At 51.1% G+C, this 1,140,549-nt stretch overlaps 8 protein-coding genes across 19 annotated transcripts; 4 read left to right on the forward strand and 4 right to left on the reverse strand.

Moving 5' to 3' along the window:
- Positions 1-13,964: 13,964 nt before the first annotated feature.
- Positions 13,965-472,296, forward strand: CACNA1B (calcium voltage-gated channel subunit alpha1 B). Its single transcript, XM_089772976.1, has 49 exons — positions 13,965-14,629; positions 16,766-16,871; positions 24,035-24,174; positions 167,065-167,156; positions 169,886-170,038; positions 179,497-179,684; positions 230,554-230,657; positions 257,777-257,892; positions 268,851-268,907; positions 269,633-269,704; positions 272,223-272,312; positions 277,040-277,249; positions 287,844-287,956; positions 293,495-293,607; positions 301,812-301,943; positions 303,066-303,138; positions 306,703-306,820; positions 315,743-315,810; positions 322,484-322,590; positions 332,629-332,691; positions 345,531-346,352; positions 350,767-350,984; positions 353,760-353,886; positions 358,453-358,582; positions 360,553-360,612; positions 362,300-362,406; positions 376,542-376,638; positions 378,052-378,212; positions 380,155-380,292; positions 382,058-382,259; positions 384,510-384,674; positions 386,585-386,695; positions 386,834-386,917; positions 393,056-393,061; positions 400,387-400,503; positions 403,866-403,931; positions 404,513-404,604; positions 407,934-408,084; positions 417,633-417,760; positions 427,307-427,403; positions 442,471-442,579; positions 446,257-446,364; positions 447,803-447,915; positions 450,198-450,325; positions 451,121-451,259; positions 454,383-454,493; positions 461,692-461,899; positions 462,260-462,459; positions 467,992-472,296. Exons 1-49 carry the CDS (start codon positions 14,370-14,372, stop codon positions 468,529-468,531), a joined length of 7,110 nt encoding a protein of 2,369 aa, XP_089629102.1. The 5' UTR covers positions 13,965-14,369; the 3' UTR covers positions 468,532-472,296.
- Positions 472,297-478,700: 6,404 nt separating this feature from the next.
- LOC102452610 (uncharacterized) lies at positions 478,701-706,454 on the forward strand. Its single transcript, XM_089772994.1, has 68 exons — positions 478,701-478,966; positions 535,872-536,019; positions 536,852-537,010; positions 542,348-542,543; positions 544,537-544,692; positions 545,789-545,875; positions 579,830-580,672; positions 598,748-598,792; positions 600,949-601,068; positions 612,086-612,124; positions 612,749-612,802; positions 615,299-615,352; positions 622,378-622,485; positions 625,061-625,114; positions 626,631-626,684; positions 627,739-627,783; positions 628,530-628,583; positions 631,276-631,320; positions 633,535-633,588; positions 633,700-633,744; positions 634,726-634,779; positions 638,429-638,473; positions 640,293-640,346; positions 643,202-643,246; positions 644,575-644,628; positions 647,270-647,377; positions 651,650-651,703; positions 653,841-653,894; positions 654,968-655,012; positions 656,743-656,796; positions 658,686-658,730; positions 660,820-660,873; positions 663,460-663,513; positions 667,478-667,531; positions 668,584-668,637; positions 669,611-669,664; positions 669,859-669,903; positions 671,660-671,704; positions 672,141-672,248; positions 673,885-673,938; positions 674,697-674,750; positions 675,821-675,874; positions 676,901-677,008; positions 679,628-679,681; positions 680,313-680,420; positions 681,220-681,273; positions 681,435-681,488; positions 682,195-682,248; positions 683,093-683,146; positions 686,754-686,861; positions 687,505-687,558; positions 688,431-688,484; positions 689,202-689,255; positions 689,767-689,820; positions 690,135-690,188; positions 691,684-691,737; positions 693,291-693,344; positions 694,718-694,771; positions 694,864-694,917; positions 695,659-695,712; positions 697,350-697,367; positions 699,265-699,318; positions 699,684-699,746; positions 700,347-700,512; positions 701,918-702,024; positions 702,575-702,655; positions 703,301-703,489; positions 704,166-706,454. The coding sequence occupies exons 1-68, from the start codon at positions 478,864-478,866 to the stop codon at positions 704,313-704,315; spliced, it is 5,667 nt and encodes a 1,888-aa protein (XP_089629120.1). The 5' UTR covers positions 478,701-478,863; the 3' UTR covers positions 704,316-706,454.
- Positions 706,455-706,573: 119 nt separating this feature from the next.
- Positions 706,574-733,074, reverse strand: LOC102452869 (ER degradation-enhancing alpha-mannosidase-like protein 3). Of its 4 annotated transcripts, none has more exons than XM_075905931.2 (20): positions 732,845-733,074; positions 730,356-730,401; positions 728,010-728,110; positions 726,590-726,629; positions 722,581-722,693; positions 722,017-722,170; positions 720,292-720,426; positions 719,153-719,258; positions 718,571-718,668; positions 717,700-717,825; positions 716,528-716,611; positions 714,490-714,573; positions 713,972-714,096; positions 712,945-713,110; positions 711,761-711,915; positions 711,254-711,374; positions 710,149-710,334; positions 709,187-709,352; positions 708,591-708,779; positions 706,574-707,810 (listed from the first exon to the last, which is right to left on the reverse strand). In XM_075905931.2, the coding sequence occupies exons 1-20, from the start codon at positions 732,940-732,942 to the stop codon at positions 707,779-707,781; spliced, it is 2,325 nt and encodes a 774-aa protein (XP_075762046.2). In that variant the 5' UTR covers positions 732,943-733,074; the 3' UTR covers positions 706,574-707,778. The 4 variants fall into 4 exon arrangements, with proteins under 4 accessions (XP_075762046.2, XP_075762045.2, XP_075762047.1 ...); XM_075905930.2 differs by having other exon boundaries at positions 710,149-710,337; positions 732,845-733,073; XM_075905932.2 differs by having other exon boundaries at positions 706,574-707,815; positions 710,149-710,337; positions 732,845-733,072.
- A 2,751-nt stretch (positions 733,075-735,825) lies between these two features.
- Positions 735,826-753,915, forward strand: SLC31A2 (solute carrier family 31 member 2). Of its 2 annotated transcripts, XM_089772995.1 has the most exons (5): positions 735,826-735,978; positions 747,336-747,546; positions 748,340-748,406; positions 751,073-751,262; positions 752,825-753,915. In XM_089772995.1, exons 2-5 carry the CDS (start codon positions 747,490-747,492, stop codon positions 752,991-752,993), a joined length of 483 nt encoding a protein of 160 aa, XP_089629121.1. In that variant the 5' UTR covers positions 735,826-735,978; positions 747,336-747,489; the 3' UTR covers positions 752,994-753,915. The 2 variants fall into 2 exon arrangements, with proteins under 2 accessions (XP_089629121.1, XP_075761929.1); XM_075905814.2 differs by lacking the exon at positions 747,336-747,546.
- A 1,348-nt stretch (positions 753,916-755,263) lies between these two features.
- NIBAN2 (niban apoptosis regulator 2) lies at positions 755,264-840,643 on the reverse strand. Its single transcript, XM_075905812.2, has 14 exons — positions 840,105-840,643; positions 799,304-799,434; positions 784,304-784,432; positions 783,621-783,726; positions 782,655-782,822; positions 771,966-772,081; positions 769,229-769,333; positions 766,681-766,843; positions 764,935-765,122; positions 763,294-763,449; positions 761,970-762,086; positions 761,252-761,359; positions 760,241-760,352; positions 755,264-759,279 (listed from the first exon to the last, which is right to left on the reverse strand). The coding sequence occupies exons 1-14, from the start codon at positions 840,157-840,159 to the stop codon at positions 758,336-758,338; spliced, it is 2,598 nt and encodes an 865-aa protein (XP_075761927.2). The 5' UTR covers positions 840,160-840,643; the 3' UTR covers positions 755,264-758,335.
- An 18,875-nt stretch (positions 840,644-859,518) lies between these two features.
- On the forward strand, positions 859,519-926,883 carry STXBP1 (syntaxin binding protein 1). Of its 4 annotated transcripts, none has more exons than XM_075905260.2 (20): positions 859,519-860,099; positions 886,175-886,224; positions 887,138-887,219; positions 890,517-890,593; positions 891,473-891,551; positions 892,577-892,680; positions 893,699-893,847; positions 894,491-894,575; positions 896,215-896,345; positions 898,137-898,244; positions 900,548-900,608; positions 901,205-901,273; positions 902,213-902,293; positions 903,107-903,245; positions 904,891-905,000; positions 905,837-905,938; positions 911,294-911,379; positions 914,400-914,554; positions 916,463-916,588; positions 924,250-926,883. In XM_075905260.2, exons 1-19 carry the CDS (start codon positions 860,063-860,065, stop codon positions 916,570-916,572), a joined length of 1,815 nt encoding a protein of 604 aa, XP_075761375.1. In that variant the 5' UTR covers positions 859,519-860,062; the 3' UTR covers positions 916,573-916,588; positions 924,250-926,883. The 4 variants fall into 4 exon arrangements, with proteins under 4 accessions (XP_075761375.1, XP_075761376.1, XP_075761378.1 ...); XM_075905261.2 differs by having other exon boundaries at positions 901,208-901,273; XM_075905263.2 differs by lacking the exon at positions 916,463-916,588 and having other exon boundaries at positions 859,889-860,099; positions 901,208-901,273.
- A 3,351-nt stretch (positions 926,884-930,234) lies between these two features.
- On the reverse strand, positions 930,235-1,004,684 carry AKNA (AT-hook transcription factor). 4 transcript variants are annotated; one of them, XM_075905906.2, is made up of 22 exons: positions 1,004,549-1,004,684; positions 977,307-977,606; positions 974,733-975,976; positions 973,597-973,671; positions 961,688-962,033; positions 960,930-961,090; positions 960,613-960,672; positions 959,289-959,416; positions 956,974-957,190; positions 956,291-956,445; positions 955,166-955,339; positions 951,877-952,144; positions 951,104-951,210; positions 950,398-950,651; positions 949,080-949,230; positions 944,000-944,158; positions 943,126-943,238; positions 942,482-942,601; positions 942,133-942,231; positions 939,728-939,853; positions 937,954-938,131; positions 930,235-935,604 (listed from the first exon to the last, which is right to left on the reverse strand). In XM_075905906.2, the coding sequence occupies exons 3-22, from the start codon at positions 975,885-975,887 to the stop codon at positions 935,313-935,315; spliced, it is 4,338 nt and encodes a 1,445-aa protein (XP_075762021.2). In that variant the 5' UTR covers positions 975,888-975,976; positions 977,307-977,606; positions 1,004,549-1,004,684; the 3' UTR covers positions 930,235-935,312. The 4 variants fall into 4 exon arrangements, with proteins under 4 accessions (XP_075762021.2, XP_075762018.2, XP_075762019.2 ...); XM_075905903.2 differs by having other exon boundaries at positions 977,105-977,606; XM_075905904.2 differs by lacking the exon at positions 1,004,549-1,004,684 and adding an exon at positions 988,054-995,180 and having other exon boundaries at positions 977,105-977,606.
- A 5,603-nt stretch (positions 1,004,685-1,010,287) lies between these two features.
- On the reverse strand, positions 1,010,288-1,124,644 carry WHRN (whirlin). Of its 2 annotated transcripts, XM_075905665.2 has the most exons (13): positions 1,122,966-1,124,644; positions 1,092,218-1,092,433; positions 1,068,689-1,068,814; positions 1,050,701-1,050,903; positions 1,050,225-1,050,261; positions 1,042,522-1,042,734; positions 1,041,923-1,042,129; positions 1,039,090-1,039,122; positions 1,026,383-1,026,454; positions 1,025,331-1,025,919; positions 1,019,118-1,019,296; positions 1,017,047-1,017,169; positions 1,010,288-1,011,361 (listed from the first exon to the last, which is right to left on the reverse strand). In XM_075905665.2, the coding sequence occupies exons 1-13, from the start codon at positions 1,123,659-1,123,661 to the stop codon at positions 1,011,179-1,011,181; spliced, it is 2,877 nt and encodes a 958-aa protein (XP_075761780.2). In that variant the 5' UTR covers positions 1,123,662-1,124,644; the 3' UTR covers positions 1,010,288-1,011,178. The 2 variants fall into 2 exon arrangements, with proteins under 2 accessions (XP_075761780.2, XP_075761781.2); XM_075905666.2 differs by lacking the exon at positions 1,039,090-1,039,122 and having other exon boundaries at positions 1,122,966-1,124,642.
- Positions 1,124,645-1,140,549: the final 15,905 nt, after the last annotated feature.

Here is a 1,140,549-nt window from a genome sequence, read left to right on the forward strand (position 1 = left end):
ACTTCATGCCACTCAGTGCTGTAAACCCTTGGCATAAATACAACCAGGCTGATGGAAGAATTTACCTGTCTGTCCATCTAGCAACAGCCCTTTGGAGAAGCAGATTATGTATGGCACCAGAAAACCCTTCCCAGCACAGGAGGAAGCATCTAGGCTATTGCCTGTATCTGTGCTGCTGCGGTGCCTGGTCCTGCAGACATGACCTGAAGTTAGGGCTCTTTGTTGCTGCACCCGGTGTCCCCTCTAATTCCAGGCGTTTTTCTCGATCTTGGTGCAGCTCTGATGCAGCTGGTCAAAAGGAGGCAGCAAATTTTCACTAACACTTTGTTCTAACAAAGTCCTAAGGAGACCCAAGACCCTCGGGCTCTCTCTGGCTGAGTGGCGTGGGGGCGGCCCAGAGCAAGACAAACGTGCCCAGGACCTTAGAAGAATCCTAGAATCTGAGGGCTGGAAGAGACCTCAGGAGTCATCACGTCCAGCCCCCAATGTCTTCTCTTAGCGTCAGATGGAGCAGGAATGACGCTTCCCCCTTTCTCCTTGCGATTGACTCGGCCCAAGGCTTTTCCTAGCTCTTTTTCTCTGCTAGCATTTACTGTCGCGATGGGCAGTTTTCTTAGGCGCACTTCACACTTCCAACTTACGTTGGTAAAACTCCGTTGCGTGTGAGTGTGCAGCTGTACCAGCCTTATCCCAGAGGTAGCCCGTGCTATGTCCAAGTGAGAGTTTCTCCCTTTTCTGGAGCTACTACCCATCACGGATGAGGATGAATTACACCCGCTGGAGCAGCTCTCTTGTCTTCGGGAACAGCTCTCTTGTCTACATAGTAGCTTCTTCACTAAGGCTATGTCTAGACTGCAAGCCTCTTTCGAAAAAGAGCATCTAGACTACAACCAGTACTTTCGAAAAAACAAGCTGCTGTTTCGAAAGAGAGCACCCAGGTAGTCTGGATGCTCTCTTTTGAAAAAGCACAGTTTGCATGACATAGCACTTTCGAAAAAAACGGCATTATTCCTCGTAAAACGAGGTTTTCTGTGGTCGAAAAAACAGCCACGTTCTTTCGATTTACTTTCGAAAGAACGCGGCAGCAGTCTAGATGAAGGGAAAGTTTTTTTGAAAAAAGACCACTTTTTTCGAAAAAAGCCCTATAGTCTACACACACCCTCAGTGCTACAGCAGCACCGGTACTGCTGGGCTGCTGTAGCACTGAAAGCAGAGCCAAGCTCTCATATTAGTGCAGTGTTGTCTAGTGGTGATCCCTGGAAAAACGTCTCTCAGCCCAGGAATAAGCTGAGCATCTGGAGACCTAGGGTGCGTCTAGACTGGCAAGAAACTTGCCAGCTGTCCACACTGGCCGCTTGAATTTGCGCAAGAGCACTGACTTTGTAATGTACAAAATCAGTGCTTCTTGCACAAATACTTTCCCGCTCCCGCTCAGGGATAAGCCCTCTTGCGCAAGAGGGCCAGTGTAGACAGGCACCTTAATTTTTTGCGCAAGAAAGCCCGATGGCTAAAATGGCCATCAGAGCTTTCTTGCGCAAAAGCGCGTCTAGATTGGCACGGATGCTTTTGCGCAAAAGCACTTTTTGTGCAAAAGCATCCTTGCCAATCTAGATGCCCTTTTGCAGAAATACTTTTAACGGAAAAACTTTTCCGTTAAAAGTAGTTCCACAAAATCATGCCAGTCTAGATGCAGCCCTACAGTTTTAGCTTTAATAAACAAAGGCCCAAGTGCTCTCCGTGGCTGAGGAGTTGAGGTGCTATGGGAGCCTCTGTCTGCCACAAAGAACAACTTCCAGGATTATCTGCACCTACGTTTTACCTCGGTTCTTGAGATGAACTTAGTCAAAGTGACATTCCAAACACGGGAGCTATTCTCCCAGAAAACTGACGGTGACTTTCTGACGGCCTAATGGCTGTTTCCCACAGAAATCCCTCAGGTATCGATAGAAGGCTGTAGACCCATGTGTTGGATTAACCCTTAAAGCCAGGCCTGCACTTCGAGCTGTAGGCTCTGTGGGGTGAAGAGCACCACGAGAGATGAAGTCTCAGGTCTGGACTCTCACCCGGCGGAAGTCATCCTCTGCCTGCACAAGTTGACAGCTTGTCCCAGAGGGGCGCCGGCTGCATGTCCTGTCAGATCCGCTGGAGTTTTGAGGATGGGAGAGGTGAAAAGGAGCGTCAGTACTGTCTCTGCTGAAATAGAGGGCACTAGAGTACAATAAAAATACCAAACAGCTTCTGTGAGCTGTTGTCAGATGCTCCAGCTTGGCAGAACAACAACTCATCAGTCAGTTTCTGTAAGACACCAGGACAGAGGGATCTGGGAATTGTGTGTGTGCGGGGGGATGGGATGTCAAGGAGGCTGCAGGGGTTGTAATGAGACCCAGAGTCTTTTGCCTTCCACTCTTACGTGATGGAGAGTTACTGTCATCTGATGGGACACTTCCCTTAGCACCCGTCCTACAATTGACAGGTACCTTCCCCCACCTCCTTTCTTTTTCTGCTATGAATTCTGCCTTCCTGTCATTTCTACTCCAGCTCATCTGAGGAAGTGGGGTTTGCCCGCCAAAGCTCATGATACTGGATCGATTTGTATTAGTCTCAAAGGACGACTCGTCATCCGATGGGCCGTCTGTGTCCGTGTGGAATCAACGGGCCGTTCCAGACTCATCGCAAGGGGCACCTTCTGGGCAGTCTGAGAACAAGAGGGTTGAATGGGCAGGGAGACCAGAGCTCCTCTGGGGCCAACGGGAGGGCCGCTTGCAAGGCTGCTGTTTGTGTCGTGTTTGCGGTGTGGCTCCCGGGAGCTCTCCAGTCTCCAGAGCTGCCAGTCGAGTGTTCGAGTTCACACCAGAGACCCACACGAGCTGCAAAGCTGCACTGCTTGCTCTGTCAGGCTTGTGATAAGCTGGGGAGGTGTTTCTCTGAAGTGTCTCGAGAGTCCCAGCAGCAAGGACGGCTCTGCCCCATGTTGCTGCCGAGGAGCGGCTCTGACCATACCGAAGGGGAGAGCCTTGGCTGGCACCATCTTCTGGCAGTCACCAAATTAAATTAGTAGGCAGCAGTTTTAAAACAAACAAAAGGAAGTTTTTCTTCACACAGGGCACAGTCAACCTGTGGAACTCCTTGCCGAAGGATGTTGTGAAGGCCAGGACTTGAACAGGGTTCAATAAAGAACTAGATAAATTCATGGAGGACAGGTCCATCAGTGGCTATTAGCCAGGATGGGTAGAAGTGGTGTCCCTAGACTCTGTCAGAGGCTGGAATTGGTTGTCAGGGGAGGGATCACTTGATGATTCCCTGTTGTGTTGACCCCCTTTGGGGCATCTGGCATTAGCCAGTCAGAAGACAGGATCCGGACATTAGGCTGACACAGTATGGACGTTCTTATGTTCTTATCTTCGCAGGCGCTCTGCTTTTCACGCCCACGCTGGTCCATCATACTGGGAATTTACATGGCATTTATGACGGGGCCAAATAATTGCAACCACCGTAGGTATTGCTAAGGCGCCTCTCACTCATATCTGTGTGCCAGTGGCGTAGTGAGGAGCTGAACTTTGGGTGGGCCCTGACTGTCAGGGTGACGGGCAGGGACAGACTGTTCTACCTGCTGGCTGGCAGTGCAGCCTGGTTAGGGCGGAAGTGTCGATCCCCTTGGCTGCATCCTGACTGCAGCAGCGGGACCAGAGGGAGCCCTAGCCGTGCTGCGGGGTAGGGACTACTGCCCTTCAGCTGGGGCCTCGCCTCTCCTGCAGGCTGTACGGCCTCCGTGCAGAGTCACCTCTGCGGACATGAGTCAGGGCTTGCCTGTGTGTGTAACTTGGCCCAGACTGCCTTGAGCTTCTCAGGGAACTGTGTTCTCTGCTGGGGGCCAGATCCAGGCAAGCCAGCGGTCATATCTGGCCCCTGGGTTTGACGTTCCCCATCCTGTCTTAAAGGATAATTCTTACATTCCCAGGACCTGACTTGCACTAAATATGGCACACGCTGCCAATGTCCTCGGCAGTGTGTCCCGCAGTCACTCTGTGTTAGTGATTTGCAGGGAGGAGTTTGGGTCGGGGTTGTGTACACAGGTTTGAAAATGGTGATGAGATGAGCGTTCCAGGAAAATGAGCATTCACTTCTGATCCAATCAGCAAGCGCAGACATGCTAGCTGATTGGCCCATGGAGGGCCCTGTTCTGAAACGCCTCCTCGCTCTGTGTGGCACCTTGCTGTGGATTTCAGCGGTGAAAGGTAGCACTCCACGTAAGGGTGGCCAGGGGAATGTTTTACAGGAAGTCCCTGGGTTACGTACAAGATAGGGACTGTAGGTTTGTTCTTAAGTTGAATTTGTATGTAAGTCGGAACTGGTACATATTGTAGGGGAAACTCTAGCCAAACATTTCTCCAGAGCTCAGTTTTATTCTCCCACACCTCACTTCCCTCAGTCCTTTATTCTCAAGCTGAGGTGTCTCAAGCTCCGCGTCTCCCTGGTCTGCTGGGGGGGAGGGGGCGCTAGCTCCGTGTCTCCCTGGTCTGCTGGGGGGGAGGGGGCGCTAGCTTCGCGTCTCCCTGGTCTGCTGGGGGGGAGGGGGCGCTAGCTCCGCGTCTCCCTGGTCTGCTGGGGGGGGAGGGGGCGCTAGCTTTGCGTCTCCCTGGTCTGCTGGGGGGGAGGGGCGCTAGCTCCGCGTCTCCCTGGTCTGCTGGGGGGGAGGGGGCGCTAGCTCCGCGTCTCCCTGGTCTGCTGGGGGGGAGGGGCGCTAGCTCCGCGTCTCCCTGGTCTGCTGGGGGGAAGCAGCTAGTGCGGGGTTGCCTCACCCCGTTTGTAAGTAGGGATCCGATGTAAGTTGGATCCATGTAACCCGGGGACTGCCTGTACTCTAAAGCACTGTAGCTGCTGCTTGACTGGCTAATACGCCTCCCATGGGGCTGTTTTGAGTCACTCTTGAGCCAGGACTTTTTCCTTGTATGCAAAAGCAATCTTTAGGTTGGGCAAATGGCTTTTTCCCCCCCCTCTACTCCTGTCCCATTGTGCAGGCGAGTGTCCAATTAGCGAGCTGGCTTCCAGTCATGCTGAGCCATTGTGCCACTACATTGATGGGAACTCACAAACTCAGGTCACCAGCTTTTTTTGGTCTTAGAATGTGAGTTTAAAAGGCACAGGCCAATTTCTCAAATGAGGAAGGTTCTCTCAAGGCTACCATTGGGCTGGAGGGCTCTGTGGTGTGGCTTCCCGGCTTTCCTTTAGGTGCCTCATTCCAAGCATTGGCATTGGCAAAATTGAAAGCATTACTGTTGTACTTTGTCAGGGGGATCATCTCCAGAGCCTTGGGCAACCTCGTCTTTGCTCCCTCGCTACATCTACACTGCAGGCTTCTTTCGTGTGTGTATGTGCAAAAGTTCTTGCACAAGAGTGTGTCCACACTGCCATGTGCTTTTGCACAAGAGATGTGCTTTTGTGCAAGAGCCTCCATGGCAGTGTGGACGCTCTCTTGTGCAAGAAAGCTCTGATGGCCATTTTAGCTATAGGGGTTTCTTGCCCGCCCACACTGCCTTCTTGCACAAGAGCTCTTGTGCAAAAAGGCTTATTCCTCGTGGGGAGAGGAATAACTCTTCTGCAAGAAGCCCTCTTTTCCGACGCTTTACTGTAAATTTACTTGCGCAAGAACGCGTGGGCAGTGTAGACGCCCTGCAAGCTCTACAGCTGTTCTAGCACAAAAAGCCTGAAGTGTAGACGTAGCCTAATGGATTGTCTTCCCCGTCACTGAGAAGATTAAAGGTTCCAGGAGGATCAATGGTCTGTCCCAATGGGGGAGGGTTTTAAAAGGTCTCAGGCAGGCCTAAAATGGAGTCAGCTGACCCTAACTGAGCCAAGATTGCCCTGTCTCAGCTGACCCTAATCTGCCTGAGACAGCCCCTTATCAGCTGCTCTTGCTTGGCCTGCAGTAACCCACTGCTAGTTAACAGGGGAATTAACATTTTACCCTTCTATGGCTGCCTTTTCCCACTCTAGTGTAACCCTCTGGTTTGACTTTATCACAGTACTTAAGTCTTCTTTTCAAAAGTTACTTAGGCACTTTCTCATTATGAGATTAGGCTCCTAAATCACTTAGGTCTTGCAATGCTGAGCAGAGCAACATCTGAACACCTGTAAAATTTGGACCCTGAACGCCATAGAAAATCAGGTCTTTAAGACCTAACTTGCTACATAACGTCTTCTTTCAGGGAGAGAGTTTGTTTCAAACTGTGTTGTGGATTTCTATGAGGCTGACAAAATAGCTTCTAAAAATTACACTGAGATCCACTAAACTCCAGCTCTCCTGGGGTGGAAAAGGGAGTGTATTTTCCTAGCCTATTACTGTCCTCTGCTGCCATGGATGAAGGTAAAGAACGAGGTGCTAGTGAAATAAATGTACAACATCTAAAATAAAAATATCAGGACACATTCAGTGCAGCATCTTATTCAGCTCCCATCACCATGGTATTTGAGAACCTAATTAGGTGCAAAGCAGGTGCAGCCTTACCTGAATGGACTTCTCTGGCATCCACAAAGGAAAACTGTAATTAGTGTTGCTGGGGCTAAGTTATCAGCATAGTGACCTTTTAAATGGAAGACTGGACACCAGACTGCCAGCTGCTTGACTCTCCTTGCCACTCAGTGAATAACTGGGCAGATGCCATTGTTTACTGTGATCTTTGATGTGATCTCCATCTAGTGCAAGATTTTTGTGAACCGTTTATTGGCCTTCACATCCATAGGCTTTACTGAGCTGTGCACTTCCGCCTAATTATTTAGCTAATTGGGTGAACGCATTAAGCCGTATGCAGCAGTCTCAGACACACAATTTGAATCCACTTCTTTTGCAACAAAAAAATGGCTGTAGTTGGGTTTCATGTAAAAATAGATGGGGGGTGAGGAAGCCAGAAGAGACATGAAATGGCTTGCAGCTGATCTTAGTGCACAAGGAAGTGATTTAGTATTAGACGGCGGGCTAAGAGAGGCAACATGGTCCCACCGATAAGGTGCTCTGCTGGGACTCAGGAAAGCTGGGTTCTATTCATGATGTGGTTCTGCTTGGTGGCCTCTTCATATGACCACCTAGAGACTGGAGAAGCAGACACGTCTAGACTAGAAACCAGCGATGGGCACTTGAGGCTAGCGAGCGGGCCGCATTGAGTGACCCTCCTTATTCTCCATGGGCTGCAAGATTGTCGTAACCAAGCCGGTCTCCCGAGCCAGGGTAGTTTTGCTCCCTGCACTTGCATGCTCAAAATTTGCGGGGTGTGCTGATTGAATGGTAGCAGTGCTTTGATTGGATGCAGAGAGCACACACGCCTCTTAGCGCTGGCCTACACTGGGACCTTAGTCTGAAATAACCCCCCAAGTTCGAATTTATAAGTGGTGCATCCACAGTACCAAGCCTGTTATTTCAAAATAACGTGGAATTTGAACTCTGTACTCCTGCTTTTCATGAGGAATAACGCTAATTTTGAAACGTTAGTGTGGATGCTCCGGTGCCGCTAATTCAAACTTATTTGTCTCTGGGGAGCTGCAAGCGGCCTCCTGGAGTGCTTCTAAGTCTGAGGTAGCATGGCCACATGAACAGAGCCTGCCTCAGACTAATTTCGATGCTTCCCTGTAGTGAGGACGCGCTAGTTCGAATTTGTTAAATTGGGCATTCTTAAGTTGAATTTAGTCATTCTGAAATAGTTTCCTAGTGTAGACACGGCCTTACTGTCAATGTTGTGAGCAATAGTACCTCACTTTATATGTCCTGGCCTTACATGCATGTCATTCTAGTGATATTGATAAGAAAAAAATGACATGGACGGCAACTAGTGGAATCTGGCAGCCCTGCATGTGAGCAACAGTAAACGAAATGTCTCATGGGCCATGCACAGAACCCCGATTGGCAGCCTGCAGGGCATGGGCCGCATGCAGCCTACCACTGCTACCAACACTTCAGGGGGAGGGACTGTCTATGACCATGTGTATTCTGGGCCCAATCTCAGCTGAGGAGTCTAGGTGCTACTGTAATATAAATCATATATTATTATTATATTGAGACATTGCTGTGAGTCCAGGAGAAGGAATAGTAGGAACAGGGCCAGCAAATGGTTTTCTTTACATTCTGTTAGATATTTTATTTTATACTTTTCTCTCTGATATAATTTAAAGAGCATCTTTCCCATCCCCACTCTCTCCAGTCACCCGTTGCTCAGTGGGGTTAGGTGTGCTGTGACCAAACAAGGAATAATTTTAACTTCCGCAGTAGGTTTTGCCCGAAGTTCCCAGCTAACTGCGTCACAGAAGGGTCGCACTCTCTCGCTAGCATGATAGGCTGGGTGCCCCGCAGTCAGGCAAGCCGATATCTTTGGCCAAAATCAGACCCTCATCCTTACCAAAAGTGCCACTGGGTCCTGACTGTCAAATGTGAGGTGTGGGCTTTGACTTGCTTTTCAGAAATCCTGAGGCTTAGGATGGCTGAGCCATATCTGAGATTGCAACTCAACTCCATTGCTATTGATAGACTGGAATAAAATGTTGCTCCCTCCTTGGTGGTTCTTAAATGAAGGGCCAGCTGATACGCTCATCTGAATCCAAGAAGAGTGCATGCCATCCATCCCCTTCCCTCTGAGCTGTCATGTAAGACATGGAGGCTATGTCTACACTGGCATGATTTTCCGAAAATGCTTTTAACAGAAAAGTTTTCCGTTAAAAGCATTTTCGGAAAAGCGCCTCTAGATTGGCAGGATGCTTTTCTGCAAAAGCACTTTTTGTGGAAAAGCGTCCGTGGCCAATCTAGACGCGGTTTTCCGCAAAAAAGCCCCGATCGCCATTTTCACGATCGGGGCTTTTTTGCGGAAAACAGTCCTGTGCTGTCTACACTGGCCCTTTTGCGCAAAAGTCTTTCGGAAAAAGACTTTTGCCCGAATGGGAGCAGCACAGTATTTCCGGAAAAGCACTGACAATCTTACATGAGATCGTCAGTGCTTTTCCAGAAATTCAAGCGGCCAGTGTAGACAGCTGGCAAGTTTTTCCGCAAAAGCAGATGATTTTGCGGAAAAACTTGCCAGTCTAGACACAGCCGGGCAGTCTTTGTGGGAGTCTTTGGAATTGAATGGCTCCTCCTTCTCCCTTCAGTTTACGTTTAATCTCTTCCCTATCACCTTTCTCCCACTGCTTCTACAAAGACCTACCTGCTAGAATACCACCTTGGTGACCAGCCATTTGAGAATGCGGGGGTGGTGTCTCTTCTCTCCCGCCCCTTTATGTGCAGACAGAAGAATGGGATCAGGGATCTGGAGCTTATCAAGAAGCAGGTGGCCTATAGTGCTGCCACGTGGTTGAACCAAAAAGCTGTAGAGTTGGTACCTAATCTCATTATGCTCTGTTGTCATGGTGAAGTGTCCAGTGGTGTCCCATAAGAATCCATCCCCCTAAATAGGGACCAGCAGCTCCCTTATAGCCAAATGGCTGTAACTTTGCATTGTTCTCTTCAGCTTCCCGTTGGAATTGAGGCTTGGCCGTTCTGGATCAGCCCATGGTCCTGACTCAGGCACTAGCCAAGGTTTAGTACGTCAGCGGAAGAGTCAGCACTTGCTCAATTCTGCAGTGTTGCTCCAGGTGGGGGGAGGGCTGAAAGAAGAATTGCTCTCCGATGGCAGAGGTAATATAGATGGGGGCCATAAAAACACAAAATTCAATCCCCATCTTCACATTTCACAGTTACCAATGTTAGCCATAAAACGATCCAGTCCATTTTTAGAACCACCTATTTAATGCGTTGTCCTCTTGCAGTGGTAGATTCCATCGTGGTTTGAATATTTCCTTATTGGTTTGAAATTTGCTTTCCATTAATTTCCTTGAGTGACCCTTTGATCAGGTTAAATGTAGTCATATTATTTATATCTTTTTAATGTTCATAATCTTATGTGCCCAAGCTAAATCTCCATGTTTCCTTTTTTGAGGTGAAATAACCCTAGCTTTTGCACCTGTCTCTCATATTTAAGTCCCTCTATGTCTCCAAACAGTTTTGCTGGCCTTTTTGAGCTTCAGAATCTCAGTTTGAGCTTTCCCGGGATATAACCAAACCGACCATGCATCTGCAGATCTGGGAGCACCCTTGGACTGGGAAATATGAGGTTTGATTCCCAGATTTGCTATGGACCTGCTGAGTAATGTGGGGCGAGGTGTGTCTGTCTCTGTGCCTCAGTTTCCCCATCTCTTAAATGGAGATACTACTGATCTATTTTGCAAAGTACTGTGAAATCTGCATCTGAAGAGCACCTCATAAGATCCAGATATTAATGTAATGTCATTACAACATGTTTGCATTATTTTCTAGTCCATTATGAATGCACCCAAGCACCCTGTTTAATGCATTATTAACTAGAGTCCCGCAGCTGACTTCCTCATTGAGAGAAGTGGCATGGCCTAATGGATCTACACAGAACTGGGAGATGAGAGCTCAGGAGCTGTAATTCTGGCTCTGCCTGATTTGCACTTTCCTGGTGGATAACAACCTACACAGGTGGTATAGTGATAGAAATGTAGCCGTGTTAGTCTGGTGTAGCTGAAACAAAAAACAGGACTATGTAGCACTTAAAAGACTAACAAGATGGTTTATTAGATGATGAGCTTTCATGGGCCAGACCCACTTCCTCAGATCAAATAGTGGAAGAAAATTAGCACAACCATATATACCAAAGGATACAATCAAAAAAATGAACACATATGGTTGTGCCAATTTTCTTCCACTATTTGATCTGAGGAAGTGGGTCTGGCCCATGAAAGCTCATCACCTAATAAACTATCTTGTTAGTCTTTTAAGTGCTACATACACAGGTGGTAAGCATTCTCAGCTCCTTGAGAAGGTGTTAGGAGTTGGCAGTGACGAGCACCCTTAGAAATCCCCACAGACCCAAAGCTGGTTGAAATGTTTCTGTACAGATTTTTTCATTCAAAACGGGGGTGTGTGTTAGAGGACATGCAATTATTCATGAAAATGTCTGTGACATGAACAAGTGGCTTTTCATTGAAAAAATGCAAAAAAAAAAAAAAAAAAAAAGATTCAGGCTTTTAGCAACCAAAACCAGAAAAGGTGAACTTCCCAAATTTGTAGTGCCTATAAGATTACAATCCAGTTTGGAGTGTTTTGATTTTTAAAAATCCAACTGATTTTTTTAATGGAAAATATTTAATAAACATACTTTCTGTTAATTTTTTCTTACAGGGAGAAAAATAATTTCCCAATTAGCTCAACCCATAACCATTCTGAGCCCTTTCCCCCCATCTGTACAGTGGAGTAAGTAATTCCCTGCGATGCATGGGGCTGGATGGATCCATAAGGTGATGTCTTGCATTTTGAAGATGTAAATCCATTTAAATACTATTATGTCTCTATATATTTTAGCGATTTGTGTGTCTGTCTGCAAGCCCATTTGTTCACAAACTCCTCCTAAATGTTAAGAGCTAGGATCGCTGCACTTTCCTCTTCTCCTAACTTAAAGCAAGGTCAGGGGTTGGTTGTGCCAGGAAAACTGGAAGTGCTGGCAAAGGAACTGTTTTCAATAACATGGAAAGGTAAAGGCTGTTCAGAGGGATGTGATACTGAGAGTGACCACTGGAGGCAGCAGCCCTCAAGGGAGCATCCAGCAGAGTTTGGACTCCACCATCTTACCTGTCAGCACACTGGGTAAGTGCCCCCCAAGCCTCAAATCCTTCTCCCCCCTCCCAGTGCCGGAGGGAGAGGGAGAGAAAAGGCAGTTGGTGGCTGGGGGGAGGGGCTAGGGGGAAAGAAAAGGCCCATACTGGCTGGGATGCATCTCCTCAAGCTCCCTCTCACCTGTCAACCCTCACTCTCACACCCCCTAACCTCCTGTACTGTCCCCATCCTAAAGGCCCTGCCCTGACTCCTGCACCCCCCACACTGCCAGCCCCCTGCCCTGAAGAACCCGGGCAACGCCAGCTAAGTCTTCTAGTTTATTTATAGTTTTCAGCTGTTTGGGATGACACCCAAGATTTCCCTCCCCCCCCCCCAGAGGATCTTGCAAATATCAAGCCCATCAGGACATATGACCTGAGGCTATTTTTGTCAGACACATTATCCAAAGGTTTGCACTTATCCAAAGGTTCCACTAAGATTTCAAAGAGACTGAGGCCAGATATTTTGAAGGGATGGCTTAAAGACACCCTTGGGGCTACTGGAAGACTGAGCAGATTGGCCATAGGACCCTATTTTCTTAAGGCTTCCACATCCTCAATGAGAGTAAAACTTTCCAAAGAGCCCGGCACCCAACATGCACCCAATACACTGGATGCTTTGGAAAATCTGGCCTGGATTGTGAGCGTTGGGAAACCATTTCTGTATTTCCTCCCCTGGCAGGCTGCCGATTCATTAATTCCCTGCAGGAGGTCTCTACACTCTATCAGTTCCATTATCAGCAATTTGCCTCTGGACCTTAGAAACCAGGATGATGTGGCTGGGTCAGCGTAGTCCCATGTTTACCTTGTCACCCAGGCCGGACGTGATGCCATTCCTCCTTTATTATTTGTTTCCGTGTTCCCTTGAGTTAAATGTCAACAGGCTTTCACCCTGGCTGGAAAACCATCCATTGCCAGTCATGGTTACTCAAGCTCCCTCTTCCTGGGTACACAAAACAGTCCCTGGAACTCCAAAAAGGCCGGTTTCTTCTTTAAAGCCAACTCTTAGCAGACAGCAGCTGCCCTTCTTTCTGAATAAACTTCTGTCTTCTGAGCCCTCTTAGAGACTTGCCTCGCTGGTGGGCTGGTTTTGAACGGAGACAGCTTGGATGACTAAGGCAAAATATATGAGCTGCGAGGAAGGAGACGCATCCAGGACTTCCTTCTGTGGCAGAAGTGAAAATGGCTTGACTGACGGCTCTGGCGGGTGCATTTTTAGAGCTGCTGTGGTTCTGTCAGGCTTAGTGTAGAGGTAAAAGAAGGGAGCCCCTCCCCCCCACCCCAGCTCGCTGGTGCAGCGGTAGTCGAGGGGGAAAACAGCAGGAGGGGAATACGAGAGGGTGTCCGAATGAAGAGGCTAGAAGAGTTGGGTTGGGTTGGAGTAGCCAGTGCTCTCCAGGAGTCAGTCAAACTGTTGGGAAGGAGAGCGCGTTCACCTGTGGGAGGGGGGGGGTTACACACAAACAAACCCCCACACACAGAACCCCCCCCCCCACACACACCCTACCAGGGTCCTCTCGTGCCCCCGGGTGTCAAGCAGCGCTCTACCGAGTGCGGGTTTCGTCGGGAAAGCGGAGAGGCCCCGGGCCTGCAGCTGCTCTCAGATCTCCCCCGTTGACCCCTCGCTAGCCCCCCTCACCCCTGCATGGCTCGCTCCCCCGCGCGGCCGTGCTCAGACCGGCCCAGCGGGCGGGGTCCGGGGCCCTTCTCCCAGGGGACTGGTCCAGCCCTTGCGGGGAAGGGCTCCGAGTTCTCCGAAAGTTCGCGGGGCGAGCCCGGTGCAGCCCCCCCGGCCAGGCTCCGGCCGCTGCGTGTGGCGGAGCCCGGCGGGTGAGGCAGGCGGCTCCCCCCCGTCCGTGGCACGGATCGGGGCCAGCCTCGCAGCACCTGGACAGCGCCCAAGGGGCAGGGGCGCGCCGGCGCCTGGGGGCCCTTTCCCCCGGGCCTGTCTGCTCCCCCGCCCCGTCCCAGGGTCGCTCCGTGCCCCCCCCGTGCACTGGCAGAGGCACCTCTGGCCTCGTGGGGGGACTTTGGGGCAGCGGATCCGAGCCCGCTCTGCACCCCGGGGCGGGCACGCACCTGCCCCCGCGCACCCCCAGGCGCGCAGGAGCCTGGGCCAGGCAGCCGGGGGGAGAAATCTCGGTTCTGCCTCTCCTGGGCTTGCACGGGTCTGGGTGGAGCCGCCGCCGCTGATTGGCTGTGGGGAGTCACGGGGCCGGGCGCTTATAGGGGGCGGAGGTGCCCCAACCCGGTTACTCGGAGCGTTTCCACTCGAGCGCCGGGTGACTCAGGCCGGCTCCGCGCGCCGCGCTCCGGCCGCCGCCGCCCGGGAGGGGAGCCCCGCGCGCGGGCCGAGGGAGGCGGAGAGACGGGGCAGGAGCTGGGATTCCTGCCCCGCAGCCCCGGGAGCCGCCGCCCTCCGCCGGGGGAGCTGTCTGGGCGCGGAGAGGCATGAGGCTGGGCTGGAGGGAAGGCACCTGGCTGGGAAGTTGAGCGCAGCCCGCCACTGCCTTCCGCCGGCTGGACCGGCCGCCTCCTTCCCCTCCCTCCCACCCCAGCTGCAGCCGGAGCAGCAGCGCCCCCCCCCCCCCAGCAGCGCCAGTCCGGGGCGCTGGGATGCGTCTTCCCCCTGCCTCGCCTGCCAGTGTGGATTGTAGCGCCCGGCTCTGCGCCTTGCGAGGATGGCTCGGTTCGGAGACGATCTACCCACCCGCTATGGAGGCGGAGGTCCGGCCGGGGCTGGGAGAGGCAGCAGCCGGCAAGGTGGCCCCCCGCCCGGCCAAAGGATGTACAAGCAGTCGATGGCTCAGCGAGCCAGGACCATGGCTCTCTACAACCCCATCCCCGTCAAGCAGAACTGCTTCACCGTCAACCGGTCCCTCTTCATCTTCAGCGAGGATAACGTTATCCGGAAATACGCCAAGAGAATAACCGAATGGCCATATCCTTTTGGGGGCTGGAGGGGGCGGGCGTGGATGTGCCGGGCGCCACCAGGCCTGGGGGCGTCTGGGGGGTAATAAAAGCTCGGGGTGTGTGGGTGTGTCTGGGGAGAAAGCAGATGGGTGAATGCTGGTGTCTGGCTGGGTGTTGAACAGGGGTGTGTTCAGGGATCCGTTGGATTTCTGTGGGCTTCAGCTCGGGCTCGGTGTCCGGGGGTAATAGAGGTGGGGGTCGCGGGCGAGAGAACTTGGTTATAATAGAAGGGAGGTGGGGCTCGACTCATGTGGGAGTGACATGCGTGTCTTTCTCTGTGTGGTGGGCTTTCCCACAGACACGTTTCACGCCATTTAGACCGAGTGCCAAGGGATCGGGAAGACGAGCGAGGGGGAATTTGTGGTAAAATGGTCCTATTTTAGCGCCTCTCTCCGTGCAGGAGGGCGGTAAAATGGTGACACCTTGGCATTGAAGCTAGCGCTAGGGACACCCGTAACCAAGGTCTCCCGACTGCCATCTCGCCCATGCACAATCTGTTGCCGCCTGTTTTTCAGCACCCCACCTTGCCCAGGCGGTCAGTGAGCGGTGCCATCAGCTCTCCCCCTCCGAGGCCCCGCGTATCCCCGGGAGCAGGCGAGCCTGGGGTAGGGTTTTGCTTTGGAGAGGCTCCCTGGCTCAGGGAGGCAGGGCACAAGGGGATGGTCCATCGCTGTGGCGAAAGGGGCCGGTGCTTTCCATCCCCGAAGCCGCTCCCGGGCCCAGTGATCTGCAGGGATCCGCCTGGGGAGGGAGGCTCGGCTTGTGCCGCGATGCAAGCGGCGGGGAGCGGGATCCTTGGCAAAGGCAGCCAGGCGCTTCCTCCGGGGTGCGTCTCCGGTTGCCTGGGTGCGTGTGCGCGGCGCAGGAGGAGCCCCCGCAGGAGTGCGTGGCACGGGGGAATCGCCTGTTGTTTTCACCCGACACCGCACACCTATTGCGCCTGGGTCAGTAGCAGCCGGGCCTCCTAGCGACCCCGCAGCTAACCGCGAGCCCGGGACCCCGCGGGCTTGGAGCGCCCCGGGTTGGGAGTAGCTGTTCCCCGCCGCGATCGCTCGGTGAATGTTGGGACGGGCCGCAATCCCGCCTGACCCAACAGGCAGCGGCAGCCTCCCTGTCTCTGCAGGTCTAGGGGCGATCTCGGCGCCTCCCCCCCGCCCCGCTTTCCCGCCAAGGAAATGAAATGGATCAACTAGAGAACCCCCCGAGTCAGCAGGAAAAGCAGAACCACAAAATGTCCGCAAAATCCACTTTCCGCGGGGCAGTTGCAGCTCAGGCCAGGGAGGAGTCGGCTGGTGTTTGCCAAGGATGCTCTGGGGGAGTTAAGTGCTCCAGGGCAGGACTAGCTAGACTAGATCTGGCGGTGCCCTGGCCCGGGGGAGCTGTCCGCGGTGCTGAAAATGTCACCGGCCACCCTACAATGCTGGAGTCAGACAAAGATTTGCTCATGGGCAGGACACACACACGCTATTCCAGTGGCTTTACTGTCCCTTCTGTGTACACACACACACACACACACACACACACACACACACACTATTCCAGAGGCTTTACTGTCCCTTCTGTACACACATACAGTTCCAGTGGCTTTACTGTCCCTGCTATATATAGCCCTATAAGGCACGGGAGAGCTTTCTCTACCCTTTGATCTGGCACAACAATCCATCAGTAATTCATCCATAGACCTTGAAATCGAAGTTCCCGATACGCTTAGATGTAAATGCCAGAGAATCACTGAAGCATAATTTGGGGCAGGAGATCCAACTTTACTGTCTTTTTGGGGGAGCACTTCAAATTGTCACCCGCTTTTTAAAAGTCAAAACTTCCTGTTTGTTTTTGGAAAAATAAGAGAAGCTCTGAATTTCTAGAGGGATTCTGTGGGACTAAATTTTAATCACTGGCTCCCAAAGAAGGGAACTTATTTCTTAAAAACCTCCCAAAGACATCCCTACAAGGAACTGAAGTAGGAGTTAGAGCCTGGCTAAGGGTTTCCAGGAGAGACCACTTGAATGGTCAATATCCGAAACGTAATAAGAATGCATGGGATTCTTCTTCTTGCTGAAAGTCTCCTTCTCTCAGCTCATTTTTCTTTAACTGATGGCTCTACTCCATTTGAATACATGATTTTAGCGACAATCATAGCCAACTGCATTGTTCTGGCTTTGGAGCAGCATCTACCAGAGGATGACAAGACGCCCATGTCAGAGAGATTGGTGAGTTGCATTTATTTATTTATTTAGGTTTTTACTATTCTGTATTATAGGAGCATTTCCCCACCCAGTGCTGGATGTCCTTAGCAGTCTTTTAGAGATAGATGTATAAATAAACAGACCCAGCAGTTACTCTCAGGCCAGAACAAAAAATCCAGCCACAACATGAATATAACAAAAATAGAGGAAGCTGTCTATACCCCTCCCTGTGAGTTGTACATCACCGCTAGCCAGCCCTGCTCATCTTCTTAAAGTCAAGGAGAAAAGTTTGACCTTCTAAAGACCAACTTACTCCGGCTGTTATTGACCAAGGTGGAAAGGGAATTCCAAAGGCATCTTCATTCCTATATGTAGAATGGAATGACCCACTTCTTGGGTCATTCCCCACCCCCCAGTATTCTGGATAGAATAGAGAGTTTTCTTTCCTCTTTAGATATCATTGCGGGAGACCTGTCAATATTAAAGTCTTTGGAGTTAGAAAATGTTAGTCTTGCCAAAAAGAAACAACTTACAAAGAAAAGTAATTTGCCAGCAGGCTTTATGGTAATGAGTCAGTTTATAGTATTTCAAATAAGAATAGCTTCACAATAATCCTTTTACTTCTTATCGCCCGATTAAAAACAGGCAATGCTTGGTTTCCTTTTTTTCTTACTCTGCAAATTGGAGCAACTTCCAGGCTAGACTAAATGAATGTTGGTGTCTGGGCAGGGAGCTGGGGGGGGAGGGAGAATAAATCTGGATCCATCTGTGTTTTCATGTATAAATGAAATGATGCAAACTAATATTAGCCTTAAGGCAAAAAGCTAGGGAATTAAGGAAATTCTGAGCCATGGTTCTTATAGTTTCCTAGACTTTGTAGTTCATGATCTCTAGAACAGCTCATTACAGTGTTGGTGAGATGAGAAGCTCTTTAATACAAGGAATAAAAACCAAGGTGATAGCACTGGAAATCATCCAGGGTCATTTATTTGATGCACCTTTTCTTACACAACTTGACCTGCTAGTGTCTATTATTTATTTGTATGTTCAGAGTGCTTAGGAGCTGAAGTCATTTTGAAGATGCTGCAAAAGCCTATGGACTTCCTAAAAGTATATGGATTCACTTTCTCCACTACTTAATTATATATTCATTTAAAAAGAGAGAAGGAATACAATCAGAACTCATGTATACATGCCCAAACTTTTTATCATACTATGATAGTGTATTGTTATCAGGCTTGGGACTTATTAATTGGGTCAGGCTGGTTTTGCGATGAAGGCATTGTCTGGGATCCTCGTGACATCAGTGAAAAGTTTGACTCTAAAGATGTAGGACTGGATAAAGGCTGGATTTTTCCTCCCCTTGCTGTTCTGAAAAATATGAATCAGCAAAGGGACAAAATGATTTCCTAGGCTACTCTCACAAGAAACTCTTCAGTGTTGGATTATTCCAAACAAGGAGCAAATCTTACTTATATCCCTACATTTCTCTAGATTCAAGGGCTTGCGGGGGAAGGGCTTGGGAGAGGTGGGAGGAAGAGAACAGGGTTCCATGCCTTGTTTGATGCTGAGAGGACTATTTGATCTTTCTCCCCATCACTTTAATATCTTTCCTCAAATTTCCTCACTGCAGGAGTTGTCCTTCTAGGATTGCTGTCTGTTGCTCCCAGTATTACTCCTCAGTGAGCCAGTGGTTCACCAGGCTGTGTGGCATAAAACTCCCCCACTTCCTATGAGCTAAGTGCATAGTTGCTACAGCACTGACTGATGGAGTAAGAGTTGATCCATAGTTTTTTGGTCCACTGATAATGGACAGCAATGTCTCAGTGGGCAAGCCTACACTGTGAGACGAGATCTGCAGCATGACAGTGGCTGGCCCAGGTCAGCTAACTCCGGCTCATGGGGCTTGGACTATGGGGCTATAAAATTGCATTATAGACGTTCAGGCTTGGGCTGGAGGCCTTGCAAGAATGGTTGAACCTGAACGCCTAGACTGCAAATTTACAGCGCTGCAGCCTGAGCTTTGCCAGAGCAAGTCAGCTGCTTCAGGCTCCAAGACACTGTTTAGTTCTGTGTGGACAGACCCTCAGCCAGTCTTTGTGGGTATGTCTACACTGTATTCAGAGCCTACCTCTGTGGACCTGGGTTTGTGGATTCAGTGTTCTCAAGCCCATGCCTGAGCATCCACATTGCATTGTAAACCTGGGTGCACATTTGCTAGACTTCAGTCTGATAGCCACGCCATTGTGTTCACATTGTGTCCGCACTGAAACACGACAAGGCTTGAACCCACCTGCCTCGCAGGGTTTTAGGACTCAGGATCGGAGTGCTTAATGACCCAAGTGAGACTGATTTGCATGAGCATAAAATGGGGTCTGGGTTCAAAATTGAGTTGGATTCCCAGGTTTAGAGCATGTGTACGTAGGGAGAAAATACCAACTGCATGGTCCCAGAGGCTGGACTCTAGTCTGAACCTGGCTATCTCTAGACAAGCATCAGAAGGGTAGCCATGTTAGTCTGCCTCTGCAAAAACAACGAGGAGTCCTGTGCCGCCACCTAGATGAAGATTTATTTGAGTATAAGCTTTTGTGAGGAAAAAACATTTTGTCAGATGCAACTGACAAAGTGTTTTTTACCCATGAAAGCTTATGCCCAAATAAATCTTAGTCTACAAAGTGCCACAGGACTCCTCCTCAACTCTAGCCAGCAATTTTTCAGCCCTGGAGTCCGTGTTCTGTGAGCCCAAGTCAGCTGATGTGGGCCAGCCACAGGTTTGTATCCCTATGTAGGTGTATTTCCCTCCCCCGAAGGTGCAGCATAAATATGCCACTAGACCATTTTAATTATAGCATTTGATAGCCATAGCTAAGGTTGCCAATGAATTTCCATTCTAAAGGCCTTACTGTAGAATCATGCTAATAATATTTTGAAGTTATATCATCTCTTGTGTCCTCAAAGTGTGTTGCCAGAAGAATAAAGTCCTGCTAATGAGCAATAGATTTTTGTTTTTTGTTTTCCAAGTTTTTGGCAGTGGATCACAATGAGGGCTGGGCAGGAAATGGTATTCCTATTCCATTACAATTTTCAATCATGTTTCCCCATTTCAATTTGGGAAGCTACAAACCTCTTTTTTTTGTTCAGAGTTATTGAAAGAAAACATTTCTATTAAGCTGAAACGTTTCATTTTTATTTCCACCTTCCTCCCCTTTTTTTACTTTTCTTCTTTAGTGAAAATGCCCTCAAATTTTGAAATAGAGTCCTTTTGACTGAAAAAATGGAAGCTTGCCAGCTTGAGAATCTTTCTCCCCAAACTGTTTCACGCTGGGTGTTTCATCGAACCTGATGCTGTTTTGTGAACAGTTTCAGTTTGGAAGCGATGACATTTTTTGGAGAAAAAACCTGTTGAAAATTTCCCAGCCAGCGCTAGGCGTGATGTTTCTGAATGTGCTTCCTGTTTCTCCTGCAAAGCATCAGCTATTCCATGTGAAAATGCTAAGAAACTAGTGTTAGATGCACAATAAGACACATAGGGGAAGAATTACCCTCTCACTTTTGATGCCTAGGGTCAAACCCTAACCCCAGTTTTACCATTGACTTTAATGGGACTAAGAATTGGCCCTTTTGGTGTGATGACTTCCTCTCTCTCACATTATTAAACCATTACCACTAGTTCTGTGGAATGGGAACTGTTAGCTGAAATGATAATCAGATTCTGGGGAGCTACAACTGAGCATTATCACCGATGTTCCCTCTAATTTTTCCATCGACGTGCAGAATAAATGTTATGTGCACCAACGCACATGCAGATGTGCACCACCAGTAGAAACACATGCTGTTGGCTGCTGGCAGCTGTGAGTGCTTTGCTAATGAGCTGGGTGGCACCTGAATCTCTCCTAGCATAGCTTACAGGGAACAGTGGCAAAGGGCAGTATTGCAGAAAGGATCAGATGACTGGCCGGGTAACCAGGCCAGGAACCTTCTGGTACAAAGAGGGCTAAGGAGTCTTGGACCATACATGTGTTGTTTCTAGAGTGTGTCAGGAAGGTCATGAGGAGGCAGAACAGCAAAAAAGGTCACAACATTTCTTTTAGTTTTGTTCAAATGTTGTTGGTGTAAAACCTTTCTGTTCAGCTGTAGTTGGTTCCCTGCTTTCCTTGGGCTGCGTGCTTCCCTCTGCAGTGGCAGTCCAGCCAAATCGTTCTCTTGCTGGGCTAGCACTGGCTGCCCTATCCCCTTCACCAGCATTCCTGCGCCTCTTCAGCTGGGTTTCACTTGGCAGATGGGAGGAGCTAATGGCATATGGGAGGAGCTAATGCGGCCCTGGTCAGCTTTCCTATGTATTGCAACAGCTGTCTTTCTTGGCTAGAATTGCCTAGACATAAAGGATCTTTTCTGCGGTGGAGGCTGCAGGCAGTTTGCGGCTTTGTCACATCAGCAGCACAGAAGGTTGGTGGCAGTTATGTGCTGCCCTGGTATGATTCCTTATGGTCTCCCTTTTCTCTTCAGCCGCCCTGCTTTGGTCTTTACTTTGCTAGAAGAGGGTGTGTGGCATAGGTACCTCCGTGTAAACACCCTCCTGATTGTAAGACACGGGAGGGTCTGCCTGGCGATGCTCTGGAATATGCCGCACGCCTGGGTTTTGGGGGTGTTTTTGATGGGAGCTGGGCAAAGCTGGCTGCTGTGTTCCTCAGCATGACAGATGTTTTAACGTTGCTAATGGATTTCATTCTTTATGCCAACCACAGGCACTCAGTGCATTCACGTGCAAGCGGCTCACATTAACCTCTATTTGTGCAGAGCCTCTATTTACCAGCGCACCCAACCCTATGAGAGTTGTCATCCAGAGCCCAAGGAATGACATGAGGAAATGGACGGGGAGCGGGAATAACTTTCCAGAATCAGCGCTTGTCTCTGATCGGAAACGTATTCCTGAATCTGCATCTGTCTGTCAATGACTGTATCCCCGGGAAGCAGCCTGTGGGTTATGGCCAACTTCTCCACCGGAGTTCTGCCCTGGTACGGAATGGTGGCAAAGGTCCATCCACCAAGGTTATAGATCCCTCCCCCCCCTTGAGGGAAAGGCTGAATGGGGCTACCTCATGGGTCCCCAAACTTTTTACATCACACACCCCATTTATCCCTCCCCACCCCCTTTCTGGGAGCCACAGTGGGAGCCAGGGCTGTGACTCCCAGGTGGGTGAGGAACACAGACAGGGATACAGGAGCTGAGGCTGGGGCAGGAGTTGGAGGTGGGCCTGGGGCCAGTAGTGGGGCTATGGCCAGGAGCCAAGGCTTGGGGTGGGGGCAGGAGCTACAGCCAGGCCACAGCTGGGGGCAGGGTTGAGGCCAGAAGAAGAGGCATCGCCGGGGGGGCCATAACAGTGGGTGTGGCTGCAGAGCCGCAGATGGACCAGGGCTAGCAGTCAGGGCAGGAGCAGAGCCATGGACAGGCTGTGCAGAGCTAGAACTGGGCTGTGGCTGGGGGCAGGGCTGGAGTAGAGCAGAGTTGAGTAGCATTCTCTCTCTGCCCTCCATCGGCACATTCCTGGGCCCCACCACACTCCACTACACATTCCTATGTGCCCTGATAACCTGTGAGAGTCAAAACTGCTATTGCTCCTGCCTCAAAACACTGGGCCAAATGTTATCCCCACTGGAATTGTACAGATTTAAGTGGCAAGACAGGAGGGACAAAGCGACGCAGGAGCCTAAAGTCCACTCTGAGTCAAAGGGTCATAGGCTCCCAAATATTTGTCCCTTTTGAAAATGGGACACAAGCTGCTAAGTCTAGATGCGAACGTTGGAAACAATAAAAAAAACTTTACAGCAGCCAATTTCAGAGCCCAGGTGTGCAGATATGGGTTGGGGGCTCATGCCTTGGGGCTATGCGTAGCCACGTTTATGTTCCCCCTTGGACTGGAGCTTTTCTGAGACCAACCTCCTTGCCAGATTTCACATCCTGAGGTTCAGCCCCAACAGGAAGGTCTACACTGGGTTTAGCGCCATACTGTGATCCCGAGTCTGGCAGGTTCTAAGACTTGCTTCCATGGGGGAGTTTACAGTGTAGAAATACCCTTAGATGCGTTTGAAAATTGTACCTGCTGTCTTTGCCTTTGTTATCTCCAGCTCATACATTAATACTAGTCACAGCAGTTCCTCTTCGGTGCTGAAGATAATTTTCTGATACTTAGATCATTTCAAGTAAAAGGGAACTAATATTATAGTGCCACAAATATCTATGATGCTGAACAAAACATAGTCCCGACTCCCAGTGAGATGACAGTATACAATTTTGATCGTGTGATGAACTCCACATGAGGAAAGATCACTGCAGGACCAGGGAGGGGGGGGGGGTTGAAGACCCAATCCCATTGTCCTTAATTGGGCAAAACTCCAAGGGAAGTGAATGGGAGTTTTGCCTGAGTTGTGATCGATTACCAAATCACACAGAAATAAATGCGGGGTAACGATTCAGACAAGGGAAATTGTGGAGACACCTTGGAGGAGAAAGTTGTTGAAAGGAGAGCTGATGGAATAAATGATTTTGGAGGAGGACAGAGGGAGATGCATTACTGTACTAGAAGTGGGAAGGCATTTAAAAATAGAGCTAAGCATTTCACAAAGAATAATTTTGGTTGAATGCTGCCTTAAATGTATTAACATGAATTGTCCACCATCAGGTCATAACATTCGCAAATGATGCCAAGATTCATCTTATTGCCCCAGAAAATAATTCTCAGTTTGCCTATCATTTGCAAATAATATGTTCTCAATATTGGCAGTCCATACTGGTCTGATTGCCTATGTGCGACGTGTTTTTTGTTTCAGTTCTCTGAGTGTACAGTGTTTGTAAATCACCAACATGGGAAAAACGTCAGTTTACAATTAAACCTCCCATTTGAAATGTTGCTTTTGTTGGCTATTTGATCTTAAAATTCCCTTTTCATGGCTACTTGTGCATCTGAAGCATAATGCTCAGATATTCATGGCAAAAGAAAATGAGACTCCTAAACATGTTGAGTCACAATTTATTTTTGAACGTAAAAAAATATTCTTGGAACAGTTTTTTTTTTTTATTACTGCGTCTTTTGATCTGGTATATGTGTTCCCACTTCAACAAGAATCTTCAGTATTGACTACATTAGTCTCCCTTCTTGACCCCTCTATTTTTTCTCCCTTCCTTTCAGGATGATACCGAGCCATACTTTATTGGAATATTTTGTTTTGAAGCGGGTATAAAAATCATCGCCCTGGGGTTTGTTTTTCACAAAGGCTCTTATCTCCGAAATGGCTGGAACGTGATGGATTTTGTCGTTGTCCTCACAGGGTAGGTGACTGTTACCATTGCTTCTGGTTTGTTAAAGGATTAAGGTGGCTTTATTTCATATTGTCTTTTAACTATGGATTGGGGGTGGGGGTGGGGGAAGGGGAAGGAAGCAATCCAAATATGTACTGCAGTAATGGTGTGCGTTGCTGAATTTATTGTCTTTAATAGCTGTTGTGCTGAATGAGCTGGTTTTGAAGTGTAATGTTGGAAGTGAACTAAAAAGAGGGCTTGAAGACTGATCAGAATACACAGTCATAGGTTTCCCAGATGTCCTGAGAGTTCCATTTTCCAAGCTTCTAATTTCCAGGAAGCATTTCAACTCTAGTTACAATAATCCCTCATCTGAGACTGTGGGATGATACCAAAAGGAAAAACTTTAAAGGAAATCGGTGACAGTTAGTCTTTGTTAGAACAGCTGCAACTCCATCAGAGTCAATGGAGTTTCACCAGGGATGACGCTGACCCATTCCAAAAAGAGTGACTTGAACACTCAGCCTCTGTTATTCCTTTTAGTCAGTTAAAAATTCTGCTTGTTCTCCCTGAAACATGTAAAGCCCACGACTAGTTGAAAGATATCTGTTGGGTTTGTTCTGTTGTACCAATGCTGAACATTCTAACAGTTTATCTTTATGCCCCTTGCCAAATTGAGAGCGAGTAGAAAAGTAACTCTGTTCAAAGAGTTCTTGTGGCTCCATAGCGATCTATTCATTCAAAGTCCAAAATAGATGTCAACATTTTTCAAAATCTGTTTGAGGTCCTGATCATACAGTCTTTATACATATACGCAACTGACTTCACTAGGAGTTTTGCCTGTTAGTGTTAATATCTACTTGTTTTGTATATCCCTCTGAGTATAGAGTATGGGAAATATACATTCTTTGTCCGTATCCTGGCATGTGATTTGGAATGGAGTGCTTTCAGAAAAGTGCATACATATACACATAAACATATTCAGGAGATGCAGTCTGGTTGTAATTCTATTTGTTGTTCAGTGTACCATGTGATACTACTGTCAAGATGTTGAAGGGAATGTTTAATGCATTAATGTTTTGATTCTCTTGGTGCTAGTGTAAATCAAGAGCATCTTCACTGAAGCCAAAAGGAGAATCAGGTTCATATTCTAGGAATTTGTTAGAGGGGACCAGGATGAAATCTGAAATTAATGCAATTGCTACAGTCATTGATGACAAGATGTTTAACATCCTATTTCTCATTGGATCCTTACAAGGAAGAAACAGACCTTGAATCTGGAAAGCCCTTATGCACATGTTTGAATTCATCCTTATTCCACAAGGCACTTAAGCATTTGCTTAAGTCTGACTTCAAAAGTACTTATACGTGTGCTTAAAGTTGAGAGTTTAAGGGCTTACTTGAGCACAGGTGCTTTTCTGAATAGGGGCCACATTTTGGTTTATATGAACATGGTTTTAATTTTTTTTAATAGCTCCAAATGCAAAATTGACATAGATCCTGTGAAATGCTTCCTGACTGTATCTGAGTAGCTCAGGATTTAGCGCGAGTTTATGAAATACGCCCAGTGCGTGCCATGCGTATGGCATATTTGGGGTTGGGAAGGAATTTTCCTCCAGGGTAGATTGGCTGAGGCCCTGGAGGTTTTTCGCCTTTCTCTGTAGCATGGGGCACGGATCACTTGCTGGAGGATTCTCTGCTTCTTGGGGTCTTTAAGCCATCATTTGAGGACTTCAATATCTGAGATATAGGTGAGAGGATTATTCTAGCAGTGGGTGGGTGAGATTCTGTGGCCTGCATTGTGCATGGGGTCAGACTAGATGATCATAATGGTCCCTTCTGACTCTAATGTCTATGAATCTATCATAAATGAATGTGCAATGCTGTAGACATGACTCGGGCATTTTATTCCTATAATTTCTATGGCAAGTGCTTGCAGAACTGTTTGAGCTCTGAATATAATTGTGGATTATCGGTTTGATTAGACCGCTGTAATAAGGAATCCTGTTGTCATCTGCAAACATGCATAATCCTTTGAAGTACAATCCTGTAAATGTCAAGGCTTGTGGTTTCCAGTGGTGACACTAGCTGGGTTGTATTGAAGTTGTCTTGAACATGGACTTCCCAGCAGGCAAGCAATGCAGGGAGGACTTAGTGTAAACTGAGTGACATTAAGTACAACAGCCACCTCCAGTGAAGACATTCACATCACCTGTAAATATTTTATGGCCTCAATTCTTTGGCATAGTACATAATCACGTGCCTAACAGCAAGCTTTGGAATCACTGGGGTGGCTCATGTGCTTAAGGTTAGCCTTTAATAGGTAGCAGGTTTAAAACAAACAAAAGGAAGTACTACTTCATGCAGCTCACAATCAACCTGTGGAACTTCTTGCCAGGGGATGTTGTGAAGGGCAAGACTTTAACAGGGTTAAAAAAAGAGCTAGATAAATTCATGGCAGATATTTCCATTAATGGCTATTAGCCAGGAGGGGCAGGAAGGCTGTCCCTAGCCTCTGTTTGTCAGAAGCTGGGAATGGGCAACAGGGGAGGGATCACTTGATGATTACCTGTTCCATTCATTCCCTCTGGGGCTCCCGGCATTGGCCACTGTTGGGAGACAGGATACTAGGCTAGATGGACCTTTGGTCTGACCCAGTATGGCTGTTCTTATACAGTGCCCATACTTTTTGGAATTGGGGCTTAAGATTGCAAGACCAGCGATGAAAAGAAGGATCCTATGGGACAGAAGTGGTGTTGAAAGATCTCCAACATCACACAGGGTATTAAATTAATTTTCCTATCAAGACTCTTGTGCGCTGGTATAAATTTCCTAGATGAATCGGTTTTCTTAGCTTATCGTTGTGCCACACATGCTAGATTAAAAGGCAAGGACTTGATAGTTGTTTGGGCACCACTCGCCAACTCTGATATCTTTATTATCCACCCAATAACCCATATACAGAGGAAGCTTTAAGCAAGACCATTTTGTTAGAGAGATCATTATGACATCCCCACAAGCGGACTTTAAAGAAAGGTCACCGAGGAAGAACGTTTACCGATAACAAACCAGACTCTTTCTTCAGGGAAGCGTTTGCTCTTTGGTGACATGAATTCAGCTTGGATTTTTCTTTTCTATGAAAGGTGATAGCAGAGCAGTTTATTTAAAAATGCTCATGCGGCAGGGTGTGTGTGTGCGTGTGTATGACGCACCAACAATAATAAACATGATATACAGTAGTAAATCTGCAGCTGATGCAGCATTTTAGATATTTATAGAATGTGTGTTAGAGCATTACTCTTGCTACACTACTATTGCAAACTATCATGCCAAGTTATTTTGTTTTTACTGTACATCCTGGTACTTTGTGAGATGAATTAATTTAGTTCATATGGAAAGTGCCCCACAGTCAACCCAGACAACCCTTAAGTCACTCCAAACACCTCTCATTGTGAAGATAAAAAGGTAGGATCCATTCAGTGCCCCAGCCCAGAAGAGAGCTCACCTTCAAATGCATTTTAAATACATCTGGATCTATGGATTCCTCAGGTTTTGTGAAAACATATTATGTGATGCAGAAAATTCCTTCCACATTCATGCAGAACCTCTGCTAATCCTGTCGTCTTTGGAAAGCTAAATGATGAGCACTGGAAAACCTGATCTCATTTTCAGCTTTCAGATTAAAGCCAGAAAAGCAAAAAGCAGCTTTGCTCTCATTAGCTGTTTCCATAGGGAGCGGGTTAGTTGGTGCTGGGCTTTTATCAAACCTCCCCTTTTGTGTGAATTTTAATATGAGCTGATCACCTGTCTCGACAGACTCTGCAAACAACAAGAACCTTTCTCTGCCTCTTCTCCCCACCCCAGAGCCCAAATCCTGAAACATTGTTGACGTTGTTGTTGGCTGCCGGCAATGATAGACATTTTGTCTGTCAAAATTAGACATTAGAACTTGTTAATTAGAAAATAAATCACAGTTCTGGTATCTGCAGCCAAGATCAATACCCTATTGAACTAAACTGGAGGCTAATAGATTGTGGCCTAAAATGGCTTGTTTTATCATTCCAGAAAACACTCACGCAGTGTCTTACCACCAAAGTGCTGTGGTGTCTCTTTCTCATTTACTTTCAGGAAAGCCTGCCGACATGCTGTTAATAAAAGCAAGGGAAACAAATAGATTTCTGCTCTCCAGAAGATTTTCTTTACCCTGGATTTTTTTTGGGGGGGTTTAAGCTGCAATTGCAGACAAGAACACTGCATTGTTGGGATGTCTCCTGCTGTATTAGGAGCCACAAATATTTATTAGCTGCTGCTGTTTGACTTGTATAGTTTTATTGGTGGGTTTTCACTTCAGTGACATTTCTTTCCAGTAATAACTGTTAACAAAATACCAACAACCAGGTTAGGTAGGCATCTGTCAGGGATGATCTAGATCAGTGGTCCCCAACCTTTTGGGGCTGCTGTGTGCCTGGGGGGGGGGACCGTGCATCTGGGGGCGGGGTTGAGTGTCCAGGGGCGGGGCTGCATATGTGCTGTGCATCCGGGGGCGGGGCCGTGTGTGCACCGTGCGTCCGGGGGTGGGGCCCGGGGTGCAAGAATGGCTTGGGCTGACCCATATCACTCGGCGGGCACACATAACTGCCCTGGCAGGCACCATGGTGCCCGCGGCACCGCGTTGGTGACCACTGATCTAGATGGTGCTTGGTCCTGCCATGAGGGCAGGGGACTGGACTCGATGACCTCTCAGGGTCCCTTCCAGTTCTACTGTTCTAAGATTAAAATGATGAGGGGGCTGAGCACGTGACCTGTGAGGAGAGGCTGAGGGTCTGGGCTTGTTTAGTCTGCAGAAGAGAAGAGTGAGGGGGGATTTGAGAGCAGCCTTCAACATCCTGAAGGGAGGTTCCAAAAACGATGGAGAGAGGCTGTTCACAGTAGTGACGGATGCAGAACAAGGAGCAATGGGCTCAAGTTACAGTGCGGGAGGTCTAGGTTGGATATTAGGAAAAACTATTTCACTAGGAGGGTGGGGAAGCACTGGGATGGGTTCACTAGGGAGGGGGTGGAATCTCCATCCTTAGAGGTTTTTAAATCTCAGTTTGACAGAGCCCTGGCTGGGTTGATTTAGTTGGGATTGGTCCTGCCTTGGGCAGGGGGCTGGACTTGACGACTTCCTGAGATCTCTTCCAGCCCTGGGATTCTATAAAACAGACACTCCCAGAAGATGAGCTTGTTAACCCTACGCACCTCTAGATTCACCCGTACACCTACAATGTTTCCTGTCATTGCAATTCCAAGTGTTTTGGGGACTGGAGTTCTACCATCCACAAACCTGATGCAGCAGTATCATTCTTAGAGCTTTGGTGTAATGTTCCTTTGGATCAGGGCCTGATCCAAAGACATCTGAAGTCAGTGGAAAGATTCCAGTCGACTTCGGTAGGCTCTGAAACATCCTTAATCAGGTAGACATGGAAAAAGCCTTCCACTCTGCAGAAGGAACATGCTGGGTGAGCCTATTGCAGTTCCTTGCAATTAGGACTAGCTGTTGTCTGCCATACGGTCATACTTGTGCTCTAGCATGGGAGCTTCCACCCACTTTAAGCTGCAAGCACTAAAGGGAAATGTATTTGGTGTAAAGATGTCAGCAGAGCAATGTTGCGTGATAGAACATAGCCAGAGGAGGGAAACTTGATTGTGTCTACTTGAGCCTTCCACGCAGCATACGGTAACAGAACTCTCGCACTGTGTGGGAAGACAGACTGACAAACGTCATGTGGTGTGTTCTAGCCCAGCTGTGTCAGTCTCTGCTTCCAAGGAAGCATTGCTCTCGTGACACTGGTAAACCCAACGGTAGCTGGGAAGGCAATCCTTTCTGTGCATAGCAATCCCAATTGTCCTTTAGGACAGGGTTACTCAACTTTGGAAGCCCCAGAGGCCACAATGATACTCTCAGCACATGTCGAGGGCTGCAACTTAAGTGTGGTTGCATATATATGCAAATATGCAAATGACGGGCATGAATACAAAGATTAAGGCAAGACTACACAACACGCAGGCCCCATTTAAGTCAGTTCTGCTGATCTTAACAAAATGCAATATTTACCTGGTTTCTACCCATATGACATCATTTTTAATGAGCAATGACAGTCCAGGAATTTCACTACTAAAACACATCTCAACAGAAGACCATTATACTGACTTGCCATTGTGGAGCATTTCTCAGTGGAGGCCATGTTCAGAGGATCCCACCTGTGTTGAGTCCCACGTAAACCCAAACTGCACTGCGGGCCGTGCACAAACACGCTGCATACGGCCCATGGGCTGTGTGTTGAGTATCCCTGCTTTGGGACAACTAGCTAGGGCCGCGTGATTATGTCCCCAATTTGATATATGACTCTTGTAGCTGGGTGCGAAAAGCAACGGTACCTCTGTGGCATCAAGTCCGCAAACACTGTATTTTCTTGTCTCAGTGCAGAGCCAGCAGTCAGTATCCAATAGGCAGGAGGAGGCTAAATACAGAGCTTTCTAGTTTGATATAGGTTCCAAACCCAATTTTCTTACAGATTTCTGAGTCTGACCATTAAGAGGAAAGTGCACTAATTATTGAAAGGAAAATGCACAGTCATGTCTTGAGGGGTTCTGCTCTTCCAGCCTGCGAGGGAAATATTGCTGTGGGTGCGTGACAGTTTGTTTGACACGGGAGTGAAGAGAACTTGCAAAGCAGTTTGGTAAAGGATGAAAAATGAATTCCTTGATGTATAAGTTGGCATGTGCAAAACTGTTCACTAGCTTTAGCTGCTCAATGCCTGTTGATAGGTTAAGCACTAAGGCCTGGACTACACTACAGCAGAATGTCACATTAAGATATGCAATTCCAGCTACGTTAATTACATCACTGGAGTCGCTGTATTTTAAATTGCATTTCCGTGCCATCCAAGGAGCAGGAATACTGGCACTGATGGGGACACCCTCTAAGTTTGATTTAGTGGGTCTTTACTAGACACAGCAAGGAAGATCAACTGTGACAAAGTTGATCTTCTGCGTAGCCCTCAGACAATGAGGAGCACGCAATCAGTGACCACTTGTAAAAAGTTTGGTTTAAGTAACTTACCTAAGTGTCACACAGGAATTCTGTGGCAGAAGCAGGGATAGAATTCAGTTCTCCAAGGAACATTCCCCCACCTTAAACATTTGATCATCTTTTCTCTTCCTGCAATTCTGTCTCATTCACTAAACATCTTCCACCTTCTGCAGCAAAGAAGGGTAGGGTCCTACAGACAAGTCTTGCTCACTACACAGCCCTGATTCTATCCCACAGCAAGTCTGAACTGTGGAAAGAACAGTATGGGTGTGTCTACACAGCCACATTATTTTGGAATACTGGCCATTATTCCGAAATAACAATGCATGCGTCTACACAGCAATTCCTTTATTTTGAAATAAATTCGAAAGAATGGACAGCTTATTCCTACTTCTGTAAACCTCATTCCACGAGGAATAATGCCTCTTCTGAAACTGCGATTTCAAAATAGCTGTTGTGTGGATGCTCAGCTGCTGCTATTTTGAAATAGCTCTTCCCCAGGGCCATTCAAAGTAATTACTCCCTAGTGCCTCCTGGGGCTCTAAACTGAGGTAGCACGTCCACATTAGGGGAGCCTGCCTCAGACTAATTTTGAGGCTTTCCTGTAGTGTAGATATGCTATTTAGCAATAAGCTATTTCGGCGTATTTCTTAGAGAATAGCTGATTCCAAAATAGGTGTGCAGTGTAGATGCACCCAAAGTGATCATGTAACGAAAGACTAGCGGAATGCATCCATACAGGATGGGGCAAATTAAAATCTGACACTTCTCAAGTTTTGATTGCTTGACTTTTCAGCCTTAATATTTTTATTTTTGATATGTAATATACATAGCAGTGGAAAATGAGAATTCACATAGTAGGCATTTAAATCTTCAATAACTTTTACCCACATTTTCCAAGAGCACTACTGTTGTTTGGGGTATATTTTTGTGGATTATTCCCCTGGCATTGAGCTCACGATGTCACATCTATAATGGGGCATCAAGCTGGCTCTCATAGTTGTGCCCACAGTTTTTCATGCCCGTGTTCTTTATGCATGCCAGCAGCTTGGACTTGCATATCTGAATGCAGCTGCCCAGACAATAAGCATGTGTGTGCACACAAGGGAGTAGATTGAAAGAAATTGTTGGTGCAACGTCAAAGGCTGCTTTTGAAAGGGTGCTCCCTGAGTCTGTTTCGTGAACCTCACACCAGAAGTGCTGTAGGGCAAAGGGACCAGAAGAGGGGGAAAAGCAGATTTGTCTGTGCTTTTTATATATTGAGCTCTTTCCATATCTTCAGCAGAAGGCAAAACTGTGCACAAGCCTCAGTGGAAATGGATATTTTCACAGGAACAGGCTTAATTCCTGGCAATTTATTGGGGAGGAAACAAGGCAGCCTCTTTGTATAACTGTCTTGTTATGGATGGAGAGGGGCTCTGACTGATTGCTATTAACGTTGTGCATGAGTCACACGAAGAGCAAAGCCTGTATAGAATTTAGTACATCTGATCCCTCGTTTCAATTTCCTTTATGCTATCATGATGGATGGTGATGACTTGCTGGGGCAGCAGAGCTAGTGGTACCTTGCAAAGTGAAATCCGATAAGAAATGAGACTGGGGGAAGAGGGTCTGTGTGATTTCCAGTGAATGCAGAGTTAACTCCCCGCTCAGATCTCTCTCTGGTGCCTGGAAGGGACTAATGAAGCAGGGCTAGAGATGGAAGGCCCCAGTGATACATAAATCAATCAGAGAGAACCCAGGAACAACCAGCTGCTTGGTAATTGGCACGAAGGCTCTGCTTTCAGGAGCTAACTCTTTGGACTATGCTCGTCACCGAGTCTGTTGATGTGATTCCAGGAAGACTTGAGAAGCGGTGTGGTTCAGAGTGACTGGGGGATTTGTTCCAATCCCAGTTGGGCCAGTAACATCATATGTGCATCGGTTTCCCCTCCCACCTTTGTCTTGTGTATTATTACCGGCAGTTCCTAGGAGCAGCAAGCGTGCCCAGTGCCGTGATGCAAGCCACACTCACACACTTTCCTTTAGTCTCCAGACGAGATGCCCTGTGGGCTTAATATTTTTATTGCGGTAGTGCCTACAGGCCCACCAGGTCATGGCCCGGCGATGCTGGGTGCACGTACAAGTTACGTCTACACTTGGAGCTGGGGGTGTGACTCGCAGTTCACACAGATACAGTTTTACTGGGGGAGCCTACTCAAAACCAGGGGTGGCGGGTATGCTAGGTGGGGAGAAGGCATTGCCTTTCCAAGCTGCCAGCCTGGCCTCACCCATACTCCACCCCCAGAATGCCTGCTGCAGGTGCATTGGGGGCAGAGTGTTGCTGCCCACGGCACCTGCCCTCCTTGTGCCCTGGGGATGTGTGCCTCCTCACCTCTTGTGGTGCTCCAGGCGGGGGCCTTGACTCCCATGGGAGGTGGAGCTTGGGTAGAAGGGGCGGGGCTGTGGGCGGGGCTGGGGTCTTGCCTCCCCCAGTCCAACCTTCACCCACTGCCCAGGCTCAAAACGGTAGTGCAGCGACACCAGCGTGGGCAGCAGTGAGTGGTAGCATGGTCTATGCCTGCAGGGCACATCAACCCAGACCCGGTGGGTCAGTAGGTAGGCCGGCTAGCCTGTGCTGCTGCTGCCCATGACTCTCTGGCTACACTTCTCCCTTTAGTGCACTGGCTCAATGAAAGCCAGCCCTGGTATGTCTACACTAGCTGGGATTCACCCCTCCCCAGCTCCAAGTGTAGACATAGCATAGACTAGCATGACGCCATTGACGCCAGCTGAGGATCTGGCTGGCTGGAGAAAGGGAACTCCAGCTAGCCTCTTGCCTGATACATGGGCGGCACCAATCCTGCAGTCCAATCGCCACGGCTCCACTGCCGTCCGTGGGGTGCCCGGCGGGTGCAGGGTACCGTTCAGGGCTTTCGTCTGAGCTACCCCTTGTGATGATACTGGATGTTTTTAAGCCGTTTGTTTGTCAGCTCTTCCAAACCCTGCTCCTCCTCCTTCCCCTTGTGGCAGGAGGGGAAAGCCTCCGAGGGAATGAGATAATGAGCTGAAAGCACTTTTGTTGTGTTAGCAGCAAATACAAGAGGCTCTGACTACGTGGGCTGTGACTAGGTAAATAATGGGCTTTATGCAACCAGCAGCAAGAGCGAGGAGGCCTGTGACAAATGACTTTTCGCCAAAGCGAGTGAGGAAACATGACAGCCGCGTTTTTCAGATTTCCATCTCCTGTTGATTTCCATGTCTTGTGCCTGTTCACAACTTCTCTGACGCTTTTTCTGTTGGCAAAAAAGAAACAATCCCCCGTGATTATCGCTGTGACGTGCCGGGGAGCTTCCTCCTCCTTCGCCCACAGATCTGGCACTTGGGCTGCCTGCAAAAGCCAGCGGGGGAGGTGACAGAAATCCATGAGCAAGTGAAAGGGAGGCTTGTGTCCCCACAGCATTAGGGTGGCTATCGGAGCCCTGGTGATGCAGGCTGAGATCATTAATCTAGGCCGCGGGGTTACACATTTCATGGCATTAAAAGGGAGGCTGGGAACGGAGCATCATCTGTTCTGAGTCAATTAGCCAAAGAATGTCAAGGCAATGGGCACTCAGTGTTGTGGGGGGGTTGGCTGTGGTTTGTCTCCACACCGGGATGGGTCCACACACTCTGGCTAATGCAGGTGTCTGTCCTTAGGCAGGCAGGGGAGCTCTTGCCTGCCCTGGTGGAAGAATCTGGTCCGATGACTGTTGCTAACCTCTCAGGGTGGAATGTGCTCCCTGTGTAACTCAATGTTGCATCCAGTGGGGCTGGGGAGGGGGGACGTAGGGTTTAGGCCTCATCTTCACCCACATGGAGGAACTGATCGCGGAATGAAAAGTTATTGCTAATTTAGAACTTGCCTACACTACCAAATTAGGTGGATTTAAAGTGAGGTCAACCTACCGCCACAGCAAGAATTCAATTAGCTGTTGATGTCCACGTGACCCTACTTCCACTGGTGGTGTGTGTCCTCACCAGGAGGGCTTGTGCCGACCAAAGTGGGACAGTGTGGGGCACTGTGAGCAGGTGTGTGAGCCATTGGCAGTTGGGAAGGGCTCACGGCTCAGTCTGCCAGCTGGTAGGGCATGGTGGGTGGGAGGGTGGTTTGACAGCCAGGACCTCTGTTGCCCCTCCCAGTGAGGGACTGAGGTTGTGGGGAGGAGACCCTGGGTGAATCAGAGAGAAAAATAATCCTTACAACAATACTGGTCCATTACTAGATGGAAATGGTACAGTGATCAGAAATAAATCGCAGAAAAGGCAGACGTGCTCAAAATATTTCCCTTCCCTATTTGAGAAAAAAAAGCAGATGATGTCAGATCATACAAGAACATACTTTCCATTCCACCAGTATCTCAGCAGAATATAAAACAGCAGCTACTACAGCTAGACACTTTTAAATAAACAGGTCTGGACAACTTGTATCCAAGAGTTTTAAAAGAACTGACCAAGGAGCTCAGGCCATTTATGTTGATTTTCAATAAGTCTTGGAAAACCAGGCAAGATCCAGAAGTCTGGAACTAAGCTAATGTGCCAGTATTTTAAAAGGGTAAATGGGATAACCCAGGTAATTACAGTCCAGTCAGTCTGACATCGAGCCTGGGCTAGATAATGGAGAGTCTGCTATGGGATTCGATTAATAAAGTGGTAAAGGAGTACAGGTAGTCCCCGGGTTACATGGATCCGACTTACATTGGATCCCTACTTACAAACGGGGTGAGGCAACCCCGCACTAGCTGCTTCCCCCCAGCAGACCAGGGAGACGCGGAGCGGCTTTTCTCAGCAGACACCTCAGCTTGAGAATAAAGGACTGAGGAAAGTGAGGTGTGGGAGAATAAAACTGAGCTCTGGAGAAATATTTGGCTACAGTTTCCCCTACAATATGTACCAGTTCCGACTTACATACAAATTCAACTTAAGAACAAACCTACAGTCCCTATCTTGTACGTAACCCGGGGACTGCCTGTACAATAATACCAATCAAGATGCATTCATTGAAAATAGATCCTGTCAAACTAACTGGATACTTTCTGTTGATGAGCTCACAGATTTGGTTGATAAAGGAAATAATGTGGATATTAGACTTTGGCTTGGTACATGACATTTTGGTTATAAAATTAAAAGTGAAAAGCTGCCTAATTGATAGGTCTCAACATGTAATTGCAAAGGGGGAATCTTCTTTGAATAGGTATGTTTCTAGGCAGTGGGTCTTGACCATATGCTATTCAGCATTTTTATTAGTGACCTGGAAGGAAACATAAAATGATTGCTGAAGTTTTTAGATGGCCCACAAATGGTGGGAGTGGTAAATAACAAAGAGGACTGGTCACTAATACACAGCAAACCTGAATTGCTTATTAAACCAGACACGAGCCACAAAATGTGTTTTAATAGGACTAAATGTAAATCTATACCTCTAGGAGTAAAGAACGCAGGCCGCGCTAGCAGAACGAGGGACTCTCTCCTGTAGAAAAAAGGTGTGGGGATCATGGTGGATAATCAGCTGAACGTGAGTTTTCAGCGTGACCACAAAGGCTCACGCAACCCTTTGCTGCATAAAGCGGGACATGTGGAATGAAAGCAGGGAGGTTACTTTACCTCTATCCTGGGCCATGGCATCACAGCTGCTGTCATCCTGCGCCCAGTCCCAGGCTCCGTAATTCTAGAAGAGTGTTGGTAAATGAAGAGGGTTCAGAGAAGAACCACGAGGATGATTCAAGGGTGAGAAAACAAACTTCAGTGATAGGCTCAAGGAGCCAAGTCTCTGTAGCCGAATAAAGGCAGGAGTAAGGGGTGATTGTGATTTGATCCCTGTCCATACGCGCCTACATGGGGAACCAATATTTGATCATTCACTCCGCCAACGAGCAGAAAAATCCATACCGGGTCCCAGTGGCTCAAAGGTGACGGGAAATAAAGCATTCGTGTTTCACATCTCAGGCCACGAACCATTTGCTTCTCAATCCCGACTGGATCTTGTTCTAGCAGATCTGCTGCAAGGATTGTTTGCGGGCAGTTCCCAGGAGGTTAGACTAGCAAATCACAATGGTCCTTCAGGCCTTGGGAATGTCTGAATCTGCCGGGTAAGCAGGGCTAGTGATTCCGAGAGCACAGACTCGGAGAAGTGCTGCTCTGCCGCATGATCTTGCCTGGTCGTCAGCGTGCTAGCACTGGGGCGGGCGATACTTTTTGAAGGGGGAGGGCCATTCTAAGGGTTTGGTAAATGGGGAAAGGCTGCACTTTCCTATGAAATTAGTGGAGGGAGTGTGGGGTGGAGGTTGAGTGCAAAGAAGGGGCTGAGAGGAGGAGATGGGGGCGCAGGAGGGGAGTCTGGCATAGGGGAGGGATGTGGAGGTAGGGGAGGACCTGGAAGGGATTGTGACCTGGGGCAGGGAGTTGGGGTGCAGGAGGGGATGGAGTGCCCGGTGCAGGCTCTGGCTGGGAGTAGCTTACTTTAGGTGCCTCCCAGCCAGCAGGACCCTTGGGCAAGTTCCCTGCCTCCTGTTCCCCCTGCACATGGCTCAGGAGGTCGGCATGCACAGCTCTGCATGGTGCATGCCATGGGAAAAGGAGGAACTCCACAAGTACAGCCCAGACAGCTCCCATTGGCCAGTCTGAGCTGCATGGAGGCAGGGGCAGCACGCAGACACCTCCCCCCACGGGGCTTGTGGCATGGGGACACACAGTGGCTCCAGTGCTGTGGCAGGCAGGGAGCCTGCCTGATGGTCCCACAGGGCTGCAGGACATTGGCAGCCCAGAGGATTGTGGCAGGCTGGATCTGAATGTTTGGTGGGCCAGATTTGCCTCGCTCTAGAGTAAAAACTGCTACAAGGGAGGAGAGTGTTGTGCAGTGATTGATGCTGAAGAGTAGGGCTGAGGACTTCTGTGTTCTCTTCAGAGGTAGAGATGCTCTTTGGCCATAACCAAGTCACTTAGGCCTAAGTTTTCAAAAGCAAGCTCTGATTTTGGGTGCCAGCTTTTGACATTTGAGGGCCTGGTCAGCAGAGGTGCTAAGAACGCACCTACAATTCCAGCTGAAGAGGGAGCTGTGGGTTGGTTAAGCCAGGCAACCAGAATTAGAAGCCACGTTTGAGAACATGGGGTGTGAACATTTAGAACCAGGGCCGGTCCTAATGGGGTTTTGGGGCTTTAGAACCTTGAGTTCCTTGTGGATTTCTGAAGGGAGGCGTTGGCTTGGAGGAACACCTGGGAGTTGTGGTGGATCATGATGTCCACCTGAGTCAGCAAAGCAATGCTCTTGGGGGCAAAAGTGCAATTAACAGAGGCATTGCATGCAAGTCATGAGAGGTGGCAGTACTGCCCTACTCAACTTCTGGTTAGGTCTCTGCTGCAGTACTGTATCCAGCTTTGGTCACCGCTGTCTGGAAAGGATGTAGAGAAACTGGGGAGGGAAAAAGGCAAGTGACAAAGATGATCAGTGGGATGGAATGCAAGCCACATGAGCCAAGGCGGATGGAGTGGCCATGTTTTGTTTGGAAGAGAGGAGATTAAGGGGGGATACGAGAGCGGTCTTCAAACACTTGAAGAGTTGCCATAAAAAAGATGAAGAAACCTTGCTCTCTTGCCACAGGGAGGACAAGAGATAATGGCGTCCGACTGCAGTAGAACAGATCTAGATTAAACCTCAGGGGAAAACTTCCTAAATGTAAGAACAGCTCGACAATGGCTCAGACACCTATGGAAGTCATGGAAGAACTTTTGTGAAGAGCTTCAAAAAGATCTGGCCAAACTAAGTGATTGGGCAACAAAATGGCAAATGAAATGTAATGTTGATAAATGTAAAGTAATGCACATTGGGCAAAATAATCCCAACATATATATATACAATATGATGGAGACTAATTTGGCTACAACTACTCAAGAGAGATCTTGGAGTCATTGTGGATAGTTCTCGGAAAACATCCACACATGGTGCAGCGGGTGTCAAAAAAGCAAATAGAATGTTAGGAGTCATTAAAAAAGGGATAGAGAATAAGACAGAGAATATCTTATTGCCTCTATATAAAACCATGGGATGCCCATCTTGAATACTGCAGATAGATGTGGTCACCTCATCTCAAAAAAGATCTATTGGCATTGGAAAAGGTTCAGAAAAGGGCAACACAAATGACGAGGGGTTTGGAACGGGTCCCACATGAAGAGAGATTAAAAAGACTTGCACTTTTCAGCTTAGAAAAGAGGAGACTAAGGGGGGATAGGAGAGAGGTCTATAAAATCAGGACTGGGGTGGAAAAAGTGAATAAGGAAAAGTTATTTACTTATTTCCACAATATAAGAACTAGGGGTCAGCAAATGAAATTAATAGGCAGCAGGTTTAAAACAAAGGGAAGTTTTTCTTCACTCAGTGCACAGTCAACCTGTGGAACTCCTTGCCAGAGGACACGGTGAAGGTTAGAACTTAAACTGGGTTCAGAAAAGAGCTAGATAGATTCATGGAGGTTAGGTCCATCAATGGCTATTAGCCAGGATGGGTAGGAATGGTGTCTCTAGCCTCTGTTTCTCTGGAGATGGATGACAGGGGAGGGATCACGTGAGGATTACCTGTTGTGTTCCCTCCCTCTGGGGCATATGGCACTGGCCACTGTTGGCAGACAGGACACTGGGCTATATGGACCTTTGATCTGACCCAGCATGGCCGTTCTTATGAAGCTCCTTCACTGGAATATTTCAAAAAGAGGCTGGAGGGCCATTTGTCTTGGATGGTTTAGGCACAACACATCTGCTCCATGGCAGCGATTCGATGAGATGACCGTAAAGGAGCGGCACTTGGAGTGCCCCCCTCGGCCAAGGGCGTGTGCCTGCCCTCTCTCATTTAAAGCCTTTTCGATATCTCAGCCCTCAGGCCAAGTCTCACACCCTGTGTGCGATCAAACGCAAACCCCTTCCAAGGTCCACATCTAAGAGGGTCCCGTCTCCTTGCCCTCTGTGTAGGTCTAGGAGTCCATTCCCTCAGTCCCAGATAGCGAGCGGTGCTCCCAGGGCATTCTTCCTGGAGACAGCTTCCTTGCTCTTACCTCAGGCTTTATCTCAAGCTTATCATAGTCCATCAATTTCACTGTCACCACATGGAGCTGTCCATGGTGCTGCTGCTTCCTCAGCCAGCCTGTCACCAGATCTTCACAGCTTGAGGTCTCTAGAGGCTCTGACCCCGGAGCTCCTTTTATAAGGGCCTTTTCTGTCTCCTGATCGGCTGTTTTTCCTGCAGCCACTCTAGCCTGCTTGAAGGACTTCTCTGGTGTGTCTGTGATGTGCCAGAGAGGATCAGGATATGGGGAAAATGACTTCCACTTCATTCATTCCAAACTATCAGTAGCTCTACAACTTGAGAGTATGGAGGGGGGTTGATCTGGGCTGGGCCAAGGAGCCCAGGGCTTCTGCCAGACAGGCAAGTGCTACTGCGTAATTGGACCATCAGATAAATATCTCAAGAGCTGGGAAATATTCCCGGAACTCTTGGATGATTCAGCTGGTAATCTGCAATGCCCTAGTAACCATGTGTAGTGCAATCTGTGGGACAGCCTGCCGGATTGGGACTGAGGAGACATTGGTTCTGTTCCTGACTCTGGCCTGTCACGTCCCCTCTTTGTGTCTCCATTTCCCCATTGTAAAATGGGAATAATGACTCGGGCCTTCTTTGTAAAGCCTTTTGAGAGCTCCAGATAGCGTCATAGGAGTGTGGTGGTGGTAACCCCGGCCCTCCTATATTTGCCTGCATACACAGGAAGGTGTGATTTTTTTTTTTTTAACTCCTTGATGTTTGAGATTTCCCGTTGAAAGGCCACCATCTCAAGACAAGTGTCTTTAAGACCGTGGGCAGTAGAATGAAGGGCCGGCGCTTGGTTCCCTTAAACCTGTGGTTCTCAAAGTCTGGTCTGCAGACCACTAGTGGTCTATCACCCTCTTGCAGGTGGTCTGCAGGCTCAGGGCTATCCCCCACTGCAGCAGAGAGCCCATGCAGGGCGCTCCAGCCCCTCCTGTCCCTCCTTGTGAGGTTGATTTCCCACTGGGGATGGGAGATCCCTGAACCTCCCAGGCTGGGTCCAGCTCACAAGGGTAGGAAGTGGCCCCATGCACTGCTGCTCCCTTTTCCCCCCATTGGGGAAAAGGCACCACAGGAAACTGCTCACCTGGGGACTTTTCCCTGCTGCTCCCATTGGCTAGAATCCTGCCCAGATGCCCCTACCCCCATCCCACTCCTGCACCCAATCTCCCGGCCAGACCCCCCACCACTTCCTGCCCTTTACCTCCCACCCAGACCCTGTACCCCATGCCCACTCCTGCACCCAACTTCCCATACAAACCCTGCACTCCTACCCTGTCCCGCGCCCATTGTATCATTGTGGGTGGCTGGCTGATGGTTTGCGGAAAGGTTTGCATTAAGCAGAGTGGGCGGCGGGCCAAAAAGTTTGAGAACCATTGTCTTAAAGTCATTCTGCGCTGGGCCCAATGTGAAGTTTTGGAAACTCAGTTGCTTACAATGTGAAAACAAAGGGTCGACAGGAGTCAGCCTGGTTGAGTTCTGTTCTCTGCAGGTGACATGTCAAACGTATAAAAGCTGGGATTTGAAAAGTCCTTTGTGGTTCCTGCAAATGAGCTGAATGCTTTAATCCCAGACTTAAAAAAAAAAAAAAGTCCTTCCCCCCCCTGGTGTTTCAGCACTATCTAAATCAGTAGCAGGCAATGAACAGAGGGGATTTTCTTCATTCTCTCGCATACAGCCAGGCAAAGCACCGCCTGATGCCTTTCCATAACTGAATGGAAGGACCTGATTTGCTTTTAGCAGCTGGCTACTGTTGGCGGCAGAGAGGAGGTTCTGATTTAAAAAAACAACAACAACATTGCTGATCAAAGTAGACTGGGAAAGGGTCAGAACAGGCTAGTATTGCTGGGCCAATACCCAAATTCCAGAACTAAGCGCTCTTGGGCTTAGAAGGTAGGCAATGAAAATGATGAGAGGGCTAGAGAAACTTCCATGTAAAGAGAGATTGAAAAGTATGGGCCCCATTAACTTGGGACATGGTGGAAGTATAGAAAATAATGATTCGTACAGACGGTAAATTATGTGTTCCAACCTCTCCTCTCATAATGGAAGAAGAGGAAACATGCAAAGAAATGTGCTAACTTTCAGTGTAAATTTATGTGATGCAAAATTAACCGGCGGGACTTATTGCCACAAGAAATAATTGGGGTCCACATGGACCTAGAAAATGACTGAGCACTTGGATGAACTAAGAAAATATCGAGTTACGTTAGAGAGGAAACGTGTTTTTTTTAGAAGGGATATAAACCCTTCTGCATCAGGGCTGTAAAAGACAAGGGTTAGGAGAAAAAAATACGGTAGTTACTCCATGACTGTTCTCTTTGGGGTGTCTGTGTTCTCCCTGTGATCCATGTTACTTGGAACACGGGTCAGGTCTGGAACAGCAATTCCTAATAAGCTTTTGTTTATGCATATGGAAGGTTAAATGTTGCCATCAGGTACACAAGAAAGGCCACTGGCAATAGTGTGAAGTGCAGGCTTCAGCGCACTGGTTATGGGGCTGAAAGATACACTGCAACTCAAGGAAACGATGGGCTTCCTGCAGAAATCATGGGGTGGATTCTCTGGTGGGAAGATCAGGCAAGGTGACTGTCATGGTCCCACCAGGCTTAAAACACTATGTGTCTGCGCAGTGATTGGAGAGCAGATTTTGACTTTGAAATGGGCTCTCATTAAAACAAATTGGAATGATGCCCACAGGACTGTCTCTCCACTAATAGAGAGATGGCTTCTGCGCAGAAGAGCTGTCCTGTTGTTGGTCCCTGCAGACACCCCCAACTTCTTGCTACACCCAAGTCGCCCTCCACGATGGGACGGCAGGGTTGCGACTGACAGGAGGCAGAACGTAGCGGCAGGTTCTCCTTGCTGGGCGGTGTAATGCTGAAGTGCAAAGGTAGCTGTCGTTACATTAACAGGAGTGTTGTGAGCAAGACAAGACAAGAGACGTCATGTGCAGTTCGGTATTTTTGTTTCAACCATCTGGCAACCCTATGTGATCGGTGATGTCCAAAGGCAACATAAAGTGGCCTTAAGACATTTTCCGGAAAAGGACCAACCCTTCCTCGTCCTTCTCTAGACTACGAACTTCTCTGCTTAGAATGGAAACAACACAGCCCATGCACATTCTCTAGACGCTGCTTCTGGCACCCAGCTGGCAAAGGTCCAGAGAAGGAACAATTTCACAGTCCTAAGACTCAGCTAGATCAGTACATAGAGATGATCAGCAGCACCTAAAGCCTTTGCATTTCCAGATGCAGTGGAAATAAAGCCTGTGTCCTCACAGAGAATATAGTAGAGGCCAAACCCGAGATTTAGCAAAGCATTTGTTTAAAGCCCATTGATTTTCAAAGGGAATTAAGCATGTGCTCCAGGTTAAGCATGTGGCTTAGCGCTTCATTGAATCAAGACCCAAAATGCCAGATCTGAAACAAGTTAGCAGGTGACATTTTTATCTTGTTTACTAAATTACGTTGAGTATTCCTAATCTGATACAGGCAGTCCCCGGGTTACGTACAAGATAGGGACTGTAGGTTTGTTCTTAAGTTGAATTTGTATGTAAGTCGGAACTGGTGTCTAGATTCAGCCGCTGTTGAAACTGACCAGCAGCGGCTGAATCAGACACGCCTGGGGCAGAGCAGCGGGGGTGCTGCTGGGTTGGTCCCGCAGCACTGCTCCTCGGCGCTACTGGACCAACCCGGCAGCACCCCAGCTGCTCTGCCCCAGGTGTTCCCAAGTCAGCCGCTGCTGAAACTGACCAGCGGCTGACTACAGGAAGCCCGAGGCAGAGCTGCTCTGCCCCGGGTTTCCTGGAATCAGCCGCTGATCAGTTTCAACAGCGGCTGAATCTGGACGCCTGGGACAGAGCAGCTGGGGAGCTGCCAGGTAGGTCCAGTAGTGCCGCACCTCGGCGCTGTGGGACCAACCCGGCAGCCCCCCAGCTGCTCTACCCCAGGTGTCAGCGAGAAAAGCCTGGTCTGCTGGTGGGGGGGGGGGTGATGGTGCACTAGCTGCGCCCCCCCTCCCCCAGCAGACCAGGGAGACGCGGAGTGGCTTTTCTCACCGCAGAGGACGCGGGCGGCGGGACTGCGGCATGTCTCGGCAGTCCTGCCGCCCGCATCCTCCGTGGCGAGAAAAGCCTGGTCTGCCGGGGGAGGGGGGCACACCAGCTGCGCTCCCCCCCCCCCCAGCAGACCAGGGAGATGTGGAGCGGCTTTTCTCGCCATGGAGGACGTGGGCGGCGGGACCGCCGAGACGTGCCACGGTCCCGCCGCCTGCGTCCTCCGTGGCAAGAAAAGCCTGGTCTGTGTCTCCCTGGTCTGCTGGGGGGAGGGGGAGCTAGCTCCGCGTCTCCCTGGTCTGACATAACCCGGGGACTTCCTGTATTGAAAAAGATTTAATAGAAACAAACACTTATTTTTTGACTGTTTTCCTTTTCTTCCATCACACTTAATTTAACCACTTCCTGGACAGAGAGAAATTTTGGTCCTGAGATGAGGAATTTTCCCTGGGACGCTTCGCTAAAAGTTGGGTTGGGTGAATCCTGTGCTCTTAGTACTGTCTAAAATCCCTTTTGTAGAGTAGCGAATGTCTTTTCCATTGGGCACATCCAAGGTAAGAGGATTTGGGAATACTAACTTTTGCTACCAATTGTAGAAAAGATAAAACCATTCCTTGATCCGTTAAGTCCATTACAAAAAAGAATAGCATTTCTCCCCCCTTTGGCCCCAGTTAAAAAGCTAATGCTAATTATGCCTGATATAAAATTAGGGTAACCTTGGATTAGCACAAGAGGCGAACATCGATGAAAGAAGCTGAATATGAGCCAATTTGCCTGCTTTAACTGGCATACATTAAAAAACACTATAGAGGCCGGTGATGCTGAGTATTCACAATGAAAGATGCAGGATGGTGCGATTTCATCCGTACGTCTAAATGGTCGCATGGCGTGTGCTTGAATAGGCAGACAAGCACTAGCCCTGCTTAAGCTAATGTATTAAAGTAGCCATGGGGTGTGTGAGTGGCTGCTTGGCCCAGTTTGCCTCAGTACAAACCTGTCTGGACGCTCTGGTACGTACTCAAGAGGTTAGCCCATGCTAACCCTGGCTACAATACTCTTTTCAGCACACAAGCAGAGCTAGCAATGCATGTCTGTCTACCTGCGCTTGGAAGAACACTCCCAGCTGCAGTGTAGGTACACCCAGAGTTCATGTGGCCTAGTGCATAGAGCACTGGACTGGGATTTCAGAGACCTGGGTGCTGTACATAGCTCTGGCCTGGCTCATGGTAGATAGGGCATGTCACAGCTCTGTGCCTCAGTTTCCCCATGTGTAAAATGAAGATAACAATATTGACTTCAAGGGTGTTGAGCTGTACTTATCAGATCCAGGTATGGTCATTTTAAAGAGCCCTTAAAATGTCACAGATTTTTTTTTTAAATCTTTTTTTTTAAAGATGTGGAAGCATTTGGGGAGTAATATGTGGGCACACATTTGATTGCTTTATCTAGATTGCCCTCATCCTCCCCCATCGCCCTGGACCACAGGAGCATCATGCTCCTGTTTGTTACAATTGATCTAACCTTCCGGCTGCTTGGAGGCCCTTGTTCTGGGGAGGAAGGCTGGGTGAGGCTAAATTCAATTTCTTATATCCCTGTTAAAATGTTAACATGCTCCGGGAGAATTCCATTAAAAATCAATTACATTAATAGGGCTCAGTTGGAGACTTTCTAAACTGTGGTTATGGTCAGGAAAGTGACTTTGCAATATAGGTCCCTTGATACTGCAGATATTGGCTCCTTATAGAGATCTTCCCGGTCAGAGCTGTGCATTTTACTGACAAGACCAAGTTTTGGCTCCTGTCAGCTCTGCAGAAGGCAATGTAGCAGTGCAAGGGCAAGCTGTAAATCGCATGCTTCAGGGCATAAACCCATCGCTTTGGGGGTCTTCTATCACTATTCTTCTCCCTGTTACTAATTATTTGTATTGCACCACGACTGTGTGCTCAGCCCTGCGCAGAGATAAAAAAGACAACATCCCTGTTAAGCTACCTGGACCCTGAGCAAGTGCGCCTCATTGAGGTCCCCTCTTGGCATTTCTGAAGTGTGTTTCACAGCGGCAGAGCCGGTCTGTTCCTCAGAGCCATGTGGTGCTAGTTGTTATTGGAATCAGGCTACTGAATTCCATAGCCCGGTATGGTCTGATCTGACCTGGCATATGCTGTGTATGCAAAATAAGGGCAGGATTATGCCGTGTTATCCTGCCCTGGTGTTTTAAAATGCATGAAACAAGCTGATCCAGACCTTAGGTGCACCCTGAAACCAGAGTGCTCTGAATTAAATCATATGGAATTAATACTGATTTTCCCTTTTCTTGTTAAGGTGGGATTAGAAGCTCCATATCGGTCAGTAGGCTACTCAGTGCTGTGTTGAGCACATTTCTCTTAAGATCCATAACATTGTGATATTATTAACGGGGCAAGGCTGTAAGATTTAGCGAGTCTCATGTTAGTGCTTAGCTGCCGCTTATTGCAAAGGGGAGATGCAAGGCGCCGTGGACGCACTTGGCGGCTTGTATGATTGATGGACCAATTGGGCTCTGACTGCAGGTGAACACAAGAGGGGTTTATTCTTCCCTTCCCTTCTGTTGAATTAATAAATGTACCCTCCCCGCACGGGCTGCTTTCTGTCATCCAGCGCCAGGCCACTGCCTCGGATTTCTACCACCGCGTGTGTGTGTGATGCTAGTGGAAACAGCTCCTGCTACATTGCCACAGGTTATGCTTAAGATAAGAGAGAGAAAGAATTCACTACTAATTACTCACCACCCTGCCTGCTCATATGTGAATCCCTCTTAAGTGGTTATGTCCCTCTCTTGTATATACGCACTAGGGATGTTAAATATTGGTAAATTGAATAGTCGAGTAACCTCATGAATTCTTTGCAGTTACTCGACTTATTCTACAGTCCCTGGAAATGAGCTAGCAGCCAGTGCACTCCGGCCCCACTCCTGAGGAGCCCCCTGCCTCTCTGCATTGCTGCCTCTGATACAGAGGCAGCAGCATGGGGTGTCAGGTGGGAGCAGGACCACAAGGGAAGCCAGTTGAAAACCCAACTCCTCTCGCGGGCCAGCTGCCTGTCACCCTGTGCTGCTGCGTCTGATACAGGGGTGACATCAGCCCCTGTTGGGAGTGCGGGGGGGGGGTGTGGGGTCTGAGCTCCTGGATCCAATGTGAGCCTGAACTGAGCTGGGCTGCCTGCCTGCCTGCCTCCTAATAACACTTTAAATGCAGAGCCGCAGCGTGGGTGGATCCCTGACCCATCGCATGCCAGGACTGAGACAGGCTGCTGGGCCAGCCTGCTAAAAAATGTACTGGTGGAGGGGAGGGGGGAGATGCCTGTCGTCTATAGCATTATCCTATAAGCTTTTGCTGATCAGTTAATCGACTACACGATTACGTCCCTAATACGTATCCTCTCATGCTCTATCTCCAGCTCGCCTCTGCACCCTAACTGGTAAACTTTGCTAAGCAGCTGTTCTGCAGAAAAAGACCTGGGGATAACAGTGGATGAGAAGCTGGAGATGTGTTAACAGGGTGCCCATGGAACCAAAAAGGCTAATGGCATATTGGGCTGCATTAGTAGGCACATTGCCAGCAGATCGAGGGAAGTGATTATTCCGCTTTATTGGGCACTGGTGAGGCCGCATCTGGAGTATTGTGTCCAGTTCTGGGCACCCCCCCACCCCCATGACAGAAAAGATGTGGATGCATTAGAGAGAGTCCAGCAGAGGGCAACAAAAATGATCAGGAGGCTGGAGCATATGATTGACGAGGAGAGGCTGAGAGATTTGGGCTTATTTAGTCTACAGAAGAGTAGAGTGAGGGGGGATTTGATAGCAGCCTTCAGCTTCAAAACTACCTGGAGGGAAATTCCAAAGAGGAAGGAGAGAGACTGTTTTCAGTGGTGACAGATGGCAGAATGAGGGGCAATGGTCTCAAGTTGCAGTGGGGGAGGTCTAGGTTGGATATTAGGAAAAACGATTTCCCTAGGAGTGGGGTTAAGCACTGGGATGGTTCCCTAGGGAGGGGGTGGAATCTCCATCCCTAGAGGTTTTTAAGTCCTGGCTGGACAAAGCCCCGGCTGGGATGATTTAGTTGGGATTGGTCCTGCCTTGGGCAAGCGGTTGGACTCGATGAGATCTCCTCCAACCCAAGGATGCTATGATTGTATACCTGCTGATAACTCCCTCCAACATGCTGGAAAGCCCTTTAAACTCTGATGGGTAATAGGCACCCGTGGAAAAGGCCTGTGGTTTTAGGTTCTGTTCCCTGCGCTACTCTCCCCTCCCTGTACCGCTGGGGGCAAATCAAGCAGCACTTAGTTGTTCTAGAACAGGCCACAAAAATCTCAACCACATCACCATGACTGGTGCCCATGGCAAAACTCCAGCTGGCTTCAGTGGTGCAGCACTGGGACCGGCATATAGTACAGCAGCACTTGGACCAGCAGTGGAGAAGAATTAGCGATATTTCACTATCCAACCTCACTTCTCCTGCCCTCTTCCCCTTGAACAGCAATGTCAAATGCATGTCTTCAAAACCCCGTTACGGCTTTGTATGCCTTCTGCCACCTTCAATTACATAAAAATAGCCCAGACTATATCAAAATGGGTATATTTTGCATAGACGATTGGAATTTGTTTTGTTGGCCATCAGGGACACAACGGGATGACCTAACTCAGGTTCGGTAGAACTGTATTTTGGGCCTTAGTGTAAGGTCCATGCGAACAGGTCAAGGAAGCCATATAACTGCCAAAACCCCATGACTCCCCCTTACAATGTGCACATCGCTCCTTCATACAAGATGGAGGCAGGAAAACCTGCTACTTCTGGTGGCTGAGTCACTTTACCCGTGCTGTAGGGATTACACACAGGGCACCTAGTAAAGCTCATTAGATCTGGAAAGCTGCTATTCCCTGCAGGTAACAGAGCCAGAGAGAAAATACTTCAGCTGTCCATCTTTGTAATGACTTTTTCTTACAATTTATAGATCTTTGCTCTCATAAAGCATATCAAGTGTATTCCCTGTTTTGTCTGAACATTGCTGGCATAAATTGGGAGCCATCATTTTGAAATGATATCGCTGTACATGACATAAATAATGGAGGAACTCGAACCCTTGTGACTTCAAATAATTGTCCATTACTGCAGAGTAATTATTACCGCATAAACGAGTCCTTGGTACTGTTGACTAAGCCTTTCCATCCTCCCACATCAAAGTCTTTTGGAGACGCAGCTTAGAGTTGTTCTGAACCAAAACTACTTACACGTTTATGGGCCTGATGATCGTGCAGCATAATGGTTGGCTTTGTAGAATGGTTTGTGGCGGAAGTACTGCCAGAATTCTGATTTGAACAGATCTTTCCTGGAGCTCTGTGAAAGTTACAAATGTGCCATTACCATATAGGTCTTCGATGCAGCATGCCAGTGTGTGTTTGGTATTGACCCATGCAGGATAAATAAGGAATCGCTGCAGACGTATGTGTCTAGCTGCAAATCTGTTATTACCCTGCTTTTTTGCCTTACTTCCTGGCAAGCCTGATGATGGAATTTTTGAGGCAGAAAGTAGGTAAGCTGAAATTCTGGAAGTATGATTGTAGTTAGGTGCCCTTATACTGAATGCAGCATTTTTCCAGGATATTGGGTGTGATTCTGGTATTCAGAAAGACCAAATAATTGGTATAGCTCCATGGAAATCAATGGAGAAGAATCTGGCCCAAAATCTTAGCGTGATCAGTTAAAGGTGTCCTGGTGCCTGTTAAAATTAGGAAGTTTCAAACTGCCATTGTCCCATGAAGGTATTTCTCCCATTTTGGTTCTGCTTTGTCCCTGGTCCAGCTGAATTGTGCAATTGCTCTTTCTTCGGTGAAACAACTATGCACGAGAGCTGAAGGGAACATTTGCAACACAGAGTTGTCCTCTGGAGCCGAAGATAACTTGTATAACCCGTATTCTCCATTGTTGGCTAAAACTCAGCTTCTTCCACCTTTTTGAAGTCCTCTTGTTTTTCATTGCAGCCTCTGCTGTCTTTTCTAAACACCTACATTCTTTCAGCCTCTCTTTAACGCTGTGCTCGGTGTGTTAAATTCTGTGAACCCCATCACCACAATTGGCATCAGCCTCCCTTTTGTTATCAGTCAAAGCAAAAGGCTTGAATGAGCCATGGAAACTAAACTCCAGTCTCTCCTCTGGAACCTCTAAGGGAGCGATAGAACGGGTGGGCACTATGGGGGAGAACTGAACTGACCTGTTGATAAACAAAGTGGCCCGCTGTGGCCCCAAATCCACCATAGCGACTATCAGCAGCACGAGTGTACAAAATGGAATGAGCTGGTCCATTTGAGGTGTTGAAGAATGGCTCAGTCCAATGGACTAAGGCACGGGTGAAAATGAACATGTCATCACCCGGCTTGGCATTTTGAGAGGAGGTCTCTGGAGGCTGCGGATCTGCTATAGCTTTACTAAGGGAAGTTTTTGAAATGTGTTCAGTCTTTTACTGACCTTCCCTCTCCTCCGGATTGCAGACAAGATGGCCCTGACACTGAATAAATGAGCATGCTGCCATTTAGCCATTTTATCTTTGTAAGGACCATTTAGCACAGTTCTATTTTTTCCTCTTCTGTGAGGGAGCTTTTCAAAGCGAGGGTCAAGAACATGCAAGCAGTTGGTTCCATTCTTTTAGCTGTCCTTCCTAGCAAGACAGCTTAAAATATCTCCAACAGCATTGTGTAGAACTCCCATGAGCACACGGTTCGCACCCAGACCAGGAGAACACAGGGCGAATTATGACCCACGTACGTTATGGAATGTAACTTGCCTAGTGGAGTATGAAAAAGGAACGTGGGAGTTTGAATGCCAGCTGTAACGTAACAAAAAACAGGACTGTGTAGCACTTTAAAGATTAACAAGATGGTTTATTGGGTGATGAGCTTTCTTGGGCCAGACCCACTTCCTCAGATCAAATAGTGGAAGAAAATTGTCACAACCATATATACCAAAGGATACAATTAAAAAAAAGTAGGCATCTTCTATGAGATTGAACAGCATGTTTACCTGCTGTGCCTCACTGTTTCATCGGTCAGGAGGAAGCTAATACTGCATAGGCAGTGGGTCAGGGTTAATTAATGTTGGAAAATGAAAAGTGCCTTCAGTGTTTGGTTGTAAGCTCTTTGAGGCAGGAACTGTCTTTTTCTCTGATTTGTACAGCGCCTGGCACAGTGGAGTTTCACTTCATGACTGGGACAGCAAGGCACCACAATACCAACTACAGCTCTGACCTATGTGAGGCTTTTCACGAGGCAGGAGAAAGGAGGCAAGGCATACTTTTCCTAGTGTGAACTCCAGGCTGGTGCCCTGACAGACGTGCCGAGCATTTATTGAGCAGAGGCTGACCAATGAGTCTTCATTGCGGTTCGAAAGGACGATGATGCTTATGCAGCCAGAAGCTGGGAATTGGCAAAAGGGGCTGGATCAATTGATGATTACCAGTTCTCTTTGTTCTGTTCTGAAGCACCTGGCATTGGCCATGGTCAGAAGACAGGGTCCTGGGCGATGGGAACCCACTCACTTTTCATCAGAGGAGTTTGGCATAACCTGCAAGTGCTCGTTAATTAAGTCTCACAGGTGAAGTGCTATAGAGATTGAACCTCTCTAGACTGGCACCCTCAAGACCTGACTGGTTCCAGATGAGAGAATTTTCCGGGCTACGGGAGGTCAATATTGTCTTGCAGCATTACCAACACTTCCACTGCTTCTGGGGCTCTTAGGAGATATTGAGGAGTAAATTAGAGCTAAAGAACAGCAGAGAACATGGAGCTAGGACTGGTGGCTGTAAACAAACTTTATGGGACCATGGGAAACGTGACCACCCCATGAACAGTGGATACCTGGCTAACTAAAGCCATTCTGGACGAAGGATGTTTCTGGACCATAGAGTTCTGCTCTAGAGAGATCCCACCTATAGTTAAGTATAGTTCTCTCCATTTTCCAGACGGGAGTTAGATAATGGTGGCATAAAGTCCCATAGCCCTTTAGTGGCAAAACTGTCTGGAGCAAACCCCTGGGATTTTGACTGCTGATTTTAGACAACGTTGTCTGTTTCCAAAAACTGAGATGCGGTGGGGAGCCTGAAATTCCCATTTAGCTTAAATCTCTGGAGTCTTTTTCATGAAGACACAAAACCCCAGGCCCGGTTCACTGGGGTCATTCCAACGTTTACACTTTTCAGTAATGTGGGGGTGTCAATCCATGTGTCCTGCCTCAGATCCCCCCTAAGCTGCCTTCCTAAGTTTGCCTGTCGGTGCAAACTGCATGTAGTATCTTCTCCACTTCCTGTCCTAAACTATCATTATGCCTTTGTAACAGGGTGTGTGGAGTCCCTGTCACTCAAATCCCCCTGGATACATTAATTGGGACCTGACTGAAAGACAGGCAATTGGCAGAGGGTGACAATTAGTGGAGTAAAGATACTGTGCAGGGGCTAATTGGGTGGAAGAAACCCCAGCAGCTGGCTCTACGTAGGCAGCCAGGAAGGAAGTGCAAAGGGAGAGAGATGGATGGCAGTAGGAGGCAGATCTGGCTGTTGCTAATACCGTATCTTTCCCAAGAAGCAAGGGTGGGGAGCTGGCTACTGACTGTAAACTGTATGTAACTAAACTCCAGGCTGGGGCCCGCAGCAGGGATATGATCAAACATGGTGGTGGGGAAGATCATCTGGAGTTGTGGGGTCAGTCACTGAGGCTGGAAAAGTAGGTCTGGGGAGCCTTCTATGGCAGCTGCTTCCTTCTGCCAGAGGGGTCGCTGCTTCCGTATGGGAAGTGAAGTGGCTCCTGTTTTTTGGGACCATTTGGGATGCGAGGTGCAGAGTAAATGCAAGATGGTTATTCAAGTGTGGAGTGCCTGACTCACAGAGCTCAGTCTTGCACAAAACCAGTTTGAATCTGAAACATGTTTAGAAACATGTCCCATTGGAGGATGGGTGGGAGGGAGCAGGAGATGGGGACAGGGAGGGGGAAATCCCTGGTTTTTCAGCAAGAAAAGTCCCCAGAATGTGGCTGGCTGCCCCTAGTTACCTGGGCTTTACCGCTTCTGACGAAACGTAGCTTACAATCATTGCACACTTGAGCCCTGACCCTGTGTTACAGAAACAGAAGCAGCTCTGATAGTTCCCTACGGCCTCTGAACATCTCCCAGCTTGGTGGGCGGGGGAGAAATGGCATTAAAAAGGAGCTGACCATGCAAGAGGCTCTTGTGTGTTGAAGTAGGAGATCTTACCCTCATCTCCGTAGGACGTGGCTGCATCTGCCGTAATTGGCCGATGTGTTTGTTCCTCTGAGTGGATTCCATTGCCCCGACCCTTTCTTTGAAATACGTATTTCCTATGCTAAAAGGGGCCCGACTCTGAGCTCACACTTTGTCTGTCAATGAAACCCAAGAGAACGGTGCCAGGGCGGGAGATCAGAACAGGACCTTGGTGCTTTAGCTCTGGAGTTTGTTCAAGCCCATTCTAAGAACGACTCTGTGTGTTGCTGAAATCGATGAGAGGTGCTAATCAGCCCTTATGCCTGGTGATGTCTGCGGCCTGTGTGCTACCGTGTGCATGGGTCTGCGTAAAAGGGGAGGAGCCTTTGTTTCCCTGTGCCTAAATAGTTCCACTCAGCTAGATGCATCCAGGGTGACGAATGAGGTTCTTAGAGGGCCAGATTTGCTTCTATTATACTTATATAATAGCTGGAAAACTTCTTCACAGCCCTTTCCTAGCGGGTGAGCACTGCATCTCCCAGAGAGTTCCTGTGTCCCAGGATTCGGAGCCCTGCCTTCATCCAGACCGGTGTGGGAATCTGGCCGCAGAAGCACATTTCTAATGGTCTAGCAGGCCTTGCCTGGCCCGGCAAACCATGCCCAGAGGAGACAGCATCCTCTGTCCAGAGGAGACGATTCGACAACCCTTGACGGGGGACTTGACAAGATGAAAGGGAAATATAGGATTGAGCGTTGACACAAGGGACGCTGCATGATAACTGCAAATTATAGAGCTCTTTTGGAAGGACTCCATCAAAAAAAGGAGGGGCTGAGACGGAGGGGCCTATTAGAAGCATCACAGATGTGTCTGAGGTAGCTGGGATCAGCTGCTGTATTTCCATTCATCTCTTCTGCCAGGGAGAAATGGGCTTTGGATCTTTCTGCCAAGCTGGGGGAATGCGACAGGAGACCGTCAGCTGCTCATGTTGCCAGAAGCACTGGGCATATGAGGTTAGTGGGCTCAGAGGACATGGCTGAAAAAGAAAAGTGGAGCTTCCAAGCCTTTGCCTGTCTATAGATGCTTCTGCCATCCCTCCCCTCCCCGTAAGCACGGATGGATCGGAGCAGGGTGGGCAAGGGTCTACAGAGCTATATTTAAGCTAGGGACATCTTGTGAATGCAGGGGATGAATGGAGAAGTAAGTTACTTTTGTGCCCCCACCTCAGGAAGCGTCAGTAGGAAAAGAGCTGTTGTCAATCGACGGGTTGCATCGTGGGGACCAGGGCAATGATGCTGGCATGTAACCAGTTGTCGTCATTTCCTGGGCCAGCCCGGCCTGTCTGGAGTCAAGGTCGCACCAGATCCTTTGGAGGCGGCACTTAGACCATGACCAACACAGGTCAACGGAAAAAGATTTGGGAGTCATGGGGGACAGTCACCTCAATGTGAGCTCCCAAAATGGTGGTGTGGCCACCAGGATTAATGCCACCCTTGGATGCATAACCATGGGACTCCTGACCAGGACTGGAGAAGTGATTTTACCTCTCTATTGCACACTGTGGAGACCGTCCCTGGAACACTGTCCTATTCTGGGGTTCAGAGAAGAGCCATGAGAATGATTCAAGATCAGCAAACAACCCCCACAGTAATAGCTCTATTCTTCCTCCTTACAAAACACCTTCCACAGGGCGTCATCCCATGCTGCTGTGGTTGTATATTTGGGAGAGATTGGGGAGGGGGGAAGATTGTCAAAGGGACCCACAACCCGGGTGAAAAGGCACCCTGCAGACTGAGCGGCGAAAGACCATTTGCCAAGGCAATGGGACTAAGGCAGGTCCCTGCCTGCCCTGGCTTCTTGCAGCCTCAGGAAGTGGCTGGCATCTCTGGTTCCTAAGTGCATAGGCAGCCAAGGAAGTCGTGGGGGTGGCACCTGCCAGAACTTGGGGTCAAGACTTTACAAAGTGCCTGGTGAATTTGATGTGCCCAACGTGAGACATCTCCGACAGGGACCTGATTCTCAATGCTCCTTCCAGCACTGTCAGCAGCACTTTCTAGTGACGAGCTCTTAAAACCAAGAGTCACTTCCAAGCTCTTGGGTTTGATTTCTGACCATGACACCTTAGGTTTGCCACAGAGAGATTTACAGAGGAAGATGCAAGATCAGGTCAGCCATTCCCCTTTATTCGGCTCTGGTGAGGCCACATCTGGAGTATTGCATCCAGTTCTGGGCCCCCCAGTATGGAAAGAATGTGGACGCATTGGAGAGGGTCAAGCACATGACCTATGTGGAGAGACTGAGGGATTTGGGTTTGTTTAGTCTGAAGGAGAGAAAAGTGAGGGGGGATTTGATAGAAACCTTCAACTTCCTGAAGGGGGGTTCCAAAGAGGATGGAGAGAGGCCGTTCTCAGGTGTCAGAACAAGGAACAATGGTCTCAAGTTACCGTGGGGGAGGTCTTGGTTGGAAATTAGGAAAAACTATTTCACTAGGAGTGGGGTGAAGCACTGGAATGGGTTACTTAGGGAGGTGGTAGAATCTTCATCCCTAGAGGTTTTTAGGTCTTGGCTTGACAAAGCCCTGGCTGGGTTGATTGAGTTGGGATTGGTCCTGCCTAGGTGGCTGGACTTGATGACCTCCTGAGGTCTCTGATTCTATGATTAGATTTTCCACATCTCTCACTTCTCTCCCACAGCAAGCTCTTCTGGGGAGAAGCAGTAGATTTTAAGTCTCTTTCGCTGATACACTAGTAGTTCTCTCAGGTAAATTCTTCCTGCTGCTGCAGTCACTGGGCATGTTAGGTCAGGCAGCAAACACATGCAAAGGGCAGCAGGGCCTCGTGAGACTTCAGAAACTTACCAGCCATTTCACTTTCTGACTAATCATGTTTTTCCCCCCAGAGTTTTAAAAGCTGCACTCCCCAATAGACAAAGGGCTCTGTACACGCCAACTTTGATTTTTCAAAGCTGAGTCACTTTTCAGCACTTGAGGTGGAAAACAAACATGTCTGTCAATTTAGAACAGAGAATTGGGCTAAATGACTTTTTCATCTAGCGCTCATTTAAATGCATTTAGCTTCAATTTAATAAACTAATCAATAAATTATCACTTTCACTCAGAGACCAAGCATGGCAAATTATAGCTCCAAATAAAAATATATTAAGCATGTTAAACGCTTGTTTGTTTGTATTGGGGCTCTACTGCAGTCATGGAGCAGGAATAGGGTTGCCAGGTGTCCAATTTTCAACCTGAACGCTTGGTTGAAAAGGGACCCGGGCTGATTGGGCCACTAAAAGTCTGTTTGGCAGTGTAACGGGGCTCCCTGACTGTCCTGGCTCCACACAGATCCCAGAAGTGGCCGGCATGTTTGGCTCCTAGGCCCAGAGAGGCCAAAGAAATATCAATGAAACATTTTGACTTGGACTTTAAATGTAACTAGGTTTAATTTTTGTCAAGATTAAAACAAAACTTTGACCTTGGTCTGTAGTGGATTTTTCCCCCTCAGTTTTTCATTTTGGGGTGGAAAACCAAAATAATTTCCATTGTGATTTCACCCAAACGTAAAAAAAATCTGATTTTTTTTTTTCCCCCTGTTTGGCCGGTGAGGGTTGGGGTGAGGGTGGAAATCAATTCTACTGTCTCCTTTGCAGACAACAACAAAAAAGGTGCTGTGCTTTAGAAGGAATCATTTTAATCTCATACACCTTGCTGGGCTCTTCATGAACAATAAATACTGAACAGAAAGATCTGGGTGTCACTGTGGCCGGCTTGATGAAACCCTCTGGTCGATGAGCAGCAGAAATCCTAAAAAAGCCAACTCCTAGACTTTATAGTCAGAGGGAACCATTATGATCTTTAGTCCAGTGGTTCACAACCAGCGGTATGGGTACCCCTGGTGGAACACAAAGACCTTCCAGGGGTTACACAGACGAGGGCTTGTTTATATCGCTCTATATGTCATACCCAGAAACGGCAGTACAATCTTTATATTCCAATTGATCTATTTTATAATTACATAGGAAAAGTGAGAAAGTTGGCAGTTTTTCAATAATCACCTGCTTCTGTCTGAGTTTGTAAAGGAAGCCGTTTTTAAGTGAGATGAAAACTGGGGGGCATGCAAGACCAATCAGACTCCTGAAGCGGGCACAGTCTTCTAGAAAGATTGAGAGCCATGGATCCAGTCTGACCTATGGCACATTTTCGACTCCAGAACCTCACCCACTCACTCCTGAGATATACCCCTAGCCATCCCACTTTAGGGTTTGAATGGGATAGAACCTGAGCTTGGAGGCATGTCAATGGGATGACCTCGTCTGCAGCACCGTGTTCTGGTCTGATCATGGCATCTCTCTCGTTACATGAAATTGAAAGGCAGCCATTTGAGAGCAGTTCCAGGGTCAGGCTTTATTTTGTGTGTGCAGAGCACAGTTAACCTGGGGCGCTCATTGTCCTAAGGCAGGGCTACTCACCATGCGGCCCGAGGGCTGCATGTGGCCCACAGCCCCTCGGTTTGTAGACCATGGGGCGGCTTGAGTTTGCATGGGGCTCAACGTGCAGCCCGTGGGTGGGACCCCTTGAACGTGGCCTCCACTAGGAGCACTCCACAACGGCGAGGCGTCTCCCAGGCGGGGTGAGCACTGAAAGACACAAGCGGACGGGCTGGCTAGAACAGGCGGGTACAGGGTGTCAGTGTATCTAGCCCCCAGGGAGGAGGTACCAGGAGTGCCAGGGCATTGTGGGAAGTGCTTTGTATTCATGCCTGTCAGTGTGAAAGAAGCTATTTGCATATATTTGCATATATATTTGCATGTATATGAAACCACACTTAAGTTGTGGCCCCTGGGGCTTCCAGAGTTGAGTAGCCCTGCCCTGAGGTGTCACTGGGCCGGAGTGTAGCAGTATTAAAACACCGTACCAGACATTGATGAGAAATGACAAAAGTGTCCCTGTGCTAGATGGAATGATTGACCGTGTAAGAGGAGGGGTAGAAACGCTCCCGTGGAAGGGCAAAGGGTGAAGTGCTGAGGAGGAGGAAGAAATATTCCTTGCAGGTGGCTAATTCCATCATGGTCGCCCCAGGGGTTCTTGCACTTTCTTGGCTGCAAGGGTAAGGTGGTGGCGGTGGTTGGCGGCTCTGTGCTCCCGGAAGGGGCGGGGCATCAAGCGGAAGGGGTGGGGGTTTGGACAGCCAAGCCTTCAAGAGGCCTGGAGCGCGGCGCCTTCCCCAAGTCTCAGAGCTGCACGGCACGCATGGCGCTCCAGCAGTGATTTAAAGGGCCCACGGCTGCAGCAGTAGCAACCAGGACCCCTGGGCTCCTCTGAATCACCGGGCCCCAGGGAACTGCCCCCATTTCTCTCCCCCTGTGTCAGTGGCACTGGTACTGGCCACTGTCAGAAGCCCTGATTCCTTATTCAGAAAAACATCCCCTTAAATTCGGTCAACATCAGCTTTCCTGACGAGGGATGGATTTATGCAGGCCCTTTCCTGGGGCGGGGCCACACACCGGCTGCTAGAGGAGATGGAGCTATAGTCTGCCCCACGCTAGCTCCCTTAGGCTATGTCTACACTTGCGGCTTCTTGCACAAGTAATATGCAAATGAGGCTAAGCGTGGAATATCGCCAAGCCTCATTTGCATACCTAATGAGCCACCATTTTTTTCAGCAGAGGCTCTTGCGCAAGAAAAACCCTCTTGCGCAATGCCGTTACACCTATTACTTTTCAGGAAGAACGGCATTGCGCAAGAGGGTTTTTCTTGCGCAAGAAGGGGCAGTGTAGACGCTCCTTCTTGCGCAAGAGCCTTTTCTGAAAAAAATGGTGGTTCATTAGGTATGCAAATGAGGCTCGGCAATATTCCACGCTTAGCCTCATTTGCATATTACGTGTGCAAGAAATCGCGAGTGTAGACATAGCCTTACTGATTTATACAGGGCATTACAGAGCCAATGAAAAGCAGTGGCATGCTCCCCCAAGGAGCATGGACTGTGCTCCCGCCTGCCCCACAGGTCTCTGAGACCCCTTTGGAGACACTGAAGCATCTTGCTTGCAGAGATGCACCATTTTGAGAGATTACTCAGTCAGCATTGCTGCATGTCCCCACTCCACCCATGCAAATGTTTTGTCCAGCAGCCAGTGGGAGAAATTTGGAGGGTGCTTGGCTCAGGTGTCCATTGGGAGCGTGAGTTCCTGGTGTGCAGAAGGCCCAAGGAAGGGAAAGAAAACACTTCTAGAGCTGAAGCATTTGGTTTTTTTCCCCCCTTGCCTCCTCAGGCCTGTTTAAGGGAATCCAGCTCAGCCGTTCAGCTAGTTGTCTCCTGGGGCGGCTCCCGGGGCCAGCGTTCGAAATGCATGAGTCTTGCAAGAGCGGAGCATGAGTCTTAACAGAGGGGTGAGCCACAGTGCAACATGAAAGCAGCATCCCTGCATCACAGAAGGGCTGGGGAGGGAGCTCGGTTGCAGTTACAAATAAATCCCAGCTAAAAAGCAGCCCCTCTTTTGCAGTGCTGGCTTGGTTCCCCCCACACGTCCCCGTGCTTTCTCCCCTGCCCCGCCCTACCCCACCCTCCTCCCAAAGGTGCAGCCTCTCGGCTTGCTGTCATGTTGAAATTAGCCGTGGAGAGAGACAGAGCGTGTGCCTCCTTGCCCAGTTTCTATGGTGATATTCCACTCAGCTGTTTTCAGCTGGTCTCAGTTTATTTCCCTGCAGATAAGGCAGCCTGTGCTATTATCCGTTCAGCCTGGGCTCTATGGCTTGGCATCTCGCCGTGGGCTGGTAGCACGGAAATTAAACGGCGCTAGGTGGAATGTATTTCACGCTGGCTTTGGCAATAGCCCGCATTAGCTCATAAAATAATATTTTGATTGTTTACTGCTGCTGTTTGACACTCCAAGCCAGGAGGCTGGAAAATGCACTGAAAACATGCAACCTTCTCTTTCTTCCCTCCATTGTGGCTGACAGCCCAGGGCCTGTTAGCAATGACCTGAGCTAAGACCCCAGGGTAAAATTCGCTCAAGGGCTGAGTGTGTTTGCAAAGGCCTAATGATGCTATTGACGGCCTGTGTTGCCCTGATCTGGCAGGGCAGAAAGCAGGCGGCTACTGGCCATACAGATGGACTCAGCACCACCTACCCATGCAGGAGAGTACTGGGGATTATTGGGTCTGCACATACATGGATCCTCCCAAGGTCTGCATGTAGATTTTAGGGAGCGGCTCTCATCTCCCTTCCTGGGTTTCCCCATATGAAGCTTGATTATGCAGGAGGTGGGAATGAATTTCACCCACTGAGAGGAGGAGATGGTACAGTCTTCCCACTCTGCCACTTTACCCTGGTACCATCCCCTTATACTTTGGAGTGGAATGGGCTGGGGTGGGTGCCGGGGAGGGGTGGGGAAGGAGTTTTTTTTTAAACAGAGGGTGCCAATTAAAGGCAGCTGCCCAATCTGAAACATTGGCACCAGAGTCATTTTCTAGTGGCACAAAAAAGAATCCGAAGTTCATGGTAAAAAATGCAGAATAATGCCTCATAGCAGCTGCCCCGGGAGGATTTCAAAGTGCTGCACAAATATTGACTTAGTCTCCAGCTGATCCCCGGCTCCACTGTTGCAAAGCCCCTTTGAAGCGCCAGAGTAGCACTTCAAAGAGGCTTTGCAACGCGGAGCCGGGGATCAGCTGGAGTCCCCAGCTGATACCCAGGCTCCTAATGCACTGCCCCTTTAAAATGCCAAAACGGCACTTCAAAGGGGCAGCACAAGCAGAGGGCCCAGCTGATCCCAGGCTCCTAATGCACTGCCCATTGGAAATGCCACGGTGGCGCTTCCAAGGGGGCAGTGTTGCATGGAGTCCGGGGTCAGCTGGGGACTCCAGCTGATCCCAGGCTCCATGCAGTGCTGCCCTGTTGAAACACCGCCACGGCATTTCAAAGGGGAGGTGCACGCAATTAATTGCAATTAATTTTTTTAATGACATGACAGCCCAATTTTTAGGACTTGCACGCTGTTCGCAAGGTGCGGAGAGTCCTCCATGCTCCCTGATTGAAGAGGTAGGTGAGGGGGCTCGTAGATTTGCTCAGCACTTGGCAGGATAGGTCCTGCAGTCTGGAAGCTTACCCACAAGCAAGGAAAAGTATCTAAATTGCCATTTGCAATTACATGTGCAATCTCCCCCTGACGCTTACTGACAGACTTTGATGGTTATTTACTGGCAGCCATTTCCTGATGCTTAGCAACCCCAGTCACAATGTTACCTTTACTCCCACAAAAGGGCAAATGAATTTGGAGGTTCTGAAAAGTTCTGATTGTTACTGATTTAATCACTCCCTGGTCCCGAAGACATTTGATGTGGTTCACCAAAGACAAGTGCAGAGTCCTGCACCTAGCACAGAAGAATCCCAAGTCCCCAGGCTGGGGACTCACTGGCTAAGCAGAAGGTACCTGTGCAGAAGGACATGGGGATTACAGGAGACGAGAAAGTGGATATGAGTCAGCGGCGCGCCCTTATTGCCAAGAAGGCTAATGGCATATTGGGCTGCATTAGTAGGAGCCTTGCCAGCAGATCGAGGGAAGTGATTGTTCCCCTCTATTTGGCACGGGGTTGAGTATTGCATCCAGCTTTGGGCCCCCTGCTACAGAAAGGATGTGGAGAAACTGGAGAGAGTCCAGCGGAAGGCAACCAAAATGATGAGGGGGCTGGAGCACGTGACTTTTGAGGAGAGGCTGAGGGATCTGGGCTTGAAGAGGAGAGTGAGGGGGGATTTGACAGCAGCCTTCACCTTCCTGAAGGGAGGTTCCGAAGAGGCTGGAGAGAGGCTGTTCTCAGTGGTGGCGGATGGAAGAGCGAGGAGCAATGGGCTCAAGTTGCAGTGGGGGAGGTCTAGGTTGGAGATTAGGAAAAACTATTTCCCTAGGAGGGTGGGGAAGCACTGGGCTGGGTTCCCTAGGGAGGGGGTGGAATCTCCATCCCTCGAGGTTTTTAAGTCCTGGCTGGACAAAGCCCTGGCTGGGATGATTGAGTTGGGGTTGGTCCTGCCTTGGGTAGGCGGTTGGACTTGATGACTCCTGAGGTCTCTTCCAATCCTGATCTTCTATGATTCCATCTGAGGTCAGCGATGGAAACGGTAGGAAGACCTGTTCTGGCTGGACGTGCTCACGGGCAGGCCTGTTCTCGGTCAGCCGGCCTTTGCAGGGTTTGGATGCAGGGGCACGCTAGGCCAGCACGCTGCCATTCTGAGAGCACCCGGGGCTGTCTTGTGAGTGGACCTCTGTTGTGCCGTTGCTGAAGGACAAATCTGTATCCCATTTTGAACTCCATTTTGCATTGTGTCAAACACATGCCTGGACATGCCCAAAGGCATCCCATTGTGATACTTTCCAGAAAAGGGACTTGACCCCTCAGGCAAGGAGAAGCTCTCAAGATGAGGCGATGGAGTTGAATGTGGCTTAGCTCCTGCTACAAGGAAACAATTGTTTTTCCGCATGGGTGGGACAAGAGTGGCTTTGGGAGGAGGCAGTGCAGCAGCTGGCAAGGAGACAGACTCTACCTACAGCAGGGTGCTGCTCTGAGCTGTGTGTGTATGAGAGAGAGTGACTGTCTCCACATGAAGGAAGGACTTGCCAGAGAAAGGGGGCAGAAGGGACTTTGCTTAGCCTGAAGCACTCTCAAACCTTGGACTCTCAGGAGCGGTGAGAGGGGACGAGGGGGGAGGGGGACGCTGTACCTCAGGACTTGTTTTAAATGATCTGTAGCTCTCCCGTGCTTGAAGGGCCAATTGTCTGTGGTTAAGAAATTACTTTGCTAAGCCTGCGTTCCCTGCTGTCTTGTCCCTGAGGGATTCCACTAGAAGTCCAAAGAGCCCACCACCCTAGGAGCACTTGGGGGCATGGACAAGTGACTGGCTGGGGTTTGGACATCATCGATGCTGGTTTTGGGGTCTGTAATGGCTGGGGAGTGGCCCGTGTGCTGAAGAAGGGCCTCAGAGGAGAGGTGTCAGTGGAGAGCCGGGCCTAGAAAGAGTGACTAGAGTCTTGGGACGCTGGGTAGGGTAGGCCGAGGCCCAGAGGTGGCACTGAGATTTCTTCTCACGGGTTTGGCTGGCTGGATCTTGCTCATATGCTCAGGGTCTATCGGATCAGCATCCATGGGGTCAGGAAGGAATTCCCCTCCCCCCCGGGGGTGTGGGCAGTTTCATGGAGGTTTTTGCCTTCCTCTCCAGAGCAGGGTGTGGATTTTCTGGGTGTAAGTCACGTTGCAGGGGCGCAGGTCTGGATTCACGGTGGTGTCTCTGCCTATGGGCCAGTCTCCTGTGGGCTGCCATGCATTGGCTGGGCAGGAGTTCAGAGTGCGGGAGACGACGGTCTAGGAAAGACAAAATGATCTGATGGTCCGCTTGAGCTCAGACAATAGTCCCACCCTTCCGTCCTTACGCCTGTTTTCTTACATGGGGGGGGGGGTTCCGCTTGTTACCCCCCCAAGACAGGACCCTGGTACTGGTCCATGGCTATTGTTATTCGGGCAGGCTTGTGTAAGGAGGTGTCTTGCCCGAAAAGTGGCAAAACTCAGGCTCATTGCAGACCCCCCCAGTTCAGCGCGTCTCCTGCTACCTTGCCTGTGAAACGATTCCGTAGCATCCCCACTGACCGCAGCTGGGGTGACTCTGTCTGAGGCAAGGAGCACAACCTTGTAGCCAAGGCACCGGACTAGGACCTCAGCTCTCCAAGCTCAACTCCCGAGAGTGTCCCGGGCTCACTCGGTGATGTTGGGCATCTCACTTTACTTGCCTGTGCCTCAGTTTCCCTGTCTGCGACATGGAGTCGGTAATGCTTTCCTGCACTCCAGGAGGGGTGTGTGGCTGAAATCACTAACATCTGTACTGTGCTCAGGTTCCACCGGGAGGAGCACCATGGAAATGTCTCAGAGTCTGTGTAAATAAAACCAGGGCTTAATTCAGCATTGGGCAGTGAGTGGGGAAACAGCCACGTTGGGTCTCAACCCTTTATCACGTTGCGGCTCCTTGGATCCTGCTGTGAGTGTGGAACTGAAGTGAACCCCAGAAGTTCTGTCTGAGGTACTCAGGTGGCCGAGTACTCGATTACCTCCCCACGGTCAGGGTATTTATCCTCACAGCAGGCAGGCGAGGTTGGGCAGCGCAGCTATTCCAGTGTTCAGCTGGGGAATGGAGTCACAGAGATTAAGGCTCACATTGCAAAGGGTATGTAGGAATCAATGGGAGTTAGGTCCCTAAATATTTCCGAGGAATTGGGCCCAAGGGATTGCCCAGAGTCACAGAGGAAGCTTTGGGCAGAGCAGACAATTGAACCCTGGTTTTCTTGGTCCTGGACTAAGGCCCACTGGACCAGTCTTCTGCTCAAAGCATACACCAGCCAAGTTCTCATCACTGGTTTCCGCACAGACAATACAGGGTTTGTCAGCCCTCCAGGACTGTCCTGGAGTCCCCAGGAATTAAGTCTTTAATGAAAGATGGGGGGCTGGACTCGGTGATCTCCTGAGGTCTCGTCCAGCCCTGGGATTCAATGATTCCGAGGATTCTGTAAAGACATCACGTGATGAATCTTCCAGGAACACGTCCAACCAAAAGTGCCACCCCAGAGGTACACACTGGGATGGCTTTGTTCAGACCTTGTAGGAACCCAGGTGAACCTTTTGGCAAACCAGCTTGCGGTGAATCTGAACCAGAGCAAAGCATTGCCCGGACTGGAGCTGTGTTAAGGAAGTTTGTGGCTGTTCTAGTGATGACCATTGAGTTCCTACTGACTGACCTGCACTGGATCTAATTTTACTTCCTTGAGTTTATTTTTGTCCATCACAGACTAACAGCTTGACTGTCTGACGGAAATCAGCTTTTTTCTTCCCCCCCTTCCAGTGAAGGATTATTAATAGATGAGGCATTAACAACGAAAAGACCATTTGAGAAATAAGAAAGGACATTTGCTCTGCAGGGAAAAACAGCAACAGCAAACCTCCATATAAAACACATAACTTTTTAAAAGGACTTTGACAAGGACTCTCTCTCTCTCTTTCTCTTTCTCTTTAATAGGCATTTTTATTCCCCATTGTTCCATTCAGCCAAGCTCTTGGCTCCATCTAGTTTAAAATCAATGACTCCCCCTTCCCCTCCACCCCCGCTCACCCCTGATATCATGGTAGAATGATTTTAAGGTAAGTCAAGTGTTGACTTGAAAAAGTCTTGCCTTGAATTCCATTTCCTTCTATCACTCCTGTGCAAGGTGGCTGTCTCTTTCGGCTCCGAGTAAACACCGCCTCCAAGCATAATTAAAACTCATGCTTCAGGGAGTAAGATTGCCTGCAGGGATCAGGAAGGAATTGTTGTTCTACTATTTGTAGGGCTGGCTAGGTTCATTGTATAGAGGAGGGGCTGGAGCTGGTAGTTTCCTCTGGATCCTAGTTATGGGGCACAGATGCAGACAGGCTTGCCAGACTAATGGTCTAATGCGCCGTGACGTGCTGTATGCTACAGACCCAACTTTAGGAGCATAGGAACGGCCAAAAGTCCCCCTCTCCCAGTTTCCCGTCTTCCGAGCGTGGCCAATACCGGGGGCTTCAGAGGGAATGGACCGAACAGGGAATCAAGTGATCCAGCCCCCATTCCCAGCTTCTGGTGACTAGGAATGACTCGTCCCTTGGCTCTTGGTGGTGTCACTCTGTTGCAAGTACTCCATGGCAAGGGCCGGTTCTCGTGGAGAAGCGTTGGGTGTCTATGGGCGTTCGCTGGCAGCCCTGTGCATTGCTCTGGGACGGACCTGCTTCTGGGGTTGCATGGACCAAACACACCTCAAACAGCAGGGTGGGTGCCAACGGACGACCCCACTTTCCAAACCTTCCCTGTGCCTGGTGTTTCCTCCAGAATGGAGTGAGAGGGCCACACAACTCCACATCCACAACACCTTGCGTGACCACCCTCCCCCTTGCCCAGGGTGCCCCAGCAAGCCAACAGCCCAGGACCCAGGCCCTCCTGTCTCCCAGTCCTAGGAAAAACTTGTAGGACTTGAAGTACAGGGCATCAGCCCCCCCAAAGGCCGGTGTGATGCAGGTACCGTGTGTCAGCAGCTCGCTGGATCAGAGACCCCGTTATCCTTACTCCACAGTTCCCCATAAGTACCAAATACCCGGATGATTTCAAACTCCCCTGAAAAGAGGCTTCTTCTGCATGAGACGTGAATGGGGATCAATGACTCGGCACTAATTTGTTGCCATAGCAAAAAAAAGGCACGGCGGAGGGTGCCCTGCTGACTACTGCCCTCTTTTCCTTCTGTGGTCTCACAGCACTCAGCCCAATCCTGCCAAATGCTGAGCATCCTCAGCACCTCACCGGACCAGTTCCTTAGTAAGCCCCGTCTGTGATCTGAGACATTCTCTAGCCCCATTCCTGTCACATTTGAGTACCCCGGTAATGTCTTTCCTCTCTGCTCCTCTGTGAGGTAGGTAGTTCGTTTAGGCCCATTATACAGCTGGGGAGCTGAGGCACAGAGCTGATTTGTCCAAAGAAAGCTGTAGCAGAGTAGGAAAGAACCCAGCCTACCCCTGTACTGAGTTACGCTGCTCCCACGGCTCCTTTACGGGTCACATCCTCAACTAGCGTCTTCTGGAGCTAGTGACTGACGCCAGCTGAGAATCTGTCCCCTTCTGTCTTTCTCATGATTCTTGAGAGCAGGTTCATATCCAGCCTGGCAGGCAGTCTCTGAATGGGGAAGCAAGTCCCTGGAGAAGTGTGTTCTCTAAATGCAGTGCCTGTTCCCTTTTGCCCGTGGTTGCAGGAGGGGAACCTACTGTGTTATTTAAACATCTAGTGGCATGGGAGGGAAAAGGGGGTTGATAAGAAAAATGAAACAGTCCTCTGGGATTTGCAGGTGATGGTTTATTTGGAATTCTGGGGCAGCCCTCTGACGACACTTACCAGGTAGATTGCAGTCCCTAGTGGATCTCGATTGGCTGTATTCATACTCGTTCCTGCAAGACAGGAGAGTCAGGAATAAGCTGCCGCTTCTGGGCCAGCTTGTCGAGAGAGTAGGCTTGGTAACTGAAGCGGTTGATGGCTTGAGATCTGCGCATGGGAAGGTGAGGTTAGCCTTGTGGTTAAGACGCTGCCCGGGACTCGGGAGAGCTTGGCTTCTTCACCAAAAGAGAAAACATTCAGAATTTGGGTGGAAAATGGTTTAGCTGAAAACACAATTCTACATTGCAGAACGTTTTTGACAAGACTGTGTATCAGTCCCTTGCAGAGGTTTACTGCTGTGAGAGAAAGTACAGAGACCCTCATGGTTTGTGGAATACTATTTGGGAGTTTGTGGGTCTCTCCTGTTCCCCCAATGCACCCCATTCCCCAGCCTCAGGCAGAGCTGCCCCCAAAGGGCAGCAGTGGTCAGAGGCCCCACCCCCCACTCACCGTGGTGGCTGGGAGCCACGGGGAGCTCACTGTGGCAGCAGGGAGATGCCACCCCCAGTATTTGTGGATATTGACATTCATGGTGGAGCCAGGAAAGCATCTACCAGGAATGGCGAGAGTCGACTGTATCCGCCCTAGCGCTGCTGCTACACTTCAAAGGCGAAAGCGCCGCGTGGAGCCCATGGTCAGCTGGGGACTCCGCCACTGGCCCCGGACTCCAGGAGCCGCTGCTGCTTTGAAACGCTGCAGAGAGCCCGGCGTCAGGCTCCTCGCGGCATTTCAAAGCGGCAGCGCCGCGTGAAGCCCGGTCAGCAGGGGAATCCCTAGCTGGTCCCGGGCTTCACGTGCCACTCCCACTTTGAAATGCTGCATGCACCCTGGGGACACCCCAGCTGGACGCAGCATTTCAAAGAGGCAGTGCTGCGTGGAACCCAGGGTCTGACTCTGGGCTCCACATGGCACTGCCACTTTTGAAGTACCTCCTTCCCCCCCCCCCACCTCGTTCTGATAGAGGGGAGGGGAGAGGGGGAAAGCGACTAGTTGACACGCCTGTTGACTATCTGTTAAGCATTTGCTTATCGGATAGTCAGGTGGACTAGTCCTTCATATCCCTAGTTAGGGTTGCATCTGGAGTTATTGGGCCTAACAGTAGTTTTACACCTAAGTAACCCCAGTGACTTCCGTGACTCCTATTAGGAGTAATTCCTGATTGACTCCCCCTAAGGAAATCAGAGAAGAATCACACCATGTACGCTTCTGAGTATGGGGTTTTTGTTTGGTTTGTTTTAGCATATTAATCAGCTTGGCAAATTCAATTCTTATTTTTTAATAATTTTGGTGGCTTGTTCTTTAAACATTTTACATTTTTTTTTATCCATTTAAATTTGTGGGGCATTACAGGTTTTAACCATTTTTTAAAAGTTCACAGCTTTGGGAAATTCCAGGGGTCCGGCAATCCTTAGTTAATGGCAGCAGACGTTGAGTGAAAGCTTTGTGATCGTTGAAACACAAACTGTCAACATCATATGTCAAAATATACAACGTAAATAGCCGTAAGTCAGATTCTTAAGAGAAACACTGCTGGAGCACTTACTTTGTCTGTGTGGGCCTTTTGATTATTATTGATGGGAACGTTTTTGGCTGCTTTATGTGTGTATGCAGACATTGATTTGTATCAACGTTTACGGATAAAATCTAATGTTTTCAAGCCTAAAAGTTACATTTGGAAAAAAACCTTCATAAATCAGGCTGATGGTGGATTAACTGTAACGCTGCTTGGCCTTGGATTCTTCTGGTATTGCTCTCAAGACATCCCTAGCCTAAGCACCACGGCCGCTTGCGCCCTAGAGATCAAGCCAAGAGTTGCAAGTTATCGTTTATTTCAGAAGAAGGTGTTTGGATTGTCATTAGCGGAGTATAGGAGCAAGGAGAAGGAGATGGGGAAATGAAGAGTTAAAAGTAATCAGAGAAAGAGGGCTTTTGCTAACTCTTTGTCCCTTAACCAAAATGGGAGGTGGCAGAAAAAAACAAAAGACATTTTCAGGAATTTTTCAAAAGCCTTTTTACTGGTTTATTTTAATTTTGAAATGTAATAGGAAACATTTGGCAATTTTGCCCCAGAGGGAGTGACGGAACAGGGAATCATCACATGATCCGTCCCCTGTCACCCATTCCCAGCTTCTGGCAAAGAGAGGCGAGAGACACCATCCCTGCCCATCCTGCCTAATAGCCTCTATGCATCTAGCTAGCTCGTTTTTGAACCCTGTTGAAGTCCTGCCCTTCCCAACATCATGTACAACAATTCCTTGGGGTTGTTCTGCAATTATTTTATAACAGAACTTCTCCCTCTAGTTCAAAAAATAGCTGGGATTTAAATGTATATTCCCTGTGGGGTAGCCAGGCCAAAAAGAAGGCAGCATTATCCCTGGTTAGAACATCCAACAGAGAGCCAGCTTCCTGGGGTCTAGTATCTGCTCTCCCACTGGTTGGGTTGGTGACCTCGGGCAGGTTGCTTCCCTGCTCTGGGCCTTGGTGTCCCATCTGTAAAATGGGCTAAAGATTTTTTTTCCCTGCAATTAAATCTCAACCTTAATAACTTTACTCACAATGACCTCCCCCAAAGCACTTATAGTACTGGGCAAGCTATTCCAATGCACCAAAAAAGAAAACAGCCTCATCAATAAGTGCGGTTGGATTCATTTTTTAAAAAAAACAACCTTTGATCAATGTTTATATTAATTTTTTCGATTTTTTTATTGATTTATATTTTCACAGTTACATAAAATTATGGCCTGGAGGTTCCAACAAGTATATAATGACCCTAAATGTTAAGGTTCAGATAACCATTAAAACACAATTTGTCTCTCATGTGTCAAAATACACAAAGTAAATCAAACTCTAAAGATGATCAATTAAAGCAGTTTTCTTATTTTGCTTGGCTGTACATTTTGATAATCCTCAATAGAAATACTCGCTTGTGTGTGTGGTGAAATGAATATCGACCGACAAATCTACCTTTCCTAGCCTACTCATACATATAGAAACGAAACCAAGTCCTAAAAAGAAGCATCATAAAAATGGGCAAGTGTTGCAGTTTGCGTATTTATGTTTTAAAGAAAGGGGGCACTTTTCCTTGCATATTAAATAGCAGCACTGCTCTGTTTCATCCCATTGATTGCAAAGAGAGGGATAGCTTTGAGGGTACTGTACAGGACTACAAGTGAAGAGTTCAGCCCAGATCTTTTAATGCTGTGCTCTAGCTACAAAGCCATCCTTCGCATTGTGTGAAGTGGGTGCAAAGAAATGACCCTGGCACCAAAGATGCAAGAAAGAAATAGCAACAAATTGGGGGGGTGCTCTCTGTGTGTGTGTGTGTGTGTGTACGTAGTCTTGCCATTTGACGAATCTTGGTACTTGGTAGTAGGTATGATATCAAGTCATAGGTCGTATGTTTCCGCTAGAGGAATTTTCCATCAAAGGTTTTCCAATGTAGGAAAATAGCCTTTTGCTAATTTCATTTCCAATGGGAAAAATCAAAATGACTGCTCCCAAGCTGCCTGCCTGGAAGGCTCTTGTGGATTTCGCTTTCTCCCTGCAGGCAGGAAGCTGAAATTGGCAAGCGTCTTCCAGGTGGGCTGCCCAAGACGGAGTGCCCCCACACTCCGCTTCCCTGCTGACTCACTGCTTCTCCGACACAGGCACACAGTGAAATCAAGGAGAGTCTTTGAGGTGGGCAGTCAACGAGCTGAAAAATTCGATGTCGGTTTCCCTGAAATAGAATTTTCTGGAATCTCTGAGGGAAAAACATAGTCGTTCTTGACTTTTTTGTCCTGAGTCGGGGTGATCCCTCCTTTTCCTCCATCCTCCCCAAAGTATAATTTTTCACAGGAAAGTATTTCTATTTTCTAGACAGTTCTAATTTTCGACCTCCCCCTCATGTTGATATCTATGGTCTCAGTCCTCAGCAGATCGCGACGGGGCCGGACCCCTTTGCTGGCTGTAGGTTGATAGTATGAAATGCTGCAGAGTAGCACAGTGATAACCAATATGGCAGACGCTGATTTTTGTTTTGTTTTTTTCAGAAAGGGAAAAAAATACACCCTGCCGTTTCCCACAAAGGGAAAAAATAAACTTATGCCCCTTCCCAGCCCCCTCTGTACTAATTCTGCCTGTTTTAATTTGGCATAGTTACCGGGATAATGAGATTAGCAACTGATCATTTATGCTAATTTTCTGAGCACTGAAACATCTTTCATTAAAACTGCCATTCCAGAGAAATGTTAACTGGTGCGTTCATTTGCATCTCCTGCTGTGGCCATGGGTGCAGCCTGTATCGGTGTTCCAGTGTCTGTAATGGGGATCCTCTGACTTCTGTTACCCATTCCCCCCTCCCCATCTTGAATGGAAGCAAGGGATTGAGTGCTGGCTGGAGCCAGGCCTGGAATAGGTAGAGGCAGCTTTGCGCATGATTATCACTGAGGGTTGCCAGGTATCCGGTTTGGAACCAGACAGTCCAGTATTTGAGCTTTCTCTTCAGGAAACAAATTGAGAAAATAGAAATGTCCAGTATTTTCTAAATCAGATGTAATGTAGATTGTGATGTAATGTCAAGTGTGTCCGGTATTTTTGTTGCAACCATCTGGCAACCCACGTGCCTTGACGTTCCACTACTGTCTTCTCCTGAATAGAAATTAACCGTACAGACCAGGCTCCCGCGTAACAGTCAGGTACTGTGCAGCCTTCCCCACTGTTACGGTCATGGGCATTAAAAAAAAGGTGCAGCCCTTGTCCCATGAAGGGTCAGCTTTGATTTTCAGCGGTGCTGATCACCACCATGGTGACGTCCAAGGCAGGAGGGTGTACTCAGCAGGGGGCGTTTGCCCAACAGACCGGCTCTTGGAGTTGTTTTGGGAAGTTCGATGGCCTGTGTCCTACAGAACATCGGACTCAGAGATCACCATGGCACCTTCTTGGCCTTGGGCTCTCTGGGTACGTCTACACTGCGCTCTAAAATTGAAATCCGATTTCATATCGAAATAGGCTATTTTGAAGTTTGGCGCGTTTCCACGGTGCCAAATTTCGAAATCAAGCGCTATTTCAAGACATCCCTTATTCCTTGTGGAACAAGGTTTACAGGGATCCCGAACTAGCACGTCTGCTATACCTCCAGTATCCCGAAATAGCCTTGCAGTCTAGACGTACCCTATGAATCTAGCACCCCCAAAAGCTAGCAAACGCCTTCAAATGCTAGTCTGTGCTTCTACGCCTGCAGCTGAGAGGGCATGGAGCCGTGCCAGGCAAGTGCTGCTGCCACATGTGCTCCTAAGGTGGCCACTGAGTGTGCCTCCAGGATACCGGATATTCTGGTCCTTCCAGGAGCAGCCTGGCACCGCCCTGCCTAAGGGACTCTGCCTCCCCTAGGGTGACCTCATGTGCATGGTGCATGGGGCCGGTGGTATGGCATGCCCTTCAAAATGGCCCCCTCCATCACTTGTGGCATGGTGCTGGACAAAACCACATCTCCCCTGGGTTCATGCCCATACCGGACAGGGGGCAAGCCTTGGAAAGAACAGGAGTCCAGCTTCCCACCAGCCGAATGGGCTGCCTGTGCATGTCTCTCCTCCATGATCTGATGGGCCAAGCACTGGGCCTGCAATCAAGGCTGACCCTGTCGCGGGATGTATCGGGGGAAGACTCCGCCCCGGTGCTGTAAAGTGCCAATAGCTCTGCTTTCCCCAGCCAAACCTCCTCCCGCTTTGCTCCCTACTGCTCAGTGCACCCCCAGTGCATTTTCAGCCCCCCTGCTGGACTATCTCAGGACCCACACTGCTTTGCCAATGCACCTTAGGCCCGACGTTCCGCATGGCCCGCTCCTCTAGTCCTACGCAGGCCCAACGGCGGGATAGGCCCGGTACAGACAGGGAACCAGACCGATCCCCGAGCTTATTCCGCTTGCGACTGAAGGCAGATTTGCATCCAGATCTGCTGAGCTGAAAGGCTGGTGCAATTACTTGCCACCCCCTGCTCTCTCCAGGAGCTCCGGTTTGATGTACACTGGTGATGACAACGGTAGCATTACCTCCCAGCGCTTTGATGTTCGCAGACTGAAGCATGTTGGAGGCCGCATAAAAATTGCATGTCATTATGCGTGTCCTGGGTCTGTGGGAGAAAGCAGGCATCAATATTGATGGCTGACGGCATTTATGTTTTATACGAGTGTATGTGGGTGACTTTCTGTATTCAGCCGAGCCTTTTGATCGTTGTGTGTGTGCTGGAACGTGAGGGGTGTGGTTTTGGTGCTGTTTTCTCTTTCGGAGCTTGGAACAGGGGACCGAATAGCAAGGTGATCTCTCCAGCAAAGGGGGCCTGATCCTTAAATTGCAAGAGCTCAGGCTGTTGGCATCAAGGTAGTGGCTTCAGGGTGCCTTTTGCGCCCCGGGCCTTTTTCCTGGAGGGACTTTTGCACCATCCCTGACACCCAATGAATAATTCAGAATGAAAGACGTAAGAGGCAGGAGGATGTTGGCTCACAACAGAGGAGTGGGAGGGAAGGCCCCGTGACAACCAGCCCATTAAAGAGAGAGAGAGAGAGAGATTAGGCAGGCGTGTCTGAGGATGAAAGATGTGCTCAGTTGATGGGCCCTGAGACATGTACAGCAAGGACATGGAGGCCAACGTTACCCATGGGAGGGCTGATGCTGATGCCAAGGAGGCGGGGGGATGGCTGTGAGGAAGGCAGTGAGGAGGGGGGGGGGGGGGGGTGTTTGGGGTGGGTAGCTAGGGAGCAGTGCAGGGAGTGGGTAGGTGAGTTAAGGTGATGGGGTGGGTATGGGGGAAGAGGGGATGGGATGGGTGTGGGAGGAGAGGGGGTGTGTAGGCGAGGGTGAGGGGATGAGGTGGGTGGTGAAGGAGGGGTGGGTAGGCGAGGGTGAGGGGATGGGGTGGGTGGTGAAGGAGGGGGTGGGTAGGCGAGGGTGAGGGGATGGGGAGGGTGTGGGGGGAGACGGGGTGGGTAGGCGAGGGTGAGGGGATGAGGTGGGTGGTGAAGGAGGGGGTGGGTAGGCGAGGGTGAGGGGATGGGGAGGGTGTGGGGGGAGACGGGGTGGGTAGGCGAGGGTGAGGGGATGAGGTGGGTGGTGAAGGAGGAGGTGGGTAGGCGAGGGTGAGGGGATGGGGTGGGTGGTGAAGGAGGGGGTGGGTAGGCGAGGGTGAGGGGATGGGGAGGGTGTGGGGGGAGACGGGGTGGGTAGGCGAGGGTGAGGGGATGAGGTGGGTGGTGAAGGAGGGGTGGGTAGGTGAGGGTGAGGGGATGGGGTGGGTGGTGAAGGAGGGGGTGGGTAGGCGAGGGTGAGGGGATGGGGTGGGTGGTGAAGGACGGGGTGGGCATGCGAGGGTGAGGTGATGGGGTGGGTGTAGGGGGAGAGGGGGTGGGTAGGCTCAGAAGATGCATATGGTGGGGGAAGGTGGCAGGTAGGTGCCGGGGGATGTATGGGGCACCACAGCCCCCCTTGTGTTCCCTAAGCCAGACAGCCACCCTTGTATTCCCTGCCATCAGCACAGGGCGTTAGGCCTGCTACTGAATGACCAGGCCAGCTCCTCTGTCTCCAGCTGCACATCGGCCTGGTTTTTGGCTCTAGAACCCGCCTTTTCTTCCCTTCCCTTCTCTTCTCCCACCCACCTCTCGGCAGAGCGGCCCAGACCCTTTCCCTAAGGTTCAGCGCAGAGCCAGCGTGTCGCCCCGGCTGGCTCTAGCTCAGACTGGGCCTGGACTCAGCAAATCCCTGCTGGAGTTCAGCCCCGAGCATCCTGCGCTGCCATGTGGCTCTTCCCCGCCACAGCCACAGGCCCCTCGGCTGACTCCATCGCTTGCTGCAGGCCTAACGATGGCCACGCCTGCCACGGCTTCCCCTTTCCCAACCCGTTTCATTTCTGTCCTGCCTAGGCCGCCGTGGTGTCCCACCAGGTCTAAAGCAGCAGCCACTGTAGCGGCTACGGCTACAGCGAACTAGCCACTTTATTCTGAAAACGTAAAGAATGTTGTGAGCCAACTAGCCGCCCTCAACCGGCCAAATAGCCACGTGTGGCTAGTGTGTGGGACACCATGCAACAGCGCATCAGCGTCCCCCCATCTCTCCTGTCTCCTGCGAGCGTGTACGCCGCTCACATCTGAGCCCCTTCTCCCAATGCATTAAGCAGCATGGCCCACTCCTGGCTCATACCCCTGTGCCCCCTGGCACAGGGACTCAGGAAGGTGGCGAGGGCAGCCCCAGCTGCTGGGTTGGGTGAGAAGATGCCACAGAAGCCTAGTGACTTGATGTTTGCTCGTGATTTGAGAACGGAGACAATTTAAACATTTTCTAGTTCCCCAAAGCCAGCTTCGGGGTCACCGTCATTTTCTAACCTTGTAATAATGTTTTCAGGATAAAACAGTTTGGTAAAAAAGTGTTAGAAAATGAGTCTGCTTCCAATCCATGGGACTGGCGGGACGATTGACTTGGGTCCCAAAAACAAGAGTTTGTTTTCCGGCCTGCTCAGACTGGAGACATCAGATGCTTTTCCAGCCATGGGACCTGTCTCCCTTTTCCCCAGGAGTCTCGGGGGAACGTGATCCTAATGATGCAGTTAGCCATAGCTTTGCTCCTTCCCCGTGCTGTGTAACAGGAGGGGGTGAGCACCCCCCCCCCATGTAAGTGGCAGTGGTGGAGGCTCAGTCAGTGCTACTCAGAATTGGGCCGTTTGTTTGCATGGTTGTGTAAATGCTGATTGTAAACTGGTGCCTCTCTCCCCTTTCCAAGGGCTTATGTCTGGGCTAGTACTAGTGCAGAACACATTGTTACCACCTTCTGTGGACAATTAAAACTGGTATCTGCTGCAAAGCCCTCCACCCAACTTCTACCTACGTGCGTGGATTAAGCAATCTCTCTGCAGGTTTCTTACTGTGCTGTACTAAATCCAATTAAGTGTTCACACAGTAGTTCTGTTGTCCCGGCGAGTAATCAGGGTAGGAGTTTTCTGTCTCTTAACTCTCACTGTGTGAACCCCCTAGACTAACCCTTGGCAGATTGGAAATCCGTTAATCTGATGTGATAGAGAGATCCTACCTTTATAGAAGATGATAGAGGAACCAATAAAATGGAGCTAACTAAGGCTCCTGGCAGGGAAGATGACCGTAGACAGGGATAGGACAGGATCAGGAGCAGATATATGCTCACAGAATATTATCTAATATAATTAGATATTCCCTAGAGGAAGCTTTCCTCTATTCCTCCATTCTTCCTTTTTCCTTCCCATGAAGGCATTACTACTAGACTTCCAGGTCTTCTCAGTGACAGTGAGGTTATGTCTAGACTACGCCGAAGTTCCGAAAGAGGATATGTATATTCTGCGGGAATTTGCATATCTTCTTCTGATCTCGCTTTCGAAAGTGAAAGCAGTCAGAATGTGTTTTTTTCCTGCACCCCGTCCCCTTTTTTGAAAAGCTGCGTAAACCTCATTTTTTGAGGAAGAGCGGCTTTTCGAAAAAGGGCGGGGTGGTTGGCCAAAAAAAGGTGTACTGACTACTTTCACTTTCAAAAGCTCCGCTTTCTAAAGCGAGATCGGAAGAAAATATGCAAATTCTGCAGAATTTGCATAGACTCTTTCCGAACTTCAGCGTAGTCTAGACAAGCCCAGTGAGTTATCCTATTCGCACATCCCATACATTTGCAAACACAGCATTTAGTTATTTTCTACAAGCAAGGAAATAATTTTTGGTAAACTTAATGTGAAGCTATCATTGTTCCAAGAACTGGGCAAGTAATTTCTAGGGCATAATTTACTAAGTAAATCTTGATCTTTATCCTTTTTCCCCCCCAAATGTTTCAGTCTTCAAAGACACACCACTGTCTGCAAAAATTCATTTGCTATCCTAAATCATCAGCATTTCTTTTGAAAACCATTTAAACACATTTCAGCCTATGTCTGGCTTGATATCTGCCCATGAGCATTTATGCCAGCAGATTTGAGTGAATAATTGGTATTTTCCCGTTTGGGGAATGAACAAAAAAAATTAAGTGGAAAAAATGGTTTGATTGGAACCAGGACATCTTCCCACCTCCCCCCGCAGTTTCTCGTGAAATGAAAAATGCCCTTGTGTAATTTTTTGATTGAGCAAAACATTTGGGTTGACCCAAAATAATTGTTTTTGTTTCGGGTTGGTTTTGGGTAGTGTTCAGCCATTAAAAAAATGTGGCCGAAAGTATTGATGCCATTTTGAAACCAAAAGTCTAAACCTCTTATTTTGAAATGGCTAAAATGAACCATTATTGGATAATTTTTCTGAAAAAAAATTCCATTTTTCCTCCAGACACAATTATTTCTATATAGGAGTTTTGGTGTTTTTCAAAATGCATTTTTCAGCTCATTTACTATTGACCAAAAATGTTTCTCTCGGGTCTACATGACAGTGTTATTTTTTCATTATTCTTGTTAATGATTAGTTACTTTAGTCATGTGGTACTGTTTCTAGCCCTTGATTGGGCCTCCTATGATGTGTAAACCAGAACAGCATGTTCACATCAATGGAACTAAGATGAGTGAGCCTAGGGAATATTAAAGCATTTATAAAGCTTGTCCTTCCCCTCTCATGCCCAATGAGAAGCATTATGTTATATATGGCTAGGCATGTGATTCCTGGATTTTTAAAGTATCCGGGCTCTGTCCTCAGAGAAGCAGCCAGATTTACTGGCTATTTAGCAGTTTCCTTTTGTTTCATCGATCCCATGTAATTGCATTTGCCCAGGGTGCAGACACTTGTCTTTCCTGATTAGCTGCCACATTGTCGGGGTTCTGGGCAGTGGTTCGGCTGTGGCTTTGTATTCTCCATCCCATAAACAGCATGCTTTGCTTACAATGGACTGCCCGGTCTGCTCTAGGTAAGTCCAGCTTTCTGTTTAAAGCTTGACTCTTAGCGCTGGTTATGTAACGGAACGACTGACTTAGCCTGTCCAGCCGCCATGTGATGTCATGCTATCACCAATATTCATGGATGTTTTTATTAACACCTTGGCTTGGGTTGTCTGAACCCAGGACCTCCGGTTCTAGAATGGAGTTTCTACAGCTTGGGCTGAAGACCCTAGGCTGTTAGTATGGAGGTAGTGAATAGATTCATAAACCTCTATACATCATCCACCCACTAGAGGGGAACAAACACCTGCATTGGATTAACGTCAGCTAGTGGTTCTCAATCAGACCAGAGGTTTCAATCAGACCCAGAGGTCTTCCTGTGGAATATATCAGCTCATCTAGATATTTGCCTAGTTTTACAACAGGCTACATTGAAAGCTGTAGTGAAGTCAGTACAAACTAAAATTTCATCCATCAGTTGTTTATATGGCTTTGAAATAGAAGTAGAATATTTTTGTTCCAATTGATTTAGTTTATCATTAGATGGTAAAACAGAGAAAGTCAACAACTTTCCAGTACTTATGTGTCATGACACTTGGGTCTTTTCTGTCTCATTTTGCCAGCAAGTTATTTTTAAGTGAGATGCAATGTGGCTTATGCAAGACAAATTGGACTCTGGGGACAGTAGTCTGGGAAGTTTGAGAGTTGCTGATGTAGGTTATGTACAGATGATCCCATTGACAAATGGTTCAGCCATCAATTGTCTCTGCTGTCAATGGATAGCCAGGCAGTTTGCAGAACTGGTGTGTTGAATACTTTCACTATCGCATACAGTACACAGCAGTGCGACTTCATGGAGCTGAAAGAACACATGAGCTGAATTCACTGGTCTTCATTTCCTACCACTGCCTTTCTTGTCCAAATCCTGGCAAAAATAGGGAACAAAATGGTTGTAAAATACTGGATCAAGCTGACCCATTTTATTTTCAAGACAGATACTTCTCTGTTGTGAGTGTCACTGTTATTTAGCAGTAAACTCACCTTCCTCCAAGTGGTTTGGTCTGGTCTGTCCTTTAAAAATGTCAGTAGCAAACTCTTCCAGAGACAGGGACCAGGGGAACGTCAATGGGCAGTGAGCTTCTAAGTTGCTTACATGCCAGGTGAGTGCCCTGACCACAGGGCTAAGCTTGGAAACGGGGTGATGCCAACTCCTTTTCCACTCGTTATGTGAATCCTTCTGCTTAATTTTTTTTCAAAATGCTTGAAAATCCAAAGGAATTTTTTCAAATTGAAATGAAACATTTACTTTTGACTCTCCATTCCTGTTTGATTCACTCAAAAATTCCGAAAACGTTGGATTTGGTTTTCTCTGAAACACAACTTTCTTTTTTCAACTTGCCAGAGAACTGACAATTACACCGTCTGCTCAGTTCCCCCTCTGTCAAGCCAACCCTTAGTTACTTTTTAGTACGTGCTTAACTTTAAATCTGTCACTATTCAGCAAATACTTAAGCCAAGACCTTAAACAAATAGTAACAATAAAAGTGAAAGCTGTTCATGCAGATTGCTTTCCAAAACCCCAAATCAGTGAATCCAGACTTATTGCCGCCTCTTTAGCCACTAAACAATTTCTAGCTCTCTTTCCTTTGTTCCCTGGGAGAGTTCCAGGATGCTTGAAAGCATCTGCAACAGAGTTCCATGCTCAGATAGTTCCCACCATTCAACGTACCCTGTAGAGATTTTTTAAAGCAAAGAAGTAGCTTGGCTCCAGGCTTAGGGCATGTCTATGCTACAGAGTTATTTGAAATAACTCCCATGATTTCGAAATAACAAGCTGAGCGTCCACACAGCAAGCCTGTTATTTTGAAATAATAACCCTTCATTCGACGAGGAATAACGCCTATTTTGAAATTGCTATTTCAAAACAGGGCTAGTGTGGATGTTCAGCTGCTATTATTTCAAAATAACTACTCTCCTTGCTTCCCGGGGCTCTAAGTCATTCACATTACGGGAGCCTGCCTCGGACTAATTTTGAGGCTTCCCTGGAATGTGGACGTGCTATTTCGAAATAGTTATTTTGGGAGTTGTTATTTCAAAATAACTTATTTCAACATAACCTAGTAGTGTAGATATAGTCTAACTGATGGTGGGGGAGGAGAGGCCTTTGTCGACCGCTCTGTTATGCCTCGTGAAATGAGGTTTACTGGAGTGGTCGACAAAGGCTTCCGTTGTCGACCGCGGAGAGTCCAGACTACCCCGCTGTGCTGCCAAACAGCTAATTGACACAGCACAGCAGCCATTTTGATGTAAATGAAATGGTGATTATTTAAATCGCAACTTCATTTTCCTGTGTCTAGTAAACTCATCTACATGGCTCCATCGACAGAGCCACGTAATCTAGACATACACTGAGACCACTTACAGGGTGGTGTGTGGGTTACATCTGCACCGCCATTTGTGCATGGGAGATTCAGCTAGCTTGAAAGGAAGAGAGAGGCAGGTAAAAAGAGAGGGAGGATCATGTTGAATTCCAGACGTGAGGTACAAGGCCTTGTTTCCTGATCTAAAACTCCAGGGTGAATTGACTTTGAATTCACAGTCCTACCTGATAAGGTTGATTGTTAGCACTTGTGATTCATTGGCCCTCTACAGCCATTTGGTTTACCCTCCTTTCTGGACCAGTCTGCGAGGCAGTAAAGAGAAAGTGGAGGGAAAGCCACAGTGACCACCGTTTGGCTGTAAAACGACCATCATAGTCACCATCTTGGGTCTCTGACCTAGTGAGGACACCATTCAGAGCAAAAGGTAGTTATGCCCAACACCCGTCCCCACAGGGTTTTCTTCATAGTGTTTTTCTTTAAGAACTCAGGGCTGTAGGCTGTGGATCATGCGTTGGATACGCGTGGACACATGATCACTCTTTTTGGTGTGCTGCTGGACACCGAGCTAAGCCTCGGAAGTGCTTTGTACCCCCAGAAGATGTGAAGCACGGCCCTATTTTTGAATGCCTCAGATATTTTTAGATCACGAGCGACAAATATAGTTAATGCATTCTGCACTGACGTCAAATCCAGAGCCGGTGGGTAGCTGGGACGGCTTACGTTTTATTTAATCATCTTGGTAAGCAATTTTTCTCCTCCCTTCCTTTTTCACTAGAAAGAAAGGATCTAGAATGTCTGTGTTAGCCAGGCCAGAGCAGCTGTGCCTAGGGGGAAGCTGATTTTATATATTTTTTTAACTTTGGTCTTGTCTGCATCAAGGACCGGATTCTCTCCTACCGTGCACCTGGTACCGTCATCTACGCCCGGCAAAGTGGGAGTGAAATGCTGCTGTTCGGATTTGGTAGCATTTGTGGGGGGCTGCCCTAGTCAGTGTGGGTGTGTCTACACAGCAAAGTTCTTTTGGAATAACGGCTGTTATTCCGAAATAACTATGTGAGCGTCTACACAGCAATTAGAAAATAATTTCGAAATAACGGACGGCTTGTTCCGACTTCTGTAAACCTCATTCTACGAGGAATAATGCCTATTCCAAAATAGCTATTTTGAAATAAGGCGTGTGTAGACATTCCACTTCTGCTGTTTCAAAATAGCCCCTCACCAGGGCCATTTTAAGTTATTCCTTCTGGGGCTCTAAACTGAGATAGCATGTCTACATTAGGGAAGCCTGCCTTGGACTAGTTTTGAGGCTTCCCTGCAGTGTAGACGTGCTCTTTCGAAATAAGCTATTTCGGAATAACTATTTTGGAATAGCGTATTCTGAAATAACTGTGCAGTGTAGATGTAGCCCGTGTGATACGTGAGTAGCTGGAAGAACTGCTCTTTTGGTTCGGCAGTGGATCAGAAAACTAAAATAAAAATCAGTTCTGGTTGCATCGAATCTCAAGCAAGTTGGAACCTTTAGGTGGGTTGAAAAAAGACCCCGGATCACCACTATAATCACTTTGCCGTAACCGCTGGATAGAGGTTTTGGGGGGAGGCGGTGGCATCGCCCATCACCACCTCGTCTTTCTCCGCCAGTTTTGTGACTTGCTGCAACTATTCATGTCAAACTCGCCAAGGGGTCTTGCACTGACAAAAACTGCATGTTATGGTGAATAAATGATTTGTCTGAAACATTTCACCCCCCCGGAGTTGTCGCCCTTCCCCCTGCTCCTGTGTGCCTCCTTCACAGAGAATTGAGTCTGTTACAGTCCCCATTCCAACATGTGGGAAGTCATGCATTACATTCCGAATGTCCCTGGTGTGGCAGCCAAGATGGCACCTGTCACGTTTGCCAGCGTGTCTACACAAAGATTTGCACCAGCATGGTGACGTTGGTGCAGCAATACAGCCAGGGATATCAAAAGCAGGTAGAGACAAGATTTTTGGTTGGCCGGCACCCTAGATTTGAAACCATGGAGTAGTAGGGCTGAAAAGCAAGGCATGCTAAAGACAGAGGAGGGGCCATAGATTTGAAGTTCAGGCGGCAGAAGCTATTTTGAAAATTGATTTTAGTGAGAGACCAACATCGTTGAAACTTTAGGGGGAGGAGGCTGCGAACTGGGGCAGCACAAAAAGCGGGGCCCTGGTGGCTGGCGTTTTCACAGCCGGCATATGCGGCTCTGCTCGCTCAGTGAGAAGCTGGTGGCGGAGTCCCACGCGGGGGCGTTGGGTTGGTGGAGGAAAGATGCAGCAGGGAAGTGCTTCAGGCATGGCCTGTTGGAGGGACCCACAAGCAGAGATGTGTAGGTGTGAGAAATGATTCATCTCGGCCTCCCTGCAAATGGCTTACGTGTGGCCAGGGTGGGAAGGCTGCATGGATTTATTTTGCCTTGTTTCCTCCCTCTCCTCTCCTCTCCTCTCCTCTCCTCTCCTCTGCTGTCCCTGATGCTGGGAGCGAACACGCTACTCTCCCTCCCTTGAGACCTCTCTCTAATAGTCCCCTTCTTTCAGCAAGCCCTATCACCTTCACTAATCCCATGACCTGGCTGCAACAAGGTGGGGAGAGGTCCCTGTGTGGGACGCATTGCCCAGTTCCCTGCCTGTCAGATGGCCTCTCTGTTGCCGGGCTGGACAAGAAAGGAGGAAGCCCTTGCAAAAAAAGCTAGCATCTCCTCCAGCTTCTGTCCTGCCAGGCCTTTCCCTCCCGGCCTCATGCCCCACCCCGCTCTCCAACATTCCCCATACCACTGCCAGAGTCGGCTTCCTCTTCTGCTGCGTTACCCCCTTTCCTGAGTCTCTCTGCTGGTTCGTCTCTTGCTGTTTCATCTTCGTGCGAGCGCCTCCTACAAGGCTCAACAGGAGCATACCCCTTGCCTCTGTCTCTGCCCAGCCTTCACTTCCTCTACTTGTCTGTTCCTCCCACCGCCCACCTCTGGCCCTTATCCATTTTCTGTGCTATACCTTCTGCCGTAGGGAGATTGAGCATAACCTTTGGCCTCCTTCAGACATCCCCCCTCCATTCCCTTCCTGGATGGACGGACGGACGGCATTCCAAACACTTTGCCTCTCTGACAATGGAAGCTTCGGGGGGAGAGAATGAACCTAAAATAGTTTAGAATTGTCGTTATTTGCTACTCGGTTCTCTGGTTTGGCCTGCACTATGCAGGAAGATCGGTAAATGGCATGTTAATCCACAGGAGTTTGAGACTATTTCGTACAGAAGACGACAGGTTTTGTAAAATGCCCTAAAAGCACTAAGTGACCGCGGCTCAGAAGCGCCTTTCATTTTCAGGACCCAGGTTCTTTGGAAAGTATCACCCTTCATCCCCACGGTACCCTAAAGGTGTCTTCCCTAGGAGCCAAGTTTTTTCATAGGTAATATTGGCTGTGCAAGGCCCTGCTCTGCGCCTCATTTAAAAATCTCAAGCATTAATTAATTAATTAATCCTCGCACTCCTCTGACGCGGCTCAAATATCACCGTCCTAGGTCGACACATGGAGAAATGGAGGCAAACAACGTTTATTTGCATAAATGGCTTGGTGGCAGAGCAGGGGATAGACACCCAAAGACCTGGCTCCCAGCCCTTTGGTCTGGCTTCTAGATGCCTCATTCTCACGGGATTTCTTACAGCTTCTGCTACTTTTATTCTGATTTGCATGATGCTTGTTAGAGGTTGTCTCGGACTCTGTCTCCTTTGATTAAAGTGACTATCCAAACAGTCAAAACACTAGCCAATCAGATGTCTCAATTTAAAACAACCACTTAACATTCCTTGGCAGAAAATTAAAAAAAAGTTGAAGACATATCTTTTTTTTTTTCCATACCCAAGAATATTTGCTGAAGTAGCATTTATTGAAAGGGCTGCGCGTGACTGGAATAAGGATTTCCACTAATACAATCAGAGCGAGGTATGTAAAATTCAGCTGGCTTAATGCAGCGAGGTCCTGGGCAACCTCCTTCACAACATCCCTTTTCAGAGCCGAAAGATAAAAGTCTTTTTCAGTGGCAGTGGGGGATGTCTAGGGTGGATATTAGGAAGAGCTATTTCCCTAGGAGAGTGGGGAAGCGCTGGGCTGGGTTCCCTAGGGAGGGGTGGAATCTCCATCCCTGGAGGTTTTTAAGTCCTGGCTTGACAAGTATTGGCTGGGATGATTGAGTTGGGGTTGGTCCTGCTTTGGGCAGGGGGTTGGACTCAATGTCTCCTGCGGTCTCTGCTGGCCCTAGAAATCTAGGATTCTGTGAACAGGTAGCATTGAAGAGAGCAGCCGTTCTGCTTGGAGTACATATCAATGGGTGTGTCTAAACCACATGGGTCCATCGATGGAGCCATGTAGATTAGGCTGATCGGCAAAGGGAAATGAATTTAAATGGCTGCTGCGCAGAGCCGACAAACAGCTGATCAGCTGTTTGTCGGCTCAGCACGCTAGTCTGGACACTCCCGCACTGACCTGAAAGCCCTTTATCGACCTCCCCGTTATGCCTCGTAGGATGAGGGTTACCGGGGAGGTCGATAAAGGGCTTTCATGTCAGCAGGAGACTGTCCAGACTGCCCCGATCTGCCGACAAACAGCTGATCATCAGAGCGCTGCAGCCATGTAAATTTAAATGAAGCCGCGATTATTTAAATCGCGGCTTCGTTTCCCTTTGCCAAACAAACAAATCTACGTGGCTCCGTCGACAGAGCCATGTAGTTTAGACGTACCCGATGTGTGTGCACGCTGGTGCGCTGTCGAGTGGAGATTTAAATTAGCAGCGTCCGTGGGTCCATGCCATGCTAGACAATCCTGGAGTCCAGAGCGAGGACGTGGCGGGAGGAGTGGAATTGCCGTTGCTCCACTTCCTTCTTGACTGTGCAGTTTGAGGTGGAGCAACTGCAGTGTCCAATGCTTCCTAGATTCTCTTGCTTTGTTTTATTTTAGTGTTTCATTCAATTTTGGCATAAGTTTGTGCTTTAGGGGAGCCCCTGTGCAGTCTCTTGGGATCAATTTGGGTGCCAGGGTGGGGCTCAAGCCCTCCCTCTCTGGCTCTTAGGCAGGGAATTTATCCACTGTGCCACTGAAGGAGCCCCCCAACCTCCCCACATTCTGGGCCCCCAAAATCTGTCCTAAGTTCCTAGAGTGCATTTGTTCCTAGAGTGCATAGAACCATTTGTTTGGCAGCTAAGTTTTGAGGTTTGTGGAAGGCTCCAGTTTTCCGTTAAAAGCATTTTCGGAACAGAGCGTCTAGATTGGCACGGATGCTTTTCTGCAAAAGCACTTTTTGTGGAAAAGCTTCCGTGCCAATCTAGACGCTCTTTTCTGCAAAAAAGCCCCGATCGCCATTTTCATGATCGGGGCTTTTGTGTGGACAACAAATCTCAGCTGTCTACACTGGCCCTTTTGCACAAAAGCTTTGTGTAAAAGGGACTTTTGCCTGAACGGGAGCAGAATAGTATTTCCGCAAGAAGCACTGATTTCTTACAGTAGGAAGTCAGTGCTTTTGTGGAAATTCAAGCGGCCAGTGTAGACAGCTGGCAAGTTTTTCCAGAAAAGCGGCTGATTTTCTGGAAAAACTGGCCAGTCTAGATACAGCCAAGTTGCTGTACACAAGTAAACTGTCCTGTTAGCGGCCCCTGCCAGGCTCTCAGTACTATGAACTCCTGGGTTGCAATCCCAGTTCTGGCACTTACAACCTCTGGTTCCTTGGGTGAGTCACTTGACCTCTTCCTCGGACACTTTGAGAGATGGGGTTAATGATACTCACCTCACCGGGCTGTTGTGCAGCTGAATGGGTTGGCTGTGAAGTGCTTTGGAGCTGAGACACCACCCATCTAAAATGTGAACACTACGCGGTTACACAAAAAGCCAGCACTGGATGTAACTAGCACCAGCTGACAGTGGCCATCAAAGGACCATCTGCCAATTTGGGGATTGCCAGAGTCTCTTTCCTTCTAAGCTGCTTTTTCTGGGATCTGTGGGGAGGGTGGCACAGAGGTAAGTTGAGTAGTCCCTATGTCCACTGGAGACCAGTGTTCCCTCTAATTTTTTTCCATCCATGTGCGGAATAAATGTTGTGTGCCAAGGCATGTGCAGATGTGCACCACCAGTAGAAACACATGCTGCTGGCTGTGGGTGCTCTGCTAATCAGCTGGGTGGCTGACCAAGCCCCCAGCGTTCAGAGAACACTGCTGGAGACCACATACTCCCAACATGCACTTTGGAAGACTCTTTGGAGGGGACGTTAAAGTCTCGGCTCCTGGGTATTGCAAAGAGGACAGAACGGGGCTGTTCCCCTCCCTCCGATTCCACTTAGTAAAATGGGTTCAGCTGCTCCAGTTTTGGGAAGAATTCCGGGAGGGGGTGGGAGTGAAGTTCAATTTCTGTGGGGCGGGAGAGGTCAGTTTCCGGCTGACTGTTACGCTGTCTCTTTGGGACCTGGTGCACGCTAGGGCTGTGCGCACTGCCCAGCGCTCCCCCATCTCGAAGGGGTTACAAATGGGCTCAGCTGCACAGGGGGAGGAGGTTCTGTTTCCTGGAGGCTCCTTCCATACGCGTCCGTGCTCCAGGGTAAAGCAGAAACTTCCTGCACTTACACACGTCCATGAGTTACTAAACAAGGGCCTCGCTGATTATTTAGGGAGCGACTCTGTAAAACGGACTCCGAAGCCCCCAGCAGCCAGGTCTGCCTGCTCCCTGGGCTGCTGCCCTGCCTCCTGCCGCCATCTCTGTACAGTGCCTCCCGGACTTCTCCCCAGGAGGTTCTTTCTGCGCCAGGGCGAAAAGAAACAGTTTGCTCCCTGGGGAGGTCTCTTGGTGCGCCGATGGGATTTTTTTTTCTTCATGAACAAATATGTTTCCTCTCTGGATTTAAAAAAAAAAAATACGTCCCGGTCTGAACGCTTCTCTCCAGTAGTGCAGGTTCACTCAAGGGACCCACCTCCGTGTACTGCAGTTGCCCAGGGAGTAAATCCAGAGAGGAGCTGCTCTGTGTTTACATATGATGCAACCATGATCAGATTTATGGGTATTTCACCCCATGTGGTTCAACCAACAAGGTAGGGGTGTTCTAGTATAAATCAACGAGAAGACTTACCCGGCATTGCCTGGGTCTGGCCCAAGGGTGGAGGTAATGGGCCATGCAGGTCACCTGCCAGCACTTCCTGGGCTCAGGCCCTGGCTGGGCAGAGGGAAGGGGGGCCATGCAGGCTGGCCAGGTGTGCCCATGCTGGGCTGCTCATGGAGGTAGGGGGTCATCAGTGGCTGCTGTTGGGGAGGGGTGGGGCTGGGTGGTGCTCCCATCAGGGGAGTGATGGGGCCAGTGGAGCTTCTCCCCCACACTGATCTAGCACTGGAGCCAAGGGTCAGTGGGGAGGGATTTGGAGTGTGGGGGGGGCACTTACCTGGGCTGGTGTCAGGCAAGAAGGCCCCAGCTGACCCCTCCCTTGGTGGTATGGCCACACCCAGTGGTCACTGTGTGGCATAGCTCTTCCCTATGCTCGCTGCCCCCAGTGGTGACTGTGAGTATCACATCCTTCCTCTCTCTCTGCCCTCTCCCATTTCCATATTATGGAAAACAGTCGAATTCCAGGCACATCCCATTTTCCTGCCACAACCAAACCCTGAATTTACTTCAAGTTAGGATAAGAGGAAGCTGCCTCCCAAATTTGATGCTTCTCGCTCGTGCTGTTTCGGAGGCGTTCTTGAACAAATGGACTCTCAGACAGATGCATACTTCTGTAAAATATATAGAGAGAGTTCGAGTACATTTATTCTGTAAATCATCCATCCATTCCAGACACGACAGAGATAAATTTTCTCCTGCTCCCATTCTTTCAGCAGTTCTGCATGCCACAGAAAAGCGATGGTCCATTTCCCACGATTTGTAGCAGGAAGCGGCACCAAACTTCCCCTCGCTGTACTTCGACTGCAAGCTCTCAGAGGCAGGGCAATCTTGTCTTCACATTTGTGTCCAACAGGGGTTGTCAATTATTATTATTATTTTTCCCGAAGGCTCAAATGTCTTGGTCAAGGTATGGTCAAGATCCAGATGCCAGAGAAAATAATAAAAATAAATGAACAATAATGATAAGAAGAAAATAAAAAGTGTCTGGCTTTGACCAGTGACCTGCCTATTGCCTGCCCCGGTGTATAGTGTCTACTACAAGGGGAGTTCTGCTGGTAGGGCTGTAGGTACCACTGCATTACCAATCCCTAAGAAGAAAGAAAGAGACCCAGACAGACCCCTGCAATATGGAGATCTGTGAGGTTCCCTGGGCGTAACAGAGTAGGACAGAACCAATTGTTTTAATTTAGACTCCTCCAAAAGGACAAAGCTTTTGCCGCACTGTGGCGGCTAATCAAGTTCCGTGAGCAGCTCTGTAAGTATGCCATGAAGCTCACACCTCCAGTTCCCCTGCAGACACCCCCTGCTACAGTATTTATAGAGTGCCTGGTAGTGGGCGGTGTGATCTGTTCTTTTTTTTTTTAAACTTTCATTCATGAGGGATGCTGCTGCGCATCCCACTCATGAGTAATGCAGCCGCCCGAGCTGCTGCAAGCACAGCTCAGGCTGAGGCTCCCCGTGCGCCCCCACCGCTGTTCTTGGAAAGGATCTGAGCAGCGAGAGCGCCAGCTCTGCTCTGCGGGGGCAGGGCAAGTACAGGTTCCCCCCTACCAGCTGGCCCGCTCTGGGCTTGGGCTGTTGTAATGTGTTGCTGGGCTGGCCCATTTTAGTCGGACCTCTTTCAGCTCGCCTCCTCAGTCGAGCTTTCTTCCCCTCCTCCATAGGCCCGGCCCCTCGGATGCACCCTGCCTCCTCGGCAGCCTAAGTTCAAGGCTTCCTAAAGTGACTGGGGATTTTGGATGCCCAACTTGGAAGGGGGCTTGAAAGGGGGCTGCCTTTCAGCAAATGCCACCTGCCTGCCCTCTAGAAACCAGGCCCCTCCGCTGTGTCCCCAAGTCCCACGTGGCTGTAGAAAGTCTGAATGTAACTTCCCACGTCTTGTTTCACTGATAGCCTCCCTATCTGCCAAGTCTTAGCACCCCCTCCCGCCCAATAAGTCCTGATTCTATCCCTGGGCCCCTTTGGATAGGAAATGGCCACTTCCCTACCTATGCAGGGGCCTCTTCTCCCGTCCAGGGTCTCCTGAAGAAGTGCAAAGGTTGCTTCAGCCCGATATCGGGGAAGACCCGCCGATCTGGCTTTCCCGTGCGTTCCCCCCCATACTGCATGTGTCTGAGATGGGAGCTGAGATGTGTGTGGTTTTGTGCCTGCCAGAGGAAAGTGCTGTGCCCTTCAGGGGTTCTCCCCATGCTGGGTAGTTTGTGTTTCTTAGGCACCCCAAAAGCAGCTCAAGGAGACACAAAGACACAACCCAGAGGGAGCGGAACATCAGGAAGGCTCAGCATTTCAGCCTGGGGGAGAAAAAAGACCAAGGACTCATCAGAGAAAGGGGCCAGACTGATCCCCCCGCTGTCTGAATGCTTCTCTCTAGTAGTGGAGGCTTCTAGGCCAGCTAATCTCAAGGGACCCATCTCTGGTCAGTCCTTGTCCTCTCTCTCTCCAGTGAGGGCCAGCCATGGAGTCTCTTGTGGAAGCAGTGCTCAGAGGCATGGACATCTGCCCATTGGACTTCAGCCAACAGCTTATTTTACTTGCACCACGAAGCAGACATCAGATGGTAATTTTTTGAATTCTGTTGCCCAAGGCTGGATTCAACTGAGCAATTTAATGGTTAGGTGAAAGGCTCTGGAGCCTGCTATTAATCCCCAGTTATCCGGTGCCCTGACAGAGAAAATGCTGAGCTATCTAGATATTGTTCATCTGTAGAATACAGGGCTTTTGTGGGGCATTGCTCGTAAGCACTGGAAACCTATGGAGAAAGCGTCTAGCTGCGGTAAGACCTGTTCAGCACCGAGGCATCATTTTTTGCCATGCTCTTTCTTAGGGAATGCGAATATCAATCCCATGAAATCCACTTACCTGCCAAATCAGACTCAGCCTTCTTGGAGTGTAAAGTTACACCCTGCCAATTTACACAGCTGCTGAGTGCACCAGGGCCTCCTTCAAGAGAAATGCAGAAGGGCAGATGGAATCTGTGAAATGGACATGACCCTCTGTACCACCTGGTTGAAATAAGAGAACTGCTGGTCCTGTTAAACTGATAAATCTAAATAAGCAAATCCGATTGCAAGTCTCTTCCTCGGCCTATGGAATTGCTTGCACAATGGATGAGAACAGCCCTGGTGCCTAATATAAAAGAAAACCTGGTATAAAGAAAAGCAAAGTCAATAAAAACGGCATATTTCAGCGACAGCTCTGCCTATGCGTCTCCAACTCAGTTGCCGCTCTGCCATCAAGAAGAAAACTGAGACCAAAGCAAGATGCCCTCAGAACTTCTGACTTCAGGAAGCGTCACCTGCTTCCTAGGCAGACTGTGCTGGAGGCAGATGGAGCTCTGCCCTGGCGCATGTGTGTATCTGCAGTGATCCAGAGCACCCCAGTGTGTTTGGCGGTAACATCCTCCCAAGCATTGTCTGTCACTTGCCTGCTCACCAAACGGCCCTTCACTCCCACAGTTAGACTATGTCTATACTCGCGGCTTCTTGCGCAAGTACGGCCGTTCTTGTGCAAGAATCTGCAGAGCGTCCACACTGCCCGCCCGCTCTTGCACAAGGAAATTTACAGTACGGCGTGGCAAGAGAGGGCTCTTTGCCCAAGAGCTACGCTCTTTTTTATCGGGTGTAAGCCCTCTTGTGCAAGAGCTCTTGCACAAGAGGGCAGTGTGGACGCTCGGCAAGGATTTCTTGTGCAAGAAAGCCCTATGGCTAAAATGGCCACCAGAGCTTTCTTGCACAAGAGGGCGTCCACACTGCCATGGGCACTCTTGTGCAAAAGCACAGCTCGCACATGGCAGTGTGGATGTTTTCTTGCGCAAGAACCCTTGCACAAGAACCCTTGCACAAGATTTCTTGCACAAGAACCCTTGCACAAGATGTTCTTGCGCAAGAAGCCGCGAGTGTAGACATAGCCTTAGAGCGGGAACTGCTGGGCAGCTCCTCAAGGGTGAGAAATGGATGGAGAAATAGTGGAGAAATAGTCACATCCCAAATTAGCCTCTCCAAAGGCAGCGGTTGGCACCAGCATCACCCTCTGGAAGCAAACTCTGGAGAGATGCCAAAGAGGAACTGGGCTGTGAACCTTTCTGTTCTGAGGCTTAACCAAGACCTTGAGTCGCTAGAGCTGCCCACCTGGCCCCAGGTGCACTCTCAAAATATATATGGGCCAGAGATTTGCAAGGCATTGTGGGCTAGTGGTTAGAGCACTGAAGTGGGTCTCCGGAGACTTGTATTCTGTTCCTGACCCTTGGGGTGAGTCATTTTCTGTTTTGATGCCTCAGTTACCCCATCTGTAAAATGGGGATGATGACACCAAACTCCTTTGTAATGTGCGTCGGGATTTACTGACGAGAAGAGCTGCGGGGGGAAATTGTTAAAGCGGAATGAGCCAGATGTTGACTGTTGTGGTGCTCTACTGGAACGGGGTAGTGGTTCTGGTGAGGTACAAACGCCACACGCTTTCTCTTCTTCTTCATTAAATACCAGTGCTCAGGCATAGTCTCAGTGTGTCATCTCTGAGAGCTTGTCTATGCTTAAAACGTGGCAGCGGCACAATTGCACCTCTGCAGGGCTTCTGTCCTGGGTTCTCCTGTCAGTGTCTATATTCCCCAAGAGGCCGTCGCAAGATTGATGGGAGAATTCTCCTGTCCTAGCCCTGTCCACAGTGGGGGTTAGGTCAGTGTAACTGCGTTGCTCAAGAGGAGGATTTTTCATGCCCCGTTGGATGTAGTTATACTGACCTGACTTAATTTCCTAGGACAGACCAGGCCTGGCTGCCTGAACGCATCTTGCATCTGTGTCCCTCCCCCTGCTGCAAGCCAGCCAGCAATCACCCCATCACACACTATCCGGTGGGCTCCGTTCATTGTTCCCTGCATATTGCAGAGTCCTTGATGCCAGGAGAAAGGAGGTGGGAAATGCGATCAAATCAGGACAGTGTCACTCCCTGGCGTGGAGGTGGAATCTCCATCCCTAGAGGTTTTTAAGCCCCACCTTGACAAAGCCCTGGCTGGGCTGATTGAGTTGCGATTGGTTCTTCTTTGGGCAGGGGACTGGACTTGATGACTCCTGAGGTCTCTTGCAGCCCTAGGATTCTGTGATTCTATGAATGATGCCATGGTGAGCTGGGCCTGCCATTGGCTGATATGAGGCAAACCTCAGGTTCAATTTGCCCACACGGCAAGTCAACAGCAGACCTAGAAGCCTCTTGAGCCCCAGTCCTGAATTCTCACTGGCTTGGCATCTTTACTCACCCCGACTGCACATGGGAAAAAGTGAGGGAGAAGCCCTTATTTGTATGGAGATATCCCATCTCATAGAGCTGGAAGGGACCTTAAGAGGTCATCAAGTCCAGCCCCCTGCCTGGACCTTGACAGATTTGCCCTAGATTCCTAAATGGTCCCCTCAAGGATTGAGCTCACAACCCTGGGTTTAGCAGGCTAATGCTCAAACCACTGAGCTATCCCTCCCGCTTTCTGGGCTCTATTCCAGGAAGAGGGACTCCAGGAGCCTTGGAGAAGATGTCTGCTCCCCCAGGTTGTCCCTGACCCATGGCCAGCTTGGAAGGGAAGAGTCCAGGTCTGAGCCTTCCCCTTCCAGTTGCTCAGAGATGGCGAGAGGATGGCAGCGAACTCTGCCAGAGCTGACCAGCTCGTGGAGAACTGGGACCAAATCTCTGTATGATCCAAGCACAAGCATCAGGGCAGGGTATCAGCTTGTCCCCCTCCACCCTACGCAGTGTTGCCAGCTCTGATGATTTTTCCATGCGTTTCAGGGATACTTGGTGTCTTTTCTTAAAGCCGCAGCTCCTGGAGTCCTGTCACTAGAGGAGACTTTGGGTTTTTTAAGCCTTAGTCTTCATGGCTGCAGGGTAGAGCTTCATGCTAGGGCTTCTCCAGGCTCAAAACCAGCGGAAGACAAAAGACCTTCTAAAGATCTCTTGCTTTGTGGGCGTCCGTCTCCTGAAACTTGAAGCCCTGGGATGGTGATGGAGTTGCTGCAAGTCCGGATCCAAACCATTAACGTTCACCTTTAATATAATTTCTTAAATTAAAGAAGCTGTATCAGGTGTGTTTCTGCCTGCAAGTGCCCGGAGACGCTCCCCTATTAATAACGCTCCAGCAAATCCCCTGTCATTAAAACATTATTAGAAAGCAGCCCATAAACAGAACAGGCGTCATTAACACCACCTAATGTATGGTAGCCTTGCAATATTTCTTTTTCCAGACCCTTTTCTAATTTCTAGTAATTGAGCTCAATGAGCCTGCTTGGAACGCATTTCTCTGTACAGTTTTCTTTACATCTATTTTTGATTTCTGGCCTGTCTCCAGCTTGTTACTCGATGGTACATTTTATTTTAGCTTTTTAATTTGCTGCTAGAGTTGTCAACAACATGGGGCCCCCCCGCTGTTTTGTTTTGGGTCCCCCCCCCACCTGCTTAAATAGAGCAGATCTATTTCCTTGGAAAATTAACCACTCGGCTGCTGCTCATTTAGGACAGTTAGGTGGAGATCACTCACTGGCTGTACTGCTAGCGTGCCAGCTACATCGGAGCAGAACACACCTGCTGAGCTATTGAGTGTCTGAGGAAATGTTCCGGAGGAGATCAAGCTCTTGCTGGGAAGATGAATGGGCTCAGCACATCCTCACATTCCTGTTATTCTAGTGACATGGTAATAACATTGCCAGCTGCAAAGGGGCTGCTGTGCCTTTCCTGGAAAGGGAAAGGTAATTTGCTTAAAGGAGGGATGAGACCATGCAAACAAACCTCTCCCATGCACATTGTTTTGTTAAGAAACCGAGGGGCCTGATTCTCAGCTGGTGTGAATCAGCATCATTCTTCATTTGGACTTCAGGGAAGCGACGCCAGTTTACACCCATTGAGGATCTGGCCCTGTCGCCATGGTTTGGTTGTTGCGTTAGCTGTTGCAAAATACAGCACCTTGGTTCATTGTTCCCCAGTAACAAAAGTGACCCGATGCGAATTGTGATAGGGCAGCAATAGACACACACAGATGCAGCAGCACCTTCATCGGTAACTTCCTTCTCCCTCTTCGCTCTCCACAGGGCAGGGCTGTGCCATTTTACAGGTGCTGTGACCCAGAGAGCTTTTCTTGTGCTATGGTGATAGAGATGCAGCTGTGTTAGTCTGGTGCAGCTGAAACAAAAGACAGAACTATGTAGAACTTTAAAGACTAACAAGATGGTTTATTAGGTGATGAACTTTTGTGGGCCAGACCCACTTCCTCAGATCAATTCTTGTGCTGGCCTTTTAAATTTTGGAAAGCCCATCCCTGCACTTCTAAAGAAGCCATTTTGTAAGTTTCCTGGTGCATTTTTTTTCTCATTCAGCTGTTAAGTTTTGTGGCCGCCTTTATAGCCGAGGAGACAGCCTGTTCTCCCAGGAACCACGCTCCTACCCCTAGTTATAATGTGCTTGTGAGTATGTTCCATTGTCTCTCTTTGGGATATAATATATCACCCTGCACATGCAATTGGTTCTGAGCTGCTGAAAGCTGATTTATAACTCACTAGTAGAGGCCTGTTGGCAGGGGTGTGTGTGTGTGTGTGTGTGTGTGTGGTTCTGAGCTGCTGAAAGCTGATTTATAACTCACTAGTAGAGGCCTGTTGGCAGGTGTGTGTGTGTATGTGTGTGTGTTACGGGGGTGGGCTCAGAAGGTCTAGATAAGAAAGGGGGTGAGGCTGCACTAAACATCTTGTGTGCACACACCACCCTTACTTCTGCCACTTGTGGAAGAAAACAAAGTCCTCACTCTGCGTTTAGTAAGCAACAAATCAGAGAGTTTATTTTCGAGCAATTGCAAGGGAAGCTGTGACCGGACGGGGGGACAACTCCCCCCCTTGCTTAGGCAGATCTTCGAATACAAACAGTAAAAGCAGCAGTATATATACTTTCCCGTTACATACAGCAATGGCTAACAATTATCTCTTAGTTCCTCCCAGATGCTACCTTATCTCAAGGTTCTCACTGCAGTCAGCATTCCATCCTTCTCTCCGTATGGAGGCGAGAGGCAAAGGCAGCACTTCTTACAGTTCTCGCACTGTCAGGCCACAGACTTAGCCTGACTCTTGCTCTGCTACTGACAAACCTAAGATGGCTGCACACAAATCCCCTTATCTCCTTTTCCTGCTTCCACACACACTATGCTGCTGCTGGCAGCAGCGCTGCCTTCAGAGCTGGGCACCTAGAACATTACTTCTGTGTATCGTTCAACCTTTGCACTGGGAAGGGTGGCTGGGTGGGCATTTAGGACTTTGCAAGCCCCCGTCCCCGTGATTCCCCTGTCCATGGGCTCTTTGCACTAGCAGTCATGTTAAGAACATTAGAACGGCTATACTGGGTCAGACTAAAGGTCTATCTAGCCCAGTAGCCTGTCTGCCAACAGTGAACAGACAGGCAGGCAGAGAAAGCTTGAGTTTCTCTAACAAAAGGTGCTTTGATCCTGCAACATACTAATGAAGACAGCTGGGCTCCCTGCAGGTGCAGGGGTCTGCTTAATGTTGCCAATAGCAGGATCAGGGCCATACTGTCTGGACTCTGACCCTGCCTGGTTTATGAGGACTGGTATGCTTCTCCCATATCTGTTTAACAATGGATAGGAGTGCAAAAGGGTGTGAGTGCAGGCTGTACAGCATATGAGCCAAGCTACAGTATTTACATTTTTCACACGCAGCCCAGAAAATGATCGTCACAGTTTAAGATACATTTTAATAGTTGTCTGATGGTAAATTTCCTTGTCAGCTGCTATGGAATTTGGCTTCAAGGCAGAGCCAGGAAAAGCATATTGTCACTGGGGGATTCCTGGTTCTGTAAGAGCCACAAATGTGACCCGGCAGGGCAGCAATCCAAAAGATGAACATAAAGTTTGAATGATACCAGTTGCCTCATTCCAAGGTGCACATGAAACACCAAATGTTCCAATTCAAACTGAGGTGAGAGTTTCTCTTTTTGGAAGGATTTGACCTCTCCCAGATTGGGTAGCGTGTTTTTTTTTTTTTCATGAACATATGGAAGGCAGAATTAATCTTTTTGATCACTTATTCGTATGGCCATTATTCCTCCTGGATATAGTTTTGCATTTGACTCTTCGCCCCCTCCCCTTTTTGGCTTCCAATTCCCTGGTGCCCCTTTCCCTCATCAGTGAGATTGGGGTACATCATAGTTTTAACGTTTGTCTTGGTCAAATGTTGGAAGAAAATGATCATGGAGCAACTGTGTGTTTCTAGCATTTCCTCTTGGCTACGTCTACACTGGCATGATTTTCCGGAAATGCTTTTAACAGAAAAGTTTTCCGTTAAAAGCATTTTCGGAAAAGAGCGTCTAGATTGGCAGGACGCTTTTCCGCAAAAGCACTTTTTGCGGAAAAGCGTCCGTGGCCAATCTAGATGCGCTTTTCCGCAAAAAAGCCCCGATCACCATTTTCGCCATCGGGGCTTTTTTTGCGGAAAAGAAATCTCTGCTGTCTACACTGGCCCTTTAGCACAAAAGTCTTTCAGAAAAAGGCTTTTGCCCGAACGGGAGCAGCATAGAATTTCCGCAAAAGCACTGACAATCTTACATGAGATCGTCAGTGTTTTTGTGGAAATTCAAGCGGCCAGTGTAGACAGCTGGCAAGTTTTTCCACAAAAGCAGATGATTTTGCGGAAAACTTGCCAGTCTAGACACAGCCCTTGTGTTTTCTTTCCTGTACACTCATTTCAGAGCCATACTCATTCATCCACACGGATACACACTCACTCGTCCACACGACTGCACTCACATGTACTTGGGTGCGTGCATTCACAGACATACAAATACGGCTCCTCATACTAACTCATTCCCACGCTTGGCCTAGGCTTTGCCTCCATTTCAACAGGAGTAACTAGGAGGGTCTGGCTTGTCTGCAGCACTGTTGGAGTCATGTTAAGAACATAAGAATGGCCACACTGGGTCAGACCAAAGGTCCATCTAGCCCAGTGTCCTGTCTGCCGACAGTGGCCAATGCCAGATGCTCCAGAGGGAGTGAACAGAACCGGGAACCATCAAGTGATCCCTCCCCTGTCACCCATTCCCAGGTTCTGACGAACAAAGGCGAGGGACACCCTCCCTACCCATCCTGCCTAACAGCCATTGATGGACCTGTCCCGCCATGAGTCTATTTAGTTCTTCTGGGAACTCTGTTAAAGTCCTGCCCTTCACAACATGTTTGTCCCAGGACATGAGGGAGACGAGGCAGGTGAAGTGATGCCTTTTACTGGACCCATTTTTATGGGTGAGAGAGACACACTGTTGAGCTCCCCCACCTTGTCTCGCTACGAAACTGTCATTTGCCCACTAGTTTAAGGCTCTTTTGTATAAACACACGATGTCCTGAGTTACTGTCGAAGGGGAAAGAAGGTGGCAATAGGAGGGTGCTGCTTTCTCCGAAGAGGTAGTTATGTTGGATCAGTACCTGGCTTTATGCTGCTTTATTAGCCTGGTGTTTTTAGCACCTGCCATAGGAGCCTTTATTCAAAGCATCTGGGCACAAAGTAAACATACCAGGGCTGGAGCGTCAGTCAGAAGGGAGGGTTCCATATTAGCACCCTTCTCTTCAGCACAGATCTTCCCAGGGTCCACACCGGGAGAAAGTGAATTGACCTGTGCTGTGCCCAGACTGACGAGCTCCCTGTGGCAAATGTAGTTTGTTACAGGAGCTTGTTCTGGATGGGCGGAGGACTGTGGGAAAACTGCCTGGAGCTGAGAGCTTTCCGCACCGTTGTATCTGCACATTTGGAAAACTCCATGGAGCTGGGGAGTGGATGTGCTGCCTGTGAAAGTTAGGGGCCAGCAGTGCTGAGTGGAACAGTACAAACTGCTGCCCGGGCAGAGGGGGCAGAGTCCCTTGGTTTGGCCTTAACCAGGCAGTGCAGCCCATGTCTGATACATGCTGCCTCTTCAGCTGGGATGGGAAGGATGCATGTGTTGGGCTAGGGGAATGGACGTGGGGATGCCTCTGAGAGTCAGGGCTGGTGGCTGTAAACAAACTTTATGATAAGTGGACATCAGGCTAACTGAAATCATGCCTGACCATGGAGGTTGCCGGACCAGAGAGTGCCGAATTAGAGAGTGTCAACCTGTAATATATATATTTAACTCCTTTCATCTGAGTATATCAAAGTGACTTAAGCTAGTATTCTATTTTACAGATAGTAAAATTGAGGCAAAGTGAGATTAAATGACTTGGTTGAGGTCACACATAATCGGTGTCAGAACTAAAAGTAGAATCCAGGAATGTTGGGTGTGGCTCTTGGCCCTTTGTAACATTCAGGTTATACTTTCTGCTTTCCTTCACTGGTTTTCTTTTCCTATCCTGACTGTTGTGTCAATATTTCTATGTTATTTGGAAAGTGGAACAGTAAATAATTGATTGCTGTCACTTGGTATCACTTGACATTGCACTACAAGGATTGATGCATTGCTCACTGTGTCAGTGTGATGGAATGTTGCATAAACTGAGTCAAAGAATTGCTAAGTGTTAAAAATTTAGCCTGCAGCTCCTACCCTGATACACAAACCAGCACATACCCTGATATACACACACAAATCTAATTAGGACTCCTTGGAATCAGAGCTAGGCAAAGATTTTCTGCAAAATTATTTAACCAAACCAAACCAACCAAACAAAAACACCCCCCCCCCAAAACCCCCAAAAGCAGATTCCCCAACTTTGAAACATTTATTACATTTATATAGTTTCCCCAATGTGTTTGCGTTGAAAACAAATTCCCCCAAAGCTGAAGCATTTTGTGGTGACATTTGTAGGTTTGAGATGCCTTTTTGTTTAGAAATTTCCTTCAGTTTTATTCAAGAAACATCCGAGAACATTAACAATTTGCTTTGTTTTTATTTTGCGGTTTGTCAAAAATTTTGGTTTTGGTTCAGCCCCACCTAATGGTTTTTCAGCATAGCCAGCAAAGTGAACAATCCATTGCTTGCAAAACTCTGCTTGGAACAGAAGAAACCCAGACCCAACATGAGTATAGCTCACTCCTCTCCAGATGCTGTTGGAAACAGGTGATGCTCCTGCAGCCCTCTAGGAGCATAGAAAGGGTTCAGAATAGAGCAACTAAAATGATTAGGGGTTTGGAACGGGTCCCATATGAAGAGAGGTTAAAACGACCGGGACTTTTCAGTTTAGAAAAGAGGAGACTGAGGGGGGATATGATAGAGGTCTATAAAATCATGAGTGGTGTGGAGAGGGCCGATAAAGAAAAGTTATTTATTAGTTCCCAGAATAGAAGAACTAGAGGACACCAAATGAAGTTAATGGGTAGCAGGTTTAAAACTAATAAAATAAAGTTGTTCTTCACACAGTGTGTAGTCAACCTGTGGAACTCCTTGCCAGAGGAGGCTGTGAAGGCTAGGACTATAACAGAGTTTAAAGAGAAGCTAGATAATTTCATGGAGGTTAGGTCCATAAAAGGCTATTAGCCAGGGGATAGAAATGTGTCCCTGGCCTCTGTTTGTCAGAGGCTGGAGAAGGATGGCAGGAGACAAATCGCTTGATCATTTTCTTCAGTCCACCCTCTCTGGGGCACCTGGTGCTAGCCACTTTCGGCACACAGGCTACTGGGCTAGATGGACCTTTGGTCTGACCCAGTACGGCCATTCTTATGTTCTAGAACTGACATGATTGTTTCTGTGGGCATGGGCATAGGCACAGACAGCCAGGCCCTCCAGGTCCACACTCAATGCTTGTGTTTTGTCTCCTTTTATCTCCTGCTCAGCCCAGCCCACCAGAGCAAAAGCAGCAGCTTTTCCTTGGGCACCCCCTCATTAAGTTTGCACGTCAGAACTCCCCGTTGTGCTCCACCAGGCCACAGCCACCCACATTTGCTGTGTGCGCCTCTCCGGCGGGTTCAAGGACTGCTGAGAAACCTGAAGCGGGGTCCTGACTTGATCCTCCTGTGGGCTCAGGACATTGGAAGGCTTCAAGGCTGCCGTTTCTGGGACAGAGGCTTGGTCTGCTTGTAGCGACACAGCTGAGTCGCTACAGAAGTGATGCTGAAAGTCACGCTGGGCAGCGAGGGTTTGTCTGGTCTTTCACTTCCACCTTCAAGGAGTGGCAGTCGCTTGGTCGGCAGGAGAGAGCTCTGCTCTGTTCACACTGCTGCCTGTCAGCAAAATTTTTCTTTCAGGGTGGGGGGTAGGAGAGTGTCATTTTAGTGCCTCTGAAAGACACAGCTTTCCTCTTTCAGTAAGCCATGTAGATGCAGCCTAAATGGGCCATGAGCTCCCCTGGGGGAGATGTCAGACTGGCAGGGACAAGCTTCAAACCCAGAGTGGACTGAGGACTTCAGTCCTCAGTGTCTGGAGCAAGCGGTGACTAAAAGCAAGGACGTCCCTGAGGTCCACTGCTTGGCTGGCCTCCCCTGCCCTCCGGAGGAAAGAAGGGAAAGCCTGTTGCTTAGCAACGGGGCCGACAGCCACCACAGGACCCGGGGCAAGGTGGGGGGCAGCTCTGCACCCCCAGAAGGAGTGGGGTGAAAGGGGCAGGAGCCAGGGACATTCAGTCCTCAGCACCACTTGGACTGCGGTGTGAACTCACCCACATCTCAGCGGCACGGCGGTGCGACACTCCGGCGGTGACTCAAAGAGGGGGGCCAGGGCCCCTCAGAATCTCTGGTGCACTGGGGCAACTGCCCCCTTCCCCCCCTCCCCGCCCGTGTTGGCAGGCCTGTTGCTGAGCCAGTTGTGATGGACACCGTTCGTTTGCATTAGCCAGTGAGGATAGTAGGGGCACAGCTTACCTGAAGCCTTCTGGGGTAAGAGCAGTACCACACCTGGGGGGGCCATCTGATTGTGTATATTGGCAACCCCAGGATGGGGGGGAGGGGGCTCTCCCTGCTGATAATGACTGGTTTGGTGTGGTGGAAAATCTGGACAAAGCAGAGCCCTGGATGTGTGCTGGGGCCGGCCTCAGCGGTGCCTTGAAGTGAAACTTAGTGACAGAGACACTCCTCAGGTTCCCCTCCACCTGTGTAACAGGCAGCTCCCCTCTCTACCTTCTTTCGGTCTCTCTGGAAGCAACCCAACCCTGGACACATCTTCTGTTGCCTCATGGGATGAGCACAAGCATTTAAGGCAGGAGGAGAGAGGTCATGCTTTAAACTTGGAGTTGGGCCCCACATTTTCCGGAGGATGCCCTGGGCATGCAACATAGAGTTTGCATGCACACAAACAATTGTGCATGTAGCAGATGCAGAGTTAGAGGCCACTTTGGAAAATTTGGGTGTGGGTGATTATGTAGGGTGCCCAAGCCTGGACGGTGACTGCTGGGTACGTCTTACCCCCTCCCTCTGTCCCTTGGCTTCTCCTGGTGTTGCCTGGTTGTCCAGCTGTTTGTTTCCTTCTTTGTTTGAAGCCAAATCAGGCAAAGTGGTGGCAAGGAGGGGGTAAGCTTTCAGTCTTGTTCCAGACATATCTGACGAGGCAGAATCCTATCTGATATCTCCGGTGGGTCAAGCTAACTGAGCACATGAGGAATATAGGCAGGAGCTGTTTCTTCTGCCCAGCTAGCCAGAGGGACAAGAAACCCAACCAGCAAACTTAGAGACCCTCAAGGCACATCTACATTATGAAGTCAGCTCAGCCTCAATGAGTCTTGTTGACCTGGGGCAATTGACTTGGGCTACAGGACTCATACTACAGTGCCGGGTAGCTGTCTGGGCTCAGGCTGGCGGCCAGGCTCTGAAACCCAGGGAAGTCTTGGAGCTCTGACTCCAGCCTGAACCTCAATGGCTACCGTGTTATTTTTAGCCCCATTGCATGAGCCCAGTGTGGTTGATTCGGGCTCTGAGAGTCACTGCAGTGGTGTTGTCTTTGCATTGAAGACATACCAGGAGTTCCCAGCTGGCTGGAGACACCATGGCCAGCTCCTTTGCCATGCCTCCTATAGCCCAGAGCGTGATGGGAATGTTAGGGTATGTCTACACTACCCTCCTATTTCGAAATAGGAGGGTAATGTAGGCATACCGCAATTGCAAATGAAGCCCGGGATTTGAATTTCCCGGGCTTCATTTGCATAAGCCGGGCGCCGACATTTTTAAATCCTGGCTGGTTCGAACCCCGTGCCGCGCGGCTACACGCGGCACGAACTAGGTAGTTCGAACTAGGCTTCCTAGTTCGAACTACCGTTACTCCTCGTGGAATGAGCCAGTGTTCCCTGTTAGCTGTGTGCTTGTGCGCTGGCTGCGGAGAGATTCCAACGCCACCCAGCTGGTTAGCAAAGCGCCTGCAGCTAGGTTTGTGTTTCTCCTGGTGGTGCCTATTCCTATGTGCTTTGGTGCACATAACAAAATGTATTCTGCACATAGATGGAAAAGAGTAGAGGGAACATTGCTTGCATCCACCAGCTAGTGCAAACAGCTAAGAATCTGGCCCTTAATTCTTTCTGGGGATGTTGCAAATGTTTGAAGTCAAGCACGTCAGCTGAGGGGTGCTTTTAGGTTTCCAAAAGACCATTATTATCCGACATGTTGCAGCACATAGGCCAAAGAACCACGCTTAGTAATTTCCAGCATCATAGGAGGTAAAAACACCTAGATAATCCATAATTTGGTCCAAGGGACCCTCTTATCACTTCCCTCTGCTCAATTTTCTCTGCAGGGTTCAGGTCAGGGGGGATTCAGGCAGCATCCACGATAATTCTGGGCTGGTTGGAGATTGAATTCTGGGCTACTTGCATAAAGATGGTGCATAAAGCCACTTGCATAAAGATGGTTTGTAGGGTCTGATCCATTCACAGACAAGTGGTCATTTGGCTGTCACAGCCGCTGGCAGCTTGTGCTGGCCTGAATGGACTTAGTTTGTGCTAAATGAAACTCCTGCAGTAGGCTTTGGCTTGTCCATATGATGGCTCTAAAAAAGACAGAGGATGTTTGAATAATGCTGGCATGGTTGCGAAGTTATATATACATTTCGCCATCTGTGTTGCTGGCTACATCTGTCTGAAGCTCCAACGATATAGTATCTTGCGATGGCTGTTACACTTAACTGCAAACCTCAGCCTCTCTGCATCATTTCTGGGCCATTACGCAACAGCTGGAAACTGAACCAAAGCTCAGCCAGGGCTCAAGCCTCAGGAAGAGCAGCTTCTCTGGTGAAGGGTGCTCAGCTTGTTGGCTGGGCCCTTGGTTTTATGGGTCTTCTAAAAGACGCACCTCCAGCAGCATGTCTAGCTCATATCCTTCTCCCTCCGGACCTAGCTCCTATCCAAATACTAACCGCTCTGACATCGGCTTCCCTTGTGAGATTAGAAAAGGCCCAGCCTAAGGCAGATCCTCTTCTGACCAGCCGGCTGACCTTGGCCAAGTCACTTCCTTGCTGTGGGCCTCCATTTCCACACGTTGGCTGAGGAGATTTCAAGGTCTTTTGGGGGCAGAAGCAGGGGGACATGTTTCCCTATGTTGAATACAGGGAGTCAAGTGAGGTCAGTGGCAATCACTGAGAATGGTGCAGTACAAATGTTCAAAGTAACATCAAGGTAACTGAGCCTCTGGGAAACATAAACGCTGCACAGCTGGATTCTTTATTTACCTTCTTCTCTTTAGGGCTCACATGTAGAGAGGGACACAGCCACACTCCAGTACAGCTCTCTCAGACTGCGGGGTGGCTGACCAACCTGACCCTCCAGGTTTCTACAGGCATGTTAGCAAGAAGAAGGTGATCAGAGAGGGTGTGGGGCCCCTCCTCGATGAAGGAGGTAACCTAGTGACAGATGATGTGGAAAAGCTGAAGTACTCAATGCTTTCTTTGCCTCTGTCTTCACGGACAAGGTCGGCTCCCGGACTAATGCGCTAAGTGACGCAAGATGGGATGAAGCTGGACAGCCCGTGGTGGGTAAAGAACAGATTAGGAACTATTTAGAAAAGCTAAACATACACAAATCCATGGGCCTGGACTGAATGCATCCAAGGGTACTGAGGGAGTTGGCAAATGTCATTGAGGAGCCTTTGGCTATTATCTTTGAAAAGTCATGGAGATCGGGAGAGATCCTGGATGATTGGAAAAAGGCAAATGTAGTGCCCATCTTCAAAAAAGGGAAGAAGGACGATCCAGGGAACTATAGGCTGGTCAATCTTGCCTCGGTTCTTGGAAAAATCATGGAAGGGATCCTTAAGGAATCCACTTTAAGGCACTTGGAAGAGAGGAAAGTGATCAGGAATAGTCAGCAAGTCATGCCTGACCAATCTGATTAGCTTCTATGATGAGGTAACTGGCTCTGTGGACATGGGAAGTCAGTGGATGTGATATACCTTGATTTTAGCAAGGCTTTTGATACGGTCTTCCACAATATTCTTGCCAGAAAATTCCCATACATACAAGATGGGAAGCGACTGTCTAGGAAGGAGCATGGCGGAAAGGGATCTAGGGGTCATAGTGGACCACAAGTTGAATATCAGTCAACAGTGTGATGCTGTTGCAAAAAAAGCAAATATGATTCTAGGTTGTATCAACAGGTGTGTTGTAAGCAAAACTCGTGAAGTCATTCTGCCGCTCTACTCTGCACTAGTTAGGCCTCAGCTGGAGTACTGTGTCCAGTTCTGGGTGCCACATTTCAAGAAAGATGTGGAGAAATTGGAAAGGGTACAGAGAAGAGCGACAAGAATGATTAAAGGTTTAGAAAACATGACCTATGAAGCCAGGCTTCATGAACTGGGCTTGTTTAGTTTGGAAAAAAGAAGATTAAGGGGGGACATGATAGCAGTTTTCAAATATCTAAAAGGTGTCACAAGGAGGAAGGAGAAAATTTGTTCCTCTTGGTTTCTGAGGACAGGACAAGGAGTAATGGGCTTAAAGTGCAGCAGGGGAGGTTTAGATTGGACATTAGGAAAAAATTCCTAACTGTCAGGGTCGTCAAATATTGGAATAAATTGCCAAGGGAGGTGGTGAAATCTCCCTTTCTGGAGATATTTAAGAACAGGTTAGATAGACATCTGTCAGGGATGGTGTAGACGGAGCTTGGTCCTGCCTTGAGGGCAGGGGGCTGGACTCGATGACCTCTTGAGGTCCCTTCCTGTCCTATTATTCTATGATTCTATAAGGGAATATGGATTGGATAAATGGATGGTAAGATGGATAGAAAGCTGGCTAGAATGCCAGGCCCAGCAGGTAGTGATCAATGGCTCGGTGTCAGGATGGCGGTCGGTTTCTAGCGGAGTGCCCCAAGGTTCGGTTCTAGGACCGGTTTTATTCAATATCTTTATTAATGACCTGGATGAGGAGATGGATTGCACCCTCAGCATGTTTGCGGATGACACTAAGCTAGGGGGAGAGGTAGATACGCTTGAGGGATAGGGTCCACAGTGACTTAGACAAATTGGAGGATTGGGCCACAAGAAATCTGATGAGGTTCAACCAGGACAAGTGCAAAGTCCTGCACTTGGAACAGAAGAATCCCAAGCATTGTTACAGGCCGGGGACCAACCAGCTATGTAGTAGTTCTGCAGAAATACAAGACAATTTGCCCGTTTTTAATAAAAAGTTGAGACACCTGCTGGAGGGCTTAACTTCGGGACTGTCCCTTTTAAAAAGGGGGCATTTGGTCACCCTCGGCAAAGGCCATCTCTTTGTAGGTGAGTGTAGAGTGCCTAGCGCAATAGGGCCCACCCTTGGCTGGGACCTCTAGACTCTACTGTCCCACCATATGGAGCTATCCCTGGCTATTGCTGAGTTACTGGGTAAAGGTCCATTGTGGAGTGGGCCTGCCTAGAGATGGAATATTTCAGACCCTCGACCATAAGCGCTGCCAGGAACCTGGCTAGTCCTGAGTATCCAAAGTACTTCCTAGTTTGGCAGTCTCCACAGGGGTAAGAGCAAACGAAGCTAACACATTAAAGCCTCAAGCAATCGCCAGCAGTGCAGGCCTGCGAGGTTAGACGGCCGTCTGGGGGAGGCTCGGGCTTTAGTCAGTTACTCTGAGAAGCCACTCCCCTCGTTCATGCTTAGCAAGCCCGAGTCACGCCTACGTGTCAGTGTGTGTGATGCAACCCTTCAGCCATTCAGCCACAGAGCTCGGCTCTTTCGCTCAAGAGATCTGGATTTATGCATGTAGTTTTGGAAGCCCTGGTTCCATCCCAGGTGTTGGCCAAGACCGCGACTATTTTGCAAGTGCAGACGTGGCCCCGTCTTCTCCGGCTCAGCAACAGCTCACAGAACTGATGGGCTACGTCTAGACTGGCATGATTTTCCGGAAATACTTTTAACAGAAAAGTTTTCCGTTAAAAGCATTTTCGGAACAGAGCATCTAGATTGGCATGGACGCTTTTCTGCAAAAGCACTTTTTGTGGAAAAGCGTCCATGGCCAATCTAGACGCGTTTTTCCGCAAAAAAGCCCCGATCGCCATTTTTGTGATTGGGGCTTTTTTGCGGAAAACAAATCTCAGCTGTCTACACTGGCCCTTTTGCGCAAAAGTTTTGCGCAAAAGGGACTTTGCCCGAATGGGAGCAGAATAGTATTTCCGCAAAAAGCACTGATTTCTTACAGCAGGAAGTCAGTGCTTTTGCAGAAATTCAAGTGGCCAGTATAGACAGCTGGCAAGTTTTTCCGGAAAAGTGGCTGATTTTCTGGAAAAACTGGCCAGTCTAGAAACAGCCATGGAGAAAAATTTCCCACCCTCTTCAGGTCTAGAACCGAATTCCATCCTTCTCTCCCCACGACAGGATCCTGCTGGAGCAGGGTGGAAGCACATGGCCGGGTGGGTGCAGTGGGGAAGTTTGCGCTGCGGCTCTTTGCGCGATCCCTGTCCTATGTATAAACAGGGGGACGTTGGTCTCCAGGGCTGAGAATCCAGAGTCTTTCGCCAGCGCAAAAGGCGCTTCACCAGGTTTTGTTTTCAAATGTTCCCCTTCCCCTGACAGCTGGCAATGAGTAATCAGCACAGGGAAGCAGACGGGTCTCCTAAGACCTGGTATTAGTAACTCATTTTGCCCTTTCCTGCAAGGCCGTGATTAAATCTGCAATAATGTCACTGTGTATCATGTCTGCTGCTAAGAGCCAAGAGAGGAGGCATGCAAACCTCTCTTGAGGAGCCTCGGATTGCTCTGGGAAGATAAGGGAGAATGAAGACAGAGGATTAGCTAACTCGCTGGGTTACTGTGGTGGACACACATTTTCAGTCTGTGTCACGGGGAAGGAGGAGTTCAGTGATCGAAGCAGCTGTTTTGGTGCCAAACGCCTACAAATTCTAGTTGAGACCAGATTGCGGACTGCCGCAACCACCTCCCAGTTGGGGTTAGCTGGGGATTACTGCACCACTCCTGGTATTTCACGGCTGCGTTCCCACCACGCAGAGAGCACGCACTATATGGAGCCCGGCGAGACCGGAGATCTGGCTTCGTTGCTATGTTGCCATCCCTGTTCCAGGGGCCAGATTTCAAAGACGGCAGCAGTTGCACAGGGGAGAAGATTTATTCTCCTCTCACACCTGCAGCCCGTCAGCTCCTGCGTCCTGCCTCGTGGTTGCGATGCAGGTTGTTTTGCCGAGAGGCAGATCCCCACACGCTGGAATGCGCCCCGGGAGCTGCAGCATGCCGTATTGCGTGGGCGTGAGAGGAGCAGTCAGACATCAGCTTACCTTGGGGGAGGATGTTTCAGGAGCAGAAGAACAATGAAGACAGGAACGGATTCCAGGGAGTAGGCTGAGTGGATTCACATGGTTTAAATATCCATAAGGAGATAGCAAGCAGATTCTCCTCTGTGACTGAGCTCCATGCCGCTCAGGGGAGTGGTGTTGGGAGGGAGGCAGGTAGGGGAGCTAATTATGGTTCCTTGAGTCTGTGTTGTCCAGCTCTGGCATCTGTTAGAGCAGCCTAGGGGGTGCTCTAATTTACACCGGTAGAGCTGTGCCATGCCATGCCCTGTCTACACCTCTTCTCTGGCCCACCATTCTTCTGTCACGGTGTGACTAGCACAGGTGTGGCTCTGCCATCTGTATGCCAATGGGGAATAGGCCTCCGCCACTAGAAGAACTTTCACGGCCAGGAGCCATAGTAGCCCCAAGGGGCAAACCAGGTTCTTCCCCGGCCTGTGTGTATGACACACGGGCTGCTTAAGAGGATCCCACTGAAACGTCATGGGGCTAAAATGCTCGCGTCTCTGTGATAAATGGAATGTTGGGGGCAGTTTGACTTAAAATTAGACTCCTCCTCCCACAGGATTACCTTGAGCCTTCTCCTGTGCCTGCTGTTGAAGGGGATCCCCTGAAATGTGTGGCTCCCTATTTCTGCTCTCTTCTCCCCCCTCTTGGTGGATGCTGGAAGTCCACCTCTGCCTCTGCTGTACTCCCCTGGTAGACACGCTTCCTAAGGCCTAGCACTCCTGGCAAGCACCAGTTCTGGCAGCTTCCTGGCCATTGCTGCATGCTCCACGCAGGGAACACCCAGAAGTGTGACATTCGAATGGGGGAACTGGAAGCCCATGCTGCCCCCATGGAGGCTGGGAGGAGAGCTGTGGAATATTGCCTGGAGGAAGACACCTGGGTGGAGTGGGGCGGGGGGTAGGAGGTAGTGAGGGTAGAATGAGGCTCTGCTTCCAAGAAGATGTTTGAAGATGCTGTGTCTACTAAGGGAGATCAATACAGGGAGGTGGATGATGCGTAGTGTCTCCCAGGAGGATTCTGGGATGGGGAAAGGGCTGCCAAGTGTCCCATGAAGCATGCTGTTGAGGAGGGGGGTGGGAAGGGCCTGCCTGACAGAGGGAGGTGACAGAAAGGGGATGGGATTAGAGGATCCTTGCCCAGGGTGGCTAATTTGGATGAATTTATGGGTGTTAATCCAAAGTGAACTCTGGCTGGTTGCCAGGTGTGAGCCCCTGGAAATCAGCACTGTGCCGAGAGAAAGAGCCAAGTTCCACTCCGCTCTCTAATGCTGTTAACTGTAGCGACCTCTCTCTGCATGAATAGCTTGATATTCTGAGCATCAAAATGTGCCAAGCTAGGCAGGGAGAGTGATCTGAACTGGGCATTGGTGTCTGTCCTCTCCTGAACCCATCCTCTCCCAGCTCTTCGTGTGTTCCCTCAGCATCTCTCTGGCTTGGCACATCGGTCCCTGGAACTTTACTTGGGCTGGACCAGGGATCCAGGAGAAATACGTGACCCTGGTCACTGATAGAAGCAAAACTGAGCTAAGCCTTGTTTAAAAAAAAGTGTCCCCACAGAGGAAGAGCAGAGCCTGTATGCTCAGTGGGAGTGGTGAGCCAAATACCCAACTCAGAACGCTGGGGGGGGGGGGGGGGGAGGGGCCTGGCCACACTCAACTGGGTGGCTTGGCAATATCTCTGGTCTGGAGCATCTCAAGTTCTGGGTTAACTATATTTTCCTGTCCACCCGCTAGACTGCCAGATGGCCAAAGTTATATAAGGGTCTGGCCAGCATCAGATATTTCTTGAGAGAATACTGTTTTTGTGACATTTCCAGAGTAGGGATATTAAATTTCAATTAATTAGCTAATTGAGTAGTTGATGGACTTTCCATTGACTACTCGATTAGTCGATGCGGGGGAGGGGGACATTTGTACCCCTGCTGCACCTCTGCCTTTTAAATATAGTAAGAGCCATCCAACTCTTATTATGTTTAAAAGGCAGAGCCGTAGCAGTTAGGACTCGGTGTGAGCAGGGACTGCTTCAGTCCCCGCTCGCATCAGGTCCTGCGCCACGCCTCTGCCTCCCCTGCACCTCTTCCCCCTCACAGCGAAGATGGGGCTTTGAAACCAGTTCCCCCCACCACTGGCTCCTGCTTCCTCCCACTTGCTGCCTGTGACTATTGAACTACTCTTTTACATCCCTACTGCAGAGTGTTCCAGCCACTTTTCATATGCATCCAAATGTTGTGATTCTTATTCCAGCTGATCCCAAGCTCAGGCCTTCTTTAGTTTTCCCATAACTATACTGTTCTTAATGACTATGAAGATAAGGCTTAAATGGTTGGTTGCTTCCTGGACGTGTGTGTGGAATGATTGAGGTAATTTCCCATATATACTTTTATGCTTTGCACTCTTCCTGGAGGTTATAGGATATTGCATATGCTCTGATGAGGTAACTGGCTCGGTGGACATGGGGAAGTCAGTGGATGTGATATACCTTGACTTTAGCAAGGCTTTTGATACGGTCTCCCACAATATTCTTGCCAGCAAGTTAAGGGATTATGGATTGGATAAATGGACGGTAAGATGGATAGAAAGATGGCTAGAAGGCCGGACCCAGCGGGTAGTGATCAACGGCTCGATGTCAGGATGGCGGTCGGTTTCTAGCGGAGTGCCCCAAGGTTCGGTTCTAGGACTGGTTTTGTTCAATATCTTTATTAATGATCTGGATGAGGGGATGGATTGCACCCTCAGCAAGTTTGTGGATGACACTAAGCTGGGGGGAGAGGTAGATACGCTTAAGGGCAGAGATAGGGTATAGAATGACTTAGACAAATTGGAGGAATGGGCCACAAGAAATATGATGAGGTTCAACAAGGACAAGTGTAGAGTCCTGCACTTGGGACGGAAGAATCCCAAGCATAGTTACAAGCTGGGGACCAACCGGTTAAGTAGTAGTTCTGCAGAAAAGGACCTGGGGGTTACAGTGGATGAGAAGCTAGATATGAGTCAACAGTGTGCCCTTGTAGCCAAGAAGACTAATGGCATATTAGGTTGCATTAAGAGGAGCATTGCCAGCAGATCCAGAGATGTCATCATTCCCCTTTATTCGGCTTTGGTGAGGCTGCATCTGGAGTATTGTGTCCAGTTCTGGGCCCCCCACTACAAAAAGGATGTGGACGCATTGGATAGGGTCCAGCGGAGGGCAACCAAAATGATTAGGGGGCTGGAGCATATGACTTATGAGGAGAGGCTGAAGGACTTGGGTCTGTTTAGTCTGCAGAAGCGAAGAGTGAGGGGGGATTTGATAGCAGCCTTCAACTTCCTGAAGGGAGGTTCCAAGGAGGATGGAGAGAGGCTGTTCTCAGTAGTGACAGATGGCAGAACAAGGAGCAATGGTCTCAAGTTGTGGTGGGAGAGGTCCAGGTTGGATATTAGGAAAAACTATTTCCCTAGGAGGGTGGGGAAGCACTGGAATGGGTTATCTAGGGAGGGGGTGGAGTCTCCATCCCTAGAGATTTTTAAGTCTCGGCTTGACAAAGCCCTGGCCGGGTTGATTTAGTTGGAATTGGTCCTGCCTAGAGCAGGGGGCTGGACTTGATGACCTTCTGAGGTCTCTTCCAGCTCTATGATTCTATGATTCTATGACTTGGATCGATCTCTCTCTCTCTTATTTTCTTTTCTCATTTGCTTCCCTTTTTTCTGAAATATCATTTAACCCCCCCCCCCCCCCAAAACAACAACAAAACCCAGCTTAACTTCTTAGAAGCTTTCTGTGTGACAAGGTGGGGAAAGTAATATCTGTTATTGGACCAACTTCTGTTTTGTCTCTCTAATATCCTGGGACCAAATGGCTCCAACAGCCCTGCAAACAACAATGGAAGATAATGAGTTTTGCAGTCTGATATGGAAACTCCACAATATGAAGAAAAAGGAAGCAGAACTTCGCAATCTCTGCTTCCTGAGCGAATGCAAGATAACTGCCGTTGGTCCAACAAAAGATATTACTTCACACACCTTCTCTCTCTAATATCCTGGGACCAACGTGACTACAGGACCACTGCACAGAACATATTTTCTGTGTGAAAATCTAAACAGAAGCAGTGAACTAAGCACTTCTGAACTACATTCTAGCTAAAGGACACAACTGAATGACACCAAAATGATGAGGGGGCTGGAGCACATGACCTATGAGGAGCGGCCGAGGGATTTGGGCTTATTTAGTCTGCAGAAGAGAAGAGTGTGTGGTGGGGGGGGGGGGGGGGATTTGATAGCAGCAACTTCCTGAAGGGAGGTTCCAAAAAGGATGGAGAGAGGCTGATCTCAGTAGTGACGGATGGCAGAACTAGGAGCAAAGGTCTCAAGTTACAGTGGGGGAGGTCTGGGTTAGATATTAGGAAAAACTATTTCACTAGGAGGGTGGTGAAGTACTGGAATGGGTTACCTAGGGAGGTGGTAGAATCTTCATCCCTAGAGGTGTTTAAGTCTCGGCTTGAGTCGATTTAATTGGGATTGTTCCTGCTTTGGGTAGGGGGCTGGATTCGACCTCCTGAGGTCTCTTCCAGCTCTAGGATTCTATGAATCTATGACTTGACTTTCCGTGCTCCCAAGGTACCAAGTGAAACAGGCTGACGTGAAAAAGGAGCAGCCCTTTTCAAAAGCACCATAAAATCCAGAACCAAGGATCCCTGTAGCACCTCAAAGACTAACAGATTTATTTGGTTTCAGAAAGATAGCTGTGTTCGTCTGTTTCAGCAAAAGCAACAAGGAGTCTGGTGGCACTTTAAAGACTAACACATTTATTAGAGCACATGCTTTTGTGAGCTACAACTCACTTCCTCAGCTGCTGAAGAGAAAAAGAAAGACAGAAAGAGAAAGAAAAAAGGATACAGAGATGGGAGTGTGACATCAGAGCTAATTAAATTAGAGTGGACGTGGCTCATTTCTGACCGTGGTGAGAAGGGAAGAGTACCTGAATGGGAAATTACCTATTGTGATGTGAGAACCATTCTATGTGTTTATTTAGACCTTGGTTCTGGGTGTCAAATTTGCAAATGAATGCCAGCTCAGCAGTTTCTGTCTGCAGTCTGCAGATTTATTTGGACGTAAGCTTTCATGGCTAAAGACCACTTAGCTGCAACTGTGGTTTTCACCCACAAAAGCTTTTGCTCAAATAAATCTGTTAGTCTTAAAGGTGCTACAGGACTAGTTGTTTTTGCAGATACAGACTAACATGGCTACCCCTCTGAGGGTATGTCTACACTACAGGGTTTTGTCAGAAACACGGCTGTTTTTCCAACAAAACGTGAGTAATGTCCACACTGCAATCGCGTTCTTTTGAAAGTAAATCAAAAGAACAGAGGGGGTTTTCCGGCGTTGCTAAACCTCTTTCTACAAACAAGCCTTTTCCCAAAAGAGCTCTTTCAGAAAAAGGTGTGTGTGGACAGAGAAGAGGGAGTTCTTTCGCAAGAAGAGGAAAGAGGAAAAAGGACAGGTGCTCTGGTGGCCATTCAGTGTGGACGCTATCTGTTGAAAAAGCAGATCACTTTTTTGATGTGCTTTTGCTGTATAGGCGCTCTCTTTCGGAAGAAGTTTTTCAGAAGAGCTCTTCTGGAAAAGCTTCTTCCGAAAGAAGCCTTCAATCTAGACATAGCCTGAGACTTAACATCCAGAGTCCTAGCTACACTACAGACCCTATAGCAACACAGCTAAATAGTTTCATTGCCATATGTAGACACATCCAACAGTGACAGAATGGTGTTTTTCTGTTGATGTAGGTAATCCACCTCTTCAAGCGGCGAGCGCTGGGTTGATGGAAGAAATCTTCTTAGCTGTGTCTATGCCAGAAATTAGGCCAGCTTAATTACAGCAGTAAGGTGTGAGCTTTTTCATCCCCGATCACTGTAGCTCTATGTCAACCTAACTTTTCTGTAGCCCAGGCCGAGGAAGAGTGCCCCCTTGATTTTGAAAGGGTTGGTAGACTTGATCCTCCTGATCTGTCATTGGCTGTAGACAATCGTCTATCAGGGCTGAGCTAGATGGTGCTTGGTCCTGCAGTGAGGGCAGGGGACTGGACTTGATGTCCTCTCAAGGTCCCTTCCAGTTCTAGTAGAACTGGAATCTGGGTGGGATTCAAATCACATACTGCAGTTTCAAGTGGGTGGGTGAGGTTTATGCACTCGGCTGGATGACAGGGTGCAGAATTCCTCCTTCCTCTGTGCAGGGGACGCAGCCCCTTTAAAGCTTGAGGTGAAACCCTCCTAAGCCAGCACAAACACTTTCCAGGTTGACTTGAGGGCAGGGCATATGGTCCAGGGCAGAATTCCAGAAGGGCAGGGTGGGCAGCAGCTGTGTGCTCCAGGACAAGGCTTGCATTTGAGCCCATTCCCCAGATGCTAAGGGAGTGAGGGGAAAGTGCTTGCATTCTGTGCATGCCTCTCACACCTGGCTGGTGAAGGGAGGTCACCGGCCAGGAGCGAGAGGCAAGCATGGAATGCAAGCACTTTCCCATCACTCCCTTAGCATCCGGGGAATGGGATGAAAAGCAAGCCGCATCCCGGAGCGCACAGCTGCTGCCCCCCTACCCTGCCGAAATTCCACCCTCACATATGGTCCCTCGTCCCCCAGATGTGCTAGAATTGCAAGCTACTGCTTTAAGAGAGGGGCTTTGTAGCACAGCGTGCAAGCGGTGGCTGGTGAGTTATCTCACTGCTTTGGGGCGCAGGCTGCTTTGTCGCTCTCTGCTTTGGGTTTCTAGCGTTGTCATTAACAGTTTTCAGAATTAAAGCAGCATTGCATTGCAACCTGCCCGGAAGAGCACTGTATGTGGTTAGCTAAGTTCTCTGTATGCCATGAAACATAAAAGCACTGAGCAGGAAGGAAGAAGGGATGTCAGGGAAGTAGCCTTAGCTTTGGGACCCCATAAACACCCAGTTTCTGATTGGCTTTAAGGCCATTATTGGAAGTCGATGTGTGGGAGTGGGTGGGGTGGACTTTTCCTTTATGCTCTGTAATGAGAAACAAGCTGGTTCCTAGATGGTCTCTTGTGAGATCCAGAACTTCTCAGTGGCTGGAAAATGCAGCCAAGTTGTAGGTTGGGACAAGGCAAGCTGGGAAATCGGGGAAGATAAATTCTGCCACTTTCCCGGCAGGAGAGAGACCTAAGTGGAAGCAGGTTGTTTCTTGGTTTGATCCTTTTTGCTTTCTAATGGGCCTTTGAGACAGCCACTGTTGATGAGTGTCTGAAATCATTTCTCCGGGAACATGGAAACACATCATTGTCGTCTTGGTTAGAGTGAACTGTTTTTAAAAAAAAAAAAAAGCACCAGGCAGGGAAAATTGATATTTTTTTTCTATTTTGTTTGTATGATCCCTGAAATGTCTTGCTGTTTGTTTGCTTCCTATGCCACACCCATCTTCATCCTTCAGCTATTTTCTTCAATGACCAGGCCTGGTTGCCCTTTAGGAATTGTTTTTAGCTTCTTTCGTAGCATTCTGTGTTCTCCGGTGAAGAGCCCTTCGGGACAGAAGTGTGTGTATGAATGTATTTAGTGCCTCTTTCTGGCTTATTGTCTTGAACACCTTTGAATCTCACTTAAATGCAGCTCTTGTCCTATGATTTCAGATTGATTCGGCTTTCTTCCCTGTCAGGAGTTTCCCTCCTCCAGCTCAAATCTCATCAATAAATCTTCTGGTTTGTGGCCTCTCTAATGTAATCAGATGTAAAACAGTTTTGAAAATACCTCTCTGTGTAAAGAGGCAGATGGTCACTTTACAATGATTTTCTCTCTTAATCCTAGAATTCAGCATTTTAGAAGAGCCTGTTATTTCTCTGCTGAAGCCAGTGCTCTGTTTTCCTGGGACTCTTCTGTAATTAGTGCCTCAAAAGAGACTGTTTCTGTGTTTGGTTTTTTGGTTGCTGTGGGGTAGTTGCAGATTAGAGAATGGAGATGTGAATTATTCATAGTCTCAGACAGTCATGGGTGTACAATTGAATAGGCTGCGTATGCCAGTCCAAAGTTACTGTGTTTGGGTATTACCGTGTCCTGTTAGCCTGGTAACAAAAGCCTACAAATTCCTTTCCTTCATGACCCCCTGCATGTTTGAAAACCGCAGCACATGTCTCTTGAGGCATGAACCCGAACCAAATCAACGGCGTAATTTGCATATGCAAATATAATATTTGCATGTAACCTCATTAGGCCACTCTGAGTGCATCTTTTTCTTCCTGGGAAGGAGTGGATTAAGCAGTTATTTGGGACTGCTCCAGGGCATATTCTAGATTGCAAACTCTCTGGGAAAGGGGCTGCCATTTTGTTCTATGTTTGTACAGCACCTAGCACTGTGTGGTCCTAGTCCATGACTGGGTCTCATAGGCTCCCCAGAACTAAAAAGCTAGAGCATTCGCCTGGTTTCCTCCCCACCCTGTGAAAATATTGCTGGAGTGAACGTAAATGCTGGTGTTTCCAGTGCACAATAATATTACAGTATTTCAGCAGGTCTAATGGGAAAGGCTGGTGGTACATGTCTGACAGCGGGCTGGAAGAAGAGTGCTGCAGGCGAGACAATTCTCTGTAGAGTAATTCAGGGGCACGCCCATTTTTTAGCAGAGTATCTCACCCCTTTATATCCGAATTTCCTTCCTTTCCATCCTGAAGCAGTTTTCATTCCTTTTCTGTTTCCTCCTGAGTCCCCTGCATGTCCCTGATGAAGAGCTGAGACATCCCCAACCCTTGTTTGCTGCTTACCCTGAGCCCCTGAGTTGCTGCTGCCCAGCTTGCAGATGAGCGAGAGTGCATGGCTGCTGGTGCTCCCTCAGCTTGCCATGGCGTCTCTTCTCAGCGGTAGCTGTGGCTGTGAATACTTCATAAAGCAGGAACAAGCAAACCCAATGCACGTTCAGGAACAGCTGAGGGAGCTTAGGAGAAGAAGCACAAATCCAAAATGGTTCAGCCATTTCTATTGGTGAGTTACCAGACTAAAGAATCTAGTTCAATTCTTCTGAGTAATGAGATTTCACTCCTCCTTCAGCTTGATGGCACGGCCTCTCGTGCCCTCACTCCCCTGATAGAGCAGGGCAGAAAGGATCCAGGAATTGAACCTACTTGGCCTTTGGCCTATAGTGCGCATGGCACAGGCATAGGCTACCTGATGTATCAGCACCTTATGCTGCATTAGAATCATAGGATAAGTCTAGACGGCATCCCTCTGTCGGCAGAGGGATGCAGATTAGGCAGGTCGACATTGCAAATGAGGCAGGGATTTAAATATCCCATGCCTAATTTGCATAAAAATGTCTGCCGCGTTTTGCCAAGTCAGCACTTTGTCGGCAAAAAGCGGCCGTCTAGAAGGGGATCTGTCGAGAAAGAAAGACAGCCCTTCCCCAAAGGCTCCTACAGCTGAAATTGCCGCCTGCTTTGGCACCAGTCACCTGTTTTATTGTTCATAACGAAAGTGCGACAGTACCAAAACCAAGGCAAGACTTCAGGCTAGCGTGTGCAATGTTTGTTGGTGACAAGGGCAATGCAGTATTGGAGGCATTGCTCTGTGCTGCCAGGGAAGCTGATACAATCTCCCATGTTCAAGGAGACGGCATTGTCCTTCTCCTGGCATCTGTCTCTGGGGAGCGTATTTCTCCCCCTTAGTTAATCACAGCTGGCCAGGTTATGGCTCTTTTTCCTTTGGGATAAAGGTGGGGGACAACCCGCCATGGCCCGAGATGAGTGTGTGTCAGAGGACTGCGCAGTGTGTTTGTGTGGGCAGGGAGGCCCCAAGGCAAACCCACCACTGGGCATAAGCTTTGTTGTGTTGATGCCTTGGGTGCTGTCTCACTCCCCTGAGTCTTGTTAAGCCTCGTCTGGGTGCTGAGCTGCATTAGCTTGAAATTCCTGCCTCTCACCACTGAGCCCTGGGTGAGCGTCACTGGTTAAATGCTGCTGTTTAAAGTGTCGATTGAGGCCCTGCCGTGGTGGGCCAGCAGGATGCGTTGTGTCCCGCTGGTGAGTGGTACCTGTCCTGCCTGCCTCGTGAGCTATCCAGACGGGGAGTCAGGTGCGGCCCCCAAGTACAGAGTCTGGCTCTGTAGCTCAAGCCCATGAAGAGGTGAAAGTAATGTTAATTGTCTTACAGGTAGAGTTGTGTTGCACCCCGCACCCTGTGGTGGGTGGCCCAGGGCAGGGTGTTGGGGAGAGGAGGGAGCTGTGATACGACAGTACCTGTAAGGAATGTAAGTGTCGGGTGGCGTTTGGGGGCTCGGGCAAAGGCTTGTGCTGTGTGTGGGTGGGCTCAGGGCACAGGGCTTTGCGTGGGGTGCAGGAGTTTGAGGGTGGGGGAGCTCAGGGCAGGGGTACATGTGGATACAGAGAGTGCAGGAGGCAAGGGTGCTATTTCAGGAGGGTAGGGGGCTCAATCCCACCCCCAAATTCGTATCAGGGGGCTTCTTGCCTTTCATCACTCTCAGGGAGTGAGAGGGAAGCTCTCAGTCTGCCTTACTCACTCCTCTGCCCCCTTCCCTCGCTTCCCCAGCCAGGAGGGAGCGGAAGACACACATGCCATGTGCTTTTCTCTCGCTCCCTGAGGGGACGGAGAACAACAAGGTTCTCTGAGGGTGAGGGGCTTCAGTTCCCCCTGCCTCCCAAAATGGTGCCCGGAGTGGGGGTGGAAGCTCAGGGCTTGGATGAGCGGGGGAGTGCACCCCCTGCCAGCCCCTGGTTTTAAACTTGCCTGCCTGCTGCTTAGCAGGGAACCCTGGGAGCCCAGTAGGGAGCATGCCACACTTCCCTCTGCAGCGGAGTGCCCCGGGTGACCGGCTGGCTTTCTTGCTGGAGCAGCGCATCGGGTACACCAGCTTACTTTCGCCTCTGAGCCCAGGTGATGTCTACAGTTAGCTCTGTACAGCCTCAGCTCAGTCCCTGGTGCTGCCCCACTGGTAGCCGTCATGTTTTGTTTAATGGTGTGAGCCCTGGGAATGCATGCTAAGATACAGGCCGACACACCTGAAGTCGTTAGCTGGTCAGTGGGGAGTGTAAGGACAGGCACAAATCGGAACCCTGGCTCCAAAAAGCCCTGAGCATTAGGAAAGTGCAGGGTCTGAACTCATGTGGCCTGCCCTCTGTCCCCCCCGCCCCCCCCCCCGGAACATGATGCGGAACAAGACACTAAAGTGACTAAGCTCATCTGAAGTCCAACAGAGCTGCAGTGTCTGTATGGAGCTAGGGCTTGTAGGTTTGTATATGGCTGGTAATTGTGGTTGTTCGCAGCCCAGCTGTGCCCTGCAATGTGCTCGTGTTCTTAGCATTGTGTCAGAAGCAAAGATGCAACCTCACTGCTCTGCTGTTGCCTGGTATGGCATTTTAATTGTGTAGCGATGTGCTGCCGGCACCTGGATCCCAGAAAAAAATTTGTCTTTTTTTTTAAAGTTGGAAATAAGATAATTGCATTCGGGACATAAGGTGGGAAGAAACAAATAAGTGAATCAAATCACATGAGGAGAAAAAAAGAGAAAAGTAAAGGAGAGGCGAGACTATGTTTGCAAAATAATCTCTTGGGCCTGCGTCTCCTTCCCAGCTTGTAAAAGGGGGAAATGAGCCTTCTTCTGCCGCACAGGAGACGCCCTAAGGATCTGTTCATTGATGTTTGTAAATCTCTGAGATCTGGAGGAGAAAGGAGCTAGGGAGGTGCCATGTTTTGTTGGGAGTGGGGGCTTCAGTGGGGGGACTAGCTGACTTCCTGAGGTCCCTGCCTGCCAAGACTGCTAGGCCTCTTTCTTCAAGCACATGGAGAGAACAGTCCTCTCTCCCACCAGAGTCCTTCCTTCCTGTTTTTTCCAAGGGCTCATGGGAATTGTAGTCTGGATTGTTGCACACAGGGTCTTTTCAGAATAAAACAGAGGCCCCTTTAGTAAAGGGACTACATATGGTTCTATGAAAACAGATGCATCCAATAGGAAGGGACTTGATCTGATCCAGGGCCTCTTCCTGAGGATTGAAAGCATCTACCAATTTCCTCTCTTCCTCATACCCAGGAATTTTCATTGACCCCACACCTCAGTGTTCCTCTGTATGTGACGAACTCAGACAGATCCAGGGCCTTATATCCCTGTGAAGTTCACACTAAAGTCTTAGAGATAGTCAGTGAACAGACAATAGGCAGTATTTTCACAAATATTTCCTCCATTCCCTTTAGCAGAATATCCATGATCACCTTGTCTTCATTGTTTTGCAATTTTCTGGTGCTGTTGGCTAATTTCAAATCTGGAATGTAAACTGGCTTGCTTAGTTGTGATTGGCCATCTTGGTCACATGGTACCATGTAGCATTATCATATTGGGCTAGTTTTTACTTTTTGTAAACAGTTCCGTGGCACAAAGGCATATGTGCAGTTTGAGTTGGCTTTCAGGGAAAACCCATGCTAGCAAATCACAGTCCTGTGGATGTTCAAGTTCAGGATCTTCAGGGGGTAGCCGAGTTAGTCTGTTACAGAAAAAAAAAAACAAATGGTCTGAAAGCACTTTATAGACTAACAAAACATGTAGACTGGTCATCTGAAGAAGTGGGCTGTGCCCACGAAAGCTCATGATACCAAGTTCAGGATGTGAGCAGAGCCAAAAAGAATTCATTTAAGAATTGGGATGACTGTTCCAGTGATTTACCCAATCAGGATCCTTTCCTGACATGACATAGCGATATCAGTACTAGAGCTGACTGAGACCCGGAATTTCCATCCAACGGGAAATCCTGCAATTCTCATATTTGCTTTAAACATCAAAATTTTCCAGCAAAACCAATTTAAAACAATCAAAATCCTTTTGTTTTGGTCAGTCAAAATGTTTTGTTTTGCTTTTGACTTTTCTTTTGCATTATTGTTAACATCTAAAATAAGGTGAAATGAACATTCTGATTTGCAGAGAGAAAAGTCCAAATGAATAGTTCTGATCTTATCAAAATGAATCATTTTGGTCATTTTTTTAAATGAACTCGTGTTGCTCGATACATTCCTGTGGCCTGTTTCCATTTGATCAAATCAGCGTTTTCTGACAGAAAACTGTTCCACCGGAAAGTTTCCACCCAGCTGAATCCTGACCTTTCCTTTCTTGCCCTCAGGCCATCTCTGGAACTGAGTTAATTAGGTTTAATTTTATATATAACATATACAAATTCTCTCCCTGGTGACATAGTTTAACTAAATGACACTTGATTCAACTTTATAAAAATCCGTTCCCGCCTCCGCTGTCTGCTAAGCTCAGCAGCCGTGGCTGGTCTTTGATAAGGCAGCTGCAGAGGAGCAGCAATGTCGAGGATTCTGTTCTAGGCCCAGTTGGCTCTTTTAATGAATCCCTAAGGGTAGCCTATGCAAAGCCCTCACGAGCTGTATGGAGCGGGTGTTCACACCGAGAAGGCCTGAGTTGATGATTCGCAGCTTTGTGGGTTGCACACCCACTGGAGAAATGGGAGCCTGCTTTGGTCAGCAGTGCCAGATGATTTAAGAAAGAGGAGGTGATGGGAAGGCTGGCTGCCCGGGGGCTGGTAAGCAGAAACTGTAGAAGTGGAATGGCCACGTTATTATTACATAGTAGAAAATTCAGATGGGATTTGAGCCTGTCTCTCTCCAGATCAAAGGAGCTGGAGGGGGAAGAAAAAAGTGAACTAGTGTCACCTCCCCTTTTCTGGACCTGCACTCCAGAGTAATTCTTCATCTGCTAGTGCCCCTTGCGGCAAAGAAAGCTCCTTTGTCCAGTTACAGCTCTTTCGGCCTCCTCTGTATTGCTGTTCTAAGCCCTGTGCTGGGTGATATATACATTTGCTTCAAGGAAGCAGCCTTAATATGCTTCCTTTTGTTGTGCCAATATCTCTCTTGCCTGTGGAAGCATATCCTGCTCCTGAAGATGATGAGCCTTTTGCTAGGCCGAGTGATTCTCATCTGCAGCTTCTCTTCTGTTTTGTTTCCCTTGGTTTTTGCTGTGCCATGGATTCCAGCTGCACTGTTCAGATGTTCAGTGTCTGACAGCTTGGCTCAGACCCGCCCTGGGGGCTCACCAGCATTCTGTGGACAGCCGGTCTGCTGGTGGAATTGGGACAACAGAATTAGAAGGATGGTTGTGTGCGTAAGCCATTGGATGAGGACTCTGAAGGTCTGGCTTCAGTTCTTGGCTTTGGGCACATCACTTCATCTCTCTGTCCCATGTTCCCATGCTTCTAAAATGGGGATCATAATATTTCTCAGCCCCTAAAGGGGGGTGGGAGCTGGAAGGATACTTTCCTTAATCATTGGACACACTGATGTTATGTAAATACACAGCTAGGAGAAGCTCATAGTCCATACCACATATGAAGAACTGACCTTACATGTGCAGATACCAATGGTACATGCAAGCCATTTGGATGTGCATTGGCCGGGTATGTTGGCCACTGCGTGATTTGTATGTGTGCCACAGGTGTCTGTGTCCATAAGAAAGACATGCAGATATCTGCGCACAGTTACAGGGGCCTAGGTTTGAACATCTGTTGCTTAATGTTTCATCAGGTGGTACCAGTAGAACGATCAGTCTCCCATGTAGCTAATATTGTGCCTAGACTTCATAGAGTTGACTTTTTTAATTTAAATTTTTATTAGGGTAATTGCAGTACAATTACCCAGGGTCCTGTGCTGGTCCAACCTGTATCAATTAATCTGTTTTCCCCAGGAGTAGGAGAACGGTGCTCTTTGGCACCTTAGGTATATCATTTAGTGATATATTCTCAGCTCTCTGATGTGCTGCTGTGATTAAGAGAGGGAGAAAAAAACTCACTTTATGGATGGCTTTAACTGAAATCCACTTACCTAACGAATGGCACAAATCTCCAAAGACCACAGCGTTCACTGGCTTTGGTGCAGATGTTTTTTTTAAAAACACGTGGATTTGTTTATTAACCCTCTCTGGGCTGCAGAAGAGGTAGAAGTGCAGTGGGCTGTCATGTTGGATGGCTGCTGGGCATGGTTTTCATTGTGGGCCTGACAAACTCGGTTTGCCTCATTCTGAATCCAGCTAAATGTTACACACATGAGGGTCACATCCCACTGAGAAGATCCTGAATATTGGAGGAGAGAGGCAGGAAACTTAGTAAAACTATCCAGGGGCTGATAGACCAGGGAGGAGAAGAGGGAAACATTTCAAACTGGATTTATTGTTCCATTTTGAAATGTGCCAGCCTGTGTTGGTTTTGTTTTGGTGGTGGTGGGGGGAGGGGGGATAGGGAGGGAAGGGAGGACAGAGCAGGGTTCTCTCTCTCACTCAGAGAGCCCTACTTGGGTTTGGGCTGGCACTCTGTTCAAAACCAATGGCTTTCAATGACAGGAAGGAAGAGTTGTGACTGAAATTAGCTGCACAACCCCCAGAAAATATCTGGAGAGCTTCTAAAAAGCCTTTTCTGCCCATTCTGGGTGGATTCAGACCATTTCCTAAAGGGGAGGAATTGCATTGGGAAGGGAGGGGCCAGGTCATGGCTCCTGGGGGGTAAAGAGCACCATTGTTCTCCTCTCCTGCCCTCCAGCTCTGGAGAAGGGGCAGAACACAGCAGCCAAGAGTGGCTATGGACACTGCACTGCATCCATTGTGGATCCATGCAGGAGAGGAAGCCTGGCTATTGGAGGGTGGGGGAGAGAGGAGGAGATGGGAACTCAGAGCCTATCCCAGTGCTTTGAACCTGAGGGCCCAGAGGGTTAGCCTTTCCTTCTTGCTGGTTGCTAGGTATAGATATCACACACACGCAGACATGCACACGCTATATGCACACGCAGACATGCACACACACGGCCCACACGCGCCTTGGACTGAGCACATGATTCCAGTCCAGCAGGCCAGCTGCACTCCATGGCCCACTGTCCTGAGGCCCGCACACTCAGAAAGTAGGACGTGAAGGCGGCAGGGAGAGAGCGGCCCAACGCCTTTGGGTTTGATTCTGTGGGCAGGAAGGAGACAGGCTCGACTCTGTAATCAGCACACCAGGGCCGCTTCCTGATCGGGGCTGTTCTCGTCTCTGGGGGCGAGCCCAGGCCAGACAGGTGCACAGAGCACTTGGCATCAGGGATGGGGAATCTTCTGGCTGAGGGGAAGGAACAGGCCTAACAGGGAAAGCCATGGAGTGACCTACGAGCAGCTGGCCTATTGGACTGTAGTCATGTCCTCAGTCCAAGGGGCATGCGTGTTGCGTGTGTGTGCCGTGTGTGCATGTATAGCGTGTGTGTGTGTGTGTGTGTGTGTGTGTGTGTGTGATATCTATCCTTAACAACCAGTAGGCTCCTTGAAGTCAGTAGCAAAGCTCTAAATGTTGCAGGATCTGGATCTATGTAGGCCATAGAGTTCTCAGGCTAACTGGTGTTTCATGGGCCCTATGCAATATGATCCATTGGCTTCAAAGGGCTTTGGATTAGGGCCTGTATAGGCCACGGTGCTCCTGGGTCATATAAAGCGGGTGCCTTTCAGCATCAGCTGCAGCCCCCGTGGCTTCAGTTGGGTAACGGGCTGACTCTCTCCCTTTTAAGTCACCAGCAGCCTTATTATTATGACTCCTTGATGTGATGGGAACCATTTCTTCTGTGTGCGAAGGCTATTGTAAGATCTGGAATGTGGGGTGCAGTCATTTCTGGCCTCCTCCCTGCTTCTCTCTGAGTAAACTCATTTAGTTTAGCCTTAAAAATACCCCAAGACACAGCTCTGGGCCATCTGCCACCAGGCTGTTTCTAGCATGGCCCCTTAGGAAAGTGTTTTTCCCGGCTGGGAGAACAATTATGCATATTGCTCCTGAAGGAGCCCTGGGGCTCTCTCTGAAAAGGCGCTGGGCCTTGCTCTGTGGCAGTCCACGAAGTGGGGCAGGCCTGCTGCACCAGTCAGCCTTTTTTTAACCCTTCGGAGCCTCTCCTTTCAATTCTGCAACAGCTCTAGGGCTTGTCTTCGCCCACTAAGATCCAGGTGGCAGAATCCAGGTGCTCCCCAGAATCCAGCTGCTGGTTGAATACACTGAAGTAAGAGAAGTGTGTGCTATAGTCTAATGCTGGTTTGTGACTGTAGATTTTATTCTTGGCTCTACTACCGACCTGCTTTGTGACCAGGACAAAGTTATTTCCCTTCCCCGGCCTTTGGGTCCCATCCTGCTCGTTAGAGATGGAAATGCCCTATCAGATCACCCAGTCACCCCTTAACCATGCTGCTTCGGGGCACTGGTCCATTTCATAGACTCGTAGAATCCTAGAAGGGGAAGAGACCTCAAGAGCTCATCAAGTCCAGTCCCCTGCCCTCATGCTAGGACCAAGCACCATCTAGACCATCCCTGATAGATGCCTATCTAACCTGCTCTTAAATATCTCCCGTGATGGAGATTCCACAACCTCTCAAGGCAATTTATTCCAGTGTTTTGCCACCCTGACAGTTTGGAAGATTTTTCTAATTCCAATCTAAACCTCCCTTGTTGCAAATTTAAGCGCATTGCTTCTTGCCCTAACATTAAAGATCTGGGACTATTGCCTGTTGTAGTGGGATCGGTGTCTGGAAAGGCCGTGGCCCTCTTGCAGGGGGTAGGGGTGGCCATGGATGAATGGACTGAAGCAATGCCCAGCTGGCGGCAGGGCCGGACCAAACCATTCCGGCACCCCAGGCAGACAGTTTAATTGTGCCCCGGGTTGGGGGAGGGCGCATGCGTGGCTCTGCCTCCACGCCATCACGTGGGGGAGGGGGCACGGAGCTGGCAGCAGCAGGACGCACGTGCCCGGCCGGGCCCAGCCCAGCTACCGCCGCTGACGCGCAGCCCGGGGCCGCTGGGGGGAGGCCGAGACTGGCCAATGCAGGGCCCCGCGGCCGCAGGGGAAGGGCGCTGCTGATTGGTGCTGTGGGGGTTAACGCAGCCCCCACCCTGGGTGGCCGCTGCAGGGTGGCCGCTGCAGGGTGGCCGCTGGGAGCTGCTGCAGCCTGCGATCAGGGAGCTGGGCGTGTAGCCTGATGGCAGCTATCAGAGGTGCTGTGCGCCCCACATAGGTTCGCACTCTGGGCAGCTGCCCGGCTAGCCCATGCCTTAATCCGGCCCTGGCTGGCGGCCCTGTTGCATTGAGTTGTAAATGGCTGAAAGAGTTTGCAGGATGGGAGTGATGCAAAAGAAGATTTGATGCTGCATCAGGCCTGGGATGTATTATTATTATTTAGTGTAGTAAAGCCTAGGAATCCCTGTCATGGACCAGGCGTCCATTGTGCTAGGAGCTGTACAAACACGACAGACAGCCCTTCCAAGATTTTACAGTCTGGAGAGAGGCCTGCCCTTGTGGGAGCACACAGAGCAGAGACGCTGCACCCTTAGCTAGTACAGGTATAAACAGCTCAGTAGAAAGCAAGGCCTGGCTTCAGTGAGTGGAATAGAACCCCCAGACTATACACCCTCCCTGGGCTCCCCCCACACACAAGCCCTGCCACTCATGTCTACGCTGCTGTTTTTAGTGGTATAGTGCTGTCCTGCGGCCTTCCGACACACCCAGGGTGTGTCTAGACTACAGGGATTTTTAAAAAAAAGTGGCCTTTTTTAAAAAAATTCTTTACCTGCGTCTATACTGCAGCTGCTTTCTTTTGAAAGTAAATGGAAAGAACGTGGCAGTTTTTTCGACAGTGGAAAACCTTGTTTTACGAGGAACGACACCTTTTTTCAAAAGTGCTCTTTTGAAAAAAGGCGCCATGTAATGCAAACTGTGCTTTTTCGAAAGAGAGCATCCAGGCTGCCTGGGTGCCCTCTTTTGAAAAAGCGGCTTGCTTTTTCGAAACTACTGGTTGTAGTCTAGACTTTCTTTTTCGAAAGAGGCTTGCAGTCTAGACGTAGCTCCAGTGACCAGCAGGGATGCAGCCTCCTTTCACTGTGGCATGTGATGTGCGTATGCTACACGTGGCCTTAAGCCGAGATGAGGCATTCGTATGAGATGAGACTGCGAGTGGAGACAGACAGCTGGAGAGTATGGGGAAACCACGAGATAATATTGGTCAGCAGGATGGGCAGTGATTTCTGCAGCCTAGACAGCCAGGTGGGCAGGAGCCATTGGGAGGGTGCCTGTGACTGGAACTCTTGGTTTTACCGGTCAAGGAGGGCGGATATACCTGTTGCCGTTTTGCTTTTTGCCTGTCTAGCCGTTGTGATCGATTTGCTCATCCGAGTAGCTCCGGGAACGGCACTGAGATAGGAGCGGCTGGCAATAGTCGCTCGTTAAAGCGGCCCGCTAATTAGAGCTGAGTCTAAGCAGAAGGCAGTGGTGGCTGAATACCCGAGTGAGCATGCACGGAAACAAAGGGGGCTGACCTAGAGAGGGCTGATGGAACTTCAGAATTCCACTCCGCTGGGAGCCAGCATGAGGAACAGTCATTTGTCAGGAAAGTAAACTGGCCTTTGGCTTTTTCCGTTCTCTAGCCCGGGGTGGGTAGTAATTTTCACAGGGGGGCCACTTAATGAATTTTGGTATGTGATCATGGGCGGGCTGCCCCCCCTGGAAGGGGCGAGGACTGGGGCAGAAGGGGCAGGGCTTGAGCAGAAAGGGCGGGGATGGACACTAGCATTTCCCCCAGAGTTGTCTGGGGCTGGAGGCTTTGAAGTAAACACGCAGCAAAGGGCGGTCCTGGCCCCAGTGCCTGGTAACCACCCGGTGTTGCTGTGGCCATTTAAAGGGCTCTTGGCTCTGGCCCCTGCCATTTAAATAGGATCCTGCTGCCTGAGCCACTGCCTGGAAATTCGTAGTCCCGGGCAGCAGGATATAGATGGAAAGCAGCCAGATGCAGTCCAGTGGCCAGATCTGGCTCCTGGGCCGCATCTTGCCCAGCCTTGCTCTGTCCTCATCGTGAAGGGTGACTGGTGGATTGTGTACCTGGGCGTGACCTCTTCTGTTGACCGTTTTCCAAGGCTGGCTTCACGTGCCGTCACATCGGTAGGGCTGGCTGGGAATTTCTTTTCCCCCTCTGAACCAAAACTTTTTGTGGGAATGTGTCGGTTCTGACAAAGCTTCGATCGGGAGAGGCATCTCGGCTCCAGGCTGGAATAGACAGAGAGCCCAGGAAAGCCCAGTGCTCTGAATTACACAAAGTAGGGGCTGCAAGGGCGGGCTCCAACCAGCCGGCTTTAGAATGAGCCTCTCTTGGTTTTCATGAAAAATGTTGAGGTGAGCTGTGGGGTTGGGCAGGGTGGTGGGTAGGAGGCAAGGTGCGCTGTGAGGTTGGGTGGGGGATGGGTAGGAGGCAAGGTGCACTGTGGGGCTGGCCAGGGGTTGAGGTGCGCTGTGGGGTTGGGGGGTGGCACGTTGTGGGGTTGGGCGGGGGTGGGTAAGGAGCGGCGCACTGTGGGGTTAGGTAGGGGATGGTTAGGGGACAAGATGCGCTGTGGGGTTGGTGCGGGGGTGGGCAGGGGCCAGCGCACTGTGGGCTTGGGCAGGAGAATGGGTAGGGGACAAGATGTGCTGCAAGGTTGGGTGGGGGTGCACACCGTGGGGTTGGGCAGGGCAATGGTTAGGGGGCAAGGCGCACTGCGAGGTTGGTGGGGGCGCACCGTGGGGTTGGGTGGGGGATGGGTAGGAGGAAAGGTGCGCTGTGAGGTTGGTGGGGTGAGTAGAGGGGGTGTGCTGTGCGGTTGGGTGGGGGATGGGTAGGGGACAAAGTGCTCTGTGGGGTTGGGTGGGGGATGGGTAGAAGGCAAGGTGCACTATGCTTTTGGGTGGGGGATGGGTAGTGGGAATTGCATTGTGGGTTTCTCACAGGCAGGGACAGAGCATGGTGTCTATGGGAACGTGCTGGTTAACGTCACCCATCCATCTCCACCCAGCCTGCCCAAGGCCTCTGCCGGTCTCCTGTGCCTGATGAACTGGCGCTGAGGGTCAGTTTTCCCCTTTGCTCCGTAGGGGGTGGCCTTTGCCTTTCCCCTAACAATGACGTGCTCTCCCTGTGCCCAGCGCTGGCCGTTGCCGAGAAGTGTGTGGGGAGGTGGGGTGGGCAGGGGGAGAAAGGGGCTTTGTTTCCTTGTTGCAGGTTGCTGCCTGCAGAATACAAGGCAGCTCCCGCTGCATAGTGCCTGGCAATGAAATATGAACGGGTGGCAGCAATTGCTCATTAAAGCGGCCCATTTGTAATTAGAGCTGAGTCCAGGCAGAGGACTGTAAGAATGAGTGTTCACAGGAAGCCAGTGGGGATGACCTAGACAAGGCTAATGTAATTCAGAAAGGCCCCTGTTGTTTGTGCGCTGGGGTGCTAGGAGAGCTAGAGACCAGGGGCCAGCGACATCACTACCTCAGGAGGCAGATGGCTTTCCGACAGGCTGAGGAGATGGCCCAGCCCGGTGTGAAGAACCCCCTGGGTTCTCCTCAGCCGCTGAATGAAACAGCCCACTGCTGTGAGTGCCTCCGTGTAACATGGCGGCTTCGTGGTATGTGCCGTTGCTGTGGGAGCTACAAAGCCGTTGAGCTGGGTTTGTGTGACACAGGGTCACGCCGGCGAAATTAGGATAGTCCAGAGCTCCTCTAGGCAGCCCTCGAGGCCGGACCTGCCCTTGTGGAGCAGTTCAGGCCATCCGAGGGGGATGTTTCTCACGGCCTGGGGGCATAGAATCCTAGAATCCCAGGGTGGGCAGAGACCTCAGGAGTCATCAAGTCCGGCCCCCTGCCCAAAGCAGGACCAACCCCAATTCAGTCATCCCAGGCAGGACTTTTTCAAGCTGGGACTTAAAAACCTCTAGGGCTGGAGTTTCCACCACCTCCCTAGGCAACCCATCCCAGTGCTCCCCCACCCTCCCAGTGCAATGGGTTGCGCAGTATGTAAGCCAAGGCATGCAGGAACGTGGCTGTGGGTGAGCATTAGGGGGGCAAGAATTCAGAGCCGTTGCCTCATACTCTCTTCCTGATTCTGGAATAGCTTTTGTTTATGCCTTTGCCGCAAGCTCGCTTCCCTTCAGGATTGGTCCTGTCTGCCTGGTTCTAGCTCAGCACCCCGGGAAACCCTGCTGGCTCGCTGCAGCGGGACAGGTGGACTGCCGACAGCTGGCAGGAGAGACGGGGCAGATTGCTCCTGCTGGAGTCATGGCTTGGGGTGGGAGCCATGCGTTGGCACGCCCCCGTGCAGTGACTCGGCTCGCGGCAGTAGCCTCCACTTGGAACATCCTTTGCTGTTGACTCAGACGCTGAATGTCATTCGGATTTGCGTGACTGCTGAGAGGCAGTCAGAGGCGGACGCCTGACTTTGCCCCCAGCCCTGGTGTGCCTGTGCGTTTGTTTCACGCTTGGTTCTTGGCTGGCCTGTGTCTGAAGCGGATCAGCGGAGGCGGGAAAGAGGGCTGGCTGGGCTTATTTTCAGGGGTTGCTGTGGACGCACGTTGACATTTCTATGGAGAGCCGAACCGAGTGTGTGACTTCCCAAAGGGAGAGGTTGTTGGGGTTGGTCCTGCTTTGGCCGTGGGACTGAGGTCTCCTCCAGCCCTGGGATTCTACGATTCTATGACCTCCAGGAAGACTACAGTTGTGCAGCACTCAGGTGACAGAAGCCAGTCATTTGGCAAAACCAAACCTGCCCCTTACGGGCTGAGGAGAGGACACAAACTCTCTGCTGTCCGGTAGCACGCAAGGCATGGTGGCATCACCTGACAGGTGGTAATGCCAGGGGCAAGCATGAGCCATGAGTGGAGAGCAGGCCTCGTCTGCGGAACTGTTCAATGAAACCCTCTGCGTGTTAGTCAAGTGTTTTCCTACTTGGCTATTCATTTCTTATTGTTAATAACTGCCACGCCCCAGCCCCCGATGCAGCCAGCACACCCAGTCTCCTTGTCAGCCAGCTTAGCAAACAGGCATTTGGATGGGCATCCTTATCCCGGCATTAAGGCATAAGGCCTGTGAGCGCTGAAGAAATTGCAAAGATTAGGCCTTAATGCGACTCCTCCAGCCCGTCAGGATTAAGGCGCCCCAAGGCGGGGTGATGTGGGGAAGGCCGGGATGACTGGATCGTGCGGACAGTGGTGTGTGCACGGAGAGGATGTGTAACGTGTGCCGCTGGTGGGTGGGGTGCAGGTGTGGGAGTGAGGAGTGTACGCAGGCTGTGGGTATGTTGGGGGGTATGTGAGAGAGTGGAGCAGTGAAGGTTGTGGTGTTGGGGGGATGTGAGAGGAGTGCTGTGAGAGGTGGCTGTAGGGGTTGTGGGTTTGAGGGCTGGGTGCACGTTGTGGCAGCAGGGCAGGGGAATGCAAAGGGCTGGTGCAGATTGTGAGGGGATGAGTGTGAGGGGCAGATGCCGGCAGGTTGTGGTGGCATGGGGGGGTGGGTGCAAGAGATGGGTGCTAGTGCTGTGGCAATGCAGGGGCAGATATGAGGGGCAGGTGGTTGTACAACTGGTGGGTGCAGGGGTTTGGTGACATGGGTGTGAGGCATGGGGGGTGCAGGTGTTGTCATGACATAGGTGTGAGGGATGAGTGCAGGTTGTAGTGGCCTGTGGGTGGGTGCAAGAGGCAGGTGCAAAGGTTGTGGCAGCGCGAGGGGCAGATGCAGGTTATAGGGGGTGAGCGTGAGGGGCGGGTGCAAGTTACAGGGGGCGGATGCAGGTTATAGGGGGTGAGCGTGAGGGGCGGGTGCAGGTTATAGGGGTGAGTGTGAGGGGCGGGTGCAGGTTATAGAGGGCAGGTGCAGGATATAGGGGTGAGTGTGAGGGGCGGGTGCAGGTTATAGGGGCAGGTGCAGGTTATAGGGGTGAGCACGACGGGCGGGTGCAGGTTATAGGGGTGAGCGCGACGGGCGGGTGCAGGTTATGGGGGCGGGTGCAGGTTATAGGGGTGAGCGCGAGGGGCGGGTGCAGGTTACAGGGGGCAGGTGCAGGTTATAGGGGTGAGTGTGAGGGGCGGGTGCAGGTTATAGGGGTGAGTGTGAGGGGCGGGTGCAGGTTATAGGGGGCAGGTGCAGGATATAGGGGTGAGTGTGAGGGGCAGGTGCACGTTATAGGGGTGAGTGTGAGGGGCGGGTGCAGGTTACAGGGGGCGGATGCAGGTTATAGGGGGTGAGTGTGAGGGGCGGGTGCAGGTTATAGGGGGTGAGTGTGAGGGGCGGGTGCAGGTTATAGGGGGCAGGTGCAGGTTATAGGGGTGAGCGCGACGGGCGGGTGCAGGTTATAGGGGGCAGGTGCAGGTTATAGGGGTGAGTGCGAGGGGCGGGTGCAGGTTACAGGGGGCAGGTGCAGGTTATAGGGGTGAGCACGACGGGCGGGTGCAGGTTATAGGGGCAGGTGCAGGTTATAGGGGTGAGCGCGAGGGGCGGGTGCAGGTTATAGGGGGCAGGTGCAGGTTATAGGGGTGAGCGCGAGGGGCGGGTGCAGGTTACAGGGGGCAGGTGCAGGTTATAGGAGGTGAGCATGAGGGGCGGGTGCAGGTTATAGGGGGCAGGTGCAGGTTATAGGGGTGAGCGCGAGGGGCGGGTGCAGGTTATAGGGTGAGCACGAGGGGCGGGTGCAGGTTATAGGGGTGAGTGCGAGGGGCGGGTGCAGGTTACAGGGGGCAGGTGCAGGTTATAGGGGTGAGCACGACGGGCAGGTGCAGGTTATAGGGGTGAGCGCGAGGGGCGGGTGCAGGTTACAGGGGGCAGGTGCAGGTTATAGGAGGTGAGCATGAGGGGCGGGTGCAGGTTGTAGGGGGTGAGCGCGAGGGGCAGGTACAGAGGCTGTGGTGACACAGGAGTGGGCGGTGCCAGGGTGTATGGGGAATGTGATCTGCAGACACAAGAGCGTTGAGCAGCCAAACCTCTGGGTGCCAAGCGAGAGGCACCCGCTGAGTGGCTTGCGGCCTGCAGTGTTCAGCTCACGTTCAGGGCTCTCAATACTCAAATAACGTTCAGCCCTGAATAAGGAAAAGGCCCAGCCATACCAGCCTCTGCCTTGTGCCCCATAAGGGCCGCTGCAGTCAGTCCCCAAGGATGCCTGCTCCTTCAATACCTGAGAGACATCCCCTGCGATGGATCGTTTGGTTCGTGTGCTGCTTGCCGGGTTGGGCCCATTTTCCTTCCATCCTCCAGGCCTCTTGCTCTTGCCCCCAAACCTGCAGAGAGACGTTCCCTCACCACAGGGAACTGATGAGGCCTCACGTGCCCATTTCTTCTGCAGACGAGTCAACCTCTGAACCCGGCCCTCTAGAAAGAAAACTTGTGCCTCAGCTAGTCTGTCTCCAAGACTGCGGCCCCGCACAGCGCAACCTTGAAGAAGTGCCCAGAGCTAGCTGATCTTCCGACGTGATTTCTTTTTGGCAGCGAGAGGGGATCAGGAAGAGCTGTAATTACAAAGCTCCTCCAACCAGATATTTCATGCTCCTAATTGCTGACACCGGCTGGATCAGGAGGTTTTTTCTCCTCCTGCTTTCAAAATGCAGGGGAAAGGGAGCTCATGTTTCACAGCAAAGTAACATGAGGGATGTGGGCCAGCTCCCCCATCACTTTAACCTTCTTCTCTGGTGGATGGGCTACCATTAGAGGGGAGCTGGGAGGGATTTATTGACTGCCATGTAGCAGCTGGAGCCCTGAAGATGCTGTTTGACTTAATCTTCCCCATGCTGGGGTGGAGTGGAGGAGCCTGCAGATTATCGGGGCTGGCAAATGCTGGCAGCCCAGCCGGCTGAGCAGCGGAGGAACAATTTGCTGACCTTGCACCCCGCTGAGTGGCTGCATGTTCCCATGGAGGATGATCAGTCATCGAGCTGGGGCGGATGGTAAAACTGCTGCCTCAGGTGCAATCCAGCGGCACTAGCTAGAGGGAAAGAATCCAACTGCAGGCAAAGCGACAGGGTCTCAGGGAGAGGTGGCCCAGCAGCCATGTGGGCACCAGAGCTGCCAGGCCTCATTTGCATTGCAAATATTAATACCCCTTCTGCTGGGCAGCTACAGCCACACTGATGGGTCGTGAGGCTTCCGCAGGGCAGAAGGAAGGGGGCGGGTCTGGTCTCGGACTCAGCCCTACTACAGGGCTGCTAAACAGGGGAGGGGGACATGCCAAAAAACAAAGTGTTTTTATTCCTTCTTTTTAAAAGTTCAGGAAGTGCTGAACTGGCAGCTAGCCCTGTCCTTTGCCGCTCCCAGACAGATGTCCCATTCTGCAGCATGGGAGCCACGTTCTAGGGAGGCCATTTACAAGGGATTGGCAGGCCCTTGACCCATTCATCCTATTTTTCCCATGCTCCTCTGAAGCTCCTGGATTCACCCAGAGCCAGAAGCAGGTTGGCTGATCTACCACCAGGGCAGCCTTCTGGGGTATTCCAGACCTGACCCGAGTGGGGAGTGCTGCGAATGTCCCCCAAGGGCCCAATCCCACCAAGCTTCCAGCCTCTTTGTGCAGATCCAGGATGTTCAGATGCTTTGGTGAAGCATGTGTGGTGAAATCCCGACCCCATTGAAGTCTGTGAGAAGTTAGTTTTTAGGTTCAAGGGGGCCAGGATTTCACCCTGACCTTTTAGGGTGCTTTTCCAAATCACTAGGGCTTCGCTGATCAATAGCTAAATATAGTTGTTCTCTTATGACCTGAGCTGGAGAATCCACCCTCCCTGTTCTAGGCAGTAAGTGGTCTTACTGGAATAATTGTGAAGGATGGCCTTACTCAGAGCAAGGATAAATGTGCAGAATCCGTGAGACGCAGATGTTTTGTGAACTCATGTTGATTTCATGTTGATTTTACTTAAAAAGCAGGAAACCCAAATGTTCAGAAGAAAAGTCCAAGCATTCCATTGAGGCTTTTGAAACAAAACATTTTGATTTGGTGTTTGGTTTGAAATTGGTTTTGATTCACAATGTCCTTTTAACTTTTTTTTTTTTTAAATTCCAGAAACATTTAAAAATGGAAAAATCAAAACATAATATTTCATTTGGCCTGACATTTTTTAACTACATTGAAAATGTTGAAAATGTTCATTTTTGGCCCAAACTATAAACATACTTTTCCAACTTTGTGGGATGGCCAGCCAAACTGAAAACTCCAATATTCAGCTAGCTGTGGGCCTAACCCTTCTTTCTGAGGAATGCAAATGAGAATAGAGGAAATATTACCCAGAAGATCATGTGGTCAGTTATTCATAGACAGTAATTATTCAACATGTTCCAAAAATGAACATAATTAGTACAATTATCTGTCTCAGATGGTAATTTAGTCCATTCAGTAATAGTTCAAGGCAGAAAAAGGAACTCATCAAACAATGGGTCTGACATATGTAAGTCAACATCTTCTTATCCTGATATGTACAGCATGTGCTGGTTCAAAAATAATTAGTGTGATCAATTCCAGATTAATTGTTGTCTAGAAGAAAAAGAGATTTAATTCTATTCATTTTTTTGTGTAAATGCCAGGCACAAAGGCCTTCAGATACAAAGTTTTGGGAGGAAAACAGCAGAGAGAGGAGAGAGCGAGAGCTTGGTCTAGTGGTTAGAACTTTGGTTCTATTCCTGTCTTTATAACTTTCCTAAGTCAAGTCCAAAGCAGATGCATGTAGTTAGAGAGGGATCTCTCAAAACTGGCTAACTGGTCAACAGAATGACAGATGGAAATTCAATATTGATAAGTTCAAAGTAATGTACACTGGAAAAAATAACCCCAGCTACACACGTAGAATGATGAAGTCTACATTAGCTATTACCACCCATGAAAGGAATCTTGGAGTCTCCATGGATAGTTGTCTGAAATCTTCTGATTAATGCACAATAGTGGTTAAAAAGGCTACAATAGTATGTTAGCAACTACAGGTTGAAACTCTAAAATCAGGCACTCTCTGGTCCGGCAACATCTGTGGGCTGGCAGGACCCTGGGTATTGCTGGACCAGAGACCCTGGCTGGGAGTAGCGGTAGCCGGGGTCAGAAATGCAGCTGGTGGCAGTGGGGTTAGTGGCAGGGGGTGCAGCCCTGGCCAAGGCTAAGAGCAGAGCCCAGTGGCCCGGGGGCTGGCACCCAGGAGCAGGGCTAATGGCTGGGAAGGGAGGCTTGACCTCCCCTGATCCAGAAAACTCCCTGGTTTGGGACCACTCAGGTCCTGAGGGTTCCAGACCAGGGAGGTCCAACCTGTGGTAGAGAAGTAAAAAGTAATAGAAAATAAGACAGGCAATATAAGGTCATTATATAAATCTGTGGCACACCCACGCCTTGAATGCTGTGTCCAGTTCTGGTTCCTCATCTGAAAAATGATACAATGGAATTTTAAAAACGTCAGAGAATGGCAACAAAGATGATCAAGGGTACGGAAGAGCTGTAGGGCTGTTCAGCTAGAAAAGAAGCCTAAGGGGGAATATGACCAAGATCTATAAAATCAAGAATGGTGTGAACCAGGGGTCACCTGATGCAATTAATAGACAGCTGGTCTAACAAGAGAAATATCAGAAGGGTAGCCGTGTTAGTCTGAATCTGCAAAAACAACGAGAAATCCTGTGGCGCTATCAGTTTAGGATTAAACAAAGACTGTGAATAGCTAGCCAACTACAAAAGCAGTTTCTCCTCTCTTGGTGTTCACACCTCCACATGAGCTGCTAGAAGTGGGCCTCATCCTCCCTGACTGAATTGACCTCGTTATCTCTAACCTTACTCTTGATTGGAACTCTTTTCTTATGCCTGTATATTTATACCTGCCTCTGGAATTTCCACTATGTGCATCTGATGAAGTGTGTCTTTGCCCATGAAAGCTTGTGCTCCAATAAATCTGCTAATCTATAAGGTGCCACAGGACTTTTCATTGTTTTAATAAGAGAAAGGACATTTTCACACAATGCACAAATAACCTGTGGAACTCATTGCAAGGGGATGTTGTAAAGGCCAAAAGTATAACTGGGTTAAAAAAAAAAGCTGGATAAATTCATGGAGGAGAGATACATAATTGTCTATAGCTGAGATGGTTAGATATGCTGACCCATGCTCAGGGAGACTCTAAGGCTGTGTCCAGACTCAGGGTTTTTTTCCGAAAAAGTAGCCTTTTTCCGAAAAAACTTCACCCGTGTCTAGACTGCAGCCGCGTTCTTTCGAAATTAAATCGAAAGAACGCGGCTTTTCTTTTGACGGTGGTAAACTTCATTTTACGAGGAAGAACGCCTTTTTTCGAAAGTGCTCTTTCGAAAAAAGGCGTTCTTGAATGCAAACGGGTTTTTCAAAAGAGAGCATCCAGACTGCCTTTCGAAAAAGCGGCTTGCTTTTTCGAAAGTTCCGCTTGCAGTCTAGATGCTCTTTTTCGAAAGAGGCTTTTTCAAAAGTATCTTTCGAAAAAGCCTCTTTCGAAAGAGGCTTGCAGTCTAGACATAGCCCAAATCTCTGACTACCAGAAGCCAGGCTTGGGAGCAGGAAGTGGATCACTCCTTAATGGCCTTGTGTTGTACACTCCCCTTTAAGCTCTAGTACAAGTCCCTGTATGGCATCTCTTATGTTCTTCTGAGGTTGGGCAAGATACTTCATCTCTCTGTTTCCTCTCCCACCCCTTGTCTTTTTGATATTGTTGTCATCTTTTGTGGGGCATTTTTTATTGTGAGTCTCATAATGTCTTGTGCTTTCATTCCAGCCTCAGGTGCTGAACTCTACAAAAGGTGACATGACAATCTCATTTTTCACTTGAAATGAAAAACAGGTATCCAGCCCTCAGGGTTGCAGCAGAAAGCTTGAAAGCATGCAGTGAACGTGCCCTAACGGGGCAGAAATCAGAAGGCCAGGGAAAGGAACGCAACCTTTATTCTTTCCTTAAGCTTTGAAACCAGGAGGATTTTTTTTATCTTGTGCTTTTGAGTCCTGGCTTGTGATTTTTGAATGGTTGGAGTAGGCGTGCTGTTATAAACTAATTGGGGAGGGAACTCTTTTGCCATGAATTTGTACAGCATCTAGCACAATGGGGCCTCTAGGTGTTATCATCATAGAAATAATTAATAACAGTCATTAGCAAGGAAATGGCTGTGATTTGCTCCCAGTTCAGGGGCTCTTGTGGGCTCCTTCTGCCTTTTTCGCCCCTCCTCAGCCGCCTCCTGTGTTTCTTTAAAGCTCAGCCATCAATTAGCTTTTAGATTTCCCAGTGATTTCGCTGTGGTGGGCCCCATTGCTGCAAACATTAGCAGGAAACTTTAGTTACAGAGAGAAGAGTGCAAAGTCTTGTGGAAGAGGAGATAATTACCTTTCTCATATAATTACACTGGGGTTGGTGATCCTTTTATTTCAATGCATGTACTTCTGGCGGTAATACAATAACAGGCAAGGATTAAAATTTACTAGGCTGTTATCAGTCGCCTGTAGCAATCAGAGCCCATTTCCCTCTCAGCGGAGAGAAATTTGTCAGAGGAGATCGGTGCTAAACGCTAGGGAAGAAGGAAAGGTTTGGCCAGGAAAGGAAAAACACTCCCCAGATAAATCAGTTCTGTGGCTTGTTTAGGTGGCTCGGATAACAAGGCAGGATTAATGGTATTCCAAGGGCTGCTGGCACTGCTCCAGAGTTGGCTCTCCAGGCATAGAGCCGAACCCCTCTTGTTTGAAAGCACTTCCGGGCAGACCGACGGGTGCCTCCACACTACAAGTGCTGCAGCAGCACAGCAGCAATTTGGCCGCTGTAATACGCGTGTAGACGATGCGGCGATGGAAGGGGTGTTGTCATCACGGTAGCAAATCCTTCCCCTCTAGAGGCAGTAGTTCAGCAGATGGAAGAATCGTTCCAACAGCTTAGTTGCATCTGCTGGTGGGGCTAGGTTGGCCTAACTCCGTTGCACAGGCCATGAAGTTTTTTCGCAGCCAGCGTAGAACAACGTAGCCAGATTGAGCTAGTTCTGAGGTGTGGACCAGGCCTAAGATCCTTGCTGTTGTCTCAGGCTCTTCCCACATAGAACCCAAGGGCTCCAATGTTTGGGCAGTCATAGAATCATAGAACTGGAAGAGACCTCAGAAGGTCATCAAGTCCAGCCCCCTGCTCTAGGCAGGACCAATTCCAACTAAATCAACCCAGCCAGGCTTTGTCAAGCCGAGACTTAAACACCTCTAGGGATGGAGACTCCACTACTTCCCTAGGTAACCCATTCCAGTGCTTCACCACCCTCCTAGTGAAATAGTTTTTCCTAATATCCAACCTGGACCTCTCCCACTGTATCTTGAGCCCATTGCTCCTTGTTCTGCATCCGTCACTACTGAGAACAGCCTCTCCCCATCCTCTTTGGAACCTCCCTTCAGGAAGTTGAAGGCTGCTCTCAAATCCCCCCTCACTCTTCGCTTCTGCAGTCCTTCAAGATTAGAAGATCTAGCTATAGCTATTGCCAGTGTCTGTATAATAACAAACGCCCCTCAATGAATTGCTGCAATTCTACACCCCCTTGGTGCATGGAGTTTAATCAAAAGGTCTTATCAAAGGGGCCAGGCAGGCAGGCAAAACAGGCCTCCATAAGAGCATCTCTTCAAACAAGAGAAGGGAGATTTCTCAGTGACGGCTGGGCTGCTTGGCAAGGCTGAGAATCCGGCGAGGAAAAGCCACTGATCTGTCAAATGTGCTCTCAGCAGAAAGGGAGAGGGGAAGTGGGCAGCTTAGCTGGTGGCTGACCCAGGGGAATACTTGTAAGCTGACCAAGAGCCTGACTGAGAATTAGGAGCTGCAGCAAGCCGCCCACAGCTCGGTTCCCAGAGGCAGGGTGTACCGCTAGGCCGTCGTAGCCAGCTGGCGGTGGGAGGGGAACACAACATGCGTTGCCCCTTTTCGACCCAAGTGGCTTATCAAAGATTTGTTGCGTTTTGGCAAACTACACCTGTCCGAGGGATCCCAAAGGAGAATGCTTGCAGGCACCAAGTCTGCTGGGCCAGCTCCATGTCAGGGGAGTGCATTCTGGAGACCCAGTCAGGCCATGGTTTGGTCCTTGAGGACTCCGCCTCAAAGGGAAAATGAGGCATGGGCTGGCCACTTGAGCGAGGTGCACCGGAAAAGAGATCTGGGGAGGGGCAGCCTATCCAAGGACCATGACAGCTGTCTTCCTCCCACCATTCCTAGCACCGCTGTCCTACTAGCAAATCAATCAATCACACCGTACGTCCCTGTGCCGGGGCTCCTCCGGGGCGGAGGGACACAGGTCGGGGTGTGCTGGTTCTGTGCCTGCCAACACCTTCTCCTGTATTGGGGGCATTTCTCTAGGGGCAAATCAGGCTTATTTACAGCCCTTTTATGCTGGTGAGGCAACTGCCAATTGGGCCCAAAGGAGGGGAATTTGAGCAGGGCACACAGAGCGCGGGGCGTTAGCGGGAGAGAGGGAAAAGGCAGGCACAGTTTGCAGGGCATGACAGGTGCTGGGGCCCACAGGAAGCTTAAGATGGATTCTCTTACAAGAATTCTCTGCTTTGGCACCTCCTGGCCCAGGCTGATCTCACGCTGCTTCTCTGTGGGTGCCTCTCCACTGGCTTCAGAGCGAACACGCCTGCTTGACTCCGGTGTCAGACACATCCGAATTGGGTAGCGAAGCTGGAGCACAGAGGGATCCCTACTGGAGAGCGGGCGGACATGTGCCTGGACAGGGCTGTCTCGATAAGCTGCTGCGAGCAGCCCCCACTTGCCACTGTGAATCAGCAACACATGCTTTCAGCTGCCTCCCCCACCATCTCATAGTGTTGCTGTCAGAGGACATGGTTGCTCTGGTTATGGCTGAGTCTAAATCCCCTGAGCTAGTTAGTCCCCGGTGCCTCTGACTTCTTGAGCTGCTCTAACCTCTTCTTTAACATTTTCAGGGGTGCTCACATCCCTCCATTTATTTCCAAGCGTCGCTAAGCTCTGTCTTCCGGAATCTCAGCACCTTCTCCTCCACCCCTGCTCTCCGTCTGGCTCCCCCTCCTCTCCTGGCTCTGGTGGGAGTCTCCAGGAGATAAGGAAATGCTGGGTCTGAACATGGGCTGGGCTCCGCTTCCTAAGAAAGGCAAGTGTCTTCCCAGCTGCTGGCTGAAGGGTGACTGATACCCAGCGTGCCAATCAGAGGTGCCGTGAGAGGCTGGCCAAATAAGGGATGTCCCCACTCCTCACCTCAGGACGGGAAAGGGAGGTGGCATTTGGGGCAGCTGTGTGTGCTGGCGTTCGGGGTCCCGGGCTGTCGGCCCAGCAGCGAGGGGGCTTCAGTTTTCCCCTGCCTCCCCTCAGCGATATGAAGTCACCGAATTTTCCTGCGCCTCAGCTGTCCCTTTTGTAAAATGCATTTGAAGTTCTGTTGACTGAGCATTCTGGGAGCCTCATCTGAAGCCCATGGAGCTGGGTCGTCAGCAGGCGGGATTGAACCTGGGACTTTGGAGGTCAAAGCCCATGTGCTTCTACCACATGAGCTAAAAGCCAGCGGGCGCTTAGGCTGTAGAGCAGACCTCGTTCTCCTTGTCTCGGTGCCTCCGCATTACACTCAAAGGGAAGGTAACGTCTACAAAAGGCACGATGGTATTATTGCACCTCCCAGGGGCTGCTACTCTTTCTCTGTCGGGTCCCTTGTTGTCGTGGCCAAGCCGCCTTATGTGAGGCGCAGTGACAGGACTTGGAACATCCTGCTTCCACTAGCAGGCTCTAAGAGGGTTTCCTTCCTGAGGCCTGGCTGATCCCTGGAAGGGGAGGTGCCTGAGCACTGCTGCCCCACAGACTCTGAAAGGAAAGCAGCTGGTGCCCTGTTGCGCCTTTACCTGGGGGTTAAGCTCTGCTTCGATTTGCGGTTCTCTCTGCTTCTAACTCGCTGGTGGCAGGGGCTGGAAAAGGAAGAGCTGCTCTGCACAGCCAATTGAATGATAAAACATTGAAAAGGTCAGAGTGGTACAGTTTACTGTTCTCTGTCACAGAACATAAGCGGCATTAAAATTCTGCTGTCTCATCCTTGTAACAAGGGAGAAAGTTGTAAGAAGAGAAGAAAATGGCAAAAAGAAAGAAAACAGTCATCTCCCCTGAAACAAGTTTGGAGCAACTCAGGGCAGAGGTGCAAATTTAACCCTTCCTAGTTAGAGACATAGCTTTGGGGGGCTTGCATTGGTGGATTCACATTCCAACTTTCCACTTCTGTAGACCCAGGTTCAAATTCTGCCTTTAAGCCAGGACACAAGAAATGTGAATTTGATGGTTTTACCTTTCTCCTCGTTCTCTTTTGCCTACAATATTTTGACCCAGCTTGTGCTCCATTGACTAGAGTCCTGGTGTAACCCACATGCAGTGGCACCTAGATCACCTAGAGCAAGAAATAAAACAAGGGAGCTCTACAGCCTAAGCCAAGAGGTTATAGCACAAAAGAGCTTTATAGCGCAAGCTGTAGAGGCTCCTCCAGTAAGTTCCAGAAGTCCCAGGTTCAAATTTGCCCTGTGGTTGTTACACTGGACTTGTATGCTAGAGTTCTTGCAGGAAAGATGTGGTATGATGGCTTTGTTGGGAATTGCTCCAGAACAGCAAGGTCAACGGTGGTGTATAGAAGTAGGAGATCGCCCAGACTGGCATAGCAAGGACCAAGATGGATGTGCATTAGAATGGTCTCTTCTCTATAAGAAAGAGCCACCACCCAGCTGAGCTCTGGGTTATGCCCCACCCCCCCACTCCAGCTCTGACTGCTGCTCAGAGCATGCAGTACTGCACTCCATTGGTGATTTAAAGGACCCAGGGCTCTAGCTGTACCACTGGTGCAATTGCAGTGGGGGTGGCCAGGCCTCCCGGGCCTCTCTGAATCACCAGGCCCAGGGGTAACTGCCCCCTTTGCCCGCCCTCCATCTGCGGCAGGCCTGCTCTTGCTGAACGTCCTACCTCCGCATCGCAGCCTTGATCCTGCCTTACAGAAACCCCCCTGAACCTATGCAGCCGTGCCTTTGCTACTCAATACACCGGCCAAGCATTTCACATGGCTTTTCACTGCTCTTCCACGCCCCCGTGCCCCTGTCATGCTTCACGACTAGTTGCCAGGCTGCCTGGAAGTCTGACAGCAAAGCAAAAGGGAGCTGGCAAAAAGACCCGCTTGCCTCTCTACAAGTTACAAATGACTGAAGGAGTTTTCCTTCCCTGCCAAGCATGTGGGCTGCTGAGATTTCTGTGACAAGTGGCGCACTTATAGAAATATCAAAGTTTGATCAGTCATCTGAGCCATCAGCAGCTAAAGAGGCAACTGGGTTTCCCAGACTGCCACACTCTTCAAAGCCAAGCAGCCTCGTGAAATCGAGCTGTGAATCGTGTCCATATGAGAGCATCTCTGGCAGGCAGGTTTCCCAGCTGGCGGATGGGCAGGCGCTTCCACAGACTGATCTGAAGCTGCATTGAAGATAAAAAGACCATGAAGAAAAATATACCATCGAGTGCTTAAGTCCTCAAAATGTATCCTGCCTTAAAACTGTTGTAATCTGACACAGGGAAAAGCCTTCCTTTAGGTTTTTAAGGGGAACTGGTCCAAAAGCCAGTTTTTCCCCAGGAAAAACTGATTCTAAATTCAAAGGTTTGTTTTGAATAGACTTAAAATTCCATTTTGGTTTAAAAATAAAACAGCAAACTCTCAAACACATTTTAAGTCAAAGGCTACATCTAGACTACTCTTGGCTTCCGAAAAGATATGCAGATTAAGTGTGAATTTGCATATCTTCTTCCGATCCCTTTTTCGGAGAGATTTTTTTTGAAAAAAAAAAAGAGCAGTCTAGATGGGGGTTTTCGCGCAAAAACCCCCTTTTTCAAAAGAACTCTGTAAATCTCATTTTTTGAGGAAAAAGGTTCTTTTGGAAAAGGGAGGGTTGCGCAAAAAACCCCATCTAGACTGCTTTTGTTTTTCCGAAAAAACCTCTTCCGTAAAAGGGATCAGAAGAAGAGATGCAAATTCACGCCTAATTTGCATATCTTCTTTCCGAAGCCAAGGGTAGTCTAGACGTAGCCAAAATGAAAAGAACATTTTAGTTTCAATATTTCTCACAGGACAGCTGACTGTGTCATTTTCCTGCCCTACTATCCCCTCAGATCAGTTTGAATAAAACTATTTTTCATCCAGAAAACTTCCTCTGTGAAAGACTTTAACCAGTTTTGGTTCTTAGTGCTGACACATCTGTTAATTTGTTTTAAATACATATCACCAAGAAAGTACCAACTTTTCTCCCGCCAAGAGTTACTGTTCACAGAGGAGATACACAAAAGCAAAGTTTTGTCCTTTTTGTTTTTGTTTATATTACAGTCAGGCCCAGTGACCCTGCCCCCTTGTGCTTGGCGCTGTACATCCATACACTAAAAGATAACCCCACCTCTCAAGAGATTATAATTTGCATATGGCCAGACAGTCAAAGGTTGGGAGGGGAAATAAAGGCACAGAGACTAGCTCAAGATGACAATGCAAGTCAGCGGTGGCGGTGGGAATAAAAACCACCTCCTGAGTCTCAGACTGCACATTACACCCTGCTGCCTCTACCATAGATTGCTCTGCTGCAGATGAGTTTTGTTCTCAGTGCTGTGGCAGGTTGCCTGCTAACAGGGATCACGGGAAGAGCGTGGACATGGCTGCCTGTGGGGGTCACACCTTTTCATGGTGTTACAGTTTGCATGCTGTATTTAGGCTGGGGGGCTGTGGTATAAGTTCCCTTGTTGGAGGTTCCAGCAGGAGCTGCTGTTTGTCCCTGTCTCCAGAGATGCTCATGCAGAAGACACAGGCAAAACTTACTGAAAGGAAAACAAATCTGTGAATATTGCTTGGGCATCTATTGCCTCACCACCGAGGCACCAGTCTCTTGCTGTTGCTGATGCGGATTAGGCACATACAAGGGATGCCAAATAAGAATAGATCCCTCAAGGTCGACCTCATTGGAGGCCTCTGGAAGGATGTGGGTGGTTGCTGTGCTAGAGCAGAGTCCGCCTAGCCAGAGAATCTCCCTCCTAAAGTGATATGTTCTAGATGCTCCAAATTAAGCTGTAGGCCCTTCCTCTCCTAGGCAAGCACCTGCGCCCATCAACACTGCACCTAGTCCTGTACATGGGGCTGGGGTGAGGACTCCTCCTTAGATCTGGCTGGTGAAAAGTACACGCACCCCACACGAGGACTAACTGACATCACATTTTTCTAATCCTACCCAGTGTTCCTAAAGTTGCTCTTTATTACAGGCTTCAACCACAGGATATGGGATTGGCACCAGAATTGCCATGTGGAATTCTGTATTTGCCAGGATGGGTAGGAATGGTGTCCCTAGTCTCTGTCAGAGGCTGGGAATGGATGATAGGAGAGGGGATGATTCCCTGTTCTGTTCACTCCCTCTGGGGCACCTGTCATTGGCCACTGTTGGAAGACAGAACACAGGTTCTTTCTAGTCTTAGAATCTATGTGCCAAGTCCTTTAAAAAATGTCTCAGTAAGATGTTTGCCTTCATTAATATCCTGCAGCAGTGAGTACCACAGATTTATAGTCAGGTTGCGTTTAAAAACTAGAAGCCATGCAGCGCTAATCTCGTGTTTCTTCACTTGGGTCATAGAGCTGTCTCGCTGATATTAGCATGTGAGAGACTTTGGTTCATGTTGGGAACGTACAGGTTTCCAGTGACATACTTTAGACCACAACAATTCTGCAACTCAGGCTGTGTCTAGACTACAGCTCTTTGTCGTCAAAATTGCTAATGTAGCAGGGATTTAAATATCCCATGCTTCATTAGCATAAACATGGCCCCCGCTTTTTTTTCAAAACTGAGCTTTTTTTGAAAAAAATCGGCAGTCTAGATGCGAATCTGTCAAAAATAAACCCATTTTCAACAGATCCTGTAAACCTCATTTTTTGAGGAATAAGCTCTGTTTCAAAAAAAAGTGGCGGCCATGTTGATGCTAATGAAGCGCAGGATATTTAAATCCCTGCTTCATTAGCAATTTCTACGTGCCTAATCTACATTTCTCAGTCAACAGAGAGCTGTAGTCTAGACATAGCCTTGCACTGCTGTGAGGAGAAAGTCAGGCTGAGAACAGTGCTCTCCATATTTGTTTGATCTTTTCCCTTACGGAGGGAAAAGCAAGGGGATGAGGGGCCCAGGACCTACATTAAGCGAGAATTTTAGGTGGCAGATTATGACCCTGTTTCCTTAGCAGCTCGTGTAATTATTTAATTAAAGGCACTTTTGGAAGTCCCCCTCACTCTTGTTCAGTAGAGTTCAGGGTCCTTTTTACAGCCCGATCCTGCTTTAGGGCTCCCTTTGGGACCATGTACATGTTGGGTGGGGTGCACTGTGGAGACGCTGGAGCAGCTGCTGTTTACTGATTAGGGCATAGATCTGGGAGGCGGACTGATTGCTTTTCGTATTTGCTCCTGTGGCAGAAGAAGCTAGTCTCTCATGCATCTGCATCAGGGTGCCGGAACTCTCCCCTCGATGCGCTCTGAACTGCAAGGCCCCGCGTCACAGCCCCCACCTTTGTGGACAAAGAATGACTGGAGAGGGGCAGCATTGAGTTCCACAGCTCCCTAACAGGCTGAAGTGTGGTAGGGGCTCTCTGACACTGCAGCACCGTTCCCGGGTGTAAATTGAGCTCCGAAAACCTGGTGGGGAGGGAATAAGAGAAGGGAGAATGCGTGGGTGGGTAAAACAAGATCCTTGGCTGCTCCTGCCCAGATGGAGCCTTCATCCTTACTTGGAAGGGGGCTAGTCATCTGAGCCCTCTGGCCAGGAGAGGGGTAGGCAGGCTGCAAGACCAGGGGTGCATGTGGGACTGCAGGTCCTTGCGGAGCCGTAATAATAGCAGCAGCCGCTGACATGGACACAGACACATCTGGAGCTGCCTCCTCCCTGCAGTTTCCAGGGTTACCAGAGGAAAGAATCTTTGATAACTACAAACGAGGGGAAAGTAAATGACTAAGCGATTGCCAGAAATGCTTACTCTGGAGATTCAACTCCTGCTTCTCCTTCCCTCTTGGAGTCAGAGCTTCCTTGGCTGGCCTCCACTGGATGCAAATCCTCAGTGAACTCAGGCCCATCGAGTGCTTACAGACTCCTTTCTGCCTCACATCTGCTACCCCATCAAAGGCTCATTCACATGCACATCGATATGCCCTCATGTGCCAGCAATGCCCCTCTGCCAGGTATGCTGGCAAACTGGACTGTCTCTTCACAAAGGAGTAAATGGACACAAATCAGACCGTAAGAATGGCAACAGCCAAAAGCCAGCGGGGGAACAATTTAACCTCCCTGGGCACACAGCTTCGGACTTGCAAGTTGCCATTCTCAAACAGAAACACTTCAAAAACAGACTGCAGTGAGAAATGGCTGAGACTAAATTCATATGCAAATTTGACATCCTGAACCAAGGTATAAATGAACACATGGAGTGGTTGTCCCATTGCAATAGATAACTTCCCATGCAGGTACTCTCATCTTCTCACCACTGTTGGAGGGTACATCTAGACTGCAAAGTTTTTCCGAGATACCTCCGGTATCTTGGAAAACCTCTGCCACATCCAAGGAACGCATCTGCTCTTCTGAATTTTTTTTTTTTTGGAAGAGTAGATGTGTTTTTTCAGCATCCCTGTAAACCTCATTTTACAAGAAGAAGGGATGTTCCGAAAAAGGGTTTTTTCCTGACATTTGGCCCAGTGTAGATGAGCCAAATGTCAGAAAAGCCTCTTCCGAAAAAAGAAGAGGAAAAAGCTACGCAAATTGCAAACTTTCCCATATCTTTTCCCAGAAGAACTGTGTAGTCTAGACCCAGCCAGAGATGAGCCTTTCTTTCTTTCTTTCTTTCTTTCTTTCTTTCTTTCTTTCTTTCTTTCTTTCTTTCTTTCTTTCTTTTGCTGGGAAGAAAGAGCAGGCTGGATAAAATGGAGAAGAGGAGAAAGATTGTGGCTAGTGAAATGTGGTGGGGAAAGGGAGAGAACATGACTAGCAAAATATTTAGGATAAGGAGAAGGAATGTGGCTGGCAAAATGCATAGGCGTAGGGGGAATGGCTACAGAAGTGGTGTGAAGGGATGTCAGTAGCAAAATCCATGGTGGTAGTAGCAATAGTGGTCAGGGAACTGGCTGCTTCTAGTCCCCAGCAGAAGTGGAGCTCAGACTCCAGGATGTTTGTTCATCACGTGCCCCAGTGTCTATCTGGGAGGGGATTTTAGCATTGCTGTCTGCAAGCAGAGAGCAGAGCTCACCTGTTGCGCTTCAGGGACGACAGGGGTGACAAACAGTGTGGGAAGTAATCCCAGTTCCCGGGCTGCTGGGATCTAGCCTGGCTGTATTGTGCACCCCTGCAACTGGTCCCTCTCCCGCTAGTGAGGAACGTCCATGGCCCTCGCACCTCAGCCTCTCTGTCATGAGTGACTCCATGGCTATGAGCAGCTGAGTGATTTAGCTTGCATCCTTACTGCAAAATGGGTGGGTGTCAGCCTGAGTTGAAGAGGCTAAGGGACTTCCTGAGATTACAGCAGAGTCTGCTGCATAGCTGGCATAGCCCTCTCTCCCCCCGATCTGTGTTCTCTGTAAGATGAGCACTTGAACGGCCACCCAGGCTTGTGGTGCCTCCCAACCGATTAGCAGAGCGCCCACAGCCAGCAGCATGTGTTTCTACAGGCGGTGCACAGCTGCATATGTCTTGGTGCACATAACAAAATGTATCCCCCACATGGCTGGAAAAATGTAGAGGGAACACTGCCCCAGATCTCCTGATTGCCAGTCCTGCACTCTGTACATCACACTACATTGGTGTATGGAGGGTTGTGCATTGGAGTCCTTCCCAGCGAGGGCCGTGCCGCCATCTCCAGCCCGAATAAGAGCCATGGAGCTGACGTGTGTGTTCATCGGAGTAGCGCATCTAGGTGGCGGAGGAGGAGCCGGGGTGAGAGTGTTCCAAGGTGATGGATGAGGGAGGAGAAAAGAGGAGCAAGGGGACAGGAGGCTCTGTTGCAGGTGCTGATGCTACCTTCTTCCCAAGGCTCTTCAGTTCCCGGGCAGGCTGGGCTGGAAAGCGCACTCTTAGAGTCTGGCCAGTGCTATGGGAAAGGGAGAGGAAGGAACATCTGACATTCAGAGGAGTACTGCTGTTTCCTGTCTGGCTACTGAAACCCACTGGACTCCTGCGTGCTGTAAGGGTCTCCTTTGTTTTCACCCAAAGGCCTGATGGACACTAACATTTCTGAGGATCACAAGACCGGGACAGTCCCACTATTGGGAGGGCTAGAATGGATGGGGCAGCCACTTCACGTCATCATTTGTCCTGCGTTTGTACAGCGCCCAGCACAATGGGGCTGTCACCAGTATGAACTGTACTTCCTAGAAGGCACATGCACAGTCACTGGCGCGGCTAAATGACCTTTTGGAAAAACCAACCCAAACAAGTCACGGCTCCTTGTTCTGGTATCAGAGCGATTCTTTCTTCTCCATGGCAGCAGCTCTGCTTGTGCTGGGTTTAAAGCATGGTACGGATGGCTATACAATTATTGCCAACTTCCATTCATTATATCAGATAAGGCCCTGAATTTATTGAGTAGAAGCAGATGGCGGGAACACACAATATTGTAGATATCTTGGCAAACTGTGTCTTCTTTAGAACAACATTACACGGCTGCTGTAATGACTCTGGCAAAAGAACAATATCCACTCTCTTCTGCGCTCACATGCCAACTCGTATGGGAGCTACACAGAGGTGAGTGTTAATAGCCTTGAGATGAGTCCCGGTGTTGCCAGCTCTCACTATGCTCACAAATCTGGTGTGCTTCATGGAGGCCTGGCACCTGAGATCATGTGATTAGAGGAGACTTTCTGCACTTGTTTAAATGATTCCTAGCTGGCCTGGTTGTAGAGAAAAGCTGCCGGGATCGGTGTGTACCCTATGGGCTCAGAAATAAGAAAGCCAATAAACAGACCCCAAATGTTGTTGTCGTTTGGCGTAAAATCTCATGATTTTCTGGGCCCAACTCATGATGTTCAAAGGCTTGGCATCAGCAGTGCCAAATTTCAGTGCAGGAGGCTTCTTCCACAGACGGCGAAGAGCAGGAAATTGATTATTGAGCATTGGGTCCTTTAGTCTGACAGATTTGACCACCAGATGCAGTGGGAACATATGGGCCTGTCTGCGTGCTCTGGGCTTTTACTGGTTACAGCCTCCCCCTGAGATCTGGTTACTAATGGGCCCCGCTGAGATCAGCAGGCTGAGAATTGAGCATACAGGAGGGCACTCGTCAGTTACTGCTGGAAACAGGAGCAAAGTTAGGAGCCATGTGTCCCCACTTCGCCTCCTCCCTCTGTGCTCCCCCACTCTGAACTCCTTCAGCCCTCAGCATGAGGGAAGATGGGGCATGTCAGGAGAGTAGGCTGAGGGAGGGGAGTGGTTCCTAATGGTTGGATGTGGATAGTCAGTTCTTGCTGAAGATAAGATTCCGGGAGAACATCTAAAGATCAACCACCTTGCTAAGCTCCAACAAGAGGAACCTCAGCTCCTTCCTCCTCCAGGAGGTGTCCTGTTTTGTCATCTTTACCCCTCCTCTCCCAAGAGTCCCTCACAAAGACCTGCTGTTGGCAGGTTTGCCATACAGAAGAACCTTTGGGTGCAGCTTGCTTGTAGTCTCGTTAGGTTCATGCATGGCACACGCATGAGCGACGATCCCCAGCTGGATTCTTCGGGGAGTTTGGCTTCTAAAAACACTTTGAGTGAAAGGTCAGGCAGGCCTCATGCTTAAGAGAAGCTAAGCATGTCAGACTCAACGGGTAGTGATCAACAGCCGGATGTCTGGCTGGAGGTCGGTTTTTAAACTGTGTCCCACAGATCGATTCTAAGTACGGTTTTGTTCAACATCTGTATTAATGACCTGGATGAGGGGATGGATTGCACCCTCAGCAAGTTTGCACGTGACACTCAGCTAGGGGGAGAAGTAGATATGCAGAAGGGCAGGGATAGGGTCCAGAGTGACCTACACAAATTGGAGGATTGGGCCAAAAGAAATCTGACGAGGTTCAACAATGACAAGTGCAGAGTCCTACGCTTGGGACGGAAGAATCCCAAGAATTGTTACAGGCTGGGTACTGACTGGATAAGCAGCAAATCAGCAGAAAAAGACCTGGCGGTTGCAGTGAATGAGAAGCTGAATGTGAGTCAACAGGGTGCCCTTGTAGCCAAGAAGGCTAACGGCATATTGGGCTGTATTAGGAGGAGCATTGCCAGCAGGTCTAGAGAAGTGATTATTCCCCTTTTTCAGCATTGGTGAGAACACATCTGGAGTATTGCATCCAATTCTGGGCTCCCTGTTACAGAAAGGATGTGGACTCATTGGAGAGGGTCCAGTGGAGGTCAATGAAAATGAGGAAGGGGCTGGAGCACATGACCTACGAGGAGAGGCTGAGGGATCTGGGCTTATTTAGTCTGCAGAAGAGTAGAGCAAGGTGGGATTTGATGCAGTCTTTAACTACCAGAAGGGGGGCTCCAAAGGGGAAGGAGGCGACAGATGGCAGGACCAGGAGCAATAGTCTCAAGCTGCAGTGGGGCAGATCTAGGTTCGATATTAGGAAAAACTATTTCCCTAGGAGGGTGGGGAAGCACTGGGATGGGTTCCCTAGGGAGGGGTGGAATCTCCATCCCTAGAGGTTTTTAAGTCCTGGCTTGACAAAGTCCTGGCTGGGATGATTGAGTTGGGGTTGGTCCTGCCTTGGGCAGGGGGTTGGACTCGATGACTCCTGAGGTCTCTCTCAGCTCTAGGATTCTGTGATCCCGTAGGCTTTGAGCAACATGACGAGCACCCCATAATACCTATGGGTATGTCTACACTAGCCACCTTAGTTCGGACTAGGGTGGCTAATGTAGTCATTCAAACTTGCAAATGAAGCCCGGGATTGAAATATCCCAGGCTTCATTTGCATGTTCCCGGGCGCCACCATTTTTAAATGCCCAGTAGTTCGAACTACCTGCCCACGGCTACATGTGGCATGGGCTAGGTAGTTTGAACTAAAGCTTCTAATTCAAAGTACCATTACTCCTTCTGCAATGAGGAGTAACGGCAGTTCGAATTAGGAGCTTTAGTTCGAACTACCTAGCCCGTGCCATGTGTAGCTGTGGGCAGGTAGTTCGAACTACTGGGCATTTAAAAATGGCGGCGCCCGGGAACATGCAAATGAAGCCTGGGATATTTCTATCCCGGGCTTCATTTGCAAGTTCGAATGACTACATTAGCCATCTTAGTCAGAACTAGGGTAGCTAGTGTGGACATAACCTATGAGAGATTGGACTGGGCCCTTTAAGAGGTAGCAGGCGTGGTCTGGCTTTGCCTCATTAATGGCTTTATGATGATGCAGGATAGAAGGCAGCTGGTCTCAAAAAGAGTCGGCGAGGCAGAGTGTAGAAGGCTGCAGGAGAATTTGAGAAGCCAGGGGGACGACTGCAGCCAGGTAGGGCTGAGAGGGGCCTGCTAAAGGCAGGAAATGGAGTTGGACTGCGGAGATTTCACTGGGGGACTTTCCCTTCTCCTGGGGGGAGGAGGGTTGGAAGTGGGTGAAGTCCACTCAGGAAGAAGCAAGATGAAGACCGGTGGGCACAGGAACAGTCACCCCTGGCCTGTACGAAGGAGTGGGGAGCTTGGCCGGAGCTGCCCTTTTACAGTGCTGCTGTCCCCCATCGCACACAGCTTCCTCTGTGCTTGGCGGAAGTTGCAGGAGGGCATGCGGCAATCACCCCTCCCAGTCGGACTCACAGCAGCATGATGGGGGGGGGGACAAATACTCTTCCCCCTCCTCCGTTCTGTTCAGGGAGTACAGGGGGTGGTGCTCTGTATCCTCAGGCAGAGGAGAGCAGCACGTGATGGGCAGCTGAGAAGTGAGGGAAAAGGGTCCCAAGTTCCTAAGGGAACAGTGGTGAGCCAAATTAACAGCCCACCCTTCTGAAAGAAAATCCTAGAACTGGAAGGGACCTGCAGGGATCATCGAGTCCAATCCTCTGCCCTCACAGCAGGACCAAGCACCATCCAGATCATCCCTGATAGATGCCTGTCTAACCTGCTCTTAAATATCTCCCTATTCCAGTGTTTAACCACCTTGACAGTTAGGAAGCTTTTCCTAATGTCCAACCTAAACCTCCCTTGCTGCAATTTAAGCCCATTGCAGCATAATAACGCAACAACTTTCGTTTCTCCTTCCCCTATCTGCCCCCTGCAGTCCCAAAGTGCTTCACAAACGTATAGGCAAGCCAGAGAGTAGGGAATGAACATGACAGCTGTTCCCACCACCACGCCCTGCTGTGCTGGTGGTTAGGGCAGGAAGGGAAGAACGCGGCAGCCAATTGGAACCAGAGGGGAAATGCAGGGAGGCAGAAATGCATGGTGGGTGTGTGTGTGTGTGTGTGTGTGTGTGTGTGTGTGTGTGTGTGTGTGTGTGTGTGTGTGATTTAACATGTGTGTGTACACGCATGCACACTCCTTGGGAAGAGCCAGTCCCACTTTGGCCCTGCAGTACCCAGGCAAGCACTGGAGATCTTCCACTGGCCTGGCTGTGCTTTATGTTCTGCACCTAGAGGAATTCAGAACACTTGAGTAGCGGGACACGGGTGATGTGGGAACCGACTGCTGAAGCTCTGAGGTGTGCACGGAAAGCCTGCTGCAGCGCACTGCCTCTCTGAGTCAGTGTCCTCCAGCAATGTTCTTTCAGGGGCAAGTCGCACACTCAGTGCCAATGGCTTCCCATTGCATTGCTCTGCGTGGCCTGGTGCCAGGCGGGAGGAGCTGCGATTCTCTGGCTTGTGAACCACTCAGTTCACCTTCCCTGAGCGGAATGCGTTCGACGCTCTTGCATTGAGCAGGCAGTGGTGGCTCCGGCTGTTGCAATGGGGTGTGGCTGGCAGAGCGGCTTGTGACCAAGAGCCCGATTTGGCTGTGCATTAGAGCCGCAGCATAGAGCTCCCTGCTGATTTTCTCTTGGAACATCAATGGGAGGTGTGAAGGGTGCGCCCGAGCCCCTGCCTGGTACACAGCACAGCTCCCAGCGTGCTTCAGCCGAGAAGGCAGGCGCAGAGACGAGGCAGGGAAGAAGCACACGCTTAGGGCAGCAAGGCCTTGTGGTGTGTTCGGTACTTGCTGTATGTCTGCGGGGCTGGGGCACCATGCCAGGGAGCCCTTATGCCAGGCTGGCCTGAGAAGGAGATGTTTCTGATGGAAGTACAGTCGCAAGTGAAGCTGCCGGCTAAACGGTCTGTAGTAAACGGGGCCCCTTGGTCTGCTGATGAGCAGATCAGGGTGCCTTGAGTGAATTCAACCGATTTCCGTCTGCCTTGTCTTCCGTTGACTAGTTGGGAATATCTGAAACTCTGGTCACGGCTCTTGACTTTGATTGCTCGGCTCAGTCACATGGTGGTGTCATGTTCCCTGACGGGCTGAGCAGGCAAGCACTTTGGGGCAGGCAGGGCAATATTTCATTTCTGCAAATCTCCATGCATAGGATTGTGCCATGAAAACACAGTGCTTGAGGAAAGTGAATGCAAAAGAAGAGTGTGGGTGGGTGGCGGGGGGAATCCAATGGCTGGTCCTGGCCATTATTTTGCGTTATCTTTTCAGCTCTATTTGGAAGGAAACATCAAGGACATGTAAGTATCGTATTACAGCATGCAGAGAGAGGCATTCCTTCCTTCCGTCTTCACAGTGGCAATAGAGTAGTATTAGGGGTATTATTATTAATGCAGTGGTTCTCAAACTGTTTGGCCTGTGGCCCACCCCGCTCAATGCAAATCTTTCCGCAGACCACCAGCCAACTACCCATGACGACAAAATGGATGCAGGAGCGGGCTGAGGGTGTGGGAGTGTGTTGGTGGTGTAAGGGTTTGTCTGAGAGGGAGGGTGCAGGAGTGGGCTGGAGATGGGGGGGTCTGGGCAAGAGGGTGCAGGAGCGGGGGTTGCATGTGTGGGTCTCGGTGGGAGGGCGTGCATGAGGGATGTTCGAGCTTGAAGTTGCTTGTTATGCTTCTTCCTTTGAGATCGGAACAGCCCTTCTGTGGGGCAGCTGGAGAGGCTTATTTTAGGGATGTGCCAAACACCAGCCTGGGATTTTCAGGGGGTATCCTCGAGGAAACTGGTACTCAGGTCCAGTGAGCTCAGTTACAAATCCTAGAGCTCGGGCCGTAGGGATTGACGTATTCCATGGGTGACTTTCCACCTTGGCTTCTGTGCCTCAGGAACAAGTCTCTGCTTTTTATTTGCGGTTGAGGCCAAGTATCTTTGTACTGATGCCTGGTGCCTAATATATATGACCAGCGCTTGAGAAACCCACCCAGGATGTGTAGGAACTCAGAGCGAGTGGGGTGGCTGTGGTCAGAGAGCAGAACAGCTCCTTTCCTTGAATGCCTCAGTTTCCCCTTGCCACTTTGCCTCTCTGGACCTCTCTCTGCCCATCCTTTGTCCATTTAATTTGTGATCTTAGAGCAGGGACTGGCTCGCTGACCTTGATTGGGGCGTGGAGGTACTAGCATAATGCAAATAATCAATACCAATAAACAGTGCTAACTGTTGTCTATCTTTACATTGCAACTGGGGTGGCTTTGGGGGAATGTGTTTTGGGGGCCTGAGTTATTTTTAGAGTGGGCTGGCAGGCTTAGTAAGCGATGGGTCCTGTTTCTCACCTTGTATATAACATGGTGTCCAATGCTGGGGGAGGGAGGGGAAGGTGTTGTCTTGTTGGCAATGCCCACAGCTAGCATGGCCATGGAGAGGGCTTCTTGGGCAGCGAGAGGAAGGAATGGCTAGAGAAGCCCAGTGTGATCATGTGGTTGAGTGACTGGATTCCTTTGTGCCAGCCGTCCAGTGAAGAGCAGGCAAGTGTGGTGCTTGCGTGTATGCTGGAGGGTTATTAAGGTGGATGGTTAGGGAAGTCTCTAATATGGAGTCTTCTAGCCCCCTGGATAAATCTGGCAGCGCTAAAAATGATACAGCAGTGATTAACATTCCTACTCTTTTTGCCTGCCCAAATTTGGTGCCAGCTGCTTGCCTTCGGCAGCCAAGAAAATGCTCATGCCCGTGGAATCAAATTGACTAGAAGGCATCTTTTCAGATAGGGCAGTCCACACATCTCCTGGCAATCTGTGATAGAGCTGCGAGAACAAGGCTGCGCAGAAGAGCGTGAGCTGACAGCGATGCCGCAGTGGTTGCTTGAGTCTGGAGGCAAGCCAGGCTTGCTGATCGGAGCAAAACTACTGCCAGCATCCTGCCGTCCTCTTCAAGAACTCCGGCACTAGGATTTCACCTCCACGGACCTGCCTTCGGGTCTGCTCTCACCTCACAAACACGGGGAAAAAATAGTTTGAGCTCATGCAATGTACCGTTAGTGCCTATTAACAGGGCTCAACAAACAATACAATCTACTCGCCCGTGGCGAGTAGATTTCAGCCGCGCGCCCCACTCATTCGTGGCGCGCGCATGCGCATTGTGGCTCTTGCGCATGCGCAGTATGGGGCTGGCGAGCGGTTTTCGCCGCCGTTCATCAAGCCCTGCCTATTAACCACCAGAATTTAGTGTCACTAGTGGTGTATGACTAATAGAATCATAGAATACTAGGATTGGAAGGGACCTCGAGAGGTCATCGAGTCCCGTCCCCTGCCCTCATGGCAGGACCAAATACTGTCTAGGCCATCCCTGATAGACATTTATCTAACCTACTCTTAAATATCTCCACAGATGGGGATTCCACAACCTCCCTGGGCAATTTATTCCAGTTTTTGACCACCCTGCAGTTAGCAACTTTTTCCTAATGTCCAACCTAAACCTCCCTTGCTGCAGTTTAAGCCCATTGCTTCTTGTTCTGTCCTCAGAGGCCAAGATGAACAAGTTTTCTCCCTCCTCCTTATGACACCCTTTTAGAACCTGAAAACTGCTATCATGTCCCCCCTCAATCTTCTCTTTTCTAAACTAAACAAACCCAATTCCTTCAGCCTTCCCTCATAGGTCATGTTCTCTCGACCTTTAATCATTTTCGTTGCTCTTCTCTGGACCCTCTCCAATTTCTCCACATCTTTCTTGAAATGCGGTGCCTAGAACTGGACACAATACTCCAATTGAGGCCTAACCAGCGCAGAATAGAGTGGAAGAATGATTTCTCGTGTCTTGCTCACAACACACCTGTTAATGCATCCCAGAATCATGTTTGCATTTTTTGCAACAGCATCACACTGCTGACTCTTATTCAACTTGTGGTCCACTATAACCCCTAGATCCCTTTCTGCCATACTCCTTCCTACACAGTCGCTTCCCATTGTGTATGTGTGAAACTGATTGTTCCTTCCTAAGTGGAGCACTTTGCATTTGTCTTTATTAAATTTCATCCTGTTTACCTCAGACCATTTCTCCAATTTGTCCAGGTCATTTTGAATTATGACCCTATCCTCCAGATTAGTTGCAACACCTCCCAGCTTCGTATCATCTGCAAACTTAATAAGCGTACTTTCTATACCAATATCTAAATCATTGATTTAAACTCGGCAGCCTCTTCTCAAGTAAGGGGATACGGGGAGTTAAATTTATTTGTATCTACCTGGGCTGCGATTGGAGTGATGAAATCTTTCTCTTGGGAACATCTCTGGATCCCTGAAGTGATCAGGAAGACAAGAATTGCTGCATCCCCCAGGAGGAAAGTCTCATTGCATGTAGGCTCAGCTGCATTTTGGAAGGCTTCCTTCTTCCTCCGAGGCATCAGGAATATGCCACGACCAGCAACACGCTAAATGGTTGGATGGGCTAGTATGGCACGTCTGGTGTCTCTAAGTCTGGTGGAGCAGGAATCGTTCTCTCTAGAGGGGCAGTAGCAAGACTCTGGATTTGCCGTTGTGCCATTGGCATAAAGCAGAAGTAACTCCACTGAAGAAATGGGAGTATGCTCATGTAATAGTATGATGTGAGATGGGAGTCAGACTGGGTGTGTGGGAAGCTTGCATAGCCCCTGGCTGCATATTATGCCTAGGTCAATTGAGTAGGGTGAATTCTTCATTTTCCCAGGTGCCCTGAAAAGCATGTTTGCCGGGGTTTTCTGGAGTAGGTGAGTATTGCTCTGTCACAGGCAAAGGGACTGGCTAGTGCAGAGGTGCACATGTGCCCTTTCCTCTTGGTATTTCCCATTGAGTGCGGTTCGTTATGTTGAAACCCGTGCTAAACGTTCATACTTGGTGCTTGTTCCTGCCGTGAGGGCAGGGGACTGGACTCGATGACCTCTTGAGTTCTAGGATTCTATGGTTCTATACCAAAAACCGGAAAGCAAGTGACAATCACTTGGTCTCATGCAAAATAGGACTGAGTCCCTTGAAACGTTCAGCCGCAGCACATGAAAGGAGCTGTTCAGGAGCCTGCTTCCACAGAGCTGAGGTTGGAGAGAACGTTGAGCGATTTATGGCGTGGGGTAGACTCTGGAGCTGGTTTGTGTTTTTGATTAAAGCTTTTCATTCCAGCCTCTGGGGCTAGACTGTTGGTTACTCTCAAATTCAGTTAGCTGCTGCTATTCACGAACCCTGAAAGCCTCATCAATTTGTACCACAAAGGTGCTGTTCACTGGTCCTGTTTCAGATGTTTCAGTTGTCTATTCAGGGAGCAGAAACAGCGTCCTATGATGAGAGCTGGTTGGAAAATTGTAAATATACCCCCTGGAAAGTTTAGGAAAAAATCATTTTCCCTACAATGTTGATTTCATTTTCCCTTCTGATGATTAAAAAAATAGATTTTCGTGAAAAATTTCTGAACCCGTTTAGAAAAACAGATTCTGGTTTTTGGCAGGATAGGAGTGGGGGAATTTCCTAGAAAACTTGAAAAATGTTGAAAGAAACATTTTCATGTTAATGGGTTGTTTTTTCATTTGAAAAGCTGGTTTGGAACAAAAAGATTTCAACCAGTGCTACGTGTGATCGGTATGAATAACTAACGGCTGATCAGGCGCCATTGGGCTCAGCTATGTACCAACATATAATGACGGTGCCTCCTTCAGAGCTTACAGTGTAAATGTAGAAGACGAGACGTAACTGGTTTGTTTACGCTATATACACCACTCCTGGAACAGCGGAGAGCCCAAATGGCACGAAACAAACAAGCAGGCTCGGGTAGGGGACAGTGGGCTAACGATGCACATAGCCTGTTAGGAGTGGTGATCACAACTTACCATCCAACTAGCTGCTGTCAGGTTTGGGTTTCCTGTCTGTAGTGGGCCAGAGGTGGGTTCCAAGTAGGGGCAGAATGGTGATTTCACAGATATGGTTTTTCCGAGCAGGAGGAGCTGCAGGGGAGAAAGTGTGAAGGTGCTGGGGGTAGAAGCACCGAATTAGACAACTGAGGCTGCTGGTGAAGAATGAATAGATATAGTGAACTGTACATGAGCCAATCAGAGTCTGGACATTTCAGACAGTTCTCATGAAGAAGTAAAACAGTCAGGCCTGGCTTGCAAATGAGTCAGACCAAGGCAGCCCGCATGTGCCAAAGGCGTACTGTACAACCAGCTATAGCAGAGGTCTTGTGGAGCTCGGTGATTGCTTTGGTTTCAATCTCACAGCAGGAGAAGGATGTCTCTAGGGCTTAGATGACCGGGATGGTTCTAAATCTGGGTTCAAAACTTGATTCCTCTACTCTTGTGTTACGAGATCTTGGGCAAGTCACTTTACTCAGTTTTCCTCATACACAATATGGGGATAATAATGCAGAGATCTGAGACCAAGAAGAAAGCGCCACATGGAGATTATTGGTATTTATTAGGAGATGTTCCATCACACGGAGCTGTTACACATCATCTTAAAAGTGGCATGTAGACTTTGAAAACGGCTGTATTGTGGGTTAGGTTTGTGAGAGAATTCCTTTTGAGGGAAGCGGTTGCAAGCCTGACGGGAGTTGGTGCTCTGCCTTTAACATCTCGAGTCAATTCCTGAGGTTGAGGTGCTCCTGGGGAATGGGGTCATTCCTACATGCCATTTGGGCTCACCTCTGTTCCAGGAGTGGTGCATATCGCGTAAACAAACCAGTTATGTTAAAATATACCCAGGCTCTGTGCCGCTGATTTCGCCTCTAATGGGAAACTGAGCTGCAAGGCCCTGACACCTGACAGCGCTCAGAAGAGAGGTGATGCTGGTGTTAGTTATTTATCCATCTCAACTGCAGTTTGATGTGACCCCCGCGCCCCCCCTCCACTTCTTGAGTGAGGCTGCTCAATTTCTCGCAAGTCTCATTACAGTTCTCATGTGGAGATCTCTCCTTGGTACCTGCCGTTGCGACTCATTATCAATGGCACCAGGGGATTAGGCTGAAAAAACATGCCAAAGTCATCTGCCATCTGATGGTCCTCTAACCCCGAGCCTCAGTGATTATTCTCTGCTGAAGCAGGAACCACTGTGTCATTTAAGCAGAGGTATGAACTGACAGCTGCTTATCTCAGATCATTTATTCCTGGTGCTTAACTGAGAAAGTCTTCCCAGGCTCTGTTCCCCCTTTCCCCTCTTCCGTCCACCGACAGGGAGGCAGCAGAAAGCCTTTGTCATCCATTCCTCACAAGGCTGGGTGGAAAAGATGACCTAAATCTGCTCAAAGGCTGTAAAGCCAGGATGAAGGCAAGGCAGCCGCAGCAGCTCTGAGGAAGAGGGTTAGCTTTTCCCCGGCTTCCTCGCCTCAGGCTTTACAGATCCAGAGGCTCAGTTCGAATGAATTTTCTGGCGTTTTCTTGTGACTGTCTTTTGATCAGCGCTTCCATAAGAAGATCCATGCTCATGTCGCTGTGAAATCCCTGGCATTGGGTAACAAAGGGTCTTTTGAAATACACTGGTTTTGGAAGAAAGGCAGATCTCATGCTCCGGGCATAAGTCAACTGCTGATTATGGGGCTGGGAGGGAGAAGCCTTTCGTGGGGGAAGGTCGTCCCCTCACTGCCTACTGCAGCGTTCCCTTGCATTTCCCTCTGAAGCAGCTGATACTGGTTGGCCACTGGTGGAGGCAGGATATGGGCTGGTGTAATCATGGGTGCTGGGTGAAGGGAAGGCAAACCACAAGCCCCCAGCTCTGCCCCTTTTGCCCAGGCCCTTCCCCCCTGCACAGCACCACCGGGAGGGCAGGCAGTGTGCAGCCTCAGCATCTCTGGCCCCAGAGCACAGGGAGTGGGTGGGTGATCGAGGGGTAGCAACACTCCAGCCTACGGTAGGCGTTCTGGGCACAAAGTGTGGCGGGGCCAGCTGGCGGTTTGGAAAGGCAATGCCTTCGCCTGCCTCGTGTACCCGCCGCCCATGGCTATAACTGCAGAGTCCAAGGGTTTTCCTTGACTCAAGCAGTTCTTGATGTGCTCAAGCCATTCCAAAAATGGTCTAACAATCTGCAGGAGCCACCACGAGGGGGAACATGCAGCACAGCGCACAGCTGGGGGGGAAGTCTGTTGCCAAGTGTGCCTTCCAATAAAAGGAGGTTTCTCGAAGGCAGAGTCCACCTCATGTCAGCGACTTTGTGATCTTGTCAGTCTCTGCTGTCAGTCTTTAATCATCACACTTGAGTACAAGTCCCCTCCTGACCCAAGTGCTCAGCTGTTAGTCTCTTGTGCCTTCATAATCCCACTGGTTTCCCAGCCCGCCAGCAGGGAAGTCAAGACCTACTATTTCCAAAGTAAAAACAAGCAGAAACCACCCACCCCCAGCCCACATTTGACATTTTGGGAACTCATCAAGAAAAAGGGAAGGGTACAGACCCAAAGTCTTCCCTTGTTGCTAAGTCGCCTCTTAAAACTTCGCTCCCTCTATTTTTATTCTCATTGTCAGTTTCCTCCGCCAGCTCTGGCTCTCTGCGGCTCCTCGCTCTTTGTTCTCACTTGCTCGGCGTGCAGACAGGAAGGCTTCCGCCGGATTTTCAAGTCAGGCTTGTCATCTGGGCTTGTTTGATCTCTCCTCTTCTCCCCAATTTTTAATAATCATTTCCGCCTTGCTGCTGTGCAAGCCGCGACGGGTTCTGAGGATTTACAGCTCGAGCGCAGGGAACGGGGGAAGGGAGAAAGGCAGACAGCCCCTTATGCGAATGTTATGAAGCGAGTAGAAGCCTTGTGTTAATTACATCCCTTCCCTTCGCTGGGGACTAGTATTTGTCTCCATGTCAAGCTGCAGCACTGCTAAGTGGCGGGGCTGGCCATGCAGGAGTGGTGTGTGATCATGCAATTAGGCAGGAGAAGTGGCGTTACTGCAGCCTGTTCTGGGACAGGAACTGCATTGTCACACATTGGCATAGGGCAAATGAAATCCTTGACTAAAGGGGGGCAGGAAGTGGGGGGAGCTGTAAATCAGGCAGTTTTTCTTAAGAGGTTTGAAGTTAAGAACATGTCACGGGGATGAAGAGCCGCTTCCGAGCAGCTGGCACTAACTGGCACCATTGATTCTCTCCTGCATTTGGGATATGACCTAGGGTAGGAGGGGATTGTGATCTGGGGCAGGAGATTGGGGTGCCAGATCTGGGAGAGTGTAAGAGGGGGACATGGGGTTTGGGTATGTTGAGTGTGTGGGGGGGGGGGAGAGCAGAGAGTTGGGGCAGGAAAGGGCTGGGGTGCCAGAAGCAGGCTGTGGCCAAGAGACTTACTTGTCAGCTGCCAAATTAGCCTGCTTGCCTGCAGAGCTTAAAATGTTTCCCAGTCAGCCAGCCTGCTTGCTGGGCCATGTGCTTCATGAATAACTGAGCCCAGGAGAGGGGGCGTGATTCTTCTTAGCTGCCTGTTATTCTAACAAGCAGCTCCCATTGGCTGGTTTCTGCCAGAAACCAGCCAATGGGAATATGCTGGGGGTGGGGCAGCTTCTAACCCCCCCCCCCCCATTATTAAAACAGAAACGGAACCCTGCATCCGCGTTTCTCCACAGCACAGGGGGCTGTGGGGCAAGCTGGGGAGCCTGTCTAGGGCTCCCCACTGCCTCCGCAGGCTGGATCTGATGGCTTGGCGGGCTGGATCTGGCCTGCAGGCTGTATTTTGCCCAGGTCTGGTCTAGATCATCTCTGACAGGTGTCTGTCTACCCTGCTCTTAAGTATCTCCAGTGATGGAGATTCCGCAACCCCCCAAGGCAATTGATTCCAGTGTGTAAACACCCTGATAGCTAGGAAGTTTTTCCTAATGTCCAACTTAAACCTCCCTTGCTGCAATTTAAGCCCATTGCTTCTTGTCCGACCATCAGAGGCCAAGCAGAACAATTTTTCTCCCTCCTCCTTGTATCGCCCTTTTAGATACTTGAAAACTGCTATCATGTCTCCCCTTGTACAGTCTTCCTTTTCTAAACTAAACAAGCCCATTTTTTTCAGTCTTCCCTCATAGCTCGTGTTCTCTAAAACTTTAATAATTTTTGTTGCTCTTCTCTGGATCTTCTCCAATTTCTCCACATCTTTCTTGAAATGCGGTGCCCAGAACTGGACCCAATACTCCAATTGAGGCCTAATCAGCACAGACTAGAGCGGAAGAATGACTTCTCGTGTCTTGCTCACAACACTCCTGTTAATTCATCCAAGAATCATATTTGCTTTTTTTGCAACAGTGTCACTCTGTTGACTCTCGTTTAATTTATCGTCCACTAGGACCCCTAAATCCCTTTCTGCAGTACTCCTTCCTAGACAGTCGCTTCCCATACTGCATGAAACTGATTGTTCTTTCCTAAGTGGAGTACTTTGCATTTGTCCTTGTTAAACTTCATCCTGTTTACCTCAGACTATTTCTCCAGTTTGTCGAGACCATTTTGAATTATGACCCTGTCCTCCCAAGCAGTTGCAACCCCTCCCAGCTTGGTATCATCTGGAAACTTAACAATCATACTCTCTATGCCATCATCTAAATCATCGATGAAGATATTGAACAGAACCAGTCCCCAAACATACCTCTGTGGAACCCCACTAGTTATGCCCTTCCAGTATGATTGTGAACCGTTAATAACTACTCTCTGAGAACAGTTGTCCAGCCAGTTATGCACCCACCTGATAGTAGACCCATCTAGGTTGCATTTCCCTAGTTTATTGATAAAAAGATGATGAGAGACTGTAACAAATGCCTTACCAAAGTCTAGGTATACTATGTCCACCACTTCTCCCTTATCCACAAGTCTTATTATACTATCATAGAAAGCTATCAGATTAGTTTGACATGACTTGTTCTTTACAAATCCATGCTGGCTGTTCCCTATCACCTTATTATCTTCCAGATGTTTGCAGTGAATTCCTTAATTACTTGCTCCATTATCTTCCCTAGCACAGAAGTTAAACTGACTGGTCTGTAGTTTCCTGGGTTGTTCTTATTTCTCTTTTTATAGATGGCACTATATTTGCCCATATGTTACCCACCCATCTTTTGAACCACTATGCAAAATATTAGCTGTGGCATTCCTGCTCCTGTATGTGGTACTGCTATCCCTCAGATCTGCATGATGTTAGGCCCGACTGCTTTACTGATGTCTGTACACAAGGATATTGTTCCATCAAGGGATACCATGACAGGTGTGAAGGCTGCATATGCAGGAGGCAAGAATGGCTAAAAATGGCTCAGCCTGGCTCTTGTGGACTCTGTTATTAGGGCTAGCTCATCTGCACCTTCCTTTTGTTCCCTCTGTTAAAATAGCCTCAGAAGAAACCTATAAAAATTAATGGGTGTTGCCTACAATGATTTTAAAGGGACTGATCAATAGGGAGTTGGTGAGCTGTTTGCTTTAGTTGCCATGGGGAATTCCTTCCTCAGCTCTTAACATTTGTGCTGTGGTAACACCAAAGGAAGAGCTGCAGAAGTAATTACTCAAGGCATTGAGTGTTTAAAGGTGCGTCTACACTGAACCATTATTCCGGAATAACACCTGTTATTTTAGGAAAACGATACTAGCATCCACACGTCAATTCCATTATTTCGAAAGAAAATCAAAATAACAGAGGGCTTTTTCCAGCGTTGGTAAACCTCACTCCATGAGGAATAAGGCCTCTTCCGAAAAAGCTCTTTTGGAAGAGGGGGTGTGTAGATGCTCCACTGCTGCTATGTTGAAATAGCTCCTCACGAAGGCCTTTAGGGGAGCCTGCCTCGAACTAATTTTGAGGCTTCCCTGTAGTGTGGACGGTCTATTTCGAAATAAGCTATTCTGGAAGATATCTTCTGGAATAGCTTTTTCTGAAATAAGCTTGCAGTGTAGACGTACCGTTGTCTGGCAAACCTTGCTAGGGAAGAATGCATTCCTCATGCCTTCTGGAGCCTATGCTCTCTTTTCTTTCCTTGCTGCTGGAGTGAAACCTGTTGTACTATGGCTAGCCTGAAAATGCCTTTTGGTTTTCTCTCTATGATGCATTTTAGTGTCTATGAATTGCCAGCCTGCCAAAATGGCAGCCATTTTGTTCTGAGAGCTATTGCAGACTATTGCAATGTACATGCTCACACTATGAGCTTTCTTTTTTCTTATTGTTTTCCTTTCTCTAAAGTAGGGTATTTTGCTCCCAAACTTATATTTACACATGCACAGAGTAAAACACAAAACAGAAACTCTTTTCATTCAAAGAAACCATCAGCCATCGGCATGATGGAGTCTCTAATAAAGTGTCTCATATTCTAGCCTTGTTAGGGGATAATTTTTGTTGTGTTGGGGATATGTTTGCCATGATCTCACTGGGAAATGGAAAAAGGAGTCATCTTTCTTTACTCAGAGGCTGGCTGACTGCCCCATTTTCCCCATAAGAGCTTGGGTAGGAAAAAAAAAGAAAAACAAACTTAAAACATTTTTTTTTGCCCCACACTGAATTTTGAAATTCAAATGAAATATCAACATTTGAAAATGTCCAACCATCTCTAGAGTTGGTTCCATCTGGAGTTAGTTAGACACCATCACCTGAAGATCTAATTGACTTGCATATTTCAGGACATTTGGGGCCAGTTTTCAAAAGAGACGTATTAAATACACATTTCATATTAAGTGCATGATAGGAGCCGAGCTCTCGAAAATATTACAAGTGTGAGTACTGAGCAAATTTCAAAATATCCTCAATGTTCTGAATTGGATTTTGGCTGGGGAAGATTATGAGAAAAAAATTAGAAAAACTTTTTGCAATTCTTCTAGCCTCCTGATGTTTTTGACCAATTATAGAGGTTGTTGAAATATATCAAACATGGACATTTTGAAAATTCAAGATTGTGTGCTTTGGGAACCCCTCCACTCACCCACCCATATGCTCAGGGTCTTGCGGTATGTCAACAGTCTCCTAAAGAACAAGCCAGGTGACTTCAAAAGGTTAGGTTAATAATTTTGAATGCATACAAGTGAAGGGGATAAAAATTGCTCAGGATTAAATGGAAAATATCAAGTTCAGACTAAACAAAAATTAAACAACATTTTTTAAAAAAGAGCAAAGCTTGTATTATATAAATACACTCGAATTTGCATGTCTGTATACACAGGACACTCCTCTCTGCAAGATGGAATCAGAACTGTTCAATTGTGTGTCATAGACTCTATATTGGGGAGAGCTAACGGAGATTCTCCTTTAGCTTGAATACTAGGGATGTGTGACGCAGGAGCAAGCAGATATGCATTGTATGTTTTCACTGGCAACTGAATGCAGTGTTATGACCACCATAAAATCCTAGGTGGCCTGAATTTGTTATCATGCTTCATTTATTTGCATTTTGGAAAACTCACATTTAATTCAATTTTTCTCTCTTTCTTGCCTTTCCCCATTCCTACCCCTTTTTTTTGTCTTAAATCAGGATTCTAGCCACTGCCGGGACTGATTTTGACCTACGCACCCTGCGAGCTGTTCGGGTATTGAGACCTTTGAAGCTGGTGTCAGGAATTCCAAGTGAGTGTCACAAGAACCATGGCCATATGATTATCCCTGTCAGGGCCCCCTGGCCGTTGGGGAACCGTGCCCTCAGGACACTATAGTTTTCCCTGTGCTTCCCGTCCCGCGAGGATGCCCTTGCTTCCCACACCTGGGACCTGATTTTCCATTGCTCTGTGTAAAGGGTCAGCATTTACACCTATGCAGAGGGAGAGCAAAGTGCTACCTCACACATCTGATGCTTGAGACTTCTTCACCTCTGGGACTTGATGAGTGCTCCAAGCAGTGCCCGGTTTCTGGCGCCCCAGTGTTCAATTTCCCAAGGGAGATTGTTAGCTAGAGCCATGGCAGGTGACATCAAATGTGGGTCTGGCCTCCCATGTGACTCAGGCCTGTGTAAGTAGCACCAGTTAAGGCTTGGCCGGGGAAAAGGGACAGTGGCTATAATCAAGTTTCACATAAGGCAACCTGATATTTTATATCTTCGTTTGAAAGGGCCAGATGCTCTGGAGAGGGGCACTGAACAATACATTGCAGCAGACCCCTGGGGATACCTGCTCATTGTTCCAAGCCTAGTGCCCTCTGGGTGTGTGAGCAACAGATCACTACAAATGGTATATTTCCTTGCTGAGTCTGGAACGGAAGCATTTTCCATGCAGCATGAAGCAGGGACAGGAAATTATTTCCCTTTTAAATGTCAGGCACTTCCATGAAGCTCAGCTGTTTGTTCGGTTTAATGCCTTACCATCCTTCTAAGCAGCAGCCTGGTGTTTCAGCTGTGCAACAGAGAAGGTTTCTTGCAGCCAAAGCACCAGGGGCTGTGCACATCTGATGAGGAATTAGCTGCCCTGCCTCTGGGGCTGGAAACTTGAGACAGCAGTGTCCCTTTGGAAGCACAGATTACACAGGCATTTCCCACCCGAAAGGAAGGGGCCCGTGGCTTGGCTTGTAACAAACTGGCCTTCATTTATAAAGAGGCATTTGTAATTAATAGTCACGGGGTGATCTCTTAGGCGCCAAACTACAGTGCTTTTTGACTGTATGAGGCCATATAAATAAGCACAGAGTGGACAAAGATGGATGAAAATTTTAAAAAATCATATTTTTTATTTAAATTGGGTTTTTGTATTTAAATCAGATTTTTTGTATTTTTTAAAATCATCTATAAAATACTCAATTTCTCATTTAAAAATAATAGTTACGATTAAATCTGATCACAAACATGCTGTAACTACACCTACAATCTCATCAAAATGCTCTAGCCTGGCCAGCCTAACAACCAGCTCTTGCTCCTTGCAACTTCTGGGCTTTCAGTTTCTATTAGTCTGCTGAGAAACATGTGCATGGAAAAGGCCCAAGATTGGAAGATCGCAGGCCTCTGTTTAGCCACAAGATGAGTCCACTGGGTGCAGCGACACCAGCGCCTCTTTGGCTATGTCTATGCTGCTGGGGGGTTTTGGCAGAAGATACGCAAATCGCACTCTCATTTGCATATCTTCTGCTGATCCTTTTTGCAGAAGAGGTTTTGCTGCTAAAAAGCCCCGTGTAGATGGGGCCATTTGTAGGGGAAAAACCCCTTTTTCGCAAGATCCCTTATTCCTCAAAAAATGAGGTTTACAGGATCTTGCAAAAAAAAGGGGGGGGACAAGAAATGGCCCCATCTACACGGAACTTTTTAGTGGCAAAACCTCTTCCCGCAAAAAGGATCGGCAGAAGATATGCAAATGAGAGCACGATTTGCATATCTTCTGCTGGAAAAAACCCTGCAGTGTAGACATAGCCTTTGTGTCTAAGTGGGTCTCACTGACAGCAGGGCCAAATGTTTCCAGGGAATTGTTTAGTTGCTGAAAAATTCACTTGGGGTCGGCTGAAACCAGTCGTAAATTTTCAGTGGAGTTTGCTGACTCGCTTCCACCACACTGAAAAACTGGTCATGTGGATAACATTTCATTTCGACCCCCAAAATTCTGTTTTGATTTTTCAGGCTTTTGTAAGAAGACCCAAGGAAAGGCATCACAAAAATAATGGAGGGGGGCAGGAAGAGGAGGTGGGGGTGATGCTAGCTGCCTTTTAAAGCTGTAGCTGCCAGGCTATGGCATTCACATTGGATGTAGGAGATACAGGTTCAGTTCCCCTCTCTGCCTGAGGTAGAGCAGGAGTTTAAACTTGTGCCTTTTGCAGCTATTCTGGTATGGGGCTTTCTCAATTATTCCAGCAGCTGGAGCGGGGCCCTGAAATTGAGTCTCCTACCAGGTAGGTCATGTCCTAACCACTAGGCTGTGGAGCAGACTGTTTTTTTCCCTGGCCAGTGATGACCCATTGTCATCATGAGTGGCTATGAATTGCCAGGATGCTCTCTCTTCATGACTAATTAAGCTAATTAAACCGACGCCTTGGCCTCTATGGGAAACAGCGTGCCAAATTCACACCAATTGTGGCTATGGGGTTGCTTGTTTTTTAATTGGACCCATATCCTGGGAGCTGGCTTGAGATCACCAACACATTTCACAGGAGCTACTGAACAGCTTTTAGGATCTGATGTTAGTTGGACAATTTGGATGGGATCTGGGTTGAGCATTAATCCTTGCTGAGCAGAGAGCACTTTGAATCAATGACCTCAAAGAAAGAGGCATAGTCCGACATTGACAATCCAGAGCATTGTATTAAAAATCCAAACTCCCCTCCACTCCAAAACCCCTTTCTTTTCCTCTTGCCTCTGACTACCATCATCTTCTTGCTTCCTACAGGTTTGCAGGTTGTCCTCAAGTCCATCATGAAGGCTATGGTGCCCTTGCTCCAGATTGGGCTGCTTCTCTTCTTTGCGATTGTGATGTTCGCCATCATTGGGCTGGAGTTCTACATGGGGAAGTTTCATAAAACCTGCTTCTCAAATGAAACAGGTGAGACTCAGCTGCTGCTCCCCCCAGTAAATCAGCAAAACTCGCACGATCCCTAAGAGCCTAGTGACCTATCAGAAAGGTTGGATTCCACAGGGTTTTTGACAATGAGACTTAAACACAGGTGATGGTTAAACACTGGACTAAATTGCCTGGGGAGGATGCGGAATCTCTATCACTGGAGATATTTAAGAGCAGGTTGGACAGACAACTGCGGGGGATGGTCTAGACGGTGCTTGGTCCTGATGTGAGGGCAGGGGACTAGATTTGATGATCAAGGTCCCTTCCAGTTCTAGTGCTTTATGATTCTGTGATTAAAGCCAAAGTCCAGGAGCTTGTCCAGTGATGATCCCATGACCAACAGGTGTCCTGGCAGAGTTCCAGCTGGCTTCTGTCTCCCTAATGCCCTCTGCAGTTGGGCTTGGATGTAGTGAGCCCAATTTTCTGATGGTATAAGTCTGTGCAGCTTCATTGGCCTGGCCCTCTTCACTTCCTGCCCTAAATTGCCGTGCACTGATCCTGTTTCTGTTTTTTCCAGGCTAGTTTGTGTGCAACATTTCACAATCATAAATGCAATTTCCAGTTTTTGCCTCATTCAGGTTTCTTTCATTCCTCCTTTCCATTCAAGTTACTTTTCTATTCTTATTTTCCTCTCAGTGTTTTCCACTAGCTAATTAAACCACAGCCTTCTACAGCACGCCCCTCTGTGCCTCCTGCTCGGTTTCCCTTTTCCCTTCCATTCCTTCTCTCCCTCCTGCCCACCTGCTGTCAATGCTGCAGAACCCGTGGGCGCTCATGTGCGCTGTGGCAACCAGATAGGGTCTCCTCTCCTTTACAGCATGTAGCTCCACTGGCTTAGATGGCTTTACTTACCACTCATTCACTCACTTACACAGCAGAGCCAGCTCAGGCCATCAGTTTGTGTATCGCTTTTGTGTTGTCACTGGCTGCCAGGTCGCACGGCACTAACTGGATGCAGAGACTTTTGGTATCAAGGAGGCTGGGGTTGTGAGGAGTGGCTGTTTGTGGTGCCCCTAGAATGGAGCTGTTGTAAGAGACAGGACCACTACCTGAAGAATGGGTGGGGACAGATGGGGAATGGCAAAGAAGTCAGAGAGAGGCATGAAAATGCTGGGAGAGAACAGAGGACATGGAGGTAAAAGACTTCACAGAGAGGGAAGTGGGAGCTGGATGGAGCTTTGAGCAGGGCAGGTCAACCGTGTGACCATGAAGGTGAGCAGGAAGGACAGTGCAGCATTGGTGTGGAAGAGGAATGTGGAGCCAGTGAGGTTTGACTGGCCATTGATGTGATGGGTAAAGTCCCTGTGGAACGAGGAGGGACAGGGACAGATGGACAAATCGGTCAGAGAGGTCCAGTCAGAGGAACGGTTCGGCTGAGGAAGAGACAAGGGAGGGGGTGGAGTGTGGGCAGACTGAAGCTGAGAAGACTCTGAGAAGACTCAGGGAGGAGACTGTGGCAAATGAGAGGCAAGAGGAATCTATGGCGTGCCCACGGCCTTCCTTGTGGGGCAAGGAGGAAAATGAGGGGTGTGAAAAGCAGGTGGCAGGGCAGCAGTTGCTTGGGATTTGGGAAGCGTGTGGTGCAGGCTGCTGGAGTGTGGCAGGGAATGTTTAAGCACCAGTATCTTGTAAGGGTGATGTGGCTGGGCCCTTTGGGTGTTGTATTCTAGTGAGTACAGTCTGCACCGTTACCCCATGTCCCGGCGGAGGGCTCCCATCAAGCGCGGTGAATTGTGTCTACTGTGACAGACCCAGACCCATTGGCTGCTGCATGCTAATGGAGGGAAGACATGCTGGGGCCTGGGTAAACAGTTTTCTCTTCCCTGGGTAGCATAATCAAGCAGGCACCTGGGGCCAATTAGAGCTTGCTGGACGCTACAGGCTAATCAGACACCTGCAGCCCGTTAAGGCCTATAGAGCTGCTTTCAAAGGTTTACCCCAGGGAAGGCGGGAAGAAGGAAAAGAGTGAAGGGCTGGAAGGAGGAAGTGCAGTGAGATGTGTGTGAGCTGAGGACTGACGAGCAGGTCCTGGGAGGGATCGTTAGGGGAAGAGGCCCAGGGAAAAGCTGCCAGATTGGGAGTGGCAGTAACTCTGCCTGTTGCTGCTACTTTAGGGTCCCTGGGCTGGAATCTGGAGTAGTGGGCCGGCCCAGGTTCTCCCCAACCTCCTCACGCCGCCACAGTCTGCCCCGGAGAAGGGAGACCAGGACTCCAGAGGGGCTTTTATCCCCAAACTATGAACTAGCCTGGGATGAGTACGGCTCAGGCTGTGGCTCCTGCCACAGTCAAAAGAGAGAGGCCGTGTGGAGGGTCCCAGCGAGCCTCTGAGGCTAACACTGTCCGCCTGGAGTGCAGGACCATCCCCGGGCACAGCCAGAGCTCTGCAACGCTACACGCTGACACCTCTGGTCTGCTGCACTGACACCATAATCCCCCAGGGCAACCCTGCCCTCGCGCAGCGCGATCCTGCACCCGGGTGGGACACAGCGGACGCCGTGCCAGCGGGTTAATAAAAGACCTGATAAAGGAGAGGGCTACAATTTGGCGGTTGCCATAAGGGATGTGGCAACCGGGAAATTGGCCTCTGCAGTGAAAATGACATGTCTTTGCTCACAGCTGTGTTACAAACCCCAGAAAATAGAGGAGTAAGGCCGGCATACCCAGAGACCTTTCACTGAGGACTGGCTGCAACCTCAGAATAGCTGCTTGAGATGCAATTTAACTTTAAAAAGGGGAGCAAGCGGTCTTCCCTTCTGCCTCCCATTAGCTTTTAATCTGGCCATTGACTTGGTGCCCAGTTGTGTAAGGGGGTGTGGTGTGGAATCACACAAGGAAAGAGCTCCTACCCCCGAGAGCCTGCCATCTACCAAAAAAAAAAAAATTAAAAATCGGACCTCTTCAGTGATTACCATTAACCATCAGTTGCATTTATTTGTTTAGGTTTATGCAAACTGAGTGTCCTGTCCAATGCTGTGAGGGGCCTTTAGCAATTCTGTAAAAACTCTGCTACAGTATGGAGCCCCATGCATTTAAACAGGTTTAAAAAGCTGCCTGGCCATTGAATGACATGGGGCCTTCAGCTCTACTCTGGGTGCAGAAATAATTTCCATTCAACACACACACACAGCCACTGAGCAGCAGCATGGGAGACTGTGTTCCCTAATGGACAGAGCACTGGACTGGGCTTGGGGCATGGCTTCTATTCCCTGCTCTGTCAGAGTCTGACGACGTGACCCCAGGCAAGTCACTTCTCTCTGTAGTGGGATCCCCATCTGTAAAATGGGAGCCATGAACCTGACCTTCCAGGGAAAGGTGCTTTGAGATCTGATGAGAAGTGCCAGATAACAGGCAGGATTGTTCCTATTTTATTGCTTTATAGCGGGGGAAAGAGAGGTGCCGAGAAGGGAAGGGCTTGTCCGAGCTCATCCTGCAGCTCACAGGATAGAAATGGGGAGGAGGCTTCCGGGACCTGTTTCTCCATTCCCCAAAGTCCTTTATGCCAGTGTAAAAGGAGGGAGACGAGTTCCGGCACCAGCCTAGGAATGACTGGTATGCAGGTGGCAGCACGAGGTGCAGGGCAGCGGACAATCTGGCCCCAGGTCTCCATGGTGATGGAGGGATGCAGTGTGGAGAGAGGAAGGAAGCGAAGTGCGTAGGTGAGATGGAGAAGATGGCAGGGACATGAGAGCAGAGAGGCAGGCGAGTGAGGCTGTTAGGCCCTGCTGGGTGAGGAGGATGATCTTGAATGAGAGGTGATAGGGAGACAGCACTTGTCTTGGACCCTCCAGAGCTAAAATCATGAGCTGCTCAAGAGCCAACGAAGTGGGCGCTGGACCAGCTCGTGTCCGAGGTGGAATGGCAGAGAGGGAGACCAGTAACACGTCCTCACTGGTGGGTCAGTGACTGGATGACTGCCCTGGCATGAGTGTGAGGAGGAGAGAGCCCTGAGTGAAGAAGATGGCTGTAATGGTGATGGTTTGCCATAGACTGAGGATGGGAGAGAGATGAGAACCAGGGAATCCAGGGAACAGAAGGTTCAAGTGCTCAGGTGTTGACCTAAGTGTCACATAATACTCTTTTGTGCGCCCTTGACACTTGCTAAATGGGTGGAGACCCCCTTTGAAAATTCTTAGCCTTTTCCTCACTGTAATCGGGAGTTGGGCAGGTGGGGCGAAGGAGGGCAAGTGTTAGGTAGTTGCTGGATTTTCCCCACTTTTAATGTTTGTAGCTTCTTTCAAAAAGCCCCAGTGCCCGTCGTGACCCCTGGGCATCCATCTTGGGGCACGATATCACAATCACGACAGGACTGACATAATTCTGGGCCAAGAAGAAGGCCGAGTGCTGTTTCTGGCATGTGCGGTGACACGCTCAGCTTAGCACCGCTCTTGGAAGAGTGTTCCAGTCTGAAAGCGGGCGCCCAGCCAGAAGCTTGTGGGTACCATCTTCCACGGCATCTGGCTTCTCGACAAGCGGGAAGTAGGCCCTGCTCCTCAAAGCCTGCACCGTGCCCACATAGGAAGGAGTCTGTGTTCCAGGGCGCCACGCTGCTCTCTGCTCCATGGTTAATATGTCCCTCTACAAATGAATGGCAGAAATGGATTCAGCCCACTTCCCTCTTCTCCCCTCTCCGCTCCCTCCCTCCAATCGGAAACAGAGCAAGGGCATTACTGAAAAGGCAGCGGGCGAGCTTTCCTGGATGTGGAATCCCTGGTGTGCAGGGAAAGTCAAGCATCCTGCTAATCTAATCAACCCAGCCTTTTAAACCTCAATGCCTAATCTCAGAAGAGGTCCATTAACAACGCCGGTCCATTTGCATCGACCTCGGGGTGGAAAGATGAGCCTCCCCAAGGAATTGCGTTCCTGCAACAGGAGGAGGCCCAGAGACCTGGGGAGCTAGGGGGATTCAGGTTTTGTTCTCAGTCCCCAAATGAAACAGTCCCACGGGATACTTATGTAAACCAAGAATGAAAGAGCAGTAATTCAGAAAGACGTTCCAGGCGAGCGTGTGGGATATGAATGCAAATGTCGTGGGTCGCATCCACCCAGCGTTAGTAACCCTACAGCACTGGGTGGCTTAAATTCAAAGGCATAGTTATGACTGTGGGGTTTTCCTCAAACATCGAGGAAAGTTTATAGCACCACTTTTTATCTATGGCATAGCAGGTGCTTCTGAGCTTGTGAAAAAGACACTTGGTTTTGGTAAATACCAGGCAAAAATCTACAAAAACCCCACATGTTGTTATGAGATTTTCTGTGAATATATGAGAGATTTTCCGTTCTGTAAACTTCCGTGTGCTTCTGTTTTGCTGACACCAAGAATTTTTTTATCCACAGCCATTGGCACACATTCTCATTGACTATTCCTGCTTACCAAATTGCAGAAGTCATTACCATGGAATCATCTTGAGACGGGAAGGAATCACCCGTTGATGAATTTTCCTTTGGACACCTATTTAGCCCTTTGAAATAGGTTCTAGAGATTATGGGCCAGTTCTGCTCTGTTACACCAGTGTAAAAATCCAGAGTAATCCCACTGAAATCAATTGTATTATCCTGGATTTACACTTGTATAACTGATATCAGGTATCTCCCTTTGAGTGTGTATTGACTAGAGGGATTTTTAAAACTTGCTAATTGATGGTTAATTTGAGTTGGTAAAATGTTCATGTATGACTAGTCTAGATGCGACCCAACTGATTGTTGTGACACAAACTTTTGTGATGTAGTTGTATCCTGGAACAAACTGTTATGGCATGTGCAGACTTGCATTTAAAAACATAGTAGATTTAAAAAGCTGAGGTAGTTGGTATTCTAGGGACTCTAGACTAGAGCTGAGTGAAAATATTTCTTGTAATCCATTTTTTCACCAAAAAATGCGGATTGCATTTGACTGAAACAATCTGAGAATTTAAATGGATTTTGCCAAATTGTTTCAGTCAGGAAAAGAAAAGAAATTTCCTCACAAAGGTCAAAACTGGACATTTCAGCTTTTCTGAAACAATCATATTTAATTGCTAATAGAGCCTTATTGTAGACTATGCATGGATAGCACCTGGCACAGGCTATGTCTAAATCAGAGTTTTTCGGGATACCGATACCAGAAAAACTCTGCCACGTCCAGGGAATGCGTCTGCTTTTTCAGAACAGTTTCCAAAAAAGCGGGCACGTTCTTTTGGAAGCCCTGTATTCCTTGTTTTATGAAGAATAAGGGATCTTCTGAAAGAGGAGGTTTTTCCAACATTTGACCCTGTGTACCTGAGCAAATGTCAGAAAAGCCTCTTCTGAAAAACAAAAGCGGAAAAAGGTACGCAAATTGCAGTTTGCAGATTGCAGTGTAGACATAGCCACAAGGGGGCCCTAATTTCAGTTGCAGTCGATAGCCACTACTGGGATACAAATGATGATAATTTGGCTGCATCACTTTGCATCCTTTTAAAAATCTAATAAGTGAAGTAGCTAATACCAAGTCCCTCTCCTGATCTCTCTCCTGGCAATGGAGTTTAGAAGACCCTATTTGCTTGTCATGTCTCCTGCTCATAAGGTAATCAATACATGTAGTAATGGATGTTTGTAGCCTTCACCTTGCAACAAAAGGCCAAATGTCAGAAAGCAGGCCTGGCCCCTGGAGAATTGTCTTCAAAGACTATTTTCTTCTTGTTGCCTCGCTTCAGTAAACCCTTCAGCATTCATTACAAGAGCCATAGTGACCCACATGGGATCCTGACTGCAAAACCGAGTCTTAAGATGGGAAAAGGCTGCTTGCACACACGTATTGTGAGATACCCAAGAGCCAGGCCACCGCCGGATTTGTTTTTCCTCTGAAGGGCTCTTTCCATAGAATAATACTAATCGTTGATATTTATTATTCCCTCCTTTGGTGAATTTACTTTAGTCAGGCCCGATTCTCATTGCCCCTGCCTCACCGTGCCTTTTCCGCTGCCTCCCCCGGAGCAGTGTAACTGGGCCTTAGTGTGATAACTGCTTCGGAAAGCTGCAGCGAACATGGAAACCAAGAGGGCTCTGGATATCAAGTGACTTCAGTTGTTGGTGGGTGAGGAGGGGCGCTGTGTGTCTATTTGGCAAGTGACCACTGTTGGCTCAGTCATGACAACAAACAGAGCCGGATTAAGCGGGGGGCTGGCTGGGCAGCTGCCCGGGGCACCAACCTATGGGGGGCACCTGATGGCAGTTGGAAGGTGCGCAGCATGCTGGGGGGCGGGGCCGCGCATGCACCGTGTGTCTGGGGGCGGGGCCGCACATGCGCTGTGCGCCCGGGGGCGGAGCCGCACATATGTCACGCGCCCGCTGCCTGGGGCGCAGGAATGGCTCGAGCCGGCACCGACAACAAATAGGCGTTTCTGACCTTGCTCGGAGCCAGAGTGATGGGGGAGCAATCTTCCTGGCTTAGCCGCAGCATTGAGGGGATGTTTCTGGTCTTGCCTCGGAGGGCCTAGCTCACCTTTGCCACACCTCCTCTGAAGTGTTCGCAAGTGGTAGATATCTTTCCCTTTGCCTTCAGTGGGGCTGGAGGATGCTCTCCATAGAGCAGAGGATGTTTCATACTCAGGGCAGCTTTGCAAGTGAATTCAACACTGACGATATTGCAGTGATTGTATAGGACAAGCAGAGCCGCTATTACTAGTTGTTCGTATTGTGGGCATGCCTGGAGGCCAGGCCCCACTGCGCTAGGTGCTGTACAAACATGTAGCACAGTGACCATTCCTGTCTGCAAAGGCTTACAATCTGTAACATGTTTGGCATTTGGACATGGAAATCTGTTTCAAGGGGAGAAGTAGCATTGGCAAGGACGCGTCAGCCTCGTCCTCTGCATTCCCCAAAATGGACCAGGGAGGAATTGTTATGCCCTTGCTCCAGAGACAAGTTAGAGCTGGTCAGAGGCATCTTGAGCCTTCACCACTGGCCTTAGGCCTGCCTCGTACCTATGGGTAGTGTAACTCACAGGAACTGAGACCACTGCAATGGAGAGTGAAATCTTGTGCACAGCCTTAGCTAAGGGCCACTTGGCTTTAGCCCCAAAGGGGCCAGGTTCTAGCCTGCCTGCCAGCAACCCGGGTCTCTTGGCTTTACAAGTGGGGGCTTGGTTTCACTCTCATTTAGTGGTCCCAGTGCCACTAGGGTACTGTCTGGGTACACTTCAAGCTGGAGATCTATTTCCAACTTGAGTAGACAAATTCACACTAGAGGCACGTCTAGACTGCCCGTGGCTTTTGAAAGAAGATATGCACATTTGGTGCTAATTTGCATATCTTCTTCCAATCCCATTTTCGGAAGAGTTTTTTCAGGAAAAAAAAAAGCAGTCTAGGTGCGGTTCTTTTGAAACAACCCACCCTTTTTCAAAAGAACCCTGTACACCTCATTTTTTTAGGAAGAAGGGTTCTTTCGAAAAAGGGTTTTTTGCCCGAAAGAACCGCGTCTAGACTGCTTTTTTGTCTGAAAAAACTCTTCCAAAAACGGAAGATATGCGCTGAATTTGCATAGCTTCTTTCGAAAGCCACGGGCAGTCTAGACGTGCCCCTAGTGTGGGTTTGTCTACTCAAGTTGGAAATAGATCTCCAGCTTGAAGCATACCCAGACTGTACCCCAGCGGCACTGGACCACTGAAAGAATGAAAACAAGCCCCCATTTGTAAAGCCAAGAGACGCGGGATGCTGTGCCTGGCACATAGTCTCTTTGGGTATGTCTAGATTAAACGAGGTTTACAGGATCGGTCGGCAAAGGCTTCCCCAGACGACAGATCCGTATCTAGACTGCCGTGCTGTGCCGGGTCAGCTGATCTTCGGCACAGCACGGCGGCTATGTTTATTTTAATGAAGCAGGGATTATTTAAATCTCCGCTTCTTTGACTGTGCCGGGTAAACTAGTTTACATGGCTCCGCCGACGGAGCCATGTAGTCTAGACATATCCTTTGCGTCTGCCTCTCCTCACTGTGATACAGCAGGAGGAATGCTAATACTCAGTACTCTTCCGTACATCATAGCATGTCACTGCATCACAGTATTCACTCTGCTTTAAATCCCTGGCATCTCTTGGCCTAGTGCTAGATTTCCTGCTTGCACTGGTTCCAGGGCATAGATGGGATGCTGCAGTTTTTTGGAACGAACCTCTGGCTGTTAATGCTAATGTTAATGATATTGCTCAGTCAGGGCCCGGAACATCGCCCTCACACTGCTGCGAGTGCTAAGTTTGGACCCAGCATCTGATTTACATTGATTAAAGCCCCTATCACGCCCCTGGCAATGTCAGGGGGCTTTTGTGGCTGGACCCACTTTAAGGTTCCAAAGTAGCAAAAAGGCACCGTAGTGTAAATGAGAATCAGACCCTGCGTGTCCGGGAGGCAGCCCATTTGGGGCTCAGTGAAACCAGCATGTTTGGGAGCCTTTGATCAATAACCGTGTCCCCTCTTTGCTTGTCTCCATAGGTGAGGAGATCGGAGATTTTCCTTGCGGAGAGGATCCACCTGCCAGGCAATGTGAGAATGGAACCACATGCAGGAAATACTGGCCGGGCCCCAACTATGGAATCACCAACTTTGACAATATCCTGTTTGCGGTGCTAACTGTCTTCCAGTGCATCACCATGGAGGGCTGGACGGACATCCTGTACAACGTGAGTAGAACAGGCCATGCCCATGACAAGCTCTCCGGGCGATGTGTGATTTGCAATTTTCTATTCCACAGCGGGGACCGGCTTCGCATTCTGTGTGTGCAGAGCAAAGTGTGGAGGAACGTGCCAGTGGTTCAATCTTACAGGGACAGGAGAGAATTCTGGTTTGAACTGCAAAACAATGCAGCTGGTTGATGTTTTCTCACCAGTAACCCTCAGCCCAGGCTTTTTTGGGGGGCATTGTCCCAGTTTTCCAAAGGTGCGGGAGAACTGTGCTTTGTAGAATAGTGATAGAAATGTAGCCGTGTTAGTCTTGGGTAGTTGAAGCAAAATGCAGGACAATGTAGCACTTTAAAGACTAACAAGATGGTTTATTAGATGATGAGCTTTCGTGGGCCAGACCCACTTCCTCAGATCAAGGAAGTGGGTCTGGCCCACGAAAGCTCATCATCTAATAAACCATCTTGTTAGTCTTTAAAGTGCTACATTGTCCTGCATTGTGCTTTGTAGGACGTTTCTTGATGCCTTATAATCCTGGATGGGTCCCACAAATCATCATCGCACTCCAAAGAGATGGTATTTTGAGGCAGCAGGCCTCATGTGTGCATACCAAGGTAGTGACTTGCGATCCCATACGACAGTGCCATGCCAAAATGTCATCAGGTTATGTTGAAATGCACCGATGCAATTTCACACCAATGGATTTGTCCCATAGTGGGAACCCCAAGTGTGAAGTCCATCCTCGCTATTTCTTATAGAATGTATTTAATCAGGTGCAATCAGTGATTCCTTAACAGTTTTCACTTATATCTAAGGGCTTTCCCTACAGTCGAGGTTCACACGGAGTGCTGGGAATGTGTAAAGGATCATAGCTAGATGCTGGTCCCAAATGTCATGCTGAGTTGGGTTATTCTTGGGTTAACTTTACACACAGTAATCAGCCACTTCCTTATCTGCTATATCTCCATGAGCTCTGGCAGAGCTGCACCCAGGATGAGGTTGGTCTTTTGGTTCTGACTTTTCATTGGCTTGCACTTTATTTAGTCATTTACACCGGTGTGAGGTGGGTGTACACTACAGTAGTGGTTTTCACACTTTTTTTCTCATGACCCAGTTGAAGAAAATTGTTGATACCCACCACCCAATGTACAGTGGGCTCTGAAGGTCTGAGGCTGAGGATGAGAGCTTCAGCGTTGGTGGGCGGGGAGCGCAGGGCGGGGTGCGGGATGCGGGGCAGGAGGGTCTTACCTCGAGTGGCTCCCAGGCAGTGATGCAGCAGAGGGGGCCAAGGCAGCTTCCTGCCTCTCTGGGCACCACAGACAATGCTGTGCCCAGAGGCAGCCAGCAACAGGTTCCAGCCAATGGGAGTGCAGCCTAGTGCTCAGGGCAGGGGCAGTGTGGGGAGCCTTGTGCATGCCCCCCACACACCTAGGAGACGGACCGTCTGCTTCTGGGACACCACACAGTCTGTGGTGTCAAGACAGGCAGGTAGCTGCCATAGCCCCCCACTGACCACCATGACCCAGCACCGGGTTGCGACCCGTCGTTTGAAAACCACCGCCCTCGAGTTCAGATCTGGGAATACTTTCCAGCTGTTTTTCAGTCCTGTTGTGCAGTGAAAACAACAGCCCTAGAGGCAAGGGAGCAGCGAATGCTCACTGTCGAACGCTCTCCCTAAGCTAGGGGCAGACGTTTTGGCTAGAAATCGGGGGGTTGTGTGATAATAGCCAATGCAGTAGCACGCCTCAGGGCGGGGAGGCATTCATAGGAGCCTTGAGTAGTACTGTCAAGCGGGAGGCCAAAAGCTCTTTGGGTATGTCTACACTAGCCCTCTAGTTTGAACTAGAGTGGCTAATGTAAGCATTCGAACTTGCAAATGAAGCCCGGGATTTAAATATCCCGGGCTTCATTTGCATGTTCCCGGGCGGGCGCCATTTTTAAATCCCCTTAGTTTGAACTGACTGCCCGCGGCTATACGCAGCAGTCAGAAGTTAATCCGAACTAAGGACTTAGTTCGGATTAACTGTTACTCCTCCTGCAAGGAGGTGTAACAGTTAATCCAAACTAAGGATTTAGTTCGGATTAACTTCTGACTGCCGCATGTAGCCGCGGGCAGTCAGTTCGAAGTAAGGGGATTTAAAAATGGCGCCCACCCGGGAACATGCAAATGAAGCCCGGGATATTTAAATCCCGGGCTTCATCTGCAAGTTTGAATGCTTACATTAGCCACTCTAGTTCGAACTAGGGGGCTAGTGTAGACATACCCTTTGCCTTATAACCACTCCTGAAGTCTGCAGCCCCCTTCATTACCAGGGGCTGGGTGCTTTCGTGCTTACCGTGGAAAGGAGTTTACGCATAAGGGAAAGAGTCAGCCCTTGCACTTGTGGGCATTATTGGCATGGGCACTGCCAATGACCTACGAGAACTCTAGTGATGCCCATCATGGGCGATGGGACCCCTTCCCTTCCGTCCTTCCCTCTGGATAGTTCTATGAGCACATGGCTAGCAGCAAACAGCAAGGCAAAACCTGCTTCATTTGAAGCCAACACCTCTCACTTGTTCCCTTCTCTCTTCATTGCACAATTCTTCCATTTCCCAACAAGCACCGGCCTGGTTAGACTGGCCGCAGAAGCCAGCAGCCGAGAGATGGTGGAAAGGCCTCACTTCTCAGCTGTGCTTCTCCCCTCCACTCTGCCTATTTCATTACCCAGCCAGTCCCCGTAGACTCATTCACTGACCCTTCGCAATCAGCAGCCATGCAAAAACCCCATTAGATTCCTGGTTTTTCCTGATGGATCAATAAATGGCATATTAGATCATCTTCTTCCAGCCTGCCTGTTGTCTAGCCTGCATGGAGCAGAGCTGGCTGTGTGTGTGGGGGAGAATTGATTCGAGGGCTTTGAAGTTATTACAGTACCATTTTTCAACATCCATTAACCTAATTGGAAATCAATCCATTGATCTGGGGCAGCGAGGGTTGGCTGCATAAGTATGATTTGGATGCTGTAGAGCTTGCCTGTGGAGCAAAAAGCCTCAGCTGCTTATCCCTGGCAAAGCCTTGACTGTCGGGTTGATTTCCCTGCTCCTCCAAGTGGAAGGCCCTGTGGATCACCTGTGTGCAGGAGCGTGCTAGAGGGGAGATTTATAAGCCTTCGGCTAATTAAGGTATGATTCCCTGTAGACTAGAGAAGGCTCCTACAGGCTAATTGAAGCCTGTAGTTAATTGGGGCTCTGTCAAGAACCTAATAACCTCCCCCACCACACACACACACTCAGGCAGACTCTGTGGTGTGAGAAAGGAGCGAGGACTGGAGTTTGGAGGTGTGGCTGAGATTTGATAGACCAGAGAACTGGAAGAAGGCAGTCCTTGCCTCAGTGGAGCAGGGAAGCTCCCCCAGCATCCAGGACTGAGGGTAACCCTACTCAGAGGGGGAAGAGGGCAAGAAGGCCACAGCGGTTGAGAGGGCTGTGCTTCAGACCCAGATCCCTTCCCTGCTCCCCTCTCTCTCCCTTCAGGGCACGAGCAGAGCACACATTGTGGTAAGAAGAGGGTCTGAAACTTAGCCCTTGTATCACAGGCCTGGTATGAGGCCTAAGGGGTGGACAGAAGTAATGGTCAAAACTTGCTAATATAAAGCAAAGCCCGGTTGTGAGCCCGAGGCAGGCCCTGCTCCCAGCATCTGGCAAGAACAGGTCCAATCCTGCAGAAACACAAATACCTAAGAGGTAATAGGCACAAGCTATGCAAACACTCCCCATAGGCAGCAGGAACATGCTGACCCGGCCGCAGGGGAAGAGGATGACAGGAATGTTTTGACCCAGCCAACTTGAATAAGTGAATGCGTGGTACCCAGACACATCAGGAGTGATGCGTAACTTCTTTCTGTCTGTGTAGAAGGATGTATCCCGGAAGGTCTGTCTTTGGCCACCACGGGGCAGTGTGCCGTGTCCCAGCAGTGACCGAGCTGCGTACATTGCAACGGGCAAGCGTGTGTTAGTGTTCCCGTAAAAACCTGACCAAGTGCCTTCATCCCGTATCTGGTTTTTGTAGCCAGGGGGAGGTTCACTTGCAGTCTGGCTCTCCAGCTATCTGTGCAGTATCAGGGGGCACGCTGAAGAAACACACACACGCAGCCAAACCTCTATTATCGTCTAACAGAACACCACCCAGGTAACAACTGCCCCCACACAACACCAAGAGTGGGGCAGAGGGCAGGACCCTGACCTGCGTCAACAAGGGGAAGTGCAGGATCCACCTCAGGAACACCGGGTATTTGCCGCACCTAGGACAATGTTTCTTAGGCTGTGAGGCTGCCATTCCTGGGGGAGCAGGAACGCAACCATGGGCCATTTGACAGTGGAGGGTTGTTTTCTTTTCCAGCCATTCGATCCATGAGCTTCCTGTTACCAAGGGATCGCACACCCCAAGGTTCTTAAGTGTGTGTGTAACTTTAAGCATCTGCTTATCACCATGGTATCCAATACCCCTTTGACTTCAACAGGAATGCTCACGCGTCATAGTGTGTGTGTGACAAAGTACCATTGAGAATCTTGGCCAAAGCGTCACGAAGTCGTCAGGATTCAATGATAGCAGAGTTAAGTAGAGAGTAGCCAGATCTATCTATTGCCCTATTACCTGTCCCTCTGCCAGCTGCATCACCTCTATCCTTCTCGTGTTCCACTCCTGTAATTTACTAGTTACCTGTGTAGCAGCAGATTAAAGGGTGGTAGTGGATAAGGCAAAACAGAAGGGAAGATCTGTCCCATGCAGTCTGGTTTGTTGATTTGTAATCGCTTAGTTTTTGTCTCAGTTTCCCCAGTGCTACACCACGTGTCATTTAGACACACGTAACGGCAACATATCAGATGTGCAGTGATGCAGCTACCAGACTGCACTACAGAGAGCACCCAGCCCATCAAACCCAGCTGCTCCAGCCGACCCAGCTGTGTACCAGCTACTCTGTAGACTTTGCTGCCTGCGCTGGCTGAGACTAGAGTGTGGAAGGGAGCCAGAAAGACACTGCAATGTCTATCCGTAGCTCTGCAAGTACATTACGAAGGGCAGGGGCAAGGGCCGTGATCCTCACGAGACAGAGGAGGGGAAATGAAGTACAGAGCAGGAAAATGAGTTGTCCAAGATGAGTTAATAGCAGAGCCACGTTCATGCTGACTCATCGCCCTGGGCTCAGTCCATTAGCTGACAGCTAGCTCTGGGGCAGAGCCCAGACTCAGGCATCGTCTCTGGGCTGTCGGCCCCTTATTGTGAGTCTAACATGGAAAATAGGAGTGGCCCGGACATTCCCTCTGGTTCGTTAATGAGGAGCACGTTCAGGGCGCAGGTCCATCATCTCTGCGGCACTTAGAGAAGCAGAGTAAGATGGTTCTTCCCTTGCAGAACCTAATCTCCCCCCCCCCCTTTTCCCTTCCCGTGGATCTAGTCAAGGGCTCAGTTGTTTGTGAAGGTGTTTGCTTTGCTCTTGGCGCACTCTGCCAGGGAGGTGAAGGTTTCAGGACTGGGGCAGGCGAGGGTGGATTAGGACTTTAAAAGGGTGGAGCATGTCCTGGTAGGAGACCCACCCTTTGGTCTGTTCTGTCCCCACATGAACTTGCCGGTCCCCAGATGCAGATCTGTCATCTTGGCCACATTGTGGGTCTGCTTTTATACGCAAGGAGCTGTGCAACCCTGAGGTGAGCTTCCAGGGAGGTAGAAAGGAAGACAGAGCTGAGACATCTGCCGCCAGCCGCCTAGGAGCTAGTGAAATGGCCATCTCCCTGACCCCAGCATTGCTGTCCAGATTCCCCAGCCTTTGAGTGGACACTCTCCCGCTCCGGCGAGAATTTGCTTTAACTTCGGCTGGGCAGGTTGTTTGCGTTCCCCCTCACTTTCTGCTGTTAAAACGGGCAGTCATGGGGCAGGGTCTGTCCTAGGCACTGACGGTGTATTATGCTGCTGGGTAGTGTGGGGCCCGTTATGGGGAAATTGAGGTTGCTTGGAAGGTTATTAGCTTCCTCCTGAAAAATGAGGTGATTGATTGTTTGATGGCTTTGGATCAATAGCACTCAGTTGTTGTTCATATTTCTCTGCTACAGCTATTGCTATTGCTGTGCTCTGCCGTGGGGCAGTGGAAAAAAGGTTGTTTTTCCCCCCATGCAAATCATTGTTAGGGTCACTCAGACGAGCCTCTCTCTCATCCTAGCTACTTAGCCAGTCCCTCATTAACTTCACCGGGGAATTGGAGCGGTTTACCCCCAACACAGCTTTGGGATGGTTGAAATAACTGACAAGCATTGGTTCTGTGGGACCCAATCCCTAGAGAGCAAGTTTAGGCTTGCCACTAAACCCAGCATTCTGGCCTGTTTGGGTCCTGGGTGGTGATTCAGGTCCCGTCTCCACTTGCAGGAAGATCGATGGCTGCGGTGGTCAATCTTCTGGCGTTTGATTTAGCGGGTCTAGTAAAGATCTGCTAAATCAAACACGGCGAGCACCCCCATTGGCGCTGGTACTCATACTCCTCTCGAAGGGTAAGGGAAGTTGATTGGAGCATTTCTCCCTTCGACCTCCCACTGTGAGGACGGCACCAAAGCTCAGTTTAAGGCACATTGATTCCAACTACATTTTTAGTGTAGCTGGAGTTGCGTACTTTAAGCCAACCTTGCTCAGTAGTGCAGACCTGGAGACAACCATTGGAAAGATGAGCCTGAGGTCCAGCTCTGAGATTTGGACTTGAAATTCCCTGATGCTTGTGGGGTTTTGGATCTGATGTTCTGATTTGTCCTGTTCTGCAGACAGACAACCTGCAGGGACCTGATCCAGGCAAAGGAGGGTGCATTGAGTCTGGTTTGCCAGTTGGGCTCAGCTCTTTCACAAAGGGCCTTTGTAGAAGCAACAATCTTCTAAGAACTACTTGTTTCTAAAAGATTGTGCTGACCACACATCTGATATGGACATGATCTTCCCAAAGATTATTAGTGAGTTACACAGAAAGCAGAGGGAAAGGTTTTGTGATAAATAAGACTGACTTGGAACCCCTTAAATCCTTTGGCATTTCCCGCTCCATGAGATGGAGGAGTTACAAAGGCCGGGAGATGGATCTCAGGTTTTCATGGTCTGTAAAATTTCTTTTTCCTTTTGCCTCACTCACCTGCCATTGATGCTTTTATGGGAGTGTCCCTTTAATTGGAGTCAATGGAAGCTTTCTAGCAAGACTTTGTATGGAAAGTGATTTATGCTTGAGGCAAAGAGATTAAAGCATCAATCAGGTAAAATGCTTTAAGAATAAGCTGGGAGAAGATCATTTCTGAAACAGTAGCACAATAACAGCAGAGTAATCGCTCCAAACAAGCTGGGTGCAGGACCAGCTGTGTCCTGCACCCAGCCAGAAAGCTGGTGTGTTTTTAAAGAGCGACACATGATTTAGAAAAAGTCCCTTTGTCTTGTGTGCCGATAAAGGGAGCCATCTTTTCTCCCACAGAGAGCGGAGAGAAAATTCTCTCCTCCTGAGAAAAGCCCAGGGCCCCAGCATTATCGGAGAACACAACTAAAGCACAGACTCAGCCCAGCTAGGCTGCTATGTTTGAAATGTGTTGCAAGACTAATGTGCTGTAACCATTTCCTCCACCATGGCAGAACATGAGTTCCCAACATAGGCTCACGATCCAGCTTCCATTGCCACAGCCCGCTGCCTTTTCTTTATGGTTCATTGAGATGAAGGACCTGAAACTTTTCTCCATTGTCACATGGGGTCACATTACGTAGAAGGTTGAGAAAAATTGTGGGAAGATAATAGAGTACAGATGGGACCCCAGAGACTCCTCAGTAATACACGGCCAGATGTGGAAAGCGTTACTCATTCAGAGGGGCACCTTATTGTGTGAGTAGCTTGCTGAAATACAAAATAGCATCGTTCCTTGGAATCAGGAAGCCATAACCTCTCTGTGTGCAGCACAGACACGACCGTATCTCCCAGTGGACTGCTGCCTGCCATTCTGGGCACCTCAGTACTAGAGATGCACCATTAAATAGGAGGGAACTTGGCGAACAACAATGAAGAGGCTGGAGGGACTGAAGATTAAAAGAACTTAATGTGTACAGCGTGGCTAAATGACTGCTAAAGAGGATTAAGATAACCGCCTAGAAGTGTTTATAATAATTTACATGGCTCCTTTCTTCCTAAAGTGCTTTACAAATGATATACGGTACACACCATTCAGCGCCACTGGAATACGGCCTCCTTTGGCTTGGGGAGTGGAAACCCACCAGCCAACAGTGAGGGATGAGGAATTTTGGACAAGGACATCAGGGTAAAACTGGGATCTCTATGTGCAAGGACTTGTACAAAAGCAAACCTCGGGAGGGGGTGGAATCTCCATCTCTAGAGGTTTTTAAGTCCCGGCTTGACAAAGCCCTGGCTGGGATGAGTGAGTTGGGGTTGGTCCTGTTTTTGGACAGTGGGTTGGACTCGATGACTCCGGGGGTCATAAGAACATAAGAACGGCCAAAGGTCCACCTAGCCCAGTATCCTGTCTGCCGACAGTGGCCAGCGTCAAGTGCCCCAGAGGGGGTGGACCAAAGACAATGATCAAGCAATTTGTCTCATGCCATCCATCTCCAGCCTCTGACAAATAGAGGCCAGGGACACCATTTCTATCCCCCTGGCTAATAGCCTTTTATGGACCTAACCTCCATGAAATTATCTAGCTTCTCTTTAAACTCTGTTTAAGGGTCTCTTCCAGCCCTAGGATTCTAGGATTCTATCATTCTATGAAATTGAAAAAAGTGGTCCCAGCCCAAAAAGTGTACAGCGTAAGAAACGGTACAGTGGGGATACAGCAGGGCAGATGGGGAGATCCTGAGGAGACAGTGACAAGGAGTCCTGTAGCACCTGGGAGTACGTCTAGACTACAGGCTTTTGTCGACAGATACTGCCGACAAAGAGCATCTAGACTACATCCAGTTCTGTCAACAAAGCAAGCCTCTTTGTCAACACGACAGTGTCGACGCAAAGGACAGTGTAGATTCAATAACACCGGTGACAGAACTCTGTCGACAAAAGGCGTTATTCCTCGCAGAATGAGGTTTACCACTGTTGCAAAACTGCTGAGTTTTGTGGACGTTATGTCAACAGAATTCAGTGGCAGTGTAGACGCAGGTATAGTTTTGTCGACAAAAGTCCACTTCTGTCGACAAAACCCTGTAGTCTAGACACACCCTTACAGACTAAGATGCATTGGAGCATAAGCTTTCGTGGGCAAAGACCCACTTCGTCAGATGTATGTAGTGGAAATATCCAGAGGCAGGTATACATATGCAGGCCAGAATCAGGCTAGAGATAACGAGGTTAATTCAATCAGGGAGGATGAGGCCCACTTCTAGTAGCTGATCTGGAGGTGTGAATACCAAGAGAGGAGAAGCTGCTTTTGTAGTTAGCTAGCCATTTACAGTCTTTGTTTAATCCTGACGAGGCCATCCTTTTCAAGGTCTCTTCTATGGAAATTGAGTTGTATGGGATTTACATTTGATCCTGTGGATTGAGGTTTTCATTTCTATTGAAGCCTCTTATGGAAAAGCAGTGTAGTTTGCTGCGGAATAACTGACTTTGGGCAAACATTTTTCACTCTGTCTTGATCTCTGTAAAATTGGGATCGTAATGGGCTACCGGCCCTGTAAGGCCAAAGGGAGTAGTCTAATAAGCCAGGTACTCTATTCTTTGTATCTCGGGAAGGAAGTGAAGCAGTCATTGAGAGAGAGAAAGTTGGTCCTGGGTTATTGTTTATCTGGTGGAGAAAATGTAAGGGGAAAAACTAAGGACCTGGGATCAAAAGCCTTGTAGGTGTCAAGGTAAAGTTCCCTTCTCTCTCAGCTGGTCCAGGCAAGTGCTTGGGGTTATTAGACCCATCTGAGGAGGGTTATGGTGGTTTCCAGATGACTGACTGCGAGAATCTCAAACGGATACTCCCAGCCCAGTTAGGAGGATGAAGTGAGCCAGAGAGGCTTTAATATTTCTTGTGACTGCAACATCTGATTCTCCTGTTTAATACCAGTGGCCGATGGATATTTCATATCTGTAAGCTATTAGGACTAAACGGATATCATAAAATCCTAGGCTAATGCCCTAACAACTGGACCATCCTTAATCATAGAATCATAAAATCCTAGGGCTGAAGAGACCTCAAGAGTCATCGAGTCCAGGCCCCTGCCCAAAGCAGAACCAATCCCAACTAAATCAACCCAGTCAGGGCTTTGTCAAGCCGAGACTTAAACACCTCTAAGGATGGAGATTCCACCACTTCCCTAGGTAACCCATCCCAGTGCTTCACCACCCTCCTAGTGAAAGAGTTTTTCCTATTATCCAACCTAGACCTCCCCCACTGTAATGTGAGACCATTGCTCGTTGTTCTGCCACCTGCCACCACTGAATCAGCATCTCTCCATCCTCTTTGGAACCTCCCTTCAGGAAGTTTGAAGGCTGCTATCAAATCCCCCCTCACTCTTCTCTTCTGCAGACTAAATAAGCCCAAATCCCTCGGCATCTCCTCATAAGTCATGTGCTCCAGCCCCTAATCATTTTGGTTGCCTTCTGCTGGACCCTCTCTGTGCTATGATAATATGTGCTTTGCAGTTGAAAAAAATCAGAATTGAATCGTAATTTGATCCTAATCTGAACCCAACCTTTAGTGGGCTTGAGAACGGCTTTTGATTAACTTGGTCCTATTTTCATTTCCGCTTGCATCTCGGAATTTCCTGGTTCCTGTCAGAAACAGAAGTGGAAGGATCAAAACACAATGAGAACATTTGTTTTCACTCTATAGCCAGCTCAAAGAAAGCGGAAGTTCCCGGAATTTGGGAACAGAATTTGTGCTCATGAGACTTTCGTCAGGGTTATGTTTCAATAGCTCATATGAGCATTGGATACCTCTTTCTGCTGAACCTAAAAGACAGTTTATTTGAGGTTTGCCCATCAGTAATGTGAACAGAGAGTTCCAGAGTCTGGGGGTGTTACTGGAATGTCTCAGGAAGCGTTTGAACTAAGGATGTTAAGGACTAGTCAACTATCAGATAAGCAAATGCTTATCGGATACTCAGTCGACAAGTTGACTAGTCAATTTCCTACCCTCTGTCAGGTAGGGCTGGAAGAGGCAAGTCCGAGGCCAGTCTAGATGGTACTTCAGCTCTCCCTTTGGGGTTTAAATTGCTTTTGCTGGCATTTTGCACAGGGATGGTTTTTACTCTGAGGTTATCTACCTATTCCTGTACCTACCTATTCCTTCAGAATAAGCCAGCCAACCCCACGGAATTCCAAGGGAGTGGCTTTGAAATTCATTTTCTCCTAACGCACCCTCCATACCGCCATCTAATGTCAATTAGACGTGATTTTAACTGCCGGCACAAATTCATAAATGTTAGACACCAGCGTTGGCCTGAATAAATGAGGGTTCATTTGCACTTGATATTTATGTGTGCCTGAAGCTAGCTGTCTGCAGCATTCCTGGCTGACGGGATTTATGGTGGGTTTGCTATCGCTCACTCGTGTGTGTGTGTGTGTGTGTGCGTGTGCGTGCCAGCTCTCGTTGTGCTCAATGAACATGCTGAGGAATAAAAACTGTTTAGCCAGCAAAACATGGGCAGCCAAAGGGGGAAAAAATTCACTTGTCAAAAATGTGGCTTTTAATGAAGCCACAAAGGAGGAGGAAAAAAGACAAGTAAAAGTTTTATTTTTTCACCATGGCACCATGCCAAGTTTTTTTTTTTAAAAGCTGCATTTTCTGTCCTGCCCACTGGGTAGAATTTTGCGCCATTTGAAAGTGGGGTGCCATGAACACAGATGGCAGAGGACACCAGCACCTGCAAAATGGATGGTGCAGCCAAAAGTTTGCAAATCCCTTCCACTGACTCTAGCTGTATGTCTTTGTTGTAGAATCACAGAACTCTAGAGCTGGAAGGGACCTTGAGGGGTCATCGGGTCCAGTCCCCTGCCCTCACAGCAGGACCGAGCAGATCATCCCTGACAGCTGTCTGTCTAACCTGCTCCTATAAAATCTCCTATGATGGAGATTCCACAACCTCCCTAGGCAATTTATTCCAGAGCTTCCTCACCCTGACAGTTAAGAAGTTTTTCCTAAGTTTTTCTAACCTAAACCTCCCTTGCTTCGGTCAAAGCCCATTGCCTCTTGTCCATCCCTCAGAGGTCAAGGAGAATAATTTTTCTCCCTCCTCCTTTTTCATCAGACGGCAGTGTATCCTTTATTGGGATGCTGTGGATTCCTTCTTGGGTGGTTGCTGTGGTGGGAGTAACTACAAGAGGATGCCTGCCCACCTACACGGGGTGTGTCTATATTGAAATCAGAAGTGTCACTGCAGCTCAGGCGGACATACCCACTCGGTTTGGTTTGACCTAGCCAGCACTACTAGCAGGAGCAGTGAAGATGCGCGGGCATAGGACTTGTACTGCCTACACTGCCACCTCTTCATTGATATTGTTAGTCATGCTAGCTAGACGACAGCTCTCGTGGGAGTGCCTGCTTGCACTGCAGTCTCCAGGCAAACCTCACTGAAGGCTGGTGACCTCATGGTGAAGCCAGTTACAGGAAACATGGAGTAGGAGGAGGGCAGGTAAAATGTCAAGCGAGGAGGAGCTAAGAACCGGGCCATCGCTGACCATGCTAAGGCAAGGATTCTGAGCAGCTTCCAGTTCCAAAGCACCCCCAACCTGGGCCTGGACTCTAAAAGCAAAGTAAGTAAACGAGTAATCAGTCGTATTGGCCTTTCATCTGTTGTCTGGGGGACGGGGTCTTCAGGGCCTTGATTGTTCATCCTCAGTCATCGTCACTGAGGTAGCTCTGATTAGCTCAATGTTCTGAATGCTGAGAGAGGTGACAAGGAACAGAGCAGCAGAAAACCCGGGAGCTGCATTAAGGAGCCAGTGTGGCTTATTTAGTTTACACAGAGGCTTGGGGGGAAGGGGACAGCATACCAGAGCGCACTGTCTGTAATAGGGGAGCCCATCTGCTGCACAAATGGGCCACATTAATACTCAGTAACAGAGAGGTAGCCGTGTTAGTCTGATCTTGGTAAAACAAAAAAAGCAGTCGTGTAGCACTTTAAAGACTAACAAGATACTCCTCACCTAATAAACATGACTGCTTTTTTTATTAATACTCAGGGTAACTGACAGCCATGCTGTGCCCCTGGACAAGGTGTGTGGGAAGACTGGCTCCATGCTCCCAGAAGAGCAGCCCGTGTGAAATTTGGCTCAGAGCAGAGGGTCGGCACAAGGCGTAGGCGCCGTTAACATCCCATTTGAATCATCTTTTGAGGATCTGAATGGAACTTTTAGTGAAACACAGAGCTGGCTTTTTGCACAAGTGTGAGTTTCACCTGGTGCGCCACAGAAGTTTTGTGTCAGTCGGGAATCTTGTTATATCTGAAAATTTTGGCTTTGTATTTATTAATTTAGCTGTTTGCTACTCTTTATTAAAAAGCACCTATCCAGCACTCTGGGCACCCTTCGCAGAGTTTTAAAAATACACATATTAATATACAAACTCACCAGTTACTCCAATATCAAATCAAATAACCCAGTGAATAGAGCTAGGCAAATAATGATTTTTCAGTTCACTGGCAATAACAAAACAATGAAGGAAAAAATAAAATAATTTCAGATAGGTCTGAAATTGAAGCTTTTTAAAATGTTCAGCTAATTTGAAAAGTTGAAAAAATTATCATTTTAATTTTAAATTAATATTTAGTCCTGAAGCAAAATGTTGTAAATTAAAATGTTTTTTAACTGAAAAATCAAAACATTGCATTTAGAAAATATCAAAATCAAAACGTTTAAAGTTTTTCAGGTTTTATTTGGCTGAGACAATTTGGTAAAATCAGTATGAATTCTCGAAACACCTCAGTGTCACGAAATCTGGGCGTGGGAGTGTTGCTCAAAAAAAGTTTTGATTACAATATTTTGCCCATTTCTACCAACAGCATTGATGTAACAAAAATTAATTAGACTCTCCATACAATCCTGTTCCACATAACTGCTACACTGCCCGGTCCATCTCCCATTATTATAGACCAAGTGGAGGAGTGACCAGCAGCTCAGAAGCAAAATAAAATTATTTAATCTTTTGAGTGCGCGTCAGTCTGCTTTAGTTTGCAACAACAAAAATCATTAATCAAGTAAAACAAGGCAGAAGCGCCTTTTTCTCAGGGTGGATTTACTTGCCAACATGTCTTCATAGAAAATGTGAAAAACCTTTTAAATTATGATCAATGCTTTGGTATGGAAATCCTTGTACATCCACTTCATCCAAAGGAGAGGTTCTGCATGCAGCAGGCTCTTTTGTTGTTTTTGTTCAGGACATGTGATAAGAATAGAAAATGATTAACAAAATATAAGGAAGGGAATAAAACAATGGGCTTTGCTTTGTGTGGGTGTGAGGCTGCCCAGCTGTTGGCCACGGCTGAAGTCTTTTTTTCAGTTTGTGTACAGGCAATCTCCCCAGCCCACTGCTGAACTTCTCTGAGAGCTTTGAGTAAGGTCATCAGCATTTGGTCCTTTATTTACCACAGTTTTATCTCTCTGCTCAGTGCTAGACACTTTAGACCAGTGATGGGCAACCCACAACCCATGAGCTGCATACGGCCCATCGGGGTCTATGTGCGGCCCATGAGACATTTTGTTTACTGTTGCTCACGAGCAGTGTGGTCAGGTTCTGCTGGCTTCCATCTGTGTCGTTTTTTCCTACTGATATTCCTAAAGTTACGTGTACATAAAGCCAGGGTGCGGGAAGCGAGGTGGGTGCCGATCACACACAACAGTATCTGTGAGAGCCGTGTGCTCCTTCTGCATCCAATCCCAGCGCTGCTACGGGTCAGTCCGCGCAGCCTGCGAATTCTAAGCACGCAAGCCCAGTTGACAAAACTACCCTAAGCCCATCTTGGTCACTAGCCTAGCATCACCGCTCTAGACTTGTGGATTGATTTAAATCAAAGTGATTGAAATAACGGATTTTAATCTTCATTTGAAATCCACAAGCAGAAAACCTGGATTTTTAAATATTTGATTTGAATGGTTTTGCATTTGTGCCTTTTATTTAGTTGCTTTAAAATAGGGCTGATTGGCACTGGCTAGTCATTACAGCACATTTATTTGAAACTAAATATAGCCTTTACGCTAAATGTGGTACTTCTATTGGCAAACAAGAAGGATACACTACATCTGCACATATTTATTTAAGCCCGTGATTCTAACTCTTTCCAGACGACTGTACCCCTTTCAGGAGTATGATTTGTCTTGAATGTCACCTCACTTAAAATGACTTGCATACAAAATCAGGCATAAAAATGCACATCACAGCACACTGTTACTGAAAAACTGCTTCTATTCTCATTTTTGCCATATAATTATAAAATAAATGAATTGAATATAAATATTATACTTGCATTTCAATGTATTAGTGTGTAGAGCAGTATAAATAAGTCATTGTATGACATTTTAGTTTGCACTGATTCCGCTAGTGTTTTTTATGTAGCCTGTTGTAAAACTGGGCAAATATCAGAATTAATTGATGTACCCCCAGAAGACCTCTGTGTACTCCTGGGGTACATGTACCTCTGGTTGAGAACCACCAATTTAAGCAATCTTCTTTTGAGTGTGTCACAAGTCAGTATCTAGATTATTCAGTCTAACTGCTGCATCACCAAGGGTGTGGCAGTCCCCCCTCCAGTCTTCTAATTGTGCACTCCTAATTGTATCACTTGCCTCTCAGTTGTGCTATGAGGATTAGGCTAAATTAGCGGTCTCCAACCTTTTTAAGCATGAGGTAACTTTTTGAATTTAAATGCAATCCAGGATCCACCTCAAACCTAAACACCCTTGCCCCACCTCCTTCCTGCCCCTTCACCGAGGCCTCCCCCCCTCGCTCCCTCACCCTCACTCGCTTTTATCAGACTGGGGCCAGAGGTCTGGGCTGCCTGTGCGGGAGGGGGATGTGGACTCTGATCTTGGGCTAAAGGATTTGGCAGGTGGGAAGGGTTCTGAGCTGAGCCTGGGGCAGGGAATTGAGGTGCAGGAGGGGATTCAGGGTGCTGGCTCTAGGAGGGAGTTTGGGCGCAGGGGGACTCAGGACTAAGGCAGGGGTTTGGGGTGTAGGACGGGTTCAGGACTGGGGCCGGGGTTTGGAATGCTGGCTCCAGCTGGGCACCACTTACTACAGGTGGCTTCTGGGTGGTGGTGCAGGGGACTAAGGCAGGGTTACCACTACTCTGGCCCTGCACCACTCCCAAAAGCAGCCAGCAAACTCTTTCCATCCCTGCCCCCCCCCACTCTGTGGAGATGGGGTGCAGGGTGGGGGGAGGGGCACCATGACATAAGCAACACCTCCTCTTCTTCCTGTGCCCTGCATAGCAAGCAGGAGGCTCCCAGGGCTGGAGGGGGGCAGCTCCAAGGCAGAGGGCAGGAGCAACACAGCAGTGTTTAGAAGGGCAGATGAAGTTCCGGCACTTGACAGCCTCCTGGCCAAAACTGCAGGATCACCTGTCGAAGGCTCCAAGATCGACCAGTAGATCCTGATCGACTGGTTGGTGACCACTGGGCTAAGTGAAATTCAGCATGCTGGCTGGCAGCCACTCCGGCTGTTCCTATCAGCGGCCTGCGAAGCCTGGGACAGGATCCGTCTCTCATTTTGCAAACTGGCAGGGGTAAGTTAGGGCCAAGGAAGTTTGTCAGCGGGCCTCTCTCTCTACCCCAAAGGTACTGTCACTTAGCAGCTCTTGGCTCTGATATGCCTTTGTTCCTTGGAGACTGGCCCTGAACCAGTGGCACTAGACATGAATGGCCCTCACAAAAGACAGGTTTGAAAGCAGCCGTGGCAAGTTCACTGATGAGATTTAAGCAGTTACATTGCTTAAGTAGCTTTTATTCCGATTTTTTTTACAATTGTTATTGTGATAGAAAATGGTGAATAATGCCCTTTGTTACCCAATGATTAATTTTTTTACTTGTGGTTTGTGTCGAGCTTTATTGGGATGGGATTTTGAATCTAATTAAAAATGCACAAAATCCCAGCAATTTTACAAGCTGTTCTTTAATTAGTTAACTAAAACTGCTTTGTGCAGGAGACATAGGAAAAAAATCAGTGAACGACTAAAAATTATGAAAACATATTTTGCATTTCAAACTGTTTTAATAGACAAAGAAAGGTATTTTCTGCAGTTCTTAAACTGAATGGATTGGTTTTGGTCACTGTGTCCTTCTAGTTTTTAGAACTAGTAGTTTTCACTCTCACATTTAGTTTTTATTCATAGATTGGTGGAGGAAAACAAATTTTTCTGTTTTTCAGTGTCTTATCCATTTTAAACTTTGAATGAATCATTGAATGGGACAAGCTAAATTAATTGAAATGAAGAAGCGATACACTCTGCACCTATGGAGAGACAACTGTGGTCAAAATGGGGTTTAGCATATTAACCTACCCTGGTTCTAGGTGCTTAACCAGTGATTTCTCCAGTTCTATGTTTTGACATTCTTTAAAACGTTGGCAGTAAACACATAAGCCTTTTTATTTACTTGAAATTATTTTAATGGCTTAGAGTAAGTTTAAACCTTAAGGTAGGTTATGATTTGAAATACATTTATTTTTAAAAATAAATCTGTATTTAATTACAAATAATTTATATTAAAAAAATCTGATTAAAAACCCCCAATATTTTTCAACCCTGGAAATACCTGAGACACACAGCTGTTGGTAAGGAAAGCTAATCAAGTGTATATAATACATATATAGATGATTGTTCAATCCACTCCCGGGCTTCTAATTTGTCTGAGGTCATACTCCACTTCCTGTTATTTGGATGATTGCTGTTAAACATTCAGAAGCCCTTTGAAATCCCTCCCTTGCTGCCTAGCATCACAAAGTTCACCTGCTTATCGAATCTTCTCTGTCAGTTTAAATGGGAGAAATCCCCTCTGAAGTCAAAGGGTGAAATCCTGCCATATTGAAGTCAACGGTAAAATACTATTTTGCTTCAATCTGCCTAGGATTTAACTCACAACTTTAAAAGTTAACTGAAGTTTTTATCATCTCATCCAAAAGTGCAGATTCATTTTTACTTTAGGGCAAAAGTTCAGGCTGGGGCTTATTTTACCTTTTGTCACATACCCCAGGTCAAAGGCCCAAAAGATTCAAAGCATCCTCTAATTTTGGATGGCCAACGTGAGACTTAGATGATCTTATATTTAGAGATGCTGGGGCTCCCACCTCTGGCTGAAATAAAACATTGCTTTCCATTCCAAAGTTCATGGTTCCTCATCTTGAACTAATTGAATAAATTGAAAGACATAATAATAATAGATTTGGATTTTGCCTAAGGCTGAAACTGTCTTGAGAATGGTATATTTAGCTCCTCCAATCTGTCTGATACATATCACTGATCATACACCAGTATATACTTGGCTGGAAGCACAAACTGTCAAAGGCCTAATGCCGAGATGAAAATTAATCTTGTGCAAGCCACCACTCCAAAAAAAATTACGATATAACAAATTATAGTGCCTCAGCCAAGCACTTGAGCACATGCTCTAGGTTAAGCAAATGTCGGAGTGTTTTGCTGAATCTTCAGGGTTTTATTTAGTTTACTCCTTACCACGCGTTCAGCAGAAGCTTGTAACAAATGACGGGGTGAGCCTCCTCGCAGGTTTTATGAGAGGCACTTAAGAGACACAGAAAAGGAGTGACATTTATCATGCCCACCCAAAGAGACCTTTTAGCCGATCAATTGATCTTGGAAAAGAACCTAAAAATCTCTCCAAACAGCAACTTAATCATCGGTGTTTGCCAAGAAATAAAAGCTGGAGCTGAAGAAATTCACTTGCAGCTTGACAACACAATCCCATTTAGGGTACGAGCAGCTCTTTCATATGTTCAACAATTGGTTTCCTGCATAAGGAAATAAAGCCAGCTGCAAGCTTTCAACAATACGCCATCCTGCTGATGCCTCGGCTGTTCCGTCTGTGGTTATAGTGGAAGAAAATAACAGGACACTTATTAACAATAAAAAGCAAGACAATGCACATTGGAATGGTCTGCCAGAAACTTTTATTCATCCTCAGGAGTTCCTAATGCAAACAAATAAATAGGGCTTGATTCTCCATTAGGGATGTGAAGGACTAGTCAACTATCTGATAAGCAAATGCTTATCGGATAGTCAACAGGATAGTTGGCTAGTTGCTCCCCACCTCAGCTGCCTCAGATAGAGGCAGCGGGGGAGAGAGGGTAGAATAGGGGGTACTTATAAGTGGCAGTGCCACTTGAAGCCTGGGGCTAGACCCCAGGCTCCACATGGAGCTGCTGCTTTGAAACGTCACGTGCAGCCCAGGGCCAGCTGGGGTATCCCCAGGCTCCACGCAGAATTTCAAAGCAGCAGCGCCACATGAAGCCCAGGACCAGCTGTGGACTCCCCTGCTGACCTCGGGTTCCGGGCAGCGCTGCTGCTTTGAAACGCCTCGGGGAGCCCAGCGTCAGGCTCCTCGCGGAGTTTCAAAGTGGCAGCACCACACAAAGCTTGGGGTCAGCGGGGGTGTCCCCAGCTAATCCCGGGCTCCACACGGTGCTTTTGCCTTTGAAATGTAGCAACAGCCCTGTCGGCTATTCGATTAGTCAATTAGTCAATACTTGACATCCTTTCTCTCCACACAAAGCCAGGTGGCTGTGTTCTGGCCGGAAGCACCCAGAGCAGAATTCCCCTTTGCGCAGGCAAGCCCATGTTGCAAAAAACAAGTCATCCTGTGGCACCTTAGATGGTGGCATCTTAGATGAGCTGCCTCGTGCTGTGTGTTACCTGCCTCTCTGGTGTCAGGGGAGCGTCAGGCTGAGGTCAGAAAAAGGAAAGGCACAGGGGAGCAGAATTCCACTAGACCCTCCGCCCCCCCTCCCCGAGAAACATTGTGAGCCTCCTGGCAGCTCTAAGTGGAATCCAAGTTCCAAGTGGCCAAGTGGAATCCAAGTTCTGCAACCAGCTCCCTGGAACCTCCTCTCTGGGCCCAAGCAGATCTCAGGACTGGTGGAGATTTCAGCCCTTAATAGATTTTTTGGGACAATCTAACGTTCAGCAGAGGAAATTCAAAGTGCTATAAGAGGTCTTAGAAGTGGCAAATCTCTGGGGTTGGGTGGTTTTAGCAGCAAGTTCTCTAAATCTTTTGAGAGTTTCTAATGCCTTACATATGTCAAATGCTCTGTCACTCCATTGCACAGGGAAAATTGCCCAGCTCCTGTTTGGAAGTCAGCATTGCTACTCCTGAAAAAAGAGACTGTCGAATCATTCTGACCAATATTACTAATGAATCTAGATAATATCATACTGGCAAAGAGCCTCCGGGCTTGTCCACAAGCAGATTTTATACCAATTTCACCGCAGTGGTCTAGCAACTGATATAGTTAAAGTGACAGTCTCCTTATGTAGAGGCAGTGAAACCACTGTGAAGGTGTTTATATTGATATAGCTTATTCCCATAGATTCACGTAGATACTGTAAACACTGGTATTACTGTATCGACATAAGGGGCTTGTACTGATTTAAATATATCTGTTTCTAGACTGGTTTAGTTAACTGGCACAAAACTGGTGTGTAGACTTGCCTTACCAATTTGGACAACCCTGCAGAGTCACACTAGGTACGTCTACACAGCAGCGCTATTTCGGAATAACTGACATTATTTCAAAATAACAAAGCTCATCTACACAGCAACCACTATTTCAAAGTACTGTAATGTTGAGATGGAGGGCTTCTTACTCCAACTCCTGCGGTGTAAACATGCCCACTGAGTCCAAGGGATACCACAAACTGCCATAATATGCTGTGAAAACTAATCCTCATTTCTGCTATTAAGCAAACATAAAATCAGCCCCTTTCTAGTATTCGAAGCAGAGAAGGTTGCTTAGTAACTTTTAACATTGCTAGAGAAGCAGAATTTTAAGCACTGATTTATAGACAACATCAGACTGTTCTGCAGTTCTCTGTGCGCCTTCTTTCATTTGAAGGGTGCCCCGTTAGTGCATTTCTCTTTACCAGATGATAGACCAGGCACTGTTTTTCATTTTGTTCATTTTTTGTCACCTCTCCTATTTGCTGTCTCCACTGAACCACTTCCAGTAGCTCTCAGATGCTCCAGAGTTTCAGGACACGGCAATTCATGATAAAGAACATAAAAATGCTCTCTTCACAGATGGCTTATCTCAGTGTATCTTAGCCTGCTGCCAGAATTTTCATTGCTTTCTTGGCTTAGCATTTGCAGCCCCCTCCTTCCCAATTTCCAATCAGATTTGAAATGTTGACGGCAATTTTCATTTCAGTTTGGAAATTTTAGACCAGTTCTACAGCATGTTGAAAAACTGGATTCATTTTTCTTAACTTTTTTCCCCCATTTATCTAATTTTTAAACATTTTGTTGAAATTTTTAAATTTGGGAAATGTTGAGTAGCTGTGCTCAAGGGCAGACTGGCCCGGCGGGATACCGGGATTTTTCCTGGTGGGCCGTTGTTCGGTGGGCTGTTGTGTCCGCACGCTGTTGCCCCTCACTCCGAGCAGCTCCGCATCCACGCAGAGCCAAACCCGCTGCCTGCGCCGTGTGCCGGACATGACGATGGGGTGGGGCTTGAGGGGCATGCAGGGGTGACGTCATGTGGAGGGCTGTTCTCAACCCATTTCCCGGGCCTATTTTGGTTGCCAGTACGCTCCTGGCTGTGCTAGCAGGTTTCCCCCTCGGGCAGGAGAAAAGGTTAGCTTTAAAAGAAGGGAATTAGTCTCAAAGGATCCAGGTCTTGCTGAGAATCCCTTCCCTCCCACAGAAGACATTTCCAGTGTCCGCACCAAGGATGTCACTGGTATACGTGTAGTTTTCGGCCTGCATCTCAGAAAGGTTGTATGTGCATAAAAGGAGGAGGGGGCTGACTTGTGGAACATCACTGAAGAGCCATTTAAGGCAGCCGGTTTTCTCCCCAGCTTTTCGCCCCATGCTGGGTGAGACCAATGGTCCATTGCAGGATGAAACATCACATGCTGAGCATTTCTGGGATGCACCATTGGCTACAAGGAATAACTCTCAGCGCCTTGGCAGTGCGCCCAATGAGCCACTGTGGGGTTGTGGGCTGCTCTCAGATCAATAAGAGCTGCACCAATTTGCTTCAGGACTCAAGTGCACTTTGTCTGTCTTGAGCCAAAGTATCCAGTCCTGGGTGCAGCATTGCCTCCTGCGGCCGGCCTGACTGTTAGGCAGCTGAGGCACCACAATCGCAGTGGTCAGCCTCTGAGTCTCTCCATCGCCTCGTAGGTAACACACGTCTGAGAAATTGCTCAGTCGCTCTGTGGGACTGTCAGCGGTTGCCCTGGTTTGGGAACCTCCGCTCTGCCCCAGACTCTAGGGACGCTGCAGGGTTCCGAAATGGAAGCAGCCAGCTCCTAGTGATGGGTCCGAAGGGAGAGGCAAGGTCAGGAGGGATGAGATCCAGGCCAGGGCTCTCGTGAGGCTGCAGCTGATGCGTAGCCAGGTTGAACGCTCCTCCGCCGAAGAACACACGCTCGCCTGCTGCTGAACACTGCCTGGAAGTCTCTCTCTGCAGCACGGGCAGGAAAATGCGGCACTTTGTGCTGCATAAGCGATAAGCCTCCTGTTCGCTTTGGAACAAAGTAGTGGAGTAGCCAAAAGAGCACAGGGGGTGGGCAATGATGGGGGCTGGGCAGGGGGCAGAAGGGACTGGGCTGCCTTCCCTCCAACGGGCCTGGGCAGCGGGGAAATGGACACAGGAGGTGACCCCACTCTTCTCCCCTGCCTCCCAGATCCCTGCTCGGAATCCTGCACCTCCCACCCACTGCCCTGATTCCTGTACCCCCCCCCCCCGCCCTGACTCCAGCCCCTCACCCCAAACCTCTGTCCTGACTTCTGCACACTCACTCCCTGCCCTGAGCCCACCCACGCACCAAACCCTGCACCCCAAGCCCTCCCTCCCTGTCCTTGCTCCAGCCCCCTCCATTCCAAGCCTCCCACCCCCCTGCCTGCAACCCTACACCACACCCTCTGCCCTGAATCCCCCACCCCTGCCTTGACACCAGTCCCACCCACTCCCAAACCATGCCTTGACTCCTGCAACTCATCCTCTACCCTGAGCCCCACACACCCAACCCCTTGCCCTGTGCCCTCCACCCACTGCCCTGACACCCCATTCCTAAGCCCTCCACACACCTCCCAACCCTTTGGCCTGACTCCTCCACCCCACCCTTTGCCGTGAGCCCCCCAACCTTTGCCCTGCCTCCTGCACTCCCCCCCACCTTGATCCCCATCGTTTAAAGCATACACATTTTCTTTTTAATTTCCAACAAATAAACAATGACTGCCGTTAAGGACCCGAGCAACGCCGGGTACATCTGCTAGCTTCGTAGCGTGGTTTTGGGCATCGATCCACCATCACATACGTTCCAAGTTGGCAACTATCTGGCGCTTTGCTCAACATTCTGGGAATCGCCCCATAGGCTGGACTCTCTGTCACTGCCTTAGCAATAAGAGCCCGTCTGCTCTGGCATGTGCGCGGGGGTGGGGTGGGAGGAATGCTTATCCTAAGTTATACCAACAGCGCTCTCATTACCGGCTGAACCAGCCTGAGCCCACTCAAGCCACCGGCCTGCATCAGCATGACTGGAAGAAGATACTAAAAACTAGGGCATGTGTATGTACGTCACCCCTCTTCATCCAGTACTAGCGGCCCATTTTGACACCAGTGTTGCTCCTCTGCTGAGTGGCAGAACGTGCCTGGGGCTTTGTAGGTCAGCTCCCCGGTGTAGGAGAAGTCGGTGACGTTGAGTCTGGGTATATTCTAAGCGGAGCTTGCTTTACTTATGCTCTATAGACCCATCCAGGCCACATAGCTTGCAGGGCAACCCCTCCTTTCAAGAAGCTGGAGTATTGCATCCAGTTCCGGGGTCCCCGTTACAGAAAGGATGTGGACGCATTGGAGAAAGTCCAGCGGCGGGTGACCAAATCGGTGAGAGGGCTGGAGCACAGGACTTCTGAGGAGAAGCTGAGGGATTTAGGAGAAGAGGGAGGGGGGAGCTGAGAGCAGCCACTAACTCCCTGAGGCGGGTTCCAAAGAGGATGGAGAGAAGCTGTTCTCAGTGGTGCAACGAGATGGAACAAGGAGCAACGGTCTCCAGTTGCAGTTGGGGAGGTCTAGGCTGGATATTAGGACAAACTATGTCACCAGGAGGGAGGTAAAGCACTGGGCTGGGTTCCCTAGGGAGGGGTGGAATCTCCATCCCTAGAGGTGTTTAAGTCCTGACTTGACAAAGCCCTGGCTGGGATGATTGAGTTGGGTTGGTCCTGCTTTGGGCAGGGGGTTGGACTCGATGATTCTTGAGGTCTCTGCCAGCCTTGGGAGTCTATGAATCTCTGCCCTCCACGTCCTGCCTCAAGATTCCCAAGGTGCAATTCTGCCTCCAGCGCCGACGGCAGTCAGAGCCCAGGCGACTGTGCGGTTCGCTGTGGCGCCTCCCAGGGGATGGGTGTGGCGGAGCAGGTTGTCTCTGCTCTAGCTGCGTGGGGGTCAGCCCTGTGAGCGAGTCACCCTGGAGTCTGACCCCTTCTGGGGTAAACCCACGGTCCTTTGACCTCCCATTAGGCCTTCGGTCCAACTCCGGTCCCGCTAGTCTTACCCTCCTGCCACGGATTCTCAGCCACCCTTGCCCCCTCGCAGGAATGGCTGGTGATGCCTATGAGAACTAGACAAATGCAGGGGTGATAGAGTCTTACTGTTGGTGGGGGGCTGAAGAGGCTCCCCCACCTCTGTGGCCCTGCCCCTGCCCCTCCTCTTCCCCACCCCCAAAGCCCTGCCTCCCAGCCTAGCTGGAAGCTAGATGCAGGCCAGGGAGACCAGGTCCCTCCTCCTGTCTGGGGGCCCCTAGAGCAGCCCCTGGCCAATGTCCATGCCCCTCCCCCCACATCCTCCCACCTAGGGCAGATAGAAGGTCTGTGATTCCCCACAACTGGGGGCAGGCCTGAAGAGCAACCCAGGCAGCTTTGGAGAGGCTGCAGACCTGCCACCAGCCCTGGGGAGAGCCTGGGGGCAGGGGGGAATGGGCTGTTCTCAGGCCCTTCTTCCCTGGGTAGGTGGAAGGGCTGCAGCTGTCTAGATTCCCCAGGCTGGGCTTGGGGAGCAGGGCCTAGGGCAGGGGGCCAAGTCCGAGGGTGAAAAGTAGACAGGCAAGACCTGTCCACTTCCAAAAAGGGGAAGGGCCACGGCCCCTTGGCTCCATCTGCTCTGGTGCCGCTATGCAAATGTCTGGGAGATTTGCAAAATGAGACCTCGGTTGATCTCCTGTTGGAACTCTGGAGCTATCTCAGCATGTCCCCGTCAACCAGTCCCATTCCCAACCTGTTACTAGGGTCAGGCACTGAGAGTTACAGTGACTATTGAGTGAAGCTAGGGTGGGGTTACAACTGGGAGATTTTAATCGCTGGTTTGCATATTGTTAATTGGGAGAAAACTACAAAATGAAGCATTCATGCACACGGAGAGCTTTACTGTGCAGCGTGGATTCCCTTTCCTGTCTGCTATCTGTCACGACAGCCAGCACACTCAAATTCCCAATGGCATTCCTCTTTTGGGGGAGTGGTTTAGAGAGAGTATGGTCTAGTGGTTAAAGCTTTGGAGTTCCTGAGTTCTACACACAGCTGTACCTTTGAATTGCTGTGTGCCTTCGGATACGTTTCTTCTCTAAATGCCTGCTCCGCACAGCCTTTGCGTCACAACTGAGGAGATGTGGCTGGCCCCGCCAGTCCGGTAGCTGGCATGTTAATGCTACCAGCTGAAGACTGTGCACACGAAGGGTCTGACCCAGAACGTGCGCTGCCAGCAGGCACTGTGATTTGCTTGGACCTCGTTTAGACGACTAATTAAAGTCTAAAGCTTGGAGGGAGGGGAATGATCAGCTAAAGTGAGAGTCGCTTGGCCAGACTGTAATTCTTGACAGTGAATTCAGCGTTTAGCAGTGCCAGGCAGGCGGGCAGCTGAGCACTCTCATGAATGAGGCAGCTTAGTGAGTGCACTTGAGCACCGGACTGAATGAATTTTTTATCACTTGATACAGTTAGCATATGTACTGATTGATTGATTAGTGCCATAAGCCTTCAGATCAGTGCATAAAGCATTCCAGCTCTCTCTCTACAGATCTGAGCTTCGGGGAACAGGGCTGGGCCAAGAGGAGGTGAGACTAACAAAATAAAATCGTAGGTTCTTTTCACACGCCAGCTGAATTAACATCAAGGTGATTTGCAAGCACTCAGAGCGCATCTACACAGCAGGGCTTAACTCGAAACAAGCTACGCAATTTGAGCTACGTCAATTGCGTAGCTTATTTTGAAATTGGGAGCGTCTACACGGCACTTATTTTGAAATAGAGCACTCTTCCTCCGGCTTCCCTTACTCCTTGTCCAATGAGGGTTACAGGAGTTGGAGTAAGTAGTCCTCCAGCTTGACAGTATGGTGCCATTGTTTTAAATAACTGCCTGCTGTGTAGACACAGGCTAGGTTATTTCGAAATAATGTTGCTGTATAGACGTACCCATACACTGTTAGCAGGGTCCAAGCATAATTTCAGTGCTTCCCCCTCCCAAGATTCTATCCTGAGTCTTCTGAAAGTAAGCACAGATTTTATTTCTTAAACTGCCCCCCCCCCCCCAGTCGCCCTGCCGGCTCCTGGAGTCATGTGACTGCGAGAATTTGTTTTTATCTTCTTTCTGGTTTCTTATGGAACTTTCTAGTCCCCATCATGATTGCAGAAAGAAGCTTGAAAATGTGGACACGAAAGTCTCCAAAATCAAAAGGCAAAGTCTATAAATCTCATGATTTTTAAAACTGTGGATTGATTGGCACTACAGCTGGTCAAGTCACTGATTTTTTGATTCCATAGCAGTTCTGAAAAACTGCAAAAAGAATGGTTTGACATGAACCAAATCTAGAAATTGCATATGTGTGTGTGTACATATATGTACATATATTTGATGAACGAGACTCAAAAATTGAATGATTCAATCTGCAGTAGATTTTTTTTGCAACAGGGAAGACAGAGGAGGGCGCTATTCTGTCTTGTAGTTCATTGGCCAGAGCATTCCCTGGGGTTACGGGAATGTCACGTCTGCCTGTTGTGAAGAAGGAATTTAAATGTGAGTCTGTTGCCTCTGTGAATGATAAATAAATAGTCACCTGGCCAGGGAAAGAGAATGGCCCTAGTTCTAACTGACAGAACTATAGTTTTTTCAAGCAGCGTGGTAGGGTTATATTTGTACTGAGAGAAGCTACCAGGACTGTACTATGCATTATTTTTGGGTTTTTGTACTGAAACAAGTTCTCCTGGAGTGTTTTGGTGTTTTTTTCCATCTTCTCTGGGGAGTGTCCTTGTTTTAGTGAAGATGATTTTAAGCATGTAAGTGTATATCCAGCACTTTCTCCTCATAGCAAGCTCTGTGCTCTATGAGTGCCTGGCTATAGATATCAAATTTCTTGGCATGTTTGGGTAGTTACTGGATCTGTATAGGCAAGTATAGTGATCCATGGCTTTCTTGTATGTAGTCATTTGTAGAGCTCCATTATTGAAGCTAATTGTGCTGTCAAGAAAATTGATTCTGGTGTGGGAATATTCTAAAGAGAGTTTGATAGATGGGAGGTAATTGTTGAAGTTGTGGAAATCTATAAGGGTACGTCTACACAGCACCCTAAACTCGAAACAAGATACGCAATTTGCGCTAGGCAAATTGCATATCTTATTTTGACTCTATTTTGAAATAGCTTATTTTGAAATTTCGTACATCTACACAGCACCAAATTTTGAAATAACATGCTATTTTGAGACATCCCCTATCCTTTGTGCAATGAGGTATACTGGGATGGTGAAATAGCGTGCCCGTTATATCCAAAAATATTTTGAAATAATGGGCGGCTTTTGTAGACGAGGGGGAAATATTTCAGGACACCTCCAGTATCCTGAAATAGCCATGCACTATAGACATACCCTAAGGGAATTTAGATTTTTCTCTTCAGGAGAAAAAGATAATCAATATATCTCAGGTATATTGTTGGTTTCATAGACAAAGTGTTTTTAAATGTAATGTTGTTAAAGTTGAGGATGAAATAGGTGAGTTTGGAGATGGGTTGTATGTTATTGAGTGGGTATCAGAGGCAAACTGCAATGCTGTCATTATGAGGGATGCTGATCTATAGGGACGTGACATCTCTGGTGGCAATGCCAGTTTTCTGAGGGAGGTTGTTAATGTTGTGGAGTTTCTGGAGGAAGGCCGTTGTGTCTTGGAAGGAGATGATCTTTTGTGTGGTGAGTGGTTTGAAGATGATCTCTATTGTGAGTCCTGATATTCCCTTAGTAAGAGTGCCCTTTCCAGGTAAGATGGGTCTGCCTTGACCCCTTGTTGAGAACCAAGGAGACGGTTTCTGGGGAGAGCTTATGGGGGACAAGTTGTAGATTTTTTCCTTTGAGTTGTTTGGAAGAGGATTTGATGATATCTTTCCATTCCTGGCTGAAAGCCACCTTTTAGTTCTTTATAGTAGGTGACACCAAAGAGTTTTCTGTTGGACTCCATCATGGGGTGGGCATGCCCAGCCCCCTCTGAGGCAGGACGTTGAGCCTATCAGGCCCTGCAAGACGTGCTCCACCCTGTGCGTGTTACAGTCCCAAGTACTCACAGACCTCTCACTACCCCCTTTCTCCCATACGGAGTCTGGCCTAGGGGCCAAAGTCGGTAGCCATCCCTATCTGCGGGGCAGTAGGGTCCAGTGGCCCAAGTCAGTAGCAACCCCCTGCAATAGGGCCTGGCAGCTGAAGTCACTAGTAGTCTCCCTATCCACGGGGTAGTAAAGCTGGGTGGCTAAAGTTCAGTAGCAACAATGGGAGCACCATGTCACAGGGTGTGGGGTAGGGAGACCCGGGCCCTCTCTCCACTGGGTCCCAGCCCAGAGCCCTGTCAGTGGTGGGTGTGTTCCCCCACTAGCTCAGCAGGGAATCCGCCTGCAACATGCTGAGCTCTCGGGGCTCCAGCTCCCCACCCTGGGCTACTTCCTACCCAGTTCACAATCGTTGGCATCTTCCTCACTTGCCTCCTCCAGACTGGGAGCTTCCCCGGCCGGTCTCTGCTGTCTGGCCTCCACTGCGACATCCGTCCGCTGCTGCTCCTCCTCCTGGGCTCTGGTTGCACCTCCTTCCTCTGCTGTGGACAGTCCTGGCTGGGTTGCGCCACTGACCTGGAGACTGGTCCTCCAGTTGGAGCATGCCCAGCAAGGCTGTGGGGGTGGGGCTCTCTCAGCCAGATAGCCCTGGCTGGCTGCTTCCGACCCAGTTGGTACATTCCATCACAGTATCACTGAAGTCGTCAGAGCGATTAAGGACTACAATAGCGCCCCCTTTGTCAGCTGGTTTGATGGGTTGGATTTCAGGGACTGTATTAGCTCTTCTATTGGTGGTACAGAGATTGTTTTTTGATGATTTCACAGTCATCCCCCCCCCCCCCGAAGCAATTGGTATAATAATTAAGTGTGTGGTTTTGTCCATTGGGGGGGCATCCAGTCAGTTAATTTTTTTTCTTATGACTATTGGTGGGGCTATAGGAGTTGTCGATGGTATCATCTTCGTTGTGAAAGAATTCCCTGAGGCAGAATCGGTGGAAGAATTCTTCTAGTTCTCCATGTGCTAATAAGGTATCAAGCTCTGGCTGGGGCAGAATTTCAGTCCCTTGGAGTACAGATATTCACTTCTGCCTAGAGGTAGTCTTGATAGTTTGATGATGTTGGAGTGTTGTGCAGTGTCCACGTGGTGGGTCCTCGTGGCTTGGTTTAGTTCAGGAGGTGGTGGTCTGTTGCTTGTGAAGTTACTGCAGTTGGTTCCACATTTCTGGTTTTATGCTGAATGGCTGCCATCAGGGTGGTTTTTAGTTTGTTGTTTTGGGTTTCCTGCATGATTTCCATGTAGGCTTCCTGACTTTTTTTTCCTTCCAGTGTGCAGGAACATGTGATAATTTCTTGTTTCAGATGGTTTCTTCTGGAGAATCTAGGGTGCAGGAAATGGTTTTTTGAAAGTTACAGGCTAGCATGGCTAGCCCTCTGAGATTTCCTCTGCAGAGCTATATGCAGTTGGAGATGTATGTGGTGGTCTGAGGGTTATAAATGGTAAGTCCTCTGAGGGGTGTTTTAATTGCATTTGCTTAGGAAGTAGTGTCACTGGTTAGTCTGGCTTCCTTTTTCATGTTGTGACATCTCCATTTTAAGCACCAAAATTATGTTTACTCTCTTAGAAGCATATTATACATTTATTTTATTTGTAACAATATCTTTGCATGGTATTACTTAGAGCTCTATCTTTACCAATGAATTGCTCTTTGTTTTACCCTAAATCCATGTGCACGCTGCAGTATTAAAGGAAAAAGTGCATCCTCCATTGCACTAGCAGGCTCCTTGGAGACAATGGACCTGGAAATTTCTGTGTGTGTCCAATGACAGGGGCTGAGTATTGTAGGGGAAAACTCTTCAAGGAGGTTCAAGCACTGGGATACACCAAGCTTTACCCGTAAGGCAAAGTAAAAGCTGGTGGAGTCTTGATTAGACTGATGGGAGTGACAAGGTGTTGTCGCTGAGTTCAGCACCAACAAATCTCTTTTGCTAAGGCAGAGGGGTAGCAAGGTCACCCATGGTCCCGAGAAAGTGTCACTCCTTTCTGCATCTCCCTACTGCCCAGGGCAACTCAACAAAGCTACTATGGACGCACTTGGGCTCTGAGTCCATGAGAAAAAGAGAACTCAGTTTACCTCAGTGGAGACCCTCCATTAACCCAGCCACCTCACGGCTGCTGGACCATTTTCCCCTGCATTGGAGCCTGGTTCCATTTCAGACTCTGTCCAGAAAGCAGCAGATAGCCCCTTTGCATCTGTGTGCTCACGTCTCACGCTGCCAGCTTGGTCACCTGAGACTCTTAGCTCTTCTCAGCATGGCCTTTGGGGACAGAACCCCTGCGCTCTCTCTGCCTGGCATTCAAATGCTAGCTTTGTTCTCCTGTGTATCAGCATCTGCACATCTGCTTCGGTTAGGCCTGGTGAGGGCTCTCTCCTTTCCCTCCTCCCCTCCGCTCTTCCATTTTTAGCTCCTTTCTTTTCAGCCGTTCTGCGATTTGTTAAAAATGAGCATCAAGTGCATCTCTGCTCACGTTCCTTGGAGACTTGGGCATAAGCACAGAAGATCATGATGAAACAACATGAAACATTCTCCACTCACATCCCTATCTCCCTGCCCACCGCCAGCAGGGTCAGTTTGTGATTCTTTGCACCTCTGTTTGGAATGGGTAACCAATACCAACCTACCGGGAGAGGCCTGGCCTGTATTTTCAGCCCCTTGCTTTAAGAGGAAAATCAGGATTTCCCACATCAGCATTTCCCAAATATCTGAAAGCCAAGTCCTGCTTCAAGAAAACCAAAACCCTAATTTGTTGTCAGATGTTGTGCTTAAAAAACGGCACGGGATCTTTTTCAGGGGGATAAGGCAAAACGCCACTCTTACTGGTAATCTATATCTATATATCTCAACACTGTATCATATTATACTCATGCACTCACATGCACACACAAACACACTCCATCTTGTTGTTGTTACCAACTAGTTACTCCCCTTGACTTCATTGGCCTGGTGAGTTGGGTGGGAGAGGAGAGGAGCCGAGCTTCTGCCAATGCAGATGGATGCTCCCGTGTTGACAAGATAAGACCCGGGGTCTCCTGCAAGACACCCCACATTTATAGTAGCTTCCCTCTCATGCAAATCTATTAGTCAACTCATGCAAATCTATGCACTCTAGCTTTTCAGTTAGTCATTTGTGGCGCCATCTTCTGGGTGTTGTCCTCAATGCTGCCACATTCATCTTCAAAGAGGGGTTCTGAATTTGCTTCCAGAGAAGTGCTTGCTTCTGACACCCAAGACCCTCAATATGTCGAATCTTTTCTCCGTGAGGTCACTTGAAAGGTCTTAGTGTTCCTGGGATCTGTCTCCTATGCCCTTCTCCAACTGTTGCAGCTGTTTGGAGGTGCTTGCCTTCCATACCTTATTCATTCACACCTCATTCATTCAACAGGGCAATCAAGTCAAAGGGGAGAGATCTATTCTACTCCTAGTAAAAAGACATTTTCTTCACCTTAATTATTCTTAGGGACTACAACATTATACTAAGACTTAATACAAGGTTAAATGAAATGATACAAAGTTATATGAAAATGCTTAATACAGAGACTTAGCTACACAGACACCTACCAGTCTTCATGGTATTGTAGAATCTATACTTCCTAATCAAAATGATTGAGTCACATGATGGTAAAGTTCCACAGATAAATGTTTGAGAAGTGTGTTAATACAGGAGTAGAAGGTGTTACAGGTGTCTTCTGCTGATGTGCTTGAGATGATCATGGGTGGTTCTAAACATATCCCATGCTTTGGAAAACATTGGTCTTGGTGGAACAGGCATGTGGTCTGTTACAACGTGGAAGCCAGCTTCTACCTATATTGGACACTGACAAGGGAGGCAGAAAAATCCCCATCATGCATCTGGACAGTTGTGCAATAACAATGCTTCGGGTTTCTCTCAAAACAGGTCCTGGGGATGGCTATGTGAAATGCAGATTGTCTTGTAGCTAGCATGGCGGAGATTAGGAACATCTTTTTGCCAAGCAACGTTTATGAAAACATGCCTAGAAGTAGTGGATTCTCGGTGGTCCAGAGTGGAGCAAATTAAAAAAATCAATTATCGGTTTGAGCTTGCTTGTATGTTAATCATTTCCTATCAAATGTCATGTTGATTCTATGCTGGATTCATTTTTGATCAGATTAGCAAACATTTGTGTGCTTTGCTCTTTTAAACATAAAACAACAGAGAAGCTGGACTTCTTTGGTACTTGTTTTTAAATATTGCTGATTTTGGAGAGTTGGTGAGAATTAAAGGAATTGTGGAGCTGGTTTGATTCTCCATCCACTGGCCAGCTAGGAAGCTGGAGCTATGAAAGGATAGGAGGAGGAAGGGAGATTTATACTGTCTAGGCCCTTATATCATTAAAGCAATAACTCTAACAGCCTAGTTTTCATTTGTGCCAGCAGAGGCTGTAACAGATCAATCAAAGAGATCTTGGAGAGAGGGTCATCTGACTGGTCCTCTTTTGCTTTCAGCCTGTGAGCAGAGGTGTCTCTAGGGGCCTGCAGTCCTTCAAGCTGTAGCAATACTAAAGGTAATTTTGAGATCAGAAGCCCTGTGGATGTTTGCATGGTGGGAAATTATCCTCTATTTCTAACCTAGAGGTGATACGAATATCAAAACAGGCATGCATGCTTGAAAGGAAGGAGAGAGAGAGAGAGAGAGAGAGAGAGAGAGAGAGAGGAAAAACAAACTGTTCTCAGTGGTGGCAGATGACAGAATAAGGAGCAATGGTCTCAAGTTGCAGTGGGGGAGGTCTAGGTTAGATATCAGGATAAACTATTTCCCTAGGAGGGGGGTGAAGCACTGGGATGGGTTCCCTAAGGAGGGGGTGGAATCTCCGTAGAAGTTTTTAAGTCCTGGCTGGGATGATTGAGTTGGGGTTGGTCCTGCTTTGGGCAGGAGGCTGGAATCAATGGGTACGTCTAGACTACATGCCTCTGGCGACAGAGGCATGTAGATTAGGCTACTGGACATAGTAAAATGAAGCGGCGATTTAAATAATCGCCACTTCATTTAAATTTACATGGCTGCCGCGCTGAGCCGACAAACAGCTGATCAGCTGTTTGTCGGCTCAGCGCGATAGAATGGACGCTCCCCTGCCGACATCAAAGGTATTTGTCGACCACCCAGGTAAACCTCATCCCAGGAGGTCCAATAGCCTAATCTACATGCCTCTGTCGCCAGAGGCATGTAGTCTAGACATACCCAATGACTCCTGAGGTCTCTTCCAGCCCTAGGATTTTATGATTCTATGATTAAGGATGGTCCAGTTGTTAGGGCATTAGCCTAGGATTTAAGAAACACGGGCTTATTTCTCTACTTTCCCACACACTTTGGGGGTGACCTTGAGTCATTTAGTCTCATTGTGCCTCAGTTTCCTTTCAGTAAAATAATGTACTGACAGAATAGTGCCGGGAAAATAAATACATCTAAGACTATGAGGCACTCGGATTCTATGGTGCCTGTGGTTATCTAAGTTCTGAGGATAAATAGATGCAATGTTCTGTAAGAAAAGTGATGCCAAATGATTTGGGGTGGGGAGAGGAGAGGAAAGGAAAAATGATTTGGGGTGGGGAGAGGAGAGGGCAACTCCACTGACCCGATCAATCTTCCTGGTTTTAGATCACTTTCTGGCCTTGCCACTGCGCTGCAGCTCAAAAAGATTTGGTTACTTGAGGCCTTCATATTGTCAATAACATTTACAGTCACAACCTAGCAGCCCATCTCTGTACAACAAAAAGGGATGAATAAGCCTCTCCACAGTACTGATTTTTGTTCGGCGCTTCCCATTGGGAATGCTTGTTCCTGTTGTGTAGACTAGACCGTAAAACACAAAAAAAGTTTGCCTCAAACTCAAGTGTAGCCAGGCTGGCCAGCATGGGTGGAGTGGTCGTGGAGGAGCAATTTCCCTGGGGCCCAGCAATTTAAAAGGGCCGGGGGCATCAGTCACCGCTATTACATCACTGGAGGCTGGAGTTCTGGGTCTTTTAAATCGCCCCCAGTCCTACCCTTCCGCCCCACTCCTTCCAGTAGTGCAGAGACAGCCCTCCCTTGTCCAGGGGCCTGGAAAGTCTGTTGGCTTCCCTGAGTGTAGCATGTAAAACTCCAGTTTCACTTAAAAATATACATCTAGAGATGAGCCCAAGCTAGGGTTGCCAGGTGTCCGGTATTCAACTGGATAGTCTGGTTTTGGAGCACTCTGTCTGGTAAAAACATTCAGAAAATACCGTAGATGTGCAATGTTCTGTATTTTCTGGTTTTCCGGCGGGGCGCCGGATGGAAACCTGGCGGGGGTGGGGGAAGTGGCTGGGAGGTGGGACGTGATCGGCGCTGGGAGCCTCTGGTTGCATCTGACGTAGGAGTGACGCCTTGGGGAGGAGGAGAAGCCCTGTCCGTGCTCCAGAGCGCTGTTCAAGCGTGTAGTGGAGCTGTAGCCCAACTCACTTGTACTTCGCCGGGCCCGTGTGCAGGGCACCCAGCAATCTGCATGTGCTCGGGTCAGTCCCGCTCCCCGCCGGCCGATTCTCTCCCTCCCCACTCCAGCCCCCCGGCCAGCCCCGTTCCCCCTGACCCCCTCCCAGCCAACCCTGCTTCCTGCTGTCCGTTTCTCCCTCTCCCAATCTCCCCCTGCCCCCCCCCCCCATCTCCCCCAGACAGCCCTGCTGCCCCTGACTCCCCAACCAGCCCTGCTTCCCGCCGGCCGCCCCCCCCCCCCCGATCTTCCCTGGCCAGCCCCACTGCCCCTGACCCCCCCCCCCCCAGCCCTGCTTCCCATCCCTCCTCCCAGCCAGCCCTGCTCCCGTCCCAGCCAGTCCTCCCCCCCTCCCCCCCCCCCCACATGTAGTGTGTCCAGTATTTTTTCTGAAGCTACCTGGTAACCTTAGCCCAAGCTACAACCTTCAGGCCAAGACCTAAACTTCCTTAAAGTTCCAAGGTATTCAGATCTGCCTCTTTCAAAGATAAAGGGGCCAGTTCTGAAATGGATCTGAATCAAGATCCAGAGTTGAGACGGCCTCAGATGTGAAGTTTTGGTTCAGGCTCATCGTTAGCAAGATTTTCCAGCATTTTTAAAAACTCCAGCTATTGCTTTTAATTCCAGGAGTTCTGGGATTGCAAAAGAAAAGGGCTTGGAGGAATACAATGTGTGGAAGAGTATGATTTTGATAAGTTTACTGCCCATTACTTTCAAAGACTGATCAGTTTTCATGGGATCTTTCACAATGTTGCCTCTGTCAGATCCATCTACCACTTCTCCTTTTGAGGCCACGCAAACCTCAGTATTGGTGTGAATCTTCTAATATTTAGGCCACTCCCCTGCCAGTTTCATTTGGCTGGAAAGATCTGCTGGTATTGCTTCTACCAAACTGTCCAGCCGAAGTCGAGCTAAGTACCAGATCTGCTCTGTCATCTGAAAAACAATAAGCAGAGTTATTTGGCTCACACTATGTCTACACTACAAGCTCTGTGGTGGCATGGCTGCAGCACTGCACCTACACTGTGCTAGTGCAAATATGTCCTACATTGTTGGGAAAAGGGGGTTTCTATCCATAGAGGCAGCTTCTCTAAGCAGCGACAGCTGGGTCAGTGGAAGAATTCCTTCAGCAATATGGCTGTGCCTACACCAAGGCACATCGATTGTCTTAACAGTGGTGCTCAGAGATGTGATTTTATAAGGCTGATGTAAGTATTAAGTGTAGACCAGTCTGTATCTATGCCCAAGTTAAAGTGGACTGATGAAGATGGTTTGGAAGTAGCTATTATGTGGGTTTATGCTTCTCGGGCACTGGACTGGAACTAAGGAGACCTAGATTTTGTTTCCAGCTGTGCTTCTGATTTGCTAGGTGAACTTTGCAAGTTTCTGTGCCTCTGTTTCCACATCTTTAAAATGGGGGTGATCATACCGACCTCCTTCATAGAGTGCTGTGAGTTCTACTGGTGAAAAGTGTGACAGAAGTGCTGTTATTGTTATGACTGTGTCATTGAAAGTCAAAGTTGCATCCATTTGCTATCACCGGCTAATTCATGTGTCTATGGAAACAGGAGCTAGTGAGGTGAAATCCCTGACTGTGACCCATCTGACTGGGCAGAATTCCACTAAGCCGCACTTTTTATAGCCTTTTGTAGACCAATGGTTGTTCAGTAGGGTTCTCTGCCTCTTACAGCATCCGCAGACATGAGCACTTCATATTGTTAAACTTCCTATTTTTAATCTGGTCATAACGGTTTATTGTCCACTGGTTAGCTGAAAGAAAGCACCAGAGGAATGCAATTGCATTTGCGTTTCTATAAAGCACAGAGCAGGAGGAAAATCTCAAATAGAAATCATAACAAGTATAGCCTACCTGTGCATTGCTAATGGATGCATATTTACAAAAACTCTAAAGCCATGTCTACACTAGGAAACTATTTCAAAATTACTAAATTCAACTTAATAAGTCCCGATTTAACAAATTAGCATGTCCTCACTACAGAGAAGCATCAAAATTAGTCCAAGGCAGGCTGCGATAATGTGGTAGACTTAGACTTAGACCTTAGACTTAGAGCCCCAGAAAGCACTGGGGTGTAATTAATTTGAATTACTGTGGAGAGTAGTTATTTCAAAAGAGCGGCACCGGAGTGTCCACATTCCCACTATTTCAAAATAACTATTTCAGAATGAAACAACAAATGGTCTGGTAGCACTTTATAGACTAACAAAACATGTAGATGGCATCATGAGCTTTCGTGGGCACAGCCCACTTCTTCAGATGACCGGAGTTAAAGCTCATGATACCATCTACATGTTTTGTTAGTCTATAAAGTGTTACCAGACCATTTGTTGTTTTTCTCTGTACAGACTAACTAGGCTGCCCCCACAAGCTTATTTCAGAATGAGCATTATTCCTGAGGAAAAGCAGGAGTACAGATTTTGAATTAAGCGGCCTGTTATTTCGAAATAGTGTGTTTGGTGGTGTGCATGCTCTGTTTACAAATATAAGCTAAGGGGGATTATTTCAAAATAAAGTCCTAGTGTAAACCTGTATTAAGTAAAAGAAATTCCAAAGCCCAGGTTTTTTCCCCCAAAAAATGTAGATGAAAAATGGCCCTTTTTCCAAAATTGGAAATTCTTGCAACTTCATTATTTTTGTTTACATTTTCTGTTATGATGAAATTGGAAAACAGAAACTTTTTTGTTTTATTGCTTTACCTCCTCCCCTTCACTATTTTTAGTGCCAAAATATGTGCAAAAATGAAAAAAAGTACAAGGAAAGGGAAAGAACAAGGGGAAGAAAAGATAATGTAGAAAAAAAGGAACTACAAATTTCAAAACCAAAAGTTAATATATTTTGGGGGAAAAAAAAACCCTTGAGTAAGCCAAAACCCAGGAAGAGTTAACAGGATTTCAGAAATTTGCAGCTAATCAAAATTTTGTCACAAGCCCAACGAACTATCTAGAGGGCCCATTAAAAGGAAGAACAGTTTGGGTCAGTTCGTGAACAAAGATGGTAGAGGGAACAAAAGCTCTAATGAAAGACTTGGTACACGTGCTTCTTGCCGAGCCAAAGGGGACAAAATACTCAAAAAAGAACATTTGCAAAAAAGTCCCCCTTAATAACCACTTTGCAGGCAACATACTTGCCTTGCCCAGCTGCTTGCTAGCGCTACAGCTGAAGACCATTCTGAACCTTCGGCTAGTGCAGAATGCGCCCCCTTTGCTTAATGCACAGGGGATGGGTGACACTGTGGGGTCTGGCCTCACTTCTACGTGATCTCTAGGTACAACTCGCAGTGTTCATGTTCGCACGTAGAACTCTAGCGCATAGGAGGACGAATGTCCCGGTGGAGAACCCTACACTTCCCTGCCTCGTAGAGCTGCTGCGAAGATGAACGTATGATGCAGAGATGCTGATAGTGTGCTAATGGGGGGCACATTTCAATACTAGGGATGTTAGATATTGTGTAATTCCATAGTTGTGTAACTGCATAAAATATTGTTGAGGAAGCAGTGCAGGGTGGGAGGGCAGCAAAGGAGGGGGGCAGGCGGGTCCGTGGGAGCTGTGGGAGGCAGCAAGGGGGGGGCAGGTGGGTCTGCGGGAGCCGATACGCATGGGGAGCTGGCTTGAAAGCCAGCACCCTGCAAGTATTGCCTCCTGCTTGCTCCCCTTAACTTCTGCATTGCTGCCTCTTTCAATGTGTGGCGGAGTAGGTGGATCCAGTGCTCGTGGGGAGCCTGCTTAAAGCCGGCTCCTCATGGGCACCAGCTCCCGCTCCCCTCCTTGCTGCCTCTGATGCAGAGGCAGCAAGGAGAGGGGGAGTGTGTGTAGTTGATACGATTAACCGCTAAGCTTAGGCTTATAGGTTAAACGTTTACTTGACTATACACTAATATCCTTATTAAATACCGTAGAGAGATAAATAACTTGTTCTAGTTGGCTCAGTGACTGCCTCTCTGTGTGAAATTGCCAATGGTGCTTGACTTTATAGCCCCCGGACTGAAATGGGAGTGGCTAGAAAATGGCTATTTTCAGTGTGGAGTAGTCTGGAATTCACTTCTCATTAGTCCCCTGGAATCCATGGTTGTCCTGTTGCAAAGTCTTTTCATTTTCTAGGGTGGAGGGCTCAGTGGCTGGGAGCAGATGCTGGAAGACATTTGTTTGGGTGGGTAGAGGAGGGCTCCATCTGGAAATTGGTCCAAATTGCACTCTGTTGCTTGCTTTGATTATGGCAGTGTGTATGTGCACCCAAAGCTATGAGTAGGAAGTAACAGAGATAAATAAAGCACAAATGGCTTTTGCTAATTAGCAGAAGTGGCATGGAGAATTGTGAAAATCAGATGAAAGGTAAATGGAATTCAGCGCAGTGAGACAGCTGAGAGATTTCCCCAATGTGAAAGTGCTTCTTTAAGGAAAGATTATACTTTAATTGCCCCAAATAAGTCAGATTCTGCCAGTAGTTAAATTAACTAAGATAGAGTGAACTTTGGGGACGTCATGCAGTTTTGTACACGACAAACCAAAGGGCTAATGATATGTTTATTTCCACCTCGGATACCTCTGTCAAATTGAATCTCTTCTCTGCTGAACTCCAGAACCCCAGAACACTGAGAAACATTTATTTGTTAACATCTGCATGGGCTGCTTTCATACCCATAGAGGCTCCTGTGTCACCATAGTGACAGTGCTCCTTTCCTAGAAGAGGGAGGGGCATTCAAGTCAAGTCTTCAACCCTAGGCAAGAGGGGAAACTTATCTGGACAACTCCACAGTGCAAAGCCAAATACATCAATTCTTCTCTTTTGTTGGTGTTAACCAAGAGTTACCCTGATAAAATAAATGGATTGTGCTACAGACAGAGCCACTATCTGCAGAGACCTTCCGTTCTGGATCAATGGACACAACGAACCCAGATGTCTCCCAAATGTCCAGGAAAGCAGTAAAAGGACGTTCCATTTATTTAATCCAGGCTCATACTTAGGGTGTGTCTACACGGCAATCAGAGGTGTGACTGTAGCATGTGCATACATTCCTGAGCTGACTGGATTCCAGCTAGCCTGAGTACCAGTAGCCGGGTGGTAGTGTGGGGTACCTGCCTTAGTATAAACCCTTCAGTGGTATGTAGTCTGACAGCTAGCCTGTGCTGCCATGGGTTCCTGAGCTAGCATGGGTCTGGCTGCATGGGCTGGAATCACAAGTCCGATTGCACTGTAGAAATGCCCATGAAGAGCCAAGATTGGGGCATCTCCAGCAGCCTCCAACACTTGAGTAATTACAGACCAGTCCTCTCTGATCGATTTCCATAAAAGAGTCATCAGGTCCTTGCCACCCATCTGTTTCTGCGCCCTTTTGTCTCTTCTGGCCGCAAGCGAAACCAGGAACAGACAACCACCACCCACTCTTATAGTATTGCTGGCTCAACCAGACACACCTTGGGGGACTGCCAAATTTTGCAAATCCTAGATGTTCAAATAAGCAGCTCAGCATTTTGGATGCTTATCACAGCTAAGACCACAAGGCTAATGTTTTACATTCATTCCTAAGCCCCTGCTCTGTGCAAAGTGCCGTGACCATTTTAATGTCCAGTCGAAGGTGCCGGGACTTGGAAAAACAAAGTCTCATCTCTCTGCAATAGTAGAAGAGCCAATGTGGCCAGTGGGAAAAAACACTGGAACTTCAATGAGGTGGGTTCTAACCCTAGCTCTCCCGCTGATTTTCTGTGGGTCTCTGTGTCTTTCTTTTCTCATTCTTTGCTCTTTTAGATTTAAGCTGCTTGACGTAGGGGCTGGTTTTGCTAGGTGTTTGTACAGCACTTAGCACCGGGGCGCAGCGAGGTTCTACCAAAATAGCAATATGTGATATTAAACAGATCTGTCTCAGAGTTATGAAGGGCTTTTTAGACCAATTAGGATTTGAGCTGGTTATTCCAGAGGGGTTTCGAATGTAATGTCTTGATTGCTAAGCTATCCCATCATTGAACAAGCAGTGGGGGAGGGAGGAAGAGATCATAAATCATACAGTGTTGTAGAAAAAAACAACAAACAGTCTGGTAGCACTTTATAGACTAACAAAACATGCAGATGGTATCATGAGCTTTCGTGGGCACAGCCCGCTTCTTCAGGTGACTGGAGTTAGGTTGTATTGTAGGTTGAACTTAATATCGGAGTGAGAAAAGACCATTGGAACTCCACCAAGGAATTGTGTGCATGAAAACTTGTCCAGGCTGAACTTAGTATCATTTGAAACCTAGTTGAAGTTTCAAACACTTTAGGAACACAAAAGCAGCACAGTGTGACCCCGCTATGCGTCCAAGATATGTTCAAAAAATATGGACATATAGCAAAATGATGTAGAGCGGGGAAATTTTCCCCCATGGCTGACTTTTGTTTGTGCAAATTGTTTTTTGTTTTTGTTTTTTGTGCAACATAACAGCAGGGAATGGGAAGACTTATAATGCAACAGTTCTTACAAGTGTCAATGACGTTAGCATGGAACTGACGTATACCAGGGTGCCATATAGCTGGAACACCCTATAAAACAAAACCTGAAGATGCTGAGTGGCACATGGCAGACTCTTTGAATTCCCCTTCCTGGGACCATCATACTGTGGTGAACCTTAAACAATAAACAGACTTGTTGAACAAACCATGATTCATCTTTCATTTCACCTCCTGCCTTCCTGGAAGAAGCCATCGCTCCTTCTCCTCCAGTGTCAAGAAGCTCTGAAAACAAAGACTAAGGCTGTGTCTACACTGGTGCGATCTTGTGCAAAAGTGGCCACTCTTGCGCAAAAACTTGCTGCCTGTCTACACTGGCCACGTGTTCTCGTGCAAGTACACTGACGTTCTACTGTATGAAATCAGGACTTCTTGCACAACTGTTCACAAATGATGCTCCCACTCAGGAATAAGCCCTTTTGCACAACTGTTCTTGCGCAAGAGGCCAGTGTAGACAGGCAACATGAATTTCTTGCACAAGAAAGCTCTATGGTTAAAATGGCCATCAGAGCTTTCTTGCGCAAGAGAGCATCTACACTGGCACGGATGCTCTTGCGCAAAAGCACATGCCAGTGTAGACGCTCTCTTGCGCAAATACTTTAATGCAAGAACTCTTGCGCTAAAGAGTTTTTGCACAAGATCATGCCAGTGTAGACGTAGCCATTATGTGCTTACTGACTCTCTTCCTTCAGCTTAAACTGGGTTTGTTTCTGTTTACATTTAAATGGATTAGCAATGGGTTAAAACTAAAATGGAATGACCTGCTTACACTGAAATCAGAGTGTCCACACAGGGGTTTGCAGTGGTTAAATTGACCAGGTGTAAATTTGCACGCATGCAATTCTGATGATTGTTTGTGACCCCAGAGACAGGTGGCCAAGGACTGCTGAAGGGGACAGGAAGGCAGGAGGTGAAATGAAAGATGAATTGTGGTTTCTTCGATGATTCTGTTTATTGTTTAAAGTTCACCACAGTTCCAGGAAGGGGAATTCAAAGGATCTGCCATATGCTACTCAGCATTTTCTTGGAGTGGGGAGACCTGTTTGGTTCTACTGCTTACGTATTCCCAAAATGGGTGTAATGGCTCTCAGCGCAATGTTGATTGGGTTATTTGATCATTGGCATTCTGCTTGTCCCATTCGTTCCTTGACACAGGTGAAGCTGAGCTGTGGAGCATAGGGCGGTGGGGGTGGTGTTTGCCTAAGTTGCAAGAAGCTGTCAACTCCAAGTTTTAGACTGTGGTTAGCCCCTTAGGGTGTGTCTACACTGCAGTTAGACACCCGTCGCTGGCCCATGTCAGCTGATTTGGGCTTGCGGGGCTCAGGATAAGCGGCTGTGGAACTGCTGCAGATGTTTGGGCTCGGGCGGCAGGTGTCTAATTGCAGTCTAGCCACACCTTCAGAGCTGAGAAGCCCCTTGAGGCATGTGCTAGTTTTCATCTCTCTGTCTTCTGCTTGGTGGAGTGCAGGCAATGTGCCTGTGAGTATCTGGGAGTAATTTTGCTCACTGGAAAATGTAGATCCTTAGAAACCCGCAGGGGTGGAGAATGGGGTGATGAGATTCCAGGCGTATTTTCTCCAGTGGAGTTTTTCACCCTTGGAATGATAGCACAGGTAGTGGCTGGCCTTTCCTAGGGAGGGAATGCGCCATTGATGACAGTATCTCTCTGTGTTATCAGTTGAGCTCTTTGGACTAACCAGATGTTTGGACACTTTTCTGCATTCCTTTTCCTGTCCCAAATGGTGTGTGGCAAGTCTGGGCTAAGCCCCCTGGGTCCTGCGCTTCCTGGCGGGGTCTTTGCGTACGCCTAGGAGACTCGCGGTGTCACGACCACTGCCGAGAAGGAAGGGTATCCCGCTCCAAGAGCCTTTTCCATCATTGGCCGGTCCAGGGTTTTGGAGGTCAGTCCCTCCGATAGTCCAAGGGTCCCCCTTTTCCTTACTGGCAGCCCACCAGCCAGGAGGAGGGTTGGGGGGAACCCAGTTCCACCCACTTGCTCCGGATTCCGGCCGAGGGACCTATGGGGTAGCCTCAAGTGGGGCTGTGAGGCTTGATCCTTGCCCCACTGAATAGCGGCCCCTCCCTGGGCCACTTCCCCAACCACTCCCTGGTGTCTTGTAACAGACCTGGTTCGCTTGCTGCCTTCTGGGTTTGTCTTCTGCTCAGTCTGTCTCCTCCAGTCTGTCCCTTTTCTTCCTCCCTGCCTGGCCCGCGGGAAGGGTTTTTATAGTGTGCCCATAAGCCGTAACTGGTGGCAGGTTTTCTAATCAGCCTTCCCTCCAGGCTGACTGCAGATGGGCTTCAGGTGTCCTAATGGCTGGGCTGCTCAGGGAACGTAAACCCACACACCCAACTCCCCGTGTCTCTGCCTGCCACCAGGCTTCTGCACCCACAGCCCACTGGGGACATCAGTTGGAGAATCCTTCACGGTGCTGTGAGCATGGGCGTGTACGTGGCGCAGTTCACTCCTGTTCCCAAAACTTGTCCCTTCTGTGGCGTGAGGGAGACCCTGGCGCACGTCTACCTTGAGTGTGCCAGGTTACAGCTCCTCTTTCGGCTCCTCCAGAACCTCTTGTTGAGGTTCTGGTTGCACTTTTCCCCTCACCTGCTAATCTACGCACACCCCATCCGTGGCCCCACAAAGTCACGGGACCTCCTGGTGAACCTCCTCCTGGCTATGGCCAAATTGGCAATTTACAAAACCAGGGAGCAGAGGCTGGCTGAGGGAGGGGCCTGAGACTGTGGGGCCTATTTCCGTTCCTGTGTCCGCTCACGTATCTGGGTAGAGTTCCACTGGGTGGCATCCGCTGGCTCTCTCTCGACTTTTGAAGGGCGGTGGGCGCAGTCCAAGGTTCTCTGCTCAGTATCCCCACCCGGTTCCCTCATTTTAGCCCTTTGACCCTCACCCCTGTCCATCCCTGTTTTCTCTTTATTTGTCCCACGTAATTATTTGTTTTTTGGGGCTCTGTGGATACTTCCCATAGGCTGGGGAGAGGTCCTTTAGGACACCAATAGGACCCGGTTTCTTCAGTCCCCTGCTCTCGGGCTGCCACAGGTGGCTTAGTGTTGTGTGTCCCAAAGTGTGCACAGAGACACTCCTGAAAAACAGAGATGCAACAGAAAGCCAGACAATTTGTATTCTGGTTAAAGTAAGGGAATTAAGGAGTCAGGGCTCTTAGAGTACGTCTACGCTGCACACTTATTTCGGAATAAGCTATTCTGGAAGAAATACTCCAAAATAGCTTATTTCAAAATAGCGCATCTACACTACAGGGAAGCCTCGAAACTCGTCCAAGGCAGGCTCCCCTAATGTGGACGCGCTACCTCAATTTAGAGCCATAGGAGGCACTGGGGGGAGTAACTTTAAAATGGCCCTGGGGAGGAGCTATTTTCAAATAGCAGCAATGGAGCATCCACACTACAGCTATTTTGAAATAGCAATTTCGGAATAGGCATTATTCCTCATGGAATGAGGTTTACAGAAGTCGGAATAAGCTGTCCGTCATTTCAAATGTATTTAAAAATAACACAATTGCTGTGTAGACACTCACATTGTTCTTTTGGAATAACGGCTGTTACTCTGAAAGAACGCTGCTGTGTAGACCTACCCTCAGATTCTGCTCCTTTCTCTGGCACCAATGCGTATTGCAATCTGATGCAAGCTTCCCAATCGCTCTGTGTCTCAGACTTCTCATCTGTTAAACAGGTTAATTTAATCATCTCTTAATACTTGTCTACCTAAGAGGGCATGTGTGATACTTCCCTATTGTCTTAGGCACCTGGGAATTACTAGGTCAGAGGCTCGCTGTTAATGCAAATTGTATTACACTAGTTCATATAGAAACTGCAGCAGCCTCCCCTTGTTTGCTCCGTGGTATGGTTCTGCAGGGAACATCACACTTTTCCTGCCAGCCCCCACCCCCTTCATTAGAGAAAGTGGAGCTGAAAATGGCGGCAAAGTCTTCAGGAGTTTTTACATGCTCCTTTTTCATACCGATGCTGGCATGTGTCCCCTTTGATCAGCACCGTTTGAAGTCATGGAATGTGGAATTTAGCAGCTATACCCACGATTCATTAAGCTCCCCTGGTGATTCCCTCAGCCAGGGGGAGTGTGGAACTGAAAGTAGGTAGGGTCCCTGGAGGTGGAATTTTCCACTGCTGTGACGTACACGGGGTGGGGGAGAGAAGGCCGAGCTGGCAGGTCTCCATTGATCTGTGCTGGCTGGAACAGAAATCCCATCTCGCGTTTGATGGATTTGGGTCGAGCCGAGCGCGGCCGTCGCTCCTTCTCCTCTAGTGTCGAGTAGCTCTGAAAACAGAGACAGCCTCCTCCCCCCGGTGTAACAGGGCAAAAGGGCTCTGTCCCTTGGCATTTTCAGTGCGGCCAAACCACCTGCAAAGTTGCACCCTCTCCAAGACAAGGGCCAGAGAAGGGAAAGAGGCAGGCTCGCATGCAAGGGTTTCTAGTCAGTGCAGCCGATTGCAGGCAGGAGTGAATTGCTGTCATGCAGATTGTTTGAAAGCATAATCTTAAAATACTTCACGATGAGACGGAGCGTTACTAGTGCAATGAGGCAAGGTAGCCTAAGGCTTTAGCATGGATTAGATTAACAAGAATGTATGAGGATTGGGCTAGACAGCATCGGGGAGGTGTGATTCCCAGCTCAATTAGATACACGCATGCTAGCTCTGCTCAAGGTGCTGCTTACGAGCATTGTGGCCACAGTGGCATGGGTGATGGCTTGGGCTGGCCACCAACGTTCCCTCCATTTTTTTCCCATCCATGTGTGGAATAATTTTATGTGGACTGAAGCATGTGTGAATGTGCACCACCAATAGAAACACAGGCTGCCAGCTGCTGCTAGCAGTGGGCACTCTCCAGATCAGATGGGTGGCCTTTGAATCTCTCCCGGGTGGCCACCCAAGCGCACAGCGTAGTGGGAACCCTGCTGGCCACCCAAGTGTAATCTGGCCCTAACTCCTCCTAGTTTATTCACCGAAAGTATTTGCCAGATTTGACCTGCGTTTGCAAAGAGTTTCAGTTGCCCCCGAACAGCATTTTTCCTCCTGCAAATTCAAGTGAAAAGTGGCTGTGGGATAAATGCCCGGAAGATTGTGAGGTGCCGTGGTGGGGGCATCTGCCCTGCACTGGCTAAAGAAGGGTTAAATGCAGCCCTGGGTGAGGGCTGGGCTGTGGCAGATACAGCCAATCGGGGCCCAGCTGTAGCTGTATTAATAAGGGCTCCGGCTGGGGCAGAGACTCACTTGCTCTTGCTCCAGTTGTGGCTGGGAAACTAGAGGCTTCTGACACAGAGCAGGGCTGGGGGAAGGCAGGCAGGGCTGGGGAGCTCTGGCCAGGCAAGCTCCCAAGCTGAGGCCTTGCTCTCAAGGCCTGAGGGGACTAGGGGTGCAGGGAGGCAGCCAGGGCAGCAGAAGGCAGCAGGTCCAGACCCCTCGCCAATGAGGAGTGGCCATGCCAGACTGCAGTTTGCCCCTGAGGCTGGGGCTAGATGATGACTGGCCATGGGGTACTGAGGCAAAGTGGGCGTAGGGGGCTGGGGGTTCCCTGAAGGGGAGACCCCAGAGTGTGGGGCACTGTGGTAGGGTCCTAACACAAGATGATGGACAATAACAGGTAACAGTAGGTGAGACACTGGCCGAAAGGGGGCGCTCCAGGCTGAAATAAGCTAATTCCCAAGTGACCAGCAGGAGGCGCCATGGTGGTGAGTCACGCCCTGTTATAGCTGCTCAGATACTGTGGAGATGGGGGCCATGTAGAAACCCTTAGCTGGATACACGTGTTGGGCTTATAAATTGCTACCTCACTATTGCTACTAGTGCGAGTGCAGCAGTCCTGAAGATGCTGGGAACTGCCTACAAGCACCTTCTGCATCTTGATACAGTGTGGTCCCGTCATTACAAGTATTTTATTTCCATCCCTTCCCTATCCAGCTAGTGCTGTGACTGGGACTGAGTGGCGCAAGCCATCAGCCAGGCATTAACTGGAAGCATAAAAATTGATTTGATCTCGGCTTCCCCCAGTTAATGAACAGGGCTGGAGTTGGGAGGTGGGAGTCAAGCCCAGCCTCTCCACTAATGCCCTCTGTGGTTCAGCATACCCGGACAGCTGCAAGGCTCTGCCGAGACGTGGGAGTTCCTTCTTCCTGGCAGCTCACAGACTGATTCATGAAAGCGTCTCTTTGGGGCGGAGGTGGTGCTATAAGTTGTGTCCAGACATGAATTCTTAGTGCTGTGGAGAACAGACCCCCCTCTTGTGTGGACTCTAGAACCTCCTGTGACACTCCATCCCTTGGGGAGTGCCTTGGAACCTCGTTTTCTATCCTTGTGGTCTTACATATAAGGGATAGGTTATGATCTTCTGAAAGTCATTTCTTTTGTCTCCTCAATGCGTAGGAAGGTATGAGAAAGTGTTGTATGGTTGTCACTAAAACATGCTGTGTGTTTGGGAGGTGTCCTCACACTAGCTCTACAGAAACAATGACAGAGGAGGTAACCGACACCTAGGTGGTGCTGTTGAACCGACATCACCAGCTGGCTGTGTTAGAGGAGTGACCAGAGTTATTTCTGCTGAAAAGGACCTGAGGATTACTGTGGATGAGAAGCCTGGATATGAGTCAACAGGGTGCCATTGTAACCAAGAAGGCTAATGGCATATTAGGCTGCATTAGTAGGAATATTGCCAGATCTAGAGAAGTGTGATTATTCCTCTTTATTCGGCACTGGCGAGGCCACATCTGGAGTATTGCCTCCAATTCTGGGCCCCCATTACAGAAAAAATGTGGATGCATTAGAGAAAGTTCAGTGGAGGGCAACAAAAATGATTGGAGGGTGGAGCACATGACTTAAGGGGAGAGGGATCCGTCCGTCCATCCATCCAAAGGTTTGTAGCTAGAACAGCATGAAATGCTGCCAGAGATCATTTGTAAGCCCCCAGACAGTTGCCATAGGTATTTATGGATACATTAGTTATTCAGAGAAATGTTCTTCATGAATCTTCTCCTTAGTCTCCGTCATTTGAGGAATGGTTTGTGTCAACATATATGTCGCCAAGAGCGAATCACAAGCTGTTTGCCACCATTAATACTTCAGGTGTTTCTTGTCTGCAATTCATACTGTGTCATCGCTCACTTAAGTCACATGGTATTTGTTTTTGCTCCCCGATTGGATGACTCTCAAACCCCACAAGGAGCTGTCAAGATGGCTTCAAGAATGCACATGGTGCAAATATTTGTCAGTGCATCTATGACATTTCCTTTTCCTGTGAATGCTGTTTTGAGCAAAATTTCACTTGCACAATGTTGACGAATAGTGAATAGAAGGCATGGCACATTGTGAATGAAAGGCTATGTCAAAATGAGTTGTTAGATTTTGTACAAGCCAGTGCTCACAAGTACAGCCGTATTTGCCAAGTTCTGTTTACAATCTATCAGACATTTCAGGCCTGCATCGGGGTGGGAGAACTGTGTCATTCCTTCATCATTGCAAAAGGACAGGTATAAATTTTCCCTGTTTTCCCCCTACAACTTTTGCATTAGCTGATTCACAAGTTGCTGCATTCTGCATCCACAAGAAAAGAATCTGAGCTCTCCAAGGTACTTAGGTTGGGTATTAGCCACACCGCATTTCACTTTTAAGCAATTACTTGAAGAGCTCCCTTGTGGTTAAAGAATGAAGAAATTTTGTCAGAAACTATAACCTGTGCTTCTTCCCTGCTCCTTCCTCCAGTACGCACACTTGCTTACTCAGAAAGTTTTAGACGCTGGTTTGATGATGGTCTCTAAAAGTGTGCAATAAGCAAATTATGGCATTGACATGACTCTAAAGAATGCTCAGGGAGGCAGCTGTGTTAGTCTGTAACTTTAAAAACAATGAGCAGTCCTCGTTAGAGACTAACAAATATGTTGTATCATTGCACTTTCATGGGTAAAATCCACTTCATCAGAAAGCTCGTGAGATAATATATTTGTTAGGGTACTTCTACACTGCCCACTTATTTCGAAATAAGCTATTCTGGAATAGTTATTCCGAAACAGTTTATTTCAAAATAACACATTTATGCTGCAGGGAAGTCTCAACATTAGTCTGAGGCAGACTTCCCTAATGTGGATGCGGTACCTGGATTTAGAGCCCCAGGATACACTGGGGAGAAATAACTTTAGAATGGCCCTGGGGAGAAGCTATTTTGACATAACAGCAGTGGAGCATCCACACATGCCTTATTTTGAAATAGCTATTTCCGAATAGGCATTATTCCTCGTAGAATGAGGTTTACAGATTTCAGAATAAGCCATCCGTTATTTCAAAATTATTTCAAAATAACAGAATGGCTGTGTAGACACTCACTTTGTTATTTCAAAATAACACTAGTGATCTCGAAATAATGGTGCAATGTAGATGCACTTTTAGTCTCTATGGTGCCACAAGATTGTTCTAAAGAGTTCCCCTTATTTGTTTTGCAGGACGTTTTCTCCTTTTTGTCTTTGGAGTGTGCGTGTGTGTGTGTGAGCGTGTGTGTAAAAGAGAGAGATTCAGGGCATGCTGCGATCTGCTGCATTAATTGCATCACATATAAGAAGACCGCATCTCCCTCGTGTGCTTTATGTCATGATTAAGATATAAATACAACACAGATATAACACATGGTAACTCAGATTCTTACTTGGGCAGGGAATGTAGGGGCTATTTTTGTAATAAGGTGGATGGCTGGGTTGGCTATTTGAAAGTGTGTGTTGGGAAGGACTGACAACAGGCCCATGCTGAGGTCAGAGAGGCCCAGGGCAGGAGGCAAATGGGGCCTTTGCTCCAGGGCACTGTCACCAGCACTGGAGAGGCCTAGTCTTGGGGTGCTTATGAGCCAGCTATTCTTGCTGGAGTTAGTGGCAGTTTTATGAGGTGGATACCTCATGCACATTACCATGAGACCCACATTTGTCATTAATTCTCTTCCGTGGATTTCAGTCATTAGTCCAGCCTGCGTAATGGTACCAATTAATAGTGGTGCAGTTGGTAGGGAGTCTGAAAGGGGGATCCATTGTCCAGTGCCTTGCACTGGGAGATGTTTGCTTTTCTGGGGACTGATTAAAAATTGCTTTTCTGTCTCCCCTTCTCTATCTTCAGACTAATGATGCGGCAGGAAATACCTGGAACTGGCTTTACTTCATCCCGCTTATCATCATTGGCTCTTTCTTCATGCTCAACCTGGTGCTGGGTGTCTTATCAGGGTAAGTAAGGCATCATTGACTTGTCTGTCTCCACCTGGCTGCGCCTGCCAACAGCTGCAACATATCGGTTTGGGTGTTATGGGCAGGAACTGGGACAGGCAGGTGACACCCTATACTCAGCATCTTGCTAACCCCTTTTATCTTCCCTGCAATATTATGTCCTTATGAGGCCACCATGCTGCTGTAATCTGAGAACACCAGTAGGGCGGGTGAAAAGTTGGTAGCCAAGACAGCCCAAGTGTGACTCCAGTTGCCAGGGCAAGGGAATTTCATGAAAAACACTGACTTTAGGCCTTGTCTAGCGAATACTTACTGACGTGCTTAACTGTAAGCACATGAGTAGCCCCACTGAAGGCAGTGAGACTACTCAGATGCTTAAAACTAAGCACGTGTGTATGTATTTGTAATGCATTTGGGTATACCTCCTTCTAGTGACTGGCTCCTGTGAGGGTAACAGCCTGCTACTTACTCCTGGGTGATGGCATTACCTTGGCAGCTCATGCAATGATAGAGGCGGATGCCTTGGGTTACTACCACTATGCTGTCTGTGGCCACATCTACACCACAGACAGCTTGGGACAGTGAGTAGGGTATGCGAGGCTGATGCTGCAGTGAACACCATAGAATCATAGAATCATAGAATAATAGGACTGGAAGGGACCTCGAGAGGTCATCGAGTCCAGCCCCCCGCCCTCAAGGCAGGATCAAGCTCCGTCTACACCATCCCTGACAGATGTCTATCTAACCTGTTCTTAAATATCTCCAGAGAGGGAGATTCCACCACCTCCCTTGGCAATTTATTCCAATATTTGACCACCCTGACAGTTAGGAATTTTTTCCTAATGTCCAATCTAAACCTCCCCTGCTGCACTTTAAGCCCATTACTCCTTGTCCTGTCCTCAGAAACCAAGAGGAACAAATTTTCGCCTTCCTCCTTGTGACACCCTTTTAGATATTTGAAAACCGCTATCATGTCCCCCCTTAATCTTCTTTTTTCCAAACTAAACAAGCCCAGTTCATGAAGCCTGGCTTCATAGGTCATGTTCTCTAGACCTTTAATCATTCTTGTTGCTCTTCTCTGTACCCTTTCCAATTTCTCCACATCTTTCTTGAAATGTGGCGCCCAGAACTGGACCAGGTTATGTCCATGCTGAGGTGTGTAGCTACAGGTGTCAGGGGAGGTTTTGGCAGAGGAGAGGCGACGGGGAAAGGCCCCAGAGGGTCACCTCATCGGTTAGATGGAGGAGACGCTGCTTCAGTTGCAGTGGGGGAGGTCTAGGTTGGATATTAGGAAAAACTATTTCCCTAGGAGGGTGGGGAAGCACTGGGATGGGTTCCCTAGAGAGGGGGTGGAATCTCCATCCCTAGAGGTTTTTAAGTCTCGTCTTGACAAAACCCTGGCTGGGTTGATTGAGTTGGGATTGGTCCTGCTTTGATCAGGGGGCTGGACTTGATGACTCCTGAGGCCTCTTCCAGCTCTATGATTCTATGTGTAGAGAGCTGCGTAGGCCAGCCATATAGCGTGGGGTCCAGATGCCTTTACTTACTTATGTTGTGCCCCCTTGCAATTTATACCCATGTGTGTGGGGGGGGGGAGGGGAATGTGTGTGTGGTGGTGTCGTGAATGTTCCCTGTATGCTGCCATAAGATCTTTGCAGTATAGACGTACCCAGATCGTATGAAACCACCAGCACTGCCAATTCTTATGATTCCATTTCCCATCTTGAGATATTTGGTGTTTTTCTTAAATACCCGTGTGAGGGGGTTTCTCAGGCCTTTCCTGCCCCCCAGCTGGAGCTATTGGCTCCCTGACTCCTCCCCCCCCCTCAAGGAAAATCCACTCAAAGCAGGCTAGCAACAAGACAGTCCTCCAGAGGTCTAGAAGGGCCTGAAAGAAATGCCGACCAATCCAGCCAGCCGATCAGCTAAGAAAGCTTGCCGGCTTCTCCTCGGGAAAGAAGGGGAGACTGAAACAGAGGAGGTGTTGCTCACTGCTAGTCCAGGGCCCCACAGCTGGGCGAGGCCTTTGCCTTTGAGTGGGGCAACTAAGTGCTTGCCTGTGACGTTTGGGTTTTTGCACAAAAGTGCAAACAGTTGAGTCCTGACTCTATTTTGTTATCCGGCTGTCAAGAGCGTGACACTGATTTGCTCCAAATCAGTGGCCAGACCTTATGGATTAAGGTAGGATTTGTCCCTAGAGGAGGAGTTATGGAGAGGCCCCACCCACCATGCCTCAGCTCCTGGAGTCCTGTGATTACAGGAGAGCGTGAGCTTCCATTTCAAAACTGAAAATGAATTTCTAGCCCTTATAGTTAAGGGCTGTGTCTACACTGGCACCTTTTCCCGGAAATGCTTAAAACGGAACAGTTTTCCGTTATAAGTATTTCCGGAAAAAGAGCGTCTACATTGGCAGGATGCTTTTCCAGAAAAGCCCTTTTTCCGGAAAAGCGTCTACATTGGCCACGGATGCTTTTCCGGAAAAAAGCCCCGATTGTCATTTTCGCGATCGGGGCTTTTTTGCGGAAAAGACTACTGTGCTGTCTACACTGGCCCTTTTCCGGAACAGTTTTCCGGAAAAAGGACTTTTGCCCGAGCGGGAGCAGCATAGTTTTTCCGGAAAAGCATCTGATTTCTTACAGTAAATCGTCACTGCTTTTCAAGGGGCCAGTGTAGACAGCTCGCAGCTTATTCCGGAAAAACAGCTGCTTTTCCGGAATAAGTGGCCCAGTGTAGACACAGCCAAGGAGGCCAGCTTGAAAATGTAGAGTGAAAAAGCTCAAAACCCATCAGGCAAATAAAATTAACTCAACTTTATGTTCTAAGACTCACTAAGTTTAAGACAGCTACTAAAGTCAGATCCTAACCTGAACATCCCCAGCCTCTGTGGGTATTTGGATCTGGGTTTATCATCCAGACCCACCTCAATAGCATACAAGTCCTTGCCGTGTGTGTAACTGGGTGCCAGAGCCCGTTCAATAAATCAGTAGTGGGCGTGTGCACGTGCCCCTAGATTTACCTCTTGCAGCACGGTTCTCTGCCCCTGGCATCACAACCCTTTGTTTGCTGATCGCCATTCGGGTAGCAAGACAGGAGTGTGCAGCTGTGGTGAGGAAAGGGTTAATGCTGCTCAGATGTAAAAGTCCTTGAACATTGCAGCCTCTGCTCTTTCTCTGTCCTAGGTAGCCAGGGAAAGAACAGACCCTTACCTAGTGGGTTTTTTAAGAGTCTCGACAGCCACAGATCCTCCTGTGTTCAAAGAAGGTGTATGGGGAAAGTAGGGAGCGGCTTTGTGAGAGGGTTAGGAAAGCTGCCCTCGGGCATGGAGGATGCAGCTGGCCTGTGTTATGGGCAGAGCCCGATTCAGCAGCAGGTGACTGTGGCGTTGAGCTTGTGGGGCACCAAGCTTGGGGTACTGTTTTTGTTGTTAGTGACAAAAGGGAAAACAGAATGTTGAAGTCAGATGTTTCAGGTGTTCCATATGTGGATACGTTTTTCATTATCTCCTAGAATGTTCTGGATCTTTGTAGGATCTCACAGGGCCATCCAGAAGTGCTTAGAGATGGCATGAGTAAATACAGATTTCCCGATCTTAGCATGGATTTCCCGATCTTATCCTCTTACATGGCAGGGATACATCATGAATGCAAATTGCACATCAAAGTTGTGAAATGGGCTACAAATATAGTTAAAACATGCACTTGGGAGATCTGGTTCTGCCACATGCTTCTTGGGCAAGTCAGGTCAGCCACTCTGTGCCTCAGTTTCCCCATCTGTATTACAAGGGTCATAATAACAGACCTCACAGGGGAAAACTCAAGATTTTTACAGAGTTTCATGAGGAACATCCCCAGAGAAGAGTCTAAGAAAGATCCAAACATATTTAATTAATTGTAATCTAATTAGCATGATTTTACACGCCCATATCTATATCCCTTCCTTTCTTTCTCTTCAAGCATGTGAAGAAGTGAGTTGTCTCTCACAAACTTATGGCTTAATACATTTGTTAGTCTTCATGGTGCCACTGACTCCTTGTTGTTTTTGCTGAAACAGAGTAATACGGCTCCCCCTCCCAACCACATGGGCCGACATTAGCCACATTGCTCACTGCACTGCTGGAAGGTGCTAAACATTGCGGTGATGAGAGGAACATAAGAGCCTGGGTGGAAGAAAATGGCAAGTTACTGTGTTTAATTTTAGACCTGCTGGTGATGTAGCCGTGCATTCCTGCCAGCAGTGATCAGTGCCATTACCGCCCTGGGCGAGTGCTCCAGAGCAGCACAAAGACATGTATGCCTGTTGAAGTTACAGGAAAAATCCTTTACTTTACGGGAAGAGTTTTTGCCAGCAGAGTGTTTGATCATTAAGAGACAAAGGGGGAAATTGTGACCCTAGTCAAAACTATGACAAAACTCCCATTGACTTCAATAGGATAGGATTTCATCTAAGGACTTCATATTAATCTACAGTACAGCTGCACCCAGCAGACAGCAACCCCCTCTGCCATGGACAGCCCCAGCTATATGCCCTCTTCCTGTTGCTGTAAAACAGAGGCATACGTGGCTTTGGGGCTGGGGCCCTAATAGGACCATCATCAAAAGTATTTATCTGGCCCCCATTATCATTATTCCCTACTCTCCTGGCAGGTAGGGCAGTGCTGCTGTCCCTGTTGTATGCCTGAGAATCTGTAGTGTGGAAAGGCCAGCTGGCTTGCTCAAGGTCCCACAAAAGGCTGAAGTAGTGTAAGGGCTTGAATGCTGGTCTCACAAGTCCTAGGTCAGGACCCTAATCAATGTCCCATTCTTCTCTCATGAGTGGTATGTGTGTGATGAGGTACTTCCAACACCTGGACCTTGCAAACGACATCAACATGTGCATGGCCCTTTTTTAAAAATGTGATTTCTAGTTGTGTGAATGGCTTCAACTTGCCACTGCTGATGACACGGAAAGACACAGAATAGATCTTGAACTAAATGGCTCTTGGGTACTTAATGATCTGGATGATGGGATGGATTGCAAGCTTGCAGATGATTCTAAGTTGGGGAGAGAGGCTGGAGGGGCGCGACCTAGATAATATGGAGGATTGGGCTGAAAGAATCTGATGAAGTCCAACACGGATAAGTGCAGAGTCCTGCACTTAGGGTGGAAGAACCTTTCACTGTTACAGGCTGGGGACCGACTGGCTAAGCAGCAGTTCTTCAGAAAAGGACCTGGGGATTCCAGTGAACAAGAAGCTGGGTATGAGCCAATAGTATGCCCTTGTTGCCAAGAAGGCTTATGACATATTGGGCTGCATTAGTAGGAACTTTGCCAGTAGATCTGACGGAGGTGATTATTGTGTTCCATTGGGCACTGGTGAGGCCACATCTGGAGTATTGCGTCCAATTCCGGGCCCCCCCACTACAGAAAGGATTAGGACAAATTGGAGAGAGTCCAGAGGAGGGCAACACAAATGATTAGGGGGCTGGAGCACGTGACTCATGAGGAGAGGCTGAGGGAACTTGTCTTATTAGTCTTCGGAAGAGAAGAATAAGAGGAGATTTGATAGCAGGTTCAACTACCTGAAGAGAGGTTCCAAAGAGGAGGGAGTCAGGCTATTTTCAGTTGTAGCAGATGGCAGAACAAGGAGCAATGGTCTTAAGTTGCAGTGTGTGGAGGGGTCTAGGTTCAATCTTAGGAAAAACTACTTCATGAGGAGGATGGTGAAGCACTGGGATGGGTTCCCTAGAGAGATGATGGAATCTCCATCTTGAGAGGCTTTTTAAGTCTCCGTTTGACAAAGCCCTGGCTGGGATGATTGAGTTAGGGTTGGTCCTGCTTTGAGCAGGGGACTGGATGAGATACCTCCTGAGGTCTCTTCCAAACCTCATCCTCTATGATTTATCATTGTAATTAGGTTTTAATGGATTCCTTTCTGATGCTTGCATTAGGCCCCTTTCCCAGAGTAGCAATGGACATGCTATAGATTTCTGACCTGTTTAAAGAGACACCATCATCTTAAAAGCTGTCATCAATAATAATAAATAACTTCAAACACAAATGAAATTACCTAAATTCCCAATAGCAGTGGTGATTATGAAAAGAGCAGTAAGAAAAAAAAAATAAATAAAAAACTTTAAAAAAGACAATCTTTCTAAAAGCTCACTAAAAGACTACAGACTTATTTACAACTTTTTTTTGCATTAGGTATTTACATTTATAATGAAAAATAGTTGCTGTGTGGAAGGCAAGGATAAAGTAATTGAGGTGATTGATCAATTCTTCTGTTGGTGAAAAGGAGGAAGGCTTCGAAGACGCTGTAATTCTTCTAAGGCGGCTTTATGACAAACATCGTCACCCATTAATTTGTTTGGATCGATTTTGTTGATCTCTACGCCTTCTAAAGAATGTACTCGACTAAGTGCAACAAATGGTTGAGCTGGTGCAAAGTATTGAGAGACAAGGTTCACAACTGCTCTATCCACTGAGGTCCTTTGTAGTTTGTGGACAGACATAGCAGAAACGTGGATGATTGCAAACATTCGCCACTCCGCCAAGCCGTATCCAAAATTCACTTGAAATTGACATCTGATTGGCTCAATGATGTGCTTGCCGACATCGCCTTCAAATTCAATTTCAACTTTAGGAATATCGGTTTTGTGAATTTGATTGCGGCAGAAGTAGGGTCATATTTTATTGGTGATGGTGCCAATTTTGCCGTTGACTAAGCCTTTTGCTTGGTCAACATTGTACTGAAGCATAACTTTAGTGCCCAGATGTCCAATTATTTTTGTAATGCCTGCCATTCAATTGATCTTTGTTGGGATAGCTTGATAAAGGTTAGGCACTCATCTTCTCTGCTCAGTGAGGGCATCTTGCACTGTGATTGTGAACATTTGGAGGTTTGCATTGTCTAAACTGGACAAAACTTGATTATTGTGGTTGTCTACCATTTTACAAGTTGGTATGATTCTCAAAGCTTTTGCAGGTGAAAAGCCCCCTTGTTGTTTGCTTTCCTCACATTTACGCAGTAAAATATTTAGTTCTCCTGTGAGTTTTTCCTCCCAAAGATTTTCCTCCCAAAGATTATTTAAAATTTTGATAAATGTTGCATCCACTCGCTGTCGCATGTTTTCAGTCAATTCACAAAAGCTAAAGAGGTACCAGAAATGCACAGCAGGTCTCATTGAAGCAGGTTGCTTGTAAATGGGTCTGCCTGATGCTGGTGAAAGTTGAAGGATATAGCTATTTCATAGAACTGGAGGGGACCTTGTGAGGTCATTGAGTCCAGTCCCCTGCCCTCACAGCAGGACCAAGTACCATCCCTGATAGATTCACCCCAGATCCCTAAATGGCCCCCCTCAAGGATTGAGCTCACAACCCTGCGTTGAGCAGGCCAATACTCAAATTACTGAGCTATCCCTCCCCCTGATCACTGAAGAGCAAGATGTTCAAGCCTCCAGCTGCTCCCAGTGTGGCTGGACTTGAACCCACCAGCCTGTCCTCCCCAGGCAAATCCCTTAAGAGACTCCAGAACCCACCCCACCTTCCTGCCTTCAGAGGGGCCCCTTATTCTGCCTTCCTAATGCAGGAGCCAGCTCCATCCTCTGGGTATGGGGGGGGGGGGAGGGAGAAGAGAAGGGAATCAAGCCCACCACCCTGTGTTCCCCAGGCAAATACCCTATCCCCTAAGCCACTCCAGAACTTTGCAGAAGTCCTTCCAATACCCTTGCAATACAATACAATGCACACCCATCTGTTTGTATACATATATGCATGTGTGTGTGAAAGATGAAAATCCCATGGCAGACAAGAACAGTGGCCGTTTAATAGAAAGGTTGTCTAAGAAATCAAATTACTTTTCACCATTTATCTAGGAATTTCTCTTGTTAGCCATTTATACTGCACTCATCACTATACAGTGTCTGAATACAGGGCAAAGCTAAGTTATTTGAACAGCTACCGCTGCTCCTGTCTGCTTTAGAGAGATTTGCACCACCAGTAAGACTAATTGAGAAGCCCTGTAACCATGGAAAGATGGGGTTATACCCAAGCTACTGAAGGAATTGATAAACCCTGTTTTACATCAGTGAAGTGTGTTTAGATTAGGGTGATTCACTGCTTCAGAAAGTCAGGAATGTAACACTGGTGCACTGTTCTCTAATCTTCACCACGACTGTCCTTTCTCTGTGCTGAGAATTTTGTTTCTTTTTCTCTCTCGGTGGGCAGTGCCAATGAACTAGTCTGTCTTGCTTTCATATTCTTATGTACTAACACAATTTGTCAACTTGGGGGTTGCAAACTCTGCAGGTGTGTGCTATTTGTTTTAAAGGGAATTCCAAATAATCCCTTCTACCTTCATTATTAGCCGTGGAAATGAAAGTAAAATAAATAGCCAACAACCATTAAAAAAATTGAGAAAATTTTTTGGCTCTTAAGTGTTAGAAAAACTGAGCTATAAAAATAAACCCTAAATGTCAGACCACACTTGACGTGACAGTGTCCCTTGAGTATACGGCTAAAGATGTAATTAAAAGCATGTTGGCTGTATAATTCAGATTAAATTAGGCTCTGCCTGCTGTAATGACATGCTCACCCACCCCCATGCATGCTGATCAAAGGGCTGCCAGTGCTCTTGTAATCAGTTAATATTTAAGTACCCTCTTGGAATAGTCTCCTCAGTTTCCTGCTTTTTTTCATCTGATGCTCATCGCTGGAGTGGGTAGCTGGTTTCTCTTCCCCAATGTAAGTATCATTCATGGGTCAGAGAGTCAAAGGGGCTCGGTTCCCTTTGAGACATCAAAATAAGTGGCTAGAAAGATGCTCATGCCACTGTGTCTACAATGCTATTTTTAGTAACCTAGCTTCATCAAAGCTAGCTTGGATGTGCTTACACATGGCCTCTACATTGACAAACCCTTGTCATATCTAGTTACTATCACATTAACCATCAGTCTATAAGGACAAATCAGTGCGTGTTTTCGAATGGTAATCCAGCTGTCCCAGGCTTAAACTGCTCAAGACAAGGTTATTTTAGCCCCATGGCATGGGGTTTTCATGTCTACACTAGTGGCTTATCACTGGTGCAGCTGAATTTGAGCAGTTGCCAAAAGGAAGGTCCTCCTTTTGCTAGCGTAGACAAGGCACATGTCTCTGCAGCAGGAACAAAGCTGTGTCTATCCTGACAGCCGGGTGCAGTTTGGATTTTCTGAACGTGCTTACCACTATCCTTTTGAGCCATTTATCAGGCAGGAGTAACCTAGTAGACCTCAGTGCCAGTTGCTCCTCTCAAATTGAATACATGCCCCTTCCTTCTCTGCACTACAATGATTCATCCATATTTTTCCCCTTACAGGGTGTCTTCTGTGTTCCTTTTGAATGCCAGGGGTCTCCACTCCTGTCCCTTCACCCCATTCCTTCCCCATAGCATGATCCCACACCACAGGCACTATCCTTCTAGCTGAGCACGAGAAGGTAAGATGCCCTTCAGAGATGACTGATGCCAATAATTCACCTGACTGGCGTCTGGTTTACTGGGCTAACCCTCCCATTCATAAACAACAGTGGCCCGTGTACTTGATCAAGTTGGACAGATACAGTGTGTGTTTGGCTATCCATCCATCAACCCAGTCATGTGTGCACTTGAAAACACATCAAATGGGCTTACAGTGTCAACATGCACTCTTCAGATACCGAGACAGTGGTAAAATCCCTTTAAGGAGGAAAATCTTTACAGCAAAGAAACCAAATTAAGAATGCGAGCAAAGTTTCCCATGCAACATTCAGTGAGCCCACCCAATGTAGGAGTTTCTCAGGCTTTGTTCATATTAGTGAACTGGACAAGTTGAACTGATCCAACGTAACCACAAAAAGGTCTGTGTGTCCATACTAGCTTGGCTGAATCCATTTGTGTTGTCCCACAACCACAGCAATGTAGTCCTGAACTGTTTCATTTGCAGTGACCTCTGGGTCCCTGGGTTAGCGCCCAGAAGCAGGAGAGCCCACCAGACCGCTAATGCACTATGGAGTCATCGCAGAAGCACTAGCGGACCCGTTTTAATTTATTTGCACCCCCTTTGGCACAGACCTGGTCACGTGTTAACTGTTCAACACAGCCTGCTGCAAGGTGGTTTGGACGTGAATGAGGAGGTAACAGTGGCCAATCATGAGCCAACATACGTTTTTGCCCACTGTAAATATTAGTCTAGGCCTGTGTCATTGGTTGGGATTACACCATGGCAGGAGCCAGGGGAGAGGTGTTATCACACAAGGGTGGTTGTGAGCTTCTTTCAGAGCCTTAGCCTGGGACTGAATTAGGCATTTGCTAACAGTTTCTCCGTTTCCACCATCTGTGGTGTCAGCGGTGGGAGCACAAGGGGCTGGTAGCTACCAGCATTCCTCCCACAGGAGCAGCGAGTAGAGCTGCTCACAGGGACAGCGCTTAAAGTGTGCCCGGTTGAAGTGGGGGCCCAGCCCCCTGAGGCAAGCCCCCTCTGCTCGGCTGCTCTTCCTTATGAGGTGGGCCAGTGGGGCAAGCAGCCAATCAGCACTGAAGCAGAAGCTCTGTGAGCAATGACTGACAGCTGCTCTGACCCTCCCACTTCTCCTCTTCCTCCCAGCAACACTGGGCCTAGGGAGGGAAAGAGGGAGCTCTTGCAGCCCACCACCAAGACATGGAAGAGCCCCAGCAGGGGAAGAGAGGAGGCCGTGGGGGTGGCAGAACAGAAGCAGGAGCTGGAGGGTGCAGAATTGATGGGGGGCTGGGTGATTTGGGGGCAGAGGGGTAGATTGAATTGCTGAGGAGATGGTGGGATGATGAGAGAGCCCCCCCCCATCTTTTCAGACCATGTTCAGCATTGCTGGGAGGGGCGTTATGTAGTTGCAAGTGGCTCCCTCCAGATGTGCACCCAAAAGGTTTTAATCTGAATCTCCTGAGTGTAAAGGATGGTGCTGGACTTGTCCTGGACATGAGCTTTTCCATGGCATTGATGGTGGCCTGTGGGGTATTGCAGCCCAACCAAGAAGCAGAAATAACCTTTTTGGGGCCTCTGCTCCCAGCTGTAACCAGAAAGTGTGGAGACCTACCAAGATGGTAGCTAGCACCCTTTCTCCCCCTGGCCTAGACAAACCTGTGCAGCATCTAGCCTGGCTGCGTGCAGGTATCAGCAACAGCCACAGCCTTGCTTATACCTACCACTCGGAGCACGGCCGGTGGAGCTGGAAGAGTGGGAAGGGGTCCTAGTATTGGCAAGGTGTTGATCTGAATGACTTTGACTTCAGATGAAGTAAAACACCCCGTCCTCGTGATGGTGAGAGCCCAGCGTGTTGTTTGCCACAGCCAGATCGGCAGCACAGGCAGGGCCTGTCAGAGCCCGTGAACAGAAAGCATGCCTGTTACTGCTCCGTCTCTCTCGATAGTGAGAATGATTCTGGCTTCAAGGGGCCAGGCTTAATGCTTTTCCGCTGTGACAGGGTGAGGCCAGAGAGCGCTGGAAGAGCACTCGAAGGGAGGTATGTGAGCCCTAGATTAAGCAGGTCTCTGTTCCCTGGTAAATTGGCAGGGGCTGGCCTAGAACCGGCAGGAACTTTCCAGAAGTAGTCTGGACAGTCAGGCCAGTTGGAACGCCTGGAGCCTTCCAGAGCCAAGGGAGTCAAGCTCATCAGACCACCTGGGGCCAATCAAGAGCCAGTGGAGACTGGGTTAAAAGGGCTCCTCTTCTTAGTTCTGAGCCAGGTGAGGAGGAGGGAAGGAGCCAAAGCTCTGAGAGCGAGAGGAGTCCGGGTGAGAGCTGGGAACTGCCAGCCAGGCAGAGGGCCGTGGACGGGCAGGACAGAGGGAAGGTCCTGGGAGGGATCGTTTGGGGGAAATGGCCCAGGAAAGTAGTTGCCAGACTGGGTGTAGAACAGACCCCCTCTGTTAGGGTCGCTGGACTGGAACCCGGAGTAGTGGATGGGCCCAGGTTGCCGCCAACCCTCCCCACGCCACCACAGAGTCTGCCCCTGGGTAGGGAGACCAGGACTACAGAGGGGTTTCACCCCACACTATGGACTGGCCTGTGAAGAACATGGCCCAGCAAGCCAGGAGCCCTGCCTCTCGCAAGAGAAGAGGCCGTGCGGAGGGTCACAGCGAGCCTCTGAGGCTGAGCCCGGCCTGCCAGAAGCACAGGACCCCTGGGCACAGCCAGAGCTCTGCCGCATGGTGCATTTGAAAAGCTTGTCTCTGGCTTGGCCTCCAGGCTGCTGATTGTCCCGGGAGAGCTGCTGCAGCACTCATGGTTCACAGTAACAACACGTCTTAAACCTCTCCTGCCAAAGCTCATTTTGAGCAGGTTGCGCCCTATCACGATGTCGTCTGAACTGAACTTTCAATACGTCCTCCTCCCGTTGGCTGCTATTTTCTCTGCACTGAGGCAGTGTGTGTCCTAGATTATCGCTGCTTCCCATCTCTTACAGCCTCCCTGGGGGAGTCTTATCTTTGTTCTTTACCCTTGCATGTTGGGTAACGGCGGCTTCAGTGCTGATGAGTGCAGCCTATTGGCTGGGCGCGCCCAGCTCCGCTAAGACCTCTGGCTTCGTGGCTGCTTTTGCAAAGATTCTCCCATTCAGAAGCTTCGGCTAGATTGAGATCATAAGACTTCAGCTTTTGAGACCTGCAGAGAGACTGGAGGAGAGGGAAAGGCTAATTAATTGATCATAATGGGAGAAAATTTCCTCCGTCCTTCTCTTTTCTCATCATGAGGGACAATCCCTCATTTTCCACCCAGCTTTACTTTCCACGTTTTCCTGCTGCGATCTCGCTTGGGCTGATATCAATTATTTGCCTCAAATGCTGCATTGTGGAAAGGGAGGTCACTGCTCTATATGTATCTTGCATTCATCTCAGATTCACGCTCTCTTGCTTTGGGGGATCTTTATTGCAGGGCTTAGCCCACCTTTCGGCTCCACATTAGAAGGCAGCCAGCATACGTGGTGGGTGTTGACTCTCCATTCTTCCCCATGGCCACCTCGCTTTGTAATAAACCCATTGCTGGAAACAGCGGAGAGACTACTTAGAAAAAACCCCTCTGCAACCTGCAGAGGTGAGAGCAGAATTTCTGGTCGACTAAGAGCTCAATGACCCGGCTTTAGTGTGTGGTCCACTAAAGAGCCTCAGGAGCTGTGTGACATTCACGCAAGGTGTTGCACCTTTGCCCCTGCTGGAAGGGAGGTGGAGGTTAGAGCCGTGAAGGCACGAACCTGTTTAAAATCGAAACTGACACAAGCTGGGTGTAATGACAAAGAGGCTTGCATGGGCAGTGGGTAAAGGCTGGGATGGAGGAAGCAATCCCCCTAGCTCTGCCCCCAACTTTGCCCCTTCTGCCCAGACCCCATCCCCAACACCATGGGGAAGGAGGAGGGCGCACGGCCCCACCCTCCCTGGCCCCGGAGCACTGGGCAGGGAGGGGGGCACGCGACCCCAGACTCCCTGGCCCCGGAGCACTGGGGAGCTTGAAAGGGCATTTGAGGACTCATCTCTGGGCCTTTCTAATTACCGGTCTCTGGGACTAGATGGTGCTTTCTCTGTTCGACTCGCTCCGTGCTCAGGAGACAGGAACGGTGGCCAAGCCGGGATTGATGTGAGCCTCGCTCGCTCTCCCCGTGATGCTTTCCTCCTTTCTCAGCTAGCCCAGGAGAGCTCATTTTTCCTCCGTGCCAGCAATGAGCGGGAAGCAGCAGCAGCAGGACTGATTGAGCCTCGACCTTGGCCCTTCCCAAGATAAATGCCGGCTATTAGCAAGGGCTGGCAGTTCCGCCAGCGGGGCTTCTCCTGCCCTGCAGGTAGCCCTGTGTCTGAGACCAGACAGGAAGCAGCCCGGGGGTGGGGAATCTCTCTCCCAAGCGCAGCACGGCCAGCTGGAAGGCCAGATGGGCTGGGCCAGCACTGGCATGCTGGGGAGTTGTGTGAAGCTAGAGAGAGCTCTGAGGGCAGCTCTGCAGCAACATGCTCTGTCATCTGCCTCAGCCTCCAGTCCCAGTCCTGCTTCGTGCTTCCTCGAAGCGCATCCGTGAATGTCGGCGGGTTAGGCGTCTGCCTCAGGTGCGGGTGCCATTCCACAAGCGCCTGGATGCTCCGGAAAAATCGGCACCCCCTCTCCCTGGGCACCTGCTTCCCGTGCAGCTTTCGAGCCCCTCGGTTTCCTGGTGCTAGCTGTCTTTCATCAGCACCCGCACTGCAGTGACTGTGCCACACCTGGGCCGGGCACACAGCCATGCTGGGATGGTTCTGCCATGGGGCAGGGTAGGGGAGATGAGGAGAGACGGAGCAGGGAGGCGGCAGCCCTTGGGCACTGCAAAGCTGAGCTCTGGGTGGGCCTGAAGCCCCACCCCCTTCTCCAAGCCCTACCCCCTCCCTCCCAACCTCATTCACATTTATAGGGCTGGGGTGGGTAGCTGGGCCACTTTTATAGGGCTGCTTCCAGCTAGCAGGACTAAGGCAGGATTCCTGCCTGTTCTGACCCCGCACTCTCAGAAGTAGCCAGCATGTCCCTATGGCCCCTGTGCAGAGAGGCCAGGAGGCTTTGTGCTCCCCGTGTCCTCAGGTACCACCCCTGCAGTTCCCATTGGGCACAGGTTTTTGGCCAATGCACTGCAAACTCCTGTCTAACTTGTAGCCCCTTGTCCCTCCTAGATCTCCCTTTGCTCGGTGCTGCCAGGTCTCTTTCTCCCACTGGATATGGGCTTCAGATTATTCTCCCCTCCCCCCGATTTACTGGCTTTCACTTTTAAAGACAAATTTAATTTTATTTTCTACCCATGTTTGTAACCTCTCAGCAGCTGCTCTGCTTCGTGCACTGAAGAGAAATATGTTCTTTCCTCTCCTCGCCCATCCCTCTCCACCCCATGGCTCCTATCTGCTGGTATGAATAATTCAGCTGCTGCCGAGCCTGCCTTTGTTCTTTGCACATGAGAAACACCAAAGGTTGGCAGCGTTCAGGTGGCTGGACTGCGTGAAGGTCGGCATGGCGGGGGACTCTGTTCTCCTGCAGCCATCTCCCTGAGCTACCATTTCAGGTTCTTAGAGGTCTGCTGCATCGTAAGGCATCTAAAACTCAAAGGGTTGCTGGCCCTGTTTCAATCGACACTTCCCCACTGAAAGTACGTTCATGTGGCGCTAAACAAGGCAGGAATGAAAGGAAAAACAGCCTGTGGTTAACCCTGCTCAGGTCCTGAGCTTTGCTGCTGTCTCTCAAATAAACTCCCCTTCCTCTTCCTTCACTGTCTTTTTCTATCTCCTCTTCATAGCTGCCATTCCCCTTTTAACTCCTGGGCCCATTCCTAAGCATCTTTAGAAGTCAATGGGATTGACAGATGCTCAGCATTGCATGCCATTTGCATTTGCAAGTTTATCAGCATTTAAGAATGCTTTGCACTCTGAAGTCTTTCTTTCTTTCTTTCTTTCTTTCTTTCTTTCTTTCTTTCTTTCTTTCTTTCTTTCTTTCTTTCTTTCTTTCTTTCTTTCTTTCTTTCTTTCTTTCTTTCTTTCTTTCTTTCTCTCTCTCTCTGCACTCCCATTGCTTTTTGTCACTCCTACAGCAGGTTAGACGTGATTAACTGGATGTTTGGAATCACCGAGGGTTGGTGTCCATATGTCTTTTAGTTGTATAAACAGAATCACAAAGTGGCTGCTTTTTGCTGCAGCCAGGAGGGATTGCGCGTTACAATGGATTTACTGTGCTCCAGGAAGACATAGCAGAGATATGAACCTGCAGAATAAATTCTTCCCCTGGAGCATGGATCCGCTTTTCATAACACTAGAACACTAATGCGGTTACTGCAGGAAGCATAAGAGCATTAACGAGATCGGATTCCTAGTGAGACGAGTTGCGGGGGCTTTAAAGGACTTTGTAACCGAGATTTTCAGGAAGGAGAATGTGAGCTTACTGCAGAAAGGTTGGGCTGATATAGTGGGGGCAGCAGCCCCACTCTGGCCTGCAGGGAGTCTGTGCAGAGCCACAGCCAATCAGGGAGAGGCTCATAGGGAGCCAATCAAAGGGCAGCTTGCTGGGGCAGCTCTGTTATAAGGAGCAGCTCAGCAAAGTAGTGGCAGGTGCAGGACTGGTTCCCTGGGAAAAGCATATTAGGTGGGGTCGTGCTGGGCAGGATCAGGGGAGCAGAGCGAGAGAGAGATCGATCTGCTTGATATCCGTCAGGCTGTAGGCCTTGATACAAGGACCAAGAAGGTGCCAGGGTCACAGGGAAAAGGACCAGGGAATATTGAGAGCAGTAAAGGAGAGTAGAAGAGGGCAGGACAAGGCTGCTGCCAGAGGGTCCCTAGGTTGAGAGCCAGAGTAATGGGCGGGCCTAGGTCCCCCCTTTTGCCCTTGCACTGCACCTAACCACACTGAAGTGTGGCCTTTACAGGCTTCAGCTTGCCCCTGAGGCAAGGGGCTAGACGTTGGAGCTGGGGTTGGCCGTGCAGGCATGTGCTAGGACTGCTGAGACCCTGGTAGGGGACGTGAGCGGAGCGGTGGGCACTGCTGGAGGGCAGTGCCCCGAAGAGGATGCCCCATTCCTAGATGCAACATGGGAGAGACAGTGGAGCAGTGTTCATGTGAAAGACGCTGCCCAGAAGAGGGCGCCCTGCTGAGGAGCAGAGCCTAATTCTGGGAGTGGCCAGCAGGGGGAGCCGGGATGATGGGTTGACCCTGCTACAGCTGCTGGGTGAGCAGGGCCACAGGTGGAGCATGATGGTCGTATCATCACCAGCTGGTACCCACCTGAGGAGAAGCAGCATCTTGCCACCCAGGAGGCTGGGCTCAGAATGGAGCAGCCTCAAGAACAAGAAATGTGGGTAGGTGGGGGCTGATAACAATGGAGGGATGTACCAACTGGAGTCGGGCACTGGACACCATGAGGATACTGAGCTAGATGGACCATTGGTCTGACTCAGGATGGCCATTTTGGGGTTCTTGGTAGCTCAGACAGCTGTGATACTGCTGCCTTTCAACATGTGGCACTTCCTACCCTGCATTGGCATTCTCCGTCAGAATCAAGATGGCCACACAATGAAAGGGAGGCCAAGCAACTCCCCTTCTCCCATCCCACAGGATAGCTGCAAAAGCCAGAGAAATCTGAGGAATGTGATCCCTCCCACCACCCCTTTCATATAACCCAGTGTGCCTGCTTATGTGTGGATGCCCTTTTGATGATGGAGATACTTCCTGTCAGGCCATGGGGAAAGGGTTAGTGTGTCACCCTGTTCCCTGAGTGGAGAAGCAGCCTGGCCTCCAAGATTAGGGCTGTCAATGATTCACTGCCCCAGAACAAACAAGCATCCTGTTCTGACCTATCAGGGCACAATCCAGGCTAGTTGCTCTGCGGTGCAACTTCAGGTGCCTTACAATGTTTTGTTGTAGTAGCTCCTAGCTGGGATGCTCACAAACGATCTGCCAGCATGCAGCTGTACCCTGTGTGTTTGTGTGTAGCTCCTGTCTGCCAGCTTCACCTGTGCACTCACCAGCCTGGGTTATATTTCAGAGTGACCCCAGCAAGTGCTCAGTCCCCGATCTTCCCACAGAAATACGTGTTGTCTGCACTCCAGCCCTCTCCTGGAAACAATATATTTGTCTCTATTTTTTAGACAAATACATTCAGTCTGTACTTCGTTAAAAGGAATCATATAATACATTATTTTAAATGGGGATCCAGACACTTCAACTTTAACACACTGCATTAGATAAAACTGTAAAACAAGATTATGAACTGCACAGAGAGAAATTTTAAGTGAGTATAAGTAATGAAGCATAAGTCAGAAATGGTTACAAGAAAAATAAAGATAAAAATACACACTGGTGCCTAACTTAACAAGCTATATTAGATTCAAGCACCATTTCTCACCATATGCTTCCAGCAAGTTCCAATCAAACTTTTGAGGTCCTTTCCCCAAAGTCCGATTATTTTTTGGTCATCCTAGTCACAGAAAATATAATGGGCAGGGAGAAAGGAAGGGGCATCTGCCTCTTGCTTTTATAAACCATCCCTCCCCCCCCCGGAGAATCATTTCCAGCTGAGAGCAAGGTGACTGGCAGACTAGTGAAAAAAAGAAACATCTTGATGTTCCTTTGCTAAAAATATATATTTTGTCCCTGCCCCCTCCTTTGCCAAAAATGGCCACTTACCACATAATGGTTCATCAGCCTTGTTAAAACCTGATTTAGGCCATATCTATACTTACCCAGAAGTTCAAATGAATTGCATAGCTGGAGTCAACATACCTTGATTCAATCTTTGGTGCTATCCGCACAGCAGGAGGTTGACGGGAGAAATGCTCCCTATGGCTTCCCTTATGCCTCATGAGGATAGAAGTACCAGCACCAACAGGGGCGCCCTGAGCATTCGATTTAGTGGGTCCTTACTCAATGGAACACCAAAAGATCAATTGCAGGAGTATTGATCCATGGGTAAGTATAGCTATGGCCTTATTCTTTGTCTCTGAGGATAGCCACTTCCCAGACTTAGTGTGCATCTACACTGCATCTTTAGCTCGAAATAAGATACACAAATTGCGTATCTTATTTAGATTCTTTTTCAAAATAGGCCATTTTGAAATTTGGCATGTCTACACAGCATCAAATTTCGAAATAACACACTATTTCTAGACATCCCTTAACCCTCATGGAACAAGGTTTACAGGGCTGCCAAAATAGCATGTTCGCTATATTTTGCAATAGCGGACATGTTCAAAAGACATGCAGTAGCCATTTTGGGAAACTTCTGGTATCCCAAAATAGCATTGCAGTGTAGACATACCAGTACCTGGAAAACCTATTTCAGTCATGACTTCCACTTATGTTCATAACTTTACATATAATGTTACTATGTGCATTTTGCCATGATATTACTGGTCAGCAAGGTTTGAAATGATAATTCACAAGGGCTACCTTGTACAAGTATTGTTATAATGGCCTGTAAGATGCGAACATGGAATTCCTGTCAGGAGAAATTGCTTTGTCTACTGATTTTGAAACATCTGCCTAACTGTTGTGTTACCAGGGCCTTTGCATTAATCTGCACTAACACTGAACATTGTGGTAAAGATCTAGTAGCATCATTGAATCCATCCATCTTGCTTAAGTGTCCAGATAGTCCTAACCAATAGTCCCATAGGGTTTTGTTTACGCATTTTTGGTGTCTTGAGTAGAATCCAAGATGGAAACAGCTCTCCCCTTGGGTTCTTCCAGAATCCAGGTTTGGAATGCAGGACATTGCTCTAAGGCAATGGTAACATGAAAGGTAACATGAAAATGGTGCTTCTCCATTCCCAGTATCAGGTACTAATTCATTGGTTGCTACCATCACATTTTAATGCCCATTACTCCTTGCAAATCTACAGTTTTTCTCTCCTTTCCTTATATCATAGGGATTGTCCATCTCCTTCTCCTGCCCAGATCTGCTCTCCCCCTGATTTGTGCAACCTTGTGTCTGGTCCTGCAGTGGGCTCTTTTTTTCTTTTAAGATTCCACATTGCACATTGGTTGCTTGCTTGAGGTGTGTCTGTGTGTGTTTCTGAGTGTTGAGCCATCTCTGAGCTAGAAAAAGTGACCCAGCTGGGATGAAGTAAGAATTCCCCTATACCAATCATTTTGGAAGTAGACCAGACTCCTATTCCTTCCATTCCTCACTGTTTCTCCTTCCCGTGCCGGTTCCCGGTCATAGCTGGAAGCAGAAGTGTGAGATCGTGAAAGTGCTCCTCCTTGGGAGATTTTTTTTTTAGGCAAGTTTTCATTTCCTGAAAGTTTTGGAGGAGATTTTGAGAAGTCGCCAGCCTTTAGGAGAACTGCCTTTACCAAACCTCTGGACCTTTCGAGGTCCCCTCATTGCTGGTCACACCAAGGATGGACTAAAACTAAGTTGGTTCTTGATTCACCAGAATTTTGGGATGCTTCCCCACATCGTGAAATGGCTCCTTTTCTCTTCTCCCCAACAGACTTCCCCATCCACACAGCCCCCCCACCCCTCTGTTAACTCTTGCCTCCCTCCCACTCCTCAGTCCTTCCTATTCCTGCCAAGTGAGGCAAACTGGCATGTGGCTGTCTGGCACCATTCAGGCAAGCTGGCACCACCACCTGCTGCACTGACAGATTCGCTGCTGGACTCGGTCTTCCTCTGTCTTGGGGGCAGTCTGGATCCCAGGGAACCAAAGAGGTTGCTTTTCCCACCTCTTATTTTCAGCATCAACTGCCCCTTTCTCTATGCTGTTGAATGACTCGGCTGTTTAACATACTGCTTGCTGTTCACTAGCAAGTCTGTTCTTGGGCATTGCCCTATATTCAGCAACAATAGCTTCCAAATTTAGCCTCTGCAGAGCTCATCCATCTCTCTCGGCCTACTTTATTTTTCCACCTAGAGAATTCTCTTCAGCTAGTGACCAACCCAGACACTGCAACATCTGCCTGGTCTGCCAGCTCTAGAAGGAAGAGTGGCCTTCTTACCAGCTGCGTTCATGCGGCAGGGCACCAGTCGGATGGGGGAAGGGGGCATGTTTTTCCACGCAGTGCTGCGTACTGCAGCGTCAGTGTAGCTCTTGATCAGTGGAAGGTCAGTTCCCAGCTGAGGTGAGGAAGCTTTAGACGTCTGAACTAGGCTCTGTGTCACAAACCTAAGGGGCCTTGTAGCACTTGAAAGACTAACAAGATGGTTTATTAGGTGATGAGCTTTCGTGGGCCAGACCCACTTCCTCAGATCAAATAGTGGAAGAAAATTAAATTAAAATTAAAGTGCTACATGGTCCTGGTTTTTTGTTTCAGCTAGACCAGACTAACACGGCTACATTTCTATCACTAAGGGGCCTTGGCCTGCCTCCAGCTCATCTCGTTTGGGCACTGGATGGTGGTGAAGCTACTTTGCTAGGTCTATGCTTCAGTTTCTTTCTGTCTGTCTGCCTGTCTCTGCTTATAGCTGGGCATAGCTTTAAATTCACTAGCCTATGGCTGCTGTCCTGTTTTAGGAACTGTGTTCTTATAATAGATGTACAGCACAAGTATATGCTTCTGTATAAGAAGCTAATTGCATAAAATAATAATAATTTTTAATAAACAGTCCATGGCACCCTTCATCTTAGAGGGGGATACATTAACGACCTCGCACTACTGACAGGGAAACAAGGCTCGGGATGGTTGAAGGGCATGGCGGAGGTCACATAAGAAGTCGGTCATAGCTGAGGCCGTTCGGAGGCCCAGGCATGATGGACAAATTATCTGACGCTTGCATTTCAGCTGTTTGCTCTCAAGTGGAAGGGCTAACCCTGAGACCAATGGGAAGAAGTCAGGTGTTTGGCTGCTGTGACACAGTTTGTCACTGCCTGAGGAAACTATCGAAGCCACACCGCTTGAAATATTTACAGTCAGCATGGATAAACCATGTGGAAGGCCTCTCTTGGGCAATAACCCTCTGTTGACCCCTGGTGATGATAGATGAGCTTACTCCTCTCTTCTTTTCTTTAGATGGGATTTAATACGACCCCCCCAAAATGGCCATCATGACATTTTTTACAGCTTGATTTACTTTCTTCTTCTACCCACTCAGGGGTTAACCTTTCTTTGTGTCTCTTCCTACTAGCTGGCGCCTGCAACTAGAACTGCCTGCTATTCTAGCTAAAGGTTGAGAGGTTTTCATACTAAGGGGTGACCCCTGCTCATGAGTGTGGTGTCGCTGTGACCTGTTACAGGTATATTCCATAGATGGGCCTTATAACGCTTGAGTGTCTTGAATCAGTTGAATACGATATTCTCCATGGTGAGGCCTCCTGCCTGCCAGACTCACTGTGGCGTGGTCTCTGGGTATGGGGAAAATCTCTTCGGTGCTGTGCTCTTACAGCAGCCATGAGTCCTTGGTGCAGGAGAGAGTGAGGGGAAGAATGGACTGATCAGGGAGCGTGTTGGGGGAGAGTGGGAAGGAGGCAATCTGATTTCTGGGAGCACCTAGATGGATAGAGAAGTTGATGGGAATCTGAGGCAGCCTGGCTTAAATTACTGCAAGACTCTAGGCTCCTAATATGCCTGCTTCCCCCTCCATCTGCACCTGGGTAGCCTGGTACTGTGTCGAATCATCAGACGCAGGTGGAGTTTATGCCCAGCGGGATGGTGATGTGCTTTCCCCTTTGTACTGGCTTAGTCACAAGAGTAAATCCATGAGACAGCCTCTGATGTTTTGTTCCATCTCCTTGAACCAGGCTGGGTCAGTCTGGGGGGCCAGCACATTGTGCCGGTTGGCAGAAGGGTAGGAGAAAGAGCGGCCGAGAGCCTTGGAAAAGAGATGCCAAGACTGAACAAGCCAGGGGCCTTTTCACCCCGGGAGATGGTAGTCTCCCACTCCCGCTCGCAGTACACTGTTGGAGAAGCTGCTGCCTGTCCTGCCCCTGCCCTGTGGATAGAGAAGGGATTTTCGCCTCCAGGGCTGTCGGTCTGGCACCTTTCACCAGCAGCATTAAATTCACAAGGAAAAGGGGCAGGGAAAAAAATCTCCTCTTCTAAAATTAGAGCCTGGTGTGTGAAAAGCTTGAGAGCCTGGCCTGCTGTTTGCATCTCACCTCGCACCTCCCTGGTGGCAGCACTCTCTTGTGCTTCATCTAGCTCCTGCTTTCACGCTGCAGAGCATCCGCCCACTGGCATGGGGAAGGCCACAGCCAGTGGAACCAGCTCTACTGTGTGAATGGGGCACAATGCTGGGACTCGCCCTACAAGGGGTCATCCTAGTGCTTGAGAGCGGTGTACCTGGGTGCCCGGATAGCTCCTTCCTGCTTTAACTCTGGGATACTGGGCGGGGGGAAGGGAGAGGGGTTGGTTGTCAATGGTGTGAAAATAACAATTCTGCTAAATAAATCAGAAGATTTATTTAATGCCAGCCACCCCCATCTCTGGATCCTTCTGTGCTCTCAGCAAAAGCTGGAGGAAAATGTTTCTGACGACACATTTTTTTGGTGGATGGAAAAAGGATTCAACAGAAATGTTTGCACATTTTTGGGGGGTGGGGTTGTTGAAACCCCCCAAAGTGGAAACCATTGGCTTGTTTTATGCCCCACTAAATAATAATAACAAAAAATTAAGAAAAAATATTGAAGAAAACAGGAAGGGAAGAAAATGTTTTTGGTGAAAATTTTACCAGCTCTCCTGTGAGCTGAAGTATAGGAGTAGTCCTCTCTCCACCAGGAAATCTCTTCCCCAAACCACCGTGTCTCCAATGCAGGAGGGTTGGGGAACAGCTTCAGAATCATTCCCGCGGGACATTGAGCAGTGCGTTGAGGTGCTCTTCATAGAATCCTAGAATCCTAGGGCTGGAAGAGACCTCAGGAGTCATCGAGTCCAGCCCGAAGCAGGACCAACCCAACTCAATCATCCCAGCCAGGGCTTTGTCAAGCCGAGACTTAAAAACCTCGAGGGATGGAGATTCCGCCCCCTCCCTAGGGAACCCATCCCAGTGCTTCCCCACCCTCCTAGGGAAATAGTTTTTCCTAATATCCAACCTAGACCTCCCCCACTGTAACTGTAACCTCTTCCCTCCACACTCAGCCGGCATTGGTGAGCAAGAGCCCTGGACTGGAATTGGATCTTGATCGGGCATGTGACAATGCGATAGCTCGTAACCTTCGGGTTAAGCCTATTCCATCGGTGGCTGTCCCTGGCAGAGGTCCCTGTGACAATGCGATAGCTCGTAACCTTCGGGTTAAGCCTATTCCATCGGTGGCTCTCCCTGGCAGAGGTCCCTGTGACAATGCGATAGCTCGTAACCTTCGGGTTAAGCCTATTCCATCGCTGGCTGTCCCTGGCAGAGGTCCCTGTGACAATGCGATAGCTCATAACCTTCGGGTTCAGCCTATTCCATTGGTGGCTGTCCCTGGCAGAGGTCCCTGTGACAATGCGATAGCTCGTAACCTTCGGGTTAAGCCTATTCCATTGGTGGCTGTCCCTGGCAGAGGTCCCTGTGACAATGCGATAGCTTGTAACCTTCGGGTTAAGCCTATTCCATTGGTGGCTGTCCCTGGCAGAGGTCCCTGTAACACCATGTCTCCAGGACCCGTGTCTGGGATAGCTGGTTACAAGCAATGTCTTCTACTGGGCAGGGTTGGCTGGAGCCTCTCTCAGCCTCTGACCTTGTGTCTCCCCAGCAGGACGTCAGTCAGCCTGGTGAGGAGCTACAGCCTTGCGCCCGAGCACACTTTCTACCTCATTCCACTGTAGGATCCAAACCCGCTCATCAATAGGCAAAGAGCATATTCAACCCCAGTTAGGATTTACTTTTCCCTGGGCCCAGGCTGTGACTGGGGGAGGGGGAAAATGTGCATGTGCCTTGGACCTCCCCCACATCTTAGGCGCATTGCTCAAGAGTCAAGAACATTGATAGTCCTGAACTCAGGAGAACTCAGAGACTGCTGAGTCCAGGACCCCTTCGCACCCCTCGCCCAGAAAGGGATCAGGGGAGACTTTGGCCCTGTTGATGTGCCTCTCACTGCTCTAAATGTTGGCCAGAGCACAGGGTAAGTACTGTCCTTCGTGACACTCTCCCTGGGGCTCACATCGCCTCCTCCTCAGGCCTGTGCTTGTCTGGCCCAAGGCAGGCCTGCACAATTCGCAGTGAGACAACCCCAGATAGCAGCAAGCATAGCCCAGCTGGGCCTGCCCTGTCCCTGTCCCTGTCCCTGTCCCTGTGCTGCCAGATCTCATTCCTCCTCTCCCCGAAAGAAATCAAAACTGACTGGAAGTCCCCGGCCTGGACCGATGGGCACTGAACCAGGTCCCTGCTGACACATGCAGGTTTATGGATTGCAAGCTAGACACCCACCGATAGAGACCTGGAGTGACACTGCCTCCCCCGCACCCACCCAAAAGGTCACTGTGACAATGCGATAGCACTGTGTCGGATGTGGGAGGGAAGAGGCCTGAGACTGAAGGGCAGGCGAGCGACGTAGCTGATGGCAGGTATCAGCTGCAAGCTTTCACTGCAGTCCCTTCTAAACAGCTCAGACCATCCTTCCAGAGTAAGCTGAAGCACCAGCCTTGACAGATGAAATGAAGATGATGCTCCCTCAGGCACCTCTAACCTCCTGCCCCCACCCTTGCTGGCTTTTAACCATGGAGCATGTTTGAACAGGCTTGGATGCTTTGGATGGGAATCTAGAAAAGAACAACAAAAATTAAGCGTAGGGCTGCAGGGACTGGCCAAGCTCAGCTCCGGCTCAGTGGTGACCAACTGGGGGGATACGAGGACCATCTGTAAGGACTTGGAAGGTGTGAACTCCAAAGATCCTGTCCAGATCTTCCTTACGCCACTTTTTCCCAAATGTCAAATCTCCTGGCTTCAGCGTAGTCACTCCTGAGTTCCTCGCAGGTGAGATCAGAATCTGCCACAAAGTGAGTGAGGGACTGGGCAGGGTAATTCAAAGCTGTGCTACTGGAAGTCAGTGAATTGAAGCTGAGCTAAAGGAACTTCAGGAAAAGCTTCTCACAGTGGTGCGTGTTCGGCTGCAGAATAGCCTCACGAGGGAAGTGGTGGATACCCCATCTCTAGGGTCATTTAAACACAGACTAGAATATAATGGACAGACTAAAAACATAAGAACGGCCGTGCTGGGTCAGACCAAAGGTCCATCTAGCCCAGTATCCTGTCTGCCAACAGTGGCCAGCACCAGGTGCCCCAGAGAGGGTGGACTGAAGACAATGATCAAGCGATTTGTCTCCTGCCATCCCTCTTCAGCCTCTGACAAACAGAGACCAAGGACACCATTTTATCCCCTGGCTAATAGCCTTTTATGGACCTAACCTCCATGAAATTATCTAGCTTCTCTTTAAACTCTGTTATAGTCCTAGCCTTCACAGCCTCCTCTGGCAAGGAGTTCCACAGGTTGACTACACGCTGTGTGAAGAAGAACTTTCTTTTATTAGTTTTAAACCTGCTACCCATTAATTTTATTTGGTGTCCTCTAGTTCTTCTTCTAACCCAGCTACCTCTCTGAGATGTTAGAATATCATGGACAAGAGATCCCTGCATTGGCTGGGGGAAGATGATGACTCTGTATTCTGGGTACTTCCTAGCAGACTTCTCCTTAGAGACTCATTTTGATTATGGGTTTCCATTTAAATTTTGCAGCTAATGGGACTTGCTAGTATCTCAGCCTAGGGCTGAGTGAGATGTTTAGCTATAACTGCCAAGTGCCCGCCACCGCTCTTGAGTCAAATGAGACACTTCTGTGAGCCTCAGCGCAGGCCTGTGGAAGTCGAGATCGGCGAAAGCTCCCCATTCTGAATTCTTACAGGCTGGCTGTGTCCCACTCATGTTCAGTGTTCTTTACCACAGTAAGGTTGCCCTCGTCCAGGGGCAGGGACCCTAATGCCCGGGGGCTGGATCCGGCTATGATTTTTCTGTGGCTCAGTGGCCTGACCCAAGAAAGTTCCCCACCCCTGCCCTAGTCCAACTGGAGCTCTGCTGGGGGATAGTATTTTGATCTCTTTTTAAGTTGTGGCTCTGGGAAGACCAGAGGTTTTTGTTAACATGCACCTCAGTATGGGCTGAACCTCTCTAGTCCGGCATCCTCGGGACCTGACCGGTGCTGCACCAGAGAATCTGCCGAACCATGGGAGGGCAATATTGTCTAGCAGCATCACTAACACTTCCACTGCTTCCTGGGATGTTAGGAAAAGTGTAGAGTAAATTAGAGCTAAATAACAGCACAGAACCCTGAGAGCCAGGACTGGTGGCTGTAAACAAAATTATGGAAACTTGGCCACACTCATAAGTGAAAATCCATCTAACTAAAATCATGCCGGGCCACAGATGTTGCCAAACCAGAGAGTGTTGTTAGTAGTAGCAGTGTTATCCTTGTTTTACTTATTTGTATGGTGGTAACATCTCAGAGCTCCAGTCCTGAAGGGGACCCCATTGTGCAAGGCAAATACAGAACAAAACGCTTACAAACTAAGTCTAAGAGTTGAGATGAAAGGTGGAAACAGACAGACTGGGGAGCATAAACAAAGGTACGCCTACAACCTACCCACTGTTAAGTATTTGTAAGTATACTGGCAAAGGTGCCCTTTAAAAGCAAATTTGAAGGCGAAAGGAGGTACTGTTAATCTGTCTTGACCTTGTTTGATGTGCTTTTTCTCTCTCTGCAGCGAGTTCGCCAAAGAGCGCGAGAGGGTAGAGAACCGCCGGGCCTTCCTGAAGCTGCGTAGGCAGCAGCAGATTGAACGAGAACTAAATGGGTACTTGGAGTGGATCTTCAAGGCAGGTAAGTAGAGAGCCTTATGACGATAAGCAACCTTGTGTTGAAATGTTAAGCCTCTACCATTTTCAAATAGCATTTTAAACCTGACCCACTTTGCCGGGCGCACTGTCCTCCCAGCTCACTAAGTTGCACCCACAAAATATGCTGCTGCAAGCAAATAACCGTGTGCTCAAAAGAGACTGTTGCACGTACAAAATGAGCAAGTGCTTGCATTGTTTCATTCTGTGCCTATGCCTGCCTCTTTGTTCCTACTTGTAACTGATGCACAGCTTAGATGCCGAAAAAACCAGCCTCATGTCTCTTCAGTGGCTTCATTTGTTTTCCTTTATTTCACGGATGGCTTTTACCCCTCTGCAAACCCAGCCATGGATAGCTCCGCCCCTGTGTGAATTCCTCTGGGGTTTGAAGAAGAGATCACAGTAGTCAAGCAGAAGGTGATAGTGGCCTGGCCAAAACTGTTGACAGTCTGGTCAGAGAGGAAAGGCAAAGCATTGAAATATTGAGGAGGAGGAAGATGGAGCAGCAGTTTGTATGATGACCGGAACCTGTCATTCCACACAGTACTCTGGAGAGTGACAGTCAAAAGCCAATTGTATTGACCAAGCTTTATTGGATGTAACAGCTCAACAGGAACTACCTGCAATTAGTTAGATCAAATATTCGAAAGGGTAACACACAGACACCTGTTGGGGAACATTTTAACTTGCCCAGGCACTCATTAATGGACCTCAAAGTTACCATATTATTACAAGCCAATTCGCAAACCATCTTGAAAGGGAAGCTGCAGAACTTAATTTTATTTACAAGTTTGATACTTGCAATAGCGGTTTAAACGAAGACCTTAACTGGATTAACTGCCACATTCCACATCCTAATGACATAAAAAGCCAAGCACTGGGTACTTAAGAGTACTTAGAATCCACTCTATCAGCTTCATTTAGCATGGGCACTCTAATTGACAATTTCTTTCCTTCTCTTTCCCTCCCCATTCCCTCTCTTTCTCTATTTATTGTACATCTGACCCCCTAACTCCATTCATCTGAAGAAGTGGGTTGTATCCACAAAAGCTCATGGTACTATCTACATTTTTTTGTTAGTCTCTAAGGTGCTGCAGGACCATTCATTGTTTTTTAAGTTTTTTCTGTTACAGATTAACATGGCTAACCCTCTGAAACTACCTGCAATGAATTAACCACCATTTATCTCCCTTTAATTCTGTGGTTCCCTAGCACTCAAGAAAGGCCCCATTCATATTGCTTTCCGTTCATAAATTGTCCCTACATTTGTTTACAACTTTGTGCTACTTGGAATTAATTAAAGGTGTATTGAATAGCTAGAGCAGAGGGTGCCTCAATTCTAATCCCATCTCTTGCTGCCTTGCTTTAGGGGCCCTTGCGACTTCCTGATCTCTCTGAGTCTCAGGGTATGTCGACACTGCAGAGGGAGGTGTAATTTCTGGCTCAGATGTAGGTATGCGTGATAGCTTTGATGGATCCAGCATGCTGAATATAGCACTGAGTGTAGCTAAGCCTACCTAAGTTCTTACATAGGTACTCTAGGTGGTTAGCTCAACCCACCACCCACTCTGGCTATATTTAGTGTGGTAGCTCAGTCAGAGGTATGTCTACCCCAACTAGAAACTATATCGCAGCTCCAGTGCAGACGTACCTCAGTCACCCCATCCGCTAAGTGAAGATAGCAACACCGTTCCTGCAAAGGCATGTCTTGCCTTTATTTGGATTGGATAAGGAGCTTTGATGCACAGTTCCTTTCTGCAGAACACAAATGCCAGAGGTATCACTGGAAGTGGTTGTTGGAAAATGGAGGTGTGTACGTTGCAGAACATGCAGCAAAGTCCCTTCCCTTCCATTTGCCCATCACGGTGGCACCTCTCTGTGGGAATGTCTGGCTGCTGTGTCACGTTGCCTCTCCACGTCTACATGAGGGTGCAGTACACACGCTACATGAAATGCCTATTGCTTCCATTTTGTCCAGGGACATATGACATTTAGAATGGGAAAGCTTAAAGGCAGCTGCTGAATCGGGGAATGATGATGAAACAGTCCTACAGAGGCAATGTTGGAAATACAATAGTAATGTAATATAGGCTCCTAGTGCAACCTGAAGGAAGCTTTGTGCAGCAGAAAATAAAATAGTTAGCTAGGTTGGGAAATCATTAAATGCAAAAAATTGCATTGGGGGCTATGCTAAGGTGGAGAAATCAAGTGCTTAAAAGTCAGGGGTTGAAATCTTGCCCCCAGTGAAGCCAGTGGGTGTTTTGCCAGAACTGGCTGCTTCAGAAGAAAATGAGACCCGCTTTGCGGACAGTCCTGGACCAGCCAGCCCACGTGGCTGTTTAAGGGATGCTGAAGTCAGAATACCAGCGGTGAGCTGGTAAATCTCCAAAGCAACGTACCTTTGACGGATGCAGAAATGGCCTTAACTGCAGCTGCTTTAATGGAGAAGCTCGTAACTTTGGCAGAGGCGTATCCAGTTGAGGCATCTGAAACAAAGGTGTGCTGAATGGTGACATCCTGCTTGCATGAGTTATACTTAATACAGGAAGCCTTAATTGCGGGAGTACTTAAGAAATGCTTTCTTAACAAAAGGATGGGAAAAGAAATCGAAAGCATTGGATTTAAATATGCATGACTTTAAAAAATACACCCATTTTCTTACCGCTTGCATTGATTTCCCCCCCGAAATAGTGTTATAAAACAAGCTAGGTATTTCCGAGCCCTGCAAATGCTAATATTTCAGCTGGAATTTAATTAGAAGAGTGGTTTTGGTATTTTTAGCACTTCCAAGCTTAAAAACAGCCAGTTTTACTTAAACTTCACAGAAGAACTTACCTTGGGGCTGAGACAAAGCATTGAACATTTTAGCTCAACGGAATTTGATTGAGGGAGTTGTGAGTGACAGGAATAGAGGAGCCACTCCAGAAACTGCATCTCTGCTCTGGGTGAAGGTTTCTGAGAGTGTTTAGGAGAGAAGAGTTATGTTGCAGGAAGATTAGGCCTGAGAGGAGTCCTGCATTTGGCCCTAAGTGGGGTATGAACAACCTCATCTCTTGGGAGCAAGAGGCCATCAGTCTGAATTCAGCTCCTGTCTGTCTATGCCTGGGATATGGGCATAGGGGTCATGACGAATGGTTAGAGCAGGTGATGGTAGTCAGGGAAATGGAGTCAGCGCCAGGGATAATCAGAGCTGGAGTCAGAAGATAACAGGAATTGAAGCTGAGGTTCAAGACTGGGGTTCTTGGTGTGAGACCGGACAGGAGTAAGATCTATCAGAGCTGTGGGTGCATGCGTTGAGCTGTGGGTGCATAGGAGCTGGTTTGCTGACTCTTTCAAACTATCAGACGGCATAACCAATTGGGTAGCCTACTATAGGCTAGCTGCAAGTTGCTAGGAGATTAACTTTGCTACTGGCCCCCATTCTTGAATTTGTCAAAGGTCTGCTTCCAGGCTTTGTGAGTCTGCTGAACTGGCTGATAGTTTCCCGACTCCAGTAGCTAGGAGCAGTCCTGTGGAAGGCTTTGAATATCAGGGCAGAGAGCTTAAACTGGAATCTGTATTCACTTGGGGTACGTCTAAACTACATGGCTCCGTCGACGGAGCCATGTAGATTTGTTTGTTCGGCAAAGGGAAATGAAGCCGCAATTTAAATAATCGCGGCTTCATTTAAATTTACATGGCTGCCGCACTGAGCCGACAAACAGCTGATCAGCTGTTTGTTGGCTCAGCGCGCTAGTCTGGACACTCCCCTGCCGACATGAAAGCCCTTTATCGACCTCCCTGGTAAACCTCATCCTATGAGGCATAACGGAGAGGTCGATAAAGGGCTTTCAGGTCGGCGCGGGAGCGTCCAGACTAGCGCGCTGAGCGGACAAACAGCTGATCAGCTGTTTGTCGGCTCAGCGTGGCAGCCACGTAAATTTAAATGAAGCTGCGATTATTTAAATCACGGCTTCATTTCCCTTTGCCTACAACCCTCATCTACATGGCTCCATTGATGGAGCCATGTAGTTTAGACACAGCCTTGGAGAGCCAGTTCAGAGAGCAAAGCACTGGGGTGATGTGTTTATGGTACCTCATGTTATGAAGCAGAAGGGCTGCAGCATTTTCTACCAGTTGGAGCTTTTCCAGGGTGTGGGGCTCCGTTTGGAGAGACAGCGAGGTGCATTAATCAAGGCTGGAGGTTACAAATGTGTGGATCACTGTGTGTCAGGGTGAGGTGCAGATTCCTGTTCAGCTGTGGATGAGGCTGCCTGCTTTTTACTGCAGTGGCCCTTTGGACATCCAGTAGCACCTAAGACCCCCAAAAGGACCCCAAAGCTGTGGACCATCTCAACTCTCTGAGTACAGATGCCGTCAGTGGAGAGGGCTTGTTATAGAGGAATTGGCTTTGCCCTAGTAAGCCGATAGCCTGCATTCACAGGTGATCCAAGTTAGCCATGGAGGGAGATGGAGAGAGGAGGAGATGGGCACAGCAGTAAGACCATGGAGGGGTTACTCATTCCAACCTGTGCCCGTCTTGATGGCTCCCTCGCAGTTTTGTGGGGGCGGAGCTATAATTTTCTCGTGTGAACTCATTGTGCATAACTTCTCAGGGGGTAGCTGTGTTAGTCTGTAACTTTGAAAACAATGAGCAGTGCTGTGGCACCTGAGAGTACGTCTACACAGCAGGGCTAAATCCGAAATAAGCTACGCAACTTGAGCCACGTTAATTGCGCAGTTTGAGTTGAAATAGCTTATTTCAGATTTTGACACTGTCTATGCAGCAGCAAGTCCAAGAAAGAGCACTCTTCCTCCAACTTCCCTTACTCCTCGTAAACGAGGGTTACAGGAGGTGGAGTAAGAAGTCCTCTGGCTGGATATTATTCTGACGTTATGTTGAAATAATTGCTTGTGTGTACACGCGGACTGTGTTATTTCAGAATAACATTAGGTATTCTGAAATAATGCTGCTGTGTAGACGTACCCTTAGAGACTAACAATTGTATTAGGTCATGAGGTTTCATGAGTAAAATCCACTTCATCAGATGAGTTGGAGCGCATGCGGAATCCAGCATTTAGAAGGGTTAGAAGGGGTGTAGATAAAGAGAGACAATGGCTTCTAGGCATACACATTTCAAGTGTGTGCTCCATATATCAGAGGGCATTACAGAAGAAGGGCCTGGAGGTGGACATGAGAGAAGTCAGCCAACATATAGGGTGTGATTAGTCTCTCAGGGTATGTCTACACTACAAAGTTAGTTCGAACTAACAAACGTTAGTTCGAACTAACTTTGATAGGCGCTACACTAGCGCTCTGTTAGTTCGAATTTAATTTGAACTAACTGAGCGCTTAGTTCGAACTAGGAAAACCTCATTTTACGAGGATTAAGCCTAGTTCGAACTAGCTAGTTCGAATTAAGGGGTGTGTAGCCCCTTAATTCGAACTAGTGGGAGGCTAGCCCTCCCCAGGTTTCCCTGGTGGCCACTCTGGCCAACACCAGGGAAACTCTTCTGCCCCCTTCCTGGCCCCGGAGCCCTTAAAGGGGCACGGGCTGGCTACGGTGCCCGTGTCAGGTGCAAGCCTGCCAGCACCCAGCCAGCAGACCCTGCACCTGGCACGGATCGAGCCACCCACCTGATGCCCTCCCCCTCTTCCCGGGACCAGGCTGGTGGCTCCCGGGAGCTTGCCCGGGACCGCAAGAGGCGGGCACCCACCTGGTCTAGTGCGGACATCGTGGACCTCGTCCACGACCTCCGCACTAGGCACAGGAAAGTGGCAGTCTAGGGCAGGATAGCTGCCAGCCTGGCCACCCAGGAGCAGGTGTGCAAGAGAATCAAGGGGGTCCAGTGAGACCCCCGACCCTGAGCCCTGAGCTTACAATGGCCGTCCTGGGTCAGACCAAAGGTCCATCTAGCCCAGTAGCCTGTCTGCCGACAGCGGCCAACCCTAGGGACACTGGAGGGGATGGACCGAAGACAGTGACCAAGCCATTTGTCTCGTGCCAAAACGTAGCAAAACGCTAATTCGAACTAGTTTTTTAGTCTGGATCCGTTAGTCGAATTAGCTTAGTTCGAATTAACTAATTCAAACTAAGTTAGTTCGAATTAACGTTGTAGTGTAGACATACCCTCACATTGGTGTAAATCGGGTGTGACTCTAGTCAGGTGAGCAGAGAGACCCTGGTGTAAATCTGGGATGGAAAGAGAATTTCCATAGATTTTTAAGGCTAAATGGGAACATTCTGATCAACTAATCTGACCTCCTGGGTCACGCAGGCCACAAAACTCCACCCTGTAACTGCTGCCTCCAGCCCATGGGTCCTGGCTTGGGATATGTGTTAGAAAGAGACCCCTTTAATCTGATGTAAAGACGGCACACACTAAAGAATGAAGCCCATGGGATTTTAAAAATAAACTCTGCAAAAGGGTAATTTCCTCCCACCGTTGAAATGTAGCCATCCGCAGGTGCACCATGTCTGTTACCGCCTTAGGCCCACAAACACAATTCTCCTACCAATCGCCACTTCCTTAGCAAATGCAACGCCAAGTCTCCAGTGTCTAGCTGGAAACTTGTTGGTCGGGGAACCTTGAGCCTCATTCACTCTGCGGGGGAAAGGTATTTTTTTCCTTTGGCTCGAAGAGAAGGTGGCTGGGAGTTTATTTGAAATGGTGCCCTTTAGAGGACTAAAAGAGAAGAGCATTAAGGAGACACTGATTTAATCCATGAAAATGATCTTGCTGTTGCTGTTTCTTCATTAAATTCCTCAGAGCTGTCGCAACGACGAGGCTGTCATGCCACATTTCTGAGGGAGCCGAGAGCTAGAACTTCTCTCTGGAAAGAGAGAAGCATTTGTAAGTCCCCAAATAGCCTTTTGAAGACATTTCTCTTATCTTACAAGGACATGCATCATTTGAAAATGTTTTCGCTTTGGAGCCTGAAAGTCGTGCAATTCAGAGCAAATCAAGCGGCTTCTTGCATTTTAATTCCTTTCAAGTCCATCTCCGAGCCATAGCCCTTCACTGACAGTTCCTGTGTGTTTCTTTGCCCCTGGAATAAGCAATCTTTGGGGCGTTTCATTTAACCTTTCTCTTCCTGCTCATCGCAGTGTGAGTGACATGCTCCAGTACGGTGAGGTTTTAGGAGCATCAGGACGCAGCTCTTGTGGAAGATGAGGAGACAGCAGTCCCCTCACACAGTTGAGACTAGACGCCTAGACTAATTAAAGCGATGTGAAGCCATGTCAGAGATTCGGGGGGAAGGTGCTTATTCAAGGGGACAAGTGATGGACCCAAAAGAAAATTTAGTGGGGTTCTCCTTATAGGGGATTTCTGTCTTTCATATTCACTAGGTCTGAGCCTAATCATTTAATTTGATTCTTCTGCCTGGTTGTATCTTTAATTCCAGTAATCCAGCCTTTTCCTTGGCATGCAATGTCCTTTCTCTGCATGCCATGTGGTGTCTGGCTTACTAGCTTGCAAGCTCTTTGGGAAAGGGCTGTCTTTATTTTGTGCCAGGTACAACCTCAAGCATAATGTCAGCTCTCAATTAGTAGCAATAAATCCAATCGTGAAGGCATCTATCACTGTGACAGCTAAGTGCAGAGAGTTCCCTACACCCAGGCTCTTAGTGGGCAGTGATTGCTAATATCACCCTTGCTCCTTGTCACCTTGTTGGGTTTAGAATTATCCTCACATCCTCTGTCACTCAGAGGTTTGCAAGGGCTTCTAATAATTTTCTTTTGAATGTTGCATTTCACGAGAATCTCTAAAAGCAGCCCAATTTCAAATTGCTCCTCTTACAGTTTCATGTCAGGGCAGCATATCATAAAACATGCTAGTTACAGAGTGCCAGGCGGCCTGCCTTAACTCCCTCATTCCGCAAGTTTAAAAACGTGGGTACAGTTGCTGACATTCCTCGGCTGGGTTGTGGCAGGGGCAGTTCTTTAACTCCACCCAGGATATTAAGCAGGGAGGGAACTTTTGGTAGCTGGAACAGAGGGGGACCTGGATAGAAATTCCAAGGAGAAACAAATCTGGGGCTGCATGCTTTGAGTGAAGTTCACTTTGTGACGTTCTGTTTTGTTACTAGTAAAACGAAACCTCTGGGATACGTTTGTGTTTGGGAAGCATCTCGGAGTCTCTGTGCTATGGGGAGGACAGAGTAATGATCCTTCTGATTTACAGTGCTATTCCGAGCGAGAGAGACAGAGACAGAGACAGAGATTGGGATTCAGGTGAACCACATCTGTTGTAGGTTGTCACATCACATAACTCCCAGAGGGGAGTGAACAGAGCTGCTGCTGTTGTTGAGGGAGACGTGCCCCTCCCCCAGCCAGGCAGCTCCAGGCACGAATCCTGAGCCCCTGGCTGGGGCTCATTAAGCAGTTGCATGGCCGTGATGCCACTCTCCTTAGAGGGAATCTTGTGTGAGAGCGAGGATTGGGGCGTGAGGGGGGCTCAGGATGGAAGAATCCCATCTGGCATGGGCCTTTTTCTCTCTCCCCCCCCCCCAACCTCCTTCCCCTGGCTACCAGAGGCCTTCCCGCCCCCCCAACCAAGCCCGTCCCTGGCTGCCAGAGGCCTTTTTAAATCTCCCTTAGCTTTTTTCTCTCCGGCCCTAACTTTTACCATTTAGGAGGAGTTCTTGAACAAACAGACTTGCACCCAGACATAGACAGACAGACACACTATATATGGGTATGTCTACACTGCCACCCTAGTTCGGACTAGGGTGGCTAATACAGGCATTTGAACTTGCAAATGAAGCCCGGGATTTAAATATCCCGGGCTTCATTTGCACGTTCCCGGGTGCCGCCATTTTTAAATGCCCTGTAGTTCAAACTATCTGCCCGCAGCTACACGCCGCACGGACTAGGTAGTTTGAATTAAAGCTCCTAATTCGAACTACCATTAAACCTCCTTGCAGGAGGAATAACAGTAGTTTGAATTAAGAGCTTTAATTTGAACAACCTAGTCTGTGCCGTGTGTAGCCGCGAGCAGGTAGTTCGAACTACGGGGCATTTAAAAAAGGCGGTGCTTGGGAACATGCAAATGAAGCCCAGGATATTTAAATCCCGGGCTTCATTTGCAAGTTCAAATGCCTATATTAGCCACCTAGTTCGAACTAGGGTGGCAGTGTAGACATACCCTTTAATATCTCTATACTATTACTTGGCTCATTCAGAATTAAACTGGACAAAGTGACATGGGTTCCATTACGTTCTGGGGGAAACTATTCCACAACCTATGACACCTCACATTCACAGACAACTTCTTTACTTAATTTGTTCCAGTAGCCCCATTTAATACCCCTTTAAATGATTCCTCTTGCTTCTATTTCAGACATGTCACAATCCCCTTGAGTTGTCACTTAGTTGTATTTAGCTCCTGTCATCTTTCTCCTTCCCTCCATGTTCCGAAACACATTCACAGCTCTTCTCTGAACTGTCCGTAGCTTGGGAGTATCTTTTGGATATTGAGGTGTCCAGTCCTGTTCCAGGTGGAGTCACACCTGAGCTTTCTAGAGAGGCACTTTCTGCTTTCTTGTTCTGTCAGGAGATGCCTCTACATATGTGCCCAAAATATTGGCCTCATTGGATGCCTTGTAAAACTGCAGACTGATCGATCATTTGCTGTTTGCGATCACCTGTCAGTCTTTGTCTACACTAATGCATCCTAGAATTCTCTCGTGCTGTCTGAATGCATCTCTGAATCTTTTGCATTCAGATGCATTAACCTGCATTTTCCCAAGCTGAATCTCGTTTTGCTCTTTTCTGCCCATTCTTCTAATCTTTCTGTCCCTTTGCATTATTTCTCCTTTCAGTGTTGTGCCTTTTCATTAGTGTATCAGCATTCACCACCTCTTCCATATAATTAATAAAGATGCTTTAAGACTGTTAACATCCATCTCTCCAGGTAGCTCCCTGAAACTCTTTGCTGCTTAGTCTGTTTCTTTAGCTAAATCTAAGATGATTTACTCAGTCCAAGTACACAGTTATGCTGAAGAATGTGAAACAAATTACAATTTAGAATTTCAGTCTTGTGAGGCTCACCAGTCCCGTCTTTAAAAACCCTCCAGTGATTTAGTATTGTACAGCAATAAGCCAAAACGCTGTAGAACCATGTTACAGAACTTGGTCTTGTGGAATGCCGCTGTAGAATAGTACAGTTTCATGTAGATGGTATTTGCCCTATTCTCTAGGAAGTAAAAGCACCACGGGTTCCATTCTTTGTTAGTCAATACTAAGTTCATACATTACTGGAAAGCATAATCAACTCTGTCAATTTTGGAAAACAAAAAAAGCGTATACCAGGTTTTTTCATGGGTAGAGTATAGTTTTAACTGTCGACACAGTGGGTGAAATCCTGATCCATTGAAGGCCATTGGAATTTTGCCATTGACTTCCATGGTGCCACGATTTTTGCTCAGAGAAGTTGCAAATCAGTGTATAATTGCCTAAAGTTCTGGCATTGATGAGTGAGTGTGTCTCAGAGACCTGGTGCCTCTTTCACTGTGGTTTGAATTTGACTGAGAGCGATGGTACTACAATAGCATGTGTTTACACCTGTGCAGGTCTTGGGTCTGGATTGGCCTGGATGGCAGCAAGTACCTCCAGATACTGCAAGCAACTGGGTGGGGACGGGCAGAGAGGTGTAGGCAAAGCTAATACTGTTTTCTTACATGTCTGAGGGGGAGGCTTGGTGAGCGGGGAGAAGCAAGTGGCAACCTTTCTCAGATTTTAATAACTTGCTTTCCTCCCTGGCGCAAGAGGGATGCATGGGAGGAATTATGACTCTCTGACTTGCCCTTTACTCAGTGCAAAGCCTAAAGACTTGCTCTAGTCGGGCAGTTTGGTGAGCTGAGGCTGTGGTAAATGTCCACGCCCATTTCCTCCCGGCCAGTGATCTTTATGATGAAAATACAACTGTTCCAGGGCTGAGCGCTCTGTTTCCCTTTTGCAGAGGAGGTGATGCTGGCAGAAGAAGACAAGAATGCGGAAGAGAAGTCCCCTCTGGACGGTAGGTTGTTTTGCATTGTACTTTCCCTCTTGTAATCCATGAGAGGTTTACACGCCATATGCTGATGTGGTTTTTACTGTGACCTAGTGGGTATAAACACCATATCTTTGCATGATACCAGCCTGATACCATGATTTAGCAAAGCCAGCTAAAATTCCCTCTTCAAAGTTTCAGGTGGACAATCAGCTGCTCTCAACGTCACTCTAGGATGGGGAGCAACCCTTGGGATCTTCCAGATGCCCTGTCTAATTGCGTGGGGGTCTGGCGTACACAGGGGCCCCCATCAGCCTCTGGGAAGCATGGAGGGATGTGTCTACTTGTAGCCTTGAGGGAAAAGTGCCAGCGTGGATGCCAGCAAAAATAAATAAAGGCAGGGTTCTCAATCAAGGTTTTCAAAAGGATTTGACACCGAGACTAAGACCCCTGTGACCTTTGAGCAGTAAGACATAGCAGGGTGTGGTGATCCTATCTAATCTCATGACTCCTAGGGGCCTAATGTTAGCAGGAGAACTCGAGGGAGTAAGATTTCCGACACAGGTGCCGTGAGACTATGGAGTGTTTCCCCCGCTCTTAAGATGTTACAGACAGTGACCGTTCAGTTAAAGACTCTTCCCTCTCCCTTTTCTGACCATCTTTCGTCCTCCTGTGTCTCCTCCTTCCCCCTTCCCTCCCCGCCCTCCCCTTCTCTTTTTTTTCTTTTTGTTTCTCCTCCCATTCACTGTCAGGGAGGGCCGCCTCCGAGGGGCCAGTTCAGCAAGGCACAGCATCGACGGAGCCTGGCAGCGGCAGCTACAACAGTGAGTGGATTGCAAATCAACAGGGGCTTAGGTGGCACAGTGGGTGGATGCTTATTGCTTGTGGCCTCAGATCTGGAGTCCTTAGGTCATTAGGAACAAGGTGTTTGCTGGGCTATATCTCAGTCCTACATGGCCACTGGTCCACCATGCAAAAGGATCCCCAAATCTGGTCTGCTATGGAGTTGTTAGAGATCTGTGCTCAGGAGAGGCCCAGGAGTGGAAAAGCAGGGGGTATGGCAGGTCAGGGTTGAGGGGCATTGCCAGAGCTTTGGGGTGGGAGAGCTTGGCTGTAGCTGGGGTTGTTGGTCCCTGTCCTAGAAGAACAGCTGTACAAGATGGGAGTTGTATGAATAAAATAGACAGGGGCTCAGGCTACAGAATTCAGACCCAGATATTGGGATCTAGGATTTATGTTCAGCCTGTTATAAAGTCGATATATGCCAAATTTGATTCCAGATCCCACTTTCGATTAGGGATGTTCAAAATTGTGCAATATTGTAATTGAGTATCCACTAAAAATCTTACATCCCCTGTCGGCCCAGCTCCCGAGGAGGTGGTGGCTTCACCGCCTTGACACAGCAAAACCGCCTCCCCGGGAGTCAGCTGAGATTAACCGAGACCATTAACTGATAGGCATCAGTTTATCGGATAAACGGTTAATCGATCAAAGTCTAACATCCCTCGTTTTGATTAGAGCCCTTCGCGCTCCGAAGTTCAGATACTTGGGAAGGTGGGACGGGAAGTTGCTGTGAGCCCTTTTCGAAAGGGAGCTCTGTGACACTTCCTAAGAAGGATTTTGTTGCCGACATGGTGGTGCACCCGTTATTCAAGCATAGCAGTGCAGCTGGTGTAGGATGAGGGTCCCCTGTGGGCGTTACCCTAAACTCCATTTATCCTCAAGACAGACAGTTCTCAGATAGCAGATTCCCTATATCCCCAGCGGACAGTTTGTATCACCACACCATGGAGTGTCTTACTGCTGGTATTCAATCATGCTTAATCATTCTATTGTTTTGAAACTGTTACCAACACGGTATCAAAACTATTTTCTGATAGTTCACAAGGTTCCAAGGCAGGTGGTCTAATGCTCAGAGCAGGGTTTGCAAGACAGCAATTCCATTGTGTCCACAGCTTTGCCACTGACATGTTCCATGGCCTTGGCATACCAGTTCATCGTCCTGTGCCTCAGTTTCCCCATCTGTCAACCAGGAAAGTGATATTTACCTGCCTCCCAAAAGGGGTCACTGCGTCAGGCTGATTTGTTATGAATTTTGAAGTCCCCAGCTGGAAGGCATTGTAGAGTGGGTGCCATTAAAAAGACATTAATCATGTGATAGTATTTGCTTATCCAGGGTATTTCCTGTGTCGGGCAACACACAGTGGCAAACTATCTCAACTGGAATCCAGTGAATGGTGTACGCTGTAGAAAAGCAGAGCATCCATCCCATAGCGCATCATGGCCCAATTAGCCAAACCAAATCTCTCCTCTGCATATGACTTTGTTTAATAGAAATGTCACTCCAGTAGCGATACTGAAACGAACAGTGGTGGAAATGCGCTATCTAGGGGTACGTCTAGACTACATGCCTCTGTCGCCAGAGGCATGTAGATTAGGCTACCCGACACAGTAAAATGAATCGGCGATTTAAATAATCACCGCTTCATTTAAATTTACATGGCTGCCGCGCTGAGCCGACAAACAGCTGATCAGCTGTTTGTCGGCTCAGCGCGATAGTCTGGATGCTCCCCTGCTGACATCAAAGGTATTTGTCGACCACCCAGGTAAACCTCATCCCAGGAGGGATGTTAAAATGCGGGCATTTAACAAATTGAGTAGTCGATAGAATTTTTATCGACAACTCCATCAGGTGATAGGCAGCTGGCTCGCACCTGGTGCGAGACCAAACCCTGCCTATGGCCGGGTCGCTGTGTACAGGGGATGCTTTGCGGCCTACCCCCCCGCCTCTGATAGTGGCAGCAGCAGGGGTGGACAAGGCTGCACCACAAAGATGGTGCTGGGGTGAACCAGTTTTTAAACCAGCTCCCCCCAGCACTGGCTTGTGCTTCCTTTCCCACTTCCTACCTCTGATACAGAGGCAGCAAGGATGGGGTATGAGTAGTCGACTCGACTACCCAATAAGCATAGACTTCTATGTAGCCGGCTAGTCGACTACTCCTTTACACCCCTAGCCCTGCCTTCAAGCTCTAAGAAGCTACCAGACATTTTTCTTCCCCATTGCCTTTCCACTTGGCTGCACTGCGGTGTGGGTGGACAGAAGTCCTGCCTGGCAAGCCTTCAAGATTTAGAAGGTTAAATAAATAATGACCCTGGCTTCAAAGTGAGCAGAGGCCTCAGCACAAAGCTGTAGGTTGATCGATTTGCTACGGCTTATCCGTGTACGGCAGCTTTTAGCCTGCACTGGGAAGGAAATACAGGCCCCGGAGTGGGAGACGGGGAGAGAAGGTCAGCTACCGACTCTTTATAATGCTTTTCTCTTTAAACTAAATTTGCATGCAGTGTTGAAAAGAGCGACAATAAAGAAGAGCAAAAACGACCTGATTCATGCTGAAGAGGCGGAGGATCATTTCACTGACATTTGCTCCGTGGGTGAGTGTTGGCCCTGCGTTTTCTGGTGATGTGAAGAACTCGGGCACAGGGCTTTCATGTCACACTCCTCTGAGTTATTCTTTTGTTGCAACGGACTGTGCTTCCTTGCTAGAACCTCTGGACGTTTCAGCAGCCAAGTGGGCACAGGTGTGGCGGAGGGGCCCGGAGGTCTCCTCCACCCTTTGACACTCCTGCTTGAGAGCCAGATGCAGAACTTTCCCTTCCAGGGCTTGTGGAGGTACCATTCCTGCATCAGGCACCATGACTCTGGGAGCCCCTCCTTGGGCACTGCCCCTCCAGGCATAAACCCCTCGCCGTGTGAAGGCCAGGAAACTGAGAAAGATCCAAGCCCATAAATGAACAGCGTTGACTACTGGACACATGGCAGACTTCATTAGAGAATGGCTGGTACTCTGGTCACAGAGAAACCCTGGACCAAAGTTCTCTGCTAGCTCTATAACATTTACCCCAGAAAGGGCTCTTGTTGCAGATCTCCAGTGTTATGGCCAGTGAACACGAAGGACTGTGCACAGATAGGGTGTGTCTAGACTACAGGGTTTTTTCGAAAAAAGTGGCCTTTTTTTTAAAAAACTTCCCCTGCGTCTAGACTGCTGTCACGTTCTTTTAAAAGTAAACTGAAAGAACGCGGCCGTTTTTTCAACTGCGGAAAACCTTGTTTTATGAGGAATAATGCCTTTTTTCGAAAGTGCTCTTTCAAAAAAAGGCGCTATGTAATGCAAACTGTGCTTTTTTGAAAGAGAGCATCCAGACTGCTTGGGTGCTCTCTTTCAAAAAAGCAGCTTGCTTTTTCGAAAGTACTGGTTGTAGTCTAGACGCTCTTTTTCTAAACTATATTTCAAAAAAGCCTCTTTCGAAAGAGGCTTGCAGTCTAGATGTAGCCATAGTCATCCCATGCTCACCTGCATAAATCAGGTGCCATGAAATGCCAGGCTCTGATCTCTTCCACGACCACAGCATCTTTCAGCCCGTTGAGCAAGAATATCATAGGGCCCAGAAACTCGCTTGCTTTCTAGCAAAGAGTTACCTTCCCAGGATTAATTCCCTGCTTAGACCTCACATGGGTGGGCAGGATGGAGTGATAAGAGGGTTGCAAACTCAGTCAGCTCTCTGCTGCCCCGGCAGTGGGGCAGCCTTTGAAATGGTGAATTTCTACCTCCAGTGATGGCCCTGCTGGACTATAGGCCAGGCCGGGGACATGTCCTGCTTATTGTCTGGTTAGAATCAATCATTCTCCCCTCTAATTGTCCGAATGAAACCCTTAGGAAGAGACTTTGCTGACTATGTCTTGGTTTTGTTTTGCCACTAATGCAGCAGATGCTCTCAGCCATGCTACCTACCACTAACCCTAAGGAGCAGCAGACCAGGGGCTTTTAATGATGCCCATTAAAAACGGAAGCCTCAGTGGTACTTGTGTAAGTGCATTTCCACATGCTGGTACAAATGTGAATGCCCTATGCGCACTCACCTTCACTCTTTGGAAATTTGGCACTTTGCGTCCGAGGGCTTGTCCACATGGCAAGTTGCTGCATGGCAAGTCTGTGTGGGACTCTAGAGCACACCAGCTTGCCACACCGTAATGTCCCACGTGGGTGCTGTTGCCCGGAAGTGCGGTGTGGAGAACAGCCCATCGAAAGTGCACTGCGCTGTAGCATGGTCCATGTGAGACACTGCCGCATAAGCTGCTGTGCTGGAGAGTCCCACCACGGCTTGCTGTGCAGTTTCTTGTTATATGGACAGGCCCTAAAAGATTCCCATTTTTTTTTAATGAGCAGCTGTTCATTCCAGGTGAGTGCTGTACAGCATGTTCGGGTGACTTGCAACCCTCATCACGCCCTAGGAATCAACTGCTTTATGGCTACTCTGGGTAGAACTAGTAGGACAGTTCTGTTGCCCGGAGAAAGCACAACATCGTTGTGTGTGTGTGTGTGTGGGGGGGGGTGCTGTATCAGTGACAGGAGGGCCACCCTGCTACCGCTTTCTCTTACTCCCACGAGAGCATAGAGGAGCTTTTAGTCCATTTGTCAATCCCCTTGGGCTCCAGGAACTTGTGCCGCATCCAGCACTTCAGCACATCTGAGGGAAGCAGGTGCCGTTGCATTCCTGGATAGTCTGATGCTGCACTGAACACCGTCTGCTGGGTGTATGGTCAGGAAAATATCTGCAGTGCCCCCTTTTATGTAGGGCTGGTTCACCCAGTGGGGGAAGAGTGTGTTTGGCAAAGCAGGGCGCCCTGTGGATAAGAAGAAACAAATACAGCAGAGAAAACGTAAAAAGCTGCAGGCTCTGGCAGAGATATTTGAACCTCCTGAAACACAAGGAACTCTGCGTATCATCAGTTATCAAACCATCCTGCAGTTTCTGTACAAAGTGAGGCTTTAATGAGTTTTTTTTTCTGATGTTTTCTGTCTGGTCTAGTAACATTTCTCTCTGATGTGACTTAAAGGCCCTGGAAGAACTAACAATCTAATTACAAAGTGTGATGTGAATATGCTGACCAGTGCAGTCCTTGCACTGATGAGCCTCTTGCCAGCTGTTACCTGAACAAGTTGCTTTGTAATTCAATTAAAAGTGCCTCCAAGAACCTTAGGAAACTGGAACAACAGAGATTGTTCATCGTGTTCTCTCTCAAATCATTTTTCAATCCTTACTTTTGTTTTCTCCCTTCTCTTTGCCTTCTTTCCGCACGAATACAACCCCAGTTGGAGATTCTGGATAGGAATACTAGATTCCTAGTACTAGATGCAATAGAAACATGAGCATTGGAACACTCAGCCATTTCAGCACTCTGACTGCCCGATGTCTGGTCTGGTTTTCCAAGGAAAGGGCAAAATTCAGCTCTGAGGCACATCTGTATCTCTTAGGCCTGGTCTACACTAAAGAGAAAGTCGACTTAATATACCCAACTTCAGTTACGTTAGTTACATAGCTGGAGCTGAAGGATCTTGAATTGTATTCTAGTGCCATCTACACAGAGGAGGTCAATGGGCGCACATGTTCCTGTCGACTTCCCTTACTCCTCATGAGAAGCAGAACTACTGGCGCTGACGGGAACGTCCTCTCAGTTCAAATTAGTGGGTTTTCACTAGACCCGCTAATTCAATCCCCAGAAGATCGACTGCAGCAGCATCAATCTTCTCCATAGTGTAGACCACCCCCAACCGGGCCACATGCAACTCTGATTTACACCTATGTAAACCCAAACTAGATTAGTTCACATTGGTGAAGTTACTCTAGTTTAAGACCGGTTGAACTGAGAGCAGAATTTGGTACATTTGGTTCTCTCACAGCGGCGTAGATATCAAGAGGAATAGGGATGTAAGCAGAGTGGAGTATCGGCACAGAGCAGATCTCCTGGCCAGCTTTGACAGCAGCAGTTTGTGGTGGGTTCCAGAGGGTTCTGTATTTACAGCACAACATCAGAACTCCAACACAGCGTTCGTCTTGGCCCGTGCTTACCTCTGTTGTCTTGAAGGGCAACAGAAACATTGAGAAATATTTCTTTCTTCTCTACTGAAGAAATAAATATAAACTTAACAGAGCTAGTTACACACCCTGCTTTTCTTCAGTGCCCCTCCCTAGAGTGTGGACACGCCATCTAGAACTCTTTTCTTCTTCCAAGTGTCTGCTTTTAACCCTCTGACTCTCAGTCAGGATTTGAGACAAGATGTGAAACGCAGCTGTAAAGGGCAGAGCAAAGGTGAGTCAGCACACCTGCTACAGAGCATTGCATAGGAGTCCAGATCCTGCTCTGTGCTGTGCAGGCACACGAGGTGAGGGCAGGGCGTAGGGAGCCTCTCCCTTCAGCACAAGCATTGGTGCAGGGTCTCTGCCAGGCAGGGTACCAGGAGGAGACACTGGTTTCCCCATTGGCTAACGCTGCCCAGCTTCAAGGCTTTCAGTCTGCCAGCGTAAGGGGTAGGTCTGGGGCTCTTCCCCATCCAGATCATGGGTTGCTGTGGGCAGCAAGCACTGGCTGAGGTTGCATTCTCCTTTCTGAAGGAGAAATAGTGGGCGCTCAGCATTGCCTCCCTGCACCCTGGCCAGCACAGGGATGGGGAGCGGGGACACAATCGTGTTCGCTCTCAGACCCAGCGTTCCTGACCACCAGAGCGGGATTGCACAGGGAGACTCAGCCATGCTGTGAATCACCCTGAAGAGCCACAGGGTGCTTGCAGCCAGTGCCCAGCTGGTGGGGATTGGGGTGTGGGGGTTGGGGGTTAGATGTATGTTGCAAAGAACCAAAACCAACAAAGAGTCCTGTGGCAACTTAAACACTACCAGACTGATTTGGGCATAAACTTCTGTGGTTAAAAACCTCTTTGTCAGATGCCTTGGAGACTCCTGTGCATCTGACAAAGTGGGTTTTGACCGCAACAGCTAACGTCCAATTCAATCTTGTCAGTCTTTAAGGTGCCCCAGGCCTCCTCGTTGTGTTTGCAGATACCCACTGAGACACGCCGGAGCCTCCCGCAGCTCATTGTAAATATGTCCAAGTTTGTGCTTAGCTGCATTTTTAGAGAGGAAGGAGGTTCTGCAGTCTGGGTCCTCAAAGATAATTGGGCACCTAACTCTCAGTCCTTTCAATGAGGCATCTCAATACTTTGGAGGACCTGAGCCCATTGTAGTTGTGATTTCATGTTTCTTGCTCCCCTGTTATCTTCCTGAGTTTAGTGTGAGGATGATTCCTTGTGTCCTTCGATGCCCAGGGTCTCCATTTGCCCGTGCCAGCCTGAAGAGCGGAAAGAATGAGAGCTCCTCATATTTCCGGAGGAAAGAGAAGATGTTCCGGTTCTTCATCCGGCGCATGGTGAAAGCACAAAGCTTCTACTGGATTGTCCTGTGTGTGGTTACCCTGAACACTTTGTGCGTCGCCATGGTGCATTATGACCAGCCAGAGGGGCTCACCAACGCGCTGTGTAAGTTCAGGGGTCAGTCACGGTCCAGCTGGTCCTCCCACTCTGGAGTGCTCTGGTCACTAGCCCCACATTCCCACTAATACCTGCAGCCTCAAGGCCTTTTGGGAACTTCTTATGCCCCCTCTGGAACATCACAAACACATTACTAAGCGGCTCCAAGAACACCAGAGAAAGGGGGCAATGTGCTATTGGTGCATCGTGATGTGTAATGGTCAGCCAAAAACTTAGTGAACATCATGGTAGGACTGGGGGTAGGGAGGGGGAGCTTGTGGGTTAGGAAAAAACATTTACTTGGGTCCCTCCCAGCAGTTTTGTAAGTTTTTCGAGCCATCTTCACCTGGGGCTGTCCAGAGAACCCCACGAGTCAACCCCACCAGGAGATCACACAATCATAAAAGATTAGGTTGAAAGAAACCTCAGGAGGCCATCCAGTCGAACCCCATGCTCAAAATAGGATGTATAGCTTGTTCTCAGCTCGTCCCTGTGTTCAATACACTAGGCCATTTCTGATAGTAAAACATAATAATGGAAATAATGGAGACTCTGAAGCCCACTTGATATCAAATTGTGCAATGGACAGTTCCACTTCATAGAAACACTATTCCCTACCCCAAAACATTTTACACTAATTCAGTGCAATTGTGTCAGTTAATAGCAACTCCTTGCTGAACATGCACTTGTACAGAAAGTGGCTTTCCAGGAGAGTGCTTGCCTTAATAGGCCAAGGGTGAAGAGAAATGTAATAGTGCCCTTCAGCAAATTGAACTGTGAAAATATGTCCTGTACACATATAAGCAATAATCAGGGCTCGCCAAGCGGACTGCATTGTGCATGCGCTGACCGCACTGCGCGGCCGCACCGGGCTAAAATCTACTCACCATGGGCGAGTAGATTGCCTGATTTGTCAAGCCCTGGCAATAACGCACAGCAGCTGGGTGATTGTATCACACCCTTGCACATGTAGGATGTGTGTCAGTATCGGCATCCAGTACTGTGTAAAGGCCTTTGCAGTGTTGTTGCTTTTTAAAAGAATGTAATGTTGTTTTATTTTGTAAGGAATAGCCAATGAATCCTGCTTTCTGCACATAGACCTTGTAATGCGGTAAAACCCTTCCTCTGCTGATCACATTCCTGCTTTCACAATGCTCCCCCCAATTATATATATATATATATTTACAAAAGTAGGAGCAGCTTCACTCATCTAAATGTTGCAAAATTTGAGCCCAAACCTCCTGAAGAATTGCACTTTGGTTAAAAGGAAAATGTAAGTGTAGTGTGACACTGATTTGGGGGCACCCATCAATTTCTCTCTGAGGGTAAGTCTACACAGCAATGCTATTTTGGAATAACTAGTGGTATTCCAAAATAACATAGTCTGTGTCTACACTACAAGCAGTTATTTCGACATAATGTCAAAATAATGTCGAGCTGGAGGACTTCTTATTCCAGCTCCTGTAACCCTCGTTTCACGAGGAGTAAGGGAAGTCAGAGGAAGAGTGCTTTTCTTCAGACTTCCTGCTGGGTATGCAGCGCCAAAAGCCAAAATAAGCTATTTCGACTTAAGCTACGCAATTGATGTAGCTCAAGTTGCGTCGCTTATTTCGGCTTTAGTCCTGCTGTGTAGACGTGCCCTTAAAGGTTGGGGAGGGTTCAGTTTACTATGGGGTGGAATAACTGAGCTGTGTTACGCGTATGTGTCTGACAAAGGATTCAAAGTCAGTTGGCTAGAGGTTGAATAGGTCATATGCTTTAAAACCAAGCAGGGTCAAAGCAACTGCTGAGCAGAAGGTAAGTTATAGTGCCCTGATTCTGGCTTAATAATAGTTTAAAAATATGGTCGGTGAAGATACATTGGTGTAAAATGTTTGTGAGGGAGATCACAGTCAGACCCTCAGACTGTGTCTAGACTGGCCAGTTTTTCCAGAAAATCAGCTGCTTTTCCGGAAAAACTTGCCAGCTGTCTACACTGGCCACTTGAATTTCCGCAAAAGCACTGACTTCCTACTATAAGAAATCAGTGCTTCTTGCGGAAATACTATTCTGCTCCCGTTCAGGCAAAAGTCCCTTTTGCGCAAAGCTTTTGCGGACTGGTCAAATTGCATGATGCCCTCTCCAAGATTTTTTCCCTGTCACTTTGGACCCCTTGTCCACAATCCTGCTCCCACTGAAGTCCCCCCAAAACTCCCATTGGGGTCAGGCCCCACCTCTTAGGGTGAAATTTGCAGAACGGCTCAGCACCCGCTGCTGGGGCCAGGTTTTCAGAAGAGCTCAGCCTGCATGTGCAGCTGAAGTGTGTGCTGCTGGCTCGGCTCTCCTCCTCCAGCATGCTGCGTGCTCAGTGTGTGCATACAACCTAACGCTGGGCACGACAGGTTCCTTCGTGTGGTGCAGGGTTCACACGGACAGTTAGTGTGCACAGTGCTAAAGTGCTGTAGATCTGCCTCCCGGCTGGCTGGTCACATAGAGAAACCCAAAGTGTTGGGTGCTGATATGTCCAAGTGGGGACTGCTGAATGCTGGGCACTTTTGAAAATTTGGCCCCGGTTGTGCAGGCTGCATCTGAAGAAACGGGGCCTGTAGTATGCGGAAGTTTCTTGCACTAGGATGGAGATCAGAGAAGCAGGAGGAGAATTCTTGGTACAGTTTGGTACCAAGCAGGAGGTGGACTCTTGTTACAGCTTCACGCCTCTGGGGCTCAGTCCGGCAAGGTAATATCTACTCTGCTCCAGACAAGCAGATCATTTAATTTGCTTGATTTTAATTCCCATCAGGTGAAATCCTGGGCCCGTTAAAATCAATGACAAAACTACTTTTGCCTTCAGCTGTGGAGTATAATGGGGCTGATTAAAGTTAAGCTTGTGCTTAAGTGCTTTGCTGGACTGGGCCAGAATGCTCAGCACCTTCAGTGGTCTAGAACCTGTGCTGATATATGACGTTCAGCAGTGGACTATCCATTTGGAGCTCCTGGACAAATTTTTCCAAGCCAGAAAAAAAAATTGAAAAATGAATGCAAATGAAATAAGATGTGTAAAATAGACTAACTTAGGAACTCAGTCTTGCTATCTTAAAATAATAATAAAAAGGTTAACGTTTGAAGTCTTTCCTTCTGCTCAGCCTGAAAGAGTGAGGCTACGGGTTACTGTGTCTTCAAAGAGCTCCCGCTAATATTGACTAGAATATTTAATAATACCAGGTAACTGAAAGCTGTAATGAGGGATGGGTGAAAGGGAGATAAAACATCCTTTCAATTCTTTTCCTCTGCCAGGAGTTAAAGGGGAAATAGAGACAGAACACACAGGAAAATCAGTCCTGCCTATTCTTTTTCTTAATTAAACAGTGGAAATAATAGGCTAGGGCAGGAAAACAATTAGAAAGCTCAGGTTTAAGATTTCTTCTCAGATTGGGACTAAATGGTTCGAAAAGCGATATAAGTCTTTCGCTCTAAACAGAGCATTTTAGATTTCTGAGCTGACTTTCTGGAACTGACATACATAGTAACATTTCTAGGGAAAGCATACAAAGGAATGTGAGCTAAAATCGATTTAGTTTTCGTAGTCAAGCTTGCATGTCCATGGTAACTGGAATTAAAGATGCATTTCCTGGGGAGGTGAGAATCGAGGATGAGTGAGAGAAGTGAAGGGTCAAATATATTCAGTGGGGACAATATGAGGCACACTCCAAAGCCACCGACACACTCTGTGAGGTGAGAGCAAAAACTGCTGAGAAAAGGAGTCCACCAGAAATGAGCCCCCGTTATAAGACAGAGGCCAAGTGATGAATGATTTCCAGTCATTTTGGGTATGTCTACACTACCCCACTAGTTCGAACTAGCGGGGGTAATGTAGTCATCCGCAGTTGCAAATGAAGCCCGGGATTTGAATTTCCCGGGCTTCATTTGCATGAAGCCAGCCGGCGCCATTTTTAAATGCCGGCTAGTTCGAACCCCGTGCCGCGCGGCTACACGCGGCACGGAGTAGCTAGTTCGGATTAGGCTTCTAATCTGAACTAGCTGTACTCCTCGTAGAAAGCCTAATCCGAACTAGCTACTCCGTGCCGCGTGTAGCCGCGTTAGAGGGGTCGCCGTGTTAGTCTGAATCTGCAAAAGCGACGAGGAGTCCTGTGGCACCTTATAGACTAACTGAAGTGTAGGAGCATGAGCTTTCGTGGGCAAAGACCCACTTCATCAGATGGAAATACTGCAAAAATAGTTCTTGTCACACAGTGTGGTGGCACTTCCACTACTGGCCTCAGCCAGGCATGAGGTACAAAAGCAAATGAAACTTACGATCAAGGAGCTAACCACACTTATTCGAACTTCAGAAAATGTTGGGTCTGAAGTCAGCTGGAATTTCATCTCAAGGTTCAGGGTCATCTAATCACGATGCCTCTTCCTTAACTGAAAGAGCATCCTTTTCAACCTAGGAACGAGGAGCACTGGTGACAACCTGTGGCCCGTGGGCCGAATTCAACCCATTGGGGTGGTGGCCCATGAGACATTTTGTTTACTGATGCCCATGCTCAGGGTTGCCAGATTCTGTTGGTTTCCATCCGCATCATTTCCCCCCCTTCCGGTATCACTAAAGAGACACACACGTAAAACCAAGACACGGGAAGTGAAGTGCATGCTGACAGTGCACAATGTTGACAGTGAGAACCGTGTGCTCCCTCTGCATCCAATTCCAGCACTGCTGCAGTTCTGTCAGCACCCCCTGCAAATTCTAGGGATGCAATTAGCAAAACTACCCTGTTCCAGGAGACCATCTTGGTTATAGCGGCAAGGAGTCCTGTGGCACCTTATAGACTAACCAAAGTGTTGGAGCATAAGCTTTCGTGGGCAAAGACCCACTTCGTCAGATGCATGTAGTGGACATTTCCAGAGGCAGGTATAAATATGCAGGCCAGAATCAGGCTAGAGATGACGAGGTGGATCCAATCAGGAAGGATGAGGCCCACTTCTAGTAGATGATCTGGAGGTTCCAAGAGAGGAGAAGCTGCTTTTGTAGTTAGCGAGCCATTCACAGACTTTGTTTAATCCTGAGCTGATTGTGTCAAACTTGAAGATGAACTGTAGCTCAGCAGTTTCTCTTTGAAGTCTGGTCCTGAAGTTTTTTTGCTGCAGGATGGCTACCTTTAGATCTGCAATTGTGTGTCCAGGGAGACTGAAGTGTTCCCCTACAGGTTTTTGTATGTTGCCATTCCTAATATCTGATTTGTGTCCATTTATTCTTTTACATAGGGACTGTCCAGTTTGGCTGATGTATATAGCAGAGGGGCATTGTTGGCACATGATGGCATATATTACATTAGTACATGTGCAGGAGAATGAGCCAGTGACGGTATGGCTGATCTGGTTAGGTCCTGTGATGGTGTTGCTGGTGTATATATATGGGCAGAGTTGGCACCGAGGTTTGTTACATGGATTGGTTCCTGGTTTCCACTACATGCATCTGATGAAGTGGGTCTTTGCCCATGAAAGCTTATGCTCCGACACTTCAGTTAGTCTATAAGGTGCCACAGGACTCCTCGCCGCTTTTGCAGATTCAGACTAACATGGCTACCCCTCTGATACTAGTTTCCATATGAGTAGAGATTAAAAAGTCTGGGACTATAAAGCTTGGAAAAGAGATGAGTAAGGGGGAATATGGTAGAGAGCTACAAAATCATGACTGGTGTGGAGAAAATGAATAAGGAAGTGTTATTTAACCCTTACAGAACACAAGAACCAGGGGTCTTCTGATGAAATTAATAGGCCTCAGGTTAAAAAGAAACATAAGGAAGTGCTTTCTCACAGCATCCATCAGTCTGTGGAACTCATTGCTAGGGCATGTTGTGAAGGCCACGAGTGGAAACGGTTTCAAAAAAAGAAGAGGTCAGTTGGATAGGTCCATCAATGCGCTTAGCCAAGATGGCCAAGGATGCAACCCCCATGCTGCGGGTGTCCCTCCACCAGATCCTGAGTTTGGGCGGCTATTAATGGAGCAGTTGATGATTGCCCTGTTCTATTAATTTCTTTTGAAGAATCTGGCATTGGCCACTGCAGGAAGACAAAATATTGGGCTAGATGGACCACTGGCCCGACCCAGCATGGCCATTCTTAAGTTATGAGGAGATCTGGAGTAGGCATGGATGTTTCTGGAATATTTTCCAGTTTTTCTCTTCTGAAGGAAAAGCTCAGTGGTGTCACACAATGCTGTACGTATTGTGGGTCTACTATGCAGGTTCTCGTCTTCTAAGCTCATAACTTTGTTTGATGAAATAAGATGCAGTTCCAAGTGAACAGATTTCCTTCATGCAACCACCCACCGTCAGTGTTTGCTTTAATTGCTACTAGCACTGGCGTTTTCAAGAGGAAGAGTTTTCTGATCACTGACAACTCTTTAATCTAGCACACAAAAGGCATAATGAAAGCTAGATGTGAGACAAAGTCAGAGTAAAAACAAGACACATGTTTTCCGTGAGGGTAATTAACTAATGGAACGACTTAACTAGGCATGCGGTGGATTTTCCATCACTTGCAGACTTTAATTCAAGACTGGATGTCTTTGTAAAAGATGCTAAAGCTCAACCAGAAATTACAGGCTTGATGCAAAAGTTCTTTGAGGTCCTCTGGCCTGTGTTATGCAGGAGATCAGTAAAGATTATCTGAGTTGATTCATCCTGGCCTTAAAAACTCTATGACTTCTCTCAGTAAGCTTGGCTGGGCAGTGGGCAGGAAAGTTCCATGTTGCTGCTGTCCGTCTTGTTCTTTGGCTCCCACCAGTGGAGGTTGCCATTCTCCAGGGCTCTTAACCAGGCACCTCACAGCTTCCTTTGATGTGCTTTAAAACTGAAGTTTAAAGAAAAGGCATAACAAAAATATTTTTGTTCTTCTTATTATTTATTTTTTGGGAGATAGGAAACTCTATCAAGGTATTTGGGCCATCATGGTCTAAGAACTCATCTCCTCTGTTTTTCCTTTGTGGCCTACAGTGTGCTTAACCCAATGCATTATGCAATTAGTTTCTTGATGATATCTTATTTGCCTTTGAAGTAGAAGCCCAGCTCCCTCTGGATATAAATATGCAGCATTTGCAATTGAAAGAAAAAAGGGTTTCTGAAACATGCATGTTTATTTATGTCTGCTGATTATTTCAAGCCCTCTTTCTTCAACAGGAGAGGGAAGGTTTGGACCTGGGGCAATTTTTTCCGGTTAGAGGTTTCCACATGGGGAAAAACAAATAAACTCAGTGGTAGCATCCCCAACTCCTGCACCTAATGACATCAGACTTCCAGACAGTGCGGAAATGGAATTAATTTGTTGGTGATTGACAAAAAGAGCCACTAACTACCTAATTCAGACATCTGGGTCAAAATTATACCAGTGTGGCCTTTGCCAGCCACATACATTTTAAATTAAATTAGACTATTTGTATCAAACTATTTTCCCCTTAAATTGAATTACAGAATGTTTCTGTTTAAAGGAGATTAAATTAAATGTAGGGCCTGAATACCAGGCGGTCCAAACAATGAAACTGCATTTTCAATTATATGGGCAGGACCATGTCAAAAGAAATTCTGTTTTGGATCCATCAGCCCGAGAAGCTGATTCATTCTGAGTCACTGTCTTGTACTCAAGGAGTTAAGTGCTTTCGTTTTGCTCTGCATCCTTGTTTCCACCCTTCCTTTACTGCCTGCATCTGGTTCCAGGGCTCATGCAGCTAGTCACCACTGAGACACTGCTGTTGCTGCCAGCTTTGACCTCTGGACCCAGGTGCTGCTGAGTCGGGTTCTGGATGCAAGGATCACTAGCTCTGAAAGACATTAGTTGTCTACTCTCAGATCTGGAGTAGACATTCAATCTTCTTGGCTGTTTCGCTGATTTTTACATCTGTTACTCCCATTCTTGCCAGGTACCTGAAAAAAACCTTGACCGATTTAATCTGTGTTGAATTTGGCTGTATATGACTATTTAGGGTGCAAGATAGTTATGAGCCTGGGGTAGCATGGTCTAGTGATTAGGGCACTGGACTGAGATTCAACTAGACCTTCGTGCTATTCCAGGCTCTGTCATAGGCCTGTGAGGCAACTTGAGGCATGTCACTGCCCCACTCTGTACTTCTAAAATGGAGATAGTGATACACTCCTCCTTCATAAAGTGCTTTGAGAGCTACTGAGGAAAATTGCTCTATAATAGCTAGATATTATTATTATTATTTATTATACCACCTATATAAAAAGATTATCACAGTGAGCCAGGACTTTTCTCCAGCATGACTTTCTGGATCCACTAAGGAAACACAGCTGTTTTCAAACTTTAGCCACAAAAAAGTTGGTGCTCTTGGCAGCAAGAAACCAAGAGCTTTGTCTAGAGTTAGGTAGAACTGGTGGCAGCTGCAAATTCCCCAGCCTACCTCAGACGTGACCTGACCTGCTGCTCCCCTCACTGCTTTATGTCTTGTCCCCTCATCGGGGGATGTATGCCTCTTTCATAGCATGTGGGGGAACCCCTGTCTATGAAGAAATAGAAGGAATTTCGCTAAACTCATTCCACTTGTGTCCTGAGGGCCACATCCTTTGGTCTGGCTGAGCTCCTGAAAGGGAACTGGAATTCTGTCCAAGGGGTTAAGGAGAGTTGGAATCGCAAAGCTTAAAGAGCAGCCACAGACAGAATCATGACTCTGTAAATATGACATGTGAGTTCTATCTTCTAAGTCAGTTACTGTAATTCACTTACCACTGTAGCATCTGAACACCTTCCAGCCATGCATTAGGTCTGTGATTTGTTCTTCTTTTATCCTTTCCTCAGGAGGAGAACTGTGTGTGTAGTGGATTGTTTTGTTTTGGTAGGGTTTTGCTTTTGATGCTACTTAAAAAAAAATCCATAGTTCTTTTTCCTCAGTGATGTCCAGATCTAACGTGCTCAATTTACAAAGCAAAAGGTACTTTTTTTCTGTAACTGTGATTCTTGCAAATTCAATACGGAACTTGAAAAATCCAGCTGGATTTTTTCTGTCCCTTATGTTATCAGAGGTGATAAAAACTTTCCAACCAAAAACTTGCCCGGCTGTTTGGTTTGTAATGCATGAGGCATAACAGGATCCAGTTTGCTGGCTCCAAGCTATGTAGGTTCTGCAAGGCTAACAAAAACAGTGTGATGAGTCGGTAGTAAAGTCAGCATTTTGGATCTAGCATGCAGTGAACACATATCCATGAAGGAATAGATCATTACACATAAAGTAAAGTTCTGTTGAATAAGAAAGTGTCATTTTTGCACATGGTAAAATTTGCAAAAATATCTAAATCCCATTTTCAAAAGTGCCTTTGCTGCTTAGGTACGTAAATTCCATTAAATTTCAAAGAGACTTGGACTTCTACTTAAGTAGGTTTGCAACCTAAATCACTTTGATAACTAAGTGCCTTTGAAGGTCAATAGAACTTAGGCACATAAGTGACGTGGGCACTTTCGAAAATAGAACTTAGATGCTTGTAAAAATGTTAGTCATATTACGCTTAAGATTGCAATCAGATCTCAAATGAGGTGGCCGTTTTTTCAGTTATAGTGCATCTAAAGTAACTGTTGCTCTTAAGAGACTTAGGTAAGGCCTACACTTAAAACACAGCAGCACTTTCAATTGAAAGTTTGACCATCGCCCTAGCACTGGGAGCAAGCTTTCCCAGCGGTCCCTGTAAACCACCTAAATGAGGGGAGTAACAAGTAGCAGTGAGAGCTGGCCTCCCAGTGCTCGCAGCCCATTTACACGGGTGCTTTACAGAGCTGTAACTTGCTGTGCCTGGAGGCCGGAGGTAATTTTTCATGCCCCTGAGTGAGAGAGTTCCAGTGGCAATGTAGACATGGCTCCTTGTTTTGTGCCTGCAATATTCTGTGCTCACACATGGAAACTGGGTAACTGCACATCATACTGTACAGATTCAATCATTCAAAGAATTTACTAAGGGGCACGGTGGATTCCATCACTGACCATTTTTAAATTCAAATTGGCTGTCTTTCTAAAAGATCTGCTCGAGGGATTATGGTGGGGAAGCTTTACAGGAGTGCTGGACCAGTTTGTATAATGTGGATGCTGAGAACCATTGAACTAATGCATAAGCCCGTTAAAATGAAAACCATTTCACACCAGGGCTTGCTGCAGCTCCCCTCATTCCAGTCTCTGTGACGTTTCATGGCTGGTGCTAAACAGGTGGCCAGACTAGAGGTCCTTCTGGCTTGGGACTTCCATATGAAAGAGCAGTTGACAGATCTGTGTAGTTGTACATGTGCAAAATATTCCGGGTGGAGCTAAGGGAGGCTTTTATAAACAGCCCCACAATCCTCTTTCTCAAAGTGCTTTTCACAGAGGTTGTCAGGATTTTTCAGAGCTCACATTCCTAACCTCCCCCAGCCACACTGAAACTACCTTTGCGCTTCTTGCAGGATGTGCCTCCAAGCCATATAGGCAGAAATCACGACCCTTACATGAAGGGGCACTAGGTCAGTTACCTTCCCCCTGCAGAAGGGTTTTCAATCAGCAGGAGGCCCTCCATGCTGCGGAGGGTATTGCATTATCTCAGCCTCGCAGGTTCTCATTAACTGATTCAGTCTCTTTGCTGGCTTCTAGATTTTGCAGAGTTTGTTTTCCTGGGTCTGTTCCTTACTGAGATGTCCTTGAAGATGTACGGACTAGGGCCCCGAAATTACTTCCACTCCTCATTCAACTGCTTTGACTTTGGGGTAAGTTGACATCATCTACATAAACTAATGCAGCGTGGAAGGCCCTCCTATACTGAGTGGTGTTATTTGTTTATCAGGGAGTGCAAATGACATCCCACAGGCATATTTTACAGCCATTAATTACTTCTCTTCCACCTCCCTTAGAAATCTAGTGAACACACAGTGAGAAACCATGAGAAGACATGCCAGTCTGAACACACTTTCTCTAGGAATTGTGATAGAAATGTAGCCGTGTTAGCCTGGTGTAGCTGAAACAAAAAACAGGACTATGTAGCACTTTAAAGACTAACAAGATGGTTTATTAGGTGATGAGCTTTCGTGGGCCAGACCCGCTTCCTCCACTATTTGATCTGAGGAAGTGGGTCTGGCCCACGAAAGCTCATCACCTAATAAACCATCTTGTTAGTCTTTAAAGTGCTACCTAGTCCTGTTTTTTGTTTCCTCTAGGAATTGTCTCCTTCTAAGCAACCCAGTCGCCAAGCAGAACTGGGTGTCTGTGGGAATTGTTTCCTGCTAGAAGCTCACAGGGATGCAGTTCTCATCAGCAGCCTCGCTAAGTGCGCTAATACCAGGAGATGCTGTTTTCAAGGCAGATGTGTGTTTGGTTTCTTATATCCTGGTTCCCTTCTGTGACAGGATGTACCAACCCCACACTGGCCTGGGAGGGGTAAACCAGACCTGCTTGACGGAGCAGGTCCTGCCCCCACAGCCTTGCTGGGCATGCTCCAACTGTAGGCCTAGTATAAAAGCCAGGGGAGCAGCTTAGTCAGGGCTGACCATGGGAGGGGAAGGAGATCCTGCCCAAACACCGAAGCAGCCACTGTGGCAAGCGGACGCTAGGGAGAGAAACTAAGCGGGAGAATGCAGGTGGGGAAGGGACAGGGTAGGAGCTCCCAGCAGACTCAGCGTATTTCGGGCGGATTCCCTGCTGACCCAGTGGTGGGATATGCCCAAAATGGAGAGGGCCCTGGGATGGGGCCTGGTAGAAAGGGAGGGCCTGGGTCTCTCTACCCCCACCCCCATTGGCCCCCATAGGGGGTGTGCCTATTGTAATACTGACTTGGCTGCTAGGCCTTACTGCCCTGGGGACTGGGGTTCTCGTAGACAAGGCCGCTGAGCCGTGCTGCTAGAGGCTGTAGGCAGGGGGCCTGATTACGGGGTGAGGCCATGCAGACGGGGCTCAAGCGGAGCAGGGCTTCCCACCCCGTGACACCTTTGCTTGGATTCTCGACCATCCTGTGGCGATGGCCCCTCGTGATGCATGGGCAGTGAGTTTCAAATCTGAGCAGCTAGAGTGAGGCACCGTAGTGCATAACGAGGCACATACAATCAAAGTGGCGTGTTTTGGGGGGAGGTGCTGAGCCCATGCCATTGATATCCATGGTGGTGCTCAGCCGCTCTGGAAATACAGGACACTTCTGTAGATGTCTGTGGCTAGGGGTGACTAACACAATGTGGGGCTAAGTTCTGCCTTCACATAGGCTGACACAACTTTTATTGTCTTCCCTGGAAGTGTGTACCTGGATCCTAAGAGAGCATCTGGGCTGCTGTGTTTCCTGTCTCTGGTGCTCAAGATGCAGCCACCACCATAAAGATTAGAGAGGGAGAGAACAGTTGAGGCATCTCATGTGTCTTCCAGCCAGTCTGAAGGGAACTTAAGTCTGTCAGCTTGGACCCAGAACTGACTGACTGCGAGTGCTTCCCTTCCCCCTTCCGGGACTGAACGTGCTGTTTCCGCAGCACTTCATGACTCTGGGAAATGAATATCTGACTCACTGGCTACGTCTAGACTGGCATGATTTTCCGCAAATGCTTTTAACGGAAAAGTTTTCCGTTAAAAGCATTTGCGGAAAAGAGTGTCTAGATTGGCCCGGACGCTTTTCCACAGAAGCACGTTTTGCGGAAAAGCGTCCGTGCCAATCTAGACGCACTTTTGCGCAAAAAATCCCCGATCGCCATTTTCGCAATCGGGGCTTTTTTGCGCAAAACAAATCTGAGCTGTCTACACTGGCCCTTTTGCACAAAAGCTTTTGCGCTAAAGGACTTTTGCCCGAACGGGAGCAGCATAGTATTGCCTCAAGAAGCACTGATTTCTTACATGAGATCGTCAGTGTTCTTGCGGAAAATCAAGGGGCCAGTGTAGGCAGCTGGCAAGTTTTTCCGCAAAAGCAGCTGCTTTTGCGGAAAAACTTGCCAGTCTAGACACAGCCACTTTGTTTTACTGTTGGCAGGTGCCCACATCACAAATTCCACTCTGACAGCTGATGCTAATTGGCCCCTTGGTTGGCTGTCTCAGGAGGAGGCCAAGGACCAATCAGGCCTAGAGCCCGGACTAACCCCGTATCTCTAGAGGGGAACTGTGTAGAGCACAGCAAGGCCAGGAAAAGTGTGCTGGGTGACGGGCTGCCAGCAGGGCACCCAGCCCAGGAAGATTGAAGACCCTGCCCTCTTTCAGGACACAGTTTATTAATTGAAATAAAAAACCTTGCAAAGTAGCACAAAATAAAGATACTCCCCAGACCAAAACAGCCTCCTCTTTGCTCCAAGGCCAGTCACAGGAGCCAGCCTCCCTCCTGCAGCCCCCTCTCCCCATCCCAAATGAGCTTTCTCAGCCCTTCCTAAGACCACCTGACCTCTTTCCGCTGGGAATGACTGGCCCCAGAATCTCTGCTGCTTTAAGGGCTAGGCTACCCTGGTAGGCGTGGGAAGCATCTGGTGTACTTTCCACTGCAAGACTGGCTCTCCTTTACCTTTCGCTGGCAGTGCAAAAAGAAACCATCACCAGCCCTCTAATGGAACATACCAAATATGCCCAAACCTGGTAATGGTGATTTTCATGATAAACAATTTAAGGCGTGTTGTGCAGACACTGACCCCCAGTTCTGTTGCAGCAAACTGTCATACAAGTAATTGTGAGTAGGGCACTGTATCTGCAGCTGCTTCCCTCTCCCCCCTCCCCCCATCACGTAGATGGCTAAGTCACGTAGATGGCTACACTCTTGATTTTGGAATATCATCAGGGACTTTAGTTAACACTCCCCCCCTTAAACTAAAAGCAACAGGCTGTAGTAGGCATAATGCTGTGCCTGCAAAAACAAAGGTTCTGCTAAGGCTAGATTGAAAATTGGTTTGGGATTTTCAGAGACTTCTAAGGGAGTTGTCTAGGCCTGGCCCTAAACGAGCTGGTGCCCCAGGTGAGGCGCATGTTCAATGTGTCCTCTCTGTTTGTTAAGCTCTAATCTTGAATCCCTCATGTTATTGCATTTGTGGTCCATTTCACCATTTTGATACAAGATTTGCACGTGTGATTTATCCCTGGCATACAAAACGATAAAACTAGCTCACTCGTATCTGTACATCTGTATTTTTTCATGCCATATATAAGCAAGTCTGGAAGCTTCCACAAGATTCTAGAACGGTCCAGAACATTGTAGGAAGTTAGTGAAATATGAACCCACATAAAGAACATCTGAAACATTTCATTTCAAGCATTCTGTTTTCCCTTTCAATAAAAAGAGCACCCCAAGTCCCATGCTCTCCAAGCCCACCACCCCAGGCCATCGCCTGAGTCACCTGACCCTGAACCCGGTCCTGAATTTGGCACCCAGCTCCTATTGAAAATATGGGAGGTAAGCGTCTAACAATTTGAGACTCCTTTGAAAAGTCCAGCCTCTCTGAACTGTCTCTAGAAAATTAGCCAGTTTGGTAACACCCTAATTAGGCTTTTGATTTATGTAAATTTATCGCTGCCTCATTTTTTGACAAGTTCTAGTGAAAGATGCTGGATTGATGTTTTCTATCCACCACATTGATACTTCATGGGCTACACAATATGGCAAGTGTCACCCTCATGGTCTGCTAATTTCTCTTCATTTATTTCCTAAAAGTCTTTGTTAATCAGAATGCTCCCCCAAAGGAAAAAATATACCTTGTCTTGTGGGATAAATGATCTAAGAATTTTATGTTAACCACAGAACAAATCCACTGGGCCCATCAGCTTTCTGTCGTGCCATGCTGAAGGAAGCAGTGGTACAGTAATACGTTTCACGGATTGGGATTCCCAGGAGGGAGGGAGAAGGTTTTGATCACTTTTCTAATTCTTCCTTATTTAGAGACTCCATTGGGAAGCCACCACTGGCTAGCTTTCTTCCACACACCCACCTTCCCACTCCTTAATTTAATTTAGATTTTTTTTATCCCCTTTGGGAACAGCACACAGTTCTGTAGTCAGTTTAGCTTGACAAACCATTGAGATGCTAAGAAGAAAGAAACAACAAAACAGAGACACATTGGCCCTGGGAGGAATAGTCCAGTGGAGCCTTGTGTGAAGTCACTCCCAAGAGGTCATTTTAATATGGCAAGAAAATTAATGATCAATTTAAAACTCAGAGAGCATGGGGGAAGGTTTTACTGATGCATGATGGGTTCCTAAAAAGGATACACAGTGAAGGAGAGGAGAGCTGTGTTCTGCTGAAAAGGAGCTGGACTTCTGTACACAAATGCCATTTTCAGGGTGTCAACAATCTCATGTCATCACTCAAGTGCTAGCACAGGTCTATCTGTTCACCTTGATTTTCTGTGAAAATTGCATTCCACGGTAGAAATCAGCCCCTGGTGCATTTCAAGGCAATTGCTGTGCTACTCCATGGCTAAAGTTTCTCAACCTTTGATTTTGCCTGAAATGAGATATAATGGCTCAGAGATGCTCGTCTTACCTTATTACTTAAGCAGTAACTCAGCTTTTCTATAATCCCCCTTTACTATAATGCAATTTTCACTACTATAATTTCTCCCTCTTTACATTTCATACAGTCCCTTTGTATCTCAGGGTTTGTACTATTGCGTAGCTGCCAAAATTTTAACAAAAATCTGTCCAGAGACAATTCTTTAAATATCTCCAACCCAGGGGCTGTTGAACAGTAGAATGTGAACTCGATTGAATTCTATGGATTTTTATTTAACTGCAAGGAGCTTAATTAACCATCATTCGAAAGGTTCTGAACAGAGAGATGCTTGCAGTAGATTTTACATAATTATTATTAGCTCCTATACAGTGCCCGCTCCTGAGCCCAGCTGTGGCCAACTCCTAGGAGTAAGGGGGCGTAAGGAGACATCTCATATCCTTGTGCAGGCTACTCATATGCATGACGTGCGGGCAGGGCCAGCTTTTTTCTGGCTGCTAATGCCCCCTCTTGTGCAGGTGGGCACTGGTGGGCAGTGGCTGGGGCATTGGCTGTGATCCCACAATGCACCAGGCAACATACAGGCCTGGTGCAGAGAGTGCTTCCGCCACCAGAGCAAGCAGCAGACTGGTATCTGAGTTGTTTTCCTTCCTCAGGCTGGATCACACAGGCACGATATGAGAGCCATTCTGTCTGAGAGCTCAGGCTTTCTTGCTGTTTTCTTGATTGTGCAAATTACACTGGCAGCCCCCGTTCCAGCGCAGGATCAGTCTCGCCTTTGGTCCCGAGCCCCTGTGGGAGGACCCACAGCCGGTTGTGGAATCATTTTCCCTTTTAAAAGAGGCTGTTCTTGCAGGTGATCGTGGGGAGCATTTTTGAAGTGATTTGGGCAGCGGTGAAGCCTGGTACCTCGTTTGGCATCAGTGTACTGAGGGCTCTTCGGCTGCTGAGGATTTTCAAAGTAACCAAGTAAGTCCAAGTTCATTTTCGCTCCCCTTGGCTGTTGAGCTCAAAATGAAAGCTGTCATCACTCTCCTACAATTAGTGTCAATGCTGGCCTGCCTCGCACACTCCTGGGATACAGCCACGTATAAGGTTACCAGATGGTTTAACCAAAAATACCGACACCTCCCCTCCCCCCCTGCCACCGCCAAAGAAAAACCACTGGGGAAAAAATTCTGTGGAGAAAAAAAGGAGGAGACCAAAGTTGTTGACGAAAAAAAAAGGATCCCAAGAGTTATTAAGCCAAAAAAAAAAAAAAAGAACTCAAACCAAAAACAACAGCATGGCCCCTTTAAGAAATGCTTTTGAGACTTTTTGGCCCTAACAGGCTGCCGGCAGCCGTCCACCAACTTGTCTCCCTCCTCCAGGCCAGATAGCTCCCCTGCGGAACCCGGTAAGCACCCGAGATTTTTGCCTCCTGGACGGGAAAAAATCAGAAAGTACTGGATATTTTAGGTGTCCGGTATTTTCTGAAGTTTTTTTTACTGGAGAGAAGGTGAAAATACCGAACTGTGCGGGTCAATACTGGACACCTGGCAACCCTAGCCATGTAGCTGTTGGGCCCTGGCGGTAACTTCTGCTTCTGTCCGTCCCCCTCACGCTACCACGCAAGGCCTGCGATTAACTGAGGTGTGTGCTACCAGCACTCACGTCCGCAAACCGGGCCCTCGGGACTACAGTTGAACGAGCCAGGAAGACTGTACGTCACTTCTCCCGACAAAAGACAAGACTGAGATACGCCAGCACAACAGCATGAGGACACTTGTGCTACTGCTGCCTGTAGGATACCTTATCTCAGAGTGTACTGAGGTCTTCTGTTTCCCTGGCTGAATCTGGCACTTTGATGAGCCTGTAGCGTTTGGTAGGCGATGCTTTTTGCTCGTTCTTCTGAGGTGTCAGGGGAATTAACAAACAGCTATTGTGCAATTTATATTCCACTTAGTGCCACTGCTGCAGGTGTGAAAGTTGTAATGTTGAGCTAACTGAAACTGTTTTGAAATGACAAGTGGTCCTGTGGCACCTTAGAGACTAACAAAAATGTCTGTCGTATCAGGAGCTTTCGTGGGCAAAGCCCACTTATTCAGAAGAGGTGGAGAGGGATATCAAAAACCCAGTAGTACCTGTAAATTGTAGGACTGGGGCTAATGAGGCTAATTAAGTGAGCTGCAAGTGTCCCATACTTAGCCTTTGATGTAAAAATGAAGTGTTAAATACAGGTTATAATGTGACATCCAGTTTATAAGCCCAGGGAAACAGTGTCAAATTTGCAGATGAATGTCAGTTCTGCACGCTCTCTCTCTAATTGGCTGACCATGTTTTGGGCAGCCGTGCCAGTTTTGTTCCTCCCCCCCCCCCAAGTTTTCCCCTCTTCTTCCCTCTTTTTAATTAACTCTTTGTATTAGCAAGAGGCGTGTAACTGTGTGACACCAGGTGAGTGTTGGGGTCACTCAGCCTTGGTCAGTTAGCATCACCCCCACTACATCTCTGCAGGGATTGGGGATGCTTCGCTGACACGCCGTCCTGTGCTGTGCAAGGAGTCTGGTTGGAGACAGATGCCAATCAGGGACTGCAGCCTGCCTAGAACCCTAGGGGGAGGGGTTGTGTTCCAGCCTCAAGGTGGGGGTGAGGTTCAAACCCAGAAACTCCGGTTGGTGTTGAGACAGTTTGCAGCTAGACTGCAAAGAGGAAAGCTCACAGCTGAGCCTAGCTGAGTTGCATATTTGGTTCTGTTGGACTTTAAGTGAAGGACTTGGAGGCCGCCGAAGAGGTTGGACTCTGTTAAGTGGCTTGGCTGCAGGGCCAGTCAGATTTATAGCCAAAATGGGGCCGCGAGGGCACTGGGCAACCCGAAGGCTGAGCTGCTGCAATACCGCTTCCAGCCACAAGGGGGGAGGGGGAGCTGGTGCAGCCTCTCTGTGCAAGGAGCAACACAGAAAGGATTTAGACGGGGAGCCCCTTTTTCGAAACTTAATAGGGTGTCAGGGCTCCGATTGGCCACCAAGAGTATGAAATGGCCATTGGACGTGCTTAGCTACGTCTCTCGTCATCAGCTGCGCAATGTGGGTGTCCTTTAGCCAGGTCTGCGCTGCAATAATTAGTATGTTCTTAGGTCAACTCGTGCACATGAGCAACGTTTGGTTTAAAGTAGCTGCAAAGACCCAGTGACTCAGCTTTTAATGTGGATTAGCAGGCCCCATGGTATGTCTACACTGCAGCTGGGAGTGAACCTTCCTTTAAGCTGACAGGCTAGTGGGGGCAGGGCTGCTCGAGAACACTAAACATAGTTGTGGGAACCTTGCAGCAATGTCAGAGGCTCAGACTAGCCACTTGAGTTCAAGCCCACTCTACCTGGGCCAAGCGTGCCTGGATGGCTTGCCTGAGCCTCCCTTCGTGCTGCAACATCCACCAGCTATTCTTACCATGTGAGCATAAGCTCCCTCCCTACCACAGGTCTGTCTACTGGACAAAGCTTGCTCCCAGCTACAGTGGAGATAAGTCCCTACAGAGTTGAAGTCGAGCTGCTAATGCAAGTTAAAAGCTGAGTTGCCATCTCTTTGCCGCTAATTTAACCTGTTAGCTAACCCAAGTTAGGAACATGCTTTTCTTTGCTGTGTAAACCCCTCTCCCCCCCCCGAAGAGTTAGCTGGCTTTTTACCTGCTGATCGTTCAGCATCTCCAACTTTCCCCTGTAGGGAGGGGTGAAAGGAACTTACATTTTGTACAGCTACTGTCCTATCACAACCCAGGTCCCTGCCAGCTCCTTCAACAGCTCCCTGCTGGCTTTTGCTGCAGCTCAGCCAGCTCTTGCCGGAGCTGTGCACTAGAGCGCACCTCTGCCTGTAGGTGTCTGAGGAAATCCGAAACAATTTCTGAAAAGGGCAGAGAGCAGGAAAAACTGTAGGTTCTCAGTAGCAAAGAAAAGTCCTGAAGGGGCAGCAGGCTCCAGAAAAGTGCTCAGTCACATCCGAGCAGGAACTAGTTGAGAAAGTTAGCCAAGCAGGAGCTCCATATGTTCCATGGCTGCTGTCTGGCCCTCTTTATCACCTCACCCTGTGCTAATTCTTTCCTTTTTGCCTGGCTTTCCCCGAAGCTCCCTGCCCTTGGATTTTTGCCTCTAATCTGTTCAGCGGAAGGCAGCCGCACCACTCTGCTCTGAATAATTGGGAGCATTATGCCTTTTCTTTCAGAGGCCTTTTCTTCCTTCAGTACAAGCCAGGAAGATTGTGAAAAGCAGAGCGACATGATGGTTAGAAAGTTAAATTGCAGCAAGCTGGAAAGGTCGCAGCAGGATGGCATATCACTGCAGAGAGTGGGAATGCAGCCTGAGAGGCACTGAAATTCAGAGATAGGACACAAGGAGAAAATAGCTCAACATAATTTCCTGCTTGTCAAGCTGTAATGGGAACTGGCAACTGTAGAAATTTAACTCCTTGTTACAGCCCAGGAGCCGGTCATCAGTCATGGATGGGTGCTGAAAAGGCCCAGCTACTCGGGATAATACATCCACCTGACATGTGGATGTGCTGCCCAGTTATGTTAACTGAGAAATACCAGCTTGAGAGTTGATGCAAGTTTTGCCTCAGGCAGGCAGCAGCGCGAGGCAGGGAAAATTCCCTTGGAGAACTGTCTGTCCTGGGCTGTGGTCATAAAATCTATCCATTAGAGCAATTTAGCCTCTTTTTAGGGTCTTAGTCTAACTCAGGTACATCTGCTTGATTCATCTCAGGGAAACATCCATCTCAGACACCCAAGCCCTCCCCCCCCCAAATCCTATGCCAGTCTGTCATAGAGAGGCACCTTTTTGGGGCTACCACTGGACTGGATGTTGCAGGCCCTCCAGTGCATGAAGTAACATTTATACCTCATCTCTTACATGCTCACGCTTGTGCAGAGCTTGCAAGTACAGCTGGGTGGAATTTTCCATCTGAAATTTTTTTCAATGAGAAGTGCAGATTCAGCAACACAATAATGTTGTGAATTTGTGAGACACACAGTGGGTGAGGTGACCTCTTTGGGTACGTCTAGACTGTGGCGCTATTTTGGGATATCGGAAGTATCCTGAAATAGCAACACTGTGTCTTTAAACACTCCCGCTATTTCCTGAAATAGCGGGCGTGCTATTCCGGCATCTCTGTAACCCTCATGAGAGTTATGGGATTTGTCAGAATAGTGCCTTATTTTGAAATTTGGTGCTATCGGTACAGCACCAAATTTCAAAATAAGTTATTTCGACCTAGAATTGCGTAGCTTATTCCAGTAGAAGGGTACTATCTAGACGCACCCTTTTATTGAACCAATTTCTGTTAGTCAGAGAGACCTCAGCTCTGGTTACTCAAAAGTTTGTGTCTCTCACCAACAGAAGTCAATCCTTTAAAAGATATTAGTTTACCACCTTATCTCTCTAATATTCTGGGACTGACGAGGCTACCACAATATTGTGAATTCATTTCAGTTTCACTGAATTGTTTCATGGGGGGGAAAACAAGCCCCAGACCAGACAAATTCCCCAAGAAGTTAAAAAGTTTTGTTGTGATAGTTTTGAAACAAAATATTTTGATAAGCCTTGGCGCACTGGGGAAATGGCAGAAGCTTTCTAGGAAAGAATGAGTGCTGTGCTGGTCTTTAGAAAGAGTAAATGGGATATCCCAGGAAATTACAGGCCTGTCAATCTGACTTTGATCTCAGGAAAGATAATGGAGCAGCTGATAAGGGACTTGATTAATAAAGAACTAAAGGAGGGTAATGTAATTACTGTAAATCAACACAGGGTTTATGGAAAATAGATCCTGTCAAAGTGACTTAATATCTCTTTTTTTTGTATACGTTTGGTTAATAATGGTAGGAGTGTTAACATATAAATGCATTTCAATCTGGCTAAATGTAAATGTAGACACCTGGGAACAAAGACTATGGGCTGTACTTACAAATGGGGAGTCTATCCTGGGAAGAATGTCAGAAGGGCCAGACTGGGTCAGGCCAAAGGTCCACCTAGCCCAGAATCCTGTCTTGTGACAGTGGCCAATTCCGGTGCCCCAGAGGGAATGAACAGAACAGGGAATCATCAAGTGATCCCTCTTCTGTCACCCATTTCCAGCCCCTGACAAACAGAGTCTAGGGACACCATTCCTACCTATCCTGGCTAATAGCCATTGATGGACCTAACCTCCAGGAATTTATCCAGTTCTTTTTTGAAGCAGTGACTCTTGAAAAGGTTTGGGGCTCCTTTTGGCTTATGAGTTCTCAAGGACGTCAATGGCCAAAAGAGTTAATGCAACCCTTGGATGCATAAACAGGGGAATCCTGAATAGTAGAGGGGTGGTTTTAGTTCTGTATTTGGCACTGGTGCCACTGCTGCTGGAATGGTATGTCCACTTCTGGGGCCCATGGTCCAAGAAGAATATTGTTAAAGTAGACGGGGGGCAAAGGAGAGCCATGGGGATGATTAAAGGTTTAGAAAACAAGCCTTGTAGTGCTAGATTCAAAGAGGTCAATGTACTTAGCTTAACAAAGAAAAGGCTCAGAAGTGATTTGATTACAGTCGATAAATACCTACCTGGGGATCAGACTTAGAGGCCAAAAGGGACCATCGTGATCATCTAGTCTTGACTTCCTGCACTTCACCCACCCACCTATTTAACAAACTTAAATCTAGCAGAGAATGTTATAACATGACCCATGGCTGGAAGATGAAGCTTGATAAATCCAGACTGAAATAAGGCTTTTTTTTAACCAGTGAGAGTAATTAATCATGGGAACAATTTCAGAGCATATTCTCCATCGCTGACCATTTTAAAATCAAGCCTGGATGTTTTTCTAGATGAGCTTTAGGAATTCGTTTGTGGACACTCCCTGGCCTGTGTTACACAGGAGATCAGACGAGATGATCCCAAGCAGCTGGAAGTTGACTTTAAGGGTGTGTCTAAACTACATGGCTCCGTCGATGGAGCCATGTAGATTAGACTGATCGGCAGAGGGAAATGAAGCCACGATTTAAATAATTGTGGCTTCATTTAAATTTAAATGGCTGCCACACTCTGCCGACCAGCTGATGATCAGCTGTTTGTCGGAAGATCGGGGCAGTCTGGACGCGCTGCAGTCGACAAGGAAGCCTTTGTCGACCGGCGCAGGTATGCCTCGTGAAACCAAGTTTGCCTGCGCCGGTCGACAAAGGCTTCTTTGTCGACCACGGTGCGTCCAGACTGCCCCGATCTTCCGACAAACAGCTGATCATCAGCTGGTTGGCAGAGCGCGGCAGCCATTTAAATTTAAATGAAGCCGCGATTATTTAAATCGCGGCTTCATTTCCCTCTGCCGATCAGTCTAATCTACATGGCTCCGTCGACGGAGCCATGTACTTTAGACACACCCTAAGTGCTGAGCCCCTTGCAAGGTGGGAGGAGACTTCACACCACCCCTCCACCCCCAAACCCTGATTGGCCTTGGGGTGTGGGAGTGGCAGAGCCTCTGCAGGCGGGATCAACTCGCTTGGTGGGCTGGATCTGGCCCACGGAGGCCCTTTTGCCCACCCCTGGTTAACCCGGGCTTGCTAAAGAGACCCTCAGCTTGACTAGCTCTATCTGCCTTTTCTGATTCATTAGTTTCCGTAATACAAACGTTCCCTGCTTGTTTTCAGCAGGGAAATATGACAGTGACGTGAGAGTGCCGTTCCTCCACGCCCTGCCCGGACCTCTGTGATTCAGCCTGCCTCTCCCAGCAAAGGATGCGGGGGGTGGGGGAGAGCAGATTGAACATCAGTGCCTGGCCAGGGGGCAGCTGCCATGTGCAGGTCAAACTAAGTTCCCCTTCCTTGAGTTCTTGGGCACAATATGCAAAATGTAGGGGTTGGATGCAGCGAGGTTAATTTTCAACCCTGGCTGTCCCAATAGGATGGGCAAATTCCCCTAAACTACGCACATTGGATGCCTATTTCAAACACCCACATACCAAGTGAAATGCCCGAAGGTGAGATTTTGAGGTCTTGTGTGTAGAAATAAGGCATTAAACTGTTGAAAGCTCATTTTAAAATAACTTCCCAAGCAACATGGTGGGGGTGTAAGAAGGGGGCGGGGGAATCAAGCTCCTATGGAAATGAACCATTCGGTCCTGGCTGAAGTCTTAGCAACATGAGTAGTTCACAGCCCCCTCCGATTCCTTCTCACCTCAGCATTACCAATAAATCCCCGTTTTTGGCATCCCCAGCAGTGGGTATGCATAGTAATGGAAAGGAAATGCAGGGGAGTTTAAGCTGTAGGCAACACATCTATACTGCAGATCAGCAGTTTTCAAACTTTTTTTCTCATGACCCAGTTGAAGAAAATTGTTGATGCTGCAACCCGACATAATTTGACTGGAGCGCAGGCTCCGGGGTGGGGCCGACGTGGAGAGCTTTGGGGTGCAGGAGGGGGCTCCAGCTTTGGGGGGGGGCAGGGCTGGGGCAAGAGGGTATTATCTCGATCGGCTCCCAGTCAGTGGTGCAGTGGGGGAGGGCTAAGGCAGCTTCCTGCCTCTCCTGCACCACAGACCATGCTGTGCCCAGGGGCAGCCAACAGCAGGTTCTAGCCAATGGGACTGAAGAGCTAGTGCTTGGGGCAGGGGTAGTGTGGGGAGCCCTGTGCACTCTCTTCCCTTCCCACCCACCACCCCCGGCACGGAGCCAGGCCTACTGCATAGTCTGCGGTACCAGGACAGGCAGGGAGCTGCCTTAGCACCTGCACTGGTCACCTGATCCCCCTGCAGCAACGAGCCCCAGGCCCCGACATTCCACGATGCGGTACCGGGCTGTGACCCATAGTTTGAAAACCAGATAAGCTGAGCAGAGAGAAGCTGCATAGTTTGGAACGTGTACAGTTAGTTTGGACAAAGCCCTGCAGAATTCATGGAAAGTTGCTATTCTCCACAGCAGCTGTTTGCTCATGATGGCTAGAGATTTCTGATTCTACATGTGGTTTTGCTCTATGATAGACTCAAATGGGCCACGTGTTCTACGGGCAGTACATCAGCGGAGAGTCAGACCCAGATGAATTTAAGGAGACTGTACAACTTGAGCTGTGTCCCATAGAGCACTCATCATTACTCCCCTTTTAAAGGACTAGCTCATTTTCATCTCTCCCGGAAATAGCCCCTCCTCACCCAATGACACTAACTGTTGGTTGCTTTGATTTACAACCTAGATACTGGAACTCCCTAAGGAATCTCGTGGTATCCTTGCTGAACTCCATGAAATCCATCATCAGTTTGCTCTTCCTGCTTTTCTTGTTCATTGTGGTGTTCGCTCTACTGGGAATGCAGCTCTTTGGAGGACAGTAAGTCTAGTGGTCGTTGAGATGTTTTCCTCACATCAAAGCCGTCTCGTGGAAGGCAAAAGACTGAGGGGACTGGATGGCTCAGAGGATTTGCAAATCTGCTTGAAATTCTTTCGTGCGGAAAAATTTCTTCCTGGAACGTAGTTTAATCAAACCTGAATTTTGTTATGAGACAATACCAATTCCAATGACTAATTTCGGTTTTCCAAAGCAACATGCCACAACAAGCATTTTTTGTTTCAGATTGGCATTTTGAAAGAAAAGAGCATTTGTTTCATCTAAAGGGACTGTTGTCATTTTGTTCTTTTAACATTTTAGGTTAAAATGGCCATTCCTAATTCAATTTAATTTATTTTCAGTTTGGATATTTCTGGTTTACAACTTTTGGAATTATTCCACAAAAGTTTTTGGTATTATGATTTTTCAATTCCATTTAGGAATGGAAATTAATTTTGAAATGTTGATATTTCCAGTGAGATGTAAATACTGTTTTCTTAACAGTTCTGCTAAACACACCTCTCTTAGGCTAAGTCTACATGGTACTTTTGTTGGTAAAGACACATCCCTGGCCAACAAAAGTTTTACCGATGAAAACCATTGGTGCGGACAGGAGACACTCTCCCTCTAACTCCAGGGCATAAGGGCAGCCGTGGGGCTCTGTGCACTGCCCCTGCCCCAGGCACCAGCTCCCCTTGGCTGGGCACCACAGCTCCCCTCTCCTATCTGACTCCACCCCAGAGCCTGCATCCCCAGTCCGGAGCCTGTACATCCTTCCACACCCCAACTCCTTGCCTCAGTCCAAAGCCCAGAGTCTCTTCTGCACCCCAAGCCCCACATCTCCATCCCCTTGCTGGGAGTGGTTTTATTTTGTCAGTGAGACAACAGAGCAGCTCCACGGCGTGCCTTGCAACGGCCAGGCTAGCAGCACAGGTCTGGTGCTCGAAGCTGCACCATGTAGACCTAATCATCCTTAAGATACCACCTCCCATCCTGAAACTGACCAGATTATCCCTCTCTGTAGCAAATATTGTCTTCTGACTCTGGCGATAGAGAATTACGAGAGCGTAGGGGTTTTTTTTCCCGCTGCGTCATTTTAATTTTTAAATTTTATTTCCTGTGTAGATTTAATTTTCAAGATGAAACGCCGACCACCAACTTCGATACGTTCCCTGCTGCCATCCTCACTGTGTTCCAGGTAAAGCTGCCTCCTTGCTTAGGTGTGCACTTAGAAAGGAACTGTTCAGATACCTTTCTGTTCCTAATGGAGGGGACATCCTTCAAGCTACCTGGAAAGGAGAAAGAAATTTGTTTGCTCGTAGCCTCACAGTGTGCGGTTGGTGGGATTATCATGCACATGAAATGATTCATTGCAATAAAGGCCAAGGGACTCTGAAATTCAGGCAAACTGAATTCTTTTACTGGGAAAATGGACGGCTGCTTTGCACAGACAAAGCGTCATCTCCGGACGATGGGAGACCCTCCAGCATTCTTCATGAGCTCACCTCCGCTGTACCTTACGCTGCAATGGGACTACTCATGTGTTGTTCTCTGCCCAGCATCTGTAATGGCATCATGTAGCAAACGAGGTGCAATGACCCATTTCCTCCTGAGGGTGCCGAGAATTAATGAGAGTTGCGGGAGAAGGCCCAAGGCAATGAGAAAACAATAGAGCAGTTTGCACTATCAAGATTGAAGGATAAGATTGGCTAAGAATGAAAACCAATGGGAGTTAGTTAGGGTTAGACTCTTAGAACCCTCGGGCTGAAAGAGACCTCAGGAGGTCATCAAATCCAGCCCCTGTCCAAATCAAGACCAATCCCAACTCAATCAACCCAGCCAGGGCTTTGTCAAGCCGAGACTTTGGTCCTGCTTTGGGCAGGAGGTTGGACTCGATGACTCCTGAGGTCTCTTCCAGCCCTAGGATTCTGTGAGAGCCAGGGAAGAGTTATCGGCTCTGGGCCACGTGGCAAGTCAGTATGGGGGAGCTGCAGCTCAGGCTTTCAGGGCCTCGTTCTTCAGCTGCTCCGTGCCTGGCATGTTTACAGAGTTATGGAAATGGGAGGGACACACCCAGTTCTGTCTGAGACAGCAAGCGAGCGCTCCTTTGCCTCTGGAGAGCCGTGAATGGGGGGAGGGGCACACGCTCTGCATGGATGCTGGCAAGGGCTCAGGCTGAGATGTTGGGGTTTCCATCTAGATCCAAACTTCTCCAAAGTGCAGTGAGGCCTGAATCCAGAAGTGGCAGACACTTCCTAAAAGGGTGGGGGGCACAGCGCCCAAACTGTAGCCCTGCCCCCATGTTGCCCCTTTTCCTTACGCTCCTGCCTTGGCGCAGCCTTTCCTGAGGTCCTGCCCTGAGCCACTTCTTCCCCCATGATTCTGCTCCCCGATTGCTCCTCTCCCCCCGTCCTCCATTGCTCACCCTTAAAGCTGGTACCCCCCCATTCTGACACCCCTGCCAAGATCGGCTGTTCCAGTTCATGGTCCTCCCAAGGCAAGGACAGTCCTGTGCTTAAAGCAGAGGATTAGGCTTTTAGAGACCTGGGTGCTAGTCACAGTTCTGTTATTGTTTCACTGTGTCCTTGGGTAAGCTGTGTCACTATGGGCCTCAGTTTCCCCGTATGGGAAGGGAGGATTATAGGACTCCCCTTCACTGAGATGTTCCGAGTTTCACTGTGTTAATATTTGCAAAGTGCTCTGAGCTTCTTCTGAGGGAAAAGGTATTGTCAGAGACGGTGCTCAGCTCCAGATAGCAATGTCCCCAGACTCTGGGGCCGATTTGACTGAAGCCAATTAGTAATTTGGGGGAAATTGTCGTAGTTCCTTGTTTCCTATCATGTGACAAATTCACCCTGCAATAGTGCTCCTGTGGGTTGACAGTGAGTTTTCTGCAGATCATTAATGAAATTTATGAGTAAGTAAGTGAATTAAAAATGGCTAAAATGGTAACACAAGATAAACTCAGTGCTACCTTGTTGGTTGCATCAAAGTGATTTGATGTCATGTTTCCCCCCCACCACCAAACGCACAAGTCTTCAGAACACTGTAATAAGGGCTCCCAAGCCCACCATTAGAGCTTACATCTGCCTCAGTTTCCCTACTCTCTACCAAGCCAGGTGGCCAACTCACTGGTCAATGGATGTAGCTGATGATACTCCCACAAGTGCCAGTTTTACAGTCCCTTTTCCCAGCAAAGCATTTATTACCCAGATACAAATGTACATCAACATCAATTGAAACAGGTAAACCCTCCACCCCCCCCGTCCCCTCCTAAGGTTTCAGAGAGTTTCTGCTGCTATCCACACAGCAGGTGTGCCCAGCTAGGTCTTTCACCTACCTTCATGGAAAGCCCTCCCCTCCAGATTCTCTCTCTGATGTCAAATATGCTATAGGAGCCATTCAACTCCCTTTGGCTCTCCCTCTGAACTCAGGCTGCCTTTTGTATCCCAGCGGGATTGTTTTGAGTCACAGTCTCCTACCATGTGACCCAAGGCTTTGTAGCAAATTGCTGCATCTCTGTACTCAGGCAGTCGGGTCGCACGCATTCAGCAGCTCAGCAAGAAGGGTTTACAACCACCATAAACACAGACTGCTTACAAACCAGAGAGGCCTCTGTTCGCCATCCATGCAGCACTACGTGAGGGTTGCCAATTAAATAATTCTGTGCCACCAGCTGGTAAGAGGTACACCACTGATGCGTGCCTGAGGGGATGTGAAAAATTTAAAAACCACCAATAGACTTAATAGCACCTTAAAGACTAACAAAGCATGTAGATGGTATCATGAGCTTTTGTGGGAACAACCCACTTCTTCAGAATACGGGAGTATTAGAAGTCTGGATACAAGAATAAAGAAGGAAGAAAAGAGAAAGAAAAACGAGGGGAAAAAGAGAGAGAGAGAGAGAGAGAGAGAGAGAGAGCGAGTAGATGTTTCAAGAAGTTACAAGAAGCTGCTAAGATCAATTAGCACCTCCGTTGTTTGGTTGGTTGGTTAAGTCATTAGGATGTGGAAGGTAGAGTGGGAGCCAGCCAATGTCCCTGTTCATACCATTAGCATTAGAATTAAAAATGAAGTTAAGTTCCAGTCCTTCCCTGTGTCTTTGGCTTGGCCTGAGACAATAGTGTAACATGGAGCTCCATTAATGAGCGTCCAGGCAGCTTAAAGGGTTCTCCAACAGGTTTTTGGGTGTTGCCTTTTCAGTTATCTGATTTATGTCCATTGTTCCTTCCCGTAGAGACTGTCCAGTTTGGCCAATATACATGGCAGCGGGGCGTTGTTGGCATTTGATGGCGTAGATCACATTAATGGATGTGCAGTTAAATGGGCCTCTGACATGGTGGCTGATGTGGATGGTCCGGTGATGAAATCACTGGTGTAGATGTGTGGGCAGAGTTGGCACTGAGGGAATGTGGAATGTTGGAGACAGGAGAGCAGTGAACTTTGGCTGCTCTCGCCAGGTTCTTTTCTGAGTTGTATTGCATGGGTGTCTGATGCAGGGTTTAAACTCTCAGTCAAGTCCCAAGTCAGAAAGCCTCTCCATTCAGGACTGCACTTTAAGTACGTGCTTCACTGCTTTCGTTTTGGAAGCCCACCCACGATTGATAACAGGCTCTCTAATTGGAGCAGAATTTGGTCCATTTCTGGGGCTTTCTTATCACTAGATTTCTCTTTGAGGGCCTGTATCCAAGGCCGTGTATATAAATGATGCTTAAACACTTCTGCTCATCTCTCTTTCTTGCTCTCATATTTCCCTCTCCAGATACTGACTGGTGAAGACTGGAATGCAGTGATGTATCATGGGATTGTATCACAAGGTGGTGTCCACTCAGGAATGTTTTCTTCCATTTACTTCATCATCCTGACATTGTTTGGTAACTGTATCCTTGCTCTTGGGTCTGAGTTGTCCATGGTCTCTCAGTGGCAAATGAGCAGTCAGGATTCACGGGCCTCCTGAAGTGCTGGCGTGCAATGTTGTGCAGGGGGTGAGGCCCAAATCTGGGCATCCTGGTACTTTGCGTCTGTTCTGACTCTGCCACTGGCTTACTGTGTGGCCTCATGAATGTCACTTAGGACTTGGCTCTGCACAGACCCGTGCCAAACACTAAATTGGATTTAATTTGTACCTTTTGGTATTTCACTGCAAGTCTGTGTGCAGACACTTACTGAACATTGAGAAAGTCCTATACTGATTGACTGTAAGCCGCGGGAAAAATAATTTAAGATCTAACCAAGTAGGACCTTTTAAAGTAAGCGTGCCCACACACGCACTTACACTGAAATGAAATTCAGTTTCGGCTTTGTCTACAGGACAGCCTATGCGTGCAAGACGTACGTTACTCTGGAGCTATATCTAAAAACCTCAATTTGCGTATCTTTTTCCACTTGTTTTTTCGGAAGAGGCTTTTCTGAAATTTGGCCCATCTACAGGGGCCCAGACTCAGAAAAACCTTCTCTTTCAGAAGATCCCTTATTCCTCATAAACTGATCCGAAAAAGTGGACGTATTCCCTGGACGCGGCAGAGTTTTTCCAGGATACCTCTGGAATAGTCCACCTCCCTGAGTGGTATGAGTTACACCTCATGTGCACAGTGCTAAGTGAGACAAATTGCTTATGCCTCAGGTGGAGGTGGAATTTTATACTCTCCCATCTGCTTGGAGCATCTTTGCCAGGCAGCTGCAGTGTTGTGTGTATCAATCAGCATGGCCTTGGCGAATATTTGGGTATAACCTACCCTGGGATCTCACTGATTCTCCAGTAAAATAGGAATAATAATACTCACCTCTGTGAAAAGCTTTAGGGTCATTGGATGAGAAGTTCTATAGCAGGGTGCCTGAAAGGGCTAATCAGAGTTTCTCTCAACCACCTCCCATGGGATCAGCAAAGCTGTCTGGGAATTTGTATTAAGGAGGGCAGAGAGAATAGCTGTTCTGAAACAGTCCATGAAGAATCGTTAGAATCCTTCTTCTTGAGGTGTTTTAGCAGGTTTTATTTTTCCCCCCCCCTTTGGGGTTCTGTATTTTACTTTTATATATATGTGCGTGTGTATAGGTATATATCGTGTTTTAAAAATGTTATAAGCCGCGTCGAATATTTTAAATAGAGAGGCAGGGTAAATATATTTTAAATAACAAATAAATAAATGAATTAGGTCCTTCGTTCTAGGGGCAAGGTGAGAGAGCATGTTGGAAGCAGCACACCAGCCTTTCATTGTGCATGTTCCTCTGTATTCAGCAGGAATATGACAAGAAATGGCCGATTAACTGGCATCCATGTTGTAGGTGTCACGTAAGTGGCCATCTTTGGAATTACCTGGCTCTAATGCAGACTGTTAGTGAGCACTACACGGAGAGTGGCTTGGTCTTTGCACTGGGGGGTCCATCTCATGCCAGGCAGAGACAGACCCCTCTGGAAATAGAAATATTCCAAAATTGGGACTGTAGTTTCGGAGAAGGAAGATCTCTGGATCCTTAGGGCACAGCATTTGAAAATGTAATCACGTTGACAGAGAGATTGGCAGAAATAGACTGGCTTTTAACCTAAAGAGACTGAGACCTACTGCTTTAAAAAGATACAGATTCCATTCTTGTCCCTTTCTCCCCTTCTCCCCACCCTCGCCAATTCTCTGCTTCTATACAGGGATGCAACTCCACAGAATTTGTTAGTTACATCAGCATAAAGCTTGTGGACTGGAGTGGCGAATCAGGACTGTGGTATAGTTTCCATAGACTGTTGTTCAGTTTGAGATCCACCAAACGACAGATTCTCTTCCCTGCACCAGCCCCTTTTAAGCTAAGGGGAGAAGGGAGAGGGATTCCCCCAGCAGAGGAGCTGTGCAAGGTATTGCCGAAAGCAGAGAAAGCAGACGAGGGGGTGGACAGAGCGCTGTGTGCTCTGCATAACCCATAGAAAGCTGTGCAAGGCCGCTGTCCCTGGGACTAGCCTCACATGCATCTGGAGCCACTTCATTACCTTGAGCAGCCTGGAATTAGGGAGACACCAACGCCATAGAGACTTTCTCCACACTGTCCCAACCTGCTTGGGGAGAGACCTTCCCTTTATGAAATGCTGTGTGGGACATGTGGCAAGGGAGAAGGAGAAAGGGTTTCCCACTGGTAAATACCCTGTTTCCTATACTGTACATTTCTCTGCTAAATGCCTTCCGGGGCCAACATCATGTTCTTTATATACTCCAGCCACCCATCCATCCCACTTCCCTGTATGTTTCCACCTATACTCCTTTTAATGTGTCTGAAACTCCTCTTCCATGCCTGCTGTGCTCTGCCAAGAAGGGACACTTTAAAATCTTCATGATTGATTTAATTGAATCCAGGAAATATCTTTGGAGGTAGTGAGGAGACTAGATGATAAAGGGTTGTATTAAAATAATAGTCATTATATCGAACTGTGAAACATGATTAGCAGCTCAACTAGCTTTATGGGGTGAGCATCCCCAACCAGGAGAATTTTGCATATAAAAGGGACCTCATGCTGTGGAACTAACCACTTTAAAGTACCATTTTAACTGGCAGACGGTTCCATATGAAGATTACACTCAGGGAGAAAGTTTTAAAGGCATTTTAATAGCCTGAGTCTTGTATGAGACACACACGGTAGGTAAGGAGGTATCTTTTATTGAACCAACTTCTGTTGGCAAAAGAGACAAGCATTTGAGTTACTCTTTCAGGCCACGTTCCTTATCTAGTATTGGTGTTCGTTCATTTTCATTATTGCCCATTTCAGTGCTCAGTAAATGCCTCCGGTATTCTGACTTAGCTCATCCAGGAGAGTCACCAAAAGTTTGCTTCTCATGTCAGTGTTCTGCAGTCTGAACTATGTGCCATACACCCTGTAGTGCAGACAGAGGAATCCTGAGAGTGCTAGATCCATACTCAAATATGCTATGTTGCGAGCGATTCTTTAATTCTCTGTGACTCCTGCAGGGGAAAGTGAGTTTGCTGCAGTGGAGTTTTTGCACAAATAAATTACACAAGAGGAGAAAGCCAGCTGAAAAGTATTTGTGACATGAATGACACCGTAACAAAGCTAATTCATCCCAACAAAGTTCCTGGACCAGGTTTGGATGTGAGAAGCCATACACTGTTGTCAGTCTGGAAGGAAGCCATTGACTTTGATGGAGGCACTCCCAATTGACACCAATGGAAGTGACATCACAATAGAGCTTATTTTGTCTCTGTAGAATATGTCATCCTAAGTGTCTCAGACCTGTATAGTTTGATAGAGTACTTTTGGGATTACTCGCCTCCCTAGCCATGTGACTGTATCTCCAATTAACATTCATGAGAATCTGCACAGATTGGGAAGAACAGATGTGAGGAATGTTGTTTGGTTTTTGTTGTTCTGTTTTTAAAAATCTCTTTTTCCCCTTGATCACCAGGGAACAGCAGTGGTAAGCCCGTTGACACACCTACCAATATTTCAAAAAGGGTTTCAGTGAGGTTGCTGCCACCTCTGTTTTTCATTGTAAGACATTTTTAATGCTCCTGGCATGCAGGGGGCATTCGTTTCATGTATCAAAGAAAATTGAACCATAACTTTCAAATGGTTTATATTATCTCAGGTACAACATAATCAGAAATGTCTGAAAATGAGTTATAATTTTAGTTTGCCAAAAACCAACCAACCTTGCCTAATATTTTTTGAGATGTTAAACAGTTGGAGGTGTAAGTGAATATAACCTGAGGTAATAGGATGTTGGTAGGATACGGTACATCTATTATCCTGTGAGGAACAATCCTGCACTGCCCAGATCATGGATTAGATAGGACAGATAATATTTCTTCTATTTCTAATCCATCAATTAAACGGACTTTGTAAATTACTTTTTAAATTATAATTTTGCTCCCCCCTCCCCCGGGTCATTTGCAAGACCCTCTTAGAAGCTTGGAAGGGACACTTCTTTCTCAATCTAGATTTTTTTTTCATTAAGAAAATACTAGTTTACCACCAATTTTTCCCATGGGCATTATCACCAGCCCTGAAATTTTCATCACTGATATCAGCTCAGCTCTGGGAATAGGTTTTCTTAGCTACAGTGCACTCTGTTTGGGAGGCTGTGCAGTAGCAAAGCAAAAAGACATTTCTGTTCCTGGGTAAAGACAGGCTTTATTTTCAGTTTCTCAGAACAACCGTTTGATGGATCACTGCTTAGGAGAAGGAGGCTGGAAAGAAATGGACCAGGTGTCCTGTTATCAGTTGGGGGTGGGCTTCCAAAACAATGTTTTGCTGCTACCCCACCTCCTTCAGTCATAAATTCCTGCTGGTCTGTGAGCACATCACTATGCGCAGAACTGGCCAAAGAATTTGGTGGGGGGGGGGGAGATGATTTTGCAGGAATCTGTTTTGTTTTACATCAAAATGTGATGAGTGAATGTATCAACTGCCGCTTACTTCAATAGAGGAGCACAATTGTGGATATATTTTCAAGGCTCTTTGCAAGCAAAAGGCTAGAAACTGACTTTAAAAAGTTCAGCCAAAAAGATCACCAAACCCTGAGATTTGTGTTTATATCGTATGTCACAAAATCCAGGGGCTGGCTCTGTTTTAATAGTCTTAATTAGGGTGGCACTCTTGGGATGGAGAAAAGAATTGGGCCTGGTACAAAGTGAAGCCTTGTGTGTATTCAGTGTGGCTCTGTAAACAAGTGCGACTTTGAATATAATCAAGCCCCAGAGAGGTGTCCTAAGTGAAACGTCAAGGCCAAATCTATTCCTCCAAAGCAGCCTGTGATTCCCCTCTTTTGAGCGCTATGGTGTGAGGACAATGCAGAGCAAAGGGTTCTCATTTCACCTAATCAGTGGATTGTGTTAACCTGTCCAGGCCAATACAGCCTGAGCTAAATGCTGATGCTGTGCATGGTGGTTGGTACAAACCAGGGCTCCTGCCAAGGTATTAAGGTGACTCGCATGGTCCCAAAGTTCCCATTTTATCAGACTGCACCAGTTGGAAGGTGGATCAAAATAGCACATGCCATTAAAAGATACATTGGCCGTGGTTAACAACACTATCGCAGGGGACAGAATGGAAGGCAGCTTTGAGACTGCCACTTCGCTCCATTGGGTGCCCGCATCGGGTGCTTGTTGGGGGCATTTCGAAAGCATCCGAAGCACTGGCGAGGAAGTCCCGCTAGCCCGAGTCCCTTAAAATGGCAGCAGCGACTGCTGACGGCAGTAATGCAGCTCACAGCTGCCACTCCATTTTGTTAAATTAGAACCTCATGTTCCAATCAGCACTTAAAGGGGAATTGGGAAATTAGTCTCTTTTACATCTAACGTTAATGGAATTCAGACATCTGTCAAAAGCGCAGTCATTAAGGAGACAGCACTGTGGGTAGGGAATGGCTGTTTCGGAGGTGGTGGGTTTTTTTTTCCCCTGACTTGACTCAGCTAGAAGAATATTTTCTCACCCATTTCCCCTCTCTGCCTTGCCTGCAAATGGGAAGGAGCCATTTCCAGCTTTTCGCAGAGCCAGGGAGATCATCTCTACAGGGTATATGCCGCTGTCTGACATGACAGCCTGATAGAACGACTCACGTTGGCACCGTGCTGGTGTGCTAAAAATAGGGGTGTCAACGCTGCTGCTTAGGCTTTCAAAACCTTTTAGGCTGGGTGGGCGTGAGAGCCCAGACTGCAGCATTCACACAGCTAACGTTAGCATGCGACAGGTGGCACCTCTGAAAACCAGCACTCTTTGGTCCGGCAATATCCGTGGTTCTGCCGGACCAGGGATGCTCCTAGACCAGAGAACCCAGGAGCCTAAGGGCAGGAGGGCTAGCTGGGGCTGGGGCAACAGGCGGTAGGTTTGGGGGCTGGTGACAGGGAACCTTCCCCAGTCCAGCAAATTCTCTCCTTTGGGACCAGTCAGGTCCTGACCATGTCAGACCAGGGAGGTCTAAGCTGCCTGCTACAAATCTGTAAGCCTGGACAGGGATGCTCACTCCCAGCTGCAGGACAGGCATGTCCATGGAGGCTGACAGACCTTGTGTGGCTTTCTCTCGCTCCGTAGCTCACCGATTGACTAAATACAGCCCCTGTGGCCTAGTGCCGTGATGCAGGGTGATGTTGTATCTGTAAGAAGATTCTTGAGGGACAGGTGGGCTAAGGGTTGGGGCACCTGACCTATGGCCCCTCATTTTCCTAACTAAGGTGCCTCAGTATATTAGGTAGTGGGATAGAGGGATACTGGCCCTCCCTCTCCAATGGGTCCAGTGCAGGGCCCTCTGTGCATCAGGCCCTGCTCTGAGTAAGACTTTTGGGATGGTCCCCAAGATACCATTGCTGGAGCTCAGGGAGCTCTCGGCACGTCCCCAATGTGTCCCTAAGCCAGGGAACTTTTTTTCTGTCTGGGACACTGACTCACAGAAAAAATCAGTCGGGGGGCCACACAGTGTCGTGAAGAGAGAGAGGCTCAGAGCTTCCCCTAGGCTCCAGGATGGGACCAGAAATGAGGGGTTCAGGGTGCATGACAGGGTCTGGGCAGGCACGGAAGAAGGTGAGCTCCATCTGGGGATGTGGGCTCGTGGGTAGGGCTAGGGCCAAGGAGTTTGGAGTGGTGGGGGAAGGGTGGGAGAAGGTTCAGGTTCAGGCTCCAGGAGGGAGTTTGGGTGCAGAGAGGGGCTCAGAGTTGGGGTAGGAGCATGGAGCAATATTTCCTATACGCTGAGTGCTTGGGTGGACACCCAGGAGAGACCCAAGTGCCACCCAGCTGATTAGCAGAGCACCTACAGCTTGTATTTCTATTGGTAGTGCACATCCACACTTGCCTTGGTGCACATAACAAAATTTATTCCACATATGGATGGAAAAAAATAGAGGGAACACTGGTGAGGGGTCTGGCAGGGGATTCTGACCTGGGGCAGGTGGTTGGGGTGCAGGAGGGGGCTTGGGGCTCACATTCCTTAAGTGGCTCTGGTGGGGCAGAGCACTGGGGCTAAGGCAGACTCCCCGCCTACCCACTGTGTCCCCATGCTACTCCCAGAAGTGGTCACCATGTCCAGACACTAGACAGAGGGGCCAGGTGGCTCTGTGGAGTGTGCACTGCCCGCACCTGCTGGTACCATTCTCACAGCTCCCATTGGCCATGCTTTCTGGCCACTGGGAGCTCTGGAGCCAGCTCCGGGGTAGGGGCACTATGCAGAGCTTTCCTGATCGCCCCTTCTTCTAGGAGCTGCAGGAACATGCTGATGAGCTGGTGCTCCTGACTCCAGGGCTCCCGCACCGAGACTTGCCATGGATCAGATGAAATGAAGCAGCAAGCTGGATGTGGGCCACGGGCCACAGATTCTCTACCTTTGCCCTAAGCAGAAGGATGGTACAGAGCCAGCAGCTCCAGCTTTATCCCACCACAGGTCCTCTGGACACAGAGGAGTCCCAGTTGCCCTATTAGGACAACTGCCTGAGCAATGCAAAGCACCCACTTAGTCCAAGGTTTCCATTCATCCTGTCTTAGTTGCAGCTGCCGTGGAAGGGTATGCTAGCGATGCTACACACCCTTCCTCCTTCCCATCCACCTCTTTATCTCCCCTTTTCTGCCTCATTGCTTTCTCCCATAAATCATTTGTTCCCTACAGCAGGGCCATATGCAGCTTTCCCAACTCACAGACCGCACCAGCAGAACCAGCCTCGTAGTTTAATTACTTTCTGTCTGCTTAAAATTCCTTCAGGCATTTCAATGGGTTCTGGTATATTTTCAATTCCTCTCCTGAACCCTTGAGCAACAGCTCTTATGTCAAGCAATGACAGTGTTGTGCTCTGGTGGAGGAAGCAACCTCTCTCCATACACTCAGGGATATGCACACACCGATCCACTTGCGTGCACACCCACGGAGAGTTGTAAAGGACTTTGGAATTCTGAGAGGAAGAGCACCACATATATGCAAGATCCTCTTCATTATCATGTCAGGGTCTCAGCCGGTGGATCCATCACTACTTCAGACAGCCATCAAGAGCTGAACTCCCTGTCATATAGCTGGCATTTTCACAACCCTGTGGTATTCTTTCTGAGACACAATTTCGGGTCTGTGGGCTTATTTTGCTTTTCATTTTGTTTTGTTTGCTATATGTGCCCCATCTTTTGTGCCTGTATGATCTGATTTTTAATTTATCTTTTGCTTTATTGCAAACTAATATCTAAAATGGTCACAATAACAATAGGAAGGGGCATGGAGTAGCTCAAGTCATAAGCAAAACTGAAAGTGTTCCTCCTAATAATAAATAGAAGAAGAAGAATTGAGAGAACTCATTGTATGTGCCAATGATTGCTGTATTGACTTTGTGATGTCATATTTTCCTCTAGCTAGTATACAATTTTGCAGTGAGAAAAATTTTACTTAGTAACCTATTATCTTTTTAGCAGCAACCACTGAACAGTAGAGATGGGATAATTGTCTCCAACCAAACCGTTTTTCAGCTCATGGTTGATATTTAAGCAAGGGGGAGTGAGGAAGACCAAAAACAGAGGGGTGTGTGTTTGTGTCAGTGTGATGGACAAGAGAAATTGGATAGGAAGGAACGGATGCAACAGTGATGTCTCCAGCATGGTGGAATAGGCTCTCAGTGACAAGGCTGGGTAATTCGTAACTGGATTGACAAAGCACTGGAGAATATTCAGTAGGGTGCAGCCCTATGTGGAAAAGGGGAACTACATTTTTCCATTTTCCACGTCTGTAATACTATGATGGTTGCAGGCAGTGGGGCAAGAGGAAATCCAGGTTATGGAATATAGATGGAAGGCTATTTAACCCATCACTGAGTAAAGATTTTTCCTTAGCTGCTGCTTAAAGACACACTCCTGAACGTCTTCTTGGCTATTGCTGTCGACAATCTTGCGAATGCACAAGAGCTGACCAAGGTATGTATGGAACGCCTGGTGCTTCGAACCGTACCTGTGCCGGAGGGACTGTGGCATGCGATCTCCAATCTGCAAATGTGACACATGAATTCTTATCGTGTTCTCCCCGGAAACCCTTGAATTTGGCATATGCCATGGAATTGTCCTGCTCCAGCCAACCTGTGGTAGCCCTGAGATTTCTGTACAAGTGCTATGCACCTGTTGCAACCTTCTTTCCCCACTTCCATTGTTTAGGGAGTTGATTGTGAAACACGCATTTCTTTCTGCTTAGTAATGACGACCTGTGCATGTTCATCTTCGTACCCCTGAGCCTTTCTTATTCTTTAGATGGTGATGACGATGAAGTAGAGAGCAAGCACTTTTCCTTCCTATCACACAAAAGGGCCTCTGGCTAGTTCCAGGAGCAATGGGGAACCAGTTGAAGGTTTTTATTGGACTTAATAGCATATTCTGAATTTCTCACCTGGGGAAATTCAGTGATTCGTGTCCTATTGCCTAGTTTGGTGTTTCATGCTCATACATCTCAGCTTGCTGAATCTCAACACAAATCAGAGCATTATAACCCTCCAGGCAGGTCTGTGGAAAGCTAGTTGCAAAAGACTTTTATGGAGTTTCAGTCAAGATATTAACACCTGCATGCCCCTTGGCAGAGGCAAGAGAAGTTTGACATACAAGCTGGCAGAATGGCAGGGCCTGGCAAGAACTTAAAATGAAGCTGACGTAGCTGAAGTAAGGTGAGGGCCTGAAACAAAACCCATGTAGCACAGACCTGGTTGGAGGCCTGAGGACCTCTGTAAAACAGTAATTGGTGCTGGTCATAAGTTGCAAGACCATTCCTAAAGGATGGTACCACCAGCTCGTTAAAAGGACGTTGGTCCCCACACTCCCCTCAGATACCGACCCAGGTTCAGGAAAGGGTCTAAAATGACAGCATGATGGATAGAAATGTTCCAATTGAACCATTGGGTGCAGGGGGATGGGCAATATCTAAGTAATGTCAGAGGGTGGCAACCTGACATGTCAGGAGTGATGTGTAACTTGTTTGCACCTGTATATAAAGTGGTGTCTTGGAGGGGCTGTCTTTGTCAATGATGGAGTCCCATATCACTCCTATCACTGACTGAGCTGGTCCATTGTCAGAGGGTACAGACGTGTGGTGGACCAGTAAAGTCTGCTGACAACTATTATTGTACTTCATTTGACAATAAACCAAGCCAGGGCACCTTCAACCCTGATCTAATTTTGTGGGTTTTGGGAGTTCATTGTGTTGACTACTTGTGCGAGTCAACACCCCACACATGAATGAGCACACATGCAGGCAGCCAAATGTTTATCATCATTGATGGAGCAGACATCCCGCCAGTAAACCCTGACTATTAGAGTAGCTTTACTCTAAAACTCCATTTTACAATGGAACATCCTGAATGGGGAAGAAAACATATACCCCAAGATCCAACATGCTACAGCTTACCATAGTGTTACTGGGCTGCTGGAGATCATTACTGCAGAGTACTCCATGGCTCTATGGACACATTTCTAGCTCTTTTTTACTGGCGGGTAAAATGAGCACAAAGCCATCGCTACCATTGTGTGCCCTGCTAATCAACAGAAAGAAATGTGTTTGTCCATGTGACGTAGTGGGGGTACTTGCTGGGCTGTGGTGACCTCTGCTGTCTGGAGCAAGACCCGGCAGGGAAAACCTCATTATGCAAAGGTGAGGCCAAACCTGTTGAACCAGACACCCCCCATGGAGAGGAACAAAGGAAGGTGGAATGCTGTCCTGGCTGGGGGGCAGGGCTGGAAGAGGGTTAGTTAGTTGCTGTCTGGGAGCATGGAGGAGACAGCCTAGGGAAAGGGGCTGGAGTTTAGGGGCCCAGTCTCCCCCATCTCAAGGGGGCCTGAGGCATTCTAGCCCAGCTCTGTGACCAGATTACATCTGTGCTGTGCTGTATCCTGGAGAGGCAATAAACTTCCTCTATTTCACCGGCTGGTGCAGTCTGTTTGTGCCGTTTCGGACTGCAGGAGACGGGGGACCCCCAACACGCTGTCACAGTCCAGCCCCTAGCAGAGCAGATCTTGGGTCTCCTAGATGCTAATATAATAGTAATATCCCTTTGAGCCATTCCATTTCACAGACCTCTACTGGTTATTTCTTCTGTGGTAAAAAGTTCACTAATCCTTGTGCGTGTTGCACCCACTAGTGAGAGAGCTTTTCTTGGTAGAGCTGTGATCATGCTTGCCAGTCAGTGGCATGCCGTGACGTTTTCAGTCAGGAATGCCGATGTTCATTGGCTCGCTAGATGGCGTCCTCCATGCAGTGTGATCCTGCATATACAGAACATTACAGGTCATGCTGTGCAGAGGATGCCATTTTGGCATCCTCAATGCAAGTTCAGGACCAGACAGAATGATCCCGCAGGCATAGCCGGTCTGAGGCATTCAGTGCATGCCTGTAATCATCAACAGTGCACCACTGTTGCCAGTGGTTCGGAGATACCATACATCCCTAATACTTCTTGACATGGGAAGCCAGAGTCAAAGAAGAACCCCTCTCCCATCCCAATTCCTGCCACCCAAATCCCAACACAGCTAACTACATCCTGATTCAGAACTGGTTTAGGATTGAACTCTTTTTGTATAGTTGTCCCTCTCGGATAGGCAGCTGCATTGCTGCCTTTGGTCTGCAGAGCTGAATAGAGCTTTGTTTCCTGGAAGGGGATGTCTGATGTATTGCACAAGATAGGGATAATGGGTCACAGGTGTATAATAAATGTTCCTCTGTCTGTGAGATCATGTTTGCTGATCTCTTCTCTGTTCTGATTAATTTGAGTCCTGAGTTTAGGGGATGGGTCTGAGTTTTACTGAGGAAGATTTTCCCATTCAGAAACTCAGCTCTTTCTGTGCATTATAAAATCCAGAAGTTCTTAACTAGAAATGTATGATCCTCTCAATAGGTGTACTTAACTTCCCCCCATCCCATGAGGATTTATGGGAGTCACTTCCATGCATGGATAAAAGAATAGACCCCTTAAAGTTCTTGTCCAATGAAGTTCATCTCTTCCTTTCTAGTCTTTTTAACTTTGCCTTTTGAATAGTTTAGAAGTGGACTCTAGTGTTTAGAAAACTGCTTTTGTCAGAGTTTATGGAGTGCAATTATATATTGACAGAATCAAAAGCACTGCCAAATCACAGAGCTTCTTTCGAAATGCTTTCACTTCACAGATCCAAAAATCTACTAAGGTTTTCAAATCAGGAAGAAAAAGATAAAAAGTAATTCAATTATCCGGCCCACGTAGAGAATGAGAGATTTATTGCTAAGTAAACACGAGCGTGCAAAATTCAGAATGGCCTGAAGATATAATTAAATTACTCAGGAGTCAGTTGACCTCCAGGGACTTCATTTGACAATTACATTTTAAAACTCATCAAGATCAGTGTTGCATGCAGTGTCCAAATACTGTAAGTAACCTTAAAATGACTCTTTGGGGGAAGACAAACAAATAAACCTCCCTTTGATGCATCAGTTCAGCCAGCACTTACCTGTATTAGATCTGAAATAGGAGATGGTTTATCAGATGACTTAAACTTATTCTGTAGTATTTACCAGCGGGTTGTCACTGATGGCAGAGTCATGGTTGCTGCATTTCAATTCAGCTTAGTAAGTGGAAACCTGATTAGAAAATGGATGAGTGCTATAAAGCAACTCCCTAAAAATACAAATTTTTCAAGTTTTCCCTCTTCTTGCTTTAAATAAGATAGTGTGCTGCCCATGCAAAGCTTGCCAGTAGCATTGTGGAGGGTGATAAACAATCACATTTACATCCTCCTCACAACTAAAGGAACATGTGCCTCTGAACATAATAACATTACTACTGATGATCATCCTGAGCACTTATATCATTATTTTCATCCACTGGTGAGATATGTGTTCCAGTGAAAGGGTCACAGGCTAGATCTCAATTTCAGGGAAGAAATTATTAGTGGTTAGAGAACTGGACTGACAGACAGGAAGCAAATCACTTATAACCTTCCTATCTGCCTTCTCTTTTGTAAAATAAGGGTATCTATAGGGATGTATGGCTCCAGGTGTCCGCAACTGCTGCTTCTGCTGATAGTATTAGAGGTAGTAATATCAGATATGTATTGCAGTAGCAACTGTGAGCCCCTGTCATGCAACAGGATCCCTATGATGCATATGTACAAACAGAACAAAAAGATGGTCTCTGAAAAGAGAACTTACAGTTCTAGTGTAAGACAGAAGTTTGTTTAATATGTGTGTACTATTTTGAAAAGCCTGGATAGAAGGTGCTGCAGAACTATTATCGTCTTTATTTTATGAAACACTTTGTCTGCCAAACACTCTAAGTTATGTACTGTTAAATTTGTAAATACAATAGCAATTTTCTGCTGGTTATTTGGCACTATAGGGTCTGTCTACACTGCACCTGTACCTCAAAATAAGCTGCGCAATTTGAGCTATGCAAATTGCATAGTTTATTTCAAACGAATTCTGAAATAGCTTATTTCGTAATTTGGCACTGTCTACACGGTGCCAAATTTTGAAATAACCTGCTGTTCCAAAACGTCCCTTACTCCTCGTGGAACAAGGTGTACAGGGATGTCAGAATAGTGAACCAATTATATTTCAAAATAATGGGTGAGTTGTTAAGACAAGGGATAGCAATTTTGGGTACCTCTGGTATCCTGAAATAGGTCCGCAGTGTAGACGTAGCCATAGAGTCTATCAGAATTTTGTGCTGCATTTGAAAGTGGCTAGAAGCAGGAAATTTAATCTTTCTGTCATGTTCCATGAATGGTTATTTTAAAAGGCCAATGACAACAATTTAACCCTCTGTGATTGTATTAAAGCAGGCTAGCACTTGGGAGAAAAGACAGAGAAACCCCAGCCCATAAAAGCAAAACGTTCAAAGTTTAGTCGGTGTACAGTACTTCCAGTTTGTATACCCCCAAATGGTTCATATTTGGCAGAACAAAAAAATATACATTTCACTTACAGTAAAAAGTCTCAAGCCATTGATAAATTTACTGGAAATTGGCAGTTGAGACACATCGACTTTGTGTAATTGTTTAATGGAGCATTTTTGTCGTGGTCTGGCTTGGATTCCTTCTTTAACTGCAGTGAGGAGTTGCTCATTATAGATTTACTAATATCTGGAGAGAGAAAAAGAAGCAAGCTTCAAAGCCTAATGGCAGAGGGAGTTTTTCCACCTCTATAATTCACTGTAATTTTTTCTTTCAAAAAGAGGAAAGCAAAGGAAACCAATTTCAAAATGAGTTTAATGTGATCAAATAATATTAAATTATGACCAGTTGGTTGTTTTGGCCTATACTATTCCAGGGTGGAAAAATTCAGATGTATGCTATGCACTAGTTAATATGTCACAGCACTAAGCCTCAGCAGCAAGAGATGGTGAAATAGCATCCTGCACTGAGCTACTGTGTGGTCTAGAACTGCCCTCATCTTTGAAGAGTGATTATGCTTGGGGCTGTGAGGTTAAAAGTGGCATTGTAGGGTTCTGTGTTTGATTTTCCATCATTCCTGACACACGTGACTAGATTGAAACAAAGGATGGTTGTTGTCAAGCTCTCGGACCCTGCAGCCTGGCCCCCACCGCCTCAGTCTTGGGTCGTGGCCTGGTGGGGGCTTCCCGCTCCTCATGCCCATGACTGCGTTCTGTCTCCTGCTGCCTGCTGTCCATGGAGTTGGCACACTGAGTGACTCTACCTCACGCTTGTCAGCACACAAAGTGTAGCAAAGCCATGGTGGCCAGGAGGAGTGGGACAGGCAGCCCCTCTTTCGCAGACCCCCTGGCAGGAGGAGGTGATCAGAGACCACCGGACCCGAGTGCAGAAGGGTCAGGCCATTTAAACCACTCATGGATTTTTGGTCCCATGCAGTTCAGGTCAGGTTACAAGCCTCTAATCTGGAGCTGTCTTTACACAAGTATCTTTCCAGCCAGAACCTTAATTTAACATGACATCCAATATCAGGTCCCTCTAGGGTAAATCTGTGGAGTGACACCAATGTAAAAATTTCATATGTAGAAGGTCAGATCCAGGCCCTCTAGTACCCTTTTTGTTTTAAGAAAAACATACTTTCAGTTTAATCAAAAGAATGTGATCTTATTTGACACACAAAAGGTCACAGTCTTATGTATTCTCTTTCCACTTTGTGTCACATGTTGCCCAGTTATGATGCGCCAAAGTATAAGGAAACTGGAGAGTCCAGCCCACAAGCTGTGCACCTCTGTGGCCCAAATAGAAGGAACCTCAGCAGAAGGAACCAACAGAGAACCTTGCATTGTAGGATTTGTAGTCATGAGAGAGTTTGCCGCTGTATTAAAGGTGAAGGCAGCTGCCATCAGCTCTATTTTATGCAGCCTTCAGATTCCTTGTAACTTACTAATATGGCCTTCCAGGGAAAAGCCCGTGGGCCCTGCTTAGGAAAATGTGGCATCACAAAACATGCAATTGTGTCTTTTAACCAAACCTGGATGCTCTGTTTCAGAATGTTTTCACTGTTGTTAGATTAAAAGTGGCAGTGACCGTTGTGTATCACTTGTGGCCATTTGAGCTCAGTTGATTTTCATCCTAGGTTTTTAAATAAACGATGAATGATGTAACCCTGAATATGTCTTGATTTTGAAAACAGGATGAAGAGGAGATGGAAGAGGCTACCAATCAGAAGCTTGCGCTCCAAAAGGCCAAGGAGGTAGCAGAAGTCAGTCCCATGTCTGCAGCTAATATTTCCATAGCAGCGTAAGGGTTCTTTTATTATTTGGGAACTTTTATCACTTTGTTTCTATTCTTCAGACTTAGTGTCTATCTGTTCCATTGTAGCAACTTGTAGGGTCCAGGAACCCTGTGTACGATATGGGGTTACATGGGGTGTAGGTTGATTTGAACACTTCAGTGTCGATCACTTTGTTGTGTGTTTTATTTGCTGTTTTGCATGTAGTTTGTTTTTCTTTGAAATGTCATTGTCTCCACATCACTGTAAAAGAAATGCGTTTTAGAGGTTTTTTTAAGTTATCCTAGGAAAGACTTCACCAGGTGAAATGTTGACCTGTCACTTCAGACTTTTAGTTCTGAAAGACATGTGGGTGACACAAACTATATTTCCAGCACAATAATCTGTGCTTTGATAATTGAATTGTAAAGTAATTGAATTGTAAATCCTAAATTTTAGTCACAAAACTGGCTTTGCATGCTCTTTGCTCTCAAAAAAGCCATTTGAGTGTGCAAAATGGGACATTGCACATGTAAACAGGCACTCCTGTACACCCACTTCACATTCAGAAGTAGGCTTTTCTGCATAGAAGTGGCCATGCACATATTGTGTGATCTCCATTTGGAAGAACTCTTAGAAAATGATACTCTTGGGGTCGGCATTTCAAGTATATGACTAACTTCACATGCAGAGCCTGCACATGCTGGTGGAAATAGGTAATTTTCAGACCTGTGCTAAGGTCTTTAAGTTCAGAGGGGTTTTGCTTGTTTGCACATAATACACATTTTGTTTGTGCTTCTTGGGGAGCCTGGGTTTGAAAATGAAGATGTTTTGAAATGTACTGATTGACACAACAATTATCCTAGAAGTTTGTAGAACTCCTTGGGGATGTTCAAATGTCTTTGTGTCAAAAAGACTCTGCTATTTACTGAAATCTGCAAATATTTCTCGGCAGCCTCCTGTCCTTACAAAGGGGGCAGCTGGAAATAACGCCAAGAAGTAGGGAAGCCTAAACTTATTTAGAATAATTTCCTGTCCAGATATGTCCAGGTGCATTCCAAACTATCTGTTGGCCAGAAAGAGACCCATTTAACTAAAAAAAAATGTCTAATACAGGCAGTCCCCTACTTACGCGGATCCGACTTACGTCGGATCTGCAGTTACGAATGGGGCTTTTCTCGCCCCGGAGGACACGGACTGCGGGACCTTGCGGTCCCGCCGCCCGTGTCCTCCGGGGCAAGAAAAGCTGCTCCGCGTCTCCCTGGTCTGCAAACCAGGAAGACGCGGAGCAAAGCCGAGGAGGGGCTCGGGCAGCCCCTCCGCGGCTTTGCAAAGCCTCGGGGGAAGCCGGCAGCGGGACAGCCCAGAAGCGCCTGGGCTGCGCCGCTGCCCGAGCCCCTCCGCGGCTTTGCTCCTCGTCTTCCTGGAGACCCCCCAGCAGACTAGGGAGACACGGAGCAAAGCTGGGGAGGATGCAGGCGGGACTTTTCTCGCCTGGGGTAGAGCAGCTGGGGCTGCTGGGTTGGTCCTGCAGCGCCGCTCCTCGGCGCTACTGGACCCACCAGGCAGCACCCCAGCTGCTCTTCCCCAGGTGTCCCCAAGTCAGCCGCTGCTTAAACTGACCAGCGGCTGACTACAGGAAGCCCGAGGCAGAGTTGCTGTGCCCCGGGCTTCCTGGAATCAGCCGCTGATCAGTTTCAGCAGCGGCTGACTTGGGGACACCTGGGGCAGAGCAGCTGGGGTGCTGCCTGGTTGGTCCCCGCAGCGCCACCCCTGCGGGGACCTACCCGGCAGCGCCCCAGCTGCTCTGTCCTAGGCGTCCAGATTCAGCTGCTGTTGAAACTGATCAGTGGCTGATTCCAGGCAGCCCAGGGCAGAGCAACTCTGCCTCGGGCTTCCTGTAGTCAGCCGCTGGTCAGTTTCAGCAGCGGCTGAATCTGGAAGCCAGTTCCGACTTACATACAAATTCAATTTAAGAACAAACCTACAGTCCCTATTTTGTACGTAACCCGGGGACTGCCTGTATATTTTCTCCAATTTAAATCCATCTCATGAGGCCTTCATTGGTGTGCATTTAATCTAGAATTATTTTATTTCAGCAACAGTGGAGGAAATGAAACTTTTTCACTAAACGTGAAAAAAGAAAAAAATATTCTCAATCTGAAGGTTATTTATTTTACTCCTATTTAGCTTTTTTCCCCAATTCATATATGTACAATACATATATAGTTATAAATTATAGGTAATTCTCTTATAATGATTTTCCAGCCTCAAAAAGAATTCACATGGGAAAAAATTACTCTTGTTCTTTGTGTATTTCTGTGCACTGTAATTTTAAAATGCTTATGTTGTTTCATTCTATCATTATAAACGGATTGTATATGTGGAGATTACTTATCACCCCAAAATACCATTGAATGTAATGGGAGCCAGGATTTCAACCCAGTATCTTAGTTACTGACAATCATTTTAGTCCCTGATTTTTCATCAGACTTTAATCTGGTTTTTGATGTCGCAGGATCAGCTTTGTGACTACAGTTACATATGCATGCAAAATTGCAAGCTGTTATTTGTTGTGTCTACAATTAATCTGCTCAGATATCTATGTGCCTGATGTGTAGGTATGCTCAGGTGGCGAGGCTTCTAAAATGAATACAATCACAGGTGCAATTGTTTCCACATTTAGCAGCAGTAGTAAAGTGGTGCTTGCAATACTAGAGGTCATATTTGAATATGTAGGACTTCCTTTCTCAACAGTGTTTCTAGACAAGATGTATCTGCTGTATAGAAACATGAGATACTTACAAGCAATATTCCTTTTAATCTTTTCCATTAATGTAAGGGTTTCTTCCGTCTATGTGCAGGATAAACTTTATGTGCACCAAGGCATGTGTGAATGTGCACCACCAGTAAAAACAAAGCCTAGCTGTGTGCACTTTGCTTATCAGCTGGGCAGCACTTGAATCTCTCCTGAGCGGTTGTACAAGTGCACTGCTTATAGGGAGCACTGCTTCCGAGGCTACTGTGATTTAATAAATGCATATATGAGTGAGAGAGTGACTTTAGGTTGAGAGAGACACTGAAAAATAAATAGATGGATGATGGAATAAACACTTGAAGGACAGATTGGGGTTAGAAGGTAAGTAGATGTGTGGATAGATTGTTGGTTGGTGAGAGCCAGGTGGCTTAATAGAGGAAAGGATCAGAGTGATGTATACATCTATTCACACTGAATTTTTAAATTAAATTTGGTGTTTATCATTTGAATGAGTCTTTTTTTTTTAAAGGAGGGGCTTTTTAATTTTTTTACTTATTTTTAAATTTACTTTTCAAAGAGCATATTTAACATGAAAATGTATTTCAAAAGCCCCCCTGCCTGTGTCAACTGAAATAACTTTCTCTGCCTTTCAGTGTTCTGTGGAGTACAGAGCGCACTGTGGCTGAAGAGTTTTCTTAATAATATTGACCCATGTTAGCAGAATGGGTCTCTGGGAACACTGTAGTACGAGTCCTTCTCTTGTTTGTTATTAATTCGGTGAGCCTGTCCTTTCGGTTCCTAGAACCTCCAGAGGTGGCAAAACCATCCTGGGGCTCAGTCTGGTTAAAAAGCCATTTCTATTTTCCCTCCCTTGTGTTTTTAAACAAGAAGGATGTGTCTAGACTACAGGATTTTGTCAACAAAAGTGGACTTTTGTCGACAAAACTATACCTGCGTCTACACTACCGCCAAGTTCTGTTGACATAACGTTGACAGAACTTGGCAGTTTTGTCGATGGCGGTAAACCTCATTCTATGAGGAATAACACCTTTTGTCGACAGAGTTCTGTCGACAGCATTATTGCATCTACACTGTCCCTTGCGTCTACACTGTCATGTCGACAAAGCGGCTTGCTTTGTCGACAGAACTGGCTGTAGTCTAGACGCTCTTTGTCGACAGAGGCTTGGTCGACAGTATGTGTCGACCAAGCCTCTGTCGACAAAAGTCTGTAGTCTAGACATACCCTAAGATACTGTGCTTGCTGCTTTATGTTGCTTCTTGTCAGCTTTCTAACATTTCTGCTGTTAAGTGGGAGCAAATCCTCTGTCTCTTCCTCTAACTCTCTTCCCTCCTATTTGCTCATCTAATCAAAGTCTGCATTTTGCAAACTCCTTACTATGTACACCACGGGTGATGGTAGGGTACCCAAGTTTTCCATCTTTATGCATTCCTGCAATGTGTGTATACTGAGCGCTTATTTGTATGTGTCGTATGTGTGTGTCGCTAGGCCTGTGATTGTCTATACTTCTGTGGAAAATCACCTCACTTAAAACCAGCTGAGCTCCAGGAAGAATTCTGCTTACTGTGTCAGTTGCACAGTTTGCTTTCTACGCTATAAAAGATAGTTACTTCTTTAGTAGGTCAGCCTAATCCCAGTGTATTGAGTCACATGGCAGAATTTTGCAGACGCATAGGATGCAGTGCGAACAAGGATTATTTTATGGTTGCTGGATAGTGAAGTCCTACTTCTGATACTTGATCTTTGCAGCCACATGAGGATGTCAGTCTCATAACTGACTCAGAAGGGGCTATATTCTAATACTGCATCTTTAACTGGGAGAGGCAAAGAAGCACATTACAGTGGGTTATGGCTCCTGCTTCGTACCTCTTCAAGAATTGCAGTGGTTCAACTTCTGTTCCATAAAAGAGGCAAATGGCTTGGTTTCTTTTTTTACCTGGTGAACTCTATCCTGAATATGGAATATTTTTCTGTTGCACTGTTGTTTTAAAACAAGAGATTTATTTAATGTATATTTTACATTTTAGTTTTAGCTCATTATTTTCATTCTGGTTTTGTGATTTTTTTTCCGTTTAGCATTTCCCTTGCTTTATTGTTTCTTGAGGTGAGTTTGGGTTTTTTCAGTTTACCCAGAGTTTTCCTTTGAAGCCCCCTGTTTTGTATAGCATTGAAATGGCTCGGTCTCATTAACTGAGCTACTATAATATCGGATGGGACTATGCAACTAGCCATTGGTGCAGCTTCCTTGGTGATGAAAATGGAGAAGAGGGGGAAGCCATTTTAGGGAAATTCCTTATTAATTGATGGGTCTTTAGGCCATGTCTACACAAGGAAACTATTTCAAAGTTAGTAAATTTGACTTAATAACTCCCGATTTAACAAATTCAGAATAGTATATATCCATACTATGAGGAAGCCTCAAAATTAGTCCGAGGCAGGCTTTGTTAATGTGGACTTCCTACCTTGGACTTAGAGCCGCAGGAAGCACAGGGGAGTGATTAGTTCAAATTACTCTGGGGAGTAGTTCTGTTCTTTCGAAATAGCGGCACCAGAGTGTCTACACTACCGCTGTTTCAAAATAACTATTTCAGAATTAGCATTATTCTTGATGAACAGCAGTACAGATTTTAAATTCTGCAGCCCATTATTTTGAAACTTGCCAATTAGCCCATCATAAGACGGGATTTTCAGGTCTCTCCTTCACCTTGGTCTTCTCTCCTGAGCCTCCGGTCTCTCGCGCCGTCTCTCTCTCTCTCTCCTCCTCCTGCCTCCCCCCCTCTCTCTCAGCTCTCCTCCGCCTCCTGCCTCTCTCGGTTTCTGCTTCTCTCTCTGTCTCTTTCTTTCTCTTCTCCCCCTCCTGCCTCTCACTCTCCCTTTCTCTTCTCCTCCTCCTCCTGCCTCTCTCCCCTCCGTCTCTCCCACCCCCGTTCCCCTTCCTCTTCCCCTCCCACCGTGGCACTCGGCTGAGTGCTGCCTGCTCAGCTGGGTCGCCGCAAGGGAGGGGGGAGGGGCAATGACAAACACGGCCAGGGGATGGGGCTGTGTATGTCACTGTTCCTTCCCCTCTTCCCATGGTGCTCAGCTGAGTGCTGTGTGCTTAGCCGGGCTGCCGCGGAGGAGCCCAAACGCTGCCCCGTGGCAGCCCGGCTGAGGGGCGCAGCACTCAGCGCCACGGCGGGAGCGGAAGGGGAGGTGGGGCGGTGACGTACACGGCCACGCCCCCGGCCGTGTACGTCAGCGCCCCGCCCCCCTTCCCCTCCCACCATGGTGCTCCACTGAGTGCTGCGCCGCAGGGGAGCTGGACCGCGGCAGGGGAGCAAGCGGCAGCAAGCGGCCGTTTGGGGTCCGTGCTGCATGCCTGTGGAGCGTGGACCCCAAACAGCCGCTTGCCGCCACTTGCTCCCCCACCGCATCCCAGCTGAGCGGTGCAGCACTTCAGCACCACGGCAGGAGGGGAAGGGGGGCGGGGCGCTGACGTACACGGCCAGCGGGCGTGGCTGTGTACCTCAGCGTTACAGACTCATAGACATTGGGCTACTATATTTTTTGAAATAACAGGCTTGGTAGTGTGGACGCTCCGCTTATAAATTCGACCCGAAGGGGTGTTATTTCGAAAAAGTCCCAGTATAGACCAGGGATAACATAGAACAAGTTATTGGGAGCCAAGAATCAGCACTTTGTTCCCTGCTTTGCCACTAACTCATGATGGGAGTTGGAGCAAGTCATATAACTTCTGAGTCTCAGTGGCGAAGTTCTGGTGATGACTCATTAACTCTGTGGAGCATGAGGCTCCACCCGTTGCTGTGTTAAGTACTTTGGCTACGTCTAGACTAGTAGCCTCTTTCAAAAGAGAGTGTCTAGACTGCAACCACTTCTTTCGAAATTGCGAGCCGCTTTTTCGAAAGACAGTACCCAGGCAGTCTGAATGCTCTCTTTTGAAAAAGCCCTGTTTGTATTCAAGAATGCCTGTTATCGAAAGAGCACTTTTGAAAAAAGGCGTTCTTCCTCATAAAATGAGGTTTACTGTGGTCGAAAAAACTGCAGCGTTCTTTCGATTTAATTTCGAAAGAACCCGGCGGCAGTCTAGACGCAGGGGAAGTTTTATACCCTGTAGTCTAGACACACCCTCTGAGTCCTTATGTGAGAGGCACTAGAGAAACGCATAGTCCCAGGATTGTTTATATTATGTCATAAAGCCCCTATTTCACAATGTCGTTCTTGGGAGTTGTCTGATAATTCACAAATCTTCAGTCCGAAATGCTACACCTTTGAGTTCCCCCTCCACTTCTTTCCCAGCCAGAGATGCACCAATGGCATGTACAAAAGGGGCTGCATTAAATAAAACCACACACCAGAGCTCTTCGTAGTTCAGTGGACCAGTCTGACAGACAAATGATGACTCATGAAAGCCCCACACATGCGCATCCACTTCACCAGTAGTGGTCAGGAGCTATTGATGCAGAATTTGGGCTTGAAATAAATAACCTTTGTATTTGTTTATTCCTGGGTCTGTTTCAAACTCTTAAAATAGCAACTGCAGCAGTGAGCGCCACATCTAAATTCATTATAACCTGCAAAATAGTTGTGCCTAAGTTGTCACACGGAGTGATTTTTTTTCCCCACGGAGGTAATGGTTTTGAGTTGTAGCTGGCTTCCAAGCAGCTACAGTATTGTAATACCGTATGAATAGGTCTGCAGCTGTATATTGTGACGGGAGTGAGAGCCCCGAGACATGATAGCTCTAACCCTGTATGGAGCGGTAAAGAGACAGTTTGTACAGGAATATATGGGCCAAACTCTGCACTAAGAGCTGTCTCTCGGACCATAACTGACCACTTTAAATGATTCCGTGTGTTTTCCAATAGAATGTTTGTCAACCTTTAGTTATCTGGTAGGTGGCTGGTTCCTTACGTAGTTGCTTTAGGCATTTTACATTTACTTGTGTACTCACTCAGCTGCGACCTCCTGCTCACAGGTAAACCCCGCTAATTGCATTGATAGCCCTGGCCCAGGTGAGCTGCCAACTCATCATAAATTGGTAAAAAATTAAAAGATGTGCTGTTAAAATACCAAGGGTAGTGCATGGAAGAGCAGGTTCGGTAGCACACTTCCATCTTTCACAAACACTTCTTAGTGGTCCTCTGTCCCTTTTGTACAGGTTTGGGGGTGCAGGTGTGGGTGGGTTCTGTTTTATCTGGGCATTGTCCATCTCAAAGATTCCTATTTTCCCCTGTCTCTGGAACTCTGTGGTCTGTTCTAGTCATTGTTGGGCATTGCTGTTGGTACCCAATAGAACCCTGCAAGACATATGCCTGAATAATTAGTAAATAAGAAGTACTGTGTACAATGGTGTAGACTAGAAGAGGCATTCTCTTTATTTTGCTGGCTTGTTGTTTCTTCCCTTTTCTTCCTCCCTGGGGGTGTGGGTGTGCAGGATACTGTGACTCTTCCTATTTGCTCTTTGGCCCTTTTCGTGGTGTCATTGTGAATTAGCCAACAGCTGCCCAAAGTCTTTCTCTTTCTTTCCCTCTCTCATGGTAAGTAGCAGCAGGCAGAGCTCAAATACCTCCTCGGCTTTGCTTTGAAAAAGGAGGCTGTCTTTGCCCTGTGAGTTTGCATTGTGTGATTTCAGTATGAAAGCATCGTGGAACAGGGATTCCAGCAATGAAATCAGAGAAACGGAACTCTAAGGGCCCTTTTACAGAATTTGCGTAGTCGTGTTTGGCCAATACAGGGATGTTTGGCAGCACCAGTGTGGGGCCTTCATCCTGCACTGGACCAATTGAAGCAATGAGGAGTGGGATAAGTATTTTGCCAAGGAATTTCGACATATGTTTTAAGCAACAAAATTCTTTAAGTTGCCCTCTGCCTCCACAGACACTTGGCCCGTGCTAGTTCTCCTTTTCCTGAATCTTCGATGAGTTAAGCCAGTACTGGTACCTTGTCTGCTATGCGTTTTCCACCTCGTTTGCTCAGGCCATTCTCCTCACACCTTAGACCATGTTACAATCATAGGGTCCTTGCTGGAGGGTTCAGTTAACACCCACTGTCTGCAGTGTCCAGCCAAATAAAGAAATCAAGGAGTGCTTTCTGTGGTGACCCCAAAACAATAATTCCCTTTCAAAACCTTACAGTGTGCTAATGCCAAAGGATCAACAGCTCTCCTGTTTGTGTCACCGCAGTATAAATATACTAATAATGAAGTTAGGGCAAAATAACCATAAGATTTCTCCCCAAGACCATTTATGCTCTGTCACATGAACTAGCCAAGCCTCTATAAGGTTGTTTATATATTTACGCTTCCCCTTAGTCTACATTGAATTTTGTAATATACATTATTACATAATATCCTATGAGTTTGTAATGTACATATTTAAAATTCCTCCAGTTCGTCCTGCCTTTTCCCTCCAAACCTGGCTCCTTCCCAGGAACAATATCTTATCAGCTGGGCCTTCTGGCTTTATGGCATATTATTCACTAAATAAAACCCACAAAACCCCAGTGGAACTATATCGGTGTTAAAACAGAAAAAGGGTAAATTCAGAAAGAGGGTGGGTTTTATTTTCCACCTCCAGAGAGGGTTCCATTGACAATGCAGTGTTGAAAAAATGAATATATAGAATTATTTTTTAAATTAGAACTAAGTGTCCCTTTAAGTGTTCGAATAGGAATGTCAAATTTATCTGCTACTGCATTTCAGTCCTCCCACCTCCGCCCATTGATAGGCAGTCACATGTATGTGAAACAGACACATCCCGCGTTGCCTATGCAAATGGTATATCCTTAGGGCTAGGCCGCTATACCCTATCCCCTGGATGTTACGATAACCCGAGTTGGAATCGGTGGCCTTGTGTCGTTCTGTTAGTTGGAAATGAGTCATTGCAGCACATAGTGGAAATGCAAACTCCACCTATTTCTACAAAGACCTCTGCTTTGGGACCTTGAAGGTAGCTTGTGCAGAGGACTCTTGACTATGTGAGTACAGCACGTTGCAGCCTAAAGTCTTACTATCATCTTGTGTCTTTTGGTTCACCTTTTTATATTTCCTTCTGGCTCAGATTTGATTTTCCAGTTGTTTGCCTTTTAACTAGAAGACGATGTCTCTGTGGCTTCCGCACTTTCTGAAGCTTGCCCGGGCTCCTTCCAAGATGCACGCTGCAGCCTGCATTCGATAGGACACAGCCTGTTTGAGTCTCCTCCCGATGTCTTTTATAGTTTCTCTCCTCTTCTTTTTTTTCTCACTTTTTTTTTTGTTTTTTGTTTTTTTGTTTTTGTTTTTTGCATGTGCAGTTTTGTAAAGCAAACTCGAGGTACTGTATCTCGCAGCTCGTCAGTCTCCAGCGTAAATTCACCGTGAGTTGCTCTCTGTTACAATATTCAGTAAATGGATTTATGATATATATCTATATATTTATAAACCCCCCTGCCTCCCACCCTCCTGATGCCTTCCCCCTTCCTTTGGTTTTTTCCCCCCAAAAAAGTCATTCACATCATTGTGGAAAACCTCCAGGCCAACATGTGGTAAAAGGGCTGGGAAGGTGTACGGCAGTGCCATATAATGATTGTGATTTGAGCGTGAGCAACTCTGTAGTGTTGTGTACATTGGGTGTGAGCTCCTCTGCTTCTTTTCTTTGTTTTTTTCTTTTTCCCCTTTATTCTTTCCATGCTTCTCTTTGTCCTTTCCTTACCTAGTAGTTAACTAGTTCTTTCCCTCTTGCTCTTCCCTTGTTCTGTGGCCTGCCGTGTTCTCACTTATATTTTTCCTCTGTGTTCTGTATACATTGGGCTAATGGTTTTGATATTCCACCAGTGTTTGCGCTTTTGGTTCCAAAGGAGAATGGGGCCCCGGCATGAGCATGGTCTGTAAAATGAAAGCTAGAGAGAGTTTCAAAGGAATCCAGCTTCTGGAAACTGTGCATAAGTAACCCTTGGAAATTTGCTATAACAAGAGCAGACTTGCTCCTTCAGCCCTTCCTGGGGCTTTGATTTGTGCTCCCATGTAGTCGAGAGGTTTGCAAACACGGTGGTAGATTCTTCAACCATTCCACCCACTCCCCATTACCAATCCCACCATCTCCAGGGCTCACCGTGAACCACGAGTATGCCTCCAAGGTGCACGTTGCAGGTTTGTAGAAAATCCCTTCCATCCCTTCCACGTCACGCAGCCAAAGTTTGTCATCACCTCATTGAGTGTCTTTGGTGTTTCTCATACGTGTGCCGCTTTGTGTTACTTTTCTGCTGTGTAAGCTCTTGGGGAGACAAGCAAGCGGAGTTCAGACGCAAAGAGCCAGATATTCTGGTGCATCACAGTAGGACTTAGTGCACCCAAGCAGTTGGGCTTTCCCCCTCCTTTCTGCCCCCTCCTCTCACTCCGTCATTCCAAGGGGCATCTCAGGTCCAGTTTGGCCCCAAGACAACGTGGAGATGCTTGGATTGGTTTCTCCAATCTCTCTTCACTTTGTGACATGCTGGAAAATTCCCCCTCTGTAGGGGGACTCTCCTGTTGGTGCAAAGTTGGTGAAAAGGACTCTGCTGCCTCCTGCTTCAGCTGTGGTGTGCGTGGTTTCTAGGGTCCTGGAACCCTCTCGCAGTATGAGGGAAGGCAGGTGGAAGGGAGAAGGTTTGTGAGGAGAGGGGATGTGACTAATAAAGTCTGTGCCTGGTTCTCTGCTGCTGATACTCCAGCAACGTAAGTTAAAACTGCGCAAGAGCAGTGTAAGGCACCTTTTCAAATGGGAGCCAGGCCTGTTAGCTTTGAATGTGACTCATACTGCCCATCTTGTGGAGACAGGGCGGGCTGCTCTTTTAAAAGCAGAAGGACAAGTACACAAATCATGGGAGTGGCCTTTACCCTAAAGCCACTTTTGTCATGCAGCCTTAAAGCAGGTGCAAATATATTTTATATCCATGGTAAGGCCTCTTCAGTCTACGAGAGCCCCAGCTGTGAATCAGGCCCTTTGTGTGTTCAGCAGACCTAGGATTTTGAAAGTTTTGCTAAGCCTGAATTTCTTTTTCTGTGCATATCTACAGCGCTTTCCTCCAACAAAATACTTGCTTGGCTAAACAATTCACTGGATCCCATAGGTAGCTATCACTAGCTATATGTTACATGCAGGATTTCCAGGATCCGGTTTATACCAATAAAATCCTCTCTAATTAAACTTAAAGGACCTGATTCTTAGTTACACTAAGGCCTACACTCAGTTTTTGCACCACTATACCGTATTTTCCAGCGTATAAGACGACTTTTTATACTAAAAAACATCCCCCAAAAATCGGGGCTCGTCTTATACGCCGGGTATAAACATACTGTAGCTTCAGCTACATACAGAACGTCCCTGTGCTGATACTGTATGTACCGCGCTGAGCCAATCACGGCAAGCGGTGTCACCTATTAATGCATACAAAGCCTGCTCGGATTGGCTGAGTCAGAGAGGCGGGCTATTACAACCTTTGCCAATCCGAGCAGGCTTTGTATGCATTAATAGAATACACCGCTTGCCAGGATTGGCTCAGCGCGGTACATACAGTATCAGCACAGGGCCGTTCTGTATGTAGCCGAAGCTACAGTACTGTATTAGGGCACATCCAGCAGGCTGGTGTTATTAAATGGTGTTGCCTCGGAAGGAGGGGTAGTCTTATACGGCGAGTATAGGCCAAAACCTATGTTTTAACTGGAAAATTAGGGGGTCGTCTTATACGCCCAGTCGCCTTATACACCGGAAAATACGGTAACTATTTCGGATAGAAGTGTTGCTTTTTCTACTGAAACAGTATCCTCCCACCCCCTGTAGTGGGGAATGCAGTTATACCAGTATAAAAGTGCCTCATAGCTTATTCTCCTTCCCTCTGGAAATAATTATGCTGTTATAATTACCTTTATAGCAATATAATTGCTTGTTCCATGTGGGGATTCAACCATTTTATCTATACTGGTCCATAGGGGAATAATTTTTAGACAAGGTCTAAAGCCGTGCTCTAGTCGTATGAAGTACAAATAAAACTTATGACCTCTGTAATACTGCTTTGCATTTTGAGACCTGTAGAAAGTGGCCATAATGTAATTAAGCATTAAGCCTTGAGAATCTATGGTTACTGAGTGGAAACCAAAAAATTTCCACTGGAATTTAGATATTTTTTCAGTAGTCAGTGTCTAATTTTGTCTTTAGGAATTTGTTCAGTTGAAATTGTAAGTGGCAAGAAAATCAGGACAAAAATATGGGCAGTAGCTTCTTAACAACAAAACATTTAGGCGAGTCACCTTTGAGGTAATTTTCAGACTTTCCTGTTGTAATGACTGTATGGTACAAACACAGCAACCAGAAAAAATCATATTTGGTTCACTTGGGAAAGAAAAATAATGAAACACATGTACAAACAATTATTTTTACTTTTAAACATTTAGTCAAGATTTGCAGAATATACATGCTGAAAACTGGCAACTAGCTGCATTGTAAAGTGTTAACATCCAGCCAAGTGCACAGCTATACTTCTAGTACAAGTCAAAGTGCCTTCGATCACCCAGGATCACATGGTAATCTAAACATGTGACATGGGAGGACTGGAGGAAAGGAATCTAAAGGCTATAACAGACACAATATGTAGCTGTCGTGGAACGTAGGCGTACAGATAGTGCAGAATGGCTTGCTAGTTCGAACTATCTAGCCCATGCCGCGTGTAGCCACGCGGCACGGGGTTCGAACAAGCCGGCATTTAAAAATGGCGCCGGCCGGCTTATGCAAATGAAGCCCGGGAAATTCAAATCCCGGGCTTCATTTGCAAGTGCGGTATGCCTACATTACCACCCTAGTTCGAACTAGGGTGGTAGTGTAGACATACCCTGAGGGAGGGTATGATAGATGTATATAAAAATCATGAGTGGTGTGTAGAGGGTGAATAAAGAAAAGTTATTTACTTGTTCCCATAATATAAGAACTAGAGGACACCAAATGAAATTGATGGGTAGCAGGTTTAAAACTAATACAAGAACGTTCTTCTTCACACAGCGCACAGTCAACCTGTGGAACTTCTTGCCAGAGGAGGCTGTGAAGGCTAGGACTATAACAGAGTTTTAAAAAGAGCTAGATAAATTCATGGAGGTTAAGTCCATAAAAGGCTATTATCCGGGGGTAAGGAATGGTGCCCCTGGCCTCTGTTTGTCAAAGGCTGGAGAAGGATGGCAGGAAACAAACTGCTTGATCATTGTCTTCAGTACACCCCCTCTGGGGCACCTAGCACTGGCCACTGTCGGCAGACAGGCTACTGAGCTAGATGGACCTTTGGTCTGACCCAGTATGGCCATTCTTCTTATGTTCTTATGTGGGAAAATATCTCCTGGTCCTCATTTGCCATCCAAAAAACCAAATCACTGTTTACCCTTATCACTTGTGTCTGCCTGAATTCGCCATCTGTATCTTCTGGTTTATCTCCCTTCTCACAGCAAAAATGGCTGTAGCATCTTTGCATGAAATTGTTTTGTTCTTATCAGAACCTATCAGTTCCTGCAGGGACTGAAGCCAGAACCCAGCCGGGGCTGCGCAGTTGTGCGTAATAATCGCAGAAACATCTTATTGAAAGTCTAACATGAGTGATGTAGAGAAAACAGCTCACAGGAAAGGAAATGTTTTATGACTGGATTTAGGCAGACTTCTGTGCACTGAAGGGTTCATTATGTTTAAGCTAGAAGTGTTGTTTGTTGGATCAGGACTGAAAAGTGCACTTTTAACCTTGCTTTTTTGCTCCTGGAATTTATTACTAAGAAAGCAGTTACTTTATCACAGTATGTAACAGTGGTACCAAACTCTAAACCACATAGTACGAGTGTGATGACATGGTATCAAATAAATATTTTCTGGAGTTTTCGTGCGTTTAGAAGTTGCTAAAAGTACTAGGCTTCAATGAATACAAATTAACTAATACATGATTGTATAATTTTACAATGAGTAATTAAAAGACTCGGTGTATTAAAGCAATAGTCTGTGGCATGCATGCTGGTGCATTTTATTGAATCCAGATCTTGCCATTGTTACTCAGGTGAAATTGCCCCTGATTTCAACAGAAGTGCTGCTCGAGAAAGAGCTTCAGGCTTTGGCACTGAGAACGGCATTGACTTGTCAGCTGTTTGACAATGTAAATCAGGAGATGACACCATTCCTTTTGGTGTTAGAGGCTCCAGCAAATTGCACTTGAGTGTGCTTTATGGCTTCTTATGAAATTAAATTTCTGGAGAGACTGGATGGCTCAGGGAATTGATAACAAAATACTAGAGCTTTCCTTTCTAGTGTACTGATCCATAAACACCCCCACCCCCGCCATCATGGCCCTCAACATGTAAGGGTTGCTCCATAGCCTGCAGGAAGTGAGTTGATGCTTGTTTCTTCTTCCCGGTGGCGAGGTGTTAGTAAGAGGTGGACTGGATGGTGGCTGTAATCCTGTCCCCCATTGGGGTCACTGGATGCAATACTTGGAAGTGTGCTAAGTGTTCAGAGACCATAGGGCAAGTGTTTTAGCCATTTCAGCTGATGAGACCTAAAGGTTCCTACATCTGACAGTTCCTCTAACTGCCCTAGAGCCTTCCACCACCTGCTATCTTACCACCCTCCAGGCAGCAGAGAGAAGAACGGGAAACATCCTACTTAACACATTCACAATAGGGGCTTCCGTTGACCTCTGGCGGCCTAGAGGGTTCTTTACAATACCTAGTTTTAATGAAACCCTCCATCAAAACTTGGCACAAAATCTGATGTTTGTTGGCAGTTTCAGTAGTGAGACCAACAACTGAATGTGCCGTGGAAAGCAAATGCTGCAGGCCCAGACTAAGTCATGCTGGCAGGGCAGCATAACAGCAAATAGCACTGATGCTTCCTGGCTGTACCTGCTGTTTGGACAGAGGACTCCAGCCCCTAGATCTAGCAGTCAAATGAGTGTCTTTTACCAACCCTCTTTTCATATTGAATTGCTTTCTTCCAAGGAGCTAGAAAATGATACAGCATTTTTATATGAAAATATTAAAAACCTGACTCCTGTATCTATTGGTCTTTATTGATCTAGAAAGTTGACGTTAGTGTCAGTTTTAAAGCCATTTCTCAATTCAGTTATATGCTTCCAAATTGAGTTTAATAAAGAATTCGCATTGATCAAAAATCAGAATGTTAAAAAACTGGTTTTGTCCTGAATTCAGACACAATGTTGAAATATCAGAATTTTTCACGTAACGGAAATGGTAATTTTCAAAGGGCTATAGCTCATACATGTTAGAAGGCGTGGCTGGACAACACCTCCTGTATGGTCCCACGGTCAGAAGACTCTCTTGATGTACCTCAACTGGTCAACCTACGGGACACTGTTGTGTGTCAGAGGATGTGGTTGAGCCAGAGCGCAGAGCCTATAGACACTCAAACTACAATTGCCAAGAGGCCGTGCAGGAGTTGAGGTGCGCAGAAATTTGGTGTTAAAGTCACCAGGAAAAAAATCATCGCATCATAGGACTGAAAGGGACCTCAACAGGTCATCTAGTCCAGTCTCCTGCCCTCATGGCAGGGCTAAGTATTATCTAGACCATCCCTGACAGGTGCTTAACTTGCTCTTAAAAATCTCCAGTGATGGAGATTCCACAACCTCCCTAAGCAATTTATTCCAATGATTTTTTCCTAATGTCCAGCCTAAACCTCCCTTGTTGCTCATTGCTTCTTGTCCTATCATCAGAGGTTAAAAAAAAACCCTTTTTCTCTTTTCCTTGTGGCAACTTTTTATGTACGTGAAAAGTGTCGTGTCTCCTCTCAAGTCTTCTCTTTTTCAGACCGAACAAACCCAGTTTTTGTAATCTTGCCTCACAACTCATGTTTTCTAGACCTTTCATCATTTTTGTTGCTCTTCTCTGGACTTTTTCTGGTGTGTCCACATAATCCATGAAATGTGGCATCCAGAACTGACACAATACTCCAGGCTTACTCTGTGTGGAATAGAGTGGAATAATGACTTCTCATGGCTTGCTTACAACACTCCTGTTAATTCATCCCAGAACGATGTTTGCTTTTTTTGCACCGGTTGATTTATATTTAGCTCATGGTCCACTGTGACATCCAGATCCGTTTCTGCAGTACTCCTTCTTAGGCAGTAATTTCTCATTCTGTATGTGTACAACTGATTGTTCCTCCCTAAAGCTGTGTCTATACTACACCTCTCTGTCAACAGAGAGATATAGATTAGGCAAGTTGAAATTGCTAATGAAGCAGGGATTTAAATATCCTGTGCTACATTAGCATAAACATGGCTGACATTTTTTTCTAAATGGAGCTTTTTTGGAAAAAAACGGCAGTCTAGACACGGATCTGTTGAAAAATAAACCCTTTTTTGAAAGATCCCGTATTCCTCAAAAAATGAGGTTTACCGGATCTTTCGAAAAAGGGTTTATTTTTCAACAGATCCGCGTCTCAACTGCCATTTTTGTTTTTTGTTGGTTTTTTTCGAAAAAGCTCCATTTCAGAAAAAAGCAGCGGCCATGTTTATGCTAATGAAGCGCAGGATATTTAAATCCCTGCTTTATTAGCAATTTCTACATGCCTAATCTACTTCTCTCTGGCGACAGAGAGGTGTAGTCTAGATGTACCCTAAGTGGAGTACTTTGCATTTGTCCCTATTGAATTTCATCATATTTACCTCAGACCATTTCTCCAGTTTGTTCATATAATTTTGGATTATAATGCTAGCCTCTAAAGCACTCACAACCCCTCTTGGCCTGGTATCATCCACAAAATATATGTGTTCTCCTTATGCCATTATCTAATCATTGATTAAGATCATGAACAGAACCGGACCCAGAACTGATCCTTATAGAAACTCACTTGTTATGCTCTTCCAGCATGACTCTGAAACCATTGATAACTACTGTCTAGGAATAGTTATCCAACCAGCTATTCACCCGCCTGATGGTAACTCCATCTAGGCTGTATTTCCCTAGTTTGGCTATCAAGAAGGTCATGCAAGACTGTACCAAAAGCCTTATTAAAGTCAAGGTATACCTTGTCTATAGCTTCTGCCCTGTCCACAAAGCTTATTATGTTGTCAAAGAAAGCTTTCAGGTTGATTTAACATAATTTGTTCTTGATAAATCCATGCTTCCTGTTACTTATCAAAGTATTATCTTCTAGATATCTAAAATGTTTCATTTGGTTTAACAAACTAAAATATTTCAGTACAGATCAGTTCAAACCAAACTGAAATATTTGTTCCCTATAGAAATAAAAAACATTTAGGCAAAATCCAATTTTGATTTTGCAGGAATTGCATTTACTATAAAAAATATTTCAACAAAAATTCTCCACAGCTCTTATCAGAAAATACTTTTCTAGCATACAAAAATCTACAACATGTAGGGCCAAATTCCAGAATTATTATACAGCTTTATTCAGTCTATACTCAGGTAAAATTCTTAAAGACATCAGTGATGGAATATGTATTATATATTGTTTTTATTCAGGCGGTTAATTTAAAACAGTTATTCTGGAAGGTAATGGTCCATTACATAAAAGTGTCATTCTAAATAGATGTGATAAAAATGCTTCAGCCGGTAAGAAAATTGCTTGTTCTTAACTGTGATTTTTAAAAATACCAGAAAGGAATACTTTATAATTTCCTGAACAATCTAGAGTGTGATTGGTTGATACTTCTTTTGTATTATTTTTAATGAGGAACTAGAGGATTCACTAGTTAGGAAACTGATATATTAACATCAGTTTTATTTGACACAATGTCTGTTTTGTACAGAGAGATGTAACGTATCTGATTACAGCCACTGCTTTATTATCCAGTGGTCAGTCTCTGAATACAAGTAGCACTGGTGGCATTATGCAATAAAATCCCTAATCGTAGCTGCCAAACTGTTTTATCATGTCAGGTGCTGGGGAACTCAACCTGTATGTGAAGTGCTCAGAATAAAGAGAAGTGGACATTGGGGCTTGAGGAAGGCAGGTAGATTCCTGAGTGCTTTTTTTCTTCTTCTTATGCAGTTTGCAAAAGGAATAATATGGAGCGCTATTGATTAAAAGCACCAAGTCAAGAACAGATGTGATCACAGCGTTCATGGTTGTAAAGGACCATTTTGCCTAGTTCATACTTGACATCGAAATATCTGCTGCTAATGCTGCATTTAGTATCTTAAGGAGATTTTGTAATAGCACCGTTTCTTGAGTCATTTAAAATGGAACTAGACAAAGCTCCAGAGAATGTGTTGTAGGGAATAATTGTATATCAGCTAGATTTTTTTCCCATCACTTCTGCCTTTTTTTGTGTGTGCAACGCACATGAACGGGATCTCTATATGGTCCTTTAATGATACTGTGTTTTGTCTTAAGGTGACTTCGCTAATGTGCCATAAATAAATCTGGTCAAAAGCCTTCCTCTCAGAAGAAATGCAGCAGCAGCAACAGCAGAGAAGCAGCACTCAGACTGTCTCTATTTCAGTTACTGTGAGAACATGTGGAAAGCAAGAATCAGATACATTTAATTGGACAGGCAGAGTACATAATTCCCCCAGCTGCTTGCACGTTCACTCTGAAAAGCCCTATATACAGTCTTTGGAGGGACAAGACTATTTTGTCTCCTCATTCCCATTTCCCAGTCAAGACCCTAACATGTAGTGTCACTTTTCCTGGCCTTTTTTACTAGTTTGGGTGTAATGATTAGCTGAGGGTATGCTTAAAACTTTGCAGGTAGTGCCTTTGCTTATTTTCTGTTTGTTTTTTCCATTTCATTCCATAAAATAAATATCATCACTTCCAAACCTCACTGCTAACTGATTCTCCTGCTCTTTGGCTTGTTAGTGACAAACGCTAGTGGCTGGCAATGCATTTTGGTGTGGGTGTCACCCTTTGCTAACTGTGTCAGTGTAAATGATGTGACCTCAGTATTTATAGATGCTGAAAAGTTTGGCGAGTCTATAATTTTGCTGTCCTGGCTAAGGAAGCAAATTTTGCAAAATAGACTTCATTAATATGCAAATTACTATGCTCCTACAGGTTCCCAATGGTGTGTGTTCTTAGCAGCAGCTTTAGCTCTCAGTTGTCCATGGTCCAAACACAATGGAACACCTTGCAGCTCCCAGATAATTATATTTTAAATGACTGTTTTGTGTTCTTAATCCGTGCGAAAAACAACTAAAAACCAAATCCCTCTGCCATTTCCAGAGCAAATGCTTCCTGTGCTAGTAGGTCATTGGCCTGAAACTTACCCAAGGAGAAGAGCTCAAAACCTATTGCAAACACCAGCCTAAAAGGGCACTCACTTTGTAGGAGCCATCAAGAAAGCTTCTGAAATCTGAGGGCCATGTGCATGGTCTCAAAGTTTCCTAAGCCACACAGGTAGGAAGCCAGGCCCCTCAATAGCACAGCTATTCATCCATTCAAATCCAACTGAGGTTGGGAGGCGTCGTAAGTCTCTGGTTGATTATGATGATCAGTCTGTCTAGGTTTTTACAGGGCAACCTCTCTATGCTACGAGTGCTTTAGGACTTTGGGTGGAATATGTTTGGTGGCCTCAATCCAAGTGCCACGGGACAGGTTGCATCACAAAATCCCAACCACAGTTGCACTGGTTGCCCGCGTTAGTGGCCAAGGGCTCCATGGGTCACAGAGACAGAGCCCGCTCTGGAGAGGGTCCCTCCAAGTCAGGACTGTGGGGGGGGGACAATGCTGCTGCCCAAGCTACTGCTGTTCTGTGGCTGGACAGAGCACACTGATCAGCATCGGGGCTGCCACCCAGCACTGATGTAACACGCTATTACTATTGTCATTTTAGTGCTGACACCGTGCTCTGTGCTGTACGAGATGCCAAAGAAAAAATGGTCCTTTCCCCCTGGGCTTTAAAATCGAATGAATGGTATTAGCTCAACAGCATCATGCTGAGTGCACATAGTCAATTGAAACCCGGGGCATAGGAACATGCACAGATTCATGCTCGAGCTTTCTTCCTGAGGACAGACCCGTTCCCTAGCACAGCCCTGTTGGTGGGCTCCGGCACACCTCTCGGCTCTCTAGACCCGGCAGTCCCCGCTGCCCATTGGCTGCAGCCCCCAAGCTGGTGGAGCCCTAGCAAGAGAGGTGCTAGTGCTGTCCCTTTCCTGGGAAGCTCTGACTGGCAGGGCCGTAAGGTTACTTGACTTGATTTTAAAATTGCCAGCCCCTCAGGTGAGACCTGCCCGAGGATGCACTTATTTATGTCGAGGCTACACTTCTACAGCTGTGAATGGAAAGCGCAGTACAGGCGTGTGAGCCATCCTGAGTATCCCACGCTTGCTTCTCAAATTCCCATGTCAGTCAGCGCATGCAAGGAGGCAGGGTTCTGCCCGTTGGGTATCTCTGGGCAGTCCCTCGGGGTAGGCAACAGGGAATTGCAGGAGGGTTTTCCATGCGTACCCTTTCTAGTTCCTTTTGAGAGCGTGCAGTACATGAAACTGCTAAGCTGCTAGGCCATTGGCTTCAAATGTGCTCCCCCTATAGCAGGGGTGGGGAACCTCTTTTAGGTCGGGGGCTGCTGACCCACAGAAAAATGAGTCAACGTGAGAAGCAAAAAACCCCAAACCAACCAACCCCCGACTGAGAAGAACACTCCCCACCTTCCCCTCCCACACCAGAGTCTAGGGGGGTTCAGGCTAGTAGATTTTGTGTGCTCCCGCCCTATGGTGGAGCGGGGGGGGAGGGGCTGGAACACCAGCATTGGCTCCCCAATGTTGGGGAGAAGCCCTGAGCCTCGGGGGCCGAATCCAGGCAAGTCGAGGGCCGCATCCGGCTCCTGGGCCTGAGGTTCCCCACCCCTGCCCTAAAGAAACCTCCTTCCAAGAAAAGAGACTCCTTCATATTTGAACTGAGCAATTCTGCTTTGGGATCAAATCGGATTCATTTGCCTGACCGTCTCAGACCATCCGAGTGAATATTTCACACGTTTTTGCCTCTTAGCGAAACTGGCTGGTGCCACTTTCAGTGAAATGTGGCAGATGTCTGAGATGCAAACCTTTTCCGCCAGTCTCCCATGGCATGACATAACTCCATCTGAAAGCTGTTCCCCGAAGGGCCGGAGAATAGTGACAGACAGACAGTGCCTGTCTGACCTGAATGAATGTAAAGAACGCAGTTCTGCTTCCCCCTCTCTACATCCTCTCCCCATCCCGCAGTCCCGCTGAGACAACAGCAGACGCTGCAGATGAGGGTCTGAGAGGAAGAGGGCGTTTCCTTTCTTGGCACGGGGATTTTTGTGAAGGGAGCCTGGGCCAGTTCTGTTCTCATGGAAGTCCATGTAAAAATAGAGTCACTCCCTTTCTCTGAGCTGACTCGCGTTTTACACTGGTGCAAATGAGAGTAGAGCTGGACCCCAAATGTTTAGAGTGGTTTTGAATAAAAGCGGCCAACAGCAGTACATCATCGGCTGCCTCCTTGGTTAAGTTACTGGCCTGCCCTCCGTGGCTAGGCTGTGGTTACCACTATGAGGAGGTTATATAGAAGGCCACCTCCCATTCCGGATCTTCTTTTGACAGGGGTAGAGACTAGTTAAGTGTGTGTCTCACATGTACCTTGGCCAGACTAGTTCCCATGGCAGCTGAGATCTTTGCCGCTTTGGGCATGTGCCGTGGGTTTGGATAGATCAGAGGCCAGCTCTCCCCCACAATGGCACAGGTCAGATTGTCTGGGGGATCCAGAGGAATACGTTCTTCATTGAAATGGGAAGCAGGGCTTTCTGGGTGAGGACTCCTTTACTGTGGTTTCCATTTTCTATCTCTTCCCCAGCACCCACAATCTGCTGAGCGCCACGTTGCATGGTCAGGCTCGGTTGTTCCCCTGGGCCTGGTGATCAGGGATAGGTGGCTGGCTAGGGACGGCCAACGTGTCCATTGTACCCGCCCCTAGAATGTGGGAGGGCCCTGTTTTAGGAACCAAAGTAAACCCATCCCACAAGCCCTTTCTGAGAGTGTCAGCTGTGTGTGGGGATGGCGCTGGCACCCTGGTGACCCCGCTGGCTTTATCTGCTCGTGTGTTTTCCGCCCGTCATGCTCTTTTCATCCCTCTGTTTTCCTTGCCTCAACCCTACACTTCCCTGCCTCCACTAGACAGTTACATTTTTCTTTTTAACTTTTCTTTGAGGGAAAAGGATCCAGACCTGATGCTAACTGTCTCCTTATTGGTGTGTTCTCCTCTGTTCTGCAGCAAACAGCAGAACTCCTCCAAATCCAAGTCCGTCTGGGAGCAGAGGACTAGCCAGATCAGGATGCACAATTTCCGGGCCAGCTGCGAGGCGCTGTACAATGAGCTCAATCCCGAGGAGCGTGTGCTCTACGCTACCACCCTCCACATCCGGCCAGACATGAAGACCCACTTGGATCGGCCGCTGGTGGTGGAGCCAAGGACTGACGGCAGGAACAATGTGAGTAAGCTAAGCCCGGGGGACATTCAGGAGACTGAGCAGGCCAAGGTGACCGCTGCCGACAGTGCAGAGGTGCCCCGAAAGCACCACCGGCATCGGGATAGAGACAAGGTGGGAGAACAGGAGAAGAGCGACATGGCGAAGGATGAGAACGGGGAGTCCGGCACAAACAGTAAGGAGGAACGGCACCGGCAGCACAGGAGTCGCAGCAAAGAGGCAGAGGGAGGCAGTAAGGAAGGAAAAAGTGAGCGCAACAGAAGCCAGGAAGGGGGTAAGAGGCACCATCGCCGGGGCTCAGTGGAGGAAGGGGCCGAGAAGGAGTACCGGCGGCACCGGCCTCACCGGCATGCGGCGGAGCGGCAAGCCAAGGAAGGCAACGGGACAATCAATGGGGCCCGGAGTGAGCGGCGTTCGCGTCACCGAGGAGGGTCAAGGTCAGGGAACCGGGAAAGTGATCCCGGCATGAAAGGAGAGAATGGGGAAGAGCCCCACAGACGGCACAAGATGCGGCAGAAAGCTCTGTCAACCTATGATTCAGTGGAAAAGGAGAATGGGGAGAAAGAAGGAGAGACGGGGGAGAAAGACCTTAGGAACCATCAGCCCAAGTAAGTCGGCACTACACAAACCAAGCTTGTCGGTACGTCAGCTGGGGGGGATTCACTGCAGTTGTCGCCTCGTGAGTGTGGCGGGCTGGGGTCACCCTGATGGGGCAAGAGGATTCAGCCTCCCTCTAGGGCAACTTTTAAAATATGGTCAGTGCTGCCTTGAAAGGGTGTCAGAGCACGCCCACTTAGCATCCAGGTCCACCCAAATCCTTGGCATGGGTGTGCTGCTGCCCCAGCAGCCCGGACCATCACAAAGACACCTGAAATTAGGGAGCTCTACACCCGCCCATCAGGAAGAAATTGGTAATCCCTAGGGCTGCCAAAGTCATGTTGTGTCACACACACTCCCAGGACAGCCTGGGACTAGCAGGGGGCCAAGAGGATGATAGGTTTTAAGGCCAGAAGAGTCTAGTCATGTAGACCAGAGATTCTCAACCGTTTTTCCCCCTGAGCCCTTAACCCCACCCTTAATAGGCTGTCAAAACTCCATGGCCCACTTATGCCACTACAATGGTTTTTCTGCATAGCAAAGCCAAGGCCAGCGGGGGGCAAGCAGGCGCAATTGCCTGGTGCAACACACCACAAACCTAAGTTGAGTTCAACTTCAGCACCAGGTCCCAGGCTGCAGCACCATGTGGTGGGCCCTGAGCTTTCTGCTCTGGGTCCCCGCATGTCTGATGTTGGTTCTGCTTGGCAGATCTGCTCAGACCAGTTTGTGGCTCCCAGGGGCCCTGGACTCCTGGTTGGAAACCGCTGCTCTAGACCTCTTGCCTAACCCTGGCCACAGCATTTTGCTCTGTGAGACCCACACATCTTCTGCTTAGGCTGGAATGTATGTGAAAAAGGCAACTCCCTAGCCTGCCACCCTGGACGCTCTGCATCTGGGAACTGCACTTCCCAGAGGCTTAGGACATGATCATACGCCTCACATTTGAGAACCTCTGATCTAGTCTGAACTCCTACATGCCACAGCCATCCAGAGCCCACACACTTAATTCCAACAACCAGAATGTGACCAAAGCATTGCAGCTCTGGCAAGACACAACTCTTGTGTGCCAGAAGAGGAGGGATCTTTTCTTTTCTCCAGTGAGGTGAGTCGAGTAACACAGACCTGCCACCAGGGGAGTTCTGAGGTTGAGCTAGTCAGTGCTTGGAGAGCACCTTGACCTCTTGGCATTATGGGATTGTGAATTATTGCCCTTAAATAGTGCTAGGAAGCAGTGGGGGGAAATCTAGTTTTAATAAATATGAACATGGAACATGTTCCTTGCAGGGTGAAACGTTGTTCCGCTTACCCATGGAATGCTGCAGGGCTTCCGGGCAGTCAGGCAGCACACAGGAGGGGGTACACAGTCAATGTGCCATATTCAGGACTATGTTCTGCCTGTGGCGGTGTCTCCTGGAGTTCCCCAGTATGCAACAGGGACTGTGGATAATAAATGGAGTGATGTGTCCATTCTCAACTTTCTTAGGGGCACAGTGTGTCCCCAGGGGAGCAGAGAGGGACTGACATTGCGTCTGGCCTTTGTGAAAGCCCTTTGGAAGGTTCTTTGTGTCTCCCCTCCCGTTGCACAGATGAGAACAGCAGAATCTGGCCCCTGGGTCTCACTTACATGGCTACAAATCCAGAGTAATCCCCCTGCAGTCCTTCCTGTGAAAACTCCTGATTTATACCAGTGTAGGGAGGATCAAAATTTGGCTTTGCGCATCTGCTGTATCCAGATTGCTTTCATGTCCTGAGTTATAAACACCATTGTCAGATCCTTGGCAATTTTGAGTGTGTTGCAGTTTGTAGATGAATTGGAAGCTGAATATGTCTCAGGGTAAGCACAATAGCATTTATTATCCCGATTTTGTCCCATCCTGATTCCTCAGTACATGTTCGCAAGCTCCTTACAATGGGGATTCCACTAATGAGCACTTAGGGGCTTTTAAAAATGTATGTAATTGATCAGGTGGCCACTCATGCCCCTCTCAAGCTATTGCAGCGAATCACAGAAACCTGCTCCGGCCCATTAGAGCACTCGGAGCCCACAGTTGGTGAGTTCCCGCAGTCGAAATGTGCAGAGATTGATTTCTGCAGAGATGCAGTAGCTACAGTTTCCCTGTTAACAAACTCTTCAGGCTTTTCTTTCTTCCTTTTTTTGATACATTTGGGAGATATCCAGGAACTATCCTGAGCCAAAATGTGTCTCTTGTTGTGCTACTTAACCATGTAAAGGGACACTTATGGGGGAAAGGTTGGGAACGCCATAGACTGACTAAAGCTAGAAGTCACCTCTTGCCTTGAGTGTATTTGATGATGACTGTAGCATGGGGCAAATACAGATTTTGTGTGCCCAGCATCCTCTGGATTCTCAATTTCTGTGACAGGTAAAAGATTTTTGAACAATACCTAACATCTGTTTTAATGCACCTGGGAGTGTTCCCTGTAAGCTGTGCTCTTGGGCGGCCGGCCACCCACGAGAGATTCAAATGCCACCCAGCTGACTAGCACAGCACCCTCAGCCAGCAGTATGTGTTTGTACTGGTGGTGCCCATCTGCATATGTGTTGGTGCACAGAACCAAATTTATTCGGCACGTAGACGAAATGTCGCCCCATTTACACTACCTAACTAAACAAGCCACGTGACTCCGTGGGATGCACTTCACGTATGGGCTAACAGGTTGTAGGTTCATGTCCCACACTAGCAGTTGGGCTCCTACTTGCTGGTGCTATTGCAGTGCCTTACGGAGGGAGGGCTGCTGTGTTAGAAACAAGCCTGCCAATGGGCAGGTTAAAGGGGGCAATTGCACCAGGGCCTGGCAATACAAAAGAGCCCGGTGTTCCTGGTCACTGCAGCGGCAGTCAGAGCCCCCAGCCCCTATGAATCACCACTGGAGCACCGTGCGGCACACTCCAGGCAACACTGAGGGCTGCCTAGCCCCGCCCTCTTCCACCCGAGGCCCCTCCCCTTCCAGCAAGGCGTTTGGCCCCACTGGCTAGAAGTGACACATGAAGCCCTAAACCTTTTTTGGTCGTGATTCAGTCAGCAGTTAAATGCTGGAAAATGTAAGGGCCCTGGCCAATTTTCTCTCCTTGACAGTAGCTTCTACAGCCCAGTCTTGTGCCCACTGAAGTCAATTACAAACCACACATAGACCACAGTGGGGAAAGGGCGAGTCCATTATGTCCAAGTCTGGGGGTGCGCACGGAAGGGCAACCACGTTCAGTGCGTTGCTGTTATCTGCGAGTACACTGCACGAGAGTACGCAAACCATTCTATTAGGTTCCCTTTCATTCTGATTGGAATTAATAGAAAACTTAATAACCAGGAATCATTCTGAATATTTAATAAAGAAATATTATTAGCCGTTATCACTCTGCTAATCTAAATGGAAACCAATTAAGCTGGGAATCATTGGAGTGAATAGAGTTCCCCCTATGAAGTCCTGGTAACAGAGTGGAGTTGACACAATGATCTCGGCAGAGTGCGCCTTCTATTCAAAGGGATCCCAGAGCATTTTACATGGGTTCTAGATTGGCCAGATCCACTTTGCTCCTTGCTGAATGCAGCCACTTCTAATGTGGAACTCAGCGGCTTGTTAATGCACGTGCATCGTTCCACACCAGCTTCAGACTGGAAATGAAGAGCACCAGTTTCAAATGAAACTGCAGGGAGATGAAATGTAACGTCCTAATTCAGAATCTGGCCAGTACAGAAAGGCCAATGGGCTTGCTCTGGCAAAAGTGCCAAGTGATCCTCACTGCACATAGCTGGGATTTCAGTTGGATGTCTCATTAAAACAAATGGCATGGCCAGCCCCCCAAAGCCTCCGGACAGCATATGTGCAGCATCTAGCACATCTGACTAGCAGGCGCCAGGATAATACACATAATAACGACAACTATGTTGTGCTTGGATAATGGTTCAGTCGGTCTCGGGGGAAACAGAGTCACTGAAGCCACGTTTGCACGTGGAGGGAGGTGTGTGATCTCCGGCTCATATACATGTACTTGCAGCAGCTCTCATTGAGCTGTTGCTAGTATAAATATGTGTAGTGGTAGCAGAGGCAGAACTGAGCTGTACCAAGCTCATACCAACTCAGTTCAGGTGGCTTTGTATTCAACATGGCTCAGCTGTGCCTTCTCGGCCACTCCCCACGTTACTACAGCCATACTACTATTTATACTCATGTTGGCCCAAGTATTCGAGCATGAGCAGAGAACTCATACCCTGAGCTTGCAGTGTAAACATGGCCTCACTGAATCACCGATGCATGAGTTTTCCCCACAGGTCTTCCATGTAGAGATTGACACAGCTTAGCTTAGATGATCTGGGCGACAGAGTGTATGAAGGCCTGCTGCCGGGCATGGGTGTTTTCCCTGCTTTGGTCTTGAAGGGGTTTATGCTGTCTCCTGTTCTGTCTCAGGGAGACTCAGTTTGAGATCGAGGCTGGGGGTAGCGTGAGTGTCGTCCCAGCCCATACCCTGCCCAGCACCTACCTGCAGAAAGTGCCTGAACAGCCAGAAGATGCTGACAACCAGAAGAATGTGACTCGGATGACTCAGCCACCACTGGACAAAACCACCACTGTGAACATCCCCGTCACCATCACTGCACCTCCTGGGGAGACCACTGTCATACCAAGTGAGTGCCTTGGACAACTTCTCACTCTCAGTGGAATATATGGACCAGGGCCCAGATATTCACAAATAACTCTGCATATTGGGTGCAGAGCTTTTTTGAACACAAGAACATAAGAATGGCCATATTAGGTCAGACCAAAGGTCCATCCAGCCCAGCATCTTGTTTTCTAACACTGGTCGATGCTAGGCACCCCCAGAGGGAATGAACAGAGCAGGGAATCATCACGTGTCACCCAATCCCAGCCTCTGACAGAGGCTAGGGACACCATTCCTACCCATCCTATCCACCATGAATTTATCTAGTTCTTTTTTGAACCCTGTTAAAAGTCCTGGCCTTCATAGCATCCTCTGGCAAGGAGTTCCACAGGTTGACAGTGCGTTGTGTGAAGAAGTACTTCCTTTTGTTTGTTTTAAACCTGCTGCCTTTTCATTTCATTTGGTGACTTCTACTTCTTGTGTTATGAGAACAAGTTATTAACTTTTCCTTTCTTCACACCAGACATGATTTTATAGACCTCCATCATATCCCCCCTTAGTGTCCTCTTTTCTAAACTGAGAAGTCTTTTTAATCTTTCTTTATATGGCAGCCATTCCAAACCCCCTAATCATTTTTGTTGCCCTTTTCTGAACTTTTTCCACAGATGAGGTGACCACATCTGTACACAGTATTCAAGATGTGGGCGTACCATGGATTTATATATAGACAATATGATATTCTTGATCTTATTCTCTATCCCTTTTTTAATGATAGCTCACGTTCTGTTTGTGTTTTTGGCTGCTGCTGCACATTGAGTGGATGTTTTCAGAGAACTATCCACAACTCCTCCCAAGATCTCTCTCCTGAGTGGTGAAAATCCCACCCCCCTAGCGTGAATTGTCACACTGGGTAGACAGTCCCTGACACTGACTTGAATCTGTTGGTCTTGGGCAAGTCACCTGGGGTCCTGATTCTTCAGAAGAGACGAGCACCCAGCAGAAGTCAGCGGGTGTTCAGCACTTGTGAAAATCAAGTCCTTTAAGCCCTTCTGCCTCAGTGTCCCCAAAGGAAAACAGGGGAGAAGACCTGCCTCAGAATGGCTGTGAGCCTTTAATTCATGAATGTTTGTGAAGCACGTTGGAAATATCTGAGTACTACAGTGTAGGGTTAGTGCTGGGCTGGGCAATCTGGGGCTGGCGGCTTTGAATTAAAAGCAAAGAGCTGGTGGCTCCTGGCCCCCTTCAGCCAATAAATCCTGCCAAGACTATTGAAACCAAATCTCCTGTGACCCCAAAGTAACCGTCACCGACCGTGGGGCAGCTGTCAGCAGTGCGAGCCAAAGGCTTTTCATCTATCCAGCATGAGCGCTGGGGAAGGGACAGCGGGCGGCGTTTGATTAAAACGTGTCACTCAACGTGTGCTCTAACTAACGAGGGCTGGTGTGCCATGTCTATCCCTTACGACTCGGGTGAATGAGAAATTGGTGGTTCATTCTTTGCCCTTTTGGAGGTTATATCCTGCATACGTTCATTACAAGGCCCCCTTCTGAAGCCGTTTAGAAGGTGGCTTCCGTTCTTTCTCCAAACGTAGCTTTTCCTTTGCATTGTCAGCTTTGTATCTTCAGGCCCCAAGTCTCTCCCCTGCTGTGTCGGTGTAAAGGGTTGAGAAACAATCTCCTAGAAAATACCTGTGTGGCCCTACCCTTCCCCCTGCTTGTGGGCCCTGGTTTGGGGTGAGGCATCCACGGGAGAAGGGGATATCCTGGGGGCCTGACTGGAGAGCAGTTTTGAGCGGGTGACTTAGAGCAGCCCCTGGAGCTGGTCTGGGGGTGGGATCTGGAATACAGGAAATGTAATTAGGCTTAAACGGGTATCTGTTTGTATTCTTCCTCTTCACACTCTGAAATGTTTGGCAATTCTACAACAGTCTGATATTGACATCTCTTTCAGTGACCGTTTCACCTAATACTTTTTTCCCTAATGGTGTTGACATCTAGCTGATTGGAGAAAGGCTGAGCAAATTCTTTTCTGTGTTGTGGGAAAGGATTTAGGGGGATTGCTGGGGAAAAATGAAATATCTGGGAAGGAGGGGAGATGAAAAGTATAGGTTTGGTGGGTACATCATAAACCCTCAGCAAAAGCGACACAAGAGAATGTCTTTATGGGCTCGCTCATGAACTGTATGACCAGCATATGCAGCAGCTTTTTGGCTAAGAAATGAACATACAGCATAAGCAGAGTCTCTTGTTTGTGTTCTGGGCATCAGACTTCACTAACAGGCCTATCATAGAGCAGGCCAGGTGTCCCAGCTTGCTTATTTGAGCCTTCCAGATCCATCTCCATTGCTGATTTATATGCCATGAATCAAAAGATTCAGGAGCATGCTGTCCGTTCTCATTATCTTTATTTTTTCATAGCGCCCTCGCTGATTCCCTGTCCTCACCTATGGGATTACGGAGATATCTGGTTGCTTGGGATCCAATTTCAATCCCCATCTTGATGTTAAAAAAAACAACTTGAGATTTACCTGCATTTGGGCATTCCCAGACATGTCTAAAATATTGCTCATCAGTGAAGCAACAAAGGGATAATTTGTTTGTATTGTGTATTATACGATAATAAGTAGACATGCTCACTGACAGCTAGTCCATTCATTATACTTAATTAACAGTTTGAAAGCTGCTTTTTTTTATCCAAGCTGCCTTGTGTGTATTTCCAGCAGTCGAAGCCCATTTGTAAATGGAATGTGTTTACATTCTTTGATCTGTTTGATGCCTGCTTCCTTCCATTCACACTGTAGTGAACAACGTTGAATTTGAAAGCAAAACGGAAGAGAAGAAGGATATGGAGGTTGACGACTTGACAAAAAATGGGCCTAAGCCAATCCTGCCTTACAGCTCCATGTTTATCTTAAGCCCTACGAACCCGTAAGTCTTCCAGTGGTGCCTTTTCTGTCGTGTGTGTGTGTGAGTGTGAGAGAGAGAGAGAATAGGCATAGAAGAATAATGTACTTTGATCTCTGTTTAATCAAATCCACTAGAAAAAGTAAGTACATAGCTTACTGCTTGTGAATTAGAGGCACAATTTGAGCTGGGCTTTCCTGGATAATAATTTACTGTTGGGAAAGAGGAAAAAAAAATCCTTGATGTATGAGCTTGATGGTCAAGATAGGGAACGTTTGTTCAGTGATTGGTCAGTGGTGATAAGCTCGCTGTTGCAGATTGCTCCTCTGAATTTCCAGTCTCCCCAAGAGCACATGCCTTTGTCAGGGATCTGTTTTGGAGGATGGAATGTCAATAGAAGAAGAGGAGGATGAGGAGCAAAAAGCAGGGGAAACGTGTTCTGGGGACCAGCCAGTGCAGCCTGGTTCCACACAAACCTTCGCCCGGAGGATGTGGTACTCGTGCCAGACCTGTAGCCCCACATCACCATAGAAGCTGAATTTCTGGGAAATTAGGAGCATTTTTCACAGACCAAGGCAGAATAGAACATATAGGGTCTGTTCAGACTCTAGCACTTGTTCTGCTTGTGGTGTCTGTGTCTCATGGGTAGCTTTGCACTTTGACTCTGCCAGTAGAGAACCATGTCATTGTGAAGTGTGACAGGACTAGACAGATACATCATCATGAGCTGCAAGCATTCTAGCAGAAAGGGCTGTGAGTCATTTCAAGCAGTGCATTGGGGCTGGAGCAGATGTTGGGAATTTTTGCTTCCCCCGAGGATTGCTTGCCCTCTTTGTGATCATTTCTCTCTGGATTAAACCCTGGTTCTATCTGGTGTTGGGTGTGTATAGTTGGAATACGCTGGAAATAAATCTGGAGGATATAGTTCAAAACAAACTATAGCTACAAAGGCTATAGAAATTAATTGAGGGCTGAGTCTACTTCCCATTAACAACATAGGCGTCTCTGCTTTGGTTTTCATCTGCCTTTACTGTGGTTTGTCCCTTCAGCTGCCATTAAGGCCTTTTGAAGGTTTGGGGGGACTGATTGAAAAATCTGTGGAGATTTCTGTGTCTCAGAATGCTGTGACTACACTGTACTAGTTCTAATAGTAGCTTTAAATACAACAAACCATCCTTTGATGGATGTGATAATCACAGCTAATGTGCGGGAAGAGTTTGATCTCGTGCACACACAGCGTGATACAAAAGAGTGATGAACTTTCTGGGAACAAATACTTGTTTGAATTATGAGTCTTGGATCTTGGCTGGCTCAATTTTAAACATTATTCTGCCTCAGATATACAGCTGCCTCTTTGCTATGGATTGACTGCCTAGAAGCGAGTCTCAGGCTGTGAAGCATCTGATAAAGTTACTAAGCTTCAGCAGAAGAAAGAATACAAACCCCTGGGCTGTGAATGGGCTGAGTCTAGCCTCATACAGATCGGTTAAAGTAGCACAGGTGTCCTCAGCCTTTTCCATGTAACCCCCAAAACACACCCACACTTTCTTCTTTTACTGCATCTTGCAGAAAGCTTTCAGACTCGTATTCCGATATCCCGTGGGGGTCTATTAATTCTCCCTCCTCTCACCCCCTCAGAAAAGAAACCAACCAAAGGCTTAATGCATAGTTCATGGGACCATATATGGACAAAGTAGATCTTAACATACATGGCCATATGATGCCCATGTGAAAGTAAGCAAGATGAGTAGAGGCCACAAGCTGCCACCCAAGAAAGGGCAAGATGCAATCCCATTGTGGAGCATGTACACTGATCCCTACAAATGTATCCTATATAGCACATCCCTGCTGAAAAGCCAGAATCTAGCTCACAGTTGGATGATTTCATCTGGTTACTGAGCCCTTTTAGAAATCTACTTTCAATGTACGCGCTAAAGCCACGTTTACATTAAATGTGTCACACTAAAACAGAGCTACTCGACTTTGGAAGCCCCGGGGGCCACAATGATACTCGCAGCACATGCCGAGGGCTGCAACTTAAGTGTGATTGCAGATATGTGCAAATATATATGTAAATAGCTTCTTTCACACTGACTGACATGAATAAAAAAATTAAGGCAAGATTACACAACATGCAGGCCCCATTTCACTCAGTTCTGCTGATATTAATAAAATGCAATATTTACCCCATTTCCACCCAGGACAGCTATTTTAATGAGCAACGACAGTCCAGGAATTTAACTACTAAAACACTGATCAACCCAAACCATACCGTAAACCCAAACTGCACCACAGGCCACAAACAAATGGGCCACAGGCCACCTGTTGAGTAGCCCTGCACTAAAATCATGTCAAAAGAAAAAAGAGAAAGAAAACAGGTTGTGGTGTTTTGTTTTGGGTTTTTTTGGTCCAATATAGCTGAAAGTTGTGTGTAGGTTCATATCTCTGATTCAGTTTCTATTTTTGAATAGTGGGATATTTTTCACAGTACAGGTGGAATCTCTCTAGTCCAACACTCTCTGATCCAGCAACATATGTGGTGCAGCATGATTTTAGTTAGCTGGAGGTCCACTTATCAGGGGCTATGTCTAGACTGCAGGCTTCTTTCGAAAGAGGCTCTTTCGAAAGCATCTTTCGAAAGAGCCTCTTTCGAAAGATCGCGTCTAGACTGCAGGCGGATCTTTCGAAAGAGCAATCCGCTTTTTCGAAAGAGAGCACCCAGCGAGTCTGGATGCTCTCTTTCGAGGAAGCCCTATTTACATTGAAGAACGCCTTCTTTCGAAAGAGGAACTTTCGAAAGAAGGCGTTCTTCCTCGTGAAACGAGGTTTACTGCCATCGAAAGAGAAGCCACGTTCTTTCGAAATTATTTCGAAAGAACGCGGCTTGAGTCTGGACGCAGGGGAAGTTCTTTCGAAAAAAGGCTACTTTTTTCGAAAGAACCCCTGAGTCTGGACACAGCCAGGGTGTGGCCAACTTTCCCGCAGTCTCATAAAGTCCTGGCTTTCAGTGCTCTGTGCTGTTCTGTAGCTCTAATTTACTCTTAACCCTAACCCTAAGAGCAGTGTCCGTTTTGGTGATGCTGCAAGACAATATTGACCTCCTGTGGTTCAGCAAATTCTCTGGTTCGGCACCAGTCAGGTCCCGAGGGTGCTGGACTAGAGGTTCAATCTGTATCTCTTTCTTGATGACTGTCTTTCTAAGCTCTCAAGAGTTGTGTTGCCCAGAGCACAGAGCATTTCTGAAATATACAATTCAGATAGATGGTTTTAAAAGTACCAATGTTTTAACAATGCTCATACACACTGAAAATGATTTATAACATGCCAATCATAGTTTAGAAACACGTCTGTATTGCAATACTTGTTATGAATGACCAAAATAGCTATTTGATATTTCTTTGTTGCAGCCAAGTTCAATATGTAAATTAAACTTACAAATTTTGTGGATAATTTCACTTCTTTACAGTCCTAGAACACCAGGAGAGTTTTCCCTTTTTGTAAGATATATAACAAGAGTGTGAGGTTGTAATTTTAGTATTTTTCAGAACAAGGTCACTTCAGCTTTTTTGTGCCCCTTTTACATTCACTACCCATTAATGTAGCAACAGCAATTACTAAAATAAATACTTCCAAAAAGGGTATTTTAAAATCCACTATTCAGTGACAGATTTTGAATTATGATTTATTTACATTCTCATAATTTAGGACTGTTGGTTAGTTATACACATCATTCAGACTGGGAATGGAAACATCATTTTTATTGTTAACTAACCAACATGATACAAATTTGTAATTTTGCATTCTTTAAATTGAACATTTGCAACTATGTGCCAGTCAGGAGTTATTTGCTGAAAGTATTTTGAATAATGTAGAAATGCCAGAATATAAATAAATTAATGGTTATGTCTAGCTATCAAATATTGTAGTAAAGGGAAGGGTACAGATGCCTGGAGAGAGAGAGAGAGAGTACAAATTATTACATTGCAGTTATGAATCATTCAAGTCTTTGGGAGTTTTGCTGCTAAACTGAACACAGTCAAGTCAAGTCTTATACATACAAGGAATGTTAGTGTCTAGCAATCTGGGGTGTGCATTTAAAGTACAATAGCTTGTCATGAAGTAATGTCCCATAAGGACTGATATACAGCTCATTAAATGTGCAATCTCATGTACTAGTGTTGGAAATGAGAGTACATCAGAACATGCCACAGAACTTTTAGTGCACAGTATCTACCTGGATGGTTGCTGAATGGCAAGGTAGTGGCTACACATGAACATCCCATCCAGATTAGTCCTTTATAAAGTTTGCAGAATTGTGCTCCAGTTACTTAAATTCTTGCTGGTTCTGTGATATTTATCACCACTGTCACCTGTACACAGATGGATTAGTGAAACGAAGTGACTTGCCCGGTGTCCCACAGCAAGTTGGTGTCCCGAAGAATAAAGCCCAGTCGTCTTGACTCTCATTTCCCCACTATATCCATGATAAAATTCCCAAATGTAAAATATTCTTGGTAAGCAACGTGCTCCCCCAAGCCACCGACACCACCACACCGCTACTGCATTATTGTATTGATTTTGTTCTTTCAGAATCCGACGCCTGTTCCATTACATTGTGAACATGCGCTACTTTGAGATGGTCATCCTCATAGTCATCGCCCTGAGCAGCATTGCCCTGGCTGCTGAAGACCCTGTCCAAGCCGAGTCTCCACGGAACGATGTGAGTAGTTGCCAAGGGAACCAGGCTATGATGGGTTTGCTTCTCTGACTCAGAGAGCGGTGGTTCCGTTTGGGACATGAATGATCTGACTTGTACAATCTAGTGGGGGACACTGGGGTTGGGAGTGCAAACCTGGGGCTTTCTGGAAATAAAATCTGCACGAGTGAGAGCCCAAGTGCAAAAGAGAGGGAAGGTAACAGCCTCCAAATCTGGCTAGACTTGATGCCGGCTAGATGCCCAGTGTAGTGAGACTCACAATAGCATGATGATAGCTCATGGATTCCATGGATCCAACACTGAGAAAACAGAGCCTTCCAAAGTAGTGGCTAGTCATTTATACCAACAATCCACTCCATCAGTTTCCCCACCGGAGTCCTGAGGTTCTCTGGCAATTTCCTCAACTTAAACTCCATTCGCCTTTGGGGTATCTTAGCTGTTGGCTGATGCCAGCTGTATGGGACTGCCTTGGAAACCTAGAAAGCCGTTTCCTATACCTTCCCCAGCCAGAGAGGTCCCTGCTGAGCAGTGGGAGGTATTTCCCCCACTCCTGATGGGGGAGTACACTTCTAGATTTTCATCACCTATAGTACAGAAAGCAAGAGACTGAAGCTGGATTTCAGAATGGCTTCTCCTGGATGGTCGGACCCAACAGTAATCACTAGAGCCAGCACAGGATGGATAGTTTGTTTTTAACCAGGTACAGAAAAATACATTTAGGGTCAAACTCTGAGCTTGCACATCCAAGCGATAATGCACCCACAGATGGGTCTGCACCTTACATCCAAACACAAGCCTCCCCCCCCCAAGAGGCAGTCACAGATTAGGTGGCTGGTGCCTGTTGTTTTGGAACATATCTTCCCCATATGATCCATCTTGGATCAGGATACTCTGATGCTATGCCAGCTAGTTACTAGAATGGGGATAATTACCAAACCTCTGCTCTCATACTTTTGAGAATGAAAGTGATATGAACGCATGGGCCCAGATTCGAATACACTTGCTCTTCAGTAACACTCTACTCCACAAGTAGCCGTACTGTCGTGGGGATCAGAGGAGTCTGGCCCTAAATTAGCAACAGATACAACCGGGTCCAGCTGCCTGATGTGTTGCACAACCTGTGTTCACAAAATGGGTGCAGTCAATTACAAGGGTAAAAGCGGGCATACAAACCTGGAGATGGGGACTGACCATGTCACACTTACTATCCAAAGCAGTTTACCAAGAAGATTATGAAGCTCATAGGTGTGAACTGGCAGGTGTTTTACTTACTGAAGCCTGAATTCAGGATTCTGCCTTTTCAAATTCTGGATTCTGCCTAAAACAAATCAAGGAGTTGCATTCCTCAGAGCATGGGAATTGCTATATTGGATCAGACAAGGGGACCACTTAATCTCATAGCCTGTTTCTGACCTGGCCAATTCCAGAGATTTCAGGAGAGGGCTCAGGAAACCTTGAAGGAGGCAGCTATGAAATGAACTAGCCATGGGGAAAGTTTCTTCCTAATATTCATTAGAAGTTGGTTTATTTCCTGGACAGAGGGATTTATATCTCTTCCTTACACTCCAGAGATATTAGTGATGCTATCATCCGTCATTGCAGAGGGAAGCACATTTGTACAAAGGCATTGGGAGGAAAGAAAATTAGGAAAAGTTTTTCACATACTTTAATTTAAAATATATTCACTTTGCTATTTTAAGGCTGCTACGTACATGCACAAAAAGATGAATGCTCACAACATGCACACGAGCATTCTAACAGTGATTTCTGTTAAAAAAGTTTCAGCTCCATGGAGGGGATTCAAATTTGGGGTCTAAACAACCTGGCAGCACACCATGAAACAGGTGCTATGCAATGGCATTTTGGTAAATATGCCACTGCTGGAATTATCCTTCCTTACTCTTCTTGTGTGGATCATTTCAGTGATTCTGTGCTTAATCTCCTTTAAATTCAGATTTCTTTTTCTGACTTAGGCGCTGAAGTATCTGGATTACATATTTACAGGGGTCTTTACCTTCGAGATGGTGATAAAGGTAAGAATATCACCGGGGTATTTCTTCAGCTGATTGCCTGTGGTGTATTTTTAGGAGTCCAGAGCAAGAGACTGGAACGGGGCAGACAGACTACTTATTCTTGTAGAAAAATATTGATAACGAGACATTCCACCTGTTATGAGCAGGGCTTGGAAACATCTGTACATCAGACCCGCTACGTTCTGGAGTCACTGTCTTGTTCTCCAGAATCTCACCTTTCATTTTATAAAAAAGTCTCTTGCTGTTATGGTCATGAAGAAAATCTCAAAAATGTGAAGGGAGGGTGATGCAAATATGTCATCGTGAGTCTGCAGATACTTGGAACCTTCATTCTGAAAAGTCCCATTTATCTCAGTCAGGTGCAATATCTGAGGCTCAGTGATGATCATTCAAAAGTCAACATTTCCTATTTTATCCCACACGTAAGAGCTGAGAGGGAAGGGGATCACAGCTTGTCAGTGTATTATGAGAGAGCTCTCGTTTGGGAGCTCTTGCCACGGATGGGGTTCTGAGCACAAGGAATTTATTAGTTTGTTGTGCTCCCTCTCTTGCCTATTACAATCAAGTAGTTTGGCTCCCAAGTAATTTCCAGTAGTTTCCTCTGTGGACGTTATTTGATTTAATTTTGTGTAGTTGACAGAGTACAGAAGACCAACGCACTGCAGTATGTATGTGTTAAGTAATGAGGAAGTAAATAATACAGGCAGATGTATATTTAAGAAAAGACCAAATTACAGGAAAGGGACAAAAATTCCCTTTTCTCAGGATTATCTCTCGTCTATACTTTATGGTACCAAACTACCACACGATATGGTATTGGGGGAGGGGTGTTCTGACAGGAAAAAGGCCCTGGAACTGGAAAATGAAGGGGTTTTACCATGGGTGGCAGATGAACTGACTGTTGGGGGAGGCTAACTGCTGGTCCACCCGCCCCTGCACTCCTAACTCCAGTGCCCCCAACCCCAGTTCCAGAGCACAGAGCAGTCACCAGCCAATCCCAGGCTCCCTAAATCCCAGGCAGCAGGCCATCTGGCCACGCTGGGAACTCTCCGGACCAGGCAGAGTCCAGGGGAGGCCACGCCAGGCTGTTGGGAGAGGCACAATCTCCTCTGGGATCGACAGCCTTGGAGTGCCTGGCAAAACTAGGCATAGGTAAGGTTACAGAGCAACTGCCTGCACGGCTCCTGACTGCTCAGCATCATCTGCTCCTGAAATACTCGCTTCTCTTGGCAAACTACACACGCAAACCTCTTTCCCCTACAGAAAGCCTGTCAGGGATAAAAAACAGGACTATGTAGCACTTTAAAGATTAACAAGATGGTTTATTAGGTGATGAGCTTTCGTGGGCCAGACCCACTTCCTGGTTGTGACAATTTTCTTCCACTATTTGATCTGAGGAAGTGGGTCTGGCCCATGAAAACTCATCACCTAATAAACCATCTTGTTAGTCTTTAAAATGCTGCATAGTCCTGTTTTTTGTTTCAGTTATACCAGACTAACAGGGCTACATTTCTGTCAGGGACAAAGCATTGCTACTATGTAACTTAGAAGGAGGGATTTTGAAGGGACCAAAATCATTTGACCAAGGCCATAGGTTCACCTTGTTGTACAAATCCCTGCTGCATATCTGCATGGAAGATGTTTCCTGTGGTTTTACATGTCTCATGTTAATTTGTTTCCCCTTCAGATGATTGACTTGGGGCTGCTGCTTCATCCTGGCTCCTATTTCCGTGACCTGTGGAACATCCTGGATTTTATTGTGGTCAGTGGGGCCTTGGTGGCATTTGCCTTCTCGTAAGTAGCACTTCCAAAGTCTGAATCTGAATTTCCTGGGAGGGCGAGAAGAGGGCAGACAGGACACTGAAGCAGAGCCCCTTAAAGCTCAGTGGTTGTGGGTCTGTGTCACAACAAGTTCATGAGTAGGGCTCTACCTAGTTCCCGTCCCATTCTGGTCAATTTCATGGTTATAGGCTTTTAAAAAATTGTAAATTTTGTTATTTCAGCTATTTATAACTGAAATGTCATATTGTAATTTGAAAGGTCCTGACCCATAAAGGAGCTGTGGGGGATTGCATGGTGATTGTAGAGAGTGTTGTGGTACTGCTGCCCTTACTTCTGCACTGCTTCTTGCAGTGGTGCTGCCTTCAGAACAGCTGGGCTTCATCTACACTGGCATGATTTTGCGCAAATACTTTTAACGCAAAAGTTTTTGCGTTAAAGTATTTGCACAAGAGAGTGTCTACACTGGCGTGTGCTTTTGCGCAAGAGATGTGCTTTTGCGCAAAAGCATCCGTGGCAGTGTAGACGCTCTCTTGAGCAAGAAAGCTCCAATCGCCATTTTAGCCATCTGGCTTTCTTGCACAAGAAATTAACGTTGCCTGTCTACACTGGCCTCTTACGCAACAATATTTGCGCAAGAGAGCTTATCCCTGAGCGGGAGTGTCAGAGTATTTGCACAAGAAGCACTGATTTCCTACATTAGAACATCAGTGTTCTTGCGCAAATACTCGCGGCCAGTGTAGACAGGTGGCAAGATCTTGCCAATGTAGACACAGCCCTGGAGAGCAGCAGATACTGGCCAGAAGCCCAGCGCTGAAGGCAAAGCTGCTGCCAGCAGCAGTGCAAAAGTAAGGGTGGCATAGTATTGTATTGCCACCAATGTTCCTGCCAGTCGTTTACAACCATGTGTGGAATTTTTACATCCATGTGTGGAATACATTTTATGTACACCAAGACCTATGTGAATGTGCACCACCAGCAGACACAAAAAACCTAGCTGTGGGTGCTCTGCTAATCAGCTGGGCAGCATTTGAATCTCTCCTGAGCAGATGCCCAAGTGCACAGCTTACAGGGACACTGATTGCTGCCCTTAGTTCTGCATTGCTGCTTGCACAGCTGGGTCCTCAGGCAGCAGCTGCCACTCCCTGGCCACCCAGCTCTCCAGGCAGCAGTGCAGAAGTAATGGTGGCAGGGTATTGTATTGCCACCCTCACCTCTGCAGAGCTGATGCCCTTTTGGATCAGGATACTCAATTTGAGAAATGCTGGTCTCCCCTGTCAAATCTGTATAAGTGTAGGTTAAAAGCACTCAAAAGGCCTGATTTTGGGAGGGGGAGGGGACAACAAGATTTAACAGTCTGTGATGTGTTTTTCATGCCCATGTATTCAGTAGGAAAAAGAATTTCCCATCATGTCAACCTAGATTCACTGTTCTAGAGTTCATCAAAACTTCAACTCGGTGCATTTTGATTCCAGCTTCCACTCCCTCGAGCCTGGCTCCCCGTTTGTGTCATATTGGCAGCCTTTCCTGAGTTCTAAGGGCTCATTACAAACATTTCTGGCAGCTCTGAGTATTTTTAAGCTGCCCTGATTGACGAAAATAATAATCGCAAGAGATTGAGCTGTTTAAGAAAAGATGCATTTTTCATCAAGTAATATATATCTTTCCCCCCAAATCTGGAAAAACATTGTTTTGGGAATCACTGCAGCTTCTGCTTTGTGCATCTTCTGTATTTGTCTCCCCGCACTCTCTCTCCTGAACAATAATTTCCAAGTTTCTACAGCGTTCCTCTTGCCTTGCTGCTTATTCATTACCTCAAGTCACTCTCCTCTGTTTTCTGACATCAGTATGATTTCCCGAACAACCTACTGGGATTTCACAGAGCTTTTTGGTATCAAGTGAGGAACGAGCAGCAGACACAGCTGAATTGTTAAGAAACCAAGATCCTCTTTCCATTCAAATGTCCTTATTAGTAAAGAACACAGGAAGAGAAATACCCACACTTCAGCACACAGGCTGATCGCAGGGAGAGTGGGGGAGGACATCTTCCCCCGTGTAGTACTGCCTAGTTGACCTGTTGCATTCAGAGGGTTTTCCGTACACCTCTAAAATTCCAGATATTGACCTGGAGGTGAATTTAAAATAGGAGTAAAATACACCAGGGACCTTGTAGTGCACAGCAGCAGCCACGTCCATCTGGACACGTAATGCATGGCTAATGCAGGGTAGATTTACACCATTGACGTCTGGTGATGTGCGCACAGACAAGTTCTAACAGGATTTTACTTGCCAATCCAAAGAATGCATTTACTCCAGGCAACTGGGCAAGTGGAAATATGCAAGTCTGTCCTAATATGTTACAGAAGGAGAACCATTTCTAAACAGAAGGCCAGATTTATTGGTACTCTTTGGTTGATTTGCATCACTCTGACAATGCAAAGCCACCGTCAGCTCGCCCTAAAGTTAAGAGGGGTTTATGGTTGCTTTGCGCCACTGGAGCTACATAAAGTTTCCAGAGCATCCCAGAGAATCTGGCCCAGGGCTCTTTTTAATTCTGTAGTTTTAGAATTCCTTCTCTGTTGTGTCCACGAAGTCAGACTTTTAGAGCTGTTCAAAAAACAAAATCCATATCCAAGTTGATGCGACCTCAGCCATTGAGACTGGAAACACCGGCACAGAGTTTGCATTGTGGGATTTATTTTTAAATTGGTTAAGATATGACAGCCAGCTTTTCTCTCTTCCCCCAGGGAGGGAGTATTGGAAACTTGTCTTAAATCACAGAATTAGACCATTTCAGCCTCTAGAGCAGAGGTGGGCAATAATTTTTGCAAGGAGGCCACTATATGAATTTTGGTACATGATCATGGGCCAACTCTGGGCCCCTCAGAAGGGGCAGAGCCTTGGGCAGACGGGGCGGGTCTGGAGGCTACAAAGAGAGAGGAAGAAAGATGGAGAATATGTGTGAAAGAGATACTGTTTCCATGTGGCAGAGACTGAGGAGAGTGTGTGTGGTAGTGTGTGTGTGACAGTGACTGTGTGTGGCACAGAGATAGTATAGCACAGACTGGGTGTGTGTGACAGTGACACTGTGTGTGTATGCTGGGTGCTGCTGGGTAAGTTTCTGAGAGAAGCCATGCTCTGGCTCTTTGGCTGGGTCTAAACTGCGGCATTTTTGCAGAAAAAGCTATGCAAAATGCGCATTTTGTGTAGCTTTTTCCGCCTTTTTTTTTTGGAAGGGGGTTTTCCGCCATTTGGCCCTGTCTAGACAGGGCCAAATGGCAGAAAAGCCTCCTCTTTCAGCGGAGCCCTTATGCCTCATGAAACAAGGTATACAAGGCTCCCCGAAAGAGCGCGTTTGCTCTTCCACCTCTGGTATCCCACAAAAACCCCATAGTCTAGACATAGCCTCTAATACAGGGGAAGCTGTCCTGGTCTGTTGTCTCCCCCCTCCCCTGCCCTGCAGAGATGAGGTTTTGGAAGAAGTGTGTGTGTGTGTGTGTGTGTGAGAGAGAGATAGAGAGAGCGCATGAGCACTGAAATCTTAGAAACAGAGCCCTGACACTGAAGACAGGTCCTCCTCTGAATCACTTACCATCCATTCTTCCAATTGGAGCAGCTCTGCTCTCTGTCTCCCTCTCACCAACCCCTATTCTGCAGAGATGGGGATACAGTGGCAGGTGACACCCAGATTTCAGCACTCCCCTCCCCACTGCACCCCACCTCCACCTGCACAGCTATCAGGAGAATCCTGGGAGCAGCTCAGCTGCAAGACAGAGCAAGGGAGGGGAAGCCAAACACACACTGATGGCTGTAAGCCTAGTCAGCTGGGCAGGCTGAAGAGAAATACTTGGCAGGCCGGATTTTGCCCACCCCTGCTCTAGATTTATTTTAATGTTACTGTGATGACAAGGACTTTCCTAGAAGTGGTTAGATTTCAGAATATGATCAAACTATTATATTTGCCGGCATTAAATGGATAAAACTAGAACCATCCCAAACCTTCTCCCTGAGCTGAACTGAATCAAACTTTTTTTTTGTGGTTTAGAAGAGTCTGAAGATTTTTCAACTTTTGCTGCTGCTGTTCATGTGGTAGCCAGACTTCTGTATTCCAGCTGGGACTGTAAATGCTAACGTCCCACAAGAGAAACAATACTTTCAGAATGTATGGGCTAACTGGATTCAGATAGTTCAGATGAAATGCGGATAAACATCCAAACTCTTGGTTATTTTTCCAAACCAAAGGCCCACTTGGTTTGGAGTTTTGTTTATCAGTAGAAAAGAATTTGATTTGGTAAATGAGATGGGTGATTCTGTTGCTCCCGTGTTGGGTGTTTTTGCTACCAAATGCTAAAGCACAAATAAAGGTAGAGCTTGCAACAATCTTGTAAGCATTCTTTATTGCAATCTTTACCGATTCCAGTCTGCAGTAAGCCAGTTGAATGACTCTCTCTCAGCTAACCCCATTTATTTCACCAAATTAGCGTTCTTGATCTGTTGTTCGATAGTGGTGATCTGTATTAACGTTTTGCCATATGGGCATGTCAGTGGAATACTCAATCAACCAGATCATTCACAAACATTGTCTCCTGGAATATTGCAATAGCATCAGTTGGTTAACATAAATGATGAGTCACTTCTGTGAGATTTCATAGGCTTCACCAGTCCACCATCTCCTGCTTATAATTCTTCAGATTGTAACTCCATTGATTCTTCAAGGTGGGCCCCAAAGAGATGCTTGCACCCGAAGAATAATAACAAAAAAGGATATATCTTTCTTTCAAGATGAAGCATCTCCCTGTGCTGGAGATAAAAATGACATGCACGTTGGGCTGTATATTGTTGTTTCTAAAGAAATGGAAGTAGAGGGGCTTAAAACAGCCTTGCAAATTAGTCCTGAAAATTGGCCAGCCCTAGGCATGACTTCTGCTTCTCAATCAAATGATGCTTTTAAGTGGGAGGAGGACTAGAAATACACTCCTTGTGCATCAATCAAAAAAGTATAGAATTTTGCATGGCTTGTTTAAAGTGAAGGAATTTACCCTAATTTGCTGAACAATGAATATTATTTCCTCCCCAAGTGACAATAAGCTGGAAGTATAGTAATACTGTCTGTTTGACAGTGGAAGGATTACTCTGGCGCTGGCAAATGTATGCATGAATATTTTATGAGCATTGAGTTCGGCATGGCGGGAGGGAGCACGCGTCTTTTTGTGAACTGGGTATATTGTAAATACCTCTGTTTCTGTCTGTCATTGACTTTGTGCTCTTTCTTTGTCTTCCTGTTGCTGGAATCTCTCTCTAGGAGTTTCATGGGGTAATGCGTTATTGCTCTCTTGCTGCATTGTTATGCCTGTGAAATGTGTGTATGCTCGACCGAGTTTACACACTCACCTGTGGAAATTATCCATGTTACACCCATTGTATTGACTCCTTTGTCCTTTCACTCTCCATTATTCAATGACATCCCCTTCCTCTTAACAGCTCACATTTGTCCCAGATCACTTGAACCAGAAGAAGAAACCCAGGTTGCAGTTACTATGTTTAACAAAACTCACACATTAGAATAAGCAAATTTATATGTATCCAGCTACAGTGTGAAAGATTTGGGGGAGTGACTTCACATGTGATATACAGTGTACATAAAAATAATAAACTAGGTATAAGAATGAGGATTTAGTCTCATGGAGGAGGTTGTGTATGTAAACTCCATCAGTGGTAATGGAAGTTACATGCATAACTTTCTGTGTCCATAAGAATCAAGCCCATTATCAACTCTGAATCGATGCAATTGATAATCGAGTGAAACTAAGTGACATGGGGTTTTGAGGGCGCTGCAAAGGAAAGATGTTGCAAGAATGATCTTTAACCTTTTTGTCTGGAGATCTCAGGTATGTCTGTAGGAAACAGAAGCTTCCTTTTCAGGACCACAAACAGCTCCTTCATCCAGAAGACAGACTGTGCCATCTTCTTGTCTCGTTTTCAAGAGTAAGAGAGGAGGGCAGGAATTCTAATCAGTCTCCCTGCAGAAGGAAACGAGGAGATAGAATGAAAGGGACAGGTGTTTTGTGATACAATCCAAGATGCAGGGTGCTCTTTTCTTTCTTCCCTTTTTGATGCTGGAAGTGGGTAAAATCATACTCAGGCAGAACTGAATCCTCATTCCCCCTTAAACGGAGCAGTTCACGTTCTGCCTTGGGGATTTCAGGCGATCACAGGAGATGGTGGCTCTACCCCTCCATGAATATTTGATGAGAATCCTTTAGGAGACCTGTGTACATGAAATCAGAGTTCCTGCAGGAGCAAGAGAAACAAGAAGCCTCCATTGGAAAGAGCTATCGATTTTTTAACAGATCGTTTATTTATTAAAGAAAAATAACTTACAAGATCTCTTTCAGTATTTTTAATAGTTTCAGTGTATGAACAGCTCTCTACTACAGGGCAACCAGAGCTGGCCCGATACAATCAAATTGAGGCAGCATAAACACACAGGCCAGTTCCTTCCCCCCTACACACACACTTTATATCTATCTATCTATCTATCTATCTATCTATCTATCTATCTATCTATCTATCTTTGGGATTTCTATGTTCTGTCCATTTTCTGTCATCCTCTGCTGATCTGCAAAGTTCATACTGCTGCAAAGATCAACTCCGTCTCCTCTTTCTCCCACACTCACTTTGTGTTTGGGCAGGGAACATTAGACAGTAGTTGGACTTTTGTGGTGAAATCCATCCTGGTGTCGATCCATTAAGTGACCTTTTCCATTTGTGTTTTCTAAGGCAATTTACAAATCAAATCTGGAAAAAGCCCTCCATTGAAAAATAAAAAATCTTGTCCTTTTACAGATAGTTAGGTAGTGGAGCTGCCGAAAGCGGGAATGTTTCATCAGGATATCACTTGCATTGATCTATCACCTACAGACCTGGATCCTTTAAAATTCCATCTCTCTTGTAGGGAGAGTCTTATTTTTTTATCAGGAAATCAGCACCTACATAGTTTTCAATGTAATTCATGCACTTAATACACTTAGGAGCTTTTGAAACCCCCATCCTCATTGTTAGTCACGAGAATCTGCGTAACACCGAGTTTTAAATCTTGAAAACCTTTATTAGGAGTTTAGCATGCCTCCTGTTCTCATCACAGAACAGTTTTGAAGTATATTCCTTGTATTAAGAAGACTGGTGATGATGCTGGAGGGAGTAATCACCATACTCGTTGATTAAGCCCCATGTCTTTTAACTTTCTACCTCTCACCAGGAATGCAGTCACTTAATATGTGGTTATAAATTGGTGGTAGATGCAGCCTACTGGATTTCCAGTTTACAGCAAGATCTCTCTCACCTGAAGATTATGGACTCACTGTTCTACAGACATAACGCCCCCCCCCCCTTAGATCAACCATCCACTAGCTTTCTCCTGTTCAAAGCACAGTTTCAAATTTTAAATTTTGCTTCTTATTCACTGTAATAAGGAATTCTGCCCGTTCCATTAGGACTCTGGAATGTGGCTGTGTAACTGCACGGTCTAAGTAATCAATGGATTTCTAGTTTGCCAGAGTTCATGTTTCTTGATGTTTAGATACAGGGTGCTCCACAATAGTTCCTCTCTGCCTGCATTTCATTATTTCCCAGCTACAGCAAGACCTGTAGAAATAGATCCATCTGTTTGCTGTGCTTTGTAGTGTGGGTGGGCTGCCAAAAGCCAGTTCTTGTTTCTGTATACCGAGAGCGCTCAATCTTTGTTTATAGAGATGAGCATTGTGTAGATCACACCCACAGGTGCCTAATATCTCTCCTCTTCTCAGGAGACATTTGAATCTCATTTTGTTTGCTGTTCACGCATCCTGTTTCAGAAAACAAAACTGGGCTGTGGAACGACTTGTTTTTGATTCTTTCTTCTATCTAAATGCTCTGTCTTCCAAATAGAAAAGAAGGCTGAGCAGTTAAATGCCTGTGTGTATTTTTTGTGTGCTTGCACACCTGAAAAAGGAAACTCGGCAGAAAGACGTGAAAAGTTTCCTCTAGGTTATGCTGGCAGTTATGTACTGACTGTAATGTGATTTTTGCTTGCGGACATCTGGCGATGTAAACATATGTAAAGCAATCCAAAAGTACTGCTCAAAACCTTTGGGTCTGAGTCTCATTTACACTAAAGTCACTGCTCTAACAATGTAAAGGGGCTTAAAGGGAGAGTAAATTACAGTGATGCTCATTTTAAGATCGTCTTATGCTACCAGAGCAGTATAAAGTGGTCTTAGTGTAAATGGGAATTGTGTCCTTTATTTTGGATAGTTGATCATTCTTAAAAAGTGGCGAGGAGTCCTGTGGCACCTTATAGACTAACTGAAGTGTAGGAGCATAAGCTTTCATGGGCAAAGACCCACTTCGTCAGATGCATGATCATTCTTACTGTGTCATTAGCCCATATTCAAAACACATTTACGCGCTTTCAGTGTGGATGATCTTACATTAAGCATTGAAGGCAAAAGTGATCAGCTAATAATATTGAATTTTATTCCAGTTCCCCCAAGACAGCTTTGCAGTGGGATGTGTAGAACTGATCTGCCCATTTACCATCTTCCTACAGCCTCCACAAAACCAAGGTTTGGAAAGAAGAGCTTTCCTAGCTTTTCTGGAGGCCAGCCCTCTGTACTGAAGATGAAACAGACTGCAGCTTGCTTCTGTTCCTTCAAATTCGTTCTGAACCTCCGACACCTGGCAACTTGCCAGTGCAGACCTCAGTGGAGCAGAATTTGGCTACACCTTGCTAATGTTGCTCTGCCCCGCAGAGGCTCTACAACCTTCACAAATGAGGACACTGTTGTCTCTGTAACCACAGAAACGATTCCCTCGTGGCTGCAATTGAGTTGTCTGTCGATTCCCTGCCTCCTCTCAGGTTACACTTCAGGGTCCTCAGGCATCCTTCTGCAGGAAGAAAAATTAAACCCCCTCCTGCTCCCGTTGAACCTAAAGGGTTTGTGCCACTGATTTCAACAGCAACCAGATCAGGGCTTAGCACTGTAGGCGGAGCGGGGGGAACAGACAAGCACTGCATTTTTTTTTTTTTGCATTTGCCACCAATTTTCCTATTAGCCGTGCCATTTATCACAACACAGGCTACTGCCTCCATCGTCATAGACAATGACAGGAGCTGATGAACTGCATGCACAATGCTAAAACTTTGTGATTGCCCGTGGAAAAAACTGCTTACAAATCAGACATAATATAAGAACTGTCAACTTTTCCTGCTGCCTTTGAGAAGCCCATGGGAACTTTCTCGAGAATCCCTTAAGCCAAACGGTTAGCTTGTCGTCTCGGCTTTCCACTCTCCTTCACATGGCTTCTCTGACCAGCACACAAAGGGATTCCTTTCCCCTGGCGTTTGGGTACCAGCCTGCCTAGAGGGAATAGTCAGTGTGGTGCAGGCCAGCCGATTTTTTCAGCAATGTGGCGCTCAGAAAAACCCTGCTAGCAAGGACCATGCTTAAGCTCAGCTGGAGCTCAATCTTTTACCAGCTGAATAGCAGAGACAAAGCCTAAAAGTCATAAAATGTGTAATCGGGAGAGACAGGTTGGGTGAGGTCAGGCCCACCAATGGGGGGAGGACAACTGCCCTGGGGCCCAGTGATTCAGAAGGGCCATGGGCTCTTGGTAGCAGTGGCAGCCAGAGCCTTGGACCCTTTAAATCGCTGCTGGAGCACCACACTGTGCTCTCCAGGCAGCTCTGAGGGCTGGCGGGAATGGGGGGGCAGAGTGGCACACTCAGGGCAGCTCTATGGGCTGAAGGGGTGGGGGGTGCGCTCCTGGCCGTGCTGAGGCTGGCTGCTCTATCCCCGCCCCTTCCACCCAAAGTCCCGCCCCTTCCAGAAGCATGGAGCCAGGCACCCTGCCCCCACCCAGCTTGCCCAGGGACCCGGCACATTTGTTGCTTCCCCTGAGTGAGATGATCTCGTTTTTTGATTGCACCAACTTCTGTGTGTGGAAGAGACACGCTTCCAAGCTTCACCGAGGTCATCTTCAGGTCACAACTCCATCGGACACCGTCCCCGTCCTCAAAGAGCAGTGATTAGCAGACTGAATCAATCACTTCTCCGGGGTAATGCACCTCCATAGAAAAGCTTTGGGCTTCTGCTGTCCATTTTCAAATGAAGAAAAAAAATGTGCGCGGCGATTGACAGGGAAGCCTGGCGGCGTTTGAGAAGAGACTGGTCTGTAGATGGGCTCTCCAAGACCTCTCCTCCTGTCTGTGCAGAGGGGCTCCCAGAAGCAAATACGTTGGCGTTAAAGCCATAAATCCCCTTATGAGTCAATCATAGACCAGCTTCCTCAGTGCCATAAACCAGTGGTTTTCAAAGTATGGGTCACAAGCCAGTTCTGGGTCACGGACTGTCAGGCACTGGGTGCCCTTGCTGATTGGAATTCTAATGATTGCTGCTGTACAACAGCTCTAACGAGCTGTGCAGCCAGGGACCTGGAGAGGAAAGAGCTAGGCGGTGGGAGGGGTCTGGGGAGGGGAGCAAACTGAGGTTTCAAGGCCACTGCAACTTCTCCTCCAGCCCCAGAGCTCACCGCTGCTGGTGGAGAGAGAGGGCGTCTCCTCCCAGAGCTCAGTGCTGCCTGCCGGCAGGGAGAAAAAAGCTCTTCTCCCGGAGCTAGCTGCTGCTGGCAGAGAGATGGCTGGGATAAGTCTCCTGGCCTCAGACCTGGAGCAGCCTGTCTGCACCCCAAACTCCCCATCCCTGGCCCCACCCCTGAGCCTGCGTCCACAGCCAGAACCCTCATCTTCCCCTCCCCCACATTACAAGCCTCTACTGTAGTCCTGAGCCCCCCCTCCTGCACTTGGAGCCCCTCGCCCCCGGCCCCCATTTGTTTAAAAGTAACAGCCCTGTCTAGTGTTACTTACGTACAATGGGTTAAGCTGGAATGCATTGCAATACTCTTGAACCTCTTTAATCCGGCAACCCTGGAATGCCAAGTTAAGGAAGTTTGCGTTCCATGGAGGGTGCGGGGATGGAGTCTGGGATGGAGACAGGGTGTGAGGCGGGTGGAGGTGGGGCATGTACCTGGAGGCGGGGAAAAGCTTCCAGACCTGCCCTGCAGTTCCCCCAGCTAGGGAGGGAGGAAGAGCAGGAGGGTGGTAAGAAAACTGCTGCCTTAGTCCACAAGAGAGCGGAAGGATCGATACCGGCATTCTCACTTTGTAGTGAGAACAATCTCCCGTAAGTAGACAATCCCTTCCCGTCATACCTTGGATTTCCGACCCGAATGAGTCTAGTCTCCTCGCACCAGTTTTATGGTAATATAATTCCATTGACTTCAGTGGTGCTACTTTTCTGCTTTATAGCAATGTGAATTAGAGCCGGCTCAAACTCAGGATATGTCTGATGAAAGTGATTCTAAAATATCAGTGGAAAAACTCTCAGATGAGCTGTCCTCTTCCTTCTATGACCCTAACCACTCCCCCTCCCTCTCTATAGTCATGGAGCTCAACACCATAGACTCCCTGTAAAGATGAAACCTCCCTGGTTTCATTCTGAATATTCCATCTGTCTCGGGCTGTAAATGAAGAGAAGTGTTGGCTGTGGCATTCCCCAGGGTACAGTCCGGACTGTTGAACATCTGTGTTCCCTCAATTCTTCAACCTGGGGTGCTTTTTACACTGCTTCACTGTGAGAGCAGCTATTCCTCAGTTGCCCACACACAGCCTTCAGCAGGTAAATTACTCCCAGCAATAGTGAATGGGCTGTGTAGCCAGTCAGCCATGAATAATATTACAGAGTGACACCAGTAAATTCCCAGCCCCAAACTTTCATATCTTGTACTGCCTGGCACCCTCCTAGACAATACAAGCTCAGTGAAAGTCCGTCATTTCATTAATAAAAAATGATATGCACAAATTTCCCAAACACTTTCAATGCAAACACACTGGTTTAGAGAAAACAAGATTAGTTTAACTACTACAAAGTAATGAGGTATAGAAATCAGAATTGGTGACAAAGAAATAAAATGAAAACAAATCCCTAATTTAACAAGCTAAGTGAATTCAAAGTAAAAGTCTCTCTTACCACGTGCTATAGAAATCTTACTAGCTAAACCTTACAGTCAGAATCTCCCCACAGCTCAATGATCTTTCTTTATCTTTTCAAGTGCTGTTAATGCTGTGCATGAAGATGAACGCAGAGAGATAATCTGGGGAATTTGCTCCCCTATCTTGTGGCATTTCTCTTATTTGAGAGTCATCTCCAGCTGGGGTTCAGGTGACAGCACATCTATCAAATGGGAACGTCCAGTTGTTTCTTTGCCAACATGCAAATTTCTCACTCTCATCCTTTATTCTGCCAAAGAATGGCTGCTTAACCAGATGCTCGTCTATTTGATTTGCTGACACCTGGCCAAGGCATTAATTTGCCTTTTGTCGCTGAGCAACTGGTTTGTGCCTACTTCTCTAAACTTGGAATATGTTTTAGACCGTGAAATTTCATAACTTTGTATACAATGTTGCCACACATATTTTACCAAGACAATAATGTTCAGCAGATTATCCGTTTTCAAATAATACAACATAAAGCACAGTTTGTACCACATTTATCATAGTCTTGTAGCAAAAATGAACATGGGGATACAGACTGTCACACTAAATAGAAAGATTGCAAATGAGACATGGGCATATTCACCTCTGGTACAAATCCACTCTGTATAGTAGTAACCAGAAATTGTTACTCTCTGATCAGCTGGCGGTGTGACATGACTTGTTGATTTCTCTTTACTAGTGGATTCAATTCACCAAACCCACCATCGCCACTGTGAGGTGGGGTCAGTGGCTTGAGTGAGCCAAAGAGTTGAAGCTGTCGTCGTCCCCCTCCATGTGGTTCCTCCAGAGTGCCATCACCTTACTGGTGAGGCAGTGTGGAGGAACTTGAATTCAACACTGCCCGTGCTGTACAGTTCTGCATCTCTTGGCTTCATTGTGTTTGTTCTTGATACATTTTCCCAGTGGGGAAGGGATACTGAATGTGTGGGAGGGGGAGCAGAGCAGGGCCGGGCCAGAGAGCCGGCTCAAAGCATTGTTCATTCATATCATTTGTTGCTGTAATACAAGTTTATGTCTAGATCCTCCTTTGAACCCATACCTGTAGTCAAGTTCAGCTCCATCAACAGTCTTCCATCTCATTCTCATGCCACACTAAATGAAGCTGAACTGCACTGTTGTACTATCTGATTGCCAAAAGGCCTAGTTGCATCTCTTCAGAAAAAGCCCTACTTTTTTATTTTAGGGGCGTGGGGGAAAAGGAGCTCTGTTTCCACCATCACCCCCCATTTCCCATAATGGTAGCTAAATGAACAGTATTATTTGCATAAATTATTAACCTTTTGCATATGGTTTTTGTAAAAGAGAAGTGACCTCCAACCTCTGCATGCATGACATGGAAAGTTACTCTGTTATTGTTTCAGGCATGTAATATGCCTGCATATTACATGGCTCAGCATGGTCTTGGTAGCATGTCCTCTAAAAGAGACCTGAGAGCAATAGTATGGCTGTACACACTGCAGAAATGGAGAGCTTATTCTGCCCTGATACGGTGTTCTGTCCATCTACCCACCAAAGGCTCCATTTCCTTCTATTTGCCGCCTGTTTTATGAAGGGAAACATTATCGCCAGGCTGTTAAGAGAGTGGCACTGACAATTTGGATGGGAGGTGTGTCAACAAATGATCTGGCTTTGTGGGAAGAGGCGGTGATGCAGGTCCACCCAGGCCAGAAATCTTTTGGGTGGAGCAAATGTGACTTAGCTATGCTAATGTGCTCTGGCTTCTCTCCTTCCTGCTGTGACCAGAGGTACTCGCCTGCCCTCCTACTGGTGAGAGGAAGGGGAGGTTTCTGAGTATGAGGGCAGAGTCTGACTCGCTGGGGAGCGATGCTGGGTTGGAGAACACAAGCTATTAAACTTTCTCAGGGCCGAGTTTTGCCCTCAGCTTCCCTTCTGTACTTTATGCTTCTCGAGTGAACACTCATCTGTAACTCCCCATGTGAGCATTCAAGGGGAAGAATTTGGCTTCTGATCTGAAAAATCTGAGTATTTGCAGGCTTTTATAATGAGTCCTCCTAGAAGCAAACTCCTTCCTTTTGTTCTTATTTCATTCCCCTTTCAGAGGAAGCAAAGGCAAAGACATCAACACAATCAAGTCCCTGCGAGTCCTGCGAGTCCTAAGACCCTTGAAGACTATCAAGCGTCTGCCCAAGTTAAAGGTTGGCAAATAACAGGAAAAAGTTCTTCTTTGTTGGGGACTTGCAGGCGGTTCTGTGGGCAAAATTTCTTGTATAAACCCAAAGTGGGTAACATATGACCTATGATTTCATTGTAATTGATGTTAATTTTTCAGTTTTACTGAGCTAAAAAGACCCCCCATGTAATAGCTTGGCACATTTTTATCACATTCCAAAATTTGCCTTCACAAAAGCAAAACCCAACCAAATGTTGTATGTGCTCACACAGAATTAACCAAACCCACTCAGAATTCTTTCCGTGGAATTATCACCACGACCTGCTCTGGAACATTCTATAAGCCAACAACTATTTGCAGAAATGATTTGGCAACAAATACCATAAAACAAATACATGCAAAAACTGTTTGCAGACAGTTCACAAGCTACATTTGCCAACAAAATTATTGAATAGATAACACTGGTTGAATTATTTGCCACAAATTATTTATTCAAAGCGTTTTGGTATTTTGTCATGAAATATTATTTCTTATTATCCAAACAGTTCAAATAATATTTAACAAGTAATTTATTTGACAAGTCTTTTTCTATCCGTCATTGAATATATCACTTGCATATCAATTTTTTTCAGTTATTCATCCAGTTATAACAATATTTGCTTGGGGCTAATATTTACATATATAAATGGTTATTACCGTATTTTCCGGCGTATAAGGCGACTGGGCGTATAAGACGACCCCCTAATTTTCTAGTTAAAAGAGGCGCGGGACCCTGCCGCTGCTGCGGCTTTGCTCCCGGTGTCCCTGGTTTGCTGGAGACGGTCCCCAGCAGACCAGAGGCACCGGGAGCAAAGCCGGGGAGGCGGAGGGGCGCTGGGGCGCTGCCGGTTGGCCTCTTAAGGGGGGGTAGTCTTATACGGCGAATATAAGACGAAAACCTATCTTTTAACTAGAAAATTAGGGGGTCGTCTTCTACGCCCAGTCGCCTTATACGCCGGAAAGGGACCAGGGAGACGCGGAGCAGACCAGGGAGACGCGGAGCAGCCTTTCTCGCCCCGGAGTACACGGGCGGCGGGACCGCGAGGTCCCGCAGTCTGTGTCCTCCGGGGCGAGAAAAGCCCCGTTCGAACCTGCAAGTCGGGGACTGCCTGTATACCCGGTGTATAAGACGACCCCCGATTTTTGGGAGATGTTTTTTAGCATAAAAAGTCGTCTTATACGCTGGAAAATACGGTATATTTTCTATTTTTATGGGCAGTATCACAGAATTTAAGTCATATGGTTTAAACTCTTGCAACAAGGAAAAAGAATGGAGCTGCAGTAAGTAGGTGTTAGCAGAACTCAGAATTTGAAACATCTAGTGTGCAAGTTAACAAAACTTTTTCTTGACAGCTCTCTGTCCTCCTCTCTTCCCCTATTTTTCACCCCACCACCACAGGCTGTCTTTGACTGCGTTGTGAATTCTCTGAAGAATGTCCTCAATATTCTGATTGTTTACATGCTCTTCATGTTCATCTTTGCTGTCATTGCGGTGCAACTCTTCAAAGGCAAATTCTTCTACTGCACGGATGAGTCCAAGGAGCTAGAGAAGGACTGCAGGTATTTGAAGGATGGCAGGGGATGTTGGAAGCCAGTACTGAATTGCTTGCAAGATCCCTTCCAGAGTTCCCTTCATGGTGATAACTCATCTAACTGTGTGTGACTTAAAGTTGCATCATTCTGGGCTCAAGTGATCCTAGTGCAGCTCCATTGAATAAGAGTGCTACTTTAACAGAGTTATACCTAATTTTACCCTTTGTTTTTCAATAGGTGAAATGTCTAAGGCATGGCTACCCTAGAAAATTATTTCAAAATAACTAAATTCAAAATAATAACTCCCAAAATAACAAAATCAAAATAGCATGTCCCCACTACAGGGGAGCCTCAAAATTAGTCCAAGGCAGGCTCTCTTAATGTGGACCCACTACCTCGACTTAGAGCCCCAGGAAGCATTGGGGAGTAATTACTTCGAATTATTCTGAGGAGTCGTTATTTCGAAATAGCAGCGGCAGAACGTCCACACTAATACTATTTTAAAATAACTATTTCAAAATAAGCGTTATTCCCTGAGGAATACAGGAGTTCAGATTTCAAAATAACCACCCTGTTCAAAATAACAGGCTTGGTAGTGCAGACGCTCCGCTTATTATATAAAAATAACTCCCTAGCATAGACCAGGTCTCAGATCCTGTAAACTCAAATACTTAATTAAGTCTGTGTAGTTGCAGTGACTTGATTCAAACTAATCATGTGCTTAAAGTAAAGCACACACTTAAGTGTTTAAAGGATCAAGGCCTGTGTAGCTAATTTACTACCTGCCTTTCAGATTTTTAAAATGGATTTTTTTCCCTTGAAGCTCTTTTATTTGAAAATTGCAATTGATGAGTAAGAGGTTAAAAAGAAGTTAACGGAGCAGTATCAAGTATTTGAAAAATAGCATGCCATTGTTGGCAAAATCATGATAGAAGCCCCATGTTTCCAGTCTGTTTTGTCCTTTCCCCTTTAACAGTGTTTTATGTTGTTTATATGCAACACACACTAGCATGGCTCATATTTGCTTGCTGCTATCATTACTGAAGACATTCCCAGATGATGACAATCATCAATGTCAGCAATAGGTCTTGGAACAGTGATATGTAGGTTACCCTCTCTATATTTTCTCTGCTGGCTGCTGAATCTATAGCAGCAGATTAAATATATTATGAGGCCAGATGTAAGCAGTATTTCTGGGGTTTGTGTCTCCTTTTTTTCATTGGCTGTGTGGTGAATTTGTGTTCAAGCAGATATTTAGAACCAAAAGGACATGCTGCACTAGATTGTAACAGTTTGTGATGGATCAGATTATTCCAAGCTTAAAATAATTGACAATGTCTTCTTAACGGTAAGTATTTTCTTAGGGCGTGTCCACACTACACTTAAATGGATGTAAGTTATGTTGCTCAGGGGTGTGAAAAATCTACACGGAGCCCCAGAGATGTAACTTACATCAGTTTAAAGCAGAATATGCCCCTTCCCTCCCGCTATGCTGGCAGGAGATGCTCTCCTGTCAACATCGCTTCTGCCTCTCATTGAGGTGGAGTAATTATGTTGACAGGCGAGCGCTCTCCCATTGGCATAGCGCATCTTCACCAGAGGGGCTAACGCGAGGCCACTGCATCAATGTAGTGGCAAAGACAAGCTTTTATTTATTTTCCCCTGTGATTGGCAGACCTAGGGACAGGGTCCTACCCTCCCGTGCCCAGCACTGTGGAGTCACATCTCTGCTGTGTCTTGTGCAGAGATTAACATTGTCTGGCCCTTTTAATTTTGATTGAAGTTATATACAGTTTGGGGGCAGGAGCCTTTTTTTTGTTCTGTGTTTGTACAATGCCTGACAGAATGAGTCCAAGACTGGGATCCTACACGTTCCTGCACACTACAGATAATTACAGGAATCCCCATTCATCAGTTGCTGCCGAGCCTTGTCACCTCTCCTGTTTCAAACTTCTGCTTTTATTTTTAGGGGCCAGTATTTGGATTATGAAAAGAGTGAGGTGGAGGCACAGCCCAGGCAGTGGCAAAAATATGAGTTTCACTATGACAACGTGCTTTGGGCTCTGTTAACACTGTTCACTGTGTCCACAGGAGAAGGGTGGCCGACGTAAGTACATGGAGTTCGTCGGGTTCATTTGTCTCACTGAGATGTAACGCTCGCTCTTCCTAGCTGTCAGGAAGAGAGAAACAATCAATGACTTGTGCAAAGTAGAAGGGAAATTCATTATCAGACAGGCTTGTGGTTTTCCTCACGGAAATGTTAAATGAATCAGAGGTATTAGGCAAGACTGGAGTGTATTTTTCTGCACATTCCTATGAGCTTGCAAAGTGGTGTTTCCTGGGCACTTTTTGATACAGAATTGTCTGCTCTCTCCTGGCCTTCAGCTCTGCGCTGCTTTCTTTGGTGTGAAATAGATTAGGAGGTTCACAAAAGTTGCTGAGCTTCAGAATGGGGGAGAAGGAACATTGTGACCCATGCAGGAAGCATTCCTGACTGCTTAGCACAGAGCTGCCTTCACTATTAATCTTAGAACTTTATTTTGCTTGGCTTTTAATGGGAAATATACGTTAAAAATGCAAGCTAGAAGTCTTTTCATGTGGCAGACAACCCATGCCCTGCTTTCTAATCTACTATATATTTTGAGGGAATTTGTAAGTGAACAAGTCTGTCTGTCCCTCCATCTGTTTGGTCAAGAACTCCTCCTCAGTGGTAAGAGCTAGGACCACCACATTTGATATGCAGTTTCCTCTTATCATAACTGAAAGCAAGGTAAGAGTTTGGTTGTGCCAGGACAGTGGGATGTGCCTAGAATGTGATTGTTTTTCATAACGCAGAAAGGGTAGGAGCTGCTATCAGGGAAATTATATTTTGTCATGGCCACGGGGGGGCAGCAAGGGGACAGACATGGAACTGGGACTGCTATAATGTCATTGGGGAGCCAGGAGCAGGTAAGTTTCCTGCCTGCCACCTGGAGAAGTGAAGTCCCTGCTGCTGTAAACCCCGGGGAACTGCCCTCCACCCCACGCCATGGCTGCCAGCCCTGGGGAGCCACCCTCCACCCAGCATGGATCCTGCCAGACCCAGCCGCAGGGAGCCCTCACCCAGGCAGCGAGTTCCCCATTGCAGTCAGCCGTGGGGAGACACTGCCTGGGCAGCACAGTCCCCGCCACAGCCAGCTTCAGGGAGACAGCTCCTCCACCCCCACCCCCTCAGCCCTCTGCCCTGAGCCTGTCCTTACCCCGAACCTCACTCCAGCCCTCTCCCACACCAGCCCCCTACGCTGAGCCCTCCTCACCCCTAAACCCTCACGCCTGTGCCCCCACACATTCCCAGACCCCTTTCCTGAGCCCCTCCTTGCCGCTCAACATTGACTCCTGTATTCCTCACAGCCCCCTGCCATGAGCCCCCACCATCCCCAAGCCCTTGCACCCCCTCCCACCCTCAGTCCCTTGTCCTGAAGCACACAAACACTTGGTAAATCTTCTTGTAAAATAATGACCAACATAGTCTCAGGAGAGTCTGCACAAGAGGCTATTCACAGTTTAGTCACGTGGCCCTTTCACTGCCATTGTTTCATCCATATGAACACAGAGAAAGAGATTGAGACCCCAAAGTATCCTCTCCCTTTGCAATCACTGAAAATTAATCCTGGCAGATACGCTGACATAATACAGCCAAATGATCCCCTGTTCCAAAATGAAGGAAGAAGAAAGGATGCCCATTAATACACCCTTCCCATTTGCAAAGATGGCAATGAATTGAATCCCATGCATGTAAAGATCCTGAGGCCATGTAAACCTAGAGGCATCCTTAGTACTTTGTCCTGCACTTAATTTCATTGCTTTCCTTCTCTTTCTGCATTTGATTACAGTGTGTTGAAACATTCGGTGGATGCTACACATGAAGACCAGGGTCCCAGCCCTGGCTATCGAATGGAAATGTCCATCTTTTACGTGGTGTACTTTGTTGTCTTCCCCTTCTTCTTTGTGAATATCTTTGTGGCGTTAATTATCATCACCTTCCAGGAGCAAGGAGATAAAGTGATGTCAGAATGCAGCCTAGAAAAAAATGAGGTACCCAGGTGTTACGAATTCAGCAATCCCTTGTGCACTGAATCATGAGCTTTCGTGGGCAAAGTGAAACCAAGAGATATGTATAACAGCAGAAGTAGTACCTGTGGGTATGTCTACACTAGCCCCCTAGTTCAAACTAGGGAGGCTAGTGTAGGCATTCAAAGTTGCAAATGAAGTCCGGGATTTAAAGATCCCGCACTTGATTTGTATCTTTCCGCCCAGTCGCCATTTTTAAATCCCCTTAGTACGAACGAACTGCCTGCACTACACGTGGCAGTGAAACGTTAATTCGAACTAAGTCCTTAGTTCGATTTAACTGTTACTCCTCATGGAATGAGGTGTAACAGTTAATTCAAACTAACGACTTAGTTCGAATTAACGTTTGACTGCCGCGTGTAGCCACAGGCAGTCAGTTCAGACTAGTGGCATTTTAAACTGGCGCCCGGACGGGAACATGCAAATAAAGCATGGGATATTTAAATCCCAGGCTTCATTTGCAAGTTCTAATGCCTACACTAGCCTCCCTAGTTCGAACTAGGGGGCTAGTGTAGACATACCCTGTCAGTCTTCTCTAGCTCCAGTGATAGAGGCCAAGAATTGTTAGTTGTTGATACCTGGACATTATTTGCCTGGGATAGCACTAGCTTTAATCTGCTGTTAGTCTCTGTTTGACAGAAATGAATGAATCGGTCAGGAATAGTCAACAGGCAGATTTTAGGCCAAATCAGAACCACCAGACACTTTTGAACTGACCCTGAAATCTTTTTATTTACTTGTATCATCATTATTATTATTATTTTCTCCAGAATCTGGACCTTGACTTTACCTTGACCAAAAATTTGGACCTTGACAAAAAATAATTGACAAACCCTGACCCAATTGTAACTGTTCATAAATTAAATAAACCAAAAAATTCTTGTGTGTGGCACAGTAGTTACCTGCTTTCAATATGCCTGTATACAACAAACAGTCTTTCACTTTAATGGCCAAACCATTCAGCTGAAAACTTTTCAAAAAAGGGAAAGAAAGTGAAATGGGTAAGCCAAATTACACCAATAAACACAAGATTGACATTGGTTTCTTTTTTCTTCTGGGTGAAAACTCTGATGTTAAAGGAGTTTTATAAGATACCAAAGTGCATACTCACAATTTCCAAGGGATCTGCCTGTTTCCTCCTTAATGAAGATTCCCATGACGAGAGCTTGTTTGGCATTTGTTGATTAAACCAAAACTTCCTGCAGGAATATGTTCATTCTGACAAATATTTTTGTTTTGAAAAAACTTTGGAAAAGCATTTGAAAATATTGATTTCTCATCTGGGCTTTTTCAGAATGAAATATTTCATTTGTTCAGCTCAAATCTATATGAAATTTTAGTAAAGTATCAGTTAAAATAAATAAGATCAAAATCCAAATGTTTCAAAATTATTGAAATAATAGATTTCAACTATGAATTGTTGCAGGGGTTACAGTTAGAGAGTATTTTAAAGAGTTTGACCTGCCATCCTGATTTGGGATGGAATGTTCTCATGGGAGAGGGAAAATAATTTCCCACCCAGTTCTAACATGTAGGAAAAAAGCAAACCCTGTGGAAAAACCGAGCCATTCACATTCCACTGTGCAATCCAACAGTGCCTTCTGGAGCTGACTGAAAACATTACCTGGTTAGTTTATTATTAATAATTATAATAATGTATTATTCCCATTACATAATGCATATGAATTATTAGATGAATATTTTCCTTATTTGCATATATGTTATTGATGTTATTATTAATTCATTAATTTTGCTATTAATTTCACTTTTGGGGGAATGAGGGTGGGGGAGAAATATCATTTTTGCAAAGCACCCAGTTCCAGTTCCTAGAATTAAGTACCAGGATTGTACTGGCAGGTTGTCCTCAGTGGAGGACCCCTGGCTTTAGAATGATGTAATGGCTTAAAATCCATGGATCTATGGAACTTGCTTCCCCAGGTTGTCTGCCCAAGGAAGTGATTTTGCAGGCTGGTATATAAATTAACATAGTTTAATTTTTCAGAGAGTGTTTCGCAGCTGCTGGTGGTCCACGTGCCACGTGCTATATTTTGCTGTATTTTAGAGTTTTTCCGTGCCTAGGCACTATGTGATATACATACTCAGTCCAGTCTCCCCAAAATACCCCTCCCAAATATAACCTGCTTGATACGTGCTTGTTGACTATTGGATGACCCCAGCTTATTTTGATTTTTTTTCCCCATTCGTGTGACGTAGAGGGCCTGCATAGACTTCGCCATAAGTGCCAAACCACTGACCCGGTACATGCCTCAAAACAAGCAGTCGTTTCAGTACAAGATGTGGAAGTTCGTGGTGTCCCCTCCCTTTGAATATTTTATCATGGCCATGATTGCGCTCAACACTATTGTGCTGATGATGAAGGTTAGTGAGTTGCTGTCAGTCCTTCCCAACTTCATGTGGACTAGGAAATGTGGCATTTGCTATGTAGGTTGAACCTCTCTCACCTGGCACCATCGGGACCTGACCAGTGCTGAACCAGGGAATTTGGCAAACCATGGGAGGTCATTATTGTCTAGCAGCGTCGCCAACACTTCCACTGTTTGCCGGGCTCTTAGAAGACATTTAGGGGTAAATTAGAGCTAAATAACAGCACAGAACCTTGACAGCCAGGACCGGTGGCTGTAAACAAACTTTATGGGACAGCGGGAAACTTGGCCACACTCATGATCTCATGATAAGTGGACATCTGACCAACTAAAATCATGCCAGACTATAGCTGTTATCGGACCAGAGAGTGCCAGACTAGAGAGGTTCAACCTGTAGAAGCAACGTGCTTGAGATACTATGGTAAGATGAAAGTGACAAGAGCTAGCTTACTTCTGCTGCTGCTTAGTCACTGGTTTGGCCACAATGCTGTTAGCTGGGCGGTCCTTGCTGATTGCCTCGATGTGAACCATTGTAAGACTGAGCTCCCCAACTAGGATACAGAAGGCAGAAAGCACAGACTGCATCTGCTTGCACAACCTTATGCCTGGTTGCAGAGGAATTGGGACTCGGGTCTCTAATCAAGTCGTGTTCCCCACTGAATCCGTCACTCCTAATAAAGGGTCAGATTTACCTCTTGTTTACACTGGTTGAATCCAGGGCATCTCAAGTTAATAGTTACTTAGATTTGCACCAGATGGATCTTTGGGTCTGGCTGAACTCCACAAAGCACCGAAAAGGGGGAGGCAGATGTGTCTATATCGTGTGGACTGACCCCCCAACCCTGATCTCTGGCATAAGCTGGAGCTGCCTCAGATGAGCCCAGGAGCTGTTTCATTACTGGATATCACTGGGGTGCAGCAGCATCCAGGGCATACCCTGAATGCTGCTGCCATGCCTGCGGATGGGGGGAGGGGCAGGCTAAGAAGGCAGCTGGCCCAGGGCTCCAAGCCACCATTACTGTAGCAGCCAAAGCCCTGAGCCCTTTAAATCTCCTCTGGAGTGCCAGGCGGCGCACTCCAGGTGGCGCTGAAGGGCTGGCGGAGAGGCTAGCCTCAGCCACACCCCTTCTGCCTGAGGCCACACCCCTTCTGGAAGATCAGAGCCCAAAGGCCTGCAATTTTGTCCGCATCTCTGGTACTGCACCTTAGAGATCTCCAGCAATGAACTCTTAACCATTCCCCCAATGTACCTGCGGCTTGGGAGGAGGCCCTACACCAGAGGAAGATTTTCCAAAGCTAGAGGAAAATCCAAATTGTGCCTTTGGAATGGCACTAATGGTCCAAATCATAGACCAGCATCTGACTTTTACTGAAGGCAGAATCTGGCCCTATGGCCATGTCCACACTAAGAAATTATTTCAAAATTAGTAAATTCGACTTAATAACTGCCAATTTAACAAACTTGAACTAGCATGTCCACACTATTGGGAAGCCTCAAAATTAGTCCGAGGCAGGCTCCGTGAATGTGGACACACTGAGCCCCAGGAAGCACTGAGGACTAATTAATCTGAATTACTCTGGGGAGTAGTTATCTTAAACTAGCAGCACCGGAGCATCCACACTACTGCTATTTTGAATTAACTATTTTGGAATTAGCGTTACTACTGATGGAAAGCAGAAGTATAGATTTCAAATTAAGTAGCCCGTTATTTCGAAATAACAGGCTTGGTAGTATGGACATTCCGCTTATAAATTCAACTAAAGGGGGTTTATTTTGAAGTAAAGTCCTACTGTAGACCAGAGCTTAATCTATGAAGATTCCAACAATCTAGCAACTCAATTGTGGACATTGTTTCATCAGCTAAAAGCCTTCCCATAACAGTCTGTCTTCCCTCTCCATTGTAGTTCTACGATGCTCCAGAGACATATGAAGAAATGTTGAAATGCCTGAATATTGTGTTTACATCCATGTTTTCAATGGAATGTGTTTTGAAGATCATTGCCTTTGGAGTACTGGTATGTTGCTTTCTCAGTCACCCTCTGCTGCTTCCCCTTTGTACCAAACATTCATACTGCGAGACGAGGCAGTGATAAAAAACTTCCCCACATTTAATTTAGAGATTTTTTTCCCTATACTGTGTTTGTATTTCACAGAATTATTTCCGAGATGCCTGGAATGTCTTTGATTTCGTAACAGTATTGGGAAGTATTACTGATATTTTAGTAACAGAGATTGCGGTAAGTACAGTTTGCCAAATTCACTTTCTTAATCCACAAATCTGTGGCCTGTCGAGGCATTGCCTCTCCTTCCCATCAGCCTGTTTCCGGGAGTGCTCCCTGTGGCTCCTTATGAGACGGTGGGCTCTGGGGATCCATTCACAGGAGCTCTGTTCTTTCCCCAGGCTGAACAAACTGCCTGGCTAAAGACTCCCCTTCCAAGTGTTATGATGAGAACAACTGTGTTAATAGCTATTGTAGGAAATGCCATCTCTTTCTCGTTTAATGAAAGGATCCCCATTCTTGAGCCTTTTTTACATCTTCTTGGAAAAGTCCTATAGAATTTCATAGAGAAAAAACCCAAACCAAGTTATTACAATTGTTCCTCTTTAGTAGTATCCAGCACTGTGCTAGGAGCCTTGCAGAGGAAATAAAAACCACTGTTCTCTGTCCCTTCAAGCTTTCAATCTGCATTTTATGTTAGACACAAAGTGATGGTGACAAACCAGGAAGGAGCAGATGGTGCGAATGAGAACAGCAGCATCGTCTGCAGCCATTGTTTAGCCCTGTTGGGGGTCATTGTAAAAGATTTCAGTAGAAATTAGTATTAGAAGAGTTTAATAGAGAATGGGGGCTTGTCTTCACTATGCTATGGCTCGACACTGCAGCAATCGATCCACCGGCGGTCGATTTATCACTTCTGCTTAGACGCGATGAATCAATCTCCATGTTCTCTCCTGTCGACTCTGGTCCTCCACCAGGATGCAAAGAGTGCCAGAGTCAACAGGAGAGCAACCTGTGCTGACCTTACTGCACAGAAGATACCATGGTAAGTATGTCGACTTCAGCGATTAGCATAGCTGAGGTTGCATAGGTTAGATCAGTGTGGGAAAGGGGAGAGGTTAGTGTAGACAAGTCCTGAGGTCATTTCTGTAGAACTTACACCTGAGCTGTAAAACATAACAGAATTGCATCACTGCTGAGGAATTTTGTAGGATCCTTTAAAAATTCCAGACTTTCTATTAAATTCTATAGGAGATTTTCACAAGAACAAAGTGACCGTGTACCAAGTACCTGGTTGTAAACCATTTATGACCTGTTATTATCATAGCTACTTGTCTGCATCACATTGTGATGTTGTTTTAGTTATGAGTATTGAAAACATACTATCCTTTTCCCTTGGACATCTCTTAGGGCTTATCTGTAGCAAGTTGTAACATGGCAAGCCAGGGTGTGGCCCTAGAGCACACTTGCTTGTGTACCATTCCTTCGGGACACTCACCAGGTGGCCTGGTGACTCCTTGTAGTATATCAAACCGCACTCTGAGGCTTTCAGTGCTCTGGGGCAGTCTCCACTCAGGATGTTACTTCGTGTGAAAGTGAGGCACTGTATCTTCACACCCTGGCTTGCCACGTGGAACCAGCCCTGGAGACTTTACTCTAAGAAGTCCTGTCCCTTGGACGCATTTATAGAATTAAGCCGTTTGTGCTTTGGTCACAGCTCAGTATTGAATGGTCCAAGGCTGCAGTATCCCAGGGACAGTGTATCCCTTGTGCTGAACCTTGGGGGCAGCTGTGCAGTCACACAGCCAGCTGGTGTGGGGGCTGGGATTTGTTTGGGGAAGAGTCATTAGTGTTGGTCTTCTTACCTTTCCCTCCCATGATTCTGGGGTATTTTGCACTCCAGCCATTGCGAGGACAGTGTGCTCTGTGTGGTCAGGAGAGAGCAGAGAGAATGACTTTGCCTGGCTCTGCAGAAAAGGTTCGGAGGGGTGGCGAGGGACGAAGCTCCATGCTCCCGTCTTTTTTCTCCTGCCTTGCCACGGAGAGGCCAGCATAGACTGACCAGCAGCAGGCAATGGGATGGAGCCTCCTAGAGTCAAGACTCACGACACACGTGAGCACACATGCATGCGGCCTTCCACGCACATAGTACGTTTCACGCTCAGATTGTAACAGATTTTCCTAGCGTGCGTCTATGTGAACGTTTAGTGCACGGCAAGCTGAGTTGTGGATCTGCTCCACACTAGCCTGCCACAGACTGTCTGCTGGGACCCTGCTGACGATTCATTCGTGCGCTTTGATCTAGTTCTCTTTGCAGTGGGAGGAGAGAAATACACAATAACAAACTGCTCCTGCACGTCAGCAGGGCCCATGCTGACTGTCAAGGGCTGGCGAGTGCAAGCAGATGTCCATGTAGACAGGCCCTTAGTAATTCTGAAAATACTATGTGCTAGGACTGACCAGTGATTTCATGTGCGTGTTTCCATTGCTCTTTTATTGGACTGCAATTTCTTCAAGCTCACTCATCAAGTATGGAGGGCAAAATACTCTGATGGTTTCAAGGTTGGTGTGACAGGAGAAGATGATCATGTTCAAAAGAGCCAAACTTCCAGGCACCGGTAACACTTTTCAGGGGTGCTCCCAAGTTGCATGTTAGGGGCTCCTGGTATAAGAGTTACAAAGGCTACATCTAGACTGCAGTGTTAAATTGGAAAAAGATACGCAATTTGCGGTATGCTAATGCACATCTTTTTCCGATTTACTTTCGAAAGAGGCTTTTCTGAACTTTGGCGCATCTACACGGTGACAAATTTCAGGGAAAAAAGTGCTCTTTCGACACATCCCTTATGCCTCATAGAATGAGGTTTACAGTGGTGGCAAAAGAGCACATCCGCTTTTTCGAAAAAATTTCGGAAAAGCAGATGCATTCCTTGGACGCGGCGTTGCTTTTCCAGCATGCCTCTGGTATCCCGGAAAAGCAATGCAGTCTAGACATAGCCTAAGTGTAAACACCTAGCTCTCCTCAAAGAGGGGTGGCTGAGTATTTCCAGTTATTGTGATTCTGCAACCTTCTTGGCTGTGAGTTTTGTTACAAAACTGTTCTTACAAACAAACTTTCCCCCAACATTTAACCTAAATGTGCCCTTTTCAGCACCAGCCCATTACTCCTTGTTCTGTATCCATTGACTAATGAACCTATTTTAATCCCTGTGGTCTTTTATTCATGCCTTTATAAGTAGTTGTATACACTTTCCTTGTCTCCCTTTTACTCTTTTCTCTCAACTGAATATAACCATTTGTCTCAGCCTTTCCTCACTGGGCTTCTCTCGTCTTTGTTGCTGCCCTCTGGACTCTGTCTAGTTAGTCTCCATCTATAGTAACACATTCCTTGTTATGGAACAGCTGTTGTGGCCTCTGGTGAAGAACCCTTTAAGCAAAGCACCTCTTTTTGTAACCTTCAAACAGGATCAGGGGGCAACTACTTCTCTGGCACCGCACAAAGCTGGCTGAAGAGATGTTAGAAAGGCGCTTAGCTCACATAAGGGGGACATTGACACACAGGTCTCGTGAAATCGTTGCTCAGTTACACTTTTTTAAGTGGTATTCCATAAATTACATCCAGAACAAGACTTGAAGAGCAATAAATAATAGTCGTTTTCAGTGTGTCCCTGACACGGAACGGCACTTTTACAGTCATCCTGCTGCATGTAAACAGGGGCTCGGCTGCACTGGTACTTTTCTTCCTCCTCTACGCCCAAAGAAGACCAAAATATCTAGGGTGGAATCCAAAAGGGAGAATTCAGCCCCTTTCTATGGTGCTTAGGCACAGGGGCAAGGCTGTCACACACACCAATATGGCCATTCTGGTCTTTCCTGGTACAGACATGGACAGCTGTAACTGAGAGCGGACCTGCCTGCATTACACTGAGGGCTGTTTTGGGCCCCAGCCCAAAATCTGAAGGGCATGTGGAGTCTGCCTTTCGATCTCTCCCCCATGGCTGCACAAGCTGCACTCAGTCTCCTGGAAAGGCATTACCGCAGATGGCTTTTCCTTTTCACTTACGAGCAAGCCGTGAAGTCAACGAGAGTTGGGGAAAGATCCTTGCTGATCTCAGCCTATGCAGCTTTTCCTCTTTAAACTTTAATGGGTCTGCAGCTCCTAAATCACTGAGGTGCTTTTGAAAATACCCAGTGAAAAATGTTGCGAGGAATAAGGTGTGTTGGGGAATTTAGCCCTGTATTAGTGAGAACACTGCCAGGCAGATGTCAATCACCCCAGCGAGAGCTGAAACAAATCATAAGAGGGGAGTGGACCACGTGATGCCTCATTAGAAAGTTGAAGAGCTTTCTTCAGGGGGTATCTCTTCGACTGGGTTTAATCTTTGCTCATGTGCAAACCTTTTCCTGCCCCTCAGCCTCTTGCAGGTAAGGGGACTTGAACTCACTTGACTTGAACCCACCATCCTGTGCTCTCCAGGTAAATACCCTATGCCACTCCAGAGCTGAGCCGAGACTCCCCCACCTCCCTACCTTTGGTGGATTCTGTATCCTATGTTGGCTGTCTGGTTGCAAGTGGCTAAGGGACTGAGACTGATTGCGGCTCAGGGTAGCTAATGCTTAACCTCACTTAGCCTCTATTCATGCATAGTCTGGAACATAGCCACCTTGCACCTCCTTCTAGGGTCAAGCTGTGCTGTTATACAAACTGCAGTAGCCAGAGAAAGGAAGGGGACTTTGTTCTCAGGTAATTTTCCAAAGATCCATGCCCAAAGTGTGTGATTTGCTTATGGGGGGGAAAGGCCCCTTTTGTTGGCAGCCTGGCCTTCCTGAGGGGAAGGTGCTCAGCGGGATGTAGATGGCAGTAGGGATATTTGTATGGCAACACTCACATGGGTGTGTTGCCCTAATGAGCTATCAGCATGAAGTTATGTGTGGTTTTTTTTACCTGGGCACCAAAAAGCCCATATGCCATCCTGGTGCGTTCTCGACTCAGCACAATTTCTGTTTAGGGGTTCCTACAATGGAAATGAATTTCTTCCTACTCTCCGTTGGGGGAGGACTCCTCTGTGGCACCAACCCTGCGATCGCTGAAAACTGTGGCTAGCGATGGGAAAGAGAGAGATCTGGCTTGCAGAGAGCTGCAAGGAATCCTGTTTCCTGCTTGGCCAACCTCCCTCAATTTCCCCACTGTAAACATTCTCCAAGCCAACTCAACCAACTATGGGCATGTCTGCACTAGGAAACTATTCTGAAATAACTAAAATAGATTTAATAACTCCTGAAATAACAAAATTGAAATAGTGTGTCCTCACTATGCGGAAGCCTCGAAATTAGTCGGAGGCAGACTCCGTTAACGTGGACCCGCCACCTCAACTTAGAGCCCAAGGAAACACTGGGAAGTAATTAGTTCGAATTACTCTGGGGAGTAGTTATTTTGGAATAGCGGCACTGGAGTGTCCACGCTACCTCTATTTCAAAATAACTTTTCAAAATTAGCATTATTCCCCAAGGAAAGCAAGAGTACAGATTTTGAAATAAGTGGCCCATTATTTCAAAATAATGAGCTTGGTAGTGTGGATGCTCTGCTTATTAATTCGACCTAAGTGGTTGGGGGGCTCGAAATAAAGCCCCAGTGTAGACCTCGTGTTAACCTACCTAGCCTTGCTGCATCAGCAGTTTCGTAGCACTAAAGAGTAAAGATAAAAGGAAAAGAAATGTGTTGATAAATTGCTTTCTTTGGTTTCTTAGTCGTGTTATATGTGATTTACTTTGTGAATGCAGTAGATTTTTTTTTTATTTCCTTAGGCAAAAAATATACATATGTCAGTTTTTCCCTGGTTTAATAACCTAAATAAATGAGATGGAGTTAAAAAGACAGGTCAGTCCTTCTGAGTTTAGGAGGCCCGTAGGAGGTACAATGAGTATATATGAAACTGACATCTATTTCTCTGCCTGGAAATACAAAAAAATAAAATAAAAAGTGTTTGTGAACTGTCTCCTAATTTGCATTACAAGATGAAATGCAAATAACTGCTGCACTGTCTGTGTTACCTTTAGGGTTTCAAAATCGGTTTTGATTTGAAACATTTTTTTAATTTATATAATTACCATAAAAGCAGGGGAAACCTCCAAACCCAACAATTTTTTTCCAGTGAAATTTTCAGAGCTTTTGTTTCTTGCTCGTCCTGATTACTCATTTTCTCTTTTGTTTTCTGTTTTTGTTCTTTATTTTCCTTACCTACCTGCTGAATCACGCCATCCAATCAACATACAATGCGAAAACCATGTCTCCGTCTGTATGTTGTGCGCCTGCTGCTCAAAAAATAATTTGTAAATAATCTTGCAAATATTCATCCATGAAAACATCACATATAGGACACGGTTGGTTTCATTGAATTTAAACACTTATTTAATTCTCTGCTTTTATTTTCTGTTGGTTTAATATTATTTTTTAAATTTCATTTTAATGAGATTACCGATTGCACTAGTGGGAAGTCTCACTGTACGTTTGCAGCATGCCTCATCATTGGCTCCTCTTGTGCATCTTCTTCCCATTGGCTAATTGGTGATATGAGGCAAATAAAGTCACCAATAGCTTGTTTTCTGCTGTTTGTTGTTTCACTTGATAACAATAAAGGGGAAACTGACATTTGCTTTATTTTCATGAAGGGCTGACTTAGAGGTGGAGGGATAGCTCTTTTCACATGACCTCTAGAGTAGGGAAGTTTCTTTGGCTTGAGCAATCTTTATTTTGTAGGTGATAGAATCAACTTTAAGCATCTAAGCAACCACTATTTTATACTGAGATTGGTTGGGTTTTATGACAAAAGAAGTGGTCCATTTAAAAGGACAATGCCAGGTGTTTTAAACCCATAGTTTAACTCTGATTGAAAAACAAAGATTTTTAGTGAAGCATAAAGAGATTAGTGAAAACATTAACTCTGGCTTTGAATGTCCACGGGAAAGCCAATATAGTACTATTTTGCCCCCCTATGAGATCTAAAAGGAAACAGTGACTAGCAACAAAAAGGTTGAAAGAAGGTAGGTATCCAAATCCCATTAAAATTCAATCAACGTTAGATGCCTAACTCCCATTGGCTCATAGGAAATCCGAACATAGACTGTTTTCTTTGCCCAGGATGAGTAAATACAAAAAGCAACAAGCCGTATAGATTGTGACAAATATGTTAAAACTATTTCATTTTTAATAACCCCAAGTGGCATTAATAACACAAAGACATGGGTTTATTAAAAATACATTTATTTTATCTGGCAGCATCCCTTTAAGCTACGTTAGTTTTCCATCTGGAATTTCTGTCGCACAGTTGCTGTTTTATCCAGAGATTATAAAAGCTTTCGCCTCCATGACAGACTGCAGACACACACATTCCATAACATTTCATGCAGGATCATGGGGGAAGTTGTCTTTTGGGAAACAACAGAGAAGCAAAAGCAATGTAAAGTGCAAGTTATGCCTTTCTAGAATTTTCAGGGTGAAATCTGAAAGGAAAGTTCTTTATAGTACCGGAATGATGACAGCAGAGATGGCCATAACTATGCTATCCAGTTTGTGTGTGCAAATGCAGTTCACACATGTACAACAAAGCGAGTACGTCTGATAAAACTTAATCACCCACATTGGAAAATGTGGGCCTTGGTACTGGTGGGCTACGTCTACATTGGCCCCTTTTCCGGAAGGGGCATGGTAATTTTTGAAATCGCAATAGGGAAATGCGCGGGGGATTTAAATATCCCCCGCGGCATTTAAATAAAAATGTCCGCCGCTTTTTTCCGGCTTTTAGAAAAGCCGGAAAAGAGCATCTACACTGGCCCCGATCCTCCGGAAAAAGCGCCCTTTTCCGGAGGATCTTATTCCTACTTTGAAGTAGGAAGTAGGAATAAGATCCTCCGGAAAAGGGCGCTTTTTCCAGAGGATCGGGGCCAGTGTAGACGCTCTTTTCCGGCTTTTCTAAAAGCCGGAAAAAAGCGGCGGACATTTTTATTTAAATGCCGCGGGGGATATTTAAATCCCCCGCGCATTTCCCTATTGCGATTTCAAAAATTACCATGCCCCTTCCGGAAAAGGGGCCAATGTAGACGAGCCCGTGCAGATTAATGGTTTAGATCCTGATCCTCCAGGGGCTGAATTTCACATGCTTGAGAAATCCCCTTGACTTCAGTTTCCCGGGCTAGGGTCAAAGGAAACAACATGACAGAGTCTCGGCAGCGCACACAGATAGGGTGAAATCCTGGCCCTGTTGATTTCAGGGAGAGTTCTTCAATGAAGACAAGACTTCGCCCAGGGTATGATCATTCCCCCTTAATATGAATAGAGTCACATGCATCTGGGGAGACCATTCTGGTCACATTCATCTGGGGGAGACGGTGTGTGTCTGCACACTTCAGATTCTTTGACCACGTGAGCAGCTTCTTGCTTGTTGTTTCTTAGCGGCATAGTTGAAATGTTAGTTCCCAACTGTCATCCCTCCAGTGCAATGAAGTCTCCCCAAGATAGCCCTGAGACAGCACTGAAGATTCAAAGGCTGACCTCTGTCCTCAAGGCCAAATAGCTGCCTCATCCGGCACATGACTTTGGAAGAACCTGTCATTTGAAGGAAGACAGTTAGCATGTCTGCAATGAAGAGGCAGCAGCATGGGCTGTGCAAGCCCGTCTGGAATTCTGGCAATGTACTCCCGCTGCTGGTCCATGCCACTGCTATATTTATCTGTGCTAGGTAGGCTGAAGCCACGTCCCTAACTGCAGAGTAGACATGGAACCATAGAACTGGAAGGGATCTTGACAGGTTGTCAAGGCCAATCCCGTGCCCTAATGGCAGGACCAAGCATCATAGAATCATAGAGCTGGAAGAGACCTCACAAAGTCATCAAGTCCAGCACCCTGGAAGGACCAATCCCAACTAAATCAACCCCGCCAGGGCTTTGTCAAGCCGAGACTTAAAAACCTCTAGGGATGGAGATTCTACCACCTCCCTAGGTAACCCATTCTAGCACTTCACCACCCTCCTAGGGAAATAGTTTTTCCTAATATCCAACTTAGACCTCCCCCACTGTAACTTAAGACCATTGTTCCTTGTTCTGCTATCTCTCACTTCTGTGAACAGCCTCTCTCCATCCTCTTTGGAACCTCCCTTTAGTTCATCTAGTTCATCCCTGACAGATAAATGTCTAACCTGCTATTAAATCTCTCCTATGATGGAGATTCCACATCCTCCCTAGGCAATTTATTCCAGTGTTTAACCTCCTTGACAGGAAGTTTTTCCTAATGTCCAACCTAAACCTCCCTTGCTGCAATTTAAGCCCATGGCTTCTTGTCCTGTCATCAGAGGCCAAGGAGAATAATTTTTCTCCCTCCTCCAGGTAACTCCCTTTTAGGTACTTGAAAGCTGCTATCATGTCCACTCTCAGTCTTCTCTTTTCCAAACTAAACAAGCCCAGTTCTTTCAATCTTCCCTCATAGGTCGTGTTTTCTAGATCTTTCATCATTTTTGTTGCTCTTCTCTGGACTTTTTCCAATTTGTCCACATTTTCCCTGAAATGTGGCTCTCAGACTAGGCACAATACTCCAACGGAAGCCTAATCAGAAGAGTGGAAAAATCACTTCTCATATCTTGCTCACAACACTCCTGCTAATACATTCCAAAATGGTGTTTGCTTTTTTTTTCAACAGTGTCACACTGTTGACTCACATTTAGTTTGTTGTCCACTATGACCCCTAGATCTCTTTTTGAAGTATTCCTTCCTAGACAATCATTTCCCATTTTGTAAGTATGAAATTGATTGCTCCTTCCTAAGTGGAGCACTTTGCATTTGGCCTTATTGAATTTCATCCTATTTACCTCAGACTGTTTCTACAGTTTGTTCAGATCATTTTGAATGACAGTCCTATCCTCCAAAGCCCTGGCAACCCTTCCCAGCTTGGTATCATCTGCAAACTCTATATGTGCACTCTCAATGCCATTATACAAATCATTAATGAAAATATCGAACAGAACTGGACCCAGAACTGATCCCTGCAGAAACCCACTCGTCATGCATTTCCAGCATTACTGTGAGTCATTGACTCTTTGGGAATGGTCATCCAACTAGTTATGCATCCAACTTATATTAGCTCCTCCTAGGTTGTTTTTCCCTAGTTTGTTAATGAGACGGTCATGCAAGACTGTATCAAATGCATTACTAAAGACTAGATATACCACATCTACCACTTCCCCCTTATCCGCAAGGTTTTGCTATCAAAGAAAGCTATTAGGTTCTCTTGACACGATTTGTTCTTTACAAATCCACACCCACTGTTACTTGTCACATATTCTAAAGCTACAGGCCATTTGTTTTCTGTTATATGTCTGCGAGAAATTCATGTTTGATGGTGTTGGCATAAGTTAGTTGAAAGAAAGAAAAGCAGGCGTATGAAGCACACCAGTGTAACTTTCGCAGATCTCATCATTCTGTGAGATGTAACTCACATCAATATGATAATCCATGAAGACAAATTCAGCTGTGGTAAAAGCAGTCACAAATCTCATTTCAGATAAAAGATTCTGAAATTAACTTAGCCAGTCATTTTGCTGACAATACACACAGCAGAATAAAATACAGATTGCTTTTGTGGATCTTTACTCCCTCTTCTGACATGGCCACCAGTTTAGCAGTCTGCAAATGAAGCTGAGATGAGGCTGTAGATGCAAAAGGAGCAGATTTGGTGAATAGCAGAATGACATATTTGTGGTCATTTTTCTACTTTTAAATACAGTAAATAACATATTATGGGAATGGGTAAAAGCTAAGACATTAAAATAATGTCATTCACCCTCGCCCGTGTTCAGCACCTGTGCAACAGAAAAAAGAGATAGCAAGAATGAAATAAATCATCCGCCAGAATGACATTCCTCTCTCACATATGGTTATTTGAAAGGAAAATCAATGCAAAAATAATGGAGCACAAGAAATACTGCAATGTGGAGTTTCTCCTTTAACTGCATGCAATTCTAATAACTTCTGAGGTCTTGAGGGACAGTTTTTCTGCACAGTGTATGGGAGGTGTGTGTGTGTGGGGGGGGTGTTAAACACATGAGATATATCCCTTCAATTCTCACAATTGCATGTGTAATGTTACCAAACAGGGAATAGCATGGAGAACTGTCCCTCAAAAGCTTTTGTAACTTGATAAAATAGGATTTTCCTGGGTTGCTAGTGTTCCCCCCTCTGGGCTATTCATTTGATTACACAGAGTGAAACACTGGCAGGAGTGTTTGAAAAACAGATGTTGAGCTTGGATCTGTAATAAAAAAAAAGAACATTGTTAGGCTCCTAACTCCCATGGAATTTCAATGAGAGTTGGGTGCCTAATTCTGTTTGAAGCTGGTCCTCAACCAGGTTCATGTTGTAGAGATCTTCTTCCTTTTTTACTTGCACGTCTCCCTCGCTAGCACTTCTTATTATCACACAGCTGTCCTGTGTTTTCCTGTAGAGGTGAAAAATGGAGTTCACAGCGACCATGCTGACCATGACTTAGATCAGACACATGTTAAGCATCGTATCAGCTGACTGTGATTATGAGGGAATTTTAACAGGAGTCTGGACAAGGCAAACTATTGTGGTTTTGCTACCAAGCACACGCTGTAAGAATTCTTCAGGGGAAAATGCTGGGGAAATGCACTTCTAATGTTTTATAAATTCAGGGCTGATCCTGTTTACACTTGCTGTATGTATACAGAACTGCTTATATGAGGAAGATTGTGTGTGTGCGGGGCCTGGCCCATATACCACACCATATCTATCTATTGTATCAATGGGAATTAAGGACCTGATTTCCCAAAGCCACGAACCTTGTGTCATCACTTGGGGCCTGATCCAACACCTGAGAAGGTGAAGTCTTACTATTGACTTCGTTGGGCTTTGAATCATAGACTCCTAGGGCTAGAAGAGACCTCAGGAGGTCATGGAGTGCAACCGCCTGCCCAAAGCAGGACCAGTCCCAGGCTCATACACCTGCACAAAGTCAGTAGGAAGTTGGCCCTGATTTATCCCCACTACTCAAATGGACCTTGACCACTCAAGTTCCTAGATCGGGGATTAGGTTGAAAACTAGATTACATCAGTGAAGTTCTGATACATTTACACTGCCGTAACCACAATGAAAATCTGACTCCCGGCCATAGATGGCCTTTAATGCTGAGCTGAGCTCTGATATGTATTGTATCAAGGGACAATAACCTTCCGAAAAGTATTGTTCTAAGAAATCATCTTCGCAAAACAGGCGCTGATGATCCAAACATTAAACAGCCCAGGAGAATCCTTGCTTGTGTCTTGCCTGCCGTGGACTGCCTTCCGTGGTAGACTAGAAATCGCTTCCGTGTTGTCTGCTCTTTCATGGAACATACCTGTGCTTTTCTCTTTTCTCTTTATTTTAGGACTGGGTCTGACATACAATATATGCCTAACTCTGAGCTGCTTGCATTTTAAACCCAACCCAAGTGCATGTCTGAAACTGATTTCTTGAACCATTTGATGGTATTCGTGGAATGCAGCGGTCTTGGCCCAGTTTGCTCAGCTAGCATTTAAATAAATTAATAGATAAAACAGGCACCCCCAAACTCAGCATGAGCTATGCACACAGATTAACAAGAGCTGTCAATCCCTTTAATCTGAGCAGGTATCTTGTGGTAAAAGATGATGGGAGATGGGACTAGAGGAAGACTGTACTGATTCATCTTTACCTACAAGGCCTCCTTATGATTGGGTCACCCTCTCCATTGCTTAATACTAGGTGGAATTTTGTTTAGTTAGCCTAGTCAAATTAATTCCTGTGGTTAAATTTTAGCATTCACTGGAATTGGGATTAATGTAGGCAGGGGGGATTTTTTTTAATCTACTTAGATTCCCCCCTGCCCTCCTCTTTCAACCTTTGCATGTTTTCGTTTGGAAAGACCTCCTCCCCTTCTAGGTTAGCTCGTTAAATGACCTATTTTCTGTCCATAAAAGGGAAGGGAGAAGAATCAACTAAAATGATCAAATAAAAATCAAACCCCCTGGCATTTCTTTGATTTACCTTAAAAGTGATATTTGTGAATCATTAATAAGTCAGCAGGTGCCTAAGGGCAACCCCTGCTGTGGATCACTCTAAGATAATGATCAGATTCCAGCGTTGCAGGTCAGTCAGCAAGGTTCTTGTCCTATCACCTGTTGTGTAAATACTTCTAAAAGGAGGGTGCCTTAAAGTAGATTGGCTGATCTCTTCCTTTGTCGTGGAAGAGGCTAAAGCTACCCACTCTTATAGACCCTCTGGGCTTACATTGGATTCACTATAATAAAAATAAAATGAGCCAATCCAAGACTTCAAAACAATCCCGCTCACTAGCAAATAATAATCACCATCACTTTCCTTTCACGGGGAAAACCAGCTTTGCACAAAGAAAACAAGAATTGAAAGAAAAGTGCATAAGGGAAAATTTTTTTCCTTTTTATTATTTACCCAATAGCCGAGGGAGGGGCTTTTGTGGAGAGGGGTTTTCTCAGACTTACTGCATGTGGAGTGATCTGCACTGACGAATGTTTCTTTTGGAAGGTTTTCTGGTGGCCGATTTGCTGCTTAGATCGTGAAGCCGGTAATTTTAATTTCTTTTTTGCGGGCTGTGGTTTCTAGTCGCGTTAATTTCTGAAGGACACAAAACCTTTACTTTCCACAGGATAACTTCATCAACCTCAGCTTCCTGAGGCTCTTCAGGGCTGCCAGACTCATCAAACTTCTTCGCCAGGGCTACACCATCCGCATTCTGCTCTGGACATTTGTACAATCTTTTAAGGTGAGTAGCCCTCACGGTTGAAAGCAGAAGGGGATCAGCTAATGCCTTGCACTTCGGTAGCATCTTCCAGGTGAGGACATCAAATACTAAAGAATTAAGCTTTTCAGCATCCCTAGAAGACAGTTCTCTGATAACCTGTCTGTCAGGCATGTAATTAACTTGATGAAGGTTCTCCTTGGTCTGATTTTCAGAAGCATTCAGTGCCCCTAACATTCATTGACATCAGTGGAACCTGCTGGTACTCCACACTTTGGAAAATCAGCTCCAAAAGAGAACAAATTGCAGACACAGAAATAGGGCACCGGAGGGCAACGTTCCATGCTCCTCCTCTGTCTGCTGCAAAACCTCTTCTAGAATTTATATGGGGTGAAAACAGCAGAGTTCACAGAAGTCGAGGTGGGCTTTCCACAACCTATGGAATGTAGAGAATGAATGGTGTTTGGTTTGATTTTAATTCTGTAGAAGGGATCTAATTAAATTCTGTAGACTAAGAAGGGTATCATTTTCTCCTAATTCAGTCGGGGTGTTATAGTGCGATCACCAGACTATCTGCAAAAATAATATTTAGCATATACTATTATTTGCTGTTTTTACTATGGTAAAGGACCCAACCTCATGATGCTCAAACACATAAGCAAAAGTTGGTCTCTTCCCCAAGAATCTCAAAGTGCTTTATGACTGAAGAAAGGGGTCATGATCCGCTTTTCTACAGTTGAGAAAGTGAGGAACAGGGAGCTCATACCAGACCTTATCCATTAGCTCACGTACATCGGCATCCCCCCCCCCCCCGACTTCGATTCCTCCACTGAGTTACAGTAAGCTGTTCTGTGTGCCTATGTATCATATGTCAGGCTTTCTACTGTGTATAGAGTTCCCTCTAGCTTGAGGTCTTGCAGCTGCTGTTAGACTGTTGGATGGAAGCGCGTGCAGCAGAGGCTTCCCTGAGAACAATGGGGCAATTTTATTTTGTCTAGGGCCTTCAATAAAAGCTGCTCCCTGCAGCTGCCTTTCAGAGTTAATCCACAGATACTTGCAAAGGGAAAGAAAACTCAAGAGAGAGCAGGTGTGTAATGGGGTCAGGATGTGATGTGGAGTCAGTGAAGCAAGAGGTTCCAGATAGAAGAAATTTCCTCCAAGAACAAGAGAGGCGAAGGGGCGTGCTCCAGGGAGTTGCTAGATGGCTGGGGGGAGTGGGGAAGGAGTGTGGAGAGGAACGGAGAGTGAGAGAGGGGCTGTGGGAGGTGCTGGAGCTGGAGGAGGATGGAGAAGGTGGAGGATGGAGAAGTTACGTAACATTGTGCACGTGAGAAGGAAGGCAGTAGAATGCTGTGCGGGCAGCGGGGCCCACAGCTCCTGTGCGCCCTGGGGCAGGCTCCATGCTCCCTGGAAAGGGTGGGGACTCGGGCAGAAGTGGGGGCTGGGATAGCCAGCCCTCAGACAATGGCACTGCCCCTGCCACTCCCAGCCCTCAGAGCCATGCGGAGCGGCATTCTGGCCTTCGACTCCAGTAGCCGCCGCCGCCACTACTTTGAATCACCAGACCCAGGGGCCTTTGCTCCCTTTGTCCTTCCCCCTCCCGTCGACCGGCCTGGGTGCAGGCTGCAGCCTGGAGAGCTGGGACTTGAGGAGTTCAGCACCAGGAGTTTGAAGTCCTTTGAGAGATCGTGGGGGCAGGCAGCTGGGTGGTTTCTAGTGCACCTTCAACATTTCCGCTCTCACTTAGCGGTCAGGCCGTGGAATTAAAGGCCTCTTGCTCTGGCTGCTGTGCTTTCAAGCAAATACCCCAGGATGTGTGTTTGATAACACTTTCTCGAGGTGAGGTGGGGATGGGTAGTACGTAAAGGCCACAGCAGCCAGTTTGAAACGCACCAGGAACACCTCCCACCCTTGGACAGAGAAGGTGCCTCCGAAATAAACCGGTGCCCTAGGAAGGATAGAAGGGACGGGCTTGTAGTTAAAACACAAGAGTGGGGCTCGGAAAACACTGGGTCTGGATCAACCTCTGCCAGGCAGCATGCTCTTGAGCATGCCACCTGGGCCTGGTCTTGAGAGAGAGAGAGAGAGAGACAGATGCATGAACCAAATCCTTTGGCTGGATGTCTGAGAGCCAGCTGGTGGCAAGATCATTGGTGACATCAGTAGTGATGCAGGCCAAGGTCAGATGGAGTGCATTTTCTCCATACAAGGTCACTGCTCTTGCCTCCCAGCCCCAAGCATAGCAATATTATTATCCCTGTTTTCTACAGGGGAGGAAATATAGACATAAGGGAGTGAAGAATCTGCTCCTGAGCACCTACAGCTCTTGCTTATCACAATCCCCGCCCCATGCCCGTTACGCTGTGCTAGCACTATATTGAGGAGATGCAGCTCCACCCCTTCTCCTCCCCTGCCATCGGCGCCAAGGGCAGGGGTGAGCAGGCACGTCACACTTGCAAGTCTTGGTGGCTGCACAGGTTGGGGTCATAGGGACTCCCAGCCTGGGCAGAGCAACTGACTCTTAGTCAAGCCCAGTGAGGGGAGGGATAGCTCAGTGGTTTGAGCATTAGCCTGCTAAGTAGAGGGTTGTGAGTTCAATCCTTGTGGAGGCCATTTAGGGATTTGGGGCAAAAATTAATCAGGGATAGTACTTGGTCTTGCTGTGAAGGCAGGGAACTGGACTCAATGACCTTTCAAGGTCCCTTCCAGTTCTAGGAGATAGGCAATCTCCCTTATAAAAAAACCTTTAGCCCAGTCAGCACAGAGCTGCAGCCCATGTAACATCCTCATGGCCATGCAGGTCATTCTGGATGTGGCCCATGATGGTAAGTAGGTTGAGGCGCACTGCTCAAACCTTTAATGATTTATCACTCAAGACTCGGAAACTTCTCTTTTCCTCCACAATGCCCAGTTAAACCCAGCGCTTGCTTCTTTGCAGATGTATTTTTCTAAGAATGTGTTTTTACTAAACTTCAGAAATAACTTTTATAATTGTATAACATTGCCTGAGAACCGCCACGGTATGTCATGACTAGGCTAAAGTACGCACCCTGCAGTCTGCTAGTGCCTCCCTTCTGGTGAGGCTCCGTCTACTCACACGGGTTGGTATGGACCATAACAGTGCAGAAAACTAACTTTATTTAAAGCAAAATAAATAGTCTTGCCTTACTACAACCTAATGGCGTGTAGTAAGGCAAGACCAGCTTTCAGCCGAGTCTCTTGTGCAGGTCTCCTTTGTGCCACAGCAGCTCAGGTTTCTCTTGCTAATGCTCTCATCCAAACCACAGGCAGTTTGGAGAAGCTCCGTGCTAACCAATAATTAATAAAGACTGTTTGCTAATCTGTGGCCCTGCTTTGTTAATGCTGTCCCTATTGGTTTTTTCCAGGCCTTGCCTTATGTGTGTCTCCTCATTGCGATGCTCTTCTTCATCTACGCCATTATCGGCATGCAGGTAACATGTTGGCTTCGACAGCTAAGACTCTACGATTTGCCATGTTGACGCAGAGCACGAGACACGCTATTGCTACTGCCTGCCTCCAGCAGGGGGCCTCTTTCAGAGTAAGGTGAAGAGCTCCCCCAACTCCAGAGTAGAAGGTCAGAGGAGGCACAGTCCCCATTGCTCCCACCCCGAGGGACTGTGCCAAACAGCGCTCAGATGCTGATATTCCTTAGGGATCCAGCTTAGCCTGGAGTGAATGGAAGTAGCTCTGATTGAATTCACTAGCATATGCTAAGGCCAAACTGGCTCCTTCAATTTTGGGGACAGTCAGCTTCATGTGCATCCAGAACATCTTCTCTTCGGTTTAGCGTCTTTCCTTGCTCCACACCTTATGCCTCTCCAGCCCTATAAGTTACACCCATTTAGCACAACTTGATACAAGTTACATTCCCACCCACTCTAACATCTGCTTTATACCCAGTCATGACCACTGTGCCTATCTCATACACTGCTGCTGACAGGGGCCCAGAGATTACCAGGGTTGCTTACTCCAGGCTGCATTTGGTCCTGATAGCTTTTGTTTCCTTTTCTAGGTATTTGGAAACATTGCACTAGACGATGATACCTCGATTAATCGACACAACAACTTCAGAACTTTCTTGCAAGCCCTGATGCTATTGTTCAGGTAAATCCAATCAAATCAGCCGACTTATAGGCTTGCCATGTGAGTAATAAATAACTTTTTATCTTCATGTGCCGGTTTAAGGGCTGAGCTTATTTAAGTTATATAAGACCTCCAAGCACAGCAGTTGTAATGAAGCACATGTTCCTCCATTTTGTGTTACGCATGGTTAGAGCAGGACACATCAGACAGAAATGTATCATCCAGACATTGCACGCAAATTGCTGTTTCGTTCCAGGTGAGTTCATGCCTCTCAGATTTTTCTGTTTTGAGAAATTCAACTTCATGGTTATTTTTGCATCATGAGCAACTTGAAATTTCATATTTCAAAGGGTACTTGTGGGTCAGAATTAATCCATTTCCACTTGGGCTCATTCATGTTGAAAAAGGAGTCCATTTTTAAGTAAATTGTAGCAAACATTTCAGCCATCTGATTCCATTTTTGTGGGTGTAACAAAAGGGAAAAACAAACAACCCTCAATACCAGGGTAGTGTCACCGTTCATTGTGTACATTTCACAAACATCTATGTGTGAACGTAAGAATGACCATGCTGGGTGGAACCAAAGGTCCATCTAGCCCAGTATCTTGTCTGCCAACAGTGGTCAATACCAGATGCCCCAGAGGGAGGGAACACAACAGGTGATCCTCACGTGATCCCTCCCCTGTCACCCATTTCCAGACAAACAGAGGCTAAGGACACTATTCCTACTCATCCTGGCTAATAGCCTTTGATGGACCTAACCTCCATGAATCTATCTAGCTCTTTTTTGAACCTGTTAAATTCCTAATCTTCAAAACCTCCTCTGGCTAGGAGTTCCACAGGTTGACTGTGCGCCAAGTGAAGAAAAACTTCCTTTTGTTTGTTTTAAACCTGCTGCCTATTAATTTCATTTGGTGACCCCTTATATTCTTATTCTTATATTGTGGGAATAAGTAAATAACTTTTTCTTATTTACTTTTTCCACCCCAGTCATGATTTTATAGACCTCTCTCCTATCCCCCCTTAGTCTCCTCTTTTCTAAGCTGAAAAGTCCAAGTCTTTTTAATTTCGCTTCAGATGGGACCTGTTCCAAAACCCTAATCATTTTTGTTGCCCTTTTCTGAATCTTTTCCAATGCCAATATATCTTTTTTGAGATGAGGCGATCACATTTGTACGCAATATGCAAGACGTGGGTGTACCATGGTTTTATATAGGGGCAATACAATATTCTCTTATTCTCTATCCCTTTTTTAATGATTCCTAGTATTCTATTTGCGTTTTTGACTGCCGCTGCACACTGTATGAACATGTTCAGAGAACTATCAACAATGACTCCAAGATCTCTCTCTTGAATGGTTGTAACTAAATTAGTCCCTGTCATATTGTATGATGTGCTCTGTGTTATGCACAAGAAATGGTTTATTTTTGCATAAGGCTACTGCTTCCCCCAAGCAGCTAGTGCCCATGTCAGGGGCTCAGGCTGTGGTCAGTCAGGGAAACTTTATTCTGATGATGTAATGTTTGTAATTGGATAGCCTGCTAAAGGATCTTGATTAATGGAGTGTGTGGAGAGCCAGGCAGACATGAAATTAGCTCACTCGGGTTTACTCATGCAGTTTAAAATAATCTTGTTGAAATTAATCTCTTAATTGAAAAAAAATCTGATGTTATTGCAGTCTTACTTCTGGATCCTTTGGGCCAGATCCTGGCCCCTGGCATAGGGCCCTTTTTGTCACAGCTGCAGAAGCTAGAGACTATAAAGTGAGTTTAACCAGCCAACTGTGGATACTCTCAGAATTAGGGACATTCCTGAGATGGTGAGAGCTGACCTTGCTAGCACAGTGCTCTGCCATTGTTGGAGAAGGTTGGACCAGGATCTGGGACCTGACTCTGGTGCCGCCCAGTGAATTGCACTTTGAACAACTTAAAATAGTCTTGTGGCTGCTTTAAATTCCACAAGGAATTGAACCAGTCCCAAGATCAAGGTCCAGGCATATGAGTCAGGTCCTGTGTGGGAAGATTTTCACTATTCTGTATATATCCCCGGGATAAATACAGTACTTCATAGTACCCAAGGCTTCCAGACGAGCACCATTCATCAGCATTGAGGTTCACTGGAGTTTGTAAAGTTTAAGGGGGGAACAAACAAATGAAATAACAAATATATTAAGACTTTAGAGCAGCAACACTTTGCACCCACTTTGCACAGGTGTAAATAGCTACATAGGATACCGGGCAATGGAGACTCAAGTTATGGGCTTGGTCCATCAAGTATTGAGTGAGGTTCTCTGGTCTGTGATACATGGGAGCTCAGGCTAGATGATCATAATGGTCCCTTCCAGCTTCATAATCTATGACCCCATGAAGTTACTCCAATACACGATGTTACCTCGCCCACCTAGTCTCTAATGTCCTGGGACTGATTTGGCAGCAGTTGCACGACATACAAGTTAAGGTCCAGTCATTTGATGGAAGACGCCTAAGAAAAGAGACAAGAATTGGCTGCTGCTATTGGCTACTGCTATGCTTTTGGTTAGTCCCTCCATGATTAGTGAATATATTTAGTTAGTTATTAAATCACATATTGTGACAGTGCAGAGTCACTTGGGGACAATTCAAGGTTATATTTGCATCTGCTTCTTACCACAGGAACAGCTGCCATAGGTAACATAAGGAAAGAGAGAGGCAAAGGCGTTCAGAAAACCCAGTAGACTCTCATAAGAAAGCGTATCTGTGTCAGAGTGGTAGACTGCAGTATTCTGATGCATCCATTTAAAATGATAGATTGAGACAGGAGAGTCTGTTTTTGTTTCAGTTCCTCTCCATTGGGTTTGTAGCTGCTATTAAGGCTGAGCTGCTGGGTTTGGGGAATGGGAGAGTTAAACTTGTTTGATTACATTGGTCCTCTGTGCTTGCCTGACTTCAGTTAATCTGTTTCTGGAAATTGAAAATAGATTAAGTGTATCCTGTCTGAGCTTGTCAGGTTGATTTTGTTTCCCTGTGACATGGGTGGGGGAGGGAAGATCTTTTTTCATGTCTTTCTTTCATACAAAGTTGAGAAATGAATCGGATACAGTAAACGCCAGTGCAAACTGCCTCCCAGAATGTGTACAGACACACACAGGCCGGCCATGGGAAGAGGAGGTTGTGTGTTACCAAAAATGATAAAGGGAATTCAAAATAGAATTTTTGAAACATTGTTACTGGGTGTTCTTTGGCTAATTTGACCTCCCGTAACGCGTCGAGAAGTGCTTGCGAGGGCTCTGGTTAGCTCTCACGGTGTACTCTTTTGCAGTCAAAAGAATTCACCCTTTTTCCTTTGTTGGAATCTTTTCCCCCCATCTGCAGGAGTGCCACCGGGGAAGCTTGGCATGAGATCATGCTCTCCTGCCTCAGTAACAGAGCCTGCGACAAACTCTCCGGCCTCACCAAAAACGAATGTGGCAGTGACTTTGCCTATTTTTACTTCGTCTCTTTCATCTTCCTTTGTTCCTTTCTGGTAAGTCAGTCCCAGTCTCTGCTTCCCTTCCACCTTATCAAACAGCAGGCATCACGTTAGCCCTTGCCAACTCCTCCAGCTCCCTTCACGCTTAGGCCATGTCTACACTTACCACTGTGAGGATCAATCTCCTGGAGGTCGATTTAGCAGATCTAGTAAAGACCCACTAAATCAACTGCTGATTGCGCGTCCATCAACTCTGGTACTCCACTGAAATGAGACGAGTAAGGGGAATTGATGGGAAATTTTCTTCCATTGACCCCCATGCAATGGGGACACCGTGGTAACTGGATCTAAGGTATGTCAACTCCAGCTACGCTAGTCACTAGTGTAGCTCTAGTGTAGACCTGGCCTTAGCATGAAGTGGGTGTTTCTTTCCACCTCCTTCTTTCCTGCTGCTCCCTAATTACGATTTAGACAACAGTCCAAGACATTTCCATTAAAAAACATTTATTATCATGGTGATTAAAAACCTTTTAATATCCAAGAGATAATTTAGTAATTAGTTTAATGCAAAGGTTTTTATCTTTCTCCCTGGAAGCGGGGGCGAGGGGAGGGTTCTAATTTATGGAATTAAACATTAATCTGCTTTGTCTCCATTTTTACACGGGCTTTTGAAGAATGGGATTGAGAACAGGGAGAGGCAGGCTTGTAGGGACACACTTGGCTCTATGGTGCTTTCAGAAAGCAGCAGGAAAGCGCCAAGTCTGTGTGATATTTTATATGTCGGGTGGTACATTGTCACTGAGAGTGGTTTGGAACTTCTCAGGCACAACGGTGAAAGATGTACACCAAGGTGCGGTCGCTGACTCAGGCCACTGTTCCTCGGGCAGGACTGACACTAGCCATGTTTTACAAATCCCTTCTGAACGCATGAAAGGTGATCTGTTCCCTGAGGTGGAGTCCACCTTTGGATTTTATGCTGATGTAACTCCACCGGCTTACAAGAATGGAGAAGCAGGCACACAGGGAACAAACTCAGAGGCTGAAGAGTTGAAATCACAGCTCAGAAGCTTACCAGAAGGCAAATAGGGTTTATCCGTTCTCCCCTCACTGCTTTCCACTGCATAGACAAGAGATTACCTTACAGTATAAGAGCTTATTGTGAATCAGAACGTCACAAATTCAGCCAATCCCTATTGGCCACAAAAGGTTCAGTCTTGGAAAAACAGCTTCATATGGCATTTATATATTACAGGGAGACCTACCACCTCATAGGTCTCCAGGAGATCCTTTAGCCAGCTGGAGCCCTTTCCTTTCCATCTGGCATCTCACTCTTTCCTGCACCGATTAAAATTTGGAGCACCCTGGAAGCTGATAAAAAGTTACTGCACCATTTACTGATTCCTTTCGAACTCCACCTCTTCAAAGCTTTTCTTGTGTAATCCTTCACTGAACATCAGAAACTTTCTGTTTTAAAGCCCATTAACATTTCTCAAGTTCTTCCTGCCCCCGGGAGAAAACCTCACCGAACTGCACCAGATTTCACACTCATGTAATAGTGAAATTGGAGGCTGCAGTACATCTGTGAAATACACAACCCTGCGTGATCTTATACCTTACACCAGTGCCCCTGAACACTCTGTGGGACCACGCCCTTTGTTCATTGGCAGGCCTTGGGGAAGCCCCAGGTGATGAGTTAGGGGAGGCGGGACTCCAAAAACAGATGATGCATAGTCAGCCAGCTGCAATGTTTCAGGACAGAATCATTCCTCATTTTTTAGAAAGCATTTGGCACAACCTTGCAATAAAATGTGGTTCCCCACATCTGATTAAACCATTATACAGCAGCGGCCTTGTCAGCAGGGTGCGTATTTATGGTGTCTTGGGTTTGGTTACATCACGGAATTGGGGGGAATGATGTAATGTATTGGTTTTTAACATTGCTTCCATGTCTTTAAGGATGCCTGGTTGGCATCATTTTCCTTGTTTAGTTTGCACCCTGTGATATAAAGTGCAACTAAAAATTAGAGCAACTGCAAAAGCTCCTCTGGAGCAGTCAGATAAGCCTCTCTAGACCCAGCCTTGCCTTGAGGACTACACAGAACAGCACCACTCTCATGGGAGAACAACCTCTCAAGAACAACTTGCTGTATCATCACTCTGGCAGTGCAACCTCCTGTGGCCAGCCATCTCTCCTGGGCAGTGCAGAAAGGGGAGAGGAGAAAGGTCCTGCCCCTGTTCCTACTCTGAGGTTGGGGGAGATGTAACTGATTGGAAGAGAATCACTTTCTTAGGTCCGAAAGGGAGTGATCAGATACTTACCACCTGGAGCCTGACTGAAAGTCAAAAGACAGATGGATTCTTGCGCCTTCTTGGGATCAAGCCTCAAACTTAGATAAACTGTCACGGTTGTGAGAACTTTGGGACTGCAATTGTTATGAATGGAACATCCTGCTGGGTAGCTAATGGGTACAGAGAACACAGCCAGGTGTATATACTAGCCAGATGTACTAGCTTCTGTTCCACAAAATGAACCAAGTAACTTCAGCAGAAATGATCCTGGTGGTTTCAGGTGCCCTAGTTTAGTCCGTGGACTCACTAAATCAAACACCAGAAGATTGATCTCCAGCGTGGGAAGTGGAGATGTGGCCTGGCAGTTGTCTCTGAGGGTGAGGAGAGAATAGGAAGTGTCATTGTGCCTAATGTACAGAGGGGATTCCTGAGAAAATATAGTCCATCAGTAATATTTTTAAAAGTGTCCAAGTGATTTAGGAGCCAAAGTCAAACTTAGAGCCTGGCAAGGATACAAAATGTGTATCCACATCCGATCCGCAATCTGCAAAATTGGTCCATGGATATCAACATCTACAGCTGCAGAGCTATAGTCCCCGTCTTTTAAATCTCTCCTCACACGGAAACTGTTCAATACCCCTCCTCCTTTTCGTTACCCTTCCCAGCACCTTTTCCAATTCCAGCATATCTTTTTGAGATGGGGCAACCAGAATGGCGTGCACTATTCAAGGGGTGGGCAAAGCATGCATTTATATAGTGACACAAGAATGTTTTCTGTTTATTATCCCTTTCCTAATGGTTCCTAACATTCTCTTCACATTTTGACAGCCATCACACGCTGAGCAGAGAACACATTGACACCAAGATCTCTTTAAGCTGTAACAGATAATTTAGAGGCCATAATTTGTATATATAGTTGGGAATGTTTTGGAATGTGTATTACTTTGCGCTTCACACTGAATTTCATCTGCCATTTTGTTGCCCATTCACTCAGTTTGATGAGATCCCTTTGTTATGGTTCACACTCAGCTTTGAATTTAATCATCTTGAGTAATTTTTGGTCATCTGCAAATTTTACCACCTCACTGTTTGCCTCCTTTTCCAGATTATTTGTGAATATGTTGAACAGCACAGATCCTAGGACAGAGCTTGAAGACCCTGCTATTTGCCTTTCTCCACTGTGAAAACTGACCTTTTATTTCTACCTTTTGTTTCCTATCTTTTAATTACTTACAAATCCATAAGAGGACCTTCCCTCTTATCCTTTGTCTGCCAATGTTGCTTAAGAATCTTTACTGAGGGTCTGAGGGACCTTATCAAAAGCTTTCTAGAAGTCCAGGTACACTGTATCACTGGATCCTTCTTGTCCACATACATGTTGACATCCTGAAAGAATTCCAGTAGATTGTCGCATCGGTCTGAGAATGCGGGTACTTGGATTCTTCTCCAAGTGTTAGTTCACGTACATTCCAAACAGGTGTGTGTGCACGTAGGTGCACAGTAGCAATAAGGTTTTTCCCTACCAGCTGCCGATAGATAAACTTAAAAAACAACAAATGGTCTGGTAGCACTTTAAAGACTAACAAAACATGTAGATAGTATCATGAGCTTTCGTGGGTACAAACCACTTCTTCAGATGACCAGAAGTAGGCTGTGCCCACGAAAGCTCATGATACTATCTACATGTTTTGTTAGTCTTTAAAGTGCTACCAGACTATTTGTTGTTTTTAAAGTTTATCCTATAGGGTATGTCTACACTACCACCCTAGTTCGAACTAGGGTGGTAATGTAGGCAACCGGAGTTGCAAATGAAGCCCAGGATTTGAATTTCCCGGGCTTCATTTGCATTAAGCCGGGCACCGCCATTTTTAAATGTCCACTAGTGCGGACTCCGTGCCGCGTGTAGCCGCGCGGCACAGAGTCCGCACTAGCGGACATTTAAAAATGGCGGCGCCCGGCGAGATGCAAATGAAGCCCGGGAAATTCAAATCCCGGGCTTCATTTGCAACTCCGATTGCCTACATTACCACCCTAGTTCGGACTAGGGTGGTAGTGTAGACATACCCATACAGACTAACTCAGCTACCCCCCTCCAGAAGCTACCCCTAGAGTCTGTCTGGGCATCCCCAGGAGTCTCTCCTTCATGGTGCCCAATATAGAGCCCTTTCAGTCCATCCCCTCCTCTGTTCCTTCTTACCACCCAAGACAGTAAGTTGCTCAGCAGTTACATAGTTCTTGATGTAGTTTTTGTATTTTATAGTTGTTAAATAATGAGTTGGTTAGTTATAAGTTTCAGTCGTGGGCTTTCCCCCATTTTCTCCCTACTGCCCATGGAACATGCTGTGGTCTCCAGGTTTTAACCGTGCAAGTACTACGTGAGCTGCATGCCAATCAGTGATCCCCACACATCCTGCTTGAGGTGTCTGGAAGAAGATCACCAAACAGCTCTCTAAGATCTGTCAGGAATTCCGACCAAGGACACTGAAGGAATGAGAACAGCGGCAGAAGAGCCTCTTCCTAGACAGAACCCAAACCAAAGGCTCTTCTGGACCCTGTGGGCCTTCCACCAAGCCCAGGGGAGGAGCCAGGCTCTCACTCAGCCTCAGGGGTGTTAGTCACATCCATCCCACCAACACATCCCTTCTCGTCATGTCAGTGGAGACCCCAGTTACTTTCCCACTCTTCCCAAGACTCCGACCCAAGACTCCAACACCCAAAGTGCAAGTCGCTCGACCTCACGGCGTGGAAGCTCCATGGCTGAATGCAACATAGCTCTCATGCTCCGACCGGATCAGACAATTCCTCCTGGGCAGTAGGAAACCTGCCATGAGAGCCACCTACCTAGCCAAGTAGTCAGTGCAACACACCTTGTCTCCGACACTCACCCCACTGCCACTTATTTTGGACTACCTTGTCCATTGAAAGCAACAAGGATTAGCAGGCTCGTCAATATGGGTTCATCTCACCGGTCTATCGGCATTCCTCCTGGTGCACAGGGCCTCTTTCTGTTTGTGAACCCCAGGTCAGATGATTCTTAAAAGGTCTTGACTGACTCCCTCAGCTCCACCAACCTGTCTCAACCTGGGATCTCAAACTCGTCCTCTCTAACAGGATCACCATTTGAACCATTGGCAACATGCTTCTGCTGTATCTCTCGTACAAGGTGGCATTCCTGGTCGCAATAATTTTGGCCAGAAAGCTATCTGAGCTCAGGGCCCGATCATCGGAGACCCCCTATACAGTTTTCTATAAAGATAAAGTACAGCTCCAACTTCCCACCCCCGCTTTCCTCCCAAAGGTGGTGTCACATTTCCATATTAACCAGGATATTTTCCTCCTGCCATTCTACCACAAGCTACACTCTTTCATCCCAGCACACCAAGTCTTGAATAGGGTCCTGAAATCGGGACTGTTACAACCTTAAGAACATAAGAACAGCCATACTAGGTCAGACCAAAGGTTCATATAGCCCAGTATCCTGTCTGCCAACAGTGGCCAATGACAGATGCCCCAGAGGGAATAAATGGGACAGGCAATCAAGTGATCCCTCTTCCTGTCATCTCTTTCTAGTCTCTGAAAAACAGGCTAAGGAGACCATTCCTACCCATCCTGGCTAATAAATATTGATGGACCTAACCTCCATGGATTTGTGTAGTTCTTTTTTGAACCCTGTTAAAGTCCTGGCCTTCACAACATCCTCTGGCAAGGAGTTCCACAGATTGACTATGTTACATGAAGAAAAACTTTCTTTGGTTTAAAGCAAACTATTAATTTCACTTGATGAGCCCTAGTTCTTATGTTATGGGAGGAATATCTGCACCTCTCCCCCTTCACTGCACACTCCACCAGAACACAGGCCTTGTCTGCAGCATTTGTGGCTCACATCTCTACTCAAGAAATCTGTAGAGCATTGGCCTGGTCCTCCAGCCGCACCTTGGCCGCGCACTATGCGATCACCCATCAGGCTCAGGATGACGCAGCATTCAGCTGAGCAGTGCAAGACTCTGACCCTGTGCCCGAACTTTGGTGAGTGAGTCACCTTGTGACCTTGTGCACATGAACAAGCACTCGAAGAAGGAAAACCAGTTACTCACCTTCCCATAACTGTTGTTGTTCAAGACGTGTTGTTCATGTCTGTGCCAACACCCAGTCTCCCACCTCTCTGTCAGAGTAACCAGCAAGAAGCAACAGAAGACGGGGTGGGTCATCAGAGCTTTGTATTGGGTACCATGCATACGTGATTCCAGGGTGAGCCGAGGGTAGCTGCTAGAGAAAAATCTGGCTACGGTGCATGCGCACGCACACACACCTGACTGGAACGGATCTGAACAACACCTCTCAAAGAACAACAATTATGAGAAGGTGAGTAACTGTTTTTTCCGTTCTCCGCTTTATTAGGTAACTAAGTCAATTTGCTTTTCTGTGCCTCAGTTCCCTGGCCTATAAAATGGGGTTATGTAAATTGTTAGGAAATTCTACAGGGGGATTAATTAGCATTCATAAGGCATATTTCTGTGGCACTTGGGATTCGGGGTGTCTCAATTATCAGGTCATGAGTAACAGCAACAGCACATCCTACACACGATCCCCCGATCAAAGATCCACCCCCTCTTCCACATGAGGCCGGAAGGATGCAGGGTTCTTTTAAGCAGCACAAACTCCAATCCCAGATGCAATTGCCTGGTTTCATTGTAATGACTTGCAGATGCTGCTGATCTGGAGACAGCTAAATATTGTGTCATTTCATCGATTCCAAGCAGAGAGCTTGCAACCGGCTCCGCTGCGCTATTTCCTTGTGCACGATGTCATGCCACGAAGCAGCACCCACATCTGCGTATCTCAACGTGAGGTTTCCCATTGACTTTAATAAGAGATAGGTTGGACCCTTTTTTCTCAGGCCCATTTGCCTACCTGTGTATTAGGATCTTGCCATTTCCAGCCGAGGCCTTTTGCATGCTGTGCCTCTCGTCCTCTTCGCTTGGAGGATTCTCATTCCTGAGATCCTAAGACAGGACATCCAGGTTCGAGACCCACTCGTCTGAACTGCTTTGTCTTGATTTGCTCTGATCCGAGGAGCAGTGGGAAATGCTCTCAGGAGAGTAGCTGCATACATCTGAATGATGGGCTGGTTGACTGGTGAACCTGGGCCTCTTTCCGCCGGCATTAGGAATAAGGAAACAGCGTTTCTCCAGAGAGAGCGTGAGTCACACTGCCTCCGTCATGAATCACGCTGGATTGTAGCACGCTGCCTAAGTGCCTCAGTAACGGAGAGAGACGTTTCCTGTTACACTAATAAATATGTTCTGACATTTCACACGGGCAAAAGGGGCTGGATTAGCAGCCCAGGATAACCAACTCCACTGCAGCAAGAAGAATGGGCAGCAGTGTCTGTCCCAGTGTTTGCGAGCACGCTTCCATTCTGCTGCACGGGGTCTGTCTTTAGGCAATGAGAAGGAACTTCACTCTCCTTGGTCCATTCAGTCCTTGTCTTTCTGAGGAGGGTATCATAAAGAGAGCATAAGGTAGCATGCTCACCACCTGTCGCCCTTCACACTCTTCTAGCAGCCTCCTTCTAGCTCAGCTGCTTCATTGTTAATTAGCGAAAGGGGCAAAACCTGTCTGCTGCTAAGTGTAGCCCGCAAGGTTGTCAAGAGACAAGTAGGCCCTAGTTCTCCTGAAGAGCCATTGACCCCATGACAGATTGGACTTCCCGGAAATGGACATAGGTCAGCAGCTCTTTTTATATGGGCTGCTGATCATCCTAAAACAACTTTATTGCCACCAGCAAAGAATAGACCAAATGGCGCTCCTGACCCTGGCTCTGAGGCCAGGAAGAAAAAGCTAAGCCAGCATATCATAATGGGATTTCTTGACACTCAAAACAAACTGTTAAACCAGGAGTTCTCAAAGTTTCACCACTCGTAGGGTTACCATATTTGAACTCCTGAGAGGGAGTGTATCAGTATCTACCAACTCATGGGCTGAGTCTAGACTGGCATGATTTTCCGGAAATGCTTTTAACGGAAAAGTTTTCCGTTAAAAGCATTTTTGGAACAGAGCGTCTAGATTGGCACGGACGCTTTTCCACAAAAGCACTTTTTGTGGAAAAGCGTCCGTGCCAATCTAGACGCGCTTTTGCGCAAAAAAAGCCCTGATCGCCATTTTCGCGATCAGGGCTTTTTTGCGGAAAACAAATCTGAGCTCTCTACACTGGGACTTTTGCCTGAATGGGAGCAGAATAGTATTTCCTCAAGAAGCACTGATTTCTTACAGTAGGAAGTCAGTGCTTTTGTGGAAATTCAAGCGGCCAGTGTAGACAGCTGGCAACTTTTTCCGGAAAAGTGGCTGATTTTCCGGAAAAACTGGCCAATCTAGACATAGCCATGTTGTATTAATGTGTATATATACTACATATTGTATTCATATATTATATAGTATATATAACATATTACTACAACGTGAGTTGGTAGATACTGATATAGATACACTCCTTCTCAGGAATGGCCTCTTTTTTGAAAGTTCAAATATGGTAACCCTATGGACTTCTCAGGAACCTCAAAACAATCCGTTGTGTGAGTTCCAGTCCCACAATCCTTTGCAGTCATATCCTCCATCTCTCTGGCATCCTGTCAAGAGCCCGGGGCTATCTTGGGGCAAGAGGTCTGATGTGAAGGTTGATGGGGTAGGTTTGTGGATTCTGGAGAGGAAGGTGGATGCTTCTGGGCATGGACAGACATTCTGTGTGGCATGATGCTGGTAGTGGGGGAACGAGGACGGGGGCAGGAGCTGCTGTCTGGGGATACAGATGCAGAGAGGGATGCTTTAGAGTGGGGCTGTGCCGAATTGTGCAGTGGAGGACACTGTGCTGCTGGATATTGGTGGAAAGAGTGCAGATCTGGGAGAGGTGCTTCCTCTTCTTCCTTGCCACACCATCTGCCTGCAGCGTGCTCCGCTCCTGCAGTGACTGAGCCTCTGGAGTCAGGGGTGGGAGGTCTCCTGTTACCATGCTATTGCCAACGTGTGAGGAGCTATGGCTACAGGCCCCCAAAAGGAGGTTTTCTTCAGTTCTTCCTGGCCTGAAGGGTGCATAGTGGCTGCATGCCATGCTATCTGTGGATCAAAAATTGTGGGACCTCAAAACAACCCTAGGGATGAGGAGAAACCACACTTCCTGCTAGGCAAATACATGTGTTCTCTACTTGCAGCTTCATTCTTCCACCACCTTCAGTTACATACCTTAAATCGAATCCACGAGGTAAAAGGCAAGTGTGTTTCTTTCCTCCCCCACCCCAATATCCTTTTCCCTCATGCAGATGTTGAACCTGTTTGTAGCTGTAATCATGGACAACTTTGAGTACCTGACACGAGACTCTTCCATCCTAGGACCCCATCACCTTGATGAGTTCATTCGGGTCTGGGCTGAATACGACCCAGCTGCCTGGTATGTATATAGACAATACGGACATAGCACATATACTGGTTTTGATGTGGCTACAAGTCTACAGGAAAAACAAAATCCAGAGCTGGGGAGGTGAACATTGCAACCCAGATTCACTGTGCACTTGAGATTAACAACCCTGATGTAATTACAGGGGAATTTCCTTTTAGCTGACATGGGAACCACAAAAGAGAGAAAACTCAAACCCTTAACACTGCCAGAAAAAGAATGGGTCTGATGCAAACAGAGCGCCTGACCCTCGCTCCGTGGTTATGCAGAAAAAGCATTTGTTAATTCTGGAAACACAACTAAACACTTTTGGTTTTCATTTCCCAGTGTGAAGTGGGGGGGAGGGAGGAGTGGATTCTCTCACCATGTTAGCATGTTAGTTAGCACTTGAAATTAAGTGGTCCAGAAACACAAAGGTTATGTTTTTTGATGGACAAGAATTGCCTGAATAATTTAAAGCAATAAAATGCAGCATGAATTTGTTTTGAGACCATAGAAAACCAAGGAAGCTTTCTTTTCACATTTTCAAGGTGCCATTCCCCTCCCTAAAAAGTGTGGCCCTGATTTGCCACTACTTTGCATGTTGCGCCATCACTTTCAGCTGTGCAATATGAGTGTAAAATGCTACCAAATCATAATTCTCCTCACTCCTGGTAGCTTTTTGCATCCACTCTGTACAGGTGTACAGGACTACACAGGCTGCAAGGCAGTGCGGGAAGGACTGAATATTTGTTATCAGAGCATTGGCTTGATTAAACCTACAACTGGAATAGAAAATTGCCATCTAAAATTAGGGTTTGATCCTGAAACATCCATTGAATGGCATCACGTTACAGAGGAGATCTTTGATCCTTTTAAGAATATGCTGGGATTTGGACAGGAGGTTGAAAGCTGAGACATGTAAAGCAATAAAGAGGAAACAAAAACAATAAGCTTAATATCTCTGAGCCTTTCAATTCCTGGTGAATCTCCAATAAAACACCCTTGGGTTTGTTAAGGGAATGGGTGTTTTTCTCCAGCCAGAAAGTGAGGGTTGGAATGAAAGCTGCCTAGGATTTTTCTTTTTTAAATCCAAATACAACAATGGAGGAACCTAGGTACAGGTTGCGATCCGTCATGACAGAAAACACTGCACTAAGAGGAGAAGGAGAGTGTGTTGCCACAGACCAAGAGCCAGGATAGAAGAAATTTTAGGGTATAGTTGATGTGGGGGTCGACTCACACAAGGTTGCCTTGTTACCAGGCTTGGAGCAAAGTTTGCATGAAAATATATTGTGACAAATGTAGGGGAGAAGGTCGTTCTGTTAAGTGCCACCTTTCTGACAATGCCGGCTTTAAATGGGCTAAGAGCTATCCGTGGGCTTGTCTACACTATCTGCCAGATAGGCGGGATCCATCAGAAGTCGATTTATCGTCTTTATTATAGAGGTGATAAATTGACCATTGAGTGACCTCTCATTGACTCTGGTACTCCACCAAATGAGAAGCGCAGGCGTGGATTTACTGCACTGAAGACAGCATGATAAGTAGATCTAAGTCCATCAACTTCAGCTATGTTGTAAACATAGCTGAAGTTGCATCATTTAGATCAATGGCCCCTGGTAGACTAAGCCTACAAATCTGAAAGTTTTATGAGCTCAGGGTGTAGTCAGAACCATTTCCTTGATGTTTTACAGCTTTTGGAAATGTTATATAAGGGACAATTTTTTACAAGCTTTCACCCCCTTCTTATCCTCAGTCCTCCCCACAGAGCCACCATGCAATGTGTTTCCTACAAAATACTGCTTTCTTGTGGGAAGGCTTCAGACCTGCGCATCTACAACACATCGACAAAACTAAGGCTGCCTTCAGCCCCTTTGTGCTTTTCACCCAGATTTTGTTCCGCTGCACGCAGAGCTGAAGATATAGGAAAAATGTTTATAGACAAAAACTTCAACCCCTTAATAAAAATGTGCTTAAGATGGTTTAAATCAAACTTAACGGCAACGTCTAGACTGGCATGATTTTCTGCAAATGCTTTTAACTGAAAAGTTTTCTGTTAAAAGCATTTGCGGAAAAGAGCGTCTAGATTGGCACGGACACTTTTCCGCAAAGCACTTTTTGCGGAAAAGCGTCCGTGCCAATCTAGACACACTTTTGCGCAAAAAAGCCCCGATCGCCATTTTCGCGATCGGGGCTTTTTTGCGGAAAACAAATCTGAGCTGTCTACACTGGCCCTTTTGCGCAAATCATTTGCGCAAATGTAGACAGCTGGCAAATTTTTTTTGCCAGCAAGTTTTTTTTGCCAGCTTTTGCGGAAAAACTTGCCAGTCTAGACACAGCCAACCAGTTTGATTTAACGTAATAACTTTAGAACAGTAGGTAAATCTGTTTAAACATAATTTATACCATCAAGTGCATCCACAGGCATTTGTACCAGTATAGCTAGATTTTGGTTAGTGCAGGTTTCTAATACCATTCCTTAGTGAATATTTAATCAGTAATTGGTGGTTATGTTTATTTGCAAATCCCTCCTCTTTCTTAGCACTGATGGGAAACTCAGGGAGGCTGAAAATTTGGGAATGTCCATTCTCCCTTTAACAAATAACCTCAATTCCCAATATCATCAATTATGTAAATTACCTGTATACAAGGAAGAAGAAAAAACACAAATGTGCTTCTCCACAGATTCAGATGCTCGGACCAGTGGAGTCAAAATGAGGGTGTTTTCTGTCTGATTTCCTCCCTCTTTGGATTCCAAAGAGAAAGGCTAAAGTGTTGGTTTAAAATGACACTTATTTTTAAAAAAATCACTAGTGCACACTAGGTCCCACGGGAAGATCAGGGAGTATGATTCTCTAATTTATTCCAGTTTTCCACTGGTATGACTCCATTCACTTCACTGGAGTTACTCCCGATGTGCAACTGTGTAAATCAAACAGGAATCAAGCTTTGAGCCTGCAAAAACCTGTCCGTGCTTAATTTTACACATGCAGGTATTTCCACTGAAGTCACACACATCAACAAAGCACTCTTAGGTGTGTGCAGGTTTGAGGTCTAAAATATCACTGATTTACACTTTCTGAGATAAGACCCTTTCCTCATAATATGGGTATTTGCATGTCATGAATAATAATAATAATAATAATAATAATAATACTTTGCATGGAAAAGGATCATATGGCAGTATGATCTAGATTCAGGCAAACTGGATCATTATTCCTGCTTCTGTCACTGATTTACTTTGTGACCTTTGTCATGCCACTTAGCGTCGTTATGCTTCACTTTGCCCATCAATAAAATGGACATAATGTCATATCCATCTTTGAAAGCTATTTGAGACTCTGATATGGAAGGTGATGTGTGAGTGCAAAAAGCAAATATTATTTGTGTATAGCAATATTTAGTAATATTTTATATCTTTAAAATATTATCTTCAGTGTCACCACCTTTCTCTTGGTTATTATGTCTTTAAACTTTCCTGTGGGGAAATGTTGAGAAAAAGGTCAAAAACAGAAAAATATTGCTATAGTTTTGAAAAAGTCTTTGCTAAATAAAATGTAAATGTGGTAATGCTGATCGGTTAAAGGAGGGTAGATACACCATACATCAGAGAAAGAGAGAGAGAGAGAAAGAGAGAGAGAGAGAGCTATGAAATCTACCAGTCTGCTTTTGGGGGAAATCTATCACACACAAATTGAAACTGATAAATGGCAATCTCACTTTTAACTATCAGCCATTTTTAGTCCCTTTAAAAAATAATAGCATTGAACTTCAAGATGGTCTGCAAAATAAAATAAAATTGAATTCATGCCCTTTTTTGTTTCTTTAAGACGTATAAAGAAGGCCTGAAAGTTGCTGTATTTTTCTTTTTAAGAGTCTTTTCTATATGTTTTCTTTGGAAATATTAGGAATGTTTTTTCAGAGGCCTCCTTAGAGAACCAGAAGTGTGCACTGTAAATGTTTTTATCTCTTAATGGCAGGAGCAGGGTTGTGGAATCCCTAATAAGGAGAGGTTCTCTCACATGTCTGAGATAAATAGGTGTTAACAAAAGCAAACAAAAAACAAAGAGATTTAAATAGCCTAAATAAGAATCAAATCCACTGTGAATTAATCATAATTCACTGCAGTGGTGTTTCTCACATCATAAACATGCTAGCTCTCCAGTCATCCACAGAGTTTCTCAGGGAAGATATATTTCAGACCTTGTCTACACACCATTTTTGCAGTGGTTTAACAATACTGATTTAGAAATTTCACTAAATTCACTGAAAGGAAATGCCACTATTATATCAACATGCCACAGTTTAACTATTTTCATAGTAGTGGGTTACACCAATTGAACTTTATAGTGTTCTAAATTGATGCAATTATACCTCTGCAAAAGCTTTGGATAAAGCAGCTCTGAATTTCTAATGAAAAAACAAACAAACAATGTGAAAATATTGGGGGAAAACAATCTTTATGGCCTTTCTTATGTATCATAAAGAAGCTAAAAAACGAGAGGGAGGAGTTTATAGTCCCAGTTTGCTTTCCTTTGCAGGTTGCCTTGAGTTTCAGTGCTGCTATTTTTTTTAGATGATTTGACTAATTTTAATTAGAGATAAAATTAATCCATGACATCTCTTAATCCAACTGCTAGATTAACTGAAAACATTTTCAAATAATAGAATTAACCATAAAAACAACTATGGTGATAGGCTTATTTCAGTTGTTACTAATGGGATCTGAATTTTTCAGTCTTAATCAGTCTGATAATGCTCTACTGGCCTGACTTAATTTTTTATGTTCTTATATTTCAAACACATTAAAGAACTAGAGCATTAGTAACTGTCATAATTAAGTGCAGTGATTAAAATATCTTTTCTATTGCACTGTTATTCAGGTAGTAATTAAAACAATCAGGCTACTTTATGCTATGGCTTTTGTAGAGCAAGTGGAAGTTCTCCCTCTCTCGATCTGAATGAAGGTGTCTACCTCCTGGAGAATCCAATCCTTGTCGAACTAACCTTGCTTCTCGAATGTTTTCCTTCCCCACCTCTCCCATTTGCTATGTTCTGCAGGGGAGTGTTCTTGGGGAAGAAGGCCTCCCTCCTTGTCTATGCTGTTATAACTTGTGATGTTTTCTTTCCAGTTGCCGGATTCATTATAAGGATATGTACAATTTGTTACGTGTTATTGCTCCGCCCCTTGGCTTAGGAAAGAAGTGCCCTCATAGGGTGGCTTACAAGGTTTGGAATTTCAGGGGTCTGCCCAGCCTTTCCTTCTTTGGTTTTCTTTCTTTTTTCTTTTTACCCCTTTTTTATCCAAATGGCAAATGCACACAAGACTGAAACGAACCTGGAACGTGACTAACCCGTTGCTTGAAAAGGAATGATTGATTGCCCCCTTATCCCATGATGCATCAGTCATCTACTCCTACACCCCAACTGGCTGGAGAAAGGCAGCCTTATGAGACAGTGAACTCAAAAGCTTCCATCCCTCGTGGTCTAGATGGGAAGGGGTGAGGAAGGGGCAATACTCCAAATATATATGAGAGAGAGACACACCACATAATAATATTCCTGTGGAATGCTGACGAGAAAATCTAGTGGCATGGGGCCATTTTATTTTTAATTTTTAGCTGATGTTGTGCCTTCAGTTTAGTGACTAACCTTTGATCCTGTCTCTTTCCTCAGTTGAAAGGACATTAATTCAAGGGCCCAATTAATGATGCAGCAGGGTGGGAATGCTTACGTAGGATTAGGAAAGGATGCAAGGCTGAACATGCTTTCTCTGTCAAGCAGTAGCCCCAGGATGCTTTTAGGAAGAACACGGATCTCTTTGAGGTTCTCAGATGACAGTGTAGTGGACTTGCAAAGTATTATAATGTCTGGATGATATGATGATGTAAGGGGAGGAAGGTTTTAGGTTTCTTAAGGACTTTTGAGGATAAGAAGAGCCTATACAGGAAGGATAAGCTCCACCTAAACTAATAGAGACCCAGACAGTTAGCATGGAATATTAAAAAAGTTTTAAACTAAGAGCTGAAGGAAAGCTGACACATGCAGAGGAGCATACGGTTCCAGTGGAGATCACGTTTAGGGATGAATTTATTGAAGGAGGAACTCAATAGCATAAAAAAGATGATAGGGAAGAAGTTGGTAAAGTACAGGTAGAACCTAGTGAAGCATAAAATAATTCAGTTTAAATATAATACATGAAGGGAAGCAACTAAATATTGACAGAATGTACTACGGCATAAGTACAGATGCTAAAAGTCTGCGTGCAAAGGTGGGTAAATGCGAGTGCCTGGCATTAAATGGGGATATTGTTAGAAAAGGTGCTGCCCGTGCTTGATGGAGTGAGGGCAATCAGCGGACAGTATATATAAGGACAGAGTGGGGGGCACCGGTGGGGGAGTGACTCTGGCTCTGAAAGAAAGCAGCAAGTCAAATAAAGTAAAAATCTTAAATGACTCAAACTGTACCAAGGAATCTCTGGCTAGAAATGCCGTGCTTAGCAGTGACAGTAGAACAGTAAGAACACAACATTGGCCATCTGACCAGGAAGACAATGGTGACTGTGAGCTGAGCAGGGAGATTAGAGAAGCTATAAAGACCAAAAACACAATAATAATGGGGGCATTTCAACTAGCCTCTTATTGACCGAGTACGGGTCACCTTAGGAAGGCATGCAGGCATGTTTTGAGACAGGTGGAGCAGCTTCTCCTGGAACCCAACAGAAGAGACGCAGTTCTTGATTCTGGTCCAAGAGGTGAATACAGCTGAACTGCTCAATAGCAGCACCCATACTGCAATCGAATGTAACGTCTTGATTGGGAGGAAATAGCTGTAAAGTGCATGGAGAGTTTTAAAAAATACCAGAGGGGTAGCCGTGTTAGTCTGAATCTGCAAAAGCAGCGAGGAGTCCTGTGGCACCTTATAAACTAACTGAAGTGTCGGAGCATAAGCTTTCGTGGGCAAAGACCCACTTCATCAGATGCATGTTTTTTTTTAAAATACCATAACAGAGCCCCAAACTAAATATGTAACCACCCCACCCCAAATAGTAATAGGACCTAAGAAGAACCATCATGGCTAAAGAACAGAATCAAAAAGGCAAAAAAGAGAAAGAATCTGAAAAACAAATAGCTAAAAGCACAAAATATAATAGCCAATATATTTTTAAGTGCATCAGAAGCAGGAAGCTTGGCAAACAGTGCGGCCACTGGATGATCAAAGTGCTAAAGAAGCAATCAATGAGATAAGCTCGTTACTGAGAAACGAAATGAATTCTTTGCATTGGTCATCACTGCTGTGAATCTGGGGGAGATCCCCACATTCGAGCTCTTCTTTGCAGGTGACAAATCTGGAGGAACAGTCGCAGACTGAGAGTCAGTAGAGGAGATCTTGGAACATACTAATAAACAGTAATGTGTAACTAGGATCAGACGGCATTCAACCAAGAGTTCTGGGGGAACTCAAATATGAAATTGCAGAACTACTAACTGTTGTATGTATCATTTAAATCAGTCTCTCTATCAGGTGGCTGTAGGATAGCTAGTGTCGTGCCAATTTTTTAAAAAAGCTCCAGAGGTGATCCTGGCAAGTAAAGGCTAGCACGCCTAACTTCAGTACCAGGCAAAATGATTGAAACAATAGTAAAGAACAAAATTATCATGTCTTTAGCAAAGGGAAATCCTGTTTCAACAATCTACTAGAATTCTTTGTGGGGCCAAGCAAGCATGTGGACAAAGAAGATGCGGCTGGTACAGTGTACTTGATCTTTCAGAAAGCAAGCCCCTTGTCCAACGAGGTCCCTCAACAAAGGCCCTTAACCAAATAAGATAAGAGAGAAGATCTTCTCCTGGATCAGTAACTGGTTAAAAGGGCTGGGGGGAGGACAAGTTTACACTTAAAATGCTGCATTGGTGCAGCTGTTCTGCTGTTGTGTTTTAATGAAGACAGTCTACTCCAACAGGAGAGAGCTCTTTCATTCACATAATTCATCTTTCTCCCAGAGAGGTGGTAGCTACATTGCAGGGAGAAGCTCTCCTGCCAACAGAACCACTGTCTACATGGGTGGGATTGGTCAGTATAGATATGTTGCTCTGGGGTGTGGGTTTTTCAGATCCCTGAGGGCATGTCTAGACTGCCGAGCTTTTCCAGGCAATGTGCGTATCTTTTTCCGATAGATCTTTGTAGTCTAGACACAGCCTGAGTGGTGGTGTTCCCTGTTTTTCAGATCCCTGAGTGTTGATGGGTCTGTAGTGTAGACTACACCAAAGGGCAGGAATAAATGGCCATTTTCCACAGTGGACAGAAGTACAGAACAGCATCCTCCAAGGGTCCATATTGGGACCTGTGCTGTACAACACACTCATAAATGATCTGGAGAAGGGGTGAACAGCGAGGTGGCAAAATTTGCACGTGATGCAAAATGACTCAAGATAGTTAAGTCCAAAGCTGAGTGCAAAGAGGTGTGAAGGGATCTCACTAAACTGTGTTATATGACACACGACCAGCTGGTCACTTAAAACCAGACACTACAATCAATAGCAGAGCCAGTAGGGGCAGCAAGCCAGAGAGGGATGGCTTTTAGGCTCTGCCGACCCTTCTTCCCAATGCATGATTTAATTTGACTCCGGCTGTAACAAAACTCATCAACAATGGAAGCAGAGTTGTGAGGCTTCTGTTGAGCCCCTGTACTTCCTAGATCTGCCAACTGCTCCCAAACTCCCAGGCTGGCCAGCATACCCTTGAATGAAGCCAGATGGTTACACAATGGAATGGCCCCTGAGGATAAAATAATGCATCCTCTCCACGGTCCCCGCTCGCAGATGAAGGTAGGCGGGATTATGTGTGGCTGCCCTTGTCAGATCTAATTCTGAGTTGTTAGAGAAGTATGGCTTGATTGGTCAGGGTGCTGCAGAAATTCATTTTTTTTCTTGGAGTCAGGGCAATCTTAGTCCACATGGGGAAAAAAGGATCTTCTTTCTCTTTTAGTCTTCAATCTAAACTGGAAGCAAAACTTTTTATCCACAAAAGAATTTTCTATGTCTCATCTCTGTCCCATAACTCTGCCTACCAGCTCTCCCTGGCATGGTGAATACAACCCTTTTTTGATTTGAAAAACAAGCAACCCCCCGAAAAAGCAACCCCTGCCTCAAAAATCCCTCTCCCCCTTCTCCCCCATCCCTTTCCACGTCCATTGACTTAGACATCAATCATTCCGTACTGCTGCCGCAGGGATTAGAGTGTCAGCGTTTAACCTGGGATTTCTCTGCAATAAGGAGGAGACACCCAAGTGTTCAACCAAAGGGATGGAAGCGGAGAAATCCTTCCGTTTACCCTCCTCTCTATTTTGTTTATTTTTTCTCTTTCCTGAGAAATCTGATTAACCGGATATCTGTTTTTCTTGTCTGCTTTCTCCCCTGCTCTGTCCCTGCATTTCCCTCGCCCTGGTTTTGTTTCACCTTTTCGTGTTGTTCCCCTTTTTTATTTTGGCTCCGGTTTGATTGATGTGTCCTCCTGCTTTTGCCCCTTGCTCTCTTTCTCCCCCCTGCCTTCAATTCCAAGTGGGCGCATCAGTTACACTGACATGTATGAGATGCTGAGACACATGTCCCCACCTCTAGGCCTGGGAAAGAAATGCCCTGCTCGAGTTGCCTATAAGGTAGATCACCCTTAAAAACTCCCCAAAACTGCCAGTGAAAGCTTCTGTTGCCATGCTTCTATGGAAATGGGGGCCATTTTCTGTGAGATTATTGGTGTGATCCTGGGTTCTTTCTGGCGCTTTATCTTCTTTCTACGCAGACTGGATTTGAAACATGCCGCATTTTTTATACTATTTTTTTTAGTCATTACAATTGTGACACCTTCATTTGTCTTTGTAGCTATGTCTCCATCTACCTATATAAGTGTCGCTGCCTGTATCTTTGTGCGTCTTTTCCAGTCCATTTGGGGGTGGAGAATGGAGTTTATAAGCAATTTATGCCACCGATAAAATGCCACTTATTTTTGTATATCCCTGTCTACCCCGACCAGCCTTTTAGTTATGTATAGGGTTTTTTCTTTTAATTAGGTCAAAATAATTAGGGTAGGCAGAGCCATGGGAGGTAGCAAGTTATTAAATACAGCTGAGGCCATAAATGCTCCCTAATACACTCATGGAAATAATTGCACACAAATCAAATCATTTAGATCCAAAGAAAAAAGTGAAATCACATATAATTTGTCCTACCGTTTTAATTAAACCTCAAAACATGCTGCATTCAGAACTATGTTAGTTGCTACATTTCAGACCCTGCTGGGGAGAGTGTGGTAGAAATGCAGAGAGACATTAGATTTAATTCACAAAGGCTGAGGGAGGGTTCCAGCCGATTCATTCCAATTGGCTTTAGCGAGAGTTGGCTGCTACCACCAAACTGTGTATGAAATGTGCATGAGGGGGAGGGGAGGGATTCACTGGGAATATTTCTTCAGCTTGGATATTCAGGCCTTCCAAGGGATGTTCTCAAGCATGCAGGACTGGCCTAACTTTGCTCCCATTAAAGACAATGGGGGTATGTCTACACTACCCCGCTAGTTCGAACTAGGAGGGTAATGTAGGCATACCGCACTTGCAAATGAAGCCCGGGATTTGAATTTCCCGGGCTTCATTTGCATAAGCGGGGAGCCGCCATTTTTAAAACCCCGCTGGTTCGAACCCCGTGCAGCGCGGCTACACGGGGCTCAAACTAGGTAGTTCGGACTAGGATTCCTATTCCGAACTACCGGTACACCTAGTCCGAACTACCTAGTTCGAGCCCCGTGTAGCCGCGCGGCACGGGGTTCGAATCAGCGGGGTTTTAAAAATGGCGGCTCCCCGCTTATGCAAATGAAGCCCGGGAAATTCAAATCCCGGGCTTCATTTGCAAGTGCGGTATGCCTACATTACCCTCCTAATTCGAACTAGCGGGGTAGTGTAGACATACCCTGGGAGTTTTACTGTTGACTTCAGTGGAAACAGAATTAGGCCAGCACTGAGCATGTTTGACGATCCCACCCATCCATCCGGAGCTGTGCCTGGTGTGAAAGGCTGGAATGAACCCAAGCCACATCATACCTCCGAGCAGCCCCTGAGTTCTCATTTAAACTATGGGACACTGAGTTTCAGAAGAGTTTCCATATGACAATCATGGGCAAATACTGGTCCACGGGCTGGATCCAGTTCCCCAGGGTTAGCCCCTGGCAGGTTGGCGCTGCTATAGTTACCTGCGCCTCTGCAGGCATGGGCAATTGCAGCTCCCATTGGCCGCAGATCGCCATTCCCAGCCAATGGGAGCTGTGGGAAGCAGTGACCCAGTCAGTGCCACTTCCCACAGCTCCCATTGGCTGGGAACAGTGATCCGCGGCCAACAGGAGCGATGATCGCCCATCCCTGCAGAGGCGCAGGTAACTATAGCAGTGACGGCCTGCCAGGGCTAACCCTAGTGAATTGCTGCCATTTTGTTACCCACCCCTGCCTTATGAGATGGGCCTATGCCAAAACCCCAGAGCCGGTCTCTGCCCATTCCCTCTTCCTGGAAGATTGTAATTTCACTATGGCCTTTTTTTCATAAGGCACATAACTCTGGACTAGAGTTTCAAATACATTCTTTCCACATAGCCCTTCCCTATGATAGTGCATTTCCCTTCTATGGGGCAAAGTGAAAAGAAGGTAAAAACAGCTGGCTTGGAAGGGTCTTTTGGATTCACTACTATACGAATGACCAGTATTGTATGAATGACATTTTCTATGTGCATCTTGAAATGCTCCTAAAAGCATAAGAATAGCCCTATCTGTTCTTCCAAAGGTGGCCAAACCAGGTACCCCAGAGGGAGTGAACAGAACGGGTAATTGTCAAGTGATCTGTTCCCCCCTCTTCCCTCCCATTGTCCCCATCCTGACATAAAATGTGAGTACTCCGAAGGGTCGTCTCTATTGTGAGTACACAGCAATACTCAATCTATAGTAAAAGCCTTATAAAAAGTTCCTAGAAACATTATCAATTTTTAAACTTTATTTTAGCCATTTAAAATACACCCACCCACACCCACACCCACACCCACACCCACAACATTTGTAAAAGTGGCCACTGGTTTTCAGGGTCTCTACTTTAGAGCTCCAAAGACGCAGTGGTCCTGATTTTCAAAGGTGCTGGGTTTTTGGTTGTGTTTGGTTGTGGGCTTTTTGACCACTTTCTGTGTGTATATAGAGCATATGTATGTATGCACATAGTCCAGAAGGCCAATATTTTCAATTGTATTACCTTTTGCTACCTCTCTGCATTAAAAGTAGCCAATAAAGGTGTTTAAAATGTACATTTTAACAGAGTTATTGTCAACTTTTAATTCTGCCTTCTGAAGAGGCTACATATTTGTTGTTCAGTCTATACAGGCAGTCCCCAGGTTACGTACAAGATAGGGACTGTAGGTTTGTTCTTAAGTTGAATTTGTATGTAAGTCGGAATTGGTACATATTGTAGGGGAAACTCTAGCCAAACATTTCTCCAGAGCTCAGTTTTATTCTCCCACACCTTACTTCCCTCAGTCCTTTATTCTCAAGATGAGGTGTCTGCTGAGAAAAGCCGCTCCGCGTCTCCCTGGTCTGCTGGCGGGGCGCTAGCTTCGCATCTCCCTCGTCTGCTGGGGGGAAGCAGCTAGTGCGGGGTTGCCTCACCCCGTTTGTAAGTAGGGATCCGATGTAAGTCGGATCCATGTAACCCGGGGACTGCCTGTACATGCAGACTTTTTTCCAAGCTGAGACCTTACATATTTACCTGCTTTCATTCTTCACTAGAAAGTTCTTTTCAAATCAGTCATATAAGCAGTTTAACATATGCCTGTATTTATATACCTCTCTCCTAGCATTTAGGTACCTTTACGTATTTTTTTAAATACGCTGACTTGATTTTTCCCACCATAAATCTCCAAAGAGATGGCAGGGCGTGTAACTGAGCCCCGTAAATAGGGACAGGTCCAAGCTGTGAAGTTCAGACTTAGATTTAGTCAAACTTTCTCTGAGTTGAACGTGGTTGGTACATTGTTCCACTTTGGCTCACTACAGACTAAGTCAAAAGTCTGAAGTTTTCACCTGGACTTTGCTCTGAGGCACAGGAGGGTTGGATCAACCCTTGCAGTTTAGACTGATCTGCATTCAGAGTGGAAGCAGTGCTGCTAGGGCATTTCACTAATTAAGTTTTTAGAAACCCGTGCCTTCTCTAATAATGACACTGGCTTTCATTGCTTCTCTCCTTCATTTTTATTAACTAACGTGACTAGCAAGAGCATGTGCAAGGAGACATATTTGTGCGTAAAATCTGCACTCATGTTAACATGGCATGTGAATGGCTGCATTCAGTTGCCCAAGACCTCAGTGGTTTCCTAGTGGTGATTAAATCTGTTGCCATTTGCCGCAAACGGTTTGCAACTGATGGGAAACTCAGAGTGACACTCCACCCTCTTTGAGGCCCAGTGCAGCCATCCATGCTTGGTTACGTGCACATGTTTCAGATTGCAAACAAACCAGCTTTCTAAGAAAATAGAAAATAAGAAAATAATTAAAAGTACAGCCACTAATTTTGCAACCGTAGCTCAGAGAGAGCTAGTGAAAGAAGTCAGTGTTTGGTCTCTGCATTCTACTGTTCTCTCGCTGTCAGTAAAAGTCACTTGTTTTCTGTTCTGTTGGGCAAAAAGGGTTTTGCCCTTTTGTCCCTTTTTGTATTATGTGTATTTTCCTGACTCTCTCTTTGGTTGCAAAGATTTGATCAGCCTGTATGGTTTTGTCCCTCTCTCTGTCAGCTTTCTCGATATTTCAGCACAGTGCTGTTTTTTTGTTTCCCTCCGGCCTTTTTGGGCTATCGTTTCTTTTTATTTATTTGTTTATTTTGTTTCTCCTTTATTAACAGTTCTCCTTGGTTAGGAAGACCAATCCCTGCAGAGTTGTTATGCATGTGGCTTGCTGCTTGCCTTGAATTTCATGCATGGAATCTTTTAATGCCTTCTTCTGACACTCCTCAGCTGACAGGACAGCTCTATCCCAAGAGACACTGGGCTTCCAAAAGGAAAAGGCCACTTTCCTTCACATTACTGGAGCTGGGTAGGGAAAAGTGGCACTTTGGCTCCCCTCCAGGTGATTAAAGTTCTAGCAGTAGCATAGTTTCAAATCAGAAACTTAGGTCCTTTTAGCAAAGTTTACCAAGACTTTATCTTAGTCTGGTACGGGCCTTGTGAGTATGTCAGCACCCATAGGAAGTGCTGGTCCAAATTTTTTGGCAAAAGATGCAGAGTTGGCAATGCCAAAACTTTTTGAGAGTCAGTGTCAGTTTTATCAAACTGTTCTTGTCCAAAACAAAACCACAAAATAATCTAAACATTTTATTATGACACGTTGTGGGGGCCAGGGGAGCTTTTCTTTCTTTTGGTTCAAAACAATGTTTTGTTTGGTTAATAAAAATACAAAACCTTTACAAATGGTTAAAACTGAAACAAAACATTTGGTTTCAAGTTGAATGAATTGTTTCAGCTTTGGCAAAACAGTAACATTTGGTTTCACATTGAATGAAATGTTTAGTTTCACTAGAAATTATTTTTACTTTTAGATTTGCTTAAAATTTTAAAAAATCATTTATGGTCCAACTCTATTTTTGTATTAATTTGTCAGGTTTTTTTAAATTACCAGCTAACAAGAAAGAAAACAACCAGCATTTGTCCAGATCTAGTTATAGGTCTCCCCTGTGTTTATAATGCACACCACAAGCATGGAGCCTTCTAAGCAATGGAGTTTTTAATAGGTTTGTAGAGAAAGAATCTTGAATAATTCTACCCATGAGTATATGGACACACATGCACACTCAGGGAAATTGCACAGGAAAATGGTCAGTGCATTATCTGAATGCATTCATGGGTTTTGTGGCAGCAATGCCACAAATTCTCTCTCGAAAATCTGTCCTTGATTTTCAGGGCCATACATTGAGCATTCCAACAGTGTGTTTTGGGTCTGATGACAGAACTGCAGTCCAAATGTTTGCAGTCATTGTGCTCAGCTATTGAGAATGGCTTTTTCAGCAATGGGCTGATTTTATATATCAGAGTTTCCAATGTATATGCAGTGAAATTGGGGGAAGGAAACCCAGCACACTCTGTGCCCTTAGAAATGTGTTGCTATTGAGCTGATACCAAAGTGAACTGGAGTCTGGAGGCAGAATTTCAGTTACATATGAATCTGGGTATGACTTTAGAGCATAAAATCATTAGGCTTGGAAGGAATTGATTTTTATTGATAAATAAATGCCAGCAAACATTGATTTGGCTGTACACAGACAAACCAATGAAAAAATATTTCCATCAGTAATAATGGTAATTACAGATGGGCCAAGTAAGAAAAATGTTACTTGAGAATGTATTAGAGTTTGATTTAAGGCTATTTACTTGATATAGTTTGCCATAAGATATAGGCAAATTGTGATTTACCAGTTAGGAAGCTTTCATTTTTTGACTCATCCATTTTACCCCTCAAAATTATTTTAAAAAGTAAAATCGAAATCCGCTGTTTGGCATATACCAGGGACATCCAAATGTTGCCCTGCTGAGCCTCACATGGATTTGCCAAAAATACCCAGGTCATGCCCTAGCCTTGCTATCTCACACCATGGGCACAGCCCATGGTGACTACAAATTCCAGCAGGCAATGCTTCATCTTGTTCTGCGTAGCCCTGTTTGGCCCACTGAGGCTGTGATAGCCATAGGCTATTTTTCAGAACTCTCTGGGCCATATCAAGCCACCCACACTGTTTTGGGGGACTCTTGGCAAATATAGTCCTTGCCATTCTAACTCCATCATTGTCACTTGAGTGTGGTAACTTTATCCCAAAGTAGTTTTTGTTTCTTTCTTCCCCAAGCTTTGTATCAAGAATGGGGCCAGCAAAATTTGAACATCTGGATTAGGCTGCGAAAGATTCTAAACAAATTACAGACTTTAAACTGGTCACCGTGCTAACTGGCTGGCCATTCTACCTTCCAATCATTTTCACACACAGAGAATGGGAAGTGACTGTTTAGGAAGGAGTACTGCAGAAAGGGATCTAGGAGTCATTAGTGGACCACAAGCTAAATATGAATCAATAGTGTGACACTGTTGCAAAAAAAGCAAACATGATTCTGGGCTGCATTAACAGGTGTGTTGTGAGCAAGACAGGAGAAGTCATTCTTCTGCTCTATTCTGCGGCCTCAATTGGAGTATTGTGTCCAGTTCTGGGCACCTCATTTCAAGAAAGATGTGAAGAAGTTGGAGAAGATCCAGAGAAGAGCAACAAGAATGATTAAAGGTCTAGAGAACATGAGGTATGAAGGAAGACTGAAAGAATTGGGCTTGTTTAGTTTAGAAAGGAGAAGACTGAGAGGGGACGTGATAGTTTTCAAGTATCTAAAATGGTGTCACAAGGAGGAGGGAGAAAAATTGTTCTCCTTGGCTTCTGAGGATAGGACAAGAAGCAATGGGCTTAAACTGCATCAAGGGAGGTTTAGGTTGGACATTAGGAAAAACTTCTAACTGTCAAGGTGGTAAAACACTTGAATAAATTGCCTAGGGAGGTTGTGGAATCTCCATCTCTGGAGATATTTAAGAGCAGGTTAGATAGACATCTATCAGGGATGATCTAGATGGTTCTTGGTCCTGCTATGCGGGCAGGGGACTGGACCTGATGACCTCTCGAGGTCCCTTCCAGATCTAGTGTTCTGTGATTAAGTAACTAGCTAGTCAAAAGACAAGACATTAAATAAGTCAGAGCATAATAGTTACAACTGGAACAGAATGAATTATTCGTAGCACATAATTTATTCTACAAATTCAGACTCTGTTACTACCAGCAGATTGTCCGTAAGCAGTTCTCAGTCCTTTTGAATGTATTCACTGTTAGGAATTAGCTCTGCAGTGATTTTTGTCCCTTAAATTGCCCACAGGGTACTTTCAAAGTGAGTTTTCAATATCCAAAGTTTCAGTGGTGCTAGCTAGTTTTAATGGCATATACAGAGCACATGGTAATTTTTCCATTGACATAGAAATGATCCTATCAGTGAGTCAGATTTCTCATGCACAGATTCACGTTTACAATTTATATCTGTACCGAGGGGCACAGGAGGCCAGTGTTCTGCCTAAATCTCACTTTAATCCTGGGATGTAAGTGGGGCTAAATAATCAGGGCCATCCTGAGGGGGGTGCAGGGCCTAGGGCAGCCCCCCTGCCACAAGACCCTGCTCCGGCCCTGCCCCATCTCCACTTCTTCCCCACGCAGTGCTGCCTGGGGGTATACAGGGGACTGGTGTGGTGGCAACACAGGATACCCTCCCTCCCACACTCACCACAGCGGTGGCAGCTGGAGTGTCCGGCAGGCTTTTCCACTCTCCCCCACCCTGCTGCGCTGCCCTCCCAGCCAGCTGCACCCCACTTCACCGTGGTGGTGGGAAGGGGAGTGTCCTGGCGTGGGGTACTCTGCTTCCTGCTGCAACTAAGAAGCCGTGCACAGTGGCATGGAGCGGGGGAAGGGCAACTGCTGCAATGCCAGGCCCCCCAGTAATCTGCCAGGGCCCTCCTGTTCATACGATGGTTGAGGTGGCTGCCATGGGCCCCCCAAAAGCGCAGGGCCTGGGGCAATTGCCCCCAAGTCATCCTATGGATGGGACAATCTTTGTGTATAGCAGGGTTGCCAAACCACAGAAATTTAATTTACGGGCAAAATGGAAAACATTTACGGACGGACACATTTTTTTACGGACATAATTTTTATACTATATTAAGATGACATAAATGGCCAAAAGTGAAGAGTAATCCACAGCAAAATGGCTGAAGCAGCACAGAAGAAATTGAATTGCTATAGAATAATTGCTGTTTTTTGAAAAGTTATTGCACTTTTACAAAATTTACGGACACCTAAATTTTTTAATGGAATTTACAGACATGTCCAATTTCAGCTAATTTTTTACGGACTGTTCACAAATTTACTGACGGTTGGCAACCCTGGTGTATAGCAGCCCTCTACTCAGATGATTTGCCTCTAACATTATGCTTAAAATTCCCTGTCTCCATGGGCACTCCTGTAAGTAAAGTTTTTAGGAGAATCTTTGTTGAACATGAACATGAAACTGGCACAAATAGAGGCTTTGTCTACACAGGACAAATGAGTCATTGAGTTTTGACTGTTCATCGGGGCGCTTAAACCCCCCCCCCCTCCGAAGGACAAATCCTTTGTCACGACAAATACTAGTATAAACAGTGCTCTCCTGTTGATGCCGCTCAAAAGGGGCGGAAGATTTTTGTTAGTTTTTACTGATAGGGCTGTGTCAACACAGCCGTGTCGTTAAAAGCTGTGTAGTGCAGACAGTCTAAGGCCTAGTCTACCCCACACCCTCTCCTCACCCCCGTCAATCTAAGATACACAACTTCAGCTACGTGAATAGTGTAGCTTAAGTCGATGTACTGGGACCTACTTACTGTGGTGTCTTCCATGCAGTAAGGTTGCTGGCTGATGCTCTTCCATCATTTCTGCCTACTAGGGCCCTCCCTAGGGTAGTGTGGGAACTGGGGCAACCACCCCAGTGTCCCAGGAGTGGGACCCCGGGCAGCCACCCACCTCACATGCCACTGCCTCCACCCCACCCACCTCCATCCCACTCTACCCCTTCTCTCAAGCCCCACTCCAAGCAGACATGATAAATCCACTGCCAGTGGATTGATCGCTGCAGCATCAGTCCACCGTGTAGTGGAGACAAGCCCTTAGCAATGTAACCCATGTGCTGGTCTGTAATTGGCTGTTATCTTGTTAGCTGGTTGCTCCCCCCTGTGTGATGCAGAGCGTTAATTAGGATACTCTAGAGAGAACATCTGAGCCCCAGCCCCTGAGGCCTTTCACTGCAGAAACATTAACAAGATCTTCTGATATATTAGATCGGTTCTTTGTGTTAGCCGCTATTCCGCTCCTGTTGAGAAGGGAGAATGACTCCGAAGCTGCCTAATTCAGATCTGTGGATTGAGGAAGTTTCTGTGGCATAGGTGAGGTAACCAGGAACTAGACCTCCATCCCCCGCCTAAATCTCCTCTCAAAACTCCATAGGAGGAAATGTAAGAGCAAGGGAAGTGTAGGAAGCGGAATGGCAGAAGGCGCTGAGAAATGTTTCTGCCAGGCACAGAGATCGAGTGGAGGCTTTTCTCCTTGTCCTAGATAGTTTTCTTCCCCCATCTAACTAGTACAGCTAACCACACTGCATTTGTGGCAGGCAGTCCCACCTTGATCCTGGAGTGGAGTGAATTCCTTCTCAGCAGCTCGGAGCATTGTGACCCCTTCCCATGTGCAGGGCCATCCTTTGGATTTACGAGGCCCTAAGCAGTACTGTTAAACCGCTGCCCCCATGCCCAGCTGCAGCCTGGAAGGGGGGAAGAGGTGACAATGATTTTTTTAGAGACGTGATTTCATGATCTTCAGGAAAATTGAATATTTTTAAAGCAAATTTTAAACAAAAGTCCTGTATACAACACGGTAAATTCAGAAATGGACAGTATATACCTGTTAAATGTTTCATTGCCACCAGAATGAATCTTTCACAAGTTCAGTGTTCTGCTAATAGGCCTGCTTAGAAGGTTATTTCACTTCCAAATTAACTAGCTCCTCTCTGGTTGAAGACTCACCAGATTGCAGCAGCAGTCTGAGGGGACATTAAGTCCCAGTGGTACCTGAAATTTTCAGGAGCCCTACACAGGGACTTGCTCTGAGTATGGGTAAGGACAGAGAAGAACAATTATTAAAGGTCTAGAAAAAATGACCTATGAGGAAAGATTGAAAGAACTGGGTATGTTTAGTCTGGGGAAGAGAAGAACAAGGGGGAGACATAACAGTTTTCAAGTACATAAAAGGTTGTTACAAGGAGACAGGAGAAAAAATATTCTCCTTAACCTGTGGAGATAGGACAAGAAACAATGGACTTAAATTGAAGCCAGGGAAGTTTAGAGTTGGATCTTAGGTAAAACTTCCCAACTGCAACACTGGATATAAATTGTCTTGCACAGTTGTGAACTCTTGATCACTGGAGATTTTTAAGAACAGGTTATACAAACACCTGATGGCCTAGGTAATACTTTGTCCTGAGTGCAGGGGACTAGACTAGGTGACTTCTCCAGGTCCTATGATTTTATGATTTCCCTGTGTGGCAAGATTTAGCAGCACTGCAGGAAGATGAGGCTATTAAATGGGAGAAAGAAGAAGGTGACTATTTGGTGCTTATGAAGGATAGGACGGTGAGGTGATGTAACTGGAGCAAAACGTTACTTTAAAGAGATATTTGCTGTTTATGCTGCAAGATAGGACAACGGGAATCAGTTGGTGCACGTGGCTTGTGTGGACTAAACGCTTCTAGAAGCCTGAGCAGACCCACGCTGAGCTGAATGCTTGTGGAGTTAGTGACAGGACTGAACGTCTCTCCTAACAAACGTGACCCCTGAGAGCTTATTCAGCATCACAGGGGGGCTGCCATAGAGAGGATCTGGTTTTAACTCTCCCTTTTCTCCAGTAATGCATTCAGAAAGGGGCGGCTGCTCTAAGTAGATGACTTAATCCCACTGCAATAAACAAACCCAAATCTTGCTGTTGAGAGGTAGTGGGCACATTTTGTACATGTATATTACAAGTTACTATCCTGTCTTCTGCTCTTCGAGAAGGAGTATTCAAGTTGGGGAAGGGGAGTCAGGACTCTTGAGTTCTTTTCCCGGCTCTGCTACTGGCTCTCTTTGTGACCTTGGGGAAGTCACATCACTTCTCTGCTTAATGGGAACAAGTGAAGTGAGGCTGATGGCCAGAGTGTGCCTGGGTGAGCAAGGGAGTGCAAAGAGACTAACTGGAGACCCATTGGAGGGCATACACACTGATCCCCGCTAGCTTCACTGCCGACTGTGGGAGGAGCTGGATGATTGGCTTTGACCTTGCCCATCCTCTCTACCGACTAGGGGCGAAGGGCCGTGGCCCCGGAGCATGTTGCAGTGGTTCTGGTGCTAACTCTGCTGCTTGTGCTCCTGTGGGAGGGAGTCTGGTTGAGTCTGCTGGGACTCGCCACACTCACCTCTGCCATGAACAACCAGATTTTCATTCCAAATTAATATCTGTAAAGTGCTCTGAGAGCTGTGATGAAAACTGCTGGCACGTATTGATAGCACGTCCAGTCAGAAATCACCCTCACTGGCTTGCTCTAACAGTGACGGCATTAGAGCATCCTATTGCTTGGCACTTTATGGCTGAAAGGCTGTTAGGTCTCAGCTACGCAAGGCCGCCAGTCACATCACTCCAGTTACTGAGAAGTACAGTTACAATGGGATGCAGAGTGAGGGACAGAATGAATATGGAGGGCCAGATGTCTAGGTGGGCCTGTCACCACTCCCAGTCAACACCTGTTTCCATGTAAATGTGCATTCCCATTTACTCAGCCGTGTTGCTCCCACATCTGTTGGTGTGTGGAGATGCAGGGGACTACGTATGCCATCAGACTTGTGAGGGAGGGCCTCCATGCAGCGACGACATGTCAGTTCTCAGCGTGAGGTGTCTCCTGCCCTCTGTGCATAAGCACAGCTGCTCCTGGGAGTTAACTCAGTGACGTCTATGGGGAGACCAGGGTTTGCAGTCCCAGTTCTCTGGAGGATGGAGCTCTCCTAGGAGGACTTATTTCTCACCTGCTTGGTCTTCATTTCCACGCGTCTTCTTTCTCTCGCCATCTCTTAACTCTCTCTCTCTCTCACTGAAGTAGGATTCAGTGGGGCTCTTTCTGTAAGTGAACCATTGGATTGCATTGAACACACTGGTTTTGCTCTAACCGTTGGCGTGCTGAAGGAGGATTTTCCAACGGACCAATTTCCCAATTTTACACAATGGACCAGACAAAACGTTTGTAGCTTTGCCAGCATTTGTTCTTGCCTTTGAATTACATGGGGAGGAAATTCTCAGCTTTGATTTTGTTCTCCCTCCTGTCAATAGCCCGAGGAGAACCCCTTGTCCTTGTTTGAAATGGGGTGCTGTTAGGTTGTGCTGGTTTCTCTTAGCTCAGTTATTACTAGAGTAAACCTGTAGGGGGCAGCCTTTCGCCCCAGTAGACAATAGGATCAGAGGCTACCGTGTAAAATGACTGGGATGGTCTCAGCTCTTTCCAGCATTTGTTCACCATAAGAAATGGTTGTGCCAGAAGCGTGTCCCGCTTTACATCCGCAGGGCTCAGAATAATATTTAAAGTCCTAACGCTCCTGTTCGTGCCCTTCTGTAGGGTTCTTGAGCTATGGAGTGTTTATCTGTAACTGCTCTTCCCCCACACCTGGCACTGTGCATGGGAGCCTTCGGCATGTGGCCACGAAGTAGCTGGCAGGGTTAGAAGTAGAGGGCTGATGAAGCTAATGAGATGAGCTATTAGTTCAGGATCGGATTCAAGCACACGCAGATGTTCATGGCCCAGTTTCCTTAAGCAACCAGCGGTGTTCAAACAGGAAGTGGTGGAATCTCCATCCCTAGAGGTTTTTAAGTCCTAGCTTGACAAAGCCCTGGCTGGGATGATTGAGTTGGGGTTGGTCTTGCTTTGGGCAGGGGGCTGGACTCGATGACTCCTGAGGGCTCTTCATAGAATTCTAGGACTGGCCAGATTTCTGCCCTCGCGCAAGCTTTACTCTACTACACTTCCATTGACTTCCCAGGAGCTACTCCCAGGCTGCAGCGAACAGCGGTTGCATGGGTGCTTCCTCGCATGAGCAGACAGACTAAAATACTCTCATAGTAGTATGGCCACGGCGGCACAGACAGCAGCTTGGGCCAGCCCTCCTTACCAGTCTCACCTGACACCCTCAGTACATAGGTGGGTCACCACGCTGCAATTTGCAATATGTCCACACGGACAGAGAGTGTGCATGGCTGTCCATCCAAGCCGGGGTGCACACTGCCAGCTGTGGTGGAGGCATACCCTACTTTGCATTGCTAGAAGTGAACAGGGGCTTTTTCTCCTGATGGTGGGAAAGGAGGACAGACCAGGAATGTAACGGCCAAGTCCTTTTCCATGCAGAGCAGTTTAAGGATCAGAGCAGAAGACTGGAAGTCCAAACCATTACAGAATCCTCTTCCCAAGCCTGGCCCTCCTCTGCTCGGTGGCTGCAGGCCACTCCCTTCACTTTGCTATGCCTCATTTTCCTCCATCCATAAAAAAGAGCCTCACAATAAGAGACGTGTCATGAGAATTGGTTCATATTTGTATGTTGCTTTGGAAACTCTGAGAGGACTTTGGGTAACACTTTCAAAAGCCCTCGAGTGACTTAAGAGCCTAACACTACGACTACACTCGTACTTTTGTTTGTATACGTTATTTCCCTCAAGGGTGTGAAAAAACACCCCCCAAGCAACATAAGTTACATTGACAGAAGCACTGGTATGGACAGCGCCATGTTGGCAGGAGGTGCACTCCCACTGACATAACTACCGCTACTCGTTGGTGTTGGTTTAATCTTATCGATAGGAGAGCTCTCTGTCCTCACCAACCCGCGGCTCTCCCCCAAAAGCGCGGCTCACAAAGCCACTCCTGTGCCACCCCAAATGACCCCCGGCTTCCTGCCAATTATTCAAAATGGCACCCATTGACGGGAGCTGATATGGCCAAAAAGCCTAAGCTTGTTTCTTAAAGGGGCAGCCTCTTTTCTTTTTTTCTTTTTTTTTTTTGCTTGCCAATTCTGATGCGGCTTTTCACATTTTTCCCCACCGCTGTTTTGGCTCTCTTTATTAAATGGATTGCCTACCCCTGGCATAGAGCATCCACACAGGAGACCTTAGAGCTGTGCAGCTGCAGTGGTACATCCTGTACCAATAAGGTCTCTAGACAAGAGCTACAAGGATGCAAGGGCAGGGCCAGAGGCCTAGCTGGGGTAAGCGGGCACAGCTACTCCCACATCAGTGGCGCTGCACTTGCTTACCCCAGAAAGGAATTGCCCTTGCAGTGTCCATCTCCTCACCCTTCAGACCTACTTGCTACAGCCAAGTCCTGCTGGTGGTTTTTGTCTCTGTGGTCTAGCCTCACTGTGAGAAGCACCCACGTGGAATAGGTTACTCCTAGGGGGAGGCATGCGGCTGGAGTCAGCCACAGAGTGTTCTCGTTAATGTGTCGTGTCATGGGGAGCAGAGGCAAGCTATGCCTCTTGTCTGGCCCCTGGAGACCCTAGCTGAGTGGCTTTCCTTGGGCACATACAGCCAGGGTGAGGTTGGTTTGGCTGAAGCCTCAGTAGCACGTCGAAGATGGCCGAGGGAAGGCCTCATCTGCTGCTGGACTTCCTTTGCCCCAACTGGAACACCTGGAGCTCACGTGCTGGGAGATCAGGATAGGCTGGTAGGTCCTGACACGGGATATTGCCAAGGGAAGTTAAATCAGTCCAGCTTGAGACAAAATCTACTCCTCTGCGGGCAGCATGAATGCTGGCAAACCCCAATCTCAGAATATGGCAGTGAGCCCTCTAGCCGTGCAGCATCCCAGAAACGGAGCCACCATCCGTCAGGCCGAGGTGCATCTCCTCCCCACCAGCACGCGAACGGTTAACCTTTCCAAACGGCACCGACTTGTGATTTTGCTATTGTAAGAATCCGGGGGCTGGACGATAACCCGAGAGGGGGGAGGTGGGGGAGGGACAGCGCCAGCAGGCACTGACAGCAACTCTGCTTTGTTCCTAGCGCCTGGTGCGGATGAACATGCCGATCTCGGACCAGGACTTAACGGTCCACTTCACTTCCACGCTGATGGCCTTGATCCGGACCGCTCTAGAAATCAAACTGGCAACAGGTGAGGGGGTGGGGAGAGGAGAGGGATCCAAGCCGCACAAAGATGAGCGTGAGCTTGGCACGGAGCTGGCAGCAAGGTTATTCTGCAGAGGGGGCCGGCTTTCCTAAGCCAAAGGAAGGGGGTACGCTGAAGGAGAAGGGCCATAGAGGATCCTCTAGCCAATTCCCACCCGTCCAAAAAAGAGAGGAGAACTGACAGATTTCAGACCAGGAGTCCACAGCTCTGGTCTGACGCAGGGGAACGTCTGCACTACAGATGGGAGGTGTAACGTCAGCCCAAGTTGATGTCCACGGGCTAGCTCATGGGTGGGCCGAACGGGTTGATCCAGCCCGTGGAGCCCTGCCGCTCCCCCGCCCCCAGGCAGGACCACGCAGCGCTCTGAAGCTCCAGGCACTCCTTGCAGGGTGGGAGGAGACGTCACGCACTGCCCTGCCCCCAAGCCCTGATTTCAAAGTGCTACGTGCTCCTCGCAGGGCGGAAGGAGGCACCTGGGGGCGGGGGAGCTGTGCAAAGCTTCCTTCGCCCTGCCCCGGCCCTGTGCGCCTGATTGGCCTGGGGGTAGGGGAGTATGCGAAGCCTCTTCCCATCCTGCCAGGGGCATGGGTGTCTAATGGGAAGGGGGGCAAAGGGGCTTCCCCTCCCCCAGACCAGTCATGGTCTGGGGGTGGGGTAGCCCAGAAGCATCCTGGCCCCACCCCTTCCAGTTTAGGCCCCACCCCTTCTGGGGTGGCCCAGGGCCACTTCAAAAATTTTAGAAGTGGTCCCCGGCCAAAAATTATTGCCCACCCCTGGGCTAGCTCTGCTCTGGTTAGCGCCTAGAAGATACAGCAATAGGGTTGCAGTGGCACTGCTGGCACCTTGGACCACCTGCCCGAGAATTGACGTAGGGGGGTGGGTGGGAATATCCAGCACCAAGTGCGAGCCACCGCCTTGCAACTGCAGCTACCCTACTCATTTCGCTTTGCCCGTGCAAGGTGGGCATTGCGCCTCCCGGCTGCAGTGCACACGTACCCTGCGTGTGCCCTCGACACGACACTTCTCCGCCCCGCACTGCCTCGTACAACGGAGAACGTCACCTGGTCACCGGGACGGGCGGCTTTGAAGTGACATGCCCCATGCGGGCACCAACCCCGGCTCTTCAGGTTTTATTATCTTAGCCATGCCAGGAGGAAGAAAGCCTCTTCCTGCTGATAGTGGGAGCTGTAAGTCTGCAAGCTCTGACCTATATTATGCTCTGAGATGAAATTTAATTATGTAAATGCTTAATCAGGCAGCTACTTGGCTTCCCAAGTAACCAATCCCACATCGTAACATCTATCCAGTTCTGCCTTGGCTTATTAGACTGTTTAATGGGCCCTCAAAGCCGGGGCTTCCACTGGAGCCAAAGTGGAAAGGGCTGGAGATTTTTTTTTGTTTCAAACCCGAAGGGCGGGCAGAACGTGTCCCTGGGGTTGAGATGCAGGACTGGGAGTCAGGCCACGCGGGTTCTGCTCTTGGTTGAGTGAGTGAAAATAAGGATCTAGGCTGACATGGGTCACCTAGCCCCTACTGAAATCATTGGGAGCGAAGAGCCTGAGTACCTGGGAGGCTGTGCATCTTAGCCTCTCCCTGATACTGACCTAGCTCATAGGAGGGCTGGAACACGTTAGCTCTTTGGCTGGAAATTGCTTAGGGGCAGTGATCCCCGGACTTTTTACCTTGTGCCCCCCCCCCAACCTCTGTCCAAGCACCCGCCCCCCCTGTGGAGACGGGGGTGGGGCTGGGAGCAAAGCTTTGCCCAGGGGCCACCCTATCAGCGAGATCCTGGGCACAGATCCTCAGGGGTGTGAGTAGCAGCTGGAGCCCCAGGCTGGGAGCAGGTGCATCCCACAGTTTGGGGTCCTCTGCTCTAGAGGGCAAAATATTATGGCCCAAAGGATCTAGGCAGACTGACAGCACAGAGGACCGGCCATGTGATTTTAAAGCATGTGGCTAGGACGGACTCATTCATGTCTTGGGGACCAGTCCCCTCCTTCACATGAATACGCCTGCGTGTGAAGGGGACAGTTGAACCCGGAGAGTCTGTATCATTTTCTTACATTTCACTGGCGATCGTTCAGGCCAGGTCACGTCAGTGAGCATGACTGTCTGCGTCTACGAGAACTTTGGCCACCAGCAAAGAGGAACAAGCAAATACGCCACTTTCCACAGAGCACAGCTAGTCAGGGGAATGGATCTGAGGGTCTGGATTTGGCTTTACCCATTATTACCGAGCTGGTTTGGATTTTTAGTTTTCTTCTGTCAATTGTCAATGACACTAGTTGGTAGGACAAAGCGTCCTGTAAGTGGGGTGCAGGTCACAGGCTCCAAGCCCCAGTGGAACGGCAAGCGCTAGAGGAGCGATCATTATCTCCTCCCTTTGCTTTTCTCCCCCACAGAGAGAAACCGCTCCACCTCATTCTGTGTAATTTAGCCAGTCGGGAGCCAGCCTGTCATCTCAGGCTATGTCTGCACTACAAGGCTATTTCGAAATAACAACTCCAGAAATAACTCTGTCGAACTAGCACATTTACACTACAGGGAAGCTTTGAAATTAGTCCGAGGCAGGCTCTGTTCATGTGGACGCACTACCTCGACTTAGAGCCCCGGGGAGCCCTGGCGAGTAATTACTTTGAATGACTCTGGGGAGTAGTTATGTCGAAATAACAGCCGGGGAGCATCCACACTTGACCCTATTTTGAAATAGCTATTTCAAAATAGGTGTTATTCCTGGTAGAATGAGGAGCTATTATTTCACTATAGCACACCCGTTATTTTGAAATAATTTCAAAATAACAGGCTTGCTGGGTGGACACTCACCTTGTTATTTCAAAATAACTCAGTAGTGCAGACATGCCCTCAGAAATACTTTAATCATTCTTAGCCTGCGTGTTGAGAACCCTCTTTGGCCTTTTTAATAGTCTAGCTGTCTTTGGCTCTTTAACATCTTGCTTGGATTTATAGCATCTATTTGATGATGATGATGATGATGATAATGATGATATTATATATGGTCTTATAATTTTTTGTGAGGGCCGCCCCCCTACTACCATAGGTGGCGGGGAGGGGAGTGCATGGGGGGAGTGTTTATGTAATACCTCGAGCCCATGGTTATTTTCTCAGTCAGTTTTGTTGTTTCCCTTAGAAGCAGCTAATGAGGTGACAAGTCTAAAAGGATATAGGGGAACAGTGGCAGAGCATCCTTCTGGTGGGGACACCAGATTAAACTGGTCCCTGAAATATTGGTCAGACTGCATCTGTTGCAAAGCTCACACACCAGGGTATAGCACTGTTCCCTATACGCTGAGTGCTTTGACAGCCACCCACTTGATTAGCAGAGTGCCCACAGCTGACAGCAGGTGTTTCTACTGGTGGTGCACACCTGCACATGCCTCAGTGCACATAACAAAATTTATTCCACATGTGGATGGGAAAAAACTACAGCGAACATTGGTGTGCAGTGAGGAGGGTTAGCACTGTTGTTAGTATCGGTGGAAAAGCTGATCCTGACTTAGCATATTGGAAAGAAGACAAGGGGAGTGGGATCGGAATAGTCAGGGTCTGTTCACATATTAGCGCTCTCTGGTTCTCTTGCGGTACATGTGCAATGGATAGTCCTTTGTTCTCAGCTTCATGTGCCTTTTTTGCCCCCTCGCCAGCGGGCGTGCAGCAGCACCAGTGTGATTCTGAGCTGAGGAAAGAGATCTCTCTGGTCTGGCCCAACCTGTCCCAGAAGACATTGGACTTGTTGGTGCCTCCCCATAAACGTAAGTGCCGCGTAAGAAACCTCTTGCCCCTAGAAGCAATGCAGGGACATGAACCTGAAAACCCATTCCAGGCAGTCACTAAAGTCCAGGTCTTTCCCCTTCTGGGGATGTTCCCCAGAGCCCAGCCAAGGTGCACACAGCAGTCTAGATGCTACAGGGCAGGAGCCCATTTCATCTTCGGCCTGGACCATCCAAGCATTGCCTCCAGAATGCCCACAGCCCCATGTCCCCCTGCCTGACTAGTACAAACCCCTCACTCACTCCCAGGCATCATGTCCTAGTGCCTCTTGCCTGAGACAGCAGATTCTTTGCATCATGGAGCAAGATAATACACACTGGCCAGAAGAGAGCACTGCCTTGTCCAGCCTCTTCGAGAGACATTTCTGTGTTGTGCACAGTCCTGCTTCCTGTCGTTTTAACTGCTGCCAGTCTGGCTCCAGCTGGTTGGGGGAACAGTTTCTGCCTTCTAGACTCTGTCTGCATCCAAACAAAGTCAAGAGAAGGATGTTAAAGAGCCCATATAATAGGAGGGGGGGGGGTACAAAAGGCGTAATCTCCCCTAAGTATGGCCTGCAGGAGCGCACTGAGAAAATGGAAAGTTTGAAATTCTCTTGATTGACAAAAACAAGGGCTCTGAGTCCCCTGACTTTCTGATTATGAAAAACAGCCCCCTCCAATCAGGGCAGCATTAACTGTGAAAGGTAATGGAGCCATGACGATGGACTGACAACGCAATGGCTGCTTCTCTCCTTCTCCCTCCCCCTGCACACATCCCCCTCCCCCCCAGCAGATGTTGGCATATCCCGGAACTTTGCAGCCCCTTGCTATAAGACAAGTGCTAAGTGGCATGGCAGGGACAGGTCAGTGGCATGACTGTAAAACAAAAATGAGCCAAAAAGCCATCTGGAAAAATGAAATACCATCTATTCGTCCCCTGTTGTTAATAGAAAGAAAAATCAGGCTTTTCTGATCATAAAAATGCTGGCTTCAGATCTGGTATTAATTTAAATGTTCTGTTCTGTCCCCCATTCTTACAGCGCCACATGGGTTTGCTTGCCTAGGGCATCCTTTCTATAATATATCCCTAAATATTTTCCATAGAGGGCGAGGCTAGAGGGCTGGGTGGCTTTAAAACACTGGGCGCCGTGACTCTCAGAGAGATGGTCAGGGAAGGAAGGAAGGGAAAAGATGTGAACTTGAAGAAGTTTGTTTTAACTATTTATTTTCCTCTCTCTCTCTCTCACCCCCCCCCCCCCACTTCTATTGTGACATCCTACCACTTTTCACTTGCTTTTCTTGCCCATCGGACATTTCCCCCATTGAAATAATTTCTTCTCTTTCCCTCCATTGCTGACACTCATTCCTTCTCTCCCCCTGCTTGTTTCCACTCTTCCTGTGACTCCCCCTTCTGCATTTCACCTCCTGTCTCCTCATCCAGAGGATGAAATGACTGTGGGGAAGGTCTATGCAGCACTCATGATATTTGACTTCTACAAGCAGAATAAAAACAGCAGGGACCAAGCGCACCAGCCACCTGGAGGTCTTTGCCAGGTACCCAGCAGCAAGACGCTGTTTTCTTTTCTCGCTCCCATGTAGATTCGGAGGGGCTGCATGCTCCTTCATGCTAGCAACCCTCAGCAAGTCTAGAGGTTCCATTCTATCCAGCACCCGAATGTTGAGATGCTATTGAATTGTCCAAGCATCTTGGAAGTAGACAATCTCATGGCAGCACACTTTCTCATTTTGTTTCTAACGTTCCTAATTTCAGCAGGGCTGGAAATACTGAGGTGTTTTTAGAAATTGTAGCCAAAGTGACTTAGGAGCCTACGCCTCATTACAAGTCAATGAGATTTAGGCTCCTTCTGTAATTGAGTAATATTTTCAAAAGCACTCACATGCTCATAGGCACTTGGGAACCTAGGACCCATTGAAAGTCAGTGAGATACAGGCTCTTGAGTGTTGTCACTTTTGAAAAATGGAACTTCGGCTCTGTTGAAAATGTTACTCCTTGAAAATAGCTCCCTGCAGGGTGTTTGGGCATTTCCACTTCCCACCCTGGGCAGAACTGAGCGGGCTGGGGAGCATGTAGCCAGGTAACTTCTGAAAGTGTGAGACTGCAAGATGGGTTCTTGTCCTAGATGGCTACACAGAGCATTGTGCTTGAGTGGGATGATGTTTTAGGCAATACAGGCAGGGGTAACTGAAATGCTAGACAAATAGTAAAAAGCACAATAAATAGAGCAAAGCAGCCTCCCAGATTATGCAGAGTTATGGTGATTGACGTGCACACAGCATCGCGGAGACTGAAAGATCTTCAGTGCACAATACGGCATCACAGTCTGCAATATGATGTAGCACCCGACCCTTTAAGCTGTGGCACCTTTTGAGGTTGACTCGAGACCATATTATTTTATTCCGATTGATCTGGAAATGGATCATAGAATCATAGAATAATAGGACTGGAAGGGACCTCAAGAGGTCATCGAGTCCAGCCCCCCGCCCTCAAGGCAGGACCAAGCTCCGTCTACACCATCCCTGACAGATGTCTATCTAACCTGTTCTTAAATATCTCCAGAGAGGGAGATTCCACCACCTCCCTTGGCAATTTATTCCAATGTTTGACCACCCTGACAGTTAGGAATTTTTTCCTAATGTCCAATCTAAACCTCCCCTGCTGCACTTTAAACCCATTACTCCTTGTCCTGTCCTCAGAAACCAAGAGGAACAAATTTTCTCCTTCCTCCTTGTGACACCCTTTTAGATATTTGAAAACCGCTATCATGTCCCCCCTTAATCTTTTTTCCAAACTAAACAAGCCCAGTTCATGAAGCCTGGCTTCATAGGTCATGTTCTCTAGACCTTTAATCATTCTTGTCGCTCTTCTCTGTACCCTTTCCAATTTCTCCACATCTTTCTTGAAATGTGGCGCCCAGAACTGGACACAGTACTCCAGCTGAGGCCTAACTAGTGCAGAGTAGAGCGGCAGAATGACTTCACGAGTTTTGCTTACGACACACCTGTTGATACAACCTAGAATCTTATTTGCTTTTTTTGCAACAGCATCACACTGTTGACTCATATTCAACTTGTGGTCCACTATGACCCCTAGATCCCTTTCTGCCATGCTCCTTCCTAGACAGTCGCTTCCCATCTTGTATGTATGGAACTGATTGTTCCTTCCTAAAGGATGTGCCACTAAAACCATTCCTCCCAAACAGCCTGGCTCATGGACTGTAAAAGGTTTGGCCGCTGTATAATGGCAATGACCCAGAGAGAGGGAAAGAACCATTTTTAAAAATGAATCTAGTACTGGTGCAAAATGCAAAATGCCAGACTGATGTCCCTGAAGGCTGCTATTCTGCTTGCCCCGAGTGTGAACAGCAAGGAGTTGGCAGCCAGTATTCCCTGGAAGCTGGGCAGCCATCCAGGAGAGATTCAGGTGCAACCCATCTGATAAGCAGAGAGCCCACAGTGCCAACAGCTGGCAGTGTGTGTTTCTACTAGTCGTGCACATCTGCACATGCTTCAGTGCACATACCAAAATTTATTCTGCACATGACTGGAAAAGATCAGAGGGAATACCAGTGGCAGTGAATGTTCCGTTAAACTTTCCCTGAAACTGGCCTCATCTCGGATACATAGGGACCAAAATTATGAGCTAAAGGAGAGTCCAAACTTACGGATTTACTCTCACGTAATGCTAGTGGCTGTGATTCCGGAGGAGTGCTTTGATCATGGGGACACCGGTAAGCACTGGATTAGGAAAGTCCACACGACTTGTTCTCTGAGCATCTGTAGCTTTCTCATTGGTGCCCTCTCTTTACGCATTGCAGACTGGACCAGTGTCATTGTTCCACCCCTTGAAAGCAACCCTCGAGCAAACCCAGCCTCTGGTGTTCAACAACGCTAAAGCCTTCCTCCGCCAGAAAAGTTCCGCCTCGCTCAACAACGGGGGCACACTGTGAGTCTTCCCGGGGCGTTCCACCACTACCTTCAAAGCGGTGGCTCCCAGAGGGATTTCTCTGTAGTTCCCTGGTTTCTCAGTACAGGTTGGACCTCCCTGGTCTGGCACACTCAGGATGAATGAGGAAACCATCTGTCAATCCAAGCTCAAGAGCCCTGCAGTTTACTCCAGGGGCAGGCTATAATTTTCGCAGCGGCCCACAGAATTAATTTTCGGATGTGGTCACGGGCTAGCTCTTCCCTGGAAGGGGTGGGGCCTATGGCAGAAGGGGAGGGGCCTATGGCAGAAGGGGCGGGGCCTGGGACTAGCCTCCCCACAGAGTTGTCAGGGGCTGGAGGCTTTGAATTCAAAACACAGCAAAGGGCTTGTGGCTCCCCCCCCTGCCGTTACCGCATTGCCTAGCAGCCAGCCGGGGTTGTTGTGGCTATTGAAAAGGCTCATGGCTCCGGCCTCTGGCAGGCTAGCACCGCGGCCATGAGCCTTTTAAATAGGAGCCTGCTGCCAGAGCCACCACCTGGAAATTCGGTGGCACGGGCAGTAGGATATAACTAGAAAGTGGCCAGATACCGTCCACAAGCTGGATCAAAATGTTAGGCAGGCCGGATCCTGCCCCCGGGCCGCATCTTGCCCAGCCCTGGCTTACTAGCTTCACCAGCCACTTCCCCCGCTCCAGTGTTTCCTTTCCCCAATACAATCTTGACTTGAGAGGTGCCCCCCCCCCAGACTGCTCCAGCGCTCTTTAAATCAAACGCCTAGCACAGCTGTTCACCTTTTCTCTCCCCCTTGTACCAGGCCAGCCCCGGAGAGCGGGATCAAGGAGTCTGTTTCCTGGGGGACTCAGCACACTCAGGATGTGTTTTATGAAACTAGGACACCAGCTTTTGAGCGAGGCCACTCGGAAGAAATTCCCATTGAGCGGACAAGCAAACAGGTGAAGATAGAGCGGAATATCATAAGTCTCCCTTTGTGTCGAGCTCGTTATCCCTTACTGCAGCGGTCCCCAACCTATAGAGGCTCCCGGGTGCGTGGGGGTGGGGCCACTCACGCGCCAGGCGCCCGGGGGCAGGGCCACGTGTCCTGGGGCACGCCAGGGGCGGGGATGCCCTTGCACCCGGCGCCGGCATGTGCCCCAAGGCCGGAGCCGCCCGAGTGCCTTGTGCCGTGGGCCCGGGGCCGGCGCCGCCGCCCAAGCCGCGCGCCTGGGGCCGGCACCAGCGCCGCACGCCCGCATGTGCCCCTGGGGCCGGCGCCTCCAGTGCGCCACACGCCGGGGGCGAGCCGGCCCAGGTTGTCGGCGGGCGCACACAAATGCCCCAGCGGGCGCCCTGGCACCCGTGGGCACCGCGTTGGGGACCACTGCCTTACTGACTGCCTAAGGCCTTGTCTACACTTACTGAGAGATCAGTAAAGACTCGCTGAATCGGCCTCCATTGACTCGGGTACTCCACCGGAGTGAGAACAGTAAGGGAGTGAGCAGGAGAGATTCTCCCGCAGTGGAAACGCCGCAGTAAGTCACACTATGCAAGGTCCACAGCAGCTGTGCTAGTCACCTAGCTGGAGCTGCGTACCTTAGCTCGACGTTGCCCCCAGTGTAGACCTGGCCTAAGAGCCCCCATTCATGTTTTGGGCCAGGTATCGCCCCTTCACAACGTAAGCTACAAAAGGTTTGCTTGGATGTAACTGAGAACTGAATTGGACCCGTTAATGTCTCTGAAACACTTTCTTTGGCAGTTTCAGGCTTATCCCAAATGGGAGCCTGGGGGAGTAAGATCACCTTGTGCCCATGTGGCTGGATTGGTAGGTAGGAGACTTAGTGCGTCTCCACTGCAGGGTTTAACTCGAAATAAGCTATGCAAATTGAGTCGTGCCAATTGCGTATTTGATTTTGAAATAGCTTATTTCGAAACAGGGAGCATCTACACAGCGCTTATTTCAAAATCGAGCGCTCTTCCTCCAACTTCCCTTACTCCTTGTACAATGAGGGGTACAGGAGTCAGACTAAGAAGTCCTCCAGCTTGACAGTATTTTGACACTGTTTTGAAATAACTGCCTGCTGTGTCGATGTGGACTAAGTTATTTTGAAATTGTGTTGCAGTGTAGACATACCCTGAGATCCAGTTCTCAGCCAAAAGCTTTGCTATGTAACCTTGAACAAGTCTCTGCCTGGCTTCCCCATCTGTACCTTTCCACCCAGAGCCAGGAGGCTAAAATCCATTTATGACTGTGAAACACTCAGTTACTGCCCTGAGGAGAACTAAGCAAGTCTGTAGATAGATCGGTGTTACTGGAGAACAGGGAATGTGGTTAAAGAAGGCCTTCACATTCATATGGCTTTCAGAAGCAATGTTGGCATTGCTGTGGTGGCTTTAGCTTAGTGTATCAAATCACGTCTTGCTTCATGGGCCTCCCATTTCCAGTGCTGCTCATCTGATTCCCCCTTCGGGGCATCAGCTGACAGCGAATCTGGAGAAAATTTCCAGACCTGGATCTCATTGGCTGTCAGAGGTGCATGGAGTTGGTGCTTAAGTGGGAGGCCGAGGAAGAAAAGAGAATTTGGGATTAGTCTGGAGTCATTTGGAAGGAGGGCAGGACTGTGGATGTTCCTTCTAGTGAATAATGAGTAGCCCTGTGGCACCTTAGGGTGCGTCTACACTGCACCGTTATTCCAGAAAAACAATATTAGCATCCACACAGCAACTGCGTTATTTCAAAAGAAAATCGAAATAACAGAGGGATTTTTCCGATGTTGGTAAACCTCATTCCATGAGGATTACGGCCTCTTCCAAAAAAGCTTTTTCGGAAGAGGGTGTGTGTGGATACTCCACTGCTGCTATATCAAAATAGCTCCTCCCTAGGGCCATTCTAAAGTTATTCCTCCCCAGTGCCTCCTGGGACTCTGAATCGAAATAGCATGTCCACATTAGGGGAGCCTTCCTCAGACTAATGTTGAGGCTTCCCTGTAGTGTGGACGCTCTATTTCGAAATAAGCTATTCTGGAAGATATCTTCCAGAATAGCTTTTTCTGAAATAAGCTTGCAGTGTAGACTTATGGTGCCTACAGGTGCCACGAGACTACTCCTAACATGGCTACCCCTGAGAGTTTTAGTGAATGTCATTTTCACAGCAAGGCAAAGTTTCAGAACTGGCAAAACTGGAGCAAGGGAAATTAGTCAAGAAGAGAAAATCAGAAAGCAAAACACATCGAGGGCCTAGTGGAATGGGCTTATAGAGACTCTTAATTGTAGGTGACTTGTTCAAATCCAGCCCAAGTTAATAGTCACTGTGAGGGTATGTCTACACTACCACTCTAGTTCGAACTAGGGTGGTAATGTAGGCAACCGGAGTTGCAAATGAAGCCCGGGATTTGAATTTCCTGGGCTTCATTTGCATCTCGCCGGGCGCCACCATTTTTAAATGTCCGCTAGTGCGGACTCTGTGCCGCGCAGCTACACACGGCACGGACTAGGTAGTTCGGACTAGGCTTCCTATTCCGAACTACTGTTACTCCTCGTTTCACTTAAAAATGGCGGTGCCCGGCGAGATGCAAATGAAGCCCGGGAAATTCAAATCCCGGGCTTCATTTGCAACTCCGGTTGCCTACATTACCACCCTAGTTCGAACTAGGGTGGTAGTGTAGACATACCCAGAGTGTTTACTTCATGAAGGCTCTTCACTGACCTATGTGAATGAGGTTTGGGGTCTTTAGTGCATTCTGAACGTATCGACAGGCTGTATTATAAAAAGCACCACCATTTTTGGCACTAATTGGCTCCCTTATTGACTGAATGAGAGGCAGAGACTGACCTGTGCTGAGAAATGGTCCAAGTTGAGGTGCTCTGACAGTACGCTCCAGCACTCCCCTGGATGAGTTAGTTCTGTAGAAAAACAGAGACCTTTGGTCACCAGGACTGTCAGGCTGGTATTTCTGACAAACAGGGAATCTTCACAGATGAAGCAAAAGCCCTGAAGTTCAACTTAGTCCTGGAGCAAGCCTGGCAGAGCCGTTATTTACTTTTATGTTCCTGCTTCTGAAAATATTTCTCAATCCAACCAGGTTGTGGAAATGAGAGAAATCAGCCCCACCTTGGCCAATGGAGACCACCAACCTGGCTTGGAGAGCCAGGGGCGGGCGGCTTCCATGCCGCGTCTGGCCGCCGAAACTCAGGTGAGGGAGGGAGGCTTTACTGGCAATGGAAAACTTACAGTAAGTCAAGCATTCGACACCTTTTCTCTTCTTGTCCATGTCATGTCGTTTTTTCAAAGTGACCGGTGGGTTGTTTGTTTCTTTAAGAGATAACAATAAAGCTGGAGGCTCCACAATGTGACCAGCCTTTGTGCTTTTGATCATTGGGATGCTGTGTGGACAACGCTGTGCTCCATCCCTATATACAGCCAGCAAAAAGAAATCCAGCTCCCTGGGCAAAACACTTCATTTAATCTGATTTCTGTCTAGCTGAAAATATATGTTCCCAATGACAGGGAGTCACGCTGTAGTTGGCAGAGGTGGATAACCATGCATAGATATGCATAGATTGCTGCCCTGCGTGCATATCGATAGCGCTGGGAATAAAATCAGCAGCAGGTTTCTCTTTGATAAGTCTGTGTGTATATGAATTGTGCTGTGCACTCTCCCACCCCGAAGGGTTGCATGTCCTTTGCCTCTCTCCTCTGCCACTCACCCAGGAGGCTTAGCGCTGTTTGGTGGGTGGCTAATAAGATGCTTGGGACTTTACTTCCTTTGCTTATCTGATAATGCCTTGCAAGGAAGCCCTGTCACAAAAGGTGGCCTTCAGAGCAACTCTGTGACTCTCCCAGGGCACTTCACTTCTCAAATCACTTCTGGGTATTTCACATGTGCATTGCTAACGTGTCCTCCCGTCATCAGCATAGTGCCTGGTGTGTGTTAGGCCATCTCCATCTCGCCACACATCATCGTCTCTCCTTAGCTCAAATCGCCTGAATGGGATTGGGCTGTTTCACGAGGGAGACAGAACGCAGGAGGCTTGCTGAATCCGAGAACTGAAAGGTTCCCCTGTATCCAGCCACACCTCCAATAGCTGTGTCATTCCATTCCGGCTGTGTTCCTGCCAGTTTGGATTATGACAAACTGCTGTCATCTCGGCTGTCTGGCTCTCTGTGATACCCTGAGAAAGGAACACCTCTCCCCAAGGACTGTAGAAAATCCTTGGATAAGTCTCCATCTCCCAGAATTCTTTGAGTTCTCATGAACTCTATTTATTATGCTTAAAACCAACCTTTTCTCCCTCAAGCTCCAAAAGCTGAGCTGCCCTGATTAGAGGGTCTCATGCCAGGTTCTACCAAACCTAATGGAAACGGTCAGCATATGAACCCTAAAGACAATCTATTCTCGGGTATTTAGGGTACGTCTACACTGCTGAGCAATTTCAGGATACCGGAACTATCCCGAAATAGCTATTCCACGTCTATTGAAGCAGACTGTTGTTTCGAAATAGATTTCAAAATAATGGACGGCTTATTCCAATGTCCCAGTAACCCTCATTCCACGTGGGTTAACGGGCACTTTGGAAGAGCGAGTTATTTTCAAATTCGGCGCTGTATAGACAGTGCCAAATTACAAAATAAGCTATTTCGAAATACGCTCAAAACAAGCTACACAATTTGCATAGCGCGTAACTTATTTCAAGCTAAGGGACAGACACTCCGTTAGTGTTGGGCATCGAGCCTTTTCTTCAGCGCAATATAAACAGTAACTTTATATTTACATGCGCTTTTCAGCCCATTGAATCCCAAAGCATATTAAGGACTGCGCATGTAACCAGTGGTTGCCAATAAAATCTTTGCTGAGGCTTGCAAAGGCGAAACTAGAGATTTTAACGGGGACCAATGCCCATGCAGAGGAATTCCTCACCCGCCACTGAAGAGCAGCTGTGTCTTAGTAGCCATTTCATCCCAGCCTCTCTTCCTGGCAAATTTCAGAGGTTATCACAGAAATCACGGGGGGGGGGGGGTTGATACCCACAGGACTCTTGAATAAAGGCTAGCCTTCCAGCATCGCTGCATTCCCACCACTGCAATACACTGATTGTCAGTAGCACTAGGGCAGTCCTTGGAAAATTGCATACCCGGTACTGACCAATCACAGCCTTTCTTAATTAATGAGAACTGACAAAATCACAGTCCTAGGTTGAAAAGCCCCAGGCCCATAACTAGCTTCCCCTCCCCCCCCCCGCAGAATCTGCCAGACTACTTCTGTGCTCTCCCTGGTACTCATCATTTTCCCTCAGGAGACTCTAACTTCTTTGGTCGTTTTTTTAATACCAAACAAATCAATGTTTCCATTTTCCCGAGAGAGCTGCAGAGGAAGCCTGTGAATACCTGGGGGTCTGGGAGGGAGCCAGGGAGTGAATTTCTTACTAAGGAGAAGCACGTTGCCCAGAGCAGTGCCGAGCTGCCTTGCATTAATGCTGTGTAACTTATTTATGAATCAGGCCTCTGGTATCTGAACAGCTCTAACCTCATTAAATGATGTAATGTTTTAGTGGTTGTAGCTTCAGCAGAATAACTGATGTCCTTTCTGTGTGTGTTTCCCCTTCTGTGCCCTCCCCCTGACCCTTTGTGTGCAACTTCCGGCTCCTCCCCAAACTTTAATTTCTTTTTGATTTGTATTAATAATAATGTTTTCGTTTTTTCATTCATCCCCTTTTCGGTTGGCCTGTCATGTCTGTCCTTTTGCGTTTCTCTTCTTTTATCGGTTCATGCTCTCAACCTGGCTTCCTTCCTCCCCTTTTGCTTTCCTCCTGTCACCCGCCTTCCCTTCTCCTCATCTCGTCTGCCGCACATCTGCCACGATGCCTGACAATGGCTCTTCTGTGGGGGCTGCTTCAAATATTCTCTCCCATCTTGTCCGAATTGTTTGCAGAGGAGCAAAACACGGTCACCGGGGAGTTACCTGGCAGTATGTAGCTCGCACAAAGTTGTCTCCTATTCAGTTGTTAAGCAATGATTTCCCCTCGCTAACCCCTCCCCCCTTGTTTGGGTTACGTTCTGGTGCAGTAAAGATGCAGCTGTCGTCGGTCTCCCATTCAGTTTGTTGCCGTTATTTTGCCCCATAGTTGCATGCTGCACGTTGTGATACAGTGAATGTGTTTGAATTGCTCTGTCGGGTAAAAAATGTCGTAAGTGAAAAGAGGCTTGCTGATGAATGAAAAGGTGACGGCCCTCTCAAAGGCTGTGGTATATTGTCTGCCCGTATGTCTTGACGTGAGCTGGAAGTGTCATTTCCTGCCTACCAAAGGCTCATGAAGCTAGCTGTGGCTGAGCTAGCATACGAACCACAGAGACATCTGGCCACAGGAGTGCAGGCCTAGGGTCCCCGGTGGGACTGTAACCTGTCCTGCCACCCTGCACTGCTCTGCTCAGCATGCTAGCTCAGTCAAACCTATCGCACGTTCTGGAAATGACGCCTCACACTCCGCTATCAACATATGGGTGTGTAAGTCCAGCCAATGAGACTGAGCCACCAGGAGAGACTATAACTGTCTGGGTGGTATAGGAAGAGAGACTGTTATAATCCCATTAGTTTCAGGGCTGGATTGCACCTAGAACAATTGCAGACTCAGGCCCTGGGAAGGTTTGTCTCGTGCATACTTAGCTTCTTTTTCAAGTCTTTGCCCCTCCCCGTCGCGTTTCCTGTGCAGCAGCTCCTGGGGGCAGAGGGAGGCTATCAGGTTACTTCATCTTAGGTCTTGAGCTGTGATCTGCCATGGTGTTACCTTGCCTGCTGCCCCTCAGAAAAGAAATCTTCTGGCCCTGAATTAGTATGGGGGCCTGCCATTGGCCCCCGTACCGTGGACAGGAGGCAGCATGGGAGAAGATAGCAGTGGAAACGGAAATGAATAAGGCGTGAATTATATTCTGGTCAGAGATTTGCTCTGTTGCAAGGGTGCATCTACACAGCAGCATTATTTCGGAGTAACGGCCGCTATTCCGAAATAACAATGCTCACGTCTACACAGCCGTTCCGTTACTTTGAAATAAATTCGAACTAATGGGCGGCTTATTCCGACTTCCGTAAACTTCATTCCACGAAGAATAACGCCTCTTCCGAAATAGCGGTAATGTGGACTCTCCACTGCTATTTCAAAATAGCCCCTCCTCAGTACCTATTCCCCTGGGGCTCTAAATTGAAGTAGCACTTCCATGTTAGGGAAGCCTGCCTTGGATTAAGGCTATGTCTAGACTGCCACTCTTTTCTATGCCATGTCCAAGGAACGAGTCCGTTTAAAAAAAAAAAAATTCAGAAAAGCGGGCACACTATTTCGCCATCCCTGTAAACCTCGTTTTATGAAGGGATGTGTCAAAAGAGGAGGTTTTACTGAAGTTTGGTGCCGCATACACACACCAAATTTCAGAAAAGCGTCTTTCGAAATAGAAGCTGAAAATATATGCCAATTGCTGTTAGCAATTTGTGCATCTTTTCCTGACTTTTCTTTGTAGTGTAGCCATCACCTGATTTCGAGGTTTCCCTGGAGTGTAGACGTGCTATTTCAAAATACTATTTTGGAGTATTTTTTCCGGAATAGCGTATTCTGAAATAAGCGTGCAGGGTAGACGTTCCCTTGGTGACTTAAGACAGGTTTGTCTGCTGAGGGCCTGGTAAAAACCACAGCTCTAGTGGGGACAGAGTTCCAGGAGAGGGAGCCAGCACCGTGTTGTCCTCTCTCCAGCACTTTGTCTATACGGGCTGCATAGCCTACCAGTCACCTGTTCGGAGAGCCCGTTGCCTCCTTCCTCTTCCCCCTTACTACTCACTGCTACAAACCTACACCACTGACCAGAGCCACCTGGGCAGCAAGAGCGTAAGCCTTCCAACCAATTCCAGCCCTATACAGGGTGCAGAATACCCCTCCTCAAAGGTTACAGCCAAACCTGGCCTGCTCCCTTAACATTTTGCAACATCACAGCATCATTGAGAGTCCTCTTGGGCAGATCTTAACGCCTGCTGCCCAGTCTGTGCCCTCCTAGTGCTTATATCTCTGTGAGAACCCTGCTCCCAGCAGCACCATGCCCCCTTGTATGTGAGATAAGAGACCCCAACGTGGACACTACCCTCTAGGAAATGAATGGTGTCTTTAGATTGCAAGGAATTCGTAGAACTGCTCCCCTACTAGCCTAACAATGTGCAGATCCCCAGGGGCAGCAGGTACGCAGACTCCAGTGTCAGCCAACGACGGGGCACCACCATTTAAAAACAGAACATCCCCCGCAATGGAAGCTAGAAAGGTTAAAGAGAACAAAGTTAATGCTTTGGTAGAGCGCAGGAGAAGGGAGCATTCTGTCGTGCATGTAACCAAAGGGACAGAGAAATCCCACGTCCGTCTCCATGAGAGTTGAGGCTGCTGTGGGCAGAGGTCTTTTCTCTACCAAGGGCCTTTTGTGTAATCAACAGACACAGCAGGCCCTCTAGAGGATGAGTGCCATGCTGCCACGTCCATAAAGCAGGGCCATGGAACAGCTGGAGATGAGGAAAAGAAGAGAAATCCAGGCTCTTATCACTTTGTGTCCAGACTCAGGGTTTTTTTCGGGAAAAGTAGCCTTTTTCCGAAAAAACTTCACCTGCGTCTAGACTGCAGCCGCGTTCTTTCGAAATTAAATCAAAAGAACGCGGCTTTTCTTTCGACGGCGGTAAACCTCATTGCACGAGGAAGAACGCCTTCTTTCGAAAGTGCTTCTTTCGAAAGAAGGCGTTCTTGAATGTAAATAGGGCTTCTTCGAAAGAGAGCATCCAGACTCACTGGGTGCTTTCTTTCGAAAAAGCGGCTTGCTCTTTCGAAAGTTCCGCGTGCAGTCTAGGCGCTCTCTTTCGAAAGAGGCTCTTTCGAAAGTATCTTTCAAAAGAGTCTCTTTCGAAAGAGGCTTGCAGTCTAGACATAGCCTTATGGAGCTTTGTGTGTGGTCTTTGGACAGGAGGCAGGTCTCACGTTGAACTCGTAGCCATAGAGATAATGCAAGCAAAGACCCTGGCAATTAGAGAAAAACCCAAACTCCTAGCACACAGCTACCCCTCTCAGTGACCCCGGCCCCTGTCCCATGGCATTACTCAGCACATGTCCTACCACCCCAGAAGTCTGCTTTGTGCGGCTGTCCCAGCTTATGGAGCTGTCCTCATCTCACCAGTCTCCCCTTCGGCTGTGTTGCACCTCTGAATCTACATCATGCCAGAGCTGCCTTTTTTCCTGCCACCTCTTAGAAACAGGCAGAAATGTTCTGGAGCTGCTGTTCTTAGAAAGGCAGGGCCAGGGATATAGTGGCATGGCCGTGTGGGTGGGGTGGAGAGTGCAACAAAGTCTGCAGGGGCCATGTCTACACTTACCCCAAGATCGACGCTCCGGAGATCATTCTTCCAGGGTGTGATTTAGCAGGTCTGGTACGGACCCACTAAATCAACCACTGATGGTGCCCCCATGGATCCTGTTATTCCACAGGGTTGTGAGGAATAAGGGAAGTTGATGGGATTGATTCTCCTGTCAACCTCCCACAGTGGGGATACCGGAGAAATTCGATTTAAGGTACGTTGACATCAGCTACACTATTCACATAGCTGGAGTTGCCTATCTTAGGCCAACTTTCTCACATAGTGTAGGTCTGGCCTAAACTACTGGACTGTGAGAAACTGGGACTGGACAACAGAGGAAGGATCACTCAATTATTGCCCTGGTCTGCTCATTCCTTCTGAAGAATCTGGCACCTGTCGAAAAACAGGACATGGTGCTAGATGGACCATTGGTCTACCTAGTATAGACATTCTTGTGTTCTTAAGGAGGCCTGCTCCCATGTTTGAACTCATAAAAAACAAGAGACTTAGCCCAGACCGGAAGTAGCATCTTCTTTTAGTCCCAGTCCTTGGTGGTAGCCACTGGACAGCACGACCTCCTTATTTCTTTGGCATTGCACTGGGAATGCTGTAGTTTCTGGAATTGCACTGGGTGAGACAAACAGTGAATTATCTTTGTGAAAGACTTAGATGTCATGCCTGCCCTGAGATCCTATTTAGTCATTCTTGTTCACCCCTCCCCCCCGAATCTGTGTATGGTGGCTGATGTTAACTGATGTGCATTCCTCTATGGATACAATAATTGTGTTGTCACAGAATTCACAATATAGCCCAATTCAGGTATCGCCGATTACATTTGTTCCACAAATTTAGCACTAACTATTTGATTATGCGACTGCTTCTGACCTTCCCCGTTCTGTTTGATTAACCTTTTCTCTCCTTCCCCCCACCCCTGCAAAATTCTCCCTCGCTAGAAGACACTCAATTAATTGCACTGTGGTCTCTGTCCTCTCCCACCCACTCCCCATTTCCTCCTTGTGCTTTGCAGCCCATTCCAGACACCAGCCCCATGAAGCGCTCCATCTCCACGCTGACCCCACAGCGCCCGCATCCCATGCACCTGTACGAATATTCCCTGGAGCGCATGCCCCCGGACCACACTCATCACCACCATCACCATCGCTGCCATCGACGGAAAGACAAGAAGCAGAAGTCGCTGGACAAGCCGCCCAACCAGCTGGCTGACGGAGATGCTGGTAAAAAGCCTTTTCCACGTTGTCTTCTCCCATTTGCACCACGGAACTGTGAAGATGGCTCCTCCCAAACTGCCAGTCTTCATGCCTCAGGGGTGGGGATGGGGACTTAAGAGAGAACATGGTGCCCCTGCTCATTTAGATCCCATGGGGCCTTTCCTCAAGGCAGGCCCTTCATGGAGGCTTCCCCGCCCTATGGGTAATGGAGCCCAATAAGAAGCTGACCCTATGGGTGTGTGAGGGTCTCATTTGAGAAGATTCACATGGGGCTCCTGGAGTTCTTGAACTCGTTCAGCCCAAAGTTGAATGTTTCTACAGTAGTTGAAGCCCCAACTAAATACTTTACTTTGGTGGCACGTCCAGGCGAGGCTTCTTCCAAGGATAAGAAGCAAGAACGAGGCAGGTCGCAAGAAAGAAAGCTGCACTCCTCCTCGTCCTCTGAAAAACAGCGCTTCTACTCCTGCGACCGCTACGGGAGCCGGGACCGTTCTCAACCCAAGTCAGCTGATCACAGCAGGCCCACCTCGCCCAATGGGGGCCTGGAGCCAGGTCCCCACAGACAGGTGAGGAGATTCAAGGGGGCAGGAGGCCTGAAAAGAGCAATAGGTGCACCCAGATTAAAAAGAAAAAACAAACAAACAAACAATGAGGGTTAGGACTGTCTGGGCAACAGGAGATGGAGCTTGTTTCAGATCCAGGCCGGTGACTCAGGGTTGTTGCCATTTGATGGCTCTTTGGAGGCTTTGTACAAGATGAGTTATGCCCTTCAAGATGAGTTTAAGATCTCAACTCAGCTGAGACTCTGCCTACGCTGGTCACTGTGCTGTGTAGCTGCATGTCACAGTGAAAGCCTCCGGCAGAAGGATACAACCCTGTTGCCGAGGAGGGAGGTGTTGCTCGGGTGTGTACAGAACTGTGTATTTGGGGGTTCAGGCCTTTAGGAGACTGTACTCATCTCAGCTGTTCCTCAGCTGTCTTCACTGCTGCATATCCCCATGCTAGCTGGGCATGTCATGTCTGAACACTACACACGGCCATCACTGTAGATGTACCATAAAACCACAGTTAGGAGGGACTGCAAGGGTCATCTAGTCTAACCCCCTGCCAAGATGCAGCATTTGTTGTGTCTGACCCATCTGAGACAGACGACTAGCCAGCCTCCTTTTGAAAACCTCCAGTGAAGGCGCTTCCACAACCTCCCTGGCGGTCTGTGCCGTGAATCTACTGTTCTTCCAGGTCGAAGGTTTTTCCTGAGATTCAATCTAACTCTGCTTTGCTGGAGTTTGATTCACCTCTTGTCTTGCCCTCTGTGGCAAGAGAGAACAACTTTTCTCCACCTTTTTTCATGGCAGCCTTTCTAGTATTTGAATACCACTGTCATGTCCCCCCTTCATCTCCTCTTTCCAAACTAAACAGACCCACTTTCGTCAGCCTTTGCTCAGGGAGCTGTATTCCATCCCTTTGACCACCTTTATCACGTGCCTCTGGAACCTTTCCAGTTTCTCCACGTCCTTGCTATATATTGGTGACCAATGATGAACACAGTACTCCAGCTGAGGCCTAATCAGTGCCCAGTTGAGCGGTACTGTCCCCTCCTACGACTTGCATGCTGCACCTCTGTTAATGCAACCTAACATTGCATTTCTTTTGCAGCAGAATTGCATTGCTGACTCATCCTGAGTTTGGGATCCGCCCCAATTCCCCGATCCTTCTCAGCAGTGCTGTCACCAAGCCAGTTATTTCCCATTCTCCCTTTGTGGTTTTTCTTCCCTGGTTACCTCCACACTGCGGCGCTATTTTGGGACACTTCTGGTCTTTGAAACAAGCCCATTATTTCAAAATATAATGGGTTGGCTATTCCGACGTGCCTGTAAACCTCGTTCCACGAGGGTTAAGGGATATTCTGGAATAGCTCTTTATTTCAAAACTAGCTGGACTTACCCAGTGTTGCCCGGGAAACTGGAGGAACAGAATTTAGAAAAATAGAAGCTGGTCCTGACAGCCTCCAGCCACACCACGACTGCCAGTGCCTGACATCTGGCCAGTATGGCAGCCCCCCCCCCCCCCCCCCCATGCTTTTCTACTGCTGCATCAAGCAAAATCTCTGACTCAAAAAAAGCTGCATTGCCATGTTGAGAATCAGAGCTATTTGACTTGGCAAACTTAGATACAAAAGTCACAATAGAAACTAGGTCTCTGTTTTCTTCCCATGTCATGAGTCTTGGAGCCCTTAAAAGCACAGGGGGAGGGAGCGCCCCCAAATCACCATGGCGTGTTTCCCCACCAGTGCGGGAAGCCTACGGAGGCCCCTCTTCAATAGTGCAATGTTTTGCTTCTTATCAGATGGTATTTTTGCTAATTATCCTTGTAGAAGCTAATGGGTTTTTGGTAGGGAAGTAGGGGAGAGGCATGCTGGGTCTGCAAATTCTCATCCAAGAGCTGAGTACAGGGATGCCTCAATCCATGGGGCTGGCCCTACTGCATCTGAGAGATTTCAGGGTGACATCTCAAACTCTTCTCCCATCTTTTTTGATGAAACTATGAGTCAACTACCTGAGCCTGCTGGCACCTCTATAGCCCCTCCTCCAGCACCACCCCCTTGACCAGCTGCCCCTTCCATGGACTGCATCTCTCCCCCCCCCCCCCCACCACCGCCCGGATCATCCAGCATCAAACCCAGGACCAATGCCCAGATTGGAAGGATCCCCCTCCGCCCACCTTGGATTAATTTCTCACCCACCCAGCATCATCCAGCGCTGCCCTTTGGGCCAATGCCCCTCAAAGGAGACCCCCCCCCCCCGCCACGGTCTTCATTTCTCACTCACTCCCTTCCAGGATTGTCCAGCCCCACTTCCTTCATCACCCTACAATCCTGCCTTCCCCCGTCTCGCCCCCAACGGTCCAGCCCCTTACAACCTGCCCTTCCCCCACTTGCCCCAACCCCCTGCCCCCCCCCCACTCCTTCCCCCGCCCCCCCCACTCCAGCCCCACCCCCCTACAATCCTGCCCTTGCCTCCAGCGGTCCAGCCCCACCACCCCCACACAGAATTCTGCCCTCCCCCCACTCGCTCCCAACGGTCCAGCCCCCCCGGACCAGCCCACGCCCCAACAATCCAGGCCCCCCAATCCCGTCCTCCCCCACGCGCCCCCCCCCCATCCTGTCCTCCCCCCATTCGCTCCCAACGGTACAGCTGCCCCCCAGGCCACCCTGCCCCCCAATGATGGAGCCCCCCCCCAATCCTGCCCTACCCCCCACTTGCTCCCAATGGTCCAGCCCCCCCCATTTCCCCCCGCCTTGCTTTCACATCCAAGATGCGCCTCCTTCTGGACATTTTTTCAAAGTGGCAGCTGAGCAGTAACACCAGCCCCACCTCCTCCGCCTACAGCAAGCCCAGACAGCAACCCACCCACCCATTGGTTGGCCGCCAAGCCCCAAGCCAATCACAGTATTGAAGAGGGGCCTCCATATGCTTCTAGCTTCTCCCCGCACTGCCAAGCGCCGTGCAGCCCCGGGGAGAGGTGTCGGCCTCTCCTCTCTTCCCTCCCACAGAACCTTAAACCCTTCTCCTGGAGGAAAGGTTACCCCATGCAAAGTTTGGTTGCAGTAGGTCTTACAGGGTCCAAGTTATTAGAGTGCAAACATACAAACATTCTCCTTTCTGTATTAGATTGGTGCTGTGTAGACAGCGTCACATTACAAAATAATCTCTTTCAAAACACACTCGAAATAAGCCATGCAATTTGCATAGCTCAAATTGTGCAGCTTATTTTGAGCGAAGGGGGCAGTGTAGATGCACCCCCTGCATGCAGCACCTGACATTTCTTTTTGTTGCCTGTTGTTGTCTGTAGCCCAGCTCTCCAATTTATCTAGATCCTTCTGAATTTTAGCTCTGTCCTGCAAAGTGCTAGCACCCCCTCTGCCAGCTGTGTGTCGTCTGCACGTTTGATCAGGGAGCCGTCTGGTCCTATGTCTAACTCATGAAAATGTTAGACAGCCCTCAGCCCACAGCAAATCCCCATGGAACCCCATTTGAGACTCCCCTCTAATCAGACCTCGTTCCATTCATAGTTACTCTTTGTTTGCCGTTGTTTGACCAAGTATGTAGCCAATTAACGGTACATTCACTGAGTCCACGTTTCTCCAGCTTATTCACCAGAATGTCGTACAGGACTGTGTCAAAAACATGCTGAAGTCCCAGTATATTATATGCCCTGTATTCCCCCATCCACCAGACCAGTTACCCTGTCAAAGAAGGAAATCAAGCTGATTTGGCAGAATTTGTTCTGCTCGTTGGCTGCTCGTGATTTACTCCTTCATCCTTCAGGTATTCACAAACTGAAGGTTTTCTACGTTGCTCTAGTAGCTTCCCAGGTATCAAAGTCAGACTGACTGGTCTACAGCTCCCTTGCTCCTCCTTGTTCTTCTCTGAATAGATGGGCACTACGTTAGCCCTTTTCCAGACTTCCAAGACTCTCCAGTCATCCAAGAGTTTGTAAATATTATTGCTAGTGGCTCCGAGATTTCTCCAGCTAATTCCTTCAACACCCTGGGGTGAACAGCATCTGGCCCTGCTGATTTGAATTCACTCAGATTGGTCAGAAGCTCTGTCATGTTCTTTACGTGTCCTGGTCTGCATCTCCTCCTCTTTATTGTCTGTGGTAACGTTGCTACAGATAAGACTAAAACCGCTATCTCCCGCCGCCACCACTCAATCCACCTGCAAACATGTAATGGGAAAAAAAAAGGTACATGGCAGAATAAGAACTGGAATGACCTGATCCTTTATATCGGGGTGGGGAACCTTTTTTGGGTGGGGGGCTGCTGACCCACAGAAAGAGCAGTCTGGGGCTGCACACATGTGAGAAGCAAAAACCCCCAAACAAGAAAAAAACACAACCCTCCCAGATGTGGCCCCAACTGAGAAGGGAAATGACTCCCCACATTCTCACACACCAGAGCCTCAGAGGGCGCAGGCTAGTCAATTTTGTGTGCTCCAGACCCCTGGTGGGACAGCAGGGATGGGGACTGGAGCACCAGCATGGACTCTCCAAGGCTGGGGAGAGGAGAGCCCTGAGTTTGGGGGCCAGATCCAGGCAAGCCAAGGGGCTGCATCCAGGCCCTGAGCCTTAGGTTCGCCACCTCTGGTGTAGGTATATAGAAGAGCTTAACTTCCAAAGTCAATGGGCGCTGATAGGTCGTTTCCAGCAAACAAGACATAAATATTTGGTAAAATACTTCCAAAAATTCATATTCTTCCATGTGACACTGCAAACAAACACCAATGCAAGGGGGCCTGATCCTCCTCTTGCTTCCACCAATTTTACACCAGTGTGACTTCTACAAGACTCACTGTTGATAAGAGCACAGTTTCGCCAGCAGTGTGAAACTGACCAGTTTGAGACCCAAAGAGCCAATGCACACTGCACCACATAAGTACTGAAAAGTAAATAGATTTGAAAGCGTTCTCAATGATCTCGGGCGTTTTAGAGTCGAGCTGGTCAAAAGAATTTCCTCTTTGTTTGTGATGAAAAACTAAACAGACATTTTCTTCACACAGCCAAAAATCCAAAATATTTTCAGTTTTCAGCTACAGAAAATTTTAAAATTGACAATGTCCAGTTGTCAAAAACTGGAAAAGGATGGCAACATCCTTCCAAAAATGTGAACATTTTTAGTTTTTTTCCCCAACATTTGTTTTGTGGAAAATAATACACATTTCCCTACTGGCTCCATTGACTAGCTCAGGTAAGGACCTTGGAAGTATGTATGGTATGTATCCCTTTTCTCTGGACAATGTCCTTTTTTGTTGGAGCCGTCTGCCGGTTTGCGTCCTACTAATGCGCTGATTGTTTCTGTTCTGATTGATCATTCTCAGCGCTTTTGCAGCTCTTTACACCGCTGTTTAAATTGCTTCTCTATAACCTCCTTCCCTTGACTGTGCTTGTCTAAACACTCTCTCTTTCGTTTTTCTCTCCTCTTGTGACGTGTTTCTCCCTCCTGTCGCTTGTCCTTCTGTTTTTTACCCGCGTGCCTTTGTGTCTGTCTGGTGTTTCCTTTTTTATTTTTGATTTGCTGTGTTCCAATTTTCATGTAGGGTAGTGGTTCAGTTAATGGGAGCCCCTTGCTGTCGACATCTGGTGCTAGCACCCCGTGCCGCGGGCGGAGGCAGCTCCCGCAGACTCCGTTGACCCCCCGCCCCAGCATCACTTACAAGACCGCCAACTCCTCACCCGTACACTTCACCAGTTTCCAAACCAGCCTGCCCACGTTCTCCCCGGGACGCCTGAGCCGAGGTTTGTCTGAGCATAACGCGTTACTGCAAAGGGACTCTCAGAGCCACGCACATTCCATGGTGGCCCGCATTGGTTCCGACCCCTACCTTGGACACCGTGACGACAGCGACAGCCCGTACCGCGTCGTGCCGGAGGACACGCTCACCTTCGAGGAGGCTGTTGCCACCAATTCAGGAAGGTCCTCGAGGACTTCTTATGTCTCGTCCTTGACTTCCCAGTCTCACCAAATCCGCAGGGTTCCCAATGGCTACCACTACACATTGGGCCTCAGCACGGGCCCTGGGACATGCGCCCGCGCACGCAGCTATTACCACGAAGCCGACGAGGATGACTGGTGCTAGCATAACGGCAGAGCCCTTGCAGGTGTATGCATTTGGAATCGATGAGTTTTATCATCTGGGAGGCTGTGTGCTCAGACACACATGGTGACTGGGGTCGGGGGGGGGGGGAGAAAGAACCAGCCGCTGGTGAGAACTGCTCCCCACCCAAGCCCAACGCCATCTGAGACGCTTGTTCAGCCCGTCTTTTCTTTCTTCTTTTTTTTCCTTTTGCACTAGACAAAGTAAATAAACAAGGACGATCATTATTGTGAAGGGAATGGTCTCTCTCTCTCTCTCTCGCTCTCTCTTTCTCTCTCTCTCTCACCTGCCTACTGGCTTGTCTAATGTAATGACATACACCAGATGCCAAATCTGCAATGTATGCACAGCGCTGTGGGAAGGTCGGAACTTGGACGGCCGAAAAAGAACCGTCGATCCATAATTTTTGTTGGGTGGTTGGTTGGTTTTGTTTTAATTTTCTGCTCAGAGTGAGTATGGGGGATAGAAATTAAACACTCTTGTATAAAATGGAGCCTGTATTTTATCCCGCTCAAACAATAAGAGGAAGAGATCTGCCTAATGCACTGGGAGAGGAGAGCCCCAAATCAGAACAGAGGAGAATCCTTTGACTCAATGTTCAACAACAGCAATCGTTTTCATTGGAGCCAGTAACAAACCTTCACTCTGATAAAGCCCCGTGTTGTCCGTGATTCTCTGCTTCAACACGCTGCTCTGTGGATTTCTTTTATTTCTCCACATCGAGTCCTTCACACTGACACCCGATAAAGCTACTTTGTAAGGACTGTTTCCTTGCTGCTGGGACTTTTATTTCTGTCCCCTCATCTCCTGTCAATTGCAACATGCCCTCACGATTTTGTCTTGTTTACAGTATAAGCTTGATTTAGCAAAAAAATCAAAAAACAAACAAAAAAAGAAGTGGGCGGTGGAAAGGAGAAATGTAATTGGTTTTCTATCAAGCTATTAGATAGAACTTTAACTTTTCATTGTGTGCATTTTTGTAAATTGTACAGTAAAAAAAAGAAAAAAAGAAAAAAAAACTTTATGTAGAGAATTAGTCCAATTGTCATTCCAGGTCCCACTGTTTCTATTGAATGCTCCAGTTGTTCACTACTAAGTGCCTAACCTTTGAAATCTCTCACAGCGATGATGCACCCTCTTGCTTCAACGCATCAGAACTTGAGAAAATGGGAGGGGGAGAGAAAGAGCCTGGAAAATAGGGTTGTCTCAGATCTCTGCTGTGCATACAATGCCACACGTATGTTTTCTGAACAGTGTTTTCAAGTAGCCGGATTGGAAACTTACAAAGGGAGCGTAAAGTAAATTTGATTGGGAAATGAGTGGCGAATGATCATGGCAAACAGAATCAGCCTTTTCTCGTTGAATAGAAATTTAGGCTCCTACAGGAGAAATGCAGGTAAAAGTACAGCATTAGCGGCAATGCTTTTATAGAAAAAATCAGAGACTTTCACATTGCATGTCTAGTCTTAACTTGGTTGTGAAAGCTCTGGCAACGTTTCATGGTGCGTAGTTCGTCTCGAGGGCGGGTTGGAGAGAGCCTTGTTTTTATTGCCTGTTGAAAAAAAATCTGACTCTCAGGGATGAGATTTCTGTATTTTTATGTTGGATCATTTCCTTCTTGTGCGTGAATGCAGATTTCTGCGTTTGGAGCCTGGGGAGAAGACAGTGACAAGAAGGGGGGATAAGTGCTAAAGAAAAAGATGAACAGACCTGCCAGTGATGGGCTGGAAGAACTGCTGGGTGGCCACCGTTGGAGAGGCTGTGGCCAAGGGTTTGGCATGGCATGTTGGGAGAAGGGTTAAAGAATGGTGAGGGAGGCAAACAGAAAACCCAGCAATGCCAAACAAAAGAGGCATTGGAAAGAATGCTGGCAGGGAATAGGTCTGAGACAGTGACCAAGCCATAGGACACTAAGACTGTAGAATGAGCTGGCGCTTGCAAAGTGTTGGGCCCGGCTTTGGTTTGTAGCTGGGTTACCAGGGGGAGGGTATCACACATTTCAGAAAATGGCTCAGAAGAAGGCATCTACCACTATCGGCAAAGTCTCAGGAGGGGAGCAGGACAGGTATTGGGTGATCGTCCACATCTCCTTGAACCTTTATGTTGGGGGGGGGAGGGAGAAAAGAACTTTGTTTTGTTTTAGAAGCTCCGGCCAATCTCATCCCTGGATTCTGCTAAAAGATAACTCATCTCTATTCTATGTCTATTTATCTGTGCACTTTGAGGAAAGGAAGTGCTTTAGCTGAGAGGTACATTATGGATAATGGATGTAATTTTTAACTGTAGGGCTATGCAACAAGATGACACTTAAGGAAACAAATCAAAACAAACAAAAAGACCTTCATCCATTCTGTAGCTTTACCTGCTGGATTTTCCTGATTCAGGCTTCAGCATGATTGTGACCAAATGTTTTATACATTTTCCTTATATGAAGGCACAAACACTTTCTTTGAAATTTTAAAGAAAACATTACTATTTTACTCCAAGAAGTCAAGGGGGAAAATCAGTATGGCTGATAGTGCATGCAACCTTCGTATCCACACTAGAAAGTGAAAGGAAATGTTCCTCTGTATTACAATTTTTTGTCTTTTCCTCCGCCCCTGCCTTTCCACTTCCTGCCTCCTTTTAGCTACTAAAAGCCACAATCTCATATAAATAAGATGGCTGGAATCTCACAGAAATAGATGGCATTGGATCTTTTAACTAGTATAGACCACGAAGAAGAACGTTGTTGTCTACCACCGACTCTTCTCTTGCGGGGGTTTCTTCAAACGACAAGGACAGGAGAGCCTGACCACCGTTGTTCATAACCCCTTTTGCATATTTTTTTACAGCCTTGGCGCTGTCTCTTAGCCACACACATCTCTCCCAGAATTCTCATAGTGAGTTGCCAAACTTGAATTGCACCAACCAGTTTTCTGCATCCAGAACCAGTCTCGTAGTGGCTGTACTTTGAATAAGTAATGTTTGCATGTAAAATATATACATATATATATAAAGTATGTGCATGGAAAATGTTTATCTTCGTACTTTTTTGATACAATGTATTCATCAGTTGTTAATTTTTAATTATATTTGATATAAATTGGGGGTTTGTTGCAAAACTTTATATTTAAAAAACAGTGTTAAAATGATAACAGTTCCAACCATGCAACACAACTGGAACTTTACCAAAAAAAAAAAAAAAAAAAGGTTCTGTGATTGCCTAGTTTGCTGCCTGAGTAATATTTATCAGCCAAACTTTGAATTCTGCAGTTGTTTCTACAATTACATTTTGTATGAAGCAAAGTCCTTGAATTAAAATAAAAACTTAGCAAAAAACGTACAGATCCTAAGGTGGTGTGTGCAGCGTGCATGATGAATGGAAGATGAGTATCCCACAAGCATTGCCCATTCTAGCTAGGAAAAAGTAATCGAGAAATTTGCCTTTTCATTCTGAAGATACAGGCTACCGCTGATGGATTTCATTTGGAACAAGATTGCATGAGCCAAAGGCTGGGAGTTGAAGCTAGACAAATTCAAACTGCAAACAAGTTACAAATGTAGAACAGTGAGAGTAATTAGCCATTGGAAGAGTACACCCAGTGTGATGGTGGATTTTCCATCACTGACTAGTTTTAAATCAAGCCTGGATGTTTTCCTAAGAGCTCTGCTCTTGGGATTATGTTGGAGCAGGTCTCTGGCCTGTGTTATGCAGAAGGTCAGACTGGATGATCACAATGGTGCCATCTGGGTTTGGAATCTGTGAATTGCCTGGTTTTGATGCCATTAAATTAATTAAGCCTCTCTTTGGTTGTGCTCCTATGCAGATGCTCATTTTCCAAAGGATCTGTTTGTGACTTTGCCTTTTCGATATGAGTCCAGTAATAAGGTTACAATTCTTGAAGTCCAGTATGCAGAAAAATTGCGCTAGCCAGGTGGAATGTTGTAAGCGGTCGATCCTATCTTTCGCTGTTCCATGCAGACTGACAGGTGCACATTTTGACACAGGCATGTTGCTCTCACGGAAGTGGAGCAATTAAGCATTAACCCTTAACTGTCATGCTGAATCCTCTGTTTCCCAAAGCCAGCCGCAGCCTCTGGTAATGCTATTTCAAATATACATTCCCCATGGAATCGACAGAGCATCAAGACGCAGGATGTCTGTTTGGCAGTGTAAGAGGTATACGTCACCTGCCTAATATACAGGGGTAACATGCTACACTTGTAAAAGAGTTAATAGGAGCAGCTTGCATTTCCCAGAGCTCATAGTGAAGCAGCAGAAAAATCCAAGGAATGTTTGTAAATACAAATGTACAGCAGCAGCTCACTTCTTTGGACAACAGGACAACTTCCTCCCCTGCCCCCGGAGAAATGGATGAAATGTGCAAAGCTCCCAGATCGGGATCAGATGTCATGCTCTTTCTGACAAGTCAAAGAGCACTAAGTCTCCTGATCTTCTTCCCAGCACTGCAGAACCATTACACCTGAAAAGAATTACAAAGAGGAGAATTTCTTGTACTTTCCAGAGACCCAGATTTAGGCTTTTTAGGGATCACTCCATCTCTTCTCCCTCCCTGCCTATCTGTTGTTTATATCGGGTCTGACCTAGACCTCGAAGGTCAGGTTAAGGTCTGCAGCTCCAGCTATGTAAAATACGTAGCTGGAGTCAGCTTACCTTAAACCAAGCTTGGCTCCATCTTCACAGAGGGAGGCCAAGGGGAGCAAACGCTCCTGTCAGCTCCCCTTACTCCTTGTGCCTGCAAGGAGTACTGGGGCCGACTGAAGCCACCTTTGGCATTTGATTTAGCAGGCCTTAACTAGTCCCACAACATCAAATGCCAGAAGTTTGAACTCTGGTGTGGCAAGTGAATATATGCCATTATGGGCACTGCTAGACCCTGGAGTACCCAAATGAGACCAGCACATTGTACTAGATGATGTACATGTATAGTAATACATAGTGCCTGCTCCCCAAATCCTAGGATCTCCATTGATAAAGCTGAAGGAGAATGGGAGGAGAAGGTATTTGACCAAGGTTCTGGAGCAAGTCATTGGAAGGAACAACCACATCTCGACTGCTGGCCTGAACCACTTGTCCTCTCCCGAGCGGTCACAAATGTACAGGCTTTGGCAACAGTGTTATTTGTTCTTCCGCACGCACCAAGCATGGTCAGAGAGGGCTTCCTTCTGCCCAGAGTGTCTGGACAGGAAGAAAGGGAAGCCACCTCCTGGCTCATTCTAATAGCTAGAAGTCAGTCTGTGTTCCCGGCTCTTCCTGCTTTAAAGGAAATGTGCGGTAGGATTTAACACACACACAGAACATTTCAACAGGCTTTCTGACTCATCGGATAGCATAGATCAGATCCTTCCCGGAGAGAGCTCTCGAGTGGAAGCTATAGAAAGCTGTATGCCCTATGGCTTAAGAGACGTTCCCCCAGAACAGTATTGGCTTCGTTCCTGGTGTAATGTTCCGGGAGTTCAGAGCATGCACACCTGGCTGTGCCATGTACAACTTTCTGTGTGCAGCGACAACTCAGTGAGCTGGTGACAGGGATTGATTCCAATCTCTGGCTCTAAAAAGTGCACTGCACTGCTGCCTGGATGAAGGGACAAGGTCCAGGGGTCAGTAGCCCTACAAGCCACAGTCTGGCCTCTAGATGGAGCCATGGCCTTCCCTAGGGTTCATGTGGGAGATGTCCTGAGTACCAAAGGTCCACTGTAGTTCAGATTCCTGTACCAACCACCACTTTCTTACCACGCCCTTGGACACGTCACCAACAGAGATTGAATTTGACAGTTGCAATATGTCTAAGCACCTCCCACCCTTGGTTTTTTTTTAATCCTTGCAGGACTTCTTACATCACAAGGGATCAAAGGGGGAGGGAAGGAGCAGGGTATAGTCCACTCCTTTGCTGGTAGTAATTCATGCATCTGTTGTGCAGGGAACGATGGCTTGTGACCCTGGGTGAATTCATAACGCGGGTTGCGTTGTAACCCATTTCCTTAATGGGCGATCTAGACTCAACAAAGAGTTCCAAGGAGAAACCCAGGTGATTTGGAATTTCTTGTTCACAGGAGAATGAAAAGTCACCATAATTCAGCTGGTTCCCAACGTTATGCCCATTTCCATAAGGTGTCCACAGATTTCTATAGGCATCCAAGTCCAGGACTCTATGACTTACGCATTCCAATGAGCTGCTGGAATTCATTCGTGTTGAGCATTCCAAAAACTGATAGGTTATCTTTGATCCACTGCCTAAGTAACTCCTTCTTATATAGCACTTGGGTGGATTTGTGGGGCCCTGGGCCAGGATAAGTGGGGACCCCCCCCAGCGCCCTAACCTTGCTCCCCAGTAAGAGCAGAGTGGGATGCCCATTTTTCTGGGACTCTCATTTGGAAGAGGCCCCTGTGCATGGTCTAGTGGCTAATCCAGCACTGTACATTTCAAAATGTACAGCAAGATTCTTATCTTGTTACTGATGGGGAAACTGAGGCACAGAGAACTGACACAACTTACGAAAGCTCACGCAACAGGTGAGTGGCAGAACCAAGACTAGAACCCAGGTCTTCTGAGCCCTGCTAGGTCACATGGCCTCCCTAACTCCTGGCTCTTAACCTTCATAGGCTTAGAACTGGTGAAACTGCACCTAGAATCTGCAGGCAATACCCGGTATCTCACTACAGGAAACATTTTGATTAATTGGAGGAAATCTGGAGAAGAGGAATGAGAAAATGATTAAAGGCCTGGAGGGATTGATTTATGGGGTAGGATTTAAGTAGCTTGGGGAAAAGGATGGTAGAGGGAGCCCTGGAAGGGAATCCAAATATTTGTAGGGCATGAAATGCAAAGGAGGTAGAGATGGTGCCTAGGATTGTGCAAAGAGGCCGAACTAGGGGACAGATTTCTAACAGGGAAGGCTGACTGCAGCAATTTTCCACATCAAGTGGGGGAAGCGTCTTCAGTCCTGTTACTGCAGTTGGGGTGGTCTATAGTCCACAATCATTCCTCCCCCAGCTCAAATGTCTATGATTGTCCTGAGCCAGAAAATATTCCTCCCCCAATTCTTTTGCCTGCATCTGTTTATAATTAGCGATGGGTTTCTAGTAGTGCCCTCTGCACTCAGTAAAGTCCATGGCCCCGGACCAGTCACTGCTGCACAAACGCCCAGGACTAGGAACTGACCCTGGACTAGCCATTGTGTGTGGGGAGGGAGTTGCCATTTTGGATAACTGTTTGAAAGGGCAATACAGCTGGGGAGTAAAGGCTTTCGTTTCACCAGGCGAAGTACAGCAATAGGAATGGAAAAGGCCTGCCTTGCAGGTTCTCACACAAAGCCTCCCACTCACCAGGTGATGGGAAATTTGCATGTGAACAGTAGGGTTCAGCTAGTTGCCCTAAAGGCTGGCCAGATGTCTCCCATCAGAGACCTGGTACACGAGAGACATGGGGGAGGGAGAATGCTACAGGAGCTTTCCAGAGGGGCCTCTGGGACAGATGTCAACCATGAACATCAATAGGATTCCGTGACATCTGACAAAGGAAATGTCCACAATCCGCATCCAGAACTCTACACATTCTATAAAGCAGACAGGCCCCTCTGTGTCTCTGGAAGTTCATTCCCTCAGCTGAGGGGGTAGCAGGATGCTACCTTAGAAAGGGTAAACAGGGACCTAAGAGAAATGTAAGGCTAGACAGAACCTCGGGGTCCATCTAGTCCCTCCTGCTCAGGCAGAACAGGGTTTGTCTTGCCTGCTGTTGAAAATTGTTGATGACAGCAAGTTGTTAAGCATCCTGGCACTGTGTCTACATTGGCGCGATCTTGCGCAAAAGCAATTGCTTTTGCTCAAAAACTTGCTTCCTGTCTACACTGGCCGCGAGTTCTTGCACAAGTACACTGACGTTCTAATGGATGAAATCAGTGCTTCTTGCGCAAGAACTATGATGCTCCCGCTCAGGAATAAGCCCTCTTGTACAACTGTTCTTGCGCAAGAGGCCAGTGTAGACAGGCAACATCAATTTCTTGCGCAAGAAAGCCCTATGGTTAAAATGGCCATCAGAGCTTTCTTGCACAAGAGAGCGTCTACACTGGCGTGGATGCTCTTGCGCAAAAGCACATCTCTTGCGCAAAGGCACATGCCAGTGTAGACGCTCTCTTCTGGAAGAGTTCTTGCACAAAATCATGCCAGTGTAGACATAGCCCTGAGGTATTAGGAAACCCTGTTGAACTACAATGAGTAACAACCATTGTTCCTGCAGCCCCATAACAAACAGGTGGAGATGCTTGGGTTAAGGGTTTAATGTTCCTGAACAAGGGTTCAATCAAGACCTACTCAACCCTGATTCTCCATGGCTGGGGCATTGCAAACACCTGAGCAAAATGGGCCTCACTTGCTACCAGTCTACCTTGAGAGCATTTGACACTCATTTTGCACAGGTGTAACTTCCCAGTGGAAAATCAGGCTGCTTATCTACACAGGCCTCTTCCTCTAAAATTTCCTACTCTTCTGGCCCAGATCCAGCCTGTGCCACTAGCAGTGGGAATGCAGGCCTAGATTGGGGCTCGATCTAAGATAGTGGGGTGCTTTGGATCAGGCACTAGCCACACAACAAGTCTGGGAAATCCAGGTGGTTAAAAGCACCACAAGGGTTCAGTCCATGCTAATGTGCTCCTGGTTGTGCCTGCGGTCTTTGTGCAGCTGTAGAGTCAAAAAGAAATGAGAAGAGTAGCCTGTGATTCAGAGGACTAGTCTGTCGATCTGCCAAGCAGGACTTTCTCCTGCCAGGGTCTTTGTGGGTTTTTTCTTTTAAAATCTTCTGTCTTCAGGAAACTGTCTCTAAACGTGTTCTGGCTCCGTTTATGCTCAGAAGATGAGTTTAGTGATCACTCATGCACATGGGGGGAGGAGGGTGACCTAGGCTTCACCTGTTAAAATGACAATTTGATCTGTTCCCACTAAGATTTTAACACATTTTAATTAACAGGTAAAAAATGCCTATTTGCCTAGTGCAGAAGTGCCCTGTGACAGCAAAAGACTCCAGGAAGCTGTCACCACATGGCTCAGATGGTGCAACAGCTGTGGCCCTGAGACAGCTGGAAGTAACCAGGCGAAGGTTGGTGTTGGATACAAGGCTGGCTGTTAATAGTGAAGTGGGCTCTGATGCTCCTTTGTGGCGGTAGGGGAAAAGGCAAAGCAGTAACAGGCAAGAGCCCAGGGGGCCTAATAGGAACTGCCTTGACAAGGGGAAGCAAGAGGCAAAATGCCATAGGACTCTGGCCCTTTTCCCTGGGGATTTAGCAGCTGAATCCTGGGGACTCCAAAACAGGACCTCAGGGGAACCAGACCCGCTCAGCAGGCTGGAGCCAGGAGCCTGTGGCATCTCAGAGAGCTGGATAAACACACTGTGATGGGTGTGTAGCTTTTAGGCACTCTCCTCCCCAGCTTGGCATGCTCCTGGCATGAGCGGATGATGCATGTGGCTGGGTGTTCCTTTAGCCCATGGAGTACTAAACTCTGGGAAAGGGAGGTTGAGTCCCGTTAACCAGTCTGGACTCTGTCTCTTTTTAACATGCTAGAGACAAGGTGGGGGAAGCAGTAATTTGCATTGGGCCAACTTCTGCTGGTGGAAGGGACAAGCTTGGAGCCGCACAGAGCTCTTTGAATGGGGAAAGACCTTGACGGGAGATTTGAGGAAAGACCTTGACAGGAGATTAGGGTTGCATTGGGATTGGGGGGAAGGAGGGAGAAATGACCCAGGCAGTTCCAGAAATGGGGGGAGGTGGAGTCTGCAGCACCCCATAGCTTGAAGCAGTTTCCATTACATAGGGGGTTCCCCTTTGGTTCAGTGACACTCAGCACCCCCACTGTACAAGTGGGTCCAGCACTCTTGGAGGGAGCCCCCCTTAACCTAAGCAATACCCGGGCAGTAGTGCCAAGCCCTGAGGCCAGTATCTAATAACCCTGCAGTGCCAGAAAGGGGAGGGGATGCCCATTACCCCAGGTGGGCAGGGGATCCCCATTAACCTGTGCGAAGCCAAACCACGGGAGGGGGGAGTATCCATTAAACGTGCAGGGGGCGGGGTTCCCCTTAACCCGTGCAGTGCCCAGCGGCGCCCCCTTCCCTGCTGCGAGCCCAGGCCGGGGGGAGGGAGGGGAAGCGTCCCCCCAGGCAGCCCGGGCGGCGGTGGGCGGGGCCGGGGGCTGCGCCTGTCCCGGTGGATGCGGGCTGGAAGCAGGCGCAGCTGGCCGGGCAGGCAGGGAGCCTGGCGCGGCGGGGCTGAGCGCTACCCCCCGGCGCTCCGGGAGCTGCGCGGCTGGCTCCGGGCAGCGCCATGGGCGGCGGGGCGCTGAAGATGCTGCTGCTGCTGCGCTACCTGGCGCTGGGCGCCGCGCCGGAGCAGGAGCCCTCCGAGCTGGGCTCCGCACTGCCCCCAGGTAGGGGGTGTCCGGGGGGCGCCTGAGGCTCCCGCCTGCAGAGAGCCGGGCTGCGGGTTGGGCTTTCCTGGCGCCCGGCTCTGGGGCTGGCGCTGCCTGGGGCAGGCGGGGGAGGGAGCCTGGCCGGGTCCCGGGGGACGCTGCCCGCTCCGCTGTGTTCAGGCAGGGTGAGCCCGGGCCCCGCCTTGCCGCCGGGCTGTGTGGACGCGGCTCAAGCCGCAGAGCGCGCCAGGGCTGGTGGGGGTGGGGCAGGGTGGAGATGGTGCGGGGGCTGGAACCCCCAGTCGCCAGGGTGCGCCCCGCAGCTCTCCAAGGCAGCGAGGAAACGGGCGCCGGGCTGGTAGCTCCTGGGGCTCTGGAACCCGGCCTGGGCTAACCGGTGCAAAGCTCCAGCCTGCTCCGCTTGGCAGGGATTTGCCCCCCAGGCTGCACCCAGCTGAGGGCATCGGCCGCTTTTCCCTACCTGCAGCGACAAGCTGCTGGCTCCCTAGCTCCTCCCTGTCCAGCCTAACCCGCTGGCTCCCAGCCTTGTCCAGCGTCCGGGCCCCTTTTCAATCTATTACAACTTTACAGCCCCCCCCCCAAAATAGCGGTGCCTGCAGCCTGCACGTCCCGCCTCCCGAGCCAAGCCCCTCAGCCCGCTGGGGAAGCAACGGGCGGGCCGAAGGACGCGCTGGCTGCAAGAGGCTCCCTGAGAGTTTTAGTTGCTGATTCCTCTGCGTCGGGTCTGGCGACAGCCCCTGGTGCTCTTGGAGGTGGAGCCACGGACAAGAGGCATCCTCTGGGATGCACTGTTGAGTCAGGGTTTACACTCCTTGGGAACACCCGGTAGGAGGTAACTGGCAACAGCATTACAGTTTTTTCTGATAATTGCCCTGTTCTGTCTAGGCACTGGGGCGGTGTTCCCAGCCCTTTGGGCTGACTCTGTTTCAGAATCCTAATGCCACACCCCTGTACAAACTGCAGAGCCAAAGTGCTCCCCAGGATGCAAAGTGATGTGCAGGTGCTGTGTATGGTTCGGATGGTTCTGTAGTCAAGCGCCCCTTGTCCCTGAATCTATCCATCTGACCCAAGAGACTTGTGCAGCTTCCTCTGATGGAGAATACTTGGAAAGCGTCTCTCCCTGCAAAAAACCTGAATCTTAACTGGACTCTATAAAGCCAAACGTGATGACTAGTTTCAGAGGGGTAGCCGAGTTAGTCTGTAACAGGCAAAACTTAAAAAACAACAAATAGTCTAGTGGCACTTCCAAGACTAAATAATTAAGACGCTGGTAAGAACCATCAGTTTGCACTAGGAAAGGAAGAGTATTATGACTAGTGTCCTGCTACATGGCGGCTCTTTTATTCCTTCTTCAGAGCTTCAAGGCTGGGTTTAATCATGCCATCTGGCAGGCGGGATGGCTTGGGACTTGGTGACGTGGGGCACGGATTAGTATTCCACAGGTGTGACCGAATGTGACGGTCCTAGCTTTTACTGTTTAGGAAGAGTTCTTGAAGAAACACAGGCGCACACAAACTCTCTCAAATATGTAGTAGATTTTTAGACGGGCACTCAATCTTAGTTCAGACTTGAGGTAATAAAGAATTCGCCACATCCCTAATTCCAGGGGCCAGATTTAGGAAATATTAAAATATAGCGCTTGATTTTTGCATCTTAATTTGTAATGTCCCTTTTGGAGGTGAAATTGATATAAATATTCCACTGAGCTGTGAAAAGATTTCCAGAATAAATGAGTGCCTTTCCCTGGTAATAATGAGAAGAGGGCTTTCTACACAAGAAGGTTCAAGATCTAATCAGAACAGGATGTGTGTTTCTGATCATATAAATACATATGTTTGAGGCAGATGGGCAATACATGCAACACTTATGGAAAAATAAGCGGTTTTGAATTACTCCAGTGGGGCCCGTGTGCTACCATGCATAAACCAGGTTATCTTTCATTCTAGAAATATTTACAGAAGCTCTCCCATGCTCTCAAGGCAGTGCATGTGGCCAGCAATAAACCTGAACTCCCATCACTAATGGGCCCAAGCTCAAACACCAGCTATTTTTATGTGATGCAGACCCAGCTGTGGCCAAAAATAACAAGCTGATTGAGCCAACGAGTTGGCCGGGTCCTGGAGGGGTGGGGGGCGTGGTTCTAGTATGAGAGAGGCATTTGCTAGGATGTACAGTGATGTGGGTCTGGCATTTTCCATGCCCTGTCCCCCATGGGCAAGCTCTGAAATGATCTGATCATTAATACTCTGGGAAGACGGGGCAGATTTTAGGTGCACAAATGTCTAACGTGACCGAGCCACGGTGCTAAGCACATGGACCATGTGATGTAATATTCCATCTCAAGCCAAAACAGGTGGCACTGGTTTCTTTTTATGGATATTCTCTGGGTGCCGTTTTTTAAAAAAGCCCCCCCTTTCATAAGCCTTTTATTTATAGCAGGGCCGCCGGGTTGATGTCACTCCTAATGCACGTGGTCCTTTGCCTTGTGTGAAAGATGCTGGGTTTGATTCCAGTATCAGCGGGAATTAAAACTTCCCCTCTGCCCAGCCCTGCTATACCATCTGCTGCATGTGGCGTGGTTTTTTCCCCTGCTGCCTTGGGTTGATTTAAGCCAGGCTCAGGGAAGGAAAGCGCAGAACGCCCTTTGTAGAGCAGAGGGCGGAAGGCAAAGTAAATCCGCTGACCATTATTGGTCCCATTGTGAGTGATGCTGGACATACATCCCAAAAGGCACCATCCCTGTGCTGAAGGGCTCGTGATCCAATATAAGCCAGACTCCGAAATTCCAACAGAGGGGAGGGCTAAGGCAAAGAGGCAGGAGGAACAGAAATCAAGCACTTCCTGTTACGGGACTGGGAAATGCAGTTAATAGTCTGTGCTCTCTGTAAGATGGGGGCTTGGGCAGCCACCCAAGAGAGTGAGATGCCGCCCAGCTGATTAGCAGAGCACCCACAGCCAGCAGCCTGTGGTTCCCCTGGTGGTGCACATGCCTCAGTGCACATAACAAAATTTATTCCACACGTCTGGAAAAATGTACAGGGAATACTGATGGTGCTACAAACGTGGTTTTCTCAGCATCAGTCATTGCATTTGGATTATACTTAATCGCTGCAAAGGAGGGATTGGTCTACCCATCGCTTCTCTAACACTTGCCCACCTATTCAGCTTCACAGCTGGTTTTATTTTTGCCCCTCTATCAGACTTCTGTTAGTTGGCCTGTTTCCTTTTCTCCTCTCCCCCCCCCCCTGCTTTACTATTTCCCTTTCCTCCGAGCTGTGTTCGGGTGTGAGATGAACCCCACTCCCTCCTCGCCGTCCCTCTTCTGCCAGGCTTCTGGAGAGACTCTTTACCCCAAAGCTACCCCGGGGGGAACCAGTCACTGGCCTTAACAGCCCCTCTTGCTGCCTGCACAGTGTGCGTCCTTGGACCGGGAGTGAGCTGAGGCTGGACTGGGCCTTTCGTGCCCAGAAGGGGAAGAGCAGAGTGTGCAAGGTGGGAAATGGGGGGAGCAAGGCGGGAAATGGGGGGAACAGGGTGGATGCTGGTGTCTGCTAATGTGCTGTCTACCTGCTCCCCTGGCCCACGACATAGCTGGAGTGGCAAACTCAGCCCCTGCTTTCTGTCAGGAGATAGATCCTGGGGTAGAGGAAAGGAAAACCACCATCATAAACTAGCCTCCAATCAGCCATCCCCTGTGAAACACAAGTGGCTGCGTCTAGACTGGCATGATTTTCCGCAAATGCTTTTAATGGAAAAGTTTTCCGTTAAAAGCATTTGCAGAAAAGAGGGTCTAGATTGGCACGGACGATTTTCCGCAAAAGCGCTTTTTGCAGAAAAGCGTCTGTGCCAATATAGATGCGGTTTTGTGCAAGAAAGCCCCGTTCGCCATTTTTGCCATCGGGGCTTTTTTGCACAAAACAATACCGCGTTGTCTACACTGGCCCTCTTGCACAAAAGCATTTGCACAAAAGGGCTTTTGCCCGAACAGGAGCAGCATAGTATTTGCGCAAGAACATTGACAATCTTACATGAGATCGTCAGTGTTCTTGCGGAAGTTCAAGAGGCCAGTGTAGACAGCTGACAAGTTTTTCCACAAAAGCAGCTGCTTTTGCGGAAAAACTTGCCAGTCTAGACGCAGCCAAGGGCTACATCTACACTGGTGTGATCTTGTGCCATAGATATGCAAATGAGGCTAAGCGTGGAATATTGCTGAGCTTCATTTGCATATCTAATGAGTCGCCATTTTTGCAGAAGAAGCTCTTGCGCCAGAAGGAGCTGTCTACACTGCCTCTTCTTGCGCAAGAAAAACCCTCTTGCGCAATGCCGTTATTCCTGAAATTAATCAGCGTAGCGGCATTGCGCAAGAGGGTTTTTCTTGAGCAAGAAGGGGCAGTGTAGACAGCTTCTTCTGGAGCAAGAGCCTCTTCTGCAAAAATGGCGGCTCATTAGATATGCAAATGAGGCTCAGTGATATTCCATGCTTAGCCTCATTTGCATATCTCTGGCGCAAGATCGCGCCAGTGTAGACATAGCCAAGGGGTTTGCTTCTTGGGACTTCCTGGGCAGGAGGAGAAGGAAAACCCATTTCTTAAGGGAAGGGTTTAGAATTTAGAGCTTAGGGCAGACTCCAGCATCCAGCTGGCTTGACCTTGCTCAGAGGCAGGGAAATACAGAGGAAAATCCATCATCTTGCACCAAATTCAGTCCCCTGATCCTGTGTTGGGCTGGAGGATTGTCAGGATTGTGTCCGCCTGCAATGGCCACAATCCAGCAAAGCCTGCAGCTTGTTGGAGTATTCCTGAGACATTCACGACCCATCCCATCCACACGCACATGCAAGAGATTTTTGCCACGCTGGGCTACAGCTCCCCATGGCTGTGAAATGGGGAGTGGTTGGAATTGGATTTGTGGTCCAGGTGCTTTCAGGTACATGTTGGTTCAACAGCTAGCACCTGGGGGCCTTGGTGTCTAGTCAACACACGTGTTGCATTACAAATTATTATGGAAAGGGGCCTCTTCAAAGAGAGCCTGATTGGGGGTGCGCCACTAAGCTCCATTAAGGCTTTTCTTACTACGTCTTCCAGAGCCTCTGGGCTGCTGTCGAAGCAGCCGCCCTCTTGCTTGTCTATGACGTATGGTGCAGCTGTGCTGCTAACCACTGAACCGGCCTGCGCGGTTGATGCTAATAAAGATAGCAAGAGCGAGTGCCAACATTTGCAGGCCTGCTCGCCTGACGTTAGGTGCCTTAACAAATAGACATTCTGCAGGAGCTGTGGACTAGGGTTGCCAGATGGTCTCCCAAAAATACTGGACACGTGGTATTTTTTTGGTCGAGCAAAAAAAAAAATTAATAAGCCCTCTCTCCTGTTCTGGGGTGCCCAGAGCGGTGATCCCAGGCTGGAAGGCGGGGCCATGATGGGCGCTGGGAGCCTCTGATTGCACAGAAGCCTGGCGGGGGGAGTGGCTGGCAATCCCAGCCACTCCCCTCGCCCCCGCCAGACTCCCAGCGCTGATCGTGGCCCCGCCTTCCAGCCACTCCCCCCGCCCACGCCAGGCTTCCGTCTGGTGCGCAGCCGGAAAAATCAGAGAATACCGGACATTGCACATGTCCGGTATGCTCTGATTTTTTACCGGACAAAGAGTGCAAATACCAGACTGTCCAGTAGAATACCGGACACCTGGAAACCCTACTGTGGACAGGCAGTACCACATGGCTCAGCACCTCAGAAAATCGGGTTTATGTCTCCGTCTGAATACGAACTTCAGGGCTACGTCTAGACTGGCATGATTTTCCACAAATGCTTTTAACGGAAAAGTTTTCCATTAAAAGCATTTGCGGAAAAGAGCGTCTGGATTGGCACAGACACTTTTCTGCAAAAGCACTTTTTGCGGAAAAACGTCCGTGCCAATCTAGATGCTCTTTTCCGCAAATGCTTTTAACGGAAAACTTTTCAGTTAAAAGCATTTGTGGAAAATCATGCCAGTCTAGAGGTAGCCTATGTGTTCCAGAGGATGAGATATCAAGCCCTGCACGGATGTACTTTCATGCACTTTTTTTAAGGCCTGGCTCTCGCCAAGTGTGGCACAGAGCCAGGTGACGAATGAGTTTTGGTTCTCTGGCAATTTGGAAAAGTTGGGAAAAAAATCATCCTGAATTGAAAAAACCCCAGTTCTTCAGAACTTTCACTGAACTGGAAACGTGGCACGATAATTCATTTGAGGTGAAGGAAACATCTAGAATTTCCCCCATTTTAAAACATTTGCTTGGTTTTAATGAAATAAAATGTTTGTTTCAAGCTGAAAAATCAAATTTTTAAAAATGCTGAAATGCAACATTTAGATAGGTGGTGGGAAAGTTGTTTAGGGCTTCTCTCCACCCAGATAATTTGGTGCCACCAGCATGAATTCTCAAAGCTTTTAGGTGTTGCCAGATCTGCAGGGTTAGCCAAAAAATAAGCAGTGTCACCATTCGCTATTGCTAAGCATCATCTGTTCCCTTTGGCTTGCACAAGCATTGAAGGCTGTCGGCTCTGAGTGAAGAGTCATTCCAGACTTTCTTGTGTGAAAGGTATTGGTTTCCATGTCCCATCTCGTTTGATTAATTCCAGGGTATGCAGAGAAAGCACTTGGATTTTTCATCACTGAGAAATTCTGGCGCTCAGGAATCATTTGGGGAGGGTGCAAATCAAACATGGGCTCTGTGCTGAAAAGCTAATGTAAACTAAGCAGAGTGAAATATTACCTGAAAGCACCGCTGGAGCCTGGGTCTGGTGATGACCATTCAACCCGAGGCTAATAGTCACCTCTTTGCAAGACATCTTTTTAATAGACCTGGGTGGCAAGCACTAATTCTCCCTGCACCACCCCACGCTCTCAGCCCTGCTTTATGTTGCACCGAGGCAAATTACAGCCCCATGTGAACACTCGGCTTGTCCAGCAGCAGCGGTGAGAGTAATAGTACCTACAGCAGCCAGGGAAGCTGGTACCGTGGTCGGCTTATAATTAGAGCTAGATTCCCTGACACATCTGTCTGTGCTGCCTGCTGCTTTTCTGTGAGCAGGGCAGGTGCTGAAATTTGCAGTGAGCCTCCTGTCACAGCCTATAAAACGGGAGCAAAACTCAGATGATCTGCTGGCTGGAGTCAAGGCACAAGAGCAGAGGAGAATCCCTAATCTTGTTGTCTCTGTGTCCTCCACAGTCCAAATCTAACTAGCCTCAACCCTGGGGATGCAGCAGCCAGCTGAGCAGATGGCGTTTCTCTCCCAAAGTCCTAGTTTCTGAGGCTTGCTAAGAAAGTAAATCAATCAACTTCCCCCGAAGGCCTTGAGAGAAATAACATGATTCAAATCCACTTCTGTTTAGGGCCTGTCAACCCTGACCGTGTCTCTAGCCCACAATGCTGGTAATTAGTGCAGCACTAATGAGGAGAGTTGAACTTTGCCTGGTTGTGAAGGGCCCACTGGCAGCGCAATGTTTTGAAAGGTTAACGGTCGCGCTAGGTCAGTAAGGACTGAGGGTGTCCTGCCTTGGAGGTGTAAGTATCTGCAAGGGAAAGGTGATGGAAGGAAGCACATCACAGCCCTTCTTTGCAGCTCTTCAGTCTGTTACATGCAGTGGATCACAGTGGTGCTCTAGAGTTGCAGCAGTGAGGGCGTAGTTACGTTGGCAAGGCATTTTCCACGTGGCTCTCCATGTGTTGTCCAGGGAGTCAAACTTATCCTTTAATATCATCAATTCACAGACACTTACCTTCCTTCCTCCCCCTCCCCCCCCCCTGCATCCCCCTTCTGTTCTGCAATGTGATTTGTCCTTTTCATATTTGTTCATTTTTTTAATTGTATCCTTTGGTATATATGGTTGTGACTACTTTCTTCCACTATTTGATCTGAGGAAGTGGGTCTGGCCCACGAAAGCTCATCATCTAATAAACCATCTTGTTAGTCTTTAAAGTGCTACATTGTCCTGCATTTTGCTTCAACTACCCCAGACTAACACGGCTACATTTCTATCACTATTCTGGATGGTCACAGTGATCCTGTCTGGCCTTGGAGGCTGCGAAGGCTGATTTCTTTTCCTTTCCTTTTCTCCTCATCTTTTCTACACCCACACGATCCTCTATCCCTCCTTCAGCACGTCTGCACAAATGCACCGTGCCCCCAGAGTTCCTACTGGTGTGCCCTTGCTAGAGGAGAGTGTTTCAGGGAGATTGGGCACGATCTGTCAGAGAAGCGAGACTTTACAATTCTGGCGTTTCGAGTCGCTGTGACGAACAATCTGCGATAAAACTTTGGGTTAGGAACCCCCCATTTGTCATTAAAAATGTTTGGAAGTGTCGCTATTTCTACACGTTTTACTAAGTTGCTGGCTCATTTCCAAGTGGCTCGCTATAGGCAATTATTTTTCTGAGGGTTTATGCCTCTGGGGGGGGGGGGGGGGAGGAGTCAAACAGCAGGGGTAGAATTGTGGCCTCCAGGGCTGGCCTTATGGTGAGGTGAACTGAGGTGGCCGCCTCAGGTGCCAGACAGAGGGCGGGCGCCACTAGAACCCAGAGTGTAGAAAATTGTGTCTGCTGCTGATGCATACGGGGCGTCATTTGAGCTCTCTGCCTCAGGTGCCAAAATGTGGGCCGGCCCTGGGGGGCCTCGATATTTTAATGTGAGAGTCTCTTGAGAGAAATGATTTATGAGGTTGTAGCAACTGCTGCATGTTGCCCAGCCACCACTAGATGGGGACAGTGCGCTATTACCGTCTGAGTGGGTGTGGCTTACAGCTGCAGAGATACGGTTTGGGTCAGGTCTGGTACAACTCACTGGGAAGCAAGGCTCAGTGCTGTGGAGCAGACTAGCCCCAGGCACGGAGAGCTCCAGACTAGCCCCTCGTGGAGGAAGGGAGCAGCGGCAGACGCTGTCTGGAGAGTGCAGTGAGCCTGCCAGTGGTTCTGCTTGGCTCTCCGGAGCGAAGGTGAATAGGACGTTAAGGACTTCCTGGCACGTAGTGTTCCGCTGTGCACTAGCCAGCCTTATTAAACTGCTCCTGGTCCTGACATCTGTGGGGAACTGAAGGTGCTGAGCACCTTGCAGGGTCTGGCCCTCTCTGTTTACTATACGCTATACAGCTCCTTTTTTCCCGCTATCAACACTACTTCTGTTACATAGCTATTGAGTATCTGCATCTCCTCAAAGCCCCACAGAAACGACACAATAAGATACTTATTGCATATGCACAGTTCCTGGTCAGGGAATTCATAATGAACTTAAATGGGGAAAAGGCAAGGCTTAGGGTCAGAGTTACGGTTGTTTTTAGAGTCCTGTTTCCTTTCCATAAGGAGGCCTGGCTTGTCACCAGGGAAGGTACTGAGCTATTAAATACATGAGCCCGTAGCTCAGTATGAGGCATTGTTAACCCTTATCATCCCTGTGTGTGGTAATTCTGATGCTGGTTTATTTCAGATTATTTTAAACCTGTTCGTAAGCACTTTAAGATAAATCCCCAAATAAGTCATTTTTAAATGGAAATGAGTGTGTCCCTGCGGATTTGCAGTGGGCTAAAGACATACTTTCAGGCTTGTTAACCCCAAACATGTAAAAATCACAAGTCACCCCCACCCCCTGCAATCACAGACCTCAGAACTTTTATTTATGCTAAAATTCGACAGGTTGGGAATGGGCCTTAATGGAGATGATAATTATCTTACACATTACAAAGATAGTGTGGTGTTTTAGATGCTGTTTCTAATTATTAGAACTGGGAGCACGGGCTGTTGGGAAGCTGGAAGCATAGGAAACAGGAAGGAGGGGGAGGAGATGGGCCAGGCCTAAGTGAGAGCTACAGAGAGGAGCAGCAGCAGCTTTGGAAAGAGGTTTCACCTTTGGTAAATAAAGGCCTGTTGAAGTTTGTTACTACCTTGATTGCACGATACAACAGATCGCTTTGCCAATTATCACCCCTAGTATCGTTAGCTCATAGATACTAGCCCTCCCCCTCACCCCCCTTTCTGTTCTAAATCTGATTTGTCAGTTTTATAATGTGTTCACTTTTTTTCATTGTATCCCTTTGGTATATATGGTTGTGCCAATTCTCTTCCAGAATTTAATCTGAGGAAGTGGGTCTGGCCCAGGAAAGCTCATCACCTAAGAAACCATCTTTGCTAGTCTATAAAGTGCTGCATAGTCCCGTCTTTTGTCCCCACCTTTTGATATTCATAGTGACCCCAGATTAGCCACTTAATTGACTCTTACAGTAAGCAATTTCCTCCTTCCTTGTCACCCCCCTCAACTCCCACCTTCTATTCTATGTAGCTGATTTGTCAGTTTGTATTTTTTTGGTGCAGCCCATGTTTCCTTGCTATTGTAATTTGCAGTAGCTAGATGAAAGCAAGCTCAGGTTTGTCTAAGCATACTGCAGTCACACCTCTGAGTGTGCAGTGTACACGTGCCCTTAGGAAACTTATTTTCCTTTCTGTTATCAAGCTTGGAATTGTATAGATGCTGTTTGACCTCTCCATACCAGATTAAAAACACAATCACATTCACACATCTCTTGATGTTGTCTAGGGACCTTCACATGCTTATCTCAGATCATGCATTGAAGGTACCATAACAAAAAATCTTTTGAGGCTGTTTCAACATTAGTGAAAATCGACTCACCTTCCAAATATTGACTGGCTTGTCATTATTTCTATCGCAGTATCACCTATGGATGCAAAATAGAGATTAAGAGTCCATTTGCCTTGGCAGCTCAATACCAAAAAGACTGCTTCTATAACTGAGACCTCTTGCTCCATAAAGAAACAATTGAAGGGGTTAGATTTTTGTGCATCTTGAAGTTGGATAGCCGGGGGGGGGGGGGGGGGGGGAGAATCTGGCACATGTGAAGTGAATGGCTTGGTTATTTGTAAGATGGGACTAGTTACTAACCAAACCTGGTAGAAAATGGAGTGGCAGGGGAGGAGTTAATGTTAGAGCTGGTTAAAAATTTTCTATCAAGGTGACTTTTGGACAGAAAATGCAGTTTCTGCAAATATCTATTGCTGCTGATTTTGTTTTGTTTTCTGTTGGGAGGACAAATAGATTATTTCATTTTGGATTGGCTTACAGGGAGATGCAGTGTAAGGCTGAACGGCCGGGAAACAAAACGGGTTCTCTCAATTCAGCAAACCAAAGCGAAATGTTTCACCTTGGGAATGTCAAAATGCGCATCGCTGTCTCCAATCCTCAACTTTCAGGAATTTCACATTTTGTGAAAAACCTTCTGTGTTGCTCTTTTGTCCCATAAGGGGATGAAAACAAATATGGACATTTCCCACAGGATGGAATTCTAATTTTTTTTCACTCTGCGCTAATATTAAAATTATGGTCAGACTATACATGAGTCAATATCCTCTCTCACGTGACAACTGAAACCATCACCAAGTGGGAGCCTTTAACATCCTAAGGTTGCTACCCTGCTTTCATTCATTTAGAAAGCATCACGCACTTGTCCCTCCCTGGCTCTTTTCAGTTTAAATGCTCAACGTTTTTTTCCATCCATTTCGTAAATAGGGCAACAGCCACTTGCTTTGTCCCTTAGGAAGGGAGAGAAGTTTCTTGCATTTTATTGATGGAATTACCCCCCACTATTTCATGCATAGAACTTTAAAAATGCAGAGGAGATAAAATCCAAGGAGTTCTTGTCTCCTTGGGCTCCTTCATTTGTATCATCTATTGTATATTTGAGAGAGTTTGTGTATCTGTGAGTCTGTAAGTGCGCTTGTTCAATAACTTCTAAACGGTAAGAGTGAGGACCACCAAATTTGATACGTAGCTTCCTCTTCTCCTAACTTAAAGCAAGGCCAAGGGTTGGTTGCGCCAGGGCAATGGGATGAGACTAGAATTCGACTGTTTTTTATAAAATGGAAAGGGAGGAGTGGGACAATTACACTGCAGAATGACCACAGGGGCCAGCAAGGGCCAGAGATGGGGACCTGGACAACTATAACCCCATTGGGCCGGCAGGGGTAAAGAAAGGAACAGCTATCCTCTACTCCTGTATAATTCAGAGAGATTGTCTGTGTGTGTGTGTGTGTCTGTCCCCCAGCTAAGGGACATGCAAGCCTGCCTCCGGCTGTGCCTGCTGTGGTGGGCATGGAGAGGCAGTTCTCACTTGGCCCCAAGCTGTTGCGGTGACAGAGGGCTGGCGTCATGCTCTTTCCCCAGGACAGCCTGCATACTGAACCCCTCCCCCGCCCCCTGGAGCAATGATTTAAATGAAGAAAACCAAAAGTTATTTGAATTCAGGACCCAAAGAACACTGGGTAAATCTTCTAGGATAGTTATCAGATAATGAATATAAATATTGTTCTTAAATTTCAGAGTTCAGTATATGGCAGTATGCAGAGTAGGGTTACCAGGTAGACCCCCCCCCCCCCCCAAAATACTGGACACACTTGAGCATGGGCGGGAGGGGGGCAGGGACTGGCCAGGAGGTGGGCGGGAAGCGGGGGGGCGGAGGCTGCGGGGCTGGCTGGGAGGAAGGGGGGCGGGAAGCAGAGCTTGCGGGGGGAGGGTGCAGCCAGTTCTCCAGCTGTAAAATGGGGATAAAAACAACAAAATCGAGATGGGGGCCATGTATGTTTGTATCATTGGAGATGGGGGCCAGGAAAATGCTTGAGGGGAGGAAATGGAATAAGGAGCATGGAACTTACCGAAAGCAGCTTTGTGGGGGACATTAGAGGACCCCCAAGGTCGGTAGGAGTGGGACTTCTCCATGTTAAAGGCATGTGTGCTCAAAAACCTGGCTGGATCGGGGCCACACAAAATGGCTGCGCTGCTGAGTATTGAAGTATGGTTTGTGGCCCCTCGGGGAGTGAGAAGGTGTCTATGAGGAGCAAATGCCGTGTATTTGTGGGTACTAGGAGAGAAAGGTGACGTCGCTGGCCTGTAAGGATGGAGAAGACAATTCAGCCCTTTGCCATCCTCGGGATCTGCTGCAGTCACGGGAGTCCCCGATCCCACCCGGCTTCCCCAAAGTCCCGTAGACGCTTCTGCCCTCTAGCCAGGGGCTGGTTAAAATGAAAACACTCCTCGGGTCCCCTTCCTGGGTGAGTGAACCAGGGAAAATTTTGCAGCCTTTGGATACAAGGGGAAAACTTTGGGGTGACTAGAAGCACAGTCAATGTCATGGGCAGGATGGGAGAAGCCAGTGCCGGTGTCTGAAGCGTGGTGCATGGCAGCAGGTATCTCAGAATATATTTGTACCTCTGGAGGGCACAGGTTCAGCCCCACCTGCTGAGGCCCGGGGTCTGCCAGCATCACATGGTCACTGCAGAAGACGCGCGTGTGATTATGAAATGATGGGATGTTGCCCTGAAAAGCCTAGTGCACAGAGTCTGTGGGCTTCTGAACTACCTAGTCCTCCTTGGCTTCCAGTCCAGTTCCTGCCTTCCATCCATTTCACCGGCTCCCCATCCTCCCTCAGCTGCATTCTGATCCATCTCTGAATGTTGCACTCTTTTTATCGCTGTTTAAATTCTCTGCCTGGGGGAAGTGTGGTGCTAAGGGCTGTCTGGGGGAAGCCCTCAGCCCCGCCCCTTCTACCTGAGGCTCCGCCCTTTCCAAGGGCACAGATGCCCCCTCCCCCTGCCTTGCCCAGGGGCCAGGCATGGTCTGTCGGCCCCACCACCTGAGAACCTGGTGCTGGGATGGTATTTGAATAATAATTAACTCTTTTTCATGTTCACAATGCTTTATAGATGTTCTCTAATTAATCCTGACTTTGTGAGTGTTATCCCTGTTTCACCGGTGTGGAAACCGAGAGGGATTTGCTAAAGGGTGCTGGAATTGGGGTGGGGGTGGGGGTGAGCTGGTATTAGACCCTGGAAGTTCTGGATTGCCAGCCTCATGCTGAAACCATGAAATAATGCATCTGGTGTTCGTTATCAGAGAGGGGAGAGGTCTACCAGGGGGAGTGGCGGCCGTGCCTCCATTTCTTTGCAGTGTATGTCGAGTATTGTTGAGAGAGTCAGAGACTGTAGCGCTGCTGGAGCGACTGGTTTTGTTTTGCTGAGTGTCAGGCTCATCAATGCTAATGAACGTCGCTTTCCAGAACAACCCAGAAATCACCCTGCGGTCACATCTCCACTGAAGCCTGGTGCTCGAATGGGCGTGATCCTTGTAAGAAAGTGACTCGGTCAAAGTGACCAGCAGTGGTTCCCTTCTAAAACGAATCTGAAGAAAGGTGCCAGAATGAGCGTGTGGAAAGTCTTGTGTTTTTGTGGGTGGTTAGAGCATGATTGGTTTTTCCTCCTCCTTCCCCCTAGTAAAAATCCACATGCTTTCAAGGGTGACATGGTCACGGGTGCATTTGTAAGGCACCAGATGTGGGACTTCTGTAACTGCTCTATATAGACAGCAGATATTGCCTAGGTCAAGGAAGATAAGAGAGGGGTGCTAATGACAGCACTTAAAAAATACAGGGAGAAAAATGATGAGCTGGAGTGACCCTCGATCCCTTTTTCATAAAAGCTAGAGGATATGGTTGCGTAAAGTCTGTGATTTATTTCCGTCCGTAATCTTCCTCGCCTTCCTGTGCATGACTCTCTCCCCTCCTCCACTTTGTGCATCTTGTGGCCCTCCAGTTCTTCCTTGCTAGTTGTGTTAGACATGATTGTAGTAGCCAAGTAGCCATAAAACGTGACTCCTCGGGCGTTGAGCTGTTCCAGGTAAAGAGAGGAGAGAGCTCCAATAAAGAGAGCATAAAACTGCTGTCCGGGGCTGGTACCGCGGGCCTGTAGATACACAAGAGTTCTTTTCTCTGATGTTAACAAGAAGGTTTATGCCACCTGGCTTATTTCTGAGTTTTCGAGAGGTGTGAAGGCCTCTGAGGCTCCAGTGGAGATCTCTGAATGAGGGCAGTGGAGGAGTTTGTGTGGCTGGAAGGCGCACCAATGCTGCAGCAATGAGAGAGGTTACAAGAACATGTACAGAATGATGTAGAGTCAGACAGAAATGGCTCAGGGATGGGAAAACTACAGGGCTACGTCTAGACTGGCATGATTTTCCGGAAATACTTTTAATGGAAAAGTTTTCCGTTAAAAGCATTTTCGGAACAGAGCGTCTAGATTGGCACGGACACTTTTCCGCAAAAGCACTTTTTGCGGAAAAGCGTCCGTGCCAATCTAGACACGCTTTTCCGCAAAAAAGCCCCAATCGCCATTTTCGCGATCGGGGCTTTTTTGCAGAAAACAAATCTGAGCTGTCTACACTGGCCCTTTTGCGCAAAAGCATTGCGCAAAAGGGACTTTTGCCTGAATGGGAGCAGAACAGTTTTTCCGCAAGAAGCACTGATTTCTTACAGTAGGAAGTCAGTGCTTTTGCAGAAATTCAAGCAGCCAGTGTAGACAGCTGGCAAGTTTTTCCAGAAAAGCAGTTGATTTTCCGGAAAAACTGGCCAGTCTAGACACAGCCCAGGTGTTGTCTCTTCACTGGGAACCTTCGGAACGCCATAAATGACTGAGTAAATAAATGAGGAAGAAATGTCAAGAGCTGGTAGAAAAGTATCAGTTCCAACCCATAGTGACTACGGCCAGATCTACATTAGAGGAAAAGTTCCATTTAAGATACACAAATCCACCTACGTTAATTGCGTAGTGGGAGTTGACATGCGTTGATCTGAACTTTGGTGTTGTCCCCACTGGGGGAGTTAGACAGGAGAAATGCTTCCATCGACTTCTCTTACTCCTCTCAAGGAGTAGAAGTACCAGCGCCAATGGGGGTGCCCTCAGGGTTCGATTTAGCAGGTCCTTACTAGACTCGCTAAATCGAATTCCGGAAGATCAATCTCCGGAGTAATTGATGAAGGAAGGAGCTTACAGAATATTGCAGAATGTAGTGTTTGTGTGGGCTCAGGCTGGTGCAAGCTAATTTCAGGAGCTAGGGTCACTCTGCCTTTTCACTTCCTGCCTTGTCTCAGCCCCACATAGGAAAACATGGCCATAAAGGCGGATATATGGCAGGGCGAACGGGGCGGCTGCCCCGGGCCCCGTGCTTCAGAAAGCCCCGCGCATGCGCCGTGGCAAAAGGGGGGCCCCGCGGAATTATGCTGCCCGGGGCCCTGCAAAATCGTCATCTGCCCCTGCCCCTAGCGTGTGCATTACATGCCTCTATCAATACACGCATGCCCATGCATGCATGCACGCCTCACCTAAACTGATATCTCCCCTTCAGAACAGCTCCTTTGCAGAGAGATGAATCAGCCTTTGCTTGTGACCTTGATCTTTGTACCTCCCTTCCCATCAAAGTGTTAAGCATGTGGCCCACAGATGCTGCTCTACCCAGCTGAGATTACGGAATCCGATTCGGATTGTACTTTCTCTAGGATCCGTCTTGTGGCTTAACTGCTTGTTTTTGTGCAAAAGCCTCTTGTGCAAAAACGGCCGCTCATGACTTATGCAAATGAAGCACGGCGATATTCCACACCGCGCTTCATTTGCATATGCTTTTCCGCAGGAAGGCTACAATATAGACATAGCCCTAGTGTGTGGGTTACAGATGTACAAAGAGCAGGTAGATGGGAGCGTGAGATGGTTGGAAGCCCGGGGAGAGGGAGATCTCATGGTGATTAGCAGTTAGTGACTGTATTGCCCACCTCATGTTCAAAGGCCACTCGATAGCCCCTCCACCCATAAACATGTTTTAAAAAATCAGAAGGAGAGGTGTAGAATTAATCTTCTCTTTGAGTTTGACGCAGTCGCATTTCCAAGCGTTTTCTCCGGCGCCATGAATGCTAAAAACTCTTTACAAAGCTGAGCTTCTCATCTAATCACACAGCTCCCAGGGCCGTAGGGAAAGTCACTCCCCTTATGAAACATTCAAGCAGTGCACAAGCCTCATGATACACCAGCGAGAGCGGGCACCACTGGTCCGTCATCTCGGCCATTCAGCTGCCGTGTCCTCTTGGGAAGTCCCTGAACCCAAGTGCCATTAGTGACAGGGGGTCTCCCCTCTTCCCTGGCAGGGACGTTGCAAGGTTTAACAAGGTGCAAGTGCTTTGTGATGCTTGGCTAGTTCACTCCTCCCTATGAAATGTGCGGTGCCAAGTATAAAAGGTTGGGGTAAATATGCCTTTACTAGACGTTCCTGCATGGCAGGAAGTTTAAAAATCACGTCTTTTACTCCTCTTTTCTCACTTGCTCGCTCCAAAGGGCTAACGCTTCTCCCTCCACGGGTGTGTCCCACAGTCCAAGAAAAGAGGTCCTAGCCAATTTGTAAGCAACCTCTCAATCCCCTTAATTTTTTCCTTAGATTAGCTGTTCTCAGAGGACTCTGCTCTGCAACTAGGAGTTTGTCTCCCTGTCCGGTAGACAAAGCAGGGTCTAATTTGGACCAGGGCTGTGCCCCAGCATCTCTGGGCTTGGCAAGTTGATAGCCCTGGCTCCTCTGGGCTTGCAGTATCGGTAATGAATGTAAAAAAAATGTGTTTGCTTGATCTCTGGCACATCTTTAGTTGTGGGGAGGTGTATTAAAAGAGCAATGTGGACATTCTAAGGTTGCCAGGTGTCCGGTATTCGCCCGGACAGTCTGGAATTTTCACCTCTTCTCTGAATTGTTTTACTGGACAATACCTAAGATGTCTAGTATTTTCTGAAATTTCCCTGGACAGGAAGTGAAAATGCCAGGCACCTGGCAACCCTACAAACACTCAGCGCCCAGCCTTCTCCCCCCCTCCAACTCCCCCCCCAGCTCTCTGACCCCAGCCCCCATACTCACCTGGTTCCCCAAGGCTACCAGCACAAAATGGCTGTTCCTATCCCTGCACTCACTCTTAAAGGGGACATACTGTTTTAATGCTCTTTTATTTTAACTTATTTTAATTTTTTTTGGCTTAAAAAGTCCTTGGAGTCCTTTTTTTCCCTTTGGTCTCCCACCCTGTTTTTTTCCCCTTCAACAGAACTTTTTCCTGGTGGTTTTTTTGTGTGGGTGTGGGGGTGGTATTTTTGTTTCAACCATCTGGCTACCCTAATTGCAGCACAGGCAACTGCTGCAGCACCCTGGGCATGTATTTGTGTGACTAATTTGGGCTGCTGCCCAGACTCCCACACTATTTTCAGGACTCTGGCTAGTGTGTTTGTCTCCCTAGGCTGGCAGGTCCACTTCAGCTGCAGTGTGGACATTCCCTAAATCCCCGTGGCCCATGGCTTCCTGTCAGTGCATCTGAGTTGTGGGTTGTTTCATACAACTGCACAGACAGCCACAGGTTTTTGCATGTGTGCATGGTCTGTGGAGACACACACACACTGTGAATACATTGATTCTGTGCAGATTAGCTCCTTCAAAAGCAGCCTGTAGTTATAATCATAATGGTCCTGTTTGCCCTGGCAGCCAGCAGAGATGCATGGGCCTGATTTTTCCCTAGGCCTAGGGCAACAGCTTAGAAGGGAGGGAGGCCTCTCTCTGATGCTACAGGCAAAATCCTTTGCTCAGGAAGAACTGGTCAGCCTGCTTTTTAGGCATAAAAAGGAGCAAGAAAACAAACCACTCTCATTTTCACAAAACACGGTTGCTTTTCCTTGCTTTCGTCTCCCGGCATGTGTTTGGCTTTCTGTGGTCCTTTCAGGCTTGGCTGAAGAGCCCAGAGGGCCCTGGCTGAATGGATAATATCTCCTGCCTGCAAACAGAACATAACTAGAAGGGAACTTAGGTAAATAAATAGGAAAGACTCCCGGCTCATGAGTGTACGGTGCCTGCCACAAACCTTGCTCAGAGATGTTTTTGAAGTTGAGCTGAACGGGGATTGTGGTTTCCCTCCCACCCAGTCCTGGAGCATTTTTGGTTGGGTTGCTTAATGCCAACGTGTGAAGTTGTTTATAAAAGTCACGATCAAAGTATATTGAGTTGCACTGGAAGGTAGGGATGGGATGGGATCTCGCAGTCTGTGTGTCTCCTGGGGGGGAGGGTATGTCATGCCTATCCCCGTTTTCTTGAGGTGGAGAAGGGAGGGACTGAACTATCAAGAGATTAAATGATTTGCCCAAGGTCCCACGGTGAGTCTGTGGCAAAACCAGAATTGAAGCTAGTGCCTTAACTGGAAGATCATCTTTTGTTTCCCTGATAATTGGTCTGATCAGCGTGTCAGTTCCTGCTTTCCCTTGTGAATTCCAGAGGTTAATGCTAGAGCTGGTAGGGAATCGGCCTTTCTGTTCCATGTGAAATTCTGACGTGCCTGCTTTCAAATCGAATCAGAATGAAGAGCCAAGGTTTCAAAATTTCCTTCAAAACAAAACAAACGGTCTGTGTGGGACCCCCGCATTGTATCATTTTGATACGGTAGAAATGTTTTTCTTTTTATTTGATCATTTACTTGTTTTGTTTGATTTTTATTAAAACATGTATGGTGCTGTCAAATATTAAATTATATGCATTTAATCTACTGTATTTGTATTTTAATAAAAAAATTACAAAGTCCAGACAAAATGAATAAAAACATAAGACCGGCTGGACTGGGTCAGACCAAAGGTCCATCTAGCCCAGTATCCTGTCTGCCCACAATGGTCAATGCCAGATGCTTCAGAGGGAGTGAACACAATAGTTAACCCTCACATGATCCCTTCCCTGTCACCCGTTTCCAGACAAACAGAGGCTAGGGACACCATTCCTACCCATCCTGGCTCATAGATTCAGAGGGGAGCCATTCCACGAGGAGTAACGGTAGTTCGAATTAGGATCTTTAATTCGAACTACCTACTCCGTGCCACGTGTAGCCGCGGGCACAGAGTTCTGACTAAGGGGGATTTAAAAATGGAACATGCAAATGAAGCCCGGGATATTTAAATCCAGGGCTTCATTTGCAACTCCGCTTGCCTTAATTACCCTACCTAGCTCGAACTAACGAGCTAGTGTAGACATACCCTAACAGGAAAAAGGTAAAAAACAACAAATAGTCTAGTTGAAGCAAAATGCAGGACAATGTAGCACTTTAAAGACTAACAAGATGGTTTATTAGATGATGAGCTTTCGTGGGCCAGACCCACTTCCTCAGATCAAATAGTGGAAGAAAATAGTCACAACCATATATACCAAAGGATACAATTAAAAAAATGAACACATATGAAAAGGACAAATCACATTTCAGAACAGTAGGGGGATGCGGGGGGGGGGGGGGAGAGGAAAGAAGGTAAGTGTCTGTGAATTGATGATATTAGAGGTGGGGAGAGTGGGATGTTTGTGAGTTAATGGTATTAGAGGTGATAATTGGGGAAGCTATCTTGGTAATGGGTAAGATAGTTCGAGTGTTTGCTCATTCCTTTTTGGAAAGTGTCGAATTTTAACATGAATGACAGTTCAGAGGATTCCCTTTCAAGTGCAGATGTAAAAGGTCTTTGTAGCAGAATGCAGGTGGTTAAGTCATTGAGAGAGTGTCCTTTCTGGTTAAAATGGCAAGAAACTGTTTTTTCTTTGTGATCTTGTCTGATATCTGTTTTGTGGGCATTAATCCTTTGGCGAAGTGTCTGAGATGTTTGTCCAATGTACATAGCAGACGGACACTTTCGGCACATGATAGCATAGATTATATTTCTGGATGCGCAGGAATATGTGTTCTTGATCTTATAACTCACTTGGTTAGGTCCAATAATGGTATCAGCAGAATGAATATGTGGACAAAGCTGGCAACGGGGTTTGTTGCAAGGGAAGGTACCAGGGTTGGTATTAGTGTGGTATGTCCTGTGGTTATTGGTAAGAATCATCTTGAGGTTAGGTGGTTGTCTATAGGAGACTATGGGTCTGTCTCCCAGAGCCTCTTGGAGTATGGTATCCTGTTCCAGTATAGGCTGTAGTTTATTGATAATGTGTTGGACAGGTTTAAGTTGGGGGTTGTAGGTGATGACAAGTGGTGTTCTATTGTTGGTTTTCTTGGGTCTGTCTTGAAGTAGATGGTTTCTAGGTATTCGTCTGGCTCTTTCAATTTGCTTTTTTATTTCTCCGGGTGGGTAGTTGAGGTTTATAAATGCTTGGTAGAGATCCTGAAGCTTCTGGTCTCTGTCAGTGGGATTAGAGCAGATGCAGTTGTATCGAAGGGCTTGGCTATAGACGATGGATCATGTGGTGTGTTCTGGATGGGAGCTGGAAGCATGTAGGTAACTGTATGAGTCGGTTGGTTTTCTGTAGAGAGCGGTGTCTAATTTTCCATTGTTGATTTGTACTGTGGTGTCCAGGAAGTGGATCTCTCGTGTAGAATGGTCCAGGCTGAGGTTGATGGTGGGGTGTAGGTTGTTGAAATCTCTGTGGAATATCTCCAGTGTTTCTTGGCCATGCGTCCAGATCATAAAGATGTCATCGATGTACCGAAGGTAGAGAAGGGGTGAAAGGGGACGGGAGTTGAGGAAACGTTGTTCTAGGTCAGCCATAAAGATGTTAGCATACTGTGGGGCCATGCGTGTACCCATGGCTGTGCCGCTGATCTGGAGGTCATCATCTAATAAACCATCTTGTTAGTCTTTAAAGTGCTACATTGTCCTGCATTTTGCTTCAGCTACCCCAGACTAACACAGCTACATTTCTATCAAATAGTCTAGTAGCACTTTAAAGACTAACAAATTCTGTAGATGGTATTTCCTGGATAATAGCCATTGATGGACCTAACCTTCATGAATGTATCTGCTTGGAACCCTGTTAAAGTCCTAGTCTTCACAACATCCACAATCTAAACAATAAAGTCAAAGTGAAATATTTCACCTTCTGAAAATGATTCCTTTTGGCATCTTTCTCCATCAAAAATATAGGGAAATGGAGACTTTCCTGGAAACATTTACATTTTGACTAAACTGCTATTATTCCATAGAAACCTGTTTAATCAAAGTTTCAAGCAGCTGGAGCTAAAATATATCTCAGGTACCTTCCAGTATATTTTCTCTTCCTTAAGTCTATATCATGCGGCCATGGCGTCCTATATATTTGCACCGGGAAACATACCTACCCTGATCAAAAAATCATGTGGACTTTTGGGTGAGTGTTTGTGTTTCTGCGTGTGCGGTAGCTACAGAGAACAGCTTTGCAAGCCCCACCGTAAGCTGTTTCTACAGCTGTGCTGCAGTTGTGGTGTTTAGTCTGATGAGTTGAAAACAAAGCCGCTGTGCTTTTGTTTAAAAGAATCACGGGAACACCAGAAGATTTATATTCACAAGAATTGGCATATATTGTTCTCAACTGTATTTCATAGGTAAATCTAGCAGATGTTGCTGGTCTTGATGGGAACGGAGGGGAGGGGGGGAGAGAGAGAGACTGATCAGCTCAACACGAGGAAGAAACTCCTGGCGTTGCAAGTGTAAGCAAATTTCTGGTGTCATTTGTAATCAACTTGCTTTTGTTTCAGTTTCCAGAGGGATTCTGAATAGCCTCTTTAAGGCAGTATTTGGGTGTTTTATTCATGTCATTATGATCGTTATTTATGTCATTTATAGTAGGGCCTAGAGCAGGGGTGGCCAACCCATTTAACAAAGAGAACCGAAACAGCGGCAGATAAAATGTGAAGAGCCGCACCAGAATTGTAGAGCCCCCCCCCCCCCCCCAAAAAAAAGGAGGCTGCCCCTTTAAGAAACAAGTCTAGGCTGTTTGGCCATATCAGACTCCCGGCAATAGCCGCCATCATGGGCTCCATTTTCAATCGTCACCCCAGTGAGCACAGGGGAGCCGGGGGGTGTGGTGGGGGGCAGCAGTGTTTGGCCAGGAGCAGCTTCATGAGCCGCACTTTTGGGAGAGAAGAGCTGCATGTGGATCGCGAGCCGCAGTTCGGTCACCCCCAGCCTAGAGGATCTCTTCTTCCCCCACCCCGGTCTGAGCACTGTACCCACATGTAATAAGAGACAGCTCATGCCCCAAAGAGTTTACAGTCTAGATGCATAAGAGGAGGTTTTTGGAAGCACTGAGTTATGAAGGCCAGGACTTTTAACAGGGTCCCAAAAAGAGCTAGATAGATTCATGGGGGTTAGGTCCATCAATAGCTGTTAGCCAGGATGGGTAGGATCAGTGTCCCTCGCCTCTGTTTGTCTGGACGTGGGTGACAGGAGAGGAATCACATGATGATTCCCTGTTCTCTTCACTCCTCCTGGGGCACCTGGCACTGGCCACAGTCAGCAGACAGGACACTGGGCTAGATGGGCCTTTGGTCTGACCCAGTGTGGTCACTCTTATGTGCTGAAGGAGTTTAGCAGCGTGGGCTCCACAGACTTTGAATGGGTCCTGTGTTCCCAAACCTCCCTCTTAACTTGACTGCCTTTTCTCCTGCCTTCCTGTTATGTCTCTTATGCCCTCCTTCCTCCAGCTCAGCACTCCACCAGCTCTGTGCGTGTAGAGCAGAGAGAATATATCTGCGCCAGCAGCAGACACAATTTTCTACACTCTGGGTCCTAGTGCCCCCCGCTCCCCACAGTCTGGCACCTGAGACAGCCGCCTCAGTTTACCTCATGGTAAGGCCAGCCCTGATGATGTACTTAAGTGCCCTGCATATCTTAAGTATGAGATTATGCTGCTGCCTGGGCAAATCTGTGCCCCTGCAACAAACATCTAGCTGTAGAGAGGTTTGTGCTTCACTGAGTCATGTTCTCTTGCTGCTCTCGGGAGAGGCAGGGTGGTGCAGGGGCGAGGGCACTGTGGGGGCTTCCCTGAGACCTGGGTTCAGTGCTGTTGCGAGGATTGTTCAGGACACAGAGGGGCTCAGATACTGACGGGGCCATAGAATACCTAGAAATGTTGGAGATGCACCTCCGCGTCCTCGTCTGACCATCCTCCCAGCTTGGAGTCTCCAAAGCCTGGGCTCAGCAACCTTCCCCTGCCTGCCCCAAGCCTGGCCCCGAGGCTACATCTCCTCTGCAGCAGAGATGCGCTTCCCGCTGAGGTGGGCACACCCCTGGCCTGGGGGATCGCTACTCGCGTACAAGCCTGCCCACGATGCTCAGTGCAGGCTAGGATGGCGCCCAGCTCCATCAGGGCTCGTGTGAGCATGGCGGGCGGAGCTGGGAGTTCCAGCTGCCACAAGCGGAGTGGCCACGTCCTGGGAAGCTGGTTTCCGGTCTTCACCTCGATAATTCACAGCGCCCGTTCTTTAACCTCCAGCTCTCCAAAATGGCCACCGCCTGGCTCATTTACAGGCTCCCGACGCCTTCGAAATGAATTGTGTGAAACTAAAGCTGCCCTCTCATGGAATCCTAGGGCTGGAAGAGACCTCTGGAGACCTTTGTTTCAGTTCACTGCGGCTTCCTTATCTCCCTGCCATCCTCATGGAGGGGACCTGCCCGGTGCTGCCTCTCGTGCGGCTGGAATGTTTTATGTCTTACAGGGACGAGAAGGGTTTCCTCCGCCGTGGTGGGTTTAACAGATTCCTGAAGATTATGGAGCATTAAATACTATGTAGCTCTATTTTAATGGTCAGCACAGCTCCTTCTTTTATAGCCGAACACTTAACAGGCACGAAGCATCCTGATGGGCCACACAAACTGTGATACTGGTTGCAAAGCCAGATAGTTTCCACACTGCCTGCTCTTTGCTCCATGGCCTGGGGTCCTGCTCTGCCCGGGCCCTGTTTAAGCAGGTCTCGTTAGCTGGTGGGCCGTAAAACCCTGGGCTTAGGGTCTGAAATGCAATCTGGTTAAAGGCCTCCTTCCCCCTCCTGCTCTCTGCCCTGCCCCCATGCTAACTAGAGACCGGATTTACCCCCAGGAGCGCGTCAAGGAGAAGTGCTGAGTGCTGCCTTCTGTTTCCAATCGATGGCTTCCCAGGAGGAGCAATGAGAGATTAAGCATCTTCTCTTATGGACGCCTTCGTCGTTGAGTAATGACTTGGCTCTGTAGCTGTCTCTGCTCCATGGAGAAATGCTACAATGCCTCTCCTGGGGATAGCAGCAGGCCTCTAAAAGCTGGTTTGCTGCCAGCATCGTCAAAGACTTTGGTTCCTTCAATTTCCTTTGTTCTGGCTCCGATCCTCCCTGGCATTAAACTCCGATCAGAGCCTTGAGTGCAGCCGACATTTCTTCCTTTACTATCAATGGAGCATGTTTGGATTATGAAGTTCCAGGCTCGATTTCCCGTGGTGTCTGCACTTCCTCTGATGGTTCCACATGGTGACCCGGAGGGTTTCAGGAATTGTGATGAAATCATAAGGGCGTGTTCTTGCCAAGAGACTTTCTTTGTTTCACTTTTTTCTATAAGCTGCAGCTCTTGTCTGGCAGCTGCTGAGGTGTGTTGTTACTTATACTGTCTCCTCTCTGGCCTATCTCTAGCTCATTAAAGCAACGTAACGAGGCGTCTTTTGTGCCGCACCAGTGAGCAAGTGTCATGTATAAAAATGCAGTGAATATTCTTCTTCTCCCTCTACCTCTGTGTCCTTTGAGGCATTTGTCAGCCTCATGGAGTTGAAAGAAAATTGCATCCATCTTACTCTCAATTTGATCATTATTATTTTTGTTACTATTTATGTGCCTGAGCCTGTCTGAGTGAGTAGACCTTTCATTAGGTCAATAGACTGAATGTTCCATGGTTGGCTGAGCCCCCAAAGCTGTGGATAGAGAGAAATATCTGTTTTTGATTAGCCTTCACAAAGCACAAAATAGAGAGAGATGCAGGATTTTGTGTTTGCTGTCTGACTGAGTCACTAGCATTTCAGGTGGAGTTATTGCTTGAGAGAGCAGTGGCTGGTTATGCTTTGTGGTTTGCAGTGAATTTTATATGATCATAACACTCCAGAATACAAGGAACATGTCACATAAATGTAGTTTTAGGAGAAAAGTGAGAAATGAGTCCAGACTAGAACTAGACCAGACTAGAAAAAGTCTAGATAAGCTGATGAGAATCCAGGAGGCTGGTTAAGGTAGACACCTCAATAATTCAATCATTCCTGGAGAAAATTGACAACAGGCTGATACGGAACCACTTACAAATGTGCCTGCAGTTTGCCTGAGGTGAAAATGTGACCTTTTTTGAAATGGAAAGTCTCAGTTTTTCTTTGTGTGAAGAACAGTGTGTGCACATGTGATGGCCACCGCTTTGGATGACCCTACCGGGGCTTTGAACCGGGGATCTCCAGAGCTAAAAGAGTCACTGCTGCAGCTTCAGCACCCAGACTCTGGACTATGGCTGTAACAAATCCCGTTCTCAATGGAATGGCACTCACTGCTGAGTTACTCATGACAGCTGGAGAAGGAGGAGAAGCGCAGGTGGCCGACTAAGAGAAGAAAATAATTTTTTTGAAAGTGGAAAAACACTGGCTGTTGGTTGTCCCTATTTCAACCAAGGCAGGGTCAGCTTTAACATATGGGATTTGAAAGAGCATGAAAAAATGGTCCATCTTGCATCCTGGAATCCTCTCCCATCCAGATTCCTCTCCAGGCATAGGGTTCTAGGGTGTGAGGTTAGGATCACTGGAAGGGTGTGTCTACACTGGCACCCTTTTCCGTAAAAGGGACGCTAATGAGACACTTCGGAATTGCAAATTCCACGGGGGATTTAAATATCCCCCCCGGCATTTGCATGAACATGGCTGCCGCTTTTTTCCGGCTCGGGGTTTTGCCGGAGAAAAGTGCCAGTCTAGACGGGATCTTGCGGAAAATAAGCCCTTTCCTAACTTTCAAGTAGGAATAAGCGATCTTCCGGAAAAGGGCTTATTTTCCGCAAGATCCCGTCTAGACTGGGGCTTTTCTCTGGCAAAACCCCGAGCCGGAAAAAAGCGGCAGCCATGTTCATGCAAATGCCGCGGGGGATATTTAAATCCCCCGCGGAATTTGCAATTCCGAAGTGTCTCATTAGCGTCCCTTTTATGGAAAAGGGTGCCAGGGTAGACACAGCCGAAGAGTGTTTGGGATCATCTCAGGAGTCGTCATCGAGGTATTGGGACTTACACCAGCAAAGGCTGATATCTGCAAAGTGCTTCTCAGTTTACTTTGCTGTAAAGGAAAATTCTCCTTTGTCCTGGTTTTAATTTAAACTTGGTGACACTTGATTCCAGTTTTCGCTTCAGTGCTTGGCTTTGCCGGAGGCTCAGTAGCAGAAGCCCCAGCAGAGGCAGGTTTCCAGTTGGGGGTCCTGAGGTCTGTCAGCAGAGGCTGAATTCATGTGCATGTATCTAGTTTCTTCAGCTCCTGGCTTGGCGGGGAGGCGAGGTCACGGGGGGTTGAACTGAAAACAGAGAGCCTGTTCATCCGCGCCTACGGCACAGGAACCTGCCACTCCACAGGGTAGCCAGGTATCTTCATGTCCTTCAATTGCATATCAAAGCCATTCTTCAGATCCTTCCATTGCTTTATTCTAGTTGGCCAGGCTGGTTCCCTTGACTGCTACGTTCAGCCCCTTTAAGGGGATGCTGGCCCCCTGCAGTCAGAGGTTGGATAATAAAGCTTTTAACATGGTGCGTTTCCTGTTGGTACACTCCCAGCCCACCCCAGTCCTACTGGACCTGCCTGTAGGGCCCAGAGCAGATGTTAGTAATTGAGAAATCCTTTGCCATCCCTGACTGCTCCAAAATCACGGGTCAGAAAACCCGAGACTGGCATGATAATCGTGAGACTTTAAAGGCACAAGCATGTCCTGTTCTAGGGCATGATCTAGAGCAGTGGGAAGGTTTGGCGGCGAAAATGCTGTCGACATGTGAAAGTCGCCAAAAGTGACAACCAGTCAAACCATTTTTTCTGCCTCCCACTGTCGACACTTCATGGCCATGTTGCTAGCACCCTGAGGGCTGCTAGAGCAAAGCCATGTGGACGAGCATCACACAGTGCCTGACGTCACCCTCCGCCGCTAAGTACTGTAGGAATGAGCAACATAGCGCTAGGCACCTAGGGAATGTGAGAAATTGTCCCGTCAGCCACCTCTTTGCTTCCCAGCCCTCCCTGGGCTTCCATTGTACTTTTGTGACACTTGAATGACAGTCCTTGCTGCAGAGTCCAGCGTCTGCTGTGAGAAATCATGATCCCCAATTCTCCCCCACCTTGTGATCCATGTGCTTAAGACATCGCGCCTCGCGGCACGGCTCCTTCTGGATTTGGTATTTGACGACAATGAGGATGGGAATGACACTGACGAATTGCTATTGCATTGGGCTATCACAGGTCACTTGTGCACCGTAGACCATTGCTTAGGGGCTAGGGAAACCAGCACTGAGTGGTAGGATCTCACTGTCATGCAGGTGTGGGGCGCATCTTTTTACACGGCTGCAGAGCAGCAGAGTTCAAAGCGCTGGCCAGAGCGGCTAATCAGGCATTGTGGGAAACATGCTGGAGGCCAATGAACTCGACAGAAATCCTACTGTAGCACACCTGATGGTAGATAATAAGGACAGGGGAGAGACACGAGTCTCGTGCGGAGGTGGAAGTTTTTGCTTGCCAAGAAGGGCGTGTCGAGACGTTTGTCGCCTTGCAATGTGAACGCTCTTCGGGTTTTGTCGCCAGAAAGGAACCTTTAGGAACAAAACATGCAAGAGTAGACAAGGCCTTGGACTGTGAAGCCATCATGGTAACCTGTTCTGGCTTCCTGCACCCTGCAGGCCATGGCGCCTCCCCCACCCACTCCTGAATAGACCTGCATAGTCTGGCTCAGGGACTGCCACCTCCTCTGTCTACAGCAATTTGCTCCCCTGTATTCTTGCCCCGCTCCTGTCCTTCCGGCTGGCTGCATTAATCACTGCCGCCTCCTTTCGCTAATGGGATCATGATGGGCCATGCGTAATTGGAGCCAGCATCTCATTATTGCTCCTGCCGGCATAATTAGCAAGGTGAAGAGAGGACCAGTATGACTGATGTAACGGCCAGAGGTTCTGAACCCGGGAACAAAGGGCCCTGCACTGTTGTTTGCTAGCAGGGGGCAGTGTTAATTACCTTTCTGACCTGTGTCTCGGTACTTTGAAACTTGTTTTAACACTAATATTGGAACATCCAGTGGAAGTGTTCCTGACTTCAGCATACCAGGGAGTATGGGCGACACGGAATGGATGATTTCATAGAATCATAGAGCTGGAAGAGACTTCAGAAGGTCATCAAGTCCAGCCCCCTGCTCTAGGCAGGACCAATCCCAACTAAATCAACCCGGCCAGGGCTTTGTCAAGCCGAGACTTAAACACCTCTAGGGATGGAGACTCCACTACTTCCCTAGGTAACCCATTCAGTGCTTCACCACGCTCCTAGTGAAATAGTTTTTCCTAATATCCAACCTGGACCTCTCTCACCACAACAAATTCAGGGAATTTGAAGATTCCCTGTTCTGTTCACTCCCTCTGGGGCACCTGGCCTTGGCCTGGGCTAGATGGACCTTTGGTCTGACCTGGTGTAGCCGTTCTGATGTTCTTGCAGCAGCAACAGTTTCCCTCTTGGCTGATTGAACTGGGCGCTCCAGAGCTGAAGACAAAGGGTCTCTCTCGCTTTAGCTCTATCACCAGGCTCTGTAATAGGTACATTGGTTACCAAGGCACAACACACCCTGGGCAGTGTAACTCTGGGTATGTCTACACTACCACCCTAGTTCGAACTAGGGTGGTAATGTAGGCATACCGCACTTGCAAATGAAGCCTGGGATTTGAATTTCCCGGGCTTCATTTGCATAAGCCGGCCGGCGCCATTTTTAAATGCCAGCTTGTTCGAACCCCGTGCCGCGCGGCTACACGCAGCACGGGCTAGATAGTTCAAACTAGCACGCCATTCCGCACTATCTGTACGCCTCGTTCCATGAGGTGTACAGATAGTTCGGAATGGCGTGCTAGTTTGAACTATCTAGCCCATGCCGCGTGTAGCCGCGCGGCACGGGGTTCGAACAAGCTGGCATTTAAAAATGGCGCCGGCCGGCTTATGCAAATGAAGCCTGGGAAATTCAAATCCCAGGCTTCATTTGCAAGTGCAGTATGCCTACATTACCACCCTAGTTCGAACTAGCGGGGTAGTGTAGACATACCCTCTGAGACACACATCTGTCTTTAGATCAGGTATTCCGTAACCCCCACTAACCTTAGCATCCAGGCTTCTCACAACCTGGACATGCTCTTAGCTTCATTTTACCCATGGGGAGCCAAGACGCAAAGATTGGCTTGCCCAGATGCACACAGAATGTTTGTGGCATAGCAGGGACCAGAGGCAGGTCTCCTGAGTGACAGGCTAGCACCCTAACCACTAGACCATCCTCCCTGATTGGATTCACCTCGTCATCTCCAGCCTGATTCTGGCCTGCATATTTATACCTGCCTCTGGAAACGTCCACTACATGCATCTGACGAAGTGGGTCTTTGCCCACGAAAGCTTATGCTCCAACACTTCAGTTAGTCTATAAGGTGCCACAGGACTCCTCGCCGCTTTTGCAGAATCAGACTAACACGGCTACCCCTCTGATACCTTCCTTTCTGTGGGTGATCTTCTGTAGAACGGACAGACTGTGTTACCTGAGCAGAGCGGGGCGGAGAACACAACAGCCTGGATTTGTGGGGTTTGTCAGCCCTGTGGCATTTTTCCAGGAAGGGAGTGTGGGCTCATGACTGAGCAGAAGACGACTTGGAGTTGAGAGACTTGTGTTCTGTTCTTGTCGCTGCCACAAATCTACTGTGTCATTTCAGGCAACTCACTAGAACCCTGACTTCTGGCCAGCAGACCCTGGACATTAGTGGAGCTCTGCGGGGTTTAGGGGTGTGTGCAGGTGGACCTTACTGCAGGACAGGGGTACTAATCTGCCTGCATTTAATAAAATGGGGGAGTTGCTACCTCAGAGAGATGTGTTGTGGAAACATTCCACAGTGGTGGAGGTGTTGTAGCCGGCTTGGTCCTGGGATATGGGAGAGATAAGGCGGGTGAGGTAATACCTTTTGATGGCACCCTCCCCTGTGGGTGGGAGAGCTTGTGACCATCACGGAGCTGAAGAACAGATGTGCTGCATCTTAGGAACTTGATTGTGGCACCTGCAGAAGTTGGTCCATTAAAACATGTCACTTCACCCACCTCGTCTCTCTCAAGCATTCCTGCTCCAGGACATGAGCCCACTTCTAATGGACAGGACTGGCTCTTTGTGTGCTGGGTGCTTCTGAACTGCCTGCTTGGGGAAGGGGAGGACTTCTTGTGCTTTATAATATAATATATGGAGATCTATCTGTCTCATAGAACTGGAAGGGACCTCGAGAGGTCATCGAGTCCAGTCCCCTGCCCTCACGTCAGGACCAAGGACCATCCCTGACAGATTTGCCCCAGATCCCTAAATGCCCCCTCAAGGATTGAAATTACAACCTGGGCTAATGCTCAAACCACCGAGCTATCCCTGCCCCCAGCCCTGGTAATTGTGTGAGATGAGACTGGGCCCATGGGCTGTTGCACTGTGGTATTCCTTCTCGCTGTGTCCGGAACTCGGAGATCCTTGACTCAGACTCCTTGAAAAATAAGGAACCCTAACAGTCCTGAGGCGTTTCCTTTTTCTCTGTGTGCGACAGATGTTTTGTATGCACTCGACTGGCTCATTTTTAATAAATCCTCTACCAGCTTCTAAAATTCACATATGTTGATTTTAAGCCTCCATTTACCCCATGTGTTATTCTTAACTTCTTACAATGAAGTTCTATGTAAACGCTCCAAGTGCAGGCAGCATAAATATAGTGATTGAGCACTTCAGAAAATAAAGCAAGCAGGGTTGTTTGAGGGACAGACTCGTTTGTGGGGGGGGGGGGGGTGTTGGTTGCAGTTTGTACCTTGCTGAAGTGGCTAGAATTCTCAGTGCGGGCTCTCTTGCTCATTGTTAAAGCTGCAGTTTCTCGGAAGTTGCGAGAGTCTATAAATAACAGTCCGGACTCAACCCCTTCTAGGCTTTGAAATAATTAGCTCAAGACAATGTGAGGTTAAACTGAAGAACCGTCTGTAATGCTAACCTTGCAGGAGGGTGAAGGCTGGGCTATCCGAAAGGGGCATGCCTGTTGCCCACAAAAGCTGGAGGTTTTGTAATTTTGGAATCCTCATCGTCTGTTAAATTGTACTTCTCACAAGATGCCTTTTTTTACTCCCTTTCTCTTATGTCTTCAGATTAGTGCCTCTGGGGTTGTGGCTTGCCAGACTCCTATCCATCCATCAATCCATTGAGTAACAGGAAGTTGTGTGTGACTAGATAACTCTCTTCATCACAGCCTTCTCTCATCTTGGACAGTGCTATTCTTGAGAGGACCCACCGTAGGCTCCACCCACCGTCTGATCTCTGCATCAAGACCCCTCCCCTCCATAAGAGCTCAGGGACTTGTCTGCTGTATCCTCGGTGCATGCTCCAACCGAAGGGAGGGGGGAACCTTTTTTGGGTTGGAGGTCTTTGATCCACAGAAAAATTAGTTGAGGGCTGCACACAAGCGAGAAGCAAAAAAACAAAAAACAACCCCCCCAAACAACCCACTCCCCTCATCCCTCACTGATGTGTTCCCCGACTGAGAAGCAGAAAGACACTCCCCACATTCCCCTCACACACCAGAGCCTAGGAGGGCCCAGTCTAGTAGATTTTGTGTGCTCCAGCCTCGGGGGGAATGCCAGCATGAGCCTTGGGAGCTGCATCCAACCCCCAGCCCTTAGGTTCCCCATCTCCTGTTCTAACCACTGGATTACGGAGTCAGTGTGTCTTTTTCTGGCCTATTCTGCCAAGTGGAACAGCTCTAATAGGGGACACTGTGAGAGGCCTACCCCAGAATAGCTCATAGCCTACTGCTTAGGATGCTCACTTGTGACAAGGGAGGCCATGCTTTGGTTAATTGTTGCTGCCAAGTGAAATAGCGCCAGTCCCTCAATAGATAAGAGCCCTCTTGGCCAGGGCTGGCCCGCTGGGCCTGAGAAACCTTTTCTATCAAAAGTTATATTGAAAACGGTACGTTCCTGTGAGGAAGTCTGGGGTCTGAAAAACCGTCATTTTCTGGCAGTCTAATTGAAAAACTACCTGCGTCTGCAGGCTGTGTCTACACTGGCCACTTATTCCGGAAAATCAGCCGCTTTTCCGGAATAACCTGCAGGCTGTCTACACTGGCCCCTTGAATTTCCGGAAAAGCACTGACAATCTAATGTAAAATAGTCAGTGTTTTTCCGGAAAAACTATGCTGCTCCCGTTCGGGCAAAAGTCCTTTTCCAGAAAACTGTTCCGGAAAAGGGCCAGTGTAAACAGCAGAGATTTCTTTTCCGCAAAAAAGTCTTGATCGCAAAAATGACGATCGGTGCTTTTTTGCGGAAAAGCGCATCTAGATTGGCCACGGATGCTTTTCCGCAAAAAGTGCTTTTCCGGAAAAGCATCCTGCCAATGTAGATGCGCTTTTTCCGAAAATGCTTATAACGGAAAAGTTTTCCGTTATAAGCATTTCCGGAAAAGGGTGCCAGTGTAGATGTAGCCGCATTTGTAAGCGGGGGAATGGTCCCGCTATTGTGGGGAACTTTCCTGGCTTCTATACACCCCGGTGAAATGAACCAGCGAAAGGATCTGAGTCCCCGCTCCCACTTCCTTTACCCCACGGCTCCCTGATCCTGAGGGCTCCCCCTCCACTCTCCTGAGTAGCAGAGCCCTTGAAACCCCAACAAGGCAGGGCCCAGGTTTCCTGGGGCTTAATCCCTGACCTTGTAGTCACTAGGGGCAGGAGTTAGGGTGTCCCCACTCCGAGGTGCTCTCTTTACACTGCAGCCCTTCTTGGCCCAGTGATCACTTCATAAGGTTCAAAGCAAATACAATTTATTAAACATCAACTGATTAAAGAGAATAGAATAAGAAACAATGAGAATGGTTAAATGAGAACACACAGCCCTGCTCTGTAGCACAGGGACATCAACACAGCAGTCTGCAGAGTGTAAGGACAGTTCACAGTCTCTTCCTTAGGAGCCCTGGATGTGCTGCAAGGGGCTGCAGGCTGGACACGCTTGCACTGGCAGTGACCACACAGCCTCAGTCTCTAAGTGGCCAGACCCCTCTCCCAGTCCAGAGCCTTTCCCCACACTTTGCAGGTCCCAGTAGCTCACCACATCCAGCTGCAGGCTGTGCTGCTTGGCCAGTTCCAGCTCCTTGTGTTGCTTCTCTGTTCCTTTTGGCTCTGAGCACTGCCAGTCTGCTGCTCAACACAGGCTCTGCACTCCCTGTGCTGTGTACGCCTGGCTCTGCTGCTGCAAAACTGCCCCTCAGCACAGCTTGCACGCCTCTTAGCAGTGTCTCAGCTCTCTGTTCCTTTTGCAGGACTTCTTCATACAGCTTGCACTGCTCTTTTCAGCTCTCTGTCTTTGCAGGACCTCTTCTGCACACAGCTTGTTTGTTCAGAGAGAGCCAGAACAATCCCCACTTACAACCTGTCAGGCAGGCTGAGCTGGAGTGTTGACTGCTTTCCATTGTCTCTGGGGTCTGTCAGTCTCATGCACCCCTCCCCCTTCTGAAGCTGATAAACCAAAAAACTCCCACAGAGTTTTAGTAAGGGGTAACAGTCCCCTTACACATTGACTAACAGACTTGGGTCCCTCAGCTTAGGTAGTGGAGGATCATAGATTCACAGAACACTAGAACTGGAAGGGATCTCAGGTCATCGAATACAGTCCTCTGCCCTCACGGCAGGACAAAGTGTAACCACCACCAGGCAAATTTGAACCTGGGATCTCTGAAGCTGAGTATAGGAGCCTCTACCCTCTGAGCTAAAAGCCAGCTGGCTCCTAGCCTATGGTGTAGAGGTCTCTTGGTCTTAACTATTGCTGTGCTTGAGGTACCACTTGCATTGCTCAGTAACCACACTAGGTGTGTGGGTTACACAAGCACCATCTAGATCATCCCTGATAGATTTCTATCCAACCTGCCCTCAAATATCTCCAGCGGTGGAGATTACACAACCTCCCTAGGAAATTTTTTCCAGAGTTTTACCACCCTGACAGGTAGGAAGTTTTTCCTAATGTCCAACTTAACCTCCCTTGCTGCAATTTAAGCCCTTTGCTTCTTGTCCTATCCCCAGAGGTCAAGGAGAACAATTTTTCATGCTTTGAGGTCCCATGTTTGATCCTTACTGTTACCCATCCATCCACCCAGAAGGTTGGCTTAAAAATCATACCGTGATTTTTAAAATGAGGGTTCTTTGTATTTAGCTTCTGGTGTGAATCTCCAGGAGGCATTCATTTCACGTTTTCACTCTGAAACCATGAAGGACAGAAACTTTAATAACACGATGACCCGTCTCATGCATTCTCTTGATTCCAGCAGTTAGGAGTTAAAGAAAAAAATTCAAATACAGGCAGTCCCCGGGTTACGTACAAGATAGGGACTGTAGGATTGTTCTTAAGTTGAATCTGTATGTAAGTCGGAACTGGCGTCCAGATTCAGCCGCTGCTGAAACTGACCGCCAGTTCTGACTTACATACAGATTCAACTTAAGAACCCCAAGCTTCCCCAAGTCAGCTGCTGCTGAAACTGATGAGTGCTGATTCCAGGAAGCCTGGGGCAGAGCAACTCTGCCTCGGGCTTCCTGTAGTCAGCGCTGGTCAGTTTCAGCAGCGGCTGACTTGGGGACGCCTGGGGCAGAGCAGCTGGGGTGCTGCTGGGTTGCTCCAGTAGCACCCCTCGGCGCTACTGGACCAACCCAGCAGCACCCCAGCTGCTCTGCCCCAGGCGTCCTGATTCAGCCACTGCTGAAACTGACCAGCAGCGGCTGAATCAGGACCTGGGGCAGAGCAGCTGGGGTGCTGCCGGGTTGGTCCAGTAGTGCCCAGAGCGGGCGCTGCAGGACCAATCCGCAGTGCCCCAGCTGCTCTGCTCCAGGGTCCAAAACAAAAGCCTGGTCTGCTGAGGGGGGGCACACTATCCGCGCTCCCCCCCAGCAGACCAGGGACACGGGGAGCAGAGCAGCAGCGGCAGTGGGGTGCCGCGCCTCTGAGGCTTTGCTCTGGCAAAGTCTCAGAGGCGCGGGACCCCCCCCCCCCCCGCGGCTGCGGCTTCAGTCCCGGTGCCTGTGGTCTGCTGGGGACGGTCCCCAGCAGACCACAGGCACCGGGTCTCAAGCGGCAGCAGCGGCAGTTCCCGCGCTTCTGAGGCTTTGCTCTGGCAAAGCCTCAGAAGCGCGGGAACCCGCCCGGTGCCCCTGGTCTGCTGGAGACGGTCTCCAGCAGACCAGGGGCACCGGAGCAGCTTACGAACGGGGCTTTCTCGCCCCGGAGCTCGCAGGTAGCAATCCGCCACCTCGACCTCCGGGGCGAGAAAGCCCCGTTCGTAAGTGCGGATCCGACATAAGTCGGTGGGTAAGTCGGGGACTGCCTGTACAGGTGAACCTCTCTTATCCGGCACACTCTGGTGTGGCAACATCCATGGTCTGGCATGATTTTAGTGAATCGGATAGCCGCTTATCATGGGTGTGGCCAAGTTTCCCGTGGTCCCATAAAATTTGTTTATAGCTTCGATCCCTGACCTTGTGTTCTGTTATTTAGCTCTAATTTACCCCTACAAGTGTTCTAAGAGCCCGGTAAGCAGTGGGAGTGTTGGTAATGCTGCTAGACAATATTGACCTTCCATGGTTCGGCAAATTCCCTAGTTCAGCACCGGTCAGGTCCCAAGGGTGCTGCACTAAAGAGGTTCAACTTGAGCAACAATAATTTAAAATACAGATTGTATAATCCCTAATTTTAAAAACAAATGTGTTCCGACAGCCTCTCTAAACAGGATTTACTAAGATGTTTGCTTTAAAAAAATATTAGAAACAATGATTTTCTACTATTTTGTTACATAAGAGTCTTTCCAGTTAATAGTAGCACCAACATTTTCGGAGATAATTTTTCTCCCAAGTTGGCCGTGTCTTTCTTAACTTGCTACTGCTTAGAAAAGAAATTACCACTGCTCATCCGAGCATGGAGATTAGGGTTTAAATTAAATCCTGTTGCGTAACATGCTAGATTTGGCTTCGTAACCAGTTCTAGGCTGGCTTATGCATGTTTAGGGAGAAGCCTTTTGCAAGTAGATTTTTTTTTAAATCATAAGTGAGATGGAAGCAGTTGGTAATAGCAGAATTGTTACACTACCAATCGACTAGAGAGTGGTTTAGAAATTTCTTGTGCAACTTTGCACTGATGCCAACATAGAATCAAAGAAAGAGAAAAGAAACTAAGAACAAAGTCAAAGTCGTATTACTGAATCTGATACAGCTATAATGGGCTATAACAATATTGTCAGTTCCAAGCATTCAAACGTCATGAGGTGGGCCCCTACAAAATCATTAATTAGCTTTAAGATAATAAATATGGGGTTTTCTTAAGAGGGGTCAAGCTTTCCTTTGAAGCCATGAGAGTAGACATGCATTTTTAAATGGTGCTGAGAGTTTTATGTGATCAGTTGACTCCAGGAGCTGAGGTTTGAATTAAAAGCAGCAATTATCATGAGAGCTGGCCATGCTGTAACTGGGGCCCAATCCTGCATCTGACAGCACGTGAGCAGGCTTCTGCCTGTGCCCCGTTGATATGAATTGCAGGAGTAGAGTAAAAAATTACCATTAAAAATCCCACCCCCAGTCTTAGAGCTCATTTTTCAAAAATGTTTAGCATCGCAAAAGCAGAGGCAGCGAGCACACAATGGCTCAAAAACCTCTTGACCCAGCATGGAAATATTGATATGACTTCACTGTAGGGATGTAATAGTGTGGTCGATTAACCGATTAACCGATAAGCAAAAGCTTTATAGGTTAATGCTATAGACTACACACATTTCCCCCCTTTCCCACACCAGTAAATTTTTTAGCAGGCTGGCCAGCAGCTCGGCTCAGTCCTGGCTCACGCCAGGTCCGGGACCGACCCCCGCTGCGGCTCTGCATTTAAAGTGTCTTAGGAGCTGGGGGGACAGGCTCAGTTCTGGCTCGTGCCGGTCCAGCTCAGACCTCCCTCCTCTACAGGGGCTGCTGCCACTCTTTTATCTGAGGAAGCAGCCCAGGGCAACAGGCAGCCGGTCCACGAGGGGAACTATTTTTTAAACTGGCTCCCCTCACAGATGAGCTCCTGCTTGGCATCCTGCGCTGCTGCCTCTGATACAGAGGCTGCAGTGCAGAGAGTAAGGGGGCTCCTTGGGAGGGAAGCCAGAGTGCACTGGCTGCCAACCCTGCCCCCCTCCCCTCTCCCGGGGACTATAGAATCGTTGAGATATAGAATTCCCTACTTCATTGCACTGGCAGTGAAAAAAATTGTCCCAAGGTACACATGTGCAGCCAATGGTACATCTAGTGGGGGAGGCTGGTGTCCCCAAAGACTCACGCTGGTCTTTGAAAATCACAGGATCTAATGTCCAAATGTGTCTTCCGATGTTCCCTCTAATCTTTTCCTGTCATGTATGGATTTGTTTTCCATTCATGTGCAGAATAAATTTTGATATCCACTACAGTTTATGGCATGCTTACTGCATCACCGGTTAACCTTTCACATCCCTTCTCTTAAGGTTCCCCTCAGTTCTGTGTGTTTATCGATATCCAGTTTGATTTGTTCCAACCACAATTTTTTAAAAGTTTGTTTGAATTGAAAAACCAGAATGTTTTGATCAACTCAAAATGATTTCTTTTAAAAGGTTTTTGCTTCACTTTAGTTATTTTGGGGGGATTTTTGCCTTTCTCTTTTAATTGGCGAAACTGGAAAATGAAATGCAGGGTTTTTTGAAAGAAAGACAGACAGACAGAAAATGAGAATTGAAATGAGAGAGACCAAATTAAATATTTTGAAATGGTCAAAATGAAACATTTCAACTTTTTCAAAAATCTTTCAGGTTTTTTATTTTTGGCTGATACTATTTGTCACATTTTCCCTGAATTCACAGATATTTTTATCCCTTCTCCCCGTCCCCCCCAATGCCTCTCCCCTGTTCTATTCCTGAGTGCTAACCTAGTGCCTTAATCACAAGCACGAGAGGAATTTGGGCTGTCACAATGCAAGGGAAGAAGAAGAAATGTTTTGGGTGCCTGTTTTGTTTTTCAAGGCTTTGCTCTTGGCTGTGCATGCTAATTCGGTGGGGGGTAACCACTCTGGTTTGCCAACAAAACCAAAGACTATTTATAGCACCCTCCTCACCAGGATTAAGGTCTGTGGCATTTGATGATTTATTGGTTTTAGCGGAAGATCGGAAACCATAGCTGTGATCTACAAATGTCTCTAATTTACAGTCTGTAAACGTTACTAAAGCACATGGCATGTGATGCTAAGCAGACTCTGAGCAGGAAATTTTCACAAGGTAATCATGGAAATTAGAGATGGAAAAGACTTATTAGATCATCCAGTCTGTTCCCCTGCCAACCTTAGGAGTGAACTGTTTCTTATAGTCCATTCTCCAGTGCTTTGTCAGCTGGGTTATTTAAATTATGCACATAACGAGGCCTCAACACTCCCCTTTGGAGACTAATAGATTCAGTGTAATAGATTTTACTCTAAGGAATGTATCTTGATATTTTGCTTATGTTTTCCTTCACTTCATGTCATTCCAGTATTCCTAGCTAGGCTTTCTTGGAGAGAACATAAACAAATCAGAGCAAGTATAAACTTCATGTACTGATATAGGTTTGTCTGGATGCAAGTTCTTGTTAAAAGCACAGCAGTCAAAACAGGATGGCTGTGGAAATATGTAGAAGCTGATGTGAACATATGAAAATAACTGTCTTCTGGGGTGATGGTGAACTGTTCTTGTTATAATAAACACAGGGCTAGGCCCACTAGCACTTAAGCCAGAGCTGAGCAGTTTCTGTTCTGTGGGGTGCTCAGGCATTTCAAAATTGATTTTCAATTCTAAGTCAGAATGAAAACAAAATTTCCTGCAAAATAAATAACTGAAACATTTTGGTCCAATTTTGACTTTTGATATTATAATTGTATATTTATACTTTGTAATACATTTTAAATAAAAAAAAGCCCTTTCAAAAGGAAAACTTGAAATGTTCCAACTCAACAAACAGTTTCAACCTTATCAAAATGCTTTCTAAATGAAATTGTGTTTAAACTGGCACATTATTTTGGAAACTTTCAGCAAAGTGGCATTTTCTGATGGAAAAGTGCTTCACATGAACATTTCTCATCAACTCTAATTTCAGCGTTTACAGAGACAAGGTACAGGAGACTTCCGATAATCCGGAACCTATGGGACCTAGGTGGTGCCGGATTATCAGATATGCCAGACTATCAGGAGGTACTATAAAATGGTTATATATATACACACTGTATACATTATATACTGTATATAAAGTGTTCTTAACCCTTTTTATTGTACATACTGTATACAGTATACTGTAATGTTTTAGTTTTTTTAAGCCTTTTTTACCCTTTTTGCTCAGTTCAGCTGCTGCCGCTGTTACCTTGTAACTTTTTTGCCAAAGCTCACTCACTAGGCTCTTGCCATTTTGATGCCGGACTATCAGGAGTGCCGGACTATTGGATGCCAGACTATTGGAGTTTTACTGTACATGGGGTTATCAGCTTCTTTTATTGGACCAGTTGGAAAAAGAGACACACTTTCAAGCTGCACAGAGCTCTACTTCAGGTCTGCTCTCAGGAAAGGTTTATGTCATTTTATTTGTGCGTTTCACATTCGCAACACTGGGGAGTAAGTTTGTTTACAAGTGAAAGAAATCACGGGGAAAAATATTGTTCTCTATTTTCTTTTAGCCTATTCACCGTGATGCCTGTGGCAGTGACTTCATTTTAAAATTCAACCTTGTAGTTGTAAATCCAGCCCGCGGGATGCAGGCCGAGAGAGGTGGGCCTTGATACGGCTTTTAACTTTTTGAAAAAATATTGATTATCTTGCAAGTTGACACTGTCTCTGGAAGAACAGAGGCATGTGTTAAGGACAGCCCTGCTTTGTGGCACTAGTACTGGGGAAAGGTGCTAGACTGACAACATGCAGGAGAAGAGAAGACACACCACAATTCATGCTGGCTACTCCAGCTGTCCCAAACAATGCAGCCCACGCAGAGGGGTATTTTGCTGTCCAAGTCTTCCTGCCTCTCGTGTATTACATGTTCCCCGTATTACCTTTTTGCAATCAGTGCTCACACCACAAAACATGTTTCTGAAAGGGTAACCACCATTGGACCGATTTGAACCTGGGGTCTCTGGAACATGGGCTATGTCTACACTCGTGGCCTCTTGCGCGAGTAATATGCAAATGAGGCTAAGCATGGAATATCACCGAGCCTCATTTGCATACCTAATGAGCCACCATTTTTTTCAGAAGAGGCTCTTGCACAAGAAGGAGTGTCTACACTGCCCCTTCTTGCGCAAGAAAAACCCTCTTGCGCAATGCCGTTCTTCCTGAAAAGTAATAGGTGTAACGGCATTGCGCAAGAGGGTTTTTCTTGCGCAAGAAGGGGCAGTGTAGACGTTCCTTCTTGTGCAAGAGCCTCTTCTGAAAAAAAATGGTGGCTCATTAGGTATGCAAATGAGGCTCGGCGATATTCCATGCTTAGCCTCATTTGCATATTACTCGCGCAAGAAGCTGCGAGTGTAGACATAGCCTTAGTGTAGGAGCGTTTATAGCTCAAGCTGTACAGGACGACTCAACTTTAGAAGGCCATACTGATACTCTCAGCACATGCCGAGGGCCGCAACTTAAGTGTGGTTGTATGTGCATGCAAATATAGATGCAAATAGCTTCTTTCACACTGACGGGCATGAATACAAAGTTTAAGGCAAGACTATGCAACACGCGGGCCCCCTTTAAGTCAGTTCTGCTGATATTAATACAATGCAATATTTACCCGATTTCCACCCAGATGACAGCACTTTTAATGAGCAATGACAGTCCAGGAATTTAATTACTAAAATGCATATCAACAGAACACCATTACATTGACTACTTTTTTGTTTTGGCTCCCACCCACGGGCCGTGTGTTGAATGTGGCGTAAACCCAAACCACACTGCGGGCTGCAAACAAACAGGCCACGGGCTGCATGCAGCTCACAGGCTGTGTGTTGAGTAGCCCTGCTGTAGAGACTCCTACACTAAGTTCTAGAGGTCCCTGGTTCAAATCTGCCCAATGGCAGTTGTGGGGGGGCTTGTCTGGGATTTTAATTGGGTCTCTGAAGCTTGGAATGTGATTCCTCAGCTAGGGGAAGTATGTAACCCACACACCTAGGCTCTGTTTACACTGGCCAGTTCTTGCACAAGAAATATGCAAATGAGGCTAAGTGGAATATGGCTGAGCCTCATTTGCATACCTAATGAGCCGCCATTTTTGCAGAAGAGGTTTTTGCACCAGAAGAAGCTGTCTACACCACCCCTTCTTGCGCAACTCCCTCCCTTTTGGGCAATACCATTCTTCCTGAAAATAAGCAGCGTAATGACATTAAGCAAGGGGGGGGGGGGTTTGCACAAGAAGGGGCAGTGTAGACAGCTCCTTCTGGCGCAAAAGCCTCTTTCACAAAATGGCGGCTCATTAGGTATGCAAATGACACTCAGCAATATTCCACGCTTAGCCTCATTTGTATAGCTCTTGTGCAAGAACCAGCCAGTGTAAACATAGCCCTCATGTGGTTTGCTGTCCCATGTAGTGGCACTTTGACCCTGTATAGCTCAAGCTCTAGCAGCGCCTACACAAAGCTCCAGAGGTCGTAGGTTCAAATCTGCCCAGTGGCAGTTACAAAAACACCTGCATAATTGCCTGCTTTAAAATCCCGTTGCTGGGTTCACTGAGATTGACCCCCCACACAGTGCATCTCAGTGGGGTTTGCAAGAGGGGCTGGAACCTGACTGCACTAAAGCAAACTGTCTCTGCTCTTGCATACCTTGGTTAAGGATCTTTTTTCCCATCTGGCATCTCTGGCTGCTGCTTTTTCTGTGCAGCTCCAGGCATTGCAATAGTTTCGTTGTGAACGATTAAACAAAGAGCTAACGTGTGGCCGTGGCAGGTGTTTATAGGCGTGTTTGGTTTTGAACAAGATGCTGTTCGCTGTCAGCTCCACAGCCCTGGTCCTCCCAAAATGGGCTCGGCGCTAGAGACTTCAGATCGAGATGACACATTCTTGGCTGAGTCTCCTTGGCCCGTGTTCACTCCTGCTAATGTTGGCCTGAGTACAAGCCGCCCTAGTCCAGAGCTGGCTGAAAAGGTTTCTCCGCTGCTGTAACAGCCCAGAGGCAAGTTAAATTTGGCAGTGAACCTTGATCTCTAAGAATCGTCTTCTCTGAAATGCTGGGAGAACCGTCTCTTGTTCTTTTCACCTGACGGCGAAGAAGACAGAGTAGACGCTAGTTTATGCAGCATTTTGCATACTGAGCGTCCCCAAAAAGGGCTTTGAAATGAGCTAATGTGCTTGGATCTTACTGCTCCTGTCCATGGTGCAGCAAGGGAGAATGATAGTATAGTTCTGTGATGGGCAGCCCAGGCTAGTGAGTGGGCTGTAACCAAGATTGTCTTCTGGGATAGGGCAGTTTTGCTCACTGGGCTTGTGTGCCTAGGATGTGCAGGGGGTGCAGACTGAACCGTAGCAGCACTGGGTCTGGGTGCAGAGAGGGTGCCCGGCTCTCACAGTCAGCGTTGTGTGCGATCAGCATACGCCTCACTTCCCGGGCCCGGGCCTTAGGCACGTGTCGCTGTAGTAATGCCGGTAGAAGGGGGAAAATGTTAATGGAAGCCAGTAGAATCTGGCAACCAGCATGGGCAACAGTAAACCAGCTGTCTCATGGGCCACACGTAGAACTCTGCTGGGCTTCATGCGGCCGCCACTGGTATAGACTCAAGTCTGGGACGTTTCTGGACTAAGTCTCTGCCCGGTGCACTAGGCCTCAGCTGTCTCCAGGGACCGTCCCCTCCTGTGTGGAATGGGGAATGCATCTTGCCAACCAGGAGCACTCCTCTGCAGACAGGTAAGCCCTTGCAAAGGGGAAAGCTGTCGGGGAGTGGCTGATCACTCGTGCATGGACGCAGAGGCACCCCGGGGGAGGAATTGGCTGAGCAGTGGGAGCTCTGCAAAGGGTAGCGATGTGGCTCTCCAGCGTGAGTTTTGGACACGAGCCAAAAGAGGCGTAAGGAGGATGCTGCGAGGTCAGGCGAGCCACCTGCTGGCAGGAGCTGCCCGTGAGCCGCTGCCGTGACACACAAGGCCAAATAGCAGTGACCCCAAGAAGGTGAACTGCAGAAGGGGGGGTCCTCTGAGAGGGGACTGGACAGAGAGGAGACACCTCCGGACCAGGCTTGAGGGACCCTCGGCCCTTTTAGATGTGCCTGGGTGCCGAGCTGAGGGCAGCTTTCTTATTGTTTGGTTACATCTGTTGCAGCTAGCGAGTCTAAGGGGCGTGCAACCTCTTCTGCCTGCCCCTACTCAAGTGCTGTAGGTCCCCAAGCTTACCAGGCTGTGTCTAGACTGCATCCCTCTGCCGAGAGAGGGATGCAAATCAAGCACTTCGGAAGTACAAATGAGCCTGAGGTTTAAATATCCCGGGCTTCATTTGCATACTCACGTTCCCACGCTGTGCCAATCAGGCTCAGTGTCGAAAGGGAAAGTAAAGTATAGCCGGGGCTCTGCTGACAGTGGGGAGCTTTTTCCGCAGCTCCTGTGCTCCTCAAAAAACATGCCCAAAGCGAGTGCTGGCCACTATGGGAGACAGGATACTGGATCGGATGGATCACAGCTGTGCTCCGGCTCGGCAGGTCCTATGGCAGAGAAACGGAACAAATCACATTCCTAATCACGTACAGCCAGCTCTGCCGTTAGTGCGCAGGGAGCCCAGGACTTCCAGCACCAAAAGCACACCCCCCCCCCCCCCCCCCCGGTCCCTAAATAAAATAAGTAACATTCAGCTATAAGAAGTAACATTACTTCTCATTTTTCAGGTGGGGAAATTGAGTCACCCTGAGCTAGGGCTGTAAAATCCCGGTTAATCAGTTAACCAGTTAAATGTAATGTTACTTCTTATAGCTGAATGTTACTTCTTTTATTTAGGGATGGGGGAGGTTTGTGCTTTTGGTGCTGGAAGTCCTGGGCTCCCTGCCCGCTAACGGCTGGGCTGGCTGTGCGTGAATAAGAAGGTGGTTTGTTCCGTTTATCTGCCATAGGACTTGCCGAGCCGGAGCATACCTGTGGTCCATCCAGTCCAGTATCCTGTCTCTCATAGGGTACGTCTAAACTACATGCCTCCATCGACGGAGGCATGTAGATTTGCCAGATCGGCAGAGGGAAATGAAGCCGCGATTAAAATAATCGCGGCTTCATTTAAATTTAAATGGCTGCCCCGCTCTGCCGATCAGCTGTTTGTCGGCAGATCGAGGCAGTCTGGACGCGCCGCGCCGACAAAGAAGCCTTTCTTGATCGGCACAGGTATGCCTCGTGAAACCAGGTTTACCTGTGCCGATCAAGAAAGGCTTCTTTGTCGGCGCGTCCAGACTGCCCCGATCTGCCGACAAACAGCTGATCGGCAGAGCGGGGCAGCCATTTAAATTTAAATGAAGCCGCGATTATTTTAATCGCGGCTTCATTTCCCTCTGCCGATCTGGCTAATCTACATGCCTCCGTTGACGGAGGCATGTAGTTTAGACGTACCCATAGTGGCCAGCACTCACTCTGGGCATGTTTTTTCTCAGTAAATAGATTATTTGCCCAAAACCACATTTTTTTTCAGTTGAACGAAACTATTTGGGAACTCAGGTAAAATTTGGACAAAAATTTCCTCTGAAGAAAACTGGAGAAAAACTCCAAAAGAGCCAAAATATTTCATTTTGTCATTTTCAGAGTGAAACATTTTGAAACGATGTTTTGTTTAGAACTGTGGCTGGTTTTAGCATACAAACACACACCACCACCCAGGAAGGATAACAGAACTCTGAAAATGACACAAACGGTTTTGTTTTGGATCGAAAGAAGAGTTTTGTTTGGCCCAAATCAGAAAAATTTTGGTTTTTCATTTCCCTGAACAGAAACATGTAATTTTGGGTTGGCCAGAAACCAAAGAATTCTGGATTTTTATGCTATGGCCACTGACCTGAAAAATTGATTATTCACTCGAGCTTCAGAGGAGGATGCAAGAAACTCCACAGGAGGCACATCTGTGATCACCTGCCTTCTGCGCAGTCTTGCATGGATTGCTAACAGTTAAAGATTGGCATTAGCCCAGAATCTGGAATGTCAGGATCCCTTCCACAGGTAACGGTCTGTTCACACTTCCAGCAGGTTGCTCAATTGCGGTGGAAGAGGAATAGTTTGAAAATTATTCAAAGTTCCTTCATGTTTTTGAAATGACAAGATAGCAGAGATGGGAGGGACATGCTGTTTCTCTTGCTTAATCTCGGGAGTAGAAGATGCAGAGTTCGACTTGGCTGAACACACCACGAAGGCTGCTGAAATGAGCAGGCCTTGCTTTAATCACCTCTGCAGAGGCAGCACGCTGTGCAGTAGAGACGTCTGGGCCACGAGCGGGGGCTGCTGTCACAAACAGCTCTTTCAAGACGCTCAAGAGGATCGGGTTAGGCCATGTGTGCTCTCGTGCAGCACAAATCTCTCCTCTTCCTGCTCCAGTGGGTTTCTGAGGCCTGCTGGCTTATCCTGGCAGAGGAGAAACCAGCCAGATGAGGCTTGGCTAAAATAAATGAGTGGAAACCGGTTTCTGCTAAGTCTGCAGTGTGACGTTGATGCAGAAGGGCAGCATACGCACCACGGGGCGGTGACACACTGGTTCGGATCCCCCAGGTCACCTCTTCATGAAAGCTGGTGTGTCTGGGCGCGAGATGTCATTTAATTAGCCATCTATTCGGCTAGCAAAAGGTGGGAAGGTAGCAATGGCGTCTGATGGGACCATCGCATTTCTGCGCTGCCGATTGCTATGGGTTCCTAGTGCTGATCTCGCCCAAATGATGTACCTCGTTGAGGTCCCATTAGCTTTTTGCCTTGAGGTTAATGGATATTTTTATTATTCTCTCCCTCCTTTCACCTTCTGCATCCTTACCGCCTCCTTTGAGGGACTCCTGCTGTTTGCATTTTGATAGCATGGATGATGTCGCCACAGCTGGGGGCTGGTGGGGCTGATGGTTTTGCAGACAGGCTGTACTTTTGCAGGACCGCATCGTTGCCGGCTTCCTGGATGAGGGCGAGACCGTGTGGCAATGTTTCCTCTCGTTTTTTCCATCCATGCACGGAATACATTTTGTGTGATGTGCACCAAGGCATAGAATCATAGAACACTAGAACTGGAAGGGAGCGCGGGATGTCTTCGAGTCCAGTCCCCTGCCCTCACGGCAGGACCAAGCACCGTCTAGAATAATCATCCCTGACAGGTGTCTGTCTAATCCGCTCTTAAATATCGCCAGTGATGGAGATTCCACAACCTTCCTAAACAACTTATTCCAGTGTTTAACCACCCTGACAGGAAGGTTTTCCTAATCTCCAACCTAAACCCCACTTGCTGTAGTTTAAGCCCATGGCTTCTTGTCCTATCCTCAGAAGCCAAGGAGAACAATTTTTCTCCCTCCTCCTTGTGACACCATTTTAGGTACTTGAAAACTACCATGCCCCTCTCAGTCTTCTCCTTTCTAAATTAAACTCAATTATTTCAGTCTTCCCTCATAATTCATGTTCTCTAGACCTTTAATCATTCTCGTTGCTCTTTTCTGGACCTTCTCCAGTTTCTCCACATCTTTCCTGAAATGTGGTGCCCAGAACTGGACACAATACACCAACTGATGCCTAATCAGCGCAGAGTAGAGAGGAAGAATGACTTCTCGTGTCTTGTTCACATCACTCCTGTTAATGCAGCCCAGAAAGATAGTGATAGAAATGTAGCCGTGTTAGTCTGGGGTAGCTGAAGCAAAATGCAGGACAATGTAGCACTTTAAAGACTAACAAGATGGTTTATTAGATGATGAGCTTTCGTGGGCCAGACCCACTTCCTCAGATCAAATAGTGGAAGAAAATAGTCACAACCATATATACCAAAGGATACAATTAAAAAAATGAACACATATGAAAAGGACAAATCACATTTCAGAACAGGAAGGGGATGTGGGGGGGGGGAGAGGAGGAAGGAAGGTAAGTGTCTGTGAATTGACGACCTTCCCTTGCAACAAACCCCGTTGCCAGCTTTGTCCACATATTTATTCTGCTGATACCATTACTGGACCTAACCAAGTGAGTTATAAGATCAAGAACACATATTCCTGCGCATCCAGCAATATAATCTATGCTATCATGTGCCGAAAGTGTCCGCCTGCTATGTACATTGGACAAACATCTCAGACACTTCGCCAAAGGATTAATGCCCACAAAACAGATATCAGACAAGATCACAAAGAAAAAACAGTTTCTTGCCATTTTAACCAGAAAGGACACTCTCTCAATGACTTAACCACCTGCGTTCTGCTACAAAGACCTTTTACATCTGCACTTGAAAGGGAATCCTCTGAACTGTCATTCATGTTAAAATTTGACACTCTCCAAAGAGGATTGAACAAACACTTGAGAACTATCTTACACATTATCAAGATAGCTTTCCCAATTATCACCTCTAACACCATTAACTCACAAACATCCCACTCTTCCCACCTCTAATATCGTCAATTCACAGACACTTACCTTCCTTCCTCCCCCCCCCCCCCGCATCCCCCTCCTGTTCTGAAATGTGATTTGTCCTTTTCATATGTGTTCATTTTTTAAATTGTATCCTTTGGTATATATGGTTGTGACTATTATCTTCCACTATTTGATCTGAGGAAGTGGGTCTGGCCCACGAAAGCTCATCATCTAATAAACCATCTTGTTAGTCTTTAAAGTGCTACATTGTCCTGCATTTTGTCCCAGAAAGATGTTTGCTTTTTTTGCAACAGCATCACACTGTTGACTCATATTTAGTTTGTGGTCCACTATGACCCCTAGATCCCTTTCTGCTGTTCTCCTTCCCAGACAGTCGCTTCCCATTCTGTATGTGTGAAATTTATCTTTCCTTCCTAAGTGGAGCACTTTGCATTTGTCCTTATTAAACTTCATCCTGTTTACCTCCGACCATTTCTCCAGTTTGTTCAGATCATTTTGAATTATGACCCTGTCCTCCAAGGCAGTCGCAACCCCTCCCACCTTGGTATCATCTGCAAACTTAATAAGCATCCTCTCTATGCCAGCATCTAAATCATTGATGAAGATATTGAACAGACCCGGTCTCAAAATAGACCCCCGCGGAACCCCACTTGTTATGTATGTGCAGATGTGCACCACCAATCGAAACACATGCTGCTAGCTGTGGGTGGCATTTGAAACTCTGCTGGGTGGCCACCCAAGTGCACAGCTTGTGAGGACCCCTGCCATGTGGTATGTTCTGGCCTTCCACGCTCTGGAATGCAGCCGGACTCCCTTTGGGGTGACGTGTGCTTTGTGTCTCTCTGAATCTGGTTGAAAGGAATCTTATTCATTTCATGCTTCATTTTTGGTTTTGGTTGCTGTTTAAGGCCAGAGAAAGATTCCCTGTGCAAAGATTGGTGCTCTCTCTACGTGCCCACAGCTGCTACGGGACTGGTATTTCGACCACACTCCCCTGACATGATGCTGCAGTTCCAGCTTTGGGGAGGGGAGTTTCTAGTGTCCCTGTTCAGAAAAGCACTTAACTTCTGCTTAATTTACTTAACTTTACTTGTGCGCTTAACTTTACTCATGTGCTTTCCTGGCTAGGGGCCTGTGCTGATTTGGGCATTTGTCCATAACCTTAAGCATTCAGAAAAGCTTGAAAGTGAAGCACCTATTTACGTGCCTTCCTGAATCGGGGCAAAGCATGGGACGGTAATTCATCCCAAAGCGGGCGTCCGGTCACGGCCCTTAGCTGAAATTGCCAATGAGGAGATTAGTGAAGGGTGGTGGGGTGATGTAGACTGGCACCCATCAGCCCCACCACCCTCATTTTACCAATTCCTACTCAGAGCTGGGCAAAAATGTTTAAATTCAGAAACTTTCTGATGAGGGGGGAGGGGCTGAGTGTTTTCCCACCCAGCTCTGTTCACACCCAGACAAACTTCTCTTCCGCGCTAGCCTGTCAGTTTCGAGGAACAGAGCTGACAATTCCTTAATGCTCCGAGGAGCCGAAGCCTGCCTCCTTCCAGTCTGGCCCCTTTCTGGTTTTCTGATGCTCTTGTCTCTGGTTCTGGGAGCTGCTGTGTCTCTGCAGGATGAGACTTGCCCCATGACACCGCGATGCTGCATAACCTGGGGAGCCGGCTAACACCCAAATGCGTCGTGGACGCCACGCGTCTCCCTGCACATGCGCAGTGCTCCCGCTGGGCTGTGCTCTCCAGGAAAGCCCTGATGGCAGAGCTGCTACGTCCCAGCGTGAGAACTGGATCCAAACGGCTTCCTGCTCCGTTGACTTGTTACTCCCCAAAGCAGCAGATCTCAACTTTGGGCAGGCACCTTGCCAAGCCGCGGTTTGCCCCAGGGTGTTCATCTGCCCTGGAATAAATCTGGCACCTGCTCCACAGCGGGACACCGTGTGAAAGCAAAGGCTGGGTGTCTGCCCAGTGACTGCAGATGCTAGTGCAGATGGTACTGGCAGGGCTCCCTCTGACAAGTAATCGAGTAAGATTGTCCATGCCCTCCCACCGTCCTAATGCATCACCGGTGCCATAGGTGAGGAGGAGGATGCTGCTGCACCCCTGGGCTCCCGGCCCGGTGTCCCAGCTACGTCCCCTGCTGCTGGCCCCACGTCTGGGGACCCAGCTGCCACCCTGCTTTGCTGCCAGCTCTGCACCTAGGATCCTGGCTTCAGTCCTGCGCACGGGGGGCTCTGCTGGCCCCGGGGCAGGACAGGGATCGGACGGGGTGTCAGCACTGCCACTCTTAGAAATGTTCCTGCGCCGCTGGCCAGGAAAGCCCAGCGTCTTTGTACCAGGTGGGCCCAGTGCAGCGTTGTGGGGGACTATTGCCTTGTCCCAGTCCGCTAGCTGGTAGCACGTTATTTCCCGTTGTGTGTCATGCAGGTCAAGGCACAAACAAGGATGTGGTCCCAGAGCTCGCAGAGTTAGAAATGCTCTGCCCAGAGGTGACTCCCTTCCCCACCCGCTGCTTTGGTGGCCCTTGATTTCTGTCACAGCCTCTCCTCTGCCTTCTTGGCATGAGCTTGAACCATGAAACTGACAAGGAAGCTGGCTCCTGGCTCCCCAGCCGGGCTGCTGCCAGGTCTCCTCACTAAGCCAGGCTGGCACTCCGGCTCCTGGCTTAGGCTGCCCTCAGGGGTCCTGCTGCCCCCAGGGGTCCCGGCATGGCTTCTCCGTCGCCTGCATCGTCACTGCAAAATGGGAGGATTCCTGCTCCAATTGGGGTGACCCCCAGGCTTTAACACCCCTTCCCCCACAGCTGGGTCAGCTTTCTAGGCAGAGGTTCTTCTGTGTTGATGGTGGGGAGCGTTAGGTGATAACGAGGTAAGAGCCCCGGCTAACTGTGCAGTGTGGACGTACTTGGGTGCTGATTTGTTTGGGGTTGGAAAAGCAGAAGGTTCAGCTCCAGAGATTTGAGAAGAGCTGAAGCTCTGATGGGCATCAGATGCCAGCCCCCCTGCTGTCAATTATCCAGCTGCTGTGTACAATGGCCTATAGGAAAACCAGTTGGTCTGCGGGGGTGGGAGGAGAAAGGCTGGGCTAGAAAAAGAGGATCAAGAAAATGAAGGAGCGGGAGCTAGTCTGGGAGGCGGTCCAGCACTAGCCCGGGAGGGGAAAGGATTTGGATGCACTGGCAAGAAGCCATCAGAGAGGTCAGACAGCCCCGGCCTTTCCCATCTGTGCTCCTGGCTACAAGCAGCAAAGCCCCTTGCTCTGCGGAGGTGAGACTGGAAGACATGCCGATGGCACACGGAAGCCGCGGATGCTCCGGTGATGGGTGTCGGAGTGAAAGCCCCGGAGGGATGCTCCTTGAGCTGAGAGTTGAGCCTGTGAGCATGGCCTGGGTTTCAACTGACTTACGCCAGTATAACTGTTGGCCTCCGAGGAGTTGCTCCTACCTTACGCTGGGGTAAGTAGAGTCTGAACTGGGCATGAGGACGGCAGCTGGCGCACAAAGCCGTTTGGCTCTAAACAGTGTCTTTCATATCCAGCGCATCCCAAATTTCTGTGCACAGCACTGAAGGCAGTGGCGCTGCAGTGACTTTTAGTGCAAACTGTTACCTGCTTATGGATGCTAGAGCCTGTGTTGTCGAATCCCCTGTGTGGATTCCAATGGGCTGATGGTGGACAGAGGCGCTTGGACGGAGAGTAGAGAGACTTGTAGTTTATTCCTGGCTCTGCCACTGGCCTGCTGTATAACCTTAGGGAAGTCACTTTGCCTTTTCTCCTGGGACTCTGTCACTATGTGTATGCACAGCGGGGCCCCGATCTCCATTGGTGCCTCTAGGCACTGCCGCAATATGACTGTTAAATGCTCTGCTATAAGAGCAGGGTGACTTAATTTGCAACTGCAGCAATTACTCAGTGTGAGGGGGGCTGTGGTTTCTATGGAGCTGATCCGTGCAGTAGCTGTTTGGCTGTGTGATTGCACAGCGGGTGTACTTCCCTGCCTCGCTTGGCTGTGTCTGTCACCTCGCCACCAGCAAGAGAAGCCTCCTCTGGTAAAATACTGCGGTGTCGAATGCAATCATGTCATTGGTGGGCACCTTAGTTCTATAGCAGTGATTCCCAGTTTTATTTGGCCACGGAACCCTTTTAAACTCCAAAGAATTTTGTGGAACCCCTAATAGCAGTCTTAATTATGGAGCTGAAAAAGTAGACCACAAATAAGTAAGGATAATAATAAACAAATGCTAAACAAGGTCATGAGATCAACAGAAATGAAAATTGGTTTCAATAAAATTCATGTATCAGAGGGGTCGCCGTGTTAGTCTGAATCTGCAAAAGCGGCGAGGAGTCCTGTGGCACCTTATAGTCTAACAAGTGTTGGAGCATAAGCTTTCTTGGGCAAAGACCCACTTTATCAGATGCATGTAGAGGAAATTTCCAGAGGCAGGTATAAATATGCAGGCCAGAATCAGGCTGGAGATGACAAGGTGGATCCAATCAGGGAGGATTAATATTTATTATAATTATTATTATTATTTTAATAATAACATGTTATTGTAATGGATTTTTCTCGCGGAACCCTTATTTTCACTTCGTGGAACCCCAGGGTTCCCCAGAACACCATTTGGGAAACACTGTTCTATAGCAACGGCAGTAATCGGGGTGATTTTTTTCAGGTAATTTGGGGTCCCGGCATCAGCATTGGGGCCTCTTCTCATGCAGGGATTTTTTTAATGCTGGTGCGAATGGGCATCACGGGAGACTGAAGTCCTTTCCAGCAGTTACATTACCAGCAGTATAGTGATAGAAATGTAGCCGTGCTACATAGTCCTGTATTTTGTTTCATTACCAGCAGTAGCCGTCATGCTCCCCTAACAGGACCTGCAGTAAAAGCTTGTCAATGTGCCACCTACTTGCAAACCAGATCCCGATACGGGTGGCTGCTGCATGGGATGGTTTTTCAGGGTATGTCTAGACTACATGCCTCTGCCGACAGAGGCATGTAAATTAGACTGCCCAACATAGTCAATGAAGCAGGGATTTAAATATCTCCGGCTTCATTAAAATAAAAATGGCCGCCGCGCTGTGCCGGCTCAGCTGATAGTCTGCACAGCGCACGAGTCAAGACGCGGATCGGTCGACAAGAGAAGCCTTTGTCGACCGCTCCCTTATGCCTCGTGAAACGAGGTTTACAGGAACAGTCGACAAAAGCTTCCCTTGTCGGCCGATCCGCATCATGACTCGCACGCTGTGCCGACGATCAGCTGAGCCGACACGGTGCGGCGGCCATTTTTATTTTAATGAAGCCGGAGATATTTAAATCCTCGCTTCGTTGATTATGTTGGGTAGCCTATTTTACATGCTTCTGTCAGCAGAGGCGTGTAGTCTAGACATACCCTCAGATGTGAACGGGGATGAAATAACCGGGCTCATTAGGAAGTTAGCAGGAGATTCCTAGGGCACTGCCTACCCGCTGATGTGTTTTCTCTCCCTTCCTTTCAGGACCCACTTCAGCTTTGCTGAAACTCTGATTTAAAGCACAGATTCCCAGCCTAGGCTTTGTGGGGGGATGGGGACCCCGGCTTTTGCTGTTGTAATGGTTTAGAGAAGGCTGAGACACACCCTCCCACACTTACTGTTTTTTAAAATTCAAACAGTTTCATGAGCTTGATTCCAAACGTGGTTCCAAACTCAGTTCCATCACCATGCGCTCACCTCCGCCCCCTTTCCATTTGTCATGGGCACGGGGAATGCATTAAGCGCCGTATTACCCTGTGGCTGCTGTCCTTTCTTGGGGACATAGAAATCCAGTGTGGCCACACGGGCGTCTGTTATCGTCCCTACCCCAGACCCAGGGCTGAACCCTCCTTTTTAGCTCGCTGGCTGCTGGCCTTGCAAATGTTTTGCTCAAGCTGGTGTTAACCTGTGCGTGCATCTGACCACACTGTTTGTCCCACTGCCTCCTTTAAAATGGCTGGGTAGAATTCTGGCGGAGTCTAGAGTAGCAATTCCCAACCTTCTCCAGATGGGGACCTGTTTTGACAATTCAGGAAGACTTGGTGACCCAAGGCAGTTCAAAAACAGGGGGAGGAGGGAGGGCAGAGTCACCTGGCGAGACACTTGGCGACCCATATTTGGGTCCCGACCCATAAGTTGGGAAACCCTGGTCTAGCGTGTTTGGAAACTGGACCCGTGAACCGAACAGCTCACCCAGTTGGTTCCAGTAGAGATGCTAAATTCAGATTAATTGGCTAATCGAATAGTCAATGCAATTTGCATTGACTATTTGATGAGTCAATAAGGGCGCCTTCACCTTTGAAGTGCAGCAACAGCCCCAGAGTCTGAGCTGAGCAGCTGAGTCCCCAGCTGACCCTAGGCTGGGGAGACCTGGCCTGGAACGTGCCATGGCTTTGCTGGGCTTGGCAGCAACAATTGAACCCATTTCCCGAAGCCGCGGAGTAGCTTGTCCAAGTCCTTGCCGTGGATGGAGCCGGAGAGGCGAGCATGCCTGTTGGCCATATGTGCTCCTGCCATGCACCCTGGATGCTTGGGCAGTGACATGGGTGCAATGCAGTTGTCATGGGCTTGTTCCCACCCCCGGACTCAGCAAAGGGCTGCCGTGTGGCTTGTGTGCTTTCATCCGGAGCATGATCTGCTCTCCCTGCGATGGGGCGCTACCGCGAGTGTGTTATTGTGTTAAGTGCGTTACTGCGACGGTCCTTCCCTCTGCCTGCTTGGGATTCCAGCGGGCGTGTCCGCGGTCTCACGGGTGCTGCAGGAACCTTTCCTGGGCTCTCACTGGGTCCTGGCTCATTTTGTAGCAGGCATGATGCCCGCTTTTGGAGGAACCTCCCCCCCCCCCCCGAGCTGTCTTTTCGAGGGAGCAGCTCAGTGCCAGCAAGGAGTGTCCCTCTGGCCCAACCTAAGGGGTGTGGCCAAGGGGCGTGGCCATACCCCAGCCACAATAGCCGATCACTGAAAAGAGAGCTGGGGTTCTCCAGCGCCCAAGGGGGGGCTGACATTAGGGATGTAATCGTCTAGTCGATTAACCCATTAACCGATAAGCAAAAGCTTATCAGTTAATGCTATAGACGACACGCATTTCCTCCTCCCCCTGCCAGTACATTTGTTAGCAGGCTGGCCAGCAGCCTGGCACAGTCCTGGCTTGCAATGGGTCTGGGGCCTACCCTGCTGCAGCTCTGCATTTAAAGTGTATTAAGAGCCAGGCAGGCAGGCAGCCCAGCCCACAATGGGTCTGGGAGCTTCGACCTCCTCCCCACAACGGGGCTGCTGCACTGGCTCTCCTCACGGACTAGTTCCCGCCTGACACCTACGCTGCTACCTCTGATACAGAGGCAGCACGGAGTGGCAGGGGGCTTCTTGGATGTGGGGCGGGAGTGCACTGGCTGCCGGCCCCACCCTGGAGATTATAGAATAGTTGACTAGCTGATAAGAATTCATGAGGTTAATCGACTATTCCATGAACCGATATTTAACAGCCCTGGGTGACATCTGTCCATGGCGTCCTCTCCCTTTTCTTGCCATCACCTTGTGTTTGCAAAGCTACATGTGTCCTTCCTTTCGGGGATGTGAGAACCCTGCTGTGAGGATGGCCGGGGTCCAAGGAAGGCCTCTCATTCTGCTAGGTGCAGCATAGGGAGAGCTCGGTTTCAGACATCCCTGGGAGTAGAGCGGTACCCTCGGGGCGGCGCAATGCAACGCTGAGCACAGCAGTGAGGAGAGAGGCAGTTAACACAAGTCCTTGAGTCTGCTAGTTCCCGTGAGCCAGGTGGAGCAGAGGTTGTAGGGGGCTGTGTGGCTGGCAGGAATATGGATGAACAATAGCATCTGGGATGTGACAGGGTAGCCAGTTACCCGGTAAGCCTCACCCTTAACGGCAGCCCCCACACTGCTTCTGCCCAGTGCGAGCTTGCCGACAGCTCCCCCGCCTGCGCCTGCGAGGGTGCCGACCCCCAGCCCGTGGACCCGCAACCTGCGCAGGCTGCCAGCAAGCTGCTCCTGCCTATGGTGCGGGGGCCACTCCAGCCCGGCTGTGGCAGGTGGGGGGTTGCTCTACACCAGCCGGCTGGAAAGGTCCCCCCTCCCCCCCGCCAACTCTGTTTAATCAGTTACCCGGTTAAACTTAACATTTAACTGGTTAACTCATTAAATGGGATTTTACATCACTCCTTAAGGCATCTTCTTCCACTGAATCACTAGGCGGCATTTTCAGGTGCGTCTTGCTGCAGGTCACTCTGGAAGATGAGAGTCTCACAGCCCTGGGACACGTCTCTGGGCAGCCCTGCCCTGTTCCTAGACACGCTCCTTCTCCGTCTGAAAGCCCTTCCAAAGGGCTGTTTCCTGTTGGAGACCATGTCCCTGTGGCCTCCCGTACAGCCCCTTGCCAGTGGCTAGTGATGTGACCAGAACACTGGCAGGAGGCTGCATTCAACATTTCGCATCTCTCTCTCCTTTTTGCCTCCTGCCCCGGGCAGGTGAAGTGAACTTGCTGGACAGGCTGACTTCTTCCGCCCAGGACCTCAGCAACGTTTCTCTCAGTTACGACGACGCCAACTGCAGCGTCTTGGCAGTCGGGCAGTACTCCACCTTGAGCATCTCCACCCGGGAGGCCTTCGGCGACAGGTAGGCTGACTTCCCCGGGGCTCAAAATCTGGCTCCCTGCACGCCTGGGGATTTGGGCCTTTACCGTCGGGCCTTCCTGCCCTCCCCTCCTTGGGACTTGTCTTCATTGCCACCGGAGGGTGCATGGCAGCTGGTGTAGACAGGCCTGTGTTTGCCGAGCTCTAGCTAGCTCACTACAAATAGACAGCAAGAAGTCACACCGCGGCCTGCAGCACCTACCCAGGGGACTGAGGGGAGGCTGGCCGGTCCGTAGCTCCCCCAATTCTCCGTCTTCCCTTTTTAAAGCTGGGCATGACATTTGCCTTTTTCCAGTGGTCCGGAAACTCCCCCGATTGTCACGAGTTTTCCAAAGTAATGGCCAATGGCTCTGCAATCGCATCAGCCAACTCCCTCAGCACCCTCGGCTGCGTTAGCTCTGGCCCCATGGATCTGTGTATGTGCAACTTTTCTTAATAGTTCTTACCCTGTTCTTTCTCCACCGAGGGCTGCCCACCTCCTCCCCATACTGTGCTGCCTGGTGCAGCAGGCTGGGGGCTGACCTTGTCTGTGAAGACAGAGGCAAAAAAGCATCAAGTACTTCAGCCTTTCCCACATCTTGTGCCACTAGGTTACCGCCCCCATCCAGTAAGGACCCCACTCCTTCCCTGACCACCTTGTCGCCCCTGCTGAAATCTGTCCCGTGGCTTCCTTCCTTCTTCCCTTTCCAGGGCTTGGCTGTGCAAGCTGAATGATGGACTTTGACTGTAGTTTCTGTGTGACACACTCAGAATGACGGAAGGATCCGTTGTCACCCACCTGCTACAGGGCACTGTGGTTTGCTTCCCTCCCCTAGGTTTGCAGATGAGCTGAGCCTGTTGGTGAAACTTAGGTACTCTCTGAAGGAGGAGACCAGCCTCTTGACCATCCTGAGTCACCGTAACCATGTGCTGTTCCAGATCAGGGTGAAGCCCCACGCCGTGGTCTTTGTCAGCACTCGGCGGCGACATTATGAGTAAGTTCCAGCTGAGCGCTTCAGTTCCTCTCCCCACGCGGCAGGGGCAGGAAAGGGGGCATTTTCAATGGCAGGCCCTGCAGCGGAGCCTGCCTTATACTCAGATGTGGGGGCAACGGGGTAGCTGCCCGGGCAAGCGAGCACAAGGCTCTCGGTTAGGCTGGTGCTGCTACATGTCGTTCGGGGTTTGCACCCACGTATCCATCCACTGCCCACTCGCGTGCCTCTTCGGAAGGTTGACCAGGGTGTCGTGCCCATGCAGACGTGCGCTAGCTCCAGACGTTAGTTGACAGAGGGAAAGGCTCTTGGAGTGCCCAGGTCTGAGTCACCTTTTTACCCCCCGAGTGGAGAATTCTTGCTTGTGCTTCACTGGGTGTCTGCTCCCTGAGACCACCAGCCTGTTAGCCATGCAAGTGCACTCCTCTGGGCTCTGATAAAGATCATGAAGATGCTGCGGCCTCAGGCACCTCTGCCCTCATCCTTGCTGGCTTTTAACCGTCGCGCATGTTTGAATAACAGGCTTGGATGCTTTGGATGGGAATCTAGAAAACAACAACAAAAATTAACTGTCGGGCTGCCTGGCAGGTTTACAATAGGTGTCCTGAGCCCCCTTGAAGCAGTGCTGGGCAACCTAGGCTAGTGCGTGGGCCGCATAACTGGCCATCCCTCGTCACAGCGGGCCACAGTATTGTCATAACACCAAGAGGGTCCCCCAGGATACAAGGTTCTTAGATCACAGCAGGGAAGAGGTTTGGTGATGTAACAAAACTCAGGATCTGGTCACGTCCCTCAAAGTTCTCCAAGGCTCTATCCCTGCAGGCCTCTGAGGCAGACGCCCCTCTGATCATGAAGCAGCGTCTCTGCTGCCCAGACCCACGAATCATCTACATGCATCATCTTCCCCTGCCTGGGCCCACTGAACCTCACTTCTCATCGCACCCCTCTGGTGCAGGCGAATGGAGAGGGCAGAGCTTAAGTGTTAGTCTCACATCCTCTCAGGTGAAGGATGCTGTGGCAGATTTCTAGGTGAAGTTGAAGGGTGTGTTCCCGGTTGTTGACTCTTGCTGGTTGTTCTGATAGGACATCGCCAGTCCTGTGACGTAGTTTTGGGTATCAGGAAAGACTATTTCCCTAGGCGGGTGGTGAAGCACTGAATGGGTTACCTAGGGAAGTAGTGGAGTCTCCATCTCTAGAGATCTTTAAGTCTTGGCTTGACAAAGCCCTGGCTGGGTTGATTTAGTTGGGATTGGTCCTGCCTAGGGCAGGGGGCTGGACTTGATGATCTTCTGAGGTCTCTTCCAGCTCTATGGTTCTATGATCAGCATGTTTGTGCTCACTCTTGTTTGTGTATCAGAGGGGTCGCCGTGTTAGTCTGAATCTGCAAAAGCGGCGAGGAGTCCTGTGGCACCTTAGAGACTAACCGAAGTGTTGGAGCATAAGCGTCCGTGGGCAAAGACCCACTTTGTCAGATGCATGCTTGTTTGTGGTATGGCGTCCTCCTCCTGAGAAATGGGAACTCGCCGCCTTCACCCCGTTTGGGCTTGAAATTGTTTGGAGGGAGACCATAAGAACGGCCCTGCCGGGACAAACCAATGGTCCGTGTAGCCCAGAGTCCTGTCTGCTGACAGTGGCCAATGCCAGGTGCTCCCGAGGGAATGAACGTGATACCTCCCCTGTCACCCATTCCCCGCTTCTGGCAAACGGCTAGGGACACCCTCCCTGCCCATAGTGGCTAACAGCCATTGCTGGGCCTGTCTTCCATGCACTTTTCTAGTTCTTTTTTTATCTCTTTTACCATCGTCTTGGCCTTCGCAACATCCTCTGGCCAAGAGTTTCACAGGTGTGTGAAGAAATACGTCCTGTGGTTTGTTTCAAACCTGCTGGCTGCCCGTTTCATTTGGTAACCCCCTAGTTTCTATGTGGTGTGAAGGAGTAAATAACAACTTCCTTGTTTTCTTCCTCCATGTCTCATGGCTGCATGGCCCTCGATCATCTCCTCCTTCGTCGTTCCTTTTCCTGACCGAAGGGATGAAGTGTCAGTCACCAAGATGTGCTGTAGAGCGGTGGTTCTAAGGCCCTGCTGACACTAGGCGCTAAAGGCGTGCTTCCCCTCTTTGTGCGCCCGTACTCACACGAGGTCTTAGCGTTAACACAAGAATACGTGATAGCAGTGGCGGTCCAGCATAGTTGTGCGGCGGATGAGCAGGTTTGTAACTGGGACAGTTAAGCCATGGCCCTGTTGCTACTACTACAGCTACCCTGCTATTTAGATGCCTGTTAGCTCGATGCGAGCGCATGGGAGCGTCAGTCTGCGTGCAGAAGAATCACCCTCTCACGTCTAGCGTAGGTGTAGCCGAAATGTCTCTAGCCGCGACGTGCTTGAGAGGTGCCGTGATCTGTGGAATTCATCACGTCCGGCAGAAGAGAGACTCTCTCGTGCGTGGCACAGGCTGTCTGGCCGCATGTCAGTCACGGGACGCTGTTCTTCACCTCAGCGGCCTCTCAGGAGTCCTTGTGCCGCTATTTCCCCCAGGTGAATGTGCCACAGCTTTGAAAGGAATGATTGGAGGAAGCAATAATTTGCCCAAATCCACAGTAGCGTACAAGGCAGGGATGGTTCACGTGGGACCTCACTTCACCATCCTCCGGACCTAGGGAAATCGTTTTTCCTAATATCCAACCTAGACCTCCCCTACTATAACTCAAGACCATTGCTCCTTCTTCTGCCACCTGCCACCACTGAGAACAGCCTCTCTCCAGCCTCTTTGGAACACCCCTTCAGGAAGTTGCAGGCTGCTATCAAATCCCCCCTCACTCTTCGCTTCTGCAGACTAAATAAGCCCAAATCCCTCAGCCTCTCCTCGTAAGTCATGTGCTCCAGCCCCCTAATCATAGTAGCAAGGGAGATTTAGGGTAAGTATTCGGGGAAAAAACTTCTAACTCTTCAGGGGTATGTCTACACTACCCCACTAGTTCGAACTAGCGGGGTAATGTAGGCATACCGCACTTGCAAATGAAGCCTGGGATTTGAATTTCCCGGGCTTCATTTGCATAAGCGGGGAGCCGCCATTTTTAAATCCCCGCTGGTTCGAACCCCGTGCAGGGGGTAGGTAGTTCGGACTAGGGTGCCTATTCCGAACTACCGGTACACCTCGTTTCACGAAGAGTAACGGTAGTTCGGAATAGGAACCTAGTCCGAACTACCTAGTTCGAGCCCCGTGTAGCCGCGCTGCACGGGGTTCGAACCAGCGGGGATTTAAAAATGGCGGCTGCCCGCTTATGCAAATGAAGCCCGGGAAATTCAAATCCCGGGCTTCATTTGCAAGTGCGGTATGCCTACATTACCCTCCTAGTTCGAACTAGGAGGGTAGTGTAGACATACCCCAGGAGAGTTAAGGTCTGTAAGAGGCTTCCAAGGGAGGTTGTTGAAACTCCATCATTGGACATTTCCAAGAGCAAACGCCTTTCAGGGACAGTCTAGGGTTATTTCAACCTGCCTCAGCCTAGGAGGATGGACAAAATTATCTCATAAGGTCTCTTCCTATCCTACACTTCTATGATTTGATGGTTATTTGGCATGATGTGAATAATGATGCATCTGTTTTGCTAATGAATCCCTCAGCACCTGTCTCAGGCACACGTGGCTTTTCCAGGATCCTGGCAGAGATCCAGCCCTTCCCGAGAAAGAGGGAGGCTCCCTCTCTTGCGTGGTCTGGGGGTGCCTCATCACTGGATTTCCTGAGTTCTTTTGCTGCTGACTGGCAGGCAGGGACCATCCAGCAGCAGCTGGCGTTGTGTTCCCAATGGCCCATCCCCTGTTCATGTGGCTCTGGATCCAGTCCTGCCTCAGCCCGGGGCTGCAGATGAGGGGCAGGTGGGGGATCTGCGCTGCAGAGCCAGGGTATGAGAAATCAGGGCGGGGGAAGTGTCAGCGTGAGTAAAAGAGCCAGCTGCCTCAACCTCTGACTCAAGGGCTGGAGCAGAGCCAGGCCGGGACTCCCCGGGCAGTTTGGAAAGTGTCAGTTTCAGGTGACGGGTTTCTCTCTGCCTTGGGAATGCCAGTCCGGGGTGGGATTTTGAAAGGCCGTCCGTGTGGCTGTCTGCTGTGATGCAAGGCACGTCCAGAGCCAGCTTAGCTGGGCAGTCTCCAACTGAACCAACCTTTCCCCGTCATCCCAGCTGCAAAGACTAACTCTAAATCCGCTGCAAAACCCCAGGAAAGGGCTGATGCGGGAGAAAGCGGCTGGCCCTGGCTGACGGAGACAGTCCGTAGAGTGCACTCAGTTATTGTGCTAGGGGCCCATGTGACATATTACCCTGCAGAGGGAGAGGGGCTGGATGAATGGGTGCAGGGGTCTTCCCAAGACAGACGGACACCTGTGAAACAGGCGGTAATAGACGAGGTGGGGGATTTTTCTGCTGATTCCCCAATGCAATGGTAAGCTACAGTGTTCCAGCACTAGAGACCGCAGCGACAGTGTGTGTCTGTTACAGGCTGAGCCACTTTTTCTTTAAATCAATTGTTTATTAACTGAAAAATGCCGTTTCGGTCTACCCGACTGACATGTGAATTTGATCCCCTGATTACTTGTGCCTGGGGAAAAGGCTGTCGGGGTCATCTTCAGAAAACCACGTCATGTCCTTCATAACCCGGAGTCCAGTGCGCTGGGCCCTTGCTGCCTGGGGTGAGGGAGCCCCACATTCAAACCCTCCTCTGGAAAAGGGATTTGAACTCGGATCTCGCCCTCCAGGCTTTGGCTGGTCTGGGCTTGGGTGTGCTTGCAGTCTGCTGAGGAAGCTATTCCAGTTTTTGCATATTTACTCTTCGCCGAAGCAGGGACTTGAAGTCAGGTCCCCTCCCACTGAATTCGACAGGGAGACGATGCAAATCCCCATCTCCAGCCACCTTCATCCTCAGGCAGCAGAGTCTTCCTCTCTCTCTTTGGCCCTCTGAATAGGCCTGCAGTGATACAAAGTGGAACAATTTGGGAGTGATGGAGAGCAGCTATTCCACAGGCTGGGGATTGGAGGCACGCTGGGCAGGGGAACCTCAGTTTTCAGAACTCACTTGATTTTTTTTTCAGCCTGCTGGCCAGGCCAAAACCCCAATTATGTGCCAAGCAATGGATGGGTCAGACTTCCATAAGATCCTTTCCTTTAGCTTCCAGTTAGCCTGTGTCTGGAAGGCTGGATGCAGAGCACAGTGGGGGGCAAGCCTTTGAGGGCCCCGATGCTGCTACTGAAAGGTGACCCCAACCCGGTGTAAGATGTTGGTTGGTTTTGTCCCTCTGAGCCTCCTGTTCTGTCTTTCTCCTGCCTCCAACTTGGGGCACACAGGTTCCCAGTTTCCAGCCTAGGAGACGGGGGCTGGCATCGGGTTGCCCTCAGCATCTCCTCCGAGAGACTGGAGCTGCATGTGGACTGTCAGCTGGTGGAGAGCGTGGGCTGGTTCAATTACTTCGGGCTGGGAGTCAGCACCCAGGGGCTGGTCATCCTCGGAGGCCTGATTGAGTCCTTTGAGATTCCCTTTGAGGTGAGAGCTTGCTCCTGGCGCACACAGACTCCCCTCTTTGGGCCATCTGCAGGGGAGACGTGGGACGGGGCGGTTCTAATGAAAGGATGCTGGAAACCCATTTGTGATGGAACCCATCTCCTCCCTTCGTGGAACACTGTGGCTACGTCTACATTGGCATCATTTTCCGGAAATGCTTTTAACGGAAAAGTTTTCCGTTAAAAGCATTTTCGGAAAAGCGCGTCTAGATTGGCAGGATGCTTTTCTGGAAAAGCAGTTTTTGCGGAAAAGCGTCCGTGGCCAATCTAGACGCGCTTTTCCGCAAAAAAGCCCCAATCGCCATTTTCGCGATCGGGGCTTTTTTGCGGAAAACAGTCCTGTGCTGTCTACACTGGCCCTTTTGCGCAAAAGTCTTTCGGAAAAAGACTTTTGCCCGAACGGGAGCAGCATAGTATTTCCGGAAAATCACTGATGATCTTACATGAGATCGTCAGTGCTTTTCCGGAAATTCAAGTGGCCAGTGTAGACAGCTGGCAAGTTTTTCCAGAAAAGCGGCTGATTTTCCGGAAAAACTTGCCAGGCTAGATACAGCCTGTTATTTCCCTACTCGAGGGTCATGCAAAAAGTGCACCAGGTTTTTGCCCCTAGATCAGAGAAACCCACACAGCGAAAAGTACATCTGCCTGTAAGAAGGGACACCCCAAATAAAACACCTTCTGAACTCCTCCTTTCTCCGCATACCAGCTGCAGGCTTGCACCCGCGCTGCGGGGAGAGGGACTGGGTTTCGAATGTCCTCAGTGAGAAGTAATAGAGATGTAGTCGTGTTAGTCTGGTCTTGCTGAAACAAAAGACAGGACTAGGCAGCACTTTAAAGACTCACAAGATGGTTTATTAGGTGATGAGCTTTCGTGGACCAGACCCACTTCTTCAGAACGAATTCTGAGGAAGTGGGTCTGGCCCATGAAAGCTCATCACCTAATAAACCATCTTGTTAGTCTTTAAAGTGCTGCCTAGTCCTGTCCTCAGAGAGAAGTGATTTTGAAATAAGCAGCAAAGAGCTTTCTGTTCACTCCACGCTAATATCCCCACACAGGAACCTTAAACCTTCGGAGCACAAAAGTCCCTCTCTCCGCATGGAAGAACTGCCCTTTAGTGTAGCTAGAATGAAACCACCCGGGTATGTGACAGACTCGAATCCTGTTTCCAGCCCACGTGAGACTCCTGAGGCTGAGGGAGGAGAGAAACCCAGCCTCACCACATTGGCATTGTGACATGGCAGTGTTCCTGGGCGGGAGGGGGCGGCTTTGCCCTCACTAGCATTGCTGAAAATAGCAGCACGGGCTGTGCAAGCCCCCCTGTGCCGTTGGCTAGGCCTGCATTTCGCCAGCCTGCACTGAGGTCCGTGTCTTGGAGCTGCCAGCCAAGACTGACCTCATGGAGACAGCCGGTTCTTCCCACCCTGCCTTGCCCAATGCTGGGGATGATGCTAATCCAGAGCCCGTCTAGGCCATTTCAGGCTGGGGGGAGGGGGAATGGGTCTGCCCTTTGGGGTAGGACCTGATCCATCGGCGACCTGAGAGGCCCTTTAGGGCTGATGCTCAGTGCCCTTTGCTGCCTTTTAACTCTATCCCCCTCTCTCCAGAGATGCCCAGATGGCAGCAGAGTCCCGTCCTTCCCACACAGGAGTTTGCTCGGCTGCTCCCCTGCCACTGGCATGGGTGCAGGCCCTCCCTGCTTGCCGTGGGGCCAAGGGCCCTGCCCGGCTTTGTGTGAGGAACCAGACTTGGCCACTTTGGCACAGAAGAGGGAGTGGGGCCAGGCCTTCCAGGCTCAGACACCCACGCCCCTGGAGGGCCCCTCTTTTGGGCCTGGAGTAGGATTCCTTCTCTGTAGACTGAGGTGGGGCGAATCTTGGCCCACGTAATTGCTGCATGGCCTGAGTCCAGGAACTGCAGCCAGACCCGTCCGCTTGCTCGTGTAAACTCCGGCTTGTTTGTGTCCTTGCCCCCGCAGGGTGCTCTGCAGCAGCTGACCTTCCAGATGGGAGACCCGTGGGCTGCCGGCGAACACTGTGGGGGCTACCACGCCAGCTGCAGCAGCACGTTCAGCCCGGAAGCTTTCCACAACCAGTCGTGCTCCTGGGGGGAACCGTGCCCCCCTTGGCCAGAGGTGTGGCTAGGGCCAGCAAAGAACATTCTTGGGTTTCCCCTTTGCAGAGTGGGCCCCGGTTTATCCCTGGTGTAATTAAACCTTGGGCTCCTTCCATTGACTTCATTCAGCCTTCTGGGGCTCAGGTTTCTGTGGTGACGTGGAGAGCACGCAGCGGTGACTCTGACGCCCTTTGTGGCTGGGCACCAGTCTGGTGTTTCCTCCCCACCGGGGATGTTAAATTTAGTTTAATCGACTAGTCGATGGAATTTCCATCGATTAGTCGATAACTGGGGAGCTGCAGCGGGGTTAGCTCCAGTCCTGGTCCTGGGAGCTAACTCTGCTTTTTAAATGTATTAAGAGCTGGCAGGTCCTTAATACATTTCAAAAGCAGAGGCGCAGCATCCTGGGAGTAGGCATGAGCTGGGAATCAGTTGATTCCCATCTCGCACCCAATCCCTGCTATTCCTCCTGCGCCCCACGGAGATCGTGCTGGGGGGAACTGGCTTTTAAGCTGGCTCCCCCCAGCACTGGCTTCTGCTCCTCCCCTTGCTGCCTCTAATAGAGGCAGCAAGGGGGGGAGCAACTTGTCGAGGGATTAGTCGACTAGCCGATAAGCTTATACTTATCAGATAGTCGACTAGCCGATTAGTCACTTACATCCTGACTCCCCACGTGTGTCCGTGCTCCAGGGCTGGAAGGGAGCCCCGGAAAGCACCCCCGTTCACCCTGTCGTACTGCCCCGCGGCCCACCCATCAGTGGGAGCTGCAGCGCTGGTGTCTGATGTCACCTGGGCCGTGCGCGGCCTGAGTGATACTTTTGGAGTGTTTGTCCTCCCATCGCCCCCCGCACCGTGTCTGGTGGGCGCTCACAGCCCTATTGTCCTGCCTGTTTCTGGGTGGGTCAGCAGGGGGACCTTGCTGGGCGGTACCATGTCTGGGATGGGGAAGGGGTGTCACATGGCCTGCTAGCGCGGGGAAGCTGAATGGAAGTTAATCGGGACTGGGGGTGGAGAAGACCCCACAGTCGCATGCACGTGGAGAGGGGCTCCTGGGCTGGCGATCATGGCAGTTCTTGGCCACTGACCACACGTGTCTGATCCCTCATTCCAAACAGAGCCACGCCCATTCCCCCGAGAATCGCCTGGGCAACGAGGGAGAGGGCTCTGCTGCTGTCATGGGGACGCCGGCGCCTCCGTTAAAAGTAAGCTGTCCATCCGCCGCTGCGGTGCCCCATGGGACCTCGGCGTTTGACTTCCCTGGCGAAGGGGTGTGGCACAAAGGGGAAGAAATGGCTGGAAGGAAGGGGCTGGGCTGTGTGCGCACTATTGTGCACGAGTGTGTGCAACGCACACTCGTATTTGTGATGTTGCAGCACACTTATCAAAGTGCGATGAGTGAGAAGCCTTGTGCTTAGGAGTTCCAGCCCCTCTCCCCCAAATCCCACTCCCATGCCTGGTTCTTAGAGACACACAAACGCTCTGACTTTTGGGAGCAGGGCTGAGGTGAGGCAGGTACAGTATCAGCGGCCTCCTGTTGCAGTTGTGCGGCGTAGAAAGGTCTGCGTAGCAGGGCTTGCTTTGGTGGAAGCAGTGGGTACAGACGTAGTGTCAGCCTTTGGCATGAGCTTTCCTCTGTGTTTAATAACTGCTCAGAGTGGCTTACTAATGACCTGGCAGCGGCGGTGGAAGGGTAGGACATAGATGTGTAGGACGGAGCAGCTGCCTTTCCGGCCCTCCCTGGGCTCTGGGGGAAAATCTCCTGGCTCCTGGCATCTTGTTTGCGTTCACGTCCGTTCATTGTTGTTCTCCTCCTTGACGGGGAAGGCAGAGGAGCGACGCTGCAGCTTGTGCTGCTTTCTAACAGCCCCTGGCTTCCTCGTGCAAGTGCTGGGCCGTGGGGCAGCCATTCCCATAAATACTGGAAAGAAAATGTTTGCGACAGAAGAAAGTCCTTGCGGGGTGAACCAGGGATTTATGCTGCCAGAGGTGGGGCCGGCGCAGACCGTGTGACACGGGGCGCAGACCGTGTGACACGGGGCGCAGACCGTATGACACGGAGCTCAAAGGGGAGCCACGATGGATGTTGGGGTAACGGGCTGGTTCTTGCCTCACTGACTATGAAAACAATTTGCCCTCCTGGATGCAAGGGCTTGGCCACAGGCACGTGTAGTTCACAGGAAGCTGGGATGGGAACCTGCCCCCCGCCACAGACGTAACCGCCGGGGTGGACCCTGCTCGGGTGCACGAATCGTTTGTTAGCGCACGATCGTCGAGTCCTCTCGGGAACGGACCTGACTCAAAGTACAGCAGCGACCTGTAGTTGCTCGTCACTAGGGTCTAGTGAGTGCGCAGCTGGCTAGCGCGGGAGCGATTCTCCTCCTGGCTTTCTGTGAACTAAGTGTTCCTGTGGACAAGCTGCAGCACCACAAGAGTGGCCTCAGGAACGCTGGTGCTGGGGCTTTCGAGGGCTCTTGCTCATATTGCTCTGCCAAGCTAGCGGTTGCCACGCTCGTGGGTTAGCATCCTCTCCATTTTGCAGAAGGAGAGCTGTGACCCAGCGAAGAGCAGGCCCCCAGATGGAGGGTGGGGGAGAGCAAACAGGGCAGTTGTCCCGGAACTCAAAAGGCAGCGCTGAGGGCTGCCTGAGGGTGGGGACCGGGCCTCAGTACGCTCTGGGCAGCGCTGAGGGCTGCCTGTCCCAGCCCTGCCCCTTCCATCCAAGGCCCCCGGCCTTCCAAGAGCACAGAAATGAGTCATCCCCCCTTGCCCCTTCCAGTTCCAAGAGGGCACTGGAAAAGTGAGGAGTAGAGCCCAGGTCTTTGTGAGCCGCACCCGGTAGTAAAAACACCTGGAGAAAATAATTGCTTGACAACAAGAACTTGGGTAAATGTGCACAGGGACACCCAGGGCATGTCTACACTGCCACCCTAGTGCGAACTAGGGTGGCTAATGTAGGCATCCGAAGTTGCAAATGAAGCCCAGGATTTAAATATCCCGGGCTTCATTTGCATCTTGCTGGCGCCGCTGTTTTTAAATCCCCCTCAGTGTGGACTCCATGCCTGCGGCTACATGTGGCACGGAGTAGGTAGTTCAAATTAGGCTCTCTAATTCGAACTGCCGGTACACCTCGTTCCACGAGGAGTAATGGTAGTTCGAATTAGAGAGCCTAATTTGAATTACCTACCCTGTGCCGCGTGTAGCTGCGGGCATGGAGTCCGCATTAAGGGGGATTTTAAAAAGGCAGCACCCGGCAAGATGCAAATGAAGCCCGGGATATTTAAATCCTGGGCTTCATTTGCAATTTCGGATGCCTACATTAGCCACCCTATTTCGAACTAGGGTGGCAGTGTAGACATACCCCCAGGTATTAAAGTACCAACCAAATTCCCCAGTCCTGCTCAGGCAGTGAGAAGCATGCTGAAAGAAGTAACTTTTTATAATGGGAGGGACCCAAAGACCCAGGGGCCAGACGTGGCTCCTCAGCTTGCCTGGATCCAGCCCCCAAGGCTCACGGCTTCCCCCCCTCAAGCACAGGGGAGCTCACGCTGGTGCTCCAGCCCCCTCCGCCATCCCCCCACAGGACTGGAGCACACATCTACCAGCCTGGGCCCCCCTAGGCTCTGGTGTGTGAGGAGAATGTGGAGAGTGTCTTTCTGCTTCTCAGCGGGGGCCACATCAGAAAAGGGTTTGGTTTTTTTTGTGTTTCTCAATTGTGTGTGGCCTACGACTGTTTGTGTGTGGGGGGCGGGGTCAGCAGCCCATGACCCCAAAAAGGTCCCCTCCCCCGTTTTATAAGACCCCGCTGTGCATTACGCTCTTAGGCTATGGAAACAGCAGAGCCACCAACCATCACTTGGTTAAGTAAATGCAGCTGCTCAGGTAACCATGTTGTATTTCATGTTGTATCCTCCCCTCCCCCCACCCCACCCCACCCGGCCCTTTTTTATGTAAGTGCCAAAAGAAACAAACGACATTCAGGAATCCTACACTCAGGTAGGACTTTCCCAGCTCAACTGCAGGACATCTGCAGGGGTTCTCCCTTTTGGGGAGGGTTTGGGAGAAGGCATCCAATGTTTCATTGATGCCTCATGCTATGACGTTTCTACATTGTTAATGATCAGCCAAACACTGTATGATACAGCCTGGGCTGCAAGTTGCTTGGGGTTTTCCCCAAGCAGCCCAGAAGTAGGCTAGATGCCTTCAAAATAAACACTGTCCTGAAGAGCTTCCAGCAAAACTATAGAGCTCGCATGAACCATGTTAAGCAGTAACGGCAGAACAAGAGTAACAAGCTGACAGAGTTGCTTTGAGTTTTTGGGTGTCATTGATGAATCCCACAACTTTTTCTGTTGGTGGGGGGAAAGGTTTAACCCAAAAATTGGATTTAAAAGGGTTTATGCATCGCTTATGAAACTTGGCACGTTATAGTTGAACATACATCAGAGCACAGCAAAACTTTAAATAGCCAGATCCTATGGCATGGTCTCACACTCTCACCACGTCATTAATGTTCTGCAAAATACAGAAAGGTAGGTGTTTGGAAGGGTGTTGCCTTGTTCTGCCTCTAATTTGGACACACACTTGAGTCTGAAGGCGTGTGCAATTGAAGGTTTTGTTCAAATCTGACCATAGGCGGGACTGAAAAGCTGTTCCTTAAAATTCCTCAGACTCCGTTACAGAACTTGCATGTTCCAGGCAAACGATGAATTACGCAGCTGCACAGTGATCCACGTGAGCAGCCTCGTCTGTGGTGCCCTTTGCTTATCTATTCTGTTATCTGTCTGCTTCCCTTTGTCTTTCCGAAACCCAGCTCATTCTCAGTAGCTTTCCTGCGGATTAGTGTGAATTAGCAAGATCCTGCTCTAGTAAGAAAGCCGGTGAACTTCACAGGCCCAACGGGAAAGAATAATGAGTTTCTGGAGCTGGGTCAAGTTTAATTTTTCAAGCACTTAATCAAAACCAGAGACTCCTGAGGATCTTGAACTCTGATATTAACGGCTCATCTGGTCTTCAGCAACTTTAAATATAGATCTCTATATGTGGGGGTTTGAAAAATAATGAGGAACAGGTCAGCTGCTGCCGAGAGCAGCTTTCCCAGCCCTGCTGCAGGGGCTGTGATAAGCTTCAGTTAGTCGTTTTCATTTTCAAGACTCTGCGTTTTTAGGGGCAGATGGAAGCTCCAGAGTTTTCATTAGCTGCTAATTAGGATGAACTAATTGCATATTATAAAGGGCTTGGTTAGTACAGCGGTGAAGCTGAGGGCAGCCATGTAAATGGATGAATACAGAAGGGACTAGATTAATTGCTTGGAGCAGATATAAGAAATCGATGTCTCCATTGTTCAAGGGTAGAAGATCCTTGGAGTGTGTCTCCAGGCAAGGTCAGGAGTTTAGCTCCAGGGAAGTGCTGAAAACATATTAATCTTCACCATCCAGCCAGCACTTATGCAGTCCCTGGAGCTGGGAAATTCTGCTTGTTGTATTTAAACCATTTATCCAGAAGGAGCAGTTGGATCAAGTGATTCAAATAGTCTTTTAAAGAGGGGATCAAAACATACAAGTAAAACTGGGAAGAGACAGCAGGATGTGTTTCCTTTCTTTTCTCCACCCCTTGCCTTCCTGAGCAAGGGCGGCCCCTGGCTATAGGCCGACTCAGCCATCGCGTAGGGTGTTGCCTTCAATAGCACCCGATGATGACGTCACGGGGCGCCCGATGATGATGTTACCCCATTGACATCCCATTGACGACCTTGCAGGCAGGGGCGCCAATCACGCCTTCCGCTTGGGGCGCCAGCTGCCGCAGCCGGTCTCGGGCCACTCCTGCTCCTGAGGAATCGGGACTGTGCCATTTCGTAGCCAGATGGCTGGCTGGAGCCATATGCCCTGGGAGCAACTTTCAGAAGCACCCGAATAACATAGCAGCTGAAGACTTGTTTTCCTAGCCTCCGCACAGGCAATTAGGAGAGCGAAGTCTCATTGACTTTCAATGGCACTTGGGCTGCTGTGTCATTTAGGTGCTTTTATAAAACGAAGGCAAGGTCTGCATGGGAGGGAAATTTGCTAAACATTCCAACTGGCTCTAAGACCAGTAACTGGTTGCAAAAATAATTATTTGGAGCGTCTGAGTGACAAAGACAAAGCTAAACCAATTCAGACCAGAAATAAGGTGTGAAATTGTAACCCTCAGAGTAATTAACTATTAGAACTAAGGTGGATTCTCCAGCAGGGATGTTAAATATCGGTTGTTGAGGGGGAAAAAAAGGACCCCGACAGCAGTTACGTAAACAAATTTAAAAATTAAAAATCATCATGGCTCCTTTAAGAAAAGGCTTTTTTTTTTTTTTGGCTGGTGGCCATTTTGTTCTTCTATTCCAGCCACAAGAAAAGCCCCTGCGGAACCAGGTGAGCAGAGGCTGGGGGGGGCGTCCGGGGAGGGAGACCTGGTGGGGTGTCCGGGGGCTGGGCCCGGTTGCTGAGTGTGTGTAGGGTTGCCAGGTGTCCAGTATTTTTCGCCTCCTGGCAAGGAAAAAAGCAGAAAATACTGGACATTTCAGGTGTCTGGTATTTTCTGAATTTTTTACCAGATAAGAGGTGAAAATACCGGATTTTCTGGATCAATACCAGATACCTGGCAACCGTGTCCCCCCCTCCCAGATACCCCACTGCAGCAGGAGCCAGGGGGGAAGTGGCACACGCTAATGGGTGCATTTACTCCACTGCATTCTGCTTCCCCGTGGTGGCAGGAGCCACAGGAGGGCACAGCTGCTCCTGCCTCGTGGCACCAGGCCCCTGTGATCTCCAAAGTCGCTTTCTCAGGGAGGAGAGGCGTGGCAATGGCAGCATGGGAGACAGCCAACCACAGCTCTGCCCCAGCCGGATTGTGCAGTCGCTCTGCCAGGACTGGCCTGTGGGCCGGAAGTTTGAAGTCCCGGCCTTAGACTCTGGCCCCTAATCCCATCCTCACGTCTTTCCAGGGCTTGTCCTCAGTCCTAAGTAACTGAACCGCTATAGCAGGACTGAACTCGCCACCTTTAGCTGTTGAGCTTTCTCCTCATCTGCCTGATATCAGGGTCTTCTGAGTGCCGGCTTCAGCCCTACCCCAGCACTTGGGTAATAAAAGGCTATTGCAAACTACAACAGGACCTTCTTCCTGTATGCCCTGGGGGCTATTTCTCTGGTGCTGGGTGTGGCATGAGACCCCTGACAGATGGAAGCATGTTTAAGGGAGGTCTGACCTTGGGATGGCATCATGTGGCTAGCCATGAGAATGGCGATGTTCTTGCTTTTTGTTTTTTATGGCCCACAAAACCTAATGCAGTGCAGAAATACCTTAAGGCAATTCCCCATAACAAACTAGAACTGCAGCACCAAATAATGGAAGATGAATGAATGAGTTGAACTAAGCAGATTCTTATCGCTGCCCCGATCTTGCAAATGCTTCTGCAGCTGAGTGCTCTGTGGTGTTATTCCCCTGTGCAAAGTGACTCCCGTGCATAAGCACTCGCAGGGTTCGGCTCTGCGATGCCCAGGTTACGTAACTGCAAAAAGCAAACTGTGAGTTCTTGGAGCTTGGTTTAGATGAAGTGCAAAGTGAATAAGATTGTTTCTGTTCCCCTAATTGATTTATGACGGATCAAGACAGCCGCAGACCCTGCTTCCGCTTGAGGGCTGGAAGAAGCTCGTGCACAGACTTTTTGGTTTTTATGCTCTCATTGTATCACCATTTCTCCCGTTCCCCAAAGAGTTCTGTCAGCAAAACCAAGGAAATCAAACCATGATATTTCTGGTGATTCTGAGTTTGTCGGTGGTGAGGAAAACCAGAAAACTTGTTTTGCTGGGGAGGAGTTTGGGGTCTGGAATACAAATCCACAGAGCCCTAAAGAAACAATGAAAAGCATAAACCTCTTTGCTCTTCATCTTGAAGTTATGATGTCATTGAACTCTCTCTCTCTCTCTCTCTCTCTCTCTCTCGATTGGAAGCCCCTCTTAAGAGTAAGTGGTTAATGGAGGATTTGGCTGGCAACTTACCATTTGCACCTGTGGGAGTCAGAGTTAAATACAGCAGGTTGCTTGACACTCAGAATCCTGTAGTACACTGATTGTTCTTGTAGCCTGTGCCTTGTGTGATGGAGACCAGACCTGATGGTATAAACACATGCAGTTTTCTGCTCCACTAATGCTCTCCAGAGTCTCTGACTATATGCTACTTGGGCAATGCAGTCTAGACAGAAATCCCTCTGGGTATGTCTACACAGCAGAGGTTTTTTTGAAAAACGGAAATTTTTCCAAAAAAACCCTTCACTTACGTCCACACTGCAATTGCGTTCTTTTGAAAAAAATCAACCGAGGGGTTTTTCCGACATAGGCTTCTTCCTCGTAGAAAGAGGTTTACCATTTTCAGAAAAAGATGTGTGTGGATGGGGAAGAGGGAGTTCTTTTGAAAGAAGAGGGAATAGGAAAAAGCAGAGGGGCCCTGGTGGCCACTCTGTCCATAGTAATCACAGCTTCCATGCGAGATAGCGTCCATTCAGTGGACGCTATCTTTTGAAAAAGCAGGTTGCTTTTCGATGCGCTTTTGTGTGTGGACGCTCTCTTTCGGAAGAAGTTTTTTCAAAAGATCTCTTCCAGAAAATCCAGAAAAGATCTTTTCCCGAAAAGATCTCTTCCTAAAGAAGCTTGCGGTCTAGACATAGCTTCAGCGAGCTAACGAGCAAAAGTTGTGTCAAAAGCTTGACTGAACGAGTCTGAGCAAATGAGTTGTCCCTGCGTGTCTCTGCAGTTCATTTGAGATGGTGCATATAAGGATTAGCTCTAATGCTTATTCTAAATTGAACTAAGCAAATAAGTGATGGGTTTTTTTTTTAATTATTTTTGTTGGTTTGTGGCTGAACTGAAAACCCCAAAGAAAAATTGGTTAACTTCCAGCTGAAACTGATTGTGGCGGTTTTTTTGTTATGAAATGAAATACTGGAACAAAAATCATGTGGGTCAAATAAAATGTTGCCGAAGTCGACTGGGAACACTTTAGAAATTGTTGTTTTCATTTTGTTTTTCAGATGTAATTGTTTCTGTGCCTCAAAAAATGGGCGGTTTGGCTAGCTAACACTCACGAAATTTTCTGTCAGCTCTAATTATGGACCTTCTAACGTCTCAGTTGTCTTGAAAGAGACTGCGCGGAATTTCAGACCGGATCAGATATTTTTAGGTTTCTGGTACATTGTTTCAGATGTGTGTTTTGCTTCTTAATACTATTTTTTTTAAAAAAGAGGGGAGGAATTGGGGGGAGGGGGGCAGAGGTTGCTTTTATTTTTGTTGTAAGAAAAAAACCAAATATCATTAAGCCATGCAATGAGATGACATCTAGATAGTGTTAAACCTTTTATTAGCTGATCTGCAGGCTCTCAATTCCTATGCTCGTGCTGCCTTTTATGGTTTACTGTACACATGCGACATTTCAGTATGTTTTCGGTTTGAGAGATGACTTCTCTGCTCCTGTCCAAGCACTTCGCCTCCCTGGTTTGTCATGTCGTATTGATGTCTTGCTGGGGCCATGTGATTATAGACCCATTGACCTTGTGGAAGGTCAGTCAAGCTGCTGTTTGCCAAGGGACAGTTTTGAAATGATTTATCTTTCTGTCCTTCTCTTGAATTGGATTTTCAATGGTGATGTATTAAGAGTCACCCTCTGTTTAATAGAAGCGCATTGGTGTATTTAGGTTGATGACTCCTTGTTTGACTAGAATCATAGAACACTAGAAGTGGAAGGGACCTCAAGAGGACATCAAGTCCAGTCCCCTGTCCTCACGGCAGGACCAAGCATCATCTAGATCCGTGGTCACCAACCAGTAGATCGCGATCTACCAGTAGATCTTGGAGGCTTAAAGAGTAGCTCTTGAGCCCTCTCTGAACTGCACATTTGCGCAGTACATTTACATTAGATTTCCTCATTTGAGGAGCTGCTACTCACCGAGCAACAGCACAGGTGAGTAGCTGTGAGGAATGGTGGGAATTTTTTTTAAAGTAGCAGTATAAGGATTGGGGATAGCAAGTGATGGAGAGGAGGAGAATAGAGAGGGCGGGGCTTCAAGGAAGGGGCAGGGCGGTAGATCTTGGCTTGGTCTGTCATTTAAAAAGTGATCTTGGGTGTAAAAAGGTTGGAGACCACTGATCTAGATTATCCCTGATAGATGTCTACCTCACCTGCTCTTAAATATCTCCAGTGCTGGAGATTCTACAACCTCCCTAGGCAATTTATTCCAGTGCTTAACCATCCTGACAGGAAGTTTTTCCTAATGTCCAACCTAAACCTCCCTTGCTGCAATTTAAGCCCGTTGCTTCTTGTTCTGTCCTCAGAAGTTAGAGAATACAGGCAGTCCCCGAGTTACGCGGATCCAACTTATGTCCAGCTAGTGCGCCCCCCCCCTCCCCCCAGCAGACCAGGCTTTTGTTGTGGACGTCTGGGGTAGAGCAGCTGGGGTGCTGCCGGGTTGGTCCTGGGGGGACCTACCCAGCAGCGCCCCAGCTGTTCTGTCCCAGGCTCCAGATTCAGCCGCTGTTGAAACTGATCAGTGGCTGATTCCAGGAAGCTGGGGGCAGAGCAACTCTGCCTCGGGCTTCCTGTAGTCAGCCCCTGGTCAGTTTCAGCATCAGCGGCTGAATCTGGAACCAGTTCCGAGTTACGTACAAATTCAACTTAAGAACAAACCTATAGTCCCTATCTTGTACGTAACCCGGGGACTGCCTGTACTTTTCTCCCTATTCCTTGTGTCACCCTTTTAAGTACTTGAAAGCTGCTATCATGTCCCCTCTCAATTTTCCCCTTCCAAACTAAACAAACCCATTTCTCCTAGTCCTCCCCCATAAGTTTGACGCTCAGGCCTAACTGTCTCAAGATGGCTGGAGTGATTTTATGTACCTTACTTAGTGGAAACCCAGCTAGAGGAAATGTAAAAGGTTTTGACCTTAAGAAGTCCTGAGTGCCTGCTCTTTGAAAATTAACCCCTTTAATACAGCGGTGGGACCCCTGCATCCTGAGGGTCACATGCAGCCCCCCACAGGGTCTCTGTGTGGCCAGCGAGACATTTTGTTTGCCACTGCCCACGTGCTGGGTTGCTAGATTCTGCTGGTTTCTGTCTGAGTAGGTTTTTTCCTACCTGTGTTACTAAAATGACATGCATATAAAGCCAGGGCCCGGGCCCGGGATGTGAGGGGTGTGCTGATTGTGCACAACGTTGACCGTGAGAGCCGGGTGCTCCCTCTGCACCTAATCAGAGAGCTGCTACGGTTCAATCAGCACCCCCTGCAAATTCTAGATACGCAAGCCCAGTGAGCAAAACTGCCCTAGCCCGGGAGACTCTCTTGGTTACAACAATCTTGCGGCCCACTGAGATGAGCAAGGGCCACTCACCAACCTAGGTAGGCCATCGCTGCTTTCAGGTGTCTCGAATTAGACACCCATATGGTGAAATTCAAAATCATGCTCATCATTCTTGAAAGCTTAGGCCTTTAGTAATTAAGGCTTGCAGGGTATTAATATTCCAGGTCCAGCATCTGGATGCCATGTGTAAATACGAAGGGAGCAAAAATTACTGTCACATTGTCTTAGCCCCAGGGACTGGGCACGCATGGGTTGAGAAGCTTGACTTTCCACAGTAGCAAATAAATCACACACATGCTCCTGCTCTTCCAGAATCTGCAGCATGAAGTCCCCTCGTACAGCTGGTCCCCCCGGGAGCACAAGATGGGAATTTTCACGGAACTCTTTTGCATTGAAAAATGCCGATTTGTTGAAATGAAAACTGAAACAAGGGCTGAATTTCCCAAAGAAAAAAGCAGAGGGAAAAAAAGCTTTGGAATTGGAGTTTTGTTTAGACAGCGTTTGACGCAAAAATGTCTGGGGTTTGTTTGGTTGCGGTTTTTCTGGATCAAAATGACATTTCATTTAGAAATGTAAAGATTTTAGAAGAAAAGATCAGTCAAGACACAAGTGTTGACTTGAGCCAATGACATAATTTGATTGACCTGAACCAGAAAACACTGTGGCTGCGTCTAGACTGGCAAGTTTTTCCGCAAAAGCACATGCTTTTGCGCAAAAACTTGCCAGCTGTCTACACTGGCCGCTTGATTTTGCGCAAAAGCACTGACGTTCTACTATCCGAAATCGGTGCTTCTTGCACAAATGCTTTGACGTTCCTGTTCGGGCAAAAGCCCTTTTCCGGAAATGTTTTTGCGCAAGAGGGCCAGTGTAGACAGCTAAAAACTGTTTTGCGCAAAAATGCCCTGATGGCGAAAATGGTGATCGGGGCTTTCTTGCGCAAAACCGCGTCTAGATTGGCACGGACGCTTTTCCACAAAAAGTGCTTTTGCGGAAAAGCATCCGTGCCAATCTAGACGCTCTTTTCCACAAATGCTTTTAATGGAAAAACTTTTCCGTTAAAAGCATTTGTGGAAAATCATGCCAGTCTAGACATAGCCTGTGTGTTTTGGTTCACTAATCTTCTCAAGATTTTGACTTTTTGGTTTGATTTTAGATGGGGGAAAAACCTTTGAACTCTTGAGAATATGAATGGGATTAAACCGTTCCCTGGCTGTTAGAGAGCAGTTCCTACCCTCCCACTGGCTCTGCATTCTAGGGCTCCTGAAGCCGAGAAGCGCGTCGATAGCCACAGTGGCAGCCGAAGGAGGATTTGCTGCATTGCAGACAGGCAGCAGCCACCTGAGCTGTTGTGGAGCTCAGGAGCCCATGGCCTGCCCCCTCAAGCCTGCTGGAGATAGGCAGGAGGGAGGTATTGACAGCAGAGCCCCAGGCTGCTTATCGCTTCACATTCTTCCTGTCTGTGCTCTAAGCTTTTGTTGTGGGGCTGCCTGGGACTCTCTTATCTCTGGGGAGGGAGACTGGAGAGAGGGGGTCTTGTGCTCCACGGGCCTTGGACTCTTAATCTAGCAACAGGAGGAATTGTTTTCCCAATGCTCCTGCAGAATAGTAGCACTGCTCTTGGTGACAGTGCAGGATAGGTAGGCCTCAGTGCCTCCAAGCCGGTGCTAGAGCCATTCACAAAGGATTTGTGCTCAGCTGCCCCATAATGTGTGTGTGCGCATGTGCGTGTGTGCATGTGCGTGTGTGCGCACGTGCATGTGTGTGCATGCGCGCGCGCCTTCAGGAGTTCAGAGTTGAGGGGTTTTTTACCTCCTCCCTTGCTTTTCCTCAGCCCAGTTGGGCAGAGACTTGTTTTTGCTTCTGATTTGGTGTCGGGTTGCAGTTTTACTGCTGGCGTGTGCAGGAAACAGATTTAAGGTCCAAATGATAATTTTGTGAGGGCTGGGTTTCCACTCTCCTGCTTCAGGGCATCCGTTAACCTCTAATTAATAGGGGTTAGGAAGGGACTTTGCCTAGGGGCAGGTTATTCTATTGCCATCTGCTGCAGCGTTTCACCAACCTTCCGCTGAATCAGCTGGTACTGGCCACTGTTGGAGACAAGATACCAGGCATCAAGGTCAGGCCGGCAAGTCCTATGTTCCATGGGATGCATGGGCAAAAGCATTTGCAGACCCAAGCAGGAGCACACCCCCATACCCAGCCTAGCAGGGAAAAGGACACCAGGAAAGAGGCTGTGTGTGCAAATTTTAGGTCCTCTTCAAAGTAATTTCCAAACAATAAGTAATTAATGCAAGACCCATGGAGAGAAGGAGGTATTGGTCTCCACTGCAACACATGGGAAAGCAGAGTCCAAAACACTAGAACTGGAAGGGACCTCAAGAGGTCATCAAGTCCCCTGCCCTCACTGCAGGTCCAGGTACCATCTAGATCATCCCTAATAGATGTTTATCCAACCTACTCTTAAATATCTCCAGTGATGGAGATTCTACAACCTCCTGAGGCAATTTATTCCAGTGCTCCACCACCCAGTCAGGAAGCTTTTCCTAATGTCCAACCAAAACCTCCCTTGCTTCAATTTAAGCCCAGGAAGTTGAGGGAAATGGTATCCGAGTTGGGAATAAAGTCCCGGGGTCCTGCTTTTGCTTGCATCCCTGGCTATGTCTACACTCGTGGCTTCTTGCGCAAGTAATATGCAAATGAGGCTAAGCGTGGAATATCACTGAGCCTCATTTGCATACCTAATGAGCCACCATTTTTTTCAGAAGAGGCTCTTGCGCAGTGCCGTTACACCTATTACTTGAGAGGAAGAACGGCATTGCGCAAGAGGGTTTTTCTTGAACAAGAAGGGGCAGTGTAGACACTCCTTCTTGCGCAAGAGCCTCTTCTGAAAAAAATGGTGGCTCATTAGGTATGCAAATGAGGCTCGGTGATATTCCATGCTTAGCCTCATTTGCATATTACTCGCGCAAGAAACCGCGAGTGTAGATATAGCCCCTGTTTTTGGTAGGTATCATGTGCATATATTTATCTTGCATAAAATTCAGCTATAAAATCCCCAGAATGTTTTGATTTCCCTACTGCTTGCAGCTTGTTGCTAATAACATATGTGCTGTGGGTATAAACAGCCTTTAAATGTGGTATTTCAGGAACGAGCTGGGAATGGTGCTCAGGGGTAAGCCCTGGCTGCCTGCAGTACTCATCAACGTTGGACTCTCTGCCCATCCGGTTGCCATCTTCCAGCTTTTGACTCTATTCTTTTCTGTCGTTGAAAATTATATCCTGTTTTATTTCAGTGGCAGCCTCTGGCCTTTCCAAGACCGAGGCTGGAGCAGGCTTTTATGTGCTATAATAATGAAGGGGCTTGCTGCATAATGAGCTACTAGCTGGCATTTAGTTTTTTCTATTCTATGCTGTAGGGTGAGAAGGGCGAAGGCTGAGCTTTCAAGTCACACGCCAGTTTGCGTCTCAAATGCAGAGACAAAAATAAGTTTTCCATCTGCTTCTGGATTTGTTTCTCTTTGAAGAGTTGGTTTTTAAGCCGGGCACCCTGTGGAATGGCATCCACGTGGCATGGCCTTCCATTTATTGCTACTGACACTTCTTCTTTTATTTTCTTTGCCCACCTGCTCCGAAATATTGCATCTGTGGTACAATTGCTGTAGTACCAGAACCCTGCATGAGTCCTGTTCCTCCAGTCCATGCTAGGATATAGAATCACTGCTGTCCCTGCCCTACACACAGGGGATGAGGCCCAGGGAGATCAAAGCATGGTGTATATTTGAAGGATGAAGGGCAACAATGGGCAGCCTAGACAAGGGACTGGTCTCCTTCGTCTCCGTGGGCCGCAAGATTGTCATAACCAAGATGGCAAAACTGCCCTATCCCAGGAGACCAACGGCCCTTGCGTGCCTAGAATTTTCAGGGAGTGCCCATTGAAATAGCAGCGCTTTGATTGGACGCAGAGGGAGCGCCCGGCGCTCGCAGTCAATGTTTCGTACATTCAGCACATGCCTCACTTCTCAAGCTCTTGCTTTACGTGCGTAACACCCGCAGGAAAAAAACCTACATGGCTGGGAACCAGCGGAATCTGGCAGCCCTGCATGTGGGCAACGGTAATCAAAACATTTCGAGGGCCGCACAAAGAATCCTGATGGGCCACATGTTGCCCACCGCTGTTGTATGGTCTTGACTTTTTAAAAATGATACTGTCACACTAGTCTGAGCCCTTATATGGCCATATCAAGGTGGCATCATTAATCCCCTTTCTGTTCTAGAATAGCGATACTGGTGTAAGACACCTTTCTACTGATCCAGCTGAGTCCACACCAAACGGCTTGTGCCGGTATAATTGAAGTGGCCCAGTTTTTGTGTCTAGAAAGGCCTAAGTGTTTGCCCCGGGTCACACACAGCGTCTGTGAGGATGGAAAATTTTAATCCAGGTCTCCTGGGTCCCAAGACGCTTGGAACCATCCTTCCTCGTGTGTTTTTTCTTACACGTCTTTAAAAATATGGCATAATGTGAGGTAAGCAGCACAGGGCTCTTTGGGTTGCCTTGGTAACGCTAGATCCTTGCAGCTCTTAAAAGAGAGTTTATTCTTTCATATAAGATGTTGGGTCAGCTCCTGAGCTGGTATAAAGCAACATAGCTCCAGAAACATCAGCTGGTCATTTGGCCCACAGTCAAGCCTGCTGACAGGGGCAGGGGAGGGCAAAGATGACACTTGCCCAGGGCCCAGTATTCAAAGGGGCCCAAGCAGGAGTCGGTACATGCAGGGAGCTGTCTTAAAATCTGGCTCCCGGCTTGCACCGGCTCCCCAGGCTCTCTGCACATATCAGGAGCCTGCGTGTAACTGTGAACATGGTCCTGCTTTGGGCAGGGGGCTGAACTCTGACCTCCTGAGGTCTCTTCCAGCCCTGGGATTCTATGATTAACCAATGAGCCCAAGCTCATCAGTTAACCGTTTACACGGTTACACTTTTCACATCTCTGTTGGCTGAAGTTCCTAATGCCAGCCAATGAGGAGCCCGTGGTAACATTAACAAGGCACGATGTGCCCACGCTTGGAAACCTCAAGCAAATTTGCTTTGATACAGTTTCAATCTAAATATAAACCTCCTGTTTTTTAAGCCAATAATGACATCAGGTCAGACTTGGTTGTGTCGATGACTCAACTTTATGATGCCAACAGGGAGCTCTTAAAAGCAGGAGCCTTTGGTCAGCTTGTGGACAGCTGTAGCTGCCTGATGGATCAGCGTATGAATGCCAGTGGGGGAGCGTTTTTAAAACCTCACCTCAGGGTTTCCGACCATAAGGAATACCCAGGGTGATTGGGTTTTAATAACATTAATAGGCTAGACTTGAAGGTTCCTCTGCCTGAATTTAAAGGCACATTTTAACATTGGCTGACTTCCCTTTCTTGGCTTTTCTGTAGTGAAAGAACAAGGTCCTTTCAGTACAATAGTTCAGTCACAGCAAGCATGGAAAATTACAGCCTGTGAAAGCCAGTAATTGGTTGAGGACCATCTCTATAGCCACCGTAGCAACAATTCAGTGTTGGAGGTGAATGTATGTTCTGCATAAATAATAATTTTCACTTACTAGCACTTCCTATTTGAGTGTGTGGATGTGCTTTTGGGTTGATGAGCTTCACGGGGCCCCAGCCGAGCAAGGAAGGGTTGTACGAGAATCTCTTGCCCCAGCGCAGAAATGCAGCTGCACTTGAGATAGAAAACAGCAGCCATTTAGCAGCATGTGGCATTGCTCCTAAAAACGGGGCACTAGGAAGAGAACCACGTGGACTTGTCACTGCAAGGGGAGCATAGGTAGGTGCAGTATAACAGTCTGAACTGGACTGTGGCTGGGAGCTAGTGCCCATAAACTTGATAATGTGTCCTCCTGCCTGGATTAGGATTTCCACATCTTGCCCGTATGGCATAGCTGCAGCCCATCCTTTCTCCACCAATATCTGCTGGTCTGGGTCATCGGTTAATTGCTGAGATATCACCAACCCCACACCCTACAGTGGTGAAATGCCACTCAGAGTCTGATCCTCGTAAGCTTGGGAAATCCGACGGGTTCACAGCCCAGTGGAAGCAAGAGAAGATCAAATGAAAACTAGGCGAAGGGCGTGTCTACGCCGCAGCCATGGGGTGGGACAGCAGCTCATGCAGAGGTCCCCAGGAGAGCGTTGATCTAGCTAGCTCAAGCGCTGGAAGAGTGAAGCTGTGTTGTCAGGCTACATAAGTCCCCCAGCGTTTTGGGTAATTGTGCGTGTGGCTGGCCAGCACTGAAGTCTGTGTTGTTCTGACTTTACGGCTCCAGCTAGCTCGGGTATGTTTACACAAGCTGGACTAAGACCCATGCCTACAGTAGAGACCAACCCTCAGATGAGGCACTTGTGAACTAATGGTCAGCATTGGAACCCAGACTCTGAGAGGTGGTGAGTTAGTGCTTACTAGGGGTGTAAGAGGGTAGCTGTTTAAATGGGTAACCAATAAGCACGAGCTTATCAGTTCCCCAAAAGACTATCCAGCTATGCATGGCTCCCTGTATCAGAGGCAGCGGTGTGGGGCGGCAGGCAGGAGCTGGTACATGTGGGGATCCAGCTGCCGTTACACCAGTGGTTTCACAGTTAACCAATTACACGCATTTTAACATCCCTAATGCTTACCCCAGCATGCGCTTTCCTACCCTTCTTTCCCCCTGTTGTCACTCCAGCCTCGCGATTGTGAGCAAAGAAGTGTGGCTTAGTGTCCTATTGTTGTTTTGAAAACACATCTGTGCGATCTCTGATGGTTAATTTAAAATCGAAGCTGTTTCAGTATTGATGCAGAGAGAACAGGAGAGGGACCTGCCTAGGTATTAGCAGTTCACGTCACACTTCCGTATCCATGTTATTTTTTATAGAAACCTCAAAAACCTCTTCAGAAAGCATTTTGCATGTGCATGAAATATGAGACTGGCCATACTGGTTGTAATCAATGACCCATCTAGCCCAGGATGCTGTTTTCTGCCGGTGGCCCAGGCCAAATGCTTCCGTGGAAGTGAACGGAACAGGACAATTTGAAGTGATCCCCCTCTTGTTGCCAGTCCTAGTTTAGTAACTGGAGCATGGGGGTGCCTGACTGTGTGTTGTATGAAGCTTTTTTTTGGTTTCCGGTTCATGTTAATTTCATTGGGTGATCCCAAGTTCTTGTATTCTAAGTGGTAAATAACATTATCCACATCATTAATTCTTTAATATACTTCTGTCATGTTCCACCCTGAGGGTATGTCTACACTAGCCCCCTAGTTCGAACTAGAGAGGCTAATGTAGGCATTCAAATTTGCAAGTCAAGCCTGGGATTTAAATATCCCGTGCTTGATTTGCATCTTCCCGGCCGGTCGCCATCTTTGAAATGTACAAGTCTGGACTAACTGCCCGCGTCTACACGTGTCAGGGACCCGGTAGTTCGAAATAAAGCCCTAGTTTGAACTACCTGTTAAACCTCATTCCAGGAGGAATAACAGGTAGTTCGAACTAGGGCTTTATTTTGAACTACCGGGTCCCTGCCGTGTGTAGACGCAGGCTGTTAGTCCGGACTTGTAAATTTCAAAAATGGCAACCGGCCGGGAAGATGCAAATCAAGCACGGGATATTTTTAAATCCCAGGCTTGATTTGCAACTTCGAATGCCTACATTAGCCTCCCTGGTTCGAACTAGGGGCTAGTGTAGACATACCCTTAGTTGTCTCTTTTCTAAGATGAATAACCACAAGCTTTCTAATCTCATATAGAAGCTGTTCCAAACCCTTAGTCACTTGTGTTGCCCTTCTCTGTACCCTCTCCAATTCTATAATATCGTTTTTGAGAAGGGATGACCAAAATTGCGTGCAGGATTTGAGGTGTGGGTGTACCATGAATGTATATAGCAGCACTATAATTACTGTCTTCTTATCTAGCCCTTTCCTAAGGGTTCCTAGCTTTGTTAGTTTTTTTAAATTGCCGCTGCACATTGAAGCTACAACTACACTGTCTCTTTTGCCGGCAGAGAGTATGCTAATGAAGTGTCCTGATGCTCTGGAATGGGGCTAGGCCCTGAGGCCTAAAACGACCATAGATAAATCCTCTAGGAGGCTAGAGTGGCTGTGGAGAAACCAGCCAATCAGAAGCCAGGAGGTGACTCCAAAAGGAGCTGCAGGAGCAGAGGCAGCTCATTTGTGGCCCAGACCTGGAAGGGAGAAGGTCAAGGGGTCTGGCTGGCAAAACCAAGGGCAGCTCAGAGTGGGGGGTGGCCAGGACACACTCTTCAGGAGGAGAAGCCCTGGAGGCACCACTCCACTACCAAGTGGGGAAGCAGAGTGAGAGGCTGGACTCAGGGAGACGCTCTGAGGAGGGCACTGGGATGAGCCACCTGTTCGAGGTGCACCCCGGAAGGGGGTTGTGATTTCACACAGGGCTGTATGACTCGGCCAGAGGGCTGAGTAGCTGCAAGGCTTTTAAAATACTGAGGCATTGCAGGATCTCAGCCAAAAGGGGGCAGTGCCGGGAGGTGAGTGCCGACCCTGTTTACGCCCTCCCTTTAGGATGGGCTGGTGGCTGAGGGATTCTTCCCTGCACCCTTTGCTGGGGTGGGGGAGTTAAGTGGGTTGCGACTTCCTTTTCAGTTCTAGATGCTTTTTCATGCTGGGGTTTTGGCCTGGTGCGGAGTCGGCTGGAACAGGGCTTTCCCCCGGCGAGGTTTGAGTGTATTGTGGAAAACTGGAAACGGCTCATCAATGGAGTGAAAGGGGAAGATGTATAACAGCAGATCCAACCCCGACCTTCTTTCTCGGTGTCCAGGCGCTGATGGGAGACCATGCATGCTGCAAGTGCCAAAGGGATCGACTCACATGTCACAGGCCCCCCCGGTTGCTGTGCAGCATGTGCGCAATGGACAGGCAGCTTTCGGAGAGTGTAATGAGCCAGTGGCTGCTAATTATGGTGCATTCATTTGTCTCTGGGAAGCTAATTGTTTGTTCTACCTAGAAACTCCTTTTGGCCAGACCGCAAGGGTTTAACCCAGCTCGGTATGGAGGCAGCTAGCCCTTGGTCCAGCCGACCACTGAGGCGCATGCTTAACTGCATTGTCCCATTAAAGATTTGTGCACTCAGCATTTTGCATGGGGGAGCTGCAAGGAAGCAGATGTTTGTTCTGTAGCTGATGAGTTGTATAATGTAATCTCGGGTATTAATGATGGAATAAATCTGAGCCACCAGAATTCAGGGCACAGGAAGTAATGGGCTTCTGTACCCTGGGATATGTAGGTTGGATGTCAGGGAAAAATTTCTAACTACGTGGATGTTAGAGAAGAACAGGTTACCCAGAGGCTGATCCCAACCCTTGGGATCCGAGTGAGCAACAAATTAACCACAGGCACCTTTTTATCTTAGTATGTAAATGCACTGATCAGTTACATCGCTCTTTAAGCCTCAATTTAGTAATGTGAACACCCATGTGATTCATAATCATAACCGTGTGAAAGGAGATGTGCCCCGTATGTCTACTGCAGAGCAAATGGGAACGGATACGGGGGTAAGGACGATAGCATGACCACACATAGACCATTCATGAAAAGTTACATCCTGGGAACAGCTGTAGCTTATCCAGCCTGAGCAAGCAGGAAAGGAGGAATCCGAACGAGTTTATAAATCAATAGGAGCAGTGTCTGCCGGGGCCATGCCCCATTGCTTGGTTGCAGCTGCCAAGACCCTGACACACCCCAACAAGGAAGAGTTACACTTTGGGACAGGCTGCCAAGGGAGCGTGTGGAATCCCCATCACTGGAGGATTTTTGGAACAGGTTGGACGGACCCCAGCCAGGGATTCTCTAGGCTGACGTGGTCCTGCCTCAGCAGCGGGTGCCGAACTAGGGGACCTCTTGAGATCCCCCCTGGGTCACCCTGGTATCAAATATTCCGCTCCATGGAGCTGCCACCCCTTCCCTTGGGAGCCTGTTAATAAATGTGCCTGCCAGGGAGTCTTTCCTGATAATCCTTAAATTTCCCTTTCCTAATTTCATCCCATATGACTCCTCCTCTGTCCCCCCGTATACCACCCTAAATAATCCCTTTCCTTCTCTTGGGAGGGCGAGTGCAAAGAGGCCCTGGATGCTTTCAGTACTGGCCAGCAGGCCTGCTGATAAAAGGTGGGGGGGAGGGCAATTGCTCTAGGGTCTGGTGATTCAAAGGGGCCCAGGGCGCCCAGGTGTTGCTACTGCGGCAGCGGCAGCGGAACCCCCTTTTAAATTGCCACTGGAGCACCTTGCAACACGTTCCGGGCAGCACGGAGGACTGGCAGCCCTGGCCATGCCCCGTCTGCCCGAGGCCCCGCCCCCGCCACGAGCATGGAGCTGAGCCCCCCCACACACCTTCCCCAGGGGCCCATGGTGGCTGCCAGCTCCCCTGCTGGCCTGCTCTCCCCCAAACCATCATGTGTTTGCACCAGTGGACCCACATCCCTGCTTCCCCGCAGGCCGGGCCCGTTCTCTGCCGTTGGCTAGGGCCTGACAGCGTTTGCCCAAAGTCCTGTGCACTGCAGTGTAGCTAGCATTGCCTGTGCTGCTTCTGGCCAGATGTGGGGCCTGGGAACCCAAAACCACTGGATTCCAGTATAGCAATCCTGTCTGCGGGGCTTTAATGATACTCTGCCGAGAGCGCAAAAATACCCGTCCTGACATTGATACACCCCTGCGGGGGCTGGGTGTCCCCCTTGGCAGGCGGTGCCTGGTCTGTGGCTCTGCACAGAAAGGCTCCTTTCTCATTATCTCCCAGGGAGCTCTAATTTGGTTCCTCTTCAGAGAAACAGCTGAAATCACTCCCAAGGAGGGAGACGCTTGCATGGAGGCTGCGAGCGCGTCAGGCTTTCCTGGAGGGCTGCAACGCCCCTCGGGATTAGCCTCCACTGAAAAGCAGCCTGGCTTCAGAAATGTTAGGCCCATGATGTTAGAAAAGCAAACAGCCTCTCCTGCCCCCCCACATCTTCTGTTTGCTGGGGAGCCAGTGTCTCTTCTTTCTTGGTCTCATGTTTGCTGCTGCCAGGTAGGGAAGGATGGAGACCGGAGCATAGGAATTGCCAGACCAGATCCAATGCGCAAGGTCCATCTATACAGCCCACCAAGCCACCGGATCTGGCCCATGGAGGCAGCGGGGAGGCTCCTCTGTATGCCCTGCAGCCCCGCAGCTGCCAGCCCCGTTTCTGTTTCAAAACGGGAGGGGAGGGGAGGGGAGAAAGCTTCAGAAGCTGCCCTCAGCACAATCCCATTGGCCAGTATCTGGCCAGAAACTGGCCAACAGGAGCTGCCTGTTTGAATAACATGCAGCTAAGAAGCAGGGGCGGATGAGAGTGCCACGGGGCCCTGGGCAGTGAAATTTTGCAGGGCCCCTCCTTTGACACGGTGCATGTGCAGGGCCTTGGGAAGTGCGGGGCCCAGGACAGCTGCCCTGCTCACCCTGACCTAAATCCGCTGCTGCTGTGAAGAACCACAGCCCTTCTCCTCGGCTCAGTTATTCACACAAGCACTTGGCCGGCCAGGCTGGCTGGCTAGGAAACATTTTAAGCTCTGCAAGCCTTAACTCTGCAGGCAGGCTGGTTTGTCTGCTGGCTGGTAAGTCTTCTGGCCACAGCCTGCCTCTGGCACTCCAGTCCCTCCATTCCCCAACCCTCTGCCCCCCAATGAACATACCCAAACCCTCTTCCCCCTTCTTGCACCCATACCCCCTCCCAGATCTGCACCCCAATCTCCTGCCCCAGATCACAACCCCCTCCTACCCTAGGTCACATCCCAAACTCCTGCACTCCAGTCCCCTGCCCTAGGTCACAACTGCCTCTGTCGCCCAAACCCCCTCCTAGACTCCATTCTCCTTCCTGAACCCCAGTTCCTTACCCCAAGCTCCCTTCTGCACCCAACCTCCATCCCTGACCCCTCCTCTCCTCCATTCATATCATTGAAGAGTGCAGCCCTTGACCACTTTGCAAAATCTTGGAGTAGCCCCCCTGACAAAAATTATTGCCCACCCCTGATCTAGCCGAAGGTTCTGTCTGATGCTGGTCAGCGTCAGAGGCTGCAGAGAAGGTATCAAATCTGACCGTAGCAAATGTGGGATAATCTGCCACTTGTGGGTCTGGTTCTAACCCTTTATAATGACCTGTTTTGTTTAGCCACCAACACACGAGGTTTAAATCCCTTCTGGCACATTGTGAAGTTTTTGACCTGAGGGAAATGCTATGGCAATTCCACCCGATTGCTTGGAGGGTTCTTAAGTTTATTTTTTCATGCCTCTCCCCACAGGACAAATATTTCAAATGCATTCCCTAAAGACTCCAGCATGAAAAAGAGCTAGATAGATTCATGGGGGTTAGGTCCATCAATGGAAATTAGCCAGGATGGGTAGGAATGGTGTCCCCAGCCCAGTGGTCCCCAACGCGGTCCCTGTGGGCGCCATGGCGCCCGCTGGGGCATTTGTGCGCTCCCGCCGACAACCTGGGCTGGCCCGCCCCCTGCACACAGCGCACGGGAGGCGCCGGCCCCAGGCGCGCAACATGCACCAGCGCCGGGTGCGCGGCGCTCAGGCGGCCCCAGCCCCGGGGCATATGCGGGCGCGTGGCGCTCGACTGGCGCCAATGCCGGCCCCAGGCGCACGGCTCGGGCGGCAGCGCCGGTCCCAGGTCCACGGCACAAGGTGCTCGGGCAGCCCTAGCCCCGGCCCTGGGGCACATGCCAGCACTGGCGCCGGGTGCAAGGGCATCCCCGTCCCCTGGTGTGCCCCCGGACGCGCGGCCCCGCTCCTGGGCGCCCGGCATGCGAGTGGCCCCGCCCCCGGACGCCCGGGAGCCTCTAAAGGTTGGGGACCACTGCCCTAGCCGCTGTTTCTCCAGAAGTGGATGATGGGTGACCTGTTGTGTTCCCTCCCTCTGGGGCAGCTGGTATTGGCCACTCTTGGCAGACAGGATACTGGCTGGATGGACCGTTGGTCTTACCCAGTGTGGCCCTTCTTATTGAATCGTATCCTAGAACTAAGGATGTAATAGTGTAGTTGATGAAATGATTAACTGCTAAACAAAAGCTTATGGATTAATGCTATAGACTACATTCTTCCTCCCACCCCCTCACCCGGCCAGTAAATATTTTAGCAGGCTGGCCAGCAGCCCAGCTCAGTCCTGGCTTGCAATGGGTCCGGGGTCTACCCCTGCTGCGGTTCTGCATTTAAAGTGCATTAGGAGCTAGGCGGGTACGTAGCCCAACTCAGTTCTGGCTCGTGCCAGGTCCGGGAGCTCAACCCTCCCACCCACCCCGGACCAGGGCTGCTGCCACCCCGCGCTGCTGTCTCTGTATCAGAGGCAGCAGCCCAGGGCAACAGGCAGACAGTCCGCAAGGGGAGCTGTTTTTTAAACTGCTCCACTCATGGATCAGCTGCCTCTGTATCAGAGGCAGCAGCATGGAGTGGCAGGGTGCTCCTCGGGAGCGGGGCCAGAGCGCACTGCCTGCCGTCCCCATCCCCAGGGACTATAGACTCGTTGAGTAACCAATAAGAATTCGTGAGGTTACTCGACTATTCAGTTAACCGATACTTAACATCCCTACCTAGAACAGGGTGGGTAACTGCTGAACAGTGTGATCCGTTCCATTCCTTAGTCTGTCTTGTCTCCTCTGTGATAGTTAGATACTGTGGTGAGTCATCCTCTTGTGAGCTAGCTCTTGTTTGACTGGCAAGATCAGAATGGTTATATTTCAAGGGAGCTAACCTCCCCTCATAGTGGAGGGTTAAACTTTTATTTTTTTTAATAAGAGCCATAAATGATTCAGTTGTGCTGAATTTCAACCTAGTAATATTTTAAAATTACTAAATTAGTCCCTGGCCTGAAAATAATTCTCAAAATAGAGAGTTAAACTTTTCAAAATATTGATCTGAAAATGACCAGATTGGATTCAATAGATGTATTGTTATTTTGGGGGCAGGTGAGTTGTTTTTTTTTAATGGACACAGGCTTTCTTCTAAGGCCTTCTTTGTACTCGGAGATGCACAGTATGGTGTGAATTCTAACCTGTTTAGTTAAACCAGTGAAACCCACAGTGTGGATGCTCTTATTCTGAATTTAAAGCAGTCTTATATCTATCTTTAAACTGAATTAAAAGTACCTCAGTCAATATAAACCAGATTTAAATTGCACTGGTCTGTGTGGGATAATGCAACAGGTTAATTAAATCAATTTAAAATAGCATTTATAGTGAAACTGGTGCAAACTCTGAATGTAGACAAGGGATACAAATTTCAAAAGCACCTAAGTGACTTGGGGGGGGGTCTCAGTTCTGCATAAAGCCATTGGGATGTAGGCTCCTAAATCGCTTAGGTGCCTTTGAAAACTTTAACGGAGGACCCAGGCCAGTGTGGGGAGGCTGTGGAAATGGGGCAGAAAGAAACTTGATAATGGGGTGGGGGGTTAGAACGGAATGCACCCAGATGGTTGGCCTGGAGGAGGGGGATGGGGTATGCATGAGATAGAATGTGCCTGGCACGTCAGAGTACATTTTGTAGAAGAAAACGTGTGCTTGCTCCAAAAGTTGGGCTTTCTTCCAAATCCATCTCAAAGCCATCACCAGGCAGCTTGGGTCTGAGGTGGACATCTGGATGCCTTTGGTTTAAGACTTACCAGTGCTCAGAACATGATACCCACATGTGGGAAGAGAGCAAACATGGTGTCTCAGCCTTCTGCCAAGTCAATTCAGCCTGGAGTTCCTGTATGGGACTTGCTTGCAGCTTATGCTTCTGTGGGAAAGTCCAGCAGAGAGAGGATTCTGAGGCATACCGTGTATTTGTCTAATCCATGGTATTAACACACCCAGGCCTCGCTTGCTAATTGGTTTCAGATGATACTGGCCCTGGCTGATTGAGGACCAGTAGACACCAGCGGTGATGCATCAAGTGTTCCCAAGGACAGTACAAACATTGTTTAACCCTTTAGCTTCCCAGAAGCAGCCAGTGCAAAGAAATACAGAGAAATTATCATGCCTTGTGTGAGGAAAGCTCCGATATATAAATACTACCCAGGATTCCATTGTGAAAACTTGTGGGTGGGTTCACATGTTACACACGTGCTAATTGCAGCAATTTCATCACCAGAAGAGTTTAGGATTGTGCCCTTTGTGTAAATGAGATGAGCTGAAACCGACCGTATGAGGAGGGCTGTTGAGTGCCAGCTTTGTCCACATATTTACCCTGGATACACCATCACTGGACCTAACCATGTCAGTTACACAATCAAGGGCTCGCATTCCTGTACATCCAGCAGTGCGATATAACCTAGAGAATGTAGTCTCTCTTCTCAGTTCTGTCCCTGGGAATTGGGGCCGGCTGATGCTCAGAGTTGTTGAGCAAATACAACTCCCATGGATTTGGCTGAATAGGGGCATCAGCAACTCTAAAAACGAGTTCATAGGTGTTTGCTTACATCAGTTACAGCCTCTGTGCTATCAGGCGGGCAGACTGGAAAACAAGAACTCCACTTTATTAATGGTTTCGAGACTGACGCATTGGTTTTGTTCCACTGTGGGGATAAACTGGGAATTTTCAAACTTTCATAATTTTTTTTCATGAAAAATGAGAGTCTGATCTCAGAGTAGACCGGGGTGAGCACATGCAGATGGGATGTGGGTTACACATGGAAAACTCCATTCAGGATGGAGAGATGGTCGCGTGGTTAAGCTTCCCATCCAAGAATGGGGAGAACAGTTGATGTAGAGTTCATACTGCATGGATGAGGGTCATCGTTGTGTTTCCCCTGGAAACCCAACAGACTACGTGTAGTCTTTTTTATAAAGTGCTTTAGTTTGTTCCTGCTTTATCTAGTAAAGGAGCCACTTCTTACTTTTCTCTAATGCCTGATAATTTTCAGGGTCTTGTGTCTGTTATAGGCCGTGTCTATACTACAAAATTAAATTGACCTTACTTACGTCAGCATCCAGCCACTGCTGTAATTCCATCGCTTGTGCAGGTCTACACTTTGCTCCTTGTGCCGGTGGTGTGTGTCCTCATCAAGAGTGTTTGTGTCAGTTGTGCTGTCTGTGGAGCATTGTGAGATGGCCAGTAACTGTGATCACAAGCAACACTGTGTCTACACTGGCATTGTATCGACCAAACTAGATTGACCTGATTCTGTGCCACTTGTGGCGTTAAGCCGACTTAGTGGATCAGTTACATTGCTGGGTGTGAAATTTAAATGTGGGCACTTCCATAAGTAGGTTAACATAAACGGTTTTGTGTCAACCTCACTTTGAGTGTAGACCAGACTTTACTTGGCGAGTTCGTTAAAATGGAGAAGAATACTGAGTACACACACCCTGGACTCTGTAAGATAATCACTTGCCCTGATGGCATGTTCCAGGGCAGCATTTTTAATAAATTCATTTTTCATTAATGATGGGATCCCAACCTGAGATAATTAAGCCTCCGCTGGTGAGAGAGATTCAAGTTCCAAGAGCTCTTCTTCACATCTGGGAAATGAACTCTGAAAGTTTGTGGCTCGAAAGCTTGTCTCTCTTGCCAACAGAAGTTGACCCAATAAAAGATATTGCCTAAGAGTAAACACAGTGACTCTAAGATCCTGGGATCAACATGAATATAACGTGGTCCGTCATTAGTGTGCTGAGTATATGAAGTCAGTAGAATGTCTGAGTTACTAGGTGTCTACATTTTATTTTGGGGAGAAAACAGTGGGGGAGATATGTACATAACTTAGGCAATCTCAAAAATATGGGGACCCCTTTCTGTCTTCCCCCCTCTCTCCACCTTGCTTGATTATTTGTCAGTTTCTGTTTGTTTATTGCTAGATTAGCCAAATAGCCCATCATAAGACGGGATTTTCAGGTCTCTCCTCCACGTCGGTCTTCTTTCCTGAGCCTCTGGTCTCTCTCTCTCTCTCTCTCTCTTTCAGCTCGCCTTTCTCTCTCTGTCACTCTCTTTCTCTTCTCCTCCCCCTCCTGCCTCTCACTCGGGGGACCGCGGAACCCAAACGACTGTTTGGGCTCCGCACTCCCCATGCTGCATGGGGACTGTGGAGCCCAAGTGGTCGCTTGTGCCACTTGCTCCCCCGCGGCGGACTGGCTGAGTGGCGCAGATGTCAGCCGAGCGCCACGGCGGGAGGTGAAGGGGGGTGGGGCGGTGATGTTCACAGCCAGGGGGCGGGGCCTGCAGCCGCTGTCACGCCGCACGTCACTGCCCTGCCCCCATTCGCCTCCTGCCGTGGCGCTCAGCTGACTTCTGCACTGCTCAGCCGGGCCGCCATGAGGGAGCAAGCGGCCGTTTGGGCTCCCCTGCGGTGGCTTGGCTGAGCGGCGCAGAAGTCAGCCGAGCGCCTCAGCGGAAGGCAAAGGGGGGCGGGGCGGTGACATACATGGCCAGCCTCCGCCTCCCTTCCCCTCCTGCTGTGGTGCTCGACTGACTTCGGTGCCGCTCAGCCGGGCCACCACGGGGGAGCAAGTGGCCGTTTGGGCCCCACACTCCCCATGCAGCACAGGCCACCCAGAGGGAAAAGCCAGCGTTTCTGCGTTACAGACTCTCAGACACTTGCCTACTATATATATGACTAGCACATTAGCCCGTCATAAGACGGGATTTTCAGGTCTCTCCCGCACGTCGATCTTCTCTCCTGAGCCTCCGGTCTCCTCCTCCTCCTCCTCCTTCTACCTCCCCCTCTCTCTCTCTCTAAGTTCTCCTCCACCTCCTGCCCCTCTCTCCGTCTCTCTCTCTCCTCCTCCCCCTCCTGCCTCTCACTTGGGGGACCACAGAGTCCAAACAGTCACTTTCACCACTTGCTCCCATGAGGCGGCCTGGCTGAGCAGTGCAGAAGTCAGCTGAGTGCCACTGCGGGAGGCGAAGGGGGGCAGTGATGTTCACGGCCAGGGGGTGGGGCCTTGAGCCGCTGTCATGCCGCACGTCACCACCCCGCCCTCCTTCGCCTCCCACCATGGTGCTGGGCTGACTTCTGCGCCACTCAGCCGGGCGGCCACGAGGCAGCAAGCAGCCGTTTGGGCTTCCCCATTGCAGCACGGCTGAGCGGCGCAGAAGTCAGCCGAGTGCCGCAGCAGGAGGCGAAGGGGGGCGAGGCGGTGATGTACATGGCCAGGCCCCACCCCCGGGTATGTACGTCACCACCCCGCCTCCCTTCCCCTTCCACCGTGGCAATCGGCTGACTTCTGCGCCACTCAGCTGGGCTACCGCGGGGGAGGAAGCGGCACAAGCAGCTGTTTGGGCCCTGCACTCCCCATACACCACGGGCCGCCCAGAGGGAACAGCCAGCATTTTGGCGTTACAGACTCACAGACACTGGGCTACTATCTATGTGATGTCTGGCTATTCAAGATCTGTTTTAGGGTTGTGGAAATACGGCTGCCAGAGTCCATTAAGTAGTTTAAGAGCATCCCGACATGGAGGGATATGGTTCTCCTGGTAGGAGAGCAATGCTGGGGAGAGAGTAGATTAACACACATAGATGGACACACCCACCCTTTGTGTGTTATTCATGATGTGTCATTAGATCTGATGCTACTATGTTGGATGAAAGGACTTGGCTGAGGAGAATACAGGGGAGATGGGAGGTAGAAATGGGACTTTAAAAGGGACCATCGGCCCTTCCTTTTTAATCTCCTTTTGCTGTTGAAGGGAGTGGAACGGTGTTGAATTGCACTTAGGAAGCAGGATTGCTCTGGGCTGTGAGGTACAGTGCGTATCTGTCATTGGGCACCCTTGCCCTGGGCTCTGTTTAAATGAAGCCTTTCTCCCATCTGAGCACACCCTGGCTCCAGGAGGACAGTGGCACAGCCGGCAGCAGAGAGAGCTCAGGGTCTGCCCTTCGACCACCATTTCCTTACCCGCTCTGACATGTAGATACACATTGGCAAAGGCTTTTTGGCTGAAGAGAACAGCCCGAAATCTGTGGTGTGCTTCGGCGCCCCGCCTCGCTGCAGGCTGTGCTTCCATTGAGGAAAATGAGAGCCCTTGTTGGGACTAGCTTTGTGGTAGTGAAGTGGGCAGGGCTACGTAGCATCCCTTGAGTCTTATGCCAACGGCACAATCTGCCCGTTCCACTCCCCAAGCTTAGCTTTACCCGGCTGGACACAATGAAGATCTTGGTGCTGACCTGTCTGCTGCTGACTTTGCAAGCAGCTCATGCTGCCACCGGCTTTCCTAAGGTAGGGGAGTAATTTGGAGTGGGTGATGATCTCTGTAGGGACATCTCGCCGTTGGGGGCATAGCTGTAAATCATTAAATCATTTGTCCTGGTTGTTCAGGCTGGTTGGATTGCAACTAGTAAAGGCTTTTAGCATGTGTCCTTTTCCCCCCATATCTTCATCCCTTCAATGATTGATGCGTGTGCGTGTGTCTCTGCAGAAGACAAATTTATTTTACTCCTTTCCATAGTGCCTGTCTCGGTTCCTTTGAAGATAAGGAAATGCCACAGTTAAATTGTTAAAGAATGTCCACAAAAGAGAGAAGTGGCTTGGGGTTAAACAGCAGAGAGAGTGCAAGGAAAGTTTATATCCTGCCCATAAATCTTCTCAGGCGAGCAACTGGGTGTCATTCTGAGGCTCTGCTTCTAGCCTGCTTCGATGTCAAACCAGAATCTTCACTCCTGGCCAACCTCCTGTTTTGAACCTGGCTTCTCTGGATTCAAATAATTCATTCGGAAGTGATTTTTATTTAGTCTCTGTTTCGAGCTGGTTATTCGCAAGCCTGGTTAGCACAGAAAGGAGGAAGCTGGAAGGGGTGTGAGATGTGCTCCAGGGAGGTGGATGACTGGGAACTCGGTGCATCAGACAGCAACGTGGTATTGACCTTTCTGCATTTTAATTGTGGAAATGCAGTTTCTAACTGTATGGAATTTAAACCGATTTCAGCCAGATCCCTGACAGGACAGCCCTTCCACAGCTTCCCAGCTGAGGGATTTACTATTTGGCACCAAGTTTCAGTTGAATTTCCTTTACATAAATTGTGTGTGTTTATATTTAGTAATCTAGAAACCCAACCAACTCTGCCTTCCAAGGAGCAGTCTGGGTGGAGCCCTGTAAATCTGTGGATATAAAGCAGCTCATTTTTGCAGATATGGATGAGGATGCAGATATAAATTTTGTATCTAGAACCCTGCAAATTTGTGGATAGCCGCTTTATATCCACGGGTATCCACATCTGCAGGTGTCAGCACAGATAACCGCGACTCATTTTCGCAGCTACAGATGCAGATGCCAAATTTTTATGTTCAGGGCTCTATGTATTAGAAGAAATCACTGATGCAGGCATGTTCCCTGTTTTCCCAACCACACGTTGTCTGTAGAGATCATTCAAGTGAGTCATTTGCAGTTTAATTTTGTGGTTTCATTTAGTTCTTGAGGAAATGAACATTGGAGTTGTTGGCCAAAAGTGCTTCGAACACACTAGTCTTTTGGGGAAATCTTCACTGGGGATTACTGTCATATCTAAACTCTGCTCAAAGCAGGATGAGCTAAGAGAGAAGAAAAAATGCCAGTAATTGTCAGAGCCCTACTTATACTAGTGCTTCCACTATGGGCAAAGTTCTGCATATACAGTCCTGCTGTGTGTGGAGACTTCCTGAAGAACAAAATGCATCTTCACGGTGAGCTCTCAGAATGAGATAGAAGTGGTGTGGTTGTTATTTTCGTTGGTAATTAACCAAGGCTTACTTGTCGTGAGCAACCAGTCTGAGTGAAACAAGTTTCTCTAGTGAGCATCGATACTTTTTAAATACTGCACCGTTTACCTTAAGCAACCCCAAAAGAACCCCTAAAAATTGGTGTCAAGTATCAGAGGGGTAGCCGTGTTAGTCTGAATCTGCAAAAGCGGCGAGGAGTCCTGTGGCACCTTATAGACTAACTGAAGTGTTGGAGCATAAGCTTTCGTGGGCAAAGACCCACTTCGTCAGATGCATGCACGAAAGCTTTGCTCATGAAAGCTTATGCTCCAACACTTCAGTTAGTCTATAAGGTGCCACAGGACTCCTCGCCGCTTTTCCTAAAAATTGGTGATTTATGCAGAATGATATGCCACACCCTGTAAATTGGGAGTCACTGGAATTACACTAGGGTAAAATTTGCACAAGGAGAGATTCATACCCAGGATTGTGGCTAATCAGAAACATTATGACAAGATGTTTTTCATTGAAAAATGCTGGTCCGTCAAAATCAGACCGTTTTGTGGGAAAGGGTTGATTTTGATGAATTTCTCAACTTGAGCTATCTTTTGAAAAAGTTTTGTAATTGTCAGTGCTTCTGTCAACATGTTGGAAATGAATTTTTTTGTCATTTCAGCTTGAAACCAATTTTGTTTGAAAATGTAAGCTAATTATAGTAATATATATTTTAAACCTGACAGATTCAAAACAAAATGTTTCCATTCACTGGAACTGAATCCCCCCACCTCTCATTTTCAGATCATGAACAATTTTGAGACGTTTGACTTGGTCCTGATTTAGAAAGGGCAACATTTTCAAAATCTCAGAAACATTCCTGGCATGAAAAACTGTTTCCTTAGGCTGTTGGTGATATTTTAGGGCACGCTGCGGAGGCAGGAAGTTGCCTGGTAAGAGTTGTCTTCTTTAGTTTTCTCTGTAATTGAGAGATCGCCTCATTGAATTTAAAAGGGGATGTTTTTGTTAACCTATCAGCAGGGTCATAGCTATTGATGGACAACCCCCCTCCCCCACCCACTGTTACTCTGCTTTCTTGGGACTCTTAACCTGCTCTAACACTAGCATCCTTCCCACAGCTCTGTGTCTGCAAGTGAGTGGGTTCTGTTTTCCTTCCTCCTTGTTCCAATTTCTCCCCACCCTCTTGTCATGTTAAATGAGGTACCACATTCTGGAAGTTTAATACTCTGTTTCCTCTCTTTATTATGCCACTTGCTGTTTGTGACAGATTATTTCAGCATTTCTAAAGCAGCAGTAATGGGTCTGTTAATCAAGACCAGGTGCCTAGCAAACAGTTGAGCCAAATGATGTTGCCCGCCTGCTCTTCTAAAAGCAAGTCCCTGATCTATGCCGATGGGCTGGAGAGGATCTCGTGTACGAGAGAGTGTCCCCATTTTGCAACAGTGGAACAACGCTGATTGACTCTGTCTACACTAGCACTCCTGTTGTTGCTGTCGCCAATGGAGCTTCAGCTGTGGGCGATTTTAAAGGGCCAGACAAGTGTGGGACTTGGTCTCCCTCTAGTGACTGCTCGAAGAGGGTTCTGATTATGATTTATTATTTGTACTGTGGCAGTCAAGACCAGGAGGACTTAATGGTGCTAGGAGCTCTACAGTCACAGAACAAACAAACAAACCAATATTGCCCCTGCACCAAAGTGCTTACAGTTAGAGCCCTGCAAATCCAGGGATCCACCGGGTTTCCTCATCTGTGGATGCGGCGGCTAGCCTCAGATCATTTTTGTGGATTGCGGGTGGATCCGGACACAGGTTTTGAATCTGCCCAGGCCTCTACTTACAGTGGGAGACAACAAGCAAATACAGGGGAGAACAAGGAACATGCTGGGTGTTGTTTCTGGAGAGAGGACTTGACTTGCTGAAAATTCTAGAGTGAGGCCTCCCTGTCAACCAAATCTGGAGGCAGTGACAACACCCCTGAATATGAAGTGTAGCATTCCTTCTAATTTAGCTACACCGCCTGGGGCTGAACACCTTACTTGTCTGGGGGATGGGGGTGTTTCTTTGTGAGTTTGGAACTCTTTAAATGTTGTGGCTTCTTCCCCACTCCCCCCCTGTAGCTGTACGGGGAAGGCTGAGGTAGCAGGACTCCGTCTCTCTTGTGCTAGGGAGCTGAAAGAACAGTTGCTGGTTGCACTATCCCAAAGGGGGCAGTTGACTGTGATGGGCTAATCCAGAATGAAACCCTTGCTGGTTACCATGTGTAATTCATTCATTTGCCTCGAACATCCAAGTGCCTGCGCTTCCTCCTCTCTCTCCATCTCCCAACGTCCTTCCTGGCTGCACCCTCAAGGAGGTTTGCGGCCTAGAGTGTTATTCCAGGGGCTGTTAAAGGGAAGAGAAAGTTGCAGATTGAGGGCTGGGCGTTTAGCAAATTGCCCTTAATTGAAATGTGTCTCTGGGCATGTGACTGCGCAGGGACCACAAGGGGACTTTTACATGCTTTGAAAGTTGTACCTCAAAGACTTTGGGAATGGATGTATGCTTCATTTAACTCCATGGACTTCGGTTTTCCTCTTGCACCAGGGTTGGATTCCCATCCTCAGAACTCTGGTCCCTGGCTCCCCCCACAAAAATCAGTGTTTAATTTTGTTTTACCTTTTTGTTCAAGGCTGATAAAAGAAGGGACTACATGTCCGCAGCCTTGAATGTCACTTGGGCATCCAAAGCATTGACCTTTATCAGTTTTTTAAAATCATACTCGTGAACTATTGAGCTCTAGATTATGGCTCCTTGGCTGGGATGTTCCATTTTGCTCTGAAATTAGGGATAAACTGGCCTCCCCATTAAACCAGATCAACCAAACTGCTCAGCAACTCTGCGTAATCAAAAATAAATGAAGCAACTGCTCCATGCTGTGGTTACCCAGCCGTACCTGATGCCCATCTCATCGTGGGCGAGGGAGAAACAGTTGGACCTAAAACAAACACGGGTTGATTTTGGACCAACATGGCAACATCAGGTGTTTTCAGAGGCCTGGAATGCCATCAGAGAATGCTCTGTCTGGTTGCAATGGTTACAAATTACGTTTCTTCTTCCTCCCTTTCAGGGCTCAGAATTTACCTCTTCGGATTTGGCCCTGAGGAGAAACCTGACCTGGGAGACTCCCCGAGACAACCATAGTCCTCATCCCAATGGAAGTGCCCTCACTTCAGCTCTGTCTACCAAAGGGCTCTCTGGTGAGGAGGACGAGGAGGAGGAAAGCCTTTCTATTCAAGAGGAAGGCTTTGAGCTTTTGAACTCTACCTACAATAAAATTACAGGACCTGGCAGGCCCGGGATTGGCGGAAGTGAGTTGGAGATCACAGAAAATGCCAGTGATTCCGTTACCACGGTTACCTCAGTTCCTCCCTCTGGGCATCGAGACGCTCAGGTGGCTGATGATCACTTTGTCCTTTTGGGACCCTCCCCTAAAGTCAGCAGACCGGCTTCCAAGAAAGACCACGTTTCGAAACCCCAGGACGAGAACATCACCACAGAAAAGCTGAAGGGAGACTCAGGCTCTCGGACCTGGTTCTCACCCAGCAAACCAACCGATGCCATCATAGACCTAGACAATCCTTCCATCTTCTCCAAAGTGTCTGCAGAGGTCAGTCAGGCAGCGGCCTCTGCAGGAAACATATCCAGGCCCCCCTCTTCTGAATCCCGTAGGGAGGCGGAGGCACCTATGGGTGGAGGAACCCTAGAGAGCCCTTCTAAAACTTCCCTAAACCCCGAGGATGCTGTGAAACCAGTGCATAACACAGGGGCCATGCTTCGGGAGAAGACAGGCAGTGAAGCAAAGGGAAGTGAGGGCCATGACCAGGGAAGTGCCTTATGGACAGCAGCAGATGGACAACAGGTTCGAGTGAAGCCAGGACCCCGTGGGCCTCAAGGACCACCAGGTTTGCCTGTAAGTGGAATGAGGTGTGTGTGTGGGGGGGGAGGGGGGTTGTGTGAGGGAACGCTGCTGTGTACAGTGGGGAATTCTCATTTGCCATTCGTGAAGCAGTCAGAAGTTACAAGCAACAGGCAAAGGCACCCCCTTCCAAACAACAATACGTGCTGTTGGGTGTGCAGGGGACTTCCATTGCTAGGAAGACTGGACTAATGGGCAGCCACCGGAACAATTTTTGGAGTGGGGGTGCTGAGATGCTCCCTCCCCCCCTTATCTTAGATGCCTATATACAAATGCGAGAAGTATGGGTAATAAGCAGGAAGAACTGGAATTGCTAACCAATAAATACAACTATGATATCATTGGTATTACAGAAACCTGGTGGGATGGGACGCATGATTGGAATGTTGGTATGGAAGGGTACGACTTGCTCAGGAAGGACAGACAGGGAAAAAAGGGAGGAGGGGTTGCCTTGTATATTAAAAATGTACACACTTGGACTGAAGTGGAGATGAATGTAGGAGATAGCTGTGTAGAGAGTCTCTGGGTTAAGCTAAAAGGGGTAAAAAACGAGGGTGATATCATGCTAGGAGTCTACTACAGGCCACCTAGCCTGGTGGAAGAGGTGGATGAGGCCTTTTTTAAACAATTAACAAAACTATCCAAAGCCCAAGATTTGGTGGTGATGGGGGACTTCAACTATCCAGACATATGTTGGGAAACTAACACAGCGAGGCACAGGCTATCCAATAAGTTTCTGGACTGCATTGGAGACAACTTTCTGTTTCAGAAGGTTGAAAAAGCTACCAGAGGAGAAGCTGTTCTGGATTTGGTTTTAACAAATAGGGAGGAACTAGTTGAGAACTTGAAAGTGGAAGACAGTATAGGGGACAGTGCTCACGAAATAATAGAATTCATGATCTTAAGGAAAGGTAGAAGGGAGACCAGCACAATTGAGGTAATGGATTTCAGGAAGGCAGATTTTGATAAGCTCAGAGAACTTGTAGGTAAGGTCCCATGGGAAGCAAGACTGAAGGGAAAAACAACTGAGGAGAGTTGGAAGTATTTCAAAGGGACGTTGTTAAGGGCCCAAAAGCAAACAATTCTGCTGTGTAGGAAAGATAGAAAATATGGCAAAAGACCAGCTTGGCTTAACAAGGAGATCTTGCACGATCTCAAAATAAAAAAGGAGTCATATAAAAAATGGAAACTAGGACAACTAACAAAGGATGAATATAGGCAAGCAACACGGGAATGCAGGGGCAAGATTAGAAAGGCAAAGGCACAAAATGAGATCAAACTAGCTACAGGCATAAAGGGAAACAAGAAGACTTTTTATAAATACATTAAAAGCAAGAGGAAGACCAAGGTGTGACGTAGTGGGGGTACCTGGCTGGTTTCTATGCTGCTGGCTCTGGGGGAACCCCCACTGGCTGCCGTGGGTACCACGACCCAGCAAAACAGGATGAGTCACTATGCAAACCAGTGGCCAGACACCCCCCATGGAGAGGAACAAAGGAAGGTGGAATGCTGCCTTGGCTGGGGGGCAGGGCTGGAAGTTAGGGAGTTGGTTGCTGGCTGTCGGAGGGCATGGAGGAGAGCCTAGGGGAAGGGGCTGGAGTTTAGGGGCCCAGTCTCCCCCATCTCAAGGGGGCCTGAGGCATCCTAGCCCAGTTCCTGTAACCAGATTACATCTGTGCTGCGCTGTGCTGGAGGAGCAATAAACCACCCTCAATTCCACTGGCTGGTGCAGTCTGTTTGTGCCATTTCGGGGTGCAGGAGACGGGGAACCCCCAACGTGCCGTCACACTGGTGTCAGAAGTGGGATGCACTGCACCCCGTGGATGAAGCTCCCAGCGGCAAGCGACAAGGCGCAGTAGAAGCAAGAGCCCTGGAGCCAGGCGTGCTGGAGACAGAGCGAAGCGGTTCCTGGAATCGTGGGGCGCTGCAGCACTAGACTGGTGAGTCTGCACCAAGGGGACCAGCGGGCAGATGGCCTACGCCCGACTCTTGAAGGCAGAGCTGGTGGGGCTGTGCAGAGAGAGGGGCTTGCCTGTGCGGAAAGCAACCAAGGCCCAGCTGATTACCCAGCTGGAAGAGAATGACCAGCCACAGGGCCAGGATCTTGTCCCCAGGGGAAGCAGCCAGACCCCCCCTGAGAGTGTGTCAGGCTCAGAGAGGGGGAGGAGCGCTGGAACCCAACGGAGAGATGAGACAGCGTCTCCCGGGAGGCCTGCAAGCCGTAGCCCATCTAGGGCAGGGGCCAGCCCAGCGGAGCTGCGGCGGCTGGAGATCCAGCTGCGGATCAGGGAATTGGAAGTAGAGGACCGAGAGAAGGAGCGCCAAGATCGAGAGAGGCAGCGACAGCATGAGCTGGCCATGGCAGAGCGGAGAACCGGCGGGGCACCGGCTGCGCCAAGTGCGGATGGGCCCCAAGGTCCCAGGGCTGCCAGCCACTTGGAGAGGCTCGTGGTGGCCCAATTGAAGGACATGGGTGACATAGACGGGTTCCTCAGCTCCTTTGAGAGGGCCTGTGGACTGCAACGGGTTCCCCCAGCTGACTGGCTGCAGGAGCTCATCCCCGCACTGAGCCAGGAGGCGGCCGGAGTGCTCAGTCAGCTGGAGGACCTACAGCCAGGGGATTACAACCGAGTCAAGGAGGCCCTGCTGCACAAGTTCGGGCTGACCCCCGAGATATACAGGAAGAAGTTCCGGGGGGTACAGAAAGGGCCACGGGAGACCTATGTGGACCTGGCCTCCCGCCTGGCGCAATACTGCCGCAAGTGGGTGTCTGGAGTTGGAGCCCAGACCGCAGAGGAGCTGCTCAAGCTGGTCATGATGGAGCAGTTCTATGAAGCGTGCCCACCCAAACTGAGGCTGTGGCTCAAGGACCGGAGACCAGAGAACCCCCAGGAGGCCGGGAGACTGGCGGATGAGTTCACGGAGAGCCGGTCCGGGTGTGAACGGGAGTCCCGGAGAGAAAGGGAACCGCGCAGAGACCGGATCTCGGCTGAGCGACGGAGGGAGTCAACTACGGGGCGAGACCAAGGAACAGGTCGTCTGCGCCCCAGAGAACCAGCCAGGGCCTGGACAGAGACAGCCCAAAGCCTAACTTGCCATCGCTGTGGGCAAAAAGGCCACAAGAGGGCTCAGTGCACCAGGTCCCAGGACCGGGGACTGTCCAGGGTTAACTGGCTGGGGCGGGAGGAAGGGCAGGCTGCCCCAGAGGCAGGGGCTGGCAGGCAAACCTCAGCTCAGAGAGAGGGGAAGGATGCTCAGTGCACCTCCCCTGGGAGGTCTGATTCTCAGGAGGCGGATTTCTCCGTGTACCGGGTGGGGGCAGGACGGCCCCTGCGGAGCGAGTGCCTCATACCCCTGGAGGTGGATGGTAGGAAGGTGACGGGCTTCTGGGACACGGGGGCGGAGGTGACTCTGGCCCGATCTGACATAGTGGCCCAGGAGCGGATACTACCCCACGCGCAGCTGACCCTGAAGGGCATAGACGGGTCCCCGTTTAAGGTGCCTGTAGCCAGGGTGCATCTGAAATGGGGGGCGAAGGAAGGCCTCAAGGAAGTGGGGGTGCACCCGCACTTGCCCACCGAGGTGCTGATGGGGAACGACCTAGAGGAGTGGCCCCATGAATCCCAGCGGGCTCTAGTCACTACCCGGAGCCAGAGCCAGCGGGGGGCTGACAACGTGGGTCCAGGGAAGGACTCCTGGCAGCGTCCTCAGGGTCCCATCCCAGTGGACACGGGGTCCAGCCAGGCTGGGACTCCGGACCTAGGCAGAGGTGGGGGACAGGTCCCGATCCCTGCCTCAGCAGCTGAATTCCAGGCTGAGGTGCAGGCAGACCCCTCCTTGCAGAGGCTGAGGGACCAGGCTGGCCTCCGTGCAGCTCAGCCCCGGGGGAGAGGTGGCCAGGAGAGATTCCTGCGGGAGCGTGGGCTCCTGTTCCGTGAGTGGCTCCCCCCCAGGAAGGCGAGGGCATGGGGTGTCCAGCGGCAGCTGGTCGTCCCCCAAAAGTATCGCCTCAAGCTGCTGTATTTGGCCCACGATGTCCCCGTTGGGGGCCACCGGGGGATCCGGAGCACCCGGCTGAAGCTGCTCCAGCACTTCTATTGGCCGGGAATCTTTACAGCCGTGCAGCGGTACTGCCGGTCCTGTGACTCCTGCCAGAGGGGCGGGAAGGCCCAAGACAGGAGGAAAGCGGCTTGGGGGTCTCTACCCCAGATAGAGGACCCTCTGGGCTTGCTGAGAGAGTTATGGGAGGGGAAGTCCTCCCTGGATGGAGCATCGGGGGTGGAAGCCGCCCTGGCTGTCCAGCAAAGGCTCGCTGGGCTCATGGCCCTGGCCCGAGAGACCCCGGCCAGAGATCAAGGCCAGCGGAAGGGTGGGTGTGACCCCCGAGGACAGGCCTGCGTCAGTCGCCCTGGAGCGGGGCGGCGAGTGGACAGAGGGAAGCCAATTCATGTGGGGCCTCGCCACGGCCGGCCCGAGTCAAGGGGAGCACCCATGTCCCCGGGGCGGGTTCCCACGCAGAGGACCCGAACTTCCCTAGGTCACGAGCGGAGTGACCCTGCTCAGTTCACTCTCGGAGGGGGGAGAACTGTGACGTAGTGGGGGTACCTGGCTGGTTTCTATGCTGCTGGCTCTGGGGGAACCCCCACTGGCTGCCGTGGGTACCACGACCCAGCAAAACAGGATGAGTCACTATGCAAACCAGTGGCCAGACACCCCCCATGGAGAGGAACAAAGGAAGGTGGAATGCTGCCTTGGCTGGGGGGCAGGGCTGGAAGTTAGGGAGTTGGTTGCTGGCTGTCGGAGGGCATGGAGGAGAGCCTAGGGGAAGGGGCTGGAGTTTAGGGGCCCAGTCTCCCCCATCTCAAGGGGGCCTGAGGCATCCTAGCCCAGTTCCTGTAACCAGATTACATCTGTGCTGCGCTGTGCTGGAGGAGCAATAAACCACCCTCAATTCCACTGGCTGGTGCAGTCTGTTTGTGCCATTTCGGGGTGCAGGAGACGGGGAACCCCCAACGTGCCGTCACACAAGGACAGGGTAGGCCCACTGCTTAGTGAGGAGGGAGAAGCAGTAACAGGGAACTTGGAAATGGCGGAGATGCTCAATGACTTCTTTGTTTCGGTCTTCACCGAGAAGTCTGGAGGTGTGCCTAACGTAGTGAATACAAGCAGAGAGAGGGTAAGTTTAGAAGATAGGATACACAAAGAACAAGTTAAAAATCACTTAGGAAAGTTAGATGTCAGCAAGTCACCAGGTCCTGATGAAATGCATCCCAGGATACTCAAGGAGCTGATAGAGGAGGTATCTGAGCCTTTAGCTATGATCTTTGAAAAATCATGGCAGACAGGGGAGATTCCAGAAGCCTGGAAAAGGGCAAATATTGTGCCCATCTATAAAAAGGGGAATAAGAACAACCCAGGAAACTATAGACCGGTCAGTTTAACGTCTGTCCCAGGGAAGATAATGGAGCAGGTAATTAAGGAAATCCTATGCAAACACTTGGAAGGTAATAAAGTGATAGGGAATAGCCAGCATGGGTTTGTGAAGAACAAGTCATGCCAAACTAATCTGATAGCTTTCTTTGATAAGATAACGAGCCTTGTGGATAAGGGAGAAGCGGTGGATGTCATATACCTAGACTTTAGTAAGGCATTTGATACGGTCTCTCATGATATTCTTATTGATAAACTAGGCAAATATAACTTAGATAGGGCCACGATAAGGTGGGTGCATAATTGGCTGGATAACCGTAGTCAGAGAGTTGTTGTTAACGGTTCTAAATCCTGCTGGAAAGGGATAACAAGTGGAGTTCCTCAAGGGTCTGTTTTGGGACCCGTACTGTTCAATATCTTCATCAATGATGTAGATATTGGGATAGAGAGTACGTTTATTAAGTTTGCAGATGATACCAAACTGGGTGGGGTTGCGACTTCTTTGGAGGATAGGGACATAATTCAAAATGACTTAGCAAGTTAGAGAAATGGTCAGAGGTAAACAGGATGAGGTTTAATAAAGAGAAATGCAAAGTGCTCCACTTAGGAAGGAACAATCAGTTCCATACATACAAGATGGGAAGCGACTGTCTAGGAAGGAGCATGGCGGAAAGGGATCTAGGGGTCATAGTGGACCACAAGTTGAATATGAGTCAACAGTGTGATGCTGTTGCAAAAAAAGCAAATATGATTCTAGGTTGTATCAACAGGTGTGTTGTAAGCAAAACTCGTGAAGTCATTCTGCCACTCTACTCTGCACTAGTTAGGCCTCAGCTGGAGTACTGTGTCCAGTTCTGGGCGCCACATTTCAAGAAAGATGTGGAGAAATTGGAAAGGGTACAGAGAAGAGCGACAAGAATGATTAAAGGTCTAGAGAACATGACCTATGAAGCCAGGCTTCATGAACTGGGCTTGTTTAGTTTGGAAAAAAGAAGATTAAGGGGGGACATGATAGCGGTTTTCAAATATCTAAAAGGGTGTCACAAGGAGGAAGGAGAAAATTTGTTCCTCTTGGTTTCTGAGGACAGGACAAGGAGTAATGGGCTTAAAGTGCAGCAGGGGAGGTTTAGATTGGACATTAGGAAAAAATTCCTAACTGTCAGGGTGGTCAAATATTGGAATAAATTGCCAAGGGAGGTGGTGGAATCTCCCTCTCTGGAGATATTTAAGAACAGGTTAGATAGACATCTGTCAGGGATGGTGTAGACGGAGCTTGGTCCTGCCTTGAGGGCGGGGGGCTGGACTCGATGACCTCTTGAGGTCCCTTCCAGTCCTATGATTCTATGATTCTATGATCTCTGTCCGCTCCCCTCACAGCCCCTTAGAGCTAGGGCTGGCAGTTGGGGGTGCATGCGGGGCCAGTGGGCAGGATCCTGGGCTCAGTAGCTGGGCAGGGCCGCATGCGGGGCTTGGCGGTAGCGCCAGCAGCTGAGCAGGACTCGGGGTCATCGGCCAAGCCCCTGTGCGTGGGGCCGGCAGCAGAGCGGGACTCGGGGTCATCGGCCAAGCCCCTGTGCGCGGGGCCGACAGCAGAGCGGGACTCGGGGTCATCGGCCAAGCCCCTGTGCATGGGGCCGGCAGCAGAGCGGGACTCGGGGTCATCGGCCAAGCCCCTGTGCGCGGGGCCGACAGCAGAGCGGGACTCGGGGTCATTGGCCAAGCCCCTGTGTGTGGGGCCGGCAGCAGAGCGGGACTCGGGGTCATTGGCCAAGCCCCTGTGCGTGGGGCCGGCAGCAGAGCGGGACTCGGGGTCATTGGCCAAGCCCCTGTGCGCGGGGCCGGCAGCAGAGCGGGACTCGGGGTCATCGGCCAAGCCCCTGTGCGTGGGGCCGGCAGCAGAGCAGGACTCGGGGTCATCGGCCAAGCCCCTGTGCGCGGGGCTGGCAGCAGAGCGGGACTCGGGGTCATCGGCCAAGCCCCTGTGCGCGGGGCCGGCAGCAGAGCGGGACTCGGGGTCATTGGCCAAGCCCCTGTGCGTGGGGCTGGCAGCAGAGCGGGACTCGGGGTCATTGGCCAAGCCCCTGTGCGCGGGGCCGGCAGCAGAGCGGGACTCGGGGTCATCGGCCAAGCCCCTGTGCGCGGGGCCGGCAGCAGAGCGGGACTCGGGGTCATCGGCCAAGCCCCTGTGCGCGGGGCCGGCAGCAGAGCGGGACTCAGGGTCATCGGCCAAGCCCCTGTGCGCGGGGCCGGCAGCAGAGCGGGACTCGGGGTCATCGGCCAAGCCCCTGTGCGCGGGGCCGGCAGCAGAGTGGGACTCGGGGTCATCGGCCAAGCCCCTGTGCGCGGGGCCGGCAGCAGAGCGGGACTCAGGGTCATCGGCCAAGCCCCTGTGCGCGGGGCCGGCAGCAGAGCGGGACTCGGGGTCATCGGCCAAGCCCCTGTGCGCGGGGCCGGCAGCAGAGTGGGACTCGGGGTTATTGGCCAAGCCCCTGTGTGTGGGGCCGGCGGCAGAGCGGGACCCAAGGTCAGCAGCCAAGTAGCTGTTTGTAAAATAATCACTCCTACAATAATTCTGTCTCAGTCACAAGACTTATTCTGCTCAATCTCCCCTCCTCAGACAAAATATCACCAGGCTATTGGGTCACTTGCCGTTTAAATGTGGGTCCATTAGGCTCCCTCCAAACCACTTTCCTTCTGCTGCGGTTATTGCCTGCAGGACTAGACCAGTGAAGAGAACAGAAGACCCCAAGAGTCACCTTGTTCACACAACTCTGGACAGTGCTGCTGTCTTGCCCTCAGAACAGGGCGACAAACACACGCAGAGCACGCAGCAGAATGGCCGCTCCATGCTGTCTGGTGGGCATGGCCTCGCCTGGGAAAAGCCAGCGTGATGAAAGCTGGTCCAGCGCCCTCTGCCCCTGAGTGGTCTCGAAAGAGGGAGTTTGCCGGAGCAGGGGAGGTCAAGCCTCAAGTTCTCCCAGGGCTCCCCTCCTGGCCACCGGCCCAGCCAGTGCTCGGCCCCCGGCTCACTGTCAGGGACCCGCTCCGGCCGGCGGGGCTCATCTCCCAGCCTCAGGGGCTCCCTGCTCCCAGCCGGTAGAGATCCCCTTCCGGCTGCCATGGCTCCATGCCCAGCCCTGCTCTGGCTGCCGGACCGTTGGCCAAGCTCCCTGCCCCCAGACTACTGGCCCTGCAGGCTGCCTGCTGCCAGACCGGCTGAGCTCCCAGCCACTGGCAACCTCTGTGGGTGGAGCTCTCTGGCCCAGCAACATCTGTGGTCCTACCAGACCATGGATATTGCTGGAGCAGAGAGTCTCAGACCACAAATCAGCAGTAGAAGACAGTTGCAAGTTTCCTGCAAAATGTTTTAGGAGGAGAAAAAGTGGTATTTTATTTTATTTTATTTTATTTTATTTTATTTTATTTTATTTTATTTGTTTGCTGTTTGTTTAGTAGAACTGCTCTTTTGTGAAAAACAGCTCATATTTGGCTTTCATCCCATTTATTTTCCACTGGAAAAGGGAGAGGCACAGAAACCCCCCAAATATCTATTTGCATTGAAATGACCATAAAACCATCTACTGCTGAAAAGATGTTTCAACCAAACTATTTCGACACAGTCTCTATGTCCCTTGTGGGCCACTCTCTTTTGTTCTAGAGCCCTCTACAAGCAGGTCTGGTCTGGAGTGTTTCATCCACTTGCCTGGCGTGGCGAGGAGTCCTGTGGCACTTTATAGACTAACTGAAGTGTTGGAGCATAAGCTTCCGTGGGCAAACACTTAACCTGGCTTTTAATTATGATTAATTTCAAGTGTTTCCTTTTGTAAATCTGAGGCTTCGTAATTGACCTGTGTTGTTCCCATTTCTCCCTGGGGTGCCGCGCTGCCCAGCTCCGCTAGGTGGTTTTACACATGCAAACCTCACCGGAAGGTTGCTGAAATGCCCCCGGGCTCATGGTGACTAACGCAAAGAAGTGATGGATTTTTCAAGTGTTTAAATGTGTCCCAGAACGCATTACATCTGGGGGGAGGGGGGATCTCCTAAGCTGGCTTTAGGTCTGTGCCATTGCTGAGGGCTCCACACAATGCACAAGCCCCTGTGAGTCCGGCAATAAATTCTGCACCTCCGAATTTGTCTGTCTACTGGTCCAGGTGTCTTGATTCTTGCTGTAAGTTCTCCTGGCTCTACCCGGTGGGTGCTGCTCTGCTAGGCCTGCCTCAGTGCTCCAGACTCTCCTTTCTTGCTTTATCAATTGCACCGCTGTGCCCGGCGCTTTGCAGAAAGGCGAAAGAGCCGGTACCTGGCCAGAGGAGCTGCAATAGATGTGACAGGGGTGATGTGAGGAGAGGTGGCTCTTGGCCAAGAGGGAAGCAGGGAGACAAAGCAAAGCTACCAGTCCGGTGCCCAGCATGGATTGTGTTTGCACCTTTCTTTTCCATGCAAAATTTCCATGTGGCGGGACCGGAGAGGAGACGAAAGCTGAGTGCTGTTCAGGACAGGGCAGGGCTTTCCAGGAGCAGAGTGGGAGTTAAAGGAGAGAGTGTATCTAACCACCACCAGGCAGATTTGAACCTGGGATCTCTGAAGCTTAGTATAGGAGCTGCTACAGCTTGAGCCAGGGCCGGATTAAGGGTGGGGGCTAGCTGGGCAGCTGCCTGGGGCACCAGTCTATGGGGGTGCCGGATGGCAGCTGTAAGATGCACAGCGCGCCGGGGGGCGGGGCCGCGCATGTGTCACGTGCCCACTACTCAGGGCACAGGAATAGCTCAAGCCGGCCCTGGCTTGAGCTACAAAGCCAGCTGGCTCTCAGCCTATGCTGTAGAGGTTCCCTTGTCCTTAGCTGTTGCTGTGGTCTAAGTGCCACTGCATGGGACAGTGACCCACACTAGGTGTGTGGGTTACACATGCACAGGGGCAGATGACTCCCCAGGGGCCGTGCCGAGGAAGAGGAGCACAGCTAAGTCCTGACTGCTCTTGTGTTGGTGCGTAGCCAACGCTGCCGTTGCAGAGACAGGCGTGGGATGGACGTGCGCACGTGGCAGGGTTCTATCAGCTGGAACGCAGCTGAGCTACCCTGGGCGGAGGAGCGAGAGAGTTTTGCCAGCTGGAAGGAGGCCTCCTAATGCTTGGGACCAAGTTCTTGTCTCTGGGGCAGTGCCCGGGGAAAGTCTGCCACCTGACGGGGAGTTGGACCATTGATGTCTCCAGCAGAGGAGTCTGTCCCGTTGAACTGTGCTGGCTCTTGGGGCCCAATTAAACCCGTAGAGCTAGCCTAGCGAGAGCAGAGGGACAGGGTTAAAGCGCTGCAGGTCCCAACCATAGCACCGTGGAGGAAAGCAGAGGTGCTCGTTGGTGAAGGGGGTGGGGAAACACCGCTGGCAGGAGAGCTGATTGGTTGGTGCTTGGTAGGACTGCATTTGGACTTGGCTCTGTGCTGCATCCGAAGGCAAGGCTGGGCCCCGCAGGGGAGGGAGGAGATGCTGCTGTGTGCGAGTGGGGGAGGGCCCTGGAGAGTGAGTTGCAAATGAAGTCCAGGGCTCTGCGTGCACTTGGAGCTAGGGTGGGATTTTCAGCTCCCGTGGACCCACCTGGCTGGCGCTAGTGCGCTGCAGATGGCATTGCAGCAGGCAGTGGTGAGCGGCCGTATAGATGAGCTGCCCTGAGTGCGTAGCCATGGGGGTTTGGCCGGTGCACACTTGGCATGGCTAGCCCATGCTGCTGCTCACCGCTGCCTGTGCCACGGCAGCTACACTACTCTTTGTAGCTAATGAGTGACACCCCAGCTGGGAATCACACCCCAGTGCTGAGGATAGACCGTCCCATAGGAGCGAGGCCCAGAGAGGTGGAGAGACGTTGCAGTCAGAGAGGGGAGCCACCCAAAAAGAACTAGATACATTCCTGGGGGTCAGGTCCATCAGTGGCTATTAGCCAGGATGTGCAGGGATGGGGACCCTGGCCTCTGTTTGCCCGAGGCTGGAAATGGGCGAGAGGAGAGGAATCGCTTGATGATTCCCTGTTCCGTTCATTCCCACCGGGGCCCCTGGCATCGGGAACAAGCTGGGCAGAGGGCTACGGGCTTCCCGGGGCCAGCAGTGAATGAGAAATGAATCTGCGTCTCATTTGTACGTGATGCCGAAGTCTGGGTGGTGGGTCGGTGCCCTGGCAGGGGAAGCACCGCAGAGCACTGATGTTAAGTAGGAGTCAGGGTGGCTTTCCCGTGGCATTAAGGTGGCTACCTAGCTTGTGAAAGAGATGCTTAGAGCAACTGTTTAGGGCAAGAATTCAGATGTAACAAGGTTCTTAGTATGTTAGCTTTAGCTGGCGTTCTTTTGTTTGTTTGAACTTAGTAACTTATTTTGAGCTGACTCTTCACTTGCAAGCACTTAAATTCTACTCTTTATACTTATAATAATCAAAAGTGTTGTATTAAGTCCAGTGTAAATAATTGTTACTGGGGAAGAGGGGGGGAAGGAGACTAACCAGTGTGCATCTCTCTCTTTCATTGTTAAAGGGAGCTTTCTCTGCATAAAACTTTTACACCGAGTAAGGCGGATTTATTTGGGGTTTTGGTCCCCCTTTGGGGTCTGTGTTCCAGGATGCTGAGCCCTTATGGGGGAGCCTTCCTAGAGCTGAGCCGGTTTAGTGTCTGTGTGGCTCTGCAGGGGGGCGGTAACCCCAACTCTGGGCCTTGCCTGGGTGAGCCCAGAGTTTCTGGCCCAGCAGGACAGGATGGTGGGGAGCCCCAGACGGCTGGAAGACGAGCATCATTGGCTTGATCAGCATAGCAGGGGACAATCCCAAGGGTACTTCTGTGATCTAACCCATCACTGGGGGTGTTCGTTTGCTGCTGTTGTTACTCAAATTTAGCACTAGCTCTTTAACGAAAAAGGCATAGAATCCTAGGGTTGGAAGAGCCCTCAAGGTCATCGAGTCCAGCCCCCTGCCCAAAGCAGGACCAACCCCAATTAAATCATCTCAGACAGGGCTTTGTCAGGCTGGGACTTAAAAACCTCCAGGGATGGAGATTCTACCCTGTCCGTAGGGAACCCAGCCCAGTGCTTCCCCACCCTCCTAGGGAAATAGTTTTTCCTAATATCCACCCTAGACCTCCCCCACTGCAACTTGAGACCATTGCTCCTTGTTCTGCCATCTGTCACACTAAGAACAGCCTCTCTCCATCCTCTTTGGAACCCCCCTTCAGGGAGCTGAAGGCTGCTCTCAAATCCCCCCTCACTCTTCTGTAGGTTAAATATTCTGTAGTCTAAGATTTACCCTGAATTCTGATAGAAATACATTGTGTCAGAGGGCAGTATGATTCCATGGGGGGAGCAAAGGCAGAAGCAGAACTCTGGTTTTCACCCAGGAGTTCTCCGTCATTCCATGACATGGACAGTTACAAATGTCAGGTCACTGTGGAAGATGAAGGATTATAGCCCACAATGACACTGAATATGATTTACTGAGAAGAGCATGAGGTCTCTTCTTTAAGAGATTCCCCTGGATCAATTTTCATCTTCTGCTCTGAACTGCTATAGCCCTCATGGCTATTATTCTTACTGCTGTGAATGTGCTTTGTCTTGCTCTGAATGGTATCAATTTAAGAGGAATTTGGTGTGTAAAGGCGAGAGAAATAGATATTGTGAAATTGAAGCTGATGCCATGGTGACTGTTGTACTCAGTAACAACTCCCAAATCCTCACCTCTTTTTGTCCATCATATATCAGGCTTCTTCTCTATTTGTCCGTACTGTTTCCTGCCTGAGATGGCATTGATTTTGTGAATTTATGGTGGTTATTCATTCATGTGAGCTAGGAGAATGAAATCAAATAAGTTCACTGCCAGTCAAAATGTATAGAAAGAGCGCATGCCAGACGTGAACCCAGCAAAATTTACAATACAGGCAGTCCCCAGGTTACGTACAAGATAGGGACTGTAGGTTTGTTCTTAAGTTGAATTTGTATGTAAGTCAGAACTGGTACATATTGTAGGGGAAACTCTAGCCAAACATTTCTCCAGAGCTCAGTTTTATTCTCCCACATCTCACTTCCCTCAGTCCTTTATTCTCAAGCTGAGGTGTCTGCTGAGAAAAGCCGCTCCGCGTCTCCCTGGTCTGCTGGGGGAGGAGGGGGGGCGCTAGCTTCACGTCTCCCTGGTCTGCTGGGGGGAAGCAGCTAGGGCGGGGTTGCCTCACCCCGTTTGTAAGTAGGGATCCGATGTAAGTCGGATCCATGTAACCCGGGGACTGCCTGTACATGCCCATGTCCAAGATGATGGAAGAAGGATTTTTTTCTCTTCAAAAATGCCAGTTCATTTATGAGGCAGGGGTACAGATTAATTTTAAAACTAAGCAGTGGGTGTGCTAACAATAAAGAATCCGTGTTCTGATTTGCTTACGGTCTAAGTAGACTAGACAGATAGAGGGCAGAAGAAAGGATTATAATCTGAAATGATGCTCAGAGAATAAGTGATTTGCCCAAGGTCGCATAAGAGGGCAGTGTCAGAGTCAGAATATAAACCCAGCCTCCTGAGACATAGTCCAGTGCCTTAACCACAAAATCAACTATCTTCCCCAACTTCAGCCGAGTGGTTTGCTTTGCCCTGGTTGAGAGCGAGGCCTGTGCCTCCGTTTATCTCCTCTGTGTGAATGCAGAGAGATTGTAGGGAGATGTTAAGGCCTTGAAGGGGCTATCCTCTCACTCCTAGCGGGCATGGATACAGAGGTGAGAAATGAGGAAGTCTGGCGATGCCATCTGAGAGAAGGGGGAGGGATGCCTGAGATCATTGGGAGGGGGCAACGACAAAGATGGGGTGGAATAAAAAGCAGGCAGAGGAGACAGAAGAGGAGCAGATGTTGAAGAGAATTTAGAGCTGGAATACGATTCTAACCAGCCGAACTGGCGGATATCTTTTAGCAAGGGATTAGGTGAGAGCAGATCTGAGGAGGGCCCTGAAGGTTAAGAACAAGGAAAACCAGAGAAGGGACTCAAGGAAGATACTGGTACAATTGGAGCCACACACAAAAGCTTTGATAATCTTAAGCAGTAGGGGGTTGCCTGTGAACAACCTTTGGAGCTGCAGGGGATCTGGTCTCATATGAGGGAAGAGAGGCAGATAGCAGCCTGAGAGGGCCCGATTCCCAGCCAGCCACTCCAAGGCTATATCTACACTGGCGCGATCTTGCTCCAGAGCTATGCAAATGAGGCTAAGCGTGGAATATCACTGAGCCTCATTTGCATACCAAATTTTTGCATACCGGCATTTTTGCGGAAGAGGCTCTTGCACAAGAAGGAGCTGTCTACACTGCCCCTTCTTACGCAAGAAAAACCCTCTTGCGCAATGCAGTTATGCTGAGTATTTCAGGAATAACGGCATTGCACCAGAGGGTTTTTCTTGCGCAAGAAGGGGCAGTGTACACAGCTCCTTCTTGTACAAGAGTCTCTTTCGCAAAAATGGCGGCTCATTAGATATGCAAATGAGGCCCAGTGATATTCCATGCTTAGCCTCATTTGCATAGCTCTGGCGCAAGATCGCGCCAGTGTACACATAGCCCAACAGTTCAGCTGTACAAGCACCCCAAGCCCTGTAGGAACGTGGAATGGAATTTCCCAGCTCTCGCTTTGGGGGTATTTGTGGAGACAGCATCTCTGCGAATCAGACCACTTCTTAATGTGCACAAGTCGGTAGGCCTCCAGATTGGAGACTGTGGGCTCTAGCTCCCGGATGGCACGCTTGCGGGCGGAGGATAAACTCTTTCAGACTTTTGTGCTCACCGCTCTGAGATACGTTGAGCATCTGTGCAGGGAACCAGGTCACGGAGGATCACTGCACATGCAGCTTGTTAAACAAGGCGTAACTAGCACAAATATGCAGCAGACTAGTTCATGTCCAAGGTTGTTGGGACTGAAAGGCCACCTCTGCTAGCTCTGTTGTGTTACAACTGGAGCCTGCTTTATGTTGTACCCAAAGCCAAAGCTTTCCAATTGCACTTTTAAACTTCATGCATTTTCCAGAGAATCCTAGTCAAGGATGAATTCTCTCCTCCCCCTCCCTGCAAAGGTGTTTCTCATTGAGGGAGAATGTGCGCCATATGATTCTATTTTAAAAACACTCAAAACTGTTATGCACAGGACTGGAACGTCTGCGGTTGGACGCACCCGAAGTATGAAACCGTGTGGAATTCACACCTGGATGCTTGTGTTGTGCCAATTCAAAGTTCTGGATAATGGCCATGTCTTCCGAATGATATTTGAGTTCCTTCTGTGCCAAAATAGCGACCCTCTGTTTTGGGCAATATGGACAGAGTAGTTTGATGAGTAATTTCTGTTGCTGTTAGTGGCCCAGGGAAGGAGACTGAGATGGACGGTGCCCCTTTGTTTCTTTTTCCACTCCGCATGAAAGGAGACTTTTTTTTTGGCTTGACTGACTGTGTCCTTTATGAGTGCTACTCCCTCATGCTAAACTCTTGGGTGAACTGAGGGGAGGGTGTCTCAGCTGAACGCTTAGTAGAACATGACTTGCATCAGAGAGCCACCAATCAGGTGTTGGCTTTGCTTGCAGGCTGTGCTCAGTAAAAACATCCAGACCCTGAAAAATGTGTTAATTGCAATTTACCCTCCGAGCTCAGGGTGTTTCCTTCCTGCTGCAGTTGAAAGCACCAGTGTTGTTGTTGCAAGTGATTTTTTTTAGGATCATATCCCCAGCTGGTGGAAAAGGACAACATTGCTTTAATGGTTTTAATAGTGCTACACTGATTCACAGTAGCTCAGGATTTAGATTTAGATGCGGCTAGATGAGTGGTTCTCAACCAGTGGTACACATACAGCCAGGGTACGCAGGGATCTTCCGAGGAGTACATCAGCTCATCTAGATACTTGCTTAGTTTTACAACAGGTGACATAAAAAGCATTAGCAAAGTCAATTCATACAGACAGCAAGTTGTTTGTATGGCTCAATGTACACTGAAATGTGTGTCCAATATTGATATTCCAATTGATTTATGTTATAATTGTAAAGTGAAAAAGAGAAAGTCAGCCACTGTTCAGTACTAGTGAGGCAGGGATACCTGTAGTTTTGTGTCTGATTTTGTAAACAAGCAATTTTTAAGTGAGGTGAAATTTGGGGTCTGCAAGACACATCAGCCACCTGAAAGGGAGGAGTACAGTCATCTGGAAAGGCTGAGAGCCCCTGGAATAGGGACCATGATGCAGAAGTTTTTTCCTTACAAAACAATTGAAAGCACAAATACGCCACCAGCGTCCCCGATGGTATTTGTCCCTGTGCCTTTTCCCGAGCAAGAAGCTTGACAAGCTAAAGACAGGTCCTGTCAAATAGAGGATGGGATCCAGTTTTCCAAGGCTCGAGAGTAGCGTTTTCAAAAGTGACACAGGCGCCCAAGAAACAGTCACATTGACCATGAGTGGGATTTACACTGCTGAGTAGAACTGGACAGGAACCGCTTTCCTTATCTGTGTGTGTCCACCTCTGTCCCAGCCCTACATAGCCCCTAGCCCAGGGCTTATGGCGCTCAGCTGGCATGTGGGAGACCCCTGTCCAAGTCTTAACCTGATTTGGATCAGGGACTGGAACTTGGGTCCCTCCCACATGCTGGGCGAGTGCCCTGGTTGCTGGGCTGTAGAGGGCTCCCTTGTGCTTTGACTAGAAATTCCATCTTGCACCAAACCTTCCCTTCAAAACTGACCCACCAGTTGGAACAGGAATTTGTCATGGGAATCAGCATCCCCTTACTGCCCCCCCCCCCCACACACACACCTGGGCTGGGACCACACATAAAACACTGCAGGGCTTCCGTGAGTGGCATCTGTCAACACTCACTGCAGTGACCGGAGAGGTTCTCGTCGGCAGGTGTCACCGAGAGGTGGTGGCTGATGGAAGACCCATGCAGGGGACTTAGGTCGGCTTAACGGCTTGTTCTTATTCTTATTCTTATTTTAAACTAAGAAAAACTGAATTAAGGCTAAAATGAGTGGCCCTGTGGCACCATAGAGACTAACAGAAACAATCAGTATCATGAGCTTTGGTGGGTAAGACCCACTTCAGTGGACTCATTGGTCGGTGCGTCTCAATGTGTCTTGGCGAGAGCTGGGTAGAGATGTGCATGTGCTTTGCAGTCACGCAGCTCCTGTCTGTTACTATCCGATGAGTGGGTCTTATCCACGGAAGCCTGTGATACCGTATGTATTGTTTTTAGTCTCTACAGTGCTACAGGACTACGCATTGTTTTAAAATTACAGACACACGGCCCCCCCCTCTGAGACTGAATGAAGGCTACTTTAATTCTGAATGTGAGTATCCATATGGATTTAATCCAGTTTAATTAATCCACTTCAAAGTGACACGTTTCATTAATTCAGATTAATTTTCGTGAGCGTCCCCCTGAGGACAGACCCTGCTACAGTCCGTTTCCTCCCAGCCTGGAGCAGGTTCAGCCTGTCAATTGAGTGATCTGCTTTTTAGCCTGTGCTTGCAGTATCTCTGCTTAGAAATTCCTGTCCTACAACCAGCTTGGGGGATCGTCGCAAGTCAAGATTGCCCTTGTGTGCCAGCAGCCGAGACCTTTGCCCAGGTGGAATCGAGCAAACCACACAGCCAAGTGACACAGCTCCTGTTTTTGTTTTTCAGGGATGCCCGGGGAGACATGGACCTCTGGGGCCCAAAGGAGACAAAGTGAGTATGCTGGAAAATGCCGGAAGTTCCTCAGACGTGGTTAGGTTCAGTGGTGAACGCAGCTCTGACATGTATGGGATTAGAAACTGCCTGGGTAGCTTCTGAGATTCCTACTCAACACGCCCCGTGTTCCAGTACTCCTATGAGGATGGCTCAGCTTGTGTTGGGATATTTCCAAGCCAAATTCATGCTTGTGTCTTAAGGCATCTGCTCTGTAGAAGCACGGTGGAGGAATCTCAACTACCGCCAGGTCCCTCACAAAGGAGGACGGTACCGTTCTCCTCATTTCACAGGGGAGGAAACAAACAGAGAGGACAAGTGGCTTGCTCAATACCATCCTGTAGGCCAGAGTCAGGCACGAAGCAGAACCTAGGTTTCCCGAGTCCCAGACTGCACTGCTCTCCCTGGTAACCAAGGCTCTGTAGGCCTTAGGCCTTGCCTGGTCGACGGTGAAATCAGCAGAGCCCCTGGATGTCATATCAGTGGTGGGGGCTGAAGCAGACGTCACGCCAGTGCTGCTTCACTTTGCCTATTAGATTTGAGACTTAGCATCCCAGGGAACATCTGCACAGCAAAGAGCCCTGCAGCAGCGTGTCTCAGAGCTCAGGTCAGCTGGCTCAGGGTTGCAGGGCTTGTGCTGTGGGGCTACAAACAACCGTGCAGAGCTTCCAGGTCCAGCTGGTGCGCCCCCCTCGCTGGTCCCAGAGGCCAGGTTCCAGCCCAAGGCCGAATCGCTACATGGCTGGTTTTGGTCTCTAGCAGTCGAGCCAGGCTCTGAGGCTTGCTGCTGCACGGGTGGCGGAGGGCAGCGTGGGTTGTGTTTTCTGTGGAGACGTTCCCGCACAGCGCCAAGGCAGCAGGGCGTGACAGACCTATTCCAAAGGCTTTGTCCTGCGCAGGGCTGCTTTCCCCAGCCTGAGAAATGCAAATCGCAGCCCTTGGCACGAGTAAATCCCCATCGTCCCATCCGCCCTGTCTGTGCCCAGTGCTGCGCATGGTGACTTTAGATAAGCCCCAAGATCGTCCTGAGGGGGCCGCAGGGCCTGGGGCAATCTCCCCCCGCAAGGCCCAGGCGCAGGGCCCTGGGGGATCCCCACCCTTCCCACCAGAGGCCCCAGCCCTGCCCTGCCTCTGCTACACTCCCACCCCCAAACAACAGGGGAGCCTGGCGTGGTTTCAATGGGTCGCTCCCCCTTCCCATTGCAGTGCTGGGAGCTGGAGCCTGCTCCAACCTGCCACGCCGCCCTCTCCTGGCCCGCTGCACCCCACTTCTCCACAGCAGTGGGAAGCCGAGTGCCCTGGGGGAAGCCGAGTGCAGCGGGCCGGGATGGGGCGGAGCCGAGCAGGCGGCCGGGTGGCTCCAGCTCCTGCTGCCGCAGTGAGTGCAAGGGAGGAAGGGCGGCCCCTGCTAATCCTGTGGGGCCCATCCATAAGATGGTTGGGGCGGCTGTCACAGGGCCTCCAGAAGCACGGGGTCTGGGGCAGCTGTCCAGGTTCGGACGGGACGGCTCTGACAAGCCCACTCTCTCTCAGAAAAGGAGGGTAGCGGAGCAGGGCTTGTACGTGCCGCCAGCAGGCCCACGCAGGGACGTTCATTCCTCAGAAGCAGCGTAAAATTTTGGCCATGATGCTACAGAGCCCACGATGGTTTTGACAAGGGCCCTTCTCCACCTAGCATCTGTCAGCATCACTTCTCTGTCCAGGCATGGTGTCGCCCAGCAGATGTGCACAGTGTGCCGAACGGCTGTAGAGATTCCAGGGGTGGCGATGGATTCATTTGGCATGTGTCTCTTGGCGAGAGAGCTAGTAGAGCGGTGGGTGGGTGTGGCAGTCACGCTGCTCCTGTGCGTGTGTTAGGGTGACAGGGTTAGAACTGTACTCTCCGCTTACAGCATCTCGCTCGGTCGGTGTGCAGGCTCCGGACACTTCAGAGTTGGGTCAAACCCAACGTTTCATCCCCAGCTCCACGTTTTCCCAGAGTGGTTTGGATCTTGGGGCTTCACTTGATTTCATTTTGGTCCCAGGAATTGGCTAAGAAGTTCAGATCTGAACTCCCCCACGGTCGGGGAATGTGGTTTGGTTCAGGCCCAGCTCTGGGTGCGTGTTGACTGGAAAATCCAAGCCTGTCTTCACGGAGCTGTTCTTCTCCATCCTAGGGACACCCTGGCGTAATGGGGAGAACAGGCCTCCCCGGAGATCCAGGCCCCCCAGGAGTCCCTGGTGTACCTACCCTTGTTCTCTGGAGGAATTCCAAGGAGGACTGGCTGGCATTCATGGTGAGTAAAGGACAAGGAACTGCATAGAAAGGGTGTCACTTCAACAACACCTGCCACCTGCTGCTCTCAAAGAGCTTCCAAGACACTAGTTGTGCCCTCACAACTTCCCTGCACAGGGAATAAGCTCTATGCCTGTCTGACAAGTGGGGAAACTGAGGCACAGAGACATTAACCACCAGGTTTTGAAAGTTTGCTCTCTGTTTGGGAATACCTACTCCAGTTTTGATTATGGCAGTTTTGGGCTAGAGCTTGGCGTAGAAACCAGCTCACTAGCATCCGAATCTGGTGCCCTATCCACTAGGCCAAACAGCCTCCCTTTAAAAAGCTTGTAAGTCTAATTTCCAACATGGCCCTGTGCCAGTGGGTAGTTAGGTGAGCATGTCAGAGTTCTGGCAGTAAGACAGCGGCTACTCAGTGTAGGCTCTGGGGTGAGGCAAGGGGTGAGGAGCTTGGGGCTGAGACAGGGTTGGGGTGCAGGGGTATGAGGGCTCTACTTGGGAGTATGGGTTCTGGGGTGGGGCCAGGGACAGGGTTGGGGTGCAGGGACTCTACCTGGGGGTGTGGGTTCTGAGATGGGGCCAGGGGTGAGGAGCTCAGGGCTGAGTCAGGGTTGGGGTGCAGGGGTATGAGGACTCTACTTGGGGGTATGGGTTCTGGGGTGGGGCCAGGGACAGGGTTGGGGTGCAGGGACTCTACCTAGGGGTGTGGGTTCTGGGGTGGCGCCAGGGACAGGGTTGGGGTGCAGGGACTCTACTTGGGGGTGTGGGTTCTGGGGTGGGACTAGGGACAGGGTTGGGGTGCAGGGACTCTACTTGGGGGTGTGGGTTCTGGGATGGGGCCAGAGGTGAGGAGCTCAAGGCTTAGACAGGGTTGGGGTGCAGGGGATGTACCTGGGGGTGTAAGTTCTGGGGTGGGGCGTGAGGGCGCAGCTAGAGATGCAGGCTGTGGGGGGAGGTTTGGGGTGAAGGAGGGTGCTCCAGGGCTACTGCAAGCTGAGAGAACTCCCCCAGCTCTCTCTCCTCACCGCAGCACCTGCAGCTAGCTGGAGGCTGGGCATCAGGCAGCCCTTCCCCAGCTGCCACGAGTCTCCGGCCTGTACGTGGCTTAACTGAGTCTCCGCATGCCTCGCAGCAGTGCCACGTGCAGGGCTCGTGGGTGGCAGGGCTGAGCGCTGGCACAGATGAAGCACCGATCCCTCCTGTGGGCCAGGCATGAGCTAGACGGGGGAATGGACACTCCTACCCGGTGCGCGGTGCCGGTGCGTGTGCACTGTGTTCTGGCGCAGGGGCTTTGACTAGTCGCAGCGTCCCTGGCGAGCTCCCTGCAGTGCCCACAGCCGTGCTGCCAGGGGTCCGTTCTGCAACGTGGTGGGGGCTGCAGGAGCAGCAGCCCGTACGGTCCCCAGCTTCTCTTCGGCAAAGATCAAAGCTGAGCGAGCGCCCGCAGGGATTCCTGGGGCGGGCGAGTCTCTGGTTTCAGTTTCAGGCAGTCGGGTTTTGATTTTTTTCCCCCTCCTCCGAACCCACATTCCCAAACTTTGCCCTGGGGCCGGGGGCGGGAGCACAATCCTGATTAACCCCACATGGAAAGAAGAGAAACACATGGAAGGAAGAGCAAGGAGAAACCCGGTGACAATTCCAGTTGAGGCTGCCCGTGCCTGAGATGGACACGGTGTGTTCCGTAGCGATTGCTTTTCCTGTATCAGTGCCACGCGCTCGTGTGACGTTAGGGACGGTATTAAAACATCAAAGGCCGCTCCTGCTTTTTAAAGTCGCGCCGTATTCCCTGCTGGTTGTGATGCAGGCTGGGAGCAGGGTGAGCACATGGTGCTATTTCAGAGCCTACCGGAGCGCTGCTTTTTAACGCTGAGCCCGTGCCTGCATGTGCCTTGTGCAGCAGCCAGGGTGTGTAGACAATGGGCTGATCATTTTACACCTTCCCTGGCTCCAGACTGTGTTTGTGGGGTGGGGAAGTGTTGATATTAAGCCATGTCTCCAATGGGGAGTCAGAAACCAGGCGTTTATTGTAAGTAACTGACCTGAGGCAATGTAGCGAGTCAGTGGCAGAGCCAGGAACAGGGCCCCTGAGCACCTACACAGTCGCAGAGGCAGAATAATAATGAATTCCAGCCACAGCTGAGTGGAAGATTGTAGCCGGCAGCCAGGCACAGACCTGCCCATGGGATCCACCGTTTCACAATGTCCCAGGCTAGGTTAATGCCCCTCCTATCCAGGAGGGAAGCTATTGCAGTGTGAAGGTCCAACGCAACCACCCGCCTGCTTAGCAACCTTGCTTGCCCTGAAGGCATCACTCCGGCTCCCTGTCGATTAGAGGGCAGCTCTAGGTCATCGTCATCAAAGTCCATGATGGAGCTCGTCCTGCTTACTTGAGGGTCAGTTTCCCTGCTGCTGCTGCTGTGGCCTCCTATGACCGTTGCAGGTGCCTGGATCAATGAAACGATCAATCAATAATGGAGGACTTGTGGGTGCAGGAGGCAGGACCTTCCCAGGAACCGGAGCTGTGCTATGGACCCCACCCCGCTAAGAAATAGGAACAACCAGGGGCTTCACCATGTTTGCGGCTGAGCTCTTGGATGTGGCTTTCTCTGGGTTTCTATCGACATGCCGACTGTAACCTGCCACTTCTCCTGCAGGCTGGGACTGAAGGGGGAGGTCTTGTTCTTGCTGTTCCCGCTTGCGAGGTGCTCCCGTGGCAGGGCCACCACCGTTGTTGGCCTCCTTCCACCTGCGAGAGATGGTGGGGTTTGCAGGCGAAGGGGTCGATGGCTGGCAATGTCTCATGTACCTGAATAGTTCAATCCGAGGCTTGTGTTATCTTTGGCAATTATTGCTCACGTGTGTCTCTTGGTTGGGAGCCGCTTGCTTCCTATGGGCTCCTTTCCCTAGAGAGCCAGCTGCCGAATCTCTGGTCCTAGGCTATGGGCTGTCTCTGCTACCGTGGCACATCAGCAATGCCACTCTGGTGTGGGCGCTTTGTACAGCAATGGAAGGGGATACCCCAGAGCAAATAATTCTCTTCGGGGTGCTTCAGCACCTTGAGCCGTGCCTTGCAGGGATCTGGAAAAACTTTTTCCCCTCCGCAGCGCTGCTGGTTGGCCGTCCTGGTTATTGGGAAGGAGAGGAAGGATTCCCCTGTGCTTAGGATGATGGCCAAAGCTGTGGGAGGCCCCCTTTGGCTTCTCTGCTCGGCCATAACTTGCTGTGACAAGGGACGTAGCCGCTTTGGGCTTCAGCTCCCCAGCTGTAACATTTGGATTAGGGCTGTTAAATATCGGTCAATTGAATAGTCGATTAACTTCATGAATTCTTATCAGTTACTTGACTAGTCTGGAGTCCCCGGTGGCGCAGCTGGCAGCCAGTGCGCTCCGGCCTCACCCTCCAGGAGTCCCCTGCCACATTGTGTTGCTTCATCTCTATCATAGGCAGCAGTGCGCGGTGCCAGGCAGGAGCTGGTCCGTGAGAGGAACCAGTTTAAAAACCAGCTCCCCTCGCAAACCGGCTGCCTGTTTCCCTGCGCTGCTGCCTCTGATACAGAGGCAGCAGCGCATGGTGGCAGCAGCCCCTGTCTGGCGGGAATGGGGGTTGAGCTCCTGGACCCAGCGCAAGCCAAAACTGAACTGAACTGAACCCAGGCTGCCTGCCTGGTTCCTAATACACTTTCGATGCAGAGCCACAGCGGGGGCAGGTCCCAGACCCAGCATGAGCTAGGACTGAGCCGGGCTGCTGGCTGGGCTGCTAAAAAATGTACTGGCAAAGGGGCAGGGAGAGATGCGTGTAGCTTATAGCATTAACCTATAAGCTTTTGCTTGTCAGTTAATCGGCTAATCAACTAAACTATTACATCCCTAATATGGATCAGAGCCTGGTGCTGCCTCGCAGGGCGTTGTGAGGAGAAACGCGTGCATTACTGTCAGGTGCTCACAGATCCCCACAATGGGGACTCGGTAAATACTTCAACGTCATTCTGCTGAAGCATCAGCTGTTGGCCAAGGCTGACGTACTGAGCGAGGGTTTGACCTGGGGCTGCGCAGTCTGTCTGAGTGGTCTCGAGTCACCACAACAGGCCGATCAAGTAACTGTGTGGATTCCAAGCTGGCAGCCATCAGAGCGTGTCCATGAGGCATGTCCGTTGGGACGCAGCTGCCCGTCTTGGCTTCACCTCTGCCGAGAGGAGCCCACCTGTTACTATTTCAGCTGGAGAGGTGAGGGGAGGCAGGAGGGGGCCGTACAGATTTCACAAAACAAGCTGGTTACGGCCATGCTCCATCGCCGCTGCCGGGAGCTCCATCAGCCTCATGCACGGGTGCGCTGGAAGAGCGAGTGCGCGGGCCGGGGTGGCGGAAGTGAGATGAGACCAGCACATGGTGTCTCCGGAGCGCATTCGTCTCGGTGTGCCTGTGTGTCGGTTACGAGCTTGGGACGGGTGTTCTTGTACGTGCCACTTCTGCAGAGTGACGTCTTTCCTCTTTGCAAACACCATCACAGAGGAAGGGCTGGGCTGGCACGGTGCCGGCTGCCTGGGCAGGGGAGCTCACCACCAGGGAAGTGCAAACCGATTCCCAGGGGCAGGGTTGCTCGAGCTCTCCTGCTAGCACTGTGCCAGCAGGGAACGGTGGCGGGGAAGTGAGAAGATTCTGGAGAAGGGGCTGGAGATCTGCAGGTGCTGGGCAGCAGACGAGAGGGAATCCTCAGGATTCGGCTCATCACCTTTGATAATATTCATCACCAGCCAAGCCAGCAAAGAGATTTTTCGCCTGACCTGTTTGGACACGAGCAGTGGCATTTCCACCACACAAGAGAACCCATGTGCTCCCCTGCTGTGCCAGTCTGTGCCTGCTGTCGCTCCGGTGAAGCCACTGAACAGCCCCAGCTGTCCCTCTTGGGTACCATGGAGAGCATCTGCAGCATGGCAGCCAGCTGTCCTGGTGTAGCATGTTAGTGCCATGACGCGGGCGGTGTTGGAGGGAGGAGGTGTATCCTTCCTTGATGGACCTCGCCAGCCTCCTGGGTCCAAGGACTCTGTTGTTTTCGTCCCTGGATAGTGAAGAGACAGATCACTGCTACTCCTAGTAAGGTAAATGGAACGTGTGTATTTTGCTTAGCTCTTCTGGTAAGGTCACTGTTCTGGATTTATTAAAGAAGGGAGCAAACTCAGCATCCAGAGGCTGAACTTTCCTACATTTCTCAGATGCGTGGACTGGGCTGCCTGGAGCCAAACCTGCCTCTTTGATAGTTTTCTTTTTGTTTCTGGCCACATTAGAACTACAGGAGAGGGTGAGATTCTGCTTTGGACAAAGTCTGAATCCTTCCAAGAACTCAGACAGGCTGGTATGTCTTGAGGTTGGTGTGCTTTTAATCCTAACCCTTGGCTAAAGTCAACCCAGCATCCAAGCTCTTCCGATTGCCCTCGGCCATAGAGCAGAAACTCAGTCAGTAACTAACAGTGGTGATAGACTTAAAGAAGCTAGCGACGGATGAGACCTGTTGGGTTTTCTAATCCCCATCTCCTCGCCGCAAGCCTCTGAATGTGCTTTGGGGATCAGCCACGCATGTGGCCACCCGGCCAGGCCTTGTCTGCCTGCAAAAGGGGGTGAGGCGACGTTCCCAGAGCTACGTGGTGTCTCAGTGTTGGGGTTAGAGCTTCGTCATTCCTGAGCGCTGCCCAGCTGTAGCCTGGCTTTCCATTTAGTATTTAGAGGCATTTTATAGTAAAACTCCCGGTTTGCCCTCAGGCACTTACATTCCGTTGGTTTAACAGGCCTCACGTCTGTCACCCAAAAATATTACCTAAAGCCACATGTCTTCCGAGTATTGGGTGCCCACAGTAAACAGTGGCATTCCCATGGCAGGGAACCAATGGTATCTGTGCCGGGGTTTGGGAGAGTGATTCTCGAGGGCTGTGTTCTCTGCAGAGATGGTGTGTTCCCCGCTACGTGTGTCTGCTGAACAAAACACGGAGCCTTGTGTCTCATGGCCCCTCACCCTTAGCCCGTTGCCTCTCTTCAGGGGAGAAGAGCTACGGGGGAAGATGATGCTGAGCAGTTGAAAGGCTTTCTCCGTAACTGGAGGGGCGTAGCAGATTTAGCGACAGGCTCAGGGGGTGTTACCATTGCAGCTTTGCTGGAAGGAAAGAAATGGCCTGTACTGAAACAAAGCAATGTAGGCACATGAAGGGTTAACTAGTTCACCTGAACGAGTGATGCTGCTAGTTCCAGCTCACCATTAACCGGTGGGACTGGCACAGCTCCCTGCCTGCCATGGGCAGCTCCAGCCCCACGGGGGGTCCACAGGCAGAGGCTGCATGGTCCAAGGCAACCACTTTACTCGCCTTAAGGCTGGGCCCGCACCACTGTGACCTTCCTACCCCCTGGTGTTCAGTGGCGTATTGTGTCTACACTAGCGACTCCACTTCTCTGCTGGGCAGAGCGGCTTCAGGCAAAGAGCTGCTTGTTTCCTGCTTCAGCTGCAGAACGAACTGGATTTCCCTCGGCTTCTGAGGCCTGGATTCAGCCTCCGTTCAGGGGTCAATTCTCTCTTCTTTTTTGAAGTTTAACGGAACAGCATCACAAGCCCCCGGTGCACCTGAGTTCACGGCTTCAAACGCCCCGGGGAGAAAGCCCTGGGCTGCCTGCCAGTTCCTCGACGGCCCCCGAAAAGTGCCTCTGAAGGGGCTTCTGAGGGAAATGAGGCTCAGCTGCAGCGAGCCAGGGCCTGGCTTGACAGGCTGTCAGGGATTTTGCACATTTGCTCACATTAATCAATCTGGGATAAACTTGAAAGGAGCCGAAGTGGCCGGTGCAGCATTAGAGCTAGTTAAATGTATTCATCCATCATCGGCCCTGCTTATTACTGGAAATATTTCCATATGGCGAATGCCCTTTGTTTTGGTAAATGAGCTCGCTCAGATTCCCCTCCTCCTCCCTCCTCTTGTGTCTGAGGAATAGTCTTGGGGGAGGGAGGAGGAGGAATTTCTGACTACTGAGCTGCGCGTACAGCTTGGCAGTGAACGGGAACCCAGTTCTGTCCATGGTGCTTGGTTTCTGTTGGGGAACTGAAGGTGCTTTTGTGTCTTTCTGGTGGGCTGGGGCTGTGGGGAAAGCTGACAGGATCAGGTGCTAGTCCCTTCTGGAGACCAGAATAAAGTAATTGGGTTGGGGGGGATGACAGGAGGGAAAATAACCCTTTCCCTTCCAGCATCCTTGCCATTCAGGCGGTTGAGAGAACTTCCAAAGGTCTGGAGTGTTGGATTCGTGCTCTTTGTTTTCAGGATGAGTCTCCAAACTGAGCCTCTTGAGAAACCTGGCCTGGAAATGTGGGTTTCTCCAGAAATTTTTCATTTCCTCTAGCTGGGCCAAAACGACTGAGCGAGCTGCTTCCCAGGTCTTTTCCCTTTGTGGTGGGTTTTGTTGTTTAAGATGGTTTTGATTTAGTTTTCTTTTACGGATTCAGTGGAGACGTGATCCAGAAGTGCAGTGGCCCATAAATAAAAATCAGTGCGAGAGGAAGGCTGTTGTCACCAGAGTAGAACTGGTAGGAAAATGGAACTTCTGTTCTATGGGAAATGCTGACATTTCATAGAATCATAGAATACTAGGACTGGAAGGGACCTCGAGAGGTCATCGAGTCCGGTCCCTTGCCAATTCACGGTGGAAAGTGAAAACTTTCACAGAAGAAAAACTCTAGGCAATTTCTACTCAGAAACATCTAAGGGACCTAGTTAAAACATTTCAATAACATTGGAAATGTAAAACAAAATATTAAATGTAATCGAAAACATTAAATATGCCATGCATGGAGAATTTAAAATGAAGATTTTATTCTAGGAATAAAATATTGAAATATTTCATTTCAGTGTTGAATTCTTCCCTTGGATTTCATTTAAATCCTGACAAACATTCAGGATTTGTCTACACTATAGAGTTTTTTTTGGAAAAACAGTTGTTTTTCCAAAAAACTTCACTTACATCCACATTGCAATTGCGTTCTTTCGGGAAAAAAATCCTCTCTCTATGAGGAAGAAGCCTTTTTACGAAAGAGCTCTTTTGGAAAAAGGCGTGTGTAGATGGGGAAGAGGGAGTTCTTTCGAAAGAAGAGGAAAGAGGAAAAAGCACAGGTGCCCTGGTGGCCACTTCGTCCATAGTAATCTCAGCTGAAATGCAAGATAATGTCCATTCAATGTGGGTGCTATCTTTCCAAAAAGCAGATTGCTTTTTTTGTGCGCATTTGCTATGTAGACGCTCTCTTTTGGAAGAAGTTTTTTCAGAAGATCTCTTCCAGAACAGCTTCTTCCAAAAGAAGCCTTCAGCGTAGAATTTGATGAAACGCCATTTTCAAATGGAAAACCGTTCCACTGATTATCTTTCAGCCAGCTCTGGCTTTGAATGAATGTTTTGGTTATATTTAGAGAGAGCTGGAGCAGAATACTCAACATCCACCATTCTCATGACTGGCTTTTAGCAGTGGTTTAATCCTGTCATTTGGTCCAAGAGAAGCACTCAAGATTTTGCATTGCGTGCCGTGGTGCATTGCTGGCTTTTTTTTACACATCTCAGATGGTGATTCGGAGTAGGACTGGCCGGTGAACAAGAATTTCAAAGTAGCAGGGACTGGCTTGATTCTGCATCAGGAGGAAACAGATTTTGATTTTTTTTTCATGAAAAATCAGACTAGCTCATTGGAAGACCCAAATCCAAGTCCCCGTGCTGCCCGATTCAGAACAAGGACTTGACCCTGGGCTTCCACGCTATAATCTCTGGACTGTTGGCTATTCTGGGCCTTCTGTGGTCAAAATGACACAGAGAGAAATTGCATCATGGGCCTGATAAACCTTAAATTTCAGAGGGTAGCCGAGTTAGTCTGTAACTAGAAAAGCTTAAACAACAACGAGTAGTCTAGTAGCACCATAAAGACTAACAAAACATGTCGATGGTATCATGAGCTTTCATGGACATAACTAACTTCTTCAGATGACTGGAAGATGAATATTGAAAACAGGACGTCTTCCAGTCATCTGAAGAAGTGGGTTATGCCCGCGAAAGTTCATAATACCATCGACATCTTTTGTCAGTCTTTAAGGTGCTACTAGACTATTTGTTGCCTTCCTGACAAAGATTTTGTTAAAAACCAAAAATGGTTCCAACAAGAAATTGTTTTGACTAATTGAACTTTCTGATTAAAACATGTCTTGGAAAAACCCCTGGATGGCTCCAGTGTGGAGTCCATTGTGCCTTTGGCCTAACACTTTGAAAGGAGAATGGTATAAAACCAGCGTTCAGTGCCCACAAATGCCAGTCTGTTGAACTGCCGAGTAGCTGCTGCTTGCAGTAGCATCCAGAGGAAATGCAGTGGCCTCAAAATACTTTCAGGCCAACCACCAAAAGTTATGTTTATGGCATATCTTTTGAGGTAAAAGCAACAAATGAACGGGACTTGAAATATCCTGGTGCCTCTCCTGGATGGAGTTCAGAGCATAACAGAAAAGATGGTAAAAGAGGTGGAGGGATTGATTTATGAGGTAAGATGAAAGTAGCTAAATTTATCAAGCTGTGCTAAGCGGGGGATAGGACAAGCCTACAAAAGACTTATGAGGCTGTGAAGTATTTGCGGTAGTGCCAGGGGGTTCAGCTCAAGGACAGAGGAGACGAAATTGAAAGAAAATGTCTGAACATCAGGAGATGTTTCCTGACCCCGAGTTCTCTTTGGCTCTGGGATATTTTCTTGCCAAAAGCAATCAAAGCCATATCGCTTTGGAACTTCTAAACTGAATAAGAGAAATCACTAGCAAGTGTCCTGTACAGGCAGTTTTTCCTCTGGGCCCCAGTCTATGGTCTGGGTGATTCACTGAATCTTTTTGGATTTCTAGTCTCCATAAGATTTGATTTTTATAGTCTGTTTAACACCTATGCCTGTTGTCATCTATAGGGATTGAACCCAGATCTTCTGGATCCCAAAGGATAAGCTGCAGTTTGTATAGACTTGCTAGCAGATTTGTAACCCTCCATAGGTAGGCTTGCTAGAGACAGAAGAGAGCAGAGCCCACACTGTGTTAGCATAGGTTACAGCTACATTTCATGTTTGTTTTGTGTGTGTGTGTGTGTGTGTGTGTGTGTGTGTGTGTGTGTGTGATGCTGCCATCCCCTTTTGGGGAGTGATGGCGCTGTATTCTCACGTCATACATCCTCGGTGCTCCCCTCCGCCCCGTTCTAATGTCTAGTGTTTTATTTGGTTGGAGAATCTCTCTACCTCAGAGGCTGCATCTCCAGAGCAAAGGGATAATCTATGAATATTGGCTACGTCTACACTACAAGTTTTTGCGGCAGAAAATATGCTAATGAGGGAGTCATTAGCATAAGTTGTGACATCATTCGCATATTTTCTGCTGTTTCTTTTTGCGCAAGGGGTTTTCTGCACAAAAAGAAGCATCGGGGGAGGGGGGGTTGTGAAAAAACCCTCTCTGGGACAGGCATAAGGATCTTGCACAAAACAGGGTTTTTGCACACACAAAAAAAGTCCACACTGCTTCTTTTTACACAAAAACCCCTTGCACAAAAAGAGCAGCATTTCTTAAACTGGGGGTCATGAGGCAAAAGGGAGTTGCAGAGGGTCACAGGGTTTTGTCATCTTTACATCTGCGCTGTCTGCAGAGCTGGGCAGCTGGAGAGTGAAGCTGCTGGCTGAGGGCTCAGCTGTGCAGGCCGCAGTGCAGAAAGTTGGCAACACCATACCCTGCCCTCCTTCCTTCCGCGCTCCTGCTGGTGGCAGCTATACCCAGCCAGCAGCTGCCGCTCTCCAGGACCCAGCTCTGAAGGCAGCGCCACAGCCCGTAGAAGTAAGGGTAGCAGTACAACAGCGCCCCCATACAATAATCTTGCCACCGCCAACCCACAATTGCTTTTTGGGTCAGGAGGGTCATGGCTACAGCAGCATGTGCCATCCTTGGCTGGGAGAGTAGATGGATTTTTTTACATGCTCTTTCTTTTTTCTTCCTCTCCTTTTAGCAATCCTCGTTTTACCAGCTTCTCCATTCAGGCTGGCCGGTGAGTGTCTCCTGTTACTTAGAGGGACATGGTGGGTTCTCCAGCATCTGCAGTTTTTTAAATTAATATCTTTCTAAAAGATCGGCTGTGGCTCGAACCGAAGTGACAGGCGTGACCCAGGAATCCCTGGGGGGACATCTCTGCCCCATGTTACACAAGAGACCCAACACAGATGGTCTTAATGACCCCTTCTGGTCTTAAAAGAGGACATTGGGACAATGCCACCCAAGTGCATCAAGAGCAGGTGGCATGGCTGGGGCACTCTTTTGTCTCCTAGTTATGCCTAGAATGAAAGGATTGTTGGGAATCCAGAGGTACTCCCCTTGGAAGCTCTGTCTTCCAGTAGCTCCGCTGGATCCCAGTCCATTTTCAGGTTCAGTCAGATATTAATCCTTATTTTAAAAAAAGTGTGTGTGTGCTGCCCTCTTCACAGACCTTTTTTGTGCATTACACCACTGCCCCCTACCCACCCCTGAAGTATTTAAACAAAAAGAGGATTATGTCTCTAAATCCCGTGACGTGATCTCTCACATTTCTCCTGAATGATCATATGGAGTCTTGTGTCTTTCCAAATAGGTTTGATCTCTAAAACATGTTACTGATTGCCTTTTTTTTTAAATCTAGAGACAGCCAGGACCACGTGGACTGTCAGGGCATCCAGGAAAACCAGGATCACCTGTAAGTATGAAAAGTATCCCCCTAAATATGCCCACACCAGCAAAGTTCTCAATTCTCCCATCAGACATTCCTGCTTTCATTGGATGCTTTCACAGGCAATGTTTAGAGACACTTGAACTGATAGATTCATAGACTGTAAGGGTATGTCTATACTAGCCCCCTAGATCGATCTAAGGAGGCTAATGAGGATGACTGAAATTGCAAATCAAGCCCAGGATTTAAATATCACGTGCTTGATTTGCATGTTCCCGGCAGGTCACCATTTTAGAAATTGACTAGCCCAAAGTAACTTCCTGCATCTACACGCGGCAGTGAAACGGGATTCCGATTTAAAGCCCCTAAATCGAATTAGCTGGTAAACTTCATTGCAGGAGGAATACCAGCTAATTCGAGTTAGGGCTTTAAATCGGAATCTCGTTTCACTGCCGCGTGTAGACGCGGGCAGTTAGTTACTTCGGGCTAGTCAATTTCTAAAATGGCGACCAGCCGGGAACATGCAAATCAAGCACAGGATATTTAAATCCCGGGCTTGATTTGCAATTTCGGTCGCCCTCATTAGTCTCCCTAGATCGATCTAGGGGGCTAGTGTAGACGTACCCTAAGATCACAAAGGACCATTGTGATCATCTAGATCAGGGGTCTCCAAACTTTTCAGCCCGAGGGCCGCATTAACTATCAAACAGCAGTTCGGGGGCCGACTACACACTTGAGGTCCAAATAAAAAACAATCAAAACATGGATGTTGTTTTTAATTATTTATTTAATATTATTTTATTCAGTTATTATTTAATAACACATTGATACACTACACATGAACACCTGTATTAGTGTGAATGGTGAAATTGTTTCCTGGATGCCAAAATAGCAGACATTTCTGGCTTTAGATTTGTTGTCCCTAACATCAACAGTTACCTGAGATTATCATCGGACAAGTTTGTTCTCAAATTGTTCTTCACGTATTTCATTCTTGAAAATGTTTGTTCACACAGGTATGTTGTTCCAAAGATTGAAAGGTACCTTGATGCAAAAGTTTTGACATTAGGAAAGTCTTCCTTGGGCAAAAACTGGTAAAAACCCACCAGTCCTATTTTGAACTTGTCCCTAAGGAGGTCATTTGCTTGCAACTCAATGACTTCCAGCTGCAGTTCATCTGGGCAACTGGCCACATCTGCTGCAAATGGGTTTTGAAACAATCTCACTTCTTCTGCCTTTGAATCCAAGTGCCTCTATTTTAATTCGGTAAAAACATAACGTCCACGTAAGCGGCGGCTGATCTTGGCAGGATACACGTAAATTTCCGTAATTTTTTTTCCGTAGACAAAAAGGTCTCCACGGGCCGGATGAGAGGGCCTCGCGGGCCGCATCCGGCCCGCGGGCCGTAGTTTGGAGACCCCTAATCTAGATCATCATTCCTGAAATAGACCCACAGCCTCCGGCTGCATTACTGAGGTCCTCAAATCAAAGTTACAGAGACTCCACCATTTACACTAGTTTTAGCCTGCAAGTGATCCAGGTCCCATACTACAGAGGAGAGTGAAAACCCCCCAGGGTCTCTGTTCTATCACCCGCCATTGAGAGATTCGCTGCTAGCAGTTGCAGATCAGCCGAATGCCCGTGTAGGCAGTCTCATCAGACCTTCCCCCCGATACATTTATCAAGCTCAGTCTTCACCAATGTAGGACACATAAGGGGGTTTACAAACCCCACACTGAGCACAGACGGGGACAGCCTTTGATCATAACCTCACACAGGGGCCAGGCATGGAGGCAGTACTTACAGCTGGCGGTCTGCTACAAAGGGGAGAGGTAAGAGAAGTAAGGGGAGGTTGGAGGATCTGAGCTAACACAGGGGCAATAGGCCTGCATTAGGCTGCCTCCAAGAAAACAGCCAAGGGACTAAGAAGGCTGCAAGAGACTGATATTTGTATTACTATTTTATATCCAGTCCAGAGGACATTTTATTTTAAAGTGATAATTAACTAACAGGGTCCCTAAGTTTGAGGTGGTAACTGGCGGTGCTGATGGACAGACAGGGCGAAAAGGCAGGTGTGCTCTTGACAAGCCGTATTATAAGCAGGCCTGGGAAAGGGAAGCTGGATTGTGTAGAAGGAAGTTTGTGGAACCCAAATGGATTGAGAGAAAAGCGGGGAAAAGACCCGTTCTGGTCCAGCCTCAGAAGAGAATTGTAAGCAATGGAGAGTTTGCACCCCACAGCCTGTGGCTGAATACTGATGGTGTCCTTGCCACAAACTGGGGGAATGCCAGCAGAACAGCAACCCAAGGCCTGGCTCCGAAGAGCTATGTTGCAGCTCATCCGGCATGTGACTGAAATTGCCAGTGCTGCCTTTGTGTATTGTTCATTGTCTGCCCTGGAATGGGATCTGTAAACAAGGCTGCAAACCCCAGCATTCTCTCGACACGGTAAATCCAGCAACCTGATCTGGGCTCGCAAGGGGAAAGGTTAACGTGCACTGATCTGAGCTCTGTGTGTGCGCAGGGCCCGCCCGGATATCCAGGGGAGCCAGGAGATAAAGGCCGGCTGGGATATACGGTAAGTGCAGGCTGCCAAGAGCTGCTGTCTCATGTGGTGTTAGCCCGGATCAGGTACGTGACCTTCCAGACCCTAGGGCAGTAAGAAATATTCTCGTGTCCAGGCTGGCTTCCTGCTGGTGAGCAACAGTACACACGGAGAGTGTGATTCCCAGAGGTACGGGACCGGCACGATTCACGCTGGGAGGCATGGGAAACTCCATGGCTCTTCGCAGCAAGTCTCTAAGTCGCAGAATCCTCCAGACATTTGCACAGTAATAATGTGGAGCCTCAACGCCAGGCTGTGGGTTCATCTGAAGAGCCCGATGGGATGAGATTGGCTCCGTGGAGATACTGTGGGGAGGGAGGCGGGACTCCCCATGATGGATATTTGTGTCTTCTTGTTCCTTTGCTCTCCCCTGAGTATTCACTCACCCAGTCACTCTCCCTCTCCTCCCCCCGCCCACACAAGGTGGAATGGTCTGCGCCAGCGTGATTGTCATTTCCATGTGATCTGTGACCGCCTCAGTCATTGTCGTCCAATCAAAGAAATCCCTGTACCCGCGCTGGAATGGTGCGTTCATTCGCTAGCGCTGCGGTAGGCGATACTGTCGCTAAAAGCCGAACCCCTTGTCCATAGGAGGCGGATGGAACTGGGGTTTGTGCTCTGTTCATTTGCTTGTGCAGGTCTTCCCCAGCCGGCTCGGTGACATTGTCTCCAGGCCAGATCCTGGAAAGCATCCGCCTCCCCCCCATGCTTGGATTTGAGAGAGCTCTGAATCTAAATAGATCCCACCATTGCGCCTGTCTATCTCCCTTCCTTCTGATAGGAGACCTCCCAGCCTGTGCCCTCCTTACCTCGCTCCAGCATGAATAAGGAGGAATCCTAGCTCTGGCAGCTGGACCTGAGCAAACTGCTCTGCACAATTCAGATGAGGTTTTCATCGCTGCCTAAGGAATTTGACTATTCCAATCCCATGAAAACAACAGGAGGAATCAGGTGTCCAAACCCTGTGTGGCTTTGAAAACCGCACTTCTGACTTGTCAGCACATAGTCAACCTGTGGAACTCCTTGCCAGAGGATGTGGTGAAGGCTAGGACTTTAACAAGGTTCAAAAAAAAGCAAGATTGATTCATGGAGGTTAGGTCCATCAATGGCTATTAGCCAGGATGGGTGAAAATGGTGTCCCTCGCCTCTGTTTCTCTAGAGGTGGGTGCCAGAGGAGGATTACCTGTTGTGATCCCTAGTTCAGGTACAGGTGACTGGATCACCATCTCCCCAAGCCTCTTCTTACCAAACACTTGGCTGTTTCCCAGTGACCATCCTCTTGTGTGAACTTCAGTTCCTGGGGCTCATCTATCTCCCCCAAGAGGCCCATTTGTCTTCAACCGCTGCAAGTCCAGCCTTCGCAGGCACAGCGAGCAGTCGATTTCCCCCGACCCTGTAGCTATATTGTTCTCCCATAGGACATTCACCAAGCTGGTAACGGTCCCTTTTAAATTCTATTGTCCAGAGCTTTCCTCATCTCACCATGTTCCCAGAGACCTCGCCCAACCTACATGCAGTTCCCGTTTGCTTCCCTTCCCCATGCTACTTCCTTTTGTTCATTCCCCTCACCCCTCCTTTCACAGGAATCCTCTGTCCCTTCCTGTTGCTTCTGCTCTCACAGGGAGATGTCTCCTCCAGTCCAGGAAGGGTGGGGGAGAGCGCACGGGGATACTCTCACCTTGATACAAGCAAACGTAGGCAATTGGCAGACGTTTCCCTGGCTTCTAACTGGATTCCTAAAGCGTTTCATGGAGAAGCAGGCCATTCTGTGCGTGTGTGTGTTCCTTGGGGGCGATCTTTGTCCTGACTCCTTGAGACCATGAGGCTGGCTGACGTTTCTCCTACTGATCGTAGCCAGAGCACGGCCATGCAGGGCAGGAGGGAGCTGAGTGTTTGCAAACCTTGGTGTGGCAGTTTGTGTTTGGTTTGAGCTTGGTTCCCCACCCCCGCATCCCTAGGAGCCCCCATGCCCTCCCTGTCTTGAATGTTCTTCCAGACTGGAGGGTTCAGGCCAGGGACAGGTGTGTGCTCCCAGCAATCTGCATAGGGGATGTTGAGCGGTGGTGGTGGAGGGGGCTTCTTGTAGCTTCTGCTGAGCCAGTGTTGGGCATCCTTCAACAGGAGGAGGAGGGAGAAAAATTGTTCCCCTTGGCCTCTGAGGTCAGGCCAAGAAGCAATGGGCTTCAACTGTAGCAAGGGAGGGTTAGGTTGGACATTAGGAAAAACTTCCTAACTGTCAGGGGGTATGTCTACACTACCCCGCTAGTTCGAACTAGCGGGGTAATGTATGCATACCGCAATTGCAAATGAAGCCCGGGATTTGAATTTCCCAGGCTTCATTTGCATAAGCGGGGCGCCGCCATTTTTAAATCCCCGCTGGTTCGAACCCCGTGCCGTACGGCTACACGGGGCTCGAACTAGGTAGTTCGAACTAGGCTTCCTAGTTCAAATTACCGTTACTCCTTGTGGAATGAGGTTTGAACGAGCGGGGATTTAAAAATGGCGGCGCCCCACTTATGCAAATGAAGCCCGGGAAATTCAAACCCCGGGCTTCATTTGCAATTGCGGTATGCATACATTACCCCGCTAGTTCGAACTAGCGGGGTAGTGTAGACATACCCAGGGTGGTTAAACACTGGAATAAATTTCCTGGGGAGATAGTGAAATCTCCATCATTGGAGATATTTCAGAGCAGGTTAGACAGGCACTTGCCAGAGATGATCTAGATGGTGCTTGGTCCTGCCGTGAGGGCAGAGGACTGGACTCGATGACCTCTCGCGGTCCTTTCCAGTCCTAGTGTTCTGCGATTCAGTGAGGTCAGTAGCCGGCACAGCGAAGCTGAAGGAGCGCTGACATCTCTGAAGCACCGAGACGAGTAGCCTGGAGTTGTTTGAGCATCTCCAAGGCCCATGGGATTAGATAGCAGAGAAAGGGGGCTTGCTTTTTTTAACCTCGCCAAGTGTATTGTTTCATCTTCATTTTTCCAAGCCCTGCCCAAGAAGTTGCTCCTGGCAGTGTTTTCTGAACTGTGGGCTGCGGAATTGCACAAAGATGTCTGGTGCATGGGTCCTTTTGGGCTTTGTAAAGAGGGGGCAGAAAAGCAGAAAGCTTATTTAGTGGGGAGGGTGTCTGGTCCATAAATCCAGATGCCTCTCATCTGTGGAGAGCAGAAGAGGGCAGCTCTGGGGAATCGGTAGCAATGCACAGTGTTCCCCCCGTATATTTTACCAGCTGCCAACATCTGGAAGGTTTCGCTGAGCGTGTTAAGCCGACAGAATGTAAACCTTGGAGGCTGTCAGTGAAGCTTAATCAAATTGCACCACAAATTATTCATCCGTTCGCATAAACAGGCTTGGCGAGGGGGTTTGCGGCGGGATTAGTGCAGGAATGAAAAGGAACCTTTTTTCTCAGCGCGCAGCTGTGACCCTGATGTGCTTCAGGTCTGCATCTGAGCTCGTGGGTTGCGACTGAGTCCTGGGCGCTGGGTAGCTCTGAACAGAGACCTCGATTTGCCAGGGAAGTGAAACTCGGCTTTGTTGCGGTTTGAATGAGCAGCTTTGTTTTGTGCTTGCGTTCGTCTCTCAAACATGGCCTCTACTTCTGATACCTGTGGCGCCCACATGGAATATCCTGATTAGCCAACCACACGTGTAGTGGCCTGCTCATTGTCACTGGCCCGGTAGGCATGTTTATTTTTCCAGAGGGTGTAGTCTCAGCAAACCAGAGAACTCTCAACACAGTTTCCTATCCTATCACAGACCAACTCCTGAATTCCCGAGTCTTCTGCAGGCAGCCATTGCATTGATTTTAGGGCTGACCTCTGTCACTGGAGAACAATGTCTGTGGGTTAGACATTTCCAGTCCTGGAGTTCTTTCTTGCTGTGAAGCTTTGCGATTGTACTGTTTTGTGACTACAGCCCTAAGGGACGGTAACAAACTTTCAGCTCAAGGTTCCTACAGCTACCCAGGGAAAATGGAGTCCTGGTTTGGTGTCAGATTGTGCAGGTGGCATGTTTGTGGTGAATACTTTGGAGTGGGAGCCGTTTTCTGGCTCTGTTTGCAGAGCACCGAGCATGAATGTGAGAAACCTTTCCCCACGGTGCCGTGTCCTGGAGCCCTGGGGCGATGTGGTTGTGGGGTAGTTGAGGAGGGACTTACTCAGATCCTTTGGGTTTGGGTCACAGGTGGCTTGTCTTTTGCTGTGGCCTGGGTCAGTTCGTTCTCTCCTAGGGTACATCTACACTACAACGTTAATTCAAACTAACTTAGTTCAAATTAGTTAATTCGAACTAAGCTAATTCGAACTAACGGATCCAGACTAAAAAACTAGTTCGAATTAGCGTTTTGCTAATTCGAACTAGCATGTCCACACAGAGTGGACCCTGAACCAGGCTTACGGATGGCCGGAAGCAGTGCCGGAAGGGCATCAGAGGAGGACTTAGAGCGTGGAGATGCTGTCTCAGGCTAGCTGAGGGCTGTGCTTAAAGGGTCCCGACCCCCACCCCGGACAGACAGTTCTCAGGGGTGCCCCGCTTGCAAAGCAGTCCTGGCTTGGATTGCCCGGAGTACCCACACTGGGCACATCACAGCACTTGGCCATCAGACCGGCTGCACTTGCCGCAGGCTGCCATCTGGGGAGAGGGGGCAATTGGGGGGCTGCAGGAGAGCTTCCACCCCCAGAAGCCCGCAGAGCCAGCCCAGTCCTCCCCATCGGGGGCTCGTGCCCCATTCCTCCCTCACCTCCTTCCACTTACCCTTCCCTAGCCCCTCTTCTTGATGTACAAAATAAAGGACAATTGTGTTCAAAAATGGAATCTGTCTTTATTGAACAAAACTGGGGAACTAGAACAGAGTTTAAAGGGAAGTGAGATCAAGTCATGGAGGTTGGGTCCATGGAGTGGTATTAGCCAGGGGGTAGAAATGGTGTCTCTGCCCAAGGTTTGTGGAAGGCTGGAGAGGGATGGCACGAGACAAATGGCTTGGTCACTGTCTTCGGTCCATCCCCTCCAGGGTCCCTAGGGTTGGCCGCTGTCGGCAGACAGGCTACTGGGCTAGATGGACCTTTGGTCTGACCCAGGACGGCCATTCTAAGCTCAGGGCTCAGGGTCGGGGGTCTCAGTGGACCACCTTGATTTTCATGCACACCTGCTCCTGAGTGGCCAGGCTGGCAGCTCTCCTGCCCTAGACGGCCACTTTCCTGTGCCTAGTGCGGAGGTTGTGGACGAGGTCCACGATGTCCGCACTAGCCCAGGCGGGTGCCCACCTCTTGTGGTCCCGGGCAAGCTCCGGGAAGAGGGGGAGGGCTGGGGGGGAATCGGGTGGGTGGCTCGATCCGTGCCAGGTGCATCGCTCTGCCGCTGACATTGTGTCTGTTTGGAGAGTCAGCTCTGTGAGGCAGGGACCTTCGTTGGGTGTTTTCCTACAGAACAACGTGGCTGTGGTCTCAGTTTGGGCCCCTAAGTGCTACTGTTACACCCATCCTGATTATAACTGCTCTTGGCTCTGCAAAAGCAGCCACCGCAAGTCACCAGGTCTTTGTATCTGTTCAAGCTGCTGCAAACTAGGGATATCAGAGTATAACCAACTAACCGTTAAGCTGATACATTTTGGTTAATGGTGTGGATTACACTCAGCCAGCTCCCGGAGAGGTGGCTTCGCTGCGACAGGGCCATTCGGGGAAGGGCGTTGCTGCAGGTTCTGCACTATACACTAACGTATAAAGCTTTCTACTGCAGAACCTGCAGCGTGTGTAACCATGTCATCGCTATCTCTAGCGGACACACAGTTACCATATGAAATGAATTTTAGCATCCCTACTGCGTACCTAGCGAGGAGCCTCTGAGCCCAGTCAGCAGTGTGCCAATGTTAGGGAGGAGACAGTCGTACAAGGCCTTTACTTGGCCTTCTCCTGATGTCCTCTTGATTCACTTCCCTTTTCTCCTGCCTGTGTTTCGTTTCTTGTCGTGTAGCCAAGGAATCGGACTTTCGTGGGCTGGCTGGCTGGGTCACAATGACCTGGATTTGGATTCATCTTTCTGCACTTTCCCTACCATCGTTCCCTTCTACCCCTTGGCTCTTAACTGGGTTTAGAGTGGAAATAAAACTCTTCACCTATTTGGATGTTGCCAATTTCCTCCCTCCACGCACAAATCTTTTTACTGCAGCCCAAGGCAGAGCTGAATGACAAGGCCGGAGTGAAAGAGAGTGCTTCATTTGCAGTGTTGCTCTGTAGGTTCTTAGTCCAGGGCGGGGCCCACTCTTTTCTACGGGGGTTCAGGGTTTTGGATGGAGATTGGGTGCAGAAGAGAACATGGGGTAGAGGAGTGGGGAGCAGGAGAGGGGGTTGGGTGAAGGAGGGGGTTGTGACCTGGGGCAGGAGATTGGGGTGCAGAGTCCTGGAGGGGATATGGATGCAGAAGAAGATGTCAGCCTGGGGAAGGGGTGTAGGAGGGGTCCAGGCCCTGGGAGGGATTTTTTGACCTGGGGCAGGAGGAGAGGGGTTGCAGAGGGTTTGGGTGGTGACCTGGGGCAGGGGATTGGGGTGTGGGCAGGGTTGGGGTGCCAGCAGGTGCAGGCTCTGGCCAGGAGATGCTTACCTAGGCAGCCCCTAGCTAGCAGCCCAGCAGGACCCTACCTGCTGCAGCCCCAGGCTAAAAGTGTCTGGCTGCTCTATGTAACTGTCTGTGCTGGAGGAAGGCTTCGCATGATGCTCCCACGCCCAGCACAGCCTCCCAGCTCCCATTCGCTGGTTTCTGACCAATAGGAACTGAGAGATTGTGTTGGAGGCATGGGCAGTGCGCGAAGCCTTCCCCCACATGCAGTGCAGAGAACCACATGAAGCAGCCAGCTGCTTTGAGCAGCGTGGGGCTGCTCCATGCCTGAAGGTCCTAGTAGGGCAGCTGCAGGCTGGATTGAAATGCTTGGTGGGCCGATTCCAGCCCGTGAGTCATATCTTGCCCACCCCTGCTCTGATTGATCCACCTTCCTTCTCTCTGCAGGGGGAGCCTGGACTTCAGGGCTTGCTAGGACGTGCTGGTTTCCCTGGCTCAGATGGGCTTCCTGGAATGGACGGAAAGCCTGGACCAGCTGGGTTACCAGGAGAGCAGGTGAGAACCAGGATCATTTTGCCCTTCGTTAGAAGTGGTTATGGGCCCATTGGTGTCAAAACCCTTAGCACTCATGCGGAGAGAGCCAACAAAAGAGCGTTGGATGCTGTAGCAGGATATAATGGGAGACGTTTGCACCAAAGAGATAAAGACACTGTCCGCTGTCCTCGCTGATGGTACTTAGGCAGCCAGCAAGCCGACGCTGAGTTGCTTATTTGCCACCTTTAATAAAAGAAAGGGCCCATTCTGCCTAAAATTAGAACCTCTGGGCACTGCTCTGATAATAATGCCCAAAGGTTCACATGTAACGAGTAAAGAGGAACAGCGTCAATGATCAGTGGGGCATAGTTAGTGTCTCTGGAGCCACCTGAGCTCCTGGCACGCTTCACTGCACCGCTGCTTTTAGTTTCCTGGGTTGTTTTTACCAGAAGGAGAAAGGAAAAAGTTGAGAGAGAATCTGGATTCCATCCGCTTGTCTAGTTCACAAGCTCTGTTGACTTCTTTTGTGGAGCTTTGTGCTAATAGCCTTCCCCTTACTCAGCCTTGCATGCTGGCTTCTGTCAGGAAAGCGCAGGCTTTGATTCAGGGTCTTGTGAGAAGTGTGGATGAACAGTGATTAAAAAACTGGTGGAGGTAAAAGGCAGAAAGTCAGAAAGAAAGTGGGCAGGAAAGCCTCTGTATAAATCCATGGAACACCCACATCTTGCATACGACGTACAGACGTGGTTACCTTATCTCAAAAAAGATCTCTTGTCACTGGAAAAGTTCAGAAAAGGGCAACAAAAATGCTGAGGGGTTTGGAACGGCTGCCATATGAGGAGAGATTTAAAAGACTGGGACTTTTTCCTTTAGAAAAGAGTGGGGATATGATAGAGGTCTACAAACTCATGACTGGTATGGTGAAAGTGAATTAGGAAAGGTTATTTACTTGTTCCCATAACATAACTAGGGTCACCAAATGAAATTAATAAGTAGCAGGTATAAAACAAATAAAAGGAAGTTTTTCTTCACTCAGCACGCAATCAACCTGTGGAACTCCTTGCCAGAGGATGTTATGATGACCAGGACTTTAACAGGATTCAAAAAAAGAACTAGATAGATTCATGGAGGTTAGGTCCATCAATGGCTATTAGCCAGGATGTGTAGGAATGATGTCCCTAGCCTCTGTTAGTCAGATTCCCTGTTCTGTTCATTCCCTCTGGGGCACCTGGCATTGGCCATTGTTGTCAGACAGCATACTGGAGTCGATGGACCTTTGGTCTGACCCCGTATGGCCGTTCTTCTGTTCTTACAACGTCAAAGCAGGGGAGGTAGCAGGCAGTTGTGCCCAGGCTCAATGCAGGTTATGGGTTATAGAGGGATAGCAATATGGAGGAGACTTTCATTGAGGGAGCCCGAAAAGCTGTGCAGCACCTATAGTGGTGGCAAAGCCTCAGAAAGTTGATGGAGATCAGAAGGGCTAACTGGCCCCTCTTCATGGGCTCAGCATTCAGGGAAGGTAGGCGTTAGATGTGAAACGAGTGCCAACGAAGTAACGCCGGGTGAGCTCTTCACACAGCACCTTGGCTCATGAGGCCTGAGGCTTTGTCACGATTAACCTGTGTGGTGTTTTGGATGCTGCTTGTAATGATTAGAACTGGGAGCACCGGCTGTTGGGAATCTGGAAGCACAGGAAGGAGGCGGGAGGAGATGGGCCAGGCCTGAACCTGGCAGCGGGCCCTCGGCAGACAAACATTTCAGAGCCCCTGCTTGGCAACGTGAATAACAACACACAGCTGTACAGCACACGGGCACAGCTGGAATGGCCATGCTATGAATCCATCCGGACAGCTGCTTGGGGCTGCTCCCCGAAACAGGGGTGGCCGGGCCCAATGGGAGTGAGTGGCATTGCCATGTGGCACACAGGGCCACATGTGGGCTCCCCATAAATGTGGTGGCCACACCTAGTTCACCTCAGCATTAATCTGGCCCTGCTGATGAGGCTGCAGTCTGGATTTAGGAAGTGAGGCTGAGGGATTTGGGCTTGTTTAGTCTGCAGAAGAGAAGAGTGAGGGGGGATTTGACAGCGGCCTCCAGCTACCCAAAGGAGGGTTCCAGAGAGGATGGAGAGAGGCTGTTCTCAGTGGAGGCAGATGGCAGAATGAGGAGCAATGGGCTCAAGTTGCAGTGGGGGAGGTCTAGGTTGGATATTAGGAAAAACTATTTCCCTAGGAGGGTGGGGAAGCACTGGGATGGGTTCCCTAGGGAGGGGGTGGAATCTCCGTCCCTAGAGGTGTTCAAGTCCCAGTTTGACACAGCCCTGGCTGGGATGATTTGGTTGGGTTGGTTCTTCCTTGGGCAGGAGTTGGACTCGGTGACCTCCTGAGATCCCATCCAACTCCTGCCTTGTCATTCAGAAACTGGCCCTTGGCCTATACAAGCGGGAGCAACTCAGGGGAAGCCACTGGCGCTTCACTACTTACAACAGGCTTGAATGTGGCTGGATGAGTGTAGCCACAGCAATGTGAGAGCTCGGCTCATCTCACTAGGATAAACTCACCTTTTGTGTGCTCCGTTCCTTCTCCCTTGTCACCAGGGCCCCCAGGGATTTAAGGGCGACCAAGGTCCAGATGGAGAGACAGGAGACCAGGTGAGTTGGGGGCATGATCGGGGGAGGAGGGGGGAGAGGGAGGCCAGGAAGGGGAGGGCGATCCTGTAAGTCAAGGGGGTGGAACTCCAAATTAGTATCTTCTCTTACCCTGTGCCCGCTCTGCACCCCGCCCCCACCACTCCCTCGTGAGAAGAGACATCATGCTGCAAATGACAAGTTCTTCTTGGATCTGAAGCCCTACAGCCTTTCGTGCTTAGGTCTCCTCTGTGTGTGTGTGTGTGTGTGTGTGTGTGTGTGTGTGTGTGTGTGTGTGTGTGTGTGTGTGTGTGTGTGTGTGTGTGTGTGCATTTACATGAGTGTCTGTCCCCTTCTCTCCACCTGTCCGCTCAATTTTTCAAGCACGTGACATTAAAAGCCTCTCTCCGAAGGGTTAACAGATGTTACATGCATGTCACACGAGTAATGTGTGTTCTGGAAGGCTATAAACCCATCAGTAGCTGTTTGCAGATGGCCTTAATCCATGTTTGTAATTAAACTGTTGGTCTCCATAACGACCTGTAACAAACAATTGATTTGATCATTTATCAGAATGATTACGCATAAACTAATTATCAATGCATCTTGACTACAGAATGCGAACACGTTTCCCCTCCTCCCTTTCCCTGGGTTTCCTGCTTTGCTTGGTTTCTTTCCTCGGTTGCCCATGTGTGACCTGAGCAGCGTCCCCCTCGAGAGCAGTACTGAGAGCCAGGAGCGCCTCTCTGGGCATTGCTGTGCCTGTGTGTTTGGGCAGGGCAGGGAGTTGATCAGAAGTTGCGTAGGATACATTGTAGGCTGCGGTGTCCCTTGTTGTAGAGGAGCAGGGATCCCATATTCTGAAACAACGTGAGATTTCATTCCTGGGCTGTTTCGGTTGATCTGAAACAGTCAAAACCCATGTTACTGAGAGTTATTTCTTCCAAATTGTGGTTTTCAGAGGCTGATTGAGCCTGGTGGTTTGAGTTTCTCTGAGCCAGCTAGGATGGATCAGCTTGCATGGAAAATGCCCATATAAAAGCCTCTTTCAGGCCAGGTCTACGCAAGTGTTCCCTGTAAGCTGGGTGCTTAAGTGGCCACTCAGGAAAGATTCAAATGCCACCCAACTTATTAGCAGAGCGCCACAGCGAGGTTTTTGTTTCTGCTGGTGGTGCACATCAAAATTATTCCCCACATGGATGGAAAAAATCCACATGTGGCTAGAAAAGATTAGCGGGAACATGGGTCAACACAAGGAAATGAGGTCAGAATAACCACATCTCTCAGTCTCCGAGGGGTAGTTGTGTTAGTCTGTAGCTAAAATGATAAGGGGTCCTGGGACACATTTAAGGTTGTGTTCACATCTCTTGGGGCTGTGAAAGATCCATGCCCAGGGAGTTTCTGAGCTCTCACATGGACCAGGTTTGGGCATGTTAATTGCATTCAAGCTGCCAGCACTCAGAGAGGGAGCAGGCTGATTGGCCCCCCGCTGCTTAATAGCTCTGCAATGGTTCTCATGTCTCCAACGTGCCTGTTTCAGGGGTTCTTGGGCGACCCTGGACCACCTGGGGAAAAAGGAGAAAAGGGGGCAAAGGTGAGTTCACATGTTCTGAACCTGGACACAGGGACCAGGGGGTAGGAGACCCAGGCAAGAGATGCTGCTGGCTACTGGAGTTCAGAGTCACTTGCATGTGGAGCACTGGCCATCAACAGCAACCCTTCCAGCGTCCCCTGTGACCTAAGGGGGACACATGGCTTTGCTCCCCTTTCGCTGAGACGAAGCCAGTTCTGCCCAGGTCTCGTCACTCAGAAACCTCGGCACCGTCTCACCTGTGCAGTCCCCCGGGTGCTGAATTAGCTCACAGCCCTGGTACTAGGGATATTTCCGGCAAGTCAGCTAACTATTTAACCGATAAGCAATCGCTGGTTAATCATGACAACTTCTTCCCCTCCGCCGCATGCTCTGCATTTAAAACTCAGGCCGGCAGGCTGGCTCGGTCTCAAGGCAGTCTCTGTCTGTGGGGAGCTTGGGCTCCACTCAGATGGGGGGCTGCTGCCACCCCTCTCTGCTGCCTCTGTATCAGAGGCAGCAGCGCGGGTGGCAGGAGGTTCCCTAGGAAGGGAGCCAGGAGCTCACTGGCTGCCCCCGGGAGGCATCGAGTAAGCATGTAACCTCTAAGAAATATAGCGGTTATGGAGTAATTGAAATAACCACTGTCTAACATCCCTACCCGGTGCAGGCTCCTTCAGGGCCTCGTTGCCTCCTTCCTAAAGCGGGTGCTGGCTCTCCCCGCTCTTCAGCACGTTTCAGGAGAAGGAGGGGTAGGTGGGATCGTGCTTCCCCTTCACTACAAAGAGTCTAGATCAGAGAAGGGCAGAGACCTGCTGGTTCGGGTTGGAAGCCAGTCAGGACAGGCCTGGCTTGGTGGGTAGACACCAGAAATGCATCGAGCCATACAGCTGACTGACTCGGCAGTCCCATTGCCCGCACTGCAAAAGGGGGTGCTGATGAGTCAGTGCTCACAGAGTTCTGACCCGGGTCAGGATCCCAGCGGGCACGAGGGGATCCCCCGCCCTTTAGCCCTGCTTTCTGCTGCACAAGGGATGTTTCCCTGAGCTCCTCTGAGCTGCGCGTTTTGCTGTTTCAGGGGGTGAAAGGACAAAACGGCCCCTCGGGACCTGCTGGAGTTCAGGTGAGTTGACAAAGAAACCATCTCCTCTCATCCTCTGCTCGCCTCCCAGGGTTTCTGCCTCACTTCTCACTTGCCTAGTGGATCCAGCAGCCGGTTTTGCTGTGAGTTCAGGGGGATGCTAGAACCCCACACTCAAAGCAAACCCCAGGGAGGCTTGAACCCCACAAAGGGAGCCAAGGGTCTCCAATTCTAGCCCCTGCTTTAGCTTCCCCCAGCTGTGGCAGCCCCCACACATTTTGCCCTCCTTCCTCAGAAGAGCCAAGCGTCTTACACATCTAGGATTGAGTCTCCGGTGCCCCTCGATTCTGCCCCGTTGTTCTCCTGAGCAGAGACTGTCCCAAAGCTGGAATGGTACCGACCTTTGATACCCTTTGTGACTGGTTGAGGACGGGTGGTCTCTAGTGGTTACAGCACATGATGGGGAGTAGGGCGAAACAGGTTCTATTCCTGGCTCTGATGCAGATTCACATAGCCCTGGGAAAGTCACTCAATCGTTCTGTGCCTCAGTTTACCCATCTGTCAAAACGATGATGCTCCTTGCCTGTTGGGGGTGGGGAGATGTGTGGAGATCTTCTTGGTGCTTGGAGACCCTCCCCCTCAGGGAAGAACCCCTTGTTGGATGGCCATGTTCTCAGTGCCTTCCGGTGGGACTCTCTTGGGTTTGACACTTTAAAGAGGGGGATGAAGTGGCCCTGTGCCTGACATGTCTGCGCCTAATCTCTTCAATACATTGGCTTGTTTCCTAGGGGATGATGGGTATCAAGGGTGCTTCAGGGTTCCAGGGCCCGCCTGGGCCGCAGGTGAGTGACTTGCTCTCTTCTCCGCTTACTTCCTGAGTGCTGCAACACCTGTCTGGTCATAGGCACGGAGGAAGGGGTGAGCCGCTCCACGCTGGACATTAACACAGCTCTGGCACCTCTCTGGGCAGAAGGACTGAATTACTTTGTAGCCGCAGCATCCACTCGAATTTGGCCCAGCCACCCTCGGCCATCACTGGAGGGAGTCGGGCCAAATTGAGTGGCATTATGATTCCACGTGCCAGTGGAGCCTTGAGGGGGCTAGACCTCACTCCATTGCCCTTCTCCCGGGCCTTAAAATCCCTACCCCCACAGAAAAGTAGCTGGAGACCCAGAGTTCAGTCTCTAAGGATTTTCAGCAAGGATTGCACAGGGTCAGCCGCCCCCTGCCCCCCACCTACACGTCCCAAAAGGAGCTAAGGAAATGAATTTAACTAAATAACTTTATGAAATCGTACGATGAAGAAACAAATAATCACATTTTTCCAACATAACACAGCTGCTTTTAACCCAGACAGTAACGTCACAGCTACAGTAAACATCAATAAAGAGAAAACCAGAAGTAGCATTTGAACAGTTCGGTCCACACAAATCTCTGTGAGGAGAAACTGAGAGACCCCAAAAAGTTAAGTGTAGTTCACCCAAGTCTCGGTGTCTCTGAGCGGCAGCTCTGCATTTAAAATGTATAGGAGCCGGGCAGGTGGGAAGCCCAGCTCAGTTCCAGCTTGCGCCAGGCCCGGGACCAAACCCCGTTGTGGCTATGCAATTTAAAACGCAGTCGCTGGGGCGCAGGCTGCCAGCTCCTACTGCCTTTTAAAATGCAGAACTGCAGCAGGGTTTGGTCCCACAGCTGGCATGAGCTGGGACTGAGCTCGGCTGCCTGCACAGCCAGCAGCAGCCCCTGTGTATGGGGGTGCCCAGTGGGGAGTTAGGCCCTGTCTGTAGCCTCCCTCCCCCCTGTGACGGTGCGTTGGGGTCCCCCGCCTCCTGCACCCCTGAAAGGGCACGAACAGACTCCACCAGCCAGTAGAACAGAGGGAGTTTATTGCCTCTCCAGAATACAGCACAGCACAGATGTCACTAGGTTACAGGGCAGGCCTAGGATGCCTCAGCCCCCCTTGATATGGGGTGGGGGGTCCGGCTTCTAAACCCCCCAGCCTGTTGCTGAGGCTGCTTCCTCCATGCTCCCAGACAGAAAACTAACTCTCCTCCAGCCCTGCCCCCCAGCCAGGGGCGGCATTCCACCTTCCTTTGTTTCTCCCCATGGGGGGTAGCTGGTCAGACAGGTTTGGAGCCCCCTTTGCATAATGACTCCAGTCACAGACAGCAGAGGTCGCCACAGCCCTAGCAAGGTACCCCCACTACGTCACCCCCCTCCCCCCGCACACACACACACTGCCTCTGATAGAGGCAGCAGCGAGTGGGGGGGACAGGTGGCACTGTGGAGACAGTGCTGGGAGGGATTGGCTTTTAAGCCAGCTCCACCCAGCACCGGCTCCTGCTTTTCCCCCCTTCCTGCCTCTGATACAGAGGCAGAATGGGCAGGGTCGAGAGGGAGGGGGTACGTGAGAAGTCAGTTCAACTATCCAATAAGTATAGGCTTCTCGGGTAGTCAACTAGTCCCTTACATCCCTACTGATCCCCAGATCTGCACAATTGGCTGAGTCTGGACCATCTTCCCTCCACTTGCTTGAAGAAATCCTCAGTTGGAATCCAGGCAGACTTTTCCTCTGCTGTGGATCCCTGCGAGCCAGCCACTCACTGGTTAACCAGTCACTCAGTTGAGTCACAAATATACTGATTGTAAGAAAACCCTGTTACAAGCAAATAGAGAAACTGAGAACAGCGAGGTAGAAATGACGCTTTCCCCGTTGCTACATTTGAAAGAACGGCTGATGAATCACAGTAGCTGAGAAATTTAACTAGACGGTTTGGCTAAAATCAAACCAACATTCCAAGCGTACAATTAAAACAGAAGTTATTTCCCCTTAACATCATCACTACCTGCTGCAAAGTGCTTCAGAGTGAAGGACAGCAGCCTGCTCTCTGCTCCTGGCTCTGTTTGGGGAGCAGCCTGCTTTGTCTCGATCCGTTTTGTGATCCTTGTGTGTTGTTCTGAACACTAGGAAATGACGTAGGGCTACGTTGTCACCTTCCAGCAAGAGTAACTGGTTTTAAACCCCCTCCTGTTCTGCAATGTGATTTGTCCTTTTCATATTTGTTCATTTTTTTAATTGTATCCTTTGGTATATATGGTTGTGACTACTTTCTTCCACTATTTGATCTGAGGAAGTGGGTCTGGCTCACGAAAGCTCATCATCTAATAAACCATCTTGTTAGTCTTTAAAGTGCTACATTGTCCTGCATTTTGGTTTTAATCTAACGCCCCTGAGTGTATGCCTTGAAGATAGTAGCTGGGACTTCTGGATCTTAAAGCATGAGTCTCTACTGCCCACTCTAAGAGACCCTGGTCCCTCTCTGTAGCCCAGCCACCGCTTGCGTAGAGCAGAGGACACATGGAGCGGGTGTGGGTTACACTTACATGCTAGCAACAGTCTGGGTTGCATCATCCACGTTCACAAACCAACGGTGGCTTTTTCCAGGTACTGGTGTCACTCAGTAGGAAAGGGGGGAAGGGAAAAGAGAGCAGTTGCTTGGAGTGCGGGATCTCAAGTGTTTCTTTATCCTGCTTTAGGGGGAACATGGCGCAGTGGGCTCTCCAGGGCCAGCCGGACCTATGGTAAGTTTATCATCTTCCAGTTCAATCCATGGATATAAACCAGGGTGTTCTTGAGCCGAGACAGTTTTCAAGGACAACCACGCTCCCCTAATGCATTCAGCGCTATTGCCCTGGAGAGCTGGGAAGGGAATTACAGCACATGGCAAATTTTCTAACAACGTTTTTCCATTAGAAAATGTCCTTTGGTCAAAATTGAATCTTTCCAGGGGAACGTGTTGATTTCAGAAAGCTTACTTGAGGGGAGGGAGTCAAACTGACGCCTGCCCATAAGGCTGGAAAATCTTGTTTTGATGCTTTTGAGATGGAACCTTTTGATTTTTTTTTGTTTGTTTTAAAACACATTTCATTTTATATTACACATTGTACTATGGAAGAAAAAAAAATCAAAATGGAAATGCCACTTTTTCAAAAATCCAGTCTCCCAGGAAGGTTGGAAATTTGAATTTTCTCTCCCGAGTGGAACGAAAGCACATTTCCAGTGGTGGAAATTCCAGCTCTGCAGGCAATCTGGCCTGTGCTGAAAGGGGAGGACATGTTGCATAGTGCACAGGAAAAGTGGAAGGAAAAGGGAATTCCTTTCCCAGATGCCCCCCCTGCCTTGTCTCCGCTCCCACCAAGAAATGGGGCTGTGGTGTGTCTGGGGACAGCTGTCTTTTCAATGCAAGAGCGTTACTGAGTTTTAATTATAATTGTCCCCGGGCCTTGCTAAGGATGTTAAATTGTGGTTATCTGGCTAATCGTGTAGTCGATACAATTATCGACTACACGATTAGTTGATAAGGACCGCTCTGCAGAGCCATTCTAGCGGAAACTCCAGCAGCTGGCTCGAGCCGGGACTGAGCAGTCCCAGCTCGTGCTAGCTCCGAGAGCCACCTGTGCTGCAGCTCTGCATTTTAAACGGAGTAAGAGCTGCTGTCTGCTGTGAACAGGGACTACTGCTGGAGCAGTCTCCTCCGTCCCCCCTGCTGCCTCTGATAGAGGTAGCATTGGGATGCAGGTGGCACCATGAAGATGGTGCTGGGGGGGAACCGGCTTCCCCCCCAGTACTGGATCCTGTTCCCCCTCCCCTTGCTGCTCTTATAGAGGGAGCAGGGGCGGGGAGCGAGTAGTCGGTACTCCAGTCAACTACCCAATAAGCTTATGCTTCTCAGTTGGTTGACTAGTCGACTACTCGCTAACATCCCCAGGCCTTAGCGGTGCCAGGGTTAGGAGACCAGGCATGCATGAGCATCGGTCTCTGTGGGAATGAGTCAGTCATGTCGGGTTGCAGCACAGTGAAATAAATCTTCTCGTGCAGCAATAAAAGGGGAGGCGTGAGGTGGTAGCACTGGAAAGAGAGAGACTGACCCACATGTGCCGGGTCGGGCTCTCTCCAGTTTGCCTCACCCCCGTATTTTCTGGGGCTCTCTTGCGGAATGTGAGAATAGGAAACGTTCTGGTGTATTATGAGTGTAGCTATCACATCTAGGAGCCTGGCTCATGGACCAAGTCCCCATTGTCCTAGACACGTGCAAACTTGTCTCAAAACACTCACAATCTTGTGCGTCTGGTGGTCTCTCCTATCGATTGACACCAGGATGCTAATGGAAATCCCCCGGGGCTTTTCTAATTGCTAGATTACGAGATGTGTAGGCCAGAAGTGAATATTTCGTTTGAGCTGTACAACACAGGCCATAAAATGTCACCCAGTAACTCCTGTACTGAAGCCAGTAACTTGGGCCTTGGAGCGTCTGGCTCGTCTTGCTTCAGCCAGTGCCCTGCTCTGTGGGGGTCTGTCTCTGGAAGCCACGAGAGAGCCCACCTGAGGGCTGCTGGGTAGGGACCCCCAGCTCGTGTTGCGATGAGTCATCCCTGAACCTGAGATGGTGAGCCAGCCGAGGTAACCCCCTGTAAGCCCTGTGGCAGGCCCAGGCCAATCATCCAGCGCCCAGCCAGTCTGTAAGCAAGGGCCTAACCAGGTGGCCCCAAGGCAAGTATAGAAACTGCTCATGGAAGCAGCTGCTCCAATCGGCTCGACATTGCAGCCTTGCTGGGAGAATTCCCGGTTGCTTGGCGCATCAGACAGACCGCTCCAGCCTGTGTGTGCTCCTGCTCCTGCTGCCCCCCCCCCCCCCCGGCGGTCCTGACGGGCAGCCCTGAAGGAGCGGACTGCCTGGTTCTCTCGTGTTATGACAGAATGACCACGGACTGCACTTGTGTGTTGTGTTGTTGCAGGGCGAGCCGGGGCAGCCGGGGCTGGTCGGCTTGCAAGGAGTCAATGGCTCTCAGGTGAGTCCGTACTAGGGAGTACTGGGGAAAGGGGCACGTGCCTTGTCGTGGGGCACCTCTCTTCACGGGCTGCTGCTGTAGTGAGTGTGCCTGCGTTTGCTTTGTTCATAGGGAGAAATGGGCCCTTCCGGCTTGCCAGGCCCCCGGGGCCCCAAGGTACGTCCTCGACCCTTCTCCCTCGTTTGAACACTAGTCTTGGGGTCACAGGTGGCGGATATAGGAGGCGGGGGAAGGCACTGCCTTCCCAAACTGCCAGCCATGGCCCCGCCCACTCTCCGCCCCCATAAAAGCTACAGTTTCAGCACGGGCTGGGGCTTCATGCTGCCCGCCTTCCCCATGCTCTGGGGCTGGGCTGGAGGCTTTCCCCTGCGGTGGGTGGGGGGCGTGGCTCCCGTGGTGGGCGGGGCCTCGGATAAAAGGGGCAGGGCTTGAGGTGTGCCTCCCCCAGCCCTACGTCCGCCCACTGCCCATGCTTGTGGTGGCAACAGTTGCTATGGGGAGCATTGTGAAATGAGCTCCCAGTAGCCGACTGTCCCTGGCACCTGAAGATGAAAGTAGTCTGGTGCGCCGCTCCGGCAAGAAGGAGCCCCTGCCCTCCCTGAATAGCCCCCTTGGGCTCCCTGCATCCATACACACCCCAGCCTGCTGCCCTGAGCCCCTCCTCACACACCCCAACCCTGACTCCTGAACTCCCTGCCCTGAGCCCCCCACACACTTACATTTCTTACAGGTGGTGTTGTATTGCAACCCCATCTCCTCCCCAAAAAAACCCTCTGCCCTGAGCTCCTCCCCCACCAGGGGTGTATGTGCACGGTAACAGTACCTATAATAAATTTTAAGTTACTTTCACCTGTGCTGGAACCAGATGCGACAGCTCAGCTGGCACTTCCTGTCAGCCGAGGTAGAGGTTGAGGGTGGTCTAATTGGCCTGAAGACTAACGAACCCCTCTCAGGCTTTGCACGCCCAGCACAAGGTGCAAATACTTGCGCACATTCCGTGAAAGAGGCAGCTGGTGACTGAGGAATGCTGCACACCCCACAGACTGTACCTGAAGGTGGCTTTTCTGGGTTTTTCAATGCGCTCGAGTTCATTCAGACCTAACTGTAGGCTGCTTTCACCCCTCCTGTTTTCTGAAGGGACCACAAGGCTTGCAAGGGAGACGTGGGCCCCCGGGGCCGAGAGGATCACAGGTAAATTGCTCCCAGATGCCAATCATCTCCTTGGTACCGAACATGAGGCATTTCCAAGGCCACAGGGGCTCCATGCAGCACTTGGAGAAGAGGGGCCTGGCTCAAGTCCTTGCTAAGCAAAGGGACTGCTGCAATCCTCCATTGCACCTCGCAGATGGTGGCTTCTCTCATCCAGGCCATATTTAGCCCTGTCTCAGGGAAGGCACAGAGTGCTCAGGGAAAGGAAGTCGCATTCCCTAGTGGGTAGGGCAGGGAGCCAGGAACTGGGAGCCAGGAGACCCAGGTGCTGTTTCCAGCACCGCCATTGACCTGTGTTTGACCTGGGCAAACCATTCTCCCACTCTGCATCCTTGCCCACCCCGTCTGCTCTGTCTGTTTACATATATAGAAATAATAGAGTTCATGATCTTAAGGAAAGGTAGAAGGGAGACCAGCACATTTGAGGTAATGGATTTCAGGAAGGCAGATTTTGATAAGCTCAGAGAACTTGTAGGTAAGGTCCCATGGGAAGCAAGACTGAAGGGAAAAACAACTGAGGAGAGTTGGAAGTATTTCAAAGGGACGTTGTTAAGGGCCCAAAAGCAAACAATTCCGCTGTGTAGGAAAGATAGAAAATATGGCAAAAGACCAGCTTGGCTTAACAAGGAGATCTTGCATGATCTCAAAATAAAAAAGGAGTCCTATAAAAAATGGAAACTAGGACAAATAACAAAGGATGAATATAGGCAAGCAACACGGGAATGCAGGGGCAAGATTAGAAAGGCAAAGGCACAAAATGAGATCAAACTAGCTACAGGCATAAAGGGAAACAAGAAGACCTTTTATAAATACATTAAAAGCAAGAGGAAGACCAAGGACAGGGTAGGCCCACTGCTTAGTGAGGAGGGAGAAGCAGTAACAGGGAACTTGGAAATGGCGGAGATGCTCAATGACTTCTTTGTTTCGGTCTTCACCGAGAAGTCTGGAGGTGTGCCTAACGTAGTGAATACAAGCAGAGAGAGGGTAAGTTTAGAAGATAGGATACACAAAGAACAAGTTAAAAATCACTTAGGAAAGTTAGATGTCAGCAAGTCACCAGGTCCTGATGAAATGCATCCCAGGATACTCAAGGAGCTGATAGAGGAGGTATCTGAGCCTTTAGCTATGATCTTTGAAAAATCATGGCAGACAGGGGAGATTCCAGAAGACTGGAAAAGGGCAAATATTGTGCCCATCTATAAAAAGGGGAATAAGAACAACCCAGGAAACTACCAGACCGGTCAGTTTAACGTCTGTCCCAGGGAAGATAATGGAGCAGGTAATTAAGGAAATCATATGCAAACACTTGGAAGGTAATAAAGTGATAGGGAATAGCCAGCATGGGTTTGTGAAGAACAAGTCATGCCAAACTAATCTGATAGCTTTCTTTGATAAGATAACGAGCCTTGTGGATAAGGGAGAAGCGGTGGATGTCATATACCTAGACTTTAGTAAGGCATTTGATATGGTCTCGCATGATATTCTTATTGATAAACTAGGCAAATATAAGTTAGATAGGGCCACGATAAGGTGGGTGAATAATTGGCTGGATAACCGTAGTCAGAGAGTTGTTGTTAACGGTTCTAAATCCTGCTGGAAAGGGATAACAAGTGGAGTTCCTCAAGGGTGTGTTTTGGGACCCGTACTGTTCAATATCTTCATCAATGATGTAGATATTGGGATAGAGAGTACGCTTATTAAGTTTGCAGATGATACCAAACTGGGTGGGGTTGCGACTTCTTTGGAGGATAGGGACATAATTCAAAATGACCTTAGCAAGTTAGAGAAATGGTCAGAGGTAAACAGGATGAGGTTTAATAAAGAGAAATGCAAAGTGCTCCACTTAGGAAGGAACAATCAGTTCCATACATACAAGATGGGAAGCGACTGTCTAGGAAGGAGCATGGCAGAAAGGGATCTAGGGGTCATAGTGGACCACAAGTTGAATATGAGTCAACAGTGTGATGCTGCTGCAAAAAAAGCAAATATGATTCTAGGTTGTATCAACAGGTGTGTTGTAAGCAAAACTCGTGAAGTCATTCTGCCGCTCTACTCTGCACTAGTTAGGCCTCAGCTGGAGTACTGTGTCCAGTTCTGGGCGCCATATTTCAAGAAAGATGTGGAGAAATTGGAAAGGGTACAGAGAAGAGCGACAAGAATGATTAAAGGTCTAGAGAACATGACCTATGAAGCCAGGCTTCATGAACTGGGCTTGTTTAGTTTGGAAAAAAGAAGATTAAGGGGGGACATGATAGCGGTTTTCAAATATCTAAAAGGGTGTCACAAGGAGGAAGGAGAAAATTTGTTCCTCTTGGTTTCTGAGGACAGGACAAGGAGTAATGGGCTTAAAGTGCAGCAGGGGAGGTTTAGATTGGACATTAGAAAAAAATTCCTAACTGTCAGGGTGGTCAAATATTGGAATAAATTGCCAAGGGAGGTGGTGGAATCTCCCTCTCTGGAGATATTTAAGAACAGGTTAGATAGACATCTGTCAGGGATGGTGTAGGTGGAGCTTGGTCCTGCCTTGAGGGCGGGGGGCTGGACTCGATGACCTCTTGAGGTCCCTTCCAGTCCTATTATTCTATGATTCTATGATCTGTTTGGGGCTGAGACTGTCTCTCACTGTGCGCTAGAACAGGGCTTTGTTGGACTGGGTCTCTAGGGTCTGCTGCCGTATAACCTAGAGGGCCGGGCGCCTCATTGCTTATAGAATCGTAGAACTGGAAGGAGCCTCCAGAACTCAACAAGCCCAGTCCCCCGTCCTCACGGTGGGACCAAGCACCATCTAGGCCATCCCTGACAGATGTTTGTCTAACCTGCTCTGAAATATCTCCAGGGATGGAGATTCCACAACCTCCTTGCGCATTTTATTCCAGTGTCTAACCACCCTGACAGGAAGGGTTTTTTCTAGTGCCCAAACTAAACCTCCTTTGCTGCAATTTAAGCCCATTGCTTTTTGTCCTATCATCAGAAATTAAGGAAGCAAAATTTTTCTCCCTCTCCTGTAACAATCTTTTAGGTACTTGAAAACTGTTCTTATGCCCCCTCTCAGTCTTCTCTTTCCCAGTCCTATTTTCAAACCATTCAATCTCTCCGATTTGTCCACATCTTTCCTTAAATGTGGTGCCCAGAACTGGACACAATCAGCCTAATCAGCGCAGAGTAGAGCAGAAGAGTGGCTGCTTCTCGTGTCTGCTCACCACGCTCCTGTTAATACATCCCAGAATGCTGTTTGCTTTTTTTGCAACAGTGCCACACTGCTGATCATCTTTAGCTTTAGAGGACAGCTCTACACCTTGCCAAGCCCCTCATCCCTTGCAGGAGACCTAAGTGGAAACTATGTAAGAATGGGAGGGTAAGAGGACCCAGGGCTCATGAGACGAAATCCCCTGAGATCCTGTGTCGCTAGTGAACATAAACCACCGCGTTCAGGGATATGTGGCATTTGAACAGTGGAGTGAAAGTAACAGCAACTGCTTCTCTTGACCTGTTGTGACATCTCCCACCCTGATCTGAAGGAGGTTGGTCAGGCTTCTGTTTGGCTCTGACTTCATTGAACCCCTACTGCTGAAGAATTGGGTCTTTATTCTTGCTTATATTGACAGCTTCTTTTCTTTCCTTTTCTCTCTAGGGTCCGCTCGGGGCTGATGGATCCCCTGGGCCTAAAGGAGACCCTGTAAGAATCTTTCCCTCCATCTGTCTCCATATATAGAGAGAATGCTAAAAATATTCTTCTCTGTCTTGCTGCCATTGCATCTGGCGCATTGTTCGGACGTGTATTGTGATGAGCCCATCACTGTAGTAAGCTGTTGAAGATAAAAACTTCCACCCACTGCACTGGGGTTGGGAGTGAGTGCGGAGACTGGGCTGCAGCTGTAAAATGCTCCTGTGCAGCCCCGTTGACGGAGAAGAGGTAGCTGGATTCCCCTGGTCTTTGCTGTGTTGACTGTTGGGCAGAAGCACCACTTCAGAACTATCTTCTCCCTGTCCAAGTGGAAGAACACAAGCTCCAGCATGTGGAAAACACCTTTCTATGATAAAAATGATCCACTCAGTGCTTTTGTCTGACCCCTACACTCCTACTGCCAAAAGTGTGTGGGGGGGGAGAAATTGTAAAAATTTAGAGAAAAAAGGAAGGACAAAAACCACCAAATATTCTACCCCCAAAAGGGAGAAGGGCCAGAAACTCTTTCAAGTCCGCTAGGAAGTTTTGCATCTGTTATTAATTTGAAGTGGAGAGTATTCAGATCCTGTAATGATGGGCAGACATATAAAACTCATAACACACGCACGCACACGCACGCACACACGCACACACACACACACCAGTCTCCCCTGCCCAGACAGGTATCTGTGTAGTGATTCCATGTTTAGCTATTTCTTGTCCCACTGTATGAGCTGCAGGTTCTAACTCACTGGTTTAAAGAGAGAGCATTAGAGGGGTATTTGGTCCTTTACACAGCGATCTGGCACAACCTTGAAACCTTTGGGGCAGGGTGAGGGTGAGTTGTTCTTTGTCTATTCTCCTCCCACATTTGTTGCTGACTTGATCACGGGTCATTAACTTGCCATAAAGGTTAGAGGATGACTGCAGGGCTAGAAGAACCTAATGGAAAAGAATCTAATGGCTAAGCAGAGGCATTAATGGTAATTAATAAAATGCAGAGTTGCGCGTTTAGATGTCAATCTTGGAAGATCCTCTGATCAGTTAAAGAAGCTGCCTTGTGAACTGAGGCCAGATCTACACAACAGCCGAAGGTTGGCTTAAGCTACGCAATTCAACTCTGTAAAAAAACGTAGCTGGAGTCGACATACCTTAAGCCAAGCTTCAGCACTGTCCTTATAACGGGGAGTCAATGGGAGAAATGCTCCTGTTTTCTTCCCTGGCTTTTCACAAGGGGTAGGAATTCTGGCATTGTCAGGAGTGCCCTCAGCATTTGATCTAGCAGGTCTTTACTAGACCTGCTAAATCGAATGCCAGATCAACCACCATAGTGTCCATCTTCTCTCAAGTCTAAACGTAGCCATAGAGTGTCTTTCGTTTGCTTCCATTGAAATCAATGCCTCTAAGGTTCTTCTGCCATTCATAGCCAATTCATGGTCATAAAGGGTCCTTGGTACCTCCTTTCCCATAGCTGGTGGCCATGTGCCCAGTATATGCCGAGTGAAGAATCTGGCATCTGGGAGTCTAGAATGGATCGAACCACCTTGCCTCTGGAGTGGGAAATGTGCCAAATTCATTGAACTTTTGATGTCAGATGCAGAAATCTCCCTTTGGGGTGACACATGATCCCTCCTCCCCCCATTTCTTCTCCCTTGGAAATGGGATTTGATTACTTTTACCCACTCTCCACTGGTTTCCCTCATGCTGTGTGTCAGTTTGGATTTCTCCAGGTTTGTGCATTGCCTGTTAATAACTGTCAGCCTGCATGAATTCATTAAAACATGGCAGTGTTGTCATGAAGCCGTGTTTATAGAATTATTTCTGATTTCAGGGAGCAGCCGGCCCTGCCGGCCTCAGAGGCGAGCGTGGTCAAGAAGGCCCCATGGTAAGTCTGCATGGAGGTATCTTTCTGTGCTGCAGCTCACTGTGGGCGGGGTAGGAGAGCGTTGGACATGGTGAATTCCTTATGTCCTATTGCTCCAGTTTGTAACCTGAACTGGTGTGTTGCTTTGGAGAGAATAATGAGGGAAACCTCCTGGATTTTTCCCTTCGCTCCATTTCTTTCTGAAGCCCGGCTGCTACCAACGACCAAACTCCACATCCAGTGTGAAACCCTGCCCACTCATAGACAGACAAAGCAAAGTTGTCTTTCTCCCCCGCCCCCTGGGTGTTTGTGCACCGGATGTATCTGCACATGGTTGGGCCTCTTCCCTGTGGAGAGATGGGCCAGATATAAGACTGGAGAGTGAGGACGCTGCCCTCTCCCTTACTGCTGCAACATCGTAGTCCCCAGGGACGTCCTGGGGTTTGGACACGGGGTGCCTGTGTGCATTTGAGAGCCACACTCGCCAAAGCCAAGCCCACGTGACTTAGGTAGAGTACTGAGGAAACCCAGAGTCTGAACCTGGTCGGCCCTGTTTGGGGAGGAGCTTAACTCCTCATGGAAAGACCAAGGCCAAGTCATTGTCAACGCTTTCCCGACGCTGATGTATTCTTCCAGGCAGCTCTCCGTGGCTTTTCTACACCCCCTGAGCTGGGCACCAGAGTAGCTCTCGCTGCTGACTTGCTCTAAGGCTGCTTCTGCCCCCTCCCCCCCCACACACACACACTTACAGTCCTTTCACCAGTGCACACGCCAGAGCCCTGGTTGGTAGCAGGCTCACTGTGTGTTCGTGGCCCACACTGGGGCTGTGTCTCCATGTGTGTGGGGGGGGGGGGCAGTTCCATAAGGTTTTGCTTCTGAGTAGGGATGTAAACTCATTTAAATGGTTAACTGGTTAAATGTGATAGTTAACTGGTTAAAGAGGGGTGGGTTGGAGCGCCGCCTTACCCCCCCACCCCCACCCCAGCAGGGAGGGGCTGCTCTAGCCCAGCTGGAACAGCCCCTGCCTGCAATGCACCTGGGCCGGCCACGGACAGGGGCTACTCTGACAGGGCTGGAGCGTTCCTGTCCACAGTGGGCCCTGTGGGGCTGGAGCAGCCCCCTGCCTGAGGCGGGTAGGGAGCTGCTCCACCCCCACCAGTTAACCGGAACGGGTAAGCCTCTCCAGTTAGGGGGATGCTTACCGGTTAACCAGTTAGCCTTTCACATCCTTGCGTCTGACACCGGCATCCTAAAGAGCAAACCTGACTGTAATATTCCCTCCTGGAGGCATGTAAAGCCCAGAAGGCCGGGGTCACTTCTGGAGGTTAACAAGCAAGGAGCCAGCTGCTTCTAAGCTGTGTCTCTGTGCAGCAAGGAGGTAGGTTAGAAAGATGGTCTAGTGGTTAGGGTGCTGGAGTGGGACTCAGCCAATGGGGGTTCAGTCCCAGGTCATTTTCAAGCTCCCTTGGGTGAGTCACCTAATATACCCAGTGTCTCAGTTCCCTCTCTGTGACAGGGGACTGGCATTTCTCCTCTGGGCCAGGTGTGGTGCGGTGTCCAGACAGCCTCTTCCCTCCTGTTTCTCCCTCTCGCCAGTATCACTGGATCAAAGCTGGCACTTGGCAGGCATCCAGCTCTGACGAGCCATGGGAGCACGGCCCAGGGGAAAGGAAGGATGCCTATGCTAACACGAGCCATGGGAGCACGGCCCAGGGGAAAGGAAGGCTGCCTATGCTAACACGAGCCATGGGAGCACGGCCCAGGGGAAAGGAAGGATGCCTGTGCTAACACGAGCCATGGGAGCACGGCCCAGGGGAAAGGAAGGATGCCTGTGCTAACACTGTATCCCTGTGTTTCTGGATCGCCTTCCTGCGGAGTGACTAGCTGTGAAATGCAACTGGGCTCAGTGCTCCTCCTCGAGTCCGGGTGCTCCGTTTGGGCCACCTAAGGGGGTGGGGAGTGTCTAGAAGAGGCCTTGTGAGAGAGACCTAGAGCGTCTGAGCAGACTCATGTGGTTGGGAAGGGCCAGAGAGGGGAGCTGCCAGAGAGAGAAGGTGGCTCCGGGGAGAAGTTTTTAGGCAGGGGCATAACAAAAGGGGTTTGTTGGCTGTCGCCCTGAGCCAGGGCAGGAGAGGGCTGAAGGCAGGAGCAGCAGCAGGAGATGTCATTGGCTCTGAGCTGGATTGCTGGACGGAGAGCTGGAGAGGGAGGTAGGAAGTGGGTGCTCCAAAGGGCTTACCTGCTGGTGTCTCCATGCTGATGCTGATGCCTTGGAGCCACGAGAGGGCCAAGGGGAGTAAGGGGTGCTCCCAGTGGAGAAGCTGTGGGGGTTCCGGCTGGGATAAGTGGGTTGCACCCAGAAGGAAGGGCAGGGCTGCCTGTCCTGGCAGAGGGACAGAGGACTCACAAAGTGTTGCAGGTGGAAGACAACAGGGTCTAGTGAGAACAAAGCTGGGTTTTGTGCACTGGGGATGAGCTGAACTGTCTAGGGCCTTTGGGTGATGGATCTTTGCACCAAGTCTTGTTCATAAACTATGATGCTCTGGAAGATAATCTCCCATGGAATTACTGGGGCCTCAAAAGGGAAACTGAGGCAAGGGGCCACTTGCAGGGCTGTCCTGGGGCCATGAGGAGGTGCCTGGGGGAAGGCCTCTCATTTACACCTTGTCATGGTGTCATCAAACCATCCTTCTGCTTCTGTGAGGCTTCTGTTTCCCATTGGACATGAAGTTCAGACACTACGTTTTGTGGCACGTACCTTTCACCCTGGGAGGTTTCGAAGGCCTGGGTGGACTTGTTGTGTCTTTTAAAGTTTCCTTCAGTGCCTTTCTTTCCCTGAATGTCCCTCTTCCATTGAATGTCTGTGTCTCTTTCAGGGGTCGATTGGAATGCCAGGTTCAAGGGGACTCCCAGGAGAGCGGGTAAGTCACTTGGCCTGCATAATGCAGTTTACCTCAGAGTCGCTAGGCCCAGTCGTGTAGGAAAGCCGAATTGTGGGGGGTTGGTTTACTGTGGAATTGCTCACAGCTTGATCCCCTGTATGAGCGCTCACGCTGCAAGCTAGATGTGATTGTTGGGAAGAAGAATTGGAGGCTACTTTCATACTCAGCCGAGCTCTCCTGTTTCATCTTCCTGTGTTTTCCGCTATGCGGACAGACGGCTCTGTGGTTAGTTGGTCCCCTGGCCTTACCCTGTCCATGCCACTCATTGCCCCACACTGGGGCCGGCTGTGGAGCCCCAGGCGTGGGGCTGATGGCCAGGGCTCTGGGGCCTGCAGAGGAGCTCCTGGGCCCAACAGCAGGGATCCCAGGGCTGACAGTGTGGGTCAGTGGGGCCAGTGGCTGGACCCCCCAGAGGCAGAGGGGCCAGGAGCAAGTGAGTCTCTGGTCAGAGTCACCACAGGGTGCAAGATGATGTGTTTTCTGCTCTTGGGTGTGGCCTTGTGATCTTTCAGCAGGCACCAATCCGGGTAGGCTGCCTAGCACTGAGGGTCAATGCACTGGCCAGTCACTTGCAGATCCGCTTTCTGCTCCTTCCCTGCAGAAGTGCAGACTCAGCACCTCCTCCTAGCTCCTGCCGTCCCTCTCAAAAGCTCCCCCGGTCTGGCGGCAATCAGCCCCGCTTGTACGCCGTGCGTGAAACAGCCGACGCAGGCCTTGCTGCATGTCGGTGCCGTGCTCTGTGGAAGATTGCCTGGTCTCTGCCTATATCATGCCCCACCCAAGCCAGTGACAATGGGCTGTCGTGTTTCATAAGCGCCAAAATCCCAAATTCAGAAGAGTGGGTTTTGAGTTGGGGGGAGGAAGAGTGGGGATCCCCGGGTAAAGCAGAAGGGAAGTTACTTTATTCCTTAATAGCAATGCAGATGGTCCTTCCTTCTCACCCAGGCAACCAGTGTATTTGCATCAACTCCAAACCAGAGCAGCTCTAGAGTTGACTCCCTGCCATACGCTCCACCATTCAAGATATCCCCTCCCCCCACTCCCATTTTGCAGGCGTGCTAGCACTAGCTGGGAGGTCTGAAGTTACCAGAGTGTCCAGCACGAGCGGGGGGCCTTGCAGCTGTTTGGTCTGGGTGCAAAGGGGACTTCCCTTTCGAGCTGTGGCAAGGTCCATTGAGAACAAACTTTTGCTCAAAACATGAAAGCTGCCTCGCCAGGGCTGAGGGCAGGCCACAGTGCTCCTCAGCCGGGGAGAGCAGCTCGCCGTGGCCTCCTTGTTGCACTCTTACCGTGTGCTGTTCTTGCAGGGTGGCGAAGGCTCAGATGGAGCGAAGGGGGACCTGGGAACCAAAGGAGACAAGGTACAGTGGACCCCGTGGCTGGCAATCAGAGGGCACTTGGGGTGGCTTCCCCGTTCCTCCCTGCTGTTGAAATGTGGTCCCATGAACCCAGGGCATGTTTGATCTGGTTGTGTGGAACTAATCGTTTCATTGAATTATTGGGGGCCAGCACATCCTGGTTTTGGCCATAGGACCAGCACTCTGTGGCACTTGCAGAATAAACAATTAGCATCACTAGGAATTTTCATCCTGGCACCTTGCTTGAGGGGGTGAGTCTCTGCTCCTTGTAGACAGCAGCCTCGCTAGGGGGAGGTTTGCCTAAAGACGATCCCGCCATGCAAGGAATTTAGTTGCATGGTCACCTGCTGAAATGCTGGTGCCCTTTCTAACATGCTTATAGGTAACATTGCCTGTGCCAAGTGACCAAAACTCATGAGTCAAAGGTCAGGACATCAGCAAAAATCTTGATTTTTGTTTAAAGTTGGGTTCTTTTTCTTTGACTTCAAGTTCCTGAGCCTTTAGAATTCAGCTTTATAAGCTTTTCCCCACGGCGATGAGGGTTAAATGCTTGCTTTCCGCATTACAGTCAATGGAAGCTCTGGGTCTCATGTAATCACCTGACTCCAGAAGCTGGGGCTTTAAGCACCAAATATTGTGAGACTTATAAAATCATGGGAGCTGGCAACACGACAGAGAAAGCTAAGTTAGCCCAGACCCTCGGCCCAGACCCTCTCCTTTTGAGCCTTGTTATAGTCTTGGCCTTCCACTGGCTGGCTGTGTGCTTTGTGAAGAAACACTTCCTCGTGTTTGCTTTAAACCCACTGCCTGTTAATTGATGACTCCTAGTTCTTGTGCTATGAGAACGTGTAAATAACACTCCCTTATTTACTTTCTCTGCACCAGTCACGACTTTATAGGCCCTGTTCTGTCCCACTCAGCCATCTCTCTCTTCCAAGCTGAAAGGTCCCATCTCATGAATCTCTCATAAGGAAGCTGTTCCATGCCCCTAGTCATGGGGGAACCCAGCTTTGGTGCTTCAGCTATCCAGTTCATACCTTCCAGATGCTGACCCTGGGAACCTCTTCTCATGTAGTAGGGTGGCTGGCGAGACAGCAGGCTAGGACATTAGGTTTTGAGGGGAGAGGGGACATGTGGCTGCAGGTCTTATTTAACTAAGGGCCTGTCTCCGCTAGATCACTGAAGTGTTTCTAGCCCCATTTGTTTTTGTAGCAGGTCAGTATGTCTAGACATGTTTCCCTGCGACTGACCCTGTTTGCCATGTTTCCAGGCCTGGCTCAGGTGTATCCATAGCAGCCTACGCTGGGCCAGGGTCTTTCCATGATTTACCCATGAACTGTGGCAAAGAGTGTGCGAGTAAGAGAGAAAACATCAGCACTTTTTAAATGAAAATAATCACACCTCATTCTCCCCTTTCACCTTCCCCCTCGCCCCAGTTACTGGCCCAGCTCGTATGTTTTGAGCCCCTCTCTGCCAGTGAGTCTCAACCCCCGGTCTGCAGACCGCTTGTGGCCCAGTCGGCACACAGCAGCAGCCCCTGTGACACCATCAGGGCCATAAGGTAGTGTATATGTTGTGTGGATGCAGCCCACCCCACACCCAGAGAGCTGCATCTGCAGCCCACAACAGTAAATAGGTTGAGAACCGCTGCTCTTGGAAGTTTCCAGAAAGAAAGGAGCCCCCACCAGAAAGAGAGAGATCACCCCGCCCCTACTTTCACTTTGGTGGCAGAACTTCAATGGGCGGACGTGCAGCCACTGTTCCCCGCAGCCGTAGGCAGATCTTTGTAATCTGAAAAGACGTTTTCAAAGTGATCTAGGTTAAGTTCTCTGCTCCTCCACAGATTTCCTGTGTGATCTTGGGCAAGTCTCAGTCTCTCTGTACCTCAGTTCCTCAGCTGCACAGTGGGAATAACAGCCTGGCCCTGCTGTCCAGGGGTGCTCTGGGAATAAATACACTCAACAGTGTGAGGAGCTAAGATAACACAGAAACTGGAGCCATATACATATCAGATGGGTGTGGCCCACTCGGCCCCAAATCTTGGGACGCTCTGAGGCGGAGAATGCTGGCAATGAGCAGCCATATTTTCTTTGGGCTTCGTCTCGCTGGTAGTGGTGAGGAAACGGGTGTTTTCGAGGAGGATGTTGTCCAGTGGGGTTGACTTTGAATCAGAGATGAGGGTTGGGCCGCCAGGTTCAGAATCAAAGGGCAGGGCTATTTGAACCTGGGATTTGGGTGAGCCCTATTTAATTTGCCAGCTCCCGGGTGAGAAGGGACTTTCCAGGAGTGAAAAACCGAGGGAGGCTCTGAATAATGAGAGGCATGTTCTGGTGACCGGGACTGCAGTATGGTCCGAAGGGGAGACCACATCCGAGAAAGGGCATTCAGGGCTAACTACGGCTGTTTCCTTTCCCACTTCCATCCTGCCAGGAATGCAGCACGGTGACATTTAAGGAATCCCTGGGTAAAATTAAGACCAACTATCCAGAGGGGGAGCAAGAAACTCACTGTCCTAAGGGATTAGGAGCTAAGAGTCACACTAGTTGCTTACTACAAAGGCCTCCTCCATTTTCATCTTGGTTCGCGCCAGCGGAAGGGCAGCAGCCAAGCCCTCAATGATGTGTTTGTGTCTTATTGTCTCCAGGGAGAACGTGGGCTGCAGGGAATGAAAGGGCCCCCAGGAGTTCGAGGTCAAATGGGTCTGCAGGGGTTTCCTGGACCCAGAGGGCCGGCTGGACACCAAGGACCTGATGTAAGGATTCTTTGCTTCTTCGGACATTGGTTAAACACTGTGTGATCAAGCGGCTGCAGCACAACAGGCAAAAGAAAATATCTTCGATGTGTTGCCCGCTCCCCACCTTGAATTGTACCTGGGAGAGCAGTCTCTGGCTAATTGCTCAGTGGTTAACATACCTACACTGATCATCCATTTACCTTTCCCCGCCCTGTAGCTCAGCCATGAGTATATTACCATAGAATCATAGAACACTAGAACTGGAAGGGACCTTGTGAGATCAAGAAGTCCAGTCCCCTGCCCTCATGGCAGGACCAAGCACCGTCTGATCATCCCTGACAGGTGTCTGTCTAATCTGCTCTTGAATATCTCCAGTGATGGAGATTCCACAACCTCCCTAGGCAATTGATTCCAGTGTTTCACCACCCTGACAGGCAGGAAGTTTTTCCTAATGTCCAACGTAAACCTCCCTTGCTGCAGTTTAAGCCCATTGCTTCTTGTCCTATCCTCAGAGGCCAAGGAGAACAATTTCCCCACCTCCTTCCTCCCTGTTGATACCCTTTTAGATACCTGAAAACTGCTATCATGTCCCCTCTCAGTCTTCTCTTTTCCAAACTAAACAAGCCCAAGTCCTTCAGCCTTGCTCATGTTCTCTAGACCTTTCATCATTTTTGTTGCTCTTCTCTGGACCCTCTCTAATTTCTCCACATCTTTCTTGAAATGCGGTGCCCAGAACTGGACACAATACTCCAGCTGAGGCCTAATCAGTGCAGAATAGAGCGGAAGAATGACTTCTCCAGTCTTGCTCACAACACTCCTGTTAATGCAGCCCAGAATTGTGTTTGCTTTTTTGCAGCAGCAGCAGCATCACACTATTCACTTGTATTTAGCTTGTGGTCCGCTGAGACCCCTAGTTCCCTTTCTGCAGTATCCTTCCTAGACTGTCACTTCCCAGTCTATATGTGTGAAATGGATTGTTCCTTCCTAAGTGGAGCACTTTTCATTTGTCCTTATTAAACTTCATCCTATTTGCCTCACACCATTTCTCCAGTTTGCCCAGATCATTTTGAATTATGACCCTATCCTCCAAAGCACTTGCAACCCCTCCCAGCTTAGTATCATCTGCAATCTTAATAAGCGTACTTTCTATGCCATTATCTAAATTGTTGATGAAGATATTAAACAGAACTGGTCCCAAAACAGCCCCCTGCAGAGCCCCTTTCTAATCAGGTTACATGCCCTTCCAGCATGACTGTGAACCATTAATAATTGCTCTCTGAGAACGGTTACCCAGCCATTTATGCACCCACCGTATATTATGTTTTCCCTTTTAGCACTGAGTTTCTGGGGAAACTGAATACTTTAGGCCTTGTGTTCTGTGGCTGTAATTTATCAGCAACTCCATGCAGGAGTGGCCTAGCCGTGGGGACAGTGGTGTGGTGCTCTTTATCAAAACCTGGGCTCTGAGGTATGGCACTGAAATAGCATTTCAGAGTCAGCGCGTTTTTACCCAGGGAAATCAGCAATCGTGGTGCCGGTGTGAATTCTAGAGAGGCACGGAGCAGAGCTGATTCCACACTAAAATGAATCAGTCAGATTCCCAAGTGGCCACAGGAGAATTGCTCTAGAGTCAGGGGTGGATTGAGGAATCCCATCCTAGCTCTCTCGGCGGTTAGGGATGTGCTGAGCCATCGTCCTGGCTCGGTGAAAGCGGGTTGCTGAACATGCTTCCGCCTCGCAGCGGAAAGGACCCAGACTGGAGTCACTGCCATGCCTTGTATCCAAACACTTGAGCTTTCCCCATTTCCCCCACTTCCTGTCTCATCCCACCGTCTCCTTGCTTGCTGGGAATCTCAGCTGCCTTCCACCTCGCCTCTCTCTCCCCCTCGATGAAACCCTTGCCGTCCACCCTGCCTTCCGGAGACCGTCGGTGTAAATATTCCCAGGCGCTACAGTTCAGTACATGGCATCTCTCCAATGGACCCACGGTGGACCTCTTAAGTTGGCATCTTGAGGAGAACGTGATGCAAGGGCTCCCTCTAATGGTGCTTCGCCATGTGCTTTAGCAACTCTGTGTATTGTCGTTTTCTTATTGTCTGGCTATTGCAAATGTCACTCATAAAGAACTTTCTAGTGATAAATCTTGTCTGCTTTAAGCTTCCTACCAACTGAGAAGAAATCCTGAGACGGCAGGGGTGCAGCCAGAAGGGCCCACTTGGGTGGGCAGCAACTTTGGGTGGGTGGGCAATAACCACCCCCTGGCCAGAGTGCCAGGTGTTAGAACGCTGGCAGAGCGGAAACAGCCCCAGCCCCGCTCCCTGGCCAGAGCGCCAGGCACAGCAAAGTCAGCCCCAGTGCCCCAGGCCTGTTCTCCATCCCCTGCACCCAATGGATGAGCCTGGATGAAAAATGGGTGGGCTGGCTCAGGTTTATTATCTGTCTCTCTCACTAGCATGGTGAATACTTCAATAGAAGTTGAACGTGTATCCTGTTATTTCTCTCTAATCAGGTTACATCTTTCTGGGGAGAAACTTAAAAAAATGAGAAACTAAGGGGTAAACACAAAACAGAGATGCCCTGCAAAGAGGTACTTAATCCATTGGCAGTTGGATTCAGTCTCCGATAATGGACCTGATAGAAATTAAGGGCCAGATTCTCAGCAGGTGTAAATTGGCACAGCTGTGTGGGTTTCAATGAAGTCAGTGGAGCTGGGCCAGTTTACACTAGCAGAGATTTGATCCCAGTTGCCTGGGAATTTGCCCATTGCAGTCTCTGTAGATGTAAATTAGACAGTTGAGAGGTCCAATACCAATGCAGCTTAGTGTAAAACTGGCCAAAGGCAGGAGCTTGATGGATTTCCAATGTGGTGTTGCAGTGCATTTGCCTTGAATAATATTGCTGTGGGTTTCTCTCCCGTTGCGTCTCCAAATGAGGCCTGTTCACCAGCTTACGGGTGTTCTGAGACTGTGCAGTTCGCAGGTGGTTCTTTCTAGCGGCCAGCCCTTCCCACTGATGCAGAGATCAGAATGAAGCTGAATTCTCTCTGCCTCTTCCGTCACTGAAAACAAAGATGCTGCAGTTGCAGTTTGGTTCTCATGTGAGAAGGTAGGAACTGCTCTAAGCAGGGCTTCTCCAGCTCAGCCGCCTGTCTCTGGTCAGTTACCAGATGGGTTTGCTTTGTGACCCCAAGAGGGTCAAATCTCGAAGTGCCAGGAGAAGGACGCTGATTGTAAAAGCGCTTTCCCGTGCAATGCGGATTTTTGTGCCGAGCCTCAGGGCTGGGCAGGTGCCAGCAGGAAGTGGAATGTTTTAACATCGAATTAGATCCTCGCTGATCTTTGTCTTTCCATGTTCAAAACCACAAGCAAGTGGAGAGAGGGAAGCGGGGTGTTTCCCCGCTGGCTGCCCCAGGAGTAAAAGACCGCGCTGGCTGTGAATAACGCTGTGTCATCGGGCTGCAGGAGTTTGGCCTCCCACGAGCCCTGCTTAGGTATTCACTGCTCAGACTGGATGCGCTTGGAGAGAAGGATCACTCAGCAGAAATCCTGCCACTGCTGCACAGTGCCTTTCCAGCTTAGTATGCGGCACGCCCCGTCTCAGAATAGGAGCTGCTTGCAGAAAGGGGCTGCCTGCATTTTACTGAGACAAGCCCATGGCAGAGCCCGGGGCATTGGGAGTCTGAGACATCAGAAAACTGACCCCTTAAAAATCCTCTTCATCCTCTGGAAACGGAACCAGTTCGGTAGCCCTCTTGTTGGCCCTAGTCTGCTTTCATTTCCTACGAAAAGAAACACTGCTGGGTTGGCTCCCTGTGCCGTGCTTGGCAGGGGACAGAGCTGGACTGCTCGGTAGGGCTGTTTCCCTCTCTGATTCCTGGAGGACATGCAGACTCTCTCTTTTTCCAGCCTGGCTGTTCAGTGCCCTGCCCCCGGATCCTTGATTGATGTCCTAGGCATGACTGTCTCGATACATAGTCCTGGTTTTTGTTTCTTCTCTCTCCTTTGCTGGAGGGGAGCACTGACACATCCCTTCTCTGGCTGAAGACTCAGGGGCAGGCATACTGCTTCTCTCTCTTTGTACCTTATGTCGGTAACTCCCCCTGGAGGGCGGTGTCAGGAGCATCAGCATGTAGACGTGAGCAGCATTTCCCAAGATCAGCAGGAGCTGGGTCCAACAGCCTCCAATTCCAAGACAGCCTTGGGGGCAGCAGGCTGTATCTGACTCCTTGCAGAAATGATTTTCCAAAGCTTGTCTCGAACATGCCTTAATTCTGCTTCTTGGCTCTTATAGGGGGAGGAAGGACAGATCGGCCCACCCGGTCAGAACAGCAGTGAAGGGCCAAAGGTCAGTGCTGCTGTTATTTCTTCCGTCTCTTCACTGTGAGTCCTGTGTCTAACCCTCTTCAAGGGGCTCTAGGGTGTGTCTATACCACAAAACCCAGCCCTGCAGCAGTGACTATCAGAGCCCCGGCTGACTCAGGCTCGTGCTGCGGGGCTAACAAGCGTTTGGAGACCTGCCCTCCCACCCACACACCCCTACCTTGCAGGTTTCAGAGTCCAGGCTCCAGCCCCCATCCCTGACATCCGCACTGCTGCTGTTCACCTCACAGTGTGAGCGCCAGGTACCCCAATCAGGCGACCTGGGCTCTTAGACTCCTTGCGGGAGGTATTTTTGCTGTGTAGGTGTAGACCCACTTGCAAATCCAAGCCACTGGATTTCAACAGGACTTGGGCCCCTAACTACAACAGGCTCCTTTCAGGATCCTGTCCTCTACGAAGCTGAGGTGCCATCCCCGTTTTCCAGTTGGGGCAGGCCCCCTATGGAGGGGGGAGCAAAGGGGGCACGTGCCGCTGGGCCCAGCAATTCAAAGAGCCCCGGAGCTCCTGGCTATTGCTGCTACTTCACCCTCCCTTCCAGGCCCTTTAAATTGCCACCGGAGCCCTGCGTGTCACACTGGGTGGTGCTGAGAGCCGGTTGCCAAGGCCCTGCCTCCTGCAGGAGAGCAAAGCCACCCCCCCCCCCACACACAGACACCCCAAATGTGTCGGCCCACCTGAGCTGGGGAAACTGAGGCATGGATAAGTGAACTCACAGCTGAGCTGTGCCATTTCTTTGTGTGCATGATGCTGGAAGGTAGGGCAGTTCCATAACTGATTAGGTTATCTGTAACACGGACCATCTGTTTTCTTTTTACATGCGTTTTAAGCTGACAGCGCCATATAAGCATAAGTCACCTCATTGTGGAGAGATGGCCCAAAATACGCGAGCACAAGCAACACCCATACTGCCCGCCCTAGCTCCGTGGAGAGTAGGGGTGTCAAAATGTGTGTATTGGTGTGAACGTGTAGCCCCGGGATTTGTTTCCACTGGCTTTGAGTCCCTTAGAGCCCCTGTTTAGCTTTGGGTCGTGAGCACAAAGAGTTGATGATTTGTTCCCACAAGCACCTACTCCAAACCCCCCATCATCTCCCTGCTGTGCTTGGATCCTCCACTGTCAAGAGCTGCCGCTGCGCTCTGCTCAGAGAGCTTGAGATGGCATTTTGGGCTCCCTTTTTAACAGTCTGTGCTGATTTCAGTGACAGCCGCAGCCCGCCGGGGAGTCTGCTTGACCCGTTTCAAGCTGGGAGACCGACTGTGGCCTCCATACGGTGCAGTGCTTAGAAAGGGAAAAGCCGTCTTTCCTCAGTGGAGGCAGAGCTACTGAAGGAAACGCACTGGGGCGGGAGGGAGGTGTCTTGACAACCACCTTCCACTCCTGCCTGCCCACCCCACGCACACGTCTGCTCTTGCTGATAGGTGGGCATGGGTATGACAGGGATTCCTGTGCTCTGCAGACATCCAAGGGATAGGACCCCCGCGGAACAGCCCCCCAGCCTGGCAACCCGACTGAACCTCCAGGCAGGTTTCGGAACAGGAAGGGGTGGGGCAAGGCGGGGGTTTGGCGCCTCTGCGGCGGGGCTTCCTCCAGCATGTGTCTGCTGCTCTCCTCAGGTTTCTGCGGCTCTGCGGAGGCAGCACTTCAGGAGAAGGCCAGGGAACTGGGAGTTCTCACTTCACCCCCTGCCCCCGGGCTTTCTGGGACTCTGCATCCGGCCAGCGTGGGGGGTTCCGAACGTAGGGTGCACCTACAAAAAGTCAGGGCTGCCTCCCCCTGCTCCTAATGGTGCTTGCGAAGCCCAGTGTCTCCGTGGCCACAGCCGGGGACTGACGTGGCTTTTCACGTAAACACCAGCCGCTCCCAGAAGCGTTACGCGTGTCGCTCCCGTTTCAGCATCCTTCCACTAGGAAAATCCACCTCAAAACCGGCATCTCCAGCCAGACCCGAGCTCTTGGGTCCGGTGAGCCCAATGGGCTTTGGCCGAAGCCCCTAAAACTGTACAGACTCATGCCTAGCTGTGTACTGCTGAGAGAGGTGGGGACGGCGGGGAGAGGGGGGAGTGAAGCAGCCGTGCCTGAAATGATGTTCCTCTGTGCATTTTAGGGCAGCCGAGGACCAGATGGCTCGAAGGGAAGGCCAGGGCCGAGAGGACACAGGGTAACTCTCGGAGCGTTTTGTTGCTGGGAGGCGAACGGCGGAACTGTTACAGGGCTCGGACCCAATGTCTTAAAGCCATTTTTTGGAGCTGTTTGTGAGCAGCGTGGCTTGTGTACATGGGTGTACAGCAGCGGTTTTCAAACTACTGGTTGCGACCCCGTACTGGGGGGTGGAATGTCGGGTGTGGGGTCTCGGCCGGTAGCAGGCCTGGCTCCTTGGTGGGGGGGAGCACACAGGGCTCTGCGCACTGCCCCGAGCACTAGCTCCACACTTCCATGGGCTGGGAACCCTCTGCCAGCTGCTTCTGGGGGCAGCCTGGTCTGCGGTGCCAGGAGAGGCAGGAAGCTGCCTGAGCCCCCCCACTGCACCGCTGCCTGGGAGCTGTTCAAAGGTAAACCCCTCCTGCCCCAGCCCTGCCCCCCCAAAGCCGGAGTCGCCTCCTACATCCCAAAGCTCCATCCTCAGCCCCACCCCGCAGCCCACACTGTCGCTAAATTCTGTTGGGTCGCAGCATCAACAGTTTTCTTCAGCTGGGTCATGAGAAAAAGCGGTTTGCCACCCACTGGCCTAAAGCGCCCTCTGCATGGGAAGCTGCGCCGGAGAGCGGCGCCTTGGCCTTACTAGCGTTCCAGGTCAGACCGCTCCTAAGCACGTTCTAACTTTAAGCATAAACCTCAGTCTCCTTGACGTGAGCGGGACTCAAGTAAGTGGCTTTCCTGAATCGCTTCTGAATGACCGGCAGGCACAGAGCCACCTAGGGCCCTATGCAGAGATCTACCGTGGAGATGGCAGCGACGTGGGGAGCCGTGGCAAATAACCGTGCCAACTCCCCGCGCTTGAAAGGGCTGAATAAACTCCTCTGGGCTAGTAAGGGGGGAATACCAAGCCAGCGGGGAGTTTAGATAAAGTTGGAGCCATAACTGACGCAAAACCAAGTCTACCTCTGTAAAGGCCCTGTCACTTTTACTCTTGGCAAAGCTCATTCCTGGTGCCAAACTTGCCCATGGAGGCCTGTGAATTTGTGTTGTGTAGTGGCAGTCAAGTCCTCCCTAGTCATATTTGTTTCTTTACAGGGCCGCCCAGGCCAGCGCGGGTTGGTTGGAATCCCAGGACTCCCAGTAAGTAGCCCTACACCCATACTACGTCTCAAACTCATGAGTTCCCAAACTGGGGGGGCGTGAAGAAATTCCACGGGGGGTGCGAGGCAACCGAGCCTCCCTCCCCATCAATCCCGTCCACACACCCCCAGTCAGTTCCTTTTTTTTTTTTCCTCAGAGTTTTGCTGCTATTGGGGAGGGGGGGGGCATGAGGGTTTCTCAAAAATCAGAAAGGGGCGTGATGCCGATAAGTTTGGGAACCACTCCTCTAACTCGTGGGAAATGTGTTGCGGAGAAGGGATCGGGACTGGTTGCCACAGTAGCATGGTTCAGGCTGGAAAGCAGAAAGCAAAACTGGGATGCCTGGTTGGCAGATACAAGTGTAATTGTCTCCCAGCGGAGGGCATTATTCCAATCTGACAGCACCACATCAGGGCACAGGCCTTGTGCGTGTAAGTGGGCGTGCGCTTCAAAGCATAGCAGCTATGGCACGCCTGCCTGACAGCATGGAAACAAACAGGCAGCAGGCATGCGAGTCTGGCTTGCTCCTCAAGGGCACGATTGCTTCTTTCTCAACCTAATTAGGCATCTTAATTGCACCTTTCGCTGCTGGTGCTGCAGTTGCACATGTGCCGACTGAGGGTTTATTGAAAACGTAACCCTTTCTTCCCTGCAGCTCCCTGATTAAGGCTGAGATAGTTTGAGTTAACAGTGCTTGCGAACCTCGGCCGCACTCTTTGGACTGGGCTGTCTGCAATCAGTGGTTTCCATAGCAGAGCTTTGGCATGAGCCAGGCTTGAAAACGTGGGTCGTATTCTGCCCCCGGAGAAGCCGGCAGTAATGTCAGTGGGCGGCAGATTCAGGATTCCCTTGTTACAATAAAAATATTCCAAACCCCGCCAGAAACACAACTTTTTACCTGCTGGCAAGGAATGTAGGACATAAGACTCTTGTTTAAATAGCCTTCAGAGGACCTGTTGCTGCACAGGCTTACATTTGACAAACAAGCTACAATGAGCAGTTGTGGGCAAAAGATGGTAGGGCAGAAAAATAGACTTAAGGAACTGGGCATTTTTGTCTGTAGCAGTAAAAATAGGTTTTTACCGGCTGATCGGTTTTATTTTTTTTGGTTAGAACGTTGGCCCGCGGAGGCGGGTTGGGGCTGTGAGCAGTTGTTTGCCCAGGGTGGTGAGTAAGGGATAGGCAGGAGACGCAATGCTTGTTAATGAGCGCAGTGCAGTTATAAGCACGGACGTTTCTCCAGAAGGATTCCAGCCAGTTTGCACATTTAGTTTATTTCTCTTGCACGAAGAGGGCATCCAGGGAGCTCCAACAGAGAGGAGGACAATGTCGGACTAAGCACTGTGCAAACCAACAACAGGAAACACCCCCTGTTCCAGAGAGGGCCCGGTCTCGGATTTCGATGGCACATAGCTGGTGAATAAAGAGACAGGCAGCAGGAGGGGAGCAGAAGACGAGAGAACAGTGGGGACAGATGTGATTGCATTAATCACTCTTTTCCCTGTAGGCAGACTTTAGCACTCCCATAGCAAACAACTGCACGCGCGTAAGAGTCTCCTATTCCCTTTTGTTTAAATTGCTCCTATAAAAATATTTGTATTTACTTTGCTTCCATGGTTGCCCCACCTGTATCCTGTAAAAGCGTCTTTGCGTCTTGTATCTTCGGCACTTACAGTCCAAGCACCTGTTTGAATTCACAGGCTCCTCTAAGACAGAACTCTCCTTTTCAGGGCTTACGAGGCGTTCCTGGAATAGCAGGCCCAGAAGGAAAGCCTGGTACACAGGTTCCCATTCTATACTATATACTTAAATATTCTTCATTGTCTTGTATCTAGAAGACTTACCTGGCATTGCCCAGGCCCTTCAGGGAAGGGGGCTGGCAGTGTGGGGTGCAGGAGTCAGAGCAGGGCCTTGGGCATGGGGCTGGGGATGTGAGGGGGGGAGTCAGGGTGGAGAATGAGGAGGGGCTCAGGGCAGAGGATGGGAGGGCAGGAGTTGGGGAGGAAATGGGGGGCTTAGAGCAGAGGATGGGGGTGGCTGTCGGCTTGTCAAATGTGGAGACCATGCACCCTGCCTGCCAGTTTCTCCCTGTGGCTGTTTGGCACGGGGGGGGGAGGGCACATACTACACCCTCTAGTTTGTCCCTGGGGTGGAAGTGAGCTATGCACCCTGCCTGCTGGCTTCTCCGCAGAGGCCAGACCGGTGCAGGGGTGTCCGGGGTCGGGGAAACATGCAGGCCGATCCCGCGGGCACTCCCCAGGCCGGGGAACGGAGAGGGATGGTGAGTGTACTGGGTGACCTGGCAGTGCTGTGGGGAGCAGGCTGTGGCTTCTCAGGGAAGGGAGGGGGGGCTGTGCTGCCCGGCCCCGGCAGCACCCTCGGCCTGGCATGGTGGCAAGCGCCAGCCCCAGCTGGCCACTCTGTTCCTTGTGCAGCTGCCCCCTTGTGATCTCTTTGTAGTATAGCTGTCCCCCATACTTGCTGCCCCCCGTGGCCACTCCGAGCAGCCCTCTCCATGTTATGGAAAACAATCGTATTCCAGGCACATGCCATTTTTCTGGCAAAATGAAACAATTGAATTCCAGGCACAACAAACCTCTGAGCTTGCTTTAAGTTAGGAGACGAGGAAGCTGCATAGCACGTTTGATGGTCCTAGCTCTTACTATTTAGAAGGATAATAGAGATGTAGCCATGTTAGTCTGGTCTTGCTGAAACAAAAGACAGTGCGGCATAGTCCTGTCTTTTATTTAGAAGAAGTTCTTGAACAAACGGTCTCAGACAGACAGATGCACAAATCTCTAAAAGATAGATAGATAGATAGATAGATAGATAGATAGATAGATAGATAGATAGATAGATAGATAGATAGATAGATAGATAGATAGATAGATAGATAGATAGCCATGCCAGCTACATGGGCCAGCGCAGCAGGTGAAAGTTGCTGTGTTACTGCATGTCGTGTTAAATCTGGTATTCATTGGCTTCAGTTGGTCTGTCTCTGGAAAATTTGGTAAGTCTCTTAGCAGACCCCAAAAAGCAGGGAGGTACGTCGGAACCAGGCCTGGGATTTTCAGATCTGGAGCCACACTTTCTGGTCTAGGCCCATCTCTGCATAGTAGTGAGGATTTGACAGCACCAGCTTGGGGCTGGCATAGTTCATATCCTTCCTTCCTTCCTTCCCAGGAGCCTCCAACTCTGCTCCGGTGTTCCAATTCACTCCCCAACCCCTCTCTGCCAATTCATTTCTCCTGTCTCCTGCAACTCACTCCACCTCCTCCACTCGCACTGGCGTGTTCTTGTTCTATGTCCAGAAACAGCTCTGCCAGTGACCTTCACCCAGCGCCCACAGCAGCCAGGGCCCTGTTGGCCCAGTCCCCAGCCCTCCGTGCACAGATGCTGCATAGAGCCAAACCGCATGGTGGTTTGTGGGGAACTGACATTTGTTGAGAGCTAGCAGGAGGCCCAGGAATGCCTTGCTTCTGGTCTAACCTTTCATAGGAATTAGCCCTCAAGTTTCCACTCAATTCCAGCATGTGTGCCTAGTGCACTTCCCTTGCAGAGAAGGGTGAGCTCGTGTGCAAACCCGTGTTCATAGAACACAGTACTGGGTGGGAACTGGGGGGAGGTTTGTGATCTCTCTGGGTCCTTATCATTTGTCTGACTTATCCTGCAGGGTGTATCGGGTACCCGGGGGAGCCCTGGCAGAAAGGGACCAGCTGTGAGTAGAATTCCTTGTATGTTTGTTTTAAATTCTTCCAGTCCTTTGAGCCACATCGACGTGATGCTAATATATAACTCATGTATATAGCTTTTCATCAGTAGATCTCAAAGCACAACACAGTCTTTCATGGTTTGATCCTCACTCACTCCTGTGTGGCAGGGCAGGTCTATTATTACTGTTGTACAAAAGGGAAACTCAGGCACCGAGAGATTAAGTGACTTGCCCACGGTCACCCCAGAAATCTGTGCCAGAGCTAAGAATGAAGCTGTCAGGCCCTAGACTAGTTCCCTAATGATGGTGACTCCTTGAGAGATGATCAAGCCTGGCTTTAGCTGAGCTAACTAGTCAGCCTGGCCCTCCTGGGTGTGCTCTCTGAGTGTCGAGAGGATCCTGCTCTGAATTCAGACCCAGAGTTTTGGTTACAGATAGGGGTTTGTCACTTAATGCCCTGCAACACCTTGTTAATGGTGATTTCACATAGTCATACTGCCAGGCCTGGATTAAGGTCTTCGTAGGCCCTAGGCTCTCTCATAATCATAGGCCTTTACATTAGATTATATATAAATATGTAAGGGAGAAATGCTCTATCGCCTATATGCCTAATATTTAATTGCATGTTATAGCTGAATGTTGGTTGCTGGCTAAAGATAAAATTAAATTAAATGAGATTGCCTATCTCCTAGAACTAGAAGGGATCTTGAAAGGTCATTGAGTCCAGTCCCCTGCCTTCACAGCAGGGCCAAGTACCATCCCTGACAAATTTTTGCCCCAAATGGCCGCTGCAAGAATTGAACTTACAACCCTGGGTTTAGCAGGCCAATGCTCAAACCACTGAGCTATCTCTCCCCCAAACAATAGTGACCTATTAATTTTGATTTGGCCATTTTCTTTTCTTATTTTCAAGTCCATTATGAATTTTTTGTAGGCCCTAAATGTTTTTGTAGGCCCTAGGCTCTGTGTCTGTTGTGCCTAATGGATAATCCAGTCCTGTGTACTGCAAGCAAACTTGCTGTGAGGGTCGTCTTAGCTTCCAGCACTGATTTTTCCATGTTCGATTATCAACTAACAGTGACCCAATTCAATGGTACCAGATTTAACCTGGCATGCTTGCGAGATGACACATCACATGCCTCACTCTTAGGGCTGAGACACAACTGCATCCTTCCGCCTCAGGTGCCACCTTCCCTCTCCTGACCCATCTCCCCTTCTGACCCTGCCCAGGTCTCGCGAATCCTGTGAGCTGCTCTCACGCACCACAAAACCACTGAGGTCAAGCTGCAGCCTGAGAAAGGCCCTTGAAGTGCATTGTAAAGGGTGCATCTGCCCCAGCCTTGTGCCACGTTGGTGTCTTCTCTTCCTTTGGCTGTCAGGAGATAGGAGAAGGATTTCTGTGGCTAAGAAATGTGCCGTCCACACCTGCTCTCTGTGCAAAGATGAGCAAGAGAGGAGAGGCTGGAAACATTGGCTGTTTCTAATGCACTTTTGGTGCCACTGGCTTGTCAAACCCAGATCTGAGGTGGGATCAAGGGAGCCAGCAGCTAGAGCTGGCTGGTTCACAGACTTTCAAAATGGAAAAGCAGAGACAAAAAATTAAAATCTCCCACAAAATGAAATTCCAAACCCAACTTGCTTCAGGTTGATCCCAACATTTTCACTGGGGTAAAATCACACCCTGTTGCGCGGGATGGGACTTTTTGCAGTGGACCTTACGTAATGTGCACACTTTTGAAAACTGAAACGCGGGTGGGGTTGAAAGGGAAACGTTCCGAGTTGCAAAGGTGGAAACGTTCTGTTTCAGTTTCCCTGGGCTTCTCCATTTCAGGCTGGTTTTTTTTTTAAAGAAATTTCATCCGTGACCAGTCCATGAGGAAATCCACAGACACTCAAGAGCCAGCTATTACGGAAGGCTGCTCCAGGGAAGCATGCGGCTGTGGGTACAAATAGCTTGTCAGGAGCACCAGCACTGGTCCCATGGCAGGCTGCAGCGGTGCACCTCTGTGTGTCCACTTCTGCTTTCTTCCCCACCAGTAGCACTTCCCCCTCAACTCTCAGCATGCGTCTCTTGATCTTTTGCTGTTCTCTGCAGGGTGTTGGTGGCTTACCCGGTAGCAGAGGGCACGATGGACCTCCTGGACCAATAGTAAGGAGCATCTTGAGTCTACATTATTTGTCTGTTGTGTTAGTCTACCCAGCACCAAAGCAGAAAGTCAGCTGCCGTGCTGTGTGTCCTGGGAGGCAGGTGAATGGTAGAGGCTGAGATTGATAATGGCTGGCAAGGGGTATGTTGGTGTTCTCTCGCTAGGAGCAGGTGGGAGGCGCCAGCCCCCTAGAGCACAAGTTTCTAAACGTTTTCTTACTGCATTGCCCGATCCTCCTTATCACTGATACTTGGTGTGTTCTTCTTAACGCTGTCTGTCTTTAGCCATTTGTCCATATTTCACTGTTACATACAGATTTGGTGTGACATATAGCACCAAAACCCCTACCCTCACTAACTTCTGAGCTCACTTATGTTGAACAGTTGCTGGGTAACTGAACCAATGCCATACAGTGATTGGAGGTGAGGGCTCCGTATGTCAGTATTTTTATGTGACTCATTGGTACATCTGTGAAGGAAATTAATGACTGTATTTTATGTGTCAGATTTTCCCGGGAGCATTAAAGCTTTGTATGAGTAGCCTATTATGAAAATGTGATGTAATAATAATACATAAAATCCACCATTACATAATTTCTCCTCCTTGCCCCCGGGAGCATGTGGACCACAGTTTGGGAACTGTTCCTCTAGAATACTCTTAAAGGGTTTGACCCAACACCTGTTAAAGTCCCTGGCAAGTGCCAGGTGGTGGAAGTGGTTGTTGGCTCGTGCCTTAAATGGAGAGAAGAATAATGGATCCCCAGACTGCTCTGCCTGACTGAGACCTCCGAGAAGGAACTTTTTATCTTAATCGTAGAACTTTTGTCGTGGATGGTGCCCTGGTAACATTACACCCTGGGCTTATATACAGTAAATAAGGCTGCAATGAACTTCTACAGTGAAAACTCGTCTACAAACCTCGTCTGTACAAACCTGTCCGAGGTACACAAGAACAGGGGGCTCCATCTTGCATTCACATGGGCTGCGTCTAGACTGACATGATTTTCCGCAAAAGCTTTTAACGGAAAAGCTTCCGTTAAAAGCATTTGCGGAAAAGAGCGTCTAGATTGGCACGGATGCTTTTCTGGAAAAGCACTTTTTGCAGAAAAGTGTCCATGCCAATCTAGACATGCTTTTGCGCAAAAAAGCCCCGATCACCATTTTTCACGATCGGGGCTTTTTTGTGCAAAACAAATCTGAGCTGTCTACACTGGCCCTTTTGCGCAAAAGCTTTGTGCAAAAGGACTTTTGCCCGAACGGGAGCAGCATAGTATTTCCGCAAGAAGCACTGATTTCTTACATGAGATCATCAGTGTTCTTGCGGAAACTCAAGCGGCCAGTGTAGACAGCTGGCAAGTTTTTCCGCAAAAGCAGCTGTCAACCTTGTAGTTGTAAATCCAGCCTGCGGGATGCAGGCCAAGAGAGGTGCTTTTGCGGAAAAACTTGCCAGTCTAGACGCAGCCATGGTGTATTGCCAAGAGGCAATGGTTCTTCCCTTAAGGGATTTGGAGGCAATAAGCACACAAATTTGGTGAAGGCGTAAAGATTTTACTAAGCAAATATTAAGGTAAAATACAATGCTTAATATTAGAGTAAAATACAATGAAGCAAATCTTAGAATACAATATAATACGTATTAAGCCTAAGCAAACCTCAGAATAAAATACAATGTTTACATCCCTTCTGCTGCCGGGAACCCCCTGAAGAAGGACAGCGGACGGACCCCAGTGGCCAGTGTGTAGCACCTTCTGCAGCTTCGGTCTACGCCAAGGTTCCAATGTTAGGAATGTCTCCGGCACTAATATACTGTTGGATCTACAGTAATCACACCTGTTATTCTAAGAACCTAACAAGATAGTTGATACATTGCATGTCTTCCCGGATCCAATAATTAGCGTGGTGATACTTTGCTTATTTTCCCAGGCCAAATAATTAGCATTATCAGGTAGGAAGCATTCAGCAAAGCTAGCTATGTGATCTTCCCAAGCCCTCCTGCACTCCCAAACCAAGTGCAAGTCCTGTCCTAGAACTTGTTGAAAGTCAGCAGTGCATTCCTACACTGTACCATCTTGAGCAAACAGCTAACTCTTTGAGAATCACAAAAGAATAATAAGAAGCAAAAAGCACAAATGGCTGCCTAGGGCATCCAGGCCTGTAAGAAAATGCAGGCACAAAAGGAATTATTGTGGTACGCCATCTAATTTCCTCAACCTCACAACTGTCTTCTGCATTTCCCACATGGCCCGTAGAAAAACTCAGCAGTCTCCACGCTTCCTAGTGAAAACCCAAAGGCGCTGCCCATCTAGCTGAGACATTCCAGCGCCTTGAGAGTAAAAAGCATGGGACCTGCTGCTGGAGCAGCCAGTAACAAAGCTGGCAGGGAGCCACAGAGCAGTCGCGTTGTGAAGTAGGATTTTGGTCTTGTGGTTCCAGATGAAGCAAGGGTGGCAGATCACATGCTCTGGAGTGGGTCTCGGAGTCCATCCAAGATAGTGCGTGCAGGAGGGAATGCGCAGAATATTCATACACAGCTGAAACGGCCTGATAAGGTGATGTGGTTAATGACACCCCTCCCCAAATGTTTTTCAGGGCCCTCCAGGAAAACAAGGACCAGATGGAGACCAAGGGTCACCGGGGCCACAGGTAAGAGCTGCTAGTGATGTGCGCGGGATGATGCAGCTGCATGAAGCTCCCTCACATAGCCTGGTCTTAGGCTATGTCTGCACTGCAGCCTTTTGTCGGCAGAGACAATGCAAACGAAGTGCTCATTAGCATTTGTCGCGCTCTCATTTGCATATTCTCTGCCGATGCTTTTTGCAGAAGAGATTTTTGCGCAAAACCAAGCAGTGTAGATGGGGCCTTTTTGTGCAAAAAAAAATCCTTTTGCGCAAAATCCTATATACAGGCAGTCCCCGGGTTACATGGATCCGACTTATGTCGGATCCCTACTTACGAACGGGGTGACACCGCGCACTAGCTGTGCCACCTCTCCCCAGCAGACCATCGAGACGCGCTGCAGCGGTCTCGCCGCCCATATCCTCCGCAGCGAGAAAAGCCGCTCCGCGTCTCCCTGGTCTGCTGGGGGGGGGCCCCAGTAGACCAGGGAGATGCGGAGCAAAGTCGCAGAGGACACGGGCGGCGGGACTGCGGCGCGTCTTGGTGGTCCCGCCGCCCGCGTCTCCCTGGTCTGCTGGGGGGGGGGGGGGCGCAGCTCGTGCACCCCCTTCCCCCCCAGCAGACCAGGCTTTTCTCGCCGACACCTGGGACAGAGCAGCTGGTGCACTGCCAGGTTGGTCCCCGCAGCGCCGCACCTCGGCGCTGCGGGGACCTACCCAGCAGCACCCCAGCTGCTCTGTCCCAGGCGTCCAGATTCAGCCGCTGTTGAAACTGATCAGCGGCTAATTCCAGGAAGCCCGGGGCAGAGCAACTCTGCCTCGGGCTTCCTATAGTCAGCCGCTGGTCAGTTTCAGCAGCGGCTGAATCTGGGCGCCAGTTCCGACTTACATACAAATTCAACTTAAGAACAAACCTACAGTCCCTATCTTGTATGTAACCTGGGGACTGCCTGTACCTCCTTTTTTGAGGTATAAAGGATCTTACGGAAAACGGCTTTTTTGCGCAAAACGGCCCTATCTGCACTGCTTGTTTTTACGCAAAAAGCATCGGCAGAGAATATGCAAATGAGAGCGCGACAAATGCTAATGAGTGCTTCATTTGCACTGTCTCTGCCGACAAAAGGCTTCGGTGTAGACGTAGCCTCAATGACAGAGCCCCGTGGCTTCGCTCAGCGGTGCCACAGAGAGATCCGTGTGAGACTGGGTGGGTCCCTGACTTGGAAGCGCTTCCCGGGGTGGAGAGCTGTAGAGGGCTGCTTGCTAATGGCAATTTGAAACATCAGCCATGTTGCCCGACTTCAGGGCAAAAGGACTCGTTAGATATTAGCTGGGTATGTCCATGTCCCAGCTCAGTTCATGCTCTGAGTTGTAGATTCTCTTGCATCTCCCAATACCCTCAGCCCCATGTCCCGGCTGCCTCAGGCCATGCGGCCTCTTGAATTGCCTGTCTCCTCAGCAGAGAGAGAAACAGTGCAGCCTCTTTTCCCCTCCCCATCACTCCCCCTTTGCCAGCACAGCCAGCGAGTGTGACTAGCTGAGGGTACGTCTACACTACAGCGCTAATTCAAACTAACTTAATTCGAATTACTTAATTTGAACTAAGCTAATTTGAACTAGTGCATCTAGACTAAAAAATTAGTTCGAATTAGCGTTTTGCTAATTCAAACTAGCATGTCCACACTGAGTGGACCCTGAACCGGGGTTAAGGATGGCCGGAAGCAGTGCCGGCAGGGCATCAGATTAGGACTTAGAGTGTGGAGCTGCTGCCTCAGGCTAGCTGAGGGCTGTGCTTAAAGGGACCCGACCCCCACCCTGGACAGACAGTTCTCAGAGGTTCCCCGCTTGCAAAGCAGTCCTGGCTTGGAGTGCCCTGAGTGCCCACACTGGGCACATCACAGCACTTGGCTGCACTTGAAGCAGCCTGCCATTTGGGGGGGGGTCAATCAAGGGGCTTCAGGAGAGCTTCCACCCCGAGAAGCCCGCAAAGCCACCCCAGTCCTCCCCATCGGGGGCTCGTACCCCATTCCTCCCTCACCTCCTTCCACTTACCCTTCCCTAGCCCCCCTTCCTGATGTACAAAATAAAGGACATGTGTGTTCAAAAATAGAAACTCTCTTTATTGATCAAAACTCGGGGAGACTGGGAAAAGGAGGTGGGAGAGGGGAAGAGAGAGGCTGGGAGAGGGGAGGGCAACTACAATATCAGGGGTTTGGAACAGGTTCCATATGAAGAGAGGCTAACGAGACTGGGACTTTTCAGCTTAGAAAAGAGGAGACTGAGGGGGATATGATAGAGGTCTATAAAAGCATGAGTGGTGTGGAGAGGGTGCATAAAGAAAAGTTCTTCATTAGTTCCCATAATAGAAGGACTAGAGGACACCAAATGAAATGACTGGGTAGCAGGCTTCAAACTAATAACAGAAAGTTCTTCTTCACAAAGCAAATAGTCAACCTGTGGAACTCCTTGCTGCAGGAGGCTGTGAAGGCTAGAACTAGAACAGAGTTTAAAGAGAAGTTAGATAAATTAATAGAGGTTGGGTCCATGGAGTGCTATTAGCCAGGGGGTAGAAATGGTGTCCCTGGCCTCTGTTTGTGGAAGGCTGGAGATGGATGGCACGAGACAAATGGCTTGGTTATTGTCTTCGGTCCATCCCCTCCAGGGTCCCTAGTGTTGGCCGCTGTCGGCAGACAGGCTACTGAGCTAGATGGACCTTTGGTCTGACCCAGTACGGCCATTCTAAGCTCAGGGCTCAGGGTCGGGGGTCTCAGTGGACCACCTTGATTTTCATGCACACCTGCTCCTGGGTGGCCAGGCTGGCAGCTCTCCTGCCCTAGACGGCCACTTTCCTGTGCCTAGTGCGGAGGCCGTGGATGAGGTCCACGATCTCTGCACTAGACCAGGCGGGCGCCCGCCTCTTGCGCACCCGGGCAGGCTCCCGGGAGCCGCCAGCCTGGTCCCGGGAAGAGGCGGAGGGCTAGGTGGCAGCGGGTGGCTGGCTCGAGCCGTGCCAGGTGCAGGGTCTGCTGGCTGGGTGCTGGCAGGCTTGCACCTGGCACGGACACCGTAGCCAGCCCGTGCCCCTTTAAGGGCTCCGGGGCTGGGAGGGGGGCAGACGAGTTTCCCTGCTGGTGCCCAGAGTGGCCACCAGGGAAAGCTGGGGAGGGCTAGCCTCCCACTAGTTCGAATTAAGGGGCTACACAGCCCTTAATTCGAACTAGCTAATTCGAACTAGCTAATTCGAACTAGGCGTTAGTCCTCGTAAAATGAGGTTTACCTAGTTCGAATTAAGCGCTCCGCTAGTTCGAATTAAGTTCGAACTAGCGGAGCGCTAGTGTAGCGCCTATCAAAGTTAATTCGAACTAACGTCTGTTAGTTCGAATTAACTTTGTAGTGTAGACATACCCTGAGGCTCCCCAAATGGCTCAACATTGCACCTGTCTGAATACTGGTGCTGGGTGGCAGGTTTTGGGCAATACTTGGGGGGTTTGAGGAAATATGCAGATCTGGGTCGACCAAAACACTGGGTGGAATTCGCCATTTCCGTTGTCAGGAAAACAACCCAAACCTGCTCTTTCGAGATGAACCTCAATGTTATTCAATTCAAGAAAGAAAACGAGTTAAAACCCCTCAAATTAAATGAACTTTGTTGAATCCAAAGTAATCTTGAGGGGTGGAGTGTGGTGGCCAAAGCGAAGAATGGGTTATTCACACAGCTCTACCATCGCCCTGTAACTTACCCTTTGCAGCCTGACTCTAAGCATCCGTAGGCCCCACTGGAGCCAGTAGGAGTGAGTGCTCAGCGCCTCTCAGGATTAGACCCATAAAGTGCAATGTCTGTTGGGATGAGCTTTTAGCTGGGGAGGTCTATGCCCCCTCGTTCTTTGTGATCTCTTCTGCTGCCCTTCCCAGGCCAACGCTGGCGCCGGACCCGACCACCTGTATTCAAATCAGCACTACTACCTTTGCTCCATTTCCCCTTTCTCTCCTGGCAGGGACTGTCTGGTAAACCTGGCTTGGAAGGACTGCAAGGACCTGTTGGGATGTATGTAAGTGCTCCCCATGCCCAGCTGTTCCTAGAGCAGAATGAGGCCCCATAACAAGCAGACAGCTACAGGAAAACTTATTGGGCAGAGGTGGAGGGAGGGTGAGCTTGGAAAAACAAGCAGTCCAGACGGAGGCCCCAAGGCACCCGGCATGTCCAGCATTCTGTGTAAGGAATTCACACAGCTGCAGGCCCAGCAGCGTAGGCTACCCTGGGTATTTCCCTGGAATTTCCTCTGTGCCGGGAACAGGGCACACATCCAGGAGAATGACTGGCTCGTAAGCCAGTTTTCCAACCCCGGCCAATTGCCCCCCTACTTGAGTGGCAGAATTTATTCCCCTCCTCTCGGAATCCCAGCCCCAAGGATGGTCTCACCAGAAGATGTTTGGTGACTTCTGCCTTGTTGCATGGAGGAAATGGGGCTCCTGTTTCTATGAGGTTTGGAAGCCACCATGTTGCACTGTGTAACTCTCGGTCCTGATCTCCAGATTCAAGTGAGACGGGTGGTTGGTGCCTTCGCCTACAGCCTCTTTCCCCATTCAGCGGGCACGTGGTCTCGCCTTCTGCTCTGGCATAATGGGCGCTGTCTGTCCTACTGAGCCCCTCTCTGCCTAGCTGTGTGCCGTTTGAATAAGGAGGGTGATGCTCCGGACAGGCACGTCCCATTCTGGGGGGTGTCTGGTTTTGAAATGCCCATTGGCAGTGCTCTCATGAGGTTCTCCTGACCCGGTGGGAAGGGGACAGGGATAACTGTGAGGAGAAGCCAACTAGACATGGCACTGCTGGCCAGTGTGGCTGGGGGGGCCACAAGACCCTCATTTGTAGGAGGCCAGTAAGGTTAGTTGAAAGGGAAGGGGGATCATTTGAGGGAGCCAAATAAACAGAGAGAGATGTGGGAAACCTGGACCTGCATGATGGTCTCCTCGTCTTCTGGATGTCAGACGCAAGCACCACCGTCCATGAGCTGCTAGCTTCCTCCGCTTCCTAGCTGTCGCTGAGAGAGAACACAATGTGCCCACCTGAACTGACCAGTATCAATGGATTTCTCTGCCCCAGGGCTACCCAGGACTGGTTGGGGACCGAGGAAAGCCAGGACCCATGGGTGGAAAGGTAGGACTGCAGAAGAACTCCAGAGATGAAGATCATTGGGAACTCGGGGGTGACCTGCGAAGAGCTTTTTGTTCCCCATTTACTGAGGTGGTAACTGTGGGGAGGGATGGCTCAGTGGTTTGAGCATTGGCCTGCTAAACCCAGGGTTGTGAGTTCAATCCTTGTGGAGGCCATTTAGAGATTTGGGGTAAAAAATTTGTCAGGGATGGTACTTGGTTCTGCTGTGAAGGCAGGGGACTGGACTCAATGACCTTTCAAGATCCCTTCCAGTTCTAGGGGATAGGCAATTTCCAATGCTAGGAGCTGGGTGTAGGAGTGGCCTGTGTAGGGTGTGACTGTACTGCTCTTCCAGTCTCTCTGGCTTCTTTTGTGCCAGCCCATCCCTGTTCCAGTCACTTCCTGACAGACCAACATTGAATTGGAAAGGTCATGGGGGTGGGTTAGAACTCCGAGGGGCACTGGCTATGCGATGATACAGCTAGAGTGAGAGCAAAACGAACACACAGAAATCCTGCTACATCCGTTCATCAGCCCAGAAACAGAGAGAGGCTCAGAGTTGCGATGGTCCCAACGAATTTTGGGCTTCTTTGAAATGTAGGCGTTTGCATTTCCAGTGCCTGGGGTTTGACTTCTTATAAGGACCTGTTCAAAAGATGGGACGCCAGATTGAAATGTGGGGTGTTGACTCTGGCCTAGCTCAGATCAGCCTGGCACACTTTTGTCTGTGAAGTTGCCCTTCAGTACATCACCAGGCTCCAACTTTGTCTCCACCAACACGTCAGTAGAATTCACCTAGAGAACTGGTCAGAAAATTCGCAGACTCCCTCCCTCACCCCTCCACTCCCGCTATTTTCTGACCCGCTCTCCTTAACCTTAGTCACCCGTATGGGGCGGTGGCGGTGGCTGCTGCTGTTCCCGAGCGTTCTGCTGAAGAACCGAACACAGACGAGCTTCTCTCTGCTCCTTCTTTCAGGGAGAGCCCGGAGTCCGAGGCCCACGAGGATTTCCAGGCAAAGACGGTCCCAAAGTGAGCATCGTTCCCTGCCTCTCGGTAGAACCAACCTGTAGCGCACCAGGCCCGATCTGTTTTCTGTGGGCACTGGTAGCTCTGAGGAGATCTCCATGCCCAGAGGTTAAATGAAACCGGAGGCGGACGTGCTTAGCCTGAGCCTCTGTGGTGAGAAGCTGAAAGGTCTGATCCTTGTCTCTCTCCTCACGCAGGGTCCCCCAGGCCCACCTGGTGCGAAAGGCCCCCCCGGCCCACAGGTATGTCCTGTCCTGTCTTTCCTTTCTGGACACATGGTGAGATGCTGTGGGCACTGCCAGGGCTAGGCCGGTTTTGCCAGTTCATTTAACACTGGGGTGAGAGCCTGGGGCAGGGCCAGGGCTCTTGACAAGGGTGTGGCTGTGCTGTTCCAGGGCTGTGGCCCTTGTGACTCCCAGCACAGTGGTGAGCAAAGCATCTCAGTGCCAGCCTCCGCAGCGGCCTGCCACGCCCAGCCCCCGATGTGGTCAGGCCGGTGAGGAGGAGGGTGGAGGCTGGATGTGCCCCTCTCTGGTTTCCAGGGTTACCGTGCCACAGCTAGGACAGTCCAGCCGTGGAACGTGGCCAGAGGCGTTTCCGTCCCCACCTGTGCAACCTGGACCACGGCCCAGCCAGGGGCAGCAGAGGAGCCCTCTGAGAGGCTGGGTCCGAGTCGGGGACGTTGGGTCTGCCTGGCGCAATGAGAGACAAAACAAGGGGCCTCCCGTCTCGACTACAGCCTGGGTCCACCTCCCTCACGACAGGCCGTGTTATGGCTGCTCCTGGGGAGGAGCAGCTACAAGGGGCTGAGCAAATCTGCTTCAGTGGGAAGCTGCTGCCCCCTAACAGGAGCTGGCTTGCTGCCCCCCTTCCACCTCCAGGCATTAGCCAGTTCTCAAGAGCCCCGGGGGCTGCCACAAGGCAAAGGCAACGCCCACAGAATTCCCCAGGCTCTCCCCGTTTTGGCCGGCTCCGCGCAGAGGCCGGCGCTGTGACAGGAACGCTGGGCTTCCTTCCTGAGCCCAGGGAATAAGTCGGTGCCAGTTAATCTGTGGCAGCGCTTTAGCTGCGCCCGTTCTGCACCAGCAGCATCTCTCTGGAAGGGGAGCGTCTGTCTAATTCCGCTGACTCGAGACAAGCGTTTGCTTTCCCGTCTGCTGATCTGATTTGCTGCTGCCGCACTGTGTGAGCTTCCTGAGGACGCGCACGGCACCAGTCCAGTCACATAGGCTGACGGGGGCGGGGTGGGACTGGGGCAGGCCGGTGAGGCAGGCGTAGTGCCGGGGTGGGGGGGTTGCCCCCAACAGGCAGTAAGGAAGGGGGGGCGGGAAAAGGACTTCTCTTCCCTCTCCCCTTTATAGGACAGAGTGGGACAAAATGCCTGTCCCTCTGTGTTCTCTTTAGTCCCCACATCTCCAAACTACCCCTGGACGCCCCTCACGCCCTCATTCACCAAGTGACTCCATTCAGCCTACTTCTCTCCCAGCTCAAATCTTCCTCAAGGCTCATCAGCTCCCTCCACCCCACCCCACTGCAGCTCAGACAGCCCCTCGCAGTCTGAGAACTGCTCATGTTACTACATAACTTCTCCTCAGCTCTGAACCCTCCTCCGCCCGGCACCCCGTACCCCCCCCCCCCATTATCTGCACACACACCACTTGCAGCTCAGAGAGCCTCCCGCCCTTTCTCCTCCACTTGTGGGGAGCACGGGCCTGGAAGAGACCCTGTATTTTGTGTGAAGTAGGATAACAAGTGAAGAGATGCTCTCGTCTCTTTGCAAACACAGGCGAGCCCTGGGACACGGCATTTATGTGCTTGTGGGAGACGGTCTCTGTTTTGGTGGCACCATGTGAAATAAACTGTGATCTGTTTGCATTATGGAGAAGCTGGGCACATTTCTCCCCCCCCCGCCCCCCACCAGCATGAGACCAGTGGCTTCCGGGCCCAGATGGGAGCAAATAATCTTCCACTCTTACGGGTAAAACCAATTTGTTTCAGGGCAGAGTGGGAGACCCAGGTCCTAGAGGGCTTCCGGGACTGCTGGTAAGTGGAAGATCAATAGCTGTGCTAATGCAGTTACCCCCATTCTAGTCTCCTGTTATCTGACAGCCATACCCTTCCGAGAGACTAATTTGTCCCTGTCTTTTGGCTGAGGGCTGCCCTGAGTAAAATGATTTGAGGTCTCAGTCCGGCTCTCAGTGGGCGTATGTCCCAAGTCCCTGGCGATAGAATGGGTCTGGAGACAGCACTGCCGCACTGGGTCAGGGTAAGGCGCAGGAGGGAAGCCTGCATGGCTTATGGTCAGCCTTGGTGTTATTGAAGCTATAGAGGGACTCTGATTTTCTATCACTCCTCACCTTAGCACCTCAGTGCAGCGGCCGACTGTCGGAACTTAAACACCGAGAGTGTGTGGTTTGGAGAGCAGATGTCCCCACCTACATGCACCAGTAGTTGCATAATTGTTCTTTCCTGTGCACAGGGGCCTCCAGGCATTCGGGGGCCAGATGGCATCCCTGGGAAGGCTGGTATTTCAGGAGAAAAGGGGCCAGCGGGGCCGAATGGGGCTGCTGGACTGGCTGGATACCCAGTAAGTACAGATGCTAATTTCTTAGACTGATGTGTGACATGAGAATGACCCATTGGCTGCCCCTTCACTTACAAGCGGGATTACAGATGTGCTCCATGAGCTGGGAGCTGTGACCAAGGAGAGGTCTCCTCTCCTCCAACTCCATGGCTCCGTTACATACTGTGTAGCTACAGATCTGCCAGGTACCTTACCCAGTTCCCCCAGGATCCGCGGAGTAACCTGCATGTCCATCCTAAGCGCTGCAGGACCGAATCTCTGGTGTCCCCAAGCCCCTGATAAAACCCATGTGTGATGTTAAATGCACCGTGCTCTTCCCCCTCCCTCTCCATCTGGGCATGCCATGGGCATCCGTGCGCTGGCTCCCAGACTTTACAGGGGTGACCCGTCAGGTGGATTTAGTCCTTTGGGGACCCACCACTGTGCAAGAATGACTGCCACGTCTAGGAGGTGCATACGGGCTGCGAAGGCTATTCCAGCTGCAAGAGTTCTCCAACCCCAGGTCCCCTGCTTGGCTCTAAGCGGCCCCAGCCTGTCGTCCTCCCGCAGCCGCTCTCCCCGTGGCTGGGCCGTCATTATCAGGCTGCTGACTAGCTAGCTGCTGACCCCAGCTGATTCCTCCATGCTGGACTATCAAGATCTTGCTCCTCATGCCACTGCCTGCTACCCCAGCCCAGCGTACGTGAAATCATGGGGTGGGGCACTTCTAGGCTGCACCCAGGGCAGAGAGTGATGGGGGCAGGTACAGCCGACCCCACCCAGCCCTCTGATAACCCACTCATGGGTCAGCCCCCACCATTTTTGAGCCTCGCATTAATGGAACCAATCGTTCATGTCTCGGAAGGGGCACCAGGCGCGCGACGAAAAGATAAAACTGGCTGCAGGTTTTGGGAGCCCCCCCGAGCCCTCCCAAAGGGGGCCTGGTTTCCAGAGGGCAGGAGCTCAGCATGGTCAGAGAAGCAAGCCCCTCCTCAGGGGCTTCAAGGTGGCACCCCAAATAACTAGTCACTTTTGAAAATCTTGAGCAGCATAACTTGTCCTGCTGACGACGGGGTTACGATGGGCCCCCGGCATGCCACAGCCTTATGCTCCGCTCTGCATGCGAGATTGGCAGGGTCCATCCCATGATCCAGCACCCTGCCTTGTATTCACTGCTTGTGTCTCTGGTAGCCCAGGGCGACAGCAGGAGGCTCTCCCGAGGCAGTCGCTGTGGAAACTCCTCCAGCTCTGTGTAGATGGCCTAGGCCAGATTTTCAGCCTTTAGGACCTGTAGGCTGGGGCGGGGTCTGTGATGGGCATTTCTGGCACCCCGGTAGCAATGTAGCCCATCAGGGACTCATTACCGTACTCACAGATTCCATACTTGATGGTCGCCTCCTTTGCCAGCTCCCTTGTTCTTTCAACATGGGTTACTCAGTGCACCAGGTGTGGCCGTGAAGTTTCCCAGTGGATTGTGCCCAAGGTGCGAACACCAGGATATAGTACAAGAGACTTGGGTGGTGATACACAAGCCTTTACATAGACACGCATGGCTGGCTCGTCCCATTGGCCGGTGAGCTGGGTGGTGCTCAGCGTGTTCCATCACCACAGCTCCGTGTGAACTGGGATGTGCTTGCTAATCCTGTTCCTGTTCTTGCAGGGCCAGGCAGGGCCAGCTGGGCCTGGAGGGTCTTTGGGGGAGATAGGAGAGAAGGTAAGGAGATGAAAGGGGCACTTGGCTCCATGCCTGGGCAGCTGCATGGGCTGGGGCGTGACAGGTTCAGCACCGCTGCACACCCCCCTTGGGGATGGCAGGAGAACAAGAAGCAATCTGTCACCACAGAATTGTTCTCTGCACGTGTTAGAATTCTTCTTCCTATGGCAAACACAGTGCAGTCCCCTCTAGGGGCCGGGACCCCCATGCAGGCAAAGTGGCAGGGTTAGCGGGACAAGAAGAGGCGAAGCTATCGCCCCCAGACACTTTCCTGCACCCCCTGCAGCCTCCTCCTGGTAACACTGAAACTTGACCCTTTTGCATCTCGTCGACGTGGCCGTGTGCCATGGGCTCACTCCTCTGCCTTCCTGGCAAGAATTGCATCCCAAGCCCAGTCTCTTCTGAGCCCAGCTCTCCTGCACCTGTTGCTTGCCTGCAGGAGTCCTGGTCACACCCCAGATGAGTGCTAGTCCTGCTTCCCAAGGAGGGGACCCACCCAGGCTGACACACGCTAATGCACATGCCCCAACCCCCACTGTCTGGGGCGGGGATGAGAATACAAACATGGAGAAATGTAGGTAGGAGCATCTGCTGCAGTGGAGAGTCAAACCCTGCAAACTCTCCCAGCACATCTGTTCTCAGATGTCCCAGCTTGGCGATGTTGAGTCCTTCGTCCTGCGAAAGTTTGAAGGGCGGAGACTCTTCAGTGCAAACTCCGACTCGGAGTAGCTGCTCTAGGGACTGTCCTGTTTCTTTAGGGTGAAGTGGGGGAGCCTGGAGAAGCTGGCATCAGAGGCCTGGATGGAGAGCAGGTAGGGTGGGAATGTCTGGTTATGGTACAGCACTTTTCATCCATAGCTCTCAAAGGATCATTCTCTCCATGTTATAAAGCGGGAAACTGAGGCACGGAGCATTGACTTACCCAAGGTCACCCAGCAGGCCAGTCGCAGAATCCCAGTCCAGTGCTCAGTCCACTAGGCAACACCAGTAAATAGCTCAAGAAAGTGTAGCCTCTGTCCCCTTCTAACAGCCCTCCCTCTGGACTTTTCAGTCTCCCTTCCAGCTGCTGGGAGTAGTAGAGTCGGGGCTGCGTGTTCCAGAGAAAAGCTGTGATGGCCAAGGCTTTCTGGTCAGCTTAGTTATTTGAGTTGAGCATTAGTGCAGCCCCAGGACAGGCCTTCAGGCAGATGATACGTCTGCAAGGCAGGCGGGGGTGTAACACTGGTGAGTGTCTGTTGCAGGTCCCCCTCGGAGTCTGTCACTTGTGGCTCATGAGCTCCAGCTGTAGCAGCTCGTGCTCTTAGCTCTGGAGTTCCCTCGTTCAGTCCCTGGAGCAGTGGTCCCCAACCATTTAAGGTTGCCGGGCACCAGGGGGCGTGGCCGTTCGCCCGCCGGGCGCCAGAGGCGGGCCCCCCCATAGCCACGTGCCCGGGAACAAGCCCCCCTCCAAGCGCCGTGCGCCGGGGCCGACGCCCCCCTCTCCAAGCGCCGCGCGCCTGGGGCCGGCGCTCCCCCCATGCTCCACGCGCCAAGAGCGCGGGCGGCCAATCCGCGGCGCTCCCGGGTCCGGCACTCACCGTGCGCCACGTGCCCGGGGCCAGGCCAGCCCCGAGCATTTGGCGGGCGCACACAAATGTGCCCCATGTTGGGAACCACGGCCCTAGAGTGTCAGACAAGATGGCTGCCGTCCCTATGGCAACCTGCCGGAAAGAAAACCAAGTGGGGATATTCACCTACTGCTCCCATGGGTGTCCTCACCAGGTTGTCATCTCCTGGGCGACTTCCAAGATTGCCCTCTCAGTGTAGAGTCACAGGCATGTTACTCTTCGGCGCGCGCTTCATAGGTGCGTAAACTCACGAGCTGGTCTGTTTTCCCCATTAGGGCTCCCCAGGACTCCCTGGCGGGGAAGGTCGGCCTGGGTCCAAAGGCGAGCAGGTCAGTGCCCAAGACGAGTTCTAAAACCTGCTTCAGGAAGCTCAAGTCCTTGCGTGACGCTAACACCTGACGGGGATTTGTGGGCAGAAGCCCGGATAAAACTGCTCCATGGTGCTTTGGCACTTGGCGCGCAGCAAACCCGCCCCTGGGCTCAGAGCCAGGCCTTTATTCTCATCCTGTCTCTGGGGTTCTTGTACCACGGAAACTGGAACTTAAAGGGAGGCCTTTACCTACAATTAATAACTGGGCACTTTTAAAAAAATCCACCTTCCCCACAGGCAAGGCTGAGGCTGTTGCAAATCAAAGAGTCCTCCCTTCGTTCTCCTTTCATGCTGGGCTTGCTTTGCACGAGGAAAACACCCCAGTGCGTTTCACATTCCTGCTCTGCAGCAGCTCCACCAGAAAGCACGAGCTCTCCAGCTTTTTGGAGGCCAGCTGGCACACTTGTGGGGTTGGGAATAAGCAGCCAAGCCGCCCAGGCTTTTGCAGTTCACCCATCACTACCATCGGCACCCGGGGCAAGATCTTCAGTAGTGTCTAAGGGAGTTAGATACCCAGTTCTCATTGATTTTTCCAGTGGGAGTCGGGCACCTGATTCCTTCCATGTAGTTGCCTGGGGAGAAGGGTTCCATCCCTGGCAGCTGACAGAAGACACCATCCTCCAGTAGCCGTAGTTTTGCTTTGTCATTCACTACTGCTCTCCAGAATCCACCCTCTCCAGACAGCCCCAGCAGTCAGCCGCCTTGTGCTCTCATTGTGGTTCAGAGGAGAACAATCACCCTTCAAGAAAGCCCAGGCCATGTGTCCCAAGTTCCTCTGGTTGGGAATTTTCCTTTATTCGTTGTGATATATTCTATCAAGAGCTGGATTGGGAACCCAACAGCCTTAGCCCCTGCTTTCCAGATATAGGATCTATCTGGTTGCTGAGGCATTTTTAATTATTTCTGTTCGACAATCAACAGGTGTCCACACCACGGCTGGTAAAGTCCACTGGATAGTAATACTTGTCTTCTCCCTCCTTTCCAGGGGGAGGCAGGAATCCATGGGGCTCCAGGTGTCCGTGGAGGCTCTGGTGAGCCAGGAGAGGAAGGGCCGAAGGGACGTCCTGGGAGACCAGGGCAGCTAGGAAAAGAGGTACGTCTCTGACAGGTGACCCAGCACTGTGGTAGCCATGTCACTGTGACCCATGAGAGAAGGCTGCAGTTGTGGTCCTTGAGCAACCAGGGAGAAATGCTTTGGATGGCTGGATTATTAGACTCAGCTAAACTCAGGGCTCTGAGCTGGGCTTGAAGGCCATGTCAGGGCTGGGGGAGAGGATGGCGTGGTCACATAGGGGGTAGTGTGCTGTGATCAGCAGCTGGGGACCAGCCCTGGCAGTCCCCACGCAGGTTATTTTCCTGGGTGTTTCCTGCTCTTTTCTGCAGCAAGCAGAGCTTTGACCCAGGCAAGGAAGAAGAGCTAGAGATGTCAGGAAGTCCCTAGGATTTTGAATGGAGGGCGCTCAGATCCCACTGCGAGGGTGGCAGCATACCTGATGTCTGTGTCTATGGAAACAGGGCGGACCCTGTAGGCAGAATGAGTGTCAGAGAGAGTTTGATTGGAAAGTGCTTTTTTGACATCTCACCAGAAACCTTTTTTCCTGAGACTCGTTTGGCTGCAAATTGAAAGGGACGGGAACAGTGACCCAAAAGAAAATTTGATTTTCAGTTTTCCAACCAAAACTCTGTACGTTTTTGTTTTTTTAGGACAAATGACACTTTTGTGAAAATTCTCAGACCAAAACCCCAATTTTCCATTTAAAATGGAAGAGATTTGTCCTTGGGTTTCTGAACTTCTTAGTATGGCAGTTCTGTCTGTGAGCTCGTGAGGGGCCAAGGACGTGTAAGATTCTGCATCCGCCCCCTCGGCTCCCATCACCCGCTTGCTTGGGAGTTCCCTCCTTACCAATTTCAACCCATTTCTCCTCGGTATTCGCTCTGCTTCTGCTCTGAGATTAAAACCACTGCCCTGCCCACCTCAGAGGCACAGTAGTGTTAGAAATGAGCCTCCAGAAACTGCCCCAGCGCTTTAATTCTGTTACAAACCACTAGAATTCCATCATGTGACAATGACAGACCTGGCACTTGGAGATCTCCCTGCCAGGGGCAGAGGATAGAAAATGCAACTTGGGATTGAAATGACACACGTGCGTTGCATGCAAAATAGCCTCCATTGTTGTTCTGGGAACTTGGGATAGAAGGAAGCCTGACAGTAGATAAACGCAGTGATCCCCAGTAATAGATTGTAAGGTGAGAAGAGGGCCTCCTTGCATTAATTCCTGCTTCAGCTAGAACAGATCTCTTAGAAAAACATCCAGTCTTGATTTTAAAATGTCTCGTGATGGAGAATCCACCCCTTGATATGTTGTTCCCATGGTTAAATACCCTCATTGTTCAAAATACAGACAACCCGCCAACTTGAAGCAAATTCCCCCCAGCAACTATACACCACACCACAGTGACTCCCACTCTGGAACCAATCCCTGCAATAAACCTTGGTGCCACCTCTGCCCACATATCTACACCGACACCATCACAGGACCTAACCAAATCAGCCACACCATCACTGGTTCATTCAGCTGCACAGCTACCGACGTAATAGATGCCATCATGTACCAGCAATGCCCCTCTGCCATATCCATCGGCCAAACTGGACAGTCCCTACGTAAAAGAATAAACGGACACAAATCAGATATCAGGAGTGGCAATACACAAAAACCTGTAGGAAAACATTTCAATTTCCCTGGACACACAGTAGCAGATTTAAAAGTAGCTATCCTGCAACAAAAAAACTTCAAGAACAGACTTCAAAGAGAAACTGCAGAGCTACAATGCATCTGCAAATTTGATACTATCAGTTTAGGCTTAAACAGAGACTGTGAATAGCTAGCCAACTACAAAAGCAGTTTCTCCTCTCTTGGTGTTCGCACCTCCACATCAGCCGCTAGAAGTGGGCCTCATCCTCCCTGACTGAATTGACCTCGTTATCTCTAACCTTCCTCTTGATTGGAACTCTTTTCTTACGCCTGTGTATTTATACCTGCCTCTGGAATTTCCACTATGTGCATCTGACGAAGTGGGTCTTTGCCCGTGAAAGCTTGTGCTCCAATAAATCTGTTAGTCTATAAGGTGCTACAGGACTTCTTGTTGTTATTGTTCAAAATGTCCACCTTAGTTTCCATCTGAAGTTGTCTAGGTACATCACTCAATCATTGGATCTTGTTATAACTCATCATGGCCTGTTAATTCACCCAACATCTCTACGAGTAGAAGGGCTGATACAAAGAGGGCTGTGATTAATTGTTTCATGTCCATTGAAGGAAGGACAAGACATAATTGGCTTGTCAATAGCTAGGGAGACACAGGTTAACCATCTGGAAACCCTCTCTAACTATCGGCATGATTAAGATCTGAAACAGGCTTCCAAGGGAGATTGTGGAATCCCTGTCACTGGAAGTTGTTAGGAACAGGCTGGCTGATGTTAAGAACACGTTCAGGATAATCTAGGTTTGCTTGGTCCTGCCTCAGTGCTGGTCTTGATGACCTCTCAGACTTTGTGGTGCTTCCAAGCCCTGCTGAAGAATGCTTTGCCATAGCAGTTGAAGTCCCTTGAGAGTCAGCGTAAGGGGACTAATGAGCATGGAGAGGACACACCTGGTGCAGCACATGGGTGCTCACCGAACTGGAGCTAAAGTTTGCTGCTGCTTCTTTGCAGGGTGACATCGGGGATCCCGGAGATATGGGAGAGCCAGGGCCCAAGGGCGAAAAGGTGAGGAGCCTCTCTTCTGTTTTCCTTTAAAGTACCTTCTTTGCCTCTCAGGGCCTGCTTGGTCCCAGTTGCTCTCTCACACCTTTGTAAAGCGCCTGGTCTCCAGATGAGATGTGCCAGGCTCACAGAGGCAGATTAGGGCTTTGTGGGGCCCTGGGCCAATGCAGTTGGGGGCCTTCTACTCTCCCACTTCCACCTGCAGTGTCCCCTACTCTCCCCCAGCAATGGAGCCAGGGCTTGGGTGTTTCCTGTGCTCCTTAGCAGGAGCAGCAGGCACAGTGGGACAAGCCCCTGTGCACTCACCCTGTTCTCTGGCAGGAGCGCTGGGCAGGCAGAGCTGGTTGGGCTGTGGAGATGCCCATTTTCCATTAGCGCTGGCCCAGTGGCTAATCTGCCATTACACTGGAGTGCAGTCATTTTAGAGCTGAGATTTACGAACCCAGCAGGGATTTTTATAATCCTCTTTGCTGCGTGTTAATGATGTTGGGCCACATGTTTGCCACCCAAGATGAGTTTAAAACCTGCATTAAGTGTTAATTTAGATGCCGCTTAATTGTTGGCTCGTTTAACTCCAGTTGATTTTACTCATTCAGGTCTGTTTAATAACACATCTGTTTCTACTCATGAACAGGGCGACGATGGCCCTAGGGGCCCTCCTGGAATGCCTGGACCAGGTGCCATTATGGGAGAAACTGGTGAAAAGGGACTTAGAGGCGAGAAGGGGCAAGAAGGTTTACTGGCAAGTACAGCGAGGACCTGAATCCCAGGGGGTTTCCCCTTAGGGCGGGAGTTTAGGTCTAGCTGGGTATATAGGGGAGTTCTTGGATTTATTTGCCCAGGGCCATGCCAAACGTTCACAGCAAAATTGGAAAACCTCAACAATTGATGATGTTTTATGTCCTGTTTCTATTTTATCCAATTAATCCAATGAAATTTCATTTTGAATTAGAAATTTTGTTCGGAGACAGGTCAGGTTTCACCCCGATGTGTTCAAGAATCTGACACTGTGCGCAGTTTTGTGCCAAAACTATCCACTGGCAAGCAGTCCAAATTGTGAGCCAGCGTCACTTGACACACAGCCACGAGTGTTCCTCCCCGGGGCTGCTCCTGTGGGTGCTTTTAAGTCTCAGTGCTAGTTTTTGAGTCTCTCACTAGAAGTTTGAGTTCCTGGGGTCAGAAAAAATGGATCTGTCAATATCCAGGCATGTTTCTGGATCCCAGTTTAGAAGATTTTGTCCCTGAGTCTTCCGTCCTCTATCCAGGTGTGTTCTTGGGGTTGTCCGTTAGGGTCACGTTTGTGTTTGCTGGTCATGTTGATGTTGCCCAGTAGGATGCATATGGGTCTGCCACCTTCCACACAATTGCCTGGTTCCCTGTGAACCTTCTGCGGTTAGATTTCAGCCTTTCGTGGGTTTTCCACGTGGAGTCCCTGTTTGTGGGCTCTGTCACAGTGGCAGCTGAGTGCAGTGGCTCATTCTAGGTTAATTCAGCAGCCTCTGGCAGGGTTCTGAGAAGTAACACTTCCCTTCCCTCTGCAGGGTCAGGTCGGTGTGACCGGGCTTCCGGGACCTGCTGGAGCCAGAGGACCAATTGTAGGTCAACTTGTCCTATTCCTCCTTGCTTTGCTGGTTGCATGCTCTTGGATGTAGAAATCTGGGGAGTCGTGCATGTTGCTTGACCATCAGATGGCGATTGGCTCCTCGGGCATGTCTGTTGTGAATGGAAGACGTGATCTATTTTTCCTTCATAACAGGGTGAAGCTGGCAGGCGAGGGCCACCCGGGTTAGTCGGCCCTGAGGGCGAGAAGGTATTGAGAACTGATATAAACTCCCCCCACCCCCCAATGGCCCTGAGATAATGAACTGTCAGAGGTGGACAAGCTGGGGTTTCCAGATAACACGGGAGAGACGGGCACGGCTTGATGACTAGCCGAGCTGGTTTCCTGGGTACGGAGAGGCCTTAGACAGCTGTAAAGAGCCCTCCTCTTGTGCTGTAGAGAAGTCAAGGGAATTTATGAACGGAAAACTCGCCTTCCTCTGTCTCACTCATTTCCCATGCACCTGATGTCTAGCCAGGCCTGCCACAGGTGTAGGGGCAAAGGGTACCACTGCCCCGGGCCTGGCAATTCAAAAAGGCCCAGGGCTCCAGGCTTCCCCTGCTGCTACTACACTCCGGGCAGATCTCAGGGCTGGGGGAGTGCACTGCAGTCCAGGTGGGACTGAGGCTGCTTCCGGCCCCGCCCCTTCTGCCCCAAACCCCACCCTTTCTGAGAGCACAGAACCATCACCCCCCACAGCCTCGCTGGGCCCTGGGCAAAGTGTGTTGGCTCCCCTGATAAGTGGTGAATTGAAGTATGAAGGCAAGGTCCTATATTACGTACCCGTTCCCCCTTCATCCTAAAGTAGTGACTGTGCGAGGGATCAAAGGGGTGAGGGGTGTGTCAGCCCCACAGAGGTTGTAGTGGCCTAGGTTCCAGAGGGCAGGAGAAGAACTCTTCCCTTCTTTTTCCCCAGGGGGATCCAGGCCCCAGTGGACTGATTGGCCCAGCTGGTGTGGCTGGATTGGAGGTAATTGTTGCTGGCATCCTTCCCAAGACACTCCTCCCAGCTGGCTTCTGAAATGAGAACTGGCAGAGTTCCCCCTGGCCAGAAGTGACAAGTGATGTTGGATGCATCAGTTCTTGGACCAGACTTCAGGAAGGACTGAACACCCGCCCACTGAAAATTGGGCCCCTTTCACATTTGTTTCCCATCGCCGTCTTACAGACACTAGCTCTGGGACGAGCACCTTGGTGGGGCGAACAGGGTAGCCTGACATCCCTGGAGACAGAGCCTCTTTACTGCCATATTTGTCCATGAGACAACAGCCATGCAAGCCCTCCCATCCATGTGCTTCTGACAAGGAGCAGCTGTAAGGGGCAGGGCAGTTTTCTTGCTGTGGGCTATTTAGTGCTTGACTTGCAGTGAAGATGTGGCAGCGTGGCCCCCAGTGCAAGCCAGCAAGCTGATCACACCCCTATAGCCCTGGTGGTGGGTGTGAGTCATTGTCCAGCGCACTGGCATATAGATCACTTTCAGAGAGAGAGAGAGACAGTGAGTTTGCTCTACAGCCCTAGCTGAGAGCCAGCTGGCTTTTAGCTCAAGCAGCAGAGGGTCGTGCACTAAGCTCAAGAGGTCCCAGGGTTGGTTCCGCCTGTCGGTGTGACCCTTGTACTCGGTCCCCTAGAGCCTCACCAACACTAAATGAAAGCCAGTCGGGGTGTGCAGAGACTCATTTACAGGTCAGAGATTCCCAGCAAGGGAGCCAGTTCTCCATGGTGCTGCGCTTGGCAGCATCCTAATAGGCAATATCAAGGAATGCATCAAACCGTGCATGGGAGTCAGTCACATTAACTCTGAAATGTTCCTGCAGGGAGTCCCCGGGGAAGCTGGAAGAAAAGGCGAGCGAGGGAAGCCAGGGCCTGCCGTAAGTACCAAGTCCTGCTCCTGAGCGTTCCCCCATCAGGTCTGGCTTCATTCAGAGATGCTCCTGGCAGGTTTTAAGGTGGCTGCTCGTTGAACCTGGCTCTGTAACACTTTATTCTCTTTCGGATTTTTCGTACGTTTTCCTTTAATGGTTTGCTCCAGGGAAGAGGGTGCTACTGTATGGAACCAACTCTTACCTGGTCCGTCCCAACTCTCGAGGGCAACCGATCAGGCTGGAACCTCATGGCAGCAGGCTTGGTTGCTGTCAGGGCCGTTCCCCACTCTGGCACGCTGAGTGCAAAAGGTGGGAGTCCACAAAAGCCCTTAAATACCTTGCATCTATAGGCTCTAAATACAAAAGAACTCCCCAGAGTCACAGATGCACTGACTCTGGAGGTAGGCTGGCACAATCAAGTGATTTTAAAGAACTCTGGAAAAAAACCCAGAAAGAAGCACTTGAATTCCTTCCCCAGAGGTACCCCAAGCTCTTCTGCCACAAGAGAGCTTGAAAAAAGAAACAAAAGAAAATGCAGAAAACAAAGTGTATCTTTGCTAGCTGACTTCTCAGGGTAGGCAGTCACTCACATACCTGTTGCCTTCCGGGACACAAGAATCACATCACCTTAGAAAAGATTATTTTATTAACAAGAAAACAAGCATGCTTGGTTGCTAGGTTTTATAGAGTAACTGAGAAAAACAAAACACAGAGAACATAGTATCTCTGGGTACAGCTTAAATAGTGAATGGGGGGAGGAACGCCATGGGAGAGCACATGGATTTTACACAACGAAGCTTAACCAAACAACCAAAACAAAGAAAAGTACTCTGCTAACAACTAAACATACATTCCCCTCTCTACTCACAGTCTCTGTGCTTCAAGGCCCAGTTCACTCCCATGCCCAATTTCTTGGGGGCATCGTAATTGTGAGTACTGCACGAGCCCTTAACTTAGAACTCACACACAGGAAGAAGCAGCCAGGTATCGATATCCAATCTACATTTCAACCGTCTTTCCCATTGGCTTCCTACCAACACCCCTGCTAGCTTCCTGAGTTTAACCCCTTAGTCACCAGGTGCTGGCCAGCACTCCTATCCATCACAGTTGTGCATCTTTATTTCCACCTTGGCTGGAAATAGCCAAGCTTCTTGTGGATTTTTAGGCCTATAAGCTACTTGTGGATTTTTCTTCTGGCCCTAGGTGAAATTGGGATTGGGATTGGTCCTGCCTTGGGCAGGGGGCGGGACTTGATGACCTCCTGAGCTCTCTTCCAGCCCCATGATTCTATGAAATCAGAGCACTGGCGAAACTGAGGCAGGCTGGGAATTGACACTTTTTTCAAACCTCCAGGGTGCTTCCAGCTTTGGGTTAGATTTCGGGTCAGTTCTGAAGCAGCCCATATCTCAGGACTCAGGTGTACAGAAAAGTCTCCAGTTCAAAATGAAAAGTCATTGCAACCTTTTGCTTGCTCTAGCTGAAATAAGCTCCTGCTGTTGCTGTTGTGTTACGAGACATGAGAAATTGGCCCTCCCTCACATCTCTGGCTTTGTGGTGCTTCAAAATCTAGATCCAAATAGGGCATTATTGTCCCAGTTTGTGACAAAATGGTTGTGTTTATGGCAATGCCACGATGCAATTATTCTGCATTGGGACAGTGTAAATGGATGGCCAAGAAGGGATCCTTTCAGATAAATACTTTCCAATCAAGTCCTTTTTGATTTCTGCCGAACTATAATCTGTTAAAGGCATTTGAAGTACAGTTGCTAATAAGACACATGACTGACTGATGCTGTAACAGTGCAGTTATTGCTAGTTTTTGTCATAGAATTTGCACAATACATTTAGATTAATTGTTGCTGTCGTAGAACAAAGACTCTTGAATTGAAAGCTGACCAGAAATGCATTTCACAGATCACCCAGTGCCCAGAGAGCAGTGCCCTATTAAAAATGCTCACCCTCATCTTTGGTTCAAATTTAAAAGGCCAGATAACCACCCCGCTTCCCTCCATGGACTGTCTGATGAACGGCTGAACGTAATGACATTTAATGATTGCAAAGCTGACATTTACAAAGCACTGCAGATGCATTAGTGATGCTGGGCAGCTTAATTGAAGAAATAAATCTTGTCCGGGTCCTGGATTTCCCATTGTCTAATCTGGCAACTCATCTCTCCATGACAAAAAATGGTTTTTTCGTTCAATAAATTCCATTTGCGAAGAGAAGCAAGGATGTGAAATTAATGGTCTCAAAAAAACAAGGAAACTTTAAAGATTTCTGGGAAATGCTGCTTAGACTGTTTCAGCCAAACCCCCACCCCAACCCCAGCTAGACCAGAGTTGGACATCAGTGAGCAGCAAGGCAAATTTGTTTTCAGAACATGTCCAGTTCACAGGGAGACCTGGCTTGGACGTGTGAAACTGCATTGATGACTGAGGTCCACAGCTGTCCATCCTTGGGCACCTGAACTTTATTCAGCTACATCTGGGTTCAGCTAGTATCTCACGCTGTTTTGCAAGCTTTGTGTGGGCTTTGTGCAATGGGCCTGTCATGAATGGGAGCTGCAAAGGAGAACCCAGAGAGTGAGGAAAGGGTTAAACTAACCTTAAGCTATTCTGCACCTGAGGGAGAGGGCTGGACATTCAGCCAACCACCTGCAGCTAAGAATTTCAAACTGGGGGAAGCAGTCTCCTTTATTTGAGAGAGAAGGGGGATCTTCTCCAGGCACAGAGGGAAGAAATGAGTTCCCCCCCAAACAGATCCCCTGGATTCATCCGAATGTGTGAGTTGGAAAACGTTTAGATAGTCTGTCAGGTTTATTGTTTTTCTTGTTTGAGGTTTGGAAATTATGTCTGAGCTGGTTAATTGTCTTTTGTTTTTCTCTCTTGTAACCAAGAATTCATCCCAGGGAGAATCCCTGAGTTTTATTTCAATTCGTGGCTTTTAACACCAAGTCATTTACTACGCTTGCAGTGATAGTCTTGTTTTAATAATAAAAGTGTTTGTTTGGGGGTTTTTTGGGGGGGGGTGGGGGTTGTTTTGTTTTGCTTTGCTTTGCTTTGCTTTTTAACAGTATTGGTTGATCTTTTGTGTCCTTTTACGTAAGTGCCTGGCTGCAGACATGTTACCGGAGAGAGCGCAGGTTCATTGCTCTCAGAGTGTTCTTGCTTGTTTTTTCCTCAGGAGGTTGGGGTTTTGCCCTCAGGGAAGTGATTCCAAGTGATTTCTGTCCTGGAAAAGGGGGGGGGGGGGTCACTTGCTACTCTCTGGTGGTGGCAATACCGAATGGATTTCACGGGAAAATGAAATCAGGAAAACTTTTTTTGTCTCTGGGAGCTGCAAGGACAGGATCTGACAGTGGTTTTATTTCACTAGCCGCCCCCCATTACCTACACTCAAAGTGCCAGGTTGGGGAATTCAGCCATGAGAGGGCCAAATAGTTCTCCCGAAGTTCTATCTGTGACATTTCCACAGCCGGCCTCTGAAGGAAGAGACCGTGGAGAACAGAGGTGTCTCCTCTCCACTCTTGTGCCAATGACACCACTTTGGGTCAGGTTGGTGCTATGAATTAAATCCATAAGGCAGCTTCATCTCCCTCTTTTGTGCACTCTAGGGTGCAGCAGGCTCCAGGGGGGAAAGCGGGATGCAAGGCCCCAACGGCTTTGGCGGGCCTGCAGGACCCAAAGGAGATGCAGGGGAAAAAGGAGAGATTGGCCCTCAGGTAACTTTATCCCCCACCCTCCCTCCTGCAAATCCTTTGAGTTGGTTTCCCTCCCTGCCCCTTCTCTCAGTGCTGCGGCACATGCCTAGCTCTGCTGGAGTTCGCAGAGATCCCCACGTGTTGCTTAGCTCCCTTTGCCCGCACCCTGCAAAGGGAGATGCCGGTAACGGAAGTACACCATAGGCTGCCTTAGTGCAGGTTGGTCCCACCCAATGGGTCCTGGGCTGAGCTGTCTGTGCAAAGTGACCTTTCTCTTGCCTGGGCTTTGAGTCCTTCCATGTGCCTCTTTGGAAGGGATGGGTGCAAACCCTCTCGTTCGTGGATGTCACTACCCCTCGGGAGAATGGTCTGCCAGGAGGTGACCGAGACAGAAGTCCAAGCATCAGCCAAATACAGTGATAACCTTGCACCTCTCCAGAGCACAGAATGATCAAGTTGTGTAACTGCCCTTAGAGGTATTATATCCATTTTACACATGGGGAAACTGAGGCACAGAGCGCCTACATGAGTTGCCCAAGGTCAGCGGCAGAGCCGGGAATAGAACCCTGAGTCCCAAGTAGGTTTTTTAACTATTTGACGGTCTTTCCTCTGTTGCCCCTGAAGCTCATGTCAGTCGTGTCCCCCTCTCCCCCAATGAATTCAGGGTTCTTGTGGGCCTCCTGGAGAAGCCGGCGCAGCAGGGCTAAGTGGCGTTGAGGTGAGTCGACCTGTTTACTGTGTTTTGAATAATTGCAGAGCTGGTGGTTTGCAGCTGCTCTCGTGGGGGGCTGTGCTTGTGAACAGGGCTTGGGAGGGTGGCTGGGATCGAGCTCAGAACTTCCGTTCAGTTTATAACCGACATAAGCCGATTGCCTTTGATTACTTGGAATTCAGTTGCACAGAGGCATGTCCCCTGCACTAGTGGATGCTGGGCAGAACCGTGCGCACGTCCCCGCCAGAAGGGCGTTCTTGAGATTGCAAAGCCACGCACTAGGAAGCACAGTATTCTGGCTGCCCGTGCAAGCTTAATTTGGCCCCTTTGTGCACGTGCTTTGCAATGTGTCTTTAACGGCATGAGGGTGAGCTTAGTTCTGCCACTGGACTCCTGCCTCATTCAGGGCCCAGGCTGGACCGGGTTGTGCCGGGAAAGAGACGGTCTCCTCCTGTGCGAAAGCTTCTTGTCCCAGTGGCTTTGCCCAGCCGGCCCCAGCTCTCTCTGCACCGTCTCCTCCTCACATCAGTCTCCCCTGCCCCCCTTCTCCTTTCCACTGGTTCTCCGTCTGTCTCCTGGCCCACCCACTGTCGCTCCTTGGCTCCTCAGCCTGTGTCGGCCTCCGCTCCACCTGCTAGCGCCTAGACCCTGGCCCCCTCCCTTCCCACCAGGATCCCAGCACAAGTTGCCCCCTCTGTCAAAGAGACGAATAGTCACCGTTCCGGAGGGGCGTGAGGACAAGATCCATTCCTGACTGGGCTGCGCGCGGCTGGGCAAGCGGTGACCCCCTCGAAGGGGGTCTAGATGGACAGTTCACAAGAATAAGCTCTCTCGGGAGATAGGAATGTAACCAATTGTCCCTCTGTTTTTTCCGCTAGGGCCCTCTGGGCGAGAGTGGGAAGCGGGGGGACCCGGGAGAACCAGGACGAACGGTGAGGACAGAGAGAGGCAGCCACGCCATGCGCCGGCTTGCAACACGGCCACTCCCCTCTGCCTTGCAAGCACCCGTGTCGTGCACTTTTTCTGCCCTGAACGCATGACTCCAATGCCTGTCCAGCATGGGTGGGGGGGTGAAGGTGGGGTGGGAGAGGCAAGCCCCACCCCTTTTTACTGAGGCCCCACCTCCACGGGAGCCACGCCCCCCCAGTACCACAGGGAGGGCGTAGGGTGTGTGATCCCAGCCAACCCAGCTCCAGGGCACAGGGAGGGCAGGCATTCGGGGGGCAGCAACACTTCACCCCCAGTGCACCTACAGTAGGCGTCCGGGGGGGAGGATGGGTGGGGCCAGGCTGGGGGGTTGGGCAGGCTGTGCTGTGCCTCCCCCGCCTGGTTTACCCTCCGTCCCCTCTCTTCAGGGAACAGGGCTCGCAGACTCACCTGGCTGCTCTCAGGCTGAGTAACAACCCCTGTGACGTCTCATGCCTCCCCTCCACCCCCTGGGCTTTTACAAGGCCTGCTTAGGAAGCAAAGGGAGAGAGTCTGCAACTGTACCCCGGGAGGGGGAAGGGGGGAGCAGAAGCCCAGGGGGGGGAGCTTGGGGCGTTTCCGGGCGGGAGCTGCGTTAGGGAGCATCGCTGAAGAGACCCCCCCCCCTTTGGGGAGTGTGTGGGGTTCCCATGGCGATGTTTCCTTCTCCCTTGTGATTTCAGGGGCCTCCAGGACCACGGGGTCCAGAGGGACAGAGGGGTCGTAAAGGAGAAAAGGTAACTTGAGGAGCCCCCATCCCCCGGCTCTTCTGCGGGGGAACGGCCCTTCCTGGGAACGGAGCACTCCTGTTGTGGAATTACATGGCTCTGGAGCACCCGGCTGTGGGGGGCCGGAGCCAGGGTCTCTCCCGTCAGAGTAACGGGCACCACTGGCACCGGACCCCCACCGTGGGTAACGTCCTTCATGTGGATCGCTCCTTTCACCCAGACAACTTGCAGCACCCGCCTCTGGGGCCGCCACCTTGCTGTGCGGTAGCCTAGGGCTGTGCATTCGGCCCTGCAGGCTCTTTCTGATGGGGGCAATTTCTAGTGAAAGGGGCGCCTGCCGCAGGGTCCCGATTGCTCAGGGGCTCTGAGCCAGCTGGGCACCCTCTTTGCTGAATGCCAGGGATGCTGGAGCAGCGCACGGGCGCCTGTGGTTTCCCGTGGGTGGCTGGGAGGAGTCTTTGCCCCCTTTCTGGCGGCTTGTGGGAGCTGCTGGTGACTTGCCGTGTGCGTGTTTCCTCAGGGGGATGGCGGGCGTGAAGGAGATCGGGGCCTCCCTGGCAAACCTGGCAGACGGGTAAGGTGGCATTAGCTTCCGGCTTTGCATGCGCCGCTGGCAACGGTTCCACGCGGGTGACTGGCGCGAACGCCGTGCGAACGGTCCCGTGTTGGCAGTTTGCAGGGTGACCTTGGGAGGGGACGCAGCATCACGGGCTGCGTGGGATACAGTCACGCTGGGGAGAGGACGCCACTGCTGGGGTGTGCTAGCGTGGAACTTTGAGGGCAACCCAGGGGTGAGGGGCTGTTGTATGAGGAGCTGGGTTGGGCAGGAGCCTTTGCTGATTTGCACGTTGCTTTGTTCACAAGCTCCAGCTCTCTCTCGTTGCGCAGGGCAAGCGAGGCAAAGCCGGGCACAAGCTCCCGAGAGGCCCCAAGGGACCCAAGGTAGGAAACCGGCTCATTCTCTTCTCCTTTCCCAGCTGTGCCGGGGACAAAGTCCCGTCTCCCTGGGCCTCGGCCTGGCTGCCCTGTGAGTGTGATGAGCTAGCACGGACCACGGGCTGGGGAAGCGTCTGCCCAGCACTTGGCTAGGCAGTAACCTCCACGTGGTTTTGTAGCTCTCACTTGGATGAGCCCAGTCAACGCTCTGCTGGGCAGACTGATCCATATCCCCTACTTCTCCTTGGCCTGTCACGCCAGCGCGACGCCTAGGTCTGTTCAGCCCCAGAGCAAAGGGGGACGGATTTTCCTGTCGTCCTAGCCGGTTCCAGGCTCCCAGGGGTCGCTGCATGGACAGGATCTGCTTTCCATCCAGCCCTTTCAACGGTTCCAGGAGGGGGAGCAGCTCCCTGGGCCCCACAGTGCCCACCTGCACAGCTGTCAGGGTCACTGGGGCTCCTACACCCCATGCTCATCACTGCTTGGGGGGAATCTGGTCCCCAGAACTGAGCTGATACCCCCAAGCATGTGAGGTGCTTGCCTTCGCCGTGCCGTGGCTGAGCCGTCTCTGGGATTTCTCTCTCCCCTGGGCGGGGGGTTTGCAGCCCTGAAGCAGCAGGAGGTGGAGAGGCTGCTGAAAGCTGGCGTGTCCATGTGGCAAGGCGAGGGAGGCACCAGTAGAGAAAGGGGGGAAGCACCTAGCTGCCGTAGGTGGCTCCTGGAGCAGCGAGTCCTGCTCCTCTCACTCTCCCCACTTCTTTCAGACAGTATCTGTCCCGGCTCCTCCTCCGTAGAATCGTCTGGGGCAAAACCTTCGCTCCTCCTCTTACCTAAAGCCTGGATCAAGGCTGTCCGGAATCAGGGCCTGGGACAACCCACCCCAGCTCCATCCCTGTCCTGCCCCCACTCCACTCCTGCCCTGCCTCCTCGCACCCTCCTCCGGGGCCCCCTCCCCCGAGAGAGACAAGCGAGGGGTCTGGGGTCAGGCCCCCCCACACTCACCATGGCAGCGGGAGCCAGAATGAGCCGGCAGCCTGCTCCACTTCACTGCCCTCTCCCAGCCGGGTCGCTCCTCTTCACTGCGGCTGCGGGCCCTGGCCCCAGCCTGCTCCCATGAGCCCGCGTCACGGGCTGGGCCGGAGCCAGGGCACTGCACAGGCTGCTGTCGCGGTGAAGTGGAGTGGCCCAACTGGGAGGGGGCTGCTGCGTCGCTCCACGGCCTGTGGCTCCCACCACCGGGTGAGCGTGGGGCGGCCTGACCCCTGGCACCAGGCTGCTGCTGCCCCATGCCAGGCCCCCCAAAGCACCGGGCCTGGCGCAGCCATCCCAAACCATCCCACTGACAGGACAGCTCTGGCCTGAGTGCCCGGGCCCGTTCCCACGTGTCCAGCACTTGCACCATCGCCGCGATCCTCGGCTTCCTTCTGCACCCGAACCGGCCTGGACGCCTTCCTGTCCTCCTGTGACACTGGGTGGGCTCTCTTCTCCTTCTGCCTTCCAGGGCCAGCCCGGTGAACCAGGCTCAGAGGGACCACGCGGCCCACAAGGACCTTCCGTGAGTATTGGCACAGAGGCAGCCCGTCGGGGTAGGTGCCTCCTCTGAGCCTGCTCTGTTGCTGACCCGTTTTAAATCCCCCTTGGAGGTCAGATGCGTTGATCCTGGTGGTCCCTTCTGGCCCTAGAAGCCGACCCTTTCCAGGCACAGAGCACACGATGTCGCTAGGGTTTCTGAGAAAGGAAGGGCAGCCCTGTGGGTGAGGCACTCAGGAGAGTGCAGTTCAACTCCTGGCTCCGCATGGACCGGGATCCTGGTGTGCAAGTTGCTGTACAAAAGCCAGAGAGCCCCGGACCTTTGTCTCGGAGAAGGCTCGGAGCCCTGTGCTCTCCCAGCACCCTGGGGCTGATGCTTCCTGGCCTGACACCCCTGTAGTGCCCCCTTCAGTGGAGTTACTCCGGGTAGCCTGAGAGCAGGACCCAGGCTAGCACAGGGGGGCTCCATTCGTGGTGTTGGCCCATAGGCTAGAGCCAAGCACAGAACATTTTTTTTTAATCCCGCTCCTGCTATTACGGCAGCAGGATACACTAGTCCCGCTCAGGGCTCTACCATGTGCACAACCATAATAAACACAGTTAATAATACAGGCTAGTGCCGGACAGCGCCTTAGGGAGGCAGCCGAGCAGACTGCAGCTGAACAGCTTTGTGACCATTTGGGCATCAGCTTTTGGGGGTGAAGAAACACGTCCTCACATGCATTTGACAATGTGACTTTTACCCACGAAAGCTGATACCCAATGTCCGTCCTTAAGGCACCCTCGTTGTTTTTGCAAATGACCAGACGTGGGGTTGGAAGAGACTGCCAGGGTGAACCAAGTCCCCCACTGATATAAACACCCCATCATATAATCCAGTTCATAAACTGATTGAGGCTAAACTTAATATTAGCTGGATTCCGCAAACTAACATTCCTCCCGTCGCGCATGCCCAGCGTGATCAGACAATGGGGAGAAAAATAAAATCATGATGAAAATCAACATTTCATTAAACTCTGTGCATCTCGCGGCCCTGAATTTTCTGACTAGCTGTGGTTTTTGAGAAGAGCATCCCAGCCTTGGGGATGGGTCTGTCGGGTGGATGGTGTGATCACATTCCAGATGTGCCCTCTGGGAAGACAGCACTTCCAGGGATGGGGCCAAGATGTGGCAGCTAGAGCTGGTTGTGAGCTGGAGTGCGAGTTTTAATTAACTTTACTAGTTTTTCCAAATAATGAAAAACATTGAAATTTCAACAAAACAATTGTCACTAAACTAAAAAAGTTCAGCTCCAGAACTGATTGGTCAAAGAACGTGAACATGTGGATGGAAAATGTATTTTCCCTGTTGAAAATCTTTGTTCCTATAAACGACATCGCAGCAAGCGCACCCTGTTCATAACATTTCAAGCCGCTTGAATGGCAGCCAACAGGGGCTGTTCCTGGCAAGACTGGTCTTTGCGGGGCGACCGTCCGCCCCCTGGAAGTGCTGCTGCCTAGCAGAGGGCTTAGCAAATCGACAGCCGTCAGCGAGTCACATGTGATGGAGATACATGGATGCTGCATTTTTCCCCCACAGGGGATTCCTGGCCTGAAAGGGGTGAAGGGAGACCAGGGCCCAAAAGGGCAGAAGGTACGTAGTGCACCCGGGCACTGTGTTCTGGGGGCTGTGCCCGGGTGGAGTATGATTCTAGCTGGCAGTAGCATATTGGGGAAAGCTGCGTATTCTGTCCCCTTCTCGCCTCCAGCCATGATGAGGGGTGCCGGGCCGGAGCGCCAGCTGACTCGTGCTGCTGGAGGGAGGGGGGAGCCCCAAGCCTCGCAGGCCCGATCAGAGCGAACCACAGGCTCTGCCTGGCAGGGGGAGGGATGCAGCTCCACATGGCTCTGTGCACTGCCAGCACATGCTCCCTGCAGGTGCACACGGGCACCCCCGTCGCTTTCATTGGCCAGGAATCCCAGCCAATGGGCGTGATGGGGGGCTGTGCTGGAGGGAGCATGTGCCGGTAGCATGCAGAGCCACGTGTGTTTCTGGGAGCTGGGCCACGTAGGCGCCCCGATCCCCTGCCCTCTCCTGCCTCCTACCCAGCGCCTGCACCCCCACCCTGCTCCTGCACCTTCCTTTCCAGATCCCCCCAACCCGCTCTGCACCCCCAGCCCATCCTGCACCCCCAGCCCATCCTGCACCCTACCTCCTACCCAGACCCTGCACTCCATCCTGCTCAGACCCCGCACCCCCAGCCCACGTCTGCACCTGCCTCTCACCCGGACCTCACCCTCCTCCCTGGATTTTGGGTTGCCAACATGTTTTGATAAAAGACATTTTTATCCCAAGGATTTGTTTTATTGTAAAACACGTCCTGTAAAAAAACCCAGAAATCCCTCTGAAAAACAAAAGCACTTTCCAGAATGTTTTCAGCCAGCTGCGCTTGTCAGCATCCCCGCACCGGTTCTGTTCTTCACTCTGCTTCGAACTGTCTGGCCCTGCTTGGCTGATTCATGTTGACTCTGCTCCTGTTAGCACAACTCTTCTTTCGGGGGATGAGGTCGGGCTGTTTGCCACGGACCGCTCAATGGAAGAGAAGAACCTTTGCCCTCAGGGAAGTTGGCTGAATCGAGGCCTCCTGTTCATTTCTGCACTTTCCTTCCTCCTGGCGTGTCATGCATTTGTGTGGATTGCTCACCTCCTAGGGAGGATTTTCAGTCTCTTCGCCTCCCCGATTACAGCAGCTGTCCTGGGAACATGATCAAGATCCATCAATACTTAAAACACAGCAAAACCTGCCCTGCTGATCATCTGCCTTAATTCCTTTGGTCTCAGAACCCCCTGTCCTGAGAGCCAGGCAAACCTCAGTTCTTGGCTGTGTCCTACTTAATTTAGTAACTGACCTGACGGAAGGCTCTGGTATCTCAGCTCCACAGCAGCTCACCCTCCGGCTCCCATAGGGCGATTGAGTTTTGTTGTCTCTACCATTACCAATTCCTGTCTGTGGTTGGCCCTTCTAGGGTGAGAGGGGCAGCAGAGGCTATCACGGCCCTCGAGGAGACGATGGCTTCAAGGCATGTATTGTGATTTCTTTCTTTTCTTTCCCTTCCCTCTCCTGCCTCTTGAAACTCCTCTAATGCTCACTCAATGCCTGTCTGTGTCACAGGGCAAGCAGGGGACCAGAGGTGCTCCTGGAAGGCCAGGACCAAAGGGAGAGCAGGTAAAAGACCTCAACTTGTCCTCTCCTTCTGGGGTGAATTGTTCTGCAGCTGCCCCAGCTGGCTTACCCGGCAGTTCGCTGGCACTAGCTCTCCGTTCCAGTGCTAGGAAGAAGAGGGCGGAATGATATATTCTGCCAAGGTCAGTTCCCAGCCTGGGGTGGTCCCGCAAGGGGAGGAATGCAGGAATGTCTTGGCCCAAGAGACAAAGAAATGCCGGCAGCAGTGATGTTACTGGATGGAATTGGGTGTGTCTTTGGCACTCTTTTTGTTGCGGTTGCAAAAATCTGCCTCATCTCTGCAAAAACACACCAGCAGGTAGAAAAATGAGAGATGGCTTTGATTGTATATCAGCGCATGCAGCCCCTGTGCTTCCAGAGAGACTAGTGTTAGACCAGAGAACTGGGAATCAGAGGTCGAGGCCAGTCCTGAGTGACACTGATGTGCTCTTTGACCTTGGTCAAGTTGTTTAATCTCCATTTCCTTTCTACAGACCGAATTGGGTTGCGATTTAATTGTTTAAGGTGCAGTGTGTTTGTCAGCTGACTGTGGGCCAGGTGTTTGTGTTAGTGATGGTCCTTCCTTGTGCTGAGGGCTGCAGAATCCCTCTGTAGCTTGGAGGTTCAGTGCATGTTCTAAACTCCAAGACTCTGAACGGGGTGACCCAGTTCCAGGGGCACCCAGGGGTGGTTCCCACGTTTTCCTGCTATACGTTGTCAGCTGAGCGTCTGTCACTTTTGCAGGGTGATGTCGGCCCACCCGGTCCATGGGGATCTTCCGGCTTCCCTGGAATCCCGGTAAGTCCTTTGTGTTCCCAGAGGGTGTCCCGGAGAAGGGCAAACAGCTGCTTCTCGCGCTTGGCTAGATGCTCTGGCCTACAGCCGCCCACCGAAGCCAGCGTGAATAGCACAACTAGTTAAATCTCTCTCTGTGTATAAAAAAGTTTTTCCTGCTGGCCGGCAGAATGACGTCATCACGCTGCTCTCTGGCCACGAAAGCCACTTCCTAGGCCAGGGCTGGGCAGCCTATGGCTCTCTTTCAGCTCCAGCTCAGCTCAGCTGCTCCCCCGCAGCAGGGCACCCATCCTGGTGCTCAGTCTCACACACACACACCCCCCCTCCCCCCCCCCCAGTGAGCTTGAAGAGCCAGCGCCGGCTTCCTGTGGGGGGTGGGGAGAGAGCCCCGAGGCTCCCCGCCAGATCCGGCTTGTGGGGAAGAAGTGGCTGCACATTCTGCTGCTCCCCTTCCCCCTCCCCTGGCGCTTCCTGGAGGCTTTTCCTGCAGCTCGGCAGGGCAGGGAGCAGGGTTCCCTCTAAGCTTTCCCATCTGTGAGCCGAGCGAGGCGGTCTTGTGCTCCAACGCGGACGTGCGCTGACGTGTGCGTGCTCGGACGTGCGCTGACGTGAGCGTGTTCGGACGTGCGCTGACGTGAGCGTGTTCGGACGTGCGCTGACGTGTGCGTGCTCGGACGTGCGCTGACGTGAGCGTGTTCGGACGTGCGCTGACGTGTGCGTGCTCGGACATGCGCCACCGTGGCACCCGGCAGTTACTAACTATAGTGAGAGGGAGGCATGGGGGGGGGCGCTCAAGCCAGGGGATGCAGGATTCAAGGGGAGCTCAGAATAGGGAGCTGAGGGGTCAGAGAGGTGGCAGCTCCTCGCTGAGAGGAGGCCGGAGCTGGGCTGCCCATTCCTCCGGGGTTCCCTGAAGGGGGTGGGCCCCAGGACTGGGCTGCCTGGCCCCCCAGGAAGTTGCTCGGAGGAGGGAGCCAAGTTGGGCTGCCAGACCCTGGGGCTGGGCTTCCCAGCTCCCTCAAGCGGTGGGCGAGGGGAGGAGCTGGGACTCACCGGCAGCTCCTGGGGTAAGGGGGCCCAGGCTACTGCAGCCTCCCCCAAAGAGTCCTGCATGGTCCCAGCCACATAGCACCCCAGACCCTGGCCTGGCCTTTCCCCTGTGCTCAGGCTAAGGCCGGGGTGGGTGGCTTGCAGCCTAGGACCCCAGGCAGCTGGGGCCACGTCTCCTGCCTTTAGCAGCTCTGGGGCTGGGGTTGGCGGGCTTGTGGCCCCAGTGAGGGGGCTCCATCTCCAGTAGAGGCAGAGCCTCAGACAGAAGGGGTGTGTTCAAAACCTCTGCCCTTTGGGATGGCTCGGGGTTGGGCACCATACAGGCAGGAAAGGGTAGAAGTGTGGCCCAATGGGCAGAGCATTGGTCTAGCACTCAGCAGACTTGGGCTCTATTCCCTGCTCTGCTAGTGGCCTTCTGGATGACCATGGCCAAGTCACTTCCCTGCCCCATGCCTCAGCTTTTCCATCTGTAAATTGGGGGTAATGAAGTCTGCACATTAGTCTGCGTGTTTGTTTATTGCTACACTGGTTCTATTTATTCCCAAGTCAGTGTGTAGCTCAAATATTCTTTTCTGTGATTTCCCTTCCAGGGCCTGCTTGGACAAAAGGTAAGTAGGAAGTGGAGAGTTCTCTTCTGTGATCTGATCTGACTACAGCCTGTCTCTGAGCATATCCCCCCAGCACAGCTCCCCCTCTCCCCCCTCCCCCGGCTCAGTGCACACACGGGGGGGAGAGGCGGGAGAAGAGACTGTTATGTCTGATCTGCAGCTGGGTAGCAGGCGCAGGGAAAGCTGGAGCTGCTTTTTCCTAACACTCGTGCTGGTTTGTGCTCACAGTCTACCTGGCCCTGGGCAGCCTTTGCCCTTAGAGGCCCATGTGTGGCGAGTGGCAGCAGAGGACAAACTCTGGCTGCTAAAGCCCCTAAAACCTAATCCAGCTCCAGACTCCAGCTGCACAAATCTCTCAGTCTGCGCTAGTCTCGCTGGTGTTGGGGGTGGGGGCAGGTCTGGTGTTCCCTGTAAGGTGTGCGCTTGGGCAGCCACCCAGCAGGGAGTCAAGTGCTGCCCAGCAGATTAGCAGAGCGCCCACAGCCAGTGTCCTGTGTGTCTATTGGTGGTGCACATCTACACCTGCCTTGGTGCGTATAACAACGTTTATTCTGCACATGGATGGAAAAAATTAGAGGGACCATTGGCTGAGACGTGTCCCACGGGGTCTTGGGAGCTGAAAAGGCCGATCCTCAGAAACGCTGCCTAAGGTGCTGTGGTGCCCAGTTTCCTCGGTAACAGGTTCTGTGTTGGGCTCCTGGGGGAAGGGCCAGGATCTCGCTGCACTGCCGCAGCCTGGACATGGCAGGAGGCTGGGAAGGTTTGAGGTGGGGTCAGGGCCCTTCTGAGGGGGCTGCACTCCTCCTCCTCCTCCTCGCCTGCAGTATGGGGGCTGGGCCTCAGAAAGCAGCCACCTGGCAGGTGCTACCCTCTCCAGGCATGCAAAGGGGGCACACGGAGCCCAGCCTGCATGACTCAAGCCTTTCCCAGCTGTGTGGGGAGTTTGGCAGAGCCCACGAGCCTGCAGGGGTGGATGGGGCCTGTTCTGCGCTAGGCTTCGATGTTGCCTTCCCACCCATGTTCCTTACAGGCCCCCCTCCCCCGTGTCGCCCCTAGTCCCTGCAGCTCCCCCCAAACCTGCCTTCGCCCAGAGAGTGCTTTGGGGGCATTTTATCCAGGTGGACTGAGCCGCCGGGGGCGGGCCCAGCCGTGGGAAGAGCCGGGGCTCCGAACGCCTCCTTCAGTGACGTTTCTCTGGGCCTGAGTTCCCCTAAGCTGTGCGGCCGCCCAGCTTCCCTGTCAGCTCTGCCCCAAACCAGCCCCAGCGTGCGGTTGCCGTAGCCAGGACGGCTCTGTGCTGGGGCTGGCAGGGAAGTGGTCAGCACAGCAGGTCTGGCTTCGAAGCGGGGAGCCACGGGGCTTCGCATGCTGCCGCGGAGCCTCATCCCTCCTTCCCCAGGAGCCAGACCTGCCTTCGTGCCACTGCCCAGGAGCTGCCCAGGTTCCCTCCACACACCCTGAGCTCCCCCCCACCCGAGCTGCCTCCTGCACCCCGAATCCCACACCCCCAGTCCAGAGTCCCACTTCTTCCAGCAGTCCGGGCCTGCCCTCTTGCATTCCAAACCCTTCATCCCCTGGCCCAGCCCACAGCCCTCACCCCAACTCCCTGCCTCAGCCTGCAGCCCCCTCCTGATCTGAACCCCTCTGCCCTCCCAGAATCCCCTCCTGCACCCCAAAGCCCACATCCCCCATTAGAGACGAGCCCCCACCTCGGCCCCAGCCCACCCCGCTATCTGTGTGCGCCATGACTTGTGATACGCCACTTCCAGATCGGTGCACGCCACGGCAGCCATTCCACACATGGACGTAAAGAATCCGAGGGACAGTCTGGGAGTCTCCAGCCACAGAACGTCTCGCTGATCGTTCATTCTTTTCCCCGTGTTCTTTCTCATCTTAGGGACCGAAAGGCTTCCAGGGCCAGCCGGGACCCAAAGGCGCGCCAGGCCTGCCGGTGAGTTAAGCTGAGTTCCACAGCCAAATGTTTCCGAGGGGGAGCCAGGTTAGTAACTGGAAAAACTTAAAAAACAAGGAGCAGCCTAGCGGCCCCTTAGAGACTAACGGAACGTAGCTGGCAGCATGAGCTTTCGTGGGCTCAGCCCACTTGCTTTCTCACGCACGAGCGAACTCGCACAGCGCTGCGGACAACACGGGGGGGAGGGGGGGCGAGTCAGAAGGCCTTGCCTGCCACGTACACGGGGGAGCACAGACACGGAGCGGGCTGGCTGGCCGGATGGGAAAGGCCCTCCTGTCAGTGCCCGGCTGGCTCGGGCCACCCCGCTGAGAGGTGCCAATGTTGTGGTTGTGCTTGTCATCTAGGGTGCACCCGGCCTTGCCGGTCCCAGGGGACCCTCACTAAACATCTCCATGGAGGAGCTGAAGGTGAGTGCTGGGGGGGGGGCACAGCGATCAGGCCCCACTGAGCCAGCAAGTCTCCCCCAGAGCAGCAACCCGTTTCCCTCCCCAAAGCTCCAGCTAGTCTGGTGTAACTCGCACAAAGCTTGGCACGCCCGTGTGATACACGGCACGGGGCAGAGTGTCTGACGCGATGGCTCCTTGTGCTTTCGCTTGCACAGACTTGCTGGAACGTCACATACGGTGGCTTAATCCGCACAGAGGAAGAAGTGGGAGATTTGAGGAGTCTGCAGCTCCCTGAGTCTTCACTGCCGGCCTCAAATCGCGTCCCCGCTTTCCGCTGCTTTCGTTTGCAGCCCAGCACAGGAGAGTAACTTGGCTCCTCTTTGGGCAGGAACCAACCGCTGCTGCAGCGTTAGATCCCAAAGCCCCGGGGGCAGGTTTTGACTTAGCCATGCAGCGTCCCCCCTTCTCCGTATTCCAGCGTTACGGAGACCCCAGCGGAGGGCAGGGCCCATCGTGCACGGTGCTGCGCAGAGACAGACACTGGCTGCGCTTGGGGTCCTGCCGGCCTGGGGACGGGTGACAGATACAAGTGACGTTCTGTCTGTCTTCCACCCCTTTTAGCATCTGATTTATTCCACAAACAAGCTGGACTACAGCACGGTGTGGGCTCTTCTGGACAACTTGGGCCATGAGCTGAGGAGCCTGGTAGACCCCCCAAATGGCACCAAAGACCACCCAGCCGCCACCTGCAAGGAGCTCCTCCTGGCTCAGCCTGACCTGCCTGATGGTACCAACCAAACTGCACCGGCCTCTGGGGAGAGCAGGGTGCCGGTGTGATGGGGTCACGGGTGGAACGGGCTCCTTCAGGCCCCTATGAACTCTGCCTGGTAGCTCCATTCAGGAAAGATCACCTCAGCATGGACCTCCTCGGTCCAGCACCCTCGGGAAGGTCAATTCCAGCTCCCCAGACTGGCTCCACGCCCAGCCCCAGCTGCCACCTCCCCGGCCGGCTTGACTTCCAGTCCCAGCTAGGCTGCCGGCCGCCAGCCCCACTGCCCCCAGCCCTGGCAGGGCTCCCGGTCACAGGCCCTCCTGCCACCTGACTCCCGGCCCCCAGAGCTCTCTGGTCCAGGAGCATCCGTGGTCTGGTTTTTAGAGGTTCAGCCTGTGGTGCAGGAGTGTGGAGCCTTTTCTGGGTCAGGGGCCACTGAGACCCCCCGCCGAGGAAGCAGAAAGACGCTCTCCACGTTCCCTTCGCACACCAGAGCCTTGGGGGGGGGGGGGGGCAAGCTGGTAGCTTCTCTGTGCTGCAGCCCCGCAGGGATGGGGGCGCAGAAGGGGAGCCGGAGCACCAGCACGGGCTGCCTAATGCTGGGGAGAGCCCTGAACCTTGGGGGCTGGATCCAGGCAAGCCAGGGGCCGCAGGTTCCCCACCGTGCTGTAGTGGGTAGCGGCTGTGGAGCTGAGACCAAGCTGTGCAGAGCCGTTGACTTAAGGCACACGCCTTAGGCCTGCCTGGGGGAGGGGCATGGGGCCAGTGGGCGTCGCTCCTTGGCTCAGCTCAGAGGAATTTAGATCCGGGCAGATGTCGGGGCGGGATGTTGATTTCCTGCATCTTGGCTGGCCCAGTGGGAACTGGGCTGGGGCCCTCCAGAGCTGAAAGCCTGAGCTTCTGCAGGCCATAACACACTGGCATGGTTTGGATCAGGCCCGGGGCGAGGTGTGTGTGTAACACACTCACCAGCTGCTTGCACGCTTCCTCTGGGCTAAAGCCCATCACGAGGGCTGCGGTGGGCAGCAGTGCGAGGCCTGTGCCAGGCCTACCCGGCCTTGGGGCGTAACTGAAAACAGACTGCGAAGCTGGAGCGGCGCCACCTTGAGCGAAAGACCCAGCGGGGTACGTGGTGGGGCGCAGGGTATTTCTGGCTGCGGGGTGAGCAGCCTGGCTGGGGTGTATTCGTCCCCAGGGGCGGGTTGGTGAGGGGACGGGCATCCAGAGGAGTGGGGCATGGCTGGGAATTCAGCACCAAACAGGCCGAGGGGCTGGAGTGGGAACGCAGCAAAGCACCGCGCCAGCCTGGGGCTGATGCCCTAGTCACAGGGGCAACCATTAAGGAACCCCTTGTAAAACGAGCTACAGCAGCCACCTCGCTTCCCCGATACCAGCATGCGCTTGCCCTTCCCCCTTCCAGGTTATTATTACGTAGACCCCAATCAAGGCAGCCCGCAGGACTCTCTGCTGGCGTTCTGCAACTTCACCGCAGGGGGAGAGACCTGCATCGCGCCAGTACGCAATCAGGTACGGGGGGGTCTGGCCACTTTTCTCAGGCAGTGGGACATGCACAAAATCGGCGTCTCAGCAATGCTCTTGTGGCAGCAGAGCCGGTGTGGATGAGGCCTTGGCACGTGCTGTGGAAGGGAATGGAAGCCAGGGTAGTGATGCAGGAAGCGGGGAGGGCGTGACTAAGAGGATATGGGACAGGGAAGGAGGGAAAGGAGAATGAGCCAGGAGGTACATTAGCCCCAGCGATCAGCCCCCCGTAACTGGCTCAGTGTCTGGTGTGGCTGTTCTAGCGCAGGGCTTGTGCTGACAGCGCCGGGGCCTTGTGATCAAGGCAGAGCGGCTGTTTCCCTTCGCCCCTCTGGGCAGAGCTGGGTGGGAAGAGGCGGAGGTTTGTAAAACCCAATGATTCCTCCACGATTCCTTGCGTGGCAGAGGCCTGGGCTGAGCGGAAGCCAGCCTGCAGTTCCTGCCAGTGTTTGACTTCGGAGGCCCTAGTACCAGTCACGACAGACACCCTGCATGCGGCTGAGGCGCTGACAGCCTAACGGGCAACGTTTCCCCCCAGGTGCCTATCAAAGCCTGGCTGAGAGCATACGCGGCCGAGGGGACCTTTGAGTGGTTCAGCACCCTGCCCGGGGGCTTCCTGGTCAGTTCCGTGCAGGCATGGCAGGGCGGGGCCCACCTCCTGGGCGTGGCAGCGCTGAGGCACGGCTCGGTACCGGGGCCCTCAGCAGGCTGGGTGTTAATACAGGAACTAGAACTGTCTTTCCCTGTGCGCAGCACATTCTGTGGGAATGGCTGGGTGGGGGCCAAGGGAGCGCTGGGTAATCCTTGGACCAAGCTCCACTCAAAACAGGAATTAATTCAGGGAGGTGCTCGGGCAGCGGGGTACGCACGGTAAGCACCATGGTGCCTTCTGGCCCACCGCCCGTCTGTGCCCGTGAGGGGGAGCAGGCGCCGGTGTGCATACCCTCAGCGCACTTCTCCGCTGCCTCTGACGGGGGGTTTGGCCCACCAGAGCTTGTGCCCAAATCAATCCGTCAGGCCTGTGGCACCTCAGCCTCCTCCCCGTACACTTGTACCCTCTCTTTGGGGGGAGGGGAAAGCCCGGCAGTCCCGCCTGTGCGGCTTCCTTCCCCGTCCGTGGGCTGCAGGGTGGGTTCAAGACGGGCCGTGGCTGAGCCCAACTCCCTCCCGCCCTGAACGGTGCCGGCCCTGCCCTCAGGCTAGGCTCTGAGGTGGTGCTGTGGGTGCCCACCGCTGAGCACCCTTACCCCTCTTGTTGCTGCAGCTGGAATACCAAGGCACCGGCACCGTCCAGCTCCGGTTCCTGAAGCTGCACAGCAGCCTGGCCACCCAGAAGGTGTCGTACTCCTGCAGGCCTGAGGCCGACGGAGGGGCGCTGCAGCTGGAGAAAGCCATCAAATTCCTCGCAGACTCCAGGGCGCAGAGCTACATGACCACCCTGCAGGGCTGCATGGTGAGTGGGGAGTCTGTGCCAGTGGTTTGAAACAGCATCCTTAGCTCCCCTGCCCACTCCCTGTTAAGCAGGTAACCGGTTAAACTGACCGTTTAACCGGTAAATAAATAAACAGGATTTTTACATCCAAGTGGCTCGGTGTAGGGGAGACCCGGCCGCCCACGTTCCGCATATCAGGCCGTTTAGCTCAAGGCCCAGGCGCAGGGAGCCACGTTTGACACTGACCCTTAGCCCGGAGTTAATTGCAGGCATTGCAAGCGCCCAACGTTAGCACACGTAGCTAGAAAAGCAGCAGCACGGAGCAATAATTGCACCCGCACCAAACCCTGCGGAGCTCCCCTCTGGCACCTGAGCTGCATTTTCAGTAGCCGCTGGAGTCCCTGCGCTCGGTGCCTTGTGCTAGGTGTTGGACCTACAAGTGAAAAGAACAGGCCTGCCCCAAAGCACTGAGGGAAACGGGTGTGTTCTTACTTCATAACTAGCTACAGCAGGTTTGTGGCTGGTCTCCAGTTCAGAACACAGGTGTGAGCACAAGCAAGGAAGCTACGATTTACCGTTGCCTGCTAACACACCTCAGTACCACTGCAGGGGTCTTTCCTGATAGCTACATGTTACCTCGGGGCACAGGGCTCTGCGGCTGTGGCAAGGTCACACTGCAGCTCATTGTGTGTTACAGCTGGATAACGAGTCGTCAATCTCTGACACCATATTCCGGTTTGACACCGAGGAGCTGGCGCTCCTGCCCCTGCGCGACCTGGCTGTGTTTCACAACGGAGACGCCTCTCACCAATTTGGATTCACTATTGGACCCGTTTGCTTCAGCTGAAACCGGACCCAAAACCCCACTTGCCTTGTGGGACCATGTGACTGCAGCAACAGGAATTAAAACCCCCGTCCTGGTGCTGCACCGCCGGCTGCCTTTTGAACGCTACCCTTCCTATTTATGTTTATAGATGCATTATGCCATGGACTACACCACCGTCGGAAGGAAGAAACTAATGTTTACAAAAGTATTTTCTCTATAAATATCTATATATGGTGCTAATTTAATAACTGATGGACCAACTGTCATTTAACTACATCCCTTTCGACCTACTTCAAAGACGAGCCGAGCTTTCTGCTGGAGCCAGTTTTCTTCACCTCATTCGCTCGCCCAAGTAAGTGCCTGGATCCATTCTCTGCTGCAGCAGGAACATGTGTACAGCAGCTGGAGTAGCAGTGACAAGTAGAAAGGCTGGGGAGGTGCTAGTGGAGATCAAACAGGGAACTCCAGCTGGTTAGAAATTTTTCCACAAATTGTGTTTTGCGTGGGGAAAACGATTTCTCAAAACCAGACCCTGCTGTGGGAAAGGGTCAGTTGAGAAAAGAGGACTCAAAAATAGCGATGAAAAATTGTTTTTCCCCCATAATTGTCGTATTAAGCTGGTTGTAGTTTAACAGTGGTTGAAATCAAAACATTTCAGCTATAGCGCACTGAGCCGTTTCTGAAGGGGGGGGATTTTCAATGTGTGAAAATTGTCACAATGTTGACTTTGTCCCCATGCAGGGATGGGAAATTTGCCATCTCAAATTGCTGCACAATGGCCAATGATTCCTGCCCACTTCTAAGTGCACCCTGCCTCCAGGAGCTTATGGGAAGCAACTGCACTAAGGTTCCTCTGCCTCGGGCTGCTGGGATGTTTTCTTCCCCACTGTGAGGCTGGCGCTTGCCAGGAACATGGTACGATAACTGTGTCCTCTGTGCTCACTTTGCTGGGTCAGCTCGGCACATGCTCACCAGCCTCCCCACGTTCCCTGCTTCTCACTCCAACAATGCCTGAACTTTATCAAGCTTGGTGGGAAAGAATGTTCTGGTTATTGGCAGCTTCTGAAATCATTATTCTAAGCAGCAGCTGCCAACAGTTCAGTGGCAGTGAATGGGGAAGTCATGCTGTAAAGAAAAAGGGGAAGGCTTGTAGTCGGATCCCCCCCGTCCATGTATTGGTGAAAAGCTTCTCTCCATTTGGGGAGGTAACTGAAGGGCCACACTGGTCTCATTCTAATCTGCTGCACCATGAATTAGCGTTCCCGGGGTGCCACAGACAAGGAGTGAGCTGAAAACTGTTCAGTTGAACATGGGCATGTTCCTATTACGTGGCTAGGGTCAGGGCAGTGGAGGGGGAAGGGTGCTAATCTGTACCGTATTGCCCCCTTCCTGCCATGCAGTTCTACCTGACAAGCTGGCTCCAGCAGCTGGTTATTTGGCCAATGAAGTGTTATAGAGTCAACTCTCTTCCGCTGCTCTGGCTCGTTTTGCTCTTAAGTAGCAAAGTGAGTGAACTCTCATATAAAAGCTCAGCTGTGGGCCTCAAGCGTCACTAAACACAGGCACCTGTCAGACTGGGGGAGTGCATGGAGCTACCCCCTCTGTTTTGCAGCCTGTTTATCAGGGCCACTCCACCTGTGTACAGGCTGAGGCTGAGGCAGGCACCATAAGTCTGGTTTCAAGCCCCCTCACTCCCGGGGGGCAGGTACCATGTACAGCTGCTGCAGGGAATCCAGGTCACTTACATTCTGCTTCGGCTCTTTTCTGTTTAACGGTGGTGATGGCCATTGCAGGCAATGGCTGCACCAAACCCAGCCTTCCCGGGAGCTCTGGCCGCCTCTTCCCGTTATTTGTATAAGTTGCAGTTGTAGCCTGAGCTCTCCCTGAGAGATGCTGGTCATTGTGGGTAAAGACGTGATGCGTTTATGAAACTAGCACCAGTCCAGTGTATGCAATACAAAGATTTGCCTTAACCCTGCGCCTTGGCCTCTTGTTCTGCAACGAGAACATCCACGTGGTCCGTCACTAGGGAAGGTTACAGCCCTCGGGCCATTGCAGGAGGGAGCTGGGGGACCAGGGAGGGCTGCCGGGGGGGTATTTGCCCCCATCCTTCCACACAAAACAAACATCCCTTTGCCCCAGCTGCTGAGTGACACCGCAGGGCTCAAACACAAGCTCGTTCCCATGAATAAGACTGGCCAGCAGAAGACTCCTAGTAGCCAGTGCCCCCTGCCAGCGGCTGGCGTGTAGGGTTTGTGCAAAAGACAACACAGGCTGTCGCAAGGGCCCACAAGAGGAACATTTCATTTACTCAAACCAGCCGGCAGCTAAGGCCAGTTCCTTAGCAACATTGTGCACCTGAAAGCACAGAGCCCATGGCTCACGGCCACGCCATAGTAAAGTGCAGCTGGCAGAGGCACCGTGTGAGAAGAGACCATTCCTCTCCACCTGAAGGAGCAAGCAGCGCCCTGCCACCGGTGGATTTAGAAAAGTCTTCCCAACGACGGCACAAGACCAGAATTCTCAAGCTGCTCTTCCCGGCAGGGGCAGAAAAAGGTTTCTGGTGCTCTGTTTAGAGCAATGCACATTTGTATCACTATGAGTCAGAACTTCAAGGGCAGGGCAGTAATTGCAGTGAACTGTTTCTCCTGCCAGCCCTCCGGAGCAAGGTTGAGGGGTGCTACCTCTTCCTGCCAACCCTCCGGCAGAGCCAGCTGAGAGCTAGAACAGCACCAGAGTAGGTCAGTTAGAACAATTTTCCAAGGCTATTTTTTAAAGCAAGGGCCTCCATTGGTGCCCCATTCACACCAGGTATGTCCTAATCCAGTCTTACAGCTGCCGGAGGTGTGCTGCAGCTGTGGGTTCACCCCCTCAGGGCCTGAAGGCTGTCACATTTCAGTTGGCTTACGAGCCAGGCAGGCCATGTACCTGCTACACATGCAGGCGAGGGCTTCGACTCCGTAACACAGGCCAGCAGGATTCCTCGCTGACCACTTCCCACCTGGATGTTTCAAAGTACTAGAGATGCAGAGCAGAGCCCAGCCCTTGACAGCGGTTGAAGCTGGGTTTGTCTTGGCTGCTTTGGTACAAAGTCCCGTGCTCTTTGCTGGCTGCAAGGGCAAGGTTAGTACTCACCTCAGCCACCCCATCCCAAAGGGTGGCTTCTTTCCATTTCAAACACGCACATTGTCCATGACACCCACCACGGCCCTTCGCATCACCGACATGCTACAGAAAATAGACGCTGCAAATCTCCAGGCTGCTGCCTCCAGCCGAATGCTGGCCGTCCCTTCCCCCAGACAACCAACATGAACATGCCTGAGGTCTTTGGCAGCTGGTGACTCCGTGCTTGGCCGGGCACAGGGGCACTTCTGCTTGTTCCTGGCTCTCCTTGCCAGGGGCTGGCCACTAGCCTCCTGGGCAGCAGGTGCAACTCATGCTTGGTCTGGAGCACGTCTCACCATCCTGGCGCCGGGGTCTGTGGCTACCGCGTGGGCAACAGCTGCTCCGTGTTTTCTAGACTTTTAGAACAGTGACAGGATGAACGTTCTAAACCAGCTGGGTGGGCTCCCCTTGTTAACCCGGCTCCAAACACCTACAGCTCCTGGAGAGCCCCCCCCCATCCAGAGCTGTGAAGGGCAGAGGCAAACAGTGTGATCATCTGCACTGGTGAAAGCAGAATGTGTCAAAGGGGCCAGGTGCAGCTCCAGTCCCCGGGGCCAACAGGACTCAGCTCCCTGCTCGCGGTGTTGTCACGTGGGGCACCAGGTCCCAGCAGCGCTCAGGTTTGGCCCCTCCATGAAGAGAGGCAGGCAAGTGGGGCCAAATCTCTGTGAAGGGCAAATCTCCAGGCCCAACACCAGTGGTGCACATTGGGCCCAGCCAGTCGGAAGGTAAGAGGGGGTGGGCTCCACACTGCAAACTCCTCCCCAACGCAGGATCCGACACCCTCCATCTCATTTACTGGGTTGTGACAGGCCCCGAGCACAAGCTGCACGGCTCCTCTCCAAGCCCGCCACAGCCCCAGCCCCAGCCCCAGCAAGCTGTTCTAAAGCGACCGACCCTCCCCCGGGAAGTTAACGTCGTGTCCACCGTGACTCTCTCAGTTCTGCTGCCAGGCATTCGCTCTCATTCACACCCCTCTTCCCCCAGAGCCCAGCCCAGCAGCCTGTCCCTGCCTTAGTAACTGGGCAACCAGCTGGCTCCAAGGTGAGCTTGCTCCTCACTCAATCGCCTCTTCCCTCTCCCACCCCCCCCCCCGCACTTCTCAGCTCCCTCTGGCTCCCCCTCTCGTACCTTGCCCTCGGAACAGGGCTTTAGGGCCCAGGAGCACGTCCACATTGCGATGTTGGGACAGCGCATCCAGGAGGACTTGCCCCTCCCTCTGGAAGAGGAAGACCAGGGGGATGAGTATGTCGCTGGTGCTTCCATCTCCCACCATCTGGAACAGAACCATCTCCTCGCTGCAGCTGCCTTCAGCGTTGTCTAACAAGGGGAAGAGGAGAGTGTTTCCGGGGCACAGCTGGGCGCATCGTACACACGGCCACAACGCACACACCGCACTCAAGGGCAGCTGCTGATGGGGGCGTTTAATCCAACCCACAATTTTATGCAGGTAGGATATTTGGTCTTACTTGCACTATACACAGTTACGAGCAGGGGGAGAGGCGGGCTCAGACGCCAAAGGTAACTGCAGTTCCTGCCTCTCCCATAAACCCTCTACCTAGCAAGCAAGGGTTCTGCAATGAGCAGACACCTCAGCAGCAAAGATGATTCTGGTACAGGCCTCAGCTCCCAGCCCCGCGGTGGCGCTTTTGCCTTCGCTCCCCGGTGCCCCCTGCGCCATCGGCGAGCGGGACGCGCACACGCTAACCACCGCGCTGGAGACTCACCGATGAAAATCGCCCCCACGGCGCCTGCCGTCTGCAAGTTCCTGGCTTTGGCAGCAAACATGCATTCGCCTCTCTGGGCCAGCGCCACCTTCCCATGTACCTCCTCCTGGTTGGTGATAGCGGCACAGGCCTGGTACGGGTCACTCTGCACTAAGCTTCCTTTCACCTGCCGGGAGCAGAGGCAGGTGAGCTCCCGACAGCAAGGCCGGTCTTTTGGCTGGGTGTTTGTGCGGCGCCCGCCTGGCCCCGGGGCTCACAGCGCAGGGTAACACTGACACATGTAAACAAAGCCTGTTGAGCACCAGGAAGGCCTGTTCAAATTCCCTAGGGACCCTGAGGCTCAGCGATGGCTTGCGTGCACCAGTCGCTTGTGGTGTGGGAGCCCAACATTAGCCCTTCCGCATTACAGAGGCTGCATCTACCCACTGAAGAGGCAGGTAACAGCTGAGTAAGGGGTGTAACACCCCCGGCACTTAGAAGCTAGCCCAGGGGATATCACAGTACGTGCCCCCTCCCCCATACCAGCCTGCTAGTTCCCAGAACTGCTTTGGGTCGCGGGGCCTGGCTATGCTGCAGTCTCTGTGGACTTTAAAGAGCAATTACAGCCAGCCAGGACAATTCCCAATCTCCAGTCGCAGCTTGCAGGTTTCACGCCTCGCAGGAACGGGGCTTCGTTTGAAAACAGATCAAACTTGAGAGCAGAAATTTTATTCTCCTGATTTTTTTTTTTTAAGTGCTCGTCCAATCCAGGTGCAGAAACAAGGCTTTGGTGACCCGTCATGCTGCATCGATAGTGAACAGGCAAAGCAAAATTACTCCGTGACTTCTTTACAGCCGCTCAGGAAGCAAGGTTCAGCTGGCCAGCTCTATGGCCCAGCAAGGACAGCCAGGAAAGGTTAGACACCCCTGCAGACCCAACCCAGCCAAACTCGCCAGCTACTAGCAGTGAAAGAGTCACTCACCCCATGCTCCTGCTTGGTCAGGTCCATTCCAAACTGGGCTGGTCCAGCGGTGAGTACCATTCTCCCTAAAAACGGGGGAGAAATAATTTGGACAGCCAGTGGGGAGATGCCTTGCTGCTCTCCTGCAGGCGGGTCGACCAGCTCGGTGATGAATTTCAGACTGAAGAGCTCCAGGGGGGAAGCATCCTGCTGCGGAGGGAGAGACACAGCACTGTACAGGCCTTGGCAGGCTGGAGTCACACAATAACCTAGCTGGCAGCTGGAGACGTCAGCCACCCGCTCCGGACACCCGGCAGGAGTGCTAGGGCACAAGCTGGGGACGGCACCCAAAACTTCTGGCCCTGCCAATACTCTCCCATTCCCCCCCAAGGCTGGCTAGAGGGTTACCTGTCAGAGATCCCTGGAGGAAAACAACTCTACTTGGCAACGATGGACAATGCACTTGGAAACCTGACACACATGACCACCGAGCGAGCTGCACACTCTTGGCAGCTGGATGGGATTTGGGCCGGGGTGGGGAATGTTTTTTGGGTCGGGGACACTGGCCCACGGAAGAGTCAGTCGGGGGCCACACACAAGCAAGAAGCAAAATCAACCTCTCTGGCGTGGCCCCGACCGAGAAGCAGACACACTCCCCTCACGCCCCACGCACACCAGAGCCCTGGGGGGGGGGGTCCAATCTAGCAGACTGTGTGCGCTCCAGCCCCACGGTGAGGCAGCGGGGGGGCTGGAGCACGAGCGCAGGCTCCCCAGTGATAGGAGGGAGGCCCTGAGCGTCAGGGGCTGGATCCAGGCAAGCCAGGGGCTGCACCCACCCCTGCTTTAGATGTTCCCAGGACAGACAAGGAGGATCCTTGAAGGCCATTGCTTAAAGACAGACACTCAGGTGTAGGAGGTGATCTTGGGGCAAGGTCTCGTTAGCTGCCCCAGCAAGGCCGAGCCTCTGGCTGCCCACACCCACGTGGAGGAAATGCTTAGTCCTGGAAGATCAGCTGCAGTTTTCCCGGTGAGGTGACTGGAGCTGGTTGGAACCTGGCCAGGAACCCTCACCCTGGACTTCCGCGGTGCCCAGCAGTGGGCAGAGCACGGTGCGCTCAGCGCTCACCCTGTGTCGGAGCCCAGTCAGCTGCACGCTCCTGTCGCCCAGCGGGAGCAGGGTCAGCCCCATGCTCTTCAGGATCTCCAAGGGCTCCAGCCTGGTGTCATGGAGTGGGAACTCAATCCCCCTGCAGGAGACAAGGAGCAGCCAGAGTCAGGCTGACAGCGACGCCCCCCGGCCCAAGCCCAGATAAGATCCAGCTCCTGCAGGGTGAAACTAGACAAATTCAGGCTAGATATGGGGGCAAGTTATTAACAGTGCGTGTGATTAGCCAGCGAGCCCCAGTACCCAGCGCGGGTGGACTCTCCAGCTCTGCGTTTTAAATTGCAATCAGGTGTGTCCGAAGCCCTGGCCTCGTTCCAACACCGCGCCTGGCCTTGAAGCCGGGATTTGTAGGGGGACGTCCAAGGACCTATGCGGTGCAGGTCAGACAGGATGGCCCCAATGGTCCCTTCTGGCCCGGGATCTCTGCTCTGGCAGAAACACGCAGGCTGTCCCAGGGCTGCCACTCACCTGAAGAGCGCCAGACGCTCGGCGCCCGGCTGCAGCAGCTGCTTGTGGGCATCCCGGATGGTGCGGGTGAAGGTGGGATTATTGGGGAAGAGAGTCTGTGCGCTGGGGCAAGAACGGGTAAAAATCCCCTCCTCTCCATGGCCCCTGGGAAACATCTGCAGAGAGAGACGAGGATCAACGTCCGCCACCATGCGCAGCCCCCTGGGTTTGTGTGACCAGCCCTGACCCTCTAGCGCCCAGCGAGGGAGCAGAGCCGCTCAGCCCAGCTCAGCCTCCCCGGCGACAGCGGCAAGGCCTCCTTCTGAAAAGCTGCCACGAGCCAGAGCCTGGCTGCAGCGACAGGCCCCGTCCACGCCAGGGCTGGCAGCACAGGCGCTCTGCTCCGCTTCGCAGCAGGCCTGGTGCCAAACAAGCAGACCCCGGAGACAGCCTCACTCAGGAGACTGGAGTTACGTGTGCGGGGGCCATTTTACTCCAGGGGGTGCTGGAAGGTCAGCGGGGGTAGCCTGTGGACACGCCAAGCCCCAGCACATCAGCTGTGCTCAGGCAGGTCAGAGGCTCCTGGGACTCGCTGGTCGGCAGGTGTCATGTCCCCACTGCGCCCCATTCACACAGGCTGCGAGACTCTTAAAGGCCCAGCTGCAGAGCCTGGCGGTTCGGCCCAAGCTGCACAGATCCCCCAGCAGTTTGCTGTGGAGGGCGGCACGGCCTTCCGGGACCAAGGAGCTCTGGGTTCTAGTCCCTGCCCTGCCGCTGGTTTGCTGGATAACCTCGAGCAAGTCCTTCCCCCTCCCGTGGGACAGGGAGAACGGCTCCAGCATGCGTGGCCCAGCACTGAGTCCTGCTGAGCAGAGTTCAGCGGCCGTGTCCCTCTGCGCGCCCTCACACACACACAGGCACGCGTGCGCATGCGTGTTCGACATTCACCCGTCACCCCCGCCCCGACATTTCACAGCAACGCTGACCGACTTTTACAAATAAAGCCAGATCCCTCAGTGAGCTGCCTAAGGGATTCAGGAGCCTGCTCCCATTGGAAATTCCTTCTCAGGCTGTGACCAATAGGGTTTTAACCTTGGAAAATTACCAGCCATGCTCCTCCTCTGAAAACTGCCATGGAAGTCAGAGATGCAACCTGAAGCTAACCATGCCCCGGGCACCCTTAAGAAAGCCTACAGCTGACGTACAGTCACGTTCCTAGGGCAGGGGGGCCGGGCAGTGGAGAGCGAGAGGGGCAGCAGGTGGGCCTCGGTGGTGAAGATGTAATCGTCAATGTCCAGCGGCAGATCCCGCTTCTCCGTGAAAAGCAAGTAGAGGTACTTAAACATCTCAGCCAGGAAGAAGGAGTCCATCCTGCAGGGCAAACAGAGACAGGCATGAGGCCAGGCCCACTGAGAACGCGGCCGCAAAAACCGAGAAGTTTGCAAAGATTTAGCCACATCCCTAAGTCTCCAGGGAATCGCGTCCTTCCTCTCGGCTTTACCTGTCCTGAGATGGCCAAAAGCAGCAACTTCAGAGGCCTCCTCCCTGTGAGGCCCACATAGCTGCTGCTAAAACACTCTCTTCCACTTCCTGCAGCAAGGCCGCTGGGAGAGCGCATTCCTACTCCCGCGACAGACAGAGCGCACACACGGGGACTAGGTTTCCTCCTGAGCCAACGTGGCTCTGCAGACTTCATTCCAGGAGAGTCGGGCCCGTGTGCTACCTTTGTCCCTCCTTTCTCTTGGCTTCTGGGGTCAGCTGTTAGATTCAGGCTGGGGGCTCTGTAAGCTAACAGGCCACCTCTGTGTGCCAGCGAAGTGCTGTGTAAGCCAACGGCTCTAGAAATGCCACGCTCAGTGAAGGGGGGAGCCTCGTGGGAAGAGGGGGATGGAGGCGAGCGAGGCTCCTCAGATAGGCAAGAGACTCCAGATGAACCCTGTCAAGGCATATTCAGAGCAACACCGCCATGGGGCAAGGCCGTTCTGTTCCGGCTGTGCTCTGGAAATGGCTCTAACCACCCCTCTGCAGGCCGCTGGGGAGAGTCCAGCGGGTCTTGCACACACAGCACCGCACAGTTCAGGACAGGCCAGAGATCCTGGACTTCCCACCACGTGAGACATCAGAACAGTCTGGAGGCTGCTCCTGCGCTGGGTGGCTTTACCGCTGAGCCCGGAGTTTACTGGTCCATTCTAAGGCCTTGTCTACACAACCATTTACTCTGGTGCAACTCACCTATCCTCATGTCGGCCCGTCCGTACATCCTGCACCGCCGCAAAGCCGCAGGCCACCCGAGCATAGGCATTCAGGCTCTCTACAATGGACTTGCCCACCTGGAGGTAGTAGGGGTCCCGGGTAGCCTGGGAGAGAAAACCATTGCAATTCAGCCTGCCACCAAGCCACTCTTCCAGCACAGCCAAGTCCAAGGGGGACAGCGGCTCATTCACAGCTGGCCCTGACAAGTCTCTCTCCGCCGGGTCAGTCCTGCATTGCCACCCCACTGGGAAAGGAACTAAGCGCCACGAGGAACGCTCAGACCAACTCTCACTCGCCCACGCCTTCGAAAGTCAGCCTGCAACACGAGCAAGCCGCCGATCCGCCACAGGCTCTTCTCTCCACCAGCTCCGGCGTTTGCTGGGAGCAACGACACTCTCCAGTCTGATAAAGCTCTGCTGAGACCTTCTAGGGGTTACACACGTCCACTTGCGTTCAGCTGCTTGGTTTTTCCAGCCAAGACACGGGACAGGACTTACCTTGTACAGGAAGTAGGTGCTCTCGGCAAACTCCGGCCGCAGAGGATGCTGGGCCCAATACACGGCAAAGTCAGATGTGAACGCCTTTCATGAAGGGAGGGGGAGAGAAAGAGAGAGAGAGAGAGAGAGAGAGCACACGCACTAAGATACGAGCTGCCACTTTCACCACGCACACACGAAGGGCTTGTCGATTTGCAGACTGAGTGCGTAGCGGGTCAGGATGCAAGCGTACAGCACTCTAGCTTGCCAGGCACTAAGGGTACGTCTACATTGCACGGCTATTTCAAAATAAGCTATTACAGAACAGTTATTCCAAAAGAGCTTATTTCGAAATAGCACGTCTACGCTGGATGGAAGCCTCAAAATTAGTCTGAGGCCGGCTTCCCTCATGTGGACGCACTACCCCGACTGAGAGTCCCAGGAGGCACTGGGGAGGAATAACTTAGAAGGGCCCTGGTGAGGGGCTATTTCGACACAGCAGCCATGGAGCGTCTACACACGCCTTATTTTGAAATAGTTATTTCGGAATAGGCGTTGTTCCTCGTAGAATGAGGTTTACAGATTTCGGAGTAAGATGCCTGTTATTTTTAAATGATTTTGCGGTAACGGGATGGCTGTGTAGATGCTCGCATAGTTATCTCGAAATAACGGTGCAGCATAGATGACCCTAAATGGCTACAGGGGCCCGACTCCCACACACAAACAGTGCCTCACGATTGTGTTTGGAACAGCAATCTGCCAAAGCACCACACCCGTCAGTGTGCTGGAGCAGGGTCCACACAGACAAGCACGTTCAGACTAAGGATGTTAAGAAGCGGGTAACTGACTAATCGCGTACTCAGTACAACGTGTATCAACTGCACAATTTAGTCAATAAGCTGCGGCTCTGCAGTTTAAATGCAGTAGGAGCCGGGCGCGCAGGCAGTCTGGCTCCTACTACATTTAAACCGCAGAATCGCAGCAGGGATAGGTTCGGGGTAGGTTCCCCACGTGACTCTTCCTATATTTAAAAGGCAGAGCTGCAGCGGGGGACCCAGCACAAGCTGGAACTCAGCAGTCCTGGCTCACGCCGGCTCCGGGACTGCTGCGACTCTGCTTTTTAAATGTAGTCAAGCCAGGTGGCGCTTATTACATTTAAAAGGCAGAGCTGCAGCCCAGGTGGCTCCCAGAGCCAGCGTGAGCTGGAACTCAGCAGCCCTGGCTCGCGCCAGCTCCGGGACCGCCACGGCTCTGCCTGCCCTGCGCCCTTCCATGCATTGCAGACAGTGCCGATGAGGAATGGCTTTTAAGCCAGCTCCCCCCAGCAACGGCTTCTGCTCCCCTCCCTTGCTGCCTCTGATCAAAGAGGAGGCGGGGGGGCAAGTATTCGAGTACTGACTCGACTACCCCATAAGCCTCAGCTTCCTACTCGAATAGTCGCTTACGTCCTTCGTTCAGACACTGCCCACTGGGGGCCGGATCCAAAGCCACTGGAATCAGTGAGAATTTCCTATCGACTTCCCCAGGCTTTGGGTCCAGCCCTGGAGAGCTAGCGAGGTGCAGAGCTGGGAGAAGAGCGTGAAAGGCCGGAGGGCATTTTGCTTGGGCAGCTAAGGAGGCCTCGGGCATTTCAACCCCTGCAGAAGGGACAGCAGTTCCCGCATGGCTGTAAAGACCATATAAAGGGGTAAAGCAGCAATCCCCGGGACCCTTTCCTCATCTAAAAAGCCCACGGACGTAAATGGGAGTCTATCGACTTCAAGAGGCACTGAACCAAGCCCCAAACCACGTCCTTGGAAGCAACAAGGGAACGCAGGCCACGGTTCGACCGGCCCCGGCTGGGCATGTCCCGAGGGCTCACAATCCAGCCCCTGCTCGGCGGGCCGGTGCCGGGGCCACTCGGCAGCAGGAAGAACCCTGCGCCTGGCACAAGGGCGAGAACACGGGAGGCTGACGAACGCCCCCGCGGCGAGGGAGGGAGGAAGGTTTCCCTGTCGCAGCGGCTGGTGGGCAGTGCCCAGAGACCAATGGGAGCGCTGCGACTGGCTCGTCCACTCACCTCCGGGAGGAATTTGTGTTGCTTGGTGACCTGGTACAGCATCTCGTGCGTCTCGATGGCCGGCTTCAAATCCCCCCTCAGCACCTGGGGACAGACAAGCCCGTTTCCCTGGGGCACCACAGAGGGATACAAATGGCCCGGGGGCAACTGCGGGGCATTAGAAATGCTCCTGGCCCATCGCAGCGACCGCTGGGACAGCAGCGAGGAAGAGACGTGGGATAATGGTGCAACAGACGCCAGACTAGTCCCTTTCGGACTTCGGTGTCAATGCTGCCACTCAGAGGCCAACCCAGGGAGAAGGCTAATTAATGCCAGCTACATGGAGGGCGGGCTGGGCCATGCAGACAGCGCCATAGGCTGAGCCCCCACCAACTCATTGCACATGTCGGTTATAGCCCTCCCACATCAACCACAATGTGCCCGCTGTCCCCTCCCAGCCAAAGCCGGCAGAAGGAAGGAGGGGGGGTATTTTAGCTTCAGCCACCACCACGCTGCCCACAGCCTATTTCCTCCTGGACCCGTGGCCCTGATTCACCTTGGGTTGTACCCCTGGGGCCAGTGCTGAGCCAGGCTGAGCAGATCAGCCCGGGACAGAGTGTCTGACAGACGGACATTGGGAAACAGGTCACCTTGCAGCACATGCTTCCCGAGACCCCCAAACCAGCTTTTGTATGGACACAAAAGCCTGGAGAGAAGGAGTGGTGGTTAGGGCAAAAGCCTGCCCCCCCAAGAGACGTAGGTTGAATTCCTGACTGTGCCACTGACTTCTTGGGCAACCCTGGGAAAGTCACTTAGCTTTGCTGTGCCTCGGTTTCCCCTCTATGCACTGGAGATCCTAGCAATGCTCGGCTCCCTGGGGTATCACAGGCTAAATACATTAAAGACTATGAAGCACTCATATGCTAGGATCACAGGCCAGATATGAACCAAAGCACAAACGCTGACTCGGGAAATATCAGCTAAAGGACTCACAATTGCTGAAGAGCAGAACAGTCGGTTAATTTGACATATCGCAATTGAGCGATGGCACCGACCTGCCCCTTGGCTGTGCCAGGCAAATAAGGGACAGCCAGGCAGCCTCTGAGCACAGCTCCGTGAAACCCAACAGCCTGTGTCTGTTTGGCAGAGCCCCGGCACGGCCAAGTCCCTCTTGCCCAGGGCCACTGCTGTACCTGAAGGCCAGGGAAGAAGGCCAGGAGGGAGTCCATCCAGCTCCGGATGCTGACGGTGGGGTTGTGCATGTGGACATTGAGCAGCAGGGGAGGCTGGCTGATGTATTTCATTATGGCCACGTAATGCTGGAGAGAGAAAGACACCAGCTCTTATCCAACCAGCAGGGAAGGGCTCTCAAACCAGCAAGATACAGGAGCAGCAGAGCAGGGAGGGTGTAAGAATTTACAACTCAACGGGAGGGCTCCCCAGGGCGGCACTTAGGGATCAGGGACTGGCAAAGTTAGAGTTGCGCCCGGTCTCAGCTCTGTCGCACGTGCCGAAGTGCGTCCGTCACGGGACACGTCTCTTCCGTGCTCACAACTCTGGGTCACGTCCACCCCACGGCCGTGTGAGCAAACAGGAGCGCGGCTGCTGGCTGCCGCACTAACCAAGGAGAGGCGCCACAAGCCTCCCCATCCCTCCTCAGAACGGAGGCCGAGCTCCCCAGCCCATCAACGAAGGGGGGGGGGGGGAGAGAGGCTCCGCAATGGCTCTAGCTGGAAAGAACATGGCAGCGTGTTTGTGGCAAAGGAGCAATGTTTCCCACCCCGCCCAGATGAGCAAGGAGATGCCAGGTTGGCCTGCAGGCTCCTGACTACCCAGCCGGCCGCCCCGTGCAGGACTTGCTCTTGCTTCATGACGGAGAAGCAAATCAGATTCGCTGAGCCTGCTGGGGCAGGAGCCGCGCCCGTGCAAGGAAACGGCGGCAGACAGGCGGCCTGGCCTTTCATTGGTGGGCTCCAGCTGGCCCCGCCCCTTCCCGGGGAGTTCTCAGATGGCAGAGGGTGGGGGGAGCCCTGATCAGCCAGAGGGGCTGCCCTGGGTACTCACAGCGTTGAACCTCTCTAGGTAGGTGTCGTCGCCCAGCAGGATATAGGCCTTCATGAGGTACTCGTAGTACGAGTCTATGCCGGCGCCGACCCCGCTGTCTAGGGAACACGCAACGGGCGCAGCCGGCAGTGAGTGCAGGGCTTACCCCGAACGCCCCCGCACGGGCATCCCAGAAGGGCCTTGCGGCTTCTCCTGCCCCGTGTGCCTTGGTCTAACCCACGCTGGCACAGCCTGACCGCGCCGGCCACGCCCTCAGCAAGGCAGATCTCCGGCCACGGCCCAGCAGCAGGCAGAGCGAGCGGCACCACCTTCCGCACGCTGCCCAACAGCCCTGCCCAGAGCCAGCTGAGCAGTGTCCCAGCAGGGAGCTCCAGGCGCTGGGACTGCCAGTGGTCATCTGGCTCCTCCACCCCAGCAAAGGGGAGTAATGCACAGCTCCACCCCGCAGCCCACAAAGCACGCAGGCGGCGCGGGACCAGCCGGCCCAGCTCTGCCGCCAGGCAGCCGCACGCGCAACGCTGACCTGGGTACTCCCAGCATTGACCCTTCCGGCCCCCAGCACTGAGCCTGCGGTTCGCTTACCCCTGCGGACCCAGTCCCCACTGTGGATGTTGATGACCGTGCCCACCAGGTCGGTCCCTTTCTGGCGCTTCTCCCAGAGGACATCCAGTGCTCTGCGAGCCGTGTCCTGAGAACGGAGGCAGGAGAGAACGTGCAGTGTCTCCGTGTCACGCCCCCGTAACGGCTCCTACGCAGCCCTTACTGAACAGACCCACCCTGCAGAGCACGGGGACAGAAGAGGGGACCAGCCCTACAAGAGGACTCGGGACCTTTGGGCTCTGCCACTAACTGGGGGGTTTGCAGCTCGGGTTTCCCATCTGTAAAATGGGGGCAAGACGCTTCCCAAGCCAGCGGGTGCTGCCACAAGAAACCTAGCCCTGGGTTCCAGGCATCAGAGACATAAAATGGACTCATCCCCCACCCCGATACGCTCTTACTGCTTACTCATTTGCTAAGCCCTGCCTGGCGCTTTGGGGCAGCCTGCTGAGCGCTCGCCGACTAGGGAGCGCAGCACAGACGAGCTCCGCACAGGGCTGCACTTTCCATCTTCCAGCTGCCTGCAGGAGCAAGCAGCACCGGGCAGGGCGTGCCCCAGATCCCAGCAGGGCAGGGGGAAGGGGAGCAGATGTCCCAATATCATCAGGACCATCCCAGTAGTGAGGGTTCGGGCTTACAGAAGCGACCTGTTCCTCCCCGACAATCTCCCTAATTTCCTCTCTTGCTCTCTAGTCACCAGGGGAAGGGGGGAGGGTTCTGCAGGATCGTTCACCAGCCCCCTTTCATTCCTCACCCATTTAGCCTGTAGAGAGGGCCAGCAGGGATCCTGTGGGCATGCCAATGGCACAGGCTGTGCTAGGCCCTGTTAGGGTGAGTGCAGATGGTGTGGGATCTGTGGGCTTCCAGGGGCTGCAGGAAACGGGCCAGTGGAAAGTGGGGACTCAAGCCTGGTCCACAAAGGACGGATGGCTAAGAAGCAGCCGGAGGAGTTGACCGTGTGTATCTGGCTCCTGGCATTCAGGGGATTGGCCCAATCTCTGTGCAAGTTCAAGTGAACCAGGGCAGCCCAGGACAGGCACTGTGGGAAAAGAGCCCCCTTCCCCCACACACAGGATCTCCTCAGGTCACCATCTGCTCTTCCACTGAGCCTCCAAACCACCTACCTCAAAAACTGTCTCTTGCGTCATGCGACTGAGGGCAGCAAACTCCAAAATCATGGTGCCGGCACAGGCCGTACAGGTGTCCAACTCGGTGCCTGTCCGGGAGTTTGGACTCAGGACTCCATACCTCAGGTTCACCTGGATGGAGAGATGCTCTCAGTTTCACTAGGAGTCACCACAGACTCACAGAACACTAGAACGAGAAGGGACCTCGAGAGGGCATCAAGTCCAGTCCCCTGCCCTCACGGCAGGACAAAGCACCTTCTAGATAAGCGTTACTCAACTTTTTTTGTTTTTTTAATAAAGTACCCCTTCAAAAAAAATTATCAATACCCCCTTTAAAAAAAAAAAAAAATAAAATAAAAAGGAAGTGCCCCCCAGTACCTACAGTTTTCAGACAACTTTTTTTTTCTACCATTGCTACACATTTGTTTAAACAACTTAATAGTAGCCAGGTGTTTTTGGGTGTAATAAGTACAAAAATAATAAAGCCCTGTCAAAAAACTTAAAACAAACATTCAGCTTTCTTCAAATTTCAGTTGTGTTGACGTCCCCCCCCCAGACTTCGAGTACCCCGAGGGTACTCGTACCACTGGTTGAGAAACCCTGACAGGTGTTTGGAGATTTTTAAGAGCAGGTTAGACTATGCTGGAGATCCCAAAACCACCCCAGGCAATTTACTCCAGTGTTTAATCACCCTCAAAGGGAGGAAGTTTTTCCTCATGTCCAACCTAAACCTCCCTTGCTGCAGTTTCAGCCCAATGCTTCGTGGCCTGGCCTCAGAGATCAAGGAGAATAATTTTTCTCCCTCCTCTTTGTAACACCCTTTTAGGTGCTTGACAGCTGTTAGCATGCCCTCTCTCGGCTTCTCTTTTCCAAACTAAACAAGGCCAGTTCTCTCAGCCTTCCCTCTTAAGTCCTGTCTTCTAGACCCTTCATCATTTTTGTTGCTCTTCTCTGGACCTTCTCCAATTTCACCACATCTTTCCTGACATGTGGTGCTCAGAACGGACTCAGTTCTCTAGTGGAGGCCCAATCAGCGCAGAGTAGAGCAGAAGAATGACTTCTTGTGTCTTGCTTATGTTTTCCCGCAGACTTGTCATGTGCGGCAATGAGGTTATTCTGCTGTCATGCAGCACTCTGTCCTGCAGAGCTTTACAAAGCATCTGCCAAATGCAGCCCCCTCTGGGGTGGAGAGTAGCAAACAGCTGGCATGCGATACATTGCACCCCAGCACAGAAAGGGGTATTCTGGCCAAGAAAGTGGGCCACGTGTGCCCTATTGTCAAGAAGATCAGCTACTGGCTACACAGGGCTGGAAGGGTTTGAACAGCCACCCGGAAGTGCTCCTCTCCCCACCATAAGCCACCTGGAATCTGCTCTATCTCCTGCAGCAGGATGCAGCCGTCTCCGGGGCTGCCTCAGACCTGAAGCAACAGCCCAGAGAGTGCGGAGCCATCTCGAGAGAGCGCTCTGAACCCCTTTCAGTCACGCGGCTGCACTGGGACTGGGAGGCTGCCAAGAGGGGCCAGCCCCGCCCCCACTCACGGTGCTGCTGGGCATCTGAGTCAGCGAAGCGGCTTGCCGAGGCAGGTGGCATTCTGGGGACGCCCCCGGGCCCACACGTGGCTCCAGACCCCACAGGCCTCACTGCTGCTGCTGTTGGGTTGGTCTCTGCCAGTTCATGTGCAGCCTCCCCCATCCCGGCTCCGACCTGCCACGCCCTTACCCTGGGGTATGGCAGCCCGCTGGTGGTGTTGAAAGCGGGCAAGAGACGGTATCCTAAATCCCGGGCCAGGTGCAGGAGCTCGGCCTTGTACCACTGCAGCCGCACGCCTTGTGCCTTCAGCATGTCGGCCATGACATGGCCCCCCAGCAGGCCCCTGCATGACAGAGGAGGGTGGGGTCAGGCTGCTCAGAGGGACTTTGCCAGTTGAGACCCAGACAGCCCATTTCAGGCGCTCAGGGCTCACTTTCCCCACTAGGCCCATCCGCACCCAGCCCCAAGGCCCACTGGTGAGCCATGGACCCAGAGCCTGTGGGGATGCCCCCACTGTCCAGCCCCGTGGAACCCCGTGCAGTTCATACCCAGCAAGCAGCCAGCCCCCCTCCCCCAAGCTCTTCTGCATCCTCCAACGCCACCCCCAAGAGCCAGGCGGCAGCACATCTGACAGATCCCAGACCCACTGGCTGGGCAGCACGTGCTTGGGCAGGCAGCGGAAGGAGACCGACGGGGATGCCCAGCCTTTGCAGTACGCCTCACTGGCTCAGCCCTGCCCGCGCGGGGGCTCACCCCAGCACACGAATGTTGGTTTCGAAGACAGAGACCACCACATCGTTGTCCAGCTGCACATCCAGCACCACCTTCCGCACCGCGTCCTCGAACTCATCCAGCTTGTTAAGGACCTGGCAGCGAGAGCCGCGGGAGAGACGAGACTCGGGTCAGCGGCGCAGGGTCAACAACACGATTCCTCACTCGCTGCACGTCCCCTTTCAGATGGCTCTGCCCTGCCTGGTTCTAAAGGCCCTACTCACAGACCCCTCCCAGCTACCCACCTCCCAAAGCCTTGTGCTCCAGTTCCCTCTCCCCCACAGCAATGCTGTCACACCCATTGCGCCTGGCACACCTGCCCTGAGACAGCACACCATACAGCCTCCCTCCCTTCTGCCCAATCCTCCTCCAAACCCATCTTCTTCTCAGCCCCCTCCAACAACAATCCAACAGTTCCCCCTCTGCTAGGACTAATCCCTCCTTTGGCTCAATGTTCCCTCTAATTGTTTCCACCCATGTGTGGAATAAATTTTATCATGTGCACACAGGCATTTGTGCACCACCAAAAGAAACACATGCTGCTGGCTGTAGGCACTTTGTTAGTCAGCTGGGCAGTATCTGAATCTCTCCTGGGTGGCCACCTGAGCGCTTGGCTTGCAAGCAACACTGCTTTGACTATATGTTGTCTATGGAGCCTGCAAGGTGGTCTTGTGAGAAGTGTACCTAACTGCCACTGAGTGGATTTGAACCTGGGCCCTCTGGAGCTTAAGGTAGAAGCCTCTACAGCTTGAGCTATAAAGCCAACTGGCTCGCAGCATGGTCTGTAGAGCTCCCTTGTTCTTATATCTCGTTGTAAGTGGTCTAAATGGCACTCCATGGGGCAGTGAACCCCACTAGGTGTGTGGGTTACACGTAAAGCCCCTAGCACACTGCTGGGTGCTAGATAAATGATAGTCATAACTGCAATCTGCTGGTAACATTCCAGATCATCTGCTTAGACATCCCATTGCTGGGAGAGCAGGACCTTCCTAAACACGGCAGATCTAGCTATTTTATGTACTTAGGTGTGTACACACACACACACACACACGCGCGCACGCACGCACGCACCAGTGTCCATCTCTCAGACCCTTGTGGGGGCAGGGCAGTGGTGCCTGGGGAAATGAAGCACCAAGAGGCTAAGTGACTTTTCCAAGGTCACACAGACAGTCTGTGGCAGAGCAGGGAAATAAGCCTATGTCTCCCAAGTCCCAGGCTAGCAACTCTGACCACCTGGCCAACCTCCCGCTCAGAGGCGCTTTCTGGGTCTCTAGCTCAGTGTGGGCACCTACGGTCAACATCTCCAGTGCCAGCAGGTGCTGGTCTTACACAAGCATGCGAGTGGTCCCCAGGCTGCCAACACATGATTTCATTGTGAGTCTCCCCATATTTGCCCTTTGTTGTTTTCTTTTGTTTTAAATAGCCTCAGATCCCACATCTCAGCTTCCCTAAGACAAGTTTCTAGCTCCCATGGGAAGAGCCTCAAGCCATGGCCTGGGTACACACTGCACACTTAAAAGACAGAAGGCGAAGAACAGGAACCTACAGTTTATAATAGATTCCTTTTAAAGTCTCATGATTTCATGGGACCTGATTCATGATTTTTGAATGCTCGGGGCAAGCAATACCAGCGGGTATATTGGGGGCGGGACAGCCACAAGGACAGTGCTGGCCACAGGAAAGTAAGGACAAGAAGGGCGGATGATTGTAATTGCTTTGAGGCAGGGACCATGTTTCAGTTCTGCATTTGTACAGCACCAAGCACAACAGGGCTCTGATCCATGACTGAGGTGACTAGAACCTACCCCAATACAAACACACGCACGGACAAGACTAGATGAAGCCAGCTAAATAAATCCAGGATTAAGACTAGACAATAGGATTAAGGAAACAAGACTAAAGGGAGAAAGACGCCGAAGATAGACAGAAGCCGAGAAAGGAAAGCATGCCTTGAATTTATCACTAAAACATCAATCAACATAGAATCTAGGCTCCAGAAGGGGCTCTTGGGAGAGAAAATTATCGGAATGAACATGCGTTCATTTTCCTGTTCATCGCTCAGGAGATTAATACTAAGAGGAAGATGCATTAAGATGAAAAAGAAGGGGATAAAGGAAACTAACAAATTATGGAAGTGAAGGAGGGGAGAATCAAAGAATCTAGGCTGTAGCACCTAGAAGCCTCAGCTGTGATCAGGGCCCCATCATGCGAGCCACTGGACGAGAGTGTCCTTCCCTTGAAGAGCATATGTCCAGCAAAGACATTTTTCATTTTGATTAGATTCTCTTCTGTAAGCAAGACACATGCATGCTAAAATGAGAGGCTCCAGGGTTTTAACTGCACTGCTTTCAAACAGACTGCTTTTATCTCCCTGCAATACATCTACTATATAATTGAGAGAGTTTGTCCATCCATGCGCGAGTCTGTCTGTTCGATCAGGAACTCCTCCTACACAGCAAGAGCTAGGACCACCAAATTTGGTATACAGCTTCCTCTTACAACTTAAACCAAGGTAAGGGTGTAGTTGTGCCTGGAATGGGATTGCTTCTCATAAAACAAAATCACCAGGCAGGTGAAAGGGCTGGCTGAGGGCTGCCCCAGCCCTGAGCCTCCCACCCCTCAAGTCCCCTTTGGGGGTGGAGGCTGCAGCTCTTCCTCCTCCCCCTCAATGGGAACATTCCTGGCTGTTCTGCTTCATCATAGAGCCAGGGGAAGCGCACAGCACTCTGGCTGGGGACCACAGGGGGGTAGACGAACCTGGATCGGCTCCAGCCGGTGGCCATGCACCCCTACCCTGGCTGTGCCGGCTGGAGCTGCAGCGGCCATGAAGAGGTGCATCTCAGCTTGCCGCAAGCTGCTGCAGTGAGGGAGGACTGACATAGTCCTCTCTCCCCGGGTCAGCCTGCATCCTGAACCCCTCCTCTCCAGCCCCACCTCAAAGCAATGATTCAAAGACAAACAAAAGTTAATTGAGTTAAGGACCGGAGCATGAAGTAAGCACATCCAGCACAGTGGTGGGAGCTGGGGTAAAGTGACTTGGCCCAGGCTAGACAGTTAGTGGCAAAACTGGAATGAGAACCCCAGAGTTCTGGATAGACCTGCACGAAGGTTTGCTGATCCTGTGGGTCTGGATTTCATTCCGATGCTGAAGTTTAGGGCAGGTTTCGCCCTCGGAGTTCCAAAGCCTTTCGCCTGGCATAAGCCAAGATCTGGCCAGAGCTTGGGAGTGAGTTCAGCTGAACGTCCCAAGCAATGACAAACAAAAGAAAGGACTATGCAGCACTTTAAAGACTAACAAGATGGGTTATTAGGTGATGAGCTTTTGTGGGCCAGACTTCCTCAGGAAGTGGGTCTGACCCACAAAAGCTCATCACCTAATAAACCATCTTGTTAGTCTTTAAAGTGCTGCATAGTTCTTTCTTTTGTTTCAGCAAGATCAGACTAACATGGCTACATCTCTATTACTATTCTCCCAGCAATGACTGGTATGTTTAGCACTCAGATGAGCTGCCAGAGTTGGAGGGAGGACGGGGTGGGCCGGGGAAGGGAAAAAAAAAAAAAAAGCAAAAGTTCACATGAACTCCCATGGGCCAAACCTGTCTGTGCGCTGAACACTTGACGGTGCTCCAACCACTAGCCAATACTTCCTCCCATGTCCTATTTAAAACAAGTCCTTCCACTCCAATCACCACAGAAAATGCCCCAAGCAACTCCTAAGTATACTTGAATTGTACTTTAACCTCAAGCTTGCCCATCATGAACATGAAAGAAACCCTACAGCTTCAAGGTCAATTTTTTGCTCACTTGCAAAGAAGCAAAAACAACAAAGGAAGGATAGAGTCCAATACGCAAGAACGAAAGAGAACCCCTCTGCACCAGGAATTCCATCTTGCTGTTGACAGACGCTTGTAAAGCCAGACATGACTAAACCCAGCTCAACAGATCTGCCAAACCCTGATAAACTGGTCTGAGAAGCAGATTGCTGACTTACCACAAGGGTATCCAAAGTGTCAATTAGAGTGAGGGAAAACCTACAGATTGAAAAGAAAACATTTTAAATTCAGATGATTAAGCCTTGGAAAGTGAATTGGACAAGTTAGGAGAAACACACACCAAAGGGCAATTTTTTTTTTTTTGCAAAATAACCCCCCCCCAAAACCCAACACTTGTAAAATGCATGCCATGCATGCAGTTGCTGTGACTAAGCACACAAATGGATGCATAACCACCTGTGCATGCCACTGCAAGGGTAAAAGTGATCTTTGCGCTTGCAAATTAGATGTATAAATATTCATCTCTAGAGTTCTAAAAATGTGACACGTGATGTTTCTAGATCGAGCAGGTCAACAATTTTCACTTAACTTTTTTCCTCCCTTTTCACTGAAATAGTGTGGATTTTTCCCCACAACCAAAACACAAAGTTCTGCAGCAAGGAGCCATTTTCAACAACTTTTTTTTTCATGTTTTCACTGAAAATTTTCAATTACAGAATATCATCTTTTTTTTTTTTTTTTTTTGCTGCTTCAGAGGGTAGCAAAGTTAGTCTGGTAGCACTTTATAGACTATTTGTTGTTTTTTAAGTTTATCCTGTACAGACTAACAAAACATATAGATGGTATCATGAGCTTTTTTAGGTGCTTATAGATTACCAGTTTTTCCTGTTTGCCATTTGATATTTACATACCCTCTACTTCTTGTCCCCCTTCCCCCTCCCCAACCCTTCCTTCTCCCCTATTTGTTTTAAGTCTGGACATCTTAAACTCATAACTCCGGTCATCTGAAGAAGTGGGTTGTGTCCATGAAAGCTCATTATACCATCTACATGTTTTGTTAGTCTATAAAGTGCTACCAGACCATTTGTTGTTTTTGTTGTGTTTTGTTTTTTGATGAAAAGTATTTTGCAGAAAAACAATTCCTCATAAATTTTTGCAAGAATAAAACCATTTCCTGGCCAGCTTTCATTCTGTCCCCTTCTTGGTCAGGAGAGGGAAGATATGCACTTTAATTACAGAGAATAACTTTATAAATAGTGCCTCCACTTGCCCTCTTAACAAGCCTTCCAGCAGATGTCTCAAAGTGCTTCTCAAATATTAATGGATTCAAGCCTCAAAGCTCCCATGAGGAGTAAGTATCACCCTCGTTTTACATTTGGATATACCGAGGCACAGTGTGGTGAAGTAACTAGCTCCTGGTGACACATTACCCTGTGTCCAGTGTCTGAATTGGAAATAGAAGCCCAGATTCCCAATCTACTGTCCTAACCGCTAGGCTGCATTGTTCTACGCACACCCAGGAAAAGCCACAAAACCATGCCCAGCAGAAAAGCTATCGGAGGATGCTTGGGGCTAACGGCTGCTCCACAGCCTATGGCTCAAGAGGAGGACGCGGAGGGAGCCATCATGCACACTCACTTGCCAAGGGCATCGTCAACATCCCCACGACTCGGCTCCATCCCACGCACTCGACCCCGACAACTCAAAGGCATTAGCTCGTCTGCAGGATATGCGTGTTTCTGTACAAGGGAGGGGAACAGGCACTAAGTGTTCACTCTCTGTTGACAGTAGATCTAGGACTTGGAAACAGTCTCCCAAGACGGTAAATTGGGCCTCTCTGGAAGTAAAGCAGGCCCCTGGTCATTCCTGTCGCAGAGGAAATGCCTCCTGCGTTAGGCTGTTTGCTCTAGTTACACACGCACCTTACCAAGCTCTAGCCAGGACATGTGAAGCCATGAAAACAGCGGCTTAGAGCGGTGCGGGACTCATCTAGATCGCTAACACTGGGAGTGCCGACACTCCGCCAATCTAAAGCACTTCGCCAAGGATGTTGGGGGCTTTGCAAACACTCAGTGAAAGCCTGGAGCTCCCACTCAGACAGAACTCCACATCAATTGGATTTTGCCTAAGATAGGAGCGAGTGCAAAGCGAGTGTGAGGATTTCAGTATCTGCTCTTTAACGCTTAGCTCCATTTTACAGAATGCAGACGGATGTAGCTCTCTTCAGTGGCAAAGCTAGGAATAGCACGCATCCATCATGCTGAGCTAGGGCTGCTCCAATCTGTTAGGGACTACTGCAGGCAGAGACTCCCCCCGCCCTCCTCCCACAGTTAAGCAACTAACCAGCTAAACAATAGGTTTAACTGATTAAATGGGATTTTACATCCCTAATGCTGGCTGACCGCTATCTCATGCAGTCATCATAAGAAAATATCATGTCTATTGCCAAGCAATCATAGAATCCTAGGCCTGGAAGAGACCTCAGGAGTCATCGAGTCCAGCCCCCTGCCCAAAGCAGGACCAACCCAACTCAATCATCCCAGCCAGGGCTTTGTCAAGCCGAGACTTAAAAACCTCTAGGGACGGAGATTCCACCACTTCCATAAGTAACCCATGCCAGTGCTTCACCACCTTCCTAGGGAAATAGCTTTTCCCTAATATCCAACCTAGACCTCTCCCACTGTAACTTGGACCATTGCTCCAGTTCTCAGTCAAGACAGCCACCTTAAATTCTGTCATTTAGGTGAAGGACACTGGGAATTTTGGCCAGAATCAGTCTGGCCTTAACCAGTCGGAGCTCACACAGTATTCAAGCGACCCTTTTGTTCAGATGGACCACTGCCATTATCTGCTACCCCTACTCTATGCCCAAGGGAGTAAGATGAGGCAGTTTCACTCCTCCATGTGCAAGCCTCCTAGCGCTGGGCGGATTCCAGCCAGCACCTGAATGCTGTCCAAGGCCTTTACCATGTACAAATTTCTTTGATGAATTTTAGATCTGATCTATATCTTAAACTTAGGTTGACCTAGTCACATTGCTCAGGGGTGTGGAAAGTCACCCAAGCCAACCCGAGCTCTAGCACAGACACTGGTAGGCTGGTTGATGGAAGGATTCTTCTGGCAACTTGGCTACTGCCTCTCAGGGGCTGCATTTACGACAGTGACGAAGAAACCCCTTCCATTGCTGTAGCAAGTGTCTACACTGCACTGCTATAGTTGGGCAACTGCAGCACTGGTAACGTGGACATACCCTTAGCGTCATTTAAAGAACAGAAAGGAAGAAGGCAGATTTCTTTTGCCAAGTGTGGTCTTCTGAAACAGGGAAAAAACAGACAATGCATGGCCATGGGAGGGGGCTTGGTGGATACAAGCAGCTTCCCTGCCTCCTGTATTCCTCAAACAAGAGCCTGGGGACTGGGACACAGGGTCTGATCCATCCTTCCATGCACAAACCAACCTCCTCCGTAACAGTCTCAGCCCCTCCCAGCTCAGAGTTGGAACCAATGTCCCCTCTAATTTGTTGTGTATATAATACATTTTATTATGTGCACCAAAGCATGTGCAGATGTGCACCACCAGCCAAAACACATGCTGCTAGCTGTGGGTGCTCTGGTAATCAGCTGGGTGGCATTTCACTCTTTTCTGGGTGGCTGTCCAAGCGCACAGCTTACAGGGAACGCTGGCTGGGGCAACGGCACCACAACCCAGCGTGGAGTGGTGGCTAAATGCCATAGCCTCACCCAAAGAGGAGAGGAAATGCAGCAGAGTTGGGGCATGAGTGGCTTCCCTAGCGTTTGTGATTCAAAGAGGTCTTGTGTGGTCACGCCCTGACACTCCGGGATTTTTGTCTGCAGCTGCAGAGCAGCGCAAGTGACCTGACCAAGTAGTGGGAGGAAAGGCTGCTGGGTAAGTGGCATTAGAAGAACAGACAGGACATTCTGTGCAGAGACCATGAGCCAGAACAAAGATAAAAATACTTCTTACCATGTAGCTGCCATACGCGTGGTCAAACATCTCCACGACCTGGTCCCTGGAAAGGCAACAGCAGAGAGACATTGGGATGCTCAGCTAGCAGGGAACTGCTTCTCACTGCCATTGGGCAGTCCCATTTATCGAGAATTCTGTGACTTCCATTTCAAAGCAGAGGAAACAGCAACTATCCAGCAGTGATGGCGGACTAGTGTCGGACTAAACCAGGGCTGAATTACGGGGCCCCTTCTCAACTATGGTCACGAGATACGTACCTCTCTCCTAGAACTGGAAGGGATCTTGAGAAGTCATGGAGTTCAGTCCCCTGCCTGCACAGCAGGACCAAGCACCATCCCGGACAGATTTTTGCCCCAGATTCCTGCATGGCCCCCTAACGAATTGAACTCGCAACCCTGGGCTTAGCAGGCCAATGCTCAAATCACTGAGTTATCCCTCCCTCCTAAACTGTGCAGAAGTCCTAGCTCTCTGTGGGGGAGCCTGGATGGGGCAGACAATGCAGGGAAGGCAACAAACACGTTCCAGTGTTCCCTAGATTGCTTTTTGTTCACATGGAGCTGCCCACAAGGCTGACGCCATCTTTAGACATGGCACCGTAAAACGCTCATCTCTTGCTCCTAGACATTTGGAAACGGAGGGCTGACTGCTGGAGGGGAAAGGGAGGGGACTTACATTTTTAAATTGCCAGGTTTCATTCAGTTGCTCTGCTGCATGCAGATGCTCAAGTCATTAGCGACGTATTTCCAAGTTGTAACAAGGGCTTGTAAAGGGCACAGCACTGGCGCAAACCGGCCAGCACGGTACGCGCTATGGGTCGGGGGTGGTCTCTTTCATTATGGACACATCCAGCACCTTGCACATCCAGCCCCCGCCCCACTGATGCCTCGCTGGGGCACCATGAGATTACTACACTGGCCTCCTGCTCACCAATGGCAGCTTGAAACCCCCCCTTTCCCCGGCCCCCCTTACGACTTTCCCAGGCAGAACTCGGTGCGTTGGAGGTTTGCTCTCCGCCGGGTGGGGACCCCGCTTTAGCTTGATTCAGTGCAGGGCAGAGAAGTGGACAGGCAGTTTCGCACATCGGGGGGGGGGGAGCCAAACAGCCCCCCCTGCATGGGAGAAGCTGCCAGCTCCCCAGAAGCAGCAGGACACCCCAAGCCTGGGCAACATGAACCCAACCCCCATCTCTCCCCGGGTGGGGGGGGGGGCAACGCTGCTCCCCAGCTCCCCCCGGGCGGGGGGGGGAGAGGTGTCGGAGCCCTGGCCGGGGGGGGGGGGGGGGGCGCAGACACGGGGCTTCCCTCACCTGAGGAAGCGGGCCCCGTGGGGGGGGCCAGACACGGGGCTTCCCTCACCTGAGGAAGCGGGCCCCGTGGGGGGGGCCAGACACGGGGCTTCCCTCACCTGAGGAAGGGGGCCCCGTGGGGGGGGGGGCAGACACGGGGCTTCCCTCACCTGAGGAGGGGGGTCCCGTGGGGGGGGGGGCCAGACACAGGGCTTCCCTCACCTGAGGAGGGGGGTCCCGTGGGGGGGGGCAGACACGGGGCTTCCCTCACCTGAGGAGGGGGGCCCCGTGGGGGGGGGCAGACACGGGGCTTCCCTCACCTGAGGAGGGGGGCCCCGTGGGGGGGGGCAGACACGGGGCTTCCCTCACCTGAGGAAGGGGGTCCCGTGGGGGGGGCAGACACGGGGCTTCCCTCACCTGAGGAGGGGGGCCCCGTGGGGGGGGGCAGACACGGGGCTTCCCTCACCTGAGGAAGGGGGTCCCGTGGGGGGGGCAGACACGGGGCTTCCCTCACCTGAGGAAGGGGGTCCCGTGGGGGGGGCAGACACGGGGCTTCCCTCACCTGAGGAGGGGGGCCTCGTGGGGGGGGCAGACACGGGGCTTCCCTCACCTGAGGAGGGGGGTTCCGTGGGGGGGGCAGACACGGGGCTTCCCTCACCTGAGGAGGGGATCCCGTGGGGGGGGCAGACACGGGGCTTCCCTCACCTGAGGAGGGGATCCCGTGGGGGGGGGGGCAGACACGGGGCTTCCCTCACCTGAGGAGGGGGGTTCCGTGGGGGGGGCAGACACGGGGCTTCCCTCACCTGAGGAGGGGATCCCGTGGGGGGGGCAGACACGGGGCTTCCCTCACCTGAGGAGGGGGGCCCCGTGGGGGGGGGGGGCAGACACGGGGCTTCCCTCACCTGAGGAGGGGGGCCCCGTGGGGGGGGGGGGCAGACACGGGGCTTCCCTCACCTGAGGAGGGGGGCCCCGTGGGGGGGGGGGGGCAGACACGGGGCTTCCCTCACCTGAGGAGGGGGCCCCGTGGGGGGGGGCAGACACGGGGCTTCCCTCACCTGAGGAGGGGGTCCCGTGGGGGGGGGCAGACACGGGGCTTCCCTCACCTGAGGAGGGGGCCCCGTGGGGGGGGGCAGACACGGGGCTTCCCTCACCTGAGGAGGGGGTCCCGTGGGGGGGGGGGCAATCACCGGGCGTCTCTCACCTGAGCCGGGTCTTCTCCGCCGCCCCCAGGGCCGCCGCCCCCGCGGCCAGGGCAGCCCAGAGCAGGGCCAGCGCCAGCCCGCGGGGGGCCCCGCCCATGGTCGCCCCCGCCCCGCGCTAGCGGCATGAGCCCGCGGCCCGGCGGCGGCCGCAACGTGTCCAGCGGCGGCCCCGCCCCGCCCGCGGGCGCGCGACCCTGTAACGCCCGGCGCCCGCTCCCATGGCGCCCGCGCCTCACGGGCCGCCCGGCTCGGCCCCCGCCCCGCGCGGCATGCTGGGAGATGTAGTTCCCCGCCGACGCCGCTCCCGGCGCGGGGCATGCTGGGAGCTGTAGTCCCCAGGCCTCGGCTCCCTGCGTTCCGCCCTGAGCCCGCTCCGGAGTGACTCCGGCGCCCTGCGCAGCGCGTGCGGGGAGGGGGCGCTGGGAGGGCCGCCCAGAGGGGGGGGGCTCCTCGTTTAGCAATCAACGAGTGGAGGTCCAGGGGGCGGTGCACCCCCCCCCGGGCTGCCCCGAGCCAGCTGCCTGGTGCCTGGCGCTGCCGCACGTGGCTGGGAGCAGAGCGCCCAGGGCGATGAGTTGCATGGGCCCGGGGTGCTCGGCTCCACCAAAGTTCGGGGGCAGGTCTCCCCGCCTGCAGCCCCTGTGCGCCTCCCTCCAAGGCTGGACCTAGTGGGGTGGGGATCTGGGATAATCCCCCCTCTGCAGGCCCCACCCTACTTCTGCTCCACCCCTACCCTGCCCCACGCCTATCCCCCAGACTTGCCCCCGCTCTGTCCCCTCCAACTCCCTTTCATCCCTGTGACCGGGGGGGGGGGGTTCCCCGCCTCCTGCACCCCCGAAATGGCACGAACAGACTCCACCAGCCAGTGGAGTTTATTGGTTTATTGCTTCTCCAGCCTACAGCACAGCACAGATGTCATCTGGTTACAGGGCAGGCCTAGGATGCCTCAGCCCCCCTTGAGATGGGGGGGGTCTCGGCTTCTAAACCCCCCAGCCTGTTGCTGAGGCTGCTTCCTCCATCCTCCCAGACAGAAACTAAACTAACTCTCCTCCAGCCCTGCCCCCCAGCCAGGGCAGCATCCCACCTTCCTTTGTTCCTCTCTATGGGGGTTAGCTGGTCGGACAGGTTGAGAGACCCTCTTTGCATAGTGACTCATCGCCTGTCTTGCTCGGTGGTGCTACAGACAGTGGCCAGTGAGTTAGCAAGTTCCCCCCCACTACGTCACAATCCCATCCTGCATCAGGCCCCCCAGGTAATCCCCTGGGCTACCCTGGGCTCTGTGGGTTCTGTCCACAGCCTGGTTGAGGCAGCTGCCACAAGGACACCCAAAGCACAGGGCCTGAGATGGCCATCCCAAATAAGCAACTAATTGACCAGTCAACTATCTGATAAGCAAAAGCCTCTCGGATAGTCGACACGCTAGTCGACTAGTCGCTGCCCCCTCCTCTTGCTGCCTCTATCGGAAAGAGGCAGCAAGGGGAGGGAGAAGCAAAGGAGGTGCTGGGGAGAGACGGTTGCCTCCAGCTCCGTGGGAGGGGGCAGGGGTGCAGTGGCAACGTTCCAACTTTGAAATGTACAAGAGTCCCTGCAACACCAGCCCCACGTGGGGAGAGGGCTCAGAAGAGCAGTTCCGGTTGAGCTGGCCCCACAGAGGCTGGCAAAAGTGGGGTCAGGCCGTCCTGCTTCTGGGGAAAGCAAGGGATCCTGATCTGGCCCCTGGGATGTCTTATTTTTTTCCTTTGGGAAAATACGGTCACCCTAATACAGCAACACTTGTCTCCTGCACAGGAAAGTTTCAAAACTGGATTACGTCAATGTTCCACTGTGAAGTGTGGAAAGAATCATAACGTTTTGTTCAGTTATGAACATTTCAGAGTTACAAAGACCCTCCTTTCCCGAGGTGTTTGTAATGCTGAGGTTCTACTGTGTGAGCACCTGCGTTTACAGGATCGCCCCAAGGGGGCTGCTCCTAAACAGAACAATGCATATTCTCAGTTAGAAACTACTCCTGGTCTTTGCTGTGCACATTTTCCCCCACAGGAGTTCATGCAAAAGGCAAAATAAATAAATATACAAACCCGTGGGTCCCATAGACACAGCTACATCTCCTAAGAGCCTATAGTCCCAGATGCTGCTGCCAGACTTGGAACAGACAGGGTTGCCCTACCGTCCCGTGACCTACTACAGGATAATCACTTGTGGCTATGTCTAGACGGGCATGATTTTCTGCAAATGCTTTTAATGGAAAAGTTTTTCTGTTAAAAGCATTTGCGGAAAAGAGCATCTAGATTGGCACGGATGCTTTTCCGCAAAAGCACTTTTTGCGAAAAAGCGTCCGTGCCAATCTAGATGTGGTTTTGCACAAGAAAGACCCGATTGCCATTTTCACCATCGGGGCTTTTTTGCGCAAAACAGTTTTTAGCTGTCTACACTGGCCCTCTTGCGCAAAAACACTTCTGGAAAAGGGATTTTGCCCGAACGGGAACGTCAAAGCATTTGCGCAAGAAGCACTGATTTCGGACAGTAGAACGTCAGTGCTTTTGCCCAAAATCAAGCGGCCAGTGTAGACATCTGGCAAGTTTTTGCGCAAAAGCAAATGCTTTTGCAGGAAAACTTGCCAGTCTAGACGCAGCCTTGTCAGTTACTGCTTCTGTAAAATGGAGATCCGGATAACACAAAGGACTGTGAGATCTGCAGGGCAATAGCAAGGCATTAGTTTCCCCCTTCAAAAAGAAAAAAAGATGTCAGTCAAGTTGCAAAAGCTCCAAAGGGGAGTCAAACAAAGTCTATCCCCGTTCATTACATTGGTAATGAAAATAGTTTAAACTGCTTCTGGAACGCACAAAGGGGCTAAAAAAAGGGTTTTCTCCCCATACACAAATCTCCCAGGATTCCTTCTAGAGTAGGACACACACTGCACTACAACTCCCAGGATCCTGTGCGAGCCATGTGATTTTTTTTTTCTCTAGCTTTGCAAGTGACCTATATTGAAACACCCACCGCAATTTACCAAAGTGCTGAGTTTCCTGAAGCGCAGCAATTGTACCTCGGGGTCGGGCTCACTTTACAAACTCCCTCCCTTTCTGGGTTTGTGACACAGCACAGGAGACATAAAGACGCCAGCACGATGCAAGTAAGTACATTTCCGATCGGAGGGTTGTAAATCTGCCGGGACTGTAAACTACAGGTTGGAGTCAGCGGATACACACCGGGCTTCCCTTCAAGTGCAACTGACACATTCGGGGCATTTCGTTAACAACCCGAATGCAGGGGGCTGCCCATGGGAAGGGTTACATTTTGCACAGAGGTGGCTCTGCTGTGATCTGCCCATTTATCCAGGGGCAGTGCAGGATGTGGTGGATACAGTAACTTTCTTAGGGACAGCACGAGGCAGTGAGTCCCTGCTCAAGTGAATGTTTCCCCTGCTCCCACCCAATGGAGGGGAGGGCTCTGGGGGTTGAGCTTTCTGACTGGAAAATGTCACATCTCAGAGGGCCACATTAAGCTAAAAATTATCTTCTCAATCGTCCCCCTTGGCCTGCGGCTGCACCGTTGCAAGAAGTAATTGCCTGAGGACCGTGCTCAGCAGACAGACTGATGGAAATAAATCCCCTTTGATGGAGAGGGCGGGGTACTTGGTAACGTCTACTACCCCCAGCCCCATTTTGTAGGCATGGTAGTCAATGGCTCTGCCTGGAGTCTGGGATTGTAGAAGTACAGCCCCTAGCGCAGTTGCTTGCAGCTCCCAGCTGTTCTGTCTTCTCCACCTCACTTTGCTTCTCTCCACCTCTGTGCTCCAGCGGCCCTTTCTATGAGAGGTACTCGGCCAATCTAACCATGGTTGAGCATAACTCAGACTAACCACTGATCTAAAGCAGCTAGTTTGAGAACCACAGATCAAGGGTGTGGGGGGGAGGTCAACGTTTTTTAAAGTCCGAGATAAGTTGATGATGTTGGGCCGTTTTGGCCAAAGATCACGGATTTCCTCAACATTTTCATTTTTCTGATGAAAACTTTTGCCATTTGCCACTTGCAGTGTTCTTTCTACTCCTCCCCACCTTTTTACAAAGGTTGATTTAGGCTAGACCCACCTACATACAGAGTTCTGCCCACGAACTATGCCAGTTAGGGTGGAAAGACGTGATCCCTAACCAACATAGGTAAGCTAGCAAAAGCCCCTCTGCTGACAAAGCTACGTTTTGGCTGGCGTCGCTTGTTTTGCTCAGGCAGGGTGATTTTAGGGTACCAGAATCAGAAAAGTGTAATACTGGAAAGGACCTCAAGAGATCACGTAGTCCAACCTGCTGCACTGAGACAGGACCAGGTATAATGAAATGAGACCATTCCTGACAGATGTTTGTCTAACCTTTTCTCAAAATCCTCCAGTGACATTGGTTCCCAAATCTCCCTTGGAAGCCTATTCCAGTGTTTGGCTGTCCTTACAGGAAGAAAGTTTCACTGTACTGGTACAAAGCCCAGCTTTGCTATATCTACATGTAAACCAGGAGTTTTGTGCCAGGACAGTATCCTGGTATTTCTATTCCAGGAAAGCACTCCTGGTGTGCACTGGACAGCATTTTAGCAAATGATCAGCTTTCCTGGTTAGGACACAGTAACAGAATCACTGAAGTTGGAAGATAAGGATCTAAACTAAAGTTATGTACATCTTCAGGATTTTCCCTTGCATTCAACCGAGTGTCTAATCGAATTAGAAATTAGTCTTGGGGCTTCTGACACTTCTCACAGAAAAACACTGACATTCTGAGTCACTTCCAGTAATAGAATTTGTTCTTTTTAATTATTGCTACTTTTCCTCATGTTTGTGAGAATCTGACTCCCGCCCTTATCCAGAGGCCACTGAAGTTGTAAAGACTCCCAATCGCCAGTAAAAATAACAAGGAGTCCTGTGGCACCTTAAAGACTAACACATTTTGTTGGACATCAGCTTTCATGGGCAAAGACCCACTTTGTTGGATGCTTCTGGCTGGTATATCTGTTTGCGGAGCTGTTCTGGATGCCACAGTTCAACATTCTCCCTAAGAAATGAAGTGCATTAAAATTTAATTTTAATTAGTGAAGTGGATCATCAGATGTATTAGCTTACTGAGGCACAGTTCAGCTGTCTGATCATTTAATCCATAGACCACGAGTGGAGCGAATACAAGGTGATGATCAGATGCAGAGCTTGAAAAAACAGGAACGAAAAGTGACTCATGATAGCACTTGGGAAGTGCGTTGCTCCCTTTGCCTTCACCAACAATTAATTGCTAAATGGGGTTGCACTTCCCAGCCCTCCGGGTGGCCCTCCCTGCACCCCCTCTCCCCACAGCACCTGTTACCCCAACACAAGCTGCTAAATTCAAATCCAAAATCTAGTCTGATTTCCCCAGCTGTCAGGGGGTGTTTGGATCCAGAGTTTTGTTTTCAGGCTCATTTCTAGCAACCACAGATGTTTACCTACCATAGTCCAGTGGGAGTTAGGCACCTAACTACCTTTGAGGACCTGGGCCAGTATAGGTCAGTGACTCACCCTTCTGTAACTTCCACTCCAGCTCATCGGATGAAGTGGGTTTATCCCACGACAGCTGATGCCCTAATAAATCTGTTAGTCTCCAAGGGTATGTCTACACTACCCCGCTAGTTCGAACTAGCAGGGGTAATGTAGTCATCCGCAGTTGCAAATGAAGCCCGGGATTTGAATTTCCCGGGCTTCATTTGCATGAAGCCGGCCGGCGCCATTTTTAAATGCCAGCTAGTTCGAACCCCGTACAGCTAGTTCGGATTAGGAAGCCTAATCCGAACTAGCTACTCCGTGCCGCGTGTAGCCGCGCGGCATGGGGTCCGAACTAGCCGGCATTTAAAAATGGCGCCGGCCGGCTTCATGCAAATGAAGCCCGGGAAATTCAAATCCCGGGCTTCATTTGCAACTGCGGATGACTACATTACCCCCGCTAGTTCGAACTAGCGGGGTAGTGTAGACATACCCCAAGGTGCTACAGGTCTCCGCATTCTTTTCCCCATAGCTAGCGAAGCTTTTGGGCTTTAGGATTACCTCCATCTACCTGAAATCGAATGTAGTCCTTCAACAGCAGTTTGAGGTAGCAGGTTATTACTTTAGCCCAATGCCTCACCTCCTATGACATCATGTTACAATGTGTTTTAATCATTGTCCTTGCTCTTCTATCGCACTTTTCATCCCTGGTTCTCACAATGCTTCAGAAAACCAAGACACACCATGGTTAGCCCCATTTTACAGATGGGAAAACTGAGGCACTGAACAATGACAACTTGCCCCAAATCACTTTGGTGGTCAGTGATTAAACCAAGGTTAGGACTCAGGTTTTTGACTCACAGACAAGATCCCTGTCCACCGCACCGTGCTGCCTCCACACTGTTTTGAAATGAGATCCATGAGATAAACACAATGTATCTAAAACCTGTTTGACAGCCACTGGAGCGTTTTGTTTTTAAATAACATTAGAGCAGGAGGATGACAATCGGGATTATTTCTAGGTCTTTCTGCTGACTTTGTGGCTTGACCTTTGGCAAGTCATTTAACTTCTGTTCACTGACCCAGCGGTAAAAAAAAGGAATGATAACATCTTAATTGCTTTAAAGTTCTTTGGGATCCCCAGCTGAAAGCTGCCATGTAAATGCAAAGTATTATTATTTAAAAGCTGACACATTGACCTTAAACCCCCTTTACCATAATGTGGGCATTTCCCCTAAGAGAATTTCTACATAGGAAAATGTTTTTCTAGTTCCTTTTTCTCCATGTGATTTGGCTGAGGGTTTTCATTACAATTAAGGCGATGACTTGTAAACAGGACTGACTTCCGTATCGATGGGTGTAACACACTTCTGTGGGTGTGAGGAGTGGGAAAGTGAGGCGACTGACCATTGCTTTGGTCAGGCTTTTGGCTTTGGGCTCTGGGGTGCCACCCCTAGAGTAGAAAACACAGTACTTCTTTTTAAATTGCTTCCACAGGTTGAAACTTTGCTTAAAGCTGGTTTAGCTTAAATTGGCGAGGCTTAAACTGGCTTAAGTGTGTGCATTCGACTGGTGAAACTAAACTGATTTTAAATTGATTTTCATAGAATCATAGAACTGGAAGAGACCTCTAGGCAGGACCAATTCCAACTAAATCAACCCGGCCAGGGCTTTGTCAAGCCGAGACTTAAACACCTCTAGGGATGGAGACTCCACTACTTCCCTAGGTAACCCATTCCAGTGCTTCACCACCCTCCTAGGGAAATAGTTTTTCCTAATATCCAACCTGGACCTCTCCCACCACAACTTGAGACCATTGCTCCTTGTTCTGCCATCTGTCACTACTGAGAACAGCCTCTCCCCATCCTCCTTGGAACCTCCCTTCAGGGAGTTGAAGGCTGCTATCAAATCCCCCCTCACTCTTCGCTTCTGCAGACTAAACAGACCCAAGTCCCAACTAAACAGACCCATGTCTTCACAGCACAATAGCCACCGTGAAGGAACCACAAAGCAGCCACAGAGGCACCTGGGAAATCCAGCCAATGCAGGGGGGACAACCCAGCAGGCATAGCCACACCTAGAAGAGCCCCAGCTTTCAGGACGGAATCTTGGCAGGGCATTCCTAAACCCTGCTATCGGGATAGCAGGAACAGTCCATAGGGCTCACCAGCGACCTGGCTGCCTGTTAGGACATCCTTCTCCCTTGGGTTGGGGGTGGACCAGCCCCCAGCATCCTTGAATAGTAAAGGTTCCAGGAAGACTTGGCCCAGGGAGCTGACCCCTGTCCTCACACTTGGAGCATTTCCTCCTCAGTTGGGGAGAGCCAGTTTCTCATTGTGCATCTGAAGGTGGCAAATGTAATGACAGGTGGAAGCTCCCTAGTCCGGCAGTCTCTGGTCCAGCAACATCCGTGGCCCGCCATGATTTTAGTTAGCGGGATGTCCACTTATCATGGGTGTGGCCAAGTTTCCTGCAGTCCCGTAAAGTTTGCTTATAGCTGCCAGCCCTGTGCTGTTATTTAGCTCTAATTTACCCCTAAACATCTCCTAAGAGCCGGACTCAGTGCTGAGAATGCTGCTAAACGTAAGCCTGGGTCCTTTTCCTTTTCTTCTTGTTGCCTTGTGCCAATACGGTAACATTGTGTAACACTAACACTTTGTTATGAAGAGAGCCGATCAGCCTTAGCTAGGCGTAGGCTTATAGAGGGTGTATCAGTTCAGTCATGCAGTATTAAGCAGTATTGCAAGGGCTGTTCCATTTTATTCGCCTCAGCAAAATAAGAGTCCCACTCGCTACAAAATTGACTTCCCATGGTTCGGCATTGGTGCCAGATTAGAGAGGTTCAACCTGTCCTGGATGGAGTACTGGGATCTGGGTTCAGATCCTGGCTGAGTCACTGAATATTTCTACATGCCCATTTTCCCTTTTGCAAAGGGGGAAAAAATGCTCCCAGCACAATGAAAGGCCTCAAATTGATGGGTGAAGTATGCCAAGTCCTGATATAGTCTCATTTAAACACTATGATTATAAATCTGCTGCCAAAGGAAATTCAGAAGAATGAACCAATTACATGTGATAATATGCTTTGTACAATGCCCTGACTAAGCATGTAATTAGATCCTGTGTACTGGATGAATACATACATCTATTAGGCAATATTTCTAGCCCAGGCAGGTCGCTTCAGAAGCATCCTGGAAATTACTGTGCAAAATGCGTCGTTTGCACTTGCCATTAACAAACGTTGCAGTTGGGGGTGGCATGTAATTAAAAAAGCAAAGGCCAGGCCTTGACTGCAGAAAGATGCATTTTTAGCTGTCGCCATTTAAAAGGCTAATGGCGACAAGGAACAAGGTGTCTACAGCCTTGGTGTAGCCCAAGTATTGCCCCAAACTGTAGTCCTTCCTGGCCCCACACAAACACTTGTAACTGGTGTAACAAGGGGAGTTCAGCCCTGAGGAAGGAGGTCGAAGGTTAACGCTGTCTAGATGTGCCAAGGAAAAATCTGGCCCCGGTCTCCAGGGTCATCTGAGCAAATGACTTTTTTTACCCCTTCAGCAAAGCCAAACCCAAAGGAAGATGAATCCAAGCAATTCTGGGGCCGTGTGTGTAGGAGGTTCAGTGCACCGTGCAGGATAGGTGCCCGTCGACTGTAGTCCGGGTGCAGCTGCAACCCGATGAAAGCCGCGTGCTTCAGGACGTAGCACTGGTTTTGTAAAATAGGCCTCAGAGGACCCAGGCTGGGACTAGGAAGGGACCCTTAGTGTCACTGGTAGCAGTGCCCAGAGGATCAGCTCGGAGTGAAATGCAGGAACATACCGCGCAGAAGAGAGGGCTCTTCCCAGAACGGTGCCTGTGCTGCTCAGCTGGAAAGTCGTGTGCGTGGCTGGAGAAACGTGCTCCGGGGAAGGGACTTGCTAGCTTGGAGGAAGCAATTGGCCCAAGTCCTGCGGCCAGAGCAAGGGGCAGCGAGGGAAGAGTCTGCAGCTTCCCTGCGTGTGCTCTAACCGCAGAGCTGCTTTGCAAAAGGCCTCAAGCGGCACCTGACTGGCCTGCACCATCCCCCTCGCAGGCCCTTCCGAATTCCTCCTGGCACAGGCTGGGTTGGAAGTACGTCCACTCCCTGACCCTGCTGCACCTCAGGCTCGGGGCCGACCAGGGCTCTTGAACCCTGAGCCACAGGCCATCTGCGTGCAGAGCATAATCGCAATCCGGCCCGGGAGACCGGAGGAAGGAGGGGGGATGTGCCGGTACTCAAGCCCCGCCCCCTTCCTCCCACTGCACCCTGACCCCAGAGGGACGTGGCCTTGGGGTTACTGGGGGGCCTGGTGCAGGGCGGCAGTAGCTGTCGGGGCCCCCGCACACCCCCTGGCTCCCGCCGCTGTGTGGAAGTGCCAGGGGGTGGGGGACCCCTGACCACTGCTGCTGCCCCATATCAGACCCACCCACCCCCAGGAATCCCCCCTCAGGGGTGGGGCGTCATGGGAGGGGAGTGTGGGATGATGGCGGGAAGTGGCAGGTTTGGGGGGCAGGTACTGGCACACACACATCCCCCGTGTCGGCTGGACTGAGGAAACGCTCCAGTCCGCAGACAGCCCTCAGGCCATGAGTCGGAGACCCCCGATCCAGACTAGGAAGGAAGGTGCTTTTTCCAACAGGGTGCAGCCTCCACTCAGCCTGCTGGATTCACGCTAAGCCAGCGTTTCCCATCGACTTAAACTAGCTTGCTTGAGGCAGTTTATTGGAAAAGCCCCTTTCACATCCTCTCGGCCTCAGACTAGCATGGGGGGGGAGGCACTACTGAGATGCACATTGCAGGGCAGAACCCTGGAACGCTCCTGCCTTGGTGACAGGAACGCCAGGAAAGGGTGCATTGGCTTAGAAAGAGCCGCCTACCCCACCCCTTTTTCCAGCACTTTGGTACCTAGCCCCTCTCCCCTCTACACCGAATGCTGCTTTCGGAGGGATCTGGCAACACTCGGAGCAGGGCTGTCCTTACCCATAGGCAGAATACAGCATACAGCTGTAGGGGGGCTGCTGGGGCTTAGCTCCCAGCCACCCGCCGCCTCCTAGCCGTGTGCTGCGGCGCTGCTTCCTCCGGAGAGGGTCTAGTTCACTTACACCTGGAAAAGCCTGGCAGAGCTGTTAGCAGTCACGGAACCTGGGAAGGCCGCTCACCTGGCAATGAAGCCATTAGACGGGCACGTGCCAACCCACGGTCTCTACGGCAACATCTGGCATGCGGGCCGTAAGCGGCACACGAGAGGATTTTGTGTGGTACACGCAAAGAACGCCCCCTCCCCCCCAACGGGGAGCCGGTGCTGCTGAGCTAGCATCGGGTCCCCCTCAAGATTGGAGCCAGCGCCGGGTTCCTGTGGGGCAGTTGGGGGGTGGGGGGAGAGCCCCGAGGCTCCGCTTCCGGCTTGCGGGGAAGCGTGCACGCACTGCTCCTCCCCTCCCAATAGGAAAAGCCAGAGCGGAGCCCAGGGCAGGAGACAAAGTGCAGACCCGTACGCCGGGGGGTGCAAAGGGTGCGAACGCACCTCCCCATGGTCTCCCACGTGGCTGATTCCTGCCAGGGGAAAGGCAAGAGCAAGGCCTTGCCCAAACCTCCTTCCCCCCATGCTCTGGCCGCTTCTCTGGGGCTGATTCTCCTCTCCCTGCCTCCCGTCCAGGAGTGAGTTTCCTGCGAGGAGCCAGAATCAGTGAGTGACGTGGGGTGCGCAGTGGCAACCCCCCTCCCGGGAGAGTGGCAAATCTTGGGCAGGCCACTTGGGAAAGGCGCCGACCCCGGGTCTCTGCTGTCCCGGCCTGACTTTGCAGTGTTAGTCGGCAGGGCCTTAGTTTAAAAGTGGTCTCCAAGCAGTTCAGGAGCACGTTGCTGAAGATTATAAAATCACCGCTCTAGAAATCCTCCCTCCAGCGGGCAGGCGTCAGGGCCCCCGTGTAACAGTGCTGTGTAGGGCCGCGCGACTCCTACAGACGGCCCTGGCCTGGTGGATTTTCTAGCCGCCACGTCCTGCCCCCACAGGAAAGCACCACGGTGGGAAACATCCCGTATGCTACAGCGCAAAGGGAACCGGCGCGGAGCGCGCCACTGTCCCAAAGGCAGCTCACGGCACTGGCACTGCGCCAAGGAGAAGTGAAACTGCCTGAGCCCCATGGAGCCGATTGCTGGCACTCCCCCGGGCTTTCCAGCCGCCCCAGCCACACGGCCTGCTCCTCGCTGCCATGAGCTCCGCCGCTCCCTGGCAAATCTCAGGTGGCTCCTGGCATGGCTACTCAAACCGAGGGCCTGTGGCTGAGGGTGCTGCAGCCAGGAGCCCGGGCTCCATTCGGGATCACGCTCTCTGTGCTACCCCAAAAGTGAGCTAGTCACATGGGCAAGTCAGGCCACTACTCTGGGCCTCGGTTTCCCCACATGTAAACTGGGGCTAATGATTTGTAAGAACCAGGGAAGAGTCAGGACTCCTGGATCCCATTCTTAACTCGCCTTGGAAGCACAGCCAGGTTCTCTAACCTCTCCGTGCTTCCATTTGCTGATAAAATGCAGCCCACGACGGCTCCCCCCGGCAGGATCCTGTGCAGCTTTATTCCCGTCGCATTGTGTGCCACACTCCCTACGTCTAACCTGCCAAGCAACTTGGGGCTGGTTCGGGGAGGTGTCTGAGCTCAGCATTCCCAAACCAGCAGCCCCTGATTCTGGTCTGCCTGGTCTGGGGCTTTCTGCCGGGCAGCTTCTCCTCTCAGCGGGTGGAGCTGAACCAAACAGAACCGGAGCAAACCGTTTGTCCTTTGCCGTGAAGACCCAGCGCTCAGGGGAGCTGCCCCGAGGCAACTCTGGGGAGAGCCCTTCAGCTGGGTTCAGCAAGGGCAGGCAGTTCCAAGGGGGTTGGAACTCAGCTGTTGGCTCAGCGTGCCGAGGAGGTCGCTGCTTGTTGCTAGTGGAACCGTCTCCCTGGCATAATCCTGGGGAAGAGACTTTACCAAAGCAGAAGTGCCTGCCCTGAGCTAAAGAGACAGAGAAAGGGAAGTATGAGGGGCTGGGCGGAGCAGGAGGGACCAGATTGGGGTCAGGAAACAGGATACAGAGACATGCAATGCACTGGTGTCACTGGCACTGGGCAGATTTGAACCTGGGGCTTAGCGTAGGAGCTGCTACAGCCTGTGCTATAAAGCCAGCTAGCACTCAGCTTAGGCTGTAGAGCTCCCTTGTTCTTACCTCTTGCTGCAAGCGGTCTAAGTGCCATTGCCTGGGCCAGCGAACCACCCGAGGTGTGCGGGTGACACCGGCTCCAAGCCACAATCCTTAGCATCGTGGGAGATGGAGGGGTGTAGATCACACAAGTAGCCACCTCCTGCGACCCACCCTCATACGCGAGTCCTCCGTTGGTAGCCGCAGAAAGAAGCCACCAGCCCCAGAGGGGGCCACTCCAGACCAGGGTTCAGCCTCCCTGGGGGTGCCCATGGGGAGCCCTGGGCCCAACTGATTATTCTGCAGCGAGGGAGGTTTGCAGCCCCCAGGGCTAGGCCACCCAGCACGTTATTTCAAATCAAACGTCTGGACCAACCCCCGCCAGGCGGCAGAAAATCTGCCTCGCAAGTGGGCAGGAGGCAGCAGAAGCCAATTCCAGGCTCGCCTCTGGGGACCTGAACAGCACATGCCAGGGAGAGGGCAGGGGCAGGCCACCCAGGAGACACACTCCACCCCCTGAGGGGGGTTCCAAAGAGGATGGAGAGAGGCTGGGCTCAGGGGTGCAGATGGCAGAACAAGGAGCAATGGGCTCAAGTTGCAGTGGGGGAGGTCAAGGTAAGAGATTAGGAAGAACTATTTCCCTAGGAGGATGGTGAAGCACTGGGCTGGGTTCCCTAAGGAGGGGGTGGAATCTCCATCCCCAGAGGTTTTAAGTCCCGGCTTGACAAAGCCCTGGCTGGGATGATTGAGTTGGGTTGGTCCTGCCTCGGGCATCCTGGGAGTGCCCTCCTGCAGCAGGGAGTTCCCCCCCTTCCTGTGCAGCTGCAGATGGGGCCATTCAATTTGCACAACTGGCCCCTAGACATTGGCCCTGTGCAATCTGCAAGCTGCCATTGTGCTGCTTGGGCCAGAGCCCGTGCTGGAGGAGGAGACGCTCCACAGCCCTTCCGCCGAAGCCTGCACAACCGGGGGAAGGAGAAGACTCTGAACAGCAGCTGACACGAACAGCTGGGAGAAACCAGCCCAGAGAGACCTGGTCCATGAGGGATTGCACGTCCCAACACAGACTGCAGCTGTTACTGAAACGCAACAGGCGATGCAGCAGCCTGTGCTGGACCCTCGCTACCCCTATGAGGAGCGGAGAGCCGCTGGCCTCGCTGGGCAGAGCCTGCGCAGAGCCGGACGGAAAGGCCATCGCACAAATCACGGCCAGCTCTTTAAAACACACATGGGTGGCCTAGGATTTGAGTTGCTGGTCTCAGCCCAGGTGGCGTCCGCATCACAAGCCCCACTCTCGTGGGTGTCCCCACTGCCATTCCAAGGATTGGGTGGCCTATGGAGGCTGTGCCGTCCTTCCTGTCTCAAGGGGAAGGATGGCCCAGTGGTCAGGACTTGGGAGACCTAGACTCAGTTCCCCATTCTGCTACAGACTTCCTGCAGGGCCATGGGCATGTCACTTAGTCTCTGTTCCTATCTGTAAAAGAAGGATACCGGCAACTCCCAGGAACAAAGATTGTGAGGCGCTCACATGCCATGGTAACAGGGGGGCACACACATACCTCAGCTGCCTAAATAGAGCCCTCACAGTGGCTCCTATTAAAGTCCTTGAAACTGCATCTGTTTCCCCCCTCCATGGTCCAAAAAGACCCCACCTCCACCCCCGCAAGGCTGCCGGGTCCCAGCCCTCACTTCTCTGTCAGAAGCCTGTGGCTTGCTCCTCCAGCCCAGCCTACACAGCTCCCTGCATTGGCTGCGAGTTGCCAGCAAGACCGGCTGCCTAGACAGGCTGGCTTTGCTTTCTCCTCAGAGTCTTTAAACAGTGCAACTGCCCAGAACTGCAAGCTGCAAGCAAGCCCACAGGAAAGCATCACAGAGAACACACCAAGACAACCAAAGGATGCACATGGCCGCTGATAAGCTTATCAGAGAGCTGCCCCCAGCTCCCACGCGGGCTCTGGCAGATGAACTCACAAGCTCGACACGGCTTTTGCTCCGCCCGTGAGCGCTGCCCGAAAGCGGTGGGTGTGTTCTCGGCCCGGCTCAACTGCACCGCCACGCCCCACGCTGCCCTTTGTGGCCGCACATACCCGGGCTAGCTTGGTGACAATGAGAGTATACACACCAGCAGGGAGTTCCTCTCCTCTTCCCCCCCAAGCTCACCGCAGGTCCCTTCTTCAGCTCTGAGCTGCAGCGCCTGGGACTGGGTCCTTCGCAGACCGCAATGGGACAGCTTGGGGCTGGAGGGGGAAATCAACATTCCCTTCCCTCCAGGTAACAGGACGCCTGCCTCGTCCCAGCCGACGGCACGGCCTGGTCTGGCCCATTGTGAAAAATCACCCTTTGACACTCCAAACACTTCCCAGAGTTTACATTGGCCATGTCTCCCCTCCCCCCAGGAGTTATACACAACCCCACGCCACACACACGTTGCATTTGTAACACAACCTATGCCAAAGCTATTTCAACTTGAGCTCCCAAAATATTGCCGGAGCTTGCCGTGCCTGTCACTGGTTTGCTCAGACAGCTGGTTTCCCCTAGTCTGTGTACTGGGAATGCTCTCCCCATTCCCTGTGGCTACACAAACAGGCCCTGAGACAGCCTGGCACTTGTTCATCAACAATAAACCACTTTTATAAAGAACAATCGACATTCCTTAAATGCGCCCAGGCACTCTCTCTGAGAGGCTGTGATTAGTGATCATGGGTCTGTCTCCACAGCTGGAAATCTGGCATCGGCTGGTAGGAGATGGGGCATCTGTATCTATATTCCACCCCAGTCCAGTTTCTAACTTTTGCCTTTGGTCTCTTCCAGATGCATTTCTTCTTCTCAGACAAGGTGGTGCTTTTGTTTGACTTCTGGAATGTCCACAGCCCAGCAGGTAAGAACCAGAATCTGTGGATTATTCGCACACCAGAGCCCCCTAACTTATACCACCGTCATTTGTACTCTCGACCGAGCCTGAGACCTGGTCTAGTTAGGGAGTTATTTCAAAATAACCCCGCTCAGGTCGAGTTAATAAGCAGAAAGCAGCTGCACTACCAAGCCTGTTCTGAAAAAATGGGCAGGTTATTTCAAAAGCTGCGTGCCTGCTTTCCTTGGGGAATAACGCTCATTTCATTTAAAAAAAAAAGCAGCCTTGTGGACGCTCCAGTGCCGCTATTTTTAAATGACTCCCCAGAGTAATTTGAACTAATTACTCCCAGTGCTTCCTGGGGGGCTAAGCCGAAGTAGAGCAGTCACATCAACAGAGCCTGTCTCGGACTCATTTTGAGTGTTGTCCATAGTGTGGACACACTAGATCGATTTCGTTATTTCAAAATTATTTCCTAGTGTAGACGTGTCCTGAGAGAGCAGCGGGGTATGTGCGGTTATCAGTGAAGTGGTGTGTTAGGGTTTACTCTAGCAGAGGCCATACTCTGTGCTGGTTGGGTGATAGAGGAGGGAATACGAGAGGCTATTCAGCTTACCGTATTTTAGCGAATATACCCCGCACCTGAATATATCCCGCACCCGAATATACCCCATGGTTTTTGCTATTTGAGTAAAAAAATGTCTCGTATACCCCACACACTAGTATATCCTGTGGGGTATACTTTTCTTTCAAACTGTGCCAGGGGTATATTTGCTAATTTACGGTGCCGGTGGAGGGGAGGGCGATGGGGGCGTGGGGGGAAATTAGACAGACTCACAGTCCCGGTTCCTGCGGGCACTCACCGCCCCGGACCAGCCTCTGGGCGGGGAAGCGCTCACTCCCCGGTTCCTGCGCAGGTGAGTAAAAAAACCCAACTATATCATACCCTATGCACGAGTATAGTCTGCAGGGGGGTGGGGTGGGGTGGGGTGCGGGGTTTGTAAAAACGAATATAACCCTCAGGTTATATTTGCTAAAATACGGTAATCACTGTAGCAATCGACACCAAATCCAGGCCTATGAAAACAGGCACTTGCCTGCACAGAAAACTCCAACGGAGAACATGGTTCTCCATCCTCCAGAACTCTACACATGCTGCCTGCCCCAGCCCCACTCCGGTTTTCTGGGGGCTCCCGCCTACCCTGTTATAGCCCTGGGCTCTCCCCGTGAAATTCCACGCCTCCCCCGAACTGCCACATCTCAAGCCGCTGAAAGATTGTCCACGGGACGGCTCAGCAGGGACTGACGCCTGGGGCACAGTTGCTAGGAACAAGTTACCATAGCTCAGGGGTGGGCAATAATCTTTGATTGGGGGCCACTCCAAGGTTTTGGAAAGTGGTCGAGGGCCGCACGCTTCAATGATATGAATGGAGGGGATACGGGGTCTGGGATGGAGGTTGGGTGCAGAAGGGAGCTTGGGGTGAGGGATTGGGGTGACGGAGGCGGTTGTGACCTAGGGCAGGGGACTGGAGTGCAGGGGTTTGGGATGTGACCTAGGGTAGGAGGGGATTGCGATCTGGGGCAGGAGATTGGGGTGCAGATCTGGGAGGGGGTATGAGTGCCACAGGGGGATGGAGGGTTTGGGTATGTTGAGTGGGGGGGGGGCAGAGAGTTGGGGCAGGGAGGGACTGGGGTGCCAGAGGCAGGCTGCCTGCCTGCAGAGCTTGACATGTTTCCCAGCCAGCCAGCCTGGCCATGTGCTTCAGCGAATAACTGAGCGGAGGAGGAGGAGTGTGGTTCTTCTTGGCTGCCTGTTATTCAAACAAACAGCTCCCATTGGCTAATTTTTAGCCAGAAACCAGCCAATGGGATTGTGCTGGGGGCAGGGCAGCTCCTGAAGCTTCGCCCTCCCCTCTAGTTTTGAAACAGAAAGGAAACCCACCAGCCGCATTGCTGCAGGGTGCACGTGGCAAGCAGGGGAGCCTGCCGGGGGCTCCCTGCTGCCTCGGCAGGCCAGTTGCGGCCTGCGGGCCATACTCTGTCCATGCCTTCCATAGCTGGCCACCTGTGCTCCAGCGTGGGCCAGGAGCAGGCTGGGGCAGCCAGGGGGAGCCACGTAGGGGGACAGAGCAGTTATCGGTCACACACCGGCTTTGTCCATCGTTCTACCTCTCCCATCCCCCACCCCGAGGGCCACGCCCATCAGAGCTGCAGAAAGGCCTGGCCGAAGAGGGTGCTGAGACTCAGTCTCCGCGTTGCCACCGCACGGGGGGAGTACCGGTTTGGTCGCCGCTTGGGCGGGACCGAGGAGATGCCCGGAGAACGTGCAGCGACGTGCTCTGCTGCGGGCGGCCCAGGCAGCGAATCCCACCCCAGCCAGCTGCCACTCAGCAATGCTAGGAGCAGGCCGGGGGAGCCGTTCTGGAACGTGGGGCTCAGGAAGAACTTGGTGCCACGTGTCCGTCCCGCGGAAGAGGCTCTGGCCCCAGCTGGGATGGGTAGATGGGGCAGCCTCGGTGGGGTGGGTAGAGGCCGATGTCCCTAGAAGCCTCCCTGGCATGGAGCTCGGCAGCCTGGGGACCGAGGAGAGGAATAAGAGCAGGGCAAAGGCGACAGAAGTGGCGCGCCCGTGGCAGGGGCAGCCGGGCTCTGGCGTGATGGCTCTGGCCCGCGGCGTGGCGTTTGCCTTGCAGGGATGGTGCTTTCGGTGCTGGTGGTGCTGCTGCTGGCGGTGCTGTACGAAGCCATCAAGATCAGCAAGAGCAAACTGCTGCGCCAGACGCTGCTGGCCCTCCCCACCAGCCTCAGCCAGGAGTCACTCGGGCCGCCCGACAGCGGGTCTGTCAACTCAAACCTGGGGCAGCAGAACCCCAGCTCCAAAAGGTACCCCAGGCCCAGCAGGAGGCGGGGGGGGGGGGGGCACAGGGTGCTGGCAAAGGGCCTGGAACCGCATTGGCTGGCTGGGCCCAGCGGAACTGCCCCCTTGGATCCGCCCCGACCAGCTGTGTTGGGACGGTGCGAGAGACCTGGGAAGGCTTCCTATGCATGCCCGAAGAGCGGCTGGGGTGCATGGGGAAGACGGGGCGGGGGCGGCCAGGCAAAGGGGACAGTCACCATGGGGCTCCTGACCGCTGCCTCTACTGCAGCCACAGCGCTGGCCAGAACCCTGGGCCCTTTCGAATTGCGGCCAGAGCCCCGTGCAGGAGGCAGCCATAACAGGGCACAAGGCAGAGAATTTCACCACGTTAGGGCCAGACGTAATCCCGGCCTGGAAAGGGTTCAGAGAGCAGCGGCAAGTCGCAGCCCGTCTGCAGAAGAGGGAACACTTAGTTCAGAGTTAATCCAGCCACCACCGCCCCCTGATTTCGCAAAGGCCCAGAAAGCCAAACACACAGGAAAGGCGGGTGACGCCGCCAGGGAAACTCTCATACCGTCCCGCTTTGCATTTCCCAGTTGGGGCGGGGAGAAGTTTCAGCTACAAACCGGCCTGAGAGGAGGACGCTCGTGGAGGGGACAGGGATGGGGACAGGCTCCAACGCGGGGTCATTTTGGTCTGGTAGCCTGCACAGTGTTGGCAGCGTGCTGAGCTCACTGCCTCGCATGGTGCTGAAGGTCCTGTTGTGTCCGTGGGCTTCTCCCTCCGTCTGTATCCTGCTGCCCTCTTGTCTGCGACCGGGGGGGCCAGATACGGCCCTCCAAGCCATTTGATCCAGCCCGTGGTCCACCCTGCTGCCCCTCTGCCCCCAGGCCAACAAGCCCCAGGTGCAGGGGAGTGCCCAAGGTCATTCGCTGCTCAAAACGGATGGAGATTCCTCTAGGCGCCGGACGGATTGGCCTGGGGGCAGGGCAGTGTGTGAAGCCTCCTTCTCCCCCCACTGGGGGCACATGGTGCCCAGAGGAAACCACCCCTCCCACCTGAGGCCCCGCCCCTTCTGGCTGAGGCCCCTCCTTTCCAGGGGACAGCGCGAGCCCACAGCCACTAACAAAATCAGGGATGTGGCCCCGCTGCAAAAATGAGTGCCCGGCCTGTAAGCTGGGTCGGTGACCGCCCTCAGTTCCGTGTGTACGGCGCGTAGCGCACACGGGCCGGGCCCACAGGGGAACGGGGGCTCCCTGGGAGGGACCAGCCTGCCTCAGCCGCTCAGCCCAGCCAAAACAGCCCCGTCGACACACCCGAGCCAGGGGAATCCAGCCAGCTCGGCGCCGGCTGGGAGCGGCGATTGCACAGCAGGGGGGTGCAGCCCACAGACCCGGAGGCAGCACCGTGCCCACATCAATTAACCCCACTTCATGTTACACCCACAATGCACTCCGGGCTCTTTGGCCCTCAGCCATTGGCTGGGGCTGCCCTCCTGCGGGGGACCCACTCAGAGGCCTGGGGGGATGGTGCTAACATGCAAGGCTTGCTCGCCCCAATGGTGACTCCACTTTTCTTCTCCGGGCAGGTGGTTTCTGTACCACGTTAGCCAGACCCTGCTCCACGTGGCCCAGGTGGTGATCGGTTACCTGGTGATGCTGGTGGTGATGTCCTACAACGCTTGGATCTTCCTGGGGGTGATCGTGGGCTCCACCCTGGGTTACTACTTGGTCTACCCAGTGCTGCACACGCGATAGAGACGCCACCGTGTGAGATAGAGGCACCGTGGCCTTCCAGGGCGCGGCCGAGACAAAGAGGGCGACATCTGCAGTGGCAGGACGTCGAAGGAGGCGCCACTGGCGACCAGGCTCACGCAGGACTGGGTCTGGTGGGAGAATCATCCCCAGGCGCCGAGGGGCTCTCCCTATCCCCCCCTCCGAGGGGGAGTTTCTTCCCCTCACTGTGGCCTCCACTTCTCTACAGCTCTCCATTTTGAAGATCGTTTCTGGAGCGTTCCTGCCAGGCGGCCCTCACCAAGCAGGGGCGGGTCCCCCGAGGCACTGAACCATGCCAAACCAGGTTGGGCAGAGGAGGCGCCTCCGCCCTGCAGCTGCCTGCACCCGCACCTCCCAAGACGCGCGCTCACCAATGACTTCAAACCCCCCCCCACCCACACACTTCTCACTCAGGAATCCCAGGAGCCTTTCCCGGCTGTCGGGGGGACTCGGGGCTGGGGACTGAGAGCAAGCGGACGCACTGCAGGCTGGGCGTCCATTAGCAGGGGCCAGAGGGAGGGGAGCGTGCGGGGACGGATTGGGGGTTATTTCACCCTCCCTCCCAGCTTGTTCGTGTTTCTGGCTGGGCTCCCTGCCTGCTTTGTCCGCTTCTCCCTGCTGCTTGTGGGCAGGAGGAAAACAAACCTCAAGAGGCTCATGCTGGACTCTCCCCTTGCACTGTGCCTTCCGTGTTCCCCTCAGCACCAGCTGTCCGGCTGGATAGCGCAGGGCGGAGACACAGCTCGGCCCCGCCCCCACACACATCTGGAGCCGAAAGAAGCAAGTCAGTTGATTTGAGGGTCTTGCCCATGCCGTGGCTCGTTTGCTTTGGAAACCGGGGGCTGGTGTGTTTCCCAGACCCGGCTGGGCCGGTTTTAATAAAGCTCTCCTGATTGCTTGGCTACTTCTGTGTGCGCGCCTGGTAGCAGGACCGGAGCTGGCTTACACGGGTCTGAAAGAGGACGTGTAAATAGATGGAGCTGATCAAAACTTCGGCTCCCCATAGGACAGCCCTTCTCCCTTGGCAGGGAACGGCTCACAAAGCTGCAAGGGCTGCAGCCAAGCGTAAGCTCTGTTAAAGCAATTACCTACCTGTTAGCCATAATGCCCCAGCTTTGATTCAGCTGCGACAACTGAGGCAGGCGGGAGCCCCATTTGTAGACATGCACCGGCAGCCCCCAAAACAATCCGTGGATGCCCTTGGCCGTGCGCACATTTGCAAGATTCTCGATACAAAATCTGTATCCACGGCCACATCCCTCCTTGCAAAAACGAGCCGCGGTTATCTGCAGTCACCTCTGCGTAGGCGGCTACTCGCAGATACCCCGGGATTTACGGTGGGTAGCCGCAGATTGGCAGGGCTCTCCCTGTTCATAGAGCAGCAATCCATTGTGCTTGGGGCTGTACAGACAGAACAAAAGGATGGTCTCTCTTACAGCTAAGAGACCAGGGCTTGCACTGGGGCTTCCGTCCAACTGGCTGCATGGACTTGGGGCAAAGCTGTTCATGGCTCTGCAGAATGGAAATACCCTGCTTTGGAAAGTGCTCGGACATTAGCCTGCCAGAGAGCACCACCAGGGAGGTCACCCTGGCCAATTACCCTCATTACAACTCAATTCTAGGCTCCTGCCATCCCGTGGGGTGACCCAGAAGGCAGCATTTTTACTGACAATAAAGGAGAGATGGTCTGGTTAAGCCACAAGCCGACTCGGGAGATGTGGATTCAGTTTGTAGAGCCCTGGTCTTTCTATGCCTCACTTCTCTATCTGTAGCACGGGGACACTGCCTCCTCCTCTCTTCCAACCCCATGGCATACACACTGCACACTTTGGGGGGTAGGGACTGTCCTAATGGCTGTGTACTGCACCTAGCACAGCAGGGCCAGAAAATGCACCTGGACTACAAAGCCACTTGGTGATCGCCCCTACCCCAGCACACCCGAGCCCAAATTCTCTGCAGCTGCAACCATCTCTGCTGCACTGCACCCCCCCACCCTGCCCCAGTCTGCTTTTGGATGCACCCGTGTGTACGCACAGACCAACAGCATGACCAGCCCCAGACTTGACATCAAATCAACGCCCTCCTTCGGAACTTAGAGGAACTTTGTAGCTCGTCCCCGACATTCCAGGTCCAACCCTCCCCCCACCAAAAAAAAAAAAAAAAACCCTCCATGTGGAATGTCTCCCTTTCCTTGGGGCAGCCGGAGTGATGCAACCACGGGAGTGAACCATTCAGAAATGAGCACGGCTCGCTTTAAATAAAGCTGGATTTTATTTATCAGTAGAAGCGTATTTTAAACATTTGTAGAACATTCTCAATAAAATATATTGGAAGAGGCACGTTTGGCTTCCCAAGGCAAGGCACTCTGGCAGCTCCCACCCACTTAAAACGAGAAACAAGGGCGTCTAGGATACACGTGGAAGTTGGAATGTATCTGTCGCAGAGGATAGGGTGGGCAGGCTGGGCTCTTGCTCCAGATTCTGCACTGGAGGGCTAAGCAGCCCATTCGGGGGACTTTACACCCATTGTTTCGACTGCAGAGCAGGTTTTAAACACTCCATTGCCTCACGCAGCTTGTGTGTCTGCGGAGACTCCTTCCCAGCTAGCGACACGACCCCTTAGCAGCAGTGGAAGTCTGAGAGACAGATCATCCACGCGAGGCACAGTAGTTCCCTTGCATACTGGGCTATCTACCAACAGCTGGGGTTCAGCTGAGCTCCTGGCTGGGGGCGGACTCCATGCAATTGTACTTTGATTGCTGGGATGCACCAGAGATGCCCGAGAGAGAGCTGGAGAAACCCAGCCCCTGCCTTTGGCCAGCGCGCACGTCTGCTCTTCCCGGCCTTCCTGAGACGGGCAGCACAGAGAGCAGCAGTCGGGCTGTGCCCTTGCGAGGAGTCACTTGCCCATGCCGGCTGAAGATGTAGGAGCCTGGCCAGAGCTGGATCCTGGTGGCCCCCTCTTGCCAGGCTCGCCTTGGTGCCCCTCTGCTTCCCACGTGGTGCGTGGACAAGGGCCACAGGACACTCGTGGGGGCGCTGGCGTTCCACAGCCACGCTTTGGCTCTACGGTTACTTCAGCCCAAGGTTGAACTCGTTTGCACAACCCCCCAAAGCTCAGTGAGTCTCCTCCCCGCCCCCCCCCCCCCCAACCTACCAGGTGTCTCCAGGGGAAGGTAACCCTTGGAAATGCAACGAGAGCCAAGTCCACATGGCGTAGGGCACCGTACCGAGATCCCGTGGCCATGGAAGGTCGAATCCCTCCAGGGGGCCGGGTGGATTTCGCTGGCACCCTGGGGTAGCTCAGTCTTACACAGGAGCCGGGGAGATGGAGTCCCAGCACACAGAACTGGGAAGGGCGGGTAATCTCAGCCGAGCTTTTCTGGGGAGCTGGATTGGGGGTGGGGAGACGTCACAAGGGACCCAGTGGGACCCCCCCGTGTCCTGGCTGGGGTAGGCGGGGGAAGGGAGGAAAGACTTGCAGGCCAGATATATCCCTTCCATCCTCAGCTGTCTCTCCTCCCTGGGCCACCCCTCCCCCGCTATGGGGCAGGCAAAGAATCCAAGGCCAGCCCAGTCATCCTGCAATGAAATCCCCCCCGGAGGATTGCCAAGACCTTTTCCCCACTTGTTTCTCTCACTAATACTAGGAGGTTTGCAGCAGCCCAGCTCGCCCCAAGCCGCCCCTATCCCGGAGCTCCTCAGACAAACCACGTGCAATGAAAACAAGAACCCGAAAGACATCGAGAGCTGGAAGGGAAATGCCACAAGCCAGAGCCTCAGACTCCGCAGCACCCTCTCCCCTCCAGCGCAACAGGAGCTTCCACTGGGCCTTCGGCCAGGACCTGCCCTCACCGATCCCTCCTCTGAACACACCTCAAGAGTTCTGGCCTCCGCCAAGACCTTCAGCTCTCTCCCTACAGCAGCCAACTTCCTCTCCTTTCCATCCGAAACCCCCCTCCCCTGCGCCGACCTTCGAGTTCCCACTCTCGCCCTGCATCCCCCTCCAAGAGGGCGGGAGACAGGCGAGCAACAGTCGTGTGGGAATCAGCAGCTGTGAACAACTCCAGGTGGTTTCTGGCTGTAGGGGGCTGGCGAGGGGTGGGGGCGCTACTCCTTGGAGCACTGGAGGAACCACACCCCAGCAGCAAGGGGAGGAAAGGAAAACAAACAGCTGGTTCTAAAACTTCGGCGCCGTCTCAACAGCTGCACAAAAAGGCCTCGAGCATTACATCCACCTGCTTGGGTAACGGGGCAGACGGGACATGGAGGAGGTGGTGAGAGCTGAGAGGTATTTGTGGCTCCTTCCGTCCCTCGACCTGCCCTACCGGTCGACAAGCTTCGGAGCCACCAGTGGAACCTGCAGTCAGAGCAGGGCACGCAAGGAAGGGCAGGAGCAAGAGAGTTAAGATGCTGCTCTGTATTAGCCACACCGGCTTGTCTACTTATTTCCCAGCGATGCTCTAACGTGGCCAGAACTAGGCAAGCAGCAGCCCCATCCTCCCACGCGGATGCTCCTTCTTGGGGGGCCACTTAGAACAGATGGATTCCAGTTCAAGATGGGTCGCGACTCATTTAACCCTCCCTCTGCCAGAGCGAGTGACAAGGAAAGTCACAGCGCTGGCTTGGACAGTGCGTGGTCGCCAACACATAGCACCCATTGGCCACGTGGCCAGGGGGAAGGGTGCGCGTTTCCAGGGGGCGGTGGTCAGCATTCAAAGGGACACAGGGGGAGCACCCATTCCCTCTCAGCCAGGGTCCTGGAGCAGGCTGGTGAGGAAGAGGTGGCCTCGGACCGCAGCCGCCACGTTTGAGACAGCAGCGTGGCCTCTTTGGTTGGAATGAGAAGCACCCGACGAAGGGAAAGGCTGGACTGTTGGAAGAGCCACGGGGCTGCCCACGTAACCACCTCTCCCGGGCCTCAGGCGCCTGCTGGCACTTCCTGGGTAGCTGTCCTGGGAGGCGTTCGCACCGTCACCCCCTTGTGAGTCAGTAACGTGGTCAGGTGCCTCTTCAATGACGGGAAAACAACGACAGAGCAAAGTAGGGGGCGTGGCCTATACTGAGAGGAGGGGCAATAGTGTGGCCCAGCGTGGCATCTTAGTTCTGGCCAGCATAAAGCTCCCCTCCCTGTAGCTCTGGTGTTTAGGAGATTAGCTCCCCCCCTTTCCCTGGAATGCTGGGGTCCGAAGCAGACCCGGGAATGTAACAGTTACCAGCAACCGGCCCAGCCGACACGCCCCCACCCCCCAAGGTGTCACTGACTCCAGTCCAGCTTCGGCCCACAGTGTACACAGCCGGCAGGGATCCTGACCGGGGGCTGACCTAGAACTGAGTCTGCAGCCCCTCGCTGCTCTCTGTGGTCCCCTTGCTGTTCTCTGGGGCCCCCGCACCGCTCTCTGTGGTCCCCTTGCTGTTCTCTGGGGCCCCCGCGCCGCTCTCTGTGGTCCCCTTGCTGTTCTCTGGGGCCCCCGCGCCGCTCTCTGTGGTCCCCTGGCTGCTCTCTGGGGCCCCCGCACCGCTCTCTGGGGCCAGCTGAGCAGGCTCCCCCTTCTCTGCCTGGCCCTGGCTGGTCACCTCTTCCCCAGTCTCCTTGTCGTTGGGCTCGTGGCGGTTCACTTCAGCTCCCTCCTCAGCAAGCCCCGGGGCAGCTGCCAGGGCAGGCGGCACGGCCGGAGAGGCGAGCACAGCTGGCTTGGCTTCCTGCTCCTCCACCTCAGGGTTCACTGGGTACAGGGAGCCAGCGTCAGGCCGGGCGGAGTGTTCCAAGGGAGCAGGGCCTTCCTCAGCTGACGGGGCAGCCTCCTCCGCCCCGCACACCTCCGAACCGGCGCTCAGCTGGACTATCGTACCATTTGTCAGCTGTTCCTTTGCCTCCTCTCCTGCCAGGACCCGGGTCTCCACACGCACCTCCTGCACCAGCATGCCCCGTATCTCCTGCACGTCATCAGGGGAGCCTGGTGCAGCCAGGGCAAGGCAGGTCTCCGGCTCCTCTGAGTCAGGCTCTTCCTGAGAGACTTGGTGCATCAGCACCCCCGCGCCGGCCTCGTAGGGCAGGGCCCCCTCATCATCGTGGATGACCGACACCACCTGCTTGGCTCGGCGGCGCTTCTCGGTGGCCGGGTCGGAGTCGGGCTGGCTGCCGAACTCCTCCCCCCAGTCGATGGGCGTGCCCTCGCCCAGCAGGTGCAGGTTGGGGTCGCTGTTGTGCATGACCATGCTGTCCCGGTACAGGTTGTGCTTCCGTTGCACCGCTGCCTCCTTCACAGCTGGAACGGCAAAGACAGGGAGGTCAGGGCAGGACAAAGCTCTAGGTACACGTCAGCAGCACCGCAGGCCTCCTTCGAACGCGCGGCTGGCCCATCTCTGTGCTGTGCTCAGCCTGCTGAGGGCTCAGAGCACGGCACACGCAGCGCACCGGACGGAGAGAACATTAAGGCCAATCTGTACCTGGGTACCATTCTCTGCCCACCCTGCAGATGAAGCGTCTCTGTCCACGCCTTAGCCGGGCCACCTTTGATGGGCTAAGTTCCTACTTCTGTCCTGGCAGGGAGGCCCGAGGAGGAGGGACAGCCTGGCAGGGCGCACAGTGAGGTGTGCGGCGGACAGATGGACCGAGCGGGCACAGCAGACGGAGGGGAGGGGCGCGTGATGCCGCCTGAGCACAACGGGAATGCGGAAGCGCGAAGGGGCGTCCCCGGGAGGCCAAGAAGCCGGACTTCGAGGCGGTGGAGAAGCGGGGATGGGTGGAGGGAGTCAAGGGAGTGGGGGGGCGATGAATCAGAGCGAGGGAGCAGACGATGGGCTCAGCTGATGGGGAGGCTGGGAGCTGGGCTTTATGCAGCCATGACAGCAAATGGCACAGGGCAGGGGGAGAGGCCGGGCTGTCAGGACAGAGGGGAAAGGCCCAGATCCTAGGGACGGAAGAAGGGGGGGGGGGGGGAGATTTGGGCCCAACTTCCACACGTGGCTGAGTCAGAGCAGGCTGCAGGGCTACAGAGCAGAGTCACCTGGAGGGAGGGGTTTAGGCGAGGGTGCACATGCATCTCCCCCACCGCCGCAGCCCCTGGGCCTGGAGCAGGGGCAACATGCTGCCCAGACACTGCAGCCGCCACAGGCCCAGGACTGGCCAAGCTGGCCGCCGGGTGGCTCAGCCAGGGTGGCATAGGTCCCTCCCCGGAACGGTGTAGGGGACATGCCCCCGGCCCCCCACGGCAGGCAGCCTCTCACCCTGCATGATGTCCTTCATGACCGACTGCAGCACCACCTCCTCGTACGTGTTCTCCACCAGGATGAAGCTGTCGAAGTCCTCGAAGATCAGTTCCTGGAACTTCGGGAGCTCCTGCCAAAAGAAGGGGGCAGCTCTCACGCCACCGGCAGAGAACCCACGGCGGCCCGCCTGCCCTGGGGACTCCCAGCCACGACGTGCCTTGGAGAGGCAGAGTGTCCCCGGTCCCACAAAGGCAGGGGCACCACGGCCAGGGATCCCGCCAGTCCTGGGCCAGGGGAGTTACACACCGAGTTTAGATTCAACGCCCTCCCGAAGGGGGCAGGAATGTCACAATCAGGACATCACAGAGTCACCCATTAAGCCTTTGTACACACGCCGGGCCCGTGTTTCAGGAGCCCCGAGGCCACGTCACACCACATCTATTGAGCTGACTCTCCCCTCCAGGCTCCCGGACACCGCCAGAGCGGCGTCAAGGGCCCCCCAGGGCCAAGTGGGACGGGACCCGTACTTGGGGGTCGTGGGCAGCAGGGGCGGCACCTCGTTCATGGGGACACCAGCACTAGGGAAGTTCCATTTTGCTTAGTGAGCGAATCGAGTAGTTGATGGAATTTCCATCCATAGTCAATAAGGGGGGCGCTCCCCACGGTTCTCGCACATTTCAAAGGGAGAGGCGCGGCAGTCTGGACCCGTGCGAGTGGGGACTGCTTTGGTCCCAGCTCACGCCGTTCCCCCCGCTGTGCCTCTGCCTCCCGCGCCCCACAGAGACAGTGCTAGGGGGAACTGGCTTTTAAGCCGGCTCTCTCCAGCAGCGGCTCCTGTTCCCCCCTGGATGCTTCGGATACAGAGGCCCCAAACGGTGGGGTGGAGCGACTAGTCAAGCAGCGACTCGACCGCCCGGTAAGCCTAGTGGTCGACTAGTCGCTGCCACCCCTGAGCGGCACAGAGCGGGACTCCGCAGGGATCGTGGGAAGTGTCCCCCACCCACGCCGGCCGGCTGGCTCCGCTCTTACCCCTTTGCAGGTCGGGGCCAGCTTCTTCAGCAGGAAGGGGACGGTGATCTGCAGCAGGGCTTCCCTGAAGAACTTCTTCCGCACGGTGCTGCTGTCGTAGTCGTATTTCTGCGGGCAAGGGGTGAGCGGGGGAGGGGGAGAGGAGGCAGGTTAACGGACATTCGGCGCCTCGCCGGAGACGAGACCACAGAGGCCCTCTCCTGCCGCTTGATTCAAGGCTCCTCCCCAGCAGGGCTGGCAGGCCTGCTTCCTGCACCCAACACCAGCCCCTCGCCGGGGCTCGGGAGGCATTGGGGGGGGGGGGGGTGTTCAGGGGATTGGTCACCAGAGAGATTCGGATTGGCTGTGAGGCCTGTGCGGTGACCAACTTGTGCCCCCGTCCAGCCTGCTGATTGGACGGCGAGCTCTTTCCAGACAGGATGGTTGGTTGCTAGGTTACGCCTCCCACAACGGGGTCCCCCATCTGCCCCCCGCTCTGGGAACTCCGGGGATGCCTCCTGATGCACCACTCGGCCCACCGAAGGCCCCAAAAGCCGAGCCAACCCTGCCCTTCGCTGCCCCACGCAGGCACAGAGCACACCCGGGCTCCCTTTGCGGCCGAGGTTCCCCACTTGTCTAGCGCTCCGAGGCCTGATGGTGCAGCCTGGGCACGTTGAAAGGCTGTGCCTCGTCCCGCGGACCCTGCCGGAGCGCCCAGCTGCTCCGCCTGCAGCCTCACCTTGAGCACCCGCTCGAGGATCCGCTGGATGGACTTGCACAGCTCCTCCTTGCCCAGCATCTTCCCCAGCTCCTGGTGCAGCAGCGTCCCGAAGGTGTGAACGGCGTCGTCCATTTGCTGCAACAAGGAACATCACCGGGGGGTGTCCCAAGAGGAGGCCAAGAGACCAGGGCGCCTCAGGCTGGACACCCCGCAAAGGGCAGGCCCAGCAGCACGCCGCCACATGGAGACGGGCCACAGGGGTATCCCCTCTACTGAACTCGCACCAGGACGGACGGCAGGCCCCCCGTCAGCTAGGCCATCCCACCTGGGTGCTGCACCCCATCCCGATTCGGAGTGCACCAACTTTGCCTGCACAAAGGTGTTTGCTTTCCCACCGCTAGAGGGCACTAGCAGCACGTCCCCCGAATACAGAGCTGCAGTGGTGCATGGGAGACCACAAACTCCTCCCCACTCCCTGGACCTGCCAGAGGATACCAGTCCATAGCGGCCCCTCCTCTCTCCATTGGGGGCTCTCCCAAGTCAGCTGGGCCAGGTTGTATGGGATGGAAGCGATGGAGGGGGACGTATTCCAGTTACCGAACGTCTCCCGGTTCTCCGCGGGTGCCAGAAACCCCAGTGCAACATGACACCGGCCCAGAGGCTCCTCCACAGCTCCCCGAGGCATGCTTCCTCCACAGAGCAGACCACTGCTGTGGAAGGGCGAAGAAGCGCATTGGATCGGTGCAGCCCAGGCCTGGCCACCCATCCTGGCACCAGCGCAAAAGCGTCGGAGGTGTACGAGGTCTCCCCGTCCCCGCACACGCACAGGCGTTCCCAATGCACAGTCACAGCACGCAGGGTCAAGCTTACACAGAGCAGAGGGGACAGCGGGAGCTCGCGCGTGCCGGGCCACGGGCAGTGCGGCGCCGGGGAGCAAAACCAGGGGTTGCCCAGGGCCGGGTCTGCCACTAGGGCTTTGTTTTTCTCCTCTGAATATGGCAAAGTCCCTGAAATACGCTTGTCTCCACACCAGTGAAGCTGTTCATTTAACAAGGCAGCTCTTTCAGGGGACGGCTCCCGGGGCTGGGTGCAGCCAGACGCCTAGCCAGCTCCATGCACAAGAGCATGCGCCAGTAGGGGGCGCCCCTGCAGCACGACTGCTGACCGGCCACGGCCCAGGCAGAGCACTGAGAGAGAGTTTCAAAGAGTGCCTGAATTCCTAGGCCCAGGGAACAGCCTAAAACCTGTCCGGCCAGCCCTGGTGGCCGGGGTCAGACGGCTCCCCGCCGGATCGCAAGCACGAAGGCTACTCACCGCCTGCATGGCTACTACTAACACCCACCTCTCTCATGAGGATCTGGGCCCTCTGCTTGAACACGGAGGCGCTGGAGACGTCAAATCGCTGCTGAAGCCCTTCCAGTTTCAGCTGGTCCATCTTCTCGTAGCAGGACTGCATCTTGACGGGGTGGAAGGCCAGCTGGGAGAGCTTCTCCATGTGCTGAAGAGCAAGGAGACACGGACGCAATTCACCGGCTGCACCGAGAGAGTCGCCAGGCCGGCCGCGGCCTGGCATCAGAGCAGACCCCCCGCGTCCAGAAGTCAGCATCCTTCCTCAACTGCGCCCATTTAATCCGGCTCACAAAGAGCCTTTCCACGCGTCCCTGGGTCCCCGCCAGCTGCACACACATCGGGGAGCCCGGTGACGGAAGAGCCACCTGCTACAGGTCACAGAATCAAACCCAAGGTCTCCACTGTTAGCGCGGCGCGGCAGGCAGTCGTGTGACCGTCTGGGGCTGCTCGGATGCACACAGAAGGACCCAGCTGGATAGAGGGAGACCCCATGGTTCCATTGCAGGTGAAACCGCACACCCTGGATTTTGTTAGGCTACTAGCTGCCCAGGGCTCGGGAAGAGAGCTGGGAATCCAGTTCCCACCTGCAGTGAATTGGTCCAGCTTCTGCTAGACCAGCAATACATAAGAAGAACATAAGAACGGCCGTACTGGGTCGGACCAAAGGTCCATCTAGATCAGTAGCCTGTCTGCCGACAGTGGCCAGCACCAGGTGCCCCGGAGAGGGTGGACCGAAGACAACGATCAAGCGATTTGTCTCCTGCCATCCCTCTCCAGCCTCTGACAAACAGAGGCCAAGGACACCATTTTATCCCCTGGCTAATAGCCTTTTATGGACCTAACCTCCATGAAATTATCTAGCTTCTCTTTAAACTCTATTATAGTCCTAGCCTTCACAGCCTCCTCTGGCAAGGAGTTCCACAGGTTGACTACACGCTGTGTGAAGAACTTTCTTTTATTAGTTTTAAACCTGCTACCCATTAATTTCATTTGGTGTCCTCTAGTTCTTTTATTTATTAGTTCCCTAAATAGCTTTTCTTTATCGGCCCTCTCCACACCACTCATGATTTTATAGACCTCTATCATATCCCCCCTCAGTCTCCTCTTTTCTAAACTGAAAAGTCCCAGTCTCTTTAACCTCTCTCATATGGGACCTGTTCCAAACCCCTAATCATTTTAGTTGCCCTTTTCTGAACCCTTTCCAAGGCCAAAATATCTTTTTTGAGGTGAGGAGACCACATCTGTACACAGTATTCAATGGGATTTATGGATCTAATGGGACCGGGATTGGTGCTGCCCCAGGAAGCCCTCGGCCTCCTACGGTCTCTGGCTTAGAGGAGAGCCCAGACTGCCAGCTCAGTCGGGAGCAGGCTAGGGGCGCGGCTATGGGTTTATTCTCATCATTTGACTCCAGCCTTACTCAGGACAACGGGGGTAGGAAGCGGTGCCCCCCCCAAGGCGGATGCTCCTCTCAAATTCAGGCAGGGGTGGAGAAGCCACGTGTCAAGCGGCCCATTCACGCAGCACGTTGCCCTCTGCCCACGGCGGCAATCTGAACAGCTGCATCACCCCTTCCCCTGGGCCTATGGCCAGGCCAGAACAGCAACCCAGCAAGGTCTTTCAGGGGCCTCACCTCTCCCAGGCTCTCCATCCCGCTCTCGTTGATGACATTCATGTTCATGTCGGTGACCTCCTTGAAGAACACTTCCCGGACCTCGGCAAAGCCCTGGCTCGTGGGAGTCATCAGCGCCTCCAGGATGGACGGGATGTAGGGCTGCACGTGGTTTCGGACACAGATCTCCGCTTTGGGGAGCACAAAGGCTGGAGGAGGAAAAGACAGATGATGAGCATGGGATGGCTCCCGCTCCGCCCTCCTCTGCCGCTGCGCTTTGGAGCGCCTGGCAGCCTAGCATGGGGCTGAGGCTCCTAGACGGACACCCTAGAAGGGCAGGAATTTCTCTGTTCCACCCCCTCCAGGTAGAGACCCGAAAGCTAGCGGAGGAGCTGGATCCACTTTTACATGGGACGACAGAGTTGTCTAGCCCCTGCTGCGGCAGGCTTGAAGACCCACAAGGTCCTTTCCCATCCTACGGCCAATCAGCCTGCAACCACAGCCCCTCTGCCTGCGGCACCGGGCAGGCCTCGAAGGGCAGAATTCTAGGAAAGATGCGTGGAGGTGCAGAGAGTGCTCCTGGCAATTCAGCACTCGAGTGTCAGCACGGACCCCGTTCCTGGCTTTTGTCTGAGCTCCTGGTACCACAGGGCTTCTACAAACACAAGAGCTTGTCTCAAAACCCTGCTCCAATTCTAGCCTGAACAGCTCTAGTCCATTGCCAGCAGCCCTGTCTCTGCACTGCCATGGCATGTTTCGCTCCCTGTCCAGCACCGCTGGCCCTTAGCAGAAGTCACGTTCCACCTGCAGCGCAGCGCCCTTCGTTTGTTAAAAAGGTCGAACCTCTCTCGTCCGGCAGCCTCGGAACCTGACCGGGGCCAAACCAGAGAATTTGCTGAACCGCGGGAGCAGAATCACCAGCACTTGCACTGCGTCCTGGGTTGTTAGACATCGAGGGGTAAATTAGCGCTAAACAACAGCACAGAACACTGAGCCAGGACTGGTGGCTGTGAACAAACTTTTTGGGACCATGGGAAACTTGGCCGCACTCATGGTAAGCGGCCATCCGGATGACTAAAATCATGCCGGCCCATGGATGTTGCTGGACCAGAGTGTGCCGGACTAGAGAGGTTCAGCCTGTACGTGGGGTCCTTCAGGAAATAAGGAGCTATGTATGCGGACCACCTCTGATGCAGGGAAATAAGGGAAAAGCACATGAAAAACAAGGGACACCACTTTATTTCAAGGGAAGTTTTAGAGAAACACCATTTCCTCCTCCCCTCCCCGCCCCCAGGTACGTTCCTATTGGTCTGAAATACACACTGCAATTAGCATAAGCCTCAATTTCACGTTTAAAACAGAACTTATCGGTTTTAATGCATTTCAATATCGCTAAGGGAGGGGCGATTCCTCAGAGCCCAATCAAAGCCAGAAGGGATGGATGCTCACCCTGGAGTGATGGGAACTAGAGAACGGCTCCAGCATTTGCCTCTTCGCACCCGGGTGAGGTTTCCCACTCCCAGCCCTAGGAGCACACTGAAGTTTTTAACGTCAGGATTTTTGACCAACCCAACAACTGCCGGTTGTAGCCATTTGGGCTACGGCTCGGAAACCCCCACCCCTCCTTAGGCATCGTACCCGGAGCCTGAACCTCACCCAGCTCGTTAGTGCCGGAGCACGAGCCCAAGTCTGCATATCTGGAGTCTGTGCTGCAGGTGGGATTTTTTTTGCCCACAGACACACCCAAAGTGGGAGCCCATGTCTTACCTCGGATCTTGCTTGCCAAGTGTTCCTTTGACGTGATGATCTGGTCCATGTCTGTGCGGATGGTGCTCTCCATCCTGGGACGCTCCAGCTCACATTTGGTCACCATGGCGTCGTAGTGCGCCTTTATCTGGTCAGAGATGAGCCTGTAGACAGCATCAGAGATCTGGGGGCGGGGGGAGGGAAGAGGAACAGCATCTTCAGCATCTGGATCCCACGGGACTTCTAAGGCTGCACGGCCATCTGACCTCGCGGAGCCTGGGACACTGCCGGGCCTTGCTCTGCACGGCTACCTGCATCCCTGCCTTTGCACCCTCACGGGACTCAGTGCTCCCCAACCAGGGATAGGCAGGGGCGTCCGACACTAAGCTTTCTGCAACTTACATGGCAACTGTGTCTGCAGATGCCATCAGAGCCATAAGGAAAGACCTGGCTATCTGAGAGCTGCCCATCACATCTTGTTCTAGCACACTGGCTGGTCAGTACATCTCCTCATTCACTGGTTCCTTACACCAGCAAGAACAATGGACTCCGGTCCACGCTGAGGTCAGTTCACTCCTCCTCTCCCATCCATCTTTCTTTGAATATTGTTTTTAATTTTCTACTGTATGTTTGCGCTCGTTTATCTTGACTCTGCTCCTGCACTGGAATCCAGGCAGACACCTGCTGGGCACCATTGCATTCAGATGGCAGGGGTCCCCAGGCATCCCTGCTAGCAGATCTTAGTGCTCGGAGGTTCACATCCCATGGGGTGCTTCATTAATTCATCTTTTGACTGCACAGTGTTACCGTACAGACAAGTTATTAATTGTGGGGTTCGGAGGAGTCTTCTGCCTGGAATTTTGTCAGGCTACTGCTTAGCCCCTCTGCTCATGGGGATCATAGAGTCATAGAACTGTTGGGCTCAGCAAGTTCAAGCCCCGACACTGAAGCATGACAAGATAAACTAAGTGTGTCCCTGATGGGTGTGTTTATCCAGCCTGTTCTTAAAAACCTCCAATGACAGGGATTCCACAACCTACCTTGGAAGCCTGTTCCCATCCTTACGGGGAGAAAGTTCTCTAAAATCTCCCTTGCTACAGATTAAGCCCATTGCGTCTCGTCTTACTGTCTGTGGCCACGGAGAACAATTGATCCTTGTTCTCCTTAGAGCAGCCCTTCACATAGCTGAAGGTCTGAAAACCAGACATGCCCAGGTTTGTTGCTAATCTTTCCACACAGGTCAGGTTTTCAAAGCCCCGGATCATTTCCGTTGCCCTCCTCTGGGCTCCCCAACTTGTCAGCAGTGTTCCTGAAGCGTGGCTCCCAAAAGTGGGCACAGGACTGAGGCCTCGTCTGTGTTAGAGCAGGACGAGTACCTCCAGCAGAAGGAAATACGCTGCTCTTCCTGGAAGTCAGGCCCCTTCTACAGCGTCACGCTGTGCACCCCAAAATCAGTCACTTCAAACTTGGACAAGTCACTTGGGTCAAAGTTTACACAAAGGGCTTGGGGGGCAGAGGTAGGATTTGAACTCAGATCTCGTGTCCCACACCAATGCCTTAACACGCCAGGCCACCCTTCCTCCCGAGGGCCTTCCTCATCCTCCTGAGCTTTCAAGGGAGCAGTACAAGCCCTTCCCCACCTTGGATAATTACAATTAAACAAGAACCCAATATGATCAGCAGGATTTGTGTTGGGAATCTGCAGACTGGTTCCCAGTCGGTTTTGCTTCCCTTCTCGCCTGCACCAGCACAGGGCTGGAGCGTCCAGGGCGGTGAGGCGAAGGGGAACAGTTTGTTTGTTTTAAAGGAGGTTTCAAGTGGAATTCTGTAGAGTGCCTCATGGAAACATTTCTATTGGTCTGAAAGGTTTCACAACAAGCTTGCTTTTATAAAACCATCCGTTCGGGCCAGATTTAGCCTGCGTTGGTCTAAAAAGGGTTTGCTAAATATAGCCGGGACAAGCCACACTGCTGGCTGAGCTGCGGGTCGGTGTTTGCTAGGGTGTACTTCCCTCCCCGGGAGGCATGGCCAGGACCACAGAATCCGCCTGTTATGGACGCGCACGCAAGCAACAGAAGGTAAGTGGGAGGTTGAGAAATAGGCTGTTTATACCTCTGAGAGGGAGCTGGATAAAACCAGCAGCCAAGAGTACAGCCAGCTTGTTTCCCTGCACCCTCGGGGAGAAGGGGATGAACTGGGGAGGTGACTGACTCACACAAGCCAGCAGGAAACAGAGTCAAGTTGCCACACCCAAGGCAAAGGGACCCATTCCGAAAGCTGTCACAATCCAGTCCTGGATTTCCCTGCAGCCAGCGCCGATTTCTCGGTGGAGTCATCCATACAGGAACAGAGGGGTAACCTGTTCTCTGTTCCAGCAACAAGAGGGCTCTTGTGGCACCGCAGAGACGGGCGAATAAGCTCTCACCCAAATACATTTGCTCCTCTCTAAGGGGCCACAGGATTCCTTGCCGTCCCTACAGGAGCGTTCAGCCAGTGCAGGCTCCACCATTGCACCAGCCTCGTGCTGCTGCACTCGGGAACCTCTTTCCACCGCTCCCCCCAAACCAACCTGGATCCACAGCCTCTGCCTCTCCTGGGCCTTGCCCTTCAGCTTGGGGCCGATCGTGTTTTTCAGTTCTGGGACCAGTTCCTCCATCACCAGATTGCTCAAGACCTGGAGGAGCGGAGGGAGGAAGCTGTTAGTGACTAGAGCTCACACGGCGGCGAGCTGTCCTTCCATCGCTTGGGCGCTCCGCTCTCCCCTCCTCCTCCTCACAGGCTGCCCCTTCTTCTGAAGCGCCATTTCATCCCCCCCCAGGAATCTCTTTCCTCAGCCCCACCACAGGCTGCGGGGACACCCTCACCGGTGCCTCCATCGCCTTGCTCCAAGGCTGTGGTACTTCCACTTAGAGCAGCGCTACTCAAGACGTGGCCCGTGGGCTCCATGTGGCCCACCGCCCGTTTGCGACCCACCATGCGGTGCGTGGCTCAACACGCCGCCCACAGGCGGGATCCTCTGAACACGGCCTCCACTGGGAACATGCTCCACAACAGTGAGGGGTCTCCCAGGAGGGGTGAACGCTGAAAGGCGCAAGCGGATGGGCTGGCTGGAACAGGCGGGTACAGGGCGTCGGCGTTTCTACCCCCAGGGAGGAGGTGCCAGGAGCGCCAGAGCATTGTGGGAAGTGCTTTTTATCCATGTCCGTCCGTGTGCAATAAGCTATTTGCATATATTTGCATGTCTATGCAACCACACTTAAGTTGCGGCCCTCAGCACGTGCTGTGAGTATCACTGTGGCCCCCTGGGGCTTCCAAAGTTGAGTAGCCCTGGTCTAGACCAAGGCCCCTCATGAGGGCTCCTGGCATGAGCCACATGCTAGCGGCCTCCCTCTGGCCGTTCTGAAGCGCTGCCGCTCTGAGGACCTTGGCACCTCCAATCTCTTTCTGAGGCCTTCGCGGCAGCTGGGCCATCTGCCCTGACGGAGCAGGAGGGACGGGTTCTGTAAACGGAGCCGCTTCCTCATCCCTCACAAAGATCTCCCGCGGCCCCGGAGGGCCACGCCGTGCTGCGGCAGTGCGAGCTTAGTGCCGAGACGGCGCGCCGCTGCCTCGCTAGGACTGCGCCACCAGCCCCGAGAGGCGGCCGGTCTCCTGAGCAGGCCCCAGCGGACACGGTTCTCTTTGCGCCTCCTCCTCGTTTCCATGGCGTTACCTCCCAGAGGGTCGGCGCCCCACTGCACTCGGGGGTAGGCACCCACAGAACCAGTGAGAGTCCCGGCTTGGCTGAGGTCCCTCCATCCCCCCCACTTCCGGGAGATTTGCCTTGATGCCTCCTCTGCCCCTTTCCTCCACATTCAGCCTCCTGCCCTCGTGCCACCTTCTGCTCGGCTGGGTTCCTAAACCCAGGAGTCAACGTGCCCCCTCCTACGCCCTTCTAGTCCCAGCTGAGGCCTCAGAACGGTTCACGTGCGGGACTTTGGCCCTCCGCCCAATGGCCGCCTTCAACCTGCCAAAGGGATCGTATTCAAACGACCACGCGAGTCGGGAAAGCCACATCCTTGACATCTGAGCTACAGCGTTGCAGACAGCTAGTGCTGCTTCCTCTCTCACTCCCCCCACTGGGTTCCAGTGCACCCCCCCCATCTCCCAGCAGATTCCAGCCCTGCCCCCTCCTGTCCCACAGAGGATTCCAGCCCCCCCCATCATCACCAGGGGATTCCACCAGACCGTAGGGAGCGGGGGGGGGGGGGGGGGGGATTTCCCTACCACAGTGGGAACTGTGGTATTTGCAGAGGCCCAGCAAGGTCCCAGAGCCGTAACCAGCCGTGGCTGGAATTCCTGCGGGGTGGGAGCAGCTCGGCTCCTGGTGGAACGCCCTGGGAGGGGAGCATGGCACCTTCCTCTTTCTCAATCGGCGCCAGTGTGCTGGGAGGGGCGACGCCAAGGCGTGTCGAGAGGGAGAGAGAGGGGAGGGCTGCAGGAGTATTTGGGGTTCCAATCCCTGCCTGCATGCATGCCACCTTTCCTTCCCCCGGGTTTGCCCTCCATGCCAGCCAGCCCCAGGACTTCACCCCGAGTCTGAGACATCAGCAGAGCTTCTCGGGGGAGGGCATACACGGCGAGCTCCCCCACTGGGATAACAGCTTGGGCTTCTTCCCACGCAAAGCATTGCTATTTCTAGGGAAGGGTGGGAGGTCGCTTTTAAAAAGGCAGCTCGCACCAATCTTCCTACAGACGTGTCCTCTCTTGGAGGGTCCCTAGCACCCCAAAAGGCAGCCCCGTTGGTGGAAAGGCTGGGAAGGGTGTCTATACAAAGGGGCAAGCCACACCAGGCTGGAGCTAGAAGGGGGAGAGAGTGCAGTGCAGATACAAGCTAACCAGACCTTGGTGCCCATGGCAGCCACTGGACGTGATACCAGTGGGTACCACAGGCACCCAGGCAGAGGGGGTACCAGGCAAGGGGGAGGAAGGGCCAACAGTGGACGCCAGCATAGCACCCATCCAGCAGTGACCCACAGGCAACATGCATGTGCTATGCGTCTCCCCCCGCCCCACCAGCTGACAGGGCAAAGGGACAATGGGTTTGGCCCCCCCCAGATTGATCCCTGGTGGGGGGCATCAAATGGGACAAGCCCCGCACGGCAATCAAGTCCCATGGCTCTGGAGCATCTAATCCACCGCGCAGCTGGCCCCAATCGCGGGTAGTCTCAACGCAGCCATAAGCAGGCAGGTTCGGAGGCTCCGAACCATCCCCAGTCCGGCTGGGGGCCTTGCAGCTCAGGGGAGCACACGCCTCTCGCCCTCACCTGCACCTCGTTGCCACAGAGCATGTCCCAGGTGCCGTACTGCTCCTTCGACTGCCGGTACATGCGGATGGCATCCGTAAAGGCCGGAGCCTCCACTGTGGAGTCCTCTGGGATGCCTGAGGGGGGAGAGAGAGGGGGGTTAGTTACACTGCGGCGGGGGGGAGGGGGGGAGCCAGCAAAGAGGAACCACAGATTCCCTGCGATGAGCTCACAGCCTCGGTGACGTTTTTGTCCTTCACGTTAGTTCCACATTCCCTTCCCCTGCCGTGACTCACGCGGACGAGCACTGCCGCCATGGGATGCTCCCCGCCACGATCTGACAGGGGTGGGGCCCTTTCTGAGTCGGGAAACACTGATCCACAGAAAAATCAGCTGGGGGCTGCACACAAGGGAGAAGCCCAAAAAAAACCCCAAATCCCTCACTGAGAAGAGACAGTGGCCCCTAACTCAGAAGCAGAAAGACAGTCCCCACGTTTCCCTCACACACCAGGGCCTAGGGAGGCCCAGGCCAGTAGATTTTGTGTGCTCCAGCTCTGTGGTGGGCAGTGTGTGTGTGTGTGTGTGTGTATGGGGGGGGGGGGGCTGGAGTGCCAGCACGTGCTCCCCAATGCTGGCGGGGGGGGGGGGGGGGGAGGGAGACCTGAGCCTCGGGGGCCGGATCCAGGCAAGGGGTCTAGAGCGACTCCTGCTGCTGCAGGCGGGGTCTGGAGTAGCATGAGCTCCCCTCCAAAGCATGCCCACGAAAAGTGCGATTTAAAGATAACTGAGATGGGCCTGGTCCCAAACCCCAGATCTGAATACCCCCCAACGCCTGGCGACACTTCAGATCTGGAGCGCCATGTGGCTCCATTATATAGGTCCCCGCACTGCCTCCTAGTGGCAAGAGACTAGCTATAGGGCAGGGCTACTCAACGCATGGGGTCCATGGCCTGTGGTGAGGGTTGCATTTATGTGGGACTCAACACAGGTGGGATCCTTGGAACATGGCCTCCACTGGGAACACGCTCCACAACGGCGGGGTGAGCATGGAGGCGCAAGCGGATGGGCTGGCTGGCTGTATTTCTAGCCCCCAGGGTGGAGGTGCTGGGAGCACTGGGGCATTGTGGGAACTGCTTTGTATTCATGCCTGTCAGTGTGAAAGAAGCTATTTGCATGTCTATGCAACCACACTTAAGTTGCAGCCCTCAGCAGGGGCTGTGTGTAGCATTGTGGCCCCCAGACTTCCAGAGTTGAATAGCCCCTCTATAGGGCAAGAACTCAGGCAGGATGCAGCACCCCTACAGACATTACACAGGAGGAGGAGGAGGGGAGAAAGAAGGTGCCCAGACATCTGCAGAAAGATTTTCTATTGGCTCCAAGTAACCCCCCACCCCACCCCGTTGAGACTTGGGCCGCCCCAGCGGAGCTAACCGGAGGCTCAGGGTTAGACAGGCACCCGGAGCACTGGGACGCGCCAGCCACAGGAAGCGAGGGTTGACGGAAATTACCAATGATGGTGAGGCGGGGAGGGAAAGGAGAATGACTTAAAAAAAAAAAAAATAGTATGAGCAGCAGGTGAGTCATGGGCCACACGGGCTCCCAGCCAAGCCCTGCCTGGAGAGGTGGAGACGGACCAGCATGGCAGCCTGCTCCCCTCCCACTGAGATTTCAGCTCCATGATTCACAGCAGCCCAGATCGCAGGAAGGGAAGAGGACTAGCTGATAGGGCGGGGGGAAGGGATGAACTATCCATCTTTTGCACGGCCTCCCCCTCCCTGGAAGCCAGCTGCCCCACCCGCAGGTGGCTGTTCAGGCAGGGATGGGCCGGGGAGCAGCAGGGGTTAACGAGGGCGAGAGGTACCACGCTGGGGGCAGCCTGCTGGGAACGGGTTTGCATATCCCATCACAACACCCAGATACGCAAGAGGAGGAGGGAGGCGGAGGCAATAACCTTTCCCCAGCTCTTTAATGATGCTCCAGCCCGGGAGCTGTGGAATGTGAGAGAAGAGAGGGGGCTGCGGGCACATGCTGGCTGGTTGCCAATCGCTCCATGCCTAGCACGGGGGTCCCATTAACCCTCCCCTGCCTCCAGCCGGTCTGCACTGGGCTCTGCAGCCTGGAAGGCACATGCTGGGCAAAGGGAAACGGGGCGGTGGGGGGAAGAGCTCCCCTCCAGGTGACAGAACAGCCGGAAGCCTGATGCATTAGACTGGGCACGTGCTTCCCTTCTGGCTGCCTTGGCCAGCAGTCGGAAGCACGCAGGATGGGACGGGGCCTCGGCCCAAAGTCTGGCTCGCTGTAATCCCCTGCCAGGCAGAGCTCAGCCTCCAAGTGCTGCAGGCCGGCTCAGCCTGCGTGAAACCCCAAAAAGCAGCCCCTTCCCGCTCGGCCCCCGGCATGGTGAGCATGTTACAGATACCCGAGCATGCAACTCGGGCAGTCACGCTGCAGCAGAGAGATCAAGGGCACCTGCCGCTGCTGCTAGGGAAATGGAGAAGAGGGTGAAACAACAGTGTCAGGTGTATTCTTGGTGTGTGTCTCTCTCTCTCATACGGCAGATCAATAACCGACACCTGACAAGACACGCAACAGCACCAGCTTGCTACAGCGGAGGCCAGGACCTGGCCCAAGAAGCAGAGCCAGCGTGATAGCAGCTGAGGACTATGTAACATTCGAGGGGAGCACCAGGGTGTTCCTGGCAGTTTTCGCAGAGACTAGAACCCAGGCCTGGCAGAGGTCGGCGGGAGCTTTGCCACTGTGGGGGTGAATCCTGGCTGAGCTGATGTCACCTCTCCCCCAAGGAGCATACAGGCAGAAGGGGATGCTCGCCCTGCCAAGACAGGGCATGACTCAGATTTACCAGCAGGATTGCCTAGTTTGACTCCTGCACACTGCAAGCCACAGAACCTTCCCCCCGCCTCCCGCCCCGACTGTGTTAGCTCAGAATCTCTGGCTACGTTGCTGGAGTCCATAAATACTGATTTAAAGGCTTCACGTTCTATTTCCTTGCGTTCCAACCACCAGGTGACCCAGGCAAGAGCCAAGCTCCCCGAGGATCTCTGACAATCTGTCCTAGGGAGATTCTATTCTGACCCCATGTATGGCCAGCAGCGGAGACAAGTCAGCTAAAAGATGTTCAAGCACTTGGGTGGATCTCAATGGCCCAACGGATGTGGCGACAGATACCATGACAAATTCAAATTATTATCCTACGTGGTTTCTAAAGATCTGCCAGAGCAGGAACTGTAAGTCAGCCTTGCTGTGATAGCCACAGATCCAGGTTGCAACAGAAACAACCTACGACAGCTTCCAACCTGCTACTGCTTTACATACCACACCCCTTTCAGCTCTTCTGACGGCTGGGATGCCACTAGCATTGCTAAGGCGGAATGGGAACCCCATTAGGTTTTGATCCAGATTTGGGAGGCAGCCTTCCTAGGGCTAGAGCATCGGATTGGATTCTGTTCCTGGCTCAGACACTTACTGGGTCACTTTGGCAAGCCCATGTCCCTCCATGTCTCCGTTTCCCCATCTGTAAAATGGGGAAACTGATATTGATCCCCTCCCTTTGTAAAGTACTTGGGGAACCACTGACGGAGAACTCTACAAGAGCTGAGATTTATTATTTCGCAGAGCCAGATCATCATTGCAATAGCTGGGTGATGCTCTTATTGCAAGCAACCCAGGAATGCTCAGGGCAAGATTATTCCTCTTTGGGTAAATCCCTAGACCTTGCTGCCAGGCACAGCCGCAGTTCATAGGCTCTACCCCGCCCATGGCCCCAAGTTATTATTTAGAAAGAAATAAACAAGATCCTCTGACACAGTTCGGCCCAAACAAAAGCTAATTCCTTACAAGTGTTCTGAAGCAATACTTTTTGCAAACAGAAGAACACAAAGGGGCCAGTTTTATATTAATTTAGTAGCAAAACAATCCTTAAAAAAAAAAAAAATCTTTGAAATTGGACTCCACTGGTCTCTGTCGTTTCCAAAATTCATATTTAATTTAAAGTGATGCACATGCAAAACGTCCCTTCGTAAGGGTGGCAAATACTCACTCCTCAGCTGTCATATCTACCTGCAAAAACCAGTTTATTTACTTTGCATTCCTGTTAGCCCTGCAGTGCCTAGAACGGTGAGCCGGATGCGAGCGTGACTCATGCATCAACACCAAAATTGCTAACTAAGCAGCTACTGCAAAACTCTGTTGCGATCTGTAATCCGGGGAGAACCTAGCTGTATATTCACACCCCAGGAAGTTTATAAGCAGCTGGCAGTTAAGGAGAGGGAGGGGGAAAGTCCCCAGGTATTTTTCCCCGTGTGCTGAGCATTTAGCTGGCATATGGACAGTACAAACATGGAAAACCACAATGCCATTTTTTAATAGAGGGAATTTCAAGATAACCAGACTGAAATGTGCCTAAAAGATTTAAGGCCAGACGGGACCATTATAATCATAGAACACTAGACCTGGAAGGAACCCCGAGAGGTCATCAAGTCCAGTCCCCTGCCCTCATGGCAGGACCAAGCACCATCTAGATCATCCCTGATAGATGTCTGTTCAGCCTGCTCTTCAATATCTCCAGTGATGGAGATTCCACAACCTCCCTTGGCAATTTATCCCAATGTTTAACCACCCTGGAAGGTAGGAAGCTTTTCCTTATGTCCAACCTAAACCGCCCTTGCTGCAATTTAAGCCCATTGCTCATCACATCGTTTGCAGAGCAGGTCCTCCCCAGGGATTCCTAGCCTCCCTCCTTCAGAAAGTCACCCACGTCCTGGACTCTTTGGTTTTATTGGTCACCAGGATGGACGTGGCAAGTTGAAATATGTGCCAGAGAGTTTAAAGTGCCACGTGTGATGTAGTGTGGGTACCTTGCTGGTTGCTAGGCTTGGGCTGTGGGTGACCCCCACTGGCTGCTGTCTATACCACGGCCCAGCAGAGTAGCTGATGGGACAGGGAGGTAACCTGTTCGACTGGTTACCTCCCAGGGAGAGGAATAAAGGGAGGAAGGTGGAGTGCAGCCCTGGCTGGGGGGCAGGGCTGGAAGTGGGGCAGTTCCTGTCTGGTATCATAGAGGAAGCAGCCTAAGCAAGGGGCTGGGATTTAGGGGCCCAGTCTCCCCCATCTCAAGGGGGGGGCGGATGCATCCTAGGCCTGCCCTGTAACCAGATTACATCTGTGCTGTGCAGCATCCTGGAGAAGCAATAAACTCCCTCTATTCTGCTGGCTGGCGGAGTCTGTTCATGCCATTACAGGGGTGCAGGAGTCGGGGGAACCCCGACGCGCCATCACCACGTTCCAAAGCCCGTTTGTTCTGAGGGGACAGGTCAATGCAGAGCTGAGGACACCCGGGACTGCATTCAGCATAAACAGCTCCACAGCGGGTTCAGGCACGGGGACTTGGGTTCACAGCACCCCCTCGATTAGCAGCAACGGAGGCCAGGCGGCCTGCTTCCTCCATGGAGTGTGGCCAGTCCCTGCACAGCAGAGCGCACGCGACACTCCAGCCAGGGACGCCGTGCTGCAGAAAGCCAGCTGAGGCGGAGGAAGCGTGTGCAGCATCTGTTCGTAAACTGCAAACAGAAGTTTTCAGCAGCCGCTGCCATCCGGGTAGAATTTACCCCCCAGGAATGCTGGGTAAAAGGCGATTCCCTTCCATTGCATAGCTCCTGCCAGGGTCACGGCCACAGCCACACAAAGGCCTTTGGGGTTGGGAGAGGAGGGGACTCTGAAATGGAGCCACTCCCTTACTGAAGAGACACTGGGGGGAAGGAGGAGTTGCAAAGCAAGCCTGCCCCGTACGCACCCTGCATTGGTGGCTCCTGTCCCGCAAGGCTAGCCCCAGGGGCCTACTCCACGCTTTGCAACCTGGTGCAGGGCGATCTAGTGCCGTGCAGGTTTGGTTCCTCCCCCAAAGGCCACACTCATTTGGCCCAGAGGCTCTTCATCACAACAGAGGAGAGGGAGCACGTGGCCAAACCGCAGGTCCTGGGGCAAACTGCAGGTAAGTAAATGTGGAGTAAGAGAGACCCCTTCTTCCAGCCCAAAGTCTGCAAGTAACCCTCCTGCCAGAGACAAGTCTGGCAAGGAGTACAGAGGAGCAGAGCTGGGTAGTTCTCCCCCTCCCTCCCAAAAAAGCTTATACTTTGAAAGTTTCCTTGCCACGGATCGGGATAAAAGTCAGTCTCTCAAACTTGCATATAAAAAAAAATCCAAAGAAGCTCAGTTGGGGTTAATCAGGTTTCTCTTAGAGAACTTTTTTTTAAAAAGAAAAAAAATACCGGTTTTGATCCTTTCACAAGCTCATAATTTTTGTTTGGCTGTAAATTAGCTTCCCATTCTGACCACAAAGCCATTTGGAATGAGAAAGTTGGATTTTATTTTTCATTTCAAAAGCAGCAGAATAAGAGACTATGCGGTATCATGTGGCACCTTGAAGACCAACAGATTGATTTGAGCATAAGCTTTCGTGGCCAAAACCTCACTTTTAAAGAAGGTCCCTCAGAACAGACCCTTCCCTGCAGGACAGTCCAGTCTGGACAAACCTGCAGGGTGCTGAAAGAGGCGCCATTAAAAAAAAATAAAAATCAATTCTATCGACAAGTTTGTCAGCAGCGCCTCCTCGCCCTCCAGCCACGTTTACTGCTGGCTGCTTCGCAGCAGAGGGGCAGTTTTGTTTCTCTCATTAAGACTGCCCACACGAAGGTGGAAGAAAAACATCCCCTCTATTACTAATGGGGAACGGTTCCTCTTTTGTTAGTGGCTGCTAATTACAGGGCTTGGTCTCTCTCCAGTTGTGCTTTAGCGTTTGGCTGGCAAGCAATGAAGGGAAAGTGGTAAAAAGCTAAGTAAGGTAGAATCAGAGAAAACTAGGACTGGAAGGGACCTCGAGAGGTCATCAAATCCAGTCCCCTGCCCTCATGGCAGGACCAAATACTGTCTAGACCATCCCTGATAGACATTTATCTAACCTGCTCTTAAATATCTCCAAAGATGGGGATTCCACAACCTCCCTGGGCAATTTATTCCAGTGTTTGACCACCCTGACAGTTTAGGAAAAAGTTCCTAATGTCCAACCTAAACCTCCCTTGCTGCAGTTTAAGCCCATTGCTTCTTGTTCTGTCCTCAGAGGCCAAGATGAACAAGTTTTCTCCCTTCTCCTTATGACACCCTTTTAGAACCTGAAAATGGCTCTCATGTCCCTCCTCAGTCTTCTCTTTTCTAAATTAAACAAACCCAATTCCTTCAGCCTTCCCTCATAGGTCATGTTCTCTAGACCTTTCATCATTCTTGTTGCTCTTCTCTGGATGCATGTGCATGAGGAACACCAGGCTGACAGGCCTACAAACGCAGGCTAATTCAGAGTGGGCCTCGACATGCAATCCTGGATCCAAAGTCTGCAGCTCCAACAGCCCGTTGCCCAGAAGGCAAGCTGACTAGCTCTATTCGTTGGGGATCTCCCAAGCAGAGAGGGACCCCGAACCCCTCATCTCTGAAGTAGGCCTGGCTGACCGGACTGGGGGGAACACTGCCTACCGCCCGCTGTGGCCACCACCACCACCACGTATCCACCAGGGCTGGAAATTCTTCCCGGTGGGTCTGGCACAGGACGCTGGTAACAAGCTGTCCGAGCATGACAGTGAGTCTTGACAGCAGACAGCAACGCACCTGCCTGGCCAGCTTGCTCCTCTTTCACTTCCCCTTGGCTTAGGGCACAGAGTGAAGCCAGGGAACAGAGGGCCTTTGTCTGTGGGGCAGGACACGAACAGTGCTGGGTGGGGAAGGACATCCAGGGTGGGGGGTGCCTGATGGCCTCTGCCCTGCAGGGCTGCTTAAGGAGCCCTCCTGCACAGCCAAATCCAGCCTGGCCCCACAAGGAAAGGGGGGGGCTGGGCCCCTGCCAGCTCTCCACTCCAACCTGCGAGGGAACTAAGCTCTGCCTAGCAGGGACCTGGCGGAGCATGAAGGGGGGAGCTGGGATGGAAATTTTTGAAGCAGCAGCTAATTTCTGCTGAGTCAAGTGGCGGGAGGAGGAGGAGCCGCTCTGAGCCCCTCTATTCCCGGCATTTATCACAGGCCAGTACACCGAGACACCAGGGAGGATTAACAGGGCTGAAATCCAACCCACAGCATCTTAAAGGGAAAGGGGCCTGTTTGTTCAGCTGAGCGAGTTGCTGAGACAGGCTGGAGGGGAAGCCTGGCAGACAGACCGACCGACCGACCGAAGCTCTCACGTGTGACCAGGAGCAAGTGCACGAGGGACTGAGCACAGACCTGGGGGAATTGGGGAGACTGAATCCCAGCTCCAGCACCCATTTGCTGTGAGACCTGGGTGGGCAAAGTCCTTTCATTAGGTGCATGATGGTAGTGCCTAGAGCCCCCCCAGAGACAGGCCTCACCTGAGCGCAGAGTCTAAATAATAATGGATGGAAGGGAGGAAAAGCCACAGGCAAGGGAAGTAACTTGCCCAGAATTACACAGCAAGGCATTGGCAGAGCTGGGAACACAGCCCAGTTCACCTGGCTCCCCGGCCAGTTCCTTATCGGTTAGGCCTCTCCTCCTACCATCTTCTGGAAGTGGAACAAATGGCTGAATCCTGTGTGTGACTCCCCCGCCTGCCCAGGAGAGAAGAGGTTTCTGTTGATGGAAATAGCTAGGCACGCCGTCGCCGAGGAAAATCAAACATTTAGCATCTCAACAGCACGTCTGGGGAATTTCAGGACTCCTGGGGGCGGGTGTGAACCTCGCTCCCGACACAAGGGTGCTATTTGCAGCCACGTGGGAGTCAGGCCTACGAAGAGGCAGGCAAGCGTGAGAAACATATGGGAGCACTCCTGAAGTTTCAACTGGAAGCTCTTTGGGGCAGAGAAATAAGGTGCAGCACCAGGCTCATGTCTCTGGCCTGGTGTTCTCTAATGTGAACATGTTACAACAGGTGTATTTCTCTCACTCTCACCCTCCCCCCCTCGTGTGGAGTACACACACACACACACACACACACACACACACACACACACGTAGTCATATAACTTGCTGCACTGCAGATACTCCTGTGATGGGCACAGTATAAAATCCTTTGCAGAATAAAACAGGCCCAGCACCTGGCTTGCTGATGGCTCTCTAGACCAGTGTTTCTTAAACTGTGTTCTGCGGCACACTGGTATGCTGCAAGGCAGTTGGAGGTGTGCCATGGACTACAATAGAGTTCAAAATGGCCACCCTTAAGGGGCATGCGACTTTTTTTTTGGGGGGGGGGGGGCTCAATAACTTTCCCCGACCCATTTCCCCCCCCCCCCCAACAAAAAAGTCCTTGGTTTCCCTCAAAAAAAAAAAAAAAAGTTGTTTGGTATTCCTTGGTCTTAAAAAGTTTAAGAAACACTGCTCTAGAGGGCTTGATATGAACTACCGTGCGGCTAGAGGGCGTGGTGCTGTTAGAGGTCGCTACTTGTGTGAGAGGCAAGAAATGGGTCCTGAGCACCAGGGGTCATTAAGGATTGAGCAAGGCTTACAAGGAAGGGGCTGGGCTATCTATAGCAGAGGTCCCCCCACAGTGGGGAGCGTAGCAAATTTTTGGGGGGTGCAGCGGGGCCTTGGCCAGCCCCTACCAGGGCACCACGTAGCCCCACTCTGCTTCCAGCTCTGTTCCCACCCGGCCCCGACTCCCAGCCCCTTCTGTGGGCTGGCCACGGCTGCGCACGTGGCTGCAATCCCAGACCCACTCCCAGCTGCAGCCCCCTTATCTCGGTCTCCCTTCTGGCCCCTCTCCCAGCCCCGACCCTGAAACGTTCAGGGGTAACCGATCTATAGCCAAGCAGGATTATGTTCTGCCTCCCAAGATGGCCGCCTCACACTAGCTGAGAGAAGCACAGCGCGCTTTGCTCCCTGGCCCGCAGCGCTGGTGGGTACCAATGAGACGCCTGCGCTGTAGGGATGCCATGACGTGAATCCCAGGGTGGGACTAAATGGCAGGGCTGTAAAACACTTCGAGGCTCGTGACAGGCACATAAGCGGCTACCGAAGCAGCTAATTCAGTGACAAAAGTAGAACGATTCTCCGCTTGCCTTTCCAGTCCTCCCAGCGGCCGCCAGTCACCCCAGCTCCCCCTCCCCAAGACTAAGGGCCACCACACTCTGCCGGGGCACCGAGACAGCTTGGGGGGGGGGGGTGGTGAATGACAGGAATGTGGCCGTTTTACGACTGGCTTGGGTCATTTAGTCACCCCTTTGGGGTAGAAAATAGTAAAACCACAGCAAGCGACTTGCCTTTAGCAAGCACTATCCTAGCTGGTTCTCACACTGTTGAGTACTGAAAACACTTTGTAACACGTTCACCGTAATTAGAGCCAGATGGCAACAGCTTTAGCGTCAGCCCTGAGGCTCCTCATAGGCAGCCATGCCAGTAGGCTTAGCACAAGGCCTTTCTGCTAGGCCGCGCCTACGGGGCTGGGTTTCCAAGCAAGTCTCCCCTGCCCGTTTGACATGGAAAGAGCAGAGACACAAAGAAACCTGGAGTCCCCCACGGTGGCATTTCTTAAGGGAATTGCTTTTCCGGGTTGGCCTGCGCTTGGGGAAGGAACAAGCCTGATCTTGCTCGTATTGCTAGTAACACCGCGGCGTTCCCCCCTCGCCAGAGGCAAGGGACAGGGAAAGAGGAATCCAAGACGCACAAGGTCCAATCTCGGGCGGAGGCCGCGAGGCCTGCACTTACCATTGTTGCAATGCCGCACGCAGTCCTGGAACACCGCTCGCCACTTGTCCTGCTCCTTCCCGGTCATCACACAGAAGTAGTAGTGGCGGGAGTACGGGTGCCAAAGGATGAGAGGAAACTGGGTGGGACACTTGAGGATCGGGGCATTGCTGGATTTGGGGGCAGTTCCTGAGGGAAGAAGAAAGAGACACTGAGTCATGGGCACATGCTAGGAACGCTGCGTGGCACTGGCCGGGCAGGAGGCACACGACTCTGGATCCACATGCCAGGCATGGCAGAAAGGGGCTCGACTGAACGCCACGGAGATCGACCGCCTCCAAGAGCCCAGCTGCAGAGCGGCTTCCTGCACTGCCCAGCTACGGGGCTCAATGCAGACCACCACACGGGATGCCCCGGGAGGCTAGTCTCCAGGGGCCATTCAAGCCAAGAAATCAAGTAGCTGGCCCTAGAGAGCCGAAGCTAAAAGTTACTCCTTGCACTCCTAGAAGGAAGCAGACTCTGTCCGGCAGGGATGCTGGAGAAATAATCCCAACCGCGTTCTCAAGGTGCGGAGCCAGGGAGCAGTGCTTGTGCGGGAGCGTGTCCCATGGCAAGCCAACAAGTGTTCATATCTCCATGGCGCAGGAAGGGGCACCAGCTGTCTTCACGCCTCCCTCCCTCGTCTCCTTCCTATTTCCTTTGGAGCCACCTCTCCCGCACCTCTGCGCCTTCCAGTGGAGAGCACTGAAGCCAGGAGAGCTCGGAAGAGACAAAAGGGGACCTAGATGGCATGTGGCCATGCCTGCCTCCAGCTGCTGGTCCTATGGATGCTGCTGATCCTAAGCATTCTGGGAGAGCAGCCGAAGGGACACACATGTAAGCCAGCCTGGAATACATCCTCCTGTTCTAGTCCCCCCTCATCCTTTGCCCTTGGACATTCAGAGCACCGGAGAGAGGAGACCGTCAAGCGGCCCAGGGTGGACTTACCTGGCAAGCTGCTATTGACAAGGTCAAGATACTGGTCCAGGGAGGTGAGGATTTTGTAGCCAGCGCTGTTGAGGGCTACTCGAGGCTGAATCCCTCGGTCATAGGCCTAGAGAGGAAGGAGAGTGTGAGAGCAGTCCTCAAAGCCACTCAAACCAGGATCTCTGACAAGCCCATGTCTGCAAACCTCTGGTAAGCAAGTTCAATGCCTTGCTCCTCTCCCTTGGTTTTGGCAGGGGTTAATATACTATACTGCCCATATAGATCAGGGTGGGCAATAATTTTTGATGGGGGGAGGGGAGGGGGACGACGGATTCCCGGATTTTGGTAACTGGTCTAGGGCCGCACGTTTCTATGGAGCGCGGGGTCTGGGATGGAGGGGACGGTCCTTCAACCGGTGCAGCAGCCAAAGGAAGCAGAGAGGAAGTTCAAAGCTTCCCTTTAGCGCCCTAGCTCTGTAACTCTAGCCTGGTACCTTGATCCTGGAGATACCGGCCGTTCTCCCAGCGGCCTTGCTGCAATGCACGGAGCGCGCTGGCTAAGTGTCACTCTTGGGCAAGCACCGTTTGCGCAGCTGTGGGAGGCTCCTCAAAAGGAGCAGAGCTGCTGTAGGGGGACTTTCCCTGGGCCGAACACCGCCCCCCCCCCCCAGCAAAGCAGAGAGAGGTAAGGGGGGAGGGCCTCACCAGCGTGTTCTCATACAGCACCAGGCCGTAGTTGTGCGGCACGACACAGAAGCGGTTTCGCCACTTCTTGTTTTCCTCCACGTACTGGAAGAGGTTCCCCGAGAGGATGATGCGGTCCTCCAGAGGGACCTGCACAGAGCAGAGACATGGAACAGTGAGTGGAGGAGGAAGGAGAATTTAGGCTGCACCAGAGAAACAAATTCAGGGGAGCCAAACCCCACCCACTAGCCGGGGCACTGGCCTCTGACAGCTATGCCACAAACTGCTTCGTTCTTGCCCCACGTGGGGTTTTCTATTGGTAGCTCAAGAGCTAGGTCCGTATGAGCCTCATTTTTTAGAGGCAGGGAAGTAGAGGCAAAGTGACTCGCCCATGTTTACAGAGCAGGTCTGTGGCAGAGCTAGGATTAGGGATGTTAAATTGAGTTTAATCAACAAATCGACTAGTTGATGGATTTTCCATCGACTAGTCGATACGCTTGGGAGCTTGTTGGCTCTTAATACGTTTAAAAGGCTAAAGCACAGCAGGAGGGACCCAGCGTGAGCCAGGACAGCTGATTCCCAGCTCATGCTGGGTCCCGCCCCGCCCCCACTGTGCTTCTGATTTTTAAATGTATTAAGAGCTGGCTGGCACTCTGATTCCCGGCTTGCGCCCAGTCCCCGTTACTCCCCTGCCCCTCACAGAGATGGTGCTGGGGAGAACCCGCTTTTAAGCCGGCTTCCCCCAGCACCAGCTCCTGCTCCCCTGCCCCATTGCTATCTCTGATAGAGGCGGCAAGGCGGGAGGGGGGGAAGGGGGGGGAGCGACTAGTTGAGGGACTAGTCGCTTATGTCCCTAGCTAGGATTAAAACCCAGTTCTCTTGGCTTTCTTTGGAGAATTACTCCAAAGTGGGTGCTAATGAACACATTACGCATCACACTTGCCTTCAGAATCCTCATTGGCCAGAATTCCCCTTCGCCCTCCAGAAAAGCACACACCTGTATCACAGCAGCACCTAGACCCCAGTGCAGAGCACAGATTATTGTGCAGACCCGGTGTACAGCAAGGGACTGGTCCTAGGTGATCCACAAACCCCTAACTACCAACCAACAAAGGCATTACAGAAATATCCTGATTCGAGTGCATGCGCTCTGGTTCACCAAAGAAAGTCATGGGAGGTTTTCTATGAAAGACGGGGTCACATGGGTTATTGATTTCATTGTGAACTGTACAGAGAGATCCTATGCGAGGTAGGGTGTGTGCGCGCGCCCGTCCTATGCAAGGAGGGGGCGTGAGAATATTGCAAATATGTTCTTAGGTTATCATCACAGCAGAGGTGGCAAAACCGGTTTTCTGCAAGAGACAAGAGATTTCCTTAGACATAAATTAAACATCGTGAACTAGCACGGTGGATGCTCATTTCTATATGAAAGTTTTGAAGCCAGCAAAGCAGCAGCACAGAGGCAAGCCAAGCCGGGGGTGTTATACTGTCTGAGTACAAACAGTGAGCTTGGTGGGGGAGAGCAGATAAAGGCAGCATCCTACACCTGGGAAATGCCGTTTCATTCATGAAAACAGGATCTCCAGCAGCTTGGCCGAAGATACTGCAGCACCCTTAGGCAGAGATAAAATCATAGCGTGCTTTCTAGAAACTGAACTTGACTAATAAGCTTCTTTAGACGAGAATATGTTTGATGTAAAACCCTTGGTTTCCATTCTCCTTACTCATCTCCTGATGCTTCGTCTTTGATGATAACTCTGTGGCTTTCACTAGATCTCAGTGCAGTGATCTTAAGCAAGGTGCCGATTCGGAGTAGAACCACACAAGCGAGGGTGGGGAGTGTTCCTTTGGGGACCCCAGGCCTGGTGTTTGTGCGTGTGGTTGGTGGATAAGGAGTGATCACTGTAGGGGAACACTTCCAAGGGTCTTGGGGACCGGGCTGCACTGATTGCTGAGCTGCAAGGCAAAGCGAGGGCTGGCAGATCACGCAGGACGACGCTTGCATGGCTAACAGGCGCGTGGTATCAGGGAGCAGCCTCCCAGAGAAGCACAAGCAAAACACCCTTACACTAGTGGCAGGGGGAAACAAAACGACTCCCAATTCTGGGTGCCCTGAGAACGGACACACCCTTCCCGGAAGGATTCATCATTTTAAATGCATATGACCAAGTATTGGAGGGGAACAGATCAGGTTAGTGGCCAAGGCCCCACAGCAGGTCAGCGGCAGGAACAGAAGTCAGGGCATCCTTGTCTGTACAAAGACCCATCCTTCGGACTCGACGGTCTGTAACTGGCTACGCTTTTGGCCCCTAAAGCTCCTGTGTGTTAGAACTTGCTGTGGGATCCCAAACACAGGCTTGCCAATGGGCCGAGAGAAGTCACCATTCCAGGGAATTTTTATGACCTTTGGGATATAAACAAGAGCAAAAAAGCCCTTCTTGCAGAACGTCTCTCTCCGGCTTGTAGCCAAGTTGTCAGTGACGACAGTCAGCAACAAGGATCAGGATTTATGAGATACTAGACAGGCCCAAGTGATCTAAACACACAGATTCCCCCTCCCCGCAGCAATACGGGAAACTGAGGCAGGATGAATTGCTCTTCACCAGAGTTAACCCGCATGTGGACGGGAGCTATGCTGGGGCAATACCCAAAACTCTCTCACTTGAGTTCAGTGGTGCTTTTAACCAGGTTAGCTGGCCTGACTGGCGGGGACGGGTTAGGACCCGGCTCCACTTTCACACTGGCTGGTGGTGGCTCACTCAGGGTACGTCTACACAGCAGTGTTATTTCGAAATAACAGATGTTCTTCTGAAATAACAGTCCACGTCTACACACAAGCAGTTATTTTGACATAATGTGGAAATACTGTCAAGCTGGAGGACTGCTTACTCCTGTAGCCCTCACTGTATGAGGAGGAAGGGAAGTCGGAAGAAGAGAAGAAGAGTGCTCTATTTAGAAATTGGGAACGTCTACACAGAACCTAATTCGCAACAAGCTATTTCAACTTAAGCCATGCAATTAGCATAGGCTTGCCAAATGCTTTCAGCAAAAATCCCGAACATGGCAAAAAAAAAAAAAAAAATTTCATTCGCCCACGCCAAACATGGCAGGGGGAAGATTGTCCCCACCGGCCTTCCGTCCAAGAGAAAAAAAAATACTGGACATTTTACGTGTCAGTATTTTCTGGGTCCCCCCCCCCCCCCAGACAGGGGCCAGAAAAACCGGCCACCTGGCAACCCTATGCGTAGCTCCAGTTGTGTAGCTTATTTTGAGTTTAGCCCTGCTATGTAGAGTACCTGTGCAGCGAGGACTCAGGCTAAGCCATTGAAACGTGATGGTCCCCAATGCCTTCCCACAATGCCCCCTCGAGTCCAGAAGGACAGACAACTCCTCCCACAATTCCCTGGGAAACAAACGGTTCAGTTTCCTGCAGCACACAGCACCCCTAGTGCCACATGGGGAAGCACAGAGGCAGCGAGGGTGCAGTAGCCGATACCATTTTGCAGTGGCCTGGACTAGGCTCACTCAGATGCCGATCCCCAGGTTACCCCCGCAGGGAGGGCACACCCTTAGGGCATGTCTGCACTGCAATGGAAGCCCAGGGTGAGACGAAAGTGAGTTGCAGACCCTGGTGCTTGTTAACCTAGGGCTTGAGCATCCACCCTCATTCGTAACCCCAACTGAGGGAGCACTGAACCCAGGTCCCAGTACCTGCACTGTACTGTGCAGGCCTAAGTCCAGTCATCCACACCCCAGGCTTCTTAGCACCCACCCAAAATGTGGCCGCTTCAGCCCTTCGTTCGTGGTGCAGCGTGGGAAAACTGGACTGTCCAGAGGACAAAACGCTGGCCCATGTGACTGTGGGATGCTTCTGGCAGACTCCCAGTCCAATGGGGCTGCATGCACACTGAAAATCAACAGGGCTTGACTCCTGGGTACCAGCTTGACTCAAGTATCGGACCCCCATGCGGTCCTGGGACCCCGAGTCCAAGCCCTGGGCTAGAGCAACGTGTGTGTAGTGGAAAGGGGGGGTCAGGCTTGTGATCAGTTAAAACGCTGCAGTGTTGACAAACCCTCTGCGACTTGTCCAGTGACCATTGTTGAACCGGGGCCACCAAAGTCCCAAGCTGGCAGCCCTAACCACAGGCTCACGAGCCAGATGCAGAGGCTGTTAAAAAGTAACACCAACTAGGATGCTACTACTGGTAGCAACCCCTTTCCCACTCCCCGCTTCCCAGTTTTAAATAGTCACAAAATACCACATCTGCCACCCATTTTTTCTGAAAGAAACTTTTAAAAAACTTTCTTGTAGGCGTGTCTCACGCCACTGGGACCAAACAGGGAAAACGGACTGGCACAATATTTATAGGGCAAAATAGATCAGCCTCCACAAAGACAAAGAAGTGTCTCTCTCCTCTTTCAGTTCCAGTATCCTGGGTCTTGCCTCTACTGATAGTAGGTATAAAATTTCAGATCAAAAGCGTAACGGTTAAGTTGACAGTGCTCCTTAAGAGACTTGCCTGTAGTCACACAGCTAGACCACGGCGACGCCATAAAAGGAACCTAGCTGTCCTGTTTCCTTGTCCACAAGCTTGCTCCAGCAATCAACATTCCTGCTAAGTCATTAACCTGGGTTTTGTAGCAACAACAAACAGAACTGACTAAGTCAGTTAAAAAATGTGTCATGCAGTTCGGCCACTTTTCCCAGGCACTTGGAAGAAAAGCGTAATTAGAAAATACAGTGAAAAGAGGGGACCAATTCAAATAGGCGGGTAGCAAGAATAAATTTAAATTAATGGAGATTGCCTATCTCCTAGAAATGGAAGGAAAGGTCATTGAGTCCAGTCCCCTGCCTTCACAGCAGGACCAAGTACCACCCCTAACAAATTTTTGCCCCAAATCCTTAAATGGCCTCCGCAAGGATTGAACTCACAACCCTGGATTTAGCAGGCCAATGCTCAAACCACTGAGCTCTCTCCCCTCAACCATTACACAAGCGAATGGTAAGCTAATCACAAGGCAGAAGGCAAACAAGTGGGGTTTAGACAGTAACAAGGATTAAAAGTCCGGGGGGGAGGGGGGAGAGAGCGGGGAAGAGAAGGGCATGGAAAGCCAAGGTCTGGTACCTGGACTATGTAAAAGGACATTCAGCCAGAGCTCCCCAGTCTGCACATGCCCTTGGAACAAGGTCCTTCACACCCCCACGCAGGAATGGGATGAGAAGCTATCAGGGGAGGGGGGGGGGGGGGAAGTCAGGGGTGGGGAAGTATCCTTAGCAAGGCAGCTTGTCAGTCTGTGCTCAGAGCACCACCCTGAAAGCCACTCTGAGGTCGGGCTGGCACTGAAGAAAGGAGGGGCGAAGGAGATGCATGCGGGTGATGTCCCTTTAAAACCCCAGCAGTCAGACAGCAGATGCCCTGCGCAGGCTGAGGCCAGCCCCAGCTGGACACAAACATCCAGACAGGCCCCGTGGCGCAGAGGCGGATGCACCAGACCCCCTTGGAGAAGGCAGCCGGGTTCAGCGCTTGCCTCTGAGAGCTGGCACGAGGCTTACCTCAAAGCCAGCAGGTCAGACTACAAGGGAGGGAAGTCAAGGCAGCCCTTGGGGAGAAGCGGAGGGGCCCCCCTCCCCTGCTTTCAGCAGCTCTGTGCTGCAGTTACCTCTCCACTGGCCGTGACAGCTTCAGGGCTTGGGAGAAGCCTCTCTCCCTACTGCAGCCTGAGCGCCCGCATGGGGCTTCGTGGGAGGCTGTGCAGCCACGCAGTTCAGCAGGAACCTACGTCCCAAGGATCTGAGAGCTGCGTTCTAGCATCAGTTCCTCCTGAACGGTCTCTGCCAGCGCGTAATCCCAGCCCGGAGCATCTTCCGACCTACATTCATGAGACGCACCTGCTCCCAGATGTGGCCAGTCCTCCCCTCCCCATAGGAGTGATCCAGCACCCAGAGGCGCACAGGAAGATGGAGGGAGCAGAAGCCAAGAGGCGGGGAGGTGGCAAGCAGGGGAAATGGCTTCTGTTTGAACCCCATCATTCTGGGCAGCTACAACCCAGCTAATAACACTGTTCCTCGTGGGAGTCTAGGGCACGTCTCTATACTTGCTTCCCCGTTCGAACTAGGGATGCAAATGTAGCCGACTGAAATTGCTAATAAAGTGGGGATTTAAATATCCCGTGCTTCATGAGTATAACCTTGCCCACGCGCTATTCCACTTGCCAGGGAATGCGCTTGGGGACACGTTAGTTCGAATCAAACCCCTTGATTCGAACTAATGCACCGGAACAGGGATGGGAAGGAGGCAGATGCTGGCGAGTGGAGGGGGCAGTTTAAGGACTTTGGGGGATGGGGGAGGCCTTTCCAAAGGCCCCCAAATAGCAAGACCTCCCAGAGTCTCCAAGCGCCTTGTGAACACTTTCGGAATCAGAATGGGGGACACGGAGGCAGAGCGCCTGCTTGGGGAAGTCTCCTAAAGTCACAGACGTAGGCACCGACCTCCAGTCCTGGGCCTGACCCTGACATGCTTCCTCCTACTGAGGGAGCGGGTGGGCATACAGGAGAGATAACCCAAGGCCCCAGCTGGACCTCAGCCTAAGCAGGAGCTGCCGGAAGGGACTAAGACAGACTCAGGCCCCGCTGTGTCTGGGCTTTCCAGTTTGTACCGCTCTGCCAAGTGCTGGCAACAGGCACTCCCAGCCCACCCGCCACAGGGTCAGCGCTGCAGCTCACGGGCAGTGTTTCAACAGAGCTGGCTCCAGCCTTCCTGACCAAACCACCCATTGGGATCTCCGGCCCCGGAGGTGTACACGGCCTCTTCAGCCGATGCAAATCACACGCTCACAGGTGAAACACGCCTCCCCGAGCGACGTCCCTCTCACCCGCGGAGCCCGCAGCTGGCCCATCTGTGTGGGAGATGGTCTCCCATTGTCGTAATGCGTCTCCATCAGAGGCGCTGCATCAGCACGGCAGGGCCAATGCAGCACGGCCATGAACACAAGCCCTCGGTCGGGATGTGCACGTACAGTCGATGCAGGAGCACTGGCCAGCCAGGCAATTTCCAGAGACAAATGGGAGTTAAACCTCCTTTTGAACAGCTCGGCAATGTCTTCGTGGGTCTCAGTGTTCAGCCTACGGGAGGGGCACCAGACCCTGCACGTGTGGGCTGAGATCGAGATCTTCCCCTATAGCCCTAATAGCTGACAATCATTAACGAGTTTCTCCGTATCCCACGATGAGCCAAAAGCAGCAGCTAGGTTGTGAAGTAAAAAAATAAAATAAAGTTGGAGATGAAGGGAGTTCTGGAAAGAGGTCACTGGTTCCCCAGGAGAACGTCTCCTGGCAGAGGGGACGAGAGCAGCCAGGAGGTACGGAGACCCAGCAAGCAAGGATGCTGAACCAGGGACAGGAGGAGAAGCCGTATTTATTCATTCGTCAGCACAGTTGGCCTGGCACCTGCCCCACAGGATCCCTCTCGCGTGCACAGCAGCTGGGCATGTGCTGCTTCTGCTCATTTTCCCAGCGCCCGTGGCAACAGGAGAAGGGGCGGCTGGCTTGCCCATACTTATAAAGAGCCTCTCAGCTCTCGGAACAAGGAGGACACTCCTGGATTACTTGCAGGTACATTGAACCCAACCACTTGTCGGAAAACACGTCTCCCAGCCTCCGGGCAGGGCAGATCAGATCAGAGCCACAGCTGTGCCCTGGCCAAGCTCCGGCAGCTCCCGGGTTGGCCACTTTCTCTGCCCCCGCCTGCCCACACACTGCCATCGTGAACCCTCACGGTCCCGGCCGGAGGGAGTCAGGCGGTCCAGGCAAACAGCCAGCAGCCATGACCAGAGCTGGGGCACAGCAGCATGGCTGCAGCCAGGCTCTAAGAGTACGTCTAAACTACATGGCTCCATCGACGGAGCCCTATAGATGTTTGTTCGGCAAAGGGAAACGAAGCCGCGATTTAAATAATCGCGGCTTCATTTAAATTTAAATGGCTGCCCCGCTCTGCCGACAAGCTGTTTGTCGGCAGATGGGAGTGTCCAGACTGCCCCGCTGTCGACATGAAAGCCCTTTATCGACCTCCCCGGTAAACCTCATCCTACGAGGCATAACGGGGAGGTCGATAAAGGGCCTTCAGGTCGGCACAGGAGCGTCCAGACTAGCGCGCTGAGCCGACAAACAGCTGATCAGCTGTTTGTCGGCTCAGTGCGGCAGCCATTTAAATTTAAATGAATTATTTAAATCGCGGCTTCGTTTCCCTCTGCCCATCAGCCTCATCTACATGGCACCATCGACACACCCTAAGGAACCCGGTTCCCACAAAGTCCTACTCTCAAGCTGCAATTCTCATCCCCATCTACTTTCACACCCCCGCCGGGGCAGATGCCTTTTCCCGCCTCCTCAGCAAACACGCAGAGTCCAAACTCCCTCCCTGCCTGGGAACCAGCTTCATAGACAGAAATAAGCTCAACCCAGAAGTAGCAGAAATAAGTCTGCTACTGCCTGCTCAGAAGGTTCCTCCCTCAGGGCCACTCAGCTCATCCCCTATCCTCATGCCTTTATTATCGAGGTGGGGTAACAAGCCGCCTGCCCTGGTGAGTCAGCAGAAGCTTCCCAACGCCCCCTCTTCCTGGAAAAGGGTTTAGGGCCAAGGCTGCCCCTTCCCTTCCCCTAATCAGAGATACCGAGCTCAGGTGATCCCGCTGGGCTTTGATCCAAACTTAAAAGGCAAGTTACGAACGCAGGATAGGACAGCTCAGTTTCACTCCCCGCTCCACCCTGCTCCTTGCAGTTTCCATTTAGCAAGGCCTTCCTGTCAAGGAGAGAGACATTCATCCACCCTGCCTCCTGAAGCAGGGAGGGGCTGCCCAGCCCCAGCGATCAAAAGCATGAGAGGCGGAGAGAGCTGAGAAACTCAAACTGCTCCAGTGGGTGCCTGGCAGGAAGGGGAAGGGTGTTCGTCCACCAAACCCTCTTGCTTCCAGGAGGGGTCCCCTCCTTGCCTCACTCCGTCACCGGTAGCCAAGGCACAGCAGCAAGCTAGAGGCAGGAAGTGGGGCAGACGTGGGGCCAGAGTGTCAAGGGCTCAGCGCAGCGTTCGGCACCTCCTGTGCCCATGTGCCTGGCCCTGGCTGCGGGCGCCGAGTCCTGCCGATTCTGCCTCGGCGCAGGAAGAGCCGACTGCACGTGCTGCTCCATGTACCGGGGCGGGGGAATCTCCCTGCACCAGGAGCGAGGGCTACTCAGCACCATTCAGGATCAGGCCGAGGATTTGGCTCCACGAGCCAGCAATCGCCCCTGGAACCCGACATGGGTGGGTCCTCTGGCCCCGCAGCAGCCAGACGAGACGAAGCCAATGTCCCTGCCGCAGCTCAGCAGCGGAATGTCCTATTGACAGTCATCTGGTTGGAAAGTCACCCCGTGTCCCTGACCTCCGTGACTCGCTTCCGTTTCTCAGACATTCCCCAGCTGCGAGCGGGGACTGACGACACCGGCGACCTTTCAGCAGCGCTCCCTGGGAGGCCTGGCTGTATGGGAGGGTGGTGGGTGATGGGGCCAGCACTTGTGAATGCTATTTTGCTTAGCACACCCACTGAGTGGCCTGGAACGTGGACCTGCACCCAGAGCTCTCCTGCATGGCCACCCAAAGCTCCGCTTGCAGGGAACGCGGGTGTATAGTGTGCCGTTAGGTGCTTGTGCTTCACCCCAGAGCTGGCCGCATTACAGTACTGGACATTCAGCACAATGTGCTTATTTGGGGTTCGATTCTGATCTCTCACTGGTGTCATCCACAGACTTCTGTGGAGACTTTACACCCATGTAAGCTGGAGCCCTGATCAAAACGCGAGTGTCTCATTTACTCTGACTCCTGACTTTAAAGATCCCACAATGCTTTCAGTAAGAGTAGGGGTGTTTCCGAGTCACCTGGGCTCGATGCTCCCCTCACCTATGAGATTGTGTATTGCAGTGTTCCAATTGTGGAATAAATTTTGTTGCTTACACCAAGGCCTGTGCAGATGTGCACCACCAAGAGAAACACGTTACCAGCTGCGGGCACTCTGCTGATCACAGTACAAGGCCTGCCATGTTGACGCCAATGTCCAAGCTAGCCCCCACCAGCTTCCACTGCCCATCAGAAGCTCGCCAAGATTTACCACGAGGTGCTGAGAGTTCCCATCAACATGGCCGGGCCTCAGGGTGCTATACAGAGCTATGGGGAAGCCCCCAACAGCAGGGGCAAGGAGAACAGAGGGGAAGAAATGAAGAGGCAAAGGGCCAGGAGAGGAGAGGTTCCCAGCAGCAATTGGAAGTTACAGTACAGGATGGACCTCTCTGGTCCGGCACTCTGGGGACAACCGGTCCCGAACGAGGGAATTTGCCAGACCAGAGGAGGTTTCCTGCTACCAGCTCCCCAAACCACCTTCCCTCCCTGCTGCTGCCCCTAGCTGCCCCCTGCCGTGCTGCTGTGGCCCTGGCAGTCTGGACTGCCCTGGCTCCAGCCCCACTACTGGGGCTGCCGTGTCCCTGGCTCCAGCCACGCTACCAATCCCACCACGGCTGCCGTGTCCCCGGCTCTGCTACTGGGGGTGCAGGGGCCCCTGCTACGCTATTGGGGCTCCAACCCCAGCCCCACTGGGCTCCGAGCCGCCAGGACTCCCTGGTCCTGGGACACCCGTGGTCCTGCTGGATATGAGAGTCCCGGTTTTGGGAGGTCCAACCTGTCGCTCTAGCACACGGCTGACTGAAGCGACTGCTCGAATCTGGAAGCCCCTGCAGAGAAGCGGTTCCTCCAGCTTCACCTTGCGCTGCGGCTGCAGAGGGAGCCCAGGAAGTACCTGCCCTGGGGTGAGGGGAGAGTTGCAGAGCGGCTCCCCATAACTCCGGATAACTCTGGCCAAGGCACTACCAGCGGCAGCCTTCCGTGCGCTACACACAAGCCGTCGCAGGGGGCACGGCCGCGGAAGGGACACTCCACCCCAGCAAAGCCGGTTCCCGTTTAGCGTGAACGGCCATCACCAAACAGACGCTCAAGAGAGTAACCAGACCGGCCGCTGCCGCCCAACATGCTTTGCAGGCCCCGAGCCCCCTTTGGCCCCTGGTAAGGCCCATTTCCCCCTTTCAGGAACAGTTGGGAAGCAGTGGGAGGGGAGGGGCCATGTAGACAGACCTAAACACCCCCAGGAGGCTGTTCTCTGCCACTCTGCCAGCTGGGGACAGAGGGAGATTTGCCCAAGGTCACTCAGCAAGTCCGTGGCGGAGCCAAAGGAAAGATCCTGCAATCTGGGTGCTTCTCTCATGCCGACGTTGGCGGAGCGGCATGTCTAAGAGACGAATGGGCCCCCAAGTCCAGCCCATCACACTCTCATCTCATTTCTCTAGCGATCACAGAAGCTGCTGGCCAGGTCCTCAGAGGGTCCCCACAAAGCCCGTGGCGAGGGATGGGGCTCAGTCGTGTGAGCCATGGGCGTGAGTTTCTCGCAGATGCTGCTTAGCTCACCAGGGTCCGGAGCTGGAGCAGAGCCGGCGTGTCAGAGCCAGGAGGCGCTGCACCACAGTCACCGTATCCCGAGTATAAATCCCCCGGCCCATGTTTGTAACGGTCAGGCTTGGAAGCACTGCAGTCCACATGCCAGCTGAAATCAAAACTAACCCTTCCCCAGCCGAACTATAGGCTCGGGGCGGGGGGGGGGGGTGATTTCCCTTCCCTCTTCTCCCCAAAGGCTGTCAACCCTGCACAGCCTGGCATTTCCTGCCTCAGGCGCTTTGTTTACGGCTGAAGTTCACATTCTCTTCCCCCTGCAGTGGGACCAGGTCTGAGCTGCCAACAGGATGAGGGGCTCCACTGACCTGGTGAAGCACTGAAACCCAATTGCTCCCCCCTTCCTCCCTCCCCTCCCGGAAAACGTCCGCCGGAGAGGAAACGAAACAAAGAGCTTGAATCTTCAAAATCACCCAGATTCAGTCTCAGGCAGCAGCCCAAGCAGGAGGGTGTGACCCGAGCCATTACATCCCGCAGCAGCCAACAGCCCAAGGGGGTCCATTCTCCGGACGTGCAAGGCCTTCCTGGTGCTCACGTAGCACAAGAGATGGGACTCACAGTGCTGGTGATTACACCGTCTGCTCAACGTGCCCAGCCTCTGCAGGGCCAGCGCTACCTCCACTTGGGCTAGTTCTTTGACACAGGGGTAGTTTTGTTGCATTTGTACAGCTCCAAGCACAACGGGCCGGGCCCATGGTCGGCAGCCCTCAGCGCTACAATACAAATAGATCCATGGTGCACACAAGTCCCTGTGAGTAAGGCCCAGACCTGAGCCAGTTAGGCTAGTACCCACCGCAGTAATGTGTCCTTCTGGACTGTATCTAGGTCCTCCGAGCCCATCACGTTATGCTAATTAACTTTGCCCTATAGTAAACCGCCAGATTAAGTCTTTAGCTGCTGGAATAATTCAGTGTGACCTATCAGAACGGCCACACTGGGTCAGACCAAAGGTCCATCTAGCCCAGTATCTAAGTCTGCCAACAGTGGCCAAGGCCAGGCGCCCCAGAGGGAGTGAACAGAACAGGGGATCATCACGTGATCCCTCTCTGTTGGATAAACAAAGAGGCTAGGGGCACCATTCCTGCCCATCCTGGCTAATAGCCACTGATGGGCCTCACCTCCATGAATTTATCTAGCTCTTTTTTGAACCTTGTGAAAGTCCTGGTCTTCACAACATCCTCTGGCAAGGAGTTCCACAGGCTGACTGTGCACAGTGTGAAGAAAAACTTCATTTGGTCTTAAACATGCTGCCTATTAATTTCATTTGGTGACCCCTAGTTCTTAGGTTATGGGAACAAGTACATAACTTTTCCTTATTCACTCTCTCCATACTTGTCATGATTTTATAGATCCCTATCCTAGCCTCTCTTCTCTTAATCTTCTCTTTTCTAAGCTGAAAAGTCCAAGTCTTTTTAATCTCTCTTCATATGGGGGCCCATTCCAAATCCCTCATCAATTTTGTTGCCCTTTTCTGAACTTTTTCCAATGCCAAGAGATCTTTTGTGAGTTGAGGTGACCACATCCGTATGCAGTATTCAAGATGTGAGCGTACCGTGGATTTATACAGAGGCAATAAGATATTCCCTGTCTTATTCTCTATCCCCTTTTTAACGATTCCTAATATTCCTAATCTATAGAATAAGTAGCTAGTAAGTACTGGCAGGGGCTAGGTGCGCAAAGCTTCCTGCGTTGGTCTCTAGGGCTTTCCCTAGCTACATTTGCACCTGGAAACTGGATGATTTTACATGAGGGGGATGGGAGGTTGGAGGGATCAGATGACGGGCGCGGCTCAGCACATAGGAACCTGCGTACATAGTCAGTCCCGACATCCATCTGGCCCGGTACCGGTCTGACATTGGCCAGGAGTTCGTGCTTCCATACACTGCTTGCTTTGGGTCAGCTGGGAGAATCCGTCTCCCCAGTATTAGGACTCCTAACCCCTAGTCAGGGAGACTGGCTTATGCCCCAAAACAAGATATTTAATATCCCTTCCCAAGTTCATGAGCAGCGGCTGTATCGGCCCATTCTGGCTCTCCATGTCCGTAATCCCACCCCAAAGCTTGTCCATAGCCCCGTGTTGCAGGGAGCAGGCACAAAACGGCCAGCAGAGGGAAAGTCTCTCAGATGCGCTTCTCTGCCCAGTGCGTTCCTCTAACGTCTGTGTTGCCACGGCCCAGCGCGTTGGAGATGCCTGGGTACTAGGGTGCAGACGCACGAGGGCGCCCAGCAAAAGGCAAGGCAGGGCTGAAACGCAGGGCACCTCCTGCCTTTCTCCAAGGAGCCTATTGGCTCCCTCTGTGGCTAGGGGAAATGAGTCACCTTGCACAAAGCCACAATTAAGTCATTTGACTCACTCGGGAAGGGAAAGCCAAGGCTGGAGCTTGGGCGGGAGCCAAATGCCGGGTGAAGAGCCCGTCCCAGCGCCCGGCCTGGAAGGGGAGTCACAGAAGAGCTAAGGCTAGAATGTTAACCCCCCCACCCCTGAGTTTCTACCACCACCTCTGCCTCCCCATTTACACACCTCCCATAAGCCAGGGGCGGGCAAGGCAGCCCCCACGGGCTGGATCTGGCCTGCCCAGCTGGTTGATCCGGCCCACGCACACCCTGCTGCTCCCCTGCTCCCAGGCCAATCGAGACCTGGGGACGGGGGGCATGCAAAGGGGAATATGCGAAGTCTCCTCCCCGGCCAGGGGCATGTGGCACATGCAGGAACTGCCAGCTGTTCAAAACCGCTGGTGGTTCTCTCTAGGTACCACAGGGCAAAGACTTCACATGCCGCCCTCCCCCGCCTAGGTCCCAGGCTAATCAGGGTCTGCAGGGGGGGGCCACAAAAGGCCTCCTGGCCCCGCCCCTTCCACCCGAAGCCCCGCCCCTTCTGGGCCAGCCCACAACCACTTCAGAAATGTGTGAAAGGCCCCCCCCCCCCTTCAAAAATTATTTCCCACCCTGCCATCAGCGGAAAAATTCAGCTCCCAGGCCGCTGCTTCCCTGGGACTGCAGAGCGTGCCAGAGCAGCCGTGGCCAAACCAAAGTTACGCTTCTCTGTGGGCTCTGCCGCGCTGGAAGAACTTGACGTTTGCCTACTACAGAGGTGGAGTTTGCCACCTCCGCGCTCTCCCTGAGCGGGCCCCGGGTTTCTAGTTCCGCCCCCAGGAAGGCTGGCTCCACCGGCACCGCATAAATCCATCACTGTGGACACGCCCTGCTGCCTTCAGCAAGTCCATCAGCCACAGCAGACAGGCCCCCGGGCATCTGCCTCCCCTCACCTGGAGGCCACTTTCAGCTACAAATGTGCATGCACAAAGCTCCGAGAGCCAAACAGCCCCAGATACTGTTTGGTCGGTGGCCCCTGCCCATTTGTGCATCCTGGCTGCACAGACAGTGCAGGGCACATTGCATGCGGCAACCCAAGCCAGGCCCCTGGAGCAGAGCGGAGCCAGAGGTCCCGGGACAGGGCGATGCGCAGAGGAAGTCTGTGGAGTCGTTTCTCCCTTACCTTGCGGTGGAGCAGCTGGGACTGCGGCCCTCCGTTGCCCTCAATCTCATACCGGATACTGTTGAAGAGCGCGACTCCATACTGGTCCTCGTAAAACTGGCAGAATTCCCCCAGCACCTTCCCGGTTTTCTCTGAAAGTCAAAACAGAGCGAGGGGTCACACCGATCGCCTGGCCAACGGATCAAAAACCCACCGACGTGCACGCTGCAAACCCCTCCCCATCTGCCGGGAAAACTCCTCCAGCCAGCGGACGCTAACAGGAAAGCCAGGGACTAATGGGGAGAACGAGTTGTCCTGCAGCACCTGAGAGACTAACAAAAATATGGATCTTGTGTCATGAGCGCAACCCCCTTCCTCCGAGGTGTCCTGCAGCCGGCTGGCACCATCCCTAGCAGGTGGGTGGCCACAAAGGTTCCAGATCACCCCATGAACCGATGGCCAAAGGGGGGGGGGGATTAGTGGAATCATCGGACCTGACGAGCAGCAGGTGGGTTACTCCATTGTATCACTTCTCTTCCTAGCCTAGATACCCTCCCACTAAGTGCCACATTTGTTTTGATCTCTATGGTCCTAGAAGATCAGTGCTGAAGAACCCAGGTAGACCCAGGCCAGGACCAAGTCACCTCCCCGTCTGCAATGAACAGCTGCTCTGGACGGGGCCTGCCAGCATTTCTACAGCATCAGGGAGCCAGTTACATACACGGGAATCATTTCATTCTGCCCTAGCCATCCGGTCCTCTCACGCATTTGTGGTTCTGCCAAGGGGCATCAGGTTGGCACACACCTTCCTCCGGCCCCCACACACACACACCTCGTAGGCATCAGCAGGATGGACGAGAACAGGCAGGACGACGGGGCCTTTTGCTACTCGTAGGGTGCAACGTGACTGGCTCATACAGAGCACTAGAGAATTCCAAAAAATGCCTTATCCCGGCCACTCAGAAATTGGGGTGAAATAGTCTTCCCCCCACCTGCCTATTCCCTCCCCCTCCTCCTCTGAATAGATCAGGGGAAGCCAGCCAAGCAGAGGTGCTGGAAACTTCCCAGATGACACTAGGGATATAATAGCACACTCGATTAACCGACAAGCAAAAGCTTATAGATTCAGGCTATAGACGAGTGTTTCTCAACCAGTGGTACGAGTACCCTTAGGGGGTACTCCAGAGAAGTCTGGGGGAGGGGGGGGTAACATCAACACCTGAAATTTGGAGAAAACTGAATTTGTTGGAAGTTTTACAGGGTTTTATTATTTGTGTACTTTTTACACCCAAAAATTTCATCGCCCGCCCGGCTACAATTAAGTTGTTTAAACAAATGTGTTGCAATGGTAAAAAAAATATTGTCTCTCTGAAAACTGTAAGTGCTGGGGGTACTTATAAATTTTTTAAAGGGGTATTAAAAAAAAAAAAAAAAAAAAAGGTTGAGAAACACTGCTATAGACAACACGCATCCGCCCCCAAACCCAGTAAAGTTTTTAGCAGGCTGGCCAGCAGCCTGGCTCAGCCCCCGTTTGTGCCAGGTCTAGGACCTACCCTTGCTGCAGTTCTGCATTTAAAGTACATTAGGAGCCAGGTGACCAGGCAACCCGGCTCAGTCCTGGCTCATGCTGGGTCCAGGACCTACCCCCACTGCAGCTCTACATTTAAAGTGTATTAGGAGCCAGGCAGGCAGACAGCCTGGTTCAGTTCCAGCTTGCGCTGGGTCCGGAAGCTCAGACCCACCCCACACTGCTGCCTCTGTATCAGAGGCAACAATGCAGGGTGCCAGGCAGCCAGTCCGTGAGGGGAGCTGGTTTTTAAATTGGTTCCCCTTGCGGACCATCACCCGCCTGGCACCCCGCGTTGCTGCCTCTGGTACAGAGGCAGCAGCGTGGAGTGGCAGGGGGCTCCTCCGGAGTTGGGCCGGAGCACACTGGCTGCCCGCCCCCCCGGACTACAGAATAGCTGAGTAACCAATCAGAATTCATGTGGTTACTCGACTATTCAATGAACCGATATTTAACACCCCTACAGCACACCTCCCGGTCCAGCCTGGCTATGGAAAGAATCCGAGCGTTCGTGGGCCACTCCTACTGTGCAAGGCACCTGTGCGTCTGCCAGCAGCCCGGCATTCGTGCACTGCCCACAGGCTCTTCCCTGCCTGTGGGGGAGGTTCCAGCCTCTTGGTGCGAGCGGCAGAGACGCAGAACTTTTCACCAGCCTGCTCCCGGGCTGGGCCCAAACCCAGCTCTCGGTGGGGAAAGGAGGGCGGCTTTCCCCACGTGCAGCCTGCCCCCAGGAGCAGCAGCACGGCGCATCCTCTGAATCCGGCAGCCCCGAGCCAGGTGAATCCCGTTCCCAACAGCCTCCGATCTCTCAGACTGGAGCGTGCATAAGGGCACATGCAGCGCCACTTGAAAGACTTCCCCATTCCTCGGGCCAGCAACACCCTGTGTCCTCCCCCGCAGGGGCCAACACGCTTGTCGTGGAAGCGGCGGGTCATGTGCCGAGGAGACGGCAGCAGGACAGACTCCTGCAGAGATGCCGGATTTGATCGCTGAGCACCAGGCGGGAACTCCACCTTTTTGTTTCAGGCGAGAATGGTCACGGACGGACTGGGGGGGCGGGGGAGGGAAGGGAGGGCCTGAGGAAATCCTCACAGAATTTCACTGTAGCCCAGCAGTTTTAAACGAGGGGCCGTGCAACATCAGGCGCTGGGGCTCGCTGCTGTGGGGGGATCAGGTGAGCAGCGGGGGTGCTAAGGCAGCTCTCTGCCTGCCCTGCATCGCAGACTGCGATGTGCTTCAGAAGCAGCCGGCAGCAGGCCCAGCTCCTAGGTGAGGGGCGGAAGAGCACACAGGACTCCCCGCACCGCCTCTGCCCCAAGCACTAGCTCCACACGCCCATTGGCTGCGGGCTGTTTCTGGGGCACAGCATGGTCTGTGGTGCCAGGAGAGGCGGGAAGCTGCTTTAGCCTTCCCACTGCACCATTGACCGGGAGCCGCTTGACGTAAGCCCCTCCTGCCCCAGTCGTGCGCCCCCCCAAAGCCGGAGCCCCTCCTGCACCCCAAAGCTCCATCCTCAGCCCCACACCAGAGTCTGCGCTCCAGTCAAATTATGTTGGGTCAACAATTCTTCTACCGGGTTAGTAGAAAAAAATGTTTGAAACCCCCCCCGCTGTACCAGCCCTGGGAGCAGGGACGATACATTCACACCTAAGGTCTGGTCTCCACTTAACTGGTTCTTGGCATCGCAGGGCGGGTTAGGGCTCTGACTTTTGTGCTGGTATAAACCCGAGTGTTGCAGACACGAGACATGAGCTATGCTGGCAAGCGCGCTCTTATGCCAGCATAGCTCCGGTCTCAGGGAACAGCTGCGCCAGGAGACACCCTGGTACACTCCGTATCTACGCTAGGACAGCTATGCCAGCAAATCTTTGCTAGGGCGGGCAAGCCCCAGACATCACCTCTGGCCTGCTACCAGGCTCCCACACAAGCCACCCCCGAGCAAGCGGGGAACTTCCTAGCGAGGTGACCGATTGCCCGGTCTCTCCCGGGCATGACCCAGGCGGTCTGCACCACCGATACCCCCCACCAGGACCGCTCCCTTGTAGCACAGCCCAGTTCCCAAGCTCCACTCAAGATGCTGCCTCAGCTCAGTTTGCTGGGGCTCAGTTTGCTGGGAGGGCCCCGCCCTCCAAGCGCCATCCCTGCTGTGGGGTGACGTTTCAGAACGCCCCGAGCACGCAGCACGGCGGCAGCTGCCAGGTACTAGGTGCAGGAGTGCCAACACGTACTGCACCGGGGCAAGTCCCTCCCATCGCTAGGTGCCCGACTCCAGCAAGAGGACGCAGGAACCTCCACCGTGCGGTTCTGAACCTGGGGCTGGAACGGAGGCAAACTCCATCCGGGGCGGCTCCAGCAAATGAAAACACAGCACCTGGAAAACACGGACTGAATCGCCTCGGAGTTGCCATGGACTTCAAGGGAGCAGAATTTGGTCAATACCCTCCGCCCCAGGGATGTGTAACCGTATACATGGTTCACTGATGAGCCCATGGTTACATGCAGGCTCCCAGGATGTCGCCTGTTTCCACCCCCCGACCCCGCCCACCCTCCCCGTGCTGGTGCCCCTGATACTAAGGGTATCAACGGCATGTAAATTAGATTACCCAACAGTCAATGAAGCAGGGATTTAAATATCCCCGCTTCATTAACATAAAAATGGCCGCCGCGATGTGCCAGCTCAACTGATTGTCGGCACAGCACGCGAGTCAAGACGCGGATTGGGCGGCAAGGAAAGCCTCTGCTGACTGATCCTGTAAACCTCGTTTCAGGTGGCATAAGGGATCGGTCGGCAAAGGCTTTCCTTGCCGACCGAGCCGCCTCTTGACTGCCGCGTTGTGCCGACGATCAGCTGAGCTAGCACAACGCGGCACATTCGAGCCAGCTGGGAGCCCTCCGGGCTGCAATCGGGCAGATGCTGCAAAACAGGGAGGGACCGTTCCAGCAGATCTCACTTGGTACCAGGACCTCGTCTCTCCCACACACGTTGAGTGCGAGCAACGAGCGGCCAGGCCCTTTGGCTCTCTCTGCACCATCACCAGAACGCCCGGTCTGCACTCCGGCTGGGGCAGCCAGCTAGCATTGAGGAAGGATGTGCATGTCAGAGCAGCTGCTTAGCTGCAGCAAATCCCTCTAGGGAGGGTCAGGCACCAGCTGGACCCGGTGAGCTTAGATCAGAGAGTAGCAGACAGGTCTGTCCGCCGGACGGGGAGAGATTGGACTCTTTGGGTAGCCAGGCTCCCAGGGTCAGTCCCAGGCAGCTGCAGGCACCACGTGGCTGTTTCTTCACTGCCGTATCCCTTGGACATCTGCAGTCTGAGTCACTGCCCCACCTAAATCCAGGGGGCCTGGCACACGGCTCTTCCCCAGGGGCTTGAGGGCAGGGGCCCCAGAGGGGAAAAGTTGAGCACAGAACAGGGCCAGCTCAGGGCTCTCCAGTGACCCCGAACAACCAGGTCTGAGAGGGGCCGCATCTCACCTTTCTCCCTTGAGCACAGGGGAAGTCAGCCCCCCCGGGCCTTTTATCAATGAGACTGGCTGACTTTCCTCTAAAGATGAGGCCAAGAGCCTCCAGGAACCTCCGGCACCGCGCTCCCCTCTCCTCCCAAATGACGGCTCCGGGGGTGGGGAACACACGGACGCCCAACACACAGAAACTAGCTCAGGGTTAAACTTGCCGTGAGCCACTGTGCCACTCGCAGACTCCAGACCCCTGTCGAAACCCAAGGCAAGAGGGATCAAGGCAGAGCCTGCTTGGTGTGGAGTCCCCACGGCTCCCTTGTCTCCTGCACCTTTCACACAGCCCCTCTTGCCAGGGAGGCCAGTCTACATGGCACTAAGCCAATACAAGTGGCTGGAGGGTAGCGTCTGACGCTTCCCTCGCCTCCTACTTAGCTGTTGGGGTTTAAAAAAAAAATCCTGTTTCAAGACAGAGAATTCTCTCCTGTTGTGTGAGGAACCCACATCAAAAGGGGAACCGACCTATTGTAAAGAGGGAAGGAAGTGGGGGGGGGGGGGAGAAGACAGTGCAACAATCTATACAAAGCGTTGTCAAGTATTTACAGACAGACACCCCCTTTTGCCGGTCCCTCAAGGAGGGAGGCCCCCGTTATAACCATAGACACTCCATGGTTCTGCTGGCCCCTTGGTTTGAGAATTGTTTAAATCAGAACTGCAGAATCATGGACGCGAGCTCCACTGGAGGACGGACACTCGCCAGCCATGCAACCTGCCGGCATGAGGAAGATCTGTCGCGCTGCACTCCACATTTGAGGCGTGGCTAGAGGAAGGGTGCAGTCAAGTGTAGGAGTCGAAAGAATGGAAAGAGATGAATCGCTTTAACCCTACTGGTAATGATACAGTTGAACCTCTCTAGTCCGGTAACATCCATGGTCTGGCAACCTCCGTGATCCGGCATGATTTTGTTTAGCTCGATGGCCACTTATGGGTGTGACCAAGTTTTCTGTGGTCCCATAAAGTTTGTTTACAGCCACCAATCCTGGCTCTCGGTCTTTTGTGCTGTTATCGAGCTCTAATTTACCCCTAAATGTCTTCTAAGAGATCAGGAGGCACTGAAGTGCTGGTAATGCTGCTAGACACTATTGATCTCCTGTGGTCTGGCAAATTCTCTGGTTCGGCACCAGTCAGGTTACAGACCAGTGGGTTTTGATTGTCAAAGGGCGGCCATTCCACTAGAGAGCAGAGGGGGCCAGCATAGCACAGGCACCTACTACACAAGTTACACTCCGAATCCTCAGCTCTGCTGATGGACTGATTCGCTGGGGATTTGTTGCAGCCCCCGCTAGCAGAGCCCGGCACTGTCCCCGGTCGCATGCGTGACCGGGGGGAAGACCGTCATGCACACAACTGAAGAGATCAAGAGCTTCCCTGAAGGAGAGAAGGCATGTCTAGTTCTGTTGCAGTCACCGCACTAAGCCTCTGAACAGGATCCCCCATCTCTGAGCTGAAGAAAAGCCAGAGCACTTCCATTTCACCCGCCTTCAGGCTCGTTTCAAAGTAAGAAACATGGGCTCCTTCGAGGCATCATTCGTATGGAGTCAGGGCACATCGGGGCTAGAATGCAGAGCACTCCCTTCTCCAATCTGCTCCACCCGGACCAGAAAAGCTCCTCTTAGGTCCACTCTGGGCAGAGCAGAGATGGGAGCATCCCAGTGAAGGGCAGTGAAGCCAAAGATGGCGGCACCAGCAGGTTCTCTTCTCTAGAAGCCAGGCTGCATGGGCCCAGAACGCCAAGACGCAGGAAGCAATGCCCTAGAATTCCTGCAAACCCAGGCACATATTAAAAAAAATATTCAAGCAATCCTCCTCCTCCTGGAATGTAAGGAGCAAGTTAAAACAAATGAAGCTTCTCCCAGTGCTAGAACCAGACGTAGTTTTTCCAAACTCCCTTTTCGCGGATGAAAAATTTTTCCATCTGCAGTTTGCATATTTGTGAAGGAAAAAAAAGTCACCGGAAATTAACATTTTTCAGAGTTTCCTGCAAAAACCCGTTTGTATTTCCCACCCAGGTCTACTCAGCAACTTTCTCCAACTGCTGGCTTTAGTGCCACCAATGCAGCCTCTCAGCCGCCACAAGCTAGCATTAAGCCAACTGATGGGTGCGGGCAGCTCTCCCCTTTATTTTCTAATCTGACAGCTACAGAAGAATGTGCGGTTCAGAGGCTTAACTCAGTTCAGCAGAGCTTGAGAGAACTGGTTGCTTCCCGCCCAGTGACAGTCTCTGCTGGTTTTATACACCCCAGATGTTGCCAGATGTCATTCTGCATATGGACGCAACATTCCAAATGGATTGCATGAGGATGAGCTCTTTGCTTAGCCTGCTCAATGCATATGGCGAGGGAGTAAAGTTGTGGAGGAGATAAAACAACATGGTGCAGCTTTGGGTAGCTGGATTCGGAGCACTCAGACTTTAAGGTCAGAAGGGACCATTATGATCATCTAGTCTGACACCCTGCACAATGCAGGCCACAGAATCTCACCCACCCATCCCTGGAATAATCCACTCACCTATCTCTCAGATATTGAAGTCTTCAAATGATGGTTTGAAGACCCCAAGATGCAGAGAATCCTCCAGCAAGTGATCCATGCCCATGCTACAGAGGAAGGCGCTTCTTAGCCCTTCCCTTTAGGTTCAAACAAGGGATGGGCTAAGAAGCGAGATCAGAATGGAATTTAACACTGAACAAGCAAGTTGAGGAGCAACGCCCCCATGTATTGCAGAATGCCCCCCACGAGGCTGCGGGGAATATTGAGTTCCACTGGTGAGACAGACCCTCACGCTGGTTGAATATTCCCCAGAGGACAGGGCAATAACTGCTAAACACAGAAAGCTTGGTTAACCTATCTGTGGTTGGAAATGTACGCGATAGCCTGCACTTCCTTTCCTGTCCACCCGTGCACATCAAAGTTTTCCATGCAAGTCGAATACGGTTCTAACAGATTTAGAAGTTGGCAGGACAGGAACATAAACATTGAAAAGGCTAATTCATTGCCCCTTTGAGAAAGAGCTGCCACATGGGAAGGGAAACCTTCAGCAATGCATGCCAGGGTCCATCTCGTACAAAGGATCGAAATGATGTAGCTGGGAGATGGTGAATGATTTCATGGAGTTGGAATTTTGAAGGATCAGGAAGACGGCTCCTCGCTCACGTCATTTAACTCTAGTCTAGATAGCGCTGGAAACGGTCCTTGCCCATGTGGAGCGAGCTGGCCTTTGACTCCTAATCACAGCGAGCCTGGAATTCGGCATCCAGCAGTGGATGGTTTCTGGAGGTCAGAACTACACACTTCACTTGGTTCCCTGTTCAGAGACGGCCCACGGATCCCTCCTGCCCTGCCAGAGAAACTAGTGCAGGAATGTCAGCCGATTCCAGAGCGTCTGGTGCTAGCAGAGGCTTCCAAACGGAAGGTTTCCCTGAGCGATTTACAGCCGTTTTGTTTGGCAGGTGGGACCTTTGCTTTGAATTCCGCCGCTTCCACTTTGCCCTGCAGAGAGAAACACTCGCTGCGGCCTCCAACAATTCCGAGAACTGTTTGATCTATCCCACAGATCTGCAGATAGCAGGAGGACAAGAATGCAGCATCCTCAGCAAGGAAACTAGCAACGTCCGGCAAGTGCTCACCCAGACCCCCCACACACACACACTCCACAAGACGTTGCTTGAAGAGGTGGCCAAAGGCTCTTCCACTTCAGCTCTGGTTACAGCTCTTCCGGAGGCACGTTCACAGGAACAGCTGCCAACTGAGCTAGGAAGACAAGGAGCGGGGAAGAGGACCCATCTCGTCTTGTTTACCCGGGTGAGGAGCACAGCAAATAGCCCAGAGCAAATGAGGATTCATCTGGAGCCCAACGAATGGAAGGGGATAATCAAGCCTGCAGAGATAACAACCACGACCACGCAGTGTGCGGCTGGGTCTAAGGGGCTGGAGGCAGGTTCCTCCCCCCCGCTCAGGGCCAGATTTACTCTTCCGGGGACAGGGGCTACCAGATTTTTGTGGAAGCCCCCAGGCTCCAGGGTGGGGCCCAACATTAGGGGAACAGTGTGTGGGAGGGGGCTGTGGGTTGAGGCAGAGGGGGTGCGGGCTCTGGGGTGCAGCCAGGGGTGAGGCCTTTCGGGTGCAGACAGCTCCACACTGCAGTCAAGGGATCTACAGTGCAAGAGGGAATTCCAGGCAGGGTGGTGGGGTCTGGGAGGGTGTGCTTACTTGGGACAGCTTCCATGGGGGGTGGGAACTGTGTGGTGGGGGGGGGGCCCTATGGTTCGGCCTGGCCTGTACTCATTTATTCAAGAATCATGGCCAATGGGAGCTGCGAGGGGCGGAGCCTGAAGGCAAAGGCTCGGGGTGGGGGAGCAGTGGGGAACAGCAGCATGCGGAGCCACCACCCCGTCACCCGCCGGGCAGACTGGCCTGGAACAGCACGCTGGGGCTGCAGAGCCCCAAAGGTCCTTCCTTAATCCAGCCCCGCCCCTGTGGATGGTTTGCCAGTTGCCACTTGAGTCCAGGACACAGGACAGCCAGCGCAGTCGGTCTCCGCAGCCTGACTTCTCTCCACACGCCTTTACCGGACACTCCCGTGGCCGGGGGGGAAGGTGCGGCGAATCTCCTATCCCCCATGACTGGATTGGTTCACTGGGTGGGGATAAGCCAGGACCAAGGGCTCTGAAGTCTCACGGGAGGGCCTCCAGCTGGATTTTTGGCCCAGTGCTGCAGAAAGGCCAGGTGCCCTGGGGGCAGCACTCCAACGGGAGCCAGACGTGACATGGGGCGATTCAGAGCCACCCGCTCCAAGACGGGACATGCCGGGGAGTAGGGAGTCCAGCTCCGGACCCACCTCCTCCTGGGCATGACGCCCTTGTCTCCACTACGATGCCAACGTGCCACTAGGTTATGGAACGGATCATAGGCACCGACTTCTCCTCCAGCTGGGGGTGTTTGACATCCCCCCCCATTCCACCCTGGCCCCGCCCTGCCTCTTCCCACCCCACTCCACCTCCTCCCACAGCTTCCTGAATACCAGATCAGATGTTTGTGGGACTCTGCTGAGGGGGCTCAGTGGAGCCACCATGGGGCAAGAGGTGCAGGGGGACAGGTGGGGGGGGGAGAAAGGGGGACATTTAGCCGCCATTGGGTGCTCCATATCCACTGAAGTTTCCCCGTGGGTGCTCCAGCCCTGGAGCACCGATGGTATTGGTGCCTACAGAACTGGTTCCGCATTTACACGCAAGAGAGAAAGCTGGGAACAACTCAGTCAAGGAAGGGACAGATGGGAGAGGCTATGGAGAGGGCCGGGCCGGGCCAAGAAGAATGGTTTCAGAGATGGAACACACAGTAAGAAATGCACGTTTTTGCAAGGCAGTTGGGAAGTGGGGGGAGAAAACACCAGTTAGGACCAAAAAGTCCCTGCTCCCAAAAGGTATACATCACCTATTTTGGCCTCTCCCACTGGTGAATCGCCCCCAAAGGATGGAGATCCCTCGCCATTAGCTGCCACAAACCAGGGCGCGTTAAAAAAAAAAATCCTGTTTGGGTTTAAAAAAATGTTCTGAGAAATGCTGATGACAGAGACTAAGATTTAAGAGAGTATTTTGAAGTCTCATTTCCTCCAAGTTCATGGGAAAGACAGATAGTCTAGCACTGCAGCAGTCAGTGCCGTTATTCATTCCTTACTAATTAATGACAGACCACTCGTTCGGTCCGTGGTGAATGGAAACGAGCCCTGCACCGACGTGAAAAGGAGTTAAAAGGACTTTCCTTGCCCAGATCGAGACTGAAAATTCCCATCGCCTGGTTCTGGAGCGGGATCATGGAAGCCCACATTATTCCTTTCAAAATGTGTCCGAGCTCGCTGCCACTGCACTTAGCTCTGGTGTTCGGGTCTTTCGCTTCCATAGAAGAGAAGCGGAGAATGTCCTTTGCTTTCCTAGTAGCGCAAAGGTTACAAGGCATCTGACTGCATTGATCTGGGGTGTTAATCCCGGTAATTTTATCAGCACAAGTCTCAGGGTATCCGGTCAAAACAACGAGGAGTCCTGTGGCACCTTCAAGGTGAGCACAATCATTGGGCACAAGCGCTAGGGGGCTGTAGCCCACTTCCGCAGGTGAGTGAAGCGGAAAGGAGGGCGCGTTACGTTGCTATGTGGAGGACCAGTGCCAAAGAGGCCAATTCAATCAGGGTTAGGAATGTGAATGTTTAACCAGTTAACCGGTTACCTGGTAGGCCTCACCCTCAATGGTTTCCACATGCCCATTCCAGGTTTCCACGTGTTTCCCTTTCCCGTGTCTCCCCTAATCCAAACCCAGTTTGTGGCAGAGGCAGGAAAAGCGAATGGAACCGTGGGCCAAGGTGTTCTTACGCTGAGAGCTGCACTGAAGTCAAGTGGAGCGAAGTGCCCGTCAGCCACAGAAATGGGAGCATCCTGCCCAGACTACTTAGCTTAATTAGCACGGGGGTCCTATAATTGGCAGGGACTTCTTTTGCTTCTACAGGTCGAACCTCCCTAGTCCAGCACCCTCGGGACCGGAGCGGCGCTGAACCAAAGAATTTGCCAAACCACGGGACGGCAATATTGTCTAGCAGCATTGCCAACACTTCACTGCTTCCTGGGCTCTTAGAAGACATGGAGGGGTAAATTAGAGCTAAATAACAGCACAGAACCCGGAGAGCCAGGACTGGTGGCTGTACACAAACTTTATGGGACCGCAGGAAACGTGGCCTCACCCATAAGTGGCCATCCCGCTAACTAAAATCATGCTGGACCACGGATGTGCTGGACCAGAGAGGTTAGGTTGTGTGTGTGTGTGTGTGTGTGTGTGTGTGTGTGTGTGTGTGTGTGTGTGTGTGTGTGTGTGTGTGTGTGTGTGTGTGTGTGTGTGTGTGTGTGTGTGTGTGTGTGTGTGTGTGTGTGTGTGTGTAAAATATATATCATGGATTCTGTTGTTTCCACTCCAACGCATCTGATGAAGGGGTCTTACCCACAAAAGCTCATACCACTGTATATTTTTGTTGCTCTCTAAGGGCATGTCTATACATCAGGGCTAAAGCCAAAATAAGCTATGCAACTTCAGCTGCGTCAATTGCGTAGCTGAAGTCGAAATGGCTTAATTTGGCTTTTGGCGCAGTCTACACAGCAGGAAGTCGGGGTTAGAGAAAAGGGCAAAGTCTGAACCAAGGTAAGTGATGAATGTGTTTGGTCAAAGTGCACTGGCCAGCGGCTGGCTTGCACTGTGTGGGTAGAGCAGGCACTGTTCCCCGGGTGTCCCAATCCCGGTCTGCAATTCCACTTCCTGCGTGGCCCCCGGGCTTCTCTTCCCCACCGCAGAAGCACCCTGACTACTAAGACTCCTGTGCCAGCCAGGTGTGAAATGGGAAGAGAAGAGCTCCAGCAGCCCTGGGACTGGCCACTCTGGTTTGAGAAACACTGGACCAGAGACAGAAAGAGTGGAAGGGAAGTTTCCAGCCACAGCCACATGCTGAGTTTTCCAAAAAGAGCCCCTGACCCATCCCTTAGCATTTGCCACAGGGCCTTGCCCCCATGGAGGGCCACCAGGTTAGACCTGCAGTTAGCTCAGTCCCAAGCTGCCTCACTCGGCCCCTCCACACACTTTGGCTGTCAGTGGCACATTGCTACCCCCTCTGGGAATCTATTCCAGATCTAGCCCCCCTGCTGTCTGCGATACCTAACCCCCCCATCACTGTAGTATCTGAGCCAGTATCTTTAATGCACTGATACTCTCAGCACCCATTAGGCAGGTTGGTAACCTGTGCTGCATGAGGGGAAACTGAGGTACAGAGTGGCTAAGTGACTCGCTCAAGTTCTGTGGCAGAGCAGGGAATCAAATCCCCACCTCCCAAATCTTAGGCAAGTGTCTTACCACTGGACTGCACTATCCTGCCTCCCTTGCTGTGGGGCTGGGTACTGCTGCCTCAGACGCACTCTCATGCCAAGGTAAACAGTTCACTGCAGCTATTCCGAAAATGCTCAGCAGACGCATTCCAGGGCAGGCGCACGGGGACCCAGCCCACTGCTCTCCGGAGGATGACCCAGAAGGAGATGTTTTTGCTGCTGCAGAGGACGATGAATCATAAGCAAAGCTTGCAAGCCACACTGGGTACACAGAGGGCCCCAGGAGACACACAGTTCTCCTTATGCAACAGCAGCACAGCAGAGACAAGGAACCCATCACAGACGTAGCGACACCCGTTGGGCTGCTGAGAGGGGAACCACCCCCAGACCCCCCAGGTGCTCTGGAAATCTGAGCAGTGGTCCAGGCTCCCTCCGCCCCCTTGGAGAGCTCTGCGGTCCAACTGCCTTGTCGCTGGGGCCAGGGCTGGCTCCTCGGCCTCGTACGATTACCCCAGGATGGGATGCTGTCGAATCCTCCCCGTAGTCAACTGAACTCCCCAGCCAGGCAGGCCTCTACGTGCCTTTATCCACAGAACCCAGATGCTAGCCAAGCCGTAGGCACCAGCTCCTAGGTAGGGACCACGCCCAAGAGACCAAACACTAGCGAACGGCTGACCCGAACTGCTCTGATCTTTGCAGCTCAGGCCTGGCTCTCGGCTGGAGACTAGCGATGTGAACAGGTTACCCGGGAAGCACCACCCTTAACAGGGGGCTGGCACAGCTCCCACGCTGGACACCCCCTGGCCTGGAGTGCCCTCCCCCCGCCGGCTGCAGGCAAGGGCTGCTCCAGCCAGCCCCCCACCCCCTTCAATCAGTTAAGCACTATGTTGAACCACTTAACCAATTAAATGGGATTTTACATCCCAACTGGAGACAGCCTTGTCACTTCACACAACACAGGGAGATACAGAGAGCCGGTGGAGTCTGGGCTAGTAGGGGGACTGGTTGGCAAGTGCCCTGACGCTGGGGGCTTGTTCCAGGGTCTTTGGTAACATGGGCATGGGAAGAAAGAGGAAGTGGGGGTTTGGAAGCAGCTTTAAAGGTGTGATGGAGTGGAGGGGTAAACCCAGAACTGTGGGTATCCAGGAAGTGTTGGCAGGGAGCCAACGGGAAAAAAGTCAGAGACCTGACTGGAAAGCAGCAATGTGCCTGCTGCCGTTGTGTGTCTGGTTTTGGAAAGAAAAAGCTAGGGAGAGATGGAATGACCCTTGGGAGCCAGCCATGGAATGTCCCACCACAAAAATTCATGTCTCCAATGGGCGGAACCTAGGAACAAGAAATGTGAGTAGACAGGGAATGTCTGTAGTTAGATGGGATCGGGTTCTTTTCTTTGCTTTGTTGTTTGCTGTTTGGGGTGCTAACCCCCGCCCCCCATGCTGTAACTGAAGCTGAATCCCAGGGAGGCAATTCTCTGTGTTGCAGTCTGTTTTCTCAGTGGCTGTGTAACACCTGGCAACCGAGTATGCTTGGCCAAGTAGGTCATCTTTGTTCTGTTAATAAAAATCACCTTTTTAACAGGTCTGATGCCTGTGCCCTATAAGGCAGGAGGGTCTGTACGCACGTGCCCAAGAGGCCAGCTATTAGAAGTTACAGTTTGTTTTCAAGATCTCTCCAGAGAGAGGGTAAAAGAGGTTGGGGGTATCCCATAGGAAGAAATTCCCAAGGGAGTCTTCCTGGGTTCAGAAAAGGGGTTTTGCACTAGGGTGGTGGCAGCGATACCCATCCAAGATCAGGGGATATGTGCCCTTGGGCAGTTTTCAAGCAGAAGCCTAGAGAGGCAAGGCATTTTTAAGTCTCGAGGGCCGCCACTGTCTGCATTCGAAGCGCCAGATTGGGGAACAGCCCTGGCAAGAGGCCTTTGCAGGCAGTGGACAGTTTCCTGCTGAAGAGGAAGGAGGGGAGGGATCCTGTGTGCAGCACTTCTGGAAGAGGTCCCAGACACGAGGCTCCTTGGGTTGCTGAGCAGGTGCCCTGGGCCAACATTTGCCCCAGAGAGAGGGCAAGTTGCACCCGCTGCCTTGGGACCCACATTGCAATGCTGCTTCCACACCCCCTGCTCCCTGGAACCCGGCTGCGGCGGCCCCTCTCAACAGCCACCACGCCAAGGCGCCTTTACGCAGGAGCCGGTTCATGGCACCTTCCCCTATTGTCAGTGGACTCACTCGTCTCACACCAGCTTCCTCTCCAGCCTTGCCACCGGCAGCGCTACCACTGCAGGAGAAGTATCCCTGCCTCAGACTGTCCTGTCTCTTCCCTCTGCCCAGGTTCATACCTCAGCTTCCTCTTCTGCCTCCAACTTCCTGTTAGTGCCATCATTAAACGATACCCGTCCTACCGAGTCCCGAGAGACACTATAGCCTGTCTTCCACCTTCCCTCACTCCTGGCATCTCCCAAACCTCCCCCGCCCCCTTGCCCCAATCCACAGAGCCAGCCGGCTGGCTCCTGCTCACACTGACACAGGTGTAAATCCAGCGGGTCTCATTAGACACGGCTGGGATTCCACAGAGTCATGCCAGGTTGCCACTGGAGTAAAGCGAAGTGCGGCCCAAGAGTTCTTCGCCAGACCCAGGGACTCGGATTCTGCCCAGAGGTGCCTCCCTCCAGCGGGACCGTCCCCGCAGCCAGATGATCAGGTCGCCTGGCCATTGCTGACAGCCCGAGCGAGCGAACGGAGCCTGTTTGCTTCCAATCACCCTTGAAAATCACATGAAAAGGAGCGCGGCTTTAAATAGCCCAGGCTGTGGCTGGCCGGGTCAGCTGACTTGGCAGCCGGAAGATCAGAGCCTGCAAACTGTCACTGCATTGCATGTGGCAGCCTGCTGCAGCGCATGGGGCTGGGGCGCTTGGAGCAGAGACTCTCGGTGGGACGGCAGGCCGGTTTCCTTCTGCTCTCGGACCTTACGACCGCTTCCCACCCAGCCGGAGGATAAAATCTCCATCCCAGAATTGCTAACGCCTCTGAGCTGCATTCTCCCAGCAGGGGGGAGCTGCCCGAACAGCCACACGCCAAAGGTTAGACCCTCCCAGAGCCATGTCCTCAGGTCTACGCAGCACGGGCATCGAAACCCTTTGGCAACGGAGAGGACCAGGCGATGTGGAGGAGAGCGAGACGGACCTGCTCCGGCTCCAGCCCCGGCCCGAGTTCTCTAGACCAAGGGTTTTCAAAATGGGGGTAGTGACCCAGGACTGGGGGGGCGGAACGTGGGGCTCATTGCTGTGGGGGGCGGGGGGGCCTAACGCAGCTCCCTGCCCTGTCACCACAGACTGCGCTGAGCCCCAGAAGCGGCCGGCAGCAGGCCTGGCTCTTATGTGGAGTGGAGCGCACAGGGCTCTGCACACCGCCTCTGCCCCAAACACCCCCCCTGTTTCTGGGGTGCAGCACGGCCCGGGGTGCCAGGAGAGGCAGGAAGCTGCCTTAGCACTAGGGGTCTAAGCGACTATTTGAGAGAGGCAATGGGGCCAGGGGGAGAAGCAGGAGCCAGTGCTGGGGGGGAGCCAGATTAAAAGTCCGGGGCGGGGGGTAGAGGAGGCAGAGGCACAGAGGGGAAATGGCGCGAGTGGAGACTGAAGCAGACCCCGTGTGTGCCGGGTCCCAACCGCTGCGCCTCTGCCTTTGAAACGTAGCCAGAGCCCAGCGTTCTGCCGTCTCCTAGCTGCGTCCCCACGGGCAGGTCGGCGACGTCAGGGCCCGCGGGGGCGGGGATTCTTCCACACCCCCAGGGCGGACCCAGGTATTAAGTCTAGCCCAGGCTGCGGGCACCTGGATGGAAAACACACACATGACTGAGGGGGAGGCTGGCTGCCGGCAGGCTGGCACAGGAGCCAACGCCTGGGGTGGAGAGTCACTAGCCCCTCGTCTCCTCCCTGGCACCCAGAGTCCTTCCCAACCTGGGTGGGAGCGGCCCAGAGCAGAGCACTTCCTCTCCCCCTCACCGCTCTGCGCCCGGGGCCCTTCCCGCCCTCCACGCTCACACCAACGAGCCCGTCCACGCTAGGAGCGACGCGGCACTCCGCGCCCAGCACAAGCAACACTGCCCCGTCGTCTCTTGGCCACAGAGAGAGCGGGTGCCCCTTCGGCCTGGTAACACTGCTCCATTCCTGCACCCCGGCTCCAGCCAGAGCCATCAAGGGGACGCTGCGTCTATCAGACAGCAGCCCATTTGTACCATGCATGTCCTGGGGGCGAGGGGAGGCCACGAGCCCCCTCCCTAGAAGGTCAACAACAAACAAACGACACCGGCATTTCCTGTAAGCTGGGAGCTTGCGCGGCTGCTCAGGAGAAATTCACATGATGCCCAGCTGATAAGCAGAGTGCCCACAGCTAGGTGTTTTGTTTCTACTGGTGGTGCACATCTGCACGTGGCTTTGGTGCACATAAAAATTATTCCACGCATGAATGGAAAAGTGTAGCAGCAACACCGAAGGACACCTAATGAGCAGAACATTCACCTTGTTCCCTCCAGGGGGTCCCCCACAGAGCCCGAGGGGAAGGAATTCTCTAAGATCTCCCCTGTGTGTGCCTGTCATTGCTGGAAAGCTACAACCCTGCCAGCAGCGGCAGCAACCAGAGCTGGGATCCCTTCCAGGTCAGGTTGTTTCCAGCACTAGCTTTGTACCAGGCTGGCCAAGTTCTTAAGCAAACTCGCCTCCGAGGGCAGGCCCCAGACCCTGGGAGATTCAGTGAAGATGAAAAGGCAGGTTGGGGTTGTAAATTACAGCCCTTAGAAACAAGCCGGCTCAAGACACAAAGCCCCAGTGTATTCTTCCAACAGAGAGCCAGCATAAGGTATAGTTACTCCCCAACCCACAGGCTTCTCTTTGGGCTGGGCATGAGCAATAAAGCAGAGTCCATAACTAGGGAATAATAATTTTAAAAAAAATCATAAGTCCAGGGCTAGCTGGCGTTCTCCCTAAAGCCCCAGCTACTGGAGCACAGAGTTCTTTTTAAAGGAGAATTTCCCAACTTATAGTTCTGAACCTCTTTGGCTGGAGAAAAGCTTGGAACAAATAGGACTCCCCTAAAAGCTCAAAACCTCCCAGACAGAAGCAAAGACACTGAAAGGACGGACGGAGAACCCCAATTTCTTCTTTTAGTCTCCTGATCTTTTAGGCCAACCTTGGGCTTGTTTTCAGAGGGGTGGGAAGTGATTCATGGGTGAGAGCCCTTGGGGAGCGGGGGGGGGGGGGCGCGAATACCACAAGTGCTGCCAGATCTGGAGAGGACTTGGAACAGCAGGGATGTGGCAACGGCAAAGGAGCAATGCATGGGCAAAGCAGGACAAAAGAGTAAGGGGGAGGGGAGGAGAGATTGGACAGCCCCTGTCTGCTTCTCCAGGCTCAGTTACCAACTCTCAGACCCATTCCAATTCCTGTTACATTCAGACAATTGCGTGAGGGAAAGAGAAGCCAGTTCCTCCTTCTGGAGACAGATGGCTATTTTGGAGTCTGCCCAAGAGGGACAACCTCTTGATAGATTGTTTCCTGGCTGCCGGCTGAGAAGCTGTTCGGTCCAGAGCAGGAGCACTTGCTTTAGCCAGGATTACAGCCCTCCTGGCCTACCGAGTAGCCAGTTGCCAAGCCCTGGCACGTGGGGTAAGAAGCTGAAGAGAACAGGAGGGAGAAAAAGGACCTAAAAGCCAGTCCCCGAGAACCAGGAGACGTTTGCCCATCTGGAGGATGCACGGAGCCTTCCCGCCACTGCACAGCCCCCTGCCACGGTTCTCCTGGTACCTCCCCAGTGGCAGGGAGGGAGGTCTGCTCCCAGGACAGTCACCCCGTTAGCTCCAGGCCAGAAGAAAGGCCGCCAGCCCGGCTGCTCTCGGCCCGGGTGTCAGCTCCCAGCCTGCGCAGGTGACCGGTGGGGCTGAAGCAGCCCTCTGCCCGCGAGGGCTGCTTCCGGGGACCGTTTAACTGTTACCCAGTAAGCACCACCCTTCAAGCAGGACACCTCGGGGGCGGGGCTGCTGCTACACCTGAACAGAGAACGGCCATGGCAAAGAACACTAGAACTGGAAGGGACCTCGAGAGGTGAAGTCCAGGCCCCTGCCCTCAGGGCAGGACCAAGCACCATCTAGACCATCCCCCCCAGGTGTGTCTAATCTGCTCTTAAATATCTCCAGTGATGGAGATTCCACAACCTCCCCAGGCAATTGATTCCAGTGTTTAACCACCCTGACAGTTCGGATGTTTGTCCTAATGTCCAACCTAAACCTCCTTTGCTGCAATTGAAGCCCATTGCTGCTTGTCCTATCCTCAGAGGCCAAGGAGTACAATTTCCCCCCCTCCTCCTTGCAACCCTTTTAGATACTCGAAAGCTGCTAGCAGGACCCCTTTCCGACCTCTCAATTCCAGACTAAACAAACCCAGCTTTTTCAGTCTTCTCTCAGACCTCATGTTTTCTAGACCTTTAATCATCTGTGTTGCTCTTCTCTGGACTTTCTCCAGTTCGTCCACATCTTTCCTGAAATGCGGCTCCCACAACCGGATACAAGGCTCCAGCGGAGGCGTGATTAGCGCGACGCCGAGAGGAAGCCCCTTCTCGTGTTTTGCTCCAGTTAATTCCCTGCCTCCACCCAGCCAAGCTCTGGCCAGCCCAGAGACGCTGCGAGAGCCAGCAGGATGCCACGGCAGAGGTGCTCTCTCAGGTAGTGAAGAAAGCTCCTTGCACCTTCATCCATCGCTGGGTGCCCAATGCACAGAAACCAAATTAGCATCAAGGTCCAAGGGTGCCTAACCAGTGACTCTCCAGAGCCCCCAGCCACCCCACTTCCCAGGATACAGAAGGAGCTGCAGTTGCTGCGTGTAGCAGCGGGTTACTAGCCCAATGGGCCAACAGGACCCAGCGGCAGGAGCCTGGCTAGAAGCCACTGTTGGAGAAGGATGCGGGGGTGCAGTCCCTACTGGAGAGCCAAGGCCAGCCACATCTCCCAATGTAGCAGTGCCTGCTCTCACCCTTTGCTAAATGCCTGTGAGGTTTTGTGAGGGGGAATCCGCTGCGAGCATTGTCTCCCACATGCATAACTGACCCAATCTTTGCCAACAAGAGGGCTGGAGCTCAGGAGACAGCACAAAAGTGACTACCTAGCTAACTGAGCTACTCTTAGCCCGACAGCAGTAGAAAGCTTTTATCCCCAAGTCACCAGCCATGGGGCGGAGCAGGGATGGACAAAGCCCTGGGTTGGTAGAAAGGTTCCACTGCCCAAAAGCCCTCAGAGTAGAACTTGCCTCACAATAGCTGTCTATGTCCTCTGGCCTTCAACTGGGAGCAGCAATTCCCCGGCTGCCCTCTACATTGGGCAGCACCTCCGGGGCAGAATGATCAAACAAACATCTAAGGCAAAATTCCACCAGCCTGAGTCACAGATCAGGAGATACTGGCCCTTGCCGAGTGCTGCTTTGGCAGTTTACTCTGGCGTTTTAGTTTCACTCCTTGGTCACTCTGGGGGAATCATTGGGGAAGCCAGGGAAGACGCAGTAGCTGGAGCAAGCTGAGCAGGCAGCACTGAACGTGTCCTTACAGCCTGCTAGGTTCGGCCTGTCAGTTTCCACCTTGGAGACCTTATGAATGGACGGAAGCAGATTCCGAGCTGAACACAGAGCAAAATAAAGGCCCCTCCTCCAGAGGCCACATGGCTTCCGTGGGTAAACATCAGAGCTGCCAGTGTAATCGGAGACCGACTCCACAGCCCCGGCCCTCCCAGACGTAGCGCTGCCAGGCAGGAAGAGACACGCCAAGGGAATTCTCAAGGATAACTAGACACCAATGGCTCTGCCGGTACAACCGAGGCCCAACGACAGCTTACCCGACAGCTGTCCTTCACTCGCTGACTCCAGAGAGCACGGGTACCCCCTTCCGTGGACTGCAGAGACTTGTGTTAAGCTCAGGACATCCCTGAAGCTGGCCAAGGCAGTGGCCATCCCTTAGCTTTCTAGCTCACACTCCTGCTGTGGCTGTATACATCTCTCTGGCCTGCTCCCCGCAGCCTGGCATTCTTGCACTTGAGCCAAGCTAGCTTTCCTCTTCTGCAGCTGCTCCAACCACTAGGGCCCGCTGTCTGTTCATCAAATTCAGAGTCCTCGGACTCCAAGCTCTGCCCAACCCTTCACACCACCACCCTGCTCTTTCTGTTCATGTCCCCTCTGTGTCCTCTTGGTTCTCTCCCATGCCCCTTTTGTAGGCATCCTTCGGGGCCCTGTTCTAGAAATTAGGCGACACCTAGAGTTCTCAGAGTGCCAGCCAAACGCGCACCCTTTCTGTCTATACTGCACACCGCTCAGAGCATGACTGCTGCCCATTCAGACAGCTACAGGAGAGGGATCCCCGAATCTCAGATTTGCAGCATCCTTCTGGATTCAGGGTGTTGTAAGAGATACAGTGGAAGAGCCTTTTATTACTCCCCTAAGTGACAGCTGCCACTAAGAGATTGCTAAAGCGAGTAGGTCAGAAGGAGGGAGAGGGAAAAAGATGTCGCCCATTATTCATTAAAGCTACTTGGTGCTGGAAAGGCCAGCCAGCTGCTGTCTCAGGGTCTGCCCGCACGAGGAACTTACTCCCCTTAAATCTGCCTAGCACCTTTTAGTTCAAGAGGCGACAAATACCTACTACAGTTTTAGAATCGGGCTTCCGTTTGCACGAGTTAATCCAACAGGGTTAAGCCAGGTCAAAATCTTGACAGTCGCTGCGTAAGAGCTGTGCCACAAGCAGTCCCTCTGTCTGAATTGCGTGCAGATCATAGAATACTAGGACTGGAAGGGACCTCGAGAGGTCATTGAGTCCAGTCCCCTGCCCTCAGGGCAGGACCAAGGAGTGTCTAGACCATTCCCCCCAGGTGTCTGTCTAACCTGCTCTTAAATATCTCCAGAGATGGAGATTCCACAACCTCCCTGGGCAATTTATTCCAGTGTTTGACTACTCTGACAGTTAGGAACTTTTTCCCAATGTCCAACCTAAATCTCCCTTGCTGCAGTTTAAGCCCATTGCTTCTTGTTCTATCCTCAGAGGCCAAGATGAACAAGTTTTCTCCCTCCTCTTTATGACACCCTTTTAGATACCTGAAAACTGCTATCATGTCCCCCCTCAGTCTTCTCTTTTCTAAACTAAACAAACCCAATTCTTTCAGCCTTCCCTCATAGGTCATGTTCTCTAGACCTTTCATCATTCTCGTTGCTCTTCTCTGGACCCTCTCCAATTTCTCCACATCTTTCTTGAAATGCGGTGCCCAGAACTGGACACAATACTCCAACTGAGGCCTAACCAGCGCAGAATAGAGCGGAAGAATGACTTCTCGTGTCTTGCTCACAACACACCTGTTAATGCATCCCAGAATCATGTTTGCTTTCTTTGCAACAGCATCACACTGCTGACATATTTAACTTGTGGTCCACTCTTCCCCTAGATCCCTTTCTGCCGTTCTCCTTCCCAGACCGTCGCTTCCCATTCTGTATGTGTGAAACTGATTGTTCCTTCCTAAGTGGAGCACTTTGCATTTGTGTTTATTAAACTTCATCCTATTTATCTCAGATCATTTCTCCAATTTGTCCAGGTCATTTTGAATTATGACCCTATCCTCCAGATTAGTCGCAATCCCTCCCATCTTGGTATCATCTGCAAACTTAATAAGCGTACTTTCTATAACAATATCTAAATCATTGATGAAGATATTGAACAGAGCCGGTCCCAAAACAGACCCCTGCGGAACCCCACTTGTTATGCCTTTCCAGCAGGATTGTGAACCATTAATGTAGTCACCTCGTCTCAAAAAAGATATATTGGCATTGGAAAAGGTTCAGAACAGGGCAACAAAAATGATTAGGGGTTTGGAACAGGTCCCAGATGAAGAGAGACTGAAAAGACTTGGACTTTTCAGCTTAGAAAAGAGGAGACTAAGGGGGGATATGATAGAGGTTTGTAAAAATCATGACTGGTGTGGAAAAAGTAAATAAGGAAAAGTTATTTACTTATTCCCACAATATAAGAACTAGGGGTCAGCAAATGAAATTAATAGACAGCAGGTTTAAAACAAACAAAGGGAAGTTTTTCTTCACTCAGCACACAGTCAACCTGTGGAACTCCTTGCCAGAGGATGCGGTGAAGGCTAGAACTTTAACAGGGTTCAAAAAAGATCTAGATAGATTCATGGACTTTAGGTCCATCAATGGCTATTAGCCGGGATGGGTAGGAATGGTGTCCCTGGCCTCTGTTTCACTGGAAACGGAAGATAGGGGAGGGATCATGTGCGGATTACCTGTTGGGATCCCCCTCTCTGGGGTACCTGGCATTAGCCACTGTCGGCCGACAGGACACTGGGCTAGATGGCCCTTTGGTCTGACCCAGTATGGCCATTCTTATGAATGTTGTGTGTCCAAGGATGGGTTTGCTCCCAGTCGCCCACCTTCATGGTGAAATTGATGCAACTCCTGCATCTAGACAAGGCCCCAAGCAGTGTCTAAGATGCTCTCTTTCTGGACTCATCCTAGCCCCGCAGTGTCGCTGAGTGCAGCTAAAACCCCTCAGAGCTGAGTCCAGAGATTGCAGGGCATGCATGCCTACAGCTCAGCAGCCGTAGTACCTCAGATGCACTCAGAGGTCATCGCTGGCCCCATCTACACTAGGAGTTTGTTTGGTTTCATTGGGGGGAGTCAATAAGCTCTCACCCCACCACCCCCCAAACTGGGGTTTGACTCCACTGATCCTGTCTGCCCCAGGTGAGTAACTGAGCTTCTGGTCTTGCTTAACAAAACCCGGGCAGTCCGTAGGGCTTTCGACGGCACTTAGCCACACTACGGACAAAGCCTCTGGCTGCACTAGCCGCTTTGAATTCCTTCTATTGCTCTTGCGGGGAGCGCAATCAGCCCATCACATGACCTAGCCGCTGGAAGCAGACAAAGCACCACGGATGGCTACGTCAGTGCTCTCGCAGAAGAGGAGAGTGAGGGGGGATTGGAGAGCAGCCATCAACTCCGAGGGGGGGGGGTCCAAAGAATGGAGAAAGGCTTTTCTCGGGGGGAGGGAGGAAGCAGATGGCAGAACAAGGAGCAATGGTCTCAAATGGCAGTGGGGGAGGTCTAGGTTAGATATTAGGATAAACTATTTCCCTAGGAGGGGGTGAAGCACTGGGATGGGTTCTCAGGGAGATGGTAGAATCTCCATCCCTAGAGGTTTTTAAGTCCTGGCTTGACAACGCCCTGGCTGGCATGATTGAGTTGGGGTTGGTCCTGCTTTGGGCAGGGGCTGGAGTGGATGACTCCTGAGGTCTCTTCCAACCCCATGATTCTATGATTTTCACCTCTGCTGGAGCTGCTGCAATAGTGGGACATGTGTAGCTAGAGCAGAGACTTGGACCTGGCTTTGTACACACCACATAGCAAGAGACAGCCCCCGCCCCAAACGATGGACAACAGAAATAGGGTAGGATGAGAAGTGGGCAAACCACGTCTCAGATCTTACAGCAGGTTAGTGGCAGAACCAGGCACAGAATCCAGCTTGGACTCCCAGTTCCGCAGCCTCATCGCTGGACCATGCTGCCTCTTGCTAGCTTGAGCATGAACTTGTCAGAGAGTGGTTAAGCTAATAAAATTATGGGGTAGCCTCATCATCCCTTTAAATCTCCCTCCCTGACTCCTGAAGTACCCAAAGGGTTAACTTTCAGCCTGTGGCACAGACTTGAGTCGAATCTTTATTCCATTCATGTCCAACTAGAATACTCAAATCCCCTCCCCAGGACTAGATTTAGCTCGCACCGGGAGCATTTCCCCACCAGAGAGGTGTTTGCTGCCCCAGCCACGCACACCCTGCTCCCACGCACAACACTGGTAGGACTTTGAGGAAAGGTATGGTCTTGAAAGCAAGTCAGTAAGAGAATAAGGGACGGCTGGCACGTGAAACGTGAGCTCTGTCAAGTTTGCGGCTTTGTATTTCTCTCCACCCTGTTGCTTTGTCAAAGGCTCCTGTGGATCAAGGAAACTGACGTTATCCGGGTTATTGTCAAACATACAAAGGCTCTGTCTACATGCAGATCGGCATCGGTGCGCGTTCAGACACGCCCATCTCAGCAGAGGAGTGGCTTATTTCAATTGAGCTCCTTCCTAATGGACAAACTAAACCCTAGCCAATCCTGTTTGAAATCGAGTCAAGCCCACGCTGCCTTTTGCAACAACTGCTTAACAAAACCCTAACCAAACAAGTGGGACGGTACAAGTCTCCATGCAGACAAGTCTGAAGGAAGCTAACCGGCAACATGAAGGCAGGAATTCCCCTCTGCTTTTCAAGTTAAGGTTAATAGGCGTGGGCACAAATATTTTCAGACTGAGAAGTGTCTGTTTTAAGTTGGTGCCCCTTAAAAAGTCACTTTCCGAGCAGGCGGCAGGTAGCTGCACTTGGTGCATGGACGCGTCAAACTGCCAGGGACTGCAAGGTTGCAGGTTGTGGAGCACAGCACAACGGGACACGTTACAGACTGACCTCCGGGACCAGGAGGTCAGACTAACTCAATGGGGGTGGGACAGGCTGAGGCCCAACTGGTTCGTCCTCTTTTGCATGGTGTGTGTGATGCTGGAGGGGTGGAGCTGCAGGTATTTGGGGCGAGGGACCTATTGCACAACCCGGCTTCTCCCCAACTTTTGGCAGCGCTTCCCAATTGAATTTCAGCAGATGTGGCGTAAGCGCTGGCCCTCGCTGGGAGAGCCCAGCCCATGATCAGACTGACAAAAACTTGGAGACACCATTGAGCCAACCACAGAATTTGGAGTAGGGATGCAAGAGCGCAGCCGTTTAAACAAGCTCATGCTTATCGGTTACCTATCAGTTATCCGAAGGGTCACATGTGGCTCCTCGTCCGGCTCCCCAGGAGCAGGGTGGCAGGTGGGAGCTGGTAGTCCAGGGAGCTCACTGCTGCCCTGCATGTAACCACTGAAACGTTCAGCAGTGACAGATAATTACACACGTTTTAACAACCCTAATTTGAAGTGAACTGGAGTAGCGCTCTATTGGCTCTAATGGAGTCATGCTAGCTGGAGATCTGGTCCTAAGAGTCTCATATGGGTTGCAATTCTTGGAAGCAAGTGTAAGGCCACCAGGCAGAACCGAACCTGGGACCTCTGGAGCTTCCTGCATGAGCCTCTACAGCTTGAGCTAAAAGCCAGCTGGCTCTCAGCTAAGGCTGCAGAGTAGCCTCATGGTCCCTCTCTCTGTAAAGGGTCTCAGTGTCACGACACAGGACAGTGACCCATACCCAGTGGGTGCGCGGCTTACTTAGGCAACCTGCATGTGGGGATTTCCGTGTATTACAGAGTTTGACAAGCCCAGCCCCCAAACCTGCTCAGACCAGGCAAGTTTCCCGGCTTCTGCTGGAACTTTGGCAAAATTGAACCCTCTCTGCAAAACAGATGGTGATGTCATGGAGTCGACAAATCTCGACAAAATCGTCAGGATTTTTCCAGACAGTTCTATTGCCTTGCTAGGCTTGGCTCTCACTTGGACTGTGTCTAGACTACATTCTATTTTCGAAAGAGGATATGCAAATTCCCATGGGAATTTGCATATCTTCTTCCGATCTCATTTTTGAAAGTGAAAGTAGTCTGGATGCGTTTTTTCAGAAAAAAAACCCCACAACAACAGCCTTTTCCTTAAAAAAAAAAGGGGGGGGGGTAACACTTCTCTTTTTTCAAAAAACACAGGTTTAAAAAAAAAAAACCCCACACACCACACATCCAGACTTTCACTTTAGAAAGATCCTCTTTCAAAAGTGAGATCAGAAGAAGATATGCAGATTCCTGCAGAATTTGCATATCCTTTAGAAAACCCCCTGTAATTTAGACATATCCTTGGAGCTGTAGGTACTACTACACAAGACCTAGAAGTAGGTAGATAAACCAAGGCAGGCAGAAGCTACCAGACCAGACCAGACGCCGTTATGGGGAGGTCAGATCACCAGTTTGATAACAGCAACTTCTTTATCTCGCCACCTGGCCTGGGTCATTGGCTACCTCAGATCCTCTTGATTGATCTGTCCAAAGCTGAGTGCCTGCCAAGTGCCTCCATCTCATCTAGAGTCTATTTTGCTGCACCTTGTCATGAGTGGCCGCGTGACCTCAACCCACCACGGAGAAGAGGAATGCAATTGGGGGATGACAGGGCCTGCATGAGGGAGGCGGGACAGTTCATTCATTGCCATGCTGCTTGGAGACCCGTATTCGGCCTCTATGACAAAGGATAAATGGGCAAAAGTCAGACATCAGCAGAAGCCTGTGGGGGGACATTTTAACCTGCCTGGGCTCTCAGTCATAGGTTTAAAAGAAGCCGTTCTTCTACAAAGGAATTTCACCAGCCAACTACAGAGAGCGCGCAGAATTCACCTTCATATGCAAATCTGACAGTTTCCTTTGGCCTGAACACTACAACATCCCATTCATGGGATGGCCCATTATAAAACCAGCCTCCCTTACATTTAAGCCCTGACATCAGAAGCTAATGGGACACTTCCAGCCCATTCAATTAGCCTCATTAGTTCTGGCACTGCAATTCACAAGTATTTCTTCCTCCCCCCCCCAAAACCACCACCCCCGGCAGCCTTTTTTCTATTATAAATTCTGAGAGTCCCCACTTTTATCCTCCACTCCAGCCCACCTGAGGAAGTGGGGTTTGCCCACCAAAGCTCATGATTCTAGATATATTGGTGTTAGTCTCTAGGATGCCACAGGGCTTCTCATTGCAAGTCTGAAGACACTTTCCCGGTAGCAAGGCGATGGTGGCAAATCCTGCCTTGAACCCAGCAGGAATCAGGCTCGCAATGCGCAGCCCACCCCAGCGCTCTCAGCTCTGCAAGAGCCACCCCGTGCAGGGCTAAGGGTGGCGCCTCCCTTCCCGTGCAGCCCATCCCGGCTCCAGTAAAACCCTGCACAAGAACATTCCAGGCACAGGCGTTCCCTCCCGGTCGGACCGGGGGCCGGCTATATCGGCTTCGAATTGCAGCCCCTGTACTGCGTTGTGTAACTGGAGCAGGCGTGGTACGTCAGCACCGCTGTACGCAATGCCAGACTCTGGAGTATCACCCTATTACCCAGTTTTGCGGTAGCTTCCCTCGCCTACATGGGACAGGCCCAGAGGCCATTTTGTGCTTGTGAAATATGGCAAGGAGACAATTCCCTGTGATCCCAGGAGCCCGTGCAATTCAATCCAGCAAGTGACCTGTCGCTGTGCATGATGGGTAGCAAGTTTGCCAAGTTCTCTTGGTCGCTCTGCAGGTTTCTTCCCAGTAGGGCTGAGTGTTTCAATCTCCCCTCCACCCCACACCTCCACCCGCTTCCATTCCTCTTTCCAAGTCGTACAAGTTCCAACCGTGCTCCTGCTGCGGGTGCCAAAGACACACTGAGGTAAGCGCTGGCAAAGGATCCAAGACAGAGTTTAAATCCTTTATTTTTAGCGTATCGGCAGTGCCGTCTACAAAAGCAAGAGCAGTATCAGAGTTCGGATCGACCATTGCATAAGCTTCCCAAGAGAAGAAAGGATCTTTTGCAATTTGAGTGTGTGTGTGTCACACCGTTCTGGTCTGCAGAGCCGGTTTGTGCCAACAGGAAACCCAATTCCAACATTCCAGCGCCCAGAGGGAAAAAATAAAACACAAAGACTTTCATATATGCAAAAAACAAGTTTATTCAGACAACCAACCAGTCTGTTTTCAGCTGTTAGCAGGAGCTGGCGCTTTGGACTCTTTGACACATGCTTTTCTATCCACAGGCCTCACATACGAACCCCTCATCGAAGTAGACTCGAATACAGATCTCTCTTTCCTAGCTGGAGCCTTCTGCCTCCACATTGTGTGTTGGATCCAGAGGACAAGCTGGTGACAATACCCAGAGCACACTGGTTTACATGCATGTGCTGCCTTGTGTCCTTTCTTCCTCTAAGCACGCTCTAAAAATCCACACCCAGAGAGGGGAGCTATCTGGCCTCAGAATCTGGCCCATGGGAGTGTCTTCCCAGCTGATCACCACTGGGGCAGAACACAAGAGTCCAGGGAGGGACTGGGCTCCCAGCAGCCAAGCAGCGAGTGGATGCAAAGGGAAGAGATTCAGGGAAGAGACTCAAGGCGTTGGCGACAGATCCTCGTGGGTTGGAGGAGACGCTAGCCCCAGCCAATCCAAAGGCAGGGCCCGTCTGTTAGCACACGGGGATCCTGCGGCATTCCAAGGACGTGGGGAGCTCCCAGAAAGCTTCCAAACCAGATGTTTCCGTTCCGTCAGGGGCTCGAACGCTGCAGGCCTGGTCCGCACCAGCCCTCTCCCTGCTGCCGAGTCACCGCTACTGCTGTGCCAGCGCGGGTGTCCAATGGGAGCAGGCGCTTCCAACGCCATGTTGTCTAGCCTCCCTGCAGGGCTGGATGACATCGGAGCCCTGTCTACACACTGGGCCGTGGTGCCCAGAGGGCTGCAGGGGGCCCGGGAGGAGAGAGACCCAGTGCAGAAAGTCACCACTTTTCTACTGTGCAGCGGGCCGAGAGCCCAGCCCTTTTGCCCGCAGAACCTGGAACGTCTCCAGAACCCACAGGGCCCCCGAGGTCCACACGAGGCCTGGTTGGTGCAGGGTCTAGATTCCAGCACATCCCCTCATGGAGCAGCCTCGAAGGGCTCCACATACGTCAAACAGACCCACCACTCCAGAGCCCGGAAGGAGCTCGCCTCCCAGCAGAGAGGGCACCGAGCCAGGTCACGTCTCGCGCCTCGTCCCTTTGGTCTCGGCTGATGGGCGCGCAAGCAGGCAGGTAACTGGGTCCCAGCAGCCTGTAGGGGAACCGGGAAACTCAGCCAGTAACCCGGCAGGAGCGTCTCTGTGGAGAAGGCAATTTCCACCTCACAAGCCAACAAGCCAGGTTTCCGCAGCCAAGGGGACCCTTCCCAGCCCTCAGCAAGATCAAGACGGAGCTGCCCAGATGCATGCTGGGTGGGGGCCCATGACCAGCGCATTGGGGAACGGAGAAGCCAGAGGACGGAGAACGACTTTCAGCTGCGGGCCCAGCCCTTCTGCCAGCGGGACCGGGAACATCTCCAGAAGCCAGAGGGTCCAGTGATGGCCACACCTGGGCTTGGCTCATGTAGGGACTAGATCCCAGAGCTACATGCTGGGACTGGCTAGCGGGAGGCAGAGAGACAGGGAAAGCGAACACCCCTCTATTCCCTGCTCTGTAGGTGAGAAATGCCCCCAAACCCTGCCCCCAGTCATGCAGCCGGGCCCAGGAAACTTAGAGCAGCAATCACAGAAACAGGCAGCCAGTCAGTCGCCCCACCCTCCCTGTGAGAGGGAGTCCCCTTTATTCCCCCAGCCTCACACACACTGCTCCAGTTAGCGCCAGAAGCACTCAACTACTGCAAGGAAAGGCCACATGCGGGATTCCAGCCTGGACAGAAGCCCTCAGCCTCCCCAATTTGGCAGACCTAGACTCTGCATTAAGGACATTGTACTGCTTCCATTGCACTGTCCGCCCAGGATCTGAGGTGGTTTTAAATAAGTAAGCTCACATTATTCCTTACTTAATCCTCACCCCACGTAGGGAAACTGAGGCACAGGGCAAAGCGACATGCCCAAGGTCACAGCCTGTCAGTGGCAGAACTGAAAATAAAGTAAGCCGTGTGCATGATCCAGAGGACCATTCCACCACCAATACATTCAACACGCAAGCTTTCAATGCCTCCTCTGATTTGTCTGCCAGTACCAGATTGCCCTTCCTTTCCAAGACGAGGAACCGTAAGGAACACAGGCTGGGTTCTTGTGAGAGATTCAGCTCGGTCACTACAAGACGTGCCCAAAGGATTTCTCTTCCAGTCTCATGAATTGGAGGAATCCTTTTGATCCTCATTGCTAGTCCACGTGGCTTGGCCACAAGTGCCTCAGGCAGCTGTTTGAGGTGGTGGTATTTGAATGCAATGGAGGAAAGGGGTTTCACCCGAACCATGCATCACACCGTGCTCTGAACCCCCTGCCCAGCCCCACCAGCCACAGTTCTCCAAGGCAGATGCAAGAGAACTGCCTTGCATCTGCCTTGGCTACCCAGGATTAGCATTGGGCTAGTGAGAGAATTGGGAGCAGAGGAAGCAGGCATATGAAACCCATCTCCTTGTCTATACCAGAAATAAATAGTCAAGCCTGTATGGCAGCAATGGGGCTCCTACTTCAGAGAGCAGCTATGAGAGCACTAGTTAAAACAAAAGGAAGTATTTCTTCACATAACCTGTGGAACTCCTCGCCAGAGGATGATGTGAAGGCCAAGACAATAAAGGATTCAAAAAAGAACTAGATACGTTCATGGAGGATAGGTCCATCACTGGATATAGGGCAGGGACGGTGTCTCTGAGCTCTGTTTGCTAGAAGCTGGGAATAGGCGACAGGGTAGGGATCACTTGATTCCCTGTTCTGTTTATTTCCTTTGAAGCACCTGGCATTGGCCAGTCGGCAGACAGGCCACTGGGCCAGATGGACCTTTGGCCTGACCCAGCCTGGCCGTTCTTATCCACTAACCCTGGTCAGAACCAGCGAGTCAGGGAGCCACCTCCCTACTGTCAGCTGATGCCATCTCCAGCTCTGGAGAAGCTGGTGGTGGCTTCCTGTCTGCTCCAGGGGCAGGAGACAGGGCGGGGGAGGGGATGGGGGTGGGGCTTCTTTTGTCCCCTCCCACCTACCACAGGTAGCTGGGCTGTGAGCACGCTAGGCCAATGTTGCCTTTACTCAAGCATCTCAGGGAGATAAAGCCCAACAGACAAGCTGTGTGCAAGGTGGCGGCAGCAGCACTGGGGCTCTGGTACGGGCCTGCCAGACCCACGCCCCTTGGTGCCAAACCCCACCCGTTCAATCCCTGGCATTACCTAAACTAGCCGTACACACCCCACCAGCAACAGATTTCCACCAGACGTTCTGCCCCCCCCCCCCCCCAATGGCCCCCAGTTTATCAGCCCCCCCAGTCCCACAGGCCGGACACTGTAGCCACTCTGCAAAGCAGCCAACTCCTGTGTGAACTCACAAGCTCTCCACCACAAAGGCGAAGTGGTTCTCACCCTGTTTACCACTGTGGGCCGCACACAGCGTGTTTCGTGGGCTGTAGCCGCACAATACTCCCTGTACGGCCCTGAGCACGTCACACGGGCCCAGCAGCTCCTGGGCTGAGCGCCGATGTGTGTAATCTCTGCTAGAGCTTTACCCAAGTCCAGCCCCACCATCCCGGAGGCGGTGTGGGGAGGGTCCCTGCAGGGAGACTGCTTCCCTGCTTTGTTTTGGCTGCAGATGGCAGGCCCATGCCAAGAGGGGATTGTAAAAGCCAGAGGAGGAAATGCAGTGGGGGGGCAGGGGAAAAAGTTACATTTTTTGACCATTTTTAGAAGTTTCTCAACTTTCTGCCTAGTGAGGACAGACCAGAGAGGTGTGAGGAGTAGAAGCCACCGTGGCTGCGGCTGCCGGCCTCCTCTAAACCGGGAGGGGACACAGAGGAAGCTGCTGGGATCAGGGGAGCTACGACAGAGGAAGTGAAGATGGGGGGCAGGAGAGAGACTCCTTATGACAGCTCAGGACTGCGAGAGAAAGTGGGTGGGGGCGTCTCCGTCAGGAATGCTCAGAGAAGCCAGAAGCCACATTGGTGATCGTAGGGAAACAAACTCGGCTCTGTAGTGCAGGGCTGAACCCTCCCCTCCTGCCCCGCCCAGAGCGCCTGGCCGACAATTAAAGCCACAAAGAAGGGCCAATTTTACAGGTGGAGAAAATGAGGCACAGTGAGGGGCAAGGACTTGCCCAGCTCCATTCGCAGGACGCTGCCCTGGATTCCTGATCTGTCACTCGAGGCTGACTTGACCAGCATTCTTAGGGGACACTGTCTCCCATCCCGCACCCCTCGGTCATGGGCTCACAGGGGGACCCCCCAGCAGGTTGCCCTAAACCTGTAGCAATGCACCCCTTCCCCCTCCTGAAGAGACGCCCGCCCCCCTCCCATGTCCCAGCCTTTCCTGACAGGAGAGCACCAATTCCCTCCCCACTGGCAGCAGAGGGGAAGAGACCCTCCTCCTGCAGAGAGGGAGACAGGAAACAACTCCGCTCCCCAGCTGAGGCCGACTCCACAGGCCCCTCTGCTGCTGCCAGGGCTCGGCCACCTCCTCCAGCCTCCCCGCGTAAGCGCCCAGGGCGGAGATGCAGTAGTATGGGCCACCCAAAGCCCGGCGAGCCCCTTGGCATGGGGAGGGGAGGGGGGTTCTGTGCCTGGAACCCAGCCTGCCAAGGGAAAACCCAGGACGGCTGCAGCGTGGCATCCGCGAGGTGCCGACGGGAAGCTCTGAACTGCAGGGAGGGAGGAGAATGGACGCACCCACTTCCCTGGCTCCCCATCCACAGGCAGGCGTCTGTCTCTGAGCCCTTCCCCCTTGTGCCCTGACAAGCCAGCGCTCGTGTCATGCCTTTGGGCTGGGGGATACCAGCCACCCCCCGGCAGCCCTGGAGCTGCCCCCCGACTCGCCTCTCGCGGCGCAGCCTGGGCTGACTGCACGTGGCAGGGCTAGTGCCGTGTGGCTCACTCAGAGGCCCTGGCAGCTCAGGTGGCAGCATGCAAAGGCCTGAAACACGTGCACAGCCTCGCTAGTTCAGCTGGCTGGCAGCTCCCACAGCCGGGCCAGATTGCAAGGGTCAGGAAAGCACTCAGCAAAGGAGAACCTGGCAAGACACAGCAGCCAGGCAGTTCCTAGGGCCCAGGGACACACCCTTCCTGACCCCGCGGCGTAGGGGCGTTCCTCGCAGGCGGGGCTCGCTCAAAGGGGGGGTCTCAGGCTGCAGCCTCAAGTTCCCATCTCGGGCCGTTGAGCCACACGGCACAGAAACAGCCCCGGCCCCCTTTCCACAAACAGATTTGAGAGGGCCGCCCTGGGCACCGGTACCAGGATGAAATGGGTTCCCCCGGACCCTGCAGCCCACACCCTGCTCCCATTGTGGGTCAGCTGCCACCAACGCTAGGTCCTCTCTATGGAGCTTGCCCTTGCGGCCGGCAGCCCTAGGCCTTGGAGGGACAGGCTGGAATGCACTTTGGGCGCTGCTGAAGGGGGTGGGATCTTGGGAGGTCGCTGGGGCCCGTCCGTGGCTGCGCCGCAGGAATTTGAATGCGAGCTGGTGTTGGCTGGCAGGTCCGCGGAGCTCCTGCAGCGGGGTGCGATGCTTGCTGGGGCTTGTGCTGCTCAGGCAGGCACGGCCCAGCGTGCAGGGTCAGCCGGGGCTCTCCAGCTAGGCTGGAAGGAGGCAGCTGCTGAAGTGGACGGCAAAGCACCCGAGAACCAGAGTCCAGCCCCACTATGCTGAGACTGGCCAGGAGCCAGGCAGCTCCAAAGCTCCTGATGTACAGCCAGGGTGGAGCCGCCCCGCCAGCGAACTCCCACCGCATCCTGGGCTCCACTCCGGTCTGGGCCACGTGTTCAGCCCTTTGATACCCCCAAGCTGGGGCACTACAGCCCACCCCCAACAACTGCTCACAGAACAAGGCTTGAAAAACAGCGACACAGCCCCCCAGCCAGACGGGCTAGCGCTACACCCATGCCCCTTCAACAGGCTGGTGACTTCCCTGTGTCTACACAGAGCCCTGCCCTCCAGCGCTCAACCAGGCACGACTGGGAGCTTGTGGCAGACCTGCCCCCTGCCGCATGCCAAGCCCTGCCCCCTGCAAGCTGGCAAGCCAGGAGAAGCCAAAGCAGAACCACTAATTGCAAACAGGCTTTCGGAGAGTGCGAGGAGAAGAGAAGCTTCACTTTCCTCCCCTTTAACTCTGGGGAGAAGGAGCATGTGTGTTCGGGGCGGGCTCTGCAGAACGACGGGGAGGAGTTTTCCGCTGAGGGCTGGAGGAAGGAGAGAGGCACCTCCAGCCGATATTCTCCCTCTCCCCGCCCTCTGAACTAGGCCACAACGGTTTTGCCCTCCAGTCACTTGTGTTTACTCCCTGGCGCGTTGCTAAGGGACTCAAATCCCCTCCAGTGGATGAGGTTTGGCCTCCGGGCGCTCACTCAGAGGGACTCTGTCAGGGCTTGTTTTACACAACAGAAAGTCTCCGGTGTTGCATCCTGCAAACCCAGCAGCAGCCCGGGGGAGAGAGGAACAGCCGTCGCTTTACCGGGCCTTGAACCATGCACAGCCAGCCCAGGAGGGGCACCAAATCTGGGGTCTACGGCAGGCAGGCAGGGGGGGCAGAGTGGCATGGTTTGAGCACAGGACCAGGAGACAGCCCCACGGGGCAGCTGGGCTTTAGTGCCTGTTAGAGGAGAGACAGGGAACAGAACGGAAGCCACATGACGCCTGCACCCACCGAGCCTCTGGGCCTTGCAGGGACCAGCCTGCCATCCACGGAAGGAAAAGCCATTCCCAGGACACTCCAGTGTGCTGATTTTCCAGGCAGGCGCAGAGAGGGGCCAAGATCACTCAAGCTCGCTAGCGGTAGCTAATTATTCACTCAGCTCTGAGGCGAGCCAGGGACCTTTGGGGAATCAAAAGTGTTTTAATTACATTTTTACGGTCAGGGCCAGCTGAAACCCTGCCCGGGGCATCTTAGCTGGATTCCGGTGATAGTCAGAGGCAGGCTGGGCTCCCCCTCCAATCTTTGGGGAATTCAGCTCCAAAATTTGCCTTGAGGTGAGCCCACGGCGAAGACCCGGTTTGCTCGAGAGTCCGCCCACAAGCTCTGCTGTCCCCTTACACAACATCGGCGCAGCGCAGACACGACTGGCCGCACGGCAAGGAATCTGATTAACCGGGGTCATATGCACTGGTGCACGCTGTGTCTGCGCACTGGGAGCTGCCGCGGAGACAAGGCCTCCGGTGTCTCCTTCTCACTCTCTTCCCCCCTCCGCGTAGTTGTGCGCGCTCATGCCCGCCATCCCAGGGACAGCAGAGGGAGAGCGAAGGGGCGAGGCTGGGCTTGCTCAGGCTCGAAGGAGGCTCAGGCAGGAATAAATTCGAAGTGAAAAAACAAGCCGTGAGGCCGTGGACAGGGCATCCCAGTGCCACCCCAAGATTGGGGGAGGCACTTGGCTCACAGTTGCAATAACTAAGGCCTTTTATGCCGGGCACCTCCTGGAAACTAACCCCAACCGCTCCCTGAACATAGTGCGGCTGCTTTACTTAGGCAGGACTGGAGGCGAGGTGCCAGGGGACGGGCGACTGCCTTGCTAGGTTCCCAGCCCAGCAGCGCACGGGTCACCTCAGGCAACACCCCAACCGTGTGCGATCCAGGGCGTTGCAGAATGGATGGGGAGAAGGCCCAGCCGGCGTGGCAGTGACATCCCTAGCAGGGACAGGCCCTGCTTCCCAACCGTCCAAGTGACCCAGGCCAGGGGGTCTCAAACGCTGTCGCATCACGACTCCATAAGACCGGCCAGACTGGGTCAGAGCACAGGTCCATCCTACCCAGCAGGGAGGCGAGCAAAGCAAACGCCTCCCTACCCCTCCCTACCCGCAGCACGTAGTGAACCCGCATTTGCAGAGGTGCTCAAAACGCATTGGCTGGAACTGGAGCCGGCTGGAAAGGCACACACGCCTCAGGGTGCGCGGGGGAACCACTGCATGGAATGCGCCTTGTCCCCTTAAAATAAAACCGGCCCTAGGGGGCATCCAGGAGCCTAGCGGTCTGGTGGGCAGAGCAGCGCTCAGACTCGGACCCTCCCGGGGCCTCTCTCGGTCTGTCCCAGCTGTTGAAAACCCGGCACAAGGGGGCACCTCGGTGCGACCATGCTGGAGGTGCCCTGCACCAGCACTGGCTGAGCCTGGGAGGCCCTATGCTTGGCTCCAAGAAGCCCACCGACAGCAGGAGATTCGGTGTAAAACATGGAGGGCAGAGGGAACCCTGTGGCTATTCTAGCAGAGCCAGAGGGCCATGCAGTCCTACAGTCGTTAAGGGCATCCATTAGCTGCTTCCAGCATAACAATGGCCCCACCCCATTTCTGCCCCTCTTCCCACAGCAGATACCCTGAATGATCCATCTCCCAGTCAGGGAAAGAAATGGGGGAGGGGGGGGGGGGACACACCCAGAGCCCCTGGCATTAAGAGAATGCAGGATCCTGGTATGGGGAGGGGGCATTAAGGGCTCTAAGAATGCAGGGAGGTAGATTGGTAGATCCACACGTGTGGGAGGAGCTGGGGGTTGCAGGGAGTGACAGAAACAGAGGGAGGGGGGAGGGTAACACGCAGGGAGGGGTGCCAGGCGCCCCCGAGGCCTGGGAGCTCAGCCAGTGACAGCCAGGCAGCGCGACTGCTAGCGAAGCCAACGGGAGAGCCCAGGCAGGATGGTTCGGGTGGGCCAGGGGAGCACGTTGGGACTGTGGGGGAAGGGCCAGGAAGGATGGTGCAGCTGAGTCACCGGCACGTTGAGTCTGCACTAGTGCTGCACAGGTGTCAGGTGGGGGCCCGCCCACACAGGCCGCACCCAGGTGGGGACAGGTGAGGGAGCTCTGGAACTAGCAGCCTCCCTCTGCCCTGATACGATGCTGCCCAGCCAGAAGGGGCTGGCTTCCCCCATGCACACCGAAGCGCTGCCCCCCCTCGCCGCCCCTCCTCCAAGCAACCGGAAAGACTGTGACCGAGCACAGGGCTGTAGCTCCCCGAGTCCCTGGCACAAATGCCAGCAGCCCCACGTTCCCTGTGCCTTGGAGAAGCCAAGCAATAGCTGAGACTGATCACTGGGAAGTTCGTATCCATTGGCAGAGCTTGTGTTCCCCCAGCCCTGCCAAGGAGCAGAGGGCCGGGAGCTCTCAACTGGTCTGGGCCTGCCCTTCGAGGAGCTGCTGAGACCTCCGGCAGCGTCTCCACTGGCGAGAGTTTGCAAACGGCTCATCCTGCACCAGGCAGTTCCGCGTGGCTTGCAAGGGGCCTGCGGTGCAGAATGGGATTGGGCATTCCAACCAGAGCCATGAGCTGCAAGCCGCCCACAAACACTTCGGGGGCGCACATTAATGAGGCCATTAAGTAGTAATGATGGCAGCAGTTACGAGAGGCCAGGCAGTTGGGGCCTTCAGAGCATGCACGCACACACGCCCCCAGTAGTTCAGCTGCCGTTGTTACCAACACTACCCAAGATGACCAGATGTGGAAAAGACTGGAGGAAATTCTTTGGGGGGGGTCTTTAAAAACTTTGGACAAGTTGTGCCTTCTCTGTGTGATTCTAGCCAGTCATTCCCCCACCACACACCTCACTCCCCAACTTGTGTAGGTCTTTAACACAACAGGGGAAGGGCCAGATTTGAAAGATAAGGAAAAAAGATGTTTTAAGGCTGTTTGCACAGGGCTAGTACAGCGGAGCCTTGCTCCTGATGGCCCCTAGGACGCTTCCTCACATAAGTAGCAAGTTAGCAGGACTCAGCAGTAGATTTGGGGTGGAGACCCTCAGGCCCGGGGGCTGGCTGTGGCCCCCCCACTTGCCTGAATCCAGCCCCCAAGGTTCAGGGCTCCCCCCAGCATTGGGGAGCCCGTGCTGGCGCTCCAGCCCCACCCACCACCCCACCAAAATCTACTAGACTGGGCCCCCCCCAGGCTCTGGTGTGCCAGGGGAATGTGGGGAGCATTTTTCTCCCCACTCAGGAGCCACGTCAGTGAGGGTTTTTTGGGCAGGGGATTTCTCATTTGCATGTGGAACCCGATTGATTTTTCTGTGGGTCCATGGTCCCTGCCCCCCAAAAAAGTTCCCTGCCCTGATTTAGGAGCTGAAACACACACACTTGAAATTGGAGCACATTTTAACAGTGTCCATTTAAAAAAAAGGGGGGGGGGGGGGAGAAAGAGGTAAAGGGAAGCCAGATCATCTGCTTTCCTACAAAGAGACCAGGCTAATAAAATCAACTTCCCTCACTCCTTGCTTTTAACAAGCTAAAGCCCCATTTGTTATAGTCTCCCTTTAAATAGTGTTTGGCCCACATAAAACTTCATGATTCACAGAGATGAATAGGAAGCTTGACAATACTTTACAGTAAGTGACAAGTCATAATTTCTCTGGTATTCAGCAACGCAACACCATTAGTCACGTTGTGAGCCTCTGATAGTAACACAGCTGCAACGCACTGTTCCTCTGGCATTTTAACTGTAGCTTTGGATGAAGTGACCACTCCATTAGAAATGGGGGGGAGGGGGAAGGCAGGCCATAGTTTTCCTCCAGGGAGTGAGGTGGCCGAGTCACCTCTGACTCGGTTTGGAGTTTCCAAGGTATTTTGGTTCTCCAATGGGAGAAGCTGGTTAGGTCTTGTGCCATCGAAGCCGCGTCTCCAAGCGCAACTTGATTTGTGAAGTCCGGGGGTCCAGTTTAAGCACTTAACTATTACGGCTCACAGCGCCTCCAAGAAGCCTCTGTTGTCACTGTAATTGAAGCCTACGAAAGGCAGGGACAGAGGTCAAGTCCTGCAACTCAGAGGCCTTTGGGGGCTCCAATGTCGACCTCATAAATTATGAGGCGTCCCAAGAAAAGAGGGCGACACAGAGGCCAAGTCACACTGCTCAGTGGCAGGCTGACCCCACTTACAAAGGTCAATCAAGTAACTGCAGGCACCAATTAGTCCCCCAGCCTCGGCGCAGTCAGATGCCATCCACGGACAAAAAAGCAACTGTACAGAAGCCACAATCCCGTGCTTAGACAGGCCACTCCAAGCCGGGCTAACCAGAAACCCTGATGCCCAAGTCCAAGAGGAATCTTTAAGTCAGACACATCAGACTGAGAGACCTACAACATCAAGAGTAAACGCAGGGCAATCAATAGCTGCATTGTCACTTCTCTAGACTCCAAGGCCCGACATTTCAGGAATAGGAGCTCAGCGGGCAGTAGCACTTTGCCCAGCTCCCTACTCAAAAATCCATTCACTACCAAAGTTATCAGAAAGGAGACACAACAGATAGTAAAGCCAATAACTATGCTTGATCTTTGTCAACAAAAGCCAAGAGGCAATACAGGGCAGCTGCAGCCTGGTCTGCACAAGAGGCAAACCCATTGCTGGCCTAGGTCCAGAGGCCAGATCTGCAACCCTAGCCACACCGGCAGCCCTCTGTGCCCAGCAGTGTTTCATGTAAGCTCTCCCCCTCAGAGATTCAAATGCCACCCAGCTGATTAGCAGAGCTCAAACAGCCTCCAGAGAGAGCAACATATGTTTCTAATGGTGGTACACATCCACACGTGCCTCAGTGCACATAACAAAATTCATTCTGCACATGGGGAAAACCCACAGGATTGGGACCCAAGAGGTCTCCCCTTCAACCAATGGCGAACATGGCTTAAGGGCTGGTGGAGGGAACAACACTTCTCCACATCAGCCTCCCAGAGAGCTGTTCCCCTTCCTTCCCCCTGCCCACAGAAGCCCTGGCCACACCAGGGCTGTTCGCCTGAAGCAAATCCCTTCTTCCTGCAGCCAACGCAAACAGCCACCGCACAAGTCAAGCCTTTCAGAGGGGAGGCAGACACTTCTTTGCCCCGCTCCCCCTTCCGAGCCAGGCTGCTTCCAGCTCTGCGGAGGAGAGCCCCGGAGCTGCAACGTGGAACTTTTCAAAAAAAGTTTTAAGGCGTTAAAACAGGCGCCCCTAGCAGGGAGGGGAAGGAACCCCAGGCGGAGAGGGGGCTACACCGGGGTGCTGCTTGGGGGGAGGAGGGATTCCTCCTGCTCACCGACACACGCTTGGGAACGGCCCCAAACAAACATCCTGCTACTTGGGGGGGGGGGGGGGGGGAAGCAAAAACAACGGAGAAAGTTTCCTCCAGCCACGGCCAGCTCCTTCCCACGCACGCCGCCTTCCACAGCGCAGCCAGCGCCGGGAAGGGGGCCCCCTCCAGCCGGCTGGGAACGGCCCGGCCCCGGCCCCTTACCTGAGATGTAGAGGCGCCTGCTCTCGTCCAGGTGCGTGGAGATGACAGCGCCCATGGCGGCCGGGGCGCGATGCTCACGGGGAGGGAAGCGCAGCGGGGGGCGCGCACCCCCAGGCGGCTTGCGAGTCCCACGGGGGTCTCCGGGCCGGGCCACCAGTCCGCTGCGCTCGGCTACCGCCGCTCCATGGGCAGGGAACCAGCCTCGCTCCTCCCAGCCGAGGGAAGCCCTGGGCGGGCTGCAGCCGAGACACTCCTGCCTACGTCCTCCCCCCGCCCCGGGCCACACCCTGCGCGCAGCTCCGGGGCCTGGGCGCGGGGTCCTTGCCGGACCGCGAGTTCCTGCTTCCCGCGCGGGTGGGGGCTTGTAAAACACCGTCCCGGGCCGCTTCTCAGAGGCCTTCTCCGGCGAGGGTTTGGGAGTGCCACGGGAAAGCCTCCCCCTTATCGAATGACTGCCCAGGCCTTTGCTAACCACTAGCCCACCTGGCCCCCCGCCCACGTGGGACCGCTAGGAACCTGCAGCCCCCGGGGAGGCCTTTGTCGGGGAAGCTGATTCCTCCCTGCAACTAAACAGGGCTTTTCTCTTGCACCCAGGGGCCTGCCTGCCCCTCCAGCTGCTCAAGGGATCTTCCGGCTCCTGCTTGGCGCTTGGCTTGATTTCTGACATTGCCTCACCTGGGATTGCAACATTTACCCAGGCCTGTATAATTCCCCCCTCCCCCAACTGTGCCCAGCCATAAACCACAGCCTGGACTCTTTCCTCGCGCCAAGGTGCATCTGGTACTCACCAAGGCTACGTCTAGACTGGCATGATTTTCCGGAAATGATTTTAACGGAAAAGTTTTCCGTTAAAAGCATTTTTGGAACAGAGCATCTAGATTGGCACAGACGCTTTTCCGCAAAAGCACTTTTTGTGGAAAAGCGTCCGTGGCCAATCTAGACGCGCTTTTCCGCAATAAAGCCCCGATCACCATTTTCGCGATCGGGGCTTTTTTGCGGAAAAGAAATCTCAGCTGTCTACACTGGCCCTTTTGCGCAAAAGGGACTTTTGCCCGAACGGGAGCAGCATAGTATTTCTGCAAAAAGCACTGATTTCTTACAGTAGGAAGTCAGTGCCTTTGCGGAAATTCAAGCGGCCAGTGTAGACAGCTGGCAAGTTTTTTCCGGAAAAGCGGCTGATTTTCTGGAAAAACTGGCCAGTCTAGACACAGCCACCATGGGTAACTTTGGACATCGCAGCAGGGTGTGGGTTTGCTTTGCTACAAACCCTCCTCCTTCCCTGCTTTTCCCCACGGTCTCTAGCCTGTCTGAGCCTCTGCTGCTTGGCCCCTTTCCGGCTTAGTACAGCAAATGCAGGACTTAAACCAAATACCCCTCTCCGCTGACTTGGGCAGTGCCCGGGAATGGGCTCCCCACCCACAGAGCCATTCACTGCCCCTGTCCCAACTCCTGCATCTCCACTCCGACCCAGAGGCAGCCTAGGGGCCCGAGGGTTGGCCCGGCCTGGGGAAATCGGTGTTGCACCAGTGCAAACCCTCCCATGCAGACACACTGCACTGGGCTGTCCCACTGCAGTGGGCTCCGCACTGGGCTTCTGTAATGGGGGCAGGGCTTCGATTTCTGTCCAGGGCCTTTTGCTGAGGGTGCGCTGATGTGCTCTTAAGGGAGCTGGGTCCCCAGGAGAAGCCAGATTTCGCCCCAGGCTGCAGTCCCGGTCAGCTGTTCTGGGGCCGTACTGGGCTCAGGCCTGGCCCCGTGCAGTGTCCCCCTCTTGCAGGAGGACAGACCTGACACAATGGCCATGTGACCATCCCTCCGGGGAGCCCTTGGCGCAGAGAGACGCAGGGGCCCTGCCCAGGAGTGGAGGTGGCGGGAGTGTGGCCAAGGAGCTTGGCCTTGGCTGCTGGAAGGGCCTGCAGGGAGCTCTTGCTTCTCACCAGCCAGAAGGCAGAGCAACCTTGCGGCTGCTCTAGCTAGTTGAGGGCCTGCTCCAGACTGCAGGACGTCACGCACAGACCTTTGCCTCCCTGGGCTGGGTTCAAGGGCTCGGCCTCTCACAGGTATTTGGGTCCCTATGTCCTGCTGAAATCGGTGGGTGTTAGGATCCAGCCAGTGAGTCCGAGTTTATATGGGAGTGAGTCGGGCTCAAGGACAAAGCTGTGAGGCCTGAACTTTTCCTGGGGGTACTGCTTGCCTCCGGAGGCAAGGGGAGTGTTTCTGGCCCAGCGTGACTGCTCTGTGTACAAAACGTCCTGTTTATCCCCTCTGACACCGCTTTTCTTGGCACACCGAGCTCGGCAAAATTCCTCAGGCATCTGCGAACACCCTGGCAGGGCTGGAGGGAGCTGGAGAACGAGCCCGGCTGCCTGCCCCACATTCATATCCAGTGGGGATGGTGCCTGGGGTCACCACCTCTCTGCGCTGGGAACGGGGCTGCCCAAACCCAAGTGTTCTCGCAGCCGGGGCCCGGGTAAACAGCACCCGCCCAAAACACACAGTGCGGAGAGCGTGCGCGCGCATTGTGCAATGCAGGGCTGCAGACCTGCCCGGCCTGTGCTAAAACACGCCACCCTGGGCGGGGAGGGCGAAGCCCTGCAAGGAGGCAGAGCCGGCCGGTCGGCTGCTTCTGGGAAACCTGCTGGTTTGGTCTGGGAAATCTGCAGCAGAGCAGCTGGCTCCATGACATACGGCTGGGCACTTCCTACATGGGGATTCAGTCTGGACCCGATACCCTGCCCCCGCCCGCCTTTAGGAGCCATTGCCCCTGTGTGAAATAAGGTAGCTGAGAACCGAGAGGGGGGGGCTGTTCCCCCTGCTGCATATTTACCATCCCTCCAGAGAACTGGGGCTAGAGGTGTGACACATGGGGGTCACAGCCACCGGCCACCAAACCTGTGGCTCTCAGTGGGAGAGGGGAAATGGATGAGCGGGTACTGGCCACTTGTGGCAGCCGCTATCCTGGCCCAGCAGTGCGCAGAGAGGGGACCTGCAGGGCTGGAGAAGTAGCCCAGCTGCCCACCCCACACTCACGCCCAGTGGGTCCGGTGCATGGGGTCACACAGTGCTACTCAGGTGTGCCCCTGGATGGAGTGAGGAGGCAGGCCCAGCCCTGAGGGACAGGAACTGCCGTTGCTGGGGGCTCGCTCTCTGGCCCCGTGTGAAAAGGCACCTCACGTGCTGAAGGTCGCTGTGGGGAGCAGCCCCCTTCCCCTGTTAGCGCCGCTGCTGTGTGAGTCTCCAAGCCTTGAGCGAAACGACAGCTCTGCAGGCCGAGCTGGGTGATGGCTCTGCCAGCCACCACTAGAGGGCGCCTGCACCAGTGGGCGTGGCTTACAGATGCAAAAGACTCCACCCGCCACCACCCGTCCAGGGATGCCCCGCCGCTGGGGCCATCTGGGAGCTGGCCTACCAGAAAGGGGTGAGTGGCCAAGGGACCTCACAATCCAGCCTCACACTCGCCACTGACTTAGTCTTCAGTGTTGAGTGCTGCAGAAGCCCATGGCCCAATGGCCTTGGAGACGGAGCCTCGTTCTCCCTCAAGCGCGGCTCCGTGGGGGGAGTTGGCCCTGCCACACAGGCGTGGGACTGCAGACTCCACCACCGTCCAGCCCACGCCCACTAGCAGATTTATTAAGCTCTCTAGGTGGTCTCACCGCTAGAGAGCAACACAGCCTCACCCTCTTAGTCTCGTCTTTCTGGCCCTTCCTTAGCAATGGTTGTTAGACACCCACCCACCCTGGCCTGCTGCCTGGTCTGATGAGGCTGCGTTTTCCAGGTCATGTTTCCAAATCAAGCATCCTCTCTCTCTGCAGCGGCTGGTCAGTGACCCAGCTGCCACTGGCATGCTGCTGATGACTCAGGATCACAGGGGAGTGAAGCAGCTCTGGCATTGTTCAAATGCCCCCTGCCATCACCAGCCCTGCTCCTCCTGACAGAAGGTTGCAAAGGACAGAATTTCCAGCTGAGCCCTTTTGTCAGCCTGGCTCTGACTGTGGTGGGTGCTTAGCAGAGCTGCGGGGAAGCCAGAATTTCTATTTGGGGAGGGGCAAGGGGAAATCCTGTGACTGCAACATTTCTTTGTGCTGAATCTGAATAAAAACAACGGATTTAGACATTTCCACTAACAAAACTTCCAAAACACCCTTCATTTTGTGCCAAAGAAATGGGTTCTACATACACAAATAAAATCAAAACATTCTGTTTTATTGTTCACATTTACAATGTTCTATCATATAAAATAATTTGCAAAAAATGAAGCGTCATCCCAAAAAACAAAACCACTAAAAGCAGAACTCTCCTCTCCAAAAAAGTGGCCAAGCCAAAAATTTCATCCTGGTCAAAATGCTGATTTGGAAAAAAACCAGAAAACAAGCATGTTCTCGTGGGCTGTTGAAAAAACAGCGTTTTCTGATGGAAAAACATTCCGTCTGAACATTTTCAACCAGCTCTCGTCTAGTACTCAGTCCTTGGAAATCTGGCCCTGAATTCTTACGAAAACCTCGTCCCAAAGGCCTAAGAATTTGCTTACGACTGTATATTGGGCAATCACAATTCATGTCAGGATCACAAAGGTCAGCACATTTTTGTTAAGCTTTTCGTAGGTGAGAAAGGGTTCCGTCGGTCAGTGATCAGTCAAGATGCACAAATGCCAAACCAAGCGTATATCAAGCTCTTTGGATCTTCCTAATTCTAGGTCCCCTTCTTCTCCATTTCCTTCTGTTTTACCCCCACTCATTGCAGCATGTGTGAAATTAATGAAGTTTATTGAAAATTAGTTGTTTTTCCCATAGGATTTTTTTAATCCATTTTTATTAAAAATGTGGATTTTCATTTCCCCCCCTTTTCTCTCCCATTTTTCTTCCTTCCTCCTTAAGTTTTTCCAAATAAAAACGTTTCAATTTGGAATAAAAAATGTCCTTTTCCAACCACTGGTCCGACTGGGAATTAGCTCTGTCCTCAGCAGGGCGCCCCCTTCTGGCCATGGCTGCTCCACTCTCTCCTTGATCCACACCACTTCCAAGACCACAGCATCCTCTTCAGGACACTGCTGTCCGGCAGCACCCACCACACTGGTCTCCACCCCCTTCTGGCGGTAGCAGCAGTCCACAGTCTCGCGCCTGCCACTGTGGCCAACATAAGAACATAAGAACGGCCGTACTGGGTCAGACCAAAGGGCCATCTAGCCCAGTAGCCTGTCTGCCGACAGTGGCCAGCACCAGGTGCCCCAGAGAGGGTGGACCCAAGACAATGATCAAGCGATTTGTCTCCTGCCATCCCTCTCCGGCCTCTGACAAACAGAGGCCAAGGACACCATTTTATCCCCTGGCTAATAGCCTTTTATGGACCTAACCTCCATGAATTTATCCAGCTTCTCTTTAAACTCTATTATAGTCCTAGCCTTCACAGCCTCCTCTGGCAAGGAGTTCCACAGGTTGACTACACGCTGTGTGAAGAAGAACTTTCTTTTATTAGTTTTAAATCTGCTACCCATTAATTTCATTTGGTGTCCTCTAGTTCTTCTATTATGGGAACTAATAAATAACTTTTCTTTATCGGCCCTCTCCACACCACTCATGATTTTATAGACCTCTATCATATCCCCCCTCAGTCTCCTCTTTTCTAAACTGAAAAGTCCCAGTCGCTTTAACCTCTCCTCATATGGGACCCGTTCCAAACCCCTAATCATTTTAGTTGCCCTTTTCTGAACCCTTTCCAAGGCCAAAATATCTTTTTTAACGTGAGGAGACCACATCTGTACACAGTATTCAAGATGTGGGCGTACCATAGTTTTATACAGGGGCAGTAAGATGTTCTGGGTCTTATTTTCTATCCCTTTCCTAATAATTCCTAGCATCCTATTTGCCTTTTTGACCGCCGCTGCACTCTGTGTGGAAGTTTTCAGAGAACTGTCCATGATAACTCCAAGATCTCGTTCCTTATTTGTCCTAGCCAAATTAGACCCCATCATACTGTACGTATAGTTGGGGTTATTTTTCCAGATATGCATTACTTTACACTTATCCACATTAAATTTCATTTGCCATTTTGTTGCCCAATCACTCAGTTTGGTGAGATCTTCTTGGAGTCCCTCACAATCTGCTTCTGTCTTGACTATCCTAAACAGTTTGGTATCATCTGCAAACTTTACTACCTCACTGCTTACCCCTTTCTCCAGATCATTTATGAATAAGTTGAAAAGGATTGGTCCCAGGACTGACCCTTGGGGGACACCACTAGTTACCCCTCTCCAATCTGAAAATTTACCATTTATTCCTACCCTTTGTTTCCTGTCTTTTAACCAGTTCTCAATCCAAGAAAGGACCTTCCCTCTTATCCCATGGCCATGTAATTTACACAAGAGCCTTTGGTGAGGGACCTTGTCAAAGGCTTTCTGAAAATCCAAGTATACTATATCTACTGGATCCCCCTTGTCCGCATGTTTGTTAACCCCTTCAAAGAACTCTAAGGGTATGTCTACACTACCCCCCTAGTTCGAACTAGGGGGGTAATGTATGCATACCGAACTTGCTAATGAAGCCCGGGATTTGAATTTCCCGGGCTTCATTAGCATAAAGCTAGCGCCGCCATTTTTAAAAGCCGGCTAGTGCGAACCCCGTGCCGCGCGGCTACACGCGGCACGGACTAGATAGTTCGGATTAGGCTTCTAATCCGAACTATCTGTACGCTTCGTTGAACGAGGTGTACAGATAGTTCGGATTAGGAAGCCTAATCCGAACTATCTAGTCCGTGCCGCATGTAGCCGCGCGGCACGGGGTTCGCACTAGCCGGCTTTTAAAAATGGCGGCGCTGGCTTTATGCTAATGAAGCCCGGGAAATTCAAATCCCGGGCTTCATTAGCAAGTTCGGTATGCATACATTACCCCCCTAGTTCGAACTAGGGGGGTAGTGTAGACATACCCTAACAGATTAATAAGACAGGATTTCCCTTTACAGAAACCATGTTGACTTTTGTCCAACAAATTATGTTCTTCTACATGCTTCACAATTTTATTCTTTACTATTGTTTCGACTAATTTGCCCGGTTCTGAAGTTAGACTTACCGGTCTGTAATTGCCAGGATCGCAGCCTCAGTCTAGCCCCTCACCTCGGGGGCAAGCCACAGTCCATAAAGGTCACTCCTCACTGGGCATGGGGCAGGGGAGAATCCATGCCTGCCTACTACTCTGGGTCCCAGCCCAGGGATCCTCTGGTGGCAGCCTTGTCCGGCCCTTCTCTACTGCCCCATGATCCCTGCACCTCCCTGATCCTCACATCAAGCCCGGCAGACGTCAGGCTGGAGCCTCCCTCTGTCGCTAGCTCCCCTGAGCCTGCCCAGCAGTGCTTTCTGTAAGGTGCCTCGCTGCGGCTCTGCACCTTCCCCCATCAGGCCAGCCCTGAGAACCAGCCCTGCACCTTCCCCCATCAGGCCCCCAACTGCCCTCTCTCTGCTGAGCAGCTCCTTATGTACATGGCTGGCCAAACAAGCTGCCCTCTGATTGGCTTCTTTAAAACCTTTCCCTGATTGGCCAAGGCTCTGCGCAGGCTCCCTCCAGCCTGCTATAACCCCTTCCCTGCCAGACTGGGGCAGCAGCCCTAGTACCATCCCCTATTGTCAGGTCTGAAAAAAGTGACCTCCCACCTACTAGCTTGAGGAACAAACCCACTCGCCCGGGCGAAAAGCCAGCGCAGCCTCCCAGGCCCTGCCTCTTCCAGCATAAAGGCAGCAGAGCAGTTAACGGTGGCTCCAATGCCAGTTCAAGTCAATGGGAAGGTAGGTATCGGGTTGGGCCCAGACACGGCTCGCTCTTTGCTGCTGGGGTTGTAACATGCTGTCAATCAACAGTGAGAGCAAAACTCTCAAGGGCCTGGTCAGTTTTCTCTCTGTGCAGCCAGCGTGGCCAGACAGGAGTCACCCAGCAGTCTGTCTGCAGGCTCAGGCAGCCCTCTCCTGCTAACACAGCACTGACCTTTGCAGGGCTTTCTTTCCTCCAGGAAGGGGGTAGAAATGGACACCGGGGAGAAGGAGATAGACTGGCCTTGCAAACACGTACCCCCAGCGACTTACCTTCGGTATTATCCCAAGAGGCCCGGAAACTCCTCAGTGGGTCTTTTCATTGATACTCCTGAACTAAAACAGCGCCATCTGGTGGCCTTGTTCAAACCCCGTACCATTTGGCTGGGCCCCAGTTCTGGCCTACTTGCTTGGGACATGAACCAAGCGAGTGGTAGGTGGCTCACTGGTTTTTCACTGACCTCAGTGCGCTTTGGATCAATTTCCAGTTTATTCAAGGACAAGGAAGATAAGGACTTCAAAATTACACTGTCATAAAGATTCTAATCACCACAGCTAATTACACGTAGGCGCAAATCACGAAACCAGTGGTTCTCAACTCATTTCAGTCCATAGACCACCAGGCCCATCAAAACATTTTCATGGACCACCTCCAGCATATGTAGCACAGGACGAACAACACAGCAAACGCTCAGCACGACAGCTACACTGACGCTCAGAGCCTCAGACGCAAGTTACTGGCAACACAACGCGGTTGCATCCTAGGCGACGCTATGGATGACGCGCCGCCTGCTTGTGAACATGGCGTAAAACAGCCTAACGGCAGCGCCTGCTCACGCCATGTGACTTTGGACAATGCTCCTGTGGACCACCAAAAAAGTCACCATGGACCACCAGTTGAGAACCACAGCACAAAACAAGTGTAAGTGTCTCTTATTGGTTAGAGCCAGCTGAATTATCCGTAGTGAACATTTTATCCTAGGAATTTGGACATTTTTCCTTTGGCTTATTGATTTGTGCAGCCAGCTGTCGAGGGCCTTTGCTATCACGGTGAAGCCTGTCCAAGAGGCTACGATTCAGCAAAGCACTCTAAACACATGCTTAACGTTGTAGGCATTTGCTGAAGTCCATTCCGGTCTAGCAAAGCACCTACCTTGAAACACATTCTTCATACTGCAGTCAGCTACGTGCTTCGGTGCTTCCCTGAATCAGGACCGAAATACCGATGGCAGGTTAGACAGATGCTCAAAAGAGAGCCGGCACATAATTTGTGACACGTTTTTCCTTGTCACTTGCTAAAGACATTATTGGCTCATAAATGTAGTCACAAGGACCAGCTCAGCTCTCTATCTTAAGTGCTTCAACGGGGCTGACCTTGAAGGTAGATACCAGCTGTCCCTTACACCTGCTTATCCTGGAGGTAAATACACCCTGGTTTGGGAGTGAAGAGCTTGCCTATGTATTTGAAGAGCACCCAGAACCTTTCCCTGCAAGGGGGGGCTGTGTTTGCAAAGCCACACTGCAGATGGAGGTGTGACTGCAGCATGAATAGACAGACCTGCACCAGCATAGCTAAAAACAACGGCGCAGACAGGCAGTGTGGGCACCAGCGCTGGCTAGCAGTATGAGTACCCACCAAGGGTCTCCAGCAAGGGGATACAGCCCGCCTTGAAGCTCATGCTGCTGGATAGGTACAGCTAGTTGTAGCTTTGCTGACGGGGTAACACTAGTGCAGGTAAGTCTCTCGCTGCTGCAGTTAGCCAGACCCTGAAGCTTCTGGACTCTGGAGTCAAACTCATCATTGTCCTCCACCTGAGCATTTGCAGGGGAAGGATTTTCTTCAGTAAATATTTATTTCCCTCCCTCTGCCATTCTCACAAATCGCTGGCATTTTCCTGTGGCGCTAATTGACCCCAGGCGGTAACGATCTGTTTTCACAGCGAGCAAGATCAACAAAAATCTTATCTGAAGAATGTGCAGAGAATTGGAAGACGGGGACTGGCGGTCTGGTCTGCTTTGGACCCGGTCCCTGGGAGCGCAAGGCCCTGCCCATGCACGGCTTGGTAGCTGCCTTGAAAACAGCTTGCAAAAGCCCTGACAGCCAAGCCTGTGTGGGCAGGTGAGAGCCACCTGAAGAAACGCGGCTCAGGGCGGTCTCTACAGCAGTGCTGGGCCACGTGAGTAACACCGGTAGGAAAAAAACCCTCCATGGACGGAAACCAGTGGATCCTGCAACCCTGCGCGTGGCTCTTGTACATTTCAAAGGGAGAGGCGCAGCGGTCCGTCCCCACTCGAGCTGCAGTTCCACCCACACCGTTTCCCCCACTGCGCCTCTGCTTCCCCTGCCCCCCCTTGCAGAGACAGTGCTGGGGAAAACCAGCTTTTAAGCCGGCTCTCCCCAGCACTGGCTCCTGCTCCCTCCCCTTGCTGCCTCTAATACAGAGGCAGCAAAGGGTGGGGGAGAGCGACTAGTCGCTTACATCCCTAGTCCATAACCATGCAACAGCAAAAGCAAGAGGAGAGGGGCCTCCTATAAGTCTGAGGACCCTCGATATTATTCATGTTTGAGCCAGAGCAGGGGGGAAGATGAGGTCTCTGTCGCTACAAGCACGTGCCTTGGAGCCAGATTCTGCAAGGTAGATGTAGGTCCATGACATGGGGAAGTCCAGTGCCTCATGTGAATCAGCCTTTGGAGACCACGCCAGAGGGGGGTGACATACCCATGGAAAAGGGGGTCCAAGCACAAAGTGGAGGGGCAAGCAGCAAAGCTGGAAGCCCATCTAGTTAGGGCCCAAGTCTTTTGTTATTTCATTGTTTAGCGCTTGTCCCCTCTCTGACCTTTGGCAAGGGCTAACCCCCAACTACAGGCTGGCTGCTGCGTCCCCGCAGGTGTGGGGGGATTTGATGCCGGGATCACGGCACAAGGGGTCCCGGAGCCACACTGCCGCTGCGGGTGCGACTCGCAGTAAAAACGCGAAGGATCTGCAAGCGGCCCCAGGGCGCTGGAATGGGGGCGATGGGCAGGGCCGAGACACGAGATGGACCCTCACGCGTCCCCAGGAGCAGGACGCCTCTGCTGACCCGTATGGGAGGGAATCCTCCAGCCAGTGCCAGGCTGTCCACAGTCCCATTCTGCCGCAAGCCAGCTGGCTCGTGTGGAACGCTCTTGCCCTCTGGTGGGCACGGGTGAGATGACCGGGTGCCGAGAGAAGGACGGAGCAGCAGGAGGGAGCGTCTGTCACCGGCAGGCCATTTCCCATGGTTAGCCCTGGGGATGATTTCAAGCAGTCGCTGCGCCCGGGGGTCTGGGCTGCTTTGAGGGCCGGTGCCATCCCTAGCGGCCGCAGCCTCTGCTGTAATGTACCGTAGCTTCCCATCCCGGGGTGCTTGTAGCCTGCCTGCACTGCCGTTCCGAGCAGCTCCCGAGCCCCGCGGCGCCCCGAACGATAGGGCTGCCAGGTGTCCGGTTTTGAACCAGACAGTCTGGTATTCGAGGGTTCTGTCCGGGAAACAAATTGAGAAAATACCGGGCGTATAAAATGTCCAGGATTTTCTAATTAGGTCAGTTTTATTATTATTATTAGGAGTATCAGGATGTAGTTGCCTACTGCCTGGCCGGTAGACACGCTCACACGGCATGAGTGTGTCTATCAGCCAGGCATATGCACCTACATGGGGGGGGGCGGCGGAAGGGAATCCCCCGGGCCGGACTCACTCGTGCTTTGATGGGACCGCGTGCGGGACGGGAAGTGCCCTGGAATCTGCGTGTGCCTGGGTCAGTCCCACTCCCCGCTGGCCGATTCTCACCCCCCGCTCCCTCACTCTGGCCAGCTCCGTTCCCCCTTCCCCTCCCCCTCCCAGCCAGCCCTGCTTCTCACCGGCTGGTCCCCCCCCCCCCCGCGCCTGATCTCCCCCGGCTAGCCCCACTGCCCCCGACCCCCCCCCTTACCCCAGCAGCCCTCCTTCCTGCCGGCCGGTGTCCACCCCATCTCTCCCCGCCAGCCCTGCTTCCCACCAGTCGGTTCCACGCCCCCCCCAGCCAGCCCTGCTCCCCTCCTGACCGGTCCCCCCTCCCCCATCTGAGATCAAGCGTGTCTGGTATTTTTTTTGAAGCCACCTGGTAACCCCACCGAGCGATGCCCCGGCAGGCCCAGTTCACTGGGGCCCTGGCACGGCTGGTGCTCTAGCACTGGGCAAAATCCATCCCTAAGTGCTCGACTTGCCCATCCCCTCCCCCCTCCCCCAGGCCTTAGACCACCAGTTCATTTTGCCTTCGCGTTGAAAGAAATAGGAGCCATTTGCAGACAAGGAGTCTGTACCCCACTGGGTGACTCGCTCAGCACTGGCTGCCTGTGGCTTCGGGTTCCTCAGTGACCCGTAGGTCCCCCCTTGGGTTATGGCTTCATCCCACCAAAACCAGCCCCGGCCCTCTCCCCTAAAACTCACCCAGCCAGCCAGCCAAGAAGAGGCTCCACTAGCAGAACGCAGAGAAACACGCCTCGGAGCAGAGGGCCGGCAGTCTCTCTACCACTTAAGACTCACCAACGTTTTAGGGAATCCACAGGGCGTACCTGTGCCTGCACTGGCACCGTCCCTCTGATGCGGGGGCTGGGGGGGTCCACCATTTTTGGATGGAGCCGTTTTTTGTCTGGAAAATGCTAGCTACTAGATGGAAAGGTCTCATGAGCCCACGTCGAGTTTGTTGACAGTTTCACTGGGGACTTACCGAATCCTCCGGTTTTGACTTTACCAGACGATGTTCACAGCAAACGTTGAAGCAAAGGCAACGTGAAACATCCCAGTCAGGTCACTTGCTGTTTCCAGGGTGAAATGGTTCTTATTGTGCAGTACGTTTTGAAATTTCAGCTTTCTTTTTGTGCTAATTTGGAGCAGAGAAACAGCAATTCCAGCCTTTCGGCCCAGGGGTGAATTTCTGGGGGGCACTGATTCCCAGCGCCAAAGTTTTTAATAGTAGAAACCCCAATCCCTTGTTTCAGGGGTCGCCTTCTGCCGAGAGGCATAGCAAGGATATCATGCACCTGGGGGCAAAGGCAAAATTTGCCTTCCCCCCGAACTTGGCACACGGCTGAGCCCAACCCGGGGAAGGGAGGAGTGGAGCTTGTACCACGTCTTCCCCCATCCCTCCAGTTTGGGGCCAAGCCCCTCACGCACTAACCTGCTGGCGGAGGTGGAGGAGGGTCGGGCTGGGGGCAGAGGGGGGGGAGGAGGTTCCAGCCGGCAGCGGCAGGCGGAGGAGAAGCAGGAGAACCAAGGGATGACGGGAAGTGGAAGGGGACTAAATTAGCGCCATCCTAGCGTGGCATCCGGGGGCAACTGCCCTCCTGTGCCCCACCTCGCTACGCCACTGCTTCTGCCATAGTTTCCACAGCTCCAGAAGCCAACATGGACGAAGATGCCCCTGTTAACAGGCAAGTGAATGGAAATACCCAGGGCCAGATCAGCCGGTGGAGCTAGGCTGTTCTACGCCCTTCCACTCCCCCCTTGTTCCTCTGCCAATTTCCCAATATGCTTTATATGCCATATGCTACTACGTCCATTAGCTACTCTGGGGCTGATTGCGAAGTGAGCTTGCAGGGTGGAGGGAGGAAGTAGGAATCACATATTTTGAACTGAATCTCCCCTGGCTGGATCTGCAGTGTGAGATGTAGCAGATGGGTCTGATTTCATTTGAGTCGCTGCCTTGGAACAAAGGCCGAGCATGCTGGGGTGCGGAGCAAAGTGCCTCTTGCTGTGCCGCATCCATTCACCACTGCACGGCCGGGTTATTTATTTATTTATTTATTTATTTATTGAAATATTTTACCCTGCTTTTCTATTTAAAATATTCAAGGTGGCTTACAAAAAAACACAATACAAATATATATAAAAATTTAAAATATGAGACCCCAGAGGGACATCATAATAATAGAGATTGCCTATCTCTTAGAACTGGAAGGGACCTTGAGGTCATCAAGTCCAGTCCTCTGTTTTCACAGCAGGACCAAGTACCATCCCTGACAAATTGTCCTAACTGACCTCCACAAGGATTGAACTCACAACCCTCTATTTAGCAAGCCAATGCTCAAACCACTAAGCTATCCCTCCCCTGCTGAAATGTATATAGAGGAGGAACACACACATACAGACTCAAACATTAATAAAAGCACAAATAAAAAGGGTGGCTTTAGCCTGACGCCGAAACAACACTAGCGTTGGCGCCATGTGAATATCCCGAGGAAGAGAATTCCACAGCCTGGGAGCAAAAGCTGAGAATGCCCTGTTCCACGTAGATGTTAATCTTATCTCCACAAGTGGGGGAAAACAAAGCAAAACCTTCCCAGCTGACCTCAATCCCCGGGCAGGTTCATATGGGAGAAGAGGGTCCTTTAGATACCCCGGACCCAACTCATTTAAGGCTTTATAGGTCATAACTAAGACCTTAAATTGTGCCCGAAAACAAACCGGAAGCCAGTGCAGCTGCCAAAGCACTGGCATAATGTGCTCCGTATAACTACTGTTAGTTAAAACTCGAGCAGCCGCGTTCTGGACCAGTTGAAGTTTCTGAAGGCTCTTTAGAGGCAGCCTCCCTAGCTGTATCAAAGGTGCCTCCTCCAGGAACAAGATCTTGCACCATCCCTAATCAGGACCTATCTAACTACTCTCTGCGGAACAGCAACTTTTATACAGGGCTGCCCCAGAAAGCTACACCCTGATTGGCTGGTTGAAAGCCTGTCCCTCATTGGACAGCCCAGGGTTCTGTGCAGGCTCCCTCCAGCCTGCATTAACCCCTTCTGGCCAGTATGGGGCAGTCACCCCACCAGAGGGATGGAAAAAAATACACTTGATGCAATTCCCATTTAAAAAATTGACTAAAAAAAATTACACAGAACATTTTAACAATCCATTTATACCCAATAACAAAGCATGTACATTTTCCTTTTATTTTTTTAAATTGAGTTAAGGACCTGAGCAACACTGAGTAAATCTGCAACAGGCTGACTCTGGCGCAGCATCCTTGGGACCTGGCCAGTGCCAATATGAGAATGTGCCAAACCATGGGACGTCAATATTGTCTAACAGCATTACCAGCATTTCTATTGTTTCTTGGACTCTTAGAAGACATGTAGGAATAAGTTAGAGCTAAATAACATCACAGAAGACTGAGAGCTAGCTGGGTTTGTACAGCACCTAGCACCAGGAAGTCTTGACTGGGACTCCTTGAAAGTACCATAACTCAAATGATAAATACTATCACAGTTCCAGGCCTCGCTGCTCTGCTGTGTTCTTTCTGGGTATGTCTACACTACCCTGCAATTTCGAACTAGCAGGGGTAATGTAGTCATCCGCAGTTGCAAATGAAGCCCGGGATTTGAATTTCCTGGGCTTCATTTGCATGAAGCCGGCCGGCGCCATTTTTAAATGCCGGCTAGTTCGGACTCCGTGCCACGCGGCTACACTCGGCACGGACTAGCTAGTTTGGATTAGGCTTCTAATCCACGAGGCGTACAGCTAGTTCGGATTAGAAGCCTAATCCGAACTAGCTAGTCCGTGCCACGTGTAGCCGCGCGGCACGGAGTCCGAACTAGCCGGCATTTAAAAATGGTGCCGGCCGGCTTCATGCAAATGAAGCCCGGGAAATTCAAACCCCGGGCTTCATTTGCAACTGCGGATGACTACATTACCCTGCTAGTTCGAACTAGCGGGATAGTGTAGACATACCCTCTTGAGTGTGTCCCCTCTGATGTCAGGCCTCGTACCTGTACCACTCCTGAGGAGGGAGTCAATGCTGCTGTTATGTCACTCAGAGGCCCAGCCCTCTGCTACAGCCCCCCACGTGTCAGCCGAGCTCACCCAACCCATCTGTCCGAGTGTAGCCCCTGCGATTCTTCCTCTCGGGAGTCAGAGACTAGCCATGAACACAGGGACCAGCCAGCTTTCTCCGACCCAAGTACTGTTTATGCTCATAAAAGAAAAAGAAAACTGGAGAAAAGAGGATTTTGAAGAAGCAACAGTCTCTCTCACAAAAGGCTTACCATCCCTGCTAAGTATCGAGGGAGGCCAGGTCACAGCCAACACGCCACCCCAACACGCCATCTCACCCCTTCTCTCTTGAGAGTGTGGGGCCTATTCAGCGGACCAGCTCTCCGGCGGTCACGAGCCTTTTCTCGTCTTGGTCCTACTGCTCACCCGTTCTGAAGTGTTTGCAAAGTGGTTCGTTCATCTGAGCCATTCTTTCCCTTCCAGCTGGTTTTTCCCTCTCAAACGAAACCCTCCTCAGGTCTAACGATCAAAGAATCACCATATAACCAGCTCGCCAATAACCCTCGACGTGCAGTATTCATAAGTTAATGCAGCGCAAGTCCAAATCTGTTGCAAATAACACTAAACCCACAGCGCAGGGCACGTGACAGATACATGTGCTTTCGAGGAATCCTAGAACACATCCTGATTTGGGAAGAGTTCCATCTCTATGCTAAAGCAGGGGCAGGCAAGATACAGCCCTGGGCTGGATCCAGTCCACCAAGTCTTTTAATCTAGCCTGTGGCTCACTCCTGCAGTTCGGAGCAGCTCCACACTGCTCAAAGCATCTAATTCGGTGGTTCCCAACCTGTGGTCCACAGACCCCCGACTGTACTGTAGGGGGCCCGACTGTACTGTAGGGGGTCCATGGAAAGTTTAGGAAAAGAAAAGTAAGGATTGGGCCCACTGCAGGACTGGCACTTTCTGCCAGGCGATTCTCACCTGGGGCTCACTGTTTACAACCGGCCGCATGCACGCAGCCTCCCACCCTCGGAATGGGCTCTTGATACCCCAGGTAGGGTTGCCAGGTGTCTGGTATTGGCCCAGACAGTCCGGTATTTGCAACTTCTGTCCGGTAAAAAACCGAGAAAATACTGGACATGTCAAACGTCTGGTATTTTCTGTTTTTCTCGGACGGAAGGCTACTTAGGACATTCTTCCCCTGCCCTGTCTGGGGGAACGGGGAGTGTTTGGATTTAAAAGCACAGTGACTCTTTTTTTTTTTTGCTCAACAACTTTGGTCCTTTTTTTTTCCTCAACCAATTTTTTTCTCCGCCACGTTCGTTATTTTTTGTGAAAGTATCTGGCAACCCTAACCCCAGGAGACACCATCCCTCTTCCTGCTACCAGCTGCGCTGCCGTTTATGCTCCAACCCTCTCCCTTCTCCTGGTCCTGCAATGGGCCTGATCCTTACTTTTTTTTTCCTTTTCCTTTTCTTTTTTTTCTTCTCCAGGGCTCTGTGCATGGAGAAGGACGGAGTGCTGGGGCAGGAGTTGCCTTTGGCCACGAGACCCCACTTTCTATATGCTCCATGGATCGTCAGGGATGAAGGGGGTGGGAACTGCAGAAGCAGCATGGGCCAAGGGATGTGCTGGCTGCCGTTTCCTGCCACTCCCTTTGGAGGGGTCTATAAAATTTTAAGAGATTGAAAAAGGGTCCATATGCTCAAAAAAGTTGGGAACCACTGATTTATCTGCTCCCTGTGGCTCTCTGTGCCACATGTGGTGGCGGGAGGAGGGGGGGGGAGATTTCACATGTTGCCCCCACCCCAGAATAATCTCCTAGCTCCTATTGGATGGAAACTATCCAATGGGAGCTGAGAGACTATGCAGGGGACAGGGTCAGCATGCAAAGCCTCCCCACCCCTCCCCCCACAGTGCAGAAAGCCACATGGAATAGCCAGACCCTTTGAGTGTTTGGGGGGGCTGCTGGCAGGCAGGGAAGTCTGCCTGAGGATCCTGCTGGGGTTCTGGCCGGGAGCTGTTTAGGTAAGTGCCATCCGGCCAGAGCCTACCTCTGGCACCCCACCTGCTCCTGTCCCCAGCTTCCTCCCAGGCTCTGCACCCCCCCAGACCAATCCGCTTCCCAAGATCAGAAAACTCTCCTGTACCCATAATCCCTCCGGGACTCTGCACCCCAATCCCCTGCTCCTGGTCCTTCCAATTCCCTGCTCTTCCTTCACCCAAACTCTCCCTCAGACCCCACACACTCTCCTGCACCCTAATCTCCTACTCCAAACCCCCTTCTGCACCCAACCTCTGTCCCAGACTAGCACCTCCTCCATAGAAAAGTGCGGCCCACTACCACTCGCCAAAATCTTGGAGTGGCTCCCCCATCAAAAATTATTGTCCACAGATGGTTTTATTGTGAAGCCATCTTCCCTACTCCCTCTGGGTGTCTGTCTGTCTTGTCCACATTCCATCTGACACGCCTCATCCTGCAATGTGTTGACCATGGGCATCTGTCCCTTTACTTGCACAGTTGCCCAAATGGGGCATTCATGGGCACAGACACATGCGATGCGGGAATCTAAGCTCACTGTCTGTTCTATGGCATGGGCCTGCCTAGTACGGGGTCACAAAATACACTAAGATGAAACAAAACAACAGCAGCAGATCTAGAAGCCCCGGCTAAGTTTGGGGCCCTATTGTGCTAGGTGATGTACAAATACCCAGCGAAATCCAGTCCTGCCCCAATGAGCCTACAATAGACCAGAGAAAGGGGAGGGAACATGGCATAACACATTGATGTGACTTTCCCAAGTTACACAGCAGGCACTGGAGCTGCACTGGGCGTAGAATCCAGGTCTCCTGACTTCCTACCGGTACTTTATTTGCTCACCAATTTATAGACCTAAAATCCAGGATCAGACACTTTGCGGAAAGTTCTTTGACTGACTCCACTGTGTAGATTTCTCTGCTGGTTGGCTCACTGCCCCTTCCATCTCTCTTACGTGAGGATGAGGAGGCTCTATCCTAGATGTCTGTGGGCTGGGGACTGATTACGGGGGGAGGGGCTTTGCCCATGGGCGGCGGGTATGCTAGGCAGGGGAAGGCTTTGCCTTCCCAAACCGCCAGCCTGGCCCTGCCCACACTCTGCCCCCCGAACACCTACCGTAGGCGCAATGGAGGCAGAGTTTTGCTGCCCCCAAGTGCCCGCCCTCCCCGGGTGAGGGAGAGGGGGTCTTGGCTCCTGTGGGGGCAGAGCCGGGTAGAAGGAGGGGCTGGGGGCAGGGCAAGCTCCCAGTCCTACTTCCACCCATGGCCGTGCCCCTGCAATGTAGGAGGAAGCCCAGGCTGGCTGAGCTAGAGTCTCCTCTCTCGCTGGATTTCCCCCATCTGGTCCCCTTTGATTTCCTCAGGGAGAAAAACAAACCGCAGCTCCAGGATGCAGTAAGGGCTAAAGTCCAGGGCTGCCTTTTGCCACCCACCCCTGTGTCTACAGACCTGAACATCATCCACCTTATGCACAGCCGGGGATACATCCAGCAATGACCTGAACATCATCCACCTTATGCACAGCCGGGGATACATCCAGCAATGACCTGAACATCATCCACCTTATGCACAGCCGGGGATACATCCAGCAATGACCTGAACATCATCCACCTTATGCACAGCCGGGGATACATGCAGCGATGCTCTAGCATCCGGAGGAGCAACTGGACTCTGCGTGTACTTCTCCCGCTCCCCCCCCAGAGAAGCAACAGCCCCCCCCCCCCACACTGAATGGTCAAAGCTGCCTTTCCCCTGCTGGGCTCTCGAGGCCGCGTTAAGCCGGGAGCCGGGAGCCGGGAGCCGGGGGCAGCAGCGGGCGGTGACAGGACGGGGCTGGGTGCGAGGCGATCCCGATCGGGCCGGTGCGCGCGGGGTGCGGATCCAGCCCGGGTCGCTCCAGTCCCTGCGCCAGGGCAGGAGCTGCGCCCCGGACCAGTCCCGGGGGGGAGGCCGCTAGCGCTGCGGCGGATGCAGGGCGGCTCCTGGGCTCGCTGCACCGTGGGGGCCCGGCCGGGAGCCCCGGAGGCAGGCAGCGGCGGCTCCCCGCGGCCGGGGGAGGCAGGGCGCGCAGTAGCCCGGCCCAGCTGGCCAGGGGGCTGAGCCGCAGCCCAGCCACGGCCGCTGCAGCAGCCCGCCGAGGCGATTGGTCGGCAAAGCGGTGACGTCCCGGAGCACCCTCCCCTCCCCTCCCCTTCTCCATCACCCCCCCCCCCCAGCTTCCCGGCCGCCCCCCCATCTCCTCCATCCTTCGCAGTCAGCTGAGAGCGAAGCCGCGCCAGCCTGCCGGGCAGAGGATTTGTACAAAGCCGAGAGGAGCAGCAGGAGAAGGGGGAGAGCAGCCCTCCCAACCCGAAGGCACCAGGGCACCATGGCCCCCATCGGGCTCAAGGCCGTGGTGGGAGAAAGTAAGAGGCTGCTTCTGTCCCCGCTTCTGGTGCCCAGCCCTTTCCTGGGCTGTGCGGTGGAGGCTGGATGGGGGGGGGGGGTGTCTCGAGGGGGAGGGTCTGGGAGATTAGATGAGCTCCGGAGGGGGTGTTGTGGTATGTGTGTATGTTGGGGGGGGGGGGCAGGATCTGATGGGGAAATAGACTGGAGTCTTGGTCATCTTTAGCTGAAGGAAATACAAATGGGGCGGGGGGGGGGGGATTGCAGATGCGCAATCGGGGATACATTCAGCAATCAATGGGCAGTCAGGATCAACGCCCAGGCGGGGAGGGGGCAGGGAAAGCAAATGAGAGGAAGCTGGAAAATGGGGGAGGGCGAGTTTGCTTGAGGGAGGGGGGCTGTTTGGATTATTCTGCAGTGCTGGGAAGGGAAGGCAGGCAGGCTGCTGTTTCCTTTCCCCAGGCTCTGGGCCCTAGTGGCTTTGTGTGATTATTCCAGTAAAAATAGGAATGCTATGAATTAATACAGACCCCCCCCTCCCCCGCAGAGCCTCAGGGCATGGGAAGGGGGAGGAGGCGTTTGGCAGGTGGGCTCTCTGCCCGAGGCCAATAATAAATACATGCACAGTGACAGGCTCCCAGTCCTGTTGTTCGCAGACAGGGGCTACGCTATTTTGCGCAGGCAGAGTAATCCTGCAGTGTCAGAGCAAAGCCTTCTGGATTCCTCCCCCACCCCATCCCACCCCCTGCAAAATCGAATGACACGGCCTAGGCAAGCTATACCCAGCTCTCCCTTCCCAGCAGGAATATTCTGCAAGGAGGCAGCGGGGATGGCGGCGGCCCAAAGAAATGGTTCAGCTAAAGGCTGGATCTTCTCTAGGTTTGGCGCAACTGGAGGATTTCTTTGTGCACTTGCTCTGATCTTTGTGTGGAGCATAAGCTCTTGTGCATGGAGCCAAGGTGCTGGTTTTGGTTCACAGCTGACCATCTCCAGATTTGGGGGGAAATCCTAAATTCCCCTCAAAGATGATGTTATTTTTAGTATCAAAACTAAGGGTCTTACAGGATTCAGAGCATCTGCAAGCCGGGCAGTGGGAAATTCCAGTACAGCAGGCCTGCATTCGTCAGGCCATAATAATTACCCTAGAAACTTTTATGCCTAAACAACTAACAACAAAAATGGTATAAAATGGTGGCAACTTCCTCCGAGTCCCTCTGTCTTGAATCACATACATCCGTGGCTCTCTGGAAAAGAATTCATCTTCAACAGAAACCTGGCAAAGTATGGCTTTAAAAATTCATCGTTTAGCTAGTTTTTATTTTGCTTAGCTGCAGGGATGGGAGAAATACACGTAAGGTGTAACAGTTTTGGATACAGAGAAAGCACGGCTGGAGCTATGTGCAGTAAGAAGACAGTGTCTTATTTAACAATCCTCCCCTCCACAGCATTGGCTCCAGGCTGCAGATGGTGTGGCGGGAGCAGGGTGGTGTGACTGTTTGGTGGGATGATCCCATTCGATTGATGTCCTGCTTTGTTCCAAGAAATCACCTGCCCAGAGAGCTAATAGACAGCTCTGCACCAGTCTCGCTCTGCTTGTGTTTCCCAGAAACCTGCAGCTCAGCATCTACTGCTCTGTCAGCTTGCACAGTGTGCTGGGAAGTCGTTTTGATATTTGAGTCAGGAAAAAAAAATCCTTTGGTTCCGCTGCTGCAAGATAATCCGATGGGGCGGGGGATGGAATTGAAAATGTTTTGCTGCAGTTAATTTGCTTGCGCTTGAATGTCCTCTTTCATTCGCTGGCGTGGGGGAAGTAGGTTATGAAACCGATGGGATGTCCAGTGTAGCACTGCGTTCCGTAACCAAACGTGCCTTAGAAAAATGAAAGGTCTCATCCTCTGTCAAAACTCCCAGTCATGAGCTAAATGGACCTTCTAGACCTTCCATTACTTGAACCAAGACCAGTAGCTGGAATACGATGGACTTTTTACACATTTTCTTTCTTTGCATGAAGACAATATGAACCATCACACATACACACACTTTCTTGTTCCAACTACAGTGAGGGACATTTGTCTGTAGGCAGCTCTTTATCCTTCAGGCTTTTATAACAAACTGCACAGTACCTGCCTCAACAGAGTCTTTCCAATATGCAAAAGAACCCGCAGCAGGGTATCCATCTAGCAGAAGACAAATTGAGAAATCTGCGTATCTATAATATTAATGGTAGGTTCTGTATCCCCCGGCAGGGAAATGCTGCATAGAGCACAGGAAGTTTGGACTCTGATTGTCCAGGAATTCCATGCTGTCTGACCATCGTTGGCTTCACTGGGGCTTGGGATTCTGCCTACAGGGAGCTCTCATTGTAGGATCAGGACCTTGGAGAGTTTGCTCTCAATCTCCTTGGAATGGTCCAGCCTAGGGATGCTAAATATCAGTTAACTGAATAGTCGATTAACCTCATGAATTCTGTACTCCCCGGGCGTAGGGCTGGCAGGCAGTGCGCTCTGGCCCCACTCCCGAGGAGCCCCCTGCCAGCAGCGCGGGGTGCCAGGCGGGAGCTGGTCTGTGAGGGGAGCCAGTTTAAAAACCAGCTCCCCTCACAGACTGGCTGCCTGTGGCCCCACGCTGCTGCCTCTGATACAGACTGTGTGAGGGTGCAGGGGAGAGCAGATGAGTTGGGGAGCATTAGCCTTCCCATTGCTCAGAAGGCCTCTTCATCCCATCCTCTGCCCATTCCCCGGACCTCTTATCCCGCCTCCATCATTTGATTCACTTCACTTGCTCTCGGCCTTTGGGTCCCTGTGTACATTGGGCCCGGAAGAGCTGACAGAGTAACAGCTATTTCAGGTCGTCGCCTCCCCCGCCAGGTGCTAGGCCATTTTCTTCCTCCCTAGGGCCGCTGGCAGCCTGCTCCTTCACGCCTCTTAGGCCTGTTGGACGGAAGCGGCAGCCTCTCCTCAGCTGACGTGGCGGAGGTCTCCCACCCAGCAGATGAGCGGTTCATTGCGCAGCTAGAGGAGAGCAGGCCGTAAATGCTGTAGCTCCATTACCCTCAGCAACTGCCCGCTCCTGGGATTTGCTCTTTCTCCTCTTTGCATTTAGATTCCCTGCTTGTTCTTTGTTTTTTTCCTTTAAAAGAAATGAACTTGTGCCACGCAGGAAATGCAAGGACTGAAATTAACACACAGTGTAGATCGGGACTGAGACCTTTTTTACATTGATTTAGGATCTTTCGAGACCTTTAGAAACCTGTGGCTGTCAGAAACAAGCCAATGTAACATCAGTGTCGATTCAAAGAGGCAGTCTAAAGGAAGATCTGAAGACACTTTTTGTATTAGAATGAAGAGAAGCCGTGTGTGAAGAGTCCCCTGTGTGCTTGGGAAATCTCCACCAAGATACCAGCAACCATACTGCCCATCTGTAGCATCCCCTATTTTAGCTTCCTTGTTTGATGTCTGACTGTATCTAGCATGGTGCGTGGCTTTTCACGTGAGTGTCACAAATACATTCCAGAGGGGCAGCGTGTTCATGCTAGTGGTGCTGTAGGACACTGAATTCTCAGTTTGGGATGTGTCAAAAAATGATCAAACCTTGGCTTCGTATGAGCGCTTTGAAAATCTGGCCTGAATTATGTTCAACAGGCTGAATCTTAGGCTGTGTCTAGACTGGCAAGTTTTTCTGCAAAAGCAGCTGCTTTTGCGGAAAAACTTGCCAGCTGTCTACACTGGCCACTTGAATTTCTGCAAGAACACTGACCTCCTACTGTCTGAAATCAGTGCTTCTTGCGGAAATACTATGCTGCTCCCGTTCCGGCAAAAGTCCTTTTGAGCAAAGCTTTTGCGCAAAAGGGCCAGTGTAGACAACTCAGATTTTTTTTGCGGAAAAGCGTGTCTAGTTTGCATGGAGGCTTTTCCGCAAAAAGTGCTTTTGCGGAAAAGCGTCCGTGCCAATCTAGACGCTCTTTTCCGCAAATGCTTTTAACAGAAATCTTTTCTGTTAAAAGCATTTGCGGAAAATCATGCCAGTCTAGATGCAGCCTTACAGTTTTGCCCCTCGGGTAGTCACTTGGCTTAGATTCTTGGAGGGGTTTTGTCTGGAAATGGGTGACAGGGGAGGGATCATGTGAGCATTACTTGTTGTGTTCCCTCCCTTTGGGACACCTGGAATTGGCCACTGTCGGCAGACAGGCTGCTGAGCTAGGTGCAGGAACGGCCCTAGACGAGCTGCCGGCAACTGGTGCCCTAGGAGAAACACGCGATTGGCGCCCCGGCCTCCAAAGTCCTCATTGACCATTTATCTTGGTGCCCTAGGCGATCGCCTAGTTCGCCTGAATTGACGGGCCACCACTGGCTAGCTGGACCTTTGGTCTGACCCAGTATGGCTGTTATGGGCTTAGGGCCCCAGTGTCTGCTGAAATCAAAGAGGTGACCAAATACCTTTTTATACCAGCGGTACCTTGCTGCCGTTGGGAGGGGAGAATCCTGATTTGCTCACATTTCACATCCACTTGCACGGGCTCATTTGACCCCCAAGGTGCAAGGCAGCGAGAACCTGCCCTTAAAGTCTCAGCGGGGAGAGATTCTACATTTGTCTGAGCCTCCCCCCAGTTCATGAGAGGTAGGAAAGGAAATTCTGGCTGTAGCGACACTGCTCAGCAGCGAAACCTGACGGTGCATCCTTCATTTATCAGACTTTTCTGGTTTAATTTGTTCTGCTCCCATTTCATTTTTACTTTTCCAACTGGAGTTTAAAAAAAGAGCGTCTCCCTCATGCTACACTCCCGCCCGGAGCTTGGCCGCAAGTCCAATGTTTTCCCTGGTGTTTCACACTTGTGAAGACCAGGACTTGAACAGGGTTCAAAAAAGAGCTAGCGAGATTCACGGAGGTTAGGACCATCAATGGCTATTAGCCAGGATGGGTCGGAATGGTGTCCCTCGCCTCCGTCTGGAAATGGGTGACAAGAGAGGGATCACGTGAGGATTCTCTGTTCAGTTCACTCCCTCTGGAGCATCTGGCATTGGCCACTGTGGGCATTGGCCACCTTTGGTCCAACCCAGTTTGGCCGTTCTTATGTAGCAATGTGCCCGGCCCGTTTCAGACCAGCCCAAGCCAAGCTGATGGCGGCTGCGATGGACACAGCGAGTTACCCTTATGATCAGATTTCCAAGTGCTCCGTGGCCATGAGTTGGGGCAGATTTCTCCCGACACATTGAGGGCTTTGGGAAATGCGCCCCTCCAGGCAGTGCTGCAGGGCGCATTAAGGAACTCCTGGCAGTGATCAAATCTATGGCACATTTGCACTGCTACCTGTGTGGGATCAAACATGTGGCCCTTCCTCCCTGCAGTGGCTCTTCAGGTTTGGCAATCTGGGGGGCAAGTCACGGGGTTGGAAAAACTGCTCCTGCTCCCCTCGATCTTGGTAGGAATTCTGCTGCTGAATTCAGTGAGAGCAGGATGGAGCCTATGCCCTGTTTCTATGGTAGGGATGTGTAATAGTACACCTGTGCCACCCTGCAGGTAGCATCTCAGGGACCAGGTATTAAAGGAGAGCGCTTTTAGGAATTTGAGATGTTATCTCAAAGGGCCTGCCCCATTAAGTCAAGGGAGCCTGCTTTACGCCTGTCCCTCCCTGCGGGAAATAATAATTTTAAGCCTAGAGAACATGGATTGCGCTAATTTCGGAGGCATATAAATGGTACAATCTATTACCTGTAGTTGTGTGTACACAATGGGGCCTCTCAGAAGCAATCAGCTAATGGACCTGCAAAACTCAGTTGCCTAGTCAAAGTGGGTCTTTAAGTAAAGATTGAACAAACATGTGCTGGAGATACATTAAGACAGGAATCGGGTATTTGGGGTGGTCCCCAAGCAGGTTAAGTGGCTGGTGATTCTGGGCCCAAGCGGCGCTCCGTTAGCGGCCCGCCTTCCAGACGTGCAGAGCAGCTGCCCTGTGAAAATCAAGCGAGAGAGGAAAGATGATCCAGTGACTGGGATGTTCACCTGGGACTTGGGAGATGGGGGTTCAGCTCCCTGCTTTGCCACCAACTTCCTGCATCATCTGGGGCAAGTCACTGGGATGGGGCTCGGGCACAGCCCAGACAAGAGGGGGGTAGAGTCCACTCTTACCCTGCAGCCTTGGCCACCTCAAATGCTTTCCTACAGTAATGCTGTCTCTGGGATAATGATAGTGAGCAACAAGCTTGCAGGTCACACCCTGAGTGTCTTTGCAGACCTACAGCCCTGGTTCAACAACACACCACTGTCACATTCTGGCTCGCACCAGCCTTGGTTACAACCAGCACAGTGATACTTCCAGCCTGGATTTCTCCAGAACCATGTGTTCAGCCCTCTTCTGGGCAGTGCAGAGATACCATAGGCTGCGTCGAGACACCCAAAGTGGCCGCTTTTGTGGAAAAACTTGCCAGCTGTCTACACTGGCTGCTTGAATTTGCACAAGAACACTGACGATCTGATGTAAGATTGTCAATGTTCTTGCGCAAATACTGTGCTGCTCCCGTTCGGGAAAAAGCCCTCTTGGGGCCAGTGTAGACAGCTCAGGACTGTTTTGCGCAAAAAAGCCCCGATGGCGGAAATAGCGATCGGGGCTTTCTTGCACAAAAGTGCGTCTAGATTGGCACGCACGCTTTTCCACAAAAAGTGCTTTTGTGCAAAAGCGTCTGTGCCGATCTAGATGCTCTTTTCCGCAAATGCTTTTAACGGAAAAACTTTTCTGTTAAAAGCATTTGCGGAAAATCATGCCAGTCTAGATGTAGCCCATAGGGTTGATTTGTTCCTCTAAAAACACAGAATCCACTAGCTTGCCAATTAACTGAAGTTAACAGTCATTTGAATTCAAACACAGCGCTAGTGGTTCAGATCAATAGTAGAACAAAATGCTTAATAATGGACATAGGTTAAGTGATGCCAAGTAAAAAGATTACAAGCCTGTGAAAGTGATCACTCACAATCTAGCAAGATGCAGGCTTGTTTCAAGATGCTTTCTCACCTATAATCATTTTCCAGAGACTTTAATGCCCCCTTTGGCTGAAGGACCCATCTTTCTCAGCATGCAAGAGCTCTGTTGCATTGGGTTTGGCTTTCTGTCCTTGCTTATGTCTTCCAAAGTTCAGTGACTTTGTTTCAAGAGACAGGCCGACCTCCTGCAAGTTTTCCCCTTCCTGTCAGCGTCCCATCCCCCTGCTAGTCTTCCGTGTAAATGGAGCTTGGTCACACCTGGCTTCATTTCATTGCAGACAGACACACAGACAGCTGCCATCCCTCCTGTTTCTCCCTTTGTTTGGTCAAAGCCTGGGAAGCCTACTGTCTTTCACAGTGTGTTGGAAATAATGCCTACGCGGGGAAAACATGTTCCTTTGTCTACGGCAAACCTGTTTACCAACTTCCCCTGGTATAGAATCATAGGATCCCAGGGCTGAAAGAGTCCAGCCCCCTGCCCAAAGCAGGACCAGCCCCAACTCAATCATCCCAGCCAGGGCTTTGTCAAGCTGGGACTTAAAAACCTCTAGGGATGGAGATTCCACCCCCTCCCTAGGAAACCCATCCCAGGGCTTCCCCACCCTCCTAGGGAAATAGTTTTTCCTAATATCCACCCTAGACCTCCCCCACTGTAACTTGTTTAAACACGTTGGCTGTGTCTAGACTGGCAAGTTTTTCCGCAAAATCATCTGCTTTTGCGGAAAAACTTGCCAGCTGTCTACACTGGCTTCTTGAATTTCCGCAAAAGCACTGACGATCTCATGTAAGATTGTCAGTGCTTTTGCGGAAATACTATACTGCTCCCGTTCGGGCAAAAGTCTTTTTCCGAAAAACTTTTGCACAAAAGGGCCAGTGTAGACAGCAGAGATTTGTTTTCAGCAAAAAAGCCCCGATCGCAAAAATGGCGATGGGGGCTTTTTTGCGGAAAAGCGCGTCTAGATTCGCCACGGATGCTTTTCTGCAAAAAGTGCTTTTGCAGAAAAGCGTCCTGCCAATCTAGATGCGCTTTTCCGAAAATGCTTTTAGCAGAAAACTTTTCTGCTAAAAGCATTTCCGAAAAATCATGCCAGTGTAGACGTAGCCATTAGGCATAATTCTAGCATGTATCCATAACCTTTAATACCATCACTTACGTACATCACACAAGAGTATTAATGATCAGGGAGTTGTTAGTTTTTAAATGATAAAGGTGTGTTTTGTTCCAAGATTACAATACTGTGTAGGGTGTGAATACACAGGTGCTTAATGTCACAGTCACTTACTCGGCCGGTGCCTCAGTTGCTTATCTGTACAATGGGGATAACAGCAGTACCCTATCTCCCAGGGGAATGACTACAGGGTGTTCAGATTCTACAGCAATGGAGTTCCCCACATTTGAAAAGTGGGAGCTGAATCACATCATACGATATGCATGTTATATGGGATGAGCACACCGTCTCGGGCTCTTTGTAAGACCTGAGGCTGAAGACCAAGCTGAGAACAGGCATCCCTTGGCACTGCTCATCTTGAAGTGTGTTACTGCTCTTGTGAACATGCTGCAACATGAGTGCCTAGCAAGTCTTTCCCATTGGTTGACAGCCACTGTTGGTAGCTGAACTGGGAGTATCCTCCCAGTCATATTCTTTGTCAGCCACACCAATTGTTCCTATGGTACCAGTCTTATTACAGGGGCACATTGGTTTACAACTTCCCTTCGCAATGTTCCTAATTTCCTTATAAGCTTCAAGGTATCTCTGTAGAATGACCACATGCAGAGAACAAGCTGTAGAGGTAAAATTAGACATTTTGAAGTAAATTCTGCCTTTGGTTATACCCAGGCTCTGCCCTGGAGTTAATATGGCATAACCGAGGGCTGGCGAATGCTGGGAATTTGCATCAGCATAGCTATGTCTCTCAGAGGTGTAAAAAATCCACACCCCTGTGAGTTGTTGTTAAGCCAACTTGGCCCCGGTATAGACAGTACAGCTGCTCCCCGACTTACGGCCACCTCCACTTACGACCATCCGCACTTACGACCAAAGCGGTCATAAATGCAGATCCGAGTTGTGAATGGCGATCCGCGCTTACGAATAGCGCGGTCGCCATGTAACTCAATAGGATCCAAGTTACGAACAGTTCGAGTTACGGACCAAGTGTTGGTCCATAACTCATTCGTAACTCGGAGAGTGGCTGTACTAGGTCGACAGAAGAATTATTCCATCGATTTAGGTAGTGCTTCTCAGTAGGGATGTTACATTTCTAGTAATTGACTAATTGAATAGTCGAGGCAGTTTGCATCAACTATTCGATTAGTCAATAGGGCACCTCTGCCTATGAAGTGTAGCAACAGCTCTAAGGGTGTTGCTACAACTCAAAGGCAAAAGAGCACAGGGCCAGCGGGGTCTTTCTGATAGAGGCAGAGGGAAAGGGAGGGTGGAAGGGGAAGCGACTAGTCAACTCGACTCTCTGATAAGCACTAGACTAGTTGTTCCCATCCCTACTTCTCAGTGACATTAACTATGGCAACTGGAGAACCCCTCCCATCGGTGTAGCCCATGCCTACACTGATGTGCTACCGCGATGTCATGGTAGCTGCTTAAACTCTAGACATACCCTGCGTGAGGAATTTATGCCACTGTTCTGAACAGCTCTACTGTTGCACCATCAATGTCAAATGGAGATTTGCCATTGATGCTAATGGCAGGAGGATCAGACACTCTGTCAAGCAAACTGTACTTATTTGAAAGGCTCAGTGAAAGATTGCTCTGCATGGCTGTTATACATAAAACACCCCGCCTCCTGGGGTGACATACAAGTTCTATTTCTTACAGGCCACCTCATGGCTAACTTTTAAATGATCCAGGCAGTCCCATCAGTGCCATGCAAATCACCCCAAGAGACAAATTAATTTGGAAAGAATGATGGATTGGAGGAAACACAGAAGATATCTGAGGAGCTGGCTGCAGCCTTATGATTTGTCCCCATCACTTATTTAAGACCTCACGTCTCATTGAAAAAGGGCGATCGATAAGAGAGGAGAAATCTTCACTCTTGGCCATTTGGATTAACAATTTTTTCTCTAGCATAAAGAAGTGGCATTGTCGTGGCTTGCATCCCCCCTGCTTCTTAATAAACAGACATTTAAGAGCAGCTTGGCCTGAAGATACCAGACACAAATTGGTGAGACCATGCAGGCATGTGTATGCTGATAACATCCAGCACTGTGGGATGAATGGACACCAAAAACATTTCTTCCATGACCTTAGTTATAGCCGCTTCCTCTGAGGCATCCAGTAGAACAGGTTCACCTTCATTTTGCAGGAAATAATTTAATGCCCCGGCATTAAAGAATTTATCAACAATCCTTCTCTGGTCCAGCCAAAAGGCACTTCACCAACCCGGGTTTCTTGGGCTGACACAGGGAGAGACTTATGTAGAACAGCTTTTGAAAGCAGCAGCCCTCTTTTTATCTGGCCTGCTGGCCTCTGATTGGCCTCTGCATACTCCAGGCCCTCTAGCCACTGGAGGACCAAGTATCGCTGGTTCAACCAGCAGCTGATCCAGGGAGGTCTTTCTAGTAGCTCCTGGAGGTATGAATGTGCTGCTTTTCCCTTCCAGGACAGCTTCCTAGGGCACCAAGGCAGCAGGACCTCCAGGAGAGGCTGTACATGGCTGGTACACCCTGTCCCCACAACCTGTGTCATTGCAGATAATAGGCTTGATCCGTCTCTTGGTTACAGTGGTGTGAAGCCAGAGTAGTTTCATTCACGTTATTGATGGACACACACGTGCTCCCACCTCTTGCCCGTGGGCAGCCCGAGAGGAAGTTCATCAGAGCGCCTAGTTTCGCCGCTTCCCAACGCTGCGGGAGAGCCGCATAGCCCACACCGGGCCCCGAGTGTTTCCCCAGGCTGGGCCCAGGACACACTGGTTGGGGGGGGGGGGGGGGATTGTGGCTGTTGAAAGGGTTCATTTAATCATGGCATGTGGTCCCAAGTGAGATGCCTCCTCCCAGTCCTGGTACCTGACACTGGCAGGTACCAGAAGGCATCCGAAACTCAAGGGGCTGATCTGGTGCAGCAGGGGCTCGGCTAGCCCTGCCCAGCAAAGGACAGGGTGTACAGAAATCTGAACCAAACCACCTCGTCCCCAGCCTGCAGGCTACTTTCAGCCACATGTGTGAGAGAGCAGCTCTGCTTGGGCAAGTCACGGCACCCCCGTGCCTCAGTTTCCCCACCTGTCTGATGGGGATAACGCTACTGCACTTCTTGGCGATGCGCTTTGAGGGCTGTGGATGGAAAGCGCCACAGAAGAGCTAGGCTTTGCTGCTGTTACTATTCCAGATACTGGGGGGGGAGGGAAGAGCTGGTGCCTGGCACTGCCCAACACAAAAGGGTGCGTTCGAGCGGGGCGGTGCAGCCGCTAGGGGAGTGCACTGACCAGCCCAGCAGCCATAGAGGGGCACTTTGCGACAGAGCCGGTGGATGGTGAAGTCAGTTTATGGGGCTGCCCCGAACGACTGACCTATCTATCCCTGTCGCTGGGCAGGAGACGCAGCGTCGTGCCCAGGCCTGCTGAGCTGGGGGCAGAGGAAACTTCTTGCTGGGCTCCAAGGCTGGCAGGTGACTGCCGGAGACAGCCGCCCGCCTGCAGCCAGCAGGGACCGGCCTGGCTGCACTCGGTGCAGAGAGGACTCTGCCGGGGCTGCAGCGAGAACCCCTCGCCCTGCCAGCTTGTTCTCTCCAAACCTGCATCTTCAGGCAGCTGCTCATGCCAGGCCTAGGCCCCCACGGACAAAACGAGACCCGCAAAGGGTCCAAATGGCTCCTGCCAGGCAGTGCTGAGCCAGGGGATAGGAAGCATCTTCTCCAGCAACCTCCCGCCAACCAACCACCTGCTCCGGACACGGCGACGCGCCTTGGCCGGGCAGGGCGGGCTGTTGAGGAGGCTCCGACTGAGGGGCAAGTCCAGCAATACCCCAAGGGCAGCCGGGGCATAGCCCCCTTGGCATCCTCGGGCCCTGGCACCCCTGCCCTGCCAGCTGCTTGGCTGCTGGCCTCCCGCCGCTGCTCGTCCTCTTTCTGCGTCCCCAGTTCCTGTTCTGGCCTGTGTCCATGGGAGCTCGTGGAATGGGGAGCGGGGGGGAGGAGTGAGGGGCAGGGGCAGTGGGTACGCAGCAAAGGGCATGGCTGCAGGTGTGTGTGTGTCTGGCCGTGGGGTTCCACAGAGCCTCAATCTCTGCTCGGACTGTCTCACTTCCCTTCCCCCCACGCCCTGGGCAGTGCCAGCCCGAGGCAGCCCCTCAGTCCGGGCGTGCCCTGCCAGCCCAGCAGGAGAGAGGCCCGTTCCCATGAAAAGATGCCCAGCAGCCGGGGTGGGAGGCGGGGCAGCTCTGGGAGGGGAAAGGTGCTGCTGACTCAGGATGGGCCAGGCCTCTGCCCACACAGCCAGGCCTACAGCCCCACCATGGGCCAGGCTCCTGCTCCTGGAGCCGCTGCAGTGCCTGGCCCCAGACACATCCGCAGTGCTACCCGGGGCAGAGGGATGGGGGGCAGGGAGATGAATCAGCTCAGTGGGGAAAGGGGGCGGGGCTGTTTTGGAGGGGAGGAGACCGCCTGCCTCGGGCAGTTTGTATGAGGCTGGATTCAGCTGGAGGCTAGTGGAGTAAACTCCCCTTTACCCAGAGGGCAGGGCTGCCATGGCCATACCTGTGCAGAAGCCACAGGGCGAATTCACCTCCTTGGAGACTGCGGCTCCGAAGCATTCGTTGGCCAGGAAATCTGGAAAACCTTGGGTGTGTCTCCGCTGCCGCCGCTGCCGCTCTGCTTGCTGGAGAGGCAGGCAGCATGGCCAGGGTCCCTGGCAGCTACCCTTCCCCCTCAGGTCAGGGTCACAGGAAATGGTTCGAGACCCGCTTCCCACTGGCCAAGCCCAAGGGGCTTCTCCTCGACAGCATCTGTTCCGAAGTGGGCGTGATTCCCAGCTCTGCCCAAACCCCAGCCGAGCTCACAGCTGTTCCCCCCTCCAGCTGAGGCAGCCCCCAGCTCTGCGCCCGGGCTGGCTGGAAAGTCTGCAGTGCAGGCTGATGGGCGAGATGGATTTTAGCATAGTGGCTCATGGGGAGCTGCAGGCTCGCTCAGTGCAGTCTCCTGGGCCCCCCGGAAGCTGTGCCGCCCTGCTGGGGGTTTTAGCTCCATAACAACCCCTCCCTCCCCCCCGCCGGGGACTCCAACAGAAACAGGGAGAGCTTCCCCTCACGCTAACCCTCTTTCAACCCTCGCCCCTGCCCAAGGAGGCCAAGGTCGTTGTGCCAGCTTACACGAGTGCTGAGTTGTCCCCTGCCACTCCCACCCTTGCCCTTTAGCAAAGAGCCAGCCAGGAACGTGAAGGGTCCTTTTACCCGGCAGCCCCACTACGGCCCCAGCTGCACAGACAGGCCCCTGGGACTCCTCAGCGCTTGCTCACATCTAACAGATCTGTGCTTCCTGGATCCCAGCTGCAGCCACTCCGCCCCCACGGAAAGAGACTGGAGCTCTGTGTCCTTTTTGCTATTCAAGGGAGAGAACCTGGGGGGCAAAGCCAGCCAGGAGCCAGAGGCCTAACCTGCAGCACTAGGGAATCCGCTCCCCTTCCAGGGAGCACCTGCCACTCTGTGCCTCAGTTTCCCCATCTGTAACTTAGCGATGCACTTTAACCGCTCTACTCCAGGTGTCCCTAATGCAGGAACACCAGTGGTGAGGAGGAAGTGACTCCCCCACAGCTGGGGGAACCACAGCAGAGCCATGTGTGCCCCTGGGAGTGGGGTGCCAGTAAGCACCTCGCTCATGCCCAGATCCTGCAGCACCCTCCCGGGCCTGGCAAAATCTTTAATCTGGCAAAGCCTATTTCCCCACATCAAAGAGGTTCAAATGTAGTGCTGCCTCTTGTACAGCACCTCGGCATCCTAGTTGTGCCAGGCAGCAGCCCAGAGCACTGGAATGGGCCCAGGAATCCAGAGCCGGAGCTGAAATGGCTGATCCAGTGGCTGTAGGCAGGTCGGATACATGCAGAACTAAGGCTCCTCCTGGGCACGTCGCTCTCCAGAGGTTTTTGTCACCTACGGCTTAATGAGTAAATAATCCACCGACGTCAGTGCTGATGAAATCCGCTGAACAGGGAGCCCTGGGGACCAGAGAGGGCTCTGCGTCCGCACAGGAGACGATGCAGCCCAGGGAACGCGCTGGCTCAGGGTTCTGACCCTTTTCTGATGCCTGATTCGCATGGAGGACGGCCAGCGGCTGCCACCAGCTGATGGAGTTACTCCTGGAGCTGCAGAGGCAGACGCCTGGACTATGGTCTGGGGATTTGTCCCACACTGGTGGCTGGTGCCCTACCTCGTGGCTGGGCGTGGCATAGCTGCAGCTCTCTAGCGCCCCCTGCTGATGATCACTGCTGTCCCACGCTAGTCTGCCTCTTCTGGGACTCAGCCCTGCAGCCATCACCTCATGATTTAGCTGCACCTCCTCCAAAGGTCACAAAGTCCGATCCCTAAGGAGTCCAGTGTCCCTACATCTGGTCTTTGGCCACAACGCTGGGCTCCATGGTATTTGCACTGCTCTGCCCGGAGCGTTCAGTAGCGCTCATTCCCCTCACTGGCCCTTTGGCTGGTAGGGGAACCCGGCCCATCGACGACATTAGAGCTCAGTCCAGGGACCTATCTCCAGCAGCCACAGTTTGCTCCACAAGTCTCCGTGCTGCCGCCTCCCTGGACCTCTTCCTACCATAGCCCCCTCATGTCACCCTCCTGCCAGGGCCAGGGCTGTCCCCGAGAATCCCCAATAAATCCCACGACAAAGGTACCAACTTCGGCCCTCTTCAATTTTGATTGTTCATCTCTCTTACATTTCCCTTGTGTCTCCACTGAACACCTCCCCCAGCTCGTGCCCTGGGAGTTCAGCCCCATGCCTTTGATCCAGGCTCCCCACTTGCTGCTGTGGGTCTCCCCGAGCCTCCTGCATACAGAACCAGATGCCAGCGCCAACTCTCCCCTGGACTCCCCTAGTCACTCCACTCCACTCCACTCTCCTCATAGTCCCCTTTGCTTTGTACCAGCCACCCAGCTCCTCCCCAGCTGGGTTTATCCTTAATTGGGTCTGGCCCAGCCCCCAAGTGCAACCAGGTGAGCTAATTGGCCTCGCTTACTCCCTGGCTCTGAAAGAGTGAGCAGATGGAGCATATGGGATTGTCATAGGTGCCCATGTAAAGGGTGAGGTGGTTGTTCAGCCACCTGGCCCCCTCAGCTCTGGGCCTCCTTGCTCAGGTTGTCCACTAGGGCCACATTTGTGGTGATGTGGACACTTGTCCACTAGAGACTGAACGGGAAGCGCTAATTTATTGCATGTCAGCTGTTGGGAAGTCACCAGGTGGTGGTAACTGTCAGTCACTGCAGAGATGGGCTGGATTTGAACCTGTGGCCCAGGGGAATCTCTGCAGATGTCTCAACAAATTGTTAGCGTAACCTTAGGCAGGCTAGACTTCAGCGCCCTTCTCCAGTGTCTTAAAAGCCCAACTCCCATAGAAAAGTAGCTAGAGACCCAGAGTTTAGCCTCTACGGATTTTCACCGAAGATTGCACAGGGTCAGCCGCTTGAGGTCCCAAAAGGAACTAAATACATTAAATAACTTTATAAATTTTATAAACAAAACCTTGTTTTTACAACAGAATACAGCTACTTTACCACCCACAAACATTAGCTGCAGTTACAATAAACATAAAGAAAAAACCAAAAGTAACATTTGAACCATTCAGTCCCCACAAATCAGAACCCGAGAGACCCCACAAGCTTAGGTTTAGTTCACCTGTGTCTCAGTTACTGTCTCCGAACCCCAGATCTTCAGAATCGGCTGAGTCTGAACCATCTTCCCTCCACTGCTTGCAGGAATCCTCAGCTGAAATCCAGGCAGACTTTTCCTCTGCTGGGGATCCCTGCGATCCAGCCACTCACTGGTTAACCAGTCACTCAGTTGAGTCACAAATATACTGATTGTAAGAAAACCCTGTTACAAGAAAATACAAAACTGGAGAATAGCGAGGTAGAAATGACACTTTCCCCGTTGCTATGTAGAAAGAACGGCTGATGAATCACAGGAGCTGAGAAATTTAACTAGACAGCTAGGTTGAAATCAAACCAGCATTCCAAGCGTGCAATTAAAACAGGAGAAGTTATTTCTCCTTACTGCAGTTAACACTGCCCATGCTCCCTGGTAGTTAGCAATAGCACTAACCTGCTGCAGAGCAAGGGCCGGCAGCCTGCTTTCTGCTCCTGACTCAGCTTCTCTCAACTCACCCAGGGCACCCTGCCTGAGCTGCCCAGCAAGAGGGACAGAACCATTGGAGCAGACCCCAAACTACCATCCCCATTTCCAGGAGCTGCTGGGTGTGGGGTGCTAACTCTGCCCAGCACCTAAGCCCCAGACACAACTCACTCCTCCCACTCTTCATGGGTCTCTTAAAGAGATATCTCCCCATTAGCACATATCCATTTGGCAGAAATATGTTTCAGGGCTGGTCAGGTCTTCTGATCCTGCTACTTGGTTGGACAGGACCCTGTTTCACTTGTTGGGCAAGACCCCTAGAAGATAGCGTGATGCTCTCACAAATTCCCCCTAGCCTCTACTCTCCCCCTCTCCCAACACACATAAAAGCCAAGTGGCATGGGTATAGATTGCCCAGGACTTATGGTATCAGTTCTTTCCCAGGCCAGACCACAAGCAGAAAAAGCTTCTAAGGCAAGCAGATACTGAATACATCCAGCCTACATTTAAATCCATTAATTATTAAGCCAATTTTTATTACAAGGCCTCAGCAGAAGAAAATTCCACATGGTGTCTGTAGGCTTTACTGTGCTGCGGTTTAATACATCACTATGGGAACTTGGATGGAAATGCAACAGTTTCAATATATTTACTGGTCTCCATGTAGTAATTAGTAGACATCTATTTATCTTGGATCCCAGGACCATGTTATCTGAGCATCTCACAACAGCCTGGGAGGCAGGACAGTGCTATTATACTTGTTGCACAGAGGGGGAACTGAGGCATAGAGAAGCTAAGAGACATGCCTAAGGTGACACAGCATGTCTGTGGCAGAGCAGTGAATTATACACAGGTTTCTGAAGTCCCAGAGAAGCACCCTACCCATTATGTCAGGCTGTCCGCATGACAGAGCTGGGTGTGGGTATCCATTTTAAGGCAGCAGGATAAGCTGCAGGACAAGACTTGGGCACACGAGCAGGCTGGGTGTGTGACTTGAACGGTTTATGACGGCATGACATTTGGCATTGCCCAAAGCACTGAGCTCCTCGCTTTCCCAAGTGCTACTAGCCACCCAAATGATTGTTGTAGGGTCCTGTCAAATAGACTATCCCAGCCCACAGCACTGGGATCATGGCACGAGTAGAGCAGCGCTTCCTCTCGTTTTACTGCAGTGGATGCCAATCAACCATGATCATAATTTGTGAACAACAGGCATTATTTGCCGTACCATCTTCCTCCCAGGCAGCGTTTTACAGCATGAATATTATAGCTGGGGAGTCCTGCAATATTTTTACCCATGTCCATGATTCTAGACTTCCACTCATTTAGCACCTGAAAGCCAAAGCACTTCAACAAGCAGCCATGATCTATTGGGGCCACTACCTAAAACCCCACAGCTGTTTAGGAGGTCCCACAGTAACACTGCAGGGCAGAGAGTGAAAGTTTGTCTTTTATGTCTGCCTTAGAATGGGGAGGTTAGGCTTCGTTGACATGGTGCCAAAACTCCACGTCTACACTGGCGCGTTCTCACACAAAAACTCTTCCAGAAGAGAGCGTCTGCACTGGCATGTGCTTTTGCGCAAGAGCATCCATGCCAGTGTGGACGCTCTCTTGTGCAAGAAAGCTCCAATGGCCATTTTAACCATCGGGCATTCTTGCGCAAGAAATTCATGTTGCCTGTCTACACTGGCCTCTTCAGGAAGAGCTCTTGCGCAAGAGGGCTTATTCATAGACTTTAAGACTTTAAGGTCAGAAGGGACCATTATGATCATCTAGTCTGACCCCCTGCACAGTGCAGGCCACAAAATCTCACCCACCCCCTCCTAGAATAATCCTCTCACCTATATCTCAGATATTGAAGCCTTCAAATACTTTGAAGACCCCAAGATGCAGAGAATTCTCCAGCTGTGATCTGCACCCCATGCTACAGAGGAAGGCAAAAAACCTCCAGGGCCTCTGCCAATCTACCGTGGAGGAAAATTCCTTCCCGACCCCAAATGTGGCGATCAGCTAAACCCTGAGCATGTGGGCAAGACTCACCAGCCAGACACCCAGAAAGTTTTCTATAGTAACTCCTATCATCCTGAGCGGGAGCGTCAGAGTGCTGGTGCAAGAAGCCCCGATTTCATACATTAGAACGTCAGTGTACTTACGCAAGAACACGCGGCCAGTGTAGACAGGCAGCAAGTTTTGGCGCAAGAGCGGCCACTTTGGCGCGAGATCGCACCAGTGTAAACACAGCCCCAGAGATTTCAGTGGTGCAGGGAGGTAAGAAGATATCACAAGCTTTTCATTCTTGGCCTCTGTTTCCTGGCTCATATAGAACCAGGCACCTCTCGTAGCAAAGCAAAATGGCCCTATGGACTCAGAGGGGAGAGGACCAGAGCTGGGTTACTCCCAGATTTTCCTTCTTTGTGGGAAATTCTATGAGTTTGAAAAGAAACTCCATTCCAACATGGAACACGAGCAAAAGAAAAGGGACATTTCCTGTGAGGTGAAATTCTGAAAATAATCATTTTGGCTCGATTGAAATGGTCTGATACAATCAAACTGTTTTGTTCCAAGAAGTCATTTCAAAATGGAAAATGGGAAGGATCCATTCAGAGAAGGTAAGAATGTTTGGAACATTCCAGTCTGATTTTTTCACATGAAATGTAGTCCAAACGGACATTTCTGCGACATTTCATTTGACATGATTCAGCAGTTTCCAAAGTAATAACCTTGCATCAGAACATTTTCAGCCAGCTCTAGAGAGATCCCCTTCCAGGGAATCATCTTCTGTCCCCCTTTCTGCCTCGTGCTGCTCTCCCCTGGTTAACTCCTGTCCACATACCAATCTTGCTGAGCTGTTTGCTGGTAAGTATGTCTCACTCATGTACTTCATTATATAGATGTTAGGGCTGGACTGTGGCACAAGGCCACATTCTAATCCAGAGCTGGGTACATTGCAGTTAGGCAATGAGTGAATGGTACATCTAGTTTGCAAAGGGTTCCTTTGGGAAGAAAGGCCAGTGTGAGACACAACTGTTCCCTTTGTATGGAAAGAATGACTTTGCTCGAGGATGGTCTTGTGTTGGTGTGGTTTTATCGCTCCTCCTCCCAGAGTCGGGACGGAATTCCTTGTTTGTAAAGTTGACCATTTCCTTGGCATGTCTAAAGGGCTTTGGCCTGGCGCTGTTGTCTGGACCTTGTGCAGTAGGCGCCCATAGGCTACCCACTGCCTGTTGGTTCAGAATGAAAGCTAATAAATAGAGATATTAATCCAGAGGCCAAGATTTCAAATGTGATTTTGGGTGTGTCTGTTTTTCTGGGGGCAGGTGCTCAGTGCTTTAAGGTCTCTTGCATTGGTCATCCTAAATTACTAGTGACTTCTGGTTCTGCGCTTCAGTTCTTTCTAGTCCTCATTTGGGGCTTGACCCAGTAACCAATTAAGCATGTGTAATTACTCACATGGCTTTGAGGTCAGTGGGTAAAATTGTTCATCGTCATAAGTACTGGCAAGATCTGTCCGTTAGTGACAGATTTCTCCTCTGATTTTTTCATGTAAAGCAATTTAAAAAAAAACCAACAACATGGGATGCTGAATTCTTTGTTTAGTGTCCCCAATCATATCTCAGGTTGCATGTTAGCAAAACTCTCTGGGAAGCAAAAGACACAGAGAGGAAAATGACAAACCATATAGCATATGCTGCTTTCCCATCAATGTTGCTCTTTAGATGTACTTTCTTTTCTGGTTTAGTCGTACAGCCCAGCAGTGTATCAGAGTTCTGGGAGGGATGGATTGTACTGGGAAAAGCGGAAGTGTGAAGATGGCTGGTGTTCTGGATGTTAAATATCGGTTAATTGAATAGTCGAGTCACCTCATTAATTCTTTTCAGTTAGTTGATTATTCTATCGTCCCCATGGGTGGGGCTGGCAGCCAGTGTTCTCCGGCCTCATTCCTGAGGAGTCTCCTGCCACTCTGCACTGCTGCCTCTGAATCCGAGGTGCCAGGCAGGAGCTGGTCTGTGAGGGGAGCCAGTTTAAAAACCAGCTCTCCTTGCAGGCCGGCTGCCTGTCCAGCAGTGTGGGGTGGCAGCAGCTCTTGTCTGGGGGGTGCTCCTGGACCTGGCACGAGCCAGAACTGAGCTGGGCTTCCTGCCTACCCAGCTCCTAATACACTTTAAATGCAGAGCTGCAATGGGGTAGGTCCTGGACCCGTTGGAAGCCAGGACTGCAAAAAAATGTATTGGGGGGGGGGAGGGGAGAGGCGGAAGATGCATGTAGTCTATAGCATTCATCTAGAAGCTTTTGCTAATCGGTTAATTGACTACCCTATTACATCCCTATCTGGCACCTACGAACATGCTAGCTAACTGTGGTATCGTTCTCTCTTGAGCGTGGGACCACGGAGGAAAAGATCTGCTACTACCTGAAGAGGTAACTTTAGCTCCAGTTGTTGTGGCTGGTGCTTTTGGTGCCAGGCTGTCGCCAGCCTTGCTTTCACAGAAGCCTTGCTATGAGCTAGAGAGAGCTTTTCTACTCCCTCCCTCCCCCTTTGCTTCCAGGCATCATTTTCTTGACATCCAACTCCTTGGGCTGAAACACTTCACGCTTGGCCTGGGGCCAGAAGGAAAGAGGGTTTGGAGTTAAGTGCATTTCAGCAAAGTCCCATTTGGGAAGTGTCCAGCGGCGAGGGAGAAGGAAGGTGAGGATGGGAAGAGGCAGGGGGCAGGGACTGGAGAGTTGGGCTCTACAGCGAGCTGGGCTGGGACAGAAATCCTAGCCCATGGCCAATAAAGGAGAAAGCCACGTAGTGCAGGGTGTGAGGACCAGCCACTGGCCAGGCGGATCTCAGCCGCAGCAGCCAAGAGTATTTTTGGGAAGGTTACACTGTTCTCCCCCTCCCCCATTAACCAGCTGTGGAAGGTCAAACCTTTCCAGCCATAGAAGCTTTGCCGGCAGCTTGCCCTGGGAGCGTGCCCACACATCATAATGCCTGGGCCCCCCGTGACGTGCAGTCCTTGTGCTTTCCACTCCCCCCCCCAAAGGCCCCTCTGCTCTTGCGTGGCTCCGGGTCGCGTTCTCCTGGCTGGCGGGGGTGAGCCGGGCGTGCTGTGCCGCTGCTCTGAGGAATCGCTGCCACGCAAAGGCCCAGGCATGTGCCTGCGTGTTGGCACGTCTCAGCCCGTGTTCTGGCCACCCTGAAGGCGGATACCCTGGCGCTGTGTCTCTGAGTCCAATGGGCGGAGGCTTTGGCTCTGCCGCCATCACTTCCGTGTGACTCTGAGGCCAGGTCTATACCAGACCCAGAAGGTCTGCTGAAGGAACCTGACGCCAGCTGTGTAAATAACGTCGCGGGAGTCGATGTACCTGACACCGTCTGCACAGCAGGAGGTCGACGGGAGCAAATGCTTCCTGCCAGCTTCCCTCCCTCCTCATGCGGGAAAAGCTTAAACCGCACCGAACAGTCCTGCAGCACCGGACAGACTTTTATTGAACCCCATTAGAAATGCTGGAGACAAAGCAGGGTTTGGGGTGCAGTCTGACAGCTCGTGACTCCCCTCCACGCAACAACCCTGTGATGCCCTGAGGGGTCATGTCCCCCCCGTCGGAGAACCGCTGCAAACGTCTGATGGAACACGGTGGTGGGCAACCCACGGCCCATTGGGGTTCTCTGCGTGGCCCGCGAGACCTTTTATTTATTGTTGCCCACGCGCAGGGTTGCTAGATTCCTCTGATTTCTGCCCGTGTCATATCTCGGGAGACTGGCTTGGTTAGAAGAAATTAGCGGCCTGGAGGCCACTCGTGTGGCCCACTCACTAGCCCAGGTTGCCCCTTGCTGCCATAACGTGCATAAGAGCAAGTCAGGCCACGAGGCCAAAGCAGACCCCAGAGCAGCCTGGGTGGGGCTGTGCTTGGAAGGCCTCACTGCTGAGCCTCCTAGCGGCGGGAGCAAAGGCGAGCCTGATGCACCGGGGGTGAAAGTGGAGTGAGCCGGGCGTGAGGGGGACGGTGTCGCGGCGCCGCCTCTGGTTGCATAAGCCCCACCGAAATGGGAGGTGAAATGCGATTGCCGAGGATTAGGCGGGACCGGCTCAAGCCGCTTGCTTCCTTTCTAAAAGGGGCTCTAAATCCTTTGCTGTTTTCTTCGCGCCTCGGATTAGACAGCTCCCGTCGAGCCGGGTGACTGAGCAGCACCCCGGGCTGGGCTGGGCTGGGCTGAGGGGTCTGAAGAGCGCTGCCCGCGGGCAGGCTTTGGCCTCTGCCTGCCGGGAGCTGGGTTCAAATCCGTCTGCTCGGAGCGAAAAGCGGGTGCGGGGCCCCAGCCCTGCCGGTGCCTGAAGAGCAGGGGAGGGCGGCTCACGAGGCCTGTGACATTATTGGCCTCAGCAGACCCCTCTGTGCTGTGCAACCACGTCCCAGACCGCCAGCAGCCCTTGGAGCTGTGACTGGCGGTTACCGTGCCTAGGTGGGTTACTTCAGGCCAGGGCAGATTTGGGTGCAAGACAAGGATCCTCCGCCCCAGCAGGATAACTCCGGTTGCTCTGCTGGTGCCACTATGAACTTTTTGAAGGCTCTGGAATGCCCGGCCTCACCTCAAAGCCCACCGCCGTTAATGGGCGTCTTCCCACTGCTCAGGAGGCACCGCCAGCCTCCCCTAATCCAACCCTCTGCCGGGAGGAGAGTTGTTGTGTCTGAGCCATGCAAGAGAGACGGCTCCAGCCTCCTTGTGGAAACCTCCAGCGAAGGCCCTTCCCCCACCCCCAGGGCTCTGTCCCCTTGTCCTGCCGTTCTTACACTTGGCAAGATTTTCCTGAGATTAAATCTGTTCTGCCACGGGTGGTGGAGGAACCAGGGATGGGGGAGCCCCGCCTCTTCCACCTAAGGCCCTGCCTCCAAGCCCACAGGGGCAGGGCTCGAACTCACCCTCCCCCGCTCTGCAAACCACCCCCCACTGCAGGGGTATGGCTCCAGCCCGCTTCCCGCTCACCGGAGCATGGGGAGGGCGAGCAGCATTAGCGTGGCTGAAGCCGGGAGCCGCCTCTTCCACCTAAGGCCCCGCCCCCAAGCCCACAGGGGGCGGAGTGTGGGCGGGGCGACGCTTGGATGTTTGGGAAGGCAACGCCTTCCCCTGCCTCGGATACCCACCACCCATGGGTTCTGCAGTAGCTTGAACCCACGGCCGCTTGTCCTGCCCTCTGTGGCGAGAGAGAACAGCTTCTCCTCCATCGATTTGCTGGCGGCCTGCCAGGTATTTGAAATGACTTGATTTGGGGAGGGCCTGATCCAAAACTCTCCATGAACGTCTGGCCGTGAGGCACAACCCATCTCCTCTCGCAGACCAGAGCCCCCAGCGAGCCGGCTCCAGCCTGTCCCCAGGTCACCCCCGCCCGCATGGAACGGACACTCCCCTCCTGCTGCCCCACCAACCGCTGGGCGGGAACGTTGAGACAAAACACTTTTTGGGGGGAGGGGCAGGGGAGTGACTTGGCTGATTCCTCGACATCGAAAAGGCTCCAGGCGAGGGATTGATTTTCATAGAATCATAGAATAATAGGACTGGAAGGGACCTCGAGAGGTCATCGAGTCCAGCCCCCCACCCTCAAGGCAGGACCAAGCTCCACCTACACCATCCCTGACAGATGTCTATCTAACCTGTTCTTAAATATCTCCAGGGAGGGAGATTCCACCACCTCCCTTGGCAATTTATTCCAATATTTGACCACCCTGACAGTTAGGAATTTTTTCCTAATGTCCAATCTAAACCTCCCCTGCTGCACTTTAAGCCCATTACTCCTTGTCCTGTCCTCAGAAACCCAGAGGAACAAATTTTCTCCTTCCTCCTTGTGACACCCTTTTAGATATTTGAAAACCGCTATCATGTCCCCCCTTAATCTTCTTTTTTCCAAACTAAACAAGCCCAGTTCATGAAGCCTGGCTTCATAGGTCATGTTCTCTAGACCTTTAATCATTCTTGTCGCTCTTCTCTGTACCCTTTCCAATTTCTCCACATCTTTCTTGAAATGTGGCGCCCAGAACTGGACACAGTACTCCAGCTGAGGCCTAACTAGTGCAGAGTAGAGCGGCAGAATGACTTCACGAGTTTTGATGAAGTTCTGAGGGAGGTTTCCATTGGGCGCTGCCTGGTTCCCTGCCAGCAGCCCGGCTGGCAGGCTCCGCAGGAGCTGGCGGCTCTGAAAGTCCTGATTCCCAACCTCCACTCACAGCTCCAGAGCAGTCGGGACTTCCATGTTCCCTGGCTCCAGGTGCAGCCCAGCAGGTGGCTGTGCTCAGTCGGGGGATCAGGGCTCAGCAGCTTAGGGTGTGTCTATACTGCACTGTTAGTCCGGAATAACAGCCATTTTTCCTGATAAAAAATATTAGCGTCCACACTGCAATTGCGTTATTTCGAAAGAAAATCGAAATAAGGGAGGGCTTTTTCCAACTTTGGGAAACCTCATTCCACGAGGAATAAGGCCTCTTCTGAAAAAGCTATTTGAGAAGAGGGTGCGTGTGGACACTTTGCTGCTGTGTTGAAATAGCTCCGGCCCAGGGCCATTCGTCCTCAGTGCCTCCTGGGGCTCTACATTGAGAGAGCGCGTCCATATTAGGAGCCTGCCTCGGACTCATTCTGAGCCTTCTCTGCAGTGTGGACACTCTATTTCAAAATAAGGTATCTTCTGGAATAGCTGTTTCCGAAATAAGCTTGCAGTGTAGATGTAGCCATAGCAGACTACTTGGAGCCAGGCTCCTCCAGCCTCTGCAGCACTGGGCTTTCATTTCCTGTCCGGGAGAATTTCAAACCTTTTGATTTCGGTTCCACGCAGAACAAACCTGATTTTGCCAGATGAGAACCCTCCGTGAAATGGGACGATCTTTGTCTTCCCTGCTCTGCCTGAGGCTACGTCCACACTGTGGCAGTTTTTCGGAAGAGAAAATGCAAATGAAGTGCTCATTTGCAAATCTCATGCCCTCATTTGCGTAGTCTCTTCCGATCCTTTTTGCGGAAGAGGTTTTGGCGATAAAAAGCCTTGTGTAGATGGGGCCATTTTTCGGAAAAACCCCCTTTTGCACAAGCTCCTGTAAACCTCATTTTTTGAGGAATAAGGGCTCTTGCGCAAAACGGGGTTTTTCCGACAAGCGGCCCCGTGTACACAAGGCTTTTTATTGCAAAAACCTCCTCGCAAAAAGGATCGGGAGAGACTATGCAAATGAGAGCGTGAGATTTGCAAACGAGTGCATCATTTGCATTTCCTCTTCCGAAAAACTGCCGCAGTGTGGACGTAGCCTGAGATGGCAAAGCTGTTCTCTGTGTACCCTGTGGCAGAGATCTGGGATAGCGCCGAGCCATTTCTTACTGTGCCACTGCTCCCAGGCACAGCAGTTACAGGTCACAGAAGTAGGTCAGATGCTGTAAGAAAATCTCCAGTAGGGAATTTTCCCCTTCTTCAAGCCTTTCCACTTGTCATTCACAGTGACAATCAACCCCCATCTTCTGGCTTGCGAGGCCGTATTGTCCACAGACTAGACCGCTGGTGTGGAACTCAGATGACCTGCGTTCTAGTCCTTTCTCTACTACTAGCTTGTTGGAAGAGCTGGGGCAAGTCCACCTCTGTGCCTCAGTTTCCCCTCCCATAAAATGGGAACAACGGTACTGATGTCCTTTGGGAAGTGCTGTGCAATCTGTGGCGGAGAAGGCTGGTTAATAATCTCCTTCTGCCCTGCCTGCAATCAGCATTGGCCAGTAGCCGCCATGCGACCCAGTGGGCGCTGCTGCAGCCCCGGAGGAGGAAGGTAGGAGAACAGGTGAGAGCTAACAGCCGTCTTTTCCATTCCTTTTGCAGAGATCATGCATGATGTCATCAGGAAGGTGAAGAAGAAGGGCGAGTGGAAGGTGAGTGGGGGAACAGGGCAGGCAGGAGCACGGGGGAAGACGCAGGCGCCAACTCCATGGATGCTCCGATCTGGAGCCCCCCTCCCCCAGGACCTGCCAGCAGCCCTGCTGAGCTCTACCTCCCCTCCCAGCACCTCCTGCTGCTGTTTGGCAGCAGGCCAAGGCGGGAAGGGGCAAGTGAGGACGCAGCATGTTCAGGGGAGGGGGTGGAAACGTCGGGTGGGGGTGGGGGTGGGGCAGGAGTCAAGCACACCTGGCTAGAGCAGAAGTCGGCACCGGCGGAGGAAGGGGTGTGGATGACAGGAAGCGGGGAGGCTGGCAGCAGCCTGGGAGTTGCTAGTCCAGCGGGAGGCAAGGAGGCGTGGTGGAGGGGTGCTCAACTTGCCCAGCCCATGGGGCATACGATGAGTCATGTGGTGCACCAGCTCTGTGGGGTTCCTGCTCCTGCTCAAGGCCCCTGCTCCTAGGCCCACCCCTTCGGCCCATGCCCTGGCCCTGGCCCCACCCCTTCGGCCCATGCCCCACCCTCCAGCACCACAGGGAGGTGAGGTGGCGTGTGGTCCAAGTGGCAGCAGCACTCCGCCCCCAGTAGGCATTGTGGGGGCGGAGTGTGGGCAGGGCCAGGGTGGTGGTTTGGCCTTCCCCTGCCTAGCGTACCTGCAGGGCACTGGGGGGGCCATTGGCAGAGCTCTGTGACAACGCAGCGCCCGTGGGTGGAGCCCGGCGTGACGATAGCTCTGGGGAAAGCTGGCTGTGCTGCATGTCGGCACTGAGATGCGCTGGCAGGGCTGCAGGGACAGGCCTGCGGGTTGGCCCTTTGCCGTGCTGGGCCCCGTCGAGGACGCGCTGTCAGACACGTCGAATTCCACCCGGTGCACCCTAATGCCCACGGGCTCAATCTCTCGCCTCCCAGGTGCTGGTGGTGGATCAGCTCAGCATGCGCATGCTCTCTTCCTGCTGCAAAATGACCGACATCATGACGGAGGGGATAACAAGTGAGTGCAACCCCTTTGGGTGCTCCCACTCTGCAGTCCCCCACGCCCCCTGGGTGCTCCCATTCTGCTCCTCAGACTCTAGCTTAACCTGTAACGTCGGCTGGTGCTGGGAGGCAGGTGATCAGGAAGAGTTGGGCTGGGAGAGCATCTTCTTCCCTTCTTCCCCCATTTCATGCTGAATCAGCTGCAGCACTTCTGTCAGCCCGTCTCTCCTGGTCAGCACTTTGCCACTGGAGCTCAGCAGGCTCTATCGTGTCTCTTGGAGCTCCAGTCACACTGAAAACTTCCCTGTACAGCTGATGGCTGGAGAGCTTCATTTCTCCCCCACCGCCACTGTGACCTGAACTGGGCTGGCTAGGCCAGTGCGATCCCTTCCACCCAGGGTGCAGACAGATTGGGAGTCTCTCTTTCACTGGGCTAAGGATACAGGCATGGCAGCGCTGCTGTCTGTCCCACTGGGCAGGGCAGTAATCCATGGTAATCCAGTCAGCTGGGTGTCCAAGTTGCAGGATTTTTTTTAGAATTAATGGAGAACTGGAAAGGACCATCAAGTCCACTCCTCTGCCTTCACAGCAGCACCAAATACCATCCCTGACAATTTTTTGCCCAAAATCCCCTCCTCAAGGATTGAACTCACAACCCTGGGATTAGCAGGTCAATGCTCAAACCACTGAGCTATCCCTCCCAGATATTTGGGGTTAGGGATTTGGGGTGAGATTTTTCCACAGGCTTTCCTGAATGACTCCCACAACTTGGCTAGCATGAGGATCTGGCCTCTTTGTGCTATTTCACTCCCTGGTAGCTGGAAATGCCACAAGGAGACCTGACGTCCCAGAATTGGCTCTCCGTGGAATTAAAATAGCTAGAGGGGGAAAATGCAGCACACAAACATGGAGCCATTCAGTTTACAGGTGTTTGACCAACAGATGCCGTTTGTCATGGCAATTGCCCCAGCACACAGCCCTGCTGCAGTGGCCAAACATTGGATCTGGGGTCTGCTTTTTCTCTCACAGCAAATTTAGTCCAGGGCTAACTCCACTGCCTACAGTGCAGGTTGCTCTGTTTTACGCCAGGGCAAGTGAAAGCAGAATTGGAATTTCAGACAGCGGGGGATGCCAGCCAGCTGTAGAGCGTATGGGATAAACCAAGATCCTGGTGTTATGGGAATGCCCCCCTGATAGCAACGAGAGAAGGGTCAGCCCAGTCTGAATGGCACAGATTGTAAGCTAGTTGGGGCAGAGACTGTGTCTTCATCTCAGCACGTGCAGTGCCTAGCACAAAGCGGCCCTGCCCTCCAGTGGGCACCTGTAGGCATGAGGCCAAGGGAAATCATTGATAATAAGAACGGCCACGCTGGGTCAGACCAAAGGTCCATCTAGCCCTGTATCCTGTCTGCTGACAGTGGCCAAGGCCAGATGCCCCAGAAGGAATCATCATGGAGGGCGCATGGAATGCATCAAAGGTATTCTGGCCAAGAGGAACATTTCACAGCTGGTGGTTAGCCCGCCAGCATGGTGCCACACCGTAAGAATGGTTGTCCACAACCGACACGACCCGTCATGCACGGGTGTAAGCCCCACACCCCACACCCAAGCAACGTGCAGCCCCATCCACGCAACCTTTCCTGGATAAGGAGGGGGTTACTTGGGAGATGCTGGGACTTCTGCCTGCAGCACAGTTTTGTACCTGAACAGAGGACTCCAGGCTCCAGAGCACCCTTCACACGCGTTACGATTCAAGGGGAATAATCATCATATAGAGAGCTTAAACATGGAAAGAGCCATCTCAAAAAAAATCAATCAACCCTTTCTAGAAAAAGAGAAAAGGTTCTTCAGGCCTCTTCAGTCTCCCAGCTGTGCTGGTGGGAACCGTGTCTGTAGAATACAGCTGGGCTATGTCTAGACTACGTCCCTTTTTCGTAAAAGGGATGTAAATTAGACGTATCGCAATTGCAAATGAAGCGGGGATTTAAATCTCCCCCGCTTCATTAGCATAAAAATGGCTGCTGCTTTTTTTCCACACGGAGCTTTGCCGGAAAAAAGCGCCAGTCTAGATGCTGATCTTGTGGAAAATAAAGCCTTTTCCGAAAGATCCCTTATCCCTCAATGAAATAGGGATAAGGGATCTTTCAGAAAAGGCTTTATTTTCCGTAAGATCAGCGTCTAGACTGGCGCTTTTCTCTGGCAAATCTCCGTGCGGAAAAAAAAGCGGCAGCCATTTTTATGCTAATGAAGTGGGGGAGATTTAAATCCCCACTTCATTAGCAATCGCGATACGTCTAATTTACATCCCTTTTACGAAAAAGGGACGTAGTCTGGACGTAGCCCTGGGCTTTAGGGGACTGGCTGTCCTGCAGAACGGAGCAATACGCACCGTTGCCTCTGGAGTGCTGTCCCTTTGTTCCCCCTTTAGGGGCGCTGTAAGAGCAAGCTGGCTGGGAACCTTTTAGTTTGGGGTGGGAAAGTCGGTGGAACCGCACCTCTTTTTTCATTGGGGCTTGCTGTTAGATGTGACCAAAAAGCAAGTCTTGGACAAGAGAATGCAGGTCCCCAGTGGTACGGATGTATCTGCGACCGATCTGAGGGAGTTTGTCCGTCTGTTCCTAAACAGCAAGATCTAGGGCCACCAACTTCAATATTCAGCTTCCTCTTAGCGTAACTTCAAGCAAGGTCGGGGTTTGGTTGTGCCAGGACAGTGGGATGTGCCTGGAGGGGGATTGCTTCTCAGAAAATGGTACAGAAAAGAGACAGAATCACCAGGGAGGTGAAGGGTCTCTCCTACCCTCCGGGACTGCCCCAGCCTCAAACTTTCCACCCCTCAAGACACCCTTTAGGGCAGGCGGGGTGGGGGTGGGGGCGAAGCTCTCCCCCGCTTTGTACGGGAATGTTGCTGGCTGTTCCCCTCATCAGGGAGCGAGGGGAAAGTGCACAGTTTGCTGCGTTCCTCTCTGGCTGGAGAGGGCAGGGGGCAGACAAATCTGGACCTGCCCCAGCTGGGGAACGTGCACCCCGCCCCCAGCTGTTCCCATTGGAGCTGCAGCAGCCATGGAGAGGCGCATCTCACCTGGCCCCAAGCTCCTGAGGTAAGAGAGGATTGGGATAGTGTCCTCATCCCGGGGCAGGGAGCATACTGAACCCCTCACCCCCACCCCACCCATCAGCAAAATTCCTTAACTGAGTTAAGAACCTGAGCAACACTGGGGATCTCTTCTAGTACCCTCTAGATAGCTCTAGACAACGGAGAGGAGGCAGCCTGTCACCCGTGTTCCCTTTTGTGTTGGTTGTGTTTCCTGAGCAGTTGTGGAAGACATCAACAAGCGCCGAGAGCCACTGCCCAGCTTGGAGGCTGTGTACCTCATCACTCCGTCTGATAAGGTGACTCTCCAGCATGGGCGTGTCTTGGACCAGGGTTTGGGGAAAGCTAGTCATGTTTGGTCACCGCGCCGGTGGCGAATGGGGTATTTGTCAGTGCCAGGGTAAGAATGGACGGCAGTGTCCTATAAAAACTTAAACAACAAATAGTCTAGTCGCACCTTAATGGCTAACAAAACATGTCGCTGGTATCATGGGTTCAGGATTTTGACTTTTTTTTCCCATTCCAATTTGGAACAAAGCCCCCAAATATCAAAATGCTCCGCAAAAATAAACGCTGAGAGAAAAAAAAAGTAGTTTTGGATTGGCTGAAACATTTCATTTCAACAAAACCCTGCAGTACAATATAAACTAAAAAAACCTCCTCAGAATGGAAAGTTGTTACATGATGAAAAATGTTTCATTCTGTCAGTGTCAAAAAATGGGACGTTTCAACCTGTTGGGGATTTTCCCCCCCAGTTTTCTCCAAAACAAAATATTTGGTGAAATCAACATGGTTTGGTGAAGCGTTTTGATTTTGGTGGCCAAAGATTCCAGCTGCATTTTTTATCATCCAGCTTTAAGGATAGTCTTTAGGGCCTGACCAAATTCACAGCCATGCAAAATGCAGCCTGGACCATGAAATCTGAGCCTAGATCCTTTTTCTTAATGCTGCCCCCAAAGCACCTTCAGCTCCTGAAGGGGCCGGACTGAAACGCAGAGTTGAGACTGTGTGAATACCTGTCTCCTGAGCGAATGGGTCAGAGCCAGCTGATTGCCGCACATGGAACGCGTCTCATGATTGGGACCCGGCCATACACTGGCTGGGTTAAGTGTCTGAAAATGCTAATCGTTACCTACTGTGTCCAGCCTCATGTGGGTTTCCTTTCTTCCCCCCTGTAGTCTGTCCATTCACTCATCAGCGACTTCAAGGATGCCCCTACTGCCAAGTACAGGGCAGCCCATGTCTTCTTCACCGACTGTAAGTACACCGCCTTTGTCCTTGCCCCCGCACCTCCGCCGTCTTGTCCGGGCTCCCGACTCGCTGCGGCTTCCCTAGTGCAAAGGCGAAGCGGGAGTGGGGCAGGAAACGAGCGAGACTCGCACGCGGGAGGTTTGTGAGAAGCTCTGCCTGCGATTTGTAAAATCCCCCCCAGACTCCTAGAAAGCAGAGCGAGGGAAAGCTGTGTGAGCAAGCCCAGTCCACCCCCGTGCAGGGCAATCGTGTTCCCTCCGCCCCCAGCGTGTGCAAGAGCGCTGTCTAGTCTAAGCTAAATGACTCATGCAAAGGCGCTTTCAGCAACCTCTGTGGGAAGCTACCGTGCACTCCAGTCAGGCTTCATTGTATTTCCTGTGTTCAGCCTTCGCCCTCAGGCATTCCCTTCTGATCAGACCCCATCAGGCCGGGGCGTTCGGGCAGGGGATAGTTCTTCCAAGGGCCCACTTAGCCGTGGCATCTTTGCACGTCACGGCATGGGCAGTGGGTGAAAGCCCAGCCGTGGAAGGCAAGCCCCGCCCATGGTGCCAAGCCCCGCCTCTGGTGCCAAGCCCCGCCCACCCCAGCCAGATCCTTTATGGCCATGTAGAGGGTTGGAACTGCCAAGCAGGGGCCTGGCTTGGCCCTCCCCGATGGACAGGGAGCAAAAAACACCCCCAGCCTTCCCCACCGGTGGCCCCAGCCTTCAGCAGTTGGGGCGCGTAGGCAGATTGGGGAAAGCTGGGCCTGCCTTAGCCTACACTGCCGGCTGCCCAGGCTTCCCGGGGAAGCCAAATTCCCTAACAATGCGCAGAAAGCGCTTGGAGATCCCGGCGTGGAAGGGGCAGGAGACATTCTCAGTACTATGGTGCTGTGTGCCGGGACAGTCGGAAAGCTTTCTGAGCACTGGAACGAGGCCACCACCCCCTAGGTTGACTGGGGCAGGTTCGATTCCTGCGTGGTGGGTTTTGACCTTTGGTGCAGGGATCTGAAATGGCGGCTGAACGTTTCGGTTCCTTCCCTCTTGCCAGCCTGCCCCGATGCTCTGTTCAACGAACTGGTCAAATCTCGCACGGCCAAAGTCGTCAAGACCCTGACGGAAATCAACATCGCCTTCCTTCCCTACGAGTCCCAGGTGAGTCCGGGGGGGGGGGGGGGCGGGAGCACAGCCCCGTCACGCGCTGCTCCGTGCGGAGACCCAGGTGAGTGGCCAGGGAGGGCTGGAAAGGCAACCGGTCCAGTTTTACTTGCTGGGGGCTTTGGCGCCATCAGATTTGCTCTGTAGCTCGTTCTCACGTTCCCGGGAGAAGGCGGGTTTACGGAGCAGCCTGAAATGAGACATTAAGTTACTAGCCTCCTTCCCGCAGGGTTGGTTCTTCATCACCTGTCCCGCTCTCAGCCTTGTCTCCTTTGATTATTTCTCAGGCCTGATCCCCTGTTGTGTGCTATCCCTGCGCTCCACCCCCACCCCATGCTGCTGCCTGCCATTGGGTACCATCGGGGCACAGGAGGGGTCAAACCTCGTGCCATCTGCTGCCGACCAAGCCCTCCTGTTGGGGGCAGCCCACGTGACTAGGAACAGATGGCAGTCAGCCTTCAGAGCCATTAACTCTTCCAATCCCAAACGAGGCAAGGATTTTTCTAGCTGGCCTTAGCCAACGTGCTGCCTGCAGATGAGCCTTTGCCCACATCTGGCAGTAGAACTTGGCGCCTTCTTATCACGGGGCAGTTGGCTGGGACAGGCGTCGCTGGACTGCCCCCTTGGTGCAGGCACGATCTGGTTTCCCCTCCCCGCCGAGCCAGCTGGAAACACGCATCTCGTGCTGCGGGGAAAGGACCCGGCTGTGCTTTGCCTCTCCTGCCCGGCCTGCAGCCGCTGCCAGGCTGGGGGAGCTGGCTGGTGCAGGAGGGGTGTTTACATGGAGAGGCTGATGCTAGGGAGAGAGGCAGCGTGGGTATGGCCTGATTCCCAGTCCTACCCGTGGCTGGCGGCTTGGCTGCAGGCAACTTTCTGCACCTCCGAGGCCCCTGCCTTTTCTCTTCGCTACGTAAGAGCTTGGCACCATCGTCAGAGGGGAGAGCAGGTAGCCCGATCTTCTCCTTACGTGGCGTTCACATTTAAGCTCGACCTCGGCCGTTCCCATCCCCTCCAGGTTTACTCCTTGGACTCTGCCGACTCTTTCCAAAGCTTCTACAGCCCCCACAAGACCCAGATGAAGAACCCGATCCTGGAACGCCTGGCAGAACAGATAGCCACCCTGTGCGCCACCCTGAAGGAATACCCAGCCGTGCGATACAGAGGGTAGGGCTGCGCCCGGGGGTAGGGTGGGGTGGGGGCTGAACTGGAGGCTTCTCCTCCGCGTACCCCTCTCTCCTCCTGTCTGAGTCCTTCACGTCCACTTCCTTCCCGCGAGCTTCCCTCTGCCCCTGCTCAAAATCCTTCCTTCCCTATGCACTGTCCCCTCACAAGCGCCACCCCACTCCCTGCGCCTCAGAAACGTAAGAGGGAGAGCGCAGAGTCCCCCGCAGCGGAGACGGGCTCAGAGGTGGGGCAGGATGGTGCCGAGAAGATGGTGTGTACTCACCAACAGGGGTGGGGGGCGATGAAGTCGACTAACGCCACAGAGGCGTGTTACGCGGGCCTGCTGAGAGCCCCAGCCAGCGCCCTCCTTCTCCATGGAGCCCAGGGTTTTACATGGAGAGCGACCCTGTGAGGAACCTGAGAGATGGTCCACAGAGCCACGCTCCTCCCTGCTCCCACATGGGTCCGGAGCGCCACAACCCTTGGAAAGGAGAAGCGGCTGTTATCTGCCTGCGTGCGGTTGGGTTTCTTTTCGGGGTGTTTTTTTCCAAGCTCCCTCACCTCATCGACGTTCATTGTAGGCCGGGAGGTGCATGAGGAACTCAATGAACTTTGCATCTTTCTTTCCCTCCTCCTCGGCTAGAGACTACAAAGACAACGCCATGCTGGCCCAGCTCATCCAGGACAAACTGGACGCCTACAAGGCGGACGACCCAACCATGGGCGAGGTGAGCACGGGCCGCAGGGGGCTGGATACTGGCAGGAGCCATTAGGAGAACAGCAGCCGTTCAGGAAAGCACAGATGCACTCACTCGTGTTTTACCTTGGCTCTGTCCGGGTGCGTGCTCGCATGGTAGCAGAAGCCTGCCACACATCAGTGGGACCAGGCGTGTCGGGGGACGAGCAGAAGGAAGAAACTGTCATCTTAGATCATTCAGAATCGTTTGCCTTAGGGCAGCATCGAAAAGCCCACAAAGGAGGGTCGCAGTGTGCTAGATCCCGTAGCAAGAGACAGCCCCTGCCCCGATGCGCTTACAGTCTATAGAGACGACAGTCAAGGCGTGGGAGGGGAAGCAGACACAGGTGAAGTGCCCAGCCCTGGTCAAACAAACCCAGAACGCGTATGTCACGTTCTCCTCGTGGGAGGGATGGCTTCCTTCCCAGGGCACTGGCTTTTCCTGGCCTTTCCTCAACGTGGATTGAGCCCTTGTTCCATAAATCCAGCCCAGACGCTGACTCAGATCACTTACTGCTGTGCCTGTGCGCAGCGCCCCCTGCTGGTGGCATTCTTACAGTAGAAGCCTTGGGCTCAAGTTGTAGTGGGGGAGGTCTAGGTTGGCTATTAGGAAAAACTATTTCCCTAGGAGGGTGGGGAAGCACTGGGATGGGTTCCCTAGGGAGGGGGTGGAATCTCCAGCACTAGAGTGCTGTGTCTACACTGGCCACTTATTCCGGAAAATCAGCCGCTTTTCTGGAATAACTTGCCAGCTGTCTACACTGGCCCCTTGAATTTCCGGAAAAGCACTGACGATCTACTGTAAGAAATCATCCGCTTTTCCGGAAATACTATGCTGCTCCCGTTCGGGCAAAAGTCCTTTTTCCGTAAAACTGTTCTGGAAACAGTAGTGTTTTCCACAAAAAAGCCCCGATCGTGAAAATGACGATCGGGGCTTTTTTGCGGAAAAGCGCGTCTAGATTGACCACGGACGCTTTTCCGGAAAAAGTGCTTTTCCGGAAAAGCATCCTGCCAATGTAGACGCGCTTTTTCCGGAAATACTTATAATGGAAAACTGTTCCGTTTTAAGCATTTCCGGAAAAGGGTGCCAGTGTAGACGTAGCCGAGGTGTTTAAGTCCTGGTTTGACAAAGTCCTGGCTGGGATGGTTGAGTTGGGATTGGTCCTGCTTTGGGCAGGGGCTGGACTCGATTCCTGAGGTTTCTTCCCACCCAAAGATTCTAAGCACGGAGCTCGCTGGTCCTTGGGGTTCCTTAGCATGAGGCTGGGAGCGTTGCTCTGGCAGAGACCCCCTGGTGGCCTCTCTCCTGCTCTCCTGCTCTGCACCGGCACATTTGGCTCCAAACAGGTGCCAGCGCCCACCCTGAATGGGAAGTTTGGCATTTGCTTCCAAAGTGGAACATTTCTGGTGCTGCTTTCAGCTCGGGCATGAAAACTTAGGCTGGAAGGACCGTGCCGTGCCGTAGGCCGAGCTCTGTGTTCGGGAGCAGGGTCTGCCCAGCCCGTCCAAGAGCATGCGCCTGAACCGGAGCACGGCTTAGGAAGCGAGCTCTGATTTCCATGTTCATGCCGCTGATCCGTGGAGACTCCACCCCTGCCGCAGTGACAACGGCTTGCTCTGTGTGTCGGTAGGGTCCTGACAAAGCTCGCTCCCAGCTCCTCATTCTGGACCGTGGCTTTGACCCCGCCTCCCCGGTGCTGCATGAACTCACGTTCCAGGCCATGAGTTACGACCTGCTGCCCATCGAGAACGACGTGTACAAGTGAGTACGGTGGCAATAGCCTGGGAGATGCAACGTACAATGCCCCTTAATCCCTGCAGCTCCGGCAGGTCCCAGCCTGACGGGTCCTGAAGAACTCGGTGGCTTGGCCTAAAGTGAGGAGTCTGGCATCCCTAGGAAACAGGCTCCGTCTCAACCGGTCGCCCCAAGTTCCCAAGTCACGGCTGGGTACTTTGGCCTGAACCTACCTCTGCCTTGACTGCCTTAATTGATGGACGGTTAACAAAGTTGTGTGGAACAAGTACCACGAGCAGCGCTCTGAAAGGCCTCCAGCTGAGAAGCGCAATATATTCGGAGCACCACGCCCTTTAAAGAGCAGTGGCACATTTCCAACCTTGAGGGGAATGTCGTTTAAAAATACTAACAGTTAACAAATACCACACGGTTTTCATACTAAGGCGCATACAAGCTAGAGAGCAGTTGGAAATTGGCCTTTTCTAACCCAAACTACTGTTAGTCATAGTAAGTATTTGTATTACGGTGATTCCTAGAGACCTTAGCTGCGATCAGGTCCCCGTAGCATCAGGTGCTGTACAAACACAGTGAGAGCGTATTCCTGACCTGACGAGTTTACAGACTAGGGGTACGTCTAGACTACATGCCTCTGTCGCCAGACACATGTAGATTAGGCTACCAGGCATAGGAAAACGAAGCGTCGATTTAAATAATCGCCGCTTCATTTAAATTTACATGGCTGCCGCGCTGAGCTGATCAGCTGTTTGTCGGCTCAGCGCGATAGTCTGGACGCACGGGTGTCGACATCAAAGGCATTTGTCGACCACCCAGGTAAACCTCATCCCAGGAGGCATACCTAGGTGGTCGACAAATGCCTTTGATGTCGACACCCACGCGTCCAGACTATCGCGCTGAGCCGACAAACAGCTGATCGGCTCAGCGCGGCAGCCATGTAAATTTAAATGAAGCGGCGATTATTTAAACAGAGGCATGTAGTCTAGATGTACCCAAAGTAGGGAAGATAGTGTAGGAAATGAAACAAGTAGCTCTAGGGCACCAGTAGAGCCAGGAATAACACGGAGGTCTCCTGAGCCTAGTGTGGTGCTCTCACTACTAGCCCACACTGCCTCCATGACAGTGGGGGTGGAGTGGAGGGAGGTGTAATTTGTAGACAATTTTGCTGCATCTTCCCCGTTGCATATTAGTCACTATTCTTGCTCCTTCTAAAGAGTGGAAGAGCCAGTCGGTCAGGTAGCTTGAGGGAAGCCTGTAAAGTCAGACACTCACCCCGGCCTCGCACTAGGCTGGAGCGATTCCTCGCTGAACCCAACAGTAATAGCCTGGAATGGGGGATCCCCCAGAGTCCGGTCCAGTTCTGGTTCTGCTCCAGAGTGCAAGCAGGTCAAGGAGACGCAAAGCTCCCTGGAGCCAGCCGAGACCAGCTAGAGACTGTATTAGCCCACTCCTGTCATGTGCCATGCTACTGGCTGTGCTGTGGTAGCAGCTGGGCTCGCGGGCCTGGACCAGCCCCCAGCGCATAGACCCAGAACCTGAGGCTGGTGCTACCGAGTCCTGCCCCCCGAAGAGAGCCGCCCTCGCCAAGGCTGCTGTGGGCTGCAGCGGTACAGCGCCCTGAGGGCCCGCGGGCGCGAGCTGCACGGTCTGTCTCCTCTTTCTGCTCCGGGGCAGAGGAGGGGCTGACAGAGCTGAGGGGAGCGGCTGCAGGTCTCTCTGGCAGAAGCAGGAGGCGGCAGGTGCTCTCCCCCTCCTCCCGCTGCCAGTTCCCCCAGCCGATGACGCCCCCCCCCCCTTTCCCAGGTACGAGACGAGTGGCATTGGAGAGGCCCGGGTGAAGGAGGTTCTCCTGGACGAGGACGACGACCTCTGGATCACCCTACGCCACAAGCACATCGCGGAGGTGTCCCAGTGAGTGCCTGGCCTGCCCGCCCTTTCCCGGCAGGGCCGTGTGCGCCAGGCTTGTGCTTAAGGGGGGAATTCAGCCCACAGCTCCGCCAGCACGTCTCCGCCCCACCTGCAGGCACCTCTCTAGGCTGGTCCTCCCTAGACCCCCAAGCCCAGCCACTGCCCCGCAATCCAGGCCTGAGCCGGTCCCCTCAGAGTCTCCCCACACGGCGCCGCCACCGCCCCACAATCCAGGCCTGAGCCGGTCCCCCCAGAGCCTCCCCACACAGCGCCGCCACTGCCCCGCAATCCAGGCCTGAGCCGGTCCCCTCAGAGTCTCCCCACACGGCGCCGCCACTGCCCCGCAATCCAGGCCTCAGCCAGTCCCCCCAGAGCCTCCCCACATGGCGCCGCCACCGCCCCACAATCCAGACCTCAGCCCCCTGCTGTTCCCCCAGAGCCTGCCCTGAACATAGACTGAAAGTCGTGCTGGACCCCCCCATTTTTTGTCTACGTTTGTGTCCACACGGGCCCACTGACGGGGCAGGGAAGGCAAAGGGCGAAGTTGCCGTGGGACTGGTGATTCAAGGGCGCGCTCCGGGCAGCTCTTAGGGCTGCCTGGGAAGGCAGGGGTGCTGCACGGGGCGCTCCAGGAGGCACTTGGGGGTGCGGGTGGGGGTGCAGCCCAGGCAGCACTAGGGGCTGGCCCCACCCCTTCCACCTGAGGCCACGCCCCTTCTGGAGCACAGAGATGCTTTGCCCCCCCCCCCCCCCGCTTGCCCAGGGCTGTTGGCTCCCCTGCGTCTACACTAGAACTGGGAGCAGACTTCCCAGAGTGCATAGACAGGCCCATCCCAGCTCCACCCAAGCTAGTGCACTGGACGTAGCAACATAGCCGGGGAAGCATGGACGCCGGGGCAGTACCAGCAAACCCAGCGCCGGACAGGCACGCTCTCTGTGGGTTCCTGGACCAGAGCGCCCTGGTGGCAGGGAGTCTGGCAGCAGAAGGGCCAGCTGTTGGCGGCAGGGCTGACATCCCTCCTGCGGTGACAATATCAGGGCCGGGAGCCCTGCCAGGGCTGCGGATCTGGTGTGTCCCCCCCCCCATCCACCAAACTCTCTCGCTCAGGACTGGTTAGGTCCCCTAGGTGCCAGCCCAGACCTGTACACGGCCAGGGATCTGGGCTGCTAACCTGGCTACACGGCTGGTTTTGGTGCATGCATCTGCCCACACATAGATGCACCCTACCAGAGACAAAGAGCAAAGCCAGCCGTCTCGTTTGCCGGGTGTCCAGTGTCAGCAGTATTAGGCCTCCAGTCAAAATTCCCCCTAATTGTTTCCAGCCCTGCACTTCCCCCCCGCCCCCATCTGCGTGTGGAATACATTTTGTGATGTGCGCAGAGGGGCGTGCGAATGTGCACCACCAAGAGAAACACAAATCTAGCTGCTAATCCGCTGGGCGGCATTGGAATCTCCGAGTGGCTGCACAAGCACACAGCTTACAGGGAACACGGCCTCCGTTGCCAGGGAGGGCACACGCCAGCTGTTCCCTGTAAGCTGTGTGCTTGTGCAGCCTCTCAGGAGAGTTTCTAATGCCGCCCAGCGGATTAGCCGCTAGGTTTGTGTTTCTCTTGGCGGTGCACATTCGCACGCACCTCTGCGCACATCACAAAATGTATTCCACACGCACATGGGGGAAAATCCCACACGTGTATGGAAAAGAGTAGAGGGCATTTTGATTGGAGACCAAATGCTCCTGCCCCTGGACACCTGCCGCAGATGGCCATGTGGAGCGGAGCCGGAAGTACAGCTCTGGGTTAACTCTGCCTGCCGCGTGTGCTGTGGTGGAGTCAGGGCTGTGCCCAGATCTGCCAGAACTGTGCAGCCCTCGCCCTGGTCCCTTCGGACCCCTTCCCGCTGCCCCCTCCCCAGCTCAGCAAGCGACGCGAGCGCTGTACGGGGCAGCCCTGCCTCCTGGCAGCTTATGTCTGGGGCAGGCAGTTGCCTGCCACGTGCGGACGGTCCTGGGGAGCTCGCTGTCCGGGGAGGGAGGGGAGCGCAGGCTTCAAGTGAAGCTGAACTGGGATCTCGCTGCTGCCGATGGACCCATTTTATGGGGCTTGGATTCCTAGGCCTTGGCTTTCACACCCCCACCCCACCCCTTCCTGCGGAGCAAGGCCCGGTGGCACAGGGCGGCGGGGCTGGGGAAGGCTCCAGAAAGGAAGCGGGTGAGACTGCAGGGGACGGAGGAAAGGGGAGGCCGGGCAGGAGCCAGGGTGAGTAGAGACTGAGCCGGCGGCTGATCCCTATGCCCCCTTCTTTCCAGGGAGGTCACCCGCTCTCTGAAGGAGTTTTCTTCCAGCAAGAGGATGAACACAGGAGAGAAGGTGATGCCATAGCTTGAACCTGTTCTTGCAAGTTGCCAAGGGCCCTCAAATCCCAGCTACCTCGAGTGGGCCCTTTTAGGAGCGAGGCAGAGGGCAGCGGGATATCCAGGTCACCTCGAGACCCCCAAACGCTGGTCAACGCCACCCCAGGCGTGGGCCTGAGCTCCGGGTTGGGGGGGCAGGAGAGGGGCGTTTCTCCTCTGCGGCCATCAGCATCACATTCTCGCCATACAAGATTTGCCCTACGGGATCCGATCAGCGCTCCATCACTCCGAATCCCGCCTAGCCCGGGCACGGAGCAATGACAGCCTGGTCAGACCTGGGGCCCTTCTGGTCCAGGATCCTGTCTCTAGCAAGGGCCAGCTCCAGCTGCCTGAGAGAAAGGCACGAGAAGCCCGACAGACCCAGAGCGGCAGGTTTCCTCCTCACCCCCAGTAGCTCGTTTGGCCCTGAAGCATGAGGGTTCAGATCCCAGCCCTGCAGGAGACTTGGGGACGTCCTGCCCACCACCCCCAGAGAGGCTGCGATGCTCCCAGTGGTGTCTTCTTCCCTGGCCTCCCCCCCGCCCAGAAGGGAAATTCTGATTTCTTTCCCAGCAGACCACTATGCGGGACCTGTCCCAGATGCTGAAGAAGATGCCACAGTACCAGAAAGAACTCAGCAAGGTGAGCAACGGAGGGGAAGGGGGTGGCTGCTCACAGCAGGGAATCCGAGCAGGAGCATCCTGCCGCTGTCTAGTGCCTGCCTTCTTCTTTAGGCTAAGGCAGCTGTTCTCATACAGAGGTCCGGGGGCCAGCAGTGACTGGGGGGCCCTTGCTGTGGCCCATTGGAGATGTCTGTTACGTACCACGTGGTAGGGTTGGGTTGGGTTGGGTTGGGTGTGGGGTGGGGAGGAAAGAGGGCCATCCTAGGAGGCTGGGAAGGGAATCGTCCTCCAACAGAAGGCGGTAGCAGGACTCACCCGCTGAACGTCTACGTTATTTTGAAAGTAGAGTTCGAGATCTCAGGTGAGCTCATGGGCCCATTGTACAAGGAACTGTACCAGCTACATAGCAGGAAACAGCCCTGGCCCACAGAGCTTACAGTCTAACCGGAGAACACAGCGGAAGGTGGGCAAAAAGCAAAATGACAGGCCCAGGGTCACCCAGGAGGTCAGTGGCAGAGCTGGTTCTGAAACCCGGCTCTCTCAGCGCCATACCTTAGTCTACAGCCTCTTGTGGTCCAGAGTGATTCATTCTCCTGGGAAAAGTCAGACGCTCTCCCAGGCCCCCCCGTGATGGGGCGGCTGGGAGGAGGAGGAAGAGGAACTTGGCAAAATGTAGGAGAGGCTTGAAATCCCAGACTTGTTTTGCCAGGCACGAGGGGGCGCAGCGCAGCATGAACAGCTCTCGTCCCGGCTGGAAAGGGCACGAGGCAGAGCCGCGGAGGGAGATCAGAGGGGCTGGGGATGCTCCTGAAGTCTAGTCACACGTCCTCGCCGACACAGGCCGGCCCCTGCGTAGCTGTCAATCAGGGCCTGGTCGGCCGAGCCGGCTTTCAGCCCCGGGGAACTTAGTGCTGCTGCCACTGCTAGGCCTGCGCCTGTCCCCTTCCTGTCTCCCCAGTACTCCACCCACCTGCACCTGGCGGAGGACTGCATGAAGCACTACCAAGGCACCGTGGACAAGCTCTGCCGAGTCGAACAGGTGCGGGGCTCCTCGCGCTCCCTCTTCCCCATGCTCCCGTGGCACCCCGGGCCCTGCCCCCCTGCTCCCGTGGCTCCAAGGCCAGCCACACGCAGCCTTGGAGCCCACAGATCCTGCAGGGCCTGGGGCTGAACCCTCCTTCGCCAGGACGCTCCGCGCCCCCGCCCAGCCAGGGCTGTTGCTGGGTTTAGCGCCGTGCTGCCTGGACTTGCTGCCAGCACCACCGAGCCTGCACGACAGATCCTTTATGGGATCTCCCCGGCTGCCCGTCAGACCGTCCAGGGCGGGGAGAAACTGTCTAGAGGCAGGAGTCAATAGGCCCCCGTCTAGCTGCAAACTAGGCAGTCCCCTCCCACTCCCCTCAAGGGCCAGGGGCACTGGAGAGTCTGCTGGCCTGGTGCTGGAGAGAGGCGGCCTGTACCCAGCCGTGTGCTTGTCTCTCTGCCCTGCCCAGGTTTGTCCGGAGCGGAGGTTTGAACCACCCGCTCCTGGGACGGTGACAGCCTCAGCTCCCTCCCTCCCACCCCTCCTTAGCTTCCTGCTGCAGCGGCAGAGCTGGCTGCTCCCAGGCTCCTGCCCCAGCGCTCCAGCTGCCCGGCCGAGATCACTTCCAGGGCTCGCGTCAGTCTCCTTTTGCTCTGCGCAGGGAGGCGCTCGGAGCCCTGCTCTCCCCCTTGCGCCCTGGCTTGAGTCAGAGACCAGCCTCCACATCCCCCGTCCGCGCCCCTAGCCCCGAGGCTCCCCGCGCGGCTGCAGCATGGCCCCGGGCAGCAGGCCGGGGGACGAGGTCAGGAACGTGCACGTTCTCTGCAGGACCTGGCGATGGGCACTGATGCCGAAGGGGAGAAGATCAAGGACCCCATGAGAGCCATTGTCCCCATTCTGCTGGACGGGAACGTCAGCACCTACGACAAGATCCGCATCATCCTGCTCTACATCTTCCTGAAGAATGGTAGGAGGGGAAACTGCTGCCGGGTGGTGGCCGGGAGGGTGGGGCTCTTCTGGGCACAGTACATGGGGAGAGACAGTGGCGGGGAGAGGACTAGAGGAGGGTGATAAGATGCAGAGCCCACTGCCTGCTCTTCCGACGTGCAGCTCAGCCCTGGCCACTGCAGATTGGCAGGGGCCTGAGCCCTGCACCCCAGACAAGAAATTGGAGCTCCCTCCTGCTCCTCTATTGCCAGGGAGCGCATGCGCTGGGCCCCTGCTTTACTCCGCAGGAATATATAACCTGCGCCCAGGACATCCACCGCACCGACTGTCAGCAACGTTCTCGAAGTGTTTCCGTTCATGTGCAGAATACATTTTGTTAGGTGCACCAATGCATGTGCAGATGTGCACCACCAATAGAAACACGGGCTGCAGTCACTCTGCCAATCAGCTGGGTGGCACCGGACTCTCTCCTAGGTGGCCACCCAAGCGCTCAAGGAACAGTGTCAGTGACTCAAACTGCTCATCACAACTGTGCTCTCTCATAACTCACACCACTCACCCCTTCACTTTACAGCCCTTTTGGCAAGAGGCAGCCTTCCCACGGGGAAGGTACCAGCCTCCCCTCCCAGGTGGAGGAAGCAGAGGCATGACGGGGGAAGTGATTTACACACTCACCTGGCACTTCAGGGGCAGAGCCAGGCCTAGAACCCAGGATTTCTAGCTCCTCCTTGACCCCCTAACTTCTTGCGGTGGTGAAGTCTGCAGAGCCAATGCACAGAACCGCAGCTCTTCCAGGCAGAGTGCAGCTCTGAAGGGGGAAGGCAGGATTTAGTCTGCAGAAGAGAAGAGTGAGGGGGGATTTGAGAGCAGCCTTCAACTTCCTGAAGGGAGGTTCCAAAGAGGACGGAGAGAGGCTGTTCTTAGTGTGACAGATGGCAGAACAAGGAGCAATGGGCTCAAGTTGCAGTGGGGGAGGTCTAGGTTGGATAGTAGGAAAAACTATTTCGCTACTGCTCTGGTGAGGCCACATCTGGAGTACTGTGTCCAGTTCTGGGCCTCCCACTATAGAAAGGATGTGGATGCATTGGAGAGGGTCTAGCGGAGGGCAACCAAAATTATTAGGCGGCTGGAGCACATGACCTACGAGGAGAGGCTGAGGGACTTGGGTTTGTTTAGTCTGCAGAAGGGAAGAGTAAGGGGGGATTTTATAGCAGCCTTCAACTTCCTGAAGGGAGGTTCCAAAGAGGCTGGAGAGAGGCTGTTCTCAGTGGTGGCAGAACAAGGAGCAATGGGCTCAAGTTGCAGTGGGGGAGGTCTAGGTTGGATATTAGGAAATACTATGTCACTAGGAGGGGGTGAAGCACTGGGATGGGTTCCCTACGGAGGGGGTGGAGTCTCCATCCCCAGAGGTGTTTAAGTCCCAGCTTGACAAAGCCCTGGCTGGGATGATTGACTTGGGGCTGGTCCTGCCTTGCACAGGGGTGTTGGACTCGATGCCGCCTGAGGTCCCATCCAGCCTTGATTCTATGACTGGAGCTTTCTTGCAGTCAGTGAGGAGCCTCGTCATTGAGGATCCCTGGTGATGATTGACAGGTGGCAACCTCTGACCCCAGGCCAGGAGCACAGGCTCAGTTTGGGACGCCGTTTCCCCTTTGCCTTCGTAGGGATCACCGAGGAAAACCTGAACAAGCTGATCCAGCATGCTCAGATCCCTCCGGAGGAGAGCGAGATCATCACCAACATGGCTCACCTCGGGGTGCCCATCATCACAGACGTAAGCGCCCAACAGCCCCCTGCTGAACCAGGGCGCCCGCCTCCCCCTGCCCTGCGCATCAGCCCCACCCATGCTCACTCATGACTGGCCCAGAGTCTCCCTGTCACAAGCTGTGGGCTCTAGGAGCCCCCTCCCACGAACTAGCCTGGATTAGGATTAGCCATTATCGGACAGACACCAGCGGGAGGCGGCCACTCAAGTGACAGCTGAATTCTGATGGGCTTTGGGATTGTAATTAAATTCCAAATGGCTGGTACTGACTGGCTCTTGCAGGAGCTGGGCAGGAGGAGCTTGGCCCAGTGCTGCCAAGTTGTAAGTGACAGAGGATCAATAGAACCACGTGAAGAAGAGAGAGCACCTGATCCTAAGGAAACAGGACCTGCTCCCCCGAGACATCATAGGGGCAGAACTCTGTCCCTGAGTCAGAGTTAACAGCTGGTCACGGAGAGGGGTGTCGGTGTCGGGAGCATACTGACCCGTCCCTATGAATCCCCCAGTGTTGTGAGTCTCTGGGTGCTGCAGAAGCGCCCGTGATCTTTACCTGTTGTTCCTGGGGCAGGCAGAGCAAGGGAGGGGAGAGGCCAGGGGAAGAAAGTCCACGGTGCTTTTACCGCCACTCTCAATGTTCGCTCCATGGCCATGAAAGAAGCTGGATTGACAGCCCTGAAGGCACAGGGCAGCACGGGCCAAGCCAGGGCGTGCAGACTGCTTCCCCTCCTCCAGCAATGAGCAGAGAAGCAGGAGTACATCTCGGGGGTGGGGGGCAGAGGGGCCCATAGGCTACAGGACTGAGCCTTCATTTTAAAGGCCGCTGTGCCTGTGTCATTTGTGTCCAGTCCACCTTGCGTCGCAGGAGCAAGCCGGAGCGGAAGGAGCGTATCAGCGAGCAGACCTACCAGCTCTCACGATGGACCCCCGTTGTGAAGGACATCATGGAGGTAAGGCCGAGAGGGGGGAGGGACAGCGGTGGAGAGAAGGGCAGGAGCAGTGCTAGCGGAGATCTTCTCTGGAGAGCACAGTGCATAGATCAATGGGGACTAATTTAGTTAGAACCACTAAAGAGAGACCTGGATGTGAATGTGAGGAAAACCGGGAAAATCTGGAGAGAATTAGAAAAGGTGGCACAAGACAGAGAGGCTTGGAAAGAAATGTTGATGGCCCATGCTGCCATAGGAGCGAAGGGCAAAGACAACGACTCAAGAGAGATCTTGGAGGCATTGTGGATAGTTCTCTGAACACATCCACTCAGTGTGCAGCGGCGGTCACAAAAGCAAACAATGTTCGAAATCATTAAAAAGGGGATAGAGAATAAGGCAGGGAATATCTTATTGCCTCTGTATAAATCCATGGGACACCCACATCTTGAATACTGCGTACAGATGTGGTCACCTCACTTCAAAAAGATCTCTTGGCATTGGAAAAGGTTTAGAAAAGGACAACACAAATGAGGAGGAGTTTGGAACGGGTGCCATCTGAAGAGAGATTAGAAAGACTGGGACTTTTCCACTTAGAAAAGAGGAGACTAAGGGGGGGATATGATAGAGGTCTATAAAATCATGACTGGTTTGGAGAAAGGGAATAAGGAAAAAGTTATTTACTTGTTCCCATAACATGAGAACTGGGGGTCACCAAATGAAATTAATAGGTAGCAAGTTTAAAATAAGGAAGTTTTTCTTCACATCGTGCACAGTCAACCAGTGGAACTCCTTGCCAGAGGATGTTGTGGAGACCAGGACTTTATCTAGTTTATCTAACCCTGTTAAATTCATGGAGGTTAGGTCCACCAATACTTATTACCCAGGATGGGTAGAAATAGTGTCCCTAGCCTCTGTTTGTCAGAAGCTGGAAATGGATGACAGGGGAGGGATCACTTGATTACTTGTTCTGTTCACTCCCTCTGGTGCATCTGACATAGAAGACAGCATGCTGGGCTAGATGGACGCACTGGAGAGGGTCCAGCGGAGGGCGACCAAAATGATGAGGGGGCTGGAGCACATGACCTATGAGGAGAGGCTATGGGATTTGGGTTTTTTTAGGCTGCAGAAGCGAAGAGTGAGGGGGGATTTGAGAGCAGCCTTCAACTTCCTGAAGGGGTGTTCCAAAGAGGCTGGAGAGAGGCTGTTCACAGTAGTGACGGATGGCAGAACAAGGAGCAACGGTCTAAAGTTACAGTGGGGGAGGTCTAGGTTGGATATTAGGAAAAAACTATTTCACTAGGAGGGTGGGGAAGCACTGGGATGGGTTCCCTAGGGAGGTGGTGGAATCTCCATTCCTAGAGGTGTTTAAGTCTCGGCTTGACAAAGCCCTGGCTGGGTTGATTTAGTTGGGATGGTCCTGCCATGGGCAGGGGGCTGGACTTGATGACTCCTGAGGCCTCTTCCAGCTCTATGGTTCTATGACCTTTGGTCTGACCCAGTACGGCCGTTCTTATTGCAAGTGCTTTGGGGCAGGAACTGCTTGTTCTGTGTTTGTTTTGCACAGAGCACAAATAGGGTCGGATCCGTGACGGGGCTCCTAAGCACCACGGTAAAGCAAAGGCATTCACCTGCTTCCAGGACCGCATGGTCCTGTAGAACACGGACCCTCTGGGCTGCATCCGTCAGCTCAGCAAGCAGGGCGGGGTCTGTCAGAGCGTGCTGCACACTCTGGTCTCGGGAGGCGACCTGCCCTTCCATTTCGGATTGCGTGTGTCCAGCTGTGCAGAGCGAGGCGGTGCTGCGGGCACTTCACCATGCTCACAACCAGCCTCCCTCTCTGGGAGCGGGTCCCGTCCCTGCGCTCTGGTATCCCATTGCCAGGGTGGTGGAGCAGGTCAAAGGGGGAGGGGTATGGAAACACATTCACTCAATTCTCCATCACCCCTGGGGCAGATGAACGTTTCTGAGCCTGCCTGGCACAGAGCGCAGCGTTGGCTTTGAACAAAGATGTTTTCTGAGCTGACCTTTCAAGGTTAATTGCCGGGATAATAAACCTACTCTCCAGTGCCGTGGTGCTAGCTCGGCAGCCAACTGAGGCCAAGCTGCTCGGATTTTAATTTCTCAGGGTACGTCTACACAGCAAACCGTTATTTTGAGATGATGTCGAGCTGGAGGACTTCTTCCTCCGACTCCCGTAACCCTCATTCGACGAGGAGTAAGGGCAGTTGGAGACGACTGTTCTTCCTTCGACTGCCTACTGTGCAGACAGCGCCAAAAGCAGAGTGAAGCCATTTTGAAGTCAGCCACGCCATGGACGTAGCCGAAGTCACGTCTCTCCATTTGGCTTTTGCCCTGCTGTGTAGACGTGCCCACTGTGACGCAGTGCAGAAAGGACCCTGGCCTATGCTGCCACCTAGTGGCAAAAGGCAGCCCTGAAGTGGAACAGCCCTCTCTTTGGAACTGTGGCTGTGTCCCCGGCAGCCAGCAGAAGAAGGTTTTAGACTATTTACGAAGTCTAAAGGAGAGAGCTGCAACCCTTTCCCCTGCATGTTCATGGGATCTCAGCTTGGCTAAAGAGGAGCCAGCACTAGCAACTATTCCCCACCCGTGTTATTGCATAACTTCCCGTTCCCGAGTTTTCCGCTTCCCTCTGGAAAATGGGACCTTACTGTTTACCCATCACCCAAACCTGTGGGTGGGGAGTGTAAAACCCTCAGTGGCGGAGAGATTCAGAACCTGCTGGTGTCAGGCTGCAGTGCCCAGGGATGAGACAGCCTGGTGCTGCTCTAAACAAAGTCGCTCGCAGCCAGGCCTGCGTCTGCCTCCGTCACTGCACAGTGACTCACTGGAGCCTTCCCGTGAGGTTGGGGTTATTGTTTGTGCTGGCTGTGTCTGTGTGGGTGGCACATGAATTCTGCATACAGATGTGGTCGCCTCATCTCAAAAAAAGATACATTGGCATTAGGAAAGGGCAAGAAAAGTGATTAGGGGTTTGGAACGGGGCCCATATGAAGAGACATTGAAAAGAGTTGGACTTTTCAGCTTAAAGAGGAGACTAAAGGTAGATATGAGAGAGGTCTATAAAGTCATGACTGGTGTGGAAAAAGTGAATAAGGAAAAGTTATTTACTTATTCCCACAATAGAAAAATTAGGGTCAGCAAGTGAAATTAATAGGCAGCAGGTTTAAAACAAAGGGAAGTTTTTCCTTCACTCAGTGCACAGTCAACCTGGGGAACTCCTTGCCAGAGGATGTGGTGAAGACTAGGACTTTAACAAGGTTAAAAAAAGAGCTAGAAAGATTCATGGAGGTTAGGTCCATCAATGGCTATTAGCCAGGATGGGTAGGGATGCTGTCCCTAGCCTCTGTTTGTCTGGAAATGGGTGACAGGGGAGGGATCACATGAGGATTACCTGTTCTGATCCCTCTCTCTGCGGCATCTGGTGCTGGCCACTGTCGGCAGGCAGGATACTGGGCTAGATGGACCTTTGGTCTGACCCAGTATGGCCGTTCTTATGAGGGGGGTGCTATGGTGAGGGGCTACGTGTGCCCACTGGTGATCTTGTGGGGCTGGGGAGGGGTGAGGGGCTACATGTGCCCACTGGTGATCTTGTGGGGCTGGGGAGGGTTATATCGGGAGAGCTGTGTGGGTGGCCGGTAGGCTAAGTCATCCACCATCTGTGCAGTCTCCTTCATGCAACCAATGAAACTGCTGCATGCAAATGTGCTGTAGCGTGAGGGTGGTGATTGGTTGAGTTACTCTGATATCAAACTGGTCTTGGACTCTAAAGCACATGTCTATGGCCCGTACAGTAGCTGGACTCCACACTGGTGTAATTCATAAGACCAGACTGGCTGAGAACTCAGACTGGATGGCTACAACCCAACCCAGCCGTGCGGGAACAGGGTGGTATCCTGAACAGACAGCGCTCTCCGCCCTCCTTGTAGCTGCTTCACACACACTCAGTCAGGCTAGGCTTCAGCGTCACACAAACTCCTGGCATCTTAGTACACTACAGGGGTAGTTGTGTTACCATAAGGCGTACCAGCCCCAGTCATGCACCTGGGCCCCAGGGTGCGAGGCGATGTCCCAGCGGAACAAAAAAATTGGCTCCTGCCCCAAGAGTTCAGTGTCTGTTAGTGAATTAGAGGCAGAGGTGAAAGTGCGTCGTTCGGGGCCAGGACGGCGTAGCGGGGAGACGTAGCCATCGGTACGGTACTGGCCCGTACACAGCTGACGTTAACTACCATGGCAGTGCTGTCAGACCCTACAGGCAGCAGCCACCGAGCCCCAGGACAAGGGGGTGACTTTAATCCCTGATTAGATGGAGCCCTTCTGTGAGCCAATATGGCAATGCTTTGCCTGTTATTGATGCTGCACTGGAAGCAGCTTGTTTGGAGACTAACAGCGGGGAAGAGGAGTAAGGGGGGGGGGGAGTGTATGGGAGGGTGTGTGTGTGCATGTGTTAAATCCCACATTGGAAGGTGGGGGGGGGGGGAAGGGAGCTAATGTTCTCTGATAGGTTGTATTGGAGAGACTCTGTAGCATTTTCTGCCTACAAAGCTCTTGTGAGCAGCAAAAAAGAGTCAACCCCCCCTTATCTTTGACTGCTAAGTAATTAACCTAATGAACACTTGATGCATGCTAAGAATCAACTGCAAACTTGGGAGAGGGAAGACAGAGCAGATGCCTGTGGCCTTTGCTTTTGTTTTATCCCCGACTGCTCCCCCATCAGCCATGCTCTCATCCTGCCAGCGCCACCCCCGTGTTTTACAGACACCTCTGCCCTCCAGGGCCCTCCCTGAAGGCAATGACGAGGCACTAATCAGAGCTCTGTGACCGTTGGCTCAGCACCCCCTCAGGATGGTGGGGGAGGGTAGAGAGCAAGTCTTTAGGGCTGATGACAATGGCTCATTAAGGGTGCCTGGCCCCGTGGGGTTCCTCGTAGATCACACCTGGGAGCTGTGCAGAGTCATTACCCTGTTGCTGGGTGTCGGGGCTGGGAATCAGTAGACACAACAGCCGGCCCAGTCCTGCTCGGTTAGGCGCGCTGGAGGCAGCGGGAACCTCACAGCTGCAGCCTCAGTGATGGTCCCAGGGATTTTATGGCAGAACAGGTCTGCCTGGCAGGTGGCTTAGGTTCCGGGCTCGCCCAGGACATGCAGGAGTGGCGGCTGCAGAGCGACCTGCTCACTGGGCTGGCTGGGAAACCCAGGAAGGAGCAGGGAGGCCTATAGAATCGCAGCCGTACAGGGGCCTCCCGAGGTCAGTCAGCCCATCCCTAGTCAGGGCCAGGGTTACGTTTCCTAGGAGCTGTTTCCGACAGTACCACATTGCTGGGCCCATTAAGCTCGGACTCTTCTCTTCTCTTCCCAGGACACTATTGAGGACAAACTGGACACCAAGCACTACCCCTATATCTCTACCCGCTCCTCGGCCTCCTTCAGCACCACTGCAGTCAGGTAGGTAGAGCCCCCGGCAGAGGAGCCCTGCCCTGGCCCAGAGGAGGTGCAGCTCTGAACCGCAGGCCAGCCTCACCGCTCTGCCTCCATGGGCTTCTCAGCATCAAGAGGTTGTGGGGCACCAGAGGGCTCAGTTAGGATTGAAGCCCTGGGTAGATAAAAGACTTGCCCAGCATCTCACACACATGCGGCAGAGCCAGGAACTGAACTTGGGTCTGCTGATCCCCACACACATGGGCTGTGTCCAGACTGCATCCCTTTTCCATAAAAGGGATGCAAATTAGACACATCGCAATTGCAAATGAAGCAGGGATTTAAATCCCCCCTGCTTCCTTTGCATAAACATGGCTGCCTCCTGTTTCCAGCTCGGAGCTTTGCCGGAAAAAAGCGCCAGTCTAGATGGGGATCTTTCAGAAAATAAAGCCTTTTCCGAAAGATCCCTTATTCCTTTTTTTAAGAGGAATAAGGGGTCTTTTGGAAAATGCTTTATTTCCCAAAAGATCCCTGTCTAGACTGGCGCTTTTTTCTGGCAAAGCTCCGAGCCGGAAAAAAGCGGCAGCCATGTTTATGCAAATGAAGCGGGGGGGGATTTAAATCCCCGCTTCATTTGCAATTGGATGTGTCTAATTTGCATCCCTTATGGAAAAGGGATGCAGTCTAGACACAACCTTCAAGTCCTACCCACAACTTGTCTTCCTATGCCACCTTCGGGCCCATTACTGCCTTCGGCTGCACCCACAGTGTGCTCAATATCCAGTGACCATGGCAACCTGCAATGCAGCCTCTTTTCCCCAGGCCTAATCTGTAATCCACTCCGTACATCTGCTGCATGGGTAGGACCAGCAGCTGTGCCTGCGTAACAGGTGAAATTAGTCACCTTTCCTCTCAGCTCTTCAGAGAGGACACCTGCCAGCAACCTGTTACCTGGCCAACCAGGATAACCTGATCACCTCAGGAGAAAAGGGGGGGGATGTTGGAGAACAGAACATCATTAGTTAAAGAGTCTATCAGTGTTCATGTCATCACTCCAAGTCTCTAGCCTTATTCCCTCACAAGTGCTCTTACCAGGCCCAGAGTTCCCTAGGGAGCCAGGCCTGGTTGGTGTCCTGTGCTGCCCAAACTCAGTGCCTGTCTCTGCTTCTGTTCTCCCTTCACCTCCCCACTTCACACCCCCGGAATGAGCTGGTCTGGCTTATATAGGTTGAGGCCCCGCCCACTTTCAGCAGGCTGTGTGCTGATTGGTTACTTGGAGTCAGCTACTTGTGGGGTTTTTTCTGCTCCCCACCCCCTGGACATTCTGTCACAAGATCCCAGAATGCATTGCCAAACAGACTGCTGCCATCTGTGCTGGTCTCCCAGGTGCTCTCCCACACACACTAAGGCACCATTAAGGGGCACCATCAAGGCAGTAATGGGCCCTCTGAGGTCCCTCAAACATCCTATCAAGGTAGGGTGGCCTAACAGTCACAGAGTGTGTGCAGGGTAGTACAGCCTAATGGCTAGAGTCAATATACACTTCCCCTCAGTTCAGGATAGTACAGCCTAATGGCCACAGAATCAGTACACAGTATAGTCCAGCAGCCACAGAGTCAATATACTTCCCCCCTTCCCCAGGTCAGAGGGATACAGCCCAGCAGCCCAAGAGTCAATATAATTCCATGTTCGAGGTAGTAGGGCCTAACAGTCACAGGAGCAATACACTTCCCATGCAGTCAGTTTGGCCTAGTAGCCAGCGGCCAAAGAATAGGGGAAGCTCCCAGCTGCTGGGATAGGGGTAGGTGGGATCCGGGTAGGTGAGGAAGGGGTAGGGGGATCCGGGCCCTCCTTCTGCACTGGGTCCCAGTCCAGGGCCCTAACAACAGTGGAGCGGTTCACTGCTAGCTTGGCAGGGAATCCACCGCAGCACCCCCTACCTGTATCCTGGAGGGAGTCCTCTCACGCCAGTCTGGAGGCACCTACCACAGTCCCTCAGCCTGGCTGCCACTGCTCAGTCCAGCTATGCTTCCTTCCCTGGAGTCATCAGCCCTGAGCAAGCCCCCCCAGAGGTCTTTATATAGCCAGCCTCCAGCTGGCGCATGACCAGCAGGGCTGTGGGGCCAGCCCTCCTCAGCTAGCAGAACCAGGGTTGAAACACTCCCGTCAGAGTCACTGTGGGATAATTAGGTTAGGACAGGTGTGGCTGCACAGACATGGGTGGGGGAAGCTGCAGTCTGGACGCAGCTCAACCCTGCTTGGGTTGGGGTGGGATGGAGGTGTCGGGATCTGGCTACAAAGGTCCATTTGTAGCTGGCAGGTGGATAAACCCACAATCATCCCCAGCACCAGCAACTCACGTTGACTCTGCTTTCTTTCCTTCTGATTCCATGGGAATTGGAGCTGCTCAGAGTGCTCAGGGCAAGGCACGAGGTGGGCACTCAAGGGGGAGGTCCAACAGCAGCCCCTGTGGGTCCAGTTCTGAACCCCCGGCATCTCCTGGATCTTCCATTGCACCTCATGCCTGCCTGGCATCCAGGCCAGGCCATGTTGCCTAAACTGCAATACCTAGCGATGGAAACTGCTCCGTGCCTCAGTTTCCCCATCTATCACAGAGGGGTAACTGACTGCTCATCGAGAAAACATTTAAGATCTTTGCAGGCAAAATGGAAAAGCGTCACCAACTTTTATTATTGCTGCCTGTGTCCTAATAATATTTAGCGCTTCTTAACCCCCCCCCCCCAAATAATTAACCCTTGTAACAGCCCCAGGAGGGCAGGTAGCATTATTCACCTCTCTGCTTCGGTTTGGAGTCCCCTGCCTCATGTTCCTCACAGATACTGTCACTTACTCAAGTTTGTAGAGGGAGCAGAACCCAGGCCCCCGTCTCCCTGCCCTGTGCTCAGGCACCAGCCGGCGTTCCTCAGCCGGAGGGATTCGTCAGACACAGGAGCGGACTGGCACCGTGCAGAGCGATTTCAGAGTAGCGCGAGTGCAGAGACTCTCCGCTGCGTTTCACCACAGCTCTTCCTCTCTTCCCTCTCTAGTGCCCGCTACGGACACTGGCACAAGAACAAGGCCCCCGGTGAGTACAGGGCCGGCCCTCGCCTCATCATCTTCATCCTGGGGGGCGTGAGCCTGAGCGAGATGCGCTGCGCCTACGAGGTGACGCAAGCCAGCGGGAAGTGGGAGGTGCTAATAGGTGAGTGGCGCGGGCGGTCTGGGCTGAGCCACGCACAGCTCCATCCCACGCTTCTGTGTCTCACCCTCTCTCTGAACGCCGTTCCGCTCTGTGCCAGAGGCCAGCAAACAAAATCCAGTTTCCAGATGACCGTGTGGGAGGGACCGATGTGGAAAGTTCATTTCTCCCACCTGGGAAGCCGGGGTTTGCCCCTACCGACCATTGAGCCTGTGAGTCTGGCAGGGGCCAATACTTAACGCTTTGGGCAAAGGTGAGCTCTCTCTCCCAGCCAGTTGTTCAGGTGGAAGGAAAGGGAAGTTTCCTTCCTGACCCCTGAAATGGTCTCTTTTGGCCCTGAAGCATGAGAGTTGACTCTTGTTGCACCCTGTTGGCTTTTATTGGTCAGAAGACATACACATGTCCACAGACCTCCTTCTCCAGGGCAGAAGTTTGGAGGTGCTGCCACACAAGGGCAGCAAAGTGTGTGTGTATGTCCTGGGGTAGAGTCAAGATCCAGCAGGTAGCAGAGGAGTGAGGAGCCACAGACACTCCAGGGCTGTGTCTAGACTGCATCCCTTTTTCGTAAAAGGGATGCAAATTAGACATATCGCAATTGCAAATGAAGCGGGGATTATCTCTTATGTTAAGAGGGATAAGGGATCTTTCGGAAAAGGCTTTATTTTCCGAAAGATCCGCGTCTAGACTGGCGCTTTTTTCTGGCAAAGCTCCAAGCCGGAAAAAAGCGGCAGCCATTTTTATGCTAATGAAGCGGGGGAGATTTAAATCCCCACTTCATTTGCAATTGCGATATGTCTAATTTGCATCCCTTTTACGAAAAAGGGATGCAGTCTAGAGACAGCCCAGGAGAGGAGGACTGGCTAATGCATGGTTCTAACGGAGAGGCTGGCCTTTTCCTTGCTGCAGGTCACAATTGACATGCCCCCGGGGCGCTCCGTGTCTGTCTGTGCTTTGGGTGCGGGTAGGTCTGGAGTAGCAGCAGAAGTTGGTGTCGGGGTGATGGGAAAGGGAGCCTATGCCTGGTTCCAGGGACAGCTCTTAGGCCCTCCCGTCCCTGAGTGTGAAATTCACTCCTGCTGGGTTAGCACTGGAGGCCCTCCGGACTGCGTCCTTAACACAGCACTGCTCAGCTTGGCACATCCAGAACGTAGGCCGCTGGCGTCCCTCGTGGCTCCTCTAACCAGCACCTCATCTGCTCACTGGATTTTCTCCACTGGAACATCTACTCTGCCTTGCCTTTATCTCCTCCTCTAACCTCCACCGCCTGGCCAGCCACCTCTCCGTGCGGTTCTGTGTGTTGCGCACTGTCACCAATCTCATTCACCACGTCACATCTGCCATTAACGCGGCCTCTGGTCTGTGACTCTGATTGTTGCATGTGTGTTTAATGTCCCCTGACGATGGTGTCTCGAACCCTTCTGGGATGGCAGCGGTTTACCTCCAGGCCTCCTTGCTAAGCAGGGTTCTAAGATCCGCTCCATTCAGATGTCTTCAAGGTTTCTCTCATAATGATCTGACATAACATCCACTGGAATCGATGGAAGGATTCCCATTGACTTCAGTGGCCCTAGATTTGGCCTTCGGCCTAGCGTGCTTCCTAGAAGCCTCACAGCTCAGCAGAAATCTGAGGTGAGGGCTGGGGTGGAGACGGATGATTGACCGTTGCTGTTACCCTCATACAACACACCTTTGTTAACCACGGAGGCCCAGTGGTGACCGCATAAGCCCAGCCTCTGAGCTCATGTGTTAGTGCACGCAAACATCCATTTCTCTCCATCTCTCTCTGTGTGTCTCTCTCTGGCTTTCTCACCCATTTTCATCTGCTGTGTAGTATGAATATTAGGCCTAAGTTGGCATGTTCCTTTAATTTATTTCTGTTCAAGAAGTCAGCCCGCCTCTGTTCTCTCACAGGTTCTACTCACATTCTTACTCCCACCAAATTTCTCATGGATCTGAGGCACCCCGACTTCAGGGACTCCACTAGGGTATCTTTTGAGGATCAGGCTCCAACAATGGAGTGAGAGCCAAAGAAACAAAGTAAAAGCAGCTTATTAAAGAAAAGAAACTCTTCCACCTGGAAGGGGTTTCTTTGATACTTCCGTCACTCTTTTTCTTTAACTATTATTTCGACTTTTTTTTTCTTTTCTTCTTTCCTTTTGGTTTGTTGGTTTGTTTTGGTTCTTTGATGAGAAAATGCTTGCAGTTCTTCCTACCGATTTGAAAATGTGTCCAGTGCCGCCTCCATTAACCCTATACCATGAATCTCTTTTTGGCCAGAACTTGCCGGCATCCTCATGCCATCCGTCCCCCATTGCGGAGTCCTCGCGAGGCAGGGGGCGAGGGCTCGCTGGCGGGCACTCGACTGGAGAGACGCCGTCACTTAACGCATCTGAATGGGGAAAGGGCAGGAGGTGGACTCAGGATTCGCGGACCGGCAGAGCGCGTGCATGGATTTAGAGTCGGGGTTAGGGCCAGACGATTCCTGCGCGGATGGGCAGCATGAACTGGGCGCCGTGTGGCTGCATCAGTGGAGGCCCCTGCTTTGGCTGCAGAGGGGACGTGTCCAGCAGATCAGGTGTTAGGACAAACCATGGCTTCCGGTGGCAGGAGTCACATGGCTCCTAGAGAGCTACCTGGGCAGTGGATAGCAATCCCCGCGGCTCGTCGGACTGTCCCCGTCCTGCTCCCATCCGCAGTGGTGCTGGAACCGTTTGTGGGGTGCAGTTGCTGTGCTGCCACCCGTTAGACCTGTTGAGATCCAGTTGCCAGCTCTCCTGGACCAGATGGACTGGACTCCATTGCTGCAAATGGCATCCAGTCTGGGAGAGTTGGCAACCCTCACTGCCCTGGGGCAGCTGCAGAGCCCTGGGCTGGCAGCAGGACCCCGGAGCTGGTGGAGCCCATGGCAGGGCCAGTGGGACTCCGGGGGCTAGCAGATCCCATGGGGCTGGTGAATGACAGGACCCTGAGGGCTGGCAGGACCCCAGGTGGCTGGCAAAGCGCATACGGCCAGCAGGACTCTGTGGGGGCCACCCGGAGGCTGGGACCCAAGCCTGGAGGAGCTGGCAATGGGGCCAGCCCGCAGGCTCAGGGAAGCTGGGTGCAAAACCTGGGGGTGCTGAAGTACCCCTGCATCCCTGCGCCTTTGCCCATCCCTCCCCTCCCCCCGATTGCTGATGTTTTCATGTTGCCTCTTTCACGCCGCTTTCTCCATCAGGGACTTTTGCAAAGCCTCTGGCGTGAGGGTGTTTTGGGTTGCCAAGGGAACGGACTAAAGGGAGTCGTGGTTACGCTGTAGCAGCTTCAGAGGCCTGGGGCCAGATCCTGGAAAACTCTCCTTGCGGTCGGGTGGGCCATGAGAACGGCAGCTTTGCGGGTGTGAGGAGATGCACACCAAACCCTGGAGTCCTGTCACAGTGGGCAGAGGGGCACGATCAGTTACAGCCCAGGGGAGCAGGGACGAGGGATCTTCACAGGGGTTTGGGCAGTGGGGAAAAGGGGAAAGAATCTCATCGTGCCCTCCACAGATGCATGTCAAGCAGCACCAGCTGGTGCTGCCCGTTTTCGAAAGGGGACGTGACTCCGTTTCCCCCTCCTTGGAATGCTTCCAGGCTGCCCTTGACTTTTGTTTTTACTGGATCCGATTGTGGGCCATGCTCCTCCTCTGAGCCCCCGTTGGAAGCTCACAGAGCTCACAAGTCCCTTCCTGCACTGTCCCAGCTGGAATCCAAGCAGCCGCTGCCTCCAGGGGCCGCTGTCCGTCGCCAGAGGTTGGGTGCAAATGCCATTCTGGTGCAAAGGAGAGAGTTGGCTTTATCAGACCCTACGTGAGCATCCGGACGCACATTCCTCCAGGGCAAAGTCCTGTGGTTCAGGCGTAAGCGTCGGCCACCTCCCGTACACCAAGGTCTGCCAGGCAACAGTGTCAGAGGCGGCAAGTTTGTTGCACAAATGCACAGCACAACTCGGAATCCATTTGTGCTGAAAAACCTCCATCGCAATGACATCTCTTCTGCCTCCCCGGGCAGCTCCGCCGGCATGCACTGGAGATGCCAGTGAGACTTGGGGCTCCCTGCTTGTCTCACTCACGCCCCACCCGGGTGTGCCGTCCAGCAAGAGCTGAGGAAGAGAAGCACTCGGCTGCTCTTGGGGCTCAATCTCTGCTTTCATGGGGCACAGAGGTGAAAAGCATCTTCCAGCCAATCTGAAGTACCCTGGTGGGCGTTCAGGGCGGCATGCGGAGCGGAGCAGGTGGCCCGGTGTTTGGTGCTGCACAGAGTCTGTTGCTTTCTGAGGCTGGGTGTCAAAGGCCCACGTCGGTAAAGAGTTGATCAGCACAGCGAAAGCATCGTCTCCGACTCCATCCCCGGAGTGTCTCCATCAATCCCATTTACACTACCAGCACTTTCCACGTCTCCATAGACTGACAAGCCCCCAGTGCATCCCCTGGACCGACAGAGAACCCGAGTCAATACGAGGGGAAGTGACTTGCCCAAAGACAGAGGCGTAGCGGGCTGGAAGTGACCCCAAGAGGCCAAGTCCAACCTCCTGCACTGAAGCAAGACCAAGGAAACGTAGACCCACCCACAAGAGTTTGTCCAGCCTGTTCTTAGAAACCCCCAGCGATGGGGGTTCCACAGCCTCTCTTGGGAGCCTCTCCAGAGCGTAGTGACCCGCAGGGTTAGAAGCTTTTCCTAATATTGAACCTCAGATCCCCCAGGCCACAGATCAGCCCATCATCTCTTGTCCTACCTTCACTGGCGTTGCTCTCCTCTGGCCCCTCCAACGTGGCCACGTCCTTCTTAAAGCGCGGTGCCCAGAACCGGGCACAGTCATCTGGCTGAGGCCTCAGCAGGGCCAGGGAGAGCGGGCCCCTTGCCTCCACCCAGAGAGCCTCTGGCAGAGGCACCTGGCTCATTCGCAGGACTGAAGAGCCCCCATCCGGATTCCTGACCAGGGTTTTAAAAGAGGCTGCTCCCAGAGAGTATAAGGTGCGCCGGGGCCGGCCTTTGGGATCTGGCCTGTGTGGTGCAGGTTCCCATGCCCTAGGGCAGCGTTTCCCAGTTTTATTTGGCCATGGAACCCCTAGGGTTGCCTTAAAAAAAAAGAAAAGCCATCGCCACGTTTCGTCGAGCAAAAAACAAAACAGAGCCCCGGCCTGTGAGTCCTGCGGTGGCTCTGTCTCTTTAAGAGGGGGCGGGGGAGTGCCGGCTCTTCGCGGAACCCCAGGGTTCCACGGCGCACCAATTGGGAAGCGCTGCCGTAGGGACGTGTGTAGTAGCGCGTGGTTGAGTGTCAGTGCTGTGGTGTGAGCGCCTAGTCCCTTGGACCGTAAGGCCTGACTCCCAGTGCCACAATCTAACTGCTAGACAACGCTGCCTGTAGACTGAGAGTCGGGAACCTAAATGCTGGCCCTGAGTCTGCCCAGCTGCGTGGCGAGGCCTCCAGAACATCATTCTGCCTCCCCATGGGGCAGTTTCCTCAAGCTGTCGAAGGGGCAACACAGCCCAGAGCCTCAAAGGGGTTTCGGCACCTGCCTCCCACTGATGTCGATGCAGCGGGGCTGTGACAGCAGAGCCGGGAGAGAGAGGCTCACGCCGAGCAGCATTTAACCGCACCTGCCTGTGGAGCCAGATCCGGAATTGTGTTTAGGTGCCTGACTCCCGCTGATTTCAGGTTAGGCTCCTCCATGCCCGGCGAGGGGCAGGGGGCAAGGAGAGCCCGTGACATTTACCTTCATGGGGAGATGCCTGGCGACCGGCGGGGGAAAAGCCGTATAGAGGTGCCAGGCATTTTAACAGGGCTGCCAACTTTCCCAGGGCTTGCGGGGCGACGTAAAGTCCCAGCTCCAGGAGTCAAGGGATTACATGAAACGCTCGGATTTCACGTTGGCCTTTTAACGTACGTTTCTAGCCCGCCTGCTCGAAAACATGAAAACAGGAGCCCCTAGGGCCTCAGAGACGGGAAGACAACTAACAAGAACCCCAGATGTCAGTACATGTGCAGCCCAGCCCATGATTGGTGCCGGCTTCGGGGTGGCCATGCTGGCTTATTGCAGATGGGGGCCCAGGGACTCCAGAGGACTTTTTTGTAGCAGCTAATGTCCAACGAGGGTGACAGCTGCGGCCCTGGGAGAGGAGGCAGGCGGGCTGGCTGCTCTCATTGGCAAGAGCTCCAGTATTTGCCCGTCGTGTTTCTCTTTCTTCAAGGCTATGTCTACACTGGTGGGTTCTTGTGCAAGAACGGCCGTTCTTCTACAGAGCATCCACACCGCCCGCCCGCTCTCGCGCAAGATTTACAGTCCGGCGTCAGAAGAGAGGGCGTCTTGCGCAAGAGCTACGCTCTTGTCTAACAGGTGTAAGCTCTCTTGTGCAGGGGCTCTTGCGCAAGAGGCAGTGTGGACGCGCGGCAGAAATTCTTGCGCAAGAAAGCCCTATGGCTAAAATGGCCATCAGAGCTTCCTTGTGCAAGAGAGCGTCCACAATGCCATGGATCTTGCGCAAAAGCACATGGCAGGGTGGACGTGTTCTTGTGCAAGAGTTCTTGTGCAGGAATCTTGCACAAGATATTCTTGCGCAAGAACCCGCCAGTGTAGACATAGCCCAAGAGGGCAGCTCCATGAAAAACGAGTCAACCCAGAGGGTGGGTTCGTGCCGTGCTTGCTTTGTTTCTGTCTCTTGACATGTAAGAGGGCCGGTGGCTCCCTGACGCCGTCTGTCCGAGAAGGAAATAGAGCAGCTCTGCTGTAGGGGGCTGGATTTGCCCACGTTGCTGCTCCCCGCACCGTGTTCCTTGCTGCCCACGCTGCAGGGAGCAGGGAGAGAGAGACAGAGAGGAACTTGCGAACCTCCTTTCGAGCCTTGTTCCAGAGAAGCTCGCAGTGGCTAAGGCTGGAGCTGAGGGGGCCGTGAGTCTGGGGCCCGGCTTGGGTGGCTGAGGAAGGAGCCAAACAGCCACACGTCTGTCTTCTCCCTGCAGCAGGTCCGCCGGGGGGGGGAGCGCTCTGGAGAGTTGCCCGCATGGGGCCACCTGAGCCCAGATTTGGATGCCGCTCTCTGCATTAGCCAAGTGTTTTGGGCCCACGCTGCCCCCGCCTTCCCCACAGCTGGCAGGCGCCGGGGCTGGCGAGGGCGTGAGCTGAGCGTCGGCGGGGGCAAGGGTGTGACTGCTGAGCCAGAGTAGGGGAGGGTGGGAAACGCAAGAACCCATCCAGGGGGAGGAGTCAGATGAGGCTCCTCCTACGGCTGGGGGGGTGCGCCTCACAGAACCGCCGGAGGTAATTGTGTCTGGGGGGCAGCGATCCGTTAAAGGGAAGGATGCTATAAAGGGCAGGGGCTGCAGGAGGATGGTTACTACAGGGCAATCCAACCCCCAGCACCAGTAGATATTAAGAGTGGGGAAGCTAAGGCCCAGGGGCTGGAAGAGCCCCTGGCTTGCCTGGATCCAGCCCCTGAAGCTTGGATCTCCCCCCCCCCCCACCTCCCAGTATTGAAGATCCTGTACTGGTGCTCCAGCCCCCTCCCCACCTCGTGGGGCTGGAGCACACACAATCCACTAGCCTGGGCCCCCGAGGCTCTGGTGTGCGAGGGGAACAGAGAAGGGCTTTTCTCAGTCAGGGGCCACGTCCGGGAGGGGTTGGGTTTTTTTCACTTGTGTGTGGCCCCCGACTGATTTTTCTGTGGGTCAGTGGCCTTGACCCAAAAATAGTTCCCACCCTGCATTATCCGTTCCCCTGGAGTGGCCTTAGGCAGGGACTGGGAGCCGTTGCGCTGGCTGGACCCGGGTGCCTGTGTAAACGCCGCGGGGTGGGTCCGCCCCCAAGGGAAGCCGGCCGTTGAGCCCTATTTGTGTGAGCACGGCACTAGGGCCCCCATCCCCCGCCCAGGGGAGGGGCGCGCCCTCTGCAAAGCGACCAGGGTGGCGGAAGCAGCAGGGGTGTGCGCCCACCTCTGTGTACGCTTGCACGCACGAGGGAGAAGGGGTGGAGGCGAGCCCAAGCCCCGGTGTGTTGTACGTCGGCAGGGCGGTGCCGCGGTCAGGGCTGGCCTGAGCCCTTTTGGCGCCCTGGGCCCGGGCGTGCGGCGCCTCCCCTGGACGCAGGGCGCATGCGCAGGCCCACCTGTGGGGCACGGGCCCGCCCCCCCAGGGTGCGCAGGCTCACCCCCGGGGCACACGGCGCATGCGCTGCCCAGCCCAGCCAGCGCTGCTCGCACACGCGCCGGGCCGTGCATGGCTCCGCAGCCGTAGGGGCACGGGCGCTGCTTTCCGGCGCCGCGGGAGCCGGGCGCACGGCTCCTGATGGCAGCTGTAAGGAACGCCGCGTGCCCCTTACAGCTGCCATCAGGTGCCCCCCGTGGGTTGGTGCCCTGGGCAGCTGCCCAGCTCGCCCATGCCTCCGTCCGGCCCTGGCCGTAGCTGCCCGCTGGGCCAGGCCTCGCACACAACCTTGGAGGTCTTAGCCTGGTGCCTGGCAAAGCCGGGGCCTGCGCTGCTGGGGTGCTGAACGGTTCCTGCCGCCGTGACCAGCTCCCCGCTTCCCATTCTCGTCAGCGCCTCCCGAATCGCCTGCCAGCAACCAGCACCTCTAGCGGCCTCCCTCCCCCAGGGTGCCCTTCGCTGGCGGCCAAAGGAATCCCCCTCCCGTCCGCACTGCCCCCTGAATCTCCTCCCTCGTGCAGGGCTACAGGCCCAGCCTCTGCTTGCCTGTAGGAGTCCAGCTCCCGGCCACCTCCCTTCCTCCCCCATCTTCCGAGGGACGCACGTTTTCAAGAGCTGGCGACTTTTCACTGGGCTCCTCTCTCCCCCCGAGGCGGCGGCGGTCGAGGCGATGGCGGCATCTTTCCCTGAAGGCCGCCACTGCATAGTCAGTCCTCATGCGCCTCCCCCCTTGCCGCCCCACGCGCTCCAGGCCGTTGGGTTGACGCGAGGTCCATGTCCTCCCCACACGCTCCATGCCTCATTCTGTTGCCGCACCTAGCTCTCTCGCTGAAGGCCTCCATCGATTTCCTTTTTCTTTCCTTTATTGTTTTCTGCAACAGAAACACTCTTAATTCCATAGGCTCCCATTTTTGCAAGCATTTCCAATAATGTACGGTGCTGTCTCTGCAAGGTAAGGACGCAGGTCCCAGAGCTGGCCTCCGCTCGCCCGGCCAACGCAGTGCCCATCCCCGGGAAGGGGGGGCAGGGTGAGTGGAAGGGGGACAACCCCACGCTCTCCCTCGCTCCCAGAGCGGTAGCATGCAGCGTGTGCGCTCCACAGCCGAAGCAGAGCGCCCGCCGGGCCCTGTCGTCCCCCACCCCTGCTAGCGACATGCGTGGTTGGGGCCACGTGTATGGGCCACCAGGGAGTACGGAGGGGGCGGGGCTCTGCCACCAAGCCACACGCCTCTTTCTCCGTCAGCAGACCGCGGTGCCTGTGCAAGTTTGTACGCACGCTCAGCTGCGAGGGTGCAACCAACCATGCTCACGCTGGCCGTACCAAAGCCTTCCAATGGGAATCTGATTCCCTCCTGAGCGCCTCACACACCTACTTTAACTCCGCCTCCGGGCAACCGCGTGTACCGCCTCTGCTGTCACTGCGTGGGGGGAGCAGGGCCGCCCGGGCCCTTCAGTAGGGGGGTGCACAGCAGCGGGAACGCTGCCGGACGGCCCCTTCAGCGCGCTAACCATCTGCCCACCCTTCCCTCTGCCTCTCGCAGGGTCCACTCACATCCTCACCCCGCAGAAACTCCTGGACACGCTGAAGAAACTGAATAAAACAGAGGAAGAAACCAGCAGTTAAAACCAAGCGAGCGAAACGACAACTCCGCCTTCCTGGCTCACGGTGGCCCACTCTGGGGCTGCCCCGCTAAACGTTACTTTGCTGAACCATGGCACCATCTCCCGCCCTCTCGCTTGCTCCCTGGGCTTGTGGTTGAAAATCTGCCCTTCCCTTTGCCCCTCCTTTTACGCAAAAGAGGGTGAGTGGGCGGTGGGGCAACCGGACACAAAATGCATTGCATTTAAAGAATAAACTAAAGGAAAAAAATATGTATCCTCTATGCATCCAAAAAACAAACAAAAAAACCCCAACCCCAACCCAAACGCATTTTCAACTAACCCATTGCTAGAAAAAAAAATGTCCAAGTGTTTGTTCAGGCTGGATGGAGGCGCACAAATTATTTATAGCTATGTGAGCTTGAACCTATCCCAGATGCAACCACAACTGGTCCATGTGAGAATTTGCTCAGCTATGGACTTGGGAGAGTTCTTTGCACTGCTGCTGTCATTGGGGTTTTCTTCCTCCGTGTTTGGATGCGTGTGTATGTGATTCTGAAATGCATCGTTGGGGTTTTCTTTTTTTGTGTCGTGGAAAAAAATATGTTCAGTTGGGGGGCTACTCATGATTCCAGCACACCTGGCTCCAGCTCTCCCGAGGCATCCTCTGCTGCTGGCAGATGCTGCCTAACCCTGTCCCTCCTACCCCAGCTGGGTTCAGGTGAGCACATCTGGCCAAACCAATCCGATTGCGGCTGGAGGGCTGCCCTCTCACTTTGTATATGTAAGCAGGGCTTTTGAGATGAGCCAATCAGGACTTTGGGAGGTGGGATTCGAGTTGCATTTACCAATCAGCTCATGGTAGCCTGACTCTGAGGCTCCGTCTACACTGTGTGTTTTTTTCCGACAGACGATATGCAAATATAGCGCTCATTTGCATATCTTGCACTCTTATTTGCATATCCTCCTCTGATCCTTTTTTGCAAAAGTGGTTTTTGCGATAAAAAGCCCCATGTAGACGGGGCCATTTGTTGGAAAACACCCTTTTTGTGCAAGAGCCCTTATTCCTCAAAAAAATGAGGTTTACAGGAGCTTGTGCAAAAGGGGGTTTTCCTGACAAATGCCCCCTCTACACAGGGCTTTTTATCGCAAAAACCTCTTCCTCAAAAAGGATCGGAAGAGGCTATGCAAATGAGAGTGCAATATATGCAAATGAGCACCCCATTTGCATATCTTCTGCTGAAAAAATCACGCCGTATAGACATAGCCTGAGGGTGGCCAAAGCCTGATGTCTGGGAGGACGGCATGAAAGCCCCATGGTGCCGTTAGCTAATTGTGGGTGGGCTGGGGGCAGGAGAGGGGCAATGGCTGAGCTCCATTCAGTGACTGGGCTGTCATGACCGGAAACCAGCCCCATCCCAGTTATGAGCTGGGATGCTAGCGCCAGTCTGCAGACAGAGAAGGTTTTAGCTCAAGTGCTCCCCACAAAACAGCGCCCCCTAGAGGCAGAGCCCAGACCTGCTGGTACCCAGATGTTTCTGCTATTTAGAGATGCACAATATCGCAGCTCCATCCAAATCTTTTCTCCAGCGGTTCAGCTCTTTTCTTACCCAGCCTCAGTCTAGTATATTCCTTAAAGAAAATAATATCAACTGATATATACAGAGGAATTTTTTTTTAGACCTGCGGGGCAAAAAAGCCTCTCTCTGCTTGCAAAACTATTAATTACCCCCAAGGCCCTGTGTGTCTCAGTATTGAAATTAAGTTAAAAAAAAAAGTACTAAAAAAAAATAATCTAAAGGCCGTCATTTCCTTGGGTTCGTCTGGAGGTCTCTCCTGCACTGCTCTGAGTAGCGCCGCCCCCGTTTGTTTCTGCTGTTGTCGTCCAGTAGTGAAATGTTGATGACTGTGGAAATCGCCAACACTCCTAACCGGGCCTCCTCCCGTCCCTCTTTCACGGCAGACTGTGTGTATATTAGTTAAGGTGTCTTGTGATGTTCTTACGAGCTTGGCGTATAGTGGTTGAACTAGACCTTGTTACTTTTCTTTAAATTATTTCCTTTCTCCCGCCACCTCTGGCGTTAGCTGCATTGCGATAGTTTAGGGGTTCTTCCCCCCCAAGGAACTGGACTCCTTGCCCGCCTCTCACCCTGGCCTTCCCAAATAGATCTCTCTGTTTTATAGGTGTTTCGATTTTTTTCCTTGTCACTCCCCCCGTCCCCCCGGTCCTGATCCATAACATTAGATACAGGCAAAGTCTGTAAACATTTGCACTGATCTTTGTTAGTTTTTCTTTGCCCTGTCCCCTCCTTCTCATTTGTTTATATTAGCATCCCACCTGCTACAGGATCTTGTCTGTTGGACATGGTTATTTTTCTGTTTGATCTCTCTTACCGTTATTTATATAAACAAATAATTTATCAAAAAGGAAACATTTTAAAAGCATCTTGTCTTGGAACTTGTTTACCTTGAAACTTATCGGAATCTAAATGTTTGAAACGTGTTGAAGCACAAACATGTATCATCTCTGTAGAGCTGTATGAAAGCACTCGAGTCAATAAATAAATATGCTCCCATACATGGTGCAACGGGCCGCCTGGCCTGTCTTCTTTTCGGGGGGGTTGGTTAGCGCATGAAAGAGCGGACCCTGCCCCCACGCTCTGGAGCAGACCTGGTTGCAGAACAAAGGATGGACAATCGTGCAACTATTTTTGTACTTTTTTCCCCCTTTGGGGCGGGTCACGTTTTGATCCACTTTGATCCCTTGCCTTAAAAAAAGGCAAAACGTACCGATGCCCTCCATTCCCCCAGGCCCTAGGAAGCCTGGAAGCGTGTCTCTCTTGCCCACAGAAGATGGTCCAATAAGAGATACGACCTCACCTGTCTTGTTTCTCAAATAGCCTGCGACTGACACGGCTACACCCCCACTGCCCTCTCTCCCCCCACCTCCTGACTCCTCATTTGTCAGGGACAGTCACAATGTTGACAGAGGAACATGGCAGACTCTGAAGACTTGCAGCAGCTCTATGCTTTGCAGAGCTTTCTCCTGGGAATGCAGGCTTGGCCACGCTGAGTAAGACCCTTCGTGGCTGCTCTAATAACAACACCTTGCTCTTGTATGGGCCCTTGCCTCAACAGATCTGTACAAGGGAGGGCCGTGTCATGCGATGGGGGACTGGGGAACAGAGAGAGACCCCGTGTCCTGCCACCGTCACCCAGCAGGTCAACCGAGACTAGAATCTGTCTCTCTAGAGTCTCCCTGGGATGGCCAACCGGACACTAAGAGCCAAAACAGCTGTGGATAGTAGTGCAAAAAGCCACACACCCCTCCCCCAGCCTTCCCCCCCACTCCAACCCAATGCACCCACCCCTCCCCCAGAGCCAGGCACCTCCAGCCCCCCCTCCCGCTCCAACCCAATGCTCCCACCCCTCCCCCAGAGCCAGGCACCTCCAGCCCCCCCTCCCGCTCCAACCCAATGCTCCCACCCCTCCCCCAGAGCCAGGCACCTCCAGCCCCCCCCCGCTCCAACCCAATGCACCCACCCCTCCCCCAGAGCCAGGCACCTCCAGCCCCCCCTCCCGCTCCAACCCAATGCTCCCACCCCTCCCCCAGAGCCAGGCACCTCCAGCCCCCCCTCCCGCTCCAACCCAATGCTCCCACCCCTCCCCCAGAGCCAGACACCTCCAGCCCTCTCTGTTCCAACCCAATGCACCCACCCCTCCCCCAGGGTCAAGCACCCCTAGGTCCCCCACTCTAACCCAATGCCCTCCGCTTCCCCCACAGCCAAGCAGCCGCAGAGTCTTTTAATTTTTTAGTAGCACGCTGGGTCTCACTGGAGCCTCCGCTGCCGTTCCAGCCACATGCTTCTCCCGCTAGGCGCTGGGGTGCATGCACAGAGCGGCCCCGAGCAGCCCGGGCGTGTGGCTCCGAATGAAAATCGAGCCCCCTCCCCGAATCCCAGACATTTTGTGTGTTTTAAAAAAGCTGGGAAAATGAGGACCCGGCCGCATGGTAACCCTAAGAGCCGCATTTCTCCGAGCAAAGAGCCGCATGTGGCCACCATGAGCCCCTGCCACGGGCTGGCCACCCCTGCACTAGGCCATACTAAGGATGCTCAATTGCGGTTTTCTGGCTAATCGTGTAGTCGATACGATTTGTATCGACTATACGATTAGTCGATAAGGGCTGGTCTGCAGAGCGGTGCAGCGGGGGCAGCTCCAGGAGCTGGCTAGCCAGGATTGAGCAGTCCTGGCCCGTGCTGGCTCCGGAAGCCACCTGCGCTGCGGCTGTGCATTTCAAATGTAGCAAGAGCCCGGTGGTTCTTACAACATTTAAAAAACAGAGGCGCAGCGTGAACTAGGACTGCTTGGTCCCGGCTCGTGCCGAGTCCAGCAGCCCCTGTTCACGGTGGCCAGGGCGGTTTCAAAACACACTCGACATAAGGTCACGGAAAGGCACCTTGAGCTCATCTAGGGAGCAGTTCTAGAGCCGGGGGCCTGCTAAGTCACAGCGCCGCACCCATGAGCCGCTAGAGGGCTCCTCACTCCACCCTCCTGCAGGCTGCACTGAGGCCGCTCAGCTGATCCCAGCTGGCTGGAAAACTGACAAAGGAAACTTTGCTTAGAAGCACGGAAGGGAAGTTTTGCCGCTTCCCCTGCTCCCACTCCCGTTTTCCAGCCAACTCCCGGCTGTTTTGCAGGTGGAAGGGGCTGGAGGGTCAATGCCCACGGGGGTTGTGGTTGTTTGGGATCAGAGGTGAGGCCAGGAGGGGTTTAGCTCTCTAATACACACCCCTGGGGCTGGGGAAAGGGGCTGTAGGAATCTTCCCAGCTCTACAACAGATGCCGTGGCCACGTGCTCCAAGTTGGGTCCTTGGCCCTTTAATGCTCTGAGGTGCAGGGGTGCCCCAGTCGAATGGGGGTCTGGCCCAGACTGAGGGAGTCATAGTGCAAGCAGCTTAGCCACATTTCAGGCCCCTTGCCCCACCCCTACTCACCCAAGGGCTGGTGGCGGCCTCAGGCTATCCCTGCAGCGATCGTAAAGGACCCTGAGAGGAAGGAACGTTGCCACCCCGAGCTCTCGGCGTCCCGGCACTCGGACTGGGACAGTGGGGCGGGTCACGCCACCGTGGCCCTCTTCTGTTCATTCCCCTTGAAGCATCTGGCACCGGCCGCTATCGGAAGACGGGATGCTGGGCTGGATGGGACCATTGATCGGACCCATTCGGGCCCTTCTGCCCCAGCTGCATATGGGGAAGCTTCCATAACCCCTGGCGGCCCCCCACATTTCCAGGCCTGGCTATCTAGGGGTGGCAGTCAAGACACACCATCCCCTGGCTCTTCTGACCATCGGCAGGGTTCTAATGCCCTCAGGGATGTCAGGGTGGCCTGGTATCCCCCCCCTTTGTCTCCAGGGAGCGTGGCTTGTCAGGAAACGGTGGCTGCACGGAGGACGGTGGGGTCTATGGGAAAGTCTCTAAGACGGTCCAGCCAAGCCCTGACGGGCCCAGGAACCCAAGCACTACAGGCTGCTTGGGTGGAGTGGAGCTGGCCAGCAGGTCCAGCAGGACCCACAGGGCAGCAGAGTCCACAGCCAGCGGGGCAGGGAAGTTGGTGGGGGGAAGAGGGGTCTCACGGGGCCATGGCGCCGACAGGACTGCCTGGGCCGCTGGAGCTCGCGAGGCAGCAGAGCCTGCAGCCAGCAGGGCTGCGAGACTGGGAGCTCCAGCAGGGCTGCCGCAGCTCCCAAAACCAGGAGAGGAACCCAGGTGTCTGGGGAGAGGAGCCCAACAGAGAGGCTGGTGTCCTCCTCCTCCCAAACCTCCCCTGGTCCGGCAAATTCCCGTGTCCGGGACCGGTCAGGTATATTAATAATTGCCAAGAGGGAAGGCTCAGGACTGTGCCCAAAGCACATGAGAGAGGCTGGGTTTGAAAAACAAACGTTTATTTTGTTAAAAAATAGGCGCATCTCTCGTTACAAAATACTGTCGAATGGCTCTGCGAGCTCGTTACAAAACCATGCGCGGCGAAACGCGTCGCTTTCACTTCTGGTTACCACAGATCCTGGAATTAAATACACACACGCACACACCCCAACGCCTTGTGCTCCCCCAGCCAGGGGCATGAATCTCAGTGTCCGGGTTTCCAGAGCTCGGGGGCTCACGGCCACAGTACAACCAGCTGTGCCTGCCACCCCTCTGCACCAATGGCCCCGCACCCTTAAAAGCCAGGCCCGAATTTGGTCCATCGAATGGAAGCCTCTTGTAGCAAAGTCTTTTTTAAAAAAAACCTGAACAGAACAACTTCACTCTCAGCAAAGGTTTCACATTTCAAGGAGAATTGCTCAGTGTGGCACAGTGAAATGGGGCCTTTCGTCTCTCGCTATATAGCAGAGGTTGTTGTCTGTGGGTTCCAGCTTTTCTAATGGAGAGGTTCTCACGCAAACACTCGTTCAAGACGTTAATCTTAAGAGACTGCCCCCAAAATATTCCCCCGGTAGGGTTCGGTTCTGCTCTCCTGCTTTGTCAGACGCCATCTCGGGTAAGCGCCCCCATTTTTTGTCAGCGGTTGTCCGCGCTGATTTTCAACGTGCAAAGATTCTGAAATGTGGATCAACCACTACTTCCCCTTGTTCCAGGGCTCTGCCTGTGGTAGGACAATCTCGGAGGCTCTGTGAAGTCTCTACAAGGCGTGCGACCTGATAACTTGCCTTGTGCATTGAAAACAGCCACAGCCAGGTTATAGTACATCTACTAAAAAACCCAAGCAAAATATAATTTTCATAAGGGGACACTGGGGATAGGCCCTGCCTATAAAGCACATGTGCTGGATCAATTCCAGAAACCACTTGCGTTGTGATTTTTTTCAGATCAGGTCCTCCCATCCCCCAAAGAATGTCCTGATTGAAGTCAATGAAGGTTGGTTTTCCGCCGGGAATTTGAGATACGGCTGGATAACAGATGGCTTGTGTGCAGAAAGTTACAGCTGGGACAGAGTCTCGTAAGTCTCTGCCCATGCCAGGCAAAATGCGTCTCATGGAGCGTGGAACAGGCCCTGAGCGGAGACGGGGAAAGCCAAGGTTAATTCTCGCTCATGGAGGTTAAAACGGTTCTTTCCATACGCTGTAGCACGTGATCGAAGGCAGCGATGGGCAGCCTAGGCCGGTGCGTGCGCCACACAAGGGCCTCCATCTCTGTGGGCTGCAAGATTGTCGTAACCAAGCCAGTCTCCTGGGCGAGGGCAGGTTTGCTCACTGCGCTTGCGTCTCTAGAATCTGCAGGGTGGGCCCACTGAACCGTAGCAGCGCTTGGTCTGGATGCTGAGGGAGCACACGACGCACAGTCAGCGCTGCGTGCAGTCAGCATGCACCTCACTTCAGCTGCTCTTGCTTTCTGTGCGCGTCACATCGGTAGGAAAAAACCCCACGCGGGCGGAAACCAGCAGAATCGGGCAACCCTGCGCATGGGCCACGCAGACCCCTGATGGGCCCTGTCCTCTCCCTACGCTGCTGATTTGGAAACTAGAGTGAGTCCTACCCTCAAATGAAGCCGGAATGACCCATTCCAGAAACAGCCACCTAAGCTGGAACAAGGAAAAGGCCCTGCTAGAACAGCCTTTGCCAGTTAAATCTGGTCTGGTCTGAACAGCCAGCTCCATTTCAAACTAGGCTGAGGAACGTACCATGGGGAGCAATGTCAGGATGGACCTGCATTCGGAGAGCTCCTCCTCTGTCCAAGCGCTTGCTCTGAGCCGGGCTGGCCTGCCCCCTTGCAGTAGGGAACAGCCTCTACAGTACCTAGCTATGCCCCCCCACCCCCGCAAAGCCTTGATCCAGCCCCATTAGCAGAGCAGCCATGGGCTATTACTGCACCATCAGCACCCAGAGCCTTCTCCTACCTTCTCCAAGGAGGCCCGATTGCTTGTGTGACCCTCGGCCCCCAAGCCCCAGGGCATATGCACACTTTTGCCCAGAGAAGGACCATTGGAGGCTGGTGAAGCATTTGCTCACAGATTTAAAAGTGCACAAACAGTGGGAACAGCTTTAAAAAAAACAATAAATTACATGTACAAAATGGAATGCCCTAAGGATTATGTTGAAATAGACAAACACACAACACTCTCTCTCCCCAAAACCTGACGAAAGAGAGTGATTTAGCCACTCACCAGCTACCACAAAGAGAAATATTCCATTACAAATATCAACATGCAAACAGGCCCTTCTTGATATAAAGCTTAAACCCTAAAACTAAGTAAGCAGAAAGATCATGTGGTTTTAAAGGGACAGTGTCCTATTATGGCTCAAAGTTTTTTTTTTCCCCCTGTCAGAGGGGATTACAAACCTAGATAACAATCCTGAATTCAGATGATTGGCAGACAGGCAGACAGATATTATGGGGGCGAACAGACAGACAGATGGACAGAAAGACTGACTCCTATACCCATGCAAAAACCTTACTGATGTCACGAGAGTAGCTGAAATGTTTCCATTTGAGTTTTTTATTCCAACGGGGGAAAAAAATCCCCCTTCTGCCCAAACTGGCCATTTTTGCATGGGTTGTTTTTGTGGTAAATTTGCCAACTTTTTAACCATGATTTTTGTTTGAAATGTTTCAGCGATCGATCCCGCCAGCCTTTGCTCTCTTTTTCCCCTTCCTCCTTCGCCTTTTCAGTGGCAAAACAGGAAGGAGGAGGAGGAAAGGGGAAGCACCAAAACCAGAAATATTTCTGGTTGCAGATTTTTTTCCAAAGTGAAAAATGTAGAAACCCTTCACCGAAAATGGAGAGAAAAGGAAGAGTTCGGTGACGTGTCCTTACAGACTTTCCTACCAGCTCTTGTGGGGGCACCCTATTGGATCCGATTGTAGGTTTGGATCTTCATCTCCATGGACACGGAGAGAGGCGCAGTGCACAATCAATGCCGATAAAAACAAGACTGACACAGAAACTGAGGCAGCATTGAACACACCTGACCCAGCAGCACGGGGCTAGTGCAGGCCAGTCAGTGCCAGGACCTAACCTTGTGGCTGATCTGCAGAAGGTGATGACTTGCTACGTCTTCTCTCAGGCCACATTTAGACTAAAAGCTTCTTTCGGAAGACACTTTCCAGGAGAGATCTTCCGAAAGAGAGCATCCATGCTGCAAAAGTGCATTGAAAAAACGATCTGCTTTTTCGACAGATAGCATCCACACTGAATGGATGCTCTCTCACATTTCAGCTGTGATTACTATGGATGAGTGGCCACCAGGGCCCCTGTGCTTTTCCCTCTTTCCTCTTCTTTTGAAAGAACTCCCTCTTCCCTGTCCACACACGCCTTTTTCCAAAAGAGCTCTTTCGGAAAAAGGCTTCTACCTCGTAGAAAGAGGTTTACCAATGTCAGAAAAACTTCTGCATTCTTTCGATTTTTTTCCGAAAGAACATGACTGCAATGTGGACATAAGTGAAGTTTTTTCGAAAAAAATGGCTGTTTTTTCAGAAAAAACTTTGCCATGTAGACATACCCTCAGATTCAAGAGGAAGCAAGGGGGCTTGGTGCTTGTCAGGATCAGTCCTTCGCAACAATGAAACTGACCGGTTTTGTTTGATTTTCTCCAGCTGAGCCATCAGCAACCCAGGAAACAGCAGAGATGGTGGAAAATATCAAAGAAGTTGCTACAAACTGCTTGCATGGGAATTGTCTAAGCGGCTGGGATGGGCACTTCTTACTTGGACACTGGTCGCGTAACCCTCTGCTTGCTGCTGCCCGCAGACTGATCCTTCCTGCGTGCCTTAGGGGGTGCAGCTGAGAAAGTCCATGGACACGCGATCACAGCTTTGGAGCCGGTCAGACAGGGCCGGATTAGCCCCAGGGCCGGTGAAGATGGCGCCAAGGGCTCGCCCTGATGGGAACGTCCTATGTTGCGTCCCTTCGTCGCCCAAGCTGTGAATTGGATCAGAGGGGGAGCGCCCTGCCTGGACAAGCAGGGGCCAGGAGGAGAGAGAAGAGGAGAAGGTGAACGATCCTCTTGAATTGCCAGCTAAGCGGAGTTCCAGACTCCAGAAGCAAAGCCCTTGCGATTCTCACGTCCCCTCCCACGCCAGCGTCACTCCGGCAATAACACCTCGGCGCAAACAGGGAGAAAACCAATTCCTCATAACCACCTGAGCCTCCGCCATTCACCTCCGCAGTGAACGTAGAATAGAGACAGGTCTCCTGTCCCCCACAAGCACTTTGAGGTAACCTACTGCCACCCTTACTGTGACAGGGCCCACACAAAACAGGAGCAATTCTTGAAAAGGCTCAGCTTGTAAACAGAGTTGCCCCAGCCAGGCTGTGCCCCAGTAGCCCTGTGATGTGTTGTATTGGGGCGGGGCTGGGGGCAAGGCCCAGGTGGGAATTTCTGCAAGGGGTAAGGGGTGGGACCTCACAGTGAGATGGTAAGTCATTGGCCAGTGTCCGTGTCCAAGCTGGCCAATGGGAAGAAGGGGAAGTTAAAACGTTACTGAAAACTCGAGCGCTCTCTAGGGACGAGGCCGGGGGATTCTAAAGTGCGGGTCTCAGGCCCCTGGGAGGCCAGAGCAGCTCTGCCCAGTCCCGTGTCCCAAGGACTGTCACCGTTTCCCTTCATCTTCAAATCGTTCCTTCGAGCAAAGCAGCACCAACTGAAAGCTACTGGCCAAGCGGAGAGGGGCCGGCGAGACCCCCAGTGCAACGGCAGCCCCCAAGCAGGAGAGAGGCTTAAGGCAACTGGGCCATGCAGGCTGGGGGGGCTCTGGAGAAGAGTGGAGAGATGACTCTGCCGGCTGAGCTCCCAGCGCAGACGCCTGGGGGTCCAGCGCATCACGGGCTCCTCAGGCGCTGGAGGGCGGCTCTCCACCCCCCGGAAGGGGCGGGAAGCTGAGTCATTCTTTGGCAAATCAGTTCCCCAGACGTTTGCGGGAAGTTCATCTCCAGATGTTCTGAGAGGCTCAGCCTGCTGGCTCAGGGGGTCCCCTCCAGAGCCCAGGGGAGCTGCCCCCAGCTCCTGTCAGAAGAGGCAGGATCGCCTCAGGCTCCTGGCCTTGCTCAGTTCAGAGGTCAGCGACCTGTTCATTTGCTTGGTGGTGAACTTCACGCTCTTGGCGGCTTCCACGGCCCGGCTCAGGGACCAGTTGAGGTCCTCCAGGCGGTCAATGCCGAGCATCAGCGAGTGTCGGCGGTGATGGGCTTGCTGCCGCGTGGCCCTGGGCTTCAGCTCTGCCACTGAGTACCCGCTGGAGTAGTGGGGGGGCAGGCCGGCCGGGTCGGGGACTGAGGTAGGTGCGGGTGGAGCACAGTAGCTGCAAAGTAAGCAAGGAGAACATGTCAGCCCATGGCCCTGAGCGCCTGGGGGTCTGTTAATCCTACCGCAATCCACCTCATTAGAGCACGTGCTGGCAACGTTTGCCCTCGCGCACTTCAAATCCCTTCCAACAGGGGGCGGCGGTGAGCCACACGCCCCGACTCATGGCTGACACTGCCCCGCAGCTACTGCTAGGCCTGTGGATGGCTGGCAGGCTCACATGACAGCAGAGCCCCCCAGCCAGGGTGGCATGTGTCCTGTGGGCAGAACCTGCATGTGTGCCGGTTGGCAGCACCGACTGGCCATTGGGGTACATAGAGAGAGACGTGTGTATCTGGACGCCTCTCTGTGAGAACACTCAGCGGAATGCTGTTACCACTGGGAAGGCATCGTGAATGAGTCAGTGGAGGGAAACCCAAATGTCTCGCTTGGGACCCAGACTTTCTTTTTCTTCTGTGCCTAAGGGACCGATAGGGCCTCCATGGTCACGGCATTTGGGCGGCTGACCATCTGACAGGCGCGTTACTATTACAGCTGGAGAACTAAGGCACAGAGAGGCCGGAGGCGGAAAGGTCTTTCGGCGTGGCTCCCCTAGCAGCTGCAACGCCCGACTAACTTAGGAGCCTTGGTCTCATTGTCCTGTGACTTAGCATCACAGAAATGGACGGCGGGAAGGGACCTCAATGGATCCTCTAGGTCTAGTCTGTGCCCCTTCGCTCAGAGAGGAACAGGCAAAGTGAGAAATCCCCCCGCTTCCCCGACAGCTGTTTGTCCAACCGGTTTTCAAAACCCTCCGGCTACGTCTAGACTGGCATGATTTTCCGGAAATGCTTTTAATGGAAAAGTTTTCCGTTACAAGCATTTGCGCAAAAGCGCGTCTAGATTGGCACAGATGCTTTTCCACAAAAGCACTTTTTGCAGAAAAGCGTCCGTGCCCATCTAGACGCGCTTTTGCGCAAAAAAGCCCCGATCGCCATTTTCGTGATCGGGGCTTTTTTGCACAAAACAAATCTGAGCTGTCTACACTGGCCCTTTTGCGCATAACGACTTTTGCCCGAACGGGAGCAGCGTAGTATTTCCGCAAGAAGCACTGATTTCTTACATGAGATCGTCAGTGTTCTTGCGGAAATTCAAGCGGCCAGTGTAGACAGCTGGCAAGTTTTTCCGCAAAAGCAACTGCTTTTGTGGAAAAACTTGCCAGTCTAGACACAGGCTCCAAGGATGGGGATTCCGTAACCCAGTGGTCCCCAACCTTTAGAGGCTCCCGGGCGCCCGGGGGTGGGGCCACTCATGCGCCGGGCGCCTGGGGGTGGGGCCACTCATGCGCCGGGCGCCTGGGGGTGGGGCCACTCATGCGCCGGGCGCCTGGGGGCGGGGCCGCGCGTCCTGGGGCACGCCAGGGGCGGGGAAGCCCTTGCACCCGGCGCCGGCATGTGCCCCAGGGCCGAGGCCGGAGCCGCCCGAGTGCCTTGTGCCGTGGGCCCGGGGCCGCCGCTGCCGCCGCCCGAGCCACGCGCCTGGGGCTGGAACCGGCGCTGGCACTGTGCGCCCGCATATGCCCCGGGGCTGGGGCCGCCCGAGCGCCGCGCACCAGGCGCCAGTGTGTATCGCGCGCCTGGGGCTGGCGCCTCCAGTGCGCCGCGCGCCAGGCCGGCCCAGGTTGTCGGCGGGCGTGCACAAATGCCCCGGCGGGCGCCATGGCGCCCGCAGGCACCACATTGCGGACCACTGCTGTGACCTGTTCCAGAGCGTAAGTACCTTAGAGTGAGAAAGTTTTGCCTGACATCTCACCTGACTCTTCCTCGCTGGAAACTAAGCGGATCATTTGCTGTCCAGTCCTCAGTGGACATGGAGAACAACTGATCACTGTCCTCTTCAGAACAAACTTTCCCGCACTGGAAGGGTTACACCCTGCCCCCTGTTAGCCTTCCTGCCCCTTTTTTATCCTTTCCTTGGAGCTCAGGTTTTCCGAACCGATTGGCTTTGCTCTCTCTCCAATTTGGTCACGTCTTTCTTAACATGCGGTGCCCAAAAATGGACACAGCACTCCAGATGAAGCTTCTAAGTTCCTAAATCACTTAGATTTGGCCACGCTGAGTGGAGCAATGCCGAAATATCTTTAAAAATCTGGCCTAAGTGATTTGACCAAGGTCAGGCAGGATGCCTGTGTCACAGCAGGGAACCAAAACCATTCTCCCACCTCCCAGCTCTGTGTCCTAGCTACTGGACTATCTTTCCTCTCTCTGGTCTCTACTTTGGCCCTAGAAATCCTAGGCTGCCTCCCACAATCTCAGAAGGGAACTCCGAACATCCCTGCCCCAACAGAAGTGGTATGAGCTGCTCTTACAGCACGGGGGGTGAGTAAGGCACCAGGGGCACCGTTGGGATGTAGTTGACAGCTGTGCCAAGGGGTGGGGCTGCCAGGTACCAAAGGCCGGGCTGTTGCTGTTGCTGCTGCGTCGTCTCGGGTCTGTGACTGAGGCCGGAGCCTTGAGAGGAGGTGCTCTCTGTGCCGCGGGCTGCCCCTGTGGAGAAGGCAGGATGCACGTGGTCAGAGGAGCCAGCAGACAGAACAAAGTAGGTTTCCAAACAAAATAAAACCCACAAGCGAAGTTTAATGCACGAAGGAGCCGGTTACATGGAACATCTCCTCCTCTGGGCTACTCAGATACGCTTCCCTCACAGACCGGACAGCCTCCCGGCCTGGGCTCCGGCCTGCCCCTCTTCAGTTTTAGATGTTTCCAGCAGCCACCCTGGGTGTAACCAGGGGTGACCGGGCGTCTGGCAGCAGCCCCTATTGTTTGGCGTCCCAGCTTTATATAGGTTTTGCCCAAGGCGGGAACCCCTTGTGTTCAGTTCAAACTTTTTCTCCCTGTCAGTGGACGAGTACAGCTTCCAAGACGGGGCCCAGCCTCAGGGCACGTAGTCACACGTCTTGGCTGGGCCAACCGTAGCCCCACCCCCCAGTCTTGCAGGAAACACACGTCTGTTCACAGACCATTGTCCCGAGGACTGGGCCATTGAGTTCCTTGTGCACTATTACTAACAGCCCTCACTTCGCATGGCGACAGTAGTCACACAGGTGCATACGGCATATTTCTAACTTCAAATACAGGAATGAGACATGCACCCAAATGGGATCAGAGAATCATTCAGCTGGAAGAGACCTCAGGAGTCATCCAGTCCATCCCCCTGCCCAGGGCAGGACCAACCCCAACTCAATCAACCCAGCCAGGGCTCTGTCAACCTGAGACTTAAAAACCTCTAGGGATGGAGATTCCACCCCCTCCCTAGGGAACCCAGCCCAGGGCTTCACCACCCTCCTAGTGAAACAGGTTTTCCTAATATCCACCCTAGACCTCCCGCACTGTAACTTGAGACCATTGCTCCTTGTTCTGCATCTGTCACTACTGAGAACAGCCTCTCTCCAGCCTCTTTGGAACCTCCCCTCAGGAAGTTGCAGGCTGCTATCAAATCCCCCCTCACTCTTCTCTTCTGCAGACTAAACAAACCCAAATCCGTCAGTCTCTCTTCATAGGTCATGCGCTTCAGCCCTCTAATCATTTTGGTCACTCTCCGCTGGACCCTCTCCAATGCGTCCACATCCTTTCTGTAGTGGGGGGCCCAAAACTAGACAAAATATTCCAGATGTGGCCTCACCAGAGCTGAATAAAGGGGAATAATCACTTCTCTGGATCTGCTGGCAATGCTCCTCTTAATGCCCCAAATATGCCATTAGCCTTGTTGGCTACAAGGGCGCACTGTTGACTCCTATCCAGCTTCTCATCCACTGTAACCCCCAGGTCCTTTTCTGACAAACTGCTACTTAGCCATTTGGTCCCCAGCCTGTAACAATGCTTGGGATTCTTCCGTCCTAAGTTCAGGACTCTATACTTGTCCTTGTGGAAGCTCATGAGATTTCTTGTGGCCCAATCCTCATCATATTCAGTGGAGTACGTGCTTTCCACGCATCCCTTACGTGAGACATTTTGCATACAGCATTTTCCAGTTAGGTCACAGTCATCAGCCTACTTTCATAAGGCCCCGTGACGGGAACCATCACCACGTCACTCCTCATGCACAGGATGGAAACGCTCCAATGGAGCACAATGTTCACCCACCGTGTGTCGCTTTGTCTCTGGGTTTGGAAGCCGGGGTGCTCCTGGGCCCACTGCAGATGGGACAGAGTGTTTTCCTTGGTGTGCTATGCTGAGCAGGTCTCAAGGTGTCCTCTGCTGATGCACTGCCTAAAAACCAGCCAGGAGACACAGGGAGCAAAGTAACTCCACAGAGCTGCACATTGCAAAAGGCCACAGACACCCACAGGAGTTTTCAGGCTGCTTGGAAGCAGCAGAGTTGTCAGGACACTAGATTGAGGCAAGTTGCAGAAACTTTTTGAAAAAGACGGTTGCAGAGTATTCTGGGTGACAACTTGCAAATGCCACAGCCTGTCTTTCACGGCACCGTGGGCTCCTCTTAGCGATTGAGCAAAACACAGATGGACACAACCTTGGATGTGCAAAAATTCAGGCAAATCACCCGAGGGGATGACACGGGACATGCAATGAGCCCAGAGCGCTCGGTGCTACGGATTGCTTGGCAAAGGCAATGCACGTTCATTTTTAGCCACATTACAGGGTTCAGTGCAGGTGGCTGCCTGTCCGGAAGGCTGGGCATCCCTGGGGGTGATGTCTGTCGCTAGCACTGGGAAAGCAGACACACAAAGCAGGTGGCTCAACACACAGCTGGCGTTAGCACAGCGTGACAAGGGCAAGGTTGCACTCAAAGGCTAAAAAAATCCAAGGATTAGGGGTGCTCAGCCAATGCCCCCCCCCAGCCTGTAGATCATGTGAGGGCCTCCCTAACCACAAACAGCATCCACATAGTCACGTCACAAAGGAGAGCGCAAGAGACAGGCACACCTGGGCTGAGCTAACAGGCCAGCAGTGGAGGATGCCACGTTCTCCGATCTGTCCTCGCCTGCTCCCTGGCAGTAGCGATACCCCCTCAAGGATGCCTGTGCCTCAACCCATAGCTCGGGTGGGCAAAAGGGCCTCTGTGGGCCAGATCAGTGGGTTGATACGGCCCGTGGAGACCCTGCCACTCCCCTGCCCCTAGTAGGGTTGCCAGATACTTTCCCCCAAAATCCCGAACATGGCAGGGAAAAAATTGGTTGAGCCCCCAAAAAAAGGGGGGGGGGACCCAAACGTGTTGAGCACAAAAAAAAAAAGTCACTGCCCCTTTAAATTCCCACGCTCCCTGCTCCCTCTGCCCCTGCCAGAAATGGCAGGGGAAAAATGTCCCCACCAGGCTTCCGTCCAGACAGAAGATGCAATAACCGGACACCTGGCAATCCTAGACCCAGGCCAATTAGGGCCTGAGAGTGGGGGGAAGTGCATGAAGTTTCCTCTGCCCTGCCACTTAGAAGTGTCACGTGCTCCCGGCAGGGCGGGAGGAGACTCGGCACATTCCCCCGCCACCCAGCCCTGATTGGCCAGGGGCAGGAGGGAGCATGCGCGAAGTCGCCTACGGGGAACCTCTCAGGGGGGCAAAGACTTCACGCACTGCCCCACCTCCAGACCAATCAGTCTGTTGGTGGGGAAGCAGGGAAGTATTCTGGCCCCGCCCCTTCCGCTTGGGGCCCTGCCCCTTCCAATGCGGCCTGGGGCCACTTCAAACATTTCTGAAGTGGCCCCGGTAAAAAATTATTGCTCCCCCATAGCTGCAGATCCCTCCTCAGAGCTCACAGCCAGAGCAGCGACTGGCCAGTCCTGCTGGTGCACAACCAAGAGAGGGAGCCGGCGCCTTCCTCTTCCAGTACGAAAGTAGGGAGAACTGAGAGCCCGCCAGCCCCCTGGGCAAAGGGGGGGGGGAGTGGAGGCCTGGCACACAGGGGTAGGAGGGGTGGGGGCAACCGGCTCACGGTGCCACCCAGCTGGCGGCCCCCCAGCACCCCCAGACTAAGGAAGCTGAAATGCGGGTACTTGCCTATTCGAGTGGTGGACAGATTTTATCGACTCCTGGAACTGGATACGGGTCGGCAGTTCCAGCGCTCAGTCTGGCTCGCGCTGGGCCAGGCATAACCTCTCCTGCAACCGCTCTGCATTGTGAGGGCCCAGAGCTGCAGGTGCCGCGACAGCAGCAGCGGGGTGCCCCGGCCCCTTTGAATCGCCCAGCCCCAGAGCCATTGCCCCCGTTTGCCCGCCTCCCCATCGGCAGGCCTGATGAAGGAGGTCCTGCCACCCCCGGGTTGGCTGCGAGACTGTCTCACGGTTCCCTTCTCCGGGGGTAATCCACCCCAAACTCATCTGCCTTCCAGTGGGGGGCGCTCTCTGCATCTCTCTCCTCCGGGAGCTGGGAAGCTTTGTTGCGTGACTGGCCCATGCCTTGACTGGCTAACAGCTTGGTTAGCAGGGGGCTGGGAAGCCCTGGGAAGTCTCCAGCAGGAGGTGCTAGTGAAGGGCAAAGCAGGCCTGAGGTGGGATTCCTTGGGGTCCGACCCAAGAGGCGCCCAGGGGATATTTACCAGCTTGCGTCCCGGTCCCTCGGCAATGGAGGCAGGAAGCGGGGCCCGTGTCTTCCCTCCGCTCTGGGGACCCAGGGGTCGATATGTGGTAGCGTGTCCCTGCAAAATCCAACGCACGCTCGCTCAGCACGCTCGGGGGGGGCCCAGCTGGGCGGTGGGGGGGGGCGGTGTTGCAGGCTGCACGCCAGCACTGAGCTGTGGACGCTCGCTCCTGCTTGGCCAGCCCAGCAGCAGTCGGCCTGTGCCCGGGGCAAGGAGCGGGGATCCAGGCTGAGAACACAGGGCGGCCGCCGGGAATCACACGAGAGGCAGCGTCAGGGTAGAGCAGCCCCTGCCTTTGCTCACCCACCTGTGTACTGGCCCCGGAAGGTCAGCATGTCCAGCGCCCTTGGAGGGCTCTGCCAGGAGGAGACGGTTGCCCTGGGCTCCCCATCCCGAGCCTGCGGCGCGGAGCAGTCCGACTCGGAAGCTGCGGAGCACAGAGGACACAGATCTGGTGGCTGTCCACCTCCACGCCCCCCCTCCCAAGGGAGTTTCTAAGCAGCCAGCGCCTTGCTCTGGGCCGTTCCCTAGGCTGCAGGGGCGAGCCGCCTTCCCAGCATGCACTGGTGCAAGACTATGGGGGTGAGGAAGGTGCGGTGCCGTGGGGGGAACCCCGCTCAGGCATCTGCTGTTGTCGCCAGGTGAACGGGTCACGCCCACAGGGGCGCTTGGAGCGTCCACCCGCCCTTGTGACAAACCCCAGGGTCCAGGGAAACGAGCTGGGCAGACGCTGCGGCATTTGGATCTAGGTCCGACGCCAGCTGTCCTAGAGGGGGCTGGAGCTGGGCATGCGCCTGCCAGATCTGCCCCCCTGCACATACGGGAAGGGCACCTGAAAATCCCTTAGGAAGGGGGATTCCAAGCAAAGCAGACCCTGCTGTCGCTCCAATGCTCCTGGAAAGCAGGGGGGGGGCTGATCCCCCAGGGGCAGGTTCCACGGGGGCTACTCACTGAGGTCCAGTTCCGGCCCATCCCGCGGGAGCGATGCCGACCTCGCCCGCCTCGCTGGCTTGATGGCAGGAGCCGGCTCCCCGCGCCCGCCTGGGCTCCTCTCTGCGGGTTGGCTGGCGAAGGGACAGACACAGAATGAAGCCCTGGGCGGCTCTGGGGGCAGGGGAAGGCACCACCTCCTCCCCCTGGCCCTGGGGGGGCGAGAGTCGGGGTGACGCTCCCAGCAGGTGCCTTGAGGAGCCCCGGATTAAAGCACAGAGAGGGTGAGCTGCCACGTGCTTAGCAGCCAGGGACCTGGGGAGCCTGGCAGGGCTGCTGCGGGGATTCGGGCACAATCACCTGTCACCCGCCAGGACCCCCCAGGGGTGAAACGAGCCAGGCCCTGTCCTAGGCTCCCGTGAAGCTCCTCGTCCTCCCAGAAACTGCCAGGCCAAGGGCCCACCCCCCACCAGGCGACAAGGGGCCCGGTTCGTCAGCATCAACCCGCCTCTGCCACTTGGACGAGGGCTGCAAGGCCTGTCCCCCCAACAGCCAGAGGCGGCAGCCCGGGCAGGACCCCTGTGCTGCTCACGCCTGGCGTTCCCTACGCCCCCTTCCACCTGCCCCTCTGACCCCCACCCCGCTCAGCGCTGCCGGTGCAAGAGCCTTCTCCAGCGCAGCTCCCGTCAGCTGGAACCGCCTCCCCCTCCCGCCCCCTGCTCAGCTCAGCAGAACACAGGCCGGTTCCACTGGGGAGGGCAGGAATCTTCCCGGGCTCCCGAGCGAAGCGGACAAGGAGGCTGCCGCTGGCCCCTGCAGCGCTGCGCTCCGGCTGGCAGAGGTTGCAGGAGAGGCTCCATAGGGGGATTTGGGCCACGTTGGGTTGGGCACCTACCCAAAGGGGGCGGAGGGGCCGCTCGGCACAGGCAGCCTCCTGCTCCTAGCAGGGCGCGGGGAGGACTTCCCTTCTGGGCAGCTGCGGGATCGGTGCAAACTCTCCTCCAGCCGCTGCCGAAGCCGCGAGACCTCGTCCTGCAGCGCCCGGATGGCTTGGCTAGGAGGGGGAGGGGACAAAGGGTTAATAAACGAAGCAAGTGGAGAACCCTCGGTTCTCTGCGCCTGCCTGAAATCACACGGCCGGCCCCCTCGCCGCTCATCCCGGCTGCCTGACCCCGGAGAGCCGCAGACCCTTGCAGGGGCACAGAGAGCAACTGCCCTGGGCGCCAGTGACTCAAAGGGGCTTGGGCAGCCTCGCCCGGAGCCCCGAGCCCTTTAAATCGCCCCCAGAACACAGCGGGGGGCGCTCCGGGAGGCTCTCAGGGCTGCCTGGGCTGCACATCACACCATGTGCGCCATGCAGCGCTGGGGGGGCACCATGGTCTGGGTGTGGCTGAGGGCTGGCTGCCCTCGGCCACGCCCCTTCTGCTGGGGCTCCGCCCCTTCCAGGAACATGGAGGGTGTCTACACGGCAACCCGGAGACGTGGCAGCGGCACAAAGCACCACGTCCACACTCGCTTTAATCGGGGTGGATCCAACCCAGCTTGAGTAATAGCAGCAGTGAAACCGCGGCAACCTGGACCAGCCCACCCACCCACGCCCTGGGCTAAGTACTCAAGCAGCTGCCGTGGTTTCACGGCTAGCGCCAGCTGGTGCCACTGCTACGGATGCCCACGGACGGCCCTGGACACGGCGAACGTGGGCCACACACAAGCCTGCAGCCAGGCACAGCCCGAAGGGGCAAGCGATTGCCCTTCCTGCAGGGACGCTGGAAAGGCGGAGAACACACGAGGGGTCAAGAGTCCTGCCTAGGAGACGGCACGTCGCACTCCAACCGGCATCGCCAAGGACTGCTCTGCGCATTGCGGCTCAACAGGCCCGTGGCTTGTGTGGCCGAGAGGAACCGCACACGGGTCTGAACCACCGCGCAGCTGATTCTGCTCCCCAGCTCCGTTCCGACAGCCCCTCCACGCGCTGTACCAGCCGGGCCGGGGACGCGCATGTCTCCAGGCTCAGGGCCGCGGAGAAGCTCCCAGACAATTCGCAGTGGATGAGAATACCCAGCTCTGCGCTGGACAATGCTGCTCGCCAGCGGTGGAGCGATAGAACAGCCAAGAGAAGCGCGAGGTTCGATATCTATCGGGCAGTCACCCTTACAACGTGGCTGCGGGGGTGAGCCACCGCGAACGTATCCCTGCCACACGGATCAGCCCGAATCCCCGCTGGCTGTCCGGCATTCAAGCCAATGCTGATGAAAACTCAGCGGGTCTTGGCCTCTTGTTCGTCCCATGCGCTCAAGCACACCCAGGGCCGGGTTTTTTAGCCAGCTGTGGCCCTGTGGAGGCCACACTGAAGTCAAACAGGAAAGCCCGTTGGGTTGACCACAGCAACTGGGAACTATCAGCCCACGGCAGAGCAAGGTGGAGGATTTGCCCAGTTGCTGTGAACTGTTTGGAGCCTGCCATCTTGCAAGGGCTGCCAGGTGTCCGGTATTCTACCGGACAGTCCAGTATTTGCTCTTTGTCTGGTAAAAAAAATCAGCGAATACTGGACACGTGCAATCTCCGGTAGTCTGTGATTTTTCCGGCTGCGCACCGGACGGAAGCCTGGCATGGGCGGGGGGAGCAGCTGGAAGGCGGGGCCGCGATTGGTGCTGGGAGCCTGTGATTGGGCAGAAGCCTGGTGGGGGCGGGGGACTCCCAGCCACTCCCTCCACCCCCACCAGGCTTCTGTGCAATCACAGGCTCCCAGCGCTGATGGAAGCCCCGCCTCCCAGCCAGGGAGTCCCAGCTGGGAGGCGGGGTTGCGATCGTCGCTCTGGGCGCCCCAGAAGGGGGGCTTATTATCCTGCGTTCCTTTTTTCTTTTTGCTCCACCAAAACAATACAGCATGTCCGGTATTTTTTGGGAGACCAGCTGGCAACCCTACCTGTCATTAGTCCTTCTAGAGACACTTTCCAGGGGTCTGGCTCCAGAGCCTGCCACACCCGGCCCCTCTGCCTGGGCACCCAAACCATAGTTCCCTGGGCCTCAGTCTCCACAATGGAGCAAGTCCCCTGAGCAGGGACAGGAGACCCTCAACCCACATGGAGGATCGGGGGCGGCAGCGTGGAGGACTCTCTCAGCCTTCTCCAAAGGCGCCAGGCCTCTGGGGTCCGCAAAGGCAGCAGGGATGTCTCAGAGCCGGCAAACTGGGCTCATGCTACCATAGCTGGAAGGTGAAGGGCAACTAGGCATGGGTGTTGCTGGGCAAAGGGGGTGGAGGGTACCAGGCAGGGGGGTAGGGGCCGGGACATGCTGGAAACTCAGGGCTGAGTTGGAGTCACAGGTGAGAGGGAAGTGCAGGGACTAGGGGCCAAGGGGGCAGAGGGGTTGGGGACTGTGTTTCCTCCAACTTTTTCCATCCGTGGTGGAATAAATTTTGTTATTTGAGGCATGTGCAGATGTACACCACCAGCAGAAACTCATGCTGCCAGCTGTGGAAGGCTGCGGGCGCTCTGCTAATCAGATGGGCAGTACCTGAATCTCTCCTGTGCGACCGCCCAAGCGCTCAGCTTACAGGGAACAATGGTTGGGGAGCCCATGTGTGCCATGGGAAACGGGTGGGGCTCTGCCCACAGCTGTCAGGGGCACAAAACACAAGCTTGCCCAGTGCACCATTTCCCCTAAGGCCGGCCCTGAAAGGCAGGGCCAAGACCTCCTGGGAACAGGCTCTCCCGCCAGAGGGCTGCGGGAGATGTAGTGAGAGAAACATGTTTTCCTTCCTATTTGAGTCCTGGCTGCGTCCCAGAACTCCAGGGCATAGCAGGGAATAGGCTAAAAATACCACAAAAGTCACCCAGATTAAGGCTACACACATGTGACCGGTCAGTTCCAGGTTACTCAGGATCTCGGGTTCAAGGTTCACAGAAATCCGGGGCCACCGTAGGCCTCCCTCAGGTGTCGCTATCGGCCACATTGCAGCGTCCCAGACCGTCAGGACAGGCCTCGGATCTCCCTGCTCCAGAAGGCACCAGGTCTTGCCAGCTGAAGGAGACTCTCCCTCAGCACAATGGGATCTAGGACACACACCTGAGCAGTGCTCATTCCACCCTGCACACACTGCCCCGTTCATTACAGGATGCAGGACCCCTTCGTGTGTCCGCTCCGCTTTTGGGAGAGATCCCGTTATCCATCAGACGCAGCGCAAGCTGCTGCCGCCGGCTAGCTAGGAAAATCTACAATCACCCTCAGCGCAAGAAACACCAGCATCCCGGCCAGCGTGAACTGGGGTCGCCCCCCTGCAGTGACCGGAGCGATGCTGATTTGCGCCTCCCGAGGAGCCAGCCCTCAAGAGAACAAGGAGAGAGGCATTCGCACCGGGTGTGCCAGCCCCACGGAAAGAGTGGGAAACCAGACTCCCCCGGCCGCTCTGGCCCCGAGAGGGCGTTTCCAGCCTTGGAAGGTCTGGTTCCAATCGGGGTCTCTAACCAGGCGCAGGTGGGGGGCGAGCAGAGGGGGCAGGTTTTGCATTACTAGCCCACCCCTTGGGAGTCCTACCAGGGTTAACACGTTACCCGCCAGGCTGAAAGGAGGCAGCCAGGCAGCGAGCGGAGGGACGCGGAGGCGAACCAGATCAGTCGGCCTCACGAGGGCCCAGCTCCCTGCTCTCTCCGCCTTGCTGCGGAAAGAAAAGCTTTCACTCCGGACTCCGCAGGAGGGCAGCTCGCGGCTCCACCGGCCACTCGGCCAGCGAGGGGGATGGGAACTCCCGGACCCTTTCCCTGATCTGCTCTTGAGACAGCGCCACCCCGGGGCGGCGATCACAGGGCTGCATAGCCAGGGACCTGCTGTGTCGGATTCTCCCAGTTCCCCCCGGTTACTCGCTCCTAGAACAGCTGCCTTGGGAGCCTGCCCTGCCCCTGGTTTGCCCAGCAGGGTCCGTTCCGGTCCCACCCTGGTTCCACGTCCCTGCTAAGACACTGCAAAGCCTTCGACGGAGGGGCGAGCATCTGCCTGCTCGGCCCCAGCCTCCACCCCACCCCAGGGGCGGCCCGTGTCCAGGATGGACCCCACGCCCCCGCGGAGACCACACAAATCCGTGATACGCACGTGGTGGAGGAGGCCGGGACAGGCATGGTCATTGCCAGTTCTTCTCCGCTTCCTCCCTCCCGCTGGCCTCTCCACTCACACCTCCTGCAGCTCTGGGCGCTCTCATCTCCAGGAGGGAAAGGGTGCTGGCTCTGGACCCACGCCCGGGGAGAGAACTACTGGAGCCTGCCTGTCCTGAGGCCGCTCTCAGCTCCTCTGCGCCCAAAGAAGCAAGCGACTGGGCTCTCTACAGCAACGTCCACCAGCCCAGCCCAGCCCAGCAGAAGCCAGTCCGATCTCAGTTGAGCAAAGCTGTGCAGTGCTCCCATCTCCCAAGGAGCTTGGCCAACGTCCCTGCTTCTCCATGCACAGAAACCAGCTGTTTCTTCCCCCCCAGCCCCGCCCCGCCCGGCCGGCCAAGAGAGTCAGCGTCCTAGCAACGCTCGCAGAAATGTTGGCTGGCATTATGCAAGGAGAGGGCACTGAACGGGGGACACGCCCCCCGCCTGGCCCTGCTCGGAGACAGCAGATAAACACCCTGCCCCCATCACGCTCAGGGGGAGCTAAGGACGCTGCCGGGAGATCTCATGACAGGGCTGGCGACAAAGCCCTTCCCGGGGGCTGCTCCAGGGACTGGCCCAGAGTGGACAGCAGGGAGCCCAGGGTGTGATTTAGCGTCACAACAGCTTCACAGCACGACGCTCCGCCGGGAGAGAGACTCCGGGCTCGTCCAGCCGCGGCCCCGCGCAGGGATGGTGCTGCCCCAGCGGAGGCTGGCCCTGGCAATGGCAACACGCGGCCACGGTTCATGCACCGCCCAAGGGGCAGAGGGACGCTCGGTCTCCCCCCATTTCTCCCCCGCAGCATCGGGGCGACCCAGCCTTGCCCCTGCAGCTCAGCTCACTCACTCTCGTTCCAGGCGGGAGCCCAGGGGGCCGGGGGGCGTGCGGCCTGGGGAAGGCGATGCTGAGGCAGAGCTGGGGGCACGTCTCGCTTTGCCGGGGCGGCAATCAGAAGGGCTGGCCCAGCTGAGCGGCTCAGCCTCGGAGTCCGTGTGAGCTGGGGACGGAAGGAGACAGACACAGACGTTACGTGGCTGTCACCTCGGGTGCCTCGGTGTAGTGCCCCAGCTGCTCTGACCCAAGCACCCTCCACCCCAGTTAGGTGGCTCACCTCCCCCCTGGGGACAACCAGTCGGGGCAGGCGAGGAGTCAGTCTGCACGGGCCACTCAGTCTTTGATCTCACTGCCAACAAGCAACACGAATGCGCTGCGGGCTGCCTGCCACTGGAGCAGGATCTCCCAAACTCATCCCACCCAGAGCCAGCTCAGCCGCCGGCCTGGGTGGGATTCAGACCAGCCCCCCAAGAGGGGAACGGCTCGGGGTCCCATGCCTGGTCTCCGGAGCCTCCCCCGGTCGAAGGAGCAGGGCAGGGCGACACAGTGAGGGAGGCTCCATCGCCGGCTTCCCTCCAAGCCAAGCGCCTGAGGAGAAAGGGGAACCAGGCCGGATTTGCCCCAAGCCATAAACCAAAGGAAGGACTCGAGGTCCTAAGAACCCTAAAATCTATCCTGCCTGTGAGCAAACTTCAAGCCCAATCACAGAGCCTGCAGCCCAAAGGGGGAGAGAAATCTCTGGGGGATGGGAATGGTGGGTGAGAAAAGGTCACTGGCTGGTACAGCCTTAATTTGGGGGACCAGAACCGCTCCCCGAAGTGGCAGGAAGTGGCTAGCCTCCGTGGGCCTTTCCTTCTGCTCTCTCCGGCTGCCTGAGCCCCATCGTCCCCTCTCAAGCCCCCCTCTCCCTAGTAGGCCCATGGGAATCACTCGCCCTGCGCCAAATCTTTTAGATCAAAAAGGAAATTTTTGGGTGGAAAAAGTTTCATTTTGGTCCATTTTTTTCAGTTTTCTATTGAAAAGCCAACCCCTCCCTTCCCTCCGCCCCCCCTCGCCCAGCCCAATTTTGGTTTTCAAACTTTTTTTTAAAGCAAAAGTAGTTTTGGGGAAATGGACATATTCTTCGGCTTTGCAGAGAAAAAAATATCCCAGGAAAGGTAGAGGAAAAACATGCCCAGCTTTCCAAAACGGAAATTGGTATTTTCTGTGTGTATCAGCAGCCCCTCCCACTGTCGGAAGACGGGAGGAGAAGTCTGCCCCCTTCAGGGAACAATGTGCGTTTCACGCTGGAGGTGTCCAGACAGCCAGGCGATGGGCACTTTCTACTCACTGATGTCCGCGTCTGGTCCAGCCTCACTGGAGATGCTGTTTGTCCACTGGGGAGGGGAGCTGGCTTGGGAGAGGCTGCCACCATGGGGCAGGCTATGTCTCCGGGCACTGCCTCTGGGTGGCAGCTGGCTGGCGGATGGGTCCACGTCCTGCAGTCCCTTTTCCGGAGGCACCGGAGAAGCCTCTTTCCTCAGGGAAGCGCGAAGGGCAGCCGGCTTGGCTGTGGGGCCAGACCTTCCCAGCATACCAGGGGTCCTGGGAACAAGGCAAACACACGGGCCTCACTGAGGGACTCTCCAAGCTATCACCCGCCCGGCTGCTCCCAGGCTGGTTTCCTCTGGTCTGTTCCGTCCCACGTCTTTCCGGGCACCTCGGCCCAGCTCTGTAACTACCCTCCCCCGCTCACTAGCCATCCCCTTTGCTCCAAACCCTCTCGCCCCATTCAGCAAATCGGGGATAACAGGACTAGGGGGGTCCCCCCGTGTCCTCAGATCCCCTCCCCCACTCGGCGCTCCTGCTCTAGCCCCTCCCCTATTCACCAACGACCAACCCCCACTGGGCCCCATATACTCAAGCTCCTCCCCCTGCATCGTGTCACACACTCCCTCCCTGTGATCAGCCCCAGAGCAGAGAGGGGCCGAGGGCAGCCCATAGGCCTGGGAGGGGGGAGAAGAGAGGCCAGCAGGGTGAGAGAAGAGAGGCCGTACGCAGGGTGAGAGAAGTGATGCTCCGGGCTACGCGTCAGCGGGGACACTCGGCTGGCCTCTGACCCCACAAACCCGCTGTCTGTCCCTGGAGACACGATGCGATGGTCCTGCAAGGGAAGGGGAACATGAGGCAGTTTGGATCAGCAGGGAGAGCCGGTCTGTGGCCACAGGGGAGGCCACCCGGGAAGGCACGCCAAGGCCAGGGGCTGGTCAGCCCGGCAGTGGTCAATGCTCAAAGGCCCTAGCAAGGCGTTCAGTGGGCTGCGTTGCTGGGGCCACCATCTTTTACGGGAGAGAGAAGCCCGAGGTTCTGGCCATTAAAGGAAACCCCAAGATCCAGGCTGCAGGAGCCAGGGTGTAAAACCCGGGGGCATCGGGCCATATTCCACACTGGGGAATTGCACCCTGCCCTCCGCAGTAGTGTGGAAATGATCCGTCCCTTCCTGCCTAAGAACTGGTTGGCGGGTATTCCAGCATGCTGTTAAACCGCTGCGGAGGACAACACCCCAGAGGTGGCTGCATTTCCGCAGCCGAGTAGCCAATTTCTGCCCACAGACATAGGAGCTGGGACCCGGGGTGTGGGAACGTGGGGCGGCAGCCCCCTCTGGCTGGACGCGGTTTCCGTTCCACACAGAGTGGACCGTTTGTCTCGCTGGCTCTCAGCACCCCCGAACAGACAGGGCCTAATTCTCAGGGCCTAGATCTCTGCCCCGGATTCAGCGACCCCGAGGAGATGGGAGCTCTGCCTCCCGTTCAGCATCCCAGGTGCTCACCTCGGGCCGGGAGGACTTTGCCCGGCGGAAAGGCTTGTGTGGAGGGTACTCAGAAACAGCGCTACCCGCCACGCTGCTCTGGCCGGAGAGCGGCTCCTGCTTCCCCCCCACAGATGGCTCGGGGCCTGCACCCTGAGGCCTGGCTGGAAGAGCCCTGCTCCGAGGGAGGGACTCCTCGCCCTGGGTGGAGGACAAGCGGTCGCTCCTCTGGACCAGCGGCTGCCGTTCCCCAGGCCGCAGGGCACGTGGCTTCCACTCCCGGGGCTGCCTGTTAGGGCGAGAAAGCAACACCCGTGAGAACCTCCCATCATCGGGGGGCTGTGTTCCCCTCTTGGAGCTCTGCCGCCGTCAGGCCTCCCACCCCCGGTCACGGGGCACCGGCGCCCGCCACCCCCCCGTCCCTGCCAGCAGCGGCTCAGGGAGCTGGCGGGGAGCAGTGTCCCGACAAGAGCTGCTACTGTCAGCAACGGGAACAGTGAGGTCCCGGGGCCCGCTAGCAGGGCCGGATTAAGGGGGGGGCTAGCCGGGCAGCCGCCCAGGGCGCCAAGCTATGGGGGGCGCCTGATAGCAGCTGTAAGGGGCGCCGCGCGGCGGGGGCGGGGCTGTGCATGCATTGTGCACCCGCTGCCCAGGGCGCAGGAATGGCTCGAGCCGACCCTGCCCGCTACGGAGGTGTCTGCTTCCAGGCCCCATGCTGCACCCGGAGAGCTGGGTGCAGAAAGGACCGTCCAACCCCTGGAGGATTTCCAGAGTCAAAACCTGGGTGCGTTCCAATTTGGAAATGGAAATCAGAGCGCTGAAGGGACGGGAGACCTGGCCCCAGGCTGCTCCGGGGCTCGGATGGAGGGCTGCCCCCAGAGACGTGGGGGACAGAGGAGCTAGGAGCATGGCAGGCAGGCTGCCGGGAGCTGCCAGGGAGCTGGCAGGGAACCAGGCAGGTTTCCATTTTAAGCAGCCCCACCCCCGACAGGCTGGGCTGCCAGAACGTTGTTGACATCGAAACTGTCCCTGTGAAGCCTTTCGATTTCCACCAGGGGCGTCAGGCAAAGGGGGACTCGGCCCACCAGACGTCTCAGCTTATCAGCTATTCAGGGCAGGGGCTGCTGCTTCCTTTAGATGCGTACAGCGCCTGGCACAGTTCGGGCCTTTACTAGGGTCTCAGAGACAGAGCCTCAGTTTCTCGCCTCTCTCCCCAGACAATGGAACGCGTCCGAGTTGGTCCACTCCGTTTTCCTCCTCCCGCCCTGTCCCCTTTTGTCCTCCCCTCGCCCTCTTTCTCCTTCTTATTCATTCTGCAAGGGGCTCGCCCCCAGGGGACAGAGTCCTCCTGGCTTCCACAGCCAGCTCGCCCTCCAAGACGGGTCCGGAAGAGCCGAAGGCTCCTTTTGTTCTGCTTGTGACTTGGAGCGAAAGACAGAGCGGGGAGGTGTCTTTGTGCGCCTGCTTTATTGCATTTTATCTGGGGAAAGCGGAAGAGGGACTCGGTTCTTATCTAGGTCACACCCAGACACACACACAAATGTGTGTGAATAAAATGCAGGAGAACAGCACTCGGCAGGGTTCCACTGAGCCAGAGCGGCTCCTACCACTGCCCTGCTGCTCCTGCAAAATTGGAGATTTAATTTAAAAAAACGGAGGCAAAACATTTCCAAAAGTGGCCGCTGATTCTGGGAGCCCAACTGGAGCGTATCTAGGGGTAATTCAGGCTGCCAGCTCTTTGGGAAACGGACAGTCTTTCTGTTCTGTTTGCACCGCACCTAGCACAGTGGGGCCCTCATCCCTGACTGGGCTCAGAGGCACTACCACAACACAACACAACACAACGCACCGCACCGCACCACACCACACCACACCACAACACAACCACTGAAGTGCAAGAACGTTTAACCTCCTGACTTTCCAAACCTCTGGAGTCAGTTGTGGGATTGATGACTCATGGGGATACATTTTCATCAGTATCCGTTCTGTGGGTTGGGGTCTTTTGGGGGGGTAAATTAAAAGGAAAACGTACATGTTGTATTTAAATTATTGTATTGGGGAGCGGGTTGGGTGTGTGGTGGGGGCTCAAGGCAGGGGGCAGGAGTCTGGACAGGGAGCTTGGCGATGTGGGAAGGATCAGGGCAGAGGGATGGGCTGCAGGCGTCAGGCCAGGGGGCTGGGAGGTGTGGGGAAGCTCATGGCGGGGGAATGAAGAAATCAAGGCAGGAGGTGGGGGACTCAGAGCAGGGAGCTGGGAGGTGGGGGGGGGGCTCAGAGCAGGGAGCTGGGAGGTGTGGGGAAGCTCATGGCAGCAGGGTGAAGAAATCAGGGCAGGGGGTCCAGGGTGGGGAGCTGGGAGGTCGGGGGGCTCAGGGCAGGGAGCTGGGAGGTCGGGGGGCTCAGGGCAGTCGGTGGCTCAGGGCGGGGAGCTGGGAGGTCAGGGGGCTCAGGGCGGGGAGCTGGGAGGTGTGGGGAAGCTCAGGGCGGGGGGTGGAGGAATCAGGGCAGGAGGTTCAGGGTAGGGGGCTGGGAGGTCGGGGGCTCAGGGCGGGGAGCTGGGAGGTGTGGGGAAGCTCATGGCAGGGGGTGGAGGAATCAGGGCAGGAGGTTCAGGGTAGGGGGCTGGGAGGTTGGGGGCCTCAGGGCGGTCGGGGGCTCAGGGCGGGGAGCTGGGAGGTCGGGGGGAAGCTCATGGCAGGGGGTGGAGGAATCAGGGCAGGAGGTTCAGGGTAGGGGGCTGGGAGGTCGGGGGGCTCACCGGGGCCGCCTGTGGCAGTGAGAGCGGTGCTGCTCCTGGGGTGAGGGGGCTGCAGTGCCAGACGAAGTTGCAGGGAATTGAAGTTTCCTGTGCCAAGTTGGGGCCTACGGTAATTGAGACTCTCAGAACCAGTGGCCACTTTTGAAAATCTGGGCCTGTCTAACCCTCATGGCTAAAAAGAAAATCTTTCATATGCCACATAATGCTCTGCAGCCCGCCTGAGAAAGAGCAGCCCCGAAGCGCCCACACGTTGACTCTGAACCCTAACAATGGCAGGGCAAACACCAGTAATATACATGATTTCACAGCCAGTCAGCTTAGCTCTGCACTTTAGCCTTTGGGTTTCCAACGAGAGGACATTAATTAAACAAAGAAATGAAAATCAAAGCTTTTTTAAAATAACAAAAACGCTTTTTACCAGTTTCCCCTCCCTTCTAACAATACCCAAATCCCGGGCTGATCGTGCTGTCCCTGTCAATGCGTTTTCTCATTTCCCCTCTCCCCTTGCAGGATAATCACAGGGCGTGTAGTTTGGGCTCCTGAATTACTTACGGCTGAGTGGTCACATGGCTCCTCTCTTCCATTAACGCCAGCATCCCAGGAGGAATCTCCTCCGTCCCCGCATCCTCCGCAGCAGGACCGTCCACTTCCTGCGAGGAGCCGGTCTCTGCCAGGCCCAGCTGTTCCATGCTCAGAGAGCCAGGCAAGGCCTTGAAGCGACTGTACCTGGCGGTATGAAGGAGAGTGAGTCTCCCTCCAGCCAGCCGGAGATCCCTTCCTCGCGGCAGCAATACCACACTCTGGCACCCAGGCCCTGCTTCACGAGGGCCCAGGCAGTTCATGGCGCTTGGCACTTTCGCCAGGTCCCGTTTAGCTGCACTGCATGGCAGCGGCCAAGGGGCCAGGACAGGCTGGCAGCTGGATGTGTGACCAAACAGGGCAGGTCCTCCCGCCCGGCACTCAGAGCTCCTCACCCCTACCTGGCAGAGGCGCTAAGGATCTCAGCCCCAAGCTCCCACACAGCTGGGGGAGGCAGATGTGGCTGCCCCTGCCAGGCCAGTCCCACGGGCTGGCGTTTCCTGGGGACAAGACGAAAGCTGCTGAACTTGACATGCGTGTGCAAGGCCGGGTTGGACAGAGGTGGGAGCCAACTGCCTATTTTGAACGCTTGGCCCGAACGACCTCAGTTTCCCCTTCCCGGTGACAAGCACCGCGTGAGGCACAAGGCCCCTTTCCAGCATGGGGCGGGCAGCAGAGATGTATGCTGTGTATTCAGAACCCCTGACCGGCCGGCCCAGGGCAGGACTAAGCGGGGGGCTAGCCGGGAAGCTGCCCGGTGCGCCAACCTATGGGGGGCGCCTGATTGGAGTGGTAAGGGGTGCCGTGCGCCCGGGGGCGGGGCTGCGCATGCGCCACACGCCCGCTGCCCGGGGTGCAACTATGGCTCGGTCCGGCACTAGGCCGGCCCCTCCGTGTGAATGCCTCGGAGAGAACGGACTTGCCTGAAGCGGAAGCACACCCCCCTCAGGCACAAATGTGCTGAATTGCACGACTGCGGCATGCGGGGCGCTCGTGATGCACGCGTGCTGGTGCTGAGCACGTGGCATGGAGCGTGCGTGGCCATTTCAACACGGCAGCAGGCAAACGGCAGGCTGGGCTTGCCGGGGCCACACTTACTGGTCCAGCAGGGTTTCATAGTCCAGCTCCACTTGAAGCTGCTTGTGTTGAAGGGTCTCGGGCAGCTCTTCCCTCTCCTCCTCCGGCTCGCCGCTCGCAGAACTCACCGCCGCGTCCACATGCGTCTGGAAGTGGGCGTGCTGTGGAACAGGGCCCTATGGGGCAGAGGGGGTAAGGTCAGCCCCCACACCAGAGCACCTCTGCCAGCAGGGGGCGCTGCAGGGAAGGAGACGGACAAGGCAGAGGGAGATAAGCTCAGCCCCCACACCAGAGCACCTCTGCCAGCAGGGGGCGCTGCAGGGAAGGCGATGGACGTGCTGGCGGCAGAGGCCCGCAGCAATTTTCTCGTGCCAGCCGCAAATGGAAGGTCTAGAGACGTCGGCGCAGCTCACCGCTTCTCCAGCAGGAGGCACTGCAGGGAACTGAGGGGGAGCTCAGGCTGCGTGTGTGTGGCGGGGGAGGGCTCACTGCTACCCCAGTTCTGGCCTGACCTGGTAGGAGCCAGAGGAAAAGGGCAGGAGCAGCGGCTGCCCTGCGACTCCGGGCCCAGGAGCTCTCTGGAAGAGGCAGCTTTGAAAGCCCTTCCAGTGCCATGTTCTGGAGTGTCTTGGCAGTGAAACGTCCCAGCAATCAGCTCACCCAGGGAACCCCAGGCCAGACACCCAGAGCAGCGCGGACTTTACCTCAGGATAGGGGGTGCAGACGGCTGGGACCGGGGCCTGAACTGACGGCCTTGGGCAGGAGAGTGGCGGCTCTGAGACCAGGCTTGGCAAACAGCCAGGAGACAAGCCTGGCTCAGAGCAACTCCTTGAGGAGGGCTGGTTCTGCACTGCTCGGTCAATCCCGTCCTTCAGCTCTTCCAAGCGCAGACCCAGGAGAAATATCTTCCCTTCCACCGCTCTGAAACACACCAGCACCGCAGCAGAGGGGTGAGGCCCTTCAAAACCATGCACCAGTGCAAAGAAAGGAAGGGTGCTCCAGTGGCTAAGGCGCCCACCTAGGGCACAGGCAGTCTGAGTTCCAGTCCCTGCTCTGTTACAGGCAGCTTGGGTGACGCCTTGTGCCCCCCCCCCCAATCTGGTAACCATCCTCCCTTTGCTTGGCCTGTTTGCTGTGCAAGCCCTTCGGGCAGGTACTGTCTCGTTGTGTGTACAGCGCCTAGCACATCGGAACATTGCTCTCAGGGAGGGGCACTAGCAGTAGGAATAAAACCTAAGAATTGCCCCACACTGGAGGGCTCTGAGCAGGGATATTCCTAGGATATATGGGGCCCTATGCAGTTCTGTTAAACTAGGGCCTCTATCCCCGGATGGGGGGAATGTGATTTAATAACCTTCAGCATCACACCAATGACACAGTTTGAAAGCAAACTTTAAACTACGGTCCTGTCGCCTCACACTGTAAATTGAGACGCTGACACGACAGATGGGGGTTGGCACATGCCTGTTCGACGGCTTCGTTACCACCTGACTGGCTCTTTCCCAGGTTCCGTGTCTGCTAATAGCCCTGGCAGGCTTTTCCAGGTGTAAGTTAATTAGACCCTCTCTGGAGGAAGCAGAGACACAGCACAGGGATAGGAAGAGATGGGTGGATGGACATTAAGACCCAGTAGTGTCCCAAATTTTCAGATGCCCAACGCAGCTGCATATTCTGAGTATGGGTAAGGATGGCCCCAGCTCTGGGCCAGGTTCTGAACCAGGTAAATGGGCAGCAGGGTCACTGCCAGACCAAAAGGTGATGCTTTAGGCTGGCATCTCCCCTATCTAACACACCTGTTATTTCCATGTCAGTGCCCGTCCAGACTAATTCCACGCATGTGGGTGGGGCTATTCTGGATTTGCACTGATGTGACTGCAGATCAGGTCTGAGCCACTCTCGCCAGGCATCAGAGCTTATTTGTCCTGCAGGGCAAACATCTGGCTCCAGGTCATGTTCTGCCGCACCAGAGCATCTTTTGAAACAGGCACATGAAGAGCCAGGAGCCATCAGCCGACAGGGCTGGCTAGTCCGGGATCAGATCGCAGCCTGCAGTAAATCACTGCTCAGGACTGACGGGCCTCGACCCTTCATTCACGCCCACAGGTACCCATCAGGGAACACGGGCAGATAAGAATAAAACGGCATAATCGCAACAGGACACTCCCGTGCTACAAACGTGGCTGCATTCATCACACTGACGGAGCAGGCAGGCGCAGCAGCTGCATGGGAGTTAAGCCTTTGTGCATGGTCCTTTGCAGACCCAGATTTTAAACTCCAATCCCAGAGCCCTTCCTGATCCAAACAACATGTTCTTTCTTGGGCTCTCATTATACTACCTGGCCTCCAGGGCTGCAACATCTAGCACCTCCTTGGCACACTTGTGTTCCCCCCCAGGCGGTGCTGTTATCGGCAGGGCTCGCCAAGTGGTAGCAAGCTCTGCTCGCCAGCCGCGCGGTTCGGCACGCTGAGCACGTGCAGACCACGCTGCAAGTAGATTACACTATTTGTAGAGCCCTGGTTATCGGCATTTTACCCATGGGCACCAAGAAACTAAGTGATGTGCCTAGGGTCACAGGATGCCCGTAGCAGAGGAGGGAATTGAACCCTGGTCTCCCAAACCCCAGGCTGGTGCTCTAACCACTAGGGATGCGAATGGCTAACAGGTTAACCGATAAGCCACACCTTTACTGGGTGATACTTACCATCATTGGTAAGCATCCTCCGCCACGGACTGGAGGCTGCTCCAGGTTTGTGGGGCCCGCCACAGACAGGCGGGTGCTCCAGGTTTGTGGGGCCCGCCACGGACAGGCGGCTGCTCCAGCCCATAGCAAGCCACATAGCGCGTGAGCCCTCCCTCCCACCCGTTTAATCGGTTAGCCAGTTAAACATAACGTTTAACCGGTTCCATGAATGGGGTTTGACATCCCTACTAGCCCCCGCTGAGCTATGCTTCTCCCAACAGAAAACGGCATTTGACCAGGACACTGTTAAAGGAAAAACATGAGTGGAAAAAGCCTACCTGTCTGGATCGAAGACCCCCAGGGGCCCTGCTGCGGCCGGGCGCTGCTGCTGCTGGTGGGTCTCTTCCCGGGCCTGCAGGTACGCTCGCTCCAGAGCATCCTGCGCCTCCTTCAGCCTCGCAAATCCCTGGGGGGGGAAGGGGGGAAACACATTGAAACGCCTGCGTCTGAGCCTTCGGCCCCCACACGGTCCAGGGCCCCGTGCCAGATGACTCTCCCGCAGCAGTGCCTGGCTGGGCTGGGAGGGAGGGATTTTGAACTCCCGCCTGGCAGCACCGGGCCTGTGAATCCTGGATAACAAAGCCAGGACCACGTACACGTCGCCATGGTAAGTCTCCAGGGAGCTAGACCTGGGAACTTCAGAGCCTCTGTCCGTTGAGCTGGAGGGTAACTCTGTTTGCTGTGCACGCATAGAAGGCTTTTGTCCTCTTTGGGCCAGCTGCAATTTGGCTCACGCACCCAATCAGCGTATTACAATGGCACAAGGAATAACAGATCCCACAGAGGCAGCGTCTAAACCGTCCCTAGCACACCAATGTGAATTAACCCTGACCGCTCCACAGCAATAGTTACTCTCATTTTTTCCCATTCCTGTGCAGAATAAATTTTGTTATGTGCACCGAGGCATGTGGGGATGTGCACCCCAGAAACACACGCTGCTGGCTGTGGGCGCTCTGCTGACCAGCTGAGCGGCATTTGAATCTCTTCTGGGCGGCTGCCCAAGCGCTTGGCTTGCAGGGAACGTTGCTCTTCAAGGTTCTTTGGTGCAGCAAGCCAGCAGGCTCAGCAAAATGCAAGTGCAGTGAAAGCTTTAGATACAGCTGATCCCAGCTCGGGGACACCCCAGCAACCTCCCCCCGCCCCCTCTGCATGTGAGCGCTGGCTAAATACAGCATTGCTACCTCCTCCCCGCTGTGCTGCCCGGCTGGTCTCGTGCTCCTACGCTGAAGCTGGGGCCAGGCTTTGGAGGGCCGTAGCTGGACCGCGCCTCACTGCGGCAGCGTCACAACGTTGGCATCGCCACGGCAGGTTGTCCCATCACCCCGGTGTGCCTGTGCAAAGCGTCACGAGGCGACGGTGCCGGGCCGTGACACTGAGCAGCCTTGGGCACAGGGACTCTGCTTTATTTGGGAACGCGGGGGGGGGGGGGGGGGGGAGGGGAGGGCCCTCTCCAGGCGTTTCAGCCCTTCAGGGATGCTCTAGGGCCTGGCGTGCACGTGCCCAGCACGAGATGCATCTGCCATGCTGCAGACGCCACCTGGCAATGAGGGGAGTCTCCGAAAAGGGGCCGGGAAGAGAGGCAGAGAGTAACGCTGGGCGTACCGTTAGCTGGGCCTGTGGCGTCAGCCTCCCGGTTTGGATCAGTCCCTCGAAGGATTCCACCTGGACAGGCAGAAAATGACATTAACTACCGGCCCATGGAGCTGCCTCCGGGAAGGTGAGTCTAACCGTCAATGACAACGGAGGGCAGCCTCCTGTTCCTGCCCCTCCTCTTCCTCCTGGCTCCTTTCTTAGGCCCCAGCCCTTGCTGGAGTCTCCCTCAGAAGTGAGGAATTCAAACGCCGCCTCCCCCCCGCCGCTGTGATTTGACTGGGGTTCGTTCCAGGCACCGTCGTTGGCTCGCTCTGGGCCCAACTTGCCTGCGTCTCAAATTTCCTCGCCTGACCAGCCAGAGTCTGCGTCAGGGGATCCACTGGAAAGCGTCTCTCCGCAGAGGCGCAGGCGTCAAGCCCAGCCAATTGGGGGAGCGCAGCATGGGCTGGTGGGGGCGTAGCCTGGTCTCCCGCTGCCGAGGGCGGCCCTGGAACAGAAGACACAGGTGGGAAGAGCCAGCGTTGTCATCTCCATTCTCCAGCTGGCTCCAGAGCTCAGGGGCCAACTCCAACAAGCCCCCCTCCCCACGCCCGGCTTGCCGGACTCCAGAGCAGTGAGATCAGACAGGCGCTGCCCATTCCCAGCGGAGCCCCCGGGAGCCAGCGAGCCCGGGCGCGAAGCATTCGGGGGCTGGTCTCTGGCGCACCGCTCGACTGGCTCGTGAACGAGCGTCTGTCTCGGCCAGCGGACTGGGCCAGGGTGAGCAGTCTACCCCGCTCCGCTCCCTTCGCTTCTCCCACCGCTGCAGAGAAGCTGGTGGGGTGGTATTTGTAGCCGGCACAAATGGTGCCAATGCCTTGGAAGTCACTGGCATTGTGGCCACTTGTACCAGTGCTGAGTTCGGACGCAGGCCAACTCGGCTCCACGTCCTTCCCCAGCAGAGACACGTGGGCCAGGACGTAGCTTGGCAGGTGGCCACGAGATGCTGCACGACCGGGGTCCCGGCAAAGGGGGGCTGCACAGGCACCCGGTAGGGATGGCGCCAGGTGAATGGAGCCTGCACCGTGGAGCGAGCAGCATTTACCGGAGCACAGCGCCTTGCCAGCCAGGCCTGGGGGCGGTATCTCCAAGGGCTGGGAGCTGAGTGCAGCCGGGTTCGCCTGCTGGCGCGGGCTCCGGAGCTGGGGATGTGCAAGGGAGCAGCTGACGGCAGGAGGCGGCGGGATGAGAGAAGAAGCGGCTGCGTTCAGACACTGCAGGGCCTCAAATCCACCTTCCTGCAGAGCCGCCGGCAGGGCTGGAGCGGGGCTGCTGCTGAGCTCTGCCGTCCGGATCCGCGGGATGCTGAAAGCCATGACCCTGGAGCCGGGGGCCACGGTCCCCATGTGGACATTGTGGCTGGGCTTCGGCGGGTCGGCGTACAGGTTCACCTGCGGGGAAGGAGAAAGCCGAGAATTCCGATCACTCCCGACACTCAGCCTCGGCGCCCGCTGGGTGAGGTCTGCGGAAACCAGCTGATCCGCCGGCTCTTTGTGCTGCTTTAGCCGGGGGGGGGGGGGGGATTCTGAGGGGCTGGCCTGGGGGTCAGGCGCTGCTCTGAGTCTGCTCCATTCCTGGCTCTGATCCCCACGTTGGGAGGGGCTGAGAGCTCTTGGGGTGTCTAGCAGCACCAGCCGTGGGATTCTGTCCCATCAAGAGCCAGCCCCACACTGAGCATTCGGCCAGCCTAGGCTACTTCGCGGCCTGTCTGGCCCGGGGCTAGAGGGGCCCACCCAGCCTTCCTGGGCCAGGAGAGCCGAGACCAGTAAATACTGGCTCCATCAGGCCCTACCACCCCTTCTGGAACCCTCAGAGATGGCAACCTCCATGCCAAAGAAAGCAACTGCAGCATATTCCCAGAATATGCTCAGACCAAAGGAAGAAAGCAGAGCAGCAGAACACACACCCTGGACTTCAGAAGAGCAGCCCTGGACTCCCTCAGGGAACTGATGGGCAGGATCCCCGGGGATGCTAACAGGATGGGGAAAGGAGTCCAGGAGAGCTGGCAGTATTTTAAAGAAGCCTCATTGAAGGCACAGGAAGAAACCATCCCGATGTGCAGTAAGAAAAGCAAATATAGTAGGCGACCAGATTGGCTTACCGGGGACATCCTTGGTGAGCTTAAACACAAAAAGGAAGCTTATAAGAAGTGGAAACTTGGACAGATGACTAGGGAGAAGTATAAATATATTGCTCGAGAATGCAGGGGAGTTATCAGGAAGCCGAAAGCGCAGTTGGAATTGCAGCTAACAAGGGATGTGAAGGGTAACAAGGTTTCTACAGGCATGTTAGCAATAAGAGGGTGGTCAGAGAGGGGGTGGGGCCCTTACTGGCTGAGGGAGGTAACCTAGTGACAGATGATGTGGGAAAAGCTGAAGTACTCAATGCTTTCTTTGCCCCTGTCTTCACGGGCAAGGTCAGCTCCCGGACAAATGCATTAGGCAACACAGTATGGGAAGGAGGTGGGCAGCCCTTGGTGGGGAAAGAACAAGCTAGGAACTATTTAGAAAAGCTAAATCTACATAAATCCGTCTGGATTTAATGCATCCGAGGGCACTGAGGGAGTTGGCAAATGTCATTGCGGAGCCTTTGGCTATTATCTTTGAAAACTCGTGGAGATCGGGAGAGATCCCGGATGATTGGAAAAGGCAAATATAGTGCCCATCTTTAAAAAAGGGAAGGACAATCCAGGGAACTACAGACTTATCTTCGCCTCAGGGGGAGAGGTGGATATGCTGGAGGGCAGGGATAGGGTCCAGAGTGACCTGGACAGATTAGAGGATTGGGCCAAAAGAAATCTGTTGAGGTTCAACAAGGACAAGTGCAGAGTCCTGAACTTAGGACGGAAGAATCCCAAGCATAGTTACAGGCTGGGGACCGAATGGCTAAATAGCAGTTTGGCAGAAAAGGCCCTGGGGATTACAGTGGATGAGAAGCTGGAGATGAGTCAACAGGGCGCCCTTGTAGCCAAGAAGGTGAATGGAATATTAGGGTGCATTAGGAGGAGCATTGCCAGCAGATCCAGAGATGTGATTATTCCCCTTTATTCGGCTCTGGTGAGGCCACATCTGGAATATTTTGTCTAGTTTTGGGCCCCCCACTACAGAAAGGATGTGGTCGCATTGGAGAGGGTCCAGCGGAGAGCGACCAAAATGATTAGAGGGCTGAAGCGCATGACCTACGAGGAGAGGCTGAGGGATTTGGGCTTGTTTAGTCTGCAGAAGAGAAAAGTGAGGGGGGATTTGATAGCAGCCTTCAACTTCCTGAAGGGAGGTTCCAGAGAGGATGGAGAGAGGCTGTTCTCAGTAGTGACGGATGCAGAACAAGGAGCAATGGGCTCAAGTTACAGTGGGGGAGGTCTAGGCTGGATATTAGGAAAAAGTATTTCACTAGGAGGGTGGGGAAGCGCTGGGCTGGGTTCCCTAGGGAGGGGTGGAATCTCCATCCCTAGAGGTGTTTAAGTCCCAGCTTGACAAAGCCCTGGCTGGGCTGATTGAGTTGGGGTTGGTCCGGCTTTGGACTTGATGACCTCGTCAGGTCTCTTGCAGCCCTAGTGTTCTAGGGCTAATGGTGGGGTGCAGCAAGGTGGAGGGGATGGAGCGGGACTAGCGCAGGGATGGAGAATCTTTTTTGGGGAGGGGGCCGCTGACCTAGAGAAAAATCAGTTGAGGGCCTCACAAAAGCAACCCCCCCGCCCAAACCAACAACCAAACCAAACCAAAAACCCCTCCTCGTTCCCCAGGCACACCAGAGCCTAGGGGAGCCCGGGCTAGTAGATTTTGTGGGCCCTGCTATGCAGAGGGATGGGGCCAAAAATGAGGGGTTCATGTGTAGGAGGGGGCTGCTAGGAAGCAGGCTGGGGGTGTGGAGTCTGGGAGGGAAGGAAGGTACAGGAGTGGGTTGGGGTTTGGTGGGTTCTGGGAGGGCTGTAGGGTGCAGGGTCTAGACGGGGGGGGGGGGGACTTTACAGGGCTTGATCACCTCCTGAGCCTCAGGAACTGAATCCAGGCAAGCCAGGGGCCGGATTAGAGCGTAATAAAGGAAGCAGAAGATGTGCATCTACGTGCCTGCTCAAATCCATGCGTGCATACACGTGCAAACATGCACACACGTGAACACCCCACGTAAACAAACATGCATGCATGCCCACACGCAACAAAATGCGTGCACGCAGCCATTCCGATTTTGGGCACAGAAGGCAGAGTTCTCTCCCCAAACTATTTTCCAGCTAGACTCTGTCTCTGGTCTCTTTTTAGCCCGGAAGGAGCAACGAGATTACGCATACGAGCTGGCCCCAGGAGGCTCGTGCTGCCTGACAGCTCTTCTCGCTCAAGTTGCATTTCATGTCCTTGCAAAGAAATTCAGCCCCTTCAGAAACAGGATCACGGCCCCAGCACCGAGACACTTGTCTCCACCCTCTGCCTCCTGAGCCTCTTCCCAGCTCTCATTCCTCCTCTGCTGGCAGAGGGCTAAGCTGGATTTCAGTAATCCCCCCATCTGCTCATTGCCCCGCCCTGAACCATGGCTCAGAACCCATCTCCTCCTGCCCCGCTACCCAAGGGACGGTAGGAGTTTGCCCCAAAGTTCCTCCTTTCAATTTTCGGTAGAAAATTCTCCCCCCTCCCAAACTCCCAGGAGCCCAAGTGAAGACAGAGGGCAAGGTTGTGCCCATCTGGACGGGCTCTTGCCTTATTGCTGCCCTTCCACAAGCCCTCTATTAGCCTCTGGCCATGGCAGCGCTGCGGTGAGCTGCCTGCTTGGAACCCCTCGGGCTTCTGCTTCCACCTGCAGCCTCCAGGGAGCCTGCCCCGTGGAACGGACCTCGAGACATTTCACTCCAAACGGTCAAAACTGCTCCAAGGCCTTCTCCAGCGCAGCCCCTGGCTTTCAGCCTGAGCCGTCTCATGCCCAGCTAGGCAGCCGTGTTGCCGGAGAGCTGCATGCTGGGAGCAGGAGCTGGAGCTCGGGCTGTAAAATCCCATTTAATCAGTTAAATGATTAAACGTTATATTCCACCAGCTAATCGTTTAAATGGGGCAGGCCGGGCTGGCGTGGCCCCCACCTGCACCGTGGCAGGCCGGCTGGGCTTGGAGCGTCTCCTGCCCGCGGCTCAGCTGGCTGCTCCAGCCAGGCTGGGCCCACTACAGGCGGGGCTGGAGTGTCCCCCCACTTGTAGCATGATGGGCTCTTCCAGCTGGGTCCATCACACTGCACTGTGGGTGAGCGGGGAAACTGTTCCGGTCTAGCTAGGCTGGCGTGCCTCCTGCCCACATCATGGCAAGCCCAGCTGGGCTCGAGTGCCCCCCCCCCTTGTAGCATGGTGGGCTGTTCCAGCCGGGCCCATTGCGCTGCACCACGCATAGGTGGGGAACAGTTCCAGTCTAGCTAGGCTGGCGTGCCTCCTGCCCACATCATGGCAGGCCCAGCTGGGCTGGAGTGCCCCCCCCTTGTAGCATGGTGGGCTGTTCCAGCCGGGCCCATTGCGCTGCACCACGCATAGGTGGGGAACAGTTCCAGTCTAGCTAGGCTGGCGTGCCTCCTGCCCACATCATGGCAGGCCCAGCTGGGCTGGAGTGCCCCCCCCTTGTAGCATGGTGGGCTGTTCCAGCCAGGCCCATTGCGCTGCACCACGCATGGGTGGGGAACAGTTCCAGTCTAGCTAGGCTGGCGTGCTCCCACCTGGGCTGGGGCAGCCCCCTGCCTGCACCGGGTGGTAGGCTGCTCCAGCCCCGCCGGGCCACCGGTGAACCGTGGACATCCCTGGCTGGAGCTAGGCATCATTTTGGCAGCAAATAGTAAATTTCCTGAAAAATGCATTTTGTGGGGTATTGACACGACTTGCAAATTCAGGTCCCGTTTGACTCACTGTTTCAGCCAAAAGAGAAGAATTTGGAAACGCTTCCGAGACGCATCGTTGCAGCATTTCATTCTGAAGCAACATGGGCTAGTTTTGCTGAACCCAAATTCATTTTTTAAATTTGGGGTTTTCATTTCAGCGAGAAAAACTGAAAAAACCCACCCCCGGCAGTTTTGATTAGAAACGACCCTCTTGTTCTGGATTTTTGGTTGATCCCTCCAACAAAAGAATCAATTCTTCACCCGGCTCTCACCTCTTCATCCCTTTTAGTGATGGAGAGTGGCCGGGAACCAGCAACATGAGCTATCAGCCACTCAACACGCATGCCCGACAAGATTAGAAAGGCAAAGGCACAAAATGAGATCAAACTAGCTACAGGCATAAAGGGAAACAAGAAGACCTTTTATAAATACATTAAAAGCAAAAGGAAGACCAAGGACAGGGTAGGCCCACTGCTTAGTGAGGAGGGAGAAGCAGTAACAGGGAACTTGGAAATGGCGGAGATGCTCAATGACTTCTTTGTTTCGGTCTTCACCGAGAAGTCTGCAGGTGTGCCTAACGTAGTGAATACAAGCAGAGAGAGGGTAGGTTTAGAAGATAGGATACACAAAGAACAAGTTAAAAGTCACTTAGGAAAGTTAGATGTCAGCAAGTCACCAGGTCCTGATGAAATGCATCCCAGGATACTCAAGGAGCTGATAGAGGAGGTATCTGAGCCTTTAGCTATGATCTTTGAAAAATCATGGCAGACAGGGGAGATTCCAGAAGACTGGAAAAGGGCAAATATTGTGCCCATCTATAAAAAGGGGAATAAGAACAACCCAGGAAACTATAGACCGGTCAGTTTAACGTCTGTCCCAGGGAAGATAATGGAGCAGGTAATTAAGGAAATCCTATGCAAACACTTGGAAGGTAATAAAGTGATAGGGAATAGCCAGCATGGGTTTGTGAAGAACAAGTCATGCCAAACTAATCTGATTGCTTTCTTTGATAAGATAACGAGCCTTGTGGATAAGGGAGAAGTGGTGGATGTCATATACCTAGACTTTAGTAAGGCATTTGATACGGTCTCGCATGATATTCTTATTGATAAACTAGGCAAATATAACTTAGATAGGGCCACGATAAGGTGGGTGCATAATTGGCTGGATAACCGTAGTCAGAGAATTGTTGTTAACGGTTCTAAATCCTGCTGGAAAGGGATAACAAGTGGAGTTCCTCAAGGGTCTGTTTCGGGACCCGTACTGTTCAATATCTTCATCAATGATGTAGATATTGGGATAGAGAGTACGCTTATTAAGTTTGCAGATGATACCAAACTGGGTGGGGTTGCGACTTCTTTGGAGGATAGGGACATAATTCAAAATGACCTTAGCAAGTTAGAGAAATGGTCAGAGGTAAACAGGATGAGGTTTAATAAAGAGAAATGCAAAGTGCTCCACTTAGGAAGGAACAATCAGTTCCATACATACAAGATGGGAAGCGACTGTCTAGGAAGGAGCATGGCAGAAAGGGATCTAGGGGTCATAGTGGACCACAAGTTGAATATGAGTCAACAGTGTGATGCTGTTGCAAAAAAAGCAAATATGATTCTAGGTTGTATCAACAGGTGTGTTGTAAGCAAAACTCGTGAAGTCATTCTGCCGCTCTACTCTGCACTAGTTAGGCCTCAGCTGGAGTACTGTGTCCAGTTCTGGGCGCCACATTTCAAGAAAGATGTGGAGAAATTGGAAAGGGTACAGAGAAGAGCGACAAGAATGATTAAAGGTCTAGAGAACATGACCTATGAAGCCAGGCTTCATGAACTGGGCTTGTTTAGTTTGGAAAAAAGACGATTAAGGGGGGACATGATAGCGGTTTTCAAATATCTAAAAGGGTGTCACAAGGAGGAAGGAGAAAATTTGTTCCTCTTGGTTTCTGAGGACAGGACAAGGAGTAATGGGCTTAAAGTGCAGCAGGGGAGGTTTAGATTGGACATTAGGAAAAAATTCCTAACTGTCAGGGTGGTCAAATATTGGAATAAATTGCCAAGGGAGGTGGTGGAATCTCCCTCTCTGGAGATATTTAAGAACAGGTTAGATAGACATCTGTCAGGGATGGTGTAGGTGGAGCTTGGTCCTGCCTTGAGGGCGGGGGGCTGGACCCGATGACCTCTTGAGGTCCCTTCCAGTCCTATTATTCTATGATTCTATGACACCAAGGAGGACATCCAGCACCCAGCCTAGTTACGGAGGGGAAGCAGAGACTACACAGGGTGCAGGAATGGACGTGAGAAAGGAGCATCTCTCCCATATACCCATAACTGCACGTGAGCTCTGCCACAGAACTTGCCCCTGTTCCCCTCCCCGGGTCTGTGTGGCCTGAGATACAAGAGACTCCACCCAGGGCCCAGGCAGGGGCTTACACCTCCCCACTGTTTGGCAGCAATAGCAGCGGTAGGCAGTGTGGGAGCCACCCCTCGCTGGAGCGTGTTGGCTCAGCGCATGCCTCGGCCGGAGCGCACAGCTGTGCAGCCAGCATGTTTGGGGAGAATGCACAAAGCCAGAGGGGAGGTGAATTTCCTGAATGGATTTGTCCTTGCAAATCGCCTGCCCCGCTCTCTGCCATGTCGGGTCGGTGCCAGGCAGTTTGGTGCCAGAATGCAGCAAGAGGCCGGCTCTTGGGGACAGAGAGAGAGAATTTGCGACTCGTACAGCCAGACAGCGTATGCATCATATTTATTTATAACGGAGACTGGGGGCCCCATTGCGTCTGGCTTAGAGAGTGCACCAGCTAAAGAGACGAGACAGACTACAGGTGGGAGAGTATTCCTCCGCCTTCAAATGGGAAACTGAGGCACAGAGACATGGAAAGTAACTTGCCTCTAGCTACACAGCGAGCCAGCACCAGAGCAAGGAATTGAACCCACAGCTCAGAGCCTTGCCCACGAGACCTCTCTTCCTTCCCAGTCTGCTGCTGATTTCAACAGCTGGCTCTGCCCTAGACTTTCCTGCATGACCTCGGGCAAGTCACTTTCCATCTCTGTAGCTCAGCTCCCCATCTGTAAAATGGGCATAACAGCATGGCCCTTCTCCCCAGGATATAGCCACTAAAGATTGTGAGGCGCTCCGATACTACAGGGAAGAGGGGCATTTAAGTATCTACGATACAGGACGCCAGAACATCATGGACACCACATGAGCGCTGAGATGGTACAGTGTGATCACCCGGGACACACAATCGTTTGGACACACACAATGCCGGGGAGATTACTGACTCCTGTATTGCAAAGCCCACCTCCCCCCCGCCCGGCACAATGGCTGCTCTAGGCGATCCATTAGCATGGAGAGACCTGCCATGCTTTGATGAGCAAAGATAAGAGCTCGAAACAAAGGGGGGGGGAGACCAGAGATCACAGAGACACATTAGATTTGTGGGGAAAAGACCCGGGGGGGAGGGGAGGACATTTGGGGAGCCAGCTGCTAATGCTACGGCGCGCCCACCGCCCATCAAGGAAGCTGCAGCCAGGATAACACGCTTTCCCCTCCCGGGAAGCAGAGGCAGACGTGTGCCTGGGAAGGCGGGTGTTTTTCTATTTAGACACGCACCTACCAGCCAGTCACTTCCAATGACTCAGACAGCAGAGCCCGGGGCCAGCAAGACCCACCCCCTTTGGGGCTAATTAACCAGGCACTGTGATAAGCCATCAGCATAACAGCTGGGGCTTAGACCCGTCCAGGTATTTATATGACACTCCTTGCTGGCGGGACCAAGACCCCTAGCTAGCTACCTGACCTAAAGAGCAGGCCCCAAACCCTCCGCCTGTCCCCTCACCCCAATTACTGTCACCTGCAATCTGTGCGCACAGGCCAGGTTTGTGACTCTCACTTCTGCTTTAGGGGGGCTAGGGGAGGCTTCCCCAGGGGACCAGTGGTACAGATCCCATGCAGAATGCTGACCAACAAGCCAGCGCGTCAATCTGGTTGGTACTAAAGCTAACGCTGCTTTCCCTAAAGTGAGGGAAAGTCTTTCCTAATGGTTAGAGCCAAGGATCCGGGGTCAGGACTCCCCGGTTCTTTCCCTCCCTTGGTCCCCCAAAGGAGAAGCGAGTTGCTGAGTGACTTTGGCCAAGTCACTGGAGGGCTGCTTTTCAGAAGCGCTGAGCCCTGGTGATTCCCAGGGACAGCGAGATGGGGGAGAAGAGACTCAGTTCTCCTGAAAATCAAGCCCTTCGCTTTCTCGGGGGTCTCTGTTCTTGCGTGTAGACGGGGGAGAAGCCCTACCTCCGGGGAGAGGTTTAACCTCTGCATTGTGCTTTGAGATCCTCTCAAGGGAGATGCTGCAACAGGGCAAAGCCCAAGATTACAGGCCACTCAACCGGAGCAGAGCAGGGTGTCTGTCCCCCCCGACCAGCCCCGGCGCTCACCCTGCCCCAGGTGATGCAGAGGAGGGTGTATTGCTGATCAGCCAGAACGCTCGCTCGGGTGCCGCACTGTCACTTCAAGAGCCGGAGGGGAAAAAAGGTTCCACCCCAGATCTAGCCTCTCTGCCAAACCCAGCATCCTGGGTCACAGAGAGGGGAGCCCCAGAGGACCAGCTCATCAGCTCTCACCCGCCCCATCCACCTGCAGGGCCATGGTGCTGAGAGGCCCCTCGCTGCAGCCTGCTGGGACCTGGGAGCAGGCAGACAGAGCTCCTGCAGCCCGCCTGTGCCCGGGGCGCTCCCAGCACGTGGGGTGCTGCCCTGAGACGGGTCAGCCCGTCGCGCTGCACCCGGTGCCAGAGGGCGATGTGCCACGAAAGCCAAGGGGACACCTCGCTCTGGAGGGGAGCCCGGGCCAGGTGGGGCTTCGCAGACGGGGGCCAGACGCAGAGCAGGCCGGGGGGGGGGGGGGGGGGGGGAGAAGGGAGATGCTCTGCTGAGCTCTCACATTCAAACCCTGTTCATGGACAGGCCCTTCACCCCACACGAGCCCCCCCGCCGAGAGTCCCTCACCCCAGGCCTAGCTAGTCCCCTCCCCTCCTCCCACGCCCAGGCCTCGCCCACAGACCCCTTCTCCAACAAGCCCCGTCCACGCGCCATTCCTCCCTGCCCTCCGACTGCGCCCCAAGCCCCACCTTGTTCAGCACCTCCTCCACGCTGAACCCGTCCTGCCTCTCACCTGTGCCCCTGCACACAGACCTAGCCTCCCTCCCCAGCCCACGCCACGCCCCAGGCAGACTGTCCCCACGCCGAGTGCGGCCGCCCAGCCACCCCTCCCCACCGCACACGGACGGCTCCCACCCTGGCACACGGTGCGCCCCATCACCCGCCTTCTAGCCAGCCAGAAGTTCCTGACAGCAGCGCCCGGCGCCGCGCCACTGTGGGCTGGGGAGAGGGAGGGTGCGTAAGGCACGGCACAGACGGCTAAAGGGGACTGGTGTCAAAGAACAGAGTTGCTTGGAGCTAGCCTTTGCGGGGGTATTGCGACAGCCTAGAATGCCAGGGAGCAGCAAGAGGGAGGATTGCCTAATGGTTATGGTGCCAGGTCCCTGTTCTTGCACAGCCGCAGGTCTACAGCCTGTGTTATATGGGAGGTCAGACTTGATGGTCCCAAATCCAGCCCTGGAAACTGGGAGGCCGTCTGAGGCCATGGTGCAAGCCACCGCTGAAGTTAATGGAGCTGTAACAATTTGCACCAGCTGAGGAGCTGGCTCTCTGTGCCTCAGTTTCCCTTGTGTAATGGGGGTAAACAGCATTTGCCTTCCACCCACGGCTTTTGTGAAGACACATACAAGGTGCTATGGGGATTGAGGGCAGAGAAGTACCCTAGACAGAGTGAAACAGCAGGGCTGCAGCAGACCAGAGTCTGGGCACACGGTGAATTATGCCCTGGCTTCAGCTACATACAAAGCAAGGACACAACAGCAGGGTCAGCTCCCATGTCCGAGTGCCACTGCACACAGCGTGTGCCTCACAGCCGCGGTTTCACGCCATCGCAGGGTGCTGCTAACGGAGAATCGGCCCTGCCGTTCTGCAAAGGTTCCCAGCAACAACCCCTTGGCTGGAATACGAAGAGCAAGGGAACCTACCAGAGGCCCGAATGCAAGAGCCATGTCAAAATGCCCAAGGCCGGTCATGGAGGAGTTTTTGCAGCAAACACCCCGCTCCGGCTGCGTCTCTTTTGGGGCCGGCCTCAGACAGGAAGGGGGAGGAGGCGGGGAGACAGCGCAAGAGGTTTTGCAATGTAACATTGCGCCAGATTTCAGTGTCCCTCCCCTGGCGCTGCACTTGCTCAACCGCAGCTCTGTGGCTGCCCCGAAAGGGGAAGGAAGCGAGCGGCAGTGTGCAAGGACGCTGCCAATTCAGTGCTGGGGCTGCTGCAACTTGGAGCCTTTTGCTGGGAGCCAGGTTCCGACGGAGCCGCTAGCTTGCCATGTGCGCACTGTCGGACTGAGCCAACGCGGGCGGGGGGGGGAATGAAAATCAGCGGGCGTGGGATGAATCCATTCTGCTTGGACCCTGAAGACAGACCCCCTTGTAGGCAGGGGAGCTGAGGGGAGCCTCTGAACTGCCCTTGAGCTGCATAAGCCGAAGCGGATCGCAGCCACTCGCCCCGTGCGTGTGGGGTACTGCTCTGGAGGCTGAAGATCCTTGCATGCAGCTCCCCTGCCTTGCTCAGAGAGCTCCAGTGTCCCCCCAGGCCAGATGACATGGGAACCAAACACAACATTTACAGAGCTCCACCCACACAGGAAGCTCTTCAGGAGCGCCGAAGGGCTTGGGTAACTTATGGTGCAATTTCCTGGCTGTCTTGGCACTGTCTGCCTCTGGCTGGGACCAGGGCTGCCGTAGTACCCTGAAAAGGGGCAGGCCTTGAGCAATCCCAGGCCAGAAGGCAGCGTGGGCCAGTGGTTAGCGTATTAGACAGAGGCAGGAGATGGAGGTTCTGCGCGCTGCGGTATGGTCGCGGGAAAGCCCTTTGCTTTCCAACACAGACAACGGCACATCCCCACCTTCATTACTATCGTCTATCTCACAGGCAGCCTGCTCCTGAGAGCCCGCCCGCCCCAGCAGCAGCTGGGCACAACATCTGCCAGGAGGGGCGCCCCTCCGATGCGAGCCCCGGCCACTTTACCTTTGCTCTCAGCCGCAGCTGGTCAATGGTGTTCTCGGCCTCAGCGTACTTGGTCAGCAGTCTGTGGTAGTCCTCCTGGAAGCAGAGCACACGTCAGGAGCACCTGTCACTGAGCACTTATAGAGCAGGGGGTCCAAGAGGCGGCTGGTGGAGCAGTGAGCCGGGGGGGGGGGGGGATATGACAGGGCGTGGCGCACGTGGGCGCAAGCACTGGGCGTGCCGGCCAATCGGAAATGGGCATCCAGGGTTCAGACAACAAGGACTTCAGAGTTCAGCCTGCAAGCCAAGACTTGCTACAACAAAGTTTAAGCACATGCCCGCCGGAGACCGCCCGGAGCGGTGACTCCGGCCTCCCTAGTGTTAATTCCAGCGCCCTGCCATTAGCAAGCAGTGTCCTGGCCCGTAGCAGTGCTGGAGGGACATGGGGCATTAGTAGGAGCATTGCCAGCAGCCAGTCACGTCTGGAGCACTGTGTCCAGTTCTGGGCCCCCCACTACCGAAAGGATGTGGACGCATTGGAGAGGGGCCAGCAGAGGGCAGAATGATTAGGGGCTGGAGCTATGAGAGGGAGTTGGGTCTGTTTAGTCTGCGGAAGAGGAGAGTGAGGGGGGATTTGACAGCAGCCTGCAACATCCTGAAGGGAAGTTCCAAAGAGGCTGGAGAGAGGCTGTTCTCAGTGGTGGCGGATGCAGAACGAGGAGCAATGGGCTCAAGCTGCAGCGGGGGAGGTCTAGGTTGGAGATTAGGACAAACTATTTCCCTAGGAGGGTGGGACGCACCGGGCTGGGTTCCCTAGGGCGGGGGTGGAATCTCCAGCCCTGGAGGTTTTAAGTCCCGGCTTGACAAAGCCCTGGCTGGGCTGATTGAGTTGGGGTTGGTCCTGCGTTGGGCCGGGGGCCGGACGTGACGACTCCTGAGATCCTCTCCCCAGGGTTCTGTGGCCCAGGCAGCACTGTCTCCTAGTCCAAAGCTGCCACCCAGAGATGAAGGCTCCAACATCCATTCCCTCCATGCTCTGCCCCTGCCTCCTGCCCAGCTTCCTCTCCCCCGGCAGAGCCCTTCAGTTTCAACCCTGTGCAGAGCTCCCTGGGCTCCTCCTGGGGAGGTCTCCCTAGCCAGTGAGAGGTGGAAGTTACCTGCAGTTGCTGCACTAGCTCGGTGGCTTCCTTCGGGGACCTGAACTCCTCGGGCACCACGGTGGAGGAAGGGGTAGGGCATTTTTGCGGGGATCCCTCTGCGCTGCTCAGCAACACCTCCCGGACGATCTCCGCAGGAGACTTGAAGACCACGGGGCTTGCTGGCCCCCTGGCTCTCATGGGCAAAGTCCTGCCCCGCGGAGGGCGGTAGCTCTGATCGTCCTTTGGGAACCTCACCCGCGGCTCCACCTTGGACAAATCCGGCAGCGGGTAGTTGAGCTGGCCTCGGCCATAAGGCAAGGCTTCAGCGGTACCCGGGGACGGCCGGGCAAGGCCTGACTTGGGAGAGCCAGGCCGCTCCGCCTGCTTATGGGCGTTCCTCCGAGGGCTCAGGGACCTGGACTGCCTGCTGAACTTGGAAGGGAGTGCCGGGGAAATGATCTTCAGCTTCCGTGCCCTGTCCTGCTGCAGGCTGCCAGCCTGCCGGAGGGCACGGAGAGTCCCCGCTGCCTGGAGCCTGGAGCCCTCCGAAGGCTCAGCCGCAGGCACCAGGTGGCAGAGGGATGCCCTCACTCCACCAGCAGAGGTGGCCTTGGAGAAGGTTTGGGGAGGGTCCTCCAGGCTCTCGGCGTAGGAGGATTCTGGGAAGGTCTCTGCGTCGATGCTTGGGGCGTTCTGAAGGTCTTCCACAGACAGGTGGTGCAGGAGGCTCCGGCTCCGGTTCCAGCGGGTGGAATCGGGCAACGGGCTCAGCCCAGGGCTGGCCAGGTGCCTGCCTGAGGGCGAGGAGAACTCCGTCTCTGGGGGGAACTCCAGGCTCTCCCCCAGCTGGCTCAGGCTCTCCAAGGCATCAGCCACGGTTCTCTGGGCTGGCCGGTGGGGGTGCTCCGGCAAGGTGCTGGAGGGGGGCGGGCTGACATCAGAGCATCCGGAAAGCTCCTCCTCATTGTCCGTGGTGATGCTTAAGGACTTGCCATAGCCCCCGTACAGAGCCTCAGCGTCCTGCAGCCCATCAGGGCTGGTGCTGTACTCTGAGCCATCCTGGGCCTCGAAGGAGAGCTCCGGGTAACCTTCCCCTTCACTCCCTGCCTCCCAGCCCCCCTCCTGCCTCGCCACGTCCCCTGAGCTGGCTCTGTCCTCGTCCTCTTCCGTCATGTCCAGCTGCCTGTCCCCCTGCGGGTGCCAGTAACCAGGGGAGGTTGGGTCCTCCTGTGTCCCATCATGCTCCAGTTCCTCACCTTCATCTGGAAAACAAACAATTGTGCAGCCGCCACCAAGTGCTTCCTGGTTTCTTTGTTCATGTGATTTCACCCAAGGCCCTCAAAGCTGCTCAGGAGAGCTGGGTTCAGTTCCTGGCTCTAGCATTGGGCTGCTGGGGGACTTTGGGCCTCAGTTTCCCCATCTGTAACTATCAATAACGATACTGACCTCCTTGGGTCAAAGTGTTCTGTAGGGGCTGCGGGTTGTCGTCTCTTACAAAGACGGGCTACTTTGCTACCTGCGTTTCGTCTCCATCATCTCCTGCTCCAGCAGCTCCCACAGGCCACGGGACTTAGAGAAATACCGGTCACCCCCAGGGAACCTGCCGTTCTTTCCGGTGCTGCTGTTTTAACAGGCACTGCCTTCTGATCATTCCTAAGCACCCTCTTGTTCCATGACAGCAGGGGTGGGGAACCTACAGCCCGGGGCTTGCCTGGGTCTGGCCTGCCAGGCTCAGAGCTCCCCACCCTGCAGCGGGGTAAGTCCATCTTCCAGACCTGCACTTCCACCCCCACCCCTGTCCCCTACATCCTACTCAGACTCCCCACCCCCAAACCCACTCCAGCACCCTACCTCCTACCCAGACCCTCATCCCTACCCCCAGCCTGCTCCATGGCAACCCCCCTTCACACACTGAACCCCTTTTTGCCCACAGAGCGCCAGTTGGGCCCCCAAAATCTACTAGCCCTGGACCCCCAGAAGAGTTAATCCGGCCCTGGGGGTAAACCCCTTCTGCGTTTGTCTGCAGGTGAAAGGACACTGCTAGCATGTATGTGCTGGCCACATGCCAACTGGGCTTTCGACTGGATACAGAGGGATTCCTCACTTCCTGTACTAGACCGTTGCGCTGCACATAGGGTGGGTGCAGTGTTCCGCCCCAGAGGCAGCTGCATTTTAGAGTCAATCCCTATCAACACACACGCAGTGCGGGATTTGTGCTCTCCAAGGCAATGAGCTGCGTTTCCCAGGTCCCAGCAGACTCCTGAGGTCTGGAGAGAACCCCCAACGCCTTGGCATCACCAGTCCCCCGTGGGGGTCACTCTGCTCTCCGATGGGTGCTATCGCTGCAGACTACCAGAGGAAAAGGGGGACAAGCGAGAGCGCTGACTCACCGGTGGGTGGGCTCCCGGCACGGTCTGCATCCCGCCGGGGCTCTCCCCACTCAAACTCCTGCGGGTCACTGAGGTCGAAGCTCCCGTCGGTCTGTGCCAAGAGCCCCCCGTGGGACAGTGACCCCAGGGAAAGCTCCAGGAACTCCAGTTCTGAGGGCTCCTGAGCCGGGGACTCCTCCCACTGGCCCATGAGTCCATTCACCTCCACTCGCTTCTCAGCGTCCTGCTCCGCCGCCTCGGCCCAGCACTGCCGGCGCCCGGAGCCGCTGCCCAGGTCCGTCTCTCCCCAGCGGGCCCATGGCGCCGAGCTGGCCATGTCCTGCTCCCTGGCGACCGGCAGGGCGAGACGCCCGGCTAAGGAGGGACCCGCCGGGGCAGAAGGGGCTTCACGCGCATCATTTCCGGGTGCCGGCGCTGAGAAAGCTTCAGGGGCTGGGGGCACCTGGCTTCCTGGGGAAATGCAGCTCACGTCGCGGCTCCATTCGGCGCTTCAGCGTCCTGCCTGCAGCGGAGAGGAGACAGTCGCGGGAGGGAGAGACGCTTAATGGCAGCAGCCAGGACGGACACAGTGGGCTCTATTCAGACAGCCCCTCTCCCCTCCCCCGGCTCACAGATGTCAGCTACTGCCTGCAGCTTCCCCCCCCGGCTCTCCCCAGTGCCAAAGGGAGCCAGCCACCTCAGCTTTGCACCCTCCCTCCCCAGATGAGGCAGGAGGCCCCACCGCTGTTGCCCGGGCCAGGCGTCACAGGGATGCTGTCGCGACACCGTGCTGCCCGTACCAGGCGTCACAAGGGCGCTGCCACGTCGGGGTCTCCGACCACGTGGCTCATGGGGCGGTGGAATTCTGCCCACTCGCTGTGGTGCTGAGCCCGCCAGCCCCCCCCCATACTAGCTCTGCGGGAGCGGCAGAGAGTTGCTCAGTGACACGTTCTGCTAGGCCATGCCCCGTCCTACGGCAGTGCACTCAGCCGCCGGGCAGGCTCCGGGCCTACCGGCTTCCTTCCCACGGAGCTGTCTCCCTGCCCTGCCTCCCAGGAGACAGGGCAGACACAATCCCTCCCTGCCTCTTCCCAGCCCAGGCCCGGGCTCACAGCCGCTCTATAAGCAGGCAGGCAGGCGGGCTGCAATTGTACACCCCTCCCTCTCCCAAAGCCTCGCTCGGTGTGATGCCGGGCGCGGAAGCTTGGCCAACACCTGCCGAGCCTCAACCATAATCTAGCCAGTGAGCAGGCCGGCCGTACGGTCACGCCAGGCCTTCGGTGAATGCAGGCCCCTTTCACCTGGCCATGACAAGACCTGCCATGGCCCCCGGTCTGCAGTCCTGGTCAGGCGTGCCTGGTGTTCATGGTCAGAGGCTGGGGCGGGGCAGGGCAGCGGGGGGGTAGTGCCAGCCACGCTCACAGTGGGCACTAGGAGGCACCCCCCGGGGCAGAGCAGACAGCGGAGGGCCTGGCCGGGAGGTCACACAAACAAGGCATTGCTCAGTGGGGCCGAGTGCTAGGGAGATCTCCCACCCCAAAGCCTATTCAGGGCCAAGATCGGCTCTATCCTGCCCTCCCTCCGCCTGTGGGGGCAGCTGGAGACGTCGGACCCGCTGGGCCGGTGAGCAAAGCAGCCGATGGCTGGCTGGACGCCTCTCGGGCACGTTCAGCAGCACGGCAGGAGCGTTCATGGGGCGGGGGGAGTTAATTCCAGGAGGCTCGCAGGGGACGGTGAGGGGCTCCGGCTGCCGTGAGCTCCCAGCTGTGCCAGGCCCTGGCTCCACACAGCTTTTGAGAAATGCCAGCCTGGCACCACACCAGGGGGGAGCCCTGCGACGGGGTGACCTGCCAGCCCCTCTCCGACTGGGGCCGGGAAGAAGGATTCACCCGCTGGGCGAGAGCTGCCTGGGGCGCATGCTGGCTGGGCCTGGGGAGCGGAGACCTCGCCCCAGGTGCCGAGAGCTCCCCTGCCCCCCCCCTGCATGCAGCGGTGAAACCTCCTGGCCTTCCTCCCCCCACCCCTCCCCTCACTCTCTGCCCCAGCCGGCGGCGGCCGCAGGACCCCTCGCTGGGGGGGCGGCCAGTGCCACTCTGTCCCATGCGGGGTTGGAGCGCGGCAAGTGCCGGGATGCCCCCGGGAGCCGCTGTGGCTGCCCAGGCTCCATTAGGCAGGCTCCCATTGTTCCTCGGCATTGTGTGAGAGGCAGCTCCCAGCCCCCCGCCAGCCCGGGGAGGCTCTTACACAGCTGAGCCAGCTGCGTGTTCACCCTCCCCCTCCAACCAAGAGCCCTGCTCTCGCTTCCCCCTTCCTCGGTCTCCATGCAGCCTTCCCCACCGGCTCTGCTCGCTCTCACATCCTCAGCACACGGCTCCAGCCCCCAAACCACTGCAGGGGGGCACTGGCCTGGCCCTGCTTGGGGGAGCCAGAGGGCATGGGACCACTGCCTGCCACGGCAGTGCATCACCAAGGCCATCTGCTGCCCTCTTCGTGGGGCCACAAGGAGCAGGTGATCTGCACCCCTTCTGTGGGCAAGCTGCCTGCCGCCAGTCCCCCTCTCCCCCCCACTGCTTCTCCCTCCTGCTGACACAGGACCCGACACATTACTGGGCATGACACGGCCTTGCACGCTCCTGTCGTGACACCGCCTTGCACGTTCCTGTCGTGTGCCACCAGGGACCCACGTACTTGGCCAGCCATGGTGTCGCACGAGCAGGAGCACGTGTCTCAGCCACCGTGGCTGTCCAATAGCAAACATCCTCTTGCCCTGAAACCACTGAGCCTCGCGCCATTGCTTGAACTCCACCAGCCAGTTTCAGCCCAGCTCCCTCTTCCACACTGCGCCCTTCCCTTCCTTTCCCAGATCTCTACGCAGGCTGTTTGCCTGCTCCTGGCTGCTGCAGGCCAAGCGAAGCTGCTTAACCGCCAGGCCGCCCTACGGGCAAACAAGCAGGCGCACAGCACCCTCGGGCTCCAGCGGCTTTCCTGGGGATGCTGATCCCCTTTGGGGCAGGCACCGAGCGGCTTAGGGGACATGGGGCCCATCGAGGCCTAGATCACTGGCTTGCAACTGGTTCCAGGAGGGGAGCAAGCAGCCAATCCGTGGGGGCTTGTGTGCAATGAGTGTTGGGGCTCAGCCCGGTTCCCACAGGGGAGGTGTCCATGGAACAAACCCACCAATCCGGGCACCACACAGTGGAGAGAGGCCAAGGAATGAGCAGGCCCTGGAAGCCCAAATGCCCTCGTCTCCCCCGCAGCGACGGGGAACCTGGCTCGGCGGCAGCCCAGCCCTTCCTGTTCTGTGCACCAGCAAGCGACTGGCCCCCGGCACAGCGTCTACTTGCATTTTAACCAGCAGCACCGGACGCAGGCTTGCCAGGTTCAATGCCAATGGGCCGCTCCTGGGCTGAGAACTCCCCGTTCACTGCAGTTTGGTCTCAGCCAAATTCAAGCCCATGATTGGGAAGGGGGAAAAAAAAAGAAAAATCAAAGACTAAAGCAGTCACTCCCCACTGGATTCTGTGTGCCCTGCAGTGCATGGTAGAGCCCAGCTGTGGTGCAGAATTGCTCAGCAGTGTGTCAAAGACCCTATATTGCTAACAGCTAAAGGTGACTCTGCATAGCCCAAACGAAGGGGGCCTGTGCTCTGGAGCAGGAGGATCTCAGTTCTAACCACTCCCCATCCCCCACCAGTCTCCCTCTCTCCGGTGCCTGCCTGGCAGTTTCACAGCTGAGTATGTTTAAAGCACCACTTCCACCATTAGCCCCTGGCGTGCTGGCAGGTCCCAGCTTGCCAGCCACACGGCTGCCCCAGCATTAGCGCTGTGGTTCCCTTGATTCCTCTGCCAGGCCCTGCCCCAAGACCGTTTCCTCCCACCTGCCAGCCAGGAGCAAAATCATCCCCAGAAACTGCTCCGCTCACCTCTCTTCCCAAGGAAGCTGAATGTTCTCTCAGCTGTGACCCCAACCCCCAGGGTGCCCCTCATCCCAAGAAGGTATCACAAGCTCCCAACCACCTGGCACAGGGGTTCTCACCCTTTTTCTTTCCGAGCCTGCTCCCCAACAAACTATAAAAACTCCACTGCCCTCTTGGAGCACGACAACTGGTCTTTCTGCGCACAAAAGCCAAGATCGGCATTAGGGGGTAGCAAGCAGGACAACTGCCCGAGGCCCCACGCAGCAGCTCCCACCCCTCAACGCTACATTTCTTCAGCCCAGTGCAGTGGGTATTCTGCTTTCTGCCCTGGTCCCCAGGGAGTCTCATGCCTGTCCTGCCTCGCAGTCCCCCTGAAACCTGCTCCTACACCCCAGGACCACTGACCTAGGACTTCCCTGCCACTGTGGCCATTGAAACCTTTAGTGCCCTTGAGATTAGAACTGAGATCCTCCTGCGCCAAAAACGCAGGCCCCTTTCACTGGGGCTATGGAAAATCACCTTTAGCTATTAGCAATATAGGGCCTATGACACACGGCTGGGCAATTCTGCACCACAACTGGGCACTGCCGTCCACTGCAGGGCACACATTGTCCAATACAGGGCACGTGCATACCCATCTGCTCATGCCTGGATTAAGTTCACCCCTCACGTTAAGCCCCAGTTTACCCAGCGACTAACAAACCCAGACCTAAAGGTTTCCACAGAGCGTGGCTGTTAACCCCTGTGCTCCTGCATTCAGAGTCAGGTTTCACCAAGATCCCAGAGCACCAGCCCTGGCAAGCGCGTCTGGGCGTGGGGCTGAGAGTCCACTGCCGGCGCCTGGAGCAGTGACACTACCCAACGGGCACCACGTGGGTCTTTAATTGGGGCCCACAAGAGGAGAGCGCTGGGGGGCAGGAAGAGCCACTCCCGGACTCGCTGTAGCCTGTGCCGTGTACCAACGCCCACCGGCCAAGGGTGATTCAGGGGAAGGAGCGAATCAAAGGCACCTGGCTCAGTCAGCAGAGACTCATCGCCCCCAGCCAGGCCCAGCGCCGGGGAGGAGTGGGGGCCAAACAGGGCAGTTGCTCTGGGGCCTGGAAATTCAAAGAGGCCCGGAGCTCCCAGCCACCCCCACCGAGGGAAGCCCCCCACCTCCATACACCTTGTCCCGGGTTCACGGTGGCGGTCGGCGCCGCTGCCCCCCGCCCCAGGCCGGGCCACTCAGCAAGGGACTCAGCGGGGCTCGTAGGGCAGCTGGGAGCAGAGAGGGCACTGCCTGCCCCGACAGCCCACCACAGGGTCTTGCACTGAGGGGCTCGGTGTCAGGACGGAGAACTCCAAGGCGCTCGCGCTTTCCAGGCCGCGGGGGCCGACGTGGAGCCGTTCGGGGTCCTTCCATTCTCCCCACCGCTCCGGAGGCTGCGCGGGGTCTGGCGAGAAGCAGTCAGCCAGAGTTTATTCCTGGAAGGCCGAGCTAGCTAGCGGGGGACGAGAGCCCAAGGTGGGAGGGGGTGAAATCAGAGAACAGCCAGACTGAGCCTGGAGCCTGTTCGCGGTCTGCCCGGAGACGCGTCGGTGTGGAGGGCAAGTCGGACGGTGCCTGAAAGAGACAGGCTGATACACCTGACGCATCCCACGGATGACCCGAGGCAGGACCGGAGAACTTGCACTCCCTACCTCTCCCTGGGGCCCGGGGTTTCCCAGTGACTTGGAGAGCCCAAACGGAGAGGCTTTCAAAGGGCCTGTCAGACACCCTCCCCCCCAGAAATCAGCCCCTCCCCAAGGGGGCTCAGGTTGGGCCCCCTCCAGCCACTAGCCTCTCTCTGTGGCTGCAGCACCTTCAAGGACCAGGGCCCCGCTGGGCGAAGCCCTACACAACCGGGAGAAACAGGGCCCTGTCCCAGCCCACAATTCAGCACAGATCGAAACACACCCCAGCTCTCTCCTTACACCCTCCTGCTGCAACACAGGCCCACGCGCCTCCGTCCATGGCCAGTTACCTCAGTCCCCCCATCAGCAAGAGCCTCTTTCCCCAACAGGCCTCAACCCCCGTTCCCGGCCGGCCAGCACAACACCCCAGGCTCACTGCCCCTCGCTCGGCCCGGGCTGCCAGCTGTGCCCCCACGCTGGCCAAAGGGCCACGCCCAGCGCTACAGAATCCCTCTGCGGAGGGGGAGACGTCAGGGGGCAGGAGTTCTCTTGTGCTGCCTAGTTTCCTGATACTGCAGTTCCCTGACGGGCAGTGCTGACTCCTTCTGACCCCTTCCCCTGGGGGGAGATCAGGCCTGTCCATAGCGCCCCGCGCCCCACACCGAGCCCCATCTAACCCCCTCTCAGCAACTGGCACCTGGGCCTGCTCCAGACACGCACCCCCCGTACCACAGGTGAGCAGGCGGCCCCGGAGCAGCAGTGGCAGCACCACCCTGCTGCGACCGCAGTTACCTCAGGCTCAGGGCAGCCGCTTGGAGCCGCAGCTCGGAGCCAGTGGGAACTTCCCTCAGCCTGGAGCAGCTCTGAGCCCACGGCAGGGCACACAGAGCCAGCTCCCATCTTCTCCCTAGCCTCTGTTCGGGCGACAGGGGATGGATCCCTTGCCTGCCGTGTTCACTCCCTCTGGGGCATCCCTCAATGGGCCTTTGGTCTGACCCAGCCTGGCCACTCCAGTCTTCTCCTGCCCCCTCCCGTCGTCACCAGCAAGAGCAAAGGCAGGAGCAACGGAGGCCGATATCCACCCACAGGCCGGGGCTAGCATTGGAGCGCGTGACATCAGCTTCTCCCACACTGCCCTGCCAAGGGGCCCGCCCTAGTCGGCAGGAGGCCCCTGCTAGACACACGGACGCTCTGGGGAGGAGCACGGTAGAAGGGCTGTAGGGCTGGGCTAATGCAAACAGAGCCACCCTCAGGTTCCCTGCCGTATGGCTTCTGCCTAGAACCATCCCCGGCTCTCTCCCACCTGCCTCCTGCGACAGCTGTCAAGAAGCTGCACACAAAGCCGCAGGCAACCACTCGTGGCCTGTAGAGAAGGGATTACTCACTAACTCTCCTCGGTGTTTCAACCCGTGAAGTCGTATGGGAAGGCGGCTAGAGACTCCCCCATTCCTTGTTTTCCATCAAGCGGTGCCCTAGGGAGGGTCTGAGATCTCCAGTGGGACTGGAAGTGGCCCAGACACCTGTGAGAGGCACCTACAGCAGGCGGCCACAGGACCTAGGGTTTCTGGGGGGCGGGGTGGGGGCGGGGGCTTCCTTCTGGCCCAGGGTTTTCAACTCAAATTTTCTAAAGTTGTCCCTGATTTGAGTGCCTGATTTGTAGAGGTGCTGAGCACCCGGAGGTCCCACTGACAGTGGTGGGCACGCAGCACCAGTGAGAATCGAGCCCAAGGTGCCTTAAATTGGCTGCCCAGAATCAGAGGCCACGTTGGCAAACCTAGGGCTCGCAGCATCAACAGCCCGTGTGTCTGCATGCACAGAAGCAGGAGTCCGGAAAGGTGTATGATTCATGTCCGGGTTCCCCAGCTCTGCTTCCTTTCCTGCCCCGTTTCCATTGCACAACTCCCGAAACCCACCACCCTTTCAGAAACTACTGCAGTTCTGAGGCGCCTGTATCGCTACAACCTGCCTAACATCCCGAACAGGACTATAATCAGCCCCAATCACAAGAGAAAACAGCATCACTCAAGAGATAACTGGTGTTAAATTGGTATTTGGTTCTCTCTCGGCATCAAACATAGCCATCAATACACAGTCCCTACAACCTACATGAGTAGAGCGTCAAACTATCTATAAGCCACACCAACAAATCGTGGACTCCCAACCAATGTTCCCTTTAATCTTTTCCATCCATGTGTGGAATAAATTTTATGTGCACACAGGCATGTGCACATGTGCACTGCCAGTAGTAACAAACCTAGCCTTGCTAATCAGCTGGGCAGCATTGGAATCTTGCCTGAGCAGCTGCACAAGCATGCAGCTTACATGCAGAACTCTCCTTACAACCCAGCCAAACGGTGCGAAACACACGCCCTGTGCCCCGGGAAAGCGGGAATCCAGGCCATTTGCATTTCGGAGCCATGCTGCCAAGACTCATTCATTCAGTTTTACTCACGGACCAAAGAGCTGCTTCTCTCACTGTTAATTAGCACACCCCTGCCCCCGGGGAAACTTAATTGGTTTCTTTAATCAAAACATCTCCCTCCATCCCAGGTGTGTTATTACAGGTTGACCCATGACCTCAGGCTGCGCAGTGGGTTCCTGCAGGGCTGCTTGTGGGCACTGAGTGGAAAGCTAGGCTATTGCTGACAGAGCTTTGACTAGAGCCTACCAAATCCACAGTCCATTTTGGTCAATTTCCTAACCACAGGATTTTTAAAATTGCAAATGTCATGATCTCAGCTATGTTAGTCTGCAATGTCTTGGCGGGGTAATCGTAGGGGTCCTACGGTTGTGTGGCGGTCACAAGGTTATTGTGCGGGGTGTTCCGGCACTGCTCCCCTTCCTTTTGTGCTGCTTCTGGCAGTGGCGCTGCCTTCGGAGCTGTGCACTGGAGAGAGGCAGCTGCTGGCTGGGAGCCCAACTCTGAAGGCAGAGTGCCACCCACAGCAGCGCAGAAGGAAGGAGGGCAGGGTATGCTATTGTCACCCTGACTGCTGTGCTGCTGCTGCTGGCGCTCGGCCAACAGCTGCCGCTCTTCGACCACTCAAAAACCAACACAGAAGTAAGGGTGGCAATATTGTCACTGTCCCCCGAAAATAACCTGGTGACCTCTCTGCAATTCTCTTTTGGGGCAGGACCCCCTGTAGAAATGCTGCTCTCCCCCTTGAAATCTGCATAGCATAGGGTAAAAACACATAAAGGACCAGATTGCCACAGTCCATGACACGTTTTTCATGAGTTTAGCAGGGCCCTAATTCCGTCCACACTACGGAGAAGAGCGACCCTCTGTAGTCGGTCTTCTAGTGTTCTATTTAGCGGCTCTCGTGTAGACCCACAAATCAAATGCTTGGAAACCCCCCGCTGGCGTCCAGTCAGTACTCCTCGATCTATGAGGAGTAAGGGAAACCAACGGGCGTACGGGCTCCTGTTGGCCTCTTGCAGTGTAGACACTGCGACAGCTGGACTTAAGGTAAATCGAATCCAGCTCCGCATTTGTACCTTACACTGACCTGCCTGTGTAATCCAGGCCAGGGCGAATACCAGGCTGCCAGCATCGATTTTCCTTGCCATTAGCAATACCGAGAGTTAGCTTTGGTGCTAGGATCACACTGGTAGCATCGGAGGGGCCGAGGGAGTGCCCTGAGGAACTGCAGCTTTCGACGGGGTATTAGCTGGATCGGCAAACAGGAAGGGGAATGCCTGAGGGTTGTTTGGGCTACTGTTGGTGAAAGGAGACTCCTGCTAAAAGCAATGTCAGCAGCAAAGGATCCTGGGAGCACAGACATGACCACAGCGAATCAGATGACTGGTCCATCTAGTCCAGTGTCCTGCAGGGTAGCGGCAGCTGCAGAAGGCCCAGGAGAGTGCCAGAAATCCTCTGGGACCATTGTTCAGCAGGCTGCCTCTGGCTGCAGCCCTCTCTTGCACCAATGACCCTAGCAGGTGATCAGAGCAGGCCCGTGGAAAGAGGCCCAGGGCTTTTAATTCAGACACGGAGAGCCCAGTTCTGCCAAACGCACGCACGCCTGCCTAGTCGTGCTTTGCTCCAGGAGTAACCTGGGGCTGCCGGGCAATTCATGGTGAGCAGGGGGGCCAGGATCAGGCCCAAAAGCATTTGGGGATTGGGTTTTTTGGGTGGCAGGGGGAGGAGGGAAATCCGTCCAACTCACACATACGAACTGCCTGTGTAGGACCTAGTGGAGTCTTTTTGGACTTTGCTCCCACCCAGGATGCCCGGCGGTTTACCCCATGTCAGAACTGCCCACGTCTCGACTGCTGGAGGCAGCAGAATGGAACTACATACCTGGGTAGGTTTCTCAGCATCCCGTGTGCCAGCCTGGGGCGGGGCAGCCCAGAGGGACCAAAACATCCAGTGCAAGACTCAGGCCAAGAAGTTAACCTCCCTCCGAAGTTCGACAACCCCCACAACAGCCCAGTCACCCAACCTGCTTCCTGCAGAAGATTCTGCCCTCTCTCCACATCCCCTAAAGCCCCTTTCATTTACACGACACAGCTCAGCACCACGGCCGTGTCGCCACGGCAAGGACTAGTGGAAATGGTCCACGAGCATTTCTCCTGCCAGCAACGCCACAGCGCCACTAGGGCGTGGAAGTGTTTTCACTGCCCGACTTTTAGCCACCCAGCTGTGTGCTGCAGACGTACATATGAGCGACCTGAGTTTGAGAAGCCCATACATATTGTTCTCTCGCAGAGCTAGGCCAAAACCAACCCGGCTGGATCCCCCCCCATCCCCCAGCTTCCAGGTGGTCTGCAGCCTGGGTCAAACCTCAGCCTTGGGAAAGAGCTTGGCGAGAGTTTGGACCTGGATTCACACGAAGGTCCGGGCCGGCACGACTCAGCCACAGCCTAAGGAATGGCTCTGAACACGGATCACCGTCACCACAGCGCTCAGCCCTGCCCACCGCCATGTGCTTGACACAAGAAGTCCCCGCATGCTGCAGGAAATCCCCATGGAAGCAAAGCAGGCAGCAGAAAGTCTCGCTGCTTTGGGGCAGGGGCGACATAACGGTGGGGCTCACCGCGGAGCCAGGGTAGCTTCCGGCCAACCCCCGCCTTGGGTACAGCTCAGCAGCAGGTCCCTGGAGCCGGCAGTACAGCTGGACACGGTGGGGATGCGAGCACTGGAAATGCACAGGCAGACTGTGGTGCCGGGGCTTCCCTCGCTTCCCACTGCCCGGCCCCCCACCCCCGCTGCACCCTGCCGCCCCGCTTGCCTCTCCAGCCTGCGTCCGCCCCTGTTGTTTCCTTCTCAGCACTGCTGCTGGGCTCTGCGCACAGACCCCGGCAACTCCAGCGGGCGAGTGCTCGACATCCGGAAAGCCTGCTGCCGCGGCCGGGGGCAGAGCCGAAGCAGCGGGGTGGGGAGGTCAGATCCACTTACCTGTTTGCCTTCTCCCTTTGCCGCTTTCCACGCCCGCAAGCCCAGCCTGGCTCCCTGCCTGGGGTCTCCAGAGCCGCGCCGTCCCGCCAAACCCAGCTCAGTTCTGTCCTGAACTCTCCCCCTCCAGTTCTCCCGCTGCCCTGGCTCGTCTCCAGCCTGCGCTGTCAGACCGAGGAGCCTCGCAGGCTCATGTCTCTCCCCGGGCTCCTTCCCCGCCCCCAGACGGAGGCAGAGGCAGGAAGCGTGCAGGCAGCTTTCCTACAACTTCTCATGAGGGTGCGCGCAGGCAAAACGGCTTAACCCTGTAGAGCCTGCCAGTTGGCACCAGCCCTGTGGGCCCGGCGGGCACAGCCCTGCCACCCTCAGCTTGTCCTGCATTCAGACAATAACCTGGGCCGGAGGCTCCCTTTTAAAACAGATCCACTGTGGACACTTGTCCCTGGAGGCTGCTACCCACAGACAGACGGGCAGTGGTAGGGCAAGCTGCCTCCATGGGGCTTGGCCAACGTGCCGCCTCGAGGGGCGAGGGCGGCATTCAGTGAGCACTGTGCCTTCAGTGCTTGGCAGCTCTGGTGACGCTGGACAAAGGGGTGTCCCGCTGAAGAAGGATGCCTAGGGAGAAATCTAGGGCCACACCCACCATCCGACAGGGCTGGGAGACGTCTCAGAGGTGCAGGGTGGGGAAAGCGACTGATGCTAAGAAACCCGGGACCGTCCCTCCGACCCAGAATCTGGTACATATGAAATTAGCTTGTGTGACGTGGTCCAATTTTTACCGAGACCTGAACGGACGCCGCCAACGCGTGTCGAATGAATCAGAAGGGAACGGCCTTTGGTTGCTCCTGGCTGCGTAAAATGCTCGGTCTGACTCAAACTGGCTTTTTAAAGATTTTGCTCTTCCTGTGTTGTGAGGCTCCTCTCAATATAAAAGGCTCCTTTTGGTGCTGTGGGTTCCTACAGTGTGTCCATGAAGCTGCATCTTGTTTGGGGCCCTTCTAGGCCCTGACACGTCACAGCATCCTCCTGGCACTCCTGGATTTCGCTTCACAGTACCCCAGGGAAGGGAAGTATCCTCCTCCCCATCTCACTGATGGGAACTGAGGAACCCAAGGTCACCCAGAAAGCCGGTGGCGGAGGCAGGATGTGGCCCCAGATCTCCTGATGGCTAGTTCTTGTGCCTGGACCACAAAACCACGTCTCTTCTGACGCTGCTCCGTGCCGCTTCTTGTGCGGTGTGATGCCGGCGGCTGACTTGGCTTAGTCAGTGCTGCCCCGAGGGAGACGTGAGGAGGAATAAAGACGCCAGACAAAGAGGCAGCTGAGCTGGGCAAGATGAGGTTTCTCAAAAAAGTTAAGAAAATGTGGGAGGCCAACTGCGGATTCGCGTTGAAATATCCCCGGGAGCCTGCGACAGGACCCTTTTCACAAGGTGCTTTGCCCCAGCACCACCTCTTGTCAGGGGCATCTCGACAGAATGCCGGGCCCCTCACTCCTGACTGCCACGTTTTAGCGGTGCAAGGCCTACTTAGGTCCAGTGGCTACAGCACCAGGCCAGGATCACGAGCCCCAAGTTCTCTTTCCACCTCTCACCTGCTGGGTGACCCCGGCAAATAGCAGGCCAGTGAGAAGTGGAAATAGAGTTGCTGCGCTACTCTGTGCCTCAGTTTCCCCTCATTGTCCATCTTGTCTAGACTGTAAGCTCCACGAGGCAGGGACCGTTGTTTGCACCTCCCCCACTGTGTTTCTGATTTTGGCGGGGACCTCCAGGTGTCACTGCAATACAAAAATTCATCACCCTCACTCTGGCTAAGGGAGGAGTCGATCAGAAGGATGCAGAGTGTTTCACCATTAGGGTACAGGTTCACAGGCAATGCAGGTGGGTAGCGCTTTGTGCTCAGTGCTGCTGACAGCAACAGGCGCTCCTGGGTTGCTCTTTGAGGGGCCAGGAGACACCCATGGGTGCTCTCAGTCAGTGGCCATCCCATTGTCCACTCTGCCTCCCCCCCTCTCCCCACGCTGTGTCTGTCTGTCTGGTCTCAGCTCTTTGGGGCGAGGCCCTTCTGCTATTCAGCCAGGCCGTTTAGTCCTGGGGGAACCCTGCAATGGTCGCATTGAGAGCCACAGTAAAATTGCCGAATTCCCCCAGGACTGATTCTGGGTTGGGCTTTAGGCAGGGCCCTAACCTTAGATCAGAGGGTGCCCTGTGGATGAGTGTCCCCGTGACAGCTAGTCCCCTGCTGGAAGTCTCAGCTGGGAGGAAGGGGACCGAACGAGCTTGAAGACTCAACTCCCTCTCCAACGAAGAGGCAGGGCATCGTGTCAGGAACAAGGCCCACGGTGTGACAGCACAAGGTACCTTGGCCCGCTGCTGCATCTGCCCCGTGGACAAGGAAGGAAGTGCCTTCCGAGAGCTGTAGGCAGAGGGTTTCCGTGCCCAGAGCTGCCGGTTCCGCACCCTTCCCCAGCTGGACACCTGCACAAATTCCGTCCCACACACCGAGTGTTTGCAACAGCAGGCAGATCGCTCTGCGGGAGACGAGGCTTTTCAACAGATCGCTCCTGGACACGGGCTTGGACGCGGCCTCCAGAAAACGTCGCAGAACAACGGCCGAGGACAGGCGAGTTCTGCTCCGTCCCCTTTGCTGCTTCTGGTGGAGGCAAATCTCCGAGGAGCCCCCAGCTTGGACGGCACTAGAGTGTGCGAGGCGCACCCACCGGCTTCTCCCTGGGGCACAAGGAGACGGGCTCCGCTGGCAGGCAGGACATGCTGGGTTCTGGGTAGAGCAGCGCAGGCGTTAATTGGGATTTACTGTAGGACCAGGTGTGGGGAAACCTTTTCTGGGACGGGGGCCACTGGCCGACAGAAAAATCAGCCGGGAGCTGCACACAAGTGAGAACATCTCGCTGACACGGCCTCCGACGGAGGAGAGAGACGCGCCCCACATCCCCCTCGCACGCCAGAGCCAGGGGGGCCAGGCCACTAGATTCTGTCTGCTCCAGCCTCAAGGTGGGGTAGCAGGAGGGGGTGGGGCCCGAGGCTCCCCACCCCCGCTGTAGCCAGATCACCATTCCTGCGCTTGTCCTTGCTGTTGTTTCTTTATCACCCGTTAGCATCTGGCAGGAGGAGCAGGGGGCTAATGTCTCCCCAGCATGGTGCGAGGCAACACAATAATCCTGGAGGGTCTGCCCAGGGGAAAGGCGGGAATGACGCAAGCTATTTTTTGCCTTCACTGTCCAGGGAAATCCCGCCGGCCGCTTGCAGTGTGGCGCCCCCCTCCCCCCTCGGGTCTCTCGACTGACATCGAAGGCTGCTGGATTGAGTCTGCCCCGTAGGGAAAGGATCCGGAGAACCTGGGCTCAGGAGCGGAGGAGGTGCCAATGGGAACGACTCACCCAAGGGCAAGGCGGCATCAGCAAAACAAAACCTGGCCTAAGCCTTCGCCCCACGTCGGAGCGCCGGGTTCTCTGCACCGCAGCCCAGATCCGGCGCTGGGCACGTTCCAACTCTCCTAGCCACCGGAGAGCTCCCACAAGGGGCAGACAAGCTGCCCGGCTCTTTGGCCACGAGTCCAGCGGGGCGATTGAGGCTCGCCCCTCGCTGGAACAAATCTTTGCATTCAAACGCGGCTGGCGCCACAGGCAGAGGGAAGCAGGGTTGCTCTGCAGCCCAGGCAATCGCTGCTAGACAGCCCTCTATAATTACACACAAAGGGGAGCCGAGGAGACGGAGGGGTAATCATCACTCCCGGCGACGGCGTGCTGTAATTGTCATCCTGGGGGCGTGCCATGTGCTGGCATATTCATGAGAGGGCAATTAACCCAGCCCGGGCTGTGTAATTAGCGAGGCGAGGACGACAGCGTTTGCCAACCCTCTGCAGCAATTGAAACCCAGGCAGGGACGGGAACGTGCTTTGATTTGCGGTGGCCAGGGCTGGCCGAGCGCGGCTCCAGAGCAGAGAGGAACGGACCCGTCGCTTCCAGCTACGTCTGCCTAGGAGCTGGTCAGAGCAGGGTCCTGGCCGCCTCCCACCTCTGTGCCCTGCGGGGATGTGAGCAAAGGGTGGCCCAATGCTTAGGGCATTAGCCTGAGGCGCTTAAGACTGGGCTGATTTCTTGATCAGCCACAGAGTTGGGCAAGTCATTTGGCGTCCGTGCCTCAGTTTCCCATCTGTAAAATGGAGTTAAACAACGCTACCCAGTCGCACCGGGAGCTTGTGGGGATAAACACATGCAAGGGTGTAAGAGGCTCACATACTCCAGTGATGGGCCTGCCCCTAAGACAGACAGACAGTATTCCTGCTGTATCTGGATGGGGACACCCACGTCCTTCTTCGCCACCCTGTAGGTCCGCTGTGCACCCAGGAGACGCAGTCACTAAGGCAGCTGGCCCTGTGTAAGCCTCTGCTCTTCACTGCACAGGGGACTACTCACCCTTTCCCCTTTCACATCCCAAGGTCCAGGGCAGGCCACGAGGCCGGTACCCTCCCAGACCAGGCCAGCTTTGCATACGGTGCCCCAGACAATATGGATTTTGTCTTGGAGTGAAAAGATACAGGGCCCGATCCAAAGCCCACCAGCATCAAAGGAGTCAAAGAGCTTTGGATTGGCCCCATTATGCTGGACGGAGCAGACTTGGGAGCTTACCAACAAGCCAAAGGGAACGCGGCGATTGCCTGTTCTGTTCATGCCCTCTGAAGCACCTGGCATTTGCCAAGATCTGGGACAGGAGACTGGGCTAGAGAGACCTGAGGTCTGCCCCAGGCTGGCCGCTCTTATGTGATGTTCTTCTACGAATGCCCGAGGGGCCGGAGAGTTCATGCTGGGTGCCAACGGGCCCCACGTTATTCGGTTTGGGCCTAATCCCTCAAATCTGGACACACCCAAACAGGACTCCCAGACAACCAGCTGGGAGAACTTCACCGTGGGGCTGCAGACTCACTGGAGCTCCTTCGGGCTCTTCGCTCGCGAGCCTTTTCGTTAACGGTTTGATCTTCTCCACAGACGCAACCATCACCCGGCGCGGGCTGCAAACGCGGAGGAGAGCCCAGAGGCAGCTGCCCCCTTGGGCAGAATGCAAGCCCCACCTGGTTCCGATGCATCGCAGAGCAACGGGGCCGCTCCAGTGAGGGCGCATCTTCTGTTCCGAGTGACGCTATTTTCACCTCCCTCCGATTCCAAGTGTTATTATTGGTCTGTATGGCAATAGCGCCGATGAACCCCCGGCAGGGCCAGGACTGCACCGTGCTAGGCGCTGTACAGACACAGGGATGGTCCACAGAATACTTAGATATGTAAATAACAGTCACTACTGCTTAGCCCCACCTTGAGTGCAGGGGACTGGCCCAGAAGGCCTCTCCAGGCCCCTTCCAGTCCTAAAAGCCTATGAAAAAAAGATGGTCTCTGTCTCTAAGAACTTGTGAGGTATCAGCCTTGTCTCCACGTGGAAAAGGGGCTGGGTTTAGGGGTCAGGACTACCCAGCATGGGCTAGTTATGCCCAAATTAAACACACACATTTAAATCCACCCTAAATATATAACCTGTGCACTGCATTGCACTGAAACGCTCTGGGTATTCCACATGCCAACGCACCCTCTGCTGCTCCTGGCCGTCCCACGCCCGGCTCAGCCAACACACCTTGGTCCCAACATCTGCTATTCCTGGCCGTCCCACGCATCTTGGTCCCGACCTCTGCTATTCCTGGCTGTTCCACACCCGGCTCAGCCAACGCACCTTGGTCCCAACATCTGCTATTCCTGGCCGTCCCACGCATCTTGGTCCTGACCTCTGCTATTCCTGGCTGTCCCACACCCAGCTCGGCCAACGCACCTTGGTCCCAACATCTGCTATTCCTGGCCGTCCCACGCATCTTGGTCCCGACCTCTGCTGCTCCTGGCCGTCCCACGCCCGGCTCAGCCAACACACCTTGGACCCGACCTCTGCTATTCCTGGCTGTCCCACGCATCTTGGTCCTGACCTCTGCTACTCCTGGCCATCCCACGCCCGGCTCAGCCAATGCACCTTGGTCCCGACATCTGCTATTCCTGGCCATCCCACGCCCGGCTCAGCCAATGCACCTTGGACCCGACCTCTGCTACTCCTGGCCATCCCACGCCCGGCTCGGCCAACGCACCTTGGTCCCGACCTGATGTCTAAGCCCAGAACAAGGTTCAAGGAAGAGCTAGATACATTCATGGAGGACAGGTCCATCAATGGCTATTAGCCAGGATGAGTAGGAATGGCATCCCTGGCCTCTGTTTCTCAGAAGCCGGGAATGGGAGGGACCTCTTGACGACTCCCTGTCCTGTTCGTTCCCTCTGGGGCATCTGGCGCTAGCTGCTCTTTGAACACGGGCTGCTGGGCTAGATGGACCGTTGGTCTGACCCACTATGACCATTCTTACGCTCCAGATCTGGCGTCGCCATAACCAAGTCCCCCATAGTGCAAAGCCAAAATAAACTCACTTGCCATAAACTCAGAAGAGCTGAAGGCAGCGGGAGCGCTAAGGACAGAGGCCGGAGGAGCTAGCGCTGCAAAGGGCTCAGGATACGGGACAATGAAACGATTCTGCCAGCGAACTGGACAGGAGCACGTCCCGACGGGGCGGGGTACGAACCCCGAGGCAGGCGTGGGCCTTATTGCCGACAGGTTAAAAGAGAGTTTAAAACAACGCAGGTTTCCTGAGGTGGATGCAGTGAGGGGAGACGGAAGCTCGGGGTGGGGAGGGATGGTCCCGTGCGTTTGTTGTGTCTGTGCTAGGCACCGCCATCATCCCGATCGCTGGGCCAAATCCTCAGCTGATGGAGACTGGCGTGTCTCCAGCGACCTCAGTGGAATGATGCTGATTTACACCAGCCGAAGATCCTGCCCCAATTCGCTTTCTGGCGTTTCTGTGCGTTTTTTGTGGAACGGGGTCCCGGCACCGTCTGCGGGAGCCAGCACGGCTTGCTGGTGCTTCGGATACTGGGCTGCCATCTCTCCTTCCGGAGAGAGGAGTCCGTCACTAACTCTGCCACCCTTCCTCCCTTCTTCTGCCATTCGCCCCCATGCCCTCTCTCCAGACAGGGACGTACCCCACTGTGGCCCCTAAACACACAGCCCCACATAGCTCAGAACGTCCCCGGAACAGGCCACCCCAAATTCTCCTTCCATCACAACCCGTAACAGACCCCCCCCCCCAACATCCTCTCCCTCCAGGCATCCACACACTTCCCCCCCCCCCCCCGACGCCCATCCTGAACTAACATTTTCCCATCACCAGATCTCAAGACCACAACCCCAAACACACCCTCACCCATCCAAAACCTCCTGGCCTGTCTGTCACATACACGACCAGCCTCCTCTCCCGCCGTCCCTCCCCTCACACCCACCTTTCTTCACCAGACACACACACAGCCCCCGTCCTTGAGTTCCAACCCTCCTTTTTGGGGGGCTGGAGCACAGGACTTGACAGGTCAGCGTCTCTTGTTTCTTGTCAGTTTCACTTGTTTTCTTGCTCTAGCACAATGACGCAAAGACTGAGCTGCAAACAGCACTGCTAACTAGCCTGGTTTTATTGGGTCTTGTGATACTTGGTGGTTTTCTGGAGTTCATGTTTCGTGAGAATCTCAGATTTCTGTTGATCAGATATTAAAACTCTGCCCTTAGGGCCTGCAGAAAAAACTTGAAAAACTAAACTCTCATACTCAAAAAAAAATAAAAAAATAAAAAAATCACACAGCAAACAAATACATTCCAAAGTTTTTGTTGCTTTTTGTTTATTTCATGATTGCAGGAGGCTTGGCTTGTGATTTGAGTCCCTAGGTTTGGCAATATCGCAAACACTGGAAGATTTAATAACAAAAATTAAAAACCATTCTTCCCGTATGAATTCTTCTTTCAAACTCGTGGGCATTGATTTTGGTTTTGTGAATGACTGTTTTACAAAACCTAACCTGGGGTCCAAGTTGGCTTTCTTCCCCTCCAGCCTATAAGCAGAGGACATGGACAATTCCCTACAACCACAGTGACCTTTGGCAGAAATTGGCAAACAGTTTCTCACCTCTTCTCCCAATGTGAAACTCCAGTGGGGGTGGGGGGGGGAGGGGGAGACTCTAGTCCTGGCCAGTGCATGAAAATGAAAGAGAAAGAGACAGGCAGGGCCCGACGAAAGGATGTGACTAAAGTAGACACCCTGACTCCTCCTCCCCCTCTCCCACCCCGGAGGACAGAAAGGGAAGTGGGTTCTGATTCTTTGCTACAGCATCAGTGGAACATCATAACCAGGAATCCTTCACCCCAGCGAGCCTGGGGCCGGGTGGCTACCCACGAGAGGGGCTGGGAAGTGTAATCACAGGTGCAGGGAATAGGTGTGGGGGGTGCTGCAGGCCCATCCACAATTTTGCACCCGGAGCCAGGATCCCGCCCGCCAGCCCATGCCCAGGGCCCGGCTGCCCCTGGGAGTCGCGGCCACCACCACCACTACCCTGGGGGCTCCTGGCTGTGGGTTTCACAGGTTCGGCTTCCGACCCTTTGAGCTCCATTGGCAGCTCTGGGTTCCTGGCTGCCAGGGGCTATTTCAGCAACTCCACTCCTGGGTGCTGCCATCGCCCCCCAGGTGTGACCCGCGCCTGGGGCAAAGAGGGGCGCAGCTCAGCAGCCCCACCCTCAAGATTGTCCCAGCCTCGCTGAGTGTGATCTGCCAGCCAGGCTTTTGCTCAGCAGCCTGGCCCTGCCACTGGCAGCTGCCCGAAAGAGAAGCCGTGGGGAGGGAAAGCGCCCTGCCCCCACTCTGAGATGCCAGCCTCGCTCGGCTAATCTGATTATCCATCGCTGGCCGCTTGCTGCTCTCCCCACACTCGTGCAGACAAAAGCCCCCTGCGCCAGGCCCCCCCGCGGCTGGGAAGGCACCAGCTGAGCATGGCTCCAGCTGCGCTCTGGGGACTTGCTGGTAGCAGGCAAAGCTTGGCGCGGATCCCGGGAGAGCCGAGGCGCACGCTGCATTTCCTGGCTCTTTCCTGGGCCCCGGATGCTCGCTACGTCCCCCTTTTCCGTTGTGAAATGCTCGTGCGAGCGAGGAACACGAGTGTGTGGGGACAGCACGTGGCCGATGGAGCTCCGGGCAGTCACGGGCGCCGCACAGACCCAACTCCCCCCCAGACACGCCCGGCATCGCTGCCTGACCCCCTGCCATTGCCATGCACTGCACTGCCAGGCACCTCCGCCCCAACCTGCTGCACCGTCTGCAACTCCTGCCTGGCCCAGGCACCGCCCTGCCTTCCCCTGCGGCCCAGCCCAGCTTTGCCAGCACACTCCAGCCTGCCCAGCGATCCTCTGGGCTAGCCCAGCCCGGCCCATGTGCACCCCAGCCCCGGCCTGCACCTCTGTGCAGCTGGGCCACGCAAGCTCTGCCAATGGGCACGGGAGGCACAAATTTCCAGCTCACCTCCGGGCGCATCGCCCCCGCTGCACCCGCAGTCCGCAGGGCCACAGGACTGCAAGGGAGAAAGGGCCAGCTGCTACGCCTCCCTTCCGCCTACGAGCAGGGATGCAGCCCAGGAGGGGGGCAGCTAGAAGACGACAAAAAGAGACCCCCCCCCCCCCTTTCTGAACTGCCAGCCCTCTGACAATCCAGCGCTCTCCCCCGACATTCCTCCCAGCCCGGCCACCCACCTGGGGGGGAAGTGGAGCTGGCCGGGGGAGAGGGGGTGCAGCCACGGCCGCAGTCTGAGTCCAAGGGGCCGCCCCCCGCCCCCCCGGCAGGCACTCCCTCTAGTTGCTAGTAGAAGCCGGGCGGGGGTGGGGCTGGAAGCCACTCCCCCCTCCCCCGGCTTCTGCACCAACCAGAGGCTCCCAGCTGGGAGGCGGGGCCGCGATTGGCGCTGGGAGCCTCTGGTTGTGTGCAGAAGCCGGGCGGGGGGAGTGGCTGGGAGTCCCAGCCCCCGCCCACCCACCCCGGCTTTTGCATGCGACCAGAGGCTCCTAGCGCCAATCGTGGCCCCGCCTCCCAGTCAGTTCCTCGCCCCCGCCCGGCGCCCAGCCGGGAATTGAGAAAACACCGACATTGCACATTGCACACGTCCGGTATTTTCTGAAATTTTCTACCAGACAAATGGTGCGAAAACCAGACACCTGACAACCCTAGAGTGGCTGGGGGAGATCGGGGGAGGGGTGGCCGGTGGGAAGCAGAGCTGGCCAGGAGGGAGAGGGGGAGGCCGCAGCGGGGCTGGCTGGGGGAGATCGGGGGAGGGGCGGCCGGCGGGAAGCAGAGCTGGCAGGGGTGGGAGAGGGGAGCAAATTGGCTGGCATGGAGCGGGACTGACCCAGGCACGGGCAGATTCCATGGCACCGCCCGTCCCGCGCACAGTCCCGGCGAAGCGAGTCTGGCTGCAGCTCCACCACGCTCTCAGGAGCAGGGACAGGGCTTCCCCTCCTCCTCAGACGCAACCAAGGGCTTCCAGCGCCGATCACGCCCTGCCTCCCAGCCACTCCCCCCGACCCTGCCAGGCTTCTGTCTGACGCTCTGCTGGAAAACCAGAAAATAACGGACAGTGCACATTGCACGTCTGGTATTTTCTAAAAAATTTTTTACCAGACAGAGGGCCCAAATATCGGACACCTGGCAACCCTAGGGAGGCTGTGTCTGCACAGTGTCCTTTTAATCCTAGAATCCTAGGGCTGGAAGAGACCTCAGGAGTCATCGAGTCCAGCCCCCTGCCCAAAGCAGGACCAACCCCAACTAAATCATCCCAGCCGAGACTTAAAAACCTCTAGGGATGGAGATTCCACCCCCTCCCTAGGGAACCCAGCCCAGTGCTTCACCCCCTTCTAGGGAAATAGTTTTTTCTAATATCCAACTTAGACCTCCCCCTCTGCAACGTGAGACCATTGCTCCTTGTTCGGCCATCCGTCACTACTGTGAACAGCCTCTCTCCATCCTCTCTGGAATCCCCCTTCAGGGAGTTGAAGGCTGCTCTCAAATCCCCCCTCACTCTTCACTTCTGCAGACTAAATAAACCCAAATCCCTCAGCCTCTCCTCGTAGGTCATGTGCTCCAGCCCCCTAATCATTTTGGTTGCCCTCCGCTGGACCCTCTCCAATGCGTCCACATCCTTTCTATAGTGAGGGGCCCAGAACTGGACAGAACACACCAGATGTGGCCTCACCAGAGCCGAATAAAGGGGAATAATCACATCTCTGGATCTGCTGGCAATGCTCCTTCTAATGCAACCTAATATGCCATTAGCTGCAGGTGCTGCCCCGCAGCTCCCAATGGTCATGGTTTCTGTAAAGGGAAATCATGCTTTAGTAATCTGCTAGAAAGCTGCAGGGGGTAGCCGAGTTAGTCTGTACAGGATAAACTTAAAAAACACTAAATGGTCTGGTAGCACTTTGTTTTGTTAGTCTATAAAGTGCTACCAGACCATTTGTTGTTTCATGCTAGGCTACGTCTACACTTGTGGCTTCTTGCACAAGAACAGCTGTTCTTGCACAAAAACTTGCCGGGTGTCTACACTGCACGCGCATTCTTGCACAAGGAAATGTACAGTCTAGTGTCGGAAAACAGGGCTTCTTCCAGAAGAGTTATTCCTCTCCCTACGAGGAATAAGCCCTCTTGCGCAAGAGGCCAGTGTAGACAGGCAACATGATTTTCTTGCGCAAGAAAGCCCTATGGTTAAAATGGCCATCAGAGCTTTCTTGTGCAAGAGAGCGTCCACACTGGCATGGATGCTCTGGCGCAAAAGCACATGCCAGTGTAGACGCTCTCTTGTGAAAGACTTTTTGCACAAGAACTCTTCTGCAAAACAGTTCTTGAGCAAGAAGCTGCCAGTGTAGACATAGCCCTAGAGTTCTTTGAGGGGGTCGGTAAACATGTGACAAGGAGGATCCAAGGGTACCTAAAGCTAAAGCTCCATCCATTATGACCTTAAGTGGGAAGCTCAGCATTCATTATTTAAAGGAAGTAGCTTCTAGTACTCCTAGGGCGTGTTTTCTGGTTTTTCTCCGCAACAAGTGACAGGGCATGCCCCAAAGGCACAGAAACGAGGAGTCAAATGGAAAGATTCTCCCCTTTTTGGTTTTAATTTCTTCATTTTGCTGCCATTGTTCTGATTGTTTTGGTTCCTGACTTGTGTTTGTTGATTGCCCGGACGAGAACCTGTAGCTCCCCTCCTTGGTAGTCGATCTATGGGCACTCAGACACCTTGGAGATCAAGGGGCTGTGTTTTAGGTGATTATACATGGGGACAAACATCAGTAAGAATGAAATACCCAGCTCTTATCCAGCACTTTTCATCAATAGTCCTCCAAGTGCTTTCCAAAAGGGTGGCTGTCTCATTAGCTCCGTTCTACAGATGTGGAAACTGAGTCACAGAGCAGGGATGTGGCCAGCCTGAGGTCCTCCCCCAGACAAGGGGGTGTGCCAGGAATACAGCTCAGGTCTCCTATGTCCCCTTCCAGTGCTCAATCTGCTAGTACACTCTGCCTCCCATAAGGTATCCCCCCCTTTGAAAATCTGGCCCTATCTTCACTGCCCAAGATGAGTGAAATGCAAAAAGGAAACCAACAGAGTAAAGAGTGAAAAATACACTTTTAAAAACATCTTTTGCCGTTAACTCATCTAATCTCCCTAATCTCCATAATCATTATGCCTAATAGAGAAGGAAGTTTTCTACAGAATTTTTGAACCCACCAATGTCCCTTGCATGTTAACTGAAGCTGCGAAGGGAAACTTGACGGAATGATAGCCCCTTGTAGCCGATCGTTTTCATACTCCCAGGCCTCAAGTAGTCTCAGCAAATTCCCTGTTCAGTCTGAACTTTTGTCTATGCCACTAGCTCATTAATGGCATGTCAGCATTTCCAGTGAAAACCTCTGGTTTGGGGGATTTTAAGTAGGCCATAAGAATGTGTCCCTGGCTGACATTTGGCAAGAGGAAATTCTCAGTACAGCAGCTAATTATGCCTGGCTTGTAAAACTTTACTTACACACATACAACTTTTGTGCACATACAAAGAAAGGAAATAAACGACAAATCCTGATAGTTATTTCTTAATTCATAAACAATTGTACATAAGTTATCTTATGGGGAAATAAAGTCTTTTATAAAAGCTCCTCGCTAGCACTTTCATCAGATCTCAAAGTGCTTTCCAAAGGAGGGCAGTGTCATTGGTCCCAGATAGGGAAACTGAGGCATCATCTGGGCAAGTGACTTGCATAAGGTCATCCAGCAGGCCAGGGGTTGAGCTGCAAACAGAACCCAAATCCCCTGAGTTCTAGTGCGGTACTTTACCCACTAGACAGCACTGCCTCTCAAGCATGGCCTGGCATAGATTCCTAGACCTGGAAGGGATCTTGAGAGTCATCGAATCCAGTCCCCTGCCCTCATGGTCATCAAATCCAGTCTCCTAAACTGCTCTTAAATATCTCCAGTGATGGAGAGTCCATCTGACACAGCACCATCATCCTTTCTATTAACACACACACAACCTTGATTTCATGACAGGGGAGGTTACAGCGCTGCGCCCCACACTCACCCGAAAGCTGCAGAGCAGCGAAGGGGCAAGTCCCCTGCATTCTCCACCACCTTTGGAGTGCCTGCACTGCTGTCAATGGCACCCCACCAAGCTTGCGTGCCCATCTCCAACAGGCATTGAAAAGCGACACCGGCGGTTTCGTCACCCAGCCGGCACCCTGACCTCACACCTGAACACCGACTGTACCAAGAGCCTGGCCCAGCCAGCTGACACGCAGCCCACACCTTTCACTCTAAAGGATCACCCCGAGAACACCAGAAACGATGCAGAATGCCCTTCGCCACCTCTAGAATACAGCCACCGGGCCTGCTGGGCGGCAGCCATCCTGAGCCAGCAAATGCAGAGATGGCTGTTTTTCCAGTCTCCCTCCCCCAAACTCTGTTTCAAAAGAAACCACAGGGGGTCAGTGGAGGTTGGCAGGATCCCAAGTTGGGACTGACCGAGGGCTTTAACTTCATCCCCTGCTCTGGCGCCCTGGGAGCTGTATTGCGTGGAGCTTGGTTTGCCATGGAAGATGGAAGATGCAGGGTATTTCTTCCCTCCCATGTCTGTTAAAAATGAGCTAAGGGTTCAGCTGGTGTTTATTCTCCGAGGACCCAGTCCTGTTTCTCTTGCTCAGGTGAACGCTGCCCTTTGAGTCCATCCACTCCAGTCACTGAGCACTCGCGGGGGACACCTCCAGGGTCGGACACAAACCCCAGAGGGACGACTGTCACTGCTGTCAGGGAGCTTTGGCTCTGGCCTCAATTCACCAGGCTGTGACCCGAGGAGTCAGTCACCTGCCAGGCAGCGCAGCATGAATGAAGACGGAGCAGCAGGCCACACGTGCAGCCCTCGCTTTGCCTCTCCTGCCGTGGGTCCCTGTGACTCTGACCCTAGCAGGGGTAACAGCCTCATCTCAGCACCTCGCAGCGCAAAACCCGTGCACGTCCCCCCACAGCGCTTCAGGCGAGGGGCTATTTTGGACAAACGACCTTTAGCCTCTTCTGAGCTTCCAAAGCCCCCGGGATGCCCCACGGCAAATGGGGATGCGCCGCATCGCTCCTCAGCATCATCCCCCCACCGGGAGGGTGCGTGCTCAGCGCACGTCGCTCTAACGCAGTCTGACAAGTCTCCCTGCCAGTTCTGTGGCTCAGGACGGTGGCCTTAATTCCTGTCTAGCTACAGCTGTCAGCCTGCGGGCACGGGAGACCCTTCCAGCACCAGGCTGGGAAGGAACAAACGGGATGGGCCACGTAGACAGCAGAAGGGATCATGGGGCCAAATGGAAAGCGTGGCCGAGATGTGCCGGTTACACTGGATACAAAAGGGACCCTTCCTCTAAAAGCCTGGCCACCTCGTGCACCCTGGGGTGTGGCGCGTGAGCCGTGTTGAAGGAAATGAGGATTTTAAACGCTTTTTTTCTAAGAAAAATAAAGGGAACTAAAACTCAAAGCAGCCCTTGCAACATCCTCCAGGCAACTACCTCCAGGGCGAGATCCCAGTGTCTTGAAATCCCCCTCGTCAGCCCAGGACAGGACTTACTGCCACATTTCCTGCCAGTGAGCAGAGTACGCTGATGAAATGACCATGAAATCCTCTTGCCACAAACTCGGAGACCCACTTGAAAAAGCAAAACAGACTTTTTAAGTGGAAAGAGACTTTTAAAAAACCACGTACACGTCCCCCGCGCCCTCCGGACATTCTTAAACCAGCTGCCTGCTTAGAAAGGAAACAGACCCACAGAAAGCCCATCACGGGGAAAACAAAATCTTTTGCACTTTTGAATGCAGCTTGGCTTGTGCTTGCCAGTTTGTACAGCTGGTATTTCCGAAGAATGCGTAACACAGAAGCACTGAATCGCACTCCCCTCTAACCACCACAATACATTCCTTTTAAATAGGGGCCGGGTGTGTGTGTATGTGTGTAGAACCCAGGAGTCCTGAGAGCCAGCCCCCATCTAAGCAACAGAACTTCACCCTCCAAAAAACAAGAGTTCTCCCTTCTGCTCTGTGGATTACAACACCCCACCCAGGAGAGGGTAACAGAACACAGGAGTCCTGCTGTAATCACTAGACAACACCGTCCCTCCACAACCGTCTCTGTCTCCCCCGACATTAATCCCTAATAACCAAGAGCTTTCCCACCTCTGCCTCCTGCCGAGAGACGGGGCCTGTAGCTTTCTGGGCGCGGGAAGCAGATTAGCTGAATCACAGGTTCTTGTAAAGCAAGTCACCAATGCACAGAGTGTCTCCTTGGTTGCCTAGTGAGTTTCACACACACAAACCAGCCAGCTTGCAATGCCACTTCGGCTGGGGGTAACCACAGCAACGACACTCCAGCCCTGGGACACACACACATACACACACACATCTGTTGCAAGGAGCGGAGACATAAACAGACACAACTGATCTGTTGCATGGGGCTGACACACACACACACACACACACAGATCTGTTGCATGGGGCTGACACACACACACACACACACAGATCTGTTGCATGGGGCTGACACACACACACACACACACACACAGATCTGTTGCATGGGGCTGACACACACACACACACACACACACAGATCTGTTGCATAGAGCTGGGATTGTTTTAAAGCCCCCGCCCCTCTTCTTAGACATTTCTTGTGCTGTAAGAAGCCTGGGAACACGAGTGGAACAGCGACAGGAAACACACACACACACACACACACACACACACTAACCCCACAGCTGGCTGCGGCCCCCGCTCACGTTTCCCTCCGCACAGGGCGAGATGAGCAAAGCTGGTTCATTTTTATTCCTGTTTTTTCTAAATCTCTTCCCCTCCTTGGGGGGCTGGGGCATTTTTACCGTCTCACCTCGGGTTCAATCTCCGGCCCCCAGGCAGCCCTGGGTTTGCGAGTGAACTTTCGAGCCGCCTCCCACTGCAAACACACATGGAACTTGGCAGGCGGCGGGTAGGACCCGCCCCGGCCACGCTGCTCGCCCGGGTCAGGGGGCCTCGCTCACCTGCGCAGCTGGCGGTTCGAGTCCCTTCCCCGGCCCAAAGTTTGGCCCCGCGCAGAGCAAACTCCCCTCCGCCGTCCAGTTCCCGGAGTTGCGAACAATAGTCTCCAGCCCGAGACGGGCAGATGGCAGGGGCGGGGCCCTCATTAGCATAACCCCGGCAGGAGGCGGCGCCTCGGCTCTCATTAGCATAATACATCATATTTCCCGCACCGGAGTTTTTGCAAGGGTACGTCACATCTGTCCGCTAAGGGGGCGGGGCTCTCGTCTATATTTGCATAATGCAGAGCGTGGCTCCAATCAGGGGAACAGTGACAGAGATGCAGCCCTGTTAGTCTGGTCTTGCTGAAACAAAAGACAGGACTAGGCAGCACTTTCCAGACTAACAGGATGGTTTAAAGTGCTGCCTAGTCCTGTCTTTGTTCCAATCAGGGGAGAGGGATTCCATTTCATTAGCATAATATAACGATTGCAGCCAATCAGCGCGTCCGGAGAGCAGCGAGTAGTCAACAGCTGGAATAAACTCAGCAGGATCAAGTTATGTCAATCAGTGCGTCTAGCAACTCCTGCGGGCCTGGGATTGGGCAGCAAGAGAGAATGGGCGGGGCAGAGATTCATCCCTCCCACCTCCATTCAGCTGGACCTACCTGTTGTCCCCACTACGGCTCCATCCCACCCCATTCCCTGCCCTGCCAAGGGCTGTGGGGGGCTAGTGCAGACCAGTAGCCCCTCCTCTTTGGCTGGTTCAAAAATCTCTCCCTCCTGTGCCACTCTGCTTCGGCTGCCCCCCCCACCCCACTCCCCACCCAGCTCATCTGGCGCAGGGGTTTATCTCGCTGCCCATCACTGCATATTGGAGTCTCTGCCATGTGAACGCAACAGCAAGAGCAGAGTCTGTGCCCTTCAGGGAGTCCCTGGCTCCAGAGTGAAAGCTGTCTCGGGAGTAAGCTTCTGGGGAGGGATGGGGGGTAAGGCAGAGCAAGGGTGTTTGTACTGTGAGTGTCACTGAGGGTGAAAAGTCTCTGCCCAAGAGGAAGGTTTTGCAGCTTTTCCTAAAGCTGGTCCCATTCTGACATTGGGAAGTTTGTTCCATGGCTGGATCCCCAGGGGACAGAATGATCTGTCCCCGACTCTCACATGCTTCAGCCAGGAATTTGGCTAGGTGTTGTCCCAAAGGAGTGCCACTGTCTTCCTACTTACTTCCCCCATCTTCTTGGCCTCCTCCCCATCTCTATGCACCTCCTTCTTTCCCTCCCATCTCCATGCTACTCCTCCCACTACTACCTGAATGGAAGGAGAATCCCCATTTGCTTTGACCAGGACAGGGCCTATGCCACACAGCTGAGCTGTCCTGATTCCAGCCAGCCGAGGGATTGTGCACACATACATCATTACCATAGAAACTGTCTTCACTGGAGGTGAGTCGCTCACACTGTTCTGTTTCCTCCCCAGTGTTTTATTATATTTAGAACAATGGTCCCCATTCTTTTCCCTGTGGAGCACTTGCTGGCAGTCCACGGCGCTAGCTCACTTAATTTCCAGCTGCGTCCACTTCATGCATTAATGACATCTAAAAATCTCGGAGGGGTAGCCCTGTTAGTTTGTAACTAAAAAAGAACTTTAAAAATGAGTGGTCTTGTAGCACTTCAGAGACCAACACAAAATATCAGAGTTGTTGACTCAAGTCCCATGACTTGAACTCAAGTCTCACTTAAGTTGCCTAGGTGACTTGACTTGAGACTCAACTTGGGCTCATTGCTTGTGACTTGAGACTCGACTCGAGACTTGTTAATTTTGTTAAATCGACTCAGTGAAAAAATTGTCCGAACATGCCAATATTGATGGCTTGTACAAAAGTGACTTGACATTTTTTAAATTACGACTTGAGACTCGACTTGGGACTTGACTCGAAAGTGACCTTAGGGACTCGAGACTTGACTTGAGACGTGAACTGTAGTGACTTGAGACTCGACTTGGATAATGACGACTTGAAGACAACACTGCAAAATATAGATGGCATCATGAGCTTTCGTGGGCACCACCCACTTCCTCAGTGCCTCTTGCTCCACTCATGGTCTGAAGAAGTGTGTTGTGCCCACAAAAGCTCACGATACCGTCTATATTTTTGTTAGTCTCTAAGGCCATGTCTACGCTAGGAAACTATTTCAAAATGACTAAATTCAACTTAACTCCCGATTTAACAAATTCAAAATAGTGTGTCCTCTCTACGGGGAAGCCTCGAAATTAGTTCAAGGCAGGCCCCGATAATGAGGACGTGCTACCTCAGCTTAGAGGCCCAGGTCGCACTTAGGAGTAATTAGTTCAAATTACACTGGGGAGTAGTTATTTCAAAGTACCACATTAATGTTAGTTTGAAATAACTATTTCAGAATGAACGTTATTCCCCAAGAAAAGCAGGTGTACAGATTTCGAATGAAGTAGCCCGTTATTTCCAAATAACGGGCATGGTAGTGTGGACGCTCCGTATATCAATTCAATTGAAGAGAGGTTATTTCAAAATAAAGGCCTAGTGTAGACCATGGTGCAGGTGCTACAGGCCCATGTGTTGTTTTTTAAGTTGTTTTAACATTTAAAAATGCAGCACTTTCCCAGTGCCAGAGCATTGCTCCTGACTATCCCATGATGAGCTGCACAATGGTAAAGGGGCAGCGAGATGCCCATAAGACAACAGCAGAACTAAGACGCAGCCGACTCGGTGGAAACCAAGCCCTTGATATAGGCAGCAGCGAATGAATCACAGACGTGGGAGGCAACTCTTTGCATGTCCCTTGCTGGCAGGTCCTCAGCACGAAGCGAGCTGGGGTGCATGCACACAGTGACCAGAACCCTAGCCCAGCTAGTGGTTGGGAGCAGAAGCGGTGACGACTTTCGGTTTCCAAAACAAAGGCAGCTACGGTACTTCCCAGGCACTTTTACACCCCACTTCCCATGAGCCGTGCCCACCCCTTCCAGCCAGCAGAGGGGGCAGCGATCCCAGGAAATTGATTAGAAAAGAACACGCTACCCCTGGCTCCCAGCTCTCCAGTTCCCCAGGGGAGTAGAGAAGATGACAACACGGAGCTGACCAGCTGGGTGGGAGCAGCAGAGACAGGGCATTGTGGCGCCAGCCATGGGAAGGCGCCTGGCTGCCGTGAGCGATGCCTGCTAGCAAACACCCAGAGAGTCTCAGAAGGGGAGCTGTGTTAGTCTGTTACTGTAAAAACAAGCAGCCCTGTGCACCTTAGAGATGATCAAATACATTCCAGCGTCCGTGGGGTTTCCGAAAGCTAATACATGTGTTGGTCTGTAAGGTGCCACGGAGCCGAGGAAGAGAGAGAGAGACTCTGAACGTTCAGCAAGCACCATTCTCTGGTGGGCGCCTCTCTGCCCTGTGTGGCTGGACAGTCCGGTGCGGGAATCGGGTGCAGGTGCCCTGGGTTGTCCGAAGGGGCCGGGAGAGTTCTAAGCCCTGCTGGGAGATTTTGCTGAATATTAACCTTGGGGCCCCGGCCCTGCACGTGCTGCAGCCTTTCTGTTCGGGCCAGTGCTGCCTCCTCAGTTTCCTTGGAGTCACTGCCTAGAGCCGGTGGTGGGGCCCTGCAGATGGGCATTCTGGGGTGACAGGCAGGGCTGTACTGAGCTGCCTGTGCAATGGGTCTGTCAGGGCTGTCAAACTGGGCAGCCCGGGCGGGTGTGCTGGCTCTGGCCTCTTGCTCTGTGCCAACGGGCTCTCGGCTCTGAGCTTTCGGGTGGTCTCCGAGCTGTGGCTCCCTGCTGTATTGCCTGCACAGGAGCCCGGAGCCCTCTGGCTCTCTGTGCAATCAGTGGGCACAGGCGGGGCAGGGGCCAGACACGCTTCCCCCCAAGTGGAAACGTTTCTTTTCTGAGCATGCCAATTGGGGGCCAGTTAGTGTGGAGGAGCAGCTGCGGGTGGCTTTGGAGGGACGCTTATCTGGTCTGAGAACCAGCAAACTCCGCAGTCCCCGAGAACTCAACGGAAGCCAGGTGCCCCATTGCTTCTGCAGGGGAGGGGTCTTGGCTCCGATTGCTGGGCCGGGTGAGCGCTGTCCGATGCCTCCTGCACACGGCACGTGGCCTCAGAAGGCAGAATCGCTCCGGCAGCCCCAGGCCAGCGTTCCCTCCGGCTGGTCTCCGCAGGGCGGCCGGAGGGAGGTCCTGCGTACGCTGCTGGGGCTGGGCTTTCGCTCGCTAGCGTTCTGGGAGACAGGAAGGCCCCGGGAGACGGGAGTTAACCGTCTCCTCGCCACGGCGCGTAGGCACCTGGGTTGGTGGGGGCTCTTCAAGCAGATCCGGGACTCCGGTCTCCTCACAAAGCCATTGGACCCCCCCCCCCCGCCGCCATCTGCAAGGCTCACGACTGCGTGTGGCCCTCCCCCGCCCACGCCCCACTGGCCCGGCCCGAAGGGGGCTGGGGAGGAGGGGACGTGCCTGTGAGGTGCCCTGGCGAGGTTCCCTGAAGGCCCAAGGGCTCCCCTCAAAGAGCACAAGCCGCAAGAGCCACACTCGGCCACGGGCCAGGCCCCGGGCAGGGCTGAGCCGTGTTCGCAAGCCGCCTGGGCAACCGAGCCGCCAGCCGCTGCTGCCTGTGACGCGGGCCCCAGGGATGCAGGGGGCTGCGCTGGCCGCTGGCTGTCCCCACGGGGAGGACAGCGCTGTTCTCGTTGGGGAGGGACAGACCCAGGGCCAAACGGCTGCGAGAAACAGGGCAAAGGGCAGGGTCTCCAGGGCCGGCTCCTCGTGCCCGGCTGGCAGGGGCAGGGCTGAGCCTGCGAGGAGCTTGCTGTCGGCACGGCATCCAGCAGCCTGCCCAGAACCGCAGGACAGGGCATTCGCGTGCAGCATGCGGGACGCCTGCAGAGGGACACTTACATGCTCTGCACCGCCCCCCCTTTGCATGCAGCACACGTGTGCTCTGCACACACCCTTTCCCTTTGCATGCAGCACACGTGTGCTCTGCACCCTCTCCCCTTTGCATGCAGCACACGTGTGCTCTGCACTCCCTCCCCTTTGTATGCAGTACACATGTGCTCTGCACTCCCTCCCCTTTGCATGTAGTATACGTGTGCTCTGCACACACCCTTTCCCTTTGCATGCAGCACACGTGTGCTCTGCACGCCCTCCCCTCTGCATGTAGTACACGTGTGCTCTGCACACATCCCTCGCCTTTGCATGCAGGACACGTGCTCTGCACACACACCTCCCCTTTGCATGCAACACATGAATACTCTGTGTACACCCACTTCCCTTTGCATGCAGCACATGTATGCTCTGTGCACACATTCTTCCCCTTTGCATATGTAGCACGTGTGCTCTGTGCACACACCTACTCTGCATGTGGTACACACATGTCTTGTGTGCACACACCGCACATGGCACACACCTGGTCTACACACACACACATGCACCCAGAGCGAATGCTGCAGATGCACACGCTGCTGCTGAATGAATGCTCGGCCCGGGCGTGTACGCGGGTTTCTCAGTTCTCCTTCCCACACTTGGTCTGTTCTGGCTCTTTAAAGGCAAGCTCTTAGGGGCCGGGACTCTCTCCCTGTGTCTGTGTGGCACGGAGCACAGTGGGGCTCTGTTCTCCGCTGCAATGCAAAACTTCAATAACAACGCTCGACTGGGGACGTGCCCAACGTGGAGAGCAACCGTCCCCCTGTGAACTGCTCGCCCCACTGCAGCCAGGATCGGGAGAGACATCCACAAGGCGGCCGTTTTCTAACCTGTTGGATTTATTGAAAAATTAAAAGCACAAGCTCTGTCTATGTACACACGCCCACCCCGCTGGCAATCGACAAGGCATCCCTTCCTGGCGGCACGCTCTGGGGCAGGGGGCGTGGAGCCTTGAGGGGTGCCGGGGCCACAGGCCTGCCACCCCGCCCCCAGAGCACCAGCCCGTGAGAGAACACATGAGGAACCAAGTGACCAACACAGAAATCTCTCCGCCGGCCCTTTCCTGTGGCCATTCGCAGCCGTGGCCTCTCCTGCGCCCCACGTGTGGCACTAACATGACTGCACGGCAGGGCACGCGGCCTCCCTTGTGCCCAGCCAATCACCCAGGCCTGGAGGGGCTTTCTGTGTAGAGGAGGGGGACTGATGGAGGGGAGAGAGAGGCCGGTGAGATGGTGAGGGACGGGGCAGGGTGGGGCGAGCTCCCAGGGGCGTGGCTGGCCTCTCTGCCCCCACATGGAGGCAGGGATACAGGGAAAGACCATCTGGATATGGCTTAAACGGGGGAATGACTCTGAACTCCCTGCAGAGAGACAGAGGCTGGGCAGTGCCCTGAGTAAGTGCCCAGACTGGAGAGCAGGGACCAGCTGGAGTCAACATTCTCCTCTCTCCCCCAGCTGCTTTGCTTCCTCCCTCTGCCTCTCTCTAGCCACCGCCTCGTGCCTGGGGCAGCCGGGCTGGCTGCCCACGTTCTGTGCCCGGAGCGGGCGCGTGAGCAGGTGTATGGCGGGCAGGGAGCTCTGCGCAGGAGGGGGTGGCTGCCCAGTGGCGCGTGGGTGCCCGTGGTCACCAGCCTGCTGCTCTGCCCAAAGCCCCGTCGGATCCAGCGCCCGGCGGCCTCGCTCTCCCGTCCGTTTGGCTCGGGGGCGGCCGAGCTCCCTAAAGGGCGACATTGAACTCGGTGACCAGGAAATCGACGTGGTCCTTCTCTTTCGCCTTGAAGGCCTCGGCGATGATGCGCGCGGCTGCCCGGTGCTCCTTCCCCCGCAGCGTCGTGCCGTTCACCTCCAGGATCACGTGCCCCACCTTCAGCTTCCCGCAGTTGTGGGCGGAGCCTCCTCGCTGTTGTGGGGCAGGAACAGAGGAGAGGGAAGCACTTGCAGGTAGCAATCTGCATCCCTGAAAGCTTCAGGGGTCACTTAGGCCCAGAGCCGGACTGGCATTTAGGTGCCTAACTCCCTGTGGTTTCAACTCAGGCACCTAAACACCTTTGAGGAGCAGGGCCTTAGCCCACACTGAAATGCAGCCACCTCTGGGGCATAACGACTGCTTAACAGCTGCATGCAACATTACACAACAGTGCGGGACAAAGTGAAGAATACTGTATCCAATCAAAAAACAGGCAGAATGTAATTCCCTGGGTTGTGGACTGGCCAGTGGTCCTGGATTAGCCCTCGTTTTACAGGCGGGGCCCAGGATGCTGGGGCATTGAAGTAGGACACAGGAGACTCAAGGTCTAATCCCAGCTCTGCCACTGGCCTGCAGCAAATCCCTCCCTGTCATCGCCTTCCCCGTGCCTGGCTTGTCTCTTCCCTCTCTGGGTGTTTCTACAACACTGGGGCCCTGATCTCTTTCAGCGTGTCCGTACCCCTGACAGAGCCACTAACGCAAATGAATAATGCTCAGCTGGTTCGCTCGCATTGGCCAGTCTTCGCCAGCCCTGACGGCTGCATTTGCATTAGTGTTTGTTACGAGCCAACCCTGTTATTCAGCAGGACTCACTGTCTAAGCTGCTCAGCCCGGGACTGAACGGTTGTTTGTTTTGCTTTTTGCACATCGTGGGACTCCTATAAGATCAGCCCTGCTCCCTCAGGGGACGTCTCCACCCGCAGCGTTACTTCGGAATAACTGACCTTATTCTGAAATGACATAGTGCACTGCACTATGCACCGCATCTCCACCGCAAACCATTATTTCGAAATAACGTCAAGCTGGAGGACTTCTTACTCTGACTCCTGTAACCCTCGTTTCACAAGGAGTAAGGGAAGCCAGAGGAAGAGTGCCCATAGATTAGCTTCTATGATGAGGTAACCGGCTCGGTGGACATGGGGAAGTCAGTGGATGTTATATACCTTAACTTTAGCAAGGCTTTTGATACGGTCTCCCACAATATTCTCGCCAGCAAGTTAAGGGATTGTGGATTGGATAAATGGACGGTAAGATGGATAGAAAGAAGGCCGGGCCCAGCGGGTAGTGATCAACGGCTCGATGTCAGGATGGCGATCGGTTTCTAGCGGAGTGCCCCAAGATTCGGTTCTAGAACCGGTTTTGTTCAATATCTTTATTAATGATCTGGATGAGGGGATGGATTGCACCCTCAGCAAGTTTGCGGATGACACTAAGCTGGGGGAGAGGTAGATACGCTTAAGGGCAGAGATAGGGTCCAGAATGACTTAGACAAATTGGAGGATTGGGCCACTAGAAATCTGATGAGGTTCAACAAGGACAAGTGTAGAGTCCTGCACTTGGGACGGAAGAATCCCAAGCATTGTTACAGGCTGGGGACCAACTGGTTAAGTTGTAGTTCTGCAGAAAAGGACCTGGGGGTTACAGTGGATGAGAAGCTGGATATGAGTCAACAGTGTGCCCTTGTAGCCGAGAAGACTAATGGCATATTAGGATGCATTAAGAGGAGCGTTGCCAGCAGATCCAGAGATGTCATCATTCCCCTTTATTCGGCTTTGGTGAGGCCGCATCTGGAGTATTGTGTCCAGTTCTGGCCCCCCACTACAAAAAGGATGTGGACGCATTGGAGAGGGTCCAGCGGAGGGCAACCAAAATGATTAGGGGGCTGGAGCATTTAATTCAAAATGACCTTAGCAAGTTAGAGAAATGGTCAGAGGTAAAGAGGATGAGGTTTAATAAAGAGAAATGCAAAGTGCTCCACTTAGGAAGGAACAATCAGTTCCATACATACAAGATGGGAAGCGACTGTCTAGGAAGGAGCATGGCGGAAAGGGATCTAGGGGTCATAGTGGACCACAAGTTGAATATGAGCCAACAGTGTGATGCTGTTGCAAAAAAAGCAAATATGATTCTAGGTTGTATCAACAGGTGTGTTGTAAGCAAAACTCGTGAAGTCATTCTGCCGCTCTACTCTGCACTAGTTAGGCCTCAGCTGGAGTACTGTGTCCAGTTCTGGGCGCCACATTTCAAGAAAGATGTGGAGAAATTGGAAAGGGTACAGAGAAGAGCGACAAGAATGATTAAAGGTCTAGAGAACATGACCTATGAAGCCAGGCTTCATGAACTGGGCTTGTTTAGTTTGGAAAAAAGAAGATTAAGGGGGGACATGATAGCGGTTTTCAAATATCTAAAAGGGTGTCACAAGGAGGAAGGCGAAAATTTGTTCCTCTTGGTTTCTGAGGACAGGACAAGGAGTAATGGGCTTAAAGTGCAGCAGGGGAGGTTTAGATTGGACATTAGGAAAAAATTCCTAACTGTCAGGGTTGTCAAATATTGGAATAAATTGCCAAGGGAGGTGGTGGAATCTCCCTCTCTGGAGATATTTAAGAACAGGTTAGATAGACATCTGTCAGGGATGGTGTAGACGGAGCTTGATCCTGCCTTGAGGGCGGGGGGCTGGACTCGATGACCTCTCGAGGTCCCTTCCAGTCCTATTATTCTATTCTATGATTCTATTCTATTCTATATAACCTATGAGGAGAGGCTGAGGGATTTGGGTCTGTTTAGTCTGCAGAAGCGAAGAGTGAGGGAGGATTTGATAGCAGCCTTCAACTTCCTGAAGGGAGGTTCCAAAGAGGATGGAGAGAGGCTGTTCTCAGTAGTGACAGATGGCAGAACAAGGAGCAATGGGCTCAAGTTGTGGTGGGAGAGGTCCAGGTTGGATATTAGGAAAAACTATTTCACTAGGAGGGTGGTGAAGCACTGGAATGGGTTACCTAGGGAAGTAGTGGAGTCTCTATCCCTAGAGGTGTTTAAGTCTCGGCTTGACAAAGCCCTGGCCGGGTTGATTTAGTTGGAATTGGTCCTGCCTAGAGCAGGGGGCTGGACTTGATGGCCTCCTGAGGTCTCTTCCAGTTCTATGATTCTATGATTCTATGACTTCCTGCTGTGTAGACAGCGCCAAACGCCGAATTAAGCTATTTCGACTTCAGCTACGCAATTGACGTAGCTCAGCTGAAGTGGCAGAGCTTAATTCGACTTTCGCCCTGCTGTGTGGACCCATCTTAACTGGAGCGACATGAATAGCAGATACCAAACAGCCAGCCATGCAGGGCACAACTTCGCCGGCCTTGCTGGAAATGAGGATTACGGGCCGTGGAATCCATTGTGTTGGAGCCGTTTGCAAATCTGCTGTTTCATTTCTTGCGCACCAGAGAGCAGGGCTGCAGCATTATAGTCAGAGCAGGGCAAACGTTCTCCTCTCAAACTTTTTTTTTCAGTGACAAAGGCAAATTGGGAGACACATGACATTTCCCACAGTCGCACTGGTTTCCCATCCATTCTGACCTTCTCAAAACCAAACGTTTCAATTTTTCAGCTTGGAATGACTTTGCATTTCAAAACGCCTTTCATTTTATTTTTTTTTAATATTTAAAAATGCCCCAAATGTTTAGTGTGACACTAAACTCTTTTTTTTTTCACTTTTCAGTTTACTGAAAATTTCAAAAAATGTTCATTTTCAGTTGGACCTGAAGCAATATTTTTTGCCCAAGGAACTGAAAAACCTGGCTCGAAGATTTCCATACATTAGCATCTCTTAACCATTCCTGACAACTGTACCCCTTTCAGGCATCTGATTTGTCTCATGTACCCCTGAGTTCCACCTTACTAAAAACAACTTGCTTACAAAATGAGACATAAGAATACAAAAGTGTCACAGCACACTGGCACAGGACAGTTGCTAATTTTCTCATTTTCTCTCTGTCTATAAAAAAGTGATAGAAATGTAGCCGTGTTAGCCTGGTGTAGCTGAAACAAAAAGCAGGACTATGTAGCACTTTAAAGACTAACAAGATGGTTTATTAGGTGATGAGCTTTCGTGGGCCAGACCCACTTTTCTTCCACTATTTGATCTGAGGAAGTGGGTCTGGCCCACGAAAGCTCATCACCTAATAAACCATCTTGTTAGTCTTTAAAGTGCTACATTGTCCTGCTTTTTGTTTTGTCTATAAAAAAGTTTTTCTTACTGAGCGACATAATGACGTCATCACACCCTCATGCTTCCTGGCCATGAAAGAGGCAAGAGAGAAGAGGGTTGGCGAGTATAGCGAGCCGCGGACGTAGCCCCCTTGTTACTGTATATTTATGAAATAAATCAATTGGAATAGAAATATTATGTTTACATTTCAGTGCGTAGTGTATGGAGCAGCATAAATGAGTCATTGCAAGAAAAGTTTGTTTGTACTGACTTTGCTAGTGCTTTTGTATGTAGCCTTTGAAAAACTAGGCAAGTATCTAGATGAGCTGATGTACCCCCAGGAAGACTCCTGGTTGGGAACCGCTGGTCATGGACACTGAGTGCAAGACAGACTGGGGCGTGAGTCTACCCCCAACTTGCCTGCCGCGAGCTAAGTGTCCATGTGGACCTGCTACCGTGCACTCAGGGTACATCCACCCAGCAGGGCTAAAGCCGAATTAAGCTACACAACTTGAGTTCTGTTAATTGCGTAGCTGAAGTCGAAGTAGCTTAACTGGGCTTTTGGCGCTGGCTGCACAGCAGGAAGTCGAAGGAAAAACTCTCTTCCTCCTCGTGCAATGAGGGTTACAGGAGTCGGAGTAAGAAGCTCTCCAGCTCGATGTTATTTCGAAAGAAAGGCTCGTTGTGTTGACGCGCTCTTAGTTCATTTGGAATAATGTCAGTGATTCTGAAAGGGCGCTGCTGTGTCGACGTTCCCTAGCAGGTCCTTCCTGCGCTTTGAGCTACCTCCCTTGGAAACTGGAGTAGGTCAAAGTGGACTATGGAACGCTTAGTGTGTGGCTGGGTCCAGATGGACCCTTCATGCTCAGCACGCTAGTGCAGCGTGCCCTGGACTAAGTGTCTGTGTAGACCAGGGCTGGGCAAGAAGCGTCCCGGGGGCTGGATCCTGCCTGCCTAACACTTTGATCCAGCCCGCAGATGGCATCTGGCTCCTTCCTAGTTATATCCTGCTGCCTATGCCACCGAATTTCCAGGCAGTGGCTCAGGCAGCAGGATCCTACTTAAATGGCTCCTGGCTCCCAGTTGTGGTGCTACCCCTGCAGGGGCTGGAGCCACAAGCTTTTTAAATTGCTGCTGCAACTCTAGGGGGAGGCTAGTCTCCAGCCCTGCCCCATCTTCCCAGGCTCCGCCCCTTCTGTCCCTGGCCCCGCCCCCTTCTGGAGGTGGAGCTGGCCCATGACCATGTACCAAAATTATTATTTCTTCCCCTCCCACCGTGAAAATTATTGCCCGCCGCTGGTGCAGACAGACCCGGAGTTACAATCTCCTCCCGTCCCAGTGTGGCCCCCTAGGGGAACTGCCCGGCGAGCCGTCTCTCCTGCACCTCGCTGGCTTTGACTCTCCCCTCCCAGAGAACACGCTCGCCCTCTGCTGGAGACGGGGAGAAGTGACGGGGACGATGGAGTCAGCACTCTGTCTCCATCTGCTGGTGGGGAGCGATAGGCCCAGCGGGGGAAGGAGGCTGGATTCTGGGCGTGTCCCGGGTAGAGGAACCCGGGTGTGAAATCTCACGGGACCTGTCAGAGCACAGAGCCCCGGGGAAGCACTGGCACCGAGGTTCTCCCGTTCTCAGCCCGCCGTACCTGTATGGTGACTATCCGGGGCAGAGGCTGCCGGGTGTTGGCCCCGCCCTCGATGGCGATCCCCAGGGTGGGCGCGCTCTTCGCCACTCGAATCAGACACGAGGTGGGCTCCAGGAGGCCGGGCTGTGGAAGGCGAGACAGCAACGTGGCTGATGGGGGCTGGAGCCGCCTCCCCAAGCCATCCTGCCCCGTCCCCTGAGAGACCCGACTTCCTGGGGGCCCCTAGGCAAGCAGGTTAACCCTTCCCAGCCTGGCGAGTTTTCCTTGGCAGAGGAACGAGGATCCTGGGGTCCCTCTGGCCACGGCCCTGCAGTGACTGATGGGACGAGCAGCGGGACGTGCTGATTGGCTGCTGCGACTCCCCAGTCCAGGGGCCTCTGAGCTGCAGGGATCTCGGCTCCGCAGCCGCAGGGGGATGTTGCAGCCTTGTGGGAGCAGCAAGATGGTCTCCGAAAGGCTGCCAGCCCCGCGGCTCGCTCTGCACCCCGGCCGGGCAGCCAGCCCCTTTGTGCCACCAAGGCTGGCCCGTCCCCGCCCGCTGTTGTGGGTAGGGGCCCATCCGCACTGCAGGCTCCCTACGTCGGCGTGTGGAGACACACACTGCACGCCCAGCACGGGGATCAGTGGCAGGCTGCGGGGAGGAGAGGGGCGGGCTTTCGCTGAGTAGCATCCAGACATGCCACAGCCCACCCGGTCCTCCCTCTCCCTGCAGGCACCCGTGGCCCCTGCTAAAGCCACGGCCAGCTGTGTGGGTTCAGCATGCGCGTGAAGGACCAGTCCTGCCCTCGGGAGGCTGGGCCAGTGAATGCTGCCCACTCCGACATCTCCGGGGCAACGCCTGCCCACTAAGGGGAGTGGGACGTCCCCAGTGCACGTGGGGCGTGAGTGTGGCGGCTGCAGCATAGACGGGCCGGAGCGAGTTTCGAGCTAGAGACTCAAGAGCTGTGACCAGGTAGCAGCCTGGATGGTACAATCCTGCCTGGGACGTGGGGACGCGTGGCTTGGGCAGCTGGCCACAGCGCTGTGGCGTGGCGAGAGGGTCGACTTAGATCAGCCACGGGCAAGCGCGGCTCGGGAGTGGCCCTCCTCTGTCTTGGTGGCCGCCAGATGGAAATCTACCGTGTGCATAGGGTTGCCAGATGGTTTCAACAAAAATATTGAATGCGCTTGGCATGGCATAAATTAATAGAGATTGCCTATCTCCTAGAACTGGAAGGGACCTTGAAAAGTCATTGAGTCCAGTCCCCTGTCTTCACAGCAGGACTAAGTACCATCCCTGACAAATTTTTGCCCCAAATCCCTAAATGGCCTCCACAAGGATTGAACTTACAACTCTGGGTTTAACAGGCCACTGCTCAAACCACTGAGCTAGTCATCCCCCCAATCTACATCCCCTCTGATTTAGAAAACACTGGACAGTTCTATTGTCTCATTTCTATTTTCTCAATTTGTTTCCCGAACAGAAAGCTCAAATACTGGACGGTCCTGTTCAAAACTGGACACCCGGCACCCCTACGTGTGAACTCACCAAGCCCCCGCAGCTAAGATTAAATACATGAATGCAGGGCACGTCGAATGTTTCCAAACCAGTAGGCATGTGTCAGCCATTCATATAAGAATAGAACTGTCAGCAACTCCAGAGAATAAAAAAGGGAAACGTTTATAATATCAAATCCCGGCCTGGCCTCTCCCCTGCTGCCTCTCCCAAGCCCAGCTGTTTTTGGCTCCTCCCCCCACCTCTCAGAGCTTAAATGCCGCGAATCAGCAGATCCGTGGTGGTCTCGAAGGACTGGGAGGGTGGGGGAGGAGTGGGTAAGTACAAGGCCCCCAGTGCACGAGAGAAGTGGGAGATGGGGCCGAGGGAGGTGTATGGGCCACACACAGAACCCCGATGGGCTGCATGCGACCCCAGGCTGCAGGTTGCCCGCCGCTGACCTAGCTCAAAGTTGCTGTCACACCTCTACCCCTGGTTTCTACTCCCGCCTCCCCATCAGGCATGGGGTGTGTGATGCTTGTGTCTGCGATGCCCAGGTGAGCCCCCCTGCCTGGCCAGCTTGACTGGGTGCCTCACCGGCTTGGAGGCTGCCTCTGCTGGACGGTCGCTTCTTGGGGCCTCCTTGGGGCTTCGGCATCTCCCAGGGATCTGCTGCCGGCTCCTGTCCTTGCCGCTCAGCTCCGTGTCGCCGATGTCCACCCCGCTGTCCTCGCTGAGGGTCTGCCCGCTGTCCGAGAGCTGGGAAAGCGTGGAGGCTGGGGGGAGAGCAGGACCGGGGCGGTTAGCGGGAGGGTCAGAGCAGCATGCAGGGGGCATGGTGGGCGGCTGTGCATGGACACCGCAGGCGTGGGCTGCTCCCCCCCAGGACCTTTCACTAGTAAAGCTACGCCGCTGCGGGGTGCGAGCGGGCCTCCCCCTGAGACGTGGTTAAGCTGATCTGACCCCCAGCGCTAGGTCGGCTGGAGAATCCTTCCGCTGACACAGCTCCCGTCTCCTGGGGAGGAGAGTTCCCGACATCGACGGGAGAACCCTCCTGCTGGTGCAAGGAGCAGCAGCTTTGACTCTCTGCAGGGGCTGACGTGCAGACGGACCCTCAGCATCCCACTGGGGAGCTGTCCGCATGCAGCACTGCCTGGCAAGCTGGGCTCCCGTATATCCAGAAAGCAGCATCTGCAGTGGTACCAGGGGAGGGAGGTTCCCAGAACAAGGCATCTGGGTTCAGGCAGGACCTCACCTTTGTCTTTGCATCAGGCAGTCGGGGAGACTCGCCTGGCGTGTTTGCAGTCGGCTGGAACGGGCCCCATTGAACCCCCCAAATGCAACCAGCTACAGCTGCATCCCGGGCTGGATAGACAGGCCCTCAATTGCCATGGTCACTCCAGCTTCAGATCCGAACACGAAGGCTCAGACACTAAAGCCATCGGGAGTTAGGGGCCTTGACACCTTTGAGGGTCTGGACGTAGCTTCCCCGGTGTTCAGATGGGGAGGGGCTGGGGGCCTGGTGTAAGTGCAGGCTCAACTCACGAGTGCCCAGATTTAATAATGAGCCAGCAACCCACAAATGGGGCCCGATCATCAGAACCGTGCACATGAAGAGCTGAACGTTGGGGCATACGTGGCCCTGCATTCGACTCTAGGCCCCGAGCTGAGCATAGATCAAGGGCGGGGAGGGCTCTGGGGTTCCTTCTTAGGCCCATCTCTGATTCTGACACACTTGAAAGCCAGGGATGTTCAGGCCTCCGCCTCCGGAAGGAACATCAGCCAGGGCAGATTCCCAGGGCACGTAGGGCATCCTAGAATCCTAGGGCTGGAAGAGCTCTCAGGAATCATCGAGTCCAGCCCCCTGCCCAAGGCAGGACCAACCCAACTCAATCAACTCAGTCACGGCTTTGTCAAGCCAAGACTTAAACACCTCTAGGGATGGAGATTCCACCCCCTCCCTAGGGAACCCATCCCAGTGCTTCCCCACCCTCCTAGGGAAATAGTTTTTCCAATATCCAACCTAGACCTCCCCCACTGTAACTTGAGCCCATTGCTCCTTGTTCTGCCATCCGTCACTACTGAGAACAGCCTCTCTCCATCCTCTCTGGAACCCCCCTTCAGGAAGTTGAAGGCTGCTATCAAATCCCCCCTCACTCTTCCCTTCTGCAGACTAAACAGACCCAAGTCCCTCAGTCTCTCCTCATAGGTCATGTGCTCCAGCCGCCTAATCATTTTGGTTGCCCTCCGCTGGACCCTCTCCAATGCGTCCACATCCTTTCTGTAGTGGGGGCCCCAGAACTGGGCACAATACTCCAGATGTGGCCTCACCAGAGCTGAATAAAGGGGAATGATGACATCTCTGGATCTGCTGGCAATGCTCCTCCTAATGCACCCTAATATGCCATTAGCCTTCTCGGCTACAAGGGCACACTGTTGACTTATATCCTGCTTCTCATCCATACGCCGGGTGCTGTTTCATAGGGTTTTGGTGTAGTTTCCAGTGAGACTGGACGCCGTCAGCATTGCCTTTGGGGTGTGTTTGAAAACGAAGCCCCAAGCTGAATGTTGAGGGTAGCGAACTTGGGGCTTGAAAGCAGGGACCTGCACCTTAGGGAAATGGAGCCCCCTAGTTTTGCGTCGTCATGCTTACATATGCCAGGAAACATATGGCACAGCCACACAGCTTGCACTGTGCATCCGGCAAGCTGCCGTAAGACCCTACTTTGCATACATTTGCATAAGAGGTATTAACTAGCCATACATTTTAATAAAATGCACCTGCAAATTGGGTGTAAATCATCAGGTTTATAGCCACAGCATTCCTTGTGGAAACCTCATTTGCCAGGCACTGCAAAGTCGGGCAGAGGGCTCAGTCTGGCTGCGGGTGCTCTCTGCAGCCATCCATGTCCCCTTGACTTTGCACCCCCTTACCCCAGCTGAATGCCGATATTTTCACCACAAGTCCCTGCCACATTCTGTGCAGTAATCAAAGGGTTAATGACAGAACTGAGCAATGTTCCCAGGGGTGCAGATGGCAGAACAAGGAGCAATGGTCTCAAGCTGCAGTGGGGGAGGTCTAGGTTGGAGATTAGGACAAACTATTTCCCTAGGAGGGTGGTGAAGCACTGCACTGGGTTCCCTAGGGCGGGGGTGGAATCTCCATCCCTAGAGGTGTTTAAGTCCCGGCTTGACAGAGCCCTGGCTGGGATGATTTAGTTGGGGTTGGTCCTGCTATGGGCAGGGGGCTGGACTCAATGACTCCTGAGGTCTCTTCCAGCCCTAGGATTCTAATGGAAAAGACCAATTAGGACAGTCTAGGTGTAATCCACCCCTGTGCAGAGCCCCAGCAAAAGGCCTACGTGTCCCTTCACCCCTCAGAAGAGGTCCCAAGAGGGACCTAAGTGGCATAGAAACTACATTGGAGCCTGCTGCATGCACAGGGGAGAATTTCCCCCCATCCCGTTCTTCCGGACAGGGCAGGACTATCCCCCCATAGCACCCGCACATGGCAACTCTCCTCAGACATGGTGAACCTTCTACCTGGTCGGCAGAGGTGAAGCCCTCTGGATTCTGGGGGGGTCTGCTCCACACACGCTGCAGAGGGTGGGCAGTTTTGTCCCGGAGACGTTACAAAGCAGAGGGACTCTACCGGGTCTCGAGCTGCTTGCGGGCGGGAAATGGCTCCAGGCCACGGTGCCTCTTGAAATGATTAAGTCCTACGATAGCGAGGTGCATGACAATGAGCTTCATGGCTCAGCTGTCTTGGCTGGGTATGGGCCCCCGAAGACCTGCCAGGAATCAGGCCAACCTAGACTTTGAGGGGAGTTCCGTTGGGGGCACCTCTGCTGGCCTGAGGTGTTACCGACGTGAGGGATGGGAAGGTTCGGCAGGGGAGGCATGGGGTGAGCAGGTTGCAGGGCCAAGCCAGGCTCTCCTCGGCCGGGGCGGGGAGGAGGTCCAGGGAGTGCCGGGAACGGGAGAATCTGTGTCTAGCAGCAGGGGATCGGGCTGATGTCTATCAGCCCCAGGCTCTGGAGGTGCCTCCATTCCCAGGCTCAGCGACAGGGAATCAAGGTCAGTGTCCTGGCCGAACGTATGGGACAAGAGCTTGAAATGGGTCTCGGCAAGTTTCTTATCAGCCTAGTGCGCTAGAAGAGCTAGCTAGGCCGTACGGGCTGGTGGAGAAGACAGCGGAGTAGGACACTGGCCCTAGTTCTGCCACTGTCCCGCTGATTAACCTTGGGCATGTCACTCCATCCCCTTTCCTTTTCCACCTTGTGTCCCTCTTGTGCATTTAGTGTTAGCTCTTCAGGCTGCGGCCAGTCTCTCAGATCTGTGTCCAGCGCCCAGAGCAACGCCCCCTGACCTCACCTGGAGCCTCAGCTGCTCCTGGAAAGATACTAATCAATAATACAAATCTGAACTACCATTCTGAATGGCATTGCAGGTGGGGGCTCAAACCATGCCTGGCAGGAAGAGCAGGAGGGGGATGGGCTGTGTCTGGCCCTATGAACCCGTTGCCAATGCCGGGGCGGTGGCCAGGCAGAGAGCAGAACGGAAGAGAAAATCTTGTCTTCTCTCCTCCACCTGCAGGGACATTGGCAGTGTGTAGACACAACCACTAGAGGGCAGTAAAGCCACCCACATGGAGCGTTCCCAGTCTGGCACCCAGGAGCAAATGGAAAATTGCCCTTTGAGGTTCCCGGCCAGGCTCCGATCCAGGCGGGCGCAGCGAGCCAGTTCGGGTGTTTCCCCCAACTGTATTTGGAGCAGGACAAACTTTGGGGCTGATTCTCATTTATATTAAGGCCCCGTTACAGGGCCTGGGGAGGTGAAGTGAGCCAAGCAGGCCCTGGTGGCAATGGGAACCAGGGCTTCTGGCTTCACAAGTCCCAGAGAAATCCAGTCCTGGATTCTTGGTCATACTGGAACTGGATTCTGGGGACACTTCCACTGCTCATGAAGGACTGAGCAAGGGGTCGATGAGGCAGAATATCTGTTGACTTGGGTACACCCCAACTTCGATCCATTGTGATAGCAACTCTACCGGCAACGCAAGGCAGCTTACCCCTTTGGGACCTCATCTCTTTCCTTGTGGGTAACTTTCCTTTGACCTCCTCTTTGCACTGCCCTTGTCTCCTGCCCTCTCTCCAAACACGTGTCAAGAACCATTGCCTGGTTAAATCTCCCCTCCCAATTTAGTTTTTTTGCCAAACAAGCTCTTCTCACCCCAAACACTAATGGAAAAAGTCTCAGGGTTATTTCTCTTTTCTTTTCAAATTCCATCAGAAACAGATTTTATTAACAAACACAGCAAGACTGGCCCAGGAGACCAGTTGCAATCAGCTGCCTCACACAGCTTGGTCTTTAACGAAAGGTCAAGTAAAATTGCACTGGAGAGCTAGGGGAGGCTTATAAAAGTTCACTGAGCATAGGGCAGCAGGGTTCTGTAATGAGCCCCACTCCAATAGCACTGCCAGCGGCAAGCATGCAAATATCAGGAAATCAGCTTAAAAATCTTGAGATTCAAACAATAATGATTTGCCCTCTTGCTTTTGACCCTAAAACTGAATATTAGGATATAATCCCTAGGTACATAAAAGCTAGGTATTATAGGGTACTGTATTGCTAATAAAGGTAATTCCAGTCTTTTATTCATCATTAGGAAGACTAGACACTGATTGTTTTTACATAGCGTCTGATATTCTCACATGACTCCAGCAGCTGGGGCTTCAAGATAGGCAGCAAAGTATTGCACCAAAATCTTGTGAGTTGGCAGCGTAGCTTCTACCACAGAGAGGACACCCTGGGTATTGCCCCAAAGTCTCTCTTTCCTGTGGTTTAAGGCGGGGCTTGTCTCCACGTGGAAGTTATTCCAGAATAAGGGGTGAATTTAAAGTGCAGTAGGTCTCCATTACACATTCTTATCCCAGAAGAGCCATGCCGGTCCATTTCCCTGTGCAAACAAGCCCTTCGCAACACAGGCCCAGATGGCAATGAGGAGCCTAATTGCCTTTGAGGATCTCAAGCAGGGCTGTGTTTACAGACGGACTCAGCCCTCAAGAGGTATGTCTACACAGCAGCGTTTTTTCGGAGTAACATAGCGTGTGTCTACACAGCAAGCTGATGTTTTGAAATGACATAGAGATGGAGGACTTCTTACTTTGACTCCTGCAACCCTCTTTGCACGAGGAGTAGGGGAAGTCGAAGGAAGAGCGCTCTTCCTTCAACTGCCTGCTGCGTAGCCAGCACCAACAGCCGAAGGAAGCTATTTTGACTTCAGCGAGGCAATTGACGTGGCTGAAGTTGTGCTTCTTAATTTGACTTTTGCCCTGCAGTGCAGACATGCCCAAACTGCTCCATCATCTGGCTGGTCTCAAGGGTTTCTCCCCATCCTAGTGTCTAGCTCTCTCTTGCCTCAGAAAAACTCGTAGCCTTTTCTAGTCCAGAGTTTGGGCTAGTCAGGTGTCCCTGATCTAATTGCCTGAGTGAGGCAGCAGAATAGCTCTGTTGTCCCCGCAGGGCTCCACTCCCCACTGCATGTCCTTAGAGAAGGTTTCACTGTCAATTGCTCCCCCCCTGCTCATCCAGGCCTTGGGAGATCATGAGACTTGAAAATGGAAATTGACTAGCAGGTGGCTGTACAGCAGAGTGAAACTGACCAGTCTCAGAGTCCAAACTGAGCCATGCAAAGGAGGGAGAGTGAGCAAGTCCCTTTAGCCTTAGCCCCCGGAGTGGCCATTTGGGCCCCGGTGCTTTAACCTGGCAGTGCCCCCCAGGATCAGTCGAGCAGGCAGAGCCACCCACCTCGGGCTTGGGGCAAGGGTCTCACTTCGTTCACGTCCGGCTCGCTGTTGGGCCGATGCACCTCCACCATGATAAAGTGCTGGTTGATCGCGGACTGCGGGCTGCCTTTGTCTGGATCCAGGGGCGCCAGGGGCGGGGGAGGGGATCGAGGCGCAGGTGTCGGGAGGCTACTGGCTGGGGTGCTCTCAGGAGAGGGAGTCTTCAGCCTGGTTGGAGACTGAACTCTGGGGAAGGGGCCTATCAGGTGCTGGTTGACCAGGGACAAGTGGGCACCCATGTGCCGCCTAGTGCTGTGACCGGCAGGGGACACGGCGGCATAGATGGCGCTCGAGCCAGAATCCTCGGTGGACACGGAGGCCAAGGTGGAAGCCATGCTGGCCGCATCCTTTTCGGGGTGGCTGGGAGACGGGGTGGGGCTGCGAGGGGCCATGAAGAAAAGGCCCGACTGGGAGGATTCGGAGGAAGGGCGCTTGGGTGTGTCTGTTGCTGCATTTCGGAGCTGAGCAGTGGAGGAATCCAGAGCTAGAGCTGGAAAAGGGGGTGGGGGCTTAAAGCTGGGCGGTTCCTCAGGGAAAGATGAAACATCGTCCTGCGGAAAACCAGAACAAAAAAAGCCATTAGGTGCCACAATGTGAGACGATAGATCCTTCCCTTTCCTGGAGACCTGCAGACTGCCCCATAGCCTGGTCTTCTGTCATCTGCAATGACCAATCTCAGACACGTCCCTTGGATTGGAGGTGACAGGCTGGAAATTTCAGCAGCAATCTGAATATCTTCTGGAGCGTGACGATTGATAGAGGGAAAAGTCTGGTAATCCCGATTTTAGCTCCAGTATCTGTGAATACTATTCTTACTCACAGATCCTGAGTCCTTTTCCCTAATTCTGTGATGTTATTTGCATCAATCATATCCTGCTGCAGTGAGTTCCACAGGTAAGGGGTATGGGAAAGTACTGGAGAAGATGAGCCAAAGTATGGGTGCCTTCATTCATTGTTGATTTCCATTTGAGGAAGCACTGAATAAAGCAGGGAAAAGAAGGTGAGGTATCTTACCAGAGAGATGTCTGGCAGGGCATTAATACTGTTCTGGAGTCCCTCTCCGTTTCCCTCTAGGTCGGATGTGTTCTAGACACGTAAAGGAACAGAAAAAACAGCCAGTCACTGCACCATCTGGCAACACAAAGCACAGCAGAGGCCCTAGTGGGAGAGGCTGCTCCGGAGGTTAGGGTGAGTCTTAGAAAACCTCCCACGGACAGAAATGTTTGCAGCAAAGGGAGTGTTTTGGTTTCAGCGACAGAGGCTTGTATTCATGGAACGGGCTCCCCTGCAGCATGGAAGATCCTGGCACAACCGCTAGGACAAAGCAGCCAGGAAGGGAAACTGTCTGTCTCCTTGCTGAGGGAAACTCATAATGCAAACCGGCTCCATAAGCAGGGACCAGTTGACTCAGCTGCAGCCAGCCACTCGGCGTGTGCTGTGTACTGCCCTGCGGTGGCCGATCCACGGTGGAGCTGCTGCCGCGCCATGTGCAGGCTGGGCAGGCAAGGCCATCAGCAGGAGCACTGGATTTGTGGGTTCAAGCCCCCACGACGAGCCTCGTGCTGTTGATACCCTTGGTTAATAATGCCTGGGACGGTTAGTAACACTGGTGGGAATCCCTGGGGCCTACGGCTGCCATCTGGGTGCCCCGACCTTCCTGTTGACCTCAGCAGGGAATTTTAGGGGAGCCAGGGATGCAAGGATGGAACCCTTGGTATGTATCTTGGCAGCAGCCCTTCTCTTTGCCTCCCCTGCACCCCGCTGGGAAGCAGGGGCCACGCCCTTGGGGACCCACTGTCAGGTGCAGCAGCTGCGAGCGCGGAGGCAGGACTGAGCTAGGCTGCCTGGACTAGAGGCAGCGGAGATGTCTGAGCACGGCCAACACCTCCAGAGGGGCACGGCTGAGCTCCCATGCATTGGTAGGGCTGCCTGGAGAGGCCCTGGCTCTGACAGGTGGGACCATCACTGAGCATTTCAGTCCCACTCTCCAAGCCACAGGATCTCATTTCTCTTTGGACTATGGGCTTGTGGGCACTGGGGTGAGACTGTGCTGCAGGCGGCTGTACTGTACTTAAACTGTACTGGGTGTAGCTGTACTGAGAATATGCTGCAGGTGGCTGTACTGTACTTAAACTGTATTGGGTGTAGCTGTACTGAGACTGTGCTGCAGGCAGCTGTACTGTACTTAAACTGTACTGGGTGTAGCTGTACTGAGAATATGCTGCAGGTGGCTGTACTGTACTTAAACTGTACTGGGTGTAGCTGTACTGAGACTGTGCTGCAAGTGACTGTACTGTAACTGTACTGGGTGTGGCTGTACTGAGACGGTTCTGCATGCACTATATTATACTGTACTGAGACAGCCCTGCATGTGACTGTATTATACAGAGGCTGTACTGCATGTGGCACTGTTGCTGTAGCCTCGTGCGGGTGCCTTGCCCTGGTGAGGAAAGCACAGCAAACCCCGCTTTGCACACCAGCACAGCGCAACTCCAGGAGAGCGTAGCATTGGCCAGATGCATCTGCATTTTGAGAGTGTAGCGCGTGCCCCGCCACCATGGCCACAGCCCCTGAGTCAAGTTCTCAGTTTGCAGAGGCCGGGGTGGTGTGTGCGGGTCTCTCTCTATCTGGCCCTCTCTCCATTTGGTGGCCGTCGCCTCCGTCAGGAATTGCAGCTGCACTAGGAGGAGATCGCCTGGCAGGGCCTCCATTTCCACAGTCCCGTCCATTTCATTTCCTTCTCCCCGCGCTTCCCCCCTAGCAAAATGCTTCTTCAGGAGCCCACACACCCCGCCCGCCCAGCGCCTTCGGCTCCCTCCCCAGCTCAGCTGAGCCCGCTTGTGGTTGACCCAAGCATATTTTCACCTCCCGGGGCAGTGGTGCTGGCACAATTTTTAGGGTGGTGGTGCTGAGCTGAGCCCTGCCTTACCCCTGCCCACACCCCTCACTGTCCCAAGCTAAGGGTACAGCTGAGGGACCCAGGGGCTGGCAGCGGAGCCCCCAGGAGCCCCCAGGACTGGCTGCCAGGACCCTGGGAGACACTGGGTCTAAGTGGCTGGAACCTCAGGTGGGGAGCCAGTGGTCAGGATCCCCTGGGGCTGGCAACTGGAACCCTGGCATGGGGTGCAAAGTCTGCGGTGTTCCACAGCACCCTGCACCCCTATTTCCCGCGCCTGTGTTCAGGGGCGGGGGGTAGGGAGAGTGGGTGGGATCTTCCACTCTTCGGGGGCAATGAAAGAGTCAAATCAAGATTCTCCCCCCACCGCACACAACACCCCTCCCTGACCTGCAATCAAACCAGACGGTCTCAGATGCAAACACACGCCAGCTGCGGGGTGCATCGGGGTTGTGGGCTTTTTATTCATAATAATTCTAGGCAAAATTAATTATCAAATGTCAAAATACAGCCCGGAATATGCCAACACCAGCAGCGGAGCGTGAGAAATCAGCCCCAGAACTCAATGAGTTCGTCGGTCTCTCGGTGCAGCGGGGGTGGGGGGCCTGTCAGTCAGGGGCCGGGGAGCGCTGGAGAACAGCAGCCGGAGGAGAGAGGCTTGGAGCGGCGAGCGCCTGGCTAATGAACGCGGGGAATTGAGGGAAATGTCATTTCCATGCACCGAGGGGTTCTGCAGTGGGGCTAGGCCGGGGCGGCACGCCGCATCCCAACAGGGCGGGCAGAGGGGCTGGGACAGCAGAAGGTCTTCTCTTCGCTCTTGTGGGCTCCAATCTGACTCCACCACATGGCGGGGGGAGAGGGGGACAAGAGCTGGGGGAGGAGGACTTGGAGCCTGCCCCAGCTCAAAGAGAAGAGGAGAGGGTGGAATTTAGGCAGCTCCCAGGGGAGTCGCGCCTCACACGAACACACCGCCCGGGGAAGGGAAAAAACGGATTGACAGAGCCAGACGAGCGCCCAGGCATTTGCTTCTTTAAGATGGGCCCAAGGAGGAAAACAGCAGAACACCCGGGGCATCCCCTGCCTACAGCCTCAGCTGAAACCCCTCCAGCTCATCGTCGACCATCTACAACAGGGGTTCCCCAACGTTTCAGCATCACGCCCCCTTTTTGATTTTTGAGAAACTCTCACGCCTCCCCCCACAATAGCAACAAAACCTTGAGCAAAAAAAAAATAAAAAATAAAAAAATAAAAAAAAACTAACCAGGGGAAAAAAAGTTTCGTTTCTGAAAAACAAAAATAACAGCAGAACTTGGGGGGAAGGGGCAGATTGACAGGGGGGAGGGCTGGGTCGGCTCGCGCCGCCCCCCAGAATTTCTTCACGTCCCCCCAGGGGGGCACGTCCCCCAGTTTGGGAACCCATGATCAACAACAACCGTGGGAAACCAGCCCTCCCTCTCGCAGGCCTCGGGGCACAGGCCCGTCCTCGCCTCCAGACAGCCCCCCTATCTGAAGCAAATTCTTGCCAGCAGCCAGCAGCACACGTCAATCATACGCACCCAGGAATGCGCCCCCCCCCCCGCAATCAGCGCTGGTGCCAACCCTGTCCACACATCTACACAAGCGACACCCTCACAGCACCTAACCACATCAGCCACCCCATCTTGGGCTCATCCACCTGCACATCCACCAATGTGATCTATGCCAGCAAGTGCCAGCAATGCCCCTGGGCCACAAGAAAGGGTTAATGGACACCCATCAGATATTCCAATGGTCACTCGTAGAAACCTGCGGGCAGGGGGCATTTTAACCTGCCTGGATGCTCAGTCGCGGGTTTAAAAGTCGCCGTTCTTCCGCAAAGGAATGTCACCAGCCAGCTCCAGAGAGAGACTGCGGAACTGGCCTTCCTATGCAAATTTGACGCTGTCTCTCAGGGACTGAACAAAGACATGAACTGGATGGTCCGTTACATTCAACCCCCAAATGACGTTAAACGCTAAGACACATCCAGCCCATTCTCTTAACCTCGTTTAGCACGGGCGCTACAATCGACAAGGGTTTCCCCCCTCCCCCTCTCCCTTCTTTTTGTGCGCTACATTCAGGGGGTTTCTCCTCTTTGCTCCACTCCTCTGAGGAAGTGGGTTGTGCCCACAAAAGCTCATGATACTGGATAGATATTTGTGGTCGTCTCTACGGTGCTACAGGATGACTCCTTTTTTAAGTTACAGACTAACACGGCCCCCCCTCTGAGACTTATGACCAAGAAAGGCCCCCAAGCGATCTGGCAGAGGAGGGGACGCAGTTATTGGGCCAAATTCAGAACAGGGCTGAGCATCCACGCTGAGCTGACCTGCTTCCCCCAGCTCTGCCCTGGGCTCTACCGCAGAAGAGAGCTGCTCCCCCTCTCCTCTCTTCTGTGATCTCCCGCTGCTGCCCCCAAGCCAAAGGGTCTGTCAATAACCACACAGGAAGCCGGGGCATTTCCAGTCCCCTTTGCATTTTGCCGTCCGGGGGAGGCAGCAGGGTCCGTAACTCAGGTGAGCTTTTTCACCGCCCGGCAGACTTTCCAGATGGGCGAGCGAAAGCTTTCCATCTGCCAGCTGAGCGAGGCTGTTAGCCGCACACCAGCCATAGCGGGCTGGAGCACTTCCACCGCGCATGCCAGACCCCCCCATCTTTGAAGCCCACCCACTCTGCAGAGGGAAGCTCACTGAGTAACACCGAGTCCTGTTGGCAGATCTTCCCCTTGCAGCCCGGGGGAAAGATTAAGGCTCTGGAACTGCACAAAGAGGGACCCTCAGGAGACAGACACTGAGACTCCCCCAAGGCCCGTGGGCTAGAAAAGCTTCCAGGGAAGGTGGAGTGAAGAGAGAAGCTATTTACATGGAGAGCACAGTCTGCTGCTCCCAGCCAGGCGTGAATGGACACAGTCGGCCTGCTAGTGCCTGCGCCCATCTATTCTACGCTGGTTCTTACACCACGGCCATCACCGGGGCAGCTAACACCTGGCCCTGGCTCATGTGCAGTGTCAATTTCAGCAGTGCACTGGTAGGGACAGGCCCATACGCAGCGGTGGGGGGTAGTGAAGGGTGTGAAAGCACCCCTCATGGTCGCCCAAGTTAGCATGTTCCGGCCAGCCAGGGGAAGGCAGGAGCAGCTCGCTGCCCGAGCCTCCCTCCCGCATGCTCTGACCAGCTGGGGGAAGGCTGGGGCTGATTTCCCTGTTTCCTTGGGGGATCAAAGGGGGTGCACTCACACCCTTGCGGTCCACATGTTCAAAAAAAGCCCCCCACCCCCGAAATCCCTGAGTACGGGCCTGAGGGAGTTTGCACCCTGGGTTGATGGACGTACAATACAAGGCTCTCCCGCGTGCCGCATGGCTGCTGCTTTCCTGCGCGATGCCAGAGCCGCTCTACACCAGCCGGGCCATCTGCCTGGAAGCTCCCGTGCTTGGCGAGGAGCGGGGAAAGTTGGATGAATTCCTGGAGATTTCATCACACGACTTTATCTTTAATTAAAGATTCAGCGTTAATCCCTGGCGACGCCACGACAATCCCGAAGGCCGGGCAACCTCCTGGCACAATTCTTTCAAGAAAACCAAAATCCCAGCTCACACTGAACAGGGAGAATCTCTGCCAGTAACAACCCGGTCCAGGCCCAGGTGCAGCTCACTCAGTCTGGATTGTCAGCGTGGCCTGGGCTATCTGGCAGCTGTGCCCTTTAAAATTCCCCTTTCCCTGCAGGGTGAATGGCACCCCGTCCCGTCCCTTCCCTTCCTGCGGGATGGCTGAATTTTTCACAGGTCACACTGTGGCAGATCTCTGTGCTGAGCCAGGAAAAGGGTCCTATCACAGTCAGTCCATTTTGGTCAATTTCTTGGCATAGGGTTTTAAAGCTGGTAAATGTCACGATTTCAGAGATTTAAACACACCCCGGTGTTGTACCTGCAGTGAGCCTGACCCACAAGAGAGTTGTGGGGAGTTACAAGGTTTGTATAAGGGAGGGTGTTGCCACCCTTAAAGGGTCTGTCGACACTAGGGGGCTAGTGTAGACGTGCCCTTTCTTCCGTGTTGCTGCTGGCTGTGGTGCTGCCTTCCGAGCTGGGCTGCTGAAAAGCAGCAGCTGCTGGCTGGGATCCCAGCTCTGCAGGCAGCAGCAACACAGAAGTAAGGATGACATGGTAGGGCATTGCTACCCTCACTTCTGCACTGCTGCTGCAGGACGCTGCCTCTATCTGCTGTCGCTCTCTGGCTATCTGGTGCGGAAGGCAATAAAACAGCAAGGGTGGCAATAACCTTGCACACTGCCCCCGCAGCTCCCTTTTGGGTTGGGACCCCCATTTGAGGAACTCTCCCTGTGAAATCCACATCGCATGGGGGGAACCACGCCGAAGGAGGTTTCACGCTCTGGGATGCCTTTTCCATGCCCATGAATTGGGCAGAGTCCTACCCGTGAGGACACCCCCCGCTGGTGTGCTCTGGCAGAGACTACAGGACTGCTCTGGTTTTACACCCATTCCACCCCAACTCTGTTTCTGGGGGGCTGTTTCTAGGGCATCTCAGCTGGAGATGGCTCCGATCCATTCTGTGGTTGTTCCAGAGAAAGGGCTGGTGGGCTCTTCGTCTCCGGCCACACTCAGGCACCCTGCACTGGAGGGGGGACTGGCTCTCTGAGCCAACACATCCTGCCACCACCCTCTGTGCTGTTCGGGGGCGCTCAGCAGCCCGGGGCTGCTCTGTGCCCAGGCCTTGCAAACAACACTGCTGACGCTGGCTGCTTCTGCCCGTCTGCGTGGCGATATAAATATCCTTCCATTTTTTGCTGAGTACCCTAAAAGAGGACTGGATTTCTCTTACGCCTAATATTTTTGGGCAAAACAGAAATTGCTTCGGGCTGTAAAAAGGTAATGCCTTTCAAGCAAAAGTGGGCCGCTAGGAGCTCACACTATTTTAAGATCATGGTTTACCAGATCGCATTTTAAAAAGCCTCCGAAGCATCAATAGCTTTGAAAAACAAGGGTCTGGAAACAGTTCTGCTCCAATCAGCCGTCTATTGCGCCGCTCTCGAATTTATGCTCTTCACAGATTCTGAGCTCGGAAGGGAACGTTATGCCCCTATAGCGCAGGGGTGGGCAAAAGGGCCTCTGGCCCGCCAAGTGGGTTGATCCAGCCCACGGAGATCCTGCTGCTTCCCTGCCCCCAGGCCAATTAGAGCCTGGGAGTGGGGGGAAGTGCATGAAGTTTTCTCTGCCCTGCCAGGAACATGTGGCACTTAGAAGTGTCACGTGCTCCTGGCAGGGCAGGAGGAGACTTGGTACATTCCTCCGCCACCAAGCCCTGATTGGTCTGGGGGCAAAAGGGGGAAGTGGCCTCAGGGGAACCTCTTGTGGGGGAGGGGACAAAGACTTTACGTGCTCCCCCACCCCTAGACTAATCATGGTCTGAGTGTGGGGAAGTGGGGAAGTATCCTGGCTCCGTTCCTTCTGCTTGGGGCTCTGCTCCTTCCGGTGTGGCCTGGGGCCACTTCAAAAATTTCTGGTAAAAAATTATTGCCCACCCCTGATCTAGTCTGGCCCCTGCAGACCACAGACAGGGGAATTTCACCCACCGATTTCTGTACTGAGCCCAACTGTGGCTGAGCTAGAGCGTGCGTGTTAGGAAAACACCCCGTCGTGAGGGACAGACTGCAAGGGATGCAGAACCTACCACATTCCCTGGCTAGCGGTGGCAATGGTGAATTAAACTCATTGTTAAACATTAGAACCTCCTTCTCGCCCATTACTGCTAATGATGGGAGCCGGGCAGAGAAAGACATTCCAAGTCCAGAAGGGTCCAGGTATTTTGAAAGCTGAGTTTGTTCAGATTTGGAATCAAGCTCAAAATTCTCCACAAAAGGGAACAGAGTCCCAGACTTGGGGCAGTCTGCATGGCAAGCTGCCACGGAGCCCCCCCACCGCAAAAGGCCCAGGGATACCAGGCTCTCTGTTCCCTCTGCAAAGTACTTCGAGGTCCTCTGATGAGAAGAGCTCACAAATTAAGGTATGTCAATTGCGTAGCTTATTTTGAAATAGCTTATAGAATCATAGAATCATAGAACCATAGAGCTGGAAGAGACCTCAGAAGGTCATCAAGTCCAGCCCCCTGCCCTAGGCAGGACCAATCCCAACTAAATCAACCCAGCTAGGGCTTTGTCAAGCCGAGACTTAAACACCTGTAGGGATGGAGACTCCACTACTTCCCTTATTTCTGAATTGGGAGCATCTACACAGGACTTATTTTGAAACAGAGCGTTCTTCCTCAAACTTCCCTTCCTCTTCGTACAATGAGGGTAACAGGAGTTGGAGTAAGAAGTCCTCCAGCTTGACAGTATTTTGACATTATTTTAAAATAACTGCCTGATGTGTAGACGCACACACTAGTTATTTCAAAATAATGTTGCTGTGTAGATGTACCTTTGTGATCATTCCTGGGGTTGGCAGCAGAGGTAGATGCAGGGCCCAGAAGTCTGGAGTACCAGCCCCTTGCTTTAACCACTAGACAGCCCCACCGCACTTTTATTTATACCCTTGTCCCTTTAAAACTTCCCCGCAGGAGTAGTTCCTCCTAGAACGCAGTTCATGCTCATTCTCAGGGCTCATGATCAATCATAGAACACAAGAACTGGAAGGGATCTCAAGAGGTCATTGAGTCCAGTCCCCTGCCCTCACGGCAGGACACAGTACGATCTAGACCATCCCTGATAGACGTCTATCTAACCTGCTCTTAAATATCTCCAGAGATGGAGATTCCGCAACCTCCTTAGGCAACTTATTCCAGTGTTTAGCCACCCTGACAGGCAGGAAGTTTTTCCTAGTGTCCAACCTAAACCTCCCTTGCTGCAGTTTAAGCCCATTCATTGCTTCTTGTCCTAGCCTAAGAGGCCAAGGAGAACAATTTTTCTCCCTCCTCCTTGTGACACCCATTTAGATACCTGAAAACTGCTATCATGTTCCCTCTCAGTCTTCTCCTTTCCAAACTAAACAAGCCCAATTCCTTCAGTCTTCCCTCACACGTCATGTTCTCTAGACCTTTCATCATTCTTGTTGCTCTTCTCTGGACCCTCTCCTATTTCTCCACATCTTTCTTGAAATGTCGTGCCCAGAACTGGACACAAGACTCCAGCTGAGGCCTCATCAGCGCAGAGCAGAGCGGAAGAATAACTTCTCGTGTCTTGCTCACAACACTCCTGTTCATGCAGCCCGGAATCATGATGGGGGAGGGTGGAATGGGATACTTCTTCTTTCTGTGTTGTGTCTATTCTATAGGGCCTGATCCTCTGCAGTACTGAGCGCCTCCCAGGCGCCTCTGGGCCCTGCGCAGGATCGGGAGAACTCTGCTGTCTGTCAATCTGACTCTATCTCCGCTATGAAATAACCACCAAACAAAATCAATGCCGAGTTCAATTTTGTAATCATAATAATTACATAGCTGCGAAAAAAACAGACCCAACTCCCTCAGGACCAGCTCGTGTTTTAGCAAATCCTACAAGAAGCCTGCCTCGGTGAACAAGAGGCTGCAGCTGGCTCTTACATTGTACAATTAACCCCTGCTTTGCAGAACGGAGCCGAGAGTAAAAGTCATTAAGCTCAGAGGTGATAACCGGGCCTGGCTGGGCCACACGTCAGCCTCCAGCTGGTCGCGCCAGATAGAAAGGGTCATAATTACTGTCCAGTGCCAGGTTACAGGGAGTTTAATGAGGACTTGGCTTGCCTGCGGGTGAATGTCCATAATGATATCGCACCTTGCAAGGCTGGAAGGAGCTAATTGCCTTCCAATTTTCCAGTTCATTCATAGGATTCCTCATTAACCAGCAGCCTGGAGACTTGAAGAGACCCTTAGTTTACATCTACCCTGCCACCAGCCCCCCATCCTCCTCCAGTGGTGAGCCTCAAAGGGCCACATTGGGGGGAGGGCTAGCTCAGCGGTTTGAGCATTGGCCAATGAAACCCAGGGTTGTGAGCTCAATCCTTGAGGAGGCCATTTAGGGTCCTGGGGGAAATCTGTCAGGGATTGTACTTGCTCCTGTTGTGAGGGCAGGGGGCTGGACTTGATAACCTCTCAAGGTCCCTTCCATCTCTATGAGATGGTATATCTCCATGTACATATAAATATAAAACTCACTGGGACTTGTGCTAGGGGGCTAAAACTAGCAGTGCTGCCATTCCCACTAGGGCCTGAAAGCACTAATTTTTCTACCCACATGTGGAATAAACGTGTATGCACACAGAGGCAAGTGTGAATGTGCACCATTGGTAGGAACAAAAAACCTAGGTGTGGGTGCTCTGCTAATCAACTGGGTGGCTTTGAATTTCTCGAGTGGCCATGCGCACACACAGCTTACAGTCACCCCAAGACACACAAGTGATTCAAAGAGGTAGCCAATCATCCAACTGCCCTCGGGATTCATTCTTAAAAACTGTCTAGAGAGCCAGTCACCAAACGTAGCCAACGGTAGACCCAGAATGGTGATACGAAACGGAGACCTACACGCCCTCCTTCCAGGAAGCAAATTTTTACCTCAGAGCAAGTTCACCTCACAGTGTGTGAGCTTCAAAGCGAGGCCTCTCAGCTAGCAGAACCGATAGGGCAACACTGCCAGTGACAAAACCCTTTACACACCACTTCAGGTGTAAGTTCATCCCTCTAGGTCAGTGTTTCTTAAACTGTGTTCAGTGGCACACTGGTGTGGCACGAGGCAGTTGGAGGTGTGCCACGGAGAACAACAGAATTCCAAATGGCCGCTCTTAAAAGGGTAGGCGACCTTTTTTTTTGCTCAATAATTTTCCCCCCAACCCTTTTTTCCCCCTCTCAATAACTTTCTCCCATCCCTTCTCCCTCCCTGATCTTTTTTTTTTTGCTCAGCCAAAAATCCTTGGTGTTTCTCATAAAAAAAATATTGTTTGGTGTTTCTCGGTCTTAAAAAGTTTAAGAAACACTGCTCTAGTTCATGCCAGCTTGTCCGGGTACCTCCCTCTCTTCTCCATCTCTCATTCAGAGCATGACATTCCCAGCACCAATGAGCCCGAATGAAAGGAAGCTTCGGCATCACTTGGCACAATGCGTTTGTGCATCATCACTTTTACAAATTTCCTGTTTTTTTTTAAATTCCAAAGCTGCCTTCAGCTTTGCAAAGTGTTCGTTGTGGGATTCTTAATATGGATGAAGAGAATTATGGGATGCCCATAATACATTCAGGTAAGGTAGCTCCCCAACATGATATCAGTACCCTGCCCATATGACACATTAGCTGCTGTGTTCTACCCCTAGCATGTATGCATTGGCTAACAGAACCGAACCCCCTCCAAATTGCTTCAAAGAGATTTTAACTCCAGACTTCAAAGAGAAGCCTCAGAACTGTCATGCATGCTTAAATTTAACACTTTACGTATGGGCCTTAACAAAGATGCTAATGATCACAAAGATTACAAAGATAGCTTCCCCAATTATCACCCCTAATATCATTACCTCACAGATACTAACCTTCCCCCCTCACCTCCTCTCTGTTCTAAAATCTCATTTGTCAATTATATATGTGTTCACTTTTTTTGATTGTATCCCTTTGGTATATATGGTTGTGCCAATTCTCTTCCACAATTTGATCTGAGGAAGTGGGTCTGGCCCACGAAAGCTCATCACCTAATAAACCATCTTGTTAGTCTCTAAAGTGCTGCATAGTCCTGTTTTTTGTTCCAACCCACTCCAGTTATGCTTCATCATGTTCGCTTCCCAGTACCAGCCTGAACCCCCCCCGATGCCCTTTTCATTGGAGCACGCTGGCATGGGAGGGGCTTTCCAGGGAGCAGGGCTATTGGGTAGGGAGCAGGAGGCACTTATGAAGTTGCTCCTCTGTCCCTGCAGATGCCCAGATCACATCCAGAGCAAGGGACCCGGAGCCCCTCTGAGCCCACAGAGACATGGCAAGCCACGTCAGGGGTTAGTGCAGCAGTCTGACATGGAGCCAGGGAGGTCGTTCTTGCTAGCCCCCTGCTCCCTCAGAGCCCAGACAGGTAAGAACCGATCACCGCCAGGAGCAACGTCACGCCGTCCGAACGCAGGCGCCGCGCCACGGAAACCAATTGCTGCGCCAGCTGCAACCCAGGTGCCTTCAGAGCCCACTCGCCCTGCAGGGTGAATTCCATCCGTGAACCTGGAGCCCCCTCCCGCCAGGCTAGAGGGGATTCTCCAAGGCTCTTTAGTGGATGCACTCAGCCTCACCAAGGAGAGCTGTCAATCATTCCCTGTATGGGGGGGTCTGACTGCCCAGGGTGGGTCCTATGCCAGTCAGCAGAACCTGGATATTTTGAGCCCCCTCCCCTCCGATCCAGCCCTTCCAGAAGAGGAGTGTGGCTGTGCCCCCGAGGTTAAGAGCCCTGCTACTGTGCGTTGCTATTACACTCCGAGGCTGCTCTGGGGCACTTGAATCAAAGATAATGCGGCCCTAAGGCCGTCGGGGAAAAGCCACCCTCTGCCTAGTCTCACCTGCCCTAATGAGCAACGTGACCCGCAGCCCAGCCCCGACTGGACGATGACACCAGGCAGCTGACAGGCGGGGCAGTGAAGAAGGAGCAAGCACTCTGGGGTCACGGCACCAGCCGGATTAAGGCAGAAGGTGTGGACAGAGCTAAAGGATAAAAGCAAACCCGGGAGAACGGCGCCCCAGCTGCTCACATGGGGAGAGCACAAAGAGGCATCAGCCTCTGGCAGCACACAGCTGAGGTGTGCCCCCTCCCTGCCCTGCCACCATGCAAACCCCAGCACGCGAGCGCCCCGCCCCGCCGCCAGGCCCCTACCTCCATCAGGTCGATTAGCCACAAGAGCCGCTCCTGGGGGAGCAGATCCACACGGACAAAAAGGGGAAAAAACAGAACGTTAGGGAGGAGGCAGAACAAACCCAGGACATGAACACAATGTGGCCCAAGCCCTTCCCCCCACCCCCGGGGCAGGCATCGGGGTGTCTCCCGTGCAGTTAAATTAAGGCACCGAGCGCTTTGTTCTGAGAGCCGCGCAGGACGTGGGGCCAAGGAACCGGCATCAGGGGGCTGCCTGGGCTCGCTCCTGGCTTTGACAGACATAACCGGCCCCCTGGAGTTCACGCCATCGTCTCCGCCTGCTGCACCACTGGAGCAAAGGGCCGGGCCAGGCACAGGACTGCCTGGCCACGCTGGTTGCTGGGGTTGCTCTAGACGGAGGCTGCGAGTCTCAGGAGCAGCAAGCAAGAGCCAGGATTATGGGAAGAGAAGTTGCGTTACCTGCCCTGGCTTCCCTGCAGCCCCCGGAGCAAGCCCTGGGCTGATTCCCGGCCCGTGCGATCCCGCAGACCCGGGGAATGGCTGCAAGGGCTCCCAGCAGGAGTAATTTGGGAGGGGGCTGCTCACGCTGACTCCCACGTTCGGAAGCGTCATCCCGGCAGAGAGCAGTTAGCTGCTGCCCAGCACAGCTAGCGATCGCGTGGGGGGAAGGGCGGAAGGCAGCCACCCGCCGATTTGAGATTTGAAATATTTCCCAGCCTTCCTGATCCCCTCTTGTCATAATTGGCCTTCGCAGGGCGACCGCCCCTCCTTTGCCAGCACCCACGGGTGACCTGCGATGGCACTTGGCAGGGGCACTGCCTAACGGTGCCCTGCCAAAATTTTAATTGCCCCTGTCCCCCTCTGGGTAGCCCCCCCGCATCCTCTTCCCCCCACATGCACCAGCTGCCCCCGCCAGCGCCCTCTTCCACAGCTCTGGCGATATTGGGCAGAGGGGGCCGCTGGCATACGAGTGATTCTGGAGTTTGGCTTGGTCCAGTGTTTGGCTTTAATCCACCCCGGTGGCGCAGAAGGGATTAACTCCCACGGAGGCTGGAAAACCGCTCCCAGGGCTGCTCGGAGCTCAAATCCGGCTGCCTCGCCCCCAAGAAAGACCCCTCTGCGTCTCCCCTCTTGGCTGCGGAGCCAACCCCGTCTGTTTTCCGACTGCCCCTCTCGCCGCGCGTCTCTGCCAGCAGCCCCTGGCACCTGCTCTTTTCACGGAAGTTTTAATTTCCCAGGCAGCTAATGTCTTTCTGATGGAAGGCGTTTTACGGCTGGGAAATTAATTTTGGGGCCGCACCGCTGCACACTTCGAGGTGATTATGATAACTTAATTAGACCGTGCTCACCGAGGCAGGCCGGCGACCGTAACGGAGCCACAGACGTGCCGGGAGGAGGAGGACGGGTAGGGAATGCAGATGGGATGGGGAAGGAGGGGGCCGGGGGCCTGTGTGTTTATGGGGCAAGAGGGGCAGTTGTTTCAAGGAACAGTGAGTACCACGACAATAACGGCAAGCCAGGGTCGGGCCAGGCAGATGGAGCCTATGTCCGTGCCATGAAAATTGGAGGGTGGTGATATAGGGTGGGATTTGCAAGCAGGCTTGGCTTTGGCCGGGCTTTGCTGGCCACTCTCCCCGTGTGTGTGCGACTGGGGAGTTGGTGCCCGATCTCAACCCTTCTCTTGCCGAGATGAGGGCCCCATCTCCAAGCTCTCACCACCTCTTCGGTTCCCAAGAGCCTGCAGAGGACCCTTCCCCAAAGTCCTGGTGGATCATCTCCGAGTCCCACGCCCCCTCCAGCTGACCTCTCCTTGCAGACCTCTCCTGATGCTTGGAGGACTTACAGCTGGACCCTCCCTAGCAAAACCCGGTGCTGCCGCCTCCTGCTTGTTCAGTTCCCTTTGGGCCACCGTGGCAGGCGGGTGGAGCCCCTTCAATGCACTGGCCCCCTGCACGGCAGAGCTCGGCCCCGCAACCACCACCAGCAGGCATGGGACTGCTGAAATGCTCCCGGGGCGAGCGTGTGCATTCTCCATGTGCTCCAAGGGTCTCTCTCTTTGCCCTGACGAGGGTCCATCAGTATCACACACACAGAGGCCAGGGGAGATCTCGGGGCATGAGTCTGATGCTTCTGCATCATTTCTGGCTCCTGGCCAGCCCCATGCCTGTTCCTGAGCCCATGTGTCTGACCCCAGGAGTAGAGCGACCAGGTGAGCCTTTCCATGCCAAACACGACCTTCCCCAGCATTATAGCGAGGCATCTGGGAGTCACCGTTACAGAGTTTGCCCATTAGGAGCCAGGCACTGGCCAATCAGAGCTGGCACGTGGCCATCCACAGTGGCCCAGTATCTCTTGCTTCAGTGGGAGAGATTTCCTCCTCTCAAACAGTTCCCAGCGGCTTCTGCCGAGCCGTGGAGGAGGGGGTGGAGTGGGGGTTGGAAGGTAGATTTTTCCGGGATGCCTGTAGGAGTTTGCTCCTGTCTTGAGGCCCGCGCAGTTTGACCAGGCAGCAGTTTTAGAGCCAAGCCAGCAATCCCATTCTCCTCCCAGCACCACCTCGGAGCCACCTCTGCACAAGAGACCAGGGTCTCCAGGATGCCTTCAGCCGGCTGCCGGAGCGGAGTCACCGTGAGCACGAAGGCGGGAGAGGGCGGGGAGCTTGGAGCTCGTTCTGGGGACCTGATGGGGAGCAGGTTTGCAGAGGGTTTTTTGTGGGGATAGGGGTTCAGACAGGAGGACGTCACAGGAGGGGGCCTTCCAGGGGACGCAAGATGGTTCCGGAAGCCGACTGGGATTGGCAGGAAAGCCCTGAGGGAAAGGGAAGCGCACTTACCCGGGCCGAGCTGACGGTGGTGGCGGTGAAGTGGCTGCCAGTGGAGGAGCCGGTGTCGCTGCAGGACGTCACGGAGTAGGAGTCGGCGCTGGGCACCGAGGCCTGCCGGGCCTTCATGGACTCGATCTCCCGCTTCAGCACCAGGTTGTCAAAGCGATCCAGGTCCTGCGGGGCTACCAGGCCCCTCACCTCGGAGAGCAGCGAGAACTGCAGGGAGGGGAGGGCAAAGCCAACCCTGAGACGGTGCCTGGGCGGCCTGGAGGGTCTCTTTTTTTAACCCCTTGGTGCCAACCACGCCCTTTGCCGCCAGGCCTCCAAGGAGGCTCCCACAGTACTTACAGCTTCACACCCTCACACAATGGCCACGTGTGCTCCAGTCACAATGCAGACCGCTGACCACGGTGCATGTGCAAATGCTGCATTGAAACCTGGGTACATCAAACCCAGCGGAGTCCCCCCCCGAAACGTGCTCTTAGCCCAGCCTGACCCAGGGCTGCAGAAACCCCAGGAAATTGACCATCCATTTGCTTTTCACTGTTCCCTCCTCTGGCAGTGGACTCCATCCCCCTACCCCCTGGTGCTGGGTCTCCCTGCCTCACCTTGGCATGGGTGTTGAGTAGCTCGAAGAGAGCCATGACCAGGGAGTCCACCGAGATGTTGGTCTCCTTGTACTCGTCCAGGTAGTAGGCCATGGTCGCCCGCTCTTGTTCGTTCAGCAGGTGGCGAGCTTGCTCCTCGAGCATGACACGGGTCTGGTTCACCAGGCTGCTCAGCGTCACCTGGGAGCCGGCCAGGCCCCTGTAAAACACGGGCTGAAAGAGAACAGGCGGGAACCGGGTTACAACCGAGAAATGGGCCCCAGAAAAGCAACAGCAACAGAGAGGTTGCAGGTGATGCCGCATTAACATCCCCCGCAACCCTGGACCTCTGATCAGCTGTTCCCGGCCAGCTTTGTCAAGGCTGAACTGAACTGAGAGCTGGGGACAGGTGCCTGATTGGCAGCCGGCCTAGAGGCCGAAGGCGTCTTATCTTCAGAACAGGCGCAGCATGGGCAGCAGCAGAGCCATCTTTCCCAGCATGCCTCAGTCCAGGCCAGGAGGGAGCAGGGTGAGGAGAGAGTGGCCTTCTGGGCTGTTTGACACTCAGCCGCCCTGCTCAGGCTCCCACCGGGGCAGCGTTTGTGAGGCAGACACGGAATGCAAAGGGCGAGCTCATTTCGTGCTGGCCACCAGGCGGCAAAGACTAAAACCTCCTGTGACCAGGGACTCCGCCACCAAGGGCAGTAGTGCCTAGCGGTTAGCCCATCCCCCGCCTGGCATGGCCCTTTCTGGGCGCAGAAGGGTTTGAAAGACGAAGGCTCCTGGGAATGAAGGGGGTGGGGGGCAGAGCAAGTGTCCCTCTCCCCCAGCCCACGGGGAGAGGCGCAGCACGAAGGCTGCCTGCTCCTCAGGCGCTGGTGGGAGCAGGAATGGGCGGCTAATTGTTCTGCTGCAGGAAGCGGGCAAAGGCTTTCGTCACAGTGGCAGCTCCAGGAGAAGGCCGGGGGGGGGGGAACCCCTCCCCCTGAAGGAGAACACCAACAATTCACCTGAGGCTGAGGTACCTGGGAGAAAACCCGCTCCAGAGAGAGGGCTGGGGGGCTCTGGCCAGTCCCAGTCCCAGGTAAGAGGCTGCAAGAAGGGCTGGGAACAGCTCTGAAGGGGGAGCCGCTGTAGCGGGCAAAGCAGCAGCAGCGAGAAGCCCTTGATTCCAGGCAGGGAGGGGAGACTCCCAAGATCCGGGGGAAGATGCTGAGAGGTTTGGCAAAGGGAAAGAGCGGCCCAGCGAAAATGGCACAGGGACTGAGGGAAAACCCTCGGCCGCCTACACTGGGCTGGACCGGCGTTCCCCTCCCCTGCCCCAGAGCCAGGGCGAAGGTGTGGGCTTCAGAAAGGGTAAGAGGCCCAAAGATCAGGGGCCCCAGAAGGAGTTTAAGGCCCAGCCTCAAAAGCCACCAGACTGGGGGCCCTATCCAGCACTTTTCTGTCAACCCCAGAAGGGGGACGCGCTGAGCAGCCCCTGGCCACGGGTCCTGTGTAGTGACAGACGGTCATGGCACCACAATGACTGCAGGGGGCACTAGACTAAAGTCCTGCGACACCGCCCCCTGGAGGGGAGACATGGCAACAGTGGCATTTTCAAAATCAGCCTCTCCATTTGGGGGCCCAGTTCTGGTCTCCAGCAGCGCTGGGCATTGGCCCTTCCCAAGGAAAATTGGAGCCCTGGGGACTCCGCCTGCTTGGCAAATGGCACTTCTGTGCTGGGCACCCACCCACAAGAGCAACCGGCATCCAAGGCCACTTTGGAAAAACTCTGGCCTTCCTTATTGCCAGGCTGGGTTTGATCTGGTCTCAAAGGGAGGAGGGCTTCATAGCCCACTACCAATCCCCCCCGCTGAGCCAGCCAGCGGGCTCCTAGCTGGGATGCCCATTACGTCCGCTTTAAAAAGCCGCCTTCATTATAAAGCCCAGCGAGAACACAACCCAGGCCGGATTCATTCTTCGCCCTGACACAGGAGTGTCGCTATCGGCTTGATGTCGAGGCGTCCGTCCAAGCCATGGGGTTCTAATACAAACCTTCTCCTCTGGTCCCCGTCCACAATCTATCACGGACGAAAGCGCGATACTTCGGGAGAGCGTATTGACTTCCTGCGCAGGAGCGGACTCAGCAGCCAGCTACAGAAATGCCTCCTGTTCGCAGGGCGTCCGCTAACCGCCAGCAGGCGGAGGGGCCTGATGGAGGGCGGGGCGTGGGTAGCGCTATCAGGTAATAGCTGCTCATTCGAGCGGAGGCTCATCTCTCAGCAGCAGAAGCAGGCCCAGTAACAGAGGTCACTTCCCACCTCGCCTCTCCTTCTTGGAGGCATCCCAGCTGAAGATCTCCTGCCCTTGCGGTGAACAGATGGATCGCTCCCTCCTCGGCTGAGACCCCTCACGCCAGGCTCCACTGTGCTCCAGCCAATCTCCGATCACCCCGGCATGGCTGCAGCATCCTCCTGCCAGGCCGTGGCCTAACCATGGCACCGTTTGCCCTCCGGAGCCAGGCCTGGGTACCCGGCTCTGCTAGATGAATGTGGAAGACAAGCAAGGACGGACATCGAAGAACAGGGCTCGGGAGAGGAGACGCGAGGAGCAGAGCTGCTCAGATCCAGGGAGAGCTGTGCGCAGCAGCAAATGTGACCTGTGTGAGCAGGTGGGTCGGACGAGGTCACTGCAGGGAACGGTCACTCAGCGGACAAATCAGCCGGGCACCATGACCGTCCCACTACCCGCGAGTACAGAGAAAGGTGGGTAGGTACAAACAGAACCCAGGAGCCCTCACTCCTCCCTGAACTCACATACCTCACAGAAGCAGGCTTAGAACCATGAGTCTCAGGTGGCTGCTTTAACCACTAGACCGCTCTGCCTCTGCCAGTGAGCGGGTGATGTGGACTGTCATGGCTCCTTCCCCACTCTGGCATGATAAATGCAGAAGTGGGGGCCAGCAAGTGTACCCCAAAGCCTTATCTACCAGGCTTTGGTATAAAACTTCCCCCAAAATCTTAAAAACCTAGGTTTTGGGAATAAAACTTCCGCTTCCACCACCCAAATATTGATAAAGAAATCAGGGGAAAGATCATCTGGGAAATCTCACCCCTATTATAAAAATCAGGACACACAAGTAACCACTGCCAGGTTAATAAAAAGAAAAGAGAAGACTTTTATTATTACAACAATATTCCTGTTGCAGGCATAATGACTAGATGGGAAAGTAACAAAATATACTCCTGGAGAAACTCCATGGGCCTAGAACTTAGTTACAAAGAAAAGCCAAAACATCTTTTAAGCAGTGCCAAACGTCAGATCCCATACCCCACCCTTAAAACAATAAAGCCTAACGAAACTACCTAAACTTTACCCTATTTACAGAAAATGAAGAATGGTGTCTTGGAGAGAGAGAGACATGCTTGTCCCTCTCTGTAGCTGCAGAGAATACACACCGAGAGACAAAAGGGAGAAAGGAAAAAACCCAAATTCCTTTGTCCCAGTTTGAAAGTCCCACCTACATTCCTACTGGTCACGCCACCTGGCTAGGTGTAGTTAACTCCTTAATCCCCAGGCTGCTGGTTAACCCTCATAATCATGACATGGACCATAACGGCAGTACCCCTGGGTTTCTGCCCAGAAGGTAGTCACGCTCCGTGCTGCAAAGATGCAGGGACTCTCTCACTAGCCGTAGAGCTAAAATAGGACTGCACAGCAACTGGAGAAACAAAGCGTTTGCCCAGCCCCCTTCAGCCAGCTGGGAAGTTATCCCGTCAATAGTGACTGATTTAGCATCGCACCAATGGCGGCATTGCTCCCTGGGCGAGCGCGCCAGGTGGCCTTCTCCAGGAAGGGACAAAGCAAGATGAAGTGTGTGCGAGGCAGCCAGCCGCTCCGAGCTGAGAGCCACGCCGATTCCAGCTTGGCTGAGCCGAAGGCCTTTTGCTTTTGGAGCCATGGTTAACCTGCAGGGATTTCCCCACGTCTGGGAAAGCAGCAAATCCCTGGCACTGGCTTCCCAGCGGCTGCCCGACCGGCAGTTCCACAAGCTGGTCAGGCTGCTGGAAAGGTCCTGGATATGTGAACCTAACAGCTGGGCTGGCCCAGCAAGGTAGATTATTACCCTGGTGCCTGTAACCCACACATCTAGTGGGTGTGGGTCACTGTCCCATGGAGTGGCACTTAGAGCACTTACAGTGAGCGCCAGCTGGCTTTACAGTGCCAGCTGTAGCGGCTCCTACACAGAGGTCCCAGGTTCAAATCCACCCTGTGGCAGTTACTCCTGCCCAGAACATTTCCGAGTTCTCAGTTGGCAGTGAAAGGGTGATGCTGAGACGGGTGTCCCTCTGGCCTTTCCAGCACATGCTTGCTCTCCCTAAGGTGGCAGAGTGATCTGTAATCAGGGCCTGGGCCTGGCTGGTTTCTCTGCACGTGCTCTTAGCTCAAAATTATCCACCCAGCGGCTACTCTCAGGCCCCGAGCTGTTCCCAGGTCTCTCTCCTGCTGAGGCTGCTTCGGTTTTGCTCCACCTCCGGGTGCAGCCCGAGGGCCAACACCCACCCCTCGCTTTCAGGGGGGAACCCATCTAACCCCGCCGCTCTGAGCCACAGCTGAACACAAGCACGCGCCGTCTCGGGAATCTGCCAGACGCCCCCATGGCAGAGGAGTTGCTCCCTCCACTCCCACCTCGGACCTGGCAGGCCCGACAGGGCCCTGGACTGAGGCTGGTGGTTGCCACGCGTCCCTAGAAGCTCAGGACGCTGCTGACCTGCCCCCGTGCCTGCGAGCTTCCAGCGGGCGAGTATGACCCAGGACAGGGCTGCTCTCCATGGGCCCGTGTGAAAGGGAAAGGCAGAGCTGGTGGCACAGTTCCCTGCCCAGCTCCCACCTCCTTCCCCCACCCAGAGGAAGGGCCCCTGGATGGCTGGGGGTGGTCACGCAGGCAGGGGAAGGGGTGTGGCTGCTAGCTCGGGCCTGGCATGGCTGTGGTAGCATGTACCTGCCCTCTGGAGCGCCAAGGCTTTCACTCCTGACCCCACTGGACCCAGACCAGTGGTATACACAGCCCCAGCCCCGAATGGCTGGCGCCAGGGGAAGGGTCAGATAATGGATCAGGACCAGCCTGGGATGGAGATGGCTGAAATCGGTTCTACCCTCTGCCGACTCTCGCGCAGTGAGGATGCACCGGTGGGTTCCCGGTCGGTAACCCATCTGCATCCTCTCCTCTCCCCATCAGAGTTCTGGCCTGGAGTTAGGGGGAGCAGAACCCCTCTGTCCCCACCAGCTCATCGTAAGAGCCGGTCTCACGTCCACAGTGCTACGGACAAAGGCTCTGCCTGCGAGTTTCCCATTGCCCGGCAGCCCCAGTCCTCTGGCTCATGAAACAATGCGACGCAGAGATACCTGCAGCTTCCCCAGGTGTGGCTCATGCACTCTGGGGCTCAGCTGTGGTCCTCTACCATGTCCCCCTGAGCGGACACGTCCCCTAAAAACCCAGAGAGTGGGGAACGCGATGTTCCCCTGGCCCTTTGCGAGCGTTTGGCTCCATCCTTCTAGCTTCTGCCTCCTTGAATGTCTCTTCTTCGATGCACAGTAGTGATACGGGAGATCCAGAGGCAGGCACCCCCTAACGCAGCAGACCCCTCCTCTGGAGAGTGGCTTTGGCCAGGCTCCCCACCTCTCTGATCTTGTAACCCATCCGGCAAACAACCGGACTGACCTGCTTGCTGGGAACGCAGAACATCCCCCTCCTCGCTGGAGTCCTAATCCCAGTCACTCCCCACCCAGCTGCAGCCCTGGCACCAGGGTGTGGGCAAGAGGGACGAATAGCCCTGACCACAGAAGGTGGCTGCTGTCAGGGAGGGCAGCAGCCAGTTCTCTTGGTGGAAGAGGATCAACCTCTCTGCTCAGACACTGAGGCCCGCTGGAAAGCACGGAGGAATCAGGAAACAGCGGCATGAAGAGCAGCCCCCGGGATGTCTATCAGAGCAGGTGAGAACATATTTGGCTCTTAAGTTTCTTTTTTCATTCCTGCAGCTTTCTTACTTCATGAAATATTATCTCCATGAAATAAGAAACCGCGGTGCGCCCGCATCTTGAATACTGTGTACAGATGTGATCGCCTCGTCTCAAAAAAGATATATCGGCCTTGGAAACGGTTCAGAAAAGGGCAACAAAAATGATGAGGGGTTTGGAACAGGTCTCATGCGAAGAGAGATTAAAAAGACTTGGACTTTTCAGCTTAGAAAAGAGGAGACTAAGGGGGGATATGATAGAGGTCTATAAAATCATGAGTGGTATGGAAAAAGTGAATAAGGAAAAGTTATTTACTTGTTCCCACAATATAAGAACTAGGGTTGGCAAATGAAATTAATAGGAAGCAGGTTTAAAACAAACCAAAGGAAGTTTTTCTTCACACAAGGCACAGTCAGGGTTGCCAGGTGTCCGGTATCGGCCCAGACAGTCTGGTATTTGCGGCCTCTGTCCATAAAAACCCCAGAAAATACTGAACATGTAAAATGTCCGGTATTTTCTGTTTTTCTGAGACAGAAGGCTGCTTGGGACATTCTTCTCCTGCTGCGCCTGGCAAGAGTGGGGGGAGGAGCATGGGGATTTAAAAATGCAGCGACTTTGTGTGTATGTGTGTGGGGAGAGGGGGGTTCTTAATAACTTTGTTGCTTTTTTTTGCTCAACCAATTTTTTTCCCGTCATATTCGGTATTTTTTGTGAAAGTCTCTGGCAACCCTAGGCACAGTCAACCTGGGGAACTCCTTGCCAGAGGATGCGGTGAAGGCTAGGACTTTAACAGGGTTCAAAAAAGAGCTCGATAGATTCATGGAGGTTAGTCCTATTAGCCAGGATGGGTAGGAATGGTGTCCCTCACCTCTGTTTGTCTGGAAATGGGTGACAGGGGAGGAATCCCGTGAGGATTCCCTGTTGTGTTCTCTCCCTCTGGGGCACCTGGCATTGGCCACTGCTGGCAGACAGGACACTGGGCTGGATGGACCGTTGGTCAGACCCAGTGTGGCCGTTCTTACGTTATTTCCGAGCCATCTCTTCCGATTTCAGAGCATAGTCTCCAGACAAGCAGTAGGGCTAAGCAGTGGCTGGCCACTGATGCTGCATGGGATGGTAGGACCACGCTCTGCCCAGGTTACTGACGTGCTCCGAGATCTCTCTCACTTTCCATCCAGGTGCCCCACACATGCTCAGTGTCCGTGTTTTGTCATTCTTGGACTATAGAATTTAGCCTGTGGGATCGGTCAGGTGGCCCATCGACTCAGAGCCCACCTCTCCCGACCGGTCCCTGATGCCACTGGAGGAAGACGAGATCCCTCACCCGGCACATGACACCCCTGGGTAACTGTGCCAGGCTGCCCGTGAGGGAAGAGGAGAATTACACCGCGTCACCCTTAACCAATCAGCTTGTGGCCGGGAGCATGTGACCTGGTGGTCGTTGCACCGTAGCTTGCGTGGCGGCTTTTTCTTTTGGCCACCGAACTATTCAAAAATCCAGATGGCGGGAGAAGGGGGCTGGTCTCCCAGAGCACACGACAAAGGAAGAGCAAGGCAGCTATGCACAGGCAGCTCTGCTCTGCCTTTGGAAGCTGTGCTGCCTTTCAACGATTCCTGGTGCACAGCTGGGCCGGCTCTCCAGCCTGCCTGGCTTTCCAATCTAATTCCAGGCCACAGGGGCCCCTCCGGCATACTTCCCTTGCTCCCCCCATCTGGAGTCTTACCTTTGCCGTTGCCTTTGCTGGGGGCTCGCCAGCTGCCCTGCGAGGAGAGAGAACGACCTTTAGCACCGTGTCAGAACAGCCCAAATTGGCCCAGTAACAGGCTGCGACCATCTTACAAAGGCGGTTTGCCCTTCCCCCATTGCTCTAGGTTAACACTAAAGTTGCAGGCGATGGGTCATTTCTAGATTGTGGGGAGTTATGTTCTAGATCCCAGGGCACTGGTCCATACTGCTGGGTTCTAGAATATAGTCTTGGGGTACAGGTTACCAGGGGGTAGGTATGGGGTGCTAGGTTCTGGGTTGCCGGGTTCCAGATTATAGGAACATGTAGCAGGGTCATAGAACGTAACCAGTCAAGTTGTGGAGTAGAGGCCAACGATCTCACCTAATGACATGCGGGGGCTCTTTACCTAGTCCATGGGGTGCAGGTCTGTACAAAGTACGTTTCCGCAGATCTCGCCCGGCACGAATACAAACCCTGCCGTGTTCACCGGGCTCTCCCCGAGCTGGGAGCTCGCTATCCATCTGGTCTCGTCCACAGTGGTGCGGGCGTGAGGCAGCCTCCCGATGTCCTTCACGGTCATGATGAGGTGCCGCGACGACTTCAGCAACTTCACCGCCTCGTCGTGGGGGATGCTGAGGAAGCTTCTGCCGTTCACCTCCAGGATCTGGTCTCCCACCTGCAGGTGCAGGGAGGAAGGGGTGAGCTGGCAGACCTCCAAAAATCTCTTAATATTCGAGACAAGCATCCCTCTCGGCGGCGCTAATCTGGTGTTCCCAGGTACCCACCACGTAACCTGGCATCATGGCTTATCTACAGAGCTGTGTCCCTCTCCTGTTGTTGCTGCCTCCAGCCGTTCCCTGTCTCTGGAAAGATTTGCAATGGTCGCATCCTGGCCAGCTCTCTGGGGCTGCTACAGCTTCCGCTAAATCCCTCCAGTAGGGACTGTAAGATCGCCTGTCTGCCGGGCAGAGAGGGGCCCGTAACACACCCACGTGGTGTTCCACTTCCCTTGCCCTGAAGCAAGGCCGGATCACGAATGCTCACGAGGGGAGGTTTTTAAAGGGAGCCGCTGCCTTTAGCCGGTGAAGGTGTGAGTGTGGCTACCTTCAATCTAGCCAGCCGGGGTAACTCCAGTAGTATGGAAATGGTGGCACAGGCAAAAGACCAGTGGCTGCCAGCCCATGCTGCGACAGCTACACGATTGTAGGTGGAGCACAAGGGGGCACGTATCCCACATGCCATGGGGGGGAAGAGCCAGGGGCTGGCCAGCAGCTCAGGGTCCCAGCTTTGGGTGGGTGGGTAAGAATGGAAGTGGGACAGAAGGGATGGAGGGGGGTAAGCCGGAGAGCCAGGGACGAGAGGGATAAGCCCCGGCACTCCGGTGCTGCTCTCCAGCAGGAGAGCCGGATGGGGGTCTGGATACAAGGTGGTGGACCATGGCCCACTCAGGGCTATGCCCCTGGTTCCACCCCAGAGGTGACTGGCTGTCAGTGGTAAGTGAACTCGATCCCTGTGTGTGTCTTTCTGGTGTAAAATCTACAGGCTACAAACTGGAGAGGTCTGACTAGGGACTTGCTCTCTTCCTGATAAGCCAGGACTCCCTGGCTCCCTTGAGAGCTCCACGAGAGACATGGAAATTACACCAATATTCATAAATGCTCATAACTATGTGGATGCCACAGAGGACGAAACACAAAAGCGCCAGGAAATGAAGCCTGCAGTATGCGAGGGGTGAACCCAGGAGAGGCAAAGATTTGGGGCTAACACGGTTGTTCAGACTAAAAGGCACCAAGAGGGACCTCACAAAAGTTGGATGACTGGCCAACACAATGCAGGTAAAATTAATTGGAGAGGAGTCCCGGGGCCCGGGCATTGGAAGGAACGACAAATTCACTTAGATGGTTTCTAAACAGCAGCTACAGGTTGAATCTCTGTAGTCCGGCACCCTTGGGACCAGAGAATTTGCCAGGTTGTGGGAGGTCAATATTGTCTAGCAGCATCACCAGCCCTTCCCCTGCTTATCAGGTTCTTAGAAGACAAGTCGGGGTAAATCGGAACTAAAGACTAGCAAAGAACACCGAGAGCCAGGACTGGCGGCTGTAAACAAACTTTATGGGACTGTGGGAAATTTGGCCACACCCATGCTAAGTGGACATTAGCTAAAATCAGGCTGGACCACGGATGCTACCGGGCTAGAGAGGTCAACCTGTAGTGAGGAAAAGTACCTAGGCATCCTGGTGAACTGTTCAAGAAACATCTGCTCAATATGCAGTGGTGGTTTTCAAAAATAAAAAGGAAACAAGCTGTCCTGTTAAGTCAGGCACAGAGAACAGCCCCAAGCTGCTCTCTAGCCCAGTTGGATGCCCTCACCCTGTGAACATGCTTCCACTGTGGTCACTCATCTCAGGAAAGGTGCTGGAGGAAATAGAAAGTGTCCCAGAGGCAATGAAGATGGGTAGCAGCATAGAGAGGCTTCCAGGGAAGATGCGATAAAAAAGAATCGATCTGTCAGATTTAGGGAGCAGACATGAGAGGGGACATGGCGGTGGTATCCGAAATACTGAATGAGAGCCAGAAGACAAGTCAGGTGCTCTCATTTACTGTCTTTCATAAGACGAGAGCAGGGCCATTCAATTAAATGCAGAGGTAGCACATTCTAAACAGATCGAAGGAAGTCAACTGTGATTTTGCAGATGATTCATGGGACGCTGAGCCACAAATTAGCACAGAGGCTTTAAGAAAGGTAACAAGAAGACATTCTACAAATATATTAGAAGCAAGAGGAAGACCAAGGACAGGGAAGGCCCGTTGCTCAGTGAAGAGAGAGAAACAACAACAGGAAACTTGGAAATGGCAGAGATGCTTAAATGACTTATTTGTTAGAGAAGGCCCTGGACCTGGGACCAGATGGGACTCCCCACCCTGAGCCCCTCCTGCCATCCCCCACACATCACCAAGGCCTGCCCTGACTCCTGCACCCCCCACACCACCAACCCCCTTCCCTGAAGAACCCGGGCAACGCCGGGTAAATTGTCTAGTCTCTTATAAATGAAAGTATCAGATATTGTTCTTGTAAACAGCGCAGCATTGCCAGGACAGAAGTGGAGTTCTATTATTTACTGCACGTCGTGGAGCACAGCTGTGTATGTAAATACAAGTAAAACGTGTCACAGCGCAACTTCAAAAGGGCACTGCATGGGTTTGCTGCTTGGGGGTAGGGCTGGCAGTTCACTCTCTCGCAGTAGTCGTACAGCTGAGTCACTGTTGCTCGCTGGTTAGTGAAGGTCAGTCAGTGACCCGCAACAGCTGTTCTGCCGCAGTACGAGCTGTGATCCACAAGAAGCTGCATCTACAAAGACGTTGTATTGTGTTGGACTTGAAAAATTGGGTAAGAGGTTTTAATAAGATTGTAAAAGGCTTTACTATTACTCTAACAGCAATAGTCTCCAATAAAGACCCAATTTTAATCTTCATTTTAATTTATAAGCTTAGAATTGTGTATTTATTGGAGACTGTTAAAGTAATAGTCAAGCCCTGATTTTCGAATATCTGACTGCTCATGTTAACAGATACCACGTAACATACCCATTTCTTTTTGCTCTAATTGCAATAATGTTCAAAATAGAAGTTCCAGGCTTCTGTTTAATTTTAAAATAGTTTTAAGTGAACATTAAAATGATCAAATAAATTAAAATTTACCAGATTTATGTTACTATGATGCCATTCCGTGTGCAGTAACTCACCAGGAAAGGTTTCAATAGGTAGAGAGCTACATGCTCTATTGTCTCATGGCATTGCAAATTTATATATTTTTCTCTTTCCAGGCATTATTTACTTGACATTTAGTCGTTCTTGTTAAACATTTTGATTCATTTATCTTTTGAGTGTAACATAAATAGTATTCTACTTTACTAGCGTTGTTTTCTATTTTCATAATTTAGTTGAAACAGTTGCTTTAAATTTTTCATAAAATTAACACTCTGGCAGATAAAAAGAAACCATCTGGAGCTCAATATCGTACAAGGAAAGCTGAGTAGAGAAAAGAACAAGCAAAGCAAAAAGGTTCTGTCCTCAAACATCAAACATCCACAACCAGACAAAGGTAGCTCACAGCATCAAATTAACACTGAAGTTGAGAAAATGTATTAATCTGCAGATACATGTGCCAAGGTCAAGGTAAAAAAAAAGATAACAAGGGAGCAGAATGTAGATATGTCGAAGATGAACTCGCTACAAGTTACAGTATGGAGACCCTGCTATATGACCTAGATGTTATGATGGTGTATCACAAAGTCTAGCGGAACATGGACTGGAACAAGTTCAGGAATTTTGCTTCCCAAAAGATGAAAATAAAGGAAAATTCTCGGCATAGCTCTACAAGAGGAAACTTGCCAATAGGGAAGAAATACATCAACGGTGATTACAACATTCACTGTCAAAAGATGCAGGACTTGCCTTCACTCCACGGAAGATCTACGTTGCTGCTATCGATCTTCGGGAGTTTGATTTAGCGAGTCTAGTTCAGACTCACTAAATTGAAGTCAGAGGGCATGCCCCCGATGATGGTTGGCACTCCTGCTCTTGCAAGGAATAAGGGAAGCTGATGGGAGGGTTTGTTTCCATTGGCCTCATGTTGTATGGACAGCGCCAAGCTTGGCTTAACATACGTATTCTACGCAGCTGGAATTGAGTACCTTAAGCTGAGCTTCTGGGTCTAGTGTAAACCTGGCCTCAGTGTTTTGCTTCTGCTACAAGCTGTTTAGCAGTCATATAACGGATACCTCACTTACTGAAAATGGTTCAAAGGCCTGGAAAAATATGTTTTCAATTCTGTCTTCTTATGAAAAATGTTCTGAAGATTTGGAAAATTTACAAAATTGGAAAGATCCTGAATTATGATTGAAAAAACAAAAAATTATTGACGAAGAAAATAGATATGTAATCAAGTGAGGAGAAGAATACTGGAACCAAACATTGGAGTGTCTGGTTGTTTCATTCTGGGCGTCTCATTTTTCCCTATATTGAATAGGGGGAGGGCAAAGTATTTGTTTGCCCAGGGTGCCCAAACCCCTTAGTCTGGGCTGGATCCTCATTGCCCCTAGGCGGCAAAATGTCTCATCATTGATTGCATGGCTGCAGAAAGGATGGGTAGGATTAGATTATCGACTAATGAAATGTCAGCTAAGCCAAGCTCAGTCAGCTTTATTGACCACAGAAATCAGCTCAGAAAAAAAGGGTTAATATTTTTCCCAGTCCTGGAAAGCAGTTTTCAAACTGCATCTGCTCCAAAGTGCGAGCTTCATCTGAGTTATTTTTATAGGGTATGTGTTTATGACAAGCTGGAGATTAATACACCTCACTCCCTTTTCGCCTCTTTGCTTCATACAATACCATTCCGGATGCCAGTAGAGCGTAAAGTACAAATAATATTAAGCCCATGATGTGAACTACTGTTTTGTACTCCAGTGCCTAGCAACATTCATCTGGAATACTCCGGAGAGGATCCCACATGCCCAGACAAAAAACCCAGCCTTGAACAATTTAACTCCTCAGTAAATTTGCACAATAAAGCTTTACAGAAATGCAGTGTGTGCAGGGAGTGTGGTTTCTAGCTCAGCATAAGCATCCTGGTTAATTTGATAACCCTGACTACCCGTAAAACCCCAGTAGCAGCAGGTGCCCTGTATGGTAGCAGTGCCACCAGCTGTAGAGCTGCTAGAAAGAAAGGGATCATGTAGACAAAGCCAGAGTCTCACTCCAGATCATATCAGGAGTCTGAAATAGAACTTGTTTCTCCTTCCTCCCTTTTGTCACTGAGCAGAACCCATAGGATAGCCATGGCCAACCCATGGTTCTTCCCCCTCCTCCCCGGTGTGGATTGCAAAGCCCCCCCCGGTGGCTCATAAAGCTACCCCCACACCCCTGAAAATGGCCCTCTCCTCCCGGCTCCCTGTGCTCACCGGGGCTGGGGAGCTGTCCGGCATGGCCATTAAAGATGGAGTATTAAAGATGGCGTCAGCTGGCAGGAGCCTGATGCGGCCAAAAAGAGTTTTCTTAAAGGGGCAGTCCTTTTTTTGTTTTTTTAATTTGCCCCTGCTCTTTTTGCTGAATCCTTTGGGTATGTCTACACTACCCCGCTAGTTCGAACTAGCGGGGTAATGTATGCATACCGCACTTGCTAATGAAGCCCGGGATTTGAATTTCCCGGGCTTCATTAGCATAAGCGGAGAGCCGCCATTTTTAAATCCCCGCTGCTTCGAACCCCGTGCAGTGTGGCTACACGGGGCTCGAACTAGGTAGTTCGGACTAGGTTCCTATTCCGAACTAGCTGTACTCCTGGTGGAACGAGGTGTACCGGTAGTTTGGAATAGGCACCCTAGTCCGAACTACCTAGTTCGAGCCCCGTGTAGGCTCGCTGCACGGGGTTCGAAGCAGCGGGGATTTAAAAATGGCAGCTCCCCGCTTATGCTAATGAAGCGCGGGAAATTCAAATCCCCGGCTTCATTAGCAAGTGCGGTATGCATACATTACCCCGCTAGTTCGAACTAGCGGGGTAGTGTAGACATACCCTCGGATATCTTGGCTCTTTGCCCGGAATGGATTGGCCACCCCTGCACTAGGACATTGGTACTGGCAGCTCGAGGCAAAGAATCAAGCCAACGGAAGCCAGCAAACGTAGCAGTTCAGCTGCTTTGTTAGAGCGAGTTCAACTCACAACTGTCATGAGTTCTGATGCTCTTGGACGGCAGAATCCACAAGTCAGCCCAAATTCCCTTCATGCTCTCTTGGCTTTAAGCCAGTGTTTGGAAAATTCCTGACACCATAGGATCAACTCTGGTAAATTACGTGTCAGCCTAACCTGCTCAGACAAATGCACGTCAGGGCAAAGAAACCTTGAATTTCAATGTGCAGTGAGCATCGCCTCCCAGGACTCTTCAATGCACTGAGCAACACATATGGGGAAGACGTTTTGCTGCTAAAATAAGGAGTGTCTCGTGCACTGCAGCATGAAAATGATAAAGATTCAAGTACTCTCAAGGAGTTTTATTACAATTATGAATTTTTAATAGGTTTTCATATCCAGTATTAACTTTTCATTTTGGGGGACAAGTCAGATATGCAGTTTTAATGAGCCATCTTATAAGTATTTCACAGAGGTCCAACACACCAGCAAGCCCTTTCCATAATAAGGCGTCCAGGGAGGGAATGTGACAAAGGAAATGAAGCAGGCCTAGCAGCAGGAATGGATCTGGCATTACAGGTGCTGGAGCCGACCAGGGCCGGTGCCCGTGATGGGGAGCAGCACAAGCTGTTTGTGCTGTTGTAACAGTGCCGGAGAGTGACAGGAGAACACAGTCTTAGCCCAGCTGTTTCCGGTGCAGTTTGTGTGTGTCCAACACAAAGACCACCTGGGGTGAACTAAGACCACCTGGATTCTTGTCAAGTGGAACCTTTGATAGGTCACTTCATCTATCAGCAGGGTGTTTCACCTCCTGCTTGGCTTTTGGCTATTTAACTTCTGAAATTTTCATGGCAGAGATTGTTTCTTACTAGGTCTACACTGTCCCGTTATTTCGGAATAAATGATTCCGGAATAGTTATTCTGAAATAGCTTATTTTGAAATAGCACATCTACACTACAGGGAAGCCTCAAAATGAGTCCGAGGCAGGTTTCCCTAATGCAGACATGCTATCTCAATTTAGAGCCCCAGGAGGAATAACTTAGCCCCTCACCAGGCCCATTCTATTTCGAAATAGCGGAAAAGGAGCATCAACACCCGCCTTATTTCAAAATGGCTCTTTCAGAATAGGTATTACTGAAATGACCTTGTCACATTACTGAATTGGAGGGAAGCAGCCAGATCGCTGCTGCACCCCTAGGTGGGGGTGTTGGCTCCAGAAATTGGTATAAAAGGGAGCCATGTGGGGTATTGAATGGGAGCTTATTGTTTGTTGATCTTATGTACGCTATTTATGTGAATATATAATGTCTGTGTGTGTAGGTAGGAATCTGTAATCTGTGTGGAAGCTGAATATTTCTCTGAATGTGGGTAAGCATTGCTATGGACAGGCTGATTAGGAGCCCCGGATTTGAGCAATTCGCCCTGAGCGGACGCCCTCAGCTGTGTCCAGACACGGCCCGGTCCGTCACAGACCTCATTATCCCTAACCTTACTCTTGATTGGAACTCTTTTCTTACGCCTGTATATTTATATCTTCCTCTGGAATTTCCACTACATGCATCTGACAAAGTGGGTCTTTGCCCACGGAAGCTTATGCTCCCTACATTTGTTTGTCTATATGGTGCCACAGGACTTCTCGTTGTTTTTGCAGATTCAGACTATCACGGCTACCCCTCTCATACTTGTTATTTCAAAATTATTTTGAAATAATGGAATTGCTGCGTAGATGCTCACATAGTTATTTTGGAATAACAGCTGTTATTCCGATACAACTTTGCTGTGTAGACACACCCATTATGTGTTTATACAATGCCTCCTATCATGAGACTCAGTTAGTGCTACTGGAATAAGAAGAGAGGAGAAACTACAGGCCAAATACATCTGTAAGTTACAGATCCTGTAGAACAGTTATTGATGAGAAGCAAATGGGGCAATACTTGGGAAAAAAAACCTGAGCCTACACAAATCCGTTAGCCTGATTATATGTACTTTGCCTGGGATTTTACTAATTAACACCAATAACCACTTTTCAGAAGCCAAGGACAACACATGTCTGGGTGAAGAGAAAAATATACCAGCTGGTTTGTTTTTAAGTTGATCCTGGCAACTACTGTGCTGTGCTCTAGCTTGCATAAGGGAAATAAAGGAAGAAATAGGTGGAGATTAACTGAGAGAGAAAAGTCGCCGCACTGGGCATTGTGGGATGGATTTATAAGGGCTCACCACATCGGGTGTGTCATAACCAGGAAGGCTGACCAGCACCTGGGGACGAAAGGGTTAACTATGTCTCCTATCCCTCGCCAGCTATCTGGTCAGCCAGGAACAATGCAGGTAGGGAGTTCAAACCGAGACAAAGGAATTTTTATCTTTTCCCTCCTTTTTTTCTAGGTAACAGAGAGATGGGAGGCCTGTTTCTCTCTGTCCAAGAAAAGTCTTCTCACAATATGTAAGTAGGGCAGTGTTTAGTTAGCCCATCAGGTTTCATTGTTTTCTGGTTTGGGAATCTGGAATTGAGGTCTGTGCTGTTAAAAGTGTTTTTTCTTTCTTTAAAAGCGTTTTCCTTTTGTAACTAAAGTCCTGAGCCCGGGGGTTCCCCTGGGTATCTAGATTAATTGGTGGCTCTTACCATCTAGCCACCTCAACTACGCTTGCAATGGTAATTTTGTTTTGATAATAAAAGTTTGTTTTCTTTTTCTTAAGAACCAGTATTGGTTCATTTTTATGTCCTGGGAGGTCTGCCTGTCTGGCTAGGGGACAGCTACCCCAGACTGCAGCTTGTTTACTCTTTTATTTTTTAAGCTCTTTGGGGAAAAGAGCTTGGGGTGACCCTGGGTTTGGTTTCAAGTGTCCACCCCTGTTTGTGGGTTCAAAAGCACTTGATAGTGACAGTGGATATTCCCCAAAGTCCAGGTAGTAGGATTTTTTTTGGGGGGGGAGGAGTTTTTGTACCAAAGACTGTAGAGATAAGTTTTTGGGGTGCTTTTGCGGGCCCCCACTTCTGCATTTGTCATGCCAGAATGGGGAACAGCCTTGACAATTGAGAGAGAAAAGTCACCGCACTGGGCATTGTGGGGCAGATTTTCAAAGGGCTCCCCACATGGGGTGTCAACAGTAGGAACAATGGGATAAAGAGCAAATTTGTGCTGGACAATTTTGGTGGCTTCTTTGTAAAGAACAATAAAGTGACTAGATGAAGGGAGGTGCAGGGGATGGAACACAGGTGGATTTTGGAAATGAATTCGATGTGGCATCTTGCAATATCTTGAAAAATTAATTCAGGCTGGCTTGGGGAGGAAGGCAGCCCTGTGGCCTTAATGTGAGTGAAAAGACTGAAGGGGGATGGAGAGAGGCTGCTCTCAGTAGTGACGGATGGCAGAACAAGGAGCAATGGTCTCAAGTTCCAGGCGGGGAGGTCTGGATTGGATATTAGGAAAAACTATTTCCCTAGGATGGGCTGGGTTCCCTAGGGAGGGGGTGGAATCTCCACCCCTAGAGGTTTTAAGTCCTGGCTTGAAGAAGCTCCGACTGGGATGATTTAGTTGGGATTGGTCCTACTCCCCAGGTCTCTTCCCATGCTAGGATTCTATGATTCAATTAGCTTTACCTTTCCACGTAAAGTAACTAGCAATTAATTGAGCTAGGGAGCAAGATGGCTAATGGGATGCTACAGGGCTCAATGTTAGGACTGGCCTCATTTAACATCATGAATATATCCAAAGATGAAGGTTAAATGGTATAATTATCTACTCAACTACAAGTTGTTGCCAGCACCAGCCAGAACAGAGAACTAAGACCTAGAGAGACGAGAAACTGGAAAAAAAAAAGAATCGGCTTGGAAGAAAGTGAGCTAATATACAAAGGGACATAATCCAAGACACCCAGACTCAACAGGTGGCCGGCAGGGATACTGGACAGGCCTACGGTGATGGTGGATAGCAAAAGGAGACCAATGCACTTGTTGACTCGCACATGCAAAGGCACCGTCTTGTTTTCTCTATGGACCTGGTGCAGTGCACATGAAAACCAACGAGAGTCTTTCCATTCACTTAACTGAGCTCTGCCGAGACTCCGTATGCAGCTGCTGAACAATCACACCTAGAATATTCTGGTCACTGCTAGAAAGGTGAAAGAGTTCAGAGAGCAGTGATCTGTGACCAGAGGGACTGATTTATAAAGTAAGAGTCAGGCCTGGTTTACACTACAGTGAAAGGTCGGATTAAGATACGCAACTCCAGTTATGTTAATTACATAGCTGGAGTCAACGTATCTTCAACTGAGTTTCTGTGGGAGGCCAACATGAACAAATGCTCCCATTCGCTTCCCTTACTCCGCCCAAGGGGAAAGAATACTGACGCTGATGGGGGCTCCCTCTGAGTTCCATTTAGCAGGTCTCCACTAGACCCACTAAATCAAACCCCGGAACATCGACCAGGCAGCATTGATCTTCTATGTAGTGTAGACATGGCCTGAGGGAGGAATGGGGCACGAGCCCCTGATGAGGAGGACTGGAGTGGCTCTGCAGGCTCCTCGGGGTAGAAGCTCTCCTGCAGGGCCTCCTGGATCCCGACAGCCTCCCGACTGACCCCCCCGGATGGCAGTCTGTGGCAAGTGCAGCCGGGATGATGGCCGAGTGCTGTGATGTGCCGAGTGAGGGCACTCAGGGCACTCCAAGTCAAGACTGCTTTGCTGTCCCTCATCGAGCTAGACAAGCAAGCGGGGAACCCTGAGAACTGTCTGTCCGGGGTGGGGGTCGGGTCCCTTTAAGCACAGCCCTCGGTGAGCCTGAGGCAGCAGCCCCACACTCTAAGTCCTAACCTGATGCCCTGCCGGCACTGGTTCTGGCCATCCTTAACTTCGGTTCGGGGTCCACTCAATGTGGACATGCTAATTCGAATTAGTTTTTAGGTCTAGATGCACTAATTTGAATTAGCTTAGTTTGAATTAACTAATTCGAATTAAGTTAGTTCGAATTAGTGCTGTAGTGTAGACATACCCTGACTGCCCCTTCTCCAAGCCACACCCTTCCTTTGTTCAAACCCCTTCTCTGGTCAGGTGAGAACCAGTTGGGCCATGGTGTACGTGACATTAGGGCCCTCTGAGCGACCCCCCGCTGGCCAGTGCTTACAGACCCAGGCCAGTAGGGGTCACCCACAGCCCAAGCATAGCAACCAGTGAATGCTCAACCAGCATCCCCGCTACATCACACCATGTGAGGCTCAGGAAGCCCTTAACAAACCCTTTTGTCCCCTGGGAGTCAGAAATATTCCCATAGGGCTTTGGGGGGGAAGGGGTTGGAGCACAGAGCAGCTAAGGATGATGCTTCCGAGACTAAAAAAGTCTGTCTTGGCAGCTCAGACTGTGTTCAGCAACTTTGAAAAATCAGGTCCTGGGAGCTGAAATTGACACCTTTAAATCCCTATTTTTTCTCTCCTCATTTGTTTATTGCTCCCATTGGCTGATTTTCTCCAAACACTGTTTATCTATAAGGCCACGTCTACACTACGTGGAAGATCGATGCTGCTGCGGTTGATTTTCCGGGGTTCGAACTTGTGGGGCTAGTGAAGACCTGCTAACCTGAACTGAGAGGGCGCCCCCTTCAGCACCGGTAGTTCTGCTGCTCACAAGGAGTAAGGGAATCCAACCAGAACGTTTGTTCCTGCCAATCTCCCGCTGGGTGGGTGGAGATTTAAGATACGCGAGTTCCAGCTCCATAATTAAGCACAGATGGGCCCTAAGTGACTTTTCCCAGTCACACAGACAAAGCTGAGAATGGAACCACATTTCCTGAACCCTAGGCTAGTACCTTACCCATAAAAGCCATCCCTTAGCTGGCTGGTATTTGTTGGCTCCTTGGATGAAGACTTTGTAGGCCTGGCATTCACACTCCACTTACAAAATTTATCACTCATCATATTAAATATAGCTGAGGGCAGATAACAGTTTAATATGCTGAGTGATATCTAGTAATTTAGGGCCTTATCCAATGCCAACTGATGTCAACAGGAGTCTGTCCGTTGACTCCAGCAGCTGTTGGATCATGCCCATAAGGAAGAGAAGTCTTCCTGTTTGCCTGGTGTAACACAATACTCGGAAGGTCTTGTTTAATGTCCAATTCATGCCGCATCTTCGAATCCTGTCTCTCTGTGCCTCTGCCCGTATTGGCTTAGGGGGTGCCCATGTGCCTTCTATAGTTTAAATATCATCCTACCTGGTTGAAAACGAGACCCAGAGCCCCCCTTTATTTTCCTCCCTCCACCAAATATTTCCCAATTTAGAAATTGCAATGTATGCAAGCCAGGGGGCAGGAAATATAGACAAGCATGCAGACCTGCTGTTCGCAAAGCACCAGGCGCCTGGCATGCACAAATCAGTTACAGCAAAACAGCCCAGAAAGGAGAAAGGCATAAAGAATCAATAAGCAGAGCCGTAATGTGAAAACAATGCTCGCTGCGGGAAGCCAGGCATAGAAAACATCGCCGCCTCTTAAATCCTCACCAGCCAAGGCGGAAGAAAATAACACAGGATTAGACAGTGCTTTTTTTTATAGAAGATTCTCCAATTATTTCCTTCCCTCCTTTGCCTGGGAGATGAAGTGAGAGGTGGAGAGATAATGCTGGGCATTGTAAATGGAAATAATCAGAGAGGCTGATAATAGAAGGCTGTATTCATGATAGGCCTGCTATTATTCTTTCCTATACATATTTCCCTTGGCCCCGATGTTCCATTGGCTGCTCCAGCCTCCTAGCGAAAGCAGCAAATTTCTCTAGGTGCTGGGACGGGGGGTGTTGGTGGAATGTGGAGACATCGATTATGAAAATCATCTCTGGGAAAGGAAACAAGTACCTGCCATTAATCTTTCAGTGCTCACCTATGGGAGTTGGACAGACGGGTGCTTTGATCTCCCCTCTGCCGTGTGATTGGGCCTGTGTCCGAAGGCAGCCCTGGGTGGGACACCTCTTTTCTTTTGACATCGGGGGAGAAACGTGGCTGCGTTGCTGTGGCACATGAATGGGATTCCGTGGCTGCCCTGCCATTCTGGCTGCCAGGGAGCACGGTCCCTGCTGCCCCTCATGGACATGAGCTAGGGGAACAGTCAAGGCCTCCCCAGGGCTGGGGGTGAACCTTGAACTCAGTGATCAGCTGCTTCAAAAGATCTGGCAGGTCGGGAGAGTGGTTTCAAAGGGAGAATCCCAGAGGCCATGTGATTAGGTGGTCAGGCCTGCCAATGGGGGTGGAGGGAAGGGGACAGTTGCCTCAGGGCTCCCAGCTGCTGCCACTGCAGCAGTGGCAATTCCCAGAGCCTGGGGCCCTTTACATCACCGCCAGGGTGCCATGCTCCATGCTCCATGCTCCATGCAGCGCTGAGGGCTGGCTGCTCCAGCCCCGCCCTTTTCACCGGAGGCCCCGCCTCTTCTGGCAGTTCAGAGCTGGGCCCCCTCCCACCTGGTCTAGGGGCCCGTGGAGGTTGTCGGCTCCCCTGAGGGTGGTATAAGAATTGAATATTGTAGAGATGGCTCAGTACGGAGGGTCTGTAGGCCTAGCTGGAAGCAGAAGGCTAATCTTCCTGAAGTTTCTCAGTCTATGTAAAGTAGCCCCCAACACTTCAGTTATCAGACCACGTCACAATCTTTCACGGGTTTATCGGCCCACACCTCTCGGAGGCAGGGCAGTGCTAGCATCCCCATTGTCCAGAAGGGCAACTGAGGCACCAACAAGTTGAATGACTTGCCCAAGGTCACACAGGAAATCTGTAGCAAAGCAGGAACTGAACCTTGGTCACTTAAATCCAGGTGAGCACCCTAACTCTCGGCCCATCCCCTTCCTCTCCAGCCTGCAGTCTCAAGCAATTTAGTACAGGTGGGGTTGCCAGGTGTCCAGTATTCAACCAGATAGTCTGGCCTCTGTCCGGTAAAAAAATTCAGAAAATATCGGACATGTGTATTGTCCGGTGTTTTCTGGTTTTCTGGCTGGGTGCTCGACGGAAGCCTGGTGGGGGTGGGGGGAGTGGCTGGGAGGCAGGGCGCTGGGAGCCAATGGTTGCGTCTGAGGAGGAGAAGCCCTGTCCGTACTCATGAGCACTGGTCAAGCGCGTAGTGGAGCCATAGCCGGACTCGCTCGTGCTTCGCCGGGACCGTGAGCGGGACAGGCAGTGCCCTGGGATCTGCATATGCGTGGGACAGTCCCGCTCCCCTCCAGCCGATTCTCTCCCACCCCGGCCAGCCCTGCTCCCCCTGGCCAGCCCTGCTCCCCCCGATCCCTCCCCAGCCAGCCTTGCTTCCTGCTGGCTGGTTCTCCTCCTTATGATCTCCAGCCCTGCCCCGCTCCCCCCAACTCCTCCATCTCCTCCGGCCAGCCCTGCTGCCCCCGACCCCCACCCCAGCCTTGCTTCCTGTCCTTCCCCCCTCCTCCAGCCAGCCCCACTCCCCTCCCGGCTGGTCCCTCCCTCCCCCCGATCAAGTGTGTCCAGTATTTTTTCTGGCTGCCCCGACCCCCCCCAGCCCTGCTTCCTCCCCCCCCTCCTCCTGGCCAGCCCCGCTGCCCCGACCCCCCCAGCCCTGCTTCCTCCCCCCCCCTCCTCCTGGCCAGCCCCGCTGCCCGACCCCCCCAGCCCTGCTTCCTCCCCCCCCTCCTCCTGGCCAGCCCCGCTGCCCCGACCCCCCCAGCCCTGCTTCCTTTCCCCCCCCTCCTGGCCAGCCCTGCTGACCCGACCCCCCCAGCCCTGCTTCCTTTCCCCCCTCCTCCTCCTGGCCAGCCCCGCTGCCCCGACCCCCCCCCCTGCTTCCTTCCCCCCCCCTCCTGGCCAGCCCTGCTGCCTCCCCCCCCAGCCCTGCTTCCCCCCCCCCCTCCCTGGCCAGCCCTGCTTCCTCCCCCCCCTCCTCCTGGCCAGCCCTGCTGCTCCCCCCCCCCCCCTCCTGGCCAGCCCCGCTGCCCCGACCCCCCCCCAGCCCTGCTTCCTTTCCCCCCCTCGTCCTCCTGGCCAGCCCCGCTCCCCTCCGGGCCGGTCCCTCTCCCCATCGATCAAGTGTGTTTGGTATTTTTTCTGAAGCTATCTGGTAACCCTAAGTACAGGCCCAGTGGGGTCAGAAGGTCAGCGCTGGGAGGATGTGGGATTAGCCCTCTGTCTCCAGTTTAACCATGGGAGTCATTTGCCAGCCCTTCCCAGGTGCTGTGGGATGAGGGTGCATTACACCTCGATCCCTGATAATCAAGGCCTTTGTCACTGCTTGAGAGAACATAAGGAGTTTGTTATCCATCAATTCTACACTGCAGCCATAGCCAAGGGACGGCCTCCTCTGCCCTGCAAATCACTTTTCCCTCAGTTGCGGCTGAACCCCACTGAAACAGAGGAAGAGCACAAAGTTGCGACCCAGGGGAGATGGGCCATTTAGAGAAAGGCCACCAGATCTGGGCTATTTTGAGCAGCCCAGCCAGAAATTACAGCCCGTAAAGCCAGCTTCTGAAACTCGCTCCCAGTCAGCGGCGTTAAGGAAAACTCCAGAGTCCAGTGTGTCTCTCTACAATTTTCCTGTCTGATAGCAGGCAGACTCGGCAGAGCTCCCTCATTTCCCACGCTGAGACCTCTCTCCTGACTAACAACTGGGTCTGGGAGTCCTTTGTCGAAGGAGAAACGGGGCCTTGTCTTACGCTGCCTATGCAGCGACCATGCACCAAACCGGGGACATGAGGACAAGCCAGCTGCAGAGAGAATTCCGCAGGAGATGCTGTAACAGACCCTCCAGCTGGGAGTCCTGGCGTCTTTCGGTCAGGGCCGAAGCAAGCGTTGGTCATAACCGTGAGGGAACTGAATAGGGAGATGCGGAAGCGACCAGAAGCGGAAGTCAGTCCCATCAATTGAGGCTGCCTACAGACGCAGTCTGCCTCAGCCCGGCATTTGCCACCTACGGCTCCGATCGTTAATGGAGATTATTTCCTGCTAATTTCACCGAAGCGGAAGGCAACCATCAGAGCCATGTGTCGTGCCTGCTGCTGCTCCTGTCAGCACAACCTCCCTGCTGCTAACGTGGACACCCACGGCAGTACTTATATTGGGAAATACGGTCACCCTAAGAGAAACTGGGACACCCCCAGCTGCTCACCCAAGAGCTCCACCCTCTAGCTGTTGCTAGAACCTCCCCCCTGGGAGGCTGTTGCTGGAGCCCTGTTCTGCCCCCCACAATGCTGGAATGTTGCTTCCAACCCAGGGGGGCTGGCATCACTACTCCCCCCTCCCTCATTCCTCTGCACCCCAATTTGTCAGCAAGAGCAAATGGGACAAATGCCTCCTTTTGAAAAAGTCAGGCTGAAAAAGGGACTGTCCCAGCCAAAATGGGATGTGCGGTCACTAGGGTTGCCAGGTGTCCGGTATTTTCACCTCCCGTCCGGTAAAAAAAAATCAGAAAATACCAGACACCTAAAATGTCCGGGATTTTCTGTTTTTTTTCCTTGCCAGGAGGCGAAAATACCAGACACCTGGCAACCCTACGACACACTCAGCAACTCGGCCCAGCCCCCGGAAATGCTGCTTACCTCGTTCCGCAGGGAAGCTGCTTTCTGGCTCGACCAAGAAAACAAGATGGCCACCAGTAAAAAGCCTAGAGACCACCAAGCAAGGGGAAGTAATGCCTTCCCTGGGTCTTAGTGCTCAACCTCTCCCTATCCCTATTTTGACTCTGCATGCACTTAAAGGGGCCATGCTATTTTATTTTTTTATGTATTTATTTATTGTTTGCTTAATAACTCTCGGGGTCCTTTTTTTTTTTGCTCAACAACTTTGTCCCCGCCCTTTTTTCCCCTTCAACAGAATTATTTTCCCAGTGTTTTTTTTGGGAGGGGGTTGGTATTTTTGGTTAAACCATCTGATAACCCTAACAGTCTCCCTAGTGGGGAAGGAGTTCAAAATGCCAGCTCCACGCGGCTAGCAGTGACCAGTTTCTGATCAGGCAATGAGAAAGCTGCATGGGAAGAGGGGGAACACCAAGACCAATCACTTTAAACAGAAAAGCCTCTTCTCTTGCAGCATGGGGAGGCAGGAAGGTGGGTAAATGCCTGCTTTTCCCTCCGGACACCTGGCTTTGAAGCCTAGAATTTCTGGGCTGGGCTGACTCTCAGCTCCTGGGGGAGAGACCTCTGTTTGGATTGGACACAAGGTGGCATGAGTCCTCCCATGGCGGGCACTAGGGCGGAATGGCAGCCACCCTGGCTCCAGAGGGGTTGGGTGCACCCACTGCGTACAGCGCGTCTGCTCTCCCTCTCCGTAGCAGCCCTTGCAGATAGGTTGCCAGATACCTTCACAAAAAATCCCGAACACAGTGGGAAAAAAAATTGGTCGAGAAAAAAAAAATGGGGAGACCAAACTTGAAGGTCAGGAAAGGTCTCTGTGCCTTTAAATTCCTGCTCCCCCTACCCAATGCAGCAGAGGAAAAATTTCCCTGCCGGCCTTCTGTCGGAGAAACACAGAAAACACTGGACATTTTGTATGTCTGGTATTTTCTGTTTTTTTCTACCAAATAGAAAACCGGACACCTGGCAACCCTACTTGCAGAGCGTTTTAAGAGCCCAGTGTAAAAAGCCACATTGCATCCTGTGACGATTCACCCCATTCAGCAGGAGCACGGCACAGCCCAAGGGGGGCTGTGGAGGCCCAGCACAGCGGCTGCGTTACCGTGTCGGCATCATGAGCGCTGAGACTCCCCTCAGCTTGAGATCCTGTTCTAGAAACGCACACCCAGCCCCCAGTGAGCCCCCAACCCTACCCCCACCTCCCCGCTCGCCTCTCACCTTCAGGCCTGTGCTTTCCGCTTCCGAGCCCTTATCCACCCCGGTGATGTAAATGCCCAAGGCATATTCCGCTCCTCCTCGGATCATGAGGCCCAAGGACTTCCCTTCGCTCAGCACCAGGTTCACCTGTGGGGAGGGAGAGCGGTTAGTTCTGGAGCCCCACGGACACGCCCGGTACTTCACTGGGGAAGGGAAAGCTCTGTTCCTACCCGCAGTCTGACAACATGGCATCCAGCTACTGGCCATCGAGGCCTCTCTCACAGCAGCAGGGAGACCGTCTTTAGAAGACAGCACATACCTAGAACCAGGGAATCTAGCTAACTATGAACCGAAAATGGGCTCGTGGCGCACAGTGCGAATCGGCCCCAGTGCTACAAGGAGAGATGTCTCCCAATGGCCTCCAGCCATCTCCCCCAGGCTGGGGACATGGGTGTAATCTAAGCAGTGGCTGTCCCTTTCCTGCTACTGGCTTCCTGCAAGGGAGGGAAGTGAGCCGTTCTAGCTACTCCTTTTGCTGTCTTTCCTGCCACGTTAGTGGAGTCCTGTGGAGAGCAGGATGGTGAGGGAATGGCTCCCAGGCCGAGGGACATACTGACAAATTAGTTGTGGCCTTTGCCCTATTTTGTGTGTGATTTTGACAAACCAAAAAAGAAGAAAGGTCCCAAACACTTGGAGCACAGAGTCAATATCAGCGTTTACAACAGTCTACGTAAGACCCAAACTATGTCATTGTTAAAGGCAAAGAGTAGTGTAACAAGAAGGCTCTTTGGCTGGTTGCAGAAATTTGCCTGCATAATTATGTAGCAATGGTCATTTCATTATTCAGCAGGATCATAAATTGATCAGCTGAATGATACCCTTTCAGAGACAGAGAAGCAGTGGGGAAAGAAAAGGCTCAAAAGAAAAGCCTGAAAGGGAGGTGAAAGAGGGTAGGAGAGAAATGATATTGACAGAGGGAAGGAGAAGGAAGGGATCAGTTGGAGATATGGCAGGAACTTGGGTTTAGAGGAGCACAATAGAAGATAACCCAAGAAGCAAGTTAATTAATTAATCTAATAATGGGGAGCACATAAATGGAGCTTGCTTGTTTCTATTTGTTCCATATCATCAGGATCTCCAAATGAGAGTACCAGTCTTCAACAGTTGCGCACACTTTGGACTTCCACGACTATTGACTTGTCTCCTCAACCCGTGTTTCTGTTTCCAGGACGGATTGGTTAAGCCTAGGGTGGAATGGCCATCTGCTGCTCAACCTTAGGGTACGTCTAGACTACAGGCTTTTGTCGACAGAAGTTTTGTCGACAGATACTGTCGACAAAACTTCTGTCGACAAAGAGCATCTACACTACATTCAGTTCTGTCGACAAAGCAAGCCGCTTTGTCGACATGGTAGTGTAGACGCAAAGGACAGTTTACATGCAGTTTACAGAAACTCTGTCGACAGAAGGCGTTATGCCTCGTAAAATGAGGTTTACCAGCGTCGACAAAACTGCTGAGTTCTGTCAACATTATGTCGACAGAACTCAGCGGTAGTGTAGATGCAGGTATAGTTTTGTCGACAAAAGTCCACTTTTGTCGACAAAACTCTGTAGTCTAGACACACCCTTAGTGGAGCGGAAGAAATTGGCCCAAATAGTTACTTCTGTCTAGAAAAGCCAGAGGACAGGGCAGTCCTATTCCGTGCGGTATACGTTAGCACTGCCCACATTGCAGCACCAGCATGTGTCAGATCTGGCCAGACCTGAAAAGTTGCTATGGAGTCCAGAGCGTTCTTCCACTGAAGACCAAATCGAGGGAGCAACGCTGCCTATTGGAACAAATCTTATTCCACTGAATGCTGGCAAGGGAGACTGAGAGCTTCTGTTCCCTTCTAACATTGTCGTTACTATTTGCCAATTTGCCTAGTAGGAATTCTGGCTGGCCAACAGCTAAGTAGACAGTGTAACATTTTCAGAAGACCCAAGGGTCTGTGGGGCCCAGGGAGACAAAGATATCCAGCCCAAACCGAGCAGGTCTAAGTGGAAGGTCTTGGCCGTCTTTCTTTGGGATTGGTTAGAATTTCTCCCGGAGGCAGATAGGAATCATTTTTGGTTATGTTCTCACAATCCCCTTATAATCCAGTCAGAGCACAGAACAGGTCTATGAGCAATTACATGTTGAAGTTACCTGACAGTCAGTGTAACAAAGGATAACACTTCAACTCACAAGCAGCCAGCTACCCTGCTTTCCTGCCAGCCACTACTGTGACCGAATTCTCCTCCAGGAGAGAGTGGAGGACGGATGCTAGTGAGAGCAATTCGACAATTTCTCCCCCATGCACCGCCAGGCTGGCGGGCCTGCATGTTTGAGCCAAGCAGCACTATGGCTGTCCCTCTAAGGCGAGGCTGTAGAGTAAAGGCCCAAACTGGGCAGCCCCCAGCCTCCTGATTTAAGAGGCAGCTTCGTTCGGTCAAAAGATAAAATGGGCTTGTTGCCCTCAAAGCCTTCAAAATGCCGTTAACGCTGAAAAGAAACACAGGGAGAACGTGAACTAGCAAGGAGCTAAGACCATAAAGAAATCTCAAGATGACATTCATCTTTACTGTATTATTCGGCCCCAAGGCCAAGGGCATGGCCCATCGTCTATGCAGATCCCAAACTAGCTGTGTGATAAAAGGATCAAGATTAACGGTGACTAGTTCTTTTATGTTCCTAGGAAAGAGAACTGCCAAGTACCTGATTTGCAGCTGTTGCCAGCAAAAAAATTGTTACCTAAGAAGGGGACATCAAGCCCCCGTCTAGAGGTGAGTGTCCCTGACTTGTGCCAAGCAATTTGGTACCCGGCAATTTTCCCAACCAATTCTATTGTATAATATGTAGGGGAAGGTCGGAAGGGGGCTGATGATGAATAAAGGCAAATCAGCATGTGTCTCTTGGGGCTCCATTTTATCCTCTGTAGCCCCTGATGCTACATCTACACTACGAGTTTTCTCTGCAAAGAATATGCTAATGAGGGACTCATTTGCATGAGTTGTGATCTCATTTGCATATTTTATGCCGATCCAAGCAGTGTGGACATTTTGTTTTTGCCCAAAAACCACTTTTCCCACTTGATCGGTAGACCTCCTTTTTGGGGGCATAAGGATCTTACGCAAAAAGGGGTTTTTGCACAAAAAGAAAATGTCCATACTGCTTGTTTTTGGGCAAAAACCCCAGCACAAAAACGGTTCGGCAGAAAATATGCAAATGAGATTGCAACTCATGCAAATGAGTCCCTCATTAGCATATTTTTTGCCGAGAAAACTCGTAGTGTAGACGTAGCCTGACTCTCTAATTTGTATTGCCAGAGGCTCTTAGGCCAAATCAAACAGGAAGGGGACTGCTCCCCCAGAAGGAGAGATTCGGTGAGCGGTTCAAACACCGGAGGTGAGACGGGAGCACAGAAGTCTAATCCAAAGCAACAAGGGAAACGGAAGGCTAGTTCATGCGGATTAGAAGCTATTTGAGGCAGGATTCTCTGTTTGTGCAGCACCTCGCGCAACGAGTTTAAAATCAAAGTCCTCCAGGGCCTAGACAGAGCAGCTGTGAAACTCTCCCAAACCTCCCTGGGAGAGACAGCCCACTCCGACAGCTGTCCACGTCTCCGACTGCTCAGATCCAGCTCTTGCTGGACACATGTCGCTACCCACGAAAGGGTCGCACGGCTGTGACGTTCTGGCCTAACGCAGCCCCCAGAAGGACACCCTGGCGAGGGTCCAGGAGAGAACAGCGAAGGCAAGTTCTGAAGAATCTAAAGGCCCTGGACTTGCCAGAGATCTGCACAGAATGAGGGTTAGCTCAGTCTGCATGGCCTGGGTCCCACATTACACAGTGAGGCAGCTGGAAGACAAGCTCCGTGGGGCATTTTCAAGGAAGGTTTGCAGGGAGACGTGATCTTATGCATGGGGAAAGAGCTCAGGGGACACAGTGTAAACAGGAGGGGTTGAGAGGAAATAGGGGAAGAAAAGCAGAAGAGCTGCACCCAAAAGGTAGCACCACCGGGGAAGTAGCTCAAGAGATGGCGGCATGTGTCGTGTGGGGAGAAGACCAAGGATCAAGTAAAAGCAAAGCCCCGGAGAGGAAGCTGGCCTTGTCATTGAGGCACTTGATGAGGCGGCAGGAGATCTGGGTACAAGTCCCAGCTTTGCTAGGAAAACTAACAGGCGAGTCGTTTAATCTCGCTCGGCTTCAGTTCTCCACCTATGAACCAGGGAGAGCCCAGTCCTGCAAGCCTCATGCAGGAAGAGCTTTTGCTGACTTCAAAGGGGGCAAGCCGTGGCTTTTCTGTAGCATTTGAGCTTTTTGGAACAGGTCCTGCCTCTGCGTGTTTGCACAAGGCCTTAGGGCAATGGAGAAGCTCCCGAAACACCAATCATGGGCACACACAAGGCTGGCATGGGGGTTCAAACGGCCTCTCTCTCTCCACTCCAACAAGCCCCCTGCCCCCTAGCTAATAAATGGGAGGGAGAGTAACCAGGTCCAGCATTCAGATCTGTAGATCACCTCCTCTCCAAAGCTCTCACAGCATTAACCCCTCCTCCCCGAGAGACGGGCAGTAATGATTGTTAACCCCAACGCATGGAAAGGGAGGCTGAGACACAAAGGAGGAGTGTAACTTGTGCAGGTGTGTGCGTGTGCAGGAGAGCGAGAGACTGTCACCCACACACACAGTGATAGAACTGGGAAGAGAACCCCAGAGTTCGCTCCCTCACATACGCTTGATCTACAGGTGCTCTGAGCTGGAGCCTCAGCTGGCTGAAATGCCTAGCCCCATTGACTTTGGTGGAATCCTGCCGGAGGCTTCATCCCACAGCCCAGGCCATTATGTGAACGCGAGATTACAAACGAGCCACACGCTTTTCTATGGGTTAGGAACCAGCCTGAGTTTTCTCTCTCCCCGTCATGCCAGCCCCTAGCCCAGGAGTCAGACCGGAGCAGTAGCTACAAAGGTGACGTCTTCCAGAAGAGACATCCTGGGGCTCCCACAAGGTGGGGAAGGGTCTGAGTCCCCCGGAAATGTGGCTTTAGGACCAGAGCTCCCTGCCCCATCCTGAGCCACCGTTCTCGATCTGCAGAGCACAGGCAGCGGCTGCCAAGCCCAGCGAGGCGAGTCCTTCTGCAGCAAGCAATCTCTTCCTCTCTCCCAGACAAATGTCTGTCCTGCAGCTCGGAGGGGGGGGAGGCTACAGAGCATGCTCACACCTGCTGGGGTCCCACCATTTGCAATCGGCTGCTGCTGCTGCTCTCTAGGGCTGCGAGGACAGGGGAGATTCATTTTCCTAAAGAAACGGAACAGGGGTCAGAAGAGAGACGAGGCAGTTCCCCTTTGAGCCCAGCCCTGCAGTCCTCACATAACCCCTCCTGGTCACTAGTGCAGTGGGAGGTTATTCAGCATAGGGGAAGCCTTGTGACTTCTTACACAACTGTGGGAGGCGAGGTGTGCTCTGCGTTGTGTACTAGTGTGTGCACCTCACACCAGACCCACTCAGGCAAACCACCAGGAACAGGATCACAGTTCAGCAGCCCCTCCCCCTCCATAGGCAAAGCTGCCCCGGACTCCAAAGGGTGCAAGCAACAATCTTGTTTCTGAATCCCAGGACTGAGACATGGGGCTTGAGGGTTTCTTGCCAGCTCTCCCACTGACTTCCCCTGCCAGGCAATTTTGGGTGCCAGCCTGAGCCACCTCAATGTATTTCAAGGCAGTCGGCCCTTCTTAGAGGGTCAGATTTTCACAAGAGCCAGGTTTTCCGAAGGCTCATTACCCACAGTTCCAGCCAGACTGTCAAAAGTGCCAGCAGGTACCTGGGGTGCTGAGCTTTTACATTCTGTGCTGAGTTTCTTCTAGGCCTTCAGATCCTGGCCTGGTCATGGCACTCTGCTGCATACACGGGTGGGAGCCATTGCACAGCAGTTAACTCTGGGCTTGCTGAAGAACAAGCAAGGGCTTCCCCCTGGAAACTGTGTGATTCACTAGTGAGAAGCACACACGCAACACAGATTGTGCGCCCTCCCCAGGGACAGCTGATGCACAGCTGACAGGTGTTAGGTAATTCCCACAGACATCTGGCAGCAACATTATCAGGCTAAGATAGGGTCAAGAGTTCTTCCCAATGTATGCAGACACCAGTCTAGTACAGCTGTTGCTACACAGTGTTTTCCCACAGCCTCCCCTATAGCCAGCCCTTAACGTTTCCCTGAACATTCTGCTCCAAAGGCTTGTCTACACAGGGACAAGCAGGAAAGTTAATCTGAATTAACTAACGCCGTGAATGTAAAATGAAGTCACATTAAACTCTTGTATGGATACCCTCATTCAGAATGAAAGTGGCCTGAAATCGGTTTAGTTTCCTACAGTGTGCCCATGTGGACAAGTCCAAAGTGATTGCTTATTGGAAAGGGTTTAGTAGACGACAGGAGGTCAAGTCTATGCTGCAAAGATTTGTGGACATAGATGTGTCAGTCAGGTGTAAGAAAACAACACTCCCTCCCTACCCGACATGGCTACACTGGCAAAACCCCCAATGTACATGCAGTGATGCTAACAGAAGTGTGCCTAGCCAAGCCCTGAGATACAACCGGATCTGCTCCAATCCCACAGACAGAGACAAACACCAAGATCGTTATCAGGCATTCTTAAAACTGAAATACCCACCTGGGGAAGTGAGGAAACAGATTGACAGAGCCAGACAAGTACCCACAAGTCAGACAGGCCCAACAAGGAAAACAACAGAACACCGCTGGTCATCACCCACAGCCCCCGTGTAAACCCCTCCAGCACATCATCAACCATCTACAACCTATCCTGGAAAATCACCCCTCACTCTCACAGGCCTTGGGAAACAGGCCAGTCCTCACCGACAGACAACCCCCCAACCTGAAGCAAATACCTTCCAGCAGGCACACATCACACCTCAGATACTCTCACCCAGGAACCTGCCCCTGCAATAAACCCTGTTGCCAACTCTCTCCACACATCTAGGCCACGACTACACTGCAGTGCTATTTCGGGATACCAGAGGGATTCCACGTCTTTTGACTGTGCCCGTTGTTTTGAAATATAACGGACTCGCTATTCCGACGTCCCTGTGAACCTCCTTCCACGAGGAGTCAGGGATGTTTCAGAATAGCGATTTATTTCTAAATCAGTGCTGTGTAGACAGTGCAACATTTTAAAATAAGCTATGCAATTTACGTAGCTCAAACTGTGTAGCTTATTTCGAGCTTCGGGTGCAGTGTAGACACTATACAAGTGACACCATCACAGGAACTAACCACATAAGCCACATCATCAGGGGCTCATACAACTGCACATCCTCTAACGTGATATATACCATTCAATGCCAGCAATGCCCCTCTGCCATGGATATTGGCCAAGTCGGACAGTGTCTGTGCCAAAGGATAAATGGACCCAAATCCGGTATCAGGAATGGTAACACATAGAAACCTGTAAGGGAACATTGTAACCTGCCAGTCATGGATTTAAAAGTAGCCATTCGTCTACAAAGGAATTTCACTAACCAATTACAGAGAGAGTCTGCAGACCTGGAATTCATCTGCAGATTTGACACAGTTACCCTGATCAACAAAAACAATGAAAAGTCTCAAAAACATGAGCTATGAGGGAAGACTGAAAGAATTGGGCTTGTGTAGTTTGGAAAGGAGACGACTGAGAGAGGGGACACGATAGCTGTTTTCAAGTAGCTAAAGAGGTGTCCCAAGGAGAAGGGAGAAAAATTGTTCTCCTTGGCCTCTGACGATAGGACAAGCAGCAATGGGCTTCAATTGCAGCAAGGGAGGTTTAGGCTGGACATTGGGAAAAACTTCACAACTGTCAGGGTAGTTAAACACCGGAATAAATTACTTAGGCGCTTGTGGAATCTCCATCACCGCAGATATTTAAGAGCAGGATAGACAGACACCTGTCAGGGATGATCAGATGGTGCTTAGTCCTGCCATGAGGGCAGGGGACTGGACTTGATGACCTCTTGAGGTCCCTTCCAGTTCTAGGATTCTATGATAACAGCACAGAACACAGAGCCAGGACTGATGGTGGTAACAAACTTTACGGGACTGCGGGAAACGTGACCACACCCATGAAAAGTGAACATCCCGCTCACTAAAATGATTCTGCATGATGGATGTTCCTGGACCGGAGAGTTCTGGACTAGAGAGGTTCAACCTGTATTAGAAGTGCGATGCTTGTGAGTAGCTACCGGCATTAATCTCAAAAGTCCAAACACTAAACACATTATAAACGGAACAGCTCTTTTTACAATGCTAACAGCCAGGGGAGCCAGACAGGTTTGCAGTGAGGCAGTGTTCAGCAAGGCCTTGGGGCCTGGGCACGAGTTAGCACCTGGTCTGCCAGTATCCTGCTGAACTGTCAATTGGAGTCTCGACAGCGTGACACATTCCAGCTGAGGACTATTCATTACATTTTATAAGCTGGATCCAAAGGCAGCTCTCATTTTTATGACCTGGTTTTATAGCTGCTTTGCAGGCCTGTTAATAACCCATTGTCACCTATTCATGTTTGGACAGGACTGCCAGCATCCAATCAGATAATGATATGGCCTCTGCTGAGACATGATGCCCCATATCGACTCCAGTCTTGTGCTTCCTTCCTGTTGTTCCCTTTTACCATGACTGGCCTGTAGAAAAGGAAGGGAGAAGGCTGCTACGCTGACTTCACACTGTACAGTGGTCATCATTAACTTTAGTCTGGCAGAGGAGAAAGACAGAAAAGGAAACTTCCCCATCACTGCATCCAATTCATTCATGCTGTTTGCATTCCATGGCATGGCTACAGCTGGGAAAGCCAGATAGTCACACGTCAGGGAAACTAGCTAACTAGGGCCTCTTCTAACCCCTGCCTCCAAAATGCTTCAATGAATTGGTTTAACCCCTGCATTGCTTTTAGGGCCAGAAGGTACCGAAAACAATTCTTGGGTTACAGACTCAGGAAAGACTTGTAGCAAGCCCTGTGGGATTCCCATTGGACAATACAGCTCGGCAAAACATTTCAATTTTTTTTTCTGGTGAAAAAGAGGATTTTCGTTTTGAAGGAAAAAAGCTGTTTGGGACCAATAAAACTGATTTTGATGGGAGATTTTTTTCTGGTTAGTTTGCTTTGAATGGAGTTCTGTTTGTGCGCTGTTTTCTAAACCAGGCAAAGATCTGATATTTTAAAAATCTATTCTTTCCCTTTATTCCCCGCAGCAATTGCAATAAAATGAATTATACTTAGGGTTCCTCCCCCACATATACCGGTACTTTCCCTCCCTCCTGTCTTTCTTTTTTCCTCACTAACTTTTAAATCTTCTCCAATGCTGGAAGAGTCAGAGGGGGAAAATGCAAAACAAAAAACCAACCAGCACTACTACAGAGAAGTAAATTCTGCACTGTTCCATAGAGGTTCTCAGATCGCGGTCATCACACAGTAGCGGAGTGCTTCCAACAGTCCATTAAGCAACAAGACTGGCATCTGCTATGTGCTCATTTGCTCACTCTCTTACCCGGGGGAGAAGCTCATGCAGTGGAGTCTCTTGTTTTGGTAGAATTAATTTGTAAAATTTGTTTTAAACATGCACTAAAACACCTCCCTCCTCAGAAGTTCAGAGTGCTCTAAGCCAGGGGTCTCCAAACTACGGCCCGGGGGCCGGATGCGGCCCGCGAGGCCCTCTCATCCGGCCCGTGGAGACCTTTTTGGATTCAAAGGCAGAAGAAGTGAGATTGTTTCAAAACCCATTTGAAGCAGATGTGGCCAGTTGCCCAGATGAACTGCAGCTGGAAGTCATTGAGTTGCAAGCAAATGACCTCCTTAGGGACAAGTTCAAAATAGGACTGGTAGGTTTTTACCAGTTTTTGCCCAAGGAAGACTTTCCTAATGTCAAAACTTTTGCATCAAGGTACCTTTCAATCTTTGGAACAACATACCTGTGTGAACAAACATTTTCAAGAATGAAATACGTGAAGAACAATTTGAGAACAAACTTATCCGATGATAATCTCAGGTCACTGTTGATGTTAGGGACAACAAATCTAAAGCCAGAAATGTCTGCTATTTTGGCATCCAGGAAACAATTTCACCATTCACACTAATACAGGTGTTCATGTGTAGTGTATGAATGTGTTATTAAATAATAACTGAATAAAATAATATTAAATAAATAATTAAAAACAACATCCATGTTTTGATTGTTTTTTATTTGGACCTCAAGGGTGTAGTCGGCCCCCGAACTGCTGTTTGATAGTTAATGCGGCCCTCGGGCTGAAAAGTTTGGAGACCCCTGCTCTAAGCGCTAGAGCAATGCAGCCCAGAGTGAAACAATGGTGCAAGGAAAAGAATAGCCTCATATAACAATACTGGCAGACAACGGCAGGGCTGATAAATCCCAATGGCCTGTGACCGTTGGGATCTCCCAGACAGTCACACGTTCAGAGAGGTGCCTGCTGCCATTTTGATAGGGTCATAGACGATCATAGAGCTGGAAGAGACCTCAGGAGTCATCGAGGCCAACCCCCTGCCCAAAGCAGGACCAATCCCAACTCAATCATCCCAGCCAGGGCTTTGTCAAACCGGAACTTACAAACTTTTAGGGATGGAGATTCCACCCCCTCCCTAGGGAACTCATCCCAGTGCTTCCCCACCCTCCCAGGGAAATAGCTTTTCCTAATATCCAACCTAGACCTCCCCCACTGCAACTCAAGACTATTGCTCCTCATTCTGTCATCTGCCACCCCTGAGAACAACTTCTCCCTATTCTCCTCTTCAAGAAGTTGAAGGCTGTTATCAAATCCCCCCCCACTCTTCTCTTCTGCAGACTAAACAAACCCAAATCCCTCAGCCTCTCCTCATATGCTCAAGCCCCTCATCATTTTGGTGGGATCATTGGGTGTCAGATTTTTTGAGTGGTAGGAGTTGGTTTCAGATGTATTTAGAGAACACAAGATTAAAGTAGTCAGCCACCCTTTTCACATGCTTAAAGGTAGGCATCTGCTTATGTACTTTGCTGAATTGGTGCCCCAAGGACCAATGAGTGAAAATAACTGAACTCGGGATGCCGGTAATTAAAGACTTCAAAGCCTTCCCTTACATTATAAGCCTGAGCTACTGTGTTAAAAAAATACGCAAGCATTGCTTAAAAAATACACAGCTGCTGGCAGTCACAGAAGGCTGGGATAGCGAGGACTTAATTGCATTTCTTAATCAACTAATACCTAAGGCTCTCCAGATAGACACTGAAGACGACCCAATCTACATTAAAGATCAGGCTGCCAAGATGAGCGTCAACTGGGAGTGAGGGACAAAAGAAAACTGCCACATTCATAGTGCCTGACTTCTTGATGAAAGGCAGCTCCATGCGGTAGCCAAGAAATGAAACGGAACCGAGCAGAGAAAGGAGGAGACCTGTTTCTCCTCTGATTTGGGATCAGTCGCCAGGCCAAAAGGAGGAGGGCATCGATTACACTCCAGCAGCTGAACATGGAGGCAGCCTTACGACCCTTTAGTACAGGGGTGGGGAACCTTTTTGGGGTTGGGGGCTGTTGACCCACAGAAAAATCAGTCAGAGGCTGAAACAACCCCTCCAAAAAAACTACCCCCCACTGATGTGGCCCCTGACAGACGGAGAAAGACACTCCCCACTTTCCCTTTACAACTTGAGCCTAGGGGAGACAGGGTAGTAGTGTGTGTGCTTCAGCATTGTAGTGGGAGGGACCCCTGAGCCTTAGGGGCCAGACCCAGGCAAGCCAGGGGCCACACCTGGTCCCGGGGCCTGAGGTTTCCCACCCCTGCTTTAACTGAAGAATGAAACAGGGTAAAAAAGCAACTGGCTTTGTGCGAAGTCAGAAGATTTGCCCACAAAGACATAGAGAAATGATATCCAGCTGTTATGGCTTGATACTTCACCAGTGTAATCAATGGGACTTTTGTCACTGAATTATATGGGAGTTGGATCAGACCCCTTCAGGAACAAAAAAGGCAGCGGCTCGACACAAGTCCCAGCCTGGGATGGGCCAGGAGGCAGGCAGGCAATCACCTGTGCTCGTGGGATCATGGTCTGCTTCAGGGACCAAAACAGCCCTGCGTAAGTTAGAGCAGCCCCAGGGATGCTCTAGTTTTCAGCAGCCTCCTTAGGCCTGCCCTGGGGTTTGAAGTAGTACAAGTGTCTCCATAGTGCTGTGTGTTACACACTCCTATTTCCCTCCCACCCTGAGCACGTCCTCTGCTCTGCGGCTAGCCAGAGCCCCTTTGCAGCATGCTGGGTGGCCCCCGGGCACTGCTGGAGTCGGAGAGAGTGGGCAGAGAATAAAATCTGCCCCTGAATTATCTGCAGCAGCTTTCATTTCAAATCCACTCACGTGGTTTGGGGCAGTTGGCTGCTTGGGGCAGGATTGGCTTTATTTGTGGGTTTTACAATAGTCACCCAAGAACAGCCGCGTGTCTTACATGGAGACTTAACAGGGGCCCAAGTGAGTGGACTGCCTGAAGTGTCCGTCACTTTTCTTTTTTGGAGGAAATGTGTTTATTGGGATCAGGTTGCAGATTTTATGAATCTCCCATTTTTGGCTGGGGAAGGAGAGGTGGGTGTTGGGTCATTCTTAGGGTGGAACGGTGTGTGCATTTTTATTCGTCACCATCAGGGCAGTTTAAATTCTGGACCCTTTCACAAATAAAACACCCAATCAAGAGAGCTGGGCAAAGATTTCCTATTAAAACTTTCACCAAAATTGCGACACAAAAGCAAAGAAGATGAAATTTATGCCACATCCTGCCCCCCTCCCATACATTTTTCAGCCAGCTTTGCTGCTAACTATAAGCTCTGGGCCTACAGAGCCCCCAATTAAAGTAGGGGGCAGACATTTACCTCAACTGATCCTCATCTTTTCCTGTCCAGTGCCCCTCTACTTATAACCCTCAAGCTGAAAAGCTCCAACCCCCTGCTAGCCAAATCTGAGGGAGTGACGTTGTGACCTGGCCTACAGGGTAGAAGCATCACTCAGATCTGGCCTAGCAAAACGTGGTCTGGCCATGGCCCAGGTGGTCCCTCACCCCTGGCTCCGAGTGACTAACTATGTTATAGCCCTTTAGTATGGGAACACAGACATTTTCAATTGTTCTATCATTGCAACTAAATAGACAGATGTAGGCTCCCAGCATGTCCTTAATGTTCAGCGGGGTTCACAGCCTTGCCAGGCCCTGGGGCAATGTGGGAGGGGCCCCTGCTTTATGCCCCCAGAAGGGGTGGGGCTAGGCAGCCCTCAATGCCCCCCAGAGAGCTCTGTACCTCCCTCAGACAGCCCTCGGTGCTGCCTGGAGCATGCCACGCAGCGTTCTGGCATCAAATTTAAAGGCCCAGAGCTCTGGCCGCTACCATTGTAGCAGGGGTGGCAGCTGGGAGCTCTCGACCCTTTTCTATCACCGGGCCATAGGGCAGTTACCACCTCCCCCCTTCTGCTCCCCCTTGTGGGCAAGCCTGTTAACTTTACATACAGGAGAAGCCCCCCTTGAGTTCAGCAGGGCTACTCCCATGTGTAAAATTACAGAAGTGTAAGACTATGTCTGTGGTGCAGCTTACATTGGCATAAGTTAAGGGGTTCAGGGGTGTGAATGTGACAGAAGCCAAGCCGATACAGGCACCTGCAGGGGCACTTCTCCCAAAGCAGGATTGAGACAATGAAAAATGCCATCACAGCGTCCTCAGTCAGGAATAAATCTTGGGTCGATACTGGTGATGGTTTTGTTGGTTTGGTTTATGCAATTATTTGTTGATGGATTCAATATCTTTGAGAAAAGCCGTTGCAGGCAAGACTTATTCCACACCAGATCAATTCTACATGTGACTGCGGGTTCTATTTTAAAGTTTCATATTACTGATGTTATCTTGATGACAATACTGCTAAAATGCAATAAAAATAAAGCTTAAAATGACAGAAGATCCTAGTCTCACTTATGGCAGGGTAACTCTGCTGATTTTAAACAGGATTATTACTGATTTACACCCGCATACATGAGCGCAAGATCAGGCCCAGCTGCACGGGATCTAATCAAATGCCCTCTACAGCTTCCTTTCACCTGCTTTTTCTCCAAACTGAAAAAAAAAAAAATCTAACTGAAATTCTGCATACTTGATTGCCTCTAGTAATGACACTATTGTAAGCATTAGCATTTAGGACATTATTATTAGAGCATGTGAAAAAACCCATCAGTGGAATGAATTTATGGGTGTGGAAAATGCCTGCTTTCCTCTCAAACTTTTAATTTCCTCATTGGCAAACCAGTTCCCCTCCTCCACTCAACAGCTGAATTTGCAGCTCAGTGCAGAAGCAACAACCAATAAAAAGCCCAAACAAAAAGGCTGCATCTACACTGGCATGATTTTGCGCAAATACTTTTAACAGAAGAGTTTTTCCGTTAAGAGTATTTGCGCAAGAGAGTGTCTATATTGGCATGTGCCTTTGCCCAAAAGACTTGCTTTTGCACAAAAGCATCCATGCCAGTGTAGACGCTCTATTGCGCAAGAAAGCTCTGATGGCCATTTTAGCCATCGGGCTTTCTTGCGCAAGAAATTGATGTTACCTGTCTACACTGGCCTCTGGCGCAAGAACACAGAGGGCTTATCCCTGAGCAGGAGCATCACAGTATTTGCGCAAAAAGCACTGATTTTGTACATTACAACGTCAGTGTTCTTGTACAAATACTCGCGGCCAGTGTAGACAAGCAGCAAGATTTTGCGCAAAATCTTGCCAATGTAGATACAGCCAAAGAGTTTGTATCTTTCATGCTGCTAGAACTATGAGGGGCCAGGATGATTAAGCATAACTAGAAGATGCCCAGTGCTTAGCCTGGGCAAGCCCAAAGAGCATAGAAGTTTCTATAATAATAATTATCCTTTGAAAATGACTATTTGGTGCATGCAGCTAAATGTGTACTTTAACTTTGTATATAATAGAGCCTTTTTTCCTATTTAATATATCATTAAATAGGCACTCCTAAAATAAACGCCAAGCGCTGTGGTTCTAAGTTCAAAGGTGCAATTGATCTGGGATAAGCAACTGGTCCTTTTGGACTGGGAGTAACAAATAGACAGTCCCTTACATTACAAATAGCACTATCACAACGGCAAGCTTCCCTAGGGGATAAGACAGAGCAGAGTTGAGAGGGGACGGTCTGACTCCATCTTATAGTGCCTAAGTTGTTCACACTTGGTACCTGGCTGGTGAAATCTAAGTCCAGAACTCAGCCAGTTTGGGGTTTGTGCCTGGTTTTTAGCAGCCTCCTCTGAGGCTGGTATTCATGCTCTTGAGCCACTGTGGTCATGGGAGATGCTAACTGTGTGTGTTTAGGGTGATTTCTGCAAAGGCAAGATCTTCCTGGGAATGTTCAGCCATCTGCTCCAGATCATGGGCATGATTTGGAGCAAGAAAAACATGACTCCAGATCCCTGTAACATACGAAGGGGACAGAACAGACCTGAGAAAACAATTACACCGTGCAGCCAGAGCAGCCCTTGCCAAGAGAAGCCTTTGCCACAAGGACCTGGGGCCAGATTTTCAGAAGAGTTTTGCACCCAGTGTATGCCTGCTAGGCCAGACCTTCTAAAGAGCTCACTCTAGGGGGCACGTCAAGCTTCAGAGATTCTTTTTCTTCCCCTTTCCAGCTACCTGAAGTCAGGTCTTCAGCTTGGTCTTTTTTACACTTCCCTGCCTAATGCTGCACATCTACTCCATCCTCCCATCATTTTCTTGGGGGTCATCTAGAGTTTGTGGACAAAGAATCAGTCTCAATGGCTTCACTACCAGAGTTTCCTTCTTCCGCTCTTCAAACATACCCATGCCTTCTCAATCGCCGCTCGTGCAGCTATTCTCCCGCCTGAAGACCCCAATCTCACTGCTGGCGACATTATTCAATATGGTCCAGCACAGTCACCCCCCCTCACTGCCCGCAAACATCTCAATGATTTCAGGTCTTCAAGCCCCTTGCTTTGGTCACCCAAGTCTCTGATCTGTGCAGGTCTAGCCCTGGCTTTGTACAGTGCCCTTTAAGTAATGTGAGCATCTATTTAGAATAAATCGCTCCATTTAGCTTTCCCCTGCGCCCCCCCCCCCCCACTCAACAGCCTTGCTTGCAGTTCTCTGACAATGTCTCCATTTGCCACTAACCAGCCCATAAGGTAGAGACAGAGACCAGATTTAGGTGCCAGCCTTCATCTGTCGTGGTTGTGCAGAAGTCACCCACAACTTCAGTCTTTTCTTTACTCATTGAGGCCTTAGTTCCCTGTTCCAAATAGCAATTGAGGGGCCCTCTCAACTCAGCCGCTATCTGCACTGACCACCTCTAAGGTCACCTTCTATTTATACGTGCCTACATATGAAGCCCATCACAACGGACAAAGTGCTGATCCCAGGTGGAGACCAGCCTTCACCACAAAACCCAGTTACACTGGGCACCTGCACCTTTGCCATGGAACCACCCTGCAAACCCATCACCCACTGGACCAGGCTGTTCAGTAGTCTCTAGACTCATATCTGCGGTGCTAGCCATCACCTCGGCACTTTGGCCTCAATTTGGAGGCTGCACTAGAGAGCGAAACAGTACCCAGTGTTCCCCCTAGCTTCCTTCCCACCAACTATTTAGCATTGAACATAGCCATGCCATGCAGTGTCCCTCGCTTAAAGCCAGACGGCTCCTGCCTTAAAATGGGCTCCACTGTTTGCCAAATGCAACTATCTACGATTCTCTCAGATGCAGCAACTTAATTCCTCGGCACTTTGAGCAGTTGTGGAATCATCTTCGTTCATCTATCAGTGCCAGTACGGACTCTCCTCACTCCTGGGATTTTCCTCTCTCCTAAAACTCTGCACAGGATTCATGTGAGTCAACACACACCAAACTCTTTCAGGGCTTAGATTATATATGCTGGCCCACTGTCCGGGCAGGCTGCTTTCCAGGTACTGTTTCAGCAACTCTGAAAAGGCACGAACAGCCCATGATTGCTGGTTCCCATGATGGCACTGTAGCCTATAAAGGGTTCTCACCATTAGGCAAACACTCATAATATTCATGGTATCGGGTATGTACGAGTAGCTTGTCCCCTGCACCCTTCATAAAGGATGTGTCCAGTCTGGCTCCCTTCCTTCTGCTTTTTGTGCAAGCCATCGCTTTATTTCAGTTTGGACAAGTTGACAGCAGATGGTCCAACTCCTCATACAGCTTCTTTAATGCTAGGCAGCGTATTTCCCACAAATGTGCGCACATGCATCCCCAAAACTGTCCTTCTCCTTACCTTTGGCCCCCCCCCCACCACACCCACCCTCCCTAATCCAAGAAACTGGTACATGTAGGAGCAGTGTAACCTGCAGCAGTAGTTTCCATATCAAGCCTCCAATGACAGCTAAGTGAACTTGTCAAACAAGGCTACAGACTGCTTCCTGCCGGGCCACCGAACAGCACTGCCAGGAAGAACGCTGGCTGGAAACATTTCTACCGCCCGACAGGTGCACGCTGCCTGCTCTGACCTTGAGTTTTACCTTGCAAGAACTGAAAACATTTTAACGACGGTCACATCCCTGCTATATTTAGTTACACCCCCTCCCGCTCCAGTTAACCTTCCGTTTTGCTTTTCATCTCTCCCCAGCTCGAGGGCTGAATTCAGATCTCTGAATGGTTTTTCCTCTTTCAAATGCCACTCATTCAAACTGTCTTTGACGACTGATTCCCGGACATGCAGACTAATTAGAAATGGAAGGGAGAGGAGGAGGGATCTCTAACCCTTTCCAAGGATTTTAAAGCTGGCTAGACATCAGACACCCTTCTGGGCTTCTGTTGTTTCTGCCTGTCAGCACTGAGCCATCCAGGGAGATGGTGCAGTTACGTGACATTTCTAAGCAGGACAGCCGCAGTCACAAGGCCCGGAGTGGCTCATGGCTGGATCCCAAGGGGTGCTGTTGGAGTCCAGGGCCTGCTGTTGAAATTAATGCAGCTTACGGGTGCCTTGCAGCTTTCAGTCCTGGAGCTTGGTGCATGCTGAACTAGTGCAAAGTGTCTTGGATAATTCATTCTTTAAGGAGCACACCAGGACAGGTGACATCCCCCCATACTCCAGGACAGCTGCCCCAAATTCTCTTCACCCCAGCTGCAGCTTGTGATGATTACAGTGCTGTCTTCAGTGGTTAACTGGCCGGGCGAGGCACCTTTGGGTATGCAGTCTGCTGGGCAGCACTGAATGTAATAGAGCACGCAGCATCTCACAGCCTTCTTCCACTCTGCATACTGATGAGGCTTCAATTTTTTGGCCTCAGAGGGCAGAGTAATATCCATAGAACCCCGGCATAATGCTCTTCAGCAGCAATAACGGACTAGCTTTCGAGGCAAGTGCTGAAAGTCAGGAGAGAGCGGGGGGAACAGGGAGGAAGGAAGGGATGAGGGAACTTCAGCAAAGCGGCAGCCCACCCCTTCCTCCAGCTCTTAGCCTGTAGCCTCGCACTGCAGCGGGCCAGGTGCAGAGATGGCAGGTGTGCACGGCTCAGGCCTCCTCAACTTTTTGAGTTCACCCCCAAGGAAGACGAGAAAGGGAAATGAAAGGCCAGAGGAGAGCAGGGTGCGTGAGGATCACGTCCAACCTGCTGCTTCCCAGAGCCACATCAAAGGGATGCAAAGCAGGGAGGAGGGACATGCTGGAGTCAGTTCCCCCCTCCACCCCCCCCCCCATGGCTGTTTGCTTTTCGGCTTGTGACAGGAATGACCCCTTCTTCCATGGGGCTGGCCCAAATATTTCCTCAGCGAAGCCAAACATGGCTCCTGCCTCCCCTCATACAGTTTTCTACCTCACCGCCAGGAGAGGCGCTAGCTCCCAAGTGTCTCCTCAGAGGCACCAGGCCACGCCAGCCTCTTGGGTTAGCAGTCGGGGGGCCTGGGGCAGTTCAAGCAGACAAGGAGAGGCCTCAGCACGAGCAGACAGAGGCCTGCCAAGGCACAGGCAGCTGACCTCCTCTGGTAAGCAGAGCTCAGCCCCCCGCAATGCTGGGGTGATGGCAGGTCCCCACAGCTCTGCCGACAGCCACCTCACTCACCAGGTTTCACAGCCCAGGCTGCAGCTAGAGAGGGGACATCTGCCCTGCTCTCTTTAGCCCCACAGCCCCCAGGCGTTGATCCAGGTTCTGAGACTCAGCCTTAGAGCTTCTCCACAAATAACGGTACTTTTGTAACCCACACACCTAGGCTATGTCTATACTGGTACGATCTTGCGCCAGAGCTATGCAAATGAGGCTAAGCGTGGAATATCGCCAAGCTCATTTGCATATCTAATACGCCGCCATTTTTGCAGAAGAGGCTCTTGCGCAAGACGGAGCAGTCTACACTGTCCCTTCTTGTGCAAGAAAAACCCTCTTGTGCAATGCCGTTCTTCCTGAAAATAATCAGGAAGATTCTGGTTGGATCAGCAGTGTCAGACCCTCCTATCTGCATCTGAAAGAGCCTCCACCCTGTCCAGGAAAGGAACTGGCACATGGATGTTCGACCCAGGAGTCTGATTCTCAAAGCCCAGAAGGAGGGCCTTGTTGTCTATTGAGGTCCATTGAACCTGGTTATATTTCATCAGGACCTGGCTGGCTTCATCCCTGTTCAGATCAGCAGGACTCTGCAGTTACCAGGACCCCGAGTAGATGGAGCTGAAGGCGAGGGCATCTACACTACCAAGTTTTGCTGACAAAATTTGCATCACCCAAAAGTCAATGAAACAAAAAGTCGCCAGAGGGGGGTTCCCACTTGCTCCAAGACAGGCATTGTGGGATACTGGCGGAAGCCACTTCTGTGGCCAAAACCAACTGCTGCAGCCACACTGGCATTTTCTGGACAATAAAGGGAGGGGAAAGAAAAAAGTCTTTTGTAGGGGTGGAAGTTTTGTCTTTGAACTGGGTTTACCCACTGCCCTCCCCATCCCGACTAGGACAAAAGTCACAGGGCAGTGTGAACGCACGCACTGTTTTGTCGCCACAAGGCCGCTGTTGGTGACAAACCTTGGTAGTGCAGACACACCATCAACATCAAAACTGAAGGAAATCAGAGGCGGGAGAATATCGCAGGGAGAGTTGACAGAACCAAGCTGTGAGTTTGGGGATTGGATCAGATCTAGGGGTCCCCCTCTCCATTGCCCTCATAGACTCATAGACTTTAAGGTCAGAAGGGATCATTATGATCATCTAGTCTGACCCCCTGCACAGTGCAGGCCACAGAATCTCACCCACCCCCTCCTAGAATAATCCTCTCACCTATATCTTAGATATTGAAGCCTTCAAATACTTTGAAGACCCCAAGATGCAGAGAACCCTCCAGCTGTGATCTGTAACCCATGCTACAGAGGAAGGCGAAAAACCTCCAGGGCCTCTGCCAATCTACCCTGGAGGAAAATTCCTTCCCGACCCCAAATACGGTGATCAGCTAAACCCTGAGCATGTGGGCAAGACTCACCAGCCAGACACCCAGAAAGTTCTCTATAGTAACTCCTATCATCCCTCCATTGACCTATTCCCACTGATAATGAATGGTCAATTAGTTACCAAGATCCTGTTATCTCATCAAACCATCCCCTTCATAAACCCATCTAGTTTAATCTTGAAGCCAGATAGATCTTTTGCCCCCACTACTTCCCTTGGAAGGCCGTTCCAGAACCTCACTCCTCTAATGGTTAGAAACCTTCGTCTAATCTCAAGTCTTAACTTCCTACTAGCCAGCTTATATCCATTTGTTCTTGTGTCCACATTGGTATTAAGCTTAAATAATTCCTCTCCCTCCTTGGTATTTATCCCTCTAATATATTTAAAAAGTGCAATCATGTCCCCCCTCAGCCTTCTTTTGGTTAAAGTAAACAAGCCAAGCTCCTTTTGAGTCTCCAGCTGCAGGGATTTCTGTCCTGCAGAGTGAATGACGGGCACTTTGGAACAGTCTTGCCATGCAGGGCCATGGCACAGGACCTAGAGAAGCAAAGGGCCAGCCCTGGCTCTGGGAGGAACAGGTGGAGGAGGAAGTAGATATGCTGGAGGGCAGGGATAGGGTCCAGAGGGACCTGGACAGATTAGAGGATTGGGCCAAAAGAAATCTGCTGAGGTTCAACAAGGAGAAGTGCAGAGTCCTGCACTCGGGATGGAAGAATCCCAAGCATTGTAACAGGCTGGGGACCGACTGGCTAAGTAGCAGTTCAGCAGAAAAGCACCTGGGGATTACAGTGGATGAGAAGCTGGAGATGGAGTCAACAATGTGCCCTTGTAGCCAAGAAGGCAAATGGCATATTAGGGTGCATTAGGAGGAGCATTGCCAGCAGATCCAGAGTAGTGATTATTCCCCTTTATTCGGCTCTGGTGAGGCCACACATGGGCTGTGTCTACATTGGCATGATTTTGCGCAAAAGAACCCACTTTTGCACAAAAACATGCTGCCTATCTACACTGGTGGGGAGTTCTTGCGCAAGTACACTGACGTTCTAATGTGTGAAATCAGGGCTTCTTGTGCAAGAACTATGATGCTCCCGCTCAGGAATAAGCCCTTTTGTGCAACTGTTCTTGTGCAAGAGGCCAGTGTAGACAGGCAACATGAATTTCTTATGCAAGAAAGCCCAATGGCTAAAATGGCCACCAGAGCTTTCTTGCACAAGAGAGGGTCTACACTGGCACAGATGCTTTTGCGCAAAAGCACATCTCTTGCACAAAAGCACATGCCAGTGTAGATGCTCTTGCGCAAATACTTTAATGCAAAAACTCTTGTGTTAAAAGTATTTGCGCAAAATACTTCTTGCCAATACAGACATGGCCGTGGAGTATTGTGTCCAGTTCTGGGCTCTCCCCCTGGCTCCATAGAAAGGATGGGGACGCATTGGAGAGGGTCCAGCGGAGGGTGACCAAAATGATTAGGCAGCTGGAGCGCATGACCTATGAGGAGAGGCTGAGGGATTTGGGTTTGTTTAGTCTGCAGAAGAGAAGAGTGACGTAGTGGGGGGTACCTTGCTGGTTGCTATGCTGGGCAGTGGGTTGTGAGTTACCTCCACTGGCTGCAGTGCGGCCCAGCAGGGCAGGGGATGAGTCATTATGCAAAGAGGGTCTCTCAACCTGTCTGACCAGCTACCCCCCAAGGAGGGAAACAAAGGAAGATGGAATTCTGGCTGGGGGGCAGGGCTGGAATAGAGTTAGTCAGTCTCTGTCTGATATCATGGAGGAAGCAGCCTAAGCAAGGGGCTGGGATTTAGGAGCCCAGACTTCCCCATATCAAGGGGGGCTGAGGCATCTAGGCCTGCCCTGTAACCAGATTACATCCGTGCTGTATCCTGGAGAAGCAATAAACTCCCTCAATTCTACTGGCTGGTGGAGTTTGTTCGTGCCATTACGGGGGTGCAGGAGACGGGAAAACCCCAATGCGCCGTCACACGGGCAGCCTCCACCCCGCGGAGGCAGACCCGCCCCGCACTGACCCCGGGGTCACGCTTGCACTCCTGGGGGCAGACCAGGAAGCGCGGGCGGCATGCGGCCCCTGTACCGCTGCCGCCGCTCAGCTGAGAAGCTGGGGGCGGGGCCAGAGAGACGCGCAGGCCAGCGCTCCGAGAGAGGGCGGAGCTATGCGCCAGCTGTGACGTGGGCGGCCGGTGACGTCACTCTGGGGGGACGCCGGTGCGGGCTTTTAAACCCAGGGTAAAGGCAACCTGAGAGGACGACGCCCGGGAGAGGAGTCGGCGACCCAGGTGGAAGGACGCCCGGGGAGGGAAACCCCCAGGAGGGAAGTTGCCTGCGGGGGATGGGCCCCCTGAGACAGCAGCAGAACCAGAGGAGGACTCGGGCGTAGGAAGTAGCCCCGGGCGGGGCTTGGAGCCGGTGAGTTGTGGGCATTAGCCCCGCCGGCTGGACAGGATCTCGCGAGCCTGTTCTTAAGGCCCTGGGCTGGGGCCCGTGAGAGAGGGCGGGCCCAGGCCCCCCTACCCGCACATCCCAGCGATAACAGCCGAACCAAGCGTCAGGCGCCGGGGCAGAGCAAACGAAAAATACTGAGGACCAACCCCGGGCAGGGGAACGTAAGGGGGGGGGGGGCGGCAGCTAAGCATGCATCTGACTGGGGCGGGCTGGCCCCCACTCCTACAGGGGGGATTTGATAGCAGCCTTCAGCTTCCTGAAGAGGGTTCCAAAGAGGATGGAGAGAGGCTGTTCTCAGTGGTGGCAGAACAAGGAGCAATGGGCTCAAGATGCAGTGGGAGAGGTCCAGGTTGGATATTAGGAAACACTATTTCCCTGGGAGGGTGGGGAAGCACTGGGCTGGGTTCCCTAGGGAGGTGGTGGAATCTCCATCCCTAGAGGTGTTTAAGTCTCAGCTTGACAAAGCCTGGCTGGGTTGATTTAGTTGGGATTGGTCCTGCCTAGAGCAGGGGGCTGGACTTGATGACTCCCGAGGTCTCTTCCAGCTGAATGATTGCATGACGCTGGGGCTTGCACTTCCATGGCTACAGGGCTTTGAATATCTGCCCCCTCGCTCACCTTTTTCTCATCCCCCTCTTGCAGAAGCTGCAGGTGGCTCCTCTTCTCACTGTCCTTCCGCAGGGAGCTGCTCTGATGCTGCGGCAGGCCGGCGGGTGGGGAGGCGCTGCGCCCCTGGGGGTCCACCCAGGTGTAGATGTGATTGGTGACATAGCCCCCAGGGATCCGCCCCACTGAATGCACCGACAGGTTCAGCTTCTTGGAGCCTTTCAGAGCCTGTGGGAGAGTCCAGGAGAAGAGGGGAATTAATGCCAGAGCCGAAGGGAAACAAGAGCAACACACACGTCTGCGTCAATAATGCCAAAGCCTTGCTCGTCTATGGAGCCATTTGTTCAGCAAAGTCCAAGCACCTACCCAACACAGCTGGAGCAAGCCTCACCCTTGCACAGAACTGGTACAGGACCCCCAATCTGGGTACCATCTGCCAAAATGCAGCCACTTCTGGGGTAGGTCACAACAGCTGTTTAACAGCCCACAATGTGGGCTCTTAAGCAGATGCTCATCTTTGCAGCTTAATCACTTGAAAGGGCAGCAGGGCCAGAGGGAAGCATGTTGGAAGGAGGAGAGACACGGGCATTAACCAGACTAATTCTCCTGCAAAGCCCTAGGGGACTGAGGGATTGGCTGTGGGCAGGAGGCTGTATTTGGTCACATAACCCTTGGTACCAGGGGGGTCTCCGGAGTTGTAGGTAAGTGCCCTAACCACTGGGCCATCCTTCCTCCGCAGTATTTGGAGCCACATCTATTGTATGTTCGTGCCGTGTTTGAGGAGCAGCTCCGCCCTGTTCCTCAGTCACGTTAGGCAGGATGCAAGTGCTTCCGAAGGGATTGTCTGTGTCTCCGGACATACACCCCCCTCCTCAAACATGGGGTGAGCCTAGGAAGCAGCTTCTGCTAGGCAGGCTATGCCGTACTCATTCTCTAGAGGGTTCTTTCGGGGCCCCTTCCTCTGGTCTCCCAGGAGCCTGCCCCTGGCAGAGACAAGGCCCAAAACCTGCTCTTCCTCAACTCCTGCTCCAGCCTCACCACAGCCCAGAGCAGGACGCCTGTAGTCACCCAGCCCGGGGCAGCCGAGGACAACCAGTCTGGACACGGGGCCATTTCTCCTCCGAGGGAAGGAGGCTGGCCCAGGATAGGGCTACACCATCCAGACACTGGCACTTGTGGGAACCTGCCTGCCTCTGCCAGTCAGGCTCATGAAAGAGCCTCCGCCTAGGTGCTGCTCCTTACTGTAAACCTCCCAAGCACAGAGAGTCAATTAACACCTCCAATAATTAAATTAGTTAAAAACCTCCCTCCCCCCCCATCCACCTGGGGGCCTGGAGATCCAGCTGGGCCGGTTTGCTTTCCTCTCCTGCCTCGTACTGCAGAGGGCTGCCTGACAACATTCTGAAGTTACATTTTATTTAATTCACTTTACGGGGCCGACCAGCTGCTCCCAGGCCTCCGTGACATGGGGCGGCGCAGCACGTGCCTGCAGCTGGAGGCTGCTTTGCGGGTTTCGCAGACACACGCCCGTGGGCAGAGACAGCACAGCGGACATTCACTGCCCACCAGGAATGGGAGGCGAGCAGAGCCTGCCAAGGAGCCCAGGGCACAGAAGGGCCTTGGGCCATGCCTGGGGCAGCCGGAGGATGGGGCAGGCATTCATCTTGGCCCCAGAGGGGCACAGCAAACTGAGGAAGACCACAGTCAAGTGTGGGTGCAAGGGATCCCCGCTCCCCGGCCCTGGGCACATGGAGCAGCTGTCTGCCCAGCTCTTGTGGCTGCTTTGGCCCATCTGGCAGCAGCTTCCAGCTTGGAGGGAAAACAGACCTGCCACCCTGCCTGGCCACGGCTTCCCCACCCAGCCTGGGCTCAGTCCTGCCTCCAGGAGCAAGGGAGCTTTAGCAGAAGAGAAGGGGCCCGGGCTGCCCCACCTCACACTCTCTCCAGATACGGAGGACATGTGGGGGCTGAAATATAGATCGGCCTTCCCCCCATAATATTTCCATGGCTGGGATGCTAGCTCCCCCCTCGCTCTGCCTCGCCTGTTTGGGAGCCCGGTCTCGTGTTTATACCAGCTGAGCCCCATGCTGAGGTGCCGAGAGGTGCTGGCCAACATTCCCTCTGATTTTTAACATCCACGTGCAGAATAAATTTTGTTATGTGCACTGAGGCATGAGCACCACCAGCAGAAACAAAGGCTGCTGGCGCGCTGCGGATCAGCTGGGCTTCATCTGAATCGCTCCTGGGCAGCCACCCAAGCGCTCCGTGTAGAGCAAACGCTGGTGCTGGATGCTCTCAGGTCCAGGCTATGAGATTACATGCCCCCTGCACTGATCCAATGTGCAGGGCCGTCCCTCAGGGTGCTGGGCCCAGGCCAAGTCACCTGTACGGTGGTCCCCCCCCTTAAGATTTTTAATAGGGGAGAAATCTGGTTGCAGTGAACTTCAAGGGCAGCTGCTGGCTGCAGGTTAATGCCCAGTTATAATATTATATTGTAGTTTTTTATAGTGCTAATAGAATTCGGATAATTAAAAAACCTCATTGATCATGAGCAGTGTCTCATTTTCTGAAACCCACCTTCCTGGACTGCCTTGCAGCAGACCCCGCCATGGCCCAGCAGGACTGAGATGCCACCTGCAAGCTGATCCCATGTCGGACACAGGGAGGAAGCCCTGGACCCAACATCTCTCCCACTTCCCCCTCCATTTCACGTTTTCACTGGCCACAAGCGAACCTGCTGTTTCCAGAGTGTGCGGGACGGGGGATCACACGACTGGGACGCAGAGGGGTCATGAGAGCAGCCACCGCTGCAACCAAGCGCCACACACAAGCTTGCAGGCAAGGGGGTTTCTTTCCTTGCTGACAAAGGTTAAATAACCCAAGTGCAGTTAAGCTGGTACCTGGCCCCAGGCTTTAGGCCAGCTGATTGGCCAGCTGGTCACCCCTCCCAACAGCTTCTGACACTCCAGCTCCCTTCAGCATCCTCACTTCAGCCAGCTCCGCTCCCCACTTGGTGCACCAGCCCAAGCACTGTGTTTTCAATCTGCCCTTGAGCACCAGGGACTGCCCATAACCCTCCTCTCAGCTGCCTTTTATAGACCAGGCAACCTTCCTTCATTAGCTGCATTAGGCTCACCTGCTCCAGTCCAGGGGCACAGTCTCTCCCTCAGATTGATTGCTGGGACTTTTAAACCCAGCAGGGACCCCACTGCCCCCTACTCTTGCAATAGCACCTTGTAGGAGAGCGCAAAGGCTTTAAACAGGTGTCCACACGGGCTTTGTCTGGGCTTTGAGGGTTTCCCTGGAGCTGAAACCAGGCAAATCCCAAGGCAGCTCTGTCCACAGTAAGGAATGTCATCAAAAATAATTCCGAGCACCTTGTTTGCTACAGGCATTCCCTAGTGCAGGTGGGGCGTGAACAGGTTGATTTGTTCCAGGTGAACTAGCAACGAAACCAGGAGACCAAGACCCCAACCCCCGAAATACGGCAGCACGTCTCAGAGCCCAGGTCAACTGGCTTCGGTTTGTGCTACAATAGCTGTGGAGATGTCCCCACTTGGAGTGTGGCCCAGGCTCTGGAACCCAGTGACGGGGCAGGTCTCAGAACCCTGAACACTAGAACTGGAAGGGACCTCGAGAGGTCACCGATTCCAGTCCCCTGCCCTCACAGCAGGACCAAGCACCGTCTCTAGATCATCCCTGATAGATGCCTATCCACCCTGCTCTTAAATATCTCCAGTGATGGAGATTCCTCAGTCTCCTGAGGCAATTGATTCCAGTGTTTAACCACCCTGATAGGTAGGAAGTGTTTCCTAATGTCCAACCTCTATCTCCCTTGCTGCAGTTTAAACCCATTGCTTCTTGTCCTAGCCTCAGAGGCCAAGCAGAACAATTTTCCCCCCTCCTCCTTGGAACACCCTTTTAGATACTTGAACAGAGGCTCCAGATGCTATTGTCTGTTTCTCTACTAACCAGTAACAAGGCTCTGAAACCAGCAAGCCCCAGATGGGTGACGGACACCACAAAACATGCCACAAAGACTCACAGGCTGTGTCTAGATTGGCCAGTTTTTCCAGAAAATCAGCCGCTTTTCTGGAAAAACTTGCCAGCTGTCTACACTGGCCACTTGAATTTCTGCAAAAGCACTGACTTCCTACTGTCTGAAATCAGTGCTTTTTGTGGAAATACTATGCTGCTCCCATTCGGGCAAAAGTCCCTTTTGCGCAAAAGTTTGGTGCAAAAGGGCCAGTGTAGACAGCTAAGATTTGGTTTGCGCAAAAAAGCCCCGATCGTGAAAATGGCGATCGGGGCTTTTTTGCGCAAAAGCATGTCTAGATTTTGTGGAAAAGCGTCCTGCCAATCTAGACGCTCCTTTCCGAAAATGCTTTTAACGGAAAACTTTTCCGTTAAAAGCATTTCCGGAAAATCATGCCAGTCTAGATGTAGCCACAATGTGAAGGAGCGCATGGAAAAACCCCATAGCACTCTGTCTCCAGTGATGAACAGTGGTAAAGAACCGCAAAGACAGCAGTCCTATAACAGGGAACATAACAGACCCAGAGACTTTGGCCTATAACCCAGACTGCAGAAGGATTGCCCTGCTATTCAGAACATGTGTGAAAAAGAGTCAAGTTCTCTATTAAATGCTATCAGAGGTTAGAGCAATTTCTCGAGAGCCCTGTTACATTTCTCTAGCCCATAGAAAACTGTTCATTTCAGCAGAGACCACAAGCCATGGTCAGCAAGATCTTTGCCTTGAAGAGGACTGTACCAAGTCATCAAAAATAAACACAAAAGAGCAGGAGAACAAACAGAGCTGGTTTTGTCTAGGGGATAGGCCACCAGTCTGGAGTCATCAGAAGAGCCACATTTTCTTCGCTGCTCTGTTGCATGACTCAGGGCTAATGGCTTCAAAGTGAGTCTGGCCCACGAAAGCTCATCACCTAATAAACCATCTTGTTAGTCTTTAAAGTGCTGCCTAGTCCTGTTTTTTGTTTCAACCTTCCCCCCATGTGACCTTTGTCTGTGTTATCTACTAGTGTGTAAACTCATGGGGTGTGTCTACACTGCATTGTAGGCCCTAGGTGGGACTTGAGCCAGCCAGCCACCCTGTGCTTCCCTGGCAAGTGCCCTATCCCCTCAGCCACTCCAGCACCTACCCTACCTCCTATGGGTCCCTTATCCTGCCTTCCTAATACGGGAGCCAGTAGATGTGGGTGGCAACCTGGTAAGCAGTGATCATCACTCATGAGATGGTCGATGTCAGGATCCTTAGGAAAGGCAGAAAGGAGAGCAGCAAAACACACACCCTGGACTTCAGAAGAGCAGATTTTGACACCCTCAGAGAACTGGTGGGCAGGATCCCCTGGGTTGCTAACATGAGGGGGAAAGGAACCCAGGAGAACTGGGCGGTATTTTAAAGAAGCCTTATTGAAGAAACAGGAACAAACCATCCAATGGCTGAAGGAACAGCAACAAACCATCGCAATTGTGGGTCTTGGGGTAGGTCTAAATGCCTGTCTGCCACCCCCCAGTGCAGCAGCGCGTTTCAGAGCCTGTGTCTACAGACTTGGGCTTGGGCTACAGCACTATAAATAGCCAGCTAGACAATCTGGCTTGGTCTGGAGCTCAGACTCTGACACCCACACGCCTCCCTTGGCCTCAGAGCTTGAGGTCCAGACCGACCCAGGGCGTCTCCAGGACTCTTTTTCGCTCTCCAGCGCAAGCCCCAGGAGCAGAAGTCTGAGGACGGTGGCTCTGAGACTGCTGGTGGGTTGGGATCTCCATGTACTAGACCTACCTGGTGTTTCCAAGTGCGGGCTGGAGTGTCCTCACTGCACTGCAAAGCTGGGCCGGCCCCGGGTCTCACAGCGGCGCTAACGCGTCCGCACTGCGCTACGCCGGCCCTCTGACTCGGGGCTGCCGCTTGAGTGGAGTCTGCATGGCAGAATATCAGGGCTGGACTGGAGTCGCAGTGGGACTCAGGCTCTGAACTGTTGCCCTGGCACCCGGGGCAGCTCGGGCTTAGCGTGCTGTGTGGACAAGCCCTGAGGAGGGCCGGAATTGGCTCTTGTTTTCAAACAGCCCTTACACATGTTCCCACAGCGCTCGGTGAAATGGGGCCTCGAGCTTGGCTTCTAGGTGCTCCTGTGACTTAATAAAGAGAAAACTCCCCCTGGTGTGGCTGGGCCCTTCCCATCTCAGAAGCACCCTCCCCACAGGCCCACTTCCCCATCACCCTGGCCAGCCATGGGGGCCAAGCGGCCTCCCTCGCCCCTCCCAGAATTAGGGCTAGCTGAGGTGGGAACGACTCCCTCCCCAGCCTTTCCTCCGGGGCCCTTTCACCTGTGCCATGGAAGGAGGAAGCTGAGCTGGAGTTAACCCCAGTGGTGCCATGTGGCAGAGAGAAACGGAGCCGGCTAGAGAGAAACGGAGCTTGCCCAGCGTCCCCCCGGTGCCCAGCCTCCCCGGCCCGGCCTTGGTCTGACACGAGCCCGCCCGGCCGTGACTTTGCAATACATTCAGTCACTCAAAATGCCAGAAAAGGCAGAGGGGGAACCCGGGAGGGAGCCAGGGAGGCTGCGGTCCCCGCCAGCCACTGACGGAGTGGGAGGTAAAGAGGAAGAGGCTGAGATTTACAAGACACTTTTAAGGTCCTCTTGGGCCTCCCCTGTCAGTACTGCTGGGCAAATGGAGTCTCAATTCACAGCAGGATGTTTTATGCATGTAGCCGACAGCGGAGACACGGGGAGGCTTGGAAAGTGACCGCAGAGCCCTGCACGTCAGCAGCGGGCTGGGCCCGGGGTCTCGGCAGCAGGGACTGGAAATGGAGGGATGGTCTGTCGCCAGGCTGCTTTCCAGAGCGGCTGTCTCAGAAGAACAAGCCAGGCCAGGAGAGCCCTGGGCCCCAAGTCAGCCTGGTGGCCAAGCTGAGACCTGAGGTGGCTCAAGTCACCTGTTCTTCTTTCTTATTCTGCAGGGGCTAGGGCTCCCCTCACTGGCTGCTCCTGGCCACAAGGGGCTGTTGCTGCTGCCGAGAAGAGCCACAGCATGGCAGTTCGCTGACCATGCCCGCGGTTCCAACACCCCACGACCTCCAGGGACTGGCACAAGAACTGCTGTGGAACCCTTGAAATGCTGCATCTCCTATGCTGGGAAATTTCCCACCAGGCTCACAGCTGGCCTGAAGGGACTGTGTGGGCCAGATGCCTGCCCAGAGCTGTTATCCCCATTTTACAGATGGAGAACTGAGACTCAGGCTAGATTAAGTGACTTGCCCAGGGTCACACAGACAATCTGTGTCAGAGCAGGAGCTGACCCCAGATTCTGAGTCTTAATCCAGTGCTTTATTTACTAGACCATCCTGCCTTCCCTTCAGCCAGGGGTCAGTGAGCAATCACTGAGATGCACAAATCCCAGCTCTGGAGGCAAGTGACCTATTCAATTATTTTGGTAGTTGGGGTTGATTTCTGCTCCAGCAAAGTAAGAATTAGAAACAAATATAAAGGAAATAAATTGGCCCTGTACTCCTGACATTGCATTTGCTACATCTAAGCAGCCACATCTAATGGGATGCCAGCACTGTTTCCACTTGAATACTGATGAAATTGCTCCATTTGTCCTTAACTTCACAGGAAAGGGGCTGTTGGAACTTTGCCCTTCACTTACAAAATCCTCCTGTCTCAGCTTTTAAAAACAATCGGTTACTTACTTCAAACTGCGGCAGGGGAGTTAATCACTAGCGACAGCAGATAATCAGCCCCCTCTAGCAACACTTGTGGCTTGAAAACATGTATGCCTGCTACCCAGACGCGATCTTTTCTGCATCAAAATAACATTTATCTAAAAGCTACACTTCTTCCTGTGCGCTAAATCCCATTCCCTGCTCCCACCCAAGGCTAGGCTGTGGTGAACTCAGTGGCATGTAGGAGGCGGCCAATTCATTCTTTTCCATTCATGTGTGGAATTTTTCCTTTCGTGTGAGGAATAAATTTTGTTATATGCACCAAGGCATGTGCAAATGTGCACCACCAGTAGAAACAAAAAACCTTAATGGTAGGTGTTCTGCTAATTGGCCAGGTAGCATTTGACTCTTTCCTGAGTGGCCACACAAGTACCCAGCTTACAAGGAACACTGGAGGCATCTTAAGTCTGTTCAGGGAGATGGAATCCCCGCTCCGGTCACTTCTGTACCAGAGAATGACAAGTAGCTTCATAGCAAACCGCTGCCCCTCCAGCATCCTACTGTGCAAAGAGGTGAGAAGAGACAGCGCCTCCCTCCAAGAGGGATCCCCTCCATGGGCAAGCTGGACAAGGGCAGGGAGGGGAAACAGAGACAGGAAACCATTTGTCCAAGTGACTGGGCACTCTGGGAACGGAAGCTTTGCCCCTGGCTTGGTGCCCTTTCTGCCAGACCATGGCACAGGCTCCGGAGCCATAGAGGACTTCAGCCACCCCAGGGGACCGTCCTGGTCACTGGACTGTGAGACGCACCCGATGTGGAGGAATTGCTGGGACTGCCGCTCACCGTGTATCTGGGGGAGATGGAAGATGGCCGGTGGATGAGGTAGGGACAATGGGGAGGTGAAGAAGTAGCCCAGGGGAACCTGACGCCCATCTGGCTGCCACTGTTAGGGACCTGGGCTGGGATGTGGTGGAGCTGGTGGATCTGTGGTCCCCTCTGCCACTCAAGCCTAGGAGGCCTGCCTGCTGACCACCCAACCCCACTATACCTGGGCCCCCCAAACAACTAATGCTCACCCCACTTACTTAACTGGTTTCAGAAGTGACTGTAGCAAAGGGATGTGGCGACTGACCGGGGTGGGGTGGGGTAGGAGGGGGAGGGGGAGGGGGAAGGGACAGGCCCACCTAACTACTTACAGAAGCTTTGTTCTGCAGCTGAAACAACCTCCCTCCTCACATGCGCCTGTCTGCCACTATTCAACTCGGGGTGGGGTCCTGCAGGCAGAATAGGGCTCTAGATGCCCAGTTTTGTATCTAACCGACCCAGGGTGCAGCTCATAGGCACCTGCCATCACGCACAGAGACTCCTCCAATGCCAGAGGCCAGAGGAGGAAAGTTAAGGATTGTCTGAGATTCCTGACACACGTTGGCTTGCGCCAGAATCTTTACTTCAATTTGGCTTTTATTGGATTAGTCTCCTTTCACAAATGAAGTCATCTCTGCAATAAAGGAACAAATCTCTCATGGAAACACAAGCCATTGGGAAAAGAGGATATATCGCTGGAAGGATTTAATGCATCCGAGGGTACTGAGGGAGTTGGCAAGTGTCATTGTGGAGCCTTTGGCCATTATCTTTGAAAACTCACGGAGATCGGGAGAGATCCCGGATGATTGGAAAAAGGCAAATGTAGTGCCCATCTTTAAAAAAGGGAAGAAGGACGATCCAGGGAACTACAGACCAGTCAGCCTTACCTCAGTCCTTGGAAAAATAATGGAGGGGATCCTCAAGGAATCCATTTTGAAGCACTTGGAAGAGGGGAAAGTGATCAGGAATAGTCAACATGGATTCACCAAGGGCAAGTTGTGCCTGACCAATCTGATTAGCTTCTATAATGAGGTAACTGGCTCGGTAGATATGGGAAAGTCAGTGGATGTGATCTACCTTGACTTTAGCAAAGCTTTAGATATGGTCTCCCACAATATTCTTGCCAGAAAGTTGAGGGAGTATGGATTGGATAAATGGACAGTAAGATGGATAGAAAGCTGGCTAGACTGTCGGGCCCAATCGGTAGTGATCTATGGTTCGATGTCAGGTTGGCGGTCGGTTTCTAGTGGAGTGCCCTGAGGATCAGTTCTTGGACCGGTTTTGTTCAACATCTTTATTAATGACCTGGATGAGGGGATGGATTGCACCCTCAGCAAGTTTGCAGATGACACTAAGCTAGGGGGAGAGGTAGATACGCTGGAGGGCAGGGATAGGGTCCAGAGTGACCTAGACAGATTAGAGGATTGAGCCAAAAGAAATCTGGCTGCCTTGGGACGGAAGTATCCCAAGCATTGTTACAGGCTGGGGACCAAATGGCTAAGTAGCAGTTCTGCAGAAAAGGACCTGGGGTTTACAGTGGATGAGAAGCTGGATAGGAGTCAACAGTGTGCCCTTGTAGCCAAGAAGGCTAATGGACTATTGGGGTGCATTAGGAGGAGCATTGCCAGCAGATCCAGAGAAGTGATTATTCCCCTTTATTCAGCTCTGGTGAGGCCACATCTAGAATATTGTGTCCAGTTCTGGCCCCCCACTATAGAAAGGATGTGGTCGCATTGGAGAGGGTCCAGTGGAGGGAGACCAAAATGATTAGGGGGCTGGAGCACATCATCTATGAGGAGAAGCCGAGGGATTTGGGTTTGTTTAGTCTGCAGAAGCGAAGAGTGAGGGGGGATTTGATAGCAGCCTTCAACTTCCTGAAGGGAGGTTTCGAAGAGGATGGAGAGAGGCTGTTCACAGTAGTGATGGATGGCAGAACAAGGAGCAGTGGTCTCAAGTTGCAGTGGGGGAGGTCTAGGTTGGATATTAGGAAAAACTATTATCCTAGGAGTGAGGTGAAGCACTGGGATGGGTTCTCTAGAGTGGGGGTGGAATCTCCATCCCTAGAGGTTTTTAAGTCTCGGCTTGACAAAGCCCTGGCTGGGCTGATTTAGTTGGGATTGGTCCTGCCTTGGGCAGGGGGCTGGACTTGATGAGCTCCTGAGGTCTCTTCCAGCCCTAGGATTCTATGGTTTTATGATCCCAAAGCAGAGAGTGTATCAAATGCCTGTGGATGCGGGGCTATTTACGGAGTACCCAGGAGAGAGTAATAAATCACTTCATGAACCATCGAATTAGAGTAGAATATGACAACTACTTAACAGTGCCCAGTGACACTATGCAGCAGCTGAGCAAAGGAAGAGAAGAAAGCTATAGGCTATTGGAAGGTTTTTCTCCCGAGAGGCAAACCCCAGAGGTTCTCATTCAAGAAGGCACTTAGGCATCTGCTTAACTTTAAGCATGTGCTGAAGTCCCGCTGAAGTCAAGAGAAAGTGAACAGGAACTGGGAAAGTGCATTCACAGACGGGCATATTTGCCCAAGTGGATTTTCTGATCCATTAGACTGCCGACTTGGAAAGCACTGTAGGCAGCTGTTTCGCAGAATATTCTGCCTGGAAATGCATCAGAACCACCTGCAGTATGGAGCTGTAAAAAATTAACAACAATAACTTTGCCAGTGGGTAAAAATACCAGGGACTAAAGGCAACCCTGGATCCAGCTCGGTTGAAGTCAGTAGTTACACCTGAGATGAGTTTGACACCCAGCAAGGATGGCCTTACCATGAGGCAAACTGAGGCACGTGTCAGACTGGGCACGGGAGCAGGGAGTGCCACTAGGACCCAGAGTGTAGAAAATTGCGTCTGATGCTGGCCCAAGCGAGGGAAAATGGGAGCATCATTTGAGCTCCCTGCCTCAGGTACCAAAATGTTGTGGGCCAATCTTGAGATCCAGGTTTCATCGTTGGGGACAAATCCATTGCTGTGTATCAGTGACAAGTCAGAACAGGTCCGGGGGTCGGGGGTGAGTGTGTCATCCTTAAATCCCTATGGGAAACATGCCCAACTGGCAAGCCACAGCCCAATTCCCTGCTCAAGACAGGGCCAGAATGTGGAAGAGCAGGGGAAGGTGCTTTATGAAGTGTAGCATCTAGCAGGGTGTGTCTTAGAACACAAGGTCTCTTCCAATCCTAGGATTCTATGATTCAAAGCAGCTTGGATTATTCTTATCCATGCTACAGTCATGCTAGAGGCCCCAGGTGAGACCTGGGCTCCACTGGACAAGATGCTGCGAAAGCCCCTAGGGTCCGTCTGCAAGCAGGAGATGTGATTGCTAACGGCGCAGATTAGCCGCTTGCGCTCGTACCCAGGACCCTATGTAGGCGGGGCAAGCCCATTCCACTCCCTGTGCTGCTGCAGCTTCACTGCTTTTGATTTCCCAGCTAGCCACGTCAAAGCCAGCGAGGCAAGTCTACGCATGATGCACTCATGCTGCCCGGTGGTAGAGTAGACATACGCCCAGCGAAGTACCGTCCCTGCCTTGTCTCGACAGACAAGAGGAACAAACCCCCATCCTGGCCGCCATGGATGTAAAAGCTCTTTACACTGACATTCCCCGTGAAGACGGATGACAGGCTGCCAGGAACACCATCCCTGATGGCAGCACCTGGTTACAGAGTTCTGCGACTTTGTCTTCACCTGCCACTACTTCCGATTCGGAGACAATTTGTATCTTCAAGCCAGCGGCACAGCTATGGGCACCCACCTGGCCCCACAATATGCCAACGTCTTTATGGCTGAACTTGAACGTTTCCTCAGTTCTTGCCCTCTAGCACCCTTATTCTTCTTACTCTACATTGGTGACATCTTCAGCATATGGACCCATGGGAAAGAGACCCTTGAAGAATTCTACAGGGATTTCAACAACTTCCACCCCACCATCAACCTCAGCCTGGATCAGTCCACAAAAGAGAGCCACTTCCTTGACACTACAGTACAGTACGTGACGGACACATTTTCACCACCTTATTCCGGAAACTCACCGACTGCTACACTTACCTTCATGCCTCTAGCTTCCATCCAATACACATTTCTCAGTCTATTGTTTACAGCCAAGCCCTAAAATAGAACTGGATTTGCTCCAATCCCACAGACAGAGACAAACACCTACAGGATCTATATAGAGAGCATTCTTAAAACTGAAATACCCACCCGGAGAAGTGAAAAAACAGATTGACAGAACCAGAAGAGTACCCACACATGAACTACTTCAAGACAGGCCCAAAAAAGAAAACAGAATTCCACTTGTCATCACCTACAGCCCCCAACGTAACCCCCTCCAACACATTATCAACAATCTACAACCTTTCCTCGAAAATGACCCCTCACTCTCACAGGCCTTGCGGGACAGGCCAATCCTTGCCTATAGACAACCCCCTAACCTGAAACAAATTCATTCCAGTAACCACGCAGCACATCTCCATCATAATTATCCAGGAACCCACCCCTGCCATCAGCCCGGGTGCCAACTCTGTCCACACATCTACGCAAGTGATTTTATCACTGGACCCAACCACATCAGCCACCACATCAGAGGTTCATTTAACTGCACATCCACCAATGTGATCTATGCCATCAAATGCCAGTAATGCCCCTCTGCCATGTACATTGGCCAAACTGGACAGTCTCTAAGGGTGTGTCTGGACTACATGCCTCTGTCGCCAGAGGCATGTAAATTAGACATACCAACATAGTCAGTGAAGCGGGGATTTAAATATCCCCCACTTCATTAGAATAAGAATGGCCTCTGCGTTGTGCCGGCTCAGCTGTTTGTCGGCACGAACCGGCAGTCAAGACGGGGATTGGTCAGCAAGGAAAGTCTTTGCCAACCAATCCCTTATGCCTCGTGCAATGAGGTTTACAGGATTGGTCAACAAAGGCTTTCCTTGCTGACCAATCCCCGTCTTGACTGCTGGTTCGTGCCGACAAACAGCTGAGCTGGCATAACGCGGAGGCCATTTTTATTCTAATGAAGTGGGGGATATTTAAATCCCCGCTTCATTGACTATGTTGGTATGTTTAATTTACATGCCTCTGGCGACAGAGGCATGTAGTCTAGACATACCCTAAGGGAAAGAATTAATGGACACAAATGAAATTTCCGAAAAGGTGTAGCTCAAATTGCGTAGCTTATTTCGAACTGAGGGTGCAGTGTAGATGCACCCTTACAGACTAACAGATTTTTGTGGGCATAAACTTTTGTGGGCACTTATGTCCAAATAAATCTGTGAGCCTTTAAGGTACCGCAGGACTCCTCATTCTCATGGATCCAACTCTCCACACTGTGTCTGTCCCACTATCCAAATTAGTGTTATCTCCAACATTTTTCTATCCTCTCCCCCAATTTCTCAAAAGTTGCACTTTCAAAGTCCTTTATAACACCATGGTTTGCGTGAATGTCCCTTTATCGGACTATTGCTGCCCCAACCCGGCAGACTCAGTTGCTGCCTTTGGCAAGGGTTATCCACTGGAAATACTATCCATTATGGACTGGGAATCAGGACACATGCAGTGTATTCGTCATGCTGCCACTGGTGTGCGTGTGATATTTAGGCAAGTCACTTCCCATCTCTCCGTGCCTCAGTTTCCCTGCCTGTAAAACTGAGGATCGCTCTTATCCACCTGTGTGAGTGGCTCTGAGACTTGCAGATGAAAAGCTCCAGAAGTGCTCAGGGTAAATGCCACCTCTAATACACTTCCCCGAGGACCTCCTCTGGATCCCCCAACTGGCTGCTCTTTGAGATGGGCTCCCTGAGAGCAAAGGCGATCTCTCTCGGTGACTCATGCCTTGTCCATCCTCATTTATCTGCCTCATTCCAGCTGGATGTGCATGGCCACCAGCGCTCTCAAGAGCATTCGGTATCAAGACGAACGTGGCTGACTTCACTTTTTACCAGGGAAGAAGTTTGCGGGTAGTTTTCTTACCCACTGAAAAATGTTCCCGGAGGCCCTTTGAAAGCTGTCAAAGGAGGAGAAGGCAAAGGAGCCCTCATGTTCTCCAGGCAGTTGGTTTTGACAGCTGTGGAAAAGACGCCCTCCAAAGGCTACCTGGGGCCGTCGGGCCACCTTCAAAGCCACCATCACGGCTAGGGCTGGTCCCATAAATTCTTTCATTCCGTCCTGGGCTTGTCATCTGTTACTGCTTCAGTGCAGGGACACAGAACGGACTTAATGGTGCGATTTAATGCAAACGACCAAGGTAATGAAGTGCAGCTGGTAGCCGTACTACTGCCGGCTGAGCTCTGTTGTAGTTCTGACATGACTGAGCAGCCCTGGAGGGCAACGTGGATCGGAGACCCACATGGAGCGACTGGAAGTGCTGCTCTCCCCTTCCGTTCTGAGCTGCCTTCTGGTGGCACCGAGGTGACGGGGACGTGAAGCGGATGCCCCGTCGCACGGTTCCCCCTGACGCTGCCAGGCTGGGTTGAGAGGTGCCCTCTGGAAGGGAGCTGTTCTCAGGCCCTGACACAGAGGGAGGCAGGCACAAACGGGCTGAGCGGGGAAAAGGGCATACGGCGTTCGAATTCCTCCTGGAGCCCTTGGGGATGTTCCAGCTCAGGGGGTAAGAAATCCCCCCATGGCAGCACATGTGCTGCTGGATTCGGTTCTGAGGCACCCCCAAAAGGGAGCCCCACGGCTAAGCCATCAGACTACGGCCCTGGACTCCACAGTGGCTTTGCAGTGCGCCAAGGCCAGTCTTTGGCTGAGTCAAGCCCCGGGGAGGTTAGAGCAGCCCAAGGGCCAGTCCTAGCCTGCTCAGCTGGTCGGTGCTCCTATGGGTCCCCGAGGCAGCCAGGAATAATCAGGAGGGGGGCGTTCGCATGAGGCCCCGGGTCCTCGGGAACAAACCCAGCAAGCGCCCCATGCTCAGGTTCCGCTACTGACCACACTGGCAAGACACATGCTTGACTTCCGTGGACCTCCCTGGGTCAGCCCCTTCAAGCCAGCAGGAGCCATTGGACACCCGTGAGTGGAGCCCTCAGCGCCCAGCACGGAGCAGGCCAGAGACTCCTCTCGGTTACAGCAGGGTGGCTGCATTGTGAGGGATAAATCTGAATGGGTGTTTGTGCCATAGGGTCCTGCTGGGTCAGCTCCTGTGCCAGCCCTACCTCCTTGGGGTCCTGCTCCTTTCAAGGGGAGTGCTTTGGGGCTGTATACACAGGGTGGCAGGAACACCCAGAGGCCTTAGTTGAGTTCAGGGTGCCATTGAGCCGGGTGCTGAACACATACAGCGAGCGACAGTCCCTGCCCCAAAGAGCTAACAGATGAAGAAGACAAAGGGTGGGAGGAAGGAAGCAATGTTACCGCCCTGATAGACATGGGGAAACTGAGGCACGGAGCGACTAAGTGACTCACCCAAGATCACACAGGAAGTGTGTGGATGACCCCACATCTGTACCAACCTCAGTATGTCCTGGGGGGGGGGGGGGGGGGTGCCCTGTGGATGGGAGACCAACGAGCTCCTGCAGAAATTGCTTTCTTTTCCCTGTGCATTTTACCATCCACTGACATCAGTGGATTCCTGAGCTCAGCCCAGATATTCAGGGCTGTTCTTGGGATTTAATCTGATGGGCAGATGCTGGGTGGCAGCCACACAACAGGCCGGACATGGGCAGCTGCCAGGCAACCTTCCTCAGTTTCCCTCTGCTACATGTCAGCAAGTCGGAAACTCATCTTCTGTCCCAGCTGTGCCTGGTTTGTTTTGGCTGCCGGTTGTAACCTAGACTGTAAGATTGGGGACTGGACTCGTTGACCTCTCGAAGTCCCTTCCAGTCCTAGTATTCTATGATTCTATCTCTGGGGCAGAGGCTGCCTCTGTGTGAGCATGTGCATGGGCCTAGGGGGCTGATGGGCATGGATTTTGGGGATGCCACTGGCCTCCTGATAGAGGGAGGTTATGGCCAGTGTCCACCAATGCAGCCTCCTCCCTTGGCAGCGGATCAGTAGGGGCCCTGCAGCGGGGTCAGCCTCCCAGAAGCTGGACCAGATCCGGGCTGGACTGGCAAAGAAGGCGAGAGGTTGGGAGGAGTCGGAGGAAAGGTAAACAGGCTGCTCTGGTGTGAAACAGGAAGGGAACAGCTTCCCCGAACTCCAGTTCCCATCAGCAGGTTCCTGCAGCTCCTTCCGAATTGGAAAACAAGGGCTGGGACCATCAGGCTGCTCATGGTGAGCTGCTGCTTGTCCAGATTCTCCTTAAGCCCTTGAGGCTGAATTGGCCCCGGGGTCTCCAAACAAGACTTTTCCTGGGACGGAATTCGGACCGGACATAAACTGGTGCGATCCATGGGCTGCAGCAGAGCTTTATTCACCCTGGGGAGAATTCTGCCCTGAACCCGAATCTTAAAGCGGAACCCTGAGCCTTCCTTCCCTTAAGTGAGCATTCGTGGCTGGGAAAGACTGAAATCACTAGCAGAAATCAGACAGCACAGGTTGAACCTCTCTAGTCCGGCACTCTCAGGTCTGGTAACATCCGTGGTCCGGCATGATTTTAGTTAGCCAGATCATGGGTGTGGCCAACTTTCCCGCGGTCCCATAAAGTTTGTTTCCTGCCACCAGTGCTGGCTCTCATGGTTCTGTGCTGTTATTTAGCTCTATTTTATCCCGAAATGTCTTCTAAGAGCCCTGTAAGCAGTGCGAGTGCTGGTAACGCCGCTAGACAATATTGACCTCCGTGGTCTGGCAAATTCTCTGGTTTGGCACCAGTCATGTCCCGAGGATGCTGGACTAGAGAGGTTCGACCTATACAAGTAGGAGCCAGCCAACACCTGAATTCCATGGTGCACTGAGGCCCATATGAGGTAGCCTGGTGGCGGTTCTCAGGTTTTCACACCATGTTACAACAGGGAAAAGGTTTGGGGATCTACTTCTTCTAGAAGAAGGGGGAGGGTGGTTATGGGACCAGGCTAGGCCCAGGTTGAGGGACCATTGTGGAGAACCTTTCCATAGGCTCAGTGTGTGAAGAAAAACCATGATGCTGCTATCCTCTTAAAGTCATTAATTCTCCAAGGGCTTTTGAGAGTGGTGATACTATTGGGCAAATAACGGGCTAGGTAATTGCAGCAGTTAGACTGCACACTCTACAGACACATGGCTTTCTCTCTCTGTAAAAAGCATCTATTACATTTTGGCTGGCTCGGACAACTAAAGTACTTCTGTCTCCTTAAATCCCCACTGCAGAGGCAATTGGACTCCTTCACTTCCTTTCTCAAACGGTCGTGTTAACTTGCTGGGTGTTATTTGGGGCTGTGTTCCACCTCAGAGGCAGCTGCATTTCATTAGCGTGCAAGCTTTGCATCTACTGCCTGTAACATGCTTGTCAAAGGAAAGGTGCTATGTATGTCCCTCAGGCCTGGTCTACACTATAGTGGAAGGTTGAACTAAGATACATGACTCCAGCTACGTTAATTACATAGCTGGAGTCGATGTATCTTAAATTGAGTTTCTGCACCGTCCACACAACGGGAGGCTGACAGGGACAAGCGTTCTTGCCAGCTCCCCTTAGTCCTCATGAGGAGCAGGAGTACCGGTGCTGATGGGGGCACCCTCTGAGTTTGATTTAGTGGGTCTTTACTAGACCCACTAAATCGAATGCCGGAAGATTGACCATGGCAGAGTTGATCTTCCACATAGTGTAGACATGGTGTCAGATAGTGTGTGTGTGAAGGGGGAGGAGCTAAAGGAAGCAGACCTAATGGCACTGGGGAATGGTAGCATCAGGGGACCACCCTTCCAAAAATCACAGCCGGGAAGAAAACACAAATCCAGTAAGTATTCTTATGGGAAGCTAGTGTCAGAGACAGGACAGATTTTATAAAGCTATTGATTTTAAGTATATTTCTCTCATTTTAAAAGCACTTTTTATACTAGCATAGTTACCCCAGGAATCTCTAGCTTTAATGAGTCATTAATATAAATACCTTGCCTGCTGCAGGGCTTTAGGTGCTATTAAATGGATTTGCAATCCAGCACTTTATTTGCTAGGATCAATGCCTGTGACACATTCAATCCTTCAAGAAAATTCATTTAAGTCAACGGTGCCTAATGCTATCGACTGAATTTGTTTTCTTTCCCCTCCCTGCTTTTTCTTTCCGTGGCCAGTTCTCACCCTGTGGAAAGGGAAAGAGAGGAGCCTTCTTAAAACTTCTCTCTGGCCCTCAAAAACCCCTCAGCAGGAAGGCAGATGATGTAAATCAATTGCCACTAATGACAAGGAGTTTCCTGGCAGCCTGAATAAAAGGCACATCTCTTCCGGCTGCAGCTCACTCGCTTACCTTCTCTGCTAATGAAATGAGCAATCTATTCCAATTCTTTGGGTGTAGTGGCACCAGGGCAGATCACAGCTGGGTACAGGTAGCATTAACTCTGGGCCACCCCCGCCCGGTCCTTTCTCCTCCCACCTACTCTAAGGATCTATTTGGTTTCTTGAGTTATTCAGATGGTTGGAATTCATTCTTCTGCCTGGGTAATTATCCCCGTTGGTAGAGCTGAGGTCTTAGATAATTGTCAGACTCCCGCAGTTTTGCCGGGATTCAATCCAGGATAAAGACATCAGGTGTGAAAGGAGAGAAGGAGCGGGAGAAGGGGAGGATTAGAGTCTTCACACGCCCGGCAACATGGCAGGAGCAACAGGCAAATATTTGCACAACCACCAGTTCCTGCGCTGTCCTGCCGTGTCCCGATTAGGAGAGGCAGGTGAATCAAAGAGCTGAACATCCTGACGGCTGGCCCTTTGGACCCAATTAGGTTGGGCAAAAACAACCCACTGCCGATCGCACAGAGAAAGCTTCCAGCATTGATATGGAGGGCAGGCGGGAGGGAGGAAAGCTGGGCAGGTTTGAAAGGAGACATTTTGATGCAGGTTGGCTTAAGGCATCCCTCTGCATGCACGGGTGAGGGGATGAGGAGCAGGGGGAAGGGATGTGCTGTCACGGAAACAGGCACCCGTCATCCCCCGGGACCTTTTCTGAGTGCCCTGCAGAGAGAGAGGAATATGACCAGTATCCAGCTGAGCCTGGAGCCCCATAGTCCTGAGCACTGCACACACACACGACGCTCTCTGTCCCCAAGAACTTAGAGTCCAAACCAGGGGTGGGGAACCTCAGGCCCAGGGGCCGGATGCGGCCCCCGGCTTGCCTGGATCCGGGCGCAAAGCTCAGGGACCACCTCCCACGTTGAGTTGCCCATGCTGGTGCTTCAGCCCCGCCCCCACTGCCCCACTGCAGGGTTGGAGTACACCAAATCTACTAGGCTGCACCCCCCCATCCCCAGGCTCTGGTGTGCAAGGGGAATGTGGGGAGTGTCTTTCTCCTCAGGTGGGGGCCAAGTCAGCGAGGGGGGTTGTTTCTGTTGTTGCTTCTCTCGTGTGTGTGGCCCCCACCCCTGAATGGATGAGTCCCGCAAAGGCTGGGAAGAGAAACAGAGGCCCAGAGAGCGAAAAGGAAGCAACTTCCCCAGGCCACAGAGCAGGTTGGGGGCCGAGGCAGGGCTAGAACCCACGGTGCTGGTCAGCCTGAGTCCCAGCAGCACGAACGGCCTCCCTTGCCAGCAGCCTCCACAGAGCGGTCACACACTGAGCAGCCTAGGGAGGCTGCTTTCGCGCTGGAGAGGGTCCCTCTTGGAACTGCCCATCCTGCACCGGGGCTGAAAGAGAGGCCTCCCCTCCCCCGGGCTGCCAGCCCAGCCCCGGTCCCCACTGCCCCCAAATGACTCTGAGGTGTGAAGAAGCAAACCGGAGTCTGGCTCCATGGGGCTCAGGACTGCAGCACCCAGCAAGCCCTGAGGGGACCGGGCCTCTTTTTCTCTCAGGCTCCCGTGACCTGGGTGAGAATAGCTGATGGCTGCGTGGGCCTGGTTCTGCTTCAAGCTGATTTGACCGGTCCAGCAAAGCAATGGACTGAATGGAGTGTGTACCCTTCCGGGGGGGGGGGGGGGGGGGGGAGCATGTGAAATCCTCACCCCCAGCAGCTCGGAGCGGTTTGCATCATGAACCCACATTTCTGGGCCTTTAGGCAGCCCTGACTCTTCCCACACAGGGCCTGTCTCTGTTCTCCTCTCCACAGCCCCAATCCCGCTGGCCAATATCCTCACTGTGCCTCCCCCATTCACCCAAATGTTGTGGCTCCCCATCAGAGCAGCCTAGCCTTCCGTTTTTGTCTGCAGGCTCTGGCTTTCCACCCCATGCCCAGCCCCACCGCTGCCTTCTGTGGCTTCAGGATTTACTTGGCCAGAGCTCAGTTTCGTTCACAACTTTCCCCCCAACTGCTCCGGAGAGGCGGCTAGGCCGGCTTGCTGCCCTCTCCCCTAGGCCCTATGCATAAAGCGCGTGTGCTGTGGGCCCGCTGGGAAGGGAGGGAGTGGAAGGCGATGGGACCAGAGGGCTGGGGACAGAAAAAGGAGAGTGGGATGAGGGAGCAGACACAGAGGAGGCAGACTTGAGCGCAGCTCTGACATCTCATCGGAGAGCCAGCAGTGAGAAATGCGAGAGGGGAATGGGGTTGTTCCTGGGGACAGAGATGGGGACTTCAGGGGGCATGCTCTGTTTTTTAAGGAGCTGGTCCAGCCCTGAAATATGGAAATGAAAATATATTTTGGTGAGCAAGCTGCTGTATGCAAATGAGCACATATGGGCATGTAAATATTTGCAAATGTGACAACAGGCCTTTAGAGGGCCCGGTGGGAGCAGGTTCACACCCCTCCCATTTGCTAGGTCCAGGCACACAAGAATGAATGAAGAAAGTTCCAATCTCCTAGGACTCTGTCTCTGGCTACATGCTGTAGTAGAAGGCGCTAGCCTACACCCGCTATGCACAGAGACTCTGGCCCTCTGCCAAGTCTCTTTGATACCCAGGCCTGGAACAACTGCTCCATGGGCTCCTATCACCAATCCAGGCAGTGAACACCAGCGAGGATTTGTAGAAAGGACTTTTTCTTCTCTCTGAACTTCTCTGCATTAAAAAAACAACAAAAGAGCCCTCACTGGATTTTTGAGCATAAACCAAAACATTCTCATTCTCTTCTTTTCAGACCTTCCCTTTTCCTCTCCCTCTCCCCTCACCAAGCACCCCACTGAGAAAAGAAGGGAAGGAAAAATTTTGCTGTGTGTGCTTGGAAGGGGGGAGAGCCAAACGGAACATTTTTTCCAGACTTGGGTTTGAATTGACCAAAACAGAAAATATTGAAAGCAGATTCATGGAAAACAAAGACATTTCCAGGTTCAAAAAGAGAATCAATCAGATCTAACCACCGGCGGCCCACAGAACTGTTTCAGCTGGCGGCTCCCCGCCTAGCGTTATGCAGGATGCAAAATTTTAAGCCCAAATAATGAGGGTTGTGGGTTTGAGAGGCAGATGGGGTCATGCACATCTCTATGTGATAGGCGTATCCCTGATTCAACGAGGCACTGATTTTATTTACAGTGGGATAACATCGGCACTTTGCAAGTGGCAACCAGGAACATTTGGGTAATGCACAATCTAGAAAGCAAAGCAAAACAAGTCTGTAAATATGTTGTCAGTTTCAATGAGCCTGCCAGTGATTTAGATTCCTGCAATTCTCAGCGGGGGCACGGCACTGCCAAAAATATCTAAGAGTGAAAAGAAGAATTCTAGTAGGATTTTAACTGTGAATTATTCTGCACCCTATATTTCTGTTTTCTTCTAATCCAGAGTCGGGCTGAGAAGTTTCTCTTTAAGGGCAGTTTGTTTGTTTCTTCACGGAGGAGAAATGTTTCCTTGTTAGATTGCAGTGAATGTCACCGGATTTTTTGTCACTTATATTCCAGCATTACCCACTGGGCCCCGATGTACTAGATGCTGCGTAAGCAAATGGTAAGACACAGTTCTGCTTTGATGAGTTTAGTAGACAGACTACAGAGGAGAAACAAAGCATTATTATCCTGGTCATACAGATGGGACCCCGAAGCACAGAGAGACGCCTTTTCATTTCTCTTATGCTAGTGGAACTCCATCGACTGGAAGACTTACTCCTGATTTGCTCTCATAATCTAGGCTCTGTCTACACTAGCACTTTTGTCTGTAGGTTGGCTTACGAGTGTAGGGGGAGAAAAATCACACTAGGTGGGGGTGGTTTAATGATGCAGACAGGGCTCTCTCCAGTTGCCATCAAGTGGCTACACTGGAGACCTTATAGCGGCACAAGTATGCTGCTGGAAAGTCTGTACAGGCTGCACCTCCCAAAACAGGCACTCTCTGCTCCGGCAGAGCCCCACGGTAGCCCACGGCAAGCTGGGCAGGGCCTCACTACAGGAGACAGAGCCTGGGCTGCCCAGTAGCAGTTGAACAGCCCAACCAGGTGTGTGTGGGGGGGAGGTAGGGTGCCTTCTGGGGCAGCCATCTGGCAGCCGGCAATGAGCCTGGTGGGCCGGTGGCAGGGGACCTCCTCTGGTCCAGGAAATTCTCTGGTTCAGGACCGGTCAGGTCCCAACGGTGCCGGACCAGGGTGGTCCAGCCCTGGGATGCAGGCACAAGAGAAGTAGCAGACCCAAAATGATTTGTGGGAAACCCGTGGCAGAACAGAGACCTCAGCCTGTATCTCCCGAGTCCCGAGCCGATACATTAGCACAAGCCCAGCTGGAGCAGCTCTGTGGAGCTGTGTTCACAGCTCCCCTGGAGGAGATGAATGTTGTCATCTCGGCTAAGTCCACTGCACCAGAAAACAGGTGATTGCCCCTGTTCGTCACTGTCGGCAGTTCGACCCTTGACTATCAGCTGGAGTACTGTGTCCAGTTCTGGGCGCCACATTTCAAGAAAGATGTGGAGAAATTGGAAAGGGTACAGAGAAGAGCGACAAGAATGATTAAAGGTCTAGAGAACATGACCTATGAAGCCAGGCTTCATGAACTGGGCTTGTTTAGTTTGGAAAAAAGAAGATTAAGGGGGGACATGATAGCGGTTTTCAAATATCTAAAAGGGTGTCACAAGGAGGAAGGAGAAAATTTGTTCCTCTTGGTTACTGAGGACAGGACAAGGAGTAATGGGCTTAAAGTGCAGCAGGGGAGGTTTAGATTGGACATTAGGAAAAAATTCCTAACTGTCAGGGTGGTCAAATATTGGAATAAATTGCCAAGGGAGGTGGTGGAATCTCCCTCTCTGGAGATATTTAAGAACAGGTTAGATAGACATCTGTCAGGGATGGTGTAGACTTGGTCCTGCCTTGAGGGCGGGGGGCTGGACTCGATGACCTCTTGAGGTCCCTTCCAGTCCTATGATTCTATGATTCTATACCCTGGTGGCTCTGGGCTACAGCAGAGGGGCACAGGAGGAAGCCACATCAGCAGAGCTGGGCGGGAAAACACGCCTATTGCCAGCTGGCTCTTTGCTGGATCCCTGTTCCCTTTCAGATGCATCAAAACAAAGTTAAAATACAAATGTTTCCGACTCAAAGAGCCAGCCCACCCTTTTCCTCAGCTGGGAAATCCTGGGGACTCGGATTACTTCCCCGTCAGCCTGGGAGCTCAGCGAGCTGCTAGAATGAACATGTACATTGTCTGCAGGACAGCAGAGCCAAAGCCTACGGCAATTTCTTTTAGCTGTCTGTATTTACGATCTTTTTCCCTCTTGTATTGATTTTTTTTGTAGTGCAATTAAACAAACCAACCAATCCAAACCCACCCAGGATCATTTACCAAGGATTCTGATGTTGCTTCCAGCTAACTATTGGGGCAGATGAATGATAACCCTACTATTCGGATCCACCCTGTCTGTGCTGTGACCACTCTACAGACTCCTGGGGGAGGAGAGAAGGAGGAGTTTTGGCCCCTGGGTTGCACTCCAGCTTCTAAAATGCACAGAGGAGCTAACACAGAGCAGCCTGTCTGCGTAAAAACTTTTATAAATGATAAGAACAAGTCTGATACCTTCTGGCATCTCTCTATCAGTCTACCTTGCCTCGCTAGTCATTGGTCTGGCTGTCCGGAAAATGCAAAGGTTGGGTGGGTTAAAGAGCACACTCATCCGTACCAATGGCTTCAGCAGACTGTCTGTGGCATGCAATGACTGGAGCAAGGAAGCCTCGTCAAATGTGCGAATCGATTAATTGGGCAACAAGCAGAAACAACAAACCGAGGCTCGTTTGCTTTTAAACTGGCTGGGAGGCAGGGCTGTGCTCAATAGGGTTTTCGGCAAGCTTTTCGGCGTGTCTCCTTTGTCACTTCTCAGCAGCGTGGTAGCAATGCTGCACGGCGCCCCCCCGGAGAATCAGCAGCCGCAGCTCTTTGTAACTCGCAGGGAATATTATAGCCTTTTCAATGAATGCCCTGCCTGCTGCCTTGGGTATCCAAGTGAGCAGAAAGTTAAAACAATTCAAAGGAGATGTGAGGGTTTTTTTAAATGCCTGCTTGGCAGAGGCAGAGTGTGAGAAGAAAAGAACGTCTCCGCGTGAATTAAACCCCCTATGTATCAAACTGAGGCAAACAAGTACAAATGGATAAAATCCGCCCTCTGGCCACCTAAGCCTCTTCCTTCCCAAATAAGTCTTCTCAGACGGAGCTGCACAAAGGGAATACATCTGGTAAAAGGATAAGCTGCTCGTGAGCCGTCAGATCTCTCTACTGCGTTCTGAATTCATTTTGCTTCCCAATAACTGATCTGTCTCATCACAGCCTCTGCCCTGGCTCCTTATCCCTAAAATGAGATCACCGAATCCTTTCAAAGACCCTGAGCTGAGTTACACAGGTGCAAATCTAAGGTGGGTCACTCTGGATTTGAAGCAGTGTGAATGAGCTTAGAATCAAACTCATTGGGCCAGATCCTCTGATGTGCTAAATCCATGTAGTTCCATTGACTCTGGTGGAGATACTCTAGGTCAGTGGGTCCCAATCGTTTTGATACTGGGGATCAGTAAACCCATTCACAAGCTTTTGGAGGATTGGGAACATTTATTTGCATATTTGCATATTCATTAAGCAAATTATGAATATGTAAATTAATTGTGTCGCTGGCCCTACCTGTCCTGCGGGTTGTTCCACTCCCCTCCTCACCCCAATCCCAGCCGCTTTATCGTCCGGCACTGGCTTCCCTGGCCACGTCCAGTGCCAGCGTTCTGTGTCAGTGTGCACGGTGCCTGGCCTTCTCCCTGGATCCTAGTACCTGCCGGATCTAGCCCCGTCGCCCGGGAGCATGCCTGGCAGAGATGCCATGGCAGTGGGCTCTCTCCCAAGAGGGCTGCGCCGCCACACTCGGCAGTGTGGGGTGCTGCTACTCTGTCATACAAATTAATAGGATCGTGCACGATAATTTTTCTAAGGACCGGTATTTTTTTTCTAAGGACTAGTACTAGGTCGCAGACCACACTTTGGGAAATGCTGCCTGGGTTTACACGGTGTAACTGACTGGAATCAGACTCATTGGAATTCTGCTAATTTATGCCAGCAAAGGATCTGGCTCCATTATCAGTGTCCTTAAAACTAAAACCAGTGAAAAGAGTGAGCTACAAAATAAGCCCCAGCAATAACTGAAGAGGAGAAATGTCTTTGTGAGTGATGCATCGCTCGCATTGGTTTTGAATTGAAAGTATTCTGGACAAAATAGTATGGCTTATTGAAACATACACTCATTTATCTGTTACAACACCACCCAGGACAGACTGTAGCAAGAGTAAGCACAACCAGCTGAACTCTAGAAAAGCACAGAGGTGATGCAAACAGCTTTCGGTAGAGTGTGATTTAAATTACAAGGTGCTTCCGATAAGCCCCCGTGTGCTAGAGTGATGGAGCTATAATTGCAGTGAAGTCATTTAATTGTGATGTGGATGAAACACAGACAGACTACGGAGCGGGCTAGGCACAACCCCCACTGTGCTCACAGTGGGTTAAGAAGCCAGTTATTAAGTGAATTTGATTTGGAGTGCTCAGCAAATCTCACTGCTTATGTCAGAATCCTACTTTTTCTCTTGTTTACATTAAAATATCTTCAATCCAACGTCCAGGTCAGGGCATAATCGTACGTTTCCGAGTGGAATGGTATGTAACCCATCAATTAATGTCTCTTTTGTCTGACTTTGTGGCAGTCTTAGCTGGGCACCAGGATTCCACACTCAGGATATCATGTCTTTGTAAGACTTTCAGAAATGATTGCTCTTCTGTGAATTGTCTGCGGGGTCATTAGCCAACGGAAAGAGAAACTGCCCCATGTCAGACTTCTTCCTTCATGGAAGAATGCTGGAAAGACGAGATTGTCTCTGCAAGGTCAGGTAAAAGATCAAATGCTACAAAAGGAGAAAGCGACTGAACTTCCATGGTTTACTGAGATGAACATGTAAGTCACCCTGGGAATTAATTTAATAGGCTCTGTGGACAGGAATGTGTCTGGCTGTTTGCCTGTGCTTTCGTACAATGCCCATCAATGCGTAATCTGGGCATCTAGGAAATGGCATCTTGGATCACATCACTGGCAGAGTCGGCTGGTCAATATGTGATGCTTCAGAAAAAGGAAAGAGATCCATAAATACTATAGGCCGGGGGGAGGGAGGGGCAATTGCAGAATGCCCAGAGAGGAAATTCCTTCCTGGTTCCTGCGGTGGTCACCTTGTACCCTGAAGAATGAGCTTTGATTACTCTGATCGTGCTTGCAGCTTGCTTTGCATACACTGAAGTGTCCAGACACAGGGTGGCAATTTTCACTGCAGGACAATTACAATCAGAATGCAGCAGGGAAGGCATGCTCCTTTTCACCTAAATGGGAACCAGATTAATGCCCTTCGTCTGAGTGGAAAGCACACTTTAATCAGGGAGCTTTAGAAGGAAAGCAACTGTACCCCAATCATTTAAAGCGAACTCCGGACAAGACAATGTTCAGGGAATCTTATTAGAGTGATTTATGGTTTTGTGCTAGGAAAGGACCCCAGCTAGTACTAAACTGCCCACATTTTATATCAGCAATAACCCTAAGTCACGGGAAGAAAAACTGTGCACATTTCTCTGGGCCTTAATTCGTGTGCACCCGATACTCCCAAGGTCCAATTGTCCCTCTATATGCCAATTGGACCAAATTCTGTCATTTTTGCAGGGGGAGAGGGAGGTTTCCAGATTGAGCCTGGTGTAATGGAGAACTGGATTTGGTCTATTGACTGCGGGTCTACTGGATTTGGTCTACTGACATGCTTACACTAAGGCTGAGTTGATCTCTATTGATTTCAGGAGGAGGCTGGACAAGAAGGGAAGGGTCTGGACTGGAAAATATCCTTAATTCACTGGGTCACTGCAGCTCCAATGGTGTAGAAAAGCCTCTTGCGGCCGAAGGAACCTCCTATAACTGTACACAGCAGAGCGAGATATGGACGGGGGGCTGGAACCATATTTCTAGCGGGGTTGCAATATACAACTGAACCAAACTGTGAACCCTGCATATAATAGAAGCTACTGAAAGGCCTGGGGTGCGGCAGCCCCCTCTAGTTCCAGCACTTACGGTTATGGATGGAATGTATATCTTAACCCTGAGTTGAGTCTTTTGAAGTCAGATCCTTAACATTATTTGAATGAGGTTTTTAGCTCTGCATTTCCTTAGAGTGTATTGCAATAGCGGCAGAGCCATACGGTGCATTAATTTCCATTCAGTTTTAAAATCTCCAGAGGAGCCATGCTGGTTAGCTATGTGAATCGTTATGTGATTGCCTCTCAGAAAAAGGGGCGGGGGGGGGGGAGGGAGGAGAGGATGTTCTTCAGAATCAGGGCCAGGGATGTGTAGTACACATCCTTTTTCATCAGCCGACCACACGAGCTCTGAAAGATGCCAGTTCCCCTAGATCTGTGATGAAACGTCTGTTTGAAAAACTTTCAGCCCATATGTGCATCATTTGTGAGCTTCCATTTTGTAACCTGATCAGTTCAAAATACCTTACAGAGAAACCATCGTGTGGACTAGCCCCTTGGCAAATTTTACTGTTAAACTCTGAAGGCTTTACACAAACACTAATTAATGAAGCCTAAAAATATCCATGGGAAGAAGGTAGATATGATTGTCTACATTTTATCAGTGAATAAGTGGAGACACATCTGTTAAATGAATTGCCTAAGGACACAAGGTTGAGTCACTAGCAGAGCTATGAATAGACCCTGGAGTCCTGGCATTCTCTCCCCATCTCTAATCACTGCACCATGCAATAGACATTTTCTTTCAGTTTTGTGGTCCCAGAACAGCATCTTCAGTTGGAAAGGTTCCATTTTTATTCTACATTAAAAAAAAAAATATCAAAACCTCAGGCTGGTCTTGAGGTTATTTATACCTAAAGTTCAGCCTGGCTGGAACACATTTCTTTTGCTGGGTGTAGAAAGTTTAAAATGACAGGAGAAGGAAATTTGTCAGTTTAAAAGAGAAAGATTTGATCTTGTAAATTTGTATGCGAGCGATCCTTACTGACCTGGTCACCCTCATTGAAACCCCTAGGACTACTCCCAGGAGTAAGGGATTGCAGAAGCAAAACTTGGTGAAAGGTACCAAACATACTGGTCTGGAAACTAAAGTGCGTCAGTTATCCACAGAAGACAAAAGCACAGGCAGCCACAAGGCAGCCTTCCAACTCCCGATCTCCCCACCCCAGCTCTGCCAATGTACCCTGTGGGTTACCCTGCATGGCTGATAAGAACATAAGAACAGCCATACTGGGTCGGATCAAAGGTCCATCTAGCCCAGTATCCTGCCTGCTGACAGTCACCAATGCCAGGATCCACAGAGAGAGTGAACAGAACAGGGAATCATCAAGTGATTTCTTGTCATCCATTCCAACCTCTGACAAACAGGCTAGGGATACCATCCCTACACATCCTGGCTAATAAGTATTGATGAACCTAACCTCCATGCAAATATCTAGCTCTTTTTTGAGCCCTGTGAAAGTCCTGGTCTTCACAACCTCCTCAGGCAAGGAGTTCCACAGGTTGACTGTGCCCTGTGTGAAGAATTGAACCTCATTGGACCCTTGGTCTTTCTGTTAATATTGACAACTATTGTGCCATGGATTGAGCCCACCAGCCTATTTCACCAAAATGTCTTGATGTCAGATGGCAACAACTTTTGGTCACTCTAAGCTGGGTCAGGCTCCTGTCAGTGAGCTGCAGGTGCAAAATTCCTTGTGCGGATACCTGCCACGTTGTCCCCTGGCTGGCAAACTGCCTTATGGCACCACGGTAATTCCTACTTACTTATATCACAGTAGCTCCCAGGGGCAGATTGTGTGCGGTGAGTGTGCATGGCACGGAGTGTGTTTAGTGAGTTTCTGAGCAGCTTGCAACCCAGGTGAGTGACTTTTTCATTCTGGTCGAGTGGTAAGAAAAGGGACCTGAGTTCTATTCCTAGCATGCCACTGAGTGGGCTGGGTGAGGGGATGTTATTTGGCCTCTCTGTGCCTCAGTTTCCTTGCCTGTGGGAAGTGGTAGTATTGCCTAGTGTATAGGAAACTAAGCAGACCAGGGTTCAAATCCAGATTTCCAGTCTGACCTTGAGCAAGGCACTTAGTCTGTGTCATCAAATGAGATGACAGCACCACCCTGCCCGGGGGATCCATGAATGTCACCGAGTGCTCAAACACTGTCATGGGGTCTCCCACTAGAGAGACAAACACTTAGAAGCAGAGCAATGTTCCTTGTTCTCCTCGGAGAAGTGCTTTCAGCTAGCGGCTGTGTGCAGAATAGCCCCAATCCTGTCCTTTATTATGATCCCCACCTTAAACTGACTGGTCCTGTGTATTGCTAATGCTTGTTTTCCACCCTCCCCACATGGCAGGAGAATGTGTCTGATCTTTCCTTCAAAAGTGCATGAGGGGCCATGCCTTTGCATGCTTTGCATTGGCACCACTGTCCCAGAGCAATGTTCGGGGTAATTGTTTCCATCCATGTGCAGAATAAATTTTGTGATGTGCACTGGCAGCACGGGCAGATGGGCACCAAACACAGGCTGCGGGATATGGGGGCTCTGCTAATCAGCTGGGTGGTATTTGACTCTCTCCTGGGTGACCAGGGAACAAGCTCCCAGAGCCAGAGGCCTGGCCAGTGGTCTAAGGGTCACAAGCTCGGGGGCAAAGCCATGTTGCAAAGCGGGGTGGGAGGGCCTGGTCCTTAGAGGGGGCCTGAGATCCCAGGGTCCTTAGAGGGGGCCTGGCCCTGGAAGGGGTGAGAGCCACTGTCCTTCCCCCCCCCCCACCACACACCTACCTTGACAGCCTCGGCGTGGCTCACCCGGTCCAGGGACTTGTCGTTGACTCTCAGGATCTGGTCCCCGATCCGCAGCCCTTCCTTCTCCGCCAGCGAGCCCGGCTCCACCAGCGACACGAAGATGCCCACGCCGTGCTCCGCGCCCCCGCGGATGCTGAACCCCAGGCCTTCCTGGCTCTTGCTCCGCTTGAGGCTCACCTGCCGGAGCTCGCCCCGCGGCTCCCGCGCCGGGGGCGCTGTCCCGCCCGCCGCGGTGCTGAAATCCAGCGGGGCTCGCCGGGGCCAGGAGCGAGCCGCGGGCGCGCTGGACGGGCCGGGGCTCGCCGGGCCCGCGTCGGGGCCGCCGGGCAGGAAGGCGGGCGTCAGGTAGGGCCCCTCCGAGGTGTACTGGTCGAAGAGCAGCTGGTCGGAGCGGGGGATGACCAGGCGCAGCAGGGGCAGCAGCTGGCGCTGGGGCGGGCTGGGCAGCAGGACCCGCAGGCTCTGCACCAGGTCGAACACGTTGCGGCGGGCGTGGTAGACGTTGAGGCAGTGGATGAACTGCTCCCGCTCCGGCTCGCTCAGCAGCCGGGTCAGGGCTTGGTGCAGCTTCCGCACGTTGGCCGAGAGCAGCCGGGCCCCGGCCCCCGAGGGGGGCCCCGCCGCGCCGGACGAGCAGGAGGAATCCACCGACGTGCGGTCCAGCTCGGCGCTCATGTCCCCGGGGGCGGAGGGGGCAGCCTCCAGGTCAGAGCATCCTCCGGCTGCCCCCTGGCTCCGGGCGGGGATCGCCCTCAGTCAGCCCAGAGCCGCCGCCGGGGGGGACTCCGGCGTGGCCAGCGGCTCAGCCCGGAGCGCAGAGGAGCCATCAGAGAGGGGGGAAGCCCCCCCGGACACACCCCTCTCCCCTCCCTGGGTCCTTGGCCGGCGCCGGGCAAGCGGAGAAGCCGGGAGGCAGCTGGACCCCAGCGCCCGGGCTGCCTCTGTCCGGACGGGTGGCGATCTCTGCCCGCGGGGATCGCTCCTGGCGCCGGCTGGTTCTGCGCCCTGGCGAGGCGGGGAGCCCCCCGGGCCGGCTGCAGCCCTGCGGCAGGGCGCGAGCCTGGAGCTCGCTCCCAGTCTCCCCCGGCGGGCCCCCGGGCCGGGAGCGGTCTCCTGCCGCTGGGCTCCCTCCCTGCCTCCAGCGCGGCTCTCCAGCCACTTTCCTGCGCGGGTGCGCGGCAGGATCCCCCGCGCAGCCCCAGCCAGCGCCCCGCTCCAGCTGCGGCGGGCTCGGGCTCAGGACAGCGACTTTGCCAAACTGTTGAGCCGCCCCTGCCCTGATCCCGCCCGCTGCCCGGCTCGCCAGGGCCGCCCCCTGCCAGCAGCTCCTCAGGAAATGACGCGCCTACTTACTGCTTGTCGGTTGCCTGGAGACAGGGTGATACAGCCCGACTCCAGGGTAATACAGCCCGACTCCAGGGTGTTACAGTCCAGTTCGATGATGGTGCATGGGGGCCTTTAACTGTTGCGAGCTCATCGTGTGCTTGGATACAGGAGAACTGAGGTGTCCCTTCTTTCTTTCTTTCTTTCTTTCTTTCTTTCTTTCTTTCTTTCTTTCTTTCTTTCTTTCTTTCTTTCTTTCTTTCTATCTATCTATCTATCTATCTATCTATCTATCTATCTATCTATCTAAAGCTTGGTTACCCATGACGTTGTTCCCGTTACATCTGCAGAGGACACACCATTTCACACAGTAATTTAGGATACATGAACTCAGCCAATTGTTTATTAACCAAAGATGATGGGAGAGAAGAGCAATCGAGAGGAAATAAATGAACGTACAGGCAAATATCACAGCAGGGGCTGTGCTGTTCTGGAAGGGGGTGACTCATGTGAAGTGTCTCTGAGTTTCAACGTCCTGAGACTGATTCTGCTCTTATCATGTACACTGGAGTAAACCAGGAATGACTCCCTTGAAGTCAAAAGAGATACCAAAGTGGTGCAAATGAGAACAGAGTCAGACCCTCTCTGTGTTGCCAGTAATTTAGACAGTCTGAAATTATCTTACTACCTTAACAAAAAAAGTAGAAACATGTTGTCTGCGGAGTTGCTGTCAAATGTGGGAATCAATTGTTTACAAAGGAGCTAATTTCATGCCATGTGGTTAATGTTCACATTCCCTTTGCTTGGTTTTCCAATTATGCTAAAAGTAATCCTTAGAATTTACCCAGCCGTTCCCATCGTCAGCTTGTTTCAAGAACATCAGGCACTTAATTCCCAGTGCACCGCTTTGTTAGCTAGCTCATATTCTGTGGTTTGACAGTGCAATTTCAGAAGTGCCTAGTGTGGTGACACTGTGTGTGTGTGTGTGTGTGTGTGTGTGTGTGTGTGTGTGTGTGTGTGTGTGTGTGTGTGTGTGTCGGGGGTCTCCACTGAGGCTTCTGAAAGAGGCCTGATTTTCAGGGAGTGGGTGCCGAGTACTTTCTAAAGTCAGAACCATTTTAAGTCAGGCACAATTAGTCAACCCAACTCACTAGTCCCTTTTGTAAATCTTGACTATAACCCCAGTCCGTAGAGGTAGAGGGGTAATGAGTAAGACTAAAATGTAAACATGGAGGGTGTCAGTGGCAGAGATGGATTTAGAGGTTTAGGCCATTAAGCCACGCCCCTCTCCTCTCCAATTAGAGTTGTCACTCAAGTCTGGGTTTAATAATTCATCTCCATATGGATTTAACCTCTAATCTGTTCTTAGTAGTTGTATAGATAGTATAGATAGATAGTAGTTGTATTGTGGGACTAAGGGACCACAACTGAGATTAACCCTTGTGCTAGGTGCCATACACACAAGACTGTCTATGCCCCAAAGGTCTTACCAAACAAAGGTCCTGAGCCTGCATTGTCAGCCGTGTGGGTCTGTCCCCATGCAGAGCCTTATTGCGGTTAACTGGGCTCTATGTGAGTGCTGGGCTCTGTCTACAGGCAGCCCATTGCAGGATTGGAGCCTAAATACGGAGTTTGCTTTGTTTTGTTTAGGCAGTATGGATGCTGTACATATCCGACACCTGACCCTGCCTTTCCTGTCTAGCCCTTGATTTCAGTGAGTGAAAGACAGTGCCAGGAATTGTGGATTGGCCCCATTATAGCAAATAGGGAAGCATCGAGGCATGCACATGGTGAAATGGGATTTTTTCTACCCCTTTATCATGTCAAATGCTTTGGCTTTGTGTGTGTGTGATCATGAGTCCTGACCAGATCGTGGCCACAGGTTGGAGAAGGAACAGGCTGATTTTCACTAGCAGTTTCTCTCCATCCATCTTGCATAAGTACCTTCAAATCTTCTTTCAAACGAAGCAGTTTCCCATGGTGTATTGTGCAGCTGGGGCCCAGAATTCTATTTCCTCCCTGACAGTGAATCAACTGTTTAGACACGACCTACTGGGTATCTAAAAGCTGCACCGGGCCAGCCCAAAGGTCAGAGAAGAGGAGTCAGTTTACACACTGTTCTGCGGAGAATACCTTGGCTTGGCTGTCCACTGCCCCTTCTGAGCACAGTGGTTATGTGACACCAGTGAGTGAGTTTTCCACTACTTGATGTGCTAACTCAGGCTGTTACTAATAACAGTAATTAATAAAAGCTATTATAGTTACTAATTACTAATTCTGGTTAATAACAATAGCGATACATTATGTACACTAAAGTTGTGATTCATCAAAGCATTTAAGAACATGCTTAATGTCAATCACATTCAAATCCCATTGATGACAACAGGACTTAAGAACATGCCTACTTTTCTGAACAGGGACTGGCTCACATTCTTGCTTAAAGTGACGCGGGCACTGAAATGCTTTGCTGAATCTGGGCCTAAGGGCCTGACGTCAAAAGGAGCTTTTCAATCAACTTCCTTGGTCTTTGGCTCATATAATCCAGTTCCTTTCATTCAGGACACAAAGCAAAAGCACTCCATAAACATGGCTAAATAAACCTCACAAAAACCTTTATCTGGTACGTTCTGGCTACACAGGATTCATTTGCACTCACCACTAAATGCAGTCACTTCTCAGTGGAATCCTAAAGAACCCCTCTTATATGCCACATGTCACAGCAATGTAGGACAGGAAGTGAAGATGGATACTACATCCAATTACGACAGAAAGAAGAAATGTGAGAGAGTACATTAACCCAGGGATGTAGCTATGGCAGAAAGGGTGTCAAAGCTGTTCCCCACTTTGGCACTTTGAATGCAGAAGGTGAGGGCCCACAAGAGACTTTAAAAGACGTTGTCACTAAAGACTTGAGTTAAAACTCCCCAAGGTTTGCAAAAACTCCTTTGAGAACCCAGGAAGGCACAATGGAGGATTTTTTTTCCTGTAGGGGGCCTCAAACTCTTTAAACCTCCCCTTGGAGACAGCATGAGAACTTGTAATTTCTCTTAGTAGCTTGGCTTTGCAGTCTTAGGTACGTGCGAGCAGAACCTCCTGCCTTCTAGCTCACAGGAATCAGAGCATGGTCTCAAAGGGGAGACTTTTATTGAAAAAAGAAAAGAAAAGAAAACACACCTTGTGAAACATTACTTGTTTGCTGTGTGTTACAGAGCAACAACAACAAAACACAGATAATTGCTTTTCTGGGATTCACATTGGAAAGTTACAGTATATGGGGTAGTTGCATGAGCTCAGCACAGAAAAGTCTAACGAACCCAAAATAAAGAAAATAACCTGATTGCATCTGACTAAACATTCCGGCTGTGTCTACACTGGGCCACTTATTCTGGAAAAGCAGCCGCTTTTCCTGAATAAGCTGCGAGCTGTCTACACTGGCCCCTTGAATTTCCGGAAAAGCACTGACGATTTACTGTAAGAAATCAGCTGCTTTTCCGGAAAACCTATGCTGCTCCCGCTTGGGCAAAAGTCCTTTTTCCAGAAAACTGTTCCGGAAAAGGGCCAGTGTAGACAGCTCAGTAGTCTTTTCCGCAAAAAAGCCCCGATTGCGAAAATGACGATTGGGGCTTTTTTCCGGAAAAGCGCATCTACACTGGCCAGATAAAGGGCTTTTCCAGAAAAGCATCCTGCCAATGTAGACGCTCTTTTTCCGGAAATACTTATAACGGGAAGAACTGTTCCGTTTTAAGCATTTCCGGAAAAAGGTGCCAGTGTAGACGTAGCCTCCCTGTTCTACTCACATACCTATTTCAAGATTTAGTCCTTCGCTAGGCATGGATGTCACTGGATTCTCCATGCCTGGCTCCCTGGTTTAATTCACGTCCTTCCCGCTCTGCTCTGGTTACACAACAGCAGGAACAGGAAGGCCCCTGATTTCAATTCAAAACCCACACTGTTCCCATTGTCTCTCCTGCCAACTCACTTCCTGCCTCCCTAGCATTCCTGGGGACTCTCTAGGACCCTCTCTCTATGGTTTTAACTCTTCCAGGAAAGACAGTTAAGGCTAGGTCCCAAGAGTTAACTACTGAGAAAGATTTTAGCTAACTGAATGGCTGGAATGTCCAGGAAAGGATATTACCTCTCTCATTCATCACAACGGGGAACAGCCTCATTTCTGAAGAAAAATGATACAGTAACTTAACCGACCACAAGCGATCAGGGCTTTAAGGAAGCAACATGGTCTAGTGGGTAAGGCAGGAGTCTGGGACTCAGAGGAGCTGGATTTTGGTCTATACTGTGCTACCAACCTGCTCTGTGACCTTAGAAAAGTCAGTGAACCTTTGTTTCTGCTCCTACCCTGTGCCTGTCTTTTCTATTTAGATTGTGAGCTTTTCTGGCTAGGGACTTGCACTCATCCTATGTATGTGAATAGTGTCTAGCACAATGGGGCTTTGATCTTAGGTGGGGCCTCTATATGATGCTGTAGCATAACAAAAATCCTGAAAGATGGACCCTAGCTTCTTAGTGGGGTGGGGCTGGGGGGGATTAGAGTCCATCACCTATCTATCCTCTGTAGGTCTCACATCCAAAATGGAGCCAGCCCATGGATTGTGGTTGCATGGCATGAGCTTTCTTCTTTCCCAGGTAAGATCACACCTTCAAATTCGTTTCACTTGTGACCTTTCCTAAGATTAGAACATGAAGCAGCAGGAGAAAAATCAGTTGAAAAATGCATTGCGACTACTTGGTCGCATTGCTTGATTAATTTTTTTATTATGTACATTTTCATTTAATCTTTCATTTTCCTCTGTCTTTGGCATATGAGTGAAAACCATTTAATATTCCAAAGTCATTAAAGTCTCTCCTTCTTTCCATCCTTTGCTGAAGTGCCTGCTATCCAAAACAATTGAGGAGGATTAAACTTAATCTATCAGATGTATCTCGATGGCAATAGAATTCATTTTATTCATGGAGAGGATGAAAGAGCCTTAACAGCTGCATTACAAGTAGTTGTATGTATCAAAGCATTGTTGGATCTTTCAGTGCTTTGTTTAAAAGAAAACAAAACCTGGCAGATTGCTAATTTGGGTTCTAGCTCTGATAAACAAGCAGACGGAATAGTCAGTGAAATTGGGAAAAAGGACAACATAGTAAGTGGCAGACAAGTGAGCAAAACTGATCAACACAATAGCAGCAACTGAAATTAAAAAAAATAAGAGAAAGGCAAATAAGGTAAAGAGTGAACCACAGCATTCCTTCAATTTAGTTGTTACCAACCATACAATAATGCCTAGAAACTCCCCAGAAGTCGACGTAACATGCCTGTAAGCCCCCATCATTTCAGGATCTGAACACCTTACACTCCTTAATGTATTTGTCCTCACAACATTTGGGAGACAGGAAAGTGCTAGTATGCTTCCCCCCCGCTGATTTCTGGGGAACTGAGGCATAGACACTACAGATTGAACCTCTCCAATCTGGCGCACTCTGGTCCGGCAACATCTGTGGTCCGGCATGATTTTAGTTAGCCAGATGTTCACTTATCCTGGGTGTGGCCAAGTTTCCGGTGGTCCCATAAAGTTTGTTTACAGCCACCAGTCCTGGCTCTCAGTTTTCTGTGCTATTATTTAGCTCTAATTTACCCCTAAGGGTGTGTCTAAACTACATGGCTCCGTCGATGGAGTCATGTAGATTAGGCTGATCGGTAGAAGGAAATGAAGCCACGATTTAAATAATCTTGGCTTCATTTAAATGGCTGCCGCGCTCTGCCGACCAGCTGATGATCAGCTGTTTGTCAGAAGATCGGGGCAGTCTGGATGCGCTGCGGTCGACAAGGAAGCCTTTGTCGACCGGCGCAGGTATGCCTCATCTATCAGGGATGGTCTAGACGGTATTTGGTCCTGCCATGAGGGCAGGGGACTGGACTCGATGACCTCTTGAGGTCCCTTCCAGTCCTAGTATTCTATGATTCTATGACTTTCACACAGGAAATACAGGGAATTGAACCTGCCTTTGGCAAGTTTTCCTTTAGGACCAGTCTTCTTTGCTACCAGGCCAGAGTCGGTGGAGCTGAGAGTTGCAAAATGTGAGGCTGTTCCCTCCCATTTTGACCACTGCTCTGAAAGCAGCTATGTGCCCAGCAAGCATCAGATACCGGGATACATTCAGTCAAATGCAGTTCAGTTACGTAAACAACAGCAACTCTCGTGGAAGCAGTTACATTTTGGAATGGTTTCTGCTTTTACACTGGCGTGAACTCCAAATGCATCAACCTTCTATCCAGACGTCTGCCAGCCTAGGAATATCTGCCGTACCAGGTAGCATCTCAGTGCCCAGTTATTCTGGGCTAGGAACAGTGTAGCTAAATAACAGTCAGGCCTAATAATAATAAATATTATTGCTATCACTAATTCCAATTTAATAATCAACATTATTTCTCTCCCCTGGAGCACTTTTCATCAACCACTCTACAGGCTCTTTACAAAGGCAGCCAGAATCATTATCCCTCAATTCCAGACATGGAAAGTGCTGCACAGAGGGTACAACAGTTTGTCCAAGGGCACACAGAAGGCCAATCACAGAGTCAGCAATGGAGCCCGGGTCTCATGAGTCTAGTGCACTGACCCCTAGGCCACGCTGCCCACTTACACTAACATGGCTTTGCCACGCAGCGTGAGGGCACGTGACAGGGTGTCTGCTGGGGAAGTGAAAGGGTAACTGGTAAGCATCGCCCTTAATGGGTGATGTTTCCTGGTTCTGGGTAACTGGTGGGGGCTGGAGCAGCTCCCTGTCTGCCATGGGCCGGGGCCTGCTCCATGGACACGGGGTGCTCCTGGTGTCTGTGGAGAGGCCGCCCCTCTCTACAGCAGGCCTAGGGGGAGAGGGCGCAGGCAGCCTGTCTGTGGTGGGCCTGGTGCATCGCAGGCAGGGGCTGCTCCCGGCATCTGCAGCTGCCTCTGCCCATGGCAGGCCTGGGGTGGGGACGCAGGCAGAAGCCACTCCTGTCTGGCTGGGGCCGTTAACCTGTCAACCAATTAAACAGGATTTTCCATCCCTAGCACTGCCCCATCAAGGGTGAAACCAGCCTTGCCAGAGCCAGCAGCTGTGACAGATACAGCCAATTAGGGCCCAGCTGGAGCTGTATAAATAGGGGCTCCTGGAGCGGTGGCAATGAGAACATTTACTCTGGCTGTGAAGCTGGAGGGGCTTGGGGGGGATGTTAGAGAGGATGCCTGAGACAGAGCAGACTCCTGGGTGGAGGCCTTGCTCTTGAGGCTTGAAGGTGCTAGGGCTGCCAGGGCAGGAGAAGGCAGCAGGTACACCCGCTTGCCAATGAGGAGTGGCCACATCAGTCTGTGGCTTGCCCTGAGGTGAGGGCTAGATGACTGGCAGTGGGTCACTGGGTGTAGGGGACTGGGGCTCCTTGGGAGGGGAGGACCCCAGGGTGCAGGGACATTGTGCAGGGCAGTACTGTGGAGGGAAAGGTGCTGGGGATGGGAGGGACACTGGGCCTGCCCCAGTGCAGGTAACTGGAGGTGAGGCATGGGCCAGCAGAAAGTGCCCTGAGGCTGAAGAGCTAATTCTTGAGGCGTCCAGCAGGAGGCACTGCAGTGGTGAGACCCTGCAACAGGCCATGAAACACAGCCAGGGGCTGATTCTGACCCTGTCCCACAGGTGGGAATTGCTGCTATGTAATCCTAGTAGGAGGCTTTTAAATTCCATTATAGCAGGGGTGGGGAATCTCCATTTCTGGGGACTGAATGTTGCACCTGGCTTGCCAGGATCTGGCCCCCAAGGCTCAGGGCTTCCCACTAGCATTGGGGTGCCTGTGTGCCAGCCCCCTCGCTGCCTGCTGCAGGGCTGGACTGCACAAAATCTACTACCCAGGCCCCGGTGGGTGGGGGAATGAGGGGAGTATCTTTCTGCTTTCAGTCAGGGGCTGTGGTCAGTGGGGGTTCTTTCTTTTTTGGCTTCTTGCTTGTGTGTAGCCCCTGCCTGACTTTTTTTTTTCCTGTGGCTCAGCAGCCTGACTCAGAACAGGTTCCCCACCCCTGGCTTGCAGGACTGGCCCCCTAACAGTGCAGCCTGGGTCCGAGTCTTGTGCATGTGCACTTGAACGGAAGTCGAGCTAGAAACAGGCAGGGAAGCAAGATAATTTGCAGCACTTTGACACAGTCGAAATCTGGCCCAGTTGGTGTCGCTCCTTGAGTCAGTGGGGCCAGATCCTCAACAGAGGCAAATTTGGCATCTGCTCCATGGAGTCAGTCCTCAGTCAACGTGCACTGTCCTGGCTCCACTGATTCCCATGTACCAGTGTGCTAGTGCATGTGAAGAACTTAATACCCTGCAGGGCACTTTAGACACCACACATAACAGCAACTGAGGCTCATAGACTCGTAGACTTTAAGGTCAGAAGGAACCATTATGATCATCTAGTCTGACCCCCTGCACAGTGCAGGCCACAGAATCTCACCCACCCCTCCTAGAATAATCCTCTCACCTATATCTCAGATATTGAAGCCTTCAAATACTTTGAAGACCCCAAGATGCAGAGAATCCTCTAGCTGTGATCTGTACCCCATGCTACAGAGGAAGGCAAAAAACCTCCAGGGCCTCTGCCAATCTACCCTGGAGGAAAATTCCTTCCCGACCCCAAATATGGCGATCAGCTAAACCCTGAGCATGTGGGCAAGACTCACCAGCCAGACACCCAGAAAGTTCTCTATAGTAATTCCTATCATCCCTCCCTGACCTATTTCCCACTGATAATGAATGGTCAATTAGTTACCAAGATCCTGTTATCTCATCAAACCATCCCCTTCATAAACCCATCTAGTTTAATCTTGAAATCAGATAGATCTTTTGCCCCCACTACTTCCCTTGGAAGGCCGTTCCAGAACTTCACTCCTCTAATGGTTAGAAACCTTCGTCTAATCTCAAGTCTTAACTTCCTACTAGCCAGCTTATATCCATTTGTTCTTGTGTCCACATTGCTACACACTTGCTATGGCCTTCTTTGGCTTCACTGTGCTGACAGCAACCCAGACAGATGGTCTAGGAGGCTGTGTCTAGACTGGCAAGTTTTTCTGCAAAAGCAGCTACTTTTGCGGAAAAACTTGCCAGCTGTGTACACTGGCCGCTTGAATTTCTGCAAGAACACTGACTTCTTATTGTCTGAAATCAGTGCTTCTTGCAGAAATACTATGCTGCTCCCGTTCGGGCAAAAGTCCTTTTGAGCAAAGCTTTTACGCAAAAGGGCCAGTGTAGACAACTCAGATTGGTTTTGCACAAAAAAGCCCCGATCATGAAAATGGCCATCTGGGCTTTTTTGTGGAAAAGCGTGTCTGGATTGGCACGGACACATTTCTGCAAAAAGTGCTTTTGCAGGAAAGTGTCTGTGCCAATCTAGATGCTCTTTTCCACAAATGCTTTTAACGGAAAACTTTTCCGTTAAAAGCATTTGCGGAAAATCATGCCAGTCTAGATGTATCTGGGGAGGGTTATTCAACATGTGGCCCGTTTGTTTGTGGCCTGCCGTGCGGTTTGGGTTGACACGGGGCTCAATAGGCAGCCTGCAGGTGGGAGCCAAAACAAAAAAGTAGTCCATACAATGGTCTTCTGTTGATATGAGTTTTAGTAGTTAGATCCCTGGCCTGGCATTGCTCATTACAAGTGCTGTCATAGGGGTAGACACCGGTAAATATTGCATTTTATTAATATCAGCAGAACTGACTTACATGGGGCCTGTGTGTTGTGTAGTTTTGCCTTAATCTTTGCATTCATGCCTCAGTGTGAAAAGCTATTTGCATATATTTGCATGTCTATGCAACCGCACTTACATTGTGGCCCTCACCATGAATATCATTGTGGCCCCCGGGGCTTCCAAAGTTGAATAGACCCGATCTAGGGGGTAATTCATCAATCCAACTCCTAGAGTTGTATTTCTAGCGCTGGCAGTGGTGCACTCTGGGACCGTGGGTGACCCTCCTAAGCTGGGGTGTATGACATGTATTCATCTCCTTAGAACTCTCTGCTGTCTAGGGATGGGAGCAAGCCCTTTGCTTCCACTTGCTGCACATCTCGCTAGCCCAGATTGAGGCATCTCTGGGACAGGTGGCTCTGACAAATAGCCTGCTGCATTTCTAATGTAGACAGGGCCTAGGGGGGGCAGAAATCAACCCTAGCCATCAGACTGATGCGCCCCAGTAAGACTAATCCTTCCAGGAGAGGATCGTTTAGAGCTACAGTCAAGAAGACGACCGCAGCTGCTGCCAGCATCTGCCAAGATTTTGATTCGGCGCTATGGGAACCGCTGCCCCTCTGAAGAGGGGCTTTGTTATGGGGCAGCGCAGCTTGGAGTGAAGAGATTGAAAGGGGAATTTGAAACGGCAACTTGCTATAAAAACATTTCCAAAGTAGGGACCTGCTGAGAAGCATATTGGTGATGCTTGAAGTCGGCACAGAACCTTTGTAATAAGATTAGAGCCCCTTCATCTCCAGGGCAGGCACCGTGTATCCAAGAGCTAAAAAACTCAAGATTTCTGAGATATATAAAAATGAAAGCAGGGTTAGCGCTTCAAACCCCAAGTGCTCAGTGCTGGGAAACTGGGGCCAGGTTCCCAAAGAGCTTCTCTCCCATGTAGGCATTTAGCCCATGGGCCCATTTCCCAAGGAGCTCACACAGGCGCTCCCATAGTGACACCTCCGGTAGGGCCAGACTTTCGGTGTCTAGGGGTCAGTTCAGCTCCCTGAACAATCTAGGCCCCCTGTGAACACATGGGTGGAACGGCTTCATAATGACTCAGCGTAGTCCCTGTTAACTTGCTTTATCATTAATGCAATGTATTCAGACACTGCAGATGTGAGTGTCTCTGCACATAGCCTGGTTTTACAGATGGGTAATTCCGGTGTGTGTGTGTATGCGCCTCTGAGTCTCCTGTTCTGCTGCTTTACGGGCCTGATCCAAAGCCCAGTAAAGTCAACGTGTCTCATGCCACTGGCTTCGGTCGGTGTTCAATTGCCCCTGGATTCAGGATCCACACCTCTGGCGTCAGTGCTGTTCCTCCAGTGTAATCCTGGGGGGAGCCAGGCTGAAGGAGCAGTCTAGGGCCTGTTGTGCTAGTTCACACTGTGACCGATCTAGCTCCCTGGGTTGTAAACCAGCTGTATAGTTCAGGCAAGTCCAATCCATGCTGCAAGTTCCCAAGAGAGGACCGTACCAGGGAGGGGTGATACAGGTGCAGGTGGGGGGGGGGGGGTGCTGGAGGCAGGGTGTATGCTCTGCAGTGTTGTTGGGGGTATTAGAGGGTGTGTCCTAGGAGTATTTTGGGGGTGCTGGAGGGGATATAGTTGGCAGTGTTGAAGTGTGTACTTAGGGGTGCTGGAATGGGTGTGTACTCTGAGAGGTTATTGGGGTTGCTAGAGGGGTGTGTGTATTGCGTACGGGGAAGGGTACCTTAGGTCTCCCACTCCAGATGGATGGGGCAGTGTCCGGCTCCTGTCAGGGTTGGGATGCAGCACCTCCCTGTGGGCCTCCAGTGCAGGGAGCCAGCATGGCCCTGTCACCCCTCCCAGCTGGGTTCAGAGGCCCCACAGAGTGGGGGAGGCAGCCTGGTTGAGCGGTGCCTGGTGGCTCCACTTACATGGCCGGGCGGGTGGGATGTGGCTGCAGGGGAGGGCCAACTGGAGCCTGGAGAAGGCTCTTCCTGAGCTGCAGTAGCTGCTCACAAAACCTGGCCATCTTGTCTTAATTGAACGCCCCCCCGGCCAGAGGACAGAGGGTCAGAAGGGGTCATGACCAGGAAAACCCAGGCACATGGTGACCCTAAATTCAGAGCTAAATCCCTTCCTGGTGTCTCCTGTGAGTTACTCGGGCCCTGGGAATCGACGGGCCTAATTCTGGATTTCAGTGGGGTTCCTTCTGACCGGCCCCCAGGGAAGTTGGGGAAATGCCAGGCCACTTACAAGCCCTCCAGTTCTCTTACTTGCTCTGCCAGTGGCTCCATGGAGCTCAGTGGGCCGGACCTCGACCAGCTCTGTGGCCACATGGGGCAGTCAAGGAGCTATGTACGTTGTGGGTCAAAGCACGGAGTGGGGAGGGGGGCAGGGGAAGGCAGCATCCTCGATCAGACTGGGGGAAGCAGCTGAAAGAGTTAAAGGCTTTCTGCCTGCCCCATGGCTCAGCAGGGGATTGAAAGGAAGGGTGTGACAGGGCGCTCGCCCTGCACTGGCCCTTTAAGGGCAGACCCCGGCCTGAACCAGGGCCGGGGAGTTTAGCCCAGCTGAGGCTGTACTAGTCCATTAGGGCCCAGCTGGGCGCTATAATAGAGGATGGGCTGCTACTGTGAGGGGGAAGCAGTGAGAACCTGGCTGCTGAGGGAGGGGAAGGCTCCCTGGAGCTAGGGCAGGGCTGGGGAGGCCAGGCAGGGCTAGGGGAGCTCTGGCCAGCAAATCCACAGACTGCAGGGCTTGAAAGAAGGCCCGATGAAGGAACATCAACCCCCGGAAGGGGGGCTCAGAGACAGACTTGGGCACTGCCGGAGGGCAGTGTGGCGAAGAGGACGCCGCAGCCGGGAGTAAAGAGGGGAGACATCACCCCAGAGAAGGCACCCTACCCGCTGAGGGAGCCAATTCCGGAAGACAGATGGCAGGGGGGTTATGGTGGTGAGTGCACCCCCTCACAAAGGGCTTGCCCTCCTCTTGGGGGGGCTGGGAGAGTCTCATCAGACTGTAGCCTGGTTCAGTTAGAGGCTTCTCATATGGGCAGACCCTTAGCTTACAGCACAGTCTCGGGTGTTGGCTGAGGGGGGAGGGGTGGCTACCTCTCTGCCTCACAGCTAATGGCGCCTTCCCATCACCCCCAATGGCACATCGCATGCCAGCATATAGGGCTTAACCCTGCCCCATGGAGAAGTCTTCATCGATCTGACTGGGCGCAGGTTCAGCGTTGTATGGAGCCCACCTCCTAGAGGCACAGTCTGCCCTAGCCACCCCCATGCGAAAGTCCCTCAGAGAAGGTTCCTCCCCAGTGGGTGATTTCCAGCCCAAGAGAAGCAGGAGAGGCCCGGCTGGGTTCAAGACAAGTGCTTCAGGGCTCTATGGGATGAAACGTTCCAGCAGGCGGTTTGGCTAGCTGGGGAAAGCAGGATTCATCTCTGCCCCAGCCGCAGGGCTCGGGACATATCTGGGGTCTGAGGGTGCATTTAATGGCGATAAAGCCTGACTTGTCTAGCATGGGAATTGATTTAGTGTTATCAGTAACCTCCAGCAGAATGAGTTCTCTCTCTTATTCCTTCAGGATAATTTCTTGGGCTGGAAATAACCCAATGCCCTTGGAGAGCACCAGGCACATAAATTGCCTAACCTTTCGCTTTAATCCAATTGCAGTCACTTCCCAGAGCTGCCTCCCAAAAGCTGGCTGGGCAGCCTCCAGGGCCTTTCTGTTCCCAGGTCAAAGCCGTAATGCAGAGAATGGACAGCACATTTCAGAATGGAAATTCCTTCCTGCTGAGCTGGGGGAGCTGGCTGAACAGTGAGCAAGCGGGGAGGCTGAGGAAGGAAGAAGCTCTCCGTTGCAGTCAGGCTCCTTAAGGGAGCATTAAGAGAGGCTGCGTGCAGGGTTGCATCTTGGGTAAACCCTGGGTTAGCGGATTGACCCACAATCCTCTCCTGATAGCGGCTAGGATGTGATAGAAGAGCAGTGCTGCTCCCTGGGGTGGGTGAGAATCAACTGCTAGTGTCTGAGTTCAGGAGGCTTTTATTTAAAAAAAATCTGCTCCAAGGGGGATGAGCTGGTGGCAAATATTTTCTAGCAAATAAGGAACAGGTGATTAGTTGTATTATGGTAGAAGCCCCGGGCCTGGACGAGGTCCCACTGTGCTAGGTGCTGTATGAACACAGAATAGATGGTCCTTGCCCCAAAGAGCTTGCAGTTTCAACGAGACATCAGGTGACAACAGAAAAGAGCACAAAAGCAATGAGATATTCAACTGATAGTGTTTAGTAAGGCTGGTATATATAGAAGGGCTAAGTGAGTTAGGAGCATCACCTGTTAGAACTGGTCAGCAACCAGAATTTCCATTGCGTGGGAAAACTTCAACATTTGCGGGGAGGAATCCGCAAATGTTGATCCTAGACCATCAAAACCATCTCTCTTTGACTGACTTTGGTAAATTAAAAACTACATGGAATGCATCAAAACAATAGCATTGACACAATGTTTTCCCTTGTCTCAATGTTTTGACTTTATTGTTTCGATAATGTCAAAACAAAGGGCTTAGACTCTTTCCTGTCCAACACGTCATTAAAAAGTGAAGTATTCCCACCACGCATTTTGATAACACTGCATTTTATGATGCAAAAACTGTTCCATCAAATACTTGTTGGCCAGCTCTGCCCTCACTAATCCCCCAAGCAGAGCAATGCAATTAAATAGAACCAGCCCTATGCCCCAGCAAAACTCAAGCCCTCCCCTCTCGGCAGTTCCCCACTTTTTACAATCCCTCGGACCCATTCCCAAACATCTGGGAGGAAGAGGGAACTTTACTATAAGGGCTCCCTCTGTGTGCAGCTCAAGACATCTTTGATTCTCAGTATAAGGCCAGGTGCTGAGGATAAGGAAGAGGCAGAAAAGGGGATTTCATTAGGCCCTCATCTCTACCTTGGGCTGTTCATTAGCTTGTTTGCATGATTTCATCAGACCCCTTCCCCACCCCCCTGCAGTGAAGTGCAGAGGGTCTGATCCTGTGTGCTGCTGGATGTCTGCAGATTCAAGCAACAGGAGGTGAGGTCTCCTAGCAGCTTGCAGAGAGTTCAGGCTCCGTACCCATGCAGGGCCAGATCCTCTGATGTAAATTTTCAATCTTCCCCACCTCTTATGCCAGCACCTGAGTCCTGAGCTGCCTCCTCCTCCTGGCCTCTCTTGCACAGTGCCCTGACTGACACCAGGCTGATGTCTCGCTAACCCTTGAGCAGGCTTATGACACCAACAGGCGTTTTTCATTTGCCTCCTCTTGTACTGCTGGGGGCTTCTTCCTCCGCTTAGCCACTGTTGCTGAGCACAGGGCTCAGGTGCTCATCAGGAATTAAAAGTTCCAAAGCTCCAGCTTGTTGGCCAAATTGGTCCATCACCTCGCCTGGCTCTACTGAGGCTCAGAGTGCACAAACATTATAGCTCAGCATCTCTTGCCCTGTAAGTCGAAGGAGGCAAGAGACGATCCATCCTTGTATTCAGATGAGCAGTGGTGATGGGGCAGGATCAAATCCTGTGGTCACTCGTCTCAACGCATCTCCCTGCTGCTCCTCTTCCCAGACACAAGCTGCCCAGGAGGCCAGCGTGAAGGTGAGGAACTGTGCTCCCCACTGAGTTATTAAAACACGGCAGGAATAGAAACACAAGAACATGGGCTAGGTTAATGAAGTACTCATCTGTATTGCTTTGTGGTATACGAAGCCATAAAATGCTGCTGCCATTGATTAAGCATAGAAGCAGAACGGCGGCACTTAATCAATCCCACTCGCCTTTTTTATTTAAGCTTGAAATTAATTTAGTAACAACAGTAACTGGAGCAAGAGGGATGCCACTTACCCCAGGAATGAAGTTGTCTAGATGGCCGTAGCACATGCTCCCCAAGCACTAGCTCCCTGGCCAGCTGTCCTACCCCTCCCACTCAACCCAATACCCCCAGCAGCCTTACACTGAAACTCAGCTGGCGTCACGCCCCAGGGCCTCTGGGAGTGTTCCCACTGGGCAGGCTGCCCCGAGGAGGGGGACTAGGAGCATCAAAGGAGCCCACAGAGCAGGAAGCAGGACCAAGGATAAGTCACAGGAGGAAAAGCCTGAGTCCTACCAGAGGGTCCCACCCATTCAGACTCCTCTTTTGAATTTATCAGCACCTCTGTGCAGACTTTGCAACTGATGAGCCAGGGCTGCTACTGATCCCTAGGCGGGTGGAGAAGCACTGGGCTGGGTTCCCTAGGGAGCTGGTGGAATCTCCGTCCCTAGAGGTGTTTAAGTCCTAGCTTGACATGAAAGCCCTGGCTGGGCTGATGGAGTTGGGGTTGGTGCTGCTTTGGGCAGGGGGCTGGACTTGGTGACTCCTGAGGTCTCTTCTAGTCCTAGGATTATATAGCAGCTTGCAGCATCTCAGGGGAACTCGGCCTTTCTGCCACCCTTGAGTGCACGTCACGAGAGAGCAGTCTCACAGCCCCTCCATGTGCCTCCAGCCCCATTGTTGCAGGGAAA

Source organism: Pelodiscus sinensis, chromosome 23 (genome assembly GCF_052426305.1).
Source record: "Pelodiscus sinensis isolate ZL-2025 chromosome 23, ASM5242630v1, whole genome shotgun sequence".
In the NCBI taxonomy this organism is placed as follows: Eukaryota; Metazoa; Chordata; order Testudines; family Trionychidae; genus Pelodiscus; species Pelodiscus sinensis.

What these genes read in the sequence shown, in the direction of transcription:
- AKNA (XM_075905903.2), bottom strand. Translation starts at nt 977,420, where the DNA reads ATGGCCAGCTCGGCGCCATGGGCCCGCTGGGGAGAGACGGACCTGGGC. An exon ending in CGCCACAGGCCCAGCTAACG is followed by an intron (nt 959,417 to 960,612) that starts GTACGCCCAGCG and finishes TTCCCCCCCCAG; the next exon opens with GGATTTGCGAGGCTGAAGGA. An exon ending in TGGGCCGGAACTGGACCTCA is followed by an intron (nt 942,602 to 943,125) that starts GTGAGTAGCCCC and finishes TGTGCTCCGCAG; the next exon opens with CTTCCGAGTCGGACTGCTCC.
- LOC102452610 (XM_089772994.1), top strand. Translation starts at nt 478,864, where the DNA reads ATGGGCGGCGGGGCGCTGAAGATGCTGCTGCTGCTGCGCTACCTGGCG. An exon ending in ATGGACCTCCTGGACCAATA is followed by an intron (nt 660,874 to 663,459) that starts GTAAGGAGCATC and finishes AATGTTTTTCAG; the next exon opens with GGCCCTCCAGGAAAACAAGG. An exon ending in AAGGAGAGATTGGCCCTCAG is followed by an intron (nt 686,862 to 687,504) that starts GTAACTTTATCC and finishes CAATGAATTCAG; the next exon opens with GGTTCTTGTGGGCCTCCTGG.
- CACNA1B (XM_089772976.1), top strand. Translation starts at nt 14,370, where the DNA reads ATGGCTCGGTTCGGAGACGATCTACCCACCCGCTATGGAGGCGGAGGT. An exon ending in CCTGACATTGTTTGGTAACT is followed by an intron (nt 306,821 to 315,742) that starts GTATCCTTGCTC and finishes TGCTGCTTAAAG; the next exon opens with ACACACTCCTGAACGTCTTC. An exon ending in GAATACGACCCAGCTGCCTG is followed by an intron (nt 417,761 to 427,306) that starts GTATGTATATAG and finishes TTCAATTCCAAG; the next exon opens with TGGGCGCATCAGTTACACTG.
- LOC102452869 (XM_075905930.2), bottom strand. Translation starts at nt 732,942, where the DNA reads ATGGGCGGGGCCCCCCGCGGGCTGGCGCTGGCCCTGCTCTGGGCTGCC. An exon ending in TGGGGACTGGGTCCGCAGGG is followed by an intron (nt 718,669 to 719,152) that starts GTAAGCGAACCG and finishes CGTGTTCCCTAG; the next exon opens with ACAGCGGGGTCGGCGCCGGC. An exon ending in CCTTCTTCCCTGGCCTTCAG is followed by an intron (nt 716,612 to 717,699) that starts GTACAGCAGTGG and finishes GTCTGTCCCCAG; the next exon opens with GTGCTGAGGGGGGATTTGAA.
- STXBP1 (XM_075905260.2), top strand. Translation starts at nt 860,063, where the DNA reads ATGGCCCCCATCGGGCTCAAGGCCGTGGTGGGAGAAA. An exon ending in AGCTCTGCCGAGTCGAACAG is followed by an intron (nt 902,294 to 903,106) that starts GTGCGGGGCTCC and finishes CGTTCTCTGCAG; the next exon opens with GACCTGGCGATGGGCACTGA. An exon ending in GGGTGCCCATCATCACAGAC is followed by an intron (nt 905,001 to 905,836) that starts GTAAGCGCCCAA and finishes ATTTGTGTCCAG; the next exon opens with TCCACCTTGCGTCGCAGGAG.
- NIBAN2 (XM_075905812.2), bottom strand. Translation starts at nt 840,159, where the DNA reads ATGGGCGCTGTCATCTCCACGCACCTGGACGAGAGCAGGCGCCTCTAC. An exon ending in CCCAGCTGCTCCACCGCAAG is followed by an intron (nt 784,433 to 799,303) that starts GTAAGGGAGAAA and finishes TGCTCTGTGCAG; the next exon opens with GTCCCTCTGGAGGACCGCAT. An exon ending in TCTGTGGCAACGAGGTGCAG is followed by an intron (nt 769,334 to 771,965) that starts GTGAGGGCGAGA and finishes CCGCTCCTCCAG; the next exon opens with GTCTTGAGCAATCTGGTGAT.
- WHRN (XM_075905665.2), bottom strand. Translation starts at nt 1,123,661, where the DNA reads ATGAGCGCCGAGCTGGACCGCACGTCGGTGGATTCCTCCTGCTCGTCC. An exon ending in AGCCCGGTGAACACGGCAGG is followed by an intron (nt 1,050,262 to 1,050,700) that starts GTTTGTATTCGT and finishes CTCTCCTCGCAG; the next exon opens with GGCAGCTGGCGAGCCCCCAG. An exon ending in CCCTGCCAGACATCTCTCTG is followed by an intron (nt 1,025,920 to 1,026,382) that starts GTAAGATACCTC and finishes GGTTTTCCGCAG; the next exon opens with GACGATGTTTCATCTTTCCC.
- SLC31A2 (XM_089772995.1), top strand. Translation starts at nt 747,490, where the DNA reads ATGAACTCACAAGCTCGACACGGCTTTTGCTCCGCCCGTGAGCGCTGC. An exon ending in GTGAGCGCTGCCCGAAAGCG is followed by an intron (nt 747,547 to 748,339) that starts GTGGGTGTGTTC and finishes GGTCTCTTCCAG; the next exon opens with ATGCATTTCTTCTTCTCAGA. An exon ending in CAGAACCCCAGCTCCAAAAG is followed by an intron (nt 751,263 to 752,824) that starts GTACCCCAGGCC and finishes TTCTCCGGGCAG; the next exon opens with GTGGTTTCTGTACCACGTTA.